This window comes from Dama dama, chromosome 5 (genome assembly GCF_033118175.1).
Source record: "Dama dama isolate Ldn47 chromosome 5, ASM3311817v1, whole genome shotgun sequence".
In the NCBI taxonomy this organism is placed as follows: Eukaryota; Metazoa; Chordata; class Mammalia; order Artiodactyla; family Cervidae; genus Dama; species Dama dama.
Genome location: NC_083685.1, coordinates 81,811,088 through 82,944,001, shown reverse-complemented (window position 1 = coordinate 82,944,001; position 1,132,914 = coordinate 81,811,088). Strand labels below are relative to the sequence as shown.

At 41.1% G+C, this 1,132,914-nt stretch overlaps 8 protein-coding genes, 2 non-coding genes and 3 pseudogenes across 13 annotated transcripts; 9 read left to right on the top strand and 4 right to left on the bottom strand.

Moving 5' to 3' along the window:
• The first annotated feature begins 40,548 nt into the window (after nucleotides 1–40,548).
• CHCT1 (CHD1 helical C-terminal domain containing 1) lies at nucleotides 40,549–51,498 on the top strand. The gene is made up of 6 exons (XM_061140961.1): nucleotides 40,549–40,599; nucleotides 42,779–42,880; nucleotides 43,128–43,303; nucleotides 44,760–44,859; nucleotides 48,176–48,371; nucleotides 51,419–51,498. Exons 1-6 carry the CDS (start codon nucleotides 40,549–40,551, stop codon nucleotides 51,496–51,498), a joined length of 705 nt encoding a protein of 234 aa, XP_060996944.1.
• A 10,559-nt stretch (nucleotides 51,499–62,057) lies between these two features.
• On the bottom strand, nucleotides 62,058–123,625 carry APPBP2 (amyloid beta precursor protein binding protein 2). 2 transcript variants are annotated; one of them, XM_061142697.1, is made up of 14 exons: nucleotides 123,226–123,351; nucleotides 106,482–106,596; nucleotides 104,864–104,952; nucleotides 102,516–102,667; nucleotides 98,342–98,465; nucleotides 84,534–84,702; nucleotides 79,514–79,603; nucleotides 76,974–77,041; nucleotides 76,788–76,893; nucleotides 75,809–75,933; nucleotides 72,441–72,526; nucleotides 70,642–70,832; nucleotides 69,548–69,713; nucleotides 62,058–67,053 (listed from the first exon to the last, which is right to left on the bottom strand). In XM_061142697.1, exons 4-14 carry the CDS (start codon nucleotides 102,634–102,636, stop codon nucleotides 66,800–66,802), a joined length of 1,500 nt encoding a protein of 499 aa, XP_060998680.1. In that variant the 5' UTR covers nucleotides 102,637–102,667; nucleotides 104,864–104,952; nucleotides 106,482–106,596; nucleotides 123,226–123,351; the 3' UTR covers nucleotides 62,058–66,799. The 2 variants fall into 2 exon arrangements, with proteins under 2 accessions (XP_060998680.1, XP_060998679.1); XM_061142696.1 differs by lacking the exon at nucleotides 106,482–106,596 and having other exon boundaries at nucleotides 123,226–123,625.
• A 55,465-nt stretch (nucleotides 123,626–179,090) lies between these two features.
• On the top strand, nucleotides 179,091–179,871 carry LOC133055582 (peroxiredoxin-2-like; annotated as a pseudogene).
• Nucleotides 179,872–207,453: 27,582 nt separating this feature from the next.
• PPM1D (protein phosphatase, Mg2+/Mn2+ dependent 1D) lies at nucleotides 207,454–266,572 on the top strand. Of its 2 annotated transcripts, none has more exons than XM_061142695.1 (6): nucleotides 207,454–208,026; nucleotides 226,248–226,473; nucleotides 234,783–234,907; nucleotides 250,666–250,856; nucleotides 256,932–257,174; nucleotides 263,963–266,572. In XM_061142695.1, exons 1-6 carry the CDS (start codon nucleotides 207,555–207,557, stop codon nucleotides 264,518–264,520), a joined length of 1,815 nt encoding a protein of 604 aa, XP_060998678.1. In that variant the 5' UTR covers nucleotides 207,454–207,554; the 3' UTR covers nucleotides 264,521–266,572. The 2 variants fall into 2 exon arrangements, with proteins under 2 accessions (XP_060998678.1, XP_060998677.1); XM_061142694.1 differs by having other exon boundaries at nucleotides 207,455–208,026; nucleotides 226,245–226,473; nucleotides 263,963–266,571.
• Nucleotides 266,573–278,782: 12,210 nt separating this feature from the next.
• BCAS3 (BCAS3 microtubule associated cell migration factor) lies at nucleotides 278,783–862,393 on the top strand. Its single transcript, XM_061140731.1, has 26 exons — nucleotides 278,783–278,840; nucleotides 279,121–279,174; nucleotides 280,549–280,636; nucleotides 284,508–284,562; nucleotides 292,834–292,909; nucleotides 315,054–315,160; nucleotides 342,018–342,099; nucleotides 380,492–380,564; nucleotides 417,425–417,532; nucleotides 418,695–418,771; nucleotides 431,864–431,940; nucleotides 435,310–435,393; nucleotides 442,427–442,597; nucleotides 454,446–454,539; nucleotides 479,969–480,102; nucleotides 497,807–498,071; nucleotides 523,592–523,742; nucleotides 544,960–545,084; nucleotides 547,282–547,447; nucleotides 550,240–550,340; nucleotides 577,156–577,256; nucleotides 579,669–579,865; nucleotides 586,177–586,274; nucleotides 839,250–839,417; nucleotides 850,101–850,166; nucleotides 861,607–862,393. The coding sequence occupies exons 1-26, from the start codon at nucleotides 278,783–278,785 to the stop codon at nucleotides 861,753–861,755; spliced, it is 2,925 nt and encodes a 974-aa protein (XP_060996714.1). The 3' UTR covers nucleotides 861,756–862,393.
• Nucleotides 681,421–682,111, bottom strand: LOC133055875 (dynein light chain 1, cytoplasmic-like). The gene has a single exon (XM_061140960.1). It carries the CDS (start codon nucleotides 681,987–681,989, stop codon nucleotides 681,720–681,722), a length of 270 nt encoding a protein of 89 aa, XP_060996943.1. The 5' UTR covers nucleotides 681,990–682,111; the 3' UTR covers nucleotides 681,421–681,719.
• A 7,460-nt stretch (nucleotides 862,394–869,853) lies between the features above and the next one.
• On the top strand, nucleotides 869,854–879,127 carry TBX2 (T-box transcription factor 2). The gene is made up of 7 exons (XM_061142693.1): nucleotides 869,854–870,276; nucleotides 871,428–871,695; nucleotides 872,653–872,799; nucleotides 874,023–874,099; nucleotides 874,207–874,370; nucleotides 874,788–875,425; nucleotides 877,709–879,127. Exons 1-7 carry the CDS (start codon nucleotides 869,882–869,884, stop codon nucleotides 878,162–878,164), a joined length of 2,145 nt encoding a protein of 714 aa, XP_060998676.1. The 5' UTR covers nucleotides 869,854–869,881; the 3' UTR covers nucleotides 878,165–879,127.
• Nucleotides 879,128–893,292: 14,165 nt separating this feature from the next.
• On the top strand, nucleotides 893,293–896,921 carry LOC133055580 (gamma-interferon-inducible-lysosomal thiol reductase-like; annotated as a pseudogene).
• A 14,132-nt stretch (nucleotides 896,922–911,053) lies between these two features.
• On the bottom strand, nucleotides 911,054–913,139 carry LOC133055579 (putative high mobility group protein B1-like 1; annotated as a pseudogene).
• Nucleotides 913,140–923,918: 10,779 nt separating this feature from the next.
• TBX4 (T-box transcription factor 4) lies at nucleotides 923,919–949,770 on the top strand. 2 transcript variants are annotated; one of them, XM_061140959.1, is made up of 8 exons: nucleotides 923,919–924,131; nucleotides 924,924–925,018; nucleotides 933,411–933,530; nucleotides 935,128–935,275; nucleotides 945,494–945,646; nucleotides 946,562–946,650; nucleotides 946,774–947,009; nucleotides 949,151–949,770. In XM_061140959.1, exons 1-8 carry the CDS (start codon nucleotides 923,919–923,921, stop codon nucleotides 949,768–949,770), a joined length of 1,674 nt encoding a protein of 557 aa, XP_060996942.1. The 2 variants fall into 2 exon arrangements, with proteins under 2 accessions (XP_060996942.1, XP_060996941.1); XM_061140958.1 differs by having other exon boundaries at nucleotides 949,148–949,770.
• Nucleotides 949,771–981,659: 31,889 nt separating this feature from the next.
• LOC133057999 (small nucleolar RNA U3) lies at nucleotides 981,660–981,873 on the top strand. Its single transcript, XR_009693131.1, has one exon. It is a non-coding gene; the product is annotated as a small nucleolar RNA U3 (small nucleolar RNA).
• Nucleotides 981,874–1,051,684: 69,811 nt separating this feature from the next.
• LOC133055873 (transcription and mRNA export factor ENY2-like) lies at nucleotides 1,051,685–1,052,014 on the bottom strand. The gene is made up of 2 exons (XM_061140957.1): nucleotides 1,051,937–1,052,014; nucleotides 1,051,685–1,051,885 (listed from the first exon to the last, which is right to left on the bottom strand). The coding sequence occupies exons 1-2, from the start codon at nucleotides 1,052,012–1,052,014 to the stop codon at nucleotides 1,051,685–1,051,687; spliced, it is 279 nt and encodes a 92-aa protein (XP_060996940.1).
• Nucleotides 1,052,015–1,097,314: 45,300 nt separating this feature from the next.
• LOC133058069 (U6 spliceosomal RNA) lies at nucleotides 1,097,315–1,097,419 on the top strand. The gene has a single exon (XR_009693193.1). It is a non-coding gene; the product is annotated as a U6 spliceosomal RNA (small nuclear RNA).
• The last annotated feature ends 35,495 nt before the right edge of the window (nucleotides 1,097,420–1,132,914 follow it).

The following is a 1,132,914-nucleotide window of genomic DNA, read 5'->3' as shown; positions in this document are numbered from 1 at the left end:
GACTGTGGCCCCGAGTCGTCTTGAAAGAGAAATGGAATCTTTGGGAGCTGGGGTCCGAGGGGTGCGGTTCGTGAGAGAAGGGAACGGGCAGAAGAGACATTCCTGACGTTAAGGACATTTTTGATTAGGAAGGAAGTTGTGAAAGGAAAGGAGACTCAAGGGTTTGACTAGAGAATTCTCCATCCTAGTGGAGTGATTCTTAAGGAAAGTTAATCTGGTGACAAAATTTAGAACATCTTCCTTTTCGCTTTTATCTCATCCCCCCACGCTTTGACGCTGGATTTTCTTTCACTTACGCAGAGCCAATTTGCCTCTGGGCGCATCTCCTGCTCTGCGCCTGCCTCTGGTACAGCCCTTTGAAGCTGTTGTGCAAAAGCTTAGCTTATCTGCAAGAGTTGCTCCCCCCCAGAAATGTGAGCGTTACAAGACTGATTAGAGATTTCCTTGCGCTTTTCTTTATTATTTTTAAATTGTGTTAAAATATGAATTTGCCATGCTAATCATTTTTAAATATCTCAAGAGCACAACCACACAGTATTTCCCTTTTTGTGATTGGTTTATTTCATTCAGCATAGTGTCCTCAAGATCTGTCCATGTTGCAGCACAGTAGCAGAGTTTCCCAGGTTTACCATGTGATCCAGCACTTCCAGTTGTGACTATATACCCAAAAGAATTGAAAACCCGGACAGGAACAGATACTTACATCTGTCTTTATAGAACATTATTCAAAATAACCAAAAGGTAGAAGCAATGAAGTGTCTCATCAACTGGACAGATGAATAAGTAAATATAGTATATCCCTACAATGGAATAAATTCAGTTCGTTGCTTTTTTTAATTCAGTTTGTCTGGATACGGAAACACATTTGTTTAAAAAATAATCATTTGGATTAGATTAGATTCAAGGTGATACTTACGTAATTCAGGGACAGCAAAAGGGTTTTAGTTCCTAAAGTCAACATTATAATATGCCCTGCTAGAGAGAGAAGGTAATAACTCTCTACTCATCTTTCCTGGCAGACCAGATCAGCAGCCTAGCATTAGTCACAGTGCTGCCCTTTCCAGTTCACTGTGAGGTAGTTAATTTTAAGGTCTCAGATTAGTTTCACTACTAAAAGGCCATGAATAAGGGGGTTGGGAATGTACTTCAAAGCCTTAAATTTCCAGGTGATTAGTTCAGCTCAAACGCAGGTTTCCAGACAAAACAACTCAGTCATCTTCAGCCTGCAGTAGATTATCATTATTAATGGGAAGTGACTCTTAAGAAAGGGCTCAGCTGTGGGAGAAAAGACCCTCAAGAGTTTAATTACAACATACCTTGGCTTTATTACTGTCCTAAATAATCAGTACCTAAAGGCGACCTTGCTGTAGAAAGGACAGCCCTGGGTGATTATCTACCCACTTGATTTACAGTAGAACTGGAAGCAAATTGTTTTATCTCTTTTTAGTACTTGCTCCACTTGAAAGGTGGGATTGGATTGGAATTAATCTATCTCATGAAATAGTAAATTATTATAAAATACTCAGGAAATAATAGACTATAAACTACATAATGAAAGATTTACAGCAGTACTAATACACAGGAACTTTTAAGATTTCTTCCTTGGGTTTAGGCCCAGATTCCCCTAGGGTCATAAAAATTTTCACTTTATCATGGGGTTTACCATGGATTAGAAAGTTATGACCAACCTAGATAGCATATTAAAAAGCAGAGACATTACTTTGCCAACAAAGGTCTGTCTAGTCAAGGCTCTGGTTTTTCCAGTGGTCATGTATGGAAGTTAGAGTTGGACTGTGAAGAAAGCTGAGCGCTGAAGAATTGATGCTTTTGAACTGTGGTGTTGGGGAAGACTCTTGAGAGTCCCTTGGACTGCAAGGAGATCCAACCAGTCCATCCTAAAGGAGATCAGTCCTGGGTGTTCATTGGAAGGACTGATGCTGAAGCTGAAACTCCAATACTTTGGCCACCTCATGCGAAGAGTTGACTCATTGGAAAAGACCCTGATGCTGGGAGGGATTGGGGGCAGGAGGAGAAGGGGACGACAGAGGATGAGATGACTGGATGGCATCACCAACTTGATGGACATGAGTTTGAGTAAACTCGGGGAGTTGGTGATGGACAGGGAGGCTTGGCATGCTGCGATTCATGGGGTCACAAAGAGTTGGACACGACTGAGCAACTGAACTGAACTGAATTGAACTGAGGTAGTATTCAAAATTATGGGTTGAGATAGAAAACTAGGAAATACTATTTCTCTGTTGTTTAAGGTCAATTAAACATATTATTGAAGGCAGTGAAGCAGATAGTTATGTCTGATGGGAATTTTAAATGTTAAGCTGGGATTAAAACCTGCCTTTTGGTTTGTATTAGGCTTCCCTGGTGGCTTAGATGGTAAAGCATCTGCCTATAATGCGGGAGACCTGGTTGCAATCCCTGGGTTGGGAAGATCTCCTGGAGAAGGAAATGGCAACCCACTCCAGTATCCTTGCCTGAAAAATCCCTTCGACGGAGGAGCCTGGTAGGCTGCAGTCCATGGGGGTCGCAAAGAGTTGGACATGACTGAGCGTCTTCACTTTCTTTTCTTTCTTTGGTTTGTATTACACTGTCTCAGGCAGTCAGATGTTAAACATAACCTCTATTATAACTTAAAATTCATATAGCACTTAAGTTTGATCGTGTAGAAAATCTAAAGTCTACCAGACATGGTGAAAAGAATTCTATTCATCATTTAGTTTGTTCAGTTTTGTTATTTTTCACTTAATCCACTGAAGAGTTGGCCAGCCCCCTGACTTTAAGCATTAGGTGGTGCTTGAGGAACCATTGCTTTACCTATGATTATATGTCTGTGAAAGAGTTAACCAAAGGAAGATACATGGGAGATTGGTATGTAATTTATTCTTCCAGTTGGGCAATCTAAATGGCAGTGTTCCTCAGATTATACTCCCAGAAAATTGGCACAGGACTAGGGCAGTCATTCTAGTAATTGCCAAAGAAGTGTAAGTCACAGACAAGGAGGTCAATATAATGAAGGGTGGAGCAGCACCTGACTTATGTTTAACTGGATTACCACAAAGTGAGTCCCACACTGTCTGAAATATGACAGCACAGTAAAAGAATTGATTTTTCAGAATTAGGTACTTAGACTACCCTGGTGGTCCAAGGGCCCTGGCTTGAATCCCTGGTCAAGGAACCTGATCCCATATGCTGCAGCTAAGACTTGGTGCAGACAAATTAAAGATTTTAAAATTAAAAGAATTAGGGACTTGTTACCCGTGGTGACACAGTAGGAGGTTGTGAGTGTGTGTGTGTGTGTGTGTGTGTATGTGTTTTGGGGGGCTCCTCCTCACAGCTTGCAACATCTTAGTTCCCTGGGGTTACGGCAGTGAAAGCACCAAATCCTAACCGCTGGCCAGCCAAGGAATTCCCTACTTGTATTATACTTCTATTTAAAGCAGTTAACCTTTAAAAAAAATTTTTTCCTGGCCACATGCTTCCGGGCATGGAGGATCTTAGTTTCCCCACCAACCAGGGATCAAACCTGTAACCCCTGCATTAGGAGCCCCGAGTCTTAACTGTTGGACCGCCAGAGAAGTCCCTAAGCTATTTTCAATGAAAGTACCATCAGTCATTGTAAAAAAAAAAATTCCATCAGTACAAAAGTATATCTAAAGCAAAAGGTCACATTCCCTGTTTCACAGAAGTGTGTAATCTTTCCAGTTTTCTGTGACTACACCCACCATATTTTTCATGCATATAACATTTGCATCTACACTCCCTTTATTTTTACACATATTATTCATAGTCTACATACTGATCTGAAGTTTCTTTTTTCACTCAATTGAATATTCCAGACTGCTTTTTTACCTCAGAATGCAGCTCTATCTTAATCTTTTTAAAGATGCTAATTTTGTGTATTTAATGTATAATTAACCAATTACCTATTGATGAACATTAGATTGTTTCAAGTGTTTCTATTACAAGTACTGTTGCAATAACCACCCTAGTAAATATATACCTTTTTACATGTGTCAGTGTATCTGTAGATGGAATTCCCAGAAATGCAATGGCAGAGTATGAGTATGAACCTTTTAAGTTTTAATTGTTGTTTTTCAGTCACCCAGAAATGGCAGACTCTTTGTGATCCCATGGACTGCAGCATGCCAGGCTGCCCTGTCCCTCACCATCTTCCAAAGTTTTCCCAAGTTCATGTCCATTGCATCAGTGATCCCATCCAGCCATCTCATCCTCTGACGCCCTCTCCTCTTTCTGCCCTTGGTCTTTCCCAGCATCAGGGACTTTTGCAATGAGTTGGCTGTCTGCATCAGCCAAACTACTGGACCAAAATACTGGAGCTTCAGATCAGTCCTTCCAATGAATGTTCAGGGTTGATTTCCTTTTAAGATTGACTGGTTTGATCTCCTTGCTGTCCAGGGGACTCGCAGGTGTCTTTTCCAGCACCACAATTCAAAGGCATCAATTCTTTGGTGCCCTGCCTTCTTGATGGTCCAGCTCTCAAAACCAGATGTGACCACTGGGAAGACCCTAGCCTTGACTATATGGACCTTTGTCGGTAGAGTAATGTCTCTGCTTTTCAACACGCTGTCTAGATTTGTCATAGTTTTCCTGCCAAGAAGCAATCATCTGATTTCATGGCTATAGTCATCAGCTGCAGTGATTTTAGAGTCCAAGAAGAGGAAATCTGTCACTACTTCCAGCTTTTCCCCTTCTATTTGCCATGAAGTAATGGGGCCAGATGCCATGATCTTAGTTTTTTAATATATAGTTTTAATCCAGCTTTCTCACTCTCCTCTTTCACCCTTATCAAGAGATTCTTTAGTTCCTCTTCCCTTCCTGCCATTAGAGTGATATCATCCACATATTTGAGGTTGTTGATGTTTCTCCTGCCTATCTTGATTCCAGCTTGTAACTCATCCAGCCAGGAATTTCTCATGATGTGGTCAGTGTATAGATTAAATAAACAGGGTGACAACAGACAGCCCTTTGTACTCCTTTCCCAATCCTGAACCAATTAGTTGTTCCGTACAGGGATCTAAATGTTGCTTCTTGACTGGATACAGGTTTCTCAGGAGACAGGTAAGATGGCCTGATATTCCCATCTCTTTAAGAGTTTGCTATAAGAGTTTCCATAGTTTGTTATGATCCACGCAAAGGCTTTAGCACAGTCGATGAAACAGAGGTAGATGTTTTCTGGAATTCCCTGGCTTTCTCTATAATCCAGTGAATTTAGATCTCTGGTTCCTCTGCCTTTTCTAAACCCAGCTTGGACATCTGGAAGTTCTTGGTTTACATAATGCTGAAGCCTAGCTTGCAAGATTTTAAGTATGACCTTAGTAGCATGGGAGGTGAGTGCAATTGTCCGATGGTTTGAACATTCTTTAGTACTACCCTTCTTGGGAACTGGGATAAGGATTGATGCTGTCCAGTCCTTGGTCACTACTGGGTCCTCCAGATTTGCTGACATAATGAGTGCAACACTTTGATAGTGTCATCTTTTAGGGTTTTGAATAGCTCTACTGGAATTCCATTACATCCAAAACTTTGTTCACAGCAGTGGGCCTTGTTCCTAAGGCCCACTTGACTCCCCACTCCAGAATGTCTGGCTCTGGGTGATTGACCACATCATTGTAATTATCCAGTTCATTAAGATCTTTTTGGTACAGTTCCTCCGTGTATTCTTTCCATCTGTTCTTGATTTCTTCATCTACTAGGTCTCTACCGTTTATGTCCTTTATTGTGCCCATCTTTGGGTGAAATGTTCCCTTGATTTCCAATTTTCCTGAAGAGAGCTCTAGTCTTTTCCCTTCTGTTGTTTTCCTCTATTTTTTATGCATTGTTCATTGAAGAAGGCCGCCTTGTCTCTCCTTGCTATTCTTTAAGTTTTAATAGATGTTGCCAGGTTGCCTGCCTAAAAAGTTAGATCAAGCAAATGAGGCAAGCCAAGAAATGGGACAGGAAGGCCCAAGAGGCAGCTGGTCAGGTCCTAGCTCGTCTGTGCCCCAGACACCCTGTCCCTTGTACACCCACTTCTCCATACATTCTCTCCCTAAATGCAGATCCTTCAGATGCAAACAGGAAGAGATTCAAACTGAAACTCAACTCTTCCAAAATGACCCATCAGCAGGCACTGTAGGATTCCACTCCAGTGGGGATCCTGGGGTTGACAACTCATGGACCAAAGTAGACATCAGTGTCAGGGGCTGTGGGAGGGAATGGGGAGTTAGACTTTCATGGTTGTGGAATTTTGGTCTTACAAGACACAAACTTGGGATGGTGGTGATGGCTCCATGAGAAGGAGAGTATATCTGATTCTTCAGAAACATGCACTTAAACTGGTGATGATGGTAAAGGGTAGGTGAAAGTGAAAGTCGTTCAGTCGTGTCCGACTCTTTGCAACCCTGTGGACTATACAGTCCACGGAATTCTCCAGGCCAGAATACTAGAGTCTGTAGCTTTTCCCTTTTCCAGGGGATCTTCCCAACCCAGGGATCAAAGCCAAGTCTTCCACATTGCAGGTGGATTCCTTACCAGCTGAGCCACAAGGGAAGCCCCCAAAGGGTAGGTGGCATGTATATTATTTCACTTAAATTCTTAAAATGATAAAAGGTTGTATCAATGTACATTCTAATTTAAAAAACAAAAACTAAAAAAAAAATTATGTTTTAATCAAGATTATCTGAGAAAGCCAATTTCCCCTCATCCTTTTAACATTAATATCAGTTTAAGCTGATTTTTGTTGTTATCATTTACAAAGCCAAGGAACAAAGAATTGAATCGCTGCTTTTCTAGACATGAAATTCACTTTCATTTTAAACTTGGACAAAATATTTGAAGGTGACTAAAGAGATATCATTCATTAGTCAGCAGTTAGAGATGTTTCTCTTTCCTATTTACCGTTCTTAAAAAGATGCCTAAAATTGGCAAGATTTCCACAGGGCCTTCCCCTAAGGGCTTCCAACTCATCAGATATCTGAGTTGAAACTAAGAATGGGAAAGAAAATGTTCAGAGTGAGAACCTTTAACTTAGACCTGCTTTAGAAGTTCTCTTTTCAGTCTTACCACAATCCATGCTCGGCAAACATTTCATGTTACTCACTGAGCCTGTGTAAGTGTTTACACTTTATAGTGCTCCTCTATTGTTTTCCTCCGATCCAACTGTGATGCAGTTGTACTTGCATCTTTTTTAAAATTAATAATTTATATCTGTTAGGAAACAGGTCTCATGCAAGGACCACCATGCAAGGTCTCATGCAAGGTCTCATGTATGGCTGCTTTTTCTTGATAGCTACTGAAAAATCAAGCAGCTTCTTTGTAGTCTTTCTGATCTTCTTATTCTTTATATTGTGGCAACTCCATTTTACTCTTAGGCCTGCCTTTTCCAGCAAAATAGAAACTACAAGTTTGAGATTAAGTCCATTAATTGAATTCCACTCAGCAATGAAAACAGAATAATACAGAATCCAGCTCTGAACAGATAGGATATACCTTACTTCAATTTTTAGGTTCTAAATAGCTTTGTCAAGTCATCCAAAGTCCAGCTTATCAGTCTAATATGCTTTCTTAGATATCTGAGAAATACCAAATGTACCTCTGACCTTTGATTTCTTCATCTAGTAGATGAGCGATTTAAACTCAATCAGGCTTTTTTTCAGATCTTAAATTCTATTATCTTATTAGCTCTTGAAATATACAATCTCTTGCCAGCTCAAATCTGTTTTTATTTTTAGCTCAGGCTGTGTTTTTTTATTTTCTCACCTGGCTAATTAACACAATGCTTCTAATTCTATTTCCCACCCTTTAGTGAGCTCCCAGTCTGCTGTTTGTCTAATTGTCTGACATCTCAGGGTTTCCTTTCCATCAGTAACTGTTATTTTGATGGGGAAGCTATGCATTTTTGGGACAGGCGCAAGGGGGAAGTCTCCGTACCTTCTGCTCAACTTTGCTGTGAACCTAAAACTGCTTAAAAAAATAAAATCTAATGATCAAAAGTTCTGGTACAGAGGGACTTCCCTGGTGGTCCAGGGGCTAAGACACCACACTCCCAATGCAAGGGGCCCAGGTTCAATCCCTGGTCAGGGTACTTGATACCACATGCCACAACTAAGAGTTTGCATAGCCGAACTAAAGATCCTGCATGCTGCAACTAAAGATTACACATGCCGTAATGAAGATTAAAGATTCCAAGTGCCACGACTAAGACCTGGTGCAGCCAAATATATAAATAAATAAATATATCTTTTAAAAATTCTGATACAGGGATGTGCCTGTCTACATTTAGGTATTTAATGGTTAATAATTGTGATATAGGGCTTCCCTGATGGCTCAGTGGTAAAGAATCCACCTGCCAAGCAGGAGATGCAGGTTTGATCCCTAGGTCAGGAAGATCCCCTGGAGAAGAAAATGGCAGTCCACTCCACTGTTCTTGCCTGGGAATTTCCATGGCCAGAGGGGCCTGGTGGGCTACAGTCTATGGGGTTGTAAAGAGTTGGACATGACTTAGCAACTGAGCACGCACACATACAATTGTGATTTAATTTGAAAACTCATAGGGATTCACAGTGGAAGTGAGGATGGAGTAAATTACTGGAGTCTTAAGAGGAATTAGGAGGTGAAGCTAGCTAACCAGTATGTGAGTTGTGATTGTAGGTTTAGGTAAGATCTTTGCTTGATGTTACTGATCCAACAATTAATGTCGTTAAAAACAAGTCCCAATATTTTCTTCCAAAAGGGTTGGAAAGTTATACAATAGTATTTGGTCAAAAGTTTTTTGGTAATTGTGTTTAATTACTACCCCACCCCCACCCCCACCCCATGGCAGGAGGCAGAATCAAATCTGGATTTCTTTGAAAGAGGAAGGAAATTCGTATAGAAAAACAGGAAGTTGACAAGTCCCTCACTGTTGCCTAGCTAACATTTTCCCACCGCCCTATCATTTAATATGAATGTTGCTAATAATTCATTTTCACATGAAGAATTTTTCTTGTGCAAGGGACTGTGCTAAATCTTAAGGAACCAAAGTTGAATATTTTCAAGTCACTTTGATCAGGATAAATATAGTATGTTACGGGAACTGAAAGTAGGGAGAGGCATTAGTCCAAACTGAAAGAGTTGGGAGGGAGGGAAGTTTTGGTGTGTGGGAGTCTTGAAGGATAAGTAAGAAATCAGCCATTCATTCACTCATTCAACAAATTTAAAGTGCCTGCTCTATGGCAGGCACTGTCCTAGGCATTGAAGACACTTAATTGCACATTGAAGACATTTAATTAAAGTTCCAGCTATTATGAAATTTCCATTTTAGTGGGAAAAGAAAGACAATAAACAAAATAAGCAAAATAACAACCAGTTGGTAACAAGCTCTATAGCCAAAAGGGGAGACAGAAAGTCTTGAGAGGAAGGTTGCAATTTAAAATAGAATGAGGGACTTCCATACGGTCCAGGGGTTAAGAATCCACCTGCTAATGCAGGGGACATGGTTGGATCCCTGGTCGAGGTAGATCCCCCATGTCACAGAGCAACTAAGCCGTTGCAGAACTACTGAGCTGGTGCTCTAGAGCGTGTGAGCCTCAACTGCTGCACCCACGTGCTGCAGCTACTGAAGCCACACACTCTAAAGCCAGTGCTCCCCAACAAGAGAAGACACTGTAATGAAAGTGACATGCCCTTGAACCATAACTAGACAAAGCCCTCAAGTAGCAACAAAGACCCAGCACAGAAATAAGTAAATAGAATGGCCAGGGACTTCCCTGGCAGTCCAGTGGGTGGACATTTGAATGCAGAGGGTGCATCGCTGGTGGGTAGCTAAGATCCCACCTTGTGGCCAAAAAGCCAAAACATAAAACAGAAGCAATATTGTAACAAATGCAATAAAGACTTTTAAAATGGTCTACATTAAAAAAAAAGAAAAGAAAAATAGAATGGTCAGAGAGAAACAAAAAGGTGATATTTGAGCCAAAATCTGAAGGAGATGATTTACTGATCCAGAGTAAATCTCATGGATATCCAAGGGAAAATTGTTCTAGACACTAAGGCAAGAGCACCCTGGCAGGTGTGAGGACCAGCAAGGAGCAAGTGTGACTGTGACAGTGAGGGAAATGGATAGAGGCAGATCCTGCTTAAAGATTTCAGCTCTTACTCTTTGCAAAATGGAACGCTGGGACTTCCCTGGTGGTCCAGTGGTGAAGACTGCACTCCTACTACAAGGCACACAGGTTCAGTGCCTGATCAGAGAACTGAGATCCCACATGCAGTGTGGTGAGGCAAGAAAAAGATGCTATTGCTGCTTTTTCAATGAAGAAGAGGTTTGGTATATTTTCTTTTTCTTTTTCCTTTTTTGTCCATGTTGCACATCTTGTGGGATTTTAGTTCCCTGACCAGGGATCAAACCTGGGCCCAGTAGTAAAAGTGCCCAGTCATAACCACTGGACTGCCAGGGAAGTCTTAGGCATGCTTTTTTTTTTTTTTTCTTTATTGCTCTGGCTCTTCATTGCTGCTCACAGGCTTTCTCTAGTTGCAGTAAATGGGGACTACTCTTCCGTGTGATTCACCGGCTTCTCATTGCAGTAGCTTCTGTTGCAGAGGACAGGCTCTAGGTGCACAGGCTTCAGTAGTTGCAGCACTTGGGCTCAGTAATTGGGGCACACAGGCTTAGTTGCCCTACAGCATGTGGGATCCTCCTGGACTAGAGATTGAACCTGTGTCCCCTGCACGGGCAGGCAGAGTCTCACCTACTGGACCACCAGGGACATTCCAAGCATGCATTTTTAAAGGATCTCTTTGACTGATGTGTTGAAAGTGGGCTTGGGTGAAAGAAGAGATGAAAGGGTAAACACAAGGAGACCAGTTAAGAGGTCATTACAGGTATCCAGGCAGTGAGGTTGAAGGGTGAGATGTTGGGCCCAAGACAGTATTTTGAAGGAAGAACCAAGAGGATTTATTGATAGATGGGATTCGGATGTCTGAGAGAATATTCAAGGGTGACTCCCAAGTTGTTGGCCTTAGTAACTGGAAGGATAGAATTGCTATTCACTGAGACGAGAAAGACAGTAGGAGAACAGGTTTGTGGGGCAAGATCAGGAGCTCAGCTTCGGTCCTGTTATGTTTGAGTTGCCTGTTGGAACCCCAAGTGAAAAGAGAGTTAAATATCTGTCTGACATTAGAAAGAGTCCAGGCTGGAGATATAAACTGAGGAGGAGTCATTAGAGATTGATAGCATATAAAGACTCAAGACTGGATGAGATCTCCAAGAACATGTTCCCCTCCCAGAGGGCTTCCAGCACTAAAAGTTCAGAGATGGGGAACAAGCAAGAAGACTAAGAAAGTGAAGCCAGGGAAGTAGGGAAGCAAATAAAGGGAGAGGGGACTTCCCTGGTGGTCCAATGGCTAAGACTCTGCCTTCCCAATGCAGGGGGCTAGGGTTCGATCTCTGATCAGGGAACTAGATCTCACATGCCACAGCTAAAAGATAGCACATGCTGAAATGAAGATCGAAGATTCCGAGTGCCACAACTAAGACCTGGTGCAGCCAAATAAATAAATAAATATTTTAAAATAAATAAATAAAGGGAGAGGCATGCCAAGAACTCCAAAGTGAAACTCCCAAGAAGCTCTGCTTCATCAGAAATGCCTTTTGTACCAACAAAATCATCTCTAGCTACTAAAACAACTGAAAAATCAAAATCCATTATTAACCAGCAAGATAACATTCTCACTTCTAACACTTGGTAAGAACTATAACTGTTTGAGGAGTGCTTTCAAGTAGTTTTTTTTTTTTTTTTTTTTGGCCATGCCACTCAGCTTGTGGGATGTGGGGTCTTAGTTCCCTGACCAGGGATCGAACCCCTGCCCCCTGCTGTGGAAACTAGACTGCCAAGAAAGTTCTGGAAATTATTTCTTAATGAGTAGAGTTTGGGAGTGATAAAAAAAACTTTGGAAATAGTAGTAATGACTAGATACAACATAACAGTCAATGAAATTATTGCCGCTAAAATATACACTTAAAATAGTGTAAATAGTAAGTTTTATGTTATAAATGTTTAGGAGCTTAGTTGGGTTTTGTTACATATCTATTTTTCTGTGATCTCTTTGAGTTGTCAATGGGCAACATTGGACAGGAGGTTCTGGGGACAACAGACACCCTTAAAATTTGATTTAAAAGAATGAATTGGGCTAAAGTATAATAATTAGTGGTTGAAAGTAGATCTCTACCAATGTATGAACATTAGCCTGAATATAACTTAGAAGAGATTGCTGAGGCCCATATTTTTGTGTACATTAGTAAATAATACTGATATGCCAATTAATTCATACAAAAATCTAAGAGCTGCTGCTAAGTCACGTCAGTTGTTGTCTGACTCTGTGCAACCCCATAGACGGCAGCCCACCAGGCTCCCGTCCCTGGGATTCTCCAGGCAAGAATACTGGAGTCGGTTGCCATTTCCTTCTCCAGTGCATGAAAGTGAAGAGTGAAAGTGAAGTCGCTCAGTCGTGTCCGACTCTTAGCAACCACATGGACTGTAGCTTACCAGGCTCCTCCGTCCATGGGATTTCCCAGGCAAGACTACTGGAGTGGGGTGCCATTGCCTTCTCTGAAAAATCTAAGAGAGTAGCCAATAAATACAAAAATTGTTTCCTGAAAAGCCATAGGGAAATGGTTCAAATTTCCCTCCCATATTGCAATATACTCAGACATACTCTCTTAATTAGTACTCAGATCATGCCCTGTACTCTAGGGCAACCTTCCAAAAAGGGTGCTAAATTAACCCAAATCTTCTAGTTTCAGCAGATATGTAATGAAAACAAAGGTAGGTAGAGTTAAATTCTAGTTAGTAGGCCTCTGTGTGCATTTATTAATTCTGTTCAACTTAGCATTGTACAAATACTAATATAAGGACTTTTTCTATCCTCAGTACTCCATCCTTCATTGATCTTAAACACACTTTCATTCTTCTGAAACACTAGAGTGCTGATTGGAATTACATTCTGGTACATATGTCTTTGTTTACACAAGTGAGTATCCCTGTGCTACTATATGTGATTTTGGTTATTACTGCTCCACAAGAAATGACCCCCCAAAACTTAAGTGGTGTAAAACAATGACAACATTTATTTTGTTCATGAATCTGCAATTTGGGCAAGGTTCAGTGGGGATAACTAACCTCTGTTCCATTTAGTGTCAGCTGCAGTGGCTTGAAAGCTAGGAAGTAGGAATCCTCTGAGGGTTTGATCACTCACATGCTGGCGGTTGATGCTGGTTGTTGGCTGAGACCAGAGCTGGAACTGTCAGTTGGAACGATTACACATGTAATGTGTTTCCTCTTTCCTCACAATGCTGTGGCTAGGTTCCAAAGGTGAGCAGAGACACAGAGAGAGAGGCAAAAAGGGAATCACCCTAAGCTACATCGCCTTTCAGGATGTAGCCTAAAACATAACACAGTGTTAAATCTTTTTTTTTTTTTTTTTTTTTTTTTTTGCTATGCTAGGTCTTCATTGCTTTGTATGAGTTTTCTGTAGCTGCAGTGATGGAGAGTTACTCTTCATTGCAGTGCGCAGTCTTCTCATTGCGGTGGCTTCTCTTGTTGCCGAATTCAGTCTCTAGGTATGAGGGCTTCAGTAGTTGCAGCTCAAGGGCTCTAGAGTGCACACTCAGTAGTTGGGGCACACAGACAGCTATTGCACAGCATGTGGGATCTTCCCAGGCCAGGAATTGAACCAGTGTCCCCTGCATTGGCAGGCGGGTTTCTTAAACACTAGACCATCAGGGAAGTCCCACAGTGTCACTTCTGCTGCATTCGCATCACTGAAGCAGTCACAAAGTTTTGGCCAGGTTTAAAGGGAGGGGAAACAGTCTCCGGAAATATTGCTGTGCCCCAGTGTGCCTTCTGGCCGAACAATTTACCTCCCTCCTATGTTGCAGTATATCTTCAGTCCTTTCTCCAAAAGCTCCATTATGACATCAGGGTCAGCCTTGGAGTCTGGAATCACATCATATAGGTCAGATCCAGGTGTGAATGAGGCTCCCTAATGTATTTTCCCTAACGCAGTATCTTCTGACTTGATCACCTGTTCTTTGTAAATATACACTGAAGTTATTTAGGGAAAAGGGACCATGATACATGACACTTACTTTTAATTGGTTCAAGAAGGACTTCCCTGGTGGCGCATTGGATAGAAGTCTGCCTGCCAATTCCGGGTACACAGTTTCAAACCCTGGTCCAGGAAGATTCTACGTGCTGTGGGGCAATTAAGCCCGTGTACCACAACTACTGAAGCCCACGCTCTAGAGCCCATGCTCTTCAACAAGAGAAGCCACCACAATGAGAAGCCAGCACATCACAGTGAAGAGTAGCCCCACTGTCTGTGACTAGAGAAAGCCCGTGAGCAGCAAGAAGACTCCATGCAATTAAAAAAAAAAAGTCCAGGAAAAAACTATATTTCTACATACAACATTTCGGAAACAGTTTCCCCACTCCTTGAGCCTGAACATAAATTTGTGATTGTTTCAATGAATAGAATGCAGCAGAAATGGCACTGTGTTACATCTGAAGATGGAATATATATATACACACACATACACACACATATAAATGTAGTGTATGCACATATATATGTATCATGTGTATATATATGTATATAGTATTTATATATATGTAAAGAGAAGGGGAGAAAGAGGAATGCAAATAGTAAGGCAAATTGAGTAAAATGTTAACAATAGATGAATTAGACAAGTATTCTTTGTGCTATTCTTATTTTTGTAACTTTTCTATAAGTTTGAAATTAATTCCAAGTAAAAAGTTTTTAAAATATCATGCACATAGAATAGGTTCTGAGTATTAATATATTGATATATTCCATTCTAGGAGCAAGCTCTGACTTGACCTTTCTATTAATTTGAGGGCATTAAGAAAAGATCCTTTAATTCTCCCTTTGCCCAGATGTCTATAAGAAGATATCATAACCTACTACACTTTAACCTACATTCCTCAAATCTCATTTCCTTAAAGAGTTATTTTTGGAAAGATCCCTATTTGAGAGGGGAGATTTGGCCTTATTGAAACTCAGCTTTTCCATGGTCTTTGCATTACCTATACACTAAAGGCACCTGTAAAGTTGTGGCTCAGAGACATTATTGAAGGGTGAACCTCAGCCTCCTTGTAACAAAAAGATACGGGGATTAACTCTCTTGAAGAACCATCATTGTGAACCCAGAGCACAAGTTCTAAAAATAGTGGCTGCCGAGAAACAGCTTTCTCATGTTTCCAGTTTGAAAAGGACACTTAAATAGAAGTTGGGTGCTTTTCACCAGTGTCACAATCCCTAAACAAGCAAAGAGTAATCACTAGTTAAAGTCCCAGTTTAGGAACTGTTAGTTCCTCCAAGAAGCACATGCAGGCCATTTAATAAATTTATTCATAGCCATCATGTATACAATTTTATCATTCAAAGCTGGGACTTCTCTAGCTGTCCAGTGGTTAAGAGTCTGTGCTTCAAGTGCAGAGGGTACCAGTTCAACTGGAGGACTAAGGTCCTGCAACCTCTGTGGCATAGCCAAAGAAAAAAGAAAAGAAAAAATTATTTAAAAACTAAAAAAAAAAAAGTAATAAAGCTGGGAATTCTCAGGCAGTCCAGTGGTTAGGACTTCATGCTTCCACTGCATGAGGTTCAATCCCTGGTCAGGGAACTAAGATCGCAAAACCCATGTGGCACATCCAAAAAAAAAAAGGAACTGATTATTCTGAAATCCTTGGACCAACATCAGATGTTTTATCACCATAGCAAAGACATAGTTCATTTATAAGATATGTAATCAAGGAACATCCTCTTAAACAAATTAATTGCTAACACTTATTGAGCTCTAATATGTGTTAGATACTGGGTTAACATTTACATACATTGTTAAATCATTTAATCTTCACACTAGCTCTATGAGGCATATGTTATTATCATTTCCATTTTACAGAAGAAGAAAAAGTTAGTCAAATTTAAGTAATTTGCCCAAAGTCAAACAACTAGTTGCTCAGTTGTGTCCAACTTTTTGTGACCCCCTGAACCATAGCCCACCAGGCTCCTCTGTTCATGGAATTCTCCAAAGAGAATACTGAAGTGGGTTGCCATTCCCATCTTCAGGGGATCTTCCCCACCCAGGGATCGAATGCAGATCTCCTGCATTGCAGGCAGTTTCTTTACCATCTGAGCCACCACCATATCTTTGACAAAAAGTCTGTATAGTCAAAGCTATGGTTTTTTCCAGTAGTCATGTATGGATGTGAGAGATGGGCCATAAAGAAGGCTGAGCACCAAAGAACTGATGCTTTTGAATTGTGGTGCTAGAGAAGACTCTTGAGAATCCCTTGGACTGCAAGGAGATCAAACCAGTCAATCCTAAAGGACAACAGCCCTGAATATTCATTGGAAGGACTGATGCTGAAGCTCCAATATTTTGGCCACCTGATGGGAAGAGCTGACTCACTGGAAGAGACGCTGATTCTGGGAGAGATTGAAGGCAAAAGGAGAAGGGGATGGCAGAGGATGAGATGGTTTGATAGCATCACTGATTCAATAGACATGAATCTGAGCAAACTCTGGGAGATAGTGAAGGACAGGGGAGCCCAGAGTGCTGCAGTCCACGGGGTTGCAAAGAGTCGAACACAACTTAGTGACTGAACAACAACAAACAAAAATCTACATCTGAAATCTTGCTCATAACGTACAGTTACACTATGGATTATAAAATAAGATAAAGTATGAAGTTAAGCATGTTGCTACTTTGTGAGTCATTTTTTGTGAGAACATTGGTGAGCTTTGCCCACACATATGCTGAACAATTTGTTCTTTGATAAATTAGCCTTATTCCTCATGGTGAGTTTGCTTAGAGAACATCTTCCTGTTAGACTCATAGACCAAAGACTTAGTCAATTCATAGAATAGAGCAAGTAAGTCTGGCCATCCTTTTGGGTCCTAGAAAGACCATGCTTAAGTGTAATTATGTTCATTTAGTAATTCATTTAGTCAACAAACATTTGTCAAATGACCATTTTGTATAAGAAATCAGGGTGTGCAATGACACCACTTCAGATTTATTGTCTGCCCATGAAAGGCTTCCCAGGTTCTAATCCTAGTGCAGCCACCTCAGTTGAGGAACTTTTAGTTTTACAAACTCCATTTTATCATATTGATCAGTCTCTCACAGACTGGCTTATGTTAATAAATGACCATGAAACAGAGGACCTTTGTTTCTGACCATGATGGAATAAAAGGGTCTGGATTTACCCTTCTGCCATAAACAATTAGGAAACTAAACAAAATATAGAAAACATTTCTTTTTAGGCATTGGACAATAGACAGTCCAGAACTGACATCTTTGAGAGAAGAAAAACAAATGCAGTGAGTTCTACAGTTGCCCTGGCTTTACACCTAAGGGCACATTCTGGATCATAAATTCAGAACGTGGCAGAACACAGCAGTCTCACAGAGTTGAGGAGACAGAGATTGGAGTTCATGGTCCCTGTGGTAGCTGGATGTTGCTAGACAGGATACCAAAATGAAAGAAGAAACATATTAAAAGAACTCCAAAAGTCTGCACAGGGCTTTGATTCTTTGCTGGATATGAATGTGGTCCAGAATGACAGAGTTAAATTCCAGGAGAATGAGCATGAAATAATCAAAGAGATATAACTGAACAATTCCCAGGGCTCATACAGGGCTAGGAAATGTTCTGACCAGTGAGAGAAGAAAGACCTCATTGACTACTCAAGACAGTCAAGAGAGACCTCAAAAATATCAAACATTACCAGCTGATCTGTACTAACTCTATAGTAAGCTATACGCTAGACCTAATTTAACAAAACTTTTAAACAAGCTTTCAAAAACATCAAACTAATTTGAAAATAACCCTAACCTGTCTGGTAAAACAGATGTCTATGGTCTTCAAGGGAAGACTACAAAATTCAGGCACTCAAAAATGTAACATCCTAGCATCTGATAAAAAATGACCGTATGTACCAAGAAGCAGGAAAAGGATAGCCAAAGCAGAAGAAAACTCAGTCAACAGAAACAGACTCAGAAATGATAGAGATGATGGAACTAGTGGACAAGAATGATAAAACAACTATTATAACTATATTGGGGTATTTAAAGGAAAACAGACATAATGAGAAAAGAAATGGAAGATATAAGGACCAAATAAAACTACTAAAGGTGAAAAATATAATATCTGAAATGAAAAATTCAACATGGCAGCTAGCTTCCCCCAAAGCAAGTGATCAGAGAGGGGAAAAAAGTGGCAGCAAAAAGAAGGTACATGCTTTTTATGACCTAGTATATTCCTTTCCTGTTTGTAGTAATATGATCTATGTTGGTTTAGTTGCTCAGTCGTGTCCGACTCTGTGATCCCATGAACTATAGTCTGCCAGGTTCCTCTGTCCTTGGGATTCTCCAGGCAAGAATACTGGAGTGGGTTGCCATTTCTTCTTCCAGGGGATCTTCCCAACCCAGGGCTTGAATCCGCATCTCTTATGTCTCCTGCATTAGCAGGCGGGTTGTTTATCGACTCAGCCACCAGGGAAGTAATAAATTAACACAAAGTTGGTGGCTTAAAACAACACAAAAGTTATTCCTATACAGTTCTATAGTCCAGAGGTCTGGCATGACTGTCACCCTGAGGACACCCAAAAAGCCTTATGCAGAGGTCCAGGTAGGGAGAGACTGAAGCCTCCCGCTAGCAACCAGCGCTAAGGTGCCACGCATGCAAGTGAATCACCTCAGAAGTGAATCCTCCAGCCCCAGTGACGTCTTCAGATGACAAAGCCCTGCCTGATATCTTGACTGCAACTTCATTAGAAACATTAAGCCAGACTCATCAAGCTAAGCCGCTAGATTCTCCCCCCACAGAAATTGTGTGAGATAATAAGGATTGTTTTAAGCCATTAAAATTTAACACAATGTATTTTCCAGCAGTAGACAGTGCAAGAATCTCTTCAGCAAATATTACTGGGACAACTAGATAGCCATATGGAAAACAAAACTCCCCCTAAACTGGTATAGTCATACGATAGGATACAACTCAGCAATAAAAAGGAATGGACTCTTGATCCATGTGATAATATGTAAGAATCTCAAAAATGTTCTGCTGAGCAAAAGAAGTCAGGCGTGGAAAGTATATTCTGTATGATTTATTCATGTGAAACAGCAGTAAAGAAAATTGATGATGATGGAAAGCAGACCAATAGTTGCCTGGGGCTGGGGGGTGAGGGCTGAAGGAGGAGGGGGAGTGAAGGTTGGCTGGGAAAGACAAAAGGCAATTTTGGTGTGATGGAAAAGTTCTGTGTCTTGATTGTAGCTCTATAGGTTATAAGGGTGTATTTGATGATACTCACTGAACTCTACACTTGAAATGAGTTCACATTATACAAATTGCAGTTATGTAATTATAGCTTATATAAAATTTACTTCAGTAAAGTTGAATTTTAAACTGAAAAAAAAAAAATCCCATGAAGAAAATATACATGCCTAAATGGTTAGTGCCTTTATTTAGGATAAATTTCTTCCAGGATACATGATAATATTAGTCTCTATTAAGAATTTTCCGGGTGAGGGACTTCCTTGGTGTCCCTTCCACTCCACCCTTCCAATGCAGGGGGCCCAGGGTTCAATCTGTGGTCAGGGAACTGGTTCCCATACGCCCAACTAAGAGTTTGCGTGCCATAACTAAAAGATCTTGTACGCCACAACAAAGATTGAAGATCCCACATGCCGCAACTAAGACCCGGCGCAGCCAAATTAATTAATTAATTTTAAAAAAATTTCCTGAGGGACTTCCCTGGCGGTCCAGTGGTTAAGACTTGGTGCCTTCACTGCCAAGGACCCAGGGCCCAGGTTCAGTCCGCTGGTTGGGGAACTAAGATCCTACAAGCCATGTGGTGTGGGCAAAAAAAAAAGAAAGAAAAATTTCCCCTTCCAGCATCAAGGAACCTGGAAACTAAATTTATAATCTGAAGGTTTTTTCCATCAGCAGGTCCCCTTGTTCTTCCTCTCATTATAGCTGATGTCATACTCATCACTACAATTACACATTCCTGGGAGTACTTAACTGACGTCTTTCTCTCCCCTTAGACAGTAAAGCTCCCCAAGCGTGGAGACTGGGTCTATTTAACTCACTTCTGCATTCCCAGAGTCTAGCATAGTGGCTGGCACAGTTAAGTGCTCAATATGTATCTGATAAATTAACTCTCTACTTCATTCAAGGTACATACGCTAATCCTATAAACACAAAGTCTTGTTTTCTTTCACCCTTTTATCCAGCAGAATACCTAAGCACTCAGATACCTCTGCCAAGGCCTTTGTGAGTGTTTCCTCTCCTTTCCCTTTCTCTTCCCACTCCCCTTCCCTATCTCATCTCCCTTCTTCTTCTTTTTTTTTTTAATTTTAGTTTTTGGCTGTGTCACAGAGCAGGGATCAAACCTGTGCCTCCTTCTTGGGAAGCACAGAGTCTTTACTGATGGACCACTGGAGAAGTCCCCCATCTCTCTTCCACAACTTCCTCACTTCCCTACCTGTAGATGGTACTGGACATGCTGCCCTTGGTTTGGGTGGCTGTCCTCCTTAACATTCTTCTCAAAAAATAAAAAAATTAAAAAAAAACATTCTTCTCTCTTCTCTCTAATCTGGCTTCTCCATTCCAGTCACGCTAAAATGAACCCTTTTCCTGCACACAATTCTTCCTCTTTCACCATCTCCATGATTTTGCCTATGCTATTCCTTCCGCTGAGAAATCCAATCCCGCTTTGCCAGTCCATTAGATTTGGCCTATAAATTATTTATTTCAGGAAATTATTCCTACCTAATTATTCCTGCTCTGCTTCTCAACAGCCCTTTGGATTTAGCCTGAAATACGGGGACTTGTTACACTTATGGGGATGTCACCCACTTGTACTATGATGATGGATTTGTATGAAGTTACGATACTTTCCATTAACTATAAACGCCTTCCAAATGGCATGTGCTTGCTTCTATCCCTTGTATGTGTTTTCCTTTTTTCAAAAAATAATTTTAGCTATTTATTTATTTACTTTTGGCTGTGCTGGGTCTTTGCTGCTGTGCATGCTTTTCTCTACTTGCAGCGAGTGGGGACCACTCTCTAGTTGTGGTGTGCGGGTTTTTCATCGTGGTGACATCTCTTGTTTTGGCTCCGGGGCTGTAGAGCTCAGGCTCAGTTGTTGTGGCACATGGGCTTAGTTGCCCCACCCACCTGGGATCTTCCTGGTTCTGAGCAGGAACCTGTGACTCTTGCATTGGCAGACGGATTATTTACCACCGAGCCACCAGGAAAGCTCCTCCGTTTTTTTCCCCCAATATTTTAATTTTATTATTTTTTAATTGTTAATGTTCTGAGAATCTGTTTTAAGACCACTGGGGAAGTCCCTGTTTTCCTTTCTTATGCAACTGCTCAGGACAGAGTTCTGCACAGAGGTGCGCTCCATCTCAGTACATTAGAATTGAGCAAAGGAAACAGCCGTCCGTGGGTAATTCATCCCCAGGGCAGGCATGGAAAGGAAGCCAGGTTTGATCCAACTGAAACAGCTTAAATGAGAATGTCTTTTCTGAGTCCGGGTTCCCAAATGCATCTCTTTTCTGTGGCCTAGGAGAATCCCATTTTTTGTCAATGGAGATAAAAAAAGATTCCTTGAAACACACTCTGGTAGGTAGCACAAATAAACCGTATAATTATATTTCCTTAAATAGAAAAACTCAGAGCATAAGGATATAAGATTCCCTGGGTCAGACCAAGACTATGTAATTCAGATTTTTTTATTTTATGTTCTCTTAAATGGGGAACTGGTCACTTAAACCCCTTCCTTATTTTATTTTTTAAATATTTATTAGGCTGAGCCAGGTCTTAGTTGTGGCATGTGGGATCTAGTTCCCTTACCAGGGACCAAACACAAGCCTCTTGTATTGGGAGCACAATCTTGGCCCCTGAACCACCGGGGAAGTCCTATTTTTATTTATTTATTTTTGGCCATGCCACACAACTTATGAGATCTTAGTTCCCTGACCAGGGAATGATTCTTTGCCATTCTTGCCTCCTTCATTGAAGTACAGAGTCTTTTTTTTTTTTTTTTAAGTACAGAGTCTTAACCATTGGACTGCCAGGGAGGTCTCAGATTTTTAAAAATAAACTTTCAACAACAAGATCCTACTGTATAGCACAGGGAACTATATTCAGTATCCTGTTATAAACCATAATGGAAAAAAATATAAAAAAGAATGTATGTATATACATACATATATTTATATACACATATGCATATGCATTACTTGGCTGTCCAGCAGAAATTAACACAACATTGTAAATCAACTTTAATAAATTTTTAAAAATAATTTTTTATTTGGAAATACTTTAAGATTTACAGAAAAGTTCCAAAGGTTTTATAGAGAGTAGCTTAGAGTTTCTATATACTTCTTACTATATACTCTATATACTTCTTACTCAAAATCCACCATCGTTAACATCTTATATTATCATGATACATTAGTGAAAACTAGGAAATAGACGTTGTTATATTATTATCTCAACTCAAGGCACTATTTGGATTTCACCAGTTTTTCCATTAATGCTCAATTTTTGTTTTAGGATCTAACTCAAGAGTACCACATTACAGTTATCATGTCTCCTGGTTCTTTCTTTTTTTTTTAATTTATTTATTTTTGGCTGTGCTGGATCTTCACTGCTGGGCAGCCCTTCTCTGGTTTCGGACAGCAGGGGCTACTCTCTAGTTACAGCTTGCGGGCTCCTCGTTGCAGCGGCTTCCCTTGTTGCAGAGCGCGGGCTCTTGGCCACACCGACTTCGGCAGACACAGCACGTGGGCTTGGCGGTCGCAGCTCCGGGCTCCAGAGCACAGGCTCCGTAGCTGCAGCCCAAGGGCTTGGCTGCTCTGCAGCATATGAGATCTTCCCGGATCTGGAATCAAATCTGTGTCCCCTGCATTGGCAGGAGGATTCTTTACCACTGAGCCACCAGGGAAGCCCTTCCCTGATTCTTTCTAACCTGTGACAGTTTCTTGGTCTTTTCTTGATTTTCACAGCCTTGAGTGTCTTGAGGAAGACTGGCCAGATACCTTATAGAATGTCTCCCATTCTTGTTTTGTCTGATGTTTTTCTCATGCTTAGACTGGGATTGTGGGTCTTTTGAAAAATACTGCGGAGTTGAAGTGCCCTTCTCATCATACATCACACCTGGGATATGATGCCACACATGACGTCACTGAGGGCTTCCGGGATGGCTCAAGTGGTAAAGAATCCGCCTGCAATGCAGAAGATGCAGGAGACTCAGGTTTGATCCCTGGGTTGGGAAGATCCTCTTGAGGAGGAAATGGCAACCCACTCCAGTATTCTTGCCTGGAAAATCCCATGGACAAAGAAGCCTGGTAGGCTACAGTCCATAGAGTCACAAGGAGTCTGACTCGACTGAGCAAGCAAGCATGAGCACATGACATCACTGGTAATATTAACTCCCATCTCTAGGTTGATTTAGTCTGCCAGTCATCTCCTGGTAAGTTACTAACATTCCCTGTTCCTACTTTACCCTTTGGATAGCTCGGAACTTGATGGGCATCAAAATCCATTATGTATAAAAGAGCAGGGTAATTTAACACTATAATGGCCTTAGGTTTTATGGATTTACTCAAAATATTCCTAATCCCAGGACTCCAAATCAAAGTCTAACCCTTTGAACTATAGAAAGAGACCAAAATGTGAAAAAAATAAAAAATAAAAAAGAAAGAGACCAAAATGTATTAAGGCCCACTTGCCAAGCAATGCAATCTAACATAACTCTTAATTTTTTTTTAACAAAATTGAATGCAATCTAGTGATAGCTGAGATCTTCCAGCTTCTTAAAATCTAGAGGAAATTGATCTCCAATCTGTAGATAATAAAAGCCCAAAGTGCTTCTTAAAGTTTCTCCAAATTCCCAGGAATTTATGTCACCATGGTGGTACCTTCTGATTGATTTATTTCCTTTGAGCCTTATCTTGGTTGTTGCTGTTCAGTTGCTAAGTCGTGTCTGACTCTTTGCAACCCCAAGGACTGCAGCACGCTGGGCTCTTTTTTCCTCCACTATCTCTGGCAGTTTGCTCAAATTCATATCCATTGAGTCACTGATGCTATCTAACCACCTCATCCTCTCTCTTCTTTTCCCTTCAATCTCTCCCAGCATCAGAGTCTTTTCCAGTGAGTCGGCTCTTCCCATCAGATGGCCAGAGTATTGGAGCTTCAGCTTCAACATCAGTCCTTCCAAAGAATATTCAGGGTTGATTTCCTTTAGGATGGACTGGTTTGATCTCCTTGCTGTCCAAGGGACTCTCAACAGTTTCATCCAGCACCACAATTTGAAAGCATCAGTTCTTCAGCACTCAGCCTTCTTTATGGTCCAACCCTCACATCCAGACATGACTACTGGAAAAACCATAGCTTTGACTATACAGACCTTTGTGATAAAAAGTGATGTCTCTGTTTTTCAAAATGCTGTCTAGGTTTCTGATATCTTTCCTTCCAAGGAGCAAGCGTCTTTTAATTTCATGGCTGCAGTGATTTGGGAGCCCAAGAAAAGAAAATCTGTCACTGCTTCCACTTTTCCCCCTTCTATTTGCCATGAAGTGATGGGACTGGATGCCAGGATCTTAGTTTTTTGAACGATGAGTTGCAAGTCAGCTTTTTCACTCTCACTCTCAAGAGGCGCTTAGTTCCTCTTCACTTTCTATCATTAGAGTGGTGTCATCTGCATATCTGAGGTTGTTGATATTTCTCCCAGCAATCTTGATTTCGGCTTGTTATTCAGCCAGCCAGGCATTTCTCATGATGTACTCTACACAGAAGTTAAATAAACAGGATGACAATATACATCCTAGTCATACTCCTTTTCCAATTTTGAATAAGTCAGTTGATACACATAGGGTTCTGACGGTGGCTTCTTGACCCACATACAAGTTTCTCAGGAGACAGGTAAGGTGGTCTGGTACTCTGGTACTCCCATCTCTTTAAGAATTTGCCAGTTTGTCATGATCCACACAGTCAAAGACTTTTGCATAGTCAATGAAGCACAAGTGGATTTTTTTTGCAACCCCTTTGCTTTCTCTATGATTCAACGAATGTTGGCAATTGATCTCTGGTTCCTCTGCCTCTTTTTGCCTTATCTTGGAGCTATCCCTTTATCTCTCACTGTCAGCCAGGGCCCAAAATAAGGGGCTCAGCGACTTCCCTGGAGCTCCAGTGGTTAAGACTACACCATGCCCATGCAGGGGGCATGGGACTGTCCCTGGTCAGGGAACTAAGATCTCATGTGCTATGCAGCAAGGCCAAAAGATAAACAAATAAATAAAAATAAGATAGCCTAGCTCCTTTTTGATTCCTTCATTCAAAGAAACATCTGAGGCTGTTGAGTATCATAGATATGAATGGTTTTAGTGAAGGGTTGCATCTCATAACTTACAGCCAATGAATACAATCCATATTAATCCTTTTGGCTGCCCTTTCCCACTGGAAGTGTAATCTCCATTCATCCCCAACTTCCAAATCACCCCACAGTGACCCAGCTTCTCATCATCTGTTTTGCTGGCTTCTCTCTCTGCAGAGTCCCTTGTTTTCTTCCTCTCCCTTCTGGCATTCTTATATTTTATTCTATTTATTCATCAGTTTATTTTTGCCCACACCAGAAGCTTTTGGGATCTTAGTTTCCTGACCAGGGTTTGAACGCCGGCAGTGGAAGTGTGGAGCCTTAACCACTGGACTGCCAGGAAATTCCCCAGATATTCTTTTCTAGAAATCAGATCGATTATATTCTTTGCAGCCAAAGATGGCAGAGTTCTATACAGTCAGCAAAAACAAGACCACATGATCTGACTGTGGCTCAGATCATGAACTCATTGCAAAATTCAGACTTAAATTGAAGAAAGTAGGGAAAATCATTCAGGTATGACCTATATAAAATCCCTTGTGATAATACAGTAGATCTGGCAGATAGATTCAAGGGATTAGATCTGATAGAGTGCCTGAAGAACTATGGACGGAGGTTTGTAATGTTGTACAGGAGGAGGTGATCAAAACCATCCCCAAGCAGCAGAAATGCAAAAAGACAAAATGGTTGTCTGAGGAGGCCTTAAAAATAACTGAGAAAAGAAGACAAGCTAAAGGCAAAGGAGAAAAGGAGATATATACCCATCTGAATGAAGAGTTCCAAAGAATAGCAAGGAAAGATTAAGAAAGTCTTCTTCAGTGATCAGTGCAAAGAAATAAAGGAAAACAATAGAATGGGAAAGACTAGAGATTTCTTCAAGAAAATTAGAGCTACCAAAAAAAAAAAAAAGAAAAGAAAATTAGAGCTACCAAGGGAATATTTCATGCAAAGATGGGCACAGTAAAGGACAGAAATGTATGGACCTAACAGAAGCAGAAGATATTAAGAAGAGGTGGCAAGAAAACATGGAAGAACTATACAAAAAAGTTACATTACAACCCAGATAACCACGATGGTATGACCACTCACCTAGAGCCAGACATCCTGGATTGCGAAGTCAAGTGGGCCTTAGGAAGCATCACTACAAACAAAGCTAGTGGAGGTGATGGAATTCCAGTTGAGCTAATTTCAAATCCAACCAGTCCATCCTAAAGGAACTCAGTCCTGAATATTCATTGGAAAGATTGATGCTGGAGTTGAAGCTCCAATACTCTGGCCACCTGATGGGAAGAACTGACTCATCTGAAAAGACCCTGATGCTTGGAGAGATTGAAGGCAAGAGAAGAGGGCAGCAGAGCACGAGGTGGTTGGGTGGCATCACCACTCAATGGACATGAATTTGAGCAAACTCCAGGAGACAGTGAAGGACTGGGGAGCCTGGCATGCTGCAGCCCATGGGGTTGCAAAGAGTCAGATACAACTTAGCAACTGAACAACAACAACAGCAACCAAATAGAAACAAACTGACATAAAAACCTCCCGGGTAAAGATCATTGTAAAATGTAGGAAAGATAATCAAGAAGTGCTGAGTTATGAGTATTATTGTTTCCCATATAATTTATTTAATTGTAAGTTAATAATTTTATGTTTACAGAATTAACTTTTCTATTGTGGTAAGACATATATTACACAAAACTTAACCACTTTAACCATTTCAAGTATACAATTCAGTGGCATTAAGTATATTCACAATGTTGTATAGCTATCACCATCTATTTCCTGCAATAAACTTTTCCATCAGCCCAAACAGAAATTCTAACTATTCCTTCTTTCTCTCAGATGCTGGTAACTTTTATTTTATTTTTGTTTTTTTTTAATATAAGTAGAATCATACAATATTTGTTCTTTTGTGTCTGACATTTCATTTAGCATAATGCTTTCAAGACTCACACTGTAGCAAGTATAAGAATTTTATTCCTTATAAAATAATGGCATTTGCAGGAACATGGATGGACTTAGAGATTATCATACTAAGCAAAGTAAGTCAGAAAGACAAATACCATATGATATTATTTGTATGTGGAATCTAAACTATGACACAAATGAACTGAGCTATGAGACAAACAAGCACAGATAAAGAACAAATTTGTGCTTGCCAAGGAAGGAAGGACTGGGGGTTTGGAATTAGCAGATGCAAACCATTATACATAGGATGGATAAAAAACAAGTTCCCACTGTATAGCACCGGGAACTATATTCAATCTCCTGGGATAAACCATAATGGAAAAGAATATGAAAGAAGGATGCGTAGGCATCAGAGCAACTAAGCCCTTGCACCACAACTGCTGAGCCTGTGCTCTAGAGCCCCAGCAGGCTTCCCCGATGGCTCAGCAGGAAAGACTCTGCCTGAAAAATCCCACAGAGAAGCCTGGTGGACTATAGACCAAAGTGTCGCAAAGAGTCAGACACAACTGAGCAAGCAAGCTAGGACCTGGAACCACAGCTACTGAGCCCATGAGCCCTAGAGCCCGTGCTCCACAAGAGAAGCCACTGCAATGAGAAGCCCACACACTCAGACTCCAGAGCAACCCCCTCTGCCACAACTAGAGAAAAGCCTGTTCAGCAACAAGCACCCAGAGTAGTGAAAAAGAAAAATGAAAAATAAAAAAAAGAATGTATAGATGTGTACAATTAAGTACAGCAGAGATTGGGACAACACCGTAAATCAACTATACTTCAATTTAAAAAATAAATTTAAGAAACAATATATATGTATAACTAAATCACTTTGCTGTAAGCAGAAATTAATGCAACATTGTATATCAACTATACGTCAATAAATTTTTAAAAATCCATTCCTTTTTATGGCTGAATAAAATTCTATTGTATCTGTCTACCACATTTTCTTTGTCCATTCATCTGTTGATGGACATCTGTTGATGGACACTTGAGTGTTTCCACCTTGTGGCTATTGATAATAATGCTGCTTTGAGTACAAGTATGTATGTGAGTCCCTGCTACCAATTTCATTTAATGTCTGTGTTGAACAAACAGCTGGCAAAATTCCTGAAAATTTACCGATCGGCTCTGGTGAACCTGTTAGAGTCTGTCAGAGCTGGTTCTAGAACAATGCTGGAGAGTCCATTATTTAACAAATTAGGCCCAGCAAGGACTAATTTGGGATTCAACTCCAGCATCTTTTGAATGTGCCTGATGATCAGAATCTCCTGGGACATCTATTGAAATATTGATTCCCAGGCCTTCATGGGAGATTCTGATTCCTAAGCTCCGAGGTGAAGCATCATGCTCGTCAGAATTTGTCTCAGTCTGGAAAACCTGATATGAACCTCTAGTACCATCAAATCGAGTCCTGAAACTGAGCGGTACAAATATAGTACTCTAAAAAAGAGGAGGTGAGAGTAAGTCATTTTGGGGGAACTTGCTGGAAATTTGGGGGTGTCTTTTTTTTCTTTCCAAAAATCCTCCCCAACTCAAATATTCACTGACCACACAATTCTCTCCTACTCATCTCCCTGAATCCCATCTTAGGAAAGAACAGCTTCCAGAGACAGCCAAGTGGAAATCATCAGGCCCAGCAATTTATTTTCCTTTCTATAAATTTTTTAAAATTAATGAATATTTAAATGTTTGGTTGTGCTGGGTCTTCACCGCTGCGCAGGCTCTTCTCTAGCTGCAGTGAGCAGGGGCTACTCCAGGTGTGGTGCCCGGGCTTCTCCTTGCGGTGGCTCCTCTTGTGATGCACGGGCCCCGGGTGCACGGGCTTCAGTAGTTTCAGCTCTTGGGCTCAGCAGTTCTGGCTCAGGGGTTTAGCTGCTTCACGGCACGTGGAATCTTCCTGGAACAGGGATCAACCCCTGCACTGGCAGGCGGATTCTTATCCACTGTGCCACCAGGGAAGTCCAGGCCCAGCAACTTGACATGACCACAGAAGCCTACACATCGTTCAGCTGTTTAGAAACATGTTCTGAAGTTCTCAGGGCGCCATTCTGCAGTGTTATTTTGATGCCCTGATAAGACACTCTTAGAGCACATGAAACCCAAGTTAAAACATTGCTACCAAAAAATAAAAAAAAGTGAAATTAATCCAGGGCTCCATTAAATGGAAATCTATAGTAAATATCAGATAGGAGTGAAGAAAGAAACGTACCAAACATTTTTGAGATCTGTTTTTCTGAAAAGAGAGGAGATGGAGAGATGCAGGGATGTGTCTGGGTCTTCCCAGTGATGGAAGGCTTCACACAGGCAGTCCTGTACTGACAGGCTCTCACCCTTATATTAGTATAACAGGGACTTCCTTCCCACTGGTAAAGTCTGAATGTGGGCCCCTGGCAGGGGACACAGAGTTTCAGCTCTACTGGACTTGGTCAAGCCTTCTGCTTCATCCCTGGTTTCTTGGGTTGGGTCTGGAATTGATTAGTTAGGCCTAAAATGGACTTCCCTGGTGGCTCAGTGGTAAAGAATCTGCCTGAAGTTTAGGAGATGCGCACTCGATCCCTGGGTCAGGAAGGTGCCCTGGAGAAGGGAATGGCTACCCACTCCGGTATTCTTGCCTGGAGAATCCCATGGAGAGAGGAGCCTGGAGGGCTACAGTCCATGGGATCGCAGAATCAGACACGACTGAGCAACTAATATTTTCCTTTTTTTTTTCAGTCCTAAAAATCCCTTGCCTTCTTCCTCCATTCTCTTTCTCTCCAGACTGTGTTTCTGGCATTTTTCAGTATCTATTTGAGTGCTTCCATGAGCTCAGATTTAAAGACCCATCTGAAAAACTACTGCTGAGAAATAGGTCCATATGCTTAGGATAGACCTCTTAAATCACTGATTCCTAACTTTCTGGGGGCTACAGACTTCTCTGATTGCTTGATGAAGGCTGTGGAGCCTCACATACAATTTGCTAGTTAGAATTTCTTTCTTTCTTTTTATATGTATTTGTTTGACTGTGCTGGGTCTTAGGTGTGGCTTGCAGGATTTTAGTTACAGCATGTGAACTCTTAGTTGCAGAATATGGGCAATAGTTCCCTGACTAGGGATTAACCCCAGGCCCCCTGCTTTGGGAGCATGGAATCTTAGCCACTGGACCACCAGGGAAGTCCTTCATTAGAGTTTCAAAGGATTTGTTGACTCTCTCAAGACTGTCAGTGAATCCATGTCAAGATACTCTTTCTGGGGACTTCCCTGGTAATCTGGAGGCTAAAACTATGGGGTCCCATCAGGGAACTAGATCCCACAAGCAGCAAGCAAAGAGTTTGCACACTGCAACTAAGGCCTGGCACAGCCAAACAAATAAATAAATAAATTTTTTCAGATACTCTTTGGGGCATTAAAATATGCACACTACTATCTATAAAATAGATAACCAACAAGGACTGACTGTATAGTACGGGGAACAATACTCTGTATCTTGTAATATCCTAAAATGGAAGAGAATGTAAAAAAAGAATGTATATATGTATATAGATATATGTGATTAACTGAATCACCCTGCTATACACATGAAACTAACACAATATTGTAAACCAACTATATTCCAATAAAAACTAAAAAAGACTGTCTTTGGTGGTGACTCAGACCCTGGTAGCCTTGGAGTACGGATGCTGTGGCCCTCAGCTGGGAACTGTCTCAAGCCCTGCAGACTTAGCACCCCAGCTATGACAGGAATTTGAGTGGCCCTCTTTTTCTCGAAGTCTTGATAGAATTCTAATCGGATAATTGGTTATTCAGAGCAAGATCAAGAGGCTTCTTCTGGCAATGCTCAGAATCTCTTGGGCTTCTTATCAAAGAGAGGAATAGAGCAGAGTTCTTTGGGGGAATAAAAAAGCTCTGAGTCACTGTTTAATGCAGAGAGAGAGATGGGAAAATCTTCAAGTCTTTGGGAGGAAGTGTAGGCAGTAGATGTTCAAGTCGTTTTCCATGTCCACTGAATTCACAGCATAGAATTTTGTGAGCTCTAACATGTGCACCTGGGGTGAAGGGGTAGGGATGGAAAAAGCAGATAGGGTAGGGGGTCCCTGGAGAAAATAAACCAGTCATGGCTTTCTTGACATAAAAGAAACCAGTTAGGCTTAAGGTATTTTGTCATCTAAGCCTGGCTGCAATGCTTCCCCTTGATCAGGTCTCAGTAATTAATGATCTTAAAAGAGGAGAGGGAAAGCAAGGACAAAAGAAAAGCAGTCAAGAAACAATAGCTTGGACTTCCCTGGTGGTCTAAGAGCTAAGAATCTGCCTGCCAATGCACAGGATGTGAGTTCAATTCCTGGTCCAGGAAGATTCCACATGCCTCAGAGCAACTAAGCCTGTTCACCACAATGACTGAGGCCACATGGCCAGAGCCTCTGCTCTGCAACAAGAGAAGACCACACATTGCAAAGAAATGCAGGCCCCTCTCTCTGCAACTAGAGAAAGCCCATGTGCAGCAACGAAGACCCAGGGCAGCAATAAAGCAGAGTCCTGGTTCCCCCTCAAGGGCAGTACAGAACAAGCTGATACTTATCTTTGAGTTCCACAGAATCTAAGGCCCCTATCCAAGTAGAAGTTAGAACGATGATGTTGACCTTTTATGATCCTCATGTTGTTGTTTAGTAGCTCAGTCGTGTCCAACTCTTTGAGACCCTATGGACTGCAGCACACCAGGCTTCCCTGTCCATCACCATCTCCCAGGCCTTGCTCAAACTCATGTCCATCGAATCAGAGATGCCATCCAATCATCTCATCCTCTGTCGTCCCCTTCTCCTCCTGCCTTTAATCTTCCCTAGCATCAGGGTCTTTTCCAATGAGTTGGCTCTTCCCGTCAGATGGCAAAAGTACTGGAACTTCAGTTTCAGCATCAGTCCTTTCAGTGAGTATTCAAGACTGATTTCCTTTAGGATTGACTGGTTTGATCTCCTTGCAGTCCAAAGACTTCTCAAGAGTCTTCTCCAACACCACAATTCAAAAACATTGATTCTTCGGTGCTCAGCCTTCTTTATGGTCCAACTGTCACATCCGTACATGACTACTGGAAAAACCATAGCTTTGACTAGGTGGACGTTTGTCAGCAAAGTAATATCTCTGCTTTTTAATACACTGTCTAGGTTTGTCATAGCTTTCCTTCCAAGGAATGAGTGTCTTTTAATTTCATGGCTGCAGTCACCAGTTGCAGTGATTTTGGAGTCCAAGAAAATAAAGTCTGCCACTGTTTCCACTGTTTCCCCTTCTATTTGCCATGAAGTGATGAGATCAGATGCCATGATCTTAGTTTTTTGAATGTTAAGTTTTAAGCCAGCTTTTTCACTCTCCTCTTTCATCTTCAAGAGGATCTTTAGTTCCTCTTCACTTTCTGCCATAAGGGTGGTGTCATCTGCATATCTGAGGTTATTGATATTTCACCCAGCAATCTTGATTCCAGCTTGTGCTTCATCCAGCCCAGCGTTTCTCATGATGTACTTTGCATGTAAGTCAAATAAGCAGGGTGACAATATACAGCCTTGACGTACTCCTTTCCCGATGTTGAACCAGTCCATTGTCCCATGTTCAGTTCTAACTGTTACCTCTTGACCTGCATACAGGTTTCTCAAGAGGCAGGTAAGGTGGTCTGGTATTCCCACCTCTTTAAGAATTTTCCACAGTTTGTTGTGATCCACACAGTCAAAGGCCTAGTCAATGAAGCAGATGTTTTTTTGGAACTCTCTTGCTTTTCCTATCATCTAGTGGATGTTGGCAATTTGATCTCTGGTTCCTCTGCCTTTTCTAAATTCAGCTTGAACATCTGGAAGTTCTCAGTTCCCATACCGTTGAAGCCTAACTTGGAGAATTTTGAGCATTACTTTGCAAGTATGTGAAATGAGTGCAATTGTGAGGTAGTTTGAACATTCTTAGGGTTCCCTAGTGGCTCAGTTGGTAAAGAATCTGTGCAATGCAGGAGACCTGGGTTGGGACTGGAGAAGAAAATGACAACCCACTCCAGTATTCTTGCCTGGAGAATTCCATGGACAGAGGAGCTGGGCAGGCCACAGTTCATGGGATCACAAAGAGCTGGACGTGACTGTGTGGCTAACTTTTTTGAACATTCTTTGGCATTGGAATGAAAACTGACCTTTTCCAGTCCTGATGTTGCAGGAAGGGGGACCCCTTCCAGGGCCCGAAAGTGGGCTCTTGTCTAAAACTTGGAAATGAATTGTCCGAGGAAACACATGTGCTGACAAAGCAAGAGACTTTATTGGGAAGGGATGCCCGGGTGGAGAGCAGGAGGGCAAGGGAACCCAGGAGAACTGCTCTGCCAAGTGGCTCTCAGTCTTAGGTTTTATGGTGATGGGATTAGTTTCCAGGTTGTCCTTAGCCAATTCTGACTCAGAGTCCTTCCCAGTGGTGCCTTGTTCAGCCAAGATGGATGCCAGAGAGAAGGATTCTGGGAGGTGGTCGGACATGTGGTGTCTCCTTTTGACCTTTCCTGAACTCTTCCGGTTGGTGGCAGCTTATTAGTTCTGTGTTCCTTACCAGGACCTCCTGTTGTAAAACAACTCATGCAAATGGTTACTATGGTGCCTGGCCAGGGTGGGCGGTTTCAGTCAGTGTGCTTGCCCTACCACTGTGGCCACTGCTGAGTTTTCCAAATTTGCTGACATATTGAGTGCAGCACTTTCACAGCATCGTCTTCTAGGATTTGAAGTAGCTCAGCTGGAATTCCATCGCCTCCACTAGCTTTGTTGGTAGTGATGTTTCCTAAGGCCCACTTGACTTCACACTGCAGGATGTCTGGCTCTAGGTGAATGGTCACACCATCATGGTTATCTGAGTCATTAAGATCTTTTTTGTATAGTTTGGTATATTCTTGCCACCTCTTCTTAATCTCTTCTGCTTCTGTTAAGTCTATACCATTTCTGTTCTTTATTGTGCCCATCTTTGCATAAAATGTTCCCTTGGTATCTCTAATTTCCTTGAAGAGATCTCTAGATTTTCCCATTCTACTTTTTCATTATGACCCTCCACAACGTCAATCAACTGAAGCATGGACTCTGTTGACCTTTGCCCCAGTTCTATGCTGAATTCCTCTCTAACCCCTGATCCATATCATCAAGGAACATGCCAGCCTGCAGAAAGTGAAGGGTGGACAAATTAACATGCTCACTTCTACCCGCTCCACACCCCAGCCCCTCCTGCTTAAAGTATGTGGCACTAAGGATTTTTTTAAATTAAATATTGGAGGAATGACTCTATTGAAAGAGTTGCCCTGCCCATCATTTTATGCTGACCAATTGGATTTTGAAGAGTGTCTCCCAAAGGCAATGGATTTTTGCTTTGTCTTAGTTAATGCTGAGCATTGAGCATTTGTGGCTGCTGTTAGATTTAATTGTCTCTTCAGGCTACTTCCTACGGTTTATAATAAAGCCATTATGAAAATAGGGCAGTCATCCAGAGTATAGGATTTGCTGGAGGCTCTGGGAGGGAAGAGGAGGGGTAAGAGTAGGGAGCAGGCAGAGACAAACAAGCTTTGGGGTTCTGATACCTACTTCCCCCTTCTGAATTTTAGATATTGTTTGGGGCTGGTGGAGGAATAAATGTACAAATATTCTTTGTTTCTTTGTGTGTGTGTGTGTTTTCTCCCAGTCTTGGTCCATATTCACATCCACTTACCTAAGTTTGAGTCATAATGTGACAATCTTTTGTGTACTTTTTCCTTTTTTTTGGCCACGTTGTGTAGCACGTGAGATTTTATAGTTACCCAACCAGGAATCAAACCTACATCCCCAGCATTGGAAGCAGAGAGTCTTAACCAGCAGACTACCGTAAAGTTCCCATGTTCTGTTTTTGAACTTGGCATTATATTACATTTTTAATGATGTTATTTATCCCTTATGCTTTGCTGTGTGCTGTGTACTCAGTCATGTCCTGCTCTTTGCCACTCCATGGACTGCAGTCTGTCAGGCTCCTCCGTCCATGGGATTTTCCAGCAAGAATACTGGAGCAGGTTGCCATTTCTTTCTCCAGGGGATCATCCTGACCCAGGGATTGAACCTGTGCCTCCTGCGTCTCCTGCATTGCAGGTGGATTCTTTACTACTGAGCCACTAGGGAAGTTTCCTTATTCCTTACGAGTAGTTTTTAAAAACATACACAGCTTTCCTTTCTTTCTGACTGTAATTGTAAAGTATATTCACTATTCTTAAAAATGCAGACAATATGCAAAGAAAGTGAAAGATCACCCTCAATATTTTGAAGTGTATCCTTCAAAACTTTTTCCTATATATATTAATGCATACAAAAATGGGATCATACCACCCTGCCAAACTACCCATGACATTTTTCACAGAACTAGAACAAATAATTCTAAAATTTATATGGAATCATGAAAGACCCAAATTGCCGAAGCAGTCATGAGGAAAAAGAACAAAGTAGGAGGTCTAACCCTTCCAGACTTAAGATGATACTACAAAGCTACGGTATCAGAATAGCATGATATTGGCACAAAAACTGACATATGGATCAATAGAATAGAATAGAGAAATAAATCCACACACCTACAGCCAACTAGACTTCAACAAAGGAGGTAAGAATATACAAATGAAAAAAAATAGTCTTTCTCCAAGTGGTGCTGGGAAAGCTGGAGAGCCCCAAGCAAATCAATGAAGTTAGAACACACTCTCACACCACACACAAAAATAAACTCAAAACAGCTTAAAGACTTAAAGGTAAGACATGACACTGTAAAAATCTCTAGAAGAGAATGTAAGCAAAGCATTCTCTGACATAAATCATACCAGTGTTTTCTTAGATCTGTCTTCCAAGGTGATAGAAATAAAAGCAAAAATAAACAAATGGAACCTAATCAAACTTATAAGCTTTTGCACAGGAAAGGAAACCATAAACAAAATGAAAAGACAACCATGAACTGGAAGAAAATATTTGCAAATACTGTGACCAACAAGGGCTTAATGTCCAAAATAAACAAACAGCTCATACAACTCAATAAGAAAATAACAAACAACTCAATCAAAAAATGGGCAGAACACCTAAATAGACATTTCTCCAAAGAAGACATATAGATGGCCAACAGGCACATGAAAAGATACTCAACATCACTAATTATTACAGAAATGCAAATCAAAATCACAATCAGCTACCACCTCACACTGGTCAGAATGGTCATTATTATTTTTTTTAATCTACAAATAAAAAGTGCTGGAGAGGATGTGGAGAAAAGGGAACCCTCCTTCACTGTTCGTGGGAATGCAAATTGGTGGAAATGGAAAACAGGATGGAGGTTCCTCAAAAACTAAAAATAGAGCTGCCACATGATTCAGCAATCCAACTCCTGGGCATATAACCAAACAAAAACCGTAATTCAAAAAGATACAGGCACCCCTGTGTTCACAGCAGCAGTATTCAGAAAGCCAAGGCATGGAAACAGCCTGAATGTCAATTGACAGGTGAGCGGTTAAGGAAGATGTGCCACATGTACACAATGGAATACTACTCAGCCATAAAAAAGGAAGGATGCCATTTGCAACAATATGGATGGACCTAGAGATTATCATACTAAGTGAAGTGAGTCAGAAAAAGTAAGACAAATGCCATATGATATCACTTGTATGTAGAATCTAAAATATGACACAGGGGCTTCCCTGTGACTCAAGTAAAGAATCCACCTGCCAATGGAGGAGACACAGGTTCAGCCCCTGATCTGGGAAGATCCCATATGCCACAGAGCCATCAAGCCCATGTGCCACAACTATTGAGCCTGTGTTCTCGAGCCCAAGAGCCGGAATTACTGAGCTCACATGCTGCAGATCTTGAAGCCTGAGCACCCTAGAGCCCATGCTCCAAAACAAGAAAAGCCACCAAAATGAGAAGCCTGTGTACCACAGCTAGAGAGTAGCCCCACTCTCCGCAACTAGAGAAAGGCCTGTGCAAGAACGAAGATTCAGCACAGTCAAAAAAAGAAAAAACTAAACTAAAAATAGATAAAATAAAAATCTTTTTAAATTATAAAATATGACACAAATGAACTTATCTATGAAACAGAAAGACTCACAGACAGACAGAACAGACTTGTGGTTGCTGGCAGGGAGGGGATGTGGGGGAAGGGTAGCTTAGGGGTTTGGGATTAATAGATGCAAACTATTACACAGAGCATGGTAAATAGAGAGCTATATTCCATATCCTGTGATAAACCATAATGGAAAAGAATAAGAGAAAGAATGTGTATCTATGTATAACTGATCACTTTACTGTACAGTAAAAATCAGCACAACATTGTAAATCAACTATACATACACCTATAAAATAAATTTTAAAATAAATGGGATCATACCATACATGGTATTTTAGTTTGTTTTCCATGTCATTAAATATAGAGTAGTAATTTAAAATTTTTAAGTTTTAATTCATATTTAATCTAAATTATTCATTTAAATTTAATTTGTATAGTGAAAGTCAGTCATATCTTAATAACTGGGCTTCCTTGATGGCTCACATGGCCAAGAATCTGCCAGCAATGCAGGAGACTCCCATTGGATCCCTGGGTGGGGAAGATCCCCTGGAGAAGGCAATGGCAACACACTCCAGTATTCTTGCCTGGAGAATTCCATGGACAGAGGAGGCTGGCAGGCTATAGTCCATGGAGTCGCAGAATCAGACATGGATTTTAATAATCAGTACTATTTTAGTAGTGAAGTATTTTTTAAATCGATTTTAACTTTAATATTAGAATAGTATTTTTTAAAGTATAGATGTGCCACGGTTTATTTACCCTGTCCTATCCATGATAGCTGTTTCCAAACTGTTACCACCGTAACAGTCCTCATTTACATCTTCTCTGCTGCTGCTGCTGCTGCTAAGTCACTTCAGTCGTGTCCGACTCTGTGCGACCCCATAGACGGCAGCCCACCAGGCTCCTCTGTCCCTGGGATTCTCCAGGCAAGAATACTGGAGTGGGTTGCCATTTCCTTCTCCCATATCTTCTCTCCATAGGGCTAATTGCTCTAAGTAGAATTGGGAAAGAATCTGCCTGCAATGCGGGAGATACCCCTGGGTTGGGAAGATCTCCTGGAGAAGGAAATGACAACCCACTCTAGTATTCTTGCCTGAAGAGAATTCCATGGACAGAGGAGCCTGGCTGGGCTACAGTCCATGGAGTCTCAAAGAGTCAGAACCGACTGAGCGCCTACACTTTCAGAATTTATGGGTCAAAGCAAATGCCTATTTAACATTTTGCAATACATTAAAAAAAAACTAATTACCACTCCCAATAGAAGTGTGCCAAAGAGTTCCTCTCCCCCCACTCTTGCCAATATAATTACCCTTCTTAAAACAGCGGAAAAATAATCTTGAATTAATGTTTAGAGAACACACCTTTCAGTTTGGAAACAAACCCACCCTGTCCTCTAGGAAAGTCAAAGTGCAGTCGCTTAGTTGCGTCCGACTCTTTGCAACCCCATGGACTGTGGCCCACCAGGCTCCTCTGTCCATGGGACGCTCCAGGCAAAGAATACTGGAATGGGTTGCCATTTCCTTCTCCAGGGGATCTTCCTGACCCAGGGATTGAACCTGGGACTCCCTCATTGCCGGCAGATTCTTGACCATCTGAGCCACCCGGGAAGCCTCCAACGTCTAGTTAAATATTCCTGTCACTCGCAGGTACCGCCGCCAGATGGCGAGAGGGAGGCCTGAGAAACCCGCGCGGCTGCAAGTGTTGGTCGACGGCGCGCTGACCCCGTGCGGTCGAAGGCGGGGGAGAGAGAGGACCAAACCGGGTGGAGAAAACGGTACCCGGGCCCAGAAAACAGGAAGCGACCGGCCAGGAGAGGGTGTCCAGAGATCCAAGGAAGAAGATGCTGGTTAGGTGAGGGGGCCGGGGCGGCAAGGTCTTACCACCGCCCTGACCGGCCCGGCGAGCTGATGGGGGATGCCAGGGGCCGCGTTAGAGACGAGGGGCCACGTGGCCCCGCGCCCCGGAGCGCCTCCATGACAAGCCGGCAGGGGAGACGCGCGGACCCCGCCAGCCCCCTCTACGCCTGCGGCCTGGCTTCCCCCGAGGGCGATGCAGGAGGGAAAAGCCAGGGCGATTGGACTCCTACCCAAACCTCGGCGCCGCCCCTCGTGGCGGCGGACCCAAGGCAAATAACGGGAATTCTGTCCTTCTCGGCTGGTGTTCCAGGAAATGAGATCACGGCTGAGACCTGGGGCTTCCCAGTCGTGATCCCGGGGCTTCCCTTGTGGCACGGTCGGTAAAGAATCCAGCTGCAATGCAGGAGACGTAAGAGACCTGGGTTCGATCCCTGGGTCAGGAAGATCCCCTGCAGAAAGAAATGGCAACCCACTCCAGTATTCTTGCCTGGAGAATCCCATGGACAAGGAGCCTGGCGGGCAACAGTCCATGGGGTCACAAGTGTTGGACACGACTGAGAGACTAAACCACCACCTCCCCTGGGACCTACCCCAGGGAAGAGGTATGAGGGTTAATTGAGGTAATACTTGGTGGCTAGCATTCTCGTACACTCGCTAAAAACACCACCAGCATCCACCCACCACCCAACACAGAGGGCTCCTTCCCTTCCTGGCGGCTACGGACGATGGAAGAGAAGATGCATCCCGGGAGAGGCTGAGGATGCTACGTTCTCCCTGCATCCTCTACCCCACTGTCCCTGGTCCGAAAAGGACGGCTAGGAAACCTGTTCTCGCTCTCCTCTGGGGGTGGAGCCCAGAGAGGAGCCCAATGTAACCGAGGGGGCTTGAATGGTACGCAGGCAGGAGAATTATTCCTGAAGCCTTACCCACGTTCAAAATCGACAGCACCCGACAGTTCTCTTGGGAGAAGGGGTGCCCGCCCCTCCTGGGCAGCTGTGAGCCCCAACAAAGCCCGGGGTGTGCCTGGCCCAAGCTGCTGGCTCGCAGGGCGGGCTCCAGGGCACCCGGAGGAACCCGGGCCGCGTGGGGAGGCGGCTGGGCTCTGTGTGGGCCGTTGCCATGGTTTTGCCCCGAGTTCCGAGTGCCACTCCCTGAGACACCGGGGGCCCAGAAGCAGGAGGTGGGAAGCCTGAGGGGACCCGGGGAGTGCTGCTCTGGAGTCGATCAGCGCTCCTGTTGAGATGGAAGCCTCCGATGGGCAGGCGGGCGAAAGGGAGGAGCCACTAGAGCAGGTGAAGTGGGGCTGGGCGTGTGAGGGGGTAAGGAAAGAAGGGCCCTGCAGGGGCTGGCTTGGGAAGGCAGAGAAGATGAGTGTCAAGGAAGAAGAGAGGGGGGGAAAATTGGTGAGGTTCACCAGTTGGTAAGAGACTGAAAGAACAAGAGAAGGTTAACTCATTTAGACAGATGTTTATCCAGGACACAGATACCTGGCAAGATGATGGGGGAGATTCCTGGCAAGATGATTGTCAGTTATGAAGACTCACAGGCTGGTGTGTGTGTGTGTGTGTGTGTGTGTGTGTGTGTGTGTGTGTGTATACATGTGTCATGGTCTGTGTGGTTTGTATGGGGTGTTTATCCAACTGACCAGCCAGGGTTCCCTCTCTCTGGAGTCTGGAGGAACCTGTGTCCCATTCTGTCTGCATCTTTCTCCCTCCCTTTCCCTGGAACTTCCCTGTGTCCCCTGAACACAGGCAGAACTTAATGCTCACTTGTGTTTTGGCTCCCCCATGAGGCATGCAGGATCCTAGTTCCTTGACCAAGGATTGAACCCGTGTCCCCTGCAGTGGAAACTTGGAGTCTTAACCACTACGCCACCAGGGAAGTCCCTACGCTCCCTTTTCTGGGAGGCTTTTTAAAAGGCAGGTGTAAATCTCATGTCAATCTAATCCTGTGCTCTGACCTCAAGCGTTATTCCAAAGTCACCTCATCGTGATTCATTTTCAACTTCTTTTGCCCCAGCTTGCTGTCAGAAAATTCCTTCTCATCATCACCATTACTGCCACCCACTTTCCTGAGTGCCCATTAGCCTGGCAAGAAGCTAAAGATTAGGGATACAAAGAAGTGGGCCTGGGACTTAGGAACTCATTAAGTGTTTGCTGAGAGAGCGAGTAAATGAGTGATGATCACTCCCCCGAGTTACTTAAGCATCTCGGGTACCCTCTGCTCATCTGTAACCAAAAATAAAGAGTTCTAGCCTTACAGAATCTGTGGGAGAATAAAATGAGTTAATGTTGGTACTTCCTTGATGGTCCAGTGGTTAAGAATCCTCCTTGCAAATCAGGGGACACAGGTTCCATCCTTGGTCCAGGAATATCCCACATGCCTCAGAGCAACTAAGCCCCTGAGCCTACTGAGGCCTGCAAGTCCTAGAGTCATGCTCCACAAGGGAAGCCATTGCAAGGAGAAGCCTTCATACCACAACAAAGAGTGGCTCCTGCTTGCTGCAATTAAAGAAAGCTCACACGCAGCAATGAAGACCCACTATGGTCAAAAAATTAAATAAATAATTTTTTTTTTTTATAAAAAAGAATCCACCTTCCAATGCAGGGGACCCAGGTTCCATCCCTGGTTGGGGAACTAAGATTGCATATGCTGTGGAGCAATTCCACATGCTCACTGCATGCTCACTGCAACTAGAGAGCCCATGCTCTGCAACTAGAGAGAAAGCCTGCAAGCCACAATGAATCCTTCCTCCCCTCAAAAGAAGAAGCTAACCATACACAGTTCAATTCAGAGTTCAGTTCAGTCGCTCAGTCATGTCCAACTCTTTGCGACCCCATGCACTGCAGCACGCCAGGCTTCCCTGTCCATCACCAACTCCTGAAGTTTGCTTAAACTCATGATGCCATCATCATCTCATCCTCTGTCATCCCCTACTCCTCTTGCCTTCAATTTCTCCCAGCATCAGGGTCTTTTCCAGTGAGTCAGTTCTTCCCATCAGGTGGCCAAAGTATTGGAGCTTCCCCTTCAGCATCAGCCCTTCTAATGAATATTCAGGACTGATTTCCTTTAGGATGGACTGGTTGGATCTCTTTGCAGTCCTAGAGACTCAAGAGTCTTCTCCATCACCACAGTTCAAAAGCAGTAATTCTTCAGCGCTCAGCTTTCTTTATGATCCAAACATTAACAAAAAGTTAATGTCTGTCAAGTGCTTTGCAAAATTAGTTAGTATACAGAGCTATAATATTATAAAAGAAATGGATTAAGTGTTCTTGGTTTTCTAAGCAGGGATTCTCAGAGATGGGTTTCCTTTGCCCAGGGCTTACTGGCCTGAGTGCTAGGTCAAGGAGGAGGTCACTGGGAAAATGGAGAAGGGCTTTGGCTGGCATCTGGATCAGTGATTGCCCAGCACTGCCTCTCAGGAGCAGTAGCCCAAAGCCCCCAGCTGACTGCTGCCCCTGCCTCCTCCAGGGAACGAACACACTCAGCTTAGAGAGGAGCTCCAGTACCACCCCAGCCAAAGACTCCCTTGTGCGCCATGCCAAGGGCCTTGACCAGGACACCTTCAAAATTGTGAGTAAGGGGCCAGCCTGGGACCCATACCCTGTTTCCCACAGGTCAGGAGACGTGGGTCAGAAGCTGGCAGGCCTCGGATCCATAGTTCATGGCCCCACTGGACGCACCCTTGGGAAGGAAGAGGCCTTCTCACATAACACTGGGTCGGAAGGGCTGCAGCTGGGCCGACCTACTGGCTATGTGGGACTGTCCATCTTTCTCTTCTTTGTCCTATGGCCCCTCACTTCCCCTGTTGCTTCCTCAGTGTAAAGAATATCTAAGGCCACTGAAGAAGTTCCTGCGAAAGCTGCACCTGCCGAAGGACCTTCCCCAGAAGAAAAAACTGAAGTACGTGAAGCAGAGCCTGGTGGTCCTAGGGGACCACATCAACACCTTTCTGCAGCACTACTGCCGAGCCTGGGAAATCAAGCACTGGAAGAAGTAGGACAGCCTCCCTACCCTGACCATGATCCTCTCTCCTGGGCCACTCCCTCCAGAATCGAGGTCACACCTTAGTGAAAATCTCCTAGTCCTTCATCTTAATGTGGAAGGGTCAGGATCCTGGAGTGAGTGTGGTGAAGAGGGGTGGAGAGAACAGTGTCCTCTAGTGACCCAGGGCAGCACTGAATGGATAAAGGACTCCCCTCACCCAGGGATGGGAGTTCAGTTCAGTTCAGTTCCGTCGCTCAGTCGTTTCTGACTCTTTGTGACCCCATGGACCCCTTTGGACCCCATGGACAGCACACCAGGCCTCCCTGTCCATCACCAACTCTCAGAGTTTACTCAAACTCATGTCAATTGAGTGGGTGATGCCATCCAACCATCTCATCTTCTGTTGCCCCCTTCTCCTCCTGCCTTCAATCTTTCCCAGCATCATGGTCTTTTCCAATGAGTCAGCTCTTTGCATCATGTGGCCAAAGTATTGGAGTTTCAGTTTCAACATCAGTCCTTCCAGTGAATATTCAGGACTGATTTCCTTTAGGATGGACTGGTTGGATCTCCTTGCAGTCCCAGGGACTCTCAAGAATCTTCTCCAACACCACAGTTCAAAAGCATCAATTGTTCAGCACTCAGCTTTCTTTATGGTCCAACTGTCAGATCCATACATGACTACTGGAAAAATCATAGCCTTGGCTATAGGATCTTTGTTGGCAAAGTAATGCCTTTGCTTTTTAATATGCTGTCTAGGTTGGTCATAACTTTTCCTCCAAGGAGAAAGTGTCTTTTAATTTCATGGCTGCAGTCACCATCTGCAGTGATTTTGGAGCCCCCAAAAATAAACTCAGCCACTGTTTCCACTGTTTCTGCATCTATTTGCCATGAAGTGATGGGACCAGATGCCAAGATCTTAGTTTTCTGAATATTGAGTTTTAAGCCAACTTTTTCACTCTCCTCTTTCACTTTCATCAAGAGGCTCTTTAGTTCTTCTTCACTTTCTGCCATAAGGGTGGTGTCATCTGCATATCTGAGGTTATTGATATTTCTCCCCGCAATCTTGATTCCAGCTTGTGCTTCCTCCAGCCCAGCGTTTCTCATGATGTACTCTGCATAGAAGTTAAATAAGCAGGGTGACAATATACAGGCTTGACGTACTCCTTTCCCTATCTGGAACCGGGGTGGGAGGAGTGGGGGAAAGAACTCTGATAGAATAACTGCTGTGAGCTGTGGGGGCTCATCACCAAATACAGGGGATTCAAGGCCTGGAGAATCCTGCCCTCCACGCGCCCAACCAAAAATTCACCGGGCAGGGGTGGTCCCCTGATGGTCCTGGCCATAAGGCCGGTGCGCCCCCTCAGCCTCGGCCCCGCCCCCTCAGCCTCGGCCCCGCCCCTCAGCCTCGGCCCCGCCCCCTCGGCCTCGGCCCCGCCCTCTCAGCCTTGGTTCCCCTCCGCTGCAGGATGCTCTGGCGGTTTGTCTCCCTCTTCTCAGAGCTGGAGGCGAAGCAGCTTCGCAAACTCTACAAGTACACCAAGAACAACCAGACGGCCAAGTTCCTGGTGAGTCTCCCCCCGGGCCGGCAGAGGGCTGGGTGGCGTGTTCTTAAATTGTAGGGGGAGGTCTGAGCCTGAAGGGCTGTGTTTTGTTTTTTTGTTTTGGCCACAGCACGTGGCCTGAAGGATCTTAGTTACCTGACCAGGGATGGAATCTGGGCCCCCAGGGGTGAAAGCCCGGAATCCTCAACACTGGACTGGCAGGGAATTTCCTGAAGAGCCCTCTGACAGAACAAGTACTCTTTAGTCCTTCCCGTGCTCATTGCCTGAGGAAGACTCCACCGCCACCGGGGTGGGCACGGGGTGGGGTTCATGGGGCCAGAGACTCAGCTTCACCCTCCACCCCCACACCCTGCGGTGAGCGGGCGCAGGGACGTTCCTGGGGAGCCGTGGGTGGGGGCGACCCAGGCCAGGCAGAAAGGCCTAGCCAGCTTGGGGGAGGCTATGGAGACCATTGCAAACGCCAGAGGATAAATATACCAGGCAGGCTTTGTCCCAAAACAGTGACTCTCAAACATTTTAGTCCCAGATCACTTCTCCCCTCTTAATTTTTATGGTGCTTAGTTGCTAAGTTGTGTCCAACTCTTTGCGACCCCATGGACTGCAGCCTGACAGACTCCTTGGTCCATAGGATTTCCCAGGAAAGAATGCTGGAGTGGGTTGCCATTTCCCTCTCCAGGAGATCTTCCCAACCCAGGAATCAAACCTGTGTCTTCTACACTGGCATGCCTGTTCTTTACCACTGAGCCACCAGGGAAGCCCATAACCCCCCAAAACATGTGTTCGTATAGGTCACATCTATTGATATTTGCCCTACTAGAAATTAAAGCTAAAGAAAAAATTCAAAATGTGTATCTATTAATCATTTAAAAATCAAGGAGCCCATTATATGTTAACATTTTTATGAGAGATAACTATATTTTCCAAAACAAATTTAGTGAGAGGAGTGACATTGCTTTCTATTTTTGCAGATTTCTTTAGTGTCTGGCTTAATAAAAGACACTTGGCTTCTCATATCTGCTTTTGCTCAGTCTCTTACGATATAGTGAGTTGATACATAAGAAAATCCAGCCGCCTACTGATATATATATATATATATATACATATATATATATAATTATTAATAGAAAGGAGAGGAGTATTTTATTAGTGTTTTCAGATAAAGGTGAATTTTTTTTTGACACCAAAACTCAGCAAGTGGCAGTTACTTAATTGCAGTGTTGAATCTGAAACCATATCAATGAATGTTTGTTTATTAAGCTGTTTGTTTTTATTTTTTACCACATTACACAGCAGGGTCTTAGTTCCCTGACCAGGACTGAACCCATGCTTCCTGCAGAGCAAGTGCAGAGTCCTAACCACTGGACCATCAGGGAATTCCTTCAATGAATGTTTTAAAATAGACTCTTTTTAAAAAAGCAGTTTTAGGTTTATAGAATAATTGGGGGTAAAGCACAGAGTTCCCATATTCCACCCTTTCCTGTTTTCCTTATTAACACCTTGCATTAGAGAGGTACATTCGTATCTTTGATGAACCAATATGGATACACTATTAATAAATAATGTCCATGGTTTACATTAAGGTTCATTCCTTGTTTTGTACATTCTGTAGGTTTTGACAAATACACAGTAGCACGTATCCACCATTACAGTGGAAAAAGGAAAAGCCTCATTGCCCTAAAAATCCCCAGTGCTCTGCCTATTCATCCCCTCCTTCTCCCCTCAAGGCCCTTGGCAACCACTGATCTTTTTACTGTCTCCATAGCTTTTCCTTTTCTGGACTGTATAATCGGAAGATATAGTTGGAATCATACACTATGTAGCCTTTTCAGATTTGTTATCAATGAACTTTTTACACTAGGTTACATTAGAATCCATTGATTTCTCTCCTGCACTCTGAGTGGATCCCACTTTCAAGGGGTCTGTGAGGTTAGAATATTTCACAGAGTACCCTTTGAGAACCACTGTCCAAAAGAATAATTAGAGGGAACAGTTTTATGTGCCAGGAGATTTTATGTTCCTTCATGTCATTCTTCAAAAGTAACCCTAGGTGGTAAGTAGAATTATTGTCCAGAGTGTATAAATGAAGGTGCCAAATCTAGGGAGGTGAAGGAACTTGATCCAGACCATGCAGCAAATGGAAAGGATAGAGCTGGGTTCAAACATAACCTCATTCAAAGGAGAGCCCTCCTCTGACCTTATCCTGCCCATTGTTCCAGCTGGGCAGCTATAATGGCATCCTCTGATAGCTCAGTTGGTAAAGAATCCTCCTGCAATGCAGGAGACCTGGTTCGATTCCTGGGCCCAGAAGATCTGCTGGAGAAGGGATAGGCTCCACTCCAGTATTCTTGGGCTTCCCTTGTGGTTCAGCTGGTAAAGAATCCGCCTGCAATGCAGGAGACGTGGGTTCAATCCCTGGGTTGGGACGATCCCTTGGAGAAGGGAAAGGCTACCCACTCCAGTATTCTGGCCTGGAGAATTCCATGGACTGTACAGTCCATGGGGTCGCAAAGAGTCGGACATGACTTTCACTTTCTCTCTGGGTCTTTATTTCATTCCCTGAACATGAATGTGGGGTCGATTCAGTGATCCCTTTTTAGGAGCTGCCATTTCAGTCATTCCTGGATTTCAGCAGCCAAGGAACTTTCGAAAGATGTTTCCAGGCTCTCAATTTTAATATTGCAAAGGACTTTAAAAAATAAGCACCAGGATTTCCCTGGTGGTCCAGTGGCTAAGACTCTGCCCAATGCAGGGAAGCCGGGTTCGATCCCTGGCCAGGGAATTAGATCCTACATGCAGCAACTAATTAAGAGTTCTCATGCCACAACTAAAGATCCCACACGCTACAACTAAAACCCAGCACAGCCATGCACGCGTAGTCACTTCAGTCGTTCGTGTCTGACTCTTTGCGATCCCACGGACTGCAGCCCACCAAGGCTTCTCCATCCATAGGGTTCTCCAGGCAAGAGTACTGGAGTGGGTTGCCATGCCCTCCCCCAGGGGATCTTCCTGACCCAGCACAGCCAAATAAAAATTTTTTTTAAAGTCCCATTGCTTCATTACAAACACATAAGACACTATGCTCAATAAAGAGACAGAGGATATACTGCAAAGGAAAGAACCAGCCAAGAAGAGAGAGTTGGCAGCCTGGCCTCAAGATCCCCGTGGTACCCCATCGCCCCCCAACATCTGTGGTCCTCACTCCATCCTGGCTCCCCCAGCATGAGGTGCAGCCTGGCCGCAGCAGCTTCCTGACACGGGCAGGGCTCGGGCTCTGGCAGGCAGGCCCTGTCTCCTCCTCAACACTCTGGTCCCCTTGCAGGTGGCCTTCTGCCCCTTGGACGCCCCAGAGAGCTCCTTGCTGGCCGACCAGGAGGACAGTCTGCCCAAGCTCTGCACTGCCTGGGGGCTCCACAGCGACCTCAGCGGCATGAAGGAGAGGCTGTCCAAGCTGCAGGCCCCGGGCCACCCAGCCTGCCTGCTGGAGGAGCCGAGAGCCAGGGGCCCCTTCGGGAGAGGTATGCCTGGAGGCGCAGCCCATCTGTCCCCCGGAGTGCCTGACCTGGTCCTCTTCCGGCCACCCCGTCTTCTCTTCTGCCCTGCATTTCTCTTTCTGTCCCTTTTCCTTCGCCTTCTTCACTTTTTCTTCTCTTTTTTCCCTCCTTATCTTAGGTCAGCTCACTGTAGGAAATTTGAAATATATGTGCGTGCGCGCTCAGTCGTGTCCGACCCCATAGACTGTTGCCTGCCAGGCGCCTCTCTCCCTGGGATTTGCCAGATAGGATAAAACAGAAAAGTCACCCATTACCCACAGGCAGGACTAATAATCATATTTAGGTGTGTTTCCTTCCTGTTGCGTCTCAATTTCCCCCTGGAGGTCTTGGGAAATGTGCCTTTTTCAGCGAACAGGTAAACAAAGGCAGCCTCCCGAACAATCAGAAGCGGAGCCATTTCTAGCGGCCAAGAGCAGGGACTCCCGGGAGGTGGCCAAGCAGCAGGCTGCAGCCTCTCGGTGTTGGGTGGGCTGTGGGAGGAGGGAAGGGGTCACTCCCCCAGGAAGGCGGCCATCCAGCCAGATGGCCTGGGAGTGGCCTCCCTGGTGACTGTGGCCCCTGGACGGAGGCTGCGGGCTTAAGGGGTGGAGAGTCTTCAGTGAGGGGGGCCCAGCCAAGGCTGGAGTCTGTGAAGGCCCCTTCCGGGCACTAAGGATCAGAGAGATGTTAGACCTCCTACCTCTCAGCCTTCTGGAACTGGCTTCTGGGGCCACGTCTAGCTGTTCTTGCTTAGCTCCTGTGGGAGAAAATGAAGGCACATGGGGAAACCTAGGACCCCAGAGCGTGGTCCTAAACGAGACCCAGGTGTTCCTCTGAAGGCTGGGCTGGCCGGGGCCGCACTCAGGGCCTTTTCAGCGGCCACAGCTGGACCAGAGGGAGCAGGGAAGTGAGGGTCAGTGCAGAGGACCAAGGGCCCCGAACCCAGACCCGTGCCTTGGCTCTTTGGGGACCCGAGGCTCTGGTGCCTACTGCTTAGATTGAGGGAGTAAAACAGACAGTGGAATGAAGGGCGGTCGGTGTCATTAAGACGATTTGGATCAGGCAGTTCATGAATCAGATGAGGAAAGTATGGTTCAGGCTTCAGAGCCAGCAGGCTCTGTACCGGGTGCATCGTGTCTCTCAATTTCACCCACCCCTACAGCTCCCCGAAGAGCTGGGCACGACCATCCCCCTTTCACTAATGATCAATCTCAGGTCATAGGGCAAAGGGAAGGTCTGAAGGCTTGGAAGGAGGCAGGTTTGGGACAGGCTTTAGAGAAAGGAAAAAGGAGAGAGATGGGGGAGACGAGGAGGTGGAAGGGAGATCTGTGTGGAGATGAGGCAGTGAGCACACAGGCTGGGCTTGGAGGTGAAGGGTGGAGAGAGGGGTAGAGTGGCAGGTAACAGGGAAAAGCTGCAGGTGGTGTGTTAAGTTGGGCTTGAAATTGTGATTCTTTTTTTTAAGTGTTTTTTAAAAAACTGCTTCTTTATTTGGGGCTTTGTTTTGGCACTCGGGACCCTCAGTCTTTGTTGCAGCATGCGGGACCTTTAGTTGCAGCATGCAGGACCTTTAGTTACAGCATGCGAACTCTGTAGAGGCATGTGGGCTGCTAGTGGAATCTAGTTCCCTGACCAGGGATGGAACCCTGGCCTCCGCCATTGGGAGTGCACAGTCCTAGCCACTGGGCCACCAGGGATGCCCCTGACATTGTAATTCTTAAAATAACATTTGATTACAAACACAAGCATATCCTAGAAAATTAGATAGTACAGATTAACAAAAAATAAGAAAATATAAACATCACATTGTCATCCACAGTTACCACTTTCTAGATGCTTTTCATGTATATAAACACCTGTATTAAACCAAAATGAGACCATGCTGTATGTGTGGTTTTGACTTGAACTTGCTTTTTTCAGATAATTATAGAAACCTTCCTTGTCAACATCTTCATTGGATTAAATACTCCATTTTCAAATTTTCCCGGTAGTCAAAGATAACTTTTGCACTTAATTTCCCAAACCATGCATTTCACCTGGTTATGTCTCTTAAGTCTCTTTTAACCCGAGTCTCCCTTTTCTTCCACCCCGATGTGTTGAAGAGATCAGGCAGACTGTTCCACCTCCTGCTTTTTTCTTGTTGCTTCCATTTGGCATCTTTGAAGCTTGTTTCTATTGGAGCAGTATTATAGGTCAAGGGTCCCCAGGGATTCATGTTAAACACATTTTTGACTGGATACGTTTCAGACGAGGTGGTATTCTTCATACTGTGTTACATGAGAAAACACTACTATAGGTGGAGCCACCATGACCGGGTGAATCACTGACTCTATCATGAAATTAAAAGTGACCTGTGTGGGGACTTCCCTGGCAGTCCAGTGGTTAAGAATCCACCCTCCAATGCAGGGGATGCAGGTTCGATCCCTGGTTGGGGAACTAAGATTCCCCATGCCTCAGAGCAACTAAACTCTCACGCCCACACGGGTCAACCAAGATCCCACATGCTGCAAGGAAGCGACACAGCCAAAAATAAATATTCCTTTTTTAAAAAAGAAAAGATGAGTGAAATTGACACCAGCCCCCCAAATATGACCTTCATGGTGCTCCTTGGGCACTGTGTTCCTGAATCCGTTCTTTATTTTTTTCATGAGTCAGTTCTTAAGTAAAAAGGTGGCAATGGTGTTTGCAAACAACCCAGCAGCAAAGTACTGGAAACTGGGGAGTAAATGGAGACAGGAGGGGAGAGGAATCACAGCCAAAAATCGGAGGTCTGTTCTGACTGTACCCCTGGCTTAGACTTGGAGCAGCCCATTTCCTTACTCTGTGCCTGTGTGCGATCCCTCAGCTGTAAACTGGGGTGATTCCATCTCCCTACCCCACAGGGTTTCTGTGAGAAAAGGGTAAAGGACTTAGGTTGAAAGCAAGGTAAGCTTTTGTTGCTCTTCCCACCACAGCCGGCAAATGTTACAGGCTGAGATTCGCTTACTGTTTGGATGTCATCAGCACTGTCTCTGACCTTCCCCCTTTTATAGGTTCTAAGCTTCCTGAAAAGCCAAAACTCAAGAGAAAGAGGATTAAGGAAGCCCCAGACACTCCAGAGACCTGTCCGTAAGAAGACCCAGCTGGGGCTGAGGGCCAGCTTGCCCTGGATCCCGGGGCACTTGCACTTGGGGGGAGGGGGGTATGAGGGACCAGTGAGGGGAAAGTGGAAGCTGTCTTTATCGAAAGGATGCTCAGTCTTAATTGTGTATAAATGGGACAAGGAAATAAACATCCCTTAGACAGTTCAACTTAGCTAATCATCATCGTGCATTTTTTTAAAGTTATTTATTTGGTTGCACTGGGTCTCCACTGCTCTGTGCGGGCTTTCTCTAGTTGCAGAGAGCAGGGGAGGTCTCATTCTTTTTTTTTTTAATTAAAAATAAATATTTGCCAGCCACCTTCTGAATAGTAAATGGCCCCCATATACACAGGTAAGGAAGAGGCAGTTGCTGTGTCAAGGACCGTCACAGTCTGGGGGGAACACACACACAAATAGACGTTATAACAGGGTAACGCCAGTGTCGGGGGAAGGCCTTAAGGGAGGTGACATAGGCGCTGATATGTGTCTGCCAGGAGACAGCGCAGGTGGGAGGAGAATGGGCCAGGAGTCAGTCGGAGGGTGAGAGTCTGGTGCCTGCCTGAATCATCTGCCTTGATCCTGTGGGGAACTTAGGGGGGACAGTGACAACGGAGATGCCAGGCAAGGGAAGGAGTTGATGTGACGTGGGTATCAGCCAAGTACGTGGAAGTGAGAGAGGGTAGAGTCAGGGGACCAAAGAAGGAACTGTACTGATCGTCTCAAGGGACTTCCCTGGCTGTCCAGTGGCTAAGACTCCATGCTCCCAGTGCAGGGGGCCCAGGTTGGACCCCTGGTGGGGTAACTAGATCCCACATGTCGTAACTAAGAGCGCACATGCTGCAACTAAAGATTCTGCACGCCGCAGCCAAGACCTGGCTCAGCCAAAAAGTAATTTTTTTTTTTTAAAGGCAGCTGCACTTCTCTAGGGCATTTTAAATGACTAAAGTAGAACTTCTTTTAAAAAGTCAGTTGCCAACATTAACTTGGTACATTTCACATTAGAAACAACAACAGTTTGAAAAAACTGGCCATGCCGGGGACCTGCCTTCTCGCAGACAACCCCTGGCTGGGGCTCAGGTTTCACTGATATTCTTTCCAGTTCACCGCAGTCTCCACCCCTGCCTGTTGCCTTACACACCGGCCTTCTTCACTCCTTTCTGTTAACATGTTTGACCCTTTTCGCCTTTTGTATTCGTCATCCTTAGGGTATATACACACACACAGTGAAGCTGTGCATGCATTGGGGCAGGGTGGATTTGTGGGACTAAGGTTAACCGGACAGCTCTTGGTGACAGAAGTGGGAGATGAAAAAGGAGGGGAAGGGGAGGAAGTGAAGACGGCATATTGTCTCTAGCTAGAAAGGCCAGGGAGACAGTGGTCAACTCCAGGAGGAGAAGCAGGTCCAGTCATGTTCCAAGAACACGGGAGAATCACGGGCTCTGTTCCAGGCAGAGCATCCGGTGCCCGTGAAGGGTGGAGGGCGGGGTGGGGTGGGGGGACCAGAATAAATGTGTGTGACCCTTTTTCCTCTCCTCCTTCAATCTGTATTCAGGAGTAAATATTATCAAAGGTTTTAAATGGTAAAATGAACATCAGTGTAGACCTGAAGGCCAAGGACAGGAACTCACCAGTGGGGAGGGAGGCGGCCACCCCATCTCTTGGGTCCTCCCACCCATTGCCTGCCAGAGGCGAGAGGACAGAGGCTAACGCAGGGGTCTGGGGTCAGCCTCACTGGGTGGGTCCCGCCAGTCCTGACAAAGCAGGGAGGGTTTGTGCGAGACGAGCAGCCGGTCGGAGGGTGCCTCTGACGACTGGGGGCTCTCCACTTTTCTTCCGAGCGATGTCACTGACAAGGTCCCAGGGGAAAAGCTGGCTCCTGGGGGGGAACGGACCAAAATAAGGAAGTGACCTCTGTGTGTGAGGCAACACTGCCCCCTACAGGAATTCTGGAACTCTACAGCCTTCTTCCTGCGCAAAGAGCCAGAGACCAGGAGCCAGTGTGGGAGATTCCTACCAGCCTTGAGGACAATCAGAAGGCCTGCAGGTAAAATGTGCAAGAGGTGAGGCTTGGATTTGGAGGCTTTCTTTCTTTATTTTTTTTTTTTTTTTGCTGCATCAGGTCTTAGTTGTGGCAGGTGGGCTTAATTGCCTTCGAGCATGTGGGAGGCCTCTTAACTCTTTCCTTAAATTCAATAGATCTCAGAATTCTAAAGACAGATCACATGACATTGCTCTGCTCAAAATATTCCAATAGCACAGAGGATTTTTAGAGCAGTGAAAATACCCTGTATGATACCAGAGTGGTGGATACATGCCATCATACATTGGCCCAGATCTCTAGGATGTGTGACGCCAAGAGCGACCCTAATGTAAACTGTGGACTCTGGGTGATAATTCTGTATCAATGTAGGTCCATCAGTTGTAATCAATAACCCCTCTGGTGGAGGGTGTGGGTGATGGGGAGGCCGTGCACGTGGAGGAAAGCAGTACACAGGAAACCTCTGCACTGTCTGCAGTTTTTAAACTGCTCCAAAAATAAAAAACAAACATATACACAAACAAAACCCTCCAACAGCTCTTTATCTCCTGCAGATTAGAAGCCAAAGTTTTTGCAAGAGCCTACAAAGCCCTATATGATCTATCCCTGTCCATTCTGGGACCTCTTTGTCCTCATCCTTGCTTTTCTCATACCAGTCAAGCATACTGCTGGGGACTTCTCTGGTGGTCCAGTGGCTAAAACTTCATGATCCTGACACAAGGGGCCCATGTTTGATCTCTGGTCAGGGAACTAGATCCCACATGCTGCAACCAAAAATCTCATGTGCTCCAACTAAGGCCTGGCATAGCCAAATAAAAAAAAATGAAATAATTTAAAGTATACTCCTGCCTCAGGTCCTTTTCACTGGCTATTTCCTCTGTCTGGAATGTTCCTTTATTTCAAAATAGCCATTTATTTATTTATTCGTTGGCCGCACCTTTAGGCATGTGGATATTTTGGTTCCCAGATCAGACAGGGGATGGAACCCGTGCCCCTTGCAGTGGAAGCAGGGGAAGATTCTCAACCACCGGACTGCCAGGGAAGACCCCTGTCTGGAATGTTCTTTACCAAAATATTCACTTGGATCATTCCTTCTTTCTCTTGAAGTCTTAAGTATCACCTCCTGAGGATAGACTATTGTAATTCCCTATTTTAAAGTCCAACAACCTCTGCACCCCGAATATCCTTTAGTGTTTTTATTTTCCTAAAGTACTAATACTTCTCAAATATTACATAATTTAGTTATATAATATTTCTTGTTTATTGATATGTTCTCCTCCCATTAAAATAGAAGTTCCACAGAGACAGAGATTTTGTCTGTTTTGCTCATTGCTGTATCCCAGTGACAACAGGCCCCGCATGCAGGAGGGACTTAACACACATTTGGGGTTTTTGTTTTCAATTTTTGGCTGCACCCAGTGCATGTGGGACCTCAGTTCCTCAACCAGGGATCGAACCCGCCTCCCCTGCATTGGAAGGCAGAGTCTTAACCACTGGACTGCTGGGAAGATCCCATAACAGGTATTTGTAGAATGAATGATTAAATTCCATGACTTGGGAGATGGCAAAGTGCTTTCTTTGTATCCATCCTTCTTGGATCTTCATGTCACACTCATCAGGGAGATTCTGCCATATTACGGGGAAGAAATCAGAGGCTTAGGGGCTGCCACAGCTGAGCTGAGAGGTAGACTTTCCAGGTCTCCTGACTCCACATTCAATGCTCCTTAGTTTTGACTTTATGATTTTTCCTTCATGCATGCAGACATTTTCTGTTTTTATAAAGTAAAATTATCAATCTTTTCTCAAATGGTTTCTTTATGACTTTGAAAGATCTTCCTCACTCAGAGAATATTTAAAATTTTATCTTTCAGGCTTCCCTGGTGGTCCACTGGTTAAGAATTCACCTTGCAATGCAGGAGTCACCGGTTCTACCCCTGGTCCGGGAAGGTACCCCATGCCACAGAACAACTAAGCCCACGCAGCAGAATTACTGAGCCTGTGCTCTAGAGTCTGTGAGCCGCAACTACTGAAGCCCGAACACCCTAGAGCCCGCTCTCCACAAGAGAAGCCACTGCAATGAGAAGCCTGCGCACCACAGCGAGAGAGTAGCCTCCATTTGCCACTTCTAGAGAACAGCCTGGAGGCAGCAATGAAGATCTAGTGCAGCCAAAAATAAACTTTAAAAATTCTATCTTTCCCTCTTGTAGCACCAAGATTTCAGTTTTTACATTTAAATCTTTGGTCTATCTGGAATTTAAAGTTGGTGAATTGGATTCCAATATGTTTTTTTCAGATAGCTAAATGGTTATCCTTGCAAAGTGGGAGTGTATTTATAGGATATAATATATAGGGGGAAAATCCATTTTCTACACAGTTTTGAAATGTCATCCTTATTATATATTAAGTTCCTGATTTACTTGAGTCTATTTCTGAACTTTTGGTCCTGGGCTATTGATCTGCCTGCTTATGTAGAGTTGGGTTTTACTGAAAAAGGAGAAAAAGACACTATAATAACAAAACAGGATATGATAGGAAAGGAGTATTCAGTTTCTAAAAAGAACCAAATGAAATTTCAAAAATAAAAAATAATCATTGACATTGAAACCCTAATGGTCAAGTTAAACAGTAGACAACATCTGAATTCATAGATCAATCTTAATATCATAAAGCAAAATAACCAGACATTTATGGGCCTCCAGCCTAAGCGGTATGTTTGCAAAAAATTCAAACCTGAATCTGATCAAATTTCTAGATCTAATTACCAGCTCATAGGAAATACAAGGGACTGGGGAGCGTATTAAATGATACTATGGGGACAGAATCAGCAAACTTCTTTTAAAAATTTTTTATTATTATTTTTTGACTGCGCTGGGTCTTCATTTTTTTGCTCAGGCTTCCTCTAGTTGCGGGCTTCTCTTGTTGTAGACTATAGGCTCTAGACTCTTGGGCTCAGTACTTGTGGCCCCTGGGCTTAGCTGCCCTGCGACATGTGGGATATTCCCGCAACAGGGATCAAAACTGTGTATTGGGCAGGGAAGCCCTCAGCAAACTCTTGATCCACAGAGTAAACAAACCGGTTACTTTAATAAATAAACTTCAAAGGGGGAAAAAAGAGGAAGAAGAAATCTAAAAATTAAGAGATTGAAGAGATACAACCAAAGACATAGGAGGACTCTGTTTGCATCCCCATTAGAGCAAACCATTTCTACAAAAACGTTTATGAAACATTCAGGGAAATTGAACATGGATTGATGATTTGATGATGTAAAGGAACATTAGTATTTCTTGAGTTTAGTAATAGTATTTTGGATTTATATATATGTGTGTATATATATATATATATATTTAAGTCTTTATGTTTTAGAGATAAACAGTAAAATATTTGGGGATAAAACTATGATTCTGGGATTTGATTTAAAATATCCAGTGGAGTGGTGATCATTTGGTAATGTATAGAAATATCAAATCACTGCGTTGTGTAATAGGAACTAACACAAGTGTTGTAGGTCAACTATGCTTCAAAACCCAAATAAACTTGTAGAAAAAGAGATCAGACTTGTGGTTATCAGAGGCAGGGGTAGGAGGAAAGAGGAACCAGAGAAAAGTGGTCAAAAGATACAAACTTCCAGTTATCAGATAAACTAAGTATTTGGAATATAACATTCAACATAATTAGTATAATTAACACTGCTGTATATTCTGTATGAAAGTGAAGAGAGTAAATCCTAAGTGTTCTCATTGTAAGGAAAAATTTCTCTTCTTTTTCTTTTATATGAGATAATGGATGTTCACTCATTGTGGCAATCATTTCATGATGTATATAGGTCAAATATGATTGCTGTTCACCTTAAACTTAGACAGTGCTGCATTAGTTTATCAATTAATCTCAATAAAACTAAAATAAATTGGGTCACAAAGGCAGGGTGCATGGTGGCTGACAGAACAGTCATAATGAGACTGGCCACGTATTTATAAGCTGGATGAAAGCTATAAGGGAGTTCCTTATTCTAGTCTCTCTACTTTTGCATGCTTACAAGTTTCCAAAGCAGAAAGTTTCAAAAGATTAGCCAAACCATTGCCTCTCTCCTAGTTTCAAAAGAGCCATAATTCTTCTGGCTTAAAACAGGATAGTCTTGGGATCTCCCTGGTGGGCCCATGGCTAAGACTCCACGCTCTCAATGTAGGGGGCCTGGGTTCGATCCCTGATCAGGCAATTAGACCCCATATGCCACAACTTAAAAATCCTGCATGCTGCACTTAAGACCCAATGCAGCCAAATAAATTTATTTTTTTAAAAGATGTAGAATTAAAACAAGCAAGGTAGTCTTCAGCCTTGATATTTGGTCTAGAAGCTTATTCTACCCAGACCTCTCCCCCAGGATTCACTTTCTGCAAGGAGATGGGATGAAGGTCTGGACTGGAGTCCAAATCAAGCCTTGACTTCTGATAGCTGGTAAGTTTCCAGAGAAGAGGGACAGAAGGCTCAGAGCCTTAGGAGAGGGTCTGTAATAAGAAACGTGCTTCATGCAGAACAGAACTGAGTTAGGGATGCTCCTTACCAGCAGGAAGATCCTGACAGTTAAGACCCTAAGAAGCCAACCAGTCACAGACCCCAAATGCATAGTCTCATTACTAATCCAAGAAATGCAAATGAAAAGAATAATTCTGTCTTTGTGTCATATTAGTATTAAAAAAATCATAAAGCCCCCGTGTGGATGTGAATGTGGAAAAAGCAGAGTTCTGACAAATACTACAACCTGAGTGGAAACTGATACAACCCAGCAGCACGTGTCAAAATCTGACCGAGCAGCTCCTCAACCAGGGGTTTATTTCTAAGACAAGAATCTAAGATGTGCACGAAGCTTCACTGTCAAGGATAATACCAGAGCGGAAATTTACAGTGGGGAGAAACTGGAAGCAATTTAAATATCCAGTGTGGAGGTTTGAAAATACATCCACAAATACTTGGACTTCCCTGGTGGTCCAGTGGTAAAGAATCTGCCTGGTAATGCAGGGGACACAGGTTTGATCCCTGGTCCGGGAAGATCCTGCATGCCTCAGCGAGCCACAGATACTGCAATGAATAGCCCCCACTTACCACAAAAAGAGAAAGCCCCCGCAGCCACAAGTAAGTAAACAAACAAAAAGATATACTCACAAATTCTGATATTGCTTCTTTCAGGACAAGGGGTTTAATTCCCCTTCCCTTGTGAGCTGTTCTTGGGGGGACCAACTTCTAATGAATAGAGTCTGGTGAAAATGATGACGAGTTGTGACTTCCTGGGGTAGGTCATAAAAGATACTGTGGCTCTTTCTGTTGGAATGATTGGTCCTGGGGGAAGTCAGTGGCCGTGTCAAAAAGACTCACAGCCCCATCAAGCAGCCCACACCAGGAGGAACTGAGACCTCTTGCCAAGAGCCGTGTCAAGTGAGCCGGCTTGGAAGCAGATTGTCCAGCAGCAGCCAAGTCTAAGGTTGCCATAATTACAGTCTCATGAGGTGCCCTGAGCTAGAACAACTCGGTGAAGCCACTCCTGAACTCCAGTTCCACAGGAGCTGTTAATTAATATTTTTGGTTTGAGCCAATTAAGTTTTGGTATAACGTGGCACTGTTAACCAAACTTTTAGAAACAAGAGACCGGACTGAAATAAAAAGGTGTATTTGGGATTTATTAGGACTGCAGCCTGGGAGACACAGATTCAAGAAGCACTTGAATTGCCTTCCATTGGCCGACAAAACAGGGGAGGCGTATAAAGGCAAAAACTGCAAGGTTAGTCACACGGGTTGTTTATCAGGAATTTTTTACTATATGTGTTAGTTATATTGGAAAATACTATAAAGTACTTTTTTAATACCTGCAACTCTACTAATAAAGAGGTAACCACACTTAACAAATTGGCATTTGTCTTTTTTGTTTCATTCATGCTTTGTATTGATTTATATTTTGACCTCCAGCTTTATTTCTATCATGACCATTTCCCCATACTATTATATATGGTAAGTGTAATTTTTAATGACTATGTACCTCACTGTGTGGATGGGCCATAATTTAATGCATCCTCTATTACTGGAATTATTATCTATTGTTGTATAATGAAGACAAACTGAAATTATAATGGAGCAATCACAGTTCATGTGTGTGTACTAAGTCACTCATTCGTGTCCAACTCTTTGCGACCCTATGGACTGTAGCCCACCAGGCTTTTCTGTCCATGGGATTCTCCAGGCAAGAATACTGGCGTAGGTTGCCATGCCCTCCTCCAGGGGATCTTCCTGACTCAGGGATCGAACCCCTGTCTGTTACATCTCCTGCATTGGTAGGCAGGTTCTTTACCACTAGCGCCACCTGGGAAGCCCCACTCACAGTTCATGTGTCAAAGTCGCTCAGTTGTGTCCGACTCTTTGCGACCCCATGGACTATATAGTCCATGGAATTCTCCAGGCCAGAATACTGGAGTGGGTAGCCTTTCCCTTCTCCAGGGGATCTTCCCAACTCAGGGATCGAACCCAGGCCTCCCACGTTGCACGCGGATTCTTTACCAGCTGAGCCACAAGGAAAGCAGAAGAATAACTAGAGTAGGTACCCACTCACAGTTCAGGCACACAGAAATGGAGTGGGTGACCACTAAGGATTTGGTCTCAGACACATCCCTGCAGCACTGAAAAACTTGAGCTTTCTTTGAACTGTACCAGACCCAAGGACATTGCCAGCACCTCCTGCTATAACCTTATGATCTCAAGGTCTCCCCTTGTAAATATGCAACCATTTTGGATCCCAACCAGTTCTAAACAAGCACTCTTCCTTCTGTTCAGCTCCATTTATAATTCATTTTTATCATAAGCACCTTGGCTCCCTGGAACTCTCACTTTCTGATAAGATTTATCTAAAGCAGCTTTTATTTTTAAAAAGTTAAAGATTTGATTTGTCTGATCAAATACATACTAGGTAAACTTCCTGGTCAAAAAGTGCCAAAGGTGGTTTTTTAAATAACTAGTCTTTTTTTTTTTTTTTCTTTTTCATCTTGTATAGAGAAATGTGATGACTCTAACACCAACACAACAGTTGTAGAATGTGGACTGGCCATGGGTCACAGCCACTAACAGAACAGAAAAATACTCAAAACTATTTAAGCAGCAGCAAGAGTGAAAAACCACCTGATTCTGTGCTGAGCAGGAAGGTAAATGCCAATCAACTTTGACATGTTATATCAATGTTCTAATTCACAAATATATCTCACAAGGCTTATCAATACACTGTCTGGAAGTGCTCACTCACACTCTCTTCAAACTTCATATATCATGCCTGACTTTGTGACTAGCCTAGATACCTCATGTGAATGGAATCATACACTATTTACTTGCTTTCCCCTTTTGTGACTGGCTTACATAAACAAAATGCCCTCAAAGTTCACCCAAATTGTAGCAGGAGTCAGAATTTCCTTCCTGTTTAAGGCTGAATAATATTATGTTGTATGTATATACTACTTTTTGTTGCTTTCACCTTTTGGTTATGGTGAATAATGCTGCTATGAACATGGGTGTGCATATGACCATATGACAATGGCTTCAGCAAAACTTCAAATAAAATGCTGCATAAGTACGAAGTGACAACTCGAGCTTCCCTTGTCCTTTCAGCCTGATGAATGAGATTTTATGCAAGAAATGGCATTTCAAACAACAGAAGGGTATGTTCAGAGTCATGGAGATGGAAAAGGAAATAAATTTAAATTCAGTAACACCAGGGAATTCCCTGGTGGTCCAGTTGTTAGGACTCTGCGCTTTCACTGCTGAAGATGCAGGTTCAATCTCAGGTCAGGGAATTAAGATCTCACAAGCTACATGGCCAAAAAAAAAAAAAAAAAAAAAATTGGTGATATATATATATATCACCAAAGGTGGCAGGTGATGAAGTCAATGCTGACTATTCCAAATGAAGGTGGGATTTTGTCTAACATTGATCAGTTTTCTTCATAATCTGGTTTCATTTCCTGTAATTGTTTTCAGTGCTTTAGATTCATGCTGTTTCATGGTGGATTTTTAAAAAGGCGTAACCTGACCCCACCTTTCATACGAGGAAATGACACACACAGAGGCTTATAATGACACATCTCAAATTCCTACTGTTAAGAGGCAGGGGTAGAACCATAACCCACACCCAGGGTTTTCGCCACTGACAAGACACCCAGCAGAACTTTACCTGTCTCATCACCTATTCTCAGCCTTTGCATGAGACTAGGGAAAAGAAGGGCGTGATTACTTTTGTAAAGTCCCCAAAGCCCTCTGCGTTCATGCAGTGCTTGTGTTTCCAAACTACTTTCATAAGCACCGTCTTCAGGAGCTGTTACCAAGCGTCTCCTCTGCCACACGTCTCACTAGAAGAAGCACACCACCATTCTAGTTCTGACAGTTTCTCTTGTGTTGTTTGCTAATAAAAAAGTCTGTGATGTTTAAATAGTTCCAAGTCCCGACCGAAAGTAAGCACAACTAAACTGGAAACAGATACACTATGAATGCAGGAACACTATATTTATTAAGTCAATAATTCATTTTTAGCAATACAAGTACAGAATATATCACAATGCTGGTTACAAACATACTTAGTATGGTTTAATGGTTACAAATAATGGTGGGTACTACAAGTTTGTGATAAGGGTGATATGAAAGGTCATTCTGACACAATGAAGAATTGTCTTTAAAAAAATCCGTCAATGACCTTAGATATTTCTATAGAAATTACTGTGGCACTATTAGTGGGGATTTTCATGTAAAGAATTGATAGTGATTTGCTTTTGTTTCAGTAAGAGCTTTTTGAGTCTATTAAACTAAAATCCCCGGTTGCTTAATAAAGTATAAAAATAGTACTGACCTGGTAATATTTAATAAAACATAGCATTCATTCACATCATAAAAGTAGAACTAAAGTGAAAAGTTTTTAGTTACCATGGCAACAGATCTTCCCATAAAAGTAATCTACAGAAATGAGTAATGTTACACAAATGGTACCTGCAAAGTTATTTAGTGATCCAACACTTGTGCACCACAAACCAAGTTTTCTAGATATCTATATATAGCATATATTTTTAATCTTAAATTTTACTTAAAAAAAAAAATGTGCACTTCAACAAACTCACTAAGGCCACTCATGCTATAGATGCCTAGGATTGCAATTAAAGAACAGCATTATTTTAACAAATCCTCAAGCACACTCCTTCAGGTCACCAACAGGGTAAAACCAGTTTTCTGCCTAAAACATTCCTGAGATTTGTGGACAACTACTAATGTTCAAGCTGGAGATGAATTAAAATGTCAGATTTAAAAAAAAAAAAAAAAAAAAAAGGAATTTTCTAGCAAGAACTGAGGTCCTCCAAGAGGTGAAATATATATGCTAATTCTTAGAGCAAAAATAAAAGTCTTAGAGACGCTTTTACTTATAAATATTTTTCCAGTAGTAACTTTGCCATCCAGAAAAAGAACAGTTTGGAAGTAGCCAGGCTACAGATTCAGGGGGAAAAAATGGTAGAGTGACAGTTTAATACAGGTATCCTCCTCTTTCTGAAAGTTCACTTTATGCTACTTTGCTTTTATCAAAGACCTGCAATAGCGCCTGTTTTTACTAATCGAAAACAGATCCAAAAAGGAGCGTCACTTTCACGAAAAGAGGTGAAAAGCAGAAACGGCATTCAGCGTCTGTGTGCACACAGCTGTTAGGAGGCAGCGGCCATGAGCAGCAGGATCGGCACCGCCACGCTCCTCTCCTGGAACTCGGCTCCGCATCGCAGCTTCAAGCCGCCACAGCTTTACCTGTGTGGGCTTCTGTGCTTTATCTCAATTTATTTTGCGCATCTATTAGCAAGACGTGCCCTAGGCTAATTACTGCTCTGCTCTTCACCTGTTTTGGCTTAAAGAGGTTTCATGGGAACACTCTACTTTTGGACAGCGGGAAAAGACTGCTGTCCCTGCTGCTACTTAGCAAACCATTCTTTCCATCTGTAAAGTACGGTCCAAAGCTTCAATCATGTTCTAGGCATGTGTTTACTGTTGAGCATTCTGTCTGCACTGTCAGGAGCAGCCAAATGGCACGCTATTTATAAGACTGCAGCTGCTTGATCTAGTTTTCTCAAAATTATGAACTTTTCTCTAACAGGCTAAGGTCTCTGTCCAATCTCCGATTTTCACAAAACAAAGCACACATGCACGGGGGCCATTCCAAAGCAATGCCAGCTGTCTGTGAGCAGAGACAGCTCTGATAACGGTAAGGGTCCTAACGCTTTGAGCAAAGTCAGCTGTGGCGACCCATAAAAACTATGGTCTAAAAAACCCCCGACTGGCTCTCTGCAACGGAACAAAGGAGTGACGGACCACCGCTGCGGTCCAGGAGTGTTACGGCTCCCAGATGCACCCAGCTTGAGTAGCACCAAACTTCAGGGAATAAAACCCCGAGTACAAGAGAGAACAAGGTCAGGAAAGGAGGCCACCAAAGGCCTCTTATTTAATATTACTTGGTTGAACTGCCAGAAAAGTCTTTTAAGCTGGTCTATGCTTTCTTATACATAACCCCACCATATACGAAAAATCTGTTCAAGCAACTGGTTATTGTGAAGTAAATTTTACTCTGAGACTTTTTTCCCCTACCCCCATAAATCATGATGATATTCACCTAACTTATCCTAAACATTCCGACTAAAAGGATAAAACCCACACTTAAAATTATTAGAGTTTTATTCTTCATTAGAACCAGAAATAATAGCATATTAAGTTATACCACCATCAGAAACTGGCAATCTCTTTTCTCAATCTAGAGTGTCTGCATTAAGTACATGGATTTACAGAAAACTACATTAAAACAGTGGCAATACGGCCAACTATCAGCAATGGTTTTTTTTTAAGAAAAACTGGCTGCCATGTAACATCATCACCCTGTGGTCCTCGGCTTCTAAGTGTCATGCTGCTTTATCACTGAGTGTTATCTGAGTTCAAACTGAATTAGAGAAGATGAGGCCTTAAGTCATTTGCTGGGTTTTATCCTAGGAAATGCTGTATATGCACAAAACCAAAAATACAGATTAAAAAAAAAAAAAAACTTCATATGAAAACATAAGTTTCAAAATATTTATTGAAAAACAATTTACCATGACATTCCTATACCACAAACATACCACAGGACTCTAAATAACCAACAAAAGTATACAAAGCCTATCCTTAAAATCTTTGGAGGTATTAAATATATAGGCCCATGAGGATAGAGCTGAGTAACTTAAAAATGTTAGTCCTTGGTCACACAGACTATTTGGTAATTAATAAAGAGGTGCCTCTTGGCATTAAATTGCAATTAACTGGGAGGGGGAGGTGCAGGTGTGCCAATGTGCTCTTTTCAATTAAAAATAATTCAGTATGAGGATTACACCCAGGTTTCGAAATCACACAGCTATCATCTTAAAGACATCTGGGCTTGTTTCATTTCTTCTACCTCCCCTAGGGAATCCCCTCCTGGGGACTTAAAAACAGTGGGATCATAACTAACAAGATGGCAAATAACAGCCTTAAACAAGGTTATATTGGGGAAGGTCAAAAAAGTGTTTAAAATTGAATTGATCTGAAATTTCCAATTACTTTTTCTGCACTCCTTGTGGTGGACAGTTTACATTCCCGCCCCCCCCCCACCCCCTCCCATCCCAACACACCTGTTAAAAGAAAACCCAAATTCAGCACACATCCACTCACCCACAGACCACTCCAAGCATTAGCCAGGAGCAACAACTCTTAACAGCCAAGTCATGAACCCCTGAAAATAGGGGGGAAAACCCTGATTCTTAACTATAGAGGCACCAAACAGGCCACTATAATAAGAACTGAGGTAACGGCAACAGACCTTTTTTGTTTCTTGAATTGCTACATGTTATAACTTCTCAAATTTGAATATTACCTCAACATTAAATAACTTGACTGGCTTAAATGAAAAATCAAAACCCAATAAACAGAAAGATGAGTTAGTGAAATAGATATATCATTAGCAGGAATCTTTACATTTGACTTTTGAATTTCATATAAAATGATCTACTGCTTACAATATTTTTTTTAATCATAAACATGAAGGATTTCTTAAGAATTGCTTATTTGGCGGCATTTGTTTTTCCATTAATCCCCATAAACCAAACATTAACCTAAAATTCCCATCTGGACATGAGCTATTTCATGACTCAGCCAATATACTTGCAAACTGCGTTATCAGGGTAGCATTTAAAATGAGAGGGATGGCTGCAGCAGATATTTATAGACTTGTTTAGGGCATTGCCATCTGTGTACCTTGACTAAAGATATGCCACTGAAATTGCCAAACTTCCCTAATTTGGTGACTATTACATGAATACAATTTTTGTATTATCAGTTTTCATAATACATCTAAATGAAATCATTCTACGATAAAAGTAAAAGCAGGGGCTAAAATAATCATCTAAAACCTCTGGTCCAAATAACCCCTTTCTACATTAGGCTGGTCCTTTTCAGATCCTCCTGGTCCTGTTAGCAAAAGCTATCAGAGCATCTTGCCTTTTTGTACCCAAAAAAAACACAACAAAACCAAAACAACCAAAGAATTAAAATTGCTGGTTTATCAGCTTTTCTATTACTTACAGGTCAACACTGGTCCAGTTCAGATGAATCTGACAGTCCTTCCCCCTTGTCATACAGCCCTGGAGTGGCTGTATCCATTTTTCTAGGTAAGGTAGCCAAATCTAAGTCAGGATGTCCCTCTGCTATTAGTACTTGTGTTAACTTTTCTATACTGTGTATAAAGATTTTCCCCATAAAATTTCTTTACAGTACAGTATTGAATACCTCCTCAAGGAAGAATTATATGTTAAAAAGTTGTTAAAATCATCCTTACATAATAAGAATGCAACTCTTTTAAACTCTTAAATAGTTTTATTTAGGGGTTCTTTTTTTCTTTCAGGCTTTCTGCAAAATGAATTACTTTAAAAAAAAGAAAAAAGAAAACAAAAAAATTCCTGTTGTTTGTTCTACGAGGTTGAAAATATGGGCCAGACTACTTATACATGCGGTACATGCTGAATATAACTGAATATATGCTTATTCCTACGGACACTCTGCAAGAAAGGGATCACCCAAATAGGGTCAAAGGACTGGACCAGTGTTTCAATGCAAATTCCAGCCCCAAAAAACAACATGGTTTTGATTTCACAGTATGAATTCCCTGGAATCTGGGAAAAGGTAAGTTAGTTAACTGAGGTCCTCCCTCAGCAGCTGGGTCCCTCGACATTCTGAGCAATCAGGAAGGACTGCACCACTTCTTCAGTGGACTGGGGGCTGGTGTTGACGTCTTCAAGAGCATCGGTCACGGAATACTGCCGATCTCGTAACCGGTTCCAGTTAGACAGAACATTGTGGTACTCAAACACTTTCTCATAATTTCCAATGGAGTTGTAAAGTTTAATGAGACCTCGGTAATCATATTCCAGTCCACTGTAGCCTTCACCGAAAAGTTTCTTCCCTGAAAGTAAACAGAAAAAGAAAGGAAGCTCAAATAATGAAATAAAGTAGTTTCTACAACACAAGCTTAGTTCTTTAAAATAGGGTGTCTTTGTCTTATTCCTTTTAAAAGGAATAGATTCAATTAAAAATGTTTTTATTGGAACACAGTTGCTTTACAATATTGTGTTAAGTTTCTTGCTACACAGCAAAGGGAATCGTCACACATAACGCATGTACATGTGTCCCCTCCCTTCGTTAGACTCCCGCCCCACTGAGGTCACCACAGAACGTCGAGGAGAGCGGCCCGTGGTGGTCAGTGGGTCCTCACTGGTTATGTGTTTTACACTCAGTAGTGTGCTGACGTCAGTCCCAGACTCCCAATCATCCCACCCTCCAGCTGGAACACATTCAATTCTTCTATCAGTGTTTACTGACACAGTCTTACCCACAGACCACTTCTAAGACTTAAAAAAATTCTCTTGTCTAAGGTCATTGGTCTCTGTAGAATAAAATTTTAAAATTTCATAGTCTGAAGAGAATTCATAAAGAGCTCACAGCTCATTTACAGGGCATACTGTTTTTAAAAAAGCAAAGTACCTGGAGTATGCCACCTTTTATGTAAAATAAAATATTTATGTCTGTGAACATTTATGCCAAAAGATATACAGAGGAAAGATGCTGGTGGTCCAGTGGTTAAGAATCCACCTGCCAATGCAGGAACACAGGTTCGCTCTCTGGTCTGGGAGGACCCCACATGCCTTTGGGCAACTAAGCCAGTGAGCCCCCACACCCCACGGAGTCCAAGCGCTAGAGCTGAGAGGCACAACTACCGAGCCCACGGGCCACAACTACTGAAGCCTGCACGCCGAGCCCACGCTCAGCGACGAGGAGCCCGCACACAGCAGCAGGGACCAGCACGGCCAGAAATAAAAACCACAGGAAAAATAGATGAGAAACTGACAAGGCCTGTTACTCATAGCAGTGAGTGGAGAGGAGAAATTAAGAGCAGCCACACATCTGTGAGAAGACCTTTCTATACAGTTGACTTTTTTTTTTTGGTCATGTCATGTGGCTTGTGGGATCTTAGTTCCCTAACTAGAGATTGAACCCAGGCCCTCGGCAGTGACCCTGAGGAGTTTTAACCACTGGACTGCCAGGGAACTCCACAGTTCTGATTTTCTAGAGTATTAATATTTCACAGTCAAATAATCTAGCAGACTAAATAAAAATAGGGGAATGTTATACAAACATAAACAAATGAACCTAGTTCTCTCGTAAATGAGTAACTCACTGATAGCAGGTGGCAGGGAGATAAGCAACCTATAAATTTTGAACACAGTATTCTGATTATATACCTTCAGGTTAAGGACAAGGTAAACTGTAAATGAATATTAAGCTCTAAGCAGTGACTTTGGTTTTCATAGTACTATGGGTTAACAATTCTAAAACTACTTTGTGTATATTGTAGGGTTAAGCAAGATAATCTATTATGGATAATGAGGAATCTTCACATAGACGGATATATGATTTGAGGCAAAGGTAGCACAGCAGAGGGGAAAGACAGTGTTTTGAAAAAATGGTCCTGGTCAACTGATATCCATACAGAAGGGAAAAAGGAAGAGGGGAACAAATTTGATCGCTACCTCACAAATTTCCAGAAGATAATCTTCCAAAAGAGTATCTTCTGACTTTGGGGTAGAAAAAGATTTCCAAAACACAATTTAAAAAGTGTCAACCATAAAATAAAAAAGCAATATTTGATTATATTAAACTTTAAGAACTTTTGTTCTTTGAAAGGCACCATTAAGAAACAAGCAGTAGAAGGACAGTTATCTGCAACACATTAACTAACAAAGGGCTTATTACATCTAAAGTATATAAAGAACTTCCATAAACCAAGAAGAAAGTGACAAACAAATTCAATAAAAACATGGGAAGAGTTTTAACAGGCACAACATTAGATGATGACCACAGTATCCTATTTTGTGATAGGTCTGAACTGAAAACAATTCAAATATTCTGAATATCAGCTAACAGTCGAATGGATAAATAATGACATACTAATTCAATACAATATTACATGGCACTGGAAATTAACAAGCAACAGGGAAATGAACACCACTGATGTATTTAACAACTGATGTTCACCAAAAGAAACAAAGCATATAAAAATATACATTGTATGATTTCATTTATATCAAGTTCTAAAACAGGTAAACTTGCTGTACGTTAAAATCAGGAGAAGGGTGAGGAGGGGCTAGAGGTAGTGTTTACATAAATATTTAAAAATAACTATTTTTGCCTTTACTTGACACACGACTGTCCTATTTCTTATTACTGGCTTCAATTATCAATAAATAATCTTTAGCAAAATGTTATAGAAGACTTCTGAGCGGCTCCTGGAGATCCTGAGCAGCTCTAAACCCATTTAAGTCTTAATAACAACACTTCCCTATACAACATATAAGACATGTTGATCTCTTATCAATTAAAACAATTTTAAAATAACATACCAATTGCTATAGATCGCAAATAAAGTTTCTCAGCATTTTCATACTGATTCATGTCATAATTATATAAAGAAGCCAGATGTCCCACTGAAAGGGCTACTTCATAATCTTCTTGACCAAGAAGTTGTTCTTTAATCTGAATTGCTTTGATGTGCATTTCTTCAGCTTCCTGAAAAATAATCAAGCTGTATTAACCATTAGGTTATACTTTTTACTATGTCAATTAGTAACATTCTTCTAGATGTCAAAAACAGCTTATGGATGGCATAAGGTAATTCGGTCAGAGAAGACACTACACAGTTCCAAAAGCTGCCTACGGGAAGCATCACTGGCTTGGGGAAGCTGTCTATGCACATAAGCTGACGAAACATTGAAATACACCAAAGTGACAAGGGGAAAACGTGTCCTTGTAATAAAAAGCTGTTAGAAGAAATTAACGTCAAAATATTCTAAAATGAAAACTTCTTTCAATTTAACATACTCCAAAATTTAATTGAACTGTGTTAAGAAACTCTATACTGTATTATTTTACACAGAAGTATACTTTACTATTTCAATTTTTTTTTGAGTTTTGACAATTTTTATCTCAATAAACAGGTTAACTGAGGAATATGTAAACTGATTTTCAGATAAAAATCAATGTCTTAGATAGCAACTCTCATTCCTTTCTTATTGGACCCTATAATGAGCAATAATAAGAATTTATAACCTAAAATTCTAAAAGGGAACTAAATTCAGTACATTTTTCACACTACAATTATATAATACTTGCATTATCTTACATTTCTTGCACACCTAACTATGTGTCAGGCATTCGGCTAAGTGTTCAATTTAAACTATTAGCTAAGAGCTATGTTTTAAGTCTGATATATATATTTTTCTATGGCCTGTATTTTTGAATTTTATTTATATTTTGACTGTTGTTTTATACTAGCTATTTTCTCAATTCTTATGTGAAATAATGTGGAAGCATAATAAATGTATACTTAATAGTTTAAGATTACTGAAGAAGCATTACTTAAGATTTATTATTCACACTGTACTTTATTACCTAAGATTACAAATAGACAGAAAAATGCAGTAAAATGTGCTCCTACCTTAAATTTCCTCATTGACTGATAAAGTCTTCCAAGGTTTCCATAGTGTTTTGCAGTCTGTACATTAAATTCTCCAAAAGCTTTTTTAGCTAGTTGGAGTGAAGACAGATGCAAATCGTGAGCTTCTTGAAGCAGCCTCTGTTCAGTTTCTTTATTATGACAGTCAATAGCAATCTCCTCTAAAATAAGTGCTAAATAAGAAGGCAATAAAATCAGTGCACTTTCAAACCATGTATCAAAATTCATCAGAACATATACTTTAGAATTAAATTTTATAAATGTTACTTGTATATACTTATATATGTTTATGATTTAGAACCATAAACCATTTAACATACCAAAGAACTGGTAAAGATGAGCATATTCCATTTTAATGAGAAAAACAAAACAAAACAAAACACGTTTGGGGTCATTCTATTTTGCATAGTATAATGGTTTTCAAATGTAAGAAAAACAACAGTATACAACAAATTATTTTGCAGAATTACTCTTTTACCAGGATCAGTTTGCTTTGCTGACGTGAAACTTTTTTAAGCAAATAGAAGACAGACAAGAATGAAGACACAAATTTTTTAAAGTTGTGAAAGTGTGTCAAGGACTACCTAACCACTCCTGAAAACTGTGAAAGCATATTCTTCAAACTATATAAGCTTTAACCAAGCAGAAGTAAAAGAACGGGTTTCCTCCTAACTCACTTGACCAGTCAAATCAGGTAAGAAGATATTTTAACTTCAAAGTCCTATTTGAGACCCTCAAACTCCATTTAAAGTCTTACAAATACATATGCTTTAACCAGGCAATTTTATTGCTAGGAAAACTGCCCATGTGCACAAAACTAAGAGATTTAGTTCACTGTAGCATTTTTAAAGAACAAAAGGTTAAAAAAATTTAAAGGTCCAATAAGATAGGTACAGTTAAAAACATTAAAAAATTAGAAAAAACATCAGAAAAAAGGATATATATACCTACATGTATTGAAATGAGAAAATGTTTGTACTATACTGAGTGAACAAAGCAGATTACAGAACTAAAAAAAAAATTATTCACTCATTTCAGTCTTCAAAGAAAGAAAAGTCAAAAAATATTTGCCCACATGTTGATTCTGGATTGATGAGATTTCAAGTTAACTTAATTTTTTCTCTTTTCATTCTTGATATTAATCATGTATTACTTGCATGACTTCAAAAATGCAAACCTAGAGGGGAGGTAAAGCCTAGCTCCAGAAATAAGGTAAAAGTTACTCATCATGCAAGGAATTACCACATGGGTGACCCAATGTCAGCAAAATGAAAAGCCCTTGGTAGGAACTGCAGAAGAGTTAAAAAGTAAAGAAGAAAGTGCTATGTGGTAAGAGCTTTGCAACATTAAAGGTAACCTGATATGAAAGTCAGTTTCAGAATCTCGCACAATAAAGGTGAAGGTATGTGAAAACCCATCTTCAGTGTCACTGTGATTCTTCAATCCTCCCCTCAAAAGAAAGGAATGAATGAATGAAAGGAAAAAGAAAGGAAGGAAGGAAGGTATTCTAGCCTATTAACTATGTTGTATGAGAGAAGGAAACTTTTCATTATGAGCCACTGGAAATTCTGAGAGATGTGGGCAAATATGTTACATCAGTGACTGACTGTTTCAGTAACATACAGTCTAATTCTGAGGAAATAAACAAATATTCCTATTTTATACCACATACCATCAATTTTAAAATGTCAGAAAGTAGACATCTATTATAATTGACAGCTAAAGAAATCTTAAAATACATCTATTTATCTATCTATAGGAGACTAGATTACAAAGGGTACCTTTCACCCTCTTTGAAGAAGCCAAAAGAAGATGATCTTCAGGTAGGATGTGGGTAATGATACCAATAGCTCTTTCTGCATGAAACCTGCAATACACAAGATAAATTCTGGCATCTCTTTTATGTTACAAATAATTTAGGCATTAAAAGAAACCCATAATTTATATATAATACTGGTAGAATTTCTAAAACTAGCTGTGGTAAAGGACTAGTTTTTTACTTTAACATTCCAATCATTTGTACACTGAGTTTCTTCCCCCCCTTAATTTATTTTTATTTGAAGGATAATTAAATGAACGTTTAAACATCCAGTGTATTCCCATCTATCTCCCCCATAACCAACTGTGAAATTACTATCACAGCCTACAAGGCTTAATACAATATGATCTTTCACTGGGCTACCTCTCTGACCACATCGCCTACCATTCTCAGAAATAATTTCCTCTTTCCCTTCTAGCCACATAGGAATTGCAGTTTTCTGAACATGTAAAGCATGTTCTAGCCCAGGATTCTTGCATTTGTTTTACTGTCTCTCTGGAATGGTTGTTCCCTGAATATCCACATGCTTTTACCCTCACTGAAGTCTTTCCAGACCAGCCTAAACAGAAGACCCTAAAAAAAATCTACCATCACCCTAAACTCTTAGCTTATTTTATTCTTCTTCACAGCATGTATTCTCATCTGACATGTTTGGTTATTGTTTCATGGCTCATCTTGTCAAACAGAAGGCAAGTTATTTGTCTATTTTATCTGCCAGTTCCTTTCAAACAACTCCATGCTGTCTATTCCCATCTTTCTTGGACTGCAAGGAGATCAAACCAGTCAATCCTCAAAGACATCAGTCCTGAATATTCATTGGTAGGACTGATGCTGAAGCTGAAACTCCAATACTTTGGCCACCTGATGTGGAGAACTGACTCACTGGAAAAGACCCTGATGCTGGGAAAGATTGAAGGCAGGAGAAGGGGATGACAGAGGATAAGATGGTTGGATGACATCACCGACTCGATGGACATGAGTCTGAGTAAACTCCAGGAGTTGGTGATGGACAGGGAGGCCTGGCATGCTATACAGTCCATGGGGTCGCAAAGAGTCAGACACGACTGAGCGACTGAATTGAACTGAAGCAATCATCAATTTTCTTAGATCTATCTTCCAATTTGCTGTGTCTTTAGTTGTATCTAATCTGCTATTTAACTTGTCTACTGAGTTTTAATGTCAATGACTACTTTCCAATTCTAGCTATCATAATTTGTTTTCATAATCAGTGTTTATTACCATAATTCATACCACCAAAATTTAAAGTGTACAACAGAAGGTTTTTGGCATATTTCAGAGTTACGCACCTATCACTATTAATTTCGGAATATTTTCACCCCCCCAAAAAGAAACCTTGTGCACATCCGCAGTTGCTTCATTTTCTTCCAACTCCCCCAACTCTAGGCAACCACCAATTTACCTTCTGTTTCTACAGGAGTGCCTAGTCTGGACATTTCACGCAAATGAAATTACGTAATACGTGGTCCTCTGTGGCCGGCTTCTTTCGCTTAGCACAGTGTTTTAAAGATTCATTCAAGCTGCAGCATGTATCAGTTATTTTATGTTATTGTTTATTTTTGGCTACTCTGTGTGGCAGAAATAGAACACATGCTCCCTGTGGTGCAAGTGTAGAGTCTTAACCACTGAACCACCAGGGAAGTCCCATTTATTTTTATTATTGAAGTATAGTTGATTTACCATGTTGTGTAAGCTTTAGGTGTACTGCAAAGTGACTCAGATATACATACAGTTTCCTCAGTTTTTTAATTTTTATATCTGCCTTTTTTCCTTAACCTTCCCTCTAAAACATTATTGATTCCTTCTTTTATATCAGTGTCAGCAATTTTTTTTTTTCCTGTACAGGGTCATATAGTAAACATCTCAAGACTGTGTGGTACACACTCTGTCCCAACTATTCAACTCTACTGCTGTAGCAGAGAAGCAACCACAGCCAAACATGAGTGCATGAGCACTGCCATGTTCCAATAAACCTTTACTTTGCCTTCAGGTCATAGTTTGCCAACCCATTTATACCTTTAGTCATCTAAGAATTCTTACTTTATAGCATCAACCAAAACCTCTATTAACTGATATTTTTAGTGTGCTAATCTTGTTCATCATGTCTTCTGACTCACTCACACAGAAAATGTTCCCTTATTTAAAAACATTTTTTATAGTGAGTTCATCTTAGGTTGAGTTAGGTCTATGGGAAGTCTGTATGGCTTGGACGGAAGGTTAATTATTACCAAGAGCTTTGTATTTTCTCCTTAAAAGCATCCTTGGAGAAAGCAGCAGTCCCAAAGTACTTCTTAATGTTTTCCTCGGTTTGGGGTTTCCTGTATGCATGATGCCCAAATACAAGGGAAAAGTCTATAGCCTATAAATTCCCCTATGAGGCTAGTTTTGTTCAACTGAGAGCTCAGCCTAAGATGGACAAACTTGCATGTCACCTCTCTTGCCAGTGGGCAGTTTTCTCCCTGGTCCACCCTTTCCCTGAGGGTGTAGCTTTGATCTTGCCTTCGTTTTAAGTCACAGCCTCCTGTGGGCTAAATGCCTTATCTCTTAAAACTAGGACTGGTATTCAACCAAGGTTACAGAAACTTCTAAGGCCTTCTAAGCCTTCCCACCCCAGAACAGTTACACCATAGTTCATGCCTACCCTTTTTGGGTTTTAGTCCATTATTGGCCCTTGAGGATTTCCTTTTTCTCTAACAAGCTCAGTTACACATTAAAAAAGATGATTGTCATATTATTCAGTATTTCTGCATGTTATGAGCAAGTTTGTACACTATTGTATTAGTCAAGGAAAAATTACTGAAGGAGATACTTAAAAAAAGACATTCTAATTATACTTTATCAAACTGTGCGGTTCAAGATGGCTAAATTGCTAATAAATCTGTTTTAAGTAAGTTGCAGTCTTAAGTCCTGTAGCTAGGTTATTGAATTTTAGCTCATCTATTGTTTGATTTTTACTGTACAGCATTTAAATTCTTTCCATATGAAATGATTTATGTAAAATACAAAACTATGTTCATATTCTTTACAGATCTGTACATATGCAATAAAAATATAAAACATAAAAAAAAAAAGACATTCTATATGATGATATAAAAGTCTCAATGTGAAACCACATAAGATCTAAATGAATGGCTTATAAATTGGGATGATTTTAAATGACTTCAAGAACATTTAGGGATCTTGTTGAAATTCCAGGAGGACAACTTTAATCCATTAATTTATATATTAAATAGTACTGTGTTAGGGGAAAAGCAAAACAAAACGAAAGAGCAATAGCATTTAATTTCTCATGAAAAGGAAAGTAGAACTTACAGTGCATTGTCAAATTTCCCAGAGCTATACTGGTGAACGTAAGAAGAATAAGCCAAGTCTTCATGAGCTGTTGCTACGTGAATATTTTTGCCACCGAACACTGACTGCCGAATGTCAAGGGCTGCCTGAAAGAGTCAAGAAAATAACTGATAATACTGTGAATCCTTAGAAAACACTACCTAGTTAAATTAAGCATTCTAGTGACTTATCTTTTATATACTCAACCCCATCTGTTTTTGAAAAAAGTTCTGCTGTATTTAGATCACGTGCGTGGTTAGTGGCTTCAGTCATGTCTGACTCTCTGCTACCCCATGGACTGTGGCCTGCTAGGCTTCCCTGTCCATGGGATTCTCCAGGCAAGAATACTGGAGTGGGCTGACATTTCCTTTTCCAAATTTAGATCACAACAGAACATAAAAGTCCCCATGGCTTGATTTTCTGAATAGTAAGTCTGAATTAAAAGGCAATGGCTTAATAATAAAAGTCATTCACATGTCTTAGGAATTACATTAGTGTTTTTTCTCCATAACCTCTTAAGAAATAAACTATAGAATCAGGGATACCTTGCCCAGAGTGATGGCATAACAAATCATGTACCTAAGATTGACTAAGGCCTAAAATAACTGTTATCTACCCTTCCTTGCTACTACAAAGGCAGCTATAATGATTTGTGCTAAAGTAACAACAAAGACATCATCTGGGTAAATGAAAAAATTGAAAACTATTCTTAAATACTGACCCACAACTCCAAACTTTTTCCCTAGATAGGGCTCTTTAATTCCTAAAACAGTAAGTTTTAAGAAGTTTTATTTAATTCCTAAAGAAGTTAAGTTTTACTTCTGTTATAAAATAATGGTGTGCCATACATAAGGAAGGGCTCTGAAAGAGTTATTTTTAGACAGTAGTTTATATACCATAAACAAATTATAGGTCAGCAAGTCAATTTAGGTTGAAAGAAAAAGTGTAACTATTAACATACCTGATAAATTGCAACAGACTGACAGATATTATCTACATTGAGTAAGTAGAACCCATAATCTAGCAGTGTATCAGAATATTTTGGGTGTTTGGATCCAAAATGATCCCTATAAAAAGATACAAAACTATTAGGATATAAAGTAGAGAGAGACAATTTTAAATGCTATTTTTAATAACAATCACCTACCGTGCCAAATACACTGCATGTTTAATTAACTGCTCTGCTTTCTTAAATTCACGTTTTACAACACAAGCCTAAAGATGAAATGAAAAATTGTTAAATAACTCATAGTTAATGAATGTGTTAAAACAAATATGATTTATATAATCAAACTATAATGGTTGAAAAGAAAAAACATCTTCAAACATAAATAGAATGCATCTATTTGTAATTTCTTTCCTTCCAAGTATTTGAAAATTCCATTATAAACACACGTGTACATATCCTGGTAATTAAAAAATTTAAAAATTTCAGTCATGCCCAGAACTAAACTGTTATAACAAAATTATCTTAAAAAGCTCATATATTCCCATTCTTACATGTTATTAAAATAGTTGGGGGAGGGGTTGCTTGTATATTTTTGAGATTAATTCTTTGTCAGTTGCTTCATTTGCTATTATTTTCTCCCATTCTGAAGGTCATCTTTTCACCTTGCTTATAGTTTCCTTCGCTGTGCAAAAGCTTTTAAATTTAATTAGGTCCCACTTGTTTATTTTTGCTTTTATTTTCATTACTCTGGGAGGTGGGTCATAGAGGATCTGGCTGTGATCTACGTCAGATAGTGTTTTGCCTATGTTTTCCTCTAGGAGTTCTATAGTTTCTGGTCTTACATTTATTTATTTTTTTTTCCAATTATTTTTATTAGTTGGAGGCCAATCACTTCGCAACATTGCAGTGGGTTTTGTCATACACTGACATGAATCAGCCATGGAGTTACATGTATTCCCCATCCCGATCCCCCCTCCCATCTCCCCTCTGGTCTTACATTTTAGATCTTTAATCCATTTTGAGTTTATTTTTGTGTATGGCATTAGAAAGTGTTCTAGTTTCATTCTTTTACAAGCGGTTGACCAGTTTTCCCAGCACCATTTGTTAAAGAGATTGTCCTTTCTGCATTGTATATTCTTGCCTCCTTTGTCAAAGATAAGGTGTCAATAGGTGCATGGATTTATCTCTGGGCTTTCTATTTTGTTCCATTGATCTATGTTTCTGTCTTTGTGCCAGTACCATACTGTCTTGATGACTGTAGCTTTGTAGTATAGGAAAAAAAAACTAACTGAAATATATTGCTTAGCTCTACTAAGCAATGTCCTGGGTGTTTTACATGCTCTGCTTCATTTAACTGAAAGGAACAAATCTACAAGTAAGGTCTCTTCAAAATCCCCATTTTAAAGAGGACAAAACTGAGGCACAGAGACATTAATGAAGTTAATAGTACTTCAAAGAGATACTTTATGGTGAGCATATTTATCCATACTTAGAAAACTTCATGGGAAAGGGCATTTTCCATCTAGATTGTTGGGGGACACACCTGCTTTCAATTCTATTAAAAAAATTAAATACATTGTTTACATCTAAAAATAAATAAATAGTGGAGGTGGGCGGTGGGGGAGAGGGTTCACCATTATTTCCTAAAGTACTTATTTATATCCCAGTGGCTTAAAACTATTTTGTAGTTTTCCATCTAATAATCTTAAAATGTACAGAATTCCAAGTATTCCTATTACTTCTTAAAATGTTCTGATTCATGAGAAAGTCAGTAGACTTTAACCCTCTAAGTAACATTTACATACAGAAATATAAATCTTGCACATAAATTAAGCTGTCTTTATACTAAATGCATATTCAACATTTTAAATTAAAAAACATATTACTGTCTCTTCTAGCTCTAATGATTACCTGAATATTTATGCTATTTACTTGCTCTAAAATGACTTAATAAATTTTACAGAAATCTTAGACTCTTCTAAATCTGTCATTTTAGAAAAATTCTTCTAACTGAAATTTCTATAAGTAAAACTAGCCAAAGTGGAATATTCAAAACTGAAAACCTCTGGGAAATACTATTTATGTAAATTTTATCAATGCTTTAAAGCTTCAGTTTACTAAAGCAGCAATTTAAAAATATTACTAAATGACTTCAAAGACTTAATTCATTTTTTTTTTTTTACCCAGTAAGAAGAAACATCAAGTAAGTATCGCCCATCAGGTCAAGAACAGAAAGCTATCACACTGTGAGACTGCAAAACTGTGACTGGAAGATTTAACATTAGGCCATCCTTTAGGAGAAAAGTGACCAAAGTCCGTACAATCATGGCATAAGGAATTCAGGCTGCTGTAAAGGTTTAAGCAGCAGTCAGATTCCTGAAACTGAGCAGAAAACTTTAGAAAACAGATGCTGGTATCCACGAGTATGCAACACCCGAGTTTCTAAACAGCAGGTGGTGGTAGTGACTGCTCAGTCGCTCAGCTGCGTCTGGCTCCTTGCGGCCCCGCGGACCGCAGCCCAGCAGGCCCCTCCGTCCCTGGGATTCTCCAGGCAAGAACACTGGAGTGGGCTGCCATTTCCTTCTCCAAAAGATCTTCCCAGATCAGGGGCTGAATCCGTGTCTGCTGCATTGGCAGGCAGAGCGCCACCAGGGAAGCCCCCAAACAGTAGGTTAATTAACACAAATTTGAAGCTTATTAAACTATAATCCATTTAATAATTTTAACATTACATTTACCTTAGAAGCTTGTCTTAAAACATCCACCACGACTTTGACTGGTAAGCTTGTTGTGATTTCTTTCATTGCCTCAATGCACCATTTGTATGCCTAAAAAAATTTATAGAAGAGCAAACCCTGTGATGTATCAAACTGACAGTATTCAATGAAATGCTTAAGAATTTTTCCTGCAAGCTTTCAAGTACCTGAATAAGAAGACACACAAAATATTCACACTTAAAATTTCCTCTCAGAGGCTGAGTTTTCTTAAAAGTATGCTTGTTACATTTTTCTTTGGATATGGGACTCATATTCAGGACATGAGAAGCATGTTCTCTCTGTCCCAGAGCCTCTGCACATACCGTTTCCTCTGCCTTACAATACGTTCCCCTCCTTCCTCCAAGCCCTTAAACCACCTAAGTTGTCCTTCAGGTTTCAGCTCTGGACAAGCTCTCCTGTCCTTTCCTCCCTCTACTGTAACACTTCTTTGTTATATCGTTTCACTGTAATCGCTTGTGTAGGTGAGTGCTCACTTTGTGCTAGCTATTGTTCTAAGTATCTTATGTGCAGTAATACAGTTAACCAACACAACACCTCTTTGACACAGTACCACGCAATGTGCTAGTACCTAGGTATCTAGTAGGGAACAAAAATAAAATGTCGTCCATCTCCTAGTGCTTAGTAGGGTGGAGGGTGGGGAAGCAAAATAAATTATTCTGGATAGTAAGAACTACTTCAAGGAAACAAAAAGCATTACAACAGGATCACAAAAATGTGGGGAAAACCACTTGAAAATTAGAAAGTAAATATTTGTTTTCTTCTATAAGCTTCCACCTCTTTCATTCCACCTAAAAGATGTTAACTATTCAGAAGCAATTTTGATGCAAAAATGAAACAGGAAAAAATATGCAAAAATGATTTGGGTTAAAAAAACCTGGTTTGTAAGAAGAAGAAGAATGCTCAAACTACTGCACAACTGCACTCATCTCACATGCTAGTAAAGTAATGCTCAAAATTCTCCAAGCCAGGCTTCAGCAATATGTGAACCGTAAACTTCCAGATGTTCAATCTGGTTTTAGAAAAGGCGGAGGAACCAGAGATCAAATTGCCAACATCTGCTGGATCATCAACAAAGTAACAGAGTTTCAGAAAAACATCTATTTCTGCTTTATTGACTATGCCAAAGTCTTTGACTGTGTGGATCACAATAAACTGTGGAAAATTCTGAAAGAGATGTACTACCAGACCACCTGACCCACCTCTTCAGAAACCTGTATGCAGGTCAGGAAGCAACAGTTAGAACTGGACATGGAACAACAGACTGGTTCCAAATAGGAAAAGGAGCATGTCAAGGCTGTATATTGTCACCCTGCTTATTTAACTTCTATGCAGAGTACATCATGAGAAACGCTGGGCTGGAGGAAGCACAAGCTGGAATCAAGTTTGCTGGGAGAAATATCAATAACCTCAGATATGCAGATGACACCACCCTTATGGCAGAAAGTGAAAAGGACTAAAAAGCCTCTTGATGAAAGTGAAAGAGGAGAGCGAAAAAGTTGGCTTATAGCTCAACATTCAGAAAACTATGATCATGGCATCCGGTCCCATCACTTCATGGCAGATAGATAGGGAAACAGTGGAAACAGTGGCTGACTTTATTTTTCTGGGCTCCAAAATCACTGCAGATGGTGACTGCAGCCATGAAATTAAGACACTTACTCCCTGGAAGGAAAGTGATGACCAACCTAGATAGCATATTAAAAAGCAGAGACATTACTTTGCCAACAAAGGTCCGTCTGGTCACGGCTATGGTTTCTCCAATGGTCATGTATGGATGTGAGAGTTCGACTGTGAAGAAAGCTGAGCGCCAAAAAATTGATGCTTTCGAACTGTGGTGTTGGAGAAGATGCTTGAGAGTCCCTTGGACTGCAACGAGATCCAACCAGTCCATCCTAAAGGAGATCAGTCCTGGGTGTTCATTGGAAGGACTGATGCTAAAGCTGAAACTCCAATACTTTGGTCACCTCATGCGAGGAGTTGACTCACTGGAAAAGCCCCTGATGCTGGGAGGGATTGGGGGCAGGAGAAGAAGGGGACGACAGAGGATGAAATGGCTGGATGGCATCACCGACTCGATGGACATGAGTTTGAGTAAACTTTGGGAGTTGGTGATGGACAGGGAGGCCTGGCATGCTGTGATTCATGGGGCCGCAAAGTTGGACACGACTGAGCGACTGAACTGAACTGAAATAAGCTGATTTTGTCCCAGTAAGAACGTAAAATCTGTGGTAAACTGTAATACTGATTTTAAAATATTTACTGCCCCTCCTTGATGAAAGGTAAACTTCCATTTCACACTAAAGATTTCCTTTAGCCAAAATATTAATTAAAGTATAAGCAGAGTTCACGTGAACTGTGCCATTTCTGGGAGAAAGCTTCAAGAACCAGTAATTCCTTCCCCATACTGTTTTTTGCCTTTGCTCCAATGCTTGCTCCAATGCTGGTAATGTTCTAGACAGAGGCTGCTCCACAACATGCGGGTTTTGATCAATGTGTAGATATATAAAGCAGAGTCACAGAGGGACCAAGACAGGAAGCAACATGAGCAAGAAATCAACTGTTATTATTCCAAATCAGTGCTGTTTGGAAGTTGATATTATTATCTTGGTATATCCTAGACTATATGGATCAAGAGCAGAATATGGTGATAATTCATCAAACTATAGCCTCAAGATTTGTGTACTTTTCTGTAGGTATCAATGACAAATTTATAAACTATCAAAATTACACAAGAAACATATCTATAGACTTAAATGTTCCTCTTGAATGTGCAGCGAATTCCAAAGATCATGGATAAAATATAGTATGTTGTTATTGGTTGTCATTTAGTCACTAAGTCATGTCTGATTCTTTTGTGGCCCCACGGATTGTAGCCCACTAGGTTCCTCTGTTTATGGTATTTTCCAGGCAAGAATACTGGGGCGGGTTGCCATTTCCTTCTCCAGTATAACACCTCCCAATTCAAATGTTCAGAAAGAAAATAACTGTCTCTTAAACAGTAACTGCTGGTAAATAAAGTGGAAACTGGTGAATAAAAGATATTTTTGTTCTACTGAATACACTGGTGAGTCTGGACAGAAGAAGATGGGCCTGGAGCTGAGTACAGGAGTAAAAAATGGCAAGACATGATTCACTTTACAGAACAGAAAGAAGGATGCAGGGCAGTATGAGAAACAGAGATGAAAAGAAACAATGAAAGAGCAATCAGAGATGGCCAAGATGAGGAGGACATATGTGGAGAGATAAAAAGATGGTCAATGGGGCACCTAAAGAACTTTTTTAAGCAATGCCTCATGGCTTGCAGGATCTTAGTTCCCCCACCAGGGACTGAACTTGGGTCCTCTGCAGTGGAAATGCCAAAGTTCTAACCACCAGACCGCCATGGAATTCCCAGAAGAACTTTTAAGGCAGGCAAATACCATTGCTGTTTACTTCATTCGCATTTCCATAAAGGCTGCCCACACAAAGGCCTTTTGTGAATGGGGTTATTTGTTTTTGGTGTGTAAAATAACAGAAAGGGGCCAAATTCTGTATCTGGATTGACAAGCTTTGGAAGTTACTGCATAAAAGGGGCAGCAAAACAATCCATCGACAGAACTAATTTAGCAGACACAATAATTCAGCATCAAAAAGAACCAGAAAAATATATATAAACCTCCTGAGAAAACTCAGGCATGCTGATTAGGATTTTAGATTTTACAAATAAGCTTGATGACTAAAAAAAGTTTCCCCCCAACTTTATTGAAGTATAACTGACAAATAAAAACTATTATATTTAAGGTGTACAAGATTTGATACACATATACATTGTGAAATGAGCATCACAATCAATCTAATTAAGACATGCATCACCTCAGTGTTCTCTTCTTGGTGTGTGATGAGCACATTTAAGAGATATTCTTAGCAAACTTCAAATATACATATAGTATTAACTACAGTCACCATGCTATAATTAGATCCTCAGAACTTACTCATCTCAGAATGAAATATGAAGCTTTGAAAAACAGTTAATGTAAACGATGAGGCATGCCTCTTAGAACAGCCAAAATCTACAACACTGACAACATCAAATGCTGGCAAGGGCGTGGAGTAACAGGAGCTCTCACTCCTTCCTGGCGGGTTGAATGTATGCTGGTAGAGACAATCCGACAGTTTCTTAAAAAACTTAACAAACTCTCAGCATACACTTCAACAAAAGCATTCTTTGATAATGCCTTCTTTGACAAATATTAAGAGCAGGATGATCCTAGCTTTGGGGTTGTAAACATCACTGTATAATTATTCTATAATTCACTAATTTCACTTCTAATGGTAACTTTCCTTTAAATATGGAACATATACATATACATTTACACTGCAGGGCAAAAATTGACATTAGGGCAATATTAAAATATTAAAGCTAAATGATAGCTATTGGACAGTGCAAAATAATTATGATATTCTTCCATAAATAAAGTAACCTTGTAAAAGAGCCCACACAGCTCACTTTTCAACTATGTATTCATTAGCACCAAAATAAAGCCAAAATGGAGGCTACTACTTTCTGATAACTCAGAGATAGAAGCAAAACAATGTAATTAAAGTATAAATAAAATCTATTTTCCCAATGAAATGAATGCCTTCAAGTTACAAGAGTTCACCCAGAGCTACACAATCAATAAAAAAGCACCCACTAAAAGTTCATTTAACAGAGCATGATGTCAAAATAATTTAGTCAGAAGTACGTTTGGTCAAATTAAAAACAAATGTGAAATTGTACACGTGAATGTTTAAAATCCATCTCACAGAATACTCCTTCTGCCTATTTATTTATTTTTTTTCCCCTTCTGCCGATTTAAAATATTCCACTACAAATATATATTGCTTTAAGTAAACCCAGTATGTGAAAATGAGATCTATTAAGACAAATGAGATTTTATGACTTATTTTCAGTTTAATAGATACTTATTGGTTATAATGAAATATACTTCAAAACACTCACCTCATCATAGTGACTTTTTGCAAATAGGAGTGCACACAGTTCTCCATAGAGTGCAGCTTTGTTTGCTTGCTGGCCATGTTTTGAGAGTTTATCCATATATGTCTGAGCTAACTTAAACGTTTCTTCACCCAAATGGTACTTGCAGTTTCCATTTCGCACGTGAAGCAATCTGCAATTGCACAAATAACATGAGCCTATTTCTGATAGCTATTTTCTGTATGGTAGACTTGGTAACCTCTTACAGATGGCTACACAGCACCCAAATGAGTTAAGGCCACCAGACAGAAGAAACGAGGCAGTACTGGAAAACAACTGTCCGGCCCAAGCTGGGACTTTCTAATATACAGAAAGAAGTACATGTTCATCCCAGAAAGCTACCGATGGTTAATCTGATCCAATGCTGATTCCTTCTCCTCTCTAAACGTTCTGTATACTATGTGCACTCATCATGTACTACATGTATTACTTAACTCTCTTTGTTCCAAATCCCAAAGTAATACAGTTTAATTGTAAGAAATTTGGAAAATAATGAAGACAATAAAGATCAACATGAAATGCTATTACCTATCATTACTTTCCATTCTTTTTTCTAGTATATTCTGCAACCTTTGATTGGTTGCTGCTCATTTTATGTTGCTTTATAAAAATGCTTAATTCAATTATCTTTCCAGTAAGACAAGTTCACTGAAAACTGTGGTACTGCCAGTTCTTTCTTCTATAACCTTTATCCTCTATGGTGGAAAAATACAGAATTCTTTACACACAAGTATCTGCAAAACCGTGCTGACTGTCTAGTGATGTAAGAGCAGTAAAACGCTTTAGGTCAGACTGAGGTCAAGAGAGCTCAGGCCACACATCTGTGCGGACCACATATGAGACAGAACACTGTGAGGACCTGAAGTATATTTAAGAATCTAGTATGATGTTGGCTAAAACATTATGTCCATATATCATGCCAATATAATTTTATGAAAATGCTCAGCTCTGAGAGGGAACACGGTGTAAACATCATTTAAAAGAAAACCAAGTGGAAAATAAACAAATGAATGAAAACTAAGTATTAAAAGAAAAAGGAAAAGGAAACCAAGTATGGATAGGTTAGGAAGCACTCTTCAGTATTAAATGAAACCCAGACACTTGATATCTAATTTTTATATCTATTCCAAAAACACTAACAGATCAGTGACCCAAGATGACAAAGATGGTAACAGTCTTCTAATCTCTAGCTTTCTGTTATATAGACAGGAAAAAAGAGAGTAATTTTATTACTGTTTTTTTAACAAAGTGAAGTATAGTTGTTTACTATATTAATATAATGCCCTATGCTATACAGAAAGACCTGTTGTTTTGCACTCTATATATACCACTTTGCATCTGCCAATCCCAAACTCCCAATTCATCCCTCTCCCTCCCCCTAGGCAATCACCAATCTATTCTAAAAGAGAGTTTGATGCCTGGTCAGGGAACTACATCCCATATGCTGCAAAGAAAGATCTGACATGCCACAAGTAAGACCCAGCGTGGCCAAAAATAAAAACAGAAATTCTAAATCGTCAGGATTATTCAATAAGGTGGAACATTACACAATGTACATCCTTCCAACACTCACCATACAATTAACTGCTTTTAGAAAAGACTAAAACCCTCATATAAAACAACACAGTATACCACCCTAATGGCAGAAAACAAAGAGGAACCAAACAGCCTCTTGATGAGGGTTAAGGAGCAAAGTGAAAAAGCTGGCTTTAAAACTCAACATTCAAAAAACTAAATCACAGCATTCAGTCCCATCACTTCATGGCAAACAGATGGGGGACAAGTGGAAACAGTGATAGATTTTATTTTTTTTGTGCTCCAAAATCACTGTGACTATAGCGACAAAATTAAAAGATAGTTGCTCCTTGGAAGAAAACCTATGACAAACCTAGACAGTGTATCAAAAAGCAGAGACATCACTTTGCTGTCAAAGGTCTATATGTATAGTCAAAGCTATGGTTTTTCCAGTAGTTGTGTATGGATGTGAGACTCGGACCATAAAGAAAGTTGAGTGCCGAAGAACTGTTGCTTTTGAACTGTGATGGTGGAGAAGACTCTTGAGAGTCCCTTAGACTACAAAGAGATCAAACAAGTCAATCCTAAAAGAAATCAACCCTGAATATTCATTGTTAGGACTGATGCTAAAGCTGAAGCTCCAATACTTTGGCCACCTGATACCAAGAGTCAAATAAGACCCTGATATGGGGAAAGATTGAGAGCAAAAGGAGAAAGGGGTGGCAGAGGATGAGATGGTTAGAAAGCATCAATGACCCAATGGACATGAGTTTGAGCAAATTCTGGGAGATAGTGAGGGACAGGGAGGCCTGACCTGCTGCAGTTCATGGGGTTGCAAAGAGACAGTGACGACCAAGCAACTGAACAGCAGCAACAAGGTTAATCAAACATTCTGAATGAAGTATCTTTCATGATACCAGATGTCTTTTTCTTTTCTTCCCCATTTATCTTAGTATTTATTTGGCTGAACAGGTCTGACTTGCAGTATGTGGTATGTTTACTTGTGGCGTGGAGGATCTTTTTCTTTTCTCAGCTGTGGCGTGCAGGATCCAGTACCCTGACCAAGGACCGAACCTGGGCCTCCTGCACTGGAAGCATGGAGTCTTACCCACTGATCACCAGAGAAACCCCCAAATTTCAACCTAAAGAAAAAATATATGTAATTATCAGGCTATTCTAGAATGGTGAGTTGATTTAGATTTACACTTTAAAGCAGAAATATAAAAGTAGAAAAAAATATATGTTTTGTTTACAGACTTTTCATGCTAAATACAGAGTAAAGAGACAGTGTCACTTGACAAATTGCTTATTGAATAACCCAGAGTTTGCAATGATCCCTGCCACAATGAAAAAAAAGTGAAATTTAGTAAAGAGAGAAAGAATCTATGGTCATCAAGAGCTTCATTCTAACTAGGCAGGCAATATATAATGGGAAAGACAGCCTCTTCGATAAATGGTGTTGAGAAAATTGGACAGCAACACAAAAAAGAATCAAACTGGACTACCTGCTCACACTACACACAAAACTAAATTCAAAACAGATTAAAGGCATCAGTGTAAGACCTGAAACCATAAAACTTCTAGAAGAAAACATAGGTAGTAAGCTCTTTAACATCAATCTTAGTAACTTTTTTTAATATGTCTCCTCAGGCAAGGGAAACAAAAGCACAAGTAAATACATGGGAACACATCAAACTAAAAAGCTTTTTTGCACAGCAAGGAAAACTATCAAAAAACCAATTCAGGTCACCTACTGAATTGGAGACTGTTTGCTTGCAAACAATGTATCTGATAGGGGGTTAATATCCAAAATATACAAAGAATCCACACATCACCACCAAAACAAAGAACCTGATTAAAAAATGGACAGAAGTTCCTGGGTATTTATCCAAACAAAAACATTAATTAGAAAAGAGGTATGCACACCTATGCTCACTGCAGCATTATTTACAATAGCCCAAATATGGACACTACCTAAGCGCCCATCAATAGATGAATGGATAAAGAAGATGTGGTATATATACACAATGGAGTGTTAGTCATAAAAAGGAATGAAACCTTGCCATCTGCAATAACATGGATGGACCTAGAGGGTATTCTGTTAAGTGAAATGAGTCAGAGTGAAAGACAAATACTGAATGACTTCACTTATACTTGTAATCTAAAAAACAAATGAACATTACAAACAGAAACAGAGTTACACAGAGAATAAACAGGTGGTTGCCAGAGGGGAATGGGGTACAGAAAAAAACAGGTGAAGCAGGTTGAGAGGTACAAACTTCTCGCTGCAAGAGAGTCACAGGTATGTCATGTGCAATATGGAGAATACTGTCAATAAGTTTGTAATATTTGTAATGTGTATGGTGACACATTATAAGTAGACTTATCTGGTGATCATTCTGAGTTATATAGAAATATTGAATCATTAAGTTGTGTTAACAGAACTAACATAGTATTGTGGATCAATTATACATTAAAAACAAACCCATGGAAAAAGAGACCAGATTTGCGATTAGCAAAGGTGGGAGGTGGGAGGAGAGGAAGTGGATGAAGGCAGACAAAAGTTACACATTTCCAGTCATAAGATAAGTATGAGGGATGTTAATTTATAACATGATAAAGGAACATTACTGTATGTTAAACATATAAAAGTTGTTAAGTGTCAATCCCAAGAATTTTCATCACGAGGAAAAATTTTTTTGTATTTAATATTGAACCTACATGAGGTAACAGATGCTCCTTCAACTTGTGATAATCACTTCACAATATATCTAAGTCAAACCACTGTGTTGCACACCATCTTGAATGTACACAGTACTGTATGTCAGTTACATCTCAGGAAAACTGGAAGGGAAAGAACTTCATTCTAGTGGGGAACAGTGTATTAAGGTAGGCAGACAGACAGCAATAAGTAAGACATTTAAAGATAAATGCTATGAAGATGATAAAAAATAGAGTTATATGATCAAAACCTTCTTAAAGGAGGGGCTTAGGGCAGACAGAAGAATTATCTTCTGTCTGTAGAAGTAACATCTGAGCTGACACTTAAATGTAAGAGGTAATCATGTGTAGATATTGGGAAACATGTTCCAAACAAGTGCAAAGGCCCTGAGAAAGGAAAAATAATTCTTTTTTTTTTTTTGGGGGGGGGGGAAATAATTCTGTCATAATCAAAGAATAGTAAGAAAGCAAACACACCTGGAATATCATGAATAATGGATTATGTGAAGAGAGAAAGTAGAGAAAAGTGAAAGTGAAAGTTGCTCAGTCCTGTCTGATTCTTTGCGACCCCAAGAACTATACGGTCCATGGAATTCTCCAGGCCAGAATACTGGAGTGGGTAAGACTTTTCCTTCTCCAGGGGATCTTCCCTACCCAGGGATTGAACCCAGGTCTCCCGCATTGCAGGTGGGTTCTTTACCAGCTGAGCCACAAGGGATGTCCGAGAATACTGGAGTGGATAGCCTATCCCTTCTCCAGCAGATCTTCCTGATCCAGGAATTGAACCAGGGCCTCCTGCATTGCAGGTGGATTCTTTACCAACTGAGCTATCAGGGAAGTCCAAAGTAGAGAAATGAAAGATTTTTATAGGGTCTAATTTGACATAGTAAGGCATTCTGGCTGCAAAAGTGAGTAAGATTATTTGATTTATGTTGTAGGACAACACAGTCTAATAAAACCAGCTGAAATGTTCCATATCTGCTCTACTCAATTTAGTAGCCACAAGTGTCTAATGAGTACCCGAAATATGTCCAGTGTGACTAAGGACTGATTTTTAATTCTTAATGTTAAATAGTCACATGTGGTTAATGGTTACCATATTAAACAGTGAAATTTTAGAAAGACAGCTGTGGTTACAGTGTGCAGAATGGATTACAGTAAAGCCAAGACTGGAGGCAAGGCAACCTGGACAGAAGAGATTACAACAGTTCAGGGGGAAAAAAACCCTTGAGAAAAAAGGACTGGTATAAAAAATACAGATTTGATAAGTTATCCAAATGGCTGAATGAGAAAAAAAAATTTAGAGAATGAAATGTGCTCACCAATCATTTCTATAATACTAATAACTGCACTTCCAGCAAACTTCACTGTGGGTATTCTCCCTAAAAATAAGTTTCTGAAAATTAGTAACTGGCATATGATAGGGGTAGCAAACTAAGTATTTCATGCTAGAAAAGCACAGCTTGATATTTTCTCCAGTCTCTGCTGATTATCTATTGAAACAAAAGGGCAAATTCAACATATGTAGACTCTTCAGGGTCTGCATGTTCATCTGGGCTTACAATGAGCAGGATGCAGGATCCAAGAAACTTCTGGTGCAACTGAGGATCTAATTCTATCTCAGCGTTCAGCCTAAAGAAAAGGCAGGCTCTCAAGGTTCTCCAAACGTGGCATAACCATTAAGCACAGTCTTTTAATAGTTTTTAAAGACAGATTTTATTATTTAGAGCCGTTTTAGGTTCACAGCAAAACTGAGAAGATAAACAGACTTCCCATATACCTACAATCCCATAGTATTTTATTTTTATGACAACATAAAATCATAGCTACTTGATCAATAGCTATTATCAAAAGCAACCATTTAATTAGTTAAGTTACTCATTGTTTGAAGTGGAAAATATACAAATCTAAAGGCCACGCCACTTCCCTCATGGCTCAATTAGTAAAGAATCCTCTTGCAATGCAGGAGACCCCAGTTCGATCCCTGGGTCGGGAAGATCCGCTGGAGAAGGGATAGGCTAACCCACTCCAATATTCTTGGGATTCCCTTGTGGCTCAGGTGGTAAAGAATCGGCCTGCAATGCGGGAAACCTGGGTTCAATCTCTGGGTTAGGAAGATCCCCTGGAGAACAGAAAGGCTACCCACTCCAGTAGTCTAGCCTAGAGAATTCAATGGACAGTCCATGGGGTCGCAAAGAGTCAGACACGACTGAGCAAGTTTCACTTCACAACACCTGGTCAAAGGCCGCTAGTTTATAAATATATTTACTATAAGATTGAGCAAGATAACTAGTTTTAGACAGACATGACCAAAGTATGTTAAAAGTAAACCTGAAGGGAAAAAAAAATTCTCTCCTGCTTATCCAAGTGTATTTTTCTATGAATCATTCAAGAATTTTGGAAATAAATGATAAACTGAAAGGGGAGGGTTGAATAATAAAAATAAAGACTGGTGGAGTTTTTTATCATTGTGGTGAAATGTGTAACATGAAATTTGCCATGTTAACCATTTTAAAATGTACAACTCAAAGCAACCTAGATGCCCATCAGCAGATGAATGAAGGAAGCTGTGGTACATATACACCATGGAATATTACTCAGCCATTAAAAAGAATTCATTTGAACCAGTCCTAATGAGATGGATGAAGCTGGAACCCCTTATACAGAGTGAAGTGAGCCAGAAAGATAAAGAACATTACAGCATATATATGGAATGTATGGAATTTACATATATATGGAATTTACATATATATGGAATTTAGAAAGATGGTAACGATAACCCTATATGCAAAACAGAAAAAGAGACACAGAAATACAGAACAGACTTTTGAACTCTGTGGGAGAAGGCGAGGGTGGGATGTTTCGAGAGGAATCAGGTGGAGAGGGAGGTGGGAGCGGGGATTGGGATGGGGAAGACGTGTAAATCCATGGCTGATTCATATCAATGTATGACAAAACCCACTGGAAAAAAAAATAAATAAATAAAGTGTGTTCGCTAAAAAAAATAAAAATAAAAAAATAAAATGTACAACTCAGTGGCATTCATTTTATTTACCACATTGTACGGCCATCTTGCATTTCCGTAACATTTTCATCACCCCAGACACTCTATAATATAAATAGCTTCCCATTCTCTCTGTACATCCCCCAGCTCCTGGTAACCTCAATCTACTTGTTTCTATAAATTTATCTATTCTAGATATTTAAGTAAAATCATACAGTATTTGTGTTTTTGTATCTGTCATATTTCATTTAGAATACTACTTTCAAAACTCACCTATGTTGGCGCATATATCAAAGTTGGTTGAATATTATTTTGTTGTATATCCACAACTGACCCTTGAACAATGTGGAGGCTGGGGCACTGGCCCTTTAGGGCAGTAAAAAAAAAACTCCTCATACAAGTTTACAGTCAGGCCTTTGTATCCACGGATTCAACCAAGAATAGACCATGTAGTACTGTATTATGTATGTACTGAAAAAAACCTGTGTATTAAATGGACACTCAACAGTTCAAACCCACGTTGCTAAGGGTTCTTTTGTCAACACATACTTGAGTCAATTCTATGTTTTGACCACTGTGAAACATTCTGCAGTGATCAGTAGCATACAGGTATCTGTTTGCATCCCAGTTTTCAATTCTTTGGGATATATATACCTAGGACTGAAACTGCTGGGTTATATGGTAATTTTTGTGCTCATCTTTTAAAGAAACCACCAAACTATTCCACAGCAGCTGCTCTGTTTTACATTCTCATTAGCAATGCATGAGGATTCTAGTTTTGCCACATTTTTTTTTTTAATTATTTTAAAAATTTTCCTCCTGGTCCTGGACTTTTCTGATTTCTGATTCAATCAACTTGCTATAGATTTCACTAAGAATTTCTATGTTTTCCTTGGGTCAGTTTAGATAACTGTGTATTTCTAAGAAATACCTATCTGGTGTGGTTTTAATTTTAAATGGGGGAGCAAAGCACTGTGAGAGGAGGCAGATACTGCTGGTGCCCTAACCAAGGCATCTGCCTCATCTTATGCTTATTGGTAGAACCCTAATTTTGTGAGGCACTGACTCCTTTCTTGTAGGCCTCATGACTAAATCATTAGTTTAAGCCAATCCTAACATAGGGATCCTATTCAGATTGCCAGTGATTGATTCAGAGGTAAACAAATGATCTAGCTCTGCCTAATGAGACACATGGGTAGGTCAGCTTGGTGGTTTCCAAGAAAGGCTCTTTTGTCATCAGAGATAAAATACAGTCTTTCTTCTGCTGGACAATGTGGAATCTGCATGGGATACCTCAAACCACAGGAGCATTCTTACAACCACTGGAGATAGAGAAGCCAAAAGATGGGGAAAACCTAGTTCCCTGATAACCTCTATGAATTCTGAATTAACCTACTTTGGAGATACTAGACTTTTACATATATTTTTTAAATCAAATTCTTTGTGTTTTTAGGGTGTATTGCTTATGTGCCTATGTGTGTGCATGCTCAGTCAGGTCTGACTCTCTGTGACCCCATGGACAGTAACCTGCCAAGCACCTCTGTCCAAGCCATAGAGGGCTGCTATCTTAATTTGCTATATCTGGGTTTGTGACCTTTTTGTTTGTGGACTGTATGTTTTATTATCAACATTCTTTTTAATCGACTAACTTTTTTTTTTACACTGAATTCTGCTTTTATTGTTGATATTACTGTTTGAGGCTATTTTCTTTTATATATATAAAAGAATATAGCCGGGTTTCATTTTTTCACCTTCTTGGCAGTCACCGTCTCTAGCTAGGGGAATTGAGCCCATTTATCTGTACTGTGATGACACCTGGTTTTTTTTTCACCTTTTTCATCTGTCATATACAGTTCTGTCCTCTATTCTCTTTGCTTCTATCCTGCTTGGACAAGTCTTCAATCATTCTTACCACTCCATCATTATTCTAATCTGGAATGTCGATCATATTTTTCCATTAATCAATTTATTATATACCCCTCCCTAAGCACTGACAATGTTTGAACATTAAATAATGATAGTCATTCATATTCCCCTCACTAGGATGATACTTATAACACTTCCTTATAGTACTACATTTTTCCAAATACATACTTTTTTAAAATAAGCTATCATATATGCCCAGTATAAAGCAAGCTGAACATAATATCAGTCTCCACCTTCCATCCAAAAAGGTTTTCTGCAAACTTGAACATATTAAGTTTTAGGGATATATGTAATAAAATTTTGAAATCTCTAATATTTAAATCATCTTTATGTTATGAATATTTAAAACAAATCATATTTTTAAAACTTACTTCTCTTCCTTGCAATTTATGAAATGTTACCAAACTATTCACATGCATCTTAAAACATTTATTTTCATCATCAAACTACTTTTTGAATCATCTAACAGTTTTTCAGAGTAAAACATTTTCACTTGTTTGAAAATTAGCACTTTTGAGTCTGGTAAAATGTCACTAGAAATTTTATCCAAAGGGACCATCAACCATTTGCAAAGAATTAAGATCACTGGACTTTCTCATTCCACCTAAGACAAGTGGACATCCCTAATTTCTGCAACCAAACCACTTAATCCATCACATTTCAAAGAAATATTCAAGAGGCCAGTTAATAAAGAAATCTAACCCAACTATAAGGCTATGACTTCCAGAGTAATTCTAAACGTATTAAACTCCAATACTTTCTTTATTAATTTCTCTCTGGCTGCACGGGTCTTCCTTGTTGCTTGCAGGCTTTCTCCAGTTGCGCTGTGAGGCCAGTTGCTCAGTGCACTGGCTCCTTGCATTGTGGGGCAGGCGCTCTAGGGCACACAGGCTTTAGCAGCTGCAGCACGTGGTTTCAGGAGTCTGACACCTGGGCTTCAGTAGTTGCCTCACATCAACTATAGAGCACAGGCTCTGTAGTTGTGGCACATGGGCTTAGCTGCCCCAGGGCATGTGAATCCTCCCAGACCAGGGATCGAACCCGTTTCCCCTGCATTGGCAGGCAGATTCTTAACCACTGGACCACCAGGGAAGTTCTTCATTACTTTCTTAAAAAGAAAATTCAGGCAGGTGATCTCTATGAGCTTCCCGATGCTGGCACAGGCTCTTCTCAGGCTAACATTTCTTTCCTAAATAGTATTTTGTTGTTCGAAACAACAGACTTGAAAGCCCACATAGTATGAGGGGCTTTGTAAGGCAACTCTTTTCAATCTTCAGGTGGCAAAAGAAAATCATCTTACATTTAATAGTAGGTGGTAACTGAGAATTTGTTATTTCCTTATTCTTAAAAAATATTTATTTCTTTGGCTATACCAGGTCTTGGTTGAGGTACTCAGATCTTTGATCTTCCTTGTGGTACTCTGGCTGGATCTTTCAGTTGCGGCATGTGGGATCTATTCCCCAACCAGGAACTGAACCCACACCTCCTGCACTGGGAGCTTGGAGTCTTAGCCACAGAATCACTAGGGAAAACTGTTTTTTTATTTTTATAATTTCATTTCCAGTTTGAAAAAGAAATTCCTATATAAGACATATTACAAATTCATAATTTGTTCATGTTCTTTCTACTCCATTATGTCTAGTATATATTACAATACTCACTGCTTATCACTGTTTCTACACTATCTTCCCCTACCTTGAGATTTGCAATTATTGAACTTTTTATCTGGTTAGAGAAATTTCTTGACTATTTTACTTAGGAAAAAAACATGGAGATATATTTGGTCTCTATACACTTGAAAAATTTGAATTTTATCCTAAATGTTGTATAGTATTTTCAGAGTAATTGAGATACTGCTATTGTCTCCTAGCTTCTAATTTCTACTTATTCTTAGATTTCAAGAAATTCATCTTCCTAGGGCTCAGTGTTCTTTCTTCAATTTGGATTCAAGTCTTTTCCTCTTGGTTTGGCAAGTTCAATTTTTCACTTAAAATCCCCAAAATATACCAAAATAATAACTGTGGTTATTTCTGGGCAGCAGGGTTACAGATCATATTTATTTTCTCCTTCATAGATTTCTGAATGCTTTTGATTTGTTTGGTAATTGACACATGCATACACAGAACAAAGTTATTAAACAGAAAAAAGTTTAAGTAAAAGAAACTAAGTCGTGTCTTCAAGTAAAAAAACAAAGACTGAGAAATGGCATGAGGTTTAACAAGACGACTCTCCAATATCTGCTCTGTACCGCTTCCATTCCAGCCCAGATTAGAAACTGATTTTGTGCTATTAAATTTAAAAACACACTCTTAGATTATGCTCAAAACTCCTGGGGCTGGCTAAAGGATTTCATTAGCATCTGTTCTCCAAAGCAGAGCTTTCCCAACTCAAAAGCTAAGAATAATTTAATCTTTTTTCAAACAATACTATTATAATACTAAAAATTTTATCTTTGCCTATCATGACCAAGAATTTATCAAGTATAGCTGTGCAGAAGCCAATTTTATTCTGAAATTTCAAATTCTTAAGAACAAGATGTCTAGGTATACAGGCAGTAAGCTAGTATTATAAATAGTTCTGTTTCTTGGCACAGGTATTTTTCTATTCATATGTGCTTGTTCTAAAGACAGCCAAAACAGTAACTGAATTGATAGCAACCTAGCCAATATTTTCCCCTCTCCTCCTTCCTTAATGCAGACCCATGAGTTCATTTGGAGCTGTAAAATGCACAATTAAAAATGTTCTGCTCCCCAGACCACGTTACACTGGTTGGAGGATGTGCAGAGTCTGTCCCAGCTTTCTAGTTTCGAAGAGAGGTAAGCAAAGAAGACAGGCCTAGGCTTCTGGGAAAAACTATTTTTTCTGTCTGAAAAAAAGAACTCAGCTGGCATGAGCCTTTTGCCCTTCTCCTTGCCTGTAACATTTACTGACATAATGAGCTACATGCTAAAGTTGATAAGAAACAGGAAAGAGAAGAGGAGCCCTGGTCCTGGGAGAAAACAAAATCTTTTGGTTATATTGATGTAAAATTTATATAAGAGCCTTAAAATCAGACAGATAAGAGAAATGTTAGTTATCCAAAAGAAATAAATCTTCTGACTTCGTGAGTAAAAAGCAAGCATATATAAGAAAATGTTATACCTGTGGGTCAAAAGACTGCTTGCTATGAAAGAGGAATCTACAATGCCATCATACAAAATGGATTTTTTAAATTCTAAGTTAACTAGTTCATACACAAAGAAACATTTAGCTAGCCCCTAAAATCCCATATGATATAGTCTAGCCTCCTATTCCTAGGACAGGCAGAAGTGGAGAGGAAGACGACACAGATTATTTTTTATCAGTACTACAAAGTATAGGCCCAATAACCAATCCCTTTATAGCTTCTGCACACAATTATTATTATTATTATTATTGGGGCTTCCCTGGTGGCTCAGATGGTAAAGAATCCGCCTGCAATGCTGGAAGCCAGAGTTCGATCCCTGGGTCAGGAAGATTCCTCTGAAGAAGGGAATGGCTACCCACTCCAGTATTCTTGCCTGGAGAACTCCATGGAGAGAAGAACCTGGTGGGCTACAATTATTGGGGTTGCAATTATTACTAAAATTTATCATAAAATATCTCTGGGCAAATGTCCTAAGCTTCTAAAATATTATTTATAACTAAGTTTCCACATTATAAAATTAACTTCAGGATTTGAAGTTTTGTCTAACACAAGTGAGCCCTGTATAAAACAGTTAACCTCAAAAGACTGAGCAGAGAGCATTAGTAAATGTTAATATAAATGAACAATGGTTTTATGTAAAAGAACCTATATTCCAGCTCTCAAGAGGTTCAGATTTAATTAACTCATCTCTAAGATACAAAAGAAATATCATCACTTATTCAGTAAAAATATAATAAATTCAGTAAATTGATCAGACTCTGTTTAACTTATGACAAAGAATTACTTCATTATTTTTTAAACTTTATTTCAACTTTCCTTTAGTTTTATTAAAAAAAAAAAAAATTCTTTTAACGAAATGTCAAATCAAACTGGGGGGGGACACAGAGTTTAAGAAAACCTACATGAAAATGGCTAAAACTAAATGCTACATGTAGAAAAAAATAAAGATCATAAAAGCACAGAGTACTTCTGAATTTGCTTGTCTTTAAGTATATCTGTTAAAAAATGAATTTTCAAGAAGTTATTTGTAAGTAAAATATTAATCAGGTTATGTACGAGTCCAGAAATGTAAACAAACATTTCTGTTTGTTACAAGCAAACCAAAAAACACCCAAGAAATAAGTATATTTCTTCTCCAAGCATCCAGTGCCTAGTACAGCATTCTATAAATATTTGTTGAATGAATGAACAAACCAGGTCTATGACAAAGAAAAAAGATACATATAAAACACAGTGTGGTTCGTAACACTTCAATCTAAGCTGTCTATACCAAGATAACTCTATTTTGGTGATGAGAGACAGGAGGCCAGACTGGTGAAACTGACACATGAATGTCATCTCAGAAGGTTAATCAAATGTTGGAGTTCGCTTAGATGAGCTAGAACTAGAAAAGCCACTAACACCATTACAGAATGTAATTACAGGACTGCTCCAACTTACCTCACACAACATTCTACTGCACGAAACCAATGAGGCATCTCATCATGCAGAGTACACAACTGGAGGCAAGACAGAAAAACCTTCTCGGCATCACTGTACCAGCCTGCATCTGAAAGAAAGCCACCTAGAGGACAAGAAAAACCAAAAGCTTCAGATAATTTAACAATCACCTGAAAGCTAAAATGACATGCTTACCATGAACGTTATCTAAAATGGAAAAAACCTCTGTGTTTATTAGTCCAAAACAAAGACACCAACTATGAAATTTTTAAAATACTTTCAAACAAACTAGTGGCATTAGATCCAAGTTGAATCCCTGAATAAGGAACCAAGAGTTTTAACCCTCTAAAAATATTCCAGTAAGCTGACATTTTCCAGTTAATTAGCCACTATACTTAGTGATTTTTCTAACATTTTCATCATGCAGGGTTAACATTAACTTTTCAATCAAATAAACTTCATCTTCTTCCAATAAAGCACAAGATAGAGGACACACAGATTAAGAGAGACAGTAGTGCTAGATCATCTCAATTTTTTTTTTTTAGCAATAAATTAAACTGCTGTCCTTCAACAGTCCTAATGCACTGAGCATCTAGGCATCACTTCCTTAGAATACTGTCCATCTTTTTTGAGGCTCAATACCCCCTCCTAGTGGTTTAATACATTTTTTGATAGTGCCAATTAGTCTTAATAGTGTCAATAGGAACTGGGTTGAAGAAAAAATATTTTGCTCAGACTGGTGTTTTATGTTTAATTGTATGTAATGAAACAAATATTTTAAATGGAGAGAAATGTGCCTTAGAATACTTCTTCCCCTAAATATGATTATTATTTTAGGGTACTCACTAAATGACTAGATTAATGTGATTATAATAGTCATATTAAGCAATCTCCTACTCATCATCTCAACATACTGAGCACTGTGCTGGTTATTAGGCTATCATGTCTTTCAGCTTCAAACCAACCTTTCTAGGCTATTTGATGACGCGGGGCTAGGACTCTATTATCCCATTTCTCCTTTGCCAGCTGGTTCCCTGGTAGTCTCTATAAAATAAGGCATTAGAGAGAAGGCTGCAAGACTGCAGAAGTAAGAGACACTCCCCAGTACCTTCTGGTTTCTGCCAGAAAGGGCTCTGCTGACAGTGCCCAAAGGTGACGCTTCTTTACTCCGGCAGTGCAATTCATCTCTGTAAGTTAATTTCAGTTGCAGATTTCCAACACTTACAAATCTAGATTCACAGTATCCCATCAAAGAACTAGTCACTGAGGTGCCCCTCCTAGAGGTCAAGATTCTAGACCCACGGGCCTCTTCTCAGAATCCTGAGGCACCCATACCAGTGAAGCAGGATCCCAGCTTTGCAATGACCACGCGGCTTGTGGAATCTTAAGTTTTAAAACCTTTGAACTGTATACTTTGACTGGGTAAATTGCATGGCCTATGAAGTACATCTCAATAAAGCTGCAATTTTTAAAGAAGTGTACATCACACAGACTTCTGGTATGAAGTTTTTTCACTGTTTCAGTAATTTTAGGATCAAGACTGATAATACAGATGTTCATTCTGGCTCCTTACAGAGGCCAGATTGATATGAGTGTAGAGATAACAGAAGATCTCAGTGACTATTAGCCTTCCTGCCTTTTGTCTTCCTTAATACTAAATATCTCCTACATAGATTTTTACATGACCATCTAGGACTAAATGGATGTCAATATTAACATTCATCAAGATCATAAACACTCTACTGTTAACAGACATTCTTAGTCATAATTCTTTGTTGTAATTTATAGTCCATGGGACTATCAAAGGATAAATGATGAAAATTTTTTTCAGAAAAGGATGTTGAGTTCCTCCAGCAAACTGTCTATGACCACTACAAAAAATTTTCTCTAATATTGAAGGAAATGTTCATGAAAATTTGTTGGTGAAGAATATATGTGGATGTGCAAGAGAGAGACACACACACATTAATGTGAGAAGTTAAAAATGAATGGCAGACATATGTAAAATAGATGACATAGACATATGTAAAACAGGGCAAGTTTGATGCATGAAGCAGAGCATCCAAAGTTCATGCTCTGTGACAACCCAGAGGGATAAGGTGGGGAGGGAGGTGGGAGGGAGGTTCAGGATGCGGGGGACGACACATGTATACCTGTGGCAGATTCATGTTGATGCATGGCAAAACCTATCACAATATCGTAAAGCAATTATCCTCCAATTAAAATAAATAAATAATTTTTTTTTAAAGAATGGTAGAATGTGATGATGGAACAGTCCTGTATCCTGATGGTAATGGTGGTTATATGAATATTTACATGGAATCAACTGCATAGAAAAAGCACACATGACAACTCAAAAACCAAACACTCCAGTTAAAAATGGGCAGAGGACCTGAATAGACATTTTTCCAAAAAAGACTTACAGATGACCAACAGACACATGAAAAGATGCTTAACATCACTAATCATCAGGCAAATGCATATCAAAACCACAATGAGATATCACCTCCTACCTATCAGGATGGCTATTACCACAAAACAACAATTAACAAGTATTCATGAGAATGTGAAGAAAAAGGAACCTCTTGCACTGTTTGTAGGACTGTAAACTGGCACAGCTACTATGGAAAACAGTATGGAGGTTGCTCAAAAAATAACAAATAGAACTGCCATATGATCCAGCAGTCTCACTTCTTAGTATTTACCCAAAAAAAGGCAAAAACACTAATTCAAAAAGATACATGCACCCCAATGTTCACTGCAGCATTATTTATAATAGCCAAGATATGTAAGCAACCTAAATTCATCAATAGATGAATGGACAAAAAAGGTATGAGATACATTTTATACACACATACAGTAGAATACTATCCAATCAGAATTTTTTAAAAAAGGAGAAATCTTGCAACACAGATAAATCTAAAGGGTATCACGCTAAATGAATTAAGTCAGAGAAAGAAAAATATCATATTATCTCACTTATATGTAGAATCCAAAACAAAATGAAAATAGAGTCATAAATACACCAACCAAACAGCTGGTTGCCAGAGAAAGGAGGTGGGGATGGGGTGAAATAGGTGAAGGGGATTAAGCGGTATGAACCTCCAGTTAGAAAACTGGAGTATAATATAGGAATGTAATATACAGCCTAAGAAACATGGTCAATATTATTGTAATAACTTTGTATGGGACTATACTTGTCACGCAATCATTTCATAATGCATACAAATTCCAAATCACTGTGCAGTATGCCTGAAACCAACATAATATTGTAGGTCAACTACATTTAAATTAAACACACACACACACAAATGAGTATATATAAAAACTAATGAATGTTAAATATTGGATTGGTCAGAAAGTTCCTTTTGAGTATTTCTGTAAGATGTTATGGAAAAACTCGAACAAACGTTTTGGCTGACCTAATAGGTTTGTAGTCTAGGTAAAACTATTAAGCCAGTATCAATTTCCTGGTTTTGATACTGTCAGTGAGTCTACAATCATTTCAAAATAAGTATTTGACAAAAAAGGGTAGCAATAACTTCAATAATAAGTGCCTGAAACATATTTACCTATGTAAATAATTTATTAAAGTCATATTAAAATATTATGCAAAAGTTAAACAGTATTTTTTTGTACGTGTAGCATAAAAATCTTTTTAGAATCCTTTTCCATTTATGTTTTCAATATTCTTGAATATGCCCATGAGGAATGCAGATTTACCCTCATTGTAGAGATGGGAAAACTCAGGTGCCAAAACAACTTTGTCCCACGTCACAGCTGTGAAGAGGCTGGTAGCAGTCTGACACAGTAGAAACTTAACTGGTATGGAATCACAAACCCACAGGGTTCTAAACTTAGCTCCATTACTATGTGACTTGAGCAAGTTACTCAACTTTTCTGAGACTATTTCCTCATTTGTAAGATGCTATTAATACCATCACATCACTAGAATTTCATGAGGATTTTTTTTGAAAGATAGTATTTAAATGCATAGTATAGTCCTCAGCACAAAGTTAATGTTCAGCGTATCACACCTAGCTATTCTGAGGTTTTCCTCATAACCTCTTTATGCTGACTGTGGGAATGTACTGGGAGAATCCTATAATGCCAGCAGGTTTAATTCTGAGTCATGTCACAGGACAAAACACTCCTCTATTTTACCATGACCTACCTAAGACAAAGCCAACCTGAATGGCTTTCTCCTTTACTGCAGCATCTGATTCTGCTATATAAGAGCACCGTCTACTGAATGAGTAGGCTAAGACTGAAGCAACTTTCACACCATGATCCATCAAAGCCTGGAAACAATGATGAAGCAAATGTCTGAAAGAGAAGGAAAAGGTCATTATTGTTATTATAAAGGTAACATATTTTGTCCTTTTAGAAAACACTTATTTGCCTTTTTGAAGTAATAATACCATTATTTTCAAAGATGGGTTAAGATAAAAGCAGCTTTTTGCCTGTTATGATGCCATAATAATTCACAGTTAGCCTAATATTTTTTACTCAGTGAATTGATTCTATATGTGTACACTGATGACAGTGAAGGATAAAATGAACTTCTAACATCAATTTTAAAAACCAAATTATCTTGTAGTTCAACAATGACCCAATTTAAAAATGGGCACTAGATCTGAATAGAGATTTCTCCAAAGAAAATACACAAATGGCCAATAACCACAAGAAAAGACGCTCAATATCATTAGTCATTAGGGAAATGCAAATCAACTCACAAATGAAATACCACTTCACACCATCTAGGATGGCTATAATAATACTTAAAAACTGATGGCAAGGATATGGAAAAATTTGAACCTTCATACGTGGGTGCGTGTACGTATGCTAGGTCATGTCAGTTGTGCCTGATTCTTGCGACCCTATGGACTGTAGCCCACCAGGCTCCTCTGTCCATGGGATTCTCCAGACAAGAATACTGGAGTGGGTTGTCATGCCCTCATCCAGGGGATCTTCCCAAACCAGGGATCGAATTTTGTTCTCTTGCATTGGCAGGTGGGTTCTTTACCACTAGCGCCACCTGGGAAGCCCTCATACATGATAGTAGGGACATAAAATGGTGCAGCTGCTGTGGAAAACAATTTAGGGGTTACTCAACCTAGTTACATATGCATACAAGAGAACATTATGTCCACACAAAGTCTTGTCCATGAGCACTCACAGCAGCATTATTCATAATAGCCAAAAAATAGAAACAACCCAAGTGTCCATCAACAGATGACTAAATAACCAAAACATAGTATATCCATATGATGTAAAATTATTCATAAAAAGGAATGAAGTACTGAAACAACAACCACGAATGAATCTTGAAAACATTATAAGTAAAATTCAGTCACAAAAGAGCATGCATTTTATGATTCCATTTATATGAAATGTCTAGAATACATACATCCAGAGACAGAAAGTAGATTATGGGTAGGCCAAGGACTAGAGGTAAAGAGAAACAAACAGAGAGTGACTGTTAATGGGTACCAGGTATCTTTTTGGGATGATGAAAATGTTCCAGAATTAGACAGTGGTGATAGCTGCAGAAACTTATGGAAATACTAAAAACCACTGAATTGTACAATTCAAAATGGTGAGTTTATGGTATGTGAATCATCTCAATAAAAAAACTTTTAAACAAAACTGTAAATAACAAAGTCACTGCTTTGGATAAAGGGGAGGAAAAGTCAAACTACATGCTTTTAGTTTCACAAATACATTAAACACTTATCAAGGGATTTGGACTTGGTGAAAGATAACCTGAGAGATGAAAGAGAGGTAGTCTACTAAATCTTTACAATGGCCATCTTTAAAACTGCATAGAGAAATTATTAAACAATTTTTTAGGAAAGTTTTCCTATAGCCTTCTTGTCCCAAAATGAAGTTCTCATCTGTTATTTTTCTACAGATTAATTTTAATTAATCAACTAACCAAGAAATTTCTCTTAGGCTAAGTACGTAGGCATCATTCCAAAGGCATCCCTGAACAGTGAAATCATGTGATTTATTTGTTGATCACTGTATCATCCCTTTCTAAAATACAAATTCCATGAGGAAGAGACCTTGAGGAACTTACTGCTGTAACCCAACATCTAAAACAGTATCTGACACACACAGGCATTCTAACAAGTATTTACTTAATTTGTTGAACAAATGAAATAACTTGCCAATGTTCATACTAGAGATTGTAGAGTATTTTGTAAACCTATATTCTTATTTTCCTAGAAATGTAGGTTAGAAAAAAGAAATGGCACTTAAATTTAGGGAATAACAGCAAGAACAATCAAAGGCCATGTCACCTACACCTACATGTAACTCCTACCACATAATAGCCAGAACATGGAAGATGAATTCATTCTTTGTTTTTTGAACACAGAAAGCAAGGGTGGTATTGATGTTTTCAAAACAAAATAATGTCCCTAAGGCTACTGAATTGTAAACTTAAAAAATGATCACAATGGAAAATTTAGAATATGTATAGTATAGTTTACCATAATTGTTACAAAATGAATTTACCTTTTATCCAAAGCTCTCAATACTTTACCAAAAACTTCCAATTCACAAAATTCACTGCCCAGTTGACACAAGCGTCCCTGCTGGTATAGCTGAAATTAAAAACAAACAAAAAATAGATCACTGAAAAAAATTTAATCCAATTTCTACTTTAATGATACTTATAAATATAATTTCATGGACTTAATACTTCATAAATCATGACTACTGCTCAAAGTTACAATTACACAGTAATATCAGAAAAGATGCTTATGCTAAGAGAAATGTAATGCCAAATTAACAAATTTCTGTAATTCATACATTTTAACAGTCATATAAAATAGCTAGATATTAATATTTATAAAAGAGCATCTGGTAAATGCTAAGTAACAAAAAATGCTATATAATTATCTATTAAACATTAAAACAGTTATAGTCAAGAAACTTAACTTTTTTCCTTAAAACTGGATAAAGTAAAATTATCAAAATAATAGCAAAGATAATGTCCAGAAGCCAGAAATAGGCACTATGCCCCATTAAGGGCTCTTCAGACCACACGAATCTCAGATCAGTACTGGGCATGAAACTTCACAAGCAGACTAACAGTACATCATGTCTAAAGCAATCCAGTATGGCACAATTTCTAATCATGTCACTCATTCATTCCTTTTGCCTGACTTTCTAAAACTTCCATTTAAAACAATATTTAAATAAATGTAATTATTAAATGTTTATCCCAAATAATACATACACACAGTTAAAAAAAAAATACTATTGTCCCTCTTTCCCGTGTCTCAACTTCACCGTATGTTACTCAATTTATATTTGCTATACAGCACCTTATGGAAGGCAGAGATTTTGCTCTATCAACTCACTTTCTACATTATAAGCACTTAACACTTAGCTCATTTGACAAAAACATGTGTTTCAGAAAGAGGACATGCTCCTGAATTCATTTGCCAAATAGGCTAGTTAATTTTGCACAGGGAAAACATACTACAGACTCATCCAGCAAACTCGGGGATAAATCACTAGTCACAATGGGGGTGGAGTGTGTGTGTGTTGGCGGGGGGATATATGGGGGGGGTGTGTGTCAGTCGCTCAGTCGTGTCTGACTCTTTGCAACTCCATAGATTGGGGCCCGCCAGCCTCCCCCATCCATGGGAATTTCCAGGCAAGAATACTGGAGTGGGTTGCCATTCCCTTCTCCAGGGGATTTTTCCGACCCAGGGATCAAACCCTGGTCTCCCGCCTTGCAGGCAGACTCTTTACTGTCTGAGCCACTAGGGAAGACTAGTCATGATGGGGGCCAGGTCATATTAGGCAGATATAGGACTACCACGCAACAATGACCACTTTGCAGGGACTTCCCTGGTGGTCCAGTGGTTGGAATCCTCCTTCCAATGCTTGGGATGAGGTTCGAACCCTCGTCAGGGAACCAAGATCCCACATGCCACAGGGCAACTAAGCCCGCAGCACCACTACTGAGCCTGCATGCTCCAGAGCCCATGATTCCCAGGAGAAGGCCACGGGAAACAACCAAGACTCATCACAGCACACACATCCCCTCCCCCCGCCCCGAAGACTTCTGTGAACCATCCATGATGACTGCTGGGGGGGAGAGAGGGTAAGAACTACCTACCACATGCTCAGGAAGGGGAGGCAGAAATGTTATCTTCACACAGTGGTTGGATACTCATATGAACCATAAACCTTCATAAGGAAAGATTTGCTATTTTTGGAGATGATTACGTTTTCTGTGGTAAAAATAAATAATAAAAAGAGCTTCTGGGAATGCATATGATAAAATTCACTACCATCACATACATCTTCACTATTAACCAACAAAGGAAAAACTCAGGAAAAATAAAGCTGAGAATTTATAATCAAACCCCTATTTTGGGACTTACCAGTATTATAAATTTCTGATTTGGGACAGAAAAATAAACGCAGTTAACAAAATACATACATATACATACTTCAAAAAGAGTTTAGGACCAAAAAACCTTAGTTTTTTATCAAAATAACCCACTAGTAAACTTAATACTTAGAATTTCTTTTGTAAAATATAAGAAATGAAAGTTATACCACTTTTTTACCTGTATTCACTAGTCAAATAAAAACAATTAAACTATATGTTCTTTAACGCATAATATCCCTTTAATACTGAAAATTTCCTAACAAATGGGGTTTGAAGGAAAGCCGTAAGCTTAGTTACCTTTTTAAATATATTAAAAGTATGCCTATTAATAAACACAAGCTTTTTTAAAAATCTCTCAGCAGTTCACTTTTTCTAGCTACAAATGGGTCCACATTTAAATCAGGGGTAAAGAGTAGTGATTTAACTGTTTCAAATGATCCAATCATCTTTTCATGCACAGGAGCTATACTTCAGTTAAAAAAAAAAACAAAACACCTTATCAGGCTTCTCCCCCAAAATGCAAATTTATACATTATATGAACAGGACTTCTGAATACCAATCCAAAATAAACAGCATTTTACTGTGCCAGGTACTGTTCTAAACACTTTTCATAAGCAACTCATTCTGTCCTTCCACAGATAAGGAAACTGAGGCATATAAAGTTAAATAATTTGCTCAAAATCATACATTTAAGCAGCAGGATGACAATCTCCAGGCAGTCTGTCCTTAAATCCATGTTCTTCATAACTTACACTATAATACTTTTCAAAGGTATTATATCAGGAAGTAAGAAAGAGTATAAAACAAGCAATTTAAAACATTTTTATAGAAATAATAGAAGATTAATTCCTTCTTAGATTCATGTATCTTACAGAGTAGAGCTTAGAAGAAAGAAAACTGAGGCTCTAGGTTCTTTGATAATGATTCTTACATCAGATATTTTAAAATTTGACTTATTTTAGTTCATTATTATATAATGTGTTTTAATATTAAATTCTGCACCCACTGAGTAAGGAGGTTATTAAAGGACTAGCAACTACTTTTAGCTATTGATATCTTAAAGAAAATAAGAACAAGTTTATTTTTTAGAAGTATGTAAACTATCTACCAACAGATATGAAAACAGACAATAAAAATACAACTAAAACAATACTGTACAAGTATGAAGAAAGACCAATCAATGGAACAAAATGCAGAGTTCAAAAGCAGATCTTAGTATACATAAAAACTTAACATTTGATAAAGGGAGCATTTTAAAATCATTAAAAGAAAAAATTAGTTAACAAAGAATGCATAAAAATGAAGAAACAAAGTAAGGTACCTCCCGATAGAACAAAAATAAATCCCAGTCTTATCAAAGTTCTAAATATTAATATTAAACAATAAAGTAACATCCATGTTAAAAGTTACCTTGTAACACTGCCCTTCTAAAAGCATTATATACTACAGGCAAAATCATAAAGGAAGAAGAGATATGTGATTTCATAAACACCGAAAATGTCCACAAGTATAAAATACTGTAAACAAAAATTAAAAATATAACAAAAGTAAAATATTAGGAACATACTTGTGTTGGATTTAATATCTTGAATACATAAAGGGGTGAAACTTGTGGTGATGATTCAGGAGCAAGGGCTTTCAGACACTAAACATTTTTTCTATAAGAACTGAAGGCAGATACTGCAAGGGTAATGCAAGACAGCCTCAAACCCAGAGAACTCTTTGCAAGATAAAGATGGAGACGAAAGCCTTCCTCAGCCTAAGACATTCTGAACTGACATACCTGCTTTCTCAGCCAATCCAAAATTACCAGGCTGAGTGACCAGTTTAGCATTAATATCAAATTAGCAAACAAAATAATCTAGGCTAATTCCCAACAACAAAAACTTCAGAAAGGTTTAGAAAAAGACATAAAAGAAACAGCCCAAAACTATGGTCTAAGAATAACTACGAAGTCACAAACACACCCACCCACACATACTTTATGAAACTCATGTATCTCACTCATGTCTGGAACAGTTTCCCCTCTCTTTCAGTCACCGAAGAACTGCTGATATTGCGCTTATGGTGGAAGCACCAAGCGGAAGGAAAATAAGAGAGAAGGCAGGATGCAACAGTCCAATAATCCCTAAGCATCTATAGTACAGGATTTATATTTCACATCTTTTACTGGATTACTGCAAATGTTTCATAAAACTAGTCTTTCCATCAAACCAGTCAATCCTAAAGGAAATCAGTCCTGAATATTCACTGGAAGGACTGATGCTGAAGCTGAAGCTCCAATACTTTGGCCACCTGATGTGAAGAACTGACTCACTGGAAAAGGCCCTGATGCTGGGAAAGACTGAAGGCAGAAGGGGACGAAAGAGGATGAGATGGTTGGATGGCATCACCAACTCAATGGACACGAGTTTGAGTAAGCTCTGGGATTGGTGGACTGGGAAGCCTGGCGTGCTGCAGTCCATGGGGTTGCAAAGAGTCAGACACAGCTGAGCGACTGAACTGAACTGAGTCTTTCCATTACCATTCTTGTTCTCCTCTAATCAACGTCCACATAGCAAGCCGAATGAACTTTTGAAAAAGTGAATCATTTCATGCCATTACTGTTTAAAAGCATGCACCTTCAATGTGTACATAATCCAAAATTGTTCGTGTGGTCTACCAGTCTCTAAAAGTCATCCAACTCCTACCAGCTTTCAAACCTCATCTTTCACCATTCTTTCTCCCTGATCCCCTACACATGTCTGCCACCCTAACTTTCCTTTAGTTCTATTTCACCTCCTGACATTTTGTACACAAACCTGCTGCCTGCACATGAAACACTGATGCCATGATTCTTTATTTGGTTAATTTGTAACCATCCTACTGGTCTCAGCTAACACCTCACTTTTTCAGAGACCTTCCCTTGACTCCCCAAACTAAGTTCTGTTCCCTGTTATACCTGCTCATAATATTTATTTTTCTTCCACAGGTGCACGAAGGCATGCACACACACATTCATTTACATGATAATTTGTTAAACATGTCATTCCATTACACTCTACACTCTGACCACTTTCACCACTATATTCTCAATGCCCAACACAATGCCTAGGAATAAACATACATTCAACATTATCTGAATGCAAAATCCAAACTGGTAGCAATCTGCTCTGGGTAGAACTAAGAACCTTAGAGGAAACAAACAAACAAAATTTAAAAAAACATACTCTCTACCTCTGGAGCTTATCAATTAGAGAATCAAGTATTCAATACTGCTATTCTATGATTACTTATTGAAATTTCCCAAATTCACCTGATGAATCTGACATTAAGGGAAAAAGCAGGATTTGACACAGTTATTTACTGCCTCCTCAATCAGACTGTAAGCATCTCAAAGAGACATCTCCTAGGCTCCCCTGTCCAGTCCTCTACTGTGCTGACACACCATGCCCATACAATAAACTGAGAACAAATCTGAAAGCAAACTTAATAAACTACAGTGAAGAACATAAGGTTCTAGTATCTGAATGTAGAAATCAAGAACAAATTGTAATAGCTGCTTAAATTTAAAGACAAAAGTAGGTGTTCCCTAATTTGACATCTGATCTTTTACCAAGTACCTGGTGTATTCATTGTGTTAAACTCTCAGCTTTCTGAATCTGTTTAACCTTTGTAATTTTCATATCAAAATCAAGATTATTATAGCTAGGAACATTCTACTTACTTTTTAAAATTAACTTAATATCATGAACATTTGTGTAAGGCAGATTGTCCTAAGTTTGGAGAATATAGAGGTGACTATGATCACCACTGGAATACAAAGACAGTGAGAACTGTTCTGTGATTTCAGGGACTTCCCTGGTGGTCCAGTTTAAGACTCTGCACTTCCACTGCAGGGGGTGCAGGAACTGTGGGCTCGATCCCTAGCTGGGGAACTAAGATCCCACATGTCTTAGTTCCCACATCCCACACATCACGTGGCGTAGCCAAAAATTTAAAAATTAAAAAAAAAAAAAAAAAGAACTGTGATTTCAAAAAATTCAGAGGCTGTCAAGGCAGGAAAATAAATGATGTTCAGATTATACAACCAAGACAGGCAGTGTTTTAGGAACACAAATAAAATACCCAGACCAATGAAGAAAGCAGTTTGGCAGAGGTTTGCAAAGGAATGGGAGTCAAGCTTCTGGCAATATGGCAGACAGCACCAACAAACAGATAAAAGCTTTGCAGCCCCTTTCCAAACAGAGTAATGCTGGATAAAATATCACAAAACAACTTGGAGATAAATAGCCGAGTTTGAAATTAAGAGCAGAAACTTCATAGCTGCCCCAAATTAAGGAGACATAAACTCAAAAACAGCTGAAAAGAAAAACAATAGTTTTATAGCTCCAAGTGGCTGTGGACCAGAGTGCAATGACCAGATAGATAGGAAGAATTAAAGGCAGCAGATCCTTTTAAGCAAAGGAATCTGGCACTGAACTGATTCACTAAATCCAGGAATAAAAGTCTAGAACATCTCCCACAGCCTTGGCACAGTCTGCTGTGAAAAACTAAAACCTCCAGCCTAGGACATTTGTAAGTATGCAGTCCAAATTCATACTACCTAGATAATCTACAGCCCCCAAATCCTGAGCTTGGCTTTAAAAACTGGTCTGAAACCAGTGAAACCTATGAAGTATTCACAAGGAAAAAGGCTGAAACACCTACAAGGGATGATGAAAAAGTTTTAAAGGTCTATCACTGGAATCTCGCAACCAAAGGAAACTCTGTAGAGTCTATAGGAAAAAGGATCCTGTCTCTTCAACAAATAAGTTGCAAAGATAAGAAAACAGATGGATAGGGAATCTACAGACCAAGAGAGCCTTAAGATAGATATATCAGCCAACAGCCAAGGTACAGATCTTATCCAGATTCTGATCCAAATAAACAAACTGTAAAACTATATACATATTTGACATTTAAAAACTGAAAATTTGAACGACTGGCAATTTAATAAAGAATTACTGTTAATTTTCTTTGGTGTTATAATAGTATGATGACTACTAAGATATTTACAGATGAAATTAAATGACGTACTTCCAAATACTAAAGGAAAGGGGATTGTAGAAAACAGATTCAACAGTAAGACTAGCCAAGAATTAATAACTGTTGAAGCTCAGCAATGGACACGTGGAGATCCATTATTCTATTCCATCTACTTTTGTCCTTAATTTTTCAGTAATAAAATGTTTTCTAAAAATAATGCATCCATTACCTCTAAACAAGTGTAGCCTTTACTGCTAAGATAAATAAAAGTAGCAATATTTTGTTTTGTTTAACACACGTAAGATACATTTATTCTTGTTCTCTAATCTCAAAGTTCACTTGAAATGTAGTTCTAAATAAATTCACTTTGGAATTTAAATTTCTTTATCCTATTTTCGTATTACACTGCATGTCACATGCAGTGTCCTTTACCTGTTGCTTGAGTGCACTGTGATCTCAGATTGTACATCATGGATTAAAGCAAGTACTGTAGAAGTATTTTACTATAATGCACATTTAATTAAAAAAGAAATGCTTCCTTCTGGAGGTAAACCAACATTTAAATTTCTTACTTCTTATGGGACTTCCCTGGTGGTCCAGGGGTTAAGAATCCACCTTATAATACAGGTGAGGTGGGTTCGATTCCCAGTCAGGTAACTAAGATCCCACATGCCTCAGAGCAACTAAGTCCACGAGCTACAGCCACTGAGTCCGTGCAGCTCGACGAAAGATTCCACAGGATGCAACGAAAATCCCACGTGCTGCAACTAAGACCTGATGCGGCCAAGTAAACAAATTCATTATTGCTTTTGATAACATTTTCATTTCTCAGCTGCTCCACACTCATTGGTTCCATTATACTCAAAAACAACAACAACAACAACTGACCAACATATGATTATTTGCATCTTGCAGGGCAAAGTGCTTTGTTTACTGATAAGTAAGCCGAGTAGACATATTCACATTATTTAAAGTACAAGAAATAGTTAACTCTCAAATGGGAACACAACCCTTTCCTAACTTTTAATACACTGTCCACATATATGATACGAGATTCACCATCCATTAAAAGAGAAATTAAAGAGTTTTCTCCCCAATCATTATAAGAATGAACTTATGTCTAGAACCCAGATTCTCTAACTCTCTCATTTGGGGGGTCAATGGAACATTTTCAAGATAACATGATTGTATTAATGGTGGAAGATGCTATCATGATACAAATGGAAAGTCAAAACAAAAGCTGAAAGTGAAAGTGAAGGTCACTCAGTCGTGTCCAACTCTTTGGGACCCCATGGAATATACAGTCCATGGAATTCTCCAGGCCAGAATACTGGAGTGAGTAGCCTTTCCCTTCTCCAGGGGATCTTCCCAACCCAGGGATTGAACCCAGGTCTCCCACATTGCAGGCAGATTCTTTACCAGCTGAGCCACAAGGGAAACCCAAGAATCCTCGAGTAGGTAGCCTATCCCTTCTCCAGTGGATCTTCCTGACCCAGGAATCAAACCAGGGTCTCCTGCATTGAGGGTGGATTCTTTACCAATTGAGCTATGAGGGAAGCCCCAAAAGTCTCCTTAGATGAAAAATCTAGCCAACAATGATAATCAGTAACATATAACCAAATAGGTATCAGTGATCTCTATATGTAGGTAAGAAGTTTCTTGACTTCTCTTCTTAAAGCATCACTACCAACCTTGGTGAAAATTAGGAGTGTATCCATGAGGCAGTAAAAAGAAGACAGTATGGTTTTAGGAGGGGCTTCCCTGGTGGTTCGGATGGTAAGGAATCTGCCTGCAATGTGGGAGACCCAGGTTTGATCCCTGGGTCGGAAAGATCCTCTGGAGGAGGAAATGGCAACCCACTTCAGTATTCTTGCCTGGAGAATCCCATGGACAGAGCAGCTGGTGGGCTACAGTCCATGGCTATAAGAAAACATTCTGTCTCTATATATAGAGACATCATTCCCTGCACTTGAAACACTGTAAATTAACTACACTGCAATTTTTTTTTTAATTAGGGGAAAAAACCCTAAAAACAAAAAACTTCCTTCTGTATTCTAGACAGCCAACTTTAAAACATCAGGGATTAAACCACCACAGGTTTGATTCAGTGGTTAAGACTCCTCCCTTTCACTGCAGGGCAAGGGTTTAATCCCTGATCGGGGAACTAAGGGAACTGAGATCCCATGTGCCATGTAGCCAAAAAATAGAAACAAATATTGTTTCCTTTGATTCCTGCAGAATTGCATAGATACTTTTTATTTTTTAATTAGAAAACATAGAAAGGAACTTATAAAAAAGAAAACCAGGGCTTCCCTGGTGGCTCGGTGGTAACCTGCATGCCAATACAGGAGATGCAAGATACTTCAGTTCGATCCCTGGGTCGGAAAGATCCCTCAGAGGAGGGCATGGCAACCCATTCCAGTATTCTTGCCTGGAGAATTCCATGGACAGAGGAGCTTGACAGACTACAGTTCACAGGTCACACAAGAGTCAGACACACCTGAAGCGACTTAGCTCACAGGCAGACATAGCACCCTACAGCCTGTGCTCTGCAACAACAGAATCCACCACAGTAAGAAGCTCTTTACCTGCAACTGAGGAGGAGCCCCCACTCCCTGCAACTAGAGAAGCCCTACAATCAGCAATGAAGATTCAGCACAGACAAAAATAAGAAATAAATCTTTAAGGAAGTATCAATAGTATCAACTATTCTTTGACTATACCCAAGATAGTTTAATAATGGTGGGAGTTTTGTCTGTTGCGGGAGGAGGCACGTGGACAAAGGGAAAAACATAATTTAACTTCTTTTATGGTTTTAGTCTATCAACTTCTCTTTGGTTATTTGTACTTTCCTAGAAACACAAATTTCAGTTGGAAAGATCCTCTGTAAGAGGAAATGGCAACCCACTCCAGTATTCTTGCCTGGAGAATCCAATGGACAGAGGATCCTGGTGGGCTACAGTCCACGGGGTTGCACAGAATCAGACACAACTGAAGCAACTTAGCAGGCAGGCATACAAGCTATGCTACATCTAAAGCAAATTATGCTACAACTTAAAAGACTATTTTTCCCCTTTCCATTGTATCCATGATTATTTTTACTTTCTCATTCCTAGTTTTGAGCATGTAAACTTTCTCTCACATTTCTTGATGTAGCTAACTAGTGAATTAATGTGGCCAATTAACTACTTAATTAGTTGACTTATTTTTCTCTTAAACCAATCACCTTGACCTACTTCTTATGTGAAAGTAAAAGTGTTTAGTCCCTCAGTCATGTCCGACTCTTTGTGAACCCACGGACTGTAGCCCACCAGGCTCCTCTGTCCATGTAATTCTCAAGGCAAGAATAGTGGAGTGGGTTGCCATTCCCCTCTCCAGGGGATCTTCCTGACCCAGGGCTTGAACCTGGGTCTCCCACATTGCAGGCAGATTCTTTACCATCTGAGCCATCAGGGAAACCCCTGAAAACAGAAGACCCAAGGATCGAACCCAGGTCTCCTGCATTGCAGGCAGATTCTCTACTGTGCCATCTGACTTCTTAGTCACACTAATATTTTAGAATATCAACTTTTAGGCTATTCCCCTCTTAGTACAACTTCATGTGACAGCTTATTCTTAAAAATTCAATTTTACTTCTTTTATAAAACAAATCATAAAAATTCTAGTATAAAAATATAAAGAGAATATATGTACAAAATTAAAAACAATTCTCTCTCTTGAATAAATACTACTGAAATTTTGTGTTCCTCTAGGTTTTTTTCCAACACGTATTCAAATGCACACATATATTCACTCATTTAAAAACAACAAACATGATTATGTTATTCATACTACTTTGTGACAAGCTTTTATTCTCCCCATGTACTCTTTACACCAATATATCCAGCATCCTCACTCTTTCTAAATGAAGTATGATATTCCATTCCTGATTGATGAGCAAACAGTTGTTTCCAATTTTTGCCATCATAAACAATACTGTACTTAACATTCCTGAACAGAATTTCCTGTACAGTCAACAAGCATTCCTATAGGAAAATTTCATGGTATTGTAGATGAAAAGGTAAGTTATTTGAATCATTAAACCATGATAATCTGGCAAGGGAAGAAGAATGGTAATTTTTAAACCTTTTTACTGAGGTATGACATATACACAGATGAGTGCACAACTTATATTTAAAATGTAAAGCTCTAATAAGTACAAACTATTACATATAAAATAAGCTACAGAGATATATTGTACCACACAGGGAACACAGCCAATATTTTACAATAATATAAATGGAGTATAACCTTTGAAAATTGTGAATCACTATATTGTATATCTGTAACATACATAATATTGTACATCAACTATACTTCAATAAAAAATACATAATTTTAAAAAGAAAAATAAAAGAATGCAAAGTTCAATAAATTTTCACAAAGTGACCATACCCACACACCAGCATGCAGATGACATTAATAAAACTGAGCATCATCAGAATCCCAGACATCTCCCTTTGTGCTCCTGCACAGTCACTATCCTCCAAGGGTAACCTCTCCAGACTTAAAATACTTTAATTTTTTAAGCCTGTTTTTGAACCTTATGTAAATGGAATCACACACTATATATCCACATTTTCCAAACTGCACCAAAATGCCCTGGGGCACTGCAAGATATTTTAAATTTGAAAGGTACAATATTCAACATTTATATTAAACCATGCCAAATACTACGCTGCTATATTCCTTTCAATGACATCTTATCTTTGTGAAGCAGCATGTTCAGTGGTTATGATAAAAGTAAAGTGCAAAACTCATGTAACAGAAAATAAGGATGGTAATGTCCAATTCAATTTCAAGATCTGAGAAGTTGTATAGTGTCTGACACACACACACACATTCCAGTAGTAAGTAACCATGCCTATTTAAAAATGAAGTAAAATACTCTTTCAATTTTTGTTTATTCATTTTTTAATGGTTCTTGTGTTGTTAAAATGTAAGTATCATTCAGTTTTTATATCTAACCACTTAATTAACAAAGCTGTCAGCTATTTCTTTTGACCTAAGGGTGCCGTGAAGGGAGAAAGTTTGGGAGCCTCTGGCATATACTCCTTTGCTGATTTCTTTCACTTAATGTCACCTGTGAGATATATCCATATGGTTTCGCAACATCAGTTCATTCATTTTCACTGTAAAATATTCCTCTACATGACTGTTTCACAATTTACAATTCTCCTATTGATGGCTATTGGGATAATTTCCATTTTTTTCTTTATTATGAATAGTGTTGCTATGAACATTACTGTTATAATCGTGAGGAGGAATTACTGGGTTATACGGTGTATACACACACACACACTTTATAGTAGATAATCTGAGTTTTCCAAAATGGTATATCAATTAACACTTCCACTAACAGTTTATGAGAGTTCTGATTGCTCCACATCCTTACCAACACTTTTCATTTAGTCATTCTGAAGAGAGTATAGTAGAACAGCGATTTCCCTGAAGACAAAATGAGGTTGAGCATCTTTCCAAAATGTTTCACTGGACCTTTGAATGTCCTCTTTTTGGATGACTACTGAAATTATTTTCTCATTTAAAAAAAATTAGCTATTTCTTATTTTCTTTTTTTTTTCTTCTTATTTTATTTCTAGTTCTTTAGATGCAGGATGAATCTTTTATGAGATATGTGCTGCAAATATTTTCTCCCACTCTGTGGCTTTGCCTGTCACTCTTTTAATGGTATCTTTTAATAAACAGATGTTCTTAATCTTAAAATAGGCCAATATATCAAATTACCTTTACATTTAGCTCATTTTTTGTCTCCTATTTATTTTTGCCGACACAGTGAAAACTTTTTTCTAAAAAACTGTTTTCCACATTTAGATCAGCAATCCACCGAAAATGGTAATTGTGTATGATGTAAGGTAAGACCATGCTCTTTCTCCCTCTGCATGGATATCTAACTAACCAACTCTATTTATTTGATCTTCCTTTCCCCACTTTACCACTATGTCACCTTTATCATAAACCAGGTGACAGTACATGTGTCAGTCTGTTACTGCTCCACTGGGCTATTTGTCTATTTATATGGCAATTGCATGTTATACTATCTGTTACAGCTCCATATTTGATGGTGTAAGTTCTCCAGATTTTATTTCTTCTTCATGATTGACTTGGCTTGACAGTGCACTTTAATTTGCATTTCATTTGATGTTTATTAGCCATTCATATTTTCCTGTTCTGCGAGCTAGCTATTCAGGTCTTCTGGAAATCAGTTGGTTGTACTTTATTATACTAATGAACATTAGCTCTTTCTGTGTTAGGAAATTCATCTCTTACCTGACAAACGTCATTTGCATCAATTCAGTTCAGTTCAGTTGCTCAGTCATGTCTGACTCTGTGACCCCATGCACTGCAAAACACCAGGCCTCCCTGTCCATCACCAACTCCTGGAGCTTGCTCAAGCTCATGTCCTTTGAGTCGGTGATGCCATTCAACCATCTCATCCTCTATCGTCCCCTTCTCCTCCTGCCTTCAGTCTTTCTCAGCATCAGGGTCTTTTCAAATGAGTCGGTTCTTCGCATCAGGTGGCCAAAGTATTGCAGTTTCACCTTCAGCATCAGTCCTTTCAATGAATATTCATGACTGATCTCCTTTAGGATGGACTGGTTGGATCTCCTTGCTGCCCAAGGGACTCTCAAGGGTCTTCTCCAACACCACAGTTCAAAAGCCTCAATTCTTCAGCCCTCAGCTTTCTTTACAGTGCAACTCTCATATCCATACACGACTACTTAAAAAACCATAGCCTTGACTAGATGGACCTTTGTTGGCAAAGTAATGACTCTGCTTTTTAATATGCTGTCTAGGTTGGTCATTTACATAGTATTTTTTTAAAATGTGCTTTCAATTTCCCCCCTAATTTTTAATGTACTCAACAGAATCCATTTCTTTTTTTCATCCTGGGTTTTGGTTTCATGCTTAGAGAAGCCTTCACTATGCCAGGACAGTATTTCAGCATTGGCAAGATGAATTAACAGAGGACTTCACATTCTACTTTACTCATTTTTGTAACATTTGACACATTTTAAATTTGTAAATTACCTTAAAAATAATTTCTTTAAAGAAGAACTTCAGTCATTCCTCACTGTAAGATACTGACCCAGTAATTTATTTTGGTGCTTTTAAGATATCATTTGCCATACTTAAATCCTTAATTTGCTTGGAATTCATTTTGATGTAAAGTGTTAAGTAGAGGTCTAACACTCCCTGCAGATAACCAACTTCTAAACACAGCATTGCCCTGTAACTTTAGTATATAAACAAATTCTTAAATATGCTTTAACTTCCATGTAGACTGTCTACTATGTCCTAGAAATCAATTTCCCTCTTTGCTGTTCTTTTGCCAATACTATATTGTTTTAAAACATACATGGTCTTCTAATAAACTTGACTATCCTGAATTTTGTACATTTAAAATTCTCCTTGGCTCATTTATTCTCAGGTAATTAATTCCTCCATGTAAGCATCATATTTAATAAGTTTCCTATACTTAGTAAAATCCTGAGATTCTGATTCAACTTGCAATAAATTCAAAGCTTAAACTGACATTAGCTGACATATTTATAACATATTACCTTTCCATCCATATACAGAGTATGGCTGCCTATTTATGTTCTTTTATGTCCCACTCCCACTAAAGTTTTTGCTATTTATTTATTTATTTTTGGTCACATCATAGGGCTTGGAGATTCCCCAACCAGGGATCAAACCTGGGTCCTTGACTATGAAAGTGCAGAATCCCAACCAGTGGATCACCAGAGAATTTTCTGTTTTCAATTTATTAATCCTAAGAGCTTTTTAATGTGAAAAAACATTAACTCTTTGGTTGTCAAATATGTTGCAAGAAATTTTTTTTCAATTTGTTACCAGCCAATTTTAAAAGATAATGAGAATATTAGTTGAGGATGAAGATAACTAAGAATAGAAATAAACACAAAAAAAGAAGAAAAAACACAATTCTAATACTAAATCAGGAATTCATTCATATGATTTTCAGCAGGAGACGTACAATAATAATTTTTAAAACCCCCAAATTACTAAGTTAAAGACTGAAAACAAAAAATAAAACACATTACTGAAACACTTCACCTGGTCAAAATTTAACTCTATGGCAAATCCTGTCACTGGAACAGGATATAAAACAGACCATTCAGCAGTTATAATAAAAAAGATGACAAACTAAAAAAAAAGAAAAAAAAAAGATCACAAACTTCATTCTTTGAGGAACCCAGCCGTTCACTCTATTTGCTTTCACTTGGTATATAATTTCACAATTCTTTCTATTCACTTTATCTACTTCTGTTCCCAAATCGTTGAATGCCCTTAGCGAAACATCATTCTGAGTCAGCGACATTATTTAGTAGAGTACTGTTTTATTGAACCATCTATATCTTCTGTCAATTTTTTAAAAAACGTATTTTTAGTGAGCGTCCCTTTCTATATACTTGAGCAGCCATTCCAACTTCTGTTTAGTCTTTCTACATAAAAGCCGCCACTCCCGTCCCTTATGTCAGCAAGTGATCTTATCCTAATTCCTTACAACCATTCTTCGCAAACTTACCTATGTTTATACTTTATGTCTTTACCTCTTTCCATCTGATCTTAGAGGAAGCAGTAGTCTTTTCCCCAACTCCAATGTAAGACTGGTACCTTACTTTATGGATGGTGAAAGAAGGGGCAAAGTTCATTCAATTAATGTCTCTATTCAGGGTCTCTGCTCCATAATTTATTTCCTGCCTCACTTATATATTCAACCTCTCATTCTGTTTTGGTATCTGTCATTCAGACAAGAAGTATATTTTAACATCTTCCATCCTTAAACTTTCGGAGAAGGCAATGGCAACCCACTCCAGTACTCTTGCCTGGAAAATCCCATTGACGGAGGAGCCTGGTAGGCTGCAGTCCATGGGGTCGCTAAGAGTCGGACACGACTGAGCGACTTCTCTTTCACTTTTCACTTTCACGCACTGCGGAAGGAAATGGCAACCCACTCCAGTATTTTTGCCTGGAGAATCCCAGGGACGGGGGCGCCTGGTGGGCTGCCATCTATGGGGTCGCCAAGAGTCGGACACGACTGAAGCGACTTAGCAGCAGCAGCACCAGCATCCTTAAACTTTCAACAACTTTCACATTTTACCCTTCTACAGATCAATCCCTCTCTCTCCCTTCCCTTCTTAGGAGCAGTCAGCACACCTGCTTCTTCATCTCCTATTTATTCCATAACCACATTTCCTAAAGCTGCACCTGAAGCTACTGACAAAAATTAACAGAGTGACAGTGAACTACGGTGAATTGGGATGGGGGAATTTTTGATGCACAAATACTGTAATTTTGTCTGTGACTATGCCTATTGATGGAAGTTGGGGCAACTGGAGGGATCTGATTATGGGTTTCTCCTTGGAAACTATAAGCTGAAGAAAATTGGAAACTGGAGAAAACTGGAAACAGTAAGCAAGAAAGCAAGGTAAACAGGAATATTGGGTATGAGACCTTGATTAAATTACTTCACTTTCTCACCTATAAAACAGGTTAATACCCTAATTTACAGTTTAGTTGTGAGGCTTAAACAAAATAACTGTGTAAGAGCACTTACAGTTTCAGGCATATGTTAAATACCGTCCTTTTCTTTAGCACAGGGCCACATTCCCAACAGGCAGACAACCATTAAAGAATAAAATGTGTACCCAAAAGACGCCATATTAAAACTTTGTGCCACACAAAATGTGGCAAACAGCACCATCTGTTCAATCACTATTAATAATCCTCAAATGAAAAGCTTCAGTTAGAAATGAAAGTTACTAGAAGAAATCCAGGTACTTTGAGGAAATTCAACCACTGAATGTACTTTGATTAAATTTCCAATGATTTTCTCTAAAAAGTGTAAAATGTTACAATATATGATTTAATAAAATGGATACAGTTACCACACACACAAAGTTGCCATTTCCCTGGCTGAGAAAGAACTCTTAAATCAGGAGGAATACATTTTAAATACACAAAACTTCCTTAGACACACACAAAAGTAAATCAATGTATCAAAGGGATCTGGAATAAAGGGAGATTTTTCTTTAACCAGCTCCCCCCCCTCAAATAATAATATAAATGACCAAAATGAATATTCTCCAAATATCTAGGGGGTAAAAATTGTTAAACTGGCGTAAAGCAGCTGGATTTAGTAGACAGAATGTAGCAAGTCAGCAGCTTTCTGAAAAAATATTCCGGGGTGGAGAAAGCGGGCAATCTTCCCAATGAAACAACTGCCATAAAACACCATATATATGTAAGAACATACACATCTGTTAAATCTTAGTTTACAATGTTCCAGCCAACTTACAAATCAAGAGGAAATGTTTAGATCTAAAAAATAAATCATACTTTTACTTCTGGTCAAATTCTGCATGGGTGGCTACTGGAGAAGAGGAGATATCCACGCCAATTCAAGGCAAGGAGAACTGAATAATAAGGCCACTGTTCACATTCAAATGTGGGGGGAGAGGAAAAGGGAGGCTCCGAGTCCATAAAGTTCTCCTCCCTCTCTAAACACTGCAAGACTGTCCACGTCTAAAGACACTTACCCTTGAACCTCCTTGGAGACTGAACTTGGAGACTTTTTGTTCAGATTTTTGAGGGGGAGCGATTCAGGAACGCTGCAAGATTGCAACTTTCAACTACATGAACATGATTTACATTCTAAAGTGGTTTTTTTTTTTTTTTAAAGAAAGACTTTCTTCCTTTCAGGTAGTTTATTACCATTCCCGTATTAATAAAACCGCCTATGCAATTGCAAGTATCAATACAAACAAAAACCACAGCTTCAAAGGATATGCGAATAAGGCACACCACTACTTCCAGTAATTCCTCAACTTCCTCGCAATGACCGACGAGAACGGTAACACGAAGCAAGAAAAGAAAAATACTTGCGAAGGAGGCAGGAGAGAGGAGAAGGCAAAAAGGAGGGGGGAAAAGCAAAAAAAAAAACAAAAAAACAAAAAAAAAAGTCCAGCTGATGCTGACACTTAACTGGGGAAGAGAGGGCAGAAAATATTCCCGAAGTCACAGGCTGGAAGGCAAGGACTGAGTGGGACAAGGGCGCAATAGAGGAAGTCCACGCGAGAGGCCTACCCAGAGGGGCCCCGAGGTACGAGGGAACACCAAAAGCGGGGGGGGGGGGGGAGGTCTCACTGCGAAGAGGTATCCATCCATCAAGGCCCGAGAGCTTGAAACACGAAGATAGCAGATGGAGCGTTTCTACACCGGACAGCCCGGCACCGCCCCAGAAATCTCGGGGCGCCGATCCCACTACGAGGGGTGAGGGGTTAAACGCGGGGGTTCGCGGACGTGGAAGGGGGTGCGGCCCCAGGGGCTGCGGCGGGAAGAGCAGGCCCACGGCCCGTAGCCCACGGCCCGTACCTTGTAGTACACGTCGAACTGTATGTTCTCGGGCAAGGAGCGGATGTCGCGGCGGGAGCGGATGTAGTTGTCCACCACAGCGGAGATGGCGGTGTTATACAGAGTCTCTGGGATCCACTCGAGCTCCACGGCCGCCATCTTCCTTCCCTCCGCCTCCTCCGCCTCCTCCGCCTCCTCCTCCCGAAGGCCCCCGCCTCCCTCCGTAGCGAACTCCTCAGCGGCCCCGGAGGAATCCGAGGGGCGGCGGCGGCGGCGGCGGCGGCCACGCGGGCACACAGCAGAAGGGCGCGGCCGCCCTGACTCCTCCCGGCTGAGCTGCGGGCGGCGGGCGCAGGCCCGGGGGGGAGAGCTCGCCAGAGAAGCGGGGCCAGCCGCGCCGAGGCTTCACATTCCGGGTCTGCGAACACCCTGGGCTCCGTCCCAGCGCCGAGCTCTGCAGGGGCGGGACTGCGCGCGCGCGGCGTCGTGACGTCAGCGCACGCCGACGCGCCGGAGGGCAGGAATGCGGCAGGCGAGAAACTCGGGAAGGGAAGATCCGTGATCCCGCCCACGGGGAACAGAGTTTTTCCATGGGGGCCGCGGTTGGATGGTTGAGGGGGAACTTTTTTTCGCTGGGACGAGTTATGACAGGTTTTTACCAGCTGCTGCCGAGTCTCCAGCTTCATCTCTCCTTTCAGCCAGTCCTTCTTCGGGAGTTCTCAGAACCCTTTCGAGGTGCAGGCAAAAGTTTGGATGCACAATTATGAGTCCACCGAAGATCGCGCGTTCAGGGAATTCACATTGCTCTGGAAACATTCCCTTCGGCTCCGGTTCCTAAATCGAGTTAGGAACCTTCGGCCTAGAACTAGGGATCAGGATGAAAGGGAGACTTGCATTGTGTAACCATTTTGCACTGTTTGAACTTTACTGTTTCTTTTTCCTGATGAAATTTACCGGTGGGCGGGCGGGTGGAGAGAACTACTTTAGAAAAATCTGGTGCGGCGGTTAGCCTGATTATGGAATTACAAATAGTGATGAGAGAAAAAGGGCTAAGTGGTGGCCGTGATATGACTTACGGGTAAAACAGAAAGGAAGATTTCAACTTTCTCCCTTAGTTCTAGTCCCAGCCTCAGGGGAGAAATAATTGAGAGTTCTTGTTACAGCTCTCTTCCATCCTCAGCCTGAACATCTGCTACTTATGTAACTTAATTTCCCGTGTCTTAGATTTCAAGAACTTCATGCAACATCTTTCTGCTCTAGTTTAAGGAAATTGCCGTAATTAGTGACACTGTCGGTCTCATAGTCATGCTATAGCAATGTAAAACCTGAAAACAACGATGATAATAACGTGCTGACATTTAGAGCTTAAAGAATTGGAAGTGGCTCTTCCAGTTCACCCCGGTATGTCAGTGTTAAAAGGTTAAATAGTTTGGTAAGAAAGAAGGAAACAAACACACTTAGCCCTCTTCTCGGTCTATACCAGTATTTACTCTGTAATCAATGAACCAGGGAAAGCTGGGGTTGGTCTTAACATAGGGTTACCAGAATTGGCAAGTAAATGCAAATACCCACTTATTTTAATTTCATGTAAACAACCAATCCTTACCTTAAGGTGCTAATTCCAGAATTGGAATCCATTTGCAGGCCCTTGTGAACTGGCTGAACAGAGGAGAAAGTGGAAAACTAGGCCATTTTTGTGGCAGTCTGCCCTCAATTGAAGGAAGAAAGCCTTTCAGTTGTACTCTAGAAAATTAATGAGTCCCAGCAGAGCTGGTATTTGAACTCGATAATTATATAAATGCTGTCTTTCATATTTTGGATGATAACATGGCATCTGAATTTTCAGTGGTCAAGGTCAGATCATGAAGGTGCTAATGTGATGCTGATGACCTTGGACTTTGTCTTAGAGATGATAGGGAATCCTTAAAAAGACTGTAAGGTAGTAAAAGAATCAGATTTGTGTGTCAGCAAGAAGACAGTAATCATCTATGACCAGCAGAGCCAGAAGAAGATCTTGAATCATGCACTCCTGGCTACAGAGAATAGAAGACAGAAGAGGCCTGCCAAACTGTCATGGCCACCTATACATTTGGGTGGATGAGGTCCTTTGTATCACAAGGTTATCCCCACAGTCCACCAAATCTCCTTTAAGCCTTGACTACTGGTAGCCTCAAATTTGGCAGAAAGCCTTCCACTCTACAGAGCTATATGAAACATGAACTTGGTCCAAAAATCCTGAGAATTCTAAGAGGCAATACACATTGTAACTTTTTTTTTTTTTTTCTTTTTTGGCTGAGCCCTGCAGCATGTGGGCTCTTAGTTTCCCAACCAGAGGTTGAACCCATGCCCTCTGTGTTGGAAGCCCAAAATCTTAACCACTGGACCGCTAGAGAAGTCTCTGTAACCCTTTTTAACTTGCAATGTCTCCCTTCATTGAGATGTTGGAGGGGGCATCTAAGTACCTTGCTGTTGAATCTGATTGGTTTATGTCTGCTTCAACAAATGGAGTACAGCAGAAGTGATGCTAAGCCAGAAAAGGCCACACTGAATCTACCTTCTCTGGAATACTCCTGGATTCCTGAGCCACCTTGTAAGAAAATGAACTACCCTGAGGCCACTGCGCTCTGAGTAAGCCCAAGCCACATGGAGAGGCTACATGTAAGCACTCCTGGTCAACAACCCCAGCTGAATGCAGCCTTTGAGTCATCCCTGCTCAGGTATCAGTTGTTTCCATGAAGAAACCTCCACATGATTTCTCAATCCTAAGACATTTGAGTTGGGCTTCCCTCACAGCTCAGCTGGTAAAGAAGCTGCCTGCAATGGAGGAGACCTGGGCTTGATTCCTGGGTCAGGAAAATCCCCTGGAGATGGAAATGGCAACCTGCTCCAGCATTCTTGCATGGAGATTCCCATGGACAGGAGAGCCTGGTCAGCTACAGTCCATGGGATTGCAAGAGTCGGACAGAGCTGAGCAACTAAACCACCACCACCAAGACGTTTGAGTTACCTTCAGCCTTTCCTGTAGAAAATTATGAAAGAGATGGGAATACCAGACCATCTGACTTGTCTCTTGAGAAACCTGTATGCAGGTCAGGAAGCAACAGTTAGAATTGGACATGGAACAACAGACTGGTTCCAAACAGGAAAAGGAGTCCGTCAAGGCTGTATATTGTCACCCTGCTTATTTAACATATATGCAGAGTACATCATGAGAAACGCTGGGCTGGAAGAAGCACAAGCTGGAATCAAGATTGCTAGGAGAAATATCAATAACCTCAGATATGCAGATGACACCACCCTTATGGCAGAAAGTGAAGAACTAAAGAGCCTCTTGATGAAAGTGAAAGAGGAGAGCGAAAAAGTTGGCTTATAGCTCAACATTCAGAAAACTAAGATCATGGCATCCGGTCCCGTCATTTCATGGCAAATAGATGGGGAAACAGTGGCTGACTTTATTTTTCTGGGCTCCAAAATCACTACAGATGGTGATTACAGCCATGAAATTAAAAGTCGCTTGCTCCTTGGAAGAAAAGTTATGACCAACCTAGACCGCATATTAAAAAGCAGAGACATTACTTTGCCACCAAAGCCCGTCTAGTCAAGGCTATGGTTTTTTCCAGTGGTCATGTATGGATGTGAGAGTTGGACTATAAAGAAAGCTGAGCACCAAATAATTGATGCTTTTGAACTGTGGTGTTGGAGAAGACTCTTGAGAGTCCCTTGGACTGCAAGGAGATCCAACCAGTCCATCCTAAAGGAAGTCAGTCCTGGGTGTTCATTGGAGGGACTGATGTTGAAGCTGAAACTCCAATACTTTGGCCACCTGATGCAGAACGCTGACTTATTTGAAAAGACCCTGATGCTGGGAAAGATTGAGGGCCGGAGGAGAAGGGGACAACAGAGGATGAGATGGTTGGATGGCATCACCGAAACAATGGACATGGGTTTGGGTGGACTCCGGGAGTTGGTGATGGACAGGGAGGCCTGGCGTGCTGCAGTTCATGGGTTCCCAAAGAGTCGGACACAACTGAGCGACTCAACTGAACAGCCTTCTCAGTCTTTTCAGATGAGGGTCCAAGCATCAGTAAGCTAAGTGAGACAAGTATCCTTGCTCTGCTCTGAAATCCTGACCCACAGAAACATAATAAGATGGTTCTTCATTTATATCACTAAGGTTGTAGTGGTTACGCCACAGCAGGTCACTGGAACACCCCATTCCAATCCCCTACAGTTCCCAGAAACCCATCACTTAATAGACTCCATAATCAACCTATTCCTTCTCAGAACTATACATTACTAAACATATGGATTCATTCACGAGAATGAGACAATTCATATCCTGTGTTGGACAATTTTCTTAATTTTCTGACAATGGCTATGCTACACTACCTGTAAGAGTGAACTGCCTAGGGGAAGAGGAGCCAAGATGGTGGAGGAGTAGGACGGGGAGACCACTCTCTCTCTTACAAATTCATCAAAAGAATAACTGAACGCAGAGCAAACTTCACAAGATTGAACTGCCTAACCGTAGGTATCAGAATGGAGCCAACGATTTTTTCCTTTGTGTGTTTTTTTTTTTTTTTAAGATTATTTATTTTATTTTTGGCTGCACTGGGTCTTCGTTGCTGCGTGCAGGCTTTTTCTGGTTGCGGCAAGCAGGGGCAGCCTCCAGTTGCAATGTGCAGGCTTCTTACTGCCTTGGCTTCTCTTATTGCGGAGCACTGGCTCTAGTTTCGCAAGTCCAGTAGCTGTGGCTCGTGGGCTCTAGAGCACTGGCTCAGTAGTTGTGGCACATGGGCTTAGTTGCTCTGTGGCATGTGGTATCTTCCCAGACCAGGGATTGCACCTGTGTCCTCTGCCTTGGCAGGTGAGTTCTTAGTCACTTGACCACCAGGGAAGCCTGAGATAATGACTCCTGTGCTAAATTTGTAGAGGCTTTTTCAGAGACCTTCAAGTCTAAATCCACATAGTCAACACCCATCAACCACAAACCAACAATCACATGGTCGTGATAAATAGTCATCAAGACACACCTATGGCGCCACACATTACAGAGGCAAAGTGACTGGATCCTCTAACTTGCAACCACCAAAGAACAGAGCAAGGCTTTCCAACAAGTTCTTATCACTTGGGGACACAATGCAGGTAGGAAATTCTGCCCCGTTCTCATCTTTTAGTACCATTATCCATATCTGCAGAAAACTCAAAAGCGTTTTTCTGTACATGTTCATGGTTACGATCCATCTTGTCTGGGCCTCTTTAAATTCATCCTGCTTGCTACATGTGGTTTCTTGTCTCCAAAATTAATCCAAACTGCTACTTGCTAGAATGCTCCCCCAATCTTGTTCTCTACTGTCTTCATTAACATTGGCCCTAAGAGCAATAGAAAATATAACCTATCATTTGCCAGTCCTTATTTTGAGGATGCCCCCTTAAAACCTACCCTGCACGAAATCTACCTACTTACCCTGACGATCAGAGTAGAGAATCACATGTTGATGTTTGGCAGAAGCCTACACAATATTGTAAAGCAATTATCCTTCAATTAAAAATGAATCAATTTAATTATTTTTTAAAAAATTAAACATAAAAGAAGTAGAGAATCAGCATAGAAGGTATGAGTGGTTTTGTATTTTGCTGCTAATGCTGGTCCAATACAGAATAAAAGTTTAAGGGTCATTCTTGAAAAGACAGACATGTAATCCATAATCACAATACAATGTGAGAAACACTATGATAGAGTTTCCTTGGGATGTTATAAGAGTAGTAAGGAGATAATGAGTTGGTTTTGGATGTAAAAGTCACATAAAAGTTCTAAAACAGGTCAATCAAAGCACTTTCAGTTGCAGTGAAGTTCACAGGATAATAACGAACGGATTTACTTGAGCAATTATAGGTGAGTTCATTTCACCTTGACACTATACCTCCAATTTCTAGGACATTTTCTAATTATCAAAATGCTTAAAATACATGCAAAATTTTGAAACAGAGTTGTGGTTCTTTATCTGGAACAGTAAAAAGTTTTAACTTTCTCAATGAGATAGAAAATAGGAGCAAAGTAAACTAAATGCAAAGTGATATAGTCATGTAACCACCTCATGTAGCCATCTGATCAGCCTTCCTAAGTGCATTCCAACCACATCCAACTCCCCACCACACTGTTTAGTCCAAATATACCAATGATACAGACTTTTAACTTAGAAGACAAAATATGTGGTGAGGTCATCTACTGAGCTTAATAACATACTGAGAGTTTGGGTCCAGTTTTGAATTTTTAAGGATGAGTTTTCTACAATATACACAGGCAGACTTGGGATGGGTTTCAAGACTGGGGGAAAAACCTGATAATTTTTGAAGACAGTTAAGTATGAGAGAGTAAAAAGAATATATCAAAAGAGAAGAAGAATGTATAATTCAAGATAAAAGGAAAATTAAAAGATCACATTATAAACTGCCATGTGACATCCCTTATAATGATATGTTACAATTTAATTATATCATGTGTGGATGCCATCTCCCCAGCAGACCTGTAAGCTTCTTAAGGACTAGACCATATTGTGTGTTTCAGATACCAAGTCTACTGCAGACATAGGGTGAGCATTCAGTAATTATATTAATAAATGAATAGGTCTTCCTACTTCTCTTTTGGAGGGGAAAAACATAGTTCACTGCTTCCAAAAATGTACTTCCTTTAAACTCATACTCTGTAAAGCACACACTTTAAAATAGCTTCTTTTTCTTTTTAAAAAAATGTGAAAAAAAAAATAAAAAATAAAAAAATGTTGTGAAATATACAAAACATTAAACTTACTATTTTAACCATTTTTAATGTACAATGTGTTGGCAATAAGTACACTGATTATTTTGCAACCATCAGCATTACCCCTCCAGAACTTTTTCACCCTCTCAAAAACTCTGTACCAATGAAACAGTAATCCCCCAATTTCCTTCTCTTCTCAGCCCCTGGTAACTTCTAATCTGCTTCTGTCTCTATGAGTTCACATATTCTAGGTACCTCATACAGGTAGAATAATACAATTTTTGTCCTCTTGCGTCTGGCTTATTTCATTTAGCATGTTTTCAAGGTTCATCCATGTTGTAGCTTGTATCAGAATTCAGTTCCTTTTCAAGGTTAAATAACACTCAATCATATGTATATACCACATTTGTTTATCCATTCATTAGTTCATAGACATCTGAGTTGTTTTCACATATTGGCAATTGTGAATAATGCTATGAACAGAGTATACAAACATCTGTTTGAGTCATTGTTTTCAATTCTTCTGGGTGTATACCTAGGAGTAGAATTGCTGGATCATATGGTAATTCTCCCCTTCATGGATCACTGCCTTGTCGTGGCACTTGCATAACTCGCTGAAGCTATGAGCCATGCTGCGCAGAGCCATCCAAGACGGATGGGTCATAGTGGATAGTTCTGACCAAATGTGGTCCACTGGAGGAGGGAATGGCAAACCACTCCAGTATTCTTGCCACCAGAACCCCATGAACAGTATAAAAAGGCAAAAAGATATGACACCAAAAAATGAGCCCCCCAGGTTGGAAGGTGTCCAATATGCTACTGGGGAAGAGCGGAGGGCGATTGCTAATAGCTCCAGAATGAATGAAGCAGCTGGGCCAAAGTGGAAACGACACTCAGTTGTGGATGTGTCCGGTGGTGAAAGTAAAATCCCATGCTCTAAAGAACAATGTTTCACAGGAACCTGGAATGTTAGGTCCATGAATCAAGGTAAGTTGGTTGTGGTCAAGCAGGAGATGGCAAGTGTAAACATCGATATTTTAGGAATCAGTGAACTAAAACGGATGACAATGGGTGAATTTAATTCAGATGACCATTATATCTACTACTGTGGGCAAGAATCCCTTAGAAGAATGAGTAGCCCTCATAATCAAGTCCAAAATGCGGTACTTGGGTGCAACCTCAAAAACGACAGAATGATCTCCATAATATCAAAGGTGCATTTCAGCAAGGATGGGCATGATAAAGGATAGAAACAGTATGGATCTAACAGAAGCAGAAGAGATTAAGACAGGGCAAGAAAACACAGAAGAACTGTACAAAAAAGACCTTGATGACCTGAAAATCATGATGGTGTGATCACTCACCAAGAGCCAGACGTCCTGGAATGTGAAGTCAAATGGGCCTTAGGAAGAATTGCTACCAGCAAAACTAGTGGAGGTGATGGAATTCCAGCTGAATTACTTAAATCCTAAAAGATGATGCTGTTAAAGTGCTGCACTCAATATGTCAGCAAATTTGGAAAACCCAGCAGTGGCCATAGGACTGGAAAAGACCAGTTTTCATCCCAATTCCAAAGGGCAGTACAAAAGAATGTTCAAACTTCCGGGGGCTTGTGCTCACTTCCCATGCTAGTAAGGTTATGCTCAAAATCCTTCAAGCTAGGCTTCAGCAGTACTTGAATTGAGAACTTGCAGATGTACAAGCTGGGTTTAGAAAAAGCAGAGGAATCAGAGATCAAATTGCCAATATTTGTTAGATCATAGAGAAAGCAAGGGAATTCCAGAAAAACATCTGTTTCATTGACTACACGAAAGCGTTTGACTGTGTGGTTCACAACAAACTGTGGAAAATTTTTAGAGATGGGAACACCAGACCATCTTACCTGTCTCCTGAGAAACCTGTATGCTGGTCAAGAAGCAACAGTTATAACCTTACATGGAACTACTGACTGGTTCCAAATTAGGAAGGGAGTACAACAAGGTGGTATATTGTCACCCTGCTAAATTTATCTGCAAAATGCCAGGCTGGATGAGTTGCAAGCTGGAATCAAGATTGATGGGAGAATATCAACAACCTCAGATATGCAAATAAAACTCTACTGGCAGAAAGCAAAGAACTAAAGAGCCTGTTGATGAGGGTAAAAGAGGAGAGTGGAAAAACTGACTTAAAACTCAACATTCAAAACACTAAGATCCTACATCCAGTCCCATCACTTTATGGCAAATATGAGGGGGAAAAGTGGAAGCAGTGACAGATTTTCTCTTCCTGGAGAGATCCCAGCATCATTGCAGCCATGAAATTAGAAGTTGCTTGCTTCTTGAAAGGAAAGCGATGACAAACCTAGACAGTGTATTAAACAGCAGAGGCATTACGTTGACAGCAAAGGTCCGTACAGTCAAAGCTATGATTTTTCCAGTAGTCATGTATAGATGTGAGAGTTGGACCGTAAAGAAGGCTGAGTGCCAAAGAATTGATGTTTTCTAATTGCGATGCTGGAGAAGACTCTTGAGAGTCCCTTGGACTGCAAGGAGATCAAACCAGTCAATTCTAGAGGAAATCAATTCTGAATATCCATTGGAAGGATTGATGCTGAAGCTAAAGCTCCAATATTTTGGCCACCTAATGTGAATAGCCCAGTCATTGGAAAAGACACTCATGCTGGGAAAGATTAAAGGCAAATGGAGAAGAGGGCAGCAGAGGATAAGATGGTTGGATAGCATCACCGATTCAATGGACATGAACTTGGGCACACTCCAGGAGACAGTGAGGGACTGGGAGGCCTGGCATGCTGCAGTCCAAGGGGTCGCAAAGAGTCGAAAATAGTGACTGAACAAAGGCAACATGGTAATTCTATTTTAAACAAATAATTATTTATTTATTTGGCTGCTTTTAAGTCTTATTAATAGTGTGTCATGTGCAATCTTTCACTGCAGTGCACAGACTCTCTAGTTGTGGTGCTTGAACTTAGTTGCTCTGCAGCATGTGGGATCTTAGTTCCCTGATCAGGGACCGAACCTGGATCCCCTGCATTGCCAGGTGAATTCCTAACCCTGGACCTGCACAAGGGTTCCAATTTTCCACATCTTCACTCTTGTTATTTTCCACTTTTGATAGTCATCCTAATAAGTGTGAATTTGTAGGAACATCTTTATACATATATCTATTTAAATAGGTGAGGAAACATCTATAAATTAAGGTGCAATTTGTACTTTTTTAAGGCTCTAGATATGTATTGCCTAAACATTTTTTCCAATATAACTTTATTGTCTTCACCTGTATATTTAATACATTGTCTTCTTATTGGGCTAGCTGATCACTGTATTGTGAATTTTTGTGAAATACAAAAATGTTTTAATACCACTTCACACTCATTGAATATTAAATAGGTAGCTGAAGACCTTTATCTCCAAACCCCTACACGGATCCCAGAGTAAAAATGAAAAAAATATTTGAGGGGGCTTGAAGGCAGAGGGTCTACTTTCCTTTTTATTTATTCTTTATTTTTGGCCATGCTGCTCAGCTTGTGGAATCTTCCCTATCAGGGGTCGAACCCAGGCCCTCGGCAGTGAGAACACAGACCCTAACTACTGGGTGAGTGCGTGCTTGGTTGCTTCAGCCGTGTCTGACTCTGCGATCCCACGGAGGGTAGCCCGCCAGGCTCCTCTGTCCACAGGATTCTCCAGGCAAGAATACTGGGGCATGTGGCCATGCCCTCCTGCAGGGGATCTTCCCAACCCGGGGATCAAATCCGCGTCTCCTGTGTCTCTTGTACTGCAGGCGGATTCTTTACTGTTGAGCCACACCTGGGAAGCCCCCCTAACTACTGGACCACCAGGGAATTTCCCAGAGGGTCTACATTCATAAGTAGCATCCAGAAAGGGCGTAAGAACACACAGTAGGAACTGCGGTTTGATAGACCCAGGGAGGCGGGCCTTAGAGAACATCCCAGGGCATCCCAGCTTGACACGGGAATGGCATGTTTTGTTCAGTCCCTCGGTTGGAACCGACTCTTTGCAACCCCTTGGGCAACCCAAGAGTTGCTCAGAACAACAGAATGATTCTGTGTACCCAAGAGCCTGGGACAGCCTCCCAGAACGGGCCACTGGCAGCCTGTTACACAAAGGGGTAGACAATTCCAATGTAGCAGAGAGGGCCCATGAAGGAAGAGAGAGAGAAAGTTGAGATCCCAAAGCTCTGAGTTCCAAAAGCAGTGATGGGCATGGACCATCTCGCAGAGGCTGATCACTAGCAGGATAAAATAGCTCCAACTGTTTTTTGGTCCTTGGATCACATGACTCAAGATTAAAATTCCAAGGGCAGAAAGTCATACTGGCTAACTTGGGTCAAGTGTCCAACTTTGGTCAGAGGGGGGACAAGGCAATACATGTGACTATTCATCAAGACTATGTCAAGTAGGAAAGCAGTAGTTATGTAAGAAAGTAATATCAGATGATAATACCCAAAGATGAGGTCAGAGATATCTGGCGAGCAAAAACTACAGATGTCTACCACAAGTGAAGTCACCAAGTAGATTTACCCTTCAAAGATATAATAAGCTTTGGAAAATGGCAACTTTATTAAGGCATAATTTGTATACAATAGAAGTGAAATATCTCAAGTTGATGACTTTTGACAAATGAACACATGTATGTAACCACCACCCCCCAAAAGTGTACATTTTCTTCTCCCCAGAAGTTCCTTGATGCCCTATTTGCAGTCAATCTCTCCGACTCCTCCAATCCTGGAAACCATTGATATGATCTTCTAGTACTATTGATTAGTTCTGTTTTGGAATTTCTTATGAATGGAATAATAATCTAAAATTTAAAATTTTTCATTTTATTTCTTACTAGCTTAACTATAAGCTTTTTTTAAATTACTTTTTTAGTGTTTCCTCTAAGGCTAATAATATTTTTTTTTTAAGATTTATTTATATATCTGGCAGTGCCAGGTCTTAGTCGCAGCATGCAGGATCTTTTATCTGTGGCATGTGGGATCTAGTTCCTTGACCAGGATTGAATTGGGGCCCTTTGCATGGGGAGTGCAGAGTCTTAGCCCCTGGACCACCCAGAAAGTGCCTAATAATATATATTCTTAACTTATCAATCTCTTTAGAGTCAATACTATAGTTCTCCACACTTCCCACTTTGAACTTTCTATTCAGTCCTTATCCCTACTTATTTGACACTTCCTACTTCACAATGAAGCAACTTTACAATAAAAACTTTACCAGTAAATTCACCTGCTCTTTTATACTGAATCTGATTGTTGTCATATCCTTCCCTGGGACACTTATCACAGGCCCCTCCTTACATTTATTTTGTTCTGTTTGTAGCAGTTATTGTCTTTTAAGCAAATTACAAGAAAGAAAACAGTCTTTTATATTTTCCTGCTTACTTAACAACTCCTGACGCTCTTATCTTCCTTCCTGTAGATTTGACTATCTGGAAAGTATTTAATACTCTATTAATTTACGTTCCTGCCAGTAGTAGCAGTGACTTTCCTGTATGCAAACTATAGCAAGTTAGGAAACAAAATGGAAAGAAAGACTATAAAAGCACGGAAAACATAAACTACTGAATAAAGATTAAGAATAAAGAATAAGAACAGGACTTCCCTGGTGGTGCAGTGGTTAAGAAACCGCCGGCCAGTACAGGGGACATGGGTTCCATCCCTGGTCTGGGAGGATTCCACGTGCCTTGGAGCAACTAAGTCCGCGTGTCACAACTACTCAGCCTATGCTCTTGAGCCTAGGAGCCACAACTACTGAAGCCTGCAAGCCTGAGCCTGTGCTCCACAACCAGAGAAGCCACCACAATTGAGAAACTTGTGCATAGCAACCAGAGTGTAGCACTCCACCCGCCACAACTAGAGAAACCCAAGCAAAGCAACGCAGACCCAGCATAACCAACAAGTAAATTAATAAACTGATTAATTAGTCTTAAAAAAGAATATGTTCTTTATTCATTAAAATTTATAACTTACATAACTACAAAGAAATATGAATGGCCTATGTCAGAAAAGCCACAAAACAATATAGATGCAAAAGAGGCTTTTAATGAAAGGAGGGACATGTCTTATTCCCAGAGAGAAAGATGGTTGTGTAGAGATGTGATTTCTACTTTGCTCTCAACAATTCTATGTCATTTTTGTGGTCAATATAACATACATACTGGAATTTACCTTTAAAAAGAATTCATGTATTAATTACTGGTATATCTGATTTTGCTCCAGCGATCAAGTTTTACGTTTTCCTTTGTATATTCTTATTTTTTTTCTTTGGCTATACAGGTTTTAAAAAAATTTACTGTTATTTTTGCAGCACTGCATTCTATTTCCATTCTTCCTGTGGCAAATTTTGTCTTTTATAAAATAATAGTTTTTATTTTCTGATTATAAAAGATATACCCATGAAAGAAAACTTGGAATAAAATAGAAAACTAGGGAAAATTTTACTATAATTCTACCATGCAGAGATAACCACTGTTAATATCTTTAAACTTGTTTTGTCTTGAAATTACTTTTTTCCCTAAAAGCAAAGCACACTTTCTATAACAATTTCAAGTTACACAGAGGCACTGTATTTGACATTTTTTTATTTTGTCTTGTCCAGTATCTATTCCTTCTTCTTCTGATAACCATACCCTGATTTTGGGGAGGGTATATATCTCCCCCACTTTCAGTTCATGTGTTTCAGATGGTACTGACCCAGCCCCTCAGCTCTAAGGGCTGGTACAAGACCCAGGTTTGATCAGAGTGATAATGACCCAGGAAGCTAACATGAAATAATCCTGCAGCTTTGGTTGAAATTACATACTGGGAAAAACAGTTTCTTTTCTATTGTGACTCACATCTAACAAGTAGAATATGATGACAGAGATGCTATGTGCCATGAAGGAACACAGTTTCTACTCTGTACTTCCCCTTTTTTTTTTTTTTAAATAATTTATATTTTTATTTTTGGCTGTGCTGGGTCTTCATGGCTGAGTGTGGGCTTTCTCCAGTTGTGGAGAGTGGAGGCCACTCTCCAGCTGCAGCTCACAAGCCTCTCACTGAGCGCAGGCTCAGTAGCTGCGGCACACAGGCTCAATCGCCCCATGAAATATGGAATTTTCCTGGATCAGGGATCAAACCGTGTCCCCTGCATTGGCAGGCAGATTCTTAACCTCTGGACCACCAGGGAAGTCCTGCACTCTCCTTCTTGAGTCAGCCATTCAGGGGGAAGCCAGTCACCATGTTGTGTGGCTACTCAAGCAGCCTCGTGGAAAGGACCCTGAAGAAAGAAACTGAGGCATCAGCCATGTGAGGGAGTCCCCTTGGGAAGGAATCCTCCCGCCTCAGTTGAGCTTCCAGAGGACTGCAGCAGCACCTCACCGCTTGGCTGCAACTTCATGTGAGATCCTGATGTCACAGCACAGCTCAGCTAAGCTGCTCCTGACCCATAGAAACCTTGAGAGATCATAAATATTTATTGTTCTTTTAAGGCAGGAAGTTTAAGGGTAATTTGTTATGTGGCAATAGATAACTAATACAAGACTGGTTTAGGAATATAGAGCTAAGCCAATCAGAATGTGGCATTCCCAGTAAGCTTTATTGATATAGGAATAGGCAGTTTACTAAACTGTCCGAATTAGACCACAGGGATGGGCTTCCTTTTTTAAAAAACAAACAAACAAACAAAGAAGAACAAAACAGTTGGGTAAGCCACTCTCTTCCACTGCCCATAGACATGAAAATCCATATTCACAGAGTCCCAAAGTCTGTTCTGTACATCTGTGTCTCTTTTTCTGTTTTGCATATTGGGTTATCGTTACCATCTTTTTAAATTCCATATATATACGTTAGTATACTGTATTGGTCTTTATCTTTCTGGCTTACTTCACTCTGTATAATGGGCTCCATTTTCATCCATCTCATTAGAACTGATTCAAATGAATTCTTTTTAATGGCTGAGTAATATTCCATTGTGTATATGTACCATAGCTTCCTTATCCATTCGTCTACTGATGGGCATCTAGGTTGCTTTCATGTCCTGGCAATTATAAACAGTGCTGCGATGAACACTGGGGTGCACATGTCACAGATGTACGGAACAGACTTTGGGACTCTGTGGGAGAAGGCGAGGGTGGGGATGTTCTGAGAGAATAGCACTGAAACAAGTATACTATCAAGGGTGAAACCGACCACCAGCCCAGGTTGGATACATGAGACAAGTGCTCAGGGCTGGTGCACTGGGAAGACCCAGAGGGATGGGGTGGGGAGGGAGATGGAAGGGGGGATCGGGATGGGGAACACATGTAAATCCATGACTGATTCATGTCAATGTATGGCAAAAACCACTACAATATTGTAAAGTAATTAGCCTCCAACTAACAAAAATAAATGAAAAAAAATAAAATAAAATAAATAAAATAATATTAAAATCATGGGAGGGAGGAAAAAGAGGGAGGGGCTATATGTTTACCTGTGGCTGATTCATGCTGAGGTTTGACAGAAAACAACAAAATTCTGTAAAGCAATTATCCTTCAATTAAAAAATAAATAAATGCATTTTAAAAAAGAATAAAAAAAAAGAAAATCCATATTCAGATTGTAGTTGGCAGCCATCTTATTGTCATAAAAGCCAACTTTAGGATAAATACAATATTGTGGATGGCAAATCAGATAGACCAAATAATCTGGGTCTTTGATAAAATTATTGAGCTACAGAAACAAATAATCATAAACTCCACCTTAACTTTATTTCTTTTTTTTTAAAAATATTTATTTATTTATTTGGCTGCACTGCGTCTTAGCCTCAGCAGGCAGGATCTCTGAGCTTCAGTTGCATCACATGGGCTCTTAGCTGCCACATGCTAGGATCTAGTTCCCTGACCAGGTTTCAAACCTGGGCTCCCTGCATTGGGAGTGCACAGTCTGAGACACCGGGCTATCAAGGAAGTCCCCCCACCTTAAATCTAGCCTTCCAGTTATATGAGCCCATGCATTTCCTTATCATTTTAGTCATAAAAGCCATCCTTTGGTTAGTACATGCTTAGAAATGAACATCTCCCTTTATTTTCAAGGTTTCTTAGTCATGTCGTTTGAGGTGCCTCCTTAGGTGGCGTTTTTTCTTTTCTCAACCTGTCTTGGCCTTTGGAAGAATTTATTATGTTTATTTTTATAGTGATTAGTTACATATTTGTTTCTTATTCTATTTTGGGTCATGCATTCTATGTATTTTGTTTTATTCTTTAGTAATTTTGAAGTCCTATATCAGAGGTTGCAAATGATATAGCTTTATATTCTACCCACATATATGGTTGAGATGTTTGTCTTATAGGGCATTTAACTTTTTTTGAATCACTATTGAAAAATCAGGAATTTTTATACAGAAATTGAAATATTTTTCTAGCCACACTTGAAAAATCAGGTCTATAACATGGGGTCCCTAGCCTTATGTGGCAACAATCGTCTGGAACTGAATGGTGGCTGGACCCCCTAGAGGAGGTGTGTACCCTTTGGTCCACCAGAGTCCCTATTTTGTGTTCTTTTTCCAAACTGGTGAGTGAATTGCAGTTTATATTTATAACCTTTGCTTGTACTATTATTTTCTTGTGGTAGAATATGCTCCTGTTTGCATGCTGCTCTAAATTTTACTGAAGACCTAAAGACCATGGTTATGGACTGAATTGTTTCCCCATCCCCAAAATTCATCTGATGGAGTCTTAACCGCGCCCCCCCCCGCCCCCCCCCCCCCCCCCCCCCCGCAAGTGATGGTATTTGGAGATGATGCCTTTGGGAGATAATCAGGTTTAGATGAAGTCATGAGAGCAGGATCTCTTGATGGGATTAGTGTCCTTATAAGAAGAGACAGAAAAAAAAAAAAAAGAGAGAGACAGCATGGGGACTTCACTGGTGGTCTAGTGGTTAAGACTACATGCTCCTAATACAGGGGGCCTGGGTTCAATCCCTGGTCAGAGAACTAGGTCCCACACGCCACAACTAAAGATCCTGCATGCAACAACAAAGACCTGGCACAGCCAAATGAAATAATTTTTTTTTAAAAAAGAAGAGATACCCCAGAGCCCTCCCACCTGACTGCAATCCCTGCCCTCTTTACAATATGAGGATACATCAAGAAGACAGCTGTCTACAAGTCAGGAAGACTGCTCTCACAGAACCTGAGGATGCTGGCACCCTGATCTCAGATTTCCAGCCTCTAGAACCATGAGGAAATGCATCTCTGTTGTTTAAGCCAACCAGTCTATGGCATTTTGTCATGTCAGCCCAAGCTAATATATTATTTTTCAAACAAAAAGAAGTAAGAATGTCTACTTCTATATTACCTCTCTGGCCCTTGTGGACATTTGGGTTTGCAATTTCTGTTTAAATCCTTTTCTATTTCACTTGTGGTGCCCCACAATCTGTTAAGAATTATGATATGATCCAATATTTTTAGGACCATCAAAATCTGTTATCTATAATTTTGCTGCCCTGCCCGGGATAGTTGGAACAAGATTTCATTCCCCGATACCTTATGCCTCCGCTTTTATTGTGATTTAGTTCAAGATTGTTATTACTTTTTCTTATTTTGTCTCTTCAATTTTAAGATCTCTTCTGAAGAATTGGATTAAATTTCAAAACCACTTTATCAATGATGATTTATACTTAACTGTCAGCTTCATTGGTTTTTTGGCTTATCATTCTAATAAATCATGCTTCCCTTTTATGATGTTTTTATTGTGATTTGTGTTTTATTTTGCTGCAATCCATCCTCAAGGAAGAAAGAAATCTCTGTTGACAGATGGTTTGCACTCCCTCAGAACACGTATCAGTCACTCTTTTCCCCAAGGAAGGCCCCCCGCTCCAAGGCCACATCATTCTGTTTCAGCCTTTACCCTGGGAGGAGAGCCCTGGGCGTGGAGCAGGCCGGCAAGTGAACACACTGCCAGGACAAGAACGCAAGGGAAGTGCTGGAGTCTTGAGGAATTTCACTGATGTGATTTGATTGAGCCTTTTTTTGAAACAAAAATTAGTTGAATTTCAGCCAGTTAATCTGACTGCCAAAGTAAACTGCCATGTCAGAGGGAGCCAGGTATAGCAGTCTAGAATCATGATCCTTTTCCTTTACAATAGCTAATGCTGGACATCCCTGTTGGTCCAGAGGTTAAAAATCCAGCTGTCAATGCAGGAGACATGGGTTTGATCCCTGGTCCCGGGAGATTCCACATGCCGAGGGGCAACTAAGCCCATGTGCCACAACTACTGAGCCTGCATGCCACGGCTACTGAATGAAGCTCGAGAGGCTCCGTAACAAGAGAAGCCGCCACAATGAGAGGCCCGTGCACCGCAACCAGAGAAATGCCCCTGTGCAACAACGAAGGCCCAGTGCAGCCAAAAATAAACAAATTAAAACAAAACCAAAAGCAGTTAGTGCTGCTCCATTATCACTTTGCATCTGCTGTTGAAGATGAGAAAGCATGGGAAGTTATGAGGCTCTTTTATCTTTGGAATGCAGAAAAGTCACCAGGATTCACTTGGCATCATCTTTGATTCCTTTCTTTCTCACACCCCACATCCTACCCACCAAGAAATCTCATTGGTCCTCCTTTAAAATACATGTAAAATCTGATCACCTTTCACCATGTCTATTGCCACCACCCCAGTCTAAGCCACTATCATCTCTCATCTGGATGACTGAGACAGTCTCCTAAAACAAGCGTACTGTGTTCACTCAAAGTAAAAACAAAATTCCTCACATTGGACACTGTGACTCCATATGATCCGAAGCTCCCTCCAACCCATCTCACCTCCATGACCTGATTTCCTCCTCATTTTATTCCAGCCACAGTGGTCACCTTACTCTACTGTTCTCTCTGCTTGGAACACTCTTCCCACAAATAATTTCACTATTAACTCTCTCACCTTCTTTAAGTCTTCACTCGAATAATGCCTTTCAAATGAAACTTTCCCTAATCACCCTAAATAATATTGTAACTAGCCCTCCAACCCATTTTCTTCTGATCCTCTCCATTATCTGCTTTATTTTCTTCCTGTAGCACTTACCATCTTCCAACATATTAATAATTATTATGTTGATTACCTCTCCTCCTGCTGGAATGTAAGTTCTACAAGTATAGTGATTTTGCCTGTTTTGTTCACAGTTTTATCTCCAATGTCTAGAAGAGGACCCAACACACACAATTACATGCTCAATGAATATTTGTTCAATATAATAAGTCAGACACATTTTTAAAAAATTTATTATTTGTTTTAATCTTCGGCTGTACTGAGTGGCATGTGGATCTTATTCCCCAGATCAGGGATCAAACCCAGGCCCTCTGTGTTGGAAGTGCAGAGTCTTAACCACTGGATCGCCAGGGAAGTACCTATACTTTTTTAGATTAAAATTTTTTTCATAGAGCTCTGCTCATTGTTATGTGGCAGCCTGGAGGGGAGGGGAGTTTGGGGGAGAATGAATACATGTATATGTATGGCTGAATCCCTTCACTGTTTACCTGAAATTATCACAACATTGTTAATCAGGTAGCCCCCAGTACAAAATTAAAAGTTTAAAAAATAAATTAATAAAATAAGAATTTTATCATGTGATTTTCAAAAAAAAAGGGAAAAGAAAAACATAATAAATTGCTATGTATACATCATCCAGCTACAATTATTATTGACATTTTGTGATATTGTTGAGTACATTATATTTAGATGTGGCTTATCTTTCAGTAACCTAAAATAAAGATGATATCAGCTAACATTTTTTCCCAAAATAATCTGTGGGAAAGCCTTCTTTTTTATTCTAAAATGAGATAATCCTAAACTTTAAAAAATTGCTTATATAAGAAATTGCCTCTTCTAATTCATATTGATGTTTGGCAGAAACCAACACAATACTGAAAGCAATTATCCTTCAATTAAAAAGAAATGCACCTATTAAAAAAAAAAATTGCCTCTTTCCAAACCCATCATGTGCCTCAGCTCCAATGGTAATTACTTGAAGAAGAAGGTATAAAAGGTGTTCCTCTTTAGTTTCCAGACACAAGCTAAAATTTTTCCTTTTTACAACTCTTGAATCATTTTATCAAGAAGTTGGAGAGACAGGAAGTAGAATGTGTGTGATTTGTTGACTATGTTAGCCAATTCAACATCTGCTTTATATGAATTTTTTTCTAAACAGTACTTAAAATATTCCTGACTTCTAGTTTAAAAGGTAGCTTGAAGAACTGTGGTGGTTTTTTTTGTTTGTTTGTTTTTTTGTCAAAATGTTCCCTCTTGCCAACACTCCATTACAGCAACAGTAATTTTAAAAAAATACATTTATTTGGCTGCCTTGGTCTCAGTTGCAACATGTGGGATCTAGTTCTCTGACCAGGGATGGAACCCATATGCCCTGCATTGCAAGGTGCATTCTCAACCACTGGACCACCAGGAAAGTCCCTAAACTTTTCTTTTTTTGAGAGGCATAGACTGATAAGAAAACAAGAATGGAGGCAACAGCGACAATATTTTGGCAACTGGAATGTAATGAGATGGATGGATATTATCTGACTTAGTAGACTTAAGAAAACACAATCTTCAACCAGCAATGGAGAAAATAGAGAATTAATCTGATTTGTGTCAGAGAACTCACAAAAGACTCAGGAACTTTTGGCACCAGATACCTCTGGAATTGGGGGAAAAGGAGTGGATAAAAACAGGAAGATTGACTGAAAATCTGACTAGGTAATGTTAGGCTCCTACGTGCTCACTTCCACACATGCTGACAAAAAGCTCTGCTTCTTCTTAGAAGCAGAGAATGGAATCTTATTCTTCCCAGAGGGTAAAACACAGGCTGTCTGGTCTAGGGGATACCAGGTTCAGTTGAAGGTAGGAGTTTCATGCTAAAAACAGGTTCAGTGAGTGAAAAACATTTTATTATAAATGTTCAGATGCTTCTACTACCCACTAGCCTTCTTCTAGGTTCCCAGAATGCTGACAGCCAGGTCTGTACCCTTCATGCCAGAGAAGGGGCTTCTCTACAGAGTCTGATTAGCCCAAAAGAACTAGAGAGTGACATCAAGGGAGTCCCCTGGTGGTCCAGTGGACTCCACATTGTCAATGCAGGGGACCTGGGTTCAATCCCTGGTCAGGGAACTAGAATCTCACATGTTGCAACTAAGAGTTTGCATGCTGCCACTAAAGAATCTGTGTGCTGCAACTAAGACTTGGCGCAGACAAATAAATATGTATTTTTTAAAAAGAAAGTGACATCAGGGTTCCTAAGCAAGTCAGTAAAGGCCCACAGTGAACAAGTCCCACCGGCAGGCAGAGCCTGGTGGCATCTCAATTAAATATGAGCATGCAGCCATGCATCTAATATAAAACACAGTAACCAGAGCAAACAGAAAAAGCAACTTGGAGGAAACCTATATATCGAGGGAGGAGAAAACATGCAAAAACTATGTCTCATATCTTCAGATATACTTTATCTGTAAAACAGGAATAAGATGCAATTTTAAAAGGGACTTTAAATTCTAAACTTTAGAAAGCAGTAAGCATAGACAGCATATTAAAAAGTAGAGACATCACTTCGTTGAAAAAGGTCTGTGTAGTCAAAGCTACGGTTTTTCCAGTAGTCATGTATGGATGTGAGAGTTGGACCATAAAGAAGACTGGATGCCGAAGAATTAATGCTTTTGAAAAATGTGGTGTTGGAGAAAACTCTTGAGAGTCCCTTGGACTGCAAGGAGATCAAACCAGTTAATCCTAAAGGAAATCAACACTGACTATTCATTAGAAAGACTGATACTGACGCTGAAGCTCCAAGACTCTGGCCACCTTGTAAAGCTGACTCATTGGAAAAGACCCTGATGCTGGGAGAGATTGAAGGCAAAAGGAGAAGGGGGTGGCAGAGGATGAGATGGTTAGATAACATCGTTGACTCAATAAACATGAATCAAGCTCTGGGAGATAATGAGGGACAGGGAAGCCTGCAGTGTTGCAATCCATGGGGTCACAGAGTTGAACACAACTTGGTGACAGAACAAAAACAAGCATTTTGGAAATTAAACAGATGATCCCAGAAGTTAAAATCTCAACGGTAGTTTTGGAAGTGAAAATTGAGGAAATCTCCCAGGAAGCTGAAAAAAACTGATAGGAAATAGAAAAGAAAAAAATAGGGAATCAGGCTGAGAGGAATGACATTTTCAAATATTAGAAAGTAGAAAAAAAAGAGAAGAAAATATAGAGAAAAATAGAGGGGAGAAAATAATCCAGATATAATTTAGGATTACTTTTCCAAGCCATAGGATATGAGTTTCTAGACAGAAAGGGCCTACCAACTGCCTAGAAAAAATGAATGAAAATGAACATCCACCAAGGCTCATCACCATGATATTTTAGAACATCAAGGACAAACACTAAATCTTTACAGGAAGATTTTGAAAAACAATCAAAGTGACATCAAACTTATCAACAGCAATACCATTGTGAATATTTTTATTAGTGTTTGGTGTCAGAAAATTTCTTTGAGGGAAAATTATTTCCAACATAAAATTCCCTACTCGCCAAATTATCAATTAAGTGTAAAAGTAAAGCAAAAATATTTTCAGACATAGAACATCTCAAAAAAATTGCTCCCCACTTCAGTTCATTTCAGTTCAGTTGCTCAGTCGTGTCCAACTCTTTGCTACCCCATGAATCGCAGCACGACAGGCCTCCCTGTCCATCACCAACTCCCAGAGTATACCCAAACCCATGTCCATTGAGTTGGTGATGCCATCCAGCCATCTCATCCTCTGTCGTCCCCTTCTCCTCCTGCCCCCAATCCCTCCCAGCATCAGGGTCTTTTCCAACGAGTAAACTCTTCGCATGAAGTGGCCAAAGTATTGGAGTTTCAGCTTCAACATCAGTCCTTCCAATGAACACCCAGGACTGATCTCCTTTAGGATGGACTGGTTGGATCTCTTTGCAGTCCAAGGGACTCTCAAGAGTCTTCTCCAACACCACAGTTCAAAAGCATCAATTTTTCAGTGCTCAGCTTTCTTCACAGTCCAACTCTCACATCCATACATGACCACTGGGAAAACCATAGCCTTGACTAGACGGACCTTTGTTGGCAAAGTAATGTCTCTGCTTTTAAATATGCTATCTAGGTTGGTCATAACTTTCCTTTCAAGGAGTAAGCATCTTTTAATTTCATGGCTGCAGTCACCATCTGCAGTGATTTTGGAGCCCCCCAAAATAAAATCTGACACTGTTTTCACTGTTTCCCCATCTATTTCCCATGAAGTGATGGGATTAGATGCCATGATCTTAGTTTTCTGAATGTTGAGCTTTAAGCCAACTTTTTCACTCTCCTCCTTCACTTTCATCAAGAAGTTTTTTAGTTCCTCTTCACTTTCTGCCATAAGGATGGTGTCATCTGCATATCTGAGATTATTGATATTTCTCCCAGCAATCTTTATTCCAGCTTGTGCTTCTTCCAGCCCAGCGTTTCTCATGATGTACTCTGCATGTAAGTTAAATAAGCAGGGTGACAATATACAGCCATGATGTACTCCTTTTCCTATTTGGAACCAGTCTGTTTATTGTTCCATGTCCAGTTCTAACTGTTGCTTCCTGACCTGCATACAGGTTTCTCAAGAGACAAGTCAGATGGTCTGGTATTCCCATCTCTTTAAGAATTTTCCAGTTTATTGTGATCCACACAGTCAAAGGCTTTGGCACAGTCAATAAAGCAGAAATAGATGTTTTTCTGGAACTCTCTTGCTTTTTCTATGATCCAGCGGATGTTGGCAATTTGATCTCTGGTTCCTCTGCCTTTTCCAAAACCAGCTTGAACATCTGGAAGTTCACGGTTCACGTATTGCTGAAGCCTGGCTTGGAGAATTTTGAGCATTACTTCACTAGTGTGTGAGATGAGTGCAATTGTGTGATGGTTCAAGCATTCTTTGGCATTGCCTGCTCCCCTCTTACCTGTCCTCATAAAACAGCTAAAGAATGGACTCCACCAAAATGAAGGAATAAACCAAGAAAGAGAAAAGAACAGGAAACAGAATTGAAAATTTGAGGGACCAACCAAAACAGAGCTAAAGTAAAGCCCTAGGATGATAGTAATAGTAAAGGCAGAAACCAGCAGGGCAGTGGCACAGCCCTAGAGAGGAACCGGTATAGACTAGAGCCCATCAGAAGACCCTGGAAAAGGCACTTCCCTGTGGTTCAGAGGCTAAGACTCCGAGCCCCCAACGTAGGGGGCCCGGGTTTGATCTTCTCAGTCAGGAAACTAGATCCCACATACCACTAGATTCCACACACTGCAACCAAAACAATCCTACATGCAGCAACTAAGAACCAGTGCAGTCAAATAAATAAATATTAAAAAAAAACTTTCACTCTAGAAAAGATATCTAAAATAAGGTTAAATTGGAAGAATATTATTGCTAGAATACTCTTGTTTTTAAATGTTTCAAGAGCAGATTTACATAACCAGAGGAAGTTTGGGATTTAATTAAAAAATAAGTAGAAAGTTAAATAAACTAAAATCAACAGTGCCTTTTTGCCACAAAAGGCAAAACATGTAAGAATAAACAGGAATCATAGCATAATACTAAACTTGAAAAGAATACCATTTACATGTTGATCTATTGAAATTATAAACTAAAGATATGGGAAGGATAAGGAAATGGGAAGGGTGTCTATGTGACATGGTAGAGATGGTAGAAGAGTTAAATCCTGGGACTTACCTGGTGGTCCAGTGGCTAAGACACTGCACTCCCAATGCTGGGGGGCTGGGTTCGATCCCTGGTCAGGGAATTAGATCTCCCATGCTGCAACTAAAGATCCTGTGTGCCACAAATGAGACCTGGTACAACCAAATATATAATTTAAAAAATACTTGCTAATTTAAAAAAAAGAGTTAAATCCTCATCTTCCATGAAAGGAAGGCAATAGATAATGAATGCCTGAATTTGAAAAATAAGAAGCACCAGTGCAGGTTATTTTAGAGATAAGGAGGTGAATTCCAAAAAGAAAATCATTTGAGAAGGTGAAAATTGGTGGCCAATTGGGAAAATATTTCATGAAAGAGTAGATGGATAACAAGGGCATCAAATTTCCCAGTAGGAACACGGTTGTTGGCAAAGTCTTAATTAGTGTATAGACTCGGTGAATGACCTTGAAGGGAAAAAATAATCTTCAATCTTAAACAATCTGAGAACAGAAAACTGAAAGGAGGATTGCTGTTTTACATAATACAACTATAAAAGAACTATTTGACTCTTAAGTGAATGCATAACTTTAAAAAAACTAATTACAAAATATTTTACACAGTTCTATTGGGGTACTAAGTTAAAAATTAGGTAACTCAAAAAAAAAAAAATTAGGTAACTCATATGGCTAAATTAGTTGGTTTATTATTATCCTTATATGGAAATTAAAAGCTAAATTTTCTCCTTGATAAAGTAACTGACAAATTATTTAAGTTAAAACATGAAAATGTTGGACTTCCCTGGTGGTCCAGTGGTGAAGAATCTGCCTGCCAATACAGGGAACAGGAGTTTGATCCCTAGTCAGGGAAGATCCCATATGCCACGCGGCAGTTAAACCTGTGAGCCACAAAGACTGAGCCCATGTGTCCCCACTACTGAGCCTGCATGCCTAGAGCCTGTGCTCCCTGACAAAGGAAGCCCAAGCTCTGCAAGGAAAAGTAGTTCCTGCTCACTGCAACTAGAGAAAACCCGCATGCAGCAACAAAGACCCAGAACAATCAAAAATAAAGTAATCTAAAAAACCAAATGCTTACTGCTGAATGAATTCAGTGAACTTCTTTGACCCGGTTAAAGAAAAGAACATAACATTCATGAAGTAATAACTGAAAAACCTTCAAAAGAGCTGTTGGGTAGTTCCACATTAATTTAGCTTTTCTTTTTTAACATGCCTTCATTATAAGATGGAGAAGGCAATGGCAACCCACTCCAGTACACTTGCCTGGAAAATCCCATGGATGGAGGACCCTGGTAGGCTGCAGTCCCTGGGTTCGCCAAGAGTCGGACACGACCGAGCGACTTCACTTTCACTTTTCACTTTCCTGCATTGGAGAAGGAAATGGCAACCCACTCCAGTGTTCTTGCTTGGAGAATCCCAGGGACGGGGGAGCCTCCTGGGCTCGCGAAGAGCCGGACACGACTGAAGCGACTTGGCAGCAGCAGCAGCAGCATTACAAGAAAAAACGTCTGTCAAGCCTGAGAAAAAGGAATGAACTCTGGTCTTCAGGCAATTCCCGCCCTTCACCGCCCCCCACCCCCCAACCGAGTGCTGAGGCCATATAAGTGGTTGGAGTTTAGTGGAAGCTGGGAAGGGTTGATAATGTTGGCCTAACCAAAGGTATCGTTTCTACCTGACTCTCAAGATGTCAGAAAAAATCCTCATGCTAATTACTCTTTTATATGTGGACACGTGGGCCTCCTGTTAAAATGAAAATAGTTTAAATGGAAGTGAATCTACTAAGTCATCATCACCTACTAACAATTTAGTTTATCTCTTAGCATACTCCTGGCGTCAAAGAACACAGAAATGGAGACTTCCCTGGTGGTCCAGAGGTTAAAACTCCACACTGCTAATGCAGGAGTTTAGAAGTGTGGGGTCTTAAGATCCCATACACCTGCCACACAGCGAGGCACCCCAAAAAAGGACATAGAAATAATAAGCATTGAACAGGAGAGAAGAAAGATCTGAATCAGTGCTGTCCAGTAGAAACATAAGACCATCCACATATGTTAATATGAAATTTTCCAGTAACAAGTAAAAAGAAACAAACCAACACGGACCTACAGTATAACCCAGGGAACTACACTCAATATCTTGTAATAATCTATAAAGGAAAAAAATCTAAAAAAGATTTTATATTTTAGTATTTTGTTATACACCTGGAACTAACACATTTTAAAGCAAATGTATTTCAAGAAAAAAATTTAAAAAGTAAAAAGAAGTGGGTGAAATTATTTTTAATATATTCTCTTTAACCCAATACATATATAAATGTTATCATTTCAACATAGAATCAATTAAAAAATTACTAAGGAGATATTTTACATTCTTTATTTTTCTACATCTTTAAAGTCCAGTGTGTATGTCACACTTACAGCACATCCCAGTTTGAACTAGACACATCTGAAGTGCTTAATAGTCACTTGTCGCTAACAGCTCTCCTATTAGACCAAGAAGGTTTAAATCAGTGGTTTTCAAAGTGTGGTTCCTGGACCAGCAATATCACCATCACCTTAAAACTTGTTAGAAATAAAAATTCTCAATCCTTGCCCCAGGTCTACTGAATGGGGGCTTCCCTGGTAGCTCAGAGGTAGAGAATCTGCCTGCCAATGCAGAAGATACAGTTTCGACCCCTGATCCTGGAGGATCCCATGTGCCCTGGAGCAACTAAGCCCCTGCACTACTTCTGAGCCTGTGCTCTGGGAGCCGCAACGACTGAACCCCATACACCCTAGAGCCTGTGCCACGTAACAAAAGAAGCCACTGCAGTGAGAAACCCTTACACCTCACACAACTAGAGAGTAGATCCCCACTCGCCACAACTAGAGAATAGCCTGAGCAGCAACAAAGACCCAGCCCAGCATGGGCAAAAATAAAAACAAATAAATAAAATTTTTTTAATAAAATTTTTAAAAAGAAAGAAAGAAATGTATAATAGGCTCCAGTTTCATCCACCTCATTAGAACTGTTTCAAATGCATTCTTTTTAATAGCTGAGTAATATTCAATTGTATACATGTACCACGGCTTTCTCATCCATTCATCTACAATGGACGTCTAGGTTGCTTTCATGTCCTGGCTATTGTAAACAGTGCTGTGATGAACATTGGGGTACATGAGTCTCTTTCAATTCTGGTTTCCTCAGTGTGTATGCCCAGCAGTGGGATTCTGTATGGCAGTTCTATTTCCAGCTTTTTAAGGAATCTCCACACTGTTCTCCACAGTGGTTGTACTAGTTTGTATTCCCCCCCAACAGTGTAAGATGGTTCCCTTTTCTCCGCATCCTCTCCAGCATTTATTGTTTGTAGACTTTTTGATAGCAGCCATTCTGACCGTTGTGAGATGGTACCTCATTGTGGTTTTGATTTGCATTGCATTGATAATGAGTGGCTGACTTTATTTTTCTGGGCTCCAAAATCACTGCAGATGGTGATTGCAGCCATGAAATTAAAAGACACTTACCCCTCAGAAGAAAAGCTATGACCAACCTAGACAGCATATTAAAAAGCAGAGACGTTTTTTTTGCCAACAAAGGTCCATCTAGTCAAACTATGGTTTTTTCAGTAGTCATGTATGGATGTGAGAGTTGGACTATAAAGAAAGCTGAGCACAGAAGAATTGATGCTTTTGAACTGTGGTGTTGGAGAAGACTCTTGAGAGTCCTTTGGACTGCAAGATCCAACCAGTCCATCCTAAAGGAGATCAGTCCAGGGTTCATTGGAAGGACTGGTGTTGAAGATGAAGTTCCAGTACTTCGGCCACCTGATGTGAAGAGCTGACTCATTTGAAAAGACCCTGATGCTGGGAAAGATTGAGGCAGGAGGAGAGGGGACAACAGAGGTTGAGATGGCTGGATAGCATCACCAACTCGATGGACATGAGTTTGAGTAAACTCCAGGAGTTGGTGATGGACAGGGAGGCCTGGCGTGCTGCGGTTCATGGGGTCACAAAGAGTCGGACACGACTGAGAGACTGAACTGAACTGAACTGATAATGAGTGTTGTTGAGCATCTTTTCATGTGTTTGTTAGCCATTTGTATGATTTGGAGAAATGTCTGTTTAGTTCTTTGGCCCATTTTTTGATTGGGTCGTTTATTTTTCTGGTAATGAGCTGCATGAGCTGCTTGTATATTTTTGAGATTAATTGTCAGTTACTTTGTTTGCTATTATTTCTCTCATTCTGAAGGCTATCTTTTCACCTTGTTTATAGTTTTCTTCATTGTGCCAAAACTTTTAAGTTTAATTAGGTCCCATTTGTTTATTTTTGCTTTTATTTCCATTACTCTGGGAGGTGGGTCATAGAGGATCTTGCTGTGATTTATGTCAGAGAGCGTTTTGCCTATGTTTTCCTCTAGGAGTTTTATAGTTACTGGTTTTACATTTAGATCTTTAATCCAATTTGAGTTTATTTTTGTGTATGGTGTTAGAAAGTGTTCTAGTTTCATTCTTTTACAGGTGGATGAAACTGGAGCCTATTTTACAGAGTGAAGTAAGCCAGAAAGAAAAACACCAATACAGTATATTAACACATATATATGGAATTTAGAAAGATGGTAATGACAACCCTATATGTGAGACATCAAAAGAGACACAGAGATAAAGAACAGACTTTTGGACTCTGTGGGAGAAGGCGAGGGTGGGATGATTTGAGAGAATAGCATTGAAACATGTATACCACCATATGTGAAATAGATCACCAGTCCACGTTCGATGCATGAAACAGGGCTCTCAAAGCTGGGGTACTGGGACAACCCAGACGGATGGGATGAGGAGGGAGGTGGGAGGGGGTTCGGGATGGGGGACATGTGTATACCTGTGGCTGATTCGTGTCAACGATGGCAGAAATCACCACAATATTGTAAAGTAATTAGCCTCCAATTAAAATAATTTTAAAAAACAAAAATAATAAGATTCAGCAACAAATGTATAAATGTATAATTTTTCTAATATAGTAGTCACAGTTGATAAACTCTGGGTACACGTTTAGTTTATTAACATATTTTGCATTCATTGTATATTCATTTTGGTTTTAAATATATTCAGTGAAGTTCTTGAGAAGTGGATAATTAAATCAATAAACAGATACACTCCTATTTATAGAACTAAATAATAAATGAAACTGTTTTAAATGCTTTCCCTTATTTTCACAAACCAGGTTCTTATTGAAATGCTTATTCAATGATTTATGTACTGAGTTAAATGCCACACTTGTCTATTTCATTTTGTAATTAGTTCTTTCAAAATATAGCCTAACCAGAGAGTCATGGATATTCGTTCATTTACCAAAAATCTTATCCTATAATAAATACTACTTATTTTGGCCAAAAAAAAAAAAAGAAAGAAATATTGATGGTGTGGGCCCACAATCCATTTTAACAAGCCTTCCAGATGATTCTGAAACATGCTAAATTTGAGAGCTAGCAGTCTAATCATGAGGAGCTGATAGGAGAATTTTTTTCCTTAACTCTGTTAAATACATAATATGTTTAATATGGGTCAAAATTTTTGAAGTACAAAAGCAGATACAGGGAGAAGCCTCCTTTCCTGCTCCGGCCCAAACCACCCATTTCCCAGCCCTAGAAGCAATCAAGATGGTCTGTTTGTAAATAGCCTCCAAAATGACCTTCAGGGATCCCTGCCTCCTAGCAGTTACTCCTCTGGTATTGTGATATAAGTCTATATTTTGGTTTCCATCCCTAGCCCTTTGGTCAGAGCATTTTTTTTGGAAGTTGTTTCACACTGCTGAGTCACTTTCCACTGCACAGTAAAGTGAATCAACTATACATATACACACCTCCCCCATTTTTTGGATTTCCTTCCCATTTATGTCACCATAGAACACCAAGCAGAGTTCCCTGTGCCTTACTGTAGGTTCTCACTATTTTATACATAGCAGTGTATATAACATCAATCCCAGTCTCCCAATCTATCCCACCCACCCCCCTTCCCCTTTGGTATCCACATGTTTGTTCTCTATGTCTGTGTCTTTATTTCCGCTTTGCAAATAAGATCATCTTGATCGTTTTTCTAGATTCCACATGTATGCATTAATATACAATATTTGTTTTTCTCTTTCTGACTTACTTCACTCTGTGTGACAGTCTCTATGTCCATTCATGTTTCTGCAAATGACACAATTCTGTTCCTTTTTATGGTTGAGTAATATTCCATGTATATATGTACCACATCTTCTTTATCCATTACTCTATTAGTGGACATTTAGGTTGCTTCCATGTCTTAAGCTATTGTAAATAGTGTTGCAATAAACATTGGGGTGCATGTATCTTTTTGAATTTTCTCAGGGTATATGCCCAGTAGTGGGATTGCTGGGTCATGTGGTCGTTCTATTTTTAGTTTTTAAGGACCCTCCTTACTCTTCTTCATAGTGGATGTACCAATATACATTCCCACCAGCAGTGTAAGAGGGTTCCCAGACAGAGCTATTAAAACCTTTGTAGTTTTCTAAGTGATAAAGGTGCTAGGAACATCTTTTCTTTTAAAACTTGGTCTTTGACCCTGATTCTTGACACAGAGCTCCTCAATCCCTGGAGGCTGGATGACAGGAGCATCTTTTGCTCTAATGAGGTGACTCCTGGTCATCTTCAGATGGGAGCTGGTCACCTTACAGACTAAACCATCATTAGAAGCCTGGAACTTTCAGCCTTACCTCCTACCTGAGGAGGGGAGATGGGTTGGAGATCGAGTTACTAATCAATCATGCCTGTGTGATAAAGCCTCTATAAAAGTCCCACAACTACAGGGTTCAAGGACCTTCTGGGTTGGTGAACACATACACGTGCTGGGAAGGAGGTACATCCCAACTCCACATGGAGAGAAACTCCTGCACTCCAGGACCCTTCTAGACCTTCGCCTATGTACCCCTTCCTCTAGCTGTTCATCTGGGCCCCTTATCATATCTTTGCATGTATGTGTGAGCTCAGTCATGCCCGACTCTTTGAGACCTCATGGACTGTAGCCCACCCGGCTCCTCTGTCAATGGAATGTTCCAGACAAGAATACTAGAGTAGGTTGCCACTTCCTATTCCAGGGGATCTTCCCGACCAAGGGATCGAAGCTGGATCTCCTGCATTGGTAGGTAGATTCTTTACCCCTGAGCCTCCAGGGAAGCCCATCATATCCTTTATTATATAATAACTGGAAAACATAAATAAGTGTTTTCCTGAGTTCTGTGAGTTATTCTAGCAAACTGTCAAACTTGAGGAGAGGGTGATGGGAATCCCAATTTATAACTCGTCAGTCATGAGAAGTACAAGTGACAACCTGGGACATGTGATTGGTATGTGATGAGGTGGCAGTCTTGTGGGACCAAGCCCCTAACTTGTGGGATCTGATATAAGCTCTAGGTAGTGTCAGAACTGAACTGAATTATCGGACACCCAGCTGGTGTTGGAATATTGGTCAATGGGAGAAAATCCCACATACTTGGTGACCAGTTAGAGCATGAGAATAAAGGGAAACAGTATACTTTCCTAAACAACTCCCTTGTATAATCCTCTCTCACAGTGGATCAGGGTTGGTCACACAGACCAGTAGACTACTGCGGTAGTGATGGCATGTGTGTTCTGAGGCTAGGGTATAATAAGACGTGGCAATGGCCTGCTGTCTCTTGCATCAGTCACTGGAAAGGCGGGTGGGAGGGCAGCTACCACACTGTGAAGACGCTCAGGCAGCATAACAGAGAGGTCCACGCAGTCGGGGACTGAGGCCCTCAGCCCAGAGCCTGTAAGAAACTGAGGCTGTGTGTGTGGACCACCTTGGCAGTGGATTCTCCAACCCCAACAAGTCTTAAAATGACTGCAGCCCCAATTGACTTCTGCATTTCAATATCATGACAGATCCTAAGTCAGAACCACCTAGCAAAGCAGCTTCTGAATTCTTAACCAACACACGCTGTGAAATTATAAATATTTGCTATTTTAAACCATCAAATTTTGGTATATCTTGTTCTGCAGTAATAAATAACTAATCTACCATGTTTTTTTTTTTTTTTCTTTTACCATGTTGTTTAGAAGAATTTTGAAAGAGTTACTTGAGGTCAGTACAAACAGTAAAACTGGGCCTAATGAATTGAAACTGCTGCCTTAAGAATATATTATTTATGTTAGCTTTTGTATGAACAAAATAAAAAAACCCACAATTATTTCCTAAAGATTTTAAGATTGTAAACATAATGAGTCTTTCCTATTATACACACACACACACACACACACACACACACACAGAGTACAGAATTATGTGAAGTAAATAGGACAACTCCCCTACTTCTATTTCCTTCTTTTTCATGAAATACAGTTTATTTTGAGTATATTCTCATTTCCCCTCCAAACCACCCAGAATCTGTTTCTTTTGCTTGCAATCAGAAGAACTGTAATAGAGTATAAAATATATATACCATAATTTAATCTGTCTTGTCCTTGGACATTTAAATTACTTCCAGTTTTTATTATTAATAATATTGCAACCAAACATTCCTTACATACCTTTGCCTACCTGTGTATTATCTTTAAGATAAATTCTTAGGAACTTTGTTGGCCATCCAATGGTTAAGACTCTGCACTTCTAATGCAGGAGTGGGTTCCATCCCTGGTTAGGGGACTAAGATCTCACATGCCTTGTGGTGTGGCCAAAAAAAAAAAAGATAAGTTCTTAGAAGTGAAATTGCTGAGTGAAAAAGGTATGTTCATATAAAGACTTGATGTGCTGTGTGCTCAGACCCTCAGTTATGTCCGACTCTTTGCAGCCCCATGGACTGTAGCCCACCAGGCTCTTCTGTCCATGGAATTTTCCAAGCAAGAATACTGGAGTGGATTGCCATTTCCTACTCCAGGGGATCTTCCTGAACCAGGGATTAACCGTGAGTCTCTTGTGTTTCCTGGATTGGCAGGCGAAAAAACTTGATAAATACTGCCAAATTTCCTTCAATAAACGTCATACCAATGTACACCTTCATGAATAGTGTTGCTGGGGACTTTGGATGCTCCTTTCCCCACCTCCAACTCCAACTCTGATTAATGAAGAACACACACCAAAAAAAAAAAAAAGGCAAAAGGGAATAGAAGTACAGTTGCATAAATATGGACAAGATCCCAGTGCTCCAATGCTAAGCTGTAATTTTGCTGAGGACTGAGGCCAAAGTAAAGACTTTTATTGCCAGCCTGAATCCAGCCCTTGTGACCCACACACTCTGGCTTTCTTGCAGAGAAAGCAGTCAAAAAGTGAAATTCCCATTCTCTTATAAATTAAAGTTCCAAAAATCTATCCTTCCCAATTTTCACTGGTCCTGATGAATTTGATTTCCAATAGCAGGACCCCTATCCCACCCAAAAAAGTGAAGCCCCTTGGAAATATCTTCAAAGTGGGAATTATCCCTCCTAGTAATAGTTGAAAGAGATATGCTATTTGATTCATTATGAGGAAACACTTACCCAGAAGTGGTCCTGAAGGATTTTTTTTGCTGAGGAAGACAATGGAGGTCTTTCTCTCAGAGTTGGCTTGTAAAACAATTAACTGAGGATTGGAAGGGCTCATCTCTGCTTTCCTGTTGGTCTGTTAGTTCATTGAATAGATGGGGAAGTAGAGACCTGATTCCTGTGCCAGTGGTTATATTAAGCTGTATTTCTTCAGGTAAATAACTAGCAAGATAACCATGTTAACATGGTTACTGATTATATTTCTAAAGTACAAATCTATGGTGTTCAGTTCAGTTCAGTCGGTCAGTCATGTCCGACTCTTTGCAACCCCATGCACTGCAGCACGCCAGGCCTCCCTGTCCATTACCAACTCCCCGAGCTTGCTTAAACTCAAGTCCATCTTGTAGGTGATGTCATCCAACCAATCTCATCCTCTGTCGTTCCCATCTCCTCCTGCCTTCAATCTTTCCCTGATTAAAAACTTCTGATGATTCATCATTGCCCAAATCATAAAGTCTATGCTTCCTGATTTGGCTTTTAAAGCCCTTCACAGTCCAATTCAGGGGTTTCCCCAATGGCTTAGTCGGGAAAGAATCTGCCTGCAATGCAGGAGACCCGGGTTCTATGGCTGAGTCGGAAAGATCCCCAGGTGAGGGAAATAGCACCCTACTCTAGCATTCTTGCTAGGGAAATCCCGTGGACAGAGGAGACTGGTGGACTACAGTCCTGGGGTTGCAGGAGACAGACAGGACTTAGTGACTAAACCACCACACCCACGATCTAGTCCAAACCTACATTTTCATCTCTTTCACTATTCCTACCTGATCTCCTACCCTACTCCCCTATTTCTTGAAATCTGATCTTCAACCATGCCAAAAAAAATTGGCCACTGCCTAATCAGTCACACACAATGAGTCATGCTCCCCATGATTTTTTCAAAATAATTTTATTTATTCATTAATTATTTTTGGCTGTGCTGGGTCTTAGTTTCTGCGCAGGCTCTTCTCTAGTTGCAGTGAGTGGGGGCTACTCTTTGTTGCAGTGCTCGGGCTTCTCGTTGTGGTCACTTCTCTTGTTGTGGAGCAGAGGTTCTAGGTGAGCGAGTGGGTTTAGTAGTTGTGGTGTATGGGGTTCGCTGCCTCAAGTGTGGGATCTTCCTGGATTAGGGATCGAACTCGTGTCTTCTGCACTGACAGGTGGATTCTTTACCACCGAGCCACCAAGGAAGTCCCTCCTCATGTTCTTCACACGATTCATCAATATTAAGACCACCATCCTGCCTAGGCTATCAGACAGCTCCAAGTTAAATTTGATGCCAACTCACTGAACTCCCATTAGCCTAATTGTCTTTTCCAATTCTTTGGACCAGATCTCTGTCCTTATATTTAAGACTTTACTTTATAATTTTCATTTATTTATTTACTTATTACTTTTGGCCACACCATGCAGCATTTGAGATTTTAATTCCCTGAGTAGGGATCAAACTCATGTCTTCTCCAATGGAAGTGTGGAGTCTTAACCACTGGACTACCAAGGAAGGCCCAAGATGTTACTTTCTTAAATTACAAAATCAATGGAATATAGAGAAGAAAAACAGTATTAGTTTGTTAAAAAGAAATAATGCTGTTATTAAAAAAAAACAAGTACTTAAATGTATAAACTATACAACCCTCCAGTCTTCCCTAATCCCACTCCCTTGATATAACTGTTGTTAAGCATAATAAATATAACTGTGATTTCTAAAATATATTATTTGGCTGCCCTGGATCTTAGTTGTGGCATGGGGGATCTAGTTCCCTGACTAGGGATTGAACCTGGGCCCCCTGTGTAAGGCGCCCAGAGTCTTAGCCACTGGACCACCGGGGATTTTTTAATATAAGCAACTGATACTCTCATACATTGCTGGTGGGGTATAAATTGGCACAACCATTTTGGAAAACTATTTGGCAGCATCTACTAAAACAATGTACACATAGAAACACAAGGGTTTACTCCTACATGTATAACCAACAAAAATGTAGACTTACGTGAAAATATATGAAAGGAACTTTCATAGAACATTATTCATAATAACTCAAAACTAGAGACAACCAAGTTGTAGAGCAGATAAATAAATTTTGGTATATCTAGTAAAAATATCATGTAGCAACAGAAATTAACCAGCTATAGCAACATTCAATATGAATCTATCTCATAACAATGACCAAAGAAGCCAGACACAAAAGAAAATATGCTTTGGTTACATTTATATGAAGTTTAAAACAGGCAAAACTAATGTATAGTGATAGAAACCAGGATGAAGTTACCTCTAGAGAAGATGCTCATGACTACAAGCGTGCACAAATGGGCATCTGGGCTGTTAATGGGTGTAACTGCTTTGTAATAATTTATCGAGCCAAACATTGATGCAGTTAAAATATATGTTTTTTAATGACTCCAGAGTCTTCCACTGAGTGGATGTTTACTAATTCACTAATTTTCTCTATTAATTGGATATTTACGTTGAACTTTAGGTTTTTATTCCCATTATAATGTGGCAATGAATGATCTTGTGCATGTACCTTTTTCCATTTGTTTAAGTATGTCTGTAAGATACATTTCTAGTAGAACAAATGATGCTTTAAAAGGAATACATTAGGAATTCCCTGATGATCCAGTGGTTAGGATTCATCTCTTTCCTTGGTCCAGGAGCCCCAAGACGCAGCCAAAAAAAAAAAAAGGAATACACGTTGTGAAGGTTGATGGGCATTGTTTTATAACTCTGTAATAAAGCTCTACCAATTTACACTTGTACCAACAGGACGTGATGTCTTCATTTTCATAACCTGGAAATTCACTGGGTAGTATTGGATTTTTTTTCCCCAATTATTTTTATTAGTTGGAGGCTAATTATTGCTTCTCTAGCACGTAAAAACATTTCTTTCTTTTTTAGAATTTTATTTTTATTTATTTTTTTACTTTGGCTGCACTGGATCTTCCTTGAGGTGTTCGGGCTCAGTAGTAGTTGCAGAGTTGCTCTGAGGCATGTGGGATCACCATTCCCTGGCCAGGAATTGAACCTGCATCTCCCGCATTAGAAGGCGGATTCTTAACCACTGGACCATCAGGGAAGTCCCAAAACATTTCTTAATTGTTGTGTTCATTTTTACTTTTATTTTATTTAACTTTCTTGGGGAGATCAAGCCATTTTATTGAGGGGCTTCCGGGGGAGTTGAAGGGATGGCAGGACAGTGAGCTCTGATGTCCTTCTCCTGGCCAGGATTCCCCAGGTTCATAGTCGCCGAAAAGCCATTTTCAGTTCTTTTTAATTATTGGTGAAATTGAAAACTTTTTCACGTTAACCATTTGTTTGGTGTTTTGTTTTTCAGCCATATGGTGAGGCATATGGGATCTTAGTTCCCCGACCTGGGATGGAATCCACGCCTCCTACAGTGCATGGGAGGAGTCTTAACCCCTGGACAGACTGCCAGAGAAGTCCCTGTTTATTATTTTTTATGAGCGGCTTATTTACGTTTTTCTCCTCCTTTTTTCCCTTAGGGAGTGCTTTACTTCTAATATATGTGTTCAGAATACTAACCCTTTATCAAGTGGTGGAAATTATTTTTCCTGGTTTGTCATTTGGAGTTTGTTTTCATTTATGGAGATTTTTGGCCTTAGGAAAAGTATTTTAAATTTTCATGTGTCCTGGGTGTGGAGAAAAGGGAACCCTCTTACACTGTTGGTGGGAATGCAAACTAGTACAACCGCTATGGAAAACAGTGTGGAGATTTCTTAAAAAACTGGAAATAGAACTGCCATATGACCCAGCAATCCCACTTCTGGGCATACACACTGAGGAAACCAGATCTGAAAGAGACACGTGCACCCCAATGTTCATCGTGGCACTGTTTATAATAGCCAGGACATGGAAGCAACCTAGATGCCCATCAGCAGATGAATGGATAAGGAAGCTGTGGTACATATACACCATGGAATATTACTCAGCTGTTAAAAAGAATTCATTTGAATCAGTCCTAATGAGATGGATGAAACTGGAGCCCCTTATACAGAGTGAAGTAAGCCAGAAAGATAAAGAACATTACAGCATACTAACACATATATATGGAATTTAGAAAGATGGTAACGATAACCCTATATGCAAAACAGAAAAAGAGACACAGAAATACAGAACAGACTTTTGAACTCTGTGGGAGAAGGTAAGGGTGGGATATTTCAAAAGAACAGCATGTATACTATCTATGGTGAAACAGATCACCAGCCCAGGTGGGATGCATGAGACAAGTGCTCGGGCCTGGTGCACTGGGAAGACCCAGAGGAATCGGGTGGAGAGGGAGGTGGGAGGGGGGATCGGGATGGGGAATACGTGTAAATCTATGGCTGATTCATATCAATGTATGACAAAACCCACTGAAATGTTGTGAAGTAATTAGCCTCCAACTAATAAAAAAAAAAAAAAAGAAAAGAAAAAAAAAATTTTCATGTGTCCTTTTTTATGTTTTTAATGTTTTCTTCTATCTTGTCAGACTTGAAGTCTAGCAGGCGAGTTTTTCAGAATATGTCTTGTGTTGACTATTGTATATCAGTTTTTCCTGGAACACAGCGTACTCTTGGATGTTCTAGGGGAGGAGATCAAGGTAAGAGACAAATTCTGCCCACACATCCTGGGCCAGCCTCCCAGACACTGGTCTGGAGTAAATAAGACAGGCAGTCTAGCTCCTCAAGGCCTTCATGAATGCCTCTTTGATCCTGGCCTCTGAAGCCTTTGAAATAGATCAAGGCACAACATTCACTTTTTAATACAACAGCCACATTATATACTACATGAGATGTCACACCTTATTTCCTGCTCAGTCATATTTTCAAATTTAGTTTATTGACTGACATCACCCAAATAACACCTTGAATCTATTTTTAAAAACTGCCACATTTGGAATTTAACATAGTGATCCTTCTCTCTTATATTTTAAGAGAAATTGATGTTCCCCCAAAGAATCTCTCCAGTTTTACACCCAAAGAAGCACTAAAATCCCCAAATTTCCCCTTTCCCAGTTCTCCTTATTCAAGGAGAGGTCTCATTCTCAGTCAAGCGCCAGCTTATTGTCAGAATTCTTTCTTGGACAACTGCAGCTCTATCCATTTTTCACTAAATCCACTGCGGTCCTTCCAGCTCCTCCCAGAATGTTCCAACCCAACTCTAGAAGAATACATGAAAATATTTCAGCATAATCCCCTTGTCCACAAAACTTCACCTTTTTATGCAACAGTGATTTTCCATAATCTAACAGCAATCTAAATCTATAGGCTGGGAGCCAACCATTGGCTGTAGCAGAATTTTTTTTGTTGGGATAAGAGAGTGGAGGCAATAAGAAAGGGCTTCCCTGTTTCAGATTTGTCATGAATCTTATCAGTCCATTCCAAATGTTCAGAGCACACCACCTGTGAAAATAAAACTCAACTGGGAGAAGAGCCACAAGAAGGAGTCATGACCCTGGGACTTCCCCGGTGGTCTGGTGATTGAGACGCTGTGCTTCACTACAGGGGCAGGGGTTTGTTCCCTGGTTGTGGAAACTAAGATCCCGCATGCCCTGGGGTGCGGCCAAAAAAAAAAACTTCAAGACACTAATCTTCCCAGAGCCTGAAAAGAAAAATTTACCTCACATGTAAACTTCCAGTTCCCAAACAGCATTTGAATTACTTTTGTCTCCTTGCAAAAGAAAAAAAAAAAAAGGAAGGAAGCTTGTCATGTTTATTCCAAAGACTCACACTAATGGACTTTCTTTTTCTTTTCTCTATCCACTGTCCAACCTCTTCCATAATGAAAGTAACTAGTTCACCTCCCACTACAGAAACCAAAGAGGCCAATTCTCCCTGCCCTCTTCCCCTTGCCAGCTCCCAGACAAATGCTCCTGCCCTGGAATTTGAGTCTTGTGTATAGTTATGAAAAAACGACGGTCAGAATTCACCAATAAGAGGGGCTACTCTGGCAACGTCTTGCCATGGCAAGGTCAGTAAACACTTCTTGATAAAAGACAGCTGTGGAGACCCCTGCTTCTTAGGCCGGAGTCACCCCAGACAGCTCAGTTGTCTTGGCCTCTGCTGGTTTTCTGGGCTTGATTCTCAGAATTGCATTGATTCTGGGACCCAATCACATGACTATTTGAAGTGAGGAAGCCAAGAATTGAGGGACTTTGTTGGGGGTCCAGTGGCTAAGACTCTGCGCTATCCAATGCACGGGGCACAGGTCAGGGAACTAAATCCTGCATGCCGCAATGAAGACTTGGCACCGCCAAGTAAGCAAAAATTTTAAAAAAGAAGGAGGATTGATGTTGAACTGTTAAAAATAGTAGACAGAAGGTTTACTACATCTTCTTTGTGGTTCCTTTGTTTTTCTCTCATGCATAAAACCTATGACTTTCCATTTCATCTTTGGGTCCTATATTCCTGGCACAACGCCAAAGAGAGTCTTACCATGGGTCCTCCACTCTCCTTTAAGGATATGATTCCATGTTTTAATAAAAGGCATATCTCTGGGACTTCTCTGGTGGTCTAGTGGTTAAGAATCCACCTGCCAATACAGGGAACATGGGTTTGATCCCTGTACCGGGAAGATTTCCCCTGCCACGGAGCAACTAAGCCCAACCACCACAACTCCTGAGCCCGCGCTATAGAGCCCATGAGCCACAACTACTGAAGCCCGAAAACCCTAGAGCCTGTGCTCCGCAAGAGAAGCCACCACAATGAGAAGCTCTCAGTTCAGTTCAGTCCCTCAGTCATGTCCGACTCTTTGTGACCCCATGGACTACAGCACGCCAGGCCTCCCTGTCCATCACCAACTCCTGGAGTTTACTCAAACTCATGTCCATCGAGTCGGTGATGCCATCCAACCATCTCATCCTCTGTTGTCCCCTTCTCCTCCTGCCTTCAAATGAGTCAGCTCTTCACATCAGGTGGCCAAAGTATTGCAGTTTCAGCTTCAGCATCAGTCCTTCCAATGAACACCCAGGACTGATTTCCTTTAGGATGGACTGGTTTGATCTTTCTGTCCGAGGGACTCTCAAGAGTCTTCTCCAACACCACAGTTCAAAGGCATCAATTCTTTGGTGCTCAGCTTTCTTTATAGTCCAACTCTCACATCTATACATGACTCTTGGAAAAACCATAGCTTTGACTAGACAGACCTTTGTCAGCAAAGTAATGTTTCTGCTTTTTAATATGCTATCTAGGTTGGTCATAGCTTTTCTTCCAAGAAGCAAACATCTTTTAATTTGGTGACTGCAACCATGAAATTAAAAGACGCTTGCTCCTTGGAAGAACAGTGCTTAGCACTTAATAACTGTTCAATTACAAGCCAGACACCAAAAGCTACCTACTGCATGGTTGCATTTATATATAGCTACAGGAAAGGCTTCCCTGGTGGCTCAGATGGTAAAGAATCTACCTGCAATGCTGGAGACCTGGATTCGATGTCTTGGTTGGGAAGATCCCCTGGAGAAGGGAATGACAACCGACTCCAGCATTCTTGCTGGAGAATCCCATGGTCAGAGGAGCCTGGCAGGCTACAGTCAATGGGGTCACAAAGAGTTGGACATGACTGAGAGCTTACGCTTTTACATAGGAAAGGCAAATGTTAAGATATAGTAAGAGAAAACAGATCAGTGGGTTTCTGGAGCTGCAGACAGGGGGGTTTGCTACACAGGGAACTATTGTGGAGTAGTTGTGGTAATGGTTCCATGGGTATAAGCATGTGTGCCTACTTAGTCAGTCAGACTCTCGTGACCCCATAGACTGCAGCCCCCAGGCTCCTTTGTCCATGGAATCCTCCAGGCAAGTAGATTTGGAGTGGGTAGCCATTCTCTTCTCTAGGGGATCTTTCCAACCTAGGGATCGAACCCAGGTTCTCCTGTATTGCAGGCAGATTCTTTACTGTCTGAGCCACCAGGGAAACCCTCCATGGGTGTCTACATTTGTTTAAAAGCACAGAACTGTGTAGTTACAATGGGTGTATTTGGGGACTTCTCTGGCAGTCCAGTGTTTTAAGACCCCATACCTCCAATGCAAGGGGCATGAGTTTGCTCCCTGGTTGGAAAAGTAAGACCCACATGCTGTGTGGTTAAAAAATGAAAAAAAAAATAAAATGGGTGCATTTCATAAAACATAAATTATACCTTAATAAAGCCGATTTAAAAAAAAAAATGCTAGCACTGAACCACCTATACTTTTTTCTCTACTTTCAGGAATTATTAAGGTTGAATTGTGTTCTCCACACTCCCCCCACCGCCCCCACCCCCCCCACCCCCCCCCCCCCACCCCACCAAAGATTTGTTGATGTTCTCTTCAGGATGTGACCTTACTTGGAAACAATGTCTTTGTGATTGTAATCAAATCAAGATAAAGCCATACTGGATTAGAGGGACTCTAATCCATGGCTGTTATCATAAAAATAAAAAGAAATTTGAACAGAGACAGAGACAGGGAGAACATATGCAATAATGGAGGCCAAGACTGAGGTTTTGTGTCAAAAAACCCAGAAATGTCAAGGATTGCCAGCAACCACCTGCTAGGAAGAGGCAGGAAAGAAGCCGCCTAGAGCCTTCAGGGAGATGATGGCTCTGTTGATGTCTTGACTTTGGACTTCTTGCCTCCAGAACTTCAAGAGAACAAAGTTCTCTTGTTAAAAGATATCCAGTTTGGGCTTCCCTGCAGGTTCAGTGTTTAAGAATCAGCCTACCAATGCAGGGGACACAGGGTTGATCCCTGGTCCTGGAAGATCTCACATATGACAGAACAACTAAGCCCACGCACCACTACTGAACTCCACGAGCCTGGAGCCTGTTCTTCTCAACAAGCCACTGCAATGAGAAACCCGAGCACCGCAAGGGAAAGTAGCCCCCTTTGGCCACAACTAGAGAAAGCCCTTGCACAGCAGTGAAGACCCAGCACAGCCAAAAAGAAATAGGTAATATAAATAATATATAAATAACTTCCAAAAAATAAAGATATCCAGTTTGTGGCAATTTGCTACAATATCCCTAGGAAACAATTACAGGAACACAGAATTATTTTCATAATTTTATCTCCTGCCTTGAGGGGCTCTTCTAAGAGGAAACTGTGAGTCAATGAACCTGAGGTCTGAAAACTTCCTCTAGACCTAACACAAACTTGGCCAGCCCGCTGTCAGCCCAGCATCCATCCCTCTCACACGGGACCTTTTTGGCATCATTATATGTGGTGCTGTCTGGCTCCTATTTCATGCATCTCAACACTTGTGGTTTCCCTCCACTTCGTATCCTAAGCCCAGCTTCATATACAGCCCAAGCATGCTACTTGTAACACATGTCATCGTATGTGTGATGGGCTATAACATTTCAAACGTTAATGTGTATTTCCTTACCCTCCAGATCATCTTTTTTTCCTTCTTCCAGAAGAGACTTTTCACAACCTACACTTAGCTCTAAATTTCCCCCGGCTTTCGGGAAATGGGGGTGGAGGGTGGGGACATCACTGTGCAAGGTCAGGAACAAAAGTCAATACATTTTTGTTTTTGTTTATTTCTTTTGTTTTTGACTGCACGGTAGGGCATGCAGGATCTTAGTTCCCTGACCAGGGATCGAACCTGTGCCTGCTGCAGTGGAGGCTTGGAGCCCTAACCACTGGACTGCCAGGGAAATGCCAATACAGGTTTATTTATAAGCTCTAAAGCTATTTCTGTAATGTAAAGCAAAAAAATATTGAAGAAGATGACACAAAGCAGAGGCCCAGATAGGTGTGAGTTCTAAGTTGCTTCAGCCGTGTCCGACTGTTTGCAAACAGACAGGTGGAGACTGAGAATTTGACAGTCTCTCCTCACTCCCACCCCCACGCACAAGACTCTAAACTCCAAAGGGGAGAAGGATCAAGTAGCAACAAATCTAAACACACTGTATTTTAAACATGCATTGAGATGTAATTGAATTTGACTGTTTGCTTCAAATTGGCAAGGATGGAGACTTGAGATCAGAAATTGCGATTGAATAGTACTTCTACTTTATACACACCATATGCTTGTAGGGGGCTTCCCAGGGGGCACTAAAGGTAAAGAATCCACCTGCCAATGCAGATCTCTGGGTTGGGAAGATCCCCTGGAGGAGAAAATGGCAACACACTCCAGTATTTTTGCTGGGAGAATCCCATGGACAGAGGAGATTGGCAGACTACAGTCCATGGGGTCGAAAAGAGTTGGACACGACTGAGTGTCTGAGCATGACATCCGTATGTCCCTCAGACTGAGCAGCTTTTTTAATTTAATTAAATTATTTCCCATGGGATCACAGTTTCCTGACTAGGGGTGGAACCCACACCCCCTGCATTGGGAGCACAGGGTCTTAACCACTGGACCCCAGGGAAGTCCGCCATGAGCACATTTTTAACTGCTCACTGTCTCACTTACCTAACCCAAGTACCAGCCCTGTTCTTTCTTTGTTGCTTTTATTGATACCTTTCAATGATTTCCTGAACTTCGGGTTTTTTTCTGGGGGAGGATTCAGCTACCTGTGGAATTACTACTTGACCTCTCCTTTGTTAAATCTTTTGAGGTCCCAAACATCTCTGGGGTCCCTGAAATAGTAGTGTTTGATAGACCGCCTGTTTTCCGAACTATTATATCTGAGTAAGAGTTTTTCATATTTCCCTTTCACCGAAAGAGCACAGTCTTTCTGATAAGCGCCTCTCCTTCACCTGCTGATAACCTCTAGCCTACCCTCCGCGGATTCTGTATAAAAACCACTGCTTCTTTCTTTGTTTCAAGTTTCCTATAAGTGACTCTGCCCTCTGCCAGAGGTCCTTCTTCCATCTCTCTCAACCTAATTCACAGAGCTGAGGATTTCAAATGCAGATTTTCTTCCTCTTTTTAAAAATTGTGTTTATTTATTTTTGGCTGTGCTGGGTCTTCGTTGCTGCGGGGGCTACTCTCTAGTTGCGGCCCGCAGGCGTCTCATCGCGGTGGCTTCTCTTGTTACGGAGCACGGGCTCTAGGGTGCTTGGACGTCAGTAGTTGTGGCATGCGGGCTCAGTAGTTGCAGCTCCCAGGCGCGAGGGCACAGGCTTAGGAGCTGTGGCACACGGGCTTAGTTGCTCCTTGAATGTGGGATCTTCCTGGACCAGGGATTGAACCCTTGTCTCCTGCATTGGCATGTGGATTTTTCACCACTGAGCCACCAGGGAAGCCCTTCTCCCACCTTTTTTCAAGAAGCTAAACACACAGTTCCCATGGAGTCTTCCTATCCATTGTGGTTGAACCAACACTGTAGGCTTAAAACCCACAAACTCAAGGGCTTTTCTAATGACCACTCAGGATTCCTAATCAGCAAAGAATAATGGGAGGTTGATAGTGGTGTATCAGTCAAATTCCTTTGAATTTATAAACACAGAAAAAGGACTGCTACATGCTCAGGGGAGGGAAGAAAAAAGGCAAGAAATTTGATGAAATAGCTCAGAAATCGTGGAAACAATAATAGTCTTTTTTTGTTATTGCCATTTTGACCATTTTTTAAGTGTACCACTCAGTGGCGCTTAACTAGTGCCAAATCACGATATTGCCCAATTGTTACCACTATTTCCAAAACTTTTTCATCATCCCAGACAGAAACTCTGCACTCATTGAGCAATTGTTCCCCATTCTCCAGCCCCTGGTAAACTCTACTCTACTTCCTGTTTTCTACAAATTTGATTAGGCTAGGTACCTCACATAGGTGGAATCATACAGTATGTTTTCTTTTGTGGCTGGATTACTTCACATAGCTTTCAAGGTTCAACCATGTTGTAGTATATATCAGAACTTCATTCCTTTTTAGCTGAATAATATCCCACAGTTTACATATACCACATTTGTTTATCCATTCATCTATGGATGCACAATTGGGCTGCTTCAGTTTTTTGGCATTGTGAATAATGCTGTGGTGAACATGGATGCACAAATATCTAAGTCCCTGTTTTCAGTTCTTGTGCTATAGACCCAGGACTTGTTAATCATACGCTAATTCTGTGTTTAATTTTTTTTTTGAGAAACCTCCATACTGTTCTCCATAAATTCATTTTTAAGTAACATTTCTTTCTTTCTTTTTCTTTTTTTTTACTGATTCTTTATGTGATTTATAAAGTATTTCTCAAATGTGAGCATATCAGTACACTTAGAATGAACAAAATAATCTTGCCCTTCTCCATTTCTGCAAAAAAATTGGGATTTTGCTAGAGGTTGCATTGAATCTGTAGATCCCTTTGAGTAGTACCAACATCTTAAACAATATTGAGTCTTCCAATCCATTACACAGGATATCTTTCCTCTGAGTTAGGTCTTTAATTTCACCAGCTTTGTATATAGTTCTGTTTACCAAGTTTTGTACCTCTTTGGTTAAATCTATCCTGAAGTATTTTATTCTTGTTGAGGAGCTATTGTTCTGCGGACGTTTAAGGTTTATTTTCTTAGCAACTTTCAAATATGCAATACAGTATTGATAAGGACAAAGTAGGTGGTTAAATGGTTAATCCCAGGACTTGTCTGGTGGTCCAGTGGTTAAGAACCCACCTGCCAATGCAGAGGACATGGGTTCCATCCCTGGTCTGAGAAGATATCACATGCCTCAGGGCAACTAAGCCCATGTACCACAACTGCTAAAGTCCAAGTGCTCGAGAGCCCCTGCTCTGCAACAAGAGAAGCCACTGCAATGAGAAGCACATCACGGCTAGAGAGAGTCATCCTGCTTGCTGCAACTAGAAAAAGTCCATGCACAGCAATGAAGACCCAGCGCAGCCAAATAAAAGTAAGTAAAAAAAAAAAATTTTAAGGGGAGAAAGTGTTTGAAAAAAATAGTTAATCCTACTAGGGGACTGTAAGTAGGAAAAAATATGGGAGACCCCTGTGGAGTAATGATTACTCAAGAGAGCAGGTATGCTTAACCATAAAACCAAGCAGGATTGCTTAGCAACAAAACCATGCAACAGAAGCATGAGATATGCCCCAAACACTAAGACGATGGTGGCATGAGACACGTATCCTGCATAGTGAGCTCAGTAAGTTAGTAAACCCTAGGATATGCTTTCTGCACACATAAAAAAAAAAAAAAAAAAAATGCTAATTTGTGGACTTAGTTTGACCACATAGTGACAAGAAAACTCCCCTGCCCAACTGGAGGAGGAGCTGATGATGGAAGCATGGCAGAAGGAACTGATGATGGAAGCATGGCATCTACTCAAGAAAGACAAAGAGGTTCTTCTCTCCTTCCCCACTTTTTCTTTGATTATAAAACTGTAGTCCAGGAGGTTCTTGGGGCATGGCATCCCCTCACCCACCTGCTTATAAGCCTCACAAGTGTCCTCTAATAAGTGACTTTTATAGTTATCATTTTGCCTCTTGCTGAATTCTTTCTGCACTGAGACATAAAGGGCTATGGTACCAGAGCTCTATGGAGCCGCCAAAATAACACCAAATGGTTTCACTAATTCTTAAGTACAGTCACCAAGCTGTGCGGCACATCCCCATGACTTTTTTGGAATTGTTTTGTTAATTTCCTTTTCATATTTTTTATAGTTGGTATACAGAAATACAACTGATTTTTTGTGTGTTTATTTGGTATCCTGCAATTTTACTCAAATTACTTATGGCTCTAACAGTTTCTTTATGTATTTTTTAGCATGTTCTACATATAAGATCATATTATCCACAAATAGAGGTCATTTTATTTCTTCTTTTCCAATTTGGACATCTTTTATTTCTTTTTCTTGCCTATTTGCTCTCGCTGCATTGGAAAGAATTGACATTAGAACAGTCCAGTCACCTCACAGAACTTCTCTTTAGGATACTGCCATAAGGCATCTCTATTCTAAACTCTTTTTATGCATCTCCATTCAAGGTTGCAAATCCTGGGAGACAGAATTGGCACATGCCCATGACTTCTGGGCCAATGGCCTCATCCTTGCGGGTGAGATGTTGAAAGATTAGCCTTGCTTGGGCCAGAGACCTTCTCTCTGCTTAGAGAGTAAGTCTGACACCAGAAGAAAGCAATGGAAGAGATGCCAAGAGGATAAAACCGATAAGTACTTCGGTACTTGAGGGTCCCACAAACAAACCACCAATCTGGTCTGCAAAGGTTAATCTCTAGGTGTCTGCTTTCTTATTGATTTGCTGGAGATAAGTAAAAAGTTCAATGTTGGTACTTTCCTGTCCATTCAAAGTGGAAGAGGATTTCTGTGAGGCAATAAGCAAATTGTCTGTTTTGGATCAAAGCATTATATGTGATGTCCAAGAGAGAAGGGGCAGCTCTGGTGCCCTGAACCATACAGAACCTGTCTATGATCCTAAGAAAAATCAGGGTCAGCAAATACTTCCTGTACTGAGACCTGGAACCCAAATGACACTTGAGCTTCTGTAGCTCACCATGGACTGGCAACAGAAATCTCTCTTACATCCTGACCTTAAGTAATATCTTTCTTGTCTACTTAAAGTATCCTCAAAAGACCTGGTTTCTTAGAAGTGGCATACCCTCTTTGAAACTAGATGTCTTCTTTGTAACTTTGGATCATTCCCTATTTAGGCAAGAGTGAATCTTACAACATAATTTTATACATATATATTCTATTTTGCAAATGCCCCCTGGTGGGCAGAACTAGTATAACAGTTCAGTTCAGTTGCTCAGTCGTGTGACTCTTTCGAGACCCCAGGGACTGTAGATCACCAGGCTCCTCTGTCCAAGGGATTTTCCAGGCATGAATATTGGAGTGGGTTGCCATTTCCTTCTCCAGGGGATCTTCCCGACCCAGGGATGGAACCCGCATCTCCCGCATTGCAGGCAGTCTTTTACCACTGAGCCAACTGAGAAGCCCTAGGCAAAGATGGGAAGTTAGTAGTGGATAAGTTCACTCTCCAACAGCACAGAACACTCACACCCAACAGGAAAATCAGTAAGCCAAAAACCCCATGTATCATGTGAGAATTCAATAGGTGCCTTATTATTTACAAAATAATTTGTCATGACTTCTTCTCCCCATCCATAATAGTAGTGACTAAAACCTCTGAAAACTTTTTAAACAAAGGTAAGAAGCATTTCATGACCTCTGACATAGAACACTTCTAGACAAGATCCTTCATGTCCTCTCTTGAGAAATATCACAGTAACACTGAAATCCAATTTCTGGACTTAGGTGGAAAAATGATCTGAAACTTACGCAAGGACTTGAAACTCCAAATTATATATGATTTGACCTTTACTGAGCCATGACAGGACTTCTCCAGTGGCTCAGCCATAAAGAATCCGCCTGCAATGCAGGAGATGCAGGACACTCAGGTTCAGTCCCTGGGTTGGGAAGATCCCCTGAAAAGGGCATGGCAACCCACTCCAGTATTCTTGCCTGGAGGATCCTATGGACAGAGGAGCCTGCGGGCTACAGTCCAAGGGGCCACGAAGAGTCGGAGGCGACTGAAGGGACCCAGCACACACGCACAAGCCATTACAGCCCTTTTTCTGCTTCTTTCCCCTGTTACTCTATCCTAGATTTAGGGAAATTGTACATTTTCTCCATCTCTGCCAGCCAGAAATGTCACATTTGAATTTCAACTGGAGGAAGTGACACAAATAAACACCCATCTCAAGTTGTGTCATCTATAATGGTTTCTTAATTTTTAAGCAATTTGTAAAAAATTTATTCTTTTTCCACACAGCATGGCATGCAGGATCTTAAGTTTCCTGACCAGGGGTCAAACCACACTCCTGCAGTAGAAGCACAAGTCTTAACCACTGGACTGCTGGGAAAGTCCCAGTAATGGTTTCTGATGACAATTTTTAAAAAATTAGAGGAGGGGACTGTATTTATGCATACATGTACATATTATAGTACATAATTCTCAAATTGCTAACTACAACATTAAACCTAAAACTGTAACCAAAAAAAACAAATAAATAAAGAAGGAGACTTGCCTGGTAGTCCGGTGGTTAAGAATCCAGCTGCCAATGTAGGGGACATGGGTTTGATCCCTGAGCTAGGAAGATCCCACATGCCAGAAGGCAACCAAGTCCATGCACTACAACTACTGAAGTCTGAGAGTGCTGGGTCCTTGTTCCACAAAAGAAGCCCCGCAAGGAGAAGCCAGAGCACTGCAACTAGAGAGTAGCCCCCACCAGCCACAATTGGAGAAGATGAAGTAGCAACAAAGACCCGGCTCAGCCAAAAATTAAAATGAAATCAGAGGAGGGGACCTGGCAGACCCTCTGGGTTCTTCCAGTGGGTCCCGTCGACCTGTCTCTGCTCTCAGAAGCAGCTATAGTGGTAGGTTCTGTGTGAGCTCAGATGTACCTAGCACTTATTGATGAGACAGCCCATGACTGTCTACATATTCTGCCCCAGGACATTTCCCAATGCCACAGGAATCTGCTAGACCCATAGACAAAGTGTGCTGCTGCTGCTGCTAAGTCGCTTCAGTCGTGTCTGACTCTGTGCGACCCCATAGACGGCAGCCCAACAGGCTCCCCCGTCCCTGGGATTCTCCAGGCAAGAACACTGGAGTGGGTTGCCATTTCCTTCTCCAATGTAGACAAAGTATAGTCTGGAGCAAATTCATCCAAAGGGGAATGGGGGTGGATGCTGACCCAGCCTTCCATCCTTCAGATGCACCATTCTGGGAGGCATTCTGTAGTTTCTTGGGAGTAGTTTTTCTGGTTCACTGGAGCCCCTGATGCCCACAGCAACCATCGAGATAATGACCCTTTTGTGGCCTCTTCCTTCCCTGTTTCATTCTGCTCGGTCCTTCCTGGGATCATCTTCCAAATAAACTACCTTCACTCAATTCTTTGTCTCAGGCTCTGCTTTCAGGTGAATTCAGGGGTCATTATTGGTATTCTCGTACCAGGACTTGGATATCCTGGCACCTGGTCCCTCTAAGGAACTATGGCTGTGAGTAGGAGAGAATTCTGCAGAGAACAGAGACGGATAAAGCAGAGGACTTCCCTGGTGGTCCACTGGCTGAGCCTCCATGCTCCCAATGCAGGGGTCTCCGGTTCGATACCTGGTCAGAGAACTAGATCCCACATGCTGCAACTAAGAATTCACAAGCCACAATGAAGACTCAGCACAGTCAAATAAATAAAAAACTATCAAAGAAAAAAAGGATGAAGGGGGAGAGAAAAGAATCTAGAACTGGACAAGGTGGAAAGGAAAGGCTTTGGCGGAATGTGGAAGGGGGTGAATGGAGATCCTGGACCATCCAAAAGGGAGCATCGACCTTTACTCCAGGGAGGAGCTCAAGACTGGGCTGAGGCTATAATGACATATGATCTGCCTTCCTGTTATCCTCCTAATTCTTATTCTGAAAGATCTAATGATTCTGTGAGTGCCCGACACAAGCAAGAGCATGCAGTCATGGCTATTGCCTCCACTGCAGAGATGATACATGACAAACACGAAAATTCTAAGGAGAGAAGGGAGTCACGGTCCAGGCCCTATGCCCAGGATCCCTAGTTCCTTCCTGCTCTTCCTTAGCCCCTTGTTTCCCTGCTTTTCTTGATACTCCCAGCTGCCCATGAGGCTTCCCCAGTAGCTCAGCGGTAAAGAATCCGCCTGCAATGCAAGAGACGCAGGAGACATGGGTTCAATCCCTGGGTCAGGAAGATCCCCTGGAGGAGGGCATGGCAATCCACTTCAGTATTCTTGCCTGGAGAATCCCACAGACAGAGGAGCCTGGTGGGCTACAGTCCATGGGGTCTAAAAGAGTCAGACGTGACTGAGCACCAGCTGGCCATAGGGTAGATTTTCACGGTAAATTAGAGGCAAGCAAAGGCCACTGTGCCTCGTCACTTTCCCCCTGTGTATTTGATTCTCAAGTTCGGGAGTGGGGGTCCAGTTTCATTGCCAGGGTCACTTTTGAATCCTCACAGGATCACACGATTGTATCACTTTCTCTTTTCATTCTCTGGACTTCCCTGGTGACTCAGACGGTAAAGAATCCACCTGCAACGCAGGAGACCTGGGTTCGGAAGATCCTCTGGAGAAGGGAATGGCTACCCACTCCAGTATTCTTGCCAGGAAAATCCCACAGAGAGAGGAGCCTGAAGGGCTACAGTCCATGGGATTGCAAAGAGTTAGATGGGACTGAGCCTCACTTTCATCCTCTAATTTCTCCAGAGGAATAATTCCCTTCTTCTCACGCTCCTTGAGACTGAGGTTCTAGATCTTGTTATTCATTCCCTAACTTTATGAAGAAAAATTAAAGTTCATTAGGTAAACTTTCCTTGCAGTCCAGGGATTAAGTTCCCAATTCAGGGGGCCAAGTTCGATCCCTGGTCAGGGAACTAGATCCCACTTGCTGCAACTAAGAGTTTGTATGCTGGAAAAAAAAAAAAAAAAAAAAGGTCCTGTGTGCCACAACTAATACCTGATGCAGTCAAATAAAATTTTGTAAAAAGTCACTTAGGAACAGGAGGTATCCTTTACCATGGATATCCTTATGGCTCTCACCCTTTACCAAGGGAATCTTGTGAGAAGGCATGCCTTCAAACTAGAGGCAGTTTACCAGATATCCTTAGCTTTCACTTTTGTTTTGCAAAGAGCCTGAAAGTCAGAAATCAGTGAATAAGACTTTCTCCATTTCCACGTCTCTCCTGTGCAAACCTTATGCATTCACACAGCCTTTCAGAACCCCTGGAATATGTTAGAGATTTCCAGAGTGCCCCATGATTATCCAGTTCTCCAAGGTATACTCAGATTCCCAGCCTGCCTCTTGCTAACCTCCACTGAAAGCAGAGCCTCAGGCAGCTGCTATGTTGCCAGTGGATGGCTATTGTTTTGATAATGCCCTGCGAGCAGGGTTATTTTTTTCTGTTGAGCTGAACTCTGAGTCAAATCAAATTGCCACAACTACCTAAGAATAGAGATTTTCCAGGGAGCTCCAAGTTCAGACAAAATATTGACTGTGCTCTGGGGGTGTTGCTTTTCAATGAGCTCCACAAGAGGTCAGTCCTCTCCATTGGCTGGCTTTTTGTGGATACCACCCACCTGAGCTGGGGAGGGAGGGGGATGGGATGCATTCACAAGTTAAAATACCAATGATCCCATTTTCTAAGCACAGTTCAGTTATTTCTCTCGGATAGATGATTTTCAGTTTGTTCTGTGGCTTTGGTTAGCTTCCCAAGTTCTAAAAAGGTTGTTGTTAGCTGTTTTGCTGGTATTTTCACTGTTTTTTTGTGGGAGTTTGTTCACTGAGGTCCTCACTCTGTCATTCTGGAAGCTGATCTCCAGGCAAGCTCATTCCTAAACAAGCTTCTTTCTCAAATATCCTCTATCTCTCAACAGAGTCTTTACTTAGAGTTTGTCCTGCTTCCATCAAACTCAGAGTCAGCTGTGATTTAAACTTATTCTGATGTGGACTATTTCAGCTATCCTTAAGGTGTACAGTTCTCTTAAATGGAACTTCCGGAAGTCATTGTGTTAGTGGAAGCACACTGACTGAAACCGCCCACCCTGCCCAGGCACCACAGTAACCATTTGCATGAGTTGTTTTACAACAGGAGGTCCTGGTAAGGAACACAGAACTAATAAGCCACCACCAACCAGAAGAGTTCGGGAAAGGTCAAGAGGAGACACCACATGTCCGACCACTTCCCAGAATCCTTCTTGCTGGCGTCCATCTTGGCTGAACAAGGCTGCACCACCAGGAAGGACTCTGAGTCAGAATGACTGGCTAAAGACAACCCATCACCATAATCCCGAGACTAATCCCATCACCATAAGACTGCAAGCAGGGCAGTTCTCCTGGGTTCCCTTGCCCTCCTGTTCTCCACCCGGGTGCCCTGTCCCAATAAAATCTCTTACTTTGTCAGCACTTGAGTCTCCTCGGACAATTCATTTCTGAGTGTTAGACAAGAGCCCGGTTTCGGGCCCTGGAAGGGGTCCTCTTTCCTGCAACAATTGGAACGTATTGATCAGATCATCCCACTTCCCTCGCGGTCCAGTGGTTAAGAATCTCCCTGTCCAAAAAGAAAAAAAGAATGTGCCTGCCAATGCAGAAGACACGAGTTTGATCCCTGGTGTGGGAAGATCCCACATGCGAGAAGCAACAAGACCGGTGCGCTGCAACTACTGAAGCCCAAGGGCCCTAGAGCCCGCGCTCCACAGCAAGAGAGAAGCAACCAGAACGAGAAGCCCTTGCACCTCAACAAAGAGTAGCCCCTGCCACTAGAGAAAGCCCACGTGCAGCAACAGAGAGGCAGTGAAGCCCCCCCCACCCCCACAAAATGAAAAATAAACCATCCCACTAGCCTGCTGCGCAGCAGAAGACTGCTTACTGACAACAGCATCCTGGGCAGAAAGTGGTAACTTAAGCACTGTTAAATTCTCTGTACAAGTGCCCTGGCTGGAACAAATCCCAGTAGATTCTTCTTGTTCTAATTTTTATCTGGCTTGCCATCCAGGGTGTGTTCTTGATCCATCATTGCCAACTATGGGGAAGGAAACGCATGGTGGGCTATTTGGGAGGAGGCGCTAATCTCTCCTACTTAGCTCTGGACCTTTAGCTGGGCATGAGTGGAGCCAATCAATAATATCTTATCTCCAGACGTCTAAGTCCTTCCCCTAAGAATCAGTTCAGATTGTTTCCATGCCATCCGTGACTTTACTACTGGGACATGAACTGTGCCTTTTTGGGATCCCAGTTGATAATATGACAAAAGTTTTCTGTCATTAGTGAGTTTTTGTTAACCTCCAATGATTGAGTGTGAGTGAAAGAAATATACACCAACTCCTCTATCTCCATGTAATTGATTTAAATAAAGGAATATTAACATAAATGAAAATACACATCATTGATGAAACAAGGGAAGGGAGACATGGATATATACCACAATCATTTCTGCTGGATAATTGTCACCTGGGACTCAATTTAAGACTAAAACCTACACCTTTCATTTCCAAGAGATTAGTGCAGTATCATGAAAACTGAATAGAGGAAATCCTCACAGATCCTCATTAATACCCACTAAACAGAGAAATACAGTCTCCTAGAAAAAACTGTTGTTTTTTTTTTTTGAGAGATGAGGTCATTTCTACCTGGAATTTATTTTAACGCTATAGATTAATAGCACCTGCACATAGCTGAGGGGAGAAAAGGAGGCCATGAAAACAGAAAAACCTGTGGAGAGGTCTTTCCCTGACTTACACCTCATTAAAGCAAGAAGCTCACCCCAGGGGTGAGAGAAGTTCCCTTATATTTAGGGGCAACTTACCCCATGAGGAAATACAACTTACAAAACAGCCAGTAAGGAAGCTATACATAATGAACCTGAAGCAGAAGCCGAGCCAAACGAGAAAATAGATACCAAAAACTATTACCTGGAACAGCAATTTGAACAAACAACAGATAAAAGTCTACCCGGAGGAACTTCTAAACAAGATAACCCATGACTCTAACTTCCTCTCAAGTCTGTGCAGGAAACTGACCTTCCGGACTTATTATTTAAACTCACATAATGAAGGACTCCAAGAGTAGCCAGGTAAATAGTGAGAGACCCAAGGAAAATAAACACAGAATGTTTATAGTCAATTATCAAATCTTTCTAAACCAGAGGTTGGCAAAGTTTTTCTTATAGGGCCAGATGGATAAAGATTTTAGGCTCTGTGGGCCAAGAGACACAGTGAAAGCTCTTATTATTTAAAAATGTAGTCATTAAAAAAGGTAAAAAATATTTTTAACCTGTGGGCTGTTAAAAACAAAATTAGCCACTGGCCAGATAGGGCCCAGAGCTGTAGTTTGCTGGTCTAGACTTGTTGATATCCTTTAGTCACTAAGTTGTGTCTGATTCTTTTGTGATCCGCTGGACTGCCGCCCGCCAGGCTCCTCCATCCATGGGGTTTCTCAGGCAAGAATACTGGAGTGGGGGCCCTCCAAAGGGAGTCTGCCCATACAGAGTCCGTGCACCCACCCTTGCCCACGCACCTTTAGTCATGGCCTGCAGCAACGCGCATATGGAAAGCCCGCCCTGGAGTTCCCGGCCCCCGCAGGGGCGCAGGGGCGCAGGGGCGGATGGTGCCTTCAAGAAGGTGAAGCTTCCGAGAACAAAGGGAAATACAGGACCCGCTTTTTCTCCCAGCTGCAGTTTACCTTTGTGTGCCGGGGCCTTTGTGTGCCGCACGGAGATCATCGCCTTCAGCAATGTGCTACGGGCTTGCACAAGCTGACCGGTGAGGTGCTGGGCGTCTCCGTGGACCCTCAGTTCACTGACCCGGCTTAGATAAACACCCCCCACCCCAGAAGGAGGGAGGCTTGGCCCCCTGAACATCCCCCTGCTGGCCCGTGTAACCAGAAACTTGTCCCATGATTATGGTCCCAAGGAGGATGAAGGCATTGCCCACAGGGGCCTCTTTATCATCGATGGCAAGGGTGATCTCCAGATCACCCTCAGTGATTTGCCTGTGGGGTGCTCGGTGGATGAGGCTCTGCGGCTGGTCCAGGCCTTACAGTTCACAGAGGAGCATGAGGAAGTCTGTCCCACCGGCTGGATGCCAGGCAGTCACAGTCAAGCCCAGTGTGAACCACAGCAAGGGAGTCTTTCTCCAAACACAACTAGGCTGGCAGATGGGTGGCAAGCTTGGGCTATTGGCCACGATCTGTGCCCCTACCTGTGTGCCCCCTCCTGACCCAGGAAAGGCCAGACCTGCCTCTTTAGACTTGATGGTCCAAGATGGAAGAGGGGCTAAGCCAAGGCCTTCTTTACCTCCTAGCTGAGAGCTAGGTGAATGACCCCCTCTTTGGAGCCCACATAGCTGGGAACAGGCCTAGAGGTGATTAATAAAGTATTAGTGCATACGTGCTAAGTTGCTTCAGTCCTGTCTGACTGTATGTAACCCTATGAACTGTAGCCCACCAGGCTCCTCTTGTCCACAGGATTCTCCAGGCAAGCGTACTGGACTGGGCCATTTCCTTCTCCAGGGGATTTTCTAACCCATGTCTCCTGCACTGGCAGGCGAATTCTTTACCACTGAACCACTAAGGAAGCCCGATCTAGACTTATCCTCACTCAAATATGAATAATGAGGAAAATCACTGGATCTGTCACTGTTACAAAACACAACAGAAAAAGATAAACAGAGCATACATAAGAGAGAGATATATTAGCAAAGATACTTTAGGTCATGTCAGAAATCCAATCTAAACTATCTTCAGAGAAAAAGGATTATTAGCTCAAATGACTGAGCAGCACTGGTCGATCAAAAGGGGGAGCAAAGTGATCTTTTCCTTCCATCTCTTTTGTCAGCTCTTCTCTGTGATTCAGTTGCTTTCAATCAGCAGTTGTAAAAAAAAATATATTGGAAATCTGGATTAAGCAAAAGATTTGGGGAAAGTAAAAATAACTAAAACTGACCCATAAATATCTGTATAGATGCATAACTTGAAAGTGACTTAAAAACTGGTGAAGAGAGAAATCCTGGTGGTCCAGTGGGTAGGACTCTGAGCTTCCACAGCAGGGGGCTTGGTTCCTGGTGGGGGAACTAAGATCCTGCATGCCCTGTGGCACCTCTAAATAAAAGGAAAGAAACAGTAAGTGCCAGCATTGAATAGTTAAGGTTGGGGCTGGAATGTTCTGGACTTGCCAGCCAGGCCCTGCCAGCTGCCTGTGTCAAAAAAGCAAAAAAGAAGTTTAAAAACTAGTTTAAAAAAAAACAAACAAATGAGTAAGCTCTGGGTTTGAGAGGGCTTGAGGTGCATGGGGGAAGCTTGGAAAGGGAGAGAGAATGGAAGAGGAGGAAAATCAACTAAGGACATGGAAAGAGGTTCTTGAGTATTGTTCTGGGTGTACAGGTCCAGAAATTTGAGGCAGTACTTATCCTTGTAGCATTCCTCATCATTCTTGGTATAGGAGCAGAGAAGACAGCTCCGGATTTGTTCTCCAGATGGTGTTTGATGTCGGGTCATAACTCAGTTGGTAAGGAATGTGCCTGCAATGCAGGAGTCCCTGGTTCGATTCCTGGGTCGGGAAGATCCCTTGGAGAAGGGATAGGCTACCCACTCCAGTATTCTTGGGCTTCCCTTGTGGTTCAGCTGGTAAAGAATCCACCTGCAATTTGGGAGACCTGGGTTTGATCCCTGGGTTGGAAAGATTCCCTGTAGAAGGGAAAGGCTACCCACTCCAGTATCCTGGCCTGGAGAATTCAAAAGAGTCGGATTCGACTGAGCGACTTTCACATTCACTTTCTGATACTGAAAACAGAGCAGCACCATATGGTCCTTGCCCACCCGACCCCCCCACTGCCACCCACAATATCTTCTGCCTGCCTTTTGCCTGTGAAAAACTTCAGTTATAAAAAAATAAGTTTAATCAGAGAGGTGAGAAATACTGTAACAAAGGAAAACAGTCTAAGGAGACTAAATAATAATAATGTATTCATTAAGCATAGTCAAGGACCTTTAATATTTTCTCAAGGGCTATAGATAATATTCTGAGCCATATCCTGTGTGTTGTCTTATAGCTGTCTTATAGACACCAAAACCCCAGGTGGAGAAGTTAACTACACGATGACCAGACTCTGCCTAGGACTTGAGCTGCCACAATTCCGAGAACTGACAGCAAAGAAATGGGAACAAGTGCACCCTGGAACTAAAGATTAACTGCACCTAAAACAATCAAGATGATGCTCATCAGACCACTGACACCTGTCGGCCTTTGGACAGGGGTTGGCCATTCTCCCTCCCAGTTGCCGGCATCTGAAACAAAGCAAACTTTCCTTTCCAGCAATCTGGCCTGTTTACTGGCTTTTGAGTGGCGAGCAGACCTATGTACCCCCACACATACCTTTCGGTAACAACAGAAGAAGTAAGGGATGAGGGAAGTGAGAGTGCTCCTGAAGGACGAGTTGAGGTGATAAACCAGGGAGGTCAGACTAAAGAGCGGAGGAAGTTTGACAGTAATGGAGCTGATGCGTCGAGAAAAGAAAGATTAAGAATCTACATTCTCCAGAAATTTACACAACATTGTCAATCAACTACACTTCAATAAAATAAAAGAACCCCTATGCCTTTTTTGGGTCAGTCAAACCTCAAAACTGGCAAAAAAAAAAAAAGAACCTACAGGACTCTGTACGATCTCAAAACAGTAATAAAAGCTAGGGTTTGGAAGAGGTAGAAATAGAGAATGGTAGGTACATTGAAGTCAAAGATTTCCATTTCATTTTTCATTTCATTATTATTTTTACTTAACGTTCGGCCACACCTCGCGGCTTGCAGGATCTTAGTTCCCCGACCACAGGGTTGAACCTGGGCCCCTGGAAGTGCAGAATCCTAGCCACTGAACTGCCAGGTGATTCCCCAAAGATTTCTAAAAGGGAGAAGTTTCTCGCATGGTCATGGGTGAGTCTGCTTGACCTGGAGTGAAACTGTATGTCACTTGAGTTGCATAAGTCACTGAAGTGTGGCTCATAACCATGAGGTTTCACGTTTCTTTCAAGGGAAGACGAAGTTATCAGGGTGCTGGCAAGGACGGGGGTTAGCAGTAGACAGGAGACAGGGGCTACAAGCTCTTATAAATGTAGACTAGAACCATAAACCAGTGGACGAGAAAGAAAAGTGGTGGAGGAATTTTTACCCATCTGAGAGGAGTACTGGTTTGGTATAATGGAAATGGAAAAAAAAAATTGCAAAACTCCCTCCAGCCCCTATGATGTATGGATTGTGGGAGGTCATGAGCCACCTAACATCAAAAGAGTAGTCCCCGAAGTAGGATTTTCAAGATAAAACGAGAAGGGAGGGAGGGAAGATTATAGAGGAGAAAAGAATGTGGAGGAGTTTGTTTATAATGGGAGTAAATATCCAGAAGGCACAGTAGAAAAATATTTTTGGGAAGGGAGCGTGGGAGGATGAGTCAGGAAAGAGAGTAAAGTGGCATTGGTCTGAATGTACAGGAGAGGAAAAGAAAAGTGTGGGGACTCCCCTGGCAGTCCAGTGCTTAGGCCCTCATCTTCCAGTGCAAGTGGTGTGAGTCCCATCACACCACTGGTCCGGAAGCTAACATCCCATGTGCCTCAGGGCCAAAATAAACCCCCAAAACATATTATAAAACAGAAGCAATATTGTAATAAATTCAATAAAGATACTTTTTAAATGGTCCACATTAAAAAAAAAAAATCTAAAAAAGGAAAGAGAGGGAGATACAGAAGTTAAATGATGAGCTGCCCATATTTGGGGTAAAACGCAAGAATGAGAAGTGAGTTCAGCTGGCTTCTACATGAAACTCTAGTGTCCTATTCATGTACCTCTGATATTCTGAGTATAGGCTGCAGTACATGGGGTTGCTTGGAGTTGGACAAGACTGAGCGACTTCGCTTTCGATTTTCACTTTCATGCATTGGAGAAGGAAACGGCAACCCACTCCAGTGTTCTTGCCTGGAGAATCCCAGGGACAGGGGAGCCTGGTGGGCTGACGTCTATGGGGTCGCACAGAGTCGGACACGACTGAAGTGACTTAGCAGCAGCAGCAGCAGCAGCAATGACTTATTAGTTCCTCAGCCAGGGATGGAACCCAGGCCCTGACAGTGAAAGCGCCAAGTCCTAAGCTCTGGTTTGCTAGGGAATTCCTCACTTCAAACAAACTTTTAACTTCAGATTTTTGTCTGTTAAAGGATGCATTATTTATTTACCTTTGCAGAGCTATTATATTAACCCTATGGTATATTAGGGATCTAGCATGAAATAGGCCTTCAACAAATAGTAACCATTAGTATCGGCTTCCCAGGTGGCTCAGTGGTTAGGAATCTGCCTGCAGGCTTGGCCCTTTCCAAAGCAGATGCTTCTAGTTACCAGCCACAGGAAAATCTTAATAAAATCTTAATCTTTCTTCCACTGTACCACATAACTTTCTGGTCAGCTTGTGTGGACGAAGTAATTGAAAAATGTTCCTTTAATCAGTAACAAAATAAATTGACTTTTTGGGTAACGAGAAGGGCTAATTAGAAAGTCATATGACTTCCCTAGTGGCTCAGACGGTAAAGCGTCTGCCTGCAATGCCGGAGACCCGGGTTCGATCCCTGGGTCGGGAAGATCCCTTAGAGAAGGAAATAGCAACCCACTCCAGTACTCTTGCCTGGAGAATTCCATGGACAGAGGATCCTGTTAGGCTACAGTCCATGGGGTCGCAAAGAGTCGGACACGACTGAGCGACTTCACTTCACTTCACTTCAAGCCTTCACCTAATATTTACCGCTCCTTATCCCATCAGTCTCTGCCTTGCTCTCAGCTGATTTCACTTCTATTTCACTGAGAAAGGTGTAGGCCAATGGGCAGTAAATTCCTCAGCCTCCTGTGCTGTTATACTTAGTTGCTCAGTTGTGTCCAACTTTTTACGACCCCATGGACTGTTGCCCACCAGGCTCCTCTCTCCATGGGGATTCTCCAGGCAAGAATACTCGAGGGCTGCCATGTCCTCCTCCAGAGGATTTTCCCAACCCAGGGACTGAACCCAGGTTTCCCTCATTGCAGGCGGATTCTTTACCAGCTGAGCCACCAGGGAATCCCGAGTACTGGAGTGGGTGGCCTATCCCTTCTCCAGGGGATCTTTCCAGCCCAGGAATCAAACCAGGGTCTCCGGCATTGCAGGCAGATTCTTTACCAGCTGAGCTACCAGGGAAGCCCCCTTCAGCCTCCCACGGCCCCCAAACCTACAAACTTATCTGCAACCCTGCCAGTCTTTGCCTTTTCCTCATCTCCTCGGGGGTGAAGCTGTCTTGCTTCTAAGGTGATTTTCTTCACTTCCATGCTGAATTGATGGCGCTCAGATATGCTCCCTGGACAGGATGCATCAGCAGCACCTTGGAGCTTAATTAGAAATGCAAACTCTTGTGCCCCATTCCAGAAGTACTGAAGCAGAAACTCTGGGAGTGGGTCCCAGAAACCTGTTTTAGCAAGCCCACGAGGTGATTCTGATGCACCCTTCAGTTTGAGAACCACTGTTCTAAATTCCTACTATTCAAAGTGGAGCCCATGACACATCATTGGCATCACCTGGGAGCTTGTTAGACCTGTTGGCTCAATCCCACGGTTGAGTCCAAGATCCCCAGGTGAATAATGAAGTTTGAGAAACACTGCTGTAGATAGCATTCTCTTCTCAGGGACCATCCACACTCCCCCTCTCTCTATCACTTTTTACTCTCTTTTGAGTATCTCCTGTCAGCACTTTGAAAAAAAAATTATTTATATTTATTTATTTATTTTTGGCTGCGCTAGGTCTTCATTGCTGTGTGAAGACCTTCTCTAGTTGTAGTGAGCGGGGCCTCCTCTCTAGTTTTGGTGCACATGCGTGCTTGTTTGTTTCTTTTACACTTTTTATTTTGTGTTGTGGGTAGAGCCAGTTAACAATGTTGTGATAGTTTCAGGTGAGCAGTGAAGGAACTCAGCCATGCATATACATGTATCCATTCTCCCCCAAACTGCTTCTCACTGCGGTGGCTTCTCTTGTGGAGCACGGGCTCTAGGTGCTCGGGCTTCAGTAGTTGCAGCTCTCGGGCTCAGAAATTGTGGCTCTTGGGCTCTAGAGTGTGGGTGGTTCAGTAGTAGTGGCACATAGGCTTAGTTGCCCCCAGGCATGTGGGATCTTCCTCGACCAGGGATTGAACCCTGTCCCCTGCACTGGCGGGCGGATTCTTATCCACTGTACCATCAGGGAAGTCCCATGTTTGTCTGAACAGCCTCCTCCTTTGGCAGTAGTAAAGAATTGGCCCATCAGTGCAAGAGACGCAAGAGACTTGGGTTCCATTCCTGGGTTGGGACGATCCCCTGGAGAAGGAAATGGCAACCCACTCCAGTGTTCTTGCCTGGACAATCCCATGGACAGAAGAGCCTGATGGGCTACAGTCCATGGGGTCACAGAGTCGGACACGACTGAGCACAAAAGCATGTGGAACATGTTTCTCTGGCCGCTCATTACCAGCCTTTTTCTGGTGTCTACCGTGCCCATACCCAGGCTGGGTGCTTCAGAGAAGTGAGTCTACTCGGTCTAAAACAGGGTTCCCAGTCTCAACACTCTTGACATTTTGTTTTTATATTTTTGGCTGTGCCTTGAGGCTTGCGGGATCTCAGTTCCCTGACCAGGGATTGAATCCCTGTCACTTGCAGTGGAAGTGCAGGGTCCTAACCACTGGGCCACTGTGGAATTCCCCGACACTCTTGACATTTTGGACAGGATAATTCTTTGTTCTGGAGCTGCGGGGCGGGGGTGGGGGGTGTCTTGTGCATTGCAAGATGTTTAGTAGCATCCCTGATCTCTACCCAACTAGCATTAGATGCCAGTAGCACCCCTTTATTCCAGCTGTGACAACCAGAAATGTCTCGAGATATTGCCCAATGTCTCCTCGGGGAAAACTGCCTTGTGGTTAAGAACCACTAATTTAAAAGTGATCTCAGACTTCCTTGGTGTTCTAGTGGTTAAGAATCCACCTGCCAATGCAGAGGACACAGGTTCAGTCCCTGGTGCAGGAAGATTCCACGTACCCGAGGACAACTAAGATGATAAGCCACAGTTACTGAAACCCGCATGACCTACAATCTGCAACAGGAGAAGCAACCACAATGAGAAGCTGAGCACTGCAGCTAGAGATATCCCTGGCTCACTGACACTAGAGGAAGCCCTTGCTCAGCAACAAAGACCCAGTGCAGCCAGAAATAAATAAAAACATGTTTTTAACATTTATTTATTTATTAGGCTACATCAGGTCTTTTGTGGCATGCGAACTCTTAGTAGCAGCATGTGGTAATCTAGTTCCCTGAGCAGGGATCAAACGGGAGCCTCCTGTGTTGGGAACACAGAGTCTTATCCACTGGACCACCATGGAAGTCCCCAAATATTTTTTAAATGAAACATTTCTAAAAATAAAAGTTAATCTCATGTAAGCTACTTCAAATGAGCACCAAGGCAGGTTTGCTGAAGATTTCTGGGAAAGTTCTTCACTTGAGAAAAACTTGTGGGAAGTCATTTTTTTTTCTCTCACCACACTGGTGAAGCATGCAATGTGGACTTCCTTATAACTCGGAATGAAGAAAGCGAAGGGTCTCATCACATCACTGAATCACCGGATCCACCAGGCCTAATGTCTGTCCTTCCTCTGGATTTAATTTTGAATAATAAACCTTCTAAATGCGCTTACTCATCTTGTTGACTCCTGTTTGTCTCCTTCCTTTGTATCTGGTTTTTAGTGTCTCGGTCTGTTCCCTTTAGCGTGACATTCTGTTTGCACTGTTGGCTTGGTTTTCTACTTCAGTTTCCCAGCAGATACTAACTTTAACTCTTTCTCAGCTTTTTTTTTTTTTTAATGTATTTATTTCTTTATTTGGCTGTGCTGGATCTTAGTTGCTAAAATCAGAATCTTTGATTTTCATTGTGGCATGCAGGATCATTAGTTGTGGAGCGTGAGATCCAGCTTCCTTGACCAGGGATCGAACCCAGGCCCCCTGCATTGGGAGCATGGAGTCTTAGCCACTGGACCACAGGGAAGTCCCTCTCCATGTTTTGCAGGAAGACTAGTTATTTCACCATGGTCACGATGACTCCCAACTCTAGGCCTTAACCTGAAACCTCAGAGATGAGTCTGCACAGCTGAGGGGCCCCTGGAACACAGAAGTCAGAACAGAGGTCTATCTGGGCTCCAGAACCCTTTCACTGCTCCTCAGGCTCACTGGTGCCCTCTGCTGATACTAGGTCAGGAGGCTGTACCGCTCCAACCTAAAACCGATTTTCTCTGGAGTTATAAGACCTTCACTTGAACCTGTAGAAGAATTGGAATTGAGAAATAGAAACAGGAAGTCCAAAAATTCTGGGCTCTTGGAATTGAAAGAACATGTCAGTTCGAAAGGCTTAGACGAACATCTTGGGGATATGTGTTTGTCTATTTGATTCTCTTCTCTAGCCACAGTGCCTTGAACAGCCTTAGTCCATGGTAAATATTCAATACATATTTGCTGAGTGACTGTGCTGATGAGCAAACGAAGGGCTGGTCTGCGGAGAAAGGCATGGTTGACACCCTTTATGCTCCTAGAAAGATAAAAAGAACAGTTGCCTTGGTTCCTGACAAGTCCCTATTCAAGATCCTGCCTTCAGGTTCCATGAGACACTCCTGTATTTGTATAACAAATCTGTAACTGAGCAAGACCCTAGGGGGTCTTCCCTGGACAGATCCCCCACATACCCTCTGCCTGCCTCTTGTCTGTAGAAAACTTCAACCCTCTAGGTCTTCTCTGAGTTTCAAAGATTAAATTTAATCAGAGAAGTGAGGACTTCCCTGGTGGTTCAGTGGTTAAGAATCTGCCACTCAATGCAGGGGACGTCGGTTTGATCCCTGGTCCAGGAAGACTCCACGTGCTGTGGAGCAAGTAAGCCTGTCCACCACAATTATTGAAGCCCGTCCACCTAGAGCCTGTGCGCTGCAACAAGAAAATCAACCGAAATGAGAAGCCCAGACACCGCAGCTAGAGAGTAGCCCCTACTCACTGCAACTAAAGAAAGCCCACACACAGCAACAAAAACCCTGTGCAGCCAAAAATAAACAAATAAAAATAATTTTAAAAAATCAGGGAAGTGAGAAAATGCAGAAAGGAAGGAAAACAAGAGAGGCAAAATAATAGTACTTTAGCCATTAAATGCGTCAAGCACTTTTAGTTCCTCCCCAAAGACTATGGATAATATTCTGAGTCATGTCCTTTGAACTGTTTTGCAGAAACTGGAACCCCACCCGGTGCAGAAAGTTAACTGTATGCTGCCTACAGGGCTTCCCTGGTAGCTCAGCTGGGAAAGAATCTGCCTCAATTCAGGAGACCCCAGTTCGATTCTTGGCTGGGGAAGATCCCCTGGAGAAGGAATAGGTTACCTGCGCCAGTATTCATGGGCTTCTCTGCTTGCTCAGACAGCAAAGAATCTGCCTGTAATGCAGGAGACCTGGGTTCAAGATCTGCCTGTAATGCAGGAGACCTGGGTTGGGAAGATCCTCTGGAGGAGGGCATGGCAACTCACTCCAGTATTCTTGCCTGGAGAATCTCCATGGACAGAGCAGTCTGACGGGCTGCAGTCCATGTGATCCGAAAGAGCTGGACTCGGCTAAGTGAGTAAGCACTAGCACACACTGCCCACAAACATGTAGACCCAAAACAGGTCAGAACCAAGTTGCTTTTTAATACACTGTCTAGGTTTGTCATAGCTTTTCTTCCAAGCAGCAAGTGTCTTTTAATTTCCTGGCTGCAGTCACTGTCTGAAGTGATTTTGGAGCCTAAGAAAATCTGTCACTATTTCCACTTTTTCCCCACCTATTTGCCATGAAGTGATGGGACTCAATGCCATGATCTTCATTTTGTGAAGGTTGAGTTGTAAGCCAGCTTAGAGGGTAAGGTTTAGAGGCTGGTGATTACCTTCCCAAGGAAATGAGGCACATCCCCTATTGCATCTGATCCTCAAACAATCTGGAAGAGTTCGATTGACTTTCCGCAGGCTTAGCTTTGCAAAGAGGATGAGGCACAAAATGCAAGTGTCTCTCGGACACACCCAGTATCTAAGCTCTGTAGTTGATTAGTTGTTCTCATACAGCCTGTAGAATCATTCACCTTGTCTCTTCGAGAAATGTTTTTAAATACAGAAAAACATAGAGAGTAGTAAAATGAACACCTTGTCCTTACTACCAAGGATTGAAGATTGTTACCATTTTTGTTATACTGTTTTGTTCTGTTTTAAATAAAAGAAGAAAAATATCACAGATGAATTTGACGTCCCTTTACCTCTCATTAGGCATTCCAGAGTGTTATGACCTATCTCCTCTCCTCCAAAAATATCACTGCCTTGATGTGTTTGTACTTTTTCAGTGCACTTCTTAGATTTTAGACACCTTAAATTACCTTTTATTTTCTATATATTACCCAAATTGTATTACCTTGGCAATATAAAGTATTGCCTTACATGTGTTCAAATTTGTATAAACAATGTGCCATGATCATATCAATTTGTTTTCATTTAACAGTATTCATTTTATATCTTGTAACATGATTTTTGGTCTTCCCAGGTGATGCAATGGTAAAGTACACCTGCCGGTGCAGGAGGCACAGAAGACTCCTGGGTTGGGATGAGCCCCTGGCATATGCGTGTGTGTGATCAGTTGTGTTCAACTCTTTGTGACCCCATGGACTGTAGCCTGCTAGGCTGCTGGGGTAGGAAATGGCAACCCATTCCAATATGGTTGCCTGGAAAATTCCATGGACAAAGGAGCCCCCTGGTAGGCTACAGTCCAGGGGGATGCAAAGAGTCAGACGTGACAGAGTGACTGAGCACACACGCGATCTACTTTTGAGATGTATCCATATTGACACAGCATACCAGTTAGTGATGCTTCTGGCTGAGAACAGTATAAAGTCCAACCAAGAGTTACTTCCCTGAAAGCTCAGTTGGTAAAGAATCTGCCTGCAAAGCAGGAGACCCTGGTTCGATTCCTGGGTCGGGAAGATCCCTTGGAGAAGGGATAGGTTACCCACTCCAGTATTCTTGGGCTTCCCTTGTGGCTCAGCTGGTAAAGAATTCACCTGCAGTGCGGGAGACCTGGGTTTGATCCCTGGGCTGGGAAGGCTACCTACTCCTGTATTTGGCCTGGAGAATTCCACGGACTTTATAGTCCATGGGGTCGCAAAGAGTCAGACATGACTGAGCGACTTTCACTTTAAAAAAAGAGTCACTTAAACAAGGATTTTTTTCCCCCACATAGCAAATAGTCTAGAGGTAAAGAGCTGTTGGCATTTTTTTCCATGGCTCAGTAATGTTGGGACCAGAACCTCTGTATTTCTCTTGGCATTTCCTTTCTTTTCTGACTGTATGCTGTGGGGAAAGGCAGTGCCAGCTACATTTGTCTTCAAATCCCCCAACAAACTTCCATTTATATTTCATTGATTTCATTAAAAAATATTTATTTATTCATCTGACTGCACCAGGTCTTAGTAGGGGCATGTGGGATCTTGTTCCCTGGCCAGGGGTTGAACCTAGGCCCTGTGTATTGGGAGCATAGAGTCTTAGCTACTGGATCACCAGGGAAGTCTCTATATTTCCTTAATCGTTATTATCCCAAGATCCAGGTGCAATGGAGTTTAGGGAGGGAGTGTTGAGCTTTTATATCTTCTACAGAGGAGATGGCAAATGGAGACAGGAGTTAGGAATGTTGATAAGTCAGTCAAATAATGTCTGACACACTAGTCCTGAAAGAACATTCCTTCCAACTGCTATCACAGTCATATAAGTACACCACGTACTCTTATCTATTCCATTTTTAATGGATGTTTTTGATTTTTGCTATTGCAAACAATGGTGCAATGAATATTCTTGCATTTGTGTTCCAAGTTTGTAAAATCTTTATCACCTTCATCAAACACAAAAATTGTTGTTTTAATTGCTAAATCATGTCCAACTCTCTGTGACCGCATGGACTGTAGCCCTCCAGGCTCCTCTGTCCATGGGATTTCCCAGGCAAGAATACTGGAGGGGGTTGCCATTTCCTTCTCCAGGGGATCTTCCTGACCCAGGGTCCAAACCCATATCTCTTACACTGGCAGGTGAATTCTTTACTATATGGCCACCATGGAAGCCCACACACAAAAATTGGCTCTAATGAATAATATATTTTTGCTTAGTAAGGATTTTGAAACAAAAGTTCAATATTTAACTTTTTTCCTCATCTAGCATTACTTTCCTGAGGTATAAACTCGAAGTGAATGTACGAGTTTCTGAATGAAGGGTCTTGGGGTAATAGGAGTTTCTGGAGGTAGAAAGCCAGTAAACATATGAAAAATTTCCTGCTACACATAAATCAATAAAGTCTCAGTGTATAAAGACTGTAATTTGAATTAGTCCATAAGGAAAAACTAGGATATATCAGAAGGAAACAAAGCGAATCAGAAATCTCAGAACAGAACATATGGGATGAAAGCAACACTGCAACATAGCAGAGGGCAGGTCGGTTCAGAGCCCAGACAAACAAGACAGACCACACTGGGTAGAGGCCATCCCCAGTTCCCTGCGGAAGAGGAACAGGAGATTTCTACTTTTGTCAATGGAGATTCTTCACATTGCAAGTGAAGAAAAATTCAAGAGAAACTGATTTCACTAAAAAGGGAAACTGAAGAGACCACTGGTGGGTCCAGGGATAGTCATAACTTTATTCAAAGCTTGATGCAACAACTAATACTCAACACAGCCAAAAATAAATAAATATTTTTTTTAAAAACCCACAAAGTTCAAATACTGTCACCAGACCTAGCTCTCAGATCTTGTTCCTCTTAGTGTTAAGCTTCATCTTCAGATTGGTTCCCATTCAATCCCTGGTCGGGGAACTAAGATCCCACTTGTCAAGAAGCAATGAAGCCTGAGCGCTGCAACTAGAGAGTCTGTGTGTCACAACAAAAGACCTCACAAAGACGGAATAAAGATCCCAAGTACCGCAACTAAGACCTGATGCGACCAAATAAATAAATATTTAAAAAAGAGTGTTGGAAGATATTTCATTTTTATTGTTTACAATAGTTTATTGCAGTAAGTAAGCAGAGTAAGCTATGTTATTCTCATCAAAGCCAGTCTCAGTCATTTTCTATGAATTCTTTGACTTTGCCACCTCATTTTTCATGAAAGTTCTTCCAAGAATAATTACACAATAGAAGCTCTTTCCACCACTTAACACCACTTACCTGATTAATGAGTGCTCTCCTCTGCCTCCAGAGAGAACACTGATGCCCAGATGCCCACTGCACACTGAATCTTTGGGTTAGACTTTCATTCTGCTAGACATTCTGCTCCCAGGTGTTGAGTCAATGCTGGTTCACAAACCTGCTTGTTCCAGTTGTTCTAGTTTAATTAAATATTGCATAACATGATGAAATATGAGTGGAAGAAAAATAAAGTTCTCTCTATGAGAATTAAATGGAAAGCTTTATTAATAACAAAGGCAAATCAGTTTTAAAAAACTGTTGTGAAAAAAAAATAAAATAAAAAACTGTTGTGAATTAGGTGAGGGTGAGAGAGACAACTGGAAAAAGTGGATGGTGAGTTGGGTAAGTTATAAAACCCAGCAGAATTCTGCATTGAGAGCACACTGTACCAGTTTTGAAGGGCTCGTTCCACTTTAAAGAAGTCAAAACTGAAAGTCATAGGTGATACACTATTGATGTGGTCTATGGCAGAAGGAGGGGTGCTGAACCCCAAACAGTAGACTCATATTCAAAGTAAAGGTCTTGGCCCTACATCAAAAGACTGGCAGATGAGTATATGGGAGTGTAAGTTAAAATGTTTAAAGTACATATGTATGTGTGGCAAAAGCTACAAATCAAGCAGAGAGGTCAATGAGCAAGAGAAATGGAATTGAATTAGTAACTAACAGGTAAGAAGTAGATGGTTCAGGAAAGTAAAGAGGATGGAACTCAGATTATAGGAAAGTAAGGTGAAAAAATAAAACCACTGAGAAAATTTAATCAAGAAGTTTGATAGAAATAAATCACTACTAACGATGATAAGAACTAACATTTATTGAGTGCTTATTGTACGCAAGTACTATCCTAGCATTTTCTATGCATTATTTTTCTTTTTTATACAACACTTTAGGAGATAGTACTAAGTAACTTGTGGCAGATTAAACCGGGAGAAAGTGAAACTGATTTTTCTGGTAAAGCACATGCTGGAGGGGAAAAGCTCAGGATTTTTCTGATGCGAGGACATTCCAGAAATAAAAATAAAAGGATTAAATCAAAAGCAAATTAGAAGTATTAAGTGTTCTTGCTAGTTGACCAATATTCATTAAAAAATACAAGCTTCCTGGACTTGCCTGGTGGCACAGTGGATAGGAATCCACCAGCCAACACAGGGGGCGTGGGTTCCCACCCAGTGCTGGGAAGATTCCACATGTTGTGCAGCAGCTACGATCGATCGTGCACCACAACTGCTGAGCCCAAGCTCTAGAGGTCGAGAGCCACAACTCCTCAGCTCACACACCGCAACTACTGAAGCCCATGTATCTGGAGCCTGTGCTCCCCAACAAGGCGAAGCCACCGAAAGAGAAGCCCGTGCACTTCAATCAAGAGTAGCCCCTGCTCGTGAAACTAGAGCGAGCCTGTGTGCAGCAACAAAGACCCAGTGCAACCAAAAAAATACTAATAAAATAAAATTTAAAAAGGCATTAAAAAAAAAAGATAGACAAGAAGGTCCTTCTGTATAGCACAGGGAACTATATTCAATATCCTGTGATAAACCATAATGGAAAAGAATATGTGAAGAATATATGTATGTATATTACTGAATCACTTTCCTGTGCAGTAGAAATTAACACAACACTGCAAATTAACCGTACTTCAATGAAATAAGTTGTTAAAAGTAGCTTACCTTTCAAAATCAATTCTGAACTCCTTTCTAAGTTCACTCAAGTCCCACAGACTGGACAGAAAAAGAAAATCTGGGCAAAAAAAAATTATGATATACCTTACAAGTTCTGCTCAACACAGAGGAGGCAGTGAGTAGTCTAAAATGCTCTGTTCCTACCATAGCTCAGAAACCAAAATTATGATATTAGCACCTCTAAATAAATGAATTGCTTAATTTTTGCTAGTTTCTATCTTACAGTGGTCTTCTCTGATTTTGTCTCTAATTATGAAGGGCGCACTATTTGGAGGTTGAAACTTCCAACAGAAGCATAGTAAGCAGTTGTTGTTCAGTCGCTCAGTCATGTCTGACTCTTCCACACCGTGGACTACAGCACACCTAGCTTCCCTGACCTTCACCATCTCCTGTAGCTTGCTCAAACTCATGTCCAATGAGTCAGTGATGCCATCCAACCATCTCATCCTCTGTCGCCCCCTTCTCCTCCTGCCTTCAATCTTTCCCAGCATCAGGGTCTTTTCCAGTGAGTCAGTTCTTCACATCAGGTGGCCAAAGTACTGGAGTTTCATCTTCAGCATCAGTCCTTCCCATGAATATTCAGGGTTGATTTCCTTTAGGACTGACTGCTAACTAAAACTAATAGCACACAGTACTTCAAGGGGAAAATAAAATGCATTCCTCAAAGTATTAAAACAAATAACTTTTGTTTAACTTTTCAGAAACTGATAAAAATGGAACTTTTCATCAAGGAAAAACAGTAATCAATCCAAGAGGAGGCTATATCTCTTTAGAAGAAAAGCCTAAGTGTGTAAGTAGATCTGTCTAAAGTGAAAAGGTATGAATATTCTTTCCACACTAATGACAGCAAAACCAGTTAGCAGCAGAAAACACGACAGATTGAATGTCCATGGCTGATTAAGAACACATACAAGTTTGACACCTTTGAGACTCTGACAGCCGTGATTCTAATTTTGTGTCTCCTACCAATTTACATTTGCACATGATGAATGAGACAGTGGTAGCGAGATTAGACTGTTTATTTTGTTAAACACTGAGTTGCAAAAACAACAGGGTCAGAGTAAAAGCAAGTTTAAGAATTTAACCTCTTGAGACACAGTATCTCATAACTCCAATTACGAAGGGTGACTATAATAGGTGAGCAATGGACTATTACTTAGCCATAGGAAGAAACAACAGCAAATTAATTACTGTCTTATTTTTCTTCTAAGATTAATTCTTACAGTATATGTTTGAAGATTTTGAGTTCAGTCATTAAAAGCAAGATATGGGGATTTCCCTGGCGGTCCAGAGGTAAAGACTTTGCCTTCCAATGCGGGGGATGCGGGTTCAAACCCTGATTGGAGAGCTAAAATCCCACATGCCTCATGGCTAAAAAACTTAAAACCAGAAGCAATGTTGTAACAAATCCAATAAAGATTTAAAAAAAAAAAAAAAAGCAAGATATGACTCCCAAGTCGACAAATTAGTAAGAATAGTGAACACTGAAATAGATACAAGTATATGAAAGTATATTCCTGTTTAATAATGGGAATATCACTAACTAATATATCAAAAAATAAGGTCACTGCACAAAAGACATTGGGAAACATACCTATTTGAAAAAAATTCAAATCCAATTCATGCCAAACTAATTTCAAATAATTGTGAATGTAAAAACACATTTTAAAACATAAAAATACTAGAAGAAAGCATGAGATTTTAATCCCATTTAACTGATCTCAGAAGTGAAAAGGACATTTTAAGCACAAAACCACTGGAAATATAAAAAAGCTCAAGTTGTCTTAGTATTTTCTATCCCATCTTTTATTCTAGCATTTAAAAAATATTTATTTCTTTACTGTTATGAACAATGCTTCTGCAGAAATCTTTATATGTGTACCTTTTGCAAAGATACTCTGTGATGAATACTCTAGAAGCAGTGGAGCTTCTAGGTCAAAGCATAGATGTACTTTAAATTTCCTTTGATATGGACTGAAACTAGAAATAAACTAAAGGTTTATGAGAGTCTCCACATATTTCCCACCCCTGATTATTATCAATCTTAAAAGGATTTTGCCTGTCTGATAGGTAAAAAATTTCATTGTTTCTTCTTGCACTTTCACATTTCCCTCCCTTAATTTAGCTTTTTAATCCATCTGCCATTTTATTTTAGAGCTGGTCAGAGTCAAGGGCTTCACCTTTTTTCCTCTTCAAAGATGGTGAGTTGTCCCAACAAATGGATAGCCAGGTGTCCAAATATCAGTTAATGAATCATCAGGCCTTTATTCAACTGTTTGAAATGCCACATCCATCATATGTTCTTTCCGAATGTATATATTGATCCTTTTCTGGACTCTCTCTGTGCAACTATTGGTCTATTGGTCCATTTGCCCTTTCTCTGCCACTCCCAAATTTATAGAATATTCAGATATCTTCAGGACAATGAATCATCCTAATATTCTTCATTCTCAATAACATGTTGGCTATTCTTATCCATTTTCTCTTCTTGATACATTTTATGTTTATTTTTAAAAACATATTCATTTATTTATTTATGGCTGCACTGGCTCTTTGTTGCTGCACTCAGGCTTTCTCGAGTTGCAGCGAGCGAGGGCTACCCTCTAGTTGCAATGCTTGTACTCCTCATTGTAGTGACTTCTCTGGTTGCAGAGCACAGACTCTAGAGGGCTTCAGTAGTTGTGGCACATGGGCCTAGTTGCTCTGAAGCATGTAGAATCTTCCCACACCAGGGACTGAACCCATGTGCCCTGCATTAGCAGGGGGTTCTCAATCACTGGACCACAAGGAAGTCACTGGATAAATTTTAAAATCAACTTGTCAAGTGAAAAAAAAAAAAATCCAGTTAAAATTTTGATTCAAATTTATAACAAATGTATAGAATGAATTATAACAAATTAAATGTCTAATCTAGGAATGTGACATGTTTTTCCACTTATTCAGGGAATTATTTTTTCCTTTGGTAAAGTTTCATTGTTTTTGTCACATAAATTTTACACATTTCTGGCTAAATGGGCGAATTAACCAATTTATATAATGACTTTTTGTTCTAGACTCAGGGGGATATAGAAATGAACAAGACAAGTTCTCTGTTCTTCTGGAGCCTGTATTCTAATTGAGAGACACAGCCAATAGACAAACAAACAAAAAAGATGACATAGAATTTTCTCTGCAGAGAATTAGAGTTATATGATAGAGATATAGGGAGGCTAGGGACTTCCCAGGTGGCACTAGTGGTAAAGAATCCACCTGCCAATGCAGGAGAAGTAAGAGATGCAGGTTTGATCCTTGGGTCAGGAAGATCCCCTGGAGGAGGGCATGGCACCCACTCCAGTATTCTTGCCTGGAGGATCCCGTGGACAGAGGAGCCTGGTGGGCTATAGTCCATAGTGTTGCAGAGAGTCAGACACGACTGAGCGACTTAGCATGCGTGCACAGGGAGTCTATTTTAGATAGGATTAGTAAACTGAGATCTGAATAGCAAAAAGAAGCCATCCTTTTGAAGATGGTAGAGTGGAGATAGCATTCTAAGGAGATGGAATGCTGCTGCTACTGCTAAGTCTCCTCAGTCGTGTCTGACTCTGTGCGACCCCATAGACGGCAGCCCACCAGGCTCCCCCGTCCCTGAGATTCTCCAGGCAAGAACACTGGAGTGGGTTGCCATTTCCTTCTCCAATGCATGAAAGTGAAAAGTGAAAGTGAAGTCGCTCAGTCGTGTCTGACTCTTAGCGACCCCATGGACTACAGCCTACCAGGCTCCTCCATCCATGGGATTTTCCAGGCAAGGGTACTGGAGTGGGTTGCCATTGCCTAAGGAGATTGAATAGCTAATGCAAAAAGTCTTAAGGCCCTTAAAAACTTGGCTGTTTCAAGGAACAGAAAGGTCACTGAGGCTGTGAGGATAGTGCAGAAGGGGGAATTAAATGTTATTAAATGCTCCAAGCATTTAGGGACAAAGAAGATCATGTAGACCTTCATAAGGAGTTTGTATTTTATTTTAAACGTGATGGGAAGTCACTGAGCGCAGTGAGTAGGGGAATGACTTGATCTGATTTATGGTTTTGAAAGATCATGATAGTAGCTAGTGGAAAAGGGATTGTAGAGGTGGTTGTGGTTTAGTTGCTAAGTCGTGTCTGACTCTTGAGACTCATGGACTGTAGCCTACCAGAGTCCTCTGTCCATGGGATTTCTCGGGCAAGAAATGGAGTGTGTTGCCATTTCCTTCTCCAGGGGAACCTTCCTGACACGGGGATCAAACTCACGTCTCCTGTGTTGCAGGCGGAGTCTTTATAGCTGAGTCACCTGGGAGGCGCTTACAGAGGTCTAAGAGTGAAAGAAATAAGACTTGTGAGAAGACTGCTACAGTGGCCTAAGTGAGAGGTGATCGTGGCTTAGAATGGAAAGGTAGTGGTAGACGTAGTGAAAAGTGCTGGGTTTGGTATTGATTTTTTTTTCTTTTTTTTTTTTTTCCCATTTATTTTTATTAGTTGGAGGCTAATTACTTCACACTGTTGTAGTGGGTTTTGTCATACATTGACATGAATCAGCCATGGATTTACATGTATTCCCCACCCCGATCCCCCCTCCCACCACCCTCTCTACCCGATTCCTCTGGGTCTTCCCAGTGCACCATGGTATTGATTTTGAAGATTTAGTCTAAAGGATTTGCTGATAAATTAGAAAGATACGAAAGCAGGCTGAATGCGGAAGAATTGATGGTTTTGAATTGTGGTGCTGGAGAAGACTCTTGAGAGTCACTTGGACTGCAAGGAGATCAAACCAGGCCATCCTAAAGGAAATCAACCCTGAATAGTCATTGAAAGGACTGATGCTGAAGCTGAAGCTCCAATACTTTGGCCACCTGATGCAAAAAGTCAACTCACTGGTAAAGTCCCTGATGCTGGGAAAGACTGAGGGCAGGAGGAGAAGGGGGTGACAGAGGATGAGATGGTTTGATATTATCACTGACTCAGCGGACATGAATTTGAGCAAACTCCGGGAGATAGGGAAGGACAAGGGAGCCTGGCATGCTGCAGTCCATGGGGTTTCAGAGAGTCGGCCACGACTTAGCAACTGAACGACAACAAAAAGGGGGACGGAAAATGGAGGAAAGAGAGGAATAAAAAACTCCATTGTTCTTTGACTTGAACAGCCTGGTGGACGATGATGCTTTTTGATATTGGTAAGACAAGGAGGAGGAGATATGGAGAAGAAATCAAGAGTTTGTTATTGCCATGTGAAAATGAAATGCCCATTAGACACTCATGTGGAACTGTCAAGTGTGCAGACGCATGCAGAATCTGGGATTCAGGGTAAAGTTCAGACTGGAGATACACATTTGGGAGTCATCAGTGAATAATAGTTTTTAGAACATTGGTCCTGAATGGTGTTGCCTGGGAAGAGTGTACAGGAAAAGAGAGGAGCCTATGACAAAGCCCTGAGTGCTCCCAACAACCTGAAGACTAGCTGGGGTTAAATAAGCAAAAGAAAATGAAAAGGGGGGGGGTCCCTTAATGAGGAGAAAGAAACCTAGTGTGGTCTCTCACAAGCTAAGAGAACCAAGTTTCCAGAAGGAAGCATATTAAGTTTCAAGAAGGAAATAGTGTCTGCACTTGCTGCTTCAGTTGGAACAGAAGTAAGTTCAGAACAGTCATCATAAGCTTTGGAAACAGAGAGGTCTGGTTATGACATAAAAACAGTCTTAGCATTAGTGGGATGGTTGCTTAACTGGATTGGGTTAAGGAGGAATTATGAGGTAGGAACTGGAAGTAGACTCTAGAAAGAGACAAATCTTTAAAACTTTTTTTAAGAGAGGGAGCAGAGAAATTGAGTAGAATGAGTCAAGGTAGCTTTTGTCATTATTATTTTTGTTAAAACACAAACCAGAACATATCTGTACAAAGATGGAAATAATCCAGTAGAAAAGGAGAAAATGATGAGGTAGTAATCTCGGAGAGACAGCAGTGACTGGTCTTGAAGGGCAATCTTAGCTCCTTGTCCAGGAATTGAACCTGGGTAGCCTGTATAAAGGAGAAGGCACTGGTGACCCACTCCAGTACTCTTGCCTGGAGAATCCCATGGACGGAAGAACCTGGTAGGCTGCAGTCCATGGCGTCGCTAAGAATCGGACACGACTGAGCGACTTCACTTTCACTTTTCACTTTCAGGCATTGGAGAAGGAAATGGCAACCCACTCCAGTGTTCTTGCCTGGAGAATCCCAGGGACAGGGGAGCCTGGTGGGCTGCCGTCTATGGGGTCGCACAGAGTGAGACACGACTGATATGACTTAGCAGCAGCAGCAGCCTGTATAAAAACCAGGAATCCAGGGCTCCCTCTGCAATGCCCAGAAAATGATGCAAACCTTGCTTACAACCCCTTCAAAGCACTCTTCTTAAGTCTCAAACTTTCAAAAAAAAAAAAAAAACAAAAACCAGGAATCCTAGCCACCATACCAGCAAGAGCTAGAGGCTAGAAGCAAAGTAGCCCTGGCTCTTTCCCACATTTGAAAGCAAGAATGTTTCAAGGAGGCAAAAACTGTAAAAACAGGAACAAACTTTATTACTGGAGACACAGAACAGTGTATGGGAGAGCATACAAAGAAACAGTTTATGTCAGAAACTAGGCAGAAATACACACCCAGAGAGGAGTGTAGGCATCCTGAATGAGGAGCCCAGTAAAAAAGTGACTTAAATTACTTACATAAGACACTCCTTCTGGGTCTTTGTTTGCACTGGCTAATTATCTTGTTTCTTTCTTCACACGTGACTGGTCCTAGGATCCTCCTCAGGACGCATGCACAACATTTTTTAAGATGGATCCTATTGCAGAGGCCTACGGGTGCAAGTCCACACTTATTCTGGGGTGGAACCCTCTCCCTTTTCAACCTCCAAGAAAGCCTCCCTGCTCATGTACAGTCTAGGAAGTCTTCCTTGACCTCAAGAGTGGCAACCTTATCTCTTTAGCAGAGCTCAGCTTTGTCACTAGCTTTGTCCTTGGAGTGTCTGGGTGAGAACAGAGCTTGGATCTTACTCCATTTGACAAACACCAGCTGTCCAGCCTAGCTCAGTTCCGTTCAGTCGCTGAGTCCAACTCTTCAGTTTCCAACTCTTTGTGACCCCATGGACTGCGGCACACCAGGCTTCCCTGTCCATCACCAACTCCCAGAGCTTGCTCAAACTCATGTCCATAGAGTTGGTGATGCCATCCAACCATCTCATCCTCTGCCGTCTCCTTCTCCTGCCCTCAGTCTTTCCCAGCATCAGGGTCTTTTCCAATGAGTCGGTTCTTCACATCAGGTGGCCAAAGTATTGCAGTTTCAGCTTCAACATCAGTCCTTCCAGTGAATATCCAGGACTGATTTCCTTTAGGATGGACTGGTTGGATCTCCCTGCAGTCCAAGGGACTCTCAAGAGTCTTCTCCAACACCACAGTTCAAAAGCATCAATTCTTCAGTGCTCAGCTTTCTTTACAGTCCAACTCTCACATTCAAACATGACTCCTGGAAAAACCATACCTTTGACTAAATGGACCTTTGTTGGCAAAGTAATGTCTCTGCTTTTTAATATGTTGTCTAGTTTTGTCATAGCTTTTCTTCCAAGGAGCAAGTGTCTTTTAATTTCATGGCTGCAGTCACCATCTGCAGTGATTCTGGAGCCCAAGAAAATGAAATCTTTCACTATTTCTATTGTTTCCCCATCTATTTGCCATGATTTCCCCATCTATTTCCCATCTATTTGTCCAGGCCAGGGGCCCACCTATCTCCTACCTTTGTAAGAGCAAGAAAGGATAATTGGTGGAGCAGAGCTCTTGAGAGGAGAGGAAACAGGAACTAGAATACAAATTGAGGGGATGCGTTTAATGGTAACATGCCTGTAACGGTAACAAGGAGGATGAGGTATGGAGAAGCCAGGGTGTTGGATGGAAAACATGATTAATATTTTGAAACATAAAGTGGCTGAGAAGTGATAAAAATAATGGAAGATGGGAAGACAGTGATCCATGAACAAATGAAAGGGGAGTTAACAGGGATCAGTTGGTGACAACATCTTGGCACGGTGGCAGTTGGCATTACCTTTAAAAGAGTTTGTGTAGTGTTGAGTTAAAAAAATAGTCACAACCTAAAAGTTGACACTTCTGTTTTATTCAGTGGGAATTTTTAGGACTTCAAGCCTGGGAGAGAGCATTTCAAGTGACCCTGAGAGAACTGCTCTGGGCAGGGGGAGGAGTCAGGTTATATAGAAGTTTGCAACAAAGGGTAGGTAATCTGAACATCAGAAGTATTTTCATAAATTAAAGAAAACCAGATATCTCAAGTTTAGGAGTTTAGCACTTTTCTATGTATGGCAACATGCAAGAGTCTAGGCTCACTTTTCATATACATCTTGGCTATCTGGGGCCAGTATCGCATTTCTCCTCAGTGCTCACCATAGGGAGTGGCTGCAGCCTGAAAGCTGCCGGATGCTAGGTGTTGTTCTCCTTCCTGGTTGCCCTGGAAGGCTGGAATTGTTGATGATTATGACACCCTTGTTTATTGATATGGCAGGAAATACTCCTTTTCTCAGTTGGGATTTCCCTCGTGTTCTAGAGGTTAAGAATCCACCTGACAATGCAGGCGATGGGGGTTCGATCCTGGATCTAGGAAGATCCCACATGCCACAGGGCAAATAACCCTTGTACCACAACTATTGAGCTGGAGTGCCCCAACTACTTAGCCTATGCTGCAAATACCAAAGCCCACATGCTTAGACTGACTGCAATGAAAAGTCTGAGCACCACAACTAGAGAAAGAAAGAAAAAAAAATAGAGCTTGCGGGTTTTAAGGAGAAAGGAAGAGAAATGATTAAATGATTTGGGGCAACATGAGAAGTTGGTTCAAATATAAGAATACCTATGAGAGGAATAATATTCTCCTGTACTTGAAATGTTGTAAGGGAGGTAGAAATGTTGTAAGGGAGGTGAGAAAAGAGAAGTTAAAGACAAAGGAGAAAAGGAAAGATATACTCATCTGAATGCAGAGTCCCAAAGAACAGTAAGGAGAGATAAGAAAGCCTTCCTCAGTGATCAGTGCAAAGAAATAGAGGAAAACAATAGAATGTGAAAGACTAGAGATCTCTTCAAGAAAATTAGATATAACAACAGCACATTTCATGCAAAGATGGGCACATTAAAGGACAGAAATGGTATGGACCTAACAGAAGCAGTAGATACTAAGAAAAGGTGGCAAGAATACACAGAACTATACAAAAAAGATCTTAATGACCCAGATAACCACAATGGTGTGATCACTCACCTAGAACCAGACATCCTGGAATGCGAAGTCAAGTGGGCCTTAGGAAGCATCACTACAAACAAAGCTAATGGAGGTGATGGAATTCCAGCTGAGCAAGCTATTTCAACTCCTAAAATATGATGCTGTTTAAGTAATGCACTCAATATGCCAGCAAATTTGGAAAACTCAGCAGTGGCCACAGGACTGGAAAAGGTCAGTTTTCATTCCAATCCCAAAGAAAGGCAATGCCGAAGAATGTTCGAACTACTGCACAACTGCACTAATCTCATGTGCTAGCAACGCAATGCTCAAAATTCTCTAAGTGAGGCTTCAACAGTACATGAACTGAGAACTTCAAGATGTTCAAGCTGGATTTAGAAAAGGCAGAGGAATCAGATATTAAATTGCCAACATCCATTGGATCATCAAAAAAGCAAGCGAGTTCCAGAAAAAATCTACTTCTGCTTTATTGACTACGCCAAAGTCTTTCACTGTGTGAATCACAACAAACTGTGGAAAATTCTTAAGGAGATGGGAATACCAGATCACCTTACCTGCCTCCTGAGAAATCTGTATGCAGTTCAAAAAGCAACAGTTAGAACTGGACATGGAACAATGGACTGGTTCCAAATTGGGAAAGGAGTACGTCAAGGCTGTATATTGTCCCTGCTTATTTAACTTATATGCAGAGTACATCCTGCTAAATGCCGGGCTGGAAGAAGCACAAGCTGGAATCAAAGAATGCTGGGAGAAATATCAATAACCTCAGATATGCAGACGATACCACCCTTATGGCAGAAAGTGAGGAGGAACTGAAGAGTCTCTTGATGAAAGTGAATGAGAAGAGTGAAAAAGTTGACGTAAAACTTAACATTCAGAAAACTAAGATCATGGCATCCTGTCCCACCACTTCATGGCAAATAGATGGGGAAACAATAGAAACAGAGACAGACTTTATTTTCTTGGGCCTCAAAGTCACTGCAGATGGTGACTGCAGCCATGAAACTAAAATACGCTTGCTCCTTGAAAGAAAAGCTATGACCAACCTAGACAGCATATTAAAAAGCTGAGACATTACTTTACCAACAAACGTCCTATAGTCAAAGCTATGGTTTTTCCAGTAGTCATGTATGGATGTGAGTTGGACTGTAAAGAAAGCCGAGCACTGAAGAATTGATGCTTTTAACTGTGGTGTTGGAGAAGACTCTTGAGAGTCCCTTGGACTGCAAGGAGATCAAACCGGGCAACCCTAAAGGAAATCAGTCCTGAATATTTATTGGAGGGACTGATGCTGAAGATCCAATACTTTGGCCACCTGATGCAAAGAACTGACTCATTGGAAAAGACCTTGATGCAGGGAAAGATTGAAGGTGGGAGGAGAAGGACGACAGAGGATGAGATGGTTGGATGGCATCACCAACTCAATGGACATGAGTTTGGGCAAGCTCTGGGAATTGGTGATGGACAGGGAGGCCTGGCGTGCTGCAGTCCATAGGGTCACAAAGAGTCAGAAATGACTGAGCAACTGAACTGAACTGAAGGGAGGTAGTTCTGCTAGGCAATAAACCAGTCTTCCCAGGTGGCTTAGAGGTAAAGAATCTGCCTGTTAATGCAGGTGATGTAGGTTCAATCTTTGGGTCAGGCAGATCCCCTGGAGTAGGAAATGGCAACTCATTCCAGTATTCTTGCCTGTAAAATCCCATGGACAGACGAGCCTTCTGGGTTACAGTCCATGGGGTTGCAAAGAGCTGCACACTACTGAACACACACACACCAGCTTTCTGTCAGAACAGGAAGTTGATGGGAAGATTTAGAGAAGAGGTGAAGCATAGAGGAAATGGGTGATAACAGATGTTGAAATCTAAAGGGTGGAGTGAAACGTTTAGGATGGTTGATGAAGAGCAGGGTACTGAATCAGATTAAGAGAGAGAGAGAGTAGCATGGAGATGTTAATCAGGGTAATGACAGATGACCCTGAGGCTATCCGGTTGTGATTGAATGAAAAGGATTGTAGAACGGAGAGATTATCTATTTTGTAATCTCTTAGAATGGAAAGGAAGGTTGGTAAACTGTTTAAGAAGAGTAATACAGAGCTACACAAAGTGTTCTTTCAGTTGTTGTGTTATGGAGGATACCAGACTAGAATAGCTGATATTTCTCTTGGGTTTTTTTCATTTATTAATAGTTATGAAATATAGGCTATAATTTCCTTCCAGTATTATAATGGTCAGGTTTTGATGACAGGATTATGATCATCTTTCAGAACACGCTGGGATTTTTTTTCCCCGCGTGTTTTTACACCCTGGAACCACCTGGCCTAGTGCATTTTGATGCAGGGTGTTATCTTTGAGTACATTTTCAATTTAATTGATCTAGTCAGATTTGCTACATTTTGAAATGGTTTTTATTTATACCTTATTGTTAGAAGGATTTTCCCGATTTTATGTCTTGTGTCACATGTCCAAAAATGAACATTTTTCTCATTCCCAGAGCTAGCATCATTCTACTTGAAAAATCTCCAAGGCTCTACTGGAAAGAACACACAGGAGAGCTGATGGTGAAGCGGCCAAAAACTGACAAAGTGAATTTTAAATTGATTCCCAAGAACGTTTGCTGTTGACAACATACCAACCTGCCCACTCCGAGGCTTGCTTTAGTGCTGTTGAAATCCGTGCAAAGATTTTAGCTCATAGATTGTAACTTGCTGGGAGAAGACGCGGGAAGGTAACCGAACTGTTGGAGCCCTGTAGCGCTAGGCAGTTTAACCTATTTTCAAGTGATCCCACCAAAGGAGTAAAATGCTTGCACCCAGGGCTCGTGGGAAAAACTACTACTTTCAACAAAAGCTGAAAAGATGTTAAAGAAAAAAAAAAAAAAAGGAAAAATATAAGCCTTTCAGTCTCCAACGTACGTGAAACGAGACTGGGTAGCCGACCAGATGGAAATCCCGTTTTCTTAACACATTGGATTTGCGCTGTCAACTCCTGGTCGGATCCATCCCACCCAAATCCAGCTCACTGGTGGCATGCTTTATCTCCCCAGCCTGTTCCCAAACCACCTTCCGAAGTGAGGTTTCCCGCCATTTCAGTTAAGAAATGGAAGGTCTCTTCCCGGCAGATTTTCCGGGCTCGCTGGAGGCCCGAGCCCACACGGCTTTCCCCGCAAGGCAAGCAGCGGCACGCCCTGGGCGGCCGCAAGCATCGTGACCCCGGGGGTTGAGCCAAAAGGTGACAGCAGACTAGCAGATAAAGCGTTTTAGCACCCGCCGAAAATGCCGGAGGGCGAAAACCGCCAGCTGTGGCGAAGCGAACGCCGGGCGGGTAGGTCGCGGGCCCAGCGCCCGCGCGGGTCAAAAGGGAGGAGCGCGGCCGTTGTAGGCAGGAGCGAGGCTTGGGGGCGGAGGGCGGGCGCGCGCGTCAACTCGACTCTGGATTGGCCGGCTCCGGAGAGCCGAATGACGTCAGCCGGCGAGAACGTCGGATTTGTGTGGTGGGCGCGGGCGGGCGGCGGGGGAGGCCTACTGCGCAGGCGCAGCGGCTGGGCTCCGTCCGCCCCCGGCTTTCGGGCCCAGCTCTCGCGGACAAGTCCCGACATCGCGCGCGCCCCCCGCCCACCCCAACCTCCGCCCTCCGGGACCGCCCCCTCCCCCGGCTCGGCCTCATCGGAGATAAACAATAGTTGGCTGGCGAGCGCCGAGGGTACCTCCCGCCGCGGGGACTCGGCGGGCCGCGCGGGACCGGCGGGATCGCGGCCAGCCGGCCATGGCGGGGCTGTACTCGCTGGGAGTGAGCGTCTTCTCCGACCAGGGCGGGAGGAAGTACATGGAGGACGTTACTCAGATCGTGGTGGAGCCCGAGCCGGCGGCCGAAGAAGAACCCTCGCTGCGGCGATCGCCCTCGCGGCCGCCGCCTCCGCCGCGGTCACCGCCGCCCCCGGCCGGCGGCGAAGTGTCGGGGAGAGGCGGCGCCGAGGCCGCCCGGGAGGCTCTTGCGGCGCCGCCGGATGCCGGGGCCTCGCCGGCTCCCGGCCGCTGCTGCCGCCGCCGCTCCTCGGTGGCCTTCTTCGCCGTGTGCGACGGGCACGGCGGGCGGGAGGCGGCGCAGTTCGCCCGCGAGCACCTGTGGGGTTTTATCAAGAAGCAGAGGGGCTTCACGTCGTCCGAGCCGGCGAAGGTGTGCGCCGCCATCCGCAAAGGCTTCCTCGCCTGTCATCTCGCCATGTGGAAGAAGCTGGGTGAGTTCCCCTGCTTGCTGCGGCCGCCCCCCTCCTCTTCTCCCAGCAGTTCGGGGCTTTCTGTCGCGCCGGCCCCGCGAGCCCCCCAACTCCCGGCCACCGAGGGCGCTCTGTCTGTCCTTTGACGGGAGGGAAAACTCCTGGGTCTCTCAGCGCGCTTTCCAGGATGGGGGGCTCCGGGCAAACGAAAGTGGCTTTTCGGAAGGAGAGGGTTGAGGTCTCCTTTCCGAAGTCCCTCGCTTTATTTCCACCGCTCCCCGCCCCCCGGCCAGGATCGGTGGGCAGCCGTCCCCTCCTCCCTTCGCTACTCCACTCTGGTGGCAGCCAGCCGGAGAGCGTGTTTGAAACCTGGCGCCAGATTTTGGCCAAAAGATGCACTGAAGACGTGTTGCTACCCAAGACGCGCGAAGGAAGCGGGAGATGGCCAAAAAAAAAAAAAAAAAAGTGTCTCCTTCGAATCTGTCATAATTTTGCCTTTGAAGGGCTTGTTCCTATCGGTGGCCTCCTACCGGCGGTGACAGGCCTCCAAAATTGAGCCCGGGTGACTGGTAGTTGGAGTAAGCTGTTGGCTATAGTAGAGAGGCTAAAAAGTTATCATCCAGCGACTTAGTCTTGGAAAGGAATTCGGTATGGTGGTCATGAAATGTTTCTAGAATCTTTACGCTTGTACTGCTTATGAAAAACAAAAGCGCAGAATGGGTTCTTACCACTTAAACTGGCCCCGTTACCGGGATGTGTTAAGTTCAGCTTAGGGCTTTTCAAAAGTGCCCCCCACCCTTTTTTTAACCCTTTGGTACTTGCCTTAGCTAATTGATGTCAGAGAGTTCCCAACAGTGTCCACGTAAAAGTGCTTGTAAATTGTAGATACCCATCAAAGTAGGAAGAGATAAAGAATTATTGATGTGCCAAAAGGAGTTGGAGACCCTAATTTCTAAAAATTCGATGTAGTTGTAGTTTCATCGAAGCTTTGAATGTGTTCTAAAGCAGCCGATGTTTCTGTACCCAACCTATGTTACCATACAGAGTTGTAGGTGCTTAGGCTTTGCTGTGAATGAATGGCTTGAATCTTTTTTTAGAGAAAACACAATACCGCTTCTGTTATTTAAGAAAGTCCTCTTGTTTAAGGTAGCATAATGTTGCTTTATTTTCAGCAGAGGGACAGAGACATAAAGAAGAATGTAAAGGTTAATCAAATACAGAACATTTTTAAAAGGTATTGTCATAGAGTTGTAGACTAGCTTCTTTCAAAGTCTGTTTTCTATTTGCCTGGATTTCTGCCAAGAATTATTTGATTGACTCATAGAACCTCCAGTCTGCCTGTGGGAGGCTGTTTCATCCAATCCCAGAGGCCCCTATTATGGATTTGTTTTGTTTTTGTGTAGGCAGAGCACAGCTGAAAGCACCAGCAGCATATTCCAGAAATTTGTCATTTCATTGCTTGCAGGGCAAGTGGGAGTGGACAGCAAGACAAGATAGAGGAAAATTAGACACAGAGAATATTTAGAGTCCTGTGTATTTTGCCTTACACTTGGAGCAACATAAATTTGCCATGTGTTTTCACTGAAAGGATAAAATATAAGCCCTGTTACTTGAACATTTTTTTAATAAAGCAGAAATCCTGCTGTTAAATGTGAATGTGTATGTCTTTTGACATATATGTACTTTTTGAACCAAGATTTATACACCAAGTGTTAAAGCTTACTTTGTACCCACAGTTAACCTTATACTCCATCATCGAAACTTGAAGAAAAAAAGAGTAGGCTACATGTATGGAAGTCTTGACAAACACAGTCTTCCTGTGTGTCAGATTATAGTAGTGGTTCTCAAACTTTTTGCTATCAGAACGCTTTGTACTCACATGATTCAGGGTTCTAAGCAGCTTTTGTTTATGTGGGCTACATTTATCATATTTTACTGTGTGAGAAGTTAAAACTGAGAAATTTAGGGGCTTCCCTGGTGTGCCAGTGGTTAAGAATCTGCAAGGGATGCCAGTTCCATCCCTGGCCTGGGAAGATCCCAAATGCCATGCAACAACTAAGCCTGGGAGCCATAACTACCTGAGCCCTGCGCTGCAACGGCTACAGCCTGGATGCCTAGAGCCCAGGCTCTGCAGCAAGAGAAGCCGCTGCAATGAGAAACCCAAGAACTGCAGTGTTAAGAGTAACCCCCTGTCGCTGCAACTAGAGAAAGCCCGCATGCAGCAATGGAGACCCACCACAGCCAAAAAACAAATAAATAAATCTTAAAAAAACCCACACAAACCCCAAACCGAGAAATTAATGAAATTTAATCTCTTAAAAATAAGCTTATTGTGTATTGACATTTTAAAGTGAAAAATCACTTTTCCCCCTAAAATAAGAAATATTGAAATAAATATTCTAATCTTTTGCCCATTTTTTGTTTCTTTGAGTTTTGAGAGATCTTAATACATTCTGGATACAAGACATTAATTAGATATACAATTCAAAAACATTTTCTCCCAGTCTGCAGCTTGGCTTTTCATTATTTTAGCATTGTTTTTTAAAGAGAAATTTTTAATTTTGGTTAAATCAAATTTATCAAGTTGCTTTATATGGACTATGTTTTTGATATCCTAATAAAATTTTTTTTTGGTCTAAAAAAATAATATTCCTGTATCTGCCTCTACATTCAGTCTGTTTTGGTTAGTGAAGTATGTAAAGGAAAGGCAGTCTCACACACATGTAGTAGAAAAAGGGAGGAATAGTTTGTGTTTTCAGATAATTGTGGATATTCCACCCCAAAGTGGTAGTTTCTTAAGATTAGTCAAAGTGGAATCTGAAACATCATCAATGAACTTTTCTATTTTAACAGTAAGAGCCATTGGTTTCTCTTGCACTTTGAATCAGCCTTTTACCCACATGTGTTCTTGTGGCATGGCACATGAGTCATTTGGAAAATAATGGTTCACTGGATTATGTAGATCTTCCAAGTATTGATGCATTTCATTATACAATATTAAAGTACCCACATTTGGTAATATCACTGATCTCATCAGAAGAGTCTTAAGCTTGGGAAGTTATCAAGTTTATTGTCGTCACTACAAGGTAGTGGATACACACATTCTAAACTATGAGGTTTGGGGACATCCCTGCTGGTCCAGTGGTTATGAATCTGCTTTGCAATGCAGGGGACTCAGGTTCCATCCCTGGTTGGGAAACTAAGATCCCACTTGCTTCAGAGCAACTGAGCCCACGGGCCTGTAAGCAGTGAGCCTGCATGCTACAACTAGAGAGTACATGCACCATGAGGAAAGATCCCACGTGATGCAATAAAGATCCTGAGTGTTGCAACTAACACCCAACTCAGCCAAATAAATATGAGGTTTTAAGCAGCAGTTCGAAGTTTATCACTGGCAACAAATACTGTCAGTTTTTCTTGAAAAACTTCATTTTGAAAAAAAGTATGCCAAATGCCCAAGTCTTTCTTTTTTTTGGCTGTGCCTTTTGGCTTGCTGCATCTCGGTGTCCTGACCAGGGACACAGCAGTGAAAGGCCACAGACCTGGGATTTCCCTAGTGGTCCAGTGGCTAAGTGCCTTCCCAGTGCACGGGGCCCAGGTTTGGTCCCTGGTTGGGGAACTAGATTCCACATGCCAAAAACTAAGCGTTCTGGAGACTAAAAAAGATTCCGTGTGCTACACTGAAGAGTAAAAATCCCACGTGCTTCTACTAAGACCTGGAGTGAAAGTGTGAAAGTCGCTCGGTTGTGTCTAACTCTTCGCGACCCCATGGACTGTATAGTCCATGGAATTCTCCAGGCCAGAATACTAGTGTGGGTAGCCTATCCCTTCTCCAGCGGATCTTCTGGACCCAGGAATTGAACTGGGGTCTCCTGCATTGAAGGTTGATTCTTTACCAACTGAGCTATGAAGAATGAATAACTAAATAATACCTGGAACAGCCAAATAAATAAATATATATAAAAAGAAAGGCTAGAACCCTAACCACTAGACCTCAGGGAATTCCCTGCTTAGGTCTTACTAAGTCATTTTTATCAGTCTTTCAAGTAAAACTGATGGTCTGTGAAAATTGTGGCTACTTCTTTCCATAATTCACTCAATCACAGTGCTTTTCCTCTTCACAGCCATACTATGCAACAGAAGCTGTTTATGCACCTTCCCTTCTTGCCTTACAGAATGTTGAAAAGACATGTATTTGTGTGTGGAAGTTTAATAAAATTAATTTTTATTGCATCATCAAGGACATTCATAAGTTAAAATGGTTCCCCCCCCCCCCTTTTTTTTTAAACCAGCTGAGCCACAAGGGAAGCCCTCCCTTTTCTTTTTTTAAACTGTAAGAGAGTGGCTATATTTTTCTGACTTTGAGGCATGTGGAATCTTTAGTTTCCCAATTAGAGATCAAATCCAATCCCCTGCATTGGAAGTGCAGAGTCAACCACTGGACTGCCAGGGACTTCACTGGTTATAGAGCATAGGGGACTACTAGTTCACTTTGGTATCACTGCCTTGATTCCTGCTAAGGCAACAGCAGTTTTACTAGCCACTGCTTTTCAACCATCAGTACAGATGTCAACACAGTGAAAAGGGCAAATAAACTCAGAATTATTATGAAAATCGTTTTGGTCTCGTGGAATTCCTGTAAAGATGATTCGCACCATTGTGAGATAAGTGCTGTGTTTTGTCTTTTTCTCAGCTAAATCTTGGGGTCTTTGGGAGCAGAGATACTGCCTTACACATCTTATAGTTAATGTTTTAAGGCTGACCATGCAATTCGTTGCCCAAAGTGGCTGCTAGTTTGGTTGAATTTCTGTGGGTGTGATGGTTAAATTGGCATTTTTACCTTTTTTTTTTAAATTAAAAAATTTCCCCCTTTAAAAATTATAATGTGTATGCATAAGATTTACCATCTTAGCCAGTTTTAGGTGTATAATTCAGTGGCATTAAGTATACTCATAGGATTGTGCAACAATTACCACTCTACATTTTCAGAACTCATCCATTACCCAAATGTAAATTCAGTACTCATTAAACAGTAACTTCCCATTATCCTCTTCTCCAGCCCTGGTAAACCTCTATTTTACTTCCAGTTGCTATTCACCTTTTCTAGGTATCTCATATAAGCAGAGCCATATAACATTTGCCCTTTTTGAATTTTATTTCATTTAGCATGATGTCATTAAGGTTTGTCCAAATTGTAGCACGTGTCAGAATTTTCTTCCTTTTTAAGGCTGAATGATATTCCACTGTATACACACACCGCATTTTATCCATTCATCGATTGATATTTGGGTTGTCGTCACTACAAGGTAGTGGATACACACATCTTTTAATGGTGCTGTGAACTTGAGTGTAGAAGTATCTGTTTGATTCTCTGTTTTCAGTTCTTTGGGATCTAAACCTGGAAATGGAATGGCTGGGTCATTTGGTAATTCTGTATTTAACTTTCTGAGGAATCACCAAACTGTCTTCACAGCAGGTGTACTATTTTCCATTGCCACTAGCAGTTCTCCAAGGGTCCCCATTCTTGCCAACATTTGATATTTTTCTTTTCTTAAAAAATAATAGCCATACTAATGGGTGGGGAGGGCTTTCTTATATTTTTGAAGAATGCCTTCTCTGTCTTCCTTCACCACACCCCGTTACTTTTTTTGGCTGCTTCTGACCAGCGCCATCTTAGTGTCCCAATCAGGGATGGATTCCACACCCCCTGCAGCAGAGGGTGGAGTCTTAACCACTGGACCGCCTGGGAAGTCCCCTAAGTCCTTCTTGATTTATTTAATTACCATTAAGCTTGACCTCTCTGGCATTGTTCAAGTGCTTATATGCCCTTGCCAAATTTACAAAGGAATACTTGAATTATCTAAAAATTTTTATATGACTTATTTTTGTCTTGAGGCAGAGGGACTTAATAAATATAGCATAGAGTGAGAGAGAATGTGAATATATCCTTTTTTTTCTTGGCCATGCCATGTGACTTGTGGGATCTTAGTTCCTCAACCAGGGATTGAACCTGGGCCCCCAGCAGTGGGAAGCTTGGAGTCCTAGTCACTGGACTGCTAGTGAATTCCCAACATATCCTCTTTTTGAAAATTACTTACTTGGGCTGCGCTGGGTCTTGCTGTGGCTCATGGCCTCTAGAGCACACAGACTCAGTAGTTGCAGCACGGGCCTAGTTGGAGTGTGTGGGACTTTAACTCCCCCACCAGGGATCGAACCCAGGCCCCCAGCATTGGGAGCCACCAGGGAAGTCCCAACATACTCTTTTAAAAATTTTTTTCACATTATTTTTACTTCTTGATCTTAAGTTACAGTACATGCCTCATTTATGTGTATTCCTATGTGTGGATTTACTGTTCCTGTGCTATGCTTGTGTTCTAAGAAATAATGTTTCAAAGTTTATGTGTGCTTCTTTATAGGTTTATTCATTTGAAATAATGTTCTTATTACCCTTTCCTCTTGATAGTTCAGAGAAGACAGTGAACAACATGCAGCTTTTATTCCTTTGAATCATAGTTCATTGACTTACGTTATCAAGAGAACCTTTAGAAAGGTAACAACATACCCTTGAATGAAGTGTGATCCCTGATGTGATTACAGGAAATTTGCCACAGTATTTGTAAAGGAAGATGAAATATGGGAAGTTTTATTTTTTTAATTTGTTCAGCTGAAAATCAGAGCATTTACTTAAAAGGATATGGCCAAAGGAATGAATTATGAAGAAACTGGTCTTAACCTAAATTGTTGATTCTGTGTTTGGCAGGTAGTTTTCATTATCTTAAATTTAAAGACAGAAACAGAGATGGACAAATGCAGAAGAGGGGCAGAAGGGTAAAGGGAAACAAGAGAAAGCGAGATAGAACTGGGAAGTGTTTATCACTCTGTCGTGTCCCACTCTTTTCAACCCCATGGACTGTAGCCCACCAGGCTCCGCTGACCAGGCTCCAGGCAAGAATGCTGGAGTGGGTTGCCGTTCCCTTCTCCAGGGCATCTTCCAGATCCAGGGATTGAACCTGGGTCTCCTGTATTGCAGGCAGATTCTTTACCATCTGAGCCACCAGGATCTTCCCCAAATTTGAAGAAAACTTTTATTAAATCATGGAATTTTAAGCTTGTATCATTAGTTTCATATTTTTCAGTTTTTACTATCAAGGACCTTCATCTTCTCGCTCATCAAATGTGCTGAACGAATTTGCTATATTTATCAAGTACCAGTTTTTTCTATTTCTGTTAATCATTCATTACTTTCCATCAGTATTAGATAATCTCTGCTACCACATGTTGCATGTATCAGTTGTTCATTCCTTTTTTTTCTTCTGAGTGGTATTCCATTGTCTAGATATACCACAGTTTGTTTATCCACTCACCCATTGATAGGCATTTGGATTGTCCACAGCTTTTGCCAGTTACGGATAAAGCTGATGTAAAGCTTTTCTTTACAAGAGTCCACTCATGAATGTAGAAAGAATGATGGAACTAGAAAATTTCATTTGGTAACCATCATAATAGTTGATTCAGCCAAGAAACATCAATAGATATTAAAACTAGTAGGTAAAACTTTGAGGAACAGAATTGCTATAATTAGTTCCCTAGGGGGGCAGTTAGCACACATTGGATGTCTTAAAACAACGTAAATTTATTCTCTTATGGTTCTGGAGGCCAGAAGTCTGAAACCCAGGTGTCAGTAGGGTTGATCCCATTTTGGAGGCTCTGAGGGCGAATCTGTTTCATCCTCTCTTCTAGGTTCTGGTGGCTGGCAGGAATTCATGGCATTTCTTGGCTTGTCAGTCCCCACTGTCTTTATATTGCCTGTGTCTTCTCCCCTTCTGTCTTAAGGACACTTGTCTTTGGATTTAGGACCCACTCTAATCCAGGGTGATCGCTTCTTAAGATCTTTAACCTAATTACATTTGCAAAGATCCTTTTCCCAAATTAGGTCACATTCACAGCTTCTGCGTGGGCATATCTTTTATTGGTATGGGGGGGGCACCATTCAATCCACTCCAAAGGATATTTATGTTGTCTCAGATAATCTCCCTGTGAAATGTATTAATTACAAAAAGAAAAAGATTATAGGGAGAAACCTGGCAGACACAACCTTAATTGAGTGATTCAAAAGTAGCATCACTTTTCGTGGGACAAGTTGAGATAGTATACTGCCTGTAGGGAGATGATCATATTCCTGTGATGTTCCTGCCAAAAATGCATAATCTGGTTACAAACATGAGGAAACATGAAACAAACCCAAACTGAGACATTCTTGAAATGACTGGCCAAGTGTTCCTAAAATGCATCAAGGAAACACTGAGGTTCCAAGTTGGAAGTGACTAAAGATACATGATAAGCAAATATAACAAGGGATCCTGAATTTTATCTTTTATTATAAAGCATATTGTTAGGCTAGTTGATGAAAATGAGTGAGATCTATAGATTAGATGGTAGTATGGTATCAATGTTAATTTTCTGATTCTGATGGTGTAGGAATTAGGGCTTCCCCTGTGCTTATATTACAATCTGTTTCTCAAATTTCACCCTCCACGCAAGGAATCCACCTGTAATGCAGGAAACACAGAGACTTGGGTTCGATCCTTGGGTCTGGAAGAATCCTGGAAAAGGAAATGGCAAAGCCATTTCAGTATTCTTGCCTGGGAAATCCCATGGACAGAGGAGCCTGGTGGGCTACAGTCCATGGGGTCGCTGAGTTGGACATGACTGAGAGACCGGAATTAGATACTATATACACAGGAATTAGATACTATAATAGTATTTGGGAGTGATGGTATATTTTGTTGGCAGTTGACTTTCTATTGGTTCAAGAAAAAAGTTCTTTGGATTATTCCTGAGGGGGCGGGGAAGTAAACCTGAAGAAGCAGGTGTCCCACCCGAAAAGGAATCTAGGAAGCAGCTTCATCAGAGCCCTGCAGTTGGATGCATCCCAGATGACCAAGGCTGTGTTTATTTGTTTCAGTAAAGAGGATAAATCAAAACTGCAGCAACATTTGGCATCACCATTTGATTAATTTGATTATAATCCCCTGTCATTTTCTAAGAGCTGTCAGGCTTTTGCAGTAGTCAGACTATATCAGATCATCACCTCTGCTCATGTTTTAATGGTGACACAAATCTTTGTGGTTCTTTGAGAGATGTGATAATGCTTTTAATTTGCTATTTTGGAAGAGAGTACTATTGGTGGTCTTGCGCTTGGCCTTTTCTCCCGTAATAGACTTTCTGACCAATTACTGAAGAACCATGAGAGGAAGCTGTTAGTGGCTGAGGTTATTTGGGGACCAAAAGCTGTGGGGTAGGTTTGGGATTCCATTGGGTCTTAGGTAGACTGGATTGAAAGTCTGTTTAGAACCTGACCTCCATGGGCCTTAGCTCTTATTTATCAGTGGACTGTGGCTGTATTCTGTAGCTCCAGAATTATTATTATTAGTTTTTTCAGAATTATTATCTTAGAGCTGTTGTTCAGTAGTTCCTCAGTGTTGTGGGCATCTTTTTCCTAGGTGTTTAGCTGCGTGTGAAAATGGCCACATACCACTTTGAAGATGGCTAACAATTCTTTAAACTTGGAAGATTGATTTGTTTCTTGTTTTTTGTTGAGAGACCATTCTGGAGATCCAGTTTTTCTTTTCCCCTGTTGTCAGTGAAGTAACCATACCAGATTTTCTTTGGGTAATTAACTGCTCTCATCTGATCTCCATCATCTCAGGATTTTCCCACCCGCAGAGATCAGGAGCATTTTCACTGCAGCCTCTTCCCTTTGCTTAGAGAGAAAAGTGAGTAAAATGTGTTGAAAAGATTTTGGTGTACCATATATAAAATAGATTAACAGTAAGCATATCTGTATAGCACAGTGAATGCATTCAATATCTTGTAATAACCTATAGTGGAAAAGAATAAAAAGAATATATAGGAACTTCTTTGGTAGTCCAATGTCAAAGACTCCAAGCTCCCAAGGCAAGAGGCCTGGGTTTGATTCCTGGTCAGGGAAGTAAGACCCCACATGCCACACAACATATCCAAAAAAGAAAGAAAAAAGTATATAAAAATATGTATAACCGAACCACTTTGCTGAATACCTGAAACTAACACAATATTGTAAATCAGCTATACTTCAATTAAAAAAAAGGTTTTGGTGTTTACTTAATTATTTCCTTAAGTATTGAAGTTGAAGAGAGTCTTCTCAACTTTTCTTGGGGTGGATAAGTGGGATGCATATTTGTATAATAGATTTAATCTAAAGTCCCTATTTCCCTAAATCTTTGAATTGTTTCCTTTATATCATTGTGTTTGTTTTCTGGAACTTCCATAATAAAGTACCAAAAATTGGTTGACTTAACAGAAGTTTCTTGTCTCACAGGTCTGGAGGCCCAAGGTCCAAAATCAGGGTTTTGGCTGGGCCATGCTGTTTCTGTACTCTAAGCTCTGAGAGGAAATCCTTTACCTCTTCTAGCTTCATGTTTACCAGGAATTCCTGGCGTTCCCTGGCTTGTAGAAGCAGCCCTCTAGTCAAATGACTCTTTTCCTTATGTGTTTAACATCTTTTCTCTGTGTGTTTGTCTGACTCTATGTTCATATTTCCCCTGTCTATAAGGACTCCAGTCCTGCTGGATTGGAGCCCGCCCTCATGACTTACTTGAACTTGATTGTCTCTGTAAAGACCCTCTTTGCGAATAAGATCATGTTCTGAGGCACTGAGTATTAGGATTTCAGCATATCTTTTTTGGGAGGACACAGTTCAGCTCGTGAACAGTCATGCCAAATTGTTTGTTGTTTCTCAGTCATGGAATCTTAGGCCGGAGTTGGATCTGTGTTTGCAGAGAAGTTTTATCACCCTAATTCTAAGCTAGTATGCTCACTGTAGACTATCCACTTACTGTTTATTGATAAATTCAGCCCTGTCTCACCACTGGTTGCTGTCTGAAACCAGTGAACTATATGAACAAGAGACTCAATGTCTTCTACCCCTCATTGGTTCCATAACTAATTGACATTTTTCTGAGAATCAGTTGCCTGCCGCCTACTCTGTGGTACTCGTTTTGTATTACAATTCTTTGAAAACAACACAGTGACTCAGTCTATAATAAGAAGGGAAAAGAACATGGGAATTTATTAGAAGGATGTTAGGTAGCTCACAGAATCAAACTAAAGGCTAAACCAGATTTCACAGTGGACAGAAGCAGGTATCTCTGGGGCTCTAGGTGATAGGAGCTAGTGGACAATCATTGAAAGGTTTTAGTTTCTGGGGTGAATCAGCTCCAATAGTTGGCTTTATGCCTTTGTATCTAAAGATGCAAATATATGAAAGAGGGACACAGGTCATTTGCCTACACCTAGGCCAGGAGCAAGCAGGTTTTTCAGTTCCATTCCTAAAGACTGCATGCAGTGGAGGCTGTGAACTCCAGAACAAAATTGGGATGCTAGTATTAGAGGGGGGAATGTGTGTTAGACAGGTGTGTACTGTATTTTAATACTCTAAGTAAAGACTAAAGTAAAAGCAACATAAGGACTTCCCTGGTGCCTCAGTGGAAAAGTATGCCTGCCAATGCAGGAGGCGTGGGTTTGATCCCTGGTCTGGGACGATCCCCTGGAGAAGGAAATGGCAACCCAACTTCAGTATTCTTGCCTGGAGAATCCCATGGACAGAGGAGCCTGGTGGGCTGCAGACCATGGGCTCACAGAAGAGTTGGACACAACTTAGTGACTAAACAACAATGACAAAAGCAATGTAGCCTTTTCCTCCATTTGGATTATTTCCTCAGGAAGAAAAATTTCCGAAAGCTGAATTATTTGGTTGAAAAATATGTTTTATCTTTTGATGACTATTGATACATGTCTTTCAAATTGCTTCCTGAAGGCTTTTACTGTTCTGTACTACGTTGACACTAGAATGTTGTAAAAACTCTTAGTGCAGTGATTAGGACTCTGTTGAATTGCTTGGGTTTAAATCCCAGTTTCTCCATTTACCGCCTGTGTGACCTTACCTCTTGGTGCCTGAGTATCCTCATCTTTAAAATGGAATCAAGATAGTACCTACCTCGGACTTCCCTGGTGGCACAGTGGATAAAGAATCTGCCTGCCAGTTCAGGGGACACAGGTTCGCTCACTGGTTCAGGAAAATCCCACATGTTGAGGAGCAACGAAGCCCGCGTGACCACTACTGATGCCTTCACGCCTAGAGCCCGTGCTCCACAAAAAGAGAAGCCATCGCAATGAGACCGTGTACCACAGCTGGAGAAAGCCCTGGGGCAGCAACAAACTAAAAGCCAGCAGTCAAAACTTAAAGTAGCACCTACCTCTTGAGAGTTAAATGAGTCTCAGTATATATTATAGGTATTAATACATGATAAGTATATAAAGTGTAAAGTGTAGTCGCTCAGTCATGTCCGACTGTTTGCGACCCTCTGAACTGTAGCCCACCAGGCTCCTCTGTCCATGGGATTCTCAAAGCAAGAATACTGGAGTGGGTTGCCGTTTCCTTCTCCAAGTATATAAGTACTCCCAAGTTGAAACTTATTATAAAGAACATATGCTTTCTATACATGTTTATCATAGCTTTACTTCATCCAGAAATTTTATGTTTTTGTGTTATAAAATTTATTAGTCTTTGTTTTAATGACTTATGCACATATTCTAAAGGATGCTTAAATCAGAGTTCATATACTATCTGATACTGTTTTTAATATGCTCCTAGTTTTAAGTCATTTTGGTTTTTTGATTAAAATGTAAAGTAGAAAACAAGAAAGTCTAAGGAAGACATTATAAAGAGGCAGGTTCCTTAATACATAAAGTCATTGCAGTTTCAATCAGAACCTCCACAGGGTGGCTGTTGCTTCTGAAGTTCATATGGAAAAATACTTCAGAGAATATTGAAAAAGAAAAATAATTGGAGGATACTTAAACTCCCAATTATTAAAAAGCACCATAAATAGATTAGTAGGATGAGTCCAGAAATAGATCTGAGGCAAGATGTAACGTATGATAAAAGGTGACATTTCAAATGAATAGGAAAAGCATGGATTATTCAGTATTTTTAGATAATTGCATGCATCTAACATTTCTTTGAATATCCTTTTTATTTTTAGCTTTTTTCCTCCCTTTTCAGCTCATTTTAGGTGCTTTTTGCCAACAGCTGAATTACTTGTATACTGTAGGTAAATTCTGTTTTTCTGAATGTGCTTAAGAACTCTTTTTTCTGGGAGTTCACTTCGTTCTCATTGTATTTAGCTGCAGAAAAGACTCTTTTCCAGTTTCTTTTTTTTAAAAAAAGGAAAGGTTTTACCTAGAGCCATAAAAGAAGGGCTAAAGAAACACACACCATACTCTAGGCTGAGCTTCTAAGGAATGATGTCTATAACCAAACTGCAAAACTGCATGGTCTATAGAGCTGTCTCCTGGCATCTGTGTTTGCAGAATTGATGCCTTTTTCCTGCTACTTTTTTTTCTTTTAACTTAAAAAAAAAAACCGTGAAATATAGCATGCATACATAAAAGGCCATAAAACATAAATGTACAATATAATAATCATCAAATGAACACCATCCAGTTAAGAAAGACAACATAGCCTGCACCCCAGTAGGCCCTTCTGATCTCATATTCCTCGCTTCCCCCAAGGGTCAACCAGGATCTTGACTTTTGTGATTATAGTTCTGTAGTGATTTACTTATTTTTCTTAATAGTTTTGCCTGTTGCCTGTAAACATGATAGTTTTTTTTTTTCCTGAAGAAAATCATGCTGTATGTATTTTTTTATCTCGTGCCTCTTGTGAGATTCTTACCCATGGTGTGTAGTGTAATCTATTGTTATTTTGAAGGACATTTGAGTTGTTGCTCATTTTAAGCCCAGATGAACTGTGCTGCTGTGAACATTCATAGGTATTGTGTGCACATGTGCATTAATTTCTAGTGTATACCAAATGAACAGTCAGGGTATGCCCATCTTCACCTTCACCATATAATGCATAAGATGTTTTCTAAATTAGTTGTACCAGTTCATACTCCTACCAGTAGTTGATGATAGAACATGTTATTCCACATTCTTAACTTACTATTGTCAAACTTTATGCAATCTGATAATTATGTGTGGTATCTCACTGTGGCTTTTAATTTGTATTTCCCTGGTGATTAAAGAAGCCAAACATCTCTGCATGCTTTTTGACTGTCTGCATGTCCTCGTTTGTCAAAGCCTGTTTAGGCTCTATATCTGTTTTTCTCTTGAGTAGTCCTATTGATTTTATTTGTTGGAGCGTTTTATGTATTCTGGATACTATTCCTTTGACCTATATATGTTACAAATATATCCTCTTCCATTCTGTGACTTGTCTTTTCACTCTAGTATCTTTTAATGAATAGAAACTCTTGGTGGTAGTACAACTTCACAATCATTTTATATGGCTAATCCATTTTTTGTCTTTAGGAAATCCTTCTTTACCTTGAGATCATGAATGTACTGTTTTGTGCATTTTCTGAGCATTTTAAGCTTTGCTTTTCATGTTAGGTCTTTTTTAAAATGTTATTTTGGCTTTGCTGGGCCTTCATTGCTGCACGCAGGCTTTCTCTAGTTGCAGTGAGCAGGGGCTACTCTCTAGTTGCAGTGTGCAGGCTTCTCATTGTGGTGGGTTCTGAGCATGGGCTCTAGGGCCTGAAGCCTCAGGAGTTGTGGTGCATGGGGTTAGTTGCCCTACTCAGTTCCAGGAGCAGGAATTGAACTCGTGTCCCCTGCATTGGCAGGCAGATTCCTATCCACTGCACCACCAGAGAGGTCCCTTGTATTAGGTCTTTAATGTACCTGGAATTGATTTTTTGTGTTTGGCATCAGGAACTCAGAGTTACTATTTTTTAAATTTTGTCCCAGTTCCATTTATTGCATGTCTGTCTTTTCTCCACTGTTCATATATCAAGTGTCTAAATATGCATGGATCTGTTTCTGTGCTGACTGTTTTATTTGTTCACTGGTTTACTGCTTTTCCATAAATGTCTTACTAGAGATTTGTTAGCATTGTTCCCAGATATTTCACACCTTTTGCTGTTACTATGGATGGGATCTTTTTTTTAAAGTTATATTTTGTAATTTTTTCTATTTTACAGAAATAGGATTGATATTTTATATAAGTATTTATATTCATTGACCTTATTGAACTTTATCAATGCCAGCAATTTCACAACTGTTTTCTTTGGGGCTTTTTTTTTTTTTTTTTTTTTTTTGGTAACTCCACTTGGTGTCTCTCAGGCTGTTTGCTTTTTTCTTAAATACATAATGGTAATCACAAAAACTAATGTTTTTAAATTTTATTTATTTATTTTATTTTTGACTCTGCTGGGTCTTTGTAGCTGTGCGGACTTTTTCTCTGGTGGTGGTGAGTGAGGGCTTCTCATTGCAGTGGCTTCTCCTGTGTCTGAACACAGGCTCTCGGGCTTCAGGCTGTGGCTCCCAGTCTCCAGAGCACAGGTTTTGTAGTTGTGGCTCACAGAGTTTAGTTGCTCTGTGGCCTCTGGGATCTTCCTGGGCCAGGAATCGAACCCATGTTCCTGCATTAGCAGACAGGTTCTTAACTACAGAGCCACCAGAGAAGCCCGCAAACCCATGTTCATTGAATACTTACTATGTGTCTGTACTGTTGCAGATGGTTTTACTTGTGTATGTGGTACATGCACATGAATTTCTAGCTTCATCAATATCGGTAGCTGTTCTGGTTTCCCTCAGCAGTTATTTCCTGTGCTGCAAGAAGCCCTCTGTTGTGAGTGACAGGTCACTCTGAAGGATGGATTCCATCTATACGATGGGGTGGGACGGGGAGATGCACTGTAGGGTTCACGAGATGGCTTTTTGGCATATGTAATTTTGGAAAAGAAAAGAACTAGTTAGCCTAGATATATTAGAGGAGGTTCATGGCTGTAAAAGTTGAGTGGCACCCCATCCACTTGGCGGGGGCGGAATTTATTTCTTCTCCCACATCCCCTTTGAGATCCTATTGTTCCCATCAGCAGATGCACCACTTTCCTTAAAAGACAGCAAAATTGAAAGAGACACATGTACCCCGATATTCATGGCAGCGCTATTTACAATAGCTGGGATATGGAAGCAGCCTAGATGTCCATCGCCAGATGAGTGGATGAGGAAGTGGTGGTACATACACACAGTGGAATATTACTCAGCTATAAAAAGGAACACATTTGAGTCAATTCTAATGAGGTGGATGAACCTGGAGCCTGTTACACAGAATGGAGTAAGTCAGAGATAGACAAATGCTGTATATTAATGCATACATATGGAATTTAGGAAGATGGTACCGATGGTCCTACATGCCGGGCAGCAAAGGAGACACAGACGTAAAGAACAAACTTGTAGACTCAGTGGGAGAAGGCAAAGGTGGGATGGTTTGAGAGAATAGCTTTGAAACATGCACATTACCACATGTAAAATAGATGCCCAGTCCAAGTTCATGCCCTGCATGAAGCAGGGCAGCCAAAGTCAGTGCTCTGGGACAAGCTAGGAGGACAGGGTGTGGGGGGAGTGGTGGGAGGGGAGGGCAGGGTGGGGAGGACACATGTATCCCTGCCGTTGGTTCATGTTGATGCGTGGCAGAACCATCGCAATGTTGTAACTGTCCTCCAATTAAAATAAGTTAATTAATTAAAAAGAAGAGAATTATTATAGTTAGTACTGGGGCTTCCCAGGTGGTGCTAGTGGTAAAGAATCCACCTGCCAATGCAGGAGACATAAGAGATGCAGGTTCGATACCTGGATTGGGAAGATCCCCCGGAGGAGGGCATATCAACTCACTCCAGCATTCTTGCTGGAGAATCCCTGGACAGAGGAGTATGGTGGGCTACAGTCCATAGGGTCACAAAGAGTTGGACATGACTGAAGCGACTTAGCACGCACGCGCTGTAGTTAGTACTGGCATCTTAGGAACGTAAATGTTTCACCTTTTACCATGTGGGGAGTTTAGGCACTAACCTGGCTCCCACCATTTTAAATGAATCTACCAAGCTTCCACCATCCATTCCTTACTTCAGCCTTTGCTGCTGCCTCTGAGTTTGAACTTTTCTGGAACTCTTTTAACAGGGAATACTGATGTACTGCCTTCTTTACTTACTGCTTTTTCCTCATGTTGAATTACAAATTTTGCATTCTGATTTTTTCCCCCTCAATACAATTCCATTTGTTTAAAATTTCAGGAATTCCTCAGATTTTCTTATGACTCTTCTCTGTGTTTCATAATATTTGTAATCTGTCCTTTCAGTAGGATTTTGTGGGGAGAATATGTCAGTGTTCAGACTTTGTTTGCTATCTTGAACTGTAATTTGTTTAATGTCACAGAATATTTCATTCTTATAGCTCAGTTGATAAAAAAATGTGCCTGTAGTGCAGGAGACCTGGGTTTGATCCCTTGGTTGGGACGATCCCCTGGAGAAGGAAATGGCAACCCACTCCAGTATCCTTGCTTGGAAAATCCCGTGGACAGATGAGTCTGGTGGGCTGCAGTCCATGGGGTTGCGAAGAGTTGGGCACGACTGAACACTTCATTTCATAGAATATTTCAGAAGTTTTAAATGATAGTGAATATAATCAGTGTAGGTTTTGGAATTAGATACATGGGATCTGTGCTGCTTAAAATACTTGAGTTATTTTGAGCAAATTTCTTAACCAAAGTTTTGGTTTCTTCATCTGCAAAATGAAAATAATGGAACTGATCTTCGCTTATTGTTAGTGTTATGAGATAATGTATACAGGTAAAGCTCTTAGCACAGGTAAAGTTCTTAGGAAGTGGTATCCAGTAGGTGCTTGGTAAATGTTATTTATTAGGTTATGAATATTCAGCAGAGTTATTTTAAAAACAAATCAAGTAGCTTTTTCTGAAAATCTTTTTGAATAAAAATTAATATAGATGATAAGCTGCTGCCAGTATGGTATCAAAACTTTTAACATATCCTTGCTACTAAATGTGGTTAAGACTAAGACTTACGTGGAATTACTAAACCTATGATGTAACATTTTTCTCCTAAGATTGCCTTGATGGTCACAATATAATTGCATTATCTATAAAATTAATTTATTAATGTAAGAATGAAGGGATTAACACAAATTCTTCTTTAATAGCTTTCAAAATGTTTCTTAAATATTTTTGTGTGCTAATTCAGATTTTAACATGCTAATTCAACATAAGTTGCTGATTTTATTCTGCCACAGTAGTTATGTGTACACCTGAAAGTAAAATTTTTTCTTTTCTATTACAGCAGAATGGCCAAAGACGATGACAGGTCTTCCCAGCACGTCAGGGACAACTGCCAGTGTGGTCATCATCCGAGGCTTGAAGATGTATGTTGCTCACGTGGGCGACTCAGGGGTGGTTCTTGGAATTCAGGATGACCCCAAGGATGATTTTATCCGAGCTGTGGAGGTGACGCAGGACCATAAGCCGGAACTGCCCAAGGAGAGGGAGCGAATCGAAGGGCTCGGCGGGAGGTAATGACCGCACTCTGCCCCTCCTCGCTCTGTGTAGTCCTTTCTGCTTTACTTACCACATTGACCTACTTCTCCCTTCTAGTGAAGTCACAGAGTTTTAGCTTGCCTGGTAACGTATCCATGTATATTCATGTTTATTTTATTATTTTGAATTGACCGATTTATTTCTGATAAATGGCTCCAAAGGGAAATAATATCTTAATGGCACTCAAGTAACAAAACATCAAGGATTTATTTAAAGCCTTTTGTATAAGCACTAATCAGCATGCCCTTCAGAATCTGGACAAAGCAGCCCTCAGAGTTCCAGAACAGAACAATTTTAATCTATTTTGGGGAATAGAGTTTTGTTAGAATTAGCTTTCCGTTTTCCCCTTTGATTTCTAAGTCATGCACGCGACAAACCTCTGTGCTGTGTTCTGTGTGTTTTGAGACAGTTTGTAGACGATGAAGTGAATTTGACTTAAGCATAGTATCTTTATGTTACAAACTAAAGTGCAAGGTTATTCTAAAAAGCAGAGGAAGGAATAAAGTAAGAAAATTTAAAATTCATTCCAATACTAGTTTTTTAAAAATCAAGGATCTGAGGCAAGTTAAATAGAATGCAGTGTTTTCTAAATAATTATTTAACTCAAGTCTTACCATAATGTTGTTACTTTTTTCTCCTTTCTTGTTTTTATTAAATAAGAAAATTTTTTTTCAGAGAAATAATAAGCTGAAGGAAAGAATTAACATCCTTAAACTACCAAGAGTTCAAAAGATCAGTAAGAGTAACAGTAAATTCTGCCACCTTCAGATGGCATAAAGGAGAAGTTTGAATGACAGGAAAAACTAAAAACAGTAGTAGAAACATTTGAAAAAATATTTAACATTGAAGTGAAGTTCTATTTTTTGTTATTGAGTTAGCAATATTTTAATTGTAATGGGTATCCTGTTGCTAGGATTATATATTGGTATGACCTATACAAAATACAACATACCACTAACTTTAAATGTATATAGGCTGAATAATTTCAGGAATCTCCTCTAAAGAAGAAATATGAAATGTGGATCAAAATGTCTAAATAGAGTTATTGATTGCAGCAGTGTTTATTGACTGTTAATTTAGCTGAAAATAACTTGAAGGCCCAACATCTGGAAAATGGTTAATTACATTTAATTATATTCATAACAGTGGATATGATGTGAACAAAATTTTTAAAAATCATGGTATTATGAAAATTTTCAAACATTTAAGTAAAGGTCAGGGAATTCCCTGGTGGTTCAGTAGTTAAGACTCTGCACTTTCACTGCTGAGGGCCTAGGTTCAATCCCTCCTCAGGGAACTAAGATCCTGCAAATTGCGTGACATGACCAGAACAAACAGACAAAAAAGTAAAGGTAGACTAGTATAATGACCTCCAATACATATGAGGAATTTTTTAAAAATATACCATTTTTTTGCCTCTTTCACTGAGAGATAATTGACATGTCATTGTGTAGATTTAAGACATACTACATGATGGTTTGGTTTAATTATATTGTGAAATATTACCACAATAGGTTCAACTAATCTCCATCTTCTCATATAGATACAGTTTTTAAAAAGAGAGAAAAAATAAAGGGAAAAAAATTTCTCCTTGTGATGAGAACCCTTAGGATTTATTGTCATGACAACGTTTCCTGTGTATCATATAGCAGTGTTCACTATAGTCATCATGTGGTACATTACATCCATAGTACTTATTTATAACTGGAAATTTGTACCTTTGACCAATTCCCCCTTTCCCCTGCCAGGAATTTTTAATAATATAGGAGAATGCTTGTTGGTCACAATAAGCAGGATATAAAATTATATTGGTAACTGTTTGTCTCCATGGAGGTTGTATCTTATGCTTCTATCAGCAAAATATGTGAATGACCCTGACAACATAATTACAGAACTTTTTGATCATCACCAGTTGTAGGTTAAAAGTCATCGTGGTGATGTTTTCATTTGAATTTATCCTGAGAAAAGTTGAATTTTTTTTACTTGTTGAAAAGCCATATAGACTTCCTTTTCTGTGTGTTTTTGTGTATCATCTTTGTTCATTTATGGGGGAGAGTAGTCAGCCTTCTTTCTGTATTAATGTATAGGAGCCACATACACATTAGAGAAATTAGACTAACGTATGTGATGAATTTCAGATGTTTTCACAGTTTGTCTTTTGATTCTGCTCCTGGAATTTTTTTTCCATGTGGAAGTTTATTTTAATGTAGTTAAATTTATCAGTGTCTGCTGTTATGACTTTTGGTTTTTGTGCCATATATATAATTCCTTCACTCTGAGGTTGTTAAAAAGTCTATATTTTCTTCTCATACAACAGTTATGAATACTTTGGTCTTAGGAACACTTTACATTCTTAAAAATTGAGGCCCTCAAAGAGCTTTTTTGTTTATATGGGTCAGATGTATTGACTTAACCATATTAGGCATTAAAATGGAGATGTTTTCAAATATTTGTTAATTTATTGAAAAAGAGCAATATTAAGCTCATTATGTGTTAACATAAAGAACATTTTTTAATGAAAATACAGCTGTTTCCCCAAAACAGACATTTGAGAGGACTGGCAGTGTTTTACAGTTTTGTAAGTCTCTTTCTTGTCTGGCTTAGTAAGTGACAGCTAGATTCTTACATTTGCTTCTGCATTCAAACTCTTGTGATAAGGTATTTTGGTTGCAGTATCTAAAGTAAAATCAGATTTTACATAGATATATAGGTGGAAAAGGGAGACTGTTTTCAAAGCTTTTTCATATTTTTCATATTTTGGGGGTATTTTACTTTGATACTGTTGTAAAATTCATGAAGAGGGAATTTCTTAAAGGTTGATAATGTGGTGTCTGAAATCTTATCAGTAACTTTTTTATATTCTTTCACTGAGAGCCACTGGTGTATCAGTTAAGAGCCATTGGTTAAATAATATCTTTATCCATGCATGATCTTTTTAATAGACTTTTATTTTTTGAGCAGTTTTAGATTCATAGCAAAATTGAGCAGAAAGTACAGGAGTCCCTGCCTCCTTTGCGTGACTAGTCTCTTCCACTATCAGCTCTTTTCCCAAGTGGTTCACTTGTTACGATTGATGACCCTACATTGACACCTCATTATCACTCAAAGTCAGTAGTTTACATTTGGGTTGCTTTTGGTGTTGTACATTCTAGGGTTTGACAGATGTGTCTACAGGTGTCTACCTTTATAGTTTCATACAGAACAGTTTCACTGTCCTAGGAATCTTCTGTGCTCTGCCTGCTTTCCCCTTCCTCCCTTTCTATTTCTGGCAACCACTGGTCTTTTTTATTATCTTCATAGTTTTACCTTTTCCAGAGTGCCACATAGTTGGAATCATAAAGTATATAGCCCTTGTGCATGATTTTGAAACCTGGTATTGGTCATTTGTAAAATATTGGTTAGCCAGGTTATGCAGATCATCCAAATATTGACATCTTTGATCATACAGTATATCAAGTTCTGTAGCTGTTGCAAAACTCCACTGTATGCACATGGTCTTAGTATTATTAGGAAAATAATTTTGACCTTGTAGATCCCCTGAAATTGTCTGGGGGACTCCCGGGGGGTGGGGGGTGTCTCTGAACCATATTTCAGGAGCCATTTTTCTAGTATTTGTATGGTTTTGTCATTTACATTTTAATCTTATAGCTCTGGAATTTTAAAGTTGTGTAGTAGGGATTCAAGTTAATATTTTTTTCTAACTGGCCGTCAGTAGCCACTTGAACAATTCTGCAGCTATTCCTTGCTGATTAGAAGGCTTACCAGGCATAAAACCCTTCTATAGTGGGAAGATGACCTGGAGTTTATCCTCTTGTAGCACTCTTTCCCTGGTTAAGATAACTATGGAATGTCAACTCTGTTACAAGGCAATGTTGCTTGTTGTAGAAGGATCCTCGAATGGAACTGCAGGTGGATAGGAAAGATTTCTATGGACCACAGATTTCTCTTGGAAAGCAGGGACCTTGGCTGCCCTGTGTACATGTAGTTGGACTTACGTGGGGACCAGGAAGTCAGGGGCCCTTGAGACACAGATTCCTATGGCCTACGAAGCTCACTTGTGGTGGCTGGAAATTGGCTCCTGGATTTCTGTAAGGATCACTGCTGAAGGCGGCACTCCTGGAGCTGCGGTTCCGGCAGACTGTGTTTCCTTTCCTGTATCCTACAAAGTTAAGTGAACCTGGCTTCATGCTGTAGTTTATTAGGTCCTATAAGTGTGAAGGTCAGTATGTATCTGAAACCACTACTGGTAGTTATGCAAAGTGAGCTTTGCAATCATATATATTGGGCTGGCCCCCCAAAAATAGTTCCTTCATGTTTTCCCATATCATCATATTATGGCAGAACCTGAACGAACTTTTTGGCCCACCCAACATTTGGACCTTTTTCTGGGTGTTCTTACATACCAGTACCATACTTTTTAAAGATCAAGGCTTTATTATAATTTTTAATATTGGTAGGCCTGATTCCTCTCATTAGTCTTGTAAAAAATCTTTTTCTTCACTATTCCTTTATTTTTCTCTATGAAATTTTAAATTATGTTATTTGTATTTAATTTTTTTTTTCTTTTTTTTTTTTTAGTTAATGGTTTTTGTGCTGTTACTTAAAATACCATCTGGACAGCTGGACGAGCTCTTTGCCATTTGAGAGCAGGTGTCTCTTTGCACAAATTGAGCTGTTTTGTTATAAGTCACTTCCTCCTTTCCTTCTGTCCTCACCCTAGGCAACTGGCCAGTGCTCTGTTTTCCCAGCCTCCTGTTGCTTCTCAGTCAGCCCCTGCATATCAGGCTGATCGTTTGTGTATGCCTTTTAATCACACAGGACAATGGCAGGAAGTGCAAGAGAAACAGCATCTTTTACAACACTGCTTTGGGTTTTTGATACTGGATGTAAAACTTTGTTTTAGCCACTGCCCTTATTTTGTCATTTGTTCCTCTGTTGGTGTTTCTACACAGAGACCATAATAACTTTGAAAGTAATAACTTTGAATATTAACGTGTCAAGAGAGCTCCTAGGAGTGTTATCTTGAAAGCAGTGTGGGTAGCTCCTGTAATTACTTAATGGGGATTCCCTGGTGGCTCAGTGGTAGAGAACGTTCCTACAATGCAGGAGCCACAGGTTTGATCCCTGGGTCTGAAAGTTCCCCTGGAGGAGGCCATGGCAACCTACTCCAGTGTTCTTGCCTGGAGAATCCCATGGACAGAGGAGCCTGGCAGGCTACAGTCTGTAGGGTTTGCAGAGTTGGACATGACTGAAGCCATTGAGCATGGCACGCATGCAAGCCTTACTTTTTAGGGAGCAGGTTTAGGAAAGAGCTATAGGGCATAAGCTGTTAAGAAGGCAGAATGTTGGCATCTCTTTTCCCATAACTCTTGTGTTTCATAGATTCTTGTGAATGGTATTTTGGTTGGATATTAGCAAAGATTTGGACAGCAACAAACACTTTTTTGTCTCTCTCTCTTTTTTTTTTTTTGGTCACACCACACAGCCCCGGGGATCTTAGATCCCTGACTAGGGATAGAACCCAGGCTCTCTGCGTTGGAAGAGCAGTCTTAACCACTGGACTGCCAGGGGAAGTCCATTAATGGTAGATTTAGTCTTTACTGTTTGCTTTTTGAGGGTCAGCTTTGAAGAAAGCATAAAATAAAAAGTTACCGCCCCCCAACTCAGCCCTCCGTCTCCCCAGGGGTTTCCATCTGGGTGAGGTTCCCCCAGCCCCATAGACCAGCCCCACCCACCCCCAGCCCGACCTGCTGGGGCAGCGGACGGAGCCCCCAGGAGCAGGGCCTCTGTCTCTAGGACTGACCCGCTCGCTTTGCGGGGGCGGCTGCGAGTCCCTAGACCCCTGGGCTGCTCAGGAAGCCCCTTCCCCTCGGGAGGGCGAGGTCCCCGGGCAGACCCAGCCGGCCCAGGCCTCTGGCTTCAGCCGTCCAGCCTCAGCTCCCTAGTAAGTGCCTGCTGTGTGCCCGTTCGCACCCAGGCCCGAGGGATGCAGACCTGGGGTGGGAGACAGACCCTCCTGGTGAAAGGCTCGCCACTGCCCAGCGCTCAGGCGTGCCAGCCAGCTATGGCGGGGCCCCCTTAGGCTTCTCCCCCCCGAGGCCTGCGGGGCACCCCTCCGCCGGGTGCTGCCTGCCTGCCTCTCCCAGGGAGCCTCAGCCCCCGAGTGGGCCGGGACGCCGCCGGGGCGGTCCAGCGGGTGCTGCCCGCTCCTGCTCCGTCTCCCCGGGGCCCTGGCGGCTCTGCCCCCGCCTCCACCCTGAGTGTTCCCCTCGCCCGGGGAGGTGGCGCGGAGGTGCCCGGCTTCGCCGCCTCCGAGGGCGGAACACTCACCTGACCACGGTGGGCCTGCCGCCCTCGCCCCAATGAAAGCAATTCCAGCCTCAAAAAAAAAAAGGTAACCACTTTTGCTGACTCTTACTGTGATCTGGAACAATGTTGCTTTCAGCATTACAAATTAATTCTCAAAAGGGAGAGTAAATGAGCAACTCTCTTGATATTCCTCTTCTGTGTTAACATTGAGCAAATTTTCTACCATGTTCTTCACTTGTTTCATTCCCCTCCTGTTCTATCTGGTTATTGTAGCCCCATGTGGCTGTTTGAACTTAAATATAAATTTATTAAAGTTAAATTAAAAATTCAGTGCCTCATTTGCTCTGGCCACGTTGACAGAGCTGGGTAGCTGGGCATGGCTGGTGGCTGCTACATGTTAGAATGTGAGGAGTGAACGTTTCCATCACGGCAGGAAGTCTGGTGAGACAGTGCTGCTTAAGCCCCCTGGCCTGCCCTTGTCTCATGAGGCTTGTTTTCTACTTTAGAAAGATGGTTGAGGCTGTTCTCCTTCTGCTATATTCATGTTTCTCTGGGCTCAGAGGAAGATTTTTTTCTCATTTATAAATATTTTTATGCCTTTGTTTCTGTTAGAACTTTTATTCCGTTTGTTATCTCTTCTCTCTAGTACCTTCATTCCTTTGAAGTTAGAGTAGTAGAAAAGCCGTGATGGAGGTGAACTGGCTGTTGACATCCACAGAGTTTCTCAGCAACATTCCTGTCGAGATGGTCACCATTATCTGTCCGTCTTCTGCTTTGTGTTTCTGGAAGCCAGTAATTTCTGAGTTTATCAAGTTTAGGGGGACAGAGTCATGCTACTCACAGTCAGCATAGTTAACTATTAAGAGACTCACGCATACATCAGGATGTCATAGTACTCATTAACAAGAAGAGTAACTGACAAGAAGCCCACAGATGATTGTCAGCCGACCTGCTGTAGACGAAATGAAATTTCAGACTATAATCAGAGGCTTTCAGTGTACACGTGGGACCTGGGTGTAAAGACTTAATTTGATAACCTTAATGTCATCTATCGTTGCGAGTCAGGAATCTGGTCTTATGCATGTATCTATCCGTCAGGTAAACCTGACATCAGGCAGGCTAATATTTGTTTCTTGGAAATGCTCTTTGCCACTCTTCCCCTCAACTATTTTAAACCTTCTAAGGAAACATTTTTCTTTTATTTATTTATTTTTTTAATTCCAGGCAGATTATGGTTAAATTGATTTAAGGGCCAGTTTCCCATTTCAGTCATTCGGGCATAGGTTGAGAGACCATCTCTACTGTGTTTTTAGTATTACTTTTTTGCTGAAATATTTGATCATATTTCAATATGTTAGGCACCCTGGAGTGTACTAACTACTCTGTGTATTAATTACAGATTTCTCTTGCTCCTCCACCAAATTTCTAGGAGGGTTTTCTTGTTCTCTAACTTCCAGATCTCTCTCGCTGCAACTGATCTGTTTCCAAGGTCTAGTCTCACATTTCTAAATACAGAAATATCTAAATACATAGGTATTTATAGTGAGGCATTTCTTATTAATTCCTCAGATCAAAAATACTAAAGCTGAAGTTCTGTTTTCAGTACCCTTAAATCCTTCAGAAACTATACAACCTTTTCAACTTCTTTTATGTATTCCCTCTTCTTTTATAACCACTTCTTCCTCCCCTCAGTTTTCTCAGTTATCAAATTATCTTGCTTTTATATATATGCTATTTACTCATTTCTGTTCCTCTGTGCTCCCTAAATAATCTCCAAATTCTCATCTTCATCTACCCTATTTTGTCTTTGCCTTATGAACAGGAACTTTGGTTTATGCGTCTTCGTGTCTAAAGCAGATAAGTCATTATTTTTGTGGTAATATAATCTGATTGTAACAGTTATTTAACCTGTGAAGCTACTTGAGTTGCTATATTGTGATCCCTTAGTGTGTTTCTGTGAACTCTTGTCTTTCAGCGTGATGAACAAGTCTGGGGTGAACCGTGTGGTTTGGAAACGACCTCGGCTCACTCACAACGGACCTGTGAGGAGGAGCACAGTCATTGACCAGATTCCCTTTCTGGCAGTAGCCAGAGCACTTGGTAAGTAGGACTTCTGTTTGGTGAAACCATCTTGGATGTTGTGCAGCATACGGTGGTAAAATAAAAGACAAGACTGAAAGTTAAACCCTCATTGACACATACTGAGTGTGTAAATATGATACTGTAGTAAATGATTGAAAACCTAATTGAGGGGAAGGTTAAAGTATGGATTTCAGTGCCATTTGCTCTTTGATCCTGAGTTGTGTTCAATGTTCTGATAGTTTCCATTTATTCCTAAGGAAGTAAATATATGCCCAGGCTTGATGTTAGCCTTAAAACTATTTCTAAATGTCCTTTCTTACTTCAGCCTTCAAATTTCTCTTAAGAGCCTTCAAAGCTCTTTTTTCTTTTTCATTAGCTAGCAAAGTAGATTATGACAAAATTGACATACTTATTTTTTGTTCCATCTTGTTTTGGAAGGAAGGCTAGAGGGTTGTAACTATAGAAATATCTTACTTTGGATGTACTAGTTAAGTTTTCTTCTAAAGAAAATTTCTCTTAGAAAACACCACTTTTTTCTTCTCGCCTTCTTCCTCTAAAGACACTTGAGCACTGACTTGGTTCCGGGTACTGTATTAGGGTTTGGAGTGATGATACAGATACACTCTGCCCTCAGGGAACAAGAATAAATAGTTGGGGAGATGGGTGATAAAGAAGTAAACCTGTCCTGAACCTAGTATAATATTGCAGGTCAATTATATTTCAGTTTTTTTAAAAGGTAAGCTTGTACATTGTAAAAGGTACAATTATACATTGTAAAAGGTAAGCGTGTACATTGTAAAAGGTAAGCTTGTACACTATACTGTAAACAGTGAGAAGCTTTCTTTTTTTGGACTCCCAAAATCACTGCAGATGGTGACTGCAGCCATGAAATTAAAACACGCTTGCTCCTTGGAAGAAAAGCTATGACCAATCTAAACAGAGTATTAAAAAGCAGAGACATTACTTTGCTAACAAAGGTCTATCTAATTAAAAGCTATGGTTTTTCCAGTAGTCATGTATTGATGTTGAGAGTTGGACTATAAAGAAAGCTGAATGCCGAAGAATTGATGCTTTTGAACTGTGGTGTTGGAGAAGACTCTTGAGAGTCCCTTGGACTGCGAGGAAATCCAACCAGTCCATCATAAAGGAAATCAGTCCTGAATATTCATTGGAAGGACTGATGCTGAAGCTGAAAATGCAATACTTTGGCCATCTAATGTGAAGAACTGGCTCATTGGAAAAGACACTGATGCTGGGAAAGACTGAAGGCGGGAGGAGAAGGGAACAACAGAGGATGAGATGGTTGGATGGTATCATCGACTTAATAGACATGAGTTTGTGTAAGCTTTGGGAGTTGGTGATGGACAGGGAAGCCTAGCATGCTGCAGTCCATGGGGTCACAAGGAGTTGGACATGACTGAGCAACTGAACTGAACTGATTTGTACATGAAATCATTACAGATTAGGAAATATGAAAGAAAGAAAGAAATCACTGGGGTCCTGTGATAAAGAATAATTTAGAAGGGAAAAATCTATCTTAGGTAGTGTGATGGAAATGTTCCTTTTAGGCAGTGTTATTTTAGCTGAGATGTGATGGCTGAGAATCAGGTATTGTGAAGAACCTGTTGAAGAATATTCTAGGCATGGATCCTGAATTGGGAAAGAGCTTGCCATGTTCTAGGAATTATCAGAAGTTGGGAGTTAATTGAGGCAAATGTAAACATCGGATATTTTTGTTCTAGACTAAGGTTACTGGGAAACATTGAAGGATATTAAGCTAAAGAGTAATATTATCTTATTTGCATTTTTTAAAAGATTGTGCTACTGTTGCTTGTTCATCTTTGGTATTTGATCAAATACATGTAGTCCCAACCTTCATGAACCCTATAATCTAATGGGGGGAATTGATAATAAGCAAACAAATGAGAAAATTCTTGTAAAAAGCATCAAAAAGGAATTAAGCAATATGATATGCCTGTAGTTGGTGGGAGGGATAGGTGGTGGCCAGGAGAAGGGTACTTTGGAGAGGATGATTAAGGAAGATTCTTTTAAAAAGTGGTATTTGAATTAGACCTGAAGGAGGAAAAGGGGCCAAGTCAAAGAAAAGGCATAACCTTTGCAGAGGCCGTTAGGCAGTTGGTGGACATTTGATTTGGGAGGAACGGTGGGGGTTGTTTAGCACGTATTCTTTTTTCCTACTAAATAATGTCCTGACTCCCTTTTGGGAAACTATCTCCCCTACTCTGTGCAGTCTTGGTTTAGACATTCCTATTCAGGGCCCTTTAGTAAAATATGAATGGTCAGGGGTATGACCCCAGCTGGATCAGTTAGATTCCCTTTTCCATGATTTTGAATTGTGAATCCAGTAAGGATCAAAATTAAAGACCAAGAAACCTGGTTGGAATGAATACATCCAGGTGATAATTGACCTCCTTTGGCAGTACTCATTGAGGTGATTGGGTTTTCCTGCCTAATTGTTTGGAAGTACCCTGACCTAAGTTAACCTGAGCTGGAAATTGTTGTTTGTATGCAAAGAACCCTAATGCTGGAAGGAAAGGATTCCCCATCTTTAGTGAGAGAGAGAAGGTAGAGATTTAAGATGAAGGTGGAGATGAGGACGCTTGCCTGATTAAGAAGGGTGGTACAGACTAAGGTAAGAAGTGTGATGAAGACATCATGGGTGGTAGGCAAGGACTAAATCCTGCCAGGCTTTTTAGAGCATGATAAGGTATTTTATTTTAAATGATTTTGGGAAGGGATTGAAGAGTAGGAGAGGAAACAAACTCCAGTGGTTAAGAGGTAGACTGTCGAGCCACAGTTCCTAGGTTCCAATCCCAGTGTTGTCATTTACTGTACAGACTTGGGCAAATTACTTAATGTATTGTGACAATTTTTTCAGCTGTAAAGTGGGGCCAGCTTCATACTGTCGTGGGTATTGGGTAACTTAACACATGCAAAGTGCTTAAAATAGTGACTGGCACATAGTAAATGCTCTGTAAATGTTGTTGTTATTATTGTTTACTGAAGTAGGGCAGTGACATGAATCCAGCTTGTTTTTAAAGGATCATAATGGCTAAAATTATAGGGTAATAACATTGGAGGCCAGGGTGCCATTTAGAGGGCCTGTAGCAGTTTCTAAGCAGTTCACCTATTTTATAGATTTTTGTCTTAGTTACCCAGGCCATTCACTCATAGTATATATGTGATATAATTGACCCTCCAATTGTTAGCAAGGAAAAAAGAGGGGGGGAAAGTGATAGCTTCTATTTGCTTTTCAGGTAGATGGTAAATTTCAAGTTAACTATTGCCATTTGTAGCATTAGTGAGCTCCCCGGGGGCATGGGAGGCAAGGAATTAATACTACTGCAGAATAGAGGGGAGTTTCGTGGGGAACTCAGCATGGACTGAGGGCAAGGTTTCACTCCAGGGTCAAAAGTAAGGTGAACTTCAGTTTAGAAAAGCAGATGTCAGTTTATCTGGTATAAGTGAAGTGTGTGTGTGCCTTGCTTTTCACATAAGCCTTGAAACCCTGAAGTGATTATAGAGAGGAGGTGAAGGAGCAGCAAAAAGAGCAGAAAAACCAACTGGTGTTCATGTTTCTAACATTCCTGCTCTGTTCAGACACAGTGCAGGAGTAATTCAGATAAGTAATTCAGCACACATGAATATCTTCAGTAATCTTTACTTTATGTTTTTAAGTACAAATTATTGCATTGTTAGACAGTACTATGAGTTAAAATCTGTCTCCATGAAGCTTTCAGACAGGGCAGCGTACTTACCTTTTCTTTTTGCATAATGACAGTCATTTACCTATTTAGAATTGGCTAGCATGTTTCTCTAGGCTAATTTCAGAGCTTTCATTAGTCTTGTCCTATCCCTCTGGATGTTTCCCTCAGTAAATGTGATTCCAGAATTGAGGACACTGCAAGATGTGGTCTGATCAGTTTGAAGTACAGTGGAAATATGTAGTTCTGCGCCCTGAGCATTGTACTTGTAATAATGGAGTTTTAGAATCATGACTCTCATTAGCTTTTAGTAATCTTTTCACATTAGTTGGCTTATTAAGCTCAGATCTCTAGATATTTCTCTTATGTACTGCTACTAAGTCAAGTTTCTCTATTACATACTCTGTTGATTTTTATTGGGATGGTGTAAGGGTGGGGAAATGGCAGAGAGTGAAGAGGAACTAAAGAGCCTCTTGAGGGTGAAGGAGGAGAGTGAAAAAGCTGGCTTAAAATTAAATATTAAAAAAACTAAGATCATGGCATCCGGCCCCATTACTTCATGGCAAATAGAGGGTGAAAAGGTAGAAGTAGTGACAGATTTCCTTTACTTGGGGTCTAAGATCACTGCGGATGGTGACTGCAGCTGTGAAATCAGAAGACGATTGCTTCTTGGCAGGAAAGCTATGACAAACCTAGACAGTGTGTTGAAAAGCAGAGACATTACTTTGCAGAGAAAGGTTCGTATGGTCTTCCCAGTGGTCACGTACGGTTGTGAGAGCTGGACCATAAAGAAGGCAGAATGCCAGAGTTGATGCCTTCAAACTGTGGTGCTTGAGGACTCCTGAAAGTCCCTTGGACAGCAGGGAGATCAAATCAGTCAACCTTCAGGGAAATTAACCCTGAACATTCGTTGGAAGGACTGATGCTAAAGCTGAAGCTCCAGTATTTTGGTCATCTGATGCGAATAGCTGACTCATTGGAAAAGTCCTTGATGCTGGGAAAGATTGAGGGCAGAAGGAATAGGGGGTGTCAGAGGATGAGATTGCTGGATGGCTTCACCTATGCAATGGACATGAAATTGGGCAAACTTCGGGAGATGGTGAGGGACAGAGAGGCCTGGCTTTCTGCAGTCGGTAGGGTCACAAAGAGTCGGATACGACTGGCAACTGAACAGCAACAAAGTTGGGGAGGTGGAGGCTGAATAATACCATTAGATGGGTTTTTTTGCAGGATGTATTGATCAGTACAAAATTAACAGATTAGTGTGTATTTGAAGAGATCTTGAGTGATGTGATTTTTTTCCCCTTATGTAGCTTAGTTTCAACATTTGTTAACCATCTAGAGAAATAATATGTGTAGTTCTCAGTTTTGTGTATTCATATTCAGAAGTACATAAGCAACAGAATATTATTAGCATTGTTAATAACTATTTTTAGTTGCCAGAGAGAAAAAATAGTAATTAGAGAGTAGAGAAATCAGGCAATACATTGGATGATGACAATTACCATCACTAATGAGGACATTGTATGCCTCCAGATGTGTGATACACACATCCCCTAGGTAGTACCCTGGTCAAGAATGCAAAGCTGCAATCTAGATGAAGGAGGCTAAAGAAACATTCTAAGTAAGTGCTATTCCGGCTCCTCAACTGGATTCTATAAAGGATATTATTAGGCCATCTAATAATTCAGAATATGAATGGTAGGTGGTATATTAGGTATATATTAATATAAATTTATGAAGCTGATAGCTGCAGTGTCCTTATTCTTAGAAAATACACTTTGAACTATTTAGGGATAAAAGACCATTGTTTAAAACACTTTTGTTGCAAGGTTACATGCACAGAATCTTTATACATATGTAGATCGAAAACAAGCAAATGGGGCCAAATGTCAGCAGTAATGAATCTGAGTAAAGATGGGGGTTCTTTGTCGTGTTTTTATTTTTATCACTTTATACATTTGAAATGATCTCCAGATGAGGTTTTTTTTTTTTTTAAATAGGCTGGCAGTAATAATATGAAGTTCAGTAAAAGTAAATAAAAAGTGCTAGGTTTAAGCTCATAATATGCTTTGGGAGATTATCTGCTTTTATAGCATTTCATTTGAGAGAGAACTAGGGTTTTTGTTTTGCTTCTTTTCCATTGATTGCTAATGAGCATAAGGTAATTCTGCGGTGTTAAGTGCATGCATACTCAGTCACTTGCTCATGTACAGTTCTTGGCAACTCCATAGACTGTAGCCCTCCAGGCTCCTCTGTCCATGGGATTTTCCAGGCAGAAAACTGGAGTAGGTTTCCTTCTACTTCCATTTCCTTGTCCAAGGTGTCTTCCTGACCCAGGGATCAAATCCATGTCTCCTGCGTTGGCAGAAGGATTCTTTACCACTGAGCTACCTGGGAAACCCCTAGGTGTAGTTTAGCCATAAAAAGTTAGTATAGTCTTAGAATAGTAGACTGTCCTACTTATCAGTTAAAAAACTGCCTTTCCAGATTAGTCAACTGATCAAGCGTACAGCTTTGTTTGACTTACAGGTATTAAGTTTGGACCTTCCCTGGTGGTCCTGTGATTGAGAATCTGCCTTTCAGTGCAGGGGACACAGGTTCAGTCCCTGGTCAGAGAACTGAGATCCTTCATGCCGTAGGGCAACTAAGCCTGCGAGTGTGAGTAAGACCTTATGCAGCCATAAGTAAACATTTTTTTCCACTCTTTCCACCTGATGATGCTGCCACTCTCCTAAACTTAAACAGAATAATTGGGCAGAATATAGCCTGGAATCAAAATACTGAGGACACTAATAGCTGGATTAGTATTTGTGAAGTTTTGTCATCTAGAAGAGAAATTAACCTGATCTAAAAAAAGTGTGGAGAGTTCCCTGGTGGCCTAGTGGTTAGGATTCTGGGCTTTCACTGCCGTGGCCTGGGTTCAGTCTCTGGTTGGGGAACTGACATCCCACAGGCTGTGCGGCTCAGCCAGGCGGGGCAGGGGGCCTGGTACATTCCACGTACTGAATGTTTCAAAAAGCAGCATGCAAAAATGAGAGCAACAGGTGAGCATTCTCAAAAAGAAAAAAGGTGTGAAGAACTATAAAAGGGAGAACCATATTTTAGCTCAGTAAAACAGAATTATTGCAGATGATAATAATAAACATTATTTTGTGAACTATAGTGAGCCTTTCCTTCACTAGAAGCGCTTGGGTGATTGACATCGATGTCTACATTGGCTCGGAAGCTAGAGAATATAAAACTGGACTTCTTATAGTTCTGAGAATGCATGATAATGTTAAAATTGTTGATACTTGGTTAGCTTTCCAGTGTATTCAAAACAGCTTTTCCAACTAGCTATGTTTTCACTGTGTATTGTTTTTAGATTTATCCACATTTATGTGGTTCTAGTTCATGCATCAACTGCTGTACATTCAGTTCCAATATGAAACTATATTTTTTTTCTCTCTGTGCCCTGATTGGTGGACATTTAGGTTATATGCACACATTTGCTATTATGAAAAATGTTGCAGTAAATACCTTCTTGTGTACATCTATGAGATTTCTTTAAGACACATAACTAGAAATGGAATTGCTGGGTTACATTACATTACTCACCAACTTTTAAAATACCATGACACACAAATAATAAGATTATATCTTAGGATAAACAGGGAAGGCTACTCAAGGCTGTGGGCAACTGACCTAAAGGTTCTAGCCACTCAGGACCCACCCTGCTGACCATGGTCATACTTAAACCATCCAAGGCATATCACTTGGAAAGCTCAGTCCAAGATGTATAAAGATATGTATATCTTTTAGCATTATTATGTAACACCAAATTTCTTCCCCAAGTGATTATACTAGGCTATTAAAATTCCGCTGTATTAAGAGTCTATTGCTGTCTTAACAAAATATTCCCAAACCTAACAGTTCAAAACATTTATCATCTCACATGGTTTCTGTGGCTTAGGAACCTGGGAATGGCTTAACGAGGTGGTTTTGGCTCAGGGTCTCTCGAGTGGTTGCAGTCAAACTGTCCAGTATGACTTTGTTCTGAAAGCTTGAATGGCGCGGGGCATTCACTTCTAGGACAACCTACTCACATGGCTGTTGCCAGGAGGCCTCCATTCCTTGCCCAGGGGGCTTCTCTGTAGGGTGTTTGATGCATCTTCATTCCATGGCAGCTGGCCTTCTAGGAGCGAGTGATCTGAGAGAGAACAGGGTAGTGGCCACAATGTACTTTTATGATCTAGTGTCATAAACAAGTGACATTTTATCACCTCCTCCATTTTTTTTTTTTTTTTTGGTTAGCAGTGAGTCACTCAATCTCTCCTACCCTTAAGTGGAGGGGAATTAAGCTCTACTTCTTAAAAAGTATCAGTATGTGCAAATATTCTAAAACCACACACAGAGTCCCCACTTCTTCATGATTGTTTATTCATTCACCAAGTATTTACTAAATGCATACTATGTTACAGGTACTGCTCTAGGTTTTGAGGATTCTGCAGTGAAGGAAACCAGTGAAGATTTCTTGACCTCTACGGATCTTACTTTCTAGTAGGGGGAAACATGATAAACTAATATAAATAAGTAGCATATATATTGTGGTATACAGTGAAAAGTGCTGACATGGAAAATAAGGCAGGAAACACTGGGAGGTGGGAGTCATAATTGTAAATGGAATGGTCAGAGGAAGTCTGAAGAGATGACACTGGCGTGAAGAGATGAGGGCATGGAGGCCGGTGGGAGACTGGAGCATGAGAATTCAGGTAGAAGGAACAACAATCTGGAGTGTCCTTTTTATGATTTTTTTTTTTTTTTTTAACTGAGGAACTTGAGAGGAAGATTTGCCATTAACCGATGGAGCAAAGAGCAGAGTGCATTAGTGGGTGGCGGTCAGGAGTTCAGCTTCGGACAAGTTACCTTCAAGGTGCTTATCAGATACTGTAGCGGTGATATCCATTTGGCTTCTGGTTATGAGAATCAGTTAGTGAGAGCTAGGCTAAAGACATCAGTTTGTGGCTGAATCAAGGGATTGAGTGTAGGTAGGAAAGGGGAGGGGAAGGTCCAGTGACTGAGGCCTGAGATGCTCTCCCTGTTAAGAGGTAGGGACGTGAATGGAGGAATGAGGTAAGACAGGACAGAAAGAGCCACCAGTAAAGTACAGGATAGCCCAGGAGAGTGTCCTAAAAGCTAAGAGAACTTTCAAATACTGTTGAAAGCTCAGGTAAAGCAGACTTGAGAGGTGATGTGAAAGTCATTGGTGACCTTGACAAAGTAGCTTTTGGTTGGATAACTCCAGTTGTGACTGGAGTTGGTTCAAGAAAGAGCAAGAAGAGGAAATTTTGATATAACAAGTTTTAGACACTCTTCCTAGGAGTTTGGGAAGGAGAGATGGAGCTGTAGCTAGAGTCGAAACCCGAGAGAGGGTTTGCTACTGTTGTTTTAAAAAGGGAAGAAATAAAAAAAAATAAAATAAAAAGGGAAGAAATAATCACAGTTTCTGGGAAAGATCCACTCGACCAGTGCAAACACCATGTAGGAGATAAAATACAATTGTTATGGTAATGTCCTATGACAATTGCATTAACATAACTTTGTAAACAAATACATGGAAATAAATGGATCTTTTCATATAAAAAGTCATATGGGAGAGATGATATTGTTTCAGTAATGAAAACATCAGTTCTGCTTTTTCTCTTGATATTATTTTTCTATCACATTTTCACCTCAAATACCTTTATTGAGATTTAACTGACATACAGCACTGTATATTAAGTTTAAGGTGTATAGCATTAAAAAGATAATATCCTTTAGATTTGAATATTTAAGCTAAAAGAAATGCTTTGTTATTATCACTTTACCTGTCTTTATTCTGGCACATGGGGGAAAATATAAGAAATTAAGTTCTAGCTTTTGTTTTTTAAAGTTTAACTTGTTGCATGGTAATTCTTATTGGCCCGTAGTAAAATTGAATTATAGTATTTAGCACCATTCTTATGGTAAACAGTCATTTTTCTTCTAGCTTTTTGGGAGAGAAGTTTGCTTATCAAAATTTGTACTGTTGATCAAAAAAGTAGTTACTTGAGTGCAAATGTAGCAAAGGTGCCTCCTAGTGTCGCCCTGATGGAATTACATGTGAGTCTTACAAATCATTTATTCATTGTACAGATATTTGAGTGCAGACACCGTAATGCTGGGAACGACTGAGGACAGGAGTAGAAGCGGGCAACAGAGGATGAGATGGTTGAATAGTGTCACCAACTCAATGGACGTGAGTTTGAGAAAACTCTAGATGATAGTGAAGGACAGGGAAGCCTGGCGTGCTGCAGTCCATAGGGTTGCAGAGTCGGACCTGACTTAGCGACTGAACAACAGTGTGCCAAACACAGGGCCTTTGCCTTCATGCAAGCTTATGGTTTAGAGACGGGAGAGGCGTTCATCAAGTGATCACAGAAAGAAGTGAAAAATGACAACTCTTTATTTGTATGTCTGTTAAAGAGAACTTTAAGTAGGAATATTTTATCTAGCTGGAGAGCCACTGAAGTGATGTTTGAACTGAGCTTTGAAGAATTATGGAAAGCTAATAGAGGAAGAAAATGTGTTCTTGGCATAAGAACTGCATTTGTGAACAGCTCTGTGATAGGAGGAGGCCTGGCGAATATAAGGGACTCTGAATAGGGTATGTGGAACAGAGGTATGAGAATAAGAGACATTGATCAAGTGAGAAAATACTGCACTTTTCTAGGCTGTGGTTAGGAGTTATGCAAGAGTAAACTATTGCAGAGTTAGGGAGGGAAACAGCTAGGGTGTGTGTGTGTGTGTGTGTGTGTGTGTGTGTGTGTGTGTGTGTGTGTGTTTTAATTATGGCAAAAGACCTATAACAAAATCTACCATTTTAGTCATTTTAAGTGTTCAGTTCAGTTGAAGTATATTAAGTACATTTATATTGTTGTGCAGCCATCACCACCATCTGCCTTAAGTCTGTGTTTTAAAGGGATGATTTTGGTTGAGTTTTGGGGATGGATTAGGTGAGACAAAAGTCGCTGGGAACCTCTTCGTGGGAAGCCACTCACGGAGTGAGGGTGAGGAGGTGATGCTGAAAATTCCCTAGGGGTAAGGCCACAGTGTGCCTCAGGAGCGAGCAGAGAACACACTGAACCCAGAAGAAAGGTCTCGTTCTCATGTTATCTTTCCAGTGCCCCTGGTGAGAGCAAAAGGGAAATGGCCGTTGGACAGGCAACCAGCAACATCTGCCACGATGTCTCCCTCCCTTCAATATGTAGAGGAAGAACATTCTGTGCCCATATAATGGTGTACAAACCCTAGACCAAGGATAAAAACACTTAGCTCGATTCTGATTCCTACTCATTTATATCAGGTAAAACCATGGGAAATAATGGAGACAGTGAGAGACTTTATTGTCTTGGGCTCCAAAATCACTGCAGATGGTGACTGCAGCCATAAAAATTAAAACACGCTTGCTCCTTGGAAGAAAAGCTATGAGCAACCTAGACAACATATTAAAAAACAGAGACATTACTTTGCCAACAAAAGTCCGTCTAGCCCAAGCTATGGTTTTTCCAGTAGTTATGTGTGGATGTGAGTGTTGGACTTTATAGAAAGCTGAGTGCCGAAGAATTGATGCTTTTGAACTGTGGTGTTGGAGAAGACTCTTGAGAGACCCTTGGACTTCAAGGAGATCCAACCAGTCCATCCTAAAGGAAATCAGTCCTGAATATTCATTGGAAGGACTCAAGCTGAAGCTGAAACTCCAATACTTTGGCCACCTGATGCGAAGAACTGACTCATTTGAAAAGACCCTGATGCTGGGAAAGATTGAAGGCAGGAGAAGATGGGGACAACAGAGGATGAGATGGTTGGATGGCATCACCGACTCGATGGACATGAGTTTGAGTAAGCTTCAGGAGTTGATGATGGACAGGGAAGCCTAGCGTGCTGCAGTCCATGGGGTCGCAAAGAGTCAGACACGACTGAGCGACTGAACTGCACTGAAAGCCATGTAGAAGACTTCTCTGGTGGCTCAGTGTAAAGAGTCCACCTGAAGTGCAGGAGACTCCCTAAGTCCATACTGATACAAAAAGATTATAAAGAAGTAGAAGAATGGAAAGCTTTTCTTTAGACAAGATAACTAGGGGCTTGCTTGGTCGTCCCGTGGTTGAGAATCCACCTGCCAGTGCAGGGGACACAGGTTCGATCCCTGGTCCAGGAAGATTCAGCATGTTGCAGAGCACCTAAGCCTGCGCGCCACGACTCCTGAGCCCAGCTCTAGAGGCTCTGCTCCGCAACAAGAGAAGCCCCCGCAGTGAGAAGCCCGAGCACCGCAGCTAGAGGCCAGCGCCCACTCGCCACAACTAGAGAAAGCCCGTGTGCAGCATCGACCTGGTGCAGCAGAGAATACATAAATAGGGAAAGACAGCTAATAAATGTTAGTGTTCTGTCTTCAGTTTACAACCATTACAATAACATGTGATTTGTGCAAGAATCATTAATGGATGCTAAAGCCTGGCATATTTTGGTAAAGAACAGGATATTTCACACAGTCTCAAACTATCACCCTACAGATTACTTGGGGATACCTTTACAGGGCTGGTGGACAGCAGTTTAACTGAATGATCAAACTCGGCAATGCCAATGGGACAGACTGACACTGTACCTCCTCATGTGATTAGCTGAGAAAGATGTAGTATTCTGGCCAAAACCAAATTTAACCTGAACACAAGCCTTTATATCTTGCAGAACACAAAGAAGCAAACAGAAAGCAAAACCCTAAATCACGGGTCATTCTGCAACACAGCTGGCCTGGAGCCTTTTGACAATCGTCTGTCAGTGTCATGAATGACAAAAATCACAAAAGCTAGAGAGTTGTTCTGGGTTAAAAACAACTAAAAATATGCCAACTAAATGCAATGAATGATCCATGAGTGGATCCTGGACATTAAAAAAAGGGTTGTTGGACTTTTCCTGGTGGTCCTGTGGTTCAGAATCTGCCTGCCAATGCATGGGACCCAGGCTCGATCCCTGGTCTGGGAAGATCCACATGCTGGGGAGCGATTAAGCCTGTGTACCACAACTGCGGAGCTCACACGCTGCAGCCGCTGAGGCCCGAGAGCTCTAGAGCCCATGCTCTGCAACAGGAAGAGCCACTGCGGTGAGAAGGCCCTGCGTGCTGCAACTAGAGAAAGCGACAAAGACCCAGCGCGGCCGTAAATAAATGTTTCTTAAAAAGAATTATTGCGAAATTCCCTGGTGATCCAGTGGTTAGGACTCAGCACTTTTACTGAGGGGGCCTGGTAAGGTACTTGATCCTTGGCCAGGCAAGACACGCAGTGTGGCCAAAAAAAGAGAGACGTTATTGAGATAATTGGAAAAATTTGAAGATGAGTTTTATATTACACAATTCTGGATCAGCATGACATTTTCTTTTTTTTTTTTTTTTCATTTATTTTTATTAGCTGGAGGCTAATTACTTTACAATATTGTAGTGGTTTTTGCCATACATTGACATGAGTCAGCCATGGATTTACATGTGTTCCCCATCCTGATCCCCCCTCCCACCTCCCTCTCCATCCCATCCCTCTAGGTCTTCCCAGTGCACCAGCCTTGAGCACTTGTCTCATGCATCCAACCTGGGCTGGCGATCTGTTTCACACTTGATAATATACATGTTTCAATGCTATTCTCTTCAGATCATCCCACCCTCGCCTTCTCCCACAGAGTCCAAAAGTCTGTTCTAATATATCTGTGTCTCTTTTTCTGTCCTGCATATAGGGTTATCGTTACCATCTTTTTAAATTCCATATATATGTGTTAGTATACTGTATTGGTGTTTATCTTTCTGGCTTACTTTACTCTGTATAAAGGGCTCCAGTTTTTTTTTTTTAACCTAGATTTTAGTTTTAGACATAATAGGGATTCTGCTGTATGGAAATTTATGTTCTTACTTGGAATGGCAATATTAATTCCAAATATTGGGGGAAAACTACTTTTGAAGGCTTTTAACATCATGTATGAACCCTGTAATTGCTACTTTAATATTCATCCTAACTCTTTTTCCATCCATGTTCATTTTTATAGTTTCAGCCAGGGAGTTTTCTTTTACTGGTATAAAGAGATGACTGTGTCTTTGTGAGCTGGCCTGGATTATAACTGGCTTTTAGTGGTCATATGTGGTCTCTTTTGTTACTCTGAAGAATGAATTGCCCCTTTCAAGAGGCTGGTTTAGCAGTGAGTTGCTATTTTATATTAGAGTAATTGATTCGAGCTATTCTTTCCTTGGGCTCTGAGCATATTTGAAATGACCAGTATTTCTGATGGGAAGGTATGGTGAAGTTTGAATAAGGAGAGGACAAAGAACTTCCTCTTATTTAGCAAAAGTCAGACCTGCTTAGCAGCGGCAAACACAATTTATCCTCTTGTCTGAAAACTTTTTGCTCTTAATTTAAGGTCTTTCTCCAAAGAATATGACAACAAACAAAAGAGGCAGAAATTTGTTTCCTCCTTTCTGTCTGGAGGGGACAGACAGGAGGTTCCTGTTTCAGGGAGCAGAAGAGTTTATATTGTCCTCCTTAGTTATCTTGTGTATCACGAAAGAATAGATGGCTTCTATAAATTTTCTTCCTATTTCAGTTTTATTGATCTTGTTGATGACCTGAGTCAACTAAAAGTTTTTTTATGTTGAACATTCTGAGGTCTACATCCAGTGGATCTGAAAGGCAGAAGTTTTAGGTGTTGTTTTATGTGGAGCTAATCAAGGAGAAGATAACTATGTAAGAAATCTTCTTTTGTTGGTTCACTGAAAGGGTGAACTATTGATTTCCAAAGACTGATTAAAACTTTTTAGCTTCCAAAGATAGGTTAAAAGCATAAAAATGCTCATTTTTATCTCTGCAATTTTCTTCCAAGTGACTGGCACTCATCCTTTCCGATTTGATGTAGGGGGTTACATCAAATTTTCTTGACCTAGGAGGTTAACAGGTTTTCAGTTAGCCACTAGAACTCCTACTTATAGAGCAACTTCTCCCCATTTTATCTTTTCTTCATAGTTATCTTAGTTAATCTTGGCCATTTGCTCTTCCCTGTACATTTTATGTTTCCACTTTTCAATGTATTTTTAAAAGTTTTTACTGAAATACAGTCGATTTGCAATGTCATGTTAGTTTCTGCTGTACAGCAAAGTGAATCAGTGATACTTAAGATTCTTTTCTCATACAGATCATTACAGAGTATTGGTTCTTTCTCATATCAGTCATTACAGAATATTGAGTCGAGTTCCCTGTGCTATACAGTAGTGCCTTCCTATACGTTTTTGAATCAGTTCGTCAAATTCTACAATAATCCTTTTGGGATTTTAGTTGGAATCACACTGATATTATAGGTTATTTTTGGAAGACTTAACATCTTCATGATCTTCCTATCTTTGATTAGAATTTATTTCTCTGTGTATTTAGATAATCTGGAATCTAATTGTATAATTTTGTCCATGATAGATTTGCATACCTTTTGTTAAACTTTGCAGTACCTTGCATTTGGCTCATTGTTGCATTGTTGTAAATGGAATTGTTTAAAATTTTATATTTTCTGTTTCTTGCTGTTACATAGAGATACTGCTGACTTTTATTTATTGGGTATTTAGCAACCTCGCTAAGTGTTCCTGTTCTGATAATTTATCTAATTTCTTTTTGATTTCCTATGTAGAAATAAAATTATCTACAAATAATGATAGTTTTATTTTCTCCTTTCTAATACATATATATGATATATTTTTATTTTCTTACTGTGTTGAGAAGGATCCTTCGTATAGAACTGGAAGAAAAGTGGTGATAGAAGACATGCTTTTGTCAGGTTAATAAGAGAGTTAATTTTTAAAATTTCTAGTTTGCTAAGAATTTTTCTTTTTTAAAATCATGAATGGATTTCAAATGTTATCAAATGCTATTCTGCATCTTTTGAGATGAACATGTAGATTTTCTTCTTTAATCTGTTGATGGGATACTACTCTCTTGGAAATAACGCTTCTGGCTTTTTCTGCCTCCTGCTCCCCAGGTGATTTGTGGAGCTATGATTTCTTCAGTGGTGAGTTTGTGGTGTCACCTGAACCAGACACAAGTGTCCACACTCTTGACCCCCAGAAGCACAAGTATATTATCTTGGGAAGTGATGGACTTTGGAATATGATTCCACCTCAAGACGCCATCTCAATGTGCCAGGACCAAGAGGAGAAAAAATACCTGATGGTGAGAAGTAACTCAATTCAATATTATCACCTGTGCATTGTTCTGGTACTTTCGTCAGGAGTCTTGAATATGAACTAAGTGTGTTCCCCTGGAGTAGGTCTTTGCATTTGCCCTGGCTGGAAAAGAAGTAAAGTATAGATTTCTGCAGCTCATTAGGGGAATGATGGATCCTTGAACTGTTTCCATTTTTTGGCTATTTTGAATGCCGCTGCTATTAACATTCATGGACAAGTTTCTGTGTGGACATGTTCTCAGTTCTCTCATATCGACCTGGGAATGGAATTGCTGGGTCATATGGTAACTCTGTTACCTGTACTGCTTTATTCAATTGCAAACCTTGAAACAACCATCAGTGAGAAAATTCTTTTCTTTCCTTCATGGCTTGCTTGAAAATTGATCTCTTCATTCTGAGCAATGACAAAGCAAGGAGTTTTGGGAAAGTGTGATGTTATTGAAGGCAAGGAAAGAGTGTGTTTTTGGAGCAGTAGCCTGCAATGTCAAATTCTACAAAGAAGTAGAGGCAGATGGATGAAAACAGGGTATTGGGTTTTACAGTTAGGATCTTCTAATATTAGTGATCTTCAAGGATGCAGAATTTCAGTTGAAGTGATGGGAGCATTAGCTGACAGGTTGGAGTGACGATGAAAGAGTACTTTGTGAGCCTAGGAAATAGATGTAGTGAGTGTTCAGCAAGACAAGGGAATTGCCATTGTTATCTTGAAAAAACAGGATCTTGAAAGCAGTTTTATAGTCTTTACAAGAAAGATTGACAGAATAAGAGAAATAAGAGATGACGGTCCAGAGCACATGGAACTAACTGGAATCAATGGCTCCTTGGAAAAGATGATCTTTTCCTAAGATGAGAGGATTGGTGAAGCTAACTAAGGAGACAACATAAAAGAACTTGTATTAAATTGCCTGCATTTATTCCGTCAACTACTGTGTTAGGCACTCGGTACACAGGATGCAAAGGTAAATAGAACATGGCCCTTGCTCAGCATTTGCCATGTTATTGTGACTAGGATGTGTAGATAGCTATCAGTACCGTTTGATTGTGAGTTGTTTTAATGATAAGTGCATGCGTACATGCTCAGTCATGTCTAACTCTTTGCGATCCCATGGACTGTAACCTGCCAGGATCCTCTTGTGGAATTTCCCAGGCAAGTATACTGGAGTGGGTTGCCATTTCCTACTCCAGGGGATCTTCCTGACCCAGGGATCGAACCTGCATCTCTGGCATCTCCTGTGTTGGCAGGCAGATTCTTTACCACTAGTGCCATCTAAGAGTCATGTTTCTATTTAATTCTACAAGCTCGGGTCTAGCATGATGCATTTGGTCAGTGATGTTAGATGTAAAAGAAAGATTAAATAAAATAAATATTATTTTGTTTGGTTGTGCTAGCTTGCAGGATCTTAGGTCCCTGGCCATGGAACCTGGATCCTTGATAGTGAAAGCATGCAGTTCTAGCCACTGAACTGCCAGAGAATTCCCATGTCTGTTGGGTTTATGGTCCTTTTTTTTCAGTTGTGTCAGGGTTTGGTTGTAACCTGCCAGCTCTCCAGTTGTGGCATGCCAGCCGGGTAGTTATGATGCATGGGCTTAGTTGTCCCGAGTCTTGTGGATGTTAGTTCCCTGACCAGGGGTTGAACCCACGTTCCTTGCATTGCAGGGCAGATTCTTAACCACAGGAACTACCAGGGAAGTCCCTGGATTTATAATTCTTTAATGATGAGAGAAAAAGAAACATTTCAGTGGTATGATGAATCCATAAGCCAGTTTTATTGGGCTAGAAGAACCTATTCATAAACACCTAAATGAGTATTGAAAGAGCATCTATAGAACAATATTTAGATCAGGAGTTGAGAACTGAGAGAGAAAGGATAAGAAACTTGAAGATTGCATAAGGAAGTTTCATGGGTGAGACTCGTATTTGAGCGTGTCTTAAAGGTGGAGTTGAATTTACGAGGTTAAGAAATCAAGGGAGGAGAGTGAAGCTTTCCAGACAGACGAATAGAATGTGTAAAGTCCAAGAGACAGTCTCCAACACATTCAAGTTTCACAAGTAACTTGATGTGATTGGAAAACAAGAGGCAAAAAGGTTTCGAATGGTCTGTTATGAAGTTAGGTCTTTGTAACCAGGTAGTGGAGAGCATTGAAAAGCATTTTAGAAAGCATACTCATTGCAGAGTGGAATATAAAATAGAGGGTAGATGATAATGGATGTGAAGATTGTATTTATTAGGATGTGCAGGAAAACCGTCTCACCCCTTAATAGAATTAGACCAGCAGAGTTGGCAATGAAAGAGAAGACGTGTCAGCAGTGATTAGTGAAGAATCCCCGTGAGAAGGTGAATTTCGATGAATAGAGTCATATTTATAAGATCTGTCTTCATCTCTTTTTACATGTTGATTTTTACTGCCAGTGTATTTGATTTTATTTTTCTTAATGAGTTTATTAGGCTTCTTCTATGGATGCTGCTGTTACGTTCCAAATGAAAATTTTTGCAAGCTTGATCTAAGGCAGCAATGGAAAAACAAAAAGACTGTATACACTGCACACACACAAGCAAAAAAGAAATACATTAAGTGATAGGATTGACAGAACTTGGGTTTTAAGAAGGGAGAGTATGACACCCAAATTTCTTAGTGATGGCTGGAAGCTGTTATGAAGAAGCAGCACATCGTTTTGTGAGGAGGGATGATTAGTTCATATGTAGGCATGTTGAATAGGAGGTGCCTTTGGTTCATCTAAATAGATATCTTCAGTAGGCAGTTACTGAAAGGCAATGCCTGGAAATGCTAATTTCAGTGTTAACAGGAGTAAAGTAAAGCCACAACAATTTGTGACCTCACCTAGTGAGACAGTATGGTGGAAGAAAAGGACACAGTATTATGGAGCGGCCCAAGTCAACAGGGGCTTCCCTGATGGCTCAGTTGGTAAAGAATCCACCTGCAATGCAGGCGACCCCAGTTCGATTCCTGGGTCAGGAAGATCTGCTGGAGAAGGGATAGGCTACCTACTCCAGTATTCTTGGGCTTCCCATGTGGCTCAGCTGGTAAGGAATCTGCCTGCAATGCGGGAGACCTGGGTTTGATCCCTGGGTTGAGAAGATCCCCTGGAGAAGGGAAAGGCTATCCACTCCAGTATTCTGACCTAGAGAATTCCATGGACTGTGTAGTCCTTGGGGTAGCAAAGAGTCGGACACGACTGAGCGACTTTCAAGTCAACAGAATCAGTGAACTGAGGGAGAATGAAAGTAAGGTAGTAGAAACGGCTGATATAGATTTCCTTTTTGTGGAGCTTTGCTGGGAGGGAAACAGGCACACAGAAGTGAAAGGTGGAATCCGTCAGCGAGTTCTCAGGGCACTAGTGTTGGGCGAGTGGTGCGACATGCATGTACACTGGGGGATGGGATAGATTGATGAACTACAGATTAATGCTGCCTTTCATCAATTGAGGTACATATTTTTCATATTAGAAGGGGGGCAGGCAATGTTTTAAAACGTCATTACACATGATACTTTTCTTAGGAATGCAAGGATGGCTTAATACTAAGATTTTAAAGCCGCTGAGATGAGTTTTTGCAGTTTGCCATCATTAATGTATTGAATACTGTAATATGACCAAGATCAGACAACCCCAAATAAAATTGATTACCTGTTTCCCAAGGAAAGAATGAACAAAAACCCAGTTCTTTATTCAGTTTGAATATATAAACTTTAGGGGTAGAGCTGACAGTTAAATGACATATGTGTTATATATATTTTAATAAAGTATGTATAGTACTGTAGTACATTATATATTATTATATAGTATACATTATAGTATGTTAATATTTAATCTTGCAACACATTATTTTATCGCATTAAGTAAAAATTTTTTCTGCTTATAGTTCATGGCACATTTCTTTTTCAGACATTTCTACTCATTTTCATTATTCAGCTGTTTCTAGAGGTACTTTGAAAACATGTAACTTTTCTGGAGCACATCATTTTTCTTTTCTGTTCTTTGAAACTTAACAGTTATAAATCCATTGTATGATGCTTTGGGGCTTCCCTGGTGACTCAGTGGTAGAGAATGCACCTGCCAATGCAGGAGATGCGGGGTTGATCGCTGGGTCAGGAAGATCCCCTGGAGAAGAAGTGGCCATCCACTCCAGTATTCTTGCTTGGGAAATCCCATGGGGCAGAGGAGCCTGGTGGGCTACAGTCCATGTGGTTGTAGAGAGTTGGACACGACTTAGCAACTAAACAACAACATAATGCTATTAGTCTTATTCTAAGCCACGTTTATTTGTATAACATGAGATTGTTTAATTTGTTTTTTTCCTTTTTTACTGTTTCTGTTGGTATATATTTGATCTCTATACTATAATGACTTGTATTGCTTTTTTCTTCATATAAGTGACATTAACCATTTATGTATGTCTGTCTGTATGTATGTATAAGCCTTTGACTGAGTGAATCACAACAAACTGTGGAAATTCTTAAAAAGATGGGAATACCAGACAACCTTACCTGCCTCCTGAGAAACCTATATGGAGGTCAAGAAGCAGTAGGTAGAAACAGACATGGAACAACAGACTGGTTCAAAATTGGGAAAGGAGTACATCAAGGCTGTATATTGTCACCCTGCTTATTTTTAACTTATATGCAGAGTATATCATGTGAAATGCTGGACTGGATGAATCACAGCTGGAATTAAGGTTGCTGGGAGAAATACCAGTCACCTCAGATAATGCTTTTACCCTAATGGCAGAAAGTGAAGAGGAACTAAAGAGCTTCTTGATGAAGGTGAAAAGAGGAGAGGGAGAAGGTGGCTTACCACTCAGCATTCAAAAAACTGAAGATCATGGCATCTGGTTCTGTCACTTTCTGGCAAATAAATGGGGAAAAAATGGAAACAGTGACAGATTTTATTTTCTTGGGCTCCAAAATCACTGCAGACTGTGACTGCAGCCATGAAATTAAAAGATACTTGCTGCTTGGAAGAAAAGCTCTGAAAAACCTAGACAGTGTATTAAAAAGCAGAGACATCACTTTGATGAGAAAGGTCCATATAGTCAAAGCTATGGTTTTTCCAATAGTCACATATGGATGTGAGTGTTGGACCATAAAGAAGACTGAGTGCTAAAGAATAACTGCTTTCAAACTGTGGTGCTGGAGAAAACTCTGGAGAGTCCCTTGGACAGCAAGGAGATCAAACTAGTCAATCCTAAAGAAAATCAACCCTCAATATTCACTGGAAGGACTGATGCTGAAGCTGAAGCTCTTGACCACCTGATGCAGAGAGCTGACTCATTGGAAAAGACCCTGATGCTGGGAAAGATTGAGGGCAGGAGGAAAAGGGACTGACAGAAGATGAAGTAGTTGGATGGCATTGTCAACTCAATGGACGTGAGTTTGAGCAAACTCCAGGAGATAGTGAAGGACAGGAAAGCTTGGTGTGCTGCAGTCCACGGGGTCGCAAAGAGTTGGACATGTCTGAGTAACTGAACAGCAACAGCATACATATATACATATATAGCTAAGAACCATTTATATTTCTCTGTCTCTGAATTTTGTTCATGTCCTTTGACATTTTTTTATGTTGGTGTTGTCTTTGATTTGCAGAATCTCTTATTTTAGGAGGAAATTGGCCCTTTGCAGTGTGGGTTTTTTTTTTTCCCATGTATGATTATTTCATTTGTGAATTATTTATTGTAATACTTTTTAAAATTCATTTTCATTGGCGTACAGTTGTTTATCTGTAATATCTTGATGTTTACTTCCCCCTTTTAGATAACTTCTGTATAACCTTTCTTAAGTAAGGTTACAATGAAGACCAAGTTTCTTGTTCCCAAAAAGATAAAAATACAGATGAAATTTAACCACAGGATAAGACTTTATTTTATTGATTTATTTTTTAATTTAGAGCAATGCTGTCTTAACATAGTTATAGGGATTGTGGAGAAGGTTTGAAATTTTAATTATTTATGTAGGCCTTGTTGAACATTATTAATTTGTATTAATTTGGTACAACCATAGTGGTAACGAAGTGTGAGTTAGCTTCTTTTTTGTTGTTTTACATACAGGGTGAGCATGGACAATCTTGTGCCAAAATGCTTGTGAATCGAGCACTAGGCCGCTGGAGGCAGCGAATGCTTCGAGCAGATAATACTAGTGCCATAGTAATCTGCATCTCTCCGGGAGTGGACAGTCAGGGAAATTTCACCAATGAAGATGAGCTCTATCTGAACCTGACTGATAGCCCTTCCTATAACAGTCAACAAACCTGCGTGATGACTCCTTCTCCATGTTCCACACCACCAGTCAAGGTATACAGTTCTCTAGTATTTAAGTTGTAATAGATGGAATTTCTCTGGTTAGTATTACATGAAAACAGTTTTCAGATTCTTTATAAAATAGGATTTTGGATTTTGTTCTGTAACTTCTTATCAGTATTTCTTATTTAGTGCTTCTTCTTTAGTACCCATAGGTACTAAACTGCATGCTGGATCTCTGTAGAGCACCTAATAGACAAGTGACTAGATGTGGCCCCTGAAGACTATTAACAATATTAATATTTGGAACATACTGATTCCCTTCTAATGTTATGCACGTTTGTAAGCATTTAAAAGCTTACAAGCAATAAATGCTGGAGAGGGTGTGGAGAAAAGGGAACCCTCTTACACTGTTGGTGGGAATGCAAACTAGTACAGCCGCTATGGAAAACAGTGTGGAGATTTCTTAAAAAACTGGAAATAGAACTGCCATATGACCCAGCAATCCCACTTCTGGGCATACACACTGAGGAAACCAGATCTGAAAGAGACACGTGCACCCCAATGTTCATCGCAGCACTGTTTATAATAGCCAGGACATCGAAGCAACCTAGATGCCCATCAGCAGACGAATGGATAAGGAAGCTGTGGTACATATACACCATGGAATATTACTCAGCCGTTAAAAAGAATTCATTTGAACCAGTTCTAATGAAATGGATGAAACTGGAGCCCATTATACAGAGTGAAGTAAGCCAGAAAGATAAAGAACATTACAGCATACTAACACATATATATGGAATTTAGAAAGATGGTAACGATAACCCTATATGCAAAACAGAAAAAGAGACACTGAAATACAGAACAGACTTTTGAACTCTGTGGGAGAAGGTGAGGGTGGGATGTTGTGAAAGAACAGCATGTATATTATCTATGGTGAAACAGGTCACCAGCCCAGGTGGGATGCATGAGACAAGTGCTCGGGGCTGGTGCACTGGGAAGACCTAGAGGAATCGGGTGGAGAGGGAGGTGGGAGCGGGGATCGGGATGGGGAATACGTGTAAATCCATGGCTGATTCATATCAATGTATGACAAAACCCACTGAAAAAATAAATAAATAAATAAATAAAAACTAAAAAAAAAAAAGAAAAAGAAATGATTTTTACAAAATAAAAAAAAATAAAAATAAAAGCTTATGGTGGACTTTCATATGTGATATTTCATTTGAATCTCATAACCCTGGAAGCTAAATAGTGCAGATAATTAACTCCATTTTATAGATAATAAGACCGAGATATTAAGCAGTTTGAATAAGATACAGAATCAAGGCTGAACTGGACCTTAGGATATCAGCCTTTAGAATTGGTTGTCTATTAACATGAATAAGAAACATCATTCCTATTTCTTACCCATATTAATATTGAATGAATTTAAGATGTGCTCAGGAATAAGTTTAAATGCTATCGTATTTCCCTTCCTTCTGATTTCATCCCATTTTTTCCCTACTTTTTTCTAATTTTCTACTAATAATTAGTAATATTGATAACTGCTGTGATATACCTGGCCTTCTGAGAATGTGCTTTCAGAAGAATGACCATTAAAATGGGAAACACAGTGGAATTTTATGTCAGGTATTGAGGCAGTTTTTTAAGATGATCAAAGCTACACAGTACAAAGAATTTATTTAATTTTGGGTATGTGATCCTGTATAGAGTACTTGGAAGTTTTCCATTATTGCTTTCCTGTCTTTTACTTCACATATATATGGCAACTTAATTTTCCTTACATGGACTTTTCATTTAGAAATTGACAAATTAATATTTTATGCTTGTTTTCTTAAAAGAATTTCTTGTGGAAACTTTCTTTTCTTTGAAAACTCTTGAATAATAATGCAGGTTGAGATCTTTTAAAGTCTCTTGATTCTCTTTTAAGAGTGTTGTGAAGGAGGTTATGTTCACTTTAGAGTTCACCGGTTTCTGTATTTGAAAGTATTCATTACTTTTGTGTTCCCTAAAGTGTTCGTATTTGTAACTGAACTGTAGGTAGTATAGAGATGCCGTAGGATGGAGGTAAGAATGAGGGGAGAGAAGGTACTGTAATAGGACATTCTTAATTGTTAATCTGTGGGTTGGCATTAGTAAAATTGTACAGAAATTACACCAAGGCACAAGTTTTAAGGCGTATTTTCTAAAGATTGACTTCTGGCTGTCCTGGGTCTTGGTTGCTGTGCAGGCTTTCTCTGGTTGCCGCAGGCAGGAAGTACTCTTGGTTGCGGTGCGTGGGCTTCTCATCGCGGGGCAGTCTCGTTGCAGAGCGCAGGCTCTAGGCACGTGGGCTTCAGTAGTTTTGGCTCATGGACTTAGTTGCCTTGCGGCATGTGGGATCTTACCAGACCAGGACGGAACCCTGTCCCCTGCATTGGCAGGCAGATTCTTAACCACTAGACCACCAGGGAAGCCCTTTAAAACATATTTTAAAATTCTGAAAAATAATGATCTAATAATTACACTAAAGATTAGGAGATTTATCTATGGACTAACTTCTGTATAGGCATGGTTATTTGTTAACCATTTAGCCACACCTTAATATGAAAAAGTATTTAGAGCCATTCAGAATAATCACTGTTGTAGGCTCTGGCCCAACAAGTAAATAAAGACATATTTCTGCTCGAGATTGTGTTCTCTTTTGTTTCTTTTATCTTAGTTAACCATGGCTACGCATGAGTATCTCTGATTTATTTCATTGTTATGATAATAATCCTGTGTTTAGTAGCATGTAGATGAATATAATGACATTTTGGTTGATTTTGAGCGATTTTTAAGACTTACCCATATTTAGATTAGGCACTTGAAACTAGGTTAGCCATCTACAGACACACCAGCTTCCGTTTGAATCGTCAGCTAAATCGGTGCTCACATCTCTGTTTTGGGACAAAGATAGTAGAACTGCTTCTGTTTAAGTGATATGTTACTATGGCACACCTTTCTTTCTCCATCTTTCTTTAGGGCAAAACTAATTTTAGCTGTTTTTTTAAGTAAGCCAAGAGCTCTAGGAAGGAGGAATGAGGAAGAGAGTTCTTTCAGAGGATTAGCACTTAGTTTCAGTTGCATTCTAGGTACAATTTGTAATTAGCTGTTTACGGTTGGATTGTAAATATATGGAGCTCTCAAAGTGGATCTCTGAAGTGAAACTTTGCAAGTGTGAATTTTTAGGATGTAAGCTCTTAATATCACGTGTTTAATGAACATGTAAGAAGGCTTAGCAGTACAGGTGGTAATTAATCTGAGATGAGTCTCAGAAGTCTAAGCGGTTGGCTGTGCAAACAGATGCAGTGTGTTCCTGTAGAATGCCAATAAAAAGAGAAGGAAATGGAAAAGTTAAAGGAATAAGTAGGGGAAGAAAAGCCAGTGCACCTGTGGTATCAGAATAATAGTTTGTGAGTTTAAAAGAACACAGCACAACAGAAATTCCAGTAAATTTTGTTAACTCTAAAATCATCCCATTGTTTTTCTTTTGTAAAGAAATTCCATCTAATGTCTAAACCTTGTTGTACAAGCTAGAGCAGTTATGTTCTGTTCCTATAAGTGGCCTGATTAGTATCTTTTTTTCTGGTCCCTAAATTAGTAATGTGCTTGTTTGATAGTAGGAAGTCTTCTGTTCACAGAATTTATCTGCTGCCTGGTCTTGTTGCAAATCCTTTTTCTATATTTAAGCAGATGAACCTTTAGTCAACAGTTACTTTTGGTGAGGTATAGTTTTCTGTGATCAGTCAGTCCATGCTTGTGATCAGGGTAGGCATTGGAATCAACCTAATGCAGAGGGGATAAATTCACAGACAGGTTGTCGTTGATATTGCTGAAAGCCACATGTGAATGTTCTAGAATAGAGACTGTTCTGTTATCCATGCTCAACACCGGTACTTTGAAATAAGATTGCTGCCCAACATCTAGTCAGTGTTAAAATAGATAAGAATTGGGCTTTCAATAAACCATGCAATGTAAAATAAATGAATGAACCAGTGACCCCAGAAAGAAAGAAATATACTTAGGTGTGTTGTTTTTTTTTTTGTCCTTAAGGGTCTTTCCTGATGGTCTAGTGGCTAAGACTTCAGGTTCCCAATGCAGGGGACCTGGGTTCAATCCCTGGTCAGGGAACTAAATCCCACATGCTGCAGCTAAGAGTTTGCATGCTGCATCCGTCCTGCACGCTGCAACTAAGACATAGCACAGCCAAACAAATAAATAAAAGCGTTTTAAAAAGCTTAGCAGTATTCTCTTTGGGGCAGTACTGCGTTAGGAACTTAGAGTTTCTCATCTCTAGCCTCCAGTGGACCTAAAGTTGGTTTATTTTTCTTAGTAAAGCGTGTTCATGTTTATGGTTAAATTGAAATGCTTTTAGACTCCTCCAGTTTCCCTTTTTCTTCTTAATTCTGGAAACATTAAAGGAAAATTACTTTTATAAATGTGCCTTTTTATAAAGCACTTTTTCTTTTTTTTTTTTAAGTTGCTGTCACCTCTTTATTTTTTTTTTTTTTCTGTTTTATTTTTTTTTTTTTATTAGTTGGAGGCCAATCACTTCACAACATTTCAGTGGGTTTTGTCATACATTGATATGAATCAGCCATGGATTTACACGTATTCCCCATCCCGATCCCCGCTCCCCGCTCCCACCTCCCTCTCCACCTGATTCCTCTAGGTCTTCCCAGTGCACCAGCCCCGAGCACTTGTCTCATGCATCCCACCTGGGCTGGTGATCTGTTTCACCATAGATAGTATACATGCTGTTCTTTTGAAATATCCCACCCTCACATTCTCCCACAGAGTTCAAAAGTCTGTTCTGTATTTCAGTGTCTCTTTTTCTGTTTTGCATATAGGGTTATCGTTACCATCTTTCTAAATTCCATATATATGTGTTAGTATGCTGTAATGTTCTTTATCTTTCTGGCTTACTTCACTCTGTATAATGGGCTCCAGTTTCATCCATCTCATTAGGACTGGTTCAAATGAATTCTTTTTAACGGCTGAGTAATATTCCATGGTGTATATGTACCACAGCTTCCTTATCCATTCGTCTGCTGATGGGCATCTAGGTTGCTTCGATGTCCTGGCTATTATAAACAGTGCTGCGATGAACATTGGGGTGCACGTGTCTCTTTCAGATCTGATTTCCTCAGTGTGTATGCCCAGAAGTGGGATTGCTGGGTCATATGGCAGTTCTATTTCCAGTTTTTTAAGAAATCTCCACACTGTTTTCCATAGCGGCTGTACTAGTTTGCATTCCCACCAACAGTGTAAGAGGGTTCCCTTTTCTCCACACCCTCTCCAGCATTTATTGCTTGTAGACTTGTGGATAGCAGCCATCCTGACTGGCGTGTAATGGTACCTCATTGTGGTTTTGATTTGCATTTCTCTGATAATGAGTGATGTTGAGCATCTTTTCATGTGTTTGTTATCCATCTGTATGTCTTCTTTGGAGAAATGTCTGTTTAGTTCTTTGGCCCATTTTTTGATTGGGTCATTTATTTTTCTGGAATTGAGCTGCAGGAGTTGCTTGTATATTTTTGAGATTAATCCTTTGTCTGTTTCTTCATTTGCTATTATTTTCTCCCAATCTGAGGGCTGTCTTTTCACCTTACTTATAGTTTCCTTTGTAGTGCAAAAGCTTTTAAGTTTCATTAGGTCCCATTTGTTTAGTTTTGCTTTTATTTCCAATATTCTGGGAGGTGGGTCATAGAGGATCTTGCTGTGATTTATGTCGGAGAGTGTTTTGCCTATGTTCTCCTCTAGGAGTTTTATAGTTTCTGGTCTTACATTTAGATCTTTAATCCATTTTGAGTTTATTTTTGTGTATGGTGTTAGAAAGTGTTCTAGTTTCATTCTTTTACAAGTGGTTGACCAGTTTTCCCAGCACCACTTGTTAAAGAGGTTGTCTTTTTTCCATTGTATGTCCTTGCCTCCTTTGTCAAAGATAAGGTGTCCATAGGTTCGTGGATTTATCTCTGGGCTTTCTATTCTGTTCCATTGATCTATATTTCTGTCTTTGTATAAAGCACTTTTTCAAAAGGTGTTTATTCATAGGGAATTTTATATCAGAAGGTGACTAGTAATATATCTTTAGTTACCATTCTAAATACAAAAGGATTTACTTAGGCTTTTCAGAAAATATTTTAATAAATTTGATTTGATTGAAAGAGGAAAGATTGAGGGAAATGATACACACTTCGGGAAGAGGAAGTATTTATGCTTAAAATTTGTCCTTGGAAAAGTTATTAAAATAGTAATTTTATAAAATATTAAAATAGTGGAAGATTCCTATTTGATAGGAAGAATGTTCTTGTCTGGAGATGGGAGGGTATTCCGAAAACATTTAGATTTGGGGCTCTATACCTAAAGTAGTGCATATCTGTACCTCCTTGTGAAGCTTTTAAGAAACAGCACCTGAAAGTTCCATATGATTTCATTTGTATCTTTGCAAGTTGCCCTAGCCATTCCCGTATATCCTATTTTTTCAAATCCCAGACTTGCCTGTATGTCCTATTTTCTCAAATCCCAGACATTCCCGTATATCGTATTTTCTCAAATCCCAGAACAGCATCTAGTGTTCAGGAGATGGGTGCAAAGCAACAATCTGAATTTCCCTTGTGACAGAATTGCTTTAATGTCGCACTTTACCTTTTCCACACTACTAGATATTCAGAAATTAAGTCTAGAAAGTAGGAAATAAACCCCCCAAGTAAACAGTTTTGTCATTTATTCTAATGAAACCCTTTCATTTCCCCAATGGTTAAGCTGAATTCTAGGATAAATTATTTCTCACTTGGTCTTACCTTCTTGTTTTTCAGTCCCTGGAGGAGGACCCATGGCCAAGGCTGAACTCCAAGGACCATATACCTGCCCTTGTCCGTAGTAATGCCTTCTCAGAGAATTATTTAGAAGTCCCACCTGAGCTAGCTCGAGGGAATGTTCAGGCTGCAGTGATTTCCTCAAAAGATCCAGAGCCACTGGAAGAAAATTGCACTAAAGCCCTGACTTTAAGGATACATGATTCTTTGAATAATAGCTTGTCCGTTGGCCTGGTGCCTACCAATTCAACAAACACCATCATGGACCAAAAAAATGTGAAGATATCGACCCCAGGTCAAATGAAAGCCCAAGAAGTTGAAAGAACCCCTCCGGCAAACTTCAAACGGACATTAGAAGAATCCAACTCTGGCCCTCTTATGAAGAAGCACAGACGGAATGGTTTAAGTCGTAGTAGTAGTGCTCAGCCTGCAAGCCTCCCCACAGCCTCCCAGCGCAAGAACTCTGTTAAACTTACCATGCGACGCAGACTCAGGGGCCAGAAGAAAATTGGAAATCCTTTACTTCACCAGCACAGAAAAACTGTTTGTGTTTGCTGAAATATGTCTGGAAATTTTTTCCAAACTTCTTAAAGAGGGCTTTTTTGAATTTGGTGCCGACGTTGAACTTTTTTTAAGGGGACAAAATAAAAATAGTATGAGTTTGACTTTTTGGAATTCAACAATTTTAGCCTGGCCTTGTACTTGCTTGTATTATAAATGTGAATTTTGTAGATGTTAGGGTGTAAGTTGCTGTAAAATGTGTGTAAATTTGTATCCTTCACACAAACTCAGTCTCTTACTCTGATACACAGTAAATGTAACAACAGGGCTAAAGGTTTAAAGAAAAAAAGAATCTATTAGATTTTAGAAATACATTAAAACTTTTAAAAATGATTATTAAGAAATTTGTATGTCACTTGTGATGAAAACTACACAACTTTTTAAAGTAAATTATTAAGCAAACTGGAAAAGTGATGTATTTTCATAGTGACCTGTGTCCCACTTAATGTTTCTTAGAGACAGCTAGTGTCTTTTTAAAATTATTTTTTATTTCTAATTTCATAATCCAGAACTAAATTTTTCATAGAAGCCGAAGTGTTGAACCATGCAAAAGTAGCTGGGTGTTAGTCTCCTTGTCCTAATTAAAATACTATGCAGTATCTCTTATTTCATTTAGTAGCATTTTTTCTAAAACATTAACCATCAGATTTGCTCACCAGATCTTTGAAGTAGAAGGAGGTATGTTTGCCTAAAGAGATGCCCTTTTCAATCATCCCAGACATTCAGTGGCATTAATAAGTCTTAAAGTAGTTATATCCTCTTCTCGTGTTGGATAAAATATGTGAAGTTTTTCTTGCTATTTCAATAATGGATGGTGCTGCTAATTCCCAACATTTCTTAAATTATTTTATATATCGTACAGTTTTCATTGATTATATGGATATGTTTGTTCATCTAATAAATCAGTGAACTGTTACTGATGTTGCTGAATTATTGTTATTGGTTTGTTTTAATGATATATATTAACTTTGTGTTATGCCATGATCAAGCTTTAGAATAACAACTTAAACTGTATGTAATGTTCATTTTTGCACTCTTTAATTTTAACGGAGAGTACATCAACTCAGGCTAAATATCCAATAATAAGAATATGATTAGGTCAGTTATGGTTTGTAAGAATTTGATGAAATATTATGTAGCAATTGAAAGTGAATAAAACTATTATTTGAAAAAAACTAAAAGGAACTAATACTGAAATATTAAGAGTATGTCGTTTTGGGGTGATGAGTTGTTTTAAAAAGAGAACTTTTTAAAATGTAACAATTTAGAATAGGACTCTAAATGAGACATTGAAGAGTTAATTCATGCATTCAACATTGACCATGCATCTACAGTATGCTAGGAACTGTGTAATTGGAAGCATACTAGCTGTCTGTAAGAGGATTGAGAACAAGTGCTCCAGGTGAAACATTAATTTTGGCTAGTTTTTCAAGACTAGAGATAGATCCTGGTGGCTCAGACAGTAAAGAGTCTGCCTGCAACGCAGGAGACCCAGGTCTGATCCCTGGGTCGGGAAAATCCCCTGGAGAAGGAAATGGCAACCCACTCCAGTATTCTTGCCTGGAGGATCCCGTGGACAGAGGAGCCTGACAAGCTACAGTTGATGGGGTTGCAAAGAGGTGGACGTGACTGAGCGACTAACACTTTCAATTTCTTTTTTCAAGACTAGAGTTTGCTTTTCAGATCTTTCTGAGAAAATGATAGCAAGTACCAAACGCTTTTGGACTCACCTTTTTGTGAAAGACTTTTTCATCTTTATTTTTCCGATCAACTTTTTAATGTAAAAATACTGGAATTTTTCCTAAATTATATTTTTAGTATAATAGAGTCCAGTTTCATACCATACTAGTAGCTATCTAATTAATACTGTAAACATTTTTGGTTTGAGATACATAACTGAAAGAAAAAATTAACTTGTTTTTTTTGGTATGTGTTCCTAGGGCTGTTTTTAGGCCTGTTCTTTAAGGAGGTAAAGATGTCATGCAATCGCATATAATGTTTTAATGTTTCTATTTTTATTAAATTTTATTTGCTTATCACATAATAGATCAGAAGTGTAATGCATGATGGAAGCTTCATAATGTCTAAAATGGGTACATAATAAATATACCCTCACTTTAGTCCTCAGGGTAGCCAACAAGTCTACACAAAGACATACAGCTATACATGTATTTTTCTCTTAATATTGTATCTTGAAGATTTTTCCGTATCAGAACATCACAGAGCTCCTCATTCTTTAGTATTCTACCCTGGCTATGTTATTTAACTATGCTACTACTTAACTGGGTCTTCCCAGGTGGTTCTTAGAAGGCAGGAGATGAGAGTCTGACTCCTGGGTCGGGAAGATCCAGTGGAGAAGGAAATGACAGTCCACTCCAATGTTCTTGCCTCAGAAATCCCATGGACAGAGGAGCCAGCAGGCTGCAGTCCATGACTTCACAAGAGTTGGACATGACTCAGTGACTAAACAACTACTACTTAACCATGTCCACTGAAAGGAAAACAAACACAATTTCTTCCTTTACTGAAGGTGCCAGATGTGTGGGTTTTCCTACACCAAGAAATGCTCCAATATTCTGCAGATACCACCTGGATGTCCTACAATTTAGTGTAACACTGTCCATCTGGTCCCACAGGGGCTCAGTCTCATAGTGCTGCCAGCACTTAAGATACCATTTGCAAGTCCCAGATTGTCACCTACATTTCTCCTTTGTTGTTCAGTCACTAAGTTGCATCCAATTCTTTGCGACCCCATGGACTGCAGCACGCCAGGCTTCCCTGTCCGTCAGTATCTCCCAGACTTTGCTCAAACTCACGTCCATTGAGTTGGTGATGCCATCCAACCATGTCATCCTCTTGTTGTCCCCTTCTTCTGCCCTTCATCTTCCCCATCATCAGGGCCTTTTCCAATGCGTCAGTTCTTCGCATCAGGCCAAAGTATTGGAGCTTCAGCATTAGTCTTTCCTATGAATATTCAGGACTGATATACTTTAGGATTGACTATTTTGAGCTCCTTGCTGTCCAAGGGACTCTCAAGAGTCTTCTCGAGCACCGCAGTTCAAAAGCATTTCTTCAGTGCTCAGCCTGTTTTATGGTCCGACTCACATCCATAACAGCTCCTGGAAAAACCATAGCTTTGACTATAGGGACCTTTGAGGTGGTTGCGGCACAGGTTGCTGCGAGCTCTTCCTGCACTAGACCCTTTCTGACCGTTGGAACAAGGAGGGTGAGGGTCCTGGCGCCTTTTCCCTCTGGTGCTGGTTTTCCTGGAGCCTTTGCTGGCCAGGCCTTGTGGCCACCTCCATGAAAACTGCTCCCGGGTGCAGCCCCATGCAGGCTGGCTGTTCTGTGCCCCTGGGCCAGACAACGGCCAAGAAGCTGCTGCTGAGCGCCCCCGCTCTCCGTGTCCTCTGCTTTCCAAGCCTGCCCTGCCGCCTGCCAGGTCGTGAACACCCGGCGGCACTGGCTACCGAGTCTTCTCCATCAGCTCCATGGCCGCCAGAACTGGGGTAGCCAAGTGTCTCGGTGCTGACTTGGCGGAAGCCTATGGTTTATCAAGAGAACAATGGAACCTCCAATCTAATAAAACGTGGTCCACTGGAGAAGGGAATGGCAAACCACTTCAGCATTCTTGCCTAGAGAACCCCATGAACAGTATGAAAAGGCAAAAAGATACGACATTTCTGCTGGCTGGTATAAATCAGTGTACCCACCATCACCATCTCAGGTTTGAAGCTTTGCTAGACCAGCAAAGGAAACCGTGTTCACTGGTTTAGCATATAATAAAGGCTATAGATGAGCAGATGAAGAAACATCAGGGAAGCCCAGAAGGGTCCCAAGTGTAGGAGGTTCTGTCCCAAGGATTTGGGTTGCACCACCCTCCTAGAAAGTTATGATCAACCTAGACAGCACATTAAAAAGCAGAGACATTACTTTGCCAACAAAGGTCCATCTAGTCAAGGCTATGGTTTTTCCAGTAGTCACGCATGGATGTGAGAGTTGGGCTATAAGGAAAGCTGAGTGCCAAAGAATTGATGCTTACGAACTGTGGTGTTGGAGAAGACTCTTGAGAGTCCCTTGGACTGCAAGAAGATCCAACCAGTCCATCCTAAAGGAGATCAGTCCTGAACATTCATTGGAAGGACTGATGCCGAAACTGAAGCTCCAATACTTTGGCCACCTGATGTGAAGAGCTGACTCATTTGAAAAGACCCTGATGCTGGGAAAGATTGAAGGTGGGAGGAGAAGGGGACGACAGAGGATGAGATGGTTGGATGGCATCACTGACTCAATGGACATGAGTTTGAGTAAACTCCGGGAGTCGGTGATGGACAGGGAGGCCTGGTGTGCTGCAGTCCATGGGGTCATAAATAGTTGGACATGACTGAGTGACTGAACCGAACCCTCCTAGTGCATCAGTAAGTCAATCAACCTGGAAGCACTCCAAAGCCCACAGTCCAGGGATTTTCATGCTTCATAATATAGGCATGATCAGTTATCTCAATCTCCAGCCTCTTCTCCTCCCAGGAGGATGCTAGTGCTGTTACCGAACTCAGGTTCGGCAGCTTGATGCTTGAAAACTGATACTTAAGAGACGAGTGTTCATTGGAAAGGAAAAGTTGATTTATTCAGAACGTCAGCAACCCGGGAGAAGGCCGACTAATGTCTAGGGTCGAAAAGCCAACTCCGAAGATTCTGACTGACCATGAAAGTTTTTAAAGGGAGAATCATTTGAGGAGGAGGGATAAGTGTCTTCCTTATCGTCCCCTGTGCAGACTTTCTTCTGATTGGTCAGTGGTGAGGCAGAAGGTTCCAGGAATCTTGTGTCAGCTTTAAGATACCATTCTCCACCCAGGTGGGGCCTCATTCCTACTGAAGAACTCAAAGGATATTGTTATGAGCCTTGAGGAGGAGCCACGACCCTGCCCTGCAGCTGCACTATTATTTCTTGACTCTTCCCCCTTTGTTTCTGCTTCCCTGCCCTTCCCTGATAATAAGCACCTGTTTAAATTTTCGGAACTCAGGGAAGGTCAGGAGGCTGAATGAACTCTGTTTCCTGCAAACAAGAAATGGGGGACACGGAAAAGAGTGTATCAGAGGGTATGTATCAGGTAGATATATACGTCCCTCGGGGAGGAACTAGGACTCTTTCATCACTGAACTATTGCATCTTGACTGCTTTCCCATTGTTCCTGTATTCCCTTACTTCCTTAAATGTCATTAGTTACTGACACCTGTTCAAGGGCACGTATTACAGCCAGGCTTAGATTACAAAATGGCTTAGGCCAAAACGGCTTCTCTTCTGTTGAGAAAACCAGGCCTGGTTCTCTTTCTCCAGGGACTCTCTACCTTTTCTGTTCTTCTTTGTATCCTCTCTTTTTTGAGATTTTCTTTTTTTCCATTCATGTCAAGAGTGTTCATAATTGCTTGCAAGAGCATTTGTGTAATTTTGCTTTAAAGTGTCAGATATGATTCTTTGTCATTTAAGTATTGGCATCTGTTGATTTTTGCATGTGAATTGAGATTTTTCCTGGTTCTTTGTATACCATGTAATTTTTAAAAAATAATTTATTTTTGGCTGTGCTGGGTCTTCATTGCTCTGCATGGGCTTTCTCTAGTTGCAGCCACGGGGGCTACTCTTCCTTGTGGTGTGCAGACTTATTGCGGTGGCTTCTCTTGGTGCAGAGCATGAGCGCTGGAGTGCATGGGGCTCAGTAGTTGCTGCATGTGGGCTCAGTAATTGCGGCTCGAAGGCTCAGAGCGCAGGCCCAGTGGTTCTGGCCTGGGTCCCGGACCAGGGAATAAACTGGAGTCTCCTGCATTGCCAGTGGACTCCCAACCACTGGGCCACGGAAACCCCTACCATGTAATTTTGGATTATATCCCAGATACTTGACTATTATGACACCTTATTTAGCTCTTATGGAGATCACTGATATTTTTGTTTTAATAGGCAATCAATCTGGTTAATTCATGCTGTTACAGGAAAGAAAGTGGGGCATGAGAGAATGATCACTTGCCACGTCTCAGGCAAGTCCCTAGGATGGCTGCTAAATGTGGGTTCTTGGCTTCATGAGGGAAAGAACTCAAGAGCCAGTCACAGTAGAATGAAAGGTTTATTCAGGGAGATACTCCACAGACAGAAAATGGGCCATCTCAGAAGGTGGGAGGTTGTCAGTTTTTATTAGGGTGGGTAATTTCATAGGATAATGAGTGATAGGATTATTGTAACTGTTTTGGGGAGGGGGCAGGGATTTCCAGGAATTGGGCCACTGCCCACTTTTTGGCCTTTTATGGACAGCCTTGGAACTCTCATGGTGTCTTTGAGCAAGTCATTTAGGTCACTGATGTATTGTGCGTGTTTGTGCTCAGTCGCTTCAGCTGTGTCCGACTCTTTGGGACCCAGTGGACTGTAGCCCACCAGGCTCCTCTATCTATGGGACTCTCCAGGCAAGAATACTGGAGTGGGTTGCCATTTCCTTCTCCAGGAGATCTTCCTGACCCAGGGATCGAACCAGCAGCTCTTGTCCTGCATTGGCAGGAAGGCTCTTTACCATTCGCACCACTTGGGAAGACCCACTGATGTATTACGATGAGCATATACTGAGGCTCAAGGTCTAGTGGAAGTCAGTCATTCGCCATCTTGAACCCACCTTGACTCTAACTAGATTATATTGAGTCTTCAATGGCTGTCATTCTTTTAAAGGTTGTACCCTCCCCATCCCTCTCTCAATGCTGCATATTTTAACACACCTTCTGTGGGCTGTGGTTTTAGTGTCCATTGATTTTCCAAATTCTTTGCCATTGTGTAATTTGATCTGTCCCTTGTGTATATCACCCAGGGGCTAGTTGGGGACCTGGGCAGTGATCTGTCTGCCAATTTAGTTCTCAAAGTCTTTGATATGCTAATTAGGATAAGATTCATGCCTAATGTATTCAGTGGGATCACTTTCCAGAGCTGCCCCCTCTCTAGAGTCTCCATGTACTTTCCCTTTCTTTGGGGGGTTCCTCTTTTTCAGGCAGAAAGCTGAGGTTCAGGGCCCATGCACTTCTGTCACTGTGCCTGCATTTGGTGTTTAAATGGATTAACATCTTTGAGTTTGGGTCCTCACATTAAAAATGCAGATAATATACTATAATGACTGCTATATAAAGCTAAATAAGTGTTTCCTAATATTAAATTTTTAGCTTCTCAAAACTGTTACTACAGATTCAGTTGTCACTGATTTAAGCAATCTTTATCCAAGTTTACGTATGTGAAGGGAAAATAAATTATGCCATGGGCATCAAAAAAGAGTTGATGAAACTAATTTTTGGTTTTCAATCAATAGTTTTGAGTATCTTTAAGTATAAGTGTGTGTGTGTGTGTGTGTTGGTAAGTCGTGTCTGACTCTTTTGCGACCCCATGGACTATTGCATGCTAGGCTCTTTTGTCCATTGAATTTCCCAGGCATGTATACTGGAGTGGGTTGCCATTTCCTTCTCCAGGGGATCATCCCACGCCAGGGATCAAACCTGTGTCTCCTGCATTGGCAGGTAAATTCTTTACCACTGAGCCACCTGGGAAGTCCTTAAGTATAAACACCAGCTCCAAACTGTAAGATTAATTGTTGGGGTTCTGACACCTAATTTTTCCTGTTAGTGAATAGAGTCTTAAGGGGAATAGAAATGAAACACAAACAATCCCTTCTGTTAAAGAGTTTACATTTTAGCTAAATAGACAATGCAATTATACATTAATCGTGTAGAAAATAGTTACAGAGTAGTACTAATGTGTCAAAGATAAAGGGCAGCCATACTTCATGGTTTACCTTATTTTTCTTTGGCTTATTTATTTTTTCAGCCACACCATGTGGCATATGGGACCTTAGTTCTCTGGCCAGGGATCGAATCCATACCCCTGCTTTGGAAGCACAGAGTCTCAACCACTGGGCCACCAGAGAAGTCTCACTTCATGAATAGAGCCTCACTTCATGAAACTTTCCTAGCTAGGATGCCAAATTACATGACCACTTTATAGATAACAGTTTTAAGAGAATGACAAAGCAAAAGAAAATTATCACTGTATTTTCAGAAAGTTGGCTGGGCCTGCGAATGAGCAGAGTGGGCTAAAAAGATCTATGGGTTAGGTTGAAGGGACCCAAGATAATAAACAAATACTTGGAATTTTGAATAGCAATGTGGGAAGTGGTGTTTTAGAAACCACAGTTATCTAGTAATATCCAGGGCAGAAAAATGGCAGGCACTGTTGTAATTAAATAGATATGAGGTGATATAACCTTGGATTATGTCGGTTTTGCAATTCTGAAGTTTAGAATTCTAATTTTTAGAGATTACCACAAACCATAGTGTGCAAAAGTCTCAGCCTAATGAACGCATCACAGAATGCCCATGGAGTGAATAAGTAATGTACTTGTACTCACAATTGGAGGATTCTAGAGAAATGTAATTTTTTATTTTAATTTCATTTAATTTTTAAATTGATTTTTTAATGGGCATGTATTTGCTTTACAATGTTGTATTAGTTTCTGCTGCACAACAGGAATCAGCTATAAGTATACATATATCCCCTCCGTCTTGAGCCTCCCTCTTACCTTCCTCCTACCCTCCCCAGAGAAATGTAATTCTTTTAGACATTCATTAATTTTATTTATTTACTTATTATTTTTGGCTGCACTGGGTCTTGGTTGCTGTGCACGAATTTTCTCTAGTTGTGGCGAGCAGGGGCTACTCCTCTTCGTGGTGCTTTGGCTACTCATTGAGGTGGCTTCTCTTGTTGCCTAGCACAGGCTCTGGGCTGCGTGGGCTTCAGTAGTTGCGGCACATGACTTAATTGCTCTGTGGAATTTTCCCAGACCAGGGATCGAACCCATGTCCTCTTCATTGGCAGGCAGATTCTTAACCACTGGACCACTAGGGAAGTCCAAAATGTAACTTTTTTGATAGACATTTTTAAGAGCAGTTTCAGGTTCGCAGCAAAATTAGAGCGGGAAGGTACAGATTTCCCATATAAGTCCCCTACTGTTGTTCAGTCGCTCAGTCGTGTCTGACTCTTTGTGACCCCCATGGACTGCAGCACGCCAGGCTTTCCTGACCTTCACCAACTCCCAGAGCTTGCTCAAACTCATGTCCATTGAGTCGGTTATGCCATCCAGCCATCTCATCCTCCGTCGCCCCCTTCTCCTCCTGCCTTCCATCTTTTCCAGCATCAGGGTCTTTTCAAATGAGTCAGCTCTTCACATCAGGTGGCCAAAGTATTGGAGCTTCAGTTTCAGCATCAGTCCTTCCAATGAATATTCAGAACTGATTTCCTTTAGGATGGACTGGTTGGATCTCCTTGCCATCCAAGAGACTCTCAAGAGTCTTCTCCAACACCACAGTTCAAAAGTATCAATTCTTTGATGCTCAGCTTTCTCTATGGTCCAAACTCTCACATCCATACATGACTACTGGAAAAACCATAGCTTTCACTATATGACCTTTGTTGGCAAAGTAATGTCTCTGCTTTTTAAAAAGTCCTCCACATACAAATTCTGTTGTGAGAGCATGTTTATAGGTCCAGTTTGTTCATAACAACAACTCAACTAACACAGCTGGCTATACAGTACTGTACTGTAGTATGTTTATAATACTTTTCACAAAAATAATACAGATAAAACAAACACAAAAAATAAAGACAACATTTTTAAAGTTATAGTCCAGTACCTTGGAAAGTATGGTAGTACCAGCTACATCCCTGCTGCTTTCACACTTGTTTCCAGACTTGCTGGGTGTGAAATAAAGATACTGTATTACTGTATTCTATACAATACTGTGCAGTAAAGTATGCAAAAGCACAACCGCTTACAGAGGATGCACACACACACAATGTACACCAGGCACGTGAACGAACTTACCTTATTAGACGTGCAAATGCACATTTGCATCTTTGAAAGTTCACAACTTGCAGGTTTGTATGTAGGTGATTTACAGCGTGGGTCCTGCCTAAACACATGGACAATCACCCTTGCTATCAAGATGCCCAACCACAGAGATAAAACTGATGATCATGATTTTTTTTTTTTAACCTCTGTGTTTCTTTTTTTTTTTTTTGGCCCCTGCTCCAGGCTTACAGGATCCTAGTTTTCCTCCCAGGGACTGAACCCGAGCCCTTGGCAGTGAAAGTGTGGAGTCCTAACCACTGGACTGCCAGGGAATTCCTTCTTTGTTTTTCCTTATACTTGACTGACAATTAAATATTAGTGTTCACCATAGTTCTATGTGAAATCAGGTTATTTCACCACTGCTTAAATCACATAAGTATTGTCCAAGTGTTTTTGTGGCCAAAGCAAATGAGGCAATGGCTCGTTTGAGGCTAAAAAAAGAATTCTAATCCTACTAAACAAAAATAGAGGAGAAAATATTAACTGATCTTGATGTTTGGTTTGCTTATGGATAGTTCCTTGACAAATCTCAAACTTTTGATTCTGGACTGCAGGGCCACGGGATTTTAGTAATCAGTGATTTATTACAATGGACCATTATGGCACGTGGAAGAAAACAGGACTCTAGCTTGAAGTTACTTTTCTACTGAAAATGAGTTTCCCAGCTGGGATTGCTTAATCCAAAGAAGAGACTATTGAAAAGTTTCTCCATGACCCAGTAATCTGAAATGACTCATGAACTAACAATATGTACTAAGCCCCCCACAAGTCATGTTCATTCAAAAAATGATTACCACAGGACTTACCTGATGGTTGGGTTGGTTGTGAGTCCTCCTGTTAATGCAGGGGACAGGGCTCAATCCCTGGTTCGGGAAGCTTTCACATGCTGTGGGGCAACTAAGCCCAGGTGCCACAACTTCTGAGCCTGCTTTCTAGAGCCCGAGAGTTGCAACTACTGAAGCCCGAGTGCTTTCGAGTCTGTGCTAAATAACAAGAGAAGCTGCGTGCTGCAGCTAGGGACTAGCCCCCATTTGCTGCAGTGAGAGAAGGTCCAGGCTCAGTGGTGAAGAACCAGCACAGCTAAAAAGTTAAAACACAATCACCACAAATTCTGTTTTCTATTTGAGGCTCATGAGTGAATTGAACACCATCTCTGTGGAGAAAAAAAAAATGGAGTAATTCAAAATAGCTGATTTTTTTGTTGTTGTTTTCTTGGTTTACTGTAGCACTTTTATCTTCTGGCAATGACGCGTTGCTGGGGCTTAATGTTCTCACATAACAGTGGAAAACCAAGTCTGTTGTCATCTCTTAAAGAATTGAGACTTGCACACCAAAGTCTTACATAAAAGGATGAATAAATATACAGGTGGGAATGCAAACTGTTTTCCAATTCAAGGCAGATAACAAGCTACTGTGTTCTGGCAGGAAAGCTTCAATAAGAAAGGAAAGTAGGTCCTAAGGCTTGGAACTTTCTAATCCTGTAAGACTGACAAGAACTAGTTAATTTGTACACATTTCTAACTGACTCTGAGAATTTTATTTTTTAAAAAAATATTTATTTATTTATTCGGCTGTGTTGGGTCTCATTTGCAGCACACGGGATCTTCATTCCATCATGCAGTGCACAGGGTCGCTGGTTGTGGTTTGCAGACTTAGTTGCCCTGCAGCATGTGGGGGTCTTAGTTCCCCAAACAGGGATCTAACCCGCGTCCCCTGCATTGCAACGAGGATTCTTAACCACTGCACCACCAAGGAAGTCCCAAGAATTTTAAATTTACACCTCATAAATATCCCATGAGGCTGATGCTTGCTTAGGCAACACATACACTCTCTTTCCCTTCTCTTATACATCCAACCCATTATCAAGTTCTTTCAAGTCTGTCTTCCAAAATATTCTGAAATTGATTACTTTTCACCTCTACTGTTTCACTTCTAGCCCCAGTTCTAGATAGCTCTCCCATCTGGTCTCTTGAAATAGCCTCCTTACTTGACCCATTGCTTCCACTCTTGGTCCCGCCGTAAAGACAGTTTATTGTCTGTTTAGTAGGTATAATGGTCTTTTAGCTATGTTTAAGTGTGATCATGACACTTCCTAGCTGGAAGTGTTCCAATAGATTCCCACCCTAGGATAAAACTAAAACTCCTTGTAATTCTATACACTATACTCCATTTGGCCACTGCTGACTTCCCTGCTGGCTCAGACAGTAAAGTGTCTGCCTACAATGCGGGAGACCCGGGTTCAATCCCTGGGTCGGGAAGATCTCCTGGAGAAGGAAATGGTAACCCACTCCAGTATTCTTGCCTGGAAAATCCCACGGACGGAGAAGCCTGGTAGGCTACAGGCCATGGGGTTGCAGAGTCGGACACGACTGAGCCACTTCACTTCACTTCACTTTACCTTTCCTAACTAGTTTGCTATCATTTTCTACTTAATCTACTTTGGGGTTTTTTGAACACATTTATATAGCTATGCTGGATCTTAATCGTGGCACGTGAACTCTTAGTTGCAGCCATGTGAACCCTTAGTTGTGGCGTGTGAGATCCAGCTCTCTGACCAGGGGTTGAGTCGGGGCCCCTGCATTGTGAGCACAGTCTTAGCCACTGGACCACTAGAGAAGTCCCAATCCACTTTGTTTAGCCACGCTATTTTTCCCATTCTTCTTTAAAATGCATTCCTTTCTTAAGGCCTTTGTACCTGTTGTTTGTTTTGTCTAAACTGCTTTTCACTCAGAGCTGCTTAAAACCTGCTTCATTGAAATCTTGGTTCAAATGCCATTTCCTTAGAGGTCTTCCTTTACCACATTACCTAAAATAAGCTATTGCTTATTTCTATTTATCTGGCTTATTTTTTTCCCCATAGCATTTTACACTGTTTGAAGTTCCCTCTTTGTCTGTGTATTTCTGTCTTCCTATCAGAGTGGAAATTCTTTGGTTGAAGACAGACACATTGGTTGATTTATTTATTGCTGTATCTCCAGAGTCTAGAACATGACTAACACTTAGGAGGTGTTCAGATAATTTACTGATTGAATGAATTTGTGTTTATCATTTTTGTCTCCTTGTTTCTCCCATAACTGAAGAGGAATAGTGAAAGAGTTATAGAGTTTAAAAATGCATATGCAACAGTTATTTAGACTGAAACACCTGTACAAATACTAGTTATTCTACTTGTGATTGTTACCTATTGGTCTCCTCTGGATTTCGTCTTTATTCCTTTTTGTGGGTCAGAGACAACATGAGAATAATAATAATTTAATTAACTAACTCTGAATTTTGAACTATCTGTTGTATTCAGGCTTGTTAGGTGTTAAGGGGAATTCAACAATATGAAAGCCTTAGTCTACTCATGCCTAGGCAGAGTTTAATTTTCCGTGGGAGAAAATAAGACATGCCTTAGGAAAATAACCAAAAAAACATTTTCAGAGACAACAAGTAAGCCAGGGATAGTAAAAGATCAAAAAGAATTCAAAATATTGGGAAAAATTCCTTCCTTATAGGGTTTCATGTAGAAAGCAAGTCATAAAAGACTGATGGTGCTGGGGATTTGTGCAGTGGAAGATGATGAATTTTCTCAAAATCTTTCATCAGCCTAATGTTCAGACATTAGGCTGATAAATATCACTTTGGGTGTCCTTTTTTACTGGCACTAATTGAGCGTCATAATCAAATGGGTGGTTTCTTGGCTATATCTATATTTATCTCTCCAGCACCTGATTAACTGCATATTTCCGGTGAGACAGTTTCTCGACTAAACTTTTTCCTTCTCACGGTGCTAAAACCTTTTTAAAATTTTTACTGTGGTATCAACAGCTCTGTTACAAACCCCACGGCTATTAATGATCCATAGTCTCAAGGGGCTGTCAGAGGTATTATATTTGATAGTGTTTATGAAGTACTTAGGTCTTCAGCATAACAATAAATGTTATCATTATTATAAAAGAAATGTCCCTGACGGAATGACACCAGGGAGATCTCCATCTGTTCCTTACGGGAAGTGTAAACAAGTGAGGAAGGAGTCAGGCGTGGTCCACCACCTACGTCAAACAGACAAAATGACAGCCGCACCCCTCATTCAGATCACCACCCCGGCTCCCGGGAGCCCACCGGGGGAAAACCAGCCTCAGCTCCCGGAAGGTAAACACATCGAAAAAGGCGGGGCAGAAGGCGGGTTCGGAATGGCTGAGTGGCCAGCGAAAAGTGATTGGCAGCTGCCATGTCCACGTGCTTTGAGCTTCGAACCAGCTGTCGCGAGAATTCGATGTAAACACACCCGTCCCGGTGTCGAGTCTGACTGCTAGCCTGCGACGCCCGAGTGAGGGGCACAGGCTTCTGCGGCATGACGCTTTGTGACTGGGCCACTAAGGCGCTGGGCACAGAGGAAAACAGACGTGTTTGTAACTCCCCGCCACCTGCCTGCGTTCGCAACCGAACCTGACACCTCGGCTTCACTCGAACTCGACATACTGTTTTGTTTTCCCTCGAGCCCCAGCGGATTGGGTCAATTCAGGAGGCGGGCCCGCCTCTTTCCTACTTGCTGGTTGGCGAAGCTGACCCCTGAGGGCGGTGCCCGGCCGCGGCCGGTGTGCTCCTGGGATTGGCTGGAGAGGTAGTTCCGCTGAGGCGTGGTAGGAAGTGGTAACCGTCAATCACGAGGGGGAGACTCCAAACACTGAGCTTTGAGCTGGAGCGCAGCGTTTACCGGCGGTGCGGCCGGTGAGAAGGCTGGCGGTGCGGTGTGGCTCGGGGGAGGCTGGGCGAGGACCAGGGACGGGCAGCGTGAGGGCAGGGGGTTTGGCTGGCGGGGATCCGGCGAGGAGGGGCTGTGGAGGTCGGAGGGGGAGGGGAGGCAGGGCCAGGGGCCAGAGGGCGGCCGGGGGCAGTGGCGGCTCGGTGTTGGAGGTTAAGTGGGTAGCGCCGCGCTGATGTCTTTCAGGAGAGTGGGGCCTGAGGGGCTGGCGAGGGTCGTTCTCGGGAGACAGGGTCCTTAAGGACAGTTTCTCGGGAGGCTGTGTTTCGAGAAATAAAGGGTGGAATGGAAATGAGAGGGCTGAGAGGCTGGAGGTGAAGGTACCTTCTGAGGAAGGGGTCCCTGGGCTAGGTGGGGCGGAGGGTCTTTTGCTTGTAGCAGATGGGAATCGTCTGTGGCGAGATTTCCATTAAGGTGATAGAATGCCCCTTATTTAAAAGAGATGGCTTTAGGGGCTTTCAGGATTAGCTCCAGGCTGTGTGCTGTCTCCTAAGATCTTTCACATTGCTGTCTCTTTTAACCTTAACCAAGTGTGTTCCATGCTTTTAAAACCTCCCAAGTGATTCAGATGTTTGTTCGATATTCAAGAATCAGGATTCAGTGACGGGACTGGAAAGGATAAGGGCCTTCTAATGTCATATAAGTTTTTATTACTTACTTAGACTCTGGTGATTAGGTTACAATAGCAGAGGGGTTAACAGATATGATTTTAAAAGTCTTGTTAAATTGTGACCATGCAGTCTCTTTTTAAATATATAATTGACATAAAAGATTAGTTTCAGGTGTATCCATAATGATTCGATATTTGTGTATATTGTGAAATGATCACCACAATAAGACTAGAAAACACCCATTAGGATACATATGTAGTCTTACTCATAGATTATCAAAGGTCTTATTTGGAAGGTGTTACCTCACTGCTCCATTTGGTCTTAAAATACTGTACCTTGTATATTTTTTATTATCTCAACATTAGAGTTCAGTAAATTCTTTAATTTTGGCTCACAAAGGTAGCACATTTGGTTTTATAAAGTGATCCTGTGCTAGACTTTCCATCCCTTCCTAGTTTATGTTAACAGGAGCTCAGCAGGTACTACAAGAGTTTTAACTAGTTTTGTGGTTCTGAGGCTTGGTCCAGATAAGAAGACCTCACAATAGTTTGAAAAGTAATTTTGTCTACTTCTTCGTATTCTGCCCTCTGCCCTTTCAGATGTAAGAGGAATTGCTGGGAAATTTTCCTGTATTTTATGTATTTTTGACAGTGGATCTCTAGCAAGCAACCATATATCTTTCTTCCTATCCTGGACAGTAATGATCCTTTTTTTCCCCTGTCTGTCTCTTCATTCTGGAAACAGGTTTTGTGAATGAAGCAATGGCTACAGACTCCCCCAGAAGACCCAGTCGTTGTACTGGTGGAGCTGTGGTTCGCCCTCAGGCTGTCACGTAAGCAAATTTCAGATGAATCTGATATGTGAAAGAAAGATTACTCAGAATAGTAACTAGCAATTGGGTTTCTTTCCTGAGCAGTGCTTACTTTTGAAAATCTGTTTAACTTGGCTTTACAGGATGACAGATATCATTGATTGCCAAAGCCAAATAAAAGCAATAATTGGAGGGTCAAGTTGATGTGTTTAGCACATTTATAGAGTACATGAAAAACGCATGAGTGCTGTTTTTTCAAACCTCAGTTTTAACAGTTAGTGGGTCATTATATCACCAGGGCTTCCCTGGTGGCTCAGAGGGTAAAGCGTCTGCCTACAATGCGGGAGACCTGGGTTCGATCCCTGGGTTGGGAAGACCCCCTGGAGAAGGAAATGGCAACCCACTCCAGTACTCTTGCCTGAAAAATCCCATGGACGGCAAAGCCTGATAAGCTACAGTCCATGGGGTCGAAAAGAGTTGGACACGACTGAGCGACTTCACTTTCACTTTTTTGTGGACTGTAGCCCACCTGGCTCCTCTGTCCATGGGATTTTCCTGGCAAGAATACTATATTGTGATGTAAAATATATCACTCTAGGTCTCAGTCAGAAAGTTTCAAAGTCAATGTCACAGAGAGTACATTTCTGTATTTTAAGCATTTTTTGACAAAGCATGTCTGTACTTTCTAGGAGCTTATAATCTAATGTAGTTTAAGATGTGTATACTTGTAAGCACTATAATGAATAAAAAAGATGCCAGCAAAATAGCATGAGAATTTAGAGGGAATATTTTAGTGGAAGTATTTAGTTGGAGTACTTTAGATCTGAAAAGGTTTTGTTAAGAAGCTAAAATTTATAGCATACTTTAAAAGTAGAATATAATTTGGGCAGTTAGAATCAAGGGCACATTTTCAGCAAAGGGGATGGAGTGAGCAGATGTGGGAAAGGCAAGCTGTTTTCATAAATGAAATCTTAGGGAAGTTGACCTATTTAAAGGAGGTTGGGGTGGACAATCAAGACCCTTGAATAGCTGGCTAAGGAGATGAAATTTGTTTTCAGTCTTTCAGAAATGTTCATAAGGGAATTGTAGCATTTTGGATTATTTCCCTTGGACAGTTTAGCATGTTACATAAAGATTGCCTTCATAGATTAACAGAAATATATACATACTATGATAATTTACCACTAAACTTCCTTTCTTTTCCTCTTGTGTTTCCCAGGGCTGTCTATTCCTTCACTAACTAAGGACCATGGCAATAGGTTAAGCATATTATTAGCTATGAGTTAGGTACTATTTCAGTCTTCGTTTTACAGGTGAGGAAACCAAAGCAGAGAGATACCAATTTTCCTTGATAACAGCCAAGAAAGGAAACCTGGATCAAACCCAGGCAGTTTGTGTCCAGAGTCTGTGCGCTTTATGCACTGTTCTTGCTGCCTCACCATATGGTATTCCACATATATTGCTTTCGTTATGCAACATGTAATTTTAGTGTTTTTTGGAAGTTCTTTAATTTATTCAGTGTTCTTTTAACAAGTAATGCTTGAGCATCTACTCTGTGCCTAAATATTGACTTAAAGATTCTGGAGATAACAGGTAGATATGAGAGAGGGATTCCTTTCTGTAATAGAGTTTACATTCCAGTGGGGGACCCAGTCCATAAAGTAATTACAGGCTGTGATCAGTGCCCAGTGTGCTCTGATGAAGAGTGACATCGGAGGGTATGATTTAACGCCGTCAGGGAGGGCCTCTCCGAGGAGGTAACACTAAGGCTGGAGATCTGAAAGACAGGGAAGAGTTTGAGAAGGAATCCATGGAGAACAAAAGCTGATGTAAAGGTCTTGATTCAAAGAAGAGCTTGGTGTGGTCTAGGAATTGAAGTTGCATGTGACTGAAGCAGGCTAGGTAAGGAGACGGGGAGAAAAATGAGGTTGGAGAGGAAGGCCTGACCAGTGTTTATAGGTATCTAAGGCATGTTACCTTTTTAAAAAATAGGATTTAGGATAACTCACATTGTTTCCTTCAAATGTAATTTTTCACATTTCTCTAAAATGAAGTTGATTTGGTGTTTTGAATAATTTTTTTTTCTCCATTTGCTGATACCCATATATTTCATATTTGAAATATCTTCAGGATCCTTAATATGGGCTTCCAGATGTTTTAGTGGTAAAGAATTTGCCTGCCAACAGAGACACGGGAGACGTGGGTTCAATCCCTGGGTTGGGAAGATCCCCTAGAGGAGGAAATGGCAACCCACTGAAGTATTCTTGCCTGCAGAAATCCTATGAACAGAGGAGCCTGGTGGCTACAGTCCATGGGGTTGCAAAGAGTTGGACGTGACAGTGCACGCGCGCACACACAAGCAGTGTCCTTAGTAGTTCTTCACTTTTATGCATTTTGATGTTTTCCCATGTCTTACCGATGTCAAGAATTCTGTGAGGATTTCTTAGTAACTCCTAATGCCTGCACCTGCATCAAAACAGATTCATTTTGCTGTACACAGGTAAGGGATTAGGATTAGGTTCATAACCAATTTAAAGAGAACGTCATTGAATACTGAGTCATCAGCAGTAGTTTTTCTTGCTCTAACTAGGGCATTCTTCTGCTCTGACTTAGGAAGATCCTGTTTAGTCAAGTCTTCTGTCATCACTCCTTTGGTACAAGTTAAAAGTTGTATCTGTTGGGTTGGCCAAAAAGTTCATTCGGGTTTTTTCTGTAGTATCTTATGGAAAAACCCAAATGAACTTTTTGGCCAATCCAGTATATCAAAATAAGAGACCATGTGGCCATAAAAAAGAATGAGATATTGCCATTTGCAGCAATATTGATGGACCTAAAGATTATCGTACTGAGTGAAGTAAGCCAGGCAAAGAAAGACAAATCTATGGTTGCACTTATATGTGGAATCTAAAAGCAAATACAGATGAACTTATTTATATTACAGAGATAGACTCACAAATAAAGAAAGCAAACTTATGGTTACCAAAGTGGAAAGAGAAGGGGAGGGATAAGCTAGGAGTATGGGATTAACAGATATAGACTAGTAAACATAAAGTAAACAATAAGGATTTAATATGTAGCCCAGGGAACTATATACAATACCTTATAATAACCTATAATGGAAAAGAATTGGGAAAAAATAGAAAACTGAATCACCTTGCTCTGTACACCTGAAACTTACACAATATTGTGATTCAACTATGAAGTGAAGTGAAGTGAAGTGAAAGTCACTCAGTTGTGTCCGCCTCTTTGCGACCCCATGGACTATGCAGTCCATAGAATTCTCCAGGCCAGAATACTGGAGTGGTAGCCTTTCCCTTCTCCAGGCGATCTTCCCAACCGAGGGATCAAACCCAGGTCTCCCACATTGCAGGCAGATTCTTCACCAGCTGAGCCACCAGGGAAGCTACTCTTTGTGACCCAGTGTTCTGGAATTCTCCAGGCCAGAAGACTGGAATGGGTAGTCTTTCCCTTCTCCAGGGTATCTTCCCAACCCAGGAATGGAACCAGGGTCTACTTCAATTTAAAAAAATGGAGCGAGTTCCCTGGTGATCCAGTGGTTAAGACTCTTTGCTTTCATTGCAGGGGGCACAGGCTTGATCTCTGATCAGGGAACTGAAATCCTGCATGCCATTTGGCACAGCCAAAAAAAAAAAAAAAAAAAGCATGACTTTTAAGAAGAGTTAATGTTTGAAAGAAATTTAAAGTTCATTTGCATTTGAAAACATATTCAGAAAAATTAAGAAAGCAAGTTAGCAGAATTACCAGGTGATGAAAGTTGCTTTTTTCTTTTTTAAGTATTATGAATAACTTTCTTAGGGCTTGTAGAAAGAGCTTTTCCTTGTTTCATATTTAGCTGTCATGTTAAATTTTCTCCATCTCGCTCTTTTTTCAGGGAGCAGTCCTACATGGAAAGCGTCGTGACTTTTCTGCAAGATGTTGTGCCTCAGGTAAGTATCTCTGTGGTTTCGGAAATAGCGTGTCTTACTCTTGGCCAGGGAAATTCTGAAATATTCTGTTCCCTGAGTTTGACACCAGTATCATCAACTTAAGAAAGACTTTTGATGTTTTAGCATCGTGAGCATTGGTAGTGTGGAACTATTCCTGCTGTTACTATTAGATATGCCTTAATTTTGTGCTGATGTTGTCATAATTATGTTTCTTTAGGACTTGATTTCCTAAGAGGAATCAAGGTGAGGTACTAGTTGAGAGATGGGGCTTGGGACTGCCTAGTGGGGTTCTGTTTCGAAAATCTTTCTCTTGTCTTAGTTAAATGTTGCCTGTTGAAAGTGAAATAAGCAATATGTGCTTTGCATTTGGTTAACGAGATATTATATTAACCAAATACTGAGTGCAGATCTGTATCACTTTCATATTGAAGTAGTGTTGTGCCAGTTAGAGCTTGTCTTGTTACTCTGGGGCTTCCCTGGTGGCTCAGATGGTACAGAACTTGCGTGCAGTGGCGGGAGACCTGGGTTTGACCTGGGTCAGGATCCCCTGGAGAAGGGAATGGCCACCCACTCCAGTGTTCTTGCCTGGAGGATTCTGCGCACAGAGGAGGCTGGAGGGCTGCAGTCCATGGGGCTGCAAAGAGTCGGACACAACTGAGTGACCGACAGTTTGTTACTCTAAGAGAGTAAGCCCTTTACTGTTTGCTCTGTAACTGGGAGAATAAAGAATGAGAGCAACTCTCCTGGGATCATCTCTAGTGCACCGTCACCCAGACTTCAATTAACGTAGGTAACACTCGGCACACTTGTTAAAAATAATAATTTCCAGGCCCATCTCCCAGTGAGTTTGTCTCAGGGGATCTGAGGCGGCCTCCAGTAACTTGTGTCTCTAGGAAGAATCTCAGGTGATTCTTGGGAAACCGTATCTTTGGGAAGTTGCTGGTTAGTGGACTTCCTAAAGGGGGAGGGTTCTGGTTTTCTCTGGTGCTGTCAGTGCCATGGTATCTGTAATTGCAGTGATGAAAAAGGGCATTCATAGATCCAGTGTCCCAGCTTTAAGAGAAGGTCCTGGAAAAGTCTAAAATCCAGATTTCAATTTTATTACACCAATTGTATTCTTCAAATAAGGGAAAATATTAAGGCATATTTGGTCTTCCTTTATTGTATTCTGTCAACTTTGATGCAAATAGGTCATGACGGCAAGATCTCTGGGGCCTGTAAGGCAAAATAAATGCTTTCTTTTCTTGAGGAACTTGGTTAAGTCGGGAAGTCAATGGCTTGAAACAGAGGTAGTAGTAACATATCAGTAAGTGCTGCACCTGGTAGTAACAGGCTGAATATTTAATTGCTCAGGGAATGCACAGCAAAGGAAGAGTGAAAGAGTCAAGTTCCAAAGGACATTGGAAGTGGGGTCAGTTGAAATGAATGGAAATGTGATGGTGAATGAAACTGTCCAGCTGGATATGGTAGGCAGCAGAGTTGCTGTGGCTGTGGAGACTCTAAGCCCAGGCTTAGAGAGCAATCAGGGCCAAAATCCAGCTTGGTCTTCTACAAACTATACCTTTATCTTAACCCCTGAGCCTTGATATGAGGCTAGTTCTAAGGAAGGAGCATTTGAACATCTTGATAATCTGCCTTCCTGTTAGAGTGCCCCTATATAAAATTTTTCAAAGGCACCTTTTGTGCTTGTGGAAATCCTGTGTAGCAAGCAGTTTTTTGTCAGCTGGAAGAGAGAGGCTGTGATCAGAGGCTTTGAGGGACTAGTTGGAGAGTTTTCTATAGAAATAAGAATACTGGACTGAGCAATAGATTGAAAATAGGGGGCTGCTAAAACTGATTGGGTTTTAGCCAAGAATGTTATGATGGTGCAAGGTGGAAGATTAACTTAGTTTTTAATGAGGATTATACATCAGGAAGGGGGTAAGCTATACAATTGACTGTGAAGATTGGGATCAGAGTTAGGTACCTGTGGAAGTAAAGATGTAGTTATGGATCTAAGAAACCGAATAGTCATTTAAGAAGTTTGCATTGTGTAAGTCATTATTCTAGTGACTATGGAAAGAAAGCAAAAATTCAGGCAGCAGACTTTACTCAGCCAGGTGCCACCGATCGGGTGCTGTGTTAAGGGATGCTCAGTGCCTGTCCTAAAGGCTTCATAGTCTAGAGACTTCCCTGGTGGTCCAGTGGCTAAGACTCCATGGTTCCAATGCAGGGGGCCTGGGTTCTATCCCTGGTCAGGGAACTAGATCCCACATCCTGCAACAGAGTTTATATTCTTCACCTAAAGATCCCGTGTGCCTCAACTGAGCCTGGAGCAGCCAAATTTAAAAAAGAAAAAGCTTCTTGGTCTTGTGCAGTCGTCAGGCAGACCCTTTCTTTTAAGGGCCAGAGAAGTTTTGCAGCTCATATAGTCTTTGCTGCAACTGCTCAGCACTGCATTTTACATAAAAGAAAGGGTATGGCTGTATTAAAATAAAGCTTGATTTATGAACACAGGTTGTTTAGTCACTAAGTCGTGTCCTACTCTTTGACACCTCATGGACTGTAGCCTACCAGGCTTCTCTGTCCATGGGATTTTCCAGGCAAGGATACTGGAGTGGGGTGCGATTTCCTTCTCCAATGAACACAGGTGGTAGACCAGATTTGATGACTCATGGTCCCTTTTTTCCACATTTAATCCAGAATAGAATGGGAAAGACTAGAGATCTCTTTAAGAAAATTGGAATTACCAAGGTAATGTTTCATACAAAGATAGGCCCAATAAAGGACGAAAATGGCAAGAACCTAACAGAAGAAGATGTTAAGAAAAGGTGGCAAGAATACACAGAAAAACTGTACAAAAAAGCTCTTAATGACCGAGTTAACCATGATGATGTGGGCACTCAACTAGAGCCAGACATCCTGGAGTGTGAAGTCAAGTGGGCCTTAGAAAGTCTTACTACAAACAAAGCTAGTGGAGGTGATGGAATTCTAGCTGAGCTATTTCAGATCTTAAAAGATGATGCTGTCAGTGATGCACTCATTATGCCAGCAAATTTGGAAAACTCAGCAGTGGTCATAGGACAGGAAAAGGTCAGTTTTCATTCCAGTCCCAACGAAAAGCAATGCCAAATAATGTTCAAGTTACCCCACAACTGCACTCATTTCACAGGCTAGCAAGGTAATGCTGAAAATGCTTCAGGTTAGGCTTCAACAGTACATGAGTGGAGAACTTCCAGATATACAAGCTGGATTTAGAAAAGGCAGAGGAACAAGAGATCAAATTGCCAACATCCGCAGGATCATAGAAAAAGAAATGGAATTCCAAAAAAAAAAATCTACTTCTGCATCATTAACTTACCTGCCTCCTGAGAAACCTGTATGCAAGGATAAGAAGCAACAGTTAGAAGTGGACATGGAACAAAGGACTGGTTCCAGATTGGGAAAGGAGTACGTCAAGGCTGTGTATTGTCACCCTGCTCATTTAACTTATATGCAGAGTACATCATGTGAAATGCTGGACTGGATGAATCACAAGGTGGAATCAAGATTGCTGGGAGAAATATCAACAACCTCAGATATGCAGATGATACCACTTTAATGGCAGAAAATGAAGAGGGACTAAGGAGCTTCTTGATGAAGGTGAAAAAGGAGAGTGAAAAAGCTGTCTTAAAACTCAACATTCAAAAAACGAAGATCATGGCATCCATTTCCATCACTTCATGGCAAATCAGTGGGGGATATGTGGAAAAAGTGTCAGATTTCATTTTCTTGCGCTCCAAAATCACTGCAGACAGTGACTGCAGCCACAAAACTAAATGACTCTTACTCTTTGGAAGAATAGCTATGTCAAACCTATACAGTGTTTTTTTTAATTTTTTTTTTTATTAGTTGGAGGCTAATTACTTCACAACATTTCAGTGGGTTTTGTCATACATTGATATGAATCAGCCATAGAGTTACACATATTCCCCATCCCGATTCCCCCTCCCACCTCCCTCTCCACCCGATTCCTCTGGGTCTTCCAAGTATACAGTGTTTTAAACAGCCAGAGACATCACTTTGCTGACCAAGGTCTGTCTAGTCAAAGCTGTGCTTTTTTCAGTAGTAATGTACGGATGTGAGAGTTTGACCATAAAGAAGACTGAGCGCCGAAGAATTGATGTATTTGATCTATGGTGCTGGAGAAGACTCTTGAGAGTCCCTTGGACAGCAAGGAGATTAAACCAGTTAATTTAAAGGAAATCAGTCCTAAATATTCATTGGAAGGACTGATGCTGAAGTTCCAGTACTTTGGCCACCTGATGCAAAGAGCTGACTCATTTGAAAAGACCCTGATGCTGGGAAAGATTGAAGGCAGGAGGAGAAGGGGACGACAGAGGATGAGATGGTTGGATGACATTACTGACTCAGTGGATATGAGTTTGAGGAAACTCAGAGAGATAGTGATGGATAGAGAAGCCTGCCTTGCCAGAGTTCATGGGGTCACAAAGAGTCAGACACAACTTAGGGACTGAACAACAACAACAAATCCAGAATCTGCCATTTGGCATTCAACCACTTGGAAAATGGTACATCTTTGCTGAGATTATGTTCCAACTCCTGCTTTATCCTGGGAATCACTGAATTCATGGATCCTGAAAATTATTCTCTGGGTTTCCAAATATCCCTAAAAGGGAGAAAATGTGTTGTCAGACTTATATCAGCTTCTTCAGCTGTCACAAATAGTGTGAATTCCCACTGTGTTTAACAGATGTCATTGATGGCTGGTAGAAACCCTAAGCTGTGCCCTTTGATTTAATAATTGTACTTAGGAAAACTTATTAAAAAATTCTCAGGAAAAAAAGTTATAGCCCAGAACTTTTCAGTGAGAAATTTTGACATTTTTCAGTGTGAAAAATTGTAGCCACAGGACTTTCCTGGTGGTCCAGTGGCTAAAACTCTGTGCACCCAGTGTAGGGGGCCAGGGGCCAGGGTTAGATCCCTGGTCAGGGGACCAGATCCCACAAGCTGCAGTGAAGACCCAGGGCAGCCAAATCAATCAATAAAATTATAGCCTGCCCAAGTGTCAGTAATAGTCAAGCAAATTATATGTGGTCTCTGTAGAATAATTTGCTAAAATTTAAATAATACTTTTGACAAAGGGCACGCAATAGAAGTTATTTTCTCTTCAGTGAAAAAACAACACACCTACAGTGATTGTTGCTGTGTTTTTTTTAAATTCAGTAATAGCTCTGTGCTTATGACTGTGTATATGTTTTAGAAACCAGATAAGGAATAAAAGGAGAAATAACAAGTCCTGTATCAGTAGTGGGATAAAAGCTTAAAGTCTAAATAAGAGAGCAGTGCTGTTGGATCTTGATTGAAGGAGGGCTAAAAATCAGTGCTGGGGGAGAAATTATGTGGTAGTACACTGACCTACAGTAAGATAGCAGATAAACCTGAATGGGGGCCTTCCCTGGCGGCATAGTGGTTAGGAAGCTGCCTACCAATTCAGGGGACACCAGTTTGATCCCTGGTCTGGGAAGATCCCACATGCAGTGGAGCAAGTGAACCCGTTCACAACTGCTGAAGCCTGCACTCTCTAGGGGCCTCTGGCTACAACTGATGAGCCCCTGGGCCGCAACTACTGAAGCTCGTGTGCCTAGAGCCTGTGCGCCGCAGCAAGAGAAGCCACTGCAGCAAGAGCCTGCATACTGCAACTAGAGAGTAGCTCCACTGTCCACAACTAGAGAAAGCCTGTGTGCAGCAGTGAAGACCAGTGCAGCCAAATAAATAAAGCAGTGTGTACGTGTCAGAAAAAAAAAAAGAAAAAACCTGAATCAGCACCCCATGAGTCTGTGCTTCACTGACAATAAAATACTCAAACATGAATAAAGGATATCATCGAAAGCTGGGAGGCAGAATGACATGATGTCACATGCCTTCTAGATGCCAACCTGCAAGAAGGCACACAGGACGCTTCAGTCAACTTCATAGAATTTTCTCAAAAATGCTTAGTAAAGAGCAGTATGTCTGCTGAGGAGAGATGAAAACTTGAAGACGTAGCAAAAGTATGCAAGCCTTGTGAAAGTCTTGTGTCTCCCCGAAGGGGAAAGAGAAGAAGTCTTAAGAATCCCAATCCACTGAAAAGCCTCTTTTAACCTTGTTTCATGCTGCCTGTTGGCCAGAAGTCAAAGGAGAGCATCGTGCAGATGTTGCAGAGGAATTGGGAGAATGTTGATTAAGGAGGTGATAAGCTGCCTTAAGGGTTCCCTGGTGGGTCAGCAGTAAAGAATTCGCCTGCAGTGCAGGAGAGGTGGGTTTGGTTCCTGGTTTGGGAAGATCCCCTGGAGGAGGAAATGGCAAGCCACTCCAGTATTCTTGCCTGGAGAATCCCATGGACAGAGGAGCCTGGTGGGCTACAGTTCAAACTGAAGTGACTTAGTGCACACACCCAAGCAGCTTTACGCCAAATGGAAGAAGATTTGGAAATGTGTTGTCACTTTACCAGGTTAATGGAGAGCCTGACAAGGAAAAAAGGGTCGTCCTAAATGCAGCGTGGTATCCTAGGTTGAGTCCTGGAGCAGAGAAACGACATTAGTGGAAAAACTGCTGAGATCCCAATAGCGACTGGGGCTTAATTAGTAGTAAAGCACCCGTGTTAGTCATTGGTTTTGACAGAGGTGCCATGGTAAGGTAAGGTTTGGTTAGATTAGATAGTTAATCGTAGATGAAATTGGTTGACTGGTATATGAGAACTCTTGGTGCTATGTTTAATAATCTAAAATTATTCCCAGGTGAGAACTTTATTTTTAATAGGGAAAGTTTTTTTTTTTTCTTTTTTCTAAAGATTTTTTATTTTTGGCTGCACTGAGTCTTAGTTGCCGCTGCAGCATGTGAGATCTTAGTTCCCCAACCAGGGACTGAACCTGCCTCTCCTGCATTGAAGGTGGTTCTCAACCACTGGACACCCAGGGAATTTCCAAGAAGAGTATTCAAGGATAAGAGAGCAAGACAGAGGAAGAAGAGGAAGATGAGGATGAGATAGTTGAAGATAAAGTAGATGAATTAGTTGGTTCTAGTACAGATTTTCCTTTTCTTCAAAGGAATTAATTGTACTATACATATCTCAGGTTTTTTTTTTTTTTAAACAAAGACAATTGAAATCACATGAATATGTAAGATAACATTTTCTTTTTGTTTACTAAACCTACTGTTAAAATGATCCTGTCTTTTAGTAATATCTTTAGTGGCCAATAACATTGTATAGTACAGAAAAAGTCTGTAAAATGACGTGGAAATTTAAAGCAAGTCGTGTATAACACAGATTACATGTGAGATAGTAGTTTTTGTAAGCTTTCGATATAGTTTATATTAAATAACTTCTGTGAACTGAGTAGAACTTTATAACTGAATGTGTTGCAGCATTCTATTGACATCATCAGTGCTTGCAAGTATATACAACCTAGAAAATCTAGGTACTTTTAAATAGAAGCATTTGCTTTGTGGAGCGATGACTCCCTTTGAATACTGACGGGAGACTTCCCTGGTGGTCCGGTGGTTAGGACTTCACCTTCCGGTTCAGACGGTGCAGGTTCAGTCCCTGGTCAGGGAGCTGAGATTCCCCTTTCCTCACAACCAAAAACCAAAAGATAAAACAGAAACAATATTGTAACAGATTCAATAAAAACTTTAAAAATGGTTCACTTTAAAAAGAATGCTGGTGGATACTGTTGATACTCTCACAGTGACTTCACAGTCGTTTATGCTTATCTTTGTGACCCTTGTGGGCTTGTAAGAAAGCTTATGGGCTGGGTCTAGAGGCCAGATAAGAGACTGAAAAAGTAGTATGTTTTTTCCATCCCCAACTCTGGCCTGCACCCTCCACCTGGAACTGGTGGTTAGCAGAAAGTAATGATCTTGACAATTTTAGGGAGAGTATAATTGCCTGATCATAAACACTTGGAAACTAAATCGATATGTGTGGTAGTTTGGTTTATTTCTTCAGCTTTATTTGTTGACCAGAATAGGAGATTAGTTTTTTGAGTGTCTTTGAATTATAGTGACACTTTCAGTAGACTCTGATCATTGTATTTTAGGTTTCTGCAGTTCTTAGGCTATAAACCCTTTCCTGACCAAGATTATAGACTCCTGGATAGCTTTCTTTGAAAATAAAAATATTACAAATGTGCCAGTTCTTAAGATGTAGAATTGGTGAGGTTGGAGGGGTTCAATTACTCTTTGTTTTGAACATCAGTAGTATTCGTGCTATAAAACATTTTCATTCAAATGTTTCTGTTTACTATACAGGCTTACAGTGGAACACCTCTAACAGAAGAAAAGGAGAAAATAGTCTGGGTCAGATTTGAAAATGCAGATTTAAATGGTATGCTTTTAACTTTTGGGGGGCATCTGAATTAAATGTTTGAGGTTGACCTGATTCCAAGAAGAGAACCCTTACCTTTTGTCAGGTTACTTTCTCTTAAAATGACTTTTTAAGTTTTCAAAAAACATTTATTTTTAATCTAAAAGTAATATTCAGCTATAGAAACTTGATTAGCATTAATATTGTATTGTAGAAGTCTTAGAGTCATTGTACATGTAGTACCTAGCCTTAAACTATTTTTTTTTTTAGCCTTAAACTTTAAATCCAAGTAAGATAACAATTTCTTAGAAAAAAAGTTTTGTTAATTCAAGTTTGGTCAGTTGTATGGGATTTATAACTGCACAGTAGTAATTAGTGTTGAACTTTTTAGACTTTCAAATATTTTTCTGGACTTCCCTGGTGGTCCAGTGGCTAAGACTCTGTTCCCAGTGCAGGGGGCCGGGATTCAGTCCCTGGTTAGGGAACTAGATACCACATGCTGCAACTAAGAGTTCGAGTGTCATAGCTGAAGATCCTGCATGCTGCAAGCAAGGCTTGGTGGTGGTGGTAGTTTGCTTTAGTCGCTAAGTAATGTCTGACTCTTGTGATCCCATGGATTGAGGCTCCTCTGTCCATGGAATTCTCCAGGCAAGAATACTGGAATGGGTTGCCATTTCCTTCTCCAGGGGCTCTTCCTGACCCAGGAATCGAACCCAGGCCTCCTGTGTTGCAGGCAGATTCTTTACCAAATGAGCTATGAGGGAAGCCCAAGCTTGGTGTAGCCAAATAAGTAAATAAACGGGAAATTAGTTTTTTAAAACATTATATTCCTGAGCAGAATTTATGCCCGTCTAAGGCCTGTTTGTTCTCAGACACCTTCCTTCCATGTCATTGCTCCTTCCTGCTCCCTCTTGCAAAGGGCTGCTTCTTGTCTGTTCTCTCCTGGCTGAGTTTGGGGGGCACTGGTAGGAGATCGAAAGGGAGGATGGGAGAAAGGGAGAGTATTATCCCCTCTCCCTCTGTTGGCTGCCGCATTTCCTCTGTGCTTCTCTCTTGCTCTGGGCAGCTCTGCTTGCCTTTCTGCGGGGTGACCCCGGCACCCTGCTTTCCCTCCCTGTTTTCCTAGCTTAGGGGTGGAATTGGCTTCCTGCTGTTGCTAATTCAGTAGGCCACCATCTGTGTAACCAGTTGTCTGTATTAAATTCCCAATTATGAATACCCTGAGTTGTTTTCATTTCCTAGTTGGACATTGATGGATACCTTACTCTTGAGTCTTTGTCTCCTCTGAGACGTTTAAGATTCCGCATTTTCCTTCATAAACTACTGTCTAGGATGCGGGAGGCTGTCACTTCTGCAAATCAGTTTCTTTTGGATTTGATTCTCTGTCACGTGGTTTGTTTAAATGGCAACTTGTTATGCCCTCTGTGGGGAATAACACATTCATTAGTATAGGTGATTATTTATGATATATAACCTTTTGCTACAGTATTTCTCTCTGAAAGCTTTTTATATTTAAAATTTCCTTTCTCTTCATGACTGTCAAATTTCCTTGTTACTAGTATATTCTTCTTCCTTTTCTTTCTTCTTTTCCCTTCTTTATTAAGAACTACTTACATGTTTGTCGTCTTTTGTTTCCTGTCACCATTTCCTGATGAATTCAGACTCTTTTCTCTTTTGCAAGTGTATTTGCTTTGTGGATGTCAGAATGTATTAGAGGACTTTCTTGATTTAATAAGAAAAGAAATGTGGTCATGGTCTTGAAAATATTAGACAAGAGCAAAAAATTATAAAGCATATGCAGAATGTTAAAAATAATTGATTTTTAAAAAGTTTATGTCAGCAGTAAAATGACTTAAAAAAAAATCACATAATTGGGACATTCCTGGCAGTCCAGTGGTTAGGGCTTTATACTCTCACTGTCTGGGGCCCAGCTTCAATCCCGGGTCAGGGAAGTAAAATTTTACAAGCCTCATGACATGGTTAAAAAAAAAAAAATTCACAAAATTAACTTTAAAAATGTCATCAAAATAATCTTTAGGAAAGTTTTTTTTTAACAGCAAATAAGAATTGCTGGGGTAATAATACTTTATAAAGCCTTTACATTACTGAAGTACAATGCATTTGCATCTGGAAATGTAGATGGATATCACTTGTTTAGGACTTTGTGTTCTGTTGAACTTAAAATGGTCGTCCTTAAGAGTATCCTGTATCTTAGTTGATTTATTAAGCTTTTAAATTTATACATCTTCTTTTTAAATACTTTAGCACGCACCCATATACTTTGGCCTCTCCTTTCTATATCATATTGATAGTGTATGAAAATTTGTCCGAGATTTTTATGGATATTCTTTTTATCATCTCAGGCCCTAGGGGTGTCTGTGCATGTGCACACATGTATGTGTGTGTTTTAAAGCCATAGTAAATATTACCAAGATATTTGATTCTCCTTAACTTCCCCAGTCTCTTACAGCATTTCTTGGATTTGTGTTCTTTGTTTAGGAATGTTTTATTTAGCTGTTTGTGTGGCAGACCTTCTGAGATATTTATAATTGAAAGAAAATTTGGCATGGGAAGGAAAAAGTAGGGCTTACTGGCTGCAAGTCCAGCATCTCTGAAGAAGGCCGTGTGTGTGTGCGCTAAGTTGCTCCAGTTATATCTGCCTCTTTCAGAGTATTTGAACTGTAGCCCTCCAGGCCCCTCTGTCCATGGGATTCTCCAGGCAAGAATGCTGTAGTGGGTTGCCATGCCCTCTTCCAGGGGACCTTCCTGACCCACAGTTTGAAGCCACGTCTCTTATATCTCTGGCGTCAGGCAGGCAGGTTCTTTACCACTAGCTCTACCACTTTTCCATCGCATTAGAGATTCTTGATCAGCCAACCTGTCATTCCCTGCTTTTATCTTCTGCAGCTGGGATGCAATTCCTTGATCATTGCCTTTTGTCTTTCATGACACCATAAGGCAGACAGTGGAGAGGCTGCTTCTGGCTGCAGCCAAAGTAGCTCAGCGGCCTGTTTCTTTGTAGAGCAGTTGGGTACCCAGAGATTGTGTTAGGTATTTAGGCTTCTCTTTGCTAGACTTGGAGTTTTTTCTGGCAAAACAATTTAGAAGTCTTTTACCTGTCCATAGATTTAAGTTATTTTATAATATTAATGAAACTCTATTAGCTATTAATTTAAAACTTGCAGTCTTTGAATTGAACTGTGCTCTGGTGATTCCTTTCTGTTTATTCCAACAGGCCTGAGAGCTCTGCTTTTCTTCATGAAATTACTAAGTGGTGCTGCTTGGCCCCTTTCTGCAGGGTTGCAGCCCATTTGATTATGGGCTTATCAGAGTTGGGAGTGGAGTAGGCAACAACTTATAGGAGAGATACTTCTGAGGAATCTGGGTTATTGGGATTCTCCTTTCCTGAATCCTTTTAGGTATCTCCATTCCTAATCTGGCTTGGTGTCCAGTGGAAACTGCGACTGTTGGAGTTTAATAGAAAGGAGGATTAAGGCGCTTTGTGTCATGGTTATCGTTTTGTTTCCGCTTTCAGGCAGTCTCGTTTATACCCAAGATTGTTTTTCTTGAGGCACTCACTGTACTGAAAAAGGTGTAAGAAGTAGCCAAAGCAAGTTAATATCCTGACATTTTCTGTCACATTCTCTAAAGGTCCGCATGTGGTGTGAGTCCCAAAACACATCAGGTTTAATCAGCTGGTTGGCTCCAGGATAGGAGCTGCCAACTTTCTAGCCTGTGCGGGGTAACTCTTACCATCCTGAGGTGGTCAGTTCTAATATCAAGGTTTAAGAATATACTTAGATATCAAGTTTTCTATTCAACAGGATTTTTTTTTTTAGTTGCATGTGATCAGTTTAAGGAAAAAAAAGTTTTTAATTGTGGTAAAATGTGCTTAACATAAAATTTACTGTCTTAACCATTTTTGAGTGTACTGATCTATAGTTGTAAATACATTCACACTGTTACACAACCAATCTCCAGAGCTGTTTTTATCTTGTAAAACTGAAACTATACCCATTAAACAACTCTACATTCTCTCCTTCTCACTAACTCCAGGCAACCACCATTCTACTTTGTCTCTGAGTCGGAGGTACTTAAGCCACTTCATAAGTGGCATCATTCAGTGATATCATGCATGTGTCTAAACTTCCTTTTTTTTTTTTAAGTCTGTGTGAAATTGTTTTTTTTTTTATCATTTTATCTTTTCATAGGTGATCATTTGGGTTGCTTCCACCCTTTGGCTTTACAAAGAATGCTGCTTTTAACAATTATTTTTACAAATAACTTTTTGAGTCCCTGCTTTCAGTTCTTTTTGAGTAATACCCATAAGTGGAATTGTTGGCTCATAAGTTCTTTTTAATTTTTTGAGAAACCACCATGCTGTTTTCCATAGGGAATTCTTTTTTTTTTTTTCCCTTTATTTATTTATTTATTTTTTTAGTGGGTTTTGTCATACATTGATATGAATCAGCCATAGATTTACACGTATTCCCCATCCCGATCCCCCCTCCCACCTCCCTCTCCACCGATTCCTCTGGGTCTTCCCAGTGCACCAGGCCCGAGCACTTTTTTTTTTTTTTTTTTACGGAATTCTTTTTAAACTTACTCTGATGGCTGGGAAGCATAGTGGCTCAATCCCTTGAGTCTTTCACTTCTCACTGCTCCTCTCTGATGCTTACTTCTCTTCTCCAACTTCTCTAACGAGGTTGGAGCAGTGATTGCTCAAAGCTCTCAGTTCATAGCTTTATGATCAGAGAGGGAAAAAGAGTCCATTGGGCAATCCAGCATGCTCAGTCTGGATTACCTTCCAGTTACTGGAATGGCCGCAGTGGCCGAGGATGTGGCACCGGAATCGGCTCAGCAGGTGTGTGCCTGTCCCTGTGCTAGATGCAGGGGGCGGGCAAGATCAGTTATCAGGAAGGGAGGAGCTATAGAGTAGGAAGTGTGTGAGGCATGCAAAGACAGTAGAGGCTGTAAGCCTCTGTGGCTCTAGTGTGCCTGGGTCCCCATTTCAGCTTCCTCCTGGACATCTACACTTAGATGTCCCCAAATGCCTCAAACTCTTAATCATTTCCCATCTAACTATGACACTTCAATATCTATACTTTAACCTCACTTGCCTTTCAAAAGTCACTAAAAGCAGAGAACTTTTTATACCTTGGAATCTTTGCACACGGGATCTTCTGGCTAAAATTAACATTTCAGCCTTGATCCTCATTCAGCTGTTGTGTGCACGGGTATGCTCTCAGTCACTCAGTTGTGTCCAACTCTTTGTGACCCCATGGACTGTAGCCCGCCAGGCTTTTTTGTCCATGGAATTCTCCAGGCAAGAATATTGGAGTGGGTTGCCATTCCGTCTTCCAGGGGATCTTCCCGACCCAGTAATCAAATGCATACCACCTGCATCTCCTGCATTGGCAGGCAGAATCTTCAGCGTTGCGCCACCTGGGAAGCCCCTCATTCACCTATTAGCATCTACTAAAAGTGAATTTCCAGTTTTTAGACTATGTGTTGGTAGAATATTGCTGCTGTCAACATGCATGTGAAATACAGAAGAAGCTGGTTTGGGAGGAAAGATTTTATTTCACTTTACACCTCAATTTTTGAGGCGAGCAGAAAATCCAGTATCCCCCTCTCCCCCTCCCACGTGCAAACATTTTTCTAAGGAGGGAGAGTGTACTGAGTGTGCTCATAGGTGAGGTTAACAAATAAGATAGAGTGTGAAAAAATTTTATAGAAATATAGTTGATTTACAGTGTTGTGTTAATTTCTTCTGTATAGCAAAGTGATTGTTATACATATCTATACATTCTTTTTCATTTTCTTTTCCATGATGGTTTATCACAGGATATCGAATTTAATTCCCTGTGCTATAAAGCAGGACCTTATTGTTTATCCATCCTATACATAATAATTTTCATCTACTAGTGCCAAACTCCCAATCCTTTTCTCCTCTACCTCTTTCCTCCTTGGCAGCCATAACTATGTTCTCACTGAAGCGAGACATGTTGTTGAAGGATGAGTGAATCAAAGGAGAATGTTGTAGTTAACTTAAAATCACAGAGGAAATGCTACATGTCTCTATAGGAAAAACTGTAAAGTCCATATTTAGGGGAGAAAAAAGAAACCAATGAGAAAGGTAAAGAGCAGTTATAGAATAACCAGTGATGGTATGATAGAAGATATAAAGTCAAAGAATAAGGATTACTTAAAGCTGTAACAGTTTTGAAGAATAACCTAAAATTTTTACAAAATTAAGAGCTTCACTCAAAAGTAATGCAGTCTGCGCTACCACCATCCAGAGAAAGAAAAATAGCTCAGGTGACTAAGCAGAACCTAAAGGAAGAGAAAGGCGATTTTTGTATAATGACCTCAGGGTTTTATATGTGACATTTGCGCCCCTTCTGAAAGTGACAGCCTGTGATCAGGGTGGTAGCTGTGGTACAAAGATGCCTAAGTATCGAGTCCTGAGATTGCTCTTCAGCTTTGAAGAAATTATCCACACCTTGTTCTTTTCTGTGGGGGAGGAGGGCTTCCCTGATTGCTCAGTTGGTAAAGAATCTGCCTGCAACTCAGGAGGCCCTGGTTCGATTCCTAGGTCAGGAAGATTCACTGGAGACGGGATAGGCTACCCACTTAGTATTCTTGGGCTTCCCTGGTGGCTCAGCTGGTAAAGAATCCGCCTGCAATGTGGGAGACCTGGGTTTGATCCCTGGGTTGGGAAAATCCCCTGTCCTTTTTAAATTTTTTTCTTTAAGGCCACACCACATGGCTTGTGGGATGTTAGTTCCCTGACCAGGCATTGAACCTGGGCCCTCAGCAGTGAGAGCACAGAGTCCTAGCCACTGTACTAACCCGGGAATCCCCCTGACTTGCTCTTGTCAGTGATAAAATGAATCTGCTCCTGCTCTACATATAAAACAGGATTTTTGTGCATCAGATTAGATAATGTGTATACAAAGCACATGGAATATTATAAAAGAACATTTAAATGTTAGATGTAAAGAGAATTGGGCTTCTCCCATGGCTCAGTGGTAAAAAGTCCACCTGTATTGCAGGAGATGCAGGTTCAGTCCCTGGGTTGGGAACATCCCTTGGGGAAGGAAATGGTAGCCCACTCTAGTATTCTTGCCTAGGAAATCCCTTGGACAGAGGAGGCTGGGGGGCTACAGACCATGGGGTCACAAAGAGTTGGACACGACTAAGTGACTGCGATCCCATGGACTGCACCACACCAAGCTTCCCTGTCCTTCACTGTCTCCTAGAGTTTGCTCAAACTCATGTCCATTGAGTTGGCGATGTCATCCAACCATCTCATCCTCTGTAACCCTCTTCTCCACTTGCCCTCAGTCTTTCCCAGCATCAGGGTCTTTTCCAGGGAGTTGGCTCTTCACGTCAGATGGCCAGAGTATTGGAGCTTCAGCTTTAGCATCAGTCCTTCCAATGAATATTCAGGGTTGATTTCCTTTAGGATTGACTGGTTTGAGCTCCTTACTGTCCAGGAGACTCTCAGAAGTCTTCTCCAACACCACAGTTTGGTGCTCAGTCTTCTTTATGGTCCAACTCTCAGATCTGTACATGACTACTAAAAAAAACCATAGCTTTGACTAGATGGACCTTTGTTGGCAAAGTAATTTCTCTGCTTTTTAATACACTAAGTTTGTCATAGCTTTCCTTGCAAGGAGCAAGCGTCTTTTAATTTCATGGCTTCATTCATGAAACCATTCACAGTGATTTTGAAGCCCAAGAAAATAGTCTGTTACTGTTTCCATTGTTTCCCCATCTATTTGCTATGAAGTGATGGAACTGGATGCAATGATCATCTTTTGAATATTGAGTTTTTAAAAAGCCCACATTTTCACTCTACTCTTTCACGTTCTTCAAGAGGCTCTTTAGTTCCTCTTCGCTTTCTGTCATTAGTGTGGTGTCATCTGCATATCTGAGGTTTCTGATATTTCTCCCGGCTATCTTGATTTCAGCTTGAATTTCATCCAGCTCTGCATTTCCCATGATGTACTCTGCATATAAGTTAAATAAGCAGGGGACAATATACAGCGTTGTTGTACTCCTTTTCCAAGGTTGAACCAGTCCATTGTTCCATGTCCAGTCCTAACTCTTGCTTCTTGACCTGCATACAGGCTTCTCAGGAGGAAGGTAAGGTGTTCTGGTATTCCTGTTTCTTGAAGAATTTTCCACAGTTTGTTGTGACCCACACAGTAAGAGGCTTTAGTATAGTCAGTGAAGGAGAAGTACATGTTTTTCTGGAAATCTCATTTCTTTCTCTATGGTCCTGTGGATGTTGACAATTTGATCTCTGGTTCCTCTGCCTTTTGTAAGTCCAGCTTGTACACCTGGAAGTTCTCGGTTCATGTAGTGTTGAAGCCTAGTTTGAAGGATTTTCAGCATTACCTTGCTAGCATGTGAAATAAGTAAAATTGTAGGGTAGCTTGAACATTCTTTGGCATTGCCCTTCTTTGGGATTGGAAAGAAAACTGACCTTTTCCAATCCTGTGGCCCCTATTGAGTTTTCCAAATTTGCTGGCATATTGAGTGCAGCACTTTAAGAGCATCATCTTTTAGGATTTGAAATAACTCAGCTGGAATTCCATCACCTCTACTAGCTTTGTTTGTAGTAATGCTTCCTAAAGCCCAGTGACTTCATGCTCTAGGATGTCTGTCTCTAGGTGAGTGACCACACCATCATGGTTATCCTGGTCATTAAGACTTTTTTTGTAAAGTTCTTCTGTGTATTCTTGCCACTTCTTAATCTCTTCTGCTTCTGTTGGGTCCATACTGTTTCCGTCCTTTACTTTGCCCATCTTTGCAAGAAATGTTCCCTTGGTGTCTCTAATTTTCTTGAGATATCTAGTCTTTCCCATTGCGTTGTTTTCCTTTATTTCTTTGCATTGCTTGCTTAAGACTGAGTGACTAAACAGTAACAAAAGAGAATTAATTATGCCCTAAGTTAAATAAGCTTATGATTCTGAATTTTGGTGGATATGGAATCATGTGCTATTAATTTTATGCTAGTGAATTCCTGTAAAAGGAAAATCAGCATAAAAAGTTACTGGGACTTCCCTGATGGTCCAGAGGTTAAGACATTGTGCTTCCACTGCAGGGGGCATGGATGTGATACCTGCTTGAGGAACTAAGATCCCCCATGCTATGCCCTGTAGCCAAAAAATAGGAAGAGAAAATTACTGATTATGAGCTGTGTTAAAGATTTTGATCTTTATATTTGAGCGATGAGAAGTCACTAATGTAGAGGCTGGAAGTGAGTAGGTATACCATTATTTGTTTTTTTTTTTTCGGCTGTGCCTCTTGGCTTATGGGATTTTACTTCTCCAGCCAGGGATGAATCATGGGCCGATGGCAGTGAGTACCAAATCCTCATTGCTGGACTGCCAGGAAATTCCCCATTATGAGTATTTTGAAAAGATCACTCTGACTCTAATAGAGAGTTTGGTGGACAGTGGTGGAGGCAGAAAGCCACGCAGGCTTTTGCAGTAGATGTTGTAGACAGAGGTGGTGGTGGTGTAAGCAGAGAGCTATTTAGGAAGCTTGCTCATAGATTTATTGCTGGAGGGAAGGAAGAAGGCGGTTCGTGATTTTGCTATCTGGATAGATAATCATGCTGTTCCCCAAAATAGGAAACTCTGGAAGATCATGTTTGGGGAGGAAATCCTGATCTTTAAGTGGAATTTGATCTTCTGTTGAGACATTCAAAACCCATACTGAGGAAGTCACTAGCAGAGAGTAACTTAAGCAATGGTTGGAATGAGGTCACTTAGGGAGGGTTACTGTAAGAAGAAAACGGAGTTTAGGAATTCGCTTTGAGTAACTCTGATATTTCAAGAGCAGTTAGAAAAGGATGAGCCAGCGGGGAATATGGTGAGCATTGGTTATAGCTGCTGAATAATCTTAACAAGATGTTCTTAAAAAAATCATAGTGGATTCAACAACTTGAAGGTTACTGATGACCATAGTAAAAGTCACCTGGGAGGAGTGTTGGGGCAGAAACACGTTCTGAAATAGATTGGGGGTGAGTGAGAGATGAAAAACAGATGGCAGTTATAAATAAGGAATTCAGCTCCTGGAAAGAGAGGAAATAGTGAGGTCAAATAAAGGGATAGGGATGTTACTGGTTTATGATTTAAAAAAACCCTTATTTAGGGACTTCCCTGGTGGTCCCTGGTGGGTTAAGATTCCAGGATTCCTTTGCAGGGGTTGTAGGTTTGATCCCTATTCAGGGAACTAAGATTTGCACATGCTCCCTGGAGCAGCCAAAAATATAAAAACAAACCCACCTTATTTATTGTGCAAATATATCATGATAAATAGCACAAAAATATGGATCACTGAATTTTTACACATTGTAAATCTGTGGAGCCATAACTAAGGTAGAAAATAGAATGTTGCTACCTAATTGCCTAGTGATTCTGAATTTCATATAAAGAGAATCGTTCAGTATATAGGCTTTTGTGTCTGGCTTCTTTTGCTTATTATGTCTGTGAGGTTCATCCATATTATGGTATATGGTAGTAGGTCATTTTTTTCCTGTGCTGAGTAGTGTTGTATTATACATTGTATCCGTGTACCACTGTGCTTGTCCTTTCTCCTCTTGATGGAGTTTGGGTTGATTTCAGCTGTAACTACGTTGATTGCAGTAATATTGTGGTAGGTATTCTTGTCTCTTGGTATATCTGTGCTGAGGCTTCTAATGAGTTTTTATACCTAGAGTGGAACTACTTGGTCAAAGGGCATGGGATCTTCAACCTGAGTATATATTGTCTGTTTTCCCAAGTGGTTATACTGATTTATATTTACTAGCACTAAATAAGCAGCCTCTTCACTCCATATCCTGCCAACTCTTGGTTTTGTCATTGTGGTTTTAATTAACACTTCCTTGATTACAAATGAGGTTGAGCCAGTTTTCATGTTCACTGATGATTGATTTAAATATCCTATTTTTGAAGTGTTTTTTTTTATGTCTCCTGCCTAGTTTTCTAATGACCTGCCTTTTTCATACTGATTTTTAATTTGTTTCTTTATTTTTTTTTATTTTTAATTTGTACATGACTTAGCAACTATATGTATGTATGTATGTGAATTAGACAAATCCTTGTGCGGTTATAATTGTCTCTTCTCCCAGGCTCTGACTTGGCTTTTCACTCTCCCAGTCAGGGTGGCTCATGAGAAACAGAAATTCTCCGTTTTAATGTAATAAACTTAATGTAGTAGAATTTGCCAGTTTTTTATACTAGGAATTTTTTGTGCCCTGCTGTGAAGTTTTTTCCTTGTACCATAATCATGAAAATACATTTCTACAGTGTTCCTCTAGTGTTTTGTTAATTTTAGCTTTGTCATTTATATCTAAAATTCACTGGTATTGATTTATTTGAAAAATTTTAAAAGATTGGAGATACTTTATCATGTTTAAATACTCATTGGGAGTATACAGTATGTGGAAAGAATGGGAGATACAGGAAAGGAAGGATTAGATAAAGAGCCCTGAGAAGATGAGTGAGAATGGGATCCAAAGCAGAGTGATTTACTTTATTTTTGTTTGTTTGGAAAAGTTCTATTCATCTTTTAAAACTCTAGGTCATTGAGGCTCTGTGAAGTCTCTCTTTGTACTCCAACTTTATCATCTCTCCATGACGGTAGTCTCCTCTGCCCTACATTTATTGTTGCCTTTTTCATGCTGTTTTAGAGCCATCAGCTTGTACATCTGTCTCCCTCGTCAGACTGGAGGTTCCTCACTTTAAACATTACTGGAGTGTAATTGCTTTGCAGTGTCGCGTTAGTTTCTGCTGTGTAACGCAGTGATTTAGCGATATGTTGACATGTATCCCCTCTCTCTTGAATGTCCGGCCCACACCCCCCCTCTCTCCACCAACCCACCCTTCTAGGTCATCACGGAGCACCCAGCTGAGCTCCCTGTGGTACACTGCAGTTTCCACTAGCTATTTTACACATGGTCGTGTATTTATGGGCTTCGCTTGTGGCTCAGCTGGTAAAGGATCCGCTTGCAATGCGGGAGACCTGGGTTCCATCCCAGGGTTGGAAAGATCCCCTGGAGAAGGGAAAGGCTTACCTACTCCAGGATTCTGACCTGGAGAATTCCACGGACTGTATATGTATAGTCTGTGGGGTCGCAAAGAGTCCTAATCTCCTAATTCATCCCACCCTCCCCTCCCCCCTCGCAGAGTGATTTACTTTAGACAAAAGGAAAGACAATTGTGTGTCATAGAGTGGAATGAGAAGAGAGTGAGTGTTACAGATGCATGTAGGTCTTTGGCAACAGAAAGTTTCTAGATTCCTTGTGCCGTATATGAGACACATTATCTGCTGAGTAAGGAGAGATTGGGTGGAGTCAGGGCTTGGAGAACACTTTAAGAAAGTCATTGAAATTGTAAAAGAAGTTTCAGAAAATTGAGTACATTCGTTGTGCAGTTTTGAAGGCTCAGTTGAGGTTTGTGGAGATAATTTATAGTGGTGACAATTGTGTCTCATTGTGTGATTTTCTCTAGTGATTCTTGGTTGCCGTGGAGTATACTAGGGTGGTGGACTGGTTGGTTTCATCTAGGATTGAGGTTTTGCTGGTTGGGTGCCATGCAGAGATCTCACAAAGGGATAAGAGAATGTGGATGACTGACAGAAGTTACTGAGATGACTGACCAAAGACTGCTAAGGCAGGAGGAGACTAGATATACAAGAGGGGCCTGAAGAGGAGGGAGAAGGCAGGGCTTCAGTGGGTTGGAGGTCCTAATGAAGTTAGAGAGCGAACCACAAAGCAAATAGTTGAGCACGCTTGCTGGAAGATAAGGTTGTGATCTGAGAAGAAAAGAATTGATTAGTGATGTTTTGAGGTGTAATAGTTTTGTTCAGTAAGGATATAGTGTATAATACTGATAACAAATGCTTAATATTCACTGATGTGAACTGGAAAAGTTGATTAGAAAAGTACACATAATTCTTTTATTGTGGACCATATGTCCAGTGTGTTCAGATGTATCAGGATTTACTATCCCCTGTAAGTAAAGGAACATAATTTTTCTTCCATTGCTAAATTTATACATATTAGAATTCTAGATGGTTACACATCATATTTGTATTTAGTTAATTTTGGTAAAATATTTTACTTTGATTTGCCTTTATAGGTGGTTGTGTTCTTGATATTGGTATTTCCTGGGTATCTAGTGAGAATTTGATTTTTATTTTAAAAAATTTTAAATTTTTTTAATGTAGCATGATTTTATGACAAGAGTAATCATATCGGCACAGTGCTTCTTGTGCCAACTTACACAAGCCCTCTAGCTCTTTGCAGAGACCTTTACTTCATCTTTTTTTGGCCCTACCATGTGGCACGTGGGATCTTGGTTCCCTGACCGGGGATCCAACACACGCCCCCTGCATTGAGAGCACAGAATCGTAACCACTGGACCTCCAGGGAAGTTCCCGCACTCCTCCCCGTCTTGCATCTTGCTCTCCTCATCCTCTGCCTGTTGATTCTCAGAGTGTCCAGATACCCCCTGTGAGCCCGCACAGCTTACGTTGCCTGCCTCTGCTGGGCGCTGCCCTGCTGTCCTGCACCCCCGCTGGTGTTTCCCCTGGCTACTTCTGTCACCGGCAGGTTCTGTGGTCTGCTCTTCATGAGTGACGGAGTGGTACTTGGTACTGGTGCCCTCCTGAGAGAGTTTGATTTTTAAAACATACTTGTGCTGATAATTATATGTACTGTTCCCTGGTGGCTCAGTGGTAAAGAATCCGCCTGCCGATACAGGAGACGCTGCTTCTGTCTCTGATCCAGGAAGATCCCCTGGAGAAGGAAATGGCAGTCCACTCCAGTATTCCTGCCTGGAAAATCCTATAGACGGAGGATCCTGGCTGGCTACACAAATAGTCCATGGGGTCACAAAAGAGTCAGAAACGACTTAGCAACAAAACAACAATGACAAACAAAAAAACCTACTAGTTTTGTGATTTCAGCTTTCTATTCACTTTCCTTTAAATGTTTTCCAAAACTTCTCAATTTTTTTTTAAATTAATTAATGTATTAATTTTTTCAGTGGGTTTTGTCATACATTGATATGAATCAGCAATAGATTTACACGTATTCCCCATCCCGATCCCCCCTCCCACCTCCCTCTCCACCCGATTCCTCTGGGTCTTCCCAGTGCACCAGGCTCGAGCACTTGTCTCATGCATCCCACCTGGGCTGGTGACCTGTTTCACCATAGATAATATACATGCTGTTCTTTCACAACATCCCACCCTCACCTTCTCCCACAGAGTTCAAAAGTCTGTTCTGTACTTCTGTGTCTCTTTTTCTGTTTTGCATATAAGGTTGTCGTTACCATCTTTCTAAATTCCATATATATGTGTTAGTACGCTGTAATGTTCTTTATCTTTCTGGCTTACTTCACTCTGTATAATGGGCTCCAGTTTCATCCATCTCATTAGGACTGGTTCAAATGAATTCTTTTTAACGGCTGAGTAATATTCCATAGTGTATATGTACCACAGCTTCCTTATCCATTCATCTGCTGATGGGCATCTAGGTTGCTTCGATGTCCTGGCTATTATAAACAGTGCTGCGATGAACATTGGGGTGCACGTGTCTCTTTCAGATCTGGTTTCCTCAGTGTGTATGCCCAGGAGTGGGATTGCTGGGTCATATGGCAGTTCTATTTCCAGTTTTTTAAGAAATCTCCACACTGTTTTCCATAGCGGCTGTACTAGTTTGCATTCCCACCAACAGTGTAAGAGGGTTCCCTTTTCTCCACACCCTCTCCAGCATTTATTGCTTGTGGACTTTTGGATAGCAGCCATCCTGACTGGCGTGTAATGGTACCTCATTGTGGTTTTGATTTGCATTTCTCTGATAATGAGTGATGTTGAGCATCTTTTCATGTGTTTGTTATCCATCTGTATGTCTTCTTTGGAGAAATGTCTGTTTAGTTCTTTGGCCCATTTTTTGATTGGGTCATTTATTTTTCTGGAATTGAGCTGCAGGAGTTGCTTGTATATTTTTGAGATTAATCCTTTGTCTGTTTCTTCATTTGCTATTATTTTCTCCCAATCTGAGGGCTGTCTTTTCACCTTACTTATAGTTTCCTTTGTAGTGCAAAAGCTTTTAAGTTTCATTAGGTCCCATTTGTTTAGTTTTGCTTTTATTTCCAATATTCTGGGAGGTGGGTCATAGAGGATCTTGCTGTGATTTATGTCGGAGAGTGTTTTGCCTATGTTCTCCTCTAGGAGTTTTATAGTTTCTGGTCTTACATTTAGATCTTTAATCCATTTTGAGTTTATTTTTGTGTATGGTGTTAGAAAGTGTTCTAGTTTCATTCTTTTACAAGTGGTTGACCAGTTTTCCCAGCACCACTTGTTAAAGAGGTTGTCTTTTTTCCATTGTATATCCTTGCCTCCTTTGTCAAAGATAAGGTGTCCATAGGTTCGTGGATTTATCTCTGGGCTTTCTATTCTGTTCCATTGATCTATATTTCTGTCTTTGTGCCAGTACCATACTGTCTTGATGACTGTGGCTTTGTAGTATAGTCTGAAGTCAGGCAGGTTGATTCCTCCAGTTCCATTCTTCTTTCTCAAGATTACTTTGGCTATTCGAGGTTTTTTGTATTTCCATACAAATTGTGAAATTATTTGTTCTAGTTCTGTGAAAAATACCGTTGGTAGCTTGATAGGGATTGCATTGAATCTATAGATTGCTTTGGGTAGAATAGCCATTTTGACAATATTGATTCTTCCAATCCATGAGCATGGTATGTTTCTCCATCTGTTTGTGTCCTCTTTGATTTCTTTCATCAGTGTTTTATAGTTTTCTATGTATAGGTCTTTTGTTTCTTTAGGTAGATATATTCCTAAGTATTTTATTCTTTTTGTTGCAATGGTGAATGGTATTGTTTCCTTAATTTCTCTTTGTTTTTTCATTGTTAGTATATAGGAATGCAAGGGATTTTTGTGTGTTAATTTTGTATCCTGCAACTTTACTATATTCATTGATTAGCTCTAGTAATTTTCTGGAAGAGTCTTTAGGGTTTTCTATGTAGAGGATCATGTCATCTGCAAACAGCGAGAGTTTCACTTCTTCTTTTCCTATCTGGATTCCTTTTACTTCTTTTTCTGCTCTGATTGCTGTGGCCAAAACTTCCAAAACTATGTTGAATAGTAGTGGTGAGAGTGGGCACCCTTGTCTTGTTCCTGATTTCAGGGGAAATGGTTTCAATTTTTCACCATTGAGGGTGATACTTGCTGTGGGTTTGTCATATATAGCTTTTATTATGTTGAGGTATGTTCCTTCTATTCCTGCTTTCTGGAGAGTTTTAATCATGAATGGGTGTTGGATTTTGTCAAAGGCTTTCTCTGCATCTATTGAGATAATCATATGGTTTTTATCTTTCAATTTGTTAATGTGGTGTATTACATTGATTGATTTGCGGATATTAAAGAATCCTTGCATTCCTGGGATAAAGCCCACTTAGTCATGGTGTATGATTTTTTTAATATGTTGTTGGATTCTGTTTGCTAGAATTTTGTTAAGGATTTTTGCATCTATGTTCATCAGTGATATTGGCCTGTAGTTTTCTTTTTTTGTGGCATCTTTGTCTGGTTTTGGAATTAGGGTGATGGTGGCCTCATAGAATGAGTTTGGAAGTTTACCTTCCTCTGCAATTTTCTGGAAGAGTTTGAGTAAGATAGGTGTTAGCTCTTCTCTAAATTTTTGGTAGAATTCAGCTGTGAAGCCATCTGGTCCTGGGCTTTTGTTTGCTGGAAGATTTTTGATTACAGTTTTGATTTCCTTGCTTGTGATGGGTCTGTTAAGATCTTCTATTTCTTCCTGGTTCAGTTTTGGAAGGTTATACTTTTCTAAGAATTTGTCCATTTCATCCAAGTTGTCCATTTTATTGGCATAGAGCTGCTGGTAGTAGTCTCTTATGATCCTTTGTATTTCAGTGTTGTCTGTTGTGATCTCTCCATTTTCATTTCTAATTTTGTTAATTTGGTTCTTCTCTCTTTGCTTCTTAATGAGTCTTGCTAATGGTTTGTCAATTTTGTTTATTTTTTCAAAAAACCAGCTTTTAGCTTTGTTGATTTTTGCTATGGTCTCTTTAGTTTCTTTTGCATTTATTTCTGCCCTAATTTTTAAGATTTCTTTCCTTCTACTAACCCTGGGGTTCTTCATTTCTTCCTTCTCTAATTGCTTTAGGTGTAGAGTTAGGTTATTTATTTGGCTTTTTTCTTGTTTCTTGATGTGAGCCTGTAATGCTATGAACCTTCCCCTTAGCACTGCTTTTACAGTGTCCCATGGGTTTTGGGTTGTTGTGTTTTCATTTTCATTCATTTCTATGCATATTTTGATTTCCTTTTTGATTTCTTCTATGATTTGTTGGTTATTCAGAAGCGTGTTGTTTAGCCTCCATATGTTTGAATTTTTAACAATTTTTTTCCTGTAATTGAGATCTAATCTTACTGCACTGTGGTCAGAAAAGATGACTGGAATGATTTCAATTTTTTTGAATTTTCCAAGACCAGATTTATGGCCAAGGATGTGATCTATTCTGGAGAAGGTTCCGTGTGCACTTGAGAAAAAGGTGAAGTTGATTGTTTCGGGGTGAAATGTCCTATAGATATCAATCAGGTCTAGCTGGTCCATTGTGTCATTCAAGGTTTGTGTTTCCTTGTTAATTTTCTGTTTAGTTGATCTATCCATAGTTGTGAGTGGGGTATTAAAGTCTCCCACTATTATTGTGTTAGTATTAATTTCCTCTTTCATACTCGTTAGCGTTTGCCGTACATATTGTGGTGCTCCTATGTTGGGTGCATATATATTTATAATTGTTATATCTTCTTCTTGCATTAATCCTTTGATCATTATGTAGTGTCCTTCTTTGTCTCTTTTCACATCCTTTATTTGAAAGTCTATTTTATCTGATATGAGTATTGCGACTCCTGCTCTCTTTTGGTCTCCGTTTGCGTGAAATATTTTTTTCCAGCCCTTCACTTTTAGTCTGTATGTGTCTCTTGCTTTGAGGTGGGTCTCTTGTAGGCAGCATATATAGGGGTCTTGTTTTTGTATCCATTCAGCCAATCTTTGTCTTTTGGTTGGGGCATTCAACCCATTTACATTTAAGGTAATTATTGATAGGTGTGGTCCCGTTGCCATTTACTTTGTTCACGTTTGGGTTCACGTTTATACAACCTTTCTGCATTTCCTATCTAGAGAAGGTCCTTTAGCATTTGTTGAAGAGCTGGTTTGGTGGTGCTGAATTCTCTCAGCTTTTGCTTGTCTGTAAAGCTTTTGAATTCTCCTTCATATCTGAATGAGATCCTTGCTGGGTACAGTAATCTAGGTTGTAGGTTATTCTCTTTCATTACTTTCAGTATGTCTTGCCATTCCCTTCTGGCCTGGAGGGTTTCTATTGATAGATCAGCTGTTATCCTTATGGGAATCCCTTTGTGTGTTATTTGTTGTTTCTCCCTTGCTGCTTTTAATATTTGTTCTTTGTGTTTGATCTTTGTTAATTTGATTAATATGTGTCTTGGGGTGTTTCGCCTTGGGTTTATCCTGTTTGGGACTCTCTGGGTTTCTTGGACTTGGGTGGCTATTTCCTTCCCCATTTTAGGGAAGTTTTCAGCTATTATCTCCTCGAGTATTTTCTCATGGCCTTTCTTTTTGTCTTCTTCTTCTGGGATTCCTATGATTCGAATGTTGGGGCATTTCACATTGTCCCAGAGGTCCCTGAGGTTGTCCTCATTTCTTTTGATCCTTTTTTCTTTTTTCCTCTCTGTTTCATTTATTTCCACCATTTTATCTTCTACCTCACTTATCCTATCTTCTGTCTCCGTTATTCTACTCTTGGTTCCCTCCAGAGTGTTTTTGATCTCATTCATTGCATTATTCATTTTTAATTGACTCTTTTTTATTTCTTCTAGGTCTTTATTAAACATGTCTTGCATCTTTTCAATCTTTGTCTCCAGGCTGTTTATCTGTAACTCCATTTTGTTTTCAAGATTTTGGATCATTGTTATTATCATTATTCTAAATTCTTTTTCAGGTAGATTCCCTATCTCCTCCTCTTTTGCTTGACTTGGTGGGCATTTTTCATGTTCCTTTACCTGTTGGGTATTTCTCTGCTTTTTCATCTTGTTTAGATTGCTGTGTCTGGACTGGGCTTTTTGTATTCTGGAGGTCTGTGGTTCCTTTTTATTGTGGAGGTTTTTCCCAGTGGGTGGGGTTAGACGATTGGCTTGTCAAGGTTTCCTGGTTAGGAAAGTTTGTGTCGGTGTTCTGGTGCGTGGAACTTGATTTCTTCTCTCTGGAGAGCAATGGAGTGCTCAGTAATGAGTTTTGAGATGGGTCTATGTGTTAGGTGTCACCTTGGGCAGCCTGTATGTTGATGTTTAGGGCTCTGTTCCTGCGTTGCTGGAGAATTTGCTTGGTATGTCTTGCTCTAAAACTTATTGGCTCTTGGGTGGTGGTTGGTTTCAGTGTAGGTATGGCGGCTTTTGGACGGTCACTTATTACTTAAAGTTCCATGTAGTCAGGAGTTTTCTGGTGTTCCCAGGTTTTGGGCTTAAGTCTCCTGCCTCTGGATTTCAGTTTTATTCTTCCTGTAGTCTCAGGACTTCTCCAACTACACAGCACTGATAATAAAGCTTCTAGGTTAATGGCGAAAAGATTCTCCCCCGTGAGGGACACCCAGAGAGGTTCACAGAGTTACATGAAGAAGAGGAGAGGGAGGAGGGAGATAGTGTTGAGCAGGAGGAGAAAAAGGGGGACTCAGGAGGAGAGAGACAGATCTACGCAGTTGTCTGTTCCCAGAATGTTCTCCGTAGCCCAGACACCCACCAAGATTCACAGAATTGGATTGGGAAGAAAAGGGGAAAGGAGGAAATAGAGGTGTTCTGAGGTAGAAAACAGAGAGTCAAGATTGGGAGAGAATAATCAACACACTCCTGAATAAAAATGGGAACTGAATATTGGATTCTTAAATGTTCACAATTTATATCATATATTGAAAAACAAAAATTAAAAATCTAGAGTAGAGATTAGACTCTTAAAAATACTATGTTAAAAACAAAAACCAAAACACACACAAAAAAATTTTTAAAAATATATATGAAGTTCAGTTTAAAAAATAGGGCTTCTCTTTGTTTTTTTGGTAAGGTTATAGTGTATTGAAAATGAAAATTAAGGAGTAGTAGAGGAGTACTAGAGGACTTTAAAAGAAATAAGAGAAAAAGAAAAATAGAAAATAGAAGAGAAAAAGGAGGAAAAAAGGAAAAAAAAAAAAAAGAATTTTCCCTAATTAAAAAAATCGTAAAAATCTATGAAAATGAAAGTTAAGGAGTGATGGGGGAGTAATAGGGAATTTTAAAGGAAAATAAAAGAGAAAATATAAAAAAAAAATTAAAAAAAATTTTTTTTCTTATTAAAAAAAAAAAAGTAAAAATATATCTAGGAATTTCTCTGGAGCTGTTGCAGTCAGTGTCGGTTCAGCTCAGTTTCAGGTATCTCCTCGTTCCAGCTTACACTTCTCGATATCTACAGGCCTCTTCCGGTGTAATCGGTGTTTTCTACAGGGATTTTAATCTGTTGCACCGCTCTCTCCTGAAGCGGTTCCCTTTGTTTATTTGGCTTCTGTTTGCCGGTTTCTTCAGAGCCTCATTTCCGCCCTGACACAGGCGGGCGGAGGTGGACTCTTATTCAGGTAGCTAGTTGGGTCGCGCTGCTGGGAGGGGCTGGTGCTGCGGGGAAGGGCTGGCGCTGCGGGGAGAGGCTGGCGCTGCTTTCTCGGTCCGCTGCTCAGGCTCCCGGCTGCTCTATATGGAGCGCGCCGCGCGCAGCTCCAGCCCTCGGGTGTTCCACAAAAGCGCAGAACAAAAGGCTGCGCCTGCTCTCTGTGCCTTCCCCGTCAGAGCGGTCCAGGCAGCCAGGGGCTTGACAGGCGCACTCTCTCCGGGTGCGGCGCACCCACTCCCTTCCATGGTCCCAATCTCGGTTTCTGCCGGCGCGAGTCGGGTGCGTGCGCCTTCCGCCCTCTGCGTCCACAGCCCCAGTCCCCCCCCCGCGTCGGTCGCAGCGCGACGTGCTCCCGCCTCCGGCGGGTCCGGGCCGGCCCGCAGCCTGCGAGCCCCTCTCCTGACTCTCTCAGTCCCCCGTTCCGCAAACGGCCGGCAGCGTGCTCGCGCCGGTTAATTTTCTCTCTCTTCCCTGCTCTCCCACAGTTCAAGTTGGTAACTCACAAAAGCTCCCTCCGATTGTCCTCAGGGCACTCAGGCCTGGACCCTGCCCCAAACAATGCCGCCCGCTTCTCTCCGTGCCGCCCCCACTTGCTGGTGGCGGATGCGGGTGTCTGGGGCACTTTTCTGCTGAGAGTTGCTTTTAGGCACGTAATCTGTGGGTTTTATTTATTGTTTCCCTCCCAGTCAGGTTGCCCTCCTAGATTCAAACACTTCCCCCAGGCCCGCCAGTGCGAGGGTTTCCCGGTGTCTGGAAACGTCCTCTAAAGACTCGCTTCCCGGGACGGATCTCCGTCCTTAGCTCTTTTGTCTCACTTCTTATCTTTTATATTTTGTCCTACCTCCTTTTGAAGACAATGGGCTGCTTTTCTGGGCGCCTGATGACCTCAGCTAGCGATCAGAAGTTGTTTTGTGAAGTTTGCTCTGCGTTCAGATATTCTTTTGATGAATTTGTAGGAGAGAAAGTGGTCTCCCCGTCCTACTCCTCCGCCATCTTGGCTCCTCCTCCCAAAACCTCTCAATTTTTAAAGAAGGTATTTATTTGGTTGGGTCGGATCTTATTTGTGGCAGCCGGGATCTTCCTTGCGTCCTGTGGGGCCTTTCATTGCGTCGGTCTCTCTAGTTGTGGTGCTTGGGCTTAGTAGTTGTGCTGCTCAGGCTTGGTTGCCCCGCAGCATGTGGGATCTTAGGTCCCTGACCAGGGATTGAACCCATGTCTCCTGCAGTGCAGGGCAGATTGTTAACCACTGGACCACCAGGAAAGTCCCGAAACTTCTGAACTTTTTATTGAAAAATAATTGAAGCAATCGTTATGCCAATAGCATTAAAGGAGAGTCGTTGTTTTTGTTGATTGACATTGTGTCTTTTAAATTTCCTCTTCTGTTATTTAATTCTAATGCAGATACATCAAGAAATCTGGAATTTCATGAAATTCATAGCACAGGGAATGAGCCGCCTTTGCTGATTATGATTGGCTACAGTGATGGAATGCAGGTCTGGAGCATCCCTGTAAGTATGAAGATGCTAACACCCTGAAATATAAACCTTTGCAGCATGCTAGCTGGTGGCCATATTTTCTCTAAGGATGCCTCCATTTATTTTGCAAGCAGTTGCTCAGAGACTGCTTTGTGTGGAACCCCATAGGAGGCCCAAAGAGTAAAGGGCAAGTGGGAACTGAACCATGTGGTAAGTGGTTTGTAAAGTAGGCCAGCAATTGTGGGGATCACTTTACATGGAAGATCTCACTTCTCATCATGGTAACCCTATGAAGTAGGTATTATTATTCTCTTTTCCTGCAATTTTTACGAAAGAGTAAAGTCTAACCCCTGGAGAAGGAAATGGCAACTCACCCCAATATTCTTGCCTGGAAAATCCCTTGGACCGAGGAGCATGTCCATGGGGTCACAGAGTTAGACACGACTTAATGACTAAACAACGATAAAGAAACTTATAGAAAGCTTCAAAAAAATTAGCAATTATTAAAAAAAAATTAGCGATTATTAAAAAAAAAACATTTTGAGTCAGTTAAAACATCCACATGGTACAAAATTCAAGAGGCCTAAGTGGATAACAACTCCCTACCTCTGTTGTCCTCAGTTCCCCTTATCTTGAGTAGTTTTTAGTTTCCTGGGATTTCTAGTTTCTTATGTATCCTGATTTTTTAGGTAAATAAGAACATATATATTTCTCACACCCTGCCCTTCCTTAACAGAAGGGAACATACTATACAGCTGCCTGTACTTTGCTATTTTTTCCTTATGAATTAGTATTCCAAGAGCTTCTCTATGGGGTATATAACCATATATAATTCTCTTATTTGGACTTTCCTTAATTTATATAACTTGTTTCCAATTATTGGAAACACTTGAGTGCACCCTCCCCTCCCCTTTTCTGATACTAGAAACACTGATATAATACATGAACTTGAACTAAGGTCATTTTGTGTCTGTGTATCTGTTTAGGATAAATCACAGTTTTGATAAATGTTTTTAATTGCCTAATACTGGTCGCAGTTTCCATCTTCAGTCCTACATGTGCTTCTCTGGGATGACCAAAAGTAAATGTACTAGAAGAGGAAGAAGCTTGGTGGGATCACAGCTCAGTGAAGTGTAGCTGGGACTACATACTTTGGCTTATACCTAGCTATATTCTGGTGTTTGGCATGGCCTAGATAGCATGCCTTTCCTGTAGATTGGGGTGGAAGGCCTAGTTGGCCGGTGGAACATCTATTGTGTAGTGTTTCTTTTTTTGCAGTTGGAGACCTGGGGCCAATATCTGTGCCTTTAATAAAGGCGTTTACTACATTGTTTGAAGCCTGTTTTGTATGGGTGGTTCAGCTAGAATTTTTTTCTCTCCCATTTCTGGGTTACTTCTTAAAAGATTTATAAGTAAATATATATTGCCTCAAATTTAATGAAATGCTTGATGTTCTTGAGTATAGAATTTGGCTTAAGGATTATTGAGTAATGAGTACATTGATCTTCATAATTCTTAAATATTTTAAGAATATTTAAATAATTAAATATAATTTATATAATTAAATAATTTAAGAATTTTAAGAATATTTAAATAATTTAAGAATATTTTAAAAATATTGTTTATTCTTATATTCTATAAATCACTTATAATGAACTATAGTCTTCCCTCTAATCTTATAGGGGGCTTCCCTGGTAGCTCAGTTAGTAAAGAATCTGCCTGTAATGCAGGAGACCCAGGTTCGATTCCTGGGTTGGGAAGATCCCCTGGAGAAGGGATTGGCAGCCCATTCCTGTATTCTTGCTTGGAGAATTCGATGGACAGAGGAGCCTGGCAGGCTATATAGTCCATGGGGTTGCAAAGAGTTGGGTACGACTGAGCGACTAACACACAGACACATTCACGCCCTAATCTTATAATAATTATGTATCATATTATTAAATATTTAGGATTTGAGGCTTTATATGTCTTATTAAAGATTGGCTTTATTTTGCAGAGATAGAAGAATCCTGTTGCTATGTCATGGATCGAGTGAACCTGTTTTTTTGCCTTTGGGGATGTGTAGTTGACATTTTTTCAAGACCTTGCAATGTTGTTTGTAATTGAAGTATCATGCCAAAGGCATAGACAAAGGACCTAAAATGTAACAGTGTTTTGTTTGTTTGCTTTTTTCTAGCAAGAGAAATAATTCTAGGTTGTGTTCAGAGGAGAGGATTTTGTAAATGTAACCTTTTCTTTATTTCGAGTCTTAAAAAATTTTATTTTTTATTGATTGAGTGATTGGAGTATAGTTGCTTTATAATGCTGTGTTAGTGTCTACTGTACAGCAAAGTGAACCAACCATATGTATGTAAATGTATGTATATCTTCTTTCTTGGATTCCCTTCCCATTTAGGTCACCACCATTTTGATTCTTTACACTGTTGACAGACTTGAAGGCAAAGAGGAAGCTAGAGCCTTAACAGGGTTGGGCCTTGTGGGATTAGGGGTGTTGACCAGATTGAGCACATTCCTTTGGTGGTACTCAGGCTGCCCACTTGCTTTGCTTATAATTAGAGGTATCGCTGTTAATAGTTGACTTATGTCTAGCTCTGAGTAACTTAAAGGTCTTCTGAGTAATTTTAATTACTTCTTTAAAGTAATTCTTATGCCCAGATTGTATTTTGAGAGAACTGAATAATCTTTTCTTCGTGGAATTTTCATTGACTGTCAGTTGTTTACTATTGTAGTAGTATAGCCCCCATGAGGACTGGTTCAAGAATTAGGAGGCAGTTTGGAAAAATAAGCTCCTTCTGTTGCACTGATGGAGCTCTTCCTGTGTTCAGAGAGCTTTATATACACATTGTCTCATGTGTTGTGTACTGTGAGGGAGAAGTTATCCTATTTTATAGGTGGTAAGGTCACACTACTTATAAGAGGAGGAACCAGAATGCAAACCCAGTTCTGTCTGACTTCACATTCAAAGCCCACTGTCTAAGGGCTCTACTTCCTCCCTGCGGTAGCAGAAGATATGCCATGCAAGTGGGATGGCAGCTTAGTGTAGTTTTCAGTGTAAAAGGTTATGATGTGTCTTCACATATTCATCCTTAGAGACTAGTGTGAGTTACCTATTACTCTAACTAACCCTTCTGAAACTTGTTTATCACTAGTTAGCCATTCAGTAATCATTTAAGTGTTACCATGTGCTAGACCGAGGAGCTTATGTCAGTCAGTCTAGAAATAAACCTGCTTCTAAGGAACCTTTGCAGACTGTAAATCGTATTTGCTTTAGAGTTAAGTGAGGGTGGGCAGAAAGTCAATCCTTGCTGAATTTCAGCTCGGTTTTTGCTTCAAGTTTGTGCCCAAGGTTGACTTTATATAATTGTCCCACCTCTGAGTCTCAGGTTAAGAAAATAAACATCCTGGCTAAACATTAAAAAAAATTGTTCATGAAGTTTGTTGTTGTTGTTCATCCACTAAGTCATGTCTGACTCTTTGCGATCCCATGGACTGTAGCAAGCCAGGCTCCTCTGTCCAGTGCTATCTCCCAGAGTTGGCCCAAATTCATGTCCACTGAGTTAATGATGCTTTCTAACCCTTCTCTTCTCTGACGTTCTCTTCTCCTTTTGCCTTCAGTCTTTCCCAGCATTAGGATCTTTTCCAGTGAGTCAGATCTTTTCCAGTGAATTGGCTCTTTGCAACAGGTGGCCAAAGTATTGGAACTTCATCTTCAGCAACAGTCCTACCAATGAATATTCAGGGTTGATTTCCTTTAGAATTGACTGGTTTGATCTCCTCTCAGTCCAAGGGACTCTCAAGAGTCTTTTCTCCAGCACCACAATTCAAAACCATCAATTCAAATCAACCTTTTTTATGAAATGCACAAATGCACTTGAGGCTTAGATGATATCTCAGAATCTAGCTAGGGAGAGTTAGCTCAAAACTGTGCAGAAGGAGCATCTCTACTGCCCAGTTCCTACGACTTTGGGTGTGAGATGCCTGCAGGAAACAGCAGTAGTCAGAGCTTTCCCAAGCTGTCAGGCGCCTCTGTCAACACGTCTGATGTAACGTGAGAAAGAATGATTATTTATGTTGTTGTTCTGGATAAATAGGTCCCTTTCCTACTCATGCCTAGCAATGTCATTACCTCTTTTTGATAATGTGAATATTGGTGCTCTTGCTTAAAATTCCTTTTTAAAAAATTTATTTTATTTTACTTTTGGCCATGGCATGTGGCTTGTGGGATCTTAGTTCCCCAATCAGGGTTTGAATGTGGGCCCTTGGCAGTGAGAGCACGGAGTTCTAACCACTGGACTGCCAAGGGAATTCCTTTAAAATTCTTTTTAAAATTTTTGTTATTATTTAAAAATTTTTTTAAATTTATACTTTTTATTTGAAGGGTAATTGCTTTATAGAATTGTTATTTTCTGTCAAATGTTGATGTGACTCAGTCACAGGGATGCATGTGTTCCCTCTCTCCCTTCTCACCCCTCTAGGTGGTCACAGAGCCCTTGTTTGAGTTCCCTGAGTCACAGAAAATTCCCATTAGCTGTCTGTTTTACACATGGCAATGTAAGTTAATTAAAAAATCAGCAGTACACGGACTAAAGACCCAATGGGTTTATGGGATTTGTATGTACAGTAGTTCTGTACTTCTCCTTTAACTCCCATAATTCTTTTAGCTCTTGTTACCTTAGTTATTTATTTCAGTTATTTTAAAATATCTTGCTTGCATTCTTGATATATGTATATATATATATTCTTGATATATGTATATACTTGATATATATATATATATATATATATATATATATATTTTTTTTTTTTTTCCAGCCAGTCTGACACATAGATTGACTGGGTACCCTGAGGTATGAGAACTTAAAAAGTGTTCATTTATTCAACACAAGTCTGTAATAAAGTACGTATTTTGAGCAAAATAGAGTCTTTTCTCTAATGGAGCTAGTAGAAGAACTGGATTTAAATAAAAATAAATGAAGACAAATTGTAATATGAAGAAAAAAGAGATTATAATAAGAAAGTGGAACGGAAGTAATTAAATTTAGCCACAGTATGATTGGAACAGCAAATAGTAAAGTCAGAGGTTCTGAGGTGGAAATGTTCTTTTCTCTATAGTTGGACATTGATTGAGATTTCTTAAGTTTTTTTCTTCTTAAGAATATTGAGATAAATATCTTTATGATCATGTAATTTAGAGAGATCAATAAAAGGTGTACTAAGGCTCTTGGTAGATTTGCCAAATTGCATTCTTATAAAGCCATGCCATTTATACTTGCCTCGTTCATTCACCCAGCAAAGATTTATTGATTGTCTTTTATATGCCAGACCTTGTTCAAGGTGCTGGGAAAACAACAATGAGCTAAAGAAAACCATTATTCTTACGGAATTTCTATTCTAGGTAGGTGGGTTGAAGAGTGGGGAAGATGATATTAAAACATGTACCATGCTTTCATAATAGATAAACACATACCAAGTGTTATAGTGGGGTGGTTGATGTTGTTGTGGGTTGATGTATTATGTAAGGTAGTCTTTGAAAGCCTCTCTCAGTGACTTACAGAGCAGAAGTGTGGAGGAGAAAGTCTTGTGGGCATTTGAGGAAGGGGCATTACTCTCTCATATAGATTCTTAAATATAGATTCTGTTTTCTATATTTAAAAATAGCAGGGAGACACCTTGGTGGAGCTTGGTGAGCAGGTGAAAAATGCTGGGTGTCTCAGAGGTATTCTGGGCTACAGTTTTGCAAGGTAAAACTTACAAAATGAGCTTTGTACCATTGTAAGAACTTCAAAAATTTTGAATATAGAGCAGAGTTGAACCAATTTATGGAAAATATATATACTCACCACCTCGATTATACCATGAAAATTTTTACTATATTTGCTTTATTTTGTCTCTATCTATAGATCTTATTGGGTGCATTTCAAAGTAAATTGCAAAATCAGCATAGTTTCCCCTAACTACTTTTGCATGGCTTATCATTAACTAAAGTTGAATATTTGATTAGTTTTTAATGTAAAATTTACCCACAGTTAAATATACAAATCTTAATATGTAAACTTCCTGAGCTTTGATAAGTACATGGCAGCACAAATCTGTGTCAAGATAAGATCATGACTGTCATTCAAGAAATTTCCCTCATGGCTATTCTCAATTTTTCCTCCATCCCATTTGTGAAACAGCCACTATTGTTATCTTATTTTCCACTGTAGATTAGTTTTGCCTGTTTCAGTTATGGCACTCAGGCTTAGTTGCTCTGTGGCATGTGGAATCCTCCCAGACCAGGAATCAAACCCATGTCCCTTGTATTCGCAGATGAATTCCTATCCACTGCACCACCATGGAAGTCCTCTCATCCTCTTTTGAAGTGCTGAATATCTTAAACAGATCTTGTTTAAACAGAAAATGTATTCATTACAGTACCTAAAAGATGAGAATTATATGAAACAGTGTATTTGAGGTTCAATAAGTTAAGACTTATTAGGGAAAACCCCTAGACCATTCAGGTATGACCTAAATCAAATCCCTTATGATTATACAGTGGAAGTGACAAATAGATTCAAGGGATTAGATCTGATAGAGTGCCTGAAGAACTATGGACGAAGGTTCGTAACATTGTAGAAGGCAGTGACCAAAACCATCCCCAAGAAGAAGAAATGCAGAAAAGCAAATGGTGGTCTGAGGAGTCCTTGAAAGTAGCTGAGAAAAGAAGAGAAGTGAAAGGCAAAGGAGAAAAGGAAAGATATCTCTATCTGAACGCAGAGTTCCAAAGAATAGCAAGGAGAGATAAGAAAACCTTCCTAAGTGATCATTGCAAACATACAGAGGAAAACAATAGACTGGGATAGACTAGAGATCTCTTCAAGAAAATTAGAGATACCAAGGGATCATTTCATGCAGAGATGGGCACAATAAAGGACAGAAACAGTATGAACCTAACAGAAGCAGAAGATGTTAAGAAAAGGTGGCAAGAATACACAGAAGAAATGTACAAAAAAGTTCTTCATGACCCAGATAACCACAATGGTGTGATCACTCACCTAGAGCCAGATATCCTGGAATGCGAAGTCAAGTGGGCCTTAAGAAGGATCACTATGAACAAAGCTAGTGGAGTGATGGAATTCCAGTTGAGCTATTTCAAATCCTAAAAGATGATGCTGTGAAAGTACTGCACTTACTATGCCAGCAAATTTGAAAAACTCAGCAGCGGCCACAGGACTGGAAAAGGTCAGTTTTCATTCCAATCCTAAAGAAAGGCAGTGCCAAAGAATGTTTAAGCTACTGCACAATTGCACTTGTCTCACATGCTAGGAGAGTAATGCTCAAAATTCTCCAAGTGAGGCTTCAGCAGTGTGTGAACCGAGAACTTCCAGATGTTCAAGCTGGATTTAGAAAAGGCAGAAGCACCAGAGATCAAATTGCCAACATCTGCTGGATCATCAAAATAGCAAGAGAATTACAGAAAAACATCTACTTCTGCTTTATTGGCTATGCCAAATCCTTTGACTGTGTGGATCACAGTAAACTGTGCAAAATTGTTAAAGAGATGGGAATACCAGACCACTTTACCTGCCTCCTGAAAAATCTGTATGCAGGTCAAGAAGCAACAGTTAGGACTGGACATGGAACAACGGACTGGTTCAAAATTGGGAAAGGAGTACATCAAGGCTGTATATTGTCACCCTGCTTATTTAACTCGTGTGCAGAGTATATCATGGGAAATGCTGGACTGAATGAAGCACAAGCTGGAATCAAGATTGTGGGGAGGAATATCAGTAACTTCAGATATGCAGGTGACACCACCCTTATGGCAGAAAGTGAAGAGGAACTAAAACGTCTTTTAATGAAAGGGAAAGAGGAGAGTGGAAAAGCTGGCTTAAAACTCAACATTCAGAAAACTAAGATCATGGCATCTGGTCCCATCACTTCATGGCAAATAGATGGGGAACGGTGACAGACTTTATTTTCTTGGGCTCCAAAATCACTGCAGATGGTTACTGAAGCCATGAAATTAAAAGATGTTTGCTCTTTGGAAGAAAAGCTATGGAAAAAAAAAAAAAGGCTATGACTAGCCTGGACAGCATATTAAAAAGCAGAGACTTGACTTTACCAACAAAGGTCTGTCTAGTCAAAGCTATGGTTTTCCCACTAAACATGTATGGATGTGAGAGTTGGACCATAAAGAAAGCTGAGTGCTGAAGAATTGATGCGTTTGACCTATGGTGTTAAGAGAAGACTTTTGAGTCCCTTGGACTGCAAGGAGATCCAGTCAGTCCATCCTAAAGGAAATCAGTCCTGCATATTCATTGGAAGGACTGATGCTGAAGCTGAAACTCCAGTACTTTCGCCGCCTGATGGGAAGAGCTGACTCATTGGAAAAACCCTGATCCTGGGAAAGACTGAAGGCAGCAGGAGAAGGGGACAACAGAGGATGAGACGCTTGAATGGCATCACTGACTCGATGGACATGAGTTTGAGCAAGCTCTGGGAGTTGGTGATGGACAGGGAAGCATGGCGTGCTGCAGTCCACGGGGTCGCAAAAAGTCGGACACGACTGAGCGACTGAACTGAAGTTGAGATTCGGAGTTTTGTTGGATGTGCTGCAAAGAAGCAACACTAGGTGTCGCTAACACATTGAGCTAAGTAAAGTCCAGGCGTTCTCTTGAAAGAAAATGTTTTCCCTAAAGCTTTTAGTGTGGCTTTTACACTTTTTGTCTTGCCTTTACACTGAAAACTTCAGAGAAAACCTGCAAGGACATATTTGAGGTGAATACCAATTAGCTTATTATTTGTTAGAAGATGGGTGCCAACTTTGCCATGTCAAGATTGCAATTTTTACGGGTTTCATTTGGGAGCAATATAAAGTCAGTGATTTGGGTAACTGGCAAGCAGAGAAAGTTTGAATATGGACCCAAATAAAAAAAATTGCCTTTGTTGAGAGTAGAGCCTTATTTTGTTTGGTTCAGTCTCTTATTACTGGAAAAATAAGTAATGGATGGCTCTTTAGTCACTTGGCAATGGACGATCTTCGGATGTCACAGAGTGAATAAAGGCAGAAATGAAGAATAATATTGAAATAACTTGTGGAATTCTGCCAGGCTCCTGTGTCCATGGGATTTCCCAGGCAAGAATACTGGAGTGGGTTGCTCTTTCCTACTCCAGGGGATCTTCCCAATCCAGGCGTTGAACTCAGGTCTCCTGCTTTGCAGGCAGATTCTTTACCATCTGAGCCACCAGGGAAGCCCTAATAAAAGCAGAAATGAAGAATAATATTGAAGTAGCTTGTGGAATTCATTAAGATTAGTAGAGGAAAATATTTTCTGTGGAGTATATTTCCTAAGATATTACTTTAAACAAGTCTGTATCTAAAGTTTAGTCTTCCCAGTGTTTAAATAGTGGCTTTCTGTGACTTTTGTTGATTTGAAAAATGAGTTCGAAATTTATTATTGTAATTTGGAATCTCTTGTCTGAAATATTTTTGATATTTTTCCACTCCAAGATGGAAGATCCTCTTTGGACACAAGCTGACCAGTGAGGGTGTGGAAGGCAGCTGTTTTCCTTACGCATCTCACTGAGTGTGCTAAATACCGTAAAGTGCACACGTCGTCAGTGAGCAGACTGAGTTTTTGATGTGTGTGTATAACTCTCTGGGCACTGCTCAGATGAAGACATAGGCCATTTCCAGCGACTCGGGAGTCCTTCAGGCCACCTGCCTGTCAATACTGCCCTCCTTGTACCTCCGAGTAACTGCTATTCTGACTTCTATCACCAGAGATTAGTGTTTTCTATTCTTGAACTTAAAAAAAACAGGGCGTGTGTGTGTGGGGGTGGTCAGAGATAATCCAGTCTATTCTTTTGTGTCTGGCTTCTTTCTCTCAACAGTGTGACTATGAGATTCTTTCATGTTATTAAATGTAGCAGTGATTTGTTCTTAATTTTGCTGTATACTATTTTTAGTGTCCAACTCTTTGCAACCCCATGGAAAGGCACTTCTGTCCATGGAATTCTCCAGACAAGATTACTAGATTGGGTTGCTATTCCCTTCTCCAGGGGATCTTCCTGACCCAAAGATTGAACCTGAGTCTCTTGCATTACAGGCAGATTCTTTACCATCTGAGCCACTAAGGAAGCCCTTCCATTATACAACTGATTAACATTTTTTTGGTTCCACTTTTTGAATATTATGGATAAAGCTACTCTGGTGTTCTTGTGTGTGTTCCTTGGTGGATATATGCTGCATCCATTTCTCTGGAATGTAGACTTAGGAGTGGATTTGCTGTGTCCAAGTGAAAGTGTACGTTTAACATCAGTAGATATTGCCAATCAGTTTTCCTATGTGGTTTTACCAGTAGGTACTCCCACCGGCAATTTACGAAAGTTTCACATGCTGCACATTCTCATTTGCTCTTGGTATTGTCAGTCTTTCTAATTTTAACCATTCCTGTGTATATGGGTTGGTATCTTATTGTGGTTTTAAAGATGCTTTTATTTTGCAATAATTCAACTTTCAGAAAATTTTGTACTAGTATAAGGGACTCCTGTTACTCATTACCCAGATTTACCAGTGAAGGATATTTTACTTTTTCTTTATCATTCTCTCAATTTTTTCTGTGTGTGAAGATTTTTTTTTCTGAACCATTTATCAGTAGGAGAATTTTTACCCCCCTTCCGTAAATAATTCTGTATATGTTTTCTGGGAACAAGCACATTATCTTTTATAACCATAGCACTGTTATCAAAACCACCACCTTTAAATTTGATACAAATAATAATCTGGTCCCTTTTCTGATTTCATCATTTATCCTATTAGTCTTCCGTATAGGTTTTCTTATATTTTCACTTTCTTAATGTTGTCTTTTGATGAAGGAAATCCAGATCAAATTTTAAGTGGTTTACTGTATTCTTAATGCTTTTTGTATCCTTGTTTATTCTTAGGCTGTGAAAATATTGTTATGTTTTCTGCTAGAAGATTGCTATTATTGTTAGATTATAATCCTTTTGAAATTTTTGGTATATGGTTTGACACAGGGATCAAGGCTGTTTTGAATTGAAAAAATAAAAAATGTTATTGATTTAGCACCATTTCCTGAAAGGACTGACTTCCCAGGTGGTTCAGTGGTAAAGAATTCACCTGCCAATGCAGGAGACTCAGGAGACATGGGTTCAGTTCCTGGGTCGGGAAGATCCCCTGGAGGAGGAAAGGGCAACCCACTGCAGTATTCTTGCTTGGAAAACCCCATGGACAGAGGAGCCTGGCGGGCTACAGTCAGTGAGGTCACAGAGTTGTACATGGCTGAGCACGCATGAACTCAGCACTCCTGAAAGGACAATTCTTTGCCCACCAAATATGAGTACGTAATTTTGACCATGTGTATGTTTTTGCTTTTTTTTTTTTAGTCTATTTTCAAATTGATTTTAAGAACCTTCTAATTTTGAAAAAATGATAGACTCATGGGAAATTGCAGAATATTAGAGTCCTGGGTGCATTTCCCTCAATTTCTCCCAGAGATGACATATAAATTATAGTACCATATCAAAACCAGGAAATAAAAATTTACAATGATTTAAAATTTTTTTTATTGTTTGTCTTTTCCAGTTTTATTTAGATATAATTGACCTACTACACTGATCTTTAACACAATGAATTATGGTCATTTTGCCTGTCTTGAACTTTATGTTGATGGATTCATAGTATGTGAACTCAATCAGATTTTCATCTATAGACACAATGACTAATCTTGAGATTAAGTCCCATTTTTTTTTTTTTTTTCAGTTTGCCATATTTGAATATTCTTCACCTTGGCCTGGGGATTATTTGTGGCTAGACAGAGTGCATTGATCTCACGGTTTTCTCTTATGCCTTTGCTTTTAATCTTCTCCCTTTCCTTTTTTAAGATTCATTTAAGTAGATTTACTATTGTATTTATTTATTTATGATCGTTCTGGGTCTTTGTTGCTATGCGGACTTTTTTCTAGTTGCAGCAACCGAGGCTGCTCTCTAGTTGCGGTGCATGGGCTCAGAAGTTGCGGTTCTGGGGCTCTAGAGCGCAGGCTTAGGATCAGGGATTGAACCTGTGTCTCCTGCATTGGCAGATGGATTCTGTACCACTGAGCCACCAGGGAAGCCCTGTCTTCTTTCTTTATGTGTATGTTTCTGGTTTAAAAAGTACTGGTTATCTTGATGTGAACTATCAGAAGTGATAACAGAATTAATAAACGATTGTTTTAAAAGGCTGATACTTTTTAAAATAGAAATTAATTAAAATGATAACACATAAAAGTATGCAAATACAAGTTATATATATTTGTGACTCATTCTTGCCAATATTGGCATTTTGAAGCAGGTGACTCTTTCTTATGGGAGATTGTTCTGTACATTGTAGCATACATAGTCACATCTGTGGCCTCTGTCTACTAAATGCCCAAACCAGCTCCCTTAATTATGACATTAAAAATGTCTCCAGTCATTGTCAAATGTCCTCTGGTTGAGAACCACAACTTCAGAGAAAGTTTTGGTCAAAACTACTGGCTTAGATACATATAATTTGATGGGAAAAGTTGTTGAGTGTAGTTAAGAATATGAAAGATTTATTGTACATGTATACGTGTACACATACACACACTTTAGTGAGAATTGCTTTAAAATGGAACTGAAATATCTGTATTTTTTTTTTTGAAATATCTGTATTTTTAAATACTAAAATTATTAAAGTGCTATCCATTATATGCCTGTTCTTTCACTTAATATTCATTCAGGTTGATTGGTAGTAATCAACTGTGTTGTCATTTTTTTTTGGATGGGAAAGGTGAGATAATAGAAAATAATAGGTTTCTGGGGACTTTCTTATTGGCTGTACCAGGCGGCATGTGGGATCTGGTTCCCTGACAGGGACCAAACCCGCACCCCATGCAGTGGAAGCGTGTTGTCTCAACCACCAGACCACCAGAGAATTCCCCTCTGGGGGCTTTAAAAAGAGAGTGAACTAGTATTTCTATCTTCTAAATTTTGTTCATAATCAGTTTAATGTTTGAATTTTGAACATAGGCCCAAAGGAATGAAGTGAAGATTTTCTGATTTTATAATTTTTAATTCAGTTTTCCTGTGTGTTTCAGTATTTTCTGGAAATCTTGATTTTACATTAGCAGTTGGGAAAATTCTTTTTAAGTGTCTCTAGAAGGATTGGCGGAGCCTGGTGGGCTGCTGTCTACGGGGTCGCACAGAGTTGGACACGACTGAAGCGACTTAGCAGCAGCAGCAGAACTATGACCAGGTTTTCCTGGTCTATATCTCTGGTGCCAGGTACATTGTCTGGTAGGATATGTATGTGTGTGTATTCACATATATATTTTCATATATATGTGCACATATATATATGCACATGTATATATGTTAATAAATGTGTTTCAAGATTTCAGCCTTTTGCTGGATATTCTGAGTGTGCTAGAGAGTCAGTATCAGAAAGAATCAAAGTCAATTTTGTAGTCTTTTGCTGTTTCCTTTCATTCTATTTCTGTTCCCAAACTATCCCCTTTTCCTAAAATCTCTTTTTAAAAATATTAATTAGCAGAACTCTCATTTTTCCCTTCAGCCACACTGGAACCTCAGGTCTGTGCCACGTATCAGGATGTATAAATGGAGCTGAGGGCTGAGCCCTGCCTCGAGGAGATCGTGTTTTGCGTGTGCGCGATGTCACTACGTAATTGCAGTCTGTGTCTGTGCTTCCCAAATGGGAGTGATTTTGCCCCCAAGGAAGCATTTGTCTTGTTTGCAGACATTTTTTATTGTCATCATTAGGAGTTGCTACTGGCATCTGGTGAGTAAAAGCCAGAAATGTTGTTAAATATCCTACCGTGTACTGGAAAACCTCCCACAACAAAAATTGTTGAGCCCAAAATGTCAGCAGTACTGAGTCTGTGAGATTCATGTCACGTTGGGGTTTGAACAGAGTGCAGTAGAGCCCTGAGCAGTGTTGGGGTGCTTTGGGGAAATTTGACGCTTGTGCTGCATAGTGAAATTTCATAATATAAATAGTAACAACTATTAAATCAGAATGTACCACACATATTATTTTAGGCACATTACCCTTTATTGTCTTATTACCCTATCAATTTAACTAGTTACTGTTATCCCCAGTTTACAGAGAAAAAAAATTGAAGTTCGTGTTTAACCAGCTCAGCTTCTTTGATAGATACCTTAAAGAAAAAAGAAAAAGTATTTTTCAGAGCAGTTTCAGGTTCATAGCAAAATTGAGCTGAACGTACAGAGTTCCACATCCTCTTGCCCCCACAAACACATAGCCTCCCTATTAATCAGCATTGCACATCAGAGTGGTGCCATGTTTGAATTGATGAACCTATGCTGACCTCACATTATCGTTCAGAGTCCATGGTTTACATTAGGTTTGCTTTCAGTGTTGCACATGCTGTGGATTTTGACAGATGTGTAATGACATGTCCCCACCATTACAGTATCACACAGGATAGTCTCACTGCCCTAAATGCCCTCTGTGCTCTGCCTGTGCCCTGATGTAAAAATCTTGAGTGCTCCCTCCTCTGGCAACTGCTGGTCTTTTTACTGTCCATGCAGTTTTGCCTTTTCCAGAATGTCACATAGTTGAAATCATACAGTATGTAGCCATTTCAGATCAGCTTCTTTCACTTAGTAATATGCATTTATGTTTCCCTCACATCTTTTCATGGCTTGATAGCACATTTGTTTCTAGTGCTGGATGATATTCCACTGTCTGGAGGTACCACGGTTTCTCTATGACGTATACCTTTAAAAATTACCACAAAATGTACAAATGTCAAGTCTGTAGTTTGAAGACTATGTGTGTGTTTTATGTATGTTTATGTAAGTGTGTATGTATGTGTGTTCACATGCAAATAAATGAAACTACCATTGAGAACAAAATGTAGAACATTCTTCTTACTCAGAAAGCTCCCCGGACAGCATTAACCCCAAGGCAGTCACTGTTGTGACTGTACACTAGCTTTGCATCATTGAGCTCTGTGTAAGTAGAGGCACACAGCATGTCCTGTTACACTTTGTGTCTGTCTTTTGCACTGTGTCTTTTTAAAAATTCATCCGTGTTGTTACATTTTGTAGTAGCTTGTATTTTTTATTTTTTTCATGACTGTATTTCATTCTGTGGATTGAATATACTGCAGTTTCTTCAACTATTCTTCTTTTGATGGGCACTTGTGTTTCTGGTTTTTGGCTATAGTGAATAAAGCTCCTATGAACATCATTGTAGATCTGTGAATAATTCTCTGTTTTTGAGTATCTACCTAGGAGTAGAATTGCTGGGTTATAGGTTAGGCATGTATTTAACTTTATTAGAAATTTCCTGGAGTTTTCCAAAGAGCCTGTACCATTATACACTTAACATCTGCAATATCTAAGAATTCTAGTGGCTCCATTTCCTGTACCTTTTGGCACTGTAAGTCATTTTTTATCATCCTGTCAATCTTACAAGTTTGTATGATACCTATTTTACAGAAGAAAAACCTTAGCCTTCTCTTTGATATAATCAGTTTCTCTTTGGTTAGATATCTGCTGCAAAACTATCTTCAATCCACAGATTATATCAGGGTAGGTTTACAATGCCAATAAAATATGACAAGCTCAGTCTTTTAAAAGTGGAAAAAGGCTATAAGCCAAAATTGGCTTATCTGTAGCACCATTTTCTCTCTTTCCTTTTCAACTGGACATGTACTCAGCATGAAATAAAATAACGAGTTAAGGGGAATCCAGTTTGTGTGTCTGAGTGATTATGAAGTGTTTATGACAGCTCCTAGGCTGACACGCTCTGTAATGGTGTTACATTGACTTCTGAACACCTTCCAGTCTGCCTCCAGGCGTGTGTGTCTGTGTAGTCTGAGTGGTTTTACATTAACATCCACCCGGGGTAAGATCTTTTGACTACAGAAGTGTTACTTGCAAATGGAAGATACCATTAGGGCCGCTTCAAAGCTCCGCGATGGTATTTGGACTGGTGGTGCTGAAGTAATGGCTGGGGTTTTGAAGTGTAATGTCTAAATCTGCGTTGCATAACTGGAGGAACGTGTGAGTTTAAACTGCTTTTCTTTGATCTTCCTTTCAAAAATCAGGATAAAGGGGAAAGGTTAAAGTTTCCTTAAGATACTCCTCTCTGTGTGTGTAAAAAAAATTTGGAAGTATGAAAATATGATTACAAGTTCCATTCATTATTTATGTTCTGCGGTTTTCATATTGTTCTTGAAACTCACTTCCTTCTTGCCTCAAGTTTTGTATTTTGAATTTAGTGTTAAGACCAAAATACAGACTTGGTTGCTGTCTGCTTTATGTGGTTAGCGAATATCTGTTCTATAAGTTGTTAGTCCTCACAAATATGCGTTTTAGGTGGTTTTTGTGGTTTGCATTTTTTTCTTGATGGCATGCAGAGTAGGTTACAAAGATACTGACACTCTGACATTAACTGAATCATTTGTGGTTAGCTAGGCAAAAAATAAAACAAAAAACTTGTCCCCTATTTCCTCCTACTTTTAGGAGCTTTCAAAAGAATTACTTTTTTTTTTACCATTAGGAATAGTTTGCTCAAAGTGTGCTATCTTAAGTTTTTTAAACTGTTGGAGAAGAGTTGTACCACATAAAATGACCGCCTGGCAGTATCTTGTTCGAGGGAAGGAAAAAAAAACAACTCGAGTTTAAAAACTGTTTTTGAATACAGTGTTAACAGGAGCTTCTGATGCCCCTTTGATCTGGACAAGTTTTCCTTTGTTTCCTTATGTCTAAAATGAAAACATACCATCAGAGTGGAGAGAGCTTGCTTTGTACTTGTGATTGGCACTCATGTAGCTAGGTGCTGTCCTTCTGTTGCTTAGGACCCAATATGTTAGTGTAAGGTGACACTTCCATCTCCTACCCTGTCTCTTGTTGTATGTTTTTACTTTTACCCTTTTTCTCTAACTAAAGAAGTTGTGTGTGTATGTATTTACCTTTCCTCCTCAATTAAAAAAATTATTGTTGTTACTCGGTAAGTTAAAAAGGCTATTGGGAATTCCTTGGCTGTCCAGTGGGTAGGACTGTGTGCGTCTGTTGCAGGGGGCATGAGTTTGATCTCTGATCCCTCAAGGGGCATGGCTTGACCAAAAAAAAAAAAAAAAGAGAGAGAGAGAGAAAACACACAACAACAATGCAAAAACTGTCATGAACCAGTCTTCATTTTAAAGAACTTCATAAGTTCAGTTGTGCTGTATGTATGTGAGAGAACTAGCAGAGTGATAACTTATATGCTTGTTTATTTAAATAGACCAAGTAAGGGCCTTTTGTTGCTTGAGGAACTGAATTCTTTAGTGTAAGACTTGATCGCCTCTTCATTCCTCCTTTCTCTCTGTATATTTTTACCTTTAGACTTTGCAAGACCTAGAGGGTTGTTAATGGCAACTGGAGACCTAGTTCCCATTAGCTGGCTAAGGGGCCATGCTGAAGACCTTTCTCTCTATATTTTTACCTTTTATCTCCCCCCCCCCCCGCCTTTTTTTTTTTTGCATGAGGGGCTGGGAGGGTATCAGAGAAGTTTAAAATTTATTTGTGGAATCTCCACATTTTCCATATATATTGAGATAAACATTAATAGACTATTTTCAAAGCAGTTTTAGGTTTACATAAAAGTTGAGGAGAAAGTACAGAGAATTCCCATGTATCCCTCAAACATAACTGCCTCCCTGCCCTGTTTTCCCCTGTTAACATCTTATATTAATAATGGCAACGCCTGGCTTACAAGATCTTAGTTCCCAGACCAGGAGTTGAACCTGGACCCATAGCAGTGAAAGTGTGGAGTCCTAATCACTGAACCACCAGGGAATTCCCGAGGTACTTTTTTTTAAATTAGTGAACCAATATTGACACTTTATTAACTTAAGTCCATAGTTTACATTTTTCTCCTTAGTGAAAAAATTCTGTTTGATATTACTTTTAACTCTAAGACTGATGAAGCAATATTTACTTATTAAGGACTTCATTTCAGTTGTGTCTGTATGGCTGCTACACGTGAGACAATTAGAAAAGATTGATGTCTACATTTGTTTATTTAAGTGGGCTGTTTTTACATCATTCTTGGTAAGAAACCCTGTTGCAGGTAAAAACTTCACATGAACACGGAACGGTTGGAATGAGTGTGGGATGTTCGCCAGGTGGAGTGGCCCTTGATCTTGAGCAGGAGTGTGAAGACCAGTGTGATGAAACGCGCTGCCCAGAGGAGGTGCTGTTCGTCTCTTAGGCATTGGTCCTTCTCTTGAGAGCTGGAAAGCTTAGGAAGTGTTACACCAGTGGGTTCAAGAATGAGTTGTACCTAAATGTATTTCATGATATGGTATAGCAAATTTCCAGATATTAAATATTAACATGTTTTGAAAACAAGGGGGCAAAGGCAAATTATGCTAAGTACCATTAAGAGTGAATGATGAGGCCAATATAGACCTAGTCAGTTATTTATCAGTTCATTCATTCAACCAGTATCTTTTTAAAAAATATTTATTTTTGGGTGGGTGGGTCTTAGTTGGGGTGTGCGGGCAAGTGTGTGGGCTCTGTAGTTGTGGCTTGTGGGCTGTCAAGTTGTCACATGAGGGTTCACTTGCCCCTTGGCATGTGGAATCTTAGTTCCTTGACCAGGGATCAAGCCCCTGCCTCCCCTCCACTGGAACGTGGATTATTAACCACTGGACCACCAGGGAAGTTCTGAAAAGCATCTTCTTGATTTAACTCTCTCTTGTGTGCCAACTATGTGTTTTGCATAATTTATTTCAGTTAGTTCAGTTGCTCAGTCGTGTCTGACTCTGCGACCCCATGAATTGCAGCGCGCCAGGCCTCTCTGTCCATCACCAACTCCTGGAGTTTACTCAGACTCATGTCCATTGAGTCGGTGATGGCATCCAACCATCTCATCCTCTGTCATCCGCTTCTCTTCCCGCCTTTCATCTTTCCCAACATCAGGGTCTTTTCAAATGAGTCAGTTCTTTGCATCAGGTGGCCAAAGTATTGGAGTCTCAGTTTCAATATTTTATTGATAAATAAAACATTTTATTAAGAACTATGAAATTTAGTACCAGTACTTTGTTACATAGATATGTTATTACACTTATTTTAAAGCCAAACTCAGATTTAGCCCACTTAAATAGTTTATAAACACAAATCCAGCTTATTTTCTGCTGTACTAAACTTATGTTGGAATCCTTGATGTTGTTGATGTGGTCTTTGTAACTGATGGTCTCTTGTACTGGACTCACTTGGCATTGTTGCCATAGGCCATGATTTCGGAATAAGAATCCAACTTCTGGGGTCCTACCTATTGGGTGCTTTTGAAAGTGCAAGTGTTAGTTGCTCAGTTTTGTCTGACCCTTTGTGACCGCATGGACTGTAGTCCACCAGGCTCCTCTGCCCATAGAATTCTCCAGTCAAGAATATTGGAGTGGGTTGTCATTCTCTTCTCCAGGATGCTTTTAACTCTTTTAGATTTTCTAGCTGGAACCACAGGCAATGTTCGGAGAATTCAGATGTGAAAGATATTTTTGACTGGCAGTCAGGATGTGCTTGAGATAAACATGAGGAATTCTATTTCTCATGTCTTTTATGTCTGATGCCTTGGCCTTTTAATTTATATTTCCAGTCTAAATTTGGTATAGCCATTTTGAAAAATAGGTAAATTAATGCCTCTATTTAAGTTTTTTAGAGATTGAAACTTGCTAAAGTGTTTATCAAAGAAAAAGACTACTAATCATTATCTTTTGTGTTTGAACTGCTTGAGTTATAGGGGGGAAGATACAGTAATTTTTTATGTTTCCTATCTTTAATAGGGACTGCATTTGCTTTGAGTGTTTGTGTGAATTTTTACAAATCAACATTTTTCCATTTCAAGGGCTATCACTTTATTATAACCCAGTCATTTTACCTTATATGGGGAGGAGAGCTTGCTTATTACTGGATTTGGAATTAAAGTGTGAATTCAATCATGGACCAAAAGCTCTAGTTTTTCCAGAGCTGCTAAATAGAATCTCATTCATATTTTGTGCTGATTAGCATACATAATGCTGGGAATCAAGGGTCCTTCAGGACAGAACTCTTTATTTCATGTGCCCTGATAGAGGACCATTATACTAAAGGTTGTTTATTTATTTAGATTGAGGCAGCATTTCTTTGCCAGAGAAGATTGATTTATGCCTTTCACTCACTGCTGCATAACAGAGCTAAATCCACAATTTTTAGAATCAAGCAACTGTATTGGGCCAGAGACTATCAGGCCATCCATGAAATAGTATAACTGAATTCCGATAAGCATGTGAAAAAGTGTTCAAGCACCTTCTTTGAAGAAAATGCAAATTAAAACCACAGTGAGAATCCCACTGAACATCCACGAGAGTGATACCAAGTGTTGGATGTGGAACAGGTAGAGAACTCTCTTACACTGGTAAGTTGTTCAGTTACTGTTTGATTAAAAATCTCCAAAATGTGCCCATATTCCTAGTACAAAAGCAGTTTCAGTAGTATGTACTCAAATAAACATGTTCCCTAAATGCCATGTGCAAGAATATTCATAGCAGTATTCCTTATGATGTTACCATTTTAAAAATGGTAAAAATGTGACACTCATACAACTGTAAAATGGACATGTGTCATAGATTTTATTTAACTTGTTAATGAGGTGTTAGGCAAGTTATCGCTGGTTCAAAGGAGAATCTGAAGAACGGTATAAGCAGTTAGGAATGCTGAAATGAACCTGTTAAGAAATGTGAACCTACCTCATATCCTGTTGGGACAAAAGTGTACTGCTTGGGATCTTCTTTATGAGTGGAATTCAATTGCATCTCTGCTAGACAAAGTTCATTTGCATTTCTGTGGGCAAGCGTCAATTGCCTTACTATCAGTTTTCTACAACTTAAAGTATTGTAAGATAGCCTGGTCAAGACAAAGGTGCAGGTTCTTACAGAATCAAATTACCCCAAAGGATCTACTGTACAATTCTTGATAATCCATCGAAAGAACACTCGGTAATCTTTTTACCCTTTGAAAGTTTGTGCAGTTTTTCCTGATATTTTGTGAGCCCAAACTAGAAACAACTTAGACGTCCACCAGCCAGTGGTAGAATGGATAAACTGTAGTACTTTTATGCAATGGAAATCTATGTAGCAACAAAAATAATCATATGCAACAATACAAATGAATTTCACAGGCATGTGATGTGTAAAAGAAGCCATTCACGAAAGAGTGCATACTGTGTGTTTCCATTTAAATAAACTTGAACAAGAAAAATTTAAGTGTTAGAAAAATCAAGATAGTGGTTATTGTAGTGACCCAAAGATGAAAAGAGCAGATAAAACCAAGGAGGGTCTTAGAATGCAGGAATGGAAAAACCAGACCCTTATTGTCTTTCTCTCCCGCATGTTGTAACTACTAACAGATTTCAGGTCTTCCTGAGCAGTATAACCTATCTCTTCTCCTATCCCATCAGTTCAATTCAGTCGCTCAGTTGTGTCTGACTCTTTGTGACCCTGTGGACTGCAGCACGCCGGGCCTCCCTGTCCATCGCCAACTCCCAGAGTTTACTCAAACCCATGTCCATTGAGTCAGTGATGCCATCCAGCCATCTCATCCTCTGTTGTCCCCTTCTCCTCCTGCCTTCAGTCTTTCCCAGCATCAGGGTCTTTTTTCAGATGAGTCAGTTCTTTGCATCAGGTGGCCAAAGGATTGGAATTTCAGCTTCAGCCTTAGTCCTTCCAGTGATATTCAGGACTGATTTCCTTTAGGATGGACTGGTTTGATCTTGCTGTCCAAGGGACTCTCAAGAGTCTTCTCCAACACCACAGTTCAGAAGCATCAATTCTTTGGCGCTCAGCTTTCTTTATAGTCCAACTCTCACATCCATACATGACTACTGGAGAAACCATAACCTTGACTATAGGACCTTTGTTGGCAAAGTAATGTCTCTGCTTTTTAATATGTTCTCTAGGTTGGTCATAATTTTTCTTCCCAGGAGCAAGTGTCTGTTAATTTCATGGCTGCAGTCACCATCTGCAGTGATTTTGAAGCCCAACAAAATAAAGTCTGTCACTGTTTCCACTGTTTCCCCATCTATTTCCATGAAGTGATCGGACCGGATGCCATGATTTTAGTTTTCTGAATGTTGAGTTTAAAGCCAACTTTTTCACTCTCCTCTTTCACTTTCATCAAGAGGCTCTTTAGTTCTTTTTCACTTTCTGCCATAATGGGTAGGGAGAGGGTATTTGCCTTACTCTTCCCCCACCCAGTATATGTGCCTCATCCAATCAGCAAATGACCTGTAAGACCTGTAAGACCCCTATCCTACTCCTGGTCCCTTGGACCAAGGACCCCTGTTCAGGGTCGGTTCTCCCTTGAGCTGGCCTGCTGTTCTAACAGTGTCTCCTACTCTAATAAACTTCATTTCCCTCTCATTCTGTCTCATATCTGGAAATTCTTTTCCAACCCGTGCCCGGACCACGAGAGTTATGGTTGTTGTTGCCTTGGGTATGTGACTGGGAATGGGTGTGGAGGGACCTTCCGAGTGTCCATAATGTTCTGTTTCTTGATGTCTGTGCTGGTAACAGATGTGTATTTACATTGCAAATTAATTAAGCTGTACATACACCTAAGATTTCTGTATTACTTCTGTGTCTGTTATCTTTCAGTAAAGTTTGCTAAGAAGAATCAATGGCACACCATAGTTCTCTATTTGCAGTGTCTCAGAGGGAAGCTGGGGGTATAAATATGTACTCTTGTCCTGATTCTGTGTCATTGTAGAGTGTTATTATTATTATTATTGTTCTTTGTGTTTGATTGACTTTTCTATTTTGTAGTCAGATGTCTTTGAAAAGTCATCAGGATTTCAGAGGCAGGTTTGGTTCTGAGGGCTAGATGACCTTCATGTGCTTTTAGGATTCTCTGAAAGCACTTACAAAGCTCCCCCACTACTTTACAGCCTGTTTTGTGTGTATGTGATTGTCTCGGCTGTTATAATTTCCTTTTGCCTTCAATTTGAGTTGTGAGATTCTAAACTTGTCCTCCCCTCCACCGCTTTTTGGTTTGGTATGTAATTTGCATATTTTCACCATGCGAAAGCTATTTTCTATGGTTGGAAAAGATTTTTTTCCAACAGTGTGAACAAATCATTCTTTGTTCTCCTTATTGTGCCTCCAAACTGGTACGTCCGGTTTACGCTCCAAACAACAAAAGTCTGTCATCAGAAATTAAAATGCCAGTAAGAACAAAGGCAGAGCCCATGAGGAGCTATTGGAGAGGTTTCCTCCCTATTTGCTCCTCTCCCCAAGTTACTGCAGTTGCCAGCAAGTTGGAACTTTGCTTGGTAAACGCCTTGCTGGTAGTTCTACCCTTGTATTTATTATTAGTGTTGGTTTAAAAGTGAACTTAGAGCCCCTGGTGATTCTGCCCAGGATCAGTTAAAATCCTCATCTCTGAGGATTTTATTCTTTGCTGTTTTCAACGAGTTTTTTTTTTTTTTTTAAGAAACCTAAAAATCAGTTTGAAAGGCTTAAAAAAATCAATTTGACACTCATTTATTTGAGAGCAATATTGCCAGTGAACATGTTGTATAAAATGATTAGAGATAATTAAAGACGGCAGCCAAAGTGTAGCCTGTAAGACCATATCCATTTTCTCTGTGTCCTCCCTAAATTGTGCACATCTTATCTGTATACACATTATTAGCACTTTTTCTGTTCTGAAATTGTATTCCAGTGTAGAATTTGCTTATATTATTTGGAGGGTTCTCTCCTCCAAGTGTCATGCTTGACATTTGTGACTCTTTAGGAAACTTTAAATTTGTGACTCTAAAGGAAACTTTAGAATTCCGCTTCTAACAATTTTGATTTTAACATGTTCATAAATTTCTATCACTATTTAGTAAATAGTAAAAGCTTTTCCTGCTTCCTTCCCTGATGTTTTAATGAAAGATTCTAGGACCTTAACTTAGACATAAGAAGGACGGGGTAATGAATATAGGGATGTATTTTGTAATCAATCCTAATGTTTTTTCTTAACCTGTTGCTGTACATTTAAAGAGGGATTTAGAGTAAAAGCTTAGAATAGAATAAGGCATTTCGGTTTGTTTTAAAAGCTGTTATGCTCAAAAGCGTGATGTGTTCAGATTTCAAAATGTTTTTGTTTATCAAAGTAAGCTCTTGGGTATTAAATCCAATGATGATAAATGTGTATCATATTGTGAATGTGCCATGATAGGTTTGTTATATTCTTTATTATAATTTAGTATAGCAGCTCAGGTAAATATGTTTAGACTCTTTTTTTTAAACTTTAGAATTTTTTTTAAACTTTTTTTTTAAAGCTTTATTTGATAGAACCAAAAGCTAAATGCTAAACTTGTGGCATATGGAAATAATATTACAGAGCAGTGGATTTTGTGTTAGAATACTGTGATTTGTTATAGGTATAATAAACCTTATTTGTGAGAAGTGGTTTTCATTACTCTGAATTATAACTTCAGTGCAATATCTACAGTATTGTTTTACAGTTTATTTTTCATTTCATTCTTGGTAGAAATAGTATATATATTGAAGAATACTATTTATCCATTGTCCACCAAGCAATTTATTTTCGAAAAGTAAATGGCTTGGCAGCTTTGGAGATAGCCAGTAATGTACTTATAATGTAATTGGACTGTATTAGTGATATACCATTCGGTGAAAGTGTTCTTAAAATCAAAGAGATGATGGTAATTATTAGATTTCAGAGAATGTGTGATTATTTGGTGGGGTGGAAGATTGGACAAAATGACCCTTTAAGGAATTTTCTAAATTTAAAATTCTGTTCTATAAGAATAAAATATAGATTTAAGAGCTGTAGTTATCTAATGGCCTTCATAGTTCATTTAGAAATTTAATGTTTACAGAGGAATTTGTAGAGAGGTAAACTCTTTTAGTTTGCTGTCCTGAGTTTGTAGCTTTTGTGTGTTTAATTGGTGGTAGGTGGTGCTGTTGTTGCATAGTTGGTGGGAAGAGTCTTGCGTTCCTCATAGCTTTTGCTTCCCAAGAGTGCTGTAGAGGGATTTGCCACTGTGGTCAATAAATACATTTTAATTATTTTTGTATTCTAAATGAATATGATGGCTCTTTGGGCATTACCATAATTTAACATTTATAAGAGACAAAATTATTTACAGTATGAAGCACTTCAATTCAGGTAGAAGAGAAGCTGAAGATCAAAAAAGTGTTGATCTAAAAGGCAGCTCTGCAGATTTATTGCTTAATATGGGAAGACTGATAAACCTTTTGTAATATATAAAGTGTTGATATTTTAAACTCCTTGTTTGGCAGGCCTGTTTTTAAAGAAATACCATCGGCGTGTTTACTTTATGGAATGTTTACCATTTTTACATCTGTTGTAAGTTTTTGGGTTTATAGAATGAGTTTTACAATATTTGCCATTTTCTTGATCTGATATAACATATTCCATCAAACACCTGACAATTAAGAAAATGTATTGGGAATGACATTACCACTTACAGTACTTTGGAAATACTTTCTTAACTAATTATGATTTAATCTGTGCAGTATTTCAGTTAGCAACAGATTGTCCTTTTGAACTACTAATTTTGAAAAGCAGTTGTTTTCACACTTGACACATATGTTAGTCTACCTCTTTTACTTTTGGATTAATAGGCTACTATGCTCTTTATATTTGAGGAACAAATGTGATAATGACTCAAAATGAACAGAGATTCATATAGTGTTTGATCTTAGTGTATAATAAAAATGAAATTTAAGGATGCATACATTTTTAATGAATAGAATATTGAAACTATATTCATTTTGAGTTTGTTTAGCATCTCTATCGTCTCAACTTATAAATGCAAAGAATATAGGCTCAGAGGAAGTAGAGGAAATGTGGAGATGTTGGTCAAAAAGTATAAAGGTTCAGTTTTATAAGTTGAGTAAGTCAGGAGACCTAATGTTTAGGCATGGTGACTGTAATTAATTACATTGTATTGAATACTGAAAAAATAGATTTCTTGACTTTCTTTGGTGGTCCAGTGGTTAAGACTCCATGCTTCCACTGCAGGGGCTGTGAGTTTGATCCCTGGTCAGGGAACTAAGATCCTACATGTCATGCGACATGGCCATAAAAGAAAGAAAAGAAAATTAGATTTCAGGTACTTTTATCACATACAGAAGGTGACTCTGAGAAGGTGACATATATATATACAGGTATATGTATATCAAATCTTAGTGTTGTACACCTAAATACATACAATATTTACTAAAATATATTTAGAGAAGAAGATAAGTAATAAAGGTTTATAGAGGTCAAATGATTTACTCAAGGAGGTTAACAGCTAGGGTTGCAGAACCGTAACTGGCACCCAGGTCATTCACCCTCCACCTCAGTGTTCTTTGCAACATGTTTTGCTTTTTCTCATATACAGCACATTTGTGAAAGTTACTATAGCATTTAAGTTCTGCTTTTCAGAATGCTAAGAATATTTATTTTCATACATAGAAAGCTGAATACTAATAAAAATCCTAGCTGCTTTGCTCTAAAATGGAAAGCAGTCATGTAGGAACTGAACAAACTTTAACAAACTTGTAGTTTATTAAAGATAAAAATTCTAGGCTTCCAAAACAGACCTTTTATTTTCCTATTCATATGAAGTGCATGCTTTTAACATTTTCTAAAAATATTTATGATAATTTAACATATCAATATGCTTAATGTGTATGATCACCATAAGTGTGTGTGTGTGTGTGTGTGTGTGTGTGTATTACATTTGAGACCAAAAATCATGGTGAAAATTTAGGAGATCTTGTTTTTGTATAATAATGTTCTGACCTTTGTTTTCATTTCCTGAATTTTTTCTGTCTCCTTCTGCAGATCAGTGGGGAAGCACAGGAACTTTTTTCTGTTCGACATGGCCCAATTCGAGCGGCTAGAATCTTGCCTGCTCCACAGTTTGGTGAGTGTAGCCCTTAAGAAGAAACAAATCATTCAGAAAGAGGTATCTCTTTTATGGTCTTGGACACAGACAGCAAGAATGATAACTAAAGCCTGTTTTCCTCCAAGTGTCCATAGCCTTCCCCTCCTCCCTCCAAGATAGTCTTAAGTTCTGTCAGTTGAGATGGAAATAGGTAATCTTAACCAATTCAATATGGCCATTCACTTTCTGCTGTGGTTTTGATTTATCTTCCTCCCTTTGATCTCCATTTAGTCTCTGACTTTGCTGGCTCTTTCTTGAAGCCCTCTTCTCTATTGGTTTTCATGGCAGCGCTCCTCCCAGATCCCTTCCTTGCTGACTGTGCTGCTTTTGTTATGTTGCTCGTTTAGCTTTCTGCTCTGGGTGTTCCCCAAGTCTCTGATGTTCTCAGGGTCTTTGCTCTTCTCAGTTTTACTTACTGCCTTGGAGAGCTTGGTTTTCACCATTATCTTGATTGCAGATGAGTCTCTTGCCTGTATTTATAGCGATGGCAGAAGTACAACTTTGAACTTTTGGCCTTGAATTTCTGCTTTACTAATGAAAACTTCTTAATGTTGTATGTAAATATTAGGCATTTTTTATTAAAAAATTAATATATATGTTTAAATTATATCAGTTGTTTAGAAGCCTAAATAACTCCCAACTCTTTAATGATCTGAGCTTTCTACATACTGTATTTTCTCTTCAATTTGCCAGTGTTTGTTCAGTAATGTTTTTGCATGTACATTAAAAACAATAATTTCAATACCATTTGTATACTTATAAAAGAGAATATTAAAATATTCAAATTCTGTTATATTTTTAAAGTTTGTACAGAAGTTGGGAAATCTTCCTAACACTCTCTACAGTTTCTTCTCTAAATTGGTGAGAATGATGTTTATTTAAACAGAGTTTATTTAAACTCTGCCTAAGTATTATTAGACATTAATTTAATTATTAAATCTGCTTAATTGAAATGTTAAAGGTAGAGGTAATAAGGCAATAATATCCTGCAGTCATGTGAAGATATTTCCTTGTTATTGAAGTATGTGGCATTATACAGTTATCAACTCCGTCTCTGCTTCACACACACTCTGTTTTCTGTTGCATTTGTGTTTTGGTGAAAGTTTTGACAAAGAAGATTGTTTCTGGAATAGCCAGCGTTCTCTTTGGATGATTGGAATTAAGAACTTTATTACTAAAGGAGTCTACTGTGTCTTTGTTTCTTTTGTATGTAATTCACAGGGGCAGATTTTTCTCCTTTCATTTCATTTATGAAGTTCTTCTCTTTATATCAACTATTTACTATTTATTAAAAAATTTTTTTTGGTTGCGCGGTGTGGCTTGTGGGATCTAGTTCCATGACCAGGGATAGAATCCAGGCCCCCGTCAGTGGAAGCATGGAGTCCTAACCACTGGACCACCAGGGAATTCCCCTCTTTGTGCCAATTACTAATGTTCAACTTTTCTCAAATTTTTTACTTTGGGCAGAAATACTTCATGGGAGAGTATAAAACTTTAGAAGTTAATATTGCTAGTAGGATTTGAGTTTGTTTAATTTACTTTGTCTAATTAAAAGAAAAATTTCTCCATCCACTGTAATATACCTTTTTAATATACTTTAATTTTAATATTTAAGATGTAATTTCACAAAGCTAAATGTCTGACTTACAGAAAATGCATGTGTTGGTTTTATTATTTAATTTTTTAGATTTGTTTTCGTCAAAGCTATACATGCAACTGATTAGATAAATTTTGTAATGGAAAATAGACTACCTAATTCCTCTCTTTTGCCCATTTTGCTTCTGCAAGCATTTTGGTGGATTAAGTCTTTAATAGTTTCCGGAAAAAGGATGTCTGGTGGATCTTGTTTTTCTGAAGATGTCTTTATTCTTCCTTAATTAATTCTTGATTGTTAATTTGGCTGGATAAGAAATACGTGTAAGTAATGTTACTTCAGAAATTTGAAGGTATTAATCTGGTGTATGGTTGAAGAATCTTAAGTCATTTTGATACCTTTTTCTTTGTAAATGGCTTGTTTATTTCTCTGGGACCTAATAGAATGTTGGCTTTATTCCCAGTATTCTGAAATTTTGCAGTGTTGTTTGTTGGTTCATATATTATTCTGGGCCTCTTCAGTGTAGAAATGCAAGTAGTATAGTTTTGAGAAAGTTCCTTGAACTACTTTTTTGATGATTTCTTTTCCTAAATTTTCAATGTTCTCTCTGGTACTTGTATTTGACTGTTACACCCCCAGAATGATTAATTAAAAAATAATTTCATCCCTGTTCTCTTTGGGATATTGTCTGAATGTGGGTTGCTAACTCTTCTTGAGTAATTCTTTGCTGTTACCCTTTTTTCTTAACTTCACCTTCTCATACCCAACACATCCCTCCCTCCCTTCCTCTCTTCTCCCTTCCCCTTGCTTCTGCCTCTCTCTCTCCCTTCCTTTGTCTTTCTTTTCATTTTTCTCCCTCTCTCCTTTCCCCCTCTTTCCCTTTCTTTCTTGGTGTAATTTGCATGTAAATATTATCAAACAGAATCCAGTGATACATAGGAAGAATTATATGTCAGGACCAAGTAAAAGATATTCCAGGTATGCAAGGTTGGTTAACATTTGAGAATCAATCAGTGTAATTCACCATATTAGTAGAATGAAGAAGAAACACAAATAATCATTTCAATAGAAATAGAAAAAACCTTTATGATTAAAAAAACTTTTAGCAAATTAGGAATAGAAAGAAACATCAGTATGCTAAAGAAAGTCTATAAAAAATGCTGTTAATATTATAATCAATAATGATATATTAAATATTTTCCTATTGAATTTGGGATGGATTTGCCATTGAACTCAAGTCCTTGCCATTACAATAAGATAAGAAAAATAAAATATGTAAATATTAGAATGAAAGTTGTAAAATCATCTTTATTCATAGATAATTTGAATGTATATGTAGAAAATACAAAGAAATCTCCAAATGGTTAGAATTAAGAAATCAATAAGAACGGTTGCACAGCAGAATCATTAGGTCTTTGGTGAACTGATTCCCTTACAGTGTGTTTTTCCAGCATTATTTTTGGCCATCACCAGTGTTCCCTATCTCCACCTTCTTCTCTGCAACAACACTCCTTTGTGATAGTTTTATTGAGCTTCCATTTCCTAGGATGATCTGCCTTTTTTCTATCAGGTCTCTCATTTTCTACTTCCTCTTCTAGAATATACATGTCGTAACTCCTCTTGGGTTAGGACATTATTCAACTTCTCTTGAGTTAGGACATTATTCAGCATCAGTAGTATGTGTTCCCATAGGATTTATTGTTTTTTTAATTTTGGTTGCTCATTGCCTCTTACTTGTAGGTTTGTAGGCTGTTTTCAAATCTTCAGTACGTCACAGAGTACCTGATACAAGGTGTTAATATATATTTGAATGTTCCTACATGATATAATCTTTTGAAAGTTATTATCTAGAAGAAAAACAAGTTCCCTTTCTGTAGGTGTTACTGTGCGAAGTCTGTCTCCTAACGAAAGTGAAAAACTGAAAGAGTCGGACGTTCTTTCACCCCATAGAAGGTCATTATTATATTTAATGGGCATTTACTAGTATCAGCACAGTTTGTGCTTCCCTAGTTTTTCATGGTCACTAAGAATAATTGATTCCTTTCTTAATGAACCTACACCTGCTTTAAAATTTTTATCAGTGCAGTCTTTCAGGAAGCTATGACCAATCAATTGGTATTTTCATGTCAAATAAAAGCTGTTATTTATTATCTTTCAAATCACTCATTTTTAGAAATTAATTTCAAGTCAATTCTTATTACTCTCAATGACTCTAGAGGTTTTAAGCAAATCAGTACCTGATTTGTGAAATAAAATATAGCAATATATGTGATTTAATGTATAAGTTAAAAATTTTAGATAGCTATGGATATTGTGCTAATGATTATTTCCAAGGAGTGGGATCAGAGGCCACATTTGCCTTAATATGTTTTAAATTTCTTAATTTAAAGACCATACAATTACTTCTAACCACTTAAAATAGTCATTATAAGAATCAAGAAATGCTGAAATGTAGAAAGCGAAAATTCATGTGATTCTATGTTATTAGTGATAAACCCAGGTTGCCGCTTTACTTCTTTTATTTCTTCACTCAGATACTGAGGGTGTATTTACAGCTTACAGTATGCATTTCCTGTTTTTTTTTCACCCTTGAACTATTCATACATTCTTGAAATTAACTTGTATTATATACAGTACCTGATTCAAGTTCTTTACATGTATTATATGTATTTGCTTTTGGATGTGTATGTATGTAGAACAGTTAATATTGTGAACATCTTTCCATTTCAAAAGTTCTTTCAGCATTGCCAAAAATTATGTTATTCCATCATATGATCATTTATATTAATTTTAAACCTTTGCCCTATAACATGTTACATTGCTATATACGTGTGTGTGTGTGTGTGTGTATACATTTAAAAAGTACACAAGGAATTATTTTTAGGATAACTCCTAGAAGGAGAATTACTAGGTAAAAGAATGTATTCATGTAAAATTTTGACAGATATTGTAAAATTGCTTCTCAAAGAAAGTATGCTGTCATTTATACGTGTGAATTCCCTTTTCCCAGTTCTGTGCTTTATTGGCTATTATGCCTATGTGGTGGGGGAAAATCCTATTCTTTAGCAATTTTTTCTGTCTTTGAGTTCTAGGGACAGTGGATAGTCATCATATTTTTGCTGTTTATTCTAATAATACCATGCTTGTTTGTGCTACTTATTTCAACTCTTTACTAGATTATTAGTGATATATTATTGTGTATGTGGGTCTGTAGATGTCCTGTATTGTTGTTCAGTCAGTAAGTTGTGTCTGACTCTTTGCCACCCCATGAATTGCAGCACACCAGTCTTCCCTGTTTTTTCACTATCTCCAAGAGTTTGCTCAAACTCATGTCCATTGAGTTGATGATGCCATCCAGCCATCTCACCCTCTGTCACCCTCTTCTCCTCTTGTCCTCAGTCTTTCCCAGCATCAGGGTCTTTCCAATGAGTCGGCTGTTTGTATCACAGGGCCAAAATATTGGAGCTTCAGCTTCATTATCAGTCAGTTCAGTCGCTCAGTCATGTCCAGCTCTTTGCGACCCCATGGACTGCTGCATGCCAGGCTTCCTTGTTCATCACCAACTCCCGGAACTTTCTCAAACTCATGTCCATCGATGCCATCCAATCATCTCATCCTCTGACGTCCCCTTCTCCTCCTGCCTTCAGTCTTTCCCAGCTTCAGGGTCTTTCCCAGTGAGTCAGTTGTTTCCATCAGGTGGCCTAAGTATTGGAGCTTCAGCTTTAGCATCAGTCCTTCCAATGAATATTCAGGACTGAATTCCTTTAGAATGGACTGGTTTGATCTTCTTTCAGTCTAAGGGACTCTCAAGAGTCTTCTCCAACACCACAGTTGAAAAGCATTAATTCTTTGCCGCTGAGCCTTCTTTATGGTCCAGCTCTCACATCTGTACATGACTACTGGAAAAACTGTAGATTGTGTATGCAGACCTTTGTTGGCAAAGTGATGTCTCTGCTTTTTAATACGGTGTCTAGTTTTGTCATAGCTTTTCTTCCAAGATGCAAGCATCTTTTAATTTCATGGCTGCAGTCACTGTCTACAATGGTTTTGGAGCCCAAGTAAATAAAATCTCTCACTGTTTCCATTGTTTCTCCATCTATTTGCCATGAAGTGATGGGACCAGATGCCGTGATCTTTGCTTTTTGAATGTTGAGTTTTAAGCCAGCTTTTTCACTCTTCTCTTACACCTCATCAAGAGGCTCTTTAGTTCATCACTTTCTGCCGTTAGAGTGGTATCGTCTGCATATCTACCATTGTTGATATTTTTCCTGGCGGTCTTGATTCCAGCTTGTGCTTCATCCAACCTCCCATTTCTCATGAGGTACTCTGCACATAAGTTAAATAAGCAGGGTGACAGTATACAGCCTTGATTTCCTCCTTTCCCAATTTTGAACCAGTCTGTTGTTCCATGTCCAGTTCTAACTCTTGCTTCCTGACCTGCATATAGGTTTCTTAAGAGGCAGGTAAGTTGGTCTGTAGGAATTTTCCACAATTTGTTGTGATCCACACAGTCAAAGGCTTTAGCATAGTCAGTGAAGCAGAAGTAGATGTTTTTTTTTTTTTGGCATTCTCTTGCTTTTTCTGTGATCCAGTGGATGTTGACAATTTGATTCCTGGTTCCTCTGCCTTTTCTAAATTCAGCTTGTAACACCTGTAAGTTCTTGGTTCATGTACTGTTGAAGCCTAGCTTGAAGAATTTCAAGGACTATATAGGACATCCTATATAGTTTGCAAGTTATCCTGTTACTTGTGATGTTTATCAGTTTTTTATGTGTCTTTAGTTTCATACAAAGAAAATCTTTGCGTCTCTTTACCATATCTAGTTTTAAATCATGACTGTTTTTGAAAGTTGAAGTTTTTCTTTTTCTATTATAGCTTCTTGAATTTTTTTTTGCCAACCTCTGATTTTCATAGCTTTTTGGGGGAAAATCCTCCTTTGTTATATCTTCCTTTGGAATCACAGGTACGGTTGTTTGTTAATCATTGCATTCTCTGCAGTGCCTTGTGTAGTATGTGGAATATCTATAGGTGGTACCCACCAAATGGATTTATGCAGTATTTTGCCAAAGAAAAACTAAAACTCTGCTTCAATATAATGTATTTTTTAAAGTCACTTATCAGTGACCAAAAGGATAGCACCATTTTTGACTCTAACAGAGCTTGTAATTCTGTTAGGAATTATATTAGCCTTGTGCTTACGCCGTTTGCTTATTGCTTATGGGGTAGACGATCAGTTTGGCTTCTCACCTGAACCAAATTTTTTAGAAATCCAGATTGAACCTTATTTATTATCCTTAGGAGTCTAATATACTGGGTGTCTTAATTTTCTTGTTGTAGAGCAAATTCTTATAAACGAGGGCTTTTACTCTGAGAGCAGACGGACTGTGGAGATACAGTTTCCTCAAGTGTCTATGAGCCAAAATCCTGTTTCTCATCTAAAACACTGGGTGGACAACTTGGCTTATTCCTTTTAGGTTATTTTATTATTACTTACTGCTGGAAAGTTACTATTATTTTTTGTTCTGCTATGCATGGAATTCACAGTTCACATCTTAAAATATTAAAAGGTTTTTAAAAAAAACCCCAAGGTCCAACCCATTTTTCCCTACTCGAGTGTAAATGCCTAGTATTTTTTGAAGCTTATGATATTGCAAACAGCCCACCCATGCAGTCAGACACACTGATTGTTGCTGCTGTTTTATGGTACGAATGGCTGAAGTTATCTTCTAGAAACAAATATGAGCGGAACACCTTCAGGATTGTTAACCTTTTTCTCATTTCCCTTTTTCCTTTTTTGCAAATTTTTGAATAGGCTGCACTTTCTATGAGTTGAATTTCGTTATTTTTTCAATGTGCTGGCTACCCATTTCATCCTTTGCAACCAAGCTTTATCACAATCGAGGAAGAGCTGTTTGATTTGTTTAGTCACATGAATTCAGAAATTCTGGTTAAACTTTTCCAGAAGGGCTTGTCATAATTTTTTTTTTCTGCAAAACTTTAATAACTGTGGTTAAACAAATAAATCCTATAAACACACACACACTCACAGTCTGTCCATCCAAAACACTAGCGCCTTTCGGAAAGTAGGCCAACTGACGTTTGCTTACAGTCCTCACCAGTATTTTGCAAAGAGGAAGCAGGCTTATCGACATTTTAAATGGCCAAACTATGAGATTTAGGGCTTCCCTGATGTTTTCTGCTCTAATTACTTCTCAGTTTGCTTTGTGTAGTTTTTTTTCATAACACCTAGTCCTTATCACTGGGACCTTTGTCACTTGGGATCATTTAGATTTTTACGAAATTTTGCGAAGCCTGTGATTTAGGTGAATTCTAACTTGAGAACATATGTTCTGTTCACTTTAAATTTTTTTTAATGTTTTTGGTCAGAGAAGCAGTGTTTTTAAAGGAGAATGTTTGTTTTAGAAATACTGTTTTTTAGTTTAAAAATCCTTTTAGTTTTTGGTGATGCCGTGGTATTGAGTTAGATAAATTGATCTAAGCGTATTCTTAGTTCATACCTAAATATTTAATTCCTGTAGTTTGGGACTTTTCCTATGAGGGCTGTAGTGAGTAGGAAGTATACTAAAGAGAAAAGAGGAAGTAAATGTATAATATTGCTTTGATACTCTTTAGATAAAATTCTAGGTTGATTATAAACATTATCACCACCTTACCATCATTTTGCAAGGTGAATACCATTACCCTATTTTATAGGTGAGGAAGCTAAGCTTAAAGAGGTAGGTGACTAGCATCAAGATACATAGTTGTTAAGTGATCCAGTTGGAATTTGAAGTTTCAAGCTTACCCTTAACCATTTAGGTCTCACTGTCTTCCATTATATGATTTTTCCTTTATTACAGGAAAACAGTTTTAACAAATTCAGGTGTTTCTAGGCTATGACTCTGACAGCCGAAATCAAACAATTTTGTATTCATTGAAATTTGTAAAAGTAGTTCTATTTTTCTGTATTTTCATTCACACTTGAAGCTCTAAAGTATCTTCAGTTGTGTCTTCATTATATTTGAAGTCCTTGGCTTTTAGTCTAACAGTGAAGAGCAATGAAGATAGTCAATATTGGGACCCATATATAGGTAATCTATTTCCCTACATTAAGTACATTGAAAATTTTAAGCTGTTGGGATGAAGTATATCACAAAGACAGCTGTAATGTATTCAAGGTACGTTCACTCTAAGTTAAATCAACCCTTTAAAAGAAATGTTGATTCCTTTTACAGGACTTGGTATAAACTATTAAAAGTACATCAGAAGGGTTAGTGACGGATATCTCAAATCAGATAAAAACAAAGGTGTAACATGAAGCAACTAAATTACATGTGAACTTAATGATTCTGACCCAAATAAACAGACTTGTAATGGAGATGCTGATCCTTATCAGTACAGCTTAAATGCCTTTTTTTTTTTTTTTTTAAACTGTAGAACTGTAAAGAAGATTGTAGGTGTCTTAGTGAATTGGACAAATTATGGTCTTGGAAATTGTTTATTTATCCCTACACATTCCTAGGTGTGAAAATGAAAACTCATAATTTTCTAAATAATAGATATTTTAAAGTAAGTCTTTTAAAGGATTTATCTTTATTGAGAAATAATTTTCATGCCATGAAACTCATCAATTTTAAGTAGAAAATTTGATGAGTTTTGCCAGATGGATATTGTTATGTAGCTATCAAAACACAAAACCTTTTATCACTGTAAGAAGTCCCCTTTTCCACTTCACACCCACTAAAATGGCTGTATCCATAAGAGAGATAATAACAGATGTTGGTGGGATGTGGACTAATTGAAACTCTCATACATGGCTTCTGAGAATGTAAGATAGTATGGCCACTGGAAAATAGCTTGACAGTTATGAAAACGTTAAATACAGAGTTGTCATATGACCCAGCAATTCCACACCTAGGTGTATAGCCAATAAAAATGAAAATGTACATCTACACAAAAGCTAGTATGTGAATAACAGCATTATTCACATTAGCCAAGAAGTAGAAACAATCCAGATGTCTGTCAGTTTACAAATAGAATGTGGTTATAATGGAATATTATTTGGTCATAAATAATTGAAATTCTGATAACTACTATATCCTAATGAACCTTGAAAACATTATGCTAATTTAAAAAAACAGCTATAAAAGGCTGTGTGTGCTTAGTGACCTAGCACACACATAGTAAGTGTCGATTTAGCTTTGTAAGAAAATGCTAAATTGGAATTCCAAAGTGGCTATTCTGATTTTCACTCCCACTGGCAATGTTCCAGTTTTCCTAATGACTAATAATATTGATCATCTTTTCTTGTGATTATTTGCCTTTTTATTGTTTTTATAAAATTGTCTATTCAAATCTTTTGCCCATTTTTAATGGTGTTTTTATTATTGAGGTGTAAGAGTCCTGTATATATTCTAGATAGAATCCCTCCTTTAGATATGTATGTGTATATGTATATAAAATATGTACAAAGATGTGTTCCTTCATGTGACTTACCTTAATGGGCTTTGAAAAAGAAAGACTTTACATTTTAGAGCAGCTTTAGGTTCATAGCAAAATTGAGCAGAAGGTACATATATTTCTCTTATACCCTCCTGACTCTGTACATACTTTTTCTCTCTCATTATCAGCATTCTCTCAGAGAGAGTACACGTTTTTTGAAAGTTTTTACCTTTCAACTTTAATTCACTTTTATTTACCAATTTGCTGAATTTTGCAGTTTTTTTTTTTTTTTTCTTTTACACATTGTGATTTTGGTGTTTCTTTTTTCATTCAGTTTTTTCCTAGGTTTCCTTGTGATTTTTGTCCTTGAACCATGAATTATTCTTTTTAAATTTTGAGAGATTTTCCTGATACCTTTGTATTATTAATTTCTAGTTCAATCTCATTGTTATTAGAAGGCATAGTTTATGTGATTCTAGTCCTTTTAAGTGTTCTGAGATAGGTTTTATGTCCCAAAATATTGTCTGTCTTGTTCCTTTCTTCTGTATCCTTACATATCATCTTTCTGCTTATTCTGTGAGTTACAGGAGTTGGTTGTTGAAATCTTCCACTGTTAGTGAATTCTTGTAATTTTATGAGTTCTTGCTTTATGTGTTTTGCCATTCTGTTATTGGGAGCAAAACATTTAGGATAGTAAAGTCTTCTTTATGTATAGATACGTTTTTAATGAAGTCACTGGTAATATTTCTTGCTCTGAAACACTCCTGCTTTCTTTTGAGTAGTTTTGGCATGGTATATCTCTTATGGTCTTTTTACTTTTAACCTTTGATTTTCTTTATACATGAAATGCATTTCTTGTAGGCATCATGTAATTGAGTCTTGCTTTTTTATCCAATATTTTATCCTATTTATCGTTGTGTTTTAGACGATTTTGTTTAATGTGTGTATTATGGGATTTAAATCATAAAATAATTCCATTTTATCTCCTGTGTTATATCTCTTAACTGTGTCTTTTTATCTTGTTTTGTTTTTTAGCACTTCTTTATGATTTATAGTATTTATGTTTAATTCATCACAGCCTACCTTCAAGTAATATTATACCATTTCATGTATTATAAAAAATCAGAAATACTTGATAACAATAGCAAAGCAAGCCCATTTTGATTGAAAAATGGGCAAAGATTTTGATTAGACGTTTCTCCAAAGAAGATATACATGTGGATTATAAGCACATGATGCTCAGCATCATCATTAGGGAAATGCAAATCAAAACCACAAAAAGAGAACACTTCACATCCATTATATAACACCCATTATAATGGCTAGAATAAAGAAAAGAGAAAAAGCCCCACAGAAAATGAAGTATCGGTGAGGATGGAATTGGAGAAAATTGGAATCCATGTGCTCTGCTAGTGCAGCCACTGTGAAAAGCGGTATGGTGCTTTCTCAAAAATGTGGATTTGTGAAGAATTTTGGGTATGGAATACTAAAGAAGTAAAATACATAGATATATTTGTTTTAATAGACTTCTTTTTTTTTTTTTTTTAAATTGGGGCTTCCCTGATAGCTTATTTGGCAAAGAATCTGCCTGCAATGCCGGAGACCTGGGTTTGATCCCTGGGTTGGGATGATCCCCTGGGGAAGGGAAAGGCTACCCACTCCAGTATTCTGGCCTGGAGAATTCCATGGACTGTATAGTCCGTGGGGTCACAATAATTAATTGTAATTGGAGGCTAATTGCTTTACAGGATTTTGGTGGTTTTTGCCATACATTGACCTGAATCAGCTACGGGTGTACGTGTGTCCCCCATCCTGAACCCCCCGCCCACTGCCCTCCACATCCGATCCCTCTGGGTTGTCCCAGTGCACCAGCTTTGAGTGCCTTGTTTCATGCATTGAACTTGGACTGGTGATCTGTTTCACATATGGTGATATACATGTTTCAGTGTTATTCTCTCAAATCATCCCACACTCACCTTGTCCCACAGAGTCCAAAAGTCTGTTCTTTTTATCTGTGTCTCTTGCTCTCTTGCATATAGGGTCATCATTACCATCTTTTGAAATTCCATATATATGTGTTAATATGCTGTATTGGTGTTTTTCTTTCTGCCTTAACTTCAGTCTGTATAATAGGCTCCAGTTTCATTCACCTCATTAGAACTGATTTAGATGTGTCCTTTTTAAATAGCTGAGTAATATTCCATTGTGTACATGTACCACAACTTAGTTATCCGTTTGTCTGCCGATGGCTATTTAGGTTGTTCCATGTCCTATGTACTGTAAACAGTGCTGTGATGAACTTTGGGGTGCATGTGTCTCTTTCAGATCTGGTTTCCTCAGTGTGTATGCCCAGAAGTGGGATTGCTGGGTCACATGGCAGTTCTGTTTTCAGTTTTTTAAGGAATCTCCACACTGTTCTCCATAGTGGCTGTACTAGTTTGCATTCCCACCAACAGTGTAAGAGGGTTCCCTTTTCTCCACACCCTCTCCAGCATTTATTGCTTGTAGACTTTTGGATAGCAGCCATTCTGACCGGCATGAGATGGTACCCCTCATTGTGGTTTTGATTTACATTTCTCTGATAATGAGTGATGTTGAGCATCTTTTCATGTGTTTGTTAGCCATCTGTATGTCTTCTTTGGAGAAATGTCTGTTTAGTTCTTTGGCCCATTTTTTGATTGGGTCATTTATTTTTCTGGTATTGAGCTGCGTGAGCTGTTTGTATATTTTTGAGACTAATTCTTTGTCAGTTGCTTCGTTTGTTATTGTTTTCTCCCACTCTGAAGGCTGTCTTTTCACCTTGAGTATAGTTTTCTTCATTGTGCAAAAACTTTTAAGTTTAATTAGGCCCCATTTGTTTATTTTTGCTTTTATTTCCAATATTCTAGGAGGTGGGTCATAGAGGATCTTGCTGTGATTTATGGCAAAGAGTGTTTTGCCTATGTTTTCCTCTAGGAGTTTTACAGTTTCTGGTCTTACGATTTATTTTTTAAGAGCAATTTCAGGCTTACAGAAACATTGAACAGAAAATGTAGAGAATACCCATATATTCTATGAAATTAGAGTTCCTGTTGCTCCACATCCTCTCGAGCATTGATGTTGTCAGTGTTTTGCTACCTGTGTTACGGTATTTCTTTGTTGAATTTGTCTTCCCTAATAACGTGATGGGACACTTCTTTTCATATGCTTATTTGCCATCTATATGTCTTCTTTGGTGAGGTATCTGTCAGGTCTTTAGCCCAGGTTGTTTATTTTCTTGTTGAGTTTTAAGAGTTACTTGCATATTTCAGATAACTGTGTTCATGTATATTTCTTCAGTCTTTTTTCCCCTTTTGTGTTTCCATTACTTTCTATTGCTGCCTCTTCATGTTTACTAATCTTTTCTTTTTGCAGTATCTAGCATATTGTTAATATATCCTAGTATATTTTTTATCTCAGACACCATGTTTTTCATTTTTAGTAGTTGTGTGTGTGTTTATATGCTTCTTTATGGAGAGATCTCCCATGTCTTTTTTTAAACATGTTCACATTCTCTTTTACCTTCTTGTGTAAATGGAGTATGTTTATCACAGCATCCAGATGTTAGTCTATCCTATGGAAAGCTATACTGTGTTTGTAGGTTGGAAGGATTAAAATTGTTAAAATGACCATGCTCCTCAGACCAATCTATAGATTCAGCGCACTCCTTGTGAAAATGTCAATGATGTTTTTCACAGAACCAGGACAAATAATTTTAAAATTCATATGGAAACACAAAAGACCTCGAATAACAAAACAATCTTGAGAAAGAATGGATCTGGAGGTATCACATTTGCAGACTTCAGACTATACTGCAAAGCTTCAGTAATCTCAACAATGTGGTACTGGCAGAAAAACAGACATAAATCAATGAAACAGAATAAAGAGCCCAGAAATAAACCCATGCAGTTTTAGTCAATTAATATGACACAGGAGGCAGGTATATACCATGAAGTAGAGACAATCTCTTCAATAAGTGGCACTGGGAAAACTGGACAGCTACATGTCCAGAGTGAAATTAGAACATTTTCATGTACCGTATACAAAAATAAGGTCAAAATGGGTTAAAGACCGAAATAGAAGACCAGAAACCATAAACACCCTTTGACATAAATTGCAGAGATATTTTTTTTTTTGAATCTGTCTTCTCAAGTAAAAGAAATTAAAGCAAAAATAAACAAATGGGACCTAGTTAAACTTAAAGGCTTTTGCACAGCAAAGGAAACAATTGACGAAACGAAAGACAATCTACTGAAGGGGAGAAGATTCAGTGATATGACTGATTCATATCTAAAATATGTAAACAGCTCATATAACTCAACATCAAATAAAACAACTCCTTTAACAAAATGGGCAGAAGGTCTGAATTATAGACATTTTCCCATAGAAGCTATACAACAAACACATGAAAAAAAGTTAGCATTATTAATCATCAGAAATGCAAATCATAACTTCGTGCCTGTCAGAATGACTGTCACCAAAAAGGCCACAAATAACAAATGTTGGAGAGGATGTGGAGAAAGGGGAACTCTTATACCCTAATGGTGGGAATGTAAATTCTTGCGGCCACATGGAAAATAGTATGGAGGTTCCTCAAGAAACCAGCAATAGAACTACTGTATGATCCAACAGTTCCACTCCTGTGTATGTATTCAGAAAGAAAAAAAGCAGAAGCACTAGTTCAAAAGGACACATGTACCCTGTTGTTCACAGTACTGTTGTTCAGTTGCTCAGTTGTGTCCAGTTCTTTGCGACTCCATGGACTGCAACATACCAGGCTTCCCTGTTCTTTCCTATATCCCAGAGTTTGCTCAGACTCGTGTCCATTGAGTCAGTGATGCCATCTAACCATCTCATTCGCTATCATTCCCTTCTCCTCCTGCCGTCAATCATTCCCAGCATCAGGGTCTTTTCCAATGAGTTGGCTCTTTGCATCAGGTGGCCAAAGTATTGGAGCTTCAGTTTCAGCGTCAGTCCTTCCAATGAATATTCAGGACTGATTTCCTTTAGGATGGACTGGTTGGATCTCCTTGCAGTCCAAGGGACTCTCAAGAGTCTTCTCCAATACCACAGTTCAAAAGCATCAATTCTTTGGTGCTCAGCCTTCTTTATGGCCCAACTCTCACATCCATACATGACTATTGGAAAAACCATAGATTTGACTAGATGGACCTTTACCGGCAAAGTGATGTCTCTGCTTTTTAATACACTGTCTAGGTTTGTCATAGTTTTTCTTCCAAGGAGCAAGCGTGTTTTACTTTCATGGCTGCAGTCACTGTCTGCAGTGATTTTGGAGAACCCCAAAATAAAGTCTGTTTATAGTAGCCAAGATATAGAAGCAATTTAAGTGTCCATCAACAGATGAATGGATAAGAAAGATGTATACACACACACACACAGACAATGAAATTTTGCCATTTGCATGGTTGGACTTGGAGGGTTTTATGCTCAGTGATTTAAGTCAGAAAAATAAGTCATACAGAAATATTGTATATTACTTATATGTGGAATCTAAAAAGTGCAGTACACTAGTAAATGTAACAGAAAAGAAGTGGACTTCTAGAGAACAAACTAGTGGTTGCCAGTGGGGAGAAGGAAGAGGAGAGGGGCAAGGTAGGGTCAGGGGACTAAGAGTTATACACTGTTAGGTGTAAAATAAGCTACAAGGAGATACAAACCACTGTATAAAAATTAGATAACAGGGTCTTACTGAATAGCAGAGAGAACTATATTCAGTATCTTGTAAAAGAGTGTTTGTATATGGGATCACAAGGAGTTGGACATAGCTGAGCAACTGAACAACAGCAATGTGTGTATATATATGCGTATATAATTGGATCACTTTCTATACACCAGAAACTAACATTTCAATTAAAAATAAGTAAAGTACAAGGCTGTATGGTACAGCATGGGCAGTACAGCCAATATTTTATAATAACTATAAATGTACTATTGCTTTTAAAAATTGTGAATTACTGTATTGTGACTCACTATGTTATATCCCTGAAACATGTAATATTGTAAGTCAGCTATACATCGTTAAAGAAATGTCAGTCTGTTCTGTCAATTGATTGCTCTTCTAATTATGAATCAGATTTTCTTGCTTTTGCCTGCTTTGGGACATTCCATTGGATGCCCACACTTTGTGAATTTTATGTTGCTCAGAGCTGATATTTTGTATTCCTTTAAATATTTCTGGGCTTGATTCTGGAATATAGTCAAATTACTCAATTTTTGTTCGGTATGTCCGAAACAGCCTTCAGTCTAAGGCAGGAGTGTGCTAACATTTTCTTAAAGGGTCAGCAAGAAAATATTTTAGGCTTGTGGGGTTTTTATTTGTGAATAAAGAAAAATAAATTGGGATTGGACTTTGTTTCAAGAATAGTTTAAATGTGTCTTTGGAGAAGTTGAATATCAGATCATTTAAAAGGTGCAAGCAAAAAAAAAAAGGTGCAAGCGTTTTTAGTTATTGTAGTTTTAGTTGTGCTTTCTTCTCTCTGGTACTAGATGTAGTAGAAAAAGAAAATGATAAGAGCACTGAGGGATTCTTTTTCCCTTTTGATTTCATGAATAGGTAAAGGAGGCTTGAACTTTCTCTCTTGCCTTACTATTGTCAAGGGATTACTATGATTCTTGCCTTTTAGAGAATAGCATTTTTTCCCTCTTTGCCTGTGATGCTTTTAATCTTAAAAAACAAGAGGATTGGGCCTCAATTATCATTTGAATATCTTCTTGGCACCTACTGTTTAACCTAGTTTTCCCTGAGATTTTCCCTCTTGTCATTTTTAGTCTGTCTGTCAGTTTTTATGTATATGTTTATTCCCTTTGGGAATATTTTGGAATTTCCATTATTTCACTTGTGGAACATGGAAAGAATCTAATTTGAGGTCAGGTGAATTTATATAGCTTCACAGTTAACAGCAACAACCAGACATACAGACTAATCAAAACTCACATTTTATAATACAAAAATGGAAAATACAACTCTGTGTGTGTGTGTGTGTGTCCGCGCGCATGCGTGTGTGTGTGTGTGTGTGTGTGTGTGTGTGCAAAGGAGTGAAGAGCACAAAATTTAGAAGACTGGCTACCCAGTAGTGGGTGAGTGACAGGGTTTAGGGTGTATGAATCTGTGTTAGTAAATGGAAACTACTGGTAATGTTTTACTTCTTATCTTGGGTGATAGGTTAATAGGTATTTCTTATATTATTAAAATGTAAAAACGAAGTCCAAGCATTTAATGTTAAAGTGAAGCAAGAATTGAAAAAGTGAAAGTGTTAGCTGCTCAGTCGTGTCCGACTCTTTGTGACTCCGTGGACTGTAGCCCACCAGGCTCCTCTGTCCATGGAATTCTCTGGGCAGGAATACTGGAGTACTTCTCCAGGGGCTCTTCCTACCCAGGGATCGAACCTGGGTCTCCTGCGTTGCAGGCAGATTCTTTACTGTCTGAGCCACCAGAGAAGCCCCCCACCAAGGATTATTAACGGTCTGATTCTTTGTATTGGGTGCTGTAAGTGGAGAGGAGAAAGGTGCAAGCAAGAGAAACCATATTTGGTCAGAAGTGGGAATCAGAAATGAAAACTAAAAGTTTGGAGTGAAGAAATAAGAAGGAGGGATGTTTTTCTTTGTATATATTTTGTCTTGAGAGATTTTCTTATATAAAAATGTATTCTTTAAAGGGTCTAATGTTTTAAATTTAACAGTATTAAGTCACTTCTGCATTTTTAAAGTAGTGTATTTATATATGTTTTCTCTAACCAGAATATGACTGTGGCTAACATCTGTGCTTGGTATTTTTATTCATATATTGAACAGGCCAAGGTAGTATGATCTCAAGTTCATTGTCTAATATATTATATTTTTATACCATAGTTTTATAGTCTTTCAAGTGAAAATGATATTCTCCTTTAAAAATCTTTTTTAAATTGAAGCGTAATTGATGTACAATATTGTGTTAGCTTCTGGTATACAGCAAAGTAATTCAGTTATATATATGTTTATATACATATTCTTTTTGTCAGATTATTTTTCATTATAGTTTATTACATAATATTGAATATAGTTCCCAGTGCTATACAGTAGTACCTTATTATTTACCTGTTTTACATATAACAGTTTGTATCTGTTAACCCCAAATTCCTAATTTATGCCCCATCTCTTTTTCCTCTTTGGTAGTCGAAAGTTTGTTTTCAGTGTCTGTGAGTCTGTTTTATCATTTATGTAAGTTCATTTGTATCATTTTTTGTGATTCTACATATATGGTATTTGTCTTTCTCTATCTGACTTTGATTAATATGATCATCTCTAGATCCATGTTGCTGTAAATGGCATTATTTCGTTCTTTTTTTATGGCTGAGTAATATTCCTCTCTCTGTGTGTGTATGTATCACATCTTGTTTTTCCATTCATCTGTTGATGCACATTTAGGTTGGTTCCATGTCTTGGCTATTGTAAAATACCGCTGCTATGAACATGGGAGTGTTTGTATCTTTTGAATTATAGTTTTCCCTGAATATATGCTCAGGAGTAGGATTGCTGAATCATACAGCAACTCTGTTTTTAGTTTTTTGAGGAACCTCCATACTGTTTTCCATAGTGTACTTGGCAGATCTTGTGTATGATGTGAGGGAGTATTCTAACTTCATTGATTCACAAATGGGTGTCCAGCTTTCCCAGTACCCTTGCTGAAGAGATTTGTCTTTTTTCTGTTGTATACTCTTATCTCTTTTGTTAAAGATTAATTGACTGTGGGCATCAACAATATCTTTCTTTATCCTATCTCACCAGGACAAATGAAGTAAGCTCTCTCTCTCTCTCTCTCTATATATATATATATATATAATTTTTTTTTTTTTAAATTTCACTGAAATAGTGCCTGAAATGAGCAGTTGTGAAGAGGGTGCCCCATGAGCTCCATTCCACCACTGGCAGGATGGAAACAGTGGCTCTAGAATTCTGGTGTCCTCTCCCATCTCCCTTTCTCTCCCTCCCATGCTGCATTCAGAGTGTTGCTATGGGGACTTATATCTTTTATCCTTGTTGACGTTAGTCACCATAAGAAACCTAAAGTTTATCTGTCATCCTTACAGTCTCCTCCATATATTCAGTTGCCAAACCTTTGGAACCTCTCTATGGATTCCCTTCCCCCTGCCCGCCACCGCCCCCCCCCCCCCCCCCGCCCCCGCCCCACTACTACTCACCCCAACTCCTGAAGTCTTTTGACTGAGTCTCTGGAAGTCACTGTTGTCTGCAAAATCCCCTGTATCCTCAACCTCTATTGGATGTTCTTTTCCTTTCCCCTTGTTGCACTTTTTCTTAGTTACTGCCTTTCAGTTTTTGACAGTTAGATTTTTTTTTTAAAGCTCATGGTTTTCTGTTTTTTAAAATCTGCTTTCTCTGAAGCGTACTTCCTAACTATGCATGAGTGCTTAGTCGTGTCCAACTCTTTGTGACCCTATGGCAAGAATACTGGAGTGGGTTGCCATTTCCTCCTTCAGGGGGATCTTCCTGACCCAGGGATTGAACCTGAGTCTCCTGCAGCTCCTGCATTGGCAGGCAGATTTGTTACCACTGAGCCTTCTGGTGAATCTGCCTGCAGTGCAGGAGACCTGGGTTTGATCCCTGGGTCAAAAGATCCCCTGGAGAAGGGACTGACTACTCACTCCAGTATTCTTGCCTAGAGAGTTCCACGGACAGAGGAGCCTGGCAGGCTACAGTCTGTAGGGTCACAAAGAGTCAGACACTTCTAAGTTTGATGTACATCTTTATGACCGTTACTTTTAAGTCTTTATTAGTTTACTTATCTCCATATCATTAAGGTCTTTTTCTGAAGTTTTATTTCATTTGGAACATGTTTTCTATGTTATTCAAAACAGTGGTCTCTCTCAGTCTTGAAGGAGTGGCTTTGTGTAGGTGATGAACATTCTCATTCAGGCTTGCCTAGCTCTTGGTTATCTTTTGATTGTCTCGCTCTTGGTTGTGATTGTCTAAACTGCTTGATTTATTCTGGACTTACTCTTGGAGGCTTTTTGAGGGAGTGCTAAGACCTATCAATGTTTTAATAGGAGGAATCTCATTTAGCACCTAGTTTCAGGCTGGTTGGAAGCCAGATCCCCAGGCAGGATCTTTTAAAGTATAGAAATATATACAGTCCTGTGCATCACATTTGTAATTCCTGCTGGCCTCCACTCCAAGAGAGCTGTAGTTCCCTAGGTGACAGAAAAATTGAGGCTCTAGACAGTTGTGCAGCTCCTTTCTGGAAGGTCTTTTAGAGCTGCAGCAAGGTCAGAGGAGAAGCTGGCGTCTCCTTGGGAGCACCTCCTTAGCTCTGGGTGTGTGGGAAACCCGAAACCTGTCCCTCAGGCTGAAGCTCCAGGCTAAGTAAATGGGGCCTTTTCACAGGCAGACTAGGGTTGAATTTCATTTGACTTTCTGTGCAGTGCCCTGGGGGTGGTGGCCTGCCAAGAACTGTCTTTTCAATTGTTATAGTCCCCTAGAGCTCAATAATGTTGGCCTCTGTGTCCAACAGGGCCAGGCAATCAAAGGGGTGGCCCTTGTGTGGATTGCACATGCCTGCTGGCTTTAGCAAGTCAGCTGGAGAGTGTCAGTGGCAGGCCTTCCAGAGACAGTGGGAAAATGTCTTGAGTTCACATGCTCATGGTTTCAGCAGTGCAGCAGGGGATGCCTTTCCTGTGTACCCCTGCCAGCTTTGGTCTGGGGGTGGGAGAATGCTGCCCGGCTCATGCTTGTCAGCCTCAGCCTGGGAGTGGCTAAATGTAGCCCCGGAATTTAGCTAGGGAGCGGTAGAATGTTTGTCTGTTCTGCTCATCCACTCCAACCAGTAATCAGGGAGTGCTGCAGCCGCGCCCGCCCCCCCCCCCCCCCCCCCAAACTTTCTGGCTTCAGCAAGGCAGTGGTTGCCACCACCTTCCTTTGTCTGACTTAGCAGGGCTGGAGAGAGGCTGCTGCCTCTGATTCAGCCCAGCTCTGCTGACAGGCTAGCAGGAGAGTGCAGTGACGGCATCCACCAGTGCTCCAAGGCGAGATTCTGCTGTTCTCTGTCCCTCCAACTGTTGCTCTTAGATGAGCAAATGAATCTCCTTCACATATAGTCTAGGCACTTTCTAAATTGCTAGTTTTTTTCTTTTCTTGCTTGGTCTTAGTTTGAGTGAGACTGCATGCAGACCCATTGGAAGGGGAATCCAAGTTTCATATGGTGTTTTGGGTCCCTTGGATGTCAGCCCCGTTGGTTTTCTAAGCAGACATTTGGGGGACTTGTCTTTCTAGTGCAGATCCCGAGGGTTCGGATGCCTGATGTGAGGCATCAGCCCTGCTCCTCCAGGAGCGGCTTTCTAGATTGGTGAGTCTTCCCTACTGGTATTGTGGAGCCAGGGGTGGGGTTTTTGCTGAGACCTTGTCTCTGCCCCCCTTTTTTTTAATTAAAAAAAAAAATGGTGAAAAAAAAAAAAAAATGGCCACACTGTGCAGCATGTGGGATCTTAGTTTGCTCATCAGGGAGCAAACCCTTGGTCCCTGCATTGGAAGTGTGGAGTCTTAATCACTGGACCACCACAGAAGTCCTGTTTCTGTCCTTTTACTTGTCTGGTTGTGGTCTTTTGTTGTGGGGAAGCAGTTCATCTAGTTTTTAGATAATTTCTTGGTGGAAATGATCTTTGTGTAGCTGTAGATTTGATATGTCCATGAGAGGAGGTGAATTTAGGATCTTCTTGGACTCTTGTCCCCTACTTTATTTTCTGTTAGTCAGTTGGAAAAGTCTTTCTCTGGCAGATTATACATACTTTGGACTTTAATCTTAGTTCATCTGTATTTTCTTGTCTCCATGTTTGATTTTTTTCTTAGTTCCTTTATTCTTCTTCTCCAAGGAACCCTAATTCAATTTGACATTCTCCATTGAGCCGTTCTTTTCTTCTTCTTTAAAACAAAAAATTTGTTTTTGTCTGTGCCGTGTCTTCGTTGCAGTGAACAGGGGCTCCTCAGGCTTCAGCCTTCTCATTGCGGTGGCTTCTGCTGTTACTGAGCACGGGTTCTAGCACACATAGGCTTCAGTAATTGTGGCTATGCAGTTGTGGTGCCTGGGCTTAGCACCTCCACAGCATGGGGGATATTCCTGGACCAGGGGTTGAACCTATGTCCCTCGCATTGGCACATGGATTCTTAACCAGGGAAGCACCTCCATTAAACCTTTCTGATCGACCAAGGAAAGACTATGTACCTGAGCTTTTTGGGTGCTTTAAAAGAGAGCTTAATGCCTGTTATTTACTTTGCTTTTCATAATTTCTTACTAGTTTTCTCCTACTCAGGAGAGATGACTTTGTTTATCTGTTTCATCCTTTCAGATGTGGCCCTGTAAGCCTCATAATTACTACTTAATAATTGCCTGCTATGTGTAGTTTATGGTTAAAAGTTTATTTTACCAGCTTTTTAACATTAGGTCCCACAGAATTCTTTCATTTTAGTCTTACTTTATTATAATAGCTACTATTTTTGATCACTTGCTATGTTCAAGTAAGGTAGAATCTCCAGTTTACAAATGTGGGACTGAAGTTCAGAATTACAGTCATAAACCTTAAGTCCATTTGTGTTTGACTTCAAACTCCTTGTGTTCAGATCAGTTTTTGTGACTATAAAACAGGTTGTTTGGTCTTCAGACATTTGAAATTAAGGCTTAACATATTATGCTAGTTAAATTCCTTCAGTGATTATATATTTATTTTTACATATTTGTGTATGTAAATATAGATGATTTCTAAGCAATTTAAAATTTTGGTATTATAGTTTTCTTCTTCCAGTTTCAATAATTGCCAGAATTAATTTTCAATTACCTGAGCATATTTGTTCAAAACAAAATATTCTTTCCTGGTATATAGAGTTTCCATATTTATAAACTATGGTTTGAAACTGTTTCTGACTTTATTGTTTCTCATTTTATGTTTGACGTCCCTAGATTTCTTTCTTTATCATATTATAAGAATTGTGCCATGTAAAGTGTGCTCAAACTTGGGGAGGTTGAATGATATGTGGCTGTGTGAACATAGAAATTGAGTATAATATAAAATATATACTTTGTAGAATTGGTGTCAGGAAAGTATGTCAACTTCTCAAATGTGGTCAGAATTCTGTATTACAGAATGCAGTCAAGGCTTATAGTAAGCCAAAATTCGAAAGGTGTTTGGCTTATGTTTGGTTTTCAGACTTAAGATCTTTAATCCATTTGACATTATTTTTGTATATGGTATGAGGAAATGTTCTGATTGCATTCTTTTACATGTAGTTGTCCAGTTTTTCAGCACCACTTATCGAAGAGATTGTCTTTTTTCCATCATATATTCTTGCTTTCTTTATTGTAGATTAATTAACCATGAATGCTTGGGTTTATTTCTGGGCTCTCTGTGGTTTCTTTGATCTATGTGTCTCTTTTTGTGCCAGTGCCATGCTGTTTTGATTACTGTAGCTTTGTAATATAATCTGAAGTCAGGTCGTAATATCTCCCACTTTGTTCTTTTTTCTCAAGATTGTTTTGTCAATTCAGGATCTTTCATGGTCAAATATAAACTTCAGGTTTATGTGTTCCAGTCCTGTGAAGAATGTCATGGGTATTTTGATATGGATTACATTAAATCTGTAGATTGTGCTGGGTAGTATGGACATTTTAACAATATTAGTTCTTCCAGTCCATGAACATAGGATATCATCTTTCCATGGCTTTATGTCATCTTCAGTTTCTTTGATCATTGTTTTATAGTTTGCAGAGTACAAGTCTTTTCACTTTTTTGGTTAAGCTTATTCCTAGGTATTTTATTCTTCTTGACGTGATTTTAAATGGGATTGTTTTCTTGCTTTCTCTTTTTGATAGTTTAATATTAGTTTATGGAAAAGTAATAACATTTTAAATGTGTTAATCTTGTATTCCTGCAACTTTACTGAAGTCATTTTTTAGTTCTAATATATATATATTTTTTTTGGTGTCATCTTTAGGATTTTATGTATGTAATACTGAGCCATTTCGGATAGTGACAATTTTACTCCTTCCCTTCCAATTTGGATGCCTTTTATATCTTTGATTGCTGTGGCTGGGACTTCCAGTGCTATAAATAGAAGGGGCAAGAGTGGACATCCTTGCCTTGTTCCTGATATTAGAGGGAAAGCTTTCAGCTTTTCACCATTGAGCATGATGTTAGCTGTGGGTTTGTTGTAAGTGGCCTTTATTATGTTCAGATATGTTGCCTCTGTAACCAGTTTGATGAGAGTTTTTATCATGAATGAATGTTGAATTTTGTCAAATGCTGCATCCCATAGATATTAGAAAGCTGTGTTTCCATTTTCATTTGTCTTGAGCTATTTTCTGATTTCCTCCTCGATTTGTTCATTAACCCATTTTGATTTTTTAGTAGTACATTGTTTTCATTTTCCCCATTTTTCTTCCTATAATTGCTTTCTAGTTTTATACTGTCATGGTTGGAGAAACTGCTTGATACAATTCCTGTTCTTTTAAATTTGTTGAGAGTTATTTTTGGCTTAGCATATGATCTATCCTGGAGAACATTCCATGTGTACTTGATAAGAATGTGTATTCTGATCTTTTGGGATGGAATGTCCTGTAGATATCTATTAAGATTAATTGGTCTAATGTGTCATTTAAGATCTCTGTTTCCTTCTTGATTTTCTGTTTGGATGATTTGTCCATTGATATAAGTGAGGTGTTAAAGTCCCCTACTATTAATACATTATTGTCAGTCTCTCCTTTTGTGTCTGTGTTTATATTTGCTTTAAATATTTAGATGCTCATGTGTCAAGTGCATGTATTTTAAAGTGTTATAGCCTCTTCTTATATTAATCCTTTTATCATTAAATAATGCTCTTCTTTGTTATTTTTTATGGACTTTATTTTAAAGTCTGTTTTGTCTGATATGAATATTGCTACCACTGCCCTTGTTTCCATTTGCATGAAATTTCTTTTTACTTCTCTCCACTTTCAATTTGTGTATGTCTTTAGTTCTTTTAAGCAGAATATAGATGGGTCTTGTTTTTTAATCCAGTCACCGCACCCACCCCCGCCACTGTGTCTTTTGATTGAAGCATTTATTCCATTGACATTTAAAAGTGTTTGTGCTTATTGCCATTTTATTCCTTTTATTCTGGTTATTTTTATAGTTCTTCTCTATACTTCTTTTAGCTTCTTCCATTGTGATTTGTTTTTTTTTTTTTTTTACTTTCTCTCTAGTTTTTGTGTATTTATTTTAGGCTTTTGATTTGTTACTACCATTGGGTTCATAAATTTTGATCTTTAACTCTTATCTCCTTGCTTTAAATTGGTAATGATTTAAGTTCTAACACCTTCTAGAAGGTCTACATTTTAACTCCCCTCCCTCACATTTTGTGATTTTGATACCATATTTTACGTCTTCATGTTAATCCTTGATTCTAATGCACTGTTGCTGTTGTTCAGTTGCTAAGTTGTGTCTGACTCAGTGACCCCATGGACGCAGCATGCTAGGCTAGTACTTATTAGAATGCATATTCCAACTTGTTTCTGCAAAAAACATAAAACTCGCAGAATGGTGAAATGAATATGACAGTAAACGCACGTATACCCGTCCCCTAGACTAACTAGATATTTTGGTCACATTTTAGATGAAAAAGAGGGAAAAGCCCATCTTTGTCCTTACCACTCTAATCAACCATTATTCATGTCTTCCACACAGTTTATTTCCTTTGCTGCTCAAAAACTTGCTTATTTGATCCAATTTCTTAATGTAGGTGTAATTTACGGTAGAGAAGTGCAGAGATTTACCTGTTACAGCTTGAGTTTTGACAAATGCATGCACTTATGTAACCCATACTTCTATAAAGATATTTCTGTTACCCCAGAAGGTCTTTATATGCCCTTTCCCAGTAATCCTCACCCCTTTGGAAGCATCTCTTTTCCCACTTTCACTTTAGAGGAGTTGTTTTCCCTGTTCTTGACAATGTTGCATGTATCAGTACATCTTTCCTTTTTATTACTTAGTCGTATTCCATTTTATGACTATATTATTCATTTTTTATTGAGTTGAATTCATATGTTTTGAGCTATTATGAGTAAAGCTGTTGTGAACTTTGTCATAGACGTGTTCTTGTGTCATGAAGTTTGAGGCACCATTTGAGTGTGTTGGAATAGGTAAATCAATTGAATGTGTATAATATGAGGCTCTGTTCAGTGCTTTAAAAAACAAGTCAAAATAAGGAGTGGAAGCATGATAGAGGATGATTTTTTTGATTGGAAAGTATTTTAGCAGTGACCTAAAAAAAGTGTGTAAGACCACTATGGGGGTGACTAGAGTATAAATTTGGAGAAGGCAGTGGCACCCCACTCCAGTACTCTTGCCTGGAAAATCCCATGGACGGAGGAGCCTGGTAGGCTGCAGTCCATGGGGTGGCTAAGAGTCGGACACAACTGAGCGACTTCACTTTCATTTTTCACTTTCATGCATTGGAGAAGGAAATGGCAGCCCATTCCAGTGTTCTTGCCTGGAGAATCCCAGGGATGGGGGAGCCTGGTGGGCTGCCGTCTATGGGGTCGCACAGAGTCAGACACGACTGAAGTGACTTAGCAGCAGTAGCAGAGTATAACTTGATAGTTCTAAGGAGATAGCTGAAAATGGAGCGTTCCTGAGGCAGGAGTGTCCTTGGCACATTCCAGTGTGGGTGAGCAGGGCAGAGAGTTAGGTCAGAGAGATACTGACACCATGGTAGAGGAGCACCGAAGGAGTTAAGGATGTGAACAGTATTTTTTTCTTACCGTGAAAGTAGATGAATGGATTCACAATATGACATTTGCCAGCAACAATAATAACTGCATAAAGTTTATTGAGTTCTTTCTTGTTACAGCACCTTGTTTAGGCCATTCCATTTATTATCTTTTTAAATCCTCACAACAATCCTATGTGAGGTACGGGTACTTATCTCCACTTTGCAGATGAGAGAATTAAAGCACCAAGCGATTAGATACATTAGCCTTTATCAGTAATTTTATTTATTTTCCAGTGGAGTTCTCAACCATAACTTTCTGGCAGTGATTTTTTAAGCGAGCCAGAGAAACAGAGAAACAAATTCTGGGCTATCTTTCTGGTTTGCATGTAGTTTAGTACCACAGGAACTTGGGAAAATGATTTAGCCTCTCAAAGTCACATCTAACTCCTTTGTCACATGTATGATTTGTGTTTGGTGTTTGTTAAAAGGTCTGGCAAGTCAAATCTGTGAAAGAATATAAGGGGCCTGATCAATCCTTGAAGAAAAATAATGTGACACTACTGTATATTAAGGGATACTTCACATACTAGAGTTTAACTTAGGGAGGAAGATAATAAAGTCAGGAAGAACTAAAAAATGTTGCTGTCAACATTTTAATGTTTTTGTGTCATTGTGGAGTCTAAAATGTATATACATGTTTTGGATATTTGAGGCAAATGCAGAGATGTACTTGGTGACCATGTTTTGATATTTAAGGCAATAAGATTTCTGTCCTGTTTTTCTTGTGGTTGGTTGATGGTACCTGCAACCTGTGTATCTGTTTCCCCACATCTCCCTCTTCATTGCATCTTCCATTTTATCTTTGTCTTCTTTGTACTAAAATATTCCTTACATTTTTCTTTTTTAGGTGAGAAGTAAACATGAGGAGTAATCTAGTTCATAATGGAGATTGTTTTATAGCACAAAATAGAACATTGTCTAATAAAATAGAACTTTTTAGTGGGAAAATATCTACCCAGAATCTGAAATTACATACAATAAGATATATTGACTACAAACTGAATAGGATCATACTTTCTACCTAAAATTTATATCTGAAAATATGACTATAGCTTGAAGCTCACATTGAGAGAAACTATAAGGAAAATGGGTTTGGACAACCCCATTGACTTAAATATTTCCTGAAAGAATTATTTCGATAAAATAAAAAATGGAATGGAAGACTTGGAAACAGTTTAACTGATAAAATGAATTAAATTGTTCAATGGAATCTTTCTGCAGCAGGCAGTCTTAGTTAAAATTCCTTAGTGCCTACCTAACATCAGTCAGTTCAGTTCAGTTGCTCAGTCATGTCCGATTCTTTGCGACTCCATGAATAGCAGCATGCCAGGCCTCCCTGTCCATCACCAACTCCCGGAGTCTACCCAAACCCATGTCCATCGAGTCGGTGATGCCATCCAGTCATCTCATCCTCTGTTGTCCCCTCCTCCTCCTGCCCCCAACCCCTCCCAGCATCAGGGTCTTTTCCAATGAGTCAACTGTTCGCATGAGGTGGCCAAAGTATTGGAGCTTCAGTCTCAACATCAGTCCTTCCAGTGAACACGCAGGGCTGATCTCCTTTAGGATGGACTGGTTGCATCTTCTTGCAGTCCAGGGGACTCTCAAGAGTCTTCTCCAACACCACAGTTCAAAAGCATCAGTTCTTCAGTGCTCAGCTTTCATCACAGTCCAACTCTCACATCCATACATGACTACTGGAAAAGCCATAGCCTTGACTAGATGGACCTTTGTTGGCAAAGTAATGTCTCTGCTTTTAAATATGCTGTCTAGGTTGGTCATAACTTTCCTTCCAAGGAGTAAGCGTCTTTTAATTTCATGGCTGCAGTCACCATCTGCAGTGATTTTGGAGCCCCCCAAAATAAAGTCTGCCACTGTTTCCACTGTTTCCCCATCTATTTCCCATGAAGTGATGGGACCAGATGCCATGATCTTATTTTTATGTAAAAATCTCTTTTCCAGGTATCATCCTCAACATCACAGAGTAGAGTTAGAATCTTAATATCATTGGATGTTTATTTGCCTCTGAATATGCTTTTGGATCCATGCAGAACTGGTTTCTGTTTGGTATCTTGAAATTCTTAAGGCTGATTAATGAACTTACACTCTCCAGTTTAAGTGAGTTCACAATGGTGTGTGTGGTATGGGGTATCATTTAACATTTTCTGACATGAAAACTATTGAATTTGTTGAGGGGGAAGGAGTTTGGTGACTTGGTGGGCAGACCCATTTTCATTACTTTAATTGTGCGATTTATTAGGATTTTAAGCTTTTTTATAAATGTTTTAGTGTTATAGGACAGAATTAAAAGGATTTAGAATAAAAGGAGTTTAACAAAAGGACTTTGCAACAGGATTGCAATAGTTTTTATATTTGATGGATTTAGCTAACCGCTTTTCATTTCAATCATCGTGCTACATTCTGTTAAATGCTGTAGAACAGGTGTGTGTAACGTCATTCTCTCTATTGTACATGCAAATAAACACAATTTTATATATAAAAAGTTAATCCTCTACAATTTGGAGGATTACATTATGGGAGGGTGATGACTCCATTAGGCATCATGGAGAGTACATGCTATTTATATTGCAAGAAAAATCAGGTTAATAGCTACAGTGTTCATGAGATTGTAGAATTTTTATACCAACACTTAAAAAAATTGTGTTTATTCAAACTGTCCACAACAACATTATTTAAGGCAGAGTTAAGGTTATGTTATATAGTTTTCCAACTTGGAAAAAAATTCAGTGGACAGTGTGCCTCAAAGAAATTTGAAGGATTTGTTATGATTTGTGTGCTTTTTGTAGACTAGTCTTTCCTATTTCTGGACAGTTTTGCTGGTACAGTGGGTACTTTTGGCTTTATGTTGTGCTTCAGTGAGGGCCTTATTTTGTAGTGTAAATTTTTTGCTTGGTTACCTTTTCTGAATATCCATGAAGAGTATAAATCTTTAGTGTCAGGTGACTGACCTGGAGAGCAAATTCGGTAAGACTGTTGTAAGCCAGTGTGTTTTAGTCACTCAGTTGTGTCTGACTCTTTGTGACCCCATGGACTGTACCCTGTCAGGCTCCTCTGTCCATGGAATTCTCCAGGCAAGAATCCTGGAGTGGGTGGCCATTCCCTTCTCCATTTGTAACCCAGTAGTTCAGTAGAAACCAAAGAGGTTCTTTAATTCAGGTTTGAAAAACACAAAAACAATCAAACCTTTCTTGCCAGTATTATTTGCACTTTAAAGGCACGATGTGCCACTCATCAGAATAGCAAATTGGTGTGTATAATACCAGGTACAAACCATAAAGACCTTGTCAAAACACCAGGAGGTAGAGACAAAATAGGTATTGTTAAAGGTGAAGGTGAAATATGTAGGAGTGAAGAATTGGCCTTGTGTAGCTGAAATTCAGTTATAATTAATTTGAAGCATAAATATCATGGGCTTTGGACTAGTTAATTTTTAACTTGTGCTTCATTTGAAAGTCATATTGTTAATTGTGAAATCTGATTTATTTGTTTAGCAGGGAGAAAAGCAGACAATCCATACTAAATTAATATTTAGTGAAAATGTAGACACTAATTGTTCTAAGCGTCTCATAATTTAAATTGGTTATGGGGAATTTTATTCATCAACACTGTGTTTATAGTTTTGATCTTTTCAAGGTGTGATAATACAGTCTGTGAATGGATCATATAACTTGTCTTAACCTATTTTGTATAATTATTATCACAATTTAAAAGAATATTATGTCAGAGCACAATATAAATGTGTAGTCACATTTAAACCTCATTATTTTTGGAGCGATCCATTAATGTAGATTATTAACATTTACATTACACTTGGTGTATGCATGCGTGCTAAGTCACTTCAGTCATGTCTAACTCTTTGTGACCCTATGGACTATATAGCCTGTCAGTCTCCTCTGTCTATGGGATTCTTCAGGCAAGAATACTGGGGTGGATTGCCATGCCCTTCTCCAGGGGATCGTTCCGACCCAGGGATCGAATCTGGGTCTCTCGTATCTCTTGCATTGGCAGGGGTGTTCTTTACCGCTAGCGCCACCTGGGAAGCCCCTCTCTTGGTGTATAACATCTAGCAAAGAAGTGGAACACTGTTAAGAGTGCTTAAGCCCCCTGTTTACCCCTCCCCGAAATTCTCTCCATCCTAAATGCCAAAGAAGATTACCCTATCCTGAAATTGATGTTTATGTGTTTTTGTTTTTAGCACTTAAGGTTGCTAAATATCGGTCTGTGTATCTGCCTAATGACACACAGCCAATAGGCACACACTTGTGCAACCACATAATTTATTTGTACCTTTTTCAAAACTGTGGTAAAAATCACAAAAGATTTACTGTCTTTAGATCTTTACAGACTTCTTTTTGGTGGGGGGCGTGCAGTGTGACATGCTGAATCTTAGTTCTCTGATCAGGGATTGAACCCATATCCCCTGAAGTGGCAGTGCGGAGCCCTTATTACTGGATGACCAGGGAATTCCTGGTAAACTTAACTGTAAAGCTTGGCAGTGTTAAGTACATTCAAAGAACTCCATATCCACTGAACAACAGCTCTCCATTTCTCCGTCTATCACCAGGCCCTGGTAATCACATTTTTCTTTCTGTTTGTAGGATTTGACTACTTTCAGTTCAGTTCGGTTCAGTCGCTCAGTCGTGTCCAACTCTTTGCGACCCCATGGACTGCAGCACACCAGGATTCCCTGTCCATCACCAGCTCCTAGAGTTTACTCAAACTCATGTCCATTGAGTCGGTGATGCCATCTAACCATCTCATCCTCTGTCGTCCCCTTCTCCCGCCTGCAGTCTTTCCTCGCATCAGGGTCTCTTCCAGTGAGTCAGTTCTTTGCATCAGGTGGCCAAAGTATTGGAGTTTCATCTTCAGCATCAGTCCTTCCAATGAATATTCAGTACTGGTTTCCTTTAGGATGGACTGGTTGGATCTCCCTGCAGTAAAAGGGACTCTCAAGAGTCTTCTCCAACACTGCAGTTCAAAAGCATCAATTCTTTGGCGCTCAGCTTTGTTTATAGTCCAATTCTCACATCCATCTATGACTACAGGAAAAGCCATGGCTCTGACTAGATGGATCTTTGTCAGCAAAGTAATGTCTCTGCTTTTTAATATGCTGTCTAGGTTGGTCATAACTTTTCTTCCAAGGAGCAAGCGTCTTTTAATTTCATGGCTGCAGTTACCATCTGCAATGATTTTGGAGCCTCCCAAAATAAAGTCTGTTACTGTTTCCACTGTTTCCCTATTCATTTGCCATGAAGTGATGGGACCAGATGCCATGATCTTAATTTTCTGAAATGTTGACTACTTTAGATGCCCCATATAAGTGCAGTAATAGAGTGTTTGTCTTTTCATGACTGATTTATTTCATTTAGCATAATGTCCTCAAAATTCACCCATGTGTAGCATATATACATTTTACATATATACAGGTATGCATGTATATATGTATATACATATATTTACTATATTATATATTTTATATATATAATATATACACTACACATGTATATAATGTATATTATGTGTAGTATATATAGTGTAGTATATTATGTATACATGTGTAGTATATATACATATACATATATACATTTTCTTTGTCCAGTCATTATTTGATGGGCATTTGCATTGCTGCCACCTTTTTCCTGTTATGAATGATTCTGTAGTGAACATGGGTGTCCTAGAGCTTGCTATATCTTTTTAAAATTAATATTTTAAGAGCATCTTTTAAATGGAAGAGGTGAGCAGAAAGTACAGAGAGTTGCCATATATCTTCTGACCCCACTCAAGGCAAACTTCCCCCACTTTTTGTACCCTGCCCCACAGTGGTACCCACACTGACATCATTATCAGTCAAAGTCCATTAATTCTCATTTGGATTCCCTATTGGTGTTGTACATTCCATTGATTTTCACAAACACATAAAGACATGTAAGCGCCATTGTTGTTGTTTAGTTGCGTCCAACTCTTTGTGACCCCATGGACTGCAGCACACCAGGCTTCCCTGTCCTTCCTTCAATTCACTGTCTCCCAGAGTTTGTTCAAACTCATGTATTGAGTCAGTGATGCCATCCAACCATCTCATCCTCTGCCACTCTCTTCTTCTTTTGTCTTTAATCTTTCCCAGCATCAGGGTCTTTTACAATAAGTCAGCTCTTCGCATTAGGTGGCCAGAGTATTGGAGCTTCAGCATCAGTCCTTCCAGTGAATATTCAGGGTTGATTTCCTTTGGGATTGACTTCTTTGATTTCCTTGCTGTCCAAGGGACTCTTGAGAGTCTTCTCCAGCACCACAGTTCAAAAGCATCAATTCTTAAGCACTTCAGCCTTGTTTATGATTCAACTCTCACATCCGTACATGACTACTGGAAAAACCATAGCTTTATACATACTTTTATTGGCAAAGTGATATATCTGATTTTTAATACTTTGTCTATGTTTGTCACAACTTTTCTTCCAAAGAGCAAGTATCTTTTAGTTTCATGGCTGCAGTCACTGTCTGCAGTGATTTTGGAGTCCAGGAAAATAAAGTCAGTCACTGTTTCCATTTCCCCCCCATCTGTTTGCCTTAAATTTATGGACCAGGTACCATGATCTTAGTTTTTTGAATGTTGAATTTTAAGCCAGCCTTTTCACTCTTCTCTATCACCTTCATCAGGAGGCTCTTTAGCTCCTCCTCACTTTCTGCCATTAAGATAGTGTCATCTCCATATCTGAGGTTATTGACACTTCTGGCAATTTTGATTCCAGCTTATTCTTCATCCTGCCTGACGTTTCACATGATGTACTCTGCTTAGAAGTTAAGCAAGCAGGGTGACAATATACATTCTTGACATACTTCTTTCCCAATTTGGAACCAGTTCATTGTTCCATGTCTGGTTCTAACTGTTGCTGCTTGACTGCATACAGGTTTTTCAGGAGGCAGGTCAGGTGGTCTGGTATTCCCATCTCTTTAAGAATTTTCTACCGTTTGTTGTGATCCACATAGTCAAAGGCTTTAGCATAGTCAGTGAAGCAGAAGTAAATGTTTTTCTGGAATTCTCTTGCTTTTTCTATGATCCATCAGTTCAGTTCAGTTCAGTTATGTCTGACTCTTTGCGACCCCATGGACTGCAGCACGCCAGGCCTCCCTTGTTCATCACCAACTCCCAGAGTGTGCCCAAACTCATGTCCATTGAGTCGGTGATCCCATGCAACCATCTCATCCTTTGTCGTCCCCTTCTCCTCCCCTCCTCATTCTTTCCCAGCATCAGGGTCTTTTCACATGAGTCAGTTCTTTGCATCAGGTGGCCAAAGTATTGGAGTTTCAGCTTCAGCAACAGTCCTTCCAATGAATAATCAGGACTTTTTTCCTTTAGGGTGGACTGGTTGGATCTCCTTGCAGTAAAAGGGATTCTCAAGAGTCTTCTCCCAACACTGCAGTTCAAAAGCATCAATTCTTCGGCGCTCAGTTTTCTTTACAATCCACCTCTCATATCCGTACCTGACCACTGGAAAAGCCATAGCCTTGACTAGATGGACCTTTGTTGGCAAAGTAATGTCTCTGCTTTTTAATATGCTGTCTAGGTTGGTCATAACTTTCCTTCCAAGGAGTAAGCGTCTTTTAATTTCATGGCTGCAGTCACCATGTGCAGTGATTTTGGAGCCCCCCAAAATAAAGTCAACCACTCTTTCCACTGTTTCCCCAGAGGGCAGACAGACTGGAACCACAATCACAGAAAACTAGCCAATCTGATCACAGCCTTGTCTAACTCACTGAAACTAAGCCATGCCATGTAGGGCCACCCAAGACGGACAGGTCATGGTGGAGAGTTCTGACAAAATGTAGTCCACTGGAGAAGGGAATGGCAAACCACTTCAGTATTCTTGCCTTGAGAACCCCATGAGCAGTATGAGCAGTATGATCCATCAGATGTTCGCAATTTGATCTCTGGTTCCTCTGCTTTTTCTAAATCCAGCTTGTACATCTAGAATTTCTCGGTTTATGTACTGTTGAAACCTATCTTGAAAGATTTTGAGCATGACTCTGCTAGCATGTGAAATGAGTTGCAGTTGTGCTGTAGTTTTAACATTGTTTGGCATTACCCTTTTTTGGGATTGAAATGAAAACTGACCTTTTCCACCACTGTTGTGTCCCTATAGAGTAGTTTCTCTGCCCTAAACATCCTCTGTGCTATACTTATTCATGCCTCCTTCCTTTTAAACTCCTGAACACCACTGATATTTTTACTGTCTCAATATTAAAAACTGACTTTTGCCTTTTCCAGAGCCATGCAATATATATTTAAGCCTTCATGGCTTGATAGCTAATTTTGTTTTAATCCTGAGTCATATTCCAATGTCTGGAGGCACTATAGTTTATATATTTTTAATTTATTTTGAATTTTAATTTATTTTATTGGTTTCTGCCATTTATCACATGAATCAGCCATAGATATACGTATGTCCTCTCCCTCTTGAATCTCCCTCCCACCCTCTCAGTTGTCACAGAGCACAAGATTTGAGGTAGGTACTGTCATTTATTTATCCACCCATCTACTAAAGGGCATCTTGATTGCTTTCACGTTTTGGCAGCTGTGAACAAAGCTGATGTGCAAGTTTCTGTGTGAGCAAGGTTCTTAGCTCCTTTGGGTAAATACCAAGAAGCATAATTGCTGGATCTTGTAGTAAGAGTATGTTTAGTTCTGTAAGAAACTGTCCACTGTTTTCCACTGTGACCATACCATTTTGCATTCCCTCTGGTGATGATGGAGAGTTCTTGTTCCTCATCCTTGTCAGCATCTGGTGCTGTTGTTGTTTTACATTTTGGGCAGTGTGATGCTTGTGGAATGGTGTCTTATTGTTTTGATTTGAATTTCCCTGATGACCTGTGATGTGTAGCATTTTTTCATCTGCTTATTGCCCATTTCTATATTTACTCTGTCAGTTCAGATCTTTTCCTCATTTTTATATTAAAAATTTTAAAGGTATATTTACTCGTTTATTTGGCTGCATTGGAGTTTAATTGTGGCACGCTGGATCTTCATTGCATCGTGCAGCATCATTTGTTGTGGCGCCTTAGTTCCCTGACCAGGCATATGTCCCCTGCTTCGCAAGGTGGATTCTTAACCATTGGACTATCTGGGAAGTCCCTAGAAATACGTTGATTTTTGTATGTTGATCTTGACTCTGGTAACCTTGTTGAGCTAACTCACTAGCTCTAGGAGTTTTTGTTTTTGATTCCTTGGGATTTTAGATGTATCAGTTGTGTTGTCTGCAAATATATGTGTGTGTGTGTGTGTGTGTGTGTGTGTATGTGTGTGTATGTGTGTATCTATCTATAAAAAATCGCTCAGTTGAGTCTGACTCTTTGTGACCCATGAACTATAGCCCTACAGGCTCCTCTGTCCATGGGATTTACCTGTACTGGAGTGGGTTGCCATTTCTTCCTGCGGGGGTTCTTCCTGACCCAGGGATCGAACCCAGGCCTCCTGCATTGCAGGCACCTTCTATAGTGTCTGAGCCACCAGGGAAGCCCTGCAAATTGGGAGTTTTATTTCTTTCTTTCTTATCCATATGACTTTCCTCCCCATTCTTTTCTTTTTATCCTTGCTCTTTAATTCTACTTTTTTTTTTTTTTGCAGTTGTTATTATTTTTTAAACTTACTTTTGGCTGTGCTTGGTCTTTGTTGCTGCACGGGGACTTTCTCTGGTTTCCGTGAGCTGGGGCTACTCTCCAGTCGCGGTGCACGGGTTTCTCATTGTGGCGGTTTCTCTTGTTGTGGAGCACAGGGTCTATCTAGGTGCACAGTCTTCTGTAGTTGCAGCATGGCTCAGTAGTTGGCGCCTCTCAGAGTCTAGAGTTTGGGCTCAGTGGTTGTGGCCCTTGGGCTTAGTTGCTTTGCGGCCTGTGGAATCTTCCTGGACCAGGGATCGAACCTGGGTCCCCTGCATTGGCAGGTGGATTCCAGTGTACCACCAGGGAAGTACCCCCCCCGCCCCAACCCCCTTTCTTTTCTGTTTTGTGTAGAACTTCCAGTACCATGTTGAATAGCAGTGGTGAGAGTGGAGACCTTGCCTTGTTCTTGACCTTAGGGGGAATGCAATCATGGTGTTAGCTGTAGGTTTTTGGATAAGTAGTGTAGTATCTAGGGCAATCATTTAAATTCCTGATCCTGGAAACAAGCTTTTTATTTTCCCTGGAGCTTCTATAGAAAATTCTTTTTAGGGCTCAATGTCCTGAAATGATGGACATGTGGTTCAGCTATTGAATTCATTGTATTAGACCTGCAAGGGGCTTATAGGCTCATATTTGTTTGTTCTATGAAAAATTTTGAAACATTTCATGGATTCTTCCCTCTATTTTCCTCTATTCTTTCTTTTTGGAATTCCTATCAATATGTTGGAACTTTGAGATGGTCCTTTAACAGTTGTCTTGTGCGTGTTTGTGTTCAGTTGCTCAGTGCCTTCTCACTCTTTGCAACCCCATGGGCTGTAGTCTGCCAGGCTCCTCTCTGGGTAAGAACACTAGAGTGGGTTGCTATTTCCTCCTCCAGGAGATCTTCCTGACCAGGGATCGAACCTATCTTCCCTGCATCAGCAGGTGGATGCTTTACCACGGAGCCACCTGGGAAGCCTGTTTATGTGTATATAAATTAATGCTGTTTTTGTCTTTTTTTGCGGGTGTTTTTTTTTTTTTTTTTTTTCTGGCTCTGTTCTCTAGGAAATTTTCTCTTATCCTTGAGTTGAGTTTTTAAATAATATCCAACATCTTTTTAATTTCCGAGATCTCTCTTTCATTTCTAAGCATCAGTTTTTCTTTGCATTATTATTTTGTTTCATTCTTGAAATATGTTCTTATATTTTAAAAAAATTATTAATGATAGTTTCAAAATTTTTGGTATTTTTAGCCACATTTCCGGGTGATTTTACCTATTTGTAAGCAGCAAAGTAAAAAGTTGATTGCAAGTGATGTGTGTTTGCATCCTCTGACTTCATTCAGGGTACTTTGCTTGTGCTGTTTCTTGGAGCTCTTTGCTTGACAGTGTCTTTCTTTCTTCATGGTCTGACTGATTTTTATTTTCTAATACATTGCTTCTCAGTTTACTAGTCTTTTTTCAGGATTTTACACTGCTGTACATTGAGAATGGCCTGAAATTTTGAGGTTTTTAAAGTTTCTGTTATGACCTTCTTTTATTTAATTTTGACATCAAAATTATACAACTCTTAGGTAATTAGTTGGTGGAATTAGGGGTGGTTTTCTGATTGCATGGAGAACATGTGTAAAACTGAGTTTGTTGCCAATTTAAAAAAAGGTTTTAAATGTTCGTTAATTTTTAAAGTAGTTATAGGTTTATTTATAGCTTTTCTATTTTTTGTTCAATTGTATAAATGTATTGATTTAAATGAATGTTTTGCTGTCTCTTTAACCATAAATATTTTGAGAGAATGAAAATAATAGGGATATACAAGAATACTTTTTGAAGTTTTGTTTTACATTTCACTTCATTTTCCTTATCAGGTGCTCAAAAGTGTGACAACTTTGCTGAAAAAAGGCCCCTTCTTGGTGTTTGTAAGAGCACTGGATCTTCTGGGTAAGGAATTTAAAAAAAGTTTTTTGAACCACTATTAAAATTTTGTGTTATTTCAGAGGGGGATCTTTGATGTCTTCAAGTCTTTGTTTACCATAAGACTATGCTTTTACAAGAGGGATGGGACAGGACTTAATAACATATTTAGGGTTTTTGCCACACAGGCCACTTTATTTTTCTGCTCAACTGTTTTCTTTCAAATGTAGGGTGATAGCAGTACATGAAAGAAAGCCAGCAGTGAATCATAATTCATGAACGATTAGCATCATTAAGAAAAATACGTTTCATTTTGTTTATTTTTTTAGTATTTATACTGGCCTTTTCAGTGGATTAGAAGTTACTATTATGTCATCATCGTCAACTGTTATTAACATTTTTTTTACATTGTTTTGAGGATCTTTTTAAAAAATTTTTATTTTATATTGGAGTATAGTTGATTAACAATGTTGTGTTAGTTTCAAGTGTAGAGCAAAGTGATTCAGTTATACATACACATATATCTTTTCTTTTTCAGATTCTTTTCCCATATAGGTTATTACAGAGTATTGAGTAGAGTTCCTCCTTTGCTATACAGTAGGTCCTTGTTGATTATCTATTCTCTATATAGTAGTGTGTATTCCATCATGCTTTTATATTTATATTAGAATATATATTATGATCCTTAGGTAAGATGTTAATGGAAGATAATTTAGTATATCTTAATGGTAATAATATATAGCATAGTGTATATTGTGTATTAGCCAACAATTTATTGTTGTTGTAGCATGTGCCTAACACTGTTCTAAAGGCATTACATGAATTTTCTCTTTTATTTCTGTTAGCAATACTTTGAAATAGATACTGTTCTTATTCCTATTTTGTAGTTTAGAGAAACTCAGGCACTGAATTCTTACAGTGAAACTGTGGATTCAAACCCAAGCAATCATACTTTTTTTTTTAATTTTTATTGAGTATAGTTGATTTTAATGTTAGTTTCAGGTGTGCAGCAAAGTGAATCAATTACACATCTACAGATATTCTCTCTTTTTCTAGATTCTTCAAGCAGGTGTACTCTTAGTTCCGTGCTCATTGCATTTGTGACAATGAGAGGCTTACTAAGATGATTAATTGTTATTGCTCATGAAGTCAAGTTTTCCCTACTTTCTCTATATATTAAATGAGAACAATATTCTTCATAATGGCTTGTAGTGATTTAGTTATCAGATTTGTAGTGACCTTTTCACCATATAATTCCAGTTAGGAATTATTTTCAACTGCTGGTAAAGTTTCAATGGCCTATACAAACCTTGGAAGTGAATTACTGGGTAGGCAGTCCAGGGCCAGTGAAATGTTTCTGCCATGAGTCATTAATGACCTAGATTCTTTCCATTTCTAGCTTTGACATCTTTTAGAATATGACCCCTTCCCTTTATGATCTCAAGAAGGCTACTATCTTATCAGTTAGTATCTCCTCATCTTGAACTCCTAGCTACAAGGAAATCAGGGATATTACTGTGGTTTTGTTAGTAAGGTAACCGGTAGTCCTTGCCATGTGTTTTCAGCTGATAGTGTCTGGGTCATGGGTGCAGTACACAAGGAAAGAATGTGCTGATGGTGTAACATGACTGATCTTGGAGTCTTAATTGTTGCATTCTGGGGAAATGGTTTGACTCCATGTGTTACAAGGCAGTTTTCTTCCAGTGTAAAGTTTTGGGTTGAAGTGAGCAAAAATTTACTGTGTACTCATCACTCTGCTAGGTATGGGATAAGGATACAAAACATGAAAACCTAACTCTGTGTCCCACAGATTTAAGAATGTTGTTGAAAGCGAAAACATAGCACACAGAAAATGATTATGGGATAATGACATCAGCGTGCACGTGCATGTGCGCTCCGTCATGTTCGACTCAGTGTGATCGCATGGACTGTAACCTACCAGGCTCCTCTGTCTGTGGAATTTTTCAGGCAAGAATACTGAAGTGGGTTGCCGTTTCCTACTCCAGGGAATCTTCCTGCCCAGAAATTGAACCCTTGTCTCCTGCATTGACAGGCAGATTCTTTACCACTACCCCACCTGCAAAGCCCAGTGACTCATTGGAATTCAAAGAAGATAGAGGTCAGTGTACCTGGATTGACAGGAGAAGGCCTCGTGAAGAAGGCACAGCATGTGCTGGACCTAAAGGAATAAGAAAGTTTGGCAGCGTTATAGAAGACGAAGAACTTCCAGAATAGGTTATAAAGGTGTAGCTGGGGAACAGAAACTGGTAGATATATTCTTAGGAAAGATGGAGGTTTGTGACTTACAGTGAAGTTCATCTGCAAGATAGGTAATAACAACCGTTTCATTGCTCTAGAACTCAACTGAAGGCTTCCAACAATGTGAAAAGTGTTTATGTTTGAGAGACTGGTAAATGTTAAGTCATTGCTGTGGGAATCTGTGGCATCCATGCCTAGGGCTGCTTGAGTCACTCCACCGTTTCTGTTTCCAACGTGGTTGATTCTTCCACGGTGGGGAATGTCATGGCCGTGGTCAGCAGCATTGTCCGTGGAACTTATGGTCGTGGGGTTGTGTGGGCCCATGGCTCTTTTAGCCTAAAATCATGATCAGCTAAGGCTTCATGTGTGTGCAAAGGAGCCATGAAAGCATCTAAGGGAAACTAAAACCTGGGAGACTTGGAAATACCTGACTGTTGAATGTGTTCCTTTGCACACACAGAGACCCTTTTGGAAAGAATGACAGCCTTTATTGACTCGGGTGGTTGAATAAATTCTCTGTTGAACCTTTGGCTAATCATTAAGCTGCATAGACACAGGGGTGGCCCCCAGGAAAGCAGGCTTTAAAATGAAAGCAAGAATTAAAAATAAAATCCAGCAGAGGCATTAGTAACTGTATATTGTGGAGCAAAGTAGCTTTCCAGAATTCTTATACCATACTATAAAACATGTCTAATTTCCAACATAAAATTATGACACATGCCAAGAACTAGCAAAGTATGGTATATTGAGAAAAGGAAGTAGGTGATAGAAACTGTTGCTGATTGCTTCCAGTGTTAAATTTTGGAGACAAGGCTTTTAAAGCAGCTGTTATACATATGTTCTAAAAACTAAATGAACCGTGTTTATGGAATGAAAGGAAAACTTGGTAACAATGACTGAACATATAGAGAATCTCAGTTAGAAATAAGAAATTATAGGAAAACCAAATGGAAATTCTAGAGTTGAAAAGATAAAAGTGAAACAATAAGCTATATCCAGGTCAGCACATGGATCAGAGAACTGTTATGTTAACAAGAGAGGTGAAAGGGAATGGGTGGGCTTGCTTGGTGGTACAGTGGTTAAGAATCCACCTGCCAATGCAGCGGACAGGGGTTCAATCCCTGGTCCAGGAGAATCCCACAGGCCACAGAGCAGCTAAGCCTGTGCACCATAGCTGCTGAGCCCACACACTACAACTACTGAACCTACGTGCTGCAACTACTGAGACTTGTACTCCACGGCAAGAAAAGCCACCGCAGTGAGAAGCTGCCATGTGCAGTGCACTTCACTGGAGAGCAGCCCCTGCTCTCAGCCCCTGGAGAAGGCCCATGCAGCAACAAAGACCCAGCACAGCCAAAAACAAAATAAATAAGTAAATCTTTAAAGGGAAAAAAAAGAAAGGGAATGGAAGCCGCAGAGAAGAGTTGAAGAAGTACCTGTGGTGAAAGAAACCTTCCTTGACTTCACTTTTCCTGATGTTTATTAAGCCTCTGCGATTCAGGCACACCCAGTCCCGTTGAATGAAGCCCCACAAAAAGATGTGTTTGTGGAAGATAGTCAACTATTTGCTGAGTTTGGTTTGCAAGTGTTGAAAGTTTTTCCATTCCTTAGCAACCCTACTTAACTGTGTGATTAAGGTTTTTATTTTTTTTTTGCCTCCCTGTGTGGCATGTGTGATCTTACTTCCCTGACTAGGAATCGAACATATACTCCCTGCAGTGGGAACATGAAGCCTTAACCACCAGACAACCGGGAAGTCCCAAGGAGATTATTTTTATTTTTACAGGATTCATTTATTGAGGTGTCACTTGAATATATATATATATATATATATATATATATATATATATATATATATAGTAGGTGATGAGATTATTTATTGAGAGATGACTCTGATGGTATGTGGGTTATATTAGTCTAATCTAGAGAATTAGAACCAGTGGGAAGTGGGATTATATATATGAGGAGAGAGGGAAGAAGGGAATGGGGGTGTTGATTTTGAGAAATTAACTCATATGATTGTGAAGCCTGAACATCCAAAATTTGCAGACTGAGGAAAGAGTTGCAATTTCTAACCCTCTTCCTCCGAGGAAGTCAATTTTTTGAAGATTTTATTAAGACTTTCAGCTGATTGGATGAGTCCCATTCAAGTTATGAAGCATCACCCACTGTACTCAAATTCTGCTGATTTAAATGTTAATCTTATGTTAAAAAAAAAATACCCTCACAGAAGTATCCAGAATAATATTTGACCAAATCTGATTTTTGTGGCCTAGCCAAGTTTACACAGTAATCACCACAGGGGTGATGAATATAGTTCTGATTAAAATAGCATTTGTCTACTGGAAAAAATCTATTGTAGACACTCATTTCCCCACTCCCATGTCTCTCTTTAAATTTATTTCATAGTAGGAGAATCATTCTGCAAAGAGATGGCTATATGTCTGTATCTTTTGCTGGGTTGTTTTAAGAATTGTTATTGATAAATGAATGTGAAGACATTTCCTTCTTGGTTTTAAGCACAGCACCTTCTAACTAGCAGGGCCCCAAACTATTTATTTTTTGCTTAATGAATTTTAATAAGTTTCCTGTACAGTCATACTCATCCTTTATTTGAATATTAGTAACACTTTTTTTTTTAATGGTTGAGGAAATGTCTTAATCTGAGGAACCACATGTCCTGAACCTGGGTGCTGATGTCTTCTTCAAAGCCTGTGGTGCACAAAATGTAGGACCCCCTTAACCCTTTGGGACATACGAAACATGTCTGTTGCCATTCATTTCCATGACAAATGCTTTATTGAGCACAAGGTGCTTTGGACACTTGTCAGTTGCTTATATTCACAATTAATACCGCTTAGTAAGTTTATCTTAGGGAAGTTCAGTAAAATTTCCTTTTGATGTGTAAATTTTCTTATTTATAAGCTATATAGCATCACTGACTCAACAGACATGAAGGAGTAAACACCAAGAGATAGTGGAGGACAGCAGAGCCTGGCATTCTGTAGTCCACGGGGTCACAAAGAGTCAGACGCAACTTAGTGACTGAACAACAGTCCCTTTTCAGAGAAAGGGGGGAATTTGCTATGGAAATAATCCTGGTCCTTCCCCATATTTTATCCTTTAGATATTTACACATTACACCGAGCCGACAGTTTTTAATACAGAGTCTTACTATGTTTATGACAGTCTTTAAATGCCATTTATTTTTATATTGTATTATAGTGATGTTTTCCTTCTTCATGTTTATATGTCTATGTAGAGAGAGAAGAAGAGGGAGGGAGGAGAGAGGAACAGACATGCTGTTCCATCTTCCTTTCAGATAAGCCATTTAAGGTCTGCGTGGGAGGGAATGTTTGTTGTGTTACTGATCCAGGGATTAAGTCAGTGTCTTGTGTAATAATTTGAGGGAGGGAGGGAAAGTATGGACAACATACCAAGGAATGTACACTTTCTTAGGAAATGAAAATGTGTTGTATATTACATGCTAACCTGTTCTAGTAATGAAGTTGTTCATGGTTAGGATTTTGTTGGGTATTATGAATAACTGCAAAAGAACATGATTATTCAGCAGCTGACTGCAGACCTTGAAGATTGTTTAATCCAATATAATATCATCACATTATACACATTATTGGAGTGGAGATGTGATCTTTACATAGAATCATAGAATGTTAGAATAGAAAAAAACTTGAAGATCATTTAAGATAAAGTCTTACGTGGAGACTCATACCATACATCTGTTTGGTGGTGGGAAATTCTTGTAAGAGTGAGAAAATTTTCCCCAGAAACAGACTCACGTATACAAAGAATAAATCAGTGATTACCAGAGGGGAGCAGGATGAAAGGAGGGGTTGAAATAGGTGAAGAGGATTCAGAGGTACAGATGTTGTAAATAAAATAAGATAGAGGGCTGTAATAGACAACACAGAGAATATAGTCCATATTTAATAATAACAACTTTGTATGGTATATAATCTATAGAAGTACCAAATCACTATGTTGTACTCCTGAAACTAATCTTATAAGCCAACTATACTTCAAAGAGTGAGAAAATGTCTTTATTTCAGTTAGTTAGGAATCTCTTACCTCTTGTTAAATATGTACTCGATGGCCATATTTCGAAGATTGAATTTTAATAATTAGAAAGATGAAAATTTTGGCAGCCTCAGACATCTTAAAATTACCTTGAAAAAAAGCAAAGTAATTTTAATAGTTGAACAGGAATAAAGACTTGATTTCAAAATTAAGGACTTTTATCAAATAAAATACACTTAGTTCACAGTGTTAATAGTTTGGCATTTTTGCTACAGATTGCTAACAAAGGTCACGTTGGACTGACAGAATTCTGTGAGACTGGTGTTTGGTAGCCACTGAGCTAAAACAGCAGTTATTTAGGTGGAGGTTAAGCACAGTTTCACCACCCTGAAGTGTTACTGAAGAGGCTTTATTTCAACTTGTGTCTAAAATAAATAAGGGTTATGTTAAATAGAACCAAAAGGGAGGCTGCTTGGGATAGTGTTCTTTTTGTCATAAAATATCAGAGAACCCTTACATGTGATGCTAACTGTTTCATTTATTTCTTCGCTTATTTTCTTATTGGCTGTGCTGGTTCTTGGTGTGGTGCACAGGCTGTCGCCGCCGTGTGCAGGCTTTCTCTGGTTGCAGTGAGCGGGGGATGTTCTTCATTACGGTGCTCGGGTTTGTCACTGGGGTGCGCCTCTTGTTGCGGAGCTTGGTTCCTAGGATGCGCAGACAGTGGTTGTGGCACGTGCATTAAGTATAGCCCCATGAGATGTAGAATCTTAGTTCCCGCAGCAGGGATAACGATAACCCTATATGCAAAACAGAAAAAGAGACACAGATGTACAGAACAGACTTTTGGACTCTGTGGGAGAAGGCGAGGGTGGGATGTTTCGAGAGAACAGCATTGAAACATGTATATTATCTATGGTGAAACAGATCACCAGCCCAGGTTGGATGCATGAGACAAGTGCTCGGGCCTGGTGCACTGGGAAGACCCAGAGGGATCGGGTAGAGAGGGAGGTGGGAGGGGGGATCGGGGATGGGGATTACATGTAAATCCATGGCTGATTCATGTCAATATATGGCAAAAAGCACTACAATACTGTAAAGTAATTAGCCTCCAACTAATAAAAATAAATGAAATAAAAAAAAAGAAAAAAAAGAATACTGGAGTGGGTTGCCATTCCCTTCTCCTAGGGATCTTCCTGACCCAGGGATTGAACCTGGGTCTTCTACATTGCAGGCAGATTCTTTACCATCTGAGCCCCCAGGGAAGCCCAGGGGGCCTTATGTACCTGCACAGATGCCTTTGTAAAAATATTTGGGTTGTATTGTTCTCATCTGCACCTTGCTTTTTCTTGCCTCTTACTAATTTATTATGGCATGTTTTATTTAACGATGAATATTGGTGCTACCTTATATATATTATCCTACTTAATGCATATTCCTTAATATGGAATATTAATACACATATTTAATATACACAGTTTAAAATATTAGTCACAAATGGAAAGAGCTTAAAGCTTTAAATAGGCCATCGTATGCTGCCACCAGATCTAAAACTTTCTTCTTTGGCTTTTTAAGATTTTGTGTCAGAGAATGATGTAATCAAGAAGAAAGCACTTGTGAAAGGTTTGTTTCCTATACTGTCTGATTTGAAACTTGTTGAGAACAGAAATTAGCCACAGATTTTATTTAAAATGGGGCCATCTCTCTCTTCATGTAATTGCTGCTTGCATTTCCTGTGGCCATGTTACAAAGAGCTACATCTAATTCTTGTTCTGTGGTTCTACCTGATTTTAATATAGGTTCTTAGGGAATGCATCCACATCCATTTTTGAACCTTTATTCAGAACGTAAGTATTGAAATGCTGCCATTACAGTGAATTGGGAACATGGTGATGTCTCTTTCCTTGGGATGTGTTTTGTGTGTGACCACTTCTCTATAGGATTTATGCGCCTAAATTCTTAGCTGGTTAGATAGTCTCTTCATGTACTCTTCAAGCAGATTTGGCTATTGAGCAATTGAAACATGGTTGATGCCAATGAAAGTGCTGATATTGCAAATATATTATGTTAAATGTATTAAAATTGATTTCACTTATTTCTTGTTTTTAATGTGGCTTCTAGAAAATTTAAAATTACATAGCTCAATTTGTCTTTCTATTGGACTCTGTTCTCGGCTTCCTGGATGGCTCAGTGGTTAAGAATCCACCTACAATGCAGGAGAGTCGGATTTGATCCTTGGGTCAGGAAGATCCCTTGGAGAAAGAAATGGCAATCCTCTCCTGTACTCTTGCCTGAGAAATCCCGTGGACTGAGGAGCCTAGCGGGCTACAGTCTGTGGGGTTGCAAAAGAATTGGACACGACTTAGCAACTAAGCAGCAATAGCAGAGTTGTTCTTACCTTGCTTCGGGCTACAGGTGTACATTTCTGACTACTTCTGAGTGGAAACCCATCACGGTTTCTTATTACTTGTGCAGGTATATAGATTTATCAATCCAGAGCTCCTAGCCAGGAAATTTTAGTTTTGACAAGTGACAGATTTTGACATCATGCTATCCTGGCTGACAGTGGAGTGGGCCTTCAGTGGCAGCTTCTGTCGTGCTGGTCTAATGGGAACTCTACCTATAGTGATATTTATGTTTAATGGATCTGATTTTTGTTTTGGGCTCTCTAATATTCTTTGTATATGCATTTAGCCTAAGGTTGGTACCCTGTAATGTTCACTGATACCCCTGAATCCGTGGATAAGTATAGAATAATGGGAAGAACAGAGACTTGGGGTCACACAGACCTAGATATGAATTCTTAGACTGAAATCATTCAGTAGTTCTCAGTCTCGGTCTCCACATGTGTAAGATGGTGTTCATTTACAACTCCTCTGCAGTGTCTTTGTGAGGATTAAGTAAGGCAGTGTTTTCAGGTTTTTGGTACAATGTCAGGCCCCTATTAGATGCACCTTGTATTATTTGGTTAGAAAGATAGTAAGGGCACCCAAGGAAAACTCTTTACTAGGAATTTCTTTTCATACATATATGAAGAAATATATACATAATATATATTTATACATAAATTGAAAGTGCTGTCTGTATGACTGTTGGAAGCATGTGCCCAGTTTGTCTCGTGTTCGTGCTACAGGTTTGTAGGCTTCATGTCCCAGCCCAGTACTGTGTCTGTTAGTATCTCTGATGAACTGGAGCCCTTTACGTTCATTGGAAAATGGTAATTTGTTTATATTCCCCAAGAAAGCCCATGTTATTTTTATCTTTATTGAGGTATAATTGAAACATGACAAATGGCACATATTTAAAGTGTATGTTATGATAAATTTTGACGTATGTGCACACCCATGAAACCATCGTTCTGATGGAGGTAATGAGCATGTCCACCACCTACAATAGTTTTCTCATGCCCCTTTATAATGCGCCCCTGCTGCCCCTCCCAGGGCTCAGTAGAAGAAGCACATTTCTACGTAGTAAGTCTCTCCCAGTATCATTGAGATCTTTTCTGAGGGGAGATAACTTTGCTGCCATGTAGTTTAATGTGACTGTTTATTACATAGTTCAGAACAAAAGATGGGAATCTTAAATGCATAGTTATTTTTTCTTCTGCTCTGTACCTTAAACTAAAGGCCCTTTAAAAGAAACATTTTCCCTCTAGAACTGGTTCACAAAACAACTAAAGGGGTTGCAGTTTTCTGTGTAATCATTTCAAAACAACAGTTTTTTCAGCCACCAAAAGGATGCAGTCTTGACATATAAATAGAAAACAGATTGAGTTTTTGGCTGCTATTGCTGTATTGGTTTAAATGTTGGTTCAGTCAACTTCAGGCTTAGATTACAAGATTTGTAAATTAAAGGAAAACCAAAAGGAAAAGAACATCTGCATAGATTCTGACTTTGTGGAATTCCGTCCAGGCATGCTTCCTCCTGGTAAAACAGGACATGTGCACATTGAACAAGCCTTGAAAAGAAATCACTGTTGTATTTATCCCAAAGACAAAATTGTTGCTGAAAACTAGGTAATTCATTATGAAGAACTATGTTAGTTTTCAAATCAAGTATTATTTCACAATTCTGGTGGAAATAGTTTAGTGATGTAGTTGTATGGTATTTAGCCATAATGAAAATCTTGCTAAATCTCATAGTTCTATTACTTGAATCAAAGTATTCGGAATTGAGAAAGGTAATTTGCTTTAACTAAGACTTAAATATGTTATTGTCAAAGAGTAAGCTAATTAATTGATAGTAAATTCATCACTGCATGCCTCTGTAAGGTGTAAGGAATCCTTGTTTGCTACTGCATAAATCATACCTGTGTGTGTGTTTTGAAAATGTTTGCTATAGATTACCTATGCTGCTATCTCAAAAAGTGCTTTAATGTTTTTCCCCCTTTTGTTCTAAGAAAGAATTTTATTATTCTTTCAAGAAATGTTTATGGGTACTTACATTATGGGTCCCTACTATATTTCAGATGCTTTTCTAGTACAGTAGTAATCTAAGGCAGAGGCTTTTAGGTGAGGAGATGAGAGGGGTGGTTTTGACCCCCAGGAGACACTTGCCAATGCCTGGGGCACTTTTGGATGTCATATCTAGGGACTGGGATGTGCTAGTGTTACGGTAGAGTCAAGGTTGCTGCTAAACATCCTATATAGTACAGATCAAGTCCTGACAACAAAGAATTTTCCAGCCTATAATGTCAATAGGGCTAAGGTTGAGCCCCTTGGATCTAAGGAGACAAAAGATCTATGTACTGACCGAGCTAACTTTCTAGCAGGGAGAGAGAAACAAATAAATAAAATATATATCGTGGTGGCAAGTGATGTGTAAAAAATACTAGAGAATGTGGTTAGAATGTTAGGGCAGTGTTCTGAGTTGATGGACATTTGGATAACTTGCTGTTTTGGGCTGTAGTGAACATTGCTGATATGAACATTTGTATATATGTGTGTACAATTTTTGGTGTCCATTTCTCTTTGGTATATGTACCTAGTAGTGGCATTGCATGGTCATAAGTTATGCTTTGCTTGATATTACCAAGTAGGTTTTTAAAGTGCTTATACCAGTTACCTTCATAAGCCTTCCAGTTGCAGTACTTTGTGTGAAAGCTTGGCATTGATAGTCTTCATTTTAGCCATCTGGGTGAATATGCATTGGCATCTCAGATGGTTTTTGTTTTTATTTTATTGACAGCTATGGAATTTGAATACTTTTATATATATTTTAATCTATTTCAACATCCTCTGAAGTACATGACCAAGTTTTAAGCCTATTTTTCTTTTGTGTTAAATGACCTTTTCTTACTCATTTGTTGGAGTAGTTTTGACACATTCCCTGTCCATGCTTTTAGGATTAGTATATCTTATATTCTGTTAACCTCAAGGTCATGAATCTGACTCCAGAATGCATATGGTTATCAATACAGAGGCCCAGGAATGGCCCAGATAGTTCTAAAGAACAATGTTGATAGGGTTACACTGCTTGATATTTATAAAGCAAGGTGTACTGGCATAAGGGGAGACCATTAGATTAGTGGAATATCTAGGGAGTCCAGAAACATATTTTTATAATAAAAAATGGCTCTGTAGTACAGAGGTGGTTTATGCATGGTTTTGGGCCATTTGGGTATTCATATGGAAAATGAAGAAACTTGTTTTCTATCACATATCATGCAAAAATCAACTTAAGATGTATTGTAGGCCTAAAGGTCAGAGAAAAAAGGAACAAAATATTTTGAAGATGAAGAAAATATCCTCATGATTTTAAGGTGGGCAGATATTCCCTAAACAGAATATAATATGTACTCATCATAAAGGGAAGCATTTATATTCTTTTGGTTTCAATATTATATAGAAAATTGCTTCATTATTGGTATATGACTTATATATGGTATCCTGTTATGTAAATGCAATGAAAAGCCAGGATTTTATTATTTTATGATCCTTTACTTAATGTCAGTATATGGAGAGGGGATATATGTATAATTATGGCTGATTTGGGTTGTTTAATGGCAGAAACCAATACAACATTGTAAAGCAATTCTCCAGTTAAAAAATAAATTTAAAAAAGAAAAAATTAGGATTTGAAGTCTTAAGGTTTGCTTTTTCTCCTTTGGTATTCATTTAAAAATTCTTCTCTTTGTTAATTTATTTTCCTAGTTTAATTCCAATTATAGAATACCTTTAAATAGATCTTTAGTGTTTGAGAAATGTAAATCCAACTGTAACGGTACAAAGCCTGATATTGTTCTATAAGTCTAGTTGGAAAACTTTCCTGAAAGATGGCAGAAATTCTTGAAGCCATCCATATCATGATGGGGGGCAGGGAAGGATGGACCAATAGGAAGTCCTGAATAGTTCTTGGTGGAAAAGAAAAATGGTAGAGGAGATTGGTTGATTTTTTTTTTTTTTTTTAATGTGATAAGATCCTGAATTTATATTCTGTGTAAGATATTACAGAGGACCATGATTTTCTTCTTTATTTCAGTTTGTAAAGCTGAATATACCTGTGGATATCGAGGAGCAATACACAAAAACTCCTTTGGACTTACACTCTGCTGAGAAACTTAAAATTACAGATGGGTTGAAGTATTATTTTATGTTTAGAAGCAGATTACTGTTATTTTAAAAATAAATCTGGCCTAAAGGTGGTTGTCACAAACAGTATGTTATCCTAGAAGCAAGATTTTTTTTTTAAAGTATTTTGAATGTGTTATATCTTAATGTTAACTGCTTTTGTCTTTGTTAGTAACTTTTGGTATAACAAGTCTTTTTTTCTTGGCATTCAAGTAATTTTACTAACATCTTATTTTTCAAACACAGTATCCAAAGGCTAAAACAGTTGTTGTTATACAATAACTGGCATGTTAATTAGAGCCTCCTGGTGTGGGGGTGGATTAATGTGCTTGTGGAGAGGAATGAACAAGAGACAGAATTTTGAGTGTCCCTTTTGGAGTGTCCTCTTTTAAAAATTTTTAAAATATATTTTAAAATTTATTTTTAATTGAAGGATAATTGCTTTACAGAATTTTGTTCTTTTCTGTGAAACCGCAACATGAATGAGCCATAGGTATATGTACATCTCTGCCCTTTTGAACCTCCCTCCTTAAAGTTTTAAGTGCTATATTTAGGTTTTATCACTTATTTAAGTGTAACAGTTCTTATTTATCTCTGTGGAAATAATGAAATATAATAAATTTGTGTTAAAGTAACATATATTCACTTATTAGTCTTCATTTCCCTGAAAAATTTCAACGAACGCATACTGAACGCATCTGTTGTCAGTTTCGTCCATGCACCTTTTTCAAACAAGGAAATAAAAGTAAAGTTTATGATGACCAGAGAGCTTGATGAAAACAGCTGCACTGCATACTTCTGTGAGTCACTTGTCCAATGAAGCCGCAGTATAGGAAAAATGATAATGCACCCCTCCACTGTTAAAAACTGCTGCGATGGGGGGACGTTTTAAATTATTAAACACTGTAAACGCCATAACGTTAATTAGAAGAGGAACAGACTCCACAAAGATAAATGTGTTTTCAATATGATTCTTAGGGAGGGTACAGTAGAAACCAGTGAACAGAGAGGAAATTTATTTCTGGCAGGACTCTAGACATGGAACTGTGGCTGAACTTTTTACCCTAATTACCTCCTGCTAATGCCTGCAGCGGTCTGGAATCAAAGTGGTGCTTCGGGCCCTGGAAATTCTCTGATGTGGCAAACGTTTGTTGTGTGAGGAGGGTTTCTTAAGAAAAAGCAGAATATTGTGACAGGATTTTAAAAAAATTTCTCAGTTACCACCCACCTCACTTGTTGCCTACAAAAATAGAGTAATTGTTTGCATCTGTGTGTGCCTTTTTCCCCCTAAGAAATAACTGTTATAAATCAATGTGACATAGATCCAGTGAACTGAGGCTTGCCCGAGGTACGATCTTTTTTTTTTTTTTTTAAGTCTCTCCTTTATTTAAAAATCTAGGTTCAAAATGTAAAAAAGTTATTTTTGATAAGTGAGAAGAAACATTCTGCCCATTTCTTAGGAGAAGTTAGATCTTAAAGTATGCTTTTCAAAATAAAGCTTTTTGGAGGCTTAAAAACTTTTGGAGCATATAACCTTTTGGAGCATCAGACTGATGGCTATTTAACTGCTTAATCCTGGAAGCTGAAATGGGAATTTCCAGTTTCCATTTTTAGCTCGCACCAGAACCTTAGAGATTCTTCCCTTTAATTTCTCTGAAGCTTTACTTGGTTCCATTCATCTGTCACCACCTGCTTTTCATCCTTTTAAAATCGGTGTTTCTATACTATATATAGGATAAATACTTTGTATTTTATGTATTCTGAAAGAATCTAAATTTCAATTAGTCTGCCTTTGTGTCATATGAATGTCTGTGCTAACTTTTGTCTCCTAGTCTTCTTAAATATCTTTTATATAATTTTTGAAAAATCTAATTGCACTGCTGTTTTGTAATGCAAATATATTCATGGTTTCACTTGGGAAGAAATTTATTTTGGCAGTCTTTTATTTAGGTATTGTATAGATAGCGTTAATTTGTGAAGGCAGTATATTATTAGTTTTCTTGATCCTGGGCAATAAGGACATTTTTATTCCTCATAATGAAATCTAAATCTAAGATTTCTTACAAGGTTGGATCAAAAATTCACATCTTGCTGTGGTTAGGCTGTGGTTACAAATTGCTCCACTATAACCTTAGTATTTTGTATTTAGTATAACTGCATCTGTGACCATTCATATAGTAGTTTTATTTGTGAACTGTGACTAAGGATTGTTCCTCTGAATTACCAGAGTTTCAAAATTATATTACAAATAATTTATTTTCACTTTCTTCACTATAGGTGTTTATAAAAACATTTTTGATTAGTGCAAGGCAGTTATACATTTCACTTTTAACATATTGTTTCAAATTTATGATTAGCCCCTTTGGATGTAATATGTGCATTTCACAGCTTTTGTTTGTTTTCTGATCCCTCTAGACCACTCCTACTTCCACCTACCTTTATAAGAGCAGTCAAATTAGAAAAACATTTTTCTTCTATTAAAAAAAATAATCTTTCATAGAAATAATGCTGTTCAAAATGGAAAATAACTCTTAAGTTTTAACTATATCTGTATCTTAGGCATATGGTGTTGCAATTTAGTTTATACTTCACTATAAAATAACTTTTCATGTTATTATAAGTATGTAAAGTGTCATCTGCTTATTTTCTAAACCTGATACCACAGGAACAGAAAGGACAATCATGTGGCTTTATTAGGTATTACAGATTGTAACTATTCCTCATAGGTTTCAAACAAACATCCTCTATAGTGTACAAATAATGATTTTCTTGTGTTTTAGTAAGTCAAATTAGAAGAATTGATTTTGAACAATATAGTTGTGCTCTAAAAGTGTGTGTGTGTGTATAAACAAGTACTCAGATTTTTGTTGTCATTTTAAGTATGAAGAAGGGAAATAATAGAAGTAATATGTTTTTACACATATTCTTTTCTAAAATATCTTTTGGTAGATTTTGATATGCCTTGATTTTTGAGAAATAGTTTTCATATCATCTGTTACCTTTGGCTTTCTTACATTTCTCTCCTCAGTGTGTCTCAAATGATGTTATCATCTGTTGGCTTCATTGACATGTTTAATATGTTGTTTTGTATTGATTTTGTACTCAAACCTCATGCACACTGGTAAAGGTTTAGGGTAACACTGCAATAATAAAACCATGTATACTTTTACACAGTAGAGCATATTTGGCATCTGTGCTTGCTTGGCAGAAGTTGGTGTAATTAACATCTTTTTTGTGAATCGAACCAGACTTGGTGTTCTCATTTCAAGTATCTTATGTTTTTCAGTTAAACTGCAGTTATATTTATCTGTCAATATACAAAATGATTCTTTAAACACTTTATCATGACAGATAAGCATTTAATAAATTAGTTTGCTTTCTGAGGAAATAAATTCAAGCAAGATTTTGCTTTGTTTTGTTGGAGTGTTACTGCTTGTACCTTAAAGAACACACAAATTTTTCTAAGTGTATTTTTCTAGTATTCAAAGTTTCTTTATAATATCATGACTCAAAATTAGCTTCTTTCTTTAGGGAACTGCCTTATAATCCATTTCTTAATCATTAAGTAAAATTTTAATTTTTAAATTACCCTTTTGCCTCTGTTGTTTGGTATCCCTCTGCCAATGGCTTCCCTTACGTTGTCCATGAAAAGGAAAAAAAAAAATCATAGTAGAATTTAGACTCCCCAAGTTCATATATCTTCAAAATTTATAAAACAGTAAGCAATTTATTAACATTTCTGCTGTTATCAAGAAATACCGATTTTCTTCTACATTGGGATTTACAAGGTAAGATTTTATTTTTTTTAATTTTATTGAAGTGTAGCAGATTTACAATGTTGTGTTAATTTCTGCTGTGTTACAAGTTTATTCACTTGAATATTTCTTTTTCATCATGATTTATCACAGAATGTTGAATATAGTTCCCTGTGCTCTATAGGACCTTCTTTATTCATCCTATGTATAATAGCTTGCATCTGTTAATCCTAAACTCCCAGTCCTTCCCTGTTCCATACCCAAAGTAAGATTTTAGTATCCTGAATGATTAATTTTGAAGAATACAGTATAACACATACTGTAATTATGATTAATTATAATATCTACTATGTGGATACCAGAGTCAGATTTATTTGTTTTCTGTTTGATTTTTTGGAAGCTTGATGCTAGTGGAGGCGTGTTTACAGTTTTCAGTCTTTGTTTTCTTTGCATCCTGTGTCTGTAAATCATTTTCCTAATCAATTAGTAAATTAATATGATAAATTTAAAGCATTAACTATTCAGTATTTGAAGTCTTTGCTGTTGATAGAAACGTTTTCATATGATCATTTATTGCTGAAAAGGCTTAATGAAAAACCTTCCTCTATAAATAGATCACATAAGGGTTAAAGGAAATAATACATTACATTATCTTTGTAACAATGGCTGGTACTTATCAAATGCACAATAATAAAAATTACAGAGCAGCCACAGCGTGGCACTTTCTTTTAGAAGAGTGAAAGTCAAAAGTAGAATGTCAAACAATTTCATATCTTCATAAACGGAGTTTTACCAAGTATCTCTCTTGAGTTTGTTCAGTAATGCATTGTACATTCTATGGTTTTGGACATCTATATATATATTTATATACATATATGTATTTGGACAAACATATGTTTTTTATGTTTTGTTATGGACAAACATTTGTTTTGTGGTTTTGGATAAACATGTATACACCATTATAGTATCATAGAATCATAGAGCATTGTTAATTGATAGCAAGTAGTTAATATTCTTTTCTTAATTCTTAATAAATTCTTTTAACAAATAGTGTTATGTTCAGTGTTCAGTGATAAAGTGTATTTTCTGCCCTTTAGCAGTTTTCTAGTTCTTTTGAGTGAAAGGGCATGTAAATTCATGAAATGTATAGATGACATTTACTAGATTCGTTTAGTCAGAGGAGGCAATGGCAACCCACTCCAATACTCTTGCCTGGAAAATCCCATGGACGGAGGAGCCTGGTAGGCTACAGTCTGTGGGGTCGCAAAGATTGGACACAACTGAGCGACTTTACTTTCACTTTTCGCTTTCATGTGTTGGAAAAGGAAATGGCAACCCACTCCAGTATTCTTGCCTGGAGAATCCCAGGGGCGGGGGAGCCTGGTGGGCTGCCGTCTATGGGGTCGCACAGAGTCAGACACGACTGAAGTGACTTAGCAGCAGCAGCAGATTTGTTTAGTACCTTTGTTTGTATTCCTTCATTAAGAAAGCTTTAATATCTCCAAATGATTTAAAAAAATCATGGAAAATATTTTAGCAGAATTAGTGGACAGTTCTTTTCCTTATTTGTTAGAGAAATTCATTATATGTTTTAAGTGTTATTGTCATTGTACTTGGACTAGTTGGAATTTATTAATATGGTTCATTGTTATTTGTAAATATCTCACGTGTATTATTATGAATTGTCATATATTATTTTTGGAGTTTGAAATGCAGTGTTTTGTATGTGTTAAGGTTTTGGTTTTTGTAACCTCTCATAGTTAGGTACTACTTTGTGTTAGATCATGTTATGTAGAATGGTAATTAGGATATATTTCTCCTTTACCTCTTTAGCCTAGTTAAAACCAGTTGAGAGGCTTTAAAATGTTCTAATTTTTATTGAAATTTTTTTTGAGGGGGTGGTAGATCCTCAGATTTTGAGTTTTGAAGAGATGCTTGCCAGGTTGACCAACTTCTGCCTTGTGTTATTGGGAAAAGAGATTTGATGATCTCTTGGAGATTTGGAAGATTTTGCTCTATTCTGAAGCGACTGCATGTTAGCTTTCTATCTACTGAAAAATTTTCTTAACAGATGACAGAATAGTTGAACTATTTAGATTTGGATGGTATATTAAATAAATAGATGTAATAGAAGTTGACAAATTAGCTGTTCTAAATATTCATAACTTTGTTTAAAGATCCTTTATTTCCTGCAGAGTACCATACCTCCTACTTCACTAGAATTTTAATCCAGTTTATTTGTAGTTGCCTTAGATTCTTACCCCTCTGTCTCTAAATTTACCCATACTTAAATACTATAAAATGGGCTTCCTTGGTGGCTCAGATGGTAAAGAATCTGTCTGCAGTGTGGGAGACCTGGGTTCAATCCCTGGTCAGGAAGATCCCCTGGAGAAGGGAATGGAAACCCACTCCAGTATTCTTGTCTGCAGAATTCCATGGACAGAGGAGCCTGACTGGCTATAGTCCATGGTGTCACAAAGAGTCAGATATGTCTGAATTGACTAACACACTATATACTATAAAAATACCTACTCATGTGTAATGAGTATTTTATTATTTAATATTTCTTTCTTTAGTGGCAATGACTGGCATACATTTGTTCTTCCTTGAATATGTTCAGTCTTTTAAAAAATGACTTTTCAATTATGTTTTAAAATACATGAAGCAATGTTACAGCTGAAAGGAAAATAGCAAAACAATTAAAGTTAGAGATGAGCAATCCTCTTTTAGTAAATGGTGGAACTAGAAGATAGGAAAATCAGTCAGAATATAGAAGACATCAACTTTTAGTACAACATCAATTTGACTTACCTGATATGTGTAGAATACTATATCCACATACTGTACATACAGCATTGACCAAGACTGATCATATGCTGGGTGTCACAGCAAGCCTCAGAGTATTTTTTATAACCACAGCGCAACTAAGTTAGAATTCAGTAATAAACGTGTCTGTAAAACCTGTACAATGTTTAGAAATTAAAGAATGGTCAAACAGAGATCGGGAGAAAATAGAGCAGGTTTTGAACTGAAAGATTGAAAAAACACAGCATATGGGATGTAACTAAAGAAGGGATGGGGATATTTATAGCACTAAGTGCTCATGTTTGGCGTGAAGAAAGGTCTAAACCTTTCACCTTAAGCATCTAAAAAAGAGGAGCAAGTTTACCTAAAATAAGTAAAAGGAAGGAAATGATAAATGGAAATTAATGAAAAGAAATGGACAAACAACAGAAAATCAGTTAAGTCAAAACTAGTGTTTTTAAAATATCAATTGATATTTGATATAAGTGATAACCTTTTAGTATGACGATCAAGAAAAATAGAACATAAAAATTATAAATATCAAGAGTGATTGAAAGGCATTACTGCAGATCTTATGGTCATTAAAGATAATAAGCAGTATTAGGAACAACTTTGGGCTTCCCTGGTGGCTCAGATGATAAAGAATCTGCTGGCAGTGCAGGAGACCTGGGTTCAATTCCTGGGTTGGGAAGATTCTCCAGGAGAAGGGAATGGCTACCCACTCCAGTATTCCTGCCTGGAGAATCCCATGGACAGAAGAGCCTGGCAGGCTGGAGTCCATGGGGTTGCAAAGAGTTGAACACTACTGATCTTGGAAAATGTAACATGAAATGTACAAATGGAAAGTCCTTAGAGAAAAGTTATTGGTAAGTGAAGACCAATCAATAGAATAATGCTGCCATGGAGTAGTTCATAATTGCAAATAGATATTTCACAATTATTTCTATAAAGAAAGAGCACAAAGCAGAAATACAAGAATTTAGGGAAAACAGGATGAGATAATATGAGAGACATGATCTACAGGAAGAAACGAAGGAAAAAGCCTCACACATTCATCACAGAACTGACAAAAGAAATTAGAAAGTAGAGAAGGAAGACTCGATAGAATGCTGAATAAAATGAGAGCTTGGGCAAAATGGGAATAAAATTAGAATATTTGTATAGTTCCTAAATGAAGAGAAGCAAATTAATTCAGTGGAGGAAATGTCAGGCATCAAAATGGTTAATCCCAAAAATATCATTGTAGAGTTCTATATTTCAGGAACTCAGGCTCACTTTAGTGTTTAGTGGACAAAGATTGTTTAGGCATAAATGAAAAACAGTATCATAAATGTGTAAATTATATAATGTTTACATTGTTTGTATATGGATATATGAACTAATCTGCAGATTTTTTTGTTCCCTGTAACATCTCTTTTATAGTTTGAATTTCTATTGCACTTTTTTCCATGGTGTGGTATATTAAACATATTTCCTTGTGTTAAAACTTTATTTTCTGTCCTTAAAAACAAACCAGTTGATTGTTTTTGAAATCTCCCTGAAGATAGAATATTCCTAACTGATCTTTGTATTTAATTGCAAACAACAGAAACTTACTTAAAAAAATAGTGTGTTACGTCTTTGCCTCTTATTTAGTGTGTGACCCTATTGAAGCACATCTGATTCCAAGCCCAGTTTTATGTTGCCTCTTGCTTTTGTATGGAGACTTACTCCTTGCCTGGGTACCGCCCCATGTAAAAGTAATACGACTTTGTCAACTTATAGTAGTGTTGGAAGGTTTAATTATCCAGTGTTTATTCTGAACTTTTCAGAAGAAAAAATGTTATTATTAACTAGGCTAATCAAAAATTTAGCCTTTAATATGGTCAAGTTTCCATTTACTTAGCTTTTTCTTTTTAATTACTTAATAAATAAACACTACCAACTGGCTTTTGTTCTTTAGGAGCAGGATAAAAATACAAATAATGTAATACTATCAAAATTTTTCCTCTTATATTTAAAGGATTAGATTCAGTAACACATGTTGAAGGTTGTGCAGCTTTTTCCCATTTAAAAATAAGTGTTTCCATGCTTCTTGCAATTTGTGGTAGATTTAAAATGTCTTTGCTATTTTGTGTTTTACTTATACATGCACATTCTTGGAAAATGTCACTTTTTCAAATACTTTGTTCCGCTTTTCCTAATTTTGGTTCAATCTGTTAAATATAATGAATAAAAATAATAAAAGTCTTTGTAAAGGAAAATGGTATTAATATTTAGAACTTTCAAATTGTAACATTGCTTTAGCGTGATGCTTATTGTATCACATTATAAAAAGACTCTTTTTAAAACATTGTCCAGAGTAAGAGATGGCTATCATTTTAATAATATATATGAATATTAAGAAAAAATATTGCTAAGAAACTTTAAAGTAGACTCTGAGACTCAAAATTTAAGTATTTTTGATAGAAAATCATAAGTTTAGAGGCTTAATATATATTATTTGTGATTCTTATTTCTGTCAGGCATAAAAAATAATTTGCACCTAGGTAATATATTATTTTCAGTCATTTTAAATTTCAACGATATAAGTGTTAGATCACCATCATCATTCTTCTGTCCATTAAATATATATATATATATATACATAAAATTTACATATGTTTATTGTATACTTACTAATTATATAACTAAAAAGAAGCTCAATTACTCAGCATTATTCCAAGTCTTCACAGAAAGCCCAAGATATCTAGGTCATTCCTCATTTTCTGGATGCTATTGAGTGAGTATTTGACATTAGAAAATGGATTATTGATTCTTCTGTGAAAAGATGTACTTCGATAGAAATACTTAACCACACACACCTAAAACTCTTACTTAATTCCTGTTCTTTGACCAATACATACTCCTTGCTCCATTTAATGGTTCATTTAATTAGGCCTCACTATATTGCTGACTTTTGCCTTAAATAGCAATTGTTAGATTTGAAACAGACTGTCAGAATATTTCACCATGTTTACAATATGTATAGCAATATCTATATATAAAACTAACTGAAAAGGACACCAACAATTGTAGTGTGATACGGAAGAACATGAGAAATGGAAGCCCACTCAGATTTGTTTCAGAATAGTTTATAATAGTAAAAATTTATTTACATGTGTGCTAATTTAACATAGTTGTCCATGTATGACTTAAAGAAATTAGATAGATTGAAAGCATAAACAGTAAATTATAACTCTAGATTGCTAAAATTTAATATTCAAATAAGTAAGTGAAAAGGCAACTGAATGTTATTTTGAAGTAGTAGTACATCTTTTTACTGTCGCCACAGATTTGCCTTTTCTAGAGTGTCATATAGTTGGAACTTCATTCTTTTTAAGGCACAATAATTTTACATTGTATGTGGATACTACAGTTTGTTAATGCACTCATCATTTAAAATGACATATGGGTTGTTTCCACTTTGTGGTTATTATGAACAGTGCTGATATGAATGTTCATATACATGTTTTTGTGTTGACACATGCTTTCATTTCTTGGTATATACCAAGGAGTGAATTTGTTGGGTCATATGATAATTCTATCTTTAGCTTTTTGAGGAACCACCAAACTGTTTTTCACAGCAACTGCACCATTTTACATTTTCACCAGTAATGGACCAGAATTCAACTTTTTCTGTATCCTTACAAACATCTCCTCCTTTTCAATTGTTTTGTTATGACCAACCTAGAGGGTTGTGAAGTAGTATCTCCTTGTGGTTTTGATCTGCCTTTTACCACTGATCAGTGATTTTGATAACCTTTTCATATACTTGTTGGCCATTTGTATATCTTCTTTGGAGAAACGTCTGTTTGTGTCCTCTGCTCATTTTGTAATTGAGTTGTTTGTCTTCTAGATGTTGAGTAGCAAGAGTTCTCAATACAGTCTGGATACTAGACCCTTATCTGATACACAGTTTGTAAATATTTTCTATTTTTTGATTGTTTTTTAATTTTTTAAGGCAATGTCTGTGATACACAACAGTTTTAAATAGTAGTATAACGTAGTTTTTTTTGTTGTTACTTGTGCTTTTGGTGTTATGAAAATATTGTCAAATCGAAGATCATGAAGATTTACCCTTATATTTTCTTCTTGTATAGTTTTAGCTCTTATGCATAGCTCTTAATACATTTTGAGTTAATTTTTTTTAAGTTAATTTTAATATATGATTTAAGATAGTAGTCCAAGTACTTCCCTGGTGGTCCAGTGGTTAAGACTTAATGCTTCCAATGCAGAGGGAGTGGGTTTGATCCCTGGTCAGGGAACTAACATCCCACATGCCTCATGATGCAGCCAAAGTAAATAAGATAGTAATCCAAATTTTGCACATTAACTTCAGTTTTCCCAACCCATTTATTGAAGATATTTGGTACCTTTTTGAAAAATTAATTGATCATACATATATGGGTTTATTTCTGGACTCTGAATTTTATTCCATTGGTTTATGTGTCTAATGTCAGTATCACAGTGTTGTTTTTTTTTCATTTATTTTTATTAGTTGGAGGCTAATAACTTTATAATATTGTAGTGGTTTTTGTCATATGTTGACATGAATCAGCCATGGATTTACATGTATTCCCCATGTTTTGATTAATATAGCTTTGTTGTAATTTTTTAAATCAGATAATGTGAGTTCAATTTTTTTCTTTTTTCTTTTGTTTGGCTTTTTGGGGCCTCTTGCAATTTCATTTCCTTTTAGGTTGACTTTTCATTTCTGCAAAAGCCATTGGAATGTTGGTGCAGATTGTATTGCTATTGTAACTAGAACTGCTTTCTTTTATTTTGGATTGGTAATTACTGGTTTATATATGTTGATGTGTACTCTGAAATTTTCCTGAATTTATAATTTCTAGTACTATTCTGTGACTTCTTCAGAATTTTCTATATATAGGATCATGCCTGTGAATAGAGAGTTTTATTTCTTCTACAACTTAGTAGTTTTCAGTTTCTTTTTCTTGCCTAATTGCTTTGGTTAGATCTTTCAATACAGTGTTAACTATAGGCATCCATTTTTTGTTTCAGATAATAGAGGAAAAACATTCAGTCTTTTGTCCCTGAGTGTAGTGTTTTGCAAATGCCCGTTATCATATTTGGAAATTCCCTTCTATTCCTAGTTTTCTGTATGTTTTTTATCATGAAAGGGTGTTGAATTTTGGCAGTTATTTTTTCTGTATCAGTTGAGATGATCATGTTGTTTTTCCCCCTTTCATTCTGTTAATGTGATGTTGACTGTTAAGAGTTTATTATTTAATTCCACATATTTGTGACATGGTTATTGTTTGAATGCTATGTTTAATGTCACATATTTGTGAATTTCCAGTTTTCCTTTTGCTTTTGATTTGTAACTTCATTCCAGCTTTGTTAAGAGAGATTGTTTTCATTGTTTTTAAATTTAGGGAAACTTGTTTTGTGGCTAACATAGAAGAATGTGTATTCTGTCATTATTGGGTAGAGTCTTCTATAAGTTGTTTAAGTTTAGTTGCTATATATTGTTAAACTTAAGCTGTATTTATTTTTGTTTGTTTTCATTCTGCTACTCTGATGTGTAATTTCACTCATCTTATTTTCACATTTGGGAATTCTTTCTTTTGGCTATTCTGTTCTTCAGGTATACTTTGGTATACTTTGGTCTACTTCTTCTAAACCTTTGGTGCCTTTTTCATTTTAGTTTTTTGGCTTCCCTGGTGGCTTAATGGTAAAGAATTCGCCTGCCAATGCAGGAGATGCAGGTTTGATCCCTGGGTTGGGAAGATCATTTGGAGAAGGAAATGGCAACCCACTCCCGTATTCTTACCTGGGAAATCCCATGGATAGAGGACCTTGGCGGTCTATAGTTGCAAAAGAGTCAGATGCAGCTTAGCAACTAAACAACAACAAACTGTTCTGTTCCATTATTTATTTGTGATTCCTTTGTCCTAATGTACCAATGTCTTATTGATATTATTAATTTGTGAATTTGTCTTTCTCCTTTATTCTTGGTCTGTAATTTCTTTCAGCTCTTTGAGCTTGTTTACGACAGTTGATTTAAGCTCTTTGTGTAGGTTCTTCAGTGTCAGCCTCTCACAGGTTATTTTTGTCCTTTGGATGGGCCATACCTTCCTGTGTCTTTGTGTGCATTGCAATTTTTTATGGCACAGTGGACATTTTTAATATGGTAATGTGGCAACTTTGAACATCATATTGTGCCCCTTTCCCAGGGTTTGCTCTTTTGCTTCTTGAGGTCTATAGCCACGCATCGTTTATTGACTTTTTCAAGCTCCTTTTGTAAAGGCTGTATTTGGGACAGCCCTTTGAATGTGTCGTGATACCAGCTACCACTCTGCCTTAGCCTTTACCTTGGCTTGTGCAGTCAGAAGTTTGGCCAGGGATGTAAGATTAATATCTTCACAGTTCTTTGTTGAGCAAGCATTGACTCTGGTCATATGTGCTATATTCTAGATTCCCCAGCATATCATTCAGTAGACACACACACACACAAACACATGTGATTTTCATTTCAAGGAATTGGCTTATGTGATTGGGCTCATAGAAGAAGCAGAGAAGGCTAGCATCCTGAAAACTATCAGGTAGAGATTGACAGTGCAGTCTTGAGGATTATGAATTTTTATAAGTCAAATCTCTATGTTCAGTTCTTTTAATCTGCTGTCTTTCATTTCCTCTTTTATTTGTTTCTTCATTCTGGAAATTTTTCTGAGGTTTGTCCTATAGAGATTCAATTTTCTGAATAAAACTTGGACTTCATTAAAATTACATACTCCTATTCTTCTAAAACACAGACTGGGAGAAAGCACTTAAAAAATACATATCTGATAAAAGGACTGTAATCCAAAATACACAAAGCTCTTAAAACTCAAAAATAAGGAAATGAACAGCCTGATTAAAAATTGGGCAAAAGATCTCATCTGAAGGACAGTATACAAATGTCAGATAAAGATATGAAAAGGTGCTCCGTGTCTGTCATCAGGAAAACAACAAGGATATACTGCTATGCCACTGGTCAAAATTCAGTAAACTGACAATATCAAATGCTAATAATGGGGAACAATAGAAACTGTCATTAATTTCTGGTAGGTAAAAACCACTTTGGAAGACAGTTTGACAGTTTTGTATAACCAAGCATACTTTTACCGTACAATCCAACAATTGTCTTACATGGTATTTACCCAAAGATGTTACATCGGTACAAAAGACTACACATAGGTGTTTATATATGCTTTCCTGATAATTGCTAGAATTTGGAAGCACCCGAGATTTCCTTCCCATCAGGAAGCTTCCATAAGCCTCATTCTGTCTGAGAGGGCAGACAGAATGAAAACCACAATCACAGAAAACTAACCAATCTGACCACATGGACCACAGCCTTGTCTAACTCAATGAAACTGTGAGCCATGCCATGTAGAGCCACCCAAGATGGACAGGTCATGGTGGACAGTTCTGACAAAACATGGTCTACTGGAGAAAGGAATGGCAAACCACTTCAGTATTCTTGCCTTGAGAACCCTATGAACAAACAGCATGAGAAAGCAAACAAATAGGACACTGAAAGATGAACTCCCCAGGTGGGTAGGTGCCCAATATGCTACTGGAGAAGAGTGGAGAAGTAACTCCAGAAAGAATGAAGAGACAGAGCCAAAGCAAAAGCAGCACCCAGTTGTGGATGTGACTGATGATGGAATTAAAGTCCGATGCTGTAAAGAGCAGTGCTGCATAGGAACCTGGAATGTTAGGTCCATGAATCAAGGCAAGTTCAGTTCAGTTCAGTCACTCAGTCATGTCTGACTCTGCGACCCCATGGACTGCAGCACACCAGGCCTCCATGTCTATCACCAACTCCTGGAGTTGACTCAGACTCATGTTCAGTGAGTCGGTGATGCCATCCAACCATCTCATCCTCTGTCCTCCCCTTCTCCTCCCGCCTTCAGTCTTTCTCAGCATCAGGGTCTTTTCAGATGAGTCAGTTCTTCGCATCAGGTGGCCAAAGGATTGGAGTTTCAGCTTTAGCATCAGTCCTTCCAATGAATATTCCGGACTGATTTCCTTTAGGATGGACTGGTTGGATCTCCTTACAGTCCAAGGGAATCTCAAGAGTCTTCTCCAACACTACAGTTCAGAAGCATCAATTCTTCAGTGCTCAGCTTTCTTTATAGTCCAAATCTAACATCCATACATGACTACTGGGAAAACGATAGCTTTGACTAGATGGACCTTTGTTGGTAAAGTAATGTTTCTGCTTTTTAATATGCTGTCTAGATTGGTCATAACTTTTCTTCCAAGGAGCAAGCGTCTTTTAATTTCATGACTGTAGTCACAATCTGCAGTGATTTTGGAGCCCCGCAAATAAAGTCTGTCACTGTTTCCACTGTGGTCAAACAGGAGATGATAAGAGTGAGCATCGACATTTTAGGAATCAGTAAACTAAAATGTACTGAAATGGGTGAATTTAACTTAGATGACCATTATATTTTCTACTGTGGGCAAGAATCCCTTAGAAGAAATGGAGTAGCCATCATACTCAACAAAAGAGTCTGAAATGCAGTACTTGGATGCAATCTCAAAAACGACAGAATGATCTCTGTTCATTTTCAAGGCAAACCATTCAATATCACAGTAATCCAAGTCTATACCCTGACTAGTAATGCTGAAGAAGCTGAAGTTGAATGGTTCTATGAAGACCTACAAGACTTTCTAAAACTAACACCCAAAAACATGTCCTTTTCAATATAGGGGACTGGAATGCAGAAGTAGGAAGTCAAGAGATACCTAGAGTAACAGGCACATTTGGCCTTGGAGTACAAAATGAAGTATGTCAAAGGCTAAGAGTTTTGCCAAGAGAATGCACTGGTCATAGCAAATACCCTCTTCCAGCAACACAAGAGAAGACTCTGCACATGGACATCACCAGATGGTCAACACCAAAATCAGATTGATTATATTCTTTGCAGCCAAAGATGGAGAAGCTCTATACAGTCAGCAAAAATAAGACCGGGAGCTGACTGTGGCTCAGATCATGAGCTCCTTATTGCCATATTCAGACTTAAATTGAAGAAAGTAGGGAAAACCACTAGACCATTCAGCTATGACCTAAATCAAATCCCTTAGGATTATACAGTGGAAGTGAGAAATAGATTCAAGAGATTAGATCTGATAGACAGAGTGCCTGATGAACTATGGATGGAGGTGACATTGTACAGGAGGCAGTGATCAAGACCATCCCCAAGAAAAAGAAATGCAAAAAGGCAAAATGGTTGTCCGAGGAGACCTTACAAATAGCTGAGAAGAGAAAGGATGTGAAAGGCAAAGGAGAAAAGGAAAGATATACCCATTTGAATGCAGAGTTCCAAAGAATAGCAAGGAGAGATAAGAAAGCCTTCCTCAGTGATCAGTGCAAAGAAATAGAGGAAAACAATAGAATGTGAAAGACTAGAGATCTCTTCAAGAAAATTAGAGATACCAAGGGATCATTTCATGCAAAAATGGCACAGTAAAGGACAGAAATGGTGTGGACCTACCAGAAGCAGAAGATATTAAGAAGAGGTGGCAAGAATACACAGAAGAACTGTACAAAAAAGATCTTCATGATAACCAGACCAGATAATCACGATGGTCTGATCACTCACCTAGAGCCAGACATCCTGGAATATGAAGTCAAGTGGGCCTTAGGAAGCATCACTACGAACAAAGCTAGTGAAGGTGATGGAATTCCAGTGAGCTATTTCAAATCCTAAAAGATGATGCTGTGAAAGTGCTGCACTCAATATGCCAGCACATTTGGAAAACTCAGCAGTGGCCACAGGACTGGAAAAGGTCAGTTTTCATTCCAGTCCCCAAGAGAGGCAATACCAAAGAATGTTCAAACTACTGCACAATTGCACTCATCTCATTCGCTAGCAAAGTAATGCTTAAAATTCCCCAAGTGAGGCTTCAATAGTACGTGAACCATTAACTTCCAGATGTTCAAGTTGGATTTAGAAAAGGCAGAAGAGCCAGAGATCAAATTGCCAACATCCATTGGCTCATTGAAAAAGCAAGAGAGTTCCAGAAAAACATCTGCTTTATTGTCTACGCCAAAGCCTTTGACTGTGTGGATCACAACAAACTGTGGAAAATTCTTCAAAAGATGGAAATACCAGACCACCTGACCTACCTCCTGAGAAATCTGTATGCAAGTCAGGAAGCAACACCTGGAACTGGACATGGAACAACAGACTGGTTCCAAATTGGGAAAGGAGTACATCAAGGCTGTATATTGTCACCCTGCTTGTTCAACTTATATGCTGAATACATCATGAGAAATGCTGGGCTGGATGGAGCACAAGCTGGAATTAAGATTGCCGGGAGAAATATCAGTAACCTCAGATATGCAGCTGATACCACCCTTATGGCAGAAAGTGAAGAAGGGCTCAAGAGTCTCTTGATGAAAGTGAAAGAGGAGAGTGAAAAAGTTGGCTTAAAATTCAACATTCAGAAAACTAAGATCATGGTATCCAGTCCCATCACTTCATGGCAAATAGATGGGGAAACAATGGAAACAGTGACAGACTGTTTTTTTGGACTCCAAAATCACTGCAGATGGTGACTATAGCCATGAAATTAAAAGACGCTTACTCCTTGGAAGAAAAGTTATGACCAGCCTAGATAGCATATTAAAAAGTAGAGACATTACTTCGCCAACAAAAGTCTGTCTAGTCAAGGCTATGGTTTTTCCAGTGTTCATGGTATGGATGTGAAATTTGGACTATAAAGAAAGCTGAACACTGAAGAATTGATGCTGTTGAACTGTGGTGTTGGAGAATACTGTTGAGAGTCCCTTGGACAGCAAGGAGATCCAACCAGTCCATCCTAAAGGAGATCAGTCCTGATGCTGAAGCTGAAACTCCAATCCTTTGGCCACCTGATGTGAAGAACTGACTCATTGGAAAATACCCTGATGCTGGGAAAGATTGAAGGCAAGAGTAGATGGGGATGACAAAGGATGAGATGGTTGGATGGCGTCACCGACTTGATGGACATGCGTTTGAGTAACCTCCAGGAGTTGGTGATGAACAGGGAAGCCTCGAGTGCTGCAGTCTCAAAGGGGTCACAAAGACTCAGACACGACTTAGTGACTGAAATGAACTGAAGATATCCTTCAGTGGGTGAAAGGATAAATAAAATGTAGTACATCCAGATCATGGAATATTATTCAGGACTAAAACCAGTCTATCCTAAAGGAATTCAGTCCTGAGTATTCATTGGAAGGACTGATGCTGAAGCTGAAACTCCAATACTTTGGCCATCTGATGCGAAGAACTGACTGACTGGAAACGACCCTCATGCTGGTAAAGTTTGAGGGCAGGAGGAGATGGGGGTGACAGAGAATGAGATGGTTAGATATCATTACTAACTGAATGGGCATGAGTTTGAGCAAACTCCAAGAAGTAGTGGAGAAGAGAGGAGCTTGGTGTGCTGCAGTCCATGAGGTCCCAAAGAGTCAGACATGACTTAGTGATTGAAAAACAACAACACAAAATGTGTTAAGCCATAAAAGAAAGTTGAGGGGGGTACTGTAGAAGCATATTAGTAAGTGAAAGAAGCCAGTTTAAAAAGGTTACATACTGTATGGTCCCAAGTGAACAACATTCTGGAAAAGACAAAAACAGTTTAAGACGTAAGAATGTGAGTGTTAGGAGAGATGCATAGGAAGACAAAAAACGGTTTTTAGGGCAGTCAGACTGGTATGTATGCTGCTATAATGTTGGGTATATGTCATTGTAAGTTTGTTCCAAACCCATACAGTGTACAATACCAAGAGTGAACCGTCCTGTAAACTGTGGAGATTGGTGACTATGATGTGTCATTTTAGGTTGTAGCAAATATCCCACTCTGGTAGGCAAAGTTGGTGATGCAGTAGACTGTCCATGAATGGGAGCAGAGACTGCATGGAAAAATCTAAGCTTTCTGTTCAGTTTTGTTGTGAGTCAAAAACTGCTCTAAAACATCAGGATGTTAAAAATATTTTAAATCTGATGAGAAAGATTACAGAGAAATTAAGAAATAATAAAATAGGCCACATATTTAGATGAAAATCTTTAGTCTTTGCCTCTTGGTGTTTATCTTCTGTATATTTTCAGGATTTGCTTTTAAGAACATCCAATTTGGCTATTTTATTTTATATAATTGCTTAATTTAGCTTTTTTATTTTCAGTAATGGAAGCTTTAAAAATTTATTCTTTCAATATTTGAAGCAAACTCTCTTCGTGAAATGAATTAAGTGTGTAAATTCCATACCTTTGGCTCAGGGAGGACTAGGCCTTTGCTAATAAAAACTTTATAATTTCCTTTTTGTGTATAGGTCATGTGTATAGCAGGTAACAGATTTCTCCAGTGCAAAAAATTTTAATGTATGTTCTGGTTACTCACTATAAAACAAGTTGCTTAGGTAAAGGAAAGGTCAGTTAAGCAGAATTTGCATTCATTTCTATTTTATATTTCATTAAAAGTACTAAATACATTACCCCTGTTGGTTATTTATATGTTGGAAAGGCAGTGGTGCCTGGGCACAGTTTAGAGTCCTTTAACCAATCATTTAATAGGACAAATTACATCATTTCTGCTTTTCTTTCCCACTCTTGTTTTGCTTGCAATAGGTTCAGTTACATTCTAAATTAGATTCTCTACACTTGTGTGTGAATTTTTTCTCCTTAAGGTATTAATTAGGTTTATCTTAAAGTGAAGTCACAACTTTAGGTTTAAATGTCAGATGCAAACCAATAGAAATGTTAACCCATTTGAGCTCCAGAAATCAAATGAAGACTTCTATGTACAGCTTTTGACACTGCTTGGTGTACGTTAGTAATAAAGTGAAAGCTTATTTTCTTACCAGTATATTTTAGCACAACACACGTCCTTTCTGTTACAGGGCTTGCATACTGCTGATGTTATGGAAAGCTTTCTCATCAGCCTACCCATGAGGAAAATTAAGATTGTCTTGCTGTGTCCTAGGGAAATAGTCAAGGCTTTTAAAAAGAGAGAAAATAGAGAACAAAAGGATATGTCAGGCGTGTACGCAACTGTCTTATTGGCAGATAGCGTGACTCCTTTATGAATGTGTGACTTTCTGAAAAATGATTTTAAATGAATTACCTTTTTCTATTAGGCATTGAAGAAGAGGGTTTTTTTCATATATAAATAGAATTTTTAGCTCTACCTTGTCCTGTTCACTCAACTCTAAACTGAACTTTCATAGCGTTTGTTTTGTCTACTATTGAAGGCTTTCTGCAGGAAGACTCTCAGTTGTGACATTGTATGGATGCCAGCAAAATGATCAGAATTCAAGTTTCTAGTGTACCATGGCTATAATGAGCTGCTAATTGAAGGTGACAAGCTGTTTTTTCCTTCCCAGTTGGTCTGGCAAAATGTTAGATTTCATTCATTATTAACTCATTGCTTCTCAGCAGAGGACTGGATTAATTAGTTGGGAACATTAAGAAAAGAATTTTTGCCTTGTGTCCGTTTTGGAGTTGGGAGTTTAGGTTTTACAAGATTCTCCTCCATCTTCAGTTTTGCCAGTTGTGTGCAGTTGTGTAAATCTCTAGCACAATCAAGATCCAGCACCGTTTCTCTCATCCTGTAAGTGGGCACCCATCATGCCACTTTGTGCTCTGTAGCTCCCTTCTCTGGCCGCTGGCAACCACTGATCTGCTTCCTATTATTACAGTTTTACCTTTCTAGCTTTTCATTGAAAGGGACCCATAGAGTATGTGGACTTTTATGTTTGATCTTTTTTTCCCCAAGAACTTCATGATGGTTTTGAAATTCATCTGCGCTGTTAGGTGGATAGTTTCCTCTGTTATTAATTTTCTGTTGCTTGACTGTATCACAATACATTTAGCCATTCACCTGTTGATCAACATTTAACTGTGCATAAAACAAAATTATGAATAACAGAGTACTGCAGCATGACTTAGATATGTTTATGTGAAGCTGCTAAACTACTTTTCAAAGTGACTACCTTTTTGCATTCCCAGTAGCAGTGTATGAAAGTCTTGCAATCTTGAATTAACAGTCTTGTAAAATCCTAGCTGTTCTAGTAGTGGTATCCCTTAGTGGTTTTACTTTGTATTTTCCTGATAATTAGTGATATTTAACATTTTTTCCAAGCCCTTAGTTACTCTATTTGTATCTTCCATGGTAAAGTATGTTTTAAAACATTATGGCCAGAGACTTCCCTGGCAATCAAATGGTTGAGACTTCACCGTCCAGTGCAGGGGGTGTGGGTTCAATCCCTGGTCTGGGAGCAGGGATTCCACATGCCCTGCAGCCAAAAGACCAGGGCATAAAAAAAAGAAGCAGGTTTGATCCCTAGGTGGGGAAGATCCCCTGAGGGGGAAAATGGCAACTCACTCCAGTATTCTTGCCTAAAAAATTCCATGGACAAGAGGAGCCTGGCAGACTATAGTCCATGGGGCTGCAAACAGTTGGTGCACAAGACTGAGCACCTACACACATTGTTAGCTGTAGTCACCGTGATGTACATTACACTCTCAGGACTTACTGATCTTACAACTGGATGTTTGTACCTTTCTACTATCTTCACCTCTTTCATACCTCCCCACCTGACCTGGGCTCTGGCATCTACTAATCTGTTCTTTTTTATTAAAAATTTTTAAATTGGATTTAAGAAAAACTTCATTTGTTTTCTTTGGTCATGCTTCCTGGCATGTGGGATGTAGGTATCAAACCCATACCCCCTGCATTGGAAGCTCAGAGCCTTAACCACGGGACCTCCAGGGAAGCCCCTGTTCTTTTTTGTATGAGTTGAGTTTTTGTTTAAATTCACTATATAAATTAGATCATACAGTATTTTTCTTTCATTTAACCTAGCATAATGCCCTCAACCCATGTTGTTGTCAAGTGGCAGGATTTCCTCTTTTCTTATACATTTAAAGTACCCCAAACTATGTTTTATGAATTTTCATAAAGATTTAAAAATTAGGTTGTTATTGTTGAACAGGAGTGGGAAGAGTAGGTCAGTTCAGTCACTCAGTCATGTCCGACTCTTTGCGACCCCATGCACTGCAGCACACCAGGCCTCCCTGTCCATCCCCAACCCCCGGAGCTTACTCAGACTCATGTCTGTTAAGTCAGTGATGCCATCCAACCATTTCATCCTCTGTCATCCCCTTTTCCTCCTGCTTTCAGTCTTTCCCAGCATCAGGGTCTTTTCCAATGAGTCAGTTCTTCGCATCGGGTGGCCAAAGTATTGGAGTTCAACTTCAGCATCAGTCCTTCTGATGAACACCCAGGACTGATTTCCTTTAGGATGGACCGGTTGGATCTCCTTGCAGTCCGAGGGACTCTCAAGAGTCTTCTCCAGCATCATGGTTCAAAAGCATCAGTTTTTCGGTGCTCAGCTTTCTTTATAGTCCCAACTCTCACATCCATACATGACTACTGGAAAAACCATAGCTTCGACTAGATGGACCATTATTGGCAAAGTAATGTCTCTGCTTTTTAATATGCTGTCTAGGTTGATCATAGCTTTTCTTCCAAGGAGTAAGCGTCTTTTAATTTCATGACTGTAGTCATCATCTGCAGTGATTTTGGAGCCCCCCAAAATGAAAGTCTGTCACTGTTTCCACTGTTTCCCCATCTATTTCCCATGAAGTGATGGGACCGGATACCATGATCTTAGTTTTCTGAATGTTGAGTTTTACGCCAACTTTTTCACTCTCCTCTTTGACTTTCATCAAGAGGCTGTTTAGTTCTTCACTTTCTGCCATAAGGGCAGTGTCATCTGCGTATCTAAGGTTATTGAAGTTAAGAGTAGGTAGTTTTGCCTTGTTCCTCATCTTTCAGGAAAGTGTTGATCTTCTATCTGTGGGTTTTTTGTAGATGCCCCTCATCAAGTTGAAGAAGTTCTCTTCTATTCAATAGTGTTTTATTTCTAGGAAGAATCTCATCTAGTTTTGTTGCTGGATTTTACTTATTAATATTTTGTTGAGAATTCTTGATGTATATTCATGAGACATATATAAATTTATATGTAGTTTCTTGTGAAGTATTTGTTTTTTGGGGGAATCAGGTGTTATGGCCTCATAAAATAAGTTGGTGCCTGCTCTTCTACCTTTAAAAGAATTTGTGTAAGATATCTAGACTTGTTTCAAGGATTGGTAAAATTTACAAATGAAGCCATTTTTAAGAAATTCTTTGTAAGAAATTTTAAGTTATGAGTTCAGTTTCTTTGTAGATACTGGAATATTCAAATTATCTGTTTCAAGAAATTAGGTTTAGTTTCATTCATTTTCTTCTTTGCTTTCCCAAGTTTTATTTCATTGATTTGTTGTATTAATTCCCTCATTCCACTTTGATTTAACTTGCTCTTTTCCTCCTTTATTAAGGTGGAAACATTGATCTTGTCATCTGTTTTAGTGTGTTTATAGTTTAAATCCTATTGCAATGTGTATTTATGGTGTTTTAGGATGAGATCCATCCCTGGTGGATTCTTGATGAGGGCTGAGTCGCATCTGTCAGGAGCTGCCAGCCGCGGTGTGCGTCCCTTCATTTCCGCCTTTGTTGCCTTGCTTTGTGCCTTTCCTGTTAATGTAGTGAAACCTTTCCTTTGGAGACTGAACTGTTTGAGGTGCTCAAATACTTGTATCTTTGACCTCACTTCATAATTGTTTACCCTTAGTTTATAATAGTAGACGTGATGTTTTATCTAGTGACCTTGGTAAACCCATGTATTAACTGATAATCCATAGTAATCATCAGTTTACATATTAATGCATATATTAATGGTTAGTCTTTTATTATCAGGTTTGTCTATATATATATATTGCAACTTTGTGTTACTAGGTTTTATACAATCAAATTCTCAGCAAATAATGGTAGCTTTATTTCTTTCTTACAGTAATTTCTTATGCATAGAGCTCCTATACTATGTGGTGTACAGTGCCATAGTCTTCAAATATTATTTTCTAATTCCTCATTTTGGGGTACAGCGTTTCAGTATTTCACAATTTTGTGATTGCTAATTTTGTTGATTAGTTTTAAGGTTGGTATGCTTTATCAGATTAATGAAATATTTCTTATGAACTGGTTTTAATTCTCTCAAATGCTTTACTTCATTTATTGAGATCATCTTATAATTTTCCCATTTGTTGATTAGTTTTAAGGTTGGTATCCTTTATCAGATTAATGAAATATTTCTTATGAACTGGTTTTAATTCTCTCAAATGCTTTACTTCATTTATTGAGATCATCTTATAATTTTCCCATTCTACAGTATTAATTGAGTGATGTTTCATTATTTGTTTACATCTGACATTCCTAAGATAGATTGATTCGAATATCTATATATATATAAAATCAGTTTGCGTGTATTATGTTAATAAGAAAAGTTACTGGCCTTCCCCCCCCTTTAAAGCATAATGACTCTTGTCTTTTTTGTTTGTTTTTGTAGCACAAGTCCACCTTACTGTTGTGTGGATTTATATTCACTTCGTACTGGGGAAATGGTCAAGTCCATTCAGTTTAAAACGCCTATCTATGATCTCCATTGCAACAAAAGGTAAGCAGTTTTTCATGTGTTTCTTGTGCAAGATAGCATGTAGCAATACTCTAAAGTAACTTCATTTTGGATGCATTTTAGTTTTGAAAACTTGTAACTTTTTCCTCAGTTCAGTTCAGTTCAGTTGCTCAGTTGTGTCGACTCTTTGCGACCCCATGAATCGCAGCACGCCTGGCCTCCCTGTCCATCGCCAACTCCCGGAGTTTACTCAGACTCATGTCCATCGAGTCAGTGATGCCATCCAGCCATCTCATCCTCTGTCGTCCCCTTCTCCTCCTGTCCCCAATCCCTCCAAGCATCAGGGTCTTTACCAATGAGTTAACTGTTCACATGAGGTGGCCAAAGTTTTGGAGTTTCAGCTTCAGCATCAGTCCTTCCAATGAACACCCAGGACTGATCTCCTTTAGGATGGACTGGTTGGATCTCCTTGCAGTTCAAGGGACTCTCAAGAGTTTTCTCCAACACCATAGTTCAAAAGCATCAATTTTTCGGCCCTCAGCCTTCTTCACAGTCCAACTCTTACATCCATACATGACCACTGGAAAAACTTTTTCCTAATTATTTCTAAATCTTGGACTTTGGGAGAAATACAAATTCTGATTAATTTTAATATATCCTTAATCAGAAATATCTCATTTACACTGAATAACAGTTGTCTGAGTTTTCTTCCTCCCTCAGTCCTTTCCTTCCTTCTTTTCTTTCTTCCTTCCTGTTTTCCCTCCCTCCCTCTCTTCTTTGGCTCTTGTGTTGGGAAATTCCGCAGTCATTTTAAGTGACAGGTTGTATAAATCCATTTTATGTTTAATTCCATGACTTTGAGCCAGCAATGGAAAAACACTTAGTAAATAGCCAGCAGTTTATTGATCTCATTTGATTTATAATGAATTAAAATATGATAAAAAAAATAAAAATAAAATTTTATTTTGAGGTGTGGTTCTCCTATCAGTTTTCTTCCTCTAATCTTGTCTGTCTTGATCATATTAAGGATTTTGTGGTTATATTTTTATATCTAAGAAGCAGATGTTTCTAGCTTATATGTTATAAGATGTGTTTGATCTTTAAAAATTGCTACGGTAGATACTGCTTTAACTTATTTATGATTAAGTTTATAGAACTTCACATTAACATTTTCTTTTATGATTTTTTTCCCCTCTAATTTTAGGATCCTTGTCGTAGTATTGCAGGAGAAAATTGCTGCCTTTGATAGTTGTACTTTCACGAAAAAATTTTTTGTCACAAGTATGTATCAACTTGATTTATTTCCTATTATGTGCTTTGAGTTTATATTATTTACTTGATAGAATCAACAGACTAATTGGAATCATGACATCAATATTTCATGCTTCTTCAGTTACTGTATTTCTCTGTTTCTGTGCATGCCTTATTTAGTAATACAATTTTATGGTATATGTGTTCCACACACAGCATGTTTTCTTCATGTTACTGTAGACGCTTTGTTGTATACTCAGTTTTTCCTTGTATATTCTCCTTGAGTAGTTGTGACTAATTTAGATCTGTGTAACTATGTTGTTAAATTATTTAATTAACATAACATACTTGTGGATGTAACTGTATTATCATTCATGAGGGAAATGTGTCAATCTTTCACTCTTTCTTTCCCCTACCTGTCACAACTCTGCCTTGATTTGCAGAAATAAGCCCAGATTCTGCATCCAAATACACACACACGTAGGGCAGTCCATCAGGCTGGAAATTCCAAGGGCTGAGTCTGTAGGAAGTCTGGAGTTAGATTTCTTTTTTAAATACAGTCTAGTGAAGCAATAGTTTTCCCTCGTTTACATTTTAACGTCTAGCACTCACCATCAAAGCTATAGCTGTTTTTTCAGATACTGTCAATGTGTATGCTACAGAAATACTCCTTTTGGAACAGAGCTCAATTTTGTTATGTATAGGGAATCCCGACTTCCCTGGTGGCTCAGATGGTAAAGCCTCTGCCTGCAATGCAGGAGACCCGGGTTCAATCCCTGGGTCGGGAAGATCTCCTGGAGAAGGAAATGGCAACCCACTCCAGTACTCTTGCCTAGAAAATCCCTTGGACGGAGGAACCTGGTAGGCTGCAGTCCATGGGGTCACAAAGAGTCGGACACAACTGAGCGACTTCACTTTATAGGGAATCCCAGGCATACTACTGCATCTCCTGAAATATCGAAACTCATTACACACTTACTTATCAGATGTTTATCCGTATATTAAGCCCTGGAAGTAGACATTATTCCTTTCTGATAAGAGCTCATGTTCTTGATAATTCCTGTAGTCTGTATGTAATTGCATGGAATATATAATATATACTGTACATAGCAATACATAATAATTCATTGTAACATATAGTTTATCATTTTGTAGCCTGTGAAGAAGAATACAGTATACAACTCATCTCCTTAATCTTGTAGTCATTTCTCTCAGAGATCTACAGAGATAATAATAGAGATCATGTTCATTGAGATATTTTTGTTTTATGACAAGGTGTAATGTACACCATTTACCAATTTACATTGCTGTCTCCAGCACCTAGGACATTAGCTGGCACAGTGTAGACTCTCGTTAAATATTTCTTGAATGATGAATACATTGACTGACTTATCAGTCAGGTATGTTGTGCTGATCAGAAATTTACTGATGTCTTAATAATTGTTAAATATAGATTCCTAGAAAGGATCTTTTATTGTTTTATCTATTAATTAAAAGTTTTGGGGGAGCATAGATTTGTTACTAACATCTTCATTCACAAATGTTATATACACATAATATAGTAAGCTTTGGATATTACATGGTCTGTTTTAGCATATTAATTCTTTGTTCCTATACAAACCTTATGCATTAATATATTACTTTATAATTATGTCACTCATTGTTAGAATTAAAACAAGCAGAGAAATAGAGGAATCATATATAAATCTTTCCATTTCTTCCAAGTTTTTGGGCTACAGAGGAATAATTTAGAACAGAATATGAATATTTCAGCCAGATTAAGATGCCATTTTTTCCTGAGCATTTGTCTTTACATCTTATCAATACTTTTTGTTTATCATTGATTAAAGATACGTGTGCTTTGGCTTCTGAAAAGTTAGATCTCTCTATTGTGAGTCCATTTTAATTTATATTTATGGATAGCTCTTGCTGCCTCAGCTGAATATCAAATTGGGGAGAATAATTATTTGTTAAGATAGTTTATTAAAATGACAATGTATGTTTTGAAATTTAAGCCTTATTTAAACAAAGTCAGTTGTTACAATGACTAGAGGGAAATTAATATATGTAAATAAGTTAATAATGGAGAGTTCAGTCAGTTCAGGTCAGTCAGATAGTTGTGTCCGACTCTTTGTGACCCCATGAACTGCAGCATGCCAGGCTTCCCTGTCCATCACCAACTCCTAGAGCTTGCTCAAACTCAGGTCCGTCGAGTCGGTGATGCCATCCAACCATGTCATCCTCTCTTGTCCCCTTCTCCTCCTGCCTTCAGTCTTTCCCAGCATCAGGGTATTTTCAGATGAGTCAGTTCTTCGCATCAGGTGGCCAAAGGATTGGAGTTTCAGCTTCAGCATCAGTCCTTCCAATGAATATACTGGTTTCCTTTAGAATAGACTGGTTGGATCTCCTTGCAGTCCATGGAACTCTCCAGAGTCTTTTCCAGCACCACAGTTCAACAGCATTCCATATTTATGCTGTTATGTTTTTTTTTTATAGTGTACAAGTAAACAATATAGATTTTTCATTGATTAGTTTAATACCCACTACAGAATTTTAAAAGAAAAAATTAAACTTTATAATAGATAGTTAAAATAATTAGATTTCTGTGTTTCATAGTTAGATTCAAAGGTTAGGCTTTGTAATAATTTTGATACATTAGAATCAGTAGGCTTTTCATAGTACTCTGTTTAATTGGAGAAAATGTGCAAAATTTATCATAGTAATTTTTAAGCTTAGATGGTCTAATTGAATTTTGCATATAATCATGTACATATATATAGCCTGTATCTTTAATTGTATATATCTACATATGAGTGAAATTTGTTTCAACTAACATGTGTCTGTTATTTACTAATGAGTGATGGAAATGTATAAGGATCTATAAATAAGATTTAAACAAACTCCTCCCTCACTGTAGGCTGTATTTACAGTTTTTTTAAAAAAAAGTTTTGTTTTTGCACATTAATGATATTTGCAGCTTTTCTGGGGGAGTGTTTTGCAGTCTGAGATTTTACAGTAGGAGAGTTTGTTTTTGGAATATCCTTATTTGGGTCATCTTACAGCAGATACGTAAAGCTCTTGAATCAGTTGACAGGATCAATATAGAAACTGGCACATTAAAGAAATTCCATATTTTCATGGGGTTTTACTGTACTTTCTCAATTAAACCATTTATAGTAGAAATAAGAGCAAAAATACCTTTAAGCAGAAAAAGAGCATAATATGTATTATTTTTCTTATTTGAAATTATGCAGTTCTTGCAGAAAGGTGAATTTTTAGTCACTTTTGATTTTCAGTAAGTTTGCATATTTGACAAATGTAGTCATTTAGTGATATGGCAAAATATTATATTTTATTTAATTACTGAAGTCATAGATTTACCTTTTCATTTCCTTTGACTGTTATTTTTTTTCAAAGTTTCATTTCAGGAAACATTTACAGTTGTTTAAAGACAGCAGTGTAATGAACCACCATGTACTTATGATCTGGTTTCAATAAGTCCTAAGTTGTGGACAATCTTTTTCATTTATACCCTTCCCAAATTATTTCGAAGCATATCCTTGACATACAATTTAATCTATCATCTATGTTTAAATGATAAGAATTTACAGAATCAGTATTTCTGTGTTGCCAAATGATCAAGTAACTTGTAATCTAAACTGAAGTCTTTTGATTTGAACAAAGGCCATACTTGATTTAACTTTGGTCAACAAGTGTAAACTTGTGCATGCATCCCTTCCAACTGAAATCCCAAGGTTTTTAACATAGATAAACCTTCTTTACCAAAATCCAGTGTCCTTGCTACATCTTTTATTTCTACAATCCATCTTCATGCCGCTTATACTACATTCACTTTGAGTCATTCATGTGTCTCAGTTCTTTGGAGATGCTTTGTTGCTTTGCTTCCCTGCCTGAAATGGCCTTTTCACTAGCATCTGTCTCCCCATGTGACTTAATCCCATGTGTCTTTCTAGCTCCAGTGTGCATGTTAGTTCTCATATGAAGTATTTCTTGATCCCCTTCGTTTAAAGTAGCCTCTCCTTCTAAATCCCTGAAGATAGCAATTCCCAAATCTGTCTGCAGAACAGTAGACCTTCAACATGCTGTGTAAATCAGGATGCCCTGGTAAAATAGACTTAGGAAATGCTGCCTTCTGTTGGAGGATACCAGTGGTGATTAACATTTTAATCTGTTTAAATTTATTTACTACATTTCAGTATTTCCCGGATTTATCTGATTAGAGATTGCTTTTGTTACCCAGTACCCGTTGGGAATGCTTTTATAGAGTTATCTCTCCCTCTGTTAAGACACTTACCTTCTGTCTTATTGTATGTGTTTTCTGTCCAGTCCTCCTTTCTTTGACACCCTGTAGTAATCTTCTTGAGAACAAAGTTGTGCATCTTGATTTGGTTTAAGAAAATAAGGTCCATCATGCAAGGTAAAATATATCCATTATGTTCTGGATAACTTAAAAATATTTCTGATGCTTATTTTTGCTCCCTGTAATATGAAAACATTTATCACAACTATTTCAAGTTTCAAAGCATCAGTGGTTCTTTTCCAGGATGTTTAGTTAGCCAAAACGGTTGAGAATGTAGTGCAACTCTGTCAAAAGTAATCAGATGAGAAGGAAAATTATTCACAGAAGATCAGTATTTGTCTCTTGAGAAAGTGATACAGGTTTGATCTGGGAATTATAAATTTGGCGACTGTTTAAAGGAATAAATATATGAATGCTTATATGAATGAAGTTTCTCCCTCTGGTTGGAGTAAGGACAAAACTTTTTTAAAGTATGAGTTTATTTGAAAATTTATATTTTTGTAATGATCAGCTCTTGAGGCTCTCTCCCATATCTGGAGTATTGCTTCCCCTTTCAGGAATAGGAGCTTCTGTTTTGTAAGCCTTTGCTGTTGTTTTAATCTCTAGGTTGTGTCCAACTCTTTTGCAACCTCCTGGACCACCGGGCTCCTCTGTCTGTGGGGTTTCCCAGGAAAGAATACCAGAGTGGATCGCCATTTCCTTCTCTAGGGGATCTTCCTGACCCCGGGATTGAACCCCTGTCTCCTGCATTAGCAGGCAGATTCTTTACCACTGAGCCACGTGGGAAGCCCTTATAAGCCTTTAGGAAACACAAAAATATCAATTGATTTTGATAAAAATGAATGGGAGACTGAGATGTTATTACTTTCTGAATGCTTTTATTCTTTTTATTTAGTTAGTTTTTTTAGAATCTTTGTTATGTAGTCCTAAATGCTTCCCTCTGTATTGCTGGACCACTGAACAAGTATTATTAAAGTATTAGTTGAACAAGTGTTATTAAACTATTAATCTCTCTTGTATTCCATGAATTGTTCATGATGGGAAGAAGACATATGGAAGGATCACCAGATTTTTTAGTGTTGCAGTCAGATGCTTTATAAGTGGCATGCAGCTTTTAAGTAAAAGTCCTGGTCAAGCAGGGTGGAGCCTCCAGTAGTGAATTTTCAATCATTTCGGATCCATTAGGATTATTATATCTTTTGTTTGTGAAATGGCTTTCGTGGTTTGAAGATGCCATGAAGTCTGTTTAGTCTACTTAGTTGCTCAGTTGTGTTTGACTCCTTGCAACCTCATGGGCTGTCGCCACCAGGCTCCTCTGTCCATGGAATTCTCCAGGCAAGAATCTGGAGTGGTGGATTTCTTTAAATCTGAAATGTATGTTAAGTGTTGAAAAGTGGGGTAGTGTAAAAGTACAGCTGCCATTTCTTGGTGATAAATGATGGATATAAATGTAATAAATTGTGTACTAAAACCTGCACGGCAGGTGATTCTTTACCATCTGAGCCCCCAGGGAAGCCCCAACTAGTTGTCAGAATGCAGAATGCTGCATAACCGGGAAAGACAGGCTGTGAGAAGGGGCTTTTGGGATTCTATAATCCTGTCTGTCTTGTTTTGAGTACTGCTTATGTGTATGCATATGTTTACTTGGTTGACGTGGGTACTTCTTTATATCATATTTAAATATGTATTGTAGTTTACATTAAAAAAAAAAAAGACTTCAGAAAGCATCAAAAATGACAAAAGTTTGGGATTTCTCTCCTCACACTCCGATTGCTATTTATTGTGGCATTTCATAACAAATCCCCCCAAACCTTTCATCTTGAATACTCTGGCCAGTAGTAGTTATATACCACTTCCATTAAGAAGTGTTACACTCTTGGTTACATGTTATTTTATTTTGCTTGAAAACCCTGTAGACCAGATTTATTCGAGTAATGTTAGGTTTGTAAGATTGATGATATTTGACACATGTTTGTCTGAAGAAATTTAGCTTCTTTTCTTTGAAATGCAACTGCACCTTAAGAAATTTTTATTAATATTTGAGCAGAATTGAGCAAGACTTAATATTTAAAATCAACGAACAAATGGAGCCATTTTCTGACTTGAAAGAAGCTTGTTTTCGTCCAATTTTTGCAGTTTCCCCTCTCCCCCATTCCTTTAAGCAGGCTGAAACTTTTGGCAGGTCGAAAGAAGCATGGTATAGGTTATATGTATTTCTCCAGATTTGGGTTGTTCATGCTTGTAAGCCAGGATATAGGGCCTGGGGGACAGGCGAGCTGATGGGCGTACTGAGAATAGCATTTGTGGCAGTCCATTTGCCTGCGCTGTGTAGCCCTCTCCCCCCAACCCCATTGACTGGTTTCTAGTTCTTAAAGAACTGGTACTAAAGCCCATGTCGAGTGACAAATTCTTAATGAGGATATTGTTTTGTTCATGCAAGCATTTAATTTCTCAAAGAGTTTGAAAAGCTCTTGTGTAATACAATCGTGATTGCCTGAGTTGGGTATGAATACAATGATGAGTCTGTAAAATAAGTAGACACAACTGTGTTCATCAGAGAAAGCATCGTGGGGATTTGTGCCAAAGGGTGGAAGGGTCAGCTAAAGAGAGCCGATAAAGAGCTGGAAAGGGAACACAGCCAGTGTGATGAGAAAGGAGACGCCTTTGTATTTGGCTCAACAGAAAAGGTGGCCTTGAGCAGCTGTCTGATGTGGAAATCCAAAACCCACGTATGATTAAGAAAACAAAAGACAAAGACTGATAGATGTCATTAGCAGTCATTTCCAGTGTGCTTAAATTTAAACTCAGATATGCAGTCTCCTGAGAGACCAAAGGATTGTGTAGTAAGTAACTCTTTCCATTGGCTTCTGTTTTTTCTTTGAGGAGGAAAATTTATTCCTTACAATCCTATTGTTATTTCTTAGTGTTACAGTGTGTATTCTTCATTTATGTTAGTGGTGAATAATATATAAGGAATGTATTTAAAGGATCTTAAAAATGCAAAATTATTTTTAATTTTGAGAAGAGGAGCCTTTCTTTTTATGCTTCTAAGGAAGCTTGTAACTTCCGTAAGGAGAGATTGGCAGGTTAGTGTGGCATCTAAGACCAGTCCAAGTTAAAGCCCTGTTCTTTTGAGTTCCCATCAATACACGAAAGTCTAGGCTACCATGATGTTTTTATAGCCCAGGCAAGTGTGCAGTATGAAGTGGATTCTAAACATGTGTGCCATGAAATCACATGGCTTCCCTATTCTCTGCACATATTGATAATTCTCACCCATTGAGCCTTTCAATGGCATTACTGTTTTGTATACATAAAAAATAAAGTGAAAATAAAATCAAGTTTTAAATTCAAAGCTCATGGAATCTTAAGAGGGTCAATAATTGGCAGTAAGATGGTCAAATAAATCTCAGAAGTGGTATTTAATATTTTATGTCCTTATGTCTTTCTGGAAAGTTTTTTATAGTCCTTTCTGAACTTCATTCAGTGTATGGTCTTTTGTGACTTTGTGTCCTTCACTCAACATAGTAGAATATTACATTTTTAGAGTGGTTTTATGTTTGCAGCAAAATTGGGCAGACGGCACAGACATTTCCCATGTGCCCCCAGCTCCACACATGCATAGTCTCTCCCATTGTCAGCGTCCCTCACCAGAGTAGTGTATTTGTTGCACTTGATGAACCTACATTGACACATAATTATCACTCAAGTCCATTGTTTATCTTAGGACACACACTTGGTATTGTACATCACTGGACTTCGATAAATGTAGAATGTCGTATATGGTTCCCCAGGTGGCCCCAGTGGTAAAGAATCTGCCTGCCAATGCAGGAGAGACGAGATGTGGGTTCAATCCCTGGGCCAGGAAGATCCCTTGGAGGAGGAAAATGGCAACCCACTCCAGTACTCTTGCCTGGAAAATTTCATGGACAGAGGAGGCTGGCAGGCTGTAGTTCATGGGGTTGCAGAGTCAGACACGACTGAACACACATGTGTGCATGCATATCGCTGTATATACATCATTGTAATATCATGCAGGATATTTTCACTGTCTTAGAAATCTTTTGTGCTCTGCCTATTCACCTCTGCCCTCCCCAGCCCCCTGCCCCCAGCAACCATTGGATTTCTTAGAATGTCATATAGATGGAATCATAGCATATAGCCTTCTCAGATTGGCTTATTTCATTTAATAATATTAAGTTTCCTCTATGTTGCTACCTAACTTTAGGATTTACTATAAAACTACAGTAATCAAGACAGTGTGGTTTTGGCAAAAGGACAGATAAATAGATCAACAGAACAGAATAGAAAGCCCGGAAATAAATATTTGATGAAGGAGCAAAGGTAGCATAATAGAGGAAAGATAGTCTCTTCAGCAGATGTTGCTGAACAACTGGACATTCATAGGCATGAAACTGAGTCTAGACACAGACTATTCATCCTTCACAATCATTAACTCAAAAAGGATCACAGACCTAAATGTAATGGGCTCATATGCTAAAGAGTCTATCTGCAATACAGGAGACCCAGGTTCAATCCTTGGGTCGGGAAGATCCCCTGGAGAAGGGAGTGGCAACCCACACCAGTATTCTTGCCTGAGAATCCCATGGACAGAGGAGCCTGGCCGGCTGCAGTCCACAGGGTTGCAGTGAGTCGGACGTGACTGAGCACGCTTGCACTAAGAAAGCATTGCCTGTGGTTATGAAGATTTACATGGTTTTGTTCCAAGCTTTAGCTTTAGTCTTTTCCAGTTTGTATGCAGTGTGACGTCAGGGTTCCGACTCATTTGTTTGCACGTGGATATCCAGTTGGCCCATCATCATTTGTTGAAAGGACTATTCTTCCCTATTGACTTGTCTTGGTAGCCTTGTTGAAAGTTGATCATAAATGCAGACATCTGTTTTTTTCCAAAAAGGTGTGAAATTTTTTGAGTTGTTCTTTTCAAGGAAGATAAAGCAGGGTGTTACAGAGAGTAGTTAAATCCTTTGTATTTCAAAATGAGTTCAGGCCTTCTCTCCACTAGGGCCCCTATTCTGCGAGAACTCCATGTAAAATTGCATTAGTCTTTTAGTTATGGAATCATCTTCATATAGTGGAGCTTTTCGTGGATCTTACCTTTATTTAAATTTGTAAACTTGAGGTTTTTTACTATCCAGTTCTCTTTTACTTTGTTCACAAACACTGTAAACTTGTTAGAATTAGTCCTAGTATTGTAGAGATTTAGGTGGTGGTGGTGGTGGTTGTTTTCCTTCACTTGTTTTCAAAGTTTAGCTGGAGGCAATGGTTAATGTTTAAAGGAGTCATGCTTATAAAGTTGGGATAGTGCTGAGAGGCTGATGGTCTGCTGATTCTAGCTGTAAAATGTGTTTTGGAGAGCAGAAAAACAATTTGCTTTCATTCCAGGACACTCTAATTCTTGAGGTCCACTGGCTTTCTAAAAGCATTGACTCAAAAAGTGAAATGAAGAATTGTGAACTACATTTTCCTTAGTATTCTTTAGTGTTTGGAAAGCAAATATACTTATTAGGGTCTGTTGAGGCAAAAGTGTTATCAGAATTTAAGTTAGATGGTGTCTCAGATAGTAAAGAATCTGCCTGCAATGCAGGAGACCTGGGTTCCATCCCTGGGTTGGGAAGATCCTTTGGAGGAGAGCATGGCAACCCACTTCAGTATTCTTGCCTGGAGCATCCCCATGGACCAAGGAGCCTGGTGGGCTCCAGTCCCTGGGGTTGCAAAGAATAGGACTTGGCTGAGCGACTAAGCACATGTTGACTTTAAAATTCAAGAGATTAGTCGCCTCTAATATAATGCCACAATCCACAGGTATTTATTTCTGGTTTTCATTTGGTTCTTTTTTTACATTACATTTTAAAAGGGGAAATTTTCTTAGAGACCATGTTTATGCTCTTTTCTCCAGTTCTGAAAGTGTATGTGGAATATGTATATTTGTTGTTTAGTCACTAAGTTGTGTCCAACTCTTTGGCAGCCCCGTAGACTGTAGCCTGCCAGGATCCTCTGTCCATGGGACTTTTCAGGCAAGAATATTGGAGTGGGTTGCCATTTTCCTCCTCCAGCGGATCTTCCCAACCCAGGGATCGAACCTATGTCTCCTATATTGGCAGGCAGATAAAGTATGTTTTGGTATGAATTAGATGGGAGAGTAATAATGAAACCTACTATGTAAATACTGTGTGCTATATATGTTAAAGTATGTTGTCTTTATAGTATATTGTATACTAAGTCACTCAGCCATGTCTGAGTCTTTGTAGCCCTTTGGATTGTAGCCCACCAAGCTACTTTGTCCATGGGATTTTTCAGACAAGAATACTGGAGTGGGTTGCCATTTTCTGCTTCCAGGGGATTTTCCTGACCCAGGGATTGAACCAACATCTCCTGTGTCTCCTGCATTGCAGGTGGGTTGTTTACCCGCTGAGCCAACAGGGAAGTCCTTTTTTCTATGTATATGTCCATAATATTCGTTCAGTGATTATAGTAACATCACAGTTACCCAGAAGCAGATTTTTCAGAAATCCAAAGTTTTCTAGACACCATCCTTTAAACTCTGAAATACACAGAAAAGATCTCTTTTTAACAGTGAGCAGCAAATTAGAAAGCTGGTACCTTGTATTTTTATATGACATATGGACTTTCTCTTAGGATCATATCTTCTTTATAAGTTCCTCATCTTCTTTAAAAATGAAAACTCAGGGAATTCCCTGGCAGTCCAGTGGTTAGGACTTCATGCTTTCACTGCTCAGTGCCCAGATTCAATCCCTCATCAGGGAATCGAGATCTCACAGGCTGCTCAATGTAGCAAAAAAAAAAAAAAGAGAGAAAAGTAAACTCAAAATTGATGGAGTTGAAGGAGCTAAAATGAAAACTAAAGGGTATCAGAAACAACAGTGACTTGAGCTTCTCTAGTGGTTGTGAAAACAACAGCGTTACCAGTTCAGAAATTGCTACTCAAAGGCCTTCCTGAATTCAGGGAAGCACGAATGTACAGTTAAGGAAGATTCTGTTAAAAAAAATGGCTTTAAAATGAACGCAGAAAGCCTAACCTAATGAGTAGGCAAGCACACTGTTTGAAAAATTTTCTTCAGTAGATGACTTTTTTTTTTTTTTGCCTAGGCGCCTTATAAATATTAAGGTTGGTTAATATTTAGGTACATTGTTTAATTTATTCAGCATATTTATTAAGCTATTTGTCAGGTATTATTTTAGGCAGTAGAGATTCAGCTGTGAACAAAAGACACAAACGCTTGATCTTTATCAAGTGGGAGGAAGATAGAAAATAAAGCAAAAAGATAATAAGTATGTTACTGAACATATAAATTCTTTTTATTTTTGACAGTACAAGTCAAAGTAGTTAATTATTGTTCATGCCTTGATAGCTCTCTTCCTCTCAGGATCAGTTACTAGACTGAAACTTTCTGCTGGTAGGATATTTTCAGGTATGCTGTTCCAATTATGCTGTTTTTTCCAATTATGCTCATGTGTTTCATGCAGTTTGGCTGTTTTTTTCCTTTTTTTTTTTTTGGCCGTGGTAAGAAAAGTTATTTTTTTATAAAAGCCTGTCTGTCTCATTATATTAATTTAGATTCCAAATAGAGACCCAAACTATGAAACAGATAACCTCAGTTTGATCTTCTAGTGCCCAACATTGTTGGCACCAGGGACCGTTTTCATGGAAGACAGTTTTTACATTTATTATGCACTTTATTTCTATTATTATTACATCAGCTCTACCTCAGATCATCAGGCATTAGAATCCCGGAGGTTGGGGGCCTTTGCTCTAGTGTACATTTTAGGGAAAAGTATTTGTAAAATATTAATGAGATACTTGTGGAATGATAGACCTAAAATTCTTTATGGTAGGCTTTTTGTGTCCTTTGATTCTCCAGTCTCCTTTGAGTAGTCCTTTAAAAGCAGTTCTGTGAGACACTGAAATATTGTTTTGTGTAGTTGATGGATGACGGCATTTTGCCCAGAGACCTTATTGGAGTAGTCAGGAGGGGAGATGAGAGCCTCATGGATGACAGATACCACTTTGACTGAACTGTGTTATGTCTTGTTCAGTGGAGTTCAGGAAGATGGCATTGGTGTTTCCATGGTGTGGGTGTCCACTGTCAGGAATATGGGATTAATTTTTTTTAGGAAGAGAACCACAAAATAATCCTTTCTACCAGTTTGTTATTGGCTTGGCTGAAAGCAAGAAAAATGAAGTTGGATGCTTAAAGGAAATGCTCAGGATTGTGTAAATTAGTTCCCCAGCATCTACTGATGCACCCTTTGTGGATTTCTTGTCCCCGTTGGCCCCATACCTAAGTTACTCCTTCTACCTCCTTCCTTCCATATTTTTGTCATTTCATTATAGGTGTACATATTCCTTTTCTTTGCCCTTAAATTCCAGAGTCAATTGTATACTTTCTGTTTCTTCTTCAGATGATTTTGCTAGACTTTTGAAACTGTAGGGTTATGAACTTCACATGGTTCTTCTTGGCTTCTCTCTCTTATTCTAGGAATAACTAAAAATGCCCAATTTTTGTGAAAAGCGAATACCAGTTCTTCCCAGATTTGTTTCTTATTGTAACGGAGTCAAAACCCAAAGGAAACTGTAGAGGAGGACAAAAAAGGAACCTCTTTGAGCTATTAAAATAATAGCTAGGTTATGAGAATTTTATGTGAGATTTGGAAAAAAAAGAAAAGCACTTGATTTTTCTGTTTTTATGGCATCAAAATATGATGTACCAACAGAAAATTTATTAAGAAATTTCTTAATATTTCCCTTTGATAAATTTCAGGCTGCTACCCTTGTCCCGGACCCAACATGAATCCTATTGCTCTTGGGAGTCGCTGGCTTGCTTATGCAGAAAACAAGGTAAGCAGAGCCCATGTTGGAATATTTGTTATGGAGCAAATGTTGAGTTTTCCAAACGTAATTCACAACCAGTAATGAATGTTTACCTTACTAGTTTGGTTTTGTTTTAATTGGGTGCCGCAGAATCGTCCAATAAGCAGTACACATGTACTCTCGACTCAGCTTGACCTCTGAACCATTTCAGAGTAAGTTTCATATATCTCAGTGCCTCCAAAATACTTGTTATCAGCCAATTTAATGTTGAAAAACTACTTTTATCGGTTATACTGTCCCTATTCCAATTTTGTCAATTAACCCTATCTTGTCATTTGTAAAAAACTTCTTTCCTGTGGTGCAGAATCCAGTCTGGGAGCAGGCATTATATTTTGTAGGAGTGTCCCTTTCTTTCTTTGTCTTTTACAAGATTGGTAATTTTGAAGAGCATAACCCTCTACCTCTACCCCTTATTCTTTTTATTTTAATAGAATGCTTTTTCTTTTGAGCTTTTTGATGTTTTCTCTTGATTATAACCGGGTTCTGTATTTCTGGCTGGAACAGTGCATGAGGGTTGTTCTGTAATTCCCACAGCATCACATCTGGAGGTACACGATACACATCTGTTCCTTGTTGGTGATGCTAATTTTGTCAGGGTCTTGTCCAATTTCCGTACTGAATAATCACAATTTTTTTTTCCTCTGGTAACCAATAGATAATTTGGAAAGAGGAGGGTTATATCCTACTTTTCATCAAAATCTTAGCTTTACCTAATCTTAGCATCCATTGATGATTCTTGCCTAAATCAGTCTTTCCTACGAATATTCCAAGTTAATGATTTTCCAGTTCCACTCTCCACCAGTGGGTATTTGGCTCTCTGTTATAATCAAGAACTTCCCCATCTTTTTAAAATCTTACTGTATCTGTATTTTTGATATGGGCTCATGGATTCCTATTTTTTTCAGTGGTTTTTAATATTTTTCTGTCTAATTATTTTGGTTTTCAGGTTGTCCCAGAGTCAATCAACAAGAGCCCCTTTAGTCTGCTTCTTGTGACATTGTGTTGTGGCTTCATCAAAATTAAAAATACTCTCCTTACCTGCTATCATAAGATTGTGTCCAGATGCATCTTGTACTTGCCCTGTCTGAGCCCTGGAATCATCTGATTTTACTGGTTCTTTTAAAATCAACAGTGATATTAGATACTTAAACTTTGTCCAGTAGACGTGTTCTCTGTACTGGGGTCTTTTTGCTTCTAGACTCTTCCAGTGGACAGAGTTCACAAACATGCATGTTATAAACCCACACATATTTCTATATATACACATAAATAGGCAAATATACATAGATGCATATTTGTGCACCCATGTATTTCCATATGTACATAATACGTTTTGGAAATGAGTTCACATTGGCATTTCCACAGGATTCTTTGTCCCCTATTTCCTATTTATATGTCCTTTGTTTTGGATAGGAGACCATGGCATCAGCATGTTTTCTTCATCTCTTCGATTCTATAATAAAAATAATTGCAGAATTGCTTGCTCACACTGCTACAAAAATCAAACCAACTAAAAAGAGTTCAGGATTTTCTTGCAATTCTCTCTACTTTATTACTTCCTAAGACTGAAGATATAAAATCAAATGCTGTGTTCATAGGCTGTTTGAGTTAGTTTGTCCTTTGTCCATTTTTTTTTCCTTCCTCCATTGTTGTTACATTGTATTATTCAATTATGTATTGTGTATCAAATAATATATAATGTATAAATAATGTATTATTTGGTAGGTAATTGTGTATGTTTGTTTTTATATTTGTTTTATTTATATGCTTATATATTTTATCATGTGTTTGAGATATATATATATATATTTCCCTTTCTTTTCTAAAAGATAACATTTTATATGTGTGTGTGTGTGTATAGATATATATGTTCTTTTGTACACTGCTTTTTTCACTCACCAGTATTTCCTAGAATTTGGGCATGATAAGAGTTTTGCACTATAGAAATTTCTGATTTATCTTTCATTTTGATGTACCTCAGATGCAAATATAATTTTTGCAGTGGGTCTGAGTTTTAAATAGAGTTTTGGCTTAGTTATGTTTATGTAGAAATGCTGACTCAGATTTAGTTGAATTGAAGAGGTATGGCCTGTTTTCCTTGATGATTTTAATTAGCAGAGACTGGGAAGAGATGGTGGTTTCTAAGATAATGTCTTTCCTTGCACGTCCTGCAGGAGGCAGCAGAGGGATAATTTTCATAATTCTAGTGTGTATTTGTGAATGAATGAGTGAGTGAGTGGGTGAATGAGGCAGATTCTTTTCATTAGCTAAAATGACTCTTTCTTTTCCCATGTGTGGAATTTTATTTACCAGTTACCTGTGATTTGGGAAATAGCTCACGACTGTTGTCTTAAGGGATTGTTTCTTTTTAATGTTAGAGATGAAGAAAATTTCGATTTTAAAATAAAAGAATAAAAAGTTCATGTATTTTTATCGGGTGAGGTGGTTTTAAATTATCTAAGGCATTTTTTTTTAATATTTTGGGAGAGGAAGATTCTGGTTTCTATAGGCTTTTAATAATTCATGTCACAATGTGGAGTTATTCTAATAGTCTGTTGCCATTTTATTAAAAAGTTTTAAGTGTAAAAATATGGCTAATGATTTTTATATTTCCCTTTCTTTTTTTTAAACCTAAATTTAGAAAGTGTAGGGGCAGTGGAGGCTTCAGTCCCGGTTTATTGCTCAACACATGAGAGAATCGTGCATGTGAAACTAGTGATTCATTTTGAAAATTGGCAAGTTAGTTATTTACATTAGACATGAATAAGGACATGTCTCTTTCATTCCGATGTTAAAACTAGTGAGCCCTCTGAAGTGGACGGCTACTATATGTGTCATAGTTGATTTATGCATAATTTGTGCCACTTTCCCACAAACACAATTGAAAATGGAAATATGGCACACTCTTTTGTCTGTTTTTTAAAGTTTCCTTTTGCTATCTTTATGTAGGAATTAAAAGGACAAAACCTCCAATTTGCTAGCATGTTAAATATTTAATGTTAGGAAGTCATGGCTAAGTCCTTTGATTATGTTTCTAAAATTTATTTGTGGAAAGTCTGCCAGATCTCAAATCCTACCATTTCAGTTTATGAATTCTTAAAGACTATTCATCTTGTAATTAAAAATTGTATTTGAGCATGAAACTGCCTGAGTGGCACCGATAGATTATAAAAAGGGGTAAAAGTGTCTCAGCAGGGCTTTTAGCTGTTTGTCGAAAAAGGGCTCATGCAAACATTCCCACCCATCACCATCATTCTGTGTGGTAAATAAGCTCTATCCTAAGAGCCTGTAGAGTTAAACAGTTTAACAGAATGGTCACTCTCTCTCTCTCTGCAGTTGATTCGATGCCATCAGTCCCGTGGTGGAGCCTGTGGAGACAACATTCAGTCTTACACTGCCACAGTCATTAGTGCTGCTAAAGTGAGTAGCCTGGAGCTTCTGGGAGGTTTGATTACGCGGAGTAATTATCACATTTCTCTCCTGAATTGTATTGTGATTGTCCCTTCCCTTTTCACTCACAAGTATGGAACAAATTTAGGAAGTAAGTCAGAATTATTTTGTCACCCGAGAATTGGTGCCTAAATGATTAGGTATTTCATCTCTTAAGGTTCCTAAATCACCCTTTATTGTCCCTTGTAATGATTTTAAGGTTTGCATTTATACAGTTTAAAATATTTATGTCTGTTTGCTAGGTCAAAGTCTATAATCTAATTACTTTGGAAAGAAGCTTTGCATATTTTAAGTAGTGACTTCTGGATTCTATTTTTTTGTGTGTGTGTGATTTGCATCATTCTACCCATACTGACATCCCTTTGCATTTTTGAACATTTATGAATCTTCTTGACACAAAAAGAATATTACTCATTAAGAAAACTTGAGTGAAGGCCCTGGTGCATTCAGAGGTTCTTTGATGTCACAGAACTGCCCCCCGGAATGTTTGTTAAGTGAGTTCTTTTTGTGTATGCGCGAGGGTTCATTTTGATGATGGCTCATAAACTTTATGCTGATTATAAGGTATCCTTATAATCACCGTTCTTTTGAATTGTGAAGTATACAACAAAACAGTTCTAATAATAGGTATGACATAGTGAATCTGAATGACAGCATGTAATAGAAAGCACAACTATTCAGAAAAGAACAACAGTTTAAAACAAACCACAGGGAGGGAATCAAAGGTCACACTGTTTTATGTAAAACAAATACAGAAATACTTCAAGATTGATCACAAATGCTTCCATGATGGGGTTTGATGAGAGAAGCATTACTTATTTTTCAGTCAAAGGAAAATACTGAATGGCTTTTTGCTTACAGCAGCGTATATTAGATTTCAGAATCTTTGTAGGAATGGCTTACTTTTCTCCATTGCGTATGAAAAAGTTATGATGGTTAGCTCAGTGAAGAGAAATCTGAAACACAGTAAAGGCAGCATCAGTGTTATTTAGTTAATTTACAATATACCAATGAGATCTAGTTCTCAAGTATTAAATTTCTTTCTGACTTATCTGTGTCACACACTTTGGTCAGGATAGCTCACTGTATTGTTATTCTGAATAATTTTTAGTTGTGTGACCAGGGGTAATTTTCCAGCTCTTCTTTGGTATAATTGTGTGTTTGTGTGCCTACTTAAAAGGAAAGTGACCTGCTTCATTTAGTAACTGTTTAGCTGCTTAACTGTTAGCTGAAAATAGACTTACTGGAATGAGGCTAGACTTGATGTGCTTTGAAAAACACAAGTCCAAACTCCCTAATTTTCTGCACCACAGCATTGTGAACTGTGAGGAACACACTCATGTCTTCTACACTGAAACTCTACGAAATTGTGTTGATGACAGCACCTTAATGGGCCATTAGTCACCAGTGAAATTGGTGTTGATTGCAATTCACTGTTACCTCTGACAAAAGAGAAGTTTCTGCCATTAACTCCTAAATAAAGTGATTAATGTTTAATTTTTGTTTAACTACTTTACCCTGATTTTAGTGCTTATTCATGTTCTTGCTTATACATTTATAAAATGAAGGAAAAATATAGCCATGATGCAAAAGTCACTCGTTTCTTGCTGGTCTCAACATGTCCTGTCATCTGTTGTACCCTACTCTTTTAACTCATGTGCTTAAATGTCATGAAATATTTTAAAAACATTTTTCTTATATTTATGTAGTCTTTTTCTGTGCATTTATGGGTTCCTAAATTAGATAACATGAGTATTTTAAGATTTCTTTGAAAATACTGTTGAATTGTTTTCCTAAAATGTTATCAGATCTAGAATGATTCTTTGTTTCACATTCAAAGTGTGGATATTTTATATGGGAAAGATTGGAAAGTTGGGATGAATTTTCCCCCAAATGTAATTTCTTCTAGTAAGTTGCTCAATATTAGAAACTTGTGGGTAAATTAACCTTCTGAGATATAAGCAGTTCCAGTTTTCCATGGTAAGAACATAAACATTACTTCTATTAAGTAGTATAATTTGAAATTTATTATTTTACATTTTTTACATGACAATTCCTGTACTTTGTTGTTTAAGTGGTTATAAAAACTTTACTAAAAGAAAAGTAAAACTTCACAAAAAGATATCTTCAAATCTAGAAACTTTCATCAGAGAATTCTAGCTAATGTTTACAGATGAACAATGGGGTAGATAAATAACAAAGATTTACTTTTTAGCACAGGGAACTTTACTGAATATCTTATAATAACCTATCATGGAAAATAACCTGAAAAATGTCTATAACTAAATCACTTTGCCGTACACCTGAAACTAACACAATATTGTAAATCAACTATAGTTCAGTTAAAAAAAGAATCAACAATGGCAATATTGCAAAGACTCATATAGAATAAAAAGGTCAGATTTTGCCTAATCTTGTTTCATAATGCAAGATCACCTTGATGTTGAAACTTAACAAGAGTGTTAAGAAAAAGGAAAGCTATAGCCCTGTCTTACTCGTTAAATCATTAACATAGATATGAAAAATCCTAAATAAACTATTAGCAGAGGGGTAATGTGTCACAATTCATTTGGGATAATTCCACAATATAAGACTGGTTTATTACTCAGAATCAGTGAGTCTCATTGCCACATTAACGTAATAAAGGAGAAAATGATATAAATTATCTCAATCTATGTACCAAAAGGGTTTGATGAAATCGAACATGTGTGTATTGATAAAACATTTTAGTAAATAGTGATAGTCTTTGGTTCTCATGAATTCAATTTTTGTCAAATTGCCAAACTGTTTAAACACAGTAAACATGCTCTGTTTCTGATCATTCCATTATCTGGCTCCCTTTTTGTTGTGTTTTTGTTGTTTACTGTTTCTCTTAGTTCTCATTTATGATGTCTTGACTCTTTGCTAAAATTTATTTAAAAGATCTTTAGAAAAAGTTCTTAGTTTGAGATGATATCAGAGTTCTGTGACGCTCTCAGGCTTGGATCATCTTTATCCAATTTCATGGATTGAAAGTACTTAAATTATCTAAATAAGGTCACCTGAAATAGCTGTGAGATCCTGATTAGTACACGTTCACTCTTATTTCTGTTGTGTGTCCCTTTATATTTCAACCTGAAGCATGCAGGGAAAGTAGACCCCGTTGGACATGACCACCTAGTTCCTACCACAAGTCTATCAGAAGTACTACTCAATCTCTTAGTTGTTGTTGTTGAGTCACTAAGTCATGTCCGACTCTTTTGAGAGTCCATGGACTGTAGCCCGCTAGGCTCCTCTGTCCATGGAATTCTCCTGGCAAGAATACTGGAGTGGGTTGCCATGCCTGCCTCCAAGGGATCTTCCCGACCCAAGGATCGAACCTGGGTCTCTTGTGTCTCCTGCATTGCAGGTGGATTCTTGGTGCTGAGCCACTGGGGAAGCCCATTATCCAGTGCATTTAGGCCTAAATACCAGCTCGCATAGCTGAATTTCCCTGTTCGCTTGGATTCGGACCTGATAATTCATCACTATTTTATTAAATATTCAGTATCTTCAAGCAGAGTTTAAAAAAAAAAACTCTAGTTTTCCTACTTGTTTTCATTGGTAGGATTGATCTAATTTACCTAGCCTATCATATTGAAAATTGAAAATACAATTTCTTATTATTATTCTTACCATTTGAATAATTTCTAGGTAATATGATATTTGTTGAGCTGTAATATGAAAAAAAAATTTAAAAGCCATGCAGTATGTGCTCCTTAAGAATATACTAAGTCACTTTCTCTGACAAAGTAATCATTGATATTTTTCTCTCCCTGACGACAGCTTCTTAATGTGGCTTCATAGAGGTTACCTCTTTGTTATATAGAAAGATTAATTATTAAACTTTTCTTTTTGATGTCTCATATTACAAATGTAAATATAAATTGTATTAATTGTATATGTGCTTGGATGGTTGTCAAGGAAATAATCTTTTTTTCCCCCCGTATTTTCAAATAGCACTTAAAATTCATCTTTCCAAATAATTTATTTGGCTTTCCTTATAAAGAATATAATAATAATAAATTCTCTGAGGTCATGTTGAAAGAAAAATTTTAATATTGAGATTGTTCAAATTGGATTATTTTGAAATATTTATTAAATCTTGGTCCATATATTCTAGTTACCCTGTAACTGTCCTGTTTGCGTTTTCCTTTTAATGTGTTTTAACCCCAGCATGGTGAATTGATTAATAAAATTGATTAATAAAAATGCCTCTGCTTTCTCTGTTATCTGATAACTTCTTAGGACAACTAACAGCTTTTGTGAGAGCAGCACCATTAGTCCTAATGGATAAGGAGGACAACTGATACGGCCTGAGAAAGGTTAAAGATGACTAGTGACCTTCAGCAAATCTCTGTGCAATAGAACAGAATAAGTACCATGCTCATTTGAAGTTTTGGTCACAGTAGATTATCTGACACATACATTATAGTCTTAGGTTCAGCACTTTACAGCCCAGATTAGTTCTGTGAGTATTCTTGTAATATTCTTCAGATTGTGAGGATAGTAGTGCTCATTGATACATGTGATTCTAACATGGAAACAAACTTCTTCCCAAGGTAAAGGTCCTTACTAATGTAGAAAGCTTTCAGTACCCCTCTTTTACACCCTAAGACCTTATTTTGAAAGTTAATGAGCTATAAGAGTACTTTCCTGTCACTTACTATACAGATTACAGACTTGAGGCTGTTAAATTTGGGCTTTAGATTTTGGTCCACTATTAAGAAGGTGCCTCCAGTGGCCGTAAGTTTTTTGGGGGGGTGAGAAACATCATTACCTCCTCCTGTGATACTTTATTCACCTCTGACTATGAAATGTACTACTCTGTTTTCCCCCTTTCTGGAGTGTTTTCCCAGGTCTCTTGTACTGTCGCCTTTATCTTGTGGTTTGCTTTGGGTGCATTACTGCCCACTTGCTGTGTGCTCCAGTTATTTTCGCTTTATTCCTTTTCATTGGTGTAAGAGCATGAAATAATAAGCTCAGGGGCAAATGGGGAGGATATACAAGCAAAGACTTCAAACCTGAAAGGCATTCCTTTGATAAAGGGGATAGCTCCATCGAAGTGGGAGCATCTCCATTAGCATTAATGGAGTGAGGACATCAGCTGAGGCATCTCAGAGGTTAATCAGGCTTCCTGGCCAGCTTTTGACATCAATACACTGTGGCGCCTGGTTTTGTTGGTCCTTTGGAGGCTTTCTTGACAACACCCTAACAGACTTTGTGTAAGTCATTTCTTGTGAATTATTGAAACAAATGTTTGGCTGCTAATTGAAGAACACTAATGTGTTTTCTAATCACTACAGTTTGAGTTTTTAGCACTAAACAAAACTGTTACAATTGATTTGTGGCTTTTTCTTGGTTTCAGTCAGCTGTAAGTTATATCATTTTGCTTGAATTCTGCAAATGGCTCTGCTGGTCATTTTATTTAAGTATTTATTAGGAAACACTATGATAGTCTTTATTTTTCCTTTTTTCCTTCCCAGGATACATTTGTGTCCTAAATTCATGAAGTGTCAGATCACAAGTAGCGTCAGGAATAGATTACAGAGCAATACTGGATAGTGGTTTGGAGCAAGTCCTGGTTTTGAGTTCTGGCTTTATTATTGACTGGCCGTTTGAACTGCCATTTTCCTTAACTTCTCTAGGCTCAGTTTTCTCTTTTATAAACCCGAGGTGTTTGAGGAAATCTATCCAGATCTTTTTTGGTTAAAGAGCCTTGACCAATTCCGAGTTCATAATAAAGGTTCCATGGAACATATTAATAGCTACAGTAAAATAATACATATATTTTGTGCTTTTCCTTTTTTTAAGTTCCATCTGATTGTTGCTTAAATTGCATTTAGGCCTTTATAAACAACCTTTGCCTATCATTTATAAATTAATAATTTATATGCTGTGTAAGCAATATACTTTATAAAATTTAGATGTAGCATATGTCAGAATATAGGTCCATAATTATTTTAAAAGAGCAAGTCACATTATTGAGGATTAAAGTATCTTAATAAAGACTTTTCCTCACAATAATGAGGATGTGTCTATTATAGTGTACATAATTTTTGATATGTCCATGTAGACTGGACAGTTTATTTTGGCTTTAATGATTAGAGTTAATGTGTGTGAATCACACAGTTTTCTCTTTGTTTTTGCTTTCTTCCCTTTCAGAGAAAACGAAAAAGTCCCATTAGTTAACATGATTGTTTGTTAATAGTTATGAGAATAATCAGATGAAATTCACATAAAAGAAAACATACAGATGAGTTAGTTTTTTTATCTTTGTTTTGAATGAAATGGAACTAAAATTAATTATGAAACATGTCTTTAATTGAAATAATATATTAGAAATATTGCATTAAATTGTTTTCTGTCTCTAGAGAGAAAAGAACCCTTTTAACTAATTTTATGACATTTCATTCATGTAGTAATTGAAGTATCTTAGATGGAGTCTGCATTACCTGCATACCAAATCTTGATATACAGTATTATATAGCATCATGTTATAGATTTAAATGAGAAAGTCATTTTCACGTATGGATTCTATCTGTATCTTAGTCTTTTTTATGCTTAAAAGTAGACTGAAAATTAGGTGTATACAGTTTTAAAAAAATAGAACATCACATAGTTCCTATTTCTTAATATTTCACATATTTTAAGTTACATGAATTGAGAAGGAGAATATAAATATTTTTAGTAAAAATATAATTGTATTCTCATGTGGAACAAACTCTGTAATTGTTTACCTATGGCCTGATTCTCACCATGCTGACCTGGGGGTACCTACTGATACCATTCACTCAAACTAATACCAACCTTCTAACTAAAATTTAAGATTGTATAAAAAGTCAGACTGAATTTCTGTGACAGTGAATTGCTACATATGAGCTTATTAGAAAATAAAGAATTTAATGTGAATTATCAAAACACATATTTCTATTTAGAATCCAAGTACTGATGCAAAATGATACATTTACCTTTCATTGTTTAGACTCTGAAAACTGGCTTGACAATGGTTGGGAAAGTGGTGACCCAGCTGACGGGCACGCTACCTTCAGGTGTGACGGAAGATGAAGTTGCCATCCATAGTAATTCAAGGCGGAGTCCTCTGGTCCCAGGCATCATCACAGTCATCGACACTGAAACAGTTGGAGAAGGCCAGGTAAGAGCCTGTGATGCCTGTGATGTTCGCTTTGTGCAGAGGATGGAGCAACTAAGAGTATCATTTGGGATCAAGATCATACAAAATGTGTTTGGCCTTGGAGATGTGTTCATTTGGAATTGTAGAAAGTTAAGGTTATTTCAGGTTAGAATTTTTTTTTTTTTTTTCAAAAAATGATGAGTAATTATTGTACAACACAGGGAATATAGCCAGTATTTTATAATAATTATAAATGGCATGCATGTGTGCTAAGCTGCTTCAGTCATTTCTGTCTCTTTGTGACCCTCTGTAGCCCTCCAGGTTCCTTTGTCCATGGGATTCTCCAGGCAGGAATACTAGAGTGGGTTGCTGTTTTCTTCTCCAGGGGATCTTCCCAACACGGGACTCTAACCCGCGTCTCTTATGTCTCCTGCCTTGGCAGGCAGATTCTTTACCACTAGTAGCATCGAGGAAGCCCCATAAATGGCATTGTTGTTGTTGTTCAGTCACTTAGTCGTGTCCTACTCTTTGCGACCCTGTGGACTGTAGCCCACCAGGTTCCTCTGTCCATGGGATTCTCCAGGCAAGAATACTGGAGTCGGTTGCCACTTCCTCCTCCAGGGGATCTTCCCAACCCAGGAATTGAACCCCTGTCTCCTGAGTTAGCAGGCAGATTCTCTACCAGTGAGCCACTTGGTAAGCCCACTATAAATGGTATAGAACCTTTTAAAAAATGATGTTGCTATTTAGTCGCTAAGTCGTATCTGACTCTTTTGTGACCCCATGGACTGCAGCCTGCCTGGCTCCTCTGTCTGTGGAATTTCCCAGGCAAGAATACTGGAGAGGGTTGCCATTTCCTTATCTTGGGGATCTTCCCGACCCAAGGATCAAACCTGTGTCTCCTGCTTGGGAGTCAGATTCTTTATCACTGAGCCACCTGGGAAGTAATGTGTTAAAACCTGTTATTTCAAACATTGTTAATATATCAAACCTGAAGTTAAAATAGAGGTTCTATAGAATCCTCCTGTTATCTCTTCATTAGGACATTTGTTCCATAAATAAATAATTATATATATCTTTTATACCGTTTAATACTGTTCCTTTTTAAAAACATGACACTTAGTATAAGCTGAATCAGTCTTAATTATAACTAATTACACTTCCCAGGTGGTGCTAGTGGTAAAGAACCCACCTGCCAATGCAGGAGACACAAGAGATGTGGGTTCGATCCCTGAGTTGGGAAGTTCTCTTGGAGGAGGGCATGGAACCCACTCCATTATTCTTGCCTGGAGAATTCCGTGGACAGGGAAGCCTGGAGGGCTACAGTCCACAGTGTGGCAAAAAGTCAGACACAACTGCAGTGACTTAGCATGCGTGTATGTGGTGGTTATAAATGACAATAATGTTAATGAATTTTATTGCAAATTTTATTACCAATACTTCCTGGCAGATATGAAAAAAATACACAAAATCTCAAAGAGTATATTAGAATATGTAAATGGTAATAACTTACTATATGTTCAGATGAGAAATAGAATATGTTCAGGTAAAAAATATATCTTATATGTTCATATAAAACAGATTTTTACAGTCTAGGTTTAGAAACATTTAAGACAGAGGATGAGATGGTTGGATGGCATCACCTATTCGATGGACATGGGTTTGAGTAAACTCTGGAAGTTGGTGATGGACAGGGAGGCCTGGTGTGCTGCGATTCAAGGGGTCGCAAAGAGTCGGACATGACTGGGCGACTGAACTGAACTGAAATGAAGAGTGATGATAAACATGGAAAAATATGCTATGCTTATGTAAGTCTTGCTAGAAATAAGCCAATTTGGTTTTGTTTTTCTCCCCCATGCACTTATAAACAGTATTTTCTTTTGAATCATAGTTATGGATTTTAAAATATATTTCTGGAAGGAAGGTAATTTTAATGGCTTGTGATCTTTGCTGTAAATATCCAATCTAAAGTTGATTACCAGAATGAGATAGGAGTAGAGCAAGATTTGGAAGTACAAATTATTTTAATTTATATTAAATTATTTATTTAAATATTAAATATAAACATAGAACTTATATTTAATTCTGTTTTCAGAACATAATTATGTGAGCCATTAGAATATTAACCCCAAGTATTGCATTTTTTTTTTTAGAAAATCTGCTTCCAGTATATATGGTTCTGCATCTTGATGAGAGATTACATTTGGCTGGTACTCATATACTAATTCCTATAGTAAGATCAAGTGGCATTTAAAAAAAATACAGACTGTGCTGCAGTGAAAAGAAAAAATCTTTGAAATTCTGGCTATTATTGAATCTGGCTATTATATTTTATTTGAAATCTGAATAATATACTTCTCTGCCTTTCCCATCTTAACTTTGTGGTTAACCAGATATATTACAGGCTTGTATTCCTGTTTAAAACTCTATTTAATGAAGTGCTAGCAAACTTTTCAGTTGACTGTAATGACTTTTTTTTTTTAAGTTGTGTTAATTAGCTCGAGTTGATAGACACATACAGATGTTCTCTTTTTAAATTGGAATTAAATATTTAAACGCTTAGTGTTTTATGAGTGTTAACAAATATTTTCTTTTGTCCTTTGATTCTTAATTAATTCACCTCCAAGGCCACCCACATTTACTAAGTAGTAACAACCCTCCTCAATATTGTCTAGTTTGGCCGGTATACCTAAGTCTGTTAAACATCTAGCATTTGTTGACAGACTGATGTGTGGTGATTTAAACGTTGAAACTGTTATCTCCTATTATTTTTGATGAAATAGAGGTATAACTCATTAATTTATATAATGAGTAAAAAGAATTTAATTTATACAAAAAGCATAGCCTTAGGTCTTGTGTTTTCAAATGTGGTTTGTTTTTTTTCCCCCTAGTTCTTTGTTAGCTCTTTATAACTTTAAATTGGAATTCTCACATTTGGAATATGGAAATGGACTGTAGATTATATGAAAGTATTTTTTCTGTGAGAAGTGCATTGTTAACATTGGAAACAACTGAAGTTGTTCATTAGGAAATAAGAATAATAAAATGTTAGCTTTTAAAAGTTAAAAAATTGAAAGTGTTGCTCAACCTGAGAAATTTTATCTTTTCTATCATTTGTTGGGACCATAATGTCTTTCCATTCCTACTTATAACATATTCTGAAATTTTTATTGATTTCAAAATTCTGTTAAAAGACAGGAAATAAATGAGAAGTTCCTACGTACATTTTTAAGGAATCATAAGTATTTTTTCAAAGCAATAAGATTTCTTCAGTGTAATACTGCATCCTTTTATTGACATGAATCTGTTTTTTGTCAAGAAGACATTTTTGTCTCTGATAAATAGTTCAGTTGGAGTACAGCGCTGTTTTTAAGTTATGCTGGATTGTATTAAAAAGACTGCAGTGGTTAATGTCATGGATTTATCACTTTAAGTCCTTTCCCACTGATGTTTGACCTTAACTGTAGTGTTTTTATCTTGTCCATCTCCGTCTTAGGAACTAAAGCTGACATTATGTTCACTTTTGCTGTTTAAATCCATTGAGACTTCACTAAAGATATTTTCATGTTTACAGGGATAGTATATAAAATTTGATTCACCATCTTTCTGATGCTCAATTGACTAGTATTATTTGATGGTGGCAGGATCACTGTATGGTAACTGCATTAAAGAAGAATAGATTTGGTTGACTGTCCATTTTGTCTGTGTTACTGCCATGTTTTATTTAAAAACATAAGCAGTTTAATTTGCCTTTATAAATTTACATAATTTAAGTTAGCAGGTGGCAAAGTCTCTAATCAAAGAAAAATGCTCCAGAATGATGACATAAACTAGAGCTATTCTTGTCCTGAGTGTAAATACAAGTGTAATTCGTAATAATTTAGTGGTTCCTGTGGTGTTTGTCTTTTTGTTCATATAATGAAGCCTTATCCACCTTGTATCAATTAAAGTGCTTTGCTTTAATAATATCAAATTATTACTCACAGGATTTTAGCCTGTTTAGATAGTGAGTGAAAATAAAGTCTTAGGACAACTGATTTGGGATATCTTTGGTATTAATTTGATATTTTAGGCAAGGTGATGGTGCAGTGGAGAGAATCTGTACAAAAATATCTGGTGGTTGTTATATTTGTGAAGCTCATAAAAAGATGATTCAAAGAAGTCTGTATATTTTTAGGAGGTTTTGGTACTCACCAAGATGAATGAGCCCTTTTGCTTGATGGCTTGTGTATTAGCACCATCAAATAGAGCACTCAGTACTAATTGTATTGCAAAGAGAGGTACAGAGTTATAATACATGAAAGATAAGAGGCTCTGATAAGAGATTGGTTTGACATAGAAAAATGGGCAAGGATAAAATATTTAACAGAAAAAATATATACAACTGGTATAAAATGTATAGTTTTAACTTGTTATCAGAGAAAGACAAAACTGTACCAAGATACCACTTATCACCTATCAGTATGAGAGAAATTGAAAAGCTTGTGGTATACTCTACATTTTTAACTTTTAATTTTGAAACAGTTGTAGACCCACAGTAAGTTGCAGATACATCCATGTGCCCTTCACGCAATTTCCTCCAAGTTTTCCCAAGATGTCTGTCTGTGACATCTTACATAGTGGTCATAAAACGTTAGAACCAGGATATTGACAATGACACCTTACTGTTAACTAGGCTTTTGACCATATTTAGCTCTCACCATTTGTTTTTACCTGCATTCATTTGTGTGTGTTTTCAGAATATTGAAAGAACTCCTACAGCTGGATAATAAAAAGATAAATAGCGTTATTTTAAAATGAGCAAAGAATTTGAATAGACATCTTTCTGGAAATAATACACCAATGGCCAGTGAGCAGAAATGAGAGCCCTGACACACTGCTGGTGGGGACGTAAAACAGTGCAGCTGCTGTGGAAGAGTTACCATTTGATTGGGCAACTGTCTCCTAAGAGAACTGCTCTTAGGAGGTATATAACCAAGAAAAGTGAAAATTTATGTTTGTGTAAAAATTTGTACATGAATGTTTATAGCAGTATTATTCATATAGCTAGAAAATAGGAGCAACCCAAATAAATATACTTTAACTGATCAGTGGATGGGTAAATAGAATGTGACATAGACATACAATGTAATATTATTTAGCAGTAAAAAGAAGTAAAGTATTAATGCTACAAAATGAGTGAACCTTGAAAATATTGTGTTTGGTGACAGAAGCCAGTTGCAAAAGAATACATATTGTATGAATCTATTTTTATGAAATGTCCAGAACAGGCAAATTTATAGAAAGAGAAAGTAGATTGTTTGCCTAGGGCTGGGAGTTTGAAGAAAACAGAGGGTTGCAGGGTGACTGTTAATGGTACGAAGTTTCTTTTAGGTGATTAAAATGTTCTAATTTGATCGTCATAATGGTTGCACAGCTCTGTGAATATGCCATGTATCCTAAAGCAAATCCTTAGTATAGTTATCAGACTTTCCTGGAGACTGCTCCTGTAAGACTTCTTTTTCTTGTGTTCCTCTCTAACATTTTTGAAAATGGAATGGAAGAATGGAAAAGAGAGATGAGAGAAATAATTTGTAATGCATGCTCCCCCCCCCCAACTTTTGGTAAAATATATATAATGTAAAATTTGCCATTTAACCTTTTTTTAAGTTTGCAATTCAGTGGTATTAAGTACATTCACAATGTTGAGTAATCATTGTTATCATCCATGTCCAGAATTTTTCATTATCTGTACCCATTAAATAATATCTCCCCACCCCTCTGTTCTCACAGTCCCTGGCAACCACCATTCTAATTTCTGTCTCCAATAGATTGCCCATAATTAAAAAGACATACAGTATAAAGTGTTGGAAAAGATGTGGGGAGATGAAAGTATCTACTTTGGAAAGCAGTTTTCTTAAGTTCAGTATACATTTATCATATGACCAAGCAAATCCATTTGTAAGTATCTGCCCAAGATATAAACATGTTTGCAAAGAAGATGTGTGTGCAGATATTCATAGCAGCATTATGCATAATAGCAGTCAATTGGAAATAATCCAAATTGCCAAAAATTGATCGCTGAGCTCACATGTTGTGGTTCCTCCATACTGTGGAATACAAGTAAGCAATGCAAAGAAGTGAATGATACCTGAAACAACGTGGTTGAACCACAAAATATGTAAGTGAAAGAAATGGAAGATGAATTGCATGATTCTATTTATTTGAAAAAATTTGAAAATTTTTAGAAAGGGCAAAAGAGATGAAATACACTCTAGGGATTGTCTGGGACTTGGTTTTCTGCTGTAAAGTCATCATGAAGAAACTTTGGGAATGTTAGAAGTATCCTAAATGTAGAATGTGGTAATGGTTATACAACTGTATAAGTTTACTGAGCATTATCCACTTATATGGGGTGATTTGTGTGTATAAATTTAGCGATAATTGGGGAATGGCTCCCAGCTATGATGAAGTGAAGAGATAAGCATATATTTTTCCCAGATAATAAGTACATTACAGACAGAAGTTTCAAAAGTAACTATTTTGGGGGTGAGGGCTATAGAAATCGATCAGAAAGCTAAGAAAGAAGTGATAAACATGTATTCACATTTCTTGTATCTACATCTGCCAGGGGCTTGGTGAGTGTAGTAGTTTAACCAGAGCAGAGTAGGCCATATAAACAAGCAGTTCCCTTTTAGAGGGTGGATTTACTTGATTTGGAATAGAAGGTTAAAAACCTGTGTCCAACAGTGTTTTTCACTTGGTTCATTAGACTTGGTAGGTGAATAGGATAATGTGTGCTCTTGTAGCCTGGGCTTGCGATCTCAGTTTGGGGCCGATTTGAAAAGAATAGAGAGGAAGAATTGATGACATGTGAAGAGTCTCAGAGACCTTTGGGACAGCAGCAGACCTACCAACATACATATATATATTTGTTTTAGGAAGATTATTTTAGGGAATAAGATGTCTCTTAGTTGACAATTCACGAGGCAGTAGTATCTCAAAGGGGTGGGAAAAGAGATGGAGCTGTGTTGGAGCAAGGAGCTGTAATTTATCACAATTAAGTCTGAAATTAACCTGTAATCCTGTTTTCTATAAAGCACCTTGAACCTATATAGCAAATCACTAAGAAATTGCTCCTAAAAAATCAACAGAAGATAAAAATAGTAAACATTAGGAATAATTGTTTAATACGAAGGAAGAGGATCAGAGCAACAAACACCTGAGACGTAAAAGTAAATGGAAAATGGCAGACCTAAATCCAATTATGTGTGTAATTGTATTAACTATAAATGGACTCCAGTTAAAAGTGAGTGATTGTCAGACCAGAATCACTTTAAATTCAAGGACATAATTGGCTGAAGTAAAAGGTTGTAAGAAACGTACCATGCAAACAGTAATGGTAATAGAATTGGAGCGGTTATATTAATATCTGATAAAAGATTTTGAGTCAAATATTGCCAGATAAAAAGGACATTTTATAATGATGAGAGAGTCAATGTAATAGGTAGATAAAATGATAATGTATAAACACAACATATAACAACATAGGGCAACAACCATTAAGCAAAATCTGACAGACTGAAAGAAGAAATTCTAGCTAACGTTTATAGTTTTGAGATTTGAATACTGTGCTTTCAATAATTGATGGAAAAACAGTACAAAAATTTTAAGAGATTGATAGATTTAAAGACTTGATTAGCACTATCAACCAATATGATCTGAAACTCCCCACCCTCCAACCTACAGACTTCACATTTTTTTCAAAAATATCTGGAATATTCTCCAAGATAGACCATATAATTGGCCATAAAGCAAATCTAAAGCATGGAAATCAATAATAGAATGAAATTATGATATGAAAGAATCTCAAGGATATTAGAAAATATTTTGCATGCAGTGAGCATAGAAATAGAACATATCAGAAGTTATAATTGTCGCTATATTATTCTTTAATGGGAAAATTATAGCTTTAAATTCTTAGAGTAGAAAAGAAAAATGGTCCTAAATTAAAAACCTTAGCTCTCCATCAAGAGAATTTAAAAACAGCAAATTATAATGAAAGCAAGACAAATGAGGTAAATAATAGAAATATGAGCAGCAGTCAACAAAATAGCACTGAAATGATGGGGAAAATCAATAGCAGTTCTTTGAAAATATTAACAAATTTGATAAATCTGGTGGTATAGCAAATGAGATTGTTTTCTTAATTTCTTTTTTTTTAAATTAGTGTTTGTTAATATATAGAAAAAACTGATTTTTTAAAATTCTTACTTTTTTAAATTAAGTGTTAATTTTGTATCCGGCAACTTTGTTGAATTTTCTGTGTGTGTGTGTAATCTAGAAAGGAAAGTTTCTTTCTTTAACCATTTGTATGTCTTGTATTTCTTTCCCTTTTTTCCCCCTCTCTTTTGAGTTGGTTGCTATGACTAGACCTCACAATACTGTGTTGAACAGTAGTGTTGAGAGAGGGCATCCTTGCCTTTTTAGTAATCTTAGAGGAAAAGCTTCCAGTCTTGCCCCACTGGGTGTAATGTTAACTTTGGACTCTGTATATGTGACTTATTATATTATTAAAGATGGTAATTTCCCAGTATTCCTAGTTTGTTGAGTGTTTTTGTCATGAAAGTGGTTGAATTTTGTCAAATGCTTTTTCTATACTGATTGAGATGATCATGTGATTTTTGTTTTTCAGTTTGTTAATGTGATTATGTATTACATTGATTGATTTTTGTATGTTAAACCATCCTTACATTCCACGTATAAACCTCACTTTTCTTGGTGTATAATCCTTTTAATATGTTGAATTTGGTTTGACTCCATTTTCTTTTAGATGATTGCATCATTATTCTTCAGGGATATTGATTTGTAGTTTTCTTTTTGTCTTTGGTATCAGGGCAATGAGGGCCCCATAGAAATCTTTTATAATCCATTTTATGTCTGTGGCATCAGTTTTAATGGCTCCTCTTTTATTTCTAATTTTAGCTATTTGAATTTTCTCTCTTGTTTTTGTTAGTCTAGTTAAGGGTTTGTCAATTTTGTCTTTTTTTTTTTTAAGAAAGCAAACTCTTAGGGACAAACTTAACCAAGGAGATGAGAGACTTACACACTAAAAACTATAATATGTTGTTAAAAGAAGTGAAAGGCATCTTTCAGGTATAGAAAAGTGGAAAGACATCTCATGTTTGTGGATTTTAAGACTTAATGTTCTTAAAATATCCATAGTACCCAATGTGATATTAAGTGCAGTACCTATCAAAGGCTCTCTGACATTTTGTGGCAGTAATAGAGAAAACCATACTAGTAGTCTTATGGAATCTGAAGGGACCCTGAAAAGCTGAAACAGTATTGGGGTAAAAAAAACACTGCTTCACTTTAAATCATATTACAAAGCAATAGTAATTAAGATGAGGTGATACTGGCATAAAGATAGACCAATGGAAAAGAGTAGAAAGTGCAAAAATGAACCCATACATATACATCCAAAATATTTTTGACAAAGTTGAAAAAAACTACACAGTGGGGAAACACTCTCAACAAATGAAGTTAGGAAAACTGGATAGCTAATGCAAAAGAATCAAGCTGGGCCCTTACCTTATACCAGATACAAAAATGATTTTAGATTCAACCATGAGACCGGAAACTATTAAACTCCTGCAAGAAAACAGGAGAAAATCTTTAGTACACTGGATCGAGCAATGATTTCTTGCATATAATGCCAAAAGCACAGGTAACAAAGTAAAAAATAGACAAATAGAACTACATCAAACTTTAAAAGTTCTGTGCCTAAAAGGAAATAGCCATGTGAAAAGGCAACCTATGGGGTGGAAGAAAATCATGGTAAATCATATATCTGATAAGGAGTTAATATATAGTATAAGGAATTTCTGCAACTTGACAATTAGAAAAAAAATTAACAAATGAGCATAGAACTTGAATCAAGACACTTCTCCAAAGAAGATGTAGGCATGTCCAATAAACATATGAATAAATGTTCAACATCTCTAATCATTAGTGAATCACAACCACAGTGAAGTATCACCTCCCACCTATCAGGTGATGACCACTATCAACAGAACAGAAAATAACAGTGTTGTCAAACATGGGGAGAAGTTGGCACCCTTGGGAACTTTTGGTGGGAATATACAATGGTACAGCCATTATGGAAATCAGCATGAAACTTTCTAAAAACATTGAAAATAGAGTTACTTCCATCTTTATATGCAAAATAATTCAAAGCAGGATCTTGAAGCGATATTTACACATCAATGTTCATTGTAGCATTATTCACAGTACCCAGGAGGTAGACGCTATCCAGATGTCCACCATCAGGTAAGTGGATAAAGAGAAATGTATATATGTGTGTGTATATATATATACATATATACACATATACATTATATATACATGCACACACATATATACACACACATATACATTCACACACATGCACACAGTGTAATAACATTACATAACCTTTAAAAAGAAGGAAATCTTCTAACATGTTACAGTGTTGATAAACTTTGAGGCCATTGTGCTAAGGGAAATAAACCAGTCGCAAAGGTACAAATACAAAATTTTTCCTTTTATTTTGAATTTCTAAAATAGTCAAAGCATAGAAACAAAGTTGAAAGGTGGTCACTAAGGGTGGGAGGAGGGAAAAAGAAGACTTAGTGTTTAGTGGGTATAGAATTTAAGTTTTGCAAGGTGAAACAGTTCTAGAAATCTGTTAACAATGTGAATATATTTGACGGTACTGAACTAAATACTTAAAAATGGTTATAGTGGTAATAAAAAAAAGACCTATAGACAAAAAATTTGACAATCTGCAGCTTGACTGAATTGCAGGTTCTAGCTAGAACAATAAGGCAAGAAAATTAAAGCATTAATCCTAATCCCTAAAGAGAGGGAATGGATGACAAATCAGACATTTCTATAAAATGGATTGTTGTAACAGTACTGTCTAAAAATATTGACTTGTAAACATAAAATAAGTAACTTTTATTGAATGTAAATTATACCCCTGTAAAGCTTTTTAAGTCTAAAAGAAAAATTAATCTTGCCAGTGTAGGACTGCTTTCCTGGATTACTTTGGATTAAATTCTTTGTCTGAATATCATGATGCAATATTGGTATAGTAGGTGTTCCCTTTGTAACATTAGTTATGTAAAAGTTTTAATTTAGTGAGTTAATTGCTTGCTTTGCAAAATGAATACATGCTATTTTAAAGCTTTTTTCTCTCGGGATCATTGAATAGTGCATTTTCAATAGGCAGATTGTATGGAATGTAAATTATATTTCGATATGCTTATAAGAAAATGAAGGGGAATGAATTTGACATACCAAACTGCCTGTTCTACTGGTAGTATTTTCAAAGAAGTGTTGTGTCTGTCTAAAAACTAGAGGTTAAAGACCACAGTGTTTGTACTATAAGTAAAAAATATTTGTTCATTCCCCTAATATATATATGCCTGTTTGTATTTAACTTGTGGTGGGTTTTTTGTTTTTTTTTTTTTTTTTGCTGTTCTGTTCCAGTCATGGGCAAGAGTTTTTCAGCAGGCCATAACACAATAAGAACTCCTATTCCTATTTTTAGATTAAGCTGTGTAGAGCTGATTTTAGGCTTTTCATTTTTTCTGAACTGAAGCTTGAAGAAATCATTGTCCTCTGCAGTCAGGTCAACCAGTTGTTTTTAGAGGTTATATGATTGATTCGCTGGGGGCGTTTTACATCTTTCCCTTATTTCTGAAGTGGCATTCTCACCTTGTATTATGAAGAATAATCATCAAATGTAGCGGAAGCCTGTTACTTGGTCAGGATGTAGTGGTGGTGTGTATCTTCAAGGTCGGCAATTGGTTAACTTCCATTTGTCTTCTTCCTTTCTGTAAAGGTGCTTGTGAGCGAGGATTCTGACAGTGATGGCATCGTGGCCCATTTCCCTGCTCATGAAAAACCAGTGTGCTGTATGGCTTTTAATACAAGTGGTATGTCCTTCCCCTCGCCCCTATTTATAGTATGAGTTTTCTACCCAATTTTTTGGAAATGGAAAATATGAAATATATGTGTTATGGAATATATGACGTAAGTTTTCAGTGATTATTGAATGAATGAATTTATACTAAAAATTTAGAAACCCTATAAAGATTAATTTTACTGAGTAAAGTTGTGATTGAGTGGTAAAAATAAATAATAGATATATAAACAAATAATAGATATATAAACAGTGCTGTTGAATTGCATTTATTTCTGTGTTATAAGGTAAGGACTTTAATATTTGAAACTACTTATGTATGTGAATGGCATTTTCTCTGTAACTACATGTTTCTTTTAAACAGTACAATGACATGTCATGTTGATTAAACAAGTCTTCCCATTTTATATAATGTGTGTGTATGTATTTTGCTAAACTGTTTGAATGTAAATTACATATGTGATGACATTTCACCAACTACAAATTAAGCCTACATTTTCTAAGAGTAAGGCCCTTCTTGTACTTTGTAACCAAATAGTATATTATGTTCAGAAAAGTAACACATTGTATTATCTAAAATCCAAGTCATAATTTAAAATTTCCCAATGAGAAATGAGTTCAACAGTGAGTTCTCTAACTGATTCAAATCAAGATCTAATTAAAGTTTACTCCTTATGTTGTATGTCTCTTTGTGAGTGAGTGAAGTCGCTCAGTCGTGTCCGACTCTTTGCGAGTCCATGGACTGTAGCCCGCTAGGCTCTTCTTTCCATGGAATTCTCCAGGCAAGAATACTGGAGTGGGTTGCCATTTCCGTCTCCAGTTTATCTCTTTAGCTCTTTTTAATCCAATTTATAGCTTTCACCTTCCCACCCCCCACCCCCAAGTTGCAGTGTCCAGACTAGTTATCTTGTCCAAGTTCTGCATTTGTCACATATTTTTTTCATTATAATAATGTTTTTCTTTTTTTCCTTAAAGACTTTTAAATACATTCAGGCCTGAAGATTATTTTTTTCAAACTTCCTATATATTGTTGTCTACATCCTTTCATCCTAGCAGGAGATGCATTATATCAGGCTGTCTTGTAATTTATGATACCACATTTGATCACATGAATAAGTTAGTGACCATCAAATGTTTATATTTTGAAAACAGGTTCTCACGTGGAGATTAGCAAGTGCAGAGTATTATTTTGGCCTCATTTCTTGCTTTCTTTTTTTTTTTTAAAGTAATTTATTTATTTAATTTTTGGCTGTGCTGGGCCTTCGTTGCTGCACAGGGTTTTGTCTAGCTGCAGTGAGTTGGGGCACGGGTTTCTCATTGCAGTGGCTTCTCTCGTTGCAGAGTACGGGCTCTAGGCTCGTGGGCTTCAGTGGTTGCAGTTCCCAGGCTCTAGAATACAGGCTCAGTAGTTGTGGCGCACTGGCTTAGTTGCTCTGTGGCACGTGGGATCTTCCCAAACCAGGTATCGAACCTGTGTCTCCTGTATCGTCAGGTGGATTCTTTACCATGGAGCCAGCAGGGAAGCCCCTGGTCTCATTTCTGAAACAACTTTTTACTAAATGGTTTTGTTATTATACATTGAAGGCTATAGAATGGTGATTTTTCTCTCATCTTTTCAGCATTGATTAACTTCTGTTAACTCTATTTAAAGAAAGTTTTCTCTTATTAAGCAGAAATGAGCCACAGTTTTCCTGGATGTAAAAGGCAGGGTAAATATGTAATACTTCCTCTTTAACTACCAATTTTCATAGTTAGGAGTTGGTTTAATACTTCCAGTGGTGGAATTTCACTCCAGTGGACTTATTTTAAAAGCACTTTGGTTATGAATAAAAGATAAAATTGCTCTGATGCTTTCAGAGCTGAAATAGTCTTCATTAGTTTGTGAACTTTTCCTTGCTTGGTGGGTCTGAGGAGACTGCCATTTCTTATTCTGCAGAATATTAGTTAAAACTGATGGAAAGACCCATCTTTTTCCTCCTTTTCATCTTTTCAGATCAAGAATGATCATAAGAGGATAATATTTGAGTAATCTTCCTCCTCTGAATTAGCCATGTTCAATGGAGAGGAAGATTTTATAGTAATTGTTGATCAGTGCATAGATTTAATTAATGAAGACAAAGTTTTATTGAAATGCTGTGAATGTTGTGGGATTTAAGTTGAATTTGAACAAACAATCTGGAAGTTATGTCACTTATAGTACTCTTCTTAGAGTAACCAGTATGACTCATTTTTGATAGGCCATCTGTTATGTCAGATATCCTTTGTGTTAATCTATGTTTCATATGGCCAGAGTTGGGATGCTTCGGACATTTGAAGCTGTGTTTTTTCCTGTCTGTGAATCTCCACTGTTATAAAAACAACTTATATAACTTAGAGCATATTGTAGTTACCTCTGTCATTGTGTAGCAGTTGGTTCTAGAAGACCATAGATTTCTGTGATTTCATAGTTTTGTTCTACATTTGCCATTTGATTTCTGTTTTAACTCCCAAATGTATGTTTTAATGGAAAGGTTAAAATTGTTTATGTTTATACTTAAAATTTTATTTTATTTTTTTATTGAGGTATAGTTGGTTTACAGTGTTTCAGGTACACAGGAGAATTATTCAGTTGTATAATATATATATTCTCTTTCAGATTCTAGTGTAGGTCATTACAAGATATTGAATATAATTCCCTCGGCTGTGTAGTAGGTCCTATACTTTTCTGTGTTCCTAGTATGTTAATTGTATAGCTGTATAATTTATCTTACAGTAATCATTTCTTTAAATATTTGCTAACCTGTCTGTTCCAGTTTATATTAGGATTCACTCTTGGTGTTGCACATTCAAGGTTTTGATAGATAATGGCATGTAGCCGCCATTATAAGGGCTTCCCTGGTGGCTCTGTGGTAAAGAATCCACCTACCAATGTAGGAGACCTGGGTTTGATCCCTGGGTTGGGAAGATCGCCTGGAGAAGGAAATTGCAACCCACCCCAGTACTGGTTCTTTCTTGGGAAGTATACGGACAGAGGAGCCTGGTGGGCAGCAGTCCATGGGGTCGCAGAGTTGGCATGACTTAGTGACTAAACGGTGACAGCAGCAAGAATCCATTGTTATAGTACCTCACAGAACAGTTTGAACAGTTGAACCACATCCCTGTTGCTCTGCCTGTTCATTCCTCCTCCTCTCAATTCCTGACAACCACTGATCTTTCTTCTCTTTCCGTAGTTTCAGAATGCCATATAGTTGGAATGTTACATGATTAGCCACTTCACATCGGCTTCTTTCACTTACTAATATGCGTTCAAGTCTCCTGTGTCTCTTCATGCCTATATTGCTCATTTCTTTTTAGCATTGAATAATATTCTATTGTATCATACTTTATTTGTCATCTGTATATATTATTTACTGAGCAGTCTGTATCTTTTGTCCATTTTTAAATTGGTTTGTTGGTTTTTTGATTGTTGAATTTTAAGTGTTCTTTGTATGTTTTAGATAACAGTCCTGTATCAGATACGTGTTCTATAAATATTTTCTCCAAGCCTGTGATTTGTTTTCTCATTCTCTTGAAGTGGTTTTCGAAGATCAAAGTATTTAACTTTAATGAAGTCCAGCATCAATTATTTCTGTGACTGATCTTTCCTTTGGTGTATAATGCTTCAACACATGTAAATTGACGTTTTTGTACTGTTTTATCTTTATTCAGTCTCACGCCGAATCTTATAATTTCTTGGAAGAAAGAGAATTTTATGAGACTTGTTAGTATTCTTTAAAAATTTATTTATTTGGCTGCTCTGGGGGTTTGTTGCTGCGTGTGTGCTTTCTCAAGGTGCAGAGAGTGAGGGCTCCCTTCTGGTTGTGGTTGTGGCTTCTCATTGTGGTGGCTTCTCTTGTTGAGGAGCACGGGCTCTAGGGCGTGCGGACTTCAGTAGCTGTGGCCCACGGGCTCTAGGTTAAGGCTCGGTAATTGTGGCACACAGGCATAGTTGCCCCTCGGCACGTGGGGTCTTCCCAGACCAGGGTCTGAACCCATGTTCCCTACGTTAGCAGGCGAGTTCTTAACCACTGGACCGCCAGGGAAGCCTTGATATTTTATGAGTTTTAGGATCTCTTACATTTCTTCTTAAATCTAAAATACAGCTTCTTAACCTGGGTCTGAGAGGTCCATGGAGAATATTTAGAGAGTTATGTGAACTTAGGAAAAAAATCACATCTTTATTTTCTTTACTGAAAGTGAAAAGTGAAAGTGTTAGTCCCTCAGTCATGTCTGACTCTTTGTGACCCCATGGACTGTGGCCCACCAGGCTTCTCTGTCCATGGGATTCTCCAGGCAAGAATACTGGAGTTGGTTGCCATGCCCTTCCCCAGGAGATCTTCCCAACCCAGGGATCCAACCCAAGTCTGCTGTACTACAGGCGAAATCTTTACTGTCTAAGCTGCTTTCTTTAACCTTTAATGAAAATTCTTTCACTTATCAATATGTACAATAAGCTACTGAAATATTAGCTTTTTTTGTGAATTTGTAATATAAATAATGGGTATTTTCATACCATTTTGATGTTATTTATATAATTCTCTAATTAATGCTTATGGTTCAAAATCATGGCAGAGCCTGTATTTTAACATATTACTATTAATAAAACATATATTCTACTGCATGTCAATGTTAATAACCCTAAGTATTTTACCTTGTCTTTAAAAAATATTCTGAGAAAGAGGTTCTTAGGCTTCATCATATTGCTGAAAATTTTCATGGCACTAAAATGTTTATGGGCCCATTTATGCTTTCACTTGTTTCAACTAAACACATCGGAAGCTAGACTTCATTCACAGTGCCTGGTTCAGTCCCTGCTTATGGAGTCTGCTGGTGGAATAGGGACTTTAAAAAAAAAGAAAAAAGGAAGACAAGTCCTTTGTGGGGCAAGGAAAGAATGCTAGGAGATTCTGAATTTTAACTTGGTATTTTGCTTTTAGGGAAAGTTCTTCAAAAGAAAGCCAGTTCTAAATGGGAGCCAAAAGATGATTCATTAGGAAATAATGATTCAGTCCCTAGTAAATACATAAATATTAGTTGAATGAATGAGGCAAGAAAAATATGGCACGGCTGGCATAGATTTTGAAGTAAAGGCTGTGTACAGTGGACTGATCAGTTTATTACTGCTTTGTATCTGTTTAAAAGTTTGAATGAAATGGTGGGTTCATAATTTAGCAAGCACTCAGAAAATTGGTCTGCAGAATCTTCTATAGAAGCTGATAGGCACAGATTTCATGCCATTGCTTACAGTTCATCTTAATTATTTACTGTTTATTTCTGAGTATTTTTGCTGTTCAGAATATGAATTTTATTGCTTGATATGAACAAGTGTATGTATAAAATATTCAGTTCTCAATGATTTGAAAGTCTTGATTTTGTTTTAGCTATTCAGTAGCTGAACAGCTTCTTGGAGAAAGGCTTTGGCCTCAGCTGTGGCTACCTATTATCCAGCTCCTCTTACTAGGTGACATTTTATTTTGCTTGTTTAATTTCTGTATCATATTTCTGGTTTATTCTAACACTCTTGGACTGAGACATTCATAGGTACAAAATACTTGAGTCAAGAGGCTTCTCTGCTGTTTGTAAATACCTTAGTAATTGTTTTCCTCTGTAATTATTTTTTAACACTTAAAAAATATTTGGGGGAGATCAAATGTATTTTCTATCAAGATTTAAGTTCTCTATAAAGAGTTGGAATGACTGAAGTGACTTAGCACACTCAGCATGGACGCACAATGGCATCTAACTTAAATGGCCCATACCACACATTTTTTTTTTTAATTAAATTGGCCCTTTCAAAATATAACTTGTGGATCTTCCAGTAACACCCCAGTTTTTCCTTACATGGATCCAATATATATTTCAAAATTTATTATCTTCAGCAAGTTTTTCTCTATCTGGTTTAAGATCTTCTCATTGGGTCTGTAAATGTGGCCAATAATAAGAGTAGGACCTATTGGTACTACTTAGAAAAGTATAGGGAAGTTCACTTAGAAAAGTATGTGAAACAAAACAGATAAGAAAAGTTGATTGCTTGTCTTTTGTTGGTAAACCTGATTTTCTCTAACTAGTTTACCTGTATATATCTCACTGTTAAACATTTTTATTTAGAGAGGCTCATCTTTAGATCAAAGAGTATTAAAATGTCCTGGATATCAAAATCCAGGATTTAAACCAGGAATGTTGTCCAACTCCTGAGAAATTTTAAAAACAATTTACATGGTGGAAAAACACTGCAAAGTGAATTAAGGAGAAGATGTAGATTGCTTGACTGGGTGGCGTGCAGTTCGGCCTTGTGTGGAACCTATTCAGAAAAGAAATTAGGGGATACCATTAAATAGAGTTGTGAAACTTTTAGTTCAGCAGCTGCATTCAGTTTATTTTTCAATTTCTCCTTCCCATTCTTGTTTATTAGCTGTGACTCTGAGTCCTGAAAATATTTTAATGGCAACATTTATGATTTGTTTAGAAGTGCCAGAGAGACCTGGTGCTTAGATCAGGCAGCTTCAATATGGGTGGTGGTAGTTTGTTGCTTTCAATTATTTAGATACACCATGAGTAACATTTTCTAGGGAGCTTATTTTTTTAATTAATAAGCTTTATTTTTTAGAGCGCTTTTAGGTCCACAGCAAAATTGAATGGAAAGTACAGAGAGCTCTCATTATTTCTGCCTTCTCCCTCTCCACCCACATGCCACATCCAGACACATACAGTCCCCACACTATCCACCTTCCACCTGACAGTGATCATATTCTTACAACTGATGAACCCACACTGACACACCATCATCAACCAGCGTCCATAGTTTATGTTAGGGTTCACGCTTGGTGTTTTATTTTCTGTGAGTTTGCGAAATTAATATTGACATGTACCTACCATTATAGTATCATACAAAATAGTTTCACTGTCCTAAATGTTCCTCATGAAATTTGGGTCTTCTCAGTCATTGTTTCTGTCTGTCTCTTTCCCCTTCTTCTTTCCTTCCGGGACTCCTGTAGATTTACCTCCCACAGATCTCAAAGGCTCTGTTCATTTTTCATCATTTTTTTTTTTTTCTCTCATTCTGGATAATTTCAGTTGACTTTTTCCTGCCATTTAAATTTTCTCTTTGGGCCCCTTTATTGAATTTTTCATTTCAGTATTGTACTTTTCAACTACAGATTTGTGTTTGTTTCTTTTTATGATGTTATCTCTTTATTGATGTCCCCTACGTGGTGAGACATTGTTCTCAAACTTCCCTTTAATCCTCTCGACATGGTTTCTCTGCATCCTTGGCCAGCATTTGGTTGTCTCATCATTTTCTATTTTATGGATCTTCTGTAAGATATGTGATGTGGAAATCTTTTTTCCCAGCGAGAAGTTTTTCCTTTTATCTTTTTCGTAGGGTCTTTTGCAGAGCAAAATTCTTTACTTTTTGTCAAATGCATTTTTAAAGTTTTGTTAGTTGTGATTTTGTGTTCAGGTCTAAGAAATGGTCGTCAGTCTGGGTGGGGCGCAAGGATTTTCTCCTATAATTTTCTAACAGAATTTTAGTTTCACATTTATATTTAAATTTCTGATCACCTTTGTGTTATTTTTTTGTATAGTGTATCAGGTTTAGGTCATGGTTGGTCTCTATTTTTCACTACTTCATCATTTTTTCCAAGATACTATCCTTCTTCCTTCGAATTACTTTTGTACTTTCCTAAGTGACATACTTCTGTTGGCTATTTCTGGTTTCTGTGATGAAGATGACTTCTTTCAGCATTTTTCTGACTGTCAGCATCTGTATTTTGCCCATAATTTTGAGGACTATATCAACTAGATTTGATAGTTTCTTCTTTCAACAACTGTCAGCTCTCTTTGTTCAAAGCTTTTGGAGTTATTAATCTTAACCCTCTTGATTAATTGGGTACAGAGTTGTATTTTTGTGGAAGCAGTATTCTGATCTGTCACATGCTCAAATGGAGCTCCTGAAAATTATTCAAAAGGTTACTGAGTTCTCCTTACCCTCACCTGTTTGAACTCTTTTTCCTTCTGTTCTGATCAATGTGAGTGCAGCTACTTTGACTTACTTTGTATTGAACTTACTTTTCAGTAGTATATTTTTATAACTTTGATTTGGTTTTTCATCAGTTTCTCATAGAGCAAGAACAACAGCCTCTTTTTATTTTATAAATCCAGCCCAAAAGCTTATTTCCTGGTCACTTGAACATGTAAAATGCTCTCTATGATACGTGGTTTAGACAATAACCTGTGAACATGTATTAGCTCAGGCTGCCAGAAGGCAATACCGTAGACTTGGTGGCTTAAACAACAGAAATCTCTTTTCTCACAGTGTTTGAAGCTGAAAGTCCAGGATCAAGGTTTGGCTGATAGTTTCTCCTGAGGTCTTTCTTCATCACTAACGAATGGCCACCTTCTTAACGTGTCCTCACATGGCCTTTCCTTGATGCAAGGGAGCAGGGAGAGAGAGAAAGAAAGCTATCTCTCTAAAAAAAAGCTATCTCTGTGGTGTCTCTTCTTACAAGGACACTAACGCTCTCACCTCAGGGCCTCACCCATATGACCTCTTGTAAACTTAATTACTTCCATAGATAACCCCCCCCCACCCCACTCCATGTTTAACTCCCGCCCCCAACTCCACATAAAACCACACTAGGTTTCTGGCATTTCATTACAGGAATTTAGGGGCTATACAGACATTTATTCTATAACCATATATATGAGAATCATTCAGTTACTCTTGTTTTTAAAAAGTCTTATTTGATCCCAGCCCAATTCTAGGTTATTCTGTTCAACTATGATTGTTGTATCATGTTCCATGATGACTTCCATTTTAAGGTATTCAAATGTTTTGTAAGAAATGTTAAATGTTAATGATACAAACATTTTTTGACAACTTTATTATTATTGAGTGTATTGTCTAAAAGTATTACAGCATGGCACAAGTTTACCGCTTCAACCTGATCGACATGTTTCCTCCCATATTTGGCCATTCTAGTTATTTTTCAGCTCCTTAAACATGTTACATCATTTTACCTCTGCCTGGAACCCTCATTTCCCTGCCTCTTATTTATCTCTTGAAAGTGTTAGTTGTTCAGTTGTGTCTGACTCTTTGGAGTTGCAAAGGAGCCACGAGGCTCCTCTGTCCATGGGATTTCCCAAGCAAGAATACTGGAGTGGGTAGCTATTCCCTTCTCTGCAGCATCTTCCCGAGTCAGGGATCTAATCCGGGTTCCTCCGCATAACAGGTAGTTTCTTTACCATCTGAGCCACCAAGGAAGCCCTATTGTCTCTTGAGTCCCATCTTAAGTATCATTTTGGGAAAACTTACCTGATCCTATGTAAGATACCATGTCCCCCCTTCACATGGCTACTGAATAGGGCAAGTTAGTTAATCTGCTTGGATCACTCCCAGTACTTTCGTTTCCTCATCAATAAAATGAGGGCTGTATTGTCATTTAAAACAATACCTAAAGTATAGTGAGACCTTAATAAATATTAACTGTTGTTGTTGTATTTTTGTTAACCTCCCTCATCCTAGTTTTTAATTTATTTACACTTATCTAGAATATCCTTTCAACATGTTTTCTGTTAGAGGTATGCTTTTATTTCATTCCCAGATATTATTAGTCTGGTAATTTTCACATAGTTGATAGTAAGTGTACATTGAGTAGTTACATTAATTGGTTGTCTTAGATATCTGTCTTTATAATCTTGGAAGTGTTAGTTGCTCAGTCGTGTCTGACTCTGCGACCCCATGGATTGTAGTCGACCAGCTTCACTGTCCATGGGATTTGCCAGGCAAGGATATTGGAGTAGGTAACCATTTCCTTCTCCAGGGGATTTTCCCGACTCAGGGATCAAACCTGGGTCCCCTCCATTACAGGCAGATTCTTTATCATAGTCTGAGCCACCAGGTATAGGAGGCAGTGACCAAAATCATCTCAAAGGAAAAGAAATGAAAGAAGGCAAAGTGGTCTGAGGAGGCCTTGCAGATAGCTGAGAAAAGAAGAGAACTGAAAGGCAAAGGAGAAAGGGGAAAATATACCCAACTGACTGAAAGTAACATTCAAGAGAATAGAGAGGAGAGATAAGAAAGCCTTCTTATGTGAACAGTGCAAAGACATAGAGGAAAGCAATAGAATGGGAAAGACTAGAGATCTCTTTAAGAAAATTTGAGTTACCAAGGGAGCATTTCATGCAAAGATGGGCTCAATAAAGGACAGAAATGGTAGGGACCTAACAGAAGCTGAGAAGAAGAGGTGGCAAGAATACACAGAAGAACTGTACAACAAGGATATTAATGACCTGGATAACCACAATGGTGTGGTCACTCAACTAGAACCAGACATCCTGGAGTGTGAAGTCAGTTGGGCATTAGGAAGCATTACTATGAACAAAACTAGGGGGGATGATGGAATTCCAGCTGAGCTATTTAAAATCCTAAAAGATGAAGCTGTTAAAGTGCTCCGCTCAGTATGCCAGCAAATTTGGAAAACTCAACAGTGGCTACAGGACTGGAAAAGGTCAGTTTTTATTGCAATCTCAAACAAGGGCAATGCCAAAAAAATGGTCAAACTGCTGTATAATAGCACTCATTTCACATGCTAACAAGATAATGCTCTAACTCCTTCAAGCTAGGCTTCAGCAGTATGTGAACTGAGAACTTTCATATATACAAGCTGGATTTATAAAAGCAGAGGAACATCCATTGGATCACCAACATCCAACAGATCATAGAAAAAGCAAGGAATTCCAGAAAAACATCTGCTTCATTAACTACACTAAAGCCTTTGGCCGTGTGGATCACAACAAACTGGAAAAATTCTTAAAGAGATGGGAATACCAGACCACCTTACTTCCTTGCTGAGAAACCTGTATATAGGTCAAGAAGTAACAGAACTGGATGTGAAACAACCGACTGGTTAAAGATTGAGAAAGGAGTTCATCAAGGCTGTGTATTGTCACCCTGCTTATTTAACCTCTGTGCAGAGGACATCATGTGAAATGCTGGGCTGGGTGAAGCACACATTGGAATCAAGATTGCTGGGAGAAATATCAACAACCTCAGATATGCAGATGATACCACTTTAGTGGCAGAAAGCAAAGAGGAACTAAAGAACCTCTTGATGAGGTGAAGAAAGAGAGTGATAAAGCTGGCTTAAAACTCAGCTTTCAGAAAACTAAGATCATGGCATCCAGTCCCATCACTTCATGGCAAGTAGATGGGGAAAAAGTGGAAACATTGGCAGACTTTATTTTCTAGGGCTCCAGAATCACTGCAGATGGTGACTGCAGCCGTGAAATTAAAAGACACTTGCCCCTTGGATGAAAAGCTATGACAAATCTAGACAGCATATTAAAAAGCAGAGACAGTACTTTGCTGACAGATGTTGTCTAGTCAAAGTTATGGTTTTTCTAGTAGTCATGTATGGATGTGAGAGTTGGACCATAAAGAAAGCTGAGTGTCAAAAAATTGGTGCTTTTGAACTGTGGTGTTGGAGAAGACTCTTGAGAGTCCCTTGGACGGTAAAGAGATCAAACCAATCAATCCTAAAGGAAATTAGTTCTGAGTATTCATTATAAGGACTGTTGCTGAAGCTCCAATACTTTGGTCACCTGATGGGAGGGCTGACTCATTAGAAAAGACCTTGATGCTGGGAAAGATTGAGGGCAGGAGGAAAAGTGGGCAATAGAGGATGAGATGGCTGGATGGCATCACAGACTCAGTGGTTTGAATTTGAATAAACTGAGTGAGATAGTGAAGGACAGGGAAGCCTGACATGCTGCAATCCATGGGTTGCAAAGACACAGCTGAACGACTGAACAACAAGAACATAATCAGGGCCATGATAAGGGATTAATTTAATGTACTTAGTCGTCTGTTGAATAAAACCAACTTATTTCCAATTTCTGATTTGAACAAAAATTGTCTCCCTCTCTCAATTGTGGGATTGTTCCATGATGCAAATTATATTAAATGCAGGTGCATATCCCACGTAATTAATATTGAAATTAAAAGTATCTTGTGGAAACTATGTTACATTTTTGTGACTTGTTACTCTAGATGGGAATATTATTAGTTTCATGACATTTGACATCAAAGAAGATATGTATTTTTTAATTAATCAGATTAGAAATTAGAAACATAAGAAATTCTCAGCTCTCTGCAGTGTGGCCTGATGTTTCTCACACAGACCTGTTGTCTTTAATTCAGTAAATAATTGATCTGCTTTCCAGAGGTGTTACTTCTGCCAGCTGAGTAGCCTAGAGCTGTGAAGGGCAACACATCCACTTTTTAAATAATTACCCTTCCTTGGCAGGGAAATTGCTTTTCCATCCATTAATAAGAGGAAAATGAATGTTGGGTCTCTAGTAAAGTAGATTAAACATGAACCCCTCTGAATGCTTGGCTGCATCTTTAACAGACTTGGCATTTTTCTGGTTATTTAAATGCTATATATTGAAAGGTGCTGGTGGTCTTGGGTTAATCATTTAAAGTTGGGTTTTTTTTTGTTTGTTTGTTTTTTGCAGTTTTCCCCATTGATCATAGCAAGTGGTCAGAGAAATACCTTGTCTTGATTTTCGTTAACATTTACAGTGTCTTCTCAATTTTCCCTCTCACCTGACAGTTTTAGGTTAGTCACTTACGCTCTATCGCTAGCAATGCAAAAGCAGCTTGAAGAGTTTATTGCCTCCTCCCCGACCCTGACATGGGGATGTTTCCATTAGAAGTCTGTAGTTATTCTTCTGTTTTTTCATCTTGTAAAGTGATATCTTTTACTCACGTAATGGGTTACTCCTTGAAGAATTTGTTGTGTTTGCTTTACATTCATTGTGGCACTGGGCTTATATGAGAGTCAGAGGGAATTTTTCAGGTGTGATTTGCCATAAAGTACAGTAGGCACCATGCCCACAGTCACTTAATGTCCAGGGTCTATGAAAGACCTAATGCAGCCCTGGATTCTGAATGTCCATCAGTAAGAAGGAACCCGGCTCCTTCGCTATCACCACTGCCACAGCAAAGGTGCTCAGTTAATACTGAATGAACTAGTGAAAGATGAAGACACTGAATACATACAATGGCATCTTTCATACTAATGAAAGATGTGAATATATACAGTGGCTCAGTTAATACTGAATGAACTAATGAAAGATGTGAACACATGCAGTGGCCATAGCAAAGGTACTCAGTTAATACTGAATGAACTAGTGAAAGATGAAGACACTGAATACATACAATGGCATCTTTCATACTAATGAAAGATGTGAATATATACAGTGGCTCAGTTAATACTGAATGAACTAATGAAAGATGTGAACACATGCAGTGGCCATAGCAAAGGTATTCAGTTAATACTGAATGAACTAGTGAAAGATGAAGACACTGAATACATACAATGGCATCTTTCATACTAATGAAAGATGTGAATATATACAGTGGCTCAGTTAATACTGAATGAACTAATGAAAGATGTGAATACATACAGTGGCATACCTACCATGTAAAAATGTGAGGTAAATATAAATGCCCATAACACTGCAGCTGCAAGTATTATATTAGATCCAGTATTAACTTTTGAAAACGGTAAAAAAAGGATATCTATAACCAAGTAGATACAGGCGAAGTAGCCAAGGTTGAATTGAACTTTTACTTATCAGGACAACTTTAAAATGGTTAAGCACTTGAATATCGTTGTCCCTTCTCCTTTCCACTCTTCCACTCTGGCCCTTCCCCAGCTTCAGGCTTACTTGTTTCCTCGTTCAGCTTGGTCTGTATTCTTGCCGTATATTCAGTTCAGTTCAGTTCAGTCGCTCAGTCATGTCCAACTCTTTGTGACCCCATGAAGCACAGCACGCCAGGCCTCCTTGTCCATCACCAACTCCCAGAGTTTACTCAGACTCATGTCTGTCGAGTCAGTGATGCCATCCAGCTGTCTCATCCTCTGTTGTCCCCTTCTCCTCCTGCCCCCAACCCCTCCCAGCATCGGTGTTCTTTTCCAATGAGTCAACTCTTCGCATGAGGTGGCCAAAGTATTGGAGTTTCAGCTTCAGCATCAGTCCTTCCAGTGAACACCCAGGACCGATATCCTTTAGGATGGACTGGTTAGATCTCCTTGCAGTCCAGGGGACTCTCCAGAGTCTTCTCCAACACCACAGTTCAAAAGCATAAATTTTTCAGTGCTCAGCTTTCTTCAAAGTCCAACTCTCACATCCATACATGACCACTGGAAATATCATAGCCTTGCCATATATTAAATATATGTATATACATATTGGAGGCTTCACTGGTGGCTCAGATGGTAAAGAATCTGCCTGCAATTCAGGATACCGGGGTTTGATTCCTGGGTTGGGAAAATCCTCTGGAGAAGGGAATGGCAACCTACTCCAATATTCTTGCCTGGAGAATCCCATGGACAGGAGAGTTTGGCGGCTGTAGTCCATGGAGTCACACAGAGTTGGACATGACTGAGTGACTAACACTCTGTCTATACATATTATATATATATATATATTTGACCAGTACTGTGAAAAATTTTCAACGATAAATATATTTCAAAGAACATTATTAAATTCAATATGATGAGTACTTATGGTAGGGAAAGGATGGCAATGGGGAATGAATTTAGGAATGGAAGATGAAAAAGAAAACAAAAACATCAGTCTACTCAAACTTGGAGAGTGAAAAAGTTGGCTTAAAGCTCCACATTCAGAAAACTAAGATCACGGCATCCGGTCCCATCACTTCATGGCAAATAGATGGGGAAACAGTGGCTGACTTTATTTTTTGGGGCTCTAAAATCACTGCAGATGGTGATTGCAGCCATGAAATTAAAAGACGCTTACTCCTTGGAAGGAAAGTTGTGACCAACCTAGATAGCATATTAAAAAGCAGAGACATTACTTTGCCAACAAAGCTATGGTTTTTCCAGTGGTCATGTATGGATGTGAGAGTTGGACTATAAAGAAAGCTGAGCACTGAAGAATTGATGCTTTTGAACTGTGGTGTTGGAGAAGACTCTTGAGAGTCCCTCGGACTGCAGTCAGTCCATCCAGTCCATCCTAAAGGAGATCAGTCCTGGGTGTTCATTGGTAGGACTGATTTTGAAGCTGAAACTCCAATACTTTGGCCACCTGATGCAATGAGCTGACTCATTGGAAAAGACCCTGATGCTGGGAAAGATTGAGGGCGGGAGGAGAAGGGGACGACAGAGGGTGAGATGGTTGGATGGCATCACTGACTCAATGGACATGGGTTTGGGTGGACTCTGGGAGTTGATGATGGACAGGGAGGCCTGGCATGCTGCGCTTCATGGGGTCGCAAAGAGTCGGACACGATTGAGCAACTGAACTGAACTGAACTCAAACTTAATAAATATAATCTAAACAAAGTCATACCAACAGCATAGAAGAAATAATGTTATTATTTAATCAAAAATAAACTAGGTTACCCCCACTCCCATGCCATACCTTTGATTATTTCATGGGAAGTTTTTGATTGTTTCTTTTAATTGTTGTTAGTCTTTCTTTTCAAATCATATCTTTCTGATGGGCTAAGAAGAATATTTGCTACATTTGCAAATATTCCTAAAGTGAAAGTGCTAAGTGATGACCCAGTTTTATCTTCCATCTAATTGTTATATGTTACATAGTTTCTGATCTCCCCTGCTAGAATTCTGAACTAAATCTGTTGTATTTTCATGTATACAAAGTGGAATTCATGAATAATGGTACTTTGACCATCATTTGGCCAAGTTGCACATCTGAGACTTGTAGACGTCTTTCTTGACTCCTTACTATGTATTGTCATTTCACATACATCCCTCTGTGACTGCTATGTTTTTTGTTTATTTTTTGGTGTGTCTTTTTTTCCACTTATAGGGGTAGAGTTTTAACTTTCTAACTGCTGTATTTAGCATGTTATCATCTCTCTCTTCTTTTACTCTAGATAAAGCCATAAAAATTATCTCGTTCCCTCATATTTGTTATTGTTTTGGTTCATCTTCACTTTTCTTGAGCTGTAATTATATGATACAGATTGTGTGCACAAATCTTAAGTGTATAGCTTGGTGAATTTCTACACACACATACATTCACATTTATCCACCTCTGTATAAGCTCCATCTGGGAAATTTAAAGTTTATGTTTTCATGCGTCTCTGAAGTTCATTGAATGGCATTCCTTTGGAAATTCCTTAATTTCCAAATTTACCTTTCAAATTAAATCTTACAGTCTCAATATATAAAATATGTCCTCTAAGCAGACTGATCTGTCTACCAAATTCCTGTTAACCTTCATTCAAATTGTATTTTGTTATGAACTTGTGGCAATGATTGTGACATTAATTTAGTACTGCTTTTGTGTTTGTGTATGTGTGTCTTTATAGGACCATAGCATTGTGTTGGTACATAATAATGTCCCCAAGATAACTACTTTATCTAAAAATTGTACATTTTTACCATCCTAGTGACCTCTATGTTGTGATGATTATAATATTGTATGATAAGAAAAATCATATATTTAGTTATGAGAGAAAACAGCATTTTCATAAAGGTATTTTATCACTTTTGTGCTTTGATATCCTATTAGAGTTTTGTGTTAATATTGTTCACTAATAGTTAACTTTATTAAAAGTGAATGTTTAAAAAAAAAAAGTGAATGTTTAAACCAGAAGTAATCAACAGAAGCTTATTCTAAAATTATATGGAGATTCAAAGGATCTAAAATAAAATAGTCAAATCAATCTTGAAAAAGATGAATAAATTAAAAAAACTGATACTACCTAAATTTCTGACTTACTTAAATATATACTTTCTTAAATAAGTATTTAGTAATGTAGAAAGGATGGTTTTGGGTAAATATAGTCATAGATGGATGGAATAGAAACCAGGAATTGATCAAACTCTTACAATGATTTGATTTTTGACCAAAGTGTTAAGTAATTCACTATAGGGATAGCGTGATTTTCTCAACAGATGGTCCTAGAACAACTGGAACATCCATTTGGTGAAAAGTAAACTGGTTTTTCCAGTAATCATGTATGGATGTGAGAATTGGCCCATGAGGAAGGCTGAGTGCTGAAGAATTGATGGTGTTGAATTGTGGTGCTGGAGAAGACCCTTGGACAAAAGGAGATCAAACGAGTCTACCCTGAAAGAAATCAACCCTGAATATCATTGGAAGGACTTACGCTGAAGCTGAAACTCCAGTACTTTGGCCACCTGATATGAAGAGCTGACTCCTTGGAAACGAGCTTGATACTGGGAACGATTGAGGGCAGGTGGAGAAGAGGGTGGCAGAGGATGAGATGGTTGGATAGCATCACTGACTCAATGGACATGAATTTAAGCAAACTCTGGGAGATGTTGAAGGACTGAGGAGTCTGGTATGTTGCAGTCCATGGGGTCACGAAAAATTGGACACAACTTAGCTACTGAACAATAGCAAAACTTTTCCTTAACACCATACACAAAAATTTAACTCAAAATCAATCATACACTTAATTTAAAACCTAATACTATAAACCTTCAAAAAGAAAATGTAAAGATTATATCATTGTAACCCAGGAGGCATAGAGGATGGATTTCTTAGATAGGACACCGAAAAAACAAACCATCAGATTGGTCTTCATTACTTGGGAAACTTATGGTTAAGCAAATGAACTGGGATATATAAGTTATGAGTATATATCTGGTATATACACACACACACACGTGTGTGTGTGTATATATATATTAATATTTTTATAATGTAATATAAATATAATTTTAATGTATATAAAATGAAGACAAAACAATTTAAAATAAGCAAAGAATTTGAACAGTTAAGTCAAGGAAATATGTAAATAACTGTTTAGCACCCTAGCATCACTATCACCAAGGAGCGTAGCATTTTTAAACCATAAGAAACCAACCAAGTACTCACTGAGGTGATTAAATTTAAGAATATCAGCAACACCAAATCTTGCAAAATCATGGAGTTCTTGGGAAAGTAAAATGATACTGCTGCCTTGAAAAAACATTTTCTCAGTTTCTTATCAAATTAAGTGTACCTCAGTTCAGTTCAGTCGTTCAGTCGTGTGTGACTCTTTGTGACCTCATGGACACAGCAGGTTTCCCTGTCCTTTACTATCTCCTACAGTTTGCGCAAACTCATGTCCATCAAGTTGGTGATGTCATCCAACCATCTCATCCTCTTTTGTCCCCTTCTCCTCCTGCCTTCAATCTTTCCCAGCATCAGGGTCTTTTCCATTGAGTCAGTTCTTCGCATCAGGTGGTCAAAGTATTGGAGCTTCAGCGTCAGTCCTTGCAAAGAATATTCAGGGTTGATTTCCTTTAGGATTGACTGGTTTGGTCTCCTTGCAGTCCAAGGGACTCTCAAGAGTCTTCTCCAACATCACAAGTCCCTCCTTCAGGGGATTTTCCTGATCCGGAAATCAAACCTATGTCTCCTGTGTTGGCAGGCAGATTTTTTACCATTAATGCCACCATTAATTTGTAATGACAGAAAGTCAATCAGTGGTTGTTGGAGCCAGATGATGAGGAGGGGCTGGACTGCAAGTGGACAGAAGGGAATCTTTTTCACATGCTCTCTATCTTGATTATGGTCTTTGGATGTGGCCTTTGGATATGGCCAAAGATATCTTCAGAACGGTAACAATTTCATGTGATGTAAAGTGAAAGGAAGAAAGTAATTATTTAAATAATGGTGTCAGGATGTTTGCAAATTACTAACTTTAATAACTTTTAGGTTTTCATCTCTACAGGTGTTGACGGGAAAGTATTAAATTTTCAATAATTAATACTAAAATGTACAGTTATTTATGAGTGATGATAATCTGAATTCCTGTAAAGATTTCCATTTGACCTAACATATCAGTGGTTATGTCTGTTTTTGGAGGAGAGTGTGAATAAGCTGGTAATTTGTCTTCCAGTTCATATGTGTGCATGTGATAGAGAACCATACAATTAGGTAGGTGTTATAAATAGGATATGGCAGAAAAGACATCCCTACTCAGGTTTCCAAGATTTTATAGCATATGCCCAGTCGAGGTTTGCTACTCTTTAATTTTGCCTTTTGGGCTAACCAGCTGACGCCCAGTTGAAAAGACTTATGTTCTTATGAGGCCACAAAAGCCTTAATGTTCAGTCTTCAGCTACCTCAGATTTTGGGGAACGCCATGTACCATCAGCAGCTTTAGTCCCCACCCTCTAATGCTAGCGCTCATCTATCAAACTTAAGGTTGAGAGTGAAGGAAAGGAAGCTTCCAGATAAACATACAGCAGCGCCTAAACAGCTAATCACTCTAGGCTTCCGCTTCCAGGCCCTATAATTAGAAGTCCTTCTTTTCCTTGTATTCCCAGATGACGCAAATGCTTTTTGTGGCTTGGCACCTCATTTGGGGCGTGGGTTTAGTTTATGGCCAGGCTGGAGTCTGGTTTAGTCTTCTGATGCTGCATAAATAGTTCTCAAGCCACAGTCTACCCTGTACAAGTTTTTCCTTTTATGTATATCTGCTTTTTAACTTGTTTTCTAGAAAAAAAAAAAAAAAAAGCTTGTCATTTCTTCCTGCAGAATGTGTGCAAAAGAGGAAATTATAAATTCAAAGGAAGCATGTTATTGGTATAGTACTACACTAGCTATTTCCTCCTTTCCTCTCTATAAAGTTTTTTAAAAAAATTATTTTAAAGTTTTGTCAAAAAGTTTGGCTTATTTCTGAGTTATATAAGCTGTATTTGTATGAATAAGTGGAAGAAAACTTTTTGAGACAGGATACAAGAAGATAATCAGGATAAATTTTGAATGGCTAATTCTCTTAAAATTTGAAGTTGTTTTCCATGTTAGAAGTATTGATGCCAGTCTGAAAAACTAGGAGCATGTTGAAAAGTTTTTATTTGTGATTATCTTTTATATGCAAAACAATAACAGTCTTGATTTGGCTAATAGGGACTACTACGTGAATGCTAATTATGAGTAAATCGTTGATACGCTAAGAAAAGAAAGTGAAGTTTATGTTCGGGAATGAGTAATCTATTTGTGCTATAAATACAAATGCATCACATTTCCTGTCATAATTATGTTTCCACTGAATTGTTTTTCATGTGCAGAAATAATTTTGTTGTGAGAATGCGGAGTCAAAACATAGTAGTTGAATTGTGATAATTCAGACTTAATATAACTAAGCAAAAAATAGGAGTCAAGGAATACTGTCTACAAAAAAGAACATGTCCAATCTTTGAAATTTATTGTATGAATAACAACAGTATTTATTGACCTCATGCTGATAGCTATGCACAGAGTGGGTGGCAATGTTAAATAAATTGTTATAGATCTCAATAAATGACACGGTTCATCATCTACAATGTATTCTCTTGGAAATAGCCAAGATACTGGCATCTAATATCCTATTTTTTAATCAAATATAATGACTGGAGCTGTACCATATGTTAGCCAATAAATAGAAAACTCATATATACTTCATCTTCCCATATAAATGCCTACTTTATCTTTCAATAGGTGCTTGATACTCTTTCAACAAAGAAGTTTTAAGAATTACAAAATAGGATTTTGCTTCTCTTTCTCACAGAAAGCAAATATATTCTGGACAGAATATTAACAAACACACAAATGTTTTAATATGTATATTTTAATTTCTGGAACAACCAGTAAAACCAGTAGATGAATTAAAATTTGATATTAAAAATAGTGAAATTATCTAAAAAAGGGAAGGAAGCAAGAGCAGATAAATAAGCAAAAGTAAAAACAAGGGTGAAATTTAAAAGAGATAACCAGTAAAGACCTACTGTATTACACAGAGAACTCTATTCAATATTCTGTAAAATCCTAAATGGGAAAAGGACTTGAAAAAGAATAGATCCATGTATAAGTATAACTGAATCACTTTGCTGTACACTTCAAACTAACATAGCATTGTTAATCAACTATACTCCAATAGCAAGTAAAAATTTTTAAAAAATCAAGGGGAAAAAAAAACATGGTACAATCAGAAAAATAATAAAAAGTAGGAAAATGGTAGATGTAAATCCAACCTTTCCCACAAGTTACACTAAATGTGAATGATCTATAAACACTAATTAAAAGTTTGAGGTAGGAATTAAAAAAACCCAAAACTGAACCCCAGTTATTATCCAAAACAGAGTCATTTTATAATTATATTGACTGTGAAAGTAAATAGAAAAGTATATATTATGCATACATCAATCAAAGCAAAGCTGAGGTAGTGATATTAACACCAGAGAAACTTGGCTTCAGAATAAAGGAAATACTAAGGTCAAAATGGGACATTATGATAAAAGAGGTGATTCACCAAAAAGTCATAACAATCCTAAATTTGTATGAACCTAAAAAAATAGGGCTAAAATTTAGGGAGCTTATATAACTGAAAAAAATATCCATATTTATGCTTGGAGATGTTAACTTCTACTCAATAATAGAACACAAAAGTAGGCAAACAAGTGAGGATGTTAAAGATTTAATAATGCTATCAATTAACTTAATTTACACTGATAGAATACACCAAATGTTCAGGTGTACATGGAACACTTAGCAAGATAGGTTGTTCTGAGACATAAAACAAACTTTAATTTCTTATCATAATGGAATTAAACTTGAAATTAGTATATGAATGATGACTGGAAAATACCCAAACATTTGGAAACTGAACAACATATCTTCCTGACACGGTGATCTAAGCTTCAACTTTTAAGAAACTTGAAGAAATAGAAAATAAAACTAAAGCAAGGGCAATGAAGGAAATAGTAATAGATGGTCATGATAGCAAAAGAAGGAAGATAAATCAGTGAAATGGAAAAGAGAAAACCAGTGACACCATAATGGTTTCTTTGAGAAGTTCTAGCTAGACTGACCAAGAAAAAAAGAGAAAGGATACAAAATTTCAATATCCTGAATGAAAAGGTGGACATTACTAAAGACCCTACAGACTATTTCCTTGAGTTACAGAGAGTAATTCTTCCAAAAAAATATATATATATTTTACATTATAAAAATTGTTACATTTTATATTAACAAAATTTAAAGAGAAATTACTGTATCTCAGAGTCTTCACACAAACACAAAAAAAGGCCCACATAGTTTCACTGGAAAATTTTACCCGGTATTTATTAAAGTATTTCCTCTAGAAATAAGAAAAAAGGAACATTATGCACCCAGACCAGCTTTACCCTAATATCAGAAAAAGACAAACAGTATTAGAAAATTACAAACCAATATCCCCCAGGAACACATTCAAAGCAGCAAAATATTAGCTAATTCAGTGCAGCAGCATGTAATAAAGGATTCTGACAAAGTAGAGTTTATCCCAGAAATGCAAGACTGTTCCACATTTCATAACCTTTCATTATTAAAATGCACCATACTAACTGACCAAAGGAGAAAAACCACAGAATCATCTCATAGGTGCAGAAAACCATTAGACAGAATTTGATATCTGTTTATTATTAAAACTCTCTCAACAATTTAGAAGTAGAAAATAATGTTCTTAAGTTGATACAGAGCATTTACAAAAAATCTACAACTAGCGTCATACTTAAAAGATTGAATACTTACTTATAAAACATGGAACAAGGTGTTAATATTGCCTCTCATCATTTCCGTTTTCCTCAGCAAAAATAGCAGGTCAAGAGAAAAAAAAAGGCATGTAGTTCATGTAGTGTGGAAAGGAGAAAAATCAAACTATGTCTATTCATGTACTGTGTGTTTAGAAAGAAAATTCCATGTAATCTACATGAAAGCTCCTAGAATTTGTACAGTGTGTAGGTATGCATACAGTTCAGTTCAGTTCAGTTCAGTTCTGTTCAATTCAGTTGCTCAGTTGTGTCTGAATCCTTGCTACCCCATGGACTGCAATGCGCCGGGCCTCCCTGTTCATCACCAACTCCCAGAGCTTACTCATACTCAGGTCCATCAAGTCAGTGACACCATCCAACCATTTCATCCTCTGTCGTCCCCTTCTCGTCCTGCCTTTAGTCTTTCCAAGCATCCGGGTCTTTTCAAATGAGTCAGTTCTTTGCATCAGGTGGCCAGGGTATTGGAGTTTCAGCTTCAGCTTCAGTCCTTCCAGTGAATATTCAAGACTGATTTCCTCTAGGATAGACTGGTTTGATCTCCTTGCATACAGATATTTATGTAAATAGCAGTTATATCTCTATATACTGCCAAGGAAAATTTGGTAATTGAAATAGAGTATGATTTATAGTTTCAGAAAACATCTATTTCTGCTTTATTGACTACACCAAAGCCTTTGACTGTGTGGATCACAATAAACTGTGGAAAATTCTGAAAGAGATGGAAATACCAGACCACCTGACCTGCCTCTTGAGAAACCTGTATGCAGGTCAGGAAGCAACAGTTAGAACTGGACGTGGAACAACAGACTGGTTCCAAATAGGAAAAGGAGTAAAGGCTGTATATTGTCACCCTGCTTATTTAACTTATATGCAGAGTACATCATGAGAAATGCTGGGCTGGAGGAAGCACAAGCTGGAATCAAGATTGCTGGGAGAAATATCAATAACCTCAGGTATGCAGATGACACCACCCTTATGGCAGAAAGAGAAGAAGAACTAAAGAGCCTCTTGATGAAAGTGAAAGAGGAGAGTGAAAAAGTTGGCTTAAAGTTCAACATTCAGAAAACTAAGATCATGGCATCTGGTCCCATCACTTCATGGCAAATAGATGGGGAAACAGTGGCTGACTTTATTTTTCTGGGCTCCAAAATCACTGCAGGTGGTGATTGCAGCCATGAAATTAAAAGACGCTTACTCCTTGGAAGGCAAGTTATGATCAACTTAGACAGTATATGAAAAAGCAGAGACATTACTTTGCCAACAAAGGTCCACTAGTCAAGGCTATGGTTTTTCCAGTGGTCATGTATGGATGTGAGACTATAAGAAAGCTGAGTGCCGAAGAGTTGATGCTTTTGAACTGTGGTGTTGGAGAAGACTCTTGAGAGTCCCTTGGACTGCAAAGAGATCCAACCAGTCCATCCTGAAGGAGATCAGTCCTGGGTGTTCATTGGAAGGACTGATGCTGAAGCTGAAGCTCCAGTACTTTGGCCACCTGATGTGAAGAGCTGACTCATTGGAAAAGACGCTGATGCTGGAAAGATTGAGGGTGGGAAGAGAAGGGGACGACAGAGGGTGAGATGGTTGGATGGCATCACCGACTCGATGGACATGGGTTTGGGTGGACTCCGGGAGTTGGTGATGGACAGGGAGGCCTGGCGTGCTGCAGCTCATGGGGTCGCAAAGAGTCGGACTTGACTGAGCGACTGAACTGAACTGAACTCAACCATTTATAGTAGCACTAAGAAAATATAATCAATCTGCTAAAAGAGAAAAGCAGGACATATCAAGAAATATGATATGTTCATACATCAGATGACTCATTATTGTTAAGATGTTTGTTATCCCCATTATATAGATATCGAAAAGCTGAATCCGTGTTTGGAAAGGCAAAGGAATTGGAATAGTTAAAACAATCTTGGAAAAGGCCAGAAAACAAGGACTTGCTCTATGGGATTTCTAAGTTATAGTAAGTTAAGAAAGTGTGATATTAGTGAATGATAGACACAGATACCAATGGAACAGAATAGGACTTCCAGAAAAACACAATATGGCCAGTTGATCTCTGGCATGTTGACATTGATTGTAGAATAAGATAAACAGTTTAATGGATAAAGATTAGTCTTCAAGAAACCCTGCTGAGACAATTGAACATCATTTTCAAAAAAGATAATTTCTAATACCTCACACTTTGTACAAAAATTAACACAAAATTGATGAAAGACCTAAAGGTAAAACATAAAACTGTGAAATTGAACAGGAAACCAAAATTTTTGTGACCTTGTGTTAGGTGCATAATTCTTAGCTATGACATCTCATCAAAATTTGCTTTGTGAAAGACAGGAGGGAATTTAAATAGGCTAGAGTGGAGACAAGTTTTAAACTGGTGAATTGAGTAGGGTGTTATTAGTTGTAGTAGTACTCAAATTGGAACTTAGAAATCAGGTTTTAGAAATGGAAAAAGTGAAAGTGGGTTTTAATTCCATGGGGGAAAGTCTTTCACATGCTTCGTTATCAGATTTGCTATTTTAAAATGCTTGTGAACTCGGTGATTCCAGCATTGTAAACTTTTCTTTACTAGTTTTATGAGAACATCATAAAACCTTGACATGTAAGTATGTAACTATGCATGAATACTGATGTGACCTTAAGGTTTTGTATTCACACAGGAAAAAATTCCTGTGTTTTAATTTTTTTTTTTAATTGTAGGAAGTTCTTATATATTTGGTCACTTTTTCCCTTCAATAATATTTTAAACTATGATGAGTGCCTTGTGAAAATATTTCATCCACATACATAATGGTGTTTATTTTCACCCTTTTTTGGTGTGTCCTTCAGGAATGCTTCTAGTCACAACAGATACCCTTGGCCATGACTTCCACGTCTTCCAAATTTTGACTCATCCTTGGTCCTCATCACAAAGTGCTGTCCATCATTTATATACTCTTCACAGGGGAGAAACTGAAGCCAAAGTAAGTAGTATATTTTTTCAGAAGGTGTTTTCTCTGTGTAATATGATATCTAATCCAGAGGTTATTTGTATCATATTGGAGCTTAACTTTAGTGTTGGTGAGTTCATTGTTTTTTTGACTGGGCCAGATAATTAAGAACTTTATACTATTTTGACCCAGTTTATATAAGCAGTAGGTGAACAATGTTGATAAAACAGAAGTTCCAATTTATTCTTCTCTTCCTGTGCTAAAACCATTTTTTTGTTTGTTTTCTTAAAGTCCAGTCTATTAGGCATATATCACACAATCATGCTGAAGTAGTTATGGATGAAATGATATGATTCTGTTTGCTTTTGAATGTTCTGGCAGAACAAAACAAAGACATATGTTGAAAACAATATGCAAAGTGTTAATAATTGTCAAAGCTGGGTGATGTTGATGTTGGTGGTTCATGATACACACTAAGTCTAGAGACTAAGTCTCTAGACTAAGTCTCGAGACTTAGTGTGTATTAAGAAATTCCTCTAATAGAAAGTAAAAATAAAGCAGTACCTTTCACCAACATTATGTTGTTTTACTCATTTTTATTGTTTTATAGCAGATTTATTGTTCATTTTTTTAAATATTTTCAACTCTTCTTGAGTATTTTCTCAGTGAAATGCATTTTAGTTATGGGGTAATATAAAGAATATTGAGTTATATAAAAGTATTTTGAAGTTATATAAAGAATATTTTGAAGTTTTTAATTTGAATTGCATTGAAATTACATTTTAATACAGTTAGAATTTACATTGTGTATTATAGAATTTTTGCATCTAGGAATTATTACATTTTAAAATTATTATTGCTGAGGTATAATAGGCTATAGATTGTTTTGTGTTAGATTTGTGTCTTCCTGCTTTGCTGCACTCTACTTTGAGATCTAATAATTTTTCAGAAAAGTTTTTCTTGGATTTTATATATAGAACATGAAAGTGAAAGTAAAAGTCGATCAGTCGTGTCTGATTCTTTGCGACTCCATGGACTGTCCATGGAATTCTCCAGGCCAGAATACTGGAGTGGGTACCCTTTCCCTTCTGCAGGGGATCTTCCCAACCCAGGGATCAAACCCAGGTCTCCTGCATGGCAGGCAGATTCTTTACCAGCTGAGGCACAAGGCAAGCCCAAGAATACTGGAGTGGGTAGCCTATCCCTTCTCTAGGAAATCTTCCCGACCCAGGAAATCGAACCAGGGTCTCCTGCATTGCAGGCGGATTCTTTACCAACTGAGCTATCAGGGAAACCCTTTTATAGAACATAATTTCTGACAATTATTATGCTAATTTTTTATAGTTTTCAATTTTATTTTTCTTATTGCATTAGCTTGGAACTCTAAAACAATATGTAACTAAAAGTAATAATTGTGGTCTTTTCTTTGTTAATGGTACCTCCTATTTTTAAACTTTCTACCATGCTGTTTTGATTACTTTAGCTTTATAATATAGTTTGACATCAGGAAGCATGTTGCTGATACTTCCAACTTTGTACTTCTTGGTCATGATCGCTTTTGTTATTTGGGGTCTTTTGTGGTTCCTACAAATTTTAGGATTGTTTTCTAGTTCTGTGAAAATGCCATTTGAATTTTGATAAGAGATTGCATTGAATCTGTAGATTGCTTTCAATAGTGTGGACATTTTAACAGTATTAGTTCTTTTAATTCACGAGTATGGAATGTTTTTTCATTTATTTGCGTCTTCTTCAGTTTCTTTCATCAATATCTTATGGTTTTCAATGCACAGGTTTTTCACCTCCTTGGCTAAATTTTCCTATGTATTTTATTCTTCTTGATGCAATTGTAAATGCTTTCAGCTTTTATGAAAGAGCTTTCAGCTCCTCACCATTGAGTGTAATGTTAGGTGTGGGCTTGTCACATAAGACCTTTATTATGATGAAATATATTCCCTCTGTACCCACTTTAATGAGTTTTTATCATGAATGGGTGTTGAATTTTGTCAAATGCTTTTTCTGCATCTTTTGGGGTGGTTGTATGATTTTTATTTTTCATTTTGTTGATGTGGTGTGGATCTCAGCACCTAGATGCAGACTCACTGGGAGCTGGGCTGTCAGACAGCAGCTTTTAAAGTATGCAAATATACTTCTTTCAGGGGAAGACTGGGAGAAGGACATTTTTAGTCTGCTGTCTCTGCTGTGGCCTGAGTGGATAGTGAGCTAGGAGAAGTGACTTAAAATAAATATCCCATTCCTCATCAAACTTTTTATTACTTCTTTTATTTACATATATCATTTGGTTGAATAGATTCTTTGTTAAACGGGTTATATTCATTCAAAAATTATTTTAATACTCAGAACAGTCCAGATTTGGCCAGTTGGAGCCTATTAGTTTGACATCTGTTAGCTTGACATCTTTGACATCTGTTAGCTTATAATATGTACATTATTCTTTGACAGTGTCCTTACTTTCTGGCACAATGAAGTTGCTTTCTCCTGTTTAATAACCATTTGCTGTTATTGCTTTCGTATGGAAGTTTTCAATTAGATGAGCATTTTAGGTAAAGATTTACTATTTTCACTATAAAATGTGCTGCCAGGCACATGTTATTTCTTTAAAAAGATTTTTTTTCATTGATATATAGTTGATGTACAATATTATATAAGTTGCAGGTGGACAGCATAGTGATTCACAATTTTTGAAGGTTATATTCCATTTATAGTTACCAAAAAGTACTAGCTATATTCCCTGTGTTGTACAATACAGGGCACATTTTATTTCTTTTAATTTTTTAACAAGCAATTTTATTTATTTATCTTTGGCTGGGTCTTCATTGCTGCGTGGGCTTTTCTCTAGTAGTGGCAAGCGGGGCTACTCTCTAGTTGTGGTGTGTGGGCTTCTCATTGCAGTGGCTTCTCTTGTGGAGCACAGACTCTATGGCACACAGCCTTCAGTAGTTGGAGCACGTGGGCTGAGTAATTGCAGCTCCCAGGCTCGATAGTTGTGGTGCATGGACTTAGTTGTTCCATGGCTTGTGAGATTTTCCACATCAGAGATCCAAACTGTGTCTCCTGCATTGGCCGGCTGATTCTTTACCACTGAACCACCAGGAAAGCCCCACATTTTATTTCTTTTCTCTTTTTTAATCCCTGTCCTGCCCTCCCTACTTCCTGATATGCTCTACCTCAACTATAATCTCCAGTAATTTGAATATTTTAAGCACCCACACCTTTTAAAAAATTTACCTCTTTTGCATTAGCATTATTTGTCATTCAATTTACCTTTATTTCTAACACAGAAACAGAGGTCTTGCTTAAGCTTCTTGGGGTCTCTTATCCATAAAACAGTGCCCTGCACATGGACAAATGTTTGAAGGTGCTAATATTTGCTAATGCCAATGCTATTCCTATTTAACAGGTAGGAAAATAAAATAGACATTATTAAAATTGTTTTGTTATATGTCACACCCTATAATTTAGGAGATTGGAAATTTTTAAACCTTAAACATCAAGATCTAAGGAAACACAATTGATAACCATAAAATTAAGTTTTATAAGTGTATACTGAAAATGATTTTGAAATGATATATAAAATTTAACACTGATGATGAAATTTGTATGGCAAGTAATCTGTCTTTGAGTATTTTAAAATCATGTCATTCTGGAATCTTCCAAGAACTCTGAGGATACTTTAATCATGCAAGGAAAAAAGGATCAAATATGTGGATCTAATTATGTTGAATTAAGTTGTTTTATGATCTATGACTTGGGATATCCTCTGCATCTGACAGTAATTTTCCTCCTAAAGTACATGTGTAGTTAGCAAAATATTCTTAGTTTTCATCAGTAAAGTCATATGTAGTAAAATGTTACAGTATTTAAAAATATACTTCTGTAAAGTCTTACCGAAGCTGACACTGGTAGTTTTTGTAGTTAACATGCTAATTTTGATAAATGATACACTTTCTTTGGAAACTTCTGCATATCAGAAACATGTTACTTCTACTTTATCAGAGAAATCCTGCAAAATGGTATGATTAATATGTTTAATTCTCAAGGAGAAATGTACCTGTGTGTAAATGCTCAGTCGTGTCTGACTCTTTGCAGTCCCATGGACTGTAGCCTGCCAAGCTCCTCTGTCCATGGAATTTCCCAGGCAAGAATACTGGAGTGGGTTGCCATTTTCTTCTCTAGGGGATCTTCCCTACTTAGGGATTGAACCCACATCTCTTGTGTCTCCTGGATTGGCAGGCGGATTCTCTGCAGTGGTCAGTTCAGGAAAAAACAGCCTATAGTACAGGAAAGGGGAACCCAAATGGAGTCTAGACTCCCTTTTTTGATGAGATATTGGTGAGTCTAGGAAGACCAAGATCATGGAGTTCTCAGGACTGACTATCAGAGAGATGAAAGGTACAAAGAAAGAACCCTTGAGATCTGCTAAGAAATCTGCAGCCATGGGAAGAACCACCATCATACCAGTAGGAGGAAGTAAAATTACATTAAAGATGACATTCAGAAAATCTAATGGATGCCACAAAAAAGTTAGAACTAATGGGTGATTTTAACAAGACTTCTGGGTACCGTATACTAGAAACAAACAATTGTCAATTTTTAAAAAATTGTTAAGTTTAAAAACAGTGAGCACATCACATGTAGGACTGTATTCTAAAACTGTAAAACATCACTGAGAGTAAAGATCTGATTAGATAAAGAGTTAAGCCATATTCTTGGGCTGGAGTACATAATATTGTTAGAATATAATTTCTCTCCAAACTGATTTGTATATTCAGTGCCATCTCCATTAAAATCCCAGCAGTATTAAACATTTTTGATAGAAATTAATAAGGTACTTCTCAAATTTATATACAACTGCATAGGACTTAACACTGGGCAAAATAATATTGAAAAAGAAAAAGTTGGAGCATTACCTGGTAATTAGACTTATTAAAGCTATAGTAACAGGCACATTGCCATCAGTTCAGTTCAGTTCAGTTGCTCAGTCATGTCCGACTCTTTGTGACCCCATGAATCGTAGCACGCCAGGCCTCCCTGTCCGTCACAAACCCCCGGAGTCTACTCAGACTCATGCCCATTGAATCAGTGATGCCATCCAGCCATGTCATCCTCTATCGTCCCCTTCTCCTCCTGCCCCCAAATCCCTCCCAGCATCAGGGTCTTTTCCAGTGAGTCAGCTCTTCACATGAGGTGGCCAAAGTATTGGAGTTTCAGCTTCAGCATCAGGCCTTCCAATGAACACCCAGGCATTATCTCCTTCAGGATGGACTGGTTGGATCTCCTTGCAGTCCAAGGGACTCTCCAGAGCCTTCTCCAATACCACAGTTCAAAAGCGTCAATTTTTCGGTGCTCAGCTTTCTTCACAGTCCCAACTTTCACATCCATACATGACCACTGGAAAAACCATAGCCTTGACCAGAGAGACCTTTGTTGGCAAAATAATGTCTCTGCTTTTTAATATGCTATCTAGGTTGGTCATAACTTTCCTTCCAAGGAGTAAGCGTCTTTTAATTTCATGGCTGCAGTCACCATCTGCAGTGATTTTGGAGCCCCAAAAAATAAAGCCTCTCACTGTTTCCACTGTCTCCCCATCTATTTCCCATGAAGTGATGGGACCAGATGCCATGATCTTAGTTTTCTGAATGTTAAGCTTTAAGCCAACTTTTTCACTCTCCTCTTTCACTTTCATCAAGAGGCTTTTTAGTTCCTCTTCACTTTCTGCCATACATATATGTACAATTGATTTTTGACAAAGGTGCAAAATGAAGACAAGTTAGTCTTTTCAACAGTGGTAATGAACTGACTGGGTATTTATGTGTGAAAAATGAGTATTAGCCCATGTCTCATCCCATATACAAAAATGAACTCATACTAGACCATAGATTTAAATATATAAAATCTATGATTGTAAAGCTTTTAGAAGAAAACACAGGAGAAACCCTTTGGCTTAGAGACAAGTTGTCTGGTATCAACACCACATTTTAAGGGAACTCTCAAAAAGTGAATGAGTGGAGGAACTGGCTCTTCCACACAGTGCTGTTGGGAATGTACAATGGTATAGCGACTCTGGAAAATAGTTTGGCAGTTTCTGAAAATCTTAACATAAGCTTGCCATACCACCCAGCAACTTCAGTTATGGGGAGTCCATAACATAAAATTCACATTGTGTACAAATTTACTGCACATTTCTTTCCTGTGGTTGTCATAACAAATTACCTTAAAATAACAGAACAAAACCAAATGGCCTTAAAATGACAGAAATCTATTTTCTCTCATTTCTGGAAGCCCAAAGTCCAAAATCAAGGTGTTGGCGAGGCTGCACTCCCTCTAGAGTTCTAACAGAGAATCTCTTCTTTTCCTTTGCCAACTTCTGGTGACTCAGCATTTCTTTGCTTATGGCTAGATACCACTCCAGTATTTACCTCTGTGATCTCATTTCCTCCTCCTCTTCTCTGTGTCTTGTCCTCTTCTTTGTATCTTTTAAGGGTACATTAAATAATCATTTAATATCATTAAATGACTCCATTTAATATCGGCACTGATAATCCAGGATAACTTCTCCTGATCTAGAAATTAATCACTTATTTTGTCATATAAGGTAATAGTAACTCTTTGTACTATAATGTACTGTATGTAGGTTCCACAGAGTAGGATTTGGATATGTCTTGTTTTGAGCCACTGTTTACTTCATTACAGTCCACCCTCTCTGAACCCTCAAATTCAGGATAATTTCATGTTCAAAATACGTTTACCCCATACAAACATCCCTGGGAATCTCAGCACATTACAACATTAGTTCTTAACAGTAAAATGTCATCAGACTCAAAGTTCACATCTCCTCATCAAAACTATCTAAATTAGGTATAGTTGTCACCCTATGTATTATCCATCCTGGAGCAAAATTCCTTTTGGTCTGTGTAGGAGAAGGTATAGAGAGAATGAGGCAGAAAAAAAATACATGGAGAAATAAAGATGGGAACTATTCCAGATTTATTGAAAGACAGATTTTGAACATGACAAAGCTGAAAGGTTAAGAATGACATAGTCAACTTCCTGAAAACCAAAGCAAATCTTGAAAGTAGCCAGAGGAAAATAACATATACAGAGAAAAAACATTTTCAAACTGTTGACTTCCTATCAGAAACTGTGGAAGTCAGAAGGCAGTGCAATATCTTGTTTAAAGGACTAAAAGAAAAAAGTACTGGTAATCAAAAATTCTCCATCAAGAGCATCATTTAAGAATGATGACTGAACAGTAAACCTTGCAAATCCACACTGTTGTGCAGGGAGAAATGATAACCAGAGCAAACTTGGATACTTTGGAAGTAATGAAATATCTGAGATTAAAGAGGATTTCCCCCCCTTCTCAATTCATTTAAAATATGTAGGAATGTTAAAATTTTAAATTTAATGTTAAGATACTTTTTATATGTAAGAAATTTAAACATTTTCTGAGGCTTATATTGTATACATGTAATACATATGATAACTATAGCATAATACCACTGGTGGCTGGGTGGGAGCAGGTAAATGGAATTATACTGTTCCAAGGTTCATTTGTGCTGTACCTAAGAAGACAAAGCCTCATTTAAAGTGGAATTCTAAAAAAATGTTTAATTAATTCAAAAGTAATTCTGCCGAAAGGGAAGAACAGAGACTTAAGACGCAGAGAATAGATAAACAGAAAACAAAATTAAATAGTACATCAAAATTCAACCATATAAATCATATACTAAATAGTAACATATTTCAGCCTAAAGAACTCCAAACTAAAGGGACAGATTAGCTACTAAAGATTGTCTTTGAGTCTTTAATATGGTGATAGTAAAAACATGTTAAAAGGTATGTCATGCAAATAATAAACATATGCATATTAAAAATTTGACTATATTAATATCAACTAAGAAAGAGGTTAAGACAAAAGACTATTACCAGAGATATTTCACAAGGTTCAAGAGTCAAATTATCAGGAAGATTTAAACGTGCACCTAAAACTAAATTTAATAACACTTTCTAAACATTTGCTGTGGCTCAGATGGTAAAGAATCTGCCTGCAATGCAGGAGGCCTGAGTTCGATCCCTGAATTGGGAATATCACCTGGAGGAGGGCATGGCAACCCACTCCAGTATTCTTGCCTGGAGAATCCCCATGGACTGAGGAGCCTGGTGGGCTACAGTCCATGGGGTTGCAAAGAGTCATACATGACTGAGCAACTAAATACATAAGGAAAAAAGGGCAAATCTGTGAGCAATCCTGTTAACTATATTGTCCTGAACAGCTAACCCCCAACACCTGTAGTATATTTATGCTTTTAAATTGTGACATCTTGTATACTTTATATGATATGAAGCAATGGACAGTAGATGGGCAAAGATGTATAACTGATGAATTTAGATGGAAATCACTATGCAGGGCAGGACAAAGCAGATATGATGAGTGGCTTGATTCTAGCTTTTCTCATCAGTGGGTGGATTCTCACCTGGGGCCTTAGTGACCCAGATTCTTCAGTTACCAGCCATGATGTGTTTGTACAGCTCCTGGCCCTGAAAGAGGGACATCTGCAATCTGCTAGTATATAATCTCCTTCATCAGACCATCTGATGGATGGATTGCACACCAGACCATCGGCAAGGCCATTGACAGATGCCCAAGTTTCAGTATAAATATAGCATTTCTATTAATAATCCTTAGGGGAATTATCTAAAGCAGAATCCACAAACTTCTTTTAAAAGCCAGAAAGTAAAATAGCTCTGCATTCTATATGTTCTCTGTATTACCTGTCATTGTAGCACAAAAACATCCATACAGAAATGAACGGGCATCACTGGCCCACAGTTACAGTGAATCCTCGATTAAAGCAGAGGCGACAGCTTTCCATTATCCTGCTGTGCTGATTGATTCTCATATTTGTCTATCCCGAGTTTTTGTTGGTGCTGTGCAGCTTCCCTGGGCCTGTGGACACCCTCACTATTCATCTTAGCCAAACCATCAGTGAGTCAGGCATCCAAAGGAAGCTCTGTGATTCAAGGGCTTATTGAACCACTGGCATGGCTTCAGGCAGTAGAGTAGGTGATAAAGTAGTTGTAAAAACAAGGTGCTCCTGGGGGTGTTCTGGAACACATTCTGGAGTATACCCTTCCCACTTGACTAGCAGTCCCTCTTGGGACCTTCCCACCATGCTCATCATTGGATTGGAATTGACTTGTCCCAATATGGGTCTGGAAAAATCACAGAGCCTTCATGAGTCAGTTGTTGAGTTACAAGAACCCAGAAGCAGATTAGTAGCTGCCATCTAAAAAAGGGAGTGTACTTGGATGCTGGCTCAGGCAGGTGGCGATGTTGTACTGGGATAACGCCTCTGCGTGCTTTAGCAGCCATTACGTCTCCACCTTCACTTTCTCCTTGGATTCTGGTGTGTCTGTTACATAACATGGGAAGAAATGGAAAGCCTAGCAGGCGAGCCGCTGGGGGCTTCAGTCTTCATGGCAGAGGATACCCCCCAACACATAGAAGCATGTAAGTACAACCATCAAACCTTTAATACTAGTTGTTCAGTTCAGTCGCTCAGTCGTGTCTGACTCTTTGCAACCCCATGGACTGCAGCACCCATGGCCTCCCTGCCCATCACCAACACCCAGAGTTTACTCAGATTCATGTCCATTGAGTCAGTGATGCCTGTGATCTCCTTTAGGATCGACTGGTTGGATCTCCTTGCAATACAAGAGACTCTCAAGAGTCTTCTCCAACACCACAGTTCAAAAGCATCAATTCTTTGGCGCTCAGCTTTCTTTATAGTCCAACTCTCATATCCATACACGACTACTGGAAAAACCATAGCTTTGTAGGCAAAGTAATGTCTCTGCTTTTTAATATGCTATCTAGGTTGGTCATAACTTTTCTTCCAAGGAGCAAGCATGTTTTAATTTCATGACTGCAATCACCATCTACAGTGATTTTGGAGCCCCCCAAAATGAAGTATGTCACTGTTTTCCCATCTATTTGCCATGAAGTGATGGGACTGGATGCTATGATCTTAGTTTTCTGAATGTTGGGTTTTAAGCCAACTTTTTCACTCTCCTCTTTCACTTTCATCAAGAGGCTCTTTAGTTCTTCTTCGCTTTCTGCCATGAGACAGAAACTGCCACTAGTTGTATTCATCAACATAAACTACAATAGTACACCCACCTGTGGCTCAGTGGTGAAGAATCTTCCTGCCAATGCAGGAGACGCAGATTCAACCCCTATTTTAGGAAGATCTCCTCGAGAAGGAAATGGTGACCCACTCCAGTGTTCTTGCCTGGAGAGTCCCATGGACAGCAGAGTCTGGTGGGCTAGTCCATGGGATCGCAAAGAGTTGGACACGACTGAGCATGCACACACGCATGCACAAGGTCACTTTAGTTCTTCTCTGAACTGTGCTTCCACTTTGTTCTAGGATATTTTTTACTTCTCTGAGGGTGTGGGCTGTTTTCCCTTACATGAGGACATGGACTAGTGTGTTTAAGGTGCACATGCCAGTTTTTCCAGTGACAGCTGCCAGGTGATTTCATTATCCCCTATCTTGGTGGCGGGGGAGGCAAGCCTGCAGATACTATGGGAGCAGCCAGGAGTGTTAGCCTTTTTTCCTCACTTGGCTAAGTGTTCGTGCCAGTTATTTCTGGATGAGCAGCGGTGCTGCTTGCCAGCGTCCAGGGAGGATCCAGGCACAGCAGCCCCTTCCTTTCTGTCCCCACTCCTGGCACTGCCCTGGTTCACACTGCAGTCCTTGGCATTTTGGGGCCACCCCTCATCCTCGTCTCCACTCAAGCTCCAGCTTCAGCAGGAGTCAGCTCCAGTGGCACTGCTGGCACCGTGGTGGTCCCAAGGTGTCACATCCTCATTTTTTGTTTTGATTTTTATTGAAATAATCATAGATTCATGTGCACTTACAAGAAATTGTACTAAGAGATCCCATGTATGTTTAACCCAATTAATCCCAGTGCTAGCATTTTGCAAAACTGGAGTATATGACAACCAATATACTGACATTGGCACAATGCATTGATCTTTTTCAGATTTCACCTGATTTACTTGTGTTCATGTGTGTGTATATGTGTATGTAAGTGTATATATTTTAATCATATGTGTTGGTTTGTGTATTCTCCACTGCTGTCAAAGTACTGAATAGTCCCCTTATGTTACCCTTTTGTAAGTGACCTAACTTTCACAGTTGGTTTAAACATTCACCTGAACTATTTACAGTTTACACTATTATGAATATGTTATGTGAACATAGTTTTCATTTCTCTGGCATAGATTCCCAAGAGTTTAGTGTGCTACTTATTTTAGCTCGTTTTCAAATTTTTAGTGCCTAGCAGAGTGCAAGCTTGTTATAGGCTTCCCCTGAATATGTTATTGAATACATAAATGAATCTGAAGAATCGATATGGGGAGGGAGTAGGCAGATGAGTTAGACGCTATGTATGGATTATCATTGGAAGGACTGATGGTGAAGCTGAAACTCCAGTACTTTGGCCACCTCATGCGAAGAGTTGACTCATTGGAAAAGACCCTGATGCTGAGAGGGACTGGGGGCAGGAGGAGAAGGGGGCGACAGGGGATGAGATGGCTGGGTGGCATAACTGACTCGATGGGCATGAGTTTGAGTAAACTCCGGGAGTTGGTGATGGACAGGGAGGCCTGGTGTGCTGCGATTCATGGGGTCACAAAGAGTCGGACACGACCGAGAGACTGAACTGAACTGATGGATTATCTGTCTTTACCACATCTCCATTTAAGCAACTTATTCTCACGCCATCTTACTGCTTTTAACCTTGTTGCTTTGTCAGAGTTAGACCATTTTTAACAAAAGTGTATTTATCAATTTTGAAAGAGAAGTCATTGAACTGTTGGGTTGGGAATGTCTATGTTGTTTTTAGTTGCTAAGTTATTTCCAACTTTTTTGGGACCCCATGGACTGTAGCTCACCAAGCTCCTCTGTCCATGGGATTCTCTAGGCAAGAATACTGGAGTGGGCTGCCATTTCCTTCTCCAGGCGATCTTCCCAACTCAGGGATTGAACCTGCATCTCCTGCATTAGCAGGCAGATTCTTTATCACTGAGCCACCAGGGAAGCCCATATTAATATATTGTGTATTGATTAATTAATGTTATATATTCATTCTTGGGCATATAGCTCATTTTAAATATTTTCCTTTGTTTTCATTAAACATAACCTCATCTGATGGCTTGGACCTTGACCAGTTAGCGTTTGTGGTATGGGACTTGTCTTTATGGTTTGATTGTCATTCTTAGCAGGCTTCTGAAAGATAGTAAGTACTCTGGGATTCGAGATTTTTTATCTGAGTACTCTCTGCTTTCAGGTTTTCTTTCTTTTTAAAAGGGAGTTGGAAAGGGAATTGGTAATTGAATCCTTAGGCATATATTTGTCTACAGAAATAAAAACACAGGGTTTATTTTTCTCACCTTACAAGAAGGCTGCTGCTGGTTTTGGTACAATGTCTCAGTGACTTTCTTTTTCTTGTGATCACTTTGTAATTGCCACTCCACTGGGCATCATTTCTGAATTCAAAGCAGTAAGATGAATTCACGCAGTAAGGACAGCTTCAGTGATGTTAATTCCTTTTATCAGGAAAGTGGATACTTTCCCAGAATACTGCAGCAGCATCCTGCTTTTGTCTGGCTGATCATAACTGTGTCAGCGCCTGCTCTAACAGAGGCTGTGGGCAGTGTGTAGGAAGCATCTGTAGTGGTGGCAGGTGAGGTAGTGAAGGCTGGAGGTTGGGTGTTCCATGTGCCATCCACTAGTTACCTCTGTACAACCATAAATCAAAGTATCGTGCCTTTTCATCATCTCAGAACGTTTCCTCTGGCCCTTTTCAGTCAATCTACTGCCCCACTCACACCCTGGGAGATCATTGCTTTTACTTAATTTTTTAAAAAAGTATCTTTTACATAATTTCTAAGATTTGGTATGGGGCTACAGGGCTGCTATTTCTGGTCAGTTTATTAATTTTTCTAGCTCCATAATACAGACTTAAGGTCAGTAACAGAGTCCTTATCTGAGTGTTCAAAAACTGCAGATTTCTTGATTGTGTCTCCCCCAAGACCTCCCAACATCTCCTGAGTTGTAATTCTGAATGTGGGACCAAAGATCTGTGTTTCTTACAGATAATCTAAGTGCTGCCTAGCACACTGAAGTTAGGGAATATCTGCTTTAGATTTTAGGGTGTTAAAATAACCCTAAAATTTTAAACTGCTGTTACTGGCTAATTGAGACCGTGGAGTAAATTGGTGGCATAAATTTAGAGCCTTGTGTGATGCTGATTGCTGTATCTTAGATTCTTGAATGTAATAACACTTAATTCTAGTGCTCAAATACTGTTGTTTTATATGTCATTTGAATTCAGCCCGTTCTGTGAATGAATATACACTTGGTTTTGTTTTAATAAAATGTTGGCCGTAATCATTCCATATATGTCTGCTATATTAGATTTTTGTTGCCCCAAATATTGTTTGGGTGAGTAAATCAATGAAATTCATTTAGATTGCTGATAAAATGTTTTTATAAATTAGAATTACTGAAATACAGCTGCACTAAGTTTTAAGAAAAATTTAGTTTTCTACAGGCCTAATTGGTTTCTCATAGCCAAATTTTGCATCATTACAATAAGAAGCAAGTGTGAGATGTTATAAATATGCCAAAAAATGCATTTAAAGAGCAATAAATTATGTGACCCAGTAGAAATTTGCAAAACAATTAAGCACTGTGTATTTCTCATTTATATCTTGTTAAGCATGCTGACATTTGCTTATTTAAAAGCTCAGAACTGATAATAATGAGTGTCCTAATGAGGGTTCCCCGTCTTTCTTGTTTTTAACAATATGTGAAAAACCACCCAACTTGTTTGATAACATGGACAATTACATCATTTTGCATTTTGTGGATAGGCGACTTGTTATCCTCTGTAACGTTATTTAAAGGATTAAACTTTCCCTAGTTTCTTGACTGCTGACGTCTTCAGCAACTCGTCTCTGCTCATTTATGTATCCCGATGTGTCTTTAAGTTCATAGAGTAGAATCACTTCTCTAACAGCAGTTTTCTAAGTAAGCATTTAGTGGGATTCTGTCTACTTGCCTTGATACTATTTGTTACCACCACCTCATTTCAGAAGTATTCTTAAAATAAAAGAAGGAAACTTCTTTTCCTTGAGAAGACCAAGAAGTCGTCTTGATTATAAGTGTCTTGGAAAAAGGTTTTAGATAACATGTTTTAGTTCTCCTGATGATGGAACATAAATTACTCAATAAGCCTAAAGATTTTTTTATTTATTTGATTCTGGCTGTGTTAATGCGTATGAGACGATAATATTAAATTCGTCCGGTGCTGTTTCTTCCCTCTGGCTTCTGCTGTTTACCCTTTTCTTTGTCCTGCTGCTTCCTTTTCTTTCGCTTTTCTGTTAGTCATTTAGCTGAAAGTTATTGTAGGCGAAGAAGACAGATGAGACACTTGAGGAATGACTTTCTATTTGTAATTCTAGACTCGCTGGGAGTTAAATTTCTCAGCATAAAGAATCAGGAGATTCTTTAATTATAACATTAATGTGGCATTTGGATGTGTCACAGCAATTGAAATGGGTGGACATGTGGTTCAGTTTAGGGTATATCTGTGTATTGATTATTTTTGTCTATCAGTCATCTTGCAATGAAATATTTGTTTGATGTATAAAACTAAAATTTCTTTTTTATTTCAAAGGTTCTAGGCTCTTGTACTTTGATGAATATTTATAGCTTTTATTTGTAAGGTATTTCTGGAATGTTAGTCAAGATTTTGAATTGAATTTAGGCTTATCAAAGATTTAATATATTGAAAATTAGCTTCTTGGATTGCTTGAAGAATTTTACTTAGTTCATGTTGCTATAATGTTAGCTAATATTTTTCATATTCATATATATATATATATATAGACACGTGCATTTTTCAAGTTAAATCCTACTCATCAGCATCTTTAAATTATCATACTTTTGTTGTCTGGCTTATTTTTTAAAATACTATTTGACAGTTGTTTTATGTGCTGGAAAATTAGTTTATCATTTAGTCAGTGTAGAAATCTTTCTTATGTACCTGTGACTTGCCTGTTTTTCAAGAGATTGTGGTTAAAACAGTATTGAATTTTACTTGGCTATCTTTTTAAAGTATAAAAGTAAATAGAGATTTTTGTTCAAATTTTCGCCATTAGACTGGTTTCAAGATAAAAGTATTAAATTCAGTTTGTCAATTTGAAAATACTGGAAATTCTGTATTAGCATCTGATAAATGTCATACAATTTAGTGACTAAGTTTACCTAGATCAAGTCTGTGGCCAGCCAGTTGTTTCTGTAAAAAGTTCTTTTTTTTTTTTAATGAACATAACTGCATTCATTGATCTATATATGTCTTCTATGGTTACTTTGACACTGGAAGGGCAGAGTTGAGTAGTTGAAATAGCTGAGAGAAAAAAAAAAAACAAATAGCTGAGAGAGAGCATATAGAGTTGGCCTATAGTGTTTGCCGACCACTGCAAATACATAAGTTTTTATGTTTTTAAATTGTTATAAGAGTGATTTTTTAAATTGAGTCTTTGACATGCAGTATGCAGATTTAAGGTATACAGCTTGTTACTCTGATACATTTATATATTGTAATGTGATTGCGTGTTGTAGCCAAATTTATCACTTTACATAACTGTGCAGTCGTTGTTGTTGAGTCACTAAGTCGTGTTCGATTCTTTTGTGACCCCATGGACTGTAGCCCATGAGGCTCCTCTGGCCACGGTATTTCCCAGGCAGGAATAATGGAGTGGGTTGCATTTCCTTCTCTAGGGGATTTTCCTGACCCAGGGATCAAACCCGTGTCTCCACCATTGACAGATAGATTCTTTGCCACTGAGGCACCTGGGAAGCCCAAATGTAAAGTATTATCATCTATATCATTATACTGTACGTTAGAGCTCTGTGGTTTGTTTACTACTTGTTACAAGTTTGTACCCTTAAAGACCATCAGTCTTATCCCCACCTTGCATCCCCTGGTAACCACCATTTTACTTTTTTTTTTTTTTTATAAGTTTGCTTTTTTATTTTTCACATTTAAGTGATACCATAAAGTACTTTCTCTGTCTGACTTACCTGGTTTAGCATAATGGGTTCAAGGCACATCTGTGTTGTCACATATAGCAGGATATCCATCTTTATCATGGCTGAAATATTCCATTGTGTATATGTATGTATCACATCTTTTTTTTCCTGTCTTCTGTTGATGGGCATTTGGGTAGTCACTAGAGTGCTTTGAGACATTTTCTCTTCCTGCTTCTCTTCAGGGTCCTTTAGCTGCCGTGTTTATTGAAGGGACTCCTCCCTAACTTTCCTTCAGCTACCCTTATCTCCACCACAAATTCACTCCCCTTCATTTCACTCCCACAGTCATCCTTCAAGAACTGAATGCTCTGTTTTCCTTTGGCTGTGCTGTGCTGCTTGTGGAATCTTAGTTCTCCACCAGGGATGGAACTCGGACCCGCAGCAGTGAAAGAGTCTTAACCAGTGGACTGCTAGGGAGTTGCTCAGAATTGAAATCTTTACTCCACTCTTTTCTAAATAAAATCCAGACACTGCTTGCTCTGACTTTCATGTTGTTTCTGACATACTAAAATACTTGCCTTTCATTTCCATCTTGAAAGTGAAAGTGTTAGTAGCTCAGTCGTATCTGACTCTTTCCGACCCCATGGACTGTAGACCACCAGACTCCTCTGTCCATGGGATTCTTCAGACAAGAATACTGGTGTGGGTAGCCATTCCCTTCTCCAGGGAATCTTCCTGAACAAGGGATTGAACTTAGGTTTACCATCTGAGCCACCAGGGAAGCCGCTTCATCTTATGTCTATGCATTTATATCCAAAGTAGAATATCTTAATATGTCTAAATTAGAATGCCCTTCTCTCCTTTCTTTGTAAATATAGCCTACTTCAAAACTCATTTCCAGAACCCAGAACTATTCAGACCATGTTTTTGATGCCACTCCTGAGTCTCTGCTCTCTCGAACATCTCCTTTTTGCCTGTCACAAGCAGACGTTGTATATTCCTTCTTTTTTGTTACCACTGTGCCTCATGTGTAAGAGTTATTTCACTTTTATATGTTATATTTCTGTTAATGTCTTTTCTTCCTTGTAGGCTGTAAGCTCAAGGATGATTTTATCTGCCTCTTGTTCTTAGTGTTTATTAGCATGTTACCCAGCAGGTATTTGTTAAATAAATGATTAGATTAATAACTTAACCTTGTATACATTGTATAATGTATGTTTTAATTTTTCTCTTCTATGCTTTTTGGAAGGCAGATGCCTTTAAATAAATTAATATGATCCATGTACCCTTTTTTTTTTTTTTTAAAATATAGGTTTATAGAGCGAAACCACCTAGGTCTTGTTTTCTGATTTGGCACTCTATACAGCAAGGGGTAGAATTCCCTTTAGAATATCTAAATCTTATCAAATCCCTGATGTGAAGTTTTGATCACTATTCACAATGACTCTAGTCTTTAATATAAGCATTTTGAAAATATAACCTGATCTGAGATAAATTTGGTAACCAGGCAAGCATTTCTGTTTGTATTTGGAAATATGTGTGTGATATTCTTCATTAAATCTGAATAGTTGCAGTCATTTCTGTGTTTTTCCATGTTTCATTTCTAGGTGCAAGACATATGCTTCAGCCATGACTGTCGCTGGGTTGTGGTCAGTACACTCCGGGGCACTTCCCATGTTTTCCCAATCAACCCTTATGGTGGCCAGCCTTGTGTTCGAACACATATGTCACCACGAGTCGTGAATCGTATGAGTCGTTTCCAGAAGAGTGCTGGGCTGGAAGAGATTGAACAGGAACTGACATCTAAGCAAGGAGGTCGCTGTAGCCCTGTCCCAGGTCTATCCAGCAGCCCCTCTGGATCCCCTCTGCACGGTAAACTCAGTTTTCTCTCTCTTCACTGTTCCCAACAGTCCTTCTCCCCTTTACCTTTAATTTTTGAGATCTGGAATAAAATAAGCCCGTTTTTCTAATCTGTTCATACAAAGAAGATCTTGGGTTCATTTGAGGACATTCTGAATATATTAAATCATTTAATAAATTGAAATAATGGTGATGATGATCATTACCATGATATTTTAACTCCCTAACTTTTTCACTGTATAAGGATTACTTGATGCCATGTATATGGAATATGGTGTTCAAGACCATTTTCATAAATTTAGAGATAGAATTTTTTATCTGTAGATCTTTTCCAGAAAACTCTGGCTTTAACCAGAGTCAGTACTATAGCTCATTAAGAAATATCTGTTGTGGGAGAGGGATAGTCTTGAGTCATCCATATTTTAGAGCAGTATTTGCATTTTATTTTAATATATACCTCTGTGGGATTTCTATTAATGTATTGCAAAAAGAGCCCCCCAAATCCCAAAGACACATATAAGTCTATACTTTAGAGAAAATACTTGTATAACCATCATCCTAACCAATAAATGAAACATCAGAACTCCATTTTTGTGCCCCCTTCCTTTAAAAGCAAACCATGATTCTGACTATAGGGTAATCACTTTCCTACCTTTAAAAAAGTGAACTTTTGCTCACTATTGTTTGTGAGATTAATTCATTTATTTTCATTTCTCTTGCATATTCCATTTGTATAAGTATATTTCTACTTATTTATTTATCCTTTCTCCAACTGTTGATTTATATTTTGGTGGTTTCTTGTGGAGTTCTTATGTATAATGAAGATATGAAAATGTTGGTACTTGTTTCATAGTGCAAATGTGTGCTCATTTTTGAGTGGAAATACTAGGTTTTAACATATGCAAATCTTGACTTTGGTAGATATTACCAGAGTGGTTGTAGTTATTTTCTTGGACTCCAAAATCACTGCAGATGGTGACTGCAGCCATGAAATTAAAAGATGCTTGCTCCTTGCAAAAAAAGCTATGACAAATCTAGACAGCGGAGACATCACTTGCTGCCAAAGGTCTTTGTAGTCAAAGCTATGGTTTTTCCAGTAGTCATGTACAGATGTGAGAGTTGGACCATAAAGAAGGCTGAGTACCGAAGAATTTATACTTTCAAATTGTGGTGCTGGAGAAGACTTTTGAGAGTCTCTTGGACTGCAAGGAGATCAAACCAGTCAGTCCTAAAAGAAATCAACCCTGAATATTCATTGGAAGGACTGATGCTGAAACTGAAGCTCCAATACTTTGGCCATCTGATGTGAAGAACTGACTCATTTGAAAAGACCCTGATGCTGGGAAGGATTGAAGGTGGGAGGAGAAGGGAGTGACAGAGGATGAGATGGTTGGATGACATCACTGACTTAATGGACATGAGTTTGAGGAAACTCTGGGAGATAGTGAAGAACAGGGGAACCTGGTGTGTTGTAGTCCATAGCGTTGCAATGAGTCGGACATGACTTAGCAACTGTACAACAACAACTTCTATCTAGTTCCAAATATATTGTCTTCACTCCAGACAAAAACTGCATATTCTTTAAGAAGTTCCTCTCCATTCTTCTGTGTCCAAGTCTCTAGCAACCACCAATCTGCTTCCATCTGTACAGATGTACCTGATATGGTTATTTCATATAACTGCAGTCATAAAATATGTGACCTTTTGTCTGGCTTCTTTGAGGTACAGCCACATTGTAGTCTGTATCATTACTTCATTCCTTTTTATGGTTGAATAGTATTCTGTTATGTGTATGTTCCACAGTATTTTATCCATTCATCCATTGGTGAGTACTTGGGTTGTTTCCGCCTTCTAGCTTTTGTGAATAGTGGTACTATGAACATGTGTGTACAAGTGCTTGTTTGAGTATACCTTTGTGGTTCTGGGTATATCCTTATCCTTATTTGTTTAGCTCCTGCTTGAACACATGTGCTTTTGTAATACCTAGTCAATTAAAGATACATGTAATAGATAAATTTAGATATATTTTTTCCTTGGAGGAAATTTTAAGATAGACTGAAAAAATATATTTGTAACTAGAATCCTGAGGAGAAATTCTACAACTCAGAAAAGTTTGGGCCCTTTGTTGTTTTTGTTTTAAGATTTTTTTGATGTGGACCTTTTTTTTTTTTTTTGATGTGGACCATTTTTAAAGTCTTTATTTAATTCGTTAGAACGTTGCTTCTGTTTTATGTTGCTTTGGTTTATGGCCACAAGGCAGGCATGTGGAGATCTTCTCTTCCTGACCAAGGGTGGAACCCACAACCCCTGCATTAGGAAGTGAAGTCCTCGGGAAGTCCCAAGTTTGGGATCTTTGTTTTCTATCTAGATAATGTTTTGTGCTTTGGTTCTATTATTTTTTATAAGAATAGTTTTGATTCATTTATATTTAATTAGTGATCCATGAAAATCTTTTACAATAAGTCTTGGGTGAAAACAGTCATTAAAAAAAGTATTTAGCATGTTTAAAAGGTTTAGAAAGCTTTGAGATATTTATTCATATTTTCAGCTATTTGTAGGAAATTTACTTCAGAAATGATTCCTCACATTTTTAGGTGTAACTTTTGTCACATTGAGTTCCCTGTTGGCTCAGTAGTAAAGTCTACCAATGCAGGAGATGTGGGTTTGATCCCTGAGTCAGGAAGATCCCTTGGAGAAGAAAATAGCAACCCACTCCAGTATTCTTGCCTGGGAAATCCCATGGATAGAGGAGTCTGGTGGGCTACAGTCCATGGGGTCACAAAAGAACTGGACATAACTTTAGCTACTAAACAACAACAGTACAACTTTGTTCTATAATTAGGTGGTGCTATAGACGGAGCGCCAAAAAACTAATGCTTTCAAATTGTGATGCTGGAGAAGACTTTTGAGAGTCCATTGGACAGCAAGGAAATCAAACCAGTCAATCCTAAAGGAAATCAACCCTGAATATTCATTGGAAGGACTGATGGTGAAGCTGAAGCTCCAATACTTTGGCTACCTGATGTGAAGAGCCAACTCATTGGAAAAGACCCTGATGCTGGGACAGATGGAGGGCAGGAGGAGAAGGGGGCAACAAAGGATGAGATGGTTGGATGGCATCATTGGCTCAAGAGACATGAGTTTGAGCAAACTCCAGGAGATAGTGAAGGACAGGGAAGCCTGGTATTCTACAGTCCATGGAGTCACAAAGAGTCAGACACAACTTAGCGACTGAACAATGAACAACATAGGTTCTTCAAGGGCTTTGCTTTTTGTGTTGCATATTTTTCTTAACTTCACTTTCACCATAAACTTTATGGAGAGAGATTCAGTATGCACACTGGGTGGCTAGATTGACCAGAGAACCAGATAGATTAGTAGAAAAATAGGGAGAATTTATAGTCTTTCCATGTATGCCTTTTCAGAGAGCATTCTTCTGAGCTCCTCTTTTCTTCCCACTCTTCCTTCTCTAATAAGATACCATATACCAGGTTCTGTGTTAGACTTTGGGCATAAGATGCACAGAAAATTGAGGTCATCTCTGCTCTTGTCTCAGGGGAAAAAGCACATACTGAATGCTGACCAAGTACCTTTCCATGTATTTTTGCTGAAGAGTGCGAAGTGCCAGCCAATTAAGGATTTGTCATTTGTAAAAGATCAGACCTTTGAAGAGTAATACTTGAATTCTCTGTCAAAATATATTATTTTCCCTCAGCATTATTTCTTTCACAAGTTTCTTAATGTTTTTGCATAAAGTTAAGAGAAGACATCTCAGAGAGGAGATTATGGGGTTTTGGGCAACACAGCTGTTCTTAAATTCCCCTTTGAAAGCAAGGAATTTCAGGGGACATTTTCCTCCTCATAACGTGTGCTGAAGTTTAATTAAGTTGGAATTTCACCTGCTTTTACTCCATCGTTTTTTCTCATTTTTAAAGTGCAGACTTTAGACTGATGGTCATTTTTCTTTATGTTCTTTTTGTATGGTACATGTCAAAACAAAATGGGCATTGTTGTTGGTTAGTTCTAAAAATGATGTATTTACAGTTTGTGTGGATAAACAATCTGATGCTAGTCAAAAACAATGTAAACTTTTGAACGGGGAGGGATTCATCTTGAAAATGAATCATGCTTTGGCGGTATTACCGTTGTTTGTCTGTGCTCTTTTTAGCAAAGTAAAGGAAACTGTTAAATAACAGTTGATATAGGGATATTTCCTTTTTACTTTCTGGAGGCAGTCCAGTTTAAGTTAGGATTATTTTATCTATTTGCCATTTTTTACTGAACAGAGGATGTTTATTTATTTGAAACATAACTCTCTCTAAATATCTCTTTCATTTCTAATCTTGTTGCCTGGACCTTAGGCTTTGTAAGGCATTCTTAAGATCCATGAACGTGGATAGGAAAATATCTCAACTTTAGGTTTATGATCCCCTACCCAAAGTTAAATGTTTTCTTTCACTATGAATATAGACAACACATGCCAGTAATAGCAGTTCTTGTAACACTGTCACCAGTAAAAAAAAAGATGCTTTTGTGTCATATACAAAAAATATATTTTGAAGTCTTTTGAATTGTTGATATATTTTGAAATATGGTTTGTGCTCATCATTGCTTGAAAATTTTTATATATTATTATGTAATATTACTGCTTTTAATATTTATTTACATGCATTACTCTAGCAGAACTTAATTTTTAAAATAAATTGATAGCTTTACTTCAATATAATAATACAGTTTTCTTTTGTAATTCTGTGTATTGTATCCCACGCATTTCTAAGTATTATTCTGAGAAAGAAACCACAGACTTTTCTGGGCTGTTGAAGTAGTCCACGACAGAAATGATTAAGAACTTCTTGTCATCATTTCTTACCTCATCTGTTTCAGTAGCTTCTAGCCTTTTTTTTTTTTTTTTTTTCTTTTAACTATTGGAAGCATTTTCTTTGTTAACCGTAAATACACTCTTCCACTTTCCTACTTTCAGTTTTTCAGTGTTTCACTATGCTTTTGGGATGTTCTGGAAGGTTCTATTTTCTTCCCAGCTTCTTGTCCCACCACACCTACATTTCCAATACCCTTCCCTGAAAAGGCCACATATATTCGTTTCTTGACATACTCTTCTAGAAATAATTTTTATTCCCTGAATGTTTACTAAAACCCTCTTCATTCTGACCTAGTTAACAGTGGCACTTCATCTCTTAAACCTTTTTTAACCATGTCTGAATGTTGTGTACTTCTGTATCAGGTGTGGTCTTGGCACTGTGCACATAATTTTATTATATTTTAGTATGTTAATTGTTCATTGGCATGCCTGTGTCTCCCAGTAGATTGACCTCTATGAAGAGAGGATCTTTTTCTTATTTATATTTATATCTTGGTACCTCATGTAGTATTTGGTAAAATGTAGATTCTAAGTCTTCAAATGAAAGTTTTCAAACATCTATCAAGGTTTTCTAATAAAAACAACTCATTACTTGTCAGAATGAAGAACTTTTCATTCATGGTAATGTTGCTTCTCATTTCAACATCTATAAGATTCTTTCATTTTATTCAAGAACTTTTCATTAATGTTACTATGTTCTGAGCTCTAAGGATACAGCAGTGAATAAAAAAGGAAAACATCTGTGTTTCCATGGAGCTGACTTTCTAGTGGAGTGATGTGTATGATGCATAGGATAGACGGTAGGTGGATGGATGGATAAATAGGTAGTTTTATGTGCTGTGGGACAGAGTAAAGGAAGGGAGGTAGGGTGTACTGGTGAGGATTGCAGTTTGAAATTAGGCTGCTTCCAGCAGGCCTTACTGAGAAGATGACATTTGAATAGAGTTCTGATGGAAGTGTGGGAGGAAGTCATGCACATACCTACAAAACGTGTTCCAGGCAGAAGAAACAGCCAGTGGAAAACCCCTGAGCTGGGAATGTGTCTGGAGTGTCCCTGGAGAGGCAAGGAGACCCATGTGGTTGAGAAACATCATGCAAGCCGCAGAGTAGAAGATGCGGTCAGAGAGGAAGTGCAGCCAGGTCATGTCAGCCTTTGACTTTTACTCAGAGTGAAGTGGGGAAGTTGTGGAGGGTTTTGAGTGACGTGGCAAGACTGCAGAAAGGAGATGTGTATTGAAAATGCACCATCTGCCATCTGACAAGATGAGAACCCTACCGAGACCAGTGAAGAGGGTATCATAGAGATCCAGGCGAGGGAAGAGAAGTCAGGGTGACTAGTAAGGCTTTTAGCCTGAGCACCTGGAAAGGTGGGACTGCTGTCACAGTGAAATGAGGATCACAGGGGTAAAGCAGGTTTGGGGATAGAGACAGGATCAGAAGTTTTGGACATGTTTACTTTAAGAGGGATCTTGACCTAGTGATGCTAGGTAGGTAGTTGGTTTTATGAATCTGGAGTTCAGTGGGAAGGAATAGGTTGAGAATAAATGTTGGGAAGGCATAGATAAAGAAAGCCAAAGCAGGAGGAGATCACCTAGTAAGTGAATGAGTATGAAAAGATGGAGATGTCCCAGGTCTGAGCCCTAGGGCCCTCCAACTTTAAGTAGTAAGTGGCATAGAAAGAAAGTCACACATGAGAAATCCTAGAGGCCAAACAAAGACATTTTTTTTTTTTCCTGAGAAAAGGGAGGGAGTGATTAATGTGTTAAATTCTGCCAATAGGACAATTAAGATAAGGACTGAGAAAAACATAGAATACCTTTGCATTTAGTCAAGAGAGGACATGTGGCTTTGATAAGGGCAATTTTGGTGGAGGCATGGGGGCCTGATAGGGGTGGATTTTATTAAGGATGGGAAGAGAGAAATTGGAGGCCAATATTGACAGGCCTTTCAATGAGCACTGATGGAAACTGGGGAAAAGTTAGAGGGCAAAGCTGGAGTGGGAAATGGCAACCCACTGCGGTTTTCTTGCCTGGAAAATTCCGTAAATGGAGGAGCCTGGCGGGCCGTAGTACGTGGGATCCATAGAGGGTCGGACCTGACTGAGCATGCATGCACTCACACTAGAGGGCAAAGAGAAGACTGCTTCTGTTTTCTCATAGAAATAGGAAGTGAATGTGGTTGCGGGTATTGGGAGCTTCAAGGAGACAGGCAGATAGTCCTCTGGGACATGAGGACTAACCTTTACCAGTTAGGAAGTTTTTGCTGAATGAAGAAACCCCTTCTGCCACTATTATTTATGCTTCAAGCAAATTTAATTACTTGCTTTTGCTTTTCAGCTTCAGTCGACACCTTGTTTCTGTACCTGAATTGCTTTCTGCTTATTTCTTCAGGTAAATGTTGAATACGTCTTGGCAGCTCAGCTCTTAATGTGCTTTCTCCCTCTTAACATAAAGTGCCTAACTCCGCTGTTTGTTTCTTCTGGAAGTTCTTTATCTGGATTTATTGCTTACTGCTTTCTACCTATTATTTTTGATGATCTCCATTATTAACTGTGACTTCCTTCGGGAGTCAGTTGGAGGACCTGCAGTCACACTTCCTGTGGTGGAAGCTGGGTGACTTTCTGACTCCGTTAATTTAAACATAGTACTTGCTCTACCTGTGCCTTAATTCTCTATCAGTAAAATGGGGATAATAAAATTACCTCCCTTAAAAAAAAAAAAATTACCTCCCTTAGTTACTGTGAGGATCAAAGCACTTTGAATGGTGTCTGGCACATATGAAATAATTCAGGAAAAGATTAGCTGCTGTGATTAGTTTCATTATTGATTTTGTTTATTATTGAGGAGGTATATAGGACCGATTCACTATTCATATTTTTTTATAGTACCTTATATGCAGAAAAGAGAGTAAATGAAGAATTCATCCAATAATAAGCGACTGAAATATAATTGTGACCTTATTTGTGTATAGGATCTTGTAGCATTATTAGACTCAAAATTGATAAGTTGATTTCTGACGTTGTTTCTTAATGTGTCTGACTCTTTTTGACCCCATGGACTGCAGCACACCAGGCTTTCCTGTCCTTCACTATCTCCTGGAGTTTGCTTAAACTCATGTCCATTGAGTTGGGGATGCCATCCAACCATTTCGTCCTCTGTTGCCCCCTTCTCCTCCTGCCCTTAATCTTTCCCAGCATCAGGATCTTTCCCAATGAGTTGGTTCCTCACATCAGGTATCCAAAGTATTGGAGCTTCAACTTCAGCATCAGTCCTTCCAATGAATATTCAGGGTTGATTTCCTTTAGTATTGACTGGTTTGATCTCCTTGCTGTCCAAGGGACTCTCAAGAGTCTTCTCCAGCACCACAGTTTGAAAGCATCAATTCTTTGGTGCTCAGCCTTCTTTATGAATGTGATACCATACATAAGGAAATATAGTTGGATAAATTAATCCATCCATTCTCTGGCCTTTGCATTTCTTTATTTTGCAAATTTTCCAGTTTAGATTGAAGAATATGGTGGTTACTATGTGATAGGGCTTTCAAGGAATTTATTTTTTCCTGTTTTTTTCCGTTGCATCAACAGAGGGATTTTGGATTCACTTCTGTGGTTCTCAGAGGTGTCTCCTTCCCATTAAGTCATAGGTCCTCAAGGGAATCATAGCTTCAGGCATCTGAATTCCAGATTCTGCTTCTTTCAAATCAAGTAGTTGATGAGACTCTGAGTCCTGTAGATGGGGCCTCCTTGGACTTGAAGTCTCCTTATTTTAATAAAGTGCTTCTAAGTAACTGGTAGCATCACTTTTCTTCTTGGCATCTATATGAGACATTCTTTGTTTCTGTCAGAAACTCTGTTTATAGCCTTCATTTGATGGTTTATTGTAATTACTTACTTTTGTTGATCGGTAGTTTTCTTGATACAGACCACATCACAATTGTAAATACAAAGCAACCACACATTTCAACCTTATATAGTTTCACCTCCTTAAGACAATCAATAATAATGTGATGTTTCTTGACTTCTCTTTCCGCATCACTGTTTACTTGTGGATTGAAGTTTCCATTTGTATGTTTTAATTTTTGCCAAGAAAAATCAATCATGTGCACTGTAGCTATGCTTTAAATTTTATGCCTCATATGACACAGAGTATATATATAGTATATACATGTTAAATGGATGAAAATCTTGTTTTAGGCTATCATAGTTTAGTACCTTTTTTTTTTTAAACTGGTTGCATGTACTTTCTTGTAGTTCCTGTGAAGTTTCTAATTTGTTTTTTTAAGTCTAATAGTTTTTCTAGTGAGTTTTTATCTTATAAGTTATTTGATCATCTTTGTTTTTACATTTCTATGCACAAAAATTATGTATACTTAAAATATTTTCATGTCACTTCCTCTTGTTTCTCAGAGAGGGCAGATGAGTTCTTTAGGGAAAGTAGATTGAAAAGAGAGGCCTTATAATAAATACTGTCCTGAAAACAAAGTGCTTCTATTTCAGAAGCCCTAATTGAAGAAACCATCTACTAAATAAAGATAGCATGATTTTTTAATAGGTTATTTTATAGAGTAGTTATAGGTTCACAGCAAAATTGAGAGGAAGTTTAAGATAACATAGTTTTGAGAAAAATAAAATTACCTATGGAATATCTTTAAAAGCTCTTATATTATCTCTAAATTTTACTTTATATTAAATTTAATACAATAAAACAAGTCTGTTTGACTATTTTTTCTTTATATCATTTGTAATATGGCTTATTTTTCTCTTTTTAAATTTTATTCCTTAAAATAAATACTGGCTTAAGTAGTTATAAATTGAAGGTAAATTGGCACTTTTTGTTTTGCTCTTTACTGTTTATGAAATATTTTGTGTTTTCTCTGTGTTTTTAACTTTGGCACGTCAGAGACTGCAGGTTTCAAATTTTGTTTTAAAATGGTTAATGAGACACGCCTCTAGAGGGCGATCTTTTCTAAACTTTCCCATGATTTCAATCATGGCCGCCCTGGCTTGAACCTGGTGTTCTATGGATATTGAAGCCGTCTAAAATTTTGTAATAACTTAGCTTCCTTTTTATTATGTTTTCTATGATTTATTCCTCAAAGTCTTATTACAGAATTGAATTTTTGAAATAAATTACTGTCATTTATTATCTAGTTTTAGTATCTCATCCAGGTACCTAGCTCCTGTGAATGAATTTAGGGAGTTGAATGAAGGCAAATGTTTTAGTTAATCATCGGAGGGAGTGGTTTCTGTGTGTGCTAACAGTTCCTTTCTTTGTTTCTCTACATATTGCTATTCAAGGATCTATCTCTGTACTTTATGGGAGCAGTGATTACACTCCACTATTGCGGCATCAGTAGGCCTGATACTTTTCTGCTAACATTTGGAGTTTTATTTTTGTTTACCTATTCAATAAAATTTTTGTACTGAAGCAGTACATACATTTATTAAAAAGTAACATGATATCACAATTTTATAATGAAAAATTACACTCTCCTGCACCCACTGCTCCCACTCAGAAGCTTTAATTCTTGATAATTTATTTCTTGCTGTCTTGGGTTTTTTTGCCCCTTTCTCGAAATCATGTCAGTTGGGTAATAGATATCCTACACTGAACCCCTAACTTCCTTTTCTATCTCTTTGTCTTTTTGTTTTACTTTAAAACAATATCCCCAACTTTATCTCCTAACCTGCTTATTGCATTTTAATTTCTACAGTATGTTTTTTTATTTCTCAGGTTTTTTAATTTCTGCAATATGCTTTTAATATCCTTTTCTGTGAATGTTTCTTTATTAGCTCACCCTTTTCTTATTCTATAGTTGTAAAATTGTTTATCTTTTTTAAAGGTAGTTATAATTTCTGATCCATTTCTTTGCTCCTTAGAGGATTTGGCTTCTCAATTTGCAGGTAAGCTTAGCCTTAGTTTTCCAGTGAGGAAGGTAATTAAGTAGGAAAATTCTGGTACCCAATGACCAGTGTCTGCAGGAGTGACCCAAGTAAACAGATTTAGAAATTATGAGACTTGGGAGTAGCAGCCATGAGCAGTCTTGAACTTAAGAATCTGAGCAGGAAGTAAAAACCTGACTGGTGGCTTAAAGTTTGCAAACTGCAGAAGGGGACGGTGAGTGGGGTCGGCGCTGTGCCGGGGTTACACAGAAATAGAAACCATAATGGTTTCTGTTGAGAAATAGAAACTATAATGGTTCTTAGCATAAAATGACATTTAGAATTTGGAGAAGGATGAGAAAAGGAAAGGGATTTAAGGTTCATTGAAAGAGTTATTAACATTGGATGATGTGTTTTTGCAGGTGAGAATATTGAAGCTAGAATGAAGCCCAAGAGTGAAGCTGTTTCAGAATGGCTAGAGTGGAGTTAGTGTGGGCATTTTCATTGTTGGCTACTTCAGACGAGACAGGCCATTCCCTTTTCAGTGCTGAGAATCTTTCCTAGTCAGGAATTAACAAATGTTCAATAATATTTCACTCCTGTCTAATTTGGAGTGGATTAAAGCATGTACACTTTGATAAAATCATGGACGAAAGAAAATATAAAGCGACAGTACTGTTAATTGAATATGGTTTTCTGGCAGCAATCCAGCTGATTAAGAAAAAGTGTTTCTGCTAAGGCAGCAGAGATACAAGGAAGGTGATAGAGTCTTCGTTCTCAGGTGCCCAGGTAGGGTCAGGTGTCACTCTTCTTTGTGATTTTCTCCATCAAGGACTTTCTATCAAAAGTAGTTTTTAATATAAACAGGTAAATTCATGGTTTTTGCTTTTGGAGAAATACATGTAGAAGACAAAAACTTGAACTGTTTACTAATGTTCCTAAGGTATACTTGGACTTACTTCTTTTTCTTTTTTGATTGGTGAACAGTTCTCTCTCACACATTGTTGATAATTTAGGCAGCTAAATTGAGTATGGGTTTCCTGTTTTCTTCTTGAGCAGAACATGTAAGCATATTTTAGATAGAATGCTATTTAAGTGTTTTTAAACTGGAAATAAAATATATGTGAGTATAAAAGGTTTTATCTTCCCTTCTGTCAAAAATGCTGATTTGGCTCTTTTGCACAGTACTCCCATCTTTGTATGGTTGTTAAAATCTGTTGCTCTTTCCCATCTGAAGGAAATGCATCTTTGACACTTCTCATGACCTGAGTCATGATGCTGAAGTACAGCCAGAAAATATCCTTAATGGTCATGAGTTAAAGAAGGAAGGCTTCTATGGAGTGGGGGTAGGGGAGCGAGAAGGAGGTTGTGGGGAGCATCTTTGCTATTGCTATTTTGAATTATGTCTTTTTGATTATTGGGAAAGTTGCTTCCAGTTACTACGATAGTTGTTATTCAGCAGAAAATACTTGGATTTTAATCTTTAGTTCTTCCTTCAGTATACGGTGTTTAATGTACTGGAAAAAAGACTAGTTCTGCAAATGTTTAATTATTTTGAGTCCTCCGAGTCTAAGAACATTACACCTTAAATCTGGCAATTTATTCAGTATTTTATCTTATTACAGTGTTTGTTTTTATTTCATTCCAATTCCCATTCTTCCACATCTTATATGTTCAGTTTAAATAATAGCATTATATTTACTGAATGATGCCAGTAAGTTTCTGTAAGATTTTTTCCTTTATCAGTTAAGTGCTTCTGTTTGCTCTGTTGACATGATACAGAATTCATTGCAAGATATTTAAGTATGAGAGATATGGGTGTAGTATATTTTTAAAAAACATTTCAATGAGGATTTATTTATACTTTGGAGAACTCATTTAATCCCAAATTTGGTTTAAGTGATGTCAGATTATGGGGTTTTTAGTTCTGGGGATTTTTTTCACTAAGTTTATTAAAAGTCTTCACTTCTAAGCACTTATTCCCAAAACTCTGCTTAAGCTCAGTTCAGAAGACTGGGAAATTTTGAGGTTGCTTAAATTTGTTAGATTTAGGAATAATGTGAATCTTAAAGCAAAAGTCCCCAAATCTTTTTCTTTTATTCTTCTTATTTCTACAAAGAGTTTGCCTTGTTCCCTCTAGTGTTAAGTATTGTCCATTGAGTGTTAAGTATAGTCCATTTACTGTTTTGATTTTTCATTGTTGAAAGAGTGGTAAACTACTATCCTAATGTTTAAAATGAATTAATAATTTCTGAAACTTCTGAAATACTAAGAGAACCAGCTCTTACAAATTTTCTTCGTCTCAAATCTTAGAATGCTGTAAGAATAATAAACTAAGGTAATGAACTTCCTAATTATGGGGAAAGATTTTAAAAATTCATTTTGTAAATTTGGGTTGGCCCTGTGAACAGATTGTGCCAGAAATAGAGTGGAAAGGAAATGTAGACAAAACATGTTCACACAATATATTTAATTGCCTGTCCCCATACACATTTTATCTCTGAAAATTTCTGGAAATATTTCTATTTCCCCACATTTGTATTTTTATGAATGTTGTTTCTAACTCTTGATCTCATCTCCCTTTCTAGGCTTATTTTTGCATTCCAAGGCTCCTTGTTCTCAGACAGCTTTTGTATCTTTTAAGAGTAGTGTAGACTGATCTTGTTCTACGTATAGTTTTAGCAAAAGTTCCTTTTGACTTTTAATTTTTACATATACATTTTCTAAATTTAATGAGTTTTAGATTTAAGGGAAGAAAAACACATTTACATGTAACAGTTGTGAACACATTAAGGTAATAATTAACTGATGAAAAAGTATTCAGACTGGAAAAGGAAACCACCTGGCAAATTGTATATTTGATTATTTGTAAATTTATACCTTGATAACTATTTAATAATTAGTGCAGTTTTAATTCTCCAGAATGTGAAGCTTTAATTCTACTGACATTTGATAAGCACTAGTGCGAAGTCCCATGCAGCTCCTTTGTGTGTGATGGGAAGAGTGATGACAGTATCATTAAAAACCTCGATCACCATCTTGCAGAAAAAAAAAATTGGATTCTTTTTTCAAGTCAATTTTGTGGGGTTTTCTATTTTCTACCCTCCTGCCCCTTCCCAAAGTACCTATAGTTATGTCTCTTGTCCTGTGAACTGGCTACTTGAAAAAGCAACAAGTGTTTTTGCTTGAAATGCATAAATGTTTTTACAGTATCTTTGCTTCCCCACCTATTACTCTCCAAAAAAGTTACAGGGAGAGCAAGTCAGTACCTAATCAGAATTGGCCTTGGATACTTCCTATCTTGCACTTTGTCACCAAAGCTGTTTGCTTGTTCTGTTAACAGTCTTTTAAAAAATATGGATGCATTATTCATTTTCTCTTAATTGTGTGTGTTCTGCTCGCCTTGGCTCCTGTGAACAAGCATTGCTTCCGCCCAGCTTGGTATGTGGGTCAGAAGGCACTGTTTCTCACCAGGGCGCTGCTGTTTCCTCTTCCTACTCGAGTAGATTACAGATTATACTGGAATACGCCTGAGAAAAGGTCAAAAAGGAGGCGAAAGTCCTGGAACTGCAGCTGGGAAGCTTGTCATTCTCATCTAGGAAAGGGGAAAAAAGAGAGAGAGAGAGAAAGAGAAATAGACACTTTTATGTCAACCCCAAGCAACCCAAAGTCAGGAAATTCCCATTTGCACAGGATACTTTTTATATATTCAGAAAGGACTTTATTTGGTTTTGATTAAATAATTATCGAGTGTTTAACTGAGAAAGCTTTAATGTTAAATTAGATGGCAAGCCAGAGCTCAGTAGTGTTTTTAACTTTTCAGAGCCTAGATTTCCAGTGATTGTTTCAAAACAAGCTACCATTGTACTCCCTTTGACAGAGTCAAGAAGCTAGGAGCTTTTCAACTACAGAGTTAACTTGGTTAAACTCATTGGTATATTTTGGATTTTTATCCCTGTCGATTCCACAGCAGGATATTAAAAGCAGACTGGGCGTCTTGGTCTTCTGTGGAAAGCCAAAGCACCAAAAAACAGGCCCCATATGAACTTACTGCCAGTTTTTATTTTGGAAAGACGTGATGTTGAGTGTGAACCATCTATCTTCGTGAGGTCTTAGAGCAAGGACGTTGTTGGAAGGAGGACAGTAATGGCATGTTTGGTAATAGGGTTCTTCCTGTAGAATTGTCTTCCAGGATTGGCAGCCTGTCACATACACATTGGTTCTCAGTATGCCTCATTACTCCGGTTTCACAGCGTGAGAGTTTAAAATATCAGGGACCAAGGATGCTGATTGGGAGGCTTGTATCCCAGAACGAGTGGGTCCTGTGAATGGGTGATGAGAACAGAATTTGAAACTCTTGTCGGAGTCCCATTTTGTATATGTTTGTGTTGTAAAGCTTCAGAAAAATGGAGTGCCTAAAGGAGAGTATGTCCATGGTACGGGTCAAAAAGTGAGAGGATAATGCAGACCTCCTAAAAGCTGTGCGCTCCCCCAGGGCATCGTCAACTCCGCCTAGTGTCCTTTTGCTTTTTCCCACATGAACCTCTGCCATTTTTATATTTATCCCTGCCTCCCCAATGACAACAAAAGACAGTGCTTCTTTATCCTACCCCCTCTCCATTTGGTCCACTTGTTTCCATTGTAGTTCTTAGTTTCTTACGCCTCTTGTTCCTAGAATCTTCCTCGGAGCCTCATTAGCAATAATCTGTAGCTTGTGCCTCTAGAAACCGGAAACAAAAAGTTTTCTCTTTCTCACTGATGTGATACTGTTTTCAGGTACTTTCTTATCTATAGCTCTGATCCCCTGATTCCATAATGTTATTTTAACTGCTCTTATTTGTCTTCATTCACAGCATGGTAGGATAGGGAAATTTTTTTTAAAGGATGGGAAGGAAGCCTGTAATTGCACCTATGTCTTATTTTTCCTCTTCTGGTTTGCATTTAAGAAGAAATACATGGGTACACACAGATACCCTGGTATTAACTTTAATATTTAACATAATCTGAGATGGTCAATAATTTCAGCTCTTGCCGGCTTTAGAGATTTCTTGTGGCTGGCAGTTTGCCACATTCACATGTTCTCACATCACTGCGTTCAGAAGCTAAGAATACCAACCTGGCAGCCTGTGCAGGGAGGGTAAAGATAAAACAGAAGGGAGTCCAGCTTCGCAGCCACATACCTGGGAGTTGTTGCTGATGTCTTTTCCACAAATGTTCAAGTTTGTCAAAGCCCAGTAAATCTTGGAAAGTTTATTTTCCTTGTAGCATCTGTGTTTTATAATGGGTCTTTTAATTTGTTTTTACTTTGTCTGCAGGGATTTCTTTTGTCCGGAGTTTTCAGACTCTGTCTTTTTTTTTTTTCCTGTGGAAACGAGTCCGTTAATGATGACTGGTTTGGGAATATACCTCCGCAAAGCTGACCTGACAGGCAGCCGCTCCAGTGTAGCAACAAAGACCATTGTTATTTTCTGTCTTTACTTTTATCCTTAACTTCATCCATTTTTCCCCTGTGATTTTATAGTGTAGAGTGTGTGGGAAAACATATTTTGGGACCACGCACACATGATAAGGTGGCGTTTTGAAGTTAGCAGCATTTTTTAGTAAACAGAGATCACACCCTGTCCACCTCACACACGGACGGTGGTGCTCTGTATTCATGAGGAGCCTGAGAGTTCCTTTCCCAAAGTACTTGCAGGTATTCTTCATCCAGAAGGCAGAACGGGAGGAAGAAAAGAGCCCACAAGGTTGTTTTCATAATTCCTTTTTCAAAAACGCCAACTTGTACAAGGATATACAGAAAGTCAGTAGTGAAACCCCAATGTGAACTGTTCTGGCTTAGGACTTTGTAACGTTAAAAACAATAATAACCATAAACAAATAAACAACTGAAAACAGAATATCATTTCTTTAAACATCAAAGGATGTTTTGAACCTTCTGATTTTTAAATGATTTTCTGTTCACAAGTAGAATTCCTGCTTTGAGAAAACCACTTTATTGGAACTTGGGATTTTTTTTTTTCCCCCCAAGAGAACGCCATCTATCTTGGGGACTGGTAAACCTCTAAAGGATCAAAGCTCTGGTGGATTTGGTTAAAGACCCAAAAGCCTGAAGGCTTATGGAAGTTTATCTATATAGAGTAAGCCCAAAAAACTGGGATGAGAGTTTTAGAAGAGCTTATTTTCTCATGAGATTTTTGGGACTTCCTCTGTTTGGATGTGCCAGAAATACTGTGAGAATATCCATTCTCATGGCATTTGTCACTTACAGGTCTTATCCCAGCTGGGGTTTGTAAGTAGAATGGTGTGTGAAATATTATATGTATTTTAAGGTTTTATGAAGCCTACTACTGAAGCTGCAGTTAAACAACCTCTACTATTTTCATTATACATAGTAAAGTATGGTTGGTGAAGGTGACATTTAGAATTGACATAGTGACTCTTCACTGATCTCAGGCATTTTAAATTTCATGGTTACTATCGTATGTGTGCTCAGAAGGTGAAATAAAGCAAGGGGCACCGCTCTCCCTCTCTGTCCAAAGGGAAACTGAAGCATTGGATGGAGGGGCACACTTAAGCTACGTCCAAGGTTTAGGATACTATGAGTTTCTTCTGCTGAACCTCATTAGAGTAAGAAGCCTCAGGCTTAATGAAAAATCCTGGCTCGGAAGTTTAGGCTTGATATAACCGTAAGGGAGTGGCTGAAGAGCTATTCTTAAAGTTACCAAACCTATGCTCCTGGTCGAGTCAACCTGAGACTCAGGCGAGTAGTGAAAGCCGTAGATTCCAGCACCTCGCTCTCTTCTGAAGTACTTTGGGTCCCCTCCAAAATTAATTTTTTTTTCTATAGGTCATAGGGTTGTATTTTTCTGTACTTCCTGGATATGAGAAAAAATATATTTCCTTCCTTCATTCAGCAAACATCTGTTGAGATGTCAACAATTAGTAAGATGCTGATACTACTCTGGAGGAGTCTTCAGGTTTTGTGGGGGATAAATCTGGAGGTTTGTTAGATTCAAGCTGCATTTTCCAAGAAAATCCATGACACAAGGAAGTGACAGAATCATCTTTAAATAAAGACTTTGAGCAATTGAAAGGGGAAGAAAGGATCATTATACTATTTTTGTGTATTTGATTCAATATGAACTTTCATTTTAAAATTTGGTGTATTTTTATGTATGAATCATTACATGTGAGTTGATGAGATTTTTTGTCTATGTGAGTTCCTTCATTTTACTAATTCCTGAATTAATTATTCACACATCTCTCATCCATTATTTTCTAGTTGGAAACGAAAGATGGGAAGATACAAGTTCCTGCCTCTGTACTCAAAATTTGAATATTTTCCATTTAAAACAACAATAATAAAGATATCTCCTTCCTTTTTTTCCTGGGACATTTTGAGGATGTCTCTCATAGCATGCCTACTCCCTTTAAATTCTTCAAAGTCTTTCTATCTTATTATGTTATGAATTTTAGGAGTCCTGGGATTTGTTCAGCCAGGCATAGAACAGGGCCTCCTACCAATAAGGCTCCAAAAGTGTGAACTGAAAGAATGAATGTTGAATGAGTCCTTTGCCTGGTACATTATCTCATCTTGTTAATGTCTTTTTAGCCTCAAAGTCCTTAAGTCTGTTTTCTGTATCCATTACCGTGATCTTTTCCTGTCAGTGTACCCATTGTTTATCCCTTTCCAACAACAACAACAAGTCTGATTTTTCGCCTCTTTAGTGAAGCTACCCTACTGAAGATTGCCATGCTGTGCTTGGTCACTCAGTCATGTCCGACTTTGCGACTTCATGAACTATGGCCCGCCAGGCTCCTCTGTCCATGTGGATTCTCCAGGCAAAAATAGCAGGGTGGGTTGCCATGCCCTCCTCCAGGGGATCTTCCCAACCCAGGGATCAAACCCAGGTCTCCTGCATTGCAGGCAGATTCTTTACCGACTGAGCCACCAGGGAAGCTCTTTGTCTTCAATAGAAGATTACCAGAGTTAGCAGCTTTCTCTCTGAGTTTGCCTTTCTGAACCTTGGCATTGTTGAACACATTTATTCTTTCATTAAAGCTATTTTAAATAAATTACTTGCCACATAATAAAACATAAGTCAGACACTGCCCCTATTCTTACGAACATAAAATCTACCCAGCTTACACTTTCAGATACACTGGGTTTCAGAGGCTCCATCATGAATATAGACACCAAGAATAAAAACTCATAAATACTTGGGTGTCCCAGAAGACTGAGAAGGATAAGTGTGATGTACGTTGAGGTTGTTTTTATCCTGGTGGGCCAGTGAAGGATTTTAAGTCAAGGGTAACTAAACTGCAAGATTTGGAGCTTCTCAGTGAAAAGCTTCACTTTTCTAGACTTCTCATTGTATCTCGTCTTAAGTTCAGTGTTCTCAAAATCCGTGCTGTTCCCTTGCTGAAGAATTTAGGTACCTAAATTTAGGTATTTCCACCTCAATTGAAGTATTTCTTTTAAAACTGAAATATATTTTCTTCCCATTGCTTGCCTTTATAATTCTTTCCTCTAGTTAAGAGATTTCGTACTGTTGCTCACATCTGTGGCATCACTTTGCAGTCTCTGCTCTTCATGTTATCCTTCATCCTCAGAATATTTCTTCTCTCCTGTTCTTACCCATATTTTATCCATCTTTCAAAGCCTAGGTCATGTCCCATCTGCTCCGTGATATCTTCTCCAAATAATTGATCCCATGTGTACTTATCTTTAGTACTAGGCAATTAGCACTTAATTATTCCTGTTTCATGCATATTAGACTGTAAGCTTTGCAACAACAAAGAATGCAGTCCTCACAGCATGTTATCTTCAGCTGAGGCACTCAACAAATATTTGACTGCTGTTGTGAAATGTGTGTGTTAAACATAGGCCTTGAATTTCATTAGCTTGTGACGTATTTCATGTTGTATGTAGCCTGATTTCAGCTCCAAACAGTATTCAAAGAAATTAAAGGATACCTGCATAAATGAGAAGACATCCCATGTTCTTGGCTTGAAAGACTTAATATGCTTAAGATGGCAATACTTCCTATACTGATCAACAGAGTCAGTGCAATCTCTATCAAAATGTGAGCTGGCATTTTTGCAGATAATGACAAAATATAGGTAGAAGCAGAAAGTTTTGTTGGATATGATGATCCATCAAAGATTTGTAACAGACCACTGACTGTCTTAGAAACAAAAACAACTCAACCTGATGTTACTATTTTTTCCTATCTTAAGTCCCTGTGAAAAACAATTATTTGCTGTGACAGAGATACTTCACAATCCTTATTCTTTCTTGGGAAAAGGTTTCTTGGAACAAGGGTTTTTGGAGTTTTGAAAGTTAAAGTATTTTCTTCACTGAGTTCTGTGTGTCTGTATTTAGGCAAGGATTTATGTAATGGCTATTTTAGAAACCATCCTGATATGGCAGAATTTCAAAGCATTACAGAAATCAGAAAAACAAACACACTGATCTAAATTTTCTAATTCCATGTGGCTTGTATCTTGAAGAGGATGTTGCTAATGTTACCCTAACGTCTGCCTTTACATTTCATACTCTTCTCTCTGGGAGATTTGTAGCTTATTTGAATTTTGTAGCAGTAGGCTTACAGGGTGGTGACACCAAATAATATAAAAATAATAAATGCCCAAATGGGTGCTTCTGCTCTGCAGTGTAGCATGTTCCCTTCTGATATTCTCGTCTCTTATTGGTGACTATGTATATTTTACTTTTATTTTCAGATAGCAGAACACATTGGTATAACATACCAGCTCAACAAAATTTTGCTCAATTTGTCTTTAGGCCAGGATATCAGTTGAATGGAAAAATGAGAGATCATGAATCCCGCCTTGCCTCAGACTTAAAAGTATCTCAGTATTGAAGTAATAGACATTGCCAGTACTATTTTGAGGATGCTGGTTAAAGAAAGAAACAAAAGAAATTGAAATGCATATTTGTAAGGTTGTAGTAAATGTCAGTTAAACTTCAGAGATTTTGTTTCATTTCCTTTCATTTGTTTCATTTCATTATTCTGTTTAAAAAATCATATTTTCTACCTTACAATAAAGTTAGCTATATCATATAATATAAATACTATGAATCATAAAGAAATACATATGTTTCTTTAAGTTATTTATTTTTGGCTGTGGTGGGTCTCTGTTGCTGCTTGGGCTTTCCTCTAGTTGTGGCAAGTGGGGGTTGCTCTCCAGTTGCAGTGCGTGGGTTTCCATCTCAGTGGCTGCTCTTCTTGTGGACCACGGGCTCTAGCGCGCGCAGGCTTGTGCCATGTGGGCTCCAGAGCGCATGATCAATAGTTGTGACACGTGGGGCTTAATTGCTCTGTGGTATGTGTGATCCTCCCGGATCAGGGATCGAACCTGTGTCTCCTGCATTGGCAGGCAGATTCTTTCCATTGAGCCTCCAGGGAAGTCCTATTATATTTTTGTAAGAGTAAAATATAAAAATTAAAACGTTTTTAGGTTGAATTTCTATGTACAAAACAAATTCATGAAGTGGAATTTATTAAAAAAAAAAATTCCGCTTGTTAAAAGATCTGTAAGAGAACAAAAAGACAAGTCAGAACAGGGTAAGAAAATACTTGAAAATCGTATCTAATAAAAGGTTTGTATCCAGAATATATAAAGAACTTTTAAAATTTGAGAATAAGATCCATAAATAGTTTCTTTCATTTTTATAGTCATTTGATTTTCAGCAGGGGTGCCAGGATAATCCTCTGGGTTGGGAAAGGATATCTTTTCAATAAGTGATGCTGGAACAAGTGGATGTTCAGCATTCAAAACAAGTGAAGTTGAACCCCTACCTCACATGATTTATAAAAATTAATTCAAAATTAGTCAGAGACCTAAATGTTACAGCTAAAAATATAAAACTCTTTGCAGAAAACATAGCTATAAATCTTTGTATATTTGGACTGGGTAGTGTTTGTTTTGGTATGACAACAAAAGTATAAGCAACTAAAGAAAATATAGATAAATTACACTTCATTAAAGTTAAGAACTTTTATGTTTCAAAGCATACCATGAAGAAAGCGAAAAGATGACATAGGAAAGGGAGAAAATATTTATAAATCATGTTTTTGCTAAGGGATTTACATTCTGAGAATATGCTTAACTCTTACGACTGAATGATAAAAAGACAACTCAATTTTGGACAAGTGTTTTGAATAGACATTTCTCCAAGAAGGTATATAAATTAACTAAAATACACATGAAAAAGGTATTTAAAAAACGCAAATCAAAACTACAATGAGATACCTCTTCACACCCACTAGGATGGATAAAATAAAAATGATAGACTATAACAAGTGGTGTTGAGGTGGTTGAAAATTTGGGGCCCTCATACACTGGTGTAGCTTTAGTTTATCAGTTCCTCAAAAGGTTCAATGTAGACCTAACTGTCCCACTCCTAGTCATAAGTACCCAAGAAAATTGAAAGCCCAAGTCCACATAAATATACCCATGTACTAATGTTCATAGAAGCGTTATTCATAGTATCCTGTTAGAACAACCCAAATATTCATCAGCTGGTATAAATGTGGTATATCCATACAGGGCAATATTATTCAGCCATTAAAAGGAATGAACTGTGGACACATGGTACAACGTGGATAAACTTTGGAAACAGAAGTGAAAAAAGCACTCACAAAAGGCCACACTGTATGGTTCCCTTTATGTGAACTATCCAGAGTAGACAAATACATACAAACTGGACAGATTCCTGTGTCAAAAGCTGATGGGTAGGGAAAAAGAAGAGTGACTGCTAAGGGTATGGACTTTCTTTTTGGGTGATGAAAATGTTCTGAAATTGCGATAGCGATCCTAGTATCATTCTGTAGAATCTACCAAACACCATAGAACTGTATACTTCAAAAGGATGAATCTTATGTGTATGAATTATATTTCAGCAAAAATACTAACCCAGTTCTTAAAATTGGCAAGAGCTTTACATAGGTATTTTACCAAAGAAAATAAATGGATGACAAATAAGTTCATGAACCACAACAACAGCAACCTAAGCATATTTGGCCAGAATAGCTGAAATCAAAATGAGTGACAACACCAAATTCTACTGTGGTTACAGAAGAACTGGAAGTGTCATATTTTGCTGGTGGGAATATGAAATGGGTCATCTCCTTTGTCAAACTGTTTGGCATTTTCTCATAACCTTAAAAATACAGTTATTATCTCCATGCAAACATTCATGTTCTATGATCAGCAACTCCATTCCTAGATATATATTTTAAAAAACTTCAGTCGCTCAGTCATGTCCCACTCTTTATGACCCCATGGACTGCAGCACGCCAGGCCTCCCTGTCCATCACCAACTCCCAGAGTTTACTCAAACTCCTGCCCATTGAGTCGGTGATGCCATCCAACCATCTCATCCTCTGTCGTCCCCTTCTCCTCTCGCCTTCAATCTTTCCCAGCATCAAGGTCTTTTCAAATGAGTGAACTCTTCGCATCATGTGGCCAAAGGATTGGAGTTTCAGCTTCAACATCAGTCCTTCCCGTGAACATTCAAGACTGATTTCCTTTAGTATTGACTGGTTTGAGCTTCTTGCAGTCCAAGGGATTCTCAAGAGTCTTCTCCAACACCACAGTTCAAAAGGATCAGTTCTTCGGCGCTCAGCTTTCTTTATAGTCCAACTCTCACTACTGGAAAAACCATAGCCTTGACCAGATGGACCTTTGTTGGCAAAGTAATGTCTCTGCTTTTTAATATGCTGTCTAGGTTGGTCATAACTTTTCTTCCAAGGAGTAAGCGTCTTTTTATTTCACGGCTGCAGTCACCATCTGCAGTGATTTTGGAGCCCCCCAAAATAAAGTTTGCCACAGTTTCCACTGTTTCTCCATCTGTTTGCCATGAAGTGATGGGACTGGATGCCATGATCTTAGTTTTCTGAATGTTAAGCTTTAAGCCAGCTTTTTCCTCTCTCCTCTTTCACTTTCATCAAGAGGCTCTTTAGTTCTTCACTTTCTGCCATAAGGATGGTGTCATCTGTATATCTGAGGTTGTTGATATTTCTCCCGGCAGTCTTGATTCCAGCTTGTGCTTCATCCAGCCCAGCATTTCTCATCATGTACTCTGCATATAAATTAAATAAGCAGGGTGACAATATACAGCCTTGATGTTCTCCTTTTCCTATTTGGAACCAGTCTGTTGTTCCATGTCCAGGTCTAACTGTTGCTTCCTGACCTGCATACAGGTTTCTCAAGAGGCAGGTCAGGTGGTCTGGTATTCCCATTTCTTTCAGAATTTTCCACAGTTTATTGTGACCCATGTAGTCAAAGGCTTTGGCGTAGTCAATAAAGCAGAAATAGATGTTTTTCTGGAACTCTTTTGCTTTTTTGATGATCCAGAGGATGTTGGCAATTTGATATCTGGTTCCTCTGCCTTTTCTAAAACCAGCTTGAACATCTGGAAGTTCATGCTTCACGTGTTGTTAAAGCCTGGCTTGGAGAATTTTGAGATTTACGTTACTAGTGTGTGAGATGAGTGCAATTGTGTGGTAGTTTGAGCATTCTTTGGCATTGCCTTTCCTTGGGATTGGAATGAAAACTGACCTTTTCCAGTCCTGTGGTCAGTGCTGAGTTTTCCAAATTTGCTGGCATATTGAGTGCAGCACTTTCACAGCATCATCTTTTAGGATTTGAAATAGCTTAACTGGAATTCCATCACTTCCACTAGCTTTGTTCATAGTGATGCTTCCTAAGGACCACTTGACTTCACATTCTAGGATGTCTTGCTATTGGTGTGTGATCGCACCATTGTGATTATCTGGGTCGTGAAGATCTTTTTTGTACAGTTCTTCTGTGTGTTCTTGCCACCTCTTCTTAATATCTTCTGCTTCTGTTAGGTCCATACCATTTCTGTCCTTTATCGAACCCATCTTTGCATGAAATGTTCCCTTGGCATCTCTTAATTCTTGAAGAGATCTCTAGTCTTTTGCATTCTATTGTTTTCCTCTATTTCTTTGCATTGATCACTGAGGAAGGCTTTCTTATCTCTTCTTGGTGTTGTTTGGAACTCTGCATTCAAATTGGTGTATCTTTCCTTTTCTCTTTTGACGGTAAAAAAATTTACATTCATACAAAAACTTGTGCAGAAATGTTTATGACAGCTTTATTTGTAATAACCAAAAGCTGGAAACAAATGTCCTTTTGCCAATGACTGGGTAAACAAACTGTAGTACTTCCATACAATGAGATTATATTCGGGAATAAAAAGAAAAGAATTGATACCTGTAGGAAAATGTAGAGTGGTTGAATCTCAGATGCTTACTGCTAAGTGAAAGAAGTAAGACTCAGTACGGTACGTACTTCATTTATAGAACATTCTGGAAAATGCAGAGCTACGGAATGGGAGAAAAAGTAAGTACCTGAGAGGAATTTTGCTTATTGGTGAGATGAGACTAATTTCTCTCTATGCAGATCAGATTTTACTTCAGTTTGTTTTTCATGGTTGTTAATGAGCCATAATTCTTTTTATTTTTTTATATTAATGTGGTCATAAAATAAAGGGTTGATTCATGATTTTTAATTTTATGGTGCATAGTGGTACATTTTGGGAGGAAGGCAATATTTTTGCCTGTTGATTTTGGTCAGTTTCATCCTGTGTCTCTCATGCTGTTCTCTGTGGATATACATCCTTGTGACTCATGTTTCTTCTGCCCTCTGAGGCTTTATAGGTTGTCATGGCTGGAATATTTTCTCTTAGTGATGCTTTTCTTTTCTTTTCTCTCTTTATAGGGAAGCTCAACAGCCAAGACTCCTACAATAATTTTGCCAACAACAACCCCGGCAACCCTCGCCTCTCTCCTCTCCCCAGCCTGATGGTGTTGATGCCTCTCGCCCAAATCAAACAGCCAATGACACTTGGTACCATCACCAAACGAACAGGGTAAGGCCTCAGGCTTAATACTTTTTTAATAGCTATTTTAGAGGATTAAACACATAAAAATAAAGCATACTTTTTCTTTGGGTGGTTTTGATTATGTTCTTCATTCCCAGCCCACATGAGACTTAATGGCAGCTGATTAAGTACAAAGTATAGAACATGCACAAACATGTTCATGCACAAGCATGCACACACATAGTCGTAGAAAAAAACAAAGCAGTGACAAGTTGTGAAAACTAGTATTGGCTAATGAAAACCAGATCCATCTACTCAATCTTGTAGTTCCTGCCTTGTGGCTTTGTCCGAAAGTAGTAGTTTCATTTTCTTGATTTTTGTGGACATAATCTAGATTTATAATGGCCCCCAAATTTTGACTAAGGAGAGAGAACTTAATATGACTACCATGCTTCTGACACTTTGAAAAAACATCTATATTGAGGTACCATTTACATATAATGATCTGTCATTATTGTTGTGCTAGGTGGTAAAGTGCTGACATGAGATACTTTTGTAAGAAGAAATACTTATTCTCAGGGACCAGGCCTTTGAGCTCCAGATTTCACTGTGACACTGAAATTGACCCTCTGTCTAGTGGAGTGGTGTTTTCCTATAAAGTGATCCTATTTTGAAAGTAGAAATTGAGGTTGTGTTGTATTAAGGGGGGAGAAAAAAGAAGCTGGGAAAGAGCAAACCTCACTCCAAAATCTGACATCTTGTGATACAAATCTTTTGGCTGTGTTTTTAAAAATTGATTTTAGCTTTTTAACCCTTTGGTAGTAGTTTAAGTAGAATTTTTACTTCCCTTTCCTCTTTTAGTTTCTTTATTTTAAAATAAATAAGAGTGGCTATGAATAGTAAAGGGGTTATGAACTTATATTTACAGGTAGTTGGCTTTTTTCTTTGGATAATGATACATTTCTGGGATATAGAATCAAATAAAAATGGGAAGTAGAAACTTGAGTCTGGCGCCTCAGACCACTCGACCATCCTGGCATGTTTCAAATAAAAATGGGACTCAATCTTGAATCATAATCTTAGTATTTTTTCATTCACAGACGTCAGTACATAATTGTACCTTTTTTGGTCTGTCTTTCCTGAATATAAGTGAAAGAACACTCAAAATTGTTCCTTGTGATTTTAATTTTATTTCTAAGATAGTGACTGAAGTTCTGTGCCTGAAATTGTGTGATGTTAGAATCGAATTCAAAGTATTTGTGGGGAGGATTAGAAAGTGAGTTTTCTGGGATCTTCCCTGGTGGCTGAGATGGTAAAGAATCCACCTGCAGTATAGGAGACCCAAGTTTGATCCCTGGGTCAGGAAGATCCCCGGGAGAAGGGAATGGCTACCCACACCAGTATTCTTGCCTGGAGAATTCCATGGACAGAGGAGCCTGGTGGGCTATAGTCTCTTGGGTGTCATAGAGTTGGTTATGGCTAAGTGACTAACACTCTCTTAGAAAGTGAGTTTACTTTTGCAGATCTTTGAAACTTTCCATGATAAAAAGATAAACTCCATCACACCTCTTTTACTCTCTCTCTCCCATCACACCTCTTTTACTCTCTCTCTTGCTATTCTTTCTGTCTGTCCTTAGATGGGTAGAAACTATTAATCATCTAGTCTCTTCCCAAGCTACCATACTGTGTGAACTTAGATAACTTTTATATTTCCTTTTCTTTTTAAAAACTTGGTCACAGTTCCTAGATTTTTTAGAGCATGTGTATTATGTTCCTTGTATCCTAGATAATTTAATAATTATTTATTAATGAATTAAGTGGCAGGAATTTTAATTGTGTGCTTTGAAATTAATATTAGTTTATGATACATGTATCATTTTTTGGTGGGTTTTTATCTCAGTTCTTAAACCCTTTTATTTTTGCCAACTTTTAAAATTCTTTTTGGCATGTCCTTTCTTAAAGTGTTTAGAGAGAAAAATTAATATTTGCCTCACAATGAGTACTTGGATTTTAATTTCCAGAATTTTGATAGAGATTCATTTAGACTTACTGGAAACAAAAAAATGTTATTAGACCAGTAAAAGGAATTCCTGGGGATGGATGTGGGACGGGGGTTCAGGTTTGAGGGTCACATATGCACCCGTGGATGATTCATGTCGATGTATGGCAAAAACCACCACAATATTGTAAAGGAATTACCCTTCAATTAAAATAAATAAGTTAATAAAAAAAGGGAATTGCTGCATGCCCAGATTTTCCAAATGTTAACAGTTTAATGAATTTGCCTTATTTATCTTTGCTCACTCCATATACACGCACGCACATACATATACATGCACGCACATACATATACATTCACCAAAAACTCATTTTATTAGTTTTTTTTCTTCTATATGTCTGTTGTCTGTAATGAATTCTTTACTTGTGGCAGAGCTTTAGTGCTCCGTAAATTACCCCATCCACTCTCTTTTTTTTCCGTCCCCTCCTACTATTCTTTTTTTCTCTTCCTGTTAACACAGATTACAGTAACAAAAAAAACCACTTTGATGATAGTATTCATAACTTATGCTGGTTACTGCTAGATTATAAGACCTAATACTCTTAAACCATTTTCTGCAGGGTTTGTTGACTGTATTCAGAAATTGCTATTGTGACGTTACTTATAATTCTTTGCTGTTGTTCAGTCTTCAAGTCGGGTCTGACTCTTTGCAACCCCATGGACTGCAACATGCTAGGCTTCCCTGTCCTTGTCTATATAATTCTTAGAATACTATTTGGTCATAGAATTTTCAGAATGTAGTTTGTGGTTTTACTATCTCAACGCTTAGCAATTTCATTGACTACATGTATTTTGACTAACCAAAAGTAGTACTTGTTTTGGGAGAGTAAGGTATTCCTTGAATTTCCATTTTTGACATATGCTGAGATTTGAAGCACATCCCAAAGCACATCTAATGATTTGAATCATTATATTTCTCCCATTAGATTTCAAGGTTATAGTCATTTCATTTTTATTTAAATTTTTTTTTTTTTTTTTACTGTGACCAGTTCTTAAGCTGCAGTTAGCACACTTGCATTATTTCCATCAAGTTTTATTGTGTTTCCTGAGGATTTTGATTACCACATTAAGGTAATCAAAGTGATGAGCAAATAGCCTTTTAATTTTCCAAGTCATTGTGGAAATCCTAATTTACTCTAACCTTGCTTCAATGAAATGAGTTTTCTAGCATTTAAAAAATAAAATTTACAGAAGTATTTGACATGAATTATGTAGAAAGAGAACACAGCGCTGACTCATTTATAGGCATTAAGTTCCAATTCACCTGATATTATATCTAGTTACATATATATTCCATGTCCTGGATATTTGCCATAATGGCATAAAATAAACATTAAAAAATACATTTCTAGCATAGAGATTTCCAAGAATTGCTTAGGATCCTATATTTAAATAACCAAGTTTAGATGGGAACCTCAACCCAAACCTTCAGGGGATAGACGTGTGCTTACCACGCTTCACATCTGCCCTCTTATTTATGGAAAGATACATCCCTGAAAGCCTGTGCAGTGTCAGGGACCATCTGTCTTACTCAAAGACATTCGCAAGGCCAGTAGAACTGCAAATGGCAGAAGACAGATGTATTTACACCTTCATGTTCTGTACCTTGAAGCAGCACTGGGAGGAAATAAGGCCTATTTTGGCAACAGCTGTCGCTCAGCTCAACTGTGGTATACACTGATGAAGGCAAAAAATGTGCTAGGAATCACTTGGTTTAATAGCCGCTCATTCAAACAAAACCCATTCCTTCCAGTCTAAGACTGGAGGAATGGAAAGGCCTCCATCCTGTTTTTATCATGTGTAAATCAGCATAGTTGTCATCTATTAAAAATGAAAGTGGGTGCCAAGGGATCACTCCTTGTTTTGGAGTGTGATGTTTTTGTAGTAGGGACTTACGAAGCAATAGCTCATAGATGTTTGACTGAATTAGTGAATCAAGTAAGTGATGAAGGTTTTTTTTAAATGCTTCCTATGCAAAAATTTACTAGACAATTTTTCATCAATATGCTTAATTTTACACATATTAAATCTAAAATTATTGACACATACAGCATTTTTTGGGCACAAGCAGGGAACAGTACATTTCAAAAAGTGGTCAGAGAGATTTCCCTGGTAGTCCAGTGGCTAAGATTCCACACTCCCAGTGCAGGGCCCCGGGTTGGATCCCTAGTCAGGGAACTAGATCCCACATGCTGCAACCAAGAGTTCACAAGCCACAACTAAAGATCCCGCGTTCTGCAACCAAGATTGAAGATCTCAGATACCTCAACCAAGACCCGGCACAGCCAAATAAATAAACAAATAAATTTTTTTTAAGTGGTCTTAGTAATTTCATGGGAATAAAAAATACAGAAATTGGTGGAGAAGGAAATGGCAACCCACTCCAGTATTCTTGCCTGAAGAAGTCCATGGACAGAGGAGCCTGGCGGGCTGCAGTCCATGGGGTTACATGACGGAGCATGTGTGCACGAGGGTTGAGGGAGATGGGTTGGTAGCAATAAAGTGGTAGAACTAAAAAAAAAAAACGCTAGGCTTAAAGAATGTTTACATATTAGAACATGCAGAAATGTTGTGTAATCAATACAGAAACAGGATACAGCCAGTGTAGGAAGCAAGCCTATTTTATCAAGGCAGCAAAGACCAGCCATGTCAACAATACTCCTACTGAGCATGCATTTGTAGCCTTTGCAAAGGTATGGCGCTCAACAAAGTCATGTTGCAATTGATGAAGACCACTATTGTTTTTTTTTGAGTTTTGATTTTTGTCATGTATTTGAGGAAAGAAAAATATATATATATATATAGAAATTGGGAATGAAGTTACTTCCTTGCCCTTCACTAGCTGACATGTTTAGTGAAGTAACCTGATACGATTTGTTGTCTTTCACTGGTTTTCTTTTTCTTAAATCGAGCAGCTTCCTGCTCCTTCCTCCTTCCACCATGTTTGTATGTATTCATTTTTTTGTGAACAGTTTGAGCTAGGTATTAGGAACCTTGGGCCTGACTCTGGAGAAGTAGGCTAGGGAATATAGTGGAAGAATATCATCTTTGGAGTCTGGAGCTCCGTCTTATCTTGGTTCTGCCATTTCCAGTGTGTCTACATGAGTTTCTTCATCCGAGGTGTATTTGTATGTATGGATTATAACCTGTCAGCCTTACAGTGTATGAGTTTCCACCCGGTGTTCTATTATGTACTTTCCAAGCCTCATTCAATTGCTGTTCCCTAGGCCAGTGCTTCACAGGAGCTCCATTTAGGAAACATAGATGATTGTTCTTCTTTAGAAATGGAAGCATTTAATAGCATTTATTTGTTTATCTCTAGTTGAAATTTGTAGACCAAATCTGCCATCAGAGTTTGCTAAGTGAATAACTGACATTGGCATATAGTCCTTGAGGAAGGTCTGTTCCTCTTTCTAATTCACTTTGGTCTGCCTTGCCCTATTTAGACACTTTGACCTAAGCCTCAAATCTTATAGGTGAAGTTTGAAGAATTAAATGGGAAAGATTTGGAAAAAGACACCCCTCCCCCTGCCCAGTTCCAGTGGTGGTGGTTTTTCAGTCTCTAAGTTGTGTCCCACACAAAGAGAGTCATGGTCAACTTTGTGACCCATTGGACTGCAACATGCCAGGCTCCCCTGTCCTTCACTATCTCCCAGAGTTTGCTCAAACTCAGATCCATTGAGTTGGTGATGCTGTCTAACCATCTGATCCTCTGCCGCCCTCTTCTCCTTTTGCGTTCAGTTTTTCTGAGCGTCAGAGTCTGTTCCCATGAGTTGGCTCTTTGCATCAGGTGGCCAAAGTAATGGGACTTTAGCATCAGCATCAGTCCTTCCATTGAACATTCAGGGTTGATTTCCTTTAGGATTGACTGGTTTGATCTCCTTGTAGTCCAAATGGCAATTCTCCACTTCCTAGTCCTGTCTTATCTATGTATTATTTCTTGATAACTAAGCTATAAATATTTCACTCCAGATATAAAATAACTGGCAATGTATATTTTCATTAGGATGGATATGTCTACATGTTGCAATGTACATGCACAGTTTGAATTTCCAGTTTTTGTACTGAGTCAGTAGAGTACTTAAGCCACTCCATACTTTGTTCCCTTTTACCATAAATCTGTGAATTTGCTGGAGTGGGAGTGGGGAGGAGATTAAGTCTCCTGTATAATGTATTACAAGTCAGCAAGCATTATTTTCTATGGAAATTTGGAAATCTATGTGTGCTAATCTAGCCTCTCTTCTGCCACATCTGGCGGAAATTGAACATGAGAGTTTTTTCTGATGAAAATCTTGAGCTTATAATTTAAATTTGCATGTTGAATATATCTCAGATTAGAAAATTCGCCTGTATATTTCAGCTTGAATTTGCCTTCAGAACAATAATTTGAGAGCCAGTAGTGCCATAGGTCTCTTTAGTAGTTAAATGAATGAAAAATTTAGAGTAATACTTGAAAATGATGTGAGGACTAACTTGCTTGTATGCACATGGGGAATGTGAGGCCATCAAAGTTACTGTTTAACACGGGGGTGTAGAGTGTAGCAGAGTCATTGGGGTTCCTGGAATGTGGTGTTAGACTATATGGCTTTTCTTTACTATTTTACACATGGTGTTGTATAGCCCTTTCTCTGTTCAGTGTATTTAATATTTATATGGGCTCATTCTTTTGTCTGTTAAGTGACAGTGCTTGAATTCTCATAGGACATGATTAGTTGGAAACTGGAACTTTCAGAATATGTTTTTTTTAATTTTTTGTTTATTTTTAATTGGAGAGTAATTGCTTTACAATGTTGTATTCGTTTTTGTTGTACAACAGTGTCAGTCAGCTATAAGTATACATATATATATGTATATGGGGCTATACATATATATATATTTATATGGGGCTATACACACACACACACACACACACACATATATATATATATATATATGTATCTCCCCTCTCTCGGGCCTCCCTTCGACACCCCTGTCCCGCCCATCTAGGTCATCACAGAGCACAGAGCTCCAGGCCAAGCTCCCTGTCTTATATCGCAAGTTCCCACTAGCTGTCTCTTTTACACATGGTAGTGTATATATGTCACTGCTACTCTCTCAGTTCATCCCACCCTCTCCTTCCTTCGCTGTTTTTTAGATGCCAACTATTCTTTAACTCTGAAGATGGTGAAATCTAATTATTATTACTGCCTTTTAGCACCAGAGTCAGGTTATAAAGGGTTTTACCATGTTCAAATAAAATCTGATTTTATTTCCCTCTTCACATTTGAATAGTCTTTACATTAGTCTTATTTTCAGCTAGGAAGACGAAAGCTTTTGTGGTACTGTGTGGCCTTTAAAAAAATGAATCAGAGTTTAAAGAGTTGCATAGTATTAATGATTTGATATGGGACCTCCCAGGTAGCACTAGTGGTAAAGAAACCCACCTGCCAATTCAGGAGACATAAAAGACATGAGTTCGATCCCTGGGTTGGGAAGATCCCCTGGAGGAGGGCGTAGCAACCCACTGCAGTATTCCTGCCAGGAGAATCCCATGGACAGAGGAGCCTGGTGGGCTACAGTCCATGGGGTCAAAAAGAATTGGACACAATTGAAGTGACTTAGCACTCAGGCACACAGTGATTTGATATAAAGCCCAGTTCTTTCTTGTCTTCTGAAAATCTCCAGAAGAAACCCTTTGAGAACCAATGGCAGTGTCACTTTACGCTGAATTAGTATTTCTGATTTTTAGTCTCTTGGCCAACCCTAATGTTTTTCAATCAGAATTTCAGCTTCAAAAGGACATAATCATGACTAAGTGGATAGTTTTAAATGGCAGGATTGCTCAACCTGCTGAAACTTAATAGTGCTCGGAAAATACATAAATTCTTAATACCTGAATATGATAATTGGAGTTGCATTTGTTAATACAGACCATTTTAATTCAGCATACACTCTGACTCACATGCTCTCTTCCTCCTTCAAACCACCCCTTGTAAAACTACAGCTGCGGGATTTTGGAGGGAAGGGGAAAGCCATAGGTGAAGACAGCTGGATCATGGACTTGGCCTTTGTGACTTTTTATTTTCATTCTTTCACTACTGAGAAAAGATGAGGCGGGCACATTTCAAAAGAACAGCTGACACTACCCATACCAAGTCAGTGATTACATCAGTCACTCTAATTCTCTGGTGTTTATGGGTCTTCTTTTCCATGTATGTGGCAGAGATCCAGTTTGTAGGAGCGGGTAAGAACTGGGTGAGTATAGATTGGGACCATGCCAGAAAGTGGGTCCTCACCCTGTTTCCCCCATCCCCTGTCTTCTCCTTGAGCTGGGCCAGTCTGTAGATTCTTATTTGGCCGAAGAAGGATAACTTTTAATGCATACAGCTGAGTTATACTGTGAATAGCGAGAGCCGTGTTGTCTTTAAGCTTGACCATGCTGCTGCGCAGCGCATGCCTGTTTATTGCAGTGTCCAGAGAGGGGGAGTTAACAGTGCAGTTTGCGATTGTGAGGTTGTGGGAATCTTGTTGGTAACATGCTGCTATTGCCTGGGAAGGAGAATCTAGCAGATTTTTTAAAAAAAGTGTTTAATTTGTTTGGCTAATATGTTACTTTTTATACATAAGGAAATTTAAACTTGGAAAAAAGTATTTACTAGTTCTGTAGGTGGGACCTTCAACTGGTCTCTTGAACTGTAGAAAACTTAAAGTTTTGTTTCATTTTTGTTTGTTTGGTTTTGGGGGTCACTCAGAAGCCGTTTAAGGCATAAAGGACTAAGATAAAACTTTCAAATTATTTGCAATGAATCAGCATTATTCTGATGTTAGGGTTTTTTTTTTAAACTTTTTATTTTGTATTGGAGTATAGCTGATTAACAATGTTGTGATGGCTTCAGGTGGACAGCAAAAGTACTTAGCCGTACATACACATGTATCCATTTTTCCCCAAACTCCCTTCTGTCCAGGCTGCCTCATAACATTGAGCAGGCATAGTTAGGGAGTTTGGGATGGACATGTATACACTGCTGTATTTTAAATGGATAACCAGGTTCCATTGGGAACCCTGTATTCTGATATTTGGAATGAGGTGTGGGAGACTTGTCCAGCTTCTATACAATCTGTGCGAAACAGCAACTCATGCCCAGACATTCCAGATCACAAATGTTTCTGTCAGAATTGTTTGAATTCAGGTGTCTGCCTAAGGAAGAAAATGAGAAGAAGTTGGATAGTATGTGTCAATGATAACTTCTTCATTTAGGCAGTATCTTTGGTAAAGAACCCACCTACAATGCAGGAGACCCCAGTTCGATTCCTGGATCAGGAAAATCTGCTGGAGAAGGGATAGCTACTCACTCCAATATTCTTGGGCTTCCCTTGTGGCTCAGCTGGTAAAGAATCTGCCTGCAATGCAGGAGCCCTGAGTTCGATCTCTGAGTTGGGAAGATCCCCTGGAGAAGGGAAAGGCTACCCACTCCAGTATTCTGGCCTGGAGAGTTCCATGGGGTCGCAGAGTTGGACACGACTGAGCAACTTTCACTTTCACTTGTGGGCATGTGGAAATGTTTTGAACCTTCCGTTTTCTGATCATTATTTCATGGCATCACAATGGCATTGAGAGATTGGTGTCTTCACGTGGTCACAGTTATTTAAATTGGTGTTGGTCAAAGTGCAGGATGAGTTCCAGTAATCTTTTGTTTCTGATGTAATCAGTGAATCATAAAATCAATGGACAGGGGAATCATGGCTAACTTTTTTTTCATTAATGAAATAGAATATAATAAAATGTAATTTTGCTCCTGGTTCTTCAAACTTAACATCCTTGTATTATCTAGGAGCTTGTTAGAAACAGAGAATTGAAGGTCCCACCCAGACCTACCTACCCTGTCATAATATGCATTCATCATCACTGTAACTAAATCTCAGAATTGATGTTTATAAAACATTGAAATGGAAATAGTAAAGTTGATTACAAACAAAACCCCTCATATTCATTAAATTATTTCAGTTTGTTGTGTTCAAGTACATATGAGCTTATACTTCAGTACATTTATCCCTCGGTATCCGAGGGGGATCGGTTCCCACTCTGTGCTGAAATCTGTGGATGGTCAAGTTCCTTATATGAAACGGCCTAGTATTTGCATAACCTACACACATCTATGCATATGCTTTAAATCTTTTCTAAGTTGTAAATAGTTGCTGGTGCATAGTAAGTTTTACCTTTTGGAACTTCCTGGAATTTTTTTTTTCTGAATATTTTTGATCTGCGGTTGGTTGTAGATATGGGCCCTCTGGATACGGAGGGCCAACTGCATATTTCCATGGGTCACGGTCAAAACAATTTTGAAATGCATTGTTTTAGATGTGAGGGATGAAATCACATCTCTGATTGTGGTCTTATCATTAACTGTGGGAGAGATTTCCTTGCTTTGTATTTGAATCATCTGTCAAGTTTTCTTTTTTAATACGTCTGTCTTCCAATTCAGTTTCTTCTAATATTAATAGTCTCTTGCTTTTCTGTTCTCTTCTTCATATCTTCTGCACTTCAGTCCTCAGAACTGTACCCAGTGTTGTGTGGCCACTTCACTGGGAGATTGATGCTAATTAGCATGAGTTTTCTTTTTTAATGTTCTTGGCACCAAAGTTGAAGAAGAGAATTACCAAGTTATGCAGTGCTCTTTCTTCCTCAGTTTGTTATGTCTTCCTTCCAAATGTTAGATGCAACAACAGTATTTTGTTCTGGATATAATTAAGTCAGTCTTCTTTCTGTGCAAGTATGCATAGCATGTCCTAAATGCTATGAGCAGAATATTAAGAAGAAATATGTAACATGGAAGTCTGCCTTTGTATCCCCAGCTATATTTAAAACAAGCAATTGTGGCTTTAGTTTCCTCTATTCCAACCTAGCCTGGTATAGGCCAGATAGGGGAAGCTAACCTCTTCTGTCATTATTAAGAGAAATGCTGATTTCCTGGAATGTGGCCCTAAAATGGAAGTAAATCGTACCACAGACTTGTATTTAGTGTTAGTTCCTTTGACCAGCAGTATGCAGTACAACTTACTGTAATTAAGCAGCTTAGAAAATACGTTACTTTCTGTGGCTCTGAGACAAGTGGTGAACAGCAACAGTGCTTATCAGATTTTTATCAAGCCCTCTTTCACTAGTGTTAAACATTTCGTGTCGCACAACCACACATGTGTTGCTACTGGTTCCACTCCTTTCTCCATCCAGTTATTCCATTTAACTTGTACTTTGTTTTAAAGGGCCTCTGAAGTAAATTTTATTTTACCTTAGGAACCCTACAGGGGTGCTCCAGAAAAGGGGGAGAAACAGAGCATTTTGCAATCTGTAACCTTATGAAAATGAAGGGACTTGTTACTACACATCCTTCTGCTCAACGGTTATATCAGACTTGTTAGTATTGACAGCAGAATTGCAAACGATTACTAATTTTTTTTTAGCTATTTTATCCATACTCTTTTAACAGTATGATCAACATGTATTTGTTAATATTAAATGAATTTTCCTCTAATATTTTTTGTGCATTTTCCCCCCTTTTCCATGAAGGCCTTATCTGTTTGGAGCGGGGTGTTTTTCCATAAAAGCTCCATGGTGAGTCTCAGTTCAGTCCCGCATGCCTAATTCATTTGCTGTACTCTCCGAAAGTGACTCTGTTTTGTACTTTGTTTTCAGTTGCATGGCCTGATCACAGATAGATGCACCGAATTACTGAGTCATTGGTAGATGTTGGTATTTAAGCTTGAAAAGATTAGTTTTCTTGGTTTCATTTCATTTCTTGAAAATTCACATTAAAAAAAATCATAGAATAATATTTTTAAAAAAAGACAAAGAATTCTCTCATAATAATTCTGGTGTATAAGACATGGCCAACACCCACATTTGAAGCTTTTAGTATTATAGTGCTAGAAGATAGAAACTCCCTATATGACATGCTGAACTGCTGAAGACATGATTTATATTGAAATATAAATATATTTAAGTTATACCAAAAATACCCTATAAATTTTTACTGCATTTTATTTGGTACCAAAGGAAAAAGAGTCAGTTCTGTTTTGAATAGTTGAGGTAGTTAAGGATCTACATGGGGAAATTTGGGTTTTACATACCAACTCCTAAATTCCTTAATAACTTATTATTTTGAGTTATTAACACCTACCCACTATAACTCGTTTACATTCTTATGTAAGAGTGCATAAAATATAACTTTGTCAGTCTTAGCATGATGATCATAGAAAAGAAACTATTTAATGCTTTTATGTAAAGATGTGCAATAAAATGTATTTAGAGCTTGGTGTAATATGTTTAACAAAATAGTTAAGAGCCAGAGCTCCAGAATCAGACTGTCTAGGTCTTAAATTCCAGGTCACACACTTACTACCTATGTGATCTTGGGCAGTTTTCTAAAGCCTGTCTATATCTTGGTTTCCTTATTTCTATTAGAATTACCAGTAGCACCTACCTTATAGGTTCATGATGAGGATTCAATGAACCAATATATAAATTACTTAGAGCAGTGCCTGGCACATAATAAGAGCTCAGTAAATGTTACGTGCCATGCTATGATTTCTTTTCTGGTTTAAGGGGGAAATTCAAGTTTTGAGAAGAAGCTTCTTTAAGTTAGATCATGGTTTTGTTGTTTTGTTTTGCTTCTAAGAATGAGTGAGCCCAAGAGACATTTTGGTTAATGTAATTTATATCAATTTTATAAATTTAGTCAGAATACATGTATGTGCAATTCTCATAACTGCTTCTGAGACTTGTTCATACTGTCTTATGGCCCTAGGGAAAAGTCTTAGTCTTTTTTCCTCTTGGACAAAAAGAAACTTAAATAATTTGACACAAACTAATTTCAGTGTTCATACGCTAATAGGAATATCCGAAAATTTCATTATTGTATTAGAATAGGGTGGTAAATCATCATAAAGATTTCCTCTTTAAAATGCAGTATCAAAATTAGTACACAGATTGTGAAACTGTGATAAGCAAATTCAGGGTATACATGAGTAAAAATTCCCTGAAAGTCAATCTTCATTCTTTGTGTTAACTAGATTTTCTTCCAAAAACAAATACGCTACATGGATCTTACTCAGGAGCTTGTAGCAAACAGTGAAGTTTTAAATGCCAGATTCAACATTTGACAAGATTTCTTTGTAGACTCAATTTAGAATTGAATTCCATCTCGGGGTAAATTTCCCATTTTAAGTACAAAGAAAAGAGCTTTAGTATGTTAATAAAGTTTGAAGTTTTAGCGTAGACACAAAGATGGAATGACAAATGTTGTATGTGAAGTAAGAAAAGCCCATGCCTTCAACAGCTTATGTGCTCCTCAAATTTAAGCAAAAGCACTTGTCAACCAGAAATGATTTGAGGTTGAAACAAGATTAAAAGAGCCAGATTAAAGAAAGGGATGTATGAAATATAGTAGACTTTTAAATCATTGCCTGTCTTTTAGAAGACTGCTTTGTGGTTTGTTTGATGCTATCGTTAGCTAGCAAGAAACTCGTTTTTAGTCACTTGTACTAGCCTAAAAGATCCTCCTTTAAAATACGTCTCTTTACTGGTGGTGCATGTTTTTCCCATTAAGATCTTAATGAAACCTCAAATTAAGGCAGCAAAATGAATATAAATTTGACAACTTCTTCCATGTTGTTTATAAAAAGCTTCTTTGTTTTTACTGTTTTTCCATGTTGTTTAGCATTCAACCTGAGAATGTTTTTATTTACTGTTTTGGAATAAATATTATGTTATATAAAGTTATTTCTTTATTTCGTCAAATTTTTAGGACTTTCAGTATAGGGTAGGACTTGTATTTTGGAAGAATATGAAACTTTTGTAGTTCCTCTTAAAATGTTGTATAAATTTCATACAAATTTTTTATTATTTTTCAGTTGAAACATTTATATTTAGCTGAGATTTTGCTTTTGATCGATCACAATTTCTGCTAATTTCTCCATTCTTTGATAAACTGTTTTAATTGTTGAAATACATGCAGTTTCAGATGAGTCAGTTTATAATAATTTCTTTTCCTTTGACAACCAAATAAGTTTGTTGGAAAGTTAACTATGCAGACCAACTTCAACACTTTAGCCATTTTATACATTCTGAAGATTATGTATTTTCTAGGATTTTGGAATTTAAATGATGGTATAAATGATGTAAAAGAATCACACACATGATATACTTTTTAAATACAGAAAATTTAAAAGAAATACAGTGAAATTTTAAAAATGAATTTTGCTTTCATTATTACAGATAAGTAATAAGTTGTTATGGAGTTCCTAATCTGCATCTAGTAAACTTTCCTATTCTTTGAATTTCTTACTGAAAGAAAAAATATATGCACAACAGTGTAGACCAAAGGTAGTTCATTTGAATATATCTTTATAGTATATAAGGTTAATTTTAAAGAAGAGTTAAAATTTACATATTAAAGTATATTTAAAGTTTTAATTAGTGCCAACTTTTCAATCTGTTTATAAATAGTTAATTTAAGCTAATCTAGTTATTCTGACACTACTGAAAAAAATATGAATTCATTTTCAGAAGGAAAGATTTATATGGAGAGGAGAATCTTATCTGCCAGGTTCAAAGAAAATCTCTTAGGTCTTTAAGAATAATTTGTGATAGAATACTTTTAGATACCTGGTTAATATCTTTTTAAAAAATAAAATACTTTCATTTTCCTTATTAGTTTCTATTTTCGAAAATAAAGCTGAGAGTGAGGGAAACTTCTAAATTCCTTTTGAAAGCCTAATCACAGTGAGGAATATAAAAAAAGCTTTTTCTCTTTAACACAAGGTACAACACCGCTTGTAATTCTTACATAAATATTGCCTAAGATTTGAACTGAAGTATTGACTGTACCCTTGTGATTTAGGGAATGAAAGAAACGGTGCTTCTGTCTCAGCCTAGCCCTTTCCATGCTTGTGTCCTAAATAAGGCCCCAGGCCTCATTGTTGCTTTTCATGCCCTCCACAGATTTACCACTTATATCCTATTTTATAGAACATAGAAAATTATCCAGATGCACATAATTTTGCTATAATTTTAAAGCCTATATCATTAGAGTCTTTTTTTTTTTTTTTGGTTTGTCTGTGGTTAGAGTGTGGAGAAAAAAACAAGCAGAGAAATTTAATATGTTTATCTGATTGAATTACATAATACAGAAGGAGCCAATGGGTAACTTCAATAGTCTTTGTAAATATTTTTAAAGATGTCATCATGTTAATGTCCCTAGAACATCTGATGGCATTAAAAATGATTCTCATTCTATGGTTAGATGGTTAGGTCTCCCAGAATAAATGACGAAATGTTAAAATCCTGAGTTTCAATTTAGCACCTTATTTGTTGTTGTTTTTTTTTTTATCATATATTACTTTTGGTTACATTGTCTCTTGTATTAAGTTTTGTAAATGTTGATGTTTTCTGATATGGTGAAGGTTGAATTCATTCTATAGTCTGTTATGTTTTGCTCATAAGTGAAGGCAAATTTTTCTTTTAATTTTTGACCTTGGAATTATTTATGGCACAGGAGAGTATAGTGTAGGAGTTGTTAATGGATAGGAGTCCACCAGCTCTATCAGTATGTTTTGTATTCATTTGTAACGATGACACAACTGAATTTCTGGACCCCCATATGCACATAATTTTTTTTTCTATCAACTACTAATTGAGTAAATTAGTTAAACAGTGAGAGACGTTTGTTTTAAACTTGCAGATGTCTTATAATAAAATTTTTAACGTCTCTTTCGGAAGATAAAGGGAGATATTGAGAAGAGGAAAGAAAAGAAGGCTAATATTGGAGTGCTTTTTTAAAATGGTTGAAACACTAGTCTATAAATACGCATGAGTTACAAGGCTAGCACTTTTCTGTTTTATTCTTTTCACATATGTATCGTTTTTCAATATTTTATCTTTCTGCCAACAAAAGGTGATTTTGCAATAGAAATATTCTAGGTCATTGGGAAAAGTTCAATTCTGCTTCCACCCAATATTCCACCTGGTCTTGGTCTTTTAAAATTTTAGGATAAAAGGGAAATTGAATCAATATAAAATTTTCTTCCTTTGGATATTTCATATAGAAAATACTTTATTAATAATAATATTTTCTTTAGATTATATCTCTTTTCTATTTTTCTGAAAATCTTGTACACATATACTACACATATTTAAATTTTCTATTTTGCTTAAATACCATAGTCATTCCAAAGGTCGATTGATGATAGAACTAACTTGTTATGACTATGTTCACCAAATATGCTAAGTACCTAATACATGGCATTGTGTCATGCAGGAGGTGGCAAGTTATTTTTAGGGATAAAAACTTTTAATATTAAACACAAACTTTTACTAATGTGATTTATGAAGGCCCTATCAGAAGAATAAGAAGAAATGATGAAATATAAGAATAGAAATGATAATTTTTTCATAATTTTAAGAATATTTTTAACATAAGGTACTTATTCTCTGCAGGAAATAATGAGTTTAGGTAAAATGATACTATATTGATGCATTTTAATCATGTGTTCAGAAACTGAGTTATGTATAACTTATGTTATATAACATAACATATAACATATAACTTATGTATGTATAACATTAAAGAAGTCTGAGACTTCAGCTTTTGATGTTGAATAATTAGACTGTAAGCCAGTAGACATACATAATATATATTTGCTTGACTAAAGACTAAATTGATTATTATATTACAAAAGTAGCCAACTGGCCCAGTAGCAACTTTTAAAATCTATTTAGGATACATAGCTTAGATGCACCATGGACTCTCTTAAGAAGTGGCATGCTGCTTGTTTTCTGTCTTGTTGCTTCAGTTCAGTTCAGTCGCTCAGTCGTGTCCAACTCTTTGCGACCCCATCGACTGCTTCACGCCAGGCCTCCCTGTCCATCACCAGCTCCCGGAGTTTACTCAAACTCATGTCCATTGAGTTGGTGATGCCATCCAACCATCTCATCCTCTGTCATCCCCTTCTCCTCCCTCCTTCAATCTTTCCCAGCATCAGGGTGTTTTCAAATGAGTCAGCTCTTCACACCAGGTGGCCAAAGTATTGGAGTGTCTGCTTCACTCCTGTTGCTTACCACATGACTTAAACATGTGGTATTGGAGTTTCAGCTTCAGTCTTGTTGCTTACCACATGATTTAAACAACAAAAACAAAAATAACTTTCGGGAATTTGCAAAGAACTTTGAATTTGTACATTTTGTACTGTCATTGCTCCTTGATGGTGATTCTAGTAAAAAATTGGTCATACAGTTGAAACACCTTTCAAAAAAATTCTGGAATCTTTTTTCCCCCTCTCTCCTCAGCCTTCCAGCCTCCAGAAACTAACCAATGGAAGTTAAAAGATGCTATTAATAGTTACAAGAACTTACAGCTCCCTGATAGCAGTTCAGTAAGAAACAAGGGCTCCTTGGTAAAGAATCCACCTGCCAGTGTAGGAGACAGAGGAGACGTGGGTTTGATCCCTGGGTCAGGATGATCCCCTGGAGGAGGAAATGGCAACCCACCCCAGTATTCTTGCTGGGAAAATCCAAGTCCATGGGGTTGCAAAGAATCGGACATGACTGAGCACACACACAATGGAAATAAAGACTATGAAGGAACCTTACAAATAGCTGAGAAAAGAGAAGCGAAAGGCAGAGGTGAAAGGGAAAGAAATATGGAACTGAATGTAGAATTCCAGAGAATAGCAAGGAGAGACAAGAAAGCCTTCTTAAATGAACAATGCAAAGAAATAGAGAAAAACAGTAGAATGGAAAAACTAGAGATCGCTTCAAGAAAATTGAAGATACCACAGGAACATTTCATGCAAAGAAGAGCACAATAAAAAACACAAACAGTAAGACCTAACAGAAGCAGAAGAGATGGCAGGGGTACACAGAAGAACTGTACAAAAAAGGTCCTAACGACCTGGATAACCATGATGGTGTGGTCACTCACATCCTGGGGTGTAATGTCAAGTGGGCCTTAGGAAGCATTATTATGAGCAAAGCTGGTGGAGATGATGGAATTCCCACTGAGCTATTTAAAATCCTGAAAGATGTTGCTGTTAAAGTGCTGCACTCAACATACCAGCACATTTGGAAAACTCAGCAGTGGCCACAGGTCTGGAAGAAAGTCAGTTTTCATTCTAGTCCCAAAGAAGGGCAATGCCAAAGAATGTTCAAACTACCGTACAGTTGCACCTATTTCACATGCTAGCAAGGTAATGCTCCAAATCCTTCAAGCCAGGCTTCAACAGTATGTGAACCAAGAACTTCCACATATGTCAGCTGGATTTAGGAAAGGCAGAGGAACCAGAGATCAAATTGTGAACGTCCGTTGGATCATAGAAAAAGCAAGAGAGTTCCAGAGAAACATCTACTTCTTCATTGACTACATGAAAGCCTTTGAGTGTGTGGATCACAACAAACTGTGGAAAATTCTGAAAGAGTTGGGAATACCAAACCACCTTACCTGCCTCCTAAAAGGCCCGTATGTAGGTCAAGAAGCAACAGTTAGAACTGGACATGGAACAACGGGCTGGTTCAGAATTGGAAAAGTACATCAACGCTGTATACTGTCACTTTGCTTATATAACTTATATGCACAGTTAGTACATCATGCAAAATGCCAGGCTGGATAAATCATAAACTTGGAATCAAGATTGCTGGGAGAAATATCAACAACCTTTGATATGCAGATGATACTACCTGATGGCAGAAAGCAAAGAGGAACTAAAGTACCGAGGAGCTCAAATGCTTCTTGATGAGGGTGAAAGAGGAGAGTGAAAAATTTGGCTTAAAACTCAGCTGTCAAAAAACTAAGATCAGAGTATTCAGTCCCATCAATTCATGGCAAATAGATGGGAAAAAAGTGGAAGCAGTGACAGATTTTATTTTTTGGGGCTCCAAAATCACTGCAGGTGGTGACTGCAGCCATGAAATTAAAAGATACTTCCTCCTTGGAAGAAAAGTTATGACAACCCTAGGCAGCGTTTTAAAAAGCAGAGGCATCACTTTGCTGACAAAGGTCCATGTAGTTAAAGTTATGGTTTTTTAAAAATAAATAAATAAAAAGTTATGGTTTTCCCAGTAATTATGTATGGATATGAGAGTTAGGCCATAAAGAAGGCTGAGCACTGAGGAATTGATGCTTTCAAATTATGGTGCTGGAGGAGACTCTTGAGAGTCCCTTGGATTGCAGGGAGGTCAGACCAGTCAGTCCTAAAGGAAATCAACCCTGAGTACTCATTGAAAGGACTGATGCTGAAGCTGAAGCTCCAGTACTTTGGCCACCTGATGTGAAGAGCCGACTCATTGGAAAAGATCCTATGCTGGGAAAGATTGAAGGCTGAAGGAGAAGAGGGTGGCAGACCATGAGGTGGTTATATAGTATCACCAAGTTAGTGGACATGAATTGAGCCACCTCCGGGAGACAGTGAAGGACAGAGGCTTGGCGTGCTGCAGTCCATGGGGTCGCAAAGAATCGGACACAACTGAGCGACTGAACGGCAATAGCAATGTTGCAGCTGTGGCAAATGCAGCAAAGATATGAAATTGTTGGTGGAAACATTCATTTTATCACAGAATCTTACACACACAGAGCTATTATTTTATGCCCTGTCAGTGAAAGTCTTTGGTGTTTTAGGCATGGATGTGATTTTTATGGGTAATAACTTGGAGTGTTTAGAAAATGTTAATGTTGGAAAGAAGAGGCCTTTTCATATATGACAAGGTGCCTCGTATGGATTTTGTCAAAGGCAGACACCAAAAGGACCAAGCAGAGTGGTTTCTGATCCAGACATTTTGCTCTCCCTACCAGGAAGACATCAAAACAGAGGGCTCAGGAAATCAGATATGTGAGATGTTGTTTCAGGTGTCATAACACCTGGAAACTGAGATTACTAAACTGAAGTCTGATCTTTTAAAAACTTAGTTGAAGACTGTGTGCTTTATAGGAGATAGTTAGCATTAAGAACTAAGATATGGGAAGACTCTGCCCTGAGCGCTTTCTGCACATTATAAAATCAGTGGTTCTTAAACCTGAGCGGTTGCCAGAATCTCCTGGAGGGTTTGTTAAAACAGATTGTCAGAGTGGGGCATGGCTTGAAGATTATTTGCATGTCTAAGAACTTCTCAGTGTCAGGGTCCACACTTTGAGAACACGTGTAATATGGTAATCCTTAAAATAACCCTACAAGGTAGGCATTACCATCTTTCTGTTTTATATATTAGTTGCGTGAGCTCTGAGAGGTTAAGTAACTTAAGTGAAATTCACACAGGTGCTTTTGTACCTGGGATTCAGATTCATGTTTTTACCTGACCCCCAAAACCCAATCTTTCTTCATCTAACCTTACTTCATTAAAAGACAAAGAGATAAAGGATAATGAGCAAAGGAAAGTAGAAATAATGTCATTTGACATTGGAGACTGGTCCCTGGTGAAATTGCTAAGGAACTTTGGGGCAGACTGTAGAGAAGCGATACAGGATGGAACGAAGACAATAGGTTGTTATCAGAAGTTGATTGTACTAGAAGCTGGAAGCTGATTTGGGGAAAACAGAGGAAAGCTTGTACTTTTCTATGGTAGTTTCCTGAAGTAGCAGAAGTTACTTAATGCATTCTTAAACATTAGAAGAAACAAAACAAAAATAGACCTCATTTCACAAATCCACAAAGAAAAAGTAAGAATAGGAAGATCAGTGATTATAATTGCATTAGATCATTAGATCTCCTCCCCAGACATTGCCTAACCATACATCGCATGAGGCTGTGAGCATTGTCAGAGTTCCATTCTGTATCATCTCGTGTTTTCATACATGCTGTCTCCACTCAACTGTATTGTCAGTCTCATGTTTTATATTTAAGATGAAATGATAAGCTATTTTATTGTTATGAGAAGTTTATGCTGGTTTTATTGTTCCACTCTGAAATATCCAGGAAAATATTACCCACTTCAAGTAAGTTGACTTGGATTTTAGCAGCACATTCTTCAAAAAGAAGTCAATTCTTCTTGATCTTATAAGTTGCTATTCTGATAATACCCTGGAACTTTGAACTAGTTTTGCTGCCGATCACAGTCTCACAACCTCCAGTTCTCCTTAAGGCAAAATGCATGTCTACGTGGGGCAGAATTTAAAGGGAAATATGTCATTATCTTGAGGACTGTGATTTCATCTTGGTAATTTTTTTTCTATCATTTTATCTTTTAAGCAAAGTTAAACCACCTCCACAAATTTCACCAAGCAAATCAATGGGCGGAGAATTTTGTGTGGCAGCAACGTTTGGGACATCCCGATCGTGGTTTGCAAATAATGCAGGTCTGAAAAGAGAAAAAGGTATGTGTTTTTACTGAAGTTAAACTTACCATATGTAATTTGTGTTTCTTGAAGAAAACTCACAGCAGTTCTCTTTGAATAAGCTTCAGCCCAATAATAGAATTTCCCCCACTCAGTTAGCATTGTCTTTCCTAAACCACTCAAGTCTCGTCAACAGGAAAGGCTGTCCTCTCACTATAAATGTGAAATAAATTGCCCACTGAGTGTTTTTGTTTTGCTGGTGACAATACACAGGTGACCTCAAAGTTGTCAGTCCCATATCATTATATGTAGCTTTTACATTCTTCTCAAACAATTTTCATGCCATTGTCTATGAAGTGTAGAGAGGAAAAATGCTGTTATGCCTATTTTAGAGATGAAGAATTTGAGTTTAGCGAGTTTAAGTAATTTAGCTGAAAATGCTAGTTAGTAGGCAGTGGTATCAGTTTGAATCCAGGTTTTCTGATACATCTCTAAGAATAATCAACAACAGCTCTGCCATGTTCTAAATTAAGATATAAAAGCAGGCTCCCACTCAGAAATAAGAATCATCTTTTATGGTAACCAGTGTCCCTTTGAACTTATATAGTATTGTTGTTTTTTTAAATCCCATCTTTGACCACCAGAATCAGCTTACAGAAGTACTGTATATGATCCCTTATTGTTCCTATGTAGAAAAGAGTGCCTACTTTCCTGGACCAAGTGTTTCATTTTGAAAGTTAAAAATTTCCTCTTATTATTGTGATCCAATTGAAGTAGGTCAGAAACTGAATTGTTAGTGAAGCCCTCTTCTGATGAGTTCCACAGGCTGTATTGTTCTTGGCAAAACGGCTGTCCTTGACGCTTAATACTGGCAGTCAGACATCAGCTCTTTCCCTCGTTATCGCCTTTCCGTGGCCCTTTCCTTGGAAATAGGATCCCAGGCACAGCAGGCTCTTTACCTAAGCGGGAGAGGTCACAGTGGAGTAGGCAAGCCTTCCATTTTCTTATCCCATCTTTATTTTTTTTGTTACCTCCTTTGCTTTAATGATGCTATCGAAATGACTTTTTGTTGCTAGTTAAAACCCTCTGTGAAGCTCCATTTCAAACGCTTCTCCCTTCTGGTCTGATTACCCTTTTAGCTTGCTACTTCTTTGTGTCCCACTGACTGGTCATTGGCCATGTTCTCAAATCAGCTGTAATTGAGTCCTTTGGCAGAGAGATAAGGTGACCCACCCAGCACTCATGAGGGATTCTCTGTGCTCCTAGGTTTACTGTAAAACCCAAGATAGAGGACTAAACCTGTCTTGGTAATGAGGACATGTGTACTTGTTATAAAGTCATTTGATTAGATCCATATTCAACACCTGACCTCAAAGCATGACTGCTCTTCGTTTACTGTGGGGGCCAGTGAGCCCACCGAGAGCAACGAAGGGAGAAGCTTTGGGGGAGGAGGACTTGCTCCTGTATTTCATTGTTTGTTTGTTTTAATCCAGAAATTTAAAGGAGAAAATTTTCCGAGAGGGAGTATGTGAGAAGTTCGGCTGATTCAGGCAGACAGTCTCTCATACAGTTGAGTTGGTACCTCCGATATAACTAAATCTTAGTCCCTGCAGGGTTCCTTTTCTGTCAGTCCTCCTATCTCTCACCTGGTATTCATTTTGCATGTTGTGGGGCAAATTACTATACTGTAGGCAAATGCAAAAGATTGTATAATATTGTTTCAGCATACTAGAATTTTGAATATATTTGTGTCATTCTTGAAATAAATTGCTTAAAGATTTAAAAATATTTTGATAGCAAAGAGCTTTTCATGTTCATTGTTGTTGTTGTGCTCAGACGCTAAGTCAAATCCGACTCTTTGAGACCCCATGGACTGTAGCCCACCAGGCTTCTCTGTCCATGGGATTTGCCAGGCAAGAATACTGGAGTGGGTTGCCATTTCCACCTCCAGGGGATCTTCCCGACCCAGGTATCGAACCTGCATCTCCTGCGTCTCTTGCATTGCAGACGTATTCTTTACCTGCTGAGTCATCTAAGAAGCCCTTCATATTTATTAGCATCTACTTATAAGAGATAACCTTTAGACAAGGAGCAGGCACCATGTGAAAAAGTTTCTGCCTTCTTATTTTCGCAGCCAGCCTCAGGAACAGATTGAAGGGTCAGTAACTTGTAAAAATGAAGCTCTTGTCCTTTTATGCCGTTATCGCACATCCAGCGTCTGTTTTTCTATTTGTAGATCAGTCCAAACAAGTTGTGGTTGAGTCCCTCTACATTATCAGCTGCTACGGGACCTTAGTGGAGCACGTGCTGGAACCACGGCCGCTAAGCACCGCCCCCAAGGTCAGCGATGACACCCCGCTGGAAATGATGACATCTCCCCGAGCCAGCTGGACTCTGGTCAGGTAGTATCTCTTTTTGTTTTTTATTACAAAAACTCAACTTTGTTGAGGTATAAAAGATTAAAAGTGTACAGTTTGATAAGATTTGACATAGGTATACAGCTGTGAAACATCACCATGATTAACAATATAAATACATTGTTGTTTAGTTGCTAAGTCATGTCCAACTCTTTGTGATCCCATGGACAGTAGCCCCGCCAGGATTCTCTGTCCGTGGGATTTCCCAGGCAAGAATACTGGAGTGGGTTGCCATTTCCTTCTCTAGGGGATCTTCCCGACTCAGGGATCAAACCTGTGTCTCCCATATCTTCTGCATTGCAAGCAGATTCTTTTACCACTGTGCCATCTGTGAAGCTCCACATTATGATTATATCCTTACTTCAGATATTCTCTTATGCCTCTTTGTAATCTTTCCTCTTGCCCCTCTTCATTCCTACTTCACCCACTGAGCCCTAGGCAACCACTGGTCTGCTCTCTGTCACTGTAGGTCAGTTTATTAATTTCCAAAATTTTATATAGAATCACAGTGGATACTCTTTGTCTTCTTTCTCTCAGCAAAATTATTTTGATTTATCCCTCTTACTGTCCAGTCAAAGCTGTGATTTTTCCAGTAGTCATGTATGGATGTAAGAGTTGGATCATAAGGAAGGCTGAGCACCAAAGAGTTGATGCTTTTGAACTGTGGTGTTGGAAAAGACTCTTGAGAGTCCCTTGGACTGCAAGGAGATCAAACTAGTCAATCCTAAAGAAAATCAACCCTGAATATTCACTGAGAAGACTAATGCTGAAGCTGAAGCTTCATTACCTTGGCTATGTGATGCAAAGAATTGACTCATTGGAACCCTTATTGCTGGGAAAGATGGATGGCCAGAGAAGAAGGGGGTGACTGAGGATGAGATGGTTGGATGGCATCACGGACTCAATGGACATGAATTTGGGCAAACTCTGGGAGGTAGTGAAGGACAGGGTAGCCTGGCGTGCTGCAGTCCGTGGGATCGCAGAGTTGGATGCAACTGAGTGACTGAACAAAAATGCCTCTTGTTGCATTTTTTTTATAATTCATTCCTTTTTTAATTGAGATATAATTTATATGTAATGCGTATAATACAATTCAGTCACTTAAAGTGAATTTTCACTGGGTTTTGCACCCATCACCGCAGTCAGTTTTTTGAGGGTGGTGGGGTCTTTGTTGTGGCACGAGGGCTTCTCTTGTTCTGGTGCATGGGCTTGGTTGCCCTGCAGCATGTTGGATCTTAGTTCCCGAACCAGGGATCGAACCCACATCCCCTTCATTGGAAGATGGATTCCTAACCACTGGAACACCACAGTCAGTTTTCATCAACCTCCAATGAAACCCCGTATCTGTTAGCAATCACTCCCCTCCAACCATTTTCCTTCAACTCTTCAGCCCTAGGCAACACCAGTTTACCTCGTGTCTTTGGATTTGCCTACTCTGGACATTTCACGTAAATGGAACCATACAAAATGTGACCTGTTGCATCTGACTTCCTTCGCTTAGTGCAGTGTTTTTAATGCCCAGCGATGTTAAGCATGTAGTGGAACTTCATTCCTTTTTTCATGGCCAAGTGATTTATATGGATAGACCACATTTTGTTTATCCATTTATCACTTGATGGACATTGCCACTGTTTAGCTGTCAAGAATTATGCTCCTAAGAATATTAGCCAAGTAAATAAATATTAAAATAATAATAATAAATAAAGTGATTCCCCAAGATAAAATGGCTCATCACAGTAAAAATGTTTATTAAAATCAGAGTCCTCCTTGAGAGTACATAGTCATTAGAATTTTTATAATCTAGCATAAAGAGGGAGAAATAAGATACAGGACAAAACCCAGTCCATATAGTGTATACTGGTACAGGAGAGACAGAAAATTGGTCCTGATGTGTGTGAAAGTATTAGTTGCTCAGTTGTGTCTGACTCTGAGACCCCATGGACTGTAGCCTCTCTGTCCATGAGATTTCCCAGCAAGAATACTGGAGTGGGTTGCCATCGCCTGCTCCAGGGGATCGTCCTGACCCAGGGATCAAACCTGTGTTTCCTGCATTATAGGCAGATTCTTTACTATCTGAGCCATCAGGGAAGCTATGTATGTAAGGAAACAGACAAAAATGGATATGAAAATCATCTCTCTCTTTTTGACATTTAAAAATATTCTTGTATTGATTTTTGGTGGCTCCAGCACTCTTTCCTACTACTTGACTGCACTGGATTGACCTGATCAATATATTACGTGTCAAGCTATTTAGGAGTGGGCAGATCTAATTAAAATTAGTGCACCATCATTGAAATAAGTGGCTTATTTTGGAACTCATGCTAATCAGGTCTTTAATAAGTCTAGCATTAACTGTGTTTTCTTAACCATTATTTTCTGCTTTATTTTATTTTAAAATGTAAATATATTCTAAGAATAGAGGGTGCTAACAGTTGTCAGAAATGCTAACAATTGTCAGAAATTAGGTAAAAATTAGTTGTGGCATTTGAGTTTCACACTTCCTCTCTGTTCAGTGTTTTGACTGTCTTGTCTGTTATGTTGGAGGGTCGTCTGCTATTAAACTAATATTGACTCTATGTAATTTGTAGACTCACTGCCACCTTTTTATTCTTCCTAAGCAGATGGCTTTGTGTTTCAGGTTTCAGCACTCCAGCAAGTTCATTTTAATGATTAAAATGATAGTGTGAGTTTATATTAGTGTCTATAAGTGGTGACAGTGATGATTTATATTCCATCTATTAAGCCTGAGTCTTAATAATCTTCTGTTATTTCCTTAGAACTCCTCAATGGAATGAACTGCAGCCACCATTTAACGCAAACCACCCTCTGCTCCTCGCTGCAGATGCAGTGCAGTATTATCAGTTCCTGCTTGCTGGCTGTGAGTAGTTCTTAATTTTTTCCTTCCATACACTATTTTGAGCTTTCATCTTAAAATGCTCACTTTTAATGCAATCATGCATATTACCAATGGTCATATGGCCAGAGGCCATAAACAATCTGATGGAGGCAAGGAAGATATTTAATACAATACCTCATAAGCTTTAGCACACATTAATTGTGCTTCTGGACGTTCATGTTCCCTGGTCATGACATATACCCTTACTTTTATATAAATTGATAGAGAGTATCTATGTGGTGGGTATTCTCAAAATTTTTTTAAAAAAATAAAGATTCTAGGATATAATAAAGTTTCATAAAATTGGAATCTATTTCTGACATAAAAAAAGTTACATACTTTTTGCTGTGGAAATTGTATTAGCAGGCTTTTTGCTTTGTAGGATTTTTTTTGCAACATTGAAGTAGTGATTGCAGCTCCATAAGGATTTTGTTTACTTTTGATCTGGGTTCTTTTTTTACTTAAGGAGAAAAAAGTATACATTGAACTAGAAACAGCCTTCTTTGTAAGTGAGACCGGAAAAGATAATGTAATATTTATTATCCAGCTTACGGTCATGGAATTAAAAATTCTTTACAATTATAATGTAAATCTGTAGAATTCACTGAATCCTTAATTTAACTGGATGGCTCTGAGTACTGTATGCTTTTAGGAAATTTTCTGTAAATCAACACTGACATGTTTTTAATAGAGTTTTGTTCTATCAGACTTATTTTCTTGCCTGGTTGTATTATGCAGTATGAAGTAAAAAAATTTGTAAAACAATTTTATGTTTATAATGTGTTATATGTTATACTAGAAACAGAGGAAGTGTACTGACTTTGCACTAAAGTTAGGAAGCTCCGTAATTGTAACAAAGAATTGGTGGTTTCATTTCTCTTGTGTGATTGAATTCACTGATTCTTCTAGCATGTATTTATTGAATGACATCTCTGTGTCAGTAGCTTGTGGTTGAAATGAGAGTAGTATGTTGCTTCTGTCCTCGTGAATTCAGTATCTAATTTAGGAGACAGATGTTTTATCAAAACATAGAAGAAAGTGAGACAGGTCATCAGTGAAGGGTTACACATGGAATTGTGAAGACAATGGCTTAAGTTGCTAAACTGTTTACAGAGGGATAGTAGGTAAGTGGTTTTCTGGTTTAAGAAGCAGAGTATGTAAAAGTTCTTAGGTTCTTGGTTATCTCAGCATATATTTAACTCTATCATATGACTTGGAAAAAACATATATTGATATATAATGCCAATGTTTATAAGAACATTTTCCCATACCTCTCTACAGAGGTAAAATAGTTAATTGTTGAATTAAGTATAGTTGACTATTTCAGCATTAATACCGGGTTTCTTTGTTTAGTTACTTTGTAATATACTTTTTATTGATTTGTTTTTGGCTGCACTGGGTCTGCACCGCTGCAGGCAGGCTTTCCCTAGCTGAGATGAGCAGGGGCCACTCTCTGTAGCCGTGTGCAGGTTTCTCGTTGCAGCGGCTTCTCTCATTGCAGAGAGTGGGCTCTAGGGCATGCTGGTGCCCTAGTGGTTGTGGCACATGGGCTTAGATGCTCTGTGGCACATGGAGTTTTCCCAGACCAGGGATTGAACTCGTGTTCCCTGCATTGGCAGGCAGATTTTTTACCACTGGACCACCAGGGAAGTCCTCTTTAGTTATTTTGACAGGTCTGTTACAGTAGACAAACAGTAGCAAGTTCCAAATATGTAGAAAAAGATACGGGCCCCCCCAAAAAAAAAATGCAGCTATCTCTATTCCTTGACTTATTTGTTCCAGTGAGTTAAGCGAACTTTATTTTAACAGCTCTAAACACCTTTGTTCAATTCTTAGAACTACAAAACCCCCCAGGTGCATGGCTGAAGAACCACCACTGTAGCCCAAGCTGTCAGTCGTTTTCAAACATTGCAACAACACCATCGGAATTTCACCTTAGAAAGAACACCCTGGCAGTGTTGTAGAAGAGGTTCAGGAGTAGGGAAGAGGTGTGGCAGCTACATGATACTAGAGCGAGATGGGAGGGTGTTAATTAAGGCTTTTACATAGAAGACAGAATAAACCTGTGAGATGTTGCACAGCTGAACTAGAACAAAATTAGGCAATTTGAAATAGTCACTGGTGATTGTTTGATTTCTGAATAAAATATGTAATATAATGCATGTCATGTTAGATGTTTTTGAATTCTAGATGGATTAGCATAGGAATAAGGATGAAAAGGCCAAGTTTCTAGTTCCAGACCACCTCTCATTAACTTGATAAGTATAAAGTATCAGTAATAATACTTGCTCTTATAAAGGGGTTACTGTGGTCAGTGCAGTGATGCTCAGCATCATTCTGAACCTTACTTTCTTATTTCAGAAATAAATAAGAAATATTTTCAATTAATAGACTTCAGGGACTTAACAATGGAATACCTATTTTGAATCTGTAATCTTGACCTTGTTGCCAGATCTGTTGTCTAAGTGACAGACTTCATATGTGTGTCCTATATCTTGGTTACATAATTGTTATGTTTCCTCTTATCTAGTGAAATGTTACTATAGATATAACTTAATTTAAAAAACACCTCAGAAATAGGTAATTCTGTAATAATTATTATACTACTTCTTTACATTGGCAGCAGAGACACAGATTTAGCCTGAATTTTGAAGTCACATTTTCTTACATAAAGAAAGGCTATTGGGGGACATCCCTGGTAGTCCAGGGGTTAAGAATCTGCCTTGCAATTCAGGGAACATAGGTTTGATCCCTGGTTAAAGAAGTAGGTTCCCATATGCCGCAGAGCAGCTAAGCCCACAATACCGCAATTACTGAGTCTGCACTTCACAACCATAGTCTGTGTGCCGCAATGAAAGATCTAGAATTACACAAAGATCCCACCTGCCACAGTGCAGCCAAATAAATAATTTTTTTTTTTTAAAGAAAAAGGCTATTTGATTGAGAGTCCTGGACAAACTAGTATATTTCATGACTAAAGAAATTAAATGTTCAAAACATGGACATCTGCATCAGAGGAGTAAAAGCTGAAATATAATTGGTTAAAGCAATGCTGGAGCCGGTTTAGAGAGAATACCTTTACCTGCCCATCTGTTGAGCCCTTTATGCAGTTTATAACCTCCTGAAGACTTTCTTACTACCTTCTTGCTTTCTCTCCATTTCCCTTACTGAAACCATTTGAAAAGATGATATTGTACCTGGTGGCAGGAAGTTTTTGTTTTACTTGACCATGTTGAAAATCTGCAGACTTTTCATAATATAGTACTGAAAGTATCTTCAAATATAATCATTTGGAGTAAAACTGTAATGCAGACTTCACTAGTGTCGCCAGCATTTTCTTTGGTTGTGTCTGAATCTGTGGATCAAGTGAAGTAGACTTGTACAAACTCCGGAAGTTGTAATAATACTCAACAAAGAATGATGTAAATGGAAATGCAAAAGACACTTTGTCGCAGGGAGAAGAGACTAGGAGAGCAGGATGTTTAGCAAGGAATCCCCACCTCCCCTTCCAGCCCTGTAATCATAACAAGTACACTGCTAGTTGATAAACAAAAGTTCTGCATATGTGGCCTAAGGGTCACTGGTGGGCAGGGAAAGGGAAATGCGCCTGAACATTAAATATTTCTTACCTAAATATAGTGAAGTAAGTGAAAACTCCAAATTTTATATTCCTAACTCTAGTCATGTTTACTACCCATACTAATTGAATGGAATGATTCAAAATTGAGCAACTTTGATGTATGAATTGACTCATATGAGCCTGCCCCTTACAAAGTCACTCTGGAGGTGGAATTTACTTCTTTGTTATTAGGGTGAGCCATACGAAATTGCTGTTTAGAATAAGCCCAAAAAGTCATATGGTTTGAGTAGATTGATTAGTTTATGTGTGTAGAGAAGATATGCAGATGGTAGTCTAATTTTGCTATCTAGCTCAGTGAGGATGAAAGTTAAGAATCTAATATTAAAAAAAAAGTTTTGCCTGGGTCATAAGAAATCTTGGGAATTGTTTATAAAAAGATTACAGTAGTGATGATTAGTGATTTTTGTGGTAATAGTATTTTTTTTCCCTTCAAGAAAAATGCATAACTGTAGTTACCTTTTCTAATATAGTCATTTTATTTTAGTGTATTCCTTTGCCAAAAACAAAGATGAGACTAACAGATATCAACCAGCTTTGAATGTGATCTCAAAGTAGATAATACTTTTTCTTTAGTCTGTTTCCGAGCTTCCCAAATTGTAAATTAAAAACAGGGCTTACGGAGTTAAACTGGGGAAGTTTTATTTGGGCAGAAAATAATGTTTCCTCCTTTTCTTTCAGGTGATTTGGCAGGAGCAGTATTTTTAAGTTGCTGACATTAACTAGCTTTGCTGGGGATAGGTCAGGCTTTGAACTTCTAAGATAATCCATGGGTATGTGAGAAGTTCCTCCCTAAGTTTACTGAGTTTTCTTTGTTAAATGTTAACAAAGGATCATGCAAAGGAAATACAGCTCTGATACACACTGAAAATGGCTAAGGCGTATATATGGGGGTTTTTGTTAATTTTTAACTATCTTTCAAATATAATTGACAAAATATTGACAAAAATTGACAAAACACAGAAATAGTGTGAATGTACCGTGGTCTTTAAAACACATGTGTGTGTGTGACAACAGTAGTATAAAAACCAGGAGAGTGGGAAATGGAACTTACTGTTGTAAGGTTTTTATTGAATGTGTGACTTCAACATCATTTGGAGGCAAACTGTGTTGTTAAAGATGTATGATGAAATAAAAAACAAACCTAAGTGCTGAAAAAAGGAAGTAAAGTGTTAAGAATAAGCAAGTTGATGTAACTCTAAGCAACATCAGTACTCATGTTAGTTATAAATGGCCTAAATACTGGACAAGTCAGAGATTGTCAAGTTGGGTCAAAAAATAAAACCCAGTTATATGCTGCTTAGGAGAAACTCACTTTTTTTAATCAATATTTTTTTATTGATATATAGTTGATTTTTATTGACATGTATTTGCTGTAGTCCATGGGGTTGCAGAGTCAGATACGACTTAGCAACCGAAGAACTGCAACAGCTGTTGCTTTATAATGTTGTGTTAATTTCCGCTTTATAGCAGAGGGATTCGGTTATATTGATACATGTATATATACATTCTTTTTTAAAATATTCTTTTTCATTATGATTTATCATGGGATCCTCAATATAGTTCTCTGTGCTCTCGAATAAGATCTTGTTGTTTACCCGTTTCATATATAAAAACTTACATCCGCTAACCCCAAACTCATACTCAATTCCTACCTCAGTCCCCACCCCCTTGGCAACCACTAGTCTGGGAAAACCCACTTTAAACTCTCACTTGTTACATTCATATTAGACGAAGTAGAGCGCTCCACCCAACAACAGTAGAGTGTGCATTCTTTTCAAGTGCACAAGGAACATTGACAAATACAGACCTTCTTCCAGGCCATAAAACAAGTCTCAATAAATTTAAAAGCTTTCAAGTTATACAAAGTATATATATTCTGGGACCACAATGGAATTAAATAAGAAATGATTAACAGATCTCAGGAAAATCTACAAATATATGGAAAGTAAATGATACACTTCTACATGATATATGGTTCATAGGAGAAATCAAAAGGGAAATTAGGATATTTTTAGCTGAATGAAAATAAAAACAGAACACATCCCTATCTTAGACTACTATTCAGGGAGAAAAAAATAGTATGTTGAAGTATAAATACATGCCACAAGTTGGATGATTCTCAAGGGCATCCTGTAGAGAGACCGTATGAGGGAGGGTTGAATATGACCATGAAGAATTCAGTAGATCTTTGATGGAACAGTTCTGTATCTTGACTGAAGCTGAGGTTATACAGATAAACGTGTGTGACAAAATGGAATAGAATTACATATAAACACCCCCTCACACTCTCACCACAAAATAAGTGTATGTAAAATTGTATGTGTAAGACTAGTGTAATCTGATTAAGGTCGCTGGATTGTACCAATGATACTTTCCTGGTTTTGAAAATAGGTGAAGGGTGTGCAGACCTTCATTGTACTATTTTAGCAACTTGATAGGAATCTATAGTTATTTAAAAATAAAAACTTTGGAGAAAAAATGAAAAATTTGTGGGATGGCACTAAAATGGTACTCAGGGTGAAATTCATAGAACTAAATGCCCATGTTAGAACATGAAATCAGTGGTGTCAGCTTTCATATTCGGAAACTAGCAAAAGTAGAGTGAATTATAGCACAAGAAAGGAAATAGTTAAAGATCAGAGTGGAAAGTAATTAAATTGTAAAATTGTGGTATGGGGTTCTTCTCCTTGGAGATTCTTTGATTTGTGGGATTTTAGTTTTCATTAGATTTGAAAATTTTAATGCAGTTATATCTTCAATTTTTTTCCTATCATTCCTCTTTGCTCCTTTTCTGACTGCAATTATATATATGTTCACAACTTGATATTTTCCCAACTCACTGATTCTTTGCTCAGTTAAAAAATTCTCTTTCCCTCTCTCTGTTTGATTTTGTATAGTTTGTATTTCTGTGTATTTATATATCTATATTGTCATCTCTTCTGCTCTGTCTAGTTTGCTATTTTGTTCAACACATTTGTCATTTCAGATACCATATTTTTCATCCAGTGCCATCTGGGTGTTCTTTTATATCTTTCATTTCTTTCTTCATCATGTACATATGTGAACATATAGAACATTTATTTTGTAATAGTTGCTTTAGAATCCTGGTGTGCTCTTTTCACCCTGGTATTGTTGGGGAGCTTTTCTATTGACTGGTGTTTTTCTTCTTGGTGTGCCTTCCTGCTTCTGTGTGTACCTAATGATTTTTGATAGGATGCTGGGCAGTTTTAGTTTCACATTACTGACTAGTGGTTTATTCTCCATTCCTGAGAGGTACTCAAGCTGTTGTTGTTGGTGTTCAGTCACTAAGTTGTGTCTGACTCTTTGTGACCCCATGGACTGCAGCGCACCAGGTCTCTCTGTCCATCACCATCTCCTGGAGTTTGCCCAAGTTCATGTCCATTGAATTGGTGATGTCATCCAACCATCTCATCCTCTGCTGCCCTCTTCTCCTTTTTCCTTCTCAAGTTACTTGGAATAAATTTTGTTCTTTCTTTATTTTTAAGCTTTGTTATGGATGATTCAAAAAATAGCCTTTTGCTTAGGGCAGATTAAAGAAGGAAGAAGTTAATTCTTGGTGGGGATGAAGAGAAGTGGCTGAATTTTGGAGAAATTGAACAAGTTTCATCTGTAGGATTGGGGACTATATGAGGTTACTGAAGAAAAGTAAAGAGAAATGGATGACTGGTGTGAACAAAAGGTTATATCATTCACTGAAACACTGAGAGAAGTATGTTGCCTAGAGTAGGAGAGAGAATTGCTGATTACAGCGTTGCCTTTCTTTGGGTGCATGTAGTATATTTGTTGTTCTGTCATTCAGTCACATCTGACTCTTTGAGACCTGTGGACTGCAGCATGACAGGCTTCCCTGTCCTTCACTATCTCTGAGAGCTTGCTCAAACTCACATCCATTGAGTTAGTGATGCCATCCAACTATCTTGTCCTCTTTTCCTCCTGCCTTCAGTCTTTCCCAGCATCAAGGTCTTTACCAGTGAGTTGGCTCTTTGTATCGGCCGGCCAAAGTATTGGAGCTTCACCCTCAGCATCAGTCCTTCCAATGAATATTCAGGACTGATTTCCTTTAGGACTGACTGGTTTGATCTCCTTGCAGTCCAAGGGACTCTCAAGAGTCTTCTCCAACACCACAGTTTAAAAGCATCAATTCTTTTGGCACTCAGCCTTCTTTATGGTCCAGTTCTCACATCCATACATAACTACTGGAAAAACCATAGCTTTGACTATAAGGACCGTTGTTGGCAAAGTAATATAGCATGGTGGTAATATTCAGTAGGTTCTTGGAGATAACTCAGAAACTCCATCTATACATACTCCATATGTGTATTTATAGATTTGAGCTCCTTTCTGAGATTTTTTGGATTATAATCAGTAACTGATGTAAACTTTCTCTGAAATAATTTTATCCCAAAGAGAGTTTAGAAGGAAGAGATGAGGTTCTATTATGGTATAGAGAGAATAACATTTAAAAACTCAATGTAAATCACTCAAAAAATCCACCTGAAATGTTACTTTTGAATAGCTGGACTGTCTATTGATATATTGACTTTTAAAAAATGTTGTTTTACTGATCACTTGGACTTCACTAGCACTTTTGTTTAAGTCTTTATGTGATAATGAAGTAGATGATACCTAAAGCTAGTATTGACATTTGTCTTTTACCTAGAGCTGTGAAGGGCTTGAAGTACTTTCCTGGTGGCTCAGATGGTAAAGAATCTGCCTGCAGTGCAGGAGTGCCAGGTTTGATCCCTGGGTTGAAAAGATCCCCTGAAGATGGGAATGGCAACCCACTTCAATTTACTGCCTGGAGAATGCCATGGAGAGAGGAGCCTGGTGGGCTGCAGTCCATGAGGTTATAAAGAGTCGGACATGACTTAGCAACTACCACTTTAGAACTACGAGGAGCACAAGTAGGCAGCATATTTAAGGTTAGATTCTAGAGCTCTTGATTTTGAGCTAAATTTTGTGCTGTTGGCCTACCAGCTACAACCGTGAGAGTAAAAATAGGAAATGTTTTTCTTTGTAATAAAGTCACACTTCAAGGTTTAGAGAGAAGACATTTTTAGAGTATTTTACTATCTTGTTTTATTGGTTTTATAATACAATGGTGTGATCTATTTTGAAGATACTGGTACAAAAAGGGTGAAAAAAGTACTGGTCTCCTCTACCATGGTCATCATCAGTGCCCTGGAAAAACAATTAAACAGGCAGCAATTTTCTGAGCCGCTCTCTTTAGAGTGTCACGTTAGATTTACCCTAACATCCTGGATTGCATCGCTGTTGTGGTATGTACCAAGTATGGCAGAGGTACTCAACAATATTTCCTTGCATTGTCCATAATAAATATTTGCCCAAGAGTTGGTAGGGTGGAAGGGGAAAGAAAGAAATGTTTTTCTACTGTAGAGGAAACTTGTAATGTAGAACTTATTTATAGAGTATTTATAGTCCATTGTTGGGTCATTGGGTGTGTCATACTGCTCTATCTAGGTCTGAATATCTGTAGTACTTAAAACACCACTTCATATTGAATTATATTCGCTGGATTCTCTGATTTATACTTAATTTTATCAACTGACATATGTCCTTCCTTAGAGAAATGATTTTAGTGAAATGGTGTTTTTCTCCAAGAGACATATTATCTGTTTGAGAAATATTGATCCTGAATTTAGCTATATGTATGCTGTTTAACTTGAGGAACATTATGAAATTCAATACATTTTCTTCCTCAATGAAAATATATAGTTTATCAAAAAGTTCAGTTTACTTTCTTTCCCTTTGTGTTCATGGGATACATGCTTTTTATTGATACTCATATCTTTACATAGATCTTCACACCTGTGGAATAGTTGGTTGAGTTTCTCTGTCATTGTTGATTTGCTGCTAAGAGGTTTCAGCACCAGAAGTCCTTTCTGTTACAACATAATGACCTAGACTTCATTTTGAATTAAATCTTATTATTTCTGTCATTTGCTTTAGTGTTCATCATATGGGGAGAAAAAGTTCTTATGTTCACAACACCATCCTGTTGTAATTGTTTTTTAAAATTGAAATGAAACAAAAGAAAAGTTATTATAGAGGGTTGTTTTATTCTTTTAGATGTCTTTTTTCATTTTACAGAATTGTGAGTGTTATTACAACTTACTATTCCTTTAAGTTTTTTTATGACATGCTTTTTTCCCCAGGTACAGTTGAGTGTATTTGTTTCCATTTATGCTGTTAATATTCATTGCCATTGAATTGGCAGATTTGGCTCGGGTAGAGCATTGCTTCTGATAGATTAAAGAAAAGTAATCTATTGGTCATAAAGCCTCTAGTCCATGAGTACCACTGCTTCTGATATCATTTACTCTGTCCCACCAGAGTTTAGTGGCTCAGTTGGTAAAGAATCTGCCTGCAACGCAGGAGACCCAGGTTCAACCTCTGGGTTGGGAAGATCTCCTGGAGAAGGGAATGGCTACCCACTGCAGTATTCTTGCCTGGCGCATTCCATGGACACAGGAGCCTGGCAGGCTACAGTCCATGCGGTTGCCAAGAGTTGGACATGACTGAGCGACTAACGCTTTCACTTCACCAGAAGTTTAAGGTTCTTCTGTTCAGATACTGATACCTCTGAATGTGCGTTTTGTTAATTGGGTAGTAGGGATACAAGATGGAGGGTGTGGGGGTATCTGTTTGCCCTTTTTTCCAAAAATAAGGGGCCAAAAGAGAATGGTCTGTGTCTGCTTACCTGCAGTAATGTAATGGGTTGATATCGGTGGAAGCTTGTAGTTTGATGCGCCATCACTTCCATCAGGAAGGTTAATTGCTAACAAATGACTAAATGGGAATTTAGGGGGAATGGTACAGCAGTCTGCTGTGTTGTGGTGAGGGGAGTTCTGGCGCCATTTCAGGGTCACTATTTGTATCTGTCTATCAGAGTTAGGATACAGTTGTTTCTCCCAGTTTCAGCCTTCTCTATAGAATTTCTGTCAGTTGTTTGACTCCATTAAGTGTGCAGAGGAAATAAAAGCCTGAATGACCAATCCACCAGGGGCTATGGATAGACCCTTTCATTGTCCATACTTGGAGCACTGCATTAGGTCTCATTATCCATTTATAATAAGCGACCTCTGCCCCCTGGATCATTGAAAAAGATTCAGTGTGCTTTTCTGACACATAGGGCACCTTTCTCAGCAGACACATTGAACAATGGGACGTCTGGTAGTCTGGAGGACTAGTGTACATGGCAGGTTTTTAAATACACGGGCTGTGCCAAACCACTCTGGCAGTTTGCTCTCTCATGGTTCAAAAATGGGCTAAGGGGAGCCTAATATCTGGAATATGAATGCAGTATTCCTTTCCTCTTTTCTTTCTTTCTTCTTCTGTTTTTTAAAAAGTTAAGTTTTAATTGGATGATAATTGCTTTACATGTTGTGCTGGTTTCTGTCATACAACAACATGAAATTTTTTTTTGCCTTGTTTTTCAGTTTTGTGTTCTAGAAAGGATTTGCCTTCATCTCTGCTTGTGCATTTCCTGATAGAGAAATATGGAAAGATTTGGATACAGTGAATGGATAGATGCATCATTTTTGGAAAGTATTTGCCAAACATGTCCATGGAAATTATCTGTGATCCACTGAAAATCTCTCTTCTATTCCATGCTCTGCCCAAACTGGTAGGGACTGAATATCCCACTAAAAAGTTGGAGAAAGAATTTGATCCTTCCTTCATCTCTCTAACCCAGATTTATTCTATCATATAAATTTGGGCCAGCTACTTGAAATCTCTGCTCATCTTTCTCCAGCCCCCGGTACATAGACAGATGTGGGGAAAAGATGAAGATAACATAGTGACTATTGGATGAAATATATATTTATATTTTATCCATTAATGAAGTAAGAAAACTGTCATGTTCAGAGCATCACACTGTGTCAGCTGAAGGTGGCCGTCTAAGAATCTTGACCTCTCGTGCCTATGTGGCCCTAGTACAGTGTCTTGTTAATCAGTCGTTTACCTGAAGGATATTGGGATAGGGAAAATAAAAGATTGAGAGCCACTTCTTTACCAGTTCATGTGAAGAAACATTATAAAAGTATTATTTAAGTTTAAGAAGCATACATTTCATTAATAAAGCCTTGTTCCTCTTTCAGAAGCTTACTTTGCATTTAGTGTCACGTATGTTGGCTTGATCAATTTTTTAAAATATATGAGACACACAGGCACTCAAAGAAACCCAGTTTAGTGCAGTGAACTGGCAGCTACGCTCTCCAGTCGACCCCAGGTGTCTAGTTCAGCAAAGCAGTTTTCCTGTTAAGTGATGAACTGTGCCATGCTCCCTGATGCCCGGACACAGAGGTGTCACCTCCAGAGAGTAACCGTTGAGTTCCAGCACAGATTTTTCACTCCACACCAGCTATGGAAAACCATGTAGATGGCAGAGCTCTCTCCATGCCAAGAATTAATATATTAACTGGATTATAGCACCATTTGACAAATTGCTTACTAAATACATCAAAATTGATTGGACATTCTGTATTTGAATTGACAAATGGCTGCATTAGGAGAAGGAGGGAAATCCATTAATTATAGCTGCTCTCAACCATAGGAAATATAATCATATAAATATAGATTTTGTTAAAACAAAAATCTCTACTTCATGGTAGCATTGCTTATGTGTTTACTTGCACCTCTTTGCTATTAACAGAAGGGCTGCTCTTGGCCACTGCCCTTTAAGTAATAAAAAAATAGTAATTTCTGCTGTGCTTTATGTGCCAGTCTTTTATGACTGCGTGGTAGCTTTTAGTTCTTAGTCCCGAAGAATAGAAAATACAAGAGAAACGAAGCCTTTCTGCTCAGTTCTCAGCTGCACCTCTGTCTGTCTATCTTGCCCTTTGTATTCTCATATTATTTAAGTCAGAAGCTTTACTTTTGCTTCAATGATATGAAAACCGTGATCATCACTCAACTTCGTTGTAGAAACAAATTTTTTTCTCACGATCTTTCTTACTGAAGGTAAGAGAGACCACAGCACAGGCTGGTGGGTGAATGCCCTCGATTGTCCCTCTCCCGTTTGAATCTGTTCTCCTTATTGTTGTCATATGACAGGAAGCTTTCTGCCATGTGACTCTATGGAAGTTAGTGGAGAGATGAGAAACACTGAACTGCCTTTATTGCCTTTATGCCATTAGTTTCTTGCCTGTTCTACTATGCTTTCTTTGTATTTTAAAACCACATGAAGAGCCTCAGAACTTCCCTTATGTGATGTCAAGTTTGGGTCAGAGCTGAGATTATAAGGAATATTTGGGGGTTGGGCATTCTGCTGCCTTCCAAGGCTGTTTTCTAGGTGCCAGTGGTCCTTCTATGGTTATGCCATTTATACCTTTAAGTATGAAACCAAACCAGTATTTTCTAAAATGAAATCTTCTAATTCCTCAAGGGTATTATAGAGAATGTAAAGTGTGGCCCAAAGTACTTTCTTTTCTCTTGCTGCATGGAAGGCTTCCTTGAATGTCTATAACTTGCTTATGTTGAGACTTCTGGCCAAAGTTATTTTTTCCCCATTGTTTGATAGTTTTGTATGGTACCTCTGATCAGGATGCATAGATATTTATTAAGATGAGAAAATGACTATATTAAGATATGAAATAAAGAAATCGTGGAGACTAAATCAGTAATATAGTTTATATTTGTGGATAAACAACCCTCAAGATGTTTTACATGAAATTTTTAATTTAAAATACTTACAGGTAAAGACATCATGAATTGGGAGCTTCCCTTATGGTCCAGTGGTTAAGAATCAGCTTCACGATGCCGGGGACACAGGTTTGATCCCTGGTTGGGAGCTAAGATCCCAGAGCGGCTCAGCTCACATGCTGCAATTAGAGTTCATGCACTGCAGTGAAAGAATTGGTATGCTACAGTGAAGATCCTACGTGCTGTAACTAAGACCCAATGTAGCCAAATAAATAAATAATCATAATAAAAATACATCATGAATTGAAGTAGTTCATACTTCAGGTTAAGAACATGGTCTTTGGAGTTTGCAGTTCTAAATTCCATTCCTGCTGTTTGCTAGCTGGGTGATGTTGGGCAAATAACTTAACTGCTCTGGGCTTTAGTTTACCTACCATTAATGTGGGAATTAGTAATACCTACCTTATAAAATTGTTTTTAGATTAAATGAGGTAATTCATCCAAAAAGCTTCACACATTATCTTAGACAGAATGAAAAATAACTATAGATTAGCTTTGTGGGTGGAGTTTACAGAAATAGTATTCTTATTCTCCTTTGAGGCCTTTCTTGCCTCTCTCTGTTCCAAGGGCTTTATGACTGAGATACTCCCAGGTGGCATAGCTTTATTCTTAACAAGCAATAGGAACTTTTCTGGTGGTCCAGTGGTTAAGAATCCACCTGCCATTGCCAGGGACACAGGTTCGATCCCTGGACCTGAAAGATCCCACGTACTGTGGGGCGACTAGGCCCACGAGCCACAGCTGCTGAGCCTGTGCACCCCAGCGTCTGTGCTCTGCACAGGAGAAGCCACTGCAGTGAGAAGCCCGTGTGCGGAAACGAAGATTCAGTGCAGCCAAAAGTGAAAATACATAAATCAATTTCAAAAAATTGACAGTGAAGAGAAAGCATTTGTGGTAAATCCTGTCTCTTCTGTTAAGTGGTCATCTGGACAAGTAAGGTTTTAATGTGAGTATTTTCAAGGCTATAAAAGGCAATTTTACTTAGTAATTCTAATTGAAGCAAATTGAAAATTTCTCTTAGACCTGTTGGTTTTGAGCATCTCCAATCCCTTAGTAAACTATGGGAACTGGGATATTTCTTGGTGTCCACTGAAAGGCTTTCCTCTGGAAGTTCTTTCTGATAGTTAGTTGCCTTAAGACTCTGAAACCCAACTTGTGACATGTCAGAAGTGAAGTGAAGTGAAGTCGCTCAGTCATGTCCGACTCTTTGTGACCCCGTGGGCTGTAGCCCACCAGGCTCCTCTGTCCATGGGATTTTCCAGGCATGAATACTGGAGTGGGTTGCCATTTCCTTCTCCAGGGGATCTTCCCGACCCAGGGATTGAACCCAGGTCTCCCGCATTGTAGGCAGACACTTTACCCTGTGAGCTACCAGGGAAGCCCATGCCAGAAGGACATTTGATTTTCTGAGATTATCATTGAAATCATTGTTCACAATTCTGGTGAGCCTTTTGTTTTTTACTCCGTATTTTTTGAAGTTTATAATGAACATGTGTTCTTATGGCAGGTGAATTTCTTAGAAAAGGAATGAGAGAGAGTGGAAGAAAGAGGAGGGAGGGAATAAAGGAAGGAAGGAAAAGGATGAAAGGAAAATGGAAGGATGAACTACACAGTTTGTTACAAGGCAGGGAAATTAAATGTTCTACAGTAAAGTAAAGTTAATATGGCTGATTCTCACATATATGATGCTGTGAGAAAACAATACAGTCCTGAATACTTCCCAGATTTCCTAGTCTTGCCGTGAAAGAATCAAGATGACTCTTTGTCCATCTGCAGGTCAAAAAATAGTTGCTGTTTTTTCCGTTCATGAAGTGGTCTTAAAATTTTTTTATCATGGAAATGTTCAAACATACACAGAAGTACAGTGACTAGTATAATGAATCTGCGTATTACCCAGCTTGAAGAATTAACAACATTCTGCCACTCTTGTTTCTGATGTTATCTTAAAATTTTATTTACTTATGGCTACACTGGGTTTTCATTGCTGCCGTGGACTCTCTCGTGTGGCGAGCGGGAGCTACTCGCTTTGCGGTGCACGGGCTGCTCACTGCGGTGGCTTCTCTTGTGCAGAGCAAGGGCTCTATAGTGTGTGGGCTTCAGTAATTGTGGCATGTGGGCTTCAGTAATTGTGGCATGTGGGCTCACAGCTGCAGCCGGCGGGCTCTGGAGCACAGGCTCAGTAGTTGTGGTACGTGGGCTTAGTTGCCCCGCGACATGTGGAATCTAGTTCCCTGACCAGGGATCAAACTCTTGTCCCCTGCATTGGAAGGTGGATTCTTAACCACTGTACCACAAGGGAAGTACAGAAATCTTTTTTACTGTTGTTGTTTTTTAATGTATGGCGGATAAAGTGTTATGAGAAAGCCACCCACTGTTGTATCTTTTTACCTATTTAATACTTCCATGTATCTGTGTATATATATGAAGCTCCAGTACTTTGGCTACTTGATGCAAAGAGCTGACTCATTGGAAAAGACCCTGATGCTGGTAAAAACTGATGGGAGAAGCAGAAGAGGGTGGCGGAGGATGAGATGGACTGACCCCATGGACATGTATTTGAGCAAACTCCAGGAGATAGTGAAGGACAGAGGAGCCTGGCCTGCTGCAGTCCATGAGGTCACAAAGAGACAGACACAACTTAGCAACTGAACAACAATAGCAACACTTGCATGTATCTGATGACAAAGACTTAATGATAAGGGGATAGCTCTTTCTCGTAGTTGTATGTTGTGCAGTACGGGAAAGAACAAGCCTTCAAAAGTGTTCTCTTGTGTTTGGAAGGATAGAGAACCCTGTGGTGCTTGTAGGGTAGTATTTTCTGGTTCATTCTTTCCCCAGTCCTCTTGGTTCTATGGATTTTCTGATTTATTTAGAGGTAAAAATCTTAATCATTTCATTTCTCTATTTCATGGAACACATCATGGGTCCTTAATGATTGTTTGAAAAGATTTTAAATTATATTCTAAAGTATAGGTTGAAAATGTTGATGTCTTCCACGACTAAAAGCTTTTAACTCTCCATGCCAAGAGAACTTTGCTCTTCTGCTTAGGCATGGGAAAATCTGCACTTAATTCTTCCTGCTGTATAATGATCTGGTCTTATCAGGAATGTAACTGGATAATAAATAAGGGAAGCATGGAAGAAGCTGCATTAACTCTTTGCAAAAAAAAAAAAATGATTTTTGCCATTTTTCCATTTCCAAACAACTCCCCCTCCCTCCTTTTAAAATACTTAAAAAAATTTATTTATTTGGCTGTGCTGAGTCCTAGTGGCGGCATGCAAACTCTTACTTGTGGCATGTAGGATCTAGTTCCCTGGTCAGAGATTGAACTCAGGTCCCCTGCATTGGGAACGTGGAATCTTAGCTACCAGACCACCAGGGAAGTCCCACAATTCCCTCTCCTTTATTTTTGTTTTGTCGGCCTTTGTTGTGGAGGCTAGACTGAGTAATTAAACTCTTTGCTCTTCAACTGTGCCATTGTAGGTGAGATGGAAAACTATAATACATTTCCAATACCTGGCCTGTTGCCTACTTGTGTACATTGATTTTTGAATGCAGCTTAATAATCCGAAACAGTGATTTTTTTTTAACTGTCTGAGACATCAGTTCACAATACTTTCCTTATAAGCTCTCCCATCTTAGTCTCTTATAGAGAATATTGTATTTCAGAGTGTTTGAATTGAGAACTGATTATTCCTGAAAGGAATGCAGCTAACATACAGGCAGGGGTAGCTGTGAGAATACAGTTGCCATTATCAAGAGATTACAACTCATAATTCTGCACAGAATTAGCACCAGCAAACAGTCATTTCTCTCAGTAAGAACATACACTATCTTGTGTACTTGATTGGATTGTTTAGTTGCTAAGTCGTATCTGATTGTTTGCAATCCCATGCAATCCACCAGCCTCCTTTGTCCATGGGATTTCCCAAGCAAGAATACTGGGGTGGGATACCATTTTCTTCTCCAGGGAATCTTCCTGACCCACATCTCCTGCATTGGGGGGCAGATTCTTTATTTACCACTGAGTCACCAGGGAAGCCCATGTGTACTTGAGTAGTTGCTAAAAGCTGATAAAGATGTGTACAGTGAGTATGAGAGAAAGCGTATAAAACCACGTCCATTTCCCCTTTAAAAGAAAATGTCACAAAGCCTAAGGAAATATGGGGGGAAATGCTATAAACTCAACTTTTCGTTTCATGCATTGGGTTTCCATCATTCATTGAAGTGCTTGTGATTTCTCAGTTTTCTTTTCTTGACTTGTTAGGTTGATTTCACTAACCATATTACTTGTATTGTGCTTATTCCTCAACTTTTATAATGACCAGATTTTAAGTTGGTACATAGTATACACAATTTAAATGGTGCTAAGGAATATTTAGTGGAAAACGAGTCATACCTTCATCCCTTTCTTCCCTGAGGCAACTGTTATGTAAAGGTGAGCTTTGACAAGATTGGTTTTGTTGTTTTTAGACTTATTTTTCTAAGTAGATCATCTAACCCTCGGCAAGACAAACTTATCTGTAAGCTACAAGCAAGGTATTATACAGACACACTGTGTTCCTTTAAAATAGCCAGTGTGGACTTTTCTAGTTATCCTGCTGCTGGTTTAATGTATATACAGTGTGCTTGTACTGTGAATTGAGTTGCCATAATACACATTAAATTGTGTGTATCTTTCCAGGTGACCTTAACTGCAAATGTTTTGAAGGGACTGTTGCAGCCTATTCATTTCTCAGAAGTGTGCTGGGACAGTTTGAACTTTTCAATGGAGTAGCTTATCTTGCTGATAGCATGAAGCCATTATGTTTTATTCTGTCTGTCCATTTTTATGACATTTAGAGTTACATGGAGGAGCAAAACTGAACTGTGAACCCTTCCAGACTACCCCCAGGTATAGCTTGTCCAGATGCAAAATGGCAGTGGACTATTATGGTAGCATGAATAACCAGATGAAAGCTCCTTAGTTTATGTCTTCTGTTGGGAATATTATGTGATGCTTTGGGGGTGGCAAGGGAGAAGAGCAGGGTGGGGCAGAGATGTACCCTGTGTTGTCAGTTATCCAATGAAATCTGTCATCTCGTAGGCAATGAGGATACGTCATTTTTCTAATTATGTATTGCCTGTGACTGTTCTTCTGGGAATGTGGAATAAAAGGAAAGTGAAACCAGAGATGTACAATGACTGACTGTTAGAAAACTTTAATAATTTATTAGGGAACATCTATGGTACCGCAGGGTCAGGGTGCAAGGAAGATCATTGATCCGTTTAATATACAGCGTAGGTAAAACCTGTTCCCTTTTATATGTGTTGTAGTGCTTCAGCTGTTGTTGCACTGGTAGGAGATATGGCTCCTAATGAGCAGAATAGCCAGTAATATGTCGTGCTATTGCTTGATTGTTCTGTGTGTGAAATTCAGCAAACTCCTTTACATTTAAATTGAAACATTTATAAATTAGAAAACTTTATTCTAGACTTCCATAGAGATAGTTAGGTGTGTTATTTTTGACCTGAAAGCCTTCTCCTCTTTAAAAAATTATTTTTAAAAAGTCCAGAGTTTTATTTTTACCAGTTTGATAGTATGAAAGCATAACCTGTAAAATTTTGCAAATCTCTGATTACTACTATTTATATGTGTTTGTTGGCTGTTGTATTTCCTCTTCTGTGAATTGCGTGTTCATTAGGAAATGCCTTAGTCCATTTTGCTTGTGGATTACTTGTCTTTGAGCCTTTCTTCTTAAAAGGCAAATATTATTTTCTGAGCTAAGAAACTACCTTTCCAAGCAGAATTTCTTCCTCAGATCCTGAGTGCTTTCTGATCAGAAACAGAGTTTGGTCAAGAGCCTTCTCTTATTGTATGGCTGCTCTATAAATGCTGTTTCTAATAAGTACCAAAAGTATATTGAAGTTTGTCCTTGGATGAGGGTTTATCACTGCTGGCCTTTGGGTGAACTTTGAGCCTGAGCTGTTTCATTCAAGGCAGCATGATGTCATTTAACTCACAAATTTCTCTGTTGCTAGAAAAAGGAATGTTGTTCCCCTAAATAACCTGAAGGACTGAATAATGCTGGCACAACATTATTCACCTCTCAGGTCTCCACTAAAGACTTCAGCATGGTAAGGGTTTTATTGTTCACAGAGGATTTGTGGGGATGTGTTAAGGAGTAGGGGCAAGCAAAAATTGAGTCTGGTCCTGAATCTGGAGAATACTTTATTCTGCAGCCCACTCAGCTGCCAGTATGACCCAGCTCACACTCAAACTTTTCCAAATAAAAACCTTGGGATCCGTTTTTGTTTCTTCATATTGAAAGTCTCTCTAAGTTTCTTTCTAGTTCTGTTTGTTCAACATATGAACTTATTCTAGGCTTTGCAACAGCAGTTAAAGCCGAAAGTTGCATCTCAGATAAAAAAGTAGATGCCATTTGGGTCAGCCCCACCCCACACCCCCTTACTTGAGAAGTAGATCTCCCTGATTCCAGTGGCATTGAGATTCCTTTCAGGAAGTATAGCAGTTTTTTTTTAGCATCTCCTAAAGTTGGGAGCTTGGAGTTCGCTAGCAGCGGAGCCTGTGCTTGATTAGCAGCTGTGTCCTCTGAAGCTACGAGAATTTATTACTGGGAGTTCAAGAGATGCAGGAAAGACTAGAACAAGAACGTAACAGAATCAGATAGATTGTCCCTTCATTGAGTTTATAAATAAGCACGGCTCATTGTGCAGCAGTATGCCTTGTGTTAGTTTTTAGAAAAACAATGCTTATAACCTGTGTGTGGTTAGTCTCTTTTAACTTTCAAATGTATTGTCAACTCTTTTTCCTTTCATTGCTTTTAAGGATGAATGGTGCTGAGATCAAATAGTTATTCCTTTCAGTTTTTTAATAGAGTATCTAGATCCTCTTGTTGCCTATTGTAAATTTGGTAGTTAGGAGATCTAATTTTTTTCCTGAGTATCCAAACTGTGGCCAATACACTTAAGAAAAGTAATTACCTGTTCTAATATAAAGTGTATTAATATTAATGATAAAAATGTACTTTCTCTCTTTCAACTGGAAGACTAGATTTGTTGCAGATGAACTTAGGTTATTGAGATCTAGCTGTTAGTTTTGGGGTATTCTAGAAAGAATTTGATTCCTTGGAATTGAGGATATACAGTTATTACTTTGGATAAAACAGCCTGAAATGTCAAGAGAGTCCTACCTTTCTTTAGGACTGGTAATAACTCATTCTTGGAAGCTTGACTCAAACCTATATATCCTAACCTTTAAGTACTCCATTAACTAGTGTTAAAAATGAGATTTCAGAGTGTCATTTTATATATCTGTTAATACAATAACTCTTTACTATGTTTTATGTGGGTAATTTGTAAAAATTGTATGCTCATTGATCCCCTTCCTAACTACTTATAGATTTGAGAAGCTATACTATGAATTGACATTTTCTGTTTTCAGATTGAGAATTTTGTTATGTGGCATTCAGGCATAGGGGTATTTTCAAATGACCATTCAATGTTTCTGTTCATAATTTTACTTCAGTTGTTCTACTGACTTGGAAATTTTGGGGGGTTTTGCTTAACGAGACTAACTTGCAGAGGTCAACATTGAAGATTTTTTTTGTTTGCTTTGCACATAAACACATATAAAATATAAATATATTCATAGGAATACACACATACATACATACACATACTCATATATCACTGTAAGACATTAAAATACACTTAGTGGTTTTTTTTTAGCTTTTATTTATTCACTAGAAGCATGATCTGCTTTCCTGAAAACACAATATAAACAAAGTCTAACTCACAGTTACCTCATAATGATCTGCTCAGCCTGCCCTGGGTTGTTGATCTATATTTATCAAATGCCTGTGTGTACAGGCAGTACTTTTGGAGTTGTATGCTGTAGAAAAAATTGACAGTATACCTTTATAGTTAGATGGATAGACTTGTTTTAAATTACTGTATTAAAGGTAGGGGATAGAGCATAACAGAGATTTTTATTTCAAAATTCCATATCCCTTTTCTAACCCAAGATCATTAACTGTCTAAGAACAGTGTTGTGCGTGCTCAGTCATGTCCTACTCTTTCTGACCCATGGAGCCCACCAGGCTCCTCTGTCCATGGGATTCTCCAGGCAAGAATACTGGAGTGGATTGCCGTTTGCTCCTCCAGGCGATCTTCCCGACCTAGGGATTGAACTGGCGTCTCCTGCATTGGCAGGCAGATTCGTTATCACTGAGCCATCTTGGAAACCCTAAGAATAGTTGGTAAATGAAAAGATACTATTTTTCTTTAGCTAGAAGTTGGTTATGTTGGTCCATTAAACTCAGGCTTGCAATATATGTAACTTTATTTTTCTATAAATTCTCTTTAGTCCTCTTTTGTACCTCTATCCTAACAAATATGGAAAAATTAATCTCAGTCAATTATAACCTCCTACATAGTTGCATCTAAATTCTATAGGGCTTACAGGTACGAGATGGGATTGCTAAAGATATTTTACCTCTATTTTCACCACTGAGATGTCCCAATTCCTTACCAGATTTAATCGTTGGCTGTTGTATTGGTTCATGGGCTTACCTGATGGCTCCGATGATAGAGAATTTGCCTGCAATGCAGTAGATTTGGGTTCAGTCCCTGGATCAGGAAGATCCCCTGGAAAATGGAATGGCTATCCACTCCAGTATTCTTGCCTGGAGAATTCCATGGACATAGGAGCCTGGCAGCGTGCAGTCCGTGGAGTTGCAAAGAGTCGGACATGCCTGAGCAACTAGTTAGCACATTGGTTCACATAGGTCTTTGTAGCATCCATCCTTGTTTCAAAGCCTTTGCAAAGCCTGACAGTTGCCTGGACCTTGTCCATATTACTCTTGAATGTACAGTAAATATTCACCACCACATTCACAGGGGACTTGGAGAGGTTGTCACAGGCTCAGCTGTGAAAACACACTATGTGCACACCTTCTCTACTGTAGAGGAGCAAAATCCCCATGCTGCTTCCCAAGTGGAACCTCCTGCTACTTGCCAAAACTCTACCCAAGAATCAAATTAGGATTTTTCACAGTTGTTCATCCCTAAAACTCTTTCTGACATCTGTACCCTTCCTTGGGAACCCTCTTTTTTCCCCTTTCTGTTTGTGAGGCTCTTGTTCCAGTTTCTGCATGTCTTTCCTAATAGCTGCTTGGACACCATGGGAGCTTTGCTCTTAACTGTCATACTTTTAATCTCTCTTTCTTATCCCAGGGTCAGGGTTTTGAATTCCTGACCGGGTTTTGAATTCTTTGTGACCGGGTGTGTCATTGTTTCCACCAGCTAGTAATCATGGAGTGTTCTTCCTACCTGATTGGAGAAAGTTTTAAATGTAAAGAAATGTGAGGGAGAGGGAAAGGATATTTACATTATGTTGAAAAATATTTTTCCACCACACATATTTTTATACTGTGAATCTTCTGAATGCTTCCAAGCATTCTTAATTGGAATACTGTTTTTTAGTGAACATAAAGTATGGTAACTCTTCTCACAATCTCTATTTAGAAATTTAGGATTCAGATTTAATGTTTCATAGATATATGATTGGTATTTTGACCAGTTCCTTTGGGAAACAGGATGGGTGGGAAGAAGAGGAGGAGGAGAAAGAGATTTTTTTTTTCCTCCTTGAGAAACTTTTCACTGTGGAAAATCTCAAACATACACAAAATTAGAAAGAAATTGTGTCAGTATAATGACTCTCCATGCACCTGTCATTCTCAACCGTCATCAACTCACGACTAATGTTTTTTTCAGCTATAATCCTCTTCCTCACCATTCTCTGCCATTGGATTATTTTTAAATTTACCCTTCCACACACATCTTTTTTTTTTTTTTGCTATGCCTTGCAGCTTGCAGGATCTTAGTTTCCCAACCGGGAATTGAACCTAGGCCCTTGGTAGTGAAAGCACAGAATCCTAACCACTGGACCACGAGGGAAGTCCCAAGTTTATCCCCATTTTGATGATGGGTGAATAAGCATTGTACCATCCTGGTATCCTTCATTATTTATTCCAGAATCCAAAGTTCCGTTCATTCATTTATTTATAAAGTGTTTATTCTGCAACAGGTAGTAGGCTGGGCTCAGCACATGTTGAGTATATTACAAACTCTTGGGGAAAGAATCGCATTAGGTACTAGTTAGTAACAAGGGTATAATTTCTCACTTCTCTTGCAATTTTTCCAGTTATCTGTCTACCCTTTATTTAAAAAAAAAAAAAAAAAAAAAAGTCCTAAACCATCTGCCGACCCTCCCTCCCTGCCCTCTTTGCCTTCCTGATTCATCTTACACTCTCAGCTTGCCTCACCGCACCTACCACACTGGCTTCCTGACATGACTGAAACATTTCATGTTCCCACTTCAACATCTTTGTAATTGATATTTTCTGTAACACTTTCTTCTCAGATGTATGCATGGCCTATTCATTCACCTCTGTAAAATTTTCTCTGACCTCAGCTGCGTTCCAAGGTGTGCTGACCTCTAACCATGTGTCCTTAGCTGCCTTCTTGATTGGTCTTTAAGGAGAGGGCAGTTTTGAGGCATACTCTTGCTCTGTTCTGTATCAAGAATTTCAACTTTATTAAAAAATTACAAGTGGTTGGGAAACACCTAGCCTTTTGCAAACATAAATTTACTTACCAGTTTTTATCTAAAAGGATGCTTCAACATTAATTGGTTATGATATTCTTTTCTTCATGATATTCAGAATCCTAGGAAATTGTTTTGCTTTGGTGGTCACTGTATTTTGTGCCAGTTGCCAGCCTGCATCTCAGCTGTAGAACTAGGATTTTGAAGAACTCACAGCTAATAGTTTTAACCATTGCAAATCTTATATTTTAATACTATTTATCTCCCTCTGATGAGTGATTGACTGGTTTAAGTATCATTTCTCCCCTCCCAGCTAGCTAAGATAAGGTTTTTGTGAGTATGTCTTCTTTAAATCTTGCCCTACGTTCTGTTCTGTCTACTTCACTTACACCTGTTTTGTTGAGTTAGTTCATCAAAATACTTGTTCTGGCAAGAGTGTTGTGTGATTGGCTTGTGAGTCACTCCTGGTGGAAATATATATCTCTTTCTGGGAGTATGCATTAAGAAATTTAGATATGTTCATATCCTCTGATTTCAATTTTAGAAATGTAGCCTATGGAAAATATACATATTGAAGTATATAAACATATCTCTGGGTGGTAGAGATTCTGAGATTATTTTCTTTCTCTCATTCTATTCTATTTCTTCCAGGTTTCTTTAATACTCACAATCTTTCCTTCCTCTTTGGTTCTCTTTTCTTTTCTCTATTTCCCCTCAGTACTTTATTGCTTTATTTCTCTTAGTATTAAAGTGTATAATGAGGGAGAGAATGTATGAGAAATCTCTGTATCTTCTTTTCCATTTTGTTTTGAACCTAAAATTGTTTTAAAAAAATTAAAGTCCTATTTTATAATAAAAATAAGCAAATAAAAAGTATGGGACTTTAAGTAGAGGAGGCTAAGTTTTTGTTGGGATAATATTTGGTTCATAGTAGGAACTCAATAAAATGTTTACTGAATCATTTTATTGCTTTGACTAAGCAAAGATTAGTCACTCAGTCATGTCCAAGTCTTTGTGACCCCATGGACTGTAGCCTGTCAGGCTCCTCTGTCCATGGAATACTCCAGGCAAGAATACTAGAGTAGGTAGCCATTCCCTTCTCCATGAGATCTTCCTAACCTCGGCATCTTTACTATTAGGAAAGAATCTTCCTGCAATGAGGGAGACCCAGGTTCAATTCCTGGGTCAGGAAGATCTCTTGGAGAAAAGGGCTACCCACGGCAGTATTCTTGCCTGGAGAATTCCATGGACAGAGGAGCCTGGTGGGCCACAGTCCTGGGGTCACAAAGACTTGGGCACGACTGAATGACTGACACCAAGCAGAGGTGGTTCTGTTTATGAGAAGCAGGCTGTTTCTGCTTTAAGCCTGTCTCCTATGACCTAAAAATTAGGGAAACTATGGAAGCATAATAAAAAAGAAAAGAAACATTTCTTTTGATAAATCATTGTTTTAGGAACTAAAAGTGTTTGTTTTTTTTTTTTTTTCATTTTTATTAGTTGGAGGCTAATTACTTTACAATATTGTAGTGCTTTTTGCCATACATTGACATGAATCAGCCATGGATTTACATGTGTTCCCCATGTTCCCGATCCACCCTCCCACCTCCCTCTCCACCCAATCCCTCTGGGTCTTCCCAGTGCACCAGCCCCGAGCACTTGTCTCATGCATCCAACCTGGGCTGGTGATCTGTTTCACTCTTGATAATATACATGTTTCGATGCTGTTCTCTCTAAACATCCAACGCTCGCCTTCTCCCACAGAGTCCAAAAGTCTGTTCTGTACATCTGTGTCTCTTTTTCTGTTTTGCATATAGGGTTATCGTTACCATCTTTCTAAATTTCATATATATGCGTTAGTATACTGTATTGGTCTTTATCTTTCTGGCTTACTTCACTCTGTAAAATGGGCTCCAGTTTCATCCATCTCTTTAGAACTGATTCGAATGAATTCTTTTTAATGGCTGAGTAATATTCCATGGTGTATATGTACCACAGCTTCCTTATCCACTCGTCTGCTGATGGGCATCTAGGTTGCTTCCATGTCTTGGCTATTATAAACAGTGCTGCGATGAACATTGGGGTGCACGTGTCTCTTTCAGATCTGGTTTCCTCAGTGTGTATGCCCAGGAGTGGGATTGCTGGGTCCTATGGCAGTTCTATTTCCAGTTTTTTGAGAAATCTCCACACTGTTCTCCATAGTGGCTGTACTAGTTTGCATTCCCACCATCAGTGTAAGAGGGTTCCCTTTTCTCTACACCCTCTCCAACATTTATTGCTTGTAGACTTTTGGATAGCAGCCATCCTGACTAAAATTTAAAATGTTTTCATGGCTTCCATTTATGTGAAACTATTAAGTAGACTCTTAAAGACTCTTATATGATACTTGTTTTTAAAACCCCTTCCCAAATTATAAGAAGTGCATCAACTTAATTTCTTTGTTAGGTGGAAGGCATTGAAGTGTCCTGAGATATAGGAATTACATTGGTGCACAGGCAGTGGAATTGTCACTGCTTCTTATGTACTTGTGCTGTTAAGATGCAGCTAACTGTTTATTTCTTCAACAATGATATATGTAATGATTAGATCCCCACAGGTATTTTTCAAGGTGTGCTCTTAGTTGGAGATTTTTCTTGCTCCTAAAAAATTTAATCTTTCTTCTTCATTAGTTATTTGAATTGTGTGTTAAGTGTCTTATTTTAGCTTATAAATCACCACAGTATCCAGGATGGTTATGCCCGTATTCATTTTTTTTTCACGGCATGGATTAAAGTTGTTTAAATATGTTTTCTTTCTCCTTCAGTGGTTCCCCCTGGAAGTCCTGGGCCCATTACTCGGCACGGGTCCTATGACAGTTTAGCTTCTGACCATAGTGGACAGGAAGATGAAGAGTGGCTGTCTCAGGTGAGACTCTGAAACATTGGGTCTATTAAGGTGACAGAAAACAGAGATCCATTTATCTCTTTTTATTAAAAAAAATTTTTTTCCTTAGAGGAAAATGGGCAGAATTTGGATTATTTTTAGGGTCATCAAGAATTGATCATCTTTCCATATTAAGAATTTCTCAGAAATACTGCTGCAGGGCTACATATACATATATTTTATACACACACATATACATATACATATATGTGTGTGTACATTAGCTTTCATGCAGAGAACATAAAGTACTCATATCTTTCAAACAAGCCATTTATATCCCCCAGAACCCTGGATTTCAGGTGGACTGTTTGGATTAAGATAAGAACTGACCTGGTTAAAATGGTGAAGCCATTCAACAATCTTTGGGCTTTCTTTTGTGGAGGCAAGATTTTCTGAAGACTGGGCCCAGACTTTGATTAGGGAAGTTCTGCCTCCTAATTTGCACAAGTGCCAGCCTGGCCTTCCTTTCCTAAGCTCCGGTAATGTGGCTTCCAAGGGTCTCCAAACTAGTCCTGAAACAGCTTCCACTGACCCTTCCTCCCCTTGCCAGGTGAAGCTGTCTTCATCTGCAGGGCTTTGAAATAAAAGATACTCAGGCAGATTTCAAAATGATGAGATTACAAGTGACTTCATTACAGATGCTGTTATGTCTGTTTCAAGTCTGACATCACTGGGTGAAGTTAATGACTGGGTCTCGGATTACCAAATCCCCTCAGCTTTTCAGCAGACAGGTGCCTCCTAGGGGCCCGGGTGCAGTTTCACTGCTTTCTCAGGGAGGAGAGCCCAAGATACTAAAGGGAATCTGGGAAGCAGAGAATGAAATTGTTTCTAGGTGACATACTTTTCATCACACTGAAAATACTCACAGGAAAAGCTCAGTTAGGTTGCACACGGAGATGCATCCTTTCTTGAGGATACCACAATGAAGTTTTTTAAAAAAGGATGCTGGCAGAGAAACCACTGTCCTTCACTTCAACTTTTCAATTAGAAAAAGGGGTAATGTGTGCTGTCAGTGTGAAAGTATACACAATATGTTTGTACAGCACACAACAGAGGGTGAGCAGGAACATCTGGCCATCGCCTCAGTGAAATTGCACAGGCATCTGTTTACCTCTCGGCTCTGTGACACTGATGGTTTTGAGCTTAAAATACACAGCATGCTTTATCTGTGGCCTCATTTATGTTGCTGAATACAACTCCTTGAATGAGAAATCACTCTCCTAAATCTGAGTCGTTTTCTCCCCATGATTAGCGGGAATGTGAATATTGTTCCAAGACCATGATGCTTTTGCCCTTTAGGACTTTACAAACATGGAGCTGCACTCTGTGAACCTTTTCAGTTGTGTTTTGTTAAGAATTAATCACCACAATCAGAGAAATGTGATTAAATATAAAAGAACTCAGGGCAACATTAAGGCCCATGGGAAGTCAGTTCTATGAACTGTGTATATAGACGTGAATGTAGCAATTATAAGACATTGAGAAATAGTGTCTCACCAAAGGTTTGCATATTTAGTCTCTTATTCAAGTCTCTTGTTTATAAAATCACGTTTATTTTTAGGTTTTACCGTGTGTCCTCCTCTCTGCTTTGTCTAATATTGGCAACATTCCCTGCCTCTTCCATAGAGCATGAAATTCATAAAGCATTTTGGTATTACTGTTCTGCAGCATTTAAAATACCTATGTCAACATTCATGGGAGCTGAGGAAACACTGTAGTTAAGAAATGGTATTTTGAAGACAAATCTAGTTTGAAAGAAAATTTGTAATCCTGTCTTCCTTTAAAAGTGAATTTGGGGGAATTTTGAGGGAAGTATAGTAAATACTATAATATTTAATTGTGGAAAGAAACTGGCTGTGAGTGTTAAATTATTTCAGACCTTTTCTTTTCCTTGGATAGTTCAAGAACAACTTCACATTTGTTATGAGCTTAGTCCTCAGTGAAGGAATTACTTTTAATATGTGGATTGACAAGTGTAATATTCATTGCATGCCCACAGAGTGATAAGGACTGTCTAGAATGAGTGAAAAAGGTAGTCCTTAGGCAGCCAATGCTAGGTGTTGAGGCAGGCAACTGGCCCTTTATATTCATGTGATTTTTGTGTTGTGTGTGGGGGGTGTGTGTGTGTGTGTGTTCTCCGGTTTATACACATACAAACACTAAATGAATTTTTATTATATTGTGACAAAAACCAGTAGATGGATGTAGTGAATGTCTATACAGGCTGCTGTTGTCACAACTTTCTGATTGTGGATGATACCCTCTCCCTCTCCCACTAGGTTAAGATGGGCTTCTTGGAGAATGTGAGTGTTCAGAGACGAGATGGGGGGATGATGAAAGGCTCTCAGAAGGAGGTCATGATACACCTCAATCATGATTCCTGGTCTGTTCCAGGTAGAAATTGTAACGCATACCGGACCCCACAGACGTCTGTGGATGGGTCCACAGTTCCAGTTCAAAACCATCCATCCCTCAGGCCAGACCACAGTCATATCATCCAGTTCATCTGTGTTGCAGTCTCATGGTCCAAGTGATACTCCACAGCCCCTTTCGGATTTTGATACAGATGATCTTGACCTCAACAGTCTCAGGTAAGAAATAAGAACTAGAGAGTGGTTTGACCAGATTAATATGTTCATTTGTAGTGAACATCTTAGGTAACTTTACATTTTCCCCTTTTACACCGTATCATATTGCAGAACACATGCACTGTAACTTGTGGTTCATTATTAATCACCGGGGATCTTCCGTGAGATCTCATCACCTCCAATGAATATTTGTGTTCTAGACTGTACTTTCCTGGATCTAATATTCAGTGCACTTTTAAAAGCCGTCCTATTTTATGTTGCCTTTCTCGTATTTCCGATTATCCTCTGTGTTTTCATCATACATATTCTTTGATCCTCACTTGTAAGAATCATTATACAAAGTTTACAGAGTATGCTTTTTATTTTTAGGGTTTTTTTTTAAACGTAATTGAGAACTTTTTGACTTCTGCAACTTGTTTGCTTAGCAGTTTAATTTGTTATACCAAGACTTGACATATCAGGGTACAACAGATGATGAAGGGCCCAGTCTAATGCAATATAATTTCCTTTCTTTGTGTTCTTTTCAGGAAAATTTCTACAGTATATGTTTATCTGAATCTAAAATAACCCTTTTACCTTTTTCTTGAATTTCTTTTTTAAAAAATTGTTTGAAAAATATGTTCCAATCGTATGTTGGGAGTATGTTTTTATTCTACTTCTTTGTCAACATTAGTAACAAATTTTTATACTGTAAGTATACAAATATATAACAAATTTTTATTCTTCGTTAAGGCAAAGGCTGTTGTAGAGGTGAATTAGAACTAGTTTCTTCTTTCTGTTCAGTCGCTAGGTCGTGTCCAAATCTTTGCAACCCCATGGACTGCAGCACACCAGACTTCTCTGTCATTCACTATCTCCAGGAGTTTGCTCAAATTCACATCCATTGAGTTGGTGATGCCATCCAACCATCTCATCCTATTTAAGAACAACTCATGAAAAAAAAAAAAAAAGAGCAACTCATGTAATGCTTCCCAGGTGGCGCTAGTGGTGAAGAACCCACCTGCCAATGCAGGAGACATAAGAGACCCAGGTTCGATTCCTGGAAATGTTCCCTGGAGGAGGAAATGGTAACCTCCTCCAGTATTCTTGCCTAGAGAATCCCATGGACAGCGGAGTCTGGTGCGCTGCAGTTTGTAGGGCTGTAGAGGGTCAGACACGACTGAAGTGACTTAGCACACACGCACGTGTAATGAAACATGTCTCCTGTAATACCTTTTCAAGTATTTTAGGTTTTTATTTTAGTTTGCTTTCCTTTATTTCTTCACTTTTTTTTTAAACTTTTTAAAAATTCTTTTTTTTTAATTAATTAATTTATTTTACTTTACAACATTGTATTGGTTTTGCCATACATTGACTTGAATCTGCCATGGGTATACATGTGTTCCCCATCCTGAATCCCCCTCCCATCTCCCTCCCTATCCCATCCCTCTGGGTCATCCCAGTGCACCAGCCCCGAGCATCCTGTATCATGCATCGAACCTGGACTGGCGATTCGTTTCACATGTGATAATATACATGTTTCAAAGCCATTCTCCCATATCATCCCGCCCTCGCCCTCTCCCACAGAGTCCAAAAGTCAGTTCAATACATCTGTGTCTCTCTTGCTGTCTTGCATACAGGGTTATTGTTACCATCTTTCTAAATTCCATATATATGTGTTAGTATACTGTATTGGTGTTTTTCTTTTTGACTTACTTCACTCTGTATAATAGCCTCCCACTTTTTTTTTTTTTCTTTTTGCTCTTTTGGGTCTATTATATTTTCTTCAGCTTTCTAGAAGTAGAACTTTTCTTCAGTGGTGAGGCAACTTGGTGGATGCTGGACCATTTTTCACAGATACCAATTGTAAAGTATGATCCATTTTCAGGAAGTCAAGCAGAGTCAGTTCTCAGCTTAGTGATTCAGTGCATACTCATCTGTTTTTGGAGGTTATTCTGTTACTTAAATAGTATTTTTATTTATTTGGCTTTGCTGGGTCTTAGTTGCTGCATGCAGGATCTTTATTTGCAGCATGCAAACTCTTAGCTGTGGCATGTGGGATCTAGTTCCCTGAACAGGGATCGAACCCAGGCCTTTTGCATTGGGAGCACAGAGTCCCAGCCACTGAACCAGCAGGGATGTCCCTGTTCCTTTGTTTTTGACCTCCTCTAGCTTTCTTAGTTACCCCTTACTTCAGACGCAGGTCTTTGTCTAAGAGCTCTCTAACTTGCTTCTTCAGACAGAGCTTTATTCCTGAAATCCTCTAGAATTTTCCTCAGGGATTTTTCCTTTTTCTTATACTAAAGAGCTCCCAGTATTTATCTTTAAATTGTTTATGTCCTATTTGTTGGGCATATATAAATACTAGAAACCTTTATATTAGTCCCAGGTTTATAATTTTGTTGTATTTCGCTTGCAGTTTATATTTAAAATTTTGAGCATGTAGGCCCTTGGTTAAGATCTTAACCCCATGAGAACACAATTTTGATGAAAAATTCAGATTTATCTCACATTGTTTCAATCATGTGTCCTGTTTAGTACCATTTCCCGCCCAGCATCCAATTAGAAATCCCACTCTTGATAGTCTCCTCATCTCTGTGCACCATCACTTTATCCCGACTTCTTACATCTGGTTCTACAATTCTTTCGGCTTATGCACAATGGCATTATGGCTGCTGACTTTACTTTCTCCTTTAAATTGTGAAGTCTTGTTGAGATTTTTCGGTGCAACTGACCCTTCACATTCAGTGCCTTCTCCTGTTCCACAGATCACTGAGAATTAATATGATGCTGTGATAGTCTGCCTTCCTGTATCCTAACCAAAATGGCAGCTGTCAGGTGTGTTGTTGGCTGTCATATCCATAAGGGGATCAGGCATGGCTAACCTCGATGTTGTTTTGTCACTCAGTTCCGTCTGACTCTTTTGTGATCCCATGGGCAATAGCCCGCCAAGCTCGTCTGTCCGTGGGATTTGCCAGGCCAGTACATTGGAGTGGGTTGCCATTTCCTTCTCCAGGGGATCTTCCCGACCCAGGGATCGAATCCATGTCTCCTGCATTGGCAGGTGAATTCTTTACCACTGAGGCACCAAGGAAGCCTGGCTCACCTCATAGCAGCTCCTTATTTGGAATAGGGATTTAACATGTAGAAAAAGGTCAATGAAATATTTATGAATAGACCTGAGAAATAGATAATGTAAAAGAAACTGAGATATAAAACCTAGTTTTCCATTTGAGGTTAGCTCCTGGGAAACCAACTTCATTTCATTTTTTCATCTAGTTAATTAATACATCCATTGTTTGATATATTTTACATATACATGTTGTGATCTTTCTGTGTGAGAACATTTAACTTCTGCTCTTTTAGCAAACTTCAGTATTATCAAAACCATAGTTACTGTGTGATACATTAGATCCTCACACTTTAATCATGTCATTTTAATTGATATGTAATTAATATAACATGAAACATAGTGTACAGTTCAGTAGTTTTAATATAGTCACTATGTTTTGCTGCATCCTCCTAATTCTGGGACATTTTCATCACCCCTACCAGTTTGTTTTTATTTTTTTATTTTTTATTATTATGGAAGCATTTCAAGCATATATAAAATTTGTAAAATTAGGAAGAATAATAGACTATACCCCTGTGTGTCTGTTGCCCAGTTTCAATCCATCAGTTCTTGGCCAACCTTCTTTCATCTCTAGCCCAAACCACACTCCACCCACAACTGTGGTTGATTCAGAAACTCCAGTGCTGTAAATTGAATTAATAATAGGAAATTTATTAGCCTACATAAGTTATTTAGACTGGGAGGTAGCTTTAATTTGCATGCACTGAACATATCTAACAGGCTAGCTGCTTGTTTTTCATTAAGACCCAGAAAACATCTCTTCTAGAAACGTCAAGTAAACTCTTCCTCTTTTCTTATTGTCCCACATTTGCTTAGACTCACTCATCACAGACCTAATTAATCTCACCATGAGATGCCGGGATCACCATGACTGGCTTGGGAAAATAAGCTGGTATAGAAGGGCTACTTGTAGTACAGCACTAGAGCAGTGGTCAACATTAGTACAGCAGCATTTCCAACCTCCAGTGCTAGGTCAAAGGCAGTTTTCACCTCCCTCCTATTTCTGCCTTTCATACAACAAGCACATATACATTCCTACTGTGCTTTCAGTGAGGACCCTTTTTCTACAGTCCGTAATTGAAATGTCAGGCTTCTGTAATGTCCCATGGTGCTTATCAACTTCTTATCTTCATCAGTGTCCTCTATAAACTCTATGCATAAGCCAAATCATGCTCGTCAAGATGACCTGCATTTATCATGCTTGGCTGCAAATCCACCGGTTTGCTGTTTCTACTTCTGTGTTTAAAGAGATCTTCTTGCTCCTTTGTATATAAATACATCATCCTAACACTGTTTAGAGGTCCAATTTCTGTTCCAGTTCCACAAGATCCTCTCACTCTGCTGTGGACCATGCTTTCATTCCCTCATTTCCTCTTTCCGAGCTCTTATTACCTATTTCATTCATTTTCACACTAGTTTTCCTTTGCATCAGTCTTGAATTCCCGTGTACTATACCATATATCTGCACACAGACTTTGCATTTTGTGTTTTGTTTCTGCTTGTTCCTAGAATACTGCTGACACATGACTAAAACTCAACAAATACTTATTGAATGAAAGCATTGCCAAAAAATGCACACTTAGACTATTATAGTAAGTCTTTATTCCTTTAAGTTGCCTGGGCCTCTCGGCTCTTTTAGCGATACAGAAATCCTTCAGTGAATAGTACAGAACTACAGCTGGAACTAGACTCTTAGCATTAATAGATTCACCATTTCCAAGCAACTTAAACTCATATGTAGTAAATTGAAGTTTTGCTGACATTTTAATTGATTCTTACATGCTAATTAGTGATATTGTGGTGGTAACTCAGTTAGATAGTAGAGATTTTAGCTAACCACCTGGCAGCCACATCCCAACACAGCTGTGTTATCCTATTTTGTTGTTCAGTCGCTAAGTCATATCCTGACTCTTTGTGACCCCATGGACTCCAACACGCCAGGCTTCCCCGTCCTTCACTCTCTCCTGAGGTTTGCTCAGACTCATGTTCATTGAGTCGGTGATGCCATTCAACCATCTCATCCTCTGTTACCCCTTCTCCTCCTGCCCTCAATCTTTCCCAGCATCAGGGTCTTTTCCAAGGAGTCGGTTCTTCACATCAGGTGGTCAAAGTATTAGAGTTTCAGCTTCAGCATCAGTCCTTCCAGTGAATATTCAGGACTGATTTCCTTTAGGATGGACTGGTTTGATCTCCTTGCAGTCCAAGGGACTTTCAAGTCTTCTCCAGAACCACAATTCAAAAGCATAAATTCTTTGGCACTCAGCCTTCGTTATGGTCCACCTCTCACATCGGTACATGACTGCTGGAAAAACCATAGCTTTGACTGTATGGTCCTTTGTCGGCAAAGTGATGTCTGCTTTTTAATATGCTGTCTAGGTTTGTTATCCTATGCTTGTTGCCACATGTAAAATAATTTTCTTTAAGGATTTTAAGAGAGTGACTCAAATTTTTGTATCAACTGATGTCTTTTAAGGAAGGCAACAATTCTATTCATGAATTTGAAGATTCTTAAAACTTTTCATCTCCCTTTTTTTAACCTTTTTTTCTGTGTTTGAGTATAACTAAAATAGAGAGTTGTGATAGTTTCAGGCGCACAGCAGAGCAGCTCACTCATGCATATACATGCATCCATTCTCCCCCAGACTGCCCTCCCATCAACTCTGAGCACAGTTCCCTGTGCTATGCAGTAGGTTCTCATTAGTTATCTGTTTTATACATGGTACATATGTCAGTCCCTGTCTCTCAACTCACCCCTCTTCTCCTTCCCCACCTTGGTGTCCGTATACTTGTTCTCTTCATCTGTGTCTCTACTTCTGCTTTGCAAATAACTTCCTATGTACCATTTGTCTCGATTCCACATATACTCTTCAAATGCCAAAGGGTTCGGCATAATGTGTTTTGTGTCTTCTCTCATTGCATTTCATTTGTCCCTTTGTAAATGAATGTCCGTTTTTCAACCCCTTGTTTAAAAGCTGTTGAAAATCACAAAAAGAGAAGAAGGGATCCAGAGTGTAGAGAATGCTATGCTTTAAATCTTTTGAAAGAACCTTAGGGACTGCAAGTTCACCCATTTGCCTTATTTTAGAGTGAATGGTTCTTTAATGGACTGGGCTGTTCCAGCATTGCTGATTTAAGGTCTGTTGTAGCATGGGACAGTTTTGATGCTGGTAACATATGTGAATTAAATTCAATTGCATTGCAGGATCCAGCCAGTCCGCTCTGACCCAGTCAGCATGCCAGGGTCATCCCGTCCAGTGTCTGATCGAAGGGGAATTTCCACCGTGATCGATGCTGCCTCAGGTAGAAGACTACATACAAAATGTTTAATGTTTTTTTTTCCCATGCCTTTTTAACTTCGTTTTTTGCACAATGTAGATACTGTGTATTTCTTGCCATCTTTCTCTTCTCTTGGGGAAGGAGGGTGAGGAGGGATGGCTGCATGTGAGCAAGCAAGTGTGCGTGCACATGAGTGTGGGGAGTTGCATGTGTGTCTGTGTATTAAAACAATACTGTGCCTACATTTGCTGCTAAACAACGCCATGCATTTAAATATTGTTAAGGTTGGTGAATGATACCATGGAGTTGGCACTTGATTAAATGTAATGAACACAGTATTGAAGGCTACAGGGTTGATGACTGTTTTAGCCTTTGATCTCTCAAATGTGGAGAAGCAACCTTGACAGAGAACGTAAATACAATATATGGATTCAATTTACTCAACCTGTTGAGTATCAAAGTACCTGATCTGTGGAAGCAGAGAGTCCAAATGCTATAGCTTAAATTAAATGGCTTTATTATTGAAAGCATGAAGTTTAGAAATTCATTAACTTAACTCTGTCTATCACAGTTATTAACTTCCTATCCTTGAAACCCAGCCACGAATATGTATCATTGGTACCTGGAAATAGGTCTTTGCCTCTATAGGTGGTAGTTGCTAAATTAATATTGTAAAATTGTTTCAGCCCCATCTTTAACAGAACTGTTTTCCATGATACATTTTCTCATCTCTAAATGCAGTGATAACAAAAGTAAGGACAGTGATGCTTTCTATATGGCGCAGCTGTGGCGCATCTGAAACTAGCATACAGCAGGGTTTCATCAAAAAAAGTCTCTTACAAGTAGAATTATTAAACACCCGGCATTAGTCAAACAGTTGAGTCAGAGAGGATTTTAATCTATAGCAATTTCAAAATCCCTGGAGACAGCTGATCTGATTGAGGCTTAAACTGTGAAAGAAAATGGAAACAAACACAAAACTGGTTTGTGAAGACCACTGTTAAAAGACCAAAGCTTCTGTTTCTGATTCTGTCTCTGGATGTTTCGAAGTTTGAAAGCTGATGGGTTTTATACTTGTTCTTGGCTTTCTGAGCTGTTGCCAGCAGATTGCACTTTGTGTCTGATCGCATGGTCCACGTGAGCACTGAGCTTTCATTCTTAGTGTAAACTTGTATTTTGGAGGACACATACTTGTTCCTCAGCTTTAACTTGGCAACCAGGGTTGTCCCCTGGAAACAAGCACAGCAGTATCTAAGGTCCCTAGACTTGCACTGCAGGAGTTATTGAGATAGGTGATTTAATAAATCTTTTTGATAGTTGCAGTCTGAGAATGCTTAACGGATCCTGTTCATATGGAATTATCATTTACAACTGTGAATCCTGGAAATGATATATTTTAACCTGAAGTGTTTTATTCGAGATTACAGTAGCAGGCCTTGTTGATTGGGTTTTTTATATATATATTATTAAACTGCCATATTATTAATGTCTTAGAGTCAAGTAACTGGCCATTGGTCAGATGAAATGCACATCATTAAAGCAGTTACCATGTGTATTATTAAATGTGCCATATTCAAGCTATAATCTGGGGAAAGACTGTATATATCATATAGCACTATCTCAATTTTAGCTCTTTATAAAGTTCTTTCATGCCATAGAGAGGAACTTCAATCAACTATTGAATCCATAATTTTGTTTAACTCTGCTGCAAGAAGAGTTTCCTGTTGATGTTTGAGTAAGGAATAGATCTTACATCTTTGATTTATCGACACTTAGGTTTCTATCAGTGAAACACATGGCAGTTTCTCAGATATTGTTCTCCAACTCTGAGCCTCTGCTTGACTTGTCTTTTTAAGTAGAGAAGGACTTCTTAGTGACTAAGTTCCATTATTTTTCTCAGCCTGTTTTCATTGCAGAAAATCATTAGCCCCTTTCAGAATGACAGCCAGAGCAATGAAATGTGTGTGCTATCTCTAGCTGAGCTAAAGAAACACCGTAGATGAGGAATTAGACTTCTATGAGTTCTTCTCCACCTCTCCAGTGGTCTGGATCTCTTTTGTTGATCACGTTTTTTAAGTGGGTGAATAATATTTTGTTGGCAAAACTTCATCTATTTCATCTAGTGGGACCACTGTTGTAACAGTGTTACTTTTCTATTGATTTAACAAGATAAAGCATAAATGTTTTGGGTTCTTTTTTAAAAATTTATTTTATTGAAGTACAGTTGATTTACAATGTAGTGTTTATTTCTGCTATCCAGCAAAGTGATTCCATTGTACATTTATTTTCTTTTTCATATTCTTTGCCATTATGCTTTATCACAGGATATTGACTACAGTGCCCTGTGCTTTGCAGTAGGACTGTTGTTTATCCATTCTATATATAATAGTTTGCATCTGCTAATCTCAAACTCTGATTTGGGTTCTTTATGAAAAGAGGTTTATAGGGAAATTCTGTTTTAGATTCTTCTATTAAAAAGAGTCTAGTTGCTCTTGAACCCGGAAATACGTCTCTGATTATGACCCATGCCTTGGAGTCAGTTGCTTGTTATGAAGATGCTAATCTGGAGCTTTGATTGCCTTTGCTTAGAGAGGTATGACCAGTGTGGCGCCTCCCCTTATCGGGGCTCACTGCTTTGTGTCTTACCTTTAAACAATTTATACAACTAAACATATTATCTTTTTAATTGTTCCTGTGGCAAACTTTGTAGCTATCCCTTTACTATAGTGACAGCTCTTGCTCTGTCTCAACTAGTGGTGGTGTAATTATTTTTCATCAAATTACTTTTCAAAGGAGTAGAATTTAAAAATATAATTTGATATGATCAAATCTTCTGATGGCTGTGACAGTTTTCAAAGTGAAAATATTATTTAAACCTTGGGTCTGTATGTTCAGTTTTCAGTATCTGTGTATCTTGCAGTGTTATTCTACTGAAACTAAAATCAGCAGAGCATTGTGCCACTCTAGCTAGCAAATTCTTAAAAAAAATTCTTAACTAGGTAGTACGTTTGTGCTTCACTCCTTCACATAGAAATGTATTAACCTAAACTACAAGTTTTTCACTTATTAACTTTGATGATTTAGGCATAGTACAAATTCCATACCTCTAGGTACCTGTGAACTAGTTTCTTGCTATCTCTCTATCTCTGTATATTTTAGACTCAGCAGATCTATAATTGCTTTATATGTAGATGTTACTTCCCATGACATGTTTCCGCTGATCTTTGGAGGCTGAAAAAAATAATACCCTTCCTCAGATTTCGAAGTTAATTGTCAGTTTCCCTTCTTGACTAAGGAGAATGCCATTCTGGAAATGGACTTCATAGATTTACCTATACACACAGGCTACCCAGAAAAACGAGATCTGAAGGAGCTGCTCAGTTTCTCCTATCCAACTGATCAACATCAGCGTCTGAATCAGACAGTATTTCTAGACAATGCATGGCATGAATTACTTACTTTTCCCCCTTTGTACTTTTCTTTTGATTAGGTATCTAAGAATTTCTCCTACTGTTTGTCCTTTATAACATATGTCCTTCTTTTGGTAAAGGTGTAGGGCTGAAAGGGGGGAAAAGGTAGAAATAGTGTCAGCGTCCTGTTCAAACTTTGTTTCCCACATTGGTGGCTGAAGTTCTTGTTCCAAGATGTGCAGGCTGTACTTGTTGGATAACTTAATAACAACTCTAATTGCTTGTGACTCATCCATACAAAGAGCCTAGAAAGATCTGGTTCATCCTAAGTTTGTTTGTCCTCGTTTGTAGTTTTACTATGGAAATTGGTGTTTACCAAGAAAGAACTCAAAGCAACTGAGATTTAAAGACAAACTTATGCCCCACTTGTATGAAGAGCAGACATCTTTGTCAAACTCTACTAAAGTAAACATTTTATAGAGAAAATGTTATTAGAAGTGGTGAGAGCAGCTTGGGTGTACATTCCTGAGCAGATGACAGAAGGGGAAGGGAAACTGACAAGAGAAGTAAAACAAGTTCTTATTCTTCAGAGCAGGCTTTGATACATATTTGTGCTACATCACATACTCTACTAAATAGGGACAAAGTTGCAGATCTGGTATTTGTTGCTGTTTTTGACTCAAGAGAAATGTTCTTCTTTTTTGTACAACTGGAGTCATCTAAATAATTTCTAAGCACTTAATTAACTCAGGCTTTCAGCACCCAATTCTTGGAGATATCTAAATAATTTGTTTGCTTGAAAAAAATCCAAACTGGTTTGATTTTATTGATTTTATAATGATCAATTGTGCCTACTTTGTGTATTTGGCATTTGGTATGTCAGACCTTAAAAAAAATTATACCTATTAGAAAAGTATGACTGGGTAAACAACAAGAATATTATTCTAGCAGTCAAATCTCTGCTGGAGAGATATTCTTATAGAGGCATGCTTTTATCTTACAGAGATTTCTCTGATGCACTGGGGGAACTATATTCCTAAGGGCTATATTTCATGTATCTATAGTTGCCATTCCAATCTGAGGCAGACAAATTTCGTTATTGTATCTTAAAGTCATCAGGGGCACAAGAGATGCTGGTGGTAAGAGCAAAGGGATTTATAAGAAACACCGTTCAATCTACTGTGGTGAGGTCACTTAGCTCCATGATTTTATAACTAGAACAGAGATAGATGCCATGGTGTTACAGTCATGGTCTTGAACTCTTGCTGAAGCCTTCAACAAGTCATGTTTCCTACCTCGCCATTCTTCTCTGCCTCTGTAAAAATAATCTAAGGGACTTCCCTGGTGGTCCAGTGGTTAATACTCTCTGTTTCCACTGCAGTGGGCACAGGTTCAATCCCAGATCAGGGAATATGACCCCACATGCCATGCAGGATGGCCAAAAGACCAAAAAAAAAAAAAAAAAAAAAAATAATTTGTTTCCCTTTATAAAAATTTGTCATACCTTTTTGGGCAGGAATATGTTTAAATTATTTCCTAAAATAATTCCCAAATATAAAGGCTATAAAGTTCTTTTGAAATGTTGAGCTATTTCTTTGAATAAATGATATGGTTTTTTCATTTAATAGAGTTCCAGATAGTCTTTGTGATTATAAGGTGACGAAAACTCCAGGCATACTTGTACCTTGGGTATTCAAAGCCTTTGTGGAATCAGTAAGAGGATTAGAGATGAGGGTGAAATTAAAAGAAGGCTTAGTCCTGACCTGTGAACAGAGTCCCTTAGAGGGGGAAAAAGGAGGTCAGTAATTTTACTGTGACACTATTTATACTTGGAACAGTAAATATTCAAACTAAGATAATTAAGATTGGCTTTTTAATTAGAAAAGAGGAAGTCTGTGCCTTATTTCAGCTCTCGTCTAGTGAACACCTACTGCCTATATAGAATCAAAAGTAAATTAGAGAGATTAAGAATGTAGGGAAAAGAGTTGATTTCCCATCACAAAAGTGCTCGATCACATCTCTCTCCTCCTGATTTAAATATTCCCCTCATTCTTCTTTCTAATATTTATAGGATGTTAGAAGATGAAATTCAAGTTAACAGTGTGGAAAATTTTAGCTCAGTACAATTAAGGAAAAAATGATTGCCCCACTTGCAGATGAAGAAACTGTAAACAGGAGTGGAGAAGCTGTTGGGAGAGTTTTTTCTGATGACACGTTGCTGCTTTGAATAAATCTCTGTGTCAGCTGCAACCTCGCCTTGGCTTTCTCTGTTGCAAGTACCAAGTCCATGACATGACTTTAAGTCTTTCCTAAACATTTGGAGAAGGAATTGATGGTATTCTCCCTGCTGTTGATATACCAGGGTACCACATATTTACATGAGACTTTTGGGCCAAAAGACCCAACTTTTCTTTTTTGTACCGTTATTACTACAACTTTAATATAAGGCGGGACTGTTTATGTAGTCTGTTGCCTGAGACTGTGGTGGCAGAGGGACAATATTGGGGGCAGTATTAGAATTTGTTTAAGTCTGAACCGGGGATTCCATTTGTCTTAGTGACATTAGCGTCAAACTGTTAGTGCCACACTATTTTAAATTGTGTCCAAGAGCCTGAGAGGCTTATGCTTATAGGTGCCATCTATAAACTTAGAAACAAACAAAAGAGCCTCTCTCCATTGATTGTGGAAGCCCAGTGAGCAATTAAAAAGCAGCCTGGGACCTCACCCGGGCAACTAGTCGAACCAGAGCTCGTGGTATTCCCCTGGATATTGTTGAAAACTGTCAGAGAAAAACTAAAGCAAATAATCAAAGTGGAAATAATTGTTCCTGGGAACAGTTTTGTTTTTGAAGCTTGGGGCAGTGGAAGGAATTGTGACTAGTCACGTACAGATCTTTGGTTCTAGTCTCAGCTCTGCCTGGAACTAGCTCTTTAAGAAATGGCTTCAAAAATCCAAGGCTTGCTTCTATAAAATGAAGAAAAGAATTGAAGTAGGTTATTTGCAAAGTTCCTTCTAGCTTGAAAAATTGATACGTCTATACTTTAGATCATCTTTGAAGATTTTTTTTTTAATTAGGGTACGGTTTACATATAGCAAAAATGCACATATCTTAATCATACAGCTTGATCAGTTTTTATACCCAGGTAATCACCACTCAGATCAAAGTTAGAATATTTTCATCATTTCAGAAAGTTCTTTTATTCTTCCTCCAGTCAAGACTACCTTTGACCCAGACTATGACTTTTATCATCGTAAATTAGCTTTGTTTATATTGAACTTCAAGTAAATAGAATCATTCTGTACATTCTCTTGCATCTGCCTTCTTTTACTTAATTTAATGTTTTTGAGATTCATTCAGGTATTACATGTGTCACTAGTTCATTTTTTTTACATTGCAGCGTAGTTTGAATATAACACAGTTTATGTATCCATTACTCTGTTGTTTTTAGCTTTTGGCATATTATTAACAAAGCTGCTATAACCTTTGCTGTATAAGTCTTTTTTTGACATATTCATTCATGTCTTCAGGGCATGTACATAGGATTGGAAGTGTTGGCTCAGAAGGTAGGCATGTGTTTAACTTTGTTAGGAACTGCCAAGGAAGTATTCCAAAATGACCATATACCATTTTTTCATTCTTAACAGCAGTGTGTGAGCCATCCTAGTGAATGTAAACTGTGGTCTTGATTTGCTTTTCTCTGATGAATACTGATACTGTGCACCTTGCATATACTTACTGGAGATTTGGATATCTTTTGCAATGTATTTGTGAAGTCTTTCACCAGTTTTTATTGGGTCTGTTGTCTGTTGAATTTCAGGGGTTCTTTATTCTGGATAAGACTTTTTGTTGGATATTTTGCCAGTATGTCCTTTCAATTCATTGTCTTTTCACTTTCTTATTGGTGTTTTTTGACAAGCAGGAATACAATTTTTCCATTGTTTTTCCTTTTATGTGTTTCAATGCTTTTCTTTAATAACTATATGGTTTTGGCTTTTGCATTTAGTCTGTGAATCTTTTCAAATTATTTTTTATTATGAGATGAGGCAAGGATCAAGGTTAAGTTTTTTCGAGATAAGTGTGTTCCAGCACTGTTCAGCAAAAAGATCTTTCCCCCAATGAATTTTGATGATGCTTTTTAAAAAAGTCATATTTTTCCTGGATTCTCTATTTTCTTCCATATATATATATATATATATGTACATATATATATACACACAGCTGTCTTTTGTACCACTATCATACTATCTTAATAACTAGCTTTTTAGCAAGTTTTGAAATGTAGCAAATTAATGTGTCTACTTTTTCCTTTAGTCATTGCTTGGCTATTCTAGAATATAAAATGTAGATTAATGTATGTCTTTACATTTCCATGCACGTACATTTGCACAAACATACCAGCAGATGGTGTGGCCCGTGGACCTCTCTGAAAATGTCCAGTACACTTCCAAGGGGTCAGTGAGTGAAAACTATTTTTATAAATATGAATTCATTTTTTTGTCTTTTTTATACCATCTTGACATTTAGTATAGATGATGCCAAAGCAGTGGTATATAAACCTGATGGCATCTTAGCATGGTAAAAAGCAGTGGCACCAAACTCTGCTCATGACAGATGCAACTTGCTCATAGTTAAAAAAAAAAAAAGATATCATTACTTAAGGCTTTCTTTGATACAGTAAACATTATTAATTTAACTAAACTTTAGAAGCTAATAAATTTTATTAAATTTTCATGTTTATGTACTTTTTAATATTCTATATATCATAATTGAATTAATGCATACTAGTTATTTTGAGGGAATTGCACTTGTGTGTTTGTTGTGCACTGAACTAGCAACTGTTTTCATGGAATGCCATTTTACTTAAAAACTGAAACTTTGTTCATTCAGACATTGTTATTTGGCAGAAATTTTCTCAAAAATGAACAAAGTAAGCCTGTCATTTAAAAAAAAAACTGACAAATATTTACTACCAATGATAAAATTCTAGTCTTCAGTTGAAAATTAGAAATTTGGAAACCATATATCCACCAGTCTGCATAACAGGTCCCATACTTAAACACATTTCTGATGAAATAGGTAGTGATATTACCTAGTGTGATATTTTATATCATAAAATAAGTCAACATTTGGAAGATATGCAGTATTTTCCAAATGACTGGTCTTATGATAAAATTATGTACGGTAATGGACTGATTTCAAGTGCAAGATAGAACAAAGGATTTTAATATGACAGATTGCAAAAGTTAATTGGTATGGCTTCAGATATCAGTGTAACTGACATGTTAAGTGTTCTATCAGGGAAGAATATCCCCAGAATCTGAAAAAACTCAGAATATGAATACACGCACTCCTTTTCTAGTTCCGTTTCTGACTTACACCAATAGATGGAGAAAAAGCTTTTGACAAAATCCAACATTCATTCATGATGAACTGTCATCAAAGTGGGTGTAAGAGAAGCGTAAAAAAGGCCAGTTTTGAGAAACCCTCCAGTTACATCTGTTCAGTGGTAAAAAGCTGAAAGTCTTTCCTTTAAAATCAGGAACAAGACAAGGATCTCCACCCACTCTTACTACTTCTATTTAACATAGTGTTGGAAGTCCCATCCACAGAAATCAGACAAGAAAAAGAATTAAAAAGCATCCAAATTGGACGGGAAGAAATAAAACTGTCACTGCAGATTACATGATACTATGTATGGAAAAACCTAGTCTCCATCAAAAACTATAACTAATAAATGAGTTTGGTGAAATTACAGGATACAAGATTAATATACAGAAATATGTTGCTTATTCTGTACACTAATAATGAACTATAGAGAAATTAATGAAACAATTTAGAATTGGATTAAAAGTAGTAAAATGCCTAGGAATAAATTTAACCAATGGTATGACCATAGTGGTTAATATCCGAAATATATACATAGCTCTTACAAGTTAATATAAAAACACAATTTAAAAATGGCAATAATTAGCCTCCAATTAAAATAAATAAATTAATTTTTTTAAAAAGAAAGAAAATGGGCAGAAGACCTGAATAGGCATTTTTCCAAAGAAGACATACAGATAGTCAACAACCACAATAGAAGAAGCTCAGCATTGCTATCAAAGTGTAAGTCGCTCAGTCATGTCCAACTCTTTGCGATGCCATGAACTATAGCCCGCCAGCCTTCTCAGTCCTTGGGATTCACCAGGCAAGAATACTGGAGTAGGTTGCCATGCCCTTCTCCAGGGATTCCAGACCCAGAGAGTGAATCCAGGTCTCCTGCATTGCAGGCAGATTCTTTATTGTCTGAACCACCAGAGATCAAAGGAGAAATTCAAATCAAAACTACAGTGAGATATCATCTCACAGCTTTCAGAAAGGCTATCAATGAAAAATCTAGTCAACACATAACAAATGTTGGTGGTGATATAGAGAAAAGGGCACCCTAGTAGACTGCTGGTGGGATTGTGGTTTGGTGCAGCCACTACAAAAAAATAGTATATATTCCTGAGAAAACGAAGAATAGAACTGATCCAGCAGTTCTATTCCTGGGTATATATCTGAAGAAATGAAAATACTAATTCAAAAAGATATATGAACCTCAATGTTCATAGTAGCATTATTCACAGTAATCAAGATATAGAAGCAACCTCAGTGCCCATCAACAGATGAGTGGATAAGGAAGATGTAGTAAGTATGTAGAATGGAATGTGACTCAGCCATAATAAAGAATGAAATTCTGCCATTTGCAGAAATGTAGATGAACCTGGAGAGTATTATGCTTAGTGAAATAAGAGAGACAAAGACAAACACTGTATATCATCACTTATATGTGGAATCAAAAAGCAAGGCAAATGTATATAACAAAACAAAATTAGACTCACAAAGAATAAAATAGTGGTTACCAGTAAAGAGAGGGAAAGGGAAATGGGCAAGATAGAGGTAGGTAGGGAGATTAAGAGACACAAACTACTATGTATGAAATAAACAGCAAGTATATAGCCATTATTTTGTAATAAATTTAAAGAGTATAAAATATTGACTCACCATGTTGTATACCTGAAACTAATATAAATCATCTGTACTTCAATAAAAATTTATGTAATATACCTCAAAAAAAGAAAAGCTGACTATCATTATTTGTAATGTTTCAAAATTAAAATGTTAATGGATTAGCACATAGTGTTTTCAATATTGATAGATATAATCACATACAAAAGCTCTTAAGGATTCCTATCTTTAAGTACACAAAACGGTCTTAATTCCCCCAAAACAACCATCATATTTATATAAAATATATACATGTATATATGTATTATATGTATATATCTATATTTACACACATACTACAGATTAAATGTATATTCATCTCTAAAAAAATTTAGATGAGATTTGATTCATTTTTCGTTGAATCTGTGGGTCAAATTTGGGAGATTTGACATCCTAACAATATGGACTCTTTTAGTACATGAATCTTTTACAGCTATCCATTTATTTTGTTGTTTAGTCGCCAAGTCATGTCCAACTCTTTTGCATCGTCATGGCCTATAGCCCCCCAGGCTCCTCTGTTCATGGGATTCCCCAGGCAAGAATACTGGAATGGTTTGCCATTTCCTTCTCCAGGGGATCTTCCCAACCCAGGGATCAAACTCGGGTCTCCTACATTGGCAGGGGGATTCTTTACCACTGAGCCACCAGGAAAGCCCAGTGGTCGTCTTTTGTTTCTCCTAATGTTTGTTAACTTTTAATGTAGAAGTCTTACACATATTTTGTAATATTTATTTCAGTCATTTCATGCTTTAATGCTATAATGAATAGCATGCTTTGTTTTTCAGGATTTTTCCATAGTATATAGAACACAATCTTTGGCGGGGGGGGGGGGGGAGGGGGATATTGAACTAGCATCCAGAATCCTTTATAAATTCATGTATTAATTTGAGTAGATCTGTTTGGATTTTTTCTCAGCAGTCATCTCATCTACAAATAAAGATGGTTATATTTTTTTCCCATCTTTACACCTCATTTCTTTTCCCCTTTATTGTATTTGCTTAGATCTCTAGTACGTTGAGTAGAAGTGATGATATTGAAAGTCTTGTCTTCTTAATCTTATAGGGAAGTGTTTAACATTTCACTGTTACATAAAATGTTAGATGTAGTTGTTTTTTTAAATGAAAACTTAACATTCCTCTATTGTGTCATTCCTATATTGAAACACCTGCATCCTTATATTGTATTATTCCTACATTGGAATAACAAAAATTGGACAAAATCCATAAAAGAGCCCAACTGACTTTCTAAAGCTGAAAAGTATAATTTATTAAATAAACAAATTATCGAATGGGCTTAGCAGCTGACTGTATGAAGAGGAAGAAAGAATCAGAAATTCAGAAACAAGTCAAAACTTATCTAAACTGAAGTGAGGAAAGAAGAAAATGAAATACAACAGAACTCAGTGTGAGAAATGTATGGTGTGGTATTTAACTGCCTAACGTACGTGCAGTTCTTACAGATGGATGGAAAGAAAGCGAGGATAAGCAAAATAAATAAATGAAAGGCTGAATATTTTCTAAAATTAATTAAAGACATCAACTCCAATTTCAAGAAGGTTAGTTTGCCCCAAGTAGGATAAATACAAAGAAAACCATATCTTGTCATATCAGCACCCTAATCCTGAAGTCAAAAAATCACAAAGCAATTTTAATTTTCAGCCTACCATGTTTCTTTATTTCTTAGGTTCTTATTTGGGTGAGGGTTTAACATTTTGACAAAATTAGAATTATTTTTAAGTTTCTTTGACAGTATGAGATACCTGTCTCCTAGTGCTCAATGAGGAATCGTCAGGATGTTTACCGTTAGATGGAAGTAAGAAAATGGGGAGCCAGTATTTATTTATAAACAGCTATGTGCCCAGCAACATGTTAGGTGTTTTCACATGGTTTATCTCATTTAATCATATTTCATTAGGATCACAGATCCATTTCAGAAATATGCAAAGAGTGGGACTTAAGACACCTAGTTCCTGATACTTAGAAATACTTAAAGTGCATTATGGTGACACCTCAGATAAGTCCAAACCTCTTTTTACCCTGTCTGATCAAATATTCATTTCAAAACACTGTATACTGAAATGAGACACGTGGGAGTTGAAGAGAATCAACTATTCAGGTGGTGAAAATGTGTGAATGCAGCTGGCAGATGAAGTTCTAGTGTGATGAATTCCCAGCTTGTCCTTATTGCTTCAGGCAACGACTGACAGGCCTGACTGGTCATTGGCTTTCCATTTCTGGCATTGATAGGACTGAAAATACTTAGTGTCACAGATACTTAAAAGCCGTCCCTGTTAGAGTGGATACAAACAGTGCTGGAGGGTCCTTCTTGCATAGAGCTGTAATCAATATGGTCTAGAGTTCTTGACCTGAGCCTATAATTATCTGGTTGTTGTAAAGGTGGCTTATTGTTACAGAAAATGCTTATATTCAGAACTTTGGGGCTAAGTTGTGAATGGAGTGAAGGAAAATAGAGGCTTTGTCCCTCTTTCTCTACTTGCTAGTATTTAAGAGGCTATCATAATAACCACAGATCAGGGCATTCTTAAAGGATTAGAACATTGTATCTCTAGGATTTTGGGGTGCCAAAGTTTGAATTTTACCTCTGATGTGAAAGTCGTGACTTCAGTGTTTGCAGTTTGTGATTTTTCAAATACCAAAATAGAATTTCTTCTCACTGATTCAAATACTTGGATTAGAAGTGCAGCTTAAATCATAACACATTTGAACTTGATCTTTTCCTGCAGCTAAGCATATGCTGAAAAATAGAAATTGGGTAAGCAGATGTTACAGCATCCATGATCCATGGATGTGAGTTGAAGGTGGTGACACTGATAGCAATTCTTAAGTTACTGTTCGTACCAGTGTATGTAAGTATGTTGTGATCAAGGTTAACTTGCCATGTGAAAATGTAATAGTACAGTTATAAACAGTCACTGTGGGTCCTGATCACTGTCACCGCTTGGCTAAGATACCTCAGACAGGCATTACTGGGGCTTCCTTGGTGGCTCAAGCACTAAAGAATCTGCCTGCAATGCTGGAGACCCAGGTTCAGTCTCTGGGTCGGAAGATGCCCTGGAGAAAGGGAATCGCTACCCATTCCAGTATTTTTGCCTGGAGAATTCCATGGACAGGAGGAGCCTGAAGGGCCACAGTCCATGAAGTCACAGAGTCTGGGTAGGATGCCTTGAAAAAGAAGGAAAAGGTAATACCATATAATAGAGGGCTATTTGAAAACAAGGACTGTTTTTATATTTCCACATGCCTGGTATTGGTACCTGCCACAGAACAGATAATCAATATGTGTTGCATTATTGATTTCTGATAAAACATAAGCCTTTAAATATATCACAAAGTATTTAAAACTTAATAATGTTGCATCTTTGTGTATATATTACCTCTTTAAACCCAGAAAAGAGAATCTTGACCTAGAATTCGTTGTTTCAGTTGCTGTTATGTCTAAGATCACTATTCCTTTGTTTGAGCCCTGGGTAAACTGTGTGATCAGTTGGCATATTTTGTAGACTGTTTCAAATGATCTTTCATGTCAATTTTTTCTTAAAAAAACAGCATTATGTTTGCATAATATGTTTCCCCTCTTTGATAGCTTTTATATAAACAGATAATAAAATGTAAGGGAATTATGACCCTCAACTCAGGTTTGCTTTAGTTTTGTTAGGCTGGCATGGAAATTTGTGTTTGAAGGCTGTCTTTATAAAACATTAGCTGACCAATTCCTGCATCCTTACATCTGTTGTCAAGCTTGTAAAACATCTACTGAAAGTAATGGAGTTGACTTTGGTCTTCTGGTCATACTAGGCTAACTTCCACATATGTTGCTGTGGGGGTATTTGGGACTATCTTTTTAGCTAGCTCATCTTGTATATGGGCCCAGGATATTCACATATAGGGATTTGACCTAAATTCCATTTAAGAAAAAGGTTTGTTTTGAGTTGCTACCATTTCGGTAATGCCGTTGCAGACCTGTGAGTTGTACTTGAGCTCTCGGCAGTCCTATGAGTCTTCAACCTATCTCGACATTTAAGAATATTGAAGGGACCCTAGTTGTCTGTAAATGCTTGGTGTTGCGATTGTGCAGAACACCGAAAGTTGCACTTGAAACCTGAACTCTCCAGTTAGTCATCCGTTACCCTCTTCTCGGGCTCCAAAATTACTGCGGACAGTGACTGCAGCCATGAAATCAGAAGATGATTGCTTTTTGGCAGGAAAACGATGATGAGCCTAGACAGTGTGTTGAAAAGCAGAGACATTACTCTGCCGACAAAGGTCTGTATAGTCAAGGCTATGGTCTTCCCAGTGGTCACATCTGATTGTAGGAGCTGGACCACAAAGAAGGCAGAGCACCAAAGAATTGATGCCTTCGAATGTGGTGCTAGAGAAGACACCTGAGAGTCCCCTGGACAGCAAAGAGATCAAACCAATCAATCTTAAAGGAAATCAACCCTGAACATTCATTGGGAGGATTCATGCTGAAACTGAAGCTCCAGTATTTTGGTCATCTGATGTGAACAGACGACTCATTGGAAAAGTCCCTGATGCTGGGAAAGATCGAAGGCAGAAGGAGAAGAGGGCATCAGAGGATGAGATGGCTGGACGGCATCACTGATGCAATGAACATGAACTCCAGGAGATGGTGAGGGACAGTGAGGCCTGTTGTGCTGCAGTCCATGGGGTCACAAAGAGTCAGACGTGACTGGGCCACTGAACAACAACAACATACAGTTTTCAAATAAAGAATGTATGATTGGGAAAAGACTCTTTCACCCTTCCGCTTCCTACTACCTAAAGAGGACACTTGGTGCATCCGTGATAACCCCTTTGACATTCCTCCTATGAGGCTGACTTTTCTTATGTCAAAGATTTTTAGCCACAAGTGAATACCTCTAAATAAGAGTTTTTAATCTCCATGATAGGGTCCTAACGCCTGAATTGGAGGGCCTATGCCAGAGAGACCTTGGGAAAATGTTGGTATGGTGCCTGAAACTTTTCATTTGCCTTGAAACATGTTCTTAATTATACTTTTTATTCCAGTCCACCTCACTGATTAAATTAATTACTTTCTCCTCTGTTCTTAAACTTTTACTGTTGTGTTTATCACCTCGTATTAAAGTTAGTTGGGAACCATTTCCCTTTCAAAACCGTGAGCTCATCTTTGAACTCCCCACAGCACCCTGAATGGTTCTGACACATAATAGGCACTCAATAAAGGTTAATGAATTCAATGTTTCAGCATGGGATATTGAAACCAAATTTTTGAAGTTGAGTCGACATAGTAGTTGCCTCCTAGGAGGGGAACTAAGTGCCTGGGGAACAGCAGTGAAAAGACTACTTTCTTTTCATTTTAGTCTTTTAGACTACACTCATGCGTTATCCTTGCAAAACATAAATGAAGCTTTTAACATCAATCATTTTTCAGAATTTGACAGGTTACCATGGCAAGATATTATTGTTTATTTATTTATACAAATAAACTGAGGTTAAATGGTGGTTAATAACTTTTATTTTGTTACCTTGTTAGTGATAGAACAAAGATATGATGCCGTGAAACTTTCAGTTTCTCCAAAGTATTGTACACCGTCTTGACCACAGTAGCCTACCCCTTTTTTTGAAGTATAGGAAAGTGAAGTGGCTCAGTCATGTCCGACTCTTTGCAACCCCATGGACAGTAGCCCATCACGCTTCTCCGTCCATGGGATTTCCCAGGCAAGAGTACTGGAGTGGGTTGCCATTTCCTTCTCCAGGGGATCTTCCCTACCTAGGGATTGAACCCGGGTCTCCTGCATTGTAGACAGACGCTTTACCGTCTGAGCCACTGGGGAAGTCCTTTTGAAGTATAGTTGATTAAAAAAAAAATTTTTGTCACTCTATTTATTTATGTAATTTCTGACTGTGCTGGGTCTTCCTTGCTGCTTACAGGCTTTCTCTAGTTGCAGTGAGCGGGCCTTCTCTAGTTTTGGTGCGCAGAGCTCTTCTTGCGGTGGCTTCTCTTGTTGCAGAGCAGCTCTAGGGCACACGGGCTTCAGTAGTTGTGGTGCGAGGGCTCATCCATTAAGGCCGGTGGGCTCTAGAGCACAGGCTCAGTAGTTGTGGCCGCCGGGCTTAGTTGCCCCATGGCAGGTGAGATCTCAGTTCCCCGACCAGAAGAACCCATGTCCCCTGCATTACAAGGTGGTTTCTTAGCCATTGGACCGTGAAGGGAGCCCCAGCACAATAGCCTACCTTGATTTTGTTCATACAGTCAGCAAAAGGCATACATCTGACCTAGAACCATCTTTCCTTATTCTCATGCTGTGTACATCACAGAAGCCACAGAACACAGCACCCCCACTCTTTGAGGGGTTCGTCTGTTTTAAGAGGCCATTGGCACAACCTCTCTGATAAGGTTTTGTTGTTTGAAAACAATTGTGCTCATGGTTCACCTAGGTAGCCCTGTAGCTCACAGAGAGACTCTTAGCCTTTAAGCAGTCACCATTTCTTTTCAGCTAGGAAAGCCACTACCAATCAGGTAATGTTTTCTCAAGCTGAAAAAGGCTTTCACTAAGGCATGGAGATTGCCCAAAGTCACATTTCTTTCCCCATCTACTTGTGGGAAAATGCAAACTAAAGGAACACTGGTGTTTGTAACTCCCAGTCTGTTCTACATTTGCGGGTGGGAGAGAGAGAGGCAAAGGGACTGTATTTCTCCCGGAAATATTGTTAATTGCTTTTTCACAATATAGATTAAAGCATAAAAGAAGCCCCCAAAGCTGATTCTAAATGGACCTGACACCTTGATCTTCTATCATGGCATAACATGTGAGTGGAGATTCCCAATGGACCTTGATACACTACAATATTTATTACTATAAAGATCTAAGAGTTCTTAGTCACTTTGAAACTTGTAAGAGCTGTTCAAATCCCATACACTGGACTTGTGCTTTCACATGGTAAAGTTTTTCTGATTTGTTTGGTGTAGTGTACTCAGAAGTACCTCCCCTGCCTGGTTCTGAATAATAAAATTAGGCTTTTCAATAAACTAAAAAAGGAGTGCTCAGATATGAAAGTATATCTGGGAGAAAAATGTTTTTGCTTCTCTTTTCTTGTCCATTAATATTTAGGGACTACAGGGTCTTCAGCTGACCCATTTTATGCCTTTGTATTTTTATGTACAAAAAGGTACTAAATTTTGCCTATTGCATTGATATGATCAGAGTACTGATAAATTGAAAGGTACTGAGATGATACTTCTATCAGTTTCTGCTGTTGATGGTGAAATTTTCATTGTAGTGTGCTTTAAAACTATGGTGTCAGGAATCAACAATGGTTTATTATGGTTTAATTTTAATAATACTTTTTTGTGGGGGCTGGGAGGAGGCCATGCAACATGGCATGTGGGATCTTCCCGAACCAGGGATCAAACCTAGGCCCTCTGCACTAGGAGCATGGAGTCTTAGCCACTTAGCACCAGGGAAGTCCCAATAATAGGGTTTTAAAAATTTTTAAATTACTAAGGAAAACTCTATAGTAATATTTACATTCACAAAAATAGTAATATGCAAATTAAAAGATATACTTATGTGAGACAAAATTGTTTTGAGGTTGTGATCATCAAAATTAATGTAAATTAATATAATTTTGAATTATGTGTCCTTACTTATGAAGGAAACCTAACTACACTGTATGAGGAAAGTTATAGAAGTAAAGGGAAATAAACAGGATACTTAGCATCTCTACTTAAATACTGAGTTATGTGTAGCCCATTTGGTTTCTGTGCTGCATATTAAATTCCATGCATAATGAATAATAGCGGGTTTTGGTAACATTTGATTGCTTAACATACTCTGCTAAGCATTTCACATGCATTACCTTCTTTATTCTTCATAGAGATCTGTTGAGGTACATGTATTATTAAAATTTGCCTTTTTTTTAGAGTAAAGGGGTACAGCTCAGAGAAATTATGGGTACTATACTACTTCCCATTTTGACAGTGCCATCTGAATTTCTTTATTGTGAACATGTTTTGCATAGATTTTATTAAAATATATTTTTGATAAATGCATTTTGGGGATGGACAGTTGTGTAGCAGAAGTGCGTGAACTTAGTGATCAGATGGGAGTGTGATGTCATCTCTGAGTCAGACACGACGGGAGTGACTTAGCAGCAGCTGTAGCCAACCAGGTGTATTACCTTCGGGCTCTTTGTCCTTCAGAATTGCATGAAAATACCTGCTCCCGTGGTATGAGAGTCAGTAGATGTAACATCTGTATGTCTTCTGACCATGGTTTGAATACATAACAAGGATTCATTAAATATTAGTTCTCTCCTTGTTTTATGCTTAGTCGCTCAGTCGTGTCTGACTCTTTGTGACCCCAGGGACTGCAGCCCACCGGCCTCCTCTGTTCGTGGGATTCTCCAGGCGAGAGCACTGGCGTGGGTTGCCGTGCCCCGCTCCAGGGGGGTCGTCACAGCCCGGCGACTGAACCTGAATCTCTTATGTCTCCTGGATTGGCAGGTGGGTTCTTTACCACCAGTGCCACCTGGGAAACCCCTTCTTCTCCCCTTGTTTATTTCAATAATAGAAGGAGGAAGAGAGATTTTTACTATATCCCAGTGATTTTGTTTTCCTCTTTAGTATTGGATTGGCAAAAAAAAGTTCGCTTGGGATTTTCAGAAATATATTTATGTCTGTCATGTTTCCCATGGAGAATGATTATGCTGTTGTCCTTATTTTATACGCAAGGAAGAAGAGAAGTGGTTGATCCCAGCTTGGAGGCCAGGTAGTCTAATTACAGAGCTTGTATTTTTCTTTTTTAATTGAAGTATAGTTGATTTACGACAGAGCTTGTATTCTTAGCTAATATATAATTTTCTTGAAGGATATATATAACAGTGTATTAGATGGGATTCTAATATCTCAGGTCTTAACCATAGAAATTATTCGCCCACTCATTCCTTCCTCCTTCATCCACTTCTCCCCTGTTTAGATTGTGACAGTATGACTGTTCATTTCCTGATCTTCTCAATTGATTCCTACAATAAATTTGTTCAATTAAATGTTCAAGACTCTTCTGATTCTAAAATCTGTGATCCTGTACTGTATGGATACACGTGCCTTACGCTGAGGCAGCTCTGACAGTCCTTTCAGGGAAAGGTACTCATCACTGTGGCCTAATAGGGAAAATGGTGACTTAAGTACTGAAGTGAAATTAGCCATTTCATGGGGCTTTTGTTGGGAATGACAGAACACAAATTAACTGCTCAAGCCTCTTCATCTCCTTAACAAAGACGAACCTCAAAATAGTTTGGCCCAGTTGGATTTGACTTGAGTTCTATTTGTTTTTGTGCATACATACATTTTGCTCAGCCTACAAAAGATGAAGAAACAGAGCCATTTTGTTTGCCTGAGGAGCAGTCATTCTCCTAATTGTGTTAGACTGGCTGTTTACATTTGTTTCGGACTCTGTCTTGATATGTCATTGTCTCCGTTGCTTTCTTTTTTCCCCTTCTGTCTCTGTTTCAGTTTATCTTCTTGTTTTGATAATTCTTTTTTTTTTTTTTTTCCTGTAAATGAAAATCTCTCCCAGGGATGCTGAATAGGGCATTCTTTTTTATAACACTCCGTATATGCACAGAAGAATTTAGCTTGGCTGTAAAACTTGTTCTTGGCATAAATTTGGCAGATAGTTTTTAGCCTGGGTGAGACTTTTCATTGGGATCATGAAAGTGTTGGGGCGTCACTGCCTTCCACTCTTCCTTCTTCAAGTATGACATTAGTGGTTTTAGCTCTTGTTGACCCTTCTTTTAACCAAAGTTTTATAGCCTATTAGAGCACAGTGTGGATTTTTTTATGATATGTTGGAGGAAAAGAAAAAAAAAAAACCCTCTAAAGTTACAAATGGTTTCATTTACCAAAATGACTATTACTCTTGGAAAGTTTTGCCTTTTCTTTAAAATTTCCAGGAGTTGGGTGGGCTTGCTGTCCTCTGTCCCATTCCACCTCCCCACCCACACATTCATGTTGGCCAAGAGGCTGAGAGCTTGAAGCATAATTCCAGGCTTCTAGGAGGTAAATCATTTACCAGGGACTGAGCAAGACACACTTTCCTGCTATTATTTTAATCTCATATTTCATCATTTATTGGATCAGATAACAGTGTCATTTACTTAGGATCCATGTCAGCACCTTGAACTCCAAATCATGTATTACACGTCACCTTGTGAGGGATTCTGTGCATTGTCCATCTGTAGGCCTGCTTCATTAAAGGGCTTTATTTAAGCATCTTCATTTTTTTCCAGGGTATCTGAGGGCTTCAATGTAATGAAAAATGTTTGCCCTGTTCGTAAAAATAATACAAGAAACCACTGCAGAAACCTAAGGATTTCCTGTCCAAAGCAAGCAGTATCCTTCAGTAGGTTATCTTGTACATTAATTTATACGTAAATGTAGTCGTAGCTTAGAAGAGTAAAAGTTGTGAATCTTTTATCATCACAGATTAAATAACACAAACTTCAGGTAACCTCCTTGGATTTCCTCCTTGGGTTTTGGCTCAGCTCTGGTTTATATTGGAGCCATATCTGCACCTCCACTCTTTCAACCCTCTCTTTTTATGAGACTAAAAAGTAAATTGGGTGCTATTTAAATACTTCCTACTTATGTTTATTGAAAACTACCCTGCCGCAGGGCATAGCACTTTGAAAAACTGCTTTGCACCAGCCCAGTTTTCCAAACCCACGTGGTTTACCCAAAAACCTGGACTTTGCTTTCCTCAGACCTTTAATTTCTTTAAACCAAATGATCACACAAAAACTTAGGAGGAGCCTAGTTTCATTTGTGAGGTTTTCAATAAAAGTTAAGTGGAGTGTGGCTAGAAAACCAGACCCTGAAAAGCCATGACTATGCTGACACTAGAGGAAAAACCTACAGAATTCTTATACTTCCTGCTTTCAGTGTTGGGGAGAAGAGAAAAAAACAAGAAAGATGGAAGAGCTTTAGTACTGGTCCACTTTAGGGAAAAAGGGGGATGAGGGAAGTTTGGTTGAGTTCATCTGTTACTTATCTGGTATTTTATTTAAAGTTTGCCCTATTTCTAGAAATTTTTGAAAATTCAGAAGAGTATGAAAAATAAAATTTAAAAACTAATTTCATTCCATAGATATAATTATTCTTAACATTTTGGTATATAACTTCTTAGTGCTTGACCTTTTAAAATTTATATTTTAATATTGACCTAATATTAAACAATATTTTGTAGCTTACCTCATCATCATCATCAGATTTCCTTCAAGTTGTTCAGTATTTTCCAAAATATAGATATTTTACTGGTTGTATTCTCTGAATCATTTAATTGTCTAGCCTTCTATCCTTAAAGTTTTTAGTTTCTAATTTTTTCTAATTTTTTTTACCATGCTAATTAAGAATAAAATTCCCATATATAGATCTTTGGTTTATATGTTTCTAAACATTTAAAGAAGAAATAATATCAACACTTTTCAACTATTCCAAAAAACAGAAGAGGAGGAAATACCTCTAAACTCATTTCATGATGTCAGTATTATCCTGATACCAAAACCAGTCAAGCACACAACAGGAAAAGGAAATCAGGCCAGTAACCCTAGTGAACAAGAGCTAAAGATCCTTAACAGAATTTAACAAAACAAATTCAATAATACTTAAAAGGAGCCCCCACCACGTTTAACCAGAATTTATTCCAGTGATGCTAGGATGAGTTAGCATCTATAGATCAATCAATATGCTATACCACATTAATAAAATTAAGGATAAAAATCATATGATCATCTCAATAGATGTATAAAAAGCATTTGACAGAATTCAACATTCATTTATAAGAAAAACTCTTATTAAAAGAGGTATACAGGAAACATGCCTCAACATAATAACTTGTCCGTATACAATAAGTCCATGTATGACAACTCAGCTTGTCCATGTATGACAAGTCCACAGCTAACATCATACTCAGTTGTGGAAAGCTGAAAGATTTTCCTGCAAGATCAGGAAGAAGACAAAGTTGTCCACTCTTGCCATTTTTATTCAGCATAGTATTGGAAATCCTAGCCAGAGCAATTAGGCAAGATTGCATCAAACTAAAAAACTTTTGTATGGCAAAAGAAACAAAAGAAAAATAAAAAAGTAGTAGGTATCCTACAGAATGAGAGAAAATATTTGCAAATCATGTATGTGATAAGGGGTAATAATCCAAAATATATGAAGAACTCATATAACTCAATAGAGGGAAAAAGTCATTAAAAAATGGGCAAAGAATCTGAAGAGACATCACATAGAATACATACAGTTGGCTAAGAGATACATGAAAATGTGCTCCACACACTAATTATCAGGGAACTACAAATCAAAAGCACAATGAGATACCATCTCATGCCTGTTAGAATGGCTATCAGGAGAAAGACAAGAAATAACAACTGTTGGCAAGAGTGTGGAGAAAAGGGAACCCTTGTGTACTGTAAACTGGAATTACAGAATGTAAACTGGTGTAGCTACCATGGAAAACAGTATGGCGGTTCCTCAAAAAATTAAAAATAGAACAATCATAGGATCTAGCAATATGTACTTTTAGAAACACACTAAGTCACAAAGATACCTATGTCTCTACGTTCACTGCAGAATTATTTACAATAGCCAAGACATGGAAACAGTCTAAGGGTCCATTGATAGATAAATGGATAAAGGAAATGTCACACACAAACACAGAGTAATATTCAGACATAAAAAGAAAATTCTGTCACTCATTACAACATCAACAGACCTTGAAGGCATTATGCCAGTCAGATAAAGAAAAGTACCATATGATCTTATTTTGTAAGTGGAATCTAAATAAAAACAAAAACTCATACATGCAGAAAACAGGCGGTGGTTGATGGTGGGGGGTGATGTAGGTGGAGGGATATGGGTGACATGGGTGAAGGTGGTCAAAAGGTACAAAATTCTAATTTAAAAGTCAGTCAGTCCTGGGAATGTAAAGCATGGTAACTATAGTTAATAATACTGCATTGTATATTTGAAAGCTGCTAGGAGAGTAGATCTTATAAGTTCTCATCATAGGAAAAAATTTGTAACTATTTGTGGTGATATTTCCCAGTATATATGTATATGCAACATTATGTTGTACATCTGAAAGTAATATATGTCAATTATATTTCAGTTAAAAGTTTTTTCTTCTAGTTAGTGTTTAGTTGCTTAGTGGAGTTTTCTTATTCTCATTGATTTTAAGATCATGTACTTGTTTTTCCAAATTTTACTTTCCATCTGTGTATACTGTTATGTCTTACAATGAATTTCTCATAGACAGCATATAGTGTATGTTTTTTATTCTCTTTGCCAACCTCTGTCTTTTACTTCATTTTTCTAGACCATTTATGTTGAATGTAAATATTTATATATTAAAGCATAAGTCTTCTCTCTAATTTTTTATTCTCTATTTGTTCTGTTTTAGTTGTTTGTTGTTTCCTTTCCCTTGACTTCCTGTGGGTTGCCTGACCATTTTATAAAATTCCATTTTGATTTATCTATAGTGTTTTTATTATGCTACTTTATATAGCTTTATTAGTGGTTGCTGTAGGTGTATTACATTAGCTATGCATAATTTAGTCACCGTTTCCTGGTATCATTTTGCCAGTTTGAGTGAAGTCTCCTCCCTTTATGTCCCTTTGCTCTTCATGTTTAAAGTGTTGCTGCTGCTTAGTCCCTCAGTCACATCCAACTCTCTGCAGCCCTGTGGACTGTAGCCCATCAAGCTTCTCTGCCCATGGAATTTTCTAAGTATGAATACTGGAGTGGGTTGCCATTTCCTACTCCAGGGAATCTTCCTGACCCAGGAAGCATCGAACCTGCGTCTCCTGTGTCTCCTGCGTCTCCTGCATTGGGAGGCAGATTCTTTACCACTAGCACCACCTGGGAAACCCCCTATTTAAAATATAATTATCTTAAATCTTTCTTCTATATACATTTAGAACCACATGTGTGGTTGTTATTTTTTGCTTCAACTCTTAAAAATAAAAATTATTTATTTATTTATGGCTGGGTTGGGTCTTTGTTGCTGCACGCGTGCTTTCTCTAGCTGTGGCGAGTGGAGGCTAAATCTCTAGCTTCGTTGTGTGGGCTTCTCATTGCAGTGGCTTTTCTTGTTGAAGAGCATGGGCTCTAGGGTGCATGAGCTTAGCAGTTGTGTGACTCAGCTTGTGGACCCTAGAGGGTGGGTTCCGTAATTGTGGCGCATGGGCTTAGCTGCCCTGCGGCATGTGGAATCTTCCCGGAGGCAGGATCGAACTCTTGTCCCCTGATTTGACAGGCAGATTCTTAACCACTGGACCACAAAGGAAGTGCTACTTCAACTCTTAAACATAGTTTAGAAAATTCAAGAGAAAAAGGACAGCCTGTTATATTTACTCACATTTCTGTTCACTGTATTTTTTCTTCCTTCCAGTATTCCAAAGTTCCTTCTTTTACTGTTTTCTTTGTCTTAGGAGAACTTCCTTTAGCTATTCTCTTAAAGTATGTCTGCTGGCAACAAGCTGTCCTTGTTGTTGTTCATCTGACAAAGTCTAGATTTCCCCTTCATTCCCAAAATATATTTTCTCTGGGTACAGGATTCAGGGTTGACAGTGCTTCTCTATCAATATTAAAAAAAAAAAAAAAAAAAAAAAGTCAATTTCTTTTAGCCTCTGTGCATTTTTGATGAGGAATCTGCTCTCATTTGAGATGTTTTTAGGTAAACTGTTGTTTTCTTTCTGGCCGTCTTTAAGTGTTTTTGCCTTTAGTTTTTAGAAGTTACACTATGACATGTCTTTTCATGGGTGTCTTCGAGAGTGTCCTATTAGGGGATCATTCAGCTTCTTCGGTGGCTCAGATGGTAAAGAATCCTCCTGCACGAGAGGGTTTGATGCATTAGAACTGTGTTCGATCCCTGGGTTGAGAAGATCCCCTGAAGGGAAAGGCTATACCCACTCCAGTCTTCTTGCCTGGAGAATTCCATGGGCAGAGGAGCCTGGTGAGCTACAGTCTTTGGGGTCACAAAGAGTCAGACACGAATGAGCAACTAACATACACAGCTTCTTTAATGTGTAGATTTATGTCTCTTGCAAAATTTGGTTAGTTTTCAATCACTGTTTTTTCCAAATACTTTTTCACCCCCATCTTCTTTCCCCTCCCTTTCTGGCCCATCATTACCCAAATGTTAGGTCATTTAAAATAATCCCACAGATCCCTGAAATTCTGTTAATTTTTCAGTCTGTTTTCTCTGTGTTGGTCAGACTAGGCAATTTCTGTTGTTCTTTTACAGCTTGCTGATTTGTTTTTACTGTCCCTCCATTCTGCTATTGAATCCACCCACTCAACTTTTGATTTTATTATATTAGATGTTGAAGGTACAGAATTTCCACTTGATTGTCTCTACATTTTCTTTGCTGAGAGTTTCTGTTTCATTGCTGAAGCTTTCTGTTTGTTTCTTTTGTTTCTAGGATGGTCTTAAGTGCTCTTTGAGACATTTTTGTCATGGCATTTAAAAAAATCTTTCTCAGATCATTTAAACATCTTTGTCATCTTGGTGTTCGTGTCTATTGATTGTCTTTTTTTCATTCAGTTTGATATCTTCCAGATTCTTGGTATGTCCAGTGATTTTCAATTTGAAACTGGGTATTTTCCTGAGATTTGGATCTTAAACCTGCTTTTGTTCTGTTTTTAAAGATTTCTTTTGATGTGGGCTATTTTAAAACTCTTTGTTGAATTTGTCACAATATTGCTTCTGTTTTATGTTTTGGTTTTTTGGCCGCAAGGCATGTGGGATCTTTGTTCCCGACTAGCAGTCAAACTTGCACCCCCTGCATTGGAAGGCGAAGTCTTAACCACTGGACCTCCAGAGGAGTCCCCAAACCTGTTGTTTTAACTGGCTTTCTTGACACCACTGTGGTAGGGGAAGTTGGCCTTTGCTGGCTTGGGTGGTGGTAGAACCACAGTTTTTTCCTTTGGTGCTTGTCTAGAATAAAGCAGTTCTTTTTCTAAAAGTCTCTGCCTTGCAAGGCTGCCCCTTTCCTATTCCCTTGGCTAGAGATCAGGCTTTTGTTCAGACTTCTTTTATTTTTTTTAATATTTCCATTGGCGTTTTCAGGTTGCCGGCTTCTTCAGCTCCAAGTCTGAGATATTTGAGGCAAAAAGAAACCCCAAGGATTTCTTCTTGTGTTATTCTTTGTGTCATGAAGGTCCTAGCCATTCTGCTGCCTTTCTTCAACCCTTCAAAGTCTTATGTTTATTTTATATATACAACTGACCCCTGAACAATGTGGGCGTTAGGAAATATACAACTGACCCCTGAACAATGTGGGCGTTAGGGGTACTTACCCTCCGCAGAGTTGAAAATCCCTGTCCACAGTTCCCATTCTGCATCCACAGATTCAACTAACATGGATTGCATAGTATTATAGTATTTACTGTTGGAAATTAAAAAAATCCTGGTGGAAGTGGACCTGCCTAGTAGAAATGTGTGTTTTTCTAGAGTCAGCTATAGTTCATGTCCAGGGTTTTGTGTAGCAGATTGTACAGTATTGTAGTATTTACTGTTGGGGAAAAAAAAAATCCCTGTGCAAAAGGACCCACTCCATTCACACTCCTGTTATTCAAGGGTCGGCTGTAATTAATATACAAGGGTTTTTTGGCTTCCCTGGTGGCTCAGCTAGTCAAGAATCCACCTGCAATGTGGGAAACCTGGGTTCGACCCCTGGGCTGAGAAGATCCCCTGGAAAAGGGACTGGCTGGCCACTCCAGTATTCTGGCCTGGAGAATTCCATGACTGTATAGTCCATGGGGTCGCAAAGAGTTGGACACAACTGAGCGACTTTCACTTTCACTTGGTTGTGCTTAGGTAGAGAAACATACGTCTACTGTATTTTCCATTAGTTTGTGTAATTTACTCAAATCTTTCAGGAAAAAAAAATATATATATATATATATGCATATTTCTGTCTGTATGTGAAAATACATTGTATGTCCCTGATTTGGTATCAGGAATCAACAAGCTTTTTCTCTTAAGGAGCCGAACAGTAAGTATTTTAGACTTTGAAGGCCATAATATAATGTTAGGTACATTTGAAACTTTCATTTCTCCCTTGCTTCCTTTTACTTTACCAGCATTCTTAGAGCATCATGTTCAGTATTACACAACTTTAAAGCCAGGCTAGGCATTTTATGTACATTCGAGTAAGCTAAAATTTTGCCAGTGTAGTTTCTCATTTGAAACATGTTGCAAAAATCCGGGAGGGAAAAACATTGAAATATGGACGGCCATAGAATGTGCCTTGACTGAGTATGATGTGGGCCTTTTGTGAGGATCCTTGAGTCTTGCTAAGTCTGAGCACAGCTTTGCTTCCCCTCCATCTCTCTTACAAATAGAATTTGTCGACCAGTCTCCTCTCTGCCAAAGACCTTGCTAGTAAATCTGTAGAGACCTCAGGCTTGGGCTTCTCTGGAGCTGGTCTCTACAGAAAGAGGTAAAGATGAACATGGAGCTCAGTAATCTGCTACGAGTCTCATATGGTAGGTGACAAGTTACTGCCTTCATTTCATTCCTTTGTGTTCTGAATCTCTTGGAGTTGAAATGTCATCACTCAAGAATAAAGAGTGAAGAGTTCTTATAAAATAAAGAACCTGTGCTTTCTCCAAGTCACTATGTAAATTCTGTCATAAACTCTTGCAAACTAGTACTGAGGACCCCAGAGAGTTATAGAAATGTTCAGTAGTATTGACCAATATCGGCACTCGCTTCTCAAGATTCTGGTACTACAATTTAGAAATGAATAATATTTGTTTCTAACCTGGCTTTCTTGTTTCTTACTCCATCGTAACATTACAAAGAAAAAAAAAGGACCGTTTTTAAGCTACCTTCCAAAATGTTGACAGTTGTTGTGTTTGTCAATTGCTTTAATACTCTATATATTTTTAAATGGTTGCTTGGTTGGGAGTCTCTAGACACAACACTTCACACTAAGGAAGGCTGACAGTTAAGTGATGTGGAAGCCATTATCTCACCTTTGTGCTTGCAGGCTGTGGCCTCTTCCCTTTTCCTATTTCATAATAAATAGCATTAGCATTCAGGAACTTTTTAACACCTATTGAGGACAGGGTTTTTCTAATTCCATATAAGAAAGAATTTTGAAAATGAATGACTAAAATCTAACAAACATAGCATAAAAAAGAAAGAGAAATATGTATCATTCTTCCATTGAATTTAGGTTTATAAATATCAAGTAAAATACCAACCAACCAAATTGAACATTACAGTAAAAGACTCATGAACCGTGACCCAGTATGAATTATTGTCACATTAGGAGATCTGTTGTTGTAATATATAATACTGATTGGTCCAATAAGAGAATATGATCATCTCACTGGTTGCTGAAAGAGTATTTGATAAAACTCAGCATTTATTTATGAGATTTACTCTGAGATATCTAGGAATAGAAAGGTAAATTCTTTAAATACTAAGGAATATCTAACTTAAACCAAGCACCAGCATCCTGTTCAAAGCAGTATACTATTGGCATTCCTTCTAAAATCATGAAGGCAGTCATACTGTGACCATTATTATTTAATTACTCTAAAAATTCCAGACAATGCAGTAATATAGAAAGCGTTGTGAAGACATATATTTACAAAATCAGCATTTACAGATAATATAATTTTTTATACAATATGTTTTTTGTAGAGAATTCAAGAACATCAAGTTCTAATGAGTTTACTGATCAGAGACTTAATGAATGTATAAAACATCCATACTCTTTCTGTGAAAGTGAAAGTTGCTCAGTCATGTCCGACCCTTTGCATCCTCATGGACTGTGCAGTCCATGGAATTCTCCAGGCCAGAATACTGGAGAGGGTAGCTGTTCCGTTCTCCAGGGGATCTTCCCAACCCAGGGATGAAACCCAGGTCTCCCACATTGCAGGCAGATTCTTTACCAGCTGAGCCACAAGGGAAGCCCAACTCTTACTCTTTCTGTAAAACAGTAAAAAAACAATTAGATGATCTAGTTCTTTAAAAAATTTACTCATGATAATACCAAAAAGCATAAAATACTTAGGAATAACCCTAAGAAGAAATACAGAAAATGTACAAAAGAGGGGGAAAAGTGAGACTCTTCAGTGTAATATAATTTACACTAATTAACAATACATGATATTTCTGGAGAAGGAAGTTGAGTAATTGTAGAAAATGCAGTTATTCCAAAATTAGTTCAGAACTTTCTTATAATCCCAGTCAAAATACCAATAGTTGTTATTTGAGTCTTAAGATTATATTTGAAAATAGAAACAGGCAGGAATTGCTAAGATAATTTTTTTGTCTTGGTAATGAATAGGAAATTTACTTCACAGTTTTTTTGTGTGTGAAAATTTTCTAACTTATAGAAAAAGTTTAAATAAATATATAATGTAGCAAATATGTACGTACTGTCACTAGATTCAGCAGTTGCTAATATTGTGATCTCTTGCCACACAAAGTTGAACTTTAATTAGAAATGAATCAACTATGAGGCTCATTTTAAAAGCAATATCAAGGACTTCCTGGAGTCCAGTGGTTAAGATTTCAGGCTTCCACTGCAGGGGGTGAGGGTTTGGGCCCTCTTCAGGGACCTAAGATCTCACATGCCGTGTGGCACAGCCAAAACAATTTTTTTAATAAAATAAATAAAAGCAATATCAGCTATAGACCCATTTCTTTCCTTTAAATTATAACTCCTCAGAAGAATGATCTGCCCTTGGTATCATCAATTTCTGTGTGTGCACACATGTGTAAGTTCACAAACACACACATGCTCTCTCTTCCTTTAATGCCTTATCATACAAAATTTCACGTTTATGCAAACACAGAAGAAATAGCATTACAATCCCCCAAACAATCAAATAACTTCAGCAAGTAAGAATTCATGACCAAACTAGTTTCATTATCTTACCCCACTACCCCACCAAATTATTTTGAAGCAAATTTCACACATTATATTATTTCATCTGTAACTATATCTGCACATAAAATAAACTTTTTTAAAGCAAAGTATTATCACTTCTGAAATAAATTATCAATAATTCTTTAGTATCAAATTTCCAATTCATATTAAATTCTCTGATTATCTTGTTTTTAAAAATCCCATTCCATAAGACACATACATTGCAATCTCATAAGATTCTCTTAAAATAGAGTTCTCTTCCATCTCCTTTTGTCACTTTCTTATAGTTTTTAAAAAGACATTTATCCTGTAGTATTTCTCTTCCCACAAATAGGATTTTGCTAATCATATCCCTGTAGTGTTCTTTTGTCCCTGAAATTTCCTGTAAATCGTTCGTTAGATCTAGAAGATTGCTTAGATTGGATTTTATTTTTTGGCAAAAATACTTAATTTTTTATGAGTTTACATTGTTATGGACACTTGAAAAGGGATGTAGTCTTCATTTTCAAGATAAAGTTGCATTTATATCAAATTTACCTCATTAATTATGTTTTTGTGTCTTTTGATGCCATACATGCCCCATCCTAGGCTGAGAACAGTGAATTAAAACCTCATGCTACTAATACTTCTCCTTATATTTCTGCAGCTTTGCTATATAATGTCCATGTTACATGACATATAGATATCCATAACTGTTAGGGCTTCACCGCAGGATGGAGCATACTAGGTGTCCTTTTTAACATTTCTAGATTTAATGCTCTTTTGGTTGTTGTTTAATGCTTTTTGTCTAACTCAGATCGTGACTACTGCTTTTCATTTCGCTGTTATAAATGTAAAAGGAGACAGAACTGCATTTTATACTTTTGAGAAACTAGAAGGCAAAGGACCAGAATATAAAGAGTATTTAACCTCTCAGTGGTGGGATGTGGGGCATTTTTAACTTTCTTCTTTAAAGTGTTGCCAAAGTTTTCTACAGGGAATTTGTGTTACTTTTAGAAGGCTTAAAAATCTATTATTATTTTTTTTAACAAGAAAAAATTTTAAAGAAAGTATGCGAAGGTAGTTTGGTTTTGTTAATGTTCTCAGCCTGTTTTTTAGCCATAGCTGAAATAATGAACTACTGGCAGTGTTCAACATGCCCCCGTTTTAATCACAGCCAATAGTCGAGTACGTGCCTCTTCCAGTGATGGATTTGAAGTGGGAAATTGTTACATGAGCAAGGAAAAATTCCCAGCATCTCTGATAGAATGGGAGGACAGGGCGTGGAGCAGGGGAGGGCTCCTGAAAATCTGTGTCACATTCGCTCGGGCTCCTCTTGGTTCTGAGCCAGAAAACAAACCCTTCGGTTGAATTTTTCTGTCCAGACACTGGCTTCAATGAAGGTATACTTAACTTGGAAATATCATTTCAGCTTTTGGCTGGAATAGCTGTTGCAGAGGCGCTTCTTCAGATGTGGAGCCGTGAGGGAGTTCTCAGAGTACACGCGTTTTCACACATCTGCTAATGCAAGAGCCCCGGTGTGAGCATTAGTACTCAGGAATGCGGCGCGGATTTGAGGTGATCGCCCCAGGATTTTGGCAGGTCAGGCCAAACATTATCTTGCTCCCATATGTTTTTGTAGGGTCTTGAAAGGGAAATCATATACATTTCCTTAAACTGACATGCCGAATTTTCCCACATACACCAAAGAACCCTCTCAGCGAAAATAAATTCAGGAATATGTATATATGACATTCATCTATTTAGCATCTGTTGTCAATACAATAATATAAGCTGATGGCTATTGGGAGTCACAGACAGTTTACATTTACTTTGATTTATGTTTAAATGGCTGATTTCAGAAAACTCAGCCCAACAGATTAAAAAAAAAACTATGAAAGATCCCATATTTTGAGTAAGTCTTTTGTAGTTTTTTCTACTCTGCTCTTCCTTAGGTGCAGTGTGTTGAACATGAGGCTCGAGTCCCCATTGTAAGGATTTTCCCACTGAGAGCTCTGTTGTCCTATATGCACACCTCCCCCATATATACATACACAGTATGTACATATTCAGTGTAAAAAACAACCAAGGAACCCTTGTGAAGCTAAGAAATTCCAGTGTCATAATACTGATAACACATCCTATGTACAAAGATCGTATCTGTTTTTTATCACCCTTGAGCAAACCCAGTCCTGTTTCCTATGGGATTTGACACACGGTAAGCATGCGTTAAGTGTTGACTAACCCTTTCCCTAAGTCTTTCCATTCTTCGGTTTCTACTTCTGCTAGAGAATGACATATAATCTGCCCAATAGTTTGGCCCCCTTTCTCAGTGAGTGTATTATTAAAAGTTGAATAAAGTTTACACCAGTTTCAGCCACGTAGTGGCCTCTTGTGCCAAGGATCCTACATTGGTTGGTCCTCATGGGCCCGAAAGCTGATAGATTTAGTCTTACGTCATTCTGTGTCACAACTAGACCCTCTCGTAGGCTTGAACCTATGTGAGGTAATAATCCCTAACCACTGTTTGTTTTCATGTTTTGTCTAAGTGTTTGGTTGCTGCAGTGTCTTGTACCAAATCAAATCAGTCCTCTGATTGTCCTACCTGCTTATCCCACTTGATTCTTAAGCTATCAGCTATTATTTGAAAGTAATATCTTGGGACTTCCCTGGTGGTCCAGTGGTTAAGACTTAGCCTTCCAGTGTAGGGGGGTGCAGGTTCAGTCCTTGGTTGGGGAGTTAAGATCCCACATGCCTCACAGCCAAAAAACCAAAACATAAAACAGAAGCACTATTGTAGCGAATTCAGTCAAGACTTTAAAAAATGGCTCACGTTAAAAAAATCTTAAAAAAGTAATATCTAGGATATATTTCTTCCCCTTCCCCCAACATCTGGAGAGAGGTCACCTGTCTTTGACCTCATTTTTTTAACTTTTGTTTTATGTTCATTTACTACCAGTTGTTTCCTATTGGATTATTTAGCTGGAAAATGATTTCTATATGGAAGTAAATTCTATTTACATACTGGGATTCTGTTCCACAAAGGGAAGCATTTAGAAGCAGTGTTTTCAATTTAATGTATTAACAAATAATTTTCCTGGCATCTTGATAAACTACTGAGGTCATGTAGCCTTATTTGGCCTGAATTTATCAGGTAGGGATTATGATAATGTATTTTTAAATTTAGTTGATCATATTCTATCCTGTATATATATGTATGTATGTATGTTTTAAGATTTTTGATTCATAAAAATGGTGTTGTATCAGTTCTTATTTCATTGCATGTTGGCACTTTGACATTGGTTCTTGCATCCACTGTTGGTTTTTAGGGGAAGTCATGGAAAACTTGCTCTAGTTTTCCTTGGTAATGTATAAAGTTAATTTCGTAAGAAATGTTCTTCTTCTAAAATATGGAAGATTTTCAGTCCTTTGAAAAAATGGTTATAGTCAATTTTCCATACATTACTCAGCATTAAAGATCTACCTGCCAAGTGATCCCGGGTGTGGGATTGCAGCAGGTAATTTCCTGAGCTGTATGGTACAGGTGAATTTCTGTGTCAGAAGATGCTATCAGCTCACCTGGCCTCTAGTGACAGAGAAATCCTTTGTTTATTCATTTAGTAGGCAGATTAACCCTAATGAATCCTAGCTTCCTGGAAATAGATACAGGTGACAATGGCGAAGTGAGGAGTGGGGAGAAGTAAGACAAATTCCCTTTTCTTTCTTCACTTATAAATAATGGTGGCTTTCATTAGAGAGTGTTTTTTAAATGGGCCAGGAATGCAAAATATTTTAATTTAAAAGCAAAATTTAAATAATCAGCCTTTAATTTTTCAAACATTTGTATATGTTTCGTCTTTTCAGAAGAAATAAAGATTTTCTAATTGTGGCAACAAGTTAAAAATTTTGTGTCTTTCAAGTTATGGTTAAATGGAAATACTCAGTGAAACACTTCATGATGGTTTGGGCAGAACAAGTCTTCTGAACAGGAAAATGCAACTCTAGTATAGTCTTACATTCAGTTAAAATTTTGTGAATTAAAATCATATCATTCATTGGTCTCTCCTAACACAGGGAGGAAGATGTGCATTGTGCTGTGTTCATTGCTATAGTCTGTTCATGCTGCTTCAGTGACATACTTATTTGTTTTCTCAGGAGCAAACGTGAAGGACTAATATAGCCATTAGAAGATTATTCATAGAGTTACACTGTAATTTGTAAAACATTTATTGAATTAATCTACTTAAAATTCTTTGCTTTGTTATAATTTTTACTAGTATTGGCAGGAATCATTTCTATGAATATATAAACATGGATATTTGGTGTAATTCTCAATAACATATGGTACAATGAAATGTTTGTGATTGCAACTCTTAAGCTTTGCTTTCTGAAGGAAGGAGTACTTGACAACATTTTTCTGTGAATGGTTTTGAAGATACATTATTCCCAAGACATGAATGTATAGACACAGATGTGAAAATCTCTTAACGTTCTACCGAACTTTTCCAGATCTTACAGCAATAATTTATTCTGCACTCTCCAAAGACTCCTCAAATGTCTTCTTTTACATAACTTTATTCATTGGAGGAAAAGTTAAAGTTCTTCCCCTCCACACGCTGAATGTTGAAGATAGGCTTTTCATGATGCATTTTGTAGCTGACCATAAAAGCTCTAGAATTTCAAGGGAAAAGTGAAAAAGCAGAGTTTATCTTTCTATGAAGATTTACAATTTATGGTTTTTTCTAGCAATAGGTTCAGTAGTCTGCTTGAATTGTGTTATGAAGCATTCTGAATAATCTGAGATACATATGAATCAGAGGCAGTAATAAATTCTGAATGAATCTTTGGTTTTTACTTAAGATTACTTTATCCTTAAAACTAATGTTTCTATAACCTCTGACCGAATACTGAGGATCCAAAGTATTTCCAAGGGTGAGAATTTTTCCTGGCCTCGTGCGAGTAGTTTAATTCATTCCAATTGTGTGGCATGTGATGGAACACGTCGGAGGTATATTTACAAATCTTAATTTACATACCACTTTGCCAAAATATGATGCAATGCTTTACTGATTTGCCAGTAATATTTATTTTCAAAAACGTTGGAAAAAGAGAAAGCAATATATGTGTGTCTTATTATCTTCACAGGAACTACTGCCTATGTTAACTGGATTTTCCTTTCCTTTTACTGAAAAACCAAAGGACAACAGTCATTAAATGATTTTGTATTTTAAGTATTTTCATAATCCAACATAAATTGGCCCACCCAAGGATTATGTCTGTCTTATAAAGATGTGTTTACATAGTCATTGGGTGAAAGATTGCAGAAGTTGAACCACTAGTTTTGAAAGTTGAGCCAGACCAGGAAAAATCAGGATACAATTTGGCACTTATGGAGACGAAATGATTTCCTTTTTAGCTGCTGATTTCTACTGGGAAATGTATCCTTGGACTGAAAATTGCATCCGGAAAAATGTTTATGTAGTGTTTTTCAAATGACTGATTATTCTTCTAACCTTTAACATGAACTGTGTCTAATTTTGGTTGCTTTTAACTCTTTCATGACTAGGGGATTTTTCTCTTTGTGGGAAATTTTGTTGCTCAGAAATATATTTTTGCTGCTTTGAATACAAAAATATCTTCCATGGCAAGAGCAACATAATATGTGTTAAAATTTTCTCTTGTGTTATTTTTCTGAGCCGTTAGTACAATGTCTTAAGTCATACACCCTCTATCACAGGCTCTTAAGTTTTATATTATGTTCCACCTTTAGGAGTAGTTTTAGGCTGATTGAGCAGCTGCCTTTCCCTTTCTCATTCCACCACCACCTGTACATGTGAAGCAGGAGCTTCTTGAGCTTTTTGTGGATAATATTTGACCCATACGGTCTTCACAAAGATCAGTTCTTTCTCTCCTTTTTTTCTTGTACATTTTGTGACTTTTCTGGCTAAATTATTGCCCATCAGAGGTTGCAGGAGTCTCTGCTTCATGCTGTCTCTACTCTTGGAACTTGATTAACTAAAGCTTCATTGTCAAATTATTGCAGGTGACCATGGCAGGGGAGAGGGGACATTGGAGGTGTCACACTAGTCACTTCTGCTCACAACTCGTGGGTTAGAACTGTGCTGTCCAATGCAATAGGCACTAGCTGCATTTGGTTATCTAAAGTCAAATTGTGTGCTCCGTCATGTCCGACTCTTTGCGATCCTATGGACAGTAGCCCGCCAGGCCTCCCCGTCCATGAAATTTTACAGACAAGAGTACTGGAGTGGGTTGCCATTTCGTCCTCCAGGGGATCTTCCCAACCCATGGATCAAACCCACATCTCTCTTGTCTCCTACATTGGCAGGCAGATTCTTTACCAGCTGAGCCACCAAATTAATGAAAATTAATTGAAATATATACTATTAAGTTCCTCAGTGGCACTAGCCGCATTTTAAATCTACTGTACCAGACAACACAAAATGTAGAACATTTCCATTATCACAAAAAGTTCCGAGACTGGTGGATTAGAGTTTTAAGGGGATGGGGAAGTAAAATCCTCTTCTTAGCCCAGAGGTGGGAAAGAAGCAAGTAGTACTAAATTGCGGTAACATCTAACACTGTTGGTAAATGATGTACTTGCAAATATTCCTAATATTCTCTGAATCCATTTCCTCCCTGGTTTCTTTTGAGGGTTGGATGAGGTGTGAGGAGGGTGATATAAATATGGCATTATCGACTCAATAGACATGAGTTTTAGCAAACTCTGGGAGATAGTGAAGGACAGGGAGGTCTGGTGTGCTGCAGTCATGGGGTAGCAAAGAGTTGGCACAACTGAGCGACTGAATACAACATGCATATATATATACATACACATATACTGCTTCAAGCTGTGTGAAACTGCATTGGAGAAGGAAATGGCAACCCACTCCAGGGTTCTTGCCTGGAGAATCTCAGGGCCAGCGGAGCCTGGTGGGCTGCCGTCTATGGGGTCACACACAGTCGGACACGACTGAAGCGACTTAGCAGCAGCTGCTGCCTGAAACAGACAAGAAGCATACACTTGAAACTAACATTGTGCCAAGGGGGAGTCTTTATGTTGGATTTCCCTTTGGACAAAGAATTTGTATTACATTAATGTGGCTCTGGAGAAGATATATAGGAAAGAAACACCACAGTTCCCATTGAGCTCAGTTAAGGTGATTAAGGAATTTGAATGTAATTACCCAAAGTTTGGCTTTTCTTTTAAGGAACCCATTCATTTGAGACACTTTTTTTTTTTTTTTTTTTTTTGGATATTGCAAATCTGACAACTAAATCTGGATTTTGAGGGGAAGGCTTCCACCAGGAATAGTGTGAGTCAAGGATGAGTCTATAAAAAGAAGCAGATGCAGCAGGGGCAGGCCAAGTAAGATTCTGTTTTGACATGATTTTATCTATGGCTGATGTACGAAGGGGATATTTGGCGGAATGTGCAGAGCTTTGCTTCAGATTTGTACCTTCTATGGTTGGTGTACAAGCTTATTTAAATAAAAGGTATGGCAACAATAAATATGTTTGTGCATGCTAAGTCACTTCAGTCATGTCTGACTCTTCGTGACCCCATAGACTGTAGCCTGCCAGGCTCCTCTGTCCATGGGATTCTTCAAGCAAGAATTCTGGAGTGGGTTGCCATGCCCTCCTCCAGGGGATCAAACCTGTGACTCCTCCCATCTCCTGCATTGGCAGGCGGATTCTTTACCACTAGCATCACCTGGGAAGCCCAACAATAAATACACATTTGAGTAAATCACACTGCAGTTATTTTTGATCACAGTAGTAATAACAAATTTGGAAAAAATTTTTGTACAGAGAAAAATCTTTGTTCAGAGACAAAGTTCTTTTTACCCAGAGTCAATGGATTAGAATTTGACAAGTAACAAGAAACCTTTGGTTCTTCTTTATCCTAAATGGTTTGACAGCTGTGTATAGTCCCCAGAAAGCAAGTAACCAAGCAGAGTTTGTGACGGAAACTCTTTGCCTTCCTTTTTGGTGTTTCTGCATTATCTTGTCAAACATCTGGAAATCAGCATGTTTGCAGTCATCTCACAGCATGATTTTGCATTTACATCATTGTGCTAGCTGATAGAAGTTGTTTTTTTCTTTTTTTTAAGGAAAAAAATCAGCAACTTTTGGTCTGTCACAAGGTCAAGTGATGATTAGTGATGCCGTCTCTTCTAAACACATGTTTAGCTCAGGAAAGTTAAATCAGTTTCCAAAAATTTGGTAACCATTAGAGTACTTCCTAAGTCACTTCCGGATGTCAGACCTAAGGTGGAGGGGGGACAGGGCTATATTGAGTTCCCTGCAGTTTTGTTTTTTTTTTTTCCAAAGGTACTTAATTTGGCAGCTGATCCAGCCAAGGAAACACTCACGCAATGGCAGAACTAGACAGGAAACACTTCTGAAAGTGCTGTTTTGATAGAGGATCATGAGATCAGGCAAAGAGCTGTGAACTTATATGTAGCCTAGGCCATGTAGCACCAAGCTAGCCACCTGAGGGTATGGAATAAGAAAGGAAATTAAAGGAGGAGGGCCATATAACTTGCACGCAGCTTTCTTTTATCCAGAGAGGAATGCTAAGAATTATGAAATTCTTTGAAGTAGAAGGACATAATTAATGAATTTTGTTGTCCTTATTGTTTAGGGGTTTTGGTTAAGCATTCCACCATCGTTATTCACCTTTACATTTCTGACATGATTGTTAGTTCAACTACAGGAGCTTACCTCATCAATTCTAACTACCTTTTTATAGCTCTCAGAAGAGCCGTCTTCCAAGGAAAACACTGTGTTGAGCAGAGGTTGTAGTTTTAGAAGATGGACGTTTTATAATGATAAGTTTTGACAAGTTGCTCTGGTCGCCATGTGTCTCCCAGGCCTGCTGGTGGGTGGGTATTTGTCAGGAAGGAGAATATATCTGAGAGGGGCTGCTTTTTAGCAGCCAGACTTTACTTTCAACTTTCAAGGCGCTCCTCACAGCACCTCAGTTCCTTACAGAGGAGGAGCTTTGCTCTCACGGGCGAGGTCTTGTACAATATAAGGTGCTGATCCTCAGTTTTAGAACCTCTCTTAGACACCTTTTGTTCTCCCATGAACTTCTGTATGTCGTGTTCTGCACATATTTAGAAAACATACCTTGATTTATTTCTTCTGCTGGGCTACTCTTCACGGTCTATAGAAGCCATTTTTCTGTGGTGGTGTTGTTTTGTCGCTAAGTCGTATCCAACTCTTTTGCGATTCATGGACTGTGGCCCACCAGGCTCCTCGGTCCGTGGGATTTCTCAGGCAAGAATACTGGAGTGGGTTGCCATGTCCTCCTCCAGGGAATCTTCCCAACCCGGGTGTTGAGCCCGTGTCTCCTGCACTGGCAGGCAGAATCTTTGCCACTGAGCCCCCAGGGAAGCCTATTTTTGTGTGTAAAGGCAGACTGATTCATTTCTCACAGTGCAACATTAAATTATATCTGGCTTAATTGCAACATTTGAAAGAAAAATACAATCCATATCTGTACTTAACAAATCTGTTGTTGCTCTTCTTCAGACCACGAGTGATTCTTGGTCTGTTGTTGTTCGTAAAGGCCATGTTGGAGTCCATGGCATTATCACCCACACTCTGCTTCTGTGGCTTAGATAGCTGGCACGTCCCCCAGAGCATGTGGATGATTCCCTAATAGCATCTGTCCAGTTGTTCTAATCACATATTTGGTAGGCAGCTGAAAGACCCACACTCAACTTGACTGAGTTCATAATGAATAATTCTAAATTTACAGTCAATAGTTTTTTATCTAAAGCTCTTTCAGATTCTTAATAGTACTTAATAACAATTGCATCAGTATTCCTCTTTATTCTAACTTTCACAGCTCCTTAAAAACCAACAAATAGAATATCTTCCCAGTTAGCTATGAGAAACTAACCTGTATGATTTCCTTAGCATTAATACCAAATGCCAGTTTGTGTGCCCAACGCACAGTGAGACCAAAAGATACCAAAATAACATCTGAGTTTGGAGCAGAGGAAGGTTTACTGCAGGGCCATGCGAGGAAAATGGGTGGCTAATGCCCTGAAAACCCTGTAGTCCCCAAAGAGGTTTCAGGTAACTTATTAAATTAAAGGCAAGGTACGGGAGGGTTCCGGTTGGGTGCCGCACACTTCTTGGTGTTGGAATCCTTTGTTCTCGCAGCTGTCTTCATAGGTCAGGTCACAATGTTCCTGTAAAACTCCAACAAGGCAAATGTTATTCTCTGTTCTTTATCTTTTAATGTCTCCGTGAATGAAAAAATGTTGCACCCTTAGAGATCAGAGTCTTGAGAATGGGCTATATTATATGTTAATATTTCAGACTATAGGCAACATTCTTCACATCAAGCAAAAGTGATAGATTATAAAGATTAAAATAAAAGAAACAGATCTAATATGGAGTGAGATTTGTTCTTTGCTATTACAATATCATTAATTCTCTTCTGTCCAAGAGAATAGTCAGTACAAGCCTTGTCCCCATTCATCAGAATAACCACAAAACTGATTCTTAATCTCTTGCCTGGAGCACTGCAGCAGTGTCCAGATTGGCCCCCTAAATATTAGTCTTTCTGGCCGTGCCACTTCTCCCAGTTTACTCTGTGTGTGTGTGTGCGCGCACGCGCGCGTGCGCCTGTCTCTTTGCAACCCCATGGACTGTAGCCTGCGGCTCCTCTGTCCATTAGATTCTCCGGGCAAGAATACTGGAGTGGGTTTCCACTCCCTTCTCCAGGGGATTTTCCTGACCCAGGGATCCAACCTGGGTCTCCTGTATTGCAGGCAGATTCTTCACTGTCTGAGTCACCAGGGAAGCCCTGCATACGCTGATAGAAACTTATTCCACAAATACTGCTTTTCTCATGTCATTATTCCCATTTTACAATATGAAGTCTAGTTTTTTGAATGAAAATTCACAATTCCAGCCATGCTTCTTGTATGTCCCTTCTGCAAGCACCTGCAGTCTAGTCAAATTGTTCTTCTTTTTAGTTCAGTTGGGCTCCAAGCAGTTCCAATTCTGGCTCCTAAGATCACTATCAAACTGTTTTTCCTGAGGTTTTGTGAGAGCTTTTCTTCATGAAGTCAGTGACAAACGAAGTTTCTGGTTTCAAGAGGAAAAGCAGGAGGCTGTTTTATGCAGTTAGATGCGGGAAGCGTTTATCACTTTGATGGATGCTCATTCGTTAGTTATATTTTAATGATATTTGAGTGGAGGAAAACTAGCTTTTTTGGATCGCTATGACTCTGCCTCATAGAGTCATTGGGCCTCCTCTTTGCTCTGTGTAAGGACAGTATCCATATCTGTCAGGCCATGCTGAGATGACGTTATCATGCCGTAGCTTTCACATGCAACAAGAAATGAAATGCCAGCAAAGCTGGAATGGCACCAGGTTCTTGGCTCCTCAGCAGGTGTTTGCCTTTATTGCTGCTCAGCGTCATGTATGTGGCAAGTGTCACCTGTGATGTCTTTCTGGGGTCATAGGCAGGTGGACATAAAGTAGGTCTTAGGTTTCCCATTAGAAAAGTTAGCATCTATTTTGGAAGCCGTGGCTCAACTCTTGACTTGCGAGTTTGCATGCCACAGTGCGGTCTGATTTTATATCTCAGGAGTGATTTCGTATCTAAGCTTGTATCCTTGGGTCCTGGAATTATTTGCCAAATCTGGATGGTATTCCTCTGAAAAGTGAATTTTCTCAGTTTTATATCCTGTTAGCTCTTAAGTCCATTTAAGCTCTCAGGAAAGTTGTTTATAGTAATTAAATAACACCTTGTATTGGGTTAGCCAGAAAGTTCTTTTTCTGTAATATCTTATGGAAAAACCCAAGTGAAATTTTTGACCAACCCAGTGTATATGTTGCAGCAGCCCTATAGTATATTCGGGAAATATGTAAACCCCATTTCACAGACAAAGAAATTGAGACTCATAGTGTTCGGTGATTTAACGAAGGAAAGTGGTTAAGTGGTGGACATAGGGCTGTAGCCCACATTTCCTAAGTCATATTTTACTTTTCACTTGTCTATCTTTGTTAAGTGGTGTTTTTTTCAGTATTTGAGTCATGCATGAGATCTATAGTTGTATAAGGTGTTTGGAATCCTGGTTTCTAGAGGAAACTCTGCTACTAACTAGCTCTAGTGACTTGCGGCAACTGCATTTAATCTTTTTTTAAGATTATTTCTAAGATCCTTTCCAAAGGAAAAAATGTAATATGTTCATAATTTATTATTCTAATCCCATTTAAGCAAAGTCAAGTCATATTATAGATATTAGAGTTCTCACCAGGAATTTTTTTATTTCCTAATGACATCTGTGGATTAGGTATGGAAATCATTGAGCCTGGGGTCCAGATTCAACTTGTTAATAAGCAAACGCATACATAATCTCCCTTACATTGCTGAAACGAAATTATCTTCTAAACTTTTACAACTAAGTGTGAACAATTCGCGTTTGAGATTTTGAAATAAGTCCTAGGCACTGGAGTCCGCGTCCGCATCCACTCATTTATTATTTCTACATTAGGGCCTTTCTTCCTGGAGGCCTGTGAGCCCCCAGGCCTTTTCAGCATAGTGGTCTGCACTTCTCTGTTTTTCTTTCCCTGGGAGTGCTGATTAGTGACTTGCGGTGTGGACTCTGATTTATCGCAGACCAGAGCTGCCCCTTAGGGGCTGAGCAGAAACACTCATGAAGGAGCCCTGATTAAAAAGAGTGGTAATGAAGACAAATGTTTCAGAGGGAGTTGAGAAAACCAGTCCTTGGCATTCCCCTTAGCTCCTCAGAGCTTTTGAAAAGGACATAGTGGTAGCCAAAGGAAATATTCCTCCTTTGTTGTTTATTTCTTATGGCACTGGAAACATTTTTCTTTTCCTCCTGGGTGTTCTAATTCTCACTTGTTAACTGCTTTTCATGCAGGGTTGCAATTAACCCCTGGCAGATTCCTCACTGGGTTCCCCTTATAGCCACTCCATTCCCAAAGTAGTTTTAATGCTTTGACCTATAGCCATTTTTAAATTCTTCAGATTTGACGCTTTTGCCTAATTTCTTAGATCATTAAATCACACTTCAGGTTTTTTTATCCAGTGCTTTTTACTAAATTTGATTTTTGGTACCTATAATCACCTCCCCTTCTTCTTTTTACAAGATAGAATGCCAGTTAGCACAAAGTCCTACTCACTTGCTAATTTTAATTATAACTAGGTCATAAGTTCCAAATCTAGGGTTATGTCCATAACTCAAGACACTGTTCCAAAATGACTTGAGTCTAGGTGGAGTTGTTGCAAGTAAGTGTCACTGCTTGATCTGGGTCTCTGGTCATCTACCAAATCAGTAATCTTACCCTCTGTGGCCACGTGAGCTGTAATCCACTGCCCTGGTTAAACCCAGCCAAAATTCTGTGTCTTTTCAGAAGATCCTGTAACATTGGAATGCATGTTAAGGATATAGATTGTTAGTGACAGGCTTACACAGTGAGTTTCTTCACTCCAATGACTGGTCAAAATACCATATCCAGAACTAAATTTAGGGAGTGAGAGAGACAAAGCACCCTGGATACCATGAAGTATTGTGGTAAGAGCAAATCAGTACACATGTACCTGGTTAGTGTGCTGCATACTTTGTTCAGTGCTAAGGAGGCAAGGTGGAGAGAAGGAAAGACAAAAAGTAGGAGATACAGCCAGAGCCCTGCCCCCGTCAGTAAGAAGTTCCAGAGCAGATCTACATGGGTTAACAGGAAAATATCAAAGAATTCAAGCAAAATTCAGAAAATGCCATCACCCTGATTTATCTGTCTCTAGTTAAAGTTTCTGTTTCCAGAAGTAGGTACTGGTTTCCAATCCAGTTAAGTGGATTCCTTTTTGTGGAAAAAGTCTCAGTGTGTTTAGGAACCCGTCAAATATCCACATTTAAAGGAAAAGTTAAGTAGCATTCAATCAGATGAACACAACTGATAAAAAGAATCCTTAGAGTGAGAGGAACCTTTCAGGTTACCCTTTGTACTTTTGCCTTAAGGCAAAAACAAAAACAAAGAAACACGAACAACAAATTACTAGCTTCACGTTTCTCAGATACAAGGGGGAATTTGCAGCTATCCCATTCTCTTGAATTTATGAGATTAAAGATCAATGTTAAAGAGCACTCATTGAGAGAAGCCTTGGGTAGAACCTTTCACACTTAAGACTGTTTCTGTTGAGGTTTGGTCCCTCTGAACTCTTCCCCAGCTATCAAGGCAAGGTCAAGGGCTGAGTCTAGGCTAAATGATGTCAAGTGCAAGGGCTGTAAGGCAAGGCCAAAAACTGTTGCAGCTTATCTGGCAACAGAGGAAGATTTAGGCTGTTGGAGTAATTGCCAAGTTCGTAGGATGGCTTCAGGAGCATGCTTCAGGGTTGTGGAATTCCATGCAGATTTAAGCCATCTGACATGACTTCCATGTTAACCGCAGAAGAAAGACTCTTTCAGCTTTCAATAATTTCCAAGACTGAACCAAATTCCCCCTCAAGTACTGATGGACTCTTCCTGGTCTTAAATATGGGCGTACTGTTCTTTATTTTTTCTGGCTTCAAACAGGCATATTAAGATTTCATGGATATCTGAATCTTTCTTTGAGTATCTGGGAACACATCAGAGAAACCAGATAGAAAAGAGGGAAAAGGAAATAGGTTATTTCCTTAAGCCTTTGAAGCAAATGAATCGGAAGGGTGCTTTCTGTTACATTCACTGGCCCGCAACTGCTTGGAATCTCCAAAAGCACCATCTTTTGTTCCTGATTGTGTAATCTTTAACAGAGCATTTCACAGACATATTTAGCACATACGTATTCCCAAGATCCATGGAGTGGAGTTGGAAAAATGGAAGCTTTGGAAGACTTATTAAAATATTTTGAAGTTGCGGTGTACACTAACGAAGGAATCACACAAAGAAAGGAAGAGGTAGTTTGCCTGATTTGGAAAATAAATATTTTAAATGGTCTGCTTCAGTCCGGTGTGGCCTGTCAGTATGGTTAGATAGGAGTCACATTCAAAACAAATATGGGGCAGCTTACACACATTTCTTCAAAAGATGGAAAAAAGAAATAAAATTTCATGGTAGGAAGATCAAAATCAATAGTAATAGTGAATGTTTATTGATTTTAAAAGTATGTGCTGGTCACTGAACTCAGCACCTTACAGCATTATCTTATTTAATCTCCACTTTATAAATTAGGGAATCAAGGTTTTGGCAGAATTAACTGAGCTAATGGGCTGGTGTCACCAGGACTTAAAACCAGGCATGTTCAACTTCAGTCAGTCTATCCACTTGTATGGTATAGAGCTGAATCATGCAATTTCTAGATTCTTTTGGTTCTTGAATTTTTAAAAAGTATTTAAAGTTGGGAGAATTCTGTTTGGGTAAAGCATTTAGAGAGAAGCTGAAGTAGTGACTGTAAAATATTTCATGTTAATGACACCTAACCTCAGTTAGGGCTTCTCTGATAGCTCAGTTGGTAAAGAATCCACCTGCACTGCAGGAGATCCTGGTTTAATTCCTGAGTCAGGAAGACCCCCTGGAGAAGGGAAGGACTACCCACTCCAGTATTCTTGGGCTTCCTGGTGGCTCAGCTGGTAAAGAATCCGCCTGCAATGTGGGAGACCTAGGTTCGATTCTGGCCTGGCGAATTCCATGGACTGTATATAGTACATAGGGTCACAAAGAGTTGGATACAACTGAGCAGCTTTCACTTTCAACCTCAGTGAAGCATATATTATATACCAGGCACTATATAATTAAATTACAAACAAATCAATTAATACTCAAAACAATCCTTTTGACATATGATTATTGTCCCTAAGAAAAATCATAATTATCCGTAAGAGTCAACCACGTCAAAATGTAAATGACAGTTGTTTAGATTTGAAATGACTTCAGTTGTAATAGTACACCATTGTGGCTATTAAAAATCATAAAAAATTGGAATCAGGAAGAAACAAGTTTTTTAAAGAAATATTTCTCCAGGTTAGTATGTTGTATATTTCTCTTACAGTTTTTTTTAAATAAAAGATTTTTAAATTGAGTAAAAGTGACATATTTTCTTCACAATTGAATCTATGTTCACAATTGAATCTATGTTATCAGACCTCTCTCTCTTGAAAATTAAAGGTAAGTGGTTTCCATTAGTTTAAAGTTTCTAGAATTTGCCTTGGAATAATATCAGGACTAAGATAGTGAGAACTCCTAACCTGTGTTTCAAGTGCCCTGTGTCATACCTCTCATATTGAAACTGTGAAGTATTTGGGTTTTTTTCCTTCATTGTAACAGATGATTGTAAATATGGGGTTGTTTCTTAATAGCTGGTACTTTTTTGTCACTTAGCCCTAATTTGCTTATTTCAAGGACATACTCTGTCAGTACTGGGGAGTTAGTTTAAGGATGACTTTGCTGCAGTAATCAGATTACATTAGTGTCAAGTGCCCACTAATTATGGAGAAATTTATATCTGCATTAGGTAAATGTCATTTCACCACAGTAGCCTGAAATGAGCTTTTCATTCCTTTAGTTAGCATACCACCTCATTGTAAGTATTACAAGCAAGCAGTGGACAAAACTTAGGCCCACATCCATTTATTCTTTAGCAGGAATGGCTAAAAGATGGTCAGTCCTTCCAGAGATCTCAAGAGAAATGTTCTGTTTCATTTTTTATCCTATAAGCTGACTTGTCACCTTGAAGTCCTGTGTATTCACTCTAGCAGGACTTGGCAAACAACTGTCACCACCTGCTTATGTACAGCCCACAGGTAAAGAATGGTTTTCACAGTTTTATTAGTAGGAAAAAATTACAAGGAGAGTAATATTTTATTAACCCAGAAAATTATGACTTTCAAATTTTAGTGCCCAAAAATAAAGTTCTAAAGGAAGCCACCTTCATTTGTTAGCTACCTTCGTTCGCTTATGCATCATCAATGGCTGCTTTCTCCCCGCTGTGATTACAGAGCTGAGTAGTTGTAACAGAGACCATATGGCCTAAAGATATTCCTGTTTGGCTCATTGCAGAATGTGTGTATTGACCACTGATTAAAAGATCAAGGCCAAATTCTTTCCTAGCATGGCATACAAAATCACGGTGATCCGGCTCCCGTGTGATCTTCGATTCTCTCATTCTCTCCTGAGCTCTCACCATTCTCAACTCCTAGAATCTTCTTAGACTCCAACAAGCTTTCTGCATATCAGCATTGTTTCTGTCCTGTTCCCTCTCCATGAAATCACTCCTTTCCATCTTAAGTACTCCTGGCAGATTTCTGTTTGTCTTCCAGTGTGTTTTGACTTAAGCATCCTCTTCTCTCTGCAACCTGAGCATCCTGTGGTCAGTTTCCACCTTGTAGTCTTTCACCAGACAGTAAGCTTCAAATAGATACTGTCTGTTGTTCATCTTTGTATCCCAACAACAGGTTTCTTAACATAAATGATATTGGCATTTTAGATTGGATAATTCTTTATTGTGGGGCTGTCCCATGCACTGTAGGATGTTTAGTGACATCCCTGACTTCTATCCATTAGATAGCTTGCACCTATCATGATAATCAAAAATGTCTTCAAACATTGCCCAATGTACCCTGGTGGGCAAACTTGTCCCTGTTTGAGAACCACTACCCTAGAACCTTACGTAATCATAGCCCTTAATGGGTGCTGGATAATGTTAAATTATGTATTAGAAGACTTGATGCACATTGATTTATATACTTCAAAAGGATGATTTGTATAATGTGTCAGGTAAAGCTCAATAAAGCTGTTTTTTTAGAAAAGAGATTCAGTTTTCTAATAGCTATTATTAGTGGCATTATTATTGTGAGGGTTGTCTTTTTTTTTTTGTCTTCTATAGAAGACAGAATAGAGTAGTTGCCAGTGCAACTGATTGTGTCACATACTGTGCTAGTTAATGCCAAGTATACATTATCTTCCTGTTTTTAAAAAAAATTTTTTTTATGTGGACCATTTTTAAAGGCTTTATTGAATTTGTTACAGTATTGCTTCTGTTTGTTTTGGTTTTTTTGGCTATCGAGGCATGCAGGATTTTAGTTTCCCGACCAGGGATCAGTCCACACCCTCCACATTGGAAGGTGAAGTCTTAACCACTGGACTGCTGGGGAAGTCCCACCTTGTTTTCTTTGATACTGATCATGATGGCTTGGGAAGTTGACCTGATTTTTGCTTCTTTCTTTTTTTGGTACATTCAGATGCAAAACGATTCAGTAACTTGCTCATAAGTCATGTAACTAGTGAGCATGTGTAAAGGACTACAGGACTCAGCTCTCGTCTGGTTTCAAAACCCATGTTTGTATCACTTGACCATGTTGCATACACTAGCCAGTTTTTAGCCACAGGAGGTAGATCTTCTTGGTTAGGTGAAAGTACATGTATCTACTCAAGACAGTATGTTTGTATAGCAGATGTGATGAGCAGTTTCTAAATAACGGGAGGATTATTTTTGTTCATCATGTCAATCACTGCGTTCCTCATAGGGAGAACAGCCTGCGTGCTTGATGGACCTAGGTGGGGTTTTTGTCTTCTCGTAGTTGTTGTAGTTTTGTTTTCTTTGATTCTGCCAGGGGACCACTTTTTTTTCTTTCTTCTCTTTGGATCCAGAGGCAGTGGGAAATCTATCCTGAAACATCATACAGATTTGATTTTCAGCCTAGGGGAAAAAAAAAATGAGAAAACTGATAGGTGGCAGTATTAATTTTTTCACTTTGCCTTAAAACAATGGAACTAAAGCAAATATGACCTGTAAGACTGGTCATCCTTAGACTGGAACTGTACAGTAGAACTTTCTGTGATGATGGAAAAGCACTAGATTCAATGCTGACCAATATGAGAGCCACGTGTAGCCTTTGAGCACTGGAGATGTGATAAATGTAACTGAGGAACTGAATTTCAGATTTAATTATGATTAATTGAAATTTAAATAGCCATTTGTGTCTATTGGCTATCAGATTGGACAGCCCAGCTTTAGAAGTCTTTGCTTTGATAAAACCACAAACCTAAGCTTAACCCCAGCAAATGTCTTAGGGGTCAGGGACCCCAGTTTCAGATTGAATAAAGAGAGTCCACTTTTAGGTTGAAAATTTACCAGTGTCGAATAATATGGAGAGTATAGGAGTATCTACTTTCATGGTACAGTTGAAAAGGCTGTTGTTATACTACAGCTGTGTGGCTTGCAGAAGGACAAAATTACTGTGTAGGGGATATACTTGGAGTATTACTTCAACATTTATGAACATTTTCTAGTAAGCAATTTTCAGTTTTTATTTGACTTTATTGTTAATAAATTATCCATCTAGGGGTAATGTTGAGACATTAAGAAATAAAATGGATCATTTGGTGTGTTTGATTGTTTTAGGTGTTTAAGAATTATTGTTGGAATAAGAGACTTGCATTGTTGAAATTCTAGAATTTTTACCATAATCTTTGTTTTTTTGGCTCTTGGTCCAAATGACAGTTATATTTAGGAATACAGCAGGAAACTAATAAAATTTTTCTTCTTTGGGTATATTTCTTTCAAAGATGCATTGTTTTGGAATACTTTTCATACTCATATATTATTTTCATCATGATGTGGTAGTGGTGGTTTAGTTGCTTGGATGTGTCTGACTCTTTGTGACCCCATGGACTGTAGCCCGCAAGGCTCCTCTGTCCATGGGATTTCCCAGACAAGAATACTAGAATGGGTTTCCATTTCCTTCCCCAGGGGATCTTCCCAACCCAGGGACTGAACCCAGGTCTCCTGCATTACAGGCAGATTCTTCATTGATTGTGCCACCAGGAAAGCCCTAATTATGATGTTGAATATAAAAATATTAAGTTGTAACATTTTCCTCAGCAATAAATTTATAAAAAGTAGAACACTTTATTTCAAACACCACCCTAAATCACCCTGTAATTTTTGACAAGTTATATTTAGACTCATCTTTTGCTTTTGCTTATGGGTGTTCATTGCATCTATTAAATCTAGGAAAAAAGCAACTCAGTTATAATGGCGACAGAGATGAGTTTGATTTTTGGACTTTCAAGAGTTATTATTTTCTTTTTTTAACTTTTAATTTTATATTGGAATATAGTTGGTTAACAGTGGTACAGTGTTTCAGGTGTACAGGAAAGTGATTCAGTTACACATACACATATATCTATTCTTTTTCAAATTCTTTCACATTTGGTCGTTACATAATACTGAGCAGAGTTCCCTGTGCCATACAGTAGGTACTGGTGGTTATCCGTTTTAAATATAGTGTGTATGTCAGTCTCCAGTGCCACTTGAGAACTATAACTGGGAGGTGGTGACAGAAAGTGGTTCGTGGTGTAGGAAGGACTGAAGCCTGCACATGTGCTTTGGCACATGTGTGTTTATAGCACTAATGCTTAGATTTCCCCCGAGGTCGGTTGTATTTTGAAAGTACATAGAATATGCATTTCTGCTATATTTAAAATGGATAACCAGCAAGAGTTATGATTAGTTTTTTACTTACATCTATTTTGCCCTACCTCTGGAGGAGGAAATGGCAACCCACTTCCAGTATTCTTGCCTGGAAAATTCCATGGACAGAGGAAGCTGGCCAGGCTACCATCCATGGGGTCGCAAAAGAGTTGGACACAGCTAAGCAACTGAGCATGCCCCCCACGCACACATTTTGCCTTAGCATTTACCTCGTGTTAATTGCTAGTGGTTGAAGTTTTAAAATCTAGATGCGTTCTTCACCTGATACTAGCCAAAAGGGCAAGAAGCGTTAGATGTGTTCTCAGAAATTGTAGATTATTCTCCTTAGAGTTACAGATAACCTAATCTACAAATTTGGAAGACTTTTAAAAAAAAAAAGCTTAAAGATTTTTTTTTTTTCTTCTTCCCTGTTTCCCAACTTGTTCCTTTTAAGGAAGTGTGATGAAATTAAGGATATCTGTGATCTGGCCCAAAGAGGTTCACAAACAGTTTCCATATTTGTGGTTTTGGTGTTTCCTCCTGCACATGTCTGCCTTCTTCAGTTTCTTACTGGGTCGGGAGAGAATTGGCTGCTCTTTTTAGGTAATGTGTGTATATCAAATGGGCTCTGTGGGGGCTTCATCTATAGCAGAAACCATGAAGTCCAAGAGTTGGTGAACCAATTAAGAAATTCTCCTTGAAGGATTCCTTGTGTGGATTGCTTATCAGAAAAGGTGTAAATGCTATTATTGATGATTTTCTAGATATCAAATATGCAGTACAGTTCAGTGTGATTAAAAGTCACCATGCTTCATGCTCTGAGGGGTACAAAAAAAAGTGAAAAGGGGATGATCTTTAGAAACTTGGAATTCAGGGGATAAAGATCCGAACTCTAGTGACCATAGTTCAAGACATCTCAAGTCCAAAGAAGGGAAAGACGAGCTCTAACTGGGTTGAACAGAGACAGTTGTATGGAGGAAAAAATGGTCACTTGAGCTAAAATTTGAGGAATAGGTAGAATTCTGATGGAAGAAGATTCAGGAAAGCGACTCCTATTGACTAGAAACAAAGGTACCAAGGCAGACACATACTGAGTAGTTTGAGGACAGATTAAAATCTGCTTTGAATATATAGGAAGGGACATATGAAGGGAAGTTTGGAAGCTTCAACTGTCTAGGGAGGTTAGAACCAGACTGTGAAAGGAAAATGCCCGTGAAAGAGTTGGAATAGAGAGCAAGGAATGAAAAGTTTTTGAGGTGGTGAGTGATGCATTTAGGAAGATTATTCTAGCAGCGGGATTAAATAGATGTGGTAAAGACTAAAGAGAAGTAACCCTGTTAAGTCGTTACCACAGTCAGCCATTTACCTGGTAATCATACCAACAGAGGCTTGATTTGTTAAACCACATAAAAGTTGCTAATCTTCCCCTCTTTTTTTTTCCCCTGAAAAACTTGCGCTCTGGCATTTGGCCATTTTAGCATAACCTTTGTATAACTTTGGAATGCAAAAACAGAGAAAAGCATACACTCACTTAAAAAGTCAGCAGAAAACTTCTAGTTTGTGCTTTTTGATTAATAGGTAGAGAGTTCTTACATAAGATGTTGATATCCGTTCTTTTCCTTATTAAATGACTGTATGACATTGGGCACATTATAGATCATAATGTAGTGATTTGATAGTGCATGATTTAAGATACATTTTTGTCCCGATTTGCAAGTGTCCTGACAAATGTTAAGCAAAAAAGCATGCCTTTCCATGCCCTTTCTTCATCTGAGTGATTTTTTTCAAAAGCATGATTCTGAAATGGTTCAGGCATGAAGCCGAGTGAGAGACCATTGCCACCACTGCTACTTTCCATCGTGGGTACTGTCACTTCTTGGCTTAGCTGTGGTTCACCTGAGCACAGGTGCTGTGCTGGTTCATTTAGACAAGGCAGCAAGCGTTCATCCCCCTCTCTCCTGAGTCCTTACCCTGGTGTATAAATATTACACTCTTTAACCAAAGCTGTTTACATTTGTGTATGAGACATTTGATTTTTAAAGGATCAGCAGTTATAAATAGATTGAAGCACCTTTATTTTAGATTATGAGCTGATGGCAAGTTCCCATTAAACAATTACACTGATACACTTAAGTTCTTAAACGAAGTTTGTTGAGGGTTGTGATTTATAAAACTGGAGTATTTTTACTCCGTCTCTCCCTTCACTTCCTCCTTCTACTTTGTATGTAACCTCCTGTCATTATTGATACTTATCACATGTAAAATTCTCTTGCTTAATTCTTTAAATGAGTTACCATTCATTAGCTCTTCTTGGTTAAGCACTCTATACATATTATTTCATTTAATCTTCTCAACAGTTCCATGAGGGAGTTATTGTTATCCCAGTTTTTGAGGTGAGGAGGATAGGGACTCAGAGAGGTTAAGTAACTTGCCCAGAGATACAAAGCTAGTAATTGGCAGAGCCAAATTTAAAACCAGATCTGGGACTTTCCTGGTGGTCCTGTGGTTAAGAATCTGCCTTGCAATGCAGCGGACACAAGTTAGATCTTTGGCTGCGAAATGAAAATCCCACATGCCACAGGGCACCTAAGCCTGCGCACAGCAACTTCTGAGCCAGCGTACTCCGGAGCCCATGCGCCTCGACAGAAGACCCTGCCTGATGCAGCAAAAATCTCGTGTGCTGCAACTAAGACCCGATGCAGCCAAATAAATAGATATTAAAACAAAATCAGATCTGTTCAATTGAAGCTGATGTGTTAACCACTATACTTTCTTGACCACTGTCTTCCTTGGTGCCAGAAGATGATGTGGTCCTGTTTTGGTAATGGAAGAACCCTGGTCCAGAGTGACTGTTTGCATAAAGGAGCCTTGGCCTTTTAAGAATGGAAGGGTAGGTGAAGAGCATGAGCCCACACGTAAAACAGAAGTCTCCTGTGTATCTGGAGATGTGCTCTCTATTCAGCTAGGTTCATATAGTGCCCTGGGTAGTTAGTGTACTAGTAACAATGTCCTCTGGGGAAAGGGAGAGGTTTATCATTAAAAAAAAATTTTTTTTTTTTGTGGTGGACGTAAAGGCAGAAAGAGGCATTCAGTGTGGAATAAAGTACTTGAAGGATTTCTGCTTTTTCATGTGCGGTGTCTGATTTGATGACATCTGTAATTTGCCTCAAAATAATACAGGAGGAGAGAAGTGGATGTGGATGGGGCTGGATTGGCCATGGTTTTGATGGTTGTTGGGTTGTGTGAAGGATGCTTGGGTTTTATTGTATTTTTCTGTCTATTTTGGTGTATGTTCAAAATCCTCCATAATAAAATGTTTTAAAAATTTTACTTGAAAGCCCTGTTTTCATGATTTTGTAGTGGTTAGATTATGTATATGTTTTTGTATCCAAAAGTGTCTCAGATAGTTTAGTCAAAAACAGTGTTTTTTCCCTAGCATTTGGTCCTTCTTAGAATCTCCTCTGTCTCTTTTTCCGAATATTTGTTAAAAAAAAAAAAGAACTCAACTTTTTCAGTGTTGAAGGTAAAGTTAACTGTCAGCTGCCTATATGGCTGCAGCATTGGGATAATTTATCTAACTTCTCTTATGGGTAACTTCTCGTTGACATTTATTTTTGAACTCAAAGACTTGCTTGCATTGTTCTTGTTAGTAAAAAAAAAAAAAAATCGCTAGGATGTACTTAGTAATTGGAGTCAGCTGCACTTAAGACTGTTCAGCCAGACTGTTATTTTAGCCTTCACTAGTAGGGTTTTTAACACCAGTTTGACCTTACTTTGAAACATTCTCAAAATACCATACTTTAATATCGATTTATATACTTTCATACTAAGGCAGGGCAGGGTCCCTGGGGAAAAAAATAATGAAACTCTGACTTCCCACAAATACAAGAATAAAGGTAGATTTTCCGATTTTGTTTTAGAAAGAAAAATGGGGAAGACTGGGTAAAGTTTTCCTTTGGGTAGGGCATAATGTTTGCAAATGCATTCTAAGCATACAAGTGACGGAAAGCTCGGACACCTTACAGCTCGGATTCCCTTGGCCTATGTGCCTTACAACTGCTTGAGGATGGAGACTGAATCCTCAGTTTATACCCCCAAGCAAATGCTCTATGAATTTGTTTCTGAGTGCTAAATACTAATTTTCCCAGCCTTTATGGCAGTTATACTTTAGGCAAGGAAAGTGCAAATTTTATAAAGTTTGCTGAAAATACCCTCCACGTATTTGTTCATTCCAGAGGACTCCTTCTTTCTCTTTGCCATAGTCCCTCCTTTCTTAGCCCCTGGTTAACTCCCATCTAGTAGAATGTCAGAGGCAGAGTAAATTTAGGAGTGCAGATATTCTGTTTTAACATGCGTGCCTAGGGTTATAGTATTCTCAGGACTTCAGTGCTTTCTCTGAGGACGCGACTATCAGCAGACCCATATAAGGCAGCTGGACTGCCTCCCCTCTCCTCTGAGCCTTCTGCGTGTACGTCTAGATACCGTGATAGATCCAGTGCCTGTGAAGACCTGGAACGTTTCAGACAATAACTCAGACTTGTTTTCTTATGCTATATATAGGAATTGAGCAAGTGTTTTATAATGAAATCTCCCTACAGGCACTCCACATCTCCTGGTGGAGTGATGCAGAACCCTCAGACACCCAGTAAACAGTGCTTTTCAAGTTTAAAATTCTTTCGGCCACTTTTTTTCTCTGTTACCTTTCTGAAATATTTGGCCCTATATTTTTCATAAAATAATAAAATCTGTGCGAGATTAAAATTTTCTGATGGTTGATCCTCGGTAGCTAAAAAACAGATTCCGTAACAACGCAACGTTTCTCTGCAGGTTCTGGAGCTTAAGTTCTTGGACTGGTACATTTGCTCTTATTAACCCTTTATTTCCTTGAGTGCTCCAAGTCAACGATTGGAATTGTTTTCGAGTGACGGAGAAAGCTAAAGGTTAAAGATAATTTCATAGTAAGTTGATTTACATCAAAGAATTATTTCATCTAGATTCACGGAAATGATGATGCTGGTGAGATTTCCAGACCAGAATCAGGCCAGCATTTGGAGTATTTTCTCAGTGGCTCTAAACTTGTTTGGCTTACCCCCCCCGCCTCAGGTTTAAAAACAGAAAAAAAAAAACAAAAAAAAACCATAAAAGTGTTTAAATTTTTCTTTCTCTTTCCTTATCAGAAATATTCATTTAGACCATAACAACTGTTAGAACAAGATAACAACTCCAGGCCAGCTGTCAAATGTTTACCATTATCAAAACTCTCCCTGGAGGGAGATGCAACTTTGGCTCGCCTCACCGGCAGTAATTTAATTTTTCCTTCATTCTGACTCGGAAATGGCAGCATTTTTCAAAGCTTCCTCCCACTGATGGCTGAAATTTTCCTTGTGAAATGATTTCCACCAGTCTTGAATCTTTCTTGTTTCTGCCGTCTTCACCTTTGCTGATGGTTCTGCAACTCATCACCAGCTATGCAAACTGACAGTTCACATCCTGGGGCAGCAGCGGGGTCTGGCCTGCAGAAAGGAGCAGCCTGGCCGAATTTACGCTCACAAGATCTCTTAATTCACAAAAGCATTTGCTCTAGTTCCTGTTCTCTGCTGCAGGGGCTATGGAGAGGGAGTGGGGGTGGGGGGCAGGACCACTGGGAGAATGTGCTGAAGAAAAGAGAGGCTCTCTTCACACTCTACTGAGTACACAGACTTTGGAGATGAAAAACAGACGGAGAGAGGCATTTCCAACCATCTTGCTGATCTGGGGGGGGGGGTGGGGGGAGTTCACTGAACTGTACAGCGTAGCACCAGACCCTCGTGTCATTTAACGTTCCTTCTGAAAAATCGCGCTTAAATGTTCAGCACAAATAGCCCTCCCCCTTTGACTGAAGCTGACAAAGAATAGCAAAATTAAAAAGGAAGGAAAAAGCAAAAATATTGCCATGAGAATGACCAGACATCCCTTTGCTCGCTCCCAAGAGTTCTGCCGAATAGGAAAGTCCTCTTAACGAGAGTGGACAGGGGAAGTTTTAGGTTTGAGCTGAACTTCATGTACATGACAGATTTCATTTTTTTGTTTTCCTTCCCTCACAAACTTCAACCCGGGACACTTGTTTTCAGAAACTGCCAAATCTTCCCTGGCTGCTGCTAAGACACTCCTGGAATTTGAGATTGCCTTTTATCTTCTCCCTGGTAGAGACATATTTTTGTCCTTTGCTCTGCAACTCCTCGACTCCTCTACAGAGGACTCACTCCTCCCTGCACAGTGTACCCCAGACGGACAGCTGCTGCATTACTGTTCGTAGCACAGGATCACTTATGTCCTGTGAACCAGTTTGGGTCTGTCTGAAAATTGCTTGTGAACACAGATTGTTTATAATGACTGACCTCATCGGCCTTTTCCAACCCACTCCCTCCCCGGCTGTCTGAGACAACCTAATCAAGATGGTGGGTTGTTTTCCTGGCTTTGAGTATGGGACTATAATTAAAGTAAAAATGAGAGAATCCTGCACTAGAGAGGCAGCTTTGAATCCTAAGCTTTGTTCTTCTACTATGTTCTTCAGTTTCTTTCCTTGCAACCCACCCTCTTATGGTTACACCCAGTGAAAGAGTGATAGCACCATCAAGTTCCTGATTCGGATCCCACTGATTTGGAATGTGTGATGATGTGGAATTGAAATTGATCTGTGAACTGTCTAGAAGTAAAGTTGGTTATGCAAACTGGTATCTTAAATAGTATTTCGGAGAACATTTCTTACTGAAGAAACAAAAGCATGTCAAACACTTGTCCTCATAGTTAGTGGTGTCCAGCACTCCTAATTACACACATCTCTTTTATCAAAGAAGAAGTAGACTTCTTCATGTGCGTGCATGCTCAGTTGTACCTGACTCTTTGCAACCTGATGGATTGTATCCCACACCAGGCTCCTCTCTCCATGGGATTCTCCAGGCAAGAGTAAACTGGAGTGGGTAGCCATTTCCTCCCCCAGGGCATCTTCACCACCCAGGGATCAAACCCGCGCCTCCTGTAGTTCCTCCATTGGCAGGAACTACCAGTGGCTTCTTTTACCACTGAGCCACCTGGGAAGCCCCAACAGACTTCTACCTCTTAGCAAGTATTCTTCTTAAGTAGCACTCAGCTGCTTCCTTGAGACTAGCCATTGCCTGAATTAGAGGTATTTTGATAGTCTCAGCATGCTTTGGGAATACATACTTGAGGAGCTTACAAGTTGGTTGGGGATGCAGATACAAATACTAGGATCATATGTGCTAAATTCCAGAAGAAGCATGATGAGAAAGTACGTGCTACAGGAGCTTTAGTCAGCAGAGATATTTAGAAAGTTCTGAAGACAGCACCTATACATATATATGTCATTTTCAAAAAGACCTTCCAAATACATGTAAAAATAAACACGGACATTTTCAAAAATTATTTCTAGGACTTGATATTTTCTCTGCCCCATAAAATGTTCAGCTGATATTTATGAAACCTCTCACAATTTTGTAGTCAACGGATTTTATTTGGTGTAGTAGTTCTCTTATTGAGTACTTACTGTGTACCAAATATTGTGTCCCAGACACAGTTCCAAATTCTGTTTTAAGCTATTCATGGAGGGTTCAAAAACTCAGATGCTTCAACGGCCAGGTTTAAGCCGCAGGGGCTATCTATAGCAAATTACCTGCGTTTAAAGTTCTGTCGCTACTCTGCTCCGTGTTGCTGTTGCAGAAATGTGGGCTTGGAGTTGCCAGACCTTCCATTTAGTCAAGAGAGACAGGAAATTCACATTTTTATGGATATTTCCTGATTTTTAAAACAGTATGGGCCAAATAAACGTTTGTGACTTGTGCATTATAGACTCAACTCCACTGTTTCCTCACAGCATCCCTCAAGATACAGATAATCAGTTGTATTTGCCCACTTTTCAATGCAGCCGATAGGTAGCAAAAGTAGAATTTTGCCCTGGGTCTGTCTGACTCTAAAAACTACAGCGCTACTCTTTCCTCTCTTTTCTCCCCTAGATTCTTGGGAATGGTGCTGGGGATAGTTTTGGCAGAAATGCACTGTTTGGTTAAAGCCAAACCCTTCAGAAAACCGTCACATCCTATAGCACTGTACTGCAGAACGTCATCTTCCAGAGAATAGTGACGTATGACTTTGGGGGGAGTAAATTATAACATGAAGGTATTGGGTGACTAAATTCCAAACAAAAACTCTTATTACCTTTCCTGCAGATTTATTATTTAACCTCATTCTATTTCTAGAAAAGCTGCACAAATACTCTGAACTGTCTGCAGAGCTCTCTGCTTCACAGAGTGGCAGAAGCATTAGCGGCAGTTTTACAAGGCCTGACCTTGCCAGAGACAGAGAAGAAATCCGTCCTTCTCAGGATCTCCACAATATTCAAGCACTTTTGTTAAAATTCTGACATGAACTTTGTGGCCTGAAGGAGTTAACACACCTCCACAAACCTGCCTTCAGCTGGTAAGATCAGGCCTGTGATTATTATTATATACAGCTGTAAAAAGCTGGTTACATAGCATAAATTGCATTGAAACACTTAGGCCACAAGATTACTCAAGAAGAATTGTATTGCTTGTTCAGTCATATATTTTGATCTTTATTGCTGGTAGTTTATTCTCCTGAGAGTTGGGGATTAGCCTTGCTTTTAATGTAAAAAGTGTATCTATGAGGGTAAAAATATAAAATGAAAATAGATTTTTAATGGCAACTTTGGTTCTTAGCATTAATTTTACATGCCGTTTTCATTCTGAACTTTTAAACAGTTTGGAGAAACATATGAGAGATTTGTGAACAGGGGCAAGAGAGGGTCAAATGTATCAAATCCTTGGATTCCAGCAAATGTAGGATTTGTGGACGAGCAGAGAAGCACACATGTGTTGGGAATGTAAATTAAAATAAAACCTCACTTTGTGGAGACTTGGGAGAAGCGAACACCCCACGTTATGGCGAAATGTCTGAGGCGCGTTCGTCTCCTTAATAAATTAACCAGATATTAAAATAAACATTCGTTTTTATCAGTCTGCATTTTTTCCTCTCTGGATGAAAGTGTTTCAGGAAAAATCATAAAAGAATCTATGGTAGCTCAGAGAGGTTAAACTCAACAGTTGTTTTCTTTGAAGTCCCTGGCCATGAGGTTAATTGCCAAAACTGCTTGTGGAAAAGGTGGTAACAATTTAACAAGACTGTACAACTGCAGAGACTTAGATGAATATCAGGTGTTTGCAGATGGTTTTTTTCCTCACAGGAAAGGGGGTGGGGAGGAGAGGAACAGAATGAGAAACAGGGGAAGAGCGAGGCCTGAATGAAGTCCCAGCTAAACAGCCAATAATTCTTTGTTTGCTTAGCCAATCATCCTGTAATTGGCCGGGAGGTTAATAGGACTCTATTGATTGGCCGGGAGGAGTGCTTACTGTGGCTGTTTTTACTGTATGCTCCCAGACAGAAGGCTGCAATTACTGGAGCTCTCATTCCCACTTTTTAGGGCCTGATTTATGAAACCCGATCAGGTCGCTCTTGGCAGTTTGTGTTTTAAGTGTTGCCTTCTGGGTCTTTGCTGCTTAGGGGTCAGTGTGCTATTTCTCATCATTTATTGTGGTCATTTGAATAGGTAAGCTTCTTTATGACTTATTGAAGGAGGAATACATTAAAAATAATCACTACCACCCACGTGGACTGAAAAGTGGGAACTCATGGGACAAGCTGTGTGATAGAGCCCAACCTGCTCTAGAAATCGAAAATTCTGCCCTCGGCAGAGAGTTCCCTGAAGATCACGAGATAAAATGCCATGGTCCTCTCTTTATCTTCCTTCCACTGACAGGTTTCTCAGCTCTCCCTGTTCCTTGGCCTTCCTTGATTACATTTGGATTTGCTTTTGTAGAACTTGTAGTAACTGGATTTGGTGGGTGCTGTTTTAGAGCTCCAGAAACTGAGGCCACGTCCAAATGCCTCGCACCATCCACTCTGTTTCCAGGGCTCCCGACAGGGCCCTTCCGTCTTAACCCATCCTGACCTGGTCCTGACCCGAGCGTTACTAATAAGGTACTTACCTCATCGTTTCATTTCTCACTTGCTAAACGTGACTATAAATCCTTCCGTTACTCAAGATTTTGGTTTTTCCACCCTCACTCAAACCTTTTGTAGTTCAGCGTTCCCTAGGAACCCATCTAAGGGGAGTAAATCTCTGCTGTTGATAAGGCCCTGAGCCACAGACTTCTAGAGAGCCACATCTAGACAACTAGATTTCACCTTCACTCCAGCTGGTCACTGCAGGCTGTGATGACCGCAGTCACTACTGCTGCTACTGCTGCCTCCTGTTTCTCTACTTCTTTACTTTTACTACTATTATTAAAACAAACAAAAATAATGTTAAGGACTCCTGCGGATCCTCGCTTTGCTTCTAAAGATCTCCATCATTTAGCATCCATGTTTGAACGACCGCCGCATTCTGGGCACCCTTGCAAGTCCTGCGGATACTGGGGTGATGACAGTAGACCACAGCTTTCCATTCTGATCTCGCTCCCCCAAACATGGCAAACGTTGCTAACACCACCCAGCAAACTTTGTGTAAGACGTGGGACGAGCCGCAACCCCGCAGAGTGACCCAGTACGAGAAGGGCAGGGGTCCTTTCCCTCCTGTGGGCAGCAGCATTGTGACAGGAGGCAGAGGCCATGGCAGAGAGTCAGACACGACTTAGCGACTAAACAAGAAGCTAAGGTGGGCAGACTAGGTTATCCCCTCCTTGAACTGGGAGGAGATACGAGAGAGAATCAAGGGATCCAGTTCAGAATTTCATGTTTCATTTTATTATGAAGAGCGCAAGATCTTGAGATTATGGGTATTTTTTTCTTTTTTTTTTAAAGACCACTACTAACTGTGGGGCTTTCCTGGTGGCTTAGTGGTAAAGAATCTGCCTGCCATTGCAGGAGACGCGTGTTCGATTCCTGGGTTGGGACGATTCCCTGGAGGAGGAAATGGCAACCCACTCCAGTATTCTTGCCTGGGAAATCCCATGGACAGAGGAGCCTGGTGGGCTATAGCCCACGGGGTCGTGAAAGAGCCGGACACCACTTAGCGACTAAAGAACAACATCCCAAGACTGCAGATTCCTGGTCATTTTCCTTTTGGAGGGTAAAAGGTGCCCTCGAGCTTGGTGGGTGCACCTCCCTCTCTGAGGTGGTGAAGGATAGGATGGCCCCACCTGTAGCAGAGAAGCTACCAACAGCCTCCCAGAGGTGTTTTTTCTATCACTGAACCACCTGTTACTGAATTTTCTTACTTATGATATCTTGACATTGCAGGAGATAGTGCCTTTCCTTTGTCCTTTTTAAAAATTTTTCTTCTATCATCTTACTCTCACAATTATTCTTCTAATCCTCCTGAGTTCACTCGAGCTCAAAAGAGCCTTGATGTTTTCCCCCCTGCTTGTCAATTGTCTGTAGAACTCTCTGTCTTCCTGTTCCTACTGCAAGTAAGAGTGGCCCTTTCCTGTCATGCCCCCTCATTACCTCACTTTAGAAGTTTGTTCTGATTAGGATTTCATCTTTTGTGAGTTTTTTTCAACTATTCTATGTTGTTACCATAATATCATGAGGTAGAAGAGCGTTCATCTGAGTGAGTGTTCACACAGTGCTCTCAATGTGACTATTTCTTGTGTAACTTCTCCTAATTGGATTTGGTGGCTGATATTTTAGAGTTAAGGCAATGGAGTCCATGTTCAAGGGAAGCAAAATGTTAGTGGTTAAATATCCCATAGGGTAGTCTGCTACCAATTCCACTAAAGTTTAAGGATATCGCTCCTACCTCTCCCCCTGCTTCATATCTAGGCAAAATTATATTTTCTCTCCGTTTTCTTGCTGTGTTACACTTTTTAGCATGACTCTCATAGGGAAAGAGATGACTTAATGTGCTTAAAAGATCTGACCTCACCAGCCCCTCCCCCACATTGTAATGTGACAGCTCTTATTTTCTTAAATTTGGAATTCATAAGAGAAAGTACTTGGTACTTTTAGACAGACCACATGTTCTTTATCCTTTGCTTTTACCATAATCCTGAAATCTCAGAGTCCCAGTGAAAGGTCCCTGAAATGCATTCTCTGCACCTTTAGAATCCTTGTACTGGCTTTTCTTTCTTTTTTTGCTAAACTTCGATATTTAACTCCATTATCAACTTTAATATCAGAACTCAGTAGCATTTATAAGATTCTTTAGTAACATGGTGATGCCCTAACTCTTATCTTTCTATTTGTGGGTAGAGTCTGCTACTGTTTGTTCCAAAGGAATTGACACACCACCACCAACAGCAAACATTTCAGAACAATCCATGATCTGGCACTCGCCAGTTTAAAGATCTCATCATTGAAGTATCCCTTTGCTGGTGATAAAGGAATTATGAGAAAGGAGAATAAACAGATCCATTCTTTTAAAGAATGGAAGCAAGGGCTGAGTAAGTAAGCTTGGTGTTCATTCCCTGGGACCACTTGGTTCCCTCGAAGGACCTTTGTCTGAAGATGTTTGTCACACGGCCTGTCTTCTGTTTTGTTTCCTTTTGACCAGCCATCTCTTTTGCTGGATAAGCATGTATGAAAAGGGAAGGGAGGGTGGGAAGGAAGGAAAGAAGGTAGAGAAAAAGGGATCGAGGGAAGGAGAAAGGAAGGGGAGGAAAAAACCCATGTAGTGAAGCAGAGATTTTGAACTGAGTGTTGGGAACAAATGCAATATTTGGAGATAGAACTATTTATAAAACTTTGGGCACTGACTCAGCCATGACACATTCACCTTTTTGGGAAAGCTCAGGGAGATTTTTTGGCAAAACTCTTTCATTTTGTTTTCATAGTTCTGGTATAAAACTGCCACCACAGGTTTTTTACATTCTTAAGAACAAAAACATGACTTTATTGGTTAATCATCAGAATATTTATTATTTAATGAGTTTAACGTAAAAAGGAATAAAATCTATTGTGAATGAAGTAACTGGCACGAAATACAGTTTTATTTTTAAAATGTAAACTTAAAGTGTTCTTTTGATTAAATGCAACTGTTTCTTTGGCTTTTTTTTTTTTTTTTTTTGCTTGCAAAAGGCAAAAGAAATCATTTCAGAAATGTGTTCCTGTCTGCAGTTTTCCTTGAAATTGTCTTTTGAATATAGAAAAGTGACCAGTGCTCAATACACAGAATTTGTAGTGAGACCTTTCAGGCTCAGGCATCATGGCAGGTCTCTACATGGTTTTCTCATGTGAGATGACCTCAACAAACTCAATTTTGCTGTTTAATGGAAAAGAAAAAACCATGAGATACTTACATATCATAAGAATACATGTAAATCCATGGCTGATTCATATCAATGTATGACAAAACCCACTGGGAAAAAAAAAAAAAAAAATCTTCTCCATCGTAGAGCATAGATTAAAGAAATTTTAATAGGGAGTAAGAAAATTGATATGCATAATCTGATATGAATTTCTGAGAATGTTATCAGAGGCAAGTAGTAGTAGGTCAACTAAATTGGTATCGTTATAGGAGAACTTGAACTTAAGTGGCTCCTGAGGCTTTGGTGGCATCATCAAGGATGTGTGCTTTATTCTTTGTGATACATTGTTTTTACCAAGAGAAATGAGCATTTGTGTTCAGAAATGGATAATTCACACATCTTGTTCTTCTCTATTTAATCAAACTTAAATTACAGTTTGAGTGGTGGCAAAAAAAAGCTCTAGGAAAAAGTGTATTATTTAACTTGAATTTTAATTTAGATGTGTCACCCAGTGCTGAGGTTTTACATCTGTCTAGGGGCACACGCTGCTGGTATTTGTCAATAAGCAAAAGAAAAACACTGGCTCTCAGATAATAGGCATTTGGTGAACTGGCGACAGTCATGCTAGCGAGAATGCTCAAATGACTTCAGCTCTTTCTAGCTTCATTATGTCAGGCTGGCAGATCACATGTGGCATTATGGAAATCAGCAAATGAAAACCATATTGATCAGCACTGAGAACAAATGTAAAAAAGGTGGTCTCGAGGAGGAGCCGAGGCGAAGAATGCTTTCCTGGTCAACCTGATAGGCTCTTGTTAAGGCCTTTTAATCATTTATTAACGTAACCCTCCTCCTTCCCTTTCCACTCAGATTACCTCAGCCACAGAGCATCCTGCTCCATTTACCTTTTAATGTTTCCTTTATTTAATTTATTTTTAAGCTCTAAGTTATACTCTTATTTCAGAATTGAGTTTTACTTTTCATGGGATTGTTTTAAGTGACTTAAATGACTTTTCCCAACAAGCTCACCAGGCATTCAAAGGAAGAAAAAGCCTTTGCTGAGATTCACCTATCAGCAAATAATTTACTTGGTATGCACCACAACCAAAAGCAGAGAGACAGAGAGAGAGACAGTCAGCCAGACACATTAAAAAAAAAGAGAGAGAGAGTGTGTGCACAATCTGAGTTGTTCCTAAGCCTGATTCTCTGGTTAAGATTTGAGTCAGTGTTCCAATTTTAAAGTTTTTGTTGTTTGTTTTCTTTTTTCCCAGAGTTTGGAATTTAGCTTGGTATAATTACTTCAAGCCTAAAACTGAAATCTCAGTCTTCTTTCCTTTCCTTCTCTACCCTGTGACTGAAGTAGGAGGCTGGAGTTGTCATTCATCTTGTTACTTTGTGATGAAAAATGGGAGTAATATTGGGTCTGTGTAAATGAGAGACGGAAGTGCACGTCTGGGGTTTGTGGAGGGTTCTGTTTGCCTTGAGTTTGCTCACTGAAGACACTTCTTGGGTTTGCAGGCTTTGCTGTTTTCCTAAATCACATTTGAACCTAGATTTGACCAGCCTGTCTTTCCCCACCTCTTCCCTCCCTCCCTCTCTCATCCCTTCCAGCCCTGACCTCCCCTGACATTTTTATGTGCAGGTTCATCATTTAGTAAGAAATTTCAAAGGTGTTTTCTCATATGGAACCGTGTCCTTTTGTGGTTGATGAGTAACCTGTGGACGTGATCCTTTGGAATACTAATCGGCATATGACAATAGTTGTTTCTATCCCACCTTGGGGCATAAATCACTCCTAAGCAAAACTGATGCACAAAAGAAACTCGGAATATAAATATAATTTAATGCCCTGAAACTGATGTGTTCAAACCAACTCTGTGATGGACTCTTTTTAAGAGTTATTTAGCTAGTTGACAAAACTGAATGTTTTCTGGTTTTTTTTCCTTTTGAAGACACCTTAAAAAAAAAAAACAAAAACGACCAACAGACTCTTTAACATTAAACAATTGAGGTATCACTTTCCTGTAAATTTAACTTTGAATTCTGAGATGGCTATTCCTTAAAAATGTGTTTCATCCCTGGGTGGTGTGGGTGATCAGATCATTGAACTTTCTCTGTGTCCTGGACTCCTTGTGTGTGGCCATTTGGGCATCGTTCTTTTTATCTTTGCTTTCCTGTGTTTCCTTTACTTGCCTGGGCATTTTGAGGGAGTATCTCTGATTGATTTGGATATCAAAAGATGTGCCATATGTAGACCTAATTTATCTAAATAGAATCAGAACTTTTATTTTATTTTGGTGGTCCCCTGGGACTCCAAAGATCTATTCAATAATGGATTTGAAAAATCCATGTATAAAATCTATTTTATGTTTTCTTCTTGCATACTCATTGATTCCTAAGTGCTTTTCCTCATAGACTCACATTACTGTCCCACGCTCCTCTCTGGGCTTTACATCAAATAGTGGAGGAATTACAGCAGGAGTGCTATCTGGGGAAGAGTTACTCCCCTTGTTTGTTGCAGAAGAGCAGAACATTAAACAGTGAGTGGACTATGCAGAAACCTCTCCCTCTCCGGATCTTTTTTTTTTTCCTCTGCCTCCCTCCCTTCCTCTTTTTTTTCCACTGTTCCCTGTCCTTCTCTTCCTCCCTTTCTCTCTCTCCCCATTCCCAATGGGAGTGTTGTTTATAGAGCATTATAATTTATAACTGAAGAGAGTGGATTTAATTTCAGTGGAGAGGCTCGCCAGCAGGGCGCCAGCCTGCAATCATATGAATCAGCAAGCTGCAAACTCTATTGAATGGAAAGTATTATCGCTGGCCACAAACGGACACTGTTTCTCCTAAACAACTCCCTTGGTGCAGGAAGACCTTGTCTTCATTCATCTATTTTACATATCTACTTCTGTTTTAATTTTGCCATTTCCTAAAAGTGTTCTCTTTAGATTGCAACTTTTCTCTACCTTATTTCCTGACCCAACATTGGAAACTGCTATTGTATATTTCTGGCTGATTTGATATTTCTTCTATCTCCATCCTTACCATGTATGGCTTTAGTTTTCCCTTCCCGTCTCCTTCCTGCATACACGTCTTTTTTTTGTTTGTTTTAATGGGAGCTGTTAAAAATGCAAAGAAGACAGTGATGAACCATTAGCATTAATATTGTAAAATGCTAGTCAATTTCATTCACCTAAAATTTTATTTAATCATGGATATTTAGCTTATACTCAAATTATTTTTTCCTACATGGCAAGATTTATTTTCTTGTTCTTCAATCGTCTGGGAGGTGATTTCTTATTCTTTATATGACCCATCAAAGCTCTTGCAATGTTAGTACCTGCACCTTTATCCAAGTTTTTTTTAAGTGTTTCGGTCATTTTTCAGAGTGCTAGAATATGTGCATGACTTTTTGTGGTTGGTATTTGTTTTACTCCAACATCGGCTGCTTCCATGTAATTAGGCTAAATGTCTGAGTCATTTTGAAAAATCAAATTAGACCTACAAGGCTGGTACCTTTTTCAAAAGTATTTTACTGAATTCGCATATTGTAATTGTTGGTAATTTTGGTGTTGAATCTTTAGCTGAGATGAAGCAAATTGCATTAATTTTGCATCATGTATCAGGCTGTCTTCATCCAGACTTTAGAATAATTTCAACATTCATGTCTTAACAATGAAATTCAAGTTGCACTAATAGCATGATTCTGGTGTTTGCTTTAAAGAGAGAGAGGAACAGCACATGAGGCCGTAAGGAAGCTGCTGTAAAGGAATTTTATTCAGACATCAGTGGGAAAACCAGGCTAGTCCGACTGAGTTTGTGTCAAATAAAGGTCTTATCTATTGAGAAAATGCTAACAAATGCACAAGTTGCCAAGTAATGAAAATGCTAAAAGCTCAGAAAATTGATATGAAGTTCACATATTCTACTGTCAGAAATGTATTTATTTTCTTACAGGTATAAAGGAGAGAAATTATTTATATACCAGCTTGCATATTTTCTTGACTCAGTATAACATCAACAATTCAAATATATGTACATAATTTTTCTCATTTAAAGGACAAACTTATGAATCCATATGTATTCATAAAATTTATCCTTTAAAGCCTGAGAAGAGAGTTATAGTCCTCACTGTCTCAGCTAGAATTTTTTTTTTTTTGCCTTTGATTACTCTATAAGAATTACACATAGAAACAGAAAATCAATATGTCTACTTCTGCTTATTTTCAAAATTGAACATTGCTCTGTATTAGTTTCAGAGAAGGTATACCCAGCGTCAGCTGAGAGAGGTGCCGTTTGGTTTAGTTTTAGATTCCTTGTGGTGATAGTTGTCACCTCTAACAACAATGAACTATCAAGAAAAGTGAGATTTCTTATCAGTCAGTTTTTATTCCGAGAAGCAGTATGTGAAACGAGGAAGAAGACTGTGGATCGCTGGTGAATGCATTTCTAACCCCTTTTATTCCTGACTTAAAATCAGTTGGTAAACCTGACTCATGATATGTGTATTTTTATTGAATTAAGATTAGAAAAGGTCCAGGCAGCTCCATAATGAATATCTTTATACAGAGATCTTGTGCATTTTTTTAACATCTTCAAGGAGGTGGGTGGGCACAAACATTTGGATAAGGTTGAAATGAGTCAACAGTAGTGAAAAGGCCCTTGGCTTCATCCGTTTCTTTTCAGAGTCAGGGAAAGGGAGGGTCTTTGTCTTTTCACTTGAGTCTCCTGGGTTTAGTTACTCTGCCTTGTTTGTTGTATTTTTAGTGAAAAGATGCCCTCCTCTCTACCTGTAATGTATTGTAAGGTTGCAGACAAACATGGTATGGTTGTGTTTTATTCTGATTAATTCCTACCTTTAAAAAAGCCCTTTCTATCATAAGGGCTCTCAAAACCCAATCCTAGAACAGAAAAGTTCTGTGTGCCTGTATATTACACGCAAAGGATTTGTTTCTGTAAATTAGTGCCCACAGTCAAATTGATTCCTTTGAGAATTTTCTGCAGTTGAAGTCAAAGAAGAACAAATAAGGTAGTTATGATTCAAATAAAATATTTATTGACAGATCATCTATAAATACCTTTGCCCAAAATGCTTATATGCTACTAGAATCAAAAATAGAAATGAAGTGCAGGAAAGTACAGTTCACTGAAAGTTTGTTTTTTATGGTCTAAAGCAGAGTTGTTGTTTGGGTTTGTTTTGTTTTGCAGTTATTGCACGTTATAGTGACCTGACTTCTTAACACATAATCTGATTCCTTGATCAGAAAGCCTTTATAAAGTCCGCTGAGTGGATTTTTTTCAAATGTTACTAGGTGACCTTGTAGAAGTCCCTGCTCTGGTCATACAGGAAATATGTGGCATTTACGTAATTGCTGTTCGTTTCCTTGATTGTTCCTATCCAAAGTTTCCATGCGTCGCTTTAATAAAGTGCGCTCAGGCATCGGGGCGACAGCTCTGTTTCCCCCTCCCTGTAACTCTGCTTCTGGACCGTGTGCTTGGCCGACTTAGCAAAGCTTAGAAGTCAGCTGCATCTGTGTGAGCCGGCTCTGCTTTGACTGGGAGCAATCGAGAACACCATTTGTTTTCTTTTCTAAATATCACAAAAGTTTTATTTTCCATTCACCAGGGCTTTTTTATTTTTTCCTGCTTTGGGCTTAGGGTGCACCAATTTCCCTCACATCTATACACACTTCCAAAATGTAAAATAGGCCATGGCCTTATTACTGATTGTAGTGGATGGTGCTGCTGTCGCTCGCTGAAACTGTGACCTTGGTTGGGGGACGGGGAAAGGCCCTTCTGGAGGCTGCTTTCCTCACTTTTTGGAGCTTTGATGTATCTCTGCAACTGATAGAAATGTAGAGGGGTGTTCAGGGAGAGGCAGCTGGCTGGCAGCGTCAGATTAAAATATTTCTGACCCACAAAAGTAACCAAATGCCCATATTTCTTCATTTAACATAATTAATACCTTGTATTTCCAATGACTTTGATAAAGTGGCCTTCCTCCTCCCACACCCTCCCCCTCCCCTCTGTCAACTTTGGGAAGACTGCAAGAGATCTGTAGTTAAAGCACTCTGTAGATGATGAAGGATAGCGTGTCTTTAAAAAAAAAAAACTAACATCAAAAGTCTCAATTAGGTTGCTGCCTAGCAGGAAGCTTATAACCACATTAAAATAGAAAAGTTATTTCATTTTTAGTATACTGTATTTCAGCAGTAAGGGTTGCAATCGAAAAGCAATATGAAACACTTTGGTTTGGCTGCCAAGTAAATCCACATTTTGTTATAGATGTGTAATTACAGGAAATATATGAAAAGAAAAGTGTTAAGCATTTCTTATCAAATACTGGTAAACAGGAGTTTGGTGCCTTTGGAATTTAGGAAAAACCTGGGATGGATTTTGGCCCTGTTACCAGGCCTGCTTGTTGCATTTAATTTAAAGCAGTTGTTCTTCTATCATTATCCCAGAGCCCACGGCTTTTCAGTACTTTATAAGACAGAGACGGTGCCACCAAATGTGCCTACGGGTTTAAGCGATATTTGATCGATCACGTGATTTTATCAGTGAGTTTTTCTTTTCTTGCCTTCTGCACCTCAGCATACACATTTTAGAGTGAAAACACAGGCGATGTATTTATTTTAAACAATCTGGCAGTGGTTGAGCCAGCCATCTGGAAAGGTGATGTCAGCCAAGGGCAAGGGTGGCTGCTGGTTGAGGGTAGTCATCTGTCCCTTCCCCTGCAACACACACACACACCAGCCTCCGCAAATCCAGTTTCATGGTGCCTGAGTTACTGTTTGGTTGGTTGAACTCATTCTCCTCAGCTGATATTTAACTAGTAGTTTGTACTGGAAGAGTATCACTACTGCTTTCTCTGGCCTTCACAGACACAATGGCTGGACAAAGATGAGCAGCCCTGATCTGCTATGATGGACAGAATTCAATTATATTACTCCCTCTCAGAAAGGAAAAAAAGCACACATTTAATGCCATGGCTAAATTGGATTCCTTCTACTAAGAAATCCTAAATTTGTGCTTAATAGCCAGATAAATGTAGAGCTGATTTACATTTACAGGCTGATTGTAGATTTGGTTCATTGAATATAAAATTTGGTCAGTATGTAGATGGTTTTACTCCCCCAAATGATATGTATGTATCTGGTCCTGCAGTGTTTTTTTCTTAAGTAAAAATTGAAGACCTCTCTTTGGAAAATATCTTGGGTAAATAAACTTGACAGTGACTGCGATGTGTATAGAGTTGCCGCTCTTACAGGAATATGTATGGTTCAGGAAGACTTTGATTCTCTATGGGATGGGAGTGAGTGAGGGTCACTCTGTGAGGGAGGGCTTGCGATAGAATTGTGGAAGTGTTCCTGACGCCTGGGTGTTTTTTTTTTTTTTCTTCTTTTTTAATTCCCAACAGAGAGATGTTTCAAATGTATTTGCCTCCACAGAAAGAAAGTTTTCTGCTGTTACATGGTTCCAGGGAAAGGACAGGTATGCACACGTATTTTATATGGGGATGTCCTGAGAGAATCCCTCCCTGCCTTCTTCCAGGCTGCAGTCCATTATACAGCGGCAAGACCAAGATGATCCCAGTAATAAACCTTATTGGTATGGTTCACTGATTTTTTTGGACTCTGCATTTATTTCAGCAGACTTCTCTGATAGCATTTTGCAGTTTTCAGCTTTTTGTTGTTGAAAACAAAAATAATAAGTAAACCAGTTGAGGGCTACACTTCTTTCTCTGAAACTGATTCCCTTAGTGCCCTCCATGGGGGAGGAACTGGCTCTCTAGCCAAGGCAGAGGAGCCCCCCCGACGGAATGTGAGAGAGGAGGGAATTATTTACATGCTTAAAGTCTTATTATTTGAGACATTCAAGAGGATCAACATGGTATGCAGATTTTTTCCTTAAAAAAGTTATATACGTACATATCTTGTTCAGGTTGTAAAATAGGTCTGTGAGTTTGGTCTTACTCTGTGAAAGGTCAGGGCAGTGTTTTATTCACATTGAACACATTTTGGTTGAACACCTTTTGTGTAGTCCAGTAGTGAATACTTAGAATGTGTTTGCCACCAGAGTAGATGATGGTGTATCTATTAAGAGTGAAACAGTGCAACACACATGATAAATATTATTGAACAGGACATTTCTCCTACACTAAAATGTAGGGGGTCAACGTTTCTCAACTCTAAAGAATCAGGATAGTTTCTTTTAACACTTGACCATAAGATGTTTTATGTTTGAAGGAATAATGACAGTATATTGTTCCAATGCAGAGTCACTCAAATTCTTTAGTAGTTTATTATTTTAAGTAAAATTTTTTTTAATTTTAATTAAGATTTATTATTTATTTTTTGCTGCACTGGGTCTTTGTTGCTGCAGGGGCTACATTCTAGGTGTGGTGGTGGGCTTCTCATTGTTGCAGAGCACAGGCTCTAGAATGCACAGGCTTTAGTAGTTGTGGCTCATAGGCTTCGTTGTTCTGTAGCATATGGAGTCTTCCCATACCAGGGATTGAACCTATGTCCCCTGCATTTATTGGCAAGCAGATTCTTAAACACTGGACCATCAGGGAAGTCCTCTTTAGTGATTTAAAGTTTTCATCCCAGAGTCTTTCTGGAATATAGTTTAAGGAGTGGTCATATTCCATTTATCCAGGAGTCAGAGAAATAAACAAAACTCAAGTAAACCAAAGACTTAACCGAAGTGATCCTATTTCAGTTAGTCACTGAAATCAATGATAAAGACATGACTGTTTTGGGGGGGTGATGGAAATGTTGATATTGGAAAATTTATAAAACCCTTGAGAGAAAGAAAGCACTCACAGTACCATGGAATCATGTATAGAGCAATTCTGCAACAGTGGCAAGATATTGAACTGTCTTCTAAATCAGCAAAGAAATATTAAATTATGTCTGATGTAGTTTTTATATTAAACTTGGTTCATAATTTTCTAGGTCCTTATAAGCTAGTATCTTACGGATAGTATATGATAGGTATGATGCCTCTTCATTGATAAGAATGTTCTCTTAACCCCAGCATGGAATTTCCTGGTTAGACCACTCTGCTGGTCTGTTGTGAGAAGGCTGAACCAGACAGACCCCACAGGGACACTCAGACTGAAGGGTCGTGAAGCCCCTAGGTGTCGTCCAGGAAGCAGAGCGCCGAGGGGGCATCCTGGGACAGCACACAGTGACAGCCTCTACCTGTGCGAATCTGATTCCCTTCAGTACCCTGTCTCTTAGTTTCTTCAATTATCCGACATGTCCCAAAGGAAGCCTTGTTAGGGCCCAGAGTGCTAAGACTTTTCTCTCAGAGGGAGTCCCAGGATCCAAAGGAATTAGGGTAAACCCACCTGAGCGCCCAGATGCTGTCTAGAATATAGGAACCTTACTGCCCACCATGGTTTAGCTTGACCACACCTACTTCCAGAGTGTCAAGCACTCAGAGGGCATTGTGTGATTTTGTAAAAACCATTCTAAGTTCTAGAGGACTCTTTACTTACATAGTTTACATTTCCTTTTTAAAAATAATTTTTATTGGGATATAGTTTATTTACAGTACTGTGTTAGTTTCAGATGTGTAGCAAAGTGAATCAGTTATACATATATCCACTCTTTTTTAAGCATTTTACCCCATAGAGGTCATTACAGACTATGGAGTAGAGTTCCCTGTGCTATACAGTAGGTTATTATTATTATCTATTTTATATATATGGGCTTCCCAGATGGTACAGTGGTAGAGAATCCACCTGCACATGCAGCAGACATGGGTTCGATCCCTGGGTCAAGAAGATCCGCTGGAGTAGGAAATGGCTACCCACTCCAGTATTCTTGCCTGGAAAATTCCACAGACAGAGGAGCTTGGTGAGCTACTGTCCATAGGGTCACAAAGGATTGGACATGACTAAGCGACTAAGCATGCACACATATACTTAGATTTTCTTGATTCTTTCTTTTTTTTTAAATTGTAGTTGACGTGCAGTGATATATAGCAAAGTGATTCGGTTATTCATATACATATATATCTATATCCTTTTTCAGATTCTTTTCCGTCATAGGTTATTGTAATACTTCCCTGTGCTGTCATGTAGGTCCTTGTTGATCTGTTTTATATATAGTAGTCTGTCTGTTAATCCCCAGTTCCTAACTGATCCCTTCCCCTCTTTCCCCTTTGGTAACTGTAAGTTTGTTTTCTGTGTCTGTGAGCATGCCTCTGTTTTGTAAATAAGTTCATTTGTATCACTTTTTAAGATGCCACATATAAGTGACATCATAAGGTCTTTGTCTTTCTCTTTCTGACTTGCTTCACTTAGTGTGGTCATCCCTAGGTCCATCGATGTTGCTGCTCGATTCTTGAATGGACTCAGGCAGCAGTTATTATTTTATATTTTATACATGAGCAAAATGAGACTTAGAGATGTTACTTAATATCAGCACAGTTACCAAGTACTAGAGCTGGAGTCAAGGTAAGGTCCTGTAAATCCAGATACTACCACCATGGGAGCTGCCTAATTCTTTGTGATGGTAATGATCATTGCTAAAGTAGATAATTGCTGCTTGGACTTATCAATGAACAAAGGAAACTAAGTTTCATGATGAGTCTTTCCCTAGTATCTGCTAGTTAGGGAGATGCCCCTGCTCAGTTCCTTTTCATCCTTGCAAAACAAAACACCTTTCCCGGGAGCTTCTTTTGTCGGGTTATGGCTAGATGGCATCACTGATGCAGTGGACATGAACTTGGGCAAACTCAGGAGATGGTGAGGGACAGGGAGGCCTGGTGTGCCGCAGTCCATGGGGTCGCAAAGAGTTGGACACGACTGTGTGACTGAACAACAGCAAGCAAAAAGCCTTGACTTCCTTCCTGGCCTATTTTTGTCCTGTAAAGAAGCTTCTGTAACTGACGGCTTCAGTCTTCCTTCCCAGTTCCTTCCAGTTAAAAGGCAACTTGCAACAGAGCTCCCAAACACTAGGTGACAGCCCTCTGAGCATTTTCTTACAGAATCTATTCATTTTATGAAATAGGTTAGTATTTATTGAATGCTCTCTGTGTCTTTCTGTTATTAACAGTGTGGGAGATGAGAAAACTGTGTGCCTTTCTCAATTCAAGGAGCTATGGTTGGGAAAGATGAGACATAAATGCATTTGAATTACTTAAAAGATGACGAAATACCACAAGGCATTCTATGATCAATTGCAAAATTAATGGTACAGATAGTAAATGCCTTGAGTTCAGGGAAGAGAGGATCATCATCTTAGGATGTGTAATCCTGCCACCTTAAGAGAAGGTAGAACTCAGCAAGATTAATATACAGGCATAAATTTATACAGCACAATGTTGTCATATCTGGACTTCAAATTCAGATCTGTTCATGGCCAGTCTCTTGCCAAAACTACCCTCTGTCCCAGTTGTATAATCAGTTGGATTTTTGAAAGAGAAATGAAACCTCATCATCAGTATTTTGAAGTTTCTGACATGTTACGGTAGGTATCTACCCAGCACTCTGGGCTTCCCTGGTGGCTCAGTGGTAAAGAACCCGCTTGTTAATGCAGAAGTTGCAGGTTCAGTCCCTGGGTCAGGAAGATCCCCTGGAGAAGGAAATGGCCACCCACTCTGTATTGTTACCTGGGAAACCCCACAGACAGAGGAGCCTGGCGGGCTACAGTCCATGGGGTCACAAAAGAGTCAGACAACTTAGCAACTAAACAACAACAAATCCAGCAGTCTTCCATGTCCTGGGTATGAGGTACTAGAAACTATGAAAAATGATCCTTAAGTTTATGATCTACTGGGATAGAAATATGTATAGTTAACTGGACGAGAAGCTGAACTTAAGTAAGTGCCACAGAAGAGCCTTCAATGAATATAATGCTGTGGGTGCCCAGTGGTGGGGGGAGAAATCGGGTTTATGAGGACTAGTGTTTCCCTGGTGGCTCAGATGGTAAAGAATCTGCCTGCAGTGACCCAGATTCGATCCCTGGGTTGGGAAGATTCCCTGGAGAAGGGAACAACCCAATATTCTTGCCTGGAGAAGTCCATGGACAGGTGAGCCTGGCAGGCTACAGTCCATGGGGTCACAGAGTCGGACATGACTGAGTGACTAACATCATCCTCGTAGGGTTTCTTGTAGGGGGTGTGTTTGAACATATAGCAGTATTTGGAAGGGCACTCCATGTAAAGGGAAGTGGCTATGGTTTGTTCTCTGTTTTTAGTGCTTTTACAATTAGTTGCTATTTTCCTATTCTTCTCTGTTCCTTTATCCCATCTCTGTTCCCCATGTCTGTTTTTCACCATTGTGGCCACTTCTGCATGGGATTTTACCTTGCTGCTAGAACATACTTTGTGATATTTGCACCAACTATAGGTTTGTTTTCTTTTCTCTCTGGTATAACATGACACTGCCTGTCTCTTAATTCTAGAAGTAATTTGATTTTCCCATTGGTTTTTATCATTCATTGGAAACAACTGAAATTTATGCCTATTGACAAAATTCATTATTAGGTTATTTTATTTGGAAGATTAAGCTTGACTTTTCTTTTTTCTTATCTGTCTCTCTGTGTCTTCCTTTCATTTCTCTAACTCTAAGCTTTTTTCTGTCCTTCCACAGTTTCTCCCATGTAACTTCTACACTCTGGAAGATCACCTTGATGACTCTTAGACACCACCTCCCTATCTGTTTACACCTGTCATGTGGAGCTGTCTTGTCCCTTGAGCCTTTTCTCTTTCTTCCTTCTCCTTTGTTTTATGTTTGGCATTTAATTACTGTGCTGCAAATGGTTGGACATCGTTTTGTGTTTAAAAAATGCAGTCAAACAATATTTTATTTTGAACAGCAATTTTGAATATAAATAACCCCACGGAGATTAGATAATAATTTTCTCACCTTACTCAAATATTTATCTCTGCTTTTTCTCCTGCCAAAGTCTAGAATTCCAAAGTGTCTTTCCTCAGTAATTTAATTAGGCCACAAGTTTGAGGCTTAATGATGGATCAAAAAATGTATGATATGCTTGAGAGATCAAGACGGCAAATTGATTACTGTTGTAGCAGAGGTTGGCCAATGTGGGAGAGGGAGCAGGTACTGCCCTGTGCTACAGGATCTGAGTCAGTGATCAAGGTCAGCCTCAGTTCATTAACTTCTTTTGAGGGCTTATAGTTACTGTAAATGTAACTGCTTATACCTTATATTCTAATTACAGTATAGTATGGTTTTGCAAAGACTTAGATTCGCATCAGTAATGTCCTAGGATGTTGAAAGATCCAGAGTAGTGAAAGCTGATTTCTGGTCATTTTGCCTAGTTTCTTAGTGCCCACAAACAGAAAAATCTCACCTCTCAAGATACTAGTGTGGATAAATATGCTCCCTTCAATGGACACATTAGGTAGGAGCCTGTTCTTTTCTTAACCATCTGAAACCATCATCTATTTTAAGGAGCAATATAAGGGATTCTTATTGTGCTTTGATCTAACACATTATTTAAAATTGGAATATGTTTCATGGTAATTCTTAAGATCTCATAAACAAGAAATGTGTTCAACAATTATAATACCCAGTTTCATTCCTGTGTTTAGGCAGTGCCTTATATTGCTAATAAGCCTGTTTTTAAATGACTTTTAAAATGTTTTACTTGAAGCAAAATAGTAAATCATTTTAAATTTAACAGATTTTGTGTGGGGGTGTGTGTGTGTGTGTGTGTGTGTGTGTGTGTGTGAAATCTAGAATGACGGTAACACGTGTCCAGTCCTTTACACAGAAGTGTAATAACTTAGTTTGGGGTTTTGCAACTGCTGTGAGAGGATTCTTTTAGTTAAGGATTCCTCAGTATACTTTAGAAACTCTTAACACCAATCTTCATAAATAAACACAAAATCAGAAAAATCAGCATATTTTTTCATTTGTTATATAGATGTTAAAGACCATCTGAGAAGCAGAAATTGGTGTTGGTGATAAGATCATGAATTGGAGTTTAAGCTAAGGATATTCGTGGACATGGATCATTTTTTAGTAATTTAATTTAAAGTAGATTTTGTTCCTTTCGATTTCTCTAAGTTGATTTTCATAAAGGTGAGATAGTTGGCATTCATTTTCTAAACATTAGTTGGATACACCATACATGGAATTTTACAAGGCCTGCAATAAATGCATGTATCAAACATATCCTTCCACCTGATAAAAATAAGGTAGACAATTGTATAATACAGTGGTTTTCGAGATATTGTGTATCAGGCAGTTACCCTGAGAGATGCGAAACAAATGAAGTGAGTCCTACAGTTGTCCTTGCTCACGACCGGCACATTGTAACCAGGGAGGGGGAATCCACATAGAGCTCAGCAGCCTTTCTCGGTGGAAAAGATGAAGCTGGGAGTTTGGGGAGGCCAAGAAGCTTGTGTTCACAGAGCTCAGTGCTAGAGAGCAGAGAGCTGTACAGAGAGCTCGCTCTAGAGATCTGCAGAGGTCATCCTGTAAGTCTGCACCTGAGTGCTGATCAGCACGTGAGAAGCCACCCAAGACCCAGGAAGGAGCCACTTCCAGGGTGCTCTCACAGGACTGGGGACCCTCTGTTTCTATTGGTAAGAGTGGGAAATCTCATAATTTATAGGCAAATGGGGATAATACGCAGAAAATTTTTTCCTCCACAGTGAGGCAAAATTTCTCCTGAACTATTGCAGGTTTGCCTAACAGAACTTAAAAGCATGACATAAGGCACATCATAATTAAACTGCTTGAAGGCAGTGTTAAAAGTTATAAGGTTTTTATACTGTACATGAAGTGGTATGATATTCCTTAAAGGTAAACTTTAAGGATGAATTAAAAATATATGCTAAATCCACCACTAAAATGACAAGTTATATAGCTCATAACAAATAAGATAAAATGCAACCCTAAAAATATTCAGTTACTCTGAAAGAAGTCAGGGGAAGAGTAAAAAGAACCACCCCCCAAAAAAACATACAGACAAATAGTAAATATACAACATCATGTTGGATTTAAATCCAGCATACCAAAAATCATATTAAATATAAATGGCCTAAAGACCCAATTAAAATTAGAAATTGTCAGATTGGATGAAAGGGGAAGATTCAACCATAGTTTGTCTACAAGAAACCCAATTAAAGATACAAATAGGATAAAAGTAAAGGGATGGAAATAATACACCAATGAAAACTGAAGAAAGCAGGAACTGTTAATAGACAAAATAGACATCAGAAAAAATATTATTATAAAATAAGGGGACATTCATAGCATTAAGGGTATTAGTTAATAAAGACATATCCATTCTAAAGGTCTAAGTGTCTGATTATAGTTTCAAACCATATGAAATAAAGCTGACTACAAGCAGAATTAGGCAAACACACAATTATAGTTGAAGATTTCCACATCCCTCTCTCAATAATTGATCAACCAATAGACAAAGAATTGGCAAGGATATAGAAGACTTGAATAACACTATTAACCAACTTAATCTTATAGACATTTATTAAAAAAAAAAAACAACCAAAAATCCAACCACCACCAACAGCAGAACCACCTTTTTATGATAATTAATATTCTGGGCCATAAAAGAAGCCTCAATAAATTTAAAAGATTTGAATCATACAGTTTGTTCCCTGACCACAAGGTAATTACATTAGAAAGCAATACCATGAGATATTTGAAAACAACCCCCAAATATTTGAAAATGAACACTTCTAAATAAGTCATAGTTGTAAGAAGAAATTTTTAAAAATTATTTTGATTGTATATTCTTTCCTCCTTTGTCGAAGATAAGGTGTCCATAGGTACGTGGATGTACAGATGTACAGAACAGACTTTTGGACTCTAGGGGAGAAGGCGATGGTGGGATGATCTGAGAGAACAGCATCGAAACATGTATATTATCAAGTGTGAAACAGATCGCCAGTCCAGGTTGGATGCATGAGACAAGTGCTCAGGGCTGGTGCGCTGGGAAGACCCAGAGGGATGGAATGGGGAGGGAGGCGGGAGGGGGGTTCAGGATGGGGAACACATGTAAATCCATGTGTTCCATGGATTCATGTCAATCCATGCTGATTCATGTCAATGTATGGCAAAAACCATTACAATATTGTAAAGCAATTAGCCTCCAACTAATAAAAATAAATGGAAAAAAATTATTTTGAAGGGAGTAAAAATTAACACACAACATATCAAAATTCGTGGGATAAATGCTTTAATAGAGTGCTTAGAAGAAAAGTTATAGCACTAAATATGTAATGAGGAAAGGCTTCAGATCAGTGACTTCAGCTTTTCCACTAGGATAAGCATCAAAGTGGAAACCAAATAAAAACAACAACAATAACAAAAAATAGAGAAATTGATTTTTTCTTAGTTTTGATAACAAAAGTATGATCCATAAAAAAAAAACACTATAGTTTCTTTGCTTTGATAACAAAAGTATAGTCCATTAAAGAAAAACTATAGCTTCTTAGTTTTCATAACAAAAGTGTGATCCATAAAAGAAAAATTGACAAAGCAGACTTCATCAAAGTCTAGAACATCTGTTCTTCTACTGATACTGTTAATGGAATGCCACACATTGGGGGAAAATATTTTCGATTTATACAGCTGATAAAAGGCTTGTGTCCAGATTATGTGAATATATAAAAACTCTTAACTATATTTGAGACACTACTACATACTTATCAGATTGTCTAATATTGACCAAAATATTGTCCTTGTCTTGACAAGGACATAGAGCAACTGAAGCCCTCATATACCATTGCTGGACGTACAGAATTTTACAAACACTTTGGAAAGCAGTTCAGCAGTTTCTTAATTTTATAATATATCAGAATTCAATAACAGCCATGTTTGTAGTAGCTGAGAATTGAAAACAACTCAAATGTCAACCTGCAAATAAATCTATAAACAAATTGGTATTTATCCATGAAACTGGATACTACTCAGCAATAAAAATGAATTTGCATTAACATGGATAGATCTCAAAATGTCAGTGGAACCTGACCAAAAAAAATATGTACCATTTGGTTTCATGTATATAAAATTCTAGGAAATGCTAACAAATCTGTGGTAATAGAAAGCCAATGAATGGTTTCCGATACAGAGGTTGGGTGAAGTGAGAGGTGTTATCATGTGAGAAAACCCTTGGCAAGGAAGGACACAGTCATTTTCTTATTTGTGGTGATGGTTTCATAGGTGTGTACATATGTCATAACATCAAATTGTACCCTTCAGTCTACACAGTTTATTGTATGCCAATTAAACTGTTAACTTCTAAATGACAGTTTTTACTTCAGGTTGTATTTTCATTCGAAGTTCTATACATTAATTCTATTTTGAGAATTTTGGTCTTGTGTTCAGTTAATCCAGTAGGTCTTTCATCTGAAAGATGAACAATGTCTAGTCATTGTACTTGACTTATTTTTAAACTAATGAGTATTTAATGAGGAGACCAATTCTTGATACTGTACTAAACCAATAAAACTTTTTATATTACATGAAAACCTATATAAGAGCTACTAAATGGATAATCTTTTGTCTTAGCCTTCTGCATCCTAAAATAGAGTAAATATTAGACACTTGTATCTTTGAATGTTTGGGTTAGTGTTTTGCCTTTGGGCTCTGAAATACGAACTAAAATCCTAAACATTTTTTTTTAATTACCTCCCAAATTCACAGGTTCGGGCTCTTATGTATGTCGTGGGCTGTACACACCCAGCCTGCCATCTTATTCCACGGAAGTCCTGCTTGGACATTATATTTTGAAATCTGTATTACAAAGTCTTTTATCCTTTTATTAGTTTAGTACTTTAAGCCTTAGACATAAGAAAGAAGACTATCAGTGAAAATCAATTGAAATGCGGTTAGATAAAGATCTGTTGTACTAGCAGAAGGCTTAGTTGCAGCACAATATAATCAATTAGGACCCTCCAGCTGCATACAGAGTTTTACCCAGCCAATCACTTTTCACACGTTTCTTCCATTAGCTTGACTAGAGTTCTTTTTCTTTTTTTTTTCAAATGTGAATTATGATGAATGAGATTGTTGTTATGAATATAGAGATGGGTCATTACCCTACAGAAACCAGACTGTGCTGGCGTTTAGTGATTAGGCTTTCTGCTCCTGCTATCAATAAAGTATAAATTTATCTGTCTCAAACTATAATTGGGAAGCTGTAGTCATTGTTATCTAATTCATTTAACAACATTATAATCGTAAATTGTTTTTGTTCATCTGGATAATTTACATAACTTTTAAGTTAGTGGTAAGGATGAAGGGATGTAATTTATCAAATTGAGGTGGGAAATTTTTCATGACTTCAAATCAAATAAATATCCCTTAGGAATTAGTACCCTTAAATTGAACAACCTGGGTATAGCCCTTCCAGATGTCAAAAGTAAAAATACGAGCGACACGGCCGCCCTGGAAAAAAAAAAAAAAAAAGTAAAAATAATAAATGAAGATGCTGGAGGTTTGCAAAATAATAAGCATTAGCTTATTACAGAAGTCCTATAGTTGCTAAATTCTAAAAATGATGTGACTGTTTTTCCCTAGGTTCCTTTCAGTTCAGTCACTCAGTCGTTTCCGACTCTTTACAACAATCCCATGGACTACAGCGCGCCAGACTTCCCTGTCCATCACCAACTCCCAGAGCTTTCCTAGGCTTAGGTTGTGGAATTGGAGGGGGAAAGGAGTTGTTGGGTTTTGTTTTAATGTACTCAAAGACTGAGGTGCAATACTGGTAAAGTGGATGCATAGGGCATCCTGCCTAAATGGCTGGGGACTGCTGTTCTAGAAGATGGCTCCCCCTCGGCCTAGAAGAAGCTGGGATACAAGAGAAGCGGCCAGGCTTCCCTGTGCATCCTGGTGCCACAGCGCTCTAGCTGCGCTGTAGCAGAGAGCTGGTGCCCCAGGTGTGCTTGTAAGGCAAGATTGAGTTAGATCCCCAGGCTGTGGAGGTATTCCTGGTAAATACCTCACATAAGCCTGTTTTATGGGAAAAAAAAGAAAAAATTAATCCTTAGGATACCTCCACCAGAGTAGATTAGTGGAGCAGGTCCTGCTATAAACCATTGAATTGTAATCTAAAGTGGTATTTTTTTTTTTTTTTTTGCTCTGAAGTTTTTTTGTTTTGTTTTTTCTTATTTTAACTTTTTCCTATTACAGTCTCCTGTTCTCACAGAAAAAGGCCTTTTATGTGTCTGCGTGTGTTAGAAAAAGGCCTCTGGGGAAAAAAACGTCTAGAATATAGTGCTTACAGTACATGTGTAGAAAGATCTCATCGTCTGCAGGCATGAATAACTCTAATGTTACATGGAAAAACAGGGACTGTTGCCTGACTGACAGATACCAAAGAACACTCCAATAGAGATGCTGTACTTGGGAGCTTAAAGCAGGCCTGCCTTTGAGGTCCATTGATGAAAAGACCTTTGTGATTTGTGCCATGAGGGTGGGGGAGGAGTGCTCAGTACTAGAAGAGTTAATAAACACCAAGAGCTGTGCTCATCTTGTAGCTTTAGTAAGCTTTAATCTGTAAGCTTGATTACCTCCTAACCCCTCTTATCTCTTGCCTCCCCCTTCAAGCACTGTGGGGGCTTTATGGTGGTATTAGTGGCATTTTGCCCAACACTGGCTTTAGGGAAATCATTCTACAAGAAAGAGAAGCAGAAAGACTGGCTCTGTCTGCTGTGTGAGGTCATTAACACAAGAATAACCCATTGGGTTCCAGAGGGCAGGGGGGAATGTCTGTACTTACTAGAAATTTGCAGGTGGAATGATACAGTCCTTTTCTTGTAGTCCAATTTCTTCTAGGCCTAGGGGCATCCATCTTCCAGAAGAGTGGTCCCCAACCTTTTTGGCACCAGGGAGTGGTTTCATGAAAGACAGTTTTTCCATGGACTGGGGTTGAGGGGGATGGTCCTGGGATGATTCAAGCACATTACATTTATTGTGCACTATATTATTATTATTACATCAACTCCACTCAGATCATCAGGCATTAGATCCTGGAGGTTGAAGACCCCTATTCTACAAAAACTCCCTTTAGATACTTTCAGTAGGATATTCAGTTGTATATCATGGAGAGGCCTTTGTGTTTGCTGTGATATTTCATAAAAACATCTTTGTAAGCTCTAGCTCTCTGAAACTTTTTTTTTGTTTTAGAGAGATATATTAGCATAGAGTTGCTATGTAATTAATTCTCAGTATTAAAGATATTCTAGTGTCTGAGACCAGATTCAGTGCTCTGTGTTTTGCCAAACATCATTAAGTCATTAGTGTAGGGGACTTGTTGTGAAGGACTGATTAAAAGCTCAGAGAAGCCCTTGTACATTTTTATATTAATCCCAAGAGCTTTACAATATTCTCTTTTCTCTTTATAATGAGTGGTTTGAGAAGATGATACATCATTTCATTAAAAATATCTTGGCAGATAAACCAAGACAGAAAATGATTATAGCCATAGATAAGCAATTAAACTATACAGGCAACAAGCTGTGATAAATAAATACTGAGCCCATATTCTGTTAATCTGGAAACCACTGGGTAGAAATAATTTGGCTTAAATGTTGACCCTGTGTTGTGAGAGGATGTGAGAGAGCTAGTGAATGTTGTCAGTTGCCTCCAGGGAATCCAAGAGTTGATTGTCAGGTACTTGGGTAACAGGTGTGCCTTACAAGTATGAGGAAACAGCTCAGAGGGAGTGTTATAGCAAGTGATGGGCCTTGACAGCACATGGGAACTGATGATACTTGCCACCTTTATCAGAGAGCATTAGCCCCCTTCTGTGTGTCTCTGTAGTGGAACAGAAAGCATCAGTTTACCTTCACAGATGGCATTAACTGCAGGAGGCTTTGTTATTTAGGCACATAAATAAAATTATCCTAGTCATGCTGCACTTGAAAGGAGGAGAAAATAAGACAGCCATGTAGAGCCCAAAGATAGAATATAAGCTCCATGAGGCCAGACTTTCTCTTCTGTCATTGAATTTCCAGAAGTTGGCAGAAAATTGGCAATTTGATAGAAAATTTTATTTAATTAATTGATATGACTGGTAAGGGACAAGAGATGATTAGGTCTTGGCCTGAGCCCATGCTTCTGTGGTAAGGCCTGAAACTCTTCAGGCCCACTGGTTGTGCGCAAATGGCACAGATCAGAACAGAATATGGATTTGCCATGTTTGTTTGAGAAAGTCTTTATTCCTCCTTCATTTCTGAAAGACAGCTTCTCTGGGTATAGAATTCTTGGTTGGCAGTTCCCCCCCCTCCCCACTCCGACCCCTAATATTTTGAAGATGTTTATCCTCATTCTCTTCTGAATGTTTTGTGCTGAGAAATCTATGGATGGTCTATGAGACTCTCATGTATATAACTTCTCTGTTTTCTCTTGCTGCTTTCAAAATTCTTTCTTTGTCTCTGACTCTTAATTTAATTATCACATGTCTCAGTATAGCCCTATTTGGGTTCAACCTATTTGGGATCTTTTAGGCCTTATGGATCTGGATGTTTATTTCTCTTTCCAGGTTTGGAAAGTCTTCAGCCATTATTGCTGTAAATGTACTTTCTGTCCCTTTCTCTTTCTCTTCTTCTGGAAAAGAAATACTGTATTTTTTTTTTTTCCATTGTGTCCCATAAGTCCCATGTGTATGCTGAGTTACTTCAGTTATGTCCCACTCTTTGCAACCCCATGGACTATATATAGCCTTCAAGGCTCCTCTGTCCTTGGAATTCTCCAAGCAAGAGTACTGGAGTGGGTTGCCATGGCCTCTTCTGTGGTATCTTTCCAACCCAGGGATCAAACCCACATCTCTTACGTCTCCTGCATTGGTAGGTGGTTCTTTACCACTAGTGCCACCTGGGAAGCCCCCGTAAGTCCCATAGACTTTCTTTACTCTTTTTCAGTCTTTTTTCTTTGTAATCCATTGACTGGATAATTTTCAATATCTTATCCTGCAGGTTACTGATTCTGTCTTTCCTGTGGTTGAGTCTGCATTTGAGTTCTTCATTTTATTTACTGTATTTTTCTCAACTCTAGCATTTCTCATTTCTGTTTGTTGGTTTTGGTGGTTTTTGTTTCTTTGTAAAACTTTTCATTTTGTTATCTGTTGTTTTCCTAGTTTCATTTAGTTGTCTGTATATTCTCGAGGCTCACTGAACTTCCTTAACACATTATCAACCAGAGACATGGTAACACCATAGGCATTAGTTTCTGCAAAAAATCCACCCACTGTCTGATTACTATTGACTAGGACTGCTGGCTTAGTTTCCTACCCAAGTGTGGCTGTAGGAGGTTCCCTGGTTGCCTGTATTCTCTGGTCAGGCTTACTAGATAGTTGGAATTGAATACTATATTCAGTAGTTGACAGGGCTATGATCGAGCTTCCCTGCTCTGGCAGGGCAACAAGATGGGACCCAGGGCATGTATGGCTCATTTTTGGGGACCTGGAATCAGGCAAGCCTGTGCACTGAATTCCCTGATCAAGTGAGGCCACCAGTTTTGCCCTGCAGATGGGGAAAGCCATGGACTGTGCTTCCTTTTCAAGTGCCCCTGTAGGCAGGCTTTTGGAGGGGCTCCACAACTTTCTGTGTTCTCTGGTTAGGTTCTTTGGTTGGTCAGGTTGAAGGCTATATTTAGCAACAGGCAGGGCTATGAATTAGTTTCTCTGCCCAGGTGTGGTGGGAGCATAGAAGCATGAATGCTCAGTTGTGTCCAACTCTTTGCAACCCCAAAGACTGTAGCCTGTTAGGCTCCTCTGTCCATAGGATTGTCCAGGCAAGAATACTGGAGCAGATTGCCATGGCCTCCTCCAGGGTATCTTCCTGACCCAGGGATCTAACCCTCATCTCTTACATCTCCTGCATTGGCAGGGAGATTCTTTACCACTGCTCCATCTGGGACAGGTGAGAGAAGCAGCTCTAAAGCTGGTAGATCTCTTTATTTGGTGTCTGAACTCAGGCTGACCTGCACCCTAGGTTCCCTGACTGAACAGAGCCACTGGCTTAGCTCTGCAGACTATCAGTTCTGCCTGGCCATTTCTCAGCTCAGGTGTTGCTGGGCTTATGCAACTTCCAGGTTTCTCCTATCCTTTCTGATCACACAGACTGGGAGACACTCCACAGAGGCATAGTTTCAAAAGGGGACTAATATGTCTCAGTTCCCTTGCTTGTGCACGATGGGGAGGGGTCCCCACAGTTCAGGTCAGTCGCTCAGTTGTGTCCAACTCTTTGCGACCCCATGGACTGCAGCACGCCAGGCCTCCCTGTCCATCACCAACTCCCAGAGCTTACTCAAACTTATGTCCATCGAGTTGGTGATGCCATCCAACCGTCTCATCCTCTGTTGTCCCCTTCTCCTCCCACCTTCAATCTTTCCCAGCATCAGGGTCTTTTCAAATGAGTCAGTTCTTTCCATCAGGTGACCAAAGGATTCGAGTTTCAGCATCAGTCCTTTCCAGTGAATATTCAGGACTGATTTCCTTTTGGGTTGACGTGTTAGATCTCCTTGAAGTCCAAGGGACTCTCAAGAGTCTTGGCTTCAAGGAGATCCAACACAACATTTTAAATCAACTATATTTCAATAAATTTTTTTTTAATTAAAAAAAAAAAAAAGAGTCTTCTCCAACACCACAGCTCAAAAGCATCAATTCTTTGGCATTCAGCTTTCTTTATAGTACAACTGTCACATCCATACATGACTACTGTAAAAAAATCATAGCTTTGACTAGACGGACATTTGTTGGCAAAGTAATGTCTCTGTTTTTAGTATGCTGTCTAGGTTGGTCATAGCTTTTCTTCCAAGGAGCAAGCATCTTTTAATTTCATGGCTGCACTTATCATCTGCAGTGACTTTGGAGCCCAAGAAAATAAAGTCTCTCATTGTTTCCATTGTTTCCCCATCTATTTGCCATGAAGTGATGGGACCAGATGCCCTGATCTCAGTTTTCCGAATGTTGGGTTTTAAGCCAACTTTTTCACTCTCTTCTTCCACTTTCATCAAGAGGCTCTTTAGTTCTTCTTCACTTTCTGCCATAAGGGTGGTATCAGGCCCCACAGGCGTCTCTTAATTTATTTGATGGAAATGTTGTAACCAGAGGCTCACTTTGTTTTTCCCCAGAAAATTTCATTGATTTCATTAACTCATTGTTCATGATGACTTTATAGAACATAAGTACCGCAGATAGCAAGAACTGACCCTATTTAATAAAGAAATCAGGGCTTCCCAGGTGGCATTAGTGGTAAAGAACCTACCTGCCAATGCAGGAGATATTAGAGATGCGGGGTTGATCGCTGGATTGGGAAGATCCCCAGGAGAAGGGCATAGCAACCCATTCTGGTACTCTTGCCTGGAGAATCCCATGGACAGAGGAGCCTGGCAAGCTATAATCTAATAGGGTCACAAAGAGTAAAGACATGACTGAAGTGACTTAGCTTGCATGCACAGAATAAAGAAATCATGTGCAAAATATGTAAAGAACTCTTATAACTCAGTAATGAGAAAAATAACTCAAACTATGGGTATTTGAACAGAGACTTCACCAGAGAAGATAAAAAAGTGACAAGTATGTGAAAAGATGCTCTGACATTTGTCATTAGGGAAATGGTACTGTAACTGTAAGTATGGCTGAGTATTATACTGAGTATTAATGTTAATATTCAGTGTTGATGAGGATGTGGAAAAACTGTGGAACCCTTAAACATTGTTGTTGGAAATGCAAATTGGTATAAGCACTTTGTAATATAGTTTGGTAGTTTCTTATAAAGTTAAACATATACTTACCTTATGATTCCATCATGGCACTCACATATATTAACCCAAGAGAAATGAAAACATATGTTTATACAAAGACTTGTACTTGCAATGTTTATTGCAGCTATATTCATAATAAACAAAACCTTTAAACAAACCAAATGTTCATCTGTTTATGATGAGAAAAAAAATTTGTATTATATCCCTACTTAGCAATAAAAAGAAAGGGGCTACTGACTGATACACATCGCAGCATGCATGAATCACAAAAGCATTGTGCTAAGTGAAAAGACACATAAAATACTATTACTGCATGGTTCTATTTATATAAAATTCTAGAAATCGCAAAATTAGTGCCAGAGTGTAGATCAGTGATTTCTGAGGACCAGGAGTTGAAAGAAAGAAACTGACTTCCAAGGGATGTGAACGGACTTTCTGAAGTGATAGAAACGTTGTATATCTTCATTGTGGTGATGATCACATACTATATGCATTAAAAAATGAAATCTCAAAAAAAAAAAAAAAAATGAAATCTCCTGAAAGGCAACACTTAAAATGGGTATGCGTAATTAAAGGTAAATTAATACCCCTGTACAGCTAATTAAAACAAAACATCTTACCAAAACCTGTAAGACCCAGCATAATAAAACTTCTGCCTACTGTTTCAACTTACAGAAATAAAAGTTTTATCGTATTTGTATTCATATGCCTTCAGAATGACAAAAGCTACTTCTGGAGTTGAATTATCACTGTACAAGCCAGTAATAATTAAAAAAATGCTTTCTTAAAATGGCTAATGGACTAATGGTTTAAATACTTACCCATATTCTAATATGTTCTTCTCATTCATGACCATGCTGTGACCTCTCAAAACAAAAGTTAGAAATCGGAAGTAACTAACTGACAATTACAGTGGTTGATACACTCCAGTTTAAATAGAAGTGTCCTCGGTTAAAATATGGTTCATTCATCGGTCAAACTGTCCTTATTTCCTTTAATTGAATTAAGATGGACAAATGAGAGATGTGTGCAAGACAGAAAGAAATCCTTTTCACAAATCACTGTTATCCTCCCTCTGAGTGTAAAACGAATCAATTAAAAGCATGTCAAAGCATCTCTCACTCTTGAACAACTTTAAAGCAGGAAACATTTTATAAAAATAAAAAAATTTGAGTGAGAAATTGAGAGAAACTGGTTACTTTCTGCAGTTAAATATAATTTAATTTATGAGAAGTGTGCGTTATATTATTTTATATGCTCTTGTTTGGTTACAAATTATAACTGTGCTAAAAAAGCCTTTTTCATTTCATCTTCAAATGACAAATTCCTAATAATAAGAAAGTACAAAATGTAAGAAAATATACAATGCAAAACTGTGTGTATACAATTTGGTTTCATCTGTACACGTAACTAAATAGTATTTCTTTGGGAGAGGTGTGCGGATGGGGTGGAGGATGGAAATATAATTTGTATTTTCCAATTACTTTGAAAAATCTAGTTTTCCAGTTCTCTCTACTTGCTTAAATTATTATTTAATTCTACTATATATAATGTGTGGATTCATACACATTCTATACTATCATTTTAAACCTGTGTATTAAGGCTTATTTTATTAAAGTTGGTTATCTGTCCCTACATCCGCCTGTGCTTTCACTGTTTACACACATGCTAATTGATACTGCTACTCAGAGCTGGCTTTCCGTTTGTTCATTCTTGTATGTTCTTTCCTGCTTTCTGAATTTGTTCATAGATATGCTCATAATTTGCATGATTCATTTGAATTTTTGTTTTACTTTTAATATTTCAAAAATTTTAATAGGTTCAAATTTCAAAACATACAGGGTATGAAAGTGAAAACTCTTTCTCTCCCATAGTCCCTGGTCACCTAATTCCTGCCTTTGGAGGCCAACAATATTATCAGTTTCTTTATCCTTCCAGAGTGTTTTATACAGTATCTATTTGGGTGGAGGGAAAAAAAACTGAAGCAAAACTTAGTTATAAATTGGGTTCAAAATTTCAGAACTATCAAAAGTGTTATCACTTTCCATGTGTTGGTTTTTATAGAATCAACTTGCCAACATCAATCAAACCTCAGATTTTAAGTGTTATCAGAACAGATCAGTCCTTCACTAAGAGACTCTAAGAACTTAAAATGCTCTGAATACCAGGCTTTTAGAGTTTCCTATATCTAGACTTTATGTCTGTGACCTGTGTTCTAGGCCAGAATTTTGGGATGTCCGTGGAATGCCTCTTTCACCCTTGGTCTCTTAGCGTGGACCTTGCTGGTTAAAGAGCGTGGGTGTGAGTTACTGAGTGGTGCTGATGATCAGCCCATCTGCCCATGTGGTTTTCCCCCTACTTTTATAATCAGTACTTTAAAAAATTTCCTTCTAAAATCCTTAGAGATCAGAATAATAATTTTGCCCTCCCTCTTCCATAATAAATAAATAACTAAAAAATGTAAAAACACAGGAAACTACAGTCTAGAAGGATATTGGCAAACGTTTAGAGTTATTTATTGATGGCTTGCTCATTGGCAGTATAAAGTGTGTGTCACTTGTCATTAGCAGTAACAATTTCAGCACGTTATGTTCTCTTTTTATTTACTCTGGTGGCAACATGTTTCTGAACAGGGCCACTGGCTGTGGGTCAAGAGGTCAGTCTTTGAGGTTAACAGTGGATGGGGTCATTTACTATTAACCTAAGATTAGCAGCTAAGTTTTTCCCTCTTTTTTCTTTTTAGCAGATTTCCTCCTATTTGTATAACATGCCAAGTTAATCTTGCCCACTTTAGAAGAATTTCTCCTTTCTCGTTTGAATTTTTTTTTTTTTTAATTTTATAAAATTAAAAAGAAATTCTCTATCCAGATCTCTTTCTGGCCCCTTTTCCTAGTGCATGAAGCAATGTGAACTTTTTCTAAGATTTAAAAAATTTTGTACATTTAACATTCATTTCCTCATGTGCATACAGCTGTTTTTTAAAAACTATTTTTGACATCTTAAGATCTGTTTCCTGCACACCGCACCCCCCCCCCCGACATATACGCATACCAAAAAACCCAAAACATATGAATCAATACACAGCAGAATTTTAGTATTTCAGGGATGGATTCTTCCCTAAACCATTTTGGCTTTTTTCCTTTTTGCTATTCTTGCTAATAAACAGTATCCAACTCTTAAACTGGCAAGTTTTGTTATTGTTGCTTAACTTTAGGGACCTGTTTAGTTGGTGCCATATATTTGAAACATTCTTCTTCTCTCTACTCTTCAGCAAAAAGATCACCTCTTACAATGTAGTTTTATTAGTCATTGTGTAACAAGTATTCTCTGTGGAATTTCCGCATGAGAATTTCCACATAATTCCTAGTTTACATTCTGATATGAACCACAAGACTGCTCTGGAAGCTAAGTTGATGTTAGGTCTTCTGTAACAGAGTTGTTTCTCTTATGACATTGCTGATTCAATTACTAGTAGGAGATTTTACTTACTTTTAAAGGCCTGTTGCTATAGGTGATTTGCTTTCTTTTTCTCCTTAACCTTAGGAGTCACCCTCAGCCCTTGAGTAAGTATGTAGTGAATCCCCTATCGGTACAAGGTGAAGCACGCAGGGAGAAGTCCTTAATGCAGACCTCTCAGAGTGCGGTACCAAGCTTTAATGGGTAAAAGAAGGAGAGGAAAGTAATGTACATACATAGAAAACTTCAAGTATATGAAACCTGTGATAAGGAAGAGATGAAAACCAACTGGATTTTTAATCCTGTTACACTGTGCATGCCGTGCCAAGTCGCTTCAGTCCTGTCTGACTCTTTGTGACCCATGGACTGTAAACTGCCAGGCTCCTCTGGCCATGGGATTCTCCAGGCAAGAATACTGGAGTGGGTTGCCATGCCCTCCCCCAGGGGATCTTCCCAACACAGGGATCAAACCCACGTCTCTCAAGTCTCCTCCTTTGGCAGGTGGATTCTTGACCACTAGCGCCACCTGGAAAGCCCCGTATTATACCATAGAGAACAGCTGACTTCAAAGGGTATGATCTTTGTTGCTGAGTTCCGTTCCATGCTTGGAGTTAGTTGAGGGAGAGAATTTTTAAGGAAAGCTTTTTAGAGATATGACACCCCAGATGAGGAGGTAGCAATCCAGGTAGAGAATATAGTATAAGTTGAAGGTATAGAGGCAAGAAAACCCATGGTATCTTTCAAGGTCTCACACAGAGGTTGTCATAATATAAATTCCTAGGCAGGGAGTTGTGAGAGATGAATCCTGAACAGTGTGTGTGTTAGTTAAGGAGTTTGGACTTCATTTTGTAAGGAATGGGCAAGGATTTTAAGCAGAAGATGAGTGATATAGTTAGGCTAGCATTTCAAATACAATTTGGTAGCTGCAGAGAAGGCAGATTTGGAAAAAAGATTAAGACTGGGGTCAGGGAGACCACTTAGAGTGTTGACCTGAACTAGGGCAGTGGTAAGTGGAAATGAAAGGAGAAGAATGAAGAGAAGTAGGAAAACAAGTTGAGAAGTGTTGAAGAGTAAAAACTGTCAGGCATGATGATTGGATATGAAGCATGAGGAAGAGGGAGGAGTTTAATATGAATCCCAGGTTTCTGTCTGTGTTGATTGAATGGAAGAGAGGCTATAAGAGGAGAGCAGTTTAATGGGGAACTTAATACTTTTAATTTTAGGAACGTTGAAATTGATGTACTTTTGAGACAGCCAAGGCAGCCCACCTGGCCCTAAGTAAAAATTTGGAAGTTATCAGTGTAGATGAAAGAGAAAGTGCAGGCAGTAAGAAAGATGGGGAGGTCAAGAACCTGAAAATCAGCAAAATATTATAGGCCTACAAAGGGTGATTTGTTCAGAAAGGGCTGAGAAAGAATCTAGACTAAAACTCACAAAGTGCAATGCCACCAGAAGTCATGGAGTGGGTGTGGGGTTTTCAGTCAGCAGTATCATTAAGTATAGGGTTGTGCGATGTTCCTGGATGACAAGGATAGAAATATATGTATTGAATTTAGCCACTGGCAAATCATGAGAGGTGTTAGCAAGGGCAACTTGAATATAGCAGTAAACATGAGAGCCACACTGCCACAAACGATGGTGTGAATAGGAATTAATAGGAAGTGGGAAAACAGGACATGGGATGTCTCTTTTTTGATGTTATTTTCAAGAGAACATTTGTTTTTTCCTTTAAAAACCTTAAGCAAATTTATGGTCTGAAGGGAAGAATGCAGAAATGAGGAATGAATCAGAAATGGAAGAGAGATTGGATGCCTGACAGAGCAAGATCCTAAACAAGGAGGAGATTGCACTTGATCTTAGCCAAAAGGCTGAGAACCAATCAAGGAGGAGATTGGATTGGAGGTGTTGAAAGAAGGAGAGCTCAGATTTGTGTAATAAGAAGAAATAACCCTGGGCAAGTGGGGATATATTTGCATTTATAGACAATCAACTGAGGGATTTAGTTCCTTGGCCTCAAGTTCACTCTTGCCCTCTGTACGTTTAGGAGTAATTATACCCCCATCTCTACATAATTTTTACAGAGATATACATACATAGTCCTATATCAATAATACCATAACTACAAAAGAAAATATAGGTTACCCATTAACATACTTCCAGAGATAACATTTTGGTATAACTTTTTGCCTCTCTTTTGTGTACATGGATGCATTTTTAAAGTGACTGTGTGGTATTCCGTAACTTATTTAACCAGTCTCATGTTAATGAATAGTTTATCCCTTTGCTTTTGTTTGTTGTGCTATTGTTGGTTTGGTTTTTTGCTTTTATAAACAAAGAATTCCTTATACATTTTGGTATATATCTGTTATTGTTTCTTCACAATCAATTTCTAGAAGTAGAAATGCTGTCTGTTGAGTATACATTCTCTTTGGGTTTTTAAATATATATTGGTCAAATCACTTTTCAAACGGATTGTCAGGTTTTCACTGCCATGTAAGAAATTATTTCTTTTTACTTTATTAACTCTCTCTTAACTCTGTCTTAACTCTAGGAGTTTGGCAATACAGTATTCACAAGTGGTATCTTTTGCCTTAGGTTTGCATTTCTTTGATGTTTCTCATTTCTTTTGATATTTAAGAGAATGTTTTTGAATATTTTCACTCATTACTTTAGTAATTAAGTATAAGAAATTAATTATAATTAAAAACTATAAGAAATCATTTGAATATAAGAAATTGACAGCCTGGCTTCAGTATATAAGTATCTGTGACATAGCAAAAATAAGGCTGTTTGGCTTAAGGGAAAATCAAAAGGTGGATGACTTAGAGACTACTAACAAGTTGGTTGTAGGAACTCTTTGAATAAAGATGATGTTACACGTCTGTACTTTTTTTTTTTTTAACGCACACTTCAACAGATTTACTTCTTTAAAGGAATGGATTTTGAAGAGAAAAAACATGGGGCAGAGAGGTATGGAATAGAAAATAAATACAAATGTAAGCTGTTTTACTAATTGCTTTATAACCACAAACTAGTACAGAGAATGCCCTGTACAAAACAAAATAAAGGTTCAAAGATGGAGGTACCTGTTCCCTTAGGCAAGGCTGAAGACTTCAGTCTCTGGTATTTGGAATTTAGGCTGCAGTCCTTGTTTTTGAGTGGATCACTGGGTGTGTGGCACAGTTCATGCTTTTAACCAGATTTGAACAGGAGAATGGCCACTTGGGCCAGGTAGAAGTAGATGAAGTGTTTGGTTTCATGTGTCCCATAACTACCGAAGCTCCTCCCCACGATGCAGTGCCAGGTGGGGTTGTACTTCTTGTCAAACTCCTTCTTGATATGGGCCGCAATGTCCTTCTCTGTATTATACTTCTCCAATGCCTGCGTAGCACATTCCACCGAGTCCTGTTGCATCTCCTCCGACATATCGGCATTCTTGATTACGGCCTTTCGGTCACACATGGTTACCAAGGACCAGGGGCTGGCCGACTGCAACGGTCTCCTGGGGGAGGGCCTGGCGAAGCTCACACCCGCGTAGAGAGGCGGTCGCTACCGAAGCCGTGGCGCATCTCTCTACACGTCTGTACTTTGATCACAAACTATTGGAAAAATAAAACAGAAAAAATAGAAAAGAAAATTTAGGAGACATGGCAAAGCTAAATAGTAGTAACAATAAAATAATAAAGATATTGAAAACTTAAAACTCAATAGCAGTTTTAGACTATTTTTGGATAGTAGTTCTTAGAAAACAGCACAGAGATGTTTAAAAAAAAAGTGAAATAATAGTTAATAAATAGTAGCTAAAAAAATAAGGAGTTTAGAAACTCTGGTATATAACTAGTAAGAGTTCCAAAATAAAATAGAGAAAATGACCAAGAAGTGATGCTCACATCTAGAATTTCTAGAATAAATGAGATTTAGCCATCAGTATAGCTGAGTATTGAGCTGAGTATACAAATAAATTCATATCTACATACTTTATAGTAAAAGTGAAGACCACTGATTTTTAAAAGTTATCAGAGAGAAAAGATATATTCCCTAAATAGGTATGAAAATTAGATAGGCAGTAGACCTTTCTTTGAGCACTTTAGATGCTAGAAGACGATGGAGCAATACACCAAAGTGCTAAGCAAAAGTAACTCTTGAAGTACAATTCTATACCCAGCTAAAATTTTCATTTAGTATTTTCACAGGGTAGTAAGTGTTTACTACTGACTGGACTTGTTCTTGCTGGAAAAAAATATCCTTGAAAGATGTACTTCATCATGAAAATGTGAGTGCAGAGTAATGTGCAGTTAACTGCATGTTATGATAACAATACCGTTCATGAAACTTAAATGCCAGACAATAATGGAAAAGAAACTGAGAGGGTGTTCAGTGGCAATTAAAGCATACTTTGGACAAATATTGTGATATTGAGTAACTTAGGGATTTTTATATTTGTATATAGTGTGATAAAAAATTAAGGGTAAACCATTAACAGAAATATAATCTATAGCATACAAACGTATAGAGAAAAAATGATTATAAAAAACTATCAGTGTCGTAATAAGCAAGGGAGAACAGATCTTACAAAATAAGATGGTAGAATAAGCCCCCAATACATCAGTGATCAAAATAAATGTAAAACACAGGGATATAATATTAAACTTAAAAATCTGGTCATACTCTGCTTACAAAATAATATGGAGATTGTGCTGTTAGCTTGTACCAATGGTATGAAAATTTTCAGTCAGAATCTACTGTTAGCAATATATGGTTTTATTTTCTTTTCCCCATTATTACAAATATATTTGCATGAGAGGAAAAAATATCGCCTTATGATTTCACAGATTTTGTCATTAGTTAATCAGAGTTCATAGAAGCTTCAAATATCCCATCAGTTAATTCCCCCAGCACTTGAAATTTTCATTGTGCTAAAGCTGATTGAAATTCTGAGCTGCCTTTAAAGCAATTCCAGACCTCCAGCTTCTGAGGATTTTTTTTAAAAGATATACTAAGTATGTGACGCTTAAATTCATGGGCTATATTTCCTTTTGGATTGTTTTTCAAAGACTGAAAATGCTTATGTCAGGAAATATTTCTTCTTTCCATCTCCCGGCTTCCCTGTTTGTCAACTAGTCTATTCTGACCTCTAAGATGGAGTTCACATTTTAATTACAGTTATGTATGGCAGACTCCATCTGCCATAGCCAGCCAGCCTGCAGGCTTGCAGAGAGAGGGAACATAATACAGGACTTCTTTCTGACAAGCTAGCTGTCTTGCTGTTCTCTCTTTACAATTAGACTCTCAAAATAATAATCTGTTGCAATGACTGACCTGTAAATTATCAAATATTAAAAGTCTTCTAAATTATCAAATTTAGAAGTCTTAAAGTGTATCACTTTAAGCATTAACAGTCTTTTTCTTTTTAATTAAACTTCTTTATTCTTCACATATACATTTGTGTTTGTGGACAGAAGGACTTAAGAAAATTTATGAAAGTTGTAAAAATTGGCTGTTTATTCTCTTGTTCTCTTTTAGCTGCAGATGAAAACTGGTTGTTCAGGATGCATTATCCATTATGGAATATTCGCCCCTCTGGGGCCCCTCCCCCAACTATACTCGCCCTAATAATATTTCTAAACTTTCTAGTTTGCTGTGACTATGGTTATCCACAGATTAAACATAGATTTTTTTTTTCTGGTTGGTAATATGCCTAAGAAATGATCAGGTTGGATCTTTAGGAATGATTGTATATGTAGGTCGTAATAATTAGCAAAAGCCCAAACTGATTTTTATCTTCTCGTCCTATTAAGGTACAAGGACCTTTTTTTTATTCTTTTTAAAATTATGGACATTAGCATCAGAAGCATTTGTACATAGGTTTAAAACTGAAAATATAGCTTTTCTTTTTTAACCTCTCATATAACTATAGAGACCCCTGCCTCTGCAGATCTGTCTAGGGCACTTCTCAGATTCATAGGTGGATAAGAGAAAACTCATTTGTTGCTGCTGATACATCCCTGCTATGACACTAGCCGAAATCTCTGCAGTCTGAATAACTGAAGAGAAGCTGTTCCGTAACACAGTGCATCTCAGAATTTATTTTTTCAACTGATACTTCCAGCTCTGGATTCTGTGACATTTGCCCAAAGGGAAACACCGGTCCCTTGGATTACACTGTGCATCCATTGTCTGAACTGTCACTGCAATAGCGCGTAAAGCTGTTTGCATAGCGTGCTAACTCTATCAGGGTCAGTTCCAGTCTGTGGCCGCTAAAAATGAAAACCATGCCCCAGCCGGGACAAGAGCAGGGTCAACAGCTGGCAAAGGATATGGCAATCATTTATATAAATATGCTTTCTCAAGCCCACAAAAACAAAAAAACCCCAACCCAACAGCTGGGAAGGGTTGGAAGTAGCCCCAAGGCTGGTTAGTCCCCTTCCAGATGGGGAGGTTAGACTGGGGCTAGCCAGACTGCTCCACATAGACTTCCGATTCGCATTAGAAATGAAAAGAGGAGAGGAAAGGGGAAAGGAAGAAAGGCTACAAGCATGACTGCTCTGTTTTTCACCTAACTTAATCAAATAAGTGAAGACTTTCCGAGACGGAAGGCTTGCATTTATGGGTATTCACGCTCCGTTTTTTCTGTTTATCATAGTGTCTGATACACTTCTTAACTGCTTAAACAGAAAGCATATATGCTCTAAAGTATAGTTTATATATAATGTCATGGTTATTTGTAGACAGATTGAAGAACCGATCTCAGATTTATGTCCTGTTTACATCTTCCAAACACTTATGTAGAACATTCAATGCTAGGGAAGATAATAATTGTGGTGTTGGCCCACTCCCAGAACTTTATCCAAGGGATAGGGTTCATTTTTGTAATTTGATTTACTTTATAATACATCGTTATTGCACATCTAATATATCCAACAGAATAACGAATACCATTTTCCCCGAGTTCATCTTAAGGTTGCATACCATGAGACAAAGTATTATTTTTATAACCTGTTGATGCTACAAGAGGCAAAGGTGGAGAGTATAGGACGTTCAGACCCTTCCAGAGTGACATAGTGAAATGAAAGGCACCACAATGATGATGAAAAATTTGTCCTCATTATCTAAAAATGGGCAGCCTCCTTCTTAATAATGGAAAGTTCTGCTGACGCCAGATTGAATGGCAAACAGCATTTTCCTACTCTCTAGCCTTCCATTTGCTTAAGAGAAAGCTTACATAATGAATGCATTTTTTTTTTTAGGTATAGGATGAGCTCATGATATTGGAAATCATAAAGAGACATAAATTAGGGTCTTTTGCCAAAATTGAGACATTGTCTTAGAGAATGTGCTGGTCTGAGACAGAAGCTAAATAACGTGTTTTCTTTCTTGGAATGATCAAATTGAAAGAAACATTTTAGCTTTGCTCACAGAATGTCATGTCTAGAAGGAACTTCAGTGAGCCTCTCAGATAGCTCTTCTCGTCTTACTGCCAGTGTAGTAGAGATCATGGTTGGAGGATGGCGGGGACCCCTCAGCAGGTATGCACTTCCCAGCTGCATTATACAGAAGACCCTATCCTGAGAAGAATAGTGCTAAGCCAAGCTGGATAAAGACCTGCAGAAGACTTGAATTATCAGCTCTGTTGAGCCCAGATTTACCCAGATCTGCTGTGTAATTGTACTTACTTCCCACTTGACTCTGGCTCTGCAGTATCAAAGCAAGTGTCACTCAAGCATCAACATTTTGTTAGATATTTTGACAGTTTCTAGATTGTTTTACTCAGATATTTCCTTGGAGAAGTAATAAATGTGTGTGTTGGATGTGTTAGGAGTATGTTAGGAGTCTGTCTTCTCTGTCTTTGTCATTCTAGATTTTAAGCATTTTGAGGGCAAGAGAGAATAAAAGAATAAAACTGGGTTTTCTTCATGGTTTTATCCACTGAGTCTTAGACATGAAAGTGCCCAGTAGGTGTTTGGTGATATGAAGGTAAATAAAGGGTAGGAAATGCTGATGTACAAACCATTCAGTCATTTAAATGTTTTCTTCTAATATATCTGTAGCCATTTTATGCTAAAAGTTTTTTTGGGAGGGAGGCACTATTTATTACCTTAGTTTCTATAGTAGATCAGTCATGTTTTGCAGGATAGTGAGTATGGAAAAGGTGTTTTTGACAAATTATCATTGTATTCCTGTCCCTTTGGTTCCATTAACCTGGCCACTTTTTTTCGTTTCTGTGCACTTTTGATTTGATTTGAATACACTGTTTGTCTCGAGCATTTTCTTAGCATTTATCTACAAACATTAAGTACAAAAGCAAGACAGAGGTGTGCTCTGAATTTAAGAACTAGTGGCTTAATTTCCTGACTCTGAGAGTCTAAATGTTTCCTTAGATTGATGCAGATTAGTTTAACTTAATTGGAAGTTTGAAAGGTGCATGTTTCTAAAGCTTTTAAGATAATGATACTTTGAAATCACTGATTCTTCCCTGATGACTAATGTCTTTAATATATGTTTACAAGGTCCAAAGACTTTTAATGTATTTTACCATACGCTGATGACTAATAATATATAATTGAAACAAACATTTTCTCTATCTTTTAATTCTTAGTGAAAAAAAGTGTTCGGTAGAGGCTGTCCTTCCTGAATTTAGTTAATGCAGTTCTGCATCTTATTTTTATGATTCTTAAAACTTTTCCTATCCATAATACATTGTGGACTTGCTAGAGTATAGCCCGCCAGGCTTCTCTGTTAGTGGAATTTCCCAGGCAAGAATCCTGGAGTGGGTTGCCATGCCCTTTTCCAGTGGGTTGCCATTTTCCCTCTCCAAGGGATCTTCCTGACCCAGGGATCAAACTCACCTCTCCTACATCGGCAGGCAGATTCTTTACCACTGAGCCTCCAGGGAAGCCCACAATCACATAATATATATGTGTATTGGTATTCTATTGTATAATACATGTGCAACCAGTCAGTCTTACTGTATCCACGCTGCCGCAGCTACAACCACTTTCTATCAAATATTAGAGCAAACAGGGAGGAAGCCAGTGTGTGGTGTTACATTAATGATAGTATATTGACTGCATTTTTCCTCTCTTAGTTTAAAGGTGAGTACTAGCTATCACAACCAAATTTAGGTTGCAGTTAGCACCATTGTTTAGATGTCTATGTGATTCAGTGTGGTTATCTAATCACATATATTTTTCCTTCTAATTTGTAGTCTGACTGCGCCATATCAAAGGTTTAGGACAACGATGAACAAGGTAAAAGAAGTACTTTCAGGCTAGACAAATGCTGATTTTAAACAGCGAAAAGAGAGGGTAGAGCTCCTTTCTCCAACCGAGGCAGGTTGGTTTTGAATGGATCCCTATGATCTTTGTAAAGGGTATTCATGCCAGTAATCTTGTCCTAAGCATTAGATTCTATCTCTATGGCTTTTCAAACAGCCCTGTAAAGTTAGTTCCCTAAACGTACCTGAAAACATCTTTCTAGACTTCCCACCTTACTTAAGGGCCCTAGGGTCATAACCTCTTAACCTTACAGGTTATAGGTCTCTTGCTTTTTGATCTTTCTTGGTTCCTTGGTTTTTGGCTACTTCCTCCACAACATTCAAGCCTTGTTATATAAGGAAATTGGAAACACCAATTTTGGATGAGATAAGAGTTACCCTCTCTTCCAGAATAATGCAGAAGGATGATTTTAAGTAGAAACACACTTGGGCAAAAAACTTAACAAAACTACAGCATCCTGTCTAAGCCAGTTTGAACTCAAGCCCCTTCATTTCTTGTCGTCCAGAAAAACAAAAAACAACAACTTAGAATTGACTGTTGACTTAGTAGATAAAGTTTTCATTTAGGTCACAACGCAGCTTGCAGGAGACATCAGGGGGATTCAAAGAGTTTTGAGTGACTGAAAAGTAGATTAATGAAAGCAGCTGGTTAACTTATTATTCTTGCCCTACTGGGCTTCCCAGGTGGCTCAGTGGTAAAGAATCCGCTTACTAATGCAGGAGATGCAGGTTCGATTCGTGGGTAGGAAAGATCCCCTGGAGGAGGAAATGGCAACCCACCCCAGTATTCTTGCCTGGAGAATCCCATGGACCGAGGAGCCTGGCGGGCTGCAGGCCACGGGGTCTCAGAGTCGGCCACGACTGAGCTTGAGCACGAGTGACAGGTGACTTGTCAGTGTGCTGTTTGAGAATAGTAATAACCAGCGTCAATACGGCACTTCCTATTGACAAAGCATGGTCACATTGATCATTTTATAGCCACACCGATTTAGTGAGAGAGAGAGAGAGATTGTCTTCATTTCACAGTGAAGGAACTTGAGCTTCAGGAAAGGTCCTTGACTTGCCCAAGGCCAGGGAGAAAATACATGGCAGAGCTGGCGTGCAGGGTGAACCTCCCGGGTCACCATTCTTTGTGGCCAACCCGCCATCCCTATTGGAGAGGCTTTAGGAGTGGAGCAAATTTCTGTTGATTCTCAGCTTGGGTGGTGGTAAGATATCTCCAGGTGTTTGGCCGCCCAGCTGGCTCTCTCATTTTTGTTAATACGTTTTTATTATAATCTTGTTTTTGCTTCAGCCTGCATTTGGGTTTTATTTCTTTGCCACACCCATACTGCCAGGTACGATGAGACCGAATTTTTATTTCTCCAAATGAAGAAGCTTCTCTGAGCCTTATAATTGAGTACCGAAACTCCAAATAGAATTGGAAAATGCAGTTTTTTGATGGGATGCGTCTCTCCACCACTGCCTGAGCTCAGTAATATCTCCATTAGTAAGAAAGGAGAGGACGGGGAGGGGAAGGGAAGAGAGGATGGGAGAAGAAGGAAGGATGGACAGAAGGGAAGGAGGAAGAAAGAAACCCTCACGTAGGATTCTGAAGCCAAGTTAGAAGCTCTGAGTCATTTTTAACAGGGCAAATGTTTGTCTTTGATCCTTAGAAAGTATCCTTCACCCACATACAGTGCAAAAGCGGTAAAAAATGGTAAAAAAACAAAAAAAAATTATAGATCATTATTCACTTGTCTTTCAGTCCCATTAAAATGATGAGATCTTGCTTTTAAAAATCAGTAAGCTATATTGTAGCTTAAACCTGAAATCAAACAGTGACAGCAATATTTCTTCTCAAAGGCAGACTACCTGACATGGGCAAGTACCTTCTAGTAGCAAAATCAGAACCAGGAGGCTTATTAATGATAAGCGTATCTTTAACCCGTACTAATCACCTACTTGTCTATCTCACAATAGCACTGAAGTGTGTGTGTGTGTTTTCTGAATTTATTTTTATTTTATCTGTCTTGCCAGCTGAATAAGGGGGCAAAGAATGTAATGTGGAAGCCATCCATTGCCACTGGAGACAGAATCCAAGAGGAATTCCTCAAGCTGAGAACATGAGCTGTGAACAACATGTTTAAATAGCTACATATCCAAAGTTTGAGTCAAGGCCATTTATTTGGGGGGGGGGGGGGGCACTCTTTTCTTTGAGGCTTAAAGGAGTCCTTTTGACTCAGAGTATAACAGATGTGGTGCGGGAGGAGGTGGGAGACTAGAGGCCTATGGAGTTTGCACAAGTTCCAGTTGATGGTGAGAGAGAGTGGTGCGGCTCCATGTATGTGACTTATGGTCCATGTGCAATCCAAAAAAGCCAGGGACTTTTAAAGGCTTTTCTGTATACACCAATGAAATGAGGGGAGAGCTAGGGGGAAGGAAGCAAACATTTTCAGTATTTTTTATGTGTTGGATGCCATTCCAAGTATGTTCAGAAGTATCACATTTAGCTCTATCAACACTTTTAGTACATAGTGATTTTTACCGCCATTTTGCAGAGGAGGAAACGGAGGAAATGACTGGCCCAGCCCAACAGAGCTGTCAAGGTTAAGGGCAGGATTTGATCCCAGAGCTGGCTCCAAAGCCTATACTTTTCCCAGTTGCCTGGAAACATTATTCAAAGCGTTCACTAGCCCTCTCAAGCAAGAGTTTACTCTCCTTCTGATATTCCTTGTTTTTCTGCCCTAGGCTATCTGGGCTAATCACTCCATTAGTTAGAATAAGAATACATTGGGCCGAAAATCTTGTTTGATCTCTGAATGGGCCAAATGAATTTTTTTACAAAGCAAAGCTGAGGATTCTATAGCATCACCATTGGCCTGCCATTGCGACAAAAGTGTGAGAGATGAGCTAAGAGTGTGCCTGACTCAGTGCCAACCCAGAAAAACAGCTCAAAAGCGCATGTCCTGTTGCTCTCACAGGGTCTGTTTAAAAGGAGTAAAAGTAATGTGTCAGTAGTAGAAATAAACAGCCTGCATAACTTATACCAAGTCAGTAGTTTTTCAACAGTAAAGCTGACTCTAATGTATCTGTCTTGTTTCAATTTAGGTAATCAAGGTACCCAATTTTCTCTTAAGCAGTTTATAGCATCAACATCATGATGAAGATTTTTTTCATCCTCTATTGTGAATCAGGGTTCATATTAAGTTATGTGTAGCTGCTGGAGAAGTTTGCTAATGCCTGTGCTTTTTACCTCTTTTTTCAAAAGGAAATATTTTGGTGCCTCCAAAAGAGGTGTGTGTGTGTTTGTTTGTTTACAATTTCAAGACTTCTTTTTTTTTTTTCAAATTATTTTTCAGATGGAAGCACTGCACCTTACTTTGTCCATCTTTGGTCTCTGTTGGTGGTGATCAGGGGTGCCCACTTTTTTGTCTGTCCCACCTTCTTTTCATAGCTCAGTTGGTAAAGAACCCACCCGCAGTGCAGGAGACCCGGTTCGACTCCTGGCTCAGGAAGATGTGCTGGAGAAGGGAGGGGCTGCCCACTCCTGTGTTCTCGGGCCTCCCTGGTGGCTCGGTGGTAAAGAATCTGCCTGCAGTGTGGGAGACCTGGGTTCAGTCCCTGGGTTGGGAAGATCCCCTGGAAAAGGAAACATTTACCCACTCCAGTATTCTGGCCTGGAGAATTCCATGGACTACAGTCCACGGGGTCACAAAGAATCAGACACAACTGAGCGACTTTCACTTTCACCTTCCTTTCATTCAGTATTTGAAAATTAAACATTTTCATCTATCACCATATTTTCACTTTAAGAATTTTTAAAAACCATTAATAATTATCCTTCCTTTATTCCATAGTTTAAGTGCATAGTGACAGTCTCTGTGTGGGCAGATAGACTTTGGTATAGAGAAAGAATAGGCAGTCTTCAAAAAGTCATTTTTGGAGAGTAAAGATGAATGAAGAGAACTAAATGTCAATCCAGCCAAAAACAACTTTCTGCCCAGAGTAGTTGAGAGGAGTCCTCCAGACTGTATGTTCCCTTCTCTTTCTCCCTTCATTACTATTCTTATTTTATTTTTGTCTTCCTGACTTCTGGGGGACAATGGGGCACAAAAAAGACAGTTTATGAAGGACTTAACAGTTTCCACATTTTCATCTGTGTAAAATCAGGGAAAGAATAATTAACAGATGTATCACAGAAGAGTTAGGGAGACTAGTGATCAAAAAGGGGCTTGAAAAGAGATTTCGAAATCCATGGAAACTTCCAGCTACATATTTTGCCTCCTGTTCATCTTTGTAAGCTTTTTTTTTTTTTCCCCCCAGGTTGAGTGTGATTCTTTTTTCCCAGCTGGAGCTTCCAGCTTTGTCCCTAGGACCAAAGACTCCATCAGTATCACTCTGTTTTCAGTGTGCCAGGGACCCTCACCTTGGCACTTAATAGGGGATAGTCAGCAGTGCCCTGGGCCCGAGCTCATTAATCGCGGAGCCCTCCAAGCTCTGAAGCGACACGAGGGGGAGGGCAGAGGATGGAACTGGAGAGATCATGCAAAATGGGGTTCAAGCTGTGAAGCCATGCCGGGCCCCTTCTTTCACAGCTGGGGTTTTGGCTTCGAGTCCCTCGGCTTGTTCAGCATGGTGACCCTGGCTCCTTGTGATTTACTAACTGTTTTACAAACATTTCCTCACTCTGGGAGGTTTGATACACTCTTCATCCTCCTCAGCTCACCAGAGTCACTCAGTGTCTGAGCCAAACCTGACTTTGTTTACAGCTTTTCCGGAAATTTTCACAGAGGGGGGGAAGAAAAACCCCTCCCTCCTCTTCCAGTGTTTTATTTTTAAGTCAACACTTTCCCCAAGTTTATTTGTGCTAAATCAAGCTCTCCTACAAGGTATTGCTCTATATTCAAATGGGAATTGCTGCACTTCTATAAATAGAAGGAAGGTCATGTGAACGAGTTCAGAAAAATCTAAATATCACATTTTACTGGACCTTTACATTTAGTTCACTATTTTTTGAGAAGAATATTCCATGTTTGGATTTGTCTTTTTTTCCCACATTCATATTAGACGGACCATTATGTGAAACACTGAATTTGGGAAACACTGAGTGGAATCTTTTTTAAACGAAAATACCCATGTTAAAAATAACAAAAATTGTTGTTGCTTCGTCACTGTAACTTTCTTTAAAACAGTTTATAGCCCTTACATTAAGTATTTCTGGAATATAGTTACCTTTGAAACATAGTTCCAGGGCTTTTTTTTTTTTTTTTAATCTGATTCCTCTTGTATTATTCAGTCTTGACATTGGCTGAGAATGAAACAAATGCCTTGGAACTTATTAAATATCAGGAATAATTGGAAGAAAAAGAGTAATAGGATAAAAAATTAAGAAGTCCAGCTCTATCTGAAATCAAAGGCTAACTTCTGATTCACACTAAGAAGAAGTTAAGTAGCAATTTCTGACAAATATGCAGTGGATTTCTCCCACTCTGTTCACTTTTCCAGTCCACTGTTAAAATGAAGAGAGTTTTAAGACTCTCTTATTATTAAAAAAAAAAAAAAAAAAAACAGTGATTTTCTTCGGAACTTTCCTGTCTGGGAAATACAAGAAGTGAGATTTTTCTCCTTTCTACCTGTCCAAAAAGGTTGAAGGTGAAAGGGAGTAGGGGTGGAGGGGAAGACAAGGTATCATTTCTTTCCTCCTTTTCTGTCTTCTAGAGGTAGAGCAGGCAATATATCCTAAGTGGGATACAGTCAGAGAGACCAGTTTCCTGATAAAATGTGTTTCAGGAAGGAAAAATTGTTTTACTTCAACAAATCCAGCTGGACTTCCTGGTGGGCCTCCCGCCTTGTCAACATCAATAATAGCATGTATCTCTTGACCAACAGAAGAGCACCAGAGTGAGGTATTTCCATTTCTACGTATGTCTAAGTCTACAGGAAAGATAGCTGTTGAGAGCTAGTGTGGAGGAAATGGCAAACAAACACCATAGGTGATCCTGGGTGACATTCAGGAACTGTTGCAGACTTCCAATGCTCGAGACAGTCTCCTCAGCCATAATGTCATTGACCTTGACATGCTCAGAACAAATTGGTCTTTGTGATTGCTACCACATGCTGTCCAGCTTGCTAACCCCACTATTGGTCTAGAGGGAAGAGGGCAGGAGAAAGGACTGCTCATCAGAGAATGTGCTTCTTTTGTATTCTCTAGACTCTGGTTCAGCCGGCTTTTCCCACTCGGCTCAGTCTGAAAATGGCCAATTTAAAGAGGCCTAAGTGGTGGCTCAGGGGTAGAGAATCCGCCTGCAGTGTAGGATACCCGGCTTCGGTCCCTGGGTCAGTAAGATCCCCTGGAGAAGGGGATGGCAACCCACTCCAGTATTTTTGCCTGAAAAGTCCTGAGGACAGAGGAGCCTGGTGGGTTACAGTCAATGTGGTTGCAAAGAATCAGAGGCAACTTAGCGACTAAACAACAAAGCTTTGTAGGGCCTGTGGAATGGACCTAGTTTTATGCAAGTTCTTAATAAATGAATAGTCTTGGTATTCTTAGGGTGTGAAACTATGTCAGGAGCAGCATTTAAGGCAGACGTGATCAGAAAAACAGCCTTTGTGGTCAGTTAGGAAGAGAATTTTTGCCCCAAAGCCCTTTATGCTATCTGTACCTGTCCGATCAGTAGAATCTGAGCTTTTAAAGGAAAAGCAATTACCTGTGTCTCTTTTCCAACCTAATGAGCCAACTGAGACTAGCATATCCCTGCATCATACTTCTCCTTTGCTTCTATAAGTTTTTCGTGTATCTGAGGAACATAGATTTTAGCCCAAGTTTTAGAGGACTGTTTCTAGCACTCTAGTTTATAGACATTTAATAAATGTTGCGTGAATGAGTGACTCTTGCATGATTCAGAATGTGTGGGATAAGTCATAATCTTGGCAAAAGCCTTACCTAGTTCAATCATCACCTTTGAAAAAGGAATTTAAACCATGCCTTTGATTTTTAGCTTCAGACTGATGCATTAGCTTTTGTAATGCTGTCACCTTGACACATACACTGGAGTGACTGCACGTTGGAACAGCCAGGGAGCTGGGGGCCTCCTCAGGCCTTCTTGGGGCATCGTATGCACAGCTGTCCCTATATTCCGAGTCAGAGGTGTCTAGATAATTCTTGAGTTCTGGGAATAACTTTTTTTTTTTTTTTACAATAAGTAAGGCATATTTTATCTTGCTTTGTGTGTGTATGTATGTGTACATATATATATACATATATATATATAATTTACAATTTATGCTGGTTTTTTTGTGACACTGTGAGTAACTATAGTATTAACTAAAACTACTTTTTTATGTTAGAAAATTTATGAGGTGGTTTTCCCCTCTGAATATAACAATTTTTGCATTGAATCAATCTAGGTCTTTTTTTTTTTTTTTTAGTTTGAAGAATTCAATATCAGTTCAGTTCAGTTCAGTCGCTCAGTCGTGTCCAACTCTTTGCGGCCCCATGAACCGCAGCACGCCAGGCCTCCCTGTCCATCACCAACTCCTGGAGTCCACCCAAACCCACGTCCATTGAGTTGGTGATGCCATCCAACCATCTCATCTTCTGTCGTTCCCTTCTCCTCCCGCCTTCAATCTTTCCTAGCATCGGGGTCTTTTCCAATGAGTCAGCTCTTCACATCAGGTGGCCAAAGTATTGGGAGTTTCAGCTTCAGCATCAGTCCTTCCAATGAACACCCAGGACTGATCTCCTTTAGGATGGACTGGTTGGATCTCCTTGCAGTCCAAGGGACTCTCAAGAGTCTTCTCCAACACCACAGTTCAAAAGCATCAATTCTTCAGTGCTCAGCTTTCTTTATAGTCCAACTCTCACATCCCTACATGACCACTGAGAAAACCATAGCCTTGACTAGACGGACCTTTGTTGACAAAGTGATGTCTCTGCTTTTTAATATTCTGTCTAGGTTGGTCATAACTTTCCTTCCAGGGAGTTAAGTGTCTTAATTTCATGGCTACAGTCACCATCTGCAGTAATTTTGGAGCCCAGAAAAATAAAGTCATCCACTGTTTCCCCATCTATTTGCCATGAAGTGACGGGACTGGATGCCATGATCTTAGTTTTCTGAATGTTGAGCTTTAAGCCAACTTTTTCACTCCACTCTTTCACTTTCATCAAGAGGCCTTTAGTTCTTCACTTTTCTGCCATAAGGGTGGTGTCATCTGCATATCTGAAGTTATTGATATTTCTCCCTGCAATCTTGATTCCAGCTTGTGCTTCCTCCAGCCCAACGTTTTTCATGATGTACTCTGCAAATAATTTGAATAAGCAGGGTGACAATATACAGCCTCGACTAATTTTGTTTTGAAGGAATAGAGGTATTAGGGGAACAACTGATATGTAAGCTACAAAGGAGTGTGTTTTTCAAGTCTCTTTTTTATTTGAAGACATAGAATTAATATTTGTTCTTAGACCTTTTGTAGGTTTCATGCACATAAACTCTGGTATAATGCCAAAAATAGCAGATATCTCTTTTTATTTTTTAATTATTTTATTTAATTTAATTTTTTTAATTGAAATGTAGATTTACAGTGTTGTGTTTGTTTCAGGGGTATCACAAAGTGATTCAGTAATATGATGTGTGTGTATTCTTTTTCAGATCCTCTTCCATTATAGGTTATTATAAGATATTGAGTATAGTTCCCTGTGTTATACAGTAGGTCCTCGTTAATATTATACATAGTAGTATGTATCTTTCACAGTATGTATCTGTTAATCCCAAACTCCTAATTTGTCCCTCCCCACCCACTTTTCTCTTTGGTAACCCTAAGTTTGTTTTTTATGTCTGTGAATCTGTTTCTGTTTTAGAAATAAATTCATTTGTATCATTTTTTTTTGTTCCACATATAAGTGATACCATCTGATATTTGTCTTTGTCTGACTTACTTCACTTTGTATGACTCTAGGCCCATCCATGTTGCTGCAGACGGCATTATTTCATTCTTCTTTATGGCTGAGTAGTATTCCGTTGTGTATACACATTACATCTTTTGTGTCCACTCATCTGTCAGTGGAGCAGGGATGTTTCTTAAACTTTTATCTGCGATATGCATGAAAGCATAGAAATTCAGATTTTCTTCCCTGTTCTCATACTACTCTATCTGCTGCTCTCCAATTGGTGTTTTACTCCCACCAATTTCTAACAGATACTGTCTCCCTGTCAGTATATATTGCACTTGTAGATTTGCCTTATTCTTTTATTTTCTGTATATTAATAAGGATGGAAACTGTTTCCCAAGGCAGATGTGTGTTAATTCACTTAATCCTCACTATAACTTTAGGATATAAGTATTAATAGATGAAGAAACTGATTTAAAGAACATTAAAGTTGTGCCCAAGGTAACAAAGATAGTAAAAGCTGAAGCCAGGGACTTCCCTGGTGGTCCAGTGGCTAAGATTCTGCATTGTCAGTGCCAGGAGCCCAGATTCGATCCCTGGTCAGGGAACTGGAGAAGTTTGCATGCCACAACTGAAGATCTTGCATGCCACAACCCAGATTGAAGAAGATCCCACATGCCACAACTAAGACCCAGCACAGCCAAATAAATAAATAAGTTTTTAAAAAATAAGACTAGATTCAAATGAAGGTATTCTGACTCCTTGGCCTCTGCTCCAGTTCCTTGAGCTCTTTCCAGTAGCATTCTGCTGTGTGGAGATGTTATAATCTATTTAACTGCCTCTCTATAGCAGTTGGTTAAAAGCATTTGCTTCTGCAAGCAAAACTACACTGAACATCTTGGTACATATTTCCTTGTGTACTGAGTAACATCTTAAAAGCATGGATGTAAGTGCCTTCTCCAACCGCTCCTACCCCATGCAATCCCTTTGTTGCTCCAAAATCCAGGAGAGGAGCTCTGCCCTGTCCCAGAGCTCAAAGAAAGTCAGCTGGCAAAGGGTCCATTTTCCAGAGTTTTCCTGGAGCTGTGAGAATTAAGCTGAGACAGAAATAATGCATATACATATTTGTGTCTTGGCCTCGATGGTGGCTCAGACAGTAAAGAATCCACCTGCAATATGGGAAGACCTGGGTTCAATCCCTGGATTAGGAAGATCCCCTGCACAGCAGCCCCCTCCAGTATTCTTGCTTGGAGAATCCCCATGGACAGAAGAGCCTGGTGGTCTCCAACCCGTAGGGTCATAAAGAGTCGGACATGACTGAATGACTAAGGACATATTTGTATCTTGTTTGGTGAAAGTGGTGGTGAGGAATAGTAGTTTTGGTTTTGCTGAAATTGTATTAGTAACATGGCTAAACACATTGGCTTTGTAAAACTCTCTGTAGGATTCTTGCACTTGAGTGGAATCAGAGAAAGAAAAATACTGTTGGTATTATTAATCTCCCTTTTATGTAAGAACATGGATGGAGAAAAAAATCTTGGGAATTAATATTGATCACCTCTTTAAGTTATCTTTGAAGTGTATAGTAATGATAATAAGGAGGGCTATTTTAAAAATCTTCAAAAAATATATCTAATGACATATACAGAAACTTATAGAGATTGGGACATTTAGGATCTTGAGTTCAAAGAAATGCCTTTCTGAATCTAGGGTAAAAATAACCTGTTTTCACCTACAGTTTTTACCTCTTACCTAGTTTATCTTAATAAGTAATTCTTATTTTAGAAAATGACGTATAAAAATGTATTGACTTCAACTTATTATTTCAAAATCTAAATTCAAAATGGGAGGTTTCATGAGCTCTCAGGCTTTCCAGAAGCTGGTAGCTTCCTGTTCCACTCCCCTGCACTTGGTATTTGACTTACTGTATTGCCTATTTACATATATTTGACTTTTCACTGCATTTCATTTCTTCTGAAGTTGAGCTCTCATCTTCCAGGAACAAGAGACTCTTCCTCCTGATGCAGTGCTAACATCTTGCTAATGCTCTGACTCAGCCTGAGTTGAAATCCATAGTTTCGTTTTCTGACATTGCATGTATGCATCCTTAGTCCCTCAGTCGTGTCTGACTCTTTGTGACCGCATGGACTGCAGCCCGCCAGGCTCCTCTGTCCACGGGGTTCTCCAGGCAAGAATACTGAAGCAGGTTGCCATGCCCTCCTGCAGGGGATCTTCCCAACCCAGGGATCAAACACAGGTGTCTTACATTTCCTGCACTGGCAGGCAGCTTCTTTACCACTAGCCACAACATTATTAATGATTAATATTGAAGTCTTGAATTTAAAAGAAATGTGATAATAAGTTTCATGAGAGAGCTGAGATAGTAAGTTTTGTGAAAAGTTCCTCGGTTTAGGACATTTCTCATCCTCGGCATGAATTTAGCTTGAATCTCACTAGCCCAGCTTCACATGAGAAAGTTCTGAAAAGCAGAGGGGGGAGAAACACAGCATCTGGTCATCCTGACTGTGAATATCAGAGCCTCCTCTTTTATACATCTGTTAGGTCCAGGCTTCTGGGAAGAAAATAGGTATCCATATTGTTGATGTGCCCTCAGAGGGCCTCAGACACATTTTGTTCCCAAACAGAATTAGAAGGAAAGAGTCTGCTTAGCTGTCTTTTCCTGTTTAAAATACAGCTGCCCCTGAAGCAGAGCCCCACTCAGCTCACCAGTCTCTGCGAACTTGTGGTGCGAGTGTGTGATGTAAGTGGTGTGGAGTGGTTTTTTTGCTAAGGGAAATGCGCTAAAAAAGGAAGCGGGGGGTACCGTATCTCTTGTATGGCGGGGATCCTTTGGGTATTTAACATACAGTTTCCAAAGAGGACACTCAGAATTATACCTCTGGTTCAAAATTGCTTAAATGTTGAAACATATGGTCTCGTGTTCCATTCGTTAGGAAACAACCAGCTGTTCTCAGCCTGCGAAATCCAAGTAAACATCCACTGTGTGGAAGAGTGAATCCGAAGTGGTTCAGTAAAAACATGAAAGCTGTTTTTGCTGCAGAAGAAGATGGGGGGGGGAAAAAAAGGGCTACCCCGAAACAACAGCTAGTAAAAAAAAGAAAGAAAAGAAATCCTGTCCTGATAACAGGTTTTGCCAGGCTTGCTTGCAGTGGACTATGGAACAGGAAAGACTTTGGCGACATTTCAATGAAAGAAAGGTTCATAGCGATCCTTGTTGTCTCCTAATGGTGGAAAATTGTGCGACTGTGTCTCAATGCCAGTGATTATTTTAATAAAATGCAGTTATCTGAATAATTAATTTATTTGACTACTCCACTGTGTCCTCCATTCACAGAGGCCAAAATGTCAAAGATCAAGTAGATTGGGAGAATAGGAAAATTCTCATTATAGAGGCGAAGGGAGGGGGGAGAGGATGAAATACTTGGAATTTCAGCGCCGTGGTTTCTATTTATCCGAAATGTCAAGGGCAGTGTAAAATGTATTTTTAAAATGTGTTTCTGTATGGTTTGTGCCCATTCTTGGCATGGCTGTGGCTCTACAGAGGCCATTGTTCTTTGAAGAGTATGAGGGGGTGTCTTTGTCCAAAGTGACAAAAAGAAGACTTGGAAGACTGGGCTTCCTTTGTTCCTGTGCGGTGCTGTAAAATTTGGTTTGAAATTAGGACCTCAGGGAAGGACCTTCAATAGAGAGCTTTCATTTCCTGCCAGCATTTTAATCACTCTGGGGTTTAAAGTGGATGGCCGGCCAGCATAATGGCCCTATGTTTAATAGAACAGCTCGTTTCTTGAAGGGCCAGTTAAGGGATCTGTCACCCACCCAAATATTCGTCTTTTCTGTTTCCTGTCCATTTACGAAGATCACCCACCCTTTTAGGTGGCCGCCCTGGACCATTTTGTAGGAGAGCTGCTGCCGCTGCTTTTTAAAGAGACTGAACAGAAAGCCAGTTGAATGTGGTCCAGTCTTCACCTTCTACAGGAAAGGTCTGAGGAGTGCTCTAATTAGACACAGAATCCATCAGATCTGGGAGCCGATCCCATCAGTTGCAGAGAGAAAGTGTCAGGGTTCACAAGAGGATAGAATATGAAGAAGTTTAAAATCGAGCCAGATCTCATCAAGAATATTGGCACCTGCTGGTTTGATATGTGACTGCCACATCACCTCCATGGAAGTTAATGTCATCCCATCAGGTGGAGGATTCACAACGGATTTGTTCCTGTTGTGTAATAAGGAAGTTTGTAGCTTTTGTGATGGAGTGGCTTTTTAACTCCTGAAAGCTCCCTATAGAGCCATTTAGAGATTTACCTTTATAGTCTATAAGATGATATCCAGAACTCCTAAAGGAGTGAATATTGGAGTTAAGTCCTGAAAGATGGGGTCAGCATTAAGAAGCAAGTGTTCTGGGATTTCCCTGGTGGTCCAGTGGTTAAGACTTTGCCTTCCAATGCCGGAGGCCAGGGAGCCAAGATCCCCACATGCCTCGCGGCAAAAAGAACAAAACAGAAAACAGCAATGTTGTAACAGATTTTAAAAAGACTTTTAAAATGATCCACATCAAAAGTTTTTTTTTTTGAAAAGCAAGCATTCTGAATTTCTTACCTAATTCGTACCTGGTGGCCAGGAAGAATATTGGTGAAAGGCTCATATTCACTAAGTTCTCATCTAGGACCTATCGCTGAAATTGCTCTGTGACCAAGTGCTAAGCATCAGATCCTCACGATGTGGTAAGCGTACTAGTAAACTAGTCAGCAGAGACAATTTCGGGGGCCGCTATTAAATAGGATCACAAAGTGGTTCCCTAACTCAGAATTAAAACAGACATGAATGGAGAGCGAAAGGAAGGGACTTTTTCAGCTACTAACATGCTCTCCCATCTGAGGGAGTCAGGAATCCTGCAAAAGAAACAGGAAATTACTCTCCACGGGCGTTTGCTTCTTTGCAGGTAGGGATAGGTTATAGTGGGGAAATGAAGGCATGTGTAAGCCTCCTTCAGCAACAGCTGAAAGCATCCTGTCTCTAGTCTGTCCCAGGCCAAGCTGGACCCACACCCCTAGAGATGGTGGAAGTGAGCCAGAGTCCTAGCTGCCCACAGCCTTCTCTGAGCCAGGGTCTTGGCCCTGGGTGGAAAAAAGAATAAAAAAAAACCTGGGGTGAGAGTGAAGCGTAGTCTTACTTCTTCAGAAGAAATGGAATGACATTAACATTCTCTGCCTTCCCCCTTCACAATTGCTAGAACCGGCCCCTCTTCCCTTTTCCCCTCTGTCATCTGTAATCATTGCCTGGTTAGTTCATACGATAGCCCAGTTGGCCACCAAGTGACTTTGCTTCTTTATTGACCATACTTGTGACCCGAAAGACTTTCCAAACAAGAAGGTAAACATCCAGTAATTCTCCTGTCCCTTTGAGAGCCATCCTCTCCCTGGTCCCTTCTGACCTCTTCTGTCATGTCTCTAGACACAGATTTCTTAGCTGCCTGGTTTGATCCCTTTTGAATTGTCTTCCCTTGGATGAGCAGCTGTTTGAAAGGTGATTTAAAGTGAGTGTTGCTCCATGTAAGAGCTATTGGCTGAAAAGAGCGCTATCTCGAAGCAGCGGAGGTGTCTGCATAAGGCAGGCAGGCTCTCCTGAGGTTGGTATTCCAGATGTGCATTGATCTAGGAGGAATTATGCATCATTAGACTCAGGATCTTTTCCTTGCATCCAGGTCATTTCTCCAACGACAACAGCAAAAAGCTTCTGACATTTCAGCCAGGGAGCCATCACTGTACTTACACCAGGAAATGTTCCTACACAGGAAATGTTTCAACTCAACCACTCAAACAGCTCTTCTGCAAGTCTAGGGTCTGTTTCTTGGGTAAAATTTTTCAGGCATAGATTTGGAGGGAAAGCTGCCCACCAGAGTAGGGCCTTCGCATAAAGTTAGGATCATCAAAGATCTGACTATAATCCTCTTCATTCACTGTAGCAGTTTGTGTGGGTGTATCCACCATGTGGGAACCTCATTTCATTGAAGAATCTGAATATTTTGTAAGGATGTGAAGACTTGCAAACAATCTTTTCTGTAAGGCCGTGAGAGGAACAAAGCAGCTAATGTTAGAAAGAACTGGTACCCTATTGTTTTCTGCCATTTGTAAAACTCAATAGGAATATTCTAGACTTGACAGATTTATATCCTCAACTTGTTGCTCCTTAAAGAGTATACATATCCTGTTTACAAAAAGCCTACCTGTGAAAGAGGTCTGTTCCATTGGAAGGATATCCTCTTTTGGAGCTCAACTAGTCTAAAAATAAGATGATATATGTACTGGGCTGTGCTTAGTCACTCAGTCGTGTCCGATTCTTTGCAACCCCATGGACTGTAACCCGCCAGGCTCCTCTGTCCATGGGGATTCTCCAGGCAAGAATACTGGAGGGCGTTGCCATGCCCTCCTCCAGGGGATCTTTCCAACCCAGGGATCAAACCCAGGTCTCGAGAATTACAGGCAAATTCTTTACCATCTGAGCCATCAGGGAAGTCCAAGAACTCTGGAGTGGGTAGCATATCCCTTCTCCAGGGGATCTTCCCCACCCAGGAATCGAACCAGGGTCTCCTACATTACATGTGGGTTCTTTACCAGCTGAGCTACCAGGGAAGCCCAATATATGTACTAACCCCTAAATTACTTGTTTATAGCAAAGAACTTGTCTATACCTTCAAAGAGCTATCTGAAGTCTGCAAAAGACAATGCATGGAATAAAGTTTTATATACATATACACATACTTTATTTTTATATGTACACCTGAATATATAAAATTATATATAATAATATATTTAAAACAAATATAATAGATATGAGTGTATAAAATGTAAGTATGTATGTGTATGGGCTTCACGGGTGGCTAAGATGGTAAAGAATTCACCTACAATACAGGATCCCAGGTTCGATCCCTGGGTTAGGAAGATCCCCTGGAGTAGGAAAATGGTTACCCATTCCAGGATTCTTCCCTGGAGAATCCCTGGACAGAGGAGACTGGTGGGCTAAATCTACAGGGTCGCAAAGAGTCAGAGATGACTGAGTGACTAAGCAAGCACACATGCACAATGTATGTATATGCAAGTCAATGAAAGTGAAAGTGTTCACTCAGTCGTGTCCAACTCTTTGCAACCCCATGGACTGTACCCACCAGGCCCCTCTGCCCATGGAATTCTCCAGACAAGAATACTGGAGTGGGTTGCCATTCCCTTCTCCAGGGGATCTTCCCAACCCAGGGATCGAACACAGGTCTACTGCAATGCAGGCAGATTCTTTGCCATCTGAGCCACCTGGGAAGCCCATGCAAGTCAATGGATTTAGCCAAGATAGCTTTATATTCACGTTGCTTTAGGCAGATACTGCTGTTGCTGCTGCTGCTAAATCACATCAGTCGTGTCCAACTCTGTGCGACCCCATAGACAGCAGCCCACCAGGCTCCCCCATCCCTGGGATTCTCCAGGCAGGAACACTGGAGTGGGTTGCCATTTCCTTCTCCAGTGCTTGAAAGTGAAAAGTGAAAGTGAAGTCGCTCAGTTGTGTCCGACTCTTAGCGACCCCATGGACTGCAGCCTGCCAGCCTCCTCCGTCCATGGGATTTTCCAGGCAAGAGTACTGGAGTGGGTTGCCATTTCCTTCTCCATTAGGCAGATACTACTCCAACCTTAATTGTAACCAAGGCGATTATTAGGCTCACTGGTGTTAGTTTCCAATTTCCATTTTTCAGCCTCTCTTAGAAATCACACTAGAAAATGAAGTGGCCTTTGTGGAGGTCCCATTTTGGGGCAATGACGTTGGTTAGCATTGTTCCTATGGACTTCCTTTGCAAATTTGTCTGTATCTGTATGTTTTTCTGGTCCTTTCCTCCAAAGCCTATCCTGAGAGTTCTTCCCTTATTTAGTTAATACCTCCTTTATTATTCTGTGTGCAGTTGTGCTAATGTTTTAGAATTGAATCCCTGTCAGACAGTTAACTTCTCTGAGGCAGGATCTGTGCCGCACTTGTTCTGTGTTCCTCAGAATTTAGCCAACTGTTCAGTGCCTTGGAAAGTGTTAGTTTCCTTCCTTTGTTTAATTCTTATCCATAAATTTTTCATAGGACAAAAGTTAGGCATCATGGGAATTTAAAGCAAAAATCATACAATAACCAAGTGGAAAGGGTTGAGTGAGGCCTTCTGGCAGCCAAATGCCTCCTTAAGTGAAAGGCAGGAGAATGATTGTCCAGAGTGGTGGTTTGATTTTTTTTTAATGTGGCTCTCTCTCTTTTAAACATTTTATTTATTTTATTTTTGGCCGTGCTGCGAGGGCTTTTCTCTAGTTGTGGCGAGCGGGGGCCCCTCTCTGGTTGTGGTGTGCAGGCTTCTCATTGCCATGGCTTCTCTTGTGGAGCACGGGCTCCAGGACGCACAAGGCTTCAGTAATTGTGGCTCCTGGGCCCTAAAGCACAAGCTTAATAGTTGTGGCACGCAAGCCTCCTCACTTCACAGCATGTGGGATCTTCTCAGATCAGGGATCGAACTTGTGTCTCCTGCCTTGGCAGGTAGCTTCTTCACTACTGAGCCACCGGGGAAGCCCGGTTGCTTGAGTTCAAGTGGGGCCGGAGATACTAACTAACCTCACAGGAGGACTCAGTAGGGCTGGTTTCAAAGAATTACATTCCAACTAAAGGCATATTTTGATGGAACTACTTGGGATTAACAGTGACTTTCCTGGAAACTACTGAAAGATAACTATTCAAAAGGGCAGTCTCTGGCTATGAATGAATGTACCATACAGGTGCTGACAAGTATGTAGCAATAACAAGTCTGTTGTTGGTTTCATCTCAGAAAATTTGCCACTTGCAAGGTTAATGTGCAGCCTTACCCTATAAATGCAACCTATGTTTCTCTTACATCCATTAGATAAAATATGAGGAACTAATCAGTATCTCTCTTTTGATAGCAGGAGCAGATAAGCAGGAAATGTAACTAAGCAGGATTAATTTCATATATTGTCTATTATTATGATTTTCCTTAATCTATTTCTTGGCTTGGTCTAATATTTTTCAGCTCAGGGGAGCTAGCTTCTTGAGAATAAAAGACAAGGGTATATTTCACTGATGTCTAATTTTTTTTAACTCTTTTGAGAGGGAAACAAATGTCTCTTGAAACCCATCAGTTAGAGAAAATATTTCAGGCATCAAAGTACCAGAGAAAAGAACTTGCTTAGCTGATTCTTCTTTCTCTGGATGGAGAATCTGGTGGTCTTGGTTTTTATTTGTCTCTAGTACTACCTAGGTCTCTTTTCTCCTAACGCTTTACCGTTCTCTATTTCAGTTTAGTATTTTATGAAAGACCTAAACTAGAGACATGCAGACACTTGAATATGTCTCCCAACTTGCATTGCTACCTTGCATAGAGTGGAAATCAGTGTCCATTATGCTGCAGACTCTAGAATACAGAGGAGTATATTTGACATATTTTTAAAGTTCCTTAATCTCAAAGTAAATTGTGATTATTTACAAGAAGTGTGAAAGATTAACATTAGTCTCTCCCAATTTCTCTTTCTTTCATATTCACCTCCTTCATTTGCTCACTGCCCCCAGTTCAAGACATCCAGGCTTCATTAGGTATGGACACCAGCAGCTCTTATGCAGTGATTCTCAACCTTGGCTGCACATTAGAATTCTTTGGGAACCTTTTAAAAACTCCCTCTTTCCAGACCGCACTCAGAGCAGTTGAGAGTGAAGCACAGACATTAGTATTTTTTAAACTACCTAGATGATTCCAGTGTAGAGCCAAATTTGAGAACCTTTTTTTTTGTTTGTTTGTTTGTTTTTTAATATTTATTGATTTACTTATCTGGCTACTTTGGGTCTTAGTTGGGACATTCAGGGTCTTCATTGCATCATGTGGGATCTTTCGTTGCGGTGCACGGGACTCTCTAGTTGTGGCGTGCAGACTCAATTGTTGCAGGCTGCAGAACACTCGGGCTTCGGTGGTCGTGGCACGCAGCCTCTCTCGTTGTGGCACACGGGCTCTAGAGTCTGTGAACTCAGTAGTTGCGGCACACAGGCTTAGTTGCTCCATGGCTTGTGGGTTCTTAGTCCCCAGAGCAGGGATCAAACCCAAGTACCCTGCATTACAGGTGGATTCTTAACCCCTGGACCACTAGGGAAGTCCCAGAAAACCTCTGTCTTGGTTGAATCTCTTGCTTTAACGAGTGTAATATATAAGTCCATTTTTCTAAATTATGAAAATATATATTTATGTTGGTTCTCCTAGCAATAAATCTCTTATATTTCAGAACGTTTTGCTGAGTATCTTGCTGATTGTGTATTTTATTCCATACTAATCTCTCAGCCATTTCCCTCCCTGTGGAGGTATAGCATCATTTCAGATTAGGCAGCTGATGTGAACTGTCTATTCCCATTTCCTATAAATTAAATAAGTGAGGAGAGAAATTCCTAGTGTATCATGGGATGTCCAGAAATTGAGCATAGTGGATTTAGAGTGATGTCAATATGTGTTTAAATACAACAGAAGATACTCCTATTGGGATTTCTGTCACTCTTTTGTCTGATTTGCCTTAACTCAGGTTTACAGAGTATTGAGGGAGAAGCTGTTTTCTTCTAGAGTTCATCCTACCCTCAACAGAAGTTTAAAGTAAAACACCAAAAACCTAACTGTTCAAAATGAAGAAAGCAAGTTAAAACACAGATAGGATTTAGCCTATGTCATAATGTTGGTAAAGAATCTGCCTGCGATGCAGGAGACCTGGGTTTGATCCCTGGGTTGGGAAGATTCCCTTGGAGAAAGGAATGGCAACCCACTCCAGTATTCTTGCCTGGAGAATTCCATGGACAGAAAAGCCTAGCAGGCTACAGTCCATGGACTTGCAAAGAGTCGGACGCCACTGAGCGGTTAATACTTTCTTTCTATTTTACGGCATCTACGAACTAGGCAATTCAGTAAATACTTGTTGGTTTTATATGAAGATAATTCTCACATAATAGAGAAGGATATTAGAAGAATATACATATGTATAACTGAGTCACTTTGCTGTATTGCAGAAATTAACACAATATTGTAAATCTACTATACTTCAATAAAAAATTTTTTTAAAGATAATTTTCAAACACATTCTTCTAAGATAGCAGAATTGAACGTGCACTTGTTAACAGTGAGTTTGGGTACACTTGTGCAGGTTTTCCATTATCTAAATATCAAGTCCTCAATCTGCATAGTTGTTTGTCTACCACGGAGAGTTTAAAGTTAGTGCTAGTTTTAAAGTGTCCTATGCCTTTTGTGAACCCACTCCAACATTCTTGCCTGGAGAATCTCACGGACAGAGGAGCCTGGTGGGCTGCAGTCCAGTGGGTTGCAAAGAGTCGGACACCACCGAAGCGACTTCATATGCACGCGTGCACGCTGCCTTTTGTGATAGTGAAAAATCTGGATTCCTGAAAAGAATAGATTCTTTTCCCACCTGGATGATCTCCAGTCCTTACAATGGTTTGGAAGTATTTGGTGAGGATATTGTGACGGGGAATCATTGTGGCTTAGTTTGGCTTGCCTTAGAAATGTAAATTATAGGAAATCTTTCCTGACAAAGATAAACAGGAACTGAGAGCAGAAACACACGCCGCACCCCCCCCCACCATGGTTATTTGGAGCGATTGAAGGAATGGTCAAATAAATGACGGGCATATTCCCAGGACCTAGACACCCTCCAGAATCCCTCTCCCTTTTATCTCAAGTTAGGTTTTACAGATCTGGTATCATCAGGCAGATTCCTCTCACTCGATTTGCTTGAGAAATCTTTTTCTTGATCATGTAGTGACTCATACTTGCTCTGCTGAAACTCCTTGAAGCCTTAATTTCTCCCTTCCTCAAAATGGTTTTTAAAAACTGTCTAATGCCAGGCACAAAATAAACTATGCAAGTAAAGTGTCAGACTTCCTCAGAGTAGTCTGGTTACTGAATTTATGGCTCTGAGATGCCTTTGTGTTTTGAATGAACAGTTATAATTGGCCACTGATGATTTAGGTAGACTAGTGACTGCCAGAAATCTTGAAATTAGCAGACCTTTTCCAAGTAGGTCTTTACTTAATATTGCTTTGCTTCTAGCCTGGTTGGGCTTTCATGGTCTCCAGTCAACTTGAATAAGGAGAACTAAGAAGGTTAAAAGAAGAAATGCTAAGTGTTGGGTCATGAGAAGTTGAATTGAGTGTTTTATCTCTTGTTCTTCGTGGAGCTGGCTGCACTGGCTTTCTCAGTCTGGAGTCCTCTTCTACCTTCCGTCCTCTAGGGTCTGTCCTTTGGGGCTAGAGAAGAGGACCCTAAGACTAGCATGCTCTTGGCTTCAGGTAAATTTCCTGGAAACATGTTGCTGGCCGTCTCAGGACCCTGCGTGTGAAAGTGCAGCGGGTAACTGTGACTACATTGTAATCATGTGGTGATGCCCCCGCCCTCACCAAGAAGTCAGGGTTGAGTTGGCACGGTTGTCTGCATGAACAACTGTGGATCAAACAGCCTGATGTTTGTTATTAGGCAAGAAAGACATCCAGCTGGTGAGCTGAGCATCCTCATTCCAGACTGCTGTTCGTTCTGTGAGGAAATAGCTACACTTATTCACTTCCTATCCCATCACACAACTTTTCAAGCCTTGATTTACTGTGAGGACTCAACCTGGCTAGCCATAGGTCCCAGTCTCCCCAGATCTTGCTTGCACATATCAGTTTATTTATCAGCGGTGCTCACCGTTTCACCCTTAAAAGTGCACTGGTATGGATGACAGCCACTCTGTTTATCACCCTATGTTGGCCAAAAGAAAGAGCCACCAAATAGAAGGATACCAGGGTGTGTGCTTCTAAAACAGAGGGATTCATCTCTATAACCTGCTGTTATAAACTCAGATCCAAAACAGATAGCTTCTTCTTGATGTTTGCTGACAAGGAAAAGTGCTCGGGAATTAGGATTCTGGCCTCTGTAACTAATACTGTTGTAGGAAATCAGAAGCAGGGCAGTGAAGTGAAATGCAGCAGATTCTGTAGCCTTTTCGATACAACTGGACTCTTCTCATGAGGAACAAACATGGGTGGATGTTGATACAGCAAGTTGTCTTTTGAACGTACTAAGACCTCTGAGAAAGGAACCTCATCCAGAAATCCCATGTCTTAACTGGTGCCCAGGGGTGCCCGGGAAAGGACCATTCATTCCAGCAATTCCTTTCTGGGCAAATTTCCTAGGGAGTGTTGTAAGTTCAGTAGTTGTGCGTAGGTTCAGGACTTTGGGGCCAGATCTGGAGACAAAGGTCTTTTTTTTCTCCCCAGGGTGGTCCACTAGCTTGGTCTCTATGTGCCCACATGGTGTGCTGCCCGCTGAGGGAGTTTATGAAATTTTGATGTAGAAATTAGGTTGTTGCTTATCTTGTACCTTCTTGCTCATAGTATTGACAGTACCATTGAATTGCTCGAGGCAGATAGCATCTCAGAGATCGCTGTGGTATTTCAGCTCTCTGCTGCTGACAACATCAGAAGTGTTTTAACAGGGTTTTAATGGGCAGCCTCTGAAGCTCCTTGGAGGGTTGCAAATAGCTGCCGTGAGAAACCCTCTCTGCTGCTCTGGGCTGACATGCCCTCTTTTCTCGTCCAGCTGCTGCATGTTCAGATGGCCGCCTTCCTGGTGACAAGCACTTCTTATTTGGGCTGAGCCGTAAGAGGACTTGAATTCCAGAGATGAGATTGTGTAATATAAAAAAGGAAAGGTCTCCTAAGGACGTTTTCTTCCCATCCTGTTGGGGGCAGGAAAAACAAGACGGGTTATGGGGGTTAGGGCGAGAGAGGGGGTCTAACCAGGAATAAGTCTGCCATTCCCAGAACCTTTCAGAGAAAAGTCCTGGTGTGTCGTTAAAACTAAAGTGTTCTCATTTGACGGAGTCATAAGGATCTCTTTGGAGAATGCCATGCCCAGAGCCCCTGTTTTCTAGCTTTCCCACATTTTAGAGTTTTATTTCACAGCTGACAGGCACACCAGAGAAGAAAACACCTTTCCACACATGAAGACAATTTTTGACTATTTCATAATACTCGGATTTTTATGAAATACATCTCTAGGGTAAAGCAGAGTGAATTAATACAGTTTCAACTTGGCTTCCATTACTTGATCTTTGAAAATTAAAAAAAAGTGAAAGTTCCATTACTTGATCTTCAGATGCAACAAAGTGACTGAATTCCCAACTAGTGACTTAAAACCTCAAATCGTAGGATGAAAGGGGATGGAAATCCACCTCTCCTAGAATTCTCTTAACTAAGACAATGAGGTGAAAAATGATATGACTTTGACCTCCTAGCTGTGGCACCAAAGATGGTCCTTGATTATCTGTGCCCGAGGTCAACAGGGCACCCAAAAGGGAACTGGTGATAAAAATGGAAGAAAAATATGATGGCTGGAATAATAAACTTTTTAGTGAAATGCAAGAACTCAGTCTTATCAGGAAGGCACACATCCTACCCCTACCCCACCTCCCACCCCTGAGGAAAATGTCTGTGTTTCATTTAAAAAGTGTGGTTCGTAGTAGAATCTCAGTGTTTGGAAGTGTCAGTGCAGACATCAGCAGCTTTGGTTGTCTCTCTCCATCAATTTCCCTTCTGAGGGAGTAGAAACAATAGCTTGCCTGGCTCTTTTTAAAGAAGATCTAAGAATACTTCCTTCTGATGTCAGAGAGAGACTGCTTTTACTTCAGGCTCTACCTGCTGAGAATTGGCTTTTATCATTATCACCCTCCACGGATTTTTCAGGCTGCCTGCGAAGATTCTCCTATCAGACACTTAAGGCCATTTCACAGCCTTCTCTTTCCAAACCAGATTGATAGTACTAGGCTGTCATCTGTCCCTCAGAGATTTAAGATTCTTAACTTCTTGTCACCAGCAGAGGCATGACTTTAGCTATTAAGGGATAAATTTGATTATCAAGGTTGGAAGAAAAAAAAAAAGAAGTGCACCTCTGGGACACATTCAGAAATGGATTCTTGGGAAGGCCCAAGCCTGTTTTGCTTTCTTACAGCTAGCTACCTTTCCTGAAACTGCTGTTAGCTATGCTACTATTGGGACTGTTACTCCAACTAAGATCATAAAAATGGCTTTATTACCTGTGCCTGTATTTGGGGTCTTCAGCAAGGCACTGAATAAAGAAAACTGCAGGAGGCTACGTAATATGAAGGGAAAACCACAAGAATATGGCCTATGGGAGAATGTAATGGTGAAGAGTATAAATTCTAGAGTCGGGGAAAAGCTAATCACAACACTAACCAACAGTGGGTCTACCTCCCTCTGCCTCTGCTTCCTCATTTGTAAAATAAAAATTATAATGAGAATTGTAACCTACTCATATTGTTGGGGATTAAATAAGAAAATGTACAATTATAGCACAGTGCCTGGCACACAGTTGCAAGTGTTTGGTTAACAGGGATTGACATTACTATTTCTGTTAAGAATACACATGCCCGGTACTCAATGAATGTATATATAATCCCTGCATACGTTCAAAGTGCCTAGTTTAGGGAATTTATTAGCAGTCGTAATATAGTACAAACAGATATAGATACAAGTGTAGAGGATATAGAATGGCAGAAGGAATCAGTTAACCAAGATATGAAAGAATGGTGAGGAGCTGTAAATAAATGATAAAAATATCCAGTATAAACCTTTGAGAGAAAGAGCATCCCTAAACTTGTCAAGCTCCAGATTTCAGTTTTGAGAATCTATATTCTCTTTGACAGTCTTAAATCAAGATTGGGGGACTTCTCTGGTGGTTCAGTGGCTAAGACTCTGCTGTCTCAATGCAAGAGGTCCAGGTTTGATCCCAGGTCAGGGAACCAGATCCCACATGCCCCAACTACCCTACAAGTAAAAGATGCCACATGCCACAACTAAGACCCATCACGGCCAATAAAATAAATATTTAAAAAACAGTAATAAAGTCAAGATTAGGCCTGACTACCTACTATGGTCTTGGGATGGTTTTTCCTTTCTTTAAGGCCTCATTTTTCTCTAAAGTAGGAGAGAATATTCTGTTTTCCTGATGGCTCAGTGGTAAGGAACTCACTTGCCAATGCAGGAGACCCAGGTTCGATCCCTGGGTCAGGAAGATCCCCTGGAGAAGGAAATGGCTCCTGGCCTCAAATTTTAGAGGTTTACTGAAAAAGAAGAGAGTTGTGGCATTCCTGTTTTCATAGTTGCTCAACTGTATTTTCTCTGAGGTAAAGATGTGTTGTGGATCCACCCTGATAGATCTTTCTGTGAAATTCTGCACTCCTGCCTTACATGTACAGCTTACCAGTGAGGCAGTATAGTTAATTTTTTCTGTGCTATGGCTGATTTTGTAAGTTATATCATGTGATCAGCGGTCTTGGTCAAGGTGGGCCATTGACTGGTCCACAGGTCGGGTTGATTCCTCTGCCCATTGGCTTTGGGGTTTGCTTTGAAATTCCTTTTTGCTTCACTGAGGTGCCTGCAGCAAAGACATTTGCTACTCCTGGTGCATGCACCTTCCCCTGCTTTCATCCTTGTGCCCTCTCTGAAAAATGGGACCGTGTAACCTAAAGCTAGCCCTTCAGGTTTCCCCCAGTGATAATATTACTCCACCTTGGACTTTGCTCATTTCCTGCTTTGCTTGGCCCCAACTTCAGTAGTTTAATCCTCCACAATGGAAGATCACCAATACAGTATCTCCCTTTCCTTAGTCATAACTGTGGATGGTAATTGTGGAATACATTTCTTACAAATGTTTGTTTTTGCTTTCCACACGTGACAGGATTCAGAGCTGTTGTTTTTACAAATTTTTTTTTTAATTTTTAGTTCATCTTTATTAAAAAATTTGAGATAATTAAAATATATTTACAAAATAAAATGAAAAGTGAAGAGCTTTGTAACAGTCCACTAATAGCTTTATACAGACTCTCAAAATGTTTTTATTTATGTTCATTTTCATGCAGGTTATTATATTTTGTTTGAATTATAAGACACAGTCTGGTTTATATATCAGCAAAAGTGAACATTAGAAAATATTAACAAAGAGTAGCGTATTTAAAGAAAATGAAATAATATGAACACAGTGAGTAAGTGAAGTTGCTCAGTCATGTCCGACTCTTTGCGACCCCATGGATTGTAACCTACTATGCTCCTACGTACATGGGATTTTCCAGGCAAGAATACTGGAGTGGGTTGTCCCTTCTCCATACAAATATTTTAAAATGTTACTTAGTAGAGACACCTCTAATCAGGTCCTGGATGGCTGGCAAGCTGCCTCATCTGGTCAACTTGGGTAGTGTCTCTCTTCATGGTCATGCATTTCCTTATTTTATATACCACCTGCCAACATCTCACTAAAAGATGTCTTTAACCATGAGTCATTATAAAGGGCTACATAGTGTCTTTCCAGGATGTCAAGTTTTAAAAATTTAAAACTGGCAATTAGGATACACTTGCCAGAAGGAATATCTTGATTCTTAGAACACAATATGGAGTAATTTCTATTTGCATCTCTGAGAGCCGTTGACAAGGTGGCCATGTGATGATGAAAGAGCACAGGTATTTTCAGAACAGCTGATTTCCTAAGTCTGGGTTCTTTGTGATGTGTAAAGTTGTTGCTACAGATGTCAACCAGGCAGCATAGCTAGAACTCAGTTACAGCCTGATCGTGTCTGAAGGATGTCTGCCAAGTATTGCCATGTGCTAGGATTTGAATAGAAGGTGAGTGACGTTGCCATTCTTCAACTCCCTTTGACCTCCTCTAACTGGGGAGAGAAAAGCATTTGCTTTGTATCAGTCAGTTAGTCCGTCTTTCCTCCTGTACTTGACTGTACACCTTTTTGAGGATAGAAAGCAGTTTTAGTTTTTATCCTGTATCTTTAACTACTTCAAATACTCATTCATTTATAAAAGGAACTTTTGAGCACCTATTATGTGATCTCTGGTCTAGGAACCATAGGTGATCTAAATATGCACAAAGCCAAGTTCTTCTTAGCAAGAAGATAGACTAAATACATCTATGACTAAACAGTAATACAAGAAAAAGAAATCAGTTTCCACTTGAAGTTCAGGAACAGCTTCATGGAAGAAGTGTCATGTGAGCCGAGTTTTGTTATATGGAAATAGAAAAAGGGAAGTCATTCCTGGCGAGCAGAACAGTACCCTGAAGACATGATGTGCAGACAGGGAAAGTAGGTGGTTTGGTTTGCCTGCAGGACAGGGTGTGACAGAGAAAGGGGGAAGGAGAGACCATCTGAAAAGTGAGTTAGACTGGAGAGTATGGGGTCTTGAATGTTAGTCGGTCAGTGGCCTTGAATCTTGTTTCCTCAGCTTCTTACCTCTGTGACCTGAAATTCCTTAAACTCTCTGTCCTTCAGTTTCCTGGTGTGTAAAAACAAACAGCTGAAACGAATTTTAATAATATGTTTTATTTAACCTAGTATATCTAAAATACCATTTCAAGGCTTAATCGATAAAAGAATGATTAATGGAATATTTGACAGTCGTTTTTCCCTGCTAAGTCTTGGAAATCTACTGTGTATTTTGTACTTAACGGCACATCCTGATTCAGACTAACCATCTTTCAAGTGCTTGACAGCCACACCTTGGCGGCACAAATTGACGACAGGTAGAACCCTTTCTTCTACTCTTCTGCCTTTGGTTTTATGAACACACAGAGTGAAACGTTCGATTTGAACTCCAAATTCATGCCATGCTGATAGCCATAGCTACCACCTACAGATGTTTTTGACATGTCAGAAGTTAATCTAAATAAATTCTGTTCTTAATTGACCATAAGAAATTTGTCAACAGTGATCTAGAATGAAAACAGTCACTGGTAGCAAGTCCGTCCTGGTGAACATGTGAGTTTTGCTCAGGCATTTATTTAGAGAAATAAGACTCATCTCTCCTTTTCTTCTTTCTTGACCCAGCCTGCCTTTGTTTTCAGGCCTAACAGTCTTGGAAGAACACAGATTATGTGCTAAATATAATAGTTATCCTTTTTCACTTAAGAAGCGACTATCTGAATTCCCAGCACTGATCTAATTCCACTTGCTTCTGAAGTTTACCTTTTTACACTTGTGTTGGTTTTAGCCAGTGGCCACTGTCAAAGGTCATGAACTTGTACACTTCCTCCCCAAAGATTCACTGTATCCGTGTTCAGTTTGTGAAGATCCCTCTGGATTCGTTTATTTAATTTTGTCACCGTTGTTTAATTCATGAAATCATTCACTCTTTTTTTCTTCTTTCAACTGGATTGCAAATAAAGGAGGGAAAGGAAAGGAATGGAATTCCTTTCCTCAGCATCTTAATTATCTTAGTTTTAAGTTCTTCTATAAGAGTGTATTTATGAACGTAGTTTCACTAGCTTAAAGCATCTAATTGAAACCAGACCCTTAAATCTCTCTGGATCAAGGAGCCCTAATAAGCCCCGAGCATCTTATCCCTACAATCCAGAAGCATTTATTTGTGCTTGTGCTTGATGCATGTGTAATCAGGTTATTCTCCCAGCTTCATTTTCCGCCTCAGACTTTAGCAGGATCTAGTATGGTGGTGAAGGGGATAATTATTCCTATTTCCAGTGGGTACAACCAAGGAAGAGAGGGTGAGAGCTTAAGTGTTAGTGATTCTTCAATGGATCTATTTTCTTTACATATGGTATTATGGACACTACACATATATTTTCAGCTACAGAATATGTGATCGTCTTTTTGCAAATTAAGGTTCACATTTTTCTCTATCACATGATGATTCTGATTTAATTCTTTTTTTCATAATTGAGTCTTCTTAAAATAAATAATTGTATTTATTTTTGGCTGTGCTGGGTCTTTGTTGCTGTATGGACTTTTCTCTAGTTGCAGAGAGCGGGGGCTGCTCTCTGGTTGCAGTGCTGGCTTCTCCTTGTGGTGGCTTCTCTCGTGGAGCACAGGCTTAGTTGCTCCACAGCATGTCGGATCTTCCCAGACCAGGGATTGAACCTGTGTCTCCTGCATTGGCAATAGGATTCTTTTCCACTGAGCCACCAGGGGAGCCCCTGATTCTAATTTAATTATTGTTGTACATTAAAAATACAGTGTGATTTCTAAAATGCCTGCTGACCACAGTAGTGTCAATCATATGCATTTTAACGTTCTTGCTGTTAGGTTCATGATCCTTTCTATAGTGGTGAATTTGAGAAAAATTTGTCCTACGATACCTGTAGTTTGGGTAACTCCAGCATGTCAGAAAAAAGGGGGGGGCCATATTTGAAGCATTTAAATTACATTGACACTTTGTCTTTTTGTGCATATTTGGAGAAGAAAGTGTTCAGATAATTATTTTAAATGTTTTAACCCTTTGGATGGAGATTTTCTCAAGTGGATTCATGCTTGCTTGCTTCTTACGGACCCTTTGAGCTAGTATACAACCTAGGCATGCAGTTCTTAGTTGTTGAATAACTTTTTTTCTCTTTATGTATTTTAAATTTTAATTATGAAATATTCCAAACATATAGAAAAGTACAGAACATAATAGTATCCACATGGACCCACTGTGAAAATTTTAAAACTAATAACAATGTGTAGAATTTGTTCTCACCTTTTTCATGAAAGAAACTAGAGCCTCCTAATTACTGCTACCAGAGGTAATCACTGGCCTCAATTTGGTATGTATCATCCTATCTATGCATGATTTTATACTTTTTCTACGTTTGCATATGTGTATATGCAATTTAGAAATACTGTGTTTAGAGTTGTTGAATGACTCATTGTTATAAGCATATAGTGTTGCACTAGGTCTTACATCTTAAAGGTTGAGGTTATTTTTAAGTGTCATATTCTTTGCTCAGATGCAGAAGAGCTCCAATACTCATGTATTAACTGTGACTTTTATTTATTTTTCTGCTATCAAGACTGACAACCTTACTGACTGACAACCAATCAGTAAGAAACCTCTTACTGACTATGTAATATATGCTAGGTGCACATAACATTACACTGGAAACTTCATTTAATCTTCACAGTAACCCTCTGAGCAAGCTCTCGCTGTATCCATTTTATAGATGAGGGAACTGAGGCTCAGAGAGACCAAGTTTTTTCTTATTGCTATCAGTGCATCTACTTATATTATCTCTTTCCTTTTAAATACATTGCTTCTAATTCTGAGGACCAGAAATCCAGGTAACTAGATTATGCATGAAATAGAATATGCTTTCCTCTGGGGAAAGAATGATGAAGACTGGGAGAGGGGTTCCAGGTTGGGCATTTATGAGATGGTGTATGTGGGTGTTAGTGCCCCTTTCATACAGGTTGGAGTTACTCTTTGTGAAGCTAATGTTACACTGTTAGCCAGGATGGATAGAGACTGTCTTTGTTTAGGGGTAGTGGTGGTTGTTGTTCAGTTGACAAGTCGTGTTAGACTCGTTGCGACCCCATGGACTGTAGCATGCCAGGCTTCCCTATCCTTCACCATCTCCCAGAGTTTGCTGAAACTCATGGCCATTGAGTCAATGCTGCCATCCAACCATCTCATCTTCTATCGTTCCCTTCTCCTACTGCCCTCAATCTTTCCCAGAATCAGGGTCTGTTCTAATGAGTCAGTTCTTTGCATTAGGTGGCTAAAGTATTGGAGCTTCAGCTTCAGCATCAGTTCTTCCAATGAATATTCAGGGTTGATTTCCTTTAGGATGGACTGGTTTGATCTCCTTGCAGTTCAAAGGATTTTCAAGGGTCTTCTCCAGTGTCACAGTTTGAAAGCATTAATTCTTCAGCTCTCAGCCTTCTCTATGGTCCAACTCTCACATCCATACATGACTACTGGAAAAACCATAGCTTTGGCTCTATGAACCTTTGTCAGCAAAATGATGTCTCTGCTTTTTAATATGCCATCTAGGTTTATCATAGCTTTTGTTCCAAGCAGCAAGGGTCTTTTAATATCATGGCTGCAGTTAGCAACCACAGTGATTTTGGAGCCCAAGAAAATAAAGTCTGTCACTGTTTCCATTTTTTCCCCATATATTTGTCATGAAGGGACCAGATGTCATGATCTTCATTTTTTGAATATTGAATTTTAAGCCAGCTTTTTCACTCTCCTCTTTCACCTTCATCAAGAGGCTCTTTAGTTCCTCTTCACTTTCTGTCATTCAGTTCAGTTCAGTTCAGTCAGTCAGTCATGTCCAACTCTTTGCGACCCCATGAATCGCAGCACGCCAGGCCTCCCTGTCCATCACAAACTCCCGGAGTTTACTAAGACCCATGCCCATCGAGTCGGTGATGCCGTCCAGCCATCTCATCCTCTGTTGTCCCCTTCTCCTCCTGCCCCCAATCCCTCCCAGCATCAGAGTCTTTTCCAACGAGTCAACTCTTCACATGAGGTGGCCAAAGTATTGGAGTTTCAGCTTCAGCATCAGTCCTTCCAATGAACACCCAGGACTGATCTCCTTTAGGATGGACTGGTTGGATCTCCTTGCAGTTCAAGGGACTCTCAAGAGTCTTCTCCAACACCATAGTTCAAAAGCATCAATTTTTTGGCGCTCAGCTTTCTTCACAGTCCAACTCTCACATCCATACATGACCACTGGAAAAACCATAGCCTTGACCAGATGGACCTTTGTTGGCAAAGTAATGTCTCTGCTCTTTAATATGCTATCTAGGTTGGTCATAACTTTCCTTCCAAGGAGTAAGCGTCTTTTAATTTCATGGCTGCTGTCACCATCTGCAGTGATTTTGGTTCCCGAAAAAATAAAGTCTGACACTGTTTCCACTGTCTCCCCATCTATTTCCCATGAGGTGATGAGACCAGATGCCATGATCTAAGTTTTCTGAATGTTAAGCTTTAAGCCAACTTTTTCACTCTCCTCTTTCACTTTCATCAAGAGGCTTTTTCTGTCATTAGGCTGGTGCTATCTGCATATCTGAGATTGTAGTGGAATGACCTCAATGACTCCTCACAGACTGTTCCAGAGGGGTGCAGATTCCAACACCTAAATCTGGAAAAGCTAAGTCAGTGGTTCCTAATATTTTGGGGTCACAGGTAGAGCTGAGAAGCTAATGAAATTTGTGAGTCCACTCCAGAAAGAAGTGTGTGGGTACTCTGAGACATACAATGTTGTATATGTTTTCAGGGGCTTCAGAATGCTCAGAGGCCCATTTCTGGATCCTAGATGAGGATAACTGACTTGGCCTCTGCAGGTTGGGTGGTAGTCACTGCCGCTGTGACTAAACATATCCTGCAGGCCAGAGACAATCATGATGGCAGAGGCTCCCTTGGGATGGGGAGATTTGAAACAGAAAAGGGGAGCACTCATGTTTGCCCTTGAGGGTTCAAGGTGAGATGAGCAGGTGGTCAGTAGCACCAGTCCTGAATGTGGGGGAGACCTCGTGTGCTGGTCACCTGACTGAGAGAAGGGCCGGAAGCCGAGCGAGAAGAAACCAGGCACAGGTCCGGCGGGTCATACGGTCCAGCAGAGCACCTGCGCGGTCAGGAAGGCTTCTGCGGCTCTGGGAGAGATTTTCAGAACCTGAAACCTTGGGAAACATAGCTTTCGATGCTGTTTCTCTTGGGGGGAGTGTGATTGCGTCACAGTGCGGTATTAAGTTCTGCCGTACAGTGAAGTGAATCTGCCTGTGTGTACACATGCAGGCCCTTGCATGCTCGGTCATGTCCGATTCTTTGTGACTCACGGACTGTAGCCCACCATGCTCCTCGTCCAAGGGATTCCCCAGGCAAGAATACTGGAGCGGGTTGCCATTTCCTTCTTCAGGAGATCTTTCTGACCCAGGCGTCGGACCGAGGTCTCCTATGTCTCCTGCATTGGCAGGAGGATTCTTTACCCCTGAGCCACCTGGGAAGCCCATCACCTCCCTTTTGGACCTCCTCCCACCCACCCCACCCCCCCAATCCTGCCTTTCTGGGTCATCACAGAACACCATGTTTATTTTTTCTATAATGATTTTTTTTTCTCTCTCTCAACTTTATATAAAATTTGCACTGAGGTCAACATAGAAAGAGAGATTTGCAGATAAATCCTTGAGCCTTTATAAAGAGAAGAACAGCTCCTGCAGTGGCGTTAGCATTACTTTTCCTCTTTCTTGAGAGTGAACCCCAGGGAATTCGAGAGCCACGGGTGTAGACACAGACTCCTTTCCCACCTGGAGGCTCTCCCTTCAGATTTTCAGCCCTGAAGTTTTTCACATCTCCTTCTACTAAGAATGCCTTTTCTTTTACACTCATTTTTGCAGATTCTTGCATCATCCCCCTAGGCCAGTAGAATCCAGCAGGAGGAACTTCCTCATTTTGCCAAGCGTGACTCCTGTTTGTGGGACCAGTCACCTGGCCCTTCAGAGAAGCCTTGAATGGTTTCAGGAGCCCTTTATTATTTTTCTTTGAGATGCTCTTAAGCCCCGGTAGTGTTGAGAAATTATGAAAGAGGCTGTAAACAAGTTGAACTCTTTAACCAAAGAAGCTGCCTTTGATAAGAAACCATAATTAATAGTGTACTTTTAAAGGATTTCAACACACTAAAGTAACAGGTCCAATAATTACAGTGTTTTCCAAAATCATTGGATGTTATTGTAAAGAATGAAAGTTGTCATCTTTTAAATCACAGATCAGTCTTTTGTGTCTAAATTCAACAGTGTTTTTCCTCGACAGCCGCAGTCTCAGTTAGTGAACCCCCTTCTTGTGCTTCTAACACTTCTCTACTGAAGTACCTTGAAAAGCAGAAAAAAGGTGCTTATGTGCCCCCCTTGTTACGTCCTCGGTTCTGGAGCCGCAACCTTGACTGTTACTGTCTTAAAATTTTTCTTTAAGCTATGGCTTTATCCCAAAATTAGTGTTGATATTATATTCTCATCCACAATATGTATGTTTGTCTTAACATGTGAATTATTTGTCAGTTAAATTACTTCACTTCTCCCCCTAAAATTTTCAAGCAGTGCAGCTCTCCCTGGCCTACCTACCACTGGATAACCCTAGAAATTCTGCAATATCACAAACATTGGCAGAGGGTTTTTTAAAAATTGCTTTTGTTCCCATTTTACAGATAATTAAACAGGTTTTGTGTAAAGTTCAGGCATTCACACCAAGGTCATAAAGTGGCAAAGCCATTCCTAACCCATGTTAGAAACTTTTTGAGTTCCAAATCTATAATACACAACCATACTGAGTGTTAAGGCATCTTATTTTCAAAAGAAGTAAGAAGGTTAGGGTTTTAAAATATTCCAGAAAGTTAGTGACTCTGAGTTATTCATGCACAGCATGCTTAGTTTCCCAGATAGCTTAGAAACAATTAATTTTGGATAAGCATGTAGGTTTTATGTAACTGGAGCTACTGGTGGTAATGTTTCATGACTAATGCATTTTGGCAAAAAAAAAAAAAAAAAGTAGGGGGCTAATTCCCTTCAAAAACACTATCTGGCATGGTAAGGAGGGGTTGTTTCCAGATTCGAACAGAGAAACAAAGACTCTTGTGGGAATCTTTGTTGCATTTGTGGCACTTGGACAGACCCTTGAAGATAACCGGTTCCATGGCCCATGTGCTAGTTCTGCCCTGAAAATCTTGTTCGTGGCGAAAAACTTTAAAACCTTAAGTCCCTGAGTTTCATCATGAGGATTCAAGACCCAATTTGCTCTTTCTTAAAAGGAAAAAAAGAACCAAAATGGTGGGAAATTCTTTTAAGTGCTATTTTATTCTCAGTTTTTGTGTCTCTTCTCCACTGCTGCTTTGTTGGCATCTTCAGCTGTTGTGAATAAGCATGTTGGAAAAAAATTATTGTTATGATTATTAAAATAACTTTTTCCTTTATCATCATTTTAGAGTCATCTATCTGTTTAGCAGACCACAGCAGCTAACCCAAGCTAGTATTGTAAGATACAAAATAATGTTGCTTGCATCAGTTGGGAATTTCATGGAATTTGCTTCTATTTGACTATATTTCCAGATAGAACCATGGGCCTAAGTGTTTGTTTTAGGCCTCCAAGAAGTCATTCCTTTGCAATGATCTGTAGCCAGACTGCTCTCCCTTGGGACTAACCTGTATGACTAATTTGAGTAGGAGTGTGATAAACTTAGTCACCACTTAAAAAGAGGCTAAAAATACTTCCTTTTTAATTTAATTTAATTTTATTTTTTTTGCCTCCATATTATCTAGCAACACCCTTCCAGGGATAATCAGAAGGAGGTGGTGAAGATTAGAGCTGATTGGGAAGGTTCTGAAAGCCCAAGAAGCATTTCGGAAGCTTCACACCTTTAAGCCCCAAGGGAGAAGCTTTGACCCCCCCCCCCCAGCTTTTACGGGTTTTGTTGTAAAACCTGAGCTGCCCAGAACACTATGTAGCTAATGGCTTTAGCAGAAGTGATTTTACAACTAAAGATGGCCATCCCCCAGATTTGTCTTACTTCATTGTCCAGATCTAAAAATGATTATTGATTCGACTTACAGTGCCAGTTAAATATTGCTGAAAAGTATTTCTTTTGAGGTTGCAGTCTTGTGATCCAAACATAGTGAATGGAGGGAGGGTTTCCCTAAAAGGTGGAGAGACAGACCCTGATTGGAGATGGAGTATATATACTGAGCTGGGGGCTGCAGAAGGATGCTTGTCTTAACTCTGTTTTCCACTCACTGGGCATCTTGGACACAACCGTACTGTCCCCTGTTTCTTTAACTTTAAGATGAAAGATTAGACCGGCTCTTTGGTTTTCAAACCTTCTTCTTATACCCTTCTCCTCAACAGCAGAGCCTTTTTTTTTTCTAGTGAAGTTTTTTTAACATCAGAGCCTTTTATTTTCTAGTGAAATCTTTTCAGGACCCCAATACAGAAAACAGATCCAAGTGGAGATATTTTGTTCATGGAGTATACATGGAAAATCCTTCTCTGGCCTCACTTCTGGCCCCAAGACACTTCTCCTTCAATTTTTCTTTAAGCGCTCTTTGGCCTGTGACATTCTAAAATTCTCATTAATGTGAACTGAGCATTATTAATAACAGTGGGGTGTGGTTTTTTTTTTCACGCAATACCCACAGCAGGGAGGAAAAACATGGTCTTAAATTTCAGCATGATTTAAGTGAGTAAAAGATGTAATTCGTGAATGTTAAAGATGAGTACAGTCTAACATGCAACTGTTAGAAGTTGTGGGAATTCACAATAGACTTGCTCTTCTTTGCCCTGGAATGCTTGGAGCAAGAATACAGAGAAGTAGATACGTGACAGGCTTCCCAGATGGCTCAGTGGTAAAAGAGTCCACCTGCCAATGCAGGAGACGCGGGTTTGATCCCTGGGTCAGGAGGATCCCCTGGAGAAGGAAATAGCAACCCACTCCAATATTCTTGCCTGGAGAATCCCATGGACAGAGGCGCTTGGCAGGCTACAGTCCATGAGGGAGGGGTCACAAAAAAATTGAATATGATTTAGTGACTCAACAACAGATACATAATAAACCTTTCAACCATTAGACTTCACTTCCTGTCCATTTTCTATTGCATCCTAGTGCCCAGCTTCCTCTTTTTTCTTCTTCTCATCTCTCGAATCCTAGATGACCACGTAGTTTGGAATTTTGGCCCCAGAAGGAGTTTTTCTTGTTTCCTTGTGTGTGTCTCTCTCACTGGAGCAGGTCTGAAGTACTCTAATTTCTGCCTGTCATCTCAACTAAGACTTTGCAGATCCAATACCAAACTGTATAGGATTAAATTCTGAGCCTTCCAGGGAAAATTTCAGAAAGCGCTCCTTTGCTGTTGCTAATTGTAAAATAAACAGATCTCCCTCCCAGGGATGGGAGTTTCCTCCTCCTTTGGTGGCCTTCCCTCTAGCAATGTAGGAGCTGCGAGGACCAGATTTACACCTCCAATTCCAGACCAGCTGAGAGCGCCGACATCAGTTTCCCGGTTTGTAGCATTTCACCCAGCCGTGCACCAGTCATTCCAGCCTTTTCTGAGCCATGGTCTTTCCCTGCCAGCAGTTTTCCCACTGATTGCTAGAACTATACCCTTGAGTCAGGATTTCTTCCCCCAGATTCTCATAGCAAATACCGTCTGGCATTTTCTGTCAGCCAGCCTCTGTCCTAAGCACTGTAAATGCGTCAGCGCATTTGGGCTCTTTGAGAATGGCCAGACCAAGGCCCAAGTGACAGGATAGGTACAGAGTTTCCAGAATCCTTCTTGGCTCGTTAGAGCCAGATGACATGCAGACAGGCAGGGTGGGCAGGTCCCAAATAAGTGTCTTTCAGTTAAAATGTACCACTTGGAGAATTTGGGTTTTTTTTTTAAACAAACAAATGAGCCACTTGAGTTGCTTAAGTATGAAATGATTGTTTGGTAGGTGAAATTATTATTAATATATTATGTTAAAAATTATTAACAAGGGCTTAATTTCATTCCAAACAGATTGTGTCAAGGCGAGTGGGCGCTGCAGAAGTACAGTGAAATATGAGCTTCTTGAGCCTTGAGTAGAGGCTGAGCAAGAGAGACCCCAGCTAGTCCTACCCTTCTCTAAACAGCCACAGCCATGAAACTTTCTTGACCTTTTCACCTTTCAACTTTGGTTGAACTTGGAAAGAAGACTTTTGAATTATTAAAAAAAAGAGAGAGAGAGAAAAGAGAGAAGAAAAAAGAAAGACAGGAGTGGGGGTCGGTGGGGAAGGTTGGAGGAGGAAGGTTGGGGGAGGCTGTGAAAAAGATGTGGAGACTGGGAGAAAAGGGCTGATTATATGTTAGCGTAACAGTAATACTAGGAAAATAATCCTCCTCTTGTGTATGAGTTTCTGCTACTGGGAGCCACAGGGTAATCAGCTCACATGACATACCCAGAGGCTAATGCTAGCCTGGGCTGTTTTTGAACATATTCAAACAAAGACTGATTATCCAAACAAGAATTTGGACTGCAGCAGTCGGACCAGTTAAATTATAGTTAGTAAAACTTGGCGCCTTATGAGCCTGGAATGTTACAATTGCAGCTGGATCTTCGTTTGTCAGGCATTCTCACTAAACAATAAAAACCAGAGATTTTTATCTCCCGGGGATTCAGTTTAACTCCTTGAAGGCAAAGAGCAAAGTGCCAACGCTCACAGCTCAGGCTCCTGGCATTGTCCGTCTCCCATCCTGCCAGAGTTAAGGAGGCAGCGGCATTTTCGTGGGGTTCTGGAGGAAAGTGGGAGGGTGAAGGCAAGTTGCTCCTTTCCTCAGATCTAGCAGAGAGAGAGAATCTTGTTACTCCTTTATTCCTCTAACCAACATTTGTTAAGTGCTACTGTGTGTAAGTATCTAAGCCTTGTGCTAGCTGCTCTGTTTATATACAGCAGGCTATAATAGATGGCATAAAGTACTCAGTTGTCAGAAGGTTGTAAGATATGAGTAATTTAGTGGAAAGGAATGGGGAAGATAAAAAAGGCTGTTTGAAGCGGGTATTATTTGAATGGTAGGCTCAAATCTTCAAAAGTGACTGTAACAGTGCTTTTACTCAGAGGGAACCACACAGATAAAGGAGTAGATCCAGGAAAGTTGGATCGTGGCTGTGAAGGGACGTAGCAGAAGTGAAGGCTGAAAACGTTGAATGAGACTAAGAGTAGGTTGGGAATGTCAGGCCCAAGAGTGTGGCCTTTAAAAGTTATCTTTTATTTTTACCTGTCTTTAATCATTTGCTGTTCAGTCTCTAAGTCAGGTCCTACTCTTTGCGACCCTATGGACTGTAGCATATCAGGCTTCCCTGAGTTAATGCATATTGAAAGTTTACCTTCTTTTGGATGTTGAGTGCTCATAATAATTTTCTGAGGAAACTGCATTTCAGAGAAACTAGTAACTTTCCCAAGATCACACAGCCCATAAGTAGCAGAGTCAAGGTCAGATGCAGACGGACTATAAACACCCACCACCACCTCTTATCTTCTTTTCTGTCCCACTCTCTATGCCTTTTAAGTCTCTGAGTTTATGGTCACAGTGCAGAATGGATCAGGCATGTTTTTATATGGAGGCAAGAATAGATTATCACTATTATGGAGTTAGATGGTTCTAGTGATAAGAGTCATTTTATGTGGATGATCTTTATATCAGAAGTCAATATACAGTTACCATAATCATCACTCTAAGTTGGTTTAAGCGTATGGGTTATAATTGCAAGTTCACGTGAACTGGAGTGTGTTTTCTAACCAACCCCATCATAATGAGACAATCTGCTCTCCTAGTTGTGTCTAACAGTGATTTTATGGTCGTACTGGGCTGACTTTGGCAGTCAAAGTCCTATGCATTTATTATGCTACCTTTTCTAAGAAACATATTTTAATACCATGAATATGTGGCTCCCCCTTCCCTGACTCCACAGGGCATCTTCACCGTGTTCTTATCCTCTGCTGACCCTACCACTGTCTTGTTTTCTTTCCTGTCCTCTTTGATATACTCTGTTATTGTAAGCCAGGCTTGTGGCTTCTGGGAGGGGTGATTGGCAGGGTCAGTCAGACATAAGCGCTGAAACGTGTGTCCCAGAGGTGGAAGCCAGATTTCCTCTCCCCGCCCTGAGGCCAACTCCTGATGGCTTCGCAGTCAGAAATAGCAAAAATCGAAATGGATATTGCAGATAGTCCAGGCGGGCAAATAAGAAATCCAAATGCTTGGATACTTCAGATTTTTAAATTTACTTGGAGATGTTTTTAACAGTGGAAGCAACATAGCCTATTTTTGAGTCAATTTTTTTCTACATACAGAATAGGCTTACTCTTCTTAGGAAAAGATCAGGTGCTGATTTAGTGAGTTTATTTTTGAGATGCAAAAGCAAGAGTGAATTAAATGGGTTACCCTCTTTTAGATAATGGGAGTTGATTGGCGCCAACATCCTTATTTAGCTTGGGTTAAAAGTGAATTTGGAGAGGAGATACTAGCTTGAACAGAATCATCCTCGAGGATAGTTATATACCCAGGAGGAAAGCCTAGATTTGAAATATTGACAGATTTGGAGAGTGGTTATTCATTTGCTTTATTTTTGTTATTTAATTCAGTTTGCAAAACCTCTAGTAGATAGCTCTGAAACCTTTGAGAAAACTGTTGAAATTCCAGAGATGAGCTTTGTATAACTTATGATGCTTCTGGAAATTTGGGTGGCCTAGTGATGAACAATTCTTCCTTTCTGATGTTAATCATTTGCATTTTTATCAGTGGCCCTAAAATTAATATAAAAAGGGAACTTCGTTTACTTTGGGCAGTCATGTTTCAGGAGTAGCAGAGGATAACATGCTACAGTTAAGATCTAGATCATGGTAGAAGTATTAAACTTGGCTTTTGGAGATTAGGTTTTCCCTACTTAAAATTAAGAACTTAAAGATTTTAATCAAGATAATCTTAAAATGTCTTAAGGTGCAACTTATTTGGGAGGTGATACTACTTGGAATAGTAAAGACCAGAGGAGAAATTGTGAGTTAATGTTTACTCTTTTATTACTATTTTAATCAAATGGCCTTACAACTTGACCTTTTCAATGTGAATATTTTTTTTTTTTTAAGAACACTCAGGTATGTGAAGGCATAACTGTTGGGTTGAAAGTTCACAGGCCTAAAAGTCTTATACTTGAGTTTTAAACATGTATATGTTAAAAATATTTTGATTGGGATTTTCCATTAGGACAGTTACATTCTCCTTGTGACCTACATTTTGGTGTGGCTCTTCAGATGTTTGGGAACTGTAACCATGTCACCTCAAATAATAATAATAGTAGGAGTAGTAATATTGATAGCAAGAACAATCATTTATTGAATGCCTACTCTCTGATAGACCCTGTATATACATATTTTCTTACCCTCACAACTGTCCTGCCAAGTAGAATAGCATTTTTAAGAAAACTGTGTCCAAGAAAAGATAAGTGATTGGGACAGGCCTTGAACCCAGGTTTCTCTGACCCCTAAAGTCCATATTCTTTCTGCTACATCATGATGTTAAAAAAGGACTGAATGCAGCTGATGCTCATTTAAAACTTACTTGTTTTAGCACACATACCCTAAGAAGTTCAAGCCTGATCTTATCTCGTTCATTTACCTGTGTCACAAGCCCTGGGACTAAGTTTTAAATTAAACTCAAACTGAAGTGCGTCTTAACTAAAACCTTCCCCTGAAAGAAGCATTCTTGAAAGGTACCAAGGGTTGTTGTTCTTGAGACAGTTTTGACGAATTCAAGGGCAAAAATAGGCTAGCCATTTGATTAGATTTCAATATGCCACTCTTACTTGGGAATTTTCCTGTATTTGGGCAGGAGAGGATTCTTGCCATGAGAACCCATCAGCTCCCTCCCCCGCAACTCTCGCTGGCTGTCTCTCACCCTTCCGAAGAAGCCAACACAAAGTTGCAGTCCTTTCTTTGGGGGCCTCTCAGTACTGACGCACTGAATTGGTAGATTTGACCTTGGAGGTTTGACTATTTGAAAATGATTCCAGAAGTCAATGAGGAAGTTGCTGTTACTGCGGATTTCCAGATTATGTATAGAAGTGAGTGGCAGAATCAGCCTGTTTGACCACTCTGCGCCTGCATCGCCCTTTGCTCTGCTGTTCTCTGTTTGTCGTGTGTCAAGATTTAATACACACACACACCAGCAACAACAATTTAGCTGTCTCTTTATGCTAATAACAGAAGGGAAAGTAAATAAGCCTAATAAAACAATAGTTTTAAGGTAAAAACAGCTTAAGCATTGTACTTTTCCTCCTCCTAATAGTAAACGCATAGGGTTTAAAAAAGGTTTCTTGAATAAATGCTTAATTTGGTAAGAAACCTAAGAGCCTTCATGATAATACAGTGAGATTGAATGTGCGTGTGTGTTTTAATTAAAGGAGAATGCTTTCCCAGTGACAAGTATATCTAGAACCAGAATGGTTCTTGTTATTCAAGATTAAGAAGCCAAGAACATGAAGAAGACAGTATAAATATCAGAATTTGACCCAAAAGAGACTCCTAGATATGTCCTGAATAGCCCTAAGTCACTAAACCTGTTAACACATAAAGACGTTTAAAGTGGTGTTTTAGTATCTTCTTTTTGGAATCAGTCCATATTTGGTTAATGTTGCCAGACCCAAGACCCAAGCCCTCCTCCCTTTGTATTTTTGATGCTTTAGCCATGATGAAAATTTTCTCACTGACTTGCCCATACATGCTTAGACCCTTCCTCCAATTAGAAAGATATAACTGGGAACTTGCCTGGCAATCCAGTGGTTAAACTTCAAGCTTCCACTGCAGGGGGCTTGGGTTCTATCCCTGGTCAGGGAACTAAGATCTCACCTGCCTCACTGTGTGGCCAAAAAGTAAAACAAACAAACAAACAGTTGACTCATGTGTGTATTAAGAAAAAGAAAGACATTACTGAACACAGGTCATAGCAAAGAGCAATGGCAGAACCTGTACTTAAAGTCTCATGAGATGAAGAGCCTGGAATTCAGAACGCTAAAGGAAAAATTTACCTTCAGAGCCTTGCTTCTGAGTCTGCTCTTTTAGAGGTTTATCCCACTTTTCTGAGCTAATGTTGAGGAGAATTAATAGTTTTGATCATAGTTCTCCAAAGATTATTGCATCTCTCTCTGTTTTTACAAACTAATCCCTAATCCCAGTTTCTTCCAGACAGATTGAAAACTTTATTTATAATCTCATATAATGGGGTGCATACTATCTCATCATTGGATGTATCAGGATTTATTTTTGCCAATTCTTTAGAAAGTAGTGCCTTTAGAAGACAAATCAGTTTTCAGCAGGTTAAAAAAAAAAAACTAAGGAAAGTCCATTCAGTTTATAGAAGTAACATCAGGAAAGGCATCAGTTTGAAAACAGGATGACTAGAAGTTAGCAAAATATGTGTCATAAAAGAATAAACGGGTAAAATTCAGATGATTATTTTCATTTAGTATTAAAATTGCCTGATGCTCACAGACTTCTTTGACTCAACATTTTGCAAAACAGGATATACAGGGACAACACGGTGTTTTTTAAGACTTTACTGAAATGCCGTTGTATTTGTGGTTTCACTGTTTGTCATCCTAAACGCAGTATAATGGACTGTAATTGTAGACAATATTTAAGCAAATATTATTGATAAATCAATAAAATCACTCATTTTAAAAGCTGATACTATTGGATATCAATCAGTTTTTCTCTGATTTTCTGATCAAAATGTTATATGTCCAAATCAAAGTTATAGAGGTTCTCTGACTATTATTCAGTTGGTTCAGACTGTAGACTAATGTTACAACTATGAGATGTTGGGCTACTATAAAAGCCATTCCTTAGGGAGCACCTGAATTTAGTACTTTTTAAAAATGATAGGGAAAGTCTCATTGAAAGAAAAAAAAACAACAGATTTTTAGGTACTTCTTATTGCCTAGTTGTGAAGGCTGTGAAAGTCACGGAGCCCCTGTTTAGAGTCTAGAGGATCTGGGATCTTTGTGGACTCAAAGTAACATCAAAACTGGAAGCCCTCCTCCTCTGACTTGTCTAAAGCTCTAAGGGTTCGAGTGATCTACACGCAATGACTAACAAGGCTGACATTTAGAATCCCAGCCTTCTAACACCCAGCTTTGGTCTGCCTTGCATGCCAACCAGGGGTTCTTTTCCATCCTGGGAGAACCCTGGGCCTACCATGACCCTAATCTGATTAGAGGTGGTGTAGTAGAGATGGTCGAGTCAGAAATAGGTCTAAAGTTGGTTGAAATTGGTCCCTGAGTTTCTCCCTTTACTCCCAAAACATCTAAGGATGTTTTAGGAGCCCCGGCAGTAAGGGGTACACTTAGGGTGTGTGTGTTAGTAGCTCAGTCATGTCCGACCCTTTGCGACCCCATGAGCTATAGCCCACCAGACTTCTCTGTCCATGGAATTCTCCAGATAAGAATACTGGAGTGGATAGCCATTCCCTTCTCCAGGGGAATCTTCCTATCCAGGAATCAAACCCAGGTGCATTGCAGGCGGATTTTTTTTTTTTTTTTTTTTTTTTTACCATCTGAGCCACCAGGGAAGCCCCGGGGTTGTGTATCCAGTAACATTTTGGACTTGGCTCACCTTGTATGGCCTCACTGGAGCTTGCATACCTGAATTACACCAGCCGTTACAGGTTAGCTCTCTTGGTTGGCAAGAGCATTTCCTTTTCTTTTTTAAAATGCAAGTCATGCTTTCATTTTAATATAATATCAACCATTCAGCCTTGACATGATTTAAAATGAATGTGGCTAGTTTTGTCTTTGAATGTGTGTGTGTAGAATAACTTAATTGACAAGCAATCATGACATTCTCTTTGAGGTTGATGTTATCCCATCATTCGGAGACCTATTTTGGTTAATTTGTTTTTTTTTCATATAGTTTCTGGTGGGAAAAATGCATTGCTCTGGTACTGAAATTAACTTGATTGAAATATCTTAGACTTTGTCATTTTCCAGTGGCTCGAGAGGTTATTTCCCAAGTGTTTAATTTTTTAAGTACAGTGTATATTAATTTAACTGCTACTTTCTGACATTCATCATTCTGTAGAAAAATTATCAACTGCATGCCTTGAACAGATTTTTATTTACACTCCAAATTCCCACTCTGTGCAGGGTTTATTTAACTTTGAAGGTATCATGTAAATCTGATAAAGATGAGGTTTTTAAAAACGTGTACTGTTTATTGATTTGCTCAATATAATTTTCACATTTTTCTTTATAAAGTATTCTATATCTGCAAAAGGAAACACTTAAAGACTAATGCAATCTACAGGAACTGTTCAATCAGAAATAATGAGTGGAGAGGTCACTTGTCAAGAGCATATTGTTTGAAATACTTATGTTTAAGGGTTTCCAGTCTTTGAGGTAACAAAAGTCCTTCCATGAAAAATAGGGACTATGTTGGGCTTCTGAATTCTGTACAGCATGTCACGATTTTTGCTCCTGGGCTAAAGATAGAAAGTAAAATAAAATGTTCTTTGTCCATTTAGTTATCCTTGACTCCATGAAATTCTCCAAAGTAATTACTGGTGACCACAATACCACCTACCAGCAAGAACAGCATTGACCCTGTGCCAGCTGCCTTATTGCTGACCACAGCTGCTCTTGAGTATAGCAGATGTTTCTCCTTTTGCCTTGCCAGTAAAATTTTATTGAGCAGTTTTGCAAATAAAGAGCAGCATACTCTGCCTGAAGAGCGGCCAGAGATCTTTGCCACCTTGTACAATAAGGTTAGATTTCTCCTCTGGACTAGGAGGCCCCCACTCCTAGGTTCTGTGCAGCCTACCTCTCAGGCCTCGTAAACTGCTGTCCTCTTGGGTTTGCTTCCCTTCCCTACCCACCCATGTAATTTTCCCAAAGGAAATAATGTTGGAAGAGCAACCACACTTGTGGTTGCATCTTGCTGCTTTAAAAGGCTGTCACATTAGAACTTTGCTCCTACCCGTTGTGGGTTTGCAAAAAGGAGTTAGGGTACTTTGTCAGGATGTTTTGTTAGGATGCTTTTGTGAATTTTTCCACATCTCTTTGGTTTGGATGTTGACTTGGAAATGTCTTTCGAATTAGCTTCTTTTGGAACGCCTTCTGCCTTCCTGAGCACTTCTTGAATCCTTGCCTTGTGAAGGCAGCCAAGGGAACTTCTGATCCTTCTTCTTTGTACCTGTCATGGATGACACCCCATTTGAGTCCGAAGTCCTTTAAAATATTTTAAAGTCCTATATTTTCCTCTGGATGATTTAATACAATTTCTCTCTGTGCTCCTTGTCCAGAGGTAAAGGAATAGATTTTGGAGTTGAAGCTGACACTTTTTTTTTTTTTTTTTAATGGAAATCTAAAGCGCCTTCCCTGTAATGATTCCAGCCTAGTTTCCATGAACTTTCAAAGAAATCAACTCATAAAGATTATAACAATTGAGGATCCAAGCGTCAGCTTGTCATGAATTCCCACAGAGCCCTGGGCCTGGGGAGGACAGGTAAGATATAAGATCAGAGGGCAGAGGCCGTACGGTGAGAATTTGCCTGCCCTGTGCTTTCATAGCAGGAAGGAGCACTGACCTGAATCCCTTAGTGTTCATTCCAGGAGTGTGTCATTGTGGGAATTTATCTAGCCCGCTCTGTGGCAGATGACCAATCTGATAGCCTGACTTCAAAGCTCCTAACACATATGATACCAAGACTTCATTTAATATTCTATGTGGTCCTTATTAGGATACCTAGGTCACGTTGAGTGACTACTCTTAGATCTCTCCGTCAAGAAGTTTGAAGCACATTTAATGCTTTACACCACTTGGAGTAGTTTAAAGTAGTTGTATACTCTCAAAAACTTGTAACAAAACTTGATTCTTCTTTGATCTTAAAAAGAAGAGCTTTTGTAGATTCTTTTTGCTACTTTCTCTGCTACTCCTGTAAAAATTTATTTTTAAAATAAGAACCTTGAAAGCAATATCAGCATTGCTAGACTGGTATTTGGCACAAGACTCAGGCTTTTTTTTTTTTTTTTTTTTTTGATGTTCCCAGAGCAGAGTACTCTTTAAACTAGGATGAGAAAAGTTAATTTTAATCCTCCAAAGGCTTATTTGCTAGCACAAAAGGTCATGAAACACACCCAAAAACTATATTGCTGAGATTTTAAGGAGAGAGACAAACTCCAGTATCCCAACATAGAATTATGTCCCTGGCTGAAGAAACAGTTTGTTTTAGGAGCACCGATTAATACAAAAACAACTGAATGGAAGGGCTTTCAACCTGTCTCAAGGAGAACTCTTGGTTTCACATTATTTCATCTCAGAAGAGAACTCTTTAGAAGCAGTTGTAAAATGGGGGTAGAAGAAGTTATTCTCAAGGATGTTTTTAAGTAGCTGTTCTCTGTCCTTTCTTTTTATAATTATTACCCTTTAATCTGTGATCTGTCTAAAGAGAGAAGGGCCTGCCGTATCTAGCTGATAGACCCCTGGAATACTAAAATGTGATGACCCAGTTTTTCAAAGCTTTCTTTTGAGCTGATTTCTTAGAGTATTAAAATGTCACCTGCCCCAAGGATTAAGAATCCAGAAATTGAATGAAGCAGGCTTGAAGAGGATCAAAAAATAAGGTCCTGAATAACAGCATCCATTGTAGAACTAGAGAGAGCTGTGGAATGGCCTGGCTCTTCCATAAGGAAGGTCTTTTCCTTGGGTTTGCTTGGTGGATGTTTTAGGAGGTTCATACCCTGGACCCAGTAGATAGCTTTGCCTCATGGTTGTTAGCGTGCAGCGAGACTTAAGTATGCCTAGTTGTTTTCTCTCCCTTAGCCCATATACGAAGTAAAAGACTATTGAAGGGAGGGTAGGAAAGAAAACTCCAATTTAAAATTTCAGTTTTGATAGATTTATAAACAACCGCTCCTTCACATTGTGGATTCTGACTGACATATTATGAAAACAGAGCCTGGTAATGGTAAGCCATTGCAAGAATTCTCAATGTGTTGTGCAAGTTTTGATGGCAAAGGGACTGAGAGAAAGGCTTGTTTTTCATTAAAAGAAAAAAAAAACATTGCTTTAGAAGCTAAGGTTGTAACTGAGCACCACTCTGTACTGTATCAAGCCATAATATCCAGTGAGTCATGAAGACATTAGGGAAACACTGGAGACAGAGTAAGAAACATTTGAGTTAATGTTTGAGATAAGAAAGATGACTATCTCTGAAAAGAAACTGAAATTAAAGGGCACAGGCTTCCATTTTCAGATAACTAAAGGGGATTCCTTCTAGGGATGCTTCGTTTACTCAGCGATGGTCATCCGGTGGGCGGTGAAGAGCCAGGCAAAGAACTAGAAGCCAGGTTTCTGAGCTAACATAGGCCACAAGACCTCGGGTCAATAACTTGCCCAACTTGGCTTCAGTTCCCCACCTGAAAATGACTGATGGACCACATCATCTCTATGGACCATCTGGGCCAAGGAGTCTCTTTGAATCTGGTTTTGGGGAACATTACCTTACATTGGATGATCCTGGAAAGGTTTTTATCAATTGTGGCTGCCGTAGCGCATCACTGGAGACACTTAATATACTTGGACCACTTGGAAGACCCCTGGCAAATTCTGCAGTTTTCTGCTGACCAGTAATCCGGATGGCCAAATGTCCCCATGCCCCAGCCCTGCTCCAGGAAGCCCTGAGCTGAAAAAGGTCACTTCATTTCCTGTGAGCCTGTGATTCAGGTTTATGTCATTGGTCCACGAGCTGGGCGCTGTTCATCCAGCTGGAGGGTGGGACAGTAGGCACCTTAGTCCCTTAGACTCTTGTCAAATGACCCAGTCTTCCTGGGGTTTGTCAGCTGGTGGAGAGGCCAACCCCTCTGTTAATTTCAGGCCTAATTCTAATGAATTTGGGATTCTTTGCTGAAAAACAGACTGGATCTTGGTATGGCCATGACTCTGCCCTTGAAACCTCTGGGCTGATGACGGATATGTTAGTCTCCTGGGACAAGGCTGTACAGTTGAGAAAAGTAGCAAGGGCATCAGATCTCTGTGGGTCATCTGGCCCCCATAAAAAAGCAGGAGCAACTGGGAAAAGGCTAGCCTGCCCGGTTCCCAGCCCTACTGGACTATTAGACAAAGCCATCCACTCCGTCTTTGTTTATAGAACTCATTTTCAGGAACAAGTGTTTTATAGTGAGGTGGAGGTTGTTAAGAAGCTATTTATAATGGAAGATCTCAAATATGTGAGCCCCCTATCAAGCTTGATCTAAGGGAACTTTGCATGGGTGGCAGTTCAGGAGAAAAAGGGAGAAAAGGATAAGGGGAAAAAAAACTAATAAAAATAGCTGAGATCACTCAACAGTTATCAAGAAACAGATACTACAGTTTTATAACACTAAGTACTAAAAGTATATGCACTCTTAAAAGGCAATTAAAACGTATGCTCTGAAACTATAAAACATTTTCTTTTCATCTGCAACATAGAGGGCAGATTACAACACATTAATAACGTTTTGTTTAGAGTTCAGTTTCTGATGGTTTCCAAATGTAGTCTGTGTAGATTAACCAGAAGGAGTCCAGTTCCCTTTTTTTAAGAGCGCTTGTAAAGGAAAGCAATGTGGTAAGATTGTTATGAAAAGAGAGTGTATTTAGGAAATAGCACTTAGCAGGGTCTCTCTGAATGGCTGCCAGGTCAGGAAGCTGAAGTGCAAGGCTTGGCCCTTGTTCAGCCCCCCCAGTTCCAGCTCCTTGACCACACAGTACGTCAGGAACATGTCACAGGCCAGCCAGGAAGCCTCGGCCCCGCCCATGGGCCAGCTTGGCACGGCCGCTTTCACATAACCCAGGGCTCCAGAGGGGCCGGAGGCAGGCATTCCAGGGCCACGGGAACATGCAATTTTTTAAAATAGAAATGAAGAACTTTTGGGGGAAAAAAAAGGGCCTGGGAATCAAACAGTTGCTGAGTCCCTATGGGACACGGTCCCTCATGGAGAATGTCAGAGCTGAAAAGGGCCTTGAAGGTTATCTCTTCCTCTGCCCTTGTCCTACAGACAAGGAAATGGACTTGGCTTAACTGCAGTGGTAGAACCAACACAGCACCCACATGTCCCAATTCTCAGTCAGCTAAACCCACTGGCGCCGCCTCAGTGGGCCGTCTCCCGTCTTGGGAGCCCTGTCCTGTCCTTAGCATCCTGCAGTGTTTTGCGGGAGCCCTGTGGTCCCTTCTTGGATCTTGGGGATCCAGTGATTTGTCACTGTATCATTTGCTCTCTGCTACTCGCCTAACCGTGCTATGCCCCAGCCTCAGTTTCTTCATCTGCAAAATGGAGACAGATATCAGGGTTAATTCCTCACAGAGTTGTTACCAGGATTGACTGAATAAATTATTGTGACATTTCTGGTGCCTGGCCCTTAATAAGAGCTAAATGATGTTAGCTATTATTATCATTCATAATAGCATTCACTGGCCTTAGCTCTATCACCAGGAAACTGTCATACCCAGGATTGATGGGTTTTGAATACCTCTGGGCTAGTGCTTCATGAAGTTCTGCCATCAGATTTCAGCTGAGGAGCAGAGGTTTAGAAGCGTGTGTATTTGGGGGGTATTGGTGGTCCATTTCTAGTTTCATTATGTAATTTTAGTTGAAAAGGACTCTGGGTATGTCTGAGTGATTATATATTATGGTTCAGTCTCCTCAGTTTACCTGTGGAAAAACCAACGCTCAGAGAGACCAAGTGATTTGCCTCATGTTTTGCTACCCTAACTTCACAGTTGCCTAGAGCCCTTGTCTTATTTATATATAAAAGGAAAATAGGAGGAGAAAGAGCCTTAGGATAATACCCATAAGACCTCAATCCCTCAGCTTTTCTACTACATCAGGCCCACTGGGACCCTATTAAAACCCCAGTCATGACTGTATTCTTTAGCATAGAAACAACCCTATAAGAAAAATTCAAGAGAGCTGACCCCTTCCTTAGGTATTGCATGCATGCGTGCTAAGTCGCTTCAGTCGTGTCCGACTCTTTGTGACCCCATGGACTGTAGCTTGCCAGGCTTCTCTGTCCATGGGATTCTCCAGGCAAGAATACTGAAGTGGGTTGCCATGCCCTCCTCCAGGGGATCTTCCCAACCCAGGGATCGAACCTGCTTCTCTTAACGTCTCCTGCATTGGCAGGCAGATTCTTTTTACCATTAACATCGCCTGGGAAGCCCCTTTGCTTAACTTAAGGCTCACTGATTTAAAAGGTAAGATTGGTTTCTTAGTTTATACATCAGTTGTCTTTTCCTTGTGCTTTTATCTCTCCTTTGCCCTAGTGTCAGATCAGTTTTCCTGTTTTTCTAAAATGTTTGACCAAGTACTTAGTAAGATTAAAAAATGTAACTACCCCACTTTAAATAGCAGATAATTAGAGTATTTGATTGCTGGAAAGTTCTTGCATCCTTACCAACAGCAATACCACAACAACACTGATCATCATTTATCTCGAAACATCAACTATAAATTCATTCCAACTTTCAATAAGAATATTTTATCTTTTCCCTTTTAAAATTTTAATTAATTAAGCTCTGGGATTGCCTTGGCTATGTTGAAACACCCCTATTGTGACATCCCACTCTTTCCTGGTACCTTCCTATCTGGGACTCTTTTTTAGTTTCATTAATCTCAATTCATTCTGAAGGCACTGAAGCAGCTTTTCTGAGGGCTTTCATCGTCACAGAAGGAGCACAATGACTTACTGAAGTTTCAGATTTTGCTCTGTTTGGAGCTACTGGAGACTGGAACCAATTCCTCATCCTCCTTTCTGCCCCAGAGTTGGATGAAAATATCAGAGCTTTCCCTTCTCTGATGGTTGTCAAACATACCCTTCCATCACGTTCCTTGTTTTCCAAAGAACAAAACTGAATCTCTAGAGGTAACTATTCATCTCAGGGTCACCTGACAAGGTAGGAAGAGAGCTTGGATGAGTACACCCAAGTTTCTTCCCCTTAGAGCCTACAGAAGACCTCCAAGCCTCACGCTCTTCAGCGTCCACATCCCACTTGCCTACATTTCTTCTTAGTCAGATGATGTATGGAAAACATCATGGGAAATTGGTGATGACTTCCAATGGTCAGAGACTTTTGAATACCATCAGCACCCAGAAGTCTTCCCATCCTTCTCTGAAACCCCAGGGCCCACATCTTTGCACCCAGAGATGTTAGTAGGGGCCCTGGAATCAGACTCTGATTTGACTTTTGTGCTTCTTGCTAGTTGACTGACAAGTGCCAACTGTGGGTATTGCGTGGAGTTTTTCCATCAGAATGCTCATTTGGGGAAGACTTTTCTAAATGTTTTTTTGCTTGGCCACATTGTGTGTAGCATTTTGGGGCTAAAGCTTTTCTGATTGAGCTGCTCACATGAAGAGCCTTACCACAGCTTTCCTTTCCCTGAGCTATTCGTAGTAAAGTCCTGGCAATTTGTTTATGTGTTCAGTGAATAACACCTAATAAAATAATGAGTGGATGGTGTTTGGCTTTCAGGAATTTGGGTCCCTTGCTAGTTTTCTTGCCAGGCTACCCTGTGCAACTTTGTTCCTAAACTTTAGGGTTGGGAGATGCCACCTAATCCATTTTCCCCTGAAAATTGAGTCTGCTCAAACTGAGAGATTATTTTCTGAAGCTCCAAAGTCCCAAGTATATCATATTTATTTTCTGACTTTGATCTTCATTTTTTACAGTTAATAAAATGTTTCCCACCCTTTGTCAACCTCTGTTGGTAGTCATAGGCTAATCGAGCTGATGACTCATGATTTAATTGAGGCTTCTTTTTTAACTTGAGAGTGCTGTGTTTCCAAGTGCCTTCAAAGTGACCCTGAGTTGGATCAGACAACATTGGGTCATTAAGCCTTCCTTTTTCAAGCCACGAGGTAGTTTTTTGTTTTGAAGATTTCTTTAAATGGAATGTCTTTGTCTGTGGAATGCTATCCATTTAAGATTGTTGTTCATGTAATACCTTTAAAACCATTGAGTCAGGGGCCCAGAGAGAGATGAGTAGGATACAAAGGTGAACAAGAGACAGAGCCACACAAAAATAACCATTAAAAAGGGACCTAAGTGTTTTACTGCTCTTTGTAGCCCATCACACAGGAACCCAAAGTAATTTTCTCAGCCTTAACCCCAACCCCTGCAGAAAGTGTTTGAGCAAGTAAGGGGTGGACCTTATTATCAAGTGTATGTATGTCTCTGAGCAGTTTCTGGAGGTGAACTCAAATTATGTTTAGGTATTTTCTCTACCAAATCAAGAATGTTGGATTTTTGAACATTTTTTTCTTTATGCCATGTAGTTATAGAGCATTTCTACCCACTTTGTGTGTGTTCTAAATATAAACCTGTGAGACAGGTGTCGTCATCCCCATTTTGCCAATAAGACTTAGAGAAAGAAACTCATCTGAAGTCACATTGCCATATTATGTGGCAGCTTGGATGGGGAAGGGAGCTCGGATGAAAATGGATTGATGTACATGCATGGCTGGACCCGTTTGCTGTCTACCGGAAATGATCAGAACATTGCTAATTGGCTATATGCTAATATAAAATAAAAGGTTAAAAAAAAATAAAGATTTAAAAAGAAATCAATCACATTGCTAATAAAGGCCAGAACCTTAGTCTTCAGTCCATGTCCTCAAGTCATTCCTTCAAGAAAACTTTTTTCCAGGTTACCTTCCTTCAAATGGGAGACTTCAGTGGTCCAGGAGAGTCTCTTTGTTTCCCCAAATAGCAAATAGTTTGATCATGTTGAAATAGTTTTCCCCTCAGAAACTTCAATGTTGTGTTGCCACCTTCAGATAATAGAAATCCAAGTTCATTAATTTCTTGTCTAAGGTAACACAGTGGTAGTGGTGGTGGTGGGGAACATGAAATTGAGGAACAATCAAATAATTCAAAAATATGACTGTTCTGCCATAAACGTGGGACCTTCCCTTAGCCTGTTTCTCCTTCTGTACACACATGAATAGCAAACCACCTCAAAGGAGAGTCTGTCATCTAAAGGAAGCGCCAGCACCTTGCCTCACAGTCATCACCGAGTCTCCCTTCCCGTTTTCAAACTGAGCTCCCTTTGGTTCAAACTGACCTCTTCTATCTGACCACCCACTCCTTCGTTAAATGGACTGTTTGTGCTGAAGTTACTTACTCACCATCTCTTAAACACACCTTCTACCTTGCCACCTTCATTGTTTAAAAATCTTTTGGTCTTGCCACATAGCACGTGAAATCTTAGTTCCCTCACCAGGGATCAAACCCATGTCCCCTGTGTTAGAAGTGTGATGTCTTAACCACTGGACTGCCGGGGAAACCCCTCCACCTTCGTGTATTTGTGCACACTGTCCTATTTCTCTGAAAAGCCCTCCTGTCATCAGTGTCCCTTTATACATACTCTCAGAGAAGTTCTATTCATCTTTCCAGGTTTAGATCACATACCACTCCTCCTCATAGCCTTTTTTGATGCTCACCCGTTCTGCCATGATTTTCTAAAGAGGAGATTTACTACTAATAATTTTAGTATATTCATCTAATATAACAAGACCTGGTAAACATACTCTGTAGTTTGTTTGGGAAGCCACGTGTTACTCTGTGGAAGAATCACAGGACACTAGCTAAATATTGACAACCGACTATCCCATCCCCTTCCAGCATATGGATTTGGATTTGTAATTCCCTCTAGATAAGATTTTGCCATCCCTCCTAATTTTATTAATCCATTCTAAACTGACAGATGTTGCAGCGAGACTTGAGCTCTTGGGGATTCTTATTTCATTTCTGATTAAAAGATGAGTTTCCTTCTTAAACCCAAGGGTCTAAGTATACAGTGCCCTTCTCTCCTAAACAGCTTATTTGAATGTCAGAGGTAACCTTGTTATTCTCTGTCGGATACTGAAGAAGCTTTCTAGTAGCTGAGCCACTTCTAAAATGTTTCTTTCTAGCAGGCAGATGAATGGTATGGATTAGCAGTAGTACCTGGTACTTTGTAGTTGCTTAGTTAATAGTTCTTTACCACTAACAGTAAAGAACCTGTCTGCCAATGCAGGAGACATAAGGGACACAGGTTCGATCCCTGGGTCAGGAAGACCCCCCAGAGAAGGGAATGTCTACCCACTCCAATATTCTTGCCTAAAGAATCCCATGGACAGAGGAGCCTGGCAGGCTACAGTTCTTGGGGTCTCACAGAATCAGACATGACTGAAGCGACTTAGCACACAGTTAATAGTAGTATGATCTTTACTTTTAATTTACTTTGGAAAAGGCCGAGGGCAGTAAGCAGAATTTAAGGACTAATCTGTGTTGATCTCTGTTCTTGCGGGCGCGTGGAATTTGAGAACACTAGAATTCAGCCCGATAAGAACCCAGAGTCATGGTTGGTGTTCCAGTATGCTTTGTGCTTTGTTCTGACGGGAGTCTGGCTGACTTTAAGGGCACAGCAGTCGTCAGTTCCTGTCCATGGGGACTGAGGACACCGGTTCATCTGTTCAACTCCAGAGAAGCCGAAGGTGCCTAACTTGTGGTCCGTTCTTAGGTTCCTGGCTACTGTGTGAACTGCTACTCAAGAAGGCAAGTGGGTCAGCATAAGAATTTTAATGAAGCCATTTATGTTTCTCCCCATGGGAGCTGGTTCTCTTGTTTATTTCCCTTTCATCAGCCTACCAGCAAGAAGAAGCTCATGTTCTTTCCCAGGGCACCAGCCCTGGGGTGGGCAGCTGTCCATTACTGGTCTGGGACAATCATATTGGAGATCTCCCTGACACCAGACACTTGCTATCACTTCTGCTCCCGCATTGGCTGATCCTCCACGTGCCCTTAGGGCCACCTGAGGTCATCTTTTTCCTTAGGAGGTATCACTCAGTGGCATCTTTACTGTAGATAACTGTGAATTTGCCGTCTATCACTTCAGATTGGCAATAGGTAACATTTATTGAACTGCATGACTTAAGCACTGAGCAGGTTGCTTAACCTTGAATGTCATGAGTCCACCCAGCCTTTAAAGAAGGTGTTATTACACCCATTTTACAGATAGGTATTGGCGACATTAAGTAACTCAGCCAAGTTACTAAGTGCTGAAGCCGACATAACTTCAAAGCCCTGTTTTTCCGCTCTGTTTACAAAAAGCTCATAATAAAAGGCCCCTGAAACTGAGATCACTGTAACATTTCACACTAACGTTACCAGTAGTTCCCAGGACCTTAAGGCTTGAATGTGTAGAGGCACTAGACAACTGACAACAGTAGATGCCCACCATTTTCTAAGAAAATCCAGAGAAGCCCAAGTACATTAGGCACATTTGAATTGAAAAGCTTAAGTGAAAAATTCATTTTAAGGTCATCCGTTTATACTGACACGAGGTCTATGGAAAATGAGGGAGCCAACATCATGTTTCTGAAATATGCAATTTTACAATGGGAACGTGTTATAAAACACCCTGCCACTGTTGTTTGCCTTGGGATTTAGAGTAAGAGACATGAAGGCTGACAACTCTCTTCCTGTTGTAGGTCAGAGCTTCAAGGAACTCTGTAATCTTCCCACCAGCTTTCCTCTCTCCTGGAACTCACGGGTAAAATTAGATGCTGGCTGGACTTCAGTAGCTGAGTTTGAAAGCTTTCAGAGGCCCCAGTCAGACAACTGTAGCAGATTGCTTTCTCACAGGACCATTCTGAGAGATGCTTTGTACAGACTAACATAGTTTGGTAAACTGATGAACGTCTGACAATTCTTCCATAAGACACCATTAATAACAGTGCCCACAGGAGCAGGGGGAAAAATTATCTCTGTGTGGTTAATCTCCTTGGAAACAGGATAAGGCTTTATCTTTCTTTTATCAATATGCTGCATTTGCCTCTTAATGTTGCTTTACTATATGTATACTGTTAAAGTTCAAAAAAACAAAACAAAAAAAACCCTCTACTTGAGGATTTGTATACCCTCAAGTTGGAATTCTTTGAGTATACACATTCTAATTGACTCTAGAAGGTGAACATGGTGAACAGGGTGTGGGAAGAAATCAGAGAAGGAGAGCACCCCCAAACCAGCATCACACACATTTATCTAATTGGACACATTTTTTTGACTGGAAGTCATATAAGGAGACTGAGGTGCCCCCGTTCAGAATATAAACAGCCAGAGACTAAATCCAGACTGAAAAGGGCCAACCCATTAGGGAAGTCCCTCCCTGGGGAGCGGGTGGATAGGAGAAGGAGGTTAGATGGCAGTTATTAAACCCGGAATCAAAAATATGTTCAGAGAGGCTGCTGCATGGGAAAAAATCCTCCTTCCTGGACTCAGCTGGGCAGGAGACAGTGAAGGAGAAGGAGTCCTGCTTATTCTCTTGCTGCAGGATGCTACCCCCTGACCCTTTATAAGTCAGCCTTGCTTGATTACTCCTTTTAATTCAAGACTCAAAACAGCTTGTAAAGTTGTTTTTTTTTTTTTTTTATCATTCCTTTCCAGATTGTGTGGGCCACACTGTAGCATGCGTTTTCCTTTTGTCCACATCTGTTTTCCAACCTCATTACTCTTCTGTTATTACATTCATTAAAAGAGAGAGAGCACGCTGTTTATTTCTGTTTGTTTCTTTTCTGCCTGTTTTCCCCCCAGTTTCAAAAGCTAACATGGTAAAAATCATGCGATGTTTGATGTGATCATCTCCGCAGTTTCTGGAATCTGAACTGATGGTGGCTTATGCAGGAATTGGTTGAACCTTATTTTGTAAATAAGTTATACCCTAGCCAAGGCTCACAATTCATGTAAGGCTATTTCATTGTATACTGTGGTTATCAAGGCTTGTCATTTCTTTATTAGAATGTTACATCATATGCTCTGAGGCACATGGTAGTCACATGACTCTTTTGGCTAATGTGACTCCTCTAATTTGTATACAGTTACTTATACAAATGGAAGCTGGGAGGCATAGCTTTAGAATTTATGGTGGTTTTACTCAGGAGAGAGCAAAGAGAAATGAGACAAGGATGCCCATTAATACCATTTCTATTTAGCATTATTTGGAAGTACTAGCCAATGCTATAAAGTAAGCACAGGCATTAAGAAATGTAAGATTTGGAAGGAAAGAGAGATAACTGACCTTATTTGAAGATGATATGATTTACTACATAGACAATCCAGGAGAATCAACAAACTATTAGAACTCATAAAAGAGTTCAGCAAGGATGCTGGATACAGAAATTGATGGTGTTGCTACAGGCCAACAATAACCAACTAAAGAAGTGACCCTTTTTGCAAATTCAAAGAAGCACAAAGAAGCTAGGAATAATTCTTAGGAAAGATATGTAGAATGTTTACGGAAAATCCGTAAAAGTAAATTGAAGGGATGAAGAACGTCACTGGTGACCCAGTGGTTATGACTTCACCTTTCAATGCAAGGGGAGCAGGTTCGATTCCTGGTCAGGGAGCCAAGATCCCACATGCCTCAAGGTCATAAAAACCAAAACATAAAACAGAAGCACCACTGTAAGAAATTCCGTGAAGACTTTAAAAATGGTCCACATCAAAAAGATCTTAAAAAAAAATTGAAGAGAAGGAAGAAGATCTAAATAAATGAGTACATGTTCATGGATAAGAAGACTCAGAATGTTAAAGGTGTTCATTATTCTCAAATTAATTGAGAAATGAAATTTTAACCACAATTATAATAGATTTTAAGTCAGTCAAATGATCAAGGAACCAATGGCACACACCAAAGGGTTTGCTAAAGAGAGGCATTAATGGGCTTATTTACAAAGGTCCAGACAAAGCTATAGGAACAGCCAGTGGTAATTGTGACCCCTGGCAACAAAGCCAATGAGGGAAGATACCCTGACCTGTTTTCCCTCTTGCTCTTCCTTCTCCTGTCATTGACTCTCAGTAGCTGAGTCCAGGATGAAGGGACCCAATTGATGCTGTTTTTCTGGAGGACAGCCTCATGGAAATGGAGCAAGGTGAAAATTAGAAAGGGAATCTGAAGAAACAATCAGAATATCCAGCACAGATTTCTTTCCATAAAAATTTTCAAGGTGATCTTGAACTTCACGTGGAAAACCAAGGGGTTGAAATTCTGAAAGAACAAGTTTGGAGACCAACAGAGCTATTATGATTTTCATTAGATTCTCAATTTCTGTCCTGCCAGATATTAAAATATATTTATAAACTGTAATAATTAAGGCAGAATGGTATCGTTACAGAAGCAAACAGTAGAACGGAATCCATATGTGTGGCAACTTGAAATATAGAGATACCATACAAATCAGTGCTGTAAGATGGACTATTTATTGGTCAATAAATTATGCCAGGAAAAACGGTTATCCATATAGGAAAAATTTAGTACGTCATGTTTGGATAGCACAAGTTAAAAACTGATCACAAGTGTTGGCAAGGATGTTGAAACTCATACACTGATGCTGGAAGTATGAATTGATATAATCATTTTAGAAGGTATAATTAGACTACATGATATGTAGTAAAGTTGCATAGATTCTAGAATCAGACTACTTCCAGACTGCTTCCCTTTCATTGTAAATAGAGATAATAATAGAATCCTTATAAGGTTATCATGAAAATTAAACGACTTAATATATATAAACCACTTAGGATAATGTTTGGCACAAAATAAGCACTGTTTAAGTATCAGTTATTATCATTATCATTTCTAAGATCCTGCTGTTCCATTCCTAAGTATGTAGTCCAGGGGAAGTTCTGACTTATGTAAAAGAAGACTCGCATAATAATGTTCATTGCAGATGAGCAAAAGAATGGATTTTTAAAGAAATCATGGTATGTTCATTATATAGAGTAAAAATGAATGAACTGAAGCAACATAGATAAGTCTTAAAAAGCATGTTGAGGAGGGACTTCCCTGGTGGTCCAGTGGTTAAGACTCTGCTTCCAATGCAGGGGGCATGGGTTTGATCCCTGTTGGGGAAATAATATCCCGCAGGCACATACCACACGGTTCGACCAAAAACACAAAACATGTTGAGGAAAAAAACAGATTGCAGAGGAGTAAGAATAGTGTGATACTGGGCTAGAAAGAGACATGGGATTGGGATAAGATACACAGAGATTTCATCTGTATCTGTAATATTTTATATATTTAAAAACATTTTTAAAACTCTGACTCAAAAAGGAAGAGAAGGCTATATGGTAAGTTATTGTCAGGTTTTGAAAATACAAAAGGGCTAGTGCAAAATCTCATGGACAGAGGACCCTGAGGCTACAGTCCATAGGGTCGCAGAGTCAGACAGGACTGAAGCAGCTTAGCGCAGGAGAGCACAGTAGAATACGGTAGAAAGAAATCGCCTGTAGAAGGATCTAGTCTCTAGCGGCAGACAGCCCAGGATTCCATTCCACTTTTTTTTTTTTAATTAGCTGTAAAACCTCATAGAGCTACTTAACATTAGTTATCTCACTAGGTTATTTTGAGGACTAAATGAGATACTGCATATAACATAGCATAGGACCTGATACATAATATTCAATAATCTATTCTTTTCCCTCTTGTACAAGGAAGAAAAATGTCCAATCAATATTTTCCTTGGAAAATATTCTAGACCAAATTTCTGCTTCCGTGGGCCTGGTTTCTCTAATCTTTTCTTGGCTTCAGTTCATGTTGACTTTAAGTAAGGATTGCCAAGACATACCCAAACTTAGCGAAACAAGCTCATTTGATAAAGAAATGAACTTCAGGATCTCATTGCATAAAATCATCATTCTTTTTTTTTTCCATCAAGTGTTCTATTTCCCAGTGTTTGGGTATGCACTGCTGTCTTGGGCTTTGTGTAAAAAAGAGCAAATGACTATGTTCCTTCCCTTTATCCTAAAGAATATTTAACTATATTTTTGTAATAAGTACTTGTGAACTTATACCTTCTCTTGCTAACCGAACTGGAGAATAGTTATTCCCTCCCACCCCATAAAAGATAAGTGTCTTTCTTGTTAAAACCAGTATGGATACTAAGCTGTTTCCCTTCCTCATCTCTAATGAATTGCTGTTTGATTATTGTTTTTATAAAGATACGAAATTTGTATGAAAGTCCATGTAGTCAGGGTCAGCTTCTACATGGGGGAAATTTGTCCTTACTGTCATTAAAATGTCTCTGGTTAGGCAGACCCTTTTTGACCATTAATAAGCAATTTGATGTTTTTCATATGAATACTTCTTTAACAACCAAGATAGCAAATTAGGGACTATGGTTTGGAGTTAGACCTCATTTTTACTCTAGCGTTTGAGGAGTTTAATATGAAATTCAGTGCTAAAAATAGAAGCAGTGCAATAGGCAGAGGAGACTGATGGCTTTAAAAAGAGAGAGAGACAAACAGAAAGAGACAGACCTTAGCCCTTTGGGTGGACAAAGAAAATGACTGGTGTGTGAATTTTTAAAGGCGATCTTTCTTGCAGGCTTCTCACAGGAAAACTTGCTGTGAGCAAAGCCATTTAAGGAATGACTTAGGAAAGGAGAGTTAGTTTCCAAAGGAAAGTGTGAGAAGCACCTTGAGCTTGAATGATTTAACAACTAAACTAAGACCTGTATCTGAGAAGCTCTATCTAAGGCTGGAGAGAGGAAACAAGAGGCCTAGGAAAATTTCCCTGTCGGGTGTCCCCAGGGTTTACTAACGTGACCTTGCATGTAGATGCAGTTTTCTGAAACTGACAGACTTAGGAAATCTTCTAAAGGATCTAATTGCTACAACAAGTATGACTCATAATCCTTTGCACCTTCTGTTGTTGTGGAGTCCATCCCATGCCGTGTTAGAAATTTTCTGTCATCTAAGCCTATTTAGTCTATTTTCTCCCACTTTGTAAACACCCTTTTTTCCATAGTTGCAAATGTCTCCACCATTATTTGTTTCAATTTGTAAATTGCAGAAAGTCTAGAATAAACAGCATCCTCATACACGCACATCATCCATCGCCAGAGATTAACTCTCTCCGGCCAGAGATTCATTCAAATGGGGACATTCCCTATTTTCTTTATAAAGCCAGAATTCCAAAAGTAAGGTTGTTTTCTTGTCTCTTGTCTACTAGGATAGGAAAATTAGTTTTTAAATTTCTGTAGTGGTTGGTAACTTCAAAGAGAATAAGTAGTGATGCCAAGGCTTTTATTTCTTTGGAAACTTAAATGAGAGATTGACCAGTCCCTGAAAAACATTAAGGGCCCTCACTGACAGCTACCGTAGTAGAAATTATCTTAGCTGTTGGTGAGTGAATGAGTGAGCGAGTGAGTGAGTAAATGAATGAATGCCATGTTGCCAAAGCATATTATCCCTGGCAGGTAGCCTGGGTTGCCCACAGGCTTACAGTCTGATTCTGAATTCAAAGAGGAAGGAGGCAAGCAGGTGAAACATGGAATTTTCCAGAGCAGAGCTAGGAAGGGAGGACTGCTTGACCTGAAACATGACCATGGGGGTTAGAGACCGCTCTCTTTTGCTTTGGTCTCCTCTGTGTCCACAGACCTGTCCGAATAGTTCTGTGTATGCCCACAGCTCACTGAAAACCTGACACCCCCTAGCCCCCCCAAAAAACTAGGTCACGTCACTCTTGAATATTTAATATCATGTCCTACATTTTGTGCCTGGAGAGTAACTGTTGTGATTCACTGGTAGATGTCACTCAGGCCGAAGTCACTCACCGAAAAATCACCATCTCCAGTCATCTATGACCTTGTACACCTTTATTTTTTTTCCATCCCTGCCTCTTCTGCATTTATTCATTCATTCATTCAATACTTTTATTAACTAAAGATTCTCTTGACCACTCAGACACAAAAATGAATGAGCCATGAACTTTGTCCTCGAGGTGTAACTCATTCCACATAGGAGGACAGAATTTTATAGTAGTGTCTGTCTGTCCGTCTCCTTTTCTATCCCCACCACCACATTTTAAAGTTTTTGTTTTTTTTTTTTTGCTTTCCCTTTACCTGATATAGATGCTTTGTGTGTGTGTGGTTTAAAAAATATGTAACATACAATTTGCCATTTTAACATTAAAAAAATGTTTTACCCTTCTCTCTTCCAGTTTTATTGAGATATAATTAACATACGGCACTGTATAAGTTTAAGATGTACAGCTTGATTATCTGACTTATATACATCATGAAGTGAGTCCCACAATAAGTTTAGTAAATATCCATCATCTCACATAGACACAAAATAAAAGAAAAAGAAAATTTCTTTTTTCCTTGTGATGAGAACTCTTAAGATTTACTCTCCTAACAACTTTCATATTTAACATACAGCAGCGTTAATTATGTTTATCATGGGGTACATTATATCCCTAGTATTTATCTTATAACTGGAACTTTACACCTTTTGACCACCTTTATCCAACTCCCCCCGCCTCCAATTCAGCTATTTTTAAGTGTATAATACAATAGTGTGTTGACTTTATGCATATTGTTGTATGACAGTTCTAGAAATTTTTCATCTTGCAAAGCCTTAACTGTTTACCCGTTGAGCAGCAGCACCCCATTCCCCCTTACTCCCAGCCCCTGGTAATCACATTCTGCTGTTTCTTAGTTTGACTATTTTACACATCTTGTGGAAGTGAAATCATGCAGTATTTATCCTTTAAATGTTTTACATTTATTTTTTAACAGATACTTTTTAGAGCAGTTTTGTTGTTCAATCTCTAAGTCCAGCTGTTTGTGATCCCATGGCCTGTAGCACCCCTGGCTCATCGTCCTCCACTATCTCCTGGAGTTTGCTCCAATTCATGTCCGTTGAGTCAGTGATGCTGTCTAACCATCTCATTCTCTGCTGCCCACTTCTTTTTTTTGCCTTCAGTCTTTCCCAGCATTAGGGTCTTTTCCAGTGAGTCAACTCTTCGCATCCAAGTCAGCCAAAGTGTTGGAGTTTCGGCTTCAGCATCAGTCCTTCCAATGAATATTCAGGGTTGATTTCCTTTAGGAAATCAAATTAGGTCTTGTTTTTGCTGATGTAGAGAAAGCTTCTCCATCTTTGGCTGCAAAGAACATAATCAGTCTGATTTCAGTATTGACCATCTGGTGATGTCCATGTGTAGAGTCATCTCTTGGGTTGTTGGAAAAGGGTGTTTGCTATGACCAGGGTGTTCTCTTGACAAAACTCTGTTAGCCAGTTAGCTTTTGCCCTTCTTCATCTTATATTCCAAAGCCAAACTTGCCTGTTACTCCAGGTATCTCCTGACTTCTTACTTTTGCATTCCAGTCACGTATGATGAAAAGGACATCTTTTTTTGGTGTTAGTTCTAGAAGGTATTGTAGGTCTTCATAGAACCGGTCATCTTGAGCTTCTTCAGCATCAGTGGTTGGGGCATAGACTTGGATTGCTTTGATGTTGAATGGTTTGCCTTGGAAATGAACTGAGATCATTCTGTTGTTTTTGAGATTGCACCCAATCTAAAAAATTGTACTGCATTTCAAACTCTTTTGTTGACTATGGGCACTACTTCATTTCTTCTAAGGGATTCTTGCCCACAGTACTAGATATAATGGTCATCTGAATTAAAATGGGTTGCCATTTCCTTCTCCAGTGGACCAGGTTTTGTCAGAACTCTTCTGTCTGTCTGTCTGTCTTGGGTGGCCCTGCACAGCACGGCTCCCACTTCACTGAGTTACACAAGCCCCTTCACCACGACAAGGCTGTGATCCGTGAAGGGGCTTCTACTCAATCGTAGTGAGCAAATGGAAAATGAAACCAAGAAGCCATTCCATTTATAATAGCATCAAAAGATTAAAATATTTAGGAATAAATATAACAAAAGTATACACTTTATACTCTGAAAAATACAAAGTATTAAAATAAATTACAGAAGACCTAAATAAATGGAAAGACATTTTATGTTATTGATTGGAAGACAATATCTTTAAGATGACAGTACTCCCCAAATTGATCTGTGTATTCAACTAAGTCTCTATAAAAATCCCAACCGATTTTGCAGAAGTCAACAAGCTGGTTCTAAAATTCATGTATACATTTGAGGAATGCAGAATAGTCAAAACAGTTTTGAAAAAAAGGAACAAAAGTTATAGGCATCAACTGCCCAATTTTGGAATTTACTACTATGTTACAGTAATCAAGACAATCTAGTACTGGCATAAAGATAGACATATAGATCAGTGGAATAGAATTGAGAGTCTAGAAATAGACCCTCATTTTGGTCAATTTATTCTCAATAAGGGTGCAAAGACAATTGGGGAAAGAATAGTCTTTTCAACAAATGGTGATGAAACAGTTAAAAGCCCACAAGCAAAAGAATGAAAATTGTACCTCTACCTTATATCATATACAAAACTTAACTCTACATGGATCAAAGATTTAAATATAAGAGCTAAAGCTATAAAACTCTGAGAAGACAACATTGGTATAAATCTCTGTGACCTTGGATTAGGCAATGGTTTGTTAGCTATGGCACCAAAAGCAGAAACGAAGAGTAGATAAGCTGGACATTGTCAAAATTAGAAACTTTTATGCTTCAAAGGACAGTATCACAAAGTGAAAAGACAACCCACAGAGTAGGAAAAAAATTTTGCAAATCATATATCTGAAAAGGAACTTTTATCTATACTATATAAATAAGTATTACAACTCAACAAAAAACTTAAAACAGTGAGCAAGGATCTGAATAGACACGTCTCCAAAAAAGATATACTAATGGCCGATAATCATGTGGAAAGATGCTCAACTTTATTAACCATCAGGGAAACACCACTCAGAGCCACAGTGAGGTACCACTCTGCATGCACTAGCAGGGCTGTAATCTAAAAGATGCTGATGAGGATGTAGAGAAATTGGAACTGCCTTTGGGAATGTAAAATGGTACTGCTGCTTTGGCAGACTCTCTGGCAGGTCCTCCAATTTTTAAATATAGAGTTCCCATATGATCCAACAATTTCACACCTAAGTAAAAGAGAATGAAGTGAAAGATAATGAAGTGAAATAAAAACCTGTACACAAATGTTCGTGGTAACATTAATTTCAAGTAATAATTAATAATCATTAATATTCAAGAAATAGAAACAGCTATCAACTGATTAATGGATATACCCAAAGGACTTGAAAGCAGGGATTCAAACAGATGCTTGTATGCATTATTCACAGTAGCTGAAAGATGTAACAACCTAACCCTGAACAGGTCAATGGATAAACATAATGTAGGATGTCCATACAATGGGATATTATTCAACCATAAAAAGGAATGAAGTTCTTATCCCTTCCTGTGATATAGATGAACCTTGGAAACATTTGTGACTGAAAGAAGCCCATCACAAAGGACCACAGGCTGTTTCATTCCATTTCTATGAAATGTCCAAAATAGGCCAATCTAGAGAGACAGAAAGTAGATTAGTAGTTCCCTGGAACTGGGAGATGAGAAGTTTAGAAGGTGATGGCTAAGAGGTACAGGATTTCTTTTGGAAATAATTAAACTTCTAAAATAAATGGTTATCCATTCTATGACTACACTAAGGGCTGTTGAATTGTACCCTTTAAATGGGTGAAATGCATGATAGATATATTATATCTCAATAAAGCTGTTGTTTTTTTAAAAAAAAGGTACAACCCTAGAAATGGCCACTCTTCACAGAGCAGCAGTTCTTGCTTATTTCTTCTCTTTTCCTCAATCAGTGATTCCCTTTGTGGGAAGGTTTGTGAGCAGATAGGAAGTTCCATTCCATTCCTTATTGTTTGGATTCTTTTTGAATGACAGCTTTTGCCTAGCCTGTTGGGGCTAAAGGATTTGCTAGGCATTGTTTGTATTTTGCAGATTTTCCCCTGCTGCCTTACTGAGGATATGTTTAGCAAAAATGTGTGTCTAATGTTGATCCCTGGGTCGGGAAGATCCCCTGGAGAAGGAAATGGCAACCCACTCCAGTATTCTTGCCTGGAGAATCCCATGGATGAAGGAGCCTGGTGGGCTGCAGTCCATGGGGTTGCAAAGAGTCGGACACGACTGAACGACTTCACTTCACTTCACTTCAATGTTGATGTGAGCCTAATGTCTGTTCACTTGTCCCCATCACTGCCACTGGGATATGTTACAGTCAATCTTAATCCCTTGGAGGATACTGAGTTATTCAGTCCATCCTGGTATAGACCACAAACCATGTTTAAAATAGCGGACCAAGCCATTGAGACTCCTTGGTGAGGTGTCTCTGATCCCTCTACTTGAGTTAAAAAAAAACAGCCCTCCAGGTAACCACAAGCCATGTTGGGCTTGGCTGACTCAGGGAGCTGGATGTCTGAGATGGTGTGAGTTTTGCTAAACCTCCTCTGAACTCAACTCTTTCTCCCTCTCCCAGTCTCTGTGCTAATTCTTTGTTTAGCTTAACTGCAGAAACTCTGAGTATTTTTTTAAGTTAAATGCTCATCTCTGGAATAATTCTCTCCCCACTGTCAAGCAGAACTCAAGAAATCCTCTATTTCATTGAAGAGTAGACTTGTAAGGCATCTCAGAGTGCTTGGGAGTTCAAACTCCTTACTCCACCCCTGAACACTATAGATGCCCCAAGAAAGGCAGGTTACAGTCTGTGAAAGTCCAGAAGGCTGCTGGATATCACGGGATCCAGGGAGTTGTGTAAGCAGAATAATTACTTTGTAGCTTTTAATTGGCACAGCTTGGGCATAGAGGAGGAGTCACTGATTTCTCCTTTGGAAGAGAGTGTGAGGTAGTTGACCTGGTAGAAAGAACATGTAATTTGGAATCAAGGAATCTAGGCTGGAGTCACAGATCTTCCACTTAGATTTTGCATCTGAGCTTCAGTTTACAGACCCATATAACAAAGTCCCTTTCTTAGAATGTGGTTGTAAAGATTTAGTGAAATGATGGATATAAAAGCTTCTTTTAACTTGAAAGGAAGAGCATATTCAGATGAAAAAAGGGATTTCCAGAAAGTCTCTCAGCTGTGCCCAACTCTGTGAGCCCATGGACTATAGAGTCTATGGAATTCTCCAGGCCAGGATACTGGAGTGGGTAGCCTTTCCCTTCTCCAGGGGATCTTTCCAACCCAGGGATCAAACCCAGGTCTCTTGTGTTACAGGCAAGTTCTTTACCAGCTGAGCCATAAGGGAAGCCCAAGAATCCTGGAGTGGGTAGCCTATCCATTCTCCAGTGGATCTTCCAGACCCAGAAATTGAACCAGGGTCTCCTGCATTGCAGGCAGATTCTTTACCAACTGAGCTACCAGGGAAGCCCTGTTCAGATGAAAAGATGGGTAGTGTGTGTGTGTGTGTGTGTGTGTGTGTGTGTGTGTGTGCCCAGCACCAAGTGCATTCTGAAAAGATGGGTACTCTGTGTGTGTGTGTGTGTGTGTGTGTGTGCCCAGCACCAAGTGCATTCTGAAAAGATGGGTACTGTGTGTGTGTGTGCCCAGCACCAAGTGCATTCTGAAAAGATGGGTACTGTGTGTGTGTGTGTGTGTGTGTGTGTGCGCCCAGCACCAAGTACATTCTTACAGTGGGTTAGTGCTAACATGAGCAGTGCCAGTGCCGAGGGCTCTGCCAGTTCTTCTCACGCATGCCTGCTCATCTGGGCAGCAAAGATGGAGCCATATGGGTATCTCTGGACTTTTAACAGGTCAAAGGCTTTTTCCAGCAAGTCTCAATTCATTGGCCTGCTTTATTCACATGGTATCTCAGCTTTTTGAATAGGTACCATGCGATTACAAAAGACAATTAAGTACAAAATGTTGTGTAGTGAAAAGTCTCCCGCCGCTGTATTCTAGTGTCTCCCAGAGGTAATCACTGTTACCAGTTTCTGGTGTGTCAACCCAGGGATATTCTGTGCACATACAAACATCCTTTTTTCTTTATGTCAAAGGGACACCCTATGAGGCATACTCTTTTGTTCTTTGGTTTTATCATATGTCAGTATATTTCAGATACTTTTTCTTTTTTTAGTATTTATTGAATTTCTTTATTCTTTTTAGAGACAGCATAATTTTCCATTGCAATAATTTACCACCATTTACTTAGGACTCCTATTGTTGGATGTATAAATGCTTTTCAACCTTTTTTCATTACAAACAAGGCTAAAGTAAATATCCTTTTATATTTTTGAGCATTTGTGTAGATATACAATTAGTGTAGCTATACAGTTAGTTCCTAGAAGTAAAATTCCCAAGTCATAGGGCATGTGCATTTGGGGTTTTTTTGTGAGGGGTTGTTTGTTTGTTCTTTCTTTTAAAAAAATGAAATAAAATGGGTATACAGTGTTGTATTACTTTCAGGTGAGTGCATTTGTAATTTTATTTTCTAAATGCCACATTTTCCGTCACAGTTGCTATACTATCTTATATTCCCACTAACAGTATGAGAGTGCTTGCTTTTCTATACCTTTTCAAAAAGGCATTTTATCATTTTTTTTGTTTTGCTAATCAGACAGATTCAATGTAATACTTCACTGTAATTTTAATTTGCACTTCTCTTAGCCATTGAGCATCTTTTCACACATTTACATTCTATATATATATTATTCTTTGTTCATGTTCTTTGCTCAGTACTCTGTGTTTTGGGGTTTGGTCTTACTTGTTTTGATTTGGAGAAACTTTCTTCATGCTAAGCAAATTAGCATTTTATGTATGTATTATAAATATTTTCCCATTTTGTCGATATCTTTTAACATATTTGTGACACTTTTGCCAATTTTAAGCTTTTATGTACTTAAACTTATCAGTGATTTTTAACAGTTTTGGGAGTTTGCATCACACTTAAAATAACTTTCTCCACTTTCTATTAATTAGAAAATTCTCCTATTTTTTCATGATAAATCTTCACATTCTTCTGTTACTCCCTTTTTACAAGAAGGTTCCATACTTAATGCTCAAGAAAATTTTCCTAAACAACTGTTTCCATTTAGGCTGTTGTGTCTAGTAGAAAAAACACTGAATTTGAATTTGGATTCAGAATACCTCATTGACTCACTGTAACATACAGATACCAGTTATCTACTATGTACCTGTCTCTCAGATTTGTGTAAATATCTAATATGATCAAAATGAGATAATATATGAGCAAGTACTTTTTAAACTGTAAAGGAATCATTTGGGTTGGTTTCTTAGTGAACACATTCATACATGCTTTTGTTATTTTTCTCCTTAATGGGTCTCAGGTTTGAAATAAAATGTGTCTCTAGGAAAAAGCAAACCTCATAAATCTGAAATTTCTTTTACTACTTCTTTGGGAATATCTTATCAATGTGAAGTCTTTACTTAAGCTTCCTAGTTGGAAGCTGACAAAGGAAGGGCGGACTTTGTCTTTAGTGAGAAGTTCTCCCCAAATGTCCAGACTGGTAACTTCTGAGCGTTGGATGGTTGGGGAAAGTGGACAGGGCATTTGGTTAATATGCAGAGACAGAGAACCCAGTTCATTGAGGTTGTGCCAAATGAGTTCAAAGGCAAGTCTTTGGGGAACTAGAGTTGGTTTACTCTTAGATGTGACTTCCTGTGTCAGCAAGGGAAAATTCCTTTGTTTGACCTATGAAAGCTCCAAAGACATGTTAAATGTTTAAGTTTCAGAAAGTTGTGTTTGGATTGGTCCCTGTTAATAAAATAGAAGAGCTGGATCAAATGAAAAAGAAGGAAGCCTGTGAACACAGGGTGCTGTTGACTAAACCCTTCCCAAAGTTGGTATACTTCAGTTTGAGAAGAATTTAACACTATTATTTTGGGTTCTTTTCCTGGTTTAATGAATCGGACAAATTGTGTTATCCCTTTATCTACCTAAAATGTGAATTTTTAAAACATTTTTATTGAGGTAAGTTTTATATATGTATATTTGACTGTTGTTTTTCCCTCTTTAAAGCCACTCGTGACTTCTTATATCTGCATAATACTATGATGTTGTGATGTTTTAACACTAGAAGTTGTGATGGTTATTCCACTTTGCTTTGCTCCTTTATGTGGTGAAAGCAGTTGGGCCACTGGGATGTTCAGTGATGCTGCCCAGTCCCTTCAGAGATTTTATCATTTTATTTATTTTTTAAGACTAAGGGGACCATCTGTGTTGGAAAAGTACCCACGAATCTAATTGGCTCCTACAGTTGATCCACCAGATTCTTCTTAAGCACCCACTTCATGCCAGGTACTTTCTATCTATTTCACTCTCCTTGTCTGTCCGCATTTGGCAGGAGGCAGAGCTGACAAAGGAATGGCCAAGTGAATTTAGAGCGGGATGTGTACCAAAATGAGATTTAAAAAAATAAGTTGATTTTCTGGTGAGAACTTGAGAACTACAGTTCAGGTTAGAATTTGAACTCCCTCACCTGGGCAGCTTTCATCGTATTTGGTGTTATGAGTTGACCTTGCTGCCTCGGGGCTCCTTGGAATCGCCGATGAAGTCCACAACCGCATTTCTTTTCTCGCTGCATTTCTTTTTTGTTTTCTCCAGCTGAGCTTTGGAGGATGCTGTTTAGGCTTCAACTCTACTGACTTTTTTTAAAAAATTAACTAATTTATTTTAATTGGAGGCTAATTACTTTACAATATTATAGTGGTTTTTGCCATACATTGACATGAATCAGCCATGGGTCTACATGTGTTCCCCATCCTGAACCCCCCCCTCCCACCTTCCTCCCCATCCCATCCCTCAGGGTCATCCCAGTGCACCAGCCCTGAGCTCCCTTTTCAACCTGCCTGGGCGTTGAGTTGTTCCCGTAAGGCCGGGTAGATGGCTATAAACAAGGAGAGGAGGAACCCTCAGATGAGCTGTCAGGGCATCTGCTGGGAGAGCCCCCTTGCCCCTGGTCATCATAGAGTGAGTGGATTTGCCCAGACAGGACAGGGCACAGCACAGTGAGCTCAGAAAGGGCGGCAGACGTTCCTCCAGCACCTGCTTGTAGAATGGATGGGTGAGCGACGTTCCCAAGGAGTTGTCACCAGGGCCCTCTCGGGGTCATCTTATCTGTGGGCTTCTGGAAGCCTTGTTGCCATAAATTCTTGTCCTCAGTCTCTACTCAGACAAAACTGCTCTCTCATGACCTCGGAGCCTTTTCTGCACCCTGGTGACTCAGCCAGCTACCCCGAATCTGCCTCCACCAGCAGACCAGGGACCACATGAGCCAGAGAAAAGAAAAAAGTATCACCTAAGCGTTGAACTGAGGCCCTTTGCTTTCCCATCCTCCTGGGTCATGGTTTGTCTTATTACAGTGCAGAAACAGAAGAGACACTATTACGCTGTTTGGTGCCTGGCAAGGTAGGTGCTAACACGTGTGTGTTAAAAGAGAGGACCCAGTTACTTAGTCTGGCCCAGAGGAACCCCCAGGTCTGAATACTTGTCTTTGTTTTCTGCTGATTTCCAACAGGTGTCAGTTACACTTTCTGGCCCTAAAGTGCGGGACTCTGTGTGTTTGGTTCAGTTTTCCCATAGGCTCTAGACTAGACTGGGGGATTGACTCAGTGAAAATGTTTACTTCTCTAATTAAGCAGAATTAAGGTCTGGACTCAAAACTGTGGTGGGCTGTGCTCGGCATAATTGAGATGCATGGGCTTTGTATAAATAATGTCTCTCTAATTGGCTTTGATTAAGTGCAAATTAGGATCACACTTCACTCCACTGTGATTTACATTCCTAAGCCCTTTTACTCACTGAAGTAGTGTGGGTGGCCGATAAGGCTATTTATCCAGGGTGCCCAGAGTGCTGAGGCTGGGGATCTGCAGTTTCCAAGGTAAAGAGCCTGCAGTGCCTGCCCCGCCCAGTTCTACCATTTTTCCTCCCCATTTCCGGTCCCAGCTTTGGGCAAACTGACTTAATTCTCTGAATTCTAAAGCTCCACCACTTAATTTTTCATTTTCAAGACTTGAGGAGCTTGTCTTAAAAAAAAAAAAAAAAGTCAAATGACTATTGGAGATTGCCTTCTGGAATCTCAGACCTAAAACCAGTGCCTGGCAGTAGCTGTCAGAATATTGTGACACCTTGGTTAGTCGTTGACCAGGAATGTTTCATAAAAGAAAACACCTGGTGGGAATTGTCTCCAAAGAGTTCCCAGTGTGTGGATGTGAGTCAACAGATGGCTTACAAAGCAGCTTAACCCTGCACACATCTTCCTCTTGGATTGCTTTTTTTTTTTTTTAATTATGAAGGTATGATAACACCTTCTCCTGGATCCCTTTGCCATAGTCAAAGGGAAGGTCTTTGCCATTTTTCCTTGGTGAGCCTGGATGGGGCATGTGACACATTCCTTCTTGCTCATAGATCCTCCGAATCTACATTTGAAAGTCATCACAGGAGATGGAGCAATGGTCTCTGGGGTTTGGCATGATGTTGGCTCCTACTGCAGGGCGGGTGAAGTCTAGCAGGTACACGAGAAGTCTCTGGTGAGAGCCAGCCTGGTGAATGGGCCACCAGAGAGCTGCCAGGTGTTTTTGACCCTGTCAGCCAATGACAGTTGGGCCTAGAAAGGGTTTCTCACGTTAGCATGCTGTTACTTGATGCGGGACCAAAAAATAACACAGCAAAATAGGGACTTTCAGACTAAGCGCTGACAGTGGGCCAGGGTCTGGAGTGTGCTGCTAAGAGGCGTGATGTGTTAAATGCTCACTTCCCAGCCTGATCAAAGAGTCACTCGGTGCGACTCCTTGAGCATGTCACCTTCAGAGAAGGTTGGACTGCAAAGATGTTTGGCATCTAAATTCTGTCCTGGGCTCCCATGAGTGAGAAGGCAGCCTTGTAGACAGGCTATCCTCTGGCCCAAACAAAGAAAAGCAGAGAAGGCTTTCTGGACCCTTTAAACTACATTCATTCATTTATTCATCCAGTAAACATTTGTGGGCCACCTACTGAGCCAGACGCTGGAGATGTGACTAGGAATAAGCTATGGGCTCTACCCCATGAGAGCTCTAGCTAGTTGAGGAGCAGATCTGTACAGAACTAAATTACAACCAAATGTGGTCTGTCCCGTGGCAGAAATAAGGAAGCACATGGTGGCGGCTGTCGTGGGGGAGATTGTCGGCCGCACTGCCTTGGTTCAGAGCAGCTCTGGGCCGTGTCCTGTTCCAGGAAAGTACACTTGTTATTCTTTACCCTTGGGTGGGACCAGCACGTGAATTTCCAAAGGGGGAAAAAAAAAACAGTAATAAGAACAACTACTATAAGGAAAGCTGAGTGCTAAAGATTTGATGCTTTTGAACTGCGGGGTTGGAGAAGACTCTTGAGAGTCCCTTGGACTGCAAGGAGATCCAACCAGTCCATCCTAAAGGAGATCAGTCCTGAATTGGAAGGACTGATGCTGAAGCTGAAACTCCAATACTTTGGCCACCTGATGAGATGAAGTGACTCATTGGAAAAGACCCTGATGCTAGGAAATACTGAAGGCAGGAGGAGAAGGGGACGACAGAGGATGAGATGGTTGGATGGCATCACCGACTTGATGGACATGAGTTTGAGCAGGCTTCGGGAGTTGGTGATGGACAGGGAAGTCTGGCATACTGCAGTCCATGGGGTCGCAAAGAGTAGGACACGACTGAGCAACTGAACTGAAGAACAACTACAATAATTCAGAATATTTTTTTCCAGTATGTGCCATATGCCAGGTAGCATTCTAAAGGCTTTCATTCAATATTTGATTCTGTTGAATCTTCACGGTAATAGATAGATAAATTACTATTCCCATTTTAAGAGGAGTAAACTGAAGCTTAAGATGAAATCACTCACCAAAGATAGGAACTAGGACTTGAACTTGGGTCTAAGATCTCTACAGCCCTTGACCCGTTTTCATCAAGGTATCTTGGGCTGCGAGTCTGGAGCTTTGACCTCCAGTCCTGACTCTGCCCCACTGGCTTCGAGCTCTTGATCAAGTTGCTCACAGTTTCTGCCTCAGTTCCCTCTCTAGCCTCACTATCAAGGGAGATGCTCAACTAGCTTCTTTTTTTTTTTTTTTAAATTAACTAATTTGTTTGGCTGTGCCGGGTCTTAGTTACAACATGTGAGATCACATTCCCTGACTAGGGATTGACCTCTGCATTGGGAGTTCGGAGTCTTAGCCCCTGGACCACTTGGGAAGTCCCCCAAGCAGCCTCTTGAATCACAGGAAATTTACATGATCTCTGGCTGGCGAACAGGGAAGGTCTCTTGGACCTTGCCGTCGCTCCTATCAGTGGTGACTTTTGTGTCCTTGCCTTACCATCTGCCAGCCCTCAAGTAAGGGATATTGATCTTTGTCAGTTGTCTTGACCTGGGTACTTGATTCTAGAAAGCCTCTTAAAGTAGGGCTCTGTCTCTTTCTTTGCCAGGAGTGGCCCAGGCAGCAGGGGCCCAAGATTATGTAGTGTAAGAGCTTTTCCCAGGGCCGTCTCCACTGTAGACTATCCTGGCTTTAGATCAGCCTGGGCTTTCTACTTCAGATCTCCTGTCCGGCCTTGTTGACAAGTACAAGGAGGGGGAGGAGAGTTGGGGGGAGAATGCATACATGCATATGTACGGCTGAGTCCCTTTGCTATGCCCCTGAAAGTATCATGGCATTGTCAACCTGCTATACTCCGATACAAAATAAGAAGTTTAAAGAGAAAAGTTTAAAAGTCAACAAAAGACCTTGACTTGGGTAAGTTTTCCTATATAGCTGAAGTTCTTTGAGTGGCAGAGACAAGGAACCAAACCTGAGGCAACCACAGACTGTGGCCTCCCAGAGGAGGAGCAAGCTGCGAAAGAACTTGCTTGTTTCTAGCCGTAGACCCTGTGTGTTTTCCCTGATTCAGGAAGCTGCTTGAGGGACTGCTTGGTTGGTCCAGTGGCTAAGACCCTGTGCTCCCAGTGTAGGGGCCACAGGTTTGAACCCTAGTCAGGAAGCTAGTCTCCCTTCCTTTGCACCCCTTCGTCCACTTGTTGGAACAACTCATTTCAGATTCTTCACGTTGTCTCCCTCCTTATAATCATACTCTGGAACTTCAACCTTGAGTTCTGTTTCCAGGTGCTAAGTGTCACACAGGAGAGGATGCCGCCATAACAGCCAGCTCACAAAGAATGCTGGGATTGGGGTGCGGACATGAACCCCCAAATTCTCATTCACTCCTGAAAAGGAGCTTCTCTTCCAACCTTTTCCAGACATCTTCAGGTGAACCCAGTTTGGTTTTTAAGCTTCTTTTCTTGCCTTGGCTTATATTGTCTTAGTATCAGACATCAGTGTTTACCTCCATGGGCATTACTGTGATATGAAACCACTCCATCCTCTGAAAGCAAAAAAAAAGAAAAAAGAAAAAAAAAAATGCTTTAATGCATGTGCTGGCAGCTGGCAGCTAAAGGGTTAAAAGTTTTAGCAGGCAGCCTGGCCAGCAGGAGTTACTGGTGTGGAGTAAGAGGGACGCCAGGCTGTCTCTAAACTTTTTGGCCCTCCCCAAGCTCAGAGATGAAGGAAGAGCCTCTATAAATCACTGGAGATTAGAGACCCTGTTCTTGCCGACTCTCTGGGGTTGCACTGCTTAATGTCAAAGCCTCACGTATTTCTTTAACAGCACTCCTTTTCTTTATTAAATCCACTTTGAAATAAAAAAAAAAAAATGATGATCTTTCCAGTAAGGGGGAGAAGGCTAAAAGGATTTAGAAAGTATCTGCTATGTTACATTACAGAGACTAATAACTGTTTAGGGAGTAAGTAACATTTTTGCACCATCTTAAGCCATAAAAATAAAAAGATGTATAAAGGTCTGTTCCTTAAAAATCAATTTGTTTGAGCATTCATTTTGCCCCGTGTCCTTGCCTTTGGGTTCCTTCTAAGTTGGGAGTACAGAACCTGGGAATCAGAGGCATGTGTGCTCACAACCCAAAGGTCTGGGAACGCACTCTTGACGGAATTGTTCAGAAAAGAGGGTATTTCGGGCTGTGTGTGTGTGTGTGTGTGAGAGAGAGAGAGAGAGAGAGAGAAGGGAGCATGGGAGGGAATGGTGGAAAACAGTTCTACTTTTATACTTAAAAGAAAAAATGCAAACGTTGACTGCGTTCCATTGGAGGCTGAGACTAAGCTTATCTCCTTCATCTGACTTTAATGAAGACATATTTTAAGCAGCTGCACTCAAGTCAAATGTCATATTTTGGCTCAAAACTTCCACCTTCTGAGTGGGAGGTTTTTCTCAAAACTAAAGAGTTGGTAGTAATTAAAAACTAATTGGGGGAGCTCTAGGCAAAAGCCCGATTGTCACAAAACTTATCTTAAAAACTAATTTATATACGTGAAGTAAGAGGCTATGAGTTGGTAGTCATTAAAGTTGGTGATGAATATTTAGGGTTCATTATACCAATTTCTCTGCTTATATATTTTTAAAAATTTTATAGTAACAAAAAATCAGTTTAAATAAAATACTTAGCACTCAGTGTAGAGAGAAAAGAATGCTAACCAGAATGAGCTAAAAGGTTAAGTCACCAATTTCGACCTTTTTATGTATACTTTCAGAGAGATCTTAAGATAAAGAGAAGCTGCACAGAGAATTTGGGCGCCTCTAATTTGTTTACTACCCATTAGGGCTTGAAGCATCTTTCTGTTATTTTCGTCTCTAGTCAAATGGCCATTACTTAAATAGAATTATTTCGGGTAGGTAGGATTTCCTCACTAAAAGCCCAACCGAAAGTCTTCCGAATCTTGGGAACAAATGTGATCAAGGGGCTTTTGGGGTTTGCCTAGCACCCACAAGCCAAGTCCTTTTTTGTTTTCAGAGCTTCCTTGTTTATTTAGCAAGCATTTTCTGAACGACTGCTACATCCCAGGCCGTGATTAAAAAGCTGACTAACCCAGGCTCCCACTCAGGAGGCGCTTACAGTCTTAAATGGGAATATATAAATACAGATCCAGTGTAAAGTAGGTGTGAAACCTTGAAAACCAAGGCCACTTTTAAATGTTACTGGACTTGATGTGGGAAAGGGAGCCATGCTTTCTTTGTGAAATTCCCAGGTCACAGCTGGGAGGACTGTGGGGTTTGAGATGAGCAGGGAACCCTCATTGAGCTGATTCCTAGGTTGGGATGGTGGTGTTTCCGTCTGCATTTTGAAGTCTGCAAGGAGTTCACACCTTTCAAATATGGCTCATATTGACCAACCAACCAACAGACAAAAGGCCCGGCTTATTCTGTAGTGCTTCTCTTCCAAAAGCTGACTAGTCGCAGCTTTGGATTCTGACAAACAGCTTGACGGTGTCACCTCTCCAGGCTCCCGACATGGTGGATTGTGGCTCCTCACTTACGGCAGTGTGTGCTTCGTGCATGTTCTCATGTACTTAGGAGGGTCACCCAGTTTGAAAGGAGCAGCTCGGGAAATAGCTGAAGGTGGACGCGAGTTCAGGCTCGATTGCACTGGGGTCGGTGGTGCTCGTGTGAACCCGCACGTGTGCTGGTGTGCCGCCGCAGGTCAGCGCTGGAGCAATTTACACAGGGCTCCACTGTGACCAGAAAAGCAGAGGCACGTAGGGCGAGGAGGAAGAGGGGGGAGCAGTGCATCTAGTGATCCTGGAACAGTTGCTCGGACCAGCCTTTAGTGTTTTATTAGGAGAGAACAACTCTATAAAAGGAACAAGAGGTTCAATCATTACAGAGTGGGGCGACAGCAGGCAGCTGCCAGCATGACTTTGAAAACCCTTTCAGATCCTACAAGAGTCGCCACATATAACGTGCTGCAGCTGCTGGGATCATTTAGGAGAAATGCAGAACTTGGCACCCACCCACCCCTCTAGGAGATAGGATTCTAGGATCACCCCCATGTTTTCTTTAGATGAGTTCCAATCCCACCCACCCCCACTTTCCTTCTTTGCCTCTGAACCTTCTCAGAGCAGTTCTTAGATTTCTCTCTCTCTTTTTTTTTTAATCCCCAGGTGGGTCTGCAGGGAATTGAAAGGACAGTTCCTTCGTTTCAAAAGAGATGGGCGGGGGGTGAGGGGGATCCTGTATGCTTGGGAATTGGGTAGGTGAAGCCAGGGTCGGAGAAGACAGAGGGTCTCTTAATCACACGCCTAGTGTTTGTCCTTGATGAATGAGTTACCATAGCCTTGCAAACTATCCCCTACATGATGTCATGCAAGTAACGAAGGATGTGGATTTCGTTTCTAAAAATCGGCCTTGGGATGTCTGTTTTTCATCAGGGCACACAGAATATTTGCGAAGTTGAACCCTTGGTGATTAAAATTCTCCAATTAAATCATAGAAACTTCAGCAATAACCTGTAATCATATGTGCCAGGAAAAAAAATCATTTATGGGGACTTATTTTTGACAAATGCATTATTTGATATATGTATGAGATTTTTGATAAAGATTTCCCCAAGTATAAACGCCAATTACTGCTAAATTTTGGCAGCCAGAAGAGTTTCTGGGAACTCATGTTCTATGAGCAAGCTCAGAGACCACCAGCATGTTAGCAAAAAAATATTACTGATGCAATCTTGAAAGAGATGTGATCCATACCTCACTGGGGAACTAGTGGAGAGAAAATTAGAGGATGTGGAGATAGTTATAGTTTTCTATTTAGAAAGGATATTAGAAATCCTTTAAGCTGGGAATCTCACAGTTTGAGAAAATTCCCCTGCCCTTCCAATCTGATAACGTTTTTTATTTCTTATCTTCCCTACCCCAATTTAAAAGTCATTCCCACTCTTACTCAGAGATATGCATATCTCTCAGAGATGTTGAAAGTGGAAAGTGTTAGTCGCTCAATTGTGTCCCGATTCTTTGCAGCCCCATGGACTGTAGCCCGCCAGGCTCCTCTGTCCATAGGATTCTCCAGGCAAGAATACTGGAGTGGGTTGCCATTTCCTCCTCCAGGGGATCTTCCCAACCTAGGGATTGAACTCAGGTCTCCTGCATTGCAGGCAGATTCTTTACCATCTGACCTACCAGGGAAACCCAGGTATGTTGAGATGGAGGAAAACAAATTAAGAACCACTAATTTAAGCTTCCTGGTATTTTTTCTTTATTGAAGTATAGTTGCTTTATAATGTTGTGTTAGTTTCTCATGTACAGCAAAATGATTCAGTTATGTGTGTGTGTGTGTATATATATATATTCTTTTTCAGATTCTTTTCCATTATAGATTATTATACCAAATATAGTTCCCTGTGCCATACAGTACGGCTTTGTTGTTTATCTGTTTTATATAAAGTAGTATGTACCTGTTAATCCCAAACTCCTAATTTATCCTCCTCCCCTGCCCCCTTTCCCATTTGGTAACTGTAAGTTCTGTGTCTATACTGACTCATTTTTAAGATGAGAAAACTAGAACTCAGAGAACTCCTGTAGAAAAAAAACAGAACAAGGTCTTTTTATTCCATCATAACTTGAACCAGGCATTTCTAAGGCATCATCACAACCATCATGTAGTTGCCGGGTGACTGGGGATCAGCAATGGTCAAGTAGGAAAGAAAGACTATGTGCTGGTGAGATGCTGTGAGGAGCAGCATACACTTCAATTCCATTAAGTGCAGCAGGATTTGAGAGGACTACTGAAAGTGGCCAACCAATTTTGCTGGGAAGTACCTTGTTGTGACTGCCATCCAAAGGAGCTGAGTAATAGGTGCCAGCATTTCATCCTTGTATCTTCCAGCCTCCAAAATAAGTGGCTATTGAAAAAGAAAATAAGTGTGTAGAAGGGATGCCCAAAAACTGTAGTTAAACTCATAATGGAGTTTACTCATTATGTTTGAAAGGAGACTGGAGTGGAATAACCCAGGTTTATATTCTGGGCCCACATGTGGGTCGGAGCATGAGTAGTCCTTTGCTTCTGTGTTTGAGGGACATGGAACTTCCCACCAGCCCAGGAAGAATCACCCATCCTGAGAATCTTTAAATGTTTGATAAAGCCATACAAGGAGCAGGCAGAGTTATGCTACCCACAGCATGGTATTTGGAATTCCTTTTGTTATTAAAAAATTCCACACTGATAGTATGAGTACGGGAAGCCTGAGGAGGGATAAGAAATAGAGAGCTTTTGTCTAGTGCTGTTTGAACATACCCCGTCAGGTACTAGCAGGCTTCCCGAGTGGCTCAGACAGTAGAGAATCTGCATGTGATGCAGGAGACCTAGGTTCAATCCCCTGGAGAAGGGAATGGCTACCCTCTCCAGTGTTCTTGCCTAGAGAATTCCATGGACAGCGGAGTCTGGTGGGCTATAGTCCATGGGGTCGCAAAGAGTCGGACACGACTGAACGACTAACACTTTTACTTTCACTTCAGGTACTAGTGGGTAGACTTTGAATTTGAAAGACCCTGAGCTGACTTTCAGGCCTCGGCTGGGTGGCAGAACTGCCTGGGCCCATTGGTTAACTCTTCTGCTCCATCTCCCCTGTCCGTCTTTTTGTCAGATTTCTCTAGACAGTGTTGTCTCTTAAACACAATTGGACAGCTCCATTCCTTTCTGCCAGCCTCCAATCCAGTCCCATTCACTGGGATCTAGCCTGCATTTGATAACAACTGGGCTTGGGGATAAGATCAATCTTTTACAGCCAGTTTCTCTTGAGACTTCTGGTTCATTTCTTACCCTTGAGGTTCTTTGCCCCCTAAGACAATTCTCTCTCCTCATACCATGCTAGAAGTAGGGCAGGGCAGTTCAGCATTTAAACCCTCTCACTAATTTAGAAAACCAAGACTGCCTCCACTCTTTAAAGACCAAACCCTTTAATGACATCACTACTCAAGACTGTGGCTGACAAGAAGATCTTGGTGTCACTTTACCGAGGAGACAAGCTGAGAAACCCAGCTTCTAAATAGCCCCTGCTGGGTGATGAAGTCTTGATTGGGGAATGTACTCCCTACCAGAGACTTATCTCTAAACCTTTGGAGGGCACGCTCCCTAATAAGCTGCCTGAGATGAGCAATGTGGACAAGGAACTCCCTTGAAGTGAGTCACAACATCTGGAATGATCATGCTGGATTACTGGGCAGCCTAGCCCACCACCCCTTCCTCCTTTCCTCTGACTGAATTCTCAAGTCAAGTGGTTTATAAGGAGCAGGTGATGGCGACAGGGAGGTGTTGCTGATGGAGACTTGGCCAGAGAGCAGTCTGGCTCCCGGGGGGTGGACAGGCTAGAGAACCTCTGTCTCTGAGACTCACAGTGCCCAGCACTATCCCCAAGGCACAGGGCAGGCAGGGAGAGTGTTTCAGAAGAGGAGCCGCCTCTCTGTCTCCAGGATCGTGGGGGCGCTGCTTTCCTGTGAGTTTGCTGCCCCTGCGAGCCAAGGCAGTGGCTTCCAGGTGAAGATCCGTTTGTCTAGTTCTTTCTTTGATTGCATTGTTGTTGTTGAGTTGCTAAGCTGTGTGCTATTCTTTTGGGACCCTATGGACTGTAGCCCACCAGGCTCCTCTGTCCATGGGAAAAATCTGGAGTGGGTTGGCGTTTCCTCCTCCAGAGGATCTTCTCGACCCAGGGATCGAACCTGCATCTCCTGCACTGGTGGGCGAATTCTTTTCCACTGAGCCGCCAGGGCAGCCTCGGCATGCTTATGGTAAAGCCTGTTTCTGCTACCACTCAGGTCGGGAAGAGTGTGTTGAGATATCTTTGGTTCATTTGAAATTTATGAAAATCGTGACAATTTTAACCATAACAGTTACTTAGATAGCTCTTGCACTGGCCCCAGGGGGTCAGGAAAAGTTTCCCTTTCTTCTCTGAACATGAGCTTTGTTTTCCTGATGATACGCAGTACAATATTTCCCAAAGTATTTCCTAGGGACCCAGGATCTAGATGGGTTATCATCCCTGCATCTGCCTACACCACTGCTTCATTCCGCCAATCGGATGAGGCAGCCACAACCCAGAGGTCATGTGGATAATCCAAGTTCTCCATGGTTACCTTGAGTTAGACTTAATGGCAATTTGATAGGGCAGTTGCTGGCAATATCAGTGAAATCACTCACTATGATTTTCTGATTCCCGATGACTCCAAGGCAGGCAGTGTTGTTGTCCCAGGCTTCAGGTCTCGTGTGAAGAGACTGTTCCTTATGATCCCATCTCACTTTTGAAAAGGTGATTCTGACAAAGGTACCTGAAGCAGGATGCCTCTTCCCCTGCCGTGATGATGACGTTACCTTTGGCCAACGTTCTCATTCTCCAGCCTCTATTCCCTCCTTTTCCTCGGTAGTTCCTACTGTGCTTCCATAGGAAAGAGATGTGTTTGCTAGAGCATCTTCCTACTATTTTGTTTGGTTTATTCATTTACTCAGTAAATTTATTAAGCACCAACTGGGTGCCAGGGGAAACTTCCTGGAGGAATGATTGCTTGAACCAAGTCTTGAAGAACAAGTTGGCATTAGCCAGGTAGCAGTGCAGAGGGCCAGAGTCATGGACAAGGTGCATCAACAAGAGCGTCCAGAGCACAAGCTCCATTCAGTTCAGGAAGGCCAGGCTGTGGGGCATAAATGAGAGATGAGGTGAGAGAAATGGAAAGCTGATCATGAGGGGTTTGGGTGTCATGGTAGGGGCTGAAGGCTTTCAGGAGCTTTTGTGGAATTTTAAGCAAGTCAATATGATCAGATACGTATCTCAGAAAAACCACTTTGACTACAGTGTGGAAAATGGATTCAAGTGGGGTGAGGTTAGAGCCAGGAAAACCATCAGGTATACCTGGATTAATCTGAATGATAAGTGAGGAATGCTTGAAGGAAGGTGGGGATAGAGAGGAGATGCAAAACAGAGAGAGTTCGAGGACTTTAGGAGGGTTCATGGCATATTGTGCCCAGAATGTAATTAAGAGGGGAGAGTCCACAGTGATGCTCTAGGTCTGATTGGGCAACTGAGTAGAAAGCAGTACCATTCATACAGAAGGAGGTTGGGGAGGAAGGAGAGAAAATGCATCTACTTTGTAACATGGAGTTTAAGGAGCTCAAGAAACAGCCAAGAGAAATAGGGACAGGTCATACTCCTTGCCTTTCTCTTTCTTGGCTCAGACCACCTCACTGCCCTTGACGATTGGCTTGTGTGTTTGTGATTGTGGGGGAGAGGGGTGGCGGGCATGTGGAAACTCTCAACTTCCAAGAGAAGTTAGCATAAACCCTCCTGTTGAGATTATGTCCAAAATTTGACCAGATGTTTAAGCAAATTAACAAATGATTAAAGCAGCAGTCGGCAGAGACCTAGACCCCTGTGGGGACAGACAGGGGAACAAGGCCACAGAGAAAGCCAAGCCCAGATGTTCTTGCTAGAAAGGTCAGTGAGACGCGGGTCCCAGGGGTGGGTGGACAGAGAAAACAAGGCCAGCCGAGTCTGATGGAGAGGGTGAAGCAGGCAAATGGCTAGGCTTTCAAAGATGTTTTATTCTACCCATTGTTAGTAATATATTCCGCTTTTCTCATCCCCCAAAATGACTGTTTCTAAATAGTCCAGAGAGAATAATTTCAGAGGTGGATTGGTTGGCGTGTTGGACCAGCATCTGGAGCTGACTTGGGTCCAGCTTCGTCAGCAGCTCACTATGAACATCAAGTCCATCACTCACCCACTCTAGACCTTAGCTTTTGCCTCCAGAAATTCAAGTAACACATCCCAGCTGGTTTCCAGGGTCCCTTCTAGCACTAGCAGCCTGTATTTGCATCCATTTCTGATTTGAAAAGGCCACACGTGTTGCTTAGAATGGCAGATTCTCCTCACTCACGAAAGACACAGATTTGGACATCAGCAAAATACTTTAGTCATTGGTACTTTCCAGCACACTCTGTGCCTGGTGTGTAGCAGGGCTGGAAAATTGCCACAGAGGCAGTCACTGTCGCCCTTAAAACCCGGCAGGGGTCATTTAGAATGTCAGGTTTAAAAATCCATTCTCCCTGCCTCCCTCTCCCTAAAAAACGTCAGCTTTCCAGCTAGCCTTATTGAGAGTCTTCATTCCTTATCGATCTTTAAGTAAAAGCAAAATGAAATGAAAAGGACATTGAGCTCCCCCAAATGTCCTGATCTTTCTGTCCCCACTAACACTGGCTCTTCACAGCATCTTCCTTCTCTGAGTTGATTCTCCAGTTCAAATCTTCTACCTCGAGAATGATGATGAAAAAGATCATTGATGATTAATCCCACTGTCTTTCTGAACTACTTGCAAAAGGGAGTCCTATCCAGGCCCCCAAAGGGGATGGCACTCAGGCTCCTTCAATGCCTATGTCTTGGGCTACATCCTCCCACCTTTCCCTGGTGGCTCAGCTGGTAAAGAATCTGCCTGCAACGTGGGAGACCTGGGATTGATCCCTGGGTTGGGAAGATCCCCTGGAAAGGGAACAGCTACCCACTCCAGTATTCTGGCCTGGAGAATTCCATGGACTGGGAGAGCAATGGGACTTGAAGGCTGAGCTTTAAGTCCATGGGTTCACAAAGAGTCAGACACGACTGAGCGATTTTCACTTTCACTCTCACTTCCTTATCAGAACAGAGATTTCAGTACCCTCAAGTACAGGCTACCTTCCAGGTGAGAGTTGTCACATGTAATTTGACACTTACACTGCCAAAGATGAGATTCTGATCAAGCCTGGGATAGGTATTTTATGCATTAATTCATGGCAGTTCCGAAGCATTCTTCAGAGGGTTTGGGTTACTTTCCAAAGGAAGCTCATTAATACATGTGCCACTTCTGTAGGGCAGTTAACATCTCTCGAAATGTTTATTTCACATTCAGATATCAGAGAGGTTTAGTTAGGTGACTGTGGTCACACAATAAGTGAGTGATCAGGGAGAATGAGGAACAACTCAGGTGGTAACGAAACTGAAATGTTTGGCTCTGACACAACAGTTCAGCAAAAGGATGATCGTCCTAAGATGGGGAATGTAGCTCAGCCTTCAAGTCCCGTTGCTCTCCCAGGAGAACTGTATTTTCTACTCTCCTGAATTCTATTATGACAGATTTTTAAAAATGATTTAAAATTTATGTGTATGTATGTGCATGGAAATATGTAGCTGCTCACAGATACGTATATAGAAGATGAAAGAGAAAAATGGACAGCTTATAATTGCAGATATTTTTGTTCATCTGGTATCCAGATGATCTCCCTTGATTCTGACAGTTTTGACAAATCAGTTTATTAAAATTGTAAATGTAACCCAGAGCTGTTTAGTATAGTACTAAGCAGAAGGTGCTTTCTCCTCACATTATATTTTGCTGTTGCTTTATTAGATGTAAATATGACTTATACTTGAAGGACAAAACAGCCTGTCTTCTGTAAGAAGGATGTAACTTGCCATGTGTATTTCCAGTTGGTTTCAGTGTTCTGAAACCCTAAGGATATTTTTCTAGAGCTTTGACTTCGATCAGGCACAAGGATGCCTGGTCCCCGTGTCCCCTTCTCCCCTTCAGCTTTCCCATCCTTTGAATCTCAGGTTTCTAAATGGAAAATTCTAGGGAATTCCTTTGCAGTCCAGTGGTTCAGACTCAGCACACTCACTGCCAGGGGCCTGGGTTCGATCCCTCTTGGGGGAACTAAGATCCTGTATGCAGAGCAGCATGCCCCCCCCCCCCAAAAAAAAACTCCTAAGAAAGCACTTGCTCTCTAATATCTCAGAAGATTTTGTTCAGGTGATATTTGCGGAAAGAAATCATCAGAAAGCAAGTTTCAGTTTGAGATGTATAAACTCATCGTGCTTAAGGAACAGATTTTCACTATAAACACTTCAGAAAAATGCACGACAGCAAGAAGTAATTGCATGGAGAGGCAAGATGGGGAGAGTGAGTGCTTCTTAAACAGAAAATCCCATGGACAGAGAAGCCTGGTGGGCTCCAGTCCATAGGGTCACAAAGAGTCAGACACGACTGAGTGACTTCACTTTTGCTTTCTTCTCACATTTATAATATAGTGATACATACGTTTTAGCATATTAAATAACCAAAACTAATTGCTACTATAAAGTCATAATGTGTGTACATCAGGGATTAGCAAACCACAGCCCACAGACTGTTTTGTAAGGAGAAGGAATGTACAAAAAGTGGAACTCTCTTAATGCAGTCGCATTGCACACAATGAAGAATTTATGTGTTTTTTTTTTGTTTTCTTTTTCCTATCACCTGCCACGGAATGTGCAAGGAGGTTTGGGGCTGTGCGGGGTCTTTGTTGCTGCGTGTGGACTTTCTCAAGTTGTGGCAAGCAAGGGCTCCTCTTTGTTGCTGTGAGCAGGCTTCTTGTTGTGTTGGTTTTGCTCGTTACAGAGCACAGGTGCTAGGAGAGTGGGCTTCTGCAGTTGCAGTAAGTGGACTCAGGCGTCGTGACGCGCAGACTTCACTGCTCTGCAGCCTGTGGTATCTTCCCGAACCAGGGATGGGATGTGTGTCCTCTGCACTGCCAGGCGGATTCTTATCTGCTGCACCACCAGCCAAGTCCCAGGAAGGTTTTTATCTCATATCTGATTAGCTTCAGTTGACAACGTCTGCTGCATGCTGACTTTGTTTCTCCATCCTTCCTCTTCCCCAGCCCTTCTAGTCTTTGCCCAGGAGTCATTTGTAAACAAGTACATTTACCTATGACAAGGCATCTAAATCTTTCTGCCATGGACTATAGGTAACCTGGTAAAGCCTGTGGACCCCTTCTCAGAATATTTTTCAATGCATAAAAGGTATGAGAACATAATTATTAAAATATTTTATATGCCTACACATTTATAATAGGGATTCCCTGGTGGCTCAGACGGTAAAGAGTCTGCCTGCAGAGCAGGAGACCCGAGTTCAACCCCTGGGTAAGGGAGATCCCCTGGAGAAGGAAATGGCAACCCATTCCAGTATTCTTGCCTGGAAAATCCCATGGACAGAGAAGCCTGGTGGGCTCCAGTCCATAGGGTCACAAAGAGTCAGACACGACTGAGTGACTTCACTTTTGCTTTCTTCTCACATTTATAATATAGTGATACATACGTTTTAGCATATTAAATAACCAAAACTAATTGCTACTATAAAGTCATAATGTGTGTACATCAGGGATTAGCAAACCACAGCCCACAGACTGTTTTGTAAATAAAGTTTTATTGCAACACAGCCATGCTCATTCATTTACATCTCTTCCTGCTTTTATGCTGCAGTGGGCAATTTGAACAGTTGGAGAGAGATCATATTGCCCTCAAAGTCTAAAATATTGGCCCTCTGGTCCTCTACAGAAAAAGTTTTCCAGACCCTGTGTAAATTGCAACAATAGTAACATTCAATAAAAATGTGATTTCTGTGGATGACAGTCATAGGCACTGCTAGCTACTGTATACCGCCTACATTCATAATTCTTACAAGTGCCAAATTTCAGTTAGAGGTTAGTAAAAATATGGCTGGAATTTTTTTTCCATCCAACTCCACAGATCACCTGAATGTTATCCATGGATTGCTTGGGGGCCTGTGGACCCCAGGTTAGTAACCTCTGAATGGGATTACAATTTAAAAGACCTTTCATCAGAAAAAAAGAATTCTTTTGCAGTGTGAAAAATCTGCTTCCAGACCTCCCTGGGGGGTCCAGTGGTTAAGACCCCTCCCTTCCATTACAGGGGGCGAGGGTTCCATCTTTGGTTGGGGAACTAAGATCCCACATGCCACACAGAGCAGCCAAAAAGAAAAAGAAAAGAAAAGTCTGCTGCCCTTCCCACAGATTTGTGTGTTGTAATTTCATATTTTCATGTAAGGAGTTTTAAGGGGTAAATGAAAAAGAAGCCAGACCATCCCTAGAATTAGGTGACTCAGAACCACCTCGGCCTCTTAGTACCATTCTGCAAAGACCCAGTGTCTTGCCGAGGAAAGGTTATTTCTGTCAGCTCATGCTGAGAAACATTTGCGATCTCTGCACAATGAGCTCATAACCCCTGCCCGTCCCACTTGCGCCCTGCCAGGAGGGGGAGCCCAGCGTCTTCCCCTCCCCCACTTCCATGGTCCTCTGTCCTCCCTGGTGCACACCTTGACTTTTCTCATCTTGTCTTTCAATGTCACGTCAAGACACACCCTGGGATCTGACTTCACCATTTACATGGCTATGATGTCTTATGCTCCAGAGACAGCTTCAAGTATTCAGCAATAACTCATGTCCACTTAATGTGAAAATTGGTACCATCTAATAGAATCTTCAACATGCTAACCACACCATTCCAATAATGAAATGCAAATTCTTCTCCCCCCCCCACCCAATGGTCATTTTTAGACTCTTGAGGAATGGAATATCCTCTTTATTATGAATTGAGAAATGGAAATAAAGATGCAGAGTTTTCTACACTTATTTTAATTTTTTAAATGGAAGTACAGTTGATTTACAATGTTGTGCTAATTTCTGCCGTACGGCAGAATGACACATACATACGTTCTTTTTTTATATTCCCTTCCATTATGGTTTATCCCAGGAGATTGGATATAATTCCCTGTGTTCTGCAGTAGGGCCTTGTTGTTTATTCATTCTAATTGTAATAGTTTTCAGCTACTAACCCCAAACATCCAGTCCATCTCGCTCCCTCCCCTTGGCAACCACAGTCTGTTCTCTGTGTCTGCGAGTCTGTTTCTGTTTTGTGGATAGGTTCATTTGTGCCATATTTTAGATTCAACTTAAAAGTCTTACACTTATTTTAAATAATTTCTTTACCTAGAGTCATACACTCTCATATTTAATCCTCACAACAGACCCAGAAAGTCCGTGTCATTGTTACTCCCATTTTGCTGGGATGATGACTAAGATATAGAGAGTTTAGGTTGCATTGATAGATGACAGGATTCCGGAATTCATGTATTTTTTTCCCCCCAACTTTGAGAGAAAAGACAACCTCGCTTTATGTGACTCTTCATTTTCAGGATCAGCTGTGGCCCTGGGTGTGTTTTTATCTAAGAGAATTCTGTAGTAGTTCGGACACTGAAAGACAGTGAAGTGGAATAGTTCTGACTGTAGACTTGGGGGATCTAGACTGCAGATCATTTCCCAAGTTTCTCATCTGTACCATCAGGACTTCAAGAGAGGAGCCCATTCCTCTAACCGTCTGTGTTCTAGAACATTCAGTGCAAAGGATGTTGAAGAAGCTGAGCTGGTGATGAGCCCCCAGCCTGCCTTTCACGTGGGCTATTGAAGGCAAAGGCAGGTCCGGTAATGAAACCTCGGAGGTGGTTTCGTAAGCACTGCGGCCACCGTCCTTTGCGCTGATCCAGCAAAGCAGGGCTATTACTGATTTTTCAAATAATATCGGAATGTCATCTCATTGTGACAAAATGAAAAGGATATATGGGGACCCAGAGTGCACCCTGCTGCAGGAGGCCTAAAAAAATAAAAGGAAAAAATAGTCCCTCATCTATGAGGGCGGGGCGGGGGGGCGGTTGGGGCAATGTAAACACACGCCCTTGTGCGGGGACGCAGCGGGAGCCTGGAACTTCTGAACTGCCAGAGAAACATCCAGTGGGTGAGAAGGAACACATGGGCTCCGTTGAGCAATTAGTGCCGTAGGCTGGCTGGAGTTGGAGTTCTGATCTGGCCCCGCTCTGATTGAACCCCAACTCTGCTCGGCTTCCAGGACAATGATTTGAACTGACAGCCTTACCACCTGTTGTTAATTGGACTTTGGTGCTTTCTCCTCCTGCTGTCATTTCTCATTTCTGTCCTTGACTTCTTTTCAGAGGTGTGGGGGCAGTGAGGAGTGACCAGCCCGCAGGAAGCGGGCCCAGGTATGGGATGGCGCTCCCCGCCATCCCCCGCCTGTCTCTGGCTCCACGCGGACTGAGACAGAATCCATGTGTCCCTGTCCTCTTTCGTCCCATCCGTATCCAGCAGGTATCCCAACATGCGGTAGTTTTCTGCTAACATTTCTGACCCACTTCTGAACTGGAAGCTCCTGAGCAGCAGAAGTTGAAGTCACCTCTGTGATCCCAGCATGGAATTCTGTGCCCGGCACTTGATAGATGTTCCATAATACTTGTGGCTGGCTGGCATTATTTTTCCGGCCTAACCCATCCTATCCATGCTTCCCTCTCAACATTACCACTGTCATTATTTCCCAGTCCATAGCACCACCCTGCTTTGTGTGAACAGAAGTGCAAATAGGGGGTCATCCTCGCCACGGCCTCCTCTTCCACACAAATAAGTCACCGTCCTGCTGATGTTTTTCTCCAAAAGTTCTCTGATTTGGCCGCCTTCTTTTTATTCCTGTCACTACTGCCTGGGCCGTGGCCTCTTTATTGCCATTGTCTGCTCTGGCAGTCTTCACGTTGGCTTTCATTTTTCTGTCCTGTGACACCACCCCTCTGGCCTTGTCACTGTCCTGCCTGAAGTTCTGTCTGCTGCTTGCGTGCTCAGTCGTGTCCGACTTCTTGCAGCCCCTTGGACTGTAGCCCACCAGGCTCCTCTATCCATGGGATTTCCCAGGCAAGAATACTGGAGTGGGTTGCCACTTCCTCCTTCAGGGAATCTTCCCGACCCAGGGATTGAACCAGCGACTTGTCTCCTGCACTGGCAGGCAGGTTCTTTACCACTGTGTCACCTGGGAATCCCGAGGTCTGTCTGAGGCTTCCTGTTTGCCCTCAGCAGATCTTATCCCGGGCTGAAGAAAGCCTCTCCTTGTTCTGGCTCCTGCCTGCCTGCACATCCACCGCTCCGACCACTTCCTGCCTTGAATTTCATGTTTCAGCATCACCCAAATTTTTATGCTTCCCCATGTGAGTCACACTGTTTGCTGCCTAGGGAAGTTTGGCTTTTACCATCCTCAGTCATACTGTGAAACCCAGGGCATGTGTCACTTCCACATCTGATCCTCTCTCTCCATGGAAGGAAGAGAATGAGGGAGATGGGAGAGTGGGTAGGTACCACATCCGCTGGGCTTTTACAGAACTCTGTACACACCTCAGTGTCTCAGGTACAGGAAGACACTTCCATGGCTTTTGGAACTTCCAGTATGCCTCTTCTAGTTGCTTAACACCCTCAGATCTCACCATTTCCTTCCCAATCCTTTTCTAAAGTTTTTATTCCTATTAGGATCAAAGTGACAGGTATGTATGACCTTTCTTAGGAGGATTGCCTTTTTTTTAAAATATTTATTTTTATTTCTTTGTTTTGGCTACTCCGGGTGTTAGTTGCCACACGTGGGATCTTTGATCTTTGTTGCGGCATGCGGTATATAGTTTCCCAGCCAGGGATCGAACCTGGGCCCCCTGCATTAGGAGCATGGCGTCTTAGCACTGGGCCATGAGAGAAGCCCTGGATTGCCACTTTTATAGGGCCCTGCTCCTCTCCAGATAGGATCCTGGCCTCAGTCAGTGAATGAGGAGGCATCTCTTAGGTTTGCCAGATGACCCCAGGAAAATGACAAATCCACTGCACTCTGACCCCGCTGCTCAGTTGGGTTAATAACACTTCCCTTACCACTCAGTATAGGGTGAAGAATGGAGAATGCAGCTGTGTGCCAGTCACTCACCATGAAGGGGGCCATGAGCCAAAAGCAATGCTAAGCCCAACCAATAAAAAAAGCCTGGCATTCTAGAAAGAGTGTGGTCTCTGAAAAATTGACAAGCCTGGGCTCAAATCCATCGTTCACCACTTTGCAGTATAAAACTGAACAACTTTCTTTAAACCCCTTCCTGGTCTGTTAGACGTGCATACATACTGAATTGTGGTAGGGATTGAATGAGTTACATGCTTAGAAGAGTCACCAGCACTTAGTAGGTGATCAGAAGTGAGGACTGCCTTTGTTGTCATTTTCCCTGTCTCGCTCCCGCCAGAAAGAAGTCACTGTGCAATGAGAATAACCCAATCCCTGAGGTCTACGTGTGTTCCTCTTGTTTCACCAACCTTGGCCCTGAGGCTTAGCCTGCAAATCCACCTCAGTGGGTGGCTTCTGATTCAGATACCCTCGTATGTGTTTCCAGTTTTCAAACAGTTGGTGAGAACATTATAAAGCCCCAAATCCTGTATGTGGGAAAGCAGTGTGTTTTTTTTTTTAAAAAAGGAGGTACAGCTGAGTTCTAGTCCTGGTTTCTTTTCTTGGCAGCTCTGTGATCTTGGGCAGAACCCTTAGAGTCTCTGCATCTAAGCTGTAAAACCCATGAGGTTGACATATATATGGAACTTTCTGTTGTGTGTGCTTCATTAATGTCCTTATGGACACTTACAGGTTTCCCAGGTGGTGCATTGGTAAAGAATCCACCTGCCAATACAGGAGATGTGGGTTCAATTCCTGGGTCGAAAAGATCTCCTGGGGGAGGAAATGGCAACCCGCTCCAGTATTCTTACCTGGAAAAGCTGGTGAACAGAGGAGCCTGGTGGGCTCCAGTCCATGAAGTAGCAAAGAGTCAGACACAACTCAGCACAATGAGCCCAGTGGACACTTGGCTTTACAGCTGAAGTACTTTGGCACCATAATAGTGGTTTGGTTATAACCATATAGGAGCCAGACTTCAGCCTTATAGATAGTTATTAGAGACCAGCAGGCTTTGCTTTGGGCTTCCCTGATGGCTCAGTGGTTAAAAAAAAAAAATCCACCTGCCAATGCAGGAGACATGGGTTTGATCCCTTAGTCGGGAATATCTCCCGGAGAAGGAAATGACAACCCATTCCAGTATTCTTGCCTGAGAAATCCCACAGACAGAGGAGCCTGGAGGGCTACAGGTTACAAAGAGTCGGACACAATTTAGCAACTAAATAACAATAGCCTTTGCTTTGTCTTCAGATGAAAACAAAATTCATCTTGAGAGCCAGAACATAATCAGTATTACGAAGTATTCATTTTCAAGGATAATTCAAAAAGCTCTTTTCTTTAAAATAGTTCTTGGAAAATAAGCCCATAGAATCTTCACCTTTCTTATTTATTCCTTAATGGAACTTTGGAGTTTTTCCCCAGGCTTTAGTAGAGTGGTTATTTCTAAGTCTGCTATTTCCTGGCATCAGATCTTTCTAGGAACAGCTCCGAGTCTCTTGGCCAATTTGGCGTAAGAGTTTCTGGGCCAGTTTCCTCCACTTCTGTGATTTTCTCAAAGGTCTGACAATGTTCATCAGAGAGTCGTTTCTGCTGAGTCTTTGTGGTTTTCCTTCCCCATAAGCCACAGAATTAGAAAAGGAGGGATGAAGCTAAGGACCCAGCCTCCTGTCGGGTGTGGGTTGGCACTTGCTGAATGTTGCTTCTCATCTCGTTCGAAAAGTACACTGCCATCTACCTCAGCCACGTCATTCCTCTGGGACTGTTCCCAGAAGGAAATTTTTCTGTCAGCTTTTAGTTTGCTTTTTGGAGAACAATAATATTACCTGTAATTTTTCCCATTTCCCCCTTACTGTTACTAGCATTTACTAGAGTTTCACTCGAGTTCTTTGAGAGTAATCTCAGAAAAGAATCTAAGCCATCCTTTCTTTCTCCGCCTTGCATGTCCCAGGGCTGTAAGCATAAGAAATGTTGAAGTATCTTTCTTTAGCCTCTAGTCAACATGCCCTTTTTATTTTTTCCAGCTTTACGGTGATATAATTGACACCAACATGTATAAATTTAAGTTGTACAGCATAAAGATTTGATACACATACACATTGCAAAATAATTACCACAATGAGATTAACATCCATCATCTCACATAGTTATATTTTTTTTTTCTTGTGTGAGAGCTTTTAAGGTCTAACTCTCTTAGCAACTTTCAAATATACAATACAGTATTGTTAGCTAGAGTTGTTATGTTGTACATTCCTAAGTGGCCCCTTTAAACTATTTTCTGTGTTTGGCATCTACCTGTGCGAAATATCCATAATCCCAGTCTTAGCACTGAAACATAAACATTACCATGTGTAAAATAGATAGTCAGTGGGAATTTGCCGTATGATGCTGGGAGCTCAAATCCAGGGCTCTCTGACAACATAGAGGGGTGGGAGGTGGGAGGGAGGTTTAAGAGGTTGGGGCCATATGTGTACCTATGGTTGGTTCAAAATAAAGTTCATTAAAAATGAAGATATATAAAAAAATAATCCCAATCTTTCTCAATGGGATTTTGTCCCCTTAATCCACCAAAAAAAGAACATTCAGCGACAAAAGAAATTATATAAATCCCAGAAACTATAGATAGGGTGCTAACTAATTTCATATCCGAGTGCTCCACATTGAATTACTGTTTCCCACATAAACAGTGCTCTCTAGAAGGGGTTACATGCCTGACTAAGAACATAATGGCCAACTCATTGGGAAACAACGAAATTATAAGTATTTAATGCTAACTTCTAACTCATTTGGGGAGGGCACCTTCTTTAGGCACTTCTGTATGACCTGTGTAAAATGCACAGCAAAGCATCTGACACAGAGTTACAAATGTAACACAGTTTTATGTGCATTTCCAAGTGATGTACCTTTATACCATTTATACCTTTATACCATTGAGACTTTCATTTTCCAAGTGCTAATTAAGTGGGGCAGGTAAATATCTATTTCACCCTACCACCTTCTGTTTTATCTAGTGAGCTGTGTGTGGGCCTCCTGACAAGGAGGCCCTTAGAATGAGGGTCAGAAAGGAGACCGGCCAGCAGTGGGACGGGTACAAGTGTGCAAGCCCTGTGAGTGTGGCCAAGTGTGTGGGGACTCCTGGTGTTGTTGTTTATGCCATTTGGCAAATATTTCTCCTCGAGCCATCAGCTAGTTTATAGCATTTCATTTTACAGCCCATCACGATGACAGTAACCAACCCCAGAAAAACATCAACAAGCCGTTAGAAACCATCATGTTGGAAGATGAATGTGGCCTCAGAGACCTCCGTTCCACCCACCACCCCATCCCATCCCACCCCCTTTAGCGTCCAGTGACTTTCTTGAGCCAAAGTGGTTGCCATGGTTCTTGGGTCATAGGAGGATATTTGGAGGGATTTTTCTAAACACACACATATAAATGTTGAGAAATAGGACTCAAAAAAGTAGGAGTTATACACAGACCCCAGTCCCTCTCAGTGAGTAAGACAAAAGGCAGCGTGATCCATAAATATGGTAAAGTGCCTTCAAATGCTGAGTTTTGGGGGTGGGAGGAGGGGAGGAGAGAGGCAGGGAGCATCGTGTGACACCACGCATGCCATCTACTCCCTCTGAACACAGCCTCATAAGACATTTTCCATTTTTGAACAAGGAAGCAACAATTACATTTTAAGTTGCATTGGTTAAGAACAGAAAAATATAACTTGGCACGAGTTCCCATGCTGGCCTTTTAGAGCGGGTTGGTCTGTAACACCATACTAAGTCTGTTTTCTATCAGCGATTCCTAGCCAGCTTATTAAACAGATTTATACAATGAAAGAATCTAATAACAGAAACATTCACCTCCTTTATTACTTGGCATTATTTATGGTTTGAGTTTTTTTTTCCAGCTACTTTTTTATGCACCGGAATCTGGCAACATTGTACTTATAAAGTTTATGTACCAAAGTCTTGAGTCGGGGGTGGCGGGGGAGTATTGTATGTGCCCCCTCCATCCGGTCGTATGGACTCTTCCAGCAGAGATACCAAGAACCTCTGTCCCATCCATTGAGTGTTTTTAGCATGGAATCCTGTTTCCCTTTGGATTTCATGATGCTTGACCCAAACAAGGGTTAATTTTTTACCCCCACAAGGAGTAATGTTCCTTCCAGTCCTGAGTTTAGTAATAGGGGGAAAAAGAGAACCTTAGCCCGTGTGTGAATGTTTATAGGGGAATTAGATAGCTCTCCACCGATGTGCAAACATCTTTCAAATTTTTCAAGATGAAAGAGATAGCCAGAGCCTCCTTTTTCCTCCCCATTCATTCTCAGATAATGAGGGATTAGGCAGAGATAGAAATCTTTTGAGGGAACTGGTGTGGGGAGAACCCCGGGGGTACTAAACTCTAGAGCATCACTCCCCATGTTCCCCTTTTATAGGTGATGTAGCAGGGAACCATTTACAGGGGCGTCAGTGGACCTGAAGTGGGTGTCAGATGGGCCATGGCATAGCCAGCCTGACTTCCTCACTTAACCCTCTGCATCTCAGCTTCATTGTGGCACAAAAGAACTTCTGATAGGTTTGTTTTCCCTGTGAAAACACAAGCCCCATCTCAGATAGGCATCACCTCCTTTCCCTGAGTGACATCCTTCTTCCCAAGGAAACCCGAATGTGAAGCACATTGAACAAAGTCTGGAGCTGGAGAGTGACCCAGGCGCTTTTTGGATTGTGCAGCAGCTGCTGGGGAAAGTGATGGACGGTTTCTGGGTTGAGGGGGAAGGACAGGATGACAAGGGGGAGACCAGTAGGCTCCCATGGGTCCATACACCCTCGTAAGGAGCAGCTCCTGAAGTCAAATGGCAATTTGTAAAAGGAAACCGTGAACACTGGCAAATGAGAGCATCGTGGTTAAAGATGAAGGTATAAAATCAACAGAACGGCTTAGGCTTAAAGCAGTTTCCTTATAAAACCGCAGCATTTAGGCTACCACCTTGTGTTCCATTAGTAAGGGAGCCATGTCCCAGCCACGTGGTGGGAATTAGTCCTTGGCCTCCATATGGTTAATAATAGTAAAAGGAAGAATTCGGGGGTTAATGAACTTGGTCCTGGCTTCCAGTTATCAGTGCAAATTGCCATGGGCTTGCCAGGTGAATGGATCAAAAGAGATTACGTTTCTTCCTTCTCCCAGCTTCTGGATTTCCAGCCCTGTTATACATACATGCATAGGGGTTCCCATCTCTTTGAGCCACTCATCCCTATTTTTATGGGTGTTTTGAATAATCAGAAATGAGACCATCGAAAGAACTCCCAAATCTCTCTCCAGCCTGCATGTGAACCATCTCTTGGAAACCAGTACTGCCCCCAGGGCCCAGTTGACGAGCCAAGCTATGAACCAAAAATCAGAGGTAGGAGGGACATATCAAGGATCTGAGCTCCACACGCTGCCCTCCTAGAGCTCCCAGTCTTGTTCTGTATAATAAGATTGTTCTGGTGGCAAATGCTGAGAGAGGAAAAGGACTCCCAATTCCGTTGGCCTGTGTGTGTGTTTGGGGGAGGCAGCAGGGAGGAAGGTAGAATGCAGAAGAGGGAAGGCTGTGTTCCACATGGCTTCAAAGGATCTCCCAGGACAGTAGTGGCAGCTTGGTGGGTTACAACATGGGCTTTGGAGCAGTGTTCACTGACTTCAGTTCCCAGCTCTGCCTCTTACTAGCTGTGTCACCTTGGGCAAGTTACTTAACCTCTCTGTGTCTCATTTCTTCATCCATAAAATAGCATACCCACACCTGAGGGTTGTTTTGAGGCTTCAATGAGTTAATGTGTGTAGAACACTTAAAATACTGCCTGCCTGCCCACCACACAGAGAATAATGCCTGACAGTAAATGCTGTATATAATAATTAGATATTATTATTATGGTCACATATTTTATGTGAATTATCTAAATATAATATATGTGTACCTATCCTTTCTTATTTAAGCTCCTGTTATACAGAGAGCCTAACTTGCTTTCCATATCAGTATATATTTATCTTATGACATTGATTTAAAATGAACTTTCCTTTTGAGAAAGTTTACAACTAACCCCAGAGATTGGAGATTCTAAGTGGTGGCACCTCTCTTAGGTTGGATCCTCCTTTGGTTGATGGAATTATATTTGTTTTTCAAATCTACATCCAGACGTATTATCCACTACTTGAAGGAGTCAGCATGTACTCAATAAATCCTGGGCTGCTTGAAGAATTTGTAGGTAAATTGTTGCTCTTAAATCCCCCTGAAATAGAGGGCAGAAAGGAACTTGGCATCCTGTGTTTAAAAGATACATTTTGAAGTTAAGTGTTAGGGTGAATAGGTCACTTCACATCTCAGCCTCCTAAAACGTGTACTTCTCTAAATCGTTGTGGTTTCTGGGAGTTAGAAATGAAGCAGGGGGATCTTTTGATCTCTTGCTGCTCAGATGTGGGTCCTGGGTCATCATTAAGATGTGCCAGCCCTTACAAGTGTTCCTCCTGATTTACTCCCTAAAATGATGGATCCAAATCTCAGTCAAGAATCCTACTTTTTATAAAATCCGTGTTGTATCCATTAGACAAGCCTGTCCAAGGGAATGGAAGGGAGCAAGGAGAATGGTGGTATCAGTCAGGAGATGGGCTGGCCCGTCTAGCAGATGTTAGTTCTCCCACAGGCAGATACCCTAGGTAATTCACATCTGGTACTGAAGAGCCTGGAGTGTTGCCACACCCCAACATGACACTGGCCTTGGCCATGCTATTGGGGTAAATGGACTTTCAAGATGAACTCCCTGAACAATCCCACCACTGTGGCTGGCACAAACAGGCTTTTCTTTAGCAGCAGACGTTCATGTCTTCTTGTTCCAACTTTTTTTTCTTGAACAAACATATGTATTGTGGCCAGTGCAAGGAAAATCCCACTCATCACTTTGTTCTGGGTTGTTTCTGTCCTGGAACAATAGTCCAGTGTACCCGGGGCCCTTGAAAATCTGGTTTCCATGCCCGGGTCTAGTTTTGTGAATCTCCTTGGAAGACCCCAAGGCCAGGAAAACCATTGGTATTACCGAAGGCCTCCTACTACTCCCATCCATCTGTGACATCAGTGGCTTTGCATCTGATTGGCTCCTTTTTCCATGGCCAGAGAGTGAACTTTAGCAAAAGATCCCCAAATCGAAGGGCTTTCTAAGTGCCTGTCTTTTCTCCCACAAGGTGGCCTCTTCCTTACTTCAATGAACATGACCAAGGGTTTGTCTTCTTTTCTGAGCACCCACTCCACTTGATAGAAAGGAAATGTCTCCAGGCCCTGCAGAGTCCCGGGTATCTGAATAAGCACTTTCTAAGGCCACGTACAAGGTTAGGCACTTCACATCTTTAATCCCGTTGTTAGTTTTTCAGTCATGTCTGACTCTTTGTGACCCCATGGACTATAGCCCACAGACTCCTCTGTCCATGGGATTCTCCAGGCAAGAATACTGGAGTGGGTTGCCATGCCCTTCTCCAGAGGATGTTCCTGACCCAGGGATTGAACCTGGGTCTTTTGTGTCACAGGCAGATTCTTTACCATCTGAGCCACCAGGAAGGCCCTTGGGCTCCTCAAAATCCCGTGAGGTTTTTAATCACAGACTCGATGTGTACTAATTCACAAACGTACTCTGTGTGAGGTGTAGACTATGTCATGATGGACAAATCAGACAGCCCTTGTGCACATGGAGGTTGCTGCTGAGGAGAAGGGAATCCTGTTATTCCCAAAGAAGAGGAAAACAAGCTTCAAAGAATGATGGGTTTCTCAGGGCCATGCAGCTGCAAAGGCTGGAGCCCCGATTCAGACGCCGGTCTGACTCCCCAAGACCGTCCTCCTTCTGCGGTGCCACACTGCCTTCCTGCAGGAAGCTTAATCTGTGGTTCCACTTAAAATATGAGGAAACATCTGGAATATTAGTTTTCAACCACGGAAAGCAGAGTCTAAGGAATAGCCCAGTTGGCTCCTCACTGAGAGTGGGTAAGAGTAGAGAAGAATTGCTGAGCTCAAGCATTTTGTTACCAGAATAACCCCATAGGAGAGGCCTGGCTGAACTGGGATTTGTGTGGGCCAGACAGCAGAGGGGATTTATTTCCAGAGCTGGAGGACGGGGCTGGGATTCTGGTCCAGCCCCGCAGCCTCCCCTGAGCGCCGCTCGCCCGAGGAGGCGCGGCCCCCAGAGGAGGCCTTTCCGGCCTGGGTAGAGCCCGGCGGGGCCGAGGCAGTTAACGACGAAACAAGAAGCAGCCTTTGGCTACAGGCCTCACGGTTTGGGTTCCAGGGCGCAGGATAAAAATATACAACTGGGAAGGCAAGCTCCCAATTAAGTGGAAGAGCTCGCGCAAGAGATGTTTCAGTCCGGTGTCGCCAGTGACCACACGCGGGCCTGCTGTCTCCTCAGACGGCCCCGTGCTCCCCGCCCCATACTTAGTGTTGGCTCCAGGAGTTTGTGGGGGACGTCAGCTGGAGCGCACGGGCCTTTTCTCGTTTCCATTCGAAGGAAAAAACTCTGCATGCCTTCAGCCCCGCCATGTATCTTCCTCGGCATCTGGGGGAGGGCAGATGGTCAGAACAAGGAGGGTCCTTGGGTTCCAGCTGGTCGGATCCAGCTCCCTGCCTTATATCACCAGGTGGAAACTGAGGCCCAGACCAGGGAAGGGACTTGAGCATAGTGTCTTTGTCCATGAGGTGAGGGGCGAGGAGGAGGTTTAAGTCTAGGTCTTCTGGTGTCCTCTTATGTACCCCGGCCCTCCCCACTCAGAGTGTCCCAAGCCAGCACGGTGGGCAACCTGCCAGTCCCCCTTCTTTCCTTCCCCTCACCCCAGCAAACATAAGCGTGCTCACCCTCCGTTTTTACAGCAAAGGATACTAAGGCGGGGAGTGTGAGCAGTGCCCATAGAACTGACAAGAGCAGATGCCAGAAGGGGAACCACAGGGTCGCAACCAGCGGGCCTGGGCCTTCTCCACCTGACCACACTCTCTCTCTAAGAACGTGCTGGGGGGGGCCAGCCTTGGGCTCCTCTGAGCTCTACGGTCCGTGGCTCCCTCTGGCCACTGACTTTCCCCTCCACCGCCACTGCGCGGGACAACCGTACAACTTAACAGTGACTTCGAGTCTTGCCAAGACAAGCCCAATAGTTAGTTTTCAGACTCCAGTCCTTGCCAAGCCTGAAATAGTAATTGCCTGAAGGAGTCCAAGAAGCTGGACTTTATCTGCCGCAGAGACTCAGTAAATCAAAACACAGGTCTTATCTCTCGGTTCTCCCCCTCTCTGTTGTGTGGTCTCCGAAAAGAAAAATGTTACCTAATGGCCGAAAACAGCTGGCCTGATGTTTAATTATTTCGACTTGCTAACCTGATATTCTGGGCCAATCAGTCGTACCCAGGGAGTGCGTCGGGCTCCTTCCAGCTCGGGGCTTGTCCAGGTGGCCTTTGTCAGAGAGGTTGATTCCAGCCACCAAAGGGAATTCCGGATCCAAACGCTCTCAGCCATCCCCGCGTGCATCTGGTGTTGGAACTCCCCTTCACCCACCCGTGGAACCAATGCTGGCTTAAAAAATGCCTTTAATCCTCTCCCAAACATTCCAGTGGCGCGCCCTTCTGCACCTCCGCCCGTGTCTGCCTGCACTCCCTGTTCCGAGGCCCAGGAGAGGCTCCAGAGCCACCTCAGACCGGACCCTCAGCCTGGGGATCTGTGCTCTTTCCTCAGAGCAGAGAAGCCCACGGGCCGCGCAGCACCATGTTGCCGGTTAACAACAGCACCAGGATGATGGGCCGGGCGCTCCAGGAGCCTCCCTAAGCCCCACTTTCTAGCCACACCCCCAGCTCCCCCCATGTGGGGCCTGGATTCGGAACAGACCAAACGGCTAGCCGTTCCCTGACCCCAGTCTTATGCCCCTTTGCCGTTGCTTCCGCCAGGATGTCCCCTTACTCGGCCCCTCACCTTGCCTCCTCTTTCGTCCTGTCAGCCAGATGTCACCTGCTCCTCCTCCAAGAGCTGCCTCAAGGAGGTGGGAGGGGGTGTTCAGGATGGAGGGGACATTGGTATACCTGTGGCTGATTCATGTTGGTGTTTGGCAGAAACCCATGCAGTATGGTCGAGTAATTATCCTTCAATTAAAAAAATAATAATAAAATTTTTTAAAAAAGAAAAAAGAGCCACCTCAAGTGGCAGGACTTTTTGCACAACTTTGTCCCTCACCCCTCAGTAAGCTCAGTGGTTCCCATGGCCAGTGTCTTTTTCTTTTGGCCAGACTGTGCAGCTTGCGGGATCTTAGTTCCCCAACCAGGGATCACACTCCTGCAGTGGAAGTGCAGAGTCTTAAGCACTGGACTACCAAGGAAATCCCTCCCATGTCCAGCATCTTAACTTCCCCTCTGTCATCTCCCCTTCGGTTCCTCTGTCACTTCTTCATGGGTGGGACTTTATCTTTCCATCGGGGATGCTCTGGTGCTTTGAGTCCTGTCTGGTCTATAGCAGGTGCTCGGTAAATATGTGCTGAATGGGAGCCATTTGGGAGAGGAGCCTAGAATGTCATTCGCAGAGCAGCAATGATAGGGTCCCAGAGCTGTACATACCTACTGTTGGATCCAAGACATAAAGGAGGGAACGAGGGAGGGAAGGAGAAGGAGGAAATAAATAGAAAAGGCAAATTCTTCAGAAAAGAAATCCAGGCACTGTGAATGGCATGGCCCTCTTCTCAAACACCTACTCAGGCTCACACGCAACCCTGCATGTACTGTGCTCAATTCCTCAGGGTAATAGCCAACAATTCCTGCCATTTAGGTTTATTAAATTAACAGTTTCAACTTAAATTATGTTTAGCTCTTTTCCCCTAAGGAATTCTTCATGTATTCGATCGATTGGTATAAGAAGCAAACTCTGGCCATGGCCAGTCCTTTTCTGGAAGTACTACAGCGGGAACCAAGATTCCTTTCTCACAACAGACACTGATGATGCTATCAGACCCTGGAGACTGGTAATATAAGTCTGAGATGACTATAGTATGTGCTCATCTTTAACTGCTTTCTGTTCCTAAAAATTTCAGGTTTCTAAAGAGTTTTGTCTTCTCTCTGAATTTAATATATGCATATGTATATATTATACCCACTGTATTATGTTTAGCTGTTCCCCCCCCGCCAGGTGTTTGATCAGTTGGTGCATTTCATTGCTCAGCTTTTAAAGCCTCTGCTCCACGTCTCTCTGCCACCCTCGCTAGCTCAGGACAAAGCTGGTGGACCAGTGAGAGAGAGAGAACTCTTTCTCCAGAGCCCACCCCCGGGTGCCATATATAATGGGATGTAATAAAACGACATAAAGGCCACACTGCCTGGATAACAGGTCTGGCGCTTTCATTCATTCATCTGTGGATAGTGTTATTTTCCTTATCAGCAAATAGCCTTTCTCAAACACTTGCTTATTCATGAGCCTGTGCTGAGAATTAGGCCTGATCAACTGGATGGTTCTGGTGTTTGGGCTGTGGAGCAGGGAGGTACCACTCCTGGCATCATGGAGTGATGGGAATTCTAGGAAAAAGCCCCGGGCAGACATCTGGGCTGGTGGGACAGTAGCAGCAGCAGGGGCAGCTGGCACTGGGGCCTCAATAGTGCGCTGAGAATCTCCTGAGTTGGGTGGGGAAACAGTGGGTGGCAGGGTGAGACCCAGTCTTGTTCCTAGACAGCTGACCCTGCTCAAGGCAGGGATCCAGTGCACAAATATCCCTGGGACTCTTTTCTTGGGGAGGGGACAGAAGCCTGGAGCAGAGGCACAGCCTGCCACGGGGGGCCTGATGACCATCTCCTCCCCTCCACCTACCTGTGGGCAGACTCAGTCCAAGAACCTGGATGAGGTCTGAAGGTGGGAGGAACCAGGTGGAACATGCCAGATTGCCCTGACCAGGATGGCTCTGCAGGCCTGACAAGTCAAACCAAGTGGTGGAGGGGCAGCATGGGCAGTGTTTGTGTTTGGGGCATCTCAGGATGTATGGGACACCCGGGCAGAGACCGCCCCCCCTGCTGCCAGAGCTCTGTCCTGCTCCTCTTCATCCATCACCATACTGCGGACCAGAACACTGCCTAGAAGGGACTAGAATCTGCTGGAAAAAGAATGGACTATTTCCCTGGTAGGTGGAATCAACCCTTCATTCAAGAGACTTTCTGTGTCCAAAAGTTAGCAGGGGTTCTGCAGGTGAATTCTGCCCTTCTCTGATGCAAGAGTAGAGATTCCAAAATGAACTGACCTTTCTACATTGGAACGTCCCTCCTAAGGCTCCAGGATATGCAGTGTCCAATATCTACTAATTGGTGGCACCCAAGCAGCAGCTGTCTCCTCTTCTTGTAGCAAAAATAATAGTCTTTCTTGACACCCACCCAGCAGCACATTCTCCCTTTCACATTGTCAGCAGCAGCCACACCCTCCACTAAATGGCAAACATGACTGCTTCTAGTGTTAACGAGGAATGAACAGCTTAATAACATGTTGAACCACAGCCAGACAGAAGGTTATTTCCCCTCCCTGCAGTGAAGCGGTGGCCTTATGTGGGGTTTCTGAAGAGCACTCCTGCCCCGAGGACGTGTGTGCTATTTCCAGTCCAAGTTGTCCACCTGCAACTTTCTGCTAATGTTAGCAGTTTCATCTCCCATCATTAGAGTCCAGCTGGAGTGCCTTTGAAGTCAGTCCCACAATGTTAAATGTTAACTGTCATTTCTCTTGGCCCTCGCTGGAAAGTGCCTTCCTTCTGTTGGTATGATAATAGCCATGGCTATATCGGCCATGTTCTAGCTGACCACCTCGGCTATTGCTTTCTCACCAGAGATAGAGAAAGAGCTTTGTTCTGTACATCGTGAGCCTTGGGCTTGGACTTGATTCTGCCAGGAAGCCCTGTGACCTTGAGCACATCCATCCTTTTCTCTGGTTCTCATTGTCCCGCTCTGTGAAATGATGGGTAAGGGCTTCCGCCTCACAGTCGAGATTCCAAGATTCAGAGCATGTACAGTTGATTCTCCAGTGTTTTGGCCACCTGATGGTGGCCACCTCATTGGAAAAGACCCATATTTGAGGAAAGATGAGGGCAGGAGGAGAAGGGGGCGACAGAGGATGGATGAAATGGATAGATGGCATCATCGACTCAATGGAGATCTCTGGGAGATGGTAAAGGACAGGGAAGCCTGGTGTGCTGCAGTTGACGGGGTCGCAAACAGTCCAACATGACTTAGCAGCTGAACAATAGCAACAGTAGTGACTCAGCTCCTGCTTCTGCCTCTGCCTCTAGCCTTCTTCCCTCCCCATAGTTCTCCACGTGTGTATCCCAGTAGGAAGCCATGATCAGGGAATACTAATAATATGTAGAGAACCTAGAGTTGTTCTGACCATTTGAACCTGAAATCCTCAGAGACCTTTTCATTCTAATAAAAAGGCATGATATTGGTGATATGACACCCCCTACATCAAACTCTATCACATTAAGGAAACCTTAGAACTCAGATCTACAGTCTGGCCTGATAATTTACAATTCTTCTGGGATTAGTATGAGGAATAATTATATCTATTTATTTATTCTGCTGTCAGAATGTTGACGCTAGGTTTTCATATTGTCTCTGTCACTAGAATTTATAATTAAATAATATGTCAAATGTATTGATCACATTCTTATAAATTTGCCTGCTATGCCGTAGAGGCCTTTTGTCGTTACAGTGTATCACAAGATTAAATTCAAAAGTTTGCTGGGCCATCTAGATCTGTTTAAGAGATCTCCCTTTTTTTTCTTTTCTTAATAAACCACAGATTTTTGATGGCTTGTCATTTTGACATTGACTGAGGTAATTTCTTTTTCCTCTCTTGTGCTGTACTGTATCTCTGTTTTGCCGTTAGTCAGACTATAAATAGCTATAATTCCATTTAAATGAAAAGTAGTGTGTATCTTTGGAGGTGGATTTCAAATGTCTTTTTAGACTGAACTCATAATTTTCAGAAAACATTTTTTTTCCTATGTGTTTATTATGAGAAATTTTCCATAGGAAAAAGTATATTTCTGCTGGGTTTCTAGCTTTCCAATATAGAAATATTCTATATTCTTCCAGTATATAAATAGCAAGTAAACATATGTTTATTCATCAAGTACTCTAGGAATATTAGAAATCAGAGCTGGTTCAGCTAAGGTGATGGACTGAAGATCATCTTTTAAGATGATAAGTAGGTAAGCTGGGAGCTGAGAGAGAAGAGGCATTTTTGGATGAGACTGTGAGAACAGATACGGCAGCAAAGGTGTGTTCAGAGTTGTCCTAGAGCACAAGAGGCCGAGGATGGAGGCAGGAGGAATAGGAAATGAGAGCAGATGGATAACATCTGAGGCTTACAAGACACACCTGTATCTCTGATATTTACTATCTAAACACGCTTGTTACACTCATGTTAAATGTTAAACTCTTGTTATACCAAAGCTGTCTATTATTTTATATCCAAGATTCCAAATGTTTGCCAAAAGAAGAAAAAACCAAGACATTTTCTACATGATGGGCCAGGAAAAAATAATTGGCCACTTTTGTACATATATATATATGTTTCCACATGGGCCAAAAGAAACAGTAAATGAAATAGAAAAGTCTATATAACATGTTTATGGTACCTACACAGGGAAATTTCAGACATAGTGAACTAAAAAGGGATAAATTGAGCAAATGAATTGTGCCCCGTGATTGATATTTATTGATCCCTTTTTATATGCTTGACATTGTAGAGTTTTTCCTAGTTTGGGTTTTGTAGTCTTTATATTGACAATAGAGTGCTTTTCCTGTGTTACAGATGAGGGCATTGGGCTGTTCCCGGCCCATGGTCTCGCAGCGGGTCTCAAACCTTCAAAGCCTGGGTTTTCCATGCTCCCATACCAGGGTCGTTACGTTGTTTCTCTCATAGCTACCTCCTTCAGCAAGCCAGTAGAATTTTATGACCTTTTAGGAGATAAGTAAAATGTCAGATGACTTACACAATGAACATCTGCTACAGGCCATACAAAATTTACATTAAAAATTTGCATACAAAATTCCAAATTCTTACGGCAACTCTGCACAAATATTCTCATCTTCATTTTTCAGACTAGTATTTGAAGCCTGAAGAGGTTAAGTAAATTGCTCCAGGGTCATGGGTAGACTGTGGCAGAGCTCGGACCCGAACTCGGATTGTCATTGTCCATTCAGTCGCTAAGCCATGTTCAACTCCTTGCGACCCTGTGGACGGTTGCCCGCCAGGTTCTTCTGCCCTCCACTGTCTCCCAGAGTTTGCTCAGATTCGTGTCCATTGAGTCAGTGATGCTATTGACCATCTCATCCTCTCGGGTCACTTTGACTCTAAAACCCAGTTTTTATTTCTGCATCTGTCTCTTCCTAGACAACTACACTTCAGACTGAAAAGATTTAGGTTCCTCACTTGTCCCTGACTCTCCTCCAGGGCACACGGAAGAAAGAATGTGACTACAGTTTCTTTTTTCAGCCCATTTCTTTTACTTTTCTTAAGTCATAAGAATTCACCTGCCGTAGTAACAGGACCCAGAGGATATAATTAGACATTTTCTAATATTTGCTTTGGATGTTTCACATGTTTTCTTAATAGGCAAAGAGGATTTCTTCAATCTGCCTGAGACGTGTGTAATAAGCTCTTCAGTCATAATAATAATAATATATCATAGGTGTATAATACTTTAACATTTACAGAAGGCTGTCAAAGATGTTATCTCAGATGAACCTTAAAGCATGTGGTGATATAGGCAGGGATTATTACTATTAGTTCATTCTAAAGGTGGTTTTTTTTAAGAGACCTAGAGAATTTAAGATTTTCCCACATTATATGATAGATAAGTTACAGACTAGAATTGAAGTCTTATGAATCCTTACATCTAGCCTTTTTTCTTGTGAGCTTTAAAGGCACAACTAAACATGTGGTATTTCCATTTTCCCTTTTCTGCTTATTTGTTTAAAGTAGACTCTCAGCTTCCTTCTAGTCCTGTTTTCTGGATAGATGTGGCATGAAATTGCATGGCCACACTTTACTAATCCAAGGCAGGACCGAGCAGCAGCAGCAGCAGAAGAAAGATGCTGGTTATCACTGAGAGATGGACTTACATGTCTCCTCACCCACCTCCTCTCGCTGTCTGAAACATAGAGTGTGTGCATGCCAGTCACAAACCCCAGCCTGTCCACCACCTCCCTTCTCCCCTGGTAGCCATGTTCATTCATTGTTGTTGTTGAGTCACTAAATCGTGTCTGACTCTTTGCGACCCCATATAAAATAAAATTTTTTGAAAAGAGTGAGCTCACCTGTGAAGGCACTGTGCTCATAGTAAAACCCATGCAAATGCAAGGGACTCACTCTGAGGGAATGTGCTAGTCTCTGGAAGGTTCTGTCTTAGGAGAGCTGCCAAACAGCAGTTTATAGGAGCAGAAAGGATTCTTTCCTCTCCTCACTCTTGCTGAGGACCAGGACTGCCTCCTGGGGTTATGCCCACCCCTCCAAGCCTTCGGCCATCCTCTCAGGAGGGAAGTTGTAACTCAGCCACGATTTGGCCGGGACACTTCTGCAGGCCCAAGTCTTGGCCAAGTACATGGTCTTGCCATGCCTCCCTCCCTGCTTCCCTTTCTCCTCCCTCTCTCTGGCCTCCATTTCATTTCAAACAAGTGAGTTGTGTTGCTTCACTTTTTAATGAGGTTTTTCCAGCCTCCTGTTTCTTTGTCCTTGGCCATAAAGAACTCCTAGTTACTCAAAGCTGAAAATAAAATTTGGCCAGAAGTAAGCTGAGAATATAGTCTCATTATTGGTGTTGATATTTTTAAGGCTCTCTTAAAAAAAAAAATGCTCTGGGAGAAAAGGAGGATTTGTCATGGAATGAATATCTGTTTGAGTACTCTAGAGTGAGGACTTTACATCTTTTCCTGAAAACAAGGCGCCTTCCTTTTTTTTTTCGGGGAGAGTCGTGGCTATTTTGATGCCTTTTGTAAGCACCACAATTAATTTGATTGAGCTGCTTAGCCGTTGGTTTAAAAAAAAAAAAGAAAGAAAAAGGATAATGGTCACATGGATTTAACATCACATGGGGAAATTCACTGTAACCCAGCAGTCTTTTAGACAGCTGATGACCACGGGCCAGATTGTTCATTTCACAAAAGGGAGTCTTTTAAAGATGAGAAGACTTTTGTCTAGAGCCCAAACTTCCCCAGGGGGAAGGACTCATTTATAACCCATTCTGATTATTTTTCCCTCTGAAATCTCACTGGTTAAATATGAATATATGTGGAACCCTCCACTACAACACGAAAATAAGTAATGCAGTGAGAATTTGGCCTCAGGGAGTCCTAGCCCTGGGTCCCAGTCTCAGCTCTGACACTCCCTAGAAAGCTGTAGAGACACTGGCCCTGAACTGCCTTGCGTTTTCTGTTCACATAAAATGAAGCAATGAAACAAATCCTTTCTACCTTGGAAGATTGGTGTGGAGAAAGTTAGTTGATAATGTCCAGGGCTTTCAGCAGTGTCTTAGGGAATTCGCTGGCGGTCTGTTGGTTAAGATGCCATGATTTCACTGCTGCATGGACCCAGGTTTGATCCCTGATGGGGGAACATAAGCTGCCAGGTGTGCCCCCCTCCCCACCAAAAAACAAATTCTTAGATGTTCTTAAAATTATTCACTTGAGGGCTGTGGAAGGGGTGAGTTTGGGGAGGGACTGGTGAACACACTTTACACTTCCTTCCTCCATATGGCTTCTCAGTCAAAAGGTGGGTCTCAGTTTCCTGAGTAGCCCCCTCTTCCCTGTGAGGACCCAGAGACCATTCATCACCACGGTGCACAATCCCCAGGAAGCAGGCGGGGCCAGCTCCGCTGCTCGTAAGCTATCCAACAGCTCTGCTTTTCCTCGGGCCCCCGGGCCCCTGTGTGGGTTAGTGGGCTTTTTGTTTCTCCTCTTTCCCAGACTATCTGTTCCCTTCTCATCTGTACATTCTTCCTGGAGGAGATGATAACTCACTGTCAAGGCTTGGGTGGGAGACAGGAGTCGAGCTGCTGGGGTCTGTGAAGTGTTTGGGGGTGCTTTCATCATGCTCACCCCACCTTCCAGCAGGAATTCTGACACTGCGTCAGCTCGAGCCTCCTTCCTCTGTGTTCCCAGGGCACGGGCATCTGCTAGAGCGCTTAGCGCACGGGGCCTTCTGTGGCCCTCTCTTCCTGTCAGGACTCCTCCTTTCTCTTTTTCTTAAATTTAAATATTTGTTTATCTGGCTGCGTCAGATCTGAGTTGCAGCACACGTGGGAATCTTTGTTGTGCACGGACTTCCCCCTAGTTGCAGCGCGTGGTCTTAGTTGCCCTGGGGCATGTGGGATCTTAGTTTCCCAACCAGGGATCGAACCCGTGTCCCCTGCATTAGAAGGCAGCTTCTTAACGCCTGGACCACCAGGGAGGTCCTGAGTGTTAGTTGCTCAGTCCTGTCCGATTTTTCATGACCCCATGGACTGTAGTCCGCCAGGCTTCTCTGTCCGTGGCATTCTCCAGGCAAGAATACAGGAGTAGGTATCCATTCCCTTCTCCAGGGGATCTTCCCAACCCAGGGATTGAACCCAGCTCTCCTGCATTGCAGGCAGATTCTTTACCATCTGAGCCACCAGGGAAGTCTGAAGACCCTTCCTTTTTCTCTGTCCCCAGTGGCTGACTCATGCTAAGCACTCAGAAAATGTTTCAGTGAGTGAACGAATGAGTGAGAGATGAAGGGAGCCTTGGAATCCTTACAGCCCCCAACTTCCTTTACTATACACATTGATGAGACTGAAGCCCACAGCACAGATCCTGTGTGAGTTGATCACGTAGAGGAAACTCGAACTGGGATTAAATATGTATGTATAACAAATATGTGTATTTATATATTATGTATGATTATGTAAATAATCTCAGTTCTAATGTATCCCAACTCCATATACCGGGGTTTCATGAGCACTGCATGTCCTGATTCAGCATTGCCCATGTGTTAAAAAGCAAGCTGGAATAGCCCAGAAAGGAAGGCAACACCGAACAGGAAGGCCAGAACCCAGCTCAGAGTCAGCAGCCTGGCTTCCCGCCCTGCTGGCTGACTGTATGATCCTGACTATGTCATTTCCTCTTCCTCATCTCAGGCACCTCGTGTAGAAAATAAGGATGTAGATTAGACGACCTCTGAAGTCTCTCCATGTTCAAACGTCTAATGTCCTAAGAATTTCATAAGCTTTTAAAAGTTTGAGCTTCTCGAGAAGAAATTTAAAACCATTTGAAAAATGTTAGAGACTGACTGCAAAGGAGGGTTTTTGTTCAAAATTGTTACCTTGAAACTCATTTCCATGGTTTCATGAGCACTTTGCTTGTGCTTTATTTTTTTATTTGTTTTCTGTTTTTTTTTAATTATTTTTAATTGAAGAATGATTGCTTTACAATACTGGTTTGGTTTCTGCCATACCTCAGTTAGCCATAGGTACACATATGTCCCCTCCCTTTTGAATCTCCTCCCGCCTCCCACCCTTTCCCTCCCCTCCAGGTTGTTACAGAGCCCCAGTTTGAGTTCCCTGAGTAGCACAGTGAATTTCCCTTGGTTGTCTATTTTACAGTGTTTGTTTATTTGTTTGGCTGTGCCAGGTCTTAGCTGCAGCACGCAGGTTTCGTTGCAGCACTCAGACCCTCTCATCGTGGCGCTCAGGCTCAGCAGTTGGCAGCTTGTGGGTCTAGTTGCTCTGCAGCACGTGGGATCTTCCCAGACCAGGGATCAAACCCACGTCCCCTGCATTACAAGGTGAATTCTTAACCACTGGACCACCAGGGAAATCCCTTGCCTGTGCTTTAGAAGCACCCCATCCCTCTTCCCAGCACCAGCTGAGTTACTGGTCAGAGACTTTGAGTGTTGGTGTCTCTGTGGACCACAGCTCAGGACCTAGGCTGTAGCTTAGTCATGTTCAGGGAGGGAGAGAATCCTGGTTTCTATGCTGTTTGAATAGAGATGACAAGGATCTCTGAGCCGTACCTTCTGTGTCTGTTGGTGCTTCCTCCCAGCCTCCGCCCCATCCCACAGCTGCTCCAGCAGCTTTGCCCCTCCCCAGCCTGCCCTGTTCAGTCCTTGGGTGTCACTGGGGTGGGAAGGGTGACCCTCAGCCTCAGGGCACTGGGCACTACCCGAGGGTGGTCAGCCATCCTGGGGAAGACCTGTGTTGGGCTCCCTGTGGGCTTTGCCCAGCAAAGGAGGAGCTTTGACACCAATTCATTCTTGGTCAGTGGCAGGCAGATTTCACACTGAATTCCACCCCATGGGGCTGTGTCTAATTGGACAAATTTGAACAGCAGGCAGCATAGCCACTGCAGCAAGGAACATTGATATATGGCCCAAGCAAGGGACTAGAATCTTAAAGTGACAGGGGTTCTTTTTCAAAAAGTGTCTGGCTGGATTCCAGGAGTAACAGGCCTGACTGGCGAGAGGGAGAGAGATGGGCCAACTCCCCAAAGCAGGGGCTCTTTCAAGAAGGTGTTTTTGAAAAGAGCGTCTCCATTTCTGCTGGTCTCTGTAGTAGGATAAACAGTGGAGGGTGGTCCCTAGGGACTGTCAGCTGGGAACAGTCAGGCTGAGTGCTTCTCCCACGAAAAGACTCACAGTATCTGATTAAATCTGGCTAAAATAGCCAGTGAGGAGACCTTGACAGAAAAGAATTGAGAAATCGTGTTGTCATATGTGCCTGAGCACCCGCCATTCATTAGTTCATCATCCATCAAATAGCTATTCAATGCCGCTGTGTGTACTGTTAAATGCACTGTGCTTGGACACAATGGGGCTTGTGAAGTCTATGGTCTAGGGAGGGGAAAAGACATTAATCAAATAGACTCCCAAATAAACATGATTACAAATTGTGTGAAGTCTTAGAAGGAGGCATTCCACGTGGCATGAGAGCATCTGAAAGAGCTATTTGGGGAGAGTTTTTCCTGAGAAGTCACATTGAGGCTAAGCCCTAGGGGGGTGAGTTAAGTCAGCCAAGAGGGCAGGGGTATAAGAGATGTGGGGAGTGGTCAAGGTGAAAGAAGGCCTGTGTGGGTATAGAAAACAAACGTACGGTTTCCAAGAGAGAAAGTCAGGGGAGGGATAAGTTGGGAGACTGAAATTGACATATTCACGCTATTATATATTAAATAGATTACTAATGAGGACTTCCTGTGTAGCACAGAGGATTCTAATCCACACTCTGTAGTGACTTATATGGGAAAAGAATCTAAAAAGAGTGTATAACTGAATCACTTTGTTGTACAGTAGAAACCAACACATTCTAAACAAACTCCACTCAAATAAAAATTAATTTGAAAAAGAAAGAAAGAGGTCCCATGTGGCTATAGCTCAGTGTTCAAGGGAAGAGAAGGTGGAGAACAGCATGGGTGAGGCTGTGGGGTCTAGCTGCTCACGGGAAGGATTTGAGTCTGATCCTGAAAGTGAAAGTGGAAGTCGCTCAGTCATGTCTGACTCTTCGCGACCCCATGGCAACAGGAAATATATTTCCCTCAGAGTGATAGGATCATGTATGAGTTTTGCAGAGATCACGCTGGAAAACCGACTTCCACAGAAGTCCAGTAGGAGGTGATAGAATGGACTAGGCTGGTATCAGTGACAAAATGCAGCAGGCAGACAGCAGTGATATTTAGGACATACAGTCAGAGGACTTTGTGATGGAATCAGTATGAGTGAGAGAAAAGAGGTTAAGGACACTCCCCAGTTTTCTGACTTATTTTCCTCTTTTTACTTTATTCACTGAATCGCCAGTCACATGGAGAAGTCAGCTCCGACTTGAGCTTTTATGGAGATGTCAAGATGTGGACTCCACTTCTGGGGAGTGGAATCTATGGGTCTTCAGCACAGAAGAGATGTTTGGGCTCAGTGTTACTTTGGAGAAGGATGGGGAGAGAGGTTGGGAGATGATAAAGGGCAGAAATAGAGCTCTTCTCTTCTTTAAGGCAGCCCCAGATCTATTTGGAGAGGCGGGGAGACATTTACAAATTAATACAATAAATGTAAATGTTGATGATTTTGTAGAAGTGTGATGAGACTGTGTTGAGAGTTAGATGACAGCCAGGTGTGTAGCGCTGAGGGCGCGGAGCCCATAGAGAATGAGGGAACTGACCCAGGAACTCCGGTGGGGGTGAGAGCCACAGGTCCGTTCACAGCAGTTCAGCGGGAGGCACTGACTCTACTTAATACTTGCGGTACTTGTTCAGACCCTGGCAGTGGCGTGTAAAACTCAGTCACCCTTTCTGGAAGGCAGTTAGGTAGTTCAGTCATTTTGACCTAGCCACTTATCTTCTAGGAATTTATCCTATAAAAATATCAGTCAAATTACTAAGGTAGAGGAAAAAGCACTGTTGTAATAGCAAAGAAAAACTAGTAAGTAACACAGCTGTCGATCAATACAGGCGTGGGTAACAGTCAATTTGAGTATGTACCTTATTATAGCAATAGCAGGTAGGTATGAGGAAGAACACTTTTAGACTTTATGAAAAGCAGTTGAAAAGCAGTGTGTATAATATCATTTTATTGCTAGCAAAGAAACCAGAACTATGTTAATAGTAGTTATCTGGAGAAGTTAAAAAAAGAATTCTCACTTTTATGAGGTTTTATGTGTATATATTTTGCAGTAAAAACATATATGACTTTTCTAATTGGAAATGAGAGTGAAGATTTTTAAGAAGAACGTGGCGAGGGGGCAGGAGTGCCTATTGGTGGTGATCAGGAAGATCTCTTTACTCCTACTTTCTCTTCCTCGAGGCTATCACTTATGTGCCTCAGCCACACTTGCTTATGGATCCTGCAGTTGTTGTCGTTAATTGTTTAGTCATATCCCACTCTTTTGCGACCCCATGGACTGTAGTCCGCCTCTGTCCATGGGCTTTTCCAAGCAGGAATTACTGGAGTGGGTTGTCATGCCTTTCTCCAGGGGATCTTCCCAACTCAGGGATCAAACCCGCATCTCCTGTATCGGCAGGCGAGTTCTTGGCCACTGAGCCGCCAGGGTCCTGCAAGACCATGCTCAAGTGCCAGCTCTTCTAGGAGGCTGCTCCCCGTCATCAAGTTCAGGATGTTGGTTTGATGAGCATTTCTTGACAATCTGTAGTCAACCGTCATTGGGCCCTAGTGGAGAGAGTGAATAAGGTACAGTCTCTGCCCTGAAGAAACTTACTGTTGAGGGGCAGAAATTGCCAGGGAAACAAATGAGCGTGGTACAGAGTTAAGTCTGGATGCTCTGAGGTCTCTTCCCAGTTGAAAAGCCTTCAGTTCAATGAAGGAAGTTCCTGAAATTTCTAGCTTCTTTTCACAAGTTGGGGGGAATGTCCCATGAGCAGTATTCATTCCTGAATTGTCCTCGGCTCCCAAATCCACACCTTAATCGACTGGGCAGCAGGCTGTTCCCCTCAGCAGAAGGTCTTATGGGGGAGGCAGACGCATGAGTCTGTGGCCAGTTGGCTGAACCGATAACCCAACAGCTTCTCAAAAGTCAGGCCCAAAGAGAGTCCCCCAGCCTGCCTGGTCAGTCATCAGTAACACAAGCTGATGAGTACCCAGAGGACACCTAATATTCCCTTTCTGGCCCTCAGTTTCCTCATTTGCAAGATCAGCTGCTGGTGCTGAGTGGTCCCCGATAGCTTTGACCTCCTACAATCACGGCTGAAACAATTCCACCGTCTCCGTGATGGTCCCTGAAGCCACGGTGTCAGGCACAGGGTAGGTTTTCCACATGTGTTTGTTGTTGACAGCCTACTACAAGTGCTGGGTGTGGTAGAGGTGAGAGAAGCCTGTAAGACTTTATCCTGCCTTCTAGGAGCTTCCAGACTTTCTGAAACGCAAGAGAAATATCCGTGGAGCAGCAGCAGCCCCTAGAAGCGTCAGGACAAAGGGGTGGAGATAGTGGAGGCTGGAAGTGAGAGGTGGGTTCTTTAGGCCATTTTCAAAGGTTCCTGCTCATATATAGAGAAATTGCCTCTTTCTAAGGTGTTTGACAATCCCATTGGCTTGTTTGACACCAGCACGTCCTGTTCTCTGAATCACTTTCTGACAGAGCGAATGCTGGAGCTTCTGAAATTTCCTTGGTCTGGGGACAGGTTGGAAGGCACTGAGCAGCCCCTCCTCTTTTGTTCTAGAATGCCCTGACTGCCCACCTTGGCAAAAAGGAAAGGTCCAAATAATACAACCCTTCCTACATCCCACTCCCCAAGGAAAATGAAAGGGAATTCCTGTCAAGAAACCCATGAGCAAGGAGCTCATTTCAGTGCCGTGTCTGTCATTTCTGTCCCATGCGGGCTTGTCAGCGTGTGCTCAGCACACGGCAGGTGTACGGCCTGTGTTTACTGACCCCACGTGACTACCCTTCTGAACCCTCAGCCCGTCACCAGGGCTGACAAGAGCTTTACCTGCCCATAACTTGGCCCACCATGGGCTTGGGGGGTGTGCTCTCTTTTTGGTTTGTACCAAGCCAGCCACATGGACCCTCCTGTGCCATTCTGTCTTTTTTGCACATCAGGCTAATCTCCATATGTGTCTGGTTTGGCATGTGCGTCTCGACCTCCCATGAGAGGGTGAGGCTGCCTCAGACAAACGCCGTGAGTCGCCGCCCAGCCCGCGGGGCCCTGGAGCTGAGCCACTGACCAGCTCTCTGAAGAGGGCAGCCCCTGTTAGGCCTCCTCTCTCTGGAAAGGCTCTGTGAAGAGGAACCTAGATGGGCTTCTCTTCTGAGTTGAGTGGGCTGTGAGAAGAAGCGGTTCTTTGAACAGATACTGACTGGGGGCCCCCCTGGAGCAGTCTCACCAGGACGGCAGGCCTACGGTGTACCCGGTTGTTAGCCGCGCCATGAGGCACTCACATCGGGAGCCCTCTAGGCCTCAAACTCCCTGCCCTGACTACCAGCCTCCTCTTCTCAGCTCCCTTCACCGTCCTAGAAATCCGCTTCCTTCCCCAGCAGGATGGAACCCTTGCCCGTCGTGTTTGTGATGGGGCGGGGTTTATGTTTGTGTTGGGTAGAGTTCATGGCTGCAGATTGAAGAAAGGGGAACCATTTGACAGTAGAAGAAGAAACTTCGTGTGAAAGGCATGTTACAGTTTTACAAAGTTCTTTCAGAGTCAATACCTTTATTAATTCCTACAGCCACCCTCTGAAGTAGGAATTGTCTCCTTGAAGTACAGAGAAGTCTTGTTGCTTGGTAAGAGGCAGGGCCAGAACCAAATTCCAGCCTCCTAACTCCAGATTCAGAGCTCTTTTCTAGAATTCTGTCCTCCCCCAAACTGCAGGCTGCTGCCTAGGGTCCCCTCAAGCCCTTCTGTGTAAGCCCCATCAAGGTGCTTTTACAAGGCTCTTCCTGTCTTCCTGGTGACACCTCAGGCCGATCTCTGGACCTTGGCTGGCATCTGGGTCAGGGGAGAAGCCCGTTTAAGCAGAAAGGTGAAATCCTTGTGAGAAGAACAAGCACAGTCACTGCCCAGGGACCCTCAAAGATTCTGTCAGCCACTGCTGCTCTGAAGACAGAAAAAGCTCTATCTTCAGAGGGGTTTGTACATGACCACTGGTCTCCACATGTAGTCTTCAGAGTACCCATTCTCATCAGGCGATAGTAGTTGTCTATGACCTCAAGCCAGACCCTGGTCAAACTGGAGGTATTTTGTGAGGCAGGTAGGCCTCTCAGCCTACACCCTGCTGCCCCCATCCGTCACCAGTCCCGTGAATACACACCATCATGCCAGCTCTTACGTCCTCCCCAAGCCCAAGAGCCCCTTTTATGTCCACTAGAATAGCTATACAGCTTCATCAAGTTCCTGAACCTTTCTGGTCCTTTGTTTCCCTGATTGAGATATGAGGTCAGCACACATGCTCACACTCATCAATTCGTTCCTCTGTAAAAATTCAACATATAAGTTGATGAGTCCTCAAGATTCAGATTCTAGGGCCCTGAAGCCCTGGAGATTCCAAAAGGTAATCAGACACAATCTGATTACCTCTGATTACCAAGCCTCTTCAGAGGCTCATAGTCTAACAAGGCAGACAGATGTGTAAACAGATGATCATGACTCAGTGGGAACATCAACAAAGTATTTCTCAGCTCCTGTCAAAGCTGTGTCCCCTGAGAGCTGTTGAGGGAAGGTGAACATGGGCATCCTTCTTGGAAGTCAGGGAAAGGCATGTGGGAGACAAGGGTGAGCTGGATGGCCTTGGGCACGTTCTGCAGCTTCTCTGAGCCTCAATTTCCTTGTCTGTACAGCAGAATGATAAAGCCCATGTTGCAGAGTTTCAGCGTAGGGATAATATAGAGTGTATTCAAGCATCAAGCCAATGCCTTGCACGTGATAAATCATAGAAGAAGGGCCAGAGAGATTATTGAATTGTCCTTTTTGGAAAGCATGAGTGTCACAGGGATGACTTATTGTAACAGCAAGTAGTATTCACTAGTGCCCAGTAAATGCCTGACCCGATTCTGGACCTTGGCCTTAAGAATGAAGCTCTGATGGCGCCAGCACTCTTGTTACCACAGAAGGTCCTAGAGCAGGCTGAGGCATTCTCCCTCAGACTCATCACTGCCTGCCTCTCAGAGCCTTGTATCATTTTCAGCCCATTTCTTCTTCTCACCAAGTCAACCTGGGCAAACCTTCCTTTAGTCAAGTCTGTTTCCATGAAAACCCTGTAAGTTCATGGCAGCAAGGACGTTCCCTCTGGCCTCGCTGCTGAGTCCTGCTTTCCAGGGCTGACTTACTATGTGTCCTTAGTCAAGGCACTGATTTTTTGGAACTCTCTCTTCTTCATCCCCTGTCACCCAAATCAGCTGTTCTTGCCCCATGCCCTTAGCATAGTGGGGCTTCCCTGGTGGCTCAGCAGTAAAGAATCTGCCTGCCAATGCAGGAGATGCAGGTTCGATCCCTGGGTCGGAAAGATCCCCTGAAGAACGAAATGGAAACCCACTCCAGTATTCTTGCCTGGGAAATCCCATGGACAGAGGAGCCTGGCAGGCTACAGTCCATGGGGTCCCTGAAGAGTCAGACATGACTTAGCGACTGAACAACAACTGAGTGGTATTGAGTAGCCCAGAAAAAGTTTGTTCAAGTTTTTTCATGCGATCTTGCACAAAAACCAGAACAAACTTCTTAGCCAACCGAACAAGATGTAAGCAAAGTGGACTCTGCTCTTCTTTGCTAGTCATTCAACAGATACTTTCCTCATTGCTTCTCTGAATCCCACACTAGGAGAAATGCAAAGACACAAGGCATAGGAACCATCTAAGCAGCTGTATCCCTACCACTAGAGTTCCTGTTGCCAAGTAATTAATGTTAACACATTGAGGGAAACTTAATTAAATGGCTGTTTTGCTTAATGGACCTCAGTTTTCTCATCTGGAAAGTGGGTATAGTAATAATACCTCATATAGTTCTCATTAAGGATTAAACTGTCTTTACATGAGTTTCCCAGACTGGATGCTCAGTGCTTGGTAGTTGTTGGTCACCTGCCTTTAGAGCTACCAAATATTTATTGAGGGCCTCCTATGGACTAGATAGATCCCAACAATCTGCACTTTTCAAGTTCCGCAGTGGCTCAGTGGTAAAGAATCTTAACTGCAATACAGGAGACACAGATTCAATCCCTGGGTGGGGAAAATCCCCTGGAGGAGGAAATGGCAACCCACTCTGTTGTTCTTGCTGGAGAAAATCCCATGGACAGAGGAGCCTAGAGGGCTACAGCCCATGGGATTGCAAAGAGTCGGACCGAGCGACTGAGCACACATATGGACTAGACTCTACAGGGGGCTCTGGGGATACTGTCATGCAGAGACCTAGGCAATTAGGAAGTCATTAGCCCAGTCTAGGAGGGGAAAGACATTAAACAAAGAATCATATAAATAAATATGGAATTACACATGTCCCTTCTCTTGCCCTTCAGGGACTAAGGCAGATTGCATCAAGATAGTTTTGGGTAGAAGAGAAAGGAGCAAAACGGCTGTGTTTCTAGGCTGCTGAGGCCAGCTGGGTGTGGAAATGAAGGCAAGGCCAGCCCCCTTTTCCCCTGTTCTCTGAGACTCTGAGCAGTACCCACAGGACACAACCTCTGCCATCCTTCAGGGCCGCTGCAGACTCAGAAGCAGCAGGGAGTCTGGGCGCCTGTGAGCTGGAACACGTGCCCCCTGTCCCCTGCCCAGGGCTGCGCCTCCTGCAAACACCGCCTGACTTCTGAGAGACACCTTTCCCGTGTTGGGAATTCATGGCCCTTCATAGTTACTAGGAAAAGGGAGGAAAAAAAAACCCAACTCTAGGCTGGATTTTCTTCTTAGAAGTCTACAGACTTCAGCCTGACCCGAGTCTGGGCTGGAGAGTGGGCACCTAAGCAGGCACAGCCCGGCCTGGCAGCCCTGGCTGCCTGCAGACTGAGGGGGGCTCTGGCGGCCCCCCACCTGCCTTCTCCTCAGATGTCGGTCTCGTCGGACTCCCCTGACGCGAGCGAAGCTCCAGAGGCCCTGCCCCAACGGTGCTGCTCTGGATCGAGGCCTCACTAAACTCTCAGCTCCCTGGTTTGCAAAGCAAACTTCAGCCTTGTACTATTTACCTTGGCAAGTCCGGGACCAGATTGATGATCTGTAAAGTGGATTTGTTATTTGGCTGTTTGCTTTGGCAGCTCTTGAAAGCGCTTTGCTGATTACAGTCCCAGATGTCATTGCATACATTACCCTGCTCTATAACGGGGCTTTGAACACTTTAATTTGAACTACAAATACTATTAAGCTTTTTGCACCTCTCCTGCCTTTCGTTCTCAGATATTAAATATCAGAGCAGACAGCCTGCATTCCCTTAGGCTTCTTTCCCATTGTCTTTGTCAGCCTCCTCCCATAGAGAGCTCCCAGCTTTCCTCCTGTTCTCTCTCTGGGGCTTTCTAGAAACCTTGCCTATCTATTCTCACCCCCAGCCCAGCTCCCCTGGTGGCATTCCTGTCGATTTTTCCCTAATGGGTCATCCGACTTTCTAGTTTCAAGGTGCAGTGTGCTCATTCCATGCCTGGCTTCCCCGCACTCCCAGTCCTGAGGATTTTGTCTTAATGCTCTGTTCCACTTATCCACAAGGATCTTTTGTTTGTTTTAACATTGTGTGTGTGTGTGTGTGTATGTGTGTGTGTGTGTGTGTGTGTGTGTGCATGCTCAATCGTGTCCGACTTTTTGTGACCCCTGTGGACTACGGCCCTCCAGGCTCCTCTGTCCATGGAAGTTTCCAGGCAAGATTATTGGAGTAGATTGCCATGCCCTCCTCCAGGGAATCTTTCCAACCCAGGAATCGAACCCACATCTCCTGCATTGCGAGCAGATCCTTTACCGCTGAGCCACCAGGGAAGCCCTGTTTTAGCATGACCGATGGCATTCTTTGGGGAGAGCTAGATTTGGCGCATGAATGTGTTGTGGTTTATCCCCCAGACATGATGGGGTCTCACCAAAAAGGTCCAGCATCACACAATAAGGCAGCGGCAGAACCAAAAATGACTTTATACCTTCCCAACTCAAGGCCTGGTGTAGCTGGCCGGGCTCCCTTTCTTCTACTTGATTCGCGATTGCCTCCCAGGGTGGTGTGGGGAGGAGAGCAGGGGCTGGGTCTTTAAACGGGGCAGTCGCTGCTCCGTATATCTTTGGCGTTATTGGTGGAGAGTGCCCGTGTTCCTGGCTAATGGTGGGGTAGACGACTCCATGTTCTCCAAGTTAATTGCTTCTTCCTGTTGTAAATAAACCATTAGCCAGGTCCTTGCCTCAGGAAGCAATTTAAGGCCCAGGGGAGGTAGCCAAAGAAGTCAGCCTTCAGCCTCCTGGAAGGGAGGCCCAGTCTGCCCCTTGGAGCAACAAAGTGCCTGGTCACCATTCTGCCAAGCTCCCGACGGGCTTCCCTCAGCCTTGGGTTTGCCAAGCTCCGTGTAAACCGCCTCTGTTTTTTTTTCCTCTCCAAAGAAAATCACTATTTCTAGTCCACCTAAACTAAGTATTGGTGGGATTTTTCTTCTTTTTTCTTTTGGTAGTGTTATCATTTTTTTTTTCCTTTTTCTCTTTTACTTTCACTCCTTGGAGATCATTTTCTGTCTGCTCCTTCTCCTCTGGCCTTAAAGAAATCCAAGGGTCTTAGTCGAAGCCTTTCAGCATGTCACAGGGCTTTCAAGATGGAAAAAGTCTCTCTGGTTTCAACCATTAGTGTATTATCCCTACAAGGAAGCTGGTTCTCACCTCATTTTATCATTGAGGAGGCCGGGGCTCGGTGAGGGCCTCGTCCGATGTCACACAGCCGTGGCAGGGCCAAGGTTTATGAACAGCTAGATCCTGGATCTGTGTGACCTCAAGCCAGGACTGTGTGTCTCTCCCCGCTGCTTCCATTCAGCCTCTTCTGTGGAAGGTCTGAGTTCTGGCTTGAAAACCACAGCGTCCCTTCCGTGGCGTAATCGCCTCAAAAGTAGGTTGAATGTCACGCTTCATTTTGTATCCCAGTGTCTGGTCCCGGACCTTCTTGTATTTAGATGCCCAATAAATGTTCGTTGGATGGATAACCGTACATCCACTCAAGTGCTTCTGATTTTAAGTGACCGTGTCTTCCCTGTGGCCGGTCTTTAGGTAGGGGGAGGTGGGACTTTCAACTTTGAAATATTTCAGTTGAAGAAGTTAATTCACTTTGTGAGTTTACTTTAGGAATAGAGATTATGGCAGTATTTTTGGCCACCACTCTCAAATTCTTCTAACCTTTTACTGTAATGAGCAAATCGAGCAGATTAAGGACATACTTAACTGCCAAATGCTGTTCTGAACTGTGTAAAGTTACCGGGTGGCTTCCCCCCACCCCCGACCCCGCCATGTATAAAAGATTGTGTGGGTTCTGTGAACTTCTCTGCCTTTTTTTTTTTTCTTTTTTTTTTTTTTTTTTAGTCCTTCCTGTTTTATTGTGTTTGAAGTATCTCTGTGGTGACCTGTTGGGAGTGGATTCTTCCATATGGAAGTGTTTCTTTAACTTTTTAATCATTTCTTTGGGGAAGTGGAGGGTTAGGGGTAGCAGATGTTTTTCTGGCATTGCTGGCTGAGTGGAGGTAGGGGCTTTTGGAACTGTGAGTCAGGCGAAGCCCAGCCTTGAAAGGAGAAGTCCCCTCCCCGGGGTAGGAGGCAGCCCGACACCACTGGATCTGGAAACTCAGGCCCATGGGGGAGTAGGTCCTTCTGCCCTCACGCAGACTAGTGCCTTTCCCATTTCCCAGGAAGAAGGCTTTTTTCCCTGTGATGCTAAAAAAAGTTTGTTGTGGGCTTTTTTTTTTTTCCAGTGTCCTAATGCAAATCCTTTTCAGTCCTCAAATGGGAAGCCTGTCTGGTACCCTTACACACACACACACACACACGCAAAGGAAAAATAACAAATAAAATGAACGCTTGATTCTCCCCTTCATGGTAGTCACATCCAGCTTCGTATTCAATTTCTTAATAAGGCAGTTTAACATCTTCGTTCCAAAAAGAAAGCTTGCAAAAACCCATCTGATTCTCCCATTCTCTCATGTTCTTTTGGACTCTGTTAGTCACCATTTTCAAGAAGCAACACATGACTTCTGGGGAAGGTTGTCTGGTGGAGGTTGCAAAGCTGATGGCTGGCAACCATGTTCTGAAGCTCTCAGCCTAAACACCAAGTCTAACAGTGGCCGCCGCCCTTGCCCTTGGTCTGTTTTACCACCTATCCCTCCAGGGTTCACCTCTCCTTCATCCCAAGGTCACACCAGCAAAGCTAATGGAGAAAAGGTTTTGCTGCAGCGAGTGAGCACCTAGGTGATGAGTACACAGTGGGAAGACAAGGAAGGAGCTGTAATGAGGGCTTCCCATGCCCTCTAATCCTTCTTTGAGCAGACTGTGGCTTTGCATGTGAACTTGGGCATCTTAACAGTCAGAGGCTGGAGGGGAGAATAAAAGAGACTGACAAGTAACTGCTGGAAAATGGAAGGGAAACCAGGTGAGCGGCATGTCGCGGCCGAAGGAAGAGAGGGATCGAACATGACAAATGCACATCTGACCTGCAGAGAAGTGGCCGTGGGATTTAGTAACGGGAAGGTCACCACCCTTGGAGGAAACATTTCATTGGGGAGGTGGGTGCAACCCCTTGATTGGAGTGGGTTCCAGGAGAGAATGGGAAGGGAGGATATTATAGACAGCACGTCCAGACCTCTCCTTCAAGGAGTTTTAAGGGAAGGGGAGAAATGAGGGGGCAGCTAGAGGAGGGAGGGTCCCAAGAGTCTGCCTTTCTTTGAAGGAAAGAAAAACTAGCAGCATGATGGCAAGAGGCTGTGGGGTCCAGCTCACACATGGAGGGACTGGTCTTGGCGTGTGAGCACATATGCTCAGATGCAGGGGGGTGGGTGGATTCAATTCCCTTCTCATTGCATCCGTTTTCTTAGCAAAGTCATAAGGCTTTAGCCGAAGATGAAAAAGTTGGAGAAGGTATCAGAGGTTTGAGGCTAGAGGAGCCATTCCCTTCTCCATGGGATCTTCCCAGCCCAGGAATCGAACCCAGGCCTCCTGCATTGCACACAGATTCTTCATTAGGTGGTAGAAGTAAACTAGCAGTGAGGTGGTTCAGAAGCCGAGAGGCAAAGTTGTTGGAAGGACCATCTGGGTGACTTTTGACGGGGTTTGTGATGCAGAGCATGATGGTGAACCCGGGGAATCTTTGAGGGATGGGGGGGGGCGGGCAGGACTTGGAGGAGGGGGCGTGGCTGTTTAGTCTAATAGCACCGGAGCCGAAGCAGAGCGGCTGTGAAACAGAGAAGAGATGCCTGCCTCTGGGAGGAGCCAGAGGATGCTGGCTGCATCCCAGGGGCTGAGGGATGTGGGAGAGAATCAGGAGCAGACTGCTGGATAAACCAGGTCCTCAGAGGAGAACCTGGCATTTCTCAAATTATATCATCACTTCAGGGGCTTCCCTGGTGGCTCAGTTGCTAAAGAATCTACCTGCAGTGCAGGAGACCCACGTTTGATCCCTGGGTCTGGAAGATCCCCTGGAGAAGGGCATGGCAACCCACTCCAGTATTCTTGCCTGGAGCATTCCATGGGCAGAGGAGGCTGGAGGGTTATAGTCCATGGGGTCGCAAAGAGTCAGGCACTACCGAGCGACTACCAAACACTTCTCTTAGAATTTATAGAGAGCATATATACACTTCCGATTTTATTTGATTCTTCCAACAAACCTTCACCCAGGGAGGGCAGATATTTTACACTTGAGGACACTGACGTGAAGTGACGTGTCCTTCACATGAAGTATTTGTGCAGTGACACTCCGCTAGCCGGTGATAGATCCAGGCTTTCTGACTCCAAGTCCAGTGTTCTTTTCACCACGTGGTTCTCCCTTCCTTCAGGAGGCCAGCAGTCCTTCCACAGAACCCATAAAAACACACTTGATCCAAAGTCTTGACTATTCTTCCCATGCTGTCTCTATAGCCTGAGATTTGGCACCCAAGAAAAGGCTAGGAGAAGTGGTGATCATTTGACCTATATACCCTGCCCTCTCGGGTCGACCTAGATGTTAAGGACCATTCTCCATAGAACCCAAAGTATCTTAAACGTAGCAGCCAGCAATGGGACACAAGTTGACAGGCCCCTTCCAGGAATGATTTGGAAGACAATTTCCTACTAGAAATAACACAGTAGTTTAGTTTTAAGAAATTTAGGTGTGCTAAAACATGGCTTTCTAGCAATGATGGACAAAAAATGTTACTGAGAGATGAAGGCAGGCAATTGGCCATGATGGAAATCATGAACTTAGGGTGGTGGTTTAGAGCTTGGTTCTTAAAAATGTTTCCTTCTGGCAGCAGTGGAGACGCAAACACAGAGAGCAGATTTGTGGACGCAGTGTGGGAACGCGCGAGTGGGACGCGTTGGTAGAGTAGCGTGGAAACATATAGTTATCCTATGTAAAACGGACAGCCAGTGGGAGTTTGCCGTGTGACACAGGGATCTTCACCCTGTGCTGGGGGACAGCCGAGACCGGTGGGACAGGTTGGGAGATGGGAGGGAGGTTCATGAGGGAGGGGACATATGTACCCCTGTGACCGATTCACAGTGGTGTATGGCCGAAACCAGCCCAACATTGTAAAGCAAATATCTTGCAATAAAAAAAAATAGTAATAAAAATGTTTCCTTCTCAATTCTCAGGCACAGTGAGTGGAGCTGTATGGCCATTGAGGAATCTTCCAAACGCCAAGTTACCCCACCCCTCCTCCCTTAGTGGGCTGGCCACCCACATGGGCAGACAGTCTCCATTGTTATCCATTTAGCAAGGCTGTGTTGATCACCTTCATTACAGTTTTGAGCATGCAGTGAAGAACACTGCACTCCAGAAATAAATGCAGTGGAGGGCTGGAGGTTCTTATCCATGCAGTGTATGAAGGGCTTTTTCTTCTAAAGGAGAATGAGAATATTCCTGCGTATCCCAGTCAGTCATAAGTTCTGAGCCACTTCACCCTAGTTTCCCAGCTTGCGGGGCCACTGAGGAGGGGCAATATTGTGGAGGGTGGGCGCCAAATGCCTCCATCAGTTCTCTCTGCTGTCAGGAGCGGTTGGCCAAGGCTGTTGCCCCACAGGGTGGGGATGGTCATGTTTCTGAACATGCCAGCTGGGGCACAAACTGTTCCGTGAGCGTTCTGTTGGAAATAGCACTGGGGTGGCTTCTGAGTAGAGAGAATTACAGATGTGTGTGCCCTGCTCTCTACGTGGTTATAGTCTCAGGCAGACACCCTGACTTAGACAGGAGGAGAAGCCTGGCAACAGGGAACGCCTCAGAGTCACCTGGGTTAGGGCTCAGATTAGAGGATAGGGTGAGGGGAGCCTTTCAAAGATAAAGATGCCCAGGCCCCCCAATCCTAGGCCCCAGAAATTCGGGTCGTGATCAGGGACGGGACTCGCACCTCCGTATATTTGAAAAGCTCTCCTGTTGATTCTGATGTGTAGCCCCTGATGAGAAGTACTGTTAGAGGAAGCGTATGCAGGGGTTTGTGCCAAACAGCTGGATGGCAAGATAACCAGCTGCCCACGGCCTTTCCTCCACCAGGTCTAAGTGTGATCAAATGTCTCTTCTGACAGTTCCCTTCTCAGCGTTATCCTCCAGGAACTTGTGATTATCCTCAGTCTAAGTCAAAAGCAGCTTAATTCCTCTGAAAACAGTGCCAGTTGGGCATTTTGCCTGGAATGAGACAAGCAAATCTGTGGCAGTGTGCTTCACTTGGTTCAGCTCTGCAGCCTCCATGGGGCACCCTTTCTGCATCACCTCCCCACTTTCTCTTCCTGCCACCGAGTCCAGGGCTTTGTTTGGTGCCTCGTTGGTGAAGGCAGGTTGTTCCAGCTGGTTTGAGTGCCTGGTTGGATGCAGACTTGGATAGAGTTGGCCTGGTGAAATGTGGTTGGCAGGAAGGTGCCGGGTGGGCTAAGACAGGCAAGAGTCAGTCATAAGATCAGAGAGCAGGAGATGGGGCCCGAGGGCCTGGAGAGTAGGCTGAGGGTGCAGACCAGACCAACACCCAACTCCCGTCCCAAAGAGCCCTAGGAAAGAGGCTCAGTGATAGCTGCAAGGAGCTGGAATACACACGCGCCCTCTCCAGAGAGGAGCCTGCGTCCCCTCATCGGCCTTGGCCCCAAATCCTCTGGGTCTTAAAGGGCTGACCTCCTACCTGTTTCTTCTACTTCATCAGAGACACGGGCCTCTTTATCCAAGACCCTGAGCTGAAAGTCGGAGCCATTACACCAGGAAACCAGGCAGCAGTCTACTCTGGGCCTTCTGGTCAAGACCGGTTCCCTCTTTCAGTGTTATTTTCTCTGGGACTTTCTTTCCCTTCTATGCACTGATGTTAGTCTTCTGTTAGCCTCCAAAACTCTTGATTCTCAGGGCTCAGTCTCGAGACATTGGCATAGGTAGATCCTAGGTTTTGAGGATATGGTAAAGAGCAAGACATGATCTCTACATCCTTGTGGGCTTAGGTTGTAGAAAAAAAAACAGCAGCGCCCGTGGAGTGAATGTGATCAAGTGGGTTCACGGGGCTCTGCTATGGGAGCGCATAGGAGGGGCACCGGACCTGCCCAGCTCTGTTCAAGCTGTCATCGAGGGGAGGACGTGAAGGCCCAGAGGCGAGAGGGAGGAGTCCACCCGAGGAAGTAGAAGAGGTTCATCACACGTAACCCAGGGGACAAGGGAGTCAGGGAGACAAGCCTCGGGGAGCGAGCCAGGCTGGAACACCAAGGAGCTTGGCCACCGTGGCCGGGAATTGCAGTAACACACTAGCCTCTTGTTTGCTACCTTGGATAGGTATTTTCCAAATCCGGGGATGACTCTGCAGTGAATAGACACACACACTCACACGCAAATCTCCCCGGAATGATTACTGTTCTGTCCCTCCTCGTCCGGAGGCAGCCCCGGGTAATCTGGATTATAAACCACCCGCCCTGGGGCAGGAGCTCACCCGCCGGCTGTCATCAGCTTTCCATCCACCTTAGGATGGCACTCAGCCTCACACGGCACCAGCAAGCTGACGGAGAATGGAAGTGACAAGGGCGAAATCAAAAACTCCGCAGAACGCGTTCGGTGGGAGAGGAGAGGCAGGGAGAGCTGCGGGCTTGTTCCCAGCCGACACCCCCATGCCCACTTTGTCCATCCGGAGGAGACTCTGCTTCCACTCTGCCTGACTGGCTGGCTTGACGATTCTTCAGGGGCCAAGTTTTGTGCTTGTCGCTCCTGCCCCGGGTCGCTTTTAAGAGGCATGGCCTTCTGAATCTTTAAAAGAAAGAACTCAAATGGAAATCCCAAAGGCAGTGAGTTGGCAGGTCATCTGCGGAGAGTGAGGGAGAGAGTTGTGACAGGACAGAGGAGCTTGAGGAGAGGGGGAAATCCAGGGGGGAGCCGACCAGGAACAAATGGGAAAATAAAAAAAAAAATTTTTTTTAAAGGTTGAGGAGCAGGGAGAGCCTGCCTGATAAATTTGTCATGGTGCCAGTTGACACAAGTCAACTTTCTGCAGCACAGCTCAGCAGCCCAGGAGCAGAGAAATTTGATGGTTGGATGGATCATTCTGGATGCCTCTAGCAAAGCAGGAGGGACAGATAAACCAGGAGGAGAAGTGGCAGGGGGTCAGCGATGGTGAAGTATCACCAGGAGGGAGCTAGTGGCTTGAGATATTAGGGAGGGCTTCAGGGCCTATCAGACTCCGTGAGGTTGAAAAGCATCAGTAGTATTTTGTTGTTCAGTCACTAAGTTGTGTCTGACTCTTTGTGACCCCATGGACTGCAGCACACCAGGCTTCCCTGTCTTTCACCATCTCCCAGAGTTTCCTCAGACTCATGTCCATTGAGTCGATGATGCCACCCAACCATCTCATCCTCTGTCACCCCCTTTTCCTCCTGCCCTCAATCTTTCCCAACATCAGGGTCTTTTCCAGTGAGTCAGTTCTTCCCATCAGGTGACCAAAGTATTGAAGCTTCAGCTTCAGCTTCAGCATCAATCGTTCCAATGAATATTCAGGGTTGATTTCCTTTAGGATAGACTGGTTGGATCTCCTTACTGACCAAAGGACTCTCAAGAGTCTTCTCCAGCACCACAGTTCTAAAGCATGAATTCTTAGGCGCTAAGCCTTCTTTATGGTCCAACTCTCACATCTGTCCATGACTAGTGGAAAAGCCATAACTTTGACTATACGGACCTTTGTTGGCTAAGTGATGTCTCTGCTTTTTAATACACTGTCTAGGTTTATCATAGCTTTTCTTCCAAGGAGCAGGTATCCTTTAGTTTCATGGCTGCAGTCACCATCTGCAGTAATTTTGGAGCTTGGGAAAATAAACTCTGTCACTGTTTCCATTCTTTCCCCATCTGTTTGCCATGAAGTGATAGGGTTGGCCAAAAGGATTATTCAGATTTTTCTGTAAGATGTTATGGAAAAACCCAAATGAACTTTTTGGCCAACCCAATAGAAATAAGGAAGTGAATGAAATTGACAGTTAGGTGGTTTCATGATCAGGATGCAGGGTCTCTTGCTTCAAACACTACAAGTGCCAATTGCAAGGATCCAGGTGAATGAACGGCTAGAATGAAGGTGAAGGTCATTGGTGTGCGGATGTCAGAGAATTGTGAAGCCAAGGGGGTTGGTTTGGTCAGGCACCTGAGCACCCCACATTCTCAGCATTTGGCAGGACTTGCTGAGACCGTGACAGGGGTGTAGCACCATAGTCCTCTCTGAAGTCTCGGGACTGATACTTAGGTCTGGTGAGCCCCACGGCAAGGAAGCAGTGCGCTGTTCTAGAGACTGTGTGAGCTCTGAACTTCTCCCCTGGTTGGTCAGATAATTCCTTTGGGAGAGGTGATGTCATTCACAAAGAGCATTTGTATTCCCTTGATGAAGACAATACTTCCTTTTATTGTCAGATCATTTTAGTATGATTGAAAAATCAGGGAGAAAATTTTCTTTTTAATGCCCGAAAGGATTACTATATGAGATGTCTCAAATCCTGGCCCTGAGGTCAGCTCCTTGGCCTAATACAGAGTGTCTTTATACCACAGCTTCTTTCTGAAACAGAACTTGGCAGGGTCATTTTGATAATCAGTGGGTTTTAAGCACTTATTGTATCAGGCACGTTCATTTAAGCCTTTGTTGTTCAGTCATTCTGTCATGTCCTACTCTATGGAACCCCATGGACTGCAGCACACCAGGCTTCACTGTCCTTCACTGTCTCCCACAGTTGGCTCAGGTTCATGTCCATTGAGTTGATGATGCCATCCAGCCATCTCATCCTCTGTCATCCTCTTCTCCTGCCCTCAATCTTTCTCAGCATCAGGGTCTTTTCCAGTGAGTCATCTCTTTGCATCAGGTACTATTTTTATTTATTCCTGTTTTATAGATGTATACATTGAACTAGGAGCATTAACTGATTTGCCCAATATTATATTACTAGTATATGCCTGAGCCTTTCACCACTTCCTGTCCTGCCTTTGTTGGCCTCTGAATACAAAAATAAGATGAAACACAGTGCTAAGTTGAAGGGAAGACATACAAAGAGCTCATTCGACCACAGTCCCATCACTGAAGGTATGCGTGTGCTGTGGGGACGCAGCCGAGGGACCAGTCCCCAACCACGTGACTCCAAACAGGCTTCCCGAGGAGCTCAGGCTCCGGTTGAGCCTTGTGTCTGCCGCAGGGGGCGGCTTGTTGCATCAGGTGGCCCCTCCCCTCGTGTTGGTCTGAGACATGCCAACGTGTCGTTTTCTCCGTGGGTCCTGTTTTGCCTCCTGGCCCCTCCACCCCCACACACACATCTATTCCCCTATTCTGTAAAGCTGCTCTTCAAATGTTTGAGTACTAGAATCTCGGCTGTCTGAATCTCTTCTCCAGGTTAAACAACCTCAGTTTCTTCCCTCCCTCTTTCCTTCCTACTGTGGCCCCGTGCTGTGCATTTAGGATTGTTGTTGTTGTTTAGTCGCTCAGTCGTGCCTGACTCTGCAACCCCACGGACTGCAGCACGCCAGACTTCCCTGATCATCACCAGCTCCCGGAGCTTGCTTAAACTCATGTCCATTGAATCAGTGATGCCATTGAACCATTTCATCCTCTGTTGTCCCCTTCTCCTCCTGCCTGTGTTTAGGATACAGAGATTTTTTTTTTTAAAGAAGAAGAAGCAGATGCTGCCCTCAGAAACTTATACCCTAATGGGAAAATAGACCAAAAATATTGTTCTTTTTGTAGTCTGTCACCTTTACCAAAATTCCCAGCACTCAGCACCGTGGCTGGACCATAAGTTGAAAGTGTTAGTTGCTCAGTCGTGTCTGACTCTTTGCAACTCCATGGATTCTAGCCTGCCAGGCTTCTCTGCCCATGAAATTCTCCAGGCAAGAATACTGTAGTGGAAAGCCATTCCCTTCTCTCCAGGATCTTCCTGACTCAGGGATCGAACCTAGGTCTCCTGCATTGCAGGCAGATTCTTTACCATCTGTCTCCTGGAGTTTACTCAAACTCATGTCCATAGAGTCGGTGATGCCATCCATCCGTCTCATCCTCGGTCACCCCCTTCTCCTCCTGCCTTCAATCTTTCCCAGCCTCAGGGTCTTTTCCAGTGAGTCAGTTCTTCACATCAAGTGGCCAAATGATTGGAGTTTCAGCTTCAACATCAGTCCTTCCAATGAATATTCAGGACTGATTTCCTTTAGGATGGACTGGTTGGATCTCCTTGCAGTCCAAGGGATTCTCAAGTGTCTTCTCCAAAACCACAGTTCAAAAGCATCAATTCTTCAGCACTCAGCTTTCTTAATAGTCCAACTCTCACATCCATACATGACTATTGGAAAAACCATAGGTTTGACTAGAGGGACCTTTGTTGGCAAAGTAACGTCTCTGCTTTTTAATATGCTGTCTAGGTTGGTCATAGCTTTTCTTCCAAGGAACAAGCATCTTTTAATTTCATGGCTGCAGTCACCATCTGCAGTGATTTTGGAGCCAAAAAAATAAAGTCTGTCACTGTTTCCGTGTTTTCCCGTCTATTTGCCATGAAGTGATGGGACCGAACGCCATGATCTTAGTTTTCTGAACGTTGAGGTTTAAGCCAACTTTTTCACTCTCCTCTTTCACTTTCATCAAGAGGCTCTTTAGCCACCGGGGAAGCCCCAAGGGTCTGTTGTGTAGACTGCACGTGGGGCTCTAAGGAAGGGAAGCCCAGGATGCTGGGGAGAAGACCAGGAAGTCTTAGGTTGGAAGACCTAAGTCCACCCTGGAAGACGAATGCTAGGCAACTTCCCACCTGATCTGAGTCTTCAGGGGTAAACAGGACTTGGCTTCCCGGGTGGCGCTAGTGGTAAAGAACTCACCTCCGCAGGAGGCATAAGAGACAGGGGTTCGATCCCTGGGTCAGGAAGATCCCCTGGAAGAGCGCATGACAGCCCACCCCAGTATTCTTGCCTGGAAAATCCCATGGACAGAGGAGCCTGGAGGGCTCCAGTCCATGGGTCACACAGAGTCGGACAGGGCTGAAGCGACTTAGCACTAGCACCAGGGAAGAACAGTGTAGGCAGCAGGAGCAGCAACTTCCAAGGTGCAGCGGGCAGAGCGCCTGGAGGCAGGGGGCGCGGTGCAGAGTGTGGAGAGTGGCCAGGGTCAGTGGTGCCGGAGAGATTGGGCTTTATCCGGGGCCTCGCTGAGGCAGATGTTCAGATTTGTATTGTAGAGTGGCACTAAGGAAAATGAAAAGAAGAGAAACTCTGCACAGAGGCAGGAAGACCAGTGTGAAGTCGTTGCCATTTCTCCATGAGAACTGATGAGGGCCTGAGCCCAGTGGCTGTGGAGCGGGGGACAGCTTCAGGAGGGTTTAAGAGAAGAATCTCTTGGTGGTCCAGTGGTTAGGACTTGGCACCATCACTGCCAGGGCCCAGGTTCAGTCCCCGGTCAGGGAACTAAGATCCCACAAGCCACACGGTGCGGCCAAAAAAATGAATTAACTGATTAATTTTATAAAAGAGGTTTAAGAAGTAAAACCCAGAGAACTTTCCTGGTCAACTGGCAGTGGGGGTGGAATGAGGAGGGGTTTGGCTAGGGCCACAAAGAAGACCGTGTAGCCATTGGTCTAGGGACCAGAGAGGGAAGGCCACATTCTGGAGCAGTAAGGTGATGGATCTGTTTTGGACGTGACTTGAAGGTGCCTGGGGAATGCGTTCAGTCTGACACAAGTGGCTTTAGAGACCATGAGAGAACCGAGGTAGGAGCCCAGTTTGGAAGTCGGTCGCATGTCTGTGGTAGTTGTGACTGAGAGCTGATAAGCTCGCCCAGGCACAGTGCACAGAAAAGGAAGAGAAGAGGCTTAATGATGAAACCCTGAAAAACAGCAACATTTGAAGAGCAGAGAGAGCTGAGCAAGGCCTTGGAGAGGCTTGAGGGGTGGTCGGAGAGGAAGGAGGAAAATCAGAGGAAACAGGGAAAATGCGAGCAGCCTGCAAGTTTTCTTTAGAGCAGTCACCTTTCCTTTATAGCATCTGAGTTGCCACATGGTTGTGAGTGAACTACCACGATCATGGTGCGGGGGACAGTCACCTGCTTTTTCAGTCTTGAGAGATTCTTAAGGCTGGATTTGAGCCCCAGCTTCTCTAGAGCATTGGTTCCCAAGCTTCCCAGGTAAGAATCAGACCTTCTCCCAGGGTCTACTAATCTATCTGATGTCTACTGCATTAGAACATCTTGGAGACAGACCTAAGAATGTTGTTTTTTTTTTTTTTTTACAATAAGCACCCTGGGGATTCTTCTTATTAGGAAAGTCTTGAGAATGATTTTCCAGGTTCTTCCATCATATAACATGGGTGCTTTTCCTGCTATTTATCAACCATGCCCCTGCCCTACACCCAGACTCTGACCTAAAGCTCTGAAGAGCCCCTATAGTCAGGAGCTGCTGTGACTGGTAGGACTCCTCAGATGTGTGGAAATGGAAATGCTAACTCACTGATCTGAAGGAGCGTTTCTGAACAACTGTCTGAGGATTCGGGAATCCAGTGGAAATCCTGCATTTAGACAGATAATTGATCCACACTACTTCCCTGAAAGCATTTAGACTGGAACACCCTCACTGCCCTCTGGTATAGACAGTCTGATTGGCAGTTCCACTTTGTGCAATAATGAATCTGAATGTAATCCAGTATTTGAAAAAAAAGAACACCATATGCTAAAAAACTGACCATTAAAGAAGTTTGTAAGAGATACCACATGTAGACAAAGAAGACATCACATGGCAGGAGCCGACTCTACTCACTCACACACAGGTTTAGGAACTAAAACTACTCACTGACTCAGCAGTGAAATCCATGAAATACGCTTAATACATCTATTCTCAACAGTGTATAGATTGTTGAGTGTATAGATGCTTCCACCATTGTTGCTGTTGTTTAGTTGCTAAGTCACGTCTGACTCTGCGACCCCATCCTGCCAGGCTCTTCTGTTCATGGGGTTTCCCAAGCAAGAATACTGGAATGGGTTGCCATTTCCTTCTCCAGGGGATAGTCCAAACTCAGGGATCAAATGCACATCTCCTGCACCAGGGAAACCCTGTCCCTACCATAAGTATTTCTTATTAAGCATAGAAGCTATTCAGAGGGCCTATGCCCTGTGTATGAAATTGTAAATCTATAAAATTCAAACATCATCTTTAATAAATGACCAAGCTAAATAATCTTTCCTAAACGATTGGCCTTGGGATATGATCTTTCCAGCATAGAGATACTGATTATACTTAGATTAATATTGCAGGTGGAAGGCGGCTACTGAGTTGAGGGTTCAGGAGTGTCCCTCTAAGGAGCATAGGGACCTCTCCTTTTTGGAGTTATTTTAAAAAGAAAGATTGAAGAAGGGTGATGCTGCCTGGAGGTAGGAGGGTGGCGGAGAAATGCCTTTAATAGGAGCTCCCTTTCAGACCCATGATACATGCATACTTCAGATGGAAAGATAACTAAGCCTTGTCATTTCATCCATTCATTTAATAAACATTTACTGGGCACCTGTTATGTGGCAAGATCTGTGCTGCAGGCTCCTGGCTTTCAGGTATCTCTGGGACATCAGGACAACTGCAGGGTGAGCCCGTTTGATCCTGGAGGGCAGCAGTGAGGGATCTTGTGCAACATGAAAGCTATAATAAAGACGTTACAGGGGACTTTCACATTCCTGGTTTAGAAATGAGCAACCCAGCTAAACTATGTGAATGTTCCCACACCACAGGAAGCCACACAGCTCAGACATCCTCCGTATGTCTCCAAGGAGCTGGAGGGAAGTGGTGAAAGCACCAGCCTAAGGCCATCCATCTGACTTCTGAGAGCAGAATCAGTACTTTGCAAGCCGATTACACATTATCGTCTTGAAGGTTCTGCCTCGTACCTTGTCATTTGAATCTTCACATGATTTTGAAAATTATGAATAACTAGCCATAATAACTAGCATTGTTATTCCTCTTTCCCAGTAGAGAAAACTCAGGTGCCTGGAGGTTGAGGGGCCTGCACAGAGTCACATGCGTGTGTGCGGGCTAAGTCGCTTCAATTGTGTCTGACTCTGGGTGACCCTATGGACTGTAGGCTCCTCTGTCCGTGGGATTCTCCAGGCAAGAATACTGAAGTAGGTTGCCATGCCCTCCTCCAGGAGATCTTCCCGACCCAGGGATTGAACCCATGTCTCCTGCATCTCCTGCATCGCAGGAAGATTCTTTCCCATTGAGCCACCAGGGAAGCCCACAAAGTCACATAGAACAGACCAGAACCAAACCCTGCACTTACCTGTACCCTCTGAATTTAGCTGCAACCTCTTCTCTTCATGGAGCGCTTTGTATCTTATTTTTTAAAACCAGGGGGAGGGGCTTCCCTGGTGGTCCAGTAGTTGAGTCCACTGCTCAACTAGTTGAGTTGGCCCGCTCTTAACCACATGCTCTTTCTGCCAGCAGAGTTCAGTGACCTTATAACCGCCTCATCTGTCCAAAGGATCTGGCCCCCTGCTCTCATCTCACCATGGTTTTTTTTTTTTTTTTTTTTTTTTTAATTAGTAATTTTTTGGCTGTGCCTCGTCTCATTGCTGCAAGTAGACTTTCTCTAGTAGAGTGGAGGCAACTCTCTACTTGGGGTGTACAAGCATCTATTTTGGTGGCTTCTCTTATTGAGAACCATGGCCTCTAGGGCTCATAAGCTTCAGTGGTCGTGGCACGTGGGCTCAGCAGTTGTGGGGCACAGGGCTTAGTTGCTCCATGGCCTGTGGGATCTTCCCTGACCAGGGATCGAACCACTGTCCCCTGCGTCGCAGGGTGGGCTTAGCTACTGGACCACCAGGGAAGCCCCTCCCCCTGGTTTTAAAAATAAGATACAAAGCGCCCCATGAAGAGAAGAGGTTGCCGCTAGATTCAGAGGGTACGAGTTACTGTTGGGCCTTGAAGACAGACACCGCAGGCAGGGGGAGGAGGAAGAGGGATGGTTCACCAGTCCATAGGGTACCCCCACCATCTTGGCTCTTGAGAACTAGAGAGTCACCCCCCCCCCCCCACAATTAGGAGATTATCGAGCTCATATCCAGACCTCTTCATTAATGACTTACCCAAGAGGATGTTGGTGAGTTTGCAAGTTCATTGAGCAGTGTGGTAAGTATTTCTATAAGAAAGATGGCTTGGTTTTTATTTGTTTACTTTTTTTCTTAACAGTCCCAGACATATGAGAAAGCTATTCTGGTAACTTTTCTGCCCTAACGGCACTTCTAAAACTCAGATGAAGCACAGTGAGAAATTAATTCTCTTATTCAGCTGTTAGCTCTGACTCAAGGGGGGATGACAGGGCCGTGTCTGTCTGACGTGGTAACATGAGGTCTCCAGCCCCCTCCTAAGGGCTTCTTGGTGCCTTGACTTCCCCCCAACCCTCTCCTTATGATGACTCTGCTGTTCCTCTAATTCACTGTGTACCCTAGGTCTAAAGATGAAAAGATAGGTTTCAACAAACACGCTTATTCTGGGCCGACTCTGTAAACCTTCTTGGGTGAGTGAAGCAGAAACAAAATATGTCGCTTCCTCCTCGTGGGAGGGGTTGGCGTTGCTTACACAGGGAAGGGGCAGAGGAGGCTCTGCTGGCCTTTTTGAACTCTCTTCTCAACTGGGGAAATGAATAACATCCTGATTGGCCCCAGCGGAGCACAAGTGGAGGAAAAGGAGGGGGAATCCTGGCCCCAGTCTCCAGCCACAGCATAGGAATCACTTTACCCACAGGCGCCAAACTTGGCACACAGCGTGACCAATGAGCAGAGGGGAAATCATAACCAGATTAACACACTTTGGGGGGCTTTTTCACACTTAGTAATGAAGTAGGTATTTTGCAGAGCGTGAGCAGAGCCTCCTTCACAGGTAAACAAGAGTTCCCCAGCCTTCTCCTAGAGGCAGGAAGGCCCAAGGGGGATGGACAGAGACAAACCAAGCATTGATCCCACCTGCCAACACACACACGTGCACACACGCACACATTCCCACTTGGCTCCTAGACTTAGCACAAGCTACGACCCTCTCTGTTGTTTTAATAGAGGGTTAACCCTGGGCCTTAGAACTTGTGTTAACACTTAACACAAGACTGGAACCAAGGGGAGAGACCACCCGGCCGCTGAGGGTGGTCTCAGGGTAGAAGCGTAGGGTGGGGCAGAGGGTGGAAAGGCGAGGGAGATGGCCCTCGGGCATCCGCTGGATGTGGGGGACCCAGGACAGATTTGCACAACCAAGGCTCTGTCTGCTCCTGCTCCTCTCAGGGCCTGGGACCCAACCCCTCCCTGGGCCTCCAGGCCTTTGTCTCGAAATGAGTAGCTCGACCCAGCTAGGCTCTAGGAATGGCAGGGAGACAGGGCCGGTGGTGGGGGGAGCGCTGTCGGCAGCAGCCTCCCCTTCATGGTGAGCGTGGATCCCCTAGGGGCCTGACTTAAACCCCGGTGCTGGTTAGTTCCTCTCTGGGTGGGGCCTGAGAGCCTCCCTTCCTGATGGGCGTCCTGCTGCCCCTGGTGGGGCCCACACTCCGAGAATGGAAGGTGTGGAGGCCAGTGGTTCCCCAGTCTCCTCTCTGCCACCCACTCAGCTCCCTGCACTGTTCCCTCAGCTGTGAAATGCGGACTAGTAACAGTTGTCTTGCCTTCCTGCCTGGGGGTGTTGTGTGATCTGGGTGGGGAAGGGCCTGTGAAAGCACCTTGTAAAGGGCAAGGCGGTGTGAATGTAAGGGATTATCGTCATTGTGCAGATTTCTCTGCCTCATTGCTCCCCGCTGTGTGTTCCAGCAGCCTCCCGACTTCTCCCTCCATCCTCCTTGGTCTCCAGGCCTGGGCTGCTAGTCATGGTCACCAGCCAGGGCTGAACAAATCCTGGGACATGTCAAGACAGGAAATGACATTTCCCGGGCACCCCACTGATTCAGTTGCAGAACAAGCCCCGAACACACCCTTCTGTGATAAATTCAAGAGATACCAGGTGGAGTTCCACCTCCTCCCCCATGGGCCACCAGGCCAGGAAATGAGGCCAGAAGTCAAGGACAGGGGACCCCAGCAAAACCCGAGCCAAGCTTCCGGCAAGGTGGCTCACCGCCCCCACTTTGATCCCACTGCTGTTCCCACCGCAGGCAGCCACAGTGATATTGCTGACATGTCCGGGTCTGTTCATGGACGACCGGAACAGATAGCTCCATAGCCCCACTGTGAGCAAGAGACCAAGGTGACTGAGGCAAGTCCTCGAGCCACCCTGACCCACAGTATCCTCCTCTGTAAAATGGAGGCAACAGTGTCTGTCCTGTCTACGGTACCACTGTGGAATGATCTCAGAGTCAAAGTGAAATAATTGTGAAAATATGCAATAATTCTGTGAAATTGCCTGAGGCTTCATTCTTCATGGGAGACTTCCAACTCCTGTGGAGTTGACTCATGGCCCCCACTTGAGAAACATCCCTGCTTTCATTTCTGTGCTCAAACATACACCCCCCCAACCCCTTCCCCTCTCTGGGTTGTCCACCACCCGTCTCCACCTCGGATGGAAGGCGTCCCTGGCCACCCCAGCTCCGGTCGGTGTCCTGTGTTGTCCAAAGAGTGCTTTTCTCATCTTGCTCCTCTAAGGCCCTGAGGCCAAGTCTGCTGAACAGCTTCATTGCAAGGGCCTGGCAAGTAGAGATCCTGTCATGTAATATAACTGAGTCCACATCAGAATGGCAGGCCAGGCCCAGAGCTTCATCCCAAGACGCCTGCGGCAGAAAATCTGGTTCAGGTTTACCCCATGGAGTGAGGGCTGATGGGTCTTGGTGGTAGAGATTGGTAGAAGCTGACCACATATTCCTAATGGAAATGCCAGTTGCCTGAGCTGGGGGTACCATTTTCAAGGCTACAGAGTTCGATGACTACCAGAATAACAAAGCGAAAAATGACCAGGATGTTGAACCAGTCAGGTCTGGGACCCACAGGCTCCTGCAGCACAGGGTGGGGGTGGACAGCTCCCGTTCCCCCCACCCCCAGCCTCTGCCGCTGGGGCATGCATATGTGCTAAGTCGCTTCAGTCATGTCTGACTCTGTGATTTTTCCCATGGACTGAAGCCCGCCAGACTCCTCTTTCCATGGAATTCCCCAGGCAAGAATACTGGAGTGGGTTGCCATGCCCTCTTCCAGGGGATCTTCCTGACCCAGGGATCGAACCCATGTCTCTTATGCCTCCTGCACTGGCAGGCGAATTCTTTACCACTGCTTCCAGGAGCAAATGGCAGTAGGACCCACTGTGCACACCCATCCCTCTCTGGCCTTTGAAAAGCCCTGAGGTTAGCAGGACCCAGGCCTGCAAAGCTGGGCCTCCATTCACCTCGAGCCAGCCCAGGACGCAAAGAAGTCTCATGTGAGGAAATACAGATCCTCAGGGAGGAGCAAAAATAACCCAAAAGACAAGCCATGCTTGCCTGTGCATTTATTTGAAATCCAGTCATGATAAATCTGATGGTTTTGAAACATCATCTTTAATTAATAAAAATAGAGGACGTCTTAGCCCCAGGTTCCAACTTCAATGTTCTCCTCAGTTGAGAGCCTCAAATTCGGCTTCTCTGTGGAGCACTATAATCTCTTTTAAGACAAACACAGGATTTTAGTGGGGTTGTTGCCCCCACCCCCACTACAGCTCAATTTCAAGAACCACTTTAAAATTCTGGACTAGGAAGACAGACTCCACTGAAAATACCCTTCTTGTTCCTGCAGCCACATTTTCAAAATCAAAATTCAGCCTGGATTTTCATGAGGAAAGTACAGACGTTAAAGGAAGAATCAGAATCCTGACTGTACCTTTGATATTGTCACCTTGGGCGAAACGTTACTTCCCTCTACCTCAGTTTCTTGATCTGTAAAATGGGAATATTAGCATCAGCCTCTTAGATTTGTTGGAGCAATGTCTCATCCACGTGAAGTGGCTGATCCCAGCACAAAATAGACACTCAACAAATATTTATTCTCTTCCGTTTCCTGATACCTGATCACCAAACTAATTAGATAGAGTCAGGACTATCGTAGAAAACGTAGCCTGTGTGCTTACTTGTCTTGAGAGATACAGTGACATGAAGTTTTTCCATTCAAGAAGTTGTTAGGTTTCCAAGGATACTGTTGGTCCTGCAGTGTATTCTGAGCCTTGCCTTAGGAGTCCGATGACACTAGGCTGTGTGTGAGCTTTCTCTCCACCCTCAGAAGTGGTCCAAGCATCCCGAGGGAATATTTTCATTGCTGTCGAGCTGTAAAATGATTCTTCTCTTCCCACCTGGAAGGGGATGAATCTTGACTGTGCCTCTCTTAAAGCGGAGGAGGAGAGGGTCTCTGAGATCCTGTCTGGGAAGTGCCAGTGTCAGCCTGACTCGGAAAGCTGTCCTGTTGGAGGCACCCCCGGGTCTGGTCCGAGTGTGAAGCCAGTGGAAGTTCTCCTTCCTGAAATGACTAAACCCTTCTCCCAGACAGAAGGCAGGGCCCGGCTCGGTGACCTCTTGATGATATATGAGGGGCTCGAACCTTCCTTGGCAGACATGAAAGGGTGTCTCCTAGGAAGCTGCATCCTGTTCATCCAAAGGATAGTGGGAGTTCTGGGGGGCAGGGCAGGGTGGGAACGAAAGTGACAGGTAAAGGAGCTTGATGTGAAAACCGACTCCTTCCAGGGTGCCCCCCGGCCCTCTGATCTGATGTATGAAATTTGTACAGAGGTGGAGTTGTTTGCCATTTGTCACATGCAGGTTGGTGCACATTCCTGATACGAGTTAATAAGAAACATGCCGGAGGTACACAGAATGGGTCAACATCGCGTGCAGCCAGCCAGGCCCCTGGGAGAGAAGCCAGGTGTGGGCGGCGGGGCCACGGGCCCAGTCGCCCCGGGAGTCACGCCCGTGGGCTTCCCGTCCCCGCATTCCACAGTCTCCGCATCCAGGTCCCGGCATGAGTGCTCCTGCCGCGGGCATTGTTTTCGCAGTTTTTTCCCAGCATCTGTGGGCTTGTTTTACACTGATTATGGAAGTTATAAGAAGCACATAGAAAAGGCGTAAAGTAACAGAAGAGTCCCATATAACCCAAATGCCCAGAGGCAACCACGGTTAATAACATTTTGTCAGGAATCATGTAAAGTGTTGTTGTTTTTTTTATGATTTCTTTACATTGTTTGGTAGTACTTACTATACGGTTCTGTTTTACTCTTTTAAATATATTATTTGTTTTTAGGCTGCGCTGGGTGTCTGTTGCAGCGCGTGGGCTTTCTCTCATTGCAGCTCTGGGGCTTCTCCTGTTGTGGAGTTCAGACTCTAGAGCACACAGGCTTCAGTAGATGTGGTGCTCGGGCTTAGCTGCCCTGTGGGATGTGAGATCTTAGCTTCCTGACCAGGGATCGAATGCATGTCCCCTGCATCGCTAGGTGGATTCTTAACCCCTGGACCACCAGCGAAGTCCCTGTGTTACTCTTGTAAGAACAATGAATTAAAGTTGATTTACAGTGACAGCAAGGTGATTCAGATAAGTGTGTTGTATACTGTTTTTCAGATTCTTTTCCGTTGTAGGTTTCTATAAGATATTGAATAGAGTTCCCTGTGCTATACAGTAGGTCTTGTTGTTTATCTGTTTTGTATCTAGTAGTGTGTATCTATTGATCTCAAATCATTTAACATCATCTCTTATAGAACGTCTACGATTATAAACATCATTTTTCAAGACTACCTAGTATTCTTCTGCCACAATGAAGCATAGTTTACTAACAAATAGCCTGTTTTTAAAGTGGCAGTGAGCATCTGTGTGCATGAAGGTTGTTGGCATCTTATTTACTTGGGTTAGGTTTCTGGAAGTGGCATCCCCAGGTCAGCAGTTGGGCATGTTTTTAAAAGGCTCTTTATACATATTGCCACATTGCCCTTTGGATGATTTATATCTATAATATTCCCATTTTGTTGTTGTTGTTTAGTCAGTAAGTCATATCTGACTCTTTGCAACCCTATGGGCTGTAGCCCGCCCGGCTCCTCTGCTCGTGGGCTTTCCCAGGCAAGAATACTGGGGTGGGTTGCCATTTCCTTCTCCACATGATCATCCCGACCCAGAGATCAAACCGTGTCTCCTGCATTGGCAGGCAGATTCTTCACCACTGAGCCTTCAGGGAAGCCCATATTCCCATTAGCAACAGTCTATCTCGTTTCATCCTTACCCATGTTGACTACAGTCCTGTTTATTCATTAAAGAATTTAGGGTGACGAGCATCCTGTTCCCCCCTCAGATGAGGAGATCAGAGGATGTGAAGGACCTGACCTCGAAGCCAAGGCCACCTGTCCTGCTCCCCTGTGCCCCCTGCAGGCATCCTCAGAGAAGCGGGGACACACACCCGTGTGGATGCTGTGACTCCCCATCACAGGCCCTGGATACGTAATGACACAGATGCACTTAGGTTTCACGATGGCATTGACCAGACTAGGAGCTGATATGACTGTTTTCCCCTCCCCACCCAGTATCTTCCTCAAGCTGCTTGTCTTCTGGCCTGTAAGTGCCCCCGCTCACTTTCTAAGCCTTTCACAGATCCCACTGTCCTTAAGAAGAGGTGCTCACACAGCCCCCGGTTTGTCTGCTATGTTGGAGGGGCCCGGTGGCCCTGTGCTTACACCAAGCACTCTCCTGCACTGTCTGTATTTGTTTATTTCTGGCCACACTGGGCCTTCGTTGCTGCACTCAGGCGTTCTCTCATAGTGGTGAGTGGGGGCTACTCTCGTGGCGGTATACAGGTTTCTCATCGCAGTGGTTCTCCTGTTGCAGCTTTCAGGCTCTAGAGCACAGGCTCAGTAGTGACGCACAGGCTTAGCTGCTTCTTGGCATGCGGGATCAACCAGGACCAAGGATCGAACCCTTGTCCCCTGTGTTGGCAGGCGGACTCTAACCTCTGGACCATCAGGGAAGGCCTTTCATGTACTGCTTGGTCAGATGCTCGTGACAGCCCTGGAAGGCAGATATTCATTTCCCTGTTTTATAGATGTATTATTTGCATAAGTCTGCTGTAACAAATTACTACAAATTTGGTGAGTTAAAACAACAGAAATTTATTCTTTCATATTTCTGAGGTCAGAAGTTCAAAATCAAGGTGTTGGCAGCATTGCGCTCCCACCAAAGTTTGGTGGGAGAATCCTTCCTTGCTTCTTCCAGACAAGACTTCTTTACAGGGGTGGTTGTTTGATTAGTGGAACTGGTTCACAGAAAATGAGGGCTTCCCTGGTAGCTCAGCTGGTAAAGAATCCACCTGCAATGCAGGAAACCCCAGTTCAATTCCTGGGTGGGGAAGATCCCCTGGAGAAGGGATAGGCTACCCACTCAATATTCTTGGGCTTCCCTTGTGGCTCAGCTGGTAAAGAATCCACCTGCAATGCACGAGACCTGAGTTCGATCCATGGGTTGGGAAGATCCCCTGGAGAAGGGAAAGGTTACCCACTCCAGTATTCTGGCCTGGAGAATTCCATGGACTGTATAGTCCGTGGGGTCGCAGAGTCAGACACAACTGAGCGACTTTCACTTTCACTTTTTCACAGAAAATGAAATTTGGTGCCCTTGGATACCTTAGGAACCTCAAACATCATTTCACCATTACTCTGTTTGTGCATTACTATGAATTACTTTGAAGATATTAGCAGACCCCTTAAATGAGAGTCACTCGTTTATTCTCCATGTGGTAAGTGGGGGAACTAAAGGCCTAGACTAAGCAGAAAAGCCAATAGGAGAATTCCAGTTACAGCCTGGATGTCTGGATTTGTCATCTATATTATAAGCTTTTAAAGTATGAGTTGTGATCAAACATTGCAGTTGGGCAAGTAGTTGTCAAAATGACTTTTTTTTTCCTATTCACTAATTTATTTATCTGTTTATTTTAAAACTTTTTATTTTATATTGGAGTATAGCAGATTAACAATGTTGCGGTAGTTTCAGATGGACAGCAAAGGGACTCAGCCATACATATACATGTGTCCATTCTCCCCCAAACTCCCCTCCCATCCAGACTGCCACATAGCATTGAGCAGAGTTCCCTGTGCTATATAATAGGACCTTGTTGGCTATCCATTTCAAATATAGCAGTGTGTACATGTCCATCCCAAACTTCCTAATTATCCCTTCCCACCATCCTTACCACCTGGCAACCATAAGTTCCTTCTCTAAATCTGTGTGTCTATTTCTGTTTTGTAAATAAGTTCATTTGTATCATTGTATCATTTGTATCATTGTATCATTGCTTTTAACTCCTCTATTTTACATTACAAAGAAATTCTTGGTGTCTCCCTTACTGTTGAACTCCTGTTCCCTGGCTCAAGTGCCTTTGACATGTTGGTCCCTCACAGCCGTCTGTTCACAGACCTCTGATGAACAGTGAATAGTCCCTTCCTGCTTGTGGCCCCAAGGGCCCGTGAGGACAGACGTGCCATCATCTCATCTGGACGCATCCCCTGGCTTCCAGCATCAGCCTAGGTGTTTCTGTGCTTGGTTGGTACCTTTCCCTTCTCTTCCTAAGTTCACTTCTGAACTGGAGAAGTAGAGCCTTTAAAAATGACTCAACTCCCAAATCTGAACCTCACAGCCAAATGGATGACTATGGAACAGAGGTGGTACCTGGCCACAAGTTTGGTGAACATTCGATAATCTGAGTCCTACAAGATTGCTCTGTACTCCGTCGGTGAATGTGGGTTACAGCTATCTTGGGAAGTGACTTGAAGGATTGAGAGGGACAGGTGGGGTCCTCCTCTGCCCTCAACCTCCCTTCCCATGACTGTCAGCCATGGCATAGCGCATGCTGACATAGTGAAACATGCCCGCAGCCACACCTAGTAACCAGGAAGCTAATATCTGCACCCCGTGCTTACGTGAAAGCACCTGTCGCGTAGAGAAAGCACCAGTCTGGAGCTCAGTTTGGTGAGCTAGTTTGGAGAGCAGGCGGGGAGACTCTCCAGTGGCTGGTCTCATCATACCTGGGATCATCTCTGAGTTATCATGGATGTCATGATCATCACGCGCTCTCATCCCGAGGGCTTGTGCCTTGAAGAGCATTGTTTAATGACAAGTTTTACTCTTGGTACCAGGCCTCCCTGGTGGCTGGAAATCAGATCAACAGGCTCTCATGAAAGTTCAAAGAGGAGGCTGAGCCACAGTCTCCTAAACAGTGAGGGTGTGATTAGACACTATCAGCTCCGAGGACATCCCAGCTCCCCCATGCTGCCTCACCCGCTGGTCTTCCCTGCCCCTTGACAGTGGTGCACAAAAGACAGAGCACGTGTGCCCCCAGCCTCCCCAGACCTTGCTGGCTCACCAGCTGTCATTGGCAGGCCTTTAATGGGCTTGTGAAACCCAAGAACCTGACCTATTTCTCCTCTGGGGAGACAGTATAACACAGGATGCCCAATTGGGATGAAGGATTCAGGAAACTCACCTGTACAAGCCTGACTCTCTGTTGTCATCCAAGGCAGATTGTTTTGGTTCTTCCACTTCCCAGAATCTCGGCTCTAAAATAAGTGCAGAGAAGACAGTAGGAAGTGATATTGCAGCATTTTCTTCTGCTCACTTACTTAGCTTTTTCCTTCCTCTAATTTTAGCTTCTTTTTCTGCCCACCGCCATCTCTCCCCCTCCCCGTGCTGGCCCTAAAGGCATAATCTCTGGGACAATATGCCCAAAGGGTATATTGACTCCAGAGCGACAGTCAAATTTCTCAGATGGTTGTAATCAGTCAATAAACATGTTCTGAGCAAGCGCAATACACACAGTCCGGTGCTTATTACAGACTTGTGGCTTCTGGAGGAATCCATGCCCTCAAGCGGCTTCTAAACTAGGTTAAAGAGCAGATCGTGTGAATCATGTCAGGCAGCATGGGAAGGATGCCATGAAACCAGCCTCATTAACCTGGGAATCTGAGGATGAGCTTCAGAGGCATCCATCAGTGCCCCAAAATGGCCTGTATCATTTCATGTTTGCCAACATGCACATTTGGGGGGTGGTAAGTTTATTGCTTTCACCAGCTTCACCCCAACAGGTAAAGAAATTTGTAGACAATCAAACTTCATGGAAGAGCGCTCCTGATAACTTCGATTATCATTATAACATTTCCTTGCGCCAATGGGACTTAAACTGAATCTTAGGAAATATATTCTGGGAAAAGTAGGGTGGGAGGTGGGCCTGAAGGAAGGGGCTCCCAGGAAGTATCAGGGAAGACTGTCACACTCAGGACCTTCAGTCGTCTCACCGCTGCCAGTCTCAGTAAAATGCGGATCTGTGAAATGGTGATCACGGTTGCTTCCCCGAGCTTTATGGGCCTTTTTTTGTTTGTTTTTTGGCTCACTTTGTATCCCCACCCCTCAGCACGGTGCCTCACTCGTATCACAGTGGACACGAATCCGTATTTGATGAATGTGTGAGTTCACGAAAATAACCAACGTGAGAGGGCTTGGTAAGCAGCAGAGGGCTGCTTCAGCTGAAGATCTGAGTTGCTAAGTACGTGTATTTTGTGCTTTGCCAGCAGCCTGCTCTAAGTGTCTTCATCCCCTTGAAACTGACCCTTCCCCACCATAATGGGGCTCAAAGGGCCAGCCCATCTGATGGAGTGTCTGTGGGCTGGCCAGATGAATGATGGCAGCGTCGACCACGCTGACAAGATATGCAGTTGCCTAAGAGCCCAGAGGTGACCTCACTCTCCCCAGGGCTTGGCCTCTCACCCCGGCGCCTGCTGACGCACACACACACCTGCAGCCCTTCTCTCGCTCCAGGACGAGGAGACCTCGTGAGCTCCTTTGCTGCCCTCATCTGCACTGGAGGGGTGGAAGGATGGGCAGGAAGGGGCACTGCTGAGCCTCTGCTGGGACTCCTCCTCACCCTCTAAGCAGGACCACTGAGTACATCCCCGCTGCGGCCTCTCAGGACAGTAGAAATGATCGGATGCTCCTTTGCTGAGCACTTGCTTGGGAAGGGGCTTGGCTGGTGGCTCAGCTGGTAAAGAATCTGCCTGCAGTGTGGGAGACCTGGGTTGGGAAGATCCTCTGGAGAAGGAAATGGCTACCCACTCCAGTATTCTTGCCTGAAAAATTCCATGGACAGAGGAGCCTGGCGGGCCACAGTCCATGGGGTTGCAAAGAGTCAGACACGACTGAGTGACTAACACTTCACTTCCCTTTTGTATCCCCAGCCTCCTACCCCCTGCTTCCTCATAGCACCCTTGCTAAGAGAGAGCAAAGATCCCCTATCAATTTTTCTTTTCTCCTGGGTGCCATCCAACACACAGAATGGCTCCTCAGCATAATCATGATTTGTTTGTTGTTTAGTCGCTTAGTCGTGTCTGATTCTTTGCAACCCCATGGACTGCAGCACGTCAGGCCTCCCTGACCTTCACCATCTCCTGGTGTTTGCTCAAACTCATGTCCATTGAGTCGGTGATGCCATCCAACCATCTCATCCTCTGTCATCCCCTTCTCCTCCTGCCTTCAATCTGTACCAGCATCAGGGTCTTTTCCAGTGAGTCGGCTCTTCCCAACAAGTGGCTAAAGTATTGGAACTTCAGCTTCAGCATCAGTCCTTCTAATGAATATTCAGGGTCGATTTCCTTTAGGATTGACTGGTTTTATCTCCTTGCTGTCCAAGGGATTCTCAAGAGTCTTCTCCAGCACCACAGTTTGAAGGAATCAATTCTTTGGCACTCAGCCTTCTTTATGGTCCAACTCTCATATCTGTACATGACTACTGGGAAAACCATAGATTTGACTAGATGGACCTTTGTCAGCAAAGTGATGTCTCTGCTTTTTTAATACACTGTCTAGGTTTGTTATAGCTTTGATTATGATACTCCAAGAAACTTGGGCAGGTTGGGAATGGGAGGCATGTTTAAAAGGTCATGGTTGAAGGTGACAGGAGTTCCCAGAACAAGTTAAGGAAGACAGGGGTGATTTCTCCCTAGAACAGTTCTCCAGGGCAGATGCCGCTGATAGAATGAGCTCCCAGCTAAGGACTAGCAGCCTGTGTTCCAGATCTGTCCCTCAGAGACCCTGAGCCTACCCCGGAATCTCTCTGCACTTTCAGCTCCTCTTCCGTATGCTGGAGTGGTACCCGTCCTGCCTCTCAGGATCGTGATAGTCAACATTTATGATGATGCTTCACATGGTGTAAACTTGTTATTATTAACATATACACGAGCATACCAGTTATGTGCAGAGTACTCACCATACGCCATTTATCTAACACACACCCTGCAACACCCCTGTGAGACTGTATTGTTTTTCCACTTTTATGGATGAGGAGTCAGAGGCCCAGAAAGATAATCGGCTTGCCCAGAGCCAGTACACATACAGCTCATCTGTGTGGATCCTATATTTCTGCTTCCATTCTCCACTATAACACTAACTCCTGATCTTTTTCTCCTGTATCCTGTCACTTTGTCCCTTAAAATATCACAGACTCCTCTGGCCTTCACCCTCTGTCACAGCCTCTGTCCTGCACGCTTTTTGCTCTAACACCTGCTGCATTGTCTTGTTGTCTTCATTTGGCTTCTGATATTCCTCCTGGTCCTTCTCTCAGCTTACCTGCCGTGACTTCCGAACACAGTCCATACAAACCTTAACAGAGCACCTTTCTCAAGGCAGGCACCGTGTTCTTGCAAATGAGAAAAGGAACAGTGGTTCTCTTTCCTTTCCCAGGCTCTGGGACATCTCTGTCCATTAAAAAAAAGAAGCAGCAGCTGCCACCTCGGCCCTGAGCGCAAAGGGAAGAGGAGTGTGCCCATGTATTCTTGTTAATCTCCTCTTCTGTAAATTACTAGGCATAGACGTCCCAGGCAGACCCTTCAGAGGAACACTGGTGCTGTAGCTCTTGATCTTGTCAACTAAGAGTGGGGCAATGCTGGAGGAGAGCTGGCAGGAACCTCGCTTAATCTCTCCCCTCCTTTGACACAGGGCAAAGTGTTATTAGCTCCACTTCAGAAATGGAAAAGGGACAAGCAGGGGCCTGCCTCTCCCCACCTAGTGAGTGGACTGTGGACTCCCAGACCGCTGGGTGTCATCAGTCCTTGTGTCTCCTTGGGGACTGGGCACCTTTGAGTCGTGGTTGACGCTGATACTGAATGTGGGCTCCCGGGCAAGACGAGCACAGCCCAGGCCTCTGGAGGGCTGACACTCTGAGCACTCGGGCCCCACTGCCTAGCGCCTGGCTCCCCAGGCCCATCACCTGACCCTGCCCGATGGGGAGAGGACGGTGTACGGGGCAGGTCCCCGTTCCAGGGTCCCACCTAGCAAGCTGATCCCCGGCAACCCCCGCCCCAGGTGAGCCCCTTCCCGGGGAGATGCATTTATAGACGCTGCCCATTCCTCCGGCACCAGGAATCCACCCTCCAATTAGGCAAGAGATAAATCAAAGCCAAACTTGGCTGATGACATTCAGGAGCCAGGAGTGACCCCAGCCACACATAGAAATCCCAGCGGACTGGCCAAGGGCCTTTGTCTGGTCAGGAGAGCCCAGGATTATCTGGCCCTCTTTGCTGATGTATGGAGTCACCGGCTGTCGGAGTGTTTACGAATGGTTATCACCTTGATGCTTGGGCCGTTATCAGAGGCAGGGCCGCCTGCCGGGGCTGGGGCTCGCACCCTCTCTATTACCACCTGTCATTGGCAGAGAGTGTGCGCTGACACTGCCCAGTCCAGACTGCCGAGGGAAGATAGTTTCTGACGGCTGATCAAAGAGGAGAAGCAAGGCCCGATAAAAAGAGTGTGTGTTGGTGTACTTTTAACTTTGGGAAACATAGGCATTTGCATTTTCCCCCCATCTTCCTGGTGCTGGCAGGAACCAAACCCAATAAATGTGGTGGATTCAGTTACCTAATCACTGGGGAGAGAGTATGTGCTTAAAGTAACAGAGCATGACTATAATCTCCTTCCAAGAGAGAGTGGCTGAAATAAGCTTTCACAGAAGATTTGCTGTATAATAAAGTCAAATCATTTAAAGGTAGCCTTTGAAGTGATCTTGCACGTAAAGTCTAAGCTTGGCATTCAGCAGAGCACTGTGTACTCTTTGGAACTGGGGTGCAGCTTCCGATGGAGGAAAGATCTTTGTAGAAAGGCTGTCACCCAGCCCTCCTGCTGCTGCCACCTCAAATAGTGCCCCGTGATGCTCATGTCCTGGGGAACTCTGTGCAGTGGAGGAGAATGAGGTGTAGACTGAGCTGTCAGGCCATCCAAGTCCTTGAACCAAACTGGCCCACAAACCTGCTGTTGAATCTTGGGATGTAACTTTTCTGAGCTTCAGATGTAAAATGAGGACGTTTGGTATAGGTTAGAGGCTATAGTGGCTTTGAAAACTTTTTTTTTTTTTAGTGTGGACTAGGTAAGCCATTTGAAAAATGAAGCTTTAGGGGACGCCTTGACTCTTGCATTACCAGAGTCAAGTAAGGGGAGTTTTGCTTGAACCTGGGCAAGGAGTTCGCTGCCTTTGACCTCCAGCCTGAAGTATTCCCTGAAGACTTCAGAGGAACCCTGCAGGTCCTCAGAAAACAGTTCAGGGCATTCCCTGGCAGTTCAGTGGTTAGGACTCTTTTTGGTTAGGACTGTTTACGTTTTCACTGCTGAGGGCCTAGGTTCAATCCCTGGTCAGGGAATAAAGGTCTTAAAAGCCACTCAGTAGGGAAAAAAAGAAAAAGAAAACAGTTCAAAAACTACTAGCCCCACACCGTGGAGGTCTCCATGCCCTGAGCTGGTGGCATGAGCTGTCTTGCTCTGCCCTGAGCATCTGTGTTTCATGGTGTTCCCTTCTCCGTCCTCGGGAAGGGCTGAAACAGGCCCTGGGCAGGGGCGGGGAGGTGGCGGTGGGCCAGCGCCGAGAACAGCCTGCCCTCGGCAAGGTGACTCAGGTCGGATGTCCCCGTGTGCTGCAGGTACCTTCGACCGGAGCGTGACCCTGCTGGAGGTGTGCGGGAGCTGGCCAGAGGGCTTTGGGCTGCGGCACATGGCCTCCATGGAGCACAGCGAGGAGGGCCTGCGGGAGCGGCTGGCCGACGCCATGGCTGAGTCCCCGAGCCGGGACGTGGTGGGACCCGGAGCAGGTAAAGGTGGCCTCGCACTCCTGGCCTGACTTGGTCATGAGCGGCGCCTGTGGGTGTGGAGCTTCTCTGCTGGGAGAGGGTGCGTGTGTTTGTCTTAACACCCCGTGTTTCTCTAGTTAACACTCTGGTTGCCATCCATTCTGGAAGCTGCTGGTATTGGTGCAGACAGGAGTTTCCATGGAACCAACCCCTGCTCCATGGACTGATGCCTACAGACTTGCTGTGGTTCCACCACTGTGTTGTATAGGCGGTGCCCTGAAGGCAGCCTTCTCCAGGGGAAGGGACCGTCTTGCGCCCCTAAGGTTTCAGCAGCCTCTGGGTGACGAATGCTAAGGTTGCACCTTCCTCTGTCCTGCTGTAGGCTTTATAGATTGGCGAGTTTCAGTGGGCCCTGCGAGCCCCGAGGGGGCAAGGATGAAGCAGGCAGGGTTGGTGTGACCACCGCCCCCCGCCCCCACCTGCGCCAGACAGCTTTTTCTTACGCTGCCTTTGGCCTTGGCACTGTTGTCTGCCACTGAGTCCGGCAATTGAGGGCTCGGGCAGTTTCTTGCGTCCTTAGATGATTGGGTGAGCCCTGCCCCTGGCAGGCAGCTCTAAGCACAAACACACACACACATGTATGCACTGAGGAAAGGCCACAACCCTTCCATCTCTACAGAATTACAACACAGCCTGCCTCTCCTTTTTTCTAAAGCTCCTCCTAGACTTCTGTGTGGTTAGTGACGGCTCTAGCTCAGCGTTTATGTCCGAGGAGGACCACCCGACAGGCATCTTCTCGGTGTTCTGAGGTCACCAGGGGATGGAGCGCAGATCCTCAGATCCTGGCTGTAGGTCTTCCCACTCTTGCCTGCTTGAGTCCTCTCCAGCCTGTTGTCCTTTACCGTGAACCGCTCCATCCCCGCTCCACATGCCTCCTTGGAGAGAGGATTCCCAGGGAGGAGAAACAGACATGCCTGGGGCAGGAAGCAGGACCAGCAAGACTGAGAGGCAAAGCATTTTTGGCAGAACTCAGAATGCCTGACGTTATCACGCTGTCCCAATTCCCTGGGGAACCTCTAGGTCTTTTAGATCTTTGGGTTTAGTGGTTAAGTTTTCCCTCTCTTCTTTCCCATCCCATTCAGTTCCTCTGATTCTGTCCTAAGAGGATAGAAACATATTGTCCTCAACTCTATCTCCACAGCACTAGCTTCATGCCTGCGCATAGTGCTCATGTGATAATTGGCAAACGAACAGAACAGATGCAAGAGAAGGAGTTGGCTAGAGATGGAGAGGTGCCTTATCCAGCCACGGGAGACCGCCGTCTCTGAGGACCAACCCCTCCTTCCCCCTGCTCCATGCCTCCTTCTTCCCTGAAAAGGAAGATGCAGGCCTTAGAAGCTGCAACCAACCGTGTTCTGCCCCCTTGACTCCCACACACACAGGCACACCACCTCTCAGCCCTCCTTGTAAAACCCTCTGACTTGTGAATGGCAGGTCATCACACCATTGTTCTCCCACCTGGACCCGGAGATGAGGCTCAGAGCCATTATCAGGGGACTTGAACCCCATTTGGCTTTCCTGGTGGCTGAGATGGTAAAGAATCCGCCTGCAATGCAGGAGACCCGGGTTTGATCCCTGGGTCGGGAAGATCCCCTGGAGGAGGGAATCGCTACCCACTCCAGTATCCTTGCCTGGAGAATTCCGTGGACAGAGGAGCCTGGCGGGCTACTGTCCATGGAATCACAGTTGGACACAACTGAGGGACTAACACTTACTAATCCCATTTTGCTCGGAAGCTGGCCGATAGGAAGAAAAGCTTTTCCCTTCGTGAACCTCGCTCGTGGCCCAGCTTTCCCCTGCACCCCTGGGGCTCCACTGACCCCCGCTCACACCAGCAGGGCCAGTGGCAGCGGACACACGTCCAGGAGCCACTCTTCCAGGGCCAGAGCGGCTCAGGGTCGGCCTGCCTCCCAGCCGCCTTCCCCGGAAACCCCGGAGAGCCCGGCCGTATCACCCAGCAGTCAGACGGGAAGGCGCGCTCAGGCCGGGCTGGGGAGCTTCAGCCTGGCACAGAGTATCAGTAACCTGAGAGAAGCTGGCAGCGGTTCATCTGCCGGACAGCTGAGGGGTTCAGGAGTCTTTGTGGCCTTAAGCGGGTTCATGAAATTAAAACAGAGAGAGAGAGAGAGGAAATTAAAACTGCCTGACCCACAGGTCAGAAAATAGGAGACGCCCTTTGAGAGCTGAGGGATTTCATTTTCCTCCCCAAACTGTCACCAAATGGGATTCATTTGGTTTACTTAAACATGTGTGTGTGCGTGTGTGTGTGTGTATACACACACACACACACACACATATATATATAAAACTCTGCCTTGGTTTTTTATTTTTTCAAATCTTTTATTTTTGACGTGGACCATTTTAAGTCCTTATTGAATTTGTTATAACACTGCTTCTCTTCTGTGTTTTGGTATTTTGACCTTGAGATATGTAGGATCCCAGCTCCCTAATCAGGGATTGAACCCCTCACCCCCTGCATTAGAAGACGAAGTCTTAACCACTGGACCGCCAGGGAAGTCCCATCTCTGCCTTGATTTTAAAGGTCACTAAGTAAAGCAGATATCGTGGAAGGTTAACCTGTTCCCCTCTGCCTTTGTTGAGATTCGGTCTTCGCATTTCGCAACTCCAGATAAAGTATCAGCCTAGCAGGGCAGCCGTGGGTCCTAGAAAGGGCAGGCTGACACACCCACAGCAGAGTCAGCCTGCTGCCCGGGGATAGCCAGGGAAGTACAGTGCGATGTGGTTGAGAATTTCCTGCAAGTCACCCTTTGCTCAAAGGAGCCTACCAGTCCCCGTCTCTCCTTGCACAGCCTGCTTCTCTGGGTGGAGGACAGGGTGACCCAGGCATCTACCTCTGTTGGTTACTCCGAGGCAGCAGAGACGATCAGTTCCTGTCATGCCTCCAGCAGTTTCTTCATTTAGTGTACATCTGGGACAGGTGGCCTCTTTATCAATGTGTGAATGGCGCATGCTTTCATGACCCCTGATGCCAAAACCCACTGTATCCATGTTTCACTCTTATACAGATTTAGCCAGTGATGTGCTAGTAAGTTAGAGAGGGCAGTGGCAACCCACTCCAGGATTCTTGCCTGGAAAATCCCATGGCAGGAGGAGCCTGGTGGGCTGCAGTCCATGGGGTTGCTAAGAGTCGGACATGACTGAGCGGCTTCACTTTCACTTTTCACTTTCATGCACTGGAGAAGGAAATGGCAACCCACTCCAGTGTTCTTGCCTGGAGAATCCCAGGGACGGGGGAGCCTGGTGGGCTGCCGTCTATGGGGTCGCACAGAGTCGGACACGACTGAAGTGACTTAGCAGCAGCAGCAGTGCTAGTAAGTGTTTAACAGCCGGCTCTGCAAAGGGAAGCAGGAAAGTCCTGATTTATAGCATTTGGGCATTTCCATAGCACAGAAGCTCCCATTACAGCCAGTTTCAGGCTGTCAACATGATGTCAGTCATCTAGCAGAATTCCTGAAAGTGTAACAGTCAACCAGCTCCAGCATTCCACTGGTAAGCTGCACCATAGTACAAAACAGGTCTCCCCCAAAGTAAAGCAAAACCTTTCAAAACCTTACTCTTCCAAGAACGGTATGTGAACCAGCAGCAACATCTGTGTCCGGAAGCTGATTAGAAATGCAGAATCTCGGGCCTCACCGAACCCTGCTGAATCAGCACCTGGACTTGGACGAGATCTCTGTGCATGGGGCTTCCCTGGCGGCTCAGACAGTGAAGTCTGCCTGGAATGCGGAGACCCGGGTTTGTTCCCCGCTTGGGAAAGGCCCCCTGGAGAAGGAAATGGCAACCCACTCAGGTATTCTTGCCTGGGGAATTTCATGGACAGAGGAGCCTGGCGGGTTACAGTCCGTGAAGTCACAAAGAGTCAGACACGACTGAGCGACTAACACTTTCACTTTCACCATGCATATAAGAGTCAGAGAAGATCTGTTTTAAAACATGGTTGACTATGAGGCAGGTGTTGGCTCTGTCCTCCAGGATGGCTGCTGACCAAGTAGTCTATGAATAATTAGATCACATGTGGGATTGGCAAGTCCAGCTCGAAAATAACTGACTGAGTTGCTTTCTCTCTAACATCATCACATCTCTCGCACCTGTTACCTTTCCACTGTCCCCATTCAGCAAAGCAAAATTTAGGTCAAGCCAACTCTGCTTGCACACTTCGGTGGCTGAAGAAGAGTCATGAACTGTTCAGATGGGTCTGCGCCCCTCTGCCAGTGTACGGTCTCTACTCCCCAGTGAGCCCAGGCAGTCTTTCTGCATTTCTTCTGATTCTCAGTTTACGCTCATCTTTCACAGGAGACAGCAGTGCCTAGAACAGTGTCTGGCATGTGGTGGGTGTGCAGTAACTGCTGGGTGAATGGGATCCTGCATTTAACCTCTATGTTAGCAGTTTTGCAGTAGCCCCTGCATTACTGCCGTGGTCTCCAGCCTGCTTTCATTCCCTTAGAGATTCTCCAGGTCTCTGGTCCTCTGAGAGTTTGTATTTTATTATTTGTCTCATGTTATTGCTGTCTATTAAGTATGAATTAGTCTGCTCTTTATTCAGTATGGCAATTGTGCTCCATCCATCCACCATCTTGAAATCGGTCTCTTTCCTTCTTCATGGACACTATTTCAGATTTCCTGTTCCCCTCAAATCTCTTACCCCACCAGCTTGTCTCTCCTGCTCAGAAGAGAATGGTCAGCATTTGAGAAATCCCTTGGCCTCCTGCACCCAGACCCTAAAAACCTTCCCCTTTCCTCCTGTCTAGAGGAGGAGCAGTCCCTGCCCCCAGCCTGCCCAACCACAACACCCATCCTCCCCAGAGGAACCCCTGAATATCCAAGTTGCCCCAGTGTTGGCCTGGGGAGCCAGGCCCGGTGATGTTGGAGTGATCTCCCTGCGGTTCCTGCCTCACCTCACGCCTCTGGTTTTCTTCTGCCTCCAGCTACTTCTCCATCCTTTCCCTGAGTTTTCTTCCTCTGTCACTCTTAAATCCATATCTCAAGGCCCTATCTAGACCCTTTCTCCCCTCCCTCCCTCCATCCAGGGCCATCTCCTCCGCTTCCGTGGCCTCAGTTAGTATCCATAAACCGATGATTTCCAAAACATCTCCAGGTTGACTTTCTCTCCTGATCTCCAAGCCCATCTCTCCAGGCCCCTGCCCATGACTCCTCTGCCCTCAGCTTTGTCCTTCTCCTGGATTCACAGCCTATCGTGCACAAAGTCCTTCGTGACCAGCCACTGCCCTCTCTCCAGGCTCCTGTCCCTGCTCTGGGCGAGCCCCGGCCCCGCTGAACTCCCCAGAGGGTCCCTGAGTACACGTGCTCTCTCTGCCTGCGGGGCCTCTGCACATACTTCTCCTTCGGCCTGGAATGCTGTCTCCCGCGGCCCCCTCCTTTCTCCGTCACTCCCCCTCAAAATAACTTGACTAATTCCTGCTTAGCAGACATTCCTTTCAATATTGCCTTTTCTAGAAAAATAGGATTTTTTTTTTTCCATAAGCAAAACATTTACTTATTCCAGTCGTTTTGTGTCTGAGGGCAGACATAACCTGGGCTTCCCTGGTGGCTCAGCCATAAAGAATCCGCCTGCCAACACAGGAGACATCAGAGATGCAAGTTCGATCTCTGGGTCAGGAAGATTCCCCTGGAGGAGGGTATGGCAACCCACTCCAGTATTCTCGCCTGGGAAATCCCATGGATAGAGGAGCCTGGTGGGCTATAGTCCATGGGGTTCTCGAAGAGTCAGACACAACTTAGCGACTAAACAACAACAACAAAGATAAAACAATACAAAAAAATTTTCATAAACACCTGGATACATATTAATTTCATTGTCACTTTAGACTTTAACTCTTTCAATCATTGTTTAGCTAAACCTTGTCTTTTTTTTTTTTTTTTTTTGGCTTTCTCCCACATCCAATAGCAAAAGCCCTTAGGCCTAATTCACAGGTTGTGATCAGCTGCTTTAAATATTCCTGACACGTGTCTGTTGAAGGCTGCCTCCCCTGGCTGCTGTTGACTCTTAGGAGCTCACTAAGTCAGCAGTCATGGTCAAGAGGGACCATCTCTTCCCCATGACTGTGGCTTCCTACAGTCCTGGGAACACTGTTTCATTCTCCTTTTTGATCACAGCACTCAGGGTAGGAAAGAGGCTGCAACTTTTTCTGTTCAGCATCTCTTTCTTTCTTTATAAAGTATTTTTTTAAATTGAAAAATAATTGATTACAATGTTGTTAGTTTCCAGTTACAGCAAAGTGATTGTTATACATACATACATATTTTTTTCAGATTCTTTTCCCATATAGGTTATTACAAAATACTGAGTATAGTTTGGGATTAACATATATGCACCACTATATATAAAATAACAAACAAGGATTTACTGCATAGCACAGGGAACTGTGTCCAGTATCTCTTTAACTGACTCTATTCTAGTCAAGAAGCAGTTACTCTTGGGGATCATACTAGGGGCTCAATCTTTACCTCTTACCTTCCATCAGAAATAACTTACTTCCTTACTCAAATATACTTTGTCTCAAATATTTCTTACTCAAATAAAACTTTCAGAAAACAGTAGTATGGGCAAAGCACTCTAGGATTATTTTATTTCATTCTTTTTAATGCAGTCTGGACCCACTAAATTGATTTTACAACACATTGATGAATTGTAATCTAGTTTGGAAACCAATGCTCTAGTTTATTCTGCTAAATCCTCTGAGTTTTCCTGAATGTATATTAATTACTAAGCCAAAAAGGCTATGAGATTATTTTCAACTCAAGGTCTTCCAAAGATTTCTGTCAGAAATCTTTATCTTTACTCTTCGAAAAGGTGTAAAGGTACTTTGAAAAGTACCTTTTTTCCTTCTTAACGTGGAAAGCACATTTTGAGCAGTGTGAAGTTTTTAAATGATCACAGGAAGGGTTCAATAAGTGAATTAATAAATATCCACTGACAACCTACGTTTTGCAAAAGATGACTCAAAGCACTGTGTGTGTGTGTGTGCATGCTCATAGCTTTCATTTCAGGACTGTAGGAATTCAGCTGTCAACCAATGTTAGTTATTGGTACTGGAGTTGACCAGCTAGGCACCCCAAAACACATAACCCAGCTTGCTGGACCCTGCATCCTTCCTCTAGGATTAGCCCCTTCAATTGACCTGGAACTCCTGCCTGCCCCGCTGCTGAGGCTCGGGGACGTTTTCCTGCTAAGGCAGCAGGAGCCATAATACCCCTCCCATCTCAGGTGCCAGGTGATCACGTGACTGTAATTGCAGGCATGGGGGCTGAATTAATTCTCTTAGCTTTTAAATTTTTTATTTATTTATTGTTTTTGGCTGTGCTGGGTCTTTGTTGCCGCGCGGGCTTTTCTCTAGTTGGGGCGAGCAGGGGCGACTCTCTGGTTGCGGGGCACAGGCTTCCTACTGCAGCAGCTTCTCTTGTTGCGGAGCGCGGGCTCTGGGGTGCGTGGGCTCAGTCGTGGTGCAGGGGCTTAGTTGCGCCACGGCACATGGGATCTTCCCGGATCAGGGATCAAGCCCATGTCTTCTGCACTGGCAGGCAGACTGTTTACCACTGAGCCACCTGCAAAGGCCTCTCTTAGCTATTAAACATCCCTACTCTCCAGCAAGCACATCATCCAAGCAACTTGGCCAGTCCCATGGGTCCTTCTGTGCTTTACCCAGTTGGGCCCTAGATTTTCCCTCCTTCGGTGTCTTTACAAATGCTTTCAGGGCCCCCCTCCACTGCCTCCTCTGGAGACCCTGCCATCTCTCTGGGGCTCCGCTTGTAGGCGGGCTCTCCGAGGTGCCCCTGGGCACAGTTCCTGCCCCCAGAGAGAGAGGAAGCTCCCCCTCCCTCACTTTTCTCCTCTCTAAGGCCTGGGAGAGGGAAGCCATGAAGTGTAGTCACCGTTGGCCTCCAGTTCCTTCACGTCCTGGCCGCCGCCATTCCCCTACTGAGCGCTTTGGTCGCCTCATTTCCTCCTGTCTCTTGTCCTCAAGGCCGCCACCTCCCAAACGGCTTCGACGCCTCAGGCTCCATGCCACCGTGCAAATGTCCTGTCACACCACCACTCGGCAGATGTCCCTTATTACGACGGACAGAGGAGAAAATGAAAGCTTTGATGGGAAATCATAGCTCAGAGCTGTGGGATTAAAAGGAGATGTCCAGAAAGAATTTCTGGTTCTTAATATCCGGTCACCTGAGTCATTCCCGCCCATTACTCCTGAGAGGGGAACCCCAGAGAAGGAAGGCACCCTCACGTCAGGGCCTGCTCTCCCTGTCAGCCCTCCTGGGCCCACAGCTGACCGCCTTGGCTCCTGCCGTCATATTTCAGAGTCCCTTTCGGTCTCCCGTACCTTCCCAGCCTGCTCCCCAACACCCCCTCCGCAGTCACCCCACCTTCATATTTTGTGCTGACACCCTCGCCCATCATCCCCAGCACGAGCCCTGCTGACCTGTCCAGGGGTCTGCTGCCCTCGCCCCTACCCAGCCCGCCTTTAGACCAGGCTCTAATTCCCCCTCTCTCTGGACGTCTGCATTGCGTGTGCACTGGACGCTCGGCCCAGGACAGGCCACGCATGTTGCCTTTAACATTAGTGAGCCGCGGCGTATTCCCTTCTCCAACCCACTGGGGTAAGGCTCAGCTCCGGTGGTCCTTCCAGCCCCTCCCTCAGCTAGACTGCCTGTCCGGTGTGTCTTAGCCCAATTCCGGATCCTTGGACTGAATCCAGTTCATCTTTGTTACCTCTAACCAGCAGCCTTTTCCCTGCCCAGCATCCAGCACTGGGAGCAGAGCCAAGCTGAACTCCAGTTAATGTTTGCTGAATGACTGGATGGGTTTTTGTGGCTCCTGAGAGGTCAATGAAAGCCAGTCAGAGCAATGGGAAAAGGGATTGTGTTTAAAAGACACACTTGTTGGTTCCTGGCCCGTTCTTGGTGGGTAGTTTCTCCTGCCCACCCCTTCCCTCTGCCCCCCGCCACCCCGCACACCCCTCTCTTCTCCTCTAAGGCTGTTGAAAGCCCCAGGCAAAGCAGAGCTATAATGCGGAAGTTTTGGGCTGAGAAGCATCTCTGCTCACTTCTCAGTTGCCCAAAGTCGACTCTGAATTCTTTCACCAGAGCACACCGATTCCTATCTACAAGGAGGAAGTGCCTCTGTGACCTCACTGGTGAATCTGCAGAGCCCCCTTTCCAGGCGTTGCCTCAACAGGGAAGCAGAGATTCCTGTGGGAAATGGACAGGTTTGGGCAAAGGGTAGAGAAGAGCCACTGGACCCCCCAGATAAGGGCCCTCCTCTGAAGACATGAACATGGGTAAATGGTTAACAAAAGGGAGGATTTCTCTCTGTTCCTCCTCCTCTGCCAGAGAATTCACCTTTAACCGTTGACCTTTCTGCGAGGTGTAAGATCTGAACAAAGTTGAACACAGTCATGGATGGTTAAATACCCATCTTTCCCTTCGGCCCCTACCTCTGCCCTTATGCCTCAGAAGATGGTCTGAGGTGTTTGGACCACCCCTGAGGTGGGATGGCTGGTGACGGAGCAAAGACAGACACACACAGACAATGAACGTTAGAAATGGCCCTCTGACCCCTTAGGAAACCAGACCCTGAGCTCTTAAAGCACAAGAGAGGCCCGTACCGAGAAGGCCAAGCCATGCCCATCAGACTGGGTTTAACAGAAGGAGGCATTTCCAAGCACCCACACCAGAGTCAGCTGTCTACCCTCTGACACTGGGTGACTGTTTCCGGCTCACTTCTCTCTGAAGCCCACCCCTGCACCCCCCAACCCTCTGGCCAGACACCTTCAGGCTTCCCAGACCTCTCCCAACCCCTTCACACATGTTTTATTTAGTGTAGCCCGATAGCTTGCAATCCCACCCCTCCATGTGCTTAATTGAGTTTGCAGAGAATTGACATCCTGTTGCTTCATTTGTTCAGGATGCTTTTTTTCCATTCGGTGCCTGTGCCTGCCCCGGCTGGGGGCCGGGCCTCGTCTTCCTGGCCTGTTCCCTTCATCTCCAGTTGGCCAGGACCAGTGTGCACGCCCCACTTTGATATGTGTGATGGGTGCTGGCCTTCGGGCTGGGTTAGAACCGGGAGCAGGTGGGGCCAGGCCTACCAGGGCCCCCGCCTCCATGCGGGCGTGGGTCAGGTCCTTGGACGACAGCTTGGAGGGTCTTGGGTTTCATACTTGATGTCTCCCCAAGCCACTGGGGGCTGGACGTAAGCATACGGTTCATGCATCGGGGCACGTCGGAAGGCCTCTCTAAGCAGCCCCCTCACCCTGCCCAGCAGGTGGGTACTTCAAGCCTGGTCTCTCCATTCATAGAGCCTGAGAGAAGGAAGAAAACCCAAGGGGCTGCCCACGAGCTGGCAGGACCTCCACAGCCTTCCCTGCTTCCATCCCCAGGCAGGACTGGGAGGAGGAGCAGAGGGGCGAGGACAGACCAGTTTGGGCTGGTGGAAAATAGATGAAACCCTGCAAGCGCCCAGCCTCAGAACAGACCACAAGCATCCCACACAGCTCCCAGTGATCAAACCAGATTCTGATCTCTCCTCCCCTTGATCTCGGCACCGGCTGCTCCCTGCAGGGTCCGTGTTGCAATCCTCTTTAAAGAAATATTTTATTTTCGATACAGACACAGCCCTTGACGTAGCAGTAAAAACCACCACCCCTGAGAGACACATAGCTGTGAAGTGTGTTGGTATGTAACTTCCTGTCTTTGCCTACGTGCAGGGCTTCATCCCCTGGTCTTTTTTGTACCCCCCCCCCCGGGGTCACCCCCACCCCCCACACCCCCTGGTGCTCAGGCTCTGGGAGGCATCGGAGAGAGGGCAGGAGGTCGACTCAGACGGGGAGTACCTTCTGGCCGTGGCCTGGTTTGGGGTGGGGAGTAGTCATCCTTGTTCCCCCAACAAGAGTTTCTTTGAGAACCTCACTCCCCGCCCCCCACTTTTAAGATGGAAGTCAAATTTTCGGATTCTGCAGTGCAGAGCAGAGAGGTCACTAGGCTCTAATGCATTTACCATTGACTGCCCCTCTTGTAGTGCGTCTATTAGTGAGTAATTTGATTTGTACCTATTCATTTGCAGTCCCTGCAGGAGCCTGGAGCTGGCCCCTAGTATAATTGGTGCTGTCTCTATTTTTACATCATTAGATTAGCCCCGACTCCTGGCCACTTGTTGTCTGCGCTTGTCTGTCCATTTATACAACCTAATGTAACACAAAATTCATTACTGATCACATTACTTTCAACTCTGAAGCCAGCCTTGTGATAAACATTTGGTTAACCCCTTCCTGCCCACAGGAGGGGGGGGCTGACAGAACAAATGCACTTCCACTCGACAGGCAAATCAATATCTTAATACAGCAAAGTGAAATTGCATTTCTAGATTTGTTATTCCTCCTGGAGGAGCAAATGGAAAAGCTCGTCTGAGCGAGCTGAATTGAATAATGAATAGAGCCCTGGCACCAGCAGGCAGTCTGCACAGAGCACAAAGGCTAACCCAGCGTCTGCCCACCTTCTCCTCTGCCACAGGCGGCACCGCGGCAATTAATCGAGACTCATAACTATGGGTTCAGGATCCTAGGCTGGGACCCTAACGGGGGCCGCAGAGACCTTGACCCCAGCGCCAACGTCTTGGCTAGGCTTGGCCTAGGACGGACTGATCCATGAACTGGGTTTATTTCCTTAAAACCTTCACTGATATGAAGGCACCAGACACATGGCCTTGGCGGTCATGCCACCCAGAAATTAAATTAAATCCATTACTAACCGTTAACCATTTGGAACCAGATATACAAGATTCTTCCTATTTAGAGCCAGGTCAGCAATACTGGGATTGCCGTGTGTGCTGGGCCCACCTCCCGGGTGAGCGTTCTTTGGTGTGGAAATGCCTTGTGAGCCTAAAAGTGGTCTGAGAGCTCATATAGGGATGTCGGTGAGCAACCTGGCCTAGAGTCATCAAGGGACCTCTCTTGAATCTGAAAGATTCTCGCTTACCCCCACCAGAGTTATCCCCTCCCCAGCCCCCGTTTGTCTCTGGGGAGCATCCACACCCTCTTGAAATCATTAACTCGCAGGACAGATTGTTTCAAAAAGAGTAATACCTTGACTTATTTTATTAAAAACAAAAAGTCTCATAAAGCCTATACCACAATGATTAGAAAAATAGACATAGAGGAACTAGAATGGAACCCATTATGGTGAAAGTCGTAAATCCCTAAGTAAAAAGAAGCTGTAAGCTCAAGGTGCTCAGTTGGGAAGGGAAGCTGGAAAAGCCTAGCCAGCCCAGGGAATTGTGCTTGAATTCAGGCAAGGGCTGAACAGGAGGCCAGGAGAGGCACCAATGCCTCGGGTGAGTGGGCCTCCTCGCTGTGGAAGGGGCCACCCTCATCCCACCAAGGCCAGGCACCTTGGACCGAGCTGCCCATTAACCCGTTTGGGGCTGTGACAGGCCAGAGGTGACCAGCAAGCCCCTGCCACTTGGCGGCCCTGGGGGTCCCTCAGGTGGGCTCCCTGGCTGCCCCTGGCTGACTGCATCCCTCCTCCATGCGTGGGGGGTGGGTAGCCGCCCCCCACCCCCAGGGGGCTCCAGGGCAGGCCAGAGATGGCAAGATGCTATGAGGAGCTACAGAGAAGGGAATCCCTCGGCAGGGTGTCACAAGACCCCGCACATCCAGATACTGGTGTGTCCCCAGGGCGAGCCTGGGTCCCACAGCTGTGTGCCCAGGGTGGCTCACCTCCCTGCCCCTACGAAGCCTGCAGGTGCTCTGGCCTCAGCTGTTCCTCCTTGCGGGGAGTGCCCTGGTCCCTTCAGCCCCAAGAAAACAGAGCTGAGCACAGGCCCTTCCTTGGCGGAGCAGGAGGGATCAGCGGCCGGGAGGGGCGCCGGTCAGCCACCGGAGTGCGAGACAGTGATTTCTTAACCCTGGTGGAAGGGGGGAAGCCACATCTTACCAAACTCTTCCGCTGCGTCGGAGAGAATTTAATTACATTTGGACGTTTGAATGGGAACCAGATGTGGCTCGAGCCCATCAAGCCAGCCAGGTTCGGGGAGCAGCGTCTCCCCTGCGGTCCGCAGGCCGCCACTGCGCCATCTCACAGCCCCAGAGAGGGTCTCGAGAAGACCCTGCTTCAGGAGGCAGGGCGGGTTGAGGCTGGCTGCCGGACTCCTGGCTCGCTGGGACAGTTTCCAAGCCCTGTGTCCTCCCTGGAGCCGTGCTGAGTGGCCCATTCGCGGGGCGCCATGTGCAGGCGCGTGCAGAGGAGGCTGTTCCCAGAGCCGGCCAGGCATCCCTCAGCTCCACGCCCCCCTCCACCCGCCACGGCTGTCTCAGGTACCATCTGCCGAGGTTCTGCCCGCGGGCTGTGCTGCTGGCCTGGGGCTAGAGGGGGCAGTTCAGGCCTTCCTGGGTGAGGACCGCTTCTCCAGGGGCCTCGAAGACAGCACCCCCAGCTCTCTGGCCAGGACCCCACTGCAGTGACAGTCTCTCCCACGCCCTCGGGGCTTATCCTGCTTCTCGAAACACCTTCACATCCTCCTCTCTTCAGAGCCTCACACGGCCCGTGAGGTGGCCAGGGCAGCCGCTGCCCTCCTGCCTGACAGGTGGTGAAGCGGAGGAGGGCCGTGGGGACTTGCCCAGGTCGTTCAGTCTGCGGCAGAGCGGGAGTTAGGGCGAGTTCTCGGCCGCCTCTTCCTCACAGCCACTGGGAGGGTCAGCTCCAGGCTGCTCATCCGTCTGGCTGATCTCAAGCACGTTTCAGCCAGATTTATCACATCACTCAAAACTGGGACCATGAGCCAGATGGGCTCTGCCCTTGCTGGCCCCATGTATAATATGCCAGGACAGGACTCAGTCTGCCTGGGCCAGGATTTACAGTTAGACTGATGGTAGTGGCCCCGAGAGGGTCCCCGCACACGGGGTGCTGCTGGGCGGACAGCTGGGGGGTCCTGCCCTCTTCCCCTTAAGCCAAGACTGAGCGGGCTTGGGTCACAAGGGGTTCCTGGGAGTGGGTCTCTCCCTGCCTGGAGCTGGTGCCGTGTCGTGGCTGTGGTGGGAGGGGCCTCAGGGAACGGCTGCAGCCCCCAGACCCCAGCCTACCTCCTGGGTAACCCCCTGTCTAAGGCTGGGCAGGGAGCTGCTCTGCCTGGAACTCTGGTGCTCTGCTCCCTGCCCCACCCCCAGCACACACGCATGCCCGCACACACATGCACACGCATGCGCACACACATGCACGTGTATGTGTACACAGTTACACGTGTGTGTGCACACCCGTACATACATGTGTACGCGCATACACACCCGGCTGCAGATGGAGGATGCCTTTTGAACACAGACCCTGCCTCATTCTTCAGGCCTCCACCCCGCCCCCTCTTTTTTCCTCTTTGATTATTTCTTCCCCAGCATTACAGCATGTGCCTCTTATGTCATCCCCACTGGGCCCACCAGGAACTCCAGGATCTAGCCTACCTCTCTGCCCCTGCCTCATGTATTTGCCAGACTGGCCTGCTCTCATGAGTAGGGTTTTTCCACAGGCCTGAGGACCTGTCCTCATGGAGGGAAGAAGTCTCCCCCCAAACCCTGAGGTTATTAGGCACCCAGGCCTGGCCCCAGTGGCCAAGGGAAACAATTCAAAGTACCCAAGGAGAGAGCAGCAACTATTTGCCCTTAGCGTTTGGAGCTGGGGAAGGGGAGGGGCAAGGGGCAAGGCAGGCCATGTGACCTTGGCCTCATCCTGTGATGTTCTGGGTCTCAGTACCTGCGGGAAGGTCAGGAAAAAGAGCTGGGCAGGGAGATAAGAAAGCAGGTTTGCAGGAGCACTTGGGTTGGAAGAGACTCCTGCCAGGAAGGAAGGTGTGTACCTGCAGACTGGCTGCAGGACTCGGGCAGTTGGCACAAGCTCTCAGGGACCCCAGGCTGAGTGCGCGGCGAGAGGACTGGAAGTAGGCGGCCTCAGTGCTCAGACACAGGTGCGAAGGCCCGGAGAGTCCAAGGCTGTTAGCCATCTTTTCATCTACTCCTTCATTCCATCGACCAGAGCAGGGTTCCCCTTATCTGAACATGGAAGGGCCTTTTCATCCTCAGCCCCTCGACTATAGGAAACTGCCCTCCTTCCTTCCACAAGCAAGCCTGGGAGGGGCGCAGAAACCCCTTGCTGGAAGATAAAGAGGACACCTTCTCAGCCCCACCCAGCCCCTAAGACCTGGTGTGGGTGAGGGTCCCTGGTCTGCTGGCATCTCTGCAGCCTGGTGGGGGTGCCTGAGGGTGGGACCCGGAAGGGCCGAGGGGGCAGGAAGAGCAAGGGTGTCCAAGTGGGAAGAAAATCAGGGCCCCCCTGCAGGCCACCTCTTTAACTGTGGCCCTTTTCACCTCCTGAAAGATGCCCTGGGGCTGAGGCCAGCTCCGCCCACAGTGTGGACAGAGCTGTCCGAGTTTCAGGAGGTGATCTCAGCCAACTCCCCCCTCTTTCTCCCTGAAGAGCCCCCCGTCCCACCTCCCCGAGTGACACTCTGGAAGAGAGGACAGTAGTTTCCAGGCCCAGGGCTGCTGTGAGACAAGCAGCCCAGAGCCACGTCCCCCAGGATCACCCCCTAGTTGGCATCCGGTTCATCTCTTTGGGTTCTTCCCGCACCAGAAGCTGAGCCCGCAGGAGGCAGTCAGCCACCCCACCCCCACCTCCTCTGCACCTCTGTATCCGCGTCTCAGTCTACACAGTGGGTCCCAGGCCCTCGTTGGCAGGCCCCCTGTTGATAATGTCCATTGCTTGGGCCAGAGCCCATTTGGAACCATTTGCTGAGCTCAAAGCCATCCTGTGGTCCCCTGGTCTCCTCCCTGCATATCCCCGGGGGGGCTGCAGGAAAGATGCTGAAGATCTGGGTCAGGGGATCCCTCCCGCCGCCCCCGGCCAAGACCCCTCACCGCGGAAGGGAACCCAGATCACTTCTGTTTGCAAACCTCCTCTGAGCTAGGCCCTGGGCAAGATGGGCAGTTTGGCTGGCTGCTCTGTGCTCTGCCCACCCCCATCGCTCCCCAGAGGTACCACTGAGCCCAACCCAGACAGGGGGCTTAACCACAGGTCCTGCTGACAGGGGAGAACTGGGAGGTGCACGCAGGAGGGAAAAATCAATGCATGTCAACAGGGTTGGAAATTTATTTTCCAGCTTGGAAGAGGGTACTTCCAAAGAGGCAAGGAGGGAAATGAAAAGCTGTAAACACATATCTGCCATCTTCCTCTTCAGGCCATTTCTTGATTAAAAAGAAAGACTCTCCCAGGGTTCCAGTGGGGACAGGGTGGGAGTGAGGGTCTGGATGGCAGAGACACCTGCGGGGGGAGGGAATCCAGAGGGCACCCCCAGCAAGGTCTTGTGGATAATCACAATCACTAATAGGATTGCAGCAATGAGAGTAACTCACATTTGCTGACTGGAAGCTTTAAGCACTTTGTGCTGCACTCTACATGCATTATTTAATTCTACAAGCGCACTATGAAACAGACCTTGCTAGCCTCCTGTGTGTGAAACTGAGGCACAGGGGTTGAGGACCTTGCCCCAAGTCTCCCAGGTCGCAGGGCCCAGAGCCAGCTCTCTGAACCACCCAAACCTGCCTCCCCAACCTGGGCCTTGAAGCCGAGGGGCGGGTGGGGGACCCCTCCCTTCTCTCTGCTGGAAGCCTGTGGCCAGTGCTGCCTGAGACTCCGCCCTGAGGCCTCATCCTGCTCCCTCAGGCTGCCCTGGCAGTTAGCTTGGGAATGGGGTGTGTGGCTGCAGCCAGGGCCCAATAAAAGTGCTCTGCTAATCCCTTTAATGAGCAGCATCGCGAGGCCCAGCGTGCAGAGCTGGGCTGGCTGGAGCCTCTGAGCACACCAGAGGGGCCCCTCGGTGAACGCTGCTCCTTTCGTGGTAAGAGAAGTGCCAGGGGGCTCTGGGGGCTGAACCAGGGGACCCAGGGATCCTCCTCCCCAAAGCACAGCACTGCCCTCACTGGTCCCCGAAACAGGCCTCCCTCTGAGCCCAGAGACCGGGGCTCCCCACAATGCCTCCACCCACCAGAAACCCAAGGGGCTTCCCTGGGGGCTCTGATTTTCCAGCCACCCCCACTGCCATCTGGCCTGGAAGAGGCCCGAAGGCCAAGCCCGAGGTAGTGCTTCTCTCCTGACCCGCCCTGGGGTCCCCTGCCCTCCTGGGCGCCCCAGCTCTCCCTGAAACTCACAGAGGCCCTGCGTCCTCAGTGTTCTACCACCTCCCCCGGGATGGGGGAGCCAAGACCACAGCACTTAGGAAGGTGACCGTTGCTTTTGAGAGACCTGTATCCAGGGTGTCCCCCAAAGTTCCTGCCTTGCCAGGCGTAGAGTGGCCTCGAAGGAGTGAAGGGTCTGCACCCCGGGGAGAGGACAGGCCCCAGGGAGAAGGCCCTCCAGGGAGAAGCAGCTTTGGGGACCAGCAATCCAGAGGGAGGGGCTTCCTCATGCCCCGCCCCCCGTGCCGTCTCTGGGGCTGTGTGTCCCCTTCCTGGCTCATCCTCTGCCTCTCCCCGGGTGGAGCCGGCCCTGGCCGTCAGCATCCACCCAGAGCTCCCAGGAGCCGGTCTCTGCTGCCCCTGCCTTTGCCGAGGGGGCCGCAGTCTCCTGCTGAGAGTCAAGGGGCCAGGGAAGACCGTCTCCCTCATCTGCACGGCCCACCCCAAGACGGGGGCAGCGTTTGCGGGCAGCCAGGCTCCTGCCTCCTTCCATTCCCCCTGGGTCTCCCTTGGCATACGCACCCAGGGAACCAGGGTCGCTTCTCCCTGACAAGGCCAGCCACCTCTTTGGCCCTCCCAAGACCTTTGAGATTTGCCAGGCTCCGTATAGAGTGAGGGTGACCTGAGAGCTGAGCTTTCTCGGTCCTTTGCTTATTTTGTGAGAGCTGAGGCTCCTCCTTTGGAGTTGCTGCTCAGTCCATCACCCCTTACGCCCTGTGGCTTACCCTGTCCTGGCCCGTGACCTCGAGGGGCAGCTTGGGTGGCAGGCCCCATTTTCCAAAAAGAACCAGCAGCAAACGGGTGGACACAGCCAGTGGAGGGCATTGGGACCAGTCAGAGTGATGCCTGGAGTTGTCACGTCTCCATCAGCCCAGTTCTTTCTCGAGGGGTTGTATACCTAGAGCCAGCGGCTTCCTCCTCTTCTTTGGTTTAGCTGCCTGCAAAATGGGGGGACCAGCACCCACCTCCCAGGCGCACAGAGGCTCTGGGGAACGTGAGGTCACAGTAAGATTTTCCGTCTGAGTGCAGTCCGTTATCTTAGAGGCCTGGAGAGCAGCCTCCGTAAGAGTGGGCTCTTTCCCACCAGCCGGAATCCACATACTTGTGTTGAGTGGGGAGGCTGCCAGGCCCCCACATAAAGAGCCCCCAGCTCGCTCTCCCTTGCAGGTTTCTGGTGGGCTTTCCTTGCAAGTCCACTGCAGCTGCACGACTGCTGTTCAGACCCGGGGGTCTTGGAATTGGGGGAGGAGGGCAGCAGCCCGAGCTGGACCACTGAGTCCGAACACGCGGAGGCATCATTGGAAACTGCAGGCTTTCTCTGTCTCCTGTCCTCTCCTGGGTCCCACCTGCACGGGCACTGCATGGGTCAACGGCCCGCCTCTCCCCTCCCCATAGCTGCTCCTCCTGCTCTGGGGACAGACCCTCTCCCCCTCCCCTTGACGAAGGGGGTCTCAGCTCTGCCACAGTTCCATCTCCGGGGCCCCCAGCCCCCCACACGTGCATGTCACTGCAGAACTCTGCTCCCAGCTTACCTTCTCCCGGCGTGAGCGCCCACACCTCCTGGTACCCTCGCCTCCTGCTTGCCGACATCAGTGTTCTCCATCATTGTCCGGATCTTTTCCCAAAAGGTTCCTCAATGCTTTTCTTTTCAAAAGGGAAAAAAAAAGGAAAAAAAAAACAATGCCAACCGCCCAGCGCCCGCGAACAACCCAACAGTAACAAAGCGTGTGTTCGGGATGGAGGAAGGTAAGGCCACACACTTCGGTTTGCCGCTTGCTCCGAAGGGCTGGGCAGCTGGGTGACCTACGGGGGGCCGTGTGTGCACCCCTCCGCCACGTCCACGTCTGCTTCCGCACACTCACACGGTCCTGTCTTGGGGAGCAGAAGAGCAAGGGGTTTGACGGGGGCATGTAGGCAACGGCCCAGGAGCAACCGGGCCCTGGGTTCTTACACTGGTGGCCGAGCTGCAGAAGCAGTGACCCATCCGCTTCCCTCTGCACTCATTCATTCATTCATTCATTCATTCAAGAACTGCTTTTTGAACACCCAACTATTTTGTAGGCCCTGTGGTTGGCACTAGGGAATAAAACACAGAACCGACCTCCAAGGGACCTCCCCCCCCCCACATGGACGGTGACACGTGTGTGAGCAGATGACACCCAGCGTGCTAGGGGGTCCCAGACAGGAGTCAGTACAGAGCACGGTGGGGCCTGGCCATTCCACCAGGGCGACAGCACAGGCTTGCATGCGTGTTGAGGTTCAAAGATAAGTAGGTGTCCTGGGGGCCACAGGAGCCTGGGAAGGGCTTTTCCCCAGATGAGCACACACCCAGAGGCCTGGAGCAGCCTTGCGAGGCCCCCAGACTGCCCAAGCTCATTATCTGGATTCCTCAAATCCACTTTAGTGAGGTGGGGTCTTGGAGAGGAGCGGGTCATGGAAGGCAGTTTGATAGAGGTGGGGAGTTGAGAGGCCTTACCCTCAGGACCCTTAGGAGAGGGTGAAGCTTTTAAGCTGGGGAAAAGGAAGATGTGGTTTGTGCTGCAGGCAGAGTGCTCTGGCTTTGGTATGCGGTGGCTTGGAGAGGGGGGCTCTGGGAGTCTGGAGACCAGTAGGGAGCTTTGGGAGTTATCCGAGTGGGCAGCAGCCACGGGCAAGGAGAGGAGGGACGAGTCCGGGGGAGCATCCGGGACATGAGTCCAGTGGAGCCTGGTCACCCGGGAGGCAGTGGCCATCTCCATCTCACCCGCAGACTCACTGGTGAAGAGAAAACACGAGCAAGACAGCGCAGTCTCTCCATGGCCCCGGGAGCCCCAGTCATCTTGAAATCCCTGTGGTACCTGTCCCCGCACTCTCACAGGATGGGGTACGGGGCGGCCGTGCGGACTCGCGGGGTCCCTGCACTGCTGGGGGCTGGATGCAGGAAGTGGGGGTCCCCGGCTTGGTCCCAGGCTCCCCGCGTCTCGGCTTCCGGGGCGGTGTGGACGGGCCCGCACTTTGCGTCAGGAACGCTGGGCCTGCCCCGGGCTGCCGCCTCTCCTGCTTCTTCGATCGGGGCTCTCTTCAGGGCCTGGAGTCCGGAGGCCCGGCAGCCCCTGCGGCCCTGCTGGGGCCTCGCCGCCTCTCTCCCTCCCGGCCCTGCTGTCGGCGCCCCCTAGCGCCAGGACGGCCCCACCGGGGCCAGGGCCTCCCGGCTGCGCTCAGGGGAAACCGGGGGGATGGGGAGAGCTTTCCTGGAGTGCGAAGCTTTCGCGTCGAAAGCTGGGGGTCTGCTCCCTGCTTTCCTGTCCTGTCCCTCCTGGCACAACAGCCCCCAAATGAGGGGGAGGCTAGAGGCTGAGTGGGGAAGGAGAGAGCCCACGCGGGGGTCTGGGTTTTCCATCCGCATCTAGATGACTCCCAACTTAATCTCAGGGTCGGGCCCCACAGAGCAGCCAGTGCCCCTTGGCAGTCAGGGCCCGGCGCCAGGCCTGCAGCCCGCGTCCACAGCCCCCCACCTGCTGAGAGGTTCTGGTTTGCAGGCACACCCTTCCAGCCTGGGCCCCAGACACGGCTGGTGCCTCACACCTCACACGTGGAACCAGGAGGCGTCTCTGAAGGAGGCCAGCACAGACGCCCCCAACCCATTCTGTGGCTGCTGCTGCTGCTGGGCCACCAGCGTGCTCCGGGGTCACCCACGGGGAGTGGGGGTCAGTGGTCACTTCCTGTCTGGCCAGTGATGGCCAGCCCAGGAGTGAAGGCTGTGACCCATCCCCTAACCAAAGCCAGCTGTGCTGCATGTGGAGGGTGGCAGGGGCCCTGGGCACGGGCGCAGGCTGCAGGTACAGGAGACCAGACACGTGTCACGTTTGAGCACACCTTGCTGTTTCAAATGACCCCTTTGAGAGCCTGGGCTCCCGGGGTAGACAGGCGAGACGCCCCTCCCACTCCATCCCAGGCAGTTTACCTTGGGGAAGGAGAAACTGCAGGTACCTCATCTTGGCTTGAGGCCCAGAGTTTGCCAAGGGATATGTGTGCCCACATCTCAGAGCCCACTGTGGGAGAGGGGATAGGGACTGACCACTCTCAGAAAGCCAAGAAGTAATTCTTTCTGCCTTGCACTCAGCATGCCAGGAAGTCTGTTGCCAGCCCACCCACCCCAGTACCTGTCTTGAGTCAAGAGATGGCAGGGCAGTTGAGGAAGGCGCCCATAGAGGAATGAGATGGAGCCAGGTGCCATCTCCAAGATGCCAGGGGAAGGGCTGGGAGCCTCCCGACCTGACTCCCGGGTGGACCCTGAGCACGTCCCTTCCGGGGGGTTCTCTAGGACACTTGGGAGCCCAGAGGAAGGGGAAGGGAGGCACTCCAGGCAAGTAGGCCCCTCTGAAAGCAGGCACTCCCCCCTGCAGGGGGATGGCACAGGAGGGCCCTGGCGGGCAGGCAGATGGTATGGGTGAGGATGTGTGAGCAATTGAGGCTGAGCCCGGGTCCCTGGTAGGGGAGGCGAGGGGCAGACAGACCAGACAGGGACGCCTCGGTCCTTCTTGCCTCCCGGCGTCTCCCCTCCTCCCAGACCAGGAGCTCCAGGACAGGAGCTTCTCACGGAGTTGGGAAGCAAGCTGGCTGAGCACGAGCCCACGTCAGGCCTGGGCACACGCCCCGGGAATGGCAGTGTGGTCCAGATGCATCATCAGGGCAGCCATGCTCCTGGCTAAAGGGGTTCACACGGTGAGGAAGCGACGGGAGCCCTGCCAGTCCAGGGGCTTCCCCGTTGGACCCAGGCTGCCACCTCGAGCCCCCACCGCAGAAGGATGTCAGTGGACCCAGCATGGTGCCTCATGGCAGGCAGTCGGCCCAGAGCGCACGCCCCCCCGCCTGCCCCCGAGAATGCCCCCTGACCGGGCCTGGCCCTCCCTCCTGTCTTGCAGAACTCCAGCGAGAGGGAAGCATCGAGACCCTGAGTAACAGTTCGGGCTCCACCAGCGGCAGCATCCCGAGGAACTTCGACGGCTACCGGTCTCCGCTGCCCACCAACGAGAGTCAGCCCCTCAGCCTCTTCCCCACCAGCTTCCCGTAGGTCCCAGCAGCCTTTGGGCTGGCCTGCCCACTCTCCTGCCGGAGGGACGGGGAGACACCCCCCCGTCCACTCCTACCCTTCAGACTCCGCTCCTCTTTGAACCCACCACCTTCCCCGAGCTTCGTGACGACAGCCGCCCAGCCTCCCTGGATAGAGAAGAGACCCTTCTCCAAAGCACCTTGGCGCGCGCTGACCTCTGCCCCCATCGTGGGGCCGGCCGTGGCCGAGACTCTGCAGAAGCTCCGTCCCCGCCTCCGTTTGCACACGATGTCCCGCGTCGGACCTGCTTTTGTATTTTCTAACCCAGCCCTTGCGGGGTGGGGGCCAGGGTGGGGAGGGTAGATGGCTCGGCGGGCATCTTGGCCCCGAGTGGCCAGCCCCGATCCAGTCCTGGCTTCAGCACACACTGCCCAGCCTCCCGCTGGCGCTGAACTGAGGCCCAGAGTATTAGGGGAAGAGGAAGGAAAGAGAAGCCCCCCTTCCTCTTTTCTCTCCCCTTCGGCTCATGGAAAGGATTTGTCTTTCTTGTCTGTAAGCCCTTGTACCCTGATCCTGTACTGTTCAGTGAAGGAAACCGTGGTTTCTGAGGCCCTGTCAAAAAGTGCACGTCTTGTTCAATAAATCACGCTGCAACTGGTGTCCATCCCTAAGTGGCTGGGGTCAGGGTCCTCTCCCAGCCCAGAGCAGAGTCCTGGGAGCCTGACCACGCGGCCCTGCTCCCAGCACCCCCACCTGGACAAGTGCAGGTGTGAGGGAGTCAGGGAGCCTCCTTCCTCCAAAGGAAGGAGGAGGAGGATGTTTACTCTGGAGTGTGGGTGGCATCTGACAGACCCATCCTCTGACCTCCTTGCCTGTCACCAGAGCCGTTGGGTTTTGGAGGGCACCCCGGGCCTCCCTGGCTGTGGCGGTCGGGTCCCTGGAACGTGCTGCTGGGTTGCCATGGGAAGGAGAGCCTGATGAAGACTCTGGCCTTCTCTTTGGGACAGGCTCCCTGTCATTACCTCTCTTTTTTTCAAGAATATATCTTTCTTAATTTTTAAATTTTTCTTTGCACCCTGAGGCATGTGGGATCTTAGTAAACCAACCTGGGATCAAACCCACACCCCTGGCATTGGAAGCTGGGAGTCTTCTGGACCATCAGCGAAGTCCTGTACCTCTTTTTGGAAACTCAGAAGGTGAATGGTCGGAACCTTAGATGACAAGTTCTAGATGTGGTCCCCTCCCCGCTCCCAGTCCTGGACCTAAGGTGAAGGGCAGGAAGGAGACAGGAGCGGGGGGGGGGGGGGGGCAAAGAGAGGGTGCTGAGCTGGAAGGGGATAGATGCAAGTCCCCATCCTGCCTCCACGGAGACCCTGGAGAGGCCTGGGGCGGGGGGCACTGAAGGAAACCACTGAGCCAGGCGTGCTTTAGGGTGAAGTTTAATGCAACAGCCACAGAAGAAGTGAGTTCACAAACAGGCAGGCCTTGCCTTCCAGCCGTCCAGCCAGAGCAGGGCAGCCCCGGGGCCCGGCCCTGCTCACACGCACCCCATCCAGCCCTGGCGCCCGAGGACAGATTTAATCTTCAGTGCCCAGCCAGCTGGGCGTGCTGGGGGAAGAGAGGACCCGAACCACGCTCTGCTCTGAAGGCTGAGTGGCTGGCCCTGCAGAGGGTGGCTGAAGCCAGTCCCTCCTGCCCAGGAACCCGCGGGGCGAGGATCACATGCCGTGAATGGAAGGAGGCCCGGCTGGTGGGGGCTGATGGTGACCAGCAGCTTTCCCCTTTCTGGCCCAGTTGGACACACACATACGTCGGGCACAGCCCCACCCCTCCAGAGCCATGTTTCAGTCAAAAGGGGGCCGGGAGGGAGAGGGGTGCCCCCAGAGTGCCTGTGCCTACTGGCTGGCTCCTTGGGGATGCGTCCAGAGCTCCAGGCAGGGTCAGCTCTCTGCACCCACCCTCAGGCACACAGACAACAGGGCAAAGATGGAGAGCCAGGAGTGCTCCCCAACCACTCAGGGGACTGATTGGCAGCTTAGAGTCAGGAGCCCTCCCCAGCTCAGCCCGTTCCCTCCTGGGGGTGCAAAAAACAGCTGTGGCCTCCCTCGGTCAGGGAAAGTGGTGGGTGTAGGGCTGGACTTGTCGGCTGAGCTTGCAGGACAATCTGGTTATTCATCTGCTCGCAGCCAGGGCAACTCTTGGGAGTATGTGGGGGAAGAGAGGAGGATAAGAGAGGCCAGATAAGCTGGCCCCATGGCGGCTGCCACTGGAGCTGGGGTTATCAGAGAGGCCTTGGGTCTGGCCTCCGGCTAATTGGAGAGGTTATAGACCCTGCCACAGCCTGTAATCAGCTGGAAGTGAGACTGGGCCCCCGGGTGGGGGACCTTACTGCCCACTGGCCCCAGAGCAGCCAGCCTCCCGTCCTCCAGAGATAACTCCCAGGGCAATCTCTGCCTCACCTCCAACAGCTCCCCTCCCCCACACCCCTCCCTCCCCAGGATGGCATCACCTAGGAGAACATGCATCTAATTATGGCCTGACCAGGTGACCTTGAGGAAGCCATGTGACCTCCCTGATTCTTACAGTGCTACCCGCTCGACAGGCAAATTACTATGGACTTTCTCCCAATTTGATGGAGGAAAAGAAATACCTTCATGATTTGCGCGGAGGCTGATGGGAACTGGGGTGGCAGCTGAGGGAGGCAGGGCCCTGGATTGATTAGAGCCGTGACCCAGTGGCCCCACGGCAAATTCAGGGGCACCAACCTGTCCCCAACACTAATGTCAGCTCCTCTGCAAGCAAGCCACGGCCAGAGCAGGCAGCTGCCAGCCCGAGACTGGAAATGGTTGCTCGCTGCTGATTTTTCTGATTTTCACAGATCAGAGAATCGCTAAACTGGAAGGCACCCCAGAGAGCACTGTTCAGTCCTCATTTTGGCAGATGAGAAGCGTGAGCCCTTGTCCCAGGTTAAGAAGTCACCCAGCTAATCTGCTGACCCCTGTCTGCTCCCTGCTGCCTCACATGCCCTGGCCGGTTCCCTTAGTGGGCTCTGTTCTGCATCGACCTCCCCGTCCTGGGCCCCCACACAATCCAAGGCTCTGGCCCGGTCTCCCCCATGCCCTACCCCTAAGAGCATCCAGCCCTGGCCCCTGGCTGGCTTTGAAGTTGCTCCTATGTCCCTGTGTCACTGAGAAGGCAGCCCCCTCCTGCAGACCTAGAGCTGGAAACTCTAGGGGCAAAAGGGAAGAGCATCTTGGACTGTCTTGGATTCAGAGAAACCAGAGCCCAGCCTGAGGGTTGGGGCCCAGGAGTCTCAGTATTGCCTTGTTCCCTGAGCAGGTGTAGCTAGTGGGCCAGCAACGACATCACTAACTTGCTAAGGAGTGGCCTTGCTCTCTTTTAAGGTCCATGGGTCCCGTCTCAGCTCTGCCACCGGTACCTGTGTGGCCCTGGGTAAATGACTGCCCCTCTGGGCTCATCTGTAAAATGGGGCGACAGGAGCCTACCCAGCAGAGACAAGCAACAAAATCCAAGATCCAAAAGGAAGCTGCAGGTCAAAAAAGCAAAAGGTTGGTTGGAGGCCTAGAGGTTTATGGGACAGGCCAGGTGGCTCTTTGGAAGGGAGAGGGAAGGGCGGGTGAGGCCACGCTGGACCCGACTGTTACGAACACACCTCGAGGCTGCTCCAGGGAATCCGGCAAGGCAAAGCGTCTCTGCAGAAAGCAAAGGAAAAACCTGGTGAGCCCGCGCGGGCCAGCCCCGCCCGTCTCTCGCAGGTGGGCTGGTCCTGGGGAGCGGGAGGCGGAGGGGGTCCTTCATGTGCTTTGCCCCCTCACTCAAGCCACAGAGCAGCGTGGCCTGTCCACTCTGCCACGACCCCGGGCAGCCACACCTGAGAACTCACACCTGTGCGGGTCCACAGAGGAGCACCTCGCTTTTACCGACCCCTGCGTCCCAAGCGGACCGCTGCGACCCCGGGACCTCGACCCCAGCGCATAGAATAGTCCCGGGAGCTCCCGGGATGATGGAGTCCCCCAAACTCTGGGGAAGTCGCCCAAAGTCCGGCCGGGACACGCACTGGGTCTTGGGGCCCTGCGACCCTGATTGCCCTCGAAAGTGCGGAGCGACCACCTTCGAGGGCCGGGGCTGTCCCACGCCAGAGCTGCCAGCCCGGGACTCCCGCCAGCCTGGAAGCCTGGGGACAGGACCCCAGGGGCCGAGCTGCTCCCGGGTACCCCCCAGAACCTGACCGGAAGAAGGGGCCCCGCCGCAAGGCCTCGCTCAAGACCGGCGGGGAAGAGGTCGCGCCTCCCGCGCCCCCCGCCCCGTCCCAGCCACTTGGCCCGACCCTGCGCGGGGTAATTGGGTCGGGAGGGAGGCGACGGGCGGGCGGCGACTCCAGAGAGACTGCGCGCCTGTCAGCCGCAATTTGTCTAAGTGGACGGGACAGGCCGGGCCGCTGCGGGCCGGGGTCATCGAGGCCGCGGCCCCCACCCCGGGCAGACCCGGGACTGCGGGGGAGCCGGGCCCGGCCACTGAACCGGGCTGGCTGGCGCCAAGGCTCCGGAAGGCGCGGGTCCGGTCGGGGAGACGGGGATGGGAGGCCACGCTGTCCTCCTCTTCCCTCCTTCCTGCGCACACAGCAAGCCAAGGCGAGGATGCACGCGCCCCGTGGCACCTCCACTGCGGGTCACAGGCACAGGGCCCCGCGCGTCACCCGCACTCAGCCCGGGCACACTCCTAAACCACCGCGCACTTAGTACCCGCCTCAGACCAGCACCCCGCTACCCGGGGGGGCGCGTGTCCCCTCTGCCACAGGCCCGTGCCCCTCAGGCCATCACTCCAGGCGGATCCCCGCCCAGGGACACAGCCTGAGCCACCGGCGGGACCAACCCAGGGAAGACCCCCGCCGTGGCCCCTGACCCTGCGGAAGGTTAGGGGCCAGGGACCGACGGCAGCCCGCCCAGGCTCAGGGCCGCGGCCACACCCGGCCCAGGCCGCCCCCGCCCGGTTTCCGGGTTGCGGGAGGCTCAGAGCCTCCGGAGCGCGTGCAACGCGCCGGAGGCCGGAGGCTGGAGGCCAGAGGCCCGCGCCCGCCCGACGCCCGGGCCCTGGACGGCCGGGGAGGGTGGGGGGCGCGGCTGAGCGCGCGTCCCCCGCCCGTCTGCGGGGCTCGACCGATGCGAAGTGACAGGGGCCGGAGCTTTGTTGTGGAGCCTCGGCCGCCTGGCGCCAGCCGCTCCCGCCCGCGCCCTCCCCCTCCAGCCCCGGGCGGCTCGCGAGGCGCCCCCCGGGGCCTCTTAAAGAGACACGCACTCTCAGCCCTGGGGACCCCCCGGAGGCGCCTGTTCCCTGGAAGGGGAAGGGGAGGGGAGACCCAGCGGGGGAGGGGCCGAGCGGGAGCTGAGCGCCGCACGGCGCAGCTCCGGGGCTGCCTGGGCCTCCCCTTCGCGGGTTTTCTTCGAGCCAAGGATATTCCTCGCAGGAGAGTTTCGCGGGAGGTGTTGAGCGCGGTGGGGGGGAATGGGGATGGAAGTTCAGACTATTAAGAGCGGCTGTAGCGAGACCTCGGGTTGGTGGCGGGATGGCGGGGCAGGGCGTCTGATGGAGTCCGGGCCGAGAAAGAGCCCGCGGCCGCCAGAGGGCAAGTCCTTGGCCCAGTGGCTGTGGCCAGGTGGGATCGTGGTCTCCCAAAGGCAGCCGCTGCACCGTCGCCGCGCGGTTTCTTGGGCAAACAACCTGGGCCAGCGTGTTTCAAATTGTCTGGGCCTTGGACCCCTTTACCAGGTACAGACCTTCCCCAGGAAAATGTTCAGATTGCACACACTTAGGTGTTCTCCACGCCATTCTTAAGTTTAAAAGTACGCGTACACACACGGCTTTGCAAATGCATGCGCGGATTCCCAGGCCAGTGCCCGGATTCCTGGCTACGGAACGCTGGCTGTTACCTGGTCACCCCACCAGCTGCGCAATCCTGTCCACACACATCCCTCCCCAGGGGCAACATCTCGCCTTAAGATGGAGCCGGCAGGACTTTGCCGGGGCAAAGCAACAACGGATCTGGCCCCGGCTGCATAGACTGCGCGGCGCGTGGTCAAAGATTCGTTCTGGACCGAGAGGAGGCACTAAGAGAGGGGCGACCCAGTGGAGAGCGAGGTCGGGAAGGAAAACCCTCTGGGGGCGGCGCCCTGTGGCGCGCGGTAAAGGGACGCAGCGAGATCTCTGGGGTCGGCTCAGGAAAGTAGAAAAAAGGTCGAGGAGGCCAAACCACTCCGGCCGGTCCCCAAACTGCACTGCCTGGGGTGATCAGACATTACACGCCAGGTCTGCATGTGCAGCAGAAAGATCCCCTGCGACTGGTGTGCGCAGCGCATGGACACTGTGGGTGTGGGCTGCACGCGCCCACCACGCCGGGGCAGAGTCCGCGCCGGCCGAACTAACCCTCATTTGAATCGGTTGTGCGGGCAGCCGTGTCACCCGTGTCCACCGCCTGGTCCGTCTTGCCCTCCGACCGCCGGGAGTCAGGCAGCGTCAGGGCTCCAGATTGATCCGAGGCAGGTGTGTGGCCGCCCGCCTTAAGTTCGACTCCCGCTGAGCACAGAGGGAACTACCACCTTGGGCGCGAAACGCACACACACACACGCGCGCGCGCGCGCGCGCACACCCCGAGGGCGGGAGAAAACCCTGGTCCTGCGGGAGAACGAAGTCTGGCTGCGGGGCGGGGGGAGGGAGGTTCAACCGCAGGTGCGCACAGACACTCAGACCCCCACACTCGCTACTCCGCACCACGGAACCTGGGAGACGTGAGCTTTCGAGAGCTGGGAACCAATTCCAGGAAAGTGGCGTAGAGACGATGCCGGTGTTGAGGACGGGGCATGCTTGTGTCTCTGGTACCGGATGCGACGAAAATTCGTTGGGTCAAGAACCTGTGGGCGGCATCCGCCCGCGTCTTGCCGCCCGGTGCCCGGTGGAAGGTGCGCTCACACCTTCCCGGTCCGGAGGACCGGCTCTCCTGGGAGAGCTCCGATTAGCTCGGGGACGCAAACGGATACTGGGCTGAGTCCAGGGCTTTCCCGGAACTCCCGGTTCCTCCAGAGGCTTCCTGTGAGGGGGTCGGCGCGGGCTGGGGGGGGGGGGGGGGGGTCCCCGCGTTCTCCGAGTGAAAGGCCGCGTCCGCCTCCCGCCCCCGCCGGCCCCACCAGGGCTCTGCGACCGCCGCACTCACCGGCTCCCGCCACCTGGGTTCCGCTCCGGGACCTCGGCAGCCGGCTCCTCCCGCCTCGCCCGCCCACCGGCCTCTCCTGCAGCACCCGCTGCCTCCCTCCGGAGTGGAGGGGCCCGGGCGGCGCCGCGGCCAGGAGCGGGGTCGGAGGCCAAGCCGGGGCGCGGGCCGGGGCTGCGGGGCCGCCGGGCGTGGGAGAAGGAGGGCGCCCCCTCTCCTCGCGGGGCCGTGTCAATGCTTTGCACTTGGGGCGGCCTGCGGCTGGGGGTCCTTCCCCGCAGGCCCTGGCGCCCGGGCGCCCCCCGCCTCAGGCCCTTTCGGCGGGTCGGGTCGGCCCGCCGAGCTTCCCCGGCCGGGCGCGGGCAGCCGTGGGCGCGGGCGGCGGGGTGGGGGCCGGGGCAGGGGGAGGGGTCTCGGGGCCCGCTGGCCCGTCATTGGTTAATATTTTATTCTGTTGACATGTTTTCTTACTGCTGAGGCTTCCGACACCTTCTCCCCGGGCCCCCCCTCCCGCTCCGAGCTTGGCCTGAGCTGTCAAAACCCCGCCCCCGGAGACCCACAATTGGTCCAAAAAGCGTAAAATCAGCAATCAAGGGGGGCCTGGCTCGTTAGCGCAGGGGATCCGAGCAGGGCAGGACATGTGAGATAGTCACAGTTTTCCAGAGATCACGACAAGATCTAACCAGTCGCGCGTGGTCCCCGGCGCCGGAGCGGCCCAGCCCAGCCCAGCCCCGCGCAGAGCCCCCGCCGCCCCCGCGCCCAGCGCCCCGCGTACCTCGCCGTGCGCCGGACGGGGAGCCGGGAGGAGCCGCCACCGCGCTTGCCACCCGGGTCGCCCTTCCTCCGTGCGCGCCGCCGCCCGGGCCGGGGGTCCGAGCCGCGCGCCCCCGGCCCCGGCCCCCGGGCGCCTGGGCCGGATGTCCCGATGAGAGAGCCGGCGCTGGCGGCCAGCGCCATGGCTTACCACCCGTTCCACGCGCCACGGCCGGCCGACTTCCCCATGTCCGCCTTCCTGGCGGCAGCGCAGCCCTCCTTCTTCCCGGCTCTCGCGCTGCCGCCCAGCGCTCTGGCCAAGCCGCTGCCCGACCCGGGCTTGGCGGGGGCGGCGGCGGCGGCGGCCGCGGCGGCGGCGGCAGCCGAGGCGGGGCTGCACGTCTCGGCACTCGGCCCGCATCCGCCCGCCGCTCATCTGCGCTCGCTTAAGAGCCTGGAGCCCGAGGACGAGGTGGAGGACGACCCCAAGGTGACGCTGGAGGCCAAGGAGCTGTGGGACCAGTTCCACAAGCTGGGCACCGAGATGGTCATCACCAAGTCCGGGAGGTAGGGCGGCAGGCTGGCTGGAGGGCGCGCGGGTGGGCGGGAGGGGGGTCCGACAGCACCGACCAGCGCCGAGCCCTCCGCCCGCGGCTCCCAGCTCGCGGCTCCGGTCCCCGAGCCACGCACAGACCAGCAAGTTGACTTTTCTCATTCGGGACCGAACGAATTTTTAAAAAAAAAAAAAAAACACGCGGAGCATCGAAGTCTCCCAAATGAAAACGAAAACGTACTCCTGAAGAATAGTCCCCCAGCGCTCAGAGTGCCAAAGCCGAGGAGGCCCCGCGGCTCGGCCCTGGAGGGTCTCAGCGGTCTCGGCCGCAGCTCCTCAGCCCCGAGACCCCTCTCTCCTGCTTCGGAGGCGAGTCTGGCTCGGTGCTCCGCGAAGATGCGGCGTCTCCCGCACTCTCCTCCGACCCCGGAGCCCGGAATGAGACTCTCACCCCCGCTAGGCCCAGCCCGGCCCTCTGGTTCCCGCCGGTCGCGGCCGTTCTCCGCGGCGAGCCCCGAGCCGGCCCAGCCGCAGCCTGACCCGTCCTGTGAGCCTTGTCCGGGCAGAGGAACCAGGAGCTCCGGAGGCACACGGCTCCCCAGGCCCTGAAGCCGGAAGAAAAGCTACAATCGCCAACCGCTCAAGCCTCTAGCTCAGACGCGGAGAATCCAGGCCTCGGGCTCACTCACCCTCTTCGCCCGAACTTCAGGGTCAGGGTCCTTGTTCCGCTGCTGTAACCCAGTTCCTCGCCCAAACAAACGTCCGAATGCACTTCTGAGAGCTTCGGCCCTAAGTGGATATATTCCCACGAACGAATTTCAGGGAGGTTCATGAGAAGCGAGTATATTTACAAAGGCCCTGGATCTCTTTCTTGGAGCTCGGCTTTCATCTCAGATGAGGGAGAAAAAAGGGGTCACTAGATCTGAGCATAGGGCTGAGGGCAAGCCTTATAACAGGAGAGGGTCTTGACAGGCAGAAATGGGATCTCCTAGGAATAACCACCACAGGTGGAATGGAATCTCCCAGACCTTCCTAAGAGGGCAGAGCACGGACCACAGGGGAACATGGGTGGTGAAGCTCCAGGAAACAACGGCGTGCATCAGGGGAGAGGGGTCTTCGAGATCCAGCGGGTTCCCTGACCTCTCCCTCTTTCCCTTTCCTGCAGAAGGATGTTTCCTCCCTTCAAGGTGCGAGTCAGCGGCCTGGACAAGAAGGCCAAATACATCCTGCTGATGGACATTGTGGCCGCTGATGACTGCCGGTATAAATTCCATAACTCCCGCTGGATGGTGGCAGGCAAGGCCGACCCCGAGATGCCCAAGCGGATGTACATCCACCCGGACAGCCCAGCCACGGGGGAGCAGTGGATGGCCAAGCCGGTGGCCTTCCACAAGCTGAAGCTGACCAACAACATCTCGGACAAACATGGCTTCGTGAGTGCAGGCCAAGAGCTGATGGGGGTGGAAGACTTTGCCCCTAGCCCTGCGGGGGTGGGGGGGGGAGGAGACCCCAGGGTTCCCCATAGGGGAGTGCTCGCAGAACCCCCAGAGTGCCCCTGCCCAGATCACTGCCCTGTGGCTTTTGCCGGCTGGGCCTGGGCGCAGAGGCTCTGCTCTGCAAGCCTGGAGAATGTTGGGGTTCGTGGCCACTAAGCTCCAGGCTGCCCCCAATCTCACTGTCCAAACTCTCAAAATCTCAGGCCTTCCAAACTCCCTTCTGGAGTCCAGCAGGAGGCAGGTGCAGCTGGGGCGGGTTGTGGAGCCGCTGGTCGTTGGGGTCTGAGCTTGGAAGACTGGCCCAGGACCTCGGTTCTCACCCTTCCTCAAGACTGTTCCATCCCCATCCCCAAAGGAGGAGATTTTAAAGTTCAAACAACTTCCCTCCAAACCTTTCCCTCCTCCCTCGGGGAGATGCCTGACTTGGGAGAAGGGAATTTCTGCCTGAGCCAGGGCCCCAGTGAATGGGAAGGGGTAGTTCATGGGGCTAAATCGGAGGTAGGGCAGGTCGGTGAGGCCTCAAAGCTTCCAGTCTTCTCTCCCGGGTTTACTAGGGGCTTAGCCGTGAATAGGAAGAGAAGTTAAGAGTGGAGTGGTAGCGAGTTTTATTTTATTTCGGTTTTCAGCTGGGGTAATTTTTTTTTTTAACTGGAAAGAGAAACTGTGATAAAGAAAATCGAGAGGGGGAAGAAAAGAAAAATTAATATGGGGAGATAAGGAGCAGAGAAGACAGGAAAAGGGGGGGAAGGTTTGGGGGTGAGGTGGGAAAGGCAGAACGGTGAGAGAGACAGAAAAATGGAAAGAGGTCCGGTCCCCAGAGAATAGAAAGGCTCGGGAGACAGGCCGGGGGGCTGTCAGGCCAGGGGCTGTTGGCTGACCCTCGCCCTCCTGCAGACCATCCTGAACTCCATGCACAAGTACCAACCGCGCTTCCACATTGTGCGAGCCAACGACATCCTGAAACTGCCCTACAGCACGTTCCGCACCTACGTGTTCCCCGAGACCGACTTCATCGCGGTCACCGCCTACCAGAACGACAAGGTGCGCGGGCCGGCGGTGGGGCCAGTCCCGGTACCGATGCCTTCCCACTCGGGCGGCCTCCGACCCTCCACTCACACCCGCCCGCGGCCCTCTGCACGCCCCCCGCCCCCCGCACCCTCACGATCCGCTCCCGGGCCCCCAGTCTCGCATCTGTAGCGCAGCACCCAGCGAAACCCCCCAGCTCTCTCTCCCAGGCCCACGACACGTACGCACACGCTCCCCGGGGCGCGCGAACAGCTGGGCGCTCCTTGGGGTGGGGATGTTTACTTAGCAATTAGCAGAGACTCCGGGCCCTCGCTGACATTTTTACGTTTTATTCGTTTATTTCTTGGCTCAGGGATGGGAATTTAAATGAAAAGAGGGCGCCCGAGGCAATCTGCCCAGGCTTTCCGGCTGCTAGGAACCCGGGGCCTAGTTTTCCCTCTCCTGGGGGAGCCAGAGGGGGACAGGTGTCAGTCACCACTCCCTCTCTGGGTCAGTTCAGGCCCGGGACCCCTTGGGATATGCTTGGAGGCTTTTCCTTCAAGAGAAAGGGCTTTTCCTGGCTGCTATCTTTCTACACCCTCCCTGTAGAGAGGCAAGGCAACCCCCCTGCTAAGACCCATGTCCGTGTGCACCACTCTGGGAGGAAGGACAGTGTCAGAGTGTCCTGCCGGCCGTATCTTTTTTTTCTTTCTTTTTTTCTGTCACCGTGAACAGATCTGTCCTGGGCCGGTATATGCGTGCACCATTTGGAGTGCCTTGAATCCGTGTGGAGGCGTGTGAATTCGTTTGATTCCCTGGGCGCTTGTTCTGTCTGTGTGTACTTGCGTGTGCGCGGACCCGTGCGTGTGATTGTCTACATGTGTGTCTGCTGACCTGGGTGTGCTCTGCTGTCCGTGTGCTCCTGCTCAGGCGCCGGGTTCCCTTAACTCGAATGGCTGGGTGGACCTGCATGCTCGCCCGGACAGATTTCCACTCGGGGTGCACAGCTTTGGGCTTGTGTGTGCAAGTCGAGGGATTATACCTCGAATATAGTTTTTGGAGGTCGCTTTCGTCGAGGTCCGCCCGCCGACCTCACCTTGCCTTGTAGCTTGGAGCGGCCCGGCCCAGGTGGGCGGATACCCAGGGTACCCTCCCCGGGGGCTCTCCTCTGGGGCGGGCAGCCTCTGACCTCCAGGTGCCCCGGGCCAGGCTAGAAGAGCCCACAGCTTGACCTGGCGCCGCCCCCTCGGTCCCCGCAGATCACGCAGCTTAAGATCGACAACAACCCGTTTGCCAAAGGCTTCCGGGACACCGGGAACGGCCGGCGGGAGAAAAGGTGAGGGTGCGCGGGCTGGCCTGGAGGCGGGCGCCTGGGGGGAACAGGACGAGGAGGGGGCCGGAGGGCGCGCTGCGCTCAGACCCGCTCCCTCGGCTCATCCCCAGGAAGCAGCTAACGCTGCCGTCGTTGCGCCTGTATGAGGAGCCCTGCAAGCCGGAGCGCGACGGCGCGGAGTCGGACGCCTCGTCCTGCGAGCCTCCCCCTGCGCGGGAACCGCCGCCCTCTCCGGGGACGGCGCCCAGCCCCCTGCGCCTGCACCGGGCCAGAGGTGCGGGTCGGGCTGGGAGGAGACGGGGAGGGTGTCCCCCGGGCGCCGGGCTGGCTCGCTGCTCAGCATCTGGCTAACTGAAGGCCTGGGGCGGGGGCGTCAGGGGAGAGTCTGGGACGGGCCTCGACCCCAGGCCTCCCCTGAGTGCGGTCCCGGGTGGCCCGCCGATCCTTCTGGGCTCTGGGCTAGAGCCCTGGCGCTGCGTGACTCTGCGGCAGCAAGGCCTCCTCTGCCGGGTTCACTTTCCTCCCCCTGTAAATAAGGGATATTGGATGGGGTGACCCCTACTGCCCCGAGCTTCCAGGAGTTCTTCCGACGTGGCCTCCCCGAGAGCAGGCTTGCACACGTCTCTCCGGCTCGGGCTTCGCGCCTGTCTGTCCCCGGGCGGGTAACGCCGCGCATCCTCTCTCCCCGCAGCCGAGGAGAAGTCGTGCGCCGCCGACAGTGACCCGGAGCCCGAGCGGCTGGGCGAGGAGCGCGCGGGCCCGGCGCTAGGCCGCAGCCCCGCCCTGGACAGCAGCAGCCCACCTCGCTTGACCGAACCCGATCGCGCCAGGGAGCGGCGCAGCCCCGAGAGGGGCAAGGAGCCGGCCGAGAGCGGCGGGGACGGCCAGTTCGGCCTGCGGAGCCTAGAGAAGGAGCGCGCCGAAACCCGGAGGAAGGACGAGGGGCGCAAGGAGGCGGGCGAGGGCAAGGAGCCCGGCCTGGCGCCGCTGGTGGTGCAGACGGACAGCGCGTCCCCGCTGGGCGCCGGACACCTGCCCGGCCTGGCCTTCTCCGGCCACCTGCACGGGCAGCAGTTCTTCGGGCCGCTGGGGGCCGGCCAGCCGCTCTTCCTGCACCCGGGACAATTCGCCATGGGGCCCGGAGCCTTCTCGGCCATGGGCATGGGCCACCTACTAGCCTCGGTGGCCGGCAGCGGCGGCGGTGGCGGAGGCGGCGGGCCGGGGACCGCCACCGGCCTGGACGCGGGCGGGCTGGGTCCCGCGGGGAATGCGGCCAGCACTGCTGGGCCCTTCCCATTCCACCTCTCCCAGCACATGCTGGCATCTCAGGTAAGGCCTGTGAGCTGGCAGCAGCCTGAGGAAGGGAAGGGAACCCTGGGCGGGCAGAGGAAGAAGGCATAGAGCCCGAGGGCGCTTCGGGCTCCCAGCCGGCAAGGACTCCCTCTTGGGGAGACCCGATGGGCCCTCGGAACCAAACCTGGCTTCTGGGAGACCAAGACCAGGTCCAGGATTTGGCCAGGAGATTGCTTCTGACTCCTGTGCGACCTTGGACAAGTCTCTGACCCTCTCTGGGCCTATTTCCTTCCCTGTAACCCCAGAATTGACTGGGACCCATTAGACTCTTTCTGCCCTGACAGACTGGGGCTGCCTCCAGCTTTCGTAAGTCCACTTGCCTGGCCTGCCTCAGGACAATTTCCTTGGGAAAGAATAACCACCCCTGGCCCACTGTCAGTCCCGGAAAGGCTAAAGTGGCTGGACAAAAAAAGTAGGAGAATTTGCAGTGTGTTCTGGATAACTGACCACCAAACTGACCCACCTCCCAGATGTCTTGGGCTCCTTTCAGACTCTCAGGAAGCAACCGGACAAAGGACGGGGCTTTTCCTTCCCCCACACTAAGTCTCCCAACTCCCCCAGCCACACATCTCAGTCCTCCAGGCCCAGGTCGAAATTCCGAGCTCCCAGGGGAGAGCTTATGAAACTGTGGGCAGCAGCAAAATAAGATCGGAAGGGGAGAGTGGCCTCTTTGGTTGCTTGGGTGGAATATTCCCGTAGAACGATTTGGAATCTCTACATTCATTTTCTTCCCTCTGAGGTTTCTGGCAAATTGAACCCTTAAGATCTTATCTTAAGGGAAGGAAAATAGGAGTTTAGGTCTGAGAAGGCTCCTTCGGTTCAGAAGCAAATATTTTTAAAGTGGGGGAAGGGATTCTGAAATGAGTTTTAAATACAGCTCAGTGTCAGGGGTGTGTGGAGTGAGCGTTGGAGGCACTGGCATCACATATCTGGGGCTCTGAGCTGGTAAGGAAGCCTCCAGAAACTGGAGTTCAGAGCCTGGAGGTTTAATTTGCCTGGAGGTTGACTCTGTGTGTATGTGAATGCCTCCTCCTCAGACAAATTCTGGTGATGAGCATGGGCATCGCAGAGGTCACAGGGAAGTCAGGACTTCTAGACACAGCCTGGTTAACAGGTGGAAGGCCAGGGCAAGGGCACTCAGGAGGCATCACTAGGTGTACTGCTAGTGGTTAACTTCTCGAGGCAGGGCCGCTCACCTATGGTCATCATACTGTGCTGTAGCTTCAGTCTCTATGCAACCCTATGGACTGTAGCCAGTCAGATTCCTCTGTCCATGGGGATTCTCCAGGCAAGAATACTGGAGTGGGTGGCCATGCCCTCCTCCAGGGGATCTTCCTATGGCCATCAGAAAGAGACAAAACCTTGGAGATCTGAAGTCTCCCTCCTTCCTCTGAGATGCCAAGTCTGAATGTTCAGTAGGGCTTGACCTTCTCGGGAAGGGTATTTTCTCATCCCTGACTAAGCTACTTCTCTTCCTTCTCCCTGCCTGAGCCAGGCCTGAGGCTCCCTGGAAGCCCAGCTCAGTCAGCTCCTGCCCTCCTCCCTATATACCCACATACTCCATGATCTCAAAGGTCAGATAATCCAAAAGCTGGGCCGCAGGCGGTGTTCTGTGCAGCGTTTCCCAGCTACTGGGCTTTACACAGGCAAAGACTCAGCATTCCTTCTTCAGCTGCCACTAGGGAGCCGCTGGGAGCTCTTTGCATTCAGGCTAGTTTATAAACGGACTGGCATCTGGCGCCTTCTCCTGGCCTGGGCAGGAGACCCCTGAGCAGGTGGCAGAGGAGGGAGAGTGAGCAAAGCTCCTCCCGTCCTATTCGTCTCCAGCCCTTCGGGGCACCTGTGGATAGAAAGGCAGGGCAGGACACTGTTGGAAGCGAGCGGCACCTCCCTGCCAACACAGCCAAAGTTACCTGCTGGCCATCTGGCCCCCCGCCAGGCCTGTTTCTTCCAAGGCCCTTGCCGGTTCAGCCGCCTGTGATGGCCTTCCCTTACTCCTAGAGTAATACCTGGCACAGAGCTCGGTAGGGCCCTCTCGGAATCATAACCTTAAGCGGGCTCCCCTCCAACCAGGTTTGGACATCGGCGTAGTGGCTCATGCCTACCTGCGCTCTTTGGGGAGCAAGGTTATGTGAGCGCAGGTCTTCCTGAACAGTAGGGCAAGGATTCCCAGTTGTCGCCCCGCTGCCAGCACCCAGATCACCCCCAGGAACACTCCAGGCGGGATGCCTAACCCTTGTCTTGTTTTGTTTCTTGCAGGGAATCCCCATGCCCACTTTCGGAGGCCTCTTCCCCTATCCCTACACCTACATGGCGGCCGCTGCGGCGGCGGCCTCGGCTCTGCCAGCCACCAGCGCTGCGGCCGCGGCCGCGGCTGCCGCCGGTTCCCTGTCCCGGAGCCCCTTTCTGGGCAGTGCCCGGCCTCGCCTGCGCTTCAGCCCCTACCAGATCCCGGTCTCCATCCCACCGAGCACTAGCCTCCTCACCACCGGGCTGGCGGCGGAGGGCTCCAAGGCTGCAGGCGGCGGCAACAGCCGTGAGCCCAGCCCGCTGCCGGAGCTGGCCCTCCGCAAAGTGGGGGCCCCGGCCCGCGTAGCCCTATCGCCCGGCGGCGCGGCCAAAGAGGCGGCCAGTGAACTGCAGAGCATTCAGAGACTGGTGAGTGGGCTGGAGAGCCAGCGAGCCCTCTCCCCCGGCAGGGAGTCGCCCAAGTGAGGGGGCCCGCCCTGCTGCTGCGCCGCCGCCGCCGCCGCCGCCGCCGCGCAGGCCTCCTGGGTTGCCTCCCTTGCTGCTTGGGACGTGTACAGCACAGAATGGGTATTTATTTAAATAAAGGAGAGAGAGCGGGCTGCAGCCGGAATGAAACCCTGATAGGCCAGCCGGGGCCTGGGACACTTCCCTGGGCCTCACAAGGAATCCGGAACACAGTCGCTTTGGGGCCACTGGATTTGGTCCAGGTCTGCTCCGGTGTCAAGGTGTCATCAGCGGGGCCTCTCCGGGTTCCTACAGCGCTGTTGGGGAGGCCTCGCCCCCGGCTCAGCCAGGGGCTGGCTGTCTGGGGAGCCAGAAGGTCAGGGGAGGAAAGCCCCCTAGCCTGGAGCCCCGCATTGCTGGAGAATCTGGGGTGAGGGGAGCTGAGGTCAGTGAAGATGAAGTCAGTGTAGACTTGAGCTGAGAGGGGCCTGTTCCTTTGGTCCTTCCACTTCTCTCCCGGACAGGCGGCCCTCCCACCCCTGGGTCAGCGGAGGGAGTGGCATTTCTGCCTTGAGTCCCCAGGGGGCGGGAATAAAAAGATATTTATGAAATAAATGGTAATTTGTGTAAATAAGCTTTAAGGTTCCCAGAATATGCAAATTGGTATTAATTTATTCAAAGGTGTACATTGCTGTGTACAGAATATTTAGAGATTAACTCATAGCCTATAATTTTTTTTCCTTTTACATGAGCATCTATATTGTACAGGGCTGGGGGGTGGGGAGGAGGCCCTTGGCTGCGGGAGAGGGCCCCGACCCCCGGAGAAGCTCCCACCCCGCCAGCCCCCTCGGCCCCTGCGCCCGGGCGTTTTTTGCTCGCCCGGCCCGCGGGCTCCACCTCAGGTTTTCACTTTTCGCTCCGGAGCGAGACGAAAACGACAAAAACTCGAGAAAACAATAAAACGCTGCAATGCGAAGTGAACGGCGCAGTGCGCTCTGTGGGCCGCGCGGGGCAAGGGGGCGCCGCGAGCGCGTCAGGCGGGACCGGAGGCGGGGACGGCGGGGCGGGCGCCCGGGGCTCGCGGCGGCGGCGGCTCCCCCGCGGGTGGCGGGGCGGCGAGCGGAGCCGCGAGGCCCGGCGGCGCCGGCGCGGGCTGCGGGCGGGCGGGGAGGCGCCGCGCCGCCGCGAGCCCCCCGCGCGCGTCCAGCGTCGCCGCCGCCGGGCCGGGGGCCGGGCTCCCCCTGCTGGCCGCTCTCCGCCGTCCGCCGCTCCGAGCCTGGCCTCCCGGCTCCCGGCCCGGGGCGCGCGCCACCGTGGAATTGCAGCTCCTTTCGGAGCCTCTGGTTGGGTGGGGCTGATAAGACGGGTGCTCCCCGCTCCCTCTCTCCCTCCGGAGGAGGGGTTTGGCCATGGTCCCCCAAACACCGCGAACCTAGAATCCTTTTCCATCCCTCCGTCTCCTGAACCTCCTGAAAGAACACGTTCTCTCCTGTCGGGACTGTTGACCACAGTGGCAGAGTCTAGACTAAAGGTTCTCCGGTGGAAATCATCTACATCTCTGTCGGGGGTGGGGGTGGGGGTGGGTATGAAGACTGGGGCTCACGAGGCTTTTTTCCTCCCCTTCTTTCCCCCTGTACAATCGTGGGTTCAGCTGGAGGTCGCGCGGGGAGTCGCACCGTGTCAGTCGCGGCTGGGCCTCGCCCCCCGTGGCCCGAGTCTGCCAGGACAGCTGCTGCCCCAGGAGGGCGGTCTCTCCTCCCCTCCTCACCCAGCCGACAGGTGTCTCCAGCCCCAGATCCTAGCAGTGGAAGGAATGGGGGACCGGCAAATCATTCCCTCAGACCACCACGGGGTCTACCCATCCCTCAGCATCACCCCTTCCCAGCTGCTTCCTCTATTTAAAGCGTGAGTGTCCATGATGCCTTGGCTTAGCAGGTTGCTCAACCTGGGCACTTCCGAGGCCGAGAGGCGCTGGCTTCCAGTTCACCAGGGACATCCGGGACGGTGAGACGGAGGAAGGGTGAAGGAGAACAGGCCTCCGGGCTCCCTGGACACCTTCGTGGGCTCATCCACTTGCAAGGAAGAGAATCGTGTCCTCTTCCAGGGAAGGAGCCGGCCCCTAGGCCACGCTGAATTCGGGGACGGTGTCGGCCGGTGAACCAGTGCGAGGGCGCAGAAGACTGTCCCGGCTCTGGGGAGGGTGGGCTCGGGTTTCCCTGCCTCTGACCTTCGGGCGTGCAGGAGGGCAGTTCAGGACCAGGGCGGGGCAGAAAGGCCCCTTTCTCAGCTCAAATAAAATCCTGCGTGGACAGTGTGTTTATTGGAGGTCTCTAACATTTGAAGAGGGGCGCATGGGTTTGTTCTGATTTCTCACTGTCTAGGGAGAATGGGGAGAAGGAAATGGCAACCCACTCCGGTATTCTGGCCTAGAGAATCCCGTGAACACTTCCACGGGCTGGTGGGCTGCCGTCTATGGGGTCGCACAGGGTCGGACACGGCTGAAGCGACTTAGCATGCAGGCATGCATTGGAGAAAGAAATGCCAACCCGCTCCAGTGTTCTTGCCTGGAGAATCCAGTGGACAGAGGAGCCTGGTGGGCCGCCGTTTATGGGGTCGCACAGAGTCGGACACGACTGAAGCGACTTAGCAGCAGCAGCGGCAGGGAGAGTGGGGAAGAGGCTGCGGAGCGGGCTGCTGGCGCCAGGGGGCAGCACCGAGCTGGCGCCGCAGGCGCCCCCGCGGGGAGACCCGGGCCCGGAGGAGGGTCGCGGTCACGGCCGCGCAGAGCGGCCTGGTGGCGGTTGCCTTCTCGCCGCAGGGCGGCTGAAGCGCCCCAGCGGGGTGGAGTGATCCTCCAGGGCCCCGAGACGCCCCGGGGTCCCGAGCGCAGCCTGGGGAGCCGTTCCCCCGTCACCGCCGGCCCCCACCTCACTGTCCCCCTCCTGGGGTCACCCTCGCCGCCCTGCGCTGGGTCCCAGCTGCGAGCCTCCTGCGTTCGGCTGCGGGAACCCGCGCGGTCAGGCCTCAGACAAAGGCCGGGCCACTCCCTGGCCCAATTAAGCCACCCGCCTCCCGCCTCCATTGTTCCCGGGGTCGCCAATTAGCCCAGGCGCCCGCGTCCCGCCGCTCCGGTGCCCCCAAGGCCTCCTTAACCCTTCAGGACCCGGCACCAGGCGGAGGCGGAGGGGGGGTGCCCTAGACGGCAGGATCCCCAGTGGACGAGTGAATCTGGGCATCATGGGCGCGCTGGCACGGTGGGGGTGTGGGAGGGAGTTGTGCGTGTCGGTGTTGGGGTTAGGAGCGTGATTCACAGGGGAGCTTGGAGACTGGGGTGGGGGGGCATCTCCGTGAGACCCCTAGCGGCTAGGCAGCAAGGATTGCGTGACCTGTGCTGTGCTTAGGCGTTCAGTCGTGTCCGACTCTTCGTGAACCCCATGAACTGTAGCTCGCCAGGCTCCTCTGTCCATGGGGCTTCTCCAGGCAAAAATACTGGAGTGGGTTGCCATGCCCTCCTCCAGGGAATCTTCCCCACCCAGGGATCGAACCCAGGGTCTCCGTCTGAGCCACCCTGGGAAACCTAAGGGACTTCGTTTGTTCTCCTGTCAATCCAAGTCTCCCCAGCCCTCAAGTCATTCTCCTATCTTAGGAGGAAATCTTGAGCATCAGTGGCCCGGCCCTCCCCCAACCCCACCCCAAGGGCGCAGAACTGGGACCGGCCTCCCCTAGGTACCCCATGCAGGGCAACCCCTTGGAGCCAGAGGGGTGCGTTCAGCTTGATGCGCCCCCAGGACACCCCACAGGTGAAAGCCCCAGCTCGAGGCCCCGACCCGTCCTCCTCCCCAAGTCCCAGTAAAAGGGACGGTTCAGGGGTCAGTCTCGGTGAAACCGAGGTTTAAACTCCGAGCCTGCCTTCCTCCTCGGCTTTCGAAAGTACCCCCAATCCAATCCCACTCTGTCCTCTCCTTTGCCTGGGCGCCAAAGTCCGTAGCACCAGCCCGGGTACACGGTCCGGCGAGGGGCCAAGGGCTCTGTGCTCCCGCCTGGGCAGCAGAGGGGAGATCTGTGCGCTCCCGGGGGTCAGGGGCCAAGGGGATGGAGCCTGAGCTCCGGGTCCTCTCTGGGCACTGCCCCGCGCGCGCCCTTGGCAGGGTAGCTTGGTCACGCTCGCTGAATACGTTCCAGTCTCTGTCCGGAACGCGTCGGGGACTTTGGTTTGCCCCTAGAACTCTTCTGTGTTCTCTGGAGGCGCGGACTCTCTCGCCCTACCCCTCACTCCTTCCTTGAAGCACCTGGTTCCCCGAGCCGACGGCAGCCCCTCTTTGGCCGGCTCCCCAGTCCGCAGCTCTCGGCGGAGAACGGACCTGGAGCGGGCCGTGTCCGCAGGCCGTGGCAACCCCCTACATGTCCACCAGATGGCGCTCCAGGCCAGGGGCCGAGCGGCGGCCGGACAGCCCGCCCGGGGCTGGAGCCGACCTCGGACCCAGAGCCGCCTCAAGATCCGCACAGAGACGGGGCCGCAGGCCCAGGGGATGGACGCAGGCTGCTGAGAGATCGAGACGCTCCGCGCACCCGAAGGAAACTCCGGACAGAGGAGGATGGAACTGCCCGAGGCTCGGGATGGGGTGGGGGGCTTCTTCCCTTTTCCTGGGACCGCCCTGCCGGGCCAGTTCCCTGGCCTGCGAAGCCCCACCTGCAAACACCCCCCACGCCCACCCCGCCCCGGCCCGGCCCGGCCGCCCTCCGCCTGCCAGGCGGTCTGGAGCCTTCGCGATCCCCCTCGGAGCTGGAGGCCGCCGGTCGACCGCTTTCCAGGCGTCTCAGAAGCGGGGCTATGGGCTTGGTCTCGTTGCGCGCCCGACGAAATGCTTTGCCCGCTGAGGGGCCCTCGAAGGTGTGGGGTGAAGGGACGGGCGGGACCCAGGATGCCTCCTGCTTGGAGGTCCCCCGAGGCGCCTTCCCCCAGCTCACCTCCCCCTACTCCGTCTCCAAGGTCGAGGGCGGTGTCGGGCAGGATGCGCACATCGCCGCCACCACGCCCCGCCCCGGAGAACTTTGCAAAGCTTCTCCCCCAGGGTCCTGCCCGCGTCGGCCCGGGGGCCAGACGCTGGGGAGGCTTTGGGTCTGCGTTGTACCAGTGGGAAGTGGTGGGGACTGAGGAGGGCCCAGGAGTCAGCCTGACAGTCTCTCCCTGGAGTTTACAAGCCACCGAGGTTCTGGGTCAGGTTTGAACGGGGAGGAGGGAGTGTGAGGCCCAAGTTGATTCCGGTGGCGGGGTTGAAAGGTTGATTCCACTTGATGCTTAAGGTCCCCGGAGGCGCTCTGGTTATCTCACTCCCAAGATGACCTCCCTTCTTATCAACTAAGGGTCCACAGCTAGAAAGTCAGGACACACTCGCCAGCTTGTTGTGTGATCCCGGCCGGTGTACTCGGCGGCTTCCGGCTGTTTCCCCTTCAACACAGTGTAACCCAGGAGAGGCTGGAACCCTGGAAGTTTAGTAGTTCTCTCCATGTCCATCTACCACTGAAGCTGGGAGGATAGGGACAAGGTCAAGCTCTGACTCGCTGTACCTGAATGTCCTCCAGTGTCTAATGACCTTAGACAATGGGACTTTCTCCTCTGGGCCCCAAATCCTCCTCCCGAAAATAAGTGGTTTGGAGTAAAATCAAATTGGTCAGTGAGCGACCAGGTGATCTTGATCTCCCATTGCCAAGACTCCAGCCCCCAGTCAAAGTCTAAAGATAAAAGGCTGGGACCTTCCATTTAAGGTTTGAGGAACCTAAGCCTGGAGGATGGGAGGGGTCATCCACAGAGGCTGTTGTTGATGAGATTCCTGGGAGTGCGGGCAGGGCTGGTGGCCAGAATGAATTCACAATTAGGAAATCACATTCCAGGTCCTGAACACTTCCGGAACCGGCTGGCTCCAGCTGCCTCCAGCATCCTGGTGGGATGTGGCTCCTCCCCCATCCAACCCAGATTCCGCCTTGGTACAAGCTGCAGCAGAGGCGTAGCTTGATGGAGGGTGGTTTGGGCACCCAGCACTGCGGTTTATTTGCTCACTGCGACTTCTTCAAAAGAAACAAGGGGATACTCATGGAGCACATTCAGGTACTCATGTTTAAGGGTGCCTCCCAGACCTGGGATGCCCAACAGGCTAATTCCTTAGCTGAAGGAAGGCTTTGGGGGGGGGGGCGCAGTCAAAGCACTTTTGTGCATGGGCTTTCACTGAAAGTGAAGTGTTAGTCACTCAGTCGTGTCTGATTCTTTGCGACCCCATGGACTGTAGCCTGCCAGGACAGAATTCCTCTGTCCATGGAATTCTCCAGGCAAGAATACTGGAATGGGCTGCCATTCCCTTCTCCAGGGGATCTTCCCAACCCAGGGATCCAACCCAGGTATTGAACCGAGGTCTCCTGCACTGCAGGCAGATTCTTTGCCATCTGAGCCATCAGGGAAGCCCCTTTTTCTTCTTACTACTTTTTTTTTCATTGGCAGGGTGTTCGTGATAAATCCCCATTTCACAGCTGATGACAGTGAGGTTCAGGGAGGTGAAATGAAGTGCCCCCAAGCCATCCAGTAAATAAAGGAAGAGTTCTTACACAATCCCACGGGCCTGGTCCTTGGAAATGTTAGCTGATGAAGTGATGATGGGTAAGAGTCAGCCTCGGGGCTGGGAAAGGGCAAAGGGGCCGGGTGCCCTTTTTGGCCCACCAGGCCACGTGTCCATGGGAGAAGCAGCCTGGCTCAGAGCCCAAGACCAGGACATCAGGGGAAGGGTGGCCGCCCTGCTTCATGTCAGCCCGGCAGGGTCCCTCCCCACTCCCCCACCCACCCCCCCGACAAGGGTCAGTGACTTCATCTGGTTAAAACCCTAGCAGAGGTGGCGTCACCCAGCGAGTGCTAAGCTCAGGCGCATTTGCTCTCCTCATTGTTGATATCCGTCCCCTAGAGAACAAGGTATTCTCTGGCCCCACCACACCTTCTCCTCAGCCCGAGGGGAGGAGCTGTGGAAAACCCACCATGTGCCCATGCTGGGCATGCCTTTTCTTATTTCATTCTCAGCTGGGCAGTGGATATGCTCATCCCCATTTTACAGAGGAGAAAACCAAGGCTTAGACCTGCCCAAGGTTACAGAGCTGCTAAGAAGCAAGTCTTGGGTAATGGCATGGCAAACCCCAAGCCTGGGCTCCTTCCTGGAGCCCTGAGAGTTCCTGCCCAACCCACTGGGCACTCGGTCCAGGCCACCCCCCTTCTAATTTAGCCTTACCCCACTTTGGCGCAGTGATAAAGAATCCACCAGCCACTGCAGGAGATGCAGGAGACCTGGGTTTGATCCCTGGGTCGGGAAGATCCCCTGGAGAAGGAAATGGCAACCCACTCCAGTACTCTTGCCTGGAGAATTTCCGTGGACAGAGGAGACAGGTAGGCGGCAGTCCGTGGGGCCACATATAGTTGGACACAACTGAGCACACACACTCTGTTATCATCATTTTTGGGGTCTTATTTCCTCCTTGGAGGGGCTGCCCACCCTCCCAGCTTTGGCCTCCCACAACTCTGACATGACTGTGTCTACTACAGTTCTGACGTTCGTACTGATAGATCAAGTTCTGAGAAACTCTTTAGATCCTTGCAAGTCACCCAGCTGGTCACCCTGCCACTCACACACTGACACTCCCACACATGCATGCACATACGTGGAGACCCAGATGTAACATGCTAACCCCCCACACGGACACACAAATGTAGACATATATGGACAGTCCTACATACACATAGAGGCATGCATTTAACAACCACACACAAACCCACACAGACCTGCACACACACACAGATGCACAGAGACATACAGAGAAACACACTAAGACACACAAATGCCCACAGAAACACACAGACACACCTACAGACATACCTGTACCTACCACACAGACATTCGTGCATGCAAACATATAGAGACAAGCCTACACCCCCTTGGTGGGGGTGGTTTTCCATGGAGAAAGCAGCTCCAGCCTCTCTGAAGTTCTGAGGTTCTCCCCCTGCCCCACTTTGCTGGGTCCAAGCGCTTTCCCACTCCGCCTTTTGGCCTTGCCACATTTCCTCTGGGAAGGGACATATTTGTTTAGGGTCTGTTTCCTAGGAGCTTACCTGATGGCTCAGACGGTAAACAGTGCAGGAGACCTAGGTTCCATCCCTGGGTCTGGAAGATCCCCTGGAGAAGGAAATGGCAACCCACTCCAGTATTCTTGCCTGGAGAATTTTCATGAACAGAGGAGCCTGGTGAGCTGCAGTTGGTGGGCCGCAAAGAGTCAGACACGACTGAGTGACTAACACACTTCCTATGAGGTCACTGGCTCCCCCAAGGCAGCGCTGGTGTCTGCTTTGCTTATTTCTGGGTCCCTAGACCTAAAACTGCTTAACACGTGGAAGCAGTGCAAAAAACATTTGCTGAATGAGTGACCGAATGAGTGAATGAATGAAATGCCCCCTCCAGAAGCCCATACCTGGTCCTTTCAGGCTGTGTGCCAGGCCCTGGATCAGTAGCTGCACGTTCACTTGGAGCCGACTACAGACAGCCCCTGAGGGCCAGTGGGGCCTCCTCTCTTCTCTGAGGACTGAGGCCCAGGGGGAGGGCAGGTATCTTGCCTGAGGACTTGCCTCTGCAGGAGAAGCCTCCAGGCTGCTGTATGGTCTGAACATTTGTGTCCCCCTAAAGTCCATGTTGAAACCTAACTCCCAAAGTGATGGTATTAGGAGGTGGAAACTCTGGGAGCTGCTTAAGTCGTGAGAATCGGGTTCTCTTGAATGGGATCAGTGCTGTCATAAAAGATACCCCATAAATTATCTCAGTAAAGTTAAAAAAAAAAAAGAAGAGAAAGAGACTCTCTCCTTTGCATCTGTGGCCTGGAAGAAGGTCCTTATCGGAGCATGCTGGCACCTGGATTTCGGACTTCCAGCCTCCAGGACTGGGAGAAAGAAATGTCTGTTGTTTATAAGGTGCCCAGTCTGGAATTTTGTTACAGCAGCCTGAATGGACTACGGGCCCTCCCAGCCCTCAAACCCTGCTCTCCAGCCACGCTGGGTGACCCTTCCCCAGGGGCTCTGGGGCTCTCTGGCCTCTGGGTCTCTGCTGCCACTGAACCCCTGCCTTGAGCCAAAAACATCCTCGGATTCCAGGGCAAGCCCCTCCGCCCAGGACCAGTGGGAGTCGCCCAGTGTGTCTGCCCACTGATCTTTCCTGCCTGCAGGACCTTCTTGAAATACAGACCAGATAAGGTCACTTGATGCCCTCCAAAGTCTTCCTGTGCTCTTGGGGTCAGGCCTGGGAGAGGGGCTTATATGAGTCCCGCCTAGCCACCCCCCTCTCCCCCCCGCCCAGCCCCCGCACCTCCATCCCACTGCCCATCTACCCAGGTCTGGGGTAACCCTCTGGCCTTGCCTCCGGGACTTCTCACACTCATGCCCTGCCCCCTGCCTGGAATCACTTCTTTCTCCAAGAACCTTCCCCTCGGCCATCTCCCTCCTGAGTGGATGTCACTCACATCGTTTTATAGTTGGACGTGAGTTTGAGTAAGCTCCCGGAGTTGATGATGGACAGGGAGGCCTGGCGTGCTGCAGTCCACGGGGTCTCAGAGAGCGGAACACGACTGAGCGACTGAACTGAACTGAGTCTTATTCTCTGGGGTGACGTTGGCAAATTAGGTTACTCCTCCCCATCGATTCTTCAAACTGGAGATGATAGTATTTAGCTCCCGGGGTTGTTAGAGGCTGAAGTGAGGGGCTGTTCAGAACAGCGCCTGGCGCAGTGAATGCTGGTTTCCTGTTGCTCCTCCTGGGGAGGACGCGCCCCTTTGGAGGAGCCTGGGGATGGGACCTGGGGGCCATCTGGGGGCAGGGCAAATTCTCCCCCGGCCTGGGCAGCAGCCAGGGCTGAGCCCACCAGAGCTGGGTGACCCCTTCTACCCTGGGGACCAGCTTCGGCCAGTGAGACCCTGCCGTCTGGGGTGACAGACCGCCAAGTCGCTGAGCCTGGGGTAAGTGTCCTAGACTTGGGGGTCAGGCTAGCGGGTGGTGGGAGGGGCCTGTGTGTTGGAGGGTCTGCGGCGGAGCACAGAGCCCCGACATTTGACCAGGCTGCTACAGAGAAATCCGGAGGGCAGTGAAGCCCTCTGGTGTCAGCTGGTGGGACCTCCTCTGCCTCCTAAGAGCCCCTCTCTCCTGGGCCCCTCTCACCCCAGGCCCGGATGGGCGTGTTTGTTGGTGGAGAGTGGGTCGCGGCTGACCTGCGTGGACCTGTCTCATTGAGCGGCGTGGTCCGTGCGGCAGTACCCGCCTCTCACCACTAGGTGGGGATCTGGAGTCATCCCGGCTTGGAGTCTGGGACCTGGAGCCTGGTCCCTTCAGCTCCAGGCTGGTTTCAGGACAGGGGTTTCCAGGGTCGGGGGTCCAGGCCTGCCCTCTCTGCCTCCATCCTGAGTTCTGGCTAGTCCTGCTGCCAGGCGCTGACACTGAGGGAAGTGAATACGAGCAAGGACCTTGTGCAGCCGCAGAGACATAAGACCAGCCACACCTCTAGCTCTGTGGCTTTGACCCCTTGAGCCTCAAGTGTCGGGGTCTCTGGAATAGACTCGTCTGCCTATCCTGCCTATCCTTGACGGCCTTGCACGGTGCCCCTGGGGCTTGATATGTTGCTTCAGTTGTGTCTGAATCTCTGCGGCCTCGTGTCATTGCACTTTGACCTCCAAACACCCAGGGTCGTCCAGCCCGCACCCCTCCCCGTCTTTCTGGACAGTGCCTTGTTTTCCAAGTCCTCCCCACTCTCCCAGATCACTGGGGGAAACTTATTTTTCGCAGGGCTCCCCTGCTGGCAGCTCCCATCAGCACGCGGGGAGCAGACCCTGACCTGGGCCCCAGGCCGTGGGTTCAGAGGCTTAGAAGTTCCTGCCCCGCTCACACAAAGGCATGGTCTCCTCTCATGGCATCAAGCCCCAGGCCAGGGCTGAGGGCTCATTTCCCTTTTCCCCCAGTGATGGGCAGGAAAACTGAGGTTCAGAGGGCCCAGCGCAGGTTCCACAAGGGGGAGGAAGTGAAGGACCAGTCCAATGAAGCAGATCATGGAGTTCCTTTCACCTCAGGAGTCTTTTCCTGGGATCAGGTGGCGCTTCTTCCCCAGAGCTCCTCCGTCTGTCCCCTGGAGTGGGAGGGGCTGAGTGAGAAGCCTCAGCTGTGGAGAAATCTGAACCAACCAGGCCCACAGAGAGCTGTGGCTCCGGGTTCTCAGCATTTGGGGATCCAGAGGTCTCTTCCCCACAGGGGAAAGACGGGGGCCACAACGGGGTTAATTAGTCTCGCTTTTATGTCACTTCAACAAGTACACACTGAGTGACTTTTTTTAAAACTAATTTTATTTATTTATTTTTGGCTGTGCTAGAACGTCATTATTAGATATTAAGAAGAGGTGGCAAGAATACACAGAAGAACTGTACAAAAAAGATCTTCACGACCCAGATAATCACGATAGTGTGATCACTCACCTAGAGCCAGACATCCTGGAATGTGAAGTCAAGGGGGCCTTAGAAAGCATCACTACGAACAAAGCTAGTGGAGGTGATGGAATTCCAGTTGAGCTATTTCAAATCCTGAAAGATGATGCTGTGAAAGTGCTGAACTCAATATGCCAGCAAATTTGGAAAACTCAGCAGTGGCCATAGGACTGGACAGGTCAGTTTTCATTCCAATCCCAAAGAAAGGCAATGCCAAAGAATGCTCAGACTACCGCACAATTGCACTCATCTCACACACTAGTAAAGTAATGCTCAAAATTCTCCAAGCCAGGCTTCAGCAATACGTGAACTGTGAACTGCCAGATGTTCAAGCTGGTTTTAGAAAAGGCAGAGGACCCAGAGATCAAATTGCCAACATTCGCTGGATCATCAAAAAAGCAAGAGAGTTCCAGAAAAGCATCTATTTCTGCTTTATTGACTATGCCAAAGCCTTTGACTGTGGATCACAATAAACTGTGGAAAATTCTGAAAGAGATGGGAATTCCAGACCACCTGGCCTGCCTCTTGAGAAACCTGTATGCAGGTCAGGAAGCAACAGTTAGAACTGGACATGGAACAGCAGACTGGTTCCCAATAGGAAAAGGAGTACGTCAAGGTTGTATATTGTCACCCTGCTTATTTAACTTATATGCAGAGTACATCATGAGAAACGCTGGGCTGGAAGAAGCACAAGCTGGAATCAAGATTGCCGGGAGAAATATCAATAACCTCAGATATGCAGATGACACCACCCTTATGGCAGAAAGTGAAGAGGAACTAAAAAGCCTCTTGATGAAAGTGAAAGAGGAGAGTGAAAAAGTTGGCTTAAAGCTCAACTTTCAGAAAACTTAAGATCATGGCATCCGGTCCCATCACTTCATGGCAAATAGATGGGGAAACAGTGGAAACAGTGGCAGACTTTATTTTGGGGGGGCTCCAAAATCACTGCAGATGGTGATTGCAGCCATGAAATTAAAAGACGCTTACTCCTTGGAAGGAAAGTTATGACCAACCTAGACAGCATATTAAAAAGCAGAGACATTACTTTGCCAACAAAGGTCTGTCTAGTCAAGGCTATGGTTTTTCCAGTGGTCATGTATGGATGTGAGAGTTGGACTGTGAAGAAAGCTGAGCACCAAAAAATTGATGCTTTTGAACTGTGGTGTTGGAGAAGACTCTTGAGAGTCCCTTGGACTGCAAGGAGATCCAACCAGTCCATCCTAAAGGAGATCAGTCCTGGGTGTTCATTGGAAGGACTGATGCTGAAGCTGAAACTCCAGTACTTTGGCCACCTCATGTGAAGACTTTACTCATTAGAAAAGACTCTGATGCTGGGAGGGATTGGGGGCAGGAGGAGAAGGGGAAGACAGAAGATGAGATGGCTGGATGGCATCACCGACTCGATGGACATGAGTTTGAGTAAACTCCGGGAGTTGGTGATGGACAGGGAGGCCTGGCGTGCTGTGATTCATGGGGTCACAGGGAGTCGGACACGACTGAGCGACTGAACTGAGCTGAACTGAGCTGACTAGATCGTCATTGCTGCGGGGGCTTTTCTCTGGCCGCACTCAGTAGGAGCTGCTCCCTGCTTGCGGGGCGCGGACTTCTCATTGCAGCGGCTTCTCTTGTTGCCCAGCGCGGGCTCTAGGGCACGTGGGCTCAGTTGTCATGGCTCCCGGGCTCTAGAGCACAGACTCAGTAGTTGTGGGCCAAGGGCTCAGCTGCTCCTTGGAGTGTGGGGTCTTCCTGGACCGGGGATCGAACCTGTGTCTCCTGCACTGACAGGCGGGTTCTTTGCCACTGAGCCAGCCCCCTGAGCAACTTCTCCGCTGCTGTGTGCCAGATATCATTCTCCCTCTCTCAGAGGCACTGGTCTCCTTATTTCTTAATGTCTTTTAAAAAATTGAGATTAAAATTTGCATGCTATAGAATTTATCCTTTTAAAGTATATGATTCAGTGGTTTTAGTACATTCCCAAGGTTGTGACATCATCACCACTATCCAATTCCAGAAATTTTCCTCAACCCCAGAAGAAGTCCTGACACATGAGCCGTCATTACCTCTGACCACAGCCCTTGGCACCCACCGAGCTCCCTTGTATCCCTATGGATTTGCTTATTCTGGACATTTCATATAAATGTAATCATACAACACTTGTTTTTCAGTGACTTAGTTTCTTTTACTTATAATATTTTCAAGGCTTATCCATATTGTCTTTTGCAGGGATCAGCACTTTTATTCCTTTTTAAGTCTGAATAATATTTCATTGCATGGATATACCACATTTTCTTTATCCATTCGTCCACTGATAGACATTTGGGTTGCTTCCACTTGTTGGATATTATGAATAATACTGCTGTGGACATCATGCCCAAGTCTTTGGGTAGACACATGTTCTCATTTCTTTTGGGTCTATGGCTAGGAGTGGACTTGACTGGTTCAACGGATAACTTTGTTTAACTTTTGGAGGAACTGCTAAAATGTTTTCCAACATGGCTGCACCATTTTCCATTCCCATCAGCAGTTCTTTGCCATTTCTTGAACATATCAGGCACATTCCTCCTCTCTTCCCAGTGTCTCTCTGGAGACTGTCCTTGGTCGACCTTTGTAAAAATAGTCACCCACCTTCATCCTCCCCACTCTCTCCCTCCCTTCCTCTGTTTGTTGTCATTTTTAATATTATACATGCTTTTTAAACTGTTTAAACTTATTTTTAATTTTTTGAATTTTTGAAATTTGAATTTTTTAACTTATTTTGAATTTTTAAACTTGTTTTATTGACTGTCTCCCCTCACTAGAGCGTAAGCTTCATTTTGCTCACGGTTGTTGCGTTGTTCCTAGCATGACGCCGGGCAGGTAGCATCTGCTCAGAGTTTGTCAAGCGACACCTGAATAAAGAGATGGAGGGCGCTGTGCTGGGCACCCGGGGCAGAACGTGGTGGGGGCTGGGGGTGGGGTGGCGCGAGTGTCGCCAAGGCCCCGCACGTTTCTCCACCTGTCAAACCTGCCGTGGGGGCTCAGCCCAGACTACTCAAGCTCTCACCCTCACCCACCAGGGGTGCAGGGGAACCCAGCCCACCCCCCAAGCCGAGCAGGAGGCCATGCAGTCATTGCGACTGGCCCACCTACTGGATAGAACATGGCTACGGGCACGGCCACAGTTTACTCAGAGGATTTGAGAGGTGGCTGTTGGAGCGGGCATTTGCCTGTGACATCAGTGCCCGCCATCGGCCTTATCTGTCCCCCTCTGGGGGGACACCAGATGTGAGAGCTGCTTGACAGGAAAGGAAGCCAGCCTTTCCCACGCGGGAGCCAGGCACGGACCGTCCCAGCCGCAGAGCCAACCCACTGGGTCTTTTACGGCCTCACCTCAGCTGGCCTCTGGGCATGTCAGTCAGGAATCCTTTGCTGGCAAGGGACGGAAATCCAGCTGAAGCTGAAGAAAAAGAGCAGTTTGTTGACTCGTGTGGTACCTGGAAGAACAGGCGAGGGGGCAGCCTGCCTTTCAGAGCATGGGTGGCTGGGCACACAGCTGTCCCAGGCTCTCACACTCTTGACCTTCTCTGTCATTTCTTCTCTTTGGGTTAGGTTGGTGTCATTATCTCCCACCGCAGATGGGCTTCTTTGTGGGACAGGGAGCTTGGCTGCGGGCAACTGTGGTTATAGAAATCCAGTTTTGTGGCCCAAGGGGAGAGGAAATTGCCCCCTGTGCCAAGGAAATGCTGATTGGTACCGTGGGAATCACATACTCACTTGCCCCAAACACACCATTCCCATCCGCCCCTGTTATCCATTGTGGTTCCAGCAGAAAACCAAGCTTGCTGGGCTCTCACGAAATGCCTGCCTAAGTGCCAGGTACTTGGCAGTATTTCTCCGAATCCACACAACTCTGCAGAAACCTCTTTGGATTCCTGCTGACAGAAGCCCAACTCAAATTAGCTCAAGCCAAACCTGGAATTTATTGCTTACATAATTGATAAAAGCGGGAGTGGACTTCAGGCATAGCTGGATCCAGGGAGTCAGATTAGTCCAGGATGTCTCTCATTAGCTCCAGGTCTTAACCTGACTCTCTTCTGCACTGGCTCCACTCTCGGGCACATTCTCCCCACAAAACAGGAAAGACGCCCAAAGCACTCGAGGCCCAGATGGCTTTCACATCACTCCATCCCAGGGGAAGAGAGAGGCCTGGCTCTCTGTGTGTGGAGCAGACCACTTGGGGAGACTCTGACTGGCTCCTTTGAGGGTTCCGTATCTACTTATTGGACAAGGGGAAGGCAACCATAATTGGCCAGGTCTGTAAGCAAGAGGATGAGGCTGTGGGAGTTGGCGCCCCAGACTGTCTGGGGGCAGACAGTTTGCATATGGTCAGTTATAGTCAGTATTATTTTCCCATTGTACAGATTAGGAAACTGGATCTTGGAGAGAGAAAGTAACTTGCCAGCACCGTATAGCTAGAACCCCAGCTGGGACCTACGTCTGTCTGCCGTTCCCAGACCATCACTTTGCCATCCCTTTTAAACAAATATTTGTTTATTTATTTAGCTGCATCAAGTCTTAGGTACAGCACACAGGATCTTAGCTGCAGCTTGTGGGATCTTTAGTGGTGCCACATGTGGGATTTAGTTTCCTGACCAGGGATGGAACCCAGGCCCTTGCATTGGGAGTGCAGAGTCTTAGCCACTGGATCACCAGGGAAATTCTTCACTCTGCCTCCTTTTATTTATTTATTTTTCTTCTTTTTAACTTTTTTTTGTTTGTTACTCTGCCTCCTTCTCAAGTGACATTGAAACATCACTTGAAGTAGATTCCTGTTGGCAACCACGTCATTCCCAGCATTCCTTGCAACAGCTGTCACAGAGAAGAGGCCCTGGGAGGAGAAGGGGGCCACGCTCTCAGACGGGATCTTTTATGAACCCTGCTGCGTGACTGAAAGGGTCTCTGGGGTCATTGACTCCTGTTGCCATACTGAATCAGTCATCCATCACCTGGGCCCTGTTTGGACACTGTCCATGATGGGGAACTCACCACCTCCCAAGGTGTTACAGATTTGAACTGATCTAACAGTTTAAAACTTCACCAATGGTTAGAAGCAGGATGGCCTTGACTAGCTCCAGATCACTTGTTCGTCTTCATTCATCTGTAGGGGATGCTTTTGTTTTATAGGCAGAAGAAGAGAGAGAAAGTTTGGGTAGGGTGGGCCATCCAAATATTTGAAAGTTACCATACAACCCCTTCCCAAGTGGTGCTAGTGGTAAACAATTTGCCCGTCCATGCAGGAGATGTAAGAGATGCAGGTTCGATCCCTGGGTCAGGAAGATCCCCTGGAGTAGGAAATGGCAACCAACTCCAGTATTCTTGCCTGGGAAATCCCATGGACAGAGGAGCCTGGTGGGCTACAGTCCATACAGTCACAAAGAGTCGGACATAACTGAGCGACTGAACACACACACACACACAAGCCCTTCCTCTAACTCCACCCGGTCATCTCCCAAGTTTCCTCAATTGAAGACTGTTCACTGTATATATTATCCTGTCCCTCGAGACAGTATCTGTGGTCTCTAGAGTCCTCTAGAAAAATGTGGGCCTGAGTGGGTGGAGCAGAGGTGTCAGGGCCTCTCTCCTCTTGCACTGGTTTAAACAGAGTCCAAAGTTATTTGGGGCTTCCTTGGTGACTTGGTGGTAAAGAATCTGCCTGCAATGCAGGAGACACAGTTTTGATCCCTGAATGGGGTATATCCCCTGGAGAAGGAAATGGCAACTCACTTCAGTATTCTTGCCTGGAAAATCCCATGGACAGAGGAACCTGGTGGGCTACAGTCCATGGGATTACAAAGAGCCAGACATGACTGAGCGACTAAACGACAACAAAAATGTCACTCATTCTTTGGCAGCCACGGAGCAGTATTGACTCAAGTTGCTTCTATGCCAGATCCTTCTCCAGTCTCCACTATGGACAGGTGACACTGATTCTTTTTTAGTGTCAAAAGTGATGTGTCAACAGTAGTTTTTTCAGAAATGGAGAAATCCATCCTAAAATTCATGTAGAATATCAAGCAACCCTAAATAGTCCCCTCCCCCCAAAAAAAATTTTAAAGAAGAGCAAAGTTTCAGATTTCCTAATTTCAAATTATAGTACAAACCTACAATAAACAGAACAATGTGGTATTGACTTCTAAACATATAAGCTGAAGGAATAGATTGTGAACCAAGAAATAGACCCTCAAATTTATGGTCAATTGACTTTCCATGAAGGAGCTATTTCAGTGGGGAAAAGACAGTCTTTTCAAAAAATGGTGCTAGGAAAAGTGGATATTCACATGCAAAAGAAAGGAGTTAGACTCTTACTTTACATCATGTATAAACTCAAAAATGGATGAAAGACCTAAGTTTAAAAGTTAAAACTATCATAGAAGAAATTATACAGGAAAATCTTCATGACTTTAGGTTTAGCAATGGTTTCTTAAACGTGATACCAAAAGCACAAGTGACAGGAAAAAAAAAATAGATAAACTTCACAAAATTAAATATCTCTGTACCTCAAAAAAACATTATCAAGAGAGTGAAAAAACAGCAAATAGAATGGAAAAAATATTTACACACTGGGAAAACTCCCTGAGGAGGCAGCCCTTTGCAAGGCCAGTGAGCTGTGGCTGCAGGCACCTCCAGAGTCTGACCCCCAGCCCCACCCCGCGCATCAGTGTGAGATCTACAGGGTGAGCTGCTGGTACCTCCCGATCTGAGAGCTCTTCCCATAGCAACTGACGGTCTGGAAAATCCTCAGTGTCACTTTGGTGACCTAGAGAAACACTCAGGAACAAAACGTCAGTGGCATGTAGGAGTTTACATGCCACCATGGTGAGCATAAGTCTTAGCAAAGTGGAGGCCTGCCGGTTGGACCAGCTGGAGAACTCAGTCTTCCTGATCATTCTCTGCACGGAGGAAATGGATGACATGGAGAAAAATCTGAAGCCATGCTGCCTGCAGATCTAAGCTCCCAAGGTGTCCCGGGACTCCATGATGGAGTGTGCAACGAGGGACGGTGGCAGGCAGCTATTATACACCAAAGCCCAGGTCATAGACGCTCTGCAGCCTCCCCGTGAATATGTGCCCTAGGTCTCCGACAAGGGGAAATCCACGAAGGAGAAGGACCAGCTAGCTCTTCATCTGCCGGTTGGATGTGGGTGAGATGCAGGATGTCTGCCAACTCATAGTCAGCTCTCCCGAGGATGCCTGCTTCAAGTGATGGCTGGTGCCTGAGGGAGCTAATGCAAGAGGGACAAGATCTCACCTGCCCCTATTTTTTGACCCTTGACTCAGCAGCCTCTGCTTATCATCCAGGTAGTTTCTATATATTCCATGAAACCCACACTCAAAACTCTGCCCCACCCGAGATCAAGAATCTTGCCCCAATGTGAATGGTGCTACATTAAAGAGTTTAACAGACACTTCCAGCTGTTGTAATTTTTAAAAAATAACAAATTTATGTTGCATATATTTTTTATCCCAGTAGAAAAAGGTGAACCAGCATGTTGCAAATTCATAAAATACCTTTGATCTGAATTTTTATTTTTATGTTTTTATTTTTTTTCCCAGTTATTTTTATTAGTTGGAAGCTAATTACTTTACAATATTGTAGTGATTTTTGCCGTACACTGACATGAATCAGCCATGGATTTACATGTGTTCCCCATCCTGAACCCCCCTCCCACCTCCCTCCCCATCCCATCCCTCTGTGTCATCCCAGTGCACCAGCCCAGAGCACTTGTCTCATGCATCCAACGAGGGCTGGCATTGATCTGAATTTTTAAAAGGTTCCTCTCCTTTTGAGTGGAATTAAGTGGAGTGCTGGCTGAATTTCAGCCCCCATTTAGTTCCTCAACTCAAAAGATTCACTTGGGTAATCAACAGCCTACACAACCATACATGGCAACCGTGTGCTGGATTTCATATCTATGTCTCCTTCTGATTGGTCGAAATCATGTTTGGTCCTCAATCTGTTATCTGATGTATTTGCCATCTCCCCCAGTTTGTGACACCTACCAAGCTGATGCTATGTCATCTTCCATATCATTGAGTAAAAAGTCAAACTGGGTGGACTCCTGTGGCTCCTTGGTGGAGACTTCCTGCCAGATTTGTACTGACCTGTTAATTAGCACTCTTTGGGGGTGACTGTCCAGCTGCTGTTGGTCCTACTTGTGCCTCTGGATTGAAGACACACTGTTATGTTGTACCAGCCTCCTTTCTTACTGGTTTTCTCATTTGTCCTCAAAGATTTCATGAGAACTAGATGAAAGTCTTTACTAAACTCCAGAGAGAGGCTATTTCCTTCATCTGTCAGTCTGTACATCCTATTACAAAAGAACTTCGGCCTGCCTGAATCTTTGAAGCGGGTAGGATACTACGGGGCAGTTGTTTCCAAACTTGCATCAGAATCACCTAGAGGGTGATGCCTGGGCTCTTCCCAAAGAACGTTAGATTCTGGATAGAGCCCCAGCATTCTCATGTCTGGTAAATTCCCAGGTGATGCCAAGGCCACTGGTCCAGGGACCACTTTTTGAGAACCACTGATGTATGTGGGGATAAGGGCAAAAGCTCTGGAGTCAGGTAGACCTTAACCTGTTTGAACCACAATTTATTTGAAATAGAAATAATAATCTTACCTAATAGGGTAACTGTGGATTAAAAAGGTAATGTATAAGAAGACCTTGCTGGAATTTCCCTGGTGGTCCAGTGGTTAAGAATCTGCCTTGCAATGCAGGGGATGCGGGCTCGATCCCTACTATCCCACATGCTGTGGAGCAACTAAGCCCATGCTCTGCGATTACTGAGCCCATGAGCCACAAGGAAAGATCCTGCTCAAGGTGACAAAGATCCTACCTGTGGCAACTCAGACCGGACACAGTCATATAAATAAAGAACACCTAGCGGCCTAGCACCTAAGTGATAGGTGACATTTATATTAATGTGCCTGGTAATGAATCTGTGCTGAGTGCTTTTCTAAATTGCTCAACCCCACACTGGAGCTGGAGATGGTCAGTTACTGGCCTCAGCTTTTCCTGGGTCAGTTTGGGCAATGGGTAGGTTTCAAAATTTGACGACCTGAAGACAGTAGATTGATTATCTAAGGAAGAATGGGGAGAAGAGAATAAATTCTTCGAGAGGAAGAAAGGAGGACTGGCTAAACTGGGAGAGGACCCCTCTGCCCCTTTTGCCTCTTAGCTTGTCATTGGTGGTGCTGTCAAGATTTTGCTTCCCATAGCCTGTTCCTAAATGCCAGGCCAGGAAAGTGGCTGCCTGGCTCACCCAGACTCACAGGCAGGGCAAACCTCTTCCCCAGGTGGAAGAGACGCCCGAGGCAGCCCTCAGCTGCTGGCCAGCCTCACCCTGAGCACCCTCATTCTTAACTTCTCTGGGTCTCCCGCCCCACTCTTGAGTTGCATGTTTCAAAATCACCATGTTGCCTTAACTTCTCTTCCCAGATTTTGTGTGGGGCTCTGCCTAGCTCTTCTGACTCAGTGGGAGCTCCCAGGCTCAAGGGTTAGAAGAACTCATGGGCAAAGCCAGCTGGCAGGGGATTCACTCACCACCTCTGTCCTCTTCCCAAGGGGAAGAATCTCCCCCACCTCCACTCCCCTAAGCCCTGCAAGGAGAAAGATATCCAAGACCTCCAAGAACTTTAGGGGGACGCCTGCTGCATCACCTGTAAAGTGATGCAGTGACTCTGGGGCTGGCCTGCTTATCTGCTGTGCAACTGTGACCATGTTAATGAAGTGCCTGGTACCACCCATGATTTTCTCACTGCAGCCAATGCTCTCACTTGCCTCAGAACTGCCAGGGGGATTAAATGGGAGCATTTCCGTTTGGTGTTTAGGACAGATCTTGGCATATAGGAAACTCTTAACAATATTGACTTTAATGGGCTTCCCTTGTGGCTCAGATGGTAAAGAATCCCCTGCAATGCGGGAGACCTGGGTTCGATCCCGGGGTTGGGAAGATCCCCTGGAGGAGGGAACGGCTACCCACTCCAGTATTCTGGCCTGAAGAATTCCATGGGCTCTATAGTCCATGGGGTGGCAAAGAGTCAGACCCAACTGAGCAACTTTGACTTTCACTTTCATTTTATTACTATTATTTTATTTAGCTTCTGGGCCAAAGTTTTTTAAATTCTTGGTAGTTCACCTTTTGCAGTTGATTAAATTGTGTCCACCACTGCCCTGAGAAAGAGATAACCAAATCTTATCCCCCAGTACCTGTGAAGGTGATCTTACTTGGATAGGGTCTCTGCAGATGCAGTAAGTTCAGGATTTCAAGGTGACATCATCCTGGATTTAGGGCGGGTCCTAAAGGAAGGTGGGGTGGGAGGGAAGGGGAGGGAGGAGGCCGGAAGGATTTTCCGTTAGAACCTCCAGAGGGAGTGTGGCCCCACACAACCGTGATTCCAAACTCCAGCCTGTAGAACCATGAGAGAATCCATGTCTTTTCTTTGAGCCACCAAGTTCGTGCTACACTAATATAGCTTTCTTTCTGATTGTCCAGAAATCTTACCCAGACTCACTATCCCCGGAGGGGTCTGTCCACATTTCTCTCTCCTCCCAGTGGAAACTCCCATCTCTTAGGGAAATTTACCTTGGTGTTAAGTGGGGGGGAAAAAAAAAGATAATTTAATTTAAAAGTCTTTCCCTCAGAGCTATTAAAAAACGTTCCCTCGCACACCTGCATTCCAAATGAAGCCTTCTTGGTGGACTGTGGTCTGAAGATCTTTGAGGCTCTCTTGGCCTCCTTCGCTGGGCTGGCCCCCTTCCACAGAGGCCACTTCTGCCACGGTGCTGACCACACTGAAAGGTCATGAGAGCCCTCTTTGTCCTGGCTGTCTTAGACTGTAGTTCAGGCTTGGCACATCACCATCCTAATAAATGTTTATTGACTTAACAGATGAGGGAGGGCTTTTTCTTGTGTCCCTACTCCTGGCAACCTCTACCCCAGTCCTAGAAAATTCCATGAGAAATGAAAACATATTTCCACACAAAGACTTGAACACAAATGTTTATGGAGGTTTTATTTACAACAGCCAAATCTGGAAATAATCTAAATGTCCATCAACAGGTGATTGAATAAACAAATTGTGGTAATATCCATACAATGGAATACTACTTAGCAATAAAGGTAATACATTTACCCATCAGTATGGATGAAACTAAAATCATTATGCTGAATAAGAGAAGCCAGACAAAAAAGAACACATACTGTGTGATTCTGTTTACATGTAATTATAGAGAATGCCGACAAAAGCCCATCTACTCAAAGCTATGGTTTTTCCAGTAGGCATGTATGGATGTGAGAGTTGGACCATAAAGAAAGCTGAGTGCCAAAGAATTAATGCTTTTGAACTGTGGTGTTGAAGACTCTTGAGAGTCCCCTGGTCTGCAAGGAGATCAAACCAGTCCATCCTAAAGGAAATCAGTCCTGAATATTCATTGGAAGGACTGATGTTGAAGCTGAAACTCCAATCATTTGGCCACCTGATGCGAAGAACTGACTCATTGGAAAAGACCCTGATGCTGGGAAAGACTGAAGGTGGGAGAAGAAGGGGGGCAATAGAGGATGAGATGGTTGGATAGCATCACCGACTCAGTGGACATGAGTTTGAGCAAGCTCTGGGAGTTGGTGATGGACAGGGAAGCCTGGTGTGCTGTAGTCCATGGGGTCGCAAAGAGTCGGACACGACTGAGCGACTGAACTGAACTGAGCTACCCACTCTGCCTCTGGTCAGTGAGAGTCCAAGTTTACCATCTTCTCGCCCTCCATCCCCAGACCTCACCTGTTTGCCAGAAGTATCCCTGAGTCTGGTTGGCTCTCCCCTTATTGGTCCATCCTGGGAAAAGCAAAAAACAGGGCTCTCTACTTTGCTCCCACCATCTTTCAGAAGGGAAAAAGTTTTTTTTTGAGACTGCAGTATGGACCATATATATGTGTCTTTTGATGAGACAGTGTCTGCTGCTCTGGCCTGCCCTCACTGTGTGTGGTGGGAAGGTGGGTGTGTTGGGCGGAGAGGCCACAGGAGACGCACCAGGGCTATGAGCACCCCTGCTCTGCAAGCTGCCATCCGGCTTTCACGGGCAGAGCCCCTGCTCACCAGGAAGCTGTGTGGTGCAGAGACAACATTCAGGAAGGGTCTGTGTCATGGCCAGAGATGCCCCAACGCCTCGGGTCAGCAGCTACACCCTTCCCCAGAGCCAGCTGAATTCTTCCCCAGGACACCGGAACTTTGGGTCAAGGACTGAGTTAAAGTCTTAGCTATAAGATGATTGCTGTCCTTTCTTTAAGAACAGGCCACAGAGACCATACTTTAAAACCCCCAAATTAGGACATCACGTTCTGATAAAAAATTTGTAAATCGCTGACACGAAAAGTTGCTTTGTTGTTGTTGTTGTTGTTCAGTAGCCAAGTCGTATCTGACTCCTTGTGACCCCATGGACTGCAGCACACCAGGCCTCCCTCTCCTCCACTGTCTGCTGGAGTTTGCTCAAATTCATGTCCACTGAGTCGGTGATGCTATCTAAGCATCTCATCCTCTGCTGCCTTCTCCTTTTGCTTTCAATCTTAAAAGTATACAAATCAAGTCACAGTTGGTTACATATTGAATAAATAGGAATATATTTCTGGAAAAGAATGTAATCAAGGCGGACACTATCCTCAGAACCCAGTGGTTGTCTGTTTAGGCCAGTGTTTCTACATGAGGGTGATTTTTGACCTCCCTCCCAAAGGACAGTGGCAGTGTTTGGGGATATTTGGGGTTTCCATAACCTGGAGTAGGGGATGCAAAAGGCCCCTGGAAGGGACAGGACACTGCTGAGTGTCCCGCAAAAACAGGGCCGCCCTACTACAAGGCATTATTTGGCCCCAAATGTCAACAGTGTGAGGTTGAGAAACCTTGGCCTAGACCCTCTGGGGCTGCACGTGCGGACCCCAGGGTGTCCGTCCTGCATGGGTGTTTCCTCCTGACTTTGGTCCTGTCTTTGACTGGTGGAGTCCAAGGGAGAGGCTGGGGGCCCCCCAGCGCTCCACAGCTTCCTCTTGTGTTGGCAGAAGCAAGAAGACCACTGCCTCTGAGGAGGTGGTCAAGCCGAGCACAGCAAGCGACAGGTAAGATCTTGGGTCAGCATCTCCCATCACAGAAGAGGGTCCAGGGCAGAGACCCCCCTGCAGCTAGGGAGCAGGCAGGGGCCCTGGGTTCTGAGGGAGACGCTTGGCTTCTAGCGCTGCCTGACTCTGCGTCTGGCTGGCTCCCTTAACCTCTGTGCCTCGGTTTCCTCAGTCCCTCCTCTGGGCATCGGTTCCTGCCCTTGCCCCCCTCACAGGGTCTTGTAGTGGGAGGTATTGCAGACATAGTGGTGACCGAGGTGGTGGCAGGGGGGAGGAGGGTAACTCTGGGCAGAGGATGGAGGGTGCAAGCCACCCGCTGGGCTGTGCTGGGGCAGCAGTGGGAAGGATGGGGAGCGACCGGCATCACGGTGCAGGCGGCTGGCAGTCTTTCCTCCATGGACTCTGCTGTCTTGCAGCTTTCAGACCAGGAGTGGTGACGGGGGCAGGGGGTGGGGGCTTTGCAGGAGCCCTACGGGAAACTGGAAGTGTGCCCAAGCCACTTGTGCTGTAGGAAGTTACCCGGCAGAGAGGAGCCAGTAGACAGGCTCCAGGTAGCTGGCCCAAAGCAGACTCAACAACCACATGGCCTTGGAAACGATGAACATATATCCACAGCTGCTGCTTTGAGTCCTTGAATTTTCAGTTGCTTGTGAAGTGGTATTGCAGCCTTTAGATGCCTTTAAGCTTTTCTGTACATCTTTTCAAAGAGTGTTAAACCTACATATTAATTTCTAATTTTTATAGATAATTATTTCTTCTCTATGTTGTATATATTAGCAAGCATTTGAAATAACTGCCGTGTCCAACAATAAAGTATTTATTTATCAAAGCAAAATTAGTATATAACCACAAGGATTTGTGGGAAAAACTAGATGTTCACACACACACACACACACACACACACACACACAGAGGCATGGAAAGATACCATAGCCAAGATTACTGATTAAGAAAAATTAGAAAAGTTTTGTAAGCAGGGCAAAATCTATCCAAACTCCAAAATTTCTTAAAACGGGTGTGTGTGTTTAGAGGAGACAGTGGTGTCTAATGATCATACTGGCTGCCCAGAAGTTAGAAACAGACCCTTATTCACCAGCAGTGTGACTCTTCTGCTGTGAGTCATCTTCTCCCCATTTTATTTTTTTCATTCATGGAAGGTGGATGATAATGGTCGGATGTCAAAGGGACCCAGGAGCCAGCTGAAAGAGCTCCCAATGGCCAAAATGCAACAAGGTGAGTGACAAAATAAATAACAGAGCATTGGATCATAACCCAAAGTACCACATGAATGTCGGAGAGGTTATACTGATATAACTAAGAGATTGAATAAATAAATAAATTGAGAAGAATAGAGAAATCTACTGTGAAGAATTTCAAATAACGGGATGTAATGCCCCTCCCTCCAAGAGGGGAGCAGAACGCCCCACTCCTAAAATGTGGGCTGAGCCAGTGCCTGCCTTCTTCCCGACAAAAGCAGAGAATGTCACAGTTAAAACCTGACAAACACTACCTTACCCAAGTGATCAAGGTCAGTATCATTAGTGATAAATCATCTGGGTAACACGTCCCTCTGATAGGGTGTGATGAGAAGGGCGCTTCACCTCTGAGGGTCTCCTCACTCAAACCCACAACCCTAGTCTAATCACGAGAAACACATGAGACAAACCCCAATCAAGGGGCAGAATCCACATGACTGACCAGAGGTAGCGCTGGTTTTAAAGAACCCTGCCTGCCAATGCAGGAGATGTTAAGAGATGCAGGTTTGATCGCTGGATTGGGAAGGTCCCCTGGAGGAGGGCATGGCAACCCACTCCAGTACTCTTGCCTGGAGAATCCCACGGACAGAGGAGCCTGGAGGGCCACAGTCCATGGGGTCGCAAGAGTCAGACACGACTGAAGCGACTCAGCACGCACAGTCTTTAAACCTGCCAGGCTGTCAAGCACTGGGAAAGCTGGACTGTCTCAGCCAAGAGGAGCCTCAGGAGAGATGATGACTAAATGTGAGGTGATATGCCGGATGGGATCCCGGAGCAGAAAAAGGACAGGAAGCAAAAACTAAGGAAATCTGAATCAAGTAGGGTAGTCTTTATTTGGTTTACAATGTATAATGTTCACTCACTAGTTGGAACAGATACACCATATTCATGTGGTGTAAGATGTTAACAGTAGGGGAGACTGGAGGTGAGCTATCTGGGATGTCCATCTTTGCAACTTTGTTTTTCTGACCTTGCTGGGTGACTTGCAGGATCTCAGGTTCCTGACCAGGGATTGAAGCTGGGTCACAGCAGTGAACGCCTGGAATCCTAGCCACTAGGCCACTGGGGAACTCCTATTGCAACTCTTCTATAAATCTATTCTTAAATAAAAGTTTATTTTAAAAAGTGGATAACAGTGTCTACATTATGTTGATGCACCCACTTAGGGAATTCATAGTTTACGTTTACTTAATGTAATGAGCTAATGGAGATGTGTGCGTGCATGCTTGGTAGCTCAGTCTTGTCTGACTCTTTGCGACCCCATGGACTGTAGCCCGCCAGGCTCCTCTGTCCATGGAATTTTTCAGGCAAGAATACTGGAGCAGATAGCCATTTCCTCCTCCAGGGAATCTTTCCTGGATCGAATCCTCGTCTCTTGCGTTTCCTGTATTGGCAGCAGATTCTTTACCACTAGCGCCACCTGGGAAGCCAGTGTCAACGATTTAATACATGGGCATACGATAAGTGTTTAAAGCTAGCTACTGTTTATCATTATTGTTCTTATTTCTATTTTTGTAATAAAAATAGCAAATAATATATAGAAAATAAAGCAAAAAATAGCAAATAAAAATACAAATAAAAATATTTGTAATAAAAATATAATTTTTCTCATTATAGAAAAATTTACAGATGAGTCAAAGGAAAACATAACCCACAAAAGAACAAAGTAGAATACCCACAACCCTACCTTCCCTGGGGCAACTACTGGTCACACCTTCCCATGTACTCCTGCTGAGATGTAACAAATTTTTTCTAAAACTTGGATCACACCACTCATACAATTTGGTAACTGGTCATGATTAAGTAACATTTCTGTTGTTCCCACTCTTTGCTGTTACAAGTAGCCAAGAGCACAAGTAATGAACTAAATATTAATTGGAAAGGGGATAAAACCCTGAAAACATAAAAAAAAAAAAAAAAAAAACCCAGACACCAATGCTTATATATAGGAACAAAAGGCACTCAATGGTTCATCAAAATGACCCTCATCTGAAAAGCTGATGACTGACTTTTCTAGGTCTATTTCATTAAAATTTAATACATTAAAAAATAATTCTAAGAAAGAAGTGAAGGGAATATGGTAGACTGTTGACAGTGGTTAACTCTTCTGTTCCCTCTGCAGCCTGCTGTGACTGGCAGATTTCCTATAAGGCAGATATTTGACTCTAAAGCAGCAGCAAGGGACCATGAGTGATTGGATCTAGTCTTTTTCAGTCAAATGCTATCCTGCCTAAATCACTGGGTTCACTGATTTTCTTTCAAGTAAATCTATTTACTATGTAGTGTTCTAAATGCTTTCCCAATATTTAATGATCTGATGACATAAATGGGTATTATTTTGCTCATTTTATGGCTTCCTTGGTGGTTCAGAGAGTAAAGAATCCACCTGCAATGCAGGAGACCCAGGTTTGATCTCTGGGTTGAGAAGATCCCCTGGAGAAGGGAATGGCAACCCACTCTAGTATTCTTGCCTGGAAAATTCCAGGGACAGAGGACCCTGGCGGGCTACAGTCCATGAGGCTGCAAAGAGACACAAGTGAGAGACTAACGTTTTTACTTTCTTTCTTTTTTATTTGCTCATTTTACAGATGAGGAAACTGAGGCCCAGCGAGGCTAAGTTACCCAAGGTAATACCCAAGGCTCCAAACGCTTGACCACTGCACCCAGGATGCCCCCAGAGCACCTCTGGCCAAATTGCAGAAGCCAACAGCCTGTCCCGTGCTGGCAGAGAGGCGACAACGGCACTAGGCCTGGCTTACAGGGCCTGGCTTCTAGAAGCCATCGGACTCCAGAAGTCTGCACAGGCCACTTCCTGTTTGTGTGACTTTGGGAAGATCTCTTTACTTTCCTGAGCCTCAGTTTCCTTATTTATAAAAAGGGCGTGATGATCCCACTTCCTCTGTTTCTACTCCTCAGGGCTATTGCCGGCTCAGGCATGGAAACTGTCAAGCGTGCACATAGGCAGGAAGTGGAGGAGGGAAGGGGTGCAGAGTGAACAAGATGCAGGGAGGCAGCGTGCGGGCCATCTTGAGAGAGCTGTGTTCAGGGGACTTTGGGGTCTGAGGAGCGGGGTGGGGTGGGGATTCAGAGTTAGTCTTGGAGGCTCAGCTGGCTGAGCTGGGATGGTAGCCACAGTGAGGTGGGAGGGCGGGCTGTGAAGGAGAGGCCGCCGCAGGGATCCAGGACCACAGCAGGCTGTCTTCAGCTTCTCAGCTGAGCCCTAGGCTCCTCGGTGAGTCTGAGACAGAGTTCCCCAGGACAGGCCCTCCGGGTAGGGAAGGGGTCCAGTGGGGTGTAGGGACTTACTGGCAAATTTTTGTCAATGTCCACAAGAGGGAAGGATGATACAGGAGGCACGCATTGAATTGCTCTTTCCAGAAGCCCCCGGGAAATCAGAATACTAGCTTCTCATTTGATGGGCCCCCCCCCACCCCAATTCACCTCAGCCAGCTCATCTGAGCCTCCAACAGTCAGGAGGGAGGTCGACTCTTCTCTCCCCTACACTCCATCTGCTCTTTCTAACATCCCCAGTCATTTATTCTCCTCTGTGACACTCTTGTCAGTATTTTACACTATACTGACCTCTTCCTTGCTCCAAAAAAGTTCTTTTTCTGCCAGGACTGCACTCCTTCTTAGCCAACCCTTTAACCGATTTTGTAACAGGAGAGAAAGGGGCAGGGCACAACTTTGGAAAGACTGACATGGCCCAAGGACACAACATAAACCAATTAGAATCAAACGGGACCAAGTTGGCAGACAAGACCAGGCCTTGATCCTCAATCAGCAAGTGAAATGACACACCCAGAGATGCCATGCCAGTTCCAAGGCACTGTTAAAGGACCAAGGAGTGGGTGGGGGCCCAAATCCTGGAAATCTCCGCCCCTTCCCCAAAATAGTTGGAATAATCCTCCCACTCATTAGCATATGAAATTACCCAGCCTACTAACCACACCAAATTTTGGGCCACACTCGTTCTCTGCGATGGTCCACACTCTGTCTGTGGAGCGTGGTTCTCACTGTATCTGAATAAATCCACATCTTACCTATCACTTTGTCTCTCGCTGAATTCTTTCTGCAATGAGACATCAAGAACCCAAGCTTCATTAGGTCCTGAAAGCAGGTACTGTGGGTTTTGGCTGGGTTTGAGTCCCAGCCACGTGGGTTCAAGTCCCAAGCAGGGTTTTGGCTGGGTTCAAGTCCCAGCTAGTTTCCTATCTTCTTTTCCACACCCTCCAGATTCTCTTCTTGGTCTCCTTCTTTCCTTTTCTTTCTTTTTGCTTTGAAAGAATTCTCCTTGAGTGGTCTTCTCAGCTACAGTGTGAATCCCCACCATGCACTGATGGGTTCTGAATCTTCAACCCCCCGTCCTTCCAACTACAGTCCTGGCACAACTAAAACTAAACTCATCTCTGCCCCCACCCACTGCCTCTTCAGTTTCAATGTCATCACAACCAGATAGGGTTCTGCTTTCGGAGTTGTTGAAATGAACCTGGCTGGCTTAAGCAGAGAGAGGGGATTTATTGGAAGGGTGAAGTAACTCATCAGCTCGAAGGAAAGGCTCAAAATCTAGGCTCAGAAGTGACGAAAGTTGGAGCAGCTACAGGGAGCTGAGCAGTGGGTGCAGGTGAATGGCTCCCTCAGGGCACAAAGACTGGAGAATGGAGAATAAGAACGCTACCTACCATGCTGCCAAGGGCAAAGCGGGGTGGGGAGGGATGGATTGGGAGCTATCAGTATTTCATATAGAATGGATAAAGAACAAGGTCCTACTGCATATCACAAGGAACTATATTGAATATCCTGTGAGAAACCATAATGGAAAAGACTATGAAAAATACACACAGACACACAGACACACACACACACACACACACAGGCTTCCCCAGTGACTCACTGGTAAAGAACCCACCTGCAATGCAGGAGGTGCAAGAGACGCGAGTTCAATCTCTGGGTCAGGAAGGATTAAAAACTGCCCTGTGGCTCAGTGGTAAAGAATTTACAGGAGATCCCTGGTCTGGGAAGATACCCTGGAGAAGGAAATGGCAACCCACTCCAGTATTCTTGCCTGGAAAATCCCCTGAACAGAGGAGCCTGGCAGGCTACAGTTCATTGGGTTGTAAAGAGTCAGACACGACTGAGCAATCCAGCACACATGCATGCATACACACCATGTAACTGAATCATTTTGCTATACAGTAGAAATAAACACAACATTGTAAGACAACTGTACTTCAATAAAATAAAAGAAGAATGTTACCCACCAGGTAGTATTTGTTGAATTTTATTATTATTATTATTATTATCATCATTTTGGGCCATGCCACACAGCATATGGGATCTTAGTTCCTAGACCAGGGATCAAACTCACGCTGTATACAGTGGAAGGGCAGAGCATTAACCACTGGACTACCAGGGAAGTCCATTTGTTGAATCTTAAATAAACTGTACCGGTAAGGAAGCTGAGGCCCAAAGAGGATGATTCAGTTCCTTTGCCTCTGTTTTCTCTGCCTTGACACTCAAGATTAGAATTCTAGGAAGAGAGTATCTGATGTCTTGGCTGGGGATGGGCAGAACTCCTTCACTGAAACTCTTCTCATCCCACTCTACCTAATGACAATGATTCTTTCCTCTACAATGAAACTGGGGTTCTGAACCTGAAAAAGGAGAGTCAACTGTTTGGATACAAAATCACAAATGTCTATCGTATTCCTACCCAGAGACATCCTAAACTCTAGCCTCTTTCCCTACACCACATCTTCTAGACATCTTTTGAATAATTTCCCTATCTTCATAACTGGTATCCTTGTTACCATTCCTCACCCCTAAATCTACCCACCTTACCAGCAATCAGCTTCAAAAACACAAATCTGATCAGTCCAGTTCTGTTTCCTGCTAAAAACCCTTCATGTCTACCTATTGCCCTTCAATAAAGTTTTTTGCTGTTGTTTTTGCTTGGGTTTTTGGTTTGGGTTTGGGGGAGGGAGTTGTGGGGTTTTTCTGGTCCAATTCAACTTTTATTACCTTCATCATATACAAGGTGTGTAGACAATAGCTTTTTATCAGCTAACTGTATCGAAAAGATAAACACGGTAATAATTTATGTGATCCAAAATGGGTGAAGGCAAAAGACAAGCTTCCTCTCAATAAGAAAAGTTTCAGACCTAGGAAAAGGACAACAATACTGATTTTTTAAATTGTATTTACTTAGAGGAATTCAGATGGTCAACAAAATTGCTGCAATATTTTGTTTTTGCAGTTACAGAGTGGTATTCAGTAGCAGAACAACAATTATTTTGTATTAATATAAACTTTATCAAAAACAACTGAAGATGAAAAGACTTCCATCCTCATATATAATTAATCTGTGTGGCGCACCAACAAGAGCCTATTTTATTTCTTAGTACTTTTTATTTTTTCCTTATTTATTATTGGCCATAAGACATGTGGAATCTTAGTTCCTTGACCAGGGGTTGAAACTGTGCTCCCTGCAGTGGGAGGTGCAGTCTTAGCCACTGGACCACCAGGGAAGCCCAAAAAGAACCTACTTTAAATTTCCATGCCAATTTATAACCCTCACACTGTATCAGGTTAGCAGCCATTGAAAATACCACCAGGACAGAGCTAGCTAAAGACACATTTGGTAGTGTAACTATAGGGAAAAAAAAGACACAGTACAGTGTAAAAACAAATCTTACACAGCCTTACATTTCAGTTGTTTCTTAAAAAGGAGTTGTGTATGAGGGAGTTAACTGCTTTATGCTGCTTTGTCACTCAGCTGTGTCCGACTCTTTGCGACCCCATGGACTGTAGCCTGCCAGGTTCCTCTGTCCATGGGATTCTCCAGGCAAGAATACTGGAATGGGATACCATTTCCTTCTCCATAAATGCTTTAACGGCATGAAAAAAAAAAAAAAAAAACTTCAATAGAACCAATTTATTCATCATCATCTTCTTCCTCTTTCTCCTCCTCCCCCTTTTAATCTTCTTTTTCTTGTTTTTTTTTTTTTTTTTTTTCAGCCTTGATGACTCTCTTTTTTGCTATGTCAGCTTCCTTTGGCTCAGTAGACACTAATATCCTGTCCATATTTTCCCTTCAGCCTTCTTTTTATAAGGCTGCTTGCTTGTCATCTGCTGCAGTGTTGTTCCTCATCTCTCCCAGGTTCTCTGCAACATCACCAATGGATAGGCCTAGATGCTCTCCTTTGAATTTGGGGTCAAACTCAGAATAAAATAAGAAAAAGGCTGAAGGAAGCCTCTTGGGTACCCTTGACCTTTTTTTTCTGTTTGTTTCCCCTTTAAGAGAGACATAGGTTTTCATGTCTCTTTCACAATGGCCCTTATCTGCCTTTGCCACGTCTTCAAATTTTTCTTTCTCCTTATAGACATGGTCTATTGAAAACTCCAAGAAACTGACTAAAGCATCTGGGTGTTTCTTCTTGTGCTTTTCTTCTTTTTTTTAAGATTTTTTTTTTTCTGTGAACCATTTTTAACATCTTTATTGAATTTGTTACAACATTAGTTCTGTTTTATCTTTTGATTTTTTTGGCCATGAGTCATGTGGGATCATAGCTCCCCAACCAGGGATCAAACCTTGCATTGGAAAACGAATGGTCCTTAACCACTGGACTGCAAGGGACTTCCCTTCTTGTGCAAATTGGCAAGTCTGCACAAAGAATGCATATGATGACAATTTGCCTCTCAGTTTCTTAGGCTCTCCTTGCTCATGTTTAATTATTTTTCCTCAGCGAGGCTGAGTCACTCAGTACCTGTTGAGCTCTCATTTGCGCTGTCTCTGAGGAGCTCAATGTCCTGCAATTGTTACCTAGATAGAGTAATTAACAGGGTTTACAAGGCCGTTCCCAGACTGTACCTTTCTACAAAGCTTCATTTTCTACCACTGCAGTTATGCTGCTCCTCAAACATGCCCTCTGTACCTTTGTATTGTGCGTGCTTAATCACTCCATTGTGTCTGACTCTTTGAGACCCCCTGGACTGTGGCCCGCCAGGGATTTCCCAGGCAAGAATATTGGAGTGGGTTGCCATTTCCTTCACCAGGGGATCTTCCCAACCCTGGGACTGAAGCAGTGTCTCCTATGTCTCCTGCACTGCAGGTGGATTCTTTACCGACTGAGCCATCAGGAAAGCCCCTGAACCTTTATATTGCTTTGGCCAAAACGTTTGTTAGGGGTTTTCATAAGATGGTTAGGAAAAACACAAACAAACTTTTTGGCCAACCCAATACTTGCCCTTCCGCTCTCCTCGGACTTCCTTTTCACATCCTCTATCTCTCAGGATCCTACACATATTCATCTTTCAAAGATGGACTCAGATGTCATCTCCTCATGGAAACTTGTGGAAGGATGTGAGTTAGTTATCCCCTCTTTTGTACTCTCTTCGCATTTAACATGGAAATAGATCACAGCCCTGAGCCCCATTTATTACTGGGCATTTGTTTACAAGTCTGTCTCTCCCACTAGAGTGGGTGGGAGTCATGCACCTAGAACAAGTGACCAACCTGATGGAAATACATTTGGAGGGAAATATGACAAATCAGATTGTGTTTTTCATAGTCTGGACAGTTGCTAAAGACTGCCCCCCCCAAAAGGCTGATAACCACCTACTTAGTCCCCTTGCTCTTGGGAAAATAGGGTTTAGGGAGAGTTAAGTTAAAGAAGAGGAAGGTCTTCTTGTTCCTGGGTTCTTATAGACAAAAAAGTGAGGTGACTCAGAAGGTGTGGATTTGGCCTTTGGAGGCTTTTTAAAAAGAAGAGAGGCTTTATCAGGAGCAAGCAAGAATTCCTCTTGGAAGTGGCCAAATGACTAAGCTGACCCCTGAAGAGGTTGCCTCTTGAGGAGGCCTACAAGGAGCAGAGGAACCAGCCAGAGGGCTCCAATGTCTCCAACCATGTACCCAAGGAGCTCAAGGATGTTTGGGGGAGGAAGCCCTTGCTAATTAAGCCTCTACACTTGAGCGAATGTGAGGCTAATAAGGCGGCCCCATTCCAGGGCACCTCCACACCAAACCAGCCGGTCTGCCTGTTTATTGCCCGTATGGAGATCATTAATGCCTCCTGACACTGGGGTCACTCCTGGGGTCAATCCCTGAGCCCGTTCTGCAAAACAAGGGGAAATGAACTTCCCAGCACATGTGGCTCAGGCTTGGTGGGGAGGGGGGACTCCCGTCACCCCACACCTCCGCTCTGGGAGAGATCAGCACCCCAGGCTGTTGGATCCCCAACACAATCCCTTCCGCCCAGGTTGGGCCCTTGAGAGAGTGGTTGTGGGAAGGGCAAAAGGGAGGCCCTGGTCTGGGCTGGGACAACCCCCACCGAGGCGATCCCAAACGACAGACGGACACTAATCCCCTGGCGACGGGCAGGGGTGGTGTCTGGGAGCTGCAGCTGCAGCTCGACAGGGGCCAGGCTCCGGCCGCAGGTGGCGGGAAGGCGCAGGCCCACGGCCACGTGGGCGCGAGCTGCAGACTCGGCCCCACCTCCCCGCTTCCACCGCAGTGATTGGGCCCCTTACCCTTCCGGAGTCCAAGATGGCGGACGGGGGCGGGGCTCCTGGCCAAGCGAAGCTGCGATTGGTGAGGCGCGGGCCTTTGTACCTGAAAGACGGCCTCAGTAGCCAGTCAGGGAACTTCTGGCGGGGTTGGTGGGTGCTCAGCCGCTTTTACCTCACACTTGGGCATTCAAGGCCTCACCAGTCTGTCTTTCCGAGCCTGGAAGGGGCCAAGGTGGGAACCAGGAACCCCTAGATGATCCTCTAGGCAGGCCCTTTCCCGTCTGGGGCCTCTTCCTCGGTAATGACCAGAACTGGGAATCAGCCCCTACCAGCCCCGGGAAGAAGTCGAGAAAGCCCCCAACTAGCTTGGAGGAAATCAATAGGATTATGAGGTTAATACCAGAGCAGGCTGAGTGACAGTTACCAAATAAATGATCCCAGGAGGACATGGCTGAGGTTAAATGAGGCCCAATAAATAAAGGAACGTGTTCAAAGGGGAAACTTCAGAAAATGCAGGGACGTGGGGGTCGGGCCTCTGGACGCCTTCCTGCCCTTCCCTTCGAGGGTTTGTTGATTTCTAGCGGAGCTACGGTCTGGGGCGCTGCCTCCCAGGAACGCACAGGCCGGGGTCTGTGCCCTGTTCAGTGCCAGTGTTGGCATGGCTCCTGAGCGCAGGGCTCCTTGGACAGCTCCATCCACCCAGCTTCGACTGAGGGAATGGAAACTCTTACTATGGAGGTCTGACCGGTTAACAGACCCAGCGTGCCTCTGACTGCTTAGACCCAAGAAAATGGACCCGAGTGCAGCAAGAGGGGTGAAAGCTCGCGAGCACTTTTATCTGTGTGAAATCACTTCATCCTTTCTACTACTCTATGAGGTGGCAGTTATTATTCAATTCATTTTACAGATGAGGAAACAGAGGCTTAAAGGAGATCACGCTCCAGGTCCCTCTGTCAACAGCCTGTTGAGGACATGAGTTCAGGTTTTTTAAACTTCAAATTTCAAGGGCTGTCTGATAGCCTAAATACTCTCTTATTCTTGAATTCTGATTTGTTTCAGCCACTTGTTCAGAAAAATCCTTGAGGACCCAAATTAAAAGCTGGTTTTGGATAATCTATGCTTAGGAAGGATGGAAGGGAAAAAGAGAAGGAAAGAAGGGGCAGAGGGGTGGAAAAATTAAATAATTTCTCTGAGTTAGATTTAAAAAAAAATCTAACACAACCATAGCACAGATATACTTTCCTCAGACAGACTGTAAAATAAATGTGTGTTTCAGGGAAGTCTTACCAGGGGAAATGGAAAGAAGTGGCAGTTCAGGAGCATGTAGTGTAAGGGGGAAGAAATTCGTTGGTTTTCTGCAGTGAATCCACCTACTGTTAAGGACTCTGGAACAGGAGATCTAGGTTGCAAAACTCAGATCTGATGATTCATTCTTTTTCTCTGTAGTTCCTCCAGTGAGAGTTTTAGGAGGAATCTGCCTGTATTATTGGTGAACCACTGCCTCTGTCCTCAGTCCTGAGGCGGCTCAGAGCAGCCTATCTCACCCAGGTCCAGGATCCAGCTAGTCCAGTCCCCAGTTCCTTCTAACTGGAAGTTTCCTTATTCTGTTTGTGGGAGAAGGCCTGGGAGGCCAGGGTGAGAGGTCAGGTGTGCAGACCCGTGCCTGTGGTAAGAGGGGAAGCACCTGCAGCAGCAGCTGCCACCCACTACCCAGTCTCCTTGTTCCATCCTCCAACTTCCAGAGTGAGCTCAAGCTCCTGCCCCCACAGTTGTCCTGAGTTTGATAATCCCAGTGGGATGTTGGCTCGGGAATCTGGAACCAAAAGTTGGGGCTACTGGGTAACAAGAAAGCCACAGGGGACAGGTAAATTCCCTGCTGCCTCACCCATTCTTTTTTCTCTTACTAAGGATCCCAGGCCTTAGATCATAGCACACACAGAAGAACGTGGCTGGGAAGGAGTGTGGAGGGATTTTGTTTCCTGGATTGGAATGAGAAGGTATGTGCATATACACAACAACAGATAAAGACACTAAAATGTGTATCTTTCATTATGGAACACCCAAGGACTCACTCAGCACTGAGCTGGGACCTTTGCATATATCTCAGGAGTAAGACTGTAAGCAATAGAGAGTCAGACTAACAATGATGTAAAGAAATAGAGTTTATTTTTTCTCACATTACAAGAGCAGGTTTCCCTGCTCAGTGATGGCATCGGGAACCCAGGCTCTTTCTTTTTGCTCTGATATCCTTAGCACACTGGCCTTCATCCTTTTTGCCTCAAGGTCTCTAGAGCATGAGAACTCCAAGGATCTCATCCACAGGCAAAAAGAAGACTGTCTTCCTTTTTTTATCAACAAAGCAAAAAATTCCCCACACCCTATCCTATCTCCCCTCCAGTCTTTCCCTTGGGCCTCGCTGGCCAACATTGGGTCACATGACCACTCCCAGCTCTGAAAGAGACTAGGAGAGCAGGAAATAGGATTTCCATGATTGGCACAGAGCAGTGGTTCTCAACCTTGGCTCTACTCTCAGAGATTCTGACTCAGTTGGTCTGGGGTGGGGCTTAAGTATTATTAAATGCTCCCGAACCTAGGATTTTCTAAAAAATTGTAATTGCTTTTCACTACCGTATGGTGTCATTTCAAGTAATCATCTTCAACCAAACCCACCCGAGGCTCTGAACAAGCCACCTTATGGTATTGACTAGGATTCTCCAGATTCTCCTGTAGCCCCTGCTCCCTTTGGGACTGATCATATAGGTGATGAATTAGTACCTTTTTCGGTTGTTTGTTTGTGAATTTGCAGTTAGTAACTGGTTAGCTAAGCAGCTGGCTAACTAATAGAATGCTTAGTTGGCCTTTCCTCTTGTTTATGTGTCTGGCACATAGTAGGTACTTGATAAATATTTCTTTGGGTGGATGGATCCATAAAATGGAGATTAAAAATAGAGTTAATACAGCATCAAATGAGAAAGTAGCTATGGAACCATTTTGTAAATGAAAAGACAGTGTACAGATATAAGAATAAACATTTATATGAGAATCTATTAATACTTTAATGTTTAGGGCCAAGGTAAAGTTTTCCCCCCATTCTTCACCAAGGAAATAGTGTTTCCACATTTCTGAAATGGAGAACTATCATTTTGCCCTGTTGGTAGTAAGCCAGAATTTTCTCTCAGTTATAGCAACATCACTTAGTGATGGCATATATTCTTTCTCCTTTTTCCTCGACCCTACTTTGCCCTTCTACTTGTATTATTATTAGCTTATTTTGGTTATAAATCACCTCAAGACTTTTTTAGAAAGAGGTGGGGTAAAATATATTTTAAAAATACTTGGGAACTAACCTTTATTGTCTACTTACTACATGCAAGGCATTTATATGTACTGACTTACCCAAATCTCACAATTTGCTAGTATGTTGGTGTGCACCTGCATGCTCAATCGCTCAGCTATGTCTGATTCTTTGCAGCCCCAAGGACTATAGCCTACAGGATCCTCTGTCCATGGAATTTTCCAGGCAAGAATACTGGAATGGGTTGCCATTTTGTACTCCAGGGGATCCTCCCAACCCAGGGATTGAACCCGGGTCTCCTGTCTCTTGCAATGGCAGGTAGATTCTTTATGACTGTGCCAGTTGGTGTGATTATCCCCTTTTTATGTAGGTGTCAAGGGACTTGTTCAAGGTCATACAGCTGCTAAATAGTGAGCCAGGACTCAGATCCAGATTTCAAAACCTTGGACAGCCTGACACCAAACCTGAGACTCTTCCTCTAAGTAACCCAAGGTGGTGTTACTTAGATACTCGGTTATGATCGACTTAGCTCAGCTAGTTGAGGAGAGTGTTTGTACTTTGAACTCCTCACATCTGTCCTGGGGGCGGCGGGGGGGATTGGTCTTTTTCTCTTCTCCACAGGCCATTTATCAGCAAATACTATACTTCATAAACTGTAAACTATTCTATTACTCTATGTACCACTAAGAAAAATAAAACTGCTACTTAAACTATGACACACCATTGATGTTAAGATGCATCCTAATTTAAGATATGTCAAAATGTGAAAAAATGTGTTTCTTAGAATCAACAAAATAATATATTCCATTCTAGTAATGGAGAATTTGCACATATAACCTCTCTCCTTTTCTTCCTCAATTGCTGGCTGATTTGCCCCTTCCTTTTAGTCACCAAAACCTAGCCTGTCTCTTCCATATCACACTTCTCCACATCATCATGAACTGGCCAATTTTAATTTAGGTTCTCTCTCATGAGTCTCCAGAAAGCCTTGAACTCCTAGGAAGTTTCCACTCTATAGCTTCTCTAAAGAGCTACATTAGATGGTCTCATTATGAACTTCCTCCATGACTGTCAGGAAACTCTTTCCAGGGTCTGGCCTACCTCTGGTCTTCCAGTGGTACCTGGTGATTGACTGTCCTCCCTGTTCACCATGCCACACAGGAGTTGCTTGGTTAGTCCAGATGCTATTTACCTGCCAGGATTTCCCTCCATGCTGTTGGAGAGGACATGGGAGGGAGCTTGGGCGCAGAAGCTGAGGAACGTCATCCAGTTCTCCCTAACACAGGAAACACGACTCCCCAGGCATCTCCTGAAACACCAGGGCCTTCCCTGTCTCTACTTCAGGAGGAGGCACAATTAGGGGAGGATTAAGCTTCTCCACCTCTCTCAGACCTTACTTTCCCTTCCTGGTTTAGGACTCCCCGACCAGGGCCTGCTCCATGAGAGGAGTCATGAAGGGAAGTTGGGGCATCAGGCTCTGGTACTGTGGCGGGGAGACGGGAATTCTTGGGCATTGGGCCCGCGGTGGAGCAGCATCACAGGCTCCTGACAACGGCAGCTGGCGTTTCTTGAGTTGGTGTTCTCCTTCCCGCTTTGTGTGCAGGGGGGTGGGGAAAGCCTTGATGCCCCGCTCACCATCTCCTAGCATTATAAAAGGGACGGAGCCATCCAGCAAAGGATTTTCCCTGTCCTGTTCGAACCCATGAATCTGCTTTTGAGGTCAGAATCTGGAAAGGAACAGAGGCTGATTGGAGAGCGCGCTGGAATACCAGCGCGGATACAGCCCATGCTGAGAACTGAGGGGCTTATCTGGGAATTCTAGTGACCAAGGACTCCTGGGCCTTTGCACATGGTGGGCAGGCTGGGCATGGGCTGAGGTCCACATGAGACTGCCTGCCCGTGCAGCTGCAGGGGCCTGCGGGGAGGCACAGACAGACACGGAGACGTGGAGATAAGTGAGACAGAGGCCGGGCAGGGAGGTCTAGGCGGCGGAGGGGCACTCACTTTCGAGACCCAGAGGCCGGCTGGCTCGGTGCGAAGCCGTCTGGGCTTCTTAGACTGGAGCAGGCTTTGGGTTTCCTCTTCAGCCCTCCGGGATCTCGGGGAGCTGCTGGCAGAGTCCTGGCCCTAGGCCGCAGTTTCCCCAAGAGGCTCTGCCAAGCGCTGGCACCTCGGAGCCTGGGCCTGGGCTTCGATTCAGGCCGGCGCCGCACCTCCTCGCCGCCGCCGCCGCCGCCACCGCCGCCGCCGCCGCCGCTGCAGACCCGGGCCACGGGGCCTCCTCCCCGCCTGGGCGGAGGGCCTGCCCTCACCCGTGACCCCCGCGGCCGACTGCAGCGCCCGCTGCCCGGTGGCCCGGACGAGCGCGGGCCGGTGAGCAGCGGGGTCTGTCCCAGACGAGGCCGGGGCCTGGCCGTCGCGACAGGGCCCGGGGCCCGACCGCAGGCGCGAGCGCGGGCCGGAGCGCGGAGGTGTGAGAATGTGTGGCGGGCATGGTCGGGAGCCGCCGTGCGGGCCGGCGGGGCGCGAGTGCGCGGCGGGCACGGCCCCGGGAGCGGGCTCGGACCGCGGCGCGTGCGGGCGGGCGGGCCCCGCGGCCCGCGGCTCCGCGGAGGGCGGCCGTCTGGAAGCGAGCCCCGGCCCCGCCGACCCCGGCGTGCGGCGTCCCGGGATGCGGGCCGCGCCGCCGCTCCGGGCCGGCCAGCCGTCCCGGTTGTCGAGCCTCGGGTGGGAGCCGCGCGGCGGAGCCGCTCGCCCTCTCTTCCTGCCCCCTCTAATCTAAACCATGCGGGGCTCCCAATCCCGCCCGGGCCGGCCGGCGGGGCCCGAGGGCCGCGGAGAGGGCAGCAGGCCGCGCGCTGGGGGAGCCGGCAGCCAGCTCGAAGCTCGGGGTCCCGGGGCCGCGGAGCCCGGAGACCCCGGAGCCCCCTCCCCGGGGGGCGGCGGGCGCGGACTGATTGACAGCGGCGACGTCAGCGCGGGGAGGGGGGCGGCCCCGGAGGGAGGGAGGAGGGGAGGGAGCTGAGGCCCCGAAGTACAGCCTCGGAGATCAAGGGCCCGCTCCAGAACCGGGATGCGTCCGGCCCCGAGGGCGCGGCGGGCAGCGGGACCCTGACCCAGCGGCCCCGAGTCGGAGTCCTGGCTGACCCGGGCTCCTCGGACCCGGGCTTGCAGTGGACCCCGGGCCGCGGGCACCAGCGCTTGCGGCAGAGCAGTTAGGGTGAGTGAGGGTCCCAGCGTGGGTGGGGGTGAGCAGGGTGTGCGGGACAGGGGCCACCCGAAACCAGGGTGAGGCTGCAAGGTGGAGGAGGATGAGCTGGAAAGGGGACGAGTAACGGGACCAGGGTAAGAACCTCGGGGGCGGTCAAGGCGGCAAGAGGGCGGCGCGAAGTGTTTTCCGATCTGGCTGCCGCCTCGGCCCGACTCCCAGCGGTCGTGGCTCAAGACCTCCTCTCCTCCGAGCAGCCGGGTGAATTGGGTCCAAGGACCCAAGAGCATAGGGAGGACAGTGCCAGCCCCAAAGGAACAAGGTTAGGATGAGACAAGCAGAGCGGTGGTCTTGAAATTGGTCTTTGCGGAAGAAGGAAGGCCAAGAATGAGGGCCCGGTACTTGGCGAATATCGATGTGGAAATGTGTGTGATGAGAACACTGGACTTTAGAGCCTTTGATGCAACAGGGTCGTCAAAATTAAAGCAAGGAGCATCATATATAAATAATGATTCATGATCAAGAATTACCAAAATATAAGCCATTACCCAAAAAGCAGGGCTAAACGGCATAATAGAGTACTCCGGACTTTAAAACAACAATAAAATAATAGTCATTCTCAAAACGAAGTGAAAACTGTAACCCCAAATTTGAAAGAATCATAGACAAAGTGATGGAACAATGTGAGAAACATTTTAAAATCAATAGCAATAGAATAAGAAAGAGCAATAGTGTCAAAATGATAAAACCGTAGGAAAAAGGTGAACAATGAAAATACTAATAAGGGAAATACTAATATTAGTATTGACACAATACTATAATTTATTATTGATACTATAGTGAATTATTAAAATAAATGTTAACCAAAATCTTAAGAGCAATAGTACTATAAATAGACAGCAACAAGAATTGCTGGAGTAATATGACAATTTATGACCAAGGTTTTAATAGTCCCAACAACATTATAAATAATGATGGAGTAATAAGAAGTAGTGTACCAATGTGATGAAAAATAATCAGAGTATTAAGAGCTACAGCAATATGACAAATTATGACAAAGTAACAAGAAGTAATGATGTGATGAAAAATAACTAGCGAATTAAGATCCATAACATTACAAATAATGACAAAGTAATGAGATATTGCAACAATGTGATGAAGAATACCTGGAGTATTATGAACAATCCTAACAAAACAAATAACGGTAAAATAACAAAAAGTATTATATGACTGTGAAGAAAATTAATGTGAATATTGAGAACAATAATATTATGTTATGGTAAATAAATTATCGAAACTGACCAAGAACAGAGGCTGAGGAACCAGCCACGGAAACATTTTAGGGATACAGAATAAAAATGATGATAGATTAACATGACCTACTGGAAGACTGTATTTAATGATTGCCTAGGTATTAGTAGAATACTAATAGAATTACTAACATGCCAGGAGGCCCTAGGATGATGTGACAGGAAAGCCATAACAACATATTTGATAATGACGAATTAACAAATCAAACCAGTACTTTAACCATACAATATTAAAAATAAAAAGCACTAATAACTTGTATGTGATGGGATAGTTTTAATGTTATTGAGCTGGCCAGAATACTACTCTGATAATAAAGATAATTAAAATGCTTTAAATAGTATAAACTATTAACAATTCCCCGGCACAAGAAAAGGATCACCAGTAATCTAGAAATGGAAAGAAAAATGCTATCCTTCTTAGAAAACGAGACAACTGAAAGTGACGGACCCGAGGGCACGGGGCGCGGAGCCGGCCGGCCGCGCCCGCCGAGGGCTCTAGGAGCAGGGCGAGCGCCGGCCGTGGCCCTCGGCTGGTGCCGGACCTGCTGGTACCGGCGTCCCAGCGCGCCGGGGCTCGGGGTCCGAGCGGACCGGACCTCGGGTCTGCTCGTGCCGGGGGGGAAGACAAGGAAACGAGCGGGAGCTCCAGGGAAGGCGAATCGTCGGGATGTCGGGATGTGGCTGCGTGGCTGAGAGACAAGGAAGAGGCGAACCTCGAGTTGGGGAAGCAGAGCCCCGCGCAGCACTCGCCCCTCGTCGGGACTGGAGCTCAGTGACCGCGGGCCGCGGATGTGCTCCGCACGGGGCAGGACCCAGAGCGCGGCGCAAGTCGCGGGGCGTCGCGTGACAAGTGCCGCGCAGGGACCTAGCGGCCCGGAGAGCATCGCACTGGGCGGCCCCTCCCGGCCCCGCCGGCCGCCACAGTTGGACCAGCCGACCCCGAGGCCCATCCAGGCTGACCCCAGATATAATCGGAACCAACGCCTAGGGTCAGAGCGCATAACCACCCTCCTTGTGGTTGTGCGGTGTCCCCTTGCGTGGGGTCTCCTGGGTTTCCAGGCTCGGTCCTGGAACCCGCCTGTGGCCCAAGGATCGTGCTGGCGTTGGTTATGCCCCGCGAGCCCGCCTCCTCCGTGCCTGTGGCTCAAGGACCCGCAGGGCTGTCAGCCTTATCTTTATGGGCTTTTCCCAGCCCCAACTGGCCCCGGCCCCTTTTTATCTCCTCGGTTGCACTTGGCTTGTTTACTTTGTGAGGCCCTGGGAGCCGATGTCTAGGCCTGGGATGGGGAGGCCAGTGGATGAGAGGCCTGGGCCGTGGAATGCCCAGGGAGATCCTGGGGAGGACAGAAAGAAGGTAGGAGGAGAAAGGGGGAACATTTGGTCACAAAAGAGGCAGCTGGACATTTAGAAAGCCTCCCTAGAGCTTGCCCAGATCCAGATGAAGGGAGAAGAGCTAGAAGGTAGAAAGGAGAAGCAGAGATAATGCAGGGTTGCACCCACGATGGAGGCAGGACGGGCAGGTCCTTGCAGGCTGGGCTCTCATCCTGACATCCAGGGACCAGCTTCCAGAAGGGAGCAGGCTCAGAAGCAAGAGGGTGAATAGTTCTAGTCGCCTGAGGAAGGGGCAGGACTAGGCTGTGCTGGTGAACTGGGCCCACCCAGCTGGCCTGGTCCTTAGCTGGGAGGGGTCTGGGTCCTTTCCCCAAAGCAGAGCCCTTTGTAACTAAAAATGTGAGTGACTGAGCCAGCCAGTGTGCACGTGAGGGCAAGGCTGGAGTGCCCCTGGCTGAGTTCAGGGCCTGAATCAGAGCGACCCTAGGAAAATGTGGCTCCTTGGGTGACTTGCCAGCTGCGTCCGGGTGTGAGTATGTGTGTGCATGCGTGGGTGCTGCACAGGTGGCGAGGGGAGCAGGACCCTGCAGGAGGGAAACCCTTAGGTTCAGGAATCATCTACCTGGCTGCTCTCTGAGTGGGTTAGGGAAGGGGAGTGAGCCAGGGCCTGAGAGGCCGGTCAACTGGGAGGCCCTATCTGCTGGTGTGGAGCCCGGGAACCTGGGCCCTACCCTCCTGGCCTGACTCTCCTCTCCTCCGGCTCAGAAATGGTCCTGGCTGCCCTGGGCCAAGAGGGAGCCTGGACCCCAGTAATGAAGGATCAGCCGAAAAAGAACCAGGCTTCAGGCTCCATTGGAGCCCAACAGGAGGAGGGACTGGGGTGCAGCTGGGGCCATGCCGAGAGGGCGGTCCTTCCCCCAGACCTACTCAACGCACAGCCCCACACCCAGGGGTAGGCAGGACCTTGAACCTCGCACAAACCCTCTCAGGTCCAGACCCGGAGGGAGAAAGAAAGGGTCCTGCCCTCGCGTATTCTCCCTCCTCCAGCTCAGGAAGGGGCGGGGTCCACGTGCGCCGGGGCCGAAGCCCCCCCGCCCCCCCCCCCCCCAGGGCCAAGCTCCAGAGGGCTGCGGGGTCCCAGGCGAATTGGACCGGGGCATGTGACTCGTGTGTGCTGTGCCCACAGGAGATGCTGCAGGATAAGGGCCTGTCGGAGAGCGAGGAGGCCTTCCGGGCCCCGGGAGCCGCGCTCGGCGAGGCCAGCGCCGCCAGCGCCGCCAACGCTGCCAACGCCCCGGAGCCCGCGCTGGCCGCGCCAGGCCTCAGCGGAGCCGCGCTCTCCAGCCCCCCAGGTCCCGGCGCCGACGTCGCCGTCGCCACCGCCGCCACCGCCTCTGAGCAGGTAGGGCCCGGCCGGCCGTCGGGTGGAGGTCGGGCGTCGATCTGTCTGCAGGGCCGCCAGCGTCTGTCCAACCCACCCCACTGCGGGCACGACTGTCGCACTCCCCCGGGCAGGGCGCCTTCTCTGCCTTTCGTCCTTCCTCCACTTTGCGCCCTCGAGGCTGCTCTGGGACAGGAGACGGGGGGACCCCGCGGCGCAGAGAGCCCGGGAAAAGCGTCCCGCGCCTCGACCTCTAGAGGACGAGAGGCGAAAGCCTTGGGACCAGGCGGGGAGAGTGGCCCCTGGTCCGGTGGCTGCAGGAATCCGTCCAGCTCCGGGGGCCGAGGGGACGGACGTCGCCGTGACCCTGTGCACGCCCTCTGCCTTTGCGGGTCTGCAGGCCGCGTCTGCGGGGGCGCGCTGTCGGCTGGGGGCAGGGGTGCCTCTCCGGGGTCGGTGTGTCTGCCCGCAAGTCTGTGGCCGTGTGGGGTAGAGTGTTTATGTTTGTGTAGGAGTGTGTCTTCCACCCAGGCAAGGTCGGTTTACGTGTCCTCTGTGGGCCCGTCTGTATGCAGCTCCGAAGAAGGAGGGAGATTCACTGATTACATTCACTGATGACATTTACATTTTAAAAAATTCACCCATGATACAGAACCATTTTGTGAAACGAAATCTGCCAGGACTCCAGGAGCCTGCGCTCCTAGCAGGGTTGGCAGTGTCCTGCTTGGCCCCTTGGACCTGTGTCCCCCTTTCTGAGGGCTGCGCGTGTAGCCAAGGGCCAGGCCGACACGAGTCCCTCCCTGCCCTCCCTAGACCATCGAGAACATCAAGGTGGGCCTGCATGAGAAGGAGCTGTGGAAGAAGTTCCACGAGGCGGGCACCGAGATGATCATCACCAAGGCCGGCAGGTCAGCGCTGGTTTTCCTTCGGGGTGGGTGACAGACGGGGGCAGTGGGGATCCCCCGGGGCCCTCTTAGCAGCCCCCTCGATCTTCAGCCCAGGGGACAACCACCCAGCCTCCTCCGCCGTTCAGGCCCCAGCTCCTGGTCTGTCAGAGCTTCCGAACCGGCCGCGGGCAGCCGGTAGGGAGCTGCGCCGCCAGGGAGCGGCAGGGACCGGAGGCAGGGGCGGGGCAGTGTCATGCAAATGAAATGCAAATTCGGGTCGTGCTGCCGAAGGTCCCAGCTCCAGAACTTCTGGCCCCTGGGGGCGTGGGGGTGGGGGTGCTGTTTTGCCCGCCTCCTTTTGGGGACCTGCAGATTGCTCAGGGTTTCATTGACTGGGGACTCGGAGATGCCCCTCCACAGGTGGAGGAAGGGGACTGGACCATGTTTTCCTATTTCCCTAAATTTTGTGGGGTGGGGGGTGGGCAGCGTGAACCCCAAGACTCTCATCTCACGGGAGCCGCTCCGCCGTTGCCGATCCCCTTCAGCCAAGGAGAAGGCACCTTTCGGCCCTGTGTGTATGTGTTGTTCGGGGAGCAGTCCTCGGGTGGCTGCCAGAGAGGGATGATTTATAAAGTGGAAACATCTTTAAAATGCGCTGGTGTCTGTGGGCGAGACCCGGGAGGAGAGGGAGAGAGGAGGAAGCCGCGAACCCGGGCAGGCTGGAGACATTCGCTGGGGTGGCGCGGCCCGGGTGGGGCTGGAACCGCGAGGAGGGCGGTTATCAGGTGAAGGGGGCTTGCTGCAGACCGAACCTTGAGAAAGTTCAGGTTCAGGAGTCCCTCCCCCTACCCTGCGTCCCCCACCGACTCGCACTCGATTATGGTCCCCGGGGTACAGTTTAGGTGTGAAAATGTCCCTTTGTCTGGCCGTGGGCCCCTGGTTGAGTTTTCTGAGGAATAAGATGGTGAAGCATCAGGCGCCAGGAATGGGGAGTCGGACTTGGGGCTTCCGGTTCCGCTCACCTCCTTCCATCTATGCAACCCTCCGGCCAGGTATTTTAGGGTCTCTGCTCTCTCCTCATCTCCATCTGTAAAATAATAGGTCTTTGTACAGTTGCGTGTAAAGCCCTAGCATGGCTCCTGGCACATGTAAGCACACGGTAAATGCTAGCGAATGCCGTTCACCATTAGAGAAATGTCCCGCATATACTCAGCGTTTTTCCTCTCCTTTTTAGAGAACTTCCGCCAAACCGCTTAGGGAATGATGCGTCAAAAGACATAAAAAGCTGGTGGTTTGTTGTACACAGAGTAGGCGTGCTGGGTCCTTCCAGTCTGCCCACTGAAGGCCTTGCAAATTGTCTTTTGTTTTGCTGGGGATGGGGGTCTGGGCACTTCCCTGCCCTCTTGCCTAAGTCAGGGTGGTGGCATGGCCATCCAGGGCTTCTGTCTATCAGGGGACGGAACAAGATGTCAGGGCTTGAGTTTGCTGCACTTGGGAACAGGGAGGGAAGGTATATTGGGGGACGTGGTGAGGGGGCTGCCGCATGGAGCACTCATTGAGGACAGTGGGGGCCAGGTGTCATGCAGGAGCCCTGCCTTTTCCTAGCTGTGTGCACTTGGGGTAGTCCCCAAATTTCCTGAGGCTCAGAGGTATTTGTTCAAACAGGATGGCGACTATAGACCTACCTGCCATTCTTTCTTTTTCAGTTACTCTGAGACTCAAACCAGGGATATTGTGAGCAGTGCTTGGTAAATTGCTAAGTGGATTATAGGTGTGAATGGGGGAGGTGGCTATTTCTTGTTACTGCTGGGATGTAGGGAAGGAAAGAAGAGAAAGATCCAGAACTTCCATTTTTAGGCTGCAGAAATAACCTTGTCTCTTGAAAATGAATGGCCGGCATGTTCTTTGGGCATTCCTGGCCCCCTGCCTTTTTAAACAAAAGGCATTTGTGATTCTCCTCAGTGGGGTTTCCTGCACCTGCATGGGGCCTCCTCCCTCCCTCTTCCAACACACACACCCCACCCCCCCACATTTCCAGAGGTGACTGGCTTCAGGCAGATATTTGTGCCTGATCCTAATGGAGGCTTAGAGATGGACCTCAGGGAATGATGACAATAATTTTTAAATGGCTGTGATGATGTTGGCCAATTAAGGATCCATCGCAGTCTTTCCTTTCTCTGGCAGAAAGTTTTCCTTGCACCAGCCTAGTGCTTAGGAAAGTCACTAGCCTCATCCCCTGCCAGCACAGTTCTGTGGAACCCCTGCCTAGCTGCCCACTGACTTCAGAGGCCACTTTCACCGCCCTGACCCCTGTGTCCCCCTCCTCTCCCCTGCCTCCCTCCTGCCCAGGCAGCCTTGGAAGGCAGCTTGCTTTGCTCAGGCTCATGGCTCCTCCGCGTCCTGTCCCGTGCCTCTCCCTGTTTTCTTCTTTGTGCTGTCTACCATCGGCCTTCCTGGGACACTTCTGTTTCTCAGCAGACGGCCTAGATGTTTCTCCTGAACCTTTAATCACAGAGTCCTAGACTGCCTGAGCTGGAGGAGAACCAAGAGAACATAAACCCGACCCCTGAAAAGGGGAGGCATTTGGCACTTGCCCATAGAAGCAGAGTTAGGCAGTTACCAGGTTCTACACAAGCCAAGAAGTGATGCCCCACCCCCCGAACGAAACCCCAACTTTGAGAAATCCCCTTGATTGCTTGTTTATGGGGACCTGCTCAAGGTGGAGTTCTTGTGCTGCCCTAGAGACCCTGGCTGGCTAGGGCCACTACTGCTGTCTGGTTGAAGGAGGGGGGCTGGAGAAAAGGAGCCTGAATGTTCTCAAGCCAGTGTGAGTCCTTAGTTAGGAGCCTCTTGCCTTCAGCCCTCAAAGTGCTGACGGCCAAAGGGAAACAGGGTCTCCTTCATCAGACAGTGACTTTAAGTTCTCCGACAACGCGAGTGGGTGAATAACATGCCAGCCACAGTTCAAGACATCAGATTTCTGAATGCTCAGGAAGCCCTGATGTCGAGTGTCAAATGGGGCCAGAGCGTTCTCTAACCAGTCTCTGTGCCTCTCAGAAGGCTGCACCCAGAGAGTTTATGCCCTTAGCTGCAGACAGCAGAGCCCTCTCTGCCACCTCACATCTCTGCCAAGCTTGATCCATGTGAGAAACTGCCTTTTCTCCCAAACACAGATAAAAGTGAGCTCCACAAAATTTAAATAAAAACCTCCCCAATATGAAAATTTCCTAACCGTCTGACTGCTGTACTCCTAGGTCATGGTTTTGCCACCAGATAAATCTCCACTATCAGCCTTCATAGCCTGTTGAGTTCAATGTTGCTTGTGTTAGTGACAGTGAATTTGTGTTTGAAAAATGAACTACTGATGAGAACTCCTGTTGAACCTGTATTGTTTGTTATTCTGAGGCAAGGATTTGGCCCGGCTTAATCCGGGGCTTCAAAGCCAATTGCCCTCGCTCTGTATACAGAGCGTCAGAGCCCAGTGGCGTGGGTGATAAGAGAAGTAAGGGTTGAAGACACTGGGAAAGTGGGTTGGGGAGAGAGTGCTTTGATCTCTTTCTAAAGTATTTTCTGAAAGCAAAAGTCTATCAGAAGGAAGTGTCTTCAAAAAAAAAAAAAAAAACTCTGAGAGAACCAACTGGTCTTCCAAAACAGCATCCATTCCACACACCCTCTTTTCTGCCCCCATCTTAGGGAAAATATTTCTGAAAAATGCTTTGAGTGAAGTAGAAAACTCTGTGCATGTGTGTGTGAGTGTGTGTGTGTGTGTGTGCAAAGTGGAAATAAATTATATTGCTCTGTCCATTGCTCTCAGAAATCATTTGGCTACAAAAGCTTTGGTCTCAGTATTAGATGGCACCCCCTACCTCCTGCCCCCAAGCTCAGCCTTAGTTGCTGGGCCCCAGCCTATTCCCAACACACCCAGAATTCTTCTTTAAGACCTTCAGACACTAGGGATAGAAAACGGATGGGGTTTTCTGTGGACCCCCTACCCTTTTCCTAAAGCCCTTTCCTTTCAAACCCTGGCCTCTGTATGTGTGTGTACACATCTTTATGATATATACACACATATAATTTTTAATGTCAATTTTATTGAAGTGGAACATTCCTTCAGAAAAGTGAACAAGTCTTAATTGTACAGCCCTATGGACTTTTACAAACTGAACACACCGGTGTTACCACCACCCAGATAGAAGCAGAACATTACTGACCCCCAGAATCCCTCGCCTGCCCTCCCAGTCACCACTTCTCCCCACCTCAAAAGCCCTCTCCAGGTTTCTCACCCCTTGGATTTGATTTTGCACCTACATTTTCAGGGAAGCACACATAGTTGCTCCTGGGGTTCCTGAGCCCCAGGACGCTGGGACTGCAGTGGACTTGGAGTTTGGGGTCCCTGCTGATTGGATAGAATCTGGCCAATCCCCCAGGTCCTCTCTTCCCTGCTACCCCAGCTCCTTGCAGGATTGATGGGGAGGGAACAGGTCAGCACCTTGAATCTGGCCACCACCCCCTTGGGCCAGGCCCGGGGAACCCCGCAGCTCTCTGAGCCCAGATGAAGCCTGCTGGCCCCTCTCTCAGCATCGTTCGTATTTACTGGTTCAGTGCCAAAATCCAAATGCCCCAGACCCTCGCCCCGCGCCCCGAAAGCCTCCAACACCGAGAAACGTCCAAGGAAGCTTGTTTTAGCAGTTCATTCTAAAACCATTTCCGAGTATGGTAGATAAGGCTCTAGGCCCGCACCCTTCCAGAGCCTGTTGCATGATCAGAGGAGAAACCTCCAGGCTTTCATCTCCTCACGGCCTGGCAGGACAGGCGGCTTGTTTATACCCTGGCGGAGCGGTTTCCGCGAGGTCCCCAGAGTGCCCCAGGGGGCGGGGACCCAGAGCCGGGAGGGGGCGCCAGGCCGCAGAGAGGAGGCCGGCGGTGCGCGTGCAAGGGGTGCGGAGGGGCACAGGGAGCAGGCAGGACAGAAGGCTCGCGGGGCACGCCTCTGGGTGCAGGGCTTTCCTGCCAGCCGGGTGCCAGGGCTGAGCGCCACACGGGCTGCGCAGAGTCACGTCTCCCCTCCCTGTGTGTTCACTCCTCCCACGCCAAAGGGGTTGGTTTTCGGTATCTTTTTTCCATCCTAAATCACAGAAGCAGTTCAGACGGTTTCATCTGTGGTATCATCTGTTGCAACAGAGAGGACCTGTACAGTGCAGGGCGAGCCCAGGGCAAGTCGCGGCTCCCAGGCCCGCCAGGCCCCTGTGGCCTGAGTCCTGCCCTCCTGGGGCACACTCTCATGCCCGGCCTCTGGGCTCCAAGCTCAGTCCCTCTGGAACCGAGGGGCAGATGCAGTCAGCTGGGGCAGCAGGCTGGCCGGCTGGTGTGCCTCACCTTCTGCCTTCATCTTTCGGGCACAGTAGGCCCTTTATCCTTCTGGAGCCCCTTGGGTGGGGAGATGAGGGGGCCCAGGGTCCCCAGTGCCTGCGTCCTCCTTTGGTCCAGAAACAGCCACCTCACCGGACCCTCAGAGAGATGAAGATAGCTGTTTCCCCGAAGGCAGGGGTGCTCACTGAGCCTCGGCCTGCTCATCCTGGGTCAGAGGACCTTTGAATCCGCCCTGAGACCACTGACCTCATCCTCCCTTCTGACTTCTGAGGCTGCTGCCCTCGGAAGCGGGGAAAGGGAGCCAGAGGCTAGGAGACACCTTCCTGCCCTGCCCCAACTCCCTCAGAACCTCCTGAAGGCTGTTATCAGCTGGGAACTCGGTGCACGCCCAGCTTCCAGGCAAGGCCAAATCACAGGATAGCCACCCGGGCCTTGAGAGGCTGAGCACAGGCTCCTCATCTGCCTCCTGAAAGCACCAATCATGTCAGCCTGGCCTCCTGAGCTGCTGAGATAAGCTGCAGTAGGGAGGGACTTCCCTGCCGATGTGGAGGGTATGGGTTTGATCCCTAGTCCAGGAGCTGGGATTCCACATGCCTTGGGGCCAAAAAACCACAACATAAAACAGAAGAAATATCGTAACAAATTCAATAAAGACATCAAGAAAATCTTTTTAAAAAGTGTGGTAGGGAGTAGAAGGGGAAAAATAGGATCTAGTACCCCGCTCCCCTCCAACCTAGATTATAAAGACTTTGACAGTGGCAGCGAGCCATCTTATCCGCGCCCTTTGTGGTCACTGGCAGGGGGCTGGGGGCTGGGAGCTGGGGGCTGGGGACTGGGGGCTGGGGGCTGGGGGCTGGGGGTGGGGAGGGAAGCCATGTCTGTCCTCTGCTGTTGCCACCTGGGGTGATTATAGGAGAAACAGGCTAAGTACAGGGCCCCGATGCCGGGAGAGTCCCAAGTCCAGCCAGGGCTGCCCCCATTTTGTGGCTGTTTCTGTAGCCGTTGCAAAATGGTAGCCGGCAGGGGACGGGATTCTTGGCCTTCCCTCAGGGAGGGTGGGGCGCTGAGGCAAGTGCCGCCTCCCTCCCTCCCCTCAGTCTCAGGCCCACCGGGGTCAAGGCAGGGCCAGGAACTAGGCGGGTGCAGGCTCTAGCTGCGCCCCCAGGGTTGGGCAAGGGGTTGGTAAGCAGGAAGCAGGGTTGGGTCCCTGAGTCCTCTCGCTCCGCCCATTCCTGGAGAGGGGGTGGGGTGGACATTCGAAAATGCTTTCAGTTGACATCTGAGACAAATTCTTCCACACGGTTTATAAGTCCCTAGACTTGCAGCGAGAACTTCCCTCCTCCCTCCAGGCACGCACACATGCACGCATGCGCACTCCAACGGGTCCGCACACACATGTGCTCGGGCGCATACAGGGTCACGCGGCCCCCGCACCCCTGGCCCCTGGCAAGGCTCTCAAGGGCCCCTCCTTCAGCCAGGGAGGGTGCAGAGGCCAGGGCACCCTCCGCCTCAGGGTCCTGGGCTTGCTGTAGGGTCTGCGGGCTTGCTGGGAGTCTTGATCCCTTCCGGAAGCCCTGCCCTGTCGAGGTAAGCTGGTCCCATGTTGACACAATGGGAGACTCTGGTCATCTGTTCCTGAGGCGCTTAGGACAGCTTCTCTTGAGGGTCCCTGTGCTGCCTCTTGGCTTCGTGAGGGCCAGAGGTGCCCTGATGGCTTTCCCAGAGTGGACCGCGTGGGCACTCTACCGGCTCTGGGGATCTGGGTCCCAGCTGCCTCCATTTGTTCAGTTGGATTTGAATCCTGCCTCTCTTGGGGACATCTTTGTAAACAATCAGCTAGGAAGCGGTGCGAGGGTCTGATGAGGACTGTGAGGAAGTTGCCCTCTGGGGAAGTCCAGGGTCAGGGACCTGGTGACCGCGGCGATATCCCGCAGGTGTGTGTACATGTTGTTGTAGGTGTGGGTGCGCTGAGGGGTCCGAGGTAGTGTTCCTCTCCAAAATGTTCCCTGAGCCTCGGGGTCCTGGACAGTTTCAGCATGGGCTGCAGGAACTGGAAGACTTTCTTTTTGATGAGTCTGTTTTCATGGAGGTAGGTCATACCGCTTGGTCTACAGAGGAAGGAGAGCAGTGAGGGTCAGTGGTGAGAGCCAAAAGTGGACTCCTTCAATCCACCCAGCCACCTATGACATGGGTGTATTGATAATGTCTCCACTTTGGAGTGGAGAAGGAAATAGCAACCCACTCCGGTATTCTTGCCTGGAGAACTCCAATAACGAAGGAGCCTGGTGGGCTAAAATCCACGCGGTAACAAAGTCGGACACAACTGAACGACAAACGCTTTCACTTTCGTTCACTACTTTAGAGATTGGGAAACCAAGGCGTAAAAGCATCCAAGCAAGTTACCCAAGGCATCGTGGTTTGTCAGTGGCGGGGCTAGGCTGTGGACCATGGCAGGGTGGTTCTAGAATCCGTGCTCTTCTCGTTTCCTGGACTACCCTTCCCTGACACCCAGTTGGTGTGCACAGGCCCAGACAAGGCGTTCACAGGGATAAACACCTCTGCTCCACACACGGCAGGCATCCAGAGACCCCCGCAGCACTCTCCTGCAAGCTGGTTTGAGGCTGGGGGTTTCCGTAGAGACATGACCCACATTGGGTATCTCGTGGACTGTGGAGGAAGCTGACAGGGATTCCCAGGCCTTCTGCTCTGCTCCCCTGGAATGACCCCCTGGAACTTCCATTGTGTATGGATGACAGACAGGAGGGAGATGAAGGCAGCCTGGTTGGTGCTGAAGTCCTGAGCAGGGCCTCTGTGCTCACAGCCACAGACTGTAGGGGTTCAGAGGGAGCGGCTTGTGCAGCCCTTTCCTAGTTGGGCAGGTGGGAGGGGCTGGCAAGAGAGGGAAGCGATTTACACAAGGTCAGGAAGCTCTGACTGGTCCAGGAGCTCTTGCTAAAGGGACAGTGCCTCCTAAGGCCTCCAATCCCCCGCCTGCTCTGTGCTGTCCCTCCCCGCCCCTGCCTCACCCCTTGGCTTCCCCCAGGAGGATGTTCCCCAGCTACAAGGTAAAAGTCACGGGCATGAACCCCAAGACCAAGTACATCCTGCTGATCGACATCGTCCCAGCAGATGACCACCGCTACAAGTTCTGTGACAACAAATGGTAAGAACCTGGGACCCTCACGTCACCCGCCTTCCCACTCATGCACACCCATCCCCCACCTGCTGTGTGGTCTGGGGATTCACCAGTTTGGCCCAGTGACTGGCCAGATCCGCAGGCTCGGGCACCAGGCTTGCCGAGGCCACAGGGTCATCTGCACATCTCCTGCGGATGGGGCGGGGCCTGGAGCGACAACGAGCCACGGTGTTTGGGTGTCTGATGGATCTCAAGGGTCTGCGCTCTCCTCACGGCTGTGGACACCCAAGGGTGGGTGACTGGGCTGTGGGCTGACGCGTGAGCCCCAGCGCTGGGCGGGTTTAGGCTCCGACAGGGCTGCGCTGGAGATGGGGCTACGGCAGAAGGTAGGAGCCATTTTCCTTGGGGGCCTTGATAGTCCATACTTAGAGCCTGGGCTGTGAATCTCTCTTCTGTCTCTCCACCCACTTGCTCCTTCTTTTTTTATTCTTGTGTTTTTTTTTTTAAGTAATTTTTATTGGAGTGTCGCTGCTTTGCGATGTTGTTAGTTTCCACTGTAGAGTAAAGTGAGCCGGCCAGGTATGCACACCTAGCCCTCCTCTTGGACGTCCTTCCCGTTCGGGTCGCAGAGGACAGTGCTACACAGTGTGTTCCCGTTCATTGTCTGTTTTACATAGAGCATCAGTGGGGTGTAGGTGTCACCCCCAACCTCCCAGTTCCTCCCACCCCCCCAGAACCCTCCCTCTTAAGCTGCGTGTCCCCCATCCAGGGAGAGCAGGCAGGTTAAAGGCCAAAACCAAGCCGGGGCCCAGTAAATGAAAGCGGTTTTCCCTGGGCCGGCCTGTTCATGTTCCCCACCTGCCCCCGGACCCTAGGACAGCTCCCGAGGAGAGAGAGGGAGGGATCAATGAATCCACTGCCCAGCATGTGAGCTCGGCTGTGTGGGGTAATAAGGTCGCAGAACCTGAGCCCAGGAGGCCAGGTTCGGTGGCCAGGTCCTGCCAGGAGCTCCTTTCTGTTCTCTCCCTGGGCTGGATTAGCACTCAGGGCAGATTCTCCCTGAACGGACAGCTACCATTTCATTTCTCACCATTGTTTAGGGGGCAACCAGTTTAAAAAATTGTCTCTGTCATCTGAGAAGCGAAGTTGCTCAGTTGTGTCTGACTCTTTGCAACCCCGTGGACTATAGCCTACCATGCTCCTCTCTGTCTATGGAATTTTCCAGGCAAGAGTACTGGAGTGGGTTGCCATTTCCCAAATAATGTTATTTCTAACATGTAAAAAGTGTAAATACAACCCAGACACAGAAGTGCCTAAATCTCCGCACGACACATTTGTGATTAGCCCCTTCAAATAAACCATCACATTTCTCTACAATTTCCCTTTCTCTCTCTACTGCAGTGAGATATGGGAGGTTCAGGACGGCTGTCCCTCCCCAGCACCCTCTCCTCCGCCCCCCTCTTTTACCCCCAAAGCCCTAAATGGACGGTGCGGTAGGCAGCAGCAGTGATGTGGTTCTCAGGCCTCTGGGGATTTGCTCTTGTGGGGTGGGAGACAGCAAGTCTGGGCTCCTGGAGATGGCAGGGCAATCACCGGCCGCGGCTTCTCCATGCTCTGTTGGCAGGATGGTGGCAGGGAAGGCTGAGCCGGCCATGCCGGGACGGCTGTACGTGCACCCGGATTCTCCTGCCACGGGGGCCCACTGGATGCGGCAGCTGGTCTCCTTCCAGAAGCTGAAGCTGACGAACAACCATCTGGACCCCTTCGGCCATGTAAGCAGGGGGGCTGCCTGGCCTCGAGCGTGGGTGCTGGGGCGGGGTCGGAGGTGGGGCGGTCAGAGGTGCTCATCTGGAGAATCCATTCTCGGGACCCAGTCCCAGGCGGGTTTATGGGCCAGAGCACAGGGTCTGAGTTCCACAGTAAGCATCCTTCCCCTGGCACTTACTGGCTGGGTAACTTGGGGCAAGTTTTTTTTGCGCCTTAGTTTCCTTGTCTAGAACATGGGGATGACCAGGTGAAAATTAAATGAGATTATGCATGAGGCACGTGGCGCCTAAGAGGCTCTAAATGAGTGTCAACTATGATGGTTTCCCTTTACCGTTGTAAAGAATCTGCCTGCAACGTGGGAGACGCGGGTTCGATCCCTGGGTCGGGAAGATCCCCTGGAGAAGGGGATGGCTACCCACTCCGGTATTCTTGCCTGGAGAATTCCACGGACAGAGGAACCTGTGGGCTACAGCCCATGAGGTCACAAAGAGTCGAACACACGACTGAGCGAGTAACCCTTGATGACAACGACGACTCAGATGGACCCACATCTCACAAATCTCAGCTGCGGTTTCCCCAAATCTGGCCTTGCTGGGGCCTGAGACCAGGAGATTGTCTTGAGAGTCACTGATGAGTTCAGGAGCCTCATCCCTGGCGCCCGCCTGGCCCCGCAGCCGCCTGCCCTGGAAAGGATGGCCTCGCACTGGCTCCTGGCTTGCCCGGGGCCTGGCTCTCACAAGAGCGACTCCGAAACCCCAGGGATGCTGCTGCTGACGCCCCGTCCAGGCTGCTAAAGCTCATTCTTTCCCCAGTCTGGCCCTGGCAGGCCCACAAAAAGCTCTTTATGTGGAAATTTTTAGCTCATACGTGTGGCAAACAGAAGCCTGGGGACCCGGTATCATCTGCCAGGGAGCAAGCCTCGCCCCTCTAGGTTACGCGTGGTTACCTTGGAGACACAGGGTGGGGTGTTGATGGAGTGGGTGCCGTGGGCTCCTGGATGCAGTTGCCCTGGCTGCACGCTCATAACATCTGTGTGGGGGGTGGTGGGGGAAGCAGGGGTCGGGGGCGTGCAGGCACGTGCCTCTTTTACGCCTCAGTTGTGTTTCTGGGGAGCTGTGTGCAAATCAGCACTCTGAATCATAGCTCCTTATGGAGAATGCCAGCAATGCGTCTTTTCTGGTTGATGGGTGTGTAACTGGCAAGCAGCTCTTGGTTCTAATTTTCTCAGAGTCTGTTCAGTTCTCTTTCCAAGTCGTCAGCAATCGATAAACCGACAATTAGGAGAATGCTTAGTTAAATAATCAACTCCTGACTTGTCTGTTTTGCAGGCAGCATGGGGTTTTCCCACGCAGGGCAGGCAGATGCTGTTGGGGTGTGACAGAGACACCCGGGTGGGCCCCGGGGATATGCGCCCGTGCAGCCTTCCACAGGGGCGACAACAGGCCGCCCACCAACGGGAAGGGTCAACCAAGCCCCCACCTCTCAGATCACAGGGTCTTTTATGACCAAGGGCCAGAGAGGCTGCCATTCTGGCCAAGACTGCTCATGGTCAGCTCCTTTCTGGCCTCCTCTGCTTGGCCAGGTTGTGGGATCAACCTTGAAAGATTAGCGAGGGCCTCCACGGTGGGAGGTGGAGAGCCTCATCTCTGCCCACAACTGCACTCACACATACACACTCACCCCAGGGACCGAACGCTGAGGTCGATAGAGATGGGCGGGAGCTGGATCCTTGGGTGAGTGATCAGAAATACCCAGGGATCAAAGCTGTGGCGAGAATTTTAGACGCACAGGTCACTCTCAAGGTTCCCAGCTGCAGGAATGTCTCTGAGGACCCTTCCACCTCCCCGGACCCCTGCAGAGAGGGCCAGGGGAGGGAGTCAGGTGGTTGAAAAGCGGGGCTTTTTTGGAAGCAGGAGGGTGTGACCTGGCCTTCGTTGCCCAGCAATAGGTTTCTCACCCTGGCTTGCTTCTTTGGTGGCTCCTCTGGGGTCCCGAAAGGGTTTGCAGTGGTCTTGAGCAGCCAGTGGGGCTGGCTTGTTGGGCTTGTGATGTTGGGGGTGCCCCTGGCTACACTCGCCACACCAGCCTGGGGCCCTCCTCTCCTCAGCTGGGGGGCTATTCCCTGTATTAACTCAGCTTCCTCCCCGGAGGGTTGAGTGTGGAGTATCTTCCTTCTCCCCATCCCCATGTTTTCCCAACATGTGCAGGCTGTTGGTTACTGCACCCTCTGTGGGGTGGCGGGGCTCACGGAGACAAGGCGCTTGTCTCAGGAGCTGGGAGTAACACAGCACAGATGGACCCCTGCCTTCTGATGCCTGGGCTCCTTTGGCTTCTCCCCCTGTCTTTCGGTACCCAGGGCTCCAGCTGTCAGCTCTTCAGCAATCTGGAGCATCACTGGAGAGGGCACAGCCTTTGGCCCTGCAGGGAAGGGCTTCGGAGGATGAGCTAACTTCCTAGACATATCAAGGCAAAGTGGCCCATTTGAGCCTTGGCTTTCTGCCCCTTGGTCTGTGCCAACTGGAGCAGTGAGCTCTCCAAGTCACCCTTCTTGGCTTCTCGGTGTAGAAACCTGGGAAAAGCCATCTTGTACTGTGAACTTGCCCTGGACAAGTCCTCCCGCATCGCTCGCCTCCACACTTTGCAAATTTTCCTAAAAGCTTCCAAACCTCAGGGAACTTTCTCCAGCCAGGTAGACAGTGGACTCCCCACTCAGGATCTCAGAGACATCAGCAGCTGTCTCTCATGTGCCACCCAGCCACCCAGGAGAAGGTCCAGAGTCCAGGAGCCCCTCAGGCCACGTGTTCAGAAAAGATAAGATTGATTGACTTCTGATTAGAAAACTCCTGTGGGTTTTTGCTGTGAGTCCAGGAAAGCCCTCTGCTCTTGAGAGGTGGAGTCAGGTTCTGAGCATAAGCAGGCAGCAGGGGCAGAAAGGGTCAGGGGCCTGGGACCAGGAGGTCAGCTTGACGGCCGTGGCTCCGCTGGATGAGAGGACACGGCCAACCCTTCCTCCTGCTCACTGCCCCCTGTCCCCAGCAGGGTCCTGTGTGAGGTGACCACAGGATGGGAAGAGAAGCTACTCCAGGCAGTTGAGGAGAGTCTTGCTAGGCTGGGGCCTGCGTCCTGCAGCTGGACGTGGAGATGGTTGGCACATGGGTCTTACTTTTCTCCTAATCTGGAGGCAGGGAAGGGATGGGTGCATGGTGTGTGTGTGTAGGGAGATGGCCATCCTCACCACCTCCAATGTCTCTAGACTTCCACGTTGCCGAGGAGAAAGGTTAGCTTGTGATTGCTCACATAGTCAGTCTAAGCCTTGCAGAGGCTGAGTTAGCCCCGGACTGCGGATGTGGGCTCCCCGGGCCACAGAATGGCACAGGCAGTATCCCTCAGTGTGTTTCCTCCTCCAGCCACGGGCCTCAGCCTCGTCAGTTACTCCTGAGCCTTGGGATCCAACCTCAAATGCCACGGCTTCAGGGAGACAGTTCGGGGTCCCCATTATATGCTCTCAGAGCACCTTTCCGTTGGAGTGCTTGCCACAGTTATAACTTTATACTTATTTGTCAAATCTGTTTTTAAATAGGAAATACATTCACATGATTGAAACATCAATCAGTGAACAAATGAAAAAGGTCTGCAGTGAGACATCTCCCTCCACTGGTTCCCCATCCACCTAGCTTCTTCCAGCTCTGGCACCAACTGTTACTAATTTCTTTTCTGTGTTTCTTTTTGCATATGCAGGCAGAATACAGAGTCTCAGATCCCTTCTTTTTGCCACAGAAGGTACCATGTTGTAAACACTTTGCACCTTGCTTTGTAAACTCAGTGTCTCAGAGAACATTTCATTCATATAGAGCTGCCTCATTCCTTTTACCAAGCTGCATAGAATTTCATCCAATGATTGTTCTGTTAATCGTGTAGCCAGTGCTTACTCAAGGAATTAGATGTTTTCCTATCTCTGCTCTTTCAATGAAGCTTGTACATATGTCACTTTATACCTGAGCCAAGTACTCTTTGTGATAAAGTGCCTGTTTGAGGGATATATGGATTTGCACTTTGTCAGCTTGTCCTCATTGGTGTTGCAGAGATGTGTCTTCCCACCGTCGCTGTGGCCTCACGAACATGGTGGGAGAGAAAAGTTTTGGATCTTTTCCGGTCTCATGGCTGAAACACAGATGTCAGTTTTAGCTTCAGTTTCTATTTCCTTTATTATGAGTAAACATAAGCATCTTTTTATATATATCTCTCTCCTCTTCTGTGAACTACTGTCCTTATCCTTTTCTCATTCTTAGATTTTTTTTTAAAAAATCACCTATCCATTCTAGAAGCTTTTATAAGCTAGAAAGATTTAGCTCCCATCTGCGATGTTGAGTTGCTTATATGTTTTCCCAGTTTGTCACTTGTCTTTTGGTCTTGCCTATAGTGGTAATCCTCCACAGACGTTTTCGATTGAATGTGTCGGTCTTTTCTCTATGGGTTCTGGATTTTGAGTAATTGAAAGCCCCTATCCATTCCTTACTTATAAGAGATTTTTCTTGTGTTTTCTTATAGTATTTTATGGATTTATTACTACATTTAAACCATTGGCCCTTTTTCAATTTATTCTGGCATTCGATACAAAGTGTGAATCCAACTTTTTTTTTTTCTAGAGAGCTATCCAGTGGTCCCAACACCAATAACTGACTAACCCTCTCCCCTCTCTGGTTTAGGACACTCTCTGGTTCTGTACAGTAAATCCCCTCCTGAATCTGTGTCTGTTCCTACGCCAGTGCTTTAAGCATTGAGACATCATAATAGGTTTTAGTGTCTGGCAGACTCGGTCCTCCCCCATTGGTCTTCTTTTTAAGAGTTTTCTTGGCTGGTCTTGTCTATTTTTTTTTTTTTAATATGAGCCTTAGAATAAGCTTGTGGTGTTGAGAAAAAAACTTACTTGTATTTTTGTTAGAATCACTCTAAATTATAAATTTACTGTGGGAGGGGGGTGAGCATTGATCATGATGCCTTTCTCTTCGTTGAAGTCTGCCTTTTGTCTTTCAAAAGTGTATTCAAGTTTTTCCTTCGCAAGGCCCTGCACATTGCCTGTCATCTTGTTACTGTCATCAGTGCAGTATTTCGTCTCCCAGTTTTTCTCACCACTGGTTTTTGCTTGATTTTGGGTTACCTGTGAGTTTCCCACTAGACGGTAAACCAGGAGGTTTTTTGTTTTTAACCACCATCCTGTCCTGCTGCCTGGCAGTGTGAGTGGCAGTGAGCAGGAGTGAGTGTGACTTCTCTAAGTAACCTGCCGAAGGGGGTTTACTTACAGAAGGCACTTCCTTTGCTGGGAGCTGATGTCCCCACAAAGCATATGCTAGAGGGGGACCCGGAACTACTGATCTCTTTCTTTTCCTCCCACATTTGCTGAGCCCTGATGATGTGCCAAGCCTTGCTGGGTGCTTTGGGACAGAGACTCCCCACCCACCTGTAGACCGGCCCACCCTTCGCAGCCAGGTACCGGTGCAGGTATGAGCTGAGGCTCGGAGATCAGTGCTTGATGCTGGCTCTGCCCCCGTCACTGTCTGAGGCTGGACAGATGCCTTCACCCTCTTGAGCCTCCGCTCCCTGTCTGTTACAGGGAGGCGTTAATACTTTGGGGCTTCCCTGGTGGCTCAGTGGCAAAGAGTCCACCTGTTAATTTAGGAGATGTGGGAGATGCAAGTTCGATCCCTGGGTCGGGAAGATCCCCTGGAGAAGGACGTGGCAACCCACTCTAGTTGGCGGGCCACAGTCCATGGGGTTGCATAGAGTCGGACATGACTTAACAAATGAACAACAACAACAATTAATACTTTACAGGCATGTTGTAAAGCTTGATTGTGTGCTGTGTGGGCAGGACTCAGCATGGGGCCTGGCACAGAGGCTGTGCTCTGTCCACACTGGCTGGCAGAGAAAGCGCCAAGCCTGCTGCCCTGGGCCTGAGTACTCAGGCCTGCCCGGTCCAGGCCTCTTGAGTCGGCTGACGGGCCGTCCAACTTAGTCCTAACTTGGATCTTCTTTGAGCCAATCTTTGGGCCTCTCTGGTCTCGATTTTGGTTTTCTTCTTTTTAAAATTTTTCTAAGCTGCAGATCCTGTCTCTGTCCCAGACCTCTGTGTGGGGCGGGAGAGGGTAAGAAGGATGATGGAGAAGGTCATCTCAGAAAGTACACATGTGAGGCAGAAACAATCTGGTTTTGATATTTGACAGGCAGACGTTAGCCCCAATACGCTGTGCTTGCGAGGGGCGATGGGGCCTGGTGGATCCTCGTCTCCCGCCGTGTTTAGCTGAAACCTTGTCATTAATGACCGAGCTTGTGATCGAGGGCAGTTTGTGCTCTCTCCAGGGCCATCTGGAGTCTTCTCAGGATCCAGTCTCCGACCAGCTGTGTGTCCTTGGGCACGTCATGTTCCCACTACTCACCTCCTGTTCCTCATCTGTGCAATGAAGAGATGGCACTAGAGGGATCGCTACGGCCTGCCCCTCCATGCCCTAATGCTCTGTGATTCCAGCGCAGATGAATCTGGGCCTCGTTAAGCCGAGCACGCCATGGTGATCTCTCTAGGAGATGGCTGTTTGGCGCTATCACAATTGTTAAAATAGAACAGGCTTCTGAATTGTAGCCAGAACATAATGAATCCCATTTCTGTAGAACAGTGATGATGACGGGACCAGCCGTGTAGTGGGGTTTGTTGACGTGGCTGGCCCATTTGGCCCCATGTCCTCCGCAAGAAATATAAATGTGAGACTCTGGCAAAATAGTTTAGTGTGGCGCCCGAGGAACTTCCGAGGAAAGCCAGGTGTGAGTCACCGAGCCGGTTTCCCGTTCTCCCAGGCAGTCGGGGCCGATGCTCCAGCTTGAGTCTGCATTAGTTCAGTGGATGGAACTTTCTTCCACACACCTGCCCAGGCTCCAGACTGGCAGAATCAGGAAGGGTGTTTGGGACCACATAGTTGAAGGCCTCACTGTACAGATGGGGACCGCGATGACGAGGGCGAGAGCTTGCTCAGGACCGGCAGCTGATGGGCAGAGATCCATAGATGCTTCTGGGCCCCTCTTGGCTTCCCTGTGACTGGGGTTGGACTCCCCGAGGGGCCCCCACCTTCCTTTGCAAATCTGGCAGTGTCTCTCTCCCCAGATTTCTCTGCCCGCCTGTATGGTTCACTCCCCTAGAAGGTGTGCTTGGCAGTCTCTCCACCCTTATCATTAAGGACCATGTCTGATGGATGGGCTAAGGAGTTTGACCTTTATCCCAAGGGCAAGAGGGAACCATCAAAGGTGGCATTAGGAATAGAAGTGAAGTGGCATATGAAGTGAAGTGAAGTATTAGTCTTTCAGTCGTGTCCAACTCTTTGCAATCCCATGGACTGTAGCCCGCCAGGCTCCTCTGTCATGGGATTCTCCAGGCAAGAATACTGGAGTGGGTGGCCATTCCTTTCTCCAGGGGATCTTCCCAACCCAGGGATCAAGCCCAGGTCTCCTGCATTGCCGACAGATTCTTTACTGTCTGAACCATCAGGGAAGCCCAGAAGTCATGTATTGAGCCTTAAATATGGCAGGAGTGGTGGTCGGTGGTGGTGGTGGGAAAGTGGGAAGATGGAGAAATACAAAGGGCCTTGCCTTCAAGCAAGGTGCGGTCTTCCTGGATGAACCAGAAGGTTCTAAGCAAGGTTCAAAGATCAGGAGTGACCTGATCTTTGTTTTACAGGTGGAATCACAGGGCTTGGTCACTGACCAGACCCGGAGGTGGAGGACAGTGAGGGGTGAGGGGGACTGACGATGCCCATGGCTCTGACTGCTTAGGGAGCAGAGGCGCAGGGTGGCTATGGTCTGTCCCAAGCAGTCCTTAGGGATGGCAGAGCCTCACTACTTGGGGACTGCAGCATCTGCTTTGGGTTCTGTCTGCCTCCTGTCTGTGTTCTCCCCTTGGGCCCCCCATCACCCTCACCCCCCACCCAAGGGGTCTGGAGTGACTGAGGCTAGCCCTGCATGCCAGGGGCTGGAGCATGTAAGTGATCACAGAAGGACTGTCTGTGCGCATGTTCAATCACTACTTTTGCCTGAAACATGCCTTAGAGTTTATCCTGTGGGCAAAGAAAGATGAGGGAGGAGGGGACAGAGAGTTTGTGGTTTTGACCCAGGTCTTCCTCTTCCCATAACCTGGTCTTGCACTCACTTGTTCCTGCTTTGGAGTAAAGGAGGAGCCTGGAGGTACAGAAGGAACAATAGCTAAGGCCCTTTCTCTTGAGGAGTTATAATTTAACTGAAGGGACAAGAAGGAACGGGAAGCCGCTGGAAGCAGCACCATAGCTCAGTAGACCATACTGTGGAAAGGAAGCTTCAGAATCGGGAGTTTAGAGCAGGCCTCAGGTAATCTGGGACGACTTCCTGGAAGAGTTGGGCCTAGAAGGTGAGGGAGAATGGGGGCAAAAAGATCAAGACAGCAGAGAGAACTACAAGTGCAGAGGGGCGGAGGCAGGAATCCAGCCCCTAGGTCACCTCCTGGGCACTCAGCTGCTGGGTCTTCCGAGACCTTGGCATGCAGGGTGATGGAGTAACCTCTGGGGACTGGGCAGTGTGTCCCCAGCTGCTCTCCCCAGTGCCCCTCCCCAGGCCCCTGGAATGGACAGTCCAGGGAGGCCTCCCCGGCTTCAGCCTCATTCTGAGTGTTTCCCCTGGCAGGCCCCGCGCTGGGCAGTGGGTTCCCCAGCTGCAGATGGGATCTGGGGCTGGGGGGCTCTGTGCCCCAGGAGGCTCTGGAGGTTTGTCACTGAGAGTGGCTCAGGGGAGGGGCCAGTGCGAAGGCGGAAGAGTTCCTGCTGGAGCCGCCCAGCCAGGCCCGGAGGCAAGGCCAGGGCAGAGCCGGCAGCCTGGGTGCCGGACCACCCACTACCTCATCTGAGCTTCTCCCTGGGCCGCCTTCCTTCCCAGGGGGTGAGGAGGCTGAGCCCCGCCAGAGGAAGGCTTGCCACACACGAGCCTGGCTCTGAACTCTCGCCCGGCACTCTGTCACTCAGGGGTTAAGTCTCCCACTAAGCTTCAGCCCCAGGCCAGGTCCCTGGAACCTGGGAGCGGGGGAAGCCAATCCAAGAGAGGGGTACTTCCTGATGGAGAGAAAGGAGCTCCGCCAGGGACCAGCCTCATCCAGCCAGGACGGGAGCCGAAGGGTTAAGAAAAACCCGCGCGGTGCTGATAAAATGCCCCAAATGCCTGTCCTACCTCCAGTGGGGAGGGTGTCTGGCAAATGTCAACGATAAAAAATACATTTTAATGGCACATGATGCTGCCGCTACCGTGGGGCACGGCCGAAGGAAGAGGCTTTGGGGCTGCAACTACCGTGTGCTGGTCCCGGGGCTCCGGGCTGAGTGTCCCGGGCGCTCGTCCTCTCTCCCCAGGCACCCTCAAGGGCTGGGGGGTGCCCGGGGCCTCCGATCTTCCTCCTGCCTTGGTTCTGTGAACTTCAGCCCACGATGGCGCTCCCCTCAGCCCAGGCTGTGGGCTGCCCGGGGCGGGTCTGAAGGCCGAGTGCATCAGGGTGTTCCCAGCCTCTGCTCTGCAAGCCTCCTGCGGGTGAAGGGATGGGCGCCTGCCTGCCCGGACAGGTCAGAGTTCATTTTCCTTGGCGGCCCCCTCCCCCGTCCTGCAGACCCTGGGCTGAGAAGCGGCTTTTGCTGCTGACAGTTGTGTGAGGCAGGGCTGAATGCCCACCACAGGGCAGGTCCCACATATGTGGGGAGGGGTGAGCCGGGGAAGAAGAGGCCAGGGGAAGAGGCAGCCCGCAGGGCTGAAGGCTGGGGCTCAGAGAAGCCCAGGGCCTTGCCTGAGGTCACACAGTCAGTCCGTGGCACCTGGACTTTTGCCTGCAACTCAGTTCTGCCTACTAACACTGTGCCGAGTTCACGGGAGGCCTTTAAACGGTTCCGTTCCCCATTACTACAGCGAAGGGGCTGTCATCTGGGAGGCCCTGGGACCAGGCACTGGTGCTGAAGCAGACAGGCCAAGGGGTGCCCCTGAGGTTGAGTTTGGGGCTCAGGGGTCTGGTTCTTCAGCCTGCAAGGGAGGTTTTTGGACCCTTCCGGGCTCAGCACCCTGTGGTCAAACCCTGGAGCCTTGGACATTCAGGAGAAGGAAAGCCAGCCCCGGGCCGGCTGGACAAGGCCGAAGACAAGAGGGTGGGGACCTGGAGCTGACAAAAGACCCTTCTCTTCCAGATCATCCTCAACTCCATGCACAAGTACCAGCCGCGGCTGCACATCGTGAAGGCCGACGAGAACAACGCTTTTGGCTCCAAAAACACGGCCTTCTGCACCCATGTGTTCCCAGAGACTTCCTTCATCTCTGTGACCTCCTACCAGAATCACAAGGTACAGACCCCACCGCCCCCCGCGTGGACACATTTTGGGGCCACCACGGAGGCAGGCAGTGAAGCCCCGGTGCAGCCGGGCTGGGACGGGCAGGGCAGTCGCTTCAGGAACCCGCCCAGTCCTGCAGAGTCCTGAGAAATGGAAAGACGTGCGGGGAAGGAGACGAGGCTCCTGATCCCCAGCACAGGGCAGCTGTCTGTGGTCCATGCTGGAGACTGACACAGGTGGCAACTGGGAACACTGGGAGCGTGGAGCTTGCCTTGTGGCTTCACTGGGGGGCCTTTTGCTCTGCAGTCTTCTCCCTGGTGGGATTCCGGGCCTGCGGAGAGAAGGGGTGGGGGCAGGAGAGGAGCCCTTGGGCACTGCTAGCGGTAGGGGAGCAGGTGACCGAGCCATTCGGAAGCCCTTCCCGGCACGCGCCTGGCACATCCTGGCCCACCTCCCGCCCTGGCCTGACCACCCCAGGCTGTCTTCTGCTCCCTGAATGGGCCATCCTGTTGCCTCCCTGCCTGTGCCCAAGCTGCCCTCCCCAGAAGGCTTTCACACCTGTGTTGGGAATGGTTGGGTGTGGGGGAAGGATTTTAGGCAGAAGAGGAACAGAGTCAGATTGGCATTTGGGACAGGCAGGCAGAACCTGATGTGGCAGTTGTGCGGGTGATGTGGGTGGGAAGCTGTTATAGGCCCCAGGAGAGAGTGACGAGGGGCTGAATTTAAGGAGAGTAGGACACAGAATGGGGGTCTGCCGCTAGGAGAACGGGTAAGAGCCGGCGAGAACTTCAAGGCCAGGGAGGCTCCTGCAAGATGCCACTTCCCCAGATGCTGCCCGGGGTTCTGAATGTGCCTGTGGCAGGGGCAGGGCCGGCCCAGTTCTCCCCCACCCTGCCCGTGACTCCTCTGTGCCTTCTCTCCTGACAGATCACACAGCTGAAAATTGAGAACAACCCTTTCGCCAAGGGATTCCGGGGCAGTGACGACAGTGACCTGCGTGTGGCCCGGCTGCAGAGGTGGGGACTGCTCCGGCCCTGGGGGCTGGGGCGGTGGATGGGGTTCAGGCACATGGACGCGGTGACCCTGAGTATCTCCCCTCCCTTCCCGTCTCCGGCTGACTGTCTTTCCCTCGCCTCCAGCAAAGAATACCCCGTGATCTCCAAAAGCATCGTGAGGCAGAGGCTCGTCTCCACCCAGTTGTCGTCCAAGCCTGACGTCAGCCCCCTGCACGGGGCTCACCAGGCGCTCCAGCACTACCAGTATGAGAACGGGGCCCACATGCAGTTCGCCGCGGCTGAGCCCCAGGACCTTCCCCTCAACACCTTCCCAGCCCAGAGGGACTCCAGCCTCTTCTATCACTGCCTGAAAAGACGAGGTAGCTCCCTCCTGCTCTGGATGCCCCGGAGGGTCGGGACGGGGGTGACGCCCTCCACACAAACACTGCCCCCTGCACACGTGAGCATGCGAGCATGCATGGGGGTGCGTGCGAGTACACACACACACACACACACACACACACACACACACTGATTGTTGTGTGGCCTGGAGACTGAGCCTAAAGCCTTGGGGACCATGGTCAAGCTCAGCGCTTCTTGCTTTGCATGCAGACAGCTTGTGGCCGTGGTGTCCCCTAGATCAGGATTTTAGGCAGAAGAGGGACAGAGTCAGATTGGCATTGAGGACAGGCATGTGGAACCTGACGAGACAGTCGTGTGGGACGGGGTGACGAGGATGGGGTGATGTGGACAGAGGCTGTTACAGGCATCGGGGAGAGAGTGATGAGGGGCGGAACTGAGGTAGCACAGCGGGTGGGGGAACAGGAGACAGGATCGGAGGGTCTGCCGCAAGCAGTCCCCAGTCCCAGGTGTCACTTGGTAGCCGCTGCTTTGAGCACCTCGTCGGGGTGGGCAGAGGGCACAGTGAGCCAGGCGCTGCCTCTGGGCATGGGAGAGGTGGAAGCGTCCCAGTCCGGAGGTTGTCGTTTGTAGAAGCGACCTCCATCCTAACCCTGGGAGTCCTGGCTGAGCATAGATTCCCCAGCGCATCCCATCAGGTCTGCAGAGGCTTCTTGAGAGTGGATGGGAGCTGTTGGGGGATGTAGACTAGGGTCCAGGAAGACAGGACATGGACCTGTCTGTGTTGGCTTCTTTATGAGGAACAGGAGTTCGAGCCAAGAACCAGAACATCTGTGCTGGTACGAGGATTCAAGTTTGCCCTCTATAAAATACAAATGATTAGTATTACCATGTCAGAAGTCCTCACAGGGCCACTGAAATTCTCTTGGGAATGGGTTTGGGGACTTAGCCTGCCGCGCAGAATGTTCTCTCAGCCCAGCTCCTAGGGACCACCCTGGAAGACTCCTGAGTAGCCACTGCACTAGTAACCTAAAACAAGGGCTGACAAACTGTGGCCTTTGGACCAAATCTGGCCTGCAGTCCACTTTTGTTCGATCTGTGAGTCATACGAAATGGTTTTTACATTTCTAAATAGTTGAAAAAAATCAAAAGAAGACTTTTTCCTGATATATGAACACTCTATGAAATTCAAATTTTGGTATCTATAAATAAAGTCTTATTGGAACACAGCCATACACGTTTATTTACCTATTGTCTATGGCCGATTTCCTGTTGAGAATCCCTAGGGAAGACAGAAGGATGGAGGCCAAGACAAGTAACTGGACAAGTGTTCTTAAATTTGTAGAGTGGGCTGCTGCCCAAGTCCTCAGGCCTAGGTTATCCCTGGGTCCCCGGGGTGGATGAGCTCGTCCAGAATCAATACTTGAGGATGTTGAAAGATACACATCCGTGGTCTGGGGCACTTAATGTCATCTTTCCCCCCAACAGAGTATATTAGCTTCACCTTATAAGTGCAAGTCACCTTTTACTTACTAACAGCTCCATTTCTTAATTCTGTAAACCCTGTTATGTTGGAATCTGTGTAATGACAATCTGATGGGACTTCTTTGAACATATGTAGGGTTTACTTCCTCTTCTGAAAGCAACAGGAACATGCCTGTGAGTAGCTTTGGCTTGCTGAGGCCTTCCGAATGGGAGCAGAGGATGGAGGCAGAAGCATTGTGGCTTTAATTTTCTGGCTAATTCAGACAGATTGTGGCCTCTGGGCCTGGTGTGGCCTGGCAGTCGCTTGCACTTTCCTTGGCCAGGGTGGGCCTGGCCTAAGAATGCCAGTGCACATTAAGGCCTCTTACCATCCCCAAGAGTCAGGGCAGCAAGAGATCAAAGGCATATGCCGCCTGGCTAAACACATCACTCAGTGTCCAGTGATGTGGTGTCCCCCAGTGGCCTTTGAGCACAGTCCATGGTCTGACCACTTCTGGGCTGCTGCCACCTTATAAAAGCTGTCGCTGATTAAAATGGTTCTGGGAGTGCCATCGCAGCATGGGCACCCCCCTCCCACCAATGACAAGGATAGGCTGTCCTGGCATCCAGTGGGGGGTGTTCTGGACCCTGGGCTGGCGGAACTGGCTCTTCCTGAGGTTTCTTTGTCTTTCAGCAGACAGTGCCCGCCACCTGGACTTACCTTGCAAGCGATCTTATCTGGAAGCACCCTCGGCGGTGGGGGAGGACCATTATTTCCGTTCTCCCCCGCCCTACGACCAGCAGATGCTGAGCCCCTCCTACTGCAGCGAGGTGACCCCACGAGAGGCCTGCATGTACTCAGGGTCGGGGCCCGAGATCGCGGGGGTGTCCGGGGTGGACGACTTGCCCCCGCCCCCGCTGAGCTGTAACATGTGGACGTCCGTGTCCCCCTACACGAGCTACAGCGTTCAGACCATGGAGACTGTGCCTTACCAGTCCTTCCCCACGCACTTCACCGCCACCACGATGATGCCCCGGCTGCCCACCATCTCCGCCCAGGGCTCCCAGCCGCCGGGCAACGCCCACTTCAGCGTCTACAATCAACTCTCCCAGGCTCAGGTCCGAGAGCGGGGCCCCAGTGCCTCCTTCCCCAGAGAGCGCGGCCTCCCGGGCGCCGTGTGCGAGCGGAAGCCGCCGTCGCCGCACCTGAATGCGGCCAACGAGTTCCTATACTCGCAGAGCTTCTCCTTGTCCCGGGAAGCCTCCTTACAGTACCATTCAGGCATGGGGACCGTGGAGAACTGGACTGACGGATGACTCCCAGGTCCCCTCTGCAGCCCCTGGACCATGTTAACCCAGTCTTAACCTCTGAGGGTTGGCCTGCACCCCCCCCCCCCAAGAAACCCAGCAAGGTATTTCAAAGGTTGGGGTGCAGTGTGCGACCCGCGTGCGCGCGCCTGTATTTGGAGAGCACCTATCTTCTGACAGACAACCGAGGCCCCGACAAAGAAAAAAGAAAAAATACACACTTAGCGAAGAAGAGATTTTTGGCTGCAGGATTTGGATCCAGTGTTTTCTGACATCTCTTGACATGCCCTTGGGTGGGATGGGAGTGGAGCGTTCATGTGAGTCACTTAGAGGTTTTTATAATATAATTTTCGATTAACTCAGGGGCCAGGTGGTGAAGTCTCTCTGGCAGGGCAGGTCGGGAGTGGGGGTTGGAGGGAGGAGGATTTTCCTGGCTGGGGAGGTGGGGCTCTCTGACCATCTTGCAGAGTCCTGGCTCTTGCGAAAGGCGCTGAGCATCTTCTTCAGGGAGGAGGAGGCCCACTCCTTCTGCTTCCAGAGAGTCTGTGAGACCACCTGAGAGGTGGGCTCAGCTAAGCCTCCAAGCCCGCTCAGAGAGGAGGGCTGACTGCTCAGTTAGTGGCCTGGAAATTGATCCCTGGAGCTCTGAGGTCTGAGGGACCACTTTTAGAGAGAGAATCATGGGCTAAGCATCAGTTGACAGGTATTAAAACCCTGTTTTCTTTTTTCTGAGAAGTGTGAAAAGGCAACCAATAACATCTCTGGCATCATTCAGGTTTGCTTATAAAGGACAGAGCCCTTCCGCCTTGGTCCCCAGCATACAGCCCTCACTCTGATGCGCCAGACTCTCTTCTCAGGTGCCGTCTGCATCCTACAATCAGCCGTTAGGACGCGCACCTGACCTGGTGGTGTCCCCAGGAGACCGCGCTGCTCAGCACCTCCAGAGCCTGTTCTGCTCCCAGAAAACCCTCGCCTCTGGCGCCTGAGAGCCCAACAGAAATAAAAATAAGAATTGAGAAAAAATTCCTTTCTTCCAGTGAAATCAGCCAGTGAGCTCAGAGCAAGGATAATGCTTTTCCAGGAAGGTGGACCCTGTGATCCCGAGCCCAGCTCTTCAGCATTGAATGTCCCCAGCCCATCCGTGGGGCTGGTGGGAACTCTGTAATCAAAATTTGGGAAATCACTAAACTCTTTGCATGCCGAATAGCTATTTATATATTATATAAAATAAATAAATAAATAAATGAAATATATAAATATATATATCTCACAAATGCAGGCCACATGTCAAATTCAGCTTTGCTTTTTTTTTTTAAACAAACAAACTTAAAATGACCGTTGGAGAGGGTATTTGGAAAGACATCTATTTAAATTTTTATTACACATTTGATGTTAAAAACAAAGAATGACTTAGATAAAACGTATAAATAAATAAATATATATAAACACACACACAGTACAGATTACACTTTATTAGAAGACACATTAGCGAACGGGATATGAAACGTCAAGTGTTTTGTTATATAGCATGGACATTTTATTTTACATATCGGAACATAAAGCCATTTTACAACTGTGAAGTGTGTGGATGCTCTTTACTCCTGACTTGTCATTTCTTGGCTCCGCCACAGTCTCTGCTTCCCTCTTCCTCGTTGAGTTTCTCAAGGGCCAGATGGAGCCCTTAGCACCTCTGTGCATTTGTACCCTGGAGCCTCTGAGCTTAGAGGGAAGTAATTTAGGACCAAGGGAGCAATCGTACCTTTGATCTCATGCTACTCCCCAGATGATGGGTCTGGATTCCAGGGCCCAAAAAAACCCCAGAAGGGCAGGGAGACAGTATGCAAGAATCTGTGACCTTTGAGTAGTGGACACACAATCTTGCAATGTGTGGGAGGCATGCTCACAGGTGGGAGTTTTTGGTGGGATCTATGTGGCTGCTTCAGACAATGAACTGAAGAGCTGGTTGGAGTCACAGCCTGTGGCTTCCTGGAACAACAGTCAGATGTGTGCGCCCATCAACCCCCTGCACCCCACCCCCCAGAGGAGGAATCGAGGCTTGGCAGAGACTGCTGCTTGTCCAGTCCTCTGCCAGATCCTTGAAGTTTGGTCTTAAGATGGGGTAATAAAAGGAGACAAAATCCAGTCCAGGTTCCCAGTCTTAAATGAGAAGAGAAACTGATGTCCGAGGTGTGTTGGGTCTCCCTCCTAGCAGCTCCTTGCCTCTTGCCCCCTATCCTTCATGGCTCCTTTTCCAAAACTGCTTGCTGTCACCCACCATCTCCAGGAGGGAACCAGGGAAGAGACGGCAAGGGTAAGGGGTACCCTGTAAATCCTTGTCATCTTTGAGATTAAGATGAATTTTCCTGCTGGGTAGACATCAACCTTGTCTCCTACTTCCCCAGAGTCCTCCCCCGTGGCCCTGGGATTGCTCACTGGGAGGACCTCTCCTGGCAGAAGGAGGCCAAGCTCCTTCACTTTGCTGCTGTCTTCCCTGTGGCTCAGTGGTAAAGAATCCACTGGTTAATGCAGGAGACACAGGTTCATTCCCTGGATTGGGAAGGTTCCCTGGAGGAGGAAATGGCAACCCACTCCAGTATTCTTGCCTAAAGAATCCCATGGACAGAGAAGCCTGGCAGGCTACAGTCCATGGGGTCGCAAAGAGTTGGACCTGACTGAGCACACACATACACACCCACCTTGTTGGTAACAGAGAGAAACGTCACTGAACTTGGCCTAGGGGACAGGGAAGCGGGGGCTCTTCCTAACACACACCTGCTCTGCTCTTTTCTTTCTGGGTGCAGATGGCATTCTGGAATACTCCACACCTTCTAGAACCACAGGTAGAGGGCTGGGAACTTGATGTGTGGTTCCCAGGTTCTTTCCAGACACACAGTTGCCTGAGTTCGAGGTAAAGAAAGCCGCTTCTTAAGAGAGATTTTTGTCTTCAGGCAGCCCGCAGCTTCCTACCAGCTTTTCTGGGAAGCATGAGGTCCGTGGACTTCCCCACCTGGGCAGGGCTAGAACAGGGCCTGCAGTGGGATTTGTGGAACTTTCCTGCCCCTTTGAATCAACAAGTCAATAAAAAGGGGGCACATGGGATCCCCTGGAACAAAGGGCACCATTCAGTAGCGCCAACAGGTCATACATCATCAGGCCAGAAACCTGCCACATGAAAAGTGGCTGCTGCTGCAGTGCCCTGCCTGGGAAGGGAAAAAAAAAAAAAAAAAGCCATGAACGTTCAACTGTGAGCTATAGGCAGGCAGGCTGCCCCCCCAACACCCCCCCCTGCCCCCGTCAAACTCCCCCCCACCCCCAACAGGGCCCTGCTCTCAGCCCAGGGCCAGGCCCTGGGAGAAACTGGACCAGACTCCCAGCCTCAACTCAGCCACCCAGCTCCCCGCCAACAGCAGAAGAGCCTGGGATCACTGAAGGGAGAATGCAAAGATGAAGTTGGGTCAGGCTGACAAATTGTTAAAAAACCAAACCAACTTGCAGCCTCCGCTGGGCCTCAGGGGGTCAAGAGGCCTCGCCTCTTCCCACTAATGGAGCCTCCTGAAGGAGTAGCAGTCCCAGCCATGCAGTGTCTTATCTTACAACATAAAATTAAAACCCACTTAAAAGGCCGGAGGGCATGTTAACATTCCCCCTGCTGTCTAATTGAAGTAGTTCCCAGCGCAAAGGATTTCACTTGAAAGATGCCTGCCTTCAAGCCAGGTTTCTCCTGCTTGGCGACCAGGGGGAGGGAATGGGGAAGGAGAGAGCTTCATTTCAAAGACTGGCAGGAACTTAGGCGGGAAAATCTGGGGTCCCGCGGACCGAACCCCACCTCACCCCCCACCCCGCCTTACAGACAGCAGGTGGCAACAGCAAAGGTTAGAACCGGCTGGGTGTTTCTTTCTTTTTTTTTTTTAAATTTACAAATTCATTAGCAGCAATGTCAGCAAAGGCCAGACTCCTGACAAGAAGCCCTGGTAATGATTCAAATATGGCCCCCAGCAAAACCTGGCAGTTCCTGAGGCTCAGAGATTTCTATTGGGTCCGCCCACCGCCCTCCTATGCAAATACATTACAGGTCTCTGAGGCATACGGAATCAATCAGGGACATCCTGTAAAGGTGATGAACTTGCGCTGGCCATCCTGAGTAATGGGAACCAGTCAGCCCCAAAGCCGGCTGCGACTGAAAGCCAAGGTGACAGCTATTAAGCAATTGTGTGCAGAACAAAATGGCAAAGGGGCCAGGTAATCAATTCAATTTCGCTGGGCAACCCGAGCCACAGCCGCGTCTGTCGCAGCTGATTAGAGAGGGCCCCGCTGGAGCTTTCAGGGCGAGCCCATCAGAGATCAGAAACAGGCCCGGATGAAAAGGGAAAGAACCGTCTCCTGAGAAGCAGGCGATGAAGGACTCTGTTTTATGTGACTGTGTGCTTCCATCTCTCCTTGAAGAAAGAGTTGGGGGGGGGGAGGAAAAAAAAGCGAGCAGTTTGGAGATTAGATAGTTTTCTTTTCAGTCATTTATCATGATGAAGGAAAGTAGACAGCGCAGGGGCCGAAAAATCTCCAGTGGGATTTCTGCGAAGTCTCACTAAGAAGGACCAGGTTTACGCTTTGCCGCTCCAGCAGCCCCTGGTTATTACCACAGCCAGACGGGGTCTGCAGAGCGTCCACAGTCCCTCCTCTCTAACAAGAGCAAACAGGCCCCGGTGCTCTGAGGATCACAGAAATTCTCTTGCAGAAACCCCAAACCACCAAATTGTATCATTTGTGAAAATTAAAGCCCGGGTTGGAATCATGCAGAGGGCAGGAAAATGGGAAAGATGAGACGAGGTTGTGCAAAGTGCCGGCAGGTTAGGCCCCTGCCGGGCGCCCCTCCCCAGGTACCTGGGTCCCGTGCGGGGCAGGAAGGGCCCTGCTCCGCTGTCACCACCGACCCCAGGCTGATGGCGAACCCTGGCAGCCTGCTGGAGAATTCTAGGCTTGTGCTTGGTTTTCTGGTGCAAGGGGTTTAGGGGACTCAGAGCAAGGGGACCCTCGGCACAGAGGCTGTGAGAGAGACTGGCCATGGGACCGTGGAGGGGCCGGGAGAGGCTTGTCAGCAGACGGGATGCAGACAAGCATCTGGATGGGGAGGTTGATATCAGAGCCCAGGGAGAGGAGTGAACGGCTGGGCCAGGAGGGCTCAGGGCTGGGGCAGGGCTGGAGAGGAGGGAGAAAGGGCAGGCTTGGAAGATGAGAGCCGTGGGTGCCCATGATCAGGGCATTATTTTTTTCTAATTTTTAAAATTAAAAAATAATTTTATTGGTGTATAATTGCTTTATAACATTAGTTGTGTTCGTTTCTACTGTACAACAAAGTGGATCAGCCTCATACGCATATATATCTGCTCCCTCTTGAATCTCCCTCCTACTATCTCCACCCATCAGATCACTCTTAAGAAGGACAAATGATTCATGAACTTGAACAAGAAGAACCTCCCTAATAATCGAAAATGCAGTTTAAAGTGATAATACACTGCTTTTGTCTAACAAGTAAATCAACATTTAAGAAAAGATGTGGGTAGCCTCTTTTGGCCCTTGCTGGCAGGAGAACAGATTGCTATAGTCTTTCTGGAAAAAGCAATTTGGTAGTGTGGACAAAGACTCTAAAAGTGTTCATATCCTAAAGAAAATAACCAGAAATGTGGACATGGCTTAATGCTCTATAATGTTCATTGTGGTTATTATTTTTAATAGCTCCGAATTGGCAGAGAGTAAATTATGGTTAAGTAAATTATGATACACTCAGATTCTGGAATATGATGTAGTCATTGACCCTGTGTTTACAAACTGTGTTCAGTGACATGGGGAAATGATTTAAAAACTAAGTGAAAAAAGAGGATTGTAATATAGTATATGGGCTTCCCAGGTGGTGCAATGGTAAAGAATCTGCCTGCCAATGCAGGAGACACAAGAGATACCAGTTTGATCCCTGGGTTGAGAAGATCCCCTGGAGGAAAAAATGGCAACCCACTCCAGGATTCTTGCTGGGATAATCCCATGGACCGAGGAGCCTTGTGGGCTACAGTCCATGGGGTCACAAAGAGTCAGACATGATTGAACACTATAGAATAGAATGAAGACTATGGTCTCAATAATACTAGAAAATGAAAAAAATATTGGCACAGTCAAACTATAAATCATTAAATAGCAATCAACAAGATCATGAAATATATAAATATATATCTCCATGATATGTGAAAAAATTTCTGAGTAATACGCACGGCTTCCCATTTGTGTGAAATATAAAACAAAACCTCTGCATATGTGTGCACATATGTGTGTGCAACTTATATGTGTGGTATGTGAGTCCATATGCTTGTGAGTGAGGTGTGTGAGCCTGTGATATGTATTTGTGTGTATGTGTGTGTGTTTGATGGAGCACAGGAACAATTTAGGAGGGATTGTTTTCTGATAGTTTCCTCATAGTCTCTGTTTTGTTTGACTTGTTACAATGAGCATGTACTACTTGCAAAATGAAAAGACTTAGAGAAAAAAGAAAAATAAGTTAGGGTTATCGAAGTGCCTGAAATAGAAGAGGAAAGAGTGAAAGAAACTGCGCCCAAATGCTACGGATGGAGGTCCTGGAGGAGCTCCTGCTGACTCCAGTCAACAGGACTGAGACTGCCTTCCAGACCCTTCCCTCACTCGTTTTCCTCCTGACCCTGGGATCTCCCTCCTAGACACCTGTTCCTCCGTCTAGGCCTTTAACACTGCTCTTGTGCAAGGTCTGTGGCATTAGCCTTCTCCTTTATTCATTCATGCATTCATTTTTTATTGAAGTACAGTTAATTTACAATGTGTTCACTTCAGGTGTCCAACAAAGTGATTCAGTTATATCTATGTGTGTGTGTGTATATATATACGCACACATATAGACCCTCAGGTGCTCAGTCGCTAAGTCTTGTCTGTCTCTTTTGTGACCCCATGGACTGTAGCCCGCCAGGCTCCTCTGTCCATGGGATTTCCCAGGCAAGAGTACTAGAGAAGGTTGCCATTCCTTTCTCCAGGGGATATTCCAGGTCTGATTCCTGGGTCTCCTGCATTGGTAGGTGGGTTCTTTACCACAGAGCCACCAGGGAACCCCATATGTATGTGTGTGTGTGTGTGTGTGTGTGTGTGCACGCATGCACGCTCAGTCACTTCAGTCATGTCTCAGCTGGCAAAGAATCCACCTGCAATACGAGAGACCTGGGTTTGTTCCCGGGGTTGGGAAGATCCCCTGGAGAAGGGAACGGCTACCCACTCCAGCATTCTGGCGTGGAGAATTCCATGGACAGAGGAGTCTGGCAGGCTATAGTCCATGGGGCCGCAAAGAGTCAGACACGACTGTGCAACTTTCACTTTCACTTTTCACTCCTCACTAACTGCTCTCCCTCGACGATGCTGACTATTTCCACAGCTTCCTTCATCAACAAACACCAATGCATGTCAAGTTTAACCTCACTTCCCTCTCTTGAGTCTGTCTCCTGGATGGTTCTGCTTAAGAAATGTCAGGATCTCCGACTCCCCCAGTTCACTCTTGAACCCATCACCACCCTCCAGGCCTCCCCTCCCCTTCTACTTTTGGGTAAATGGCACCCCCCCCCCCCCCCCACAGCTGACTTACCACCTGCCCACCCCAAACACTTGTGGAATTATGTAGATTCTACTTTGTAAAGAGTGCCTACATCCGTGCAATTTTTCTCTCTTCCATTAGGCCTGGCTTGTCTGCCCAGCAGCAAAGCCTTAGGTCTGGGCTTCCAGCTGTGTGAGGCTGCAGAGCTTCGGGCTGTTGTCCACCTCGGGGTGAAGGCTGTTCAGACACGTGGAGCCAGGGAACTGCCAAGCAGGAGACAGGAGGCTGCTCAAGGATAGCAATGTTGCTTTCACTGGGGACCCTGCTTGCAGCTTGGAGTGGCTTGAGTCCTCTGCTCCCGGCCACTGTCATGGGTGAGATGAGAAATGGGGCACTCCTGCAGCTCAGGTTCAGGGTCACAGCCCGGGCCCCCAGGGTCACAAGCTATCTGAGAACCTCTTGCCTTGACAGGCCCACACCCACAGTGCGATGCTCTGGCTGGCGGCTCTCTGTCGTCTTATCCAGTTACTTCCTATGGGCAAATAAGCGTCTGTAGTGCTAGATCCCAGCATCCACTCGGTTGTCTTTACATCTCTTTCTCCTTTGGGGAATTCCAAACTATCCCCAAACTCTTCCGTGAGACCACTCCGCCTCTGCCAAGAAGGGACTGGCCTTGTTTCTCGCTGAAGAAGAGAAAACCCAAACCAAGGCGAGAAGCCCCCAGACAGGGCCTCCTGCACAAGCCTCCCGGGGAAGGCGCGTGCCTGGGCCGTGATGGTGCCCCTCTGCCTGCCGGGCCCTCACTCCTGGACCTTGTCCCACGCAGGCGCTTGCGTGAGCTGGGGAGTCGTCCGCACCATCCTACGTGCACAATAAACTACGGAGCTAGACTGACTCCTCACTGTCTTCTCATCTGAAACGCCCTTTTTTGATAGTTGCTTTACAATGTTGCACTAATTTCTAATCGCATGTGTGTACGTATATCCTTCCCATTGTAGACTTCCTTCCTGTTCAGGTCACCTACCATAGTACCTCAAGTAGAGTTCCCTGTGCTATACAACATGTTCTCATTAGTTATCTATTTCATTTGTTGTTGCTGTTGCTGTCTAGTCATGTCCAACTCTTTGCAACCCCATGGACTACAGCCTACCAGGCTCCTCTATCCATGGGATTTCCCAGGCAGGACTTCCCTGGTCGCTCAGAGAGTAAAGCGTCTACCGACAACGCGGGAAACCTGGGTTCAATCCCTGGGTCGGAAAGATCCCCTGGAGAAGGGAATGGCAACCCACTCCAGTATTCTTGCCTGGAAAATCCCATGGATGGAGGAGCCTGGTAGTATACAGTTCATGGGGTTGCAAAGAGTCAGACACGACTGAGCAACTTCACTTTTCACTTTCACTCCCAGGCAGGAATACTGGAGTGGGGTGCCATTTCCTTCTCTAGGGGATCTTCCCAACCCAGGGATCGAACCCACATCTCCTGCATCGGCAGGCAGATTCTTTACCTCTGAGCCACCTGGGAAGCCCTTATCTATTTTATACATAATATCAATAGTGTATACGTGTCAATCCCCATCTCTTAATTCTTCCCACCCCCTCCCGTTTCCCCCATGGTATCAATATATTTGTTCTCTATGCCTGTGTCTCTATTCCTGTCTAATTTGAAACTTCTTCAGGCTTGGGTCTAAGGAATTGGGAGACTTTTCTAAATATAATTTAGTGACTTAATTTGTGGCACTAAAGTTTATAATTGTTTCCGCCAACCACAACCGCTCACCCACCCTGGGCCGTGAACTTGGGCAATCTGTTGCCTCCTAGCTGATAAAGGAAGGGGCTGTCATTGCATTAGGCTTCATCTTCTCCATGAGGCTGGGTCAGCTTGGTCCAAATGAACAGTCAGTAAATAATCCAGATACCTTTAAAACAACTGTTTAAAGTGTTTTGGGCAACGGCCCCAAGCCCCACATGGTGTGGGTGGCAAAGTCAGGGTGATTTCCTTGCTTTCCAAGTCCTGGTCACAACATGCTGTCTTGGGATGACCTAGAAGACAGTCACTTTTTGTTTTGGAGTCACTTTCCCTTTACACCAGGAATTCCTTGCTTAGGGTGCCTGAAGCAAGGGCTGGGTGTCAAATGACGTGGCTACATTAAGAAAGATGGAAAGTATGTGAGCTGTTTTTAATAGCATCAAATACAGCACAGCACAGTCTTCCTTCTCCTTAGATCCCATGTGCTGAAGGCCTGGAGCACGTGCTCTGTAGCCCAGCTGAAAAGTCAGGGGCTGCCTCTTCTGGGCAGCTGATGGACTGAATTTACTCCAAACACAGCACTGAAGATTCAGGCATTAAACTCCAGGCTGTCACACCAAAGACCCTAATGTACTTTCCTAGCCCAAGAAAAGGAGCTTTTGGCTTCTTTCTGCATCACTGTAGATCTGTGAAAAGGGCTAGGGACCTAGTGTGAAGGGATGTTGGTCCTGGTGCCAGTTTAGTCTCATGCTGCCTGTGTGACTTGCTCTCTTTCTGAGCCTCTTTTTCCTTTTTCCACACAGCTCCTCATATCCTTTGCAGCACTGGAAGTCTGTGATTCCATCAGTAATGTCTACAGTCATGAACTTCCTAGTTATACTTAGCACTCTGTCTGAATCTATAGTAGGACTCTCCAAAGTGGGGTAACAGAAGGAAATACTACAACTTTTTTCTTTTCTTTTTTATGGAGGGTGAGGTTTATTTTAGGGTAGGCTCAAATATTTTAAAACAATCATGCAACTATTGTATTTTTTAAATAAAAGTGCTTCTGTTTAAAGTCTTCTTAAAATATATTTTAAAGATTTTTTTTGATTAGGATCTTTTTTTTTAAGTCTCTATTGAATTTATTATGATATTGCATCTGTTGTCTGTTTGGATTTTTTGGCCATGAGTCACGTGGGATCTTAGTTCCTCAACCAGGGATTGAACCTGCACCCTCTGCATTGGAAAGTGAAGGCTTAAACACTGGATCACTAGAGAAGTCCCTAAATTTATTTTTAATTGGAGGATAATTACTTTGCAATGTTGTATTGGTTTCTGCTGCATAGCAATGTGAATCAGCTGAACTTCCTTTTCTATTTATTTTAATCTCATTCTTTTTCAAATATCTAATGTCTACGTTAGTAAGTCATACACACACATACACATATGCTTTTAAATAATAAAGAATATATTGGTAGCATGTGCTTTAAGGCTTTTTGCTTAAGAGAGGTAAGACCAAAAATCATAGTGACTACAGGGTGATAGAGGAGTTGCCATGAAGCTCTGGTTTTCGTGATCTTCCAGGAATGATTTATCAGAGCTTTAGAATGAGAGGTACAGGGAAGTAGTGGAGAGAGTGAGCCTGGATAACCACACTTGTTAGATGTTTGCCTCACCTCCCCACCTGTTGATTAGGACCAATGAAGTGCTACCTAACTTCCAGTTTATAGAAAAGATTAAATACAATAATAAAGGTAAAAGTGTGCATATCAACACATACATGTGGCCTCTGAAAAAAACTGGTATAGATAATCTTATTTACAAAGCAAAAATAGAGACACAGACATAAAGAACAAACCAAGGGGGAAAGGGAGAGTGGGATGAATTGGGAGATTGGGACTGAGATATATACACATTTTTTTTACTTTTAAAAAATAACATAACCACATTTATTTAAGGATGTATTCCAATATCATATTATATATTATCAATACTATGTATAAAATAGATAACTAATGAGAACCTACTGTATAGCACAGGGGACCCTACTCAATGCTCTGGGTGACCTAAGTGGGATAGAGATCCAAAAAAGAGGGAACACATGTATACGTATAGTGGATTCACTTTGTTGTATGGTAGAGACTAGCACAACACAACTATACTCCAATAAAATTTTTTTAGGAAAAGTGTGCTCCCAATCCCTGACATGGAATGCCAATCTACACAGATTTCATTTTTGATGCTTAAAAGATGTGAGTTTTTGTTTTTTTTTTTTTCCCTAGGAAATTCCTTTTATTGCCTTTCAGGACTTTATTGCTTCTCCTGTCTCACAGTTAAGCCTCCTTTAACAGATGCCAAAGCCGAGATCTAGGCGCAGTTCGGTACACAGTGCCAGGGGAATGGGAAAGTGATGCTGGGAAGAATCCTGCTGTCTCCCCAGCCCTCAGAGCACCTCACAGTCTCAGGGATTTGGGGCTCATCCAGGATTCAGGACAACACTCCAGGACAGTTAGGAAAGGGTGGCCCTGCAAAGGAGAAGCCGGCTATCTTTACCAGTCCCTCCAGGAAGGGATGGGCTGGATTTTCTGCCCCTTCCTTCAGAACCCATCGCCAAATTCAGTGACACTAGGAATTAACCTATTCCTCAAAGAAAGGCCAGGCTCTGCCACTATCTTGTTGGAGGCCTTGGAAAAATCCCTCAGCCTCTCTTGGCCTCAAGGTCCTCCTTTAAGAAGAGAGATGGGTCATGTCTGTGCTGCCAGCCTCCTAGGTTCGGTTCATGGGCCAAATGAAATGTTCTGCATAAAAATACTTCGTAAGAAATGAAAGGGATTGCAATTATGAAGCTTCCTGTTGGTCCAGTGAGTATCAATCCACGCTCATTTTTGTGTTTTCATACAAAAAAAAAAAAATCCACCACTGCTTTTTTTTTGTAGGTTAAGGAAGGGGAGTGACTGGCGAGGCATTGAGCAATCTCATCAGCTCTGCGGGGTGGATGATTTAGCATCATCACCTGCCTTATCATTATCCTTGCCTTGCCTGCATCCTCAGCTTTTGACGAGATCAATTTCCGGCACAGGCAGAAAAGCCTGCGGCTGTGGTCAGGAACAATCGGCCACAGTGCTCCTCTCTCCTTGTTGATCCTTTCATTTCCTCCGGCCGACTCCTGCCGGGGGACTGAGTTCTAAGCTTTATGTTACTCTTTTTGGACTAATCGTTTACAACAGTCCCGAGCACCCTGCCCCTCTCTGACTTTTGCTGTCCAGCTACTGCTCTGGATGGTAAGATTGCTAATTGGGGTGTGATCCCAGCCAAATGGCAAGAGAGATTCAAGAAGCCTGTTCTCTGGACTTTAAATATCCTGCCCACAACTTTACAGCTTAGGCAGCCATGGAGGAAGCATGACTCATACCCGGGAGGTGAGGCTGCAGCTCAGGGAAGGCCTCTGCAATGACATTTTTCACACTTTTAATAAACCGCTGTATTATTAGAACTCACCAAAGCTGAATTTAATGAAAGTCTTAGGCCCTTAGGCCTGAATTTTTCTTTTGTATCGCAAAATGAAACCAACTGGTCCATTCAAATGAACCCCAGCAAATGCATAGACTTTAATTAGATTTCTTTCATTCTTTTCCTTTTCTTTCTTTTTCTCTCCCTTTCGTCACTCTCTCATTTTCAAACGTTGCTGGTGATTACAATCTACTGGAAGAAACGGAATGTACAAGAGGAATAAGAAATAACAGATGGGAAACATGCGGATAAGTCACAAATTTCTCTACAGGCTTCTTTAAGGAAAGTTCCTGATGTGTGACACAAATTCATATGAGAAACTTTTAAAAAAGAGAATGAAAAGGGGAAAAATACAAGGTCCCCTCGACTGTATCAGAGACATATCTGATTTAAAATCCCATTTTAGGAAAGCTCCATCAGACCTGCTAAGCATCATTTCATAACAGGCTGTTCTGCGCACAACACTGGTGCCCTGCCACTCCCCACCCCCTCCTCCCAACAAGCAATCACTCCAGAAATGAGAAGACAAGTCCTTTATTTTTCAAAGTTTCTGAGGCTGAGCCTTTGGGAACTACCTTGAGGGACGCGGGTAATGAAGCGCGCGGCTGGCCTTCAACTATTCAGAAGCTTGGGCGGCAGGAAATAGCTCTGCAGCAGCTTCCGTATTTGCAGGAGCCGCTGAAAAGACATCTTTTTTCCCCTTACAGCTACGTTCACAAACAAATGTGCTCTTGCCAACCCCCACCCCAAGGGGAGCATATTTACCCAATAGAGTGGGCCTTCAAATGCCTCCTTGTCCTCTATGGAGCCGGAGGCAGCTTCGTGGCCACCGTAGGGAGCGCGCCCTTCCAGAAGACTCGTCAGCAGTCCTCCGGGGCCCAGAGTCCCCACTGACTGGACTGCAAAGTCCCCCAAGAAGTCGGCGAGGGAAACTCTTTCAAAGGCTCTGCCTTCAGCGTCGAGGGCCAGGCGGTGGGAGCAGGACTGGGAAAGACTGCCCCCCCCAACCCCCGGCGCAGAACTGGCCTTTGTCTTCGCCAGTTCCTCCTTTTGGGGGTCAGGCTCAGCTCCGATTCCTGCAGGGAAGTCCCTGCTTGGCATCAAGGCTGGCCTCAGGCATAAGATCCTAATTATTTGAATGGTATTTGTTTTCATAGCTCTCTCTCTCTTTTTTTAAATGTGTCCAGGTCGATGGCATTTTAATGCCTTATTAAATGCGGGTTTTACAGCAGTCTGTCTGTTCAGTCTCTGGGCCCATGCCTGTACTTTGTGTGGACGGATTTTATCTTTCCTGCTGGCAGAAAATATTTTCCGAATTCCCTATAAAAGTTTTCGAGATTTCCTAAGACAAATAGAGCTCCACCAGCTCTAAAATGACCTTGATGCAGTCGGAATTACATTCAGACACATGCTCTCTCCCCTGTTTACACAAAGAACTGAACTTCACTTGTACTCATTAACTGCCCTTATGAGTACACCAAATTTGCTCCACAAATGTGCTGGTGCATAAAAACACAAGTCTACCTGGGATGGCTCCCCAGAATCCCATCTTTTACTGGTTTCTTCCATCCTCTCAGATGGCCGCCTTGGCTTTGAAGGCGGCCTCAATAAAGCCTGTCCTGGACGAGGGGTTTACATAAGGAGGGTTTACGCACAGCTGAGGGGGGACGGCCAGCCGTGCAGCAGAAACATGGCTGCCGTGACGACCACAGAGCTGCCCAGGAGTGAACCAGCCCAGCCTTTTGTCTCCCTGCCAGGGCTTGCTGCTGTTGTTGTTCAGAAGGACGTTGGATGTAGCAAGTACTGAAATAAGCCAGGAGTCTGGCAACTGAGTATTATGCAAAGAACCTAGAACAGACATGGGTTCAAATCTCCGTTTGGGCACAATGTAGCATATGATCTTGGGCAAACAAAATGGGGGAAATGAGCTATATTTCTATTTGTCTATTTCTTTCCCAGGGTTATTGTGAGCACTGAAAAGAAGGGATGTATGTACATGTGCGTGCTCAGTTGTGTCCGACTCTTTGTGACCCCATGGACTGTAGCCCGCCAGTTTCCTCTGTCCATGGGTTTCCCAGGCAAGAATACTGGAGTGGGTTGCCATTTTCTCCTCCAGGGGGTCTTCCCGACCCAGGGATCGAACCTGCATTTTCATTGGCAGGGGGATTCTTCACTGCTGAGCTATCAGGTAACCCAAAAGGGATGTATTGGATTGGCCAAAAAGTTCATTCAAGTACCCTAACGAACTTTCTGGCCAGCGCGATATAGAAAACGTTGAGTGCCATGGCTGACTTGAGTGTTTGTAAACACTCCTCTCTTGTGGTGATGGGGCTACCAGAGAGGGGCCTTAGGACTCGGGTAGGCAGAGCACTATTATTGTGTGCGCAGTACTCAGGCTTTGTTACAGGTCCTGAAAGTGGGAAGGGAAGAGAGACCTCAGGGATTGGATGCCCAACCCTGGGCCAAACACAGGGATTAAACACCCAATTCTATGACAAAAACGCAGAATTTAAATCCAGATTTAATTCCAAAGCCTGGTTCCACTATCCAGCTTGGGGAAATTAAATATGGAGAATTATGCTAGCAGCCTGCAACACAACCCAAGCCTGAATCAGCCAGATGGCACTTATTTTGCTTATGTGACGTTAAAACCCCTCTTCCAACACTAACTACTTAGTCACCAGGAAAGCTTCCTCTGAATTTCTATTTTGCTGGGTCATTTCTGAGCATTACCCTCTTGGTGGTGTATCACTACAAACGCCACTTTTGACATTTAAGACAAATACCATGAAGATGAATTAGTAGGGATGCCCAGTCCATTCTGAACATTTCCTGCTTATTCCGTGTCTTCCGGCATTAATCATGTCACAACCAAAGATGAAAGGTTGCTTGATGCCTGCAGTTGGAAAGGACAATAATCGGGGTCATGTTTACGCTTCTATGATTAAAACCCATCATTTATTCAACTAAGACTTTCCACCTTCATGCAATCAGTGAATGCGGTCGATTTTAAGGAGTATATATTCCTTTCTTTGAAATTCTATGTGATTCTTTTTCAACTCAGTTTAGTCTTTTGAAAAAATATTGCTTTTTCTGTTTTCTGTTCTCTTCTTGTTATGTATTTAATTATCTTAAACATGCTTTAAAATAATCTCTAGATGATAATTTTGTTATCTAAGGTTCTTGGGGAGGAAGAGCTAATTCTGCTATTTATTGGGTCTACTGATGTTTCACGAGTTTTTTTTTTCTTCTGTTGTTTTATGATTTTTTAAGAACTCATCTTAAGCCAGGCTTTATCTCCTGTCAGATCCTTTCGAACATTTTGGGTTTTGCTTTGAAAGATTACCTTTTATGTTGATTTTTCAGCCTGGGATCTTAAACTATGCAGGAAGAATAAAGTCAGACCTGAAATTGAAAGGAGGGAAAAACTTGTCTTGTGCTGGATGAAAGTTTTTAGGGTTTTATCTATTCCTAAGTCTCAGTATCAGCTTCTCTACTTTCCTGTCCTTATATGTCAGTTAAAAGCTCAAGTCACTTACAGTGAAGCAGAACAAAACTGGAGAACTTATACTATAAGGTAAGAAGAACTGTCATAAAACTAGAACAATTAAAGCAGTTATGATACTGGTTCAAAAGTAGATTTCATAGACCAACAGAAGAGAGTCCAGAAACAGACCTACATGCATATAATACCTGAATGATGAAAAACATGGCATTGCAGTAGAAAATAAAATGGTGCTCTGTCAATTGGATATCCTTGTAGAACAAAATGATACTTGACCCTTGACTCACACCATATAGAAAAATAAATTCCAGATGGATTGTGATCAAAATATGAAATAGTAAAATGGAAAGAAAAAAGCAGACATCCCAGTAGATAAATGGGCAAAATACTTGTACAGGGTCTTTGCAAAAAAAAAAGGGACATCCAGATTTCCAGGAAATATATGAAAAAATGCCCAACTTCAGTAGTGATAGGGAAAATGCAAATTATCACCATAATGCAGTACTACTGTACTCCCGTCAGAATGGCTAAAATGAAGAAGACAAGGGAGTTCCCTGCCAGTCCCGTGGTTAGGACTGGACACTTTGACTGCTGTGGCCCAGCTTCAATCCCTGGTCAGGGAACTAAGATCCCACAAGCCATGCAGTATGGCCAAAAAAAGTGAAACTATCAACAACGCAGAGTGTTGGTAGAGTTTTCATACACAGCTGGTGAGAATATAAACTGGCATAACTGCTTTGGAAAAGTATTTGACAGTGTCTACTAAACTGTTTGTCAGTGTCCTATAATCATGTTTAGTAGGAATATGGGAACATACCTGATGACCAGTTTCCCTCTTAGGTATATATACAGAAAAGAAACGTGTGCTCGTGCTGATAAGAAGGTCTGTACAGAATGTTAACAGCAGTGCTATTCATTATATCTCAAAAGTGAAGACAGCCCAATGGCATCTGCAGTAGGAAAAATAAACAAGCGGTCATATATTCACACACTGGGCTACTACACAGTGATGGGTATGGATGAATTACAACTTACTGCAAGATTGTAGATATATCTTACAAACATAATGTTAAACAAAAGGTCAGACTTAAATGAGTATGTATTTAAAGTATATGGACATGCTGGGGCTTCACTGGTGGCTCAGATAGTAACGAATCTGACTGCAATGTGTGAGACCTGTGTTAGATTCCTGAGGTGGGAAGATCCCCTGGAGAAGGGAATGGCAACCCACTCCAGTATTCTTGCCTGGAGAAATCCATGGACAGAGAAGCCTGGCAGGCTACAGTCTATGGGGTCCAAAGAGTTGGACACAACTGAGAGATTAACACTTTCCCTTTTCAGTCATACACATTAGTACATAAATAACACATTTTCATTATATGAAGTCCAGACAGGCACAACTAATTCGATGCTGTTGGAAGTTAGGATAAAGGCTTCTCTTGAAGACGTGGACAGTGATTGGATGGGATACAAGGGAGGTTTCTGAAGTGCCAGTAAAAAAGTGTGTTTCTTGGTGTGGGTACTAGTTTACATGGGTGTGTTCACTTGTTAAAATACATCAAACTGTACAATTATGATTGTGCAAATTTCTGCTATGCAGGTTACACTTCAAAAAATTTTACTAAAAATGTTTATTAAAAAAAGAAAAAATACAATTAATCATTTAAAAAGAGAAAAAATTCCAGCCCCTGGGTTAGTAAGTTAGGTTTCTTACCCCCAGGTAGTTCAAGCATCAACTTAGATAGCTCTTCATTCCTCTTACATTTTTCCTTTTTGAGGATTTTTCTTACGTTTTTGAAAGCTCAGCTATATACTTAAGTGAAAACTGCTATATAATTCTATTGAGGTGTAGTTGATGAGTAACACTGGATTAGTTTCAGGTGTACAAGTTAATGATTTGATACATGTATACACTGCAAAATGGTCACCACAATAAAGTTTAGTTAATATCCATCACCACACGTAGTTACACACTTTTTTGATGAGAACTTTTAAGATCCACTGTCTTAGCAGAAAGTTGCTACATTTTATCCATTTTGCAAAAGGTTTTTGAACAGAAGCATTTTCAGGTTATCTATGTCATGACATTGTCAAAATCAAAAGTCTTCTATGAAAAGATAATCAACTTCAGTAGTCATCAGGGAAATGCAAATGATAACCACAATACAATATTATTATACCCCTGTTTGTTTGAATTTCCTTAAGCATTTTTACTTCTCAAGTGACTCTGTTCTAACTGAAGCAGGGAATCCAGGCTCAGTCAACTGTGAGGTAAAAGACTAGTGATTTAGAAGACACTTTTTTTCATATTCTTTTTTAAAAAATTTTTTATTGGAGTATAGTTGATTTACAATATAGTTTTAGTTTCCAATGTACAGCAAAGTAGATCAGCTATACATATACATATATCCACTCTTTTTAAAATTATTTTCCCGTATAGGCCATTACAGAATATTGTATAGAGTTTCTTGTGCTATACAGTAGGTTTTTATTATTTATCTATTTTATATATGTCTGTGTCCTCAGTCCTTCAGTAGTACCTGACTATTTGGGACCCCATAGACTGTAACCTGCCAGGCTCCTCTGTCCATGGGATTTCCCAGGCAAGAATACTGGAGTGGGTTGCTATTTCCTACTCCAGGGGCTCTTCCTGACCCAGGGATTGAACCTGCGTCTCTTGTATCTCCTGCACGGGCAGGCAGATTCTTTACCACTGCACCACCTGGGAAGCCCCATTTTATATATAGTAGTATGCATAAATATATATGCACATATATAGTCAAAGCTATCCGTACACAGTCATGTATGGATATGAGAGTTGGTCTATAAAGAAGGCTGAGCACCGAAGAATTGATGCTTTTGAACTGTGGTGCTGGAGAAGACTCTTGAGAGTCCCTTGGACTGCAAGGAGATCCAACCCATCCATCCTAAAGGAAATCAGTCCTGAATATTCATTGGAAGGACTGATGCTGAAGCTGAAACTCCAATACTTTGGCCACCTGATGTGAAGAACTGACTCATTGGAAAAGACCTTGATGCTGGGAAAGATTGCAGGCAGGAGGAGAAGGGGACGACAGAGGACGAGATGATTGGATGGTCTCACCGACTCGATGGACATGAGTTTGAGTAAGCTCTGGGAGTTGTTGTTGGACAGGGAAGCCTGGTGTGCTGCAGTCCATGGGGTCTCAAAGAGTCGGACACGACTGAAGGACTGAACTGAGCTGATGCATATGTTAATCCTAATCTTCCAGTTAATCTCTCCCGCATCATCTCCTGGTAACCATAAATTTGTTTTCTACATCTGTAACTCTATTTCTGTTTTGTAGATAAATTCACTTGTGTCATATTTTAGAATTCCACGTAGAAGTGATAGCATATGATGTTTGTCTTTCTCCATCTGACTTATGTCATTGAGAATGACAATCTTTAGGTTAAGTTAAATGATTCTTCATATATCACCCTGGATTCACCTGGATCCCCCACCTCCAGTTTTATTGAGAAATAATTGACATACAGTTCACCACTATGCAAGTTGAAGGCGCACAGCACGACGGTTCAATGTACATTAACTGTGAAATAATTTCCACAATAGGTTCAGCTAACATTCATCTTCTCATATAGTTACATTTAAAAAGAAAAGAAAGAAAAAAGAAGAAAGGAAAAGCTTTTCTCCTTGTGATGAGCTCTTAGGGTTTACTCTCAGCAAATTTACAGCAATGTTAGCTCTAGTCATCACGTTATACATTACACTGTAGTACTTATAACAGGAAATTTGTAACTTTGAGCCACCTTTATCCAAATTCTGCCTCCCCTGACCTCCGCTTCTGATGACCACAAGTCAGTCTGGTCTCTTTTTCTATGAGTTTGCCCCCTCCCAAACCTGATCCGGGACAACTGGCTAGAGCTGGTGGGTGGTGAGGGCGTTGCTTGGATGATGGGGAAAAGCAGGGAGTGTGGACTTCCAGGTGGGAGACCAAGAGTTCTGCTTAGAGTTAACTGAGGTTTGAGATGTTAGAAAATACCCAGGTCAAGAGGTGGAATGGCAGTCCAGCATGTAGGTACTGAGCTGGAAGACAAGTCCAAGCCAGAGGTTCGGTGGTAAGGCCTTGAAAGTGAATGGTGTCCCTTGGGCAAAGCTGCATGTGTGAAGGACAAGCTATAAATAAATAAATAAATTTTTAAAAAATTGTTTTTAAAAAAGACTTCAGTGCAGCACATGGTGGTTAAAGTTCATCAATTTGGCATAAGAGGAACAATGTATGCACTTAAGTTTCAAGTGGCCACCAAAACTACCCAACCTTCAGTGATTTGCAAGGAATACTCTTATAAAGCATGCGTGGCATGGACTTCCCTGGTCCTCCAGTGGTCAAGACTCTGTGCTTCCACTGCAGGGTGTGAGGGCCCGATCCAACGTCAGGGAACCAAGATCCCATATTGTGCTTAACTTTCTAGAAGATTTCAGATGAGAAGCAGAAGAGAGGCAGGTCCTGTGGTCTAGGAGTGTGCGATTTAACTGGGGACTCAGAACTAGCACATATGCAGCAACAGCAAAAGTGTGGGGTGTAATTACCTCCCATTACATGAACCATCGGAGAAGGCAATGGCACCCCACTCCAGTACTCTTGCCTGGAAAATCCCATGGATGGAGGAGCCTGGTAGGCTGCAGTCCATGGGGTCGCTAAGAGTCCGCGCGACTGAGCAACTTCACTTTCACTTTTCACTCTCATGCATTGGAGAAGGAAATGGCAATCTGCTCCAGTGTTCTTGCCTGGAGAATCCCAGGGACCGGGGAGCCTGGTGGGCTGCCGTCTATGGGGTCGCACAGAGTCGGACACGACTGAAGCGACTTAGCAGCAGCAGCAGCAGCAGCAACATGAACCATAAGAAAGAAGTTACTTGAACTTCCTTCTTCTGATCTTTATTTTTGTTTTTATTATGCATAGCGCTAGTGGTAAAGAAATCTGCCTGCCAGTTCAGGAGCCGTTAGAGACATGGGTTCAATCCCTGGGTGGAGAAGATCCCCTAGAGGAGGACAAGGCAATGCGCTCCAGTATTCTTGCCTGGAGAACCCCACGGAAAGAAGAACTTGGCAGGCTACAGTCCACAGGGTGGCACAGAGTTGGACATGACTGAAGCAACGTAGCACAAGCATATTTACTTTAATACTTTCCCATTATATTTTCTAAGTGGTTGTATCTGAGAAATAGGAGGAAAACAGCTTTTACTTTGTAAATAGGTACTTTTACTCTCTTGGTTTTAGTAGTTTTTGTTTGGTCCTCTTGGTTTTTCTAATTAGACAATCTTATCATTTGCAAACATTGATCATTTTGCGACCTTCCGCTTCCTTCCTTTCTCTTCCGACAATATCTTGTTGTTGGATAGAATTTACTTTGACAGCCATGATAAGTGGAGGGATAGTGGACCTTCTTGCCTTGACCCTGACATCTATTGAAATCCTCCTAGGGTTTTATCCTTACGTTTTCTTTTCTTTCTTTTTTCCTTATGTTTTCTTTCAATATATATTTGACTGTTGCATCTGTTCCCATTTGCTCTAGTCTCTCCAGGAGCATCATGTATCTACTGAGTTCTACATCTGTCATGTTCTCTCTCGTGTTTTCTCTTTTCCTAGAATAATGCTTGACTTCTCTTTTGGTTCAACCAGTGCCCTGTACCGCAGTGATTCCCAAGTCAAGAGATAAATTACTTCTCTCTGGAGGACCAACACCTGCATACCTATTGCCATTTGGGTGTTGTTATCTGAGACCAGAATATTTATCTGCATTGTTATCTGATGTGATTGTTATGGATATCTAGTGGTAAAGAATCTGCAATGGGGAAGAGCTGGGCTCAGTCCTTGGATTGGGAAGATCCCCTGGAGAAAGGAATGAGGACCTAACACACACATGGATACCTGAAGCTTGACATGCTCAAAATTGAACTCTTTCCCCCACACAAAAAGTTCCTCCTCCTGTGTGCCCTACGCAGAGGCTGATGACTCACCTAAGCTGGAAAACTTGGAGTAAAGTCATCTCCTTCCTTTTCCTCCCCTTTCCTTTTCACATACAATGGAAATGCAGATGGTTCTGTTAAATAAGGCCAAAAGAGTGAAATAGCAAAATCAGAGTCCCTCGTATGCAAGATGCTATGATGTGTGAAAGATATGGTCCTCACATTTGTAGTGATGGAAAATGATGCTATTTAAAAAACACCTGATTGCAGCCCCTTCTACTATAAGGAAGTTGCCAAATTGATTTTCAGGGTACATAACATTACTGTTTAGGAAAACACTTTGACGGAACTTTTTGGCTGAGAAAGGATTAGCCTAGATGTGCTCAACACAGAGAGAGCTGAGTTTCTCTGTGAAAGAAAGAGAGATTTGAATTTCTATAGAACATCAGAGCGAAAGAGATGGTGTGGGACCACAAGATAGAGAAGTCTGGAGATATGAAGAGGGAAAAGAGAGCCTAAGAAGACGCAAGAAATGGGAACCGAAGAAGAGAAAATTCCTTTCTCTCTGGGAAAAATTCTCTGTAATGGGCATGGCCTGGGGACTGTGGGATGGCCTGGGGACTGTGGGACAGGGATGTTCACTTCTGAGTTGTGTGCTGTGCTGTTGTTAGCCTGTCTATGTCCCCAGTGAAAACATGCTATCCATAACAGCTTGGAATAAGTGGTCTGCAGGAAGCCAAGCGTGAGGGCAGTAAAAAGAAGTGAAGCTTTCTCCACACCACTCCGATTGAGGCAGGGTGGCTGGTAGATGCAATGAGTGGAAGAAGAACAATTCAAGATTTACCCTTGAAATGAACGCCCCCCGCCCCCCGCCCCTTTCTTCAGGATCTCAGAAGAAAGCGATCTTTGAAACAGGGCAGGCAGACACTTAGGCTGCACTCACAATCTAGAAGGGAAGATAACACAAGTAAAATCGTAACTATGATAGAAAGCAGTGTAAAATTCATGCCATCAGAGTGGTATGTACAAAGAACAGAATTGGAAAACAGAAACGTTGAAAATCATCATATCAAAGGAGAGCTTTGATATTAATGAAAGTAGAATGAGATGGAACTATCTGAATATATACAGAATAAAATCACCGTACATACCAACGATACACAGATAAATATGCTACGCGTTACTTTAAGCTGTAGCAATGATTTCTGCAATAGTCAATATAAGAGCACATGAAAAGTTTTTAATTAGTTATTTATTTTTGGCTGTCCTGGGTCTTGGTTTCTGTGTGTGGGCTTTCCCTAGTTGCGGCAAGCCGGGGCTACTCTTCATTGCAGTGCACGGGCTTCTCATTGCAGTGGTTTCTCTTGTTTTGGATCACCAGCTCTAGAGCAGGGGCTCAGCAGTTGTGCCGCATGAGCTTTGTTGCCCCATGGCACATGGAATCTTCCCGGACCAGGGGTTGAACCCATGTCCCCTACATTGGTGGAAGCAAACTCTCTTCCACTGGACCTCCAGGGACATCCAAGAGCACGTTTTTAAAAGTAAAATATAACACTCAACATATGTTGACTAGATGAATGAATGAATGAAGAATTTGTTGAAGTAATTCAAAATGGGAAAGTGATGAGTGAAACAGGGCAACTGATCAAGCAGGAAAGATTGTAAAATAAAGGAATGAATGGCTTACAAAAAGTATCTGAGATTCTGGGCTGGTACATTTACTAAAAAGTAAACTTGACTGAAGGAAAAATGAGCAGCATGTATGCTAGGTCAGCTCATTACCATGATTACAAATGCTGGTGCCAGCTAGAGCAGGGTCAACTAATGAAAAGACTGACCAGGGAGAAAGGTCTTAGAAAACTTCCTAAATTTTATGATGAAAAGTAGTAAAGATGGAATTGGAAGCTTTTAATTGGAACACTAATGCAACTGCTTCTGAATCATTCTGATCATAACTGGAGAGAGAGAGAGAGGACAGACAAAATATGAATGAAAGTCTATGTGGCATTTGTAAATGAACTTTGAGACTACTAAAATGAAAATCAGACTGTCCAACTGTACTTTGTTGTAAGTGGCCTTCCCTAAGATTTTGTGCTTTTTTTTTTTTAGATTTTGTGCTTATAAAAATAAAACTGGCTTTTCATTTGGCAAATGCGTGAAACGTGGTGAGTGTGTTGAGTCGGAATGGTTAAGCACGTGGCGCTAATATTCCCGAGCGATTAAAAAATGAGAGAAAAATATCAGAAGTCCCAGCCAACAGTTACTTGTCTACTCTAGTTTTAACATGGGCCAAATGTACAGGTGCAAGTTTGGGGAGACTTGTGGAGGAAAGGTTTTTGGTCCAAGATCAAAGATGAGCTGAACAGGCTATCTGCCGCCGTCAAAGGACTAGCCTTCCTAACGTGAAGGGAACACATATGTTTGGGAGCTGTGTGTCATGGAGGCACTTGACCTCAGCTTGCTGGGTCTCACAAGGGAGTGAGCCAAGTGCAGTTGTCTTCGTGTAACAGACAAGACTGAGGGTTTGAGAGCTTACAGGCGGATAAGGATTGGAACTTGGTTTAGATGCCAGGTTTGTTAGCTCTATGTTGCCACATCACCGCCAACCCTAAGGAAGGGTAAGGATTCCTTTTTATAATTTCTTACTGACTTAGAAAAATCTTTCTGAGACTTGGATGGTTGTTTGACACTAAGCAGAATTCCGCCCAAACAGGTGAAAGTTATCAACAAAAGCCAGTACCTTTTTGAGACCCTCTAGAGACAGGCTCCTGCTTTGAAAAAAAAAAAAAAAATGTGTAAAATAAACCGAATCAACTCCAGATCCATCCCAACCAATACTACCCAAGAGGGACTACCAGAGCCATTTATGAAGGGTGAACTAAATTCCAGCTTATTTTTCCTCCTGTGAGAAGCAATCATGTAAGAAAAGAACAAAGATAGTAATAACAAACTGTATTAAAACTTCCGCTTATCAAAAGTCAGCATAAATAAGGGAAAAGACAAGTCAGTAACATATTTACAACACATCAAGTGACATAGAAAGAATTTCTCCCAATTAATAAGAAAAAGATAAACAACTGCATAGAAAAACCAGTTCACAGAAGAACAAACATAACTGACGGATAAATATATCCATCATGTTGAATGAATAAAGTAAATTGTGGAAGAAAGATACAGTATGACACCATTTTATGAAGCTCAAAAGATGCTTCACCTCATTGAAAATCAGGGAAATGCAAATTAAAATCAAAAGGGGTAACATTTCACATTCAAAACTTGAAATGTCAAAAAACGCCAAGAATTTAAAGGGATGTGGAGTGAGTGGAACAAATACACACTGCTAGAGGTTATATGTAAACATTTGGAAGATAATTTGACATTTTTAGGGGATGATGAAGATGTGCAAACTTTATGAGCTGCCAGGAATAAGTTTCTAAGGAAATTCTCATCATGTTCCCCAAGCTGCAGGTATAATAAGGTTCAAAGCAGAATTGTTTGCAATAGCAAACCATTGGAATCAACCAAAACATCTAAGAGGACAATGGTTAGATATATTTTAGTATGGTCAAACCATGGAATATTATACAGCACTGAAAATTAATTTAACCATATATATCAACATGGGTGAATATTGCAAGCATGTTGAATGAGTAAATTGTGGAAGAAAGATACAGTATGACACAATTTTTATGAAGCTCAAAAGGAAAAATTGAGAGTATACTTTAGAGATATGTACTCAAATAGCTGAGCCACATGCTAGAGAAAAGTAAAGGAGTAATAAACATGACAACTAGGATATGGTAACCTCCAGGGAAGAGGGAAAAGAATCTGAAATGGGGGAGGAGCATACAGGAGTCATTGGGCGTATGGATGGTGTTCTTTTCATAGCCTTGTTTTGAGCACGTGAATGTGTGCTAAGTCATTTCAGTCGTGTCCGATTCTTTGTGAATCTATGGACTGTAGCCCACCAGGCTCCTCTGTCCATGGGATTCTCCAGGCAAGAATTCTGGAGTGTTTTGAGTACATCAGCATTTACCTTATTCTTCTGCCTAATACATACTTTATATGCATTCTGTTAAATGCACAATTTAAAAATATAAAGAAAGTATTAAGGGTTTAGAAACACATTCATTTTAATAAGAATCTCACTAACTTCCCTTCCTTAATCAGTATTCACCAAACACTTTTGCTTTGCTTTAATGACTCCCTTCAGAATGGAATTTGCAGTGGATAAAAGGATTAGACAGCAGTAGGTAAAATTGTTAACTGTTGGTCGATCTGCAGTTTGCTTTTGACATCTCAGAAGTAAAAGTTAAACTTCAGGTTTCCCTGACCCCTAAATGGTCCCCAGACATCTCAGTGATGCCTCCATTAATGAAGAAGATGTTTCCAAAAAATCCCTTTGTTGATAGAAAAACCTGCTTCCAGAGAGAGAAATCATGTTGGCAGCTTGGGATTGGGGCTCAGAGTCATGAATTCCTCTCTTGGTTCCCCATCCAGGCCCCACAGCCAGACCTTCCCTCGCTCTCCCCTGAGATAAGCCTTGGCTCCCCAAGTCTCTCAGAATGTTTGGGAAGCAGGGCAACCTCCTGCCTGGGGATGGGTGGTCCCACACAGTGGCTGCCCTGCTCCTACCCTGCCCTTCCTCCAACTGTGACATATGCCTCAGCTACTGCTGTTCCTCCTCTTTCTTAGCTGCCCCAAAATCTCTGCACTTGAGAAGACCAGCCTCATCTTCTTCTTTAGTATTTTTTAAATATTTATTTGGCTGTGTCCGGTCTTAGCTGTGGTGTGGGATCCTCACTGTGTCATGGGAGATCTTTCGTTGCAGTGCAGACTCTCAAGTTGCGGTGCGTGGGCTCAGCGGTTGTGGCACATGGGCCTAGTTGCTCCATGGCATGCAGGACCCTAGTTCCCTGTCCAGGGATCGAACCCCCATCCCCTGCATTTCAAGGCAGACTCTCAACCACTGGACCACCAGGGAAGTCCCTAATATTTATATTTATTTAGTTTTATTTATTTGGCTGTGTTGGGTCTTCATTGTGGCATGGAGGATCTTCAATTGCAGAACTGGGATCTAGTTTATGAATCAGGGATCGAACCCGGGACCTCTGTGTTGGGAGTGGGGGAGTCCTAGCCACTGGATCACCAGGGAAGTCCCAAGACCAGCCTCTCCTAACTTCCTTCAGAGCAAGCTGACTGTAACAAGGAGCTGGGCTGCCTGAGCATCACTTACAGAGTTGAGTCATCTGATTCTAGCTCTCACAAGTCTCGGAGACCCCTGTCATAACCATAGAATTATTAACTCCTAGTCACTTGTCTGGTTTATCAAACACTGGAGTTTTTAAAACATCACACTTAGGAGCTTTCTTTTGGGAATTTATTTTTCAATTTACCTAATATTTTGAAAGTCTTCATAGCCTCAGTAGCCAGTGAGGGGTATTAGGGAAAGAGCAGAATGGGTGGACATATTTTTTTTAGTATTTATTGACATTTTTCTTTGACTGTGCCACATCTTAGATGCAGCATGTGGGATCTTCATTGCAACATTTGATATCTTTTCTTTTTTTAGTTGCAGCATTCAAACTTAGTTGCACCATGTGGGATCCAGTTCCCCGGCTAGGGATTGAACCCAGGCCCTCTGCATTGGGACTTTGGAAGCTCAGCTGCTGGACTATCAGGGAAGTCCCTGGAAATCTTAAAATGAAGAGGTTAGAAGACTTTTCAGTAATGACTACTCATATACTTTCCTGAGTTACCATTAAGTTTCTTCTGATAAAAGTCAGTCTGTTATATGTCAGACCCTGATGCTGGGGAAGATGGAGGGCAGGAGGAGAAGGGGGTGACAGAGGATGAAAGGGTTGGATGGCATCACCAACCCAATGGATATGAGTTTGAGAAAACTCTGAGAGATGGTGAAGGACAGGGAAGCCTGGTGTGCTGCAGACCATGAGGTTGCAAAGAGTCGGACACGACTGAGCGACTAAACAGAAAATATGTCAGATTGTGTTGACATATATTATCTTTTCTGTTTGTACCAAACCTTCAAGGGAAGTCTAAATTGAGGTGTAAATACATACCAGTCAAGAATCCAATAACCTGTAAAAATCGGAATCAATCGCTGACTCCAACCCCCTACAAAGCTGCTCAGTAGGAAATTCAAATGCCTTTTAGGACAAGAACAGCGCCATCCCCTGGTGGTGAGGGGCAGTGAAGGTCACATGACATTTTACTCGAAATATGCAGTCACCTTAGATTCCACTCACTTCCACTGTCCTCATGCAGTGTGTGGAGAATCTCTATTTCTGGTGGGACAATGCTATCTTCTCAAAACAGATTTCTCACATGTTTATAGAAGCAGGCTTTTGCTACATAGAAGACAACAGCTTAGAAACTCCTTTTTCCCAGATGAAGTTTTGGGGGTATTTCTAGAAGTCCCCCAAATGTCTGAAACTAGAAACGTCTTTACTTTCGCACACACAGGAACAGCTAAGAGACGGGTTGCCAAACTCCAGCCCAGAGTGAATTTTTATGACTTGAGCTGTAAGCCTATGAAATTAGGGGTTTTAAATGGAAACGCTGACACAATCTTTGCATTTCGTAGAAGGTTGAGTGCTGGTGGGGGGAAGCGCTATTCTCTTGCGCTGCTGGCCTCTGCAGTGCTAGGAAACTTCCCGTCCGGCTTTCTTTACTTTGGGGCCTCTTGTTTTCCTCTCTGATCTCTCAAACCTCCCTCTGGCCCAGCTCTGAAAGGCAGCTAAGATGCAGGCCCATCTGGAGATGTTCAGTGTGGGGACTGGACCAGCTGCAGAGCCCAGCCTGTGGAAGCCTTACTGGCTTCAAAGCTCTCTGGTGCCGCCTTGGACTGCTGGCTTCCAGGCCCTCCAAGCCTCAAATGTCCCAAGAGGCCCTGAGTTCATCAAGCTGTTGTCCTGGGGCCAGCCACTGCCTTCCTGTGAATCCTTCTCTTGATGCAGAAAGGTACCATTCCTGAAGCTTCCAGGGCTCCCTCTGATCTACCAATGGCTTTTGGCTGGTGCTGAGTTTACATCCTCCTGAAAGAAAACCTCTATCAGAATCTTTTTCCTTCATGGGAGCAAGAGTGAATCCTCATCACCTTATGGGTTCACTGCTTAAAAGACTGATTTTATACTTTTTAAAAGTCTCACTAGGGCTTCCCTGGTGGTTCAGATGGTAAAGAATCTGCCTGCAGTGTGGGGGACCCAGGTTCAATCCCTGGGTTGGGAAGATTCCCTGGAGAAGGGAAAGGCTGCCCACTCCAGTATTCTTGCCTGGGAAATCCCATGGACAGAGGAGCCTGGTGGGCTACAGCCCATGGGTTACAAAAAGTCAGACATGACTGAGTGACTAACACTTTCACTTAGGACTTACTATTTAAAGAAAGCATATAGCATCTCTTTATCACTGAGGACCTCAGAAACTACCTTGGACAGGTGCAATCAAGGCTTAAATGAGGGTGTAAATTTTTAAAAGGAATTAAATCAGTTGTCTAACTTAATTCCTTTTTCTTTTACACTTTCTCCAATCTTAGTTTTAGTGATTTTCTTGTCCTCAGAGACTGTTTTATAAAACCTTCTTTTCTGTGATCAGAATTAAATGAGAGAATAATACAGTAAAACAACACAAAAACAAAGGAAGCAAGTAGGAAATTTTGCATAACTCAGTAAGATATCCTTAGATAGTTGGTGTTCTCGTATCCATGGGTCTGAAATATTTAGACAGAACTCTAGTTTGCCACAGCCAGAAAGGAAAGTGTGGTATGACAGAGGATATCATTTCTTCTGCACAGCAAAGACTTCTCAAGTTGTTCCAACCTAGAAACTAGTCTCACTTTTGAAAGAAGAGACAGAGAGAGACGGTGCAGACAAGTGAGTGAGAGCAAGAGATATCGAAGCTGCATGAGATAAGGAGTGGATGGCGGTGGCATGCCTTCTGCAGGGAGCACAGTCAAAGAAAATCAGCCTTCACGTGTGAGAGCTTTCAGTGGTTCTGCTCAGGAGCAGATGCGGAAGAGCTTTTGCTAGTGCTATGGAAGCACAGTTCAAAAGGACTGTAATTAAAGACTAAACTTTGAGCCACTGCAGACAGAAAAGCTGAAAATTCTCTGCGATTAGTTAAAAGCATTTGGATAAGGTCGAAAAGTGGGGACTACAGACAGCATGGGACACAGAAGACGGGCAGACACTGTACTGCCAGACAAGGGAAAACAAGGGTCTGAACTGGACCAAGAGAAAACCATTCCCCCAGTACTTAATGTTAGAAATGTATTATTGATTACTACAGTTGTATTTATACTTATGTTTAAATTAACTATTTGATAAAATACAGTTTACTCTGTAATATATAGTTATTCTCCAAAGATCCTTTCAAAAATCTTTATGAAGACCTGAGTCCAAACAGACAAAACTCTTTAACTATTTTTTTTTTTTTTTTTGGCCACAGCATGTGGGATCTTAGTGCTGAATCCATGAGACTGAATCCATGCCCCCTGCACTGAGAAAGAGGAGTCTTAACCACTGGACCACCAAGGAAGTCCCCCCACCTTTTAACTATTGATACTACTCAAACCAATCAGATTCCAGCTCACATGACCATCAGGATCTTATGTGGAAAATTAACAGAGAGGATAGCTCAGAACAGTGCATGATTAAGAATGCAGCAGGCTTCCCCGGTCTCAGCAGTAGAGAACCCGCCTGCAGTGCAGGAGATGCAGGAGATGCAGGTTCGACCCCTGAGTGGGGAAGACCCCCTGAAGCAGGGCATGGAGACCCAATCCAGTATTCTTGCCTGGAGAATCCCAGAGGAGCCTGGTGGGCTACAGTCCACACAGTCGCAAAGAGTTGGGACATGAGTGAGCGACTGAGCACCCACACACACACATACTATGTGTCTAGGACTCCATTATCTACTGTATATCTATCTGTATCTATATATATATCTTCATTTAATCACTGTAATTCTACCATACAGATTTCATTTTCTCTATTTTAAAGTTGATAAATCTGAGGTTCAGCAAAATCAAGTAACTTGCCCAAGGTCATATAACTAACAAGTATGGGAGTTAAATATTCAGATTTGAGTTTCCCAAACTCAGATTATTTTCCCTGTACAGCTATTTTCTGAAAAGGTTTCTGGATAACCAAGATTGGGGTTACAAAGTATAAGCCCAAAGTAGGTGATCATGTATTTTACTCACATAAGGAATATAAAACCCTCTTGCAGAACTCAGTTGCTCTTGTTTTATACATAATTCAAAGTCGTGGTTGCCTGGTTTCCAAGTCCAGAGCTGATCAGATAGAAATGACAGGTTAAAAGAGGAAGAAAAATTTCTGTAAGCAAGTACTATGATTACAAGGAGAAGAGATAAAAGACATCTTGATGGCAAGACCACATTAAAAAGCAGATATAAGATTGGTTGCAGCCATTATGGAGAACAGTATGGAGGTTCCTTAAGAAACTAAAAGGAGAGCTTACCATATGATCTAATCCCATTTCTGGGCATATATCCAGAAAAGATAAAATCTCTAATTTGAAAAGATGCATGCACCTCATGTTCATAGCAGCACTACTGACAAGAGTTAAGACACAGAAATAAAGACTATACTTTCAGGGATCATTTCTATAGTTTGTTACTAGAGAAGTTTCTCTGATTGTGTAGAGCACCCGAAACCATGAGGAAGAGATGCAGTGTTCTCTCCTGAGTGTGAAGCTGGTCTTTGGTGTTGCTTTTGCAGCTGCTATTGGCCATTGATGATCGTTCTTCTCTTCCTTTGGAAGAGTAAGAGGGAGGGAACACCATCTGAGGGGAAAAAAAAAAAAAAGACACAGAAATAACCTATATGTCCATTGACAGATAAATGGATAAAGAAGATATGCTATATATGTGTATATATGTATGTGTGTGTGTGTATGAATTATACATAATGGAGTACTACTTAGCCATGAAAAAGAATTTTTAAAAGCAACATGGAATGACCTAGAGATTATCATGCTAAGTTAAGTCAGACAGAAAAACAAATATCACATGATATCACTTATATATGTAGTCTTTAAAAAGTACAAAGGAACTTATTTACAAAGCAGAAATAGACTCACAGACATAGAAAATAAGCTTATGATTACCAAAGGGGAAAGGGGAGGGGAGAGATAAATTAGGAGCTTGGGGTTAACAGATACATATTACTATATGTAAGGTAGATAAATAAGAACCTACTATATAGCACAAGGAACTATAGTCAATACCTTAACCTATAGTGGAAAAGAATCTGAAAAATATATATATATATACATACATATGTATGCATGTGTAACTGAATCACTTTGCTATACACCTGAAACTAACAAAATACTGTAAATCAAAGATACTTCAATTTTTTTAAAAAAAAAGCAGATATAAGAATAGAAGCATTAATATGAATAAAAGCTTCCCATGAAATGATGACAATACTAAACTGCTATTGTTTAAACAAAATCTACTTCGTGCCAGGCTCTGTACTAGATGCAGTGACTTTTAAAACTCAAAGCATTTCCACTTTTATTTGTTCACAGTGGGACTCTGCATAAGATATCATTTGCAAAAAGAACTGTGGGGTGAGAAATACTTAAAAACACTGTATTATATTACTTAATCCTCAAATCAGCCACTGTTAAGTTTCATTCTACCACTCTCATTTTATAAATGTGAAAGTAGAGCTCAAAAACATCAAGAAATGTGCCCAAGGTCACATAGCTCTGAAGAGCAGGAGCCAGTATTTAAACGCAGGTTTGCAGACTTTAGAGCCTGTGCTTTTTCCACTGTTAATGCTGCCTCCACGTCCATAGGCCTGGCTCCGAGTCACAAAAAGAAGGTTAACTTATAACCATTTAAAAAGCCAGAGAAATGGCATTGGTTAAACTCATGGAAAAGTGTACTTAAAGGGCAAGCACCCAGTTAAACTTAACTCTCTGGAATGACTTATATAATAACACAGGCTCTACCATACAATACAATTCGGCTTCCCTGGCGGCTCAGCAGTAAGGAAATCCAAGGGCCAGTGCAGGAGACGCGGGTTCAATTCCTGAGTCAGGAAGATCCTCTGGAGAAGGAAATGGCAACCCAGTCCAGTATTCTTGCCTGGGAAATCCCATGGACAGAGGAACCTATCTGGCTACAGTCTATGGGGTCACAAGAGAGTAGGACATGACCTAGCAACTAACAGCAACAACAACCATACAATCAGACTCCTTATACTTTCCACAACTTTATCTTTACATTAGTGTAATTTTGTAATTTTCTTGTCTGTCTTTCTAGATCTCATACCATTCTCTAAATGGTCATTTTGAGAACACTCGCTCCAGGAAGGATTTTATCACAGAAATCATGAAAACGGTACATTTTTCAGTTGGTGTTTGGTTTATCCTGCCTTTGGGGCCATGTCTTTATTGAACCACTGTTGGTTACAAACAGATAAATCTAATTTATGGATTGTTATTAATAAAAGCTATTTTTCATGAAAAATAAGCTGGGGGCTGCAGAAGCAGTATCTTTCTCAATGTCTTTCTAATGAGATTGTTGGAGGGAAAAGGACTGCAGTTGTAAATCATCCTTCAAATCCCTAAAGGTTGAAAGGTAAGTAGTAACTAGTCATCTTCAGAACTCATTGGATTTACAAGTTTATCCTTGAATAAGTTCATGACTGAGAGGGAGCCTCATTAATCTTAATCATATCAATCTGAGTACCCAGTAAAGTTAGGTCAGAAATGGCTGCTATCAGAGACAGTCAGGACATACTTCAGACAGGAATGCACTCACTTCTTAGACACACATACCCAGGCCAGATAACAGCCAGGGATTTAGGGGAGATTCGCTGGAGACACAAATAGTCTCAATAACGACAATAGCTAGAGAGAGGATCCCAGAGCCAAACACACAGCTAATAAAACCACTGAGGTGCAGGGTCAGACCACAGTTAACCGCAGAGTCATCCAGAACATTACTGGCTCTATTAAAAAAAAAAAAAAGCAACAGAAGCCTTGTGTGCAACAAGTGGTCAATTTGCGGCTCCGACAGGTAAACTCTGATTGTCGCAGGAGACAGAGATGGCTATCTTTAAGGTCAGGAAGGACTGTGCTCTGAGCTCTCCATTTAGATGTGGGGAGATCAACACGAGACAGGAGGAAACGAGAAACCACATCACCGAGATGGACTGTTGCATTTGCTGGAAGATCTAGACTGGAAAAGTTTAGATTGACCTGACCAGATATGTGAAAAAGAAACATCCATCACACCGTGTCATGACTGTAACCAGTCCGGTTAGTATTTTTTCAGTTTTTCAACCTTGTGACACATGAAACTTCATAGGAAACTTCAGGATAGAAGTTTTCTTTCTCTCCTCGCTCCATCTCTCCAGCTCAAATAGCTTGATCATTTTCTCTATCTTCTCTTCTAGAGTTTGCAAGCTCCTCATGGGCAAGGACATAGTATTTTATTCATCTTTGTGTTTCCTACAAAGCCTAGTACAAAACATACAGTAGGCTTTTAATATATCTCTGTGGGTTTCAACCACTGTCTCCATGCCCCCCAGAAAGCATTCTCCTCTTTTCCCATTGTTATCACACCTAAAGCCTTTCCATCTTGTTCAGAAATTTTTAAAATGTGAAGAAACACAGGACCTGAAATTGACAATGGGAGCCCTTGTGATATCTCAAATGATCTCAACACATTGAGTAAGAACCTATGTTAGGTGACTTGATTTTAGTCAGCCTTGATCTTGTGATTTTTCAAATTCATACCTCACCTCACTTTTCTTTTCTTTTGAGTTTAAGGGTCTTTTTTTTTTAAACATTTGGAGAAGTTTTATTTGTTGCTTCTTTGTTTGGCCTTGTACTAACAGAAGCGCTCTAATTATAATACTCTCTTTCACTGATGCATTTTTTAAAAGCTTTTTTGAGATATAATTCACGTACCATGTAATTCATCTATTTAAAGTGTGCAACTCAATGATTTTTAGTGTGTTCACAGAGTTGTTGACTATTACCATAATCAACCTTAGGACATTTTCAACACCTCAAAAAAAGCTCTGTCATCTAGCGATCACCCCCTTATACCTCACAGACCCTATCCTTGTTGTTCTGTTGCTCACTGTGTCCAATTCTTTGTGACTCCATGAACTGCAGCTCACCAGGCTTCCCCGTCCTTCACGATCTCCCAGAGTTTGCTCAAACTCCTGTCTATTCAGTCGGTGATGCTATCTAACCATCTTATCCTCTGTCATCCCCTTCTCCTCCCGCCTTCACTCTTTCCCAGCATTAGGGTCTTTTTCAATAAGTAGGCTCTTCGCATGAGATGGTCAAAGTATTGGAGCTTCAGTTTCAGCATCAGTCCTTTCAGTAAATATTCAGGGTTAATTTCCTTTAGGATGGACTGCTTTGATCTCCTTGCAGTCCAAGGGACTCTCAAGAGTCTTCTCCAGACTTTACCTTAGGCAACCATTAATCACTTCCTGTCTATAGATTTGCTTCATATAAATGCAATCAGACAGTCCAAATGGGTTCTAACTCCAACTTTCCTACTTACCAACAGCATGGACTTGGACAGTCCATTTTCTTTTCCTGGGATTCAGCTTCCCTATTTGTATAAAGAGGACCAATTTAGACCAAGGACTTCTGAGACTATAGGATTAAATTCCAGTTGTCTCATTAACTTGACTAAATCCTTTAATTTCTCTGAAACAAGTTTCTTTATTTCTAAAATGGGCACAATAACATCTTGATTTGCAGAGTTGTCTTAAGAATAGAATAACATGTGCATAATTACCGGCATGCAGTAAGCTCTCAAAAAATGAGTTTTGTTTTCTAATGATAGTTATCGATTTCTTTTTTTGTGGCCCATCAGAGAGATTCAGTAAATTCACTCTGAAGCAGATTCCCTGAAGCTGTTCTAGGAGTTAGTTTGAAATCACCTGACTTTCTCAATGGTTCAGGCCCGTCAAAACACAACAGGCTGAGTTCATCTCACACAAAAACTTCCATGTTTGTCCGTTGCCCTCCCAAACTACTAACTGATATTAGGACCCCACGTGTATTTGTGCCCCCATCTCTCAGTCATGTCTGACCCTTGGCAATCCCACAGGCAATAGCCTGCCAGGCTCCTCTGTCCATGGGATTTCCCAGGCAAGAATACTGGAGTGGGTTATGGTTTCCTTCTCCCCGCATATATAATATACTGGAAATGAGATCTCTCATGGTAGCATCAATCTGAGCCTCAGTGAGAATTTTTTATGTAATGACATTTATTATTATATATTTGATGTCTGCTTTCCTCCTTGGCCCGGACTTCCCTGGTGGCTCAGACGGTAAAGCGTCCGTCTGCAATGCAGGAGACCTGGGTTCAATCCCTGGGTAGGGAAGATCCCCTGGAGAAGGAAATGGCAGCCCACTTCAGTATTCTTGCCTGGAGAATCCCATGGACAGAGGAGCCCAGTAGGCTACAATCCACAGGGTCGCAAAGAGTCGGACACGACTGAGCGACTTCACTTTCACTTTCACTTTTCCTCCTTGGCCATCATGAAGTTTCCTAATTGTTTGCTTTGCACTTTCTAGGTAGAACTTTTCTTATCTAGATGGTGTTCAGTCAGTTTTTCTAAGATATGGAAGAGAAGCAGTCAAAGAAACCTGGAATTCAGAGAAATATTGGGACACACTAGGTCCTTAAAACTAGCACACACAAAAAAATCCTCTCAATTTAAAAGCTTTGACAGCTAAATTTTTATGAACTCCTGTCTTTAGTCAATCCTGCTGAGAATGAGGACAAAAAGTAGATTTTGAAACTCAGTCGGAAGTAAAATAGAAATTCCTGATCAGACCCTACACAATATGCAGATGTAAAATCTACCATACAATACTATACAATATATGTAAATAAAAAAGCAAAAAAGTAGAAGTGAAAGTTGCTCAGTCATGTCCAATTCTCTGTGACCCCATGGACTGTAGCCCACCAGGCTCCTCTGTCCATGAAATTCTCGAGGCAAGAATACTGGAGTGGGTAGCCATTCCCTTCTCCAGGGGATCTTCCTGATCCAGGGATCAAACCCGGGTCTCCTACATTGCAGGTGGATTCTTTACTGTCTGAGCCATCACCAGTTCAGTTCAGTTCAGTTGCTCAGTTGTATCCGACTCTTTGCAACACCATGGACTACAGCACACCAGGCCTCCCTGTCCATCAACAACTCCCGGAGTTTACTCAAACTCATGTCCATTGAGTGAGTGATGCCATCCAACCATCTCATCCTCTGTTGTCCCCTTCTCCTTTCACCTTCAATCTCTCCCAGCATCAGGGTCTTTTCAAATGAGTCAGCTCTTTGCATCAGGTGGCCAAAGTATTGGAGTTTCAGCTTCAACATCAGTCCTTCCAATGAACATTCAGGACTGATTTCCTTTAGGATTGCCGATTGGATCTTCTTGCAGTCAAAGGGACTCTCAAGAGTCTTCTCTAACACCACAGTTCAAAAGCATCAATTCTTCGGTGCTCAACTTTCTTTATAGTCCAACTCTCACATCCATATATGACCACTGGAAAAACCATAGCCTTGACTAGACAGACCTTTGTTGGCAGAGTAATGTCTCTGCTTTTTAATCTGCTGTCTAGGTTGGTCATAACTTTTCTTCCAAGGAGTAAGCGTCTCTTTATTTCATGGCTACAGTCACCATCCGCAGTGATTTTGGAGCCCAAAAAATAAAGTCTGCCACTGTTTCCACTGTTTTTCCATCTATACAAAGCCATCATACAAAGACTTAAACTTGACAGTAGGACTTAGTGCACCAGATTCACAGATCTTATAAATATGGGGTCTGGGATGTGAGGGTAGAGGAAGGTCATTGCCCATCTGGTGCTTAAGATTACCGAGCTACTGATAACAGAAAAATCAAGTCTGAATAGTGACTGCAGGTTATACTTCTTGGTTAGAATTCCTGATGTGGGGTAAAAACTCCTGGTGTGAGATACAGTAAGTCCCCTATATACCAACAAGTTCCATTCCTAGCGAGTGTTCTAAGTCCAATTTGTTTCAGAGTCCAACAAAGTTAGGCTAGGTACCCAGCTAACACAATCAGCTATATATAGTACTGTACTGTAACAGGCTTATAATACTTTTCACACAAATACTACATTAAGAAAACAAACATGAAAATAAAAAGAACATTTTAATCTTCTAGTATGGTACCTTGAAAAGTACAGTAGTACCAGCTACTTCACTGCTTTTACACTTGCTCTGGACATCCTGGGATTGAAATAAAGATACTCTATTTCTGTATTCTATACAGTACTATGCAATAAAGTACACAAAAGTCCAACCACTTTTAGAGGCTGCACACACGTGACAATGTACACCAGACACGTGAACTAACCTACGTGATTGGATATGCGAACGCACGTCTGAATCGTTGAAAGTTCACAACTTGAAGGTTTGTATGCAGGGGACTTACTGCTCCAGGGTAGAGAATGAATAAGAGAGTGGTAGGCATTATTCCAGGTGTTTAAAATATATTTTTCTGTTAACAACTCCAGTATCACAACTATGACAGGTTTTGGCAACACAGGAAAGCAGTCAAGCATAATTGATCCCTGAGAATTTACCAGGAGGCTACCAGGTACTCCATCCCACATCCCAGAGAACAGCAAATTCACTGGAGGAACTGGCAGCGACTGCAAACCTCTCCACTGGACCAGGCCTCCAAACGTGTAGCAGCCACAATGCTTTCCTTGGACCAGCCTCCGAGCTTTTATTAGCTTTTTTCTGTTTTTCTAGGTTAAGCCCATTGGAAATTGGATTCTCTTTAAAAAGAAGTCTATTTTGGTAGAGAATACCGAGCATGTGGAATAATCAAGTCAGGTAACCCCTGGAGCTTTGGATCAAGGATCCTCTTCCCTGTGATACCTCCTAGGTAGCCTTTATTTTTGTGTGACAGGCTAGTCTAAGAAACTGTATGGAAAAGTAAACAAACAATCACAACTTTTGGAAGATTGGAAATGATGTCTGACAGCTCTTCAGTGAATCTTGAGGGTTTTCGTTTTGTCCTTTTTCGCTTGTTTTAGGTTGACAGGTGTTTCCAGAAAAGCGAGTTATGTTTGTTTAAGGCCAGTATTGGAAGCCAATAAAAAGGCTGGACTTTTTGGCTCACAGATACAGTGTGATTTTGGACTTTTCTCTCTACTACATTAACCACGCATTCCTTAAAGAGTACTTAGAGTCCTGGGGAGGATGTAAAATGTCAACACTGAACTAAGATCACAAAATTCCTGGAATCAGAGCAAACATGTTGTTAAGGATCAAACTGAAGATGTGCAAATCAAAAACAATACTTTAAACATACTCTCAGCTTTTCAGTTTATCCTAAAAAACTCAACTATTGCTCCCAGTGCAGAGTATGGGTGCCTCCCTCCCTCTCTAGGTACTTCTTTGAAGAGCTCAGAGCACTTTCCAGACATGACTTCATTCACTCCCAGCAAGTAACGGTGCAGGAGAAGGGAGTGAGAGCTGTTCACTGTATGTTACATAGTGAGGAAATGTGACTTAGAAAAGAAATTGTACTAGAGTCGCATAGGCGTATAGGAGAAAAAATCTGTGTTCCTCTCGTGTCCCCTGACTCCCAAAGGCAAAGTCCATAAGGTGTAAGAGCCAGGAGAAAACAGATCCTGTCTACTGCAGTGGTTTCCAATCTTTTGTATTTTACACAACCAAATTTCAAAAGCAATTTTAAGGATCAACTACTAAAACAAAACAGTGATAGTCACTCAGTCGTGTCCAACTCTTTGCACCCATGGACTGTAGCCCACCAGGATCCTCCGTCCATGGGGATTCTCCAGGCAAGAACACTGGAGTGGGTTGCCATGCCCTCCTCCAGGAAGGAAGTAAGCCTGCAGATAAAATGCAGGACACTTGGTTAAGGTGACTCCCACTCAATATCTGGGACATATTCATACTAATTATTCATTGCTTATCTCAAATTAAAATGTAACAGAATATCCTATATTTTTATTTGCTAAATCTAGCAGCCCTAAGAGGAATGGACTTCTAGTGACTTGACTTGAAGTAACTATTGCTTAATGGTAGAATTAGGAGAAATCAGTTTTGACTCCAATGATACATTTAATACACTCTGCTATCTTGTCATATATCACAGTTTTGCCCTAATCCAACACAATCCATCAACCATACTAATTACTAACATACTGGTTACTGTTTTCTTTAAATCTCAAAGTTTCTTCTCTGTCTATAGTTTTTGGTCTCAAGATCCTTTATTCTTAAAAGTTATTGAGAACTCCAAAAACTTCTTATGTATGCAAGTTATATCTATGAGTATTTTCAGAGCTAGAAACTAAAATTGAGAAAATAATGTGTATGTATTTATTAATTGATTTAAAGATAATGTCATTATATGATAGTGTATGTTAATAGAAGTAATTTTTTAAACTATATTTTCTAAAACAAACAAAAAATAGCAGGAAGAGTTGTAATGCTTTATATTTTTTGCAAATCTCTTTAATGTTGGATTTAATAGAAGATGGAGAGATCCTGATACCTCCATCTGCATTTGATCTGCTGTGAAATGTTTTGGTAGAAGTACATGAAGAGAAGCAGCCATACAGATCCATAGTTGAGAAAGTGTCTTAGGTAGGATTTGGAAATAGCTGTGGCTATTTCTCTTTGATGCTACCCCCAAAATTGACAAGTAGTAGTTTCTTACAGGTTAGTTGCCAGGTAGGATCTACAACCTTATCAGTGAAGTTTTTGTACTCTATTACATTAAAATCATTGGTCTCTCATGCACTTAGTATGGATCATTTACCCATTTTTTAACATCAATCATTAGTAATTTGGAAAATATTGGTTCACTGGGTTAGGTAGATCTTCCAAATATTGACACTTCTCATTATACAATACCAAAAAATCACCCTTCTTAATATTACTACTTATGTAATTTAAAATATCTAAAGTTTTCCAAAATTCAATTCTTTCTTGGAAGCTGGACTTTTATCATGGTTGACAAATATTATATTAATTGTTGAAATAACTAGTTCCTTTTATTCATCATTAAAAATATATCTGCTAAACCTGAGTAACCACAACTTGTCTGTCAGTAAGTTTTTCAAGTAAAAACAAGATTCTGTGCAAAAAGCAGCTAGCTCAACTTTCAACTCAAACAGCTGCATAGCACTTTTCCTGGAGACAGCCATCATACCATAGTATCCAGGAGAAGCGCTCTATGCTTTTTGTTGTTGTTGTTACATCAACTATTCAAAAAGCCCTGTACTTAAGAGTTGAGATTTTAAAAAAATTAATCATGTTTATTGCTTCATCAAGAATTTCTCAAGTGAAACTGGCTGCCTTTATGTGTTGCTTTGTTTTTTTGTGCAGTGGTGAAGAATGCATTGATTACTATGTGTTATTAATAGCAGTTTTATCTACCATCATTTTGAGCCATCCACAAATATTTACATGGTGGAAAAGGGAAATGATGTTTAGTATTGTTAAGAAAATAGTTTTGCCCTTGTGGGCCCCCTGAAAGGATCTTGGCAACTCCCAGAGCTGCATCCAAATTGAAGTATACTGCTCTGTGCTGCCTTTATGCTGACACAGTCACAACCGATAGAAATGCTTAGCAAGGAATGTAAATCCAAAACTCATTAAGAAAGCCAACTGCTTCATGCCAACACATCACCACAGTACATAACCTGTAGGGAAGGCTCTGGAAGTCCTTTTCTCTGTTAATTATCAAAAGATAGCTGTGGTCTAGAGAAACAGACTGTGAACTCTTCCCAAACACATGTTGCTCCTTGATCCTGGAGTGTCCTTGGCCCTGCCTAACCCTAACCATTACATATTCTTCAAGTTTCAGCTGAGCATTACCTCTTTATGGAAGCTTTCTTGAATCCCCTAAGACATATTCCCAAAGCATTGTGCTCACCGCCAGGAGAAAGGGTTATCACGGGGGCAGCAAAAGAATAACATTATTTAGGACCTTATTTCAAGCATCGTGCAGGATATTTAACATTAATCCTTACAAATACTTGTGACTGGGGACTTCCCTAGTGAAACAGTGCTTAAGAACCCTCCTGCCAATGCAGGGGACACGGGTTTGATCCCTGTTCTGCAAAGATCCCACATGCCTTGGAGCAACTAAGCTCATACACCATAACTCCTAACTCCAGGCTCTGGAGCCTGTGCTCATCCCAACGAAAGAAAGCCTGTGAGCAGCAACGAAGACCCAGTGTAGCTCAAAAAATATTAAGTAAATAAATAATCTTTTAAAAAGTAAAAAAAAACAAAAACAAAAACACTTGTGGGATAATTCTACAGATGAGGAAACGAAGTTCAGAGAGGCTGAATAACATAGCTAGTAAGAGGGAGAACTGCTGAATCCAAAGCAAATGCTCTTTGTACTTGATCATTAGTTAGATTTCTACCACCTAGAGAAATTTGATTTAGCTAAAGATTTTCTCATCTTTGTATCATTTATGAAGGGGTTTAAATCAATAATCTAGGATTCCTTTTAGTATTAAGCATTTTAAATAGCATTAAAAGTGTATGAATCTTATATCCTTATAGAGCGAACAATCATTCATTTGACAATCTACATAGGGATAATCATAATTTTTTTTTACATTTTTCTGGAAATCAAAACATGCAGAAGACTGGGGTAGAAATGAAGTAGCAAAGGAGCAGAGGAAGGAAAAGATATAATCAGTGCATGTATGGCAATGATCAGAAGTCTAGAAAAGGTTATTCAAAGTAAAGTCCTACTATTAGAAAAGCAGGAATAATCACACTTTAAAAATCCAAAGACATAATTTTGAAGAAAAGCAAGATGGAGAAAAATCTTCCCATACTAAATTGAGATTTCTTATAAAACTATTGTAATCAAAGCATAAAAGGCGAAAACTGGAAAGAAAAGATGGATATATTTGACTATTTTAGATACTGAAACTTCAGTTTATCAAACAACACACTACAGAGAAGATGAAAAGAAAAGGCACAGGCTAGAAAAGACCCTTGTAATACACAGAACAAACAAAAGTTAAGAGCTCAGGATACATTACAAATCTGTATGAAAAAGACCAATAATTCCCTTCCCCTCCCCCACCCAAAAAAAGGACAAAAGGCATGAGCTTACATTACACAGAAGATAAAACATGGGTGGCCAACAAAGAAATAGATATTAAATCTCACTAAGTGATCAGGGAAATGAGTTTCACACCCATAAGATTAAGAAAACTTCCAAGCCTTATAGTGTTAAGTGTTGGTGAGACAGTGAAGCAGAACCTGCTGGTGGGAGTTTAAGTGGTTCAACCACTTTGGCAAAAAAAAATTGGCAATATGTAGAAAAGAGTGAATATGCATTTACTTTGGGGCTATGTCCTAGAAAAGTCCTCACATGTGTGCACAAAATATATGGGCAAGAATATTCTCAGCAGCCAAGTTAATGCTAGCAAACAATGATAGACCGAATGTCCATTGACAGGAAATGTCTACATAGATTGTGGTTTAACCATCAATGTAATACCTTACAGCCATGGAAATTAATGAGTCAGAGCCATATGTATCAATGTGGACAAATCTCAGACACAAAATGTTGAGAGAAAAGAGCAAGTTTCATAAGCAAGTAGGACAACACACATAGAATATTTTAAAAATGGATATTAATACTAAATATCAGTTAGGGACACATACATATGCAGTAAAAAATATATATACAGAAATGCCTAGAAATGACAAATTCCAGATTCCCTCATCTAGGGGATTGGAAAGAGGATACAACTAAGGAGATGCGTACACAGAGAACCTCAATTTTATGGCTAATGTTTCATTTCTTAAGTTAGAGCAGAAAGGGGTTTGTTGTATTATTTTCCCCTCAATTTTATAGCTTTAACAATAATTTTTGTAAAAACCCTAAAACAGATGCCTGAAAAAGTCCTTCTTTAGGCATACCAAATAAAGGGACTTCCCTGGTGGTCCAGTGGTTAAGAATCCAATTCCACCTGCCCATGCAAGGGACATGAGTTCGATCCCTGGTCCTGGAAGATCCCACATGCCAGGCAGCAACTAAGCCATGTGCCCTAACTCCTGAGGCCACTCGCCACAACTACTGAGCCTGCATGCCTCGAGTCTGTGCTCCACAACAAAAGAAGCCAGCTCCGTGAGAAGCCCATGCACCCCAACTAGAGAGTAGCCCCCGCTCGCTGCAACCAGAGAAAGCCCCCACATAGAGTAATGAAGACTCAGCACAACCAAAATCCAAAACGAAACAAACAAAAAACCAAACACATACATATGTATGTGTGTATATATATATGAAGCCAAGAACTTTTAAAAATTATTCAGGATATAGGTTTTTAACAATTAGATTATTTAAAGAATATTTTTAGACAAAATAACACAGAAACCTCATTCTCATTAGTTTAGTTTCACATTATGTGCCTTCTGGATTAAAATACTGCAATGCAGAATTCAGTTTATGTCATTTGAGGTCGGGGGAAGAAAAAATAATGTTACCTGGAAAAGAGCACAGGGAAACAGACCCTATATGCACACAGTTTATTTGTTCAGGCTTGTAGCAAGGAGTAAGGGAAACATGAAAATACCTTGGTCATAAATTGTCATGTAAAAGACAAAGAGAAACTCTGGAATATTATGAAACTATAAATTACTTCTGCTGAAAGGGTAGAATTTGCAGTATCCCCTTAACCGAGGTTTCACCTCCCCACTTTTGACAGAATAACTCCTGTTCTTTGGAGGAAAACACATGAAATAAATGTAAAACCCGAGAGGGAAATCATCTAATATGTACACCACCTGCCTAATAAAATGAGAATAAATTTGGCTTTTTGGCTAAGTAGATTTGCTTATGTTTTAACTTAGTTAGAGGCACACGCCACCTAAATTACATATATATTTTTATTTCAAAAACCCAGCATGAAGGGACAAAAAATAACTTCATAATGTTAAATGACTTTGCTTTCAGAGCGGGCATCGTGCAACAGAATTCACGCTTATAAAGTGAATAGGCCACAATCTGCTCTTAGGTAAATGTGGAACCAGGTCCATTTAGTAGTAATGCTAATAGGATTTCAATAAAGCTGGAGAAAAAAGAAATTGTAAGATTGAAAGATGTTAATGAGATTCTAAAACATCACTGCTTCGTCTCCAGCTCAGTCCTGGGACCTCAGATCTGTAGTATAGACACTGACTTTTACTCCACATTGCCAGTGGTTTAGCTCCTGTGCTAATGGCTACAGGTACCAAACAATGACTTCCCCAAAGTAAACATCTCTACTCTTTTAAAACTCTCTTTCTCCCAAATCTAGACGGTGACAGACCTCATGAAGAGCTACCTGCAAAATCCTTCCTTTGAAGAAATACACAAATGAGTCTATCCCCCGTTAAAGGATTTACTAAAAACAAAGGTCCAGGAAGCCACGTAAAAATGATTTGTGAGACTGCTTGAAGCCTTTTTTTTTTCTTTTTTTTAAAAAACCCTTTCTATGGCCCATTTCAAAAAAAAAAAAAAATGCATCTGCAGGCAACTTGGCTGCTATTTAAGACTGGATGCTGGTCTCAGATGTATATTTGAGGCGTCTATTCAATCTGGAGTTTACTATAGCCAAGATCTAAGCCATAAAAATGGAGTTGGTAATGAAAACATGGAGGACTTTAACTAGAGTCAGAGCCAGACCCCAGTCTCGACTCCGGCACCTTTCAGTGACGAGTAGTTACTGCCAAACGGAGGGTGGGGGATTGCCCGGGAGTCCCCTTTCACTGGCGGATGTGACTCTCAGACTAATGGAGCAGGCAGTGGCTTGGAGCTCTTGGTTTTTGCAGTTGCCTTGATATGTTATGAAGCTAGAACTTCAAAAATCCGCTCTGAGGGTGTTGCATTGGCTCTACTCTATTTGTTATATTGGGTGGTAGAAGCACAAATGCGTTTTCTAACATTCCATGTTCTGTACAGGAGAAAGAATAACCAATATTTGAGTGTCAAAATAGACATTTCTTTCAGATACCAATTAGTAATTACTTTGATTATGGGGTAGACAAATTACACAAAAATTAATTCAACAAGCCCAGTGAATATAATAATAGCTATGATTTTTGAGGACTTACAAGTTAGTCACTCTGTTTAGCACTTTTCAGACATCACCTTGTATAATCCTCTCAGCATTCCTGGCGATATGACTATGATCTCTGTTTTATAAATGAGGAAGCTGAGACCCTGAGAGATTAAGTAAAATGACCCAGATTAATGACTATGTAGCAAATTTGTGATTTGAACCCAATTCTAATCAAACATTAAAACTCTTCTCACTACAGTATAATTCTTCTTCAAAGGTGTTTTGTATGTGACCTACTAAAGATGCTATGAGATCAAAATGCTAGGATACATGAAACACACCCCATTCCGCTAAAAAATGGACTGCAGGGGTAGGTACCAAAATGTCTGTTCTGCAGTGGAAATCTCAACATATGAAGCGGTTAGTTATTTAGTCTAACATTACACTGTAAGGAAGAGCTGTGGTCTTGACTTGACCCTTTTGACTTTACTGCTCTAAGAAAGTTATAAACTACTCCTTATATGACTCCTCTTATTCTACTCCTGTGTTTGATCTGACAGTAATAGTTTACAAAACCTGCTTTGTTTCCAAACAAAGTTAAATAATAGAAAGGGAAAATTATAATTTTTTTCCCCTCCCAAAGTCATGCACAGTTAAGTTGGCTAAAAATACAGGGGGGAAAAAAAAAAAAGTATGAGCTCTTTTTGGAATTAATTCATTGAAAGAACCATTACAGTATCTATATCCCTTTCCATCAGCTTTCCCATCTGGAATTTATTTTTTAGGCGCTCATTGCTTCTCACAGGTTCAATGTTACCCATTTCACACCATTTAACTATTGAAAGCCCTTGAAATTCCGGGCCCTAGAAGCAGAGCCAGTGTATTTTCCTGCGATGTAGCTAATGTGTCAGACTTGTAAAATAGCTCTTAGTGGCGGGCCTCCATTTAGAGAAAGACGGAAACTAGCTTTAAATACTTAGAGCTTTAATATCTAGTCCATTATACTGAAGCAGGGTCTTGTAAAGAGTCAATTATGGGATACTTCTGATTTGATCCACATGCAAGGGAAATCCGCTGCTTTGCCTTTAAATCCCTGTTGTAAGTGTCTTGTTTAAATAATTAGTGACACTTTTTCTTTGATCATATTGATTCATATTGTTATTCTTCTATACTAATTTAAAACTTAATCCATGTAAAAGTCCAAGGCAGATTTTAATCTCTCATGAAGAAAAGCTTTCCCAAAGAATGTAGTTTTCCAGAAAACATTTTAATTTTTTAAAAAACATTGTTAATTGATTGAAAATAAACTAATTTTTCTAGAAGGGAATACAAGAGTCAAGCACAAGCCAAGATAGTAATGTTATTTTTTCGTATGTAGAGTGATGTATTTCATACACACACACAAACACATAATACTTGCTTAATAGCATGTTGAAGTAACTAATATTACTGAGACTTCTAAAGGCAATCAAATGTAATCTTAGTTTACGGCTTGGGGGCTAAAAAGTTTATGTGTTTTTGCAACACACTGTCAAAGGGTTAATATCCTTAATATTAAACTTTATTCATAATCAAAGAATTGATTAACATGAATAAAAACAAATGCTAGACTTTATTTACTAAATTCATATTTTTTTAAATTACAATATTCCAATGTTGGTCAGGGCATTGGGAAACTGCTACTCTCAGGCACTGCTGGTGGATATTAAATAGTAATTTACCAAAAGGCTTGTGGAAATACATATCAAAGGTCTAGAAGATGCACATTATATCTGATCCAGCAACAACACTTCCAGCAATTTAGGAATCTAGTCTGAGGAAATAAAATCACAATGACAAAATTGTCATAGAGGTATTTCAACACTGAGAAAAACTGGGAGAAATCTAAAAGTACAACAGAAGATTAATTAAATACATTATACTTGAACTCAACGTTGTATTCCTAGTACTTACTGAACAAATGAAGGAGAATATATCCTTTTAAAAAGGATGTTGCACACAAACAGTTTTATGTTAGTGAAGATGGTCACAATATACAATGCCATTTCTATTTTAAAATACATGTATATGAATAAACTAATTTGGCGGGCTAGACATCAGAATGTTAATAGTGGATATTTCTGGATTACAGGCTAAATTTTATTTTCCTGTTTTCCTCCTCTGACTTCTCTATAATAAACATGCATTGCTTTTATAATAATGGTATCATTTCAAACATTTATGTAAATTTAAAGTTATTTATATAAGAAATATAGTCTCATTAAATTTTTAAAAATATGCAAGTAGATAGCATAAGTATCAAAAAGTTCTTTCTTTTCATCTCTATTTCCAATTCTACTTCCTCCATAAGTTGTAACTACTCGATAGTTTGGTGTATCCTTCTTGATTATTTTTCTATACCTTTATATTTTATCTATGTTTGTTTACATATTTTCATTTTTTGTCTTGTTTATAAATGGAGAGCATATTTCATGAATCCATAGATCCCTAGTCCACTTAGCTCCGGGACTATTTATGTTATTTCTCTTTTATTTTTGGCTATTATAAACAATGTTTTGATAAACATCCTCATATATATTTCAACATTTATAGGTGCAAGGAGTTATCTAGGATAAAAACCAAGAAACTTCAGAGATGAGAATGGCTGATGAGAACTTAAAATCACCTTTCAAATTCCACTAGTTGTCAGTGATTCATACGAGTGTCTACTGTCTACACTCATCAGCAGTAACTATTACTTATCTTTTGAAAAGTTTTGGTCAGTCAAATGGGCAAAAAAGTGGCATTTGTTGCTTACATTGGCCTTTTCCTGATTACTGGTGCATTTGAATATCTTTCCAGGTGATAACTGGTAATTTTTATTTCTTCTGCCAATTGTCATTTTTACTCTTGGTTTCTAATTTCTCTAATTGCTTTATAGTACTCTGTATCTCAAGTGTTACATTAAACGAATTTATAACATATGCTGTAAACCTATGAAAATAATTGCAGGTTGCAATTATTTTCTCCCTACCATTTTTCTTACCTTTTAACAAAAATTGAGGTATAATTTATATATGGTAAGTGTAGAGTTCAAAAGTGTTTGTAAATGCTTATGGTTGTGCCATTTTTTAACACTTCATGTGTTTTCAGTTCCAGTAGTTTTCATTTACTGTCAATCTATTTTGTGACTTCTAGATTTTTCATTATGCTTAGGAAGGACTTTCACAAACCAAATTTAGAATATTCATTTCTATTTTTCCTGCTATTTTTATTTTAGCTTTCTAATTAATTTATTTAGTTTTGTACTTGGCATGAGATTGTGATATGATTTATTTGTCTATATTGACTGTTAATTACCTCAGTGGTAATTGATACCCTGAAACACCCTTTTTATCATAAACTAAGTTTCTGTACACAAACTGTTTTGAGCTCTGCATTTGTTCTATTAATTGAATTACTTATTCTTGCATGAGTGTCAGAATGTTCTAATTATCATAGGTTTACAGTATATTTTCATATCTGGTAAGGCAATTCCTCCCTCATTGTTCTGTATCTAACAGTTCTCTGATGGCCTCCTTTAGTTTGCCTTCAGTAAATGAGAATCAGCTTGTCAAGTTCCATGAAAAATACTTACTGGGATTTTGATTGGGATTGCATTAAACTTACAGGCAATTTGAGGAGAACTGACATCTTTACAATGCTGGGTCTACCAATGCAAGAACGTGGTGTTTGTCTCCATTGAGTCTTCTTTTATGACTTTCACTGAAGTTCTATATTTTACTCTATACAGGTCATTTGGATTTCTTGTTAGGTTTATTCCTAGTTTATCTACTACACGTAATTTCTGGGATATGAGAAATCTATTGATTTTTCTATGTTGATCTTCAGTTAGCTACTTTGCTAAATTCTCTTAGTTTTTAGAGATGTTGATTTTTCTAACCAGACTTTCATGTGGTCTGCAAACAATGACACTTTTGTCTCTGTTTCCAATATTTTTCTCATTTTTTTTCTTTTCATAGGGCATTGACTTTCAGTTATAACATTAAACAGTAGTTGTAGTGGGCATCCTATCTGGTTCTAGATTTTGAAGAGACTGCTAATATATTTCCTAAATATTTCTGATAAATGTCAAGTTAAGGAAGTCTCTTTCTATTCCTAATTTACTAAATTTTATATTGTTTTTTGTTTGTTTAAGGAGGAATGGGGCTGAATTATAGTAAATGTTTCTTTTTTTGAAGTGGGGACTTTGGAGACTACCTTTTTTTCCCTCCATTAATCTGATAATTTACACAATATTAAATTATTTTTGCATTTCTGAGATAAACATTAATTGGACATAATGCATTTGTTTTTTAATATATCACTGGGTTTGATTTTTGAATACGTTATTTAAAGTTTTGAGTCTTTTATCAATGACAGTAGTATATATTGGAGTACATACTGACCTCAGCTAGATTTGGGTTCAGCCTAGGAGCTGAGTTAGAGAGCTTGAGCTCATTCTCTATGCTCTAGAGCATCTTATCCACCAAAAGAAACAGTTTTCATTAAGGCTTTGTAGAAATCATCTGTAGAAACCTGGGCTTGATGCTTTCTTGGAGGAAGGCTTCTTCCACTTTTAAAATTCCTTTTACTTTTGATATTTAAAATTGTTTATTTTGTGGAGTAGATTTGGCTAAGTTATACTTTTCTAGAAAGTCTTTCATTTATTTTCTTTAAACATCTAATTTAAGTTTTTTTTGATGTGGACCCTCTGTGAAGTCCTTATTGAATCTGCTATGATATTGCTTCTGTTGTTTATGTTCTTTTGGCTGTGAGGCATGTGGGATCTTATTGCCCTAACCAGGGATGGAACCTGACAAAGTCTTAACCACTGGACCCCCAGAAAAGTCCCTCATTTCATTTAGATTTCAAATTTGGGGTATATAAGTATAACTTTATATCTTTTCCAATGAGTTTATTTGTGCTTTCTTTTTTTCTGGGTCAGATTTGCCTAAGCAAATTACTTTTAATTGATTTCTAGTTTGATCTTCCTATTAATTTCTGCTGTCATCTTGACTAGTTATTTCCTCCTTTTAGGGTTTATTTTATGTTTCCCCCTCCCCAGTTCTCTGAGTTGAATGCTTACTTAATTCATTTTTAATCTTTATTATTTTATAATAAATGAAAGTGATGCTTGAAAATTTCCTCTAAATATCACTTTGTCTGATTTCACCAGATTTTGATATGTTGTGCTTTTATTGGTTTGCATTTCTAAATAGTTTGTGATCTGATACAACAGCATTTAGGACATCGATTTTTTTTTTTTTCCCTGTACAGAGAGGTTTGGGGGCATATCTTTAATTATTAATTACTAATCATCATTTTTTGCATTATGGTCAGAGATTTGCAGAACATAGAGAGATTTTTCCATTTTGGTACCTGTTAAAATTTTCTTTGTAATTTAATACATGGCTAAATTCTAAGAATCTTTCATGGATGTTTAAAACAATAGGTGTATTCTTTGTTGGGTATAATATTCTATGTGTATCATTAAAACAGAGATGCTTCAACCAGAGATCAGGAACAGAATGAGTGAGGGAAAGGCATGAGCACATCTTTCTTACTTTCCTCATTTTATAGTTGCAATATCTCCTTTACTCCTTTCTTTCACTATTTCCTCCAGTTGGTTCACTTCTCATTTCTCTGATGGCTCATTTTCTGAGAGTTTTGGCCTTTGCCAAAGTGCAAATAAGAACAACAACAAAAAGAGTTTTGTGGTGTGTATTTTCGATCCTCTGTATCTATACTTCTTCTGTGTGCCCTTGATCATTTGATTTCTGAGAAAAGGTTGCTAGAATCTCCCACTCTAATTGTGGATTTGTCGATTTCTCCTTGCATTTCTATCAAATTTTGCTTAATATTGTATATTTCAAAGTTATGTTCTTAGTTGATAAAAGTTCAAAAGTCTTATTTCTCCTTGGTGGATTGTACTTTCGATCGATATGAAAGTCCCTCTTTGTCCCTTTTGTTGCTTTTCACTTTTTAGATTGAAACTAATCTTTTTTCTGAAATTAATATTCCTATGTCTGCTTTATTTCTGTTAGCATGTACATGAGAAACATTTTTCCATTTCTTTCTTTTAAACTTTTATCATTTTGTAAAACACACAAACATATTTAAACAGCATATAGGAAGATTTGAAAGCCCAATTGGATTTTTAGCCTTTGGTTGGAGAATTTAACCTATTCATATTAATTGTGATTACTGGTATAATTCTGGACTCAATCCTGCCAGCTTATTTTATGTTTTTTACTTACTGTGACTTCTTCCTTTTTCTTATTTATTGCCTTTTGTTGGATTGATTTAGTTCTCTATTTTCCTTTTACTGTTTTGAAAGCTATTATACTACTTTTCTAATGATTATTTTTACATTTTAAATATTAATTTAAATTTTAAAATATTTTAATAATTTTTCCTATTGGTTAGTCTATATATCAATACACTTTTTGCCCCCTACCACACTGTCTTCAGTTTAGTCAGTTCAGTCGCTCAGTTGGATCTGACTCTTTGTGACCCCATGAACCGCATCACGCCAGGCCTCCCTGTCCATCACCAACTCCCGGAGTCCACCCAAACCCATGTCCATTGAGTCGGTTATGCCATCCAACCATCTCATCCTCTGTCATCCCCTTCTCCTCCTGCCCTCAATCTTTCCCAGCATCAGGGTCTTTTCAAGTGAGTCAGCTCTTCGCATCAGGTGGCCAAAGTATTGGAGTTTCAGCTTCAACATCAGTCCTTCCAATGAACACCCAGGACTGATCTCCTTTAGGATGGACTGGTTGGATCTCCTTGCAGTCCAAGGGACTCTCAAGAGTCTTTTCCAGCACCACAGTTCAAAAGCATCAATTCTTTGGTGCTCAGCGTTCTTTATAATCCAACTCTCACATCCATACATGACCACTGGAAAAACCATAGCCTTGACCAGATGGACCTTTGTTGACAAAGTAATGTCTCTGCTCTTTAATATGCTGTCTAGGTTGGTCATAACTATCCTTCCAAGAAGTAAGTGTCTTTTAATTTCATGGCTGCAATCACCATCTGCAGTGATTTAAGACCACACTGTCTTAGCAAGCATTCATTCATTTCCCTGTACTCTCATCTTTCCCCTCCTACTGCCCATGCTGAAATTATCTGGCATTTTAGTTCCAGGTTGTTGTTAATTATTTCTTATTGTTCATGAGCTCCATTAGACTTACTTAGGTTTTGTTTCTTTGCTGAGCATTTGTTTCTCATATATTTTTTATCCCTATAAATCCTTTTGGGGGGAAAGTGGTTGAGTTATATTGTTTAGTAATTCTCTAAAGAGGAAGTTTGTGAGTGATTAACTTCCAAGTCTTAATGTGTCTGAAAATGTCTTAATTTTGCATCCTTCCACCCCTACCTAAATGATACCTTGGCTAGGAATAAGATTTTAGCTTTAAAATAATTTTCCACCTTTAACTTGAGGTATTGTTTCATTATCTTTTGGCATCCAGGCTTACTAATGAAACTGACATCTATTCTTTTGTAGATTATTTGTTTTTCTTCTCTTTATCCTTGGTATTCTGGTATTTCTCTTTGTCCTTGGTATTCTGGTATTTCTCTTTGTCCTTGGTGTTCTGATGTAGGCTTTTTCTATCTGAAGGCTTCTATTTTCCTTTAGATCTTGGAAACTTTCTTCTATTATTTCTTTATTTATTTCCTTCCTTTTATCCTCTGTAATCTCTTTTAGGGATTCTTCAAAATATCTGTCTGATGAAATTTTTCTTCATTTAACATGTTCCCTTACATTTTACATGACTTTTTAAGAGAGGAAGTAGGCACATAATCAGATTGTAGTTTTAATCTAGTTTCTCTATGCTTATAAGGTAAAAGTGTTAGTTGCTCAGTCATGTCTGACTCTGCGACCCCATGAACTATAGCCCACCAGGTTCCTCTGTCCATGGGATTCTCCAGGCAAGAATACTGGATTGGGTTGCCGTTCCCTTCTCCAGGAGATCTTCCTGACCCAGGGATCGAACCCAGGTCTCCTGCATTGCAGGCAGATTCTTTATCATCTGAGCCACCAGTCCCTGGGGTCCCAAAGAGTTGGATGTGACTGAGCAGCTAACACTTTCAATTTCATGCTTATAAAGAGAATTTTAAATGAATTTCAAATTACACCTTTGCATGTGATTGAATTTGGGCTCTGGCTATTTTCTCAAAGAATCTTTTCTACCTTTGGATGAATGCCTTCAGAGAATCCTATGAAATGTTTTACTCATCGAATCCAATTTATTTATTATGTAATTTTGGTTAATATCGTTCTACATCCTGAGAATCCAAAGTTGAAAAAAGACACACATTTACAGTCTGGCAGAGATTCTCAACCTTGGCAGTGCTGGCATTTTTGATTGAATAATTCTTTGCTGTGAGAGGTTGTCTTGAGCATTATAGGTTGTTAAGCCGAGTCTCTGTCTCCTAACCAACTGGATACCAGTAGCACTGCCTCTCCCCTGTGTGACAATAAAACTGTCTCCACACATTGCCTCATCTCCCTCTTCCCCTCAGAACTATTGGTCTGCAGGGAAAGTAACTAATATAATATGGGGAGTACGTTAGAGGAAGAATATATACAGCAGAGTATCTGCACAAAGAGGGTAGGCATATAACCATGCCTGGGGTTCAGAAAACGTTTTTCAAAGCAGTAGATGTTTGGCCTGAGTCTTAAAGAAAAAGCGAGGTGTTTGTCAGGCAAACAAGGAGTGAGAGAAGAAAGTGGTATTGGAACAACAGCACATAAAGAGAGAATGGTTGAAATAATTAGACGCATTTGAAGAACTCTAAGTAGCTGAGTATATGGTTAGAACATAGATTTGAGGGCTGTGGTGAAGGGAGTAGGAAGCAGTAAAGCTGGTAATATAGTTAGGGACAAGGTTATAAAAGAACTTGTAGGCTATGTTAAGGAAATTTGGGCTTTATTGAGTAGTGATGGAAAACCACTGAAAGTATTAAGCAAGAATATGGCATTTTAGGAAGGTGGTTTTGTAAATATGCAGGGAAGGAGGCGAGACTGGAAATAGGGAGATTAGCATGAAGACAGTTCCAACAGCTAAGTTAAAGGCCTAAACTAGAGCCATGGTGGGAAATGGTGCAAGCAATACACAGGAGATAGAACTGAAAGATATAGTGATTGTTTAGCTATGGAGTGTAAACAATTGGGAGGAATTAAGGACATTGTCGGGCTTCCCCTGGGTGGCTCAGCAGTAAAGAATTCCCTGCAATGCAGGAACCGCAGTAGATGGGGATTCGATCCCTGGGTTGGGAAGATCCCCTGCAGGAGGGCATGGCAACCTACTCCAGTATTCTTGCCTGGAGAATCCCATGGACAGAGGAGCCTGGCGAGTTACAGTCCATGGGATCCCAAAGAGTAGGACATGACTGAGCGACTTAGCATGCATGCAAACAAGGGCAAGTCCACGTCTGGATGAAAAGAAAGGGTAATTGGGGACGTTCTCAGTGAATGGTATCTATGGACAGAAAATTCAAGTAAAAAAAAAAAAACCCTGGGACAAAAACAAAAACCCCCAAAGCCTACCCACTCCTTCCTCAAGTATCTCGTAGATCCATAGTTCTAAACATAATAGACAATAAGTGAATTGGCAATTTTTAGAAAACCAGAACTGTTAACCCCTAAAACCTCCCTCACCAAATCACTGTTGTCCTTCATCTCAAGAAACTTAAAATAAAGTTTTCTCTAAATAGTTTCTCATGGTCTTTTTATTCCAAAATTTCAAGAAAATGATTTGTATGTTTTTCAAATATCCCACTATGGAATCAACTCATTTTGACACACCATTTCAGCTGTCACAAAAGACTGAAAATTTAAGCCAAGATCATGCAATGAGGACTCAAATTTTTTCATTTATTAGTGACATAAAAATAGACACTAGTATCCACAAAATGACTTAAATTCCACAAGCAACAGTAAATGCCAAGTAATTCAAGGATGGGAGAATTTTTCAGTATTTCAGTTGAAGAGATAGTTGGAGTGGCACTTAGTTGAAGCAGCACTGAGGACCTCTACTGTTGAGAATATGAAATGACTTCAACGCTAGGATCAGACATTCGCAGAAATCAACCACGCACTTGCAATCTATGGCTTGCATTGGAAATGATTTTCAGAGGGACATGGGTGTCTGTGTCACTGGAGTCTATGCAGACATGCTTATAACGCAGAATCTAGGTCTCCTCTGACCTCCTGGAACTACTTCTTCACCTTCACCGAGCCTGTCTGACTGCTCTCTTCTGGTCTGTGCTGGGTCTGATTACTACTGTGTTGTTGTTTTCTTTTCTTTTCTTTTTTTTTTTTTTTGAGGCTTACATTTTCCTGAAGCTTTGTCAAGTCACAATTACAAGCAAATTTAATATTTATACAACTTAACTCTTTTGAATCAAAGAGTTGGAAGTAAACTGCTATCTAATGTCCCCCAGTCTATGCTTAGATACTTTTAGAAAGGGGAGAGGGTGTTTTTCTTATGTCCATTCCTGCCTCTCGAGAAAAACTCTCCATCTAAAATGGTTAGTGCTTAGAAATGCGAAATGGTCAATAGAAATAGTCCCCTTTTCAGATAATGTTTCCTTTACTCAGATGCTGAAACATTGACTGGAAGCAGCAGATTCTCCTACAATTTACTCCCCGACAAAGTCTGAAACCAAAAGATGTTTGATTCTGCCAAGCCATTGAGCCTCTGGCATTCATTTTCCCTCAGGTTTTCTCATAGTTATCTCAGAAGATTTTTAAACATTACAGTTAGTTTTTAAAGTGGTGTTTTGTGAGAAGATTTTCTCAAATGTCACAACCTATAGGACTGGGAGAGATTTCTTTTGTGTTTAATTTAATATCTGCATGTGCACATCTCTCATATAATGACCTTTCCTTTTAGGAAAGCCTTAGTTCCACTATTTCCATGATACTCGTTTAAACTAACACAAGGGCCTCTCCAGGTATCAGTTCAGTTCAGTTCAGTTGCTCAGTCATGTTTGACTCTGCGACCCCATGGAAGCATGCCAGGCTTCCCTGTCCATCACCAACTCCCGGAGTTTACTCAAACTCACATCCATCAAGTCAGCGATGCCATCCAACCATCTTATCCTCTGTCATCCCCTTCCCCTCCAGCCTTCAATCTTTCCCAGCATCAAGGTCTTTTCCAGTGAGTCAGTTCTTTGCATCAGGTGGCCAAAGTATTGGAGCTTCAGCTTCAGTATCAGTTCTTCCAATGAATATTCATGACTGATTTCCTTGAGGATTGACTGGTTTGATCTCCTTCCTGTCCTAGGGACTCTCAAGAGTCTTTTCCAACATCACAGTTTGAAAGCATCAATTATTCGGCACTCAGCCTTTTTTATGGTCCAACTCTCACATCCATACGTGACTACTGGATAAACCATAGCTTTGACTAGACAGACCTTTGTTGGTAAAGTAATATCTCTGCTTTTTAATACACTGTTTAGGTTTGTCATAGCTTTTCTTCCAAGGAGTGAGCTTCTTTTAATTTCATGGCTGCAGTCACCATCTGCAGTGATTTTGGAGCCCCCCAAAATAAAGTCTGTCACTTTCCATTGTTCCCCATCTATTTACCTTGAAGAGATGGGACCAGATGCCATGAACTTTGTTTTTTGAATGTTGAGTTTTAAGCCAGTTTTTTCACTCTCCGCTTTCACCTTCATCAAGAGGCTCTTTAGTTCCTCTTTGTTTTCTGCCAAAGGGTGGTTTCATCTGCATATCTGAGGTTATTGATGTTTCTCCCTGCAATCTTGATTCCAGCTTGTGCTTCATCCAGCCGTGCATTTCACATGATGTACTCTGCATATAAGTTAAATAAATAAGGTGACAATATACAGCCTTGAAGTACTCCTTTCCCAATTTGGAACCAGTTGGTATTCCATGTCTGATTCTAACTTTTGCTTCTTGACCTGCATACAGATTTCTCAGGAGGCAGGTAAGGTAGTCTGGTATTCCCAGCTCTTGAAGAATTTTCCACAGTTTGTTGTGATCCATACAATCAAAGGCTCTAGCATAGTCAGTGAAGCAGAAGTAGATGTTTTTCTGGAATTCTCTTGCTTTTTCTATGATCCAGCAGATGTTGGCAATTTGATCTCTGGTTCCTCTGCCTTTTCTAAATCCAGCTTGAACATCTGGAAGTTCTCAGTTCATGTACTGTTGAAGCCTAGCTTGGAGAGTTTTGAGCATTATTTTGCTAGTATGTAAGATGAGTGCAATTGTGCAGTAGTCTGAACATTCTTTGGCATTGCCCTTCTTTGGGATTGGAATGAAAACTGACCTTTTCCAGTCTTGTGGCCACTGCTGAGTTTTCCAAATTTGCTGGCAAAATGAGTGCAGCAGTTTTACACCATCATCTTTTGGGATTTGAAATAGCTCAGCTGGAATTCCATCACCGCCACTAGTTTTGCTCACAGTGATGGGTCCCAAGGCCTACCTGACTTCTTACTCCAGGATGTCTGGCTCTAGGTGAGTGATCACACCATCGTGGTGTGGTTATCTGGGTCATGAAGATCTTTTTTGTATAGTTCTTCTGTGTATTCTTGCCACCTCTTCTTAATATCTTCTGCTTCTGTTAGGTCCATACCATCTGTTAGGTCTCCAGGTATAGTTTGACTAATAACTACCAGACACACTAGAGCTCGAATCTGGGCTCTGCTGTTTATTAGTTCATTACTAAGTAACTGGTTCAAGTTATTTAACCTCTCTGATTCTAAATTTTCACCTCTGTTAAAATGGGAGAAGATAATATTTATCTTGCAGGTTTTATGAGGTTTGAATAAGATAGCATTTATGAAAACATATGTCACCAAGACTGGCGCAAAATCAGTGCTCAATATTCTAAGTATCTCTTCTTTTCCTTTCCCTTCCCTTTATAAACAGCACATTAAATAATTACTTCAAAGTAAGAATTATCTATAACATTATTCATCCATTAAAAAGAATGAAATAATGCCATTTGTAGCAATGTGGATGGACCTAGAGATTATCATACTAAGTGAAGTAAATCAGACAAAGACAAATATATCAGTCATATGTGGAATCTAAAAAAATGATACAAATAAACTTATTTACAAAACAGACTCACAGAATTAGAGAACAAACTTAGGGTTCCTTGGGGGAAAGATGGGGGAGGGATAGATTGGGAGCTTGGGATTGATATGTATGCACACTGTTATATTTGATAACCAACAAGGACCTACTGTATAGCACAGAGAACTCTGCTTAATATTCTGTAATAATCTACATGGGAAAAGAAGTTGAAAACAAATAGATACATGTGTACGTACAACTGAACCGCTTTGCTATACACCTGAAACTGACACAACATTGTTAATCAATGATACTCCAATATTGAATTTAAAAAATTTAAAGTAAGAGTTATCTGGGCTTCCCCAGAGGTTTTGCAGTAAAGAATCTGCCTGTAATGCAGGAGTTATGGGTTTGATCCCCGGATCAGGAAGATGCCCTGGAGAAGGAAATGGCAACCCACTCCAGCATTCTTGCCTAAAAAATCCCATGGACATAGGAGCCTGGCAAGGCTCCTATGGGGTCAAAAAAGAGGTTGGACATGACTTAGTGACTAAACAACAACAACAAAGAGTTATTTGTGTTTAAAAATACGCCTATATTTCAGCAAGTAACCAATTTCACCTGGAAAAAAAATATGCTTAGGTGGGGTCCTTTATCAGCAACATTTTTAAAGTGAAATGTGAGTCAAACCAAATTCTTCTTCTCATCAGAGTGTATTTTTATAGCTAGAAAGGCTGTGAGACAGAGATAGATGCTGACCAGAGGAACTAGGTTTTAGAGGGTTTGGTTGTACATTTAAGTACCAAAGGCATAATCCGAATTTTTTATAAGGAATTCGATAGAATCACAAAATAGTTCAGTCAACTCCTATAGTCACATGTGAATGTGTGGTTTGGTAGAGGGGCTGATGAGAGAAAGAACCTAATGAAAGTTCAAGACAAGAGAAACTGAAGCCCCAAACATAATAAAGGAGGCTCACACCACCTCTAACATCATCCAATCACATTCACAACATGCAGCCCATGTGGTTGAACAGCCTACACAAAGAAAGCTCAGCAGCTCCATGCCTCACCCTTGAAGAATCAGAGTCAGGTCACTCTGTCACAAAGTTTTTTGTTACAAGGTATTCTTGCTCCTTGGAAGAAAAACTATGATCAAGTTAGATAACATATTAAAAAGCAGAGACATTACTTTGCCAACAAAGGTCTGTCTAGTCAAAGTTATGGTTTTTCCAGTAGTCATGTATGGATGTGAGAGTTGGTATATAAAGACGGCTGAGCACCGAAGAAATGATACTTTTGAACTGTGGTGTTGGAGAAGACTCTTGAGAATCCCTTGGACTGCAAAGAGATCCAACCCGTCCATCCTAAAGGAAATCAGTCCTGAATATTCATTGGAAGGACTGATGTTGAAGCTGAAACTCCAATACTTTGGCCACCTGATGCAAAGAGCTGACTAGCTGGAAAAGACCCTGATGCTGGGAAAAGTTGAAGGCAGGAGGAGAAGGGGACGACAGGGGATGAGATGGTCAGATGGCATCACCGACTCAATGGACATGAGTTTGAGCAAACTCTGGGAGTTGGTGATGGACAAGGAAGCCTGGCATGCTGCAACCCATGGGGTCTCAAAGAGTTAGACATGACTGAGCAACTGAACTGAACTGAACTGAACTGATGCCAAACCACATGCGAGAATTGTGTGCTACAGTGCAAACTTAAGGTAGTGCATAGATATATTTTTGTTGTTTTCAGTGCTTCAGGTGAAATGTAAAACTCAATGCCTTCTTTGAAAAATGAAGAGGGAGCAGCAATCTGGCTGAATGAACAGTGGTTTGGCAACCAGGAGATCAAGAATAAACCTTGCTTATGCCACTGCCTATCCGTGGGCCCTAAGACAAGTCCTCTAAATACAGTGCTTCAGTTTCCCTGCCAGAATGCTCTAAATAACAATTCTGGCTTATACCTCAAAGGGAGGATATAATAAGCATAAAATACTTTGTAATCTTCCTTAAGACAGTGTTACATAAATCCCAGTCATTACTACCACTAATAGGCTAGGATGATAGTACCTGCAGGGAGGTAATCATCACCTTGGAGAGCAGAGAGGGAGAGCTATTAATCACCTTAAATCCCTCAAGCTGTGTGTCAAGTCAAGGGCAACTGAGAGATATATACAGACTATAATATAGTGTTGGTGTCAGAATGATTTTGTATAGGCCTCAAGGCTACACTCTGAACAGTAGGCTTCTAAGAAAATGATGCTGAACTTCTGTAAGATACAGTCTTGACTAGTTTAACTCTCCTGAGGCTTTAGATCTTGGCAACGGTGTTGTGATTCCCAGTCAAGCTGAAGTAAATACATGTGCAGGACAGGGCTGTCAACTTTACCAGGAGAAAAGATGCTTACACTAACCAAGAAAACCATTTCCAACCAAGGATTATAAAATTTCTTCCTATATCCAAATGGTAACTTTCGTCTTTGACTTCCCCTCTGAAAATATGGTCACCTACAGATCAAATGTCTAGATTGAGAAGCATGGTTTATTTGCATAAGGAACTCACTCATTGACCAAGCCCAGAATCCAAAGGTGATTAGTCGACTAAAGAGAGAAGATGAGCGCCAGACAACCTTGTTTGTCATTTTGCCACTTAATCACATAAATCCCTTAACACGAAGTGCATCTGCATGGCAGGAAATTAAACACTGACAAAAATAAAACCAAAGCTCCCAGATCAGTTCAGTCACCTGTTTCACAAAGTAAGTGTGATAAGATTGTCTGTAGACAGTCTTAGCATTTGAATATTGGCACACATACCTGAGGATTTATTTTCATAAGTGTGGCTGCTTTATCTATAATGTAGTGTGAGCGGTGCGTGCGTGTTAAGTCACTTCAGTTGTGAATGACTCTGCGACCCTATAGACTGTAGCCGGCCAGGCTCCTCTGTCTGTAGGATTCTCCAGGCAAGAATACTGGAGTCAGCAGCCATGCCCTCCTCCAGAGGATCTTCCCAACCCAGGGATCGAATCCCTATCTCCTGCATTTCATGTGGATTCTTTACCATGAATGCCACCTGGGAAGCCCAATCTTTAATGTAGATAAGTGTTAAATTCCAGGAAAAAAGCAGACCAGATTCTAATTGAAAATAGAGTATCCTCTAATTGTGGTTACTAATTTATAAAATATATTTCCTATTTCAGAAAGAACCCCGCCCCCCCAAAAAAAGCAAGAAACCCATTTCGAGATTTCCTCTAACTGCACCAAAAAACACTAAAAGTGACTTATGTTTCTCCACACACACATTTACCTATTTGATTTTGATCCAGATTTTCCTCATGATCCTTACACTGTTCAAATGAATTCTTCAAAGGGGAGACTTGAACTTCTTAAAATCCTAGTACATGAGAGTAATATTTATAGAGTTTTTTATCCAAATGAAAAATATAAATGCAAAGACCATACTTTTTTTAAACACATACAGCCACAGTCTTATACCATCATTTGATAACCATTTCTCTCCTACGTTCCATTTATTAGTTAAAACCACAGGTATAAAAACATGTGCAAAGCAGCTAAATCTTTAAGAGAATCATAGCAAAAAACATGAAGTAGAAAATACTCTCTTCTGAGAAAAATCTACCATCTACAGGTAGATGGTAAATCAAAAATTTAATGAAAAAGTTTTGAACACTTAAAAATGATTTAAAATAGAAGATCTTTATACAGAGTTAACTTGAAGCAGAAATCAGTTTTTTTCAAATGGTGCAAATGAGCAGACAATCCGAGATGTTCAAATGCACGAAGCACCTACAGAGCAACTTCCAAGCAAAAGATAAAACTCGGGAAAAGAGCCGTGGAGGGTTTCCATGGCCACTGGAGGGAATTGACAAAGAGGACCACAGTGCCTTTCAAAACATACCAAAGTATGGAAGAAAGCATGCCAAGCACAAAATGAGCACTCGACAAGAGCTGCAAAGGAGTCTTTAACCTAATTAAAAGCTTACATTTACAGAACTTCAGAGCACTGCCGTTTCAGCTTAACTTTGCCAAAATAATCAAAGAGAATGAAGCAAAACAAATAGGAGAAAACAAGTTTCCCACTCTGGTTTTGATTTGCTGCCCATTACAGTCGAGTGGTTTGGCCTGCTTGGGCTAGACGGCTTTCAGACGTCTTCCAAATGCCTTATAATGACACCTAATTTTACATTTAACTCTTGGAGGCAAGAGTTGTTTTTCTTGTGATGGTATTTGTTCTATTTGAACTGTTATCAAACTGTTTGTTCTAATCCATTCAAAAAAACCATAATAAGGCTCATCTAGAGGCTTTTCCCAGTTAGGAAGGTGACTGAAAAGATTTAGGTCTTGAGCCTGTCTTTAAATCTTCTAAATGAAAGATGATTTACAATTAAGCTACGAACATGTGAACACTCTCAAGTCTGGAAAGTTTCAGTCTGAATGTAGGTATCCTAAATCAATGCAAAAGGCTCTGTCTCACAGAACCAAATTTTACAAAAATCAGCCTCTGTGCTCAAATCTTGTTAATAAATTATAAAGGGTTCACATACTATGTTTAAGTTCAACTAGTCTCAACTGAGACACAATCAGTGTTTCTCTGTAATGCATCATGAAAAGAATAAAAGGACTTGCATCTAGAGGTAAAATGACACACAGTGCTAGAAAATTGTCACACGAAGATCATTTTCCTTAGAAAAAATGATTTCATGTCTTTTTCTTTATTGGTGTATAGTTGCTTTACACTGTTGTGTTAGCTTCTGCTGTATAGCAAAGTGAATCAGCTACATGTATATATTTATTTGTTCAGCCACTAAGTCATGTCCGAATCTTTTGCATCTCTGCGGACCGTAGCCTGCCAGGTTCCTCTTCCCTGGGATTTCACAGGCAAGAATACTAGAGTGGGTTGCCATTTCCTTCTCCAGGGGATCTTTCCAACCCAGGGATCGAACCCAGGTCTCCAGCTTTGCCGGAGGATTCTCTACCACTGAGCCACCGGGGAAGTGCCGTATGTAAACACATATCCCCTCCTTTTTGGACTTTCTCACCATTTAGGTCACCGGAGAGCGCTGAGTAGAGTTCCCTGTGCTATACAGCACATTTCTAATAATTTAATTAATCGAAATAGGAAGATAAGATTTGTCAGGCTCTTCAGAAGACTTGTTCAGGTTGCAAATTAGGTCAATTTTTAAAAATTTTGAACAGTTTTGGATTCTTGAGTTTGGGAGCCTCATTAGCAGAAACTCTTGCTTTCCCTTCTTTTCCCTCCCCTTCTATTCAATTATTGCCCTTGTCCTTGTTTAGAGATCTTATTTCCATTCAACAAGTCATGTAAATTGTAGAAGGATCATCATTAGAATGCTGGATTTGGACCTAAGCTATACAAATTTAGGCAAGTTTTTTTTTTTTTCATTCTCCTTATCTGGAAAACAAGAGAACTAGACCAAGTATCTCTAATAATTCACTCCAGTTTAAAATTCTTGAATTCTCAGCAAAGGAGGAGGACCAGGCAAAGTTGCCCACATATCACATGACCCAGGTATGTCTGTAGACCTTTGGGTAAATGTTATAAAACTACCCAACTACCTATATGAATCTTGAAATAGGAACTAAAGGCCTAGAAACTAGGAGATTTGAAAAACATGAGGGTTAGATAAAACCCACTTAAGAGAGAAAATTGCATAGAAAAAGTTATTGTACCTGGTGAAATTTACATTTCAGATAGTGAAAGCAGATAAAGAAAAAGAGAATACAAACCCAGGAAGAAGACTGACACGAACACTAAGATGTACAAAACTGTGTCCAAAATGACAGTTCCCCAAAATGAATAAATGGAATATCTCGAAAATGAGGGTGATGCACTCAAAACGTTTTTTGTCCTAGAGGCAATAGAAGTGGTGGCTAGAACTAGGCCTCAGAAGACAGATTCTACTGCAGGTTAGACTCTGCTATTTATTAAGAATATGTGACATATCATTGGCAGATGAATGGATAAGAAAGTTGTAGTACATATACACAATGGGCTATCACTCAGCTATAAAAAGGAATGCATTTGAGTCAGTTTTAATGAGGTGGATCAACCTGCAGCCTATTACACAGAGTGAAGTAAGTCAGAAAGAGAAAGACAAATACTGTTTATTAATGCATATCAATGGAATCTAGAAAGATAGTACTGATGATCCTACATGCAGGGAAGAAAAGGAGACCCTGATGTAAAGAACAGACTTTTGAACACAGTGGGGGAGGGAGGGGGTGGGGTAATCAGAGAGAATAGCACTGAAAAATATGCATTACCATATGTAAAATAGATAGCCAGTGGGAGTTTGATGTATGATGCAGGGAACCCAAAGGGAGACTTTGGGAGTAGGCTAAAGAGGATATATGTGTATATATGGCTGATTCTGGAGAAGGCAATGGCACCCCACTCCAGTACTCTTGCCTGGAAAATGCCATGGATGGAGGAGCCTGGTAGGCTGCAATCCATGGGGTCGCTAAGAGTCGGACACGACTGAGCGACTTCACGTTCACTTTTCACTTTCATGCATTGGAGAAGGAAATGGCAACCCACTCCAGTGTTCTTGCCTGGAGAATCCCAGGGATGGGGGAGCGTGGTGGGCTGACGTCTATGGGGTCGCACAGAGTCGGACACGACTGAAGCGACTTAGCAGCAGCAGCAGCAACATGGCTGATTCATGTTGTACAGCAGAAGCTAACACATTTAAAGCAGTTATACTCCAATTTTTAAAGAAAAGAATATGTGACAGAGAAGCCACTATATCTGTCCAGATATTTCACTCATCTGTAAGAGGAAGGGAAGGACCTTTTAAGGTCTCATGCTGTGTGCTTAGTCACTCAGTCCTGTCTGACTGCAACCCCATGGATTGTAGCCCGTCAGGCTCCTCTGTGGGGATTCTCCAGATCAGAATATTGGAGAGGGTAGCTGTTCCTTTCTCCAAGGGATCTTCCCAACCCAGGGATTGAAGCCAGGTCACCCACATTGTAGGCGGATTCTTTACCGTCTGAGCCACCAGGGAAGCCCGAGGAAACTGGAGTGGGTAGCCTATCCCTTCTCCAGGGAATCTTCCCAACCCAGCAATCGAACTGGGGTCTGCTGCATTGTAGGTGGATTCTTTAGCAGCTGAGCTACCAGGGAAGCCCTTTAAGGTCCCTTAGAGATTTTAAATTTTATAATTAGACATGGTTAAACAAAAAAAAAAGGAGGTCAAACCAGTCAATCCTAAAGGAAAACAAACCCTGAATATTCATTGGAAGGACTGATGCTCAAGTTGAAGCTCCAGTATGTTGGCTACCTCATGCAAAGAGCCCACTCAGTGGAAAAGACCCTGATGCTGGAAAGATTGAAGGCAGGAGGAGAAGGGGGTGACAGAGGATGAGATGGTTGGATGGCATCAATGACTCAATGGACACGAATTTGAGCATACTCCGGGAGATAGTGAAGGACAGGGAAGCCTGGCGTGCTGCACTCCACGGGGTCACAAGTGAGTGGCTGAACAACAACAATGAAAACATTCTTCAATGAAGTTAGCTAGGAAACTAAGAAATGCCTCAAAAGTTGAGATAATAATAATATCCACTCCATCCATTTTGGAAATTTTAATGAAATGAGAGAGTTTTGGAAGCTGCAAAATGCTGTACAAACAATGGTGGTAGTGGATATTATTATCAGTATTTTAGAAAAATGATGGGTTCACATTGCTGAAAATTTCAGCAATGGCAGAGTAGGCAGTGAACACATACTTTCTGAATAAATAAATGGATTCAAGGTAACATGTCCAACCTCATAGTGAGAACAACTGATAAAATAAATTTGCTGGTGTAAGAAGGAAAGCCCATCTCTATACCATGGAGAATGTGGACAAGTAGGAAACCTAATTCAATAGCAAAGCAGGAAAATGTTTGGAAGGATGCCCCCTGCTCACCAGAATTTCTACTTCAAAGATTCTTTGGCTTCAAAACATGTTGTCAACCACGTGCAAGTCTTTGTGTTAATTTCTTGAACATGGAGAATAGGTGTTCCACGATAAAGAAGGCAATTCCTGCCTTCAAGCAGCTTGCAATTAATTTGGGAGAATGACAAATGCAAACTACCTATAATATAACCCGACAAGTGCTGTGAAAGAAACAGTACTAGATCCTACAGAACCATGAGCAGGGGAAGGAATAAGTTTGTGGGGAGGAATGGAGGGTGGGAAACAGAGAAGATTCTGTAAGAGATAATATTTAATAATATTATTAATATTAATATTATATACTATATACAATATTGTTATATCTAATTTTATTATATATATAAAATATTAATATTCCTTAGGGAGTTCCCTGATAGTCCAGTGGCTAAGACTCTGCATTCCCAATTCAAGGGGCCTGGGGTTTGATCCCCGGTCAGGGAACTAGATCCTGTGTGCTGCAACTAAAGATCTTGCATGTCATAATGAAGATTGAAAGTCCCAAATGCCATGACTAACAGCTGGTGTAGCCAAATTTAAAAATGTGTATATTCCTCGAAAGATGAACAGGATTTTATTAAGCTAAAAAGGTGAGAAAGGCATTCCAGGCAGATGACTGAAAGTGTCTCAGAGCGGGAATATAAGTGAGAACCAAAGTCCAAGAGACAAAAATTGAGTGTGAGTGAGTGACCAAACAATGGTTAAAGTTTTAATTGTGTGAGCCACGTAAGAGAAGTCACCATCTTCACAATCACAATCCATTTTAAAAGGGTACTTTCCTGAGCAGATTTTTTTCATATAATAGTATCATTAGCTCCAAAAAGTGTCAGCATAAATACATGTATTTTTCTGGCTATTTTACAAAGGAAATTAAAAAAGATAAGAAACTGATCCTTTCAGAGCTTAAATTTAGACTAAAGCAGTTTGGAGGGACATCATAAGGGCTTTGTGTGCATGTGTATGTGTGTGTGAAAAAAGTGATTAAGTTTTAATAATCAAAACAGGAGACCTATGCATAAGGGCTTTAAAAAAAAAAAAAGATTTTATGTCTTAATTCAAACTCTAAAATAGGCTTAAAGATGACATTGCCTATAATAAATTGCACCAAAAATTATATAGTTAAAGACACAGACTTAAGGCTTGGACTCTGAGTCTAAGTCAAATCACGTTTAAGAGCTCTCGCTTCTATTTTTAAACAGCATGAAGCAGGCAATGGGGCTAACTTTCTCACCATGGCTCCAGCACATATCTGACTTATTTCCATCTTTTCTCAGTGCATTTCTTAGCTCCCTTCCAGAGAGGTGGCATATATTTTACTCACCGTTCTGTCACATCTGACTGCTTGCTAATTAGCCTGGTTGAAATATCTTTCCAAACCTATCTTCACCACTAGTTAATCAACCTAAGTAGTCACTTTTGAGTGCTGCCATGTAAGGCATACTCTCCCTGCCACATTCCCAGATCCTACTGGCTTAGGTCCAGAGTTTGGAACTGGAAATTCAATCAGAACCATGCTTTCCTATGGAATTTGACCTTATATTATTTTTAACACGTAGAGTCCAACAGAAACAAACAGCCATGAGAAGGAACTTCACATGTTAAGCACGTAGCAAGCTGCTAGGTAAACATGCCATATTATATCAAGTATATAACTTCTAAGGACAACATTAACCTGTGGGTTTCTCATGTAGGAGATTCAGTTAGCATTTCTGCTGTTAGAAGATATAAGCCTACCCATCCGAGTAATACTAGAGCAGATGGTTTGCTTGTGAGATCCTTTGGAGAAGATGGTTCTGGAGAGAACCCTGGGGTTTTCTTTCAGTCCTTTTACATTTCCCATGTTCCACAAAGGTCAAACTACTTTAGGAAAAGGAAATTAAATGTTAAAAACCAGCACTAACATGAAATCACTCTATTTTGTCACCCAGCTCCACTAAAGTAAGGGTGTTTGGAAATAATATCCTCTATTCCCACTAAGCAGTGGATCCCAGTTTAGGGTTGTTTTTTTTTTTTTAATGTGTCTGTGGCTATTTTATCTGCTATAATTCTTTAGAAGAGGATATAATGCTGATATTTCTTATTTAAGAAGTAACTAATTGGATAATAATGAACTACTTAGATTTCTAAATCACAATAGAATTTTTCATTGATTTCCTCCACTAGTTACAACATATGTGTAAGTAATTTAGTATATATGTGATTCTAAATTTAAACACATGCCTTTTAAGAAGGTAAGCAAGTTATTTAAAGGTGCCAACCCTGAAAGTCCTCATTTGCAATGACAGATAATATTTCACTTCGGAACACTTCCTTTTGGTTCCAAATGGAATAAACCCAGTTTGATTAAGACACATTTAATTTCAGATACATAAAATGTAAATGGGAAGATTTATGTGGTAAACTTCACCTGTAGGGAGCACACAGTGACTGAATCTATAATAACTAATATTTGAGAGGCAGGGTCGTGCAGTTTAGCACATTGGGCTGCAGACTCAGATCGCTGTGCTTGAATGCAGACTCCACCAGCTACTGCTGTGCAATCTTTCTTTGCCGCCACTGTCTATCTTTAAAGGTGATCACAACAGTGTACTCGGGGTTAAATTAATTAATACTCTGTGTAAGTTACTTTGCACTATACACAACACCTACTAGCACTTCAAAAGCAGCAGTCATTATTATTTGCATGCTTTATGCTTTGTGGGCTTCCCTGGTGGCTCAGTGGTAAAGAATCCGCCTGCTAATGCAGGAGACACAGGTTATATCCTTGGGCCAGGAACAGTCCCCTGGAGAAGAAAATGACAACCCACTCCAGTATTCTTGCCTGGGAAATCCTATGGACAGAGGAACCTGGCGGGCTACAGTTGATGGGGTCACAAAATAGTCAGACACGACAGTGACTGAACAACAACAACATGTGCTTTTTAAAATTTTTTAATTTATTTATTTTAATTGGAGGATAATTACTTTACAGTACTGTGATGGTTTTTGCCATACATTGACATGAATCAGTCATGGGTATACATGTGTCCCTCCATCCTGAACCCCCCTCCCACTTCCCTCCCCATCCCTTTGGGTTGTCCCAGTGCACTGGCTTTGAGAACCCTATTTCATGCATTGAACTTGGACTGGTCATCCATTTCACATATGGTAATATACATGTTTCAATGCTATTCTCTCAAATCATCCCACCCTCGCCTTCTCCCACAAAAGTCCAAAAGTCTGTTCTTTATATCTGTGTCTCTTTTGCTTTCTTGCATATTACCATCTTTCTAAATTCCACATATATGCATTAATATACCATATTGGTGCCTTTACTCTGTATAATAGGCTCCAGTTTCATCCACCTCATTCTGACTCAAATGTATTCCTTTTAATAGCTGAGTAATATTCCATCAGGCATATGCACCACAACTTTCTTATCCATTCATTTGCCACCTTATGAATGCCATCCATTCATCTAGGTTGCTTCCATGTCCTGGCTATTCTAAACAGTGCTGTGATGAACATTGGGGTACACGTGACTCTTTCACTTCTGGTTTCTTCAGTGTACATGCCCAGCAGTGGGATTGCTGGGTCATATGGCAGTTCTATTTCCAGTTTTTTAAGGAATCTCCACACTGTTCTCCATAGTGGCTGTACTAGTTTGCATTCCCACCAACAGTGTAAGAGGGTATCTTTTTCTCCACACCCTCTCCAGCATTTATTGTCTATAGACTTTTTGATAGCAGCCATTCTGATCAGCATGAGATGGTACTTCATTATGGTTTTGATTTGCATTTCTCTGATAATGAGTGATGTTGAGCATCTTTCCTTGTGTTTTTTAGACATCTGTATGTTTTCTTTGGGGCAATGTCTGTTTAGTTATTTGGCCCATTTTTTGATTGGTTATTCATTTTTCTGGTACTGAGCTGCATGAACTGCTTGTATATTTTTGAGATTAATTTTTTTGTCGGTTGCTTCATTTGTTATTATTTTCTCCCATTCTGAAGGCTGTCTTTTCACCTTGCTTATAGTTTCCATCATTGTACATAAGATTTTAAGTTTAATTAGGTCCCATTTGTTTATTTTTGCTTTTATTTCCATTACTCTGGGAGGTGGGTCATAGAGGATCTGGCTGTGATTTATGTCAGATAGTGCTCTGCCTATGTTTTTCTGTAGGAGTTTTATAGTTTCTGGTCTTACATTTAGATATTTAATCCATTTTGAGTTTATTTTTGTGTATGGTATTAGAAAGTGTTCTAGTTTCATTCTTTTACAAGTGGTTTACCAGTTTTCCCAGCACCAATTGTTAAAGAGATTGTCTTCTCTCCATTGTATATTTTTGCCTCCTTTGTCAAAGATAAGGTGTCCATAGGTGTGTGGATTTATCTCTGGGCTTTCTATTTTGTTCCATTGATCTGTATTTCTGTCTTTGTGCCAGTACCATACTGTCTTGATGACTGTGGCTTTGTAGTAGATCCTGAAGTCAGGCAGGTTGATTCCTCCAGTTCTATTCTTCTTTCTCAAGATCGCTTTGGCTATTTGAGGTTTTTTGTGTTTCCATACAAATTGTGAATTTATTTGTTCTAGTTCTGTGAAAAATACTATTGGTACCTTGATAGGGATTGCTTGGGTAGTATACTTATTTTCAATCTATTGATTCCTCTGATCCATCAACAAAGACCCATCTAGTCAAGGCTATGATTTTTCCAGTAGTCATGTATGGATGTAGACAGTTGGACTGTAAAGAAAGCTGAGTGCCGAAGAATTGATGCTTTTGAACTGTGGTGTTGGAGAAGACTCTTGAGAGTCCCTTGGACTGCAAGGAGATCCAACCCATCTCCTAAAGGAGATCAGTCCTGGGTGTTCATTGGAAGGACTGATGTTGAAGCTGAAACTCCAATACTTTGGCCACCTGATGTGAAGAACTGACTCATTGGAAAAGACCCTGATGCTGGGAAAGACTGAGGGCAGGAAAAGGGGACGACAGAGGATGAGATGGCTGCATGGCATCACTGACTCAGTGGATATGGGTTTGGGTAGACTCCGGGAGTTTGTGATAGACAGGGAGGCCTGGCGTGCTGCAGTTCATGGGGTCGCAAAGAGTCAGACAATGAGCGACTGAACTGAACTGAACTGATCTATGAACGTGGTATGTTTCTCCATTTATTTGTGTCACCTTTGATTTCTTTCATCAGTGTTTTATAGTTTTCTACATATAGGTCTTTTGCTTCTTTAGGCAAATTTATTCCTAAGTATTTTATTCTTTTCATTGCAATGGTGAATGGGATTGTTTCCTTAATTTCTCTTTCTGTTGTCTCATTGCTAGTGTATAGGAATGCAAGGGATTTCTGTATATTTTTATATCCTGCAACTTTACTATATTCATTGATTGGCTCTAGTAATTTTCTGGTGGTGTCTTTAGGGTTTTCCATGTAGAGGATCATGTCATCTGCAAATGTAAATGGGTTGAATGCCCCAACCAAAAGACAAAGACTGGCTGAATGGATACCAAAAACAAGACTCCTATATATGCTGTTTACAAGAGATCCACCTCAGACCAAGGGACACATACAGATTGAAAGTGAAGGGCTAGAAAAAGATATTTCATGCAAATGGAGACCAAAATAAAGCAGGAGTAGAAATACTCATATCAGATAAAATAGACTTTGAAATAAAGACTGTGAAAAGAGACAAAGAAGGTCACTACATAATGATCAAAGGATCAATCCAAGAAGAAGATACAATTATAAATATATATGCACCCGACATAGGAATACATAAGGCAAATGCTAACAAGTATGAAACAGGAAATTAACAGTAACACAATAATAGTAGGGGATTTTAATACCCTACTCACACCTATGGATAGATCAACCAAACAGAAAATTAGCAAGGAAACGCAAGCTTTAAATGATACAATGGACACATTAGATCTAACTGATAGCTATAGGACATTTCACCCCCAAAACAATGAATTTCACCTTTTTCTCAAGTGCACACAGGACATTCTCTAGGATAGATCACATCCTGGACCATAAATCTAGCCTTGGTAAATTCAAAAGACTTGAAATCATTTCAAGCATATTTTCTGATCACAATGCAGTAAGATTAGATGTCAATTACAGGAAAAAAAACTATTGAAAACACAAACATATGGAGGCTAAACAACACGCCTCTGAATAACCAACAAATCACAGAAGAAATCAAAAAGGAAATCAAAACACGGATAGAAACAAATGAAAATGAAAACACGACAACCCAAAACCTATGGGATTCAGTAAAAGCAGTGCTAAGAGGAAGGTTCATAGCAAAACAAGCTTACCTCAAGAAATGAAAAACTCAAATAAATAACCTAACTTTACACCTAAAACAACTAGAAAAAGAAGAAATGGAGAATCTCAAAGTTAGTAGAAGGAAAGAAATCATTAAAATCAGAGCAGAAATAAATGAAAAAGAAACAAAGGAGACTATAGAAAAAATCAACAAAACTAAAACCTGATTCTTTGAGAAGATAAATGAAATAAACAAACCATTAGCCAGACTCATCAAGAAACAATGGGAGAAGAATCAAATCAACAAAATTAGAAATGAAAATGGAGAGATCACAACAGACAACACAGAAATACAAAGGATCATAAGAGACTACTATCAGCAACTATATGCCAATAAAATGGACAACTTGGAAGAGATGGAAAAATTCTTAGAAAAGTATAACCTTCCAAAACTGAACAAGGAAGAAACAGAAAATCTTAACATACCCATCACATGCACAGAAATTGAAACTGTAATAAAAATCTTCCAACAAACAAAAGCCCAGGACCAGATGGCTTCACGGCTGAATTCTACCAAAAATTTAGAGAAGAGCTAGCACAGATCCTACTCAAACTCTTCCAGAAAATTACAGAGGAAGGTAAACTCCCAAACTCATTCTATGAGGCCACCATCACCCTAATACCAAAACCAGACAAAGATGCCACAAAAAAAGAAAACTACAGGCTAATGTCACTGATGAACATAGATGCAAAAACTCTCAACAAAATTCTACCAAACAGAATCCAACAACATATTAAAAAGATCATACATCATGACCAAGTGGGCTTTATCCCAGGGATGCAAGGATTCTTTGATATTTGCAAATCGATCAATGTGATACACCACATTAACAAACTGAAAGATAAAAGCCATATGATTATCTCAATAGATACAGAGAAAGCCTTTGACAAAATTCAACACCCATTTATGATAAAAACTCTCCAGAAAGCAGGCATAGAAGGAACATACCTCAACATAATAAAAGCCACATATGACAAACCCACAGCAAACATTATCCTCAGTGGTGAAAAATTGAAAGCATTTCCCCTAAAGTCAGGAACAAGCAAGGGTGCCCACTCTCACCACTACTATTCAACATAGTTTTGGAAGTTTCAGCCACAACAATCAAAGAAGAAAAAGAAACAAAAGGAATCCAATTGGAAAAGAAGTAAAACTCTCACTGTTTGCAGATGACATGATCCTCTACATAGAATACCCTAAAGACAGCATGTGCTTTTTACAAAGTGTAGTCACTGGCATCTCACTTGGTCCCCTGATTAACCTTGCTCATGTGATGTAGCGTTGTGAAGCTGTTAAAAGTCTGAATTCTGAAATCTGACTGCTTAAGGCTAGAAGTTCAGCTATTCCACTTACTAACTATGCAAAATGGTTACCTTTCTTTTCTTTTCCTAATATTTATTTTTGGCTGTGTCAGGAGGGTCTTGTGTGAGCTCCTCTCTAGCTGTGGCTCCCTGGGCTCCAGAGTGGGTGAGCTCAGTAGTTGCAGGGCACGTGCTTAGTTGCCCCACATGTGGGATCTTAGTTTCCAGACCAGGGATCAAACCAGCGTCTCCTGCATTGAAAGGTGGGTTCCTAACCACTGGACTACCAGGGAAGTCCCTAAGTTTCTTTTTTTATGCTTCAGTTCTCTCATGTGTCAAATAGGGGTGATAATAGCATCTACCCTGTAGCACTGATGTGCACACATGCAAAGTACTTAGAAGAGTACCTGTAACATAGCAGGTGCTTAATAAATATTAGCAATTATTATCTAATTTCATCTAACAGATGAAAAAAAACTGTTACAAAGAAGCAAATAATTGGCCCAGGCAAATTAGCTAAAAAATAGTAAAGCAATATACAAGAAAGAAAATGCCTACTAAACTATTACACAGTTAGATGGTTATGCCAGAAAACATATAAATACATGCATTAAGTTTGGTATTAGGCACTGATGACCTAAAAAAGAAGACATATCCTCTCTCCATGTGTGTATAAATGCTTTCAACATACATTAGACCCTGAATAGAGATTTCCAGAGATTGTTATGGGATCATTAAGAAAGGGACTTTTAAGTTCAACCTAAGACCTCAGGAGAAAATGATGCCTGAATTGCAGTCTTAAAAGATGAATAAGAAATTAGACAAGCAAAGACTCACAGGAAAGGCAATCCAGGTAAAGAGAACATAATCAGAAAAAAGGCATCAAAGGTCTGAAATAGTATGTGTGTATCTGGGACCAAAAAAAAAAAACAAAAAAAAAAGAAAAGAAAATCTAGTATTACTAGAACATAAAAGTCTATATGGAGAAATGCAGAAGATAGGATAGAGCAAAGAGGAGCCAGAAGTCTTACGTGCACATTAAAGAACTCGTGTTTTATCATGTTGGCAGAGGAACTATTGGAGTTTTAAGCAAGCAGTTGTAGGCAGATTGTTATGGGTGCAGTACAGGTGACAGATTTAGGGGAAGGTAAGATTAGAGAGAGGCAGGAAATCGATCTTGGAGACAAGATAGGATGCAGGTTTGAATTAAAGTATGTGAGGCAGAGATGGAGAGGTTTGTCCTCAGCCTATGTCAATAGGGCTTTGACAAAACTTGATGAAAACATTTCGCAGTGTTTTGAGGTGATAACCTCAAAACCTTAATATGTTTTATAGTTTTAAAAATGGTATAGCTTTTTTTAAAAAAAAAAAAAACTTTTCTAATTGCTGACAGTTTGGCTGGCTATATTTCAGTGTCATATATAGTTTTAATCCTGAATATACTATGTTAATGTATGTTAATGTATGTTAATGTCATTCCCTCAGACTATAAGCCTCTTGAAGACAGTAACTGCCCCTTAAATTTATCTAACACAGTATATAATTTAGTCCTAAATATGTAGTAGGAATACTATAAATATTTGACTAGTGAACTTAATCATATAATTATTATTTTATTATAATTATCAGTGAAATTAATTATATTAATATAGTGTGATCTTATGAAGAAAAGGATAATTCTAACTATATTAAAGCTTAATATCAGTTAATAACAAGACTAATAACAGAAGTTAGTAAATTTATCTAAATAGGAGAGATTCTAAAAGGAGCACATGTATGCTCAGTTGTGTCCAACTCTTTGGGACCTCATGGTTTGGAACCTTATGGTTCCCGCCAGGCTCTTCTGTTCATGGAATTTTCCAAATTTTCCAAGCAAGAACACTGGACTGGGTTGCTATTTCCTACTCCATTCTAAAAGTAGAATGGCCAATACTTACTTTCCAAATTATTTTCATGGAGGTTTTTATTTTTATTTTTTTATTTTTTTTTTAACAAAAACTAATAATGGTATCAAGAGATTTCCGGAAAAGAAAGCTATACCTTTAAGAAAAGTTGCTGCAACATATCTGGGAAAGAAAACCTTTTCAGAAACATGATCAAAGGATTACTGTATTCTATTTAAAAGCAACATGCACACCTGCTGAAATATTAGTTTTCTATTAAATGTTTACATGGTACTAGACTATTTAGTCTTTTTCTTACAGCTCCTCTATAGGATGGAAAGTTGACAAAAGGTTATTTCTTTGTACCTATTGAAAATTCTACTTTTGTCTAGAGACTGAAACTTCTTTTGCACCTCTCTTTTGTTCTATTGTACACACTGGTGGATTTTAGTATAAGTGACTCACCATTGATGCAACTTGTGAAAAGTTTGGCATAACTGGTAATTAAATGAAGGCATTTTGGAAAACATTACAACTTTTGTGTTAATGGGTGTAACCCAAAAGATGTCTCTAGTGAATATCCTCTTTTATGTATTATGACTCCACCACATTAAAACCAGATGATAAGTAAACACTATACACACTTTAAAGTGCAAGGTATTATTAGGCAGAAATCATTGATCTTGTACCTAACATGTGAACAATGACCAAACAATATTACCTATGAGTAAGAGAGTGCTGCATTCTATATAAATTGTAAGTCGTTTGAGCTCATTCAAAAGTATTTTCAACTTGCCTTGAACTTCTTTTCACTGGAAACAATCATTATTAAGAACTATTATTTCTATGAAAACCAACAATGAAAATGAAGCAAAAACAAGCTGAAAAGTTCCTCAATGAACTTTTTTTTTTTTTTAATAGAGTTGGAAGGCTGTATGTTTTAAAGTTAAAGGAAGTTTCAAGGTTATTCTAGGGTGTTCCTAGATTAACACTGAAATTGACTTCTCAACCTGGTTTTGAAATGTGTTGATATTTAAGACAAGAAACTGCATGCTAGTTAACATGAGTTTCATTTCAACTGGAAGTTCAAAGAAGAAGCACACTTTGGAAGGTATTACAAAGTTATGGTGACTAACTCTACCTGAGAACTATTAAATATCTTTGTTTCCTTTTAAGTGTTTCATGTGCATATTTGTTACTCAAAAGCCAGTTTTTTCTTTCCCTGTCTTGAGTTCATGGTGGGAAATGTTCCCTACCTACCTCCACCTATCTTCTTTTTCTTTTTTGCTTGTACACTCACTACCCCCCATGAAAAGAAGCCAGATATAAATATTACAAATGTGCAAGTCATTACTATAAGCACTGAAAATTGAGTGTTTCTACAGGTTCGGATTTAGCTCATTTATCTCCTTTGCGTTTACTTAACCAACCACACCTATGTTGATATAATGACTCACAGAGAAAAATAAGAACTCATATTTAAGCATAATGATCAACAACAAAAAATACCACCCAGGAAAATGCTGTCATTGAGGGGGATCATGAGTTAGCCATGATTCATCCAGAAAGATGCGTAAATGAATTGCCAACCTAACGGCTCCGGTGCTGAAGGATATTAACTGGAGACAAACCTCTGGTCCATCTTTGAGTTCTTGTAGCCCACAGTATGAGCACAAAAAAAGGGCAGAATGGGAGAGGGAGGAGAAGCTCAGGGACTTACACACACTTCATGTCAGAATAAATATCTTTCCTGCGTCAAAAGAATGATTGCCTTTGTCTCATATACAGTTGTGAAAAACAGCCAGACTCAAGTGAGGTGTAGGAGTACCTGAAGGATGTATAAAACCATCAAACACCAAAGTTTACCCATTGATAAAATTAGTTTCTCAAAGCAAATACGGTCGAAGCCTAAGTACTAGTCTGAGATTACACTATTTTAAGTTCTGATCTAAAGATACAAACATGCAGAGCCACGTGTGTTTGATATTAAATATTGTTATGATCTAGCCCACACTTTTGACTTTATGTTTATCCGCATAGTTTTATTGCCAAGTTATCTGAATATTGGAATGTACTTACGTTTCTCAGTAATGTTAATTTTTATAAAAACTTGAATTACACATATGGCCAATGTCCTCCAGAAACTGAAATATAATTAAACAAAATTCTTGGGTACTTGCTGTCCCTTTTAACTATGCTTAAATACTGTAATTTTAGTTTTAACAGAAAAGTATGTATACCATAATAAAACTATATTTTTGGACCACAGAATTGTCTTGTATGTCATATATTACCTTGACTCATTAGAATTTTCAGCTAATGAAATAGTTAATCAGGGTTGCATGGAGATAGTGGAACACTCAACAGAGGGATACCAAATTAGGTGATATTTGTGACAATCTTTTGTCTCAAAGTTACCTAAGTTTTGTAATATATTTAAAATGTTGAGGGAATTCCCCAACAGTCCAGCAGTTAGAATCCTGAGCTCTCACTGACAAGGGCCTGGGTTCAATCCCTGGTCAGGGAACTAAGACCCCATGAGCCGCATGATGCAGCCTAAAATAAAATAAAATGTTGAGTGATAAAAGCAAAATGCAGCTGGATAGCTATGATACTTTTCATATAAAGTTTAAAAATCACATCAAACACTATGGAATGCTTACGGATTCAACATGTAAAAAATAAGTGGGACAGAGTCACTTCACATCAGGTTCAGGACAGTGGTTTTCTCTGGAAGCAGGAGGAAGGGAAATGGAATCAAGGAGGGATACAAAAGGGACTTAACCTGTAATATTTTATTTCTTGAGAAGCAAAAATAAAGCCAATCCAGCAAAATGTAACATTTTTAGAATCCACTCACTAGTTGATAGATATTTGGGTTATTTTCACATTTTAGCTATCATGAATAGTGATGCTTTGAAGATTTGTTTACAGAGTTTTGTATGAACACTTTTTTTTCAATGCTTGGGTATATACCTAGAGGTAAACTGCCGGATAATATGGTAATTCTATACCTTTCTGAGGAACCACCAAACTTCTTTCCACTGCAGCTTCACTCTTTTATATTCACATGAGCAAAGCACAAGATTTCCAATTTCTGCACATCCTTGTCAGCATGTGGTCCACTGGAGAAGGGAATGGCAAACCATTTCAGTATCCTTGCCTTGAGAATCCTATGAACAGTATGAAAAGGCAAAAAGATAGGACACTGAAAGATGAACTCCTCAGGTCAGTAGGTACCCAATATGCTACTGGAGAACAGTGGAGAAATAACTCCAGAAAGAATGAAGAGATGGAGCCAAGGCAACATCACCCAGTTGTGGATGTGACTGGTGATGGGAGTAAAATTCGATGCTGTAAAGAGCAATATTGTATAGGAACCTGGAATGTTAGGTCCATGAATCAAGGTAAATTGGAAATGGTCAAACAGGAGATGGCAAGAGTGAACATTGACATTTTAGGAATCAGTGAACTAAAATGGACTGGAATGGAATGGGTGAATTTCATTCAGATGATCATTATATCTACTACTGTGGGCAAGAATCCCTTAGAAGAAATGGAGTAGCCATCATAGTCAACAAAAGAGTCTGAAATGTAGTACTTAGATGCACTCTCAAAAACGACAGAATGATCTCTATTTGTTTCCAAGGCAAACCATTCAATATCACAGTAATCCAAGTCTATGCCCCAACAAGTAATGCTGAAGAAGCTGAAGTTGAATGGTTCAATGAAAAACTACAAGACCTTCTAGAACTAACACCCCAAAAAGATGTCTGTTTCATTACAGGTGACTGGAATGCAAAAGTAGGAAGTCAATAGATACCCAGAATAACAGGTAAATTTGGCCTTGGAGTACAGAGTGAAGCAGGGCAAAGGCTAACAGAGTTTTGCCAAGAGAATGCACTGATCATAGCAAACACCCTCTTCCAACAACACAAGAGATGACTCTACACATGGACATCACTAGATGGTCAATACTGAAATCAGATTGATTATATTCTTTGCAGCCAATGATGGAGAAGCTCTATACAGTCCACAAAAACAAGACCAGGAGCTGACTGTGTCTCAGATCATGAACTCCTTATTGTAAAATTCAGATTTAAATTGAAGAAAGTAGGGAAAAACACTAGACCATTCAGGTTTGACCTTAATCAAATCCCTAATGATTATACAGTGGAAGTGACAAATAGATTCAAGGGATTAGATCTGATAGAGTGCCTGAAGAACCATGGACAGAGAGGTTCATGACATTGTACAGGAGGCAGTGATCAAGACCATCCCCATGGAAAAGAAATGTAAAAAGGCAAAATGGTTGTCTGAGGAGGCCTTACAAATAGCTGAGAAAAGAAGAAAAATGAAAGGCAAAAGAGAAAAGGAAGGATATACTTATTTGAACGCAGAATTCCAAAGAACAGCAATGAGAGATAAGAAATCCTTCCTCAGAGATCAATGCAAAGAAATAGAGGAAAACAATAGAATGGGAAAGACTAGAGATCTCTTAAAGAAAATTAGAGATACTCAGGGAACACTTCATGCAAATATGGGCACAATAAAGGACAGAAATGGTATGGACCTAACAGAAGCAGAAGATATTAAGAAGTGGCAAGAATACACAGAAGAACTATACAAAAAAGATCTTCATGACCCAGATAACCACGTGGTTATCCAGACATTCTGGAGTGCGAAGTCAAGTGGGCCTTACAAAGCATCACTACGCACAAAACTAGTGGAGGTGATGAAATTCCAGCTAAGCTATTTCAAATCCTAAAAGATGATGCTCTTAAAGTGCAGCACTCAATATGCCAGCAAATTTGGAAAACTCAGCAATGGTCACACGACTGGAAAAGATCAGTTTTCATTCCAATACCAGAGAAAGGAAATGCCAAGGAATGTTCAGACTACTGCACAATTCACTCATCTCACATGCTAGCAAAGTAATGCTTAAAATTTTCCAAACCAGGCTTCAATAATATGTGAACCATGAACTTCCAAATGTTCAAGCTGGATTTAGAAAAGGCAGAGGAACCAGAGATCCAATTGCCAACATCCGCTGGATCATCAAAAAAGCAAGAGATTTCAAAAAAAAATCTACTTCTGCTTTATTGACTATGGCAAAGCCTTTGATTGTGTGGATCACAAAAAAACTGTGGAAAATTCTTAGAGATGGGATTACCAGAGCTGCCTCCTGAGAAATCTGTATGCAGATCAAGAAGCAACAGTTAGAACTGAACATGGAACACCAGACTGGTTCCAAATTGGGAAAGGAGTATGTCAAGGCTGTATACTGTCACCCTGCTTATTTAACTTGTATTCAGAGTACATCATGCAAAATGTCAGGCTGGATAAAGCACAAGCTGGAATCAAGATGCTGGGAGAAATATCAATTACCTCAGATATGCAGATGACACCACCTTTATGGCAGAAAGCAAAGAAGAACTAAAGAGACTCTTGATGAAAGTGAAAGAGGAGAGTGAAAAAGTGGGCTTAAAACTCAACATTCAGAAAATTAAGATCATAGCATCTGGTCCCATCACTTCATGGCGAGTAGATGGGGAAACAATGGAAACAGTGAGAGACTTTATTTTCCTGGGCTCCAAAATCACTGCAAATGGTGACTGCAGCCATGAAATTAAAAGACACTGGCTTCTTGGAAGAAAAGCTATGACCAACCTCGACAGCATATTAAAAAGCAGAGGCATTACTTTGCCAGCAAAGGTCCATCTAGTCAATGCTATGGTTTTACCAGTAGTCATGTATGGATGTGAGAGTTGGACCGTAAAGAAGGCTGAGCACCTAAGAATTGATGCTTTTGAACTGTAGTGTTGGAGAAGACTCTTGAGAGTCCCTCGGACTGCAAGGAGATCCAACCCGTCCATCCTAAAGGAAATCAGTCCTGAATATTCATTGGAAGGACTGATGCTGAAGCTGAAACTCCAGTACTTTGGCCACCTGATGCGAAGAACTGACTCATTTGAAAAGACCCTTTTGCTGGGAAAGATTGAAGGCAGGAGGAGAAGGGGACGACAGAGGATGAGATGGTTGGATGGCATCACTGACTCAATGGGCATGAGTTTGGGTAAACTCTGGCAGTTGGTGATAGACAGGGAGGCCCAGCATGCTGCTTGCTGTTCAAGGGGTTGCAAAGAGTTGGACATGACTGAGCAACTGAACTGAACTGAATGACAAATGATATTGAGTATATTTTCATGCACTGATTGACCACTGCCTTTTCAAGTCCTTTGTCCATTGTTAAATTGAACTGTGTGTCTTCTGTTGAATTGTAAGAGTTTTATATATATTCTAGATAATAGATGCTTGTCAGATATATGATTTGCAGATAATGCTTCCCATGCTTTGGTTGTCTTTTCATGTTCTAGTGTCCTTTGATCCAAAAAGTTTTAAATTTTGATGAAGCCCAATTTATCTATTCTTTCTTTTGTTGCCTACACTTTGATGTCATACCTAAGATGTATGATGTCATACCTGAGTCCATTCCCAAATCCAAGGTCATAAAGAACGACATCAAAGTTTTCTCCTAAAGTTATACTGTTTTAGTGCTTACAACATTTAGGATCCATTATGGGCTAATTTCTGTATATGCTGTAAGGTAGGAGCCCAACTTTATTATTTTCCAGTTGTCCCAGCACCATTTGTTGAAGAGATTATTCTTTCCTCATTGAATAGTCCCGGCACTTTTGTCAAAAATGAGTTGACTGTGGACACATGGGTTTACCTCTGGATTCTCAGTTCTATTCCACTCATCTACACGACTGATTTTATGCTACCATGCTTTCTTAAACACGCTATACAGAACAAATTGTAAATACTTTCTTAATGATAAGGGATCACTACTCTTAGTATCAATTATATTCTATAATATAATAATAGTGCCACTTCAAGTTTCACCGAAATGAATTGGATGTTTGGCTCCACAAATTGTCCCAGACTGGTATTTTTTAGTCCTTTATGTTTTATATGGGGGCTTCCCAGGTAGTGCTAGTGGTAAGAACCCTCCTGCCAATGCAAAAGATGTAGGTTTCTACTTGCCCTTTGCTGAGAGCTGCCATTTTTGCTACAATCACGATGCCTATCGTAACTTATAATCTCATTTTCCCCTTCCTAATTCACTGTTTTTAATGTCTCTGTGGATTTGGATAACTAAGCTTTATTTATTCAATAAACATTCTGAGTGTCTAGTATTTTAGTTTTTGAGGTTCGGCTGATGACGTTCATACTCTACGGTGAGCATGAACACACTCACAATTTAACTGGCGTACAGGCAAGCAGCTAATCATCAAATAAAATGCTAAGAGCACTAATCCAAGTGAACAGTATTGTGGGTGTAAATTTAACCCAGGGAGCTGGAAGATGATTTCACAGGGTTGGTAACATTTAAATGTGCTTTGAAAGATGAATTAGATTTGGGCAGATCATATCAGATAGAAAATGATAGAAAGAACATTTTAGGGGGAAAGAACATCCTATGTTTAGGGAACAATAAAAAAAACTCCAGTGTGACTAGAGTCTTGGTAAAAGGGAAGGGGATGAGACCAAGAGAGTGGGAGAGACAGAGGAAGAAGAACGGACAGATGGAGAGAGGAAGACAGAGGAAGCAGGAGAGACAGAGGGAGAGGAAGAGTAGGGGGAGAGAGGGAAGGAGGGAAACAGACAGCTAGACAAGCCCAGGGCCAAGTGGAAAACCTTGAAAACTGTGCTGAGCTTGAACTTTACGATGAAGGCAACTGGAAGGCAGTAAAGGTTTTTGTTTGGATAAGTGATGTGACTAGCTCTGTTTTAGGAAAATGACTTAAGCGGTATGCAGTGTGGTGCTAGTGGTAAAACTGAGGCAGAGAGAGGAAGTTAATTTTTAATCTCAGTCTGAGATGATGAGCAATGGGTAATCGAAATAGATTTGTGATTTATGAAAGTAAACCACCTGAGTCAGAGTTCAAGGAACTTTCTTATGGGTAAAGTACATAAGGAAGTTATAGTGTATAGACTTTGTGATGCTTAACTTTGGGCTCTTACAAGGAAATAAAGTGACGGGGTCCAGGACATGCTGCCCCTTGACACTGAGTATCTTGCGTGCGTGCTGAGTCGCTTCAGTCGTGTCTGACTCTGCGGGCTGTAGCCTGCCACACTCCTCTGTCCACGGGGATTCTCCAGGACAGCCACCTCCAGGGGATCTTCCTGACCCAGGGACTGAACCCGTGTCTCTTACATCTGCATTGGCAGGCGCGTTCTTTACTGCTAGCGCCGCAGGGAAACCCACTGAATATCTTACGTTAAAGGAATTTGAGATGCAGCAATTCCCAGAGGAACTTTCTGACGCCTCCCTGAAACAGATCATAAGACTCTCATGGGAGAGGAGCCCTACCCACCCTCCCCCACCGCGCCACCACCAATACCTGAAGAAGAGGCGCATCCTTACGTCTGAAGACAGAGGGACGCCGAGAGGACTCTCAGCAAATAGGCCCTATTAATTGTCCCTCAGTTTACTACACTCGGCTTATACTCTTTCTGTCCTGTCATGCTCTCCCATGACTTTCTACTCTTCATCACACTTGCATAAGATCATTCTTAGGGTCATCATTTCCTTACAAAAGCTCCCATGTTACATAAAACTCACAAATAAATTTGTCTGCTTTACTCTGGTTCATTTGTCTTTTGTTACAGGGGCCCCAGTCAAAATCTTGGAAGGACAGTGAGGGAAAAGATATTTTTCCTTTCCTGCAAAAGCATAAAAAGAACTTGGACTTTAGAGTCACCAAACCACCAACTCTGGTTTTACCATTTCCTAACTTGCTGTGGGCAAGTTCCTTAATGTCTTTAAGTCTTTTTTTGTTTGTTTGTTTGTTTCTGGATGAGGAAATACAGGAAAAATTTATTTGGGTATATAAATGACAATCGGTTTTTTTTTCTTTTCTTTTTTTTGGGGGGTTTTGTCATACATTGATATGAATCAGCCATAGATTTACACGTATTTCCCATCCCGATCCCCCCTCCCCCTCCCACCTCCCTCTCCACCTGATTCCTCTGGGTCTTCCCAGTGCACCAGGCCCGAGCACTTGTCTCATGCATCCCACCTGGGCTGGTGATCTGTTTCACCATAGATAGTATACATGCTGTTCTTTTGAAATATCCCACCCTCACATTCTCCCACAGAGTTCAAAAGTCTGTTCTGTATTTCTGTGTCTCTTTTTCTGTTTTGCATATAGGGTTATCGTTACCATCTTTCTAAATTCCATATATATGTGTTAGTATGCTGTAATGTTCTTTATCTTTCTGGCTTACTTCACTCTGTATAAGGGGCTCCAGTTTCATCTATCTCATTAGGACTGGTTCAAATGAATTCTTTTTAATGGCTGAGTAATATTCCATGGTGTATATGTACCACAGCTTCCTTATCCATTCGTCTGCTGATGGGCATCTAGGTTGCTTCCATGTCCTGGCTATTATAAACAGTGCTGTGATGAACATTGGGGTGCACGTGTCTCTTTCAGATCTGGTTTCCTCAGTGTGTATGCCCAGAAGTGGGATTGCTGGGTCATATGGCAGTTCTATTTCCAGTTTTTTAAGAAATCTCCACACTGTTTTCCATAGCGGCTGTACTAGTTTGCATTCCCACCAACAGTGTAAGAGGGTTCCCTTTTCTCCACACCCTCTCCAGCATTTATTGCTTGTAGACTTTTGGATAGTGGCCAACCTGACTGGCGTGTAATGGTACCTCATTGTGGTTTTGACTTGCATTTCTCTAATAATGAGTGATGTTGAGCATCTTTTCATGTTTGTTAACCATCTGTATGTCTTCTTTGGAGAAATGTCTGTTTAGTTCTTTGGCCCATTTTTTGATTGGGTCATTTATTTTTCTGGAATTGAGCTTCAGGAGTTGCTTGTATATTTTTGAGATTAATCCTTTGTTTCTTCATATACAGTAAAGTTGCAGGATATAAAATTAACACACAGAAATCCCTTGCATTCCTATATACTAACAATGAAAAAACAGAAAGAGAAATTAAGGAAATAATACCATTCACCATTGCAACAAAAAGAATAAAACACTTAGGAGTATATCTACCTAAAGAAACAAAAGACCTATACATAGAAAACTATAAAACACTGATGAAAGAAATCAAAGAGGACACAAACAGATGGAGAAACATACCGTGTTCATGGATTAGAAGAATCAATATTGTCAAAATGGCTATTCTACCCAAAGCAATCTATAGATTCAATGCAATCCCTATCAAGCTACCAACGGTATTTTTCACAGAACTAGACCAAAGAATTTCACAATTTGTATGGAAATACAAAAAACCTCGAATAGCCAAAGTAATCTTGAGAAAGAAGAATGGAACTGGAGGAATCAACCTGCCTGACTTCAGACTCTACTACAAAGCCACAGTCATCAAGACAGTATGGTACTGGCACAAAGACAGAAATATAGATCAGTGGAACAGAATAGAAAGCCCAGAGATAAATCCACACACCTATGGACACCTTATCTTTGACAAAGGAGGCAAGGATATGCAATGGAAAAAAGACAACTTCTTTAACAAGTGGTGCTGGGAAAACTGGTCAACCACTTGTAAAAGAATGAAACTAGAACACTTTCTAACACCATACACAAAAACAAACTCAAAATGGATTAAAGATCTAAATGTAAGACCAGAAACTATAAAACTCCTAGAGGAGAACATAGGCAAAACACTCTCCAACATAAATCACAGCAAGATCCTCTGTGACCCACCTCCCAGAATATTGGAAATAAAAGCAAAACTAAACAAATGGGACCTAATGAAACTTAAAAGCTTTGTCTTTAAGTCTTAACAAAAAATGTGCTGTGCTTAGTCGCTCAGTTGTGTCCAACTCTCTGCAACCCCGCGGACCGCAGCCTGTCGGGCTCCTCTGTCCATGGGGATTCTCCAGGCAAGAATGCTGGAGAGGATTGCCATGCCCTCCTCCAAGTAACATAAAATAGGTACATTAATATTAGTGTGATAGAGTTCATGTGAAGTGTTGAGACAGCATGAATGCTATTCAATAAATGTCAGTCTTCTCATTTTCTTTCCCCTCCCAGCCACTTAACTATATTTTTGATGGTTAAGGTTGTCATGTAAGTGTCCTTGAGATTTAGCATTATTAAAATAGTTTTTAGGTTATAGTAAGCATTGATGAGAAAACAGTGACCCTAGAATTATTTCTAAATTCTGCACTTTAGTATTAGAGCTAGATTATGTTATTTAATGTGCATATCACGCTGTCTTTGATATATGCTACCCCTCTGTGTGGAATGACCTTTCTCCATCCCTTAAAATTGACTAGTCCAGCCTATAAGATGCAACTGAAATATCATTTCCTTCAAGAAGGCTCTCTTCTTACCCCAGGTAAGATTTGCCTTCTCTTTGTTCCCATATTACCACATAAGACGACAATGTACTAAATGCCATGATAGAGTACATGGTGTTATAATCTACTTGCATGTTAGTCTCTCCCTATGGTCTATGAAAGGGCAAGAACTGTGTATAGTAGACTATATCAGCATTTCTGCAGTTCTTATCCTGGACCTGGAACATACCAGATATTTAATAAGTATTTGTCAAACAAAGGAACCAGTTTTTAAAATCACTCATCTACCCATCCTAAGCACTTGTTTACAAATGATATCCATTTTTCTGTTTTAAATCTCTCATGTCTTACTTATCAGTCCATCTTTCTCCTCAGAGAAGCAGCTGGGATGGTTCTGAAGAAACTGATCTGAGGGACTTGCCTGGTGGTCCAGGGGGTAAGACTCCATGCTCCCAATGCAGGAGTCCTGGGTTCAATCCTTGGTCAGGGAACTAGATCCCATATGCTGCAACTAAAGAGCTTGTATGCCACAACTGAGATCAAAGATCCCACGTGCCACAACTATGACCTGGTGCAGCCAAATAAATAAATATTTAAAAAAGAAAAGAAACTGATATGAAAACAAAAAAAAACCTGTATTGCAGCTTGGCTCCTCCACAATTAGTCATGAAATATGGGCAAGTCACTGAATCTCTTTGCCCTTGCTGCCTTATGTGCAAAATAAGAATAACTTGGAAGGACTAATACTGAAGCTGAAACTGCAATACTTTGGCCACCTAATGCAAAGAACTGACTCATTGGAAAAGACCCTGCTGCTGGGAAAGACTGAAGGCAGGAGGCGAAGGGGACGACAGAGAATGAAATGGTTGGATGTCATCAACAACTCTACGGACATGAGTTTGAGCAAGCTCTGGAAATTGTTGATGGACAGGGAAGCCTGGCATGCTGCAGTCCATGGGGTCACAAAGAGTCAGACACGACTGAGTGACTGAACTGAACAGGCTTGTAACAAGGATTAAATGAAATAAGACACAAAAGAGCCATACATAATATCTGTCACATAGTGAGTTTTTATAATTTACTGGCAACTTACTATTTGCTGTTGTTAAAAATTTAAGGTAGGGACTTCCCTTGGGGTTCAGTGATTGAGAATCTGCCTTCCAATGCAGGGGATGTGGGTTGGATCCCTGGCTGGGGAGCTAAGGGCACCCCCCATGCCTCAGGGCAACTGGGCCTGGACACCGCACCTGCTGAGCCTGAGTTCTGCAACAAGAAAAGCCTGTTCATCACAACGCAGACCCAGCACAGCCAAAATAAATAAACGAATTTAAAAGTGTTTTTAAGTTAGAATATAGTTGAAAGTGAAAAGGGACTTTTGGTGAAAAACGTGGGTCTTTCATGCAATTAGCTGGATTATTCTAATCATCCAGAGAACTCTGTAAAACTGCCTTTGTTTTAGGCGCTACTATTAGCACTAGCACCAGAATGAACCTGTTAACAAAAATAAAACACAGTTAAACACCTCAGCCTCAAAGTCATTGCCCGTCATAAATAACTTGCAAGTTATTTAAATGAAGATAGATTGCCTCTATAATGGGGTGCTATCCATAAATCAGGAAGAAAAACAAACAACTCAAAGACCCATTAATGTGAAAGGCTGACAAATCTGGGTTTTCAAAGGCCCTACAATTGGTATTTTCAGAAGCCCTAGTACAATACATATTCACTGTTTCTGCCAAACCCCACAGCTAAAGGAACATGCTCAAAGCTTTGAGGATGAATCTGAATGTAGTGAATTCAGAGGTGGATGCTTGTAGAATCAAGGGAAGTTTTCACCCTCGACAAAGAAAAATTGCAGCTGGTTTTAGTGAATGAACTGCAGTTCTCCGGGCACCAGAGCTCTTAGCATTTTTCTCCCAAATTCACCCTGGGAGGTTTAGAAAGGATGTGTTAGTGCAATGCTGCCATCTACAGCCAGAATTTTCCATGTGCTTTGATAAAAGAATGAAAACAACTCTAGGGCTGTTCAGTTAAATTCATACCCTGTTCATACACTTCAAATTACATTTTTGGTCACTTCATGAGATAAGCTCATTAGTTCCAAAAAATTTTTTTAGCTGAGGTTTCTTCTAATTACCAAAGCAATCTATTTTAGCTTTACTTCAAATTTCATACAAAAGATACGTCCACCTCATACGAGTTTTCCTGAATTCCCACAGCATACATGTCTAACAGATGGAATTACTAGGAAAAAAATCTTTTAAAAAGAATTATGTTCATTATTCTTCTGATGAGATGAACTCACTTCTGAGTGAAGTTATAAACTGGTTGGACATAGGCAGATGACTCAGCCCAGGGGGTGCTAATACCAGAATTTTCCAGCACTGCACCTGGACCCCTCTACTTGGGTTCTGCTCGTTCCCTCTTTATTTTGACAACAAGCAGAGGAAATAAGATGACTGCAGAGAGCATCAGTCTTTTCTCTAGAGAACAATGCTGTCTCAGTAAGTAGCATCCAACTCAGATATAAATCATATTTATAAAACACAGGCTCTTCCCAGAAATAACCAAGCAATATTACAAAAATTAAAACCATACCCACTATTTCCAGTCTCTCTTGTTTCCAAGCTTGTTTTTTCTCAACTAAGTATTCAGTCTCTGCTGTCTCACATTTTTTTCTGAATATTTCTTGTATCTCATTATGAGTCAGCTTATTTTCCTCAAGCTCACTTTGCTTCTCATAGATCTCAATGCTCACCGAAAAACAAAAGAACAAAAATCAACGTTCATAATGAAATACCATAAAAAGAGTTACCTTATTTGTTCCTTTACAATGGTTTCAGTGTACTTCAGGTTAAAGAGTTCAACTAGTTCCTCAAATATGGATAAAAGTGTCACAGAAAATGTATAGTCATATTAAAAATATTAGTTTTAATGTCTTTCTGAGGGACAGAATATATACAATTATTTGATGCTATACTTTTGATCCTCATAAGCAATCACTTAACTAGACCATTCTTTTTTAAAAATTAATTTGTATTGGAATATAGCTACTTTATAATGCTATGTTACTTTCTGTTGTACAACAGAGTGAGTCAGCTTGCTGCTTACATATATCCCCTCTTTTTTGGATTTCCTTCTCGTTTAGGTCACCACAGAACACTGAGGAGAGTTCCCTGTGCTATAAGTGGGTTCGCATTAGCTATCTATTTTATACATAGAATCAATAGTGTGTATTGATAGTCACTTCCAGTCTCCCAATGCACCCCTTTGCCGCCTTGATATCCATATGTTTGTTCTCTAGCCTACGTCTCTATTTCTGCTTTGCAAATAAGATCAACTACACCATTTTTCAGATCACTCTTTACTCTCATTTGGTGGATGATAAAAATAAGGCATGTGAGGGTTAAATGACTTATTCAAGGTCACTGCAAGTAATTTGTACAAATTACACCTAAAGAAGAGACTCTTTATCATTACAACTGCCCTGCGGTCCTAGCAAGAGTGTTAGGCCTCCTCTTTTTCACCCCTCTCTCTAGTGAGAGGTTTACTTCAAATTTTCCACAGTTGTCAATTTCTCAAAGTTAACAATGAGAGAATAATTTATGACAACCCACTCAATTCCGAAGAGATGGACTGGGGAAGAAAAGTGAGATGCTACATCTGAAAGTTTATATTGGAGTATTAAAGAGAAAAGGTTTTATCTACATTTACAAAAGTAGTATTGCATTTTTTACAGCCTGAGTATTAACGGTACAAGTTAAAAAAGTCCTTTGATGCAGTAGCAAGTTATTCAGTTTGTTTATACAGTAGTTAAGAAAAGATTACAGTAAGTTTACTGCAAAGGCTTAAGTGAAAAAAATCTACTTAACTCTTTCATAATTGATCTTATGAAATGTTTAGGATAAAAATATAAATGTCTCAGTTATTATTTAGCACTTGGAACCATACTGATGCTTTCTCAAAACATAAGCAGGGTTTTGGTTTTATTTTTCATGGCTTGAGAAGACCATATCATCCCTCTCTCACCTTGAGATGTCCCCCCAACCATCCTCTGGGCTAGGTGTTTAATCATCCGTTAGAATTCTAAGTCCACAGAGGAAGGGAAGAGTTTTAAATGACTCTAAATATTTCAAATACATTGAGAAACATGAATTCTCCTTAGTCTCTTATTCACCTTTCATCATACTACAAAACCATCAAACACATGCATTGTCAATTTTTCTATATTATGTGAACAAAAGATTTCCAAGTAGGATTTGGTAGATGCTGGATTTCAAATTAAATCGAAAATGTGCCCATAACACAATTATTTCATTAACTCTAAATAATTTAAATTCTTGCAATTGAACCATGTCTTGATTGAAAAAAAAATCTTCACATAATACCAAATCCAATAAACAGAAGCAAGCAATTGGTGTACTGTCCACACACTTCCATTTTGTTTTAAAAACACATTTATGGTGATGGTTTTACAACTCTGTGAATATACTAAAAACCACTGAATTATACACCTTCAAGGGTGAATTTTATGATATGTGAATTATATCTCAATAAAGCTGTTATTTTTAAAAAATTTAATTAAGTGTTCGGTAAGAAAATCCTGCTAGGAAATAAATTATTTTTTCCTTGTTAGCATCATATTTAAGAGTGTATACAAAAGTGAAATAAACAAAATGAATGTTCACTGCAGCCCAGATAAGGTGTTGCTACCTATGAGACAGAATATTTACTGTGCTACAGTCATGATTCCCAAATTATAATCTGAGAGACCTGTGTAAAATTCCACTGAAACCCACCATTACACGATAAAACTTAGGGCATCATTTGGCACATTGTGCAGTATACTTATATTTTTAAAGGATTCTTTGTTGTCACATTCATCTGTTTTTGTTTAACTGACAAAAGGATCAAGCAAAGGTTATGATGAGATCTCATTATGATATTTCTTTAAAGTAAATTTGGATAGAAACATGAAAGTTACCCCAGTACAGACATATAGTTTTGAACTCACTAAAAGTTTTTGGAAATAATATTTCAGATGTTTTCCACTTGGATTTTGGAAGGAGGAATAGTCAGGAGGGTCATTATTTTCTGGAAAAATGGTTTTGATAGCATCAAAGAATCTTAAGAGTCAGAAAGCACTTTAGAGATAATCTGGTTAAATCCACTGCCTTCCTAGATGAAGAAACAAAGACCCAGAGAGGTTAAGTAATTTGTGCAAGGTCGTATAGCAAGGTAGTGAAAGAGTAAAACAGAAAGTGGTTCTCTTGATTCTCTAACCCCAAATTTTCATCCTCTCATTCCCTAAACTGCTATCATCTAGGGAAAATTAAAATTTGTTAGGTGTTCCCAGTTTAAAAAAAATGCTTGTATGTAAAATAATCTCATGTACAGTAGGCATTTAAGGAATATTTTTAAATTATGAGTTATTTTCCATTTATTTTTATTTTTGTGTAAAATATACACAAACAGTTTTGTGAAATATTTTGTAATCCATCTCGTGATGAAGAAAATTTCACAAGGAGAGATTAGAGGGGTTAAGGAAAGGGCCAGAAAACAATCACATCTCTTTCCAAATTTTGCCTCACAAAAATCCCAAGAGGGTTAAAAAAAAATTAGTCATTTGAATGAACCTTGCAAATAAATAATATCACACCTCTGCTAGAGAGAGTGTGAATGGAAACAGTCATTCTGGAAAACAGCTTCACAGTTTCTATCAAAGGCCTTTGAAATTTTTTATAGTTTAAACTAATAAATCTATATCTGGAAACTAATTATATAACTATAACCATGATCCAAAAACACAGCTTTGCAGAGAAAGGTTCATTGCAGCCTTATTTATCATGAGAAGAAATGGTAAACATGATAGTATTTTCATTTGACAATTGTTATGGTAGCTAATAAAAGAAAATTTAGAATTTAATGCAGAATATTTGATATAGTAAGTTTTAAAAGCAGAATACAAAATTTTATATGCGGTGTATATTTAAAAATATAAAAACTTGTGTATAGAAACATATTGATTGCCTTTCGGCAGTAAAAATATGGGTGGTTTTGCTTATATTATCCAATTTTTAAATGAAAAATATGTATGGTTTTTATAGTAGAAAACCTTTCATAGGTGCTGTTATTAAAGTAAACATAAAACGAGGCAACCAATGAAAAATCAATTCAAAAAATAAAATTATAATCTGCCTTTGGAATGAAGTATTTATAGGCTTTGGGTTCAGATGACTTTCCACTACACCGCATTATCCAATCCCATCATTTCACATGTTGCCAAGTGCTCTTCTTTACAGAATCACGTACGATTAGCATCTATCATAATAAATAGTTCTTTGAGATTCTAAAGAATACCATTCACTCCAGAGCTTATAAATACGTCATTCTTTTGATTTGCTTGGTCAGACCGCACCAATTAAAACCAAACCACACTTGTCTCTCAAACTTAGTTCAGGTGGAGAGGCTCCCGGCTGCTTCCTGAGAGGTTCCCTAATTGAAGTCAGTCCCTCTCCTGCTGCACATGGTGAAGTCCTCTTTTCTCTCTGTACCACTGCAGTATCTGCACTCACACAAAGGCATGAGGGGCCGTAATTCCTCATCTCACCAAAACGCGCGAGTTAATCAAAGCTGTCACCTGGAGACCCGGAAGAACAGCAAACACTTTCAAGGTAATCGCTAAGCATCGAAAAGGACAATCAAACGTTGTTTTAAACAAGAAAACAGGTTCTAGTGATGTTATTCATTTTAAGAAGAGAATTGGTTAAAGGGGATTTCAAAAGTCCTGAGTCTCCCCTTTAGAAGAATTCCCCGTTGCTTACACTTTGGAATAATAAGGCCAGTTAGAAGGCCCTTTTATTTCTCTTGTCAGCGTGATTCATGCCCCAACATTGGAAATGAAGAGGATCCTTTCCTGCCTAGACCTCAGGAAGACAACCATGAAGGCAAACTGGCAACGTGGGTTTCTGCTGTCAGAGGTTTGCACATCAATCAACAAGACTCCAGATGGCATGTGTTTTCAGTGATCATGTCACTTACCATCAACATCACATTAAATCCTTGCAGTAAAAATGGGTTCTTTTCCCCATATTCACAAGCAGATGATCTCTGACTTCATCCTCAGGCCTCTCACGTTGGGAAGAAAACAGAGCAACTGCGTCTCCTGCTGCCTATTAGCGTGAAGACACATGTGCAGAGGAGGGACTCGTCCAAGTGAGAAGGAAGGAAGACTCATTCCTTGGCAGTACTTGACTTCGTTCCAGTACTTATTTTCCCCTTAGTTTAGGTGGCTCAGTGGTAAAGAATCCGCATGCCAATGCAGAGAACACAGGTTCGATCCCTGAGCTGGAAAGATTCCCCCGCTGGAGGAGGAAATGGCAACCCATTCCAGTATTCTTGCCTGGGAAATCCCATGGACAGATGAGCCTGGCGGGCTGTGTCCATGGGATCACAGAGAGCTGGACACAACTGAGCATGTAGCATACTTTCTCTACATTCAATTAAACTGTGTTTTGAATTTCGCATTGCTCATTTCTAAGTGTAAGAATACCATTATCTCTGTTATTAGAACTCTTCTATTATTAAGCAATTTCTCACATTCTTTTAATTTTTCCCAGGTTCACTCCCTTACTTGCCTGCTCAATACTTCTCCCCTCACCTAGCTGAAGCAGCTCAAGGGAGAACAGTTCTATCAACAGAAGGATCTGAGTTTTAGAAGCCGGAGAGAAAATTACTGGTGTCATGATATAGCCTTATTGTTTCTCGGGTTTGGCATAATATTCAGTAGGAAATCATTCCGGACGAATGCCACTAAAACCCACACCAATACAAGTTGGCTTTTTTAGTATTATTTCAGATCCCTGATGGAAGGGAAAAATGCATGTCTGGGAGCAATCACACTCAAGCATATATCTTCCCCTGATGCAATTTTGTGAATCCAAAGTGATAAAAAGAAGTTGTGACTTTTGACATGACTGAATGAATTCCAAGGTACTGTTTGAATCAATCAGGTTACTTTTCCCCTGAAATAAATCCAGTATGTTTACACTCTTACCATATGTTAAAAGAATGCATTTGAAAATCTCATGATGAGTTAATTTATTTTTTAAAAAGGCAGTGGGTGGAGGGAGCTCATATAGAAAAGGACACAGTGTTGCCCCAACTCTTTTTTTTTTTTTCTCCATATTTCCGATCACTTTTCTAATTTTGAAGATCTGCTCCTGGGGAAGGGCTAGCTTTTACTGAGTCTTATTTTGGAAAAATCTGACAGGCATGGCTGCACCCTTATTAGATGCTAAAGTAACTGCCTTTGAGTGCAAGGGTAGTATGTTCCATATGTGTGCAGAGTTAACTGAGGAAGGACAACTACCTTCCTTGCTTTCTATCTAACTACTGAAGTAGTTAGGGCATAAGATAAAATTGTGGTATATTAATTCCTCCTGTTCCTAAAGAGTAGCATAACTCTTTGCTCTAAGATCAACTATAGATCTGGTTTCCTCTACTCTGATTCATAGCATTTATTGTCTATTTTGGTAATCATCATTTACAATTTTGGAGACTCGTTAAATGTTGCAGAAGGGCATACCTTACTTTCAAATCAGAGTTAATTTTAAGGGTGTCTTGAACATGCTCTAGTCCCCTCAACCCAGAGTACACCCACTAAAATGATCTCTTTTCTCTTTGCTTTGGAAATCTCATGGACAACACTAACAAACTTTATAGAATTTTTACGACCAATTTGTTGGTCTTTGCGCAGCACTTTAGAAATAGACAGCACTAAATATTGCAGTGGGTAATTAGCCAACCCTTTCTAACTTGAAACTGTGTAAGTATGGACATGTTGAACTTCTGAATATTTTATTCTTTCTTCCTTTTATCGGCTTAAGCTTAATACTGAACATTCTGATGACTCAATTTGAGTGAAAGAAAAAAAGACATTTTTGGTTTGAATAAGAATTATCTTGCCATTAAATAGCATCGTTTTCTTTCAGTATACAGAATGTTTTTTCATTTTAACACGCCATTTTTTATGCCCTGAGTAGAAAGACTGTCAAAGGTAAACACTTGAGCTAATCTCTAGTTAGGAAAGCATTTGATCACTAGTTTTGCTTTACTTTTGAACAAGGACACTCTTTAAGAAGACAACCAGCCGCTCCCAGGGTGGAAAGTGACTATTCATTTCTGTTGTATACACAGTTAAACCTTCTATTATGTATCCTATTAATAAGTATATTTGCTTTTGTAGTGTGTACTGTCCCCTGATCTCTGAGCTCATTACTATTATAATCTTCTCTAAATAAATAACATCTAAGATTCAATCCCCATAGATCTGCTGTCAGAGGACATTTCCTTTCATTTTTTTAGTATTCTAGGATCCAAGGATAAGATTCTAAAATTATTTTAAAGCAAACATTAAAGTGGAATAGCAATTAGGAGTCAGTTAAAACTCATAAGAAGTTTAAATGCATTTTCTGGTCATTCTTTTCTTGGCAAGTTGTGGTGTTTAAACCATAAATAATTCTTAGCTTAAACTATGCTGAAGACAGGAAACCAGAAAATAATTGAAATAATGATTTCAAATCAATAATGAAAAATAGAAAACCTTTGATATTAAAGTTATTGTTTCATTCAACTTGCTGAATATTATTAGGTTTAATGCTGTCATTACTATAATATTATTCTTAGAGTTCATTATGTTTTGTACCCTTAGTTTTGATGCACAATTCTTGGAACAATGAAAGCATTTAATATTTAGCAAATGAGTGAGAGAATGAATGAATGAGTTAATTAATGGCAAATGCACTCTAAATATACACTGCAGTGTATGAATACGTTTCTGTCTTACCTTACCCACTGATGTTCAGTTTACAGATGTATCTGAAACAAAGATCTAGGAGACAAACACAAAGAACTGGAGAACACATTTTTTTTTTTCTGTTCTACCAGTTTATTGCTACCAACCCATCTCCCTCCACCCTCATGCACACATGCTCAGTCATGTAACCCCATGGACTGCAGCCCGCCAGGCTCCTCTGTCCATGGACTTTTCCAGGCAAGAATACTGGAGTGGCTTGCCATTTCCTTCTCCCTGGAAAACACTTTTAATCTAGACTCCTTGAAACTCATCTTAGACTCTTTTGAGAGTCAGTATTTCAGAGGGAGTTTGGTTGAAGAAGTCATTATGGAAAAGAAGAAAAGCAGAATCCTAGGTGTTTGGCAGGTTCTAAGTAGATTCTTGGGCTTCCCTGGTGGTTCAGTGGTAAAGAATCCACCTGTCAATGCAAGAGACCTGGGTTCGATCCCTGGGTCAGGAAGATCCTCTGGAGAAGGAAATGGCAACCCACACCAGTACCCTTGCCTGGGAAATCCCATGGACAGAGCAGACTGGTGGGCTACAGTCCATGAGTCGCAGAAGAGTCAGATATGACTTACTGGCTAAACAACGACAAAGTAGATTCTTAGTTTAAAGTTGGTGAGGTTTATTGCCAACAATTCTTCAGTTTTTGTTTTAAATAACTTCTAATATTATTTCACAAACCTCATTCAGTCCTATACTATATGCAAATAATATTTCTAAAAAAAGAATCATTATTTCCCTAAAGTATATTTGATTTTTAAAGCCATAACTACAGAGGGGAAAGCACATGGAAATGGATCTTCTTGCTGAGAGGGGACATGTTCAGAGTTTTCATTGAGATCAGGGTCAAGAACACCCCCAAGAGTGTGTTTATTGAGGGCAATACAGAGAATCTTGGCATGTGTTATCAATTTGGGAACAAGTACGTGCATCTAGATCGGCATCAGGCAATTTGTTAGACCCAGAGGCACGATACTAAGTGATGTACTAACAAGGCAAAAATAAGAAAACCATTTAAAAAGCACATCATTAGATTCTGAATAAAAACACTACCCGGATAGTTTATACATAAAACACACCACGTTGTGGAATGAAAGATAAATGCTTTTCTATGTTCTGCCACTTGTGGATGATGTCATCACTGTGATTACATGAAGAAGAAACTTCTTCATCCCAGATGGTCACCATTCTCTCTCAGGTAGCCCTACGATTCATATGTTAGTGTAATTTTTGTTCAATTCAATTGTACAAAAACACATTGCCTTTTCTCACTGACATGGGTGGATGAGCACACTGTTTTATCTTATTATTCACTTCAGTCTTTGCTAATGTGTTTTCCTATAGGATTTATTCTTTTACTCTAGTCATCACAAGCTTTGCCTAGATAACTAGAACAGACTTTCAGAAACCTCTTTTTTTTTGTTGTTCCTAAGTGGGGTCAGAGATTTTTTTTTAAGGATTATTAAACTCTCAAACATTCAAGCAAAGATACTGCTTTATTTCCTATCTACATTATGAGGTGTACCCATTAATTAATGCAGAAAGAAAAAAGTGGATAATTTGTTAATATTTGTAGCTAAATTATCTCAACCCTCACTATTCCAATGGAATTTAGAAACCATGTGGTTTAATATCTTCATTTTTTAAAATTAGGTGACTTCCCTGGAGGTCTGGTGGTTAAGAATCTGCCTTGCAGTGCGGGCACATGGGTTCAGTTCCTGCTCCGGGAAGATTCCTCACCTTGCTGGGCAACTCAGCCCAAGAACCACAGCTACTGAAACCCATGCACCTAGAGCCCATGCTCTGCAACGAGAGAAGCCATTTCAATGACAAGCCCACGTACCGCAACTAGAGAAAGCCTGCACGCAGCAACAAAGGCCCAGCACAGCCAAAAATAAAAATAAATAAATAACACTAAATAAACCAAAAAAGAATGAAACTTCCAATGCAGGGGGTGTGGGTTTGATCCCTGGTCAGGGAGCTAAGATCTCACATGCCTCATGGCCAAAAAAATCAAAACATAGAGCAGAAGCTATACTGTAATAAATTCAATAAAGACTTTAAAAATAGTCCACATTAAAAGAAATCTTAAAAACAAATAAAAAATTAGGAAACCAAGGGCTAGAAAGGATAAGCAAATCACCCAAATTTACATTATCAATTAATGGATGTGCTAAGCTTAAATCCCTGGCCTTTTATACCATCTACTCTACCATATGACACAATATTGCTTAGAAGTAGAGTGAAGTTTTAAATGGGTTCTCCAGATGGCAAAATTCATTTATGCTTAGTAACTAGGCTACTTTATACAAAAATTATCAATTTCTTGTGATTTTTCTATTTCATGTCTTAAAAGTAATGCTAACATTTCACTCTGATGCAAGAAAAGCTAGGTTATGTACTTCCTAACTGCAATTAAAGAAACATATACTTTGAGATTGGGTTTGATGTATATGTATTTTTTTATATGTATTTTTAAAACCAGGAAAATGGTAACACTGCTGATTTTTCCATTAGCTATAAAATCAACAATATATTTCAAGATGAGAAAGCACTGTAGGTTTTTAATCTGTTGCACATACAAATTCTTCCAGATGCTTGACTGATCCATGTTACATAAATTTGCTGACAACTGTCTTGCAATTTCTAATTGAAGGCATTTTAAGTAATTGTGCTAAAGCCATGTTCAGTGTGTATAGCACTGGAGAAGCCCAGACACCAGAGAGGAAACTTACACAAGAGCTGTTAATAGAATCCAAATTCTGGTTTTTAAAGCAGCCAGCTGCAATCCACTTGTGATGGAAGAAGAAACAGATGAATTTGATACAAATGATTTATCTGTGAAAGCAGAAACCTGATATTCAAAATCGACACTAGTTGATCTTTTAAAAAAGCAAATACATCTTTGCTTTTGGACAATCACTTGAAATAAGAACAAGAAACCTTGGGACTCTTAAAATATGAAACATAACTTCCCTTGGAAGTTCTTAAAGATGGAATTAGAATACCATTCGTGTCATATCTTTTGTTTTTAAAATCGGGTATAAAATTCAGAAAAAAATGTTTCTTGTATGATCCATAGCTAGTAAACACAATGTTTTACATCCCCAGGTGAGTGTTAAGCAAAATATGAATTCAAGTATACCAAGTTTCTTTGGAAGAAAAGCCACATATTTGTTAGTGAGGGGAGAAAAGGATCATATTAAATATCTCTTGCTAAATTTGACTTCGACTAGCTTATGTCATCATTAACTTATTCCTCTTCATCCTCCTCTTCTTCTTCTCCCCCTTGGTAGATATGGACAACTTAAAGCAGTGATTCTTTTTGTCTTCATTCATGAGATACTTATTAAAATAACACATTGAGTGGAAAAAAAATCAATACAACATACGCATCGTTACTGAAAACATATTTTTTGCTGTTTAGCCACTAAGGGGTGTCTGACTTTTTTGTGACCCCATGAACTATAGCCCACCAGGCTCCTCTCTCCATGGGATTTCCCAGACAAGAATATTGGAGCAGGCTGCCATTTCCTCCTCCATGCGATCCTCCCATGTCTCTTGCGTCTCCTTCCTTGGCAGTCAGATCCTTTACCACCAAGCCACCAGGGAAGCCAAAAACTGTATACCATCATACCAAAAAAAAAAAAAAAAAGGATTTTATTTTGGGAAATTGATTCCTAATTTATGGCAAGTTTTACTTTCAGAAATAAAACCACAAAACAACACGATCTAATTCAACCTTAAAGGCTGGCTTGCTAAGCAAGGAATGTTCTTATTTTCCTAGGAGCTCTTCCTTTACACAGTCAGGTACCTGGGTTCTGCCTTTGGGTGTGATTTCAGCCACCCAGTCATCCACAGTAACGTGTTGTAGTCCTTTTTTTTCGTTATCTCTTAATGGTGTGCCTTCAACTGTGTCCTTCCAGCCACATTCAATTAATTTGGCTTTTAGCAACTCTTTGAGGCATTCTGTTCCCTTCTCCAGGGGATCTTCCCAACCCAGGGCTCGAACCCAGGTTTTTTTTACCAGCAGGTCCACCAGGGAAGCCCTCTTTCTCCAGCTTGCTCTCATCTGTACATCTTTGCGCATCTTGCTACCTACCATCTCCGAGGGTGAGAGCTGTCCCTTCCCAGCTGCAAAATGACCCCTGCGCTGACGACCATTACCTGACACACTTCTTGTTTGCCCAGAGCAGTGATTTTCGAACTATGAATTTTGATCCTTTTATTAGGTTCTGATCAGAACTTTTTTTAATGAGATAGAAATAGCATCAAAGGTGCACTACACATAGCGAGGGTAACTACTCTAAGTCTTAAAATAAAATATATCTATTAATGTGAATCATGGTTTTAAAAGTCTGAAAGGCCCTGAGTCAGAGTAGGAGAATTATGAAAATCATTGTGAGTTTGCTTCAACACCTTGGGCACGTTTCTCTTCTTTGGTTTTCTTCTAAGTAACCCTTGACTCTCTTAGCACTGATTATCACACCCTGGAATTTATTTTTCACACTTAAAGCTTTGCAGGAGGAAAAATACATATACTAACACATAACTATACTAACGTATATATTAGTATTCTAACATGCAATAATACTGTATGCTAACAGATAACAAAGGAACATGTAGTTAGACCTCCTTAGAAATCAACATATTTTTTAGTAAATAACTAAGTAGAAGTCAGGTCATCTAAATATTATTTCTGTGATTGTCATGAGACCTTATAAAAGTCTGCTGTGACTTAGTTCCCTAGTATATTTGATAAGAATAATTCCTGATGCTAACCCTTGGAAAATTAATATTAGCAGACTAATACTACTATAGACTGTTCTAAGCAAGAGTAGTATAAATATATGGATGGAGAGACCTGCTAAAACAGCAATTTCAAGACCTCTATTAATTGGCTTCATTGCATATTCTTTTTGATTGTTCCTTAAAAAATATTTAGGGATTCTCTGGTAGCTCAGCGAGTAAAGAATCCGCCCAGCAATGCAGAAGACCTGGGTTCAATCCCTGGGTCGGGAAGATTCCCTGGAGAAGGGAACCCACTTCAGTATTCTGGTCTGGAGAATTCCATGAACTGTACAGTCCATGAGTCACAAAGAGTCAGACACGACTGAGTGACTGTCACTTCACCAAAAAATATTTGTCTTATGTAAGATTTTTTTTCATGTCTGTAATCTTCCCCTTACAATCAAAGAAGCCTTTTGAGAATACAGAACATGATTTAGAAGGTTCAACATCATTTTAAGACCCAGAAAAGAGCTCCATTAATGGATGTGACTTAAGAGATGCTTATAATAATTAAATCATGATGAAGGACAGATGAAGAGTTAAAATTTATGAGGAGCTAGAAACAGACTCTTAAGATAAATGCCATGAAATCAGTCAGGAATAGAGAAAAAAGGAAAAACACAAAACCATGAAATTAAAGTGTGCTAGCTTGTTAATAGGTAAAAAAAAAATTATCTATAGTTTGCTTTATATATTTGAATGTATTGCTAAATTTTTGACACTAAGTTTTACTTACTTACTACCCTTTTCTAATTTCCTTTAGCTGTGTGTTTCCTCGTCATTGGGCACTAAAGCTTCTTGCAACATAGTTTTTCTGCTAATTTTAATTTAGAAGACAGAGATAATGTTTCATACTATCTACCCAAGACAAATGCTTTTCTCTAAGGGCATCAAGTTAAAAGTGGTAAGTAAATTTGGTTCCATCTACATAATGGCATGATCAGGATGGAAATATGACAAAAATGTTATGACGGTCAACGTATTCTGTGGGAGACTGACAGTAGCAAGGTGAACAAACAAGTTGGAGTCTGTGCTTGGACAAGGCATAGACATCATATTTAGTAACTGGAGATGTCCCATCAACCTCCATTCCCGTTTCCCATAGAAGACTCAATATCAGGTGGCAAGAAAAATTCCCCACAAAGAAAGATTGGTGCATTAGCATTCCATAGGAAGCAAAGATCATGGAAAGTTAGTTTACATAGGGCAGGTCATATAGGCAGGATCTGAGCCCTAGTGACAACTTTTGGAGCAAGCAATGAAGTTAGAAGTTAAGCATAGCTCTTCAAAGACAGTTCCTGAGAACACCATCAGAAAACACTCAACTTTATTGAGAAGTTGAGAAAAACACTCAATAGAAAAATTTTAATACTTGTTTTGAAGAAGACTGAGTCACTGGTGAGAAGATGGGCCACAAAAAGAATTAGAGTGATAGAGGTGGGATTTAAAATGTACCGACTTTGCATATGATGGTAGCCTTAGTTCATTATGTATTTTGAGTAAAGTGGAAAGAACCGGGTCTTTGGAATTATGCAGATCACAAGTTCTTAGTCTAACTCTTCTACTTGCTAGATGTATGATAATGGACAAATTAATTAACCTCTCTTAGCTTTGGTTTTGAAATGAAAAAAAAACTTGTATATTAAGGGCCTAATTTAGCATAGTTTCTGGTATATAGTGGGGGACCTAAGTGAGATCTATTATTTTTGCTTTTAATAGGGAAGATAGATTTATTTCTGTAGTTCTGTTCTTGCCTATGATTTCCCTTGTGACCAATAATACATATTTTTGAGATGTCTGACCAGAGTCTGAAGGCACCATCTGTGGCAGTTGGTCTCACTCATTAGCTTCAATAAACTCAGCCAACCAAATCTCACAGTGGTCAGTACCCTTGAGAGCTATCTTATTTGGCAAAGGATTACCCTATATTTCATAACTTTTTTTTTAAGCTGGGAGAGGTAGTTAAAGTAGGTGGACTAAAGCAGCTTTACTTTGCAGTGCTATGTGGCCAAATTATAGTGATGATTAATTTGTAATTGCTTCGCTCATTATTAAATGTTCACAATAATGGTGATGATAAGTAACATTGACTTCACATTTCTGGGCTCTATCTACTATATCATGCTCTCCCTGAAGCTCTGAGTAAAACTTATACATAGGTAGAAGTTGTGTCTAAAGGAAACAAGAATTATTTAATGAAACAAAACATCCTTGACTGTATACATCTAAATGAGCAGTGCCCCCTGCAAAGTAGTTCCCTTGGGAAGTTATACAAACATTATAACAATCTTGCCATTGCTCAAAACATTTTTGGAACTTCTCTTCTGGAATTGCCTTAAGACCCAGTTTATGAGCCATACAAAAAAGTCAGACTCATTAATTTATAGTCACACATAATTTTTCACCTCTGATAGTGTTACCCAGCATGATTGCCCATCTTGGCTCCAAGTGATTTTGCTAATTCCAAAATAAAATCCATCCTCAAAGGGTAAATATTGAATATTTGCCACTACCTACGGTATTTAGGAAAATATATCACATTTCTGAAGGCAATTCCAAAAAGAAGTCCAGGATTCCAGATACTTGAATAACATCTTCCATGTCACTAGGCTCACTGAAGACAATTCTGCTCTGAATACAAAGTTGTAGTATATTTTTTGACTGTTTCATTCAACAAACATTTATCAAGTGCTAACTATTGCCAATTTGTTTACTCATTCATTCGCTCAACAAGTATTTATTGAGCATGACTAGGCACTGGATTATGGATCCATCAGTGAGTAGGACAAATAAGACTACTATTCTTATAGAAACTTCATTTAGCCAGGGACACAAATATTAAATAAGTAATTACAGTAAAGAGAAGTGTAATAGGTACATGTTTCAGGAAGATCTAAGCTAGTCTAGGGATAGGGTTCACTCTCATGAGAAAATGACTTTAAAGTTGAGATTTGAAAAATGAGTAGGAGTGTTCCAGGTAGGGGGAATAACATGTAAAATCTTGAGGGCAAGGAAGCATGATGTTGTAGGAAGTGAAAAAAAAATCAGCATGGCTAGAATGTTTGGGGAAATAGCAAGACCACTGGTAGAGGCTGGACCATGCAGAGCCTAATAAGCCATTTTACTAATTCAATTGTACCCACACTGAAGCCTGAGTATGCAACTTTAGTTGCAGAGTGAAATGGTAAGAAGAGAGACTGGAGGTAGGGAGAACATTTAGTAGGTTATTACAAAAATTAGGAGAGAATGATGGCAGTAAAGATGAAGAGAAGTACACAGATTTGAGAAATACTTAGAAGGTAAAAGGAACAGGACTTGAAGATTCCTTGGCTATCACAGATAAGGACAGGAAGAGTTAAAAACAATTATTAGGTTGTTGGTTTGAAAATAAGGGTGTGATGGTGCCATTCACTGAGTTGGAGATACTGAAAAATCAGCTCTAATCATTCATTGGGGGAGTAGTGATTAGTCCACTTTGCATATACTATCCTTGAGGTACCAGAGGGGTATCCAAGTAAAGATATGAAGAAGGCAGTTGGATATATAAGTGTGTGCCTCAAGATGGAGACTGAACTTGGAATTATAGATTTGTGAGGCAACAGGAATGAATCAGATCATTTAAGGTAAGTATACAGTGAAAATAATACAAAGCTCGGAAAAACCCCTGAGATATTCTTTAAGAGCTGGGCAGAAGAGGAGCGGCCTGCTAAAGAAACTGAGGAGTAGGAATGAGAGAAAGAAGATCAGGAGAATGTGGTAGCATGGAGACCAAAGTAAGACAGCATTAAAAAAAAAAAAATACATATGTCAATAGTGTCAAATATTGCCAAGAGGTCAAGTAAGGATGGCATGAAATGCATCTATGGGATTTAGAGAATATAAATTACAGATTATCCAGAATACAGTAGAAACTCTTTTAATTAATGTCTTGTGAGTGGGACCTGGGAATTGGTGGTGGTTTAGTCACGAAGTTGTGTCTGACTCTTGCAACCCCATGGACTGTAGCCTGCAAGGCTCCTTTGTCCATGGGATTCTCCAGGCAAGAGTACTGGAGTGGGTTGTCATTTCCCTCTCCAGGGAATCTTCCTGACCCAGGAATCAAACCTGGGTCTCCAATTGGTCAATAGTTAACTGAAAAGGTGATTAAATTGGGTAATCACAAACAAAATTACACTCCTTCACATATTATTTTAATCTAAAACATACAACTGTACATTTATTTGCCAATTTTTTATATAGGGTTTAAACATTACTTTATGATTTGTTATTTGAACCTGTGTATTGAAATCAGCCTCAGGTTTCTTGCATAACTAATATACATAAATGCATTGTCTGTATTTCCCTGTTTGGGGGAATTATTTAAAGTAAATCAAGAATTTAAAGACACTCATGGAGAGGATTCTGAGAAGATGGTGAAGAAGCACAAGGAATCTGTCTCCCTTTTAAACCAATTACACTTGTAGAATCTGTTTGATGTAACTGTTTTGGAACTCTAGACTCTACTGAAGCCTTGCAATCCCAGTGGAAGGTTTGGATGGTCATTTGTGGCTAATCTTGATCAATTTCAGCTTTTAGCACAGTAGCTTTTATCCATCTCCCCACCTCTCAGTCCAGAGGCAGATAGACAGCTGTGAACATATTCCAGGAGCAGCTTTCAATGCAGCTTGCAGGAGCCAAGATAGCAAAGAGAACTCTGTCCATAAACTATCAGGGATCTGTGCTCTGACTTGATTACTGGTTCTAAACTCAGAGGTGCGGACCAAGAGATGGGTGATCATTATTGTAGCTCCCCCAATTATTGCAACCTTCATCCCCTTATCTGAAGTGACCTCAGGGAATTTAAAAGGTTGATACATTTTTATATTCCCTTCATTTTTCTTTCCCTTTTGGTGAGTGAAGAAAATCAGAAAGTCATCATGCCTGGCCAGAGAAAGGTACAGGCTCAGAAAAGACCTGAAAAGAACTTAAAGTTTACACCTCAGGCTAATCCTTGGCATGAGACACTAATAATAATAATGATAATCAGTCCAGTTCAGGCACTCAGTCATGTCTGACTCTTTGTGACCCCATGAATCACAGCACGCCAGGCCTCCCTGTCCATCACCAACTCCCAGAGTTTACTCAAACTCATATCCATCGAGTCAGTGATGCCATCCAGCCATCTCATCTTCTGTCGTCCCCTTCTCCTCCTGCCCCCAGTCCCTCCCAACATCAGGGTCTTTTCCAATGAGTCAACTCTTCACATGAGGTGGCCAAAGTACTGGAGTTTCAGCTTCAGCATCAGTCCTTCCAATGAACACCCAGGACTGATCTCCTTTAGGATGGACTGGTTGGATCTCCTTGCAGTCCAAGGGACTCTCAAGAGTCTTCTCCAATACCACAGTTCAAAAGCATCAATTTTGTGGTGCTCAGCTTTCTTCACAGTCCAACTCTCACATCCATACATGACCACTGGGAAAACCATAGCCTTGCCTAGACGGACCTTTGTTGGCAAAGTAATGTCTCTGCTTTTTAATATGCTGTCTAGGTTGGTCATAACTTTCCTTCCAAGGAGTAAGCGTCTTTTAATTTCATGGCTGCAATCACCACTGCAGTGATTTTGGAGCCCAAAAAAATAAAGTCTGACACTGTTTCCACTGTTTCCCCATCTATTTCCCATTAAGTGATGGGACCAGATGCCATGATCTTAGTTTTCTGAATGTTGAGTTTTAAGCCAACTTTTTCACTATCCTCTTTCACTTTCATCAAGAGGATTTCTTCAGTTCCTCTTCTCTTTCTGTCAAAAGGGTGGTGTCATCTGCATATCTGAGGTTATTGGTATTTCTCCCAGAAATCTTGATTCCAGCTTGTGTTTCATCCAGCCCAGCATTTCTCATGATGTACTCTGCATATAAATTAAGTAGGGTGACAATATACATCCTTGATGTACTCCTTTCCCAATTCGGAACCTGTCTGTTGTTCCATGTCCAGTTCTAACTGTTACTTCGTGACCTGCATACAGATTTCTCATTAGGCAGATAAGGTGGTCTTGTATTCTCATCTCTTTCAGAATTTTTCACAGTTTGTTGTGATCCACACAGTCAAAGGCTTTAGAGTAGCCAATGAAGAGGAAGTAGATGTTTTTCTGGAACTCTCTTGCTTTTTCTATAATCCAATGGATGATGGCAATTTGATCTTTAGTTCCTCTGCTTTTCCTATATCCACTAATTATTAGGGAAATGAAAATCAAAACTACCATGAGATACCACTTGTATCCATTAAGATGATTGTTTTAACAAGGATGTAGAGAAATTGGAACTTTTATGCACTGTTTGGTGGGAATGTAAAATGGTATAGTCACTGTGTAAGGCAGTTTGATGATTCTTCAAAAAATTATAAGTAGGATTACCTTGTGATGCAACAATTACACTTCTGGGTATACCTCAGAGAACTAAAAGTAGTATCTCAAAGAAATTTTGTGCACTCATGTTCATAGCAGATTATTCACAATAATCTAAAACACAGAAACAAACAAATAGCTAAAACATAGAAACAGCCCAAATGTCTATTGACAGATGAATGGATAAATAAATGTGTTATATGCGTACAATGGAATATCATTTGGACTTAAAAAGGAATGCAGTTCTGACACGCTACAACATAGATGAGCCTTTGGGACATCATGTCAACTGAAATAAGTCAATCACAAAATGAAAAATGCTGTATGATTCTACTTACATGAGATAGTAAGTAGTCAAATTCATAGTTACCAGGGACTGGAGGAGAGGAGGAATTGGGGAGTTAGTATTTAATGGGTATAGTTTCAATCTTACAAGATGAAAAGAGTTCTGGAGATGGGTGGTAGTGATGATAGCACAACATTATGAATGCGTTTAGTATCACTGACCTCTGCACTTAGAAATGGTTAAGATTTCATGCTGTGTGTTGTTCACTATAATAAAAAAAAATTGGGAAAAAAGTGCTTGTTCACAATCTGAGTTCAGAACCCTAAATATGATTTTCCCCAATCTATTTTTGTTCACCCACCTCAATCCAATGAAAAAATTTAATGCCATTTTCCTTTTATGATTTTTCCAAAATATTTGATTTAATTTTCATAGAAGCAACTATCTTCTTCTTCCTATTTATATTTCATATAATAATAAATGATGGTTTACATAATAACCTACTTCTATAATTACAGTAACAAGTATACCTAGCATAAACAAATTGAATAGACATAATTTTTTTTTTTTTTTGCCTGCACAGCATGTGGAGTCTTAGTTCCAGGGCCAGGGATTGAAACTGCATCCCTGCAGAAAACTGGTCAACCACTTGTAAAAGAATGAAACTAGAACACTTTCTAACACCATACACAAAAATAAACTCAAAATGGATTAAAGATCTAAATGTAAGACCAGAAACTATAAAACTCCTAGAGGAGAACATAGGCAAAACACTCTCCGACATAAATCACAGCAGGATCCACTATGACCCACCTCCCAGAATATTGGAAACAAAAGCAAAAATAAACAAATGGGACCTAATTAAACTTAAAAGCTTTTGCACAACAAAGGAAACTATAAGCAAGGTGAAAAGACAGCCTTCAGAATGGGAGAAAATAATAGCAAACAAAGAAATGGACAAAGGATTAATCTCAAAATATACAAGCAACTCCTGCAGCTCAATTCCAGAAAAATAAATGACCCAACCAAAAAATGGGCCAAAAATCTAAACAGACATTTCTCCAAAGAAGACATACAGATGGCTAACAAACACATGAAAAGATGCTCCACATCACTCATTATCAGAGAAATGCAAATCAAAACCACAATGAGGTACCATTACATGCCAGTCAGAATGGCTGCTATCCAGAAGTCTATAAGCAATAAATGCTGGAGAGAGTGTGGAGAAAAGGGAACCCTCTTACACTGTTGCTGGGAATGCAAACTAGTACAGCCACTATGGAGAACAGCGTGGAGATTCCTTAAAAAACTGGAAATAGAACTGCCATATGACCCAGCAATCCCACTCCTGGGCATACACACCGAGGAAACCAGATCTGAAAGAGACACGTGTACCCCAATGTTCATCACAGCAGTTTATAATAGCCAGGACATGGAAGTAACCTAGATGCCCATCAGCAGACGAATGGATAAGAAAGCTGTGGTACATATACACCATGGAATATTACTCAGCCATTAAAAAGAATACATTTGAATCAGTTCTAATGAGATGGATGAAACTGGAACCCATTATACAGAGTGGAGTAAGCCAGAAAGATAAACACCAATACAGTATACTAACGCATATATATGGAATTTAGAAAGATGCTAATGATAACCCTATATGCAAAACAGAAAAAGAGACACAGATGTACAGAACAGACTTTTGGACTCTGTGGGAGAAGGCGAGGGTGGGATGATCTGAGAGAACAGCATCAAAACATGTATATTATCAAGTGTGAAACAGATCGCCAGTCCAGGTTGGATGCATGAGACAAGTGCTCGGGGCTGGTGCACTGACCCAGAGGGATGGGATGGGGAGGGAGTTGGGAGGGGGGTTCAGCATGGGGAATACATATGAATCCATGGCTGATTCATGTCAATGTATGGCAAAAACCACTACAATATTGTAAAGTAATTAGCCTCCAAGTAATAAAAATAAATGAAAAAGAAAAAAAAAAAAAAGAAATTGCATCCCTGCATTGGAAGCACTAGACTGCCAGAGATATCTCAATGTAACTGATTCTTGGTAAGCCTACTACAATCTAGTGAGAACAAAAATCCATAAATATACTAAGCAGCAACGTATTACCCATATGTGTTCAGTGTGCTGTAGGTATCAGTTGATATGCTTTATAACGGTAATGGAGAGTACCAATTAATTTGTATTATGTTGGTTAAATAGAAGTTAGTTATGAGAGTTTTTACTGTAGAGCCAGGAGATGATCAGGTGGAAGTTATATTGCAGTAGGCTAAAAAGGAAATAGGAGTTGAAGGAATGGGAAAATTGAATTAGACTTCTCTTTCAAGAAATTTGACTGTGAGGGAGAAGAGTGTAGTAACTGAAGACATAATTACAGTTGGTGGATAGATAAATACATATTATTCTTAAGATAGAAGAGACTTCAGTGAGTTTAGATACTAGAAAGAGTAGCTAAGTATAAAGAAAAGAGAGAAGATGATCAACAAAGGCAGGAATGAAAATCCACTGAACACTAGAATAATTAATCTTGAATAATAGGAAAGGCATCTTTTTTGTTGTAATAAGAGAGGAGGAGGAAAAGATGGATATAGGTGCAGGTAGGTTTTAGGTTTGAAGGCACAAAGTTAAAGGAGTTCATATCTGATAACATCTATTTTTTTTCTGAGAACTTAGAGGAATCATCTACTGAAAATGAGGGGAATGCAAGACAGTTAAAGGTTTATGGACAATGTAAAATATTTAAAATAAAGTTGTGTAGAAGGGAGGAAAATGATGACTAAAGAAATACATAGGATTGTGACTCAGTGATGAGGTCCTAGTTGAGACAGGTAAACACTAGGTTATATGTTGGGTTAAATAGAGTTGGAATGGAGGGAGGATGCAAAAATAGATAAAACATCATTCCTGTTAGCCAAATGGGGAAGAGGGACATATAAACAAATAGCTTTAAAAGAAAAGAATGTATAAATTTTGGTATACTGTGAAATAAATTGGCATATGATTCACATAGTAATGGGAACAAGTCTTAAAAACTTCATGTTGAGTGCCAAAGGCATGGCACAAAAAATATATATAGTTTTGAACCAGTTCTAATGAGATGGATGAAACTGGAGCCCCTTATACAGAGTGAAGTAAGCCAGAAAGATAAAGAACATTACAGCATACTAACACATATATATGGAATTTAGAAAGATGGTAACGATAACCCTATATGCAAAACAGAAAAAGAGACACAGAAATACAGAACAGACTTTTGAACTCTGTGGGAGAATGTGAGGGTGGGATATTTCAAAAGAACAGCGTGTATATTATCTATGGTGAAACAGATCACCAGCCCAGGTGGGATGCATGAGACAAGTGCTCAGGCCTGGTGCACTGGGAAGACCCAGAGGAATCGGGTGGAGAGGGAGGTGGGAGGGGGGATCGGGATGGGGAATACGTGTAAATCTATGGCTGATTCATATCAATGTATGACAAAACCCACTGAAATGTTGTGAAGTAATTAGCCTCCAACTAATAAAAAAAAATAATAAGGAAAAATAAATAAATAAAAAAATAAAAAATAAAAAAAAGAAAAAAATACATATAGTAAAATTCCATTTATATAAAGTTCAAAAACAGATTAAACTATATATTTTAATAGCACATACACATAGATGTGATAAAATATGAGGAAAAGCAAAAGAATGATTACTGTAAGTCGGGTCATGGTTACTTCTGGGAGAAAGGAAACAAGTGTGATCAGGAAGGGACATATAGGGGACTTCCCGGGTGCTAGTGATATTCTGTTTCTTGACTTGAATAATGGTGTATTTAGTCATAGTTTAATCAGGGAAGCAACTCCACTTTGGGTTAGAGAGAGGAATTTATTATAGAAATTAGACCATAAGTGCTTGTAGGAGGAGCTGGAGAAGTGACATTCTTCAAGAGGGATTTGGAGGATGGAAGGGTTTGAAGCCCAGCTCATCCAGCTGTGCAACTGTGCCAGCAAAGGAATAGCTAGTGGAGAAGTCTGTGAGAAGCTACTGCCTTTGTGAGTCTGCAGCCAAACATTTGGTAATCAACCTGGGACCACTGTGGGAAGAAGAGCTGCACGAGAGGCAGGGAGATTGAGGACAAGTTGGAACCAAAGGCCTTCAGAGAGGAACCGACGCTGCTTCGCCTCCATCTCCCAAAACTCACACAGTATGCTCTTCCGGCCAACACTAAACCAGAGCCATTCAGGGAAGGGGATTCTGGGAAATACAGTTCCCAGGTTATCAATTTGAAAACAAAATGGTCCCGCTCAGGTGGGTACATGAGTTTCCCTTTATAATTATCTGTTCAGTTCAGTTTAGTTCAGTTCAGTCGCTCCAACTCTTTGAGACCCCATAGACTGCAGCACGTCAGGCCTCCCTGTCCCTCACCAACTCCCGGAGCTCACTCAAACTCATGTCCATCGACTCAGTGATGCCATCCAACCATCTCATTCTCTGTCGTCCAGTTCTCCTCCTGCCTTCAATCTTTCCCAGCATCAGGGTCTTTTCAAACGATTCAGTTCTTCGCATCAGGTGGCCAAAGGATTGGAGTTTCAGCTTCAGTATCAGTCCTTCCAATGAATATTCAGGACTTATTTCCTTGAGGATTGCTGGTTTGATCTCCTTGCAGTCCAAGGGACTCTCAAGAGTCTTCTCCAGCACCACAGTTCAAAAGCATCGATTCCTCAGCACTCAGGTTTCTTTTTATTTTTTTTCATTTATTTTTATTAGTTGGAGGCTAATCACTTTACAATATTGTAGTGGCACTCAGGTTTCTTTATGGTCCAACTCTCATATCCATACATGACTGCTGGAAAAACCATAGCTTTGATTAGACAGAGCTTCGTCAGCAAAGCAGTGTCTCTACTTTTTAATATGCTGTCTAGGTTGTTCATAACTTTTCTTTCAAGGAGCAATTATCTGTTATAATATATTAATACATTTATGGTTAAACATCTTTTGGAAGGTATTATAGTACACAATGGGAAGACCATCAAGTTGTCAGTTAAGCAAATAAAGGAACAAGAGTGTCATTTCAGAGACCTTCCTGGTGGTTCAGCAGCTAAGATTCCAGGCAATGCAGGGTCCGGGGTCGGGGAACTAGCTCCCACAAGTCGAAACTAAGAGTTCATATGCCACAACTAAAAGATCCCATATGCCACAACTAAGACTCAGCACAGCCAAATAAATAATAAATAAAATATTTTTTAAAAGAGTATCATTTCAAATGTTACATATGATGTGTTCCATAGTGCTATCAGAGTATGTATAAAAGTGCTATGAAGTTAAAGGAATAACCCTGTCTGACAGCGTCAGGAATGGTTTTGCAGAAAAGGAAATATTTTAAAATAGTAGTAAAAAGAATTAGCTACCATTCATTGGCCATTTACAATGTGCTCTTATTTCATATAATTTTCACAACAATCCTTTGAGGGAAGCATTATACTTCCCATTTTGCAGATAAAGAAGCTGAGGTAAAGAGAAGTAAATTAACTTGGCCAATGCCACATGAGCTAACAAGATACAGAGCAGTAATTCGAACTCACATCTGGTTCAGTCCAACCACTCTTAACCACTGTACTCTATAATCTTCCATCTGAGTCCTGACAAGTAAACAGAACATGGCAAGCAGAGGGAATGGCATAAGCAAAGAATTGGCAATGTGAAAGGGTATCTTTGCTTGCAGAACACTAAGGTTGGTGCAGCTGATGAATGTCGATGTGGGGAATGGTGAGAGGGGAAAGGTAATGCTGTAATATTTGCTAAAGGTTTATTTATGGTATGATAAAGTATTCTGAACTTATCTTTCAGTCAACAGGAAACCACTGGCATTTAATTAGTGGGAAAATAGCACAATCAGATTTATGTTTTATAATTCTGGCAGTAATTACTTAGTAGTTAGATATCCCTTTGTATATGTGAATGCATAGTATATTTGGACACTTCTTAACTCTTTATACAGAATTTTTTTTTAATGGCTGCACTGGATCTTTGTTGCTGTGCCCTGGGGCTACTCTAGCTGTGGGGCACAGGCTTCTCGCAGTAGCTTCTTTTGTTGCAGAGCATGGGCTCTAAGCGCACAGTCTTCAGTAGTTGTGGCTTGCAGGCTTAGTTACCCTGTGACATGTGGGATATTCCTGGACCAGGGATTGAACCTATGTCCCCTGCATTGGCAGGCAAATTCTTAAACACTAGACCACCAGGGATGTCCTATACAGAACTGTTAATCACATTATTTCCTTTGATTCTCACAACTGACCAGCCTATGAGGAATGCAGAATAGGTATTATTATCACCATTATACAGATTTTAAAGTTGAGTCTCAGTAAGGTTAAATAATTTGTCCAATGTCTCTTAGCTAATAAGTGATGCTCTAGATGAGAAACCAGGTTTCTTTGACTCCTTGTTTTCTCTTCTTCCTCCATTGTATTGCCTAAGTTGACCCAGGCAAATTAGGTCAACAAAATGAATCTCAATCCCCAGGCATTTTCCAGTGAGCTGTAGCCAGATCTAGTGAATTTTCTATTTCCTGTATACTAAGAGCTAAATCAAGAATGCCAAGAGAAATATCAATAAGCTCCGATATGCAGATGACACCACCCTTATGGCAGAAAGTGAAGAACTAAAAAGCCTCTTGATAAAAGTGAAAGAGGAGAGTGAAAAAGCTGGCTTAAAGCTCAACATTCAGAAAACTAAGATCATGGCTTCCAGTCCCATCACTTCCTAGCAAATAGATGGGAAAACAATGGAAACAGTGAGAGACTTTATTTTCCTGGGCTCCAAAATCACTGCAAATGGTGACTGCAACCATGAAATTAAAAGAAGCTTGCTCCTTGGAAGAAAAGCTATGACCAACCTCGACAGCATATTAAAAAGTAAAGACATTGCTTTGCCAACAAAGGTCCGTCTAGTCAAAGCTGTGGTTTTTCCAGTGGTCATGTATGAATGTGAGAGTTGGAAAATAAAGAAAGCTGAGCACTGAAGAATTGATGTTTTGAACTGTGGTGTTGGGGAAAACTCTTGAGAGTCCCTATACAGCAAGGAGATCCAACTAGTCCATCCTGAAGGAAATCAGTCCTGAATATTCATTGGAATATGATGCTGAAGCTGAAACTCCAATACTTTGGCCACCTGATGAGAAGAAGTGACTCCCTGGAAATGACCCTGATGCTGGGAAAGATTGAAGGCAGGAGGAGAACTGGACGACAGAGGATGAGATGGTTGGATGGCATCACTGACTTGATGGACATGAGTTTGAGCAAGCTCTGGGAGTTGGTGATGGACAGGGAAGCCTGGCATGATGCAGTCCATGGGGTTGCAAAGAGTTGGACATGACTGAGCATCTGAACTAAACTGAAGAGCTCAGAGCTGATTGGCATCATCATCTTTTGAGAAATTAAATTTTAGTCATGGAATTTCTATTTGATTTAAAGTTACATGACTCATAGATACATTTTGATTTAAATATAATGGCAGCAAATTGGTTCATAGTGGGAATATAGTAATTCTGGACAAACATAAATTCTGTGCCTCAAAATCAAACAAAATTTTCTAATTTCACCAAACAAGGGAATGGAAATTAGTCTCAACTGCCAAATGGACACTGTGCCAGGAATTTCAAGAACAGGAAAAAAAAAAAAAAAGAAATTGTATCCAACCTGGATGCCAGGGGAAAAATGCTTTCAGGGAGTTCTCAGACTCTCCAAGGGAAATCAGTTCCTTTTCCTTAAATCTCCATATCCATATCTTTCATCAACATTGAGAATTTCCTCAATTTTCAAATTCCTGGTTTGGAATTCTTATTTCCTTTATTGAAACTCTTGTCAGTCATTGCTCTGAAATCTCCTCAGTTTATAAAGTCTGAATTTATGAAGGTCCCAAAGGTTTTACTTTCCAATGTTTGTTGTTGTTCAGTCAGTAAGTCATGTCCGACCCTTTGCGACCCCATGAGCTGCATCACGCCAGGCTTCCCTGCCCTTCACTATCTCCCGGAGTTTGCTCAAACTCATATCCATTGAGTCAGTGATGCCATCCAACCATCTCATCCTCTGTTGTCCCCAATAATATCAAGTTTTTCCCTTTAATGTTACCAGTGAGGAAGAATAGAATGTCAACAAGGGCTAAACAGAGGTCACCGACATCCAAAGAAACTGCATCTTTACTCTTATTCCTGCTTGTTGCCATCTGGATCTCTGTCTGAGAAAATGTCACCGTTTCTGTCCTGGTACCTCGGTGGGTCTGTAAAGGGACTACTGATGTGAAGCTTCCTAAGAAGGATTACACTTAATTCAGAGTCTCACCAGAAGACAGTTTTTCTCAACTCATCACCCTTCCAAAGACATTATGAATGCCTCACTTTCCCAGAAGGAGCCAGAGCAAAGTAATATGGAAGATGCCATATACAGCTTCTGTCCCTTCCAATTTGTATATTGGTTTTTTAGTGAGTGTAAGTTTGCATTGATATTATTTCTCCTTGCCAAACTGCTTAAGTTTGAAAATTTAAAAATAAAAAGATAATTTTGTTTGTTTTATATGTTTGTATAAATATATGTATATATATTGCTTAAGTCTGAAGATTTAAAAATAAGAACAAAAATTAATATATGTATATTTATTTTATTTGGATTCTCAAAGGATTCATCTCCAAAGCCATCAAAAATAAATACATTTTCTTCCTATGCACTTAAAAATGGGGGCTAGGGGACTCCCCTGGTGGTACAGTGGATAGGAATCTGCCTGCCAATGTAGGGGACGGGTTTGAGTCCTGGTCCGGGAAGATTCCACATGCCTCGGAGCAACTAAGCTCATGAGCCACAACTGCTGACCCCACGTGCTGCAACCGCTGAAGCTCACAAGCCTAGAGCCCGCGCTCCACAGCTAGAGAAGCCACTGCAATGGGAAGTCCGTGCTCGACAGCAAAGAGTAGCCCCCACTCTCTGCAGCCAGAGAGAGCTCACGCACAGCAATGAAGACCCAACACAGCCAAAATTAAATAAATACATAAAATTGAAATATGTGTAAATAAAAATATTTTTTTAAATATTGGGGTTAGGTGTCAAAGCATCATGGGATTCTAGTGTCTTATTAAAATTGGTGGGAATTTTTTTACTTATGAATATTTTCTATTTCATTATGCTCACTTGATTTGAAAATGTTGATTTATGCTCAGCCAAAAATACCAAGTATTTAAGTATCAAGTATATTGAAGTATGTGATGCTGGCTTCACCAACTATTGGCTCCCATCCATCAGAATTCAAAATGGAAAATGTACCTAATGAAGGTTTATACATAACTGCTGGGAAACCTCTCTGGGTTTAATTTTTTTAATTTTAATCCTATTATTCATTTCATATACGTGGTCTCAAAGAGATCTCCATAAGTGGCCAGTTTTAACTTATAGACCTTTGGGATTTACAGCACTATAAATAGAGGGCTGGCCCTGGTCTTAAAATGACAGCCTGCTTGGTTACAGGCAGACTGTAGTTTGACATTAGCCAAAATTAACAGAGCTATATATTCTACCTCCTGCTTATTCAACTACCTGAAAGGTAATTTAAACTGCATCTGATCACATATTCTAGCTGAATTAGATTTAATTCATTGTCCAATACCAATTCCTTATGTAGCAATAGACAAATTGTTTAAATGCCTGTCTTCTCTACACATATCAATGGAGATTACTCTCTTGCATCCTGTGATGAAATGCTAAATTCCGGCTTTTGTTGCCACCACCCAAAGGCTTAAGGCTTCTTCCTGTGTTCACAGCTTGGGAAGGTAGCCCTGTTTTCTCATGTACATCTTGTTTCAAATTGTCTGTAACAACACACTCTCAAAATGCTTATCTTCTCTGAATGGGAAAAAAATTCTTTACTACTTTGATGAGATTTATAAAAAGAAAAATAAGTATAGGCTGACATTATAGTAGGTAAAGTAGCTCCATAATCTAGCTTTTTGTAGCACAGGGACTAAACCTAGTAAAAGATCTTACTTCTGGGGGTTTCTCGTCAGCCACGTAGTCTGCTTCTCCAATCAGTCGAATCAGATCCTTTACTGGTCTTGAGAAAGAGATAATATTAGTCCAACCTTTCTTTTTTACAGATAAGAAAGAAATTGGGAGTCAGGCTTTCAGGCTTTGACTTATGCTCATCTCTCTGTAGTGATATACTAAAATCCTACCTATATCTTTAAAAATGATATTTTACATGAATAAAAATATATGTAAAGCACTTAGAACATACAAAGTACTGTAAAAACCTTTAATAGTTTTATTCTGACTTCTTTGTGAAATCTTCCTCATCCTCATCTCTGTACGGCCCTGAGTTCCTTGGGCTTGTCTTCCTGTTTATACTTATATTGAACTTAATTCTTTATTTTTCCCTCTCCCTCACGAGACAGTAAGCTATTTGAGGCAAGAACCATGAATTCTCTTTGAATTATCCTCCTCCCCAGTCCTTAGCCCTGACATAAAACAAATACGCTGCCAGTTATTTCTCCAGAAGAAAATGGATTCACTTAGGATCAACAAAGAATTAAATGCAGGGTCTGCAGCTGTGGTAAGCCACCTGCAAGTCCCCACACAGCAAGGAGAGAAGAATTCTTTTAAAGAGGGGAAAGGGAAGTTGGGCAGTCTATAGCAAACAGAGTCCATTGGGGGTTTGAGAGTTTGTAGTGGCTTTTCATTGGCTGAGTTGTGACAGTCTCTCATTACCTATGCTCTTTCCAGGCGAGAGGAGGAGGTCGTTCTTTCTCCTCTTGGGCTCTGCTATTGTTGTAGGGCATGAGAGCACCCCCTCTGGCCTCCCTACTCTTTCGTGTGTGTGTGTGTATGTGCAAGTAATTTTATATAAATATATATATGTGTATACATATATATATGAAGTATAGTTTTATATATATATATATATGAAGTATAGTTGATTTATAATACCTGATTCTATTTTAATTGAGATTTCTGTTTACTAAGTTTTACACTAGTGTATTACTTTTCAAGCATTACATCTTTTTTTTAATTTATTTTTATTAGTTGGAGGCTAATTATTTTACAATATTGTAGTGGTTTTTGCCATACACTGACATGAATCAGCCATGGATTTACATGTGTTGCCCATCCTGATCCCCCCTCCCAGGACATGGAAGCAACCTAGATGCCCATCAGCAGACAAATGGATAAGAAAGCTATGGTACATATACACAATGGAATATTACTCAGCCATTAAAAAGAATACATTTGAATCAGGCATTACATCTTTAAAGAAGTGTCCACTGATTTAATTGCAATGATGACCTTCAAAAGCAGTAGGACGTTTTCAACCACTGTGGGTTTGTTGAAAGTGTAGGTCGCAAAAAAAAAAAAAAAAAGAAAGTGTTAGTCGCTCAGTTATGTCTGACTCTTTGCAACCCCATGGACTGTAGCCCATCAGGGTCCTCTGTCCGTGGGATTTCCCAGGCAAGAATACTGGAGTGGGTTGCCATTTCCTTCTCAAGGGGATCTTCCCGACCCAGGGATCGAACCCACATCTCCTACAAGCAGGTGGATTCTTAACCACTGAGCTACCAGGATACTATAATGGTGAAAGTGAGAAATGTGAAAGTGTTAGTTGCTCAGTCGTGTATCTGACTCTTTGTGACACCATGGACTATAGCTCCCCAGGCTCCTCTGTCTGTGGTATTCTCCAGGCAAGAATACTGGAGTGGGTAACCATTTCCTTTTTCAGGGGATCTTCCTGACTCAGGGATTGAACCTGGGTCTCCTGCATTGCAGGCATCTGACCCATAGATCTGCCAGCAGATACCAATAGACACCACATTAGTTTCTTTATGCAGACAAGTTGGAGTTGCAATAATATTAAGTGAGTGCACGGTCAGATGGCAGAAACCAGGAAAAAGTGATTGCAAAATAATAGCAAAATGCACAAACAATAGGATTAACAATGGGATTAATTTAGACTGGAACTCACTAAAGCAACGGACAGGTTGTGACAAGATTAGGGACAAGGATAGATTTAGGGAAGTGAATAGGGCAAGCTGAAGCATGGTTCAGACCCCACTTACAGGTAGGAAAGAAAAGCTGCAATCTTAAGCATCCAAAATGGCTTCCAAGTGTTGCATCAATAGGTGACTGTGGGATGAGAGATAAAAAGACTATAGTCTCAAAAAAAAAAAAAAAAAAAAGACTATAGTCTCATAACCACAAAGGGTAAGTCTTTCATCACTAGTTCTGCCTACAAGATGTTTGTTAAAGGATCTCAGTTTATTAGAGTGGTTCCCATTTACCCAGGTTCATCTTCATGACAGTACCTTCAATAGTCATGTCTGGATGGTAGTGTCAATTCTTCAAACAGGACCAAAGATACAATCATGACTTAGAGACAAATTCTAATTTTCTAAGGCTTCCCAGGTGGTGTAGTGGTAAAGAATCTGCCTGCCAATGCAGGAGATCCAAGAGACACGAGTTTGATCCCTAGGTTGGAAAGATTCCCTGGATGAGAAGAGAGCAACCCTCTCCAGTATTCTTGCCTGGGAAATCCCATGGACAGAGTAGCCTGGAGGGTTATAGTCCATGGTATTGCAGAGAGTCAGAAATGACTGAGCATACACTCACTCGCACTAATTTTCTAAAGACTCCAGGAATTTCCATATGGAACTTGTTCTCTAGAACTCCTAATGCCTGGGCTTTTGACCAAAGTACTAATACTGTTCCCCCATCATGCTCACCAAGTGAAATATCAGATGCATAAATTTCTGGGTGCTGTTTGGTTGCAAGTAGAAGGTCCCCAAATCTAAAAGTTATCCCTCTCAAAAGAGTACTCTTAAGAAACACTGAATTGTGCAAACCTCAAATCCCACAGCACTGCTTATTTCAGTCAGTGAAGGAAGAAAATGCGAGGGAAGACATTGTATAGGAAGGAAGGACATTTAACATTTAGTTTGGTGTGGCAGAGAAAATAGGAAAACTGTGTAGGTATAAGGGTCACTAGGAAGCTGAAGTTAATTGTTTTGAAAATAGGAGAACTAAAGAAAGTGTTTTCCAGTCTTTAAGAGTGTTAAAGAGGACAGGCGGTGGTGGTTTAGTTGCTGAGTCGTGTCCAACTCTTTGCCACCCCATGGACTGTAACCCAGCAGGCTTCTCTGTCCATGGGATTTCCTAGGCAAGGATGCTGGAGTGGGTTGCTATTTCCTTCCGCAGGAGATCTTCTCAATCCAGGGATCAAACCCAAGTCTTCTGTGTCTCTTGCTTGGCAGGCAGATTGTTTACCACTGAGCCACCTGGGAAGCCTATTAAAGAGGACTATAAGGACCTAAATGGCCTCCAATCATTAATAAGCCCTAGGAACTGCAGGTTTATTCCCAGATTTGCTCATTTTTCCATTTGTAGTAGGGTGCTTCTCACCAATTTTTAAGGGTAGAGAGTCTGCAAAGAGGTCATGTCCTTGGGTGAAGAGGTCTTCTATATTTCTTTCATTTAGACCTTCTTAATACTTCAAAGAAGATTGTCAAAAAACAAAATTCAGCTGAGTAAATCTAAAGATCTAACTGGCTTTATTCAACAATTAATTCATGAGTCAAGCAGCATCCCATCAAGCAGCATCCCATCCCTTCTGACTAGAAGGCACTCAGAGGAATGATACAAAATGGGAAGCTTTTGTAGAAAGGAGGGTGGAGCGAGGAAGTAATTAGGAAAGAAAATAAAAGATTATCTGGGGCCAGAGGGCTTCTTTGCGGGAGAACTGGCAAGGGTTTTTATCCTGCAGACTGCATCTTCTTCCCCTTGAGGGGGTGATGGAGAGGGTCCACACGACAGATTAACCTGGTTGATGCTGACCAGAAAATTTCAAACTGATTAAGATTACATTTCTGGGGAAGGTCAAAACTGCAATTAGGTTAGGTATTAAATCTAGGTTTGATATCATGAGTTTTAGCACAAGTAACATCATTTTGTGCCCATGGTCTTTCTCTTTAACTGGATTAATCAGACATTTGTGTTTTTTAAGTCTGAGAAAAGAGGTTATCCTTGATACCTCCCTCTCTGTGGTGGGTATCTGATTTTTTTTTGGCTAACCCAAATTCAATTTTCCTTTCTAACCACACCTTAATTTTGTGGGTGGGGAGTAGGTATATCCTTCACTAAATTTTGTGCAATTTTTAGGACTGTAAATCAAGATAATGTGCCTTCCCTGTATGAAAACTGAAGTTCCCAGATGCAATTAATGCTTTCTTCCTCTCTTATTGTCTTATATCAAAAGCCAGCTAATGCTCAGCTGGTTAGAGTGCCTTTTCTGGGACTCTGAGTCACAGGTGGAGTGATACAAAGATAGAAAAATCAGTTAGACTTCTTTCATTCTGGGGGTGGTATCCTGATAAGACTGTCAATTTTTTCCTGCTGACCCTACTCCATCATTCCTAATCCTAGTTCTCTAACCTTTCAATCAATTCTGTGAGTTGTCCATAATCCTTATTTTTAAACTTCCCTTTTTGTTTAAGTCAGCCAGAGTTGGTTTTTACATCTTGCAACCAAGAACTATAACTAGCCATATGATCCTACAATCCCATTCTGGGCATATGTCTGGAAAAAACTCTAATTTGAAAAGATACATGGACCCCAGTGTTCATAGCAGCACTATTTACAGCCAAGACATGGAAACAACGTAAATGTCCACTCAGGTAAATGGATAAAGAAGATGTGGTACATATATACAATGGAATACTACTCAGACATAAAAAAGAGTGCAGTCATGCCATTTGAAGCATCATGGATGGACTTAAAGATTATCATGCTAAGTGAAGTAAATCAGAGAAAGACAAATGCCATATGATATCACTTATACGTAGAATCTAAAATATGATGCAAATGAACTTATCTACAAAACAGACTCACAGACAAAGAACAGATTTGTGGTTGCCTTTCTTGAGGGGGAGTAGGGGAAGGATTGATTGGGAATTTGAGATTAGGAGATACAAACCATTATACATAGAATGGATAAAAAACAAGGTCCTACTATATAGGGAGCTATATTCAATATCCTGTGATAAGCCATAATGGAAAAGAATATAAAACTGAATCACTTTGCTGTACAATAGAAATGAACACAACATTGTAAATCAACTGTACTTCAATATAAAAAAAGACCACTTAGATCATTTACTGGGAAACCCTCTCTGAATTGCTGTCTGAGCTAAAATTGTGTTGAAAATGAAATAAAGGAAAAAAGGTCACCTTAAAAAAGACTCTAGTTCAATATCCCTTTTTCCACATGCTTTATTCATCACTCAGTCCTGTTAATTCTACTTCGAAGATGGTTCTACATGCATATCTATACAGCCAGTCTGACATCACCCCTAATCCAACCCACAATCTCTTTTTTCCTTACCCAGATCACTGCAAGAGCTTTCATGCCTCCACTATGGTCATTCTCAAATCTACTCTATTCTTCATATTGTGACAACAGTGATTTTTTTTTTTTTTTTTTGGCCACGCTGGTGACTCGCAGGACCTTAGTTCCTTGACCAGAGATTGAACCTGTACCCTTGGCAGTGAAAGCGCTGGAGTCCTAGTCACTGGACCACAAGGGAATTCCCCCACAGTGATCTTTTAAAACTCCAATCTAATCATGTTGGTCCTCAGTCTAACTTTTCAATTGTTTCCTTTTTTCCATAGGATAAAATTAACAATCCTTAAGAGAGCTCATATGACCTTTTATAATCTGGACCCTGATGACTTCACTAATCTTGTTTTATAGAATTGTTCACAGAGCCCCAGAAACTCTGGCTTCCTTTGGCGTCTCAAGTACACTATGATCTTTATTATCTCAGGAACTTCAAACTCGGGGCTCCCTCAACCGAGACTACCTTTCCCTCTCAATTATGTGCCTGGCTGGCCTTTCCTTATCTCCTACTCCAAACTAGTTTTTGCTCTCCTCTTTCAAGGTATTTTGTTCCTTTCTTTCATAGCTGTTACCACAATTTTTATGTCTTTATTTATCCAATTATTTGCATAATATCTGTTCTCCCCAGTGCCTGTAAGTTTCATGAGGGTAGGAGCCATATCTATTTTTCTCACCAGTGGATCACCAGAACCCAGTGGGGTACCTGACCTGCAGAAGATCCTTAAGAATTATCTTCAGAACCAATGGTTAAATGAATGGATGAGAAACATCACACCGCATTCTCTTCTCTTATCTTCACCATTATTTCCAACCTAAATCAATAGCTAAATCATTAATTCCTTTTAATTAATCTCTGAAATATGCCTCTGGGGACTTCCCTGTTGGTTCAGTGGTTTAAAATCTGCCTTGCAATGCAAGGGGGACAGGTTCGATCCTTGGTCATGAAACCAAGATCCCACATGCCACGGAGCAACTAAGCTTGCACGTGGCAACTACTGAGCTGTCAAGCTCCAGAGCCCACATGCCACAACTAAGACTAGAGGCAGCCAAATAAATAATAAACTCTTAAAATAAAATAAAATACACCTCCTTTATCACTGCTACTGGTTTAGTTCACGCCATCATCATTACTTACCTGAGCCTTTGCAATGACTTCCTAACTAGTCTTCTTGTCCCTCCCTAAACTATCTTCTACACTGCAGCCAGAGTGATATCCCCAAAATACCAACATATCACATTAACTCTCTAATTACCATTCTTTGATAGTTTCCCATAACCTGCAGGATAAAGACTAAATTTCTTCTACAAAGCCCCATCTGTCTCTAGCTTTATTTCCCAAATGAAGTTATCTATGCAGAGTACATCAAGCAAAATGCTGGGCTGAATGAATCACAAGTTGAAATCAAGATTTCCAGGAGAAATATCAGCCATGTCAGACATGCAGATGATACCAATCTAATAGCAGAAAGTGAGGAGGAACTAAAGAGCCTCTTGATGAAGGCGAAAGAGGAGAATGAAAAAGTTGCCTTGAAACTCACCATTCAAAAAACTAAGATCATGGCATCTGGTTCTATCACTTCATGGCAAATAGAAGGGGAAAAAAAAAGAAGCAGTGACAGATTCTTATTTTCTTGTGTTCCAAAATCACTGTGGACAGTGACTGGAGTCATGGGATTAAAAGATGTTTGCTCCTTGAAAGAAAAGATATTACAAATCTAGGCAGCATATTAAAAAGCAGAGACATCACTTCTCCAACAAAAGTCTGTAAAACAAAGCTATGTGGTTTTTCCAGGAGTCATGTACAGATGTGCAAGTTGGACCATAAAGAAGTCTGAGCACTGAAGAATTAATGCTTTCAAATTGTGGTGCTGGAGAAGACTCTTGAGAGTCCCTTGGACTGCAAGGAGATCAAACCAGTCAATCCTAAAGGAAATCAATCCCAAATATTCGTTGAAAGGTCTGTTGCTGAAGGTGAAGCTCCAATACTTTGGCCACCTGATGCGAAGAGCCGACTCATTGGAAAAATCCCTGGTGCTGGGAAAGATTGAGGGCAGGAGGAGAAGGGAGAGGCAGAGAATGAGATGGTTAGATAGCATCACCAACTCAATGGACATCAATCTGAGCAAACTCTGAGAGATAGTGGAGGACAAAAGAGCCTGGTGTGCTGTAGTCCATGAGGTTACAAAGAGTCAGACACAACTTAGTGACTGAACAACAACAAAAAGAAAAAACAATCCCATGTTTTGCTGTCCATCTGAAACCATCACAACATTGTCAATCAGCTAAACTGCAATATAAAACAAAAAGTTTTTTAAAAAAGCAATCCCACAGAGAAAACTCTACTTTGATTACTACCTAACATTTAAGGAAGAAATAATATCAATTCTAAACAAACTTCCAGAGAGCAAATAGTAGGTAAAATTTCTCAACTCATTCTATGAGTTCATCACTTTAATATCAAAGGCATCAAAAATATTAGAAGAAAAGAAAACTAGACCAAACTAGAAAAGTAAACCAATATTACTAACAAAAATAGACATAAAAATTATACATAAAATTTTAGCAAATATAATCAATCAATATATAAAAAGGATAATACATGATAGTAAAGTTGGATTTCTCCCAGGAGTGAAAGGTAGGTTTAACATTCAAAAATAAATCAATATGAATCATTTTATTAACTCATGAAAAAAGAACTATATGATCGTCTCAGACACAGAAAAAACATTTAACAAAATCCAACAATTATTCCTGATAAATATGCTCAGCAAATGGAAATAAAAAAACTTTTTTCAAGTTGTTAAAAGGTATTTACCAAAAAAATCTATGTCTAACATCAACTGAAGCAGGGCAAAGGCTAACAGAGTTTTGCCAAGAGAATGCACTGGTCACGGCAAACACCCTCTTCCAACAACACAAGAGACGACTCTACACATGGACATCACCAGATGGTCAATACTGAAAACAGACTGATTATATTCTTTGCAGCTGAAGATGGAGAAGCTCTATACAGTCAACAAAAACAAGACCGGGAGCTGACTGGCGCAGACCATGAACTCCTTATTGCAAAATTCAGACTTAAATTGAAGAAAGTAGGGAAGACCACTAGGCCATACAAGTATAACCTCAATCAAATCACTATGATTATACAGTGGATGTGACAAATAGATTCAAGGGATTAGATCTGATAGATGGAGTGCCTGAAGAACTACGGACAGAGCTTTGTAACATTATACATGAGGCAGTGATCAAAATCATCCCCAAGAAAAAGAAATGGTTGTCTGAGGAGGCCTTACAAATAGCTGAGGAAAGAAGAGAAGTGAAGGGAAAGAGAGAAGAGGAAAGATAAATCCATCTGAACGCACAGTTCCAAAGAATAGCAAGGAGAGAGGAAAAAAAGCCTTCCAAAATGAACAGTGCAAAGAAATGGAGGAAAACAATAGATTAGGAAAGACTAGTGATCTCTTCAAGAAAATTGGAGATACTAAGGGAACATTTCATGCAAAAAGGGGCACAATAAAGGACAGAAACACTGTGAACCTAACAAAAACAGAAGATATTAAGAAGATGTGGAAAGAAAACAAAGAAGAACTATACAAGAAAGGTCTTCACGACCCAGATAACCATGATGGTGTGATCACTCACCTAGAGCCAGACATCCTGGAATGTGAAGTCAAGTGGGCCTTAGGAAGCATCACTACGAACAAAGCTGGTGGAGGTGATGGAATTCCAGCTGAGCTATTTCAAATCCTGGAAGATGATGCTGTGAAAGAGCTGCCCTCAATATGCCAGCAAATTTGGAAAACTCAGCAGTGGCCACAGGACTGGAAAAGGTCAGTTTTCATTCTGATCCCAAACAAGGGCAATGCCAAAGAATGTACAAACTACTGCATAATTGCACTCATTTCACATGCCAGCAAAGTCATGCTCAAAATTCTCCAAGCCAGGTTTCAACAGTATGTGAACCAAGAACTTCCAGATGTTCAAGCTGGATTTAGGAAAGGCAGAGGAACCAGAGATTAAAGACCTTTCTTAGCATGCACTGCAGCTAGAAACTATCAGTAAAAAGATTAACAAAATATAACTGACCACAAGCTGACATATAACATCAATCACGTTAAAGGTTAAACTTCAATATATGATATACAGAGGGTTAATATCATCACTACAAACCTCTTACTAATCAATAAGAAAAAGAAAAAATACTTAGAAGACTAGGGGAAAAGCATGCACTTCCTGGTACTCCACAAAAGAAGAAATCTAAAATCATCAATAAATGTGTAAGATGTGCTACTCCATCACATCTAATTAGCAAATATTAAGAACATGGACTCTACACAGGGTAGAGGAGGATATAGAGCACCATACAACTGTTGGTGACGCTGTAGATTTATATATTGATCGGCATAACTCTCAGAGAGCAATTTGATGAGCTATGTAAAACTTTGAAGCATCTAAACACGTAATCCAGTAATTTCAATTTTTATTAATTTATTCCAAGAAAATCATTAAACAATACAACACTGTTTATAATAGCCTCAAATTGGATACAACCTAAATGTCTGTCAATAGATTCATTAAATAAATTGTGACATGAAGAAATCACAATTCAAAAAAACATGTATATACCCCCATGTTCACTATAGCACTACTTACAATAGCCAGGATGTGGAAGCAACCTAGATGCCCATCAAGAGATGAATGAATAAAGAAGTTGTGGTACATATATGCAATGGAATATTACTCAGACATAGAAAAGAATGAATTTGAGTCTGGTCTAGTAAGCTGGACTAATCTAGAGTGTGTCATACAGAGTGAAGTAAGTCAGAAAGAGAAAAACAAATATCACGTACTAACGCATATATATGGGATCTAAAGGGCAGGAATGGAGACAGAGACGCAGAGAACAGACAGTGGGGCAGGGGAGGGTGGGATGAATCGAGAGAATAGCACTGAGATACATATATTATCATATGTGAAACAGCTAGTAGGAAGGGCTGGAAAACTCAGGGAGCTCAACCCAGTGCTCTGTGACAACCTAGAGGGGTGGGATGTGGTGGGGGTGGGAGGGAGGTTCAATGCGGGGGGGACATATATATACTAATGGCTGACTCATGTTGTTGGATGGGAGAAACCAACACGACATTGTAAAGCAATTATCTGCCAAATGAAATAAAATAAAAACAAATGAATTGTGGTTTACCTAGAGGGAGTTAACGACGACCAGAATACTATGTCATCATTAAAAATTATCACCACTACCTACATTGACATGGAAAGATACCCATGATATATGAAGTGAAAACAGCAGCTTGCAAAGTACTATGCATAGGTATATTTTTAAAGTATTTTGTTAAAAAATATCCTGGAAGGATATACAACAGAGTGTTAACAATAGTTTTCTCTGAAAGGTGAGATTATATGTAAAATTTACAATCTTAATTTTTTTTATTGTTTCATTTTTACAACACAAATCTGTTATTTAAAAATGATAATGTAAAAGTGTGAAAAATCAGTAAAGTGTTTCCATTTTAGAAAAATTTCTGTTCTAATGTTATTCAATAAGAATTCTATAATGAAATTATGAATAAAATTCACTTCTACCTAGGTTTTTCTATGTTCTAATTTGTTCACTGAAAGCTTTTAGAAAGTGTTCCTTCTATCAAAAAATCATGAACAATTTTTTTGAATTGTGATTTTAAAACATTTATAAGCAATTGTTTCTAAGCAAACAGTTTTAAGCATGAAAAGTACAAGATGTTGGACTTGTATAACCAGTTCTGAGTAAAATACATCTATCATCACTTATGAGATGACTTCCCACTAAACAAACACCTGGGGTAAGAAAATTAATGGATAAACCAATATTGCAAGCCTGGGCTACATTCATATATATTGGATTAGTTTTCATTCACATCATTACTTCTTGTTGAAAAGTATCCTATTTAAATAGTTAAAAAATTCACTTTTCACAACACATTGTCACATTTAAATATACACTGAAAATGCTCTGGGCATTGTTACACAAAAGCTATGAAACTCTGTAATCATTGTTAAAAATAATTATATATGCTGTATCTTTACACATGAAAATAAAGCATGAGGAATACCAGCTGTGAATACCAGCACATATTAGAATAATGTGCTTAAAATGAACTATCTTCAAATTTTAAAAATTCATATTAAGAAATGTTGGCAAGATAAAGGCATGACTAAAGATAATGTTAAGTCATATATCAGATATAAATTGCATTACTTCTTTGCACCAAATTTTATCACTGCTACCTATGACAATTTAAACAAAAAAAACAAAAAAAAATTTAAACACATTATAAATCAATCACCCTTATATACACTCTTTTAAGCAAAAACACCTACCAGGTATACAAATTAAACATTGGAGAGATTTATTAGCTTATAGACATTTCTAATTATTTGAAAAACTTGTCTTATGTTCAACAGCAACATCATTCAAGAGCACATTTCAGTCTTAGTAGAGGGGATCAAATCATTATAAAAGTGATCATAGAGAGGTTTATTAAAGTGACATTTTAGGGCAAAGCAAATTTTTGGCAAGTATTATGGAGTTTATTCTATAGTACATGCAATCGTGTTCAGCCTTTGTAACTATCTAGCAAGATTCCTATGCACAGAAGATAGAATAATACAGAATGTATGTATGCTGGCGCAGGGGCAACAGAGAGGGGAACAGGGTAAGATTTATTACCTTCAATTATTTTTGTTAAAAACTCTCCTCAGGGCACAGGCACATAATATATTGTACTTTCCATTACTTAGTGCAAATGTAAAACATATCTAAAAAACACATTTCATCCTCATAACATATTAAAATAACAAGTAGGATGTCATGACGTTAATTTGACAGATGGACTGTCATTTAGCAATGTTGTACGACATTAGTTAACAGCAAATTAATATCATCATACCCAATTTTTCTTAACATCTAGAAGCTATCAGATTGGGAAAAGTTCTCTAGTAAGGTATCTTTGATTTGTTTACTAATCTAATAAGACAAAATAACCAGCTAAAATATGCAAATGTAATCCACATATAATTTTTAAATAGCTTTCAAAAAATTTAAAAACAAATGGTAGAATAATTGAAAAGCTCTGATGTTATCCATCCCTCCCAACTTTATCCTTCACTAAGGTATTGATTTTCTTTTTACAACTTCACATGTACATTATGAATTGACTCATAAAAATTTTCAGCATATTGTACTAGGTTCATTATAACCACCCTTACTATATTTTAAGACCAGTGTCTTTTCATCAACACCAGCTGTTAAACAAACTCAAGTGACATAGTAGATTCATGATCAGTCCACAGAAAAGAAAGCAAAAAGAGTGACATAAATTTAATTTCATTACACTTTGGCATCTAAAACCACATTTTATGCCCCACTGACCACAAATGACTCCTCTATTGTAAAACAGTCTTGATCTGTACAATTCTAGTTAACAACAACATTCACCAAATGGATGTTAATTTTAGTTTAAAGTTTTCATATTAAAAATTTATGTTTTCTGAAATAATTTTAATAGTATTGGAATAAGATGAGGAATTATTTCCTGCAAATGTATCCCCATTGATAATTTAAGTGTTTTTGTGGACACTTTCTGTTAATATTTTTTTCTTGATCTATTCTACAAAGGGGAGGGGCAAAAAAGAAAGTAGAACTTGCAGCCTAATATCAGGATTGAATAAAAACATCAGCTTAACTCTATCTGGTTCTTGAAGCAGGAACAGGAAAGGTTGCAAAAATGTGGCTTTAAATCTTTAGCAGCTACGTTTTAGAGAAACATAAAATAGTGGTGTTTTAGCATTAAAATAGACCTACTTCTCTGTAAAAGGAACTGTAGTAACCGTACTTTTTAGCAAAGACGTTATAATCTCCTAATGAAAACAAAGAAGACCTGATTTCAGGAATGTTTGTATAAAACTTCAGGAAGGAATTTACATGCTTTTTGTTTAAAACTTGCAAATTCTACCTCCTTGGTGAAGCTAACTTATTCCACACCACTACCATATAACTTCTCTAGTTGTGCTATGTATGCTAATTCAATCCAACTCCCATTGGATTTTACGTTCTTTGAAAGCAGAAACCATGTCTTAAACTTCCCCTTCATTCCCTCTATTAGCACAGTGTTGAATATGTAAGAAATGTACTCAGCAAATGCTTGATTGTGAAATTCTAGCAATGTTTATCTGTTTAAAAAAAAAAGACTAGATGCATTTATTAGATATTAAAATTATAACAGAATATTATTTTCACGATTCTGCATCAAATAAGTTACCAGTTATAATGGATCTTTAAATCTACTTTAAATGTAGATGTAGAAATTTAAAATTTGCAACTCCCACAAGATGGCGCCAGTGGTAAAGAACCCACCTGCCAGGGCAGGAGACATGAGAGTTGTCCCTAAGGAAGATCCCCTGGAGGAGGGCATGGCAACCCACTCCAGTATTCTTGCCAGAAGAATCCCATGGGCAGAGGAGCCTGGCAGGCTACAGTTCATAGTGTCTCAAAGAGTCAGATGCAACTGAAGAGACTTAGCAAGCACACACAAGAAGAGATTTACCCATTGTGATTGATATTAATGTACTGATTATCTCTGCAAGTGAAATTTCATCAGAACTATCTTTTTAAATATCTCTTTGGGTTTTATTGCAGTAACTATTTATATTTAATAGTCATTATAATATAGAACTATGATGTAATTAAAACCTATATCTGACCTTTGTCCCTAGTTTTTGGCACAGAGCTTCAAAAACTCTGGGAATTTCCTGAGTGATAGAAATGTCTTTGTTATGCTAAGGAGGTTACTCAAGATGGGGCCCATAAAAGCTTCAGGATAAGGCTAGTCATCAGAAAGACCAACCACACGATTTGAGGGTTGAGATTTGGGGCCAGCCCAACCTTTAGGAAAAGACAGGCTCGAACATTCAATCAGTATTCTACGATTTGATCAATCTTCCCAGTGTAATGAAACTATCTGGACATCCAGGCCCGGGAGCATCCTGGCTGGTAACATACAGGTTTACTGGTGGCACACCCTGCCTCCTCAGGGACAAAAGCCCTGAGCTATGGGCACTTTCAGCCTTTTCTCAAGGTATCTGGAACTTTGTTTCATTAATATTTTTGTGAAAGTGTCTTTGTTAACTACACAATGTTAATTCTACTATTTAAAACAGAATTTACGTTAAACCTTAGATTATAAGCATTCTGCTATTTTTTGCTTTGCAATGAAAGATGCACTGCTATGAGAAAGATAGGATTACAAATTAAGAGAACCCTATATACAAGACTATACTGAGTTAAAAACCTTTGTAAACATTGGTAAATGCCACATGTTTTAAAGAATTATCAATTTTAGAGACTGATGAGAAACAGATGATGTACACAGTAAAGTGTCCACAAGGGCTAAGTAAAAGTCCCAGCCACTATTTTTGTCAACACTTAATAGTCAATAGCTCTTCTTAGAGCTAAATTTATTTGCTAAATTTACTAGAAACTAAAGTATGTGGAAAGTTACTTACAAAGAAGAATGCTAAACATTCAAGGGGACAATGTCAGTTTCTGTATGATACAATGCATTTCACAATTAAAATAATTCTTCTGGTGGGAAAATCTGAAAAAATATATTTTCCAGCACACCTATCCACTTATCATAGTATAGGAAAATAAGTGGATTTCAATTTGGTGATTTAACCTATAGCTTTAAATCTTCAATAAACAAACTTGAAATTCCAAGCTTTAATAATGAAAATGCCATAACTGAAATGATGTCAACCCTGGATATGAATCTCTTACCAAAACGATGAAAGCCCCACTTGTAGAGCTGTACTTCTGGTCAGCAGCTGCGTTTTTGTTTTAATAAAAGGAGAAAGAGTGCCAGCACACCAACGCGATCCAAGACATGGTTGCTACATAAGCAGTGGGATTAATCGCTTTTCCAGAAATCCAGAGTAAGCTCTCTTTCCACTGTCCCTACAGGACCAGCTTCCATAAAATGAGTGTAATAAGATAATGTATTACATACGCCACTAACTCCTACCAGCAGTATTCAACTGAACAAAGCTATCCATATTTATATCAATCAATAAAAACTTCATTGCTACACATATTTCAGACATCACATTCTAGCTGTCTTTTAGGTGGAGATAAGGTAGGCTATAAAGAAGCAAAAGTATATTTCTTTACTCCCTGAAGAATCTGTCCTTTCCTCTAATATCTTCCTTAGCTAATAAGATGAAGAAAAAGAAATATGTATCAGGGATTTCAGAAAAATACCTCTACCAATATGAAGGATCTGACTCACAAACATTAGAACTACAGACATTTATTTGGCACCAAAATGGTTACACTAATAATTAGTATGATTTCATAATTGGTAAGATTTGATTATACCACATATAGTCATGAGACAGTACATTTAGGTTGTGACATACCTAGATAATTTGAGGAGGAAGTTATTTCTAAATTTAAGAAAAGCACAGAAGGAAGCATGACAAAGGTCACACTCCAGCCAGAAAAAGAATTCTTTTTCTTCCGGTTCTCCAGTCAGGAGCTTATCCACTAAATCATTTGGATTTCCAGACCACAACCTAAATGTACCTTCTTATGGCTATATATGGGATAATTAAATGACCTCCCCCAAACCCATTAATCATTTTGGAAACTATTGGAGAGTCTAAAACCAATAGATTTAAGTTTGTTTCATAGGCACAAAAGTTCTGAGACCATTTCTTAAATTCTAGCCTATTTATGAAAATGACACAATATATTATATTATTGATAGAAATGGAAGGTTTCCCTTGGAGAGTCTTGTTTATTAGTTTGCTTTTTTTTTTTTTTTTTTTTTAATAAAGGAAGTTCTTTCTTTTTAGGAGAGCATATGGATTATTGTCATCTAATGAAATCTAAACCATCCCAAGGAAATGGATGCTATTTGTTGAAATGATATGAGAATAATTTAGGTCTTTTGAGCAAGAAACAAAAATAAAATTATGATTAAACTAAAAATTTTAATCTTTCATGCCTTCTTAACATGCATACATGTATGTGTAGCACTAAAAATAGGCAAAAGCAGAAATCTCTACTTTTACTCAGAAATATTCCATGATAGCTTTAGGAACAATATTACTTATTTTCAAAGCAAGCTATTGGATGCTTAACATGTTTTAACAATATCAACCCAACATTTTTAAAATTCTTAATAATTTTTTTTGTTGTAGCCTTTACCTACACTGAGAAAAAACATACAATACTATTATCCTCTATTGTGATGTCTATGATGATTTCCAAATGTTTCTTTGCTATGCAGCAGAGGTATATGATTTCTGATCCAGATGCTTCAAAAAGCAATTCTAACAAAGAAACTTAATCGGAGCAGAACTTGGCACAGATTCTAAAAACCTATAGGATGATGTTTTGGAAGCTGCTCAAACAAAAGTTGAAACAGAAATATGCATCCACAATCATATATCCCTGGCTGGTAGCAATAAATGAAGGATACAGACTTTTTCCATAGTGTGGGTGAATAGAAGTTAATGCTTATAAAATACAAAGTACCAAAACAGTATTTGAGATTGATGCTTCTTTTGTTAAAGCCGAAACATCCATTTAATTCACAGGAAGGTATAAATCAAATAAAGAAAGATTATACTTGCCCTTTGGAAAGCTATTCAAGAGCTTTGGTACTCATCTTAAGTAATGAATAATTTCTGTTATACTATGCAACAAAATTATAGCATGATTGTCTAAAAACATTAACACAGAGAGATGAGGGTATTTCTTCCAGTAAACATGGAATAAGTTGGGTACAAAAATTCTGAGACTTTTTTGAAGGAGCGGAGAGGAAGAATGGGACAGAGAAATATTTGAAGAGATGTGAAATATTGAATATTGAAATATTGAAGAGATTTGAAAATTCCTGGGAATTTTCCAAAACTCACAAAATATGTCAAGCCACACATTCAAGAAGTGCTAATATCCCAGTGCTAACAAAGAAAAGTGGACTGGGAATATCATAGTCGAAGTGTTGAACACCAAAGACAAATAAAAAATCTTTGAAGTAGCCAGGGGAAAGAAAGGACATATGACATTCCAATGAAAACGATGGAAGTCAGAAGACAATAGATTGCTATTTTCAAAATGGTTGTAGAAAATAATTAGAATCTAGAATTCTACATTCAGCAAAAATATCCTTCAAAAATAAATGTGAAAGAAGTGAATTTTCAGACAACTGATACTGAAAAAGTTTATCACTGGCAGACAAATACTGAAAGAAATACTACTATATAAAAATATAATTTATTTTTGTAATGATTTTGTATTATAAGACCTCATTAAGCACACTGATTCACTCCAGTAACTTTTTGTGATATATTCTTTATGATTTTATACACAGGTGATCATGATGTCTGTGGATAAAAACAGTTTTATGTATTCCTTTACAATCTGTATGCTTTACTTCCCCCACCAACACCCCACCCATTGCACTGGCTTGGGCCTCCAGTACAATGCTGAACAGAAATGCTAAGAGCAGATATCCTAGTGCTCCGGCCTGGTGCACTGGGAAGACCCAGAGGAATCGGGTGGAGAGGGAGGTGGGAGGGGGGATCGGGATTGGGAATACATGTAAATCCATGGCTGATTCATATCAATGTATGACAAAACCCACTGGAAAAAAATAATAATAATAATTTAAAAAAAAGAAAAAAAAAATAAGAGCAGATATCCTTTTTTGTTCCTGCTCTTAGGGAAAAGTACTCAATCTTTCACCATAATTAAGTTTATTCCTGGCTGAAGTTATTACTAATATTATTGTTGTTCAGTCACCAAGTCATGTCCGACTCCTTGTGACATCATAGACTGCAGCATGCCAGGCCTCCCTCCTTCATTACCTCCTAAACACTGTCAAACTATCTTTTAAAGTGACTTGAAAATTTTGCATTCCACCAGCAATGAGAAATTTCCTGTTACTCCACATCCTCGCCAGCATTTGGTGTTGTCAGTGTTCCACTTTATAGATGTGTGTGGTATCTCATCATTTTAACATGCATTTCTCTGATGGCATAGGATGTTGAGTATCTTTTCATATGCTTATTTGCCATCTGTATATCTTCCACGATGAGGTGTCTGCTAAGGTCTTTGGCCCATTTCAAAATTGAGTTGTTTTTTTCTTGAGTTTTAAATGTTCCTTGTATATTTTGAATAATGGCCCTTTACCATATGAATCTTTTGTGACTATTTTCTCTGAAGCTGTGAACTATCTTCTCATTCTCTTGATATTATCTTTCACAGAACATAAGTTTTTATTTTAATGAAGCGCACCTTCTCAATTATTTCTTTATGGTCCTTATCCAAAACATCATCAATACCCCAAGGTAATCTAAGTTTTCTTTTATGTTACCTTCTAGAAATTTTATGCTCCTTTTACATTTAGATCTGTAATCCATTTTGAGTCAGTTTTTGTATAATGATGATTTTGCATGCGAATGACCAGTTGTTCCAGCACCATTTGTTGAAGAAATTATCTTTGCTCCATTATACTGCTTTTGCTCCTTTGTCAAATATCAGTTGAGTATATTTACAGAGGTCTATTTCTGGGCTTTTCTTTCTGTTCTGTTGATCTCTATGTCTGTTATTTGCGAATACCACACTGTCTTGGTTACTAAAGCTTAGTTAGTCTTGAACTTGGGTAGTCTGAGTCTACTATATTATTCTTCAAGAGACACAGGTTCAATCTCTGGTTCTGGAAGATCCCCTGGAGGAGGGTATGGCAACCCATTTCAGTATTCTTGCCTGGAGAATCCCACGGACAGAGGAGCCTGGCAGGCTACCATTCATAGGGTAGCAAAGAGTCAGGCATGACTGAAGTGACTGAGCACACACGCATGTATGCATGCAGTGCTGTGTTAGCTATTCTGGATCTCTGACCTCGTCATATAAACTTAAGAATCAGTTTATTGATATCCACAATAAAATATACAGTTAGAAAATATACAGAAGAATGAAACAGAGCTGAAAAACACAATAACTGAAATTTTCAAAAATGCACAAGAAGTAATTAACAGATTTAATGATATAGAAAAATGCATCAGCAACTTGGAAGACAGACTAGTGGAAATCCCCCAAGGTGAACAACAACAAAAAAAGAATTGTAAAAAATGAGGCTAGTTCATGGGAGTTCTACAACATTCAGCATACTAACATTCACATTATAGGGGTCCCAGAATGAAGGAAGAGAGAGAGAAAGGCAGAGATCTAATTTGAAGAGATAATAATTGAAAACTTCCCTAACTTGGGGGAAAAAGTTGACACTCATTTGGGGGAAGCAGAGCGTCCCAAACAAGATAAACTCAATGGATCCACACCAAGACATACTGTGATTAAAATGACAAAAATTAAAGATAAGAGAGAATCTTAAAAGCAGAAAGAAAAAAATTCAACTAGTTACATATTGTATGGGGTATATCATATGGGGAACACCCATATGACTTTTCTTGAGAAATTTTGCAGGACAGAAGGGGATGACACAATATATATAAAGTGAAGAAAGAAGAAAATCTATAACCGAGATAATTCAACACAGCAAAGCTATCACTGAGATTTGAAGGAGAGGTAGTTTTACAGACAAGCAAAAGTTATGAGAGTTCAGCACCACCAAACTGGCTTTACAAGAAATGTTAAACAGACTTCTCTAAATAAAAAAAAGAAGAAGAAGAAGAAAGACAACAACTAGAAATATGAAAATTATGAAAGGAAAAACAGCAACAAAAATATCCTGCAAGAAACACACATGTGGAGGCTAAACAGTTATGCTACTAAACTTCAAATATGTCACTGAAGAAATGAAAGAAGAAATAAAAAATAATACTCTGTAGAGAAATTAAAATAGAAATGACATGATAGAAAAATCTATGAAACACAGCAAAAGCAGTTCTAAGAGAGTCTGGAGTGACCCAAGCTTAATACAGGAAGCAAGAAAATTGCAACCTGACTCTATATTTAAATGAACTAGAAAAAGAAGTACAAACAGAACTCAACATTAGTACAAAGAAAGAAATAATAAAGTTCAGAGCAGAAATCAATAAAATAGAAACAGAAAAAAAAGATCAGTGAATTAAGAGCTATTTCTTTGAAAAGATAAAAAAAAAACTGATCAACCTTTAGCCAGACTCATCAGGTAAAAAAAAGAGAGAGCCCAAATAAATAAAATCAGAAAGAAAAAGAAGTTACAACTGACACCACAGAAATACAAGTATCATAAGAGATTAGTACAAACAATTATACACCAATAAAAGGGACAACCTAGAAGAAATGGATAAATTCCACTTCTGCAAATTCCATAAATTCTGCAAACTCCCAAGTCTAAATCAGGAAGAAATAGAAAGTATAAACAGGCCAATTAACAATAATGAAATGGAATCAGTAATAAACAAACAAAAAGCAACTCTAAACAACAAAAGTCTAGGACCAGATGGCTTCACAGGTGAATTCTGCCAAATATTTAAAAAAGAGTTACACCTACTGTTATCAGTGTATTCCAAAAAAAAGGAAGGAACACTTTCAAACTCATTCTACAAGACAAAAGTCATGATTCTAAAACCAGACAAAGAAACCACACACACACACAGAAAGGCCAATATCACTGATAAACATAGACTCAAAAATCCTCAACAAAATGTCAGCAAACTGAACTCAACAACCCATTAAAAGGATCATATACTTTTGAGATTAATCTTTTGCCTGTTGCTTCATTTGCTACTATTTTCCCCCAATCTGAGGGCTGTCTTTTCACCTTGCTTATAGTTTCCTTTGTTGTGCAAAAGCTTTTAAGTTTCATTAGGTCCCATTTGTTTAGTTTTGCTTTTATTTCCAATATTCTGGGAGGTGGGTCACAGAGGATCCTGCTGTGATTTATGTCGGAGAGTGTTTTGCCTATGTTCTCCTCTAGGAGTTTTATAGTTTCTGGTCTTACATTTAGATCTTTAATCCATTTTGAGTTTATTTTTGTGTATGGTGTTAGAAAGTGTTCTAGTTTCATTCATTTACGAGTGGTTGACCAGTTTTCCCAGCACCACTTGTTAAAGAAGTTGTCTTTTTTCCATTGTATATTCTTGCCTCCTTTGTCGAACATAAGGTGTCCATAGGTTTGTGGATTTATCTCTGGGCTTTCTATTCTGTTCCATTGGTCTATATTTCTGTCTTTGTGCCAGTACCATACTGTCTTGCAGCTCAATTCCAGAAAAATAAATGACCCAATCAAAAAATGGGCCAAAGAACTAAACAGACATTTCTCCAAAGAAGACATACAGATGGCTAACAAACACATGAAAAGATGCTCAACATCACTCATCATCAGAGAAATGCAAATCAAAACCACAATGAGGTACCATTACACGCCAATCAGCATGGCTGCTATCCAGAAGTCTACAAGCAATAAATGCTGGAGAGGGTGTGGAGAAAAGGGAACCCTCTTACACTGTTGCTGGGAATGCAAACTAGTACAGCCACTATGGAGAACAGTGTGGAGACTTCTTAAAAAAACTGGAAATAGAACTGCCATATGACCCAGCAATCCCACTTCTGGGCATACACACTGAGGAAACCAGATCTGAAAGAGACACGTGCACCCCAATGTTCATCGCAGCACTGTTTATAATAGCCAGGACATGGAAGCAACCTAGATGCCCATCAGCAGATGAATGGATAAGGAAGCTGTGGTACATATACACCATGGAATATTACTCAGCCGTCAAAAAGAATTCATTTGAACCAGTTCTAATGAGATGGATGAAACTGGAGCCCATTATACAGAGTGAAGTAAGCCAGAAAGATAAAGAACATTACAGCATACTAACACATATATACGGAATTTAGAAAGATGGTAACGACAACCCTATATGCAAAACAGAAAAAGAGACACAGATGTACAGAACAGACTTTTGGACTCTGTGGGAGAAGGCGAGGGTGGGATGTTTCGAGAGAACAGCGTCGAAACATGTATATTATCTAGGGTGAAACAGATCACCAGCCCAGGCTGGATGCATGAGACAAGTGCTCGGGCCTGGTGCACTGGGAAGACCCAGAGGAATCGGGTGGTGAGGGAGATGGGAGGGGGGATCGGGATGGGGAATACATGTAAATCCATGGCTGACTCATGTCAGTGTATGACAGAAACCACTACAATATTGTAAAGTAATTAGCCTCCAACTAATAAAAAGAAATGAAAAAAAAAGGATCATATACCAAGATCAAGTGGGATTTAGCCCAAGGATACAAGTGTGATTCAATATTCAAAAACCAATCAATGTGATACACCACATTAACAAGGAAGAATAAAAACTCAAATGATGATCTTAATAAATGCAGAAAAATGTTTTGACAAAATTCAACATTCATTTATGGTAAGATTTCTCAGTAACATGGGTAGAGATGGAATACACCCCAAAATTAAAAGTCCATATATGACAAGCACGTGGCTAACATCATACTCAATGGTGAAAAGCTGAAAGCATCTTCTGTAAGATCATAGACAGGACAAGGATGCCCACTCTCACCACCTTTCTTCAACATTGTATCAGAAGCCCTAGCCACAGCAATTTGACAAGGAAAAGAAACAAATAGAATCAAGATTGAAAATGAAGAAGTAAAACTCACTGTTTGCAGATGGTATGATTATGTATGTGTGTGTGTGTGTGAGTGTGATCTTTAAGACACACAGAAAAGCTTAAAAACTACTAGAACTAATAGATGAATTCAGTAATACAAAATGAATTCAGAATACAAAATAAATACACAAAAATCTGTTACATATCTACACACTAACAATGAACTATCAAAAAATTAGGAAAACAATTTCATTTACAGTTATATCAAAAAGAATAAAATTTGTTGTTATTGGGCTTTCCAGGTGGTTCAGTGGTAAAGAATCTGCCTGCAATGCTGGAGACATGGGTTTGATCTATGGGTTGGGAAGATTCCCTGGAGAATGAAATGGCAACCCACTCCAGTATCTTGCCTGGAGAATCCTGTGGACAGAGGAGCCTGATGGCTACAGGGTCGCAAAAGAGTGGACATGACTTAGCAACTAAACAACAACAAATCAGAAACTGCTAATATATGGATGAAAGAAATTGAAGATGAAACAAACAAATGGAAAAATATACCATATTCATAAATTAAAAGAATCAATATTGTTAAAATGACCATACTCCCTGAGGCAATCTACAGATTCAATGCAGTTCTTATCAAAATACCAATGGCATTTTTCACAGAACTAGAACAAATAACTCTAAAATCTGTATGGAACTACAAAAAACATTGAACAGCCACATCAGTCTTGAGAAAGAAGAACAAAGGTGGAGGTATCGTGCTCTGATTTCAAACTATACTACATATCTACAGTAATCAAAAACAGTATGGTCCTGGCTCCAAAATAAGCACATAGATCGATGGAAGAGAATAGAAAATCCAGAAGGAAACCCATACTTCTATGTTCAATTAGTCTACAAAAAAGGAGACAGGAATATACAATGGGCAATAGACACTATCTTCAATAAATGGTGTTGGGAAAATTGGACAGTTACATGCAAAAGAATCAAATTGGACTAATTTGTCACACCATATACAAAAATAAACTCAAATTTGTTTAGAGATTTTAATGTAAGACCTGAAGCCATACAACTCCTAGAAAACAACGTAGGCAATATAGGTTTTAGTAATATTGGGGGGGGGGGGCGGGATTTGTCTCCTCAGGCAAGGGAAACAAAAGCAAAAATAAACAAATAGAACTAGAGCCAAGTATAAAGCTTTTGCACAGTGAAGGAAACTATCAAGAAAAGGCAACCTACAGATTAAGAGAAAATATTTGTCAATTATATATATATTTTTAAGAGAAAATATTTGCAAATTATTTATATATATATATAGAGAGAGAGAAAGACTGAGAAAGAGAGAGAAGTTAGCATCCAAAATATACAAATTATATATACAATTCAACATTACAAAAAAACAACAACAACCTGATTAAATAATGGGCAGAAAATCTGAATTGACATTTTTCCAAAGGATACCTACAGATAACCAACAGACACTTGAAAAGATGCTCAGCATCATTAATTATCAGAGAAATGAGACCCAAAACCATAATGAGATATCCCCTCACACCTGTCAGAATGGCTACTATCAAAAAGACAAAAAATAGCAAGTATTGATGAGAATATGGAGAAAAGAATTCAAACAAATTTGTTTAAGGAAGATCAATAAGCAATAAGCAGACACAGACCACTCAACAAAACCAGGGAAAACATACATGAACAAAATTATAAGTTCAACAAAGAGACACAAATCAGAAAAACCAACCAGACAGAAATTCTGGAGTTAAAGAACACAATAAAGTGAAAAATGCAACTGAGAGCATTAACAGCATAGTTGATAAGATAGAAAATATAATCTATAAACTCAAAATAAGTCATTGAAATGATAAAATCAGAGGGGGCGGGGAGAAAAGAATAAAAAAGAATGAAGAAGAACTATGCGATATATGGGAAACCATAAAATACTCTTACATGCATTATGAGAATTTCAGAAGGAAAAGAGAGAGAAAAGGGGCAAAAAGCTTATTTAAATAAATAATGGCTAAATACTTTATTGGGATGCTAAACTAAGTATCTCAGGACATTGAAGACATATCAGGGGAGTAAAAGTAAAACAAATACATATGAGAGAAGCATAGAAATGGAAAAGATAGAACAATAAGAAATGGTAAGCAACTTCTTTTTTAAAAAGTATACTTATATTGAAATAATAATGAATGGAATTCCTTTTCACTCACTGATGATGAACTGTGAGATCACTTTTTAACTAATCTTCAAATGATTTGGAAATCTAATATAACGTCAAGGTATCTATTGTTAGAAGTGCACACCGACTAATTAAATTGAATGTTTTTTCATAAAAGATAAAAAAATAATGGCTGGAAACTTCCCAAATCTTGGGAGGTAGATGAACACCCAGGTACATGAGACTCAAAGATCCCCAAACAAGTTTAACCAAAGAGGGCTTCATGAGGTCACATTATAGTCAAACTGTCAAAAATCAATAAGAGAGAATTATTAAAGTGGTAAAAGAAGAGACTCATCACATATAAGGGAATCTCCACAAGACTCTGAGGTTTTTCAATAGAAACCTTGTAGGTCAGGAGACAATACTGATGTGTTTATGTGTATATTCAGGCTCAGTGGCAAAGAATCCACCTGCAATGCTGGAGTCACAGGAGGTGCGGGTTTGACTCCTGGGTTGAGAAGAACCCCTGGAGGAGGGCATGGCAACCCACTCTAGTATTCTTGTTTGGGAATATCCTATGGACAGAGGGCACTGGCAGGCTACGGTCCATAGGGTCACAATGAAGTGACTGAGCAGGCATGCATATATATATTCAAAGTGCTAAAACAAAAAGACACCCTACTGACCAAAAAATTTGCCCATCAATGCTGTCCTTCAGAAATAAGGAGAGATAAAGTCTCTTATAGACAAACAAAAACTGAGTAAGTTTATCATCATTAAATTTGCCTCACAAGAAATGCTAAAGGGAGTTCTCAAGGTTGAAACAAAAGGATGATAATTAGCAACATAAAAAACCATATGGAGGGGTAATTCCCTGGAGATCCAATGATTAGGACTCTGTGCTCTCACTGCCAAGGGCCCAGATTCAGCCCCTGGCTGGGGAACTAAAATACCCAAATTCATGCAACAAAATCAAAACCAACCAACCGACCAACAATAAAACTCACTGGTTTCAGACTACTCTAATACTGCAATGGTAGTGTGTTCATCACTTTTAACTCCAGTATGAAAGATGAAAGACAAAAGTACTAAAAATAACTATAGCTAAAATTATTAATTAATACACAATTTTAAGAGATGTAAATTGTAACATTAAAAGAATAAAATATTGGGGGGCAGGAAAAGTCTAGGGTTTTTCTTTGCAGTTGAAGTCATCACCTTAAAATAGACTGTTATAACTATAAGATATTTTAGGTAAGCCTTGTGGTAACTACAAACCAAAAACCTATTGTAAATACACAAGGATATAGAAAAAGGAATAAAAGCATACCACTAAGGAATAATCAATGATTTACAAAGGCAAGTAGCAATAGAAGAGGGAAGAAAGAAGCTACAAAAACATTCAGAAAACAGTTAATAAGATAGAAATAGATAAAACATAAATGTAAATGGATTAAATTTTCCAAACAAAAGACACAGAATTACTGAATGGATTTTTTTTAAACGCAAGATCCAACTATATACTGTCTACAGGAGATTCATTTCAACTTTAAAGACATACAGTGACTGAAAGTGAAGAAATGGAAAGAGATATTTCATGTAAATGGAAACAAAAAGAGACCAGGGGTCAGCAATTTTTAAGTCAGACAGAATGATCTTCAAGTCAAAAACTGTCACAAGAGACAATGAAGATCACCACATAATGATAAAGAGGTAAATTAACTAAGAGGATATAGCAATTGTAAATATATATGCACGTAACATTACTATACTCAAATACATAAATCAAATATTAACACACTGTCTGGGAGGAGTAGATAAAAATACAATAATAGTAGGAGACTTCATTATTCACTTTCAACAGCTATACATCATCCAGACAGAAAATCAATAAGGAAATGTTGAACTTGAACTATACCTTAGGCCAAATAGACCTAACAAAACAATCCATCCAATAGCAGCAGAGTATACATTCTTTTGAAGTGCAAGGGCCCTCAGAATTTTCCTGGGATAAATTGTAAGGCCACAAAAAAAAGCATTAAGAAATTGAAGAATCCTGAAATCTTATCAAATATCTTTTCTGACCCAAATGATATGAAACCAGAAATCAGTTAACAGGAGAAAAACTGGAAAATCCAAAAGTATGTGAAAATTAAACCACATATTCCTAAATAACCAGTGGGTTAGAAATGAAATCAAAAGAGAAATAAACTATCTTGAGACAAGCAAAAATGGAAGCATAATGTAAATCTTGAGAGAGAAAGTAAAAGCAGTTCTAAGAGGGAAATGAAAGCAATAAACATCTACAGTAAAAAAATAAAATGTGGGATTTTCCTGGTGGTTCAGTGGTTAAGACTCTGAGCTTCCACTACAGGGGACACAGATTCCATCTCTCTTTGTGGAACTAAGATTCCACATGCCAGGTGGTGTGGCCAAAAAAAAAGTAAAATGACCTTGACTAGACAATCTAATTTCACACCTCACAGAACTAGGGGTGGAGGGGGAAGCAAACTAAACTTAAAGTTAGCAAAAGGAAGGAAATAACAAAGATCAGAGCAGAAACAAATGAACTTGAGATTAGAAAAAGAACAGAAAAGATCAAAGACAGTGATGGTTTTTTTTTAAGAAGTAAATTATATTGACAAGTCTTTAGCTGGACTAAGGGGGAAAAAAGAGAAAGGAAAATACAATCAGAAATGAAAATGGGGTGCTCGCTTTGGCAGCACATATACTAAAATTGGAACGATACAGAGAAGATTAGCATGGCCCCTGCGAGGATGACATGCAAATTCGTGAAGCGTTCCATATTTTTTAATACAGCCACTATGGAGAATAGTGTGGAGATTCCCTAAAAAACTGGACATATAACTGCCATATGACCCAGCAATCCCACTCCTGGGCATACACACTGAGGAAACCAGATCTGAAAGAGACACGTGTACCCCAATGTTCATCACAGCACTATTTATACTAGCCAGAACATGGAAGCAACCTAGATGCCCAGAAGCAGACGAATGGATAAGAAAGCTGTGGTACATATACACCATGGAATATTACTCAGCCATTAAAAAGAATACATTTGAATCAGTTCTAATGAGATGGATAAAACTGGAGCCCATTATACAGAGTGGAGTAAGCCAGAAAGATAAACACCAATACAGTATACTAATGCATATGTATGGAATTTAGAAATATGCTAATGATAACCCTATATGCAAAACAGAAAAAGAGACACAGATATATAGAACAGACTTTTGGACTTTATGGGAGAAGGTGAGGGTGGGATGATCTGAGAGAACAGCATCGAAACATGTATATTATCAAGTGTGAAACAGATTGCCAGTCCAGAAATGGATGCATGAGACAAGTGCTTGGGGCTGGTGCACGGGGATGACCCAGAGGGATGGGATGGGGAGGGAGGTGGGAGGGGGGATCGGGATGGGGAACACATGTAAATCCATGGCTGATTCATGTCAATGTATGGCAAAAAACCACTACAATATTGCAAAGTAATTAGCTTCCAACTAATAAAAATAAATGGAAAAGAAAAAAAAGAAGAAATGGAAGTGGGAACATTACTACTGATACCACAGAAGCAGAGAGGATCATAAAAGATTGAAAGTGAAAGTGAAAGTTGCTCAGTCGTGTCCTACTCTTTGTGACCCCATGGACTACACAGTCCATGGAATTCTCCAGGCCAGAATACTGGAATGGGTAGCCTATCCCTTCTCCAACGGATCTTCCCGACTCAGGAATCGAACCAGGGTCTCCTGCATTGCAGGCAGATTCTTCATCAACTGAGCTATCAGGGAAGCCCTCATAAAAGATTACTATGAACAAATTGGGTAACCTAGAAGAAATGGATAAATCTCTAGAAACATGCAATCTACCAGTACTAAATCATGAAGAAATAAAAAACCCAAACAGATGAATTACCATTAAGGAGATTGAAAGTGTGTTAGTCATTCAGTCATGTCCAACTCTACGAACCCCATGGACTGTAGCCCACCAGGCTCCTCTGTCCGCGGAGTTCTCCAGGTAAGAATACTGGAGTGGTTTGCTATTTTGTTTTCCAGGGGACTTTCCTGACCCAGGGATTGAACCTGGGTCTCTTGCATTGCAGGTAGTTTCTTGACCATCTGAGCCACCACAGAAGCCTAGAGATTGAAGCAATAATAAAAAAAAACTGCCCAACGACAACCACAACAAAATTCTAGGACCAGATGCTTCATGAGTGAAATACACACAATATTTAAAGAAGAATTAATATCAATTCTTCTCAAACTCATAAAAATTGAAGTGGAGGGAACATGTCCAAACTCATTTTATGGGCCCAGCACTACCCTACTAAAAAAGCCAGACAATGATATTTCAAGAAAAAGAATTACAGGCTAAATCCCTGATGAACATAGATGCAAAAACCCTCAAAAAATATCAGCAAGCTGAATTCAACAGCACATTAAAAGGATCATATACCATGATCAAGTGGCATTTATCTCTGGAATACAAGAATGATTCAACATATGAAAATTAGTAAATGTGATACATAACATTAATAGACAAAAGGATAAAAATCATATGATCATCTTGATAGAAGCAGAAAAAAACATTTGACAAAATTCAACATTCTTTATGATATAAACTCAACAAATTTGGTGTAGAAGAACTATACCTCAACATAATGATGGCCACTTATGATAAGCATATAGCTAATATCATACCCAATGGTGAAAATCTGAAAAAAATTTTTCTAAGGTCGGGAGAAAGACAGAGATATCTGCTCTCACCTCTACTATTCAACACAGTACTGGAAGTCCTAGCCCAAACAATCTGGCAGGGAAGAGAAATAAAAGGCATTCAAATTGGAAGTGAATAAGTAAAATTATTCTGTTTGCAGATGACATGATCTTTATAAAAACCCTAAAGACTCCATCAAAAAAAATTTTAGAACTAATAAATAAATTAAGTAAAGTTAAAAGGCACAAAATCAACATACAAAAATCAGTTGTATTTCTACACATTAACAACAAGCTATCCAAAAAAGAAACCAATCCCATTTCTAACAGCATCAAAAAGATAAAATACTTAAGAACAAATTTAACCAAGGACACAAAAAAATATTTAAACTGAAAGTTACAAAACATTTATGAGTGAAATCTAACAAGACACAAATTAATGGAAAGATATCTGTACTGGATTGGGGGAATTATTATTGTTAAAATTCCATACTATACAAAGTGATCCATAAAATGATGCTATCCCCATAAAAACTCTAATGGCATTTTTAACAGAAATATTTAAAAAATCCTAAAGTTCACACAAAACTACAAAAGACCCCAAATAGCTAAAGAAATATTGAGAAAGAAGAACAAATCTGGAGGCATTACACTTCCTGATTTTAAACTATATTATAAATCTATAGTAATCAAAACAGTATAGTACTGGCATAAACTCAGACACACAGGCAAGTGGATCAGAATAAAGATCCCCCAAATAAACCCAAGCATATACAGTCAAATAATTTCTTGACAAAGGATACAAGAATGCACAATGGAGAAAGGATAGCCTCTTTAGGAAATGATGGTGAGAAAACTGGATATCCACATGCAAAAGAATAAAACTGCATCCTTATTTTACATCATACATGAAAATCAACTCAAAATGGAATAAAGGCTCAAATATATGATCTGAAACTGTAAAACTCCTAGAAGAAAACATAAGGGGAAATCCCCTTGACATTCAGTTCAGTACAGTCACTCAGTCATGTCCAACTCTTTGTGACCCCATGGACTACAGCACGCCAGACCTCCCTGTCCATTACCAACTCCCAGAGTTTACTCAAACTCATGTCCATTGAGTTGGTGATGCCATCCAACCATCTCCTTCTCTGTCGTCCCCTTCTCCTCCTGCTTTCAAACTTTCCCAGCATCAGGGTTTTTTCAAATGAGTTAGCTCTTCCCATCAGGTGGCCAAAATATTAGAGTTTCAGCTTCAGCATCAGTCCTTCCAATGAATATTCAGGACTGATCTCCTTTAGGATGGACTGGTTGGATCTCCTTGCAGTCCAAGGGACTCTCAAGAGTCTTCTCCAACACCACAGTTCAAAAGCATCAATTCTTTGGTGCTCAGCTTTCTTTATAGTCCAACTCTCACATCCATACATGACTACTGGGAAAACCATAGCTTTGACTAGACGGACCTTTGTTGGCAAAGTAATGTCTCTGCTTTTTAATATGCTATCTAGGTTGGTCATAGCTTTTCTTCCAAGGAGCAAGTGTCTTTTTATTTCATGGATGCAATCACCATCTGCAGTGATTTTGGAGCCCAGAAAAATAAAGTCTGCCACTGTTTCCACTGTTTCTCCATCTATTTTTCATGAAGTGATGGGACCAGGGGCCATGATCTTAGTTTCCTGAATGTTGAGTTTTAAGCCACCTTTTTCACTCTCATCTTTCACTTTCATCAAAAGGCTCTTTAGTTCTTCTTCACTTTCTGCCATAAGGGTGGTGTCATCTGCATATCTGAGGTTACTGATATTTCTCCTGGCAATCTTGATTCCAGCTTGTGTTTCATCTAGCCCAGTGTTTCTCATGATGTACTCTGCATATAAGTTAAATAAGCAGGGTGACAATATACAGCCTTGACATACTCCTTTTCCTATTTGGAACCAGTCTGTTGTTCCATGTCCAGTTCTAACTGTTGCTTCCTGACCTGCATACAGGTTTCTCAAGAGGCAGGTCAGGTGGTCTGGTATGCCTATCTCTTTCAGAATTTTCCACAGTTTATTGTGATCCACACAGTCAAAGGCTTGACGTAGTCAATAAAGCAGAAATAGATGTTTTTCTGGAACTCTCTTGCTTTTTCATTGATCCAGCAGATGTTGGCAATTTGATCTCTGGTTCCTCTGCCTTTTCTAAATCCAGCTTGAACATCTGGAAGTTCATGGTTCACATATTGTTGAAGCCTGGCTTAGAGAATTTTGAGCATTACTTTGCTAGCATGTGAGATGAGTGCAATTGTGGAGTATTCTTTGGTATTACTTTTCTTAGGGATTTGAATGAAAAGTGACCTTTTCCAGTCCTGTGGCCACTGCTGAGTTTTCCAAATTTGCTGGCATATTGAGGGCAGCACTTTTACAGCATCATCTTTTAGGATTTGAAATAGAAAGCTTTCTTCAGTGATCAGTGCAAAGAAACAGAGGAAAACAATAGAATGGGAAAGACTAGAGATCTCTTCAAGAAAATGAGAGATACCAAGGGAATGTTTCATGCAAAGATGGGCTCAATAAAGGACAGAAATGGTATGGACCTAACAGAAGCAGAAGATATTAAGAAGAGTTGGCAAGAATACACAGAAGAACTGTACAAAAAAGATCTTCACGACCCTTGACACTAGTCTTGGCAATAATTTTTTGGATATGACAGCAAAAGCATAGCAAAAGCAAAATAAATAAATGGGACTGCATCAAACCAAAAATCAAAAATAAATAAGTGGGTATGTATCAAACTAAAGAGATCCTGCACAGCGAAAGAAACAATCATCAGAGTGAAGAGACAACCAATGGAATGGAAGAAAATATTTGGAAAATAAATATCCAGATATATACGTGTATGTGTGTGTGTGTGTGTGTGTGTGTGTGTGTGTGTGTGTATAAGGAATTCATACTACTAACAGCAAAAGAAAAAACAATCCAAGTTTAAAATGATCAGAGGAACTGAGTAGACATTTTTCCAAAAAAGATATATGAGCAGACAGTGGGTAAATTACAAGGTGCTTGCAGCAGCAGCAAACATCACTTACCACCAGGTAAATGCAAAACAAAAATGAGATATCACTTCACATCTGTTAGGGCAGTTATTATTTAGAAAACAAGAGATAAGTGTTGGAGAGGGTGTGGAGAGAAGGAAACCCTTGTACACTATGGTGAAAATGCAAACTGGAATAGCCAATATGGAAAACAGTAAGGAAGTTCCCTTAAAAATTAAAATAGAACTACCATGTGATCCAGCAATCTCATTTCTGGGTATACATCTAAAGGAAATGAAGTCACTATTTTGAAGAGATGTGAGTACTCCCAAGTTTACTGCAGCACTATTCACAATAACTAAGATATGAAAACAACCTAAGTGTTATCAATGAATGAATGGATAAAGAAAATGAATGTGGTGTGTATGTACATGTGTATATGTATATATGTTATATGCATATATATTCAAATGTAATATAAAATATTACTTAGCCTAAAAAAAAAGAGAAAGAAACCCTGCCATTTGCACGTCACGGATGAAACTGGAGGGCATCAAGAGACTGAGTGAAATAAGTCAGACACAAAATACAAATATTGCATGATCTCACTTATATGTGGAATCTAAAAAAGCCTAATTCCTTGAGTCAGAGAGTAAAAAATTGGTTATCAAGGGTAGGGCAGGGGGAAGTGAGGAAATGGAGAGACGTTGGCCAAAGGGTACATACTTTCAGCTAAAAATTCTAGAGACCCAATGTACAACATAGTAACTATGATTAATAATAATGTATTGTATCAGTTCAGTTCAGTTCAGTCTCTCAGTTGTGTCCAACTCTTTGCAACCCCATGGACTGAAGCACACCAGGCCTCCCTTTCCGTCACCAGCTCCCAGAGTTTACTCAAACTCATGTCCATCGAGTCGGTGATGCCATCCAACCATCTCATCCTCCGTCCTCCCCTTCTCCTCCTGCCTTCAATCTTTCCCAGCATCTGGGTCTTTTCCAATGAGCTAGTTCTTCGCATCAGGTGGCCAAAAGATTGGAATTTCAGCTTCAGCATCAGTCCTGCCAATGAACACCCAGGACTGATCTCCCTCAGGATGGACAGGTTGGATCTCCTTGTTGTCCAAGGGACTCTCAAGAGTCTTCTCCAACACCACAGTTCAAAAGCATCAATTCTTCGGCCCTCAGCTTTCTTTATGGTCCAACTCTCACATCTATACATGACCACTGGAAAAATCATAGCTTTAACTAGATGGACCTTTGTTGGCAAAGTAATGTCTCTGCTTTTTAATATGCTGTCCAGGTTGGTCGTAACTTTTCTTCCAAGGAGCAAGCATCTTTTAATTTCATGGCTATAGTCACCATCTGCAGTGATTTTGGAGCCCCAAAAAATAGTCTGTCACTGTTTCTACTGTTTCCCAATCTATTTGCCATGAAGTGATGTGACCAGATGCCATGTATTGTATACTCAAAATTTTCTAACAGAGTAGGTATTAATTGTCTCACCACACACACACACACACACACACACACACACACAAAGGTAACAATGAGAAGTGATAGGTATATTAATTAGGTTGATGGCAGTAATTACTTCACAATATCAAATATCAAAACATCAAATATCAAAATATCACATTGTACATTTCAAATATATACAGCTTTATATATTTGTCAATTACATTTCAGTAAAGCTGGAAAAAACTTAGATGCATGATAAATCTAAATGAGAATAGTAAAAAAGCAAAGGTACTAGACAATTTTTAAAGTGAATATTTTCACTCAAATAGATACTACAGGAATAAATTTTACAGCCTACAATAATTGCTTTACTTATGCTTGACAATAACTCATTCTTTGTATAATTTGCAATTTATGAATTTGAGAGGATTCAGTTCCTTGATAAAATATAAAATAATAAATATTCTTCCCTAAAAACTCACTGGCAGAAAATACAAAAGACAACTGTCTACTTGCATCTACTCAAAACTTTTAAACCAGATTATAAAGCTAAGTCCACCTGAACCCTTCACCAGTGAGGAGTTCATTTCTAAGGCTGTAATAATTTCATTTGTGGCCAAGTCTCAGCTCCAGAAGCAGACAGATTACGAAAGATTTTCTGAGATCAGTATGAAGCACATTCTGCATAAACCAATTATGAAGAAATTGTCAGAACACAGATGACAGCCAATTTCATGCATTTTATAGCCACTGGATTTATGTAATCACAATAGTAATAGAAATTAAACAAGAAAGATGTCACGACATATAATTCATTTGGGAAATCAGATAGATATTTTCCAAATAAAATTCTGTGGATCAGCAAACAAGATTTTTTTTTCTTTTTTAGCAAATAAGATTTTAAGAAAAATATGTTGTAGGAAAATGTACATATGTAGACATATTATTTAAAATTATACTTTCATGATTATTTTTTGCTTACTTCTATCTTATTGATTGATTTTAAGAGAAAACCTGTAAGTTCAAATAATATACTTAATCCTTTTAACCTCTATAGTATTTCATTAATAAGTTGGATGATAAGACACATGAGTGGAAGAGTAATGCTTATGAATTTCTCACTTTCATACAACTTTTAACCCAAGGATTCTGAATGGTGCAGTATAATACATACAAAAGGAAACAGTTTAGTAAACATAATTAGCAATTATTTCATACATCCTTCAATAAAAAGTCCTGTTACAAACTAAGAAGAATTCATATGAGCTTTCCCTAAGAGTGTTATTTATAGTGTGTTTGCAATAATAGTAAGACCCAATCTGTTAGAAAACAAGAAAGGACAAATTAAGAAGGTCATCGTTTTGGACTAATTATGCTTAATGCAGTTTTAACAATCTGCTCGAGACAAACAAGGTGGCCACTCAGACATAGCCAATTATGCATTTGTGTGGCAGATGACATCTTTAATGATGAATCTGATTAACAGTCAATAATAAATGTACAGGCTGAGAAAATCACCAAGCTACTGCCTATAAACATCAACTAAAGCTTTGTTCAGATTGAGGTCAGACTGGTATTCCAGAAAGGCACATTAAGATAAAAGTTTATCAAATATGTTAACATGGATTTCCCTAAAAAGGAAAAACACAAAATCCCTACTAGACAAAGGGCACCTTTTTAACTGATCACTTGTCTGATCAGTTAGGAAAATAATAGACCAAACTTCTCTATAAGTTGTATGTATTCCATTTTTTAGAGAAGTTTTAAATCAATTTGTTTTGATCTCCAAACACTGAAAACAGAAAAATCATGTCATAGGAGATTTAGCAGTCTCATTGATTAATTTTTTCTACCAATGGTCTTTTCTGAAAAACTTGAAAGGATTGTTTCACTCAGATTTATAATTTCTAAAATACCTTGGATCTAGTGGAGTTTGATAATTGCTTCTTATCTAAACAAACACTAATTAACAAACTGTGGAAAATTATTAAAAAGATGGGAATACCAGACCACCTGACCTGTCTCCTGAGAAACCGGTATTCAGGTCAAGAAGCAACACTTAGAACCGGACATGAAACAGAGAACTGGTTCAAAACTGGGAAAGGAGTACGTCAAGTCTGTACGTTGTCACCCTGCTTATTTAACTTATATACGGGAGTGCATCATGCGAAATGCTAGGCTGGATGAAGCACAAGCTGACTCAGGATTGCTGGCAGAAATACCACCAACCTCAGATATGCGGGTGATACCACTCTAATGGCACAAAGTGAAGAGGAACTAAAGAGCTTCTTGATGACAGTGAAAGAGGAGAGTGAAAAAGCTGGCTTAAAATTCAACATTCAAAAAACTATGATCATGGCATCTGGTCCAATCACTTCATGGCAGATGGGGAAACGATGGAAACAGTGCCAGACTTTATTTTCTTGGCCTCCAGAATCAGTGCAGATGGTGACTTCAGCCATGAAATTAAAAGATACTTGCTCCTTGGAAGGAAAGCTATGACAAAGCTAGGCAGCATATTAAAAAGCAGAGACATCACTTTGCTGACAGAGGTCTGTATAGTCAAGCTATAGTTTTTCCAGAGGTCATGTATGGATGTGACAGTTGGACCACAAAAAAGGCTGAGTGCCAAAGAATTGATGCTTTTGAACTGTGGTGTTGGAGAAGATTCTTGAGAGTCCCTTGGACTGCAAGGAGATCCTAAAGGAGTCAGTCCTAAAACCAGTCAATCCTAAAGGAGATCAGTCCTGAATATTCATTGGAAGGACTGATGCTGAAGCTGAAGTTCCAGTACTTCGGCCACCTGATGCCAAGAGCTGACCTATTAGAAAAACCCTGATGTTGGGAAAGATTGAAGGTGGGAGGAGAAGGGGATGACAGAGGATGAGATGGTTGGATAGCATCACCGACTCAATGGACATGAGTTTGAGCAAGCTCTGGGAGATGGTGAAGGACAGGGAAGCCTGGCACACTGCAGTCCACACAGAGTCAGATACAACTGAGCCACTGAACAAGAACAACAACAGCGGTATACTACAAGACAAACACATTTTTTGAAGAGACAGAGCATCAAAAGCAGACTCAGATATTGCAGAGATGTTGAAATTATCATACTGGTAACTCAAAACATATATGATAAATATGCTAAAGTTTCTAACTGAAAGAGTGGACAGCATCAAGAATGGATGAATAATATGAAAAACGGAAATTCTAAATGTAATCTAAAGGAAATTCTAGAAATTAAGAACACAATAATAAAAATAAAGAATGTCTTCACAGAGTCATCAATAGATTGGAGACACAGGTCAGGAAAGAATCATTGAGCTCAAAGAAATGTCAACAGAAGCATCCAAAAGTAAAATGCAAAGAGAAAAAAAGAATGAAAGAGAACAGAATACTTAAGAAACGTGCAATTAACAGCTACAAAGGGTGTAACATACGGGTAATGAGAATAGCACAAGGGGGAGAAAAAGAGAAAAAAGGAACAGAAGAAATACTTGAAACAACGACTGACAATGTCCCGAAATCAATGATAAACATCAAACCACAGATCCAGGAAGCTCATCCACTACTAAAGAGGAAATCTCCAGAAAACCTGTACCAAATCATATCATGTTCAAATTTCAGAAAATCAAAGACAAATGAAAAATCTTTAAAGAAGCCGGACAAAGAAAACATAGTACCTATAGAGAAGCAAAGAGAATAAATACATTGGGCTTCTCTTCAAGAAATATGCAAGCAAGAAGAGAGTGGAGTGAAATATTTAGTATTAAAAGAAAAAGGTAACCAACCTAGAATTCTTCAAAAGTGAAGGAAAAATAAATATCTTTCCACACAAACAAAAATTGAGGGAATCTGGACTTCTCTGGTGGCCCCAGTGGGTAAGAATTCATCTGTCAATGCAGGGGACATGGGTTTGATCTCTGATCCAGGAAGATTCCACATGCCGTGGAGCAACTAAGCCCATCTGCCACAATTACCGTCTGTGCTCCCAAGCCACAACTACTGAGACCACAACCACTGAAGTCTGTATGCTCTAGCGTCCTCAAGTTACCACTAATGAGGCCCTGTGTCGCAACAACTGAAGGCCATGCCCACAGCCTATGCTCCGCAAGAGAAACCACCACAATGAGCAGCCTGAGCACCACAGCCAGAGAGAGCCTGCATTCAGCTACAAAGACCCAGAGCAGCCATAAATAAGTAAATCTAGCAGTGGGTGTGTGTCAAAAAAAATTTTTTTTAATGGAGAGAATTTGTTGCCAGTAGACAACTTTCATGCTTTGCAAGAAATATTAGAAGAAATTCTTCAGAAAAAAAGGAAAAAATTTTGCTCAGTGTTATTGGTTAAATTGTATTCTTCTCAAAATTCATATTTTCCCATATTTTTTGAGCTATTTGCTTAGTGGCTGCTCTGGAGATTACAATCACCATCTTAACTTAAAACAATCTATTTCAGATTAACAGTATCTTAATTTTAAGAGTATACACCATCTTTTCTCTGATATTTCCATTCTCCCCTCCTTTGTACTATTATTTCCACTCAATTTACGTCTTTACTATAAGCTCATCGATAGTTTTATAATTGTTAGCTTTATGTTGTTGTCATTGAAAAGAGGTTAGACAAAAAAGGTCTACTGAAGAACCATAAATTTACAGTCATAAACATTTATTTCTGTAGTTACTTTTACCAGTGCTGTTTACTCCTTCATGATGATCTGAGTTACCATTCAGTGTGTTTTCATTTAGCCTAAAGGACCCTGGTTAGCATTCCTTGTCGGGAAAGTTTGCTAGTGATGAATTCTCTGTTTTTGTTCACTTGAGACTGTCAGAATTTCTCCTTTATTTAAAAAAAATTAACCTTTTATTTTGAGATAATTATAGACTGATATGTAAGATATAGTAGTGAGATCCTATGACTTTTTACTCAGTTTCATCAAGTGTAATATCTTACAGAACTCGAACATGATATCACAACCAAGATGTTGATGTTGAAAGACTGTCAATATCCAGGAAGCTCATCCACTACTAAAGAGGAAATCTCCAGAAAACCTGCACCAAATCATATCATATTCAAATTTCAGAAAATCAAAGACAAATGAAAAATCTTTAAAGAAGCTGGAGAAGGTAAACATATTACCTATAGAGAAGCAAAGAGAATAAATACATTGGGCTTCTCTGCAAGAAATATGCAAGCAAGAAGAGAGTGGAGTGAAATATTTGTCATCTGCAATATTTTCAATGTGACAAGGATCTCTTGAGTTGGCCTGTTACAGCCACACCCATGGGCTCCCATCTGTACTTCCTCCTTAATCCCTCTTTAATTCCCCAGTAGTCCATTCATCATTTGAAAAATTTAGTCATTTCAAGAATTTTTTATAAATGGAATCAAACAGTATGCAATCTTTTGAGATTGACATTTTACTCTACATAATTATTTGGAGATTTGCCCAGGTTGTTTTGTGTACTAGTAACTCATTCATTTTGTTGCTGGGTAGTATTTCATAGTATGTATATACTGTTTGTTTACTCACCTACTGAAGAACTTTTGTGTAGCTTTCATCTTTTGGCTAATATGAATAAAGCTCCTATAAACATTTGTGTGTAGATCAACACAGTCTTCATTTCTCTGGGATACATACCTAGGAGTACAACTGCTGTTATACAGGGTTTGCACTATTAGATTTCTTTAAAAAAATAATTCAGTCAGTTCAGTCACTCAGTTGTGTCTGACTCTTTGCGACCCCGTGGACTGCAGCATGGCAGGCCTCCCTGTCCAACACCAACTCCCAGAGTTTACTCAAACTCATCTCCTTTGAGTCGATGATGACATCCAACTGTCTCATCTTCTGTTGTCCCCTTCTCCTCCTGCCTTCAATCTTTCCCAGCATCAGGGTCTTTTCCAATGAGTCAGCTCTTAGCATCAGGTGGCCAAAGTATTGGAGTTTCAGCTTCAGTATCAGTCCTTCCATTGAACACCCAGGACTGATCTCCTTTAGGATGGACTGGTTGGATCACCTTGCAGTCCAAGGGACTCTCAAGAGTCTTCTCCAACACCACAGTTCTAAAGCATTAATTCTCCAGTGCTCAGCTTTTTCATAGTCCAACTCTCACATCCATACATGACTACTGGAAAAACCATAGCTTTGACTAGATGGACCTTTGTTGGCAAAGTAATGTCTGCTTTTTAATATGCTGTCTAGGTTGGTCATAACTTTCCTTCAAAGGAGCAAGCATCTTTTAATTCCATGGCTGCAATCACCATCTTCAGTGATTTTGGAGCCCAGAAAAAGAAAGTCTGCCACTGTTTCCACTGTTCCCCATCTATTTGCCATGAAGTGATGGGATCAGATGCCATGATCTTAGTTTTCTGAATGCTGAGTTTTAAGCCAACTTCTTCACTCTCATCTTTCACTTTCATCAAGAGGCTCTTTAGTTCTTCACTTTCTGCCATAAGAGTGGTGTCATCTGCATTTCTGAAGTTATTGATGTTTCTCCTGGCAAACTTGATTCCAGCTTGTGCTTCATCCAGTCCAGCGTTTCTCATGATGTACTCTGCATATAAGTTAAATAAGCAGGGTGACAATAAACAGCCTTGACGTACTCCTTTTCCTATTTGGAGCCAGTCTGTTGTTCCATGTCCAGTTCTAACTGTTGCTTCCTGACCTGCATACAGATTTCTTAAGAGTTAGGTAAGGTGGTCTGGTATTCCCAGCTCTTTAAGAATTTTCTAGACTTTGTTGTGGTCCACACAGTCAAAGGCTTTGATATAGTCAATAAATCAGAAGTAGACATTTTTCTGGAACTCTCTTGCTTTTTCAATGTTCCAACAGATGTTGGCAATTTGATCTCTGGTTCCTCTGCCTTTTCTAAATCCAGCTTGAACATCTGGAAGTTCATGGTTCACATACTGTTGAAGCCTGGCTTGGAGAATTTTGAGCATTACTTTGCTAGCGTGTGAGAGAGTGCAATAGTGCGGTAGTTTGAGCATTCTTTGGCATTGCCTTTCCTTGGTATTGGAATGAATACTCAGTCCTGTGGCCACTGCTGAGTTTTCTAAATTTGCTGGCATATTGTGGGCAGCACATTCACAGCATCCTCTTTTAGGATTTGAAATAGCTCAGCTGCAATTCCATCACCTCCTCTAGCTTTGTCAGTAGTTTTGCTTCCTAAGACCCACTTGACTTCACATTCCAGGATGTCTGGCTCTAGGTGAGTGATCACACTTACATGATTATCTGGGTCATGAAGATCTTTTTTGTATAGTTCTTCTGTGTATTCTTGCCACCTCTTAATATCTTCTGCTTCTGTTAGGTCCATATCATTTCTGTCCTTTATTGTACCGACCTTTGCATGAAATATTCCCTTGATATCTCTAATTTTCTTGAAGAGATCTCTAGTCTTTCCCATTCTATTGTCTTCCTCTATTTCTCTGCATTGATCACTGAGGAAGGCTTTCTTATCTCTCCTTGCTCTTCTTTGAAACTCTGCATTCAAATGGGTATATTTTTCCTTTTCTCCTTTGCCTTTCGCTTCTCTTCTGTTCACAGCTATTTGTAAAGTCTCCTCAGCCAACCATTTTGCCTTTTTGTATTTCTTTTTCTTGGGGATGGTCTTGATCCCTGCCTCCTGTACAATGTCATTAACCTCCGTCCATAGTTCTTCAGGCACTCTATCAGATCTAATCCCTTGAATCTTTCTCACTTCCACTGTATAATCATAAGGGATTTCATCTAATAATTAAGACAGAACAATTTTATGGTCACAGAAAAATTGACAGGAAGGTACAGAGATTTCACATAGATCACCTGACCCCAGGCATGCATAACCTCCTTCAGCTTTAACATTCCCCACCAGAGTGATACATTTGTTGTAAGTGATGAGCTTACATTGACACATCATAATCACACAAAGTCCACAGTTTACATTATGGTTTACTCTTGGTGTTGTATTTTTGGACAAATGGATAATGATACAGTAATAATTGGGCTTCCCTAGTGGTTCAACTGGTAAAGAATCCACCTGCAGTGTGGAAGACCTGGGTTTGATCCCTGGGTTGGGAAGATCCCCTGGAGAAGGGAATGGCTACCCACTCCAGTATTCTGACCTGGAGAATTCCATCGACTGTATAGTCCATGGGGTCACAAAGAGTCGGACACAACTGACCATCTTTCACTTTTACTTTTCACTGTATTAATTATATGTATCCATCACTGGGGCTTCCCAAGTGGCGCTAGTGGTTAAGAACCCACCTCCCAGTGAAGGAAACATAAGTGATGTGGGTTCAATCCTTGGTTTGGGAGGATCCCCTGGAGGAGAGCATGGCAACCCACTCCAGTATTGCTGCCTGGAGAATCCCATGGACAGAGGAGCCTGGCGGGCTGTGGACCATAGGATTACAAAGAGTCGGACACAATTGAAGAGACAGCGCAGCGTCCGTCTATACAGTTTATGATTATAGTTTATCATTAGTCTTTACCATCTGCCTGCAGCGCAGCAGACCTGGGTTTGACACCTGGGCCAAAAAGATCCTTGGAAAAGGGAAAGGCTACCCACTCCAGTATTCTTGCCTGGAGATTCCATGGACAGAGGAGCCTGGTGGGCTACATCCCGTAGGGTCGCAAAAAGTCAGACCCACCGAGCAACTAACACGTCCCCTTTTTTCACATTCATCACTATAGTACCCTATTATACTAAAGGCTTCCCTGGTGGCTCAGTAGTGAAGAATCTACCTGCCAGTGTAAGAAGACCTGGGTTTGATCCCTGGGTCAGGAAGAGCCTCTGGAGAAGGAAATGGCAACCCACTCCAGTAATCTTGCCTAGGAAATCTCATGGAAAGAGGACCCTTGTGGGCTACAGTTGATGGGGTCACAAAATTCAGCCACAACGTAGAGACTAAACAAGAACAACAATTATACTATACTGTCATTGTCATAAAATTTCTCTGTGCTCTTCCTATTCATCCTTTCCAACCATTCCCAAACCCTAGCAACTACTGATCTTTTTATTGTCTCTGGAGTTTTGCCTTATCCAAAGCGTCATATAGTTGGAATCACACAGTATGTAGCCTTTTCAGATGGACTCTTTTCACTTAGTAATATGTATTTAAAGTTCCTCACTGTCTTTTAATGGCTTAATAGTTAATTTCTTTTTAGTGCTGAATAATGTTCCATTGCTGAATGTTCCATTGACCAGATATACCGCAATTTATTTATGCATTCACCTACTGAAGGACATCTTTGTTGCTCCTAGGTTTTGGTAATTATGAATAAAGCTGCTATAAACATTCATGTGTGAATTTTCAGCTTCTTTGAGTAAATACCAAGTGGTGCAATCGCCAGATAGTGTGGTAAAAATATGTTTAGTTTTGTAACAGACAGTCAAACTATCTTCCAAAGTGGCTGTACAATTTTACATTCCACCAGCAGCGAATGAATTCCTTACTCTTCATCAGGACTTGGTGGCGTAAGTATTCCTGATTTTGGCCATTTTAATAGGTATGTGGTTATCTCAATGCTGTTTAAATATGCATTTTCCTGATGATATAGGATGTTGAATGTTTTTTCATATGCCTACTTGCCGCCTGTCTATCATCTTTGATGATGAATCTGTTAAGGTCTATGTCCCATTTTTACACTGGGTTGTTTGTTTTCATCTTGAGTTTTAAGAAGGTTTCATATGTTTTAAATAATGGTTCTTTATCAGATGTGTCTTTTGCCAGTATTTTCTCCCAGGCTGTGGCTTGTCTTATTATCTTTGACATTGTCTTTCACACAGCAGAAATTTTTAATTTTAATTAAGTCTAGAATATCGATTCTTTCTTTCATGAATTGTGCCTTTGGTATTGTATCTAAAAAGTCATTGTCACGCCTGAGGTCATCCAGGTTTTCTCCTGTGCTGTCTTCTAGAAGTTTTATACCTTTGTGTTTTAAGTCTGTGATCAATTTTGAGTTAATTTTTGTGAAGAGTGTGTTAATTTTTGTGAAAAATTTTTTCTACATGTGGTTTTCTAGTTGTTCCAGAGCCATTTCTTGAAGAGACTACCTTTTCTCCATTGTACTGATTTTGCTCCCCTGTCCAATATCAGTTGACTAGATGGGAGTCTACTTCCAGGCTCTTCTTCTGTGACATTGATCTATTTGTCTGTTATTTCATCAATAACACACTGTCCTGATTACCATGACTTTCCAGTAAGTCTTGAAGTTGGGTGGTCTCAGTCCTGGAACATTGTTCTCCAATGTTGTGTTGGCCTTTCTGTGGCCTTGGGCTCTTCTAATAAACTACACATATATTTTAAAGGTTTCATTATGTACAGAGGCGTACAGGCTCCATGCTCCTTGACTGCTGCTTTCCTCATAACTCCCAGGGCATTGCTCAGCCCACCTCCCTTCCCCTTGGCATGGATGTGTGTCCCCACCTTTTTCTGATGGACTTGAGGGCCTGCTTGCCCTTGGAGACCTTGAGCAGTCTGTGGCCTGCTGCTCATAAGAAGCGAAGCTGCATACCTCTTGAATCATGTTTTCCATGAAACTGGCTTCAGGACATGCCCCCACAGCAGCGGTGCCTCAGCTTGCTTCTTGGTGGTCCCCTCGTGGCCCCTGATGAGGCTCACATCAGAGCCACGGCTGCCGCTCTTCCATGGCTGCCGCAACGAAAGCTCTTCCCACAGACTATCCAGAAAATAATTGGCTGGGATTTTGATTGGCACTGCACTGAATCTATATATCAATTCGGGAAGAAATGATCTTGTATTGAATCTTCTTAACTATAATCATGGAATATCTATTTCTTCTCTGATTTCATTTATTAGCTTTACAGTTTTCCTCATATAGATCTACACAGATTTAGATTTATACCTTAGGACTTCACTTTGAGGGGTGTTAATGTAAGTGGTATTGTGCTTTTAATGTCAAACTCTACTTGTTCATTGCTTATAACAGGGAAGGCATTTGACTCTTCTAGATTAACTTTGTATCCCACAATCTTGCTATGAATGGCTTATTAGTTCCTGGAGGATTTTTTGTTGATTCTTTCAGATTTCTTCATAGACTACCATGTGGTCTACAGAGACAGTTTTGTGTTTCCCTTTCCAATCCATATATCTTTCATATCTTATTGTCTTATTGCCTTAGTAAGGACTTACAGTACAATGTTGAAAAGGAGTGTTGATGTCTGATTTTGGTATTAAGGTAATTCTGGCCTCATAGATTGAGTGAGGCACTATTCCTTTTGCCTCTTATCTCTGAAAGAGATTGTGAAGGATTAGTATAATGCTTTCCTTAAATGTTTGTTATAATTCACCAGTGAACCCATTTGGGTTGGGTACCTTCTGTTTTGGAAGGTTATTATTTATTGATTCAATTTCTTTGATAGATAAAGGCCTGTTAAGATTGCTTATTTCCTTGTGTGAGTTTGGCAGATTATGTCTTTGAAGGAATGGGATCTATTTCATCTAGGCTGTCAAATTTGTGGACAGAGATTGTTTGTAGTATTCTTTATTATTCTTTAAAGTTTTAGGTTCTGTCCTGATGTCTCCTCTTTCATTTGAATACTAGTAATTCTTGTCCTCTTTTTTTCTTAGTTAGTCTGGCTAGAGACTTAGCAATTTTTATTTTCACAGAAGCAGCTTTTGGTTTCATTGACTTTTTCTACTATTTTCTAAGTTCACTGGTTTCTACTCTATTATTATTTTTCTCCTGCCCTTTTCTCTACTTTCCTAAGATCAAAACTTAGACTTAAAATTTTAGATCTTTGTTAAATAAATATATTCAATGGTACATTTTTTTCTAAGCACTGATTTCAATGTATCCCACAAAGTTTGATGTTTTTTTCACTTAGTTGAAAATATTTTAAAATTTCTAGGATTTCTTCTTTGACTCCTGTGTTATTTAGAAGCATGTTGCTTAATCTCCATGTTCCTGAGGATTTTTACAGTTATCTTTGTGTCATATCTGGGCCTCCCAGGTGATGCATGTAGTAAAGAACCCATCTGCCAATGCAGGAGATGTAAGAGACATGGGTTCAATCCCTGGTTGGGAAGATTCCCTGGAGTAAGAAATGGCAACACGCTCCAGTATTCTTGCCTGGGAAATTCCACAGACAGTGGAGCCTGGTGGGCTACAGTTCATGGTGCCAGAAAGAGCTGGACGAGACTGAGCACTATCACTTCTATTTTAATTCTACTGTGGTCTGAGAGCAGATATTGTGTGATTTCTATTCTTTTATTAATAAATGTAGTCCATTTTGGTGAGTGTTCATTCTGGGTTTGTTGTTTTTTTACATAATTTTATTTATTTTTTGGTGGTGCCGGGTTTTTGTTGCTGCCTGGGCTTTTCTCTAGTTGTCACAAGCACAGTCGCGGTGTGTAGGCTTCTCACACCACATAGCTGCTCCAAGCACGTGGGATCCTCCTGGATCAGCGATCAAACCTGTGTCTCCTGCATTGGCAGGTGGATTCTTCACCACTGAGCCACCAGGGAAGCTGTCATTCTTGGTTTTTAAAGAACATTCCAAATCGTATTTGAGAATGGTTGTACTATTTTATACTACATAGTAAAATATATATACTGTATATATAATATTATATATATAGTATAGTATATATATTATGTATATACTATGTATATATAATACATAGTAATGTATAAATGATGCAGGTTTTTTTGTATTCTCACCATCATTTGGTATTGTCACAACTTAAAAATTTTAATCCTTGTGTAAGGTATGTAATGATATCTGATTTTAGTTTAATCTGCCTCTCTCTAATGGCTAATGCTGTCAGATGTCTTTCCATGTGCTTCTTTGTCATTTTCGTTTCTTCCTTGGTGAAATGTCTCTTCATGTCTTTTGCTCATTTTCTAATTGGATTGTTTCTTTTTACTGATTAGTGTTGAGAGTTCACCTATTTGACAGTCTTTGGTCAGAAAAATGGTTTCAGATATTTTCTCCCACTCTCCCACTTGAATTTTCATTCTAGCATCTTTTGCAGACCAAAAGTTTTTAATTCGGCCCACTTTATTATTCTTTCCTTTTATGAATCATGCTTTGGGGGTAAAGTCTAAAAAACTTTTCCCAGCTCTGAATCTCAAAGACTTTTGTCCTGTGACAGTTTTCTAAAAGTTTAGTAGGGACTGCCCTGGTGGTCCAGTGGTTAAGAATCTGCCTGCTAATGCAGGGGACATAAGTTTGCTGCTAGGTCCGAGAACTAAGATTCCACATACCACAGGCCAACTAAGTCCGTGGGCCACAACTATTGAGCCCGCTCATTCATTGCTACTGAGCACTGAATTCATTGCTCTAGAGCCCGGGCACCACCACTATGAGCTTATGTGCTGCAACTACTGAAGCGTGTGAGCCCCAGAACATGTGCGGTGCAATAAGAGAAGTCACTGCAGTGAGAAGCCCATGCACCACAACTAGAGAAAGCCTGTGTGCGGCAATGAAGACCTGTTACAGCCAAATATAAATAAATAAATAATTTTTTAAATACATAAAAGTTGAATAACTTTACATTTAAATTCTGGATCAATTTTGAGCTACATGCTGTGTAAGGCGTGAGGTTTCTGTCAAAGTTTGTTTTATTTTGCCTTGCTGTTGTTCAGTCGCTAAGTCGTGTCCAACTGTTTGAGACCCCGTGAACTGCAGCACACCAGACTTCTCTGTCCATCACTATCTCCCTGAGTTTCCTCAAATTCATGTCCATTGAATCAGCGATGCCATCCATTCATTATTTTGCCTATGGATGTGCAACTGTTGTGGCCCCACTTGTCGAAAAGGTAATCTTTCTTCCATTGACTTTTTTTGTATCTTTGTCAAAACTTAACTGGGCATATTTGCATGGACAAATTTATGAATTTTCTATGACATTCCATTGACGCACATGTCTACTCCTCCACAAATACCACAGTCATTTTAAAAATTAATTTATTTTTAATTGGAAGATACTTGCTTTACAATGTTGTGTTGGTTTCTGCCATACAACAATGCGAATCAGTCATAACTATGTTGTTGTTGTTCCTGTTGTTTTTCAGTTGCTCAGTCAGGTCTGAGTCTTTGTGACCCTGTGGACTGCAGCACACCAGGCTTCCCTGTCCTTCACCATCTCCAGAGTTTGCTCAAACTCATGTCCACTTAGTCAGCAATGCCATCCAACCACCTCATCCTCTGTCGTCCCCTTCTCCTCCTGCCCTCAATCTTTCCCAGCAGCAGGGTCTTTTCCAATGAGTCAGCTCTTTGCATCAGGTGGCCAAAGTACTGGAGTTTCAGCTTTAGCATCAGTCCTTCCAACGAATATTCAGGGTTGATTTCCTGTAGGATTGACTGGTATTTTCTCCTTGCTGTCAAAGGGACTCTCAAGAGTCTTCTCTAGCACCACATTTCGAAAGCATCAATTCTTCAGAGCTCAGCCTTCTTTACGGTCCAACTCTCACATCCATACCTAACTATTGGAAAAACCATAGCTTTAACTATACAGACCTTTGTCAGCAAAGTGATGTCTCTGCTTTTTTAATATACTGTCTCAGTTTGTAAGAGCTTTCCTTCCAAGGAGCAAGTGTCTTTTAATTTCATGGCTGCAGTCATCATCTGCAGTTATTTTGAAGCCCAAGAAAATAAAAATCTGTCACTTTTCCCCCTTTTTCCTCTTCTATTTGTCATGAAGTAATGGGACCAGATGCCATGATCATAGTTTTTTGAATGTTGAGTTTTAAGCCAGCTTTTTCACTCTCTTCTTTCACCTTCATCAAGAGGCTCTTTAGTTACTCTTCACTTTCTGCCATTAGGGTGGTGTCATCTGCATGTCTTAGGTTACTGATATTTCTCCTGGCAATCTTGATTCCAGCTTGAGCTTCACCCACCCCCACATTTCACATGATGTACTCTGCATATAAGTTAAATAAGCAGGGTGACAATATATAGCCTTGACATACTCCTTTCCCAGTTTTGAACCAGTTTGTTGTTCCATATCCGGTTCTAACTATCGCTTCTTGACCTGCATACAGATTTCTCAGGAGGCAGGTAAGGTGGTCTGGTGTGTATACATATCCGTCTCCCTTAAGCCTCCTTACTCCCCCCTCCTCCGCATCCTACCCCTCTAGGTCATCACAGAGCACCAAGATGGGCTCCCTATTTTATATAGCAGCTTCCCACTCTCTGACTATTTTAGACATGGTAGTGTAGATATGCCAAAGCTGTCACACACTCTTGATTACTGTAGGTATATACCAAGTCTTGAAATCAAGTAGACTTCCATTTTATTCTTTTTCAAAATTGGTTTAGCTATTCCAGTGCTTTTGCCTTTTCAAAAAAAATTTAAAAACTTTGTCTATATCTGCAAAATTCTTGCTGGGATTCTGACAGGAATTTCATTAAACCTGCCTATCAATTTGGGGATAGTTAACATTCTGTGTCTTCTGATCAATTGGCATGCTGTATACATTTATTTTCAGTGAAAAGTGTAAGTGTTAGTTGCTCAGTCACGTCCAACTCTTTGCGACCCCGTGGGCTATAGCCCGCCAGGCTCCTCTGTCCGTGGGATTTCTCAGGGAAGAATACTGGAGTGGGGTTGCCATTCCCTTCTCCAGGGGATCTTCCTGACCCAGGGACTGAACTCATGTCTCCTGAATTGCAGGCAGATTCTTTACCTTCTGAGTCACCAGGGAAGACCCATTTAAGGAGTACTAGTATGCAAGTCCTAATTTAATATAAATAGAAGCCAAAAAAGAAAGAAGGGTTATAAACAGGAATAAGTGAGAGAAATAAGTCAATAAGAAAAAACAGACTTACAGAACTTTCTACAAAACTAATATTCAATGTTTTAAAGATAAAAGGAAAAAGAGGGGGAAAAAAAAGATAAAAGAAAAAAGGGAGATGTTAAAAATCATAAATCAGAGAAAATATAGTTTGTTTACCTTGCATGATAATAAAAATATATCTTCCATAAGCTATTAAGTTACATATGATATATCTGGGTCAAAAATATTAGCATCTCTAGAGCACATCTTATTTTCATCAGTAAGATGCCAACTACAGCTATAAAACCCACCTTCAGTAAAGCCAGAAACAGCAGAACTAATCTTTCATTTGCATGTAGTCATTTCAGATTTCAGATCTCCAAATATCTTCAATACTTAAAAAGAATAACTATATTAAAAGAAGCAAAAAAATAATATCTGAATTTTACTGTGTTACTATTAGGTAAGATTAAACAAGAGAATAAAAAGTAAGTTACATCTCAGTAACACAGGTGATGGGAATGTTTGGTTAACACATGATAAATAATACAATTTCCTAACTCACTAATAAATTGTGTAATATGGATAGATATGATATAGAGGCATAACTATACAAGAGAGAGTCATATTTGAAAGATAATCCCCAGTGGTCCCAACCAAAATAAAGTCATGTTTACCCTCCTGTCTAAACTTCTTATCAGACAAGACAATGGAACAAAACCTTGTTAGAAAATTTTTATTATATTTCCAATTGGGAAGAGTGAATTAAAAAAAATAAAATATATAAACCTGCCAGAACTTTTCAATGTTCCCATACTGCCAATTTTACCTTCCTTGGAAGAAAGACAAGCTCTGTTTTTTTCCCACAACGAAGTATTAATTGTAAGGCATAATTCACCAGCCCACCAAGGAATAGTACTTAACTATGCTCTTCCTGTGAGCATTCAATTAACTCTATGCTTATAAATGGTATTTCCTCTGAATGTGCATTGAAACTCACCTTATAAAATCCACAGCAGTGGAACATTTCTTGTTGCTAAGGGACGAGGTTACCATTTCATGATGCTAAAACAGAAATACGATAGTTTAAATTGTTCATATACCTAGCTATCATCAGATGGTTTAAAAACTAAAACGGTAAATGTTCTAGTCTCTAACTTTGTTAATGCTGGGATAATGAATGATCCTGTTCTTTTTAATAACCAAACTTCTAAAGTAATATATTAATAATACAGCATTATTATCATTATGATTATTGTTGCATGGGCTCTCGTATCATCATTCCAGGCAACATTCTAAGTGGTTTATAGGAATTAACTAATTTAATCCTTGTAACAACCATATTAGTTAAGTATTATTATTTCCCCAGTTTGCACAAAAATAAAGCACAGAGAAGATAAGCAACTTGCTCTAGGTCATAGAGCCAATAAAGAGACAGAAGTAGAATTTGATATCCAACCAGTCTCATTGCAGAGTTCACATTTTAACCTGCCTTACTATATTACACTAAGAAAATATCTTTAAAAATCATACTACACCTGGTTACGTGGGATTTCATTTTATTTAAGTGATGTTATTCATAGTTCTTTAAGAACATACCTAGTCTTATTCAAAGAATATATTTGGTGAAAGCACTTCCATCCTCTGATGGAACTGTAAAGTCTGTAACCAAATTGTTTACATTACTATTATAACTTTGAATCTGCTTGGTTTAGGATGTGCACTGGTAGCGTACCCTGAGTTGGAAACCCAATCCCTATTTTACAAGGTTAATTGTTGCACCATGTCTGATTAAGCGTAAATGAACAGATTAAAAAACACACAGAGATAAGAGAGAATTACTTTAACAATGCAAACTTTTAAAGTGGAATTTCACTGCAATGTGGAAGCACACTGTGTCTGATTTTTCTAGGCTGCCATGCTAAAAGACTTTTTAGTTTTAGCTTTAATACTTATGGTTTAATGCCAAATGCTAAGTTATGCTAGGAATAGTTCATCTTTAATAGCATATCATACTTTGTATTTTTTAATTAAAAGAGAGAATGAGCCTTATTAATTATAGTCATCCTCAGCACAACAGTATAGTTACGTATAAGTAGCTCCATATTAAATTTCAAGAACAAATGTAAACTTACCCTTGATTCAGCAAGGTTTCTAGGGTCACTTATTTCAGCACCAATTAAAAGACATGGGAATAGAGACTGGTTGATACAATTTCTACACTGTAAGTAGCTGGTTAAAGAACATTCTTTCATATTCCAGATGGCATTTAAAGATAAACCTTTCTCCATGCCTACAAAAAATTTAAAAAGGCCTTTCATAAACTCTGAACTACCAGATTCAACATCTCAATTTCACTTATAAAGGTCTAATAGAAAGTGAACTGTACATTAAGACTTGGATAATGTTTTTGAAAACCACTAGTTTAACATATTTATTTTAAAAAGGGAAAATTTTAACAATAATCTTTAGTCTAACATAGACAAGTATAGAAAATAAGCTTTAAAAAAGCCACAGCTGACATCTGCTAATGTCTATTGTGTAAATTCAAATAAGTTTGCTCTCACAGCAACACTGAAGTATGAATTATTGTCATCATTTTCTGGATAAGGAAAATGGGTTTCAGGGAGTATAAATTAGAATTTAAAAACAGTAGGCTGGGACTTAAAATGTCCAGATCCAAAACTCATGCTCCAATCCATTTGGCTTAGTGCCCTCCTAAGAATCAAAACTGTTTTTCAAGAGAAAAATGTAATTCCTTGTTTTCAAATAAAACCGTGTATAATTGAGAACACTGTGAACAAATTTCTGTATTCTACAGTAAGAAAAACTTGCTCATATTAATTAAATGTGGAATGGTACCCTTAAAAATTTTAATACCAGTTAGTTTTAAAACAGAAATTTGATTATCACATAAAAATATGAGAATGTAATCTTTCTTATAATAGAAGCTGTAATAGAAAATACATGAAAATTGATAATCTAAGAGAAGACTATTTTAAAAGAATACTACTTTAAATACAAATAGTTCCTCAGCAATTAGAGAAACTAAAGTAATTCTGTCCAAACTTCTACACTGAAATATGTCTGTGGGAGCAACATTCTTCCTTTTACAGTACACATTCGTAACAGTAGTAGGTATCATCATTATATATCTGCTTTTAGGACAAAAAGTTTCTCCATATTGTTCAATTGAATAACTCACCAAACAAATCTCTAATATGTAAAGACAATCTTTATATTGGACTGGCCTTTTAATGAAGTGAGTAAAACTCCAGATTTTCATGAAGAAAGTGAGAGCTCCAGGGATTCAATGAGCACTTGCTATCTTTGGTAGGAATTAATGGATCTCTGCAACAGTAACATCAGAGAGAAGATAATAGATCAAGACCCTCCACTACACACTCCACCCTCCCAATCTCTTTTGGGATTGAATTGTATTTGTGCCTAGAAGTCACTGAAAAAGTGGGAATGGAAACTAAGAATGAGGAGACATTGCATGATGTAGTTAAGAAAAAAATTAACAACATGGCCTTTCACTTCAAGCTCAAGGGTATACAGATGAAATGGGAAGGACCTGTGTAATAATAAAGACTATGAATCTATGCAGAGTTGTAGTTCTCAAAAAAACTTCTTACAGTCTTCCATATTGCACTAAGCCTAAAAGTTCTTAACAACCACATATTCATTTTTTGATAAATGAGTACATTCCCACAAGAAAGAATTTCCAATTCCAGAAAAAATATTGAAATTGGTCAAAGCTGCAAAGTACTAAAGGGAACATTATTAGAACCATATGATCTGACCATATGTTTCTGCAGACATTTGTAACCAAAGTAAACATTCAGACTTGTCATGAATGGTCCACCTCTGAGGGAGAAGCAGCAGGGAAAATCCCAAGTCATAGTTTTAAGTGTCTTTTATGCTTAAGTATTGAATGAACTGATATTATCATAAAACTTAAGACTCTCAGTTTTTAAATGGGTAGAAAAGAGAGTTTAGATGAATCCACTGATGTTGAAAATGGGTAAATAATAGATTCTTGGTTATTTTAAGCCAGGATTTTGGAATAAAAGTAGTATGTTTTTCCTTGGCCATATTGCTTCGAGCAATGAGTAGAGTTTAGGATTACTTCTGGTTGAGTGCAGGGCCTGGGATAAATCATAATGTGTGGCCTAGCCCCTTCTATCTAACATTAAAAACAGGTATAGGCAGAAAAAAAAATGAATATGATGAACAGCTTTGAAAGTGGCTGGGAAATTGTAAAAGGGCAGTAGGCAACCTGAGACTTATTTATGCAAAAGAAAAAGGACTTAGGTTTATGTGTCATTTGTTTGTATATAATAAGCATCCATCCCATTGTTTTAGGAAGAGCTGTGGAACTGAGTCCCTTTTATCCTGAGGGTTGTTTCCATGAGTTATTGCCCATCCTTTTCCCAGGTCAAGCCTGTCAAAGCATGCATGAGATCTGGATTTGTATGCCTTGGGAATATCTGGGGGGAGGGAGTCATTATTAGACACAGAGATCAATGCCTCATCTGTCCCAAAGTGGTATTTCTTATTTATACACTTTTGTTTTGAATAGAGTTTGAGATTCTATTTCTTCTCCCTTTGCAATTCTTGAGACAGTGGAAATTGCTTTTTGTTTCAGAAATCACATGAAAATGAAAAAAAAAAAAAAAGTGCCTTATTTACACTTGAAGACTTTAGAAAAAGACCAGGAAGCAATGCAGTCATTAAGTAAGTTTACCTTCATTGTTTACTTAAGTCTGATAAACCATTTAAGTGGTTTTTAAATGTTTAAGGGCAGCAATGTCATGAGTGGAATAAAATAAATTTTTTTACTTCTCATCTATACTCAACTCAGTTAAGCAATGGCAAAAGGATTTTGTACCAGTTAATGTTCAGAAAGATTATTTGGATATTTATCAGCACAGCATTCTTTGAAAAAGCATTTCAAAAAATTCCTGAGAAAAGAAAAAGGTGAAAAAAAAAAAAAAAAAAAAGAAAAAGGTGAAAAATATTTAAGAAAGGCATAGCACACTAACAATGATAATGGTTTCCAAAAAATACAGGCAACTGGATGCAGTAATTTATTAAGGTATGTTTGTATACATATGTTAGTCAATCAGAAGATAACTCAATGGAGAATTATTGCACATAGTGTAACAGTAAAACAAGTATATTATCATTAAAGCCAATTATCACCAAGGTACAATGCTTCTCATAAAAACTCTATAGTTAGATGAAATCCAAAGAATGTGATTGAATGGCTTCATAATTAGTATCTTAATTTTTAAATTTTTAGTAATCTAAAATTGTACCTTTCTCATAGAGTGCCTTGAGAAAGAGGCTAAGTTAATACGAACTAAACTACACTAAAAAGAGTGTGGTGTGTTGTTATCAGTGACCCTGGTTTAGGTACTAAATCTCTGGGCCTCTTGTTTAACACAAGGGAAGGAGATGATTTCTAAACTTCTGGCCTATCTAAAATACTAAAACGGTAGCAAAAGTATAATAAACAAATAAAAGCAATACCTAACTAAAAGTTGCCAGTCTCAAGATAACACGGTTCAGTTCAGTTTATGGAACTAAAACAGTGCCATAAATCAGGTACTTACTATTTTAAAGCATGTACCACATGCAAGGGTGACAGAGACAAACAAGGTCTTAGTTTGTACAAACTTAAGTCTGGTGCAAAAGGCAGAAGCAAAAATAAACAATGCTGGAAATACTATTAATATGTTGAAGTCATGTACTGCAGAGGGGCAGAAGGAGAGTTAGATGAAGTACACTTAGTGCAGTTGGGAGGACGGGGTAAGTTTTCAGAGACTAACGCCTTAGTTGAACTTCTCAAGGTGAGTATGAGCTGGTCCCGTAAAGGGGAGAAGGAACTCTGCATAGGCGGAAGAGCACTGCATGGGCAGTGGATGGGAAACGGCATGGTTTGTTTTATCTATTTATTTTTCATGGTTTGTTTTAAATACTATTCTTAAGTATAAAGTTAGCACAGGGTGGCAAGAGATGAGGTTGAGATGCTGGCAAAGACCAGATCACAAAAAAGTCTGATATGTCTTGGAAAACAAATTTACGGTTACCAAAGGGGAAAGGAAGGGAAGATAAACTAGGAGGTTTGGATTAACACATACACACTATTATATATAAAACACTATTATATATAAAACAGATAACCAACAAGGACCTATTGTATAGCACAGGGAACTGTACTCAATACTTTGTAATCATCTATAAGGGAAAAAAACATGACTGAATCACTATGCTATACACCTGAAACTAACATGACATTGTAAATCAACTACACTTCAATAGAATGGAAAAAAAATCTGCTACATCTTCATGTAGAGTTTTGACCTGATCGTGTATATAAAAGGATTTTAAACAGGTGAGTGAAATGATTTGCTTTTTAGACTAGCTAAATGGCAACAAAGTAGAAGGGGGGACTTCTGGGGAAGGACCAGTGGAACTGGTGGAAGAACTATTAATGTTAGTGTAGAAAAGAGACTCTGAGGATCTGAATTAATGCAATCACTATGAAGATGGAAAGTGATCAAGTTTGCTCAACTCAACAGTTTGGATGACTTGATGTTAATAGTTTCATATTTGGAGAACTAGATGGATGGCGGAGCTGCCAGCTGAAACAGGAAGAGCAGGTCTCAGAAAATAACTGTTTTACACAAATTGACTCTAAGATGCTATGGGATATCCACGATGTGGAGCAGTCAGCTGGAGGATGCGTCAGGAAGCAGTTAGCACAGAGTTCACAAGAGAACACAATTATCCAGAGGAAGCATATAACTGGGAAAGGGAACTGGGCTGAGAAAAGAAGCAACATGTAATTTAGTCCAGTTATTGGTGGATAAGGGGAGAGGGGGGAACTATTAATAGTCAGGGAAAACACATGAGCTAAAAAGCAGTGCTGAGAATCTAATCAAGGCTGGAAGCCATAACTCTGTAGTGGCACCAATCCACACTATTCTACATAAATTTCAGCAGTCCTCAACTTTCTAGTGCAGTAACAGCAAAGACAAACTGATATTAAACTAGGTTTGGGGATTTTGCAGGACTGGAATAGAATTACAAAGGTGGAGAGAAGTTCAGGACGCCGGCGGGAGAATAGTTCCAGTGACTGACTGTGAAGTCCAAACTTGGAAGGAAGGAAGGAAAGACTGAAGGAGGCTGATAAGGTAGGAGAAGACTGAGGAAGTAGGTGTAGGGGAAAGACTGGAGTAGGGTTTAGTCAGTGGACGTGAGGAAATGAAATGGAGGTGAAATCACAGGAGTGGAAGTCAGAAACTGAGGCTTTGGTATTAGATATGCTGGAAAGGTGTTACAAAACTGGAATAGAAAGTTATGGCACTTTGGTTCTAGTTCCGACTCCAGTGTCATTAGTTAGCTATGTTACCTTAGGTAATGCTCAGCTTTTGGAGTTGTTTTGAGATTTCATTTTTTCCCCCTCTTTTCATTAAAAGATACTTACAAGGCACCTACTATGTGTCAAGCAGTATACTATGCTCAAGGATGGTTTCTGTATTTAAAAAGCTAATACTCCTTAATATTAATGCATCTTCATTTAATATTATAAAAATGCTGTAAAAACATTCTGGAAAGTACCCCTTCGGATAAAAAATGAAATTGCAAGCCTTGCTTTCAGAATTCTAAGACTATACCTATCATAGAGAGGGTCTGGAAAACAAAGGTGGACTAAAATTTATACAAAAGCACAGAAATATGACAAAAGAGTGGAAAAGCACACCATGACCTTGATTGTGGTCTCATTACAATGTTTTATTTTCCTCATTTATAAGAAGAAGGATAACACCACTGTGTTGCTGACTTTGGCAGGCTATTCTGAGAACCAAACGAGCTAACAGTTCTGAAAGCTCTACGCTACACTACACTACCTGCTATACTCTAAGACACTACAGATGTATTTGTTATAGTTCTTGCTTTGCTCCCTTTGGGTAAGTTAACGTTCCATAATCCAGAGTAGAGAGGTTAAGAGATCTGAAAATGGGAACTTCAGGAAACGAAGCATATTCTACAATTCCTCGAGAATATATTTTAAAATTGTAGGCATTTTTCCATTAAGATATTTTTAAAAATCTGTCAGGATGTTTCCTGTGTTAAACAGATTATGCTGTTAACTTGCAACTCCTCTACAACCATAACTGCGCATTACAGTTCGCAGATACTCAACACTGCTTTGCCTGTGCTACGGCTCTTATCACCCCGTGGCATGAGCGTTTACTTACACGTGAATTAGGTTGTGAATTCCTAGCCTATATATCCTTATCACACTTAACATTGGTATCCCCAGAGTATTAGCATAGCTCTTAATACAAAGTAGGGTCTCAAAATGTGTTAGGGGAGTAAGTACATGAATGATTAAATGCCAGGTAGGATGAAAAGTGTCTGGATCCTCAGGGGTCACAATGGGCCAGAGAGACAGACTTCTCAACAATTGCAATACCATACAATCAATATTACATTGGGACAAAGGCAGGAAAAACTAACTTTGTCCCAGGGTAACAATGGGCTTAAAAGGTTTACAAGAAAGCTGTCACGTTGGCTAATCAATTAGTTAACATGAAATTCAATTCCTATTTTAGAATACAACTGTGAAGGACAGTGCTGTTTATGGACATCTCAAACAGAATGTACAAAGATCCAACATTCTTTGTAGGTTAAAATTGGTAAAATCACACACTTTGGGAAAAAAGAAAGAGAAAAGACAATCTCTGGCCCACAGTTAAAGGATTAGAAAAAGCATGAGGGATTTAATGCTGTGAGGGCAATGAGAATAACAAATTTGGAAAGAAAAGGGTCACTAGAGTCTAGAAATTAGTCAAATGAAATAAGCATTTATGAGAGCCAAGTAGCATATATAAAGTCCTAACAGAAATACACAATTAATCGAATGTATCAATTAATTCAGTCAGTAAATACAATGTTGGGAGTACAGCAATAAACAACACAGACCACCCCCTGCCCCCAAGAGAACTCCCTGCCCTACGAATCTTGCATAGAATGTCCTCAGTGCAACTTACAGATTTCAGTGTTCTATTGATGACTTTTTTTTTTTTAACACTGAAACGTGCATATATTTTAAGATATAAAAATGAAATGGAAAAAATGGAAAATACGATTTCACAATACTTAAGTCTTGCTAGTCAAAGAATAACCACATAGAATCTTTAACGAAGCTCAATTGTGCCTTTCAGCACTTGGACCAAATTCTAATAGGTTTATTAGTCCTTTCGAAAGTGCAATTTCAGGATACTGAGGTAACCGTTATACTATTGTTGAAGTTTCCTAACAACTACTACTTGGACAGTGGTTCAAAATTTATAAAGTACTTTCACATATTGCATATCATCTCATTTAATCACCACAATACTTTTCTTAGGTAGATATTACTCACTTTTTTCACTCCCAGAAAATGAAGCTGAGGCTCAATGAGTTAAAATTATATGACCAAGGCCACTCAGTAGGGCCAAAACTCAAACTCATACTTTTGACTCCAAATTGTTACCTTTTCCTTGTCTGACATTAAAAGAAAAGCTTTTATGTATCTGATACCCATGTTTGATCTATATTTTTTATGAAATTATTAACATTTAAAGGTGAAAATACAGAAGTTCAGAGAAGGTAAATAACTTGTTCAAAGTAAGTCAGCAGATGAAAGGAATATGTTTCCATGTCTAATGGTAACACCCATGTATATTGCCGATCAACTTTAAAGACTGAAATACAGGAATATTAATACATCAATCCATCTTACTGTAATTTAGGTAAGCCCATACTAAGGATGGGGCTTCCTTGGTGGCTCAGATGGTAAAGAAAACACCTGCAATGTGGGAGACCTGGGCTTGATCACTGGGTCGGGAAGATCCCCTGGAGAAGAGCATGGCAACTCACTCCAGTATTCTTGCCTGGAGAAACCCCACGGACAGAGGAGCCTGGTGGGCTATAGTCCATGGGGTCGCCGAGAGTCAGACACGACTGAGCAACTAAGCACAGTCCAGCACATACTAAGGATGGCACAAAGTGTTTTTTTAATATTTCCTACTGCCTTCTGCCTTAGGTAATAGTTCAACTTCACAAGCAATAAAATCCTGAGTGGCAAGGTGAATTACTTGGGTACTTTTACAACAGATACAATAAAAGAGATCAATGTTTGAAAGAATAGTTAGTATTTAAATAGGAATATCATAACACTGAAAAAAAGGGAAAGTCTGAAAATGTACCAAGATAATACTTGATCCAAAATAATAACAATCAGTATTTAACATATCTCTAAATCTTTTCAACTATATATGTATCATATATAAAAGATGATGGCATCTAACTTAGTTTACATAAATGACATGGTACTGGTACAATTAGTACTTTGTAATAGCAAGGAGACGAAACATTTTGAATTTAGCTTTGTAAATACTGACATAAAATAATTTAATGTAAATTGATGACATTTTTGGGACAAGCACAAGAGAATCAAAATCACAAAAGTTGCTTTTAAAAGGAGGACCAAAATAAAAAAATAAAGTTTTAAAGTGTACTAAAATACCTACCTCTTTGTGCCTTGTTAACAAATATTCCTTTTAATCAGAATTTACTGTTAGATTTTCAAAGGTTAAATTTATGGGAACAGTAAGTTTCATATAATTTTTGTTTTCCTTGCAATATGTTGAAACTTGTTTATTACAGAGTGGAATTTGGTATAAGATGGGTTGTTTTGGATCTTGTCCAGTTTAGTTACTGGACAATGAAGTTACTTACTTCATTATAAGATGGTTTCACCAATAAGGTGATCCACTGGCTCAGATCACATGGATATTATAACAAGGCCCCATTGTAAAGTACAGGAAGCCAGGTAGCTAATGGTCTATCAAATGAACCTTAAGAAACAAAATGCTTTTTTTTTAGTAGACATGAAAATCATTTAAGCCTAGAAAAATCATAAGCCTAGGTCATCTATTTAAATTTCCATTTCCTGAAGTGATGTCTTTATGTTTAATTGCTACATAGCTACTTTATATTAGTTTTAGCTTTCTTAGACATTCGCTGCCTGATGTGGTCTAAATTTATTTTTTATTATGAAATAGTTCAGTTTTAATACTGCCTTTCTATTTACAAAAAATTGACTGCATTTGTCTATGGAAATAGACAAGAATCTACCACAAATTCCTAAGGATTAAACTAAAATCTTGTGCAGCATGCTGATAAATCTGAGGCTAAAAAGATCACGAGCAAGAACTGTGTAGTAAGCAACTATCCAAAAAATGTCATCAGAGATTAAATGACAATAACCAATCTTCCAAGTGATTTTACAAGAGGCATTTCGATTTCATGAAGTTTTATAAGCAATTCCAAAGAATTAAGTAGCGTGAATGTGTTTAACTATAGGAACATAGCACAAGGTCATATTGTAGAAACACAACATGGAAAAGCCTTCAAAAAATTAATGCCTTAAATAGAAAGAAGACAAGAAAGAATAAAGCACAAAGTCTTACGTGAACTTGGAAAACAGTATCAAATTAAAAACCATGTAATAATTAAATGCACAGTAGTAGCATAAAGAATTATCATTAATTTCTAACATAATTATTAAAAGTTTCAAATGATTCATGTAAATATTGAAAATCATGAAACATCTGCTCTTTACAATGTACCTTTCTTCCATGAATCAAGCCCTTTCTCCAACTGGTCATTTTGCTGATTTGTGGCCTGTATGCTCTATGTATTTTTAGTCCTTAAATAAATTATTAGATAATTATCTAATTTGTATTGAATGGGTAAGGCAAATTACATGATGAAAAAACTTCTGTCTTAAATATCTCAAAAAGCCTTAAAAAATAAACTAGCCAAATGACTTCTCCTTATTACTATATAAAGATCTGTTTAGTCAAAGCTATGGTTTTTCCAGTAGTTACATATGGATGTGAGAGTTGGACCATAAAGAAAGCTGAGCACCAAAGAATTGATGCTCTTGAACTGTGGTGCTGGAGAAGACTCTTGAGAGTCCCTTGGACTGCAAGGAGATCCAACCAGTCCATCCTGAAGGAAATCAGTCGTGAAGATTCATCGGTGGCCAATACTTTGGCCACCTGATGCGAAGAACTGATTCACTGGAAAAGACCCTGATGCTGGGAAAGATTGAACGCAGGAAGAGAAGGGAACGACAGAGGATGAGATGGTTAGATGGCATCACCGACTTGAGGAACGTGAGTTGGTGATGGACAGGGAGGCCTGGCGTGCTGCAGTCCATGGGGTTGCAAAGAGAGTTAGACACAACTGAGCGACAGAACTGAGCTACTATACAATTATTCTTCATTGTCAGTTTATCACCTATCTATCTATCTATCATCATTAGGGAAGACTCCATATAAAGCAAGAGTGTGCTCCACATATATGATTGATTTACCAAGTAATAACTGAGGATTTGCCAAAAGTCAGATACTCTTTTAAATGCTTTTATATGTTTTAACTTGAACTTTCTAAAATCTCTCTTTAAAAAGTATTTTATCACTAATGAAAATGTCCTACCTCATACTCCTTATAAAGACCTAGTACTTTACTTCTTGCAAAACCATCCTAGTCAAAGCTGTGATCTGAGGAGAAGATATACCTGTTTCAACTGTGGAATCATTATACAAAATTTTTGAAACACCACTTGGGATTACTATAAGCTTGTGCCACATCTCTATGTACATTCTCAGTAACTGAAATTTTTAGCCTTGGAGAAAATTAGATTTTGGCAAGAATTATATCTAGGGAAAGGAATGGTATTTTGAGATTGAGTTGGATAATAACACTGGTGGCTCAGATGGTAAAGAATCTGCCTGCAATGCAGGTGACCTGGGTTTGATCCCTGGGTTGGGAAGATTCCCTGGAGAAGGGAATGGCTACCCACTCTAGTGTTTTTGCCTGGAGAATTCCATGGGCAGAGGGGCCTGGTGGGCCACAGGCCATGGGGTCACAAAGAGTCAGACACGACTGAGTGACTAACACCTTCACTTTCTTTCCTTTGGATAATCACACTAAAAAATGCTAAATGCTGTACTTGGTTCTTCTCCAGTAGTTTACCAATTCTTCTAAAGACAATTTTAAGCATTCAGGAATATTTTAATCGTAGCAATGTTAAAATATTTTCCTTCCTAAGTTATTATGCACATATTCATACAATTATTCATGTTATTTTTATACAAATGGTTTGCTTTAAGCATTTTGCAACAAAGCAAATGAAAATTGATTCAGAATAAAATATCAACATATACTCCTTTAAATTATGGATTTTTAAGGTTGAAAGGGATTTGCATGATTTTATAGTATCAAACTACACTTTTCACAG

What these genes read in the sequence shown, in the direction of transcription:
- LOC133055875 (XM_061140960.1), bottom strand. Translation starts at nt 681,989, where the DNA reads ATGTGTGACCGAAAGGCCGTAATCAAGAATGCCGATATGTCGGAGGAG.
- BCAS3 (XM_061140731.1), top strand. Translation starts at nt 278,783, where the DNA reads ATGACGCTTTGTGACTGGGCCACTAAGGCGCTGGGCACAGAGGAAAAC. An exon ending in GTTCGCCCTCAGGCTGTCAC is followed by an intron (nt 280,637 to 284,507) that starts GTAAGCAAATTT and finishes CTCTTTTTTCAG; the next exon opens with GGAGCAGTCCTACATGGAAA. An exon ending in TGCAGGTCTGGAGCATCCCT is followed by an intron (nt 315,161 to 342,017) that starts GTAAGTATGAAG and finishes CTCCTTCTGCAG; the next exon opens with ATCAGTGGGGAAGCACAGGA.
- TBX4 (XM_061140958.1), top strand. Translation starts at nt 923,919, where the DNA reads ATGCTGCAGGATAAGGGCCTGTCGGAGAGCGAGGAGGCCTTCCGGGCC. An exon ending in AAGTTCTGTGACAACAAATG is followed by an intron (nt 933,531 to 935,127) that starts GTAAGAACCTGG and finishes CTCTGTTGGCAG; the next exon opens with GATGGTGGCAGGGAAGGCTG. An exon ending in TCACTGCCTGAAAAGACGAG is followed by an intron (nt 947,010 to 949,147) that starts GTAGCTCCCTCC and finishes TTTGTCTTTCAG; the next exon opens with CAGACAGTGCCCGCCACCTG.
- CHCT1 (XM_061140961.1), top strand. Translation starts at nt 40,549, where the DNA reads ATGGAAGCCTCCGATGGGCAGGCGGGCGAAAGGGAGGAGCCACTAGAG. An exon ending in ACCAGGACACCTTCAAAATT is followed by an intron (nt 42,881 to 43,127) that starts GTGAGTAAGGGG and finishes TTGCTTCCTCAG; the next exon opens with TGTAAAGAATATCTAAGGCC. An exon ending in ACCAGACGGCCAAGTTCCTG is followed by an intron (nt 44,860 to 48,175) that starts GTGAGTCTCCCC and finishes GTCCCCTTGCAG; the next exon opens with GTGGCCTTCTGCCCCTTGGA.
- PPM1D (XM_061142694.1), top strand. Translation starts at nt 207,555, where the DNA reads ATGGCGGGGCTGTACTCGCTGGGAGTGAGCGTCTTCTCCGACCAGGGC. An exon ending in CGCCATGTGGAAGAAGCTGG is followed by an intron (nt 208,027 to 226,244) that starts GTGAGTTCCCCT and finishes TTTCTATTACAG; the next exon opens with CAGAATGGCCAAAGACGATG. An exon ending in GGCAGTAGCCAGAGCACTTG is followed by an intron (nt 234,908 to 250,665) that starts GTAAGTAGGACT and finishes CCTGCTCCCCAG; the next exon opens with GTGATTTGTGGAGCTATGAT.
- APPBP2 (XM_061142696.1), bottom strand. Translation starts at nt 123,363, where the DNA reads ATGGCGGCCGTGGAGCTCGAGTGGATCCCAGAGACTCTGTATAACACC. An exon ending in CAAAAAGTCACTATGATGAG is followed by an intron (nt 79,604 to 84,533) that starts GTGAGTGTTTTG and finishes AAATTTTTTTAG; the next exon opens with GCATACAAATGGTGCATTGA. An exon ending in TTTTAAGACAAGCTTCTAAG is followed by an intron (nt 77,042 to 79,513) that starts GTAAATGTAATG and finishes TTTCATCTTTAG; the next exon opens with GCTTGTGTTGTAAAACGTGA.
- TBX2 (XM_061142693.1), top strand. Translation starts at nt 869,882, where the DNA reads ATGAGAGAGCCGGCGCTGGCGGCCAGCGCCATGGCTTACCACCCGTTC. An exon ending in CCGCCTACCAGAACGACAAG is followed by an intron (nt 872,800 to 874,022) that starts GTGCGCGGGCCG and finishes CGGTCCCCGCAG; the next exon opens with ATCACGCAGCTTAAGATCGA. An exon ending in AACGGCCGGCGGGAGAAAAG is followed by an intron (nt 874,100 to 874,206) that starts GTGAGGGTGCGC and finishes GCTCATCCCCAG; the next exon opens with GAAGCAGCTAACGCTGCCGT.
- LOC133055873 (XM_061140957.1), bottom strand. Translation starts at nt 1,052,014, where the DNA reads ATGGTAGGTAGCAAGATGCGCAAAGATGTACAGATGAGAGCAAGCTGG. An exon ending in CTTCCCTGGTGGACCTGCTG is followed by an intron (nt 1,051,886 to 1,051,936) that starts GTAAAAAAAACC and finishes CCCCTGGAGAAG; the next exon opens with GGAACAGAATGCCTCAAAGA.